This window comes from Ursus americanus, chromosome 14 (genome assembly GCF_024610735.1).
Source record: "Ursus americanus isolate L20-20 chromosome 14, mUrsAme1.1.p, whole genome shotgun sequence".
Taxonomy (NCBI): domain Eukaryota; kingdom Metazoa; phylum Chordata; class Mammalia; order Carnivora; family Ursidae; genus Ursus; species Ursus americanus.
Window position 1 is genome coordinate 24,844,783 of NC_142140.1, and position 1,153,433 is coordinate 25,998,215.

The window sequence follows — 1,153,433 nt, forward strand, 5'->3', positions numbered from 1 at the left end:
TTCAGTTTTCTGAATCATTGACTTTACAGTAATTCTTAAGGGATTCCTTCTGGACTGCATCATCTCTGTGACTCACCTCACAACTCCAGACAAGTGTTGGCATGTCGTAAGCTCTCATTATTGGAGTTGGCCTTCTCCAGTTGCAAAGCGAACTGCTAGGTCAGCCAGACGTCTGACTCTTGAACCTCTACGGTCTTTGCAAACTGGCTGGAGCAGTGTCCTCCACATTTCTTCCAGTTCCCAGAACATGAGGAAGAGTAGAGCTTTTGAAGGCATGCTTAAAGAGATGAAAGGATGCTGAAACAGTCAGCAGCGAGGGCAGTGAGGTGTGGACTCCAGTTGAACATTGTCTGGTGACGTCTACGAGATGGCACAAAAATCCTTCCATTCTCCTGGCCTCATTTCAGCCTCCTTTACTTCCAGGACTTTGCTCTCAGAAACCCACATTCTCCATAGATCCCAGAAGATAGCCTTGGGCATTGTGTTGACATGGTGGTATGCTTCTTATCATTTATTAGCATCGAATTGTCCACACCCATCACATCCAGCCATCCTTCAGCTCCACGTTCCTACAGATACTATTCCTATTCCTGTTTCTTCTATGCTACTCCTACAGATATGTTCTCAGTTGAAGAAGAATAAATTTTACACAGTAGGCAAAATCTGGGGCCCGCCCAGGAAGTACCTGGGGGAACCCCAGTGTGCCATGTCCTGATCATTGAGAACCATGGGTCCAGAGCCTAACGTTGCCAAGACAGTCTCACCAGCTTCATTCCAAAGAACACACCCAAATTCATATTGATTGGGAACGTAAAGACTAGGGTGCCTTCTTCAAGAAACATAATGTTAGAAAGCTCACTTAGAGGCTAAGGAAAACCAGGCTCCAGCCACACTGGCCTTGTTGTCTTGTTTTGGTTTCTCAACCATGCCACTTGCATTCACACCTCGGGGGCTTTGCTCAGACTGTCCACTCTTCTTGGATACTCTGCCCATAGAGCTTGACACAGCTGGTTCTTCTGTATCATCCAGGTCTGAGTTTGAATATGACCCTCCCAACCACCAATCCAAATTTCCTCATGCATTTCCAGTTGATTTCTGGCATGTTGCCCCATTTTGTGTATTTGTGGGTACTTGGCAAATTACCGTATTCTATTCTTACTGTTAGGGTTGGTTTCACAATGAGTGACACGTGTAGTCTCTCAGAGCTCCACACTTGGAACCGCTTTCCATGGGGTTTAATGCTCTCCTGTTGCCACCATGAAATTTTTAATAGTTTTTGTTTGTTTGTTGTTGTTGTTGTTTACCAAGAAGACAAGAAGACCTGCATTTTCATTTTGCCCCTTAGGTTATGTACCACTACTGCTCATTTTTTACTGTTTCTTTGCTGCTGGAGTATATGTCCTAGGAGAGCAAGGATCTTATCTCTTTGATTCGATATTGTTTTACCAGCATCATTGGGAATAGTGCAGGTGCCCAATAAATATGCATTAAAGTTAACCATGGGATTATCATATGACCCAGGGGTTTTATTCCCAGGTATATAACCAAAAGGACTGAAAACAGATGCTCAAACAAATACTTGTATACAGATGTTAGAGCAGCACTATTTACCGTAGGCCAAAGGTGGAAAGAACCTGAATGTCCATCAGCTGATGAATGGACAGACAAAATGTGCTATATCGGGACAATGGAATATTATTCAGCCATGAAAAAGGAATGAAGTACTGAAACGTACTACAACATAGATGAACATTTTCCTTAGCAAAATATTAAGTTAAACAAGCCAGACACAAAAGGTCACATGTTACATAATGCCATTTATAGGAAATATCCGGAAAAGGCAACATTCCTAGACATCGGAAGCAAACTAGTGGCTGCCAAAGGCTGGAAGGGGCAAGGGAGGATGAAGGGGCTGTTTAATGAGTATAGGGTTTTATTTTGAGGTGGTACTGCTGCTTGGAACTGGATAGAGATGGTGGTTGCACGACATGAGGAATGTATTAAATGCTGCTGAATTGTTCACTCTAAAATGGTTAACTAGGGGGCACCTGGCTGGCTCAGTTGGTGGAGCGTGTGACTCTTGATCTTGGGGTGGTGAGCTCAAGCCCCATGTTGGGTGTGAAGACTACTTAAAAATAAAATCTTTAGGGGCGCCTAGCTGGCTCAATCAGGGTAGCATGCGACTCTTGATCTTGGGGTTGTGAGTTCGAGCCCCATGTTGGGTGTAGAGAGTACTTAAATGAAACTTAAAAATAATAAATGAAATGGTAAATTATAAGCTTAAAAATGATTAATTTCACTTTATATGAATTTTACCTCAACTTAAAAAAAGAAAACTGGAAAACTAAATAGTTGTTGAATGAATACATACTTACAAAGCTTGTTTCAGAACTCTTTCCACAATGAAGTCCAGAGTATTCTTAACCTAGTCCAGGGCTTCAACAATTTCAGTCCAAAGCTTTTGAGTCTGCATGAAGAAAAGAACATGTTTACACCATTATTTGGAAAAACATGTCAAATATTTGCCTCCAGCAAGGTGACACAGGGCACTGTTATCATCACAGTGCTAGCCCTATTACTGCTTCTCTCGGTGTTGTTTTTGTTTGTTGGGCTTATGCTATTTTTTTAAAGATTTATTTATTTATGAGAGTGAGAGTGTGCGAGAGAGCGCCTATGAGCAGGGAGGAAGAGAGGGACAGAGGGAGAGGGAGAGAAAGTCTTAAGCAGACCCGGCGCTGAGCACAGAGCTGGCCATGGGGCTCGATCTCAAGACACTGAGATCACGACCTGAGCTGAAACCAAGAAGTGGACGCTTAACGACTGTGCTTTCCAGGTGCCCTGGTCTTGTGCTGTTTTTATAAAAACATATTTTTTCTGATAGTTGTAGATGCATGTGCAGTTGTAAAAAATTAGAGAGATCCTGTATGCCTTTTACCCAGTTTCCCCCCATACTGACATCTTACAAAACTATAGGAGAATATGACGACCAAGAACTTGACATTGATAATAGTCCATCGAGCTCATTCAGATTTCAGTGGGTTTAGATGTACGTGTGTGTGTGTGTGTGTGTGTGTGTGTGTGCGTGTCCTGTTTTCATACTGAAGTAGAACAATAGCTCCTTTCAGGATTGTCGTCTGCTATCTAGTAAGAAATTCCAGAGAGATTGTGGCACCACCAGAGTAACCACAAGTAAATGGTTCCAAGTACAAGTTAAAAGAAAGCAACATTTCTAAAGTAGTGGGGGGCTTAGCAGTCTGGAACCTGTTCGTTCAGCCACGCATTTTCCATGCACTTGACCCTTTCAGCACCATGATTCTGAGAAGGGCCGCTGTGCATTTTGTTCAGTTCAATGGTCTGAGGGATGTGACACAGTTAAGACTTTCTTCTGCCATTTGAGGAAAAAAGGAAACGTAAAAGTTGGCAAACATTGAGTGGTGGCATGAAAAGGGTGTCAGTGAGATTGTTTTTACTTACAAAGAACACTTGTCAGTTCAGCCCGCTAACACATAATGGGAGCTGGAACCTCAGGGGAATTAACAGAAGTAAAGACATTTTCAGGCTTTACTATAGGGTCTATTTTGTGTGTTAGTTGAGTTCATTTGAAGATTCTAGTGAATGCTCTTGTCTAAATGGTGCGGGTTGAAGGATTACACATCTCAGTTTTGCCTACTTGGCATCCATTCCACCATCTCCTGCTATTGGCATGTAGATTTTCCTTTGGGGGTGCTGCACATCTCCTCTCCTGGTCTAGTTGTTTTGGTGGTGTTATCTACAAAGCCCCTCACCGTCCCCCAACCCCTACAACACCCTCATGGCTCGCAGGATGAGCCCATGACTTAGTCAACATAGTCCATCCCTGTGGACACAAGGATCAGTTCAGAAAATGCACAGACTCAAAACGGGTCAAAGAGATGTGATCCCTGATCTTTTGCCAGAATGATTGGGACAAAGTAGTTTTCCATTGGGATTGAAGGTATTAATATGTCCACAGAGAGAATCTGTGAATACCAGCAGTGCCAGCATGCTGTAAATGGAGCCAACATGGAAGGGAGCCGACCTGACAATCCTACCTGAGCTTCTCGAACCAGCTATACCGGAAGCTCTGAACTCCTCAATTACATGAAGCAATAAGATAATAAATTACTTTTTGTGTGCACCTCAATGAATCTGATGGGTTTGGGGGGTTCTTTTTTTTTTTCTTTCTTTTCTTTCTTTCTTTCTTTCTTTCTTTCTTTCTTTCTTTCTTTCTTTTCTCTTTTTTTTTTGTCCCTTGGACCTCAGTGAGAAGGATTAGTGACAAATCACATATATTAGGTTACACTTGGGGCCATAAATCCTCAAGCTTTATTATTTATGTGTCCTCTCATCATTCAACAATTTTCTTATCATCTGATCAGTCTGCGTTACTGCCTGCAGTAATTTGTTTGACCCCCGGCTCGGGTGCTTAGTATAAAAGAAGGAACTCAAGTAGAGTAAATGAATGGTGCTGTGAGTACATTAATGCCTCGGACCCTATAATGCGCTCTTCTAAATAGGTTATGCGTGTGCAACGCCGCCCTGACCATCTGTACTGCTTGTTTAAGTTCTGTAATAAAATGGTGGGGGCCCTCATTGTTAATTTATGTGCTGCAGGCTGCCTCTCTCTAAATCCTAATTCAATCTTCAGTCACTGTTTTGTAGGCTAGGTGCTCTAATGACTGCACAAGAAATGTTTGCTGCTTCAGATGTTGCTATTAAAAGAAAACTGTTCCCAAAGAAATTCTTATCTCCTGGTGGGGGGGGGGAGCTAAATGACTATAAATTATGGAGCAGGAAATTGCAAATGTGTCTTGCTTTCTCTTTATTGGAGGCATTGTTTTATCACAACTGTCAAGTAGCGCATACACCTATTTTGAAAAGCTTTTTACAGCTTTGAATGAAGCACAAATGGAGAAATAAGAGGCTGCACGATCAGAGGAGCTAATAGCGCTGCCTGGCAAGTAAAGGGGAGGGGGGTTACCATTACTTTTTCATTCATAAACGGAGGCGGGGCGTGGCAGAGACTGTGAAAAAGGAGAGAAAACCACAGCAAACTACAATGAAGAGACACAACCAAAGAGATCACCAGGGCCCTGGCAGGGGATGAAGAAGAATCTTGAGAAGAAAAGCTGAGACCTTTAGAATGTCATTCGTCTGGGGGCAAAGAAAAAGAACGGGACAGAGGAGGGGAAGAGGGGGCCTCGGATGCTAACGTGTTTCAACCGAATAAGCACAAGCGATCCATCCATCCATCAACGTTGATGTAAACTTTGATCTTATAAAAATCGTAGAAAGGGTGCTGTCTCTCTTTTCTGTCCATCACAGATGATTTCAACGGCCTCGGCTCTTCCGTGAAGCGCGCGGTGGCTGTGCTCCGCGGAGCCGGCAGGGGGAGTGCGAGATCAATGGGTGGGTCCCAGGCTCCGCCAAGGGGAAGCAACCTCCCCACTCCGGACCTCCCAATCCCAGTTTGTGAAGGTCACTGACTCCAGTACCTCTTTCCCTACCTCCCTCCCTTCATCTGCTTCTCTTTTCCCATCGGTCCCCAAACAGCCCTGTTCCCCCTACCCAAATTGCCTGAGCGCTCATGGGGGAACATTTTATTAAAGAGTTGAGGGCTTAACGTTCTTGTTGGCAGATTATCCATGGTGGATGAGAAAGGAAGGCCCCAATGTGGGTCAAACATTCAACATCATGCTGAATGAAAGAAGTTTGAGTGCTAAAGAGAAAGGCTTACGATCTAATGGTAAGTGAAAATAACAGGTTACAAAATTGCAAAATAGTGGTATCTCAAATATATAAAGCTGTTGTATCCAGATTTTTTAAAGATTTTATTTATTTGACAGAGAGAGAGAGAGAGTGAGAGAGGGAACACAACCAAGGGGAGTGGGAGAGGGAGAAGCAGGCTTCCCGTTGAGCAGGGATCCCGATATGGGGCTAGGTCCCAGGACCCTGGGATCATGACCTGAGCCGAAGGCAGACGCTTAACTGACTGAGCCACCCAGGTGCCCTCAGACTTTTTTAAAGTAAACTCTACCCCTAACATGGAGCTCGAACTCAGGACCCCGGAGAGCAAGAGTTGCCGGCACGAGGGACTGAGCCAGCCAAGCAACCCCGCTTCATACTTTATCATATATATTTTCGATGTGTATGCTGTATGCAGTGTATATACTGAACGCATACAGCTTTGATAATCACGGGGAAAATTAAAAGGTTATAAATGCTTATGCATACTTTGGGTGTTTGCATATAACACTCTCTGCTTTATAATACCATGGGAAGCATTCATGCGACCACCCGAAGTAGCACGCCAGAAAGTGAGCTCTTACAGGATCCCACGTGCTGAGGACTATATGAGAAGCTGAGGATAAAAAGATGGGCTACATATACTCCACAACCTCAGGAAGCTTATACTCACTTATAGCACCTTCTTTCCTTACTGTCTGTCCGATGACTTGTATTGTTGGAGGACTCTGAGATAGAAGGTATTATCTTCAGTTTGACATGTAAGTTCCGATTACACGGCTGACCGGAAGAGCCCTGGATTTTCACTTCCGGAGATTCTCCTCCTTCCCAAATTTGAGTCATCAGAAGAGTCATCATTTCTGCCGTCTGCTACCTCATAACTATTACCTGAGTTATTTAATTTTTTTATGTCAGCCTATTTTAACTGAAATTCATTTTTTTTCCTTAAGATTTTATTTATTTATTTGAGAGAGACAGAGACAGCCAGAGAGAGAGGGAACACAAGCAGGGGGAGTGGGAGAGGAAGAAGCAGGCTCATAGCGGGGGAGGGAGCCCGGTGTGGGGCTCGATCCCAGGACCCTGGGATCATGCCCTGAGACAAAGGCAGACGCTTAACGACTGAGCCACCCAGGCGCCCCTCGCCTTTTTTTTTTAAGTTTATTTATTTATTTTTTTAGTAATCCCTACACCCCGTGTGGGGCTCAAACTCATAACCCCAAGATCAAGAATTGTATGCTCTCATACTGAGCCAGCCAGGAAACCCAACTGAAAGTTATCTTTTTTTTTTCCTTTAAAGATTTTATTTATTTATTTGACAGAGAGAGAGCACAAGCAGAGGGAGTTGCAGGTAGTGGGAGAGGGAGAAGCAGGCCCCCTGCTAAGAAGGGAGCCCAGGACCTTGGGATCATGACCTGAGCCAAAGGCAGATGCTTAATCGACTGAGCCACCCAGTTGACCCAGAAATTTATTTTAAAAGCAGCTTTATACTACTAATGTAAATGCAAAACAGAATTATTCTGCATAAATAAAAGCCAAGCATTAATAAGCACAGTAAAAACAAAAAAATAAATGCTGACTTTGCTGGGAAGGCTCTGAAGCTCTCTCTGTTATAGGAAGCAGAGTAGCGGGGTGGCTCAGTCCATTAAGCATCTGACTTCTGCTCAGGTCATGATCTTGGGGTCTTGGGGTCAAGGCCCAAGTTGGGCTCTGTGCTCAGTGGGGAGTCTGCTTGTCCCTCTGCTGCTCCCCCCACTTGTGCTCTCTCACCCGCTCACACTCTCTCTCAAATAAATAAATAAAATCTAAAAAAAAAAAAAAAGGCTGAGTAGCAAGAATGAGAGGGAAAGATGTTAAAGACACACTAACATCTCCCCGAGGACTTCTGCACGTAATCGGAATGTCTGAAGGGAGACTCGAAGGGAGGAAGGAGCTTTGTATGCGATGTAATGTATACCTTAAATGACACAAATCAGGGCTTTGAGAAATATGATTTTTTGATGCAAAACCAAGAAAAATACCCAGCCAAAGCAGAACAGGGAAACCTAGCAGTGAGAAAGACAAGGCAGAAGTAGAAGGTGATATAAATCTAATTTTGCAACCACGAATCTCAGGATTATGGGAGTGTGCTCGTTTGTTTGTTTTATAACAAGAAATTACTCTGCAACATCAGCATCAACTGACGCATGAAAAAGACACTTCTTAAAGAATAAAAATGTAGAGGCACCTGGGGGGCTCAGTACGTTGAGTGTCCAACGGTTGGTGTTGGCTAGGGTCATGAGCTCAGGCTCATGGGATCAACCCCTGTTTCCAGCTGTGCACTCAGCAGGGAGTCTGCTAGGGATTCTCTCCCTCTTCTTGCTCTCCTGCTCTCTCTCTCTCAAATAAGTAAATCTTAAAAAAAAAGAGAAAAGAATAAAAATGTACTTCTCAATGAGAAGGCAATGCAATGAGTTGTTTTGTTTTATTTTTTTAATCATCAGTTTAGGAACCAAATGGGCATGAATTCAAAACCATCTCAGCAATTTATTACATAATATACCCCGCGTTTCTCTGAGCTTCAATGCCTTCATCTATAAGCCTAGGGAGAGGGAGGAGTGGTTTTCTAATATGCAATGGTCATTTGCATAATACCTTATGTTAAAGGATAATTTCCCCCCATATTAATACCTGGTAAGTATTTTAACTCATTACCAATGAGAATCAGTGAAATGTCACAGTTCTTTCAAAGGAGAACTTAGGGACGCCTTGTTGGCTCAGTCAGTAGAGCACGTGACTCTTGATTTCAGGGTTGTGAGTTCAAGCCCCATGTTGGGTGTAGAGATGACTTAAAAATAATTTTTTTTAAATAAAAAGGAGACACGAAGAACAGAGAGATACACGGATGGGAATGCTGAAGTAAATTTACAAATAGATAAAAAAAAGAATGTCTTCCACAATGTAAGAGGGAAATCAACTGGTGATCCACAGGACAGAATTTCTTTGCATGTCTATGGACAGGAATTATTTGCATTATTACAGCTTTCTCATCAACTTCTGAATTTTTCCGGTCAATCAATAAAACAGTTTTCAAGTTGACATTTATCTCAACAGACTTAGAAACAGTTTAGTCAAAGACAAAAATGTATATTCCTGTAGGATTACATGATTGCCAGTGACTTCAGTATTCCACCAAAAGAATATCCATTCATCTTTGTTTATTTCAAAGTCTTTTTTTTTTTTTAAGATTTTATTTATTTATTCGACAGAGATAGAGACAGCCAGCGAGAGAGGGAACACAAGCAGGGGGAGTGGGAGAGGAAGAAGCAGGCTCACAGCGGAGGAGTCTGACATGGGGCTCGACCCCATGACGCCGGGATCACGCCCTGAGCCGAAGGCAGACGCTCAACCACTGTGCCACCCACGTGCCCCTGTTTATTTCAAAGTCTTAAATTTCTCCTTACACTAGGTCAAGACCTGATCTGCAGAAGTTAACGCCATTTTTGAAAATAACATATTTATAATACAAAATAGACCAAGTAGAAAAAAATTGTTCGTGTTTAAAATATCACCAGTGTTGGGCGCCTGGGTAGCTCAGTGGGTTAAGCGTCCAACTCTTGGTTTTGGCTCAGGTCAAGATCTCAGGGTAGTGAGATCAAGCCCAGCATCAGGCTCTGTACTTTGCACAGAGTCTGCTTGGGATTCTCTTCCTCCCTCTCTCTCTGCCCCTCCCCCTGCTGGTGCATGCTCTTTCTCTCTCTCTCTAATAAATAAGTAAATCTTTAAAATAAATAAAATAAAATCAGTGTTAATGATTCTGTAGTAATCATCTCACTCATGGCAAGGATGGAACAGAGAAGGCCCTTTCCAATTCTAACATTTTAGGATTCGATTATCTAGCAGATTACGTTTATTCATATTTTACTAAAGCTAAGTTTCAAAAACGTTAGGAAGAAATTGGAAATCAACGTGAAATAAAAATAATTTCTGAAATGAAAATGTAAGAAAAAAATAGAGTTGATAATAGAAAAACAAAATTAAAACAATTTTCAGTAAAATTTGAATTATGTAATTCCAGGCTTTTCCCTATTTAAGAAATAGTAACAGAGAAGGACACTACCAAACATGAAAATGACAAATCTCTAACTCGATGTCCTGATCAATGCAGAAATTTATGGTAAAACAATTTCTGAGGCTTTCTTCAAAGTGACCTACATGATTTTTGACTCATTTCTTTGCAAGTTCTTAAACACTGGTTCAATAATGAAGAGTGTCATGGTATACAGTAATAAAGGAAATTCAAGGTGTATTTTCTAAACAATTAACATAGCTTGTGAGTATTCGGAAGTTGATTTCTTAATTACATTCAATTTGTTAAATCCATTGTGAACTCAGATTCCCAAGGAAGCTCTAAAAGTCTTTTAACATTGCCCGGCTGCCCCCAAATAAGTTGGTTCTTATTGTCAGGGTAGGGGCAGACCAACAACTCAATGATTGTCTCTTAGCTATTTAAACCACCCAAGCTCTCAAATAAATTTGGTGAACAAAGCAAAGGAATCCAAATGACATTTCCTTCTATTCACAAAAACTTCAACTTTTATGTTCCGTAATTAATGGCACGGTTTAACTAGAATGACATTACAAAATGGGGCAGTTGTCATTTACCACAGCCATGTAATAAAGTGTGGAAGGTTATCACAACAGGATATCTGTGTTTAAATGGAAAGAGATAAAGAGACAAAGTGAGGCAGTGATCCCTGTTTTGTTTTCCAGCTGGAGGGAAGTCCACTGACATAGACTTGTAAATACCCAAAGCGCAATCTCAGCATCAACAGTCAATGTAATGTTCTATTCTTTCTTTCCTTCCAATTCTGAGCGACAGAAGCCAATGTAAGAATCTAACTATATATTTTTTTAAAGATTTTATTCATTTATTTGACAGAGAGATCGAGAGTACAAGCAGAGGGAACGGGAGAGGGAGAAGCAGTCCCACTGCTGAGCAGAGAGCCTGACGCAGGGCTCGATCCCAGGACCCTGGAATCATGACCTGAGCGGAAGGCAGAGGCTTAACCGACTGAGCCACCCAGGTGCCCCGAGAGTCTAACTATTCTATTTGAGTGCCCGCCGTGGTGTGTAATATTTTACTGACATCTTCTCTTGATCTGTATGTAGTATGCATTTCCATTCCTGACTTACAGAAGGAGGGTACCTAGATTCTAGAAGCTGTTGGAAACAGGGAGGGCCAGCCTGTGCTGATGGCTTTTGGGCACCATGGATGTCAGCAAGGCTTCACTTGACCGTCTTCTCTATGCCTCTCATCTCACGATCTGCTTTCTCACAGATTCCCCCAACACTGCCTCATCATGATTCTAACAACCTGACTGAACAAGTTATAGAATTCAGAAATAAAGACCACAGGGGTTTATTACCAGCACCTGCAAGGGCAAGAGCGTAAGCAACAGGGGCTTCCTATATAGAGAAGATCGTTACCAAAAAAATATTTAATAAAGATATTCACATGTCTGAATCCATTATAATACAGATTTCTTACAATTATTACAATCAAAAAAATTTCCACTTTGGCCGCATTTACAAATGTACCGAAACATCCATATGAAGAATGAACTATGACCTGGATGTGGCGGTTTTGTGGAAATGCTGAATCACTGGGGCAGCTTTGGTAATATCTGGGGTGAAAGAGTACTTTATCTTTAGAGTAAAAGGCGGAAAGCAATAAAACACCGCCACCTAAAAAGGACATGTGATAGAAGATGTTTTAACCATTTTTACATGGAGCATGAAAAGTTACTGATAAATGTAAGCATGTTATATCCACGTTGTATCCACAATGTTCTCTGACATTTTCCTATCCTCCACCCTGTTGATTCTCTTGAAAGTGGGCTTGTATTCACCTACTGATCAGGATCTAGCCAGATTTTTAGGAGCCATAGTTGTCGACTTGCACAAAAGTCTTTCTGTCTGTAGCACATCCTAGATAAAGGATAACTAATTATAGCATAAAGGTACTGCGGGAAAGGAACTGGCAGCAAGAGACCAGACAACAGCAGAGTCGCAAGAAAAAATAAATCCAAGAACATCTGAATTCCTTATTGTGACCAGGAAAACTTCTAGATATAAAAATCACATTCGTGGGGGCGCCTGGGTGGCTCAGTCGTTAAGCATCTGCCTTCGGCTCAGGGCGTGATCCCAGCGTCCTGGGATCAAGCCCCACATCAGGCTCCTCCGCTGTGAGCCTGCTTCTTCCTCTCCCACTCCCCCTGCTTGTGTTCCCTCTCTCACTGGCTGTCTCTCTCTCTGTCAAATAAATAAATAAAATCTTTATAAAAAAAAAAAATCACATTCGTGGGGCGCCTGGGTGGCACAGCGGTTAAGCATCTGCCTTCGGCTCAGGGCGTGATCCCGGCATTGTGGGATTGAGCCCCACATCAGGCTCCTCCGCTATGAGCCTGCTTCTTCCTCTCCCACTCCCCCTGCTTGTGTTCCCTCTCTCGCTGGCTGTCTCTATCTCTGTCGAATAAATAAATAAAATCTTTAAAAAAAAAAAAAGAATCACATTCGTAGGTAACAACTGATCATGATACGTGAGCACAAGGGAGCCCTTCGGAGGCCGGGTGTGAATTAGAATGTAACACACAGAGTTTTGCCCAACACACAGATAGCCTCTTGAAGCCAAAATAGGGAGCTCTCAAAATGCATCTATTTAATAATACCTGCATTCACCAGACTGGCTTACGGGTTGAAGAGAATTTCTCTAGACTTATTCCTCCTTTTATAAATTGCCCACATCTGGCTTATTGTGCTGAAATATTTTTTTTTCTGCCACTAGGCTTGCCAATCTTTAAAACACCCAAACCTTCCCTCCCACCTCTCCATCCCATGATCACCTACCCTTAAAACCAAGGAACAATGTCAACTTTTGCCAAGTGTGAGGGAGAAGAGAGGACAGAAGAAAGAAAAAACAAGAGAAGCATCAGAAGGAGAAAAGGCCCCCAGCACAGCTTCGAGAGGACGATTAAGAAAAATAAGATTTCTCCCACATCTTGAAAACTGAATTTTATAGAACTGGGCAGACGTGATTCAATTTCTTTCTTGTCCCAGATGAAATTATAACCAACAAAGGATCAGTAAAATTGCAATCGAGCTTGTTGGCTGGATCGCTCCTTTTTGGTCATTCCAAGTTCGGCGCAATGTTACTTCTCTGGAGAGTCGCTTCCTGACTTCCGGGTATAAAGTAGAATCGGAGTCACTAACTCCTCCCCTCATTTTACTACTTGGCACGGCGCTCTTGGCTTTCTGTCATTTTTTGCAAGTGGGGATGTATGTATAGTGGGTGTGCGTTTGCACGCTCCACCATGACCCTCCCAGAGCACGGACCTTATTAGTCTCATGACAGGAGGTAAAGCTCGTTGCTTACTCGAGGATGCATTTAATTGCGCCCCTCTTCCTAATTTTGTTTTACAGAAGCAAAGGGGTGCACCAAAGAAAACAAAGCAAACAAACAAAAAAACGCTACCTTTCTTAGCTCCCTTGTGGGTCAGGCGGCCAAGACGTGGGTAGGGAGCTAGACGCAGGAATCGCTGAGTGGAGCTTTTCAGCAAAATGTGGTCATTGGGTGAGGAGTCCTCAGGAACATACATTTTCCCCCCCATTGTCATTCCCCGCTTCCTGCCTGGAATGCACACACTGCTGAGGTGGGAGCAGCAAGTTGGGCCCGAAAGAAGGCCGAAGCAGACAGGGTCCCTGACGGCCTCTTGGAGCCACTGCATGAGCACTGTGCTGCCAATGTCTAGACTTCTAATTATGTGAGAAAAATAAAACCCTTACTTGGTGTAAGCCGTTGCTTTTGATGTTTCGGTCACTTCCTGCCAAAAGTCATTCGCGGCGATACAGAGCAGTGCTCCCAGTACTTTGAACCGTGCCGGGCACATGGTAGAAGTTCAACGTTTATGAAAGAGAGAGAAGGTGGGCCATTTAAAGCCATTCATATCAGGTCCTAATAGGTATGTGTTGGCCTCTGTAGATGCCAATTTATCATATTTTTCATCCCTGAGGATTATAAGTCAATTGACAAACAGACACAGGAGATAAATAGAGATTTTTTGGGGGAAGAGTTATTTATTTTGAGAGAGAGAGAGGGTGAACTCGAGCAGGGGGAGGGGCAGAGAGAGAGGGAGAATTTCAAGCAGACTCTCTGCTGAGCCCAGAGCCCAACCCCCCCACCCCATGGGGGGTGGTCAGGGGGAGGGGGAGCTCAGTCTCTTGGCCCTGAGATCATGACCTGAGCTGAGACCAAGAGTCCGATGCTCAATTGACTGAGCCACCCAAGTGCCTCAAAATTCTTTTTTAAATGACCCTTCATTCATTCATTTAATATTTCTTGAACTCCTATCATGTCCCAGACACCATGCTGGGTATTGGGGATAAAGCAACAGACACAACAGACCCAAATCCCTGCCCCCCTGGTGCCTCTATTTGGTGGGGGAAAAGAAAGACCATAAACAAGATACGGATGTGTGTTAGAGGTTGGGGGCAATTTAAAGAAGGTGATCAGAAAAGGCCTCCCTGAGGGGTCATCTGAGCAGAGACCTTAAGAGTCACATGCAAGTAGCGGAGGGACTAATGTCCCAGGCAGTGGAAACAGCAAATGCACATGCCTGAGGCTTTGCCATCCCTTTGCCAACCCGATGTCAAATGTCAAATTACCAGCCTCCGCATCTTTTTTGCCCGAAGGCTCTCTCCGGGCTGCTGAAGCCTGCTCTGCCCTCACCCGGACTGGCCGGTAGTGGTGAGATTAACGTGGACTGCGGACGGGAGAGAGCTGGTGTATAAACACCCCGGCCCCGGGGCCTGTCTGGAGGGCTAACGTGAGGTGCCTGTTCTACACGGGCCCCCAGAGTTTGCCAACGGAATTGGCATCAGTGGCCCAGAGCGGTAGCTGGCTTAGTAGCACGCCTTTATTAAGAGCCGCCCTCTTGTGGCTCAGTCAGTTAAGTGTCTGCCTTCAGCTGGGGTCATGATCTCGGGGTCCTGGGATGACCCTGCCTGGGCTCCCTGCTCAGTGGGGAGCCTGCTTCTCCCTGGGCCCCTCCCCTCTGCTCCCGCGTTTGCGTGCTCTCTCTCAAATACATAAAATGTTTTTTAAAAAAGAACGTCCTTCTTCCTGTGTTCCCCTCTCAACAGCTAGAGGTATTTCCTTCACTTTCCAAATAAGTGATTGACACTCAAATCCTGCTCTCCAAGTCTCCTCCTGGGGGGACACAAACTGGGAAAGCTGCATCAGGAGGCCAGCCCTGCCATAGCTAAGTGCAGGGAGGCTGTAGGAAGAGGAAGTCAGACCATAACAGGAGGTCACTCAGCCCAGAGGCTGTGGGATGCTGGAGATCTCATCGCTTACCCCAAGTGAGATGTGCCTCTGATGGAGGGTTTGCGGTGGAGTGACATGTTCTGACTTCATGTCTTAAATGTTCACTCCAGCTGCTCTGTTGAGGACAGATTGCAGGGGGGATAATGTTGAAGCAAGAACACTTAGGAAATTATTCCAACGGATGCAGGTAATGGATGATGAGAGCTTGGATGGGAGCAGTAGCTTTTGTTAAAGCTGGAGCAGAGAACACTGCCTAGACACGGTGCCAAAATTATCTTCCTGTCCCTCTTCACCTCCGATGAATTTATCCTCCGTAAGAGAGCTGGAAAACCTCACGCCTCCCAGCACTGGGCCGACTCAGCGTGCAGTGAGTTACACACACCTGGGTCCGAGGCCCGCTCCACCGCTCACGGCTACAGCAGCTGCGTGCAAGGGGCCTAATTTCTCCAGGGCTGAAAATACTATCTACCATGTAGGGCTGCCGTGAAGACCAAATTAAACGACAGAATGTTTGTAAATTGCTGAGTGCAATGCTTGTACCAATAAATTACAGCTTTAATATTATCATTCTAATTACCATATTTCATCAAATAGAAGACTGTTCTATTTGTTACTGTTAGGAATGCGTTATTTATCTACCTCCAAGGAAAAATAAAAAATGCTGCCAATTTAACTATGACACTAAGCCTTAATGACAGCCCCGCATGACACATGAATAAGGCATACCAGCTTCTCACCACTCTGAAATTTCTTTCATCTGTTTCAAGGAATTTGGCCATTTCTCCACCTTCAAGCTGCATGGCTTGATGTTGTGATAGGAAATGCTTGTGCGCATATATGAGAAACAGCATGAAGTCAAGAATAATTGGCAGCTTCATCTCCTTGAGGGTGTCTGTCTTCTTAGTTTCCTTCCACAAACATTTAGAAGAATTGATGTATTCCTCCCTGGATAAATATCTCTTTCAATAACATCATTTGTACCCTGCTACTCTGTTTCTGTATCCGCAAGAACTGTGGATAGAATCACTTTTCGTTTTAATGCTGAATCATTGTGTACTCTTTTATAAAGTTTATCAAATGTCAGTGAAATCCACCAGTGAAACGTTTTTGCAGCAACAAGTTTGAACAGATATGACCAAGGCAACAGATTCACAGGCATGACCCAACAGAAGTGCACACACGTGGGTACCAAAACTCATACTAGAATGTTCACAGTAATGCTATTCATAAGAGCCTCAAACTGGAAACTTCCCAAATATCCATCAGTAGTGGAATGGATACATTGTGGCATGAACATACTATGAAATACACAGCCATGAGGACGAATAAGCCAACACGAGCAACAACATATGTAAATCTCAGGGACACGCTGTGGAGAAAAAGCAGCCAGAATCAAAATATAATTCCATTTACAGGAAGTTTAAGAACAAGCAAAACTCATCCATGCTGTTAGAAGTCAGGCGAGCGATTACTTGTGGAAGGGGTGGATAATAACTGGATTTGGGCGAGAGGAACATCCAGGTGCCAGTAACGTTCTGTTTGTGGAGGTAGGTGCCGACCACTGGGTGTGAACGATTTATGAAAATGAAGATTCATTGAACAGCACATTCATGAGTTGTACACTTTTCTGTAAGGATATTATAGATCAAAAAATTTCAAATACTGAAGCTTCAGAATGTTATACACACGCGCATGCACACAACAGTTATGTCCAAATGAATGAAAAACGGATCTTTTTTTTAAATTACGCCAAAAAAGTGATGCCTGAATCAAAGATGACTTCTTGTGCTCTTCATCATTAAGTTTTATTTATGAAGCTTTACGCCAAACCAAACAATAAACACTTGATTCATTCTTTGCCTCTTGAGCGTAGTTGTAATAGTAATATTCTCTCAAGAAAGCATTTTTTAGGGGCGCCTGGGTGGCTCAGTTGGTTGAGTGTCTGCCTTCAGCTCAGGTCATGATCCCAGGGTCCTAGGATCGAGCCTCACTTCAGGCTCTCTGCTCGGCAGGGAGCCTGCTTCTCTCTCTGCCCCTCTCTCTCTCTCATGAACAAATAAATAAAATCTTAAAAAAAAAAAAAAAAAAAAAAAAGAGGCATTCCCCCCGCTCCCACTTTTCTAGTTTTTTCATTTTCTTCCAAGGTCATTTCTTATGAAGCCTATCCTGGCCCCAAACACACATCCACACCACACAGCCAAGTTGCTCCTTGTTCACAGTCTTTATCTCAGTACCAGTTTTTCTCAGATGATGAGGACCTCCCGTGGGTGCAAAACACGGCAGGAACACAGCAGACGAAGCAAGCACTTGTGCCTGGAAAAGTCTGGAAAGCATTCCCGCAGAAGTGTGTAAAACAGCAGCTTCCAGCACAAGGATCCGTAGCTCACGAGGTCAAGGCTCAAGTCTTAGATGAAATGAGAGCCATGAGCTAGAGGAAAGCCCACACTCTGATGGGATTCTGTTTCCTCTGTACGCTAGTAACATTGTCTCTTCTTATTTATGCTGCAATTTACCAAACTTCTGGCTATTTCCCCCCAACTTCTGCAACAGCCCCGGGGGGCTGAGACTACAGCTGAGAAGGCTGTAGTCCACTCTCCAGGAATACCCAACCTTCTCTTCCTGCACAACGCAGTGTAACATCTTCCATCTGCTCTTATACGCTTGGCTGCAAGACTCCGTTCGCATCTCTCCTCACTGAATACACAGTTGACCCTCTAATGACACGGGTTTGAACTGCACGGGTCCACTTACACGGGTTATTTTCCATAAATACACTGTAGTAATGTACATGTATTTTCCTTATGGTTTCCTTAACATGTTCTTTTCTCTACCATATTTTATTGTAAGAATACAGTGTATAACACATATAACAAACAAAATATGTGTGAATTGGTTGTATAAGTCATCAGGAAGGATTCTGGTCGACAGCAGGCCATTGGTAGTTAAGTTTTAGAGGAGTCACAATTTATACATGGATTTTCAACTAACCCCTAGCCACTATGCTATTCAAAGGGCAACTGTATTAGTACATTCAGCAGCTGAATACCCCCGATAGACCTCCAGCTACTCCAGATGCACTGGAAGAATCACAAAGCCCTGCCTGTACTCTGTACCCACAAATCATGAACTATAATAAAATGTTGGTGTTTTACGGCACTGTGTTTTGGTGAAGTTGTTATGCAGCCATAGATAACTGGAACAATAACAATTTGACTCAAATGATGAATAGTTAATTGATGAATAATTACATTGAATTTGTAGATTTGGGGAAAGACTGAGAAACTTAATGAACCCCATCAGGATCACAGAATTAGACAATGCAGATGAACCTTAGAAAATCATTGGGACCTTGGGGCGCCTGGGTGGCGCAGCGGTTGAGCGTCTGCCGTCGGCTCAGGGCGTGATCCCGGCGTTATGGGATCGAGTCCCACGTCGGGCTCCTCCGCTAGGAGCCTGCTTCTTCCTCTCCCACTCCCCCTGCTTGTGTTCCCTCTCTCGCTGGCTGTCTCTGTCTCTGTCTCTGTCGAATAAATAAATAAAATCTTTAAAAAAAAAAAAAAGAAAATCATTGGGACCAGGTCACCTGGGTGGCTCAGTCGGCTAAGAGTCCAACACTTGGTTTTGGCTCAGGTCATGATCTCAGGGTCGTGAGAGGGAGCCTGCGTTGGCTCTGTGCTCAGCAGGGAGAGTCTGCTTGAGATTCTCTTCTCCCTCTGCCCCTCCCCCTGCTGGCGCTCCCTCACTCTCTCTCTCTCTCTAAAATAAATAAATAAATATTAACAAAACAAAACACTGGGACCAACTTTTCACTTTCAAGTTTGGTGGTCCCACGGCACCTTGGTCCTCTGCTTTTCCCTAAATGCTCACTATCCTGGTCATTTTTTTTTTTTTTAAGTAAGCTCTATACCCAATATGGCGCTTGAATTCATGACCCTGAGATCAAGAGTTGCATACTCGGCTGACAGAGCCAGCCAGGCCCCCACTATGGTAATTTCTTTTGGTCCCATGGCTTTAAACATCATCTCTACACCAATAACTCCCAAAACCTTTATCTAGCCCAGACTTTTCTCCTGAATTCCAGACCCGTTTATTTAAACACCTACTCAATTTCACCTCTTGGACGTCTAAGAGAAATGTTGACATTAACATGGCTGAACTTCCGGGACTCTTGGTTTTGGCTCAGGTCGTGATCTCAGGGTTATGATATCAAGTCCTGCATGGGGCTCAGCGCTCAGCACAGAGTCGGCTTGAGACTCCCTCTCCCTCTGCCCCTATCTCCTGTGTGCTCACTCACTCTCTCTCTCAAAATAATAAATAAATCTTAAAAGCACACATGCAAAAAACCAAAAAACCATGGCTAAACTTGGACTTGTGTTCCTCCACGCCACTGTGGCTTGTACTACATGCAGTCTCCTGTTTCTCTGCAAGTTTCAGCTTCCTCCGTCCAGTTGCTCTGGCCAAAAACCTTGTATTCATCCTTGCCTCCTCTCTTTGTCTCAGTTTCCATACCCCATCCACCAGGAAATCCTGTTGGCTGTACCATCAGAATGTATCCATGATCTGCGGTATTTTATGCAATGGTTGGTCAGGCGTGGCCACAAGGAGAGACACAGGAAAGGTTCAGAAAAACAAAGTTTAAAGTACTCATAGATCCTAGAAGCAGGAAGCATGACAGGCGACACAGGGCCATGTGAGCAGCATCAGGTTTTGGTCAGGGGAAGGAGACAGGAAGAAGGGAAAAATCTAGGTCAGAGCTTTTACGACAGTTTCTGCAGGGAAGGCAGGGCAGGCTAAATAGTGTAGGATTGCCAAGTTTGAATCATTGCTTGGATTGTGAGCTATAAGGGTGGTCCCTAGTTGTATATTTGTGTTTTGGTGAAATTTTTATTTATTTATTTATCTGAAGTAAGCTCTACGCCCAATGTGGGGCTTGAACTCACGACCCTGAGCTGAAGAGTTGCGTGCTGTACTACTGAGCCTGCTAGGCGCCCCTGCAGTTGTATATTTGTAGATGTGTGTGTATGTGTAACATTTTTCTGGTGTTCTTCCTTTTCTGTCTGCCTCTAAATGTTGAAGGGACTCAGGGTGGATCCTGGCCTAGACCACCATCTTTTTTTCTTTCCTCATCTACCTCCTTCTCTAGCTGACCTCAACCTGTCCTGTGGTTTTGTTTCGTCTTTTTAAAAGATCTTATTTATTTATTTATTTGAGAGAGTGTGCACATGTGCACAGGAGCACGAGTTCTGGCGGGGGGGGGGGAAGCACAGAGGAAGAGGGAGAAGCAGACTCCTCGCTGAGTGCAGAGTCCTACACAGGGCTCGATCCCAGGACCTGGAGATCACAACCTGAGCCAAAGTCAGATGCTCAGCTGACGGAGCCACCCAGGTGCCCCATGTCCTGTGATTTTAAAATCTACCTATTTGTGGACACCTCTTGGTAAAAGCAAAAGAAAAAAAATGGAAAGGAATTGCTTAGTACTATGTACTGGTGGATAGTGAAGGAGGATACTGGCTTAGATTTCACTTGGGGGCACAATCCTTAAAGTACTTTGGTGAACTTACAGCAGAAATTAAAACCCCTTTATCCAAAATAAAGGCTCTACATAGAACAAGTGGCCCAGAGTGTGAAATTGATTCTCCTAACTTTTTCTATTACATAGAGACATTTCCCACTGGAAGAATGTAAGAATATAAATGTGCTCTGGGGTGCCTGGGTGGCGCATTCGTTAAGCATCTGCCTTCGGCTCAGGGTGTGATCCTGGCGTTCCGGGATCGAGCCCCACATCAGGCTCCTCCGCTGGGAGCCTGCTTCTTCCTCTCCTACTCCCCCTACTTGTGCTCTCTCTCGCTGGCTGTCTCTGTCAAATAAATAAGTAAAATCTTATAAATGAATGAATGAATGAATGAATGAATGAATAAATAAATAAATAAATAAATAATTGTGCTCCATTGGCCCACATGTAAGATCGGGCTCCCCAGCCCAGCAGGATTTCTGTGAAGTAACAGAACCTTTAAACAAGGTTAGGACCATTGTTTTCAACTATGGCTCTTTCGTCTCCAGGGGACTTTTGGTAATGTCTGGCCACATTTTTGACTGTCACAACTGGGGAGGCGTGCTACTAGTATCTAGTGGCCAGAGGCCAGGGATGTTACTAAACACCCTGCAATGCACAGGACATCCCCCCCACAACAAAGGATTATCTGGCCCCAAATGTCAAGGGTGCTGAGAGTAAAAAATCCTGGGCTAGCAGTAAGTACCTTCTCTCCCTTCTCCACACCTCCTGACCCCATCCCATGTGAATCTCTCATCCCTTCAATGATCTTCTAAATTAAATAGCTATGGTTCTAGAAGCTTCGAAAACAAGCTTTCACAGTCTGGGTCTCAGTTTCTGCAGTAGCTCATCTGCAAAGATTGCCTCCAATCAAACAGGCCTCCTGGTAGTCACACCCTCGTGCAGTCCTCCACTCTTGAATCTAAATGGCCCTGTGACTCCCTTTAATCAGTGGAATATCATGAATGTGACACTATGACTTAGAAGGGCCTGGTGGCTTCTTCTTTTTTTTTTTCTTAAGATTGTATTTATTTATTTGACAGAGAGAGAGAGAAAGAGCACAACCAGGGAGGCTGCAGAGGGAGAAAGAGAAGCAGGCTCCCCACTGAGCAGAGACCCCTGATGAGGGGCTTGATCCCAAGACCCTGGGATCATGACCTGAGCCAAAGGCAGATGCTTAACCGACTGAGCCACTCAGGTGCCCGGGCCTGGTGGCTTCTGTGACTGTGCTTTGGGCAGCTCTAAGGTGCCATGTAAGAAAAGAAGTCAGCTGTCTAAGAAGACCAAATGGACAGGCTACATGGAAAGGACATATGGACAAGGAGAGGCTCTGAAATTACAGAGAGATGGATAGATAAACAGAGAGAGAGAGAGGCCAAGTGCCCCAGCGGAGCCCAGCCTTTGAGCTATTCCTGTCAGGCATTAGGCAAGTGAGCCTACGGAGCCCCCGGAGCAGTCTAGCACTCAGGGATATCAGAAGGAACAGAAGGACTGCCCAGCTGAGCCTCGGCCACTCCAGAACTGGAAGAGATAACAAAAAGCCTATAGCTTGAAGCCACTACATTTTGAGGTAGTTATTTATACAGCAATACACAATTAAAACTGTTTCTATTTTGTTGAAAATGAGATGATGGGACAAGATTAGGATATCATAAAGTATTTTTAGCCTCAAAATCCTTGATCTAAACAAAATCTTATCCAGAAGCATAATATGTGTGTATCTACTAAGAATTTTTTTTTTTTTTTTTTTTTTTTTTTTGGATGCAAGTGGCAAAAACCCAACTGAAGTGGCTTAGGCAATAGTGGGGCCCTTTCCTCATGTGGCAAGAATTCTGGAGCTAGATGGTTGCTGGGATTGGCTCAGTGCTGAGGTCAGGTTCAATGTTTCTGTGATTCCAGGCATTCCTATCATACTCAAGGTCACAAGGTTACTGATGTAATGTCAGACAGGACGGTGGCATTGAAAGGAGGAAGAAGGAAGAAGGGGAAGGTCGGTACCAGCCACAGAGGTCCATATTTCCTAAGGAAGTCAAAGTTTCACAAAACTTGGAGCATCAGGGACTTCTCATGTGTCAGGGGCCCACCGTAGGTCATATGCCAAGCCCCAGCTGCCAACAAGCCTGAGGAATTGAGGGACAGGATTGTCGTGAATAACTTTTATCACTCTCCACAGCCTGGAGTTGGGCCCATTGCCACTGCACACAAAATCAGGGTGTAGGAAGGACGAAGTGGGTGTGAATATTGAGCAATAGGTAACGAGCTTCTGAAACTACAGAAAGCACAAAATGGAGCTGATCTGACTGAATTAGAGGAGGAGGGTCTTGGTTCCCGTCAATTCAGCCTCCCTTTCCTTGCTATTGTGCTCTTCCAATAGACTCAAGGGGACCTCCAAGAAAACCCCAACACTCCAGAAAGCGAAGTCTAAAAAAAAAAGGTCATTTGACTATATCTTGACATCTCTTCCTGCTCTGACACTCTAGAATCATGGGAGAACTTATGTATTTGAGGACTCATAAAGAGATCAGTGTGGGTGGACTGGAGGGAGGGGAAGGAACTGAGCCAAGAGGAGGGGGTCAGAGTTAAAGAGAAGGTTGTTCATTTGTCCAGTTTCCTCCTTCTCCAACCTCATCTTCCCCAGGATCCTTTTCCCAAGACTCACTCTGGTTTCATTTTTGTCTTCTTTGAGGGTCAAGAGCTAGAAAGATCAGATCCTAAGTCTTGTTGGAGAGGTGGTAAGAGAGAGTCTATGGATGAATCTTCCTAATTCTCTTTCTCGTCTTCCTTCTTACTTGGAGGCTGGTGTTGACCAGATGAATTACTGTCTTGCAGCTAAGAATTGCTGAGTCAAGAAAATATGACACTTTACTTTATAGGACATACACTCCACCAGTAATACATCCGTCCTGAGGTGGGGGGGGGGGTGTGGAACCACAGTGCTGATAAATACTCCAAAATATGAAGGGAGAGCCCTAATGTTCTTAGTCCTAGGGCTGCCGAATATTTGGGATAAGTCTTTGGTTTCTACTAGAAACCAATGAATAGACTTTATAAGGGCCGAATCACAGTAAGCCAAGTGTAAACAAATTGATTAATGACGCCTGCTAGCAATTAGCAAGTCCACAGGATTATTACACTAACAGAGGCTGTTACCATGAGGTAGGGGGTTTTGTTTGTTTGTGTGTTTTGTTTTTGAAGTAAGATAAGGGTGGAATATGAATGTTACATGTGATCCTTTACAACTGGAACATCGGAAAGCTTCCATGGACAAGGAAGATCTTTCCGTGGGCAGGTGAATGGGGAATCGCCACAGGGTTTTCACTGATCCCAAGCACTATTATAAGACTTCCTATCAAGACAATGGGAGATAAACTTGAGGTAAACGCACTTGCCCTTTAATGTGAGAGTTAAAATATCTTTAAAAGGAAGTTTAACGTGATGGTTGTATAATCTGTAACAAACACAATTAAAGGATTGACACTCAAGCGCCAACCTTGCCTGACCCCATGCCTTCTGATAGCTGCCATTAGCCCTTTACTGAACTGAAGGATCACTAAAAACCTTCAAATGTCAACAACATAGAATAATTTGTCAACAAATGGAGCAATAGTGAACCATACAATAAGATGATGACGACGATGACGATGATAGCTTCTGTCACTTGTTGAGAGCCCTAAGTGTCAGGAGCTGGACATGTGTATTACCTCATTTAGCTCTCATGAGAGCCCTGTGAAGTGGACAGTCGTATGATAACAGATACTGTTAGAATACTAGATGCTGTTGGGGCGTCTGGGTGGCTCAGTCGTTAAGCGTCTGCCTTCGGCTCAGGGCGTGATCCCAGCGTTCTGGGATCGAGCCCCACATCAGGCTCCTCCACTGGGAGCCTGCTTCTCTCTCTCCCACTCCCCCTGCTTGTGTTCCCCCTCTCTCTGCCTCTCTGTCAAATAAATAAATAAAATCTTAAAAAAAAAAAAAAAAGAATACTAGATGCTGTTATAATCCCCCATGTACAGAAAATAAAACTAAGAGTCTAAGTAGTCTAAGTATGTCCAAGAAAGGGGCACCTGCATGGCTCAGGTGGTTGGGTGTCCTACTCTTGATTTCAGCTCAGGTCATGATTTCTTTAAAAAAAAAAAAAAAGTCCAAGGTCACCAAGATACTTAATTCAAAACCTCCTGATTCTAGAGAAAGTAAGCTACGCACTGTCCCTTAAACAGCATTTGTGCCAATACAATCAGATTGCTATTTTTAAAGATCCTCTGAAAAGAGTTAAGTGTTTCAAAATCTACTGAGCCTGTTTCTTATTGGAGAAGGGGGTCTTTTGATTATGTTTTGATTAGGCTGTATTTCTAAATTCACAGATTCACAGGAAACAGACATGTCAAGCTCAAAGACAACCTAAAGTACATACTAATTTGGCTGGCTAACAGTTTGTGTTTTATGCCATTTGAATTTTGCTGGGCTTTCAAGAAAAAAAAGCCAGGAAGGAATTTAACTTCTTGACAAATCACAGGTAATCAGATACAAATCTCCCTTTTGGAAGGAAGGAAGGAAGGAAGGAAAGAAGGAAGGAAGGAAGGAAGGAAGGATGGATGGAAGGAAGGAAAATCCTCTTATAACATCCTAATCAACTTCATGGGGGAAAAGCAGAACGAGGAAATCCTCCTTTAGGTTTCTGAGATTCCTGACAAAAACATCCCTATATTAGAATTCTTAGTCAAAGATGAAGAGAGGGGCACCTGGGCAGCTCAGCTGGTTAAGCATCTGCTTTCGGCTCAGACCCTGATCCCAGGGTCCTGGGATCAAGCCCCACGTTGGACTCCCTGCTCAGCAGGGTGTCTGATTCTCCCTCTCCCTCAGTCTCTCCCCCTGGCTTGTGCACTCTCTCTCTCAAATAGATAAATAAATAAAAAGATATAGACAGACTCCCCTCTTCCTACCAGTCTCTGACCAATAAGTTCATTCTATTAAGTACCGACCAACGGGCTCAGAACTTCAATAGATTTCAGTTAGAAAAGTTTTCAACAAAGTCCCTTTTACTTTCTACTCCAAATGACACGAAGTAATACGTTAGAACACAGATCGTGGACACACCTTCAGATGCTCCTAACGGACCCTTCCCCTCTCTGGGCAGTGTCTCACTCACGTGGGGTCAGCCTTCTCCTTCTGGCTCAGGGGATCTCCCGCCTCCCGAGCAGTTGCCAAGGCGGGGGGGGGGGGGATCAGGCAAGAGAAAGAGAAGAGAATGAGCTCCCCAGAAGGGTAAGCCTTGACCAACAGGAAATGGGAGCTGGGAGGCAGAGGGAAAGATAAATTCCCCTTCCTCTCCCTCCTCCACCGACTACTTCCAGGCATGCTTCCTTCCTGCAATCCTAGCATAACGTACTGGGTGCAAAGCGAACAAGCCCGATGAGCAGGCCACGTGCCTCCTTATGACTGGCTCAGAAGATAGAGCATCACGTGGCTTCACATCTTTCTTTGCCTGGCTTCCAATTCCCTCCACCCTCACTTCCCTGGGTCTGAACCTCCCAAATCAGCTTCAATGCCTTACAAGTGGCTGCACAGCTAGAGACCCAACCCTCGGAGCTGGGTGTGGCTAACTTCTTGCCAATGGGAAGTGAGCAGAAGTGCTATCCGCAAATTCCAGGTCTTGCCCTGAAAACAACTGAGTTACACACTTCCCTTCCCCCTTCCTCCTTCCTCTCTCTCTTTCTTCTCCTTACCTCCACCCTACACGCCCTCCCCGCCCGGGCAGCAATAATTTGGAGCAATTTTGGAGGCTACAAATCAGTGATTGCCGGGTTACCATGCCAGTATAGAATCATCTATCATTGAGGTGGTTTTTTTTTTTTTTTTAATTTTATCTATTTAGAGAGAGGACTAGTGGGGGGAGGAGCAGAGGAAGAGGCAGAGGGACAGGCAGACTCCCGGCTGAGTGGGGAGTCTGCCTGCCACAGGACTGGATCCCCGGACCCTGAGATCACAACCTGAACGGAAATTAGACGCTTAACCAACTGAGCCACCCAGGCACCCCCATCACTGAGTTTTTAAGTGAGAGAGAAATAAACTTCTGTACTTAAAAATGAAAATACGTTGCATGCTTTAATCTTTGCCTTTGGCTCTACTTTCTAAAGAACTTAAGCCAAGACCAGTACTAATCAGGTATTATCCGTATTTTGTTTGCCGGCTAACTTCTGGTGAGCCGTCTTCCGCTGAATTATACTAAACGTCCTGGCTGAACTATAAAGGTGCTACTCTGACTTAGGAAGGCATTTACATCTGAAAATAAATGCTTCCATGGCCAGGCATCACAGCCCCTTCTTTAATGTCTAGGATGATTGACAGATGACATCCAAATGCCGGCATCCATCTTTGGAGCATTGGGCGCTGGTTTCCTTTATTCTCAAATAAAGATATGACAAAGATAAAAAGCATGGTATAAAGACCAAAAAACTTAAGAAGCTCTCAGGCTTCCATTCACTTCCCCTAGGATAAATCAGTAAGTTAACCCTTAGGAATGTGATAGCCTGTGCCTGGCAGTGCCCATGGCCTTTTCTGTTCAACTCTTTAATATAAAAGAAAGACCAGCACAAGGCGAATGGCTAAGGTCTCGGCCTGCTGAGGCAGGATCAACCAAAAATCCTCCAGCAAAATACCTAAACCTAAGGATAATGTGTCTGGAAGTAGAGATTAGAAGCATTGTCAACATGTTACAAGAAGGAAAAAAAATTCAGACATCTCCCTTTGATCAGCAACTGTACTTCTAGGAATTTACCTCAAGGACACTACTAATCAGTTAGTCAGGATTACTCTAAAGGGATGTTTATGGCAGGACTGTTTGTGTTACTGTGATATTACAAAGCCCCCAAATAACAGATGATTAGTAACGTGGTTTTACAAAGTCTGGTACGTCCACACAATATAATACTAGGTAGTCACTCAGAATGATGAAACAAGGTTTGTATTCCTTAACATGAAAGAGAAGTCCATGAAAGATGTGAGCTTTTAAAAAGCATGTTTCTAAATACATGACAATGGTATCTATATTCTAGCACAGCGGTTCTCAAAGTGCGGGTCCCTGGACCGGCAGCATCAGCATCACTCGGGAAAATGCAAATTCCTGACCCTACCGCCTGAATCAGAAACTTCTGTAGTGGACCCTGTAGCCCATTTTAATAAGCCTTCCAGGTGATTCTACTGCACGCTAAGGATTGAGAACCACTGGTCTAGAACAAAGAGGAGATTGTTATACATATTTGTAAGGGATGAGTGAGAGCTCAGTTTCCCCTTTGTCATTTGAACACCGTCCAATGTCAGGGTTTTTAGTGACAGTGGCCAGTAACAGAAAAACCCGGCCTCAGTGGTCTTAAGCAATAAATGAATTTATTACTTCATATAAACTTAGAGCGGGTTCCAGAACATACGCTCCACCGCCATTTCCTGTCATTCTTTCATGCCTAGGCGTTGTCTTCAGCCGGGCAGTCAGGTGGCTGTTGCAGTTTCGTATCCATCCAGATATACCACATCCAGAATCAAGAAGAGACCATTTCTTTTGGAATCTCCTTCTTAACAGTAAGAAAACCTTTCCTAGGAGCTGTCCTCTTGCCCCTACACATTTCCCCATTTCTCATTGGCTAGACCCAGGTCACATGCTCTTTGCTCAGCTAATCACTCGTGAGAGGAATAGGAAAACTATGATTAGCTTAGATGGATCAATCAGGATTCCCTTCTGAGCTGGAGGTAAGTTCACCTTCCCCAAAGGATAGGTACTGAGCAACGCTGAAGCCCTGTTAGTGTGGGTTTTGAGTAGGAAACAAACTGTCTACACTGAATCTAGACTAGTAATTGCTTTTTTATACTTTTCTATTGAACTGAATTCTTCACCACTGCCATAAATAACTTGTTAGGTGTGTTGGAAAATGGGACTGCTCAGCTTTCTTCCTTTCCTTCTTTCTCTTTCTTCCTTTCTTCCTCCCTCCCCCTTCCTTCCTTCCTTCCTTCCTTCCTTCCTTCCTTCCTTCCTTCCTTCCTTCCAGGGTATTCCAGCCTTTGGAAATTGCTCCTGAGACTCAAGAAGAAGAATTTATGTCATGCAAGGTTTTTTTCTTTTTTCTTTCTTTATTATTAAGGTAACGTAAAAGACTGACAGTATCCCACGTTGTAAGGCTCTGGTGCAACTGGAAATCTCACACATTACTGGTACATAGAAGTATAAGTTGGTATAAACACTTTGAGACACTTTTTGATAGTATCTACTAAAGCCAAACTTATCCTATGACCTTGCAATTTCACTCCTAGGAATTCCCAGAGAAAGATGTGCAGGGACATGCAGGAGAATGACCGTAGCAGCTTTCCTCACAACCAGCCCAAACTGGAAAACCAGGTAGAAACTGGCAAAGCCAGCATTTCGAAGCCAAAGGTGTCTGCTTCTAAGTCCTGGACTGCCTCAGGACGATTTGGACTTACATTTTTAAAAAATGAATTCCAACTCATTTTATAGGTATAGTTGTTGAAGCCTATCGGTAGTCATGATTTTTAGCTGCACTAAAAAAAAAAGCATAATTAAAGTTGGGCCACTTAGCCCTTTATGAAGAAATGTGACTTTCAAAGGTTTGGAAGAAGTCCTTCAAGTTGAGCTTTTTATCAGCCTGATTCATTTTCTCCTTTTGCTAACTTTTGGACTTTGCTTCATTAACTTTCCCTCGAATTTAAGTTTTAACACATTTCTCTAATCATAATAAAATAATGGAACAAGTTCAGACAGGCTCACTGTCAAGTCAGTGGACAATGACTAAGTAATTCCTTCATGAAGTACTTTCTTTGTATCTCTTTGCCATCCTTATTAAAGATGGGTATACGGCACCTCAAACATCTCTTATTCCAATTAATCCAGGAATCCTGAAAATGGTTAGCTATCTCCTCTGGGCCCAATGCAATCTGGTGCTTAAGGCTATAGACCTTCAAATGCGAAACACCAGGATCAAGTCCTGGCTTTATCATTTTCAGTGGTATGACCTTGAGCAAGTTACTTAACTTCTCTAAAATCTGGTTTCTTTTTTTTTTTTTTTTTTTAGATTTTTATTTACTTATTTGACAGAGAGCTGGAGAACACAAGCAGGAGGAGCGGCAGGCAGAGGGAGAGAGAGAAGCAGGCTTCCTGCTGAGCAGGGAGCCCAATGTGGGGCTTGATCCCAGGACCCTGGGATCATGACCCGAGCCAAAGGCAGATGCTTAAAGGACTGAGCCACCCAGGTGCCCTGAAATCTGATTTCCTTATTGTTAAAATGGACCACCACCACCACCTATCTTGGGTTTAGAAGAGGTAGTTATGGGGCGCCTGGGTAGCGCAGTCGTTAAGCGTCTGCCTTCGGCTCAGGGCGTGATCCCGGCGTTCCAGGATCGAGTCCCACATCAGGCTCCTCTGCTGGGACCCTGCTTCTTCCTCTCCCACACCCCCTGCTGTGTTCCCTCTCTTGCTGGCTGTCTCTCTGTCACATAAATAAACAAAATCTTTTAAAAAAAGGGGGGGTAGTTATGAGGTAAAGCATGTAAGACACTTTGCATATTCTTCAACATGTAATCATAGTTAACTCATTATTATCTGGCACGAATCCAAGCTGATTGATATACTGTTTATCGTTCAAGTGTTCTCTCCAGGTATTTGCATGGAGGACCTGTTATGCACAAGGCACTCTGAGGGATAAAAAGACTATTCCTTTCAGCATGTCAAAATGAAATAATTTTATTCGGGCATTCCTTCTAAAGATATTTAATGTGCATCTAGAAATGCCAACTGTTATATCAGGTATGGGGGAAGCAGGGGCAGATAAAACAAAGTCCCCAAACTCCTGAAGTTTATATGCTATTGGGAGGAAACAGACAATAAACAATGACCACACAAAGTCACAAGATGGTTAGGGTTAGTGGCGAAAGTAAAGCAGGTGTGCACGACGCAAAGTATCTGAGGAACCTGCTATGGATTTTGCAAAACCTCCTGCTCCTTGCCCTTTCTGTCCTGACCACCAACAGAACCACAGCAGCCCTGTTGGGGAATAACACAGAAGGGGGCGCGTAAGCTGGAAAGGGCCTGCACCCTTGGTGTCATGCTGCGCCAACTGGTCTCGCGTAAGCCACTGGTATTTTGTGTTTTTGTGACACTGACAGCCCAGCTTGATAGTAAGCAACACAATTACTTACTCTCTTCTGAGGACATTTCTGCCTTCAACCTTATCAAATATGGAAGTCTGGCAGAAATGCAGGATTCGATTCATAAAAGAGAATGAATAGAGACTCTAGAGAAAATGGCAGAGACTATGAACTAGTAAAAATTTGGACTTTATATATATATATTTTAAAGAACTTATCAAGTATTAATTGGTGGAGCTTCGTTCATACTCATTTATAAACATCACAGTAACTTTATGGATTATCTACCTGAAGCCTCATTCAAAAGACAAACCCAGTAGTCAAGGACCTTCTCAAAAACATGACAGCCAAGACTGAAACCCAGGCATGAGCAAGCCTTGAGCCCAAACTCCCAACCCCTCCCTCAAACTGTCTCTAGAGTCAGCGGGAAAGTGGAGAAAGTAAACAGGAAAGACAGAGGCACATATGACAGGAAGCTCTGATAAATAAATGGTATATAAATAAAAGGGGACAAGAGCCAGAAGAATGAAGAATTGGTGGAAAATGCACCTCCATAGTCTTCCTGGTAGTGTCTAGTTCTAATTTTGTGCCTAGAGGCAATCATACTTGTAAATTCTTGTAACTTGAAAGCACCGCCCAGAGTGGGATTCCCTAGTTAGGGAAGAAAGCTCATGCTTTGCTCTATGGCAGGCTTAGGTATAGGTTTAAGGCCAAGTCCTGCCCACTGTCTGCTTTTTTTTTTAAATAAAGTTTTATTGGCACAAAGCCACTCCATTCATTTATGTGTTAGCTATGGCTGCTTCTGCATGTCAATGGCAAAGGTGAGTAGTTCTGACAGAGACATTAAAAGCCTGAAGTATTTACTATCTGGCCCTTTACAGAGAAGTTTGCCAAACTCTGCTCTATGGTGTGGCTACTGTTCAAAGATCTTCCTAGTTACATGACACCAGCTCTTCTATGACCTGAAAGCTGAAACATCAGGAAGAACACAAAAAATCCATTTCCAGGATTTTTTCTACTTCTGAACATACAGTCAGGGGAAACACTGGACCTCTGTATCCTTTTTTTTTTTTTTTTAAGATTTTATTTATGGGACACCTGGGTGGCTCAGTTGGTTAAGCGTCTGCCTTCAGTTCAGGTCATGATCCCAGGGTCCTGGGATCGAGTCCCACATCGGGCTCCCTGCTCCCAGGACCATGAGGTCATGAGCTGAGCCAAAGACAGGTGTTTAGCCGACTGAGTCACCCAGGTGCCCCAAGACCTCTGTATTCTAATGAAAACTTGAGTTAAATGCTCAGCAAAACCACTTAATGTATAAACTTGTTGAATCACTACATTGTACAACCGAAGCTAGTGTAACATGGTGTGTCAGCTGTATCCAAATTTTAAAAAGAAGAAAAAAAATGCTTAGCACATCTGACCCCTTTCGCACTCCCCTCCCAGGTGTGAGGATCAGTCCGTATTCCAGGAGGCGCCTCCTGGACATTTTCAGTGCCAGCCTTCACGCACGCCTGCTACTTTGCTGAAAAACACGACCGTGGTTTTAATTAAGTTTAAGTCCACCGGATTCATGTTTTATCAAGTCACGGTAAACTTAAGTGAGTGAAAATGGGGAAACTTGCCGTGAGGAAGATGGCTTTTGGAACGCAATTGGTAAACAGAGTGAAAAAGAGCATCTTGGCTATATTCTTGAACTGGCAGGAAAATGCAGTGATTACATTATTCAACGAGTCTGTCATGTCCTCACGCACGTATCCTCAGAGGGGAGAACCCCAGGGTTTTCATCATTTGGTAATGTGCTTTCAGTGAATCTTGCAGATTTGTCAAATGCCATCAGTGAACCATAGAGAATCTTATTGTCTTTGGGGGCCAACTCTATTGTTCATCTACAGTGCTGGCAACTTTCAACACAGAGGACAGGTGGGAAGGGAAGTTGTCCTAGAGAAGTCCTGAGCTCCAGGTGCTGGCCCAGGTGTTTGAGAAAGAACTAGGTGAGGGATTTCAGACACAGCCTATAACCGGAGGTTCCCTCTTGAATAGCACAGGCAGAAGAAGCTGTAATACTTCACACTTTCCTGGGTTCCTAATAGGAAGACATAAGGGTGGTTTCTGGGGCACCTGGTTGGTTGAGCGACTGCCTTGGGCTCGGGTCATGGTCCCAGGGTCCTGGGATTGAGCCCCACATCAGGCTCCCTGCTCAGTGGGGAGCCTGCTTCTCCCTCTCCCTCTGTCGTTCCCCCTGCTTGTGCTCTCCTGCTCTGTCAAATAAATGAATAAAATCTTAAAAAAAAAAAAAAAAAAAAGAACAAAAACAGAAGAGCGTCTGCCTTTGGCTCGGGTCATGATCTCGGAGTCCTGGGATCAAGCCCTGGTTGGGCTGACACAGGGCTCCCTGCTCAGCGGGGAATCGGCTTCTCCCTCTCCCTCTGCCTCCCCCGCCCCCGCCTTGTGCTCTCTCTTTCAAATGGATATATAAAATCTTTAAAAATTTTTTTAATTTAAAGTAGTAAAATAACATAAAGTTTTTTTAAAAAAAGTGTGGTTTCTGTGCTTGGGTCAGTGGCCACACATGCTCTTTGATGCCTGACTCGGTGTGATGCTTTTCCTGGATTATTTCAGCCACTTGTCCTTTCTGATTCCTCTTGGCTTCAGAGGCATCCTGGCAAGGCTCTATGGGAAGGCGGGGAGGGTGGTGTGCAGTCAGTCTCCCTGCGGAGTATTCATGGGTGGACGATGCCGGGCATGTTTCTAATCCCAGCTGGGCTATCACATGCCACCAGCACCATCTCAGCAAAACCCTGCTCTGTATTTGTGTGCTTGGGAAATGAAAGTCAGTTTGAATTAGTTAATTCAGGTCTCTGCCTAAGAAAAATAGTAATACTGAGTGTCGAAGAGGAAAGGCTTTGGGAGTAAAACAGACTTGGATCTGAACATCGGTTTTGTCTCTTACTGGCTGTGTGACCTGCAGTCAGTTACTCAGCTGTTCTGAAGATGGGGTGGCAGTGCCCAGCTCCCAGGCTTGCTGGGAGGACGAAACGAGTATACTTATAAAGTGGACTTAGCTCAGATCATTAGGAGAGACGGTGAATAAGAATAAAGTTTCCACCTAGAAACTGAGAAGGAAAAATATCAATAAGGCAAGAGAAATATGAGCACGAAACATCCACAGATAGGTCACAGAAAAATAAATATAAATGGCTCTTACCCGTATGAAAAGATGTTTGACCTCACTTGTAATAAGAAAAACGCAAGTCAGAGCTGTACGAGGATATCATTTTTCACCTATCAGGTTGGCAAAGATCCAATTCAAAAATTTTACAACATGTTCTGTAATAAATAGTGGAATTAGGCGCTCTCCTACGAAGCCGGCAAGAGCGCAAAATGGTACGGCCCTTTGGGGAGCGCACTGGCAATCCCTATCAAAATTATAAATGCATTTACTTTTTTACTCAGCCATTTCACTCCTGAGAATTATTCTTAACAGCTACACTTAAGCCAGCATGAAGCGAGGTGATAGATAAACCGCATTATTGATCGCAGAGCTGCGTGCATGTGTGAGCCAGAGGCTGGAAATACCCCCGCGTCCACCTAGAGAGGAGCGGGTAGATACGGCGCGACAATGCCACGCAGTGTTACACAGCTGTGAGCTCGAGAATGCCGTGCGCCATGCCCTGTGGAAACACCCCAGGCAAACTGTTAAGTGAAAAAGGCAGAAGGCAAAGGAATCCATGCAGTCCCCTAATTTCTTTGTAAAAAGGGGAGAAATTAGGTTATATTTATGGTTGTTTATATTTGCCCGAAAAAAAAAAATACCAGCAGGTTAAATAAGAAACTAGTAAGAGCGGTTGGTTACAGATAGAAGGGTAAGGGTGGGGAATTGGGTGGGTTGGGTCAGGAGTTAAAACAAGACCACATTTTATTTTATTTTTATTTTTGAGCCATGGGAACCTACGACCAACTCCAAGAAGACAATCGAAATAAAGAAAATACTGAACATCTTCTAAAATGAATAAGCGCTTCCAAAATCCGTGAGAACCCGTATTTGAGTTCTCTGTCATCTTGGATATATGTATGGCCCCACGCTGGGTTGTGAGCCCCATGCCCGGCTTAGGCAGCCCTGTAACCTAGGTGGCCATGTGTCAGACCCTCAGACAGAGAGTTAAATGCCTAGTTTTTACCAAACCCATTAATAAATGAATGAGCTTGCTGCTTTTGAGTATGGAAAGGATGATCACTAGCTGACTCTATCAAAAACTATCAAAGAACCAAGGGATGACAGGAAAACAATGAAATTTTCATTGTAAGAATGGGAAGTAGAAAGTAGACCACTGAAGTAAGAGCTCAGTGACCTAAAAGGTGGGGGGAAAAAAAGAACTATGAATGTATTCCTTCTCTGAACTCTATGGAATACTTTGATCCAGCTTCTGTTGGGGGATTTACATTTGCAACTGAACGCCAAATACAACAGCTAAGTTCTCTCCATCGGCCGGGAAAGAGGGACTTAGCTACCCCATCATGTCAAACCTGTTAGGTCAAAGAGCATGTTTCTCCCCAGAACTTTCAACTCTTTCCTCATCACCAGCCCCCTGGGAAGAGCAGGGGGAGATCACCCCAGACAGAGGACTGATAAAATGCCTTCTATGCCAAGAAACCAATAAAAATTTGTTCATCCACGCTTATACTTCCTGGATCCACAATAATTTATACAAAAATGCCATCTCCCTACTCCAGGGTGCCTGATTTATAGAGCGGGCATCTGTTTCGTATAAAGGACCCCGAATGGAACAGCAGTCCGTGTTCTCACAAAACAGAGGACTCATTTCATAAATCACTTTCAACCTCTCAGATATCTCACACTGACTTTCTTTTAAGCCCAGGCCTGTTTTTCTTTTCCTCAGAGCTTATCCCGCATGTTGCTATCAGCAGCAGAAGAACCCACATATACCTCAAGCTTTTAAAAGACTCCAAAATACCAGTAGCAAACCTAGTCAGTCTGTTTCTCTTTTTTTGTCTTATCCTGTAAAAAGACCCTTTTATAAACGTTTTCAGGAGGAAATGTTTAAAATGGTCCGTATCCTCCGAGATCCACGAGCTGAAGAATTTGCAAACGAACGGAACCTACGGTGTGCCTCCCTGTTCCCTTGCTCACAGCAGACATTACGAATGACCAACTTTTACCCGCGGCACCTGCGTGGGGTCCACTGCTCTCAGCCCGAAGTCCCAGGCCACCTCTATGAAGGAGCAGCAATGCACGTGCGGAATGGAGGCGTCCGATCCGATCACATTTCAGATAACAGGACTGACCACAGAAGGGGAAGGAGATCGCCACAGTCCCACAGGGAATGGACGGTGGACCTCAACCACATTCTTCTATCCTGAACCCTAGTATTGTCCTTCATCTGCACCAACGGGACTTGCGCTCGGAAGGTCAAGTATGAGCTTGTGTGTGTGTGTGTGTGTGTGTGTGCGTGCACGGTTGTGTTTTGTTTTTCAACAGAACTATTCTTCTTCAAAAGAAACCCTTAGACACCAAAGTGATCTTCATTAGCTCTGTTTTTCAAATAAAGAATTTACTAATCACTCCAATACAAATGATTCAGAAGCTCCTGGCAGCTTGCCACTCTAAATATCATTTTGTTTTAGCAATAATCTTCTTTTCCCATCAAATAGGCTTCCTCCTCAGTGAAGAAGGGATAATTGTTATTAAACAGGAAATTACTTTTCATGTGGGCTAGCACAAAGGACTGTGCGATGAGCTCGGATGGGCGGACAGTACCCTGCATCCCTGTTACACGACGATGTGGTAAAGACGTGGTGGCTCTTTCATCAGTTTGTTACAATGTTTATTAAATTTCAACTGAGTTTTATTTTTTTCTTTGGCTTCAACCGAAATCTCTTAGAATTACGGAATGTCAGGGCCCGATGGGACCTCACAATACGTCTGATCAAACAACCATGAGAAAGCAGGAGAGTCCTAGAAAAGATTGTCCAGGGTGACAGAGCGAGGGCCAGCTCTCCTGATTCTAAGCTCCTTCTATCCCACAACCCCGAGAACAAAATGAGCAATTCCCTGTCTAGCAGATAATCCAAAACGTACCGAGTTCTCTAATCAATGCTTCTCAAACTGTAATGTGCATATGAATCACCCGGGGATCTTGTTAGAAGACAGACTCTGAGAGGGAACCTCCAATCCTGCGTTTCTAACAGCTCCCAGGTGTCACAGAGGCCTGATCCCCCATCAGTCCTCGGTTGAGTCAAAAGACAACCATCTGGCTCTAGTGGAGAATCTTCACTGGAGCCCCAACTAACAAGTCACATATGACCATTGTGTCAATCAGGTCATCTCAGGTTGTTAGAAACTGAGATACAGTTAACACAGGAATGAAGATTTAGGGGGGAAACTAGACAGTTAAATCCAATTAAATGAATTGGATTTGGTAAGATAAAGAAGGAAGCAAATTCATTTTTTTCACTCTTATCTTCCCATCATCTCTATGTTGTTGTATTTTTTTTTTTTCCTCCCCTACCTCATGTCATTATCTAGGGCAGATTCTATGGCTCGTTTAGAAACATTCAAGTATGAAAAATCTCATCTTTAGGTATTAAAATGTCCAATGTAGTTTTAATATCAAAACTTCAGTTTCTCATCCAATTCAAACTTTTCTCCCCAGCGGCTCGGACCTAACTCCAGATGGAGAAATCAGAATGATTTGTTGTTTCTCTTTGTGGTGCTTCTAATTGTCACTGCTTTTGGCTACTTCTGAACCCCACGGAGCTGGGGCAAGGACAGAGAGAAGAGTTTATGGAAGGGAACAATATGGTCTTATGGAACTGGTGACATAAAATCCCAAACACTGGCTCCTTTCCTTATGGGACTGTTTTATGTTCTTTAGAAACTCACTTCCTCCTGGGGCGCCTGGGTGGCTCAGTCAGTTGGGCATCTGCCTTCGGCTCAGATCATGATATTGGGGTCCTGGAATCTAGCCCCTCATCAGGCTCCCTGCTTAGCGGGGAGTCTGCTTCTCCCTCTCCCTCAGCCCCCTGCTTGTTCTCTCTCTCTCAAATGAATAGGTAAAATCTTAAAAAGGAAGGAAGGAAGGAAGGAAGGAAGGAAGGAAGGAAGGAAGGAAGGAAGGAACTCACTTCCTCCCTCCCCACCCCAAAACTAGGGACTTGTGACAGTGTCCTATTTCCTTAGCCACTCACAGCTTATGGGTCCCGCCTGGCATGTTCTGGTGACACATCCCATGGTGCCACTTCAGCCACTCTCTTCTTCAGAGTGGAATTCTTTAAGGAGATTCAAATAAGTTTACTAAAGCCAATGGGGCATCCACAGTCTTGGCTCATATCCCACTCTATATGCTTTGCCAGAAGGGATGGTCTCTTAGCCTCTCAACTTTTAGTCTGTTCCACATAAGTCAGGTTCTAGGTTCCCCTCACTCAAGGAGAAACTGGTCCAGCCCTTCTAAGAACATTTTCACTGTGTGCCAGTAGGTGACACTTTGCCTTTTCTCCCCCAATCTCATAAAGAACTGTATACCATAGAATGTTAATCTATTTGTGTTAAGTCCCTAGAAGTGTATATTTGTACATTGAAGCATGATTCCTGAATACAGAATGACTTTATAGTTCTAATAAAACCATGCTGATCCTACTAGAATAAAGTTGTGTAGAATGTTTCTTCCAATTCAGTTAATAACAGCAGTTGAGCATCTGCTAATTTGTAGGCTCCCATTAAAGAGTTAACACCCTCAAATTGCTATGAATTAATGATAAAAGTACTATCAGAATTCTCGTAGATGATACTATAATTTTTCCCCATAAAAATGCATCATATGTATTCATACATAGCATATCGAACATTAATCTTTTGGTATATTCATATAGTGAAATGTCTACCTATATATTATTATGGAAAGAAATCCATGATAGATTTAGTGAAAAAATGTTTATAGAACAGACTATATGCAGTTTGTATGTGTATATATAGTTCATAATATTAACAAAGATGATTCAGATAATGAAAGAGCTTTTGCTTTCTAATTATTATTTTCTGTATTTTTTTTTTTTTTAAGATTTAATTTATTTATCTGACAGAGAGAAAGGAGAGAGAGAGCACAAGCAGGGGGAGCGGCAGGCAGAGGGAGAGGGAGAAGCAGGCTCTCCGCTAAGCAGACAGCCTGATGTGGGGCTCGAACCCAGGACCCTGGAATCCTGAAACTAAGGCAGATGTTTAACTGACTGAGCCACCCAGGTGCCCCTGTATTTCTGACTTTTTAAAAAACTGTATTATGTTGCCCTTATAATCAGAAAAAAAGATTATTAAGGAACAAATAGGGGCACCTGGCTGGCTCAGTTGGGAAAGCATGTGACTCTTTATCACGAGGTCATGAGTTCAGGACCCATTGGGTGATGAGATTACTTAAAAATCAATAAACTTAGGGGTGCCTGGGTGGCTCAGTAGGTTGAGTGTTTCCCTTCCACTCAGGTCATGATCTCGGGGTCCTGGGATCGAGCCCCGCGTTGAGCTCCCTGCTCTGAGGGGAGCCTGCTTCTCCCTCTCCCCCTGCCTGCCACTCCCCTACTTATGCTCTCTTCTCTCTCTTTCTGTCAAATAAATAAATAAAATCTTTTTAAAAAATTAAAACTTTAAAAATAAATAAACTTGAACAAAACAAATAATGGTGCCATGGGATGAAATCTCCAGTTTTTTCCTTTGTAGGTATCTTTCGTGAGAACCTGCAATGTGCTGGGTTAGCCTGTCCAACGAAAATAGAATAGAAGCCACAGATAGCATTTGATTCTAGTATTCAACTATACTCAAATAAAAAAGGAAAAAAATTTATTCTAGTAATAATAATAAATTTTACTTACATATATTCAAAAGATTATGATTTTAACATATAATCAATGTAATACCACGGAGATAGATACAATCTTTTCTTCCCCTAAATCTTTGGAATCCTCTGTGTATCTTACATAGCATCTCTCAACATGGCTTGTGGCTAAATGTTCTGGACAGTGTGGTTTTAGATATCCGTGTGCCATCTTTCTGCATAATAATACGAAAGGCAATTCTGTTTGGGGATAACTTTCCATTTGTTTTTTTAGTTCAGACAGATCCTAAATCATTAAACAACAAAAGCAGCAGCAACAACAACAACAACAAAAAAAACCAAAGGAAAGACATGCCTAGAAATTAACAGTGATTATTTTGGGGCGAAGAGTCTTTAGTTTACAGGTTTTTAATTTTTAAAGTCGTTTGATTCTGTTACAGTGACTGTGTATCATATTCATAATCTTTAAAAGGCTGTTGTTGTTGGGGTTTTGTTTGTTTCAAGAAACCATTGCTTTAAGGGATGCCTTTTTGGGCCCTCTGGCCGGCTCAGTTGATAAAGCATACAAATCTTGATCTCAGAGTCGTGAGTTCAATCCCCACAATGGGCATGGAGCCTACTCAAAAAATAAAATAAAACGCTACAAAAAAGGGAGGCCTTTTTCTGAACCAGCACACCTTGAGTGAACCCTCGCCTCTCATCCTTATCTCTTTCATTCTCCACTGTTGACAAGAGGGGTCCAAAGTCAGAATCTCCAGTAGCTACAACTCTTCCTGTTCCCTGAAAGAAGGAGTGGCAGTGAGCTGGCAACAAAAGCCCGTATGTATCAGAGATCGATGACTAGAGCTATTATCAAGCTTCTCTGAATAATAAAATGACATATCTCAAAGGCGTGAGTAAAGCTAAAGAGTTGCTTCTCCCCTCCCTAACCCCACCTCCATTTTTTAAAAGATGTATTTATATAAGGGGGGGGCAGAGGGAGAGGGAGAGAGAATCTCAAGCAGACTCCCCACTGAAGACTGAGCCTGACACAGGGCTCAATCTCTTGACCCAGAGATCATGACCTGATTGGAAGTCACGAGTCCGACACTTAACCAACTAAGCCACCCAGTTGCCCCCCGGCCCCCATTTTTGCAACAGCACCACCAAGGAAATATTTTTATTCCATGCCCATCAGTGAAAAGGACAGGCTGCAGTGTAGATGTCGTGGCACAGAGTAATCGGGTGAGCTTATGTATGTGTGTCTCTGGGCTTCCATTTCCTGACCTGTAAAGTAGAAATCATAATATACAACTCACTTCAGGGGCGCCTGGGTGGCTCAGTGGGTTGAGCATCCACTCTCAATCTCAGCTCAGATCTTGATCTCGGAGTCATGAATTTGGACCCCATGTTGGGCCCCAGAGTCATGTCTGGGTTCCATGTTGGACCCCAGATGGCTAGAATAATTCTAGTCCTCAATCTCTGGTAAGTGTGGGCTTTTATTGCCAGCTCACTGACACTCCTTTTCGGAAGTGGTTTTACCAAGCTGGATACCCCACCAGCAGTGTTAGAATATTCCTTGGGACTGGTTTGAGAGTTAAAAAACACGATCATGATAAAGATCATAGGACAGGACGTGGGATATAGAAATGACAAAATAAAAGTCAGTATTCTCAATAGAAATTAACGTTGAGTGTGGTTTTTCTGTTACACTGCTGAAGTCCTTAAGGAACACGTGTCCAGCTTACTGATGTACCTGAGTGCCCGGCCAAAATGTATTAAATAGCCCAGAATACACATTAGAGTTGAATGGTTTCCTGATCAAGAACAGCTTCTCCAGACTTGCATGTACTTTTCTTTCCTCCTGCCTCCTGAACCAAGGCGCAGGATGAGAGGCTACTAAGGGGGTCTCTTGCTTAGAACTGAAATTAGTCTGTATGGGCCTCACTAAGTAGGTAGTTTCTTTGAACTGTAAGCAAGGTAGCAAGATTAAAACAAAGCACCGTGGAGCTCTTGCATACCGCAGTTCTTAGAACAAGGAGCGCTCGGTGGTGTCCTCCCAAGGCAAGATTTAAAGAAAGGTAGTTCAGTTGGTGGGATCATCAAACCACAAGAAATCCTTTGCTTTAAAACTGCCTCGGGAAAGCTCTGGTTTCCTTTTGCAAGGGATTAACAGAGGCTAAACTCAGACCGCTTACCAGAAAGGAAATGCTAATTTTCTGTACTTGGCTTTTTTTTTTTTTTTTTTTAAATCCCAGGCATGCTCTTCAACACTTGCTAATTGTTCGTTTGTCGTTACCGCTAATAGGGGTGATGAGTCACCAGGTTCAGGGCTTGTGACAAGGCCTTAGAAGGCAAAAAGAAATCAAGGGGAGTAGTTATGCACAGCTTTGCAAAACTATCCTTTCCGTAAGTCAAAGTTCTCCCCTAGACCAAACACTTCACAAGTTGGCCTGAGTTTAATAGATGGTCGTTTGGCCCCTCAAACTTCCAGTTCCTCGTTTGTAAAATAGGGCAAATAAAGGCATCTATTTTATAGATAGCAATCATTTATTGATTCAACAGACATCTAATTTTCATTATATGCTAGGCAATTAATAAGTATTTATTAAAAGTCAATCATGTATCAGCTATTATTTTGATCCTTTTTTTTTTTTTTTGCATACTAACTCAATTATTTGCATACCAACTATCCACCCCCTGGGAATGTGTCTGAAAACTTCGGCGTTTTAGGCTGGCTCGTACTCCTCTCTCAAGCTCACACCCACCCACATGCAAAATCCTAAACCCGCTATCCACCACTGGTGTGAATCTGATGAGGGAGCAGAAGGCTAGCTGAGGACAAAGCACAAACTGACACCCGGCAACCTCCCCCACTTCACTCCTGGGTGGGACATGTGTGACATTTCTGCAGGAAGCTCCCAAGGGTGGTAATGTTAATACCTTGCTAGAGGGAAAAACAAGCTTCACTTGACAATGGCAAGGACTCCAGTATCTTGCAGGTCCTCTTTAACATATGAAAGTTCTTTTGAAAACCAGAGTCCCTTTTCCTGACCTCCCCCAACTCCCAGGAATATAATCAGCCACCCCTCACAACCCCAGGGCAGCAGCTTTTTCTGCGCTTGGGTCGCATCCCCGTGCTTTAATAAAACGACCATTTTGCACCAAAGACGTTTCAAGAATTCTTTCTTGGCCGTTGGCTCCGGACCTCACCCCACCAAACTTCACCTACATTCAAAACTACATCACTCTCACTCCTGAGAGCTTTCTCTGTATCCTTGCTTAATAAAATCCTATCGCTTTCCTCGCTCTCCTTTGTCCAAGAGATTCATTCTTCGACTCCGTGAGACAAGAACCTCACTCTCCCACTTCAGTCTGACTTCTCAAGCCTGTATCCTCAATTATTGTGGCTGGAAAAGCAAACTAATTTCATTATCAGCCTAAGGGCTTCATAATTAAAAAGGCAATATGCCACATTTCAAAGTTACCCGGTAAAAGTCTTCGGGATTAGCTGTCATTGTGATGATTTGCCCCGCATTTCCCCTTCCATTAGCTAGAACATTCTGGGGGCAGATCACTAGATGTGTCTGAACGTGGCCAGATTAATTTTTACAGCGGATTCTCCTTCTCTCCTATTCTCCTACACCGCCCCCCTGCCCGCCATCTCTGCCCACACTCAACCCCCCCCCACTACCACCATCTAGGACTCTAGATGAAACTACCAGAGAAATAATGTTTCTGGAATACTGTTTTTTCTTTGATAGAGAAGTTTTCAAATTCGCTTTCAGCCTTATCATATGGTTAAGGAGAAAAAAAAAATTAACATTGTCAAAGGAACAGCAGAAGGTCACAGAAGCGGAAATTGGTACTGGATAGAACATTCATCTCTGGAACCGGAATACTTGGGTTCAAATCCTGACTGCTCCATTTTAGGGTGGCCACAGATAAAATACAGGACACGTGGTTAAATTTAAATTTCAGATGCACAAAGTACACACTTTTAGCAAAAATATGCTCCAAATCTGCATATCAGATATAGTTACACTACAAATTATTTGTGTGTCTGAAATTCAAATTTGACTGAGCATCCTGTATTTTTCTTTGCTAAACCTGGTAACCTTACTCCATTTACTAGTTTTGTGACTTAGGGTAAGTTACGGAAACTCCCTGTGTTTCAGTTTTCTCATCCATAAAATTGGAATCGTAAGAGCACATTCTTCAGAGAAGAGTTGTAACAGTCATTTCAAAAAAAATATTTATTTCTTTACTTTTTAAATAAGCTCTATGCCCAGCATGGGGCTTGAACTCACAGCCCCAAGTTGCATGCTCTACTGACTGAGCCAGGCAGGCATCCCACAATGGTCATTTTTATTGTTCAACAAATAAGTCTGCTTCTCTTTCTTCCAGAAACCTGATAGGATAGCATTTCCTTGTCCTCCTCAAGTTAGGTGAGGCCTCCCACTTGGTTTAGCAAATGAAAAGTGAGCAGAAGAAATGTATCACTTCCAGGTAGAAGTCTTTAAGAACTGATGCACAAAAAAAAAAATGAGACAATCGGGGCAATTTTTCAAATTAAAAACAACAACAACGAACGACTCGTGCACGCCCTCTGTTCCCCTTTCGCAGTGGCTGCAATTTGCCGGGTGCAGTCAGGATACCCACGAGTGGACGATATGGAGCAGAGCCGTCCACCTATACACATACCGACCCAAGGGAGACCCAAGTGTGAGGAAGAAATAAACACCTGTCATCGTAAATGCTGAGCTCCGAGAGCTGTTTATTACTGCAGCATGACTTAGCTCACCCTGACTGACAGTCCTTACAAAGTTTGCAGGAGGTGATCATTGTTAAGCATTGAGGACATGCCTGGCATAGAATAGGCACTACATCAGGATTTATTAGGTTGAGAAAATGTGTGCAGCACTCTTCTCGTATTAAAAAGGGATTGAGATAGGCCTCGCGGGCTGGCCAAGTTTTGGTAATAAACATTTATTGTCCAGTTTTCTTTCTCTGAGCCCAAGAAATCAAATCTACCCCTTCTCCACAGTCTTTGGTAATAAACTCTGTAAAGTCAGCAGCATTGAGCTCAGGGAGTTGCTTTAATCATTAGACAGAATTTTTATGTCTCGAAGACTCCTGATATGGGTCCGCTCAAATTGCAGTGTGGGTTATAACAGAGCAGCGGACTCGATTGCAGATGACCGGGGCCGAGCAATCTGCGGAAGCCAGCCATGTGCGCAGTAATTCAGAGAGGGCAGAGAAGCCAGATCCAGGGGGGAAATCACGGGCAGTTAATGAGAATCAGATGCAGTGTAATTCAGACCCCAGTGCTCGTCCTGATCTCTGGGCACAGGGAATTACATCCATAAACAGACCAGACTTGATTTTATGCAGCACTTTCATCCCCCAAAGAATTCCAAAAGCTTTCCAAAAGAATGCTCTTGTTACTGGTAGCTCAGTGGTGTGGAAGACAAACAGGGAAAATGTGTTTGCAACTCAGGCTCAGAACCTTCATTACAATCGATGCCATCCGGAAGGGGCTAGCTTGACTCGGATGCTCGGTGACCCATTCCTGTTATGAGAAATACACTTTCTCCCCTTCTTTCACACATAAACAAGCTCAAAAGAAATCGAAGCATGCAGTAAAGAGGCTTGCAAACTCTGACCAAGAACCACAGTGAAAGTACATAGTTCCTGTCCGACTCATTATGTTGATTTTATGTATATGTGGATATTTATTTTTATATACAACTGAAATAAAGCTTCACAAAATATTACTCGTCCTTCTTACGTATATCATGCATATTTATTCTATTTCATTTATTTTTAAAAGCTGACCCTGCCCTGTAAACTGATATTACAATCCACTTACATGTAGGATCTTAAATTTTGAAATTCATTTCGCTAAAAGATAATGAAAAAGAGTAGGAGACTCCGACACCATGACACATCAATTGTACCACAACATATGGTCCTGGGATGGTCACTTCACCATTTTAGGTCCACAAATATTTCGGGTTTCTTCCAGTTTTAACTTGCTGAGATTTTCGTGTATGGCACGTGTGTACAGATAAAGCAATATATGCTAAATATATGCTATATATTTTATATATAATATATATTAGATATAAAGATTTATATATAAATATAAAGCAATATATGCCATCTTGATGTGCTGAGACTATGTTCAAATTCCTACGTCGATTCAGAGTTGGGCTAAAGGGAGAAAAATTTATTCTCTTCCAGTACAAACACAGTTTTGGGTGTCCCCTTAATCAGTCAAAAAACATTTGTTTTGATTGCATGCAAAAAACCCCTCCTTCCACCCGAAGACGCACGAAAGAAATTGATGGTTCAAACGGTAGACTAGTTGGGGGTCTGCACAGGCTTCAGCACAGCTAGCTCCGGGCGCTGGGATGATGCCCTGGTAACTTGTCTTCCTCCATTTCCGGGTTCTACTTTCTTTTCTACTGACTTCATTCTCTCCTGTGATAGATAGGAGCCCTCCTCGCAGCCAGAAAAGACATTCAGCAGCAGCTCTAGACTCAACTTCTCCCAGCCTAACAACCCAGAAGAAAGAGGGCACCCAAAACTCCAGGCTCCTCATTATCCCTGCTCGGGTCACACGCCCCTTCCTGAACCAATCACTGTGACCACTGGCTAAGTCTGGATCATGTGCCTACCACCCCTGGGAAAGACAGATGGTGTCAGATCAGCCAAAGTACATGAGCGTGAGGATGGCAGTGTTTCACAAAGGAAGTTCGAGGGGTCATTTCCAAAGTTAGGAGTAAGAATATTAGGTAGACGATGGGGAAAATGGCCACTAATGACCTCCCCCCAGAGATACCACCCATCCTACCTCCTAGTCCATCTGAAAGGACAGAGAGGAAGCTGGTGTTCCATCGCTGTACTTGGAGAATACTTTTCCTCAAGAGAAATCCTGACATTTTCTCTCTCCGATCGCTTTTCGAAGTCAGAAGCTGTGGCAAAGGATTCTCTAAGCTTTCAAATGGAAAACTTAATAGGCCATGAACTTCTGGTCATAAGCCTAAGAAGTAAAAACTCTCTTTGGGCCTTTTAGAAATCATCTCTCCAACTTTATGTCTACGGTTTGTAATGTCGTAATTGCCTCCATGGTTGGACTGCAGCTGCCTTTGCAAACAACGTTGAAACCAGCAGGTCACCTTGGATTAACCGAGGTATCGTGCGTTCTTCTGATCGGCTGGACTGCAGTCATGAATACTTGCTCTGTCTTGCACTGAAAAGCACACAGACAGGGAAAACACACACTCACTCAAAACAACTTTGACTAAGTCTGACAAAAAGGAAAAAAGCATATTGGAGAAATGTGGCTCGGGGATGATTATTTTCCTGCCTTTTGCTGAACACCATTTGTCTTCTGGGAAGCAGTGCAAACAGAGCTGTGACTTTCAGACTCTGCAAATATTATTGCTGTGCCCGTGAAGAGATCAACTTGCTGCAACACAGAAAAACGCAGAATATAAGGAATGGCACAGATCCCTTCTTTTGGCGTTTGGCCGTCTCATGCCGGTTATCAGAGCCAGAGTTTGGCTTCTTGTTTCTTTAATTACTTTGTTTTGGTTTTAGTTACAGTGTTTTCCTTATTTGTTTGTTTGTTTGTTTGGGGTGTGTGTGTGTGATTTCTTATAGAATAGCTTGATTCAAACTGAGGGTCGATAGGGCATGCAATTCTTGATCTTGGGGTCCTGAGTTCAAGCCCCATGTTGGGGGTAGATAGTACTTAAAATAAAATAAAAAATCTGAAAAAAAAAAAAACTGGGAAAAGGCAACTTTGCTATGATGCAGGCACATTTATCACCTTCAAGAAACTGACAGTTTCCTCTTGATAACACTATTTTGCCTTGGGTTTAAGATACAAAATACAGAATTTGTTACTTTGTAGGTATCATATATGAACAAAGAAACTAGTGTCTTTCCTACCGCCTAGGACACTGTCCCTTCCCTTTTCTTTGGCTTTCTTTCTTCAGCTGTCTGATCTTGGCTTAAATGTTAGGCCATGGGTTCTTAAAAATTAAACATAAGCAAAATTAAATAAAGTTACCATACAATGGAGCAATTACATTTCTAGGCATGTGCCCAAGAGAAATGAAAACATATGTCCACACAAAACCTTGTATATGAATGTTCACAGCAACATTATTCAGAAGAGCAAAAAACTGGAAAACATTCAAAGACTTGTCAACTGGTAAGCGGATAAACAAAATGTAGGATAGCCCTCTAACGGAATATTACCCGGCCGTAAAAAGGAAAGAAGTACTGATAGATGCTACGGCACAGATAAAGCTAAAAAACATAATGCTAAATGAAAACTGCCACAAAAGATCAAGTATGGTGTGATTCCATGTATATGAAATTTCCAGAAAAAAAAATCTTCAAACACAGGAAGTAGACTAGCGGTTGCCCATGGCTGAGGGTAGAAACAGAAATTAACTGTAAATGGGAAGGGGAGATCTTATTGGGTGATGAGAATGTTCTAAAATTGGATTTTGGTGATGATTATACAACTTAGTAAATTAAATAAAATAAAAATCACTAAATTGTATAATAAAATTCAAATAATAATAATACTAGGCATTTCTTAGCTGAGATTAAATAAAGTATCTTTGCAATACCTCCCCTTGGTATCTACTATAGAAAGCCTCATTATACTTCAAGGTATTTGGATTTAGTCTCAGACACACATGGATTCTAGTCTAAGCTGCCATTGATCAGCATGATCTTGGACAAGTCACTGGCCCTCCGTAAGTTCTTAAGACTTCAGGGAGCAAGTACATTTGTACTGAATTACTTGCCATACTCTCAAAAGGTTGTCTGTTTGTGTCCTTCTACTCTACTGGAGCATGAATTCAGCGACTATTCTTTCTTCCCTCTTGTACCTTGCCCAGTGACACAGCCCAGATCTTGGGACAGTGCAGCATGGTGCGCGAGAATACTGGAGCTGGGGTGCTCGGGTTTGAATCCAGTCCTTAGCTGTGTGACCCCAGGCAAGCTATTCAACCACACTGTTTCACCATTGGAAAATCGGGGGCGTGTGAGCTAATAGTTCACAAATAGGTGCTTGTGAAAATTAAATGAGATGATACATGTACGTGTTGATCCATACACAGGGCCGGGTCCACCGTAAGTGCTATGTAGATGGTAGCTAGTATTTCCCATAGCCAGACAGATACAAATAACATACACTGCTGGCCGTTTCACTTCCCAGAAGTGCTTGTGTGCTCTGTAAATACGCACCACCACCAACCAGCACTGGTAGCACTCTTCAAGAGCAAACGATGTTCACCTTGACCTCTGAACAACCAGTTGTTTGTGCTTCTCCTTTAATCCCTTGCCTCAGTTTCTCAGGAAGTAGTTTATCTGGTAGCCGTGACTCATCAGACTCTTTTTCTTTCTTTTTTTTTGAGAGAGAGTGTGTGTGTGCATGTGCATGTGAGCAGGGTGGGGGAGTAGGGGTATGGGGAGAGGGAGAGAGAGAATGCTCAGCAGCCTCCCTGCCCAGTCTGGAAGCAGATGCGGTGCTTGATCTCACAACCCTGAGATCGTGATCTGAGCCGAAATCAAGAGCTAGATGCTTGACCAACTGAGCCACTCAGGAGCTCCTCAACAAACTCCTTTGTACTAGCATTCGTTCCATTATTAATTCACTGAATCATTTATTTAGTATACATTAAGTGTAGGCAACTGTGTGCCAGTATTCCAGGAGATGGGGATTAAATACAGAACAAGATATCGTCCTTGTTCTTAAGAAGTTTATGGTCAGAATCAGAGGTTCCTAAACTCATTGGGCATCAGAATGACTTGGAGAAACTATAGAGTGATAGGGTGTTGAATAAAGAGGAAAGATTTATAAAGAAGAAAGATTTCAGCATCACTCTCTTATGCTATAACCTCCATCATAAAGCCTCCCACAAAGGCACTCCTAATGTAAACATGATTTAAAAAAAAATTTTTTTTAAACCAATGTAATATCTGCATAAAAACATCTTTAGAAAAGTTTGCTATTTTCATTGATCTGTAATGTGCAATCAATGCAAAAGCGTCATGTTTGCTGTGCAAACACATGCTCAGGGAAATCCCCCAGGGGCCACTTCCCCAAACCAACTCCTGAGTTTCCCCAATTTAGAAATCTTGGAGCTGTCATCAAAATATGAATCTTTGTTCATCTACTTATTTCAATCAGCACAGAAGCGCGTTTATAAGATAGAGCTCCACTAGTTGTTCTGAATCAGAATCTCTGGGGGTAATGCCCTGGAATCTGAGATTTGTTTATTTATTGAGAGAGAGAGAGCAGGTGGAAATGGAGAGAGAGAATCTCAAGCAGACCTCCTGCTGAGAGCAGAGCCCAACACGGGGCTCGATCCCCCAACCCGAGATCATGACCTGAGCTGAAATCAAGAGCCAGACGCTTAACCAACTGAGCCACCCAGGCACCCCCAGGCATCTGTGTTTTTAACAACCTTCCAGAGGTTCAGTTTACCTGCTTTTGAGAACCAGTGCTCGAAGTCATGGGTGGCAGGGAAGGAGAGTGGATTATACTAAAGGTGGAGAGATCAGTTAGCTTGTGAGAGATGAGGACAGGGGGGCCAAGCTAGGAGGGTGTGGTGAACTGAAAGACAGACTCCTAAGAATTCCACGTGTTAATCCCTTGAACCTGTGAGTGATAGCTGACATAATGGAAAGGACTCTGCAGATGTGATTAAGAATCTGGACAGGGGGAGATTATCTTGAGTTACCTGGGTGGGCCCTAAATGTAATCACAGTATGCTACTAGAGAAGGGGAGGGAGATTTAACCGCAGAAGAGAAAGAAGACTGTGTGACTATGGATGCAAGGACAGAAAAGGTGATGTGCTTGGAGGAATCGGCCATAAACCAAGTAAAGCTGGTGTCTTCCTGAAACTAGAAAAGACGAGGAAATAGATTCTGCACTAGGGCCTCCAGAAGCTACCAGCCCTACTGGCACCTTGATTTTGAAAAAATTTTTAAAGATTTTATTTGTAAGTCATCTCTACACCTAACATGGAACTTGAACTTACAATCCTGAGATCGAGAGTCACATGCTCCTGTGACTGAGCCAGCCAGGCACTCCTGGCACCTTGATTTTAGACCTAGAAGACTCATTTCAGATTCCTAGTCTCCAGACTTGTAAGAGAATACATTCGTGTGGTTTTAGGCCACTGCTTTTTGTGTGTGTGTGATTCGTTACAGCAGCCATAAGAAACTAATACAGAAGACTCAAACAGCCCACAAAAACCGAATAGAAGTGAAACCATTAGGATTTGGCAAGTGACAGGATGTACAAGCGAAAATAAAAAAGAAAGGGGGAAGGAGGAATCAAGATGAGTCTAGATTTCTACTCGCAGATGGATGCCATTGATACCAATTACAGGGAGGAGGTCAAGAACACAATGCCGGGCAGTTCCTTGTGGGATATACAGATAAAGATGGTCAGCAGGCTGTTGGGTGTAAAGTTTTTGTTCTGTCATTTGCAAAATAGACAGAATGAAATATTCCGTGTCTGGTAGTTGTGAGGACCAAAGAAGATAGTGTATGCAGAACCCCGGCATGTGTAGATATTCCGCAGAGATGAGAGAAAACAGTTCCACCACGACCTAGTTCCACGGTCTGGGGTTTGGTTCCCAGTCAAGGCATGCTATGAGACTCTGCGTCTTTTCCCTACCTCACTCCCATCAGTCTATTTGGCAGAATGCAAAATACTAACTGGAGCAGTCGTTAAAATAATCACTAATACCAACCAGCTAAGGTTTAAGCACTTGGTGTAAAGTGCCTCTATTGACCGCAGAGGAAGACACAGGCTAATGCAGCAGGTCAATAGTTCCTCGTTGAGTAAGGCATCATTAATTGGGACGGAGGCTCGACGGAAGTTTATATTTTTCTCTTTTTAAAGACAAAGGGTTTGGGAAGCAAATGAAGAGTTTGACAAGATTTCCAGAGGGAATATTTAAACTGCGGAGAAAAACAAACTGCTTTTAACCACCTTCAAACACTTGAGAAGCACCATTTCCAGTCCAACCAACTTGTGAATTACAAACTATTTCTAATTCTTTATTAAACAAGTGCTTGGGGCAGACAAGGGAAAAATTCTATAGCCTGGCTCTACTTCCTGAAAATAATGGAACTGTTTCCTTTAACATATTTCATCATTCTGACCTTCCACTAATTCTGAATGGCTTTCCTCTGACAAGGAATCGGACGATGAAAGTTTGACAGATCTTCTCCTTCCGAGCTACTCCGCTTCCCCCTATTCTTGCCATGTATTTTTGGGTTCCTGGACCCAATTCCAATGTATGGGTGTGTATGTAGAGGGGAGGGTCCCCCCACACTACCAAGCAGTTCTTGGGCACCAACTGCGTGCCTTAAAATTCAACTCAATTCTGATGCTCTCTGCCAGGAGCTACTGCCTGGCTGCGTATTGGAGGTTCTAATGATACCCTCCAAATCAGGATGGCAACCAAAGTCCAGGTCGTTATCAACTGGCTCTAAATCAGAGGTTCCCGAGATCTCCTCCTTGGGTTAGATGAATTTGCTAGAGATGGCCACAGAACGCAGAGAAACATTTTACTCACTAGATTGCAAGCTTATTATAAAAGGATATACTTCAGGAACAGCCCGCATAGGGCAGAAAGAGATGCATAGGGCAAGGCATGGAGAAAGCATGGGAGCTTCCATGCCCCCTTTAGGTCAACCAGTCTCTTAGCACCTCCATGTGTTCCCTAATCCAGAAGCTCTCTGAACCCCATCCTTTTGGGGTTTCATGGTGGCTCAGTTACATAGACATGATTGACTACATCATTGGCCATTGGTGATTGATTCAACCTCTTCCCTCCTAGAGGTCAGGGCATAGGACTGAAAGTTCCAACCCTCTAATCACATGGTTGACTCCCCTGGCAACCAGTCCTTATCCTTAGGTGGGTCCAAAAGTCATCACTTTAATATAACAAAAGGCACCTCTGTTTGCTCTCATCACTTAGGAAATTCCAAAGGTTTTAGAAGCTCTGTGCCAGAAACAGGGAAAAAGACCAAATGCTATTTCACCCCACGCCAGGAAAAACTCAGGGTTTTATCTTCAATATTACCCTCTCCTGCATGTACCTATCGAATCCATCACTAAGACCTGACCATCTCCATAGAGTTTCCTCTACTTTCACCCTCTAAATTCTAGTCCCTAACATCCATTTGTGTAAAAACTTTCAACAGAGTGCATATAGAGGGAACATACTTCAACATAATAGAGGTCATATATGACAAGCCTATAGCTAACATCGTACCCAATGGTGAAAAGCTGAAAGCTTTTCCTCTAAGATCAGGAACAAGACAATGGTGCCTACTCTCATCACTTTTATTTAACATGGTGTTGGGAGTCCTAGCCAGAGCAATTAGGCAAGAAAAAGAAACAAAAAAAAATCCAATTGGAAAGAAAGAAGTAAAACTCACTATTTGCAGATGACATGACATTATGTATAGAAAACCCTAAAGACTCCATCAAAAAACTGTTAGAACTAATAAATGAATTCAGTAAAGTTGCAGGACACAAAACCAATGCACAAAATCAGTTGTGCCTCTATACTCCAATAATGAACTACCAGAAAGAGAAATTAAGAAAACAATCCCATTTAAAATTGCATCAGGGGGCATCTGGGTGGCTCAGTTGGTTGTGCGTCTAACTTCAGCTCAGGTCATGATCTCAGGGTCCTGGGATCGAGCCCCACGTTGGGCTCCTGCTTAGCAGAGAATCTGCTTCTCCTTCTCCTTCAGCCCCTCCCCCTGCTTGTCCACGTAGTCGCTCTCTCTCTCTCTCAAATATATAGAAAAAATCTTTAAAAATAAATAAATAAAATTGCATCAAAAAAGGAATAGGAATAAATTTAACCAAGGAGGTGAAAGATTTGTATATTAAAAAGTATAAGACATTCATGAAAGAAATTGAAGAAGACATATATTAATGGAAATATATTCTGTGCTCATGGATTGAAAGAATATTGTTAAAATCTCCGTACTACCCAAAGCAATTTATAGATTCAATGCAATCCCTATCAAAATTCCAATGGCATTTGTCAAAGAAATAGAATAAATAATCTTAAAATTTCTATGGAACCACAAAAGACCCCAAATAGCCAAAAGAATCTTGAGAAAGAAGAACAAAACTAAGGGCATTGCTCTTTCTGATTTCAAACTATATTACAAAGGAACAGTAATTAAAAGATATTTTATTGGCATAAAAACAGACACATAGATCAATGGATCACAATAGAGAAATAAACCCATGCATATATGGTCAATTAATTTATAATGGATCCAAGAGTATACACGGGGAAAGGACAGTCTTTTCAATGAATGGTGTTGGGAAAACCAGATAGCCTTTGCAAAAGAATGAAACTGGACCCCTATCTTATACCATAGACAAAAATTAACTCAAAACAGATTAAAGACTTGAATGTAAGACCTGAAACCATAAAAGTCTTAAAAGAAAACATAGTCAATAAGCTCCTTGACATAGGCCTTGGCAATGATTTTTTTCAATCTGACACCAAAAGCAAAAGCAACAACAGCAAAAATAAATAAGCGTACTACATCAAACAGAAAAACTTCTGCTCAACAAAGGAGACCGGCAACAAAATAAAAAGGCAGCCTACCGAATGGGAGAACATATGTGCAAATCAAATATCGGATAAGGGGCTGATATCCAAAATACATAAAGAACTCACAAATGTCAATAGCAAAAACCAAACAATCTGATTGAAAAAAACGGGTAGAAGATCTGAATAGACATTTTTCTTATAAAGACCTACAGATGTCCAACAGGTACATGAAAAGGTGCTCAACATCACCAATCATCAGGAAAAAAATGCAAATCCAAACCACAATGAGATATCACCTCATACGTGTTAGAATGGTGAGTATCAAAAAGACAAGAAATAGGGGCGCCTGGGTGGCTCAGATGGTTAAGCATCAGCCTTTGGCTCAGGTCATGATCTCTGGGTCCTAGGATTGAGCCCCGTGTCTGCTCTCTGCTTAGCGGGGAGTCTGCTTCTGGCTCTCTCCCTGTTTGTGCTCTTTCTCTCTTTCTCCCCCAAATGAACAAATAAAATCTTAAAAAAAAAAAGAAAAAGACAAGAAATAACAAGTGTTGGTAAGAATGTGGTGAAAAAGGAATGCTTGTCGGGGCGCCTAGGTGGCACAGCGGTTGAGCGTCTGCCTTCGGCTCAGGGCGTGATTCTGGCATTACGGGATCGAGCCCCACATCAGGCTCCTCCGTTATGAGCCTGCTTCTTCCTCTCCCACTCCCCCTGCTTGTGTTCCCTCTCTCGCTGGCTGTCTCTATCTCTGTCGAATAAATAAATAAAATCTTTAAAAAAAAAAAAAAAAAGAAAAAGGAATGCTTGTGCACTATTGGTAGGAATGTAAATTGGTGCCTCCACTCTGGAAGACAGTATGGAAGTTCCTCAAAAAATTAAAAATAGAGCTACCATATGATCCAGCAATTTCACTTCTGGGTATTTATCCAAAGAAATAAAACACATTAACAAAAAATATATGCACCCCCATGTTCATTGCAGCATTATTTACAATAGCCAAGACATAGAAACAACCTAAGTGACCATCTCGGGGTGAATAAATAAAGAAGACATGGTATATTTATACAATGGAATATTATTCAGACATAAAAACGAATGAAATCTTGACATTTGCAACAACATGGATGGACCTCAAGTGGCAAGTGAAATAAGTCAGGCAGAGAAAGACAAATACCATATGATCTCTTTTATATATGGAGTCTAACACACACACACACACATGCACACACACACACCATCCTCATAAATACAGAGAACAGAATGGTGGTTGCCAGAGGTAGGGGGTGGAGGGTGGGAAAATGGATTTAAAAAAAGTAATTAAAAAAAATTCCAGTTCCAGCTACCATCACCTCTTACCCAGACTATTGCAATATTTCCTCCTCTAGTCTGCTGAATCCATTTGATGCCCTTCCAATTCACCCTCCTAACAACTGCCAGTGAGATCTGTCCAAAGCAACGTGCGGCCTCCAGAGACACATTAAAAGGGATCATTAGCTGTGGAGCTTTCACTCACTCTCAGCCTTTCTGAGCCTCACTGTCCTCATCTATAAAACTGATCGTAACAGGGGTTGGCTCAGTCAGTAGAGCATGCGACTCTTGATCTCAGGGTCCTAAGTTTAAGCCCAACATTGGGCAAAGGGCTTTCTTAAAAATAAATAAATAAATAAATAAATAAATAAATAAATAAATAAATATGTAATATATATATATTATATACAGTATATATATATACATTATATATATACATTATATATATTATACATTATATATATTATACATTATATATATTATACATTATATATATTATACATTATATATATTATACATTATATATATTATACATTATATATATATAATATATACATTATATATTTGATCATAACAGTCACTGCCTCTGAGGTTTCAGGTGAGGATTAAGTGAAAGGGAATTGCTTCTGTCTGTGCCTGCTAATCGCAACTGTGCAGTAGTTATTAGGGGTACTTACTTAATTGCCACTTGGCCTGTTCCCAGCCCCCCCAGTTAGGACAATCTCATGCCAGTTATTGTAAACACGCACATGTCTATTATACCACACTCATTCATCTGCTTATATAGATAACGTGCAAAAGGAGGTTTAGGTCTTCCTTTCTTTCCCACAATTCTTGAGGCCAGGACAATTAGGAGAAAATGCATTTAACTTAATGAAACCAATCCTATTTATGTACACTTAAATCACACATATAAAAGGAATGTTTAAGGGACACCTGGGTGGCTCAGTCGGTTCAGTATCTGACTTCAGCTCAGGTCACGGTCTCAGGGTCCTGGGATCAAGCCCTGCATCAGGCTCCACACTCAGCAGGGAGTCTGGTTGTCCCTCTCCTTCTCCCTCTGCCCCTCCTTCTCCCCTTCCCCCTGCTCATGTGCATGCATGCACTCTCTCTCTCACTCAAATAAATAAATAAAATCTTTTTTTAAAAAAAGGAATGTTTAAAATATGAGTAGCTGGACCATTTCATGATTCCTTTAAACAAGTTAATACAATTCCTTTCATATTCCTAACAGATCCTTCCCAAAACTTATCCCTCTATGAACATCAGTAAAAAACAAAAATGTTTAAAGAAATAAAAATCAACTATAAGCAGAGTGGGCTATTAAGTGTTCAGCTGGGCACTTTATCTGAATATGAGGAAAGAATTTAATCCTTAGCAGACCAAAGAAAAACAATGACAAATCAGAAAGGGACGCTATCCTGCAATCTCTACCGTAACTTCTCTTCACAGAAATGTGTTACGTTTTCTATCAGGCAGTTCCTTTCATCTCTGGAGCTGTTCTAATTGCTCACTATGTGCTCCGAGTCAGGTAATTCTAAAGCAAAGTCTCTCACAACTGTATTTTGCCAGAAAAGTTCATTAATTCAGCGTGAGGGAAGCTTTCTCTAAAATAATAAACAGAATATTTTCAAGTAAAATGATGTGTTATGACTTTTAAAGGACCCAGGGCTGGATTTAGAGCTTTAAGAGGCTCCGAGGATTGGAAAGATTATGATGGCTACTTCCCACACCCACCTAGTATTTCAAAATAAAACCAACTTTAAGTGAAAAGAAAACCAAAGCTCTACTTTTCCCACAAGTACTACATTATTGATTTCCTTGAAACAGCATTTTTAAATTATTTTAAGATTTCATTTATTTATTTGACACAGAGATAGAGAGCACAAGCAGAGGGAGCAGCAGGCAGGGGGAGAGGGAGAAGCTGGCTCCCCACTGAGCAAGGAGCCCTATGCAGGACTCAATCCCAGAACCCCAGGATCATGACCTGAGCCGATGGCAGATGCGTAACCGACAGAGCCACCCAGGTGCCCTGCATTTTTTAATTCTTAAGAAATTTTTTTTAGTGAAGTTGCTTTGCTTGTGTCTGAGCACATTTAATTTGCCTACCAGAAATTCAGCACTGTAAGGATGTACACTGCCCAACCAGTCCGGCACACGGTAGCCCAGCCAAGGTGGAACTTAGAGACGTCGCAAATCCCCGCTGGGTCACTCACTAGCTGTGTGACTGCGAGCTAATTCCTTCCCTGTCAGCATCAGTCATCTTGTCTGCGGTTGAAACATGGTTGTGTGGGGATAGTAAACAGAAACACAGTTCCCTACAGTTGACCCCTAAATTTGGTAACTAAATAATAGTATACAGCTGCTCGCAGAGACCCCATCCCCTGTTCGTAAAGTACCTAATCAAGCTACTGTTGATTTCCTGAACTAAGCTCAATGGGCACCTTCACGGCTGTGTAGCTTTTAAAAATGTGCTTAGCACGTTAAAATATTTCAAAAAACTTCACAAATTTCAACTTAGCAGAATTTACGTTAATGAGTTTTTGGTATCCTAAAGCATGGAGAGGAGTGAACAAAGACGACAGTAACAAGAACCACAAAAGCTACATTTCTCAAAAATTTTTTTTCAGTGCAATCTATTGAAAAATGGACTTGTGTTCATCAAAGATGTCATTGTCATGGAAGATAAGAAAGGCCTAAGCACTGATCAAAATTAAAGGAGACATAATAAGAAAATGTAATATGCAATTTTCGTCTGAAAGTTGTCCTGGAGAAAAAAAATGCAATAAAGTTCCTTATATTGGATCGGTCAAGAAATTTGGAATATGGACAGTGGATTAAATAATAATATTGATCAATGTCTAATTACCTGAAGTTGGTAAAGGTAGTATGGCTATGTACGAGAATGTCCCAGCTCCTAGGAAATACACACTGAAGAATGTAAGGGTAAGGCGACATGATGAATGCAACTTAATTGCAAATGGTTAGGGAGAAAATTTTATACATGAAAATGACAAGTCAATGGGCAAAACGTTAACAATTGGTGAAACTAGGTAAGGGATATATGGAGTATTTTGTATATTCTTGTGACTTCTTGATACTCGTCATTCTTTGTAAATAAAGTTTAAAATTCTGTTGCTCTAAATATAGGATCTGTCACAGCACAAAGGTAAGGATGAAAATTCCAAGCACATACTCTCTGCAGCTGGGTATCATTAAGAATGATGTCCTGTTGTGACCAGATATTAAAAGTTTGATCCGCCATGGTGAATTTCTATGGATCTGGGCAATAAAATGGAACATTCTCCCAGTCTAGGATTTTATTATCATTCCTTTGAGAATGTATACTTGGTCAGATATTCTTTATCTTGGCTCTAGGTCACCTCCAATTTCAGAATGTGTTCTGAAGTCAATTCATCTCTTAGTCCATCCAAATATTGAAAATGTCATTAAAATACGAAGTAGAACTGAAATGATTTTTGTCTTGAAATTCTGCCAGTCCATTCCCATTTCACTCTTCATTGGGGAATTTTTGCTTGAAATCTGAAAACCCTAATGAGCTTCGTCTCTTGATAGCTCAAACATTAACTTTGCCTTGATTTAAAGTTTTCTTTAACAATGTGATTTATGTGCTATCTTACGCGTAGCTCCGGAGGTGAGGGATTCAAAGAGCCGTCATGACTTGGGGACTCTGGGAGAAATATTTTTATGTAGGCTCGGTTATAAATGGGGAAAATAATTCTTACCTCAGAGGGGATGATGTAAGAGATAATTATCATTTGCAAAATGCCTCAAGGTCTTGAGATGAAAGGAGCCATTTTGGCGTATCAGACTGTGGTTTTTATTACGGGCTCCCTTACATTTCTTTTACAGTGTGTAGAACACAATCATTTTAAACGGATTGTTTCCTGAGAGGGCTGTGAAGGTGGTTGCCTTACTTCACTGATGGAACAAACGAAATGATTTGCCCTTGGCCACAGGTAGAATTCCTACCGGTAGAATGAATAGAGAAATCCCTAGCCATGTCACTTCTCTTTCCTTTCCACTGGATTATTAAATGAGCTTTTGTATTTTCAATTTATTATTTTACTTTAATTATGTTGGTTTTATTTCAGTTTAATTTGATTATATAAACTACTCTTGCCTTAGTACATTTTCATAATAGATATATGGCCTGACGAATTCAATTCCAGTCTTAGTCTTGCTTGGGTTGCTGAAACAAAGTACCATCAACTGGGTGGCTTATAAACAACAGAAATTTATTTCTCACAGTCTTGGAAGCTGGGCCTCTAAGACCAGGGTGCCAGCATGCTTGGGTTCTGAAGAGCGCCCCTTCTGGGCTGTAGACTACCCTCTTCCCACTGTATCCTCACATGGTGGAAAGTGGGCAAGGGAGCAATCTGGTCTCTTCTTATACGGGCACTAATTCAACTCATGGGGGCTGTACCCCATGACCTAATTACCTCCCAAAGTTTCCACCTCTGAATTTCATCACGTTGGGGTTAGAATTTTGAGGGAACACAAACACTGAGTCCATAACATCCACCAATATTTACTGCACACCTGTCATGTGTTTTAGGCACCAAGAAAAAACTGATGGACAAACGGACCCCCTTGCTGATCTCATGAAGCTCAGAGTCCAGAGGAGGACAAACACAAGAAATGATCATAAAATAAATATTCCCTTTTAAAGATGACAAAAGACATAAACAGAAAGTGAAGAATGAGACCTGAGATTATAAGGATGAGGCCTGATATAAATTAACTCCTAATAGGTTTTCCTACTTCTGTTTGTAATAAATGTGACCTCAGATTTCCTCATAGATAAGACATTTTAATAACATACTAATTGGTCAGAAATAATGTATCTAGGTCACAGGAAGAGTTCGGTCTCATTTTGTTAGCAATGCTGCTTATTTTCTCAGAGTTTTAATATTTTTGAGGATATGATGGGACAAAACATTGCACCTGTGGAGAAAATTGCAAATGCTGAGACAAAATTGCTTCTTATATACTTGATGGTAAGAATCAAGAGGAAATTAATCATTTTAAAAAGAGAAATACAAAATAAATAATATTGCAGTAACGAATTTAGGGATAAAATATTTATAAGACTCATTGTGATTCCCGAGAGAACATCTAGTTATCACTTATTGAATGATTTCTATCTGTACAGAGTAAGGGCTCAGTAAATGATAACTGTGACTGTATTCTCGTTTTTAGGCTCATATTGTGGTAAGGATTCACTCATATTAGCTCAAATAATGTGGAGATGTTATAAGGAGATGTAGAAAAATAAGGCAATCAGGAATATCAGCTTTGTGGTACACGGATTTCACTGGCATCCCGAAAATGCAACGCTCTTGCCTATTGGTAAGAACAGGACCCTTATACTTTACAGAGACTTGAATAGATGGGAGATTTCTCTAGAGCAGCGGTTTCAAAGTGCTGTCCTTGGATCACCAGCATCAGCACCAACTAGCAATTTGTTGGAAATGTAAATTCTTGGCACCAACCCCTAGATCCACTGAATGAGAGATTCTGGTGGTGGGACAATCATCTGTGTTTTAACAGGTCCTCAGGGGGAGGACAGAAAACTGTTTCTGAATTTCCATTGACCTTACCACGGAGGATGATTTGATCACCCATAACAGAAGTTTAAATTTTAGCAATAAACAGAACATATGGGCTTACTTAATGGAATAGTCCAGAAGCAAGGGCTGCCTGCCCAAGTTGGAGAACTACTGCCCTAGAATTAAGGTAGATACTTGACCTGGTTAGTGCATTGGGTTCGAAAACCTTGACTACAGGACCCCAACAGTTATATGACTCAGCTGCCAGGGTCTTTTGGGTTTTGCTTTCATAGCTAAACATTTATTCTGTTTTCTCTGTAGCTCAACTCAAAGAGAGGATCTAATTGGTGCAATGTTGTTGCCATGATTCCTACCGGACAAAGCCCTAGAGACAGGCCAGCTCATAGGCCACCAGCCAACTGCCTTTTTAAGTCCCATGCCTTCTCCTGATCCAAGCAGCCTTGGCGGGAAAGCCAGGGCTACAGGGAGGCCACAAGGGCATTCATGCTGAATGAATGGCCAGGAGCTGTTTTTCCAGTAAGGGATCATGGGGAAGGCTCTCTATAGAAGGGCACCAGAGAGGGAGGCAAACCATAAGAGACTCTTAATCATAGGAAACAAACTGAGGGTTGCTGGAGGGGAGAGGGGTGGGGGGATGGAGTAACTGGGTGATGGCCATTGGGGAGGGCACGTGATGTAATGAGCACTGGCGATTATATAAGACTGATGAATCACAGACCTGTACCCCTGAAACAAATAATACATTATATGTTAATTAATTGAATTTAAATTATGAAAAAAAGAAAAAGAAAAGAAAGGGCTGTTGGTTCCTTGCTTTTTTCACTTAGAAATATTGAATTATGTAGCACCGAAACGACCCCTTTTGAAACAGGTCCAAGACTGAGTTAGTTTGTACAGAAGTAAGTGTGAAACTGTTACAGCCAAAATCCCTCAGATATTATTACGTCTAAATAACCACAGAGGACTGTATATTCATTGGACCTTTCCACCTTCTTCGCAAATGAACATATCATGTTAGTAGTTAGGCCTTTGAGGTAAGAACACAAAACATTCCCTGGCAAATTGTGAGTGCTTAATAAATATTTGTTGAGGAAATGAATGGGTGGGCCAATGAATGAGAAAAAGTAATCCATCTATTTGTAGGGGACCAAAAGGGTTAAATGTCCAAAAAAAAAAAAAAAAAAAGCCAACAAAAACCAGATTTTTAATTCTTTTGCTCAGGGTCCCAAATTTAAAATTTTTGGTTCAACAGCCTGTATTTATATGGACTGTTGTTTAGAACATTTTAGACAGCTTTCGAACAAAGTTAACATACATAACATCATTCCTTGCGGCTTGTGTAAGACAGCTAAAGGTTACGACCTAAATAACTCTCTCGGAGCTTAGTTTAGGGCACCTGGGTGGCTCCGTTGGTTGAGCGTCTGCTTTCGGCTCATGATCCTGGGGTTCAGGGATCGAACCTCAGCAGGGAGTCTGCTTCTCCCTCTGCCCCACCCCCTGCTCATCCTTGCTCCCTCTCTCTCTCAAATAAATAAAATCTTTATAAAAAAAAAAAGAGCTTGGTTTAATGAATTATAAAACCAAAAAATGGGATAGTTTGGAGCTGTTCAATAATTTTGAATGAATTTCCTCAGAAACCTGTGAAGGTGTTTGCTATTGTTGCCTCACTACACTGATTAAACAAGCTTTATTACTCTGCCTGTTTGCAAGTAACAATGAAATGAAGAACAAAAAATTCTCTGCCATGTTGCCATACTTAAGCAGCTGAAATATTTTCTGATATGGAATAAACTCTGAGATATATTCCTAAGCAAGAGGCTAACAGCACATAACACCGTTTTGTAAACAAAAAGGCAGCTCTATGTACAGAATCTCCTGGGAAGTATACACAGTAAGTTAAAATGTGTAGTTAAAATGTTTCCTTTGAGGAGGAGAGCTGAGAAGAGGGGATGGAGACTCTCCTTGCCCTATATACCCTTCATGCTGTTGGCATTTTTGGAAAAGCTTTTATTTATTTATTTGAGGGAGAGAGAAAGAGAGAGGGGGGGGTGGGAGCAGAGGCAGAAGCAGACTCTCCACTGAGCAGGGAGTCCGACCTGGGGCTCAATCCCAGGACCCTGAGATCATGACCGGAGCCCAAGGCAGACGCTTAACTGACTGAGCCACCCGGGTGCCCTACTGTTGGCATTTTAAAAGAAGACACATGTATTTTTACTTACTCAAAATTTCATAAACATACTGAAGGCATCAACTCTTCAAAGATTTCACTTAAAAAAATTAAGAGCTTGCAGAAAAAAATGAAGCTTGCAGAAGTTCTACCATATTCTGATTTCCTACATGCAGCTATATTTTTAGAGGACAGAGCATTGTTTCTGGATTTTCATCACCCTTATTATCTACGACGATGTGGCCACAGATTACAGAAGTCTCAGTTTAAACAGTAAGCAGAATGTATGGACTTACCTAACGGAAGAGTCCAAAAACAGGGTGCAATTCAGATACGATGTGACTGTGAGGTCCACAGTGTTTTGGGGCTCCGCTGCTCTTTCCTTTCAATTCTCTCCGGCCTCCTCTGAACTAGCACTGGCCCCAGGGGGGGCACAACAGACATGCGGCGAAAACGGCCACTGCTGCTCCAGGCCCCCGTGTCTGCAACGCCACCCCATAGCCCAGAAGGAAGGGAGTGTCCGTCCCCGAGGTCCACGTGCAAGGCCTGGGGTCACGTGTGCAGCCCTGCACCAGTGACCGCGGCCAGGTGAGCTGAGTGGGCCTATGGGCTGCACCTGGGTTCCCTGTGCCTGCAGGGGGAGGGTGGTGTTCACTGCCCCAGCACCGCAGCTATCCTCCAACGGAAACTGAGGGCCGCTGGGACGGAGGAGAGGGGGGACTGGAGGCTGAGACAAGCATGAGGAACGGTCTCTAAAAGGTTAATCTTCAGGCTTATACAATACAGACTTGGCCAACTCTCTGCCCTTTGTCCCAGAGTGGTTATACTTTTTATTCCCTCGCAGTGAAGATGTCTTGGCGACCAGTCTACTGGGTGGGTTTCAGATATCTTAAGTCACGGCATGCGTGTTCTTGAAATAAAAGAAGATTGTTTTCCTATCTGACAGCTGCACTCTTTAATAGTGTGCCCATGAGCGCCCATCCAAGAAGAGCGTGCTGGCCAAGTCGAGGTGAGAACCCTGCTCCATCTCAGAAGAGTGCCCTTTGGATTCTGCTTCTCAAGGGGAGGAGTTGTCCAACGTCACGGTCAGCTTCTACCTGTGATATTAAAACAAAAGTCACAGCTCTGAATACTGCTGAGTCGGCTTGGCTTTTTCTAAACCCCGAATCTGGCAGAGCCAGCTGTGCACGAAATGGAGGCTGTAGTTTCACTCTTGAGGCTGGTGTGTGGTTAGATGGTCGGAGAGGTCAGCAAACCAGCCAGGCAGTCAGTAAATACAAACTGTACCCTTGCCGTGGGCCGTACCCTGGGCCTAAGCTGGGCACCCAGTAGTGAAGAAGACAGGGTCCCAGCCCCCCTGGAACTTCCTCTAGCAGGGAAGGCAGATAGTAAGTGTGGTTACTTCAACAGTTAAGTAATTACAAACTGTAAAGACCCTGGCTGATTTGTTCCCTGCTCCTATCTTCCAGCTTGTCGAGGATGCTTTCCTGTTCCTTCTTTGCAAGGCAGACACCTGGATCTTATATTTCTTTGAACTAGCCCTGTCCCCTTCCACCCCTTTGAACACACACTGTTCCCTGTTCAGGAAATACCCTCCCTATCACCCCAAAGTCTTAGTCCTCTCCACCAAGTTAATGCCTCCTTCTTCTTTGGATTTCCGTTGAAACCACATTCCCTGGAGGAATCCTTCCCGCGGATTCGATCAGCTGTCTTTCTAGGATCTTCCAGCCCCATTTGTGTATTCCTCTTGGCACACAGGTCCCTTCGAATTTAGACATCTATTTGGGAGATATTTGATTCTTGTCCATCTCCACAACCGTGGAGCTCTACATTTCATGAAGGTAAGAGCACGGTCTGTTGTTTTTGCCTCTGTATTTCTCAGTCAAACCAAGCACACGCCCACTGCGGGGCTTTGGCCCTGCTGTTCCCTCTGCCTGGAACACTGTCTCCAGGACATCCTCTTAGACTACTGTCTCACTTCCGTTGGGTTTCTGCTCAAATCCGAACTTAGCCAAGATGCCTCCCTGACCCCCTTATACATAACAGCTCAATGTGGGCCTCCCAATTGCCTTTCTCCCCATTGCAGAGCACCCATGCTATTTAAAGACTATATTCTCGTTTTTGTCTTGCTCCCCTAAAATGTGAGCTCCATGAGATGTGGAGGCTTTGTCCATTTACTTGCCTACTTTTCCCTTGTAGCTCAAATGCCTGACATGTCTTGGGCTTTCAATCAATATTTCTTGAATGAAAGGCTCAGTCCCCAGCGCTTAGCAAGTTGTTGGTACATAGTAGGCTCTCAGTAAATAGTTTGGAAGGAATGAAGCCTGAATAAAGAAGTGTAGGTGCCACTAAAACAAAGACAGGACCTTTAACCCAGTTGGAGGAGTCAAATTAAGAATACAGAATAGGAAAGAGGGTTTCTATTATTTTGATGGTTTTAATCCAGTAGGGCAATGAGTCAAGCTTCATTACAGTTGTAAGACCAGAATGTATGAGCAGGGATGGGAACTGTGTTCAATCCTCCCCTCCTCAGATACCCATGTGACTCCCCCTACCCCCCTCCGCGCAACCTTGGACGAATATTCCCTCAGCTGGCAGCTTTCGCGGTGCTGTGGTTGCAAGCCAAGAACGGAGATTGAAAATGTCCCATAGAGAAATCAGCGTCGGGGTTGACCAACTGAAAGCCAAACCCTGCGGCTCTTTCCAGCATTCCTCAACTCCCCGGAGAGCCTGAGAGCCTCAGAGCCGGAGAGGAAAAGGAGCAGGGGCTAGAGGGCAGGGTTCTAGTAGTGTCATTGTCTTCCTTACAAGGCTCAGTTGTGTGGGTGGAAGAATAATGTATGGTGTAGGGCAGAGAATCTTTTGGGAGATGAATTCCCTCTGCCTCTTTACATGTTTTGGCCTTTCTGTTACTGATGACACTAAGGAGCTCTAGGCTTTCTTCAGGAGCTGCGTCAGGATTTGCACCATAAATTACCTGGGAGGATGCCATATGCAAATAGAAGAAGAAATAGCAATCTTGGTATTCACAGTGACAGCTTAGTTATCCTCGAGGGGAAGGGAAGGAGACGTACATCTCTTTTTTCTTAATAAAGTCTCTTCTATCAACTCCTAGATTACGTGATTATTCTTACTTAATAACAGCCTGGGACCCTCCGAGAAATGTTAGTAACAGCAATTTAGCATAAATTTCAACATAACCCAGCATCATAGTTATAATAGTTATAGTGGATTGCTAGTCTCCTTTGGAAACTACTTTAAAGACCCGTTCACAGAATACTTATCCGAGGATGTAGAAAGCCACGAATGGATATAAAAATGTGATTGTTATCTCCCCCAAACCAGATCGTTTTGCTTGTAATGCAATGATCACTCGGTAGGTCAGCAACTCTCAGTACAGATACAAAGTTAAAAAGAGAAGCAAGTATTTTTTCATCATCATCATCATCTTTAGGCTAGTGACAACTTATAGAAGAAGCATTTCGCCATAGCTAACAGCAATCATACACAGTTTATGAATGAGGACAACGAGTCTCAGGGTATAAAACTTGCCTAAGGATACGTCACCATTATGTGACAGCACAAGGCGTTGGTTCTAGAGCTGCCGGTTATAAAAGCTCGTGCTCTGCCGCAAGGTGCTGTCCTCAACACTGGCTTTCATGGAATATTTAAATTTTTTGCTTTGTACATTATATTGTATATTCCAGCACACTCTCTATAATTTTAGTATATCACAGTTTTTAAAATGCTGTCAGAGTATTTTTTTTTTCATTTAGGTAAAATTCACATAACATAAAATTCACCCTTTTAAGAATTGCAATGCATATAATCCGGTGGCATTTAGTACATTCACAGTTTTGTGCAACCATGACCACTATTTAGGTCTAGAACATTTTCATCACCCCTAGAGTAATGATGATAACCATTCCCAGCACTTCTCCTCCTGCTGCTCCCCTCAACTCCTTGCCTCCTGATAACCACTAATTCGCTTCCTCTCTCTAGGGATGTGCCTATTCTGGACATTTCATATAAATGGAATCATATAATCTGTGGTCTTTTGTATTCAGCTTCTCTCATTGGACATCCTGTTTTCAAGGTTATTCCATGGTATAGCATGTATCAGTACTTTGTTTCTTTTTATAGCTGAATAGTATTTCATTGTACAGATAACCACATTATGTTTATTCATTCACCTGTTGACGGACATTTGGGCGGTTTCCACCTTCGGCTATGTGAATGCTGCTACGAACATTCACGTACAAGTTTTAGTTTGTACGTTATTTTCAATTCTTTTGGGTCATTTATACCTAGGGGTGGAATTGTTGGGTCATATAGGGACTCTGTGTTTAACTTATTGGGGGAACATTAAACTGTTTTGCTCAGTGTCTACATCGTTTATAGTCCACCAGCAACGTCTAAGTGTTCCGATTTCTATACATCTTCATTTGTTATTTTCCATTAAAAAAAAATTCTACCCATCCTAGTGGGTGTATAGTAGTATCTCATTGCGGTTTTGGTTTGCATGTCCCTAATGACAAATTAAACATTTTTCATGTGCTTCAGTGTTTTATAAATAAACTGTTAGTTTTATTTATCTATTTTTAAAAAAGATTCTGTTTACTTATCTGAGAGAGAGATAGAAAAAGCACGAGCCGGGCGAGGGGCAGAGGGATAAGCAGACTCCTTGCTGAGCAGGGAGCCTGAGGTGGGGCTCAATCCCAGGACCCTGGGATCATGTCCTGAGTCGAAGGCAGAGGCTTAACTGACTGAGCCACCCAGGTGCCCCAAACTGTTAGTTTTAGGATTGTTTTAGATTTACAGTTAATTTGCAAATATTATACAACATTTTAATAACACAGTCTTCATATTATATGTACCAAAAGACATCTCTATCCCTCCTCTACTTCTTTCACTTTGGGTTTTGAATTTTTTGATAGAGAAATATGTTATTATAAAAAATAGTAGTTTTTTTTTTAAAGATTTTATTTATTTATTTGACAGAGAGAGAGCACAAGCAGGGGGAGCGGCAGGCAGCAGGAGAGGGAGAAGCAGGCTCCCCACTGAGCAGAGAGCCCAACATGGGGCTTGATCCCAGGATGCCGTTCATGGGATCATAACCTGAGCCAAAGGCAGACGCTTAACTGACTGAGCCACCCAGGCACCCCCATTATAGTTATTAATGAAGGCTCTGATGCATTGTTTATTTTGCCTAAAAAACTATGGGGCAGCTAGTATTATAGTGGCATTAGAAATTAATAAATGGGGGCGCCTGGCGGGCTCAGTTGGAGGAACATGTGACTCTTGAACTCAGGGTTGTGAGCTCAAGCCCCATGTTGGGTGTAGAGATTACTTAAATAAACAAATAACCTTAAAAAAATAAATTAATAAATGGAGGTACATGGCATAGTGATTAAAATATGATGTTAGTCACGCCAGGTCTGAATACTGGTTGTGTCATCTTAGGCAAGGTGCTTATCCTGTCTGCACCCCAGTCTCTTCTTCTGCAAAAAGGACTAGCAGCTGCCTCCTAGTGTCATTATGAGGGCCAAATGAGAAAAGGTATTGAAAGCACTTACACGCACTTTTTGGCATTCGATAAATGAGACATTTACTTTGTTTGCTTGCTCGCTTTTTAAAAAAAAAGATTTATTTATTTTATTTTTAGCGTGTGTGCAAGCAGGGGGAGGGGCACAGGGAGAGAGAGAGAATCCTCAAGCAGGTACCTCACTGAGTGCAGCGCCTGATGCGGGGCTCAAGTCGGGGCTTGATCCCAGGACCCTAAGATCATGACCTGAGCAGAAGTCAGATGCTTAACCAATTGAGCCACCCAGGTACCCTGTTTGTTTGCTTTATAAAGCACAGAGCAATCACCTAATTTATCTGTGTTCACATAGTTGGTCAGAATCATAAGAGGCCATCATTCTATCCTTGCATCCTTCATCCATTCATGCATGTATTCATTCACTCTTCAAATCTGCATTGGGCCTATGTTATGTGTCAAGTTGTGGTCAAGAAGCTGCAAACCCCAAGAGCACTAAAAATCACAGATCTGGAAGCAGAGAAGCCTAAGATCAAATCCCAACTGATACTTCCTCGTTGTGTGATCCTGTGCAAGTTACCTAGCCCAGTTAAGCCTCTGTTTCTTCATCTGTAAAATGGGTACGCTAATGCTCCCTGCCTCATAGGGTGGATTAAATAACTGCATCATCTAAAGCATTTACCAAAATGCCCAGCACACTCAAAAACTGTTAACCAACTTCTATTTTGTTCACCATTTCTATTACGGTCACTATTTTGATTAACACAAAGACAAATTAGTGCAAAGATTTAATGAGATAGGGGTGCCTGGGTGGCTCAGCTGTTAAGTGTCTGCCTTTGACTCAGGTCATGATCCCAGGGTCCTGGGATCGAGCCCTGCATTGGGCTCCCTGCTCTGTGGGAAGCCTGCTTCTCCCTCTCACACTCCCCTTGCTTGTGTTCCCTCTCTCGATGTCTCTCTCTGTCAAATAAATAAATAAAATCTTAAAAAAAAAGATTTAATGAGATAATAAATGCAAAGATTTAGTGAAGTTCAAGACATTTTGTAAATATGTCTCAACATAAATTTTCTTTTGATTTTTTTTTCAGTCATTTTAGCTTATTGGTGATACCGGGAAAGGTTAAGGAGTGGATCTGGCTGTGGGCCATATTCCCCTTACATAGTGCATCCTATGCAGAAAGGAGAAATAAGGTTTCACGAAACTTTTGTTTCAATCAGGTGTATATATGTGTATGTGTGCTGGGGAGTGAAACAAAATGCATTTCTTATTCTGAACAGCATTCAAGGAGGTTGGAAACCGTAGCCTAGAGAAGAGTCTCAGCTATCTGGATAACAGCACCAGGAAATGCCAGCTTGCCTTAGCAAGTGGATCATATAGCTTTAATAGTTTTGGGCTTTAGTGGTGTCAATTAAAAAAGTAAAGTCAGACTGAGATGATATGTTAAAATAAAATTAATAACTGAAGGGGAGTTGGGTCTACTGTGAAACAGGGTAATGGAGGATTTAAGTGAAAAAAAAAAAAAAAAGATTTGCTATCTGTCCAGCTTCTGCTCCCATCACTCAGCTGTGAGTGTTCCCAGAACTCTCAGGATTCTAGAGGAAAGGTCACAAGATCAAGGTCAAACATCTGAAAAATGCAGATGCTGTGAGTTTGGAAGGGGAAACATTCCCAAGCGTATGCCAGCTTGTGCTTTCGCTAAAGCAAAGGGCTAACTTAATAATTAAAACTGCAGTGTCTTCCAACACTTAGCTTAATTCAGCAGTTCCCTACAGCATGTAAAATCCTTGGGGTACCCAAACTCAGGCATGCTGACTTTCTTAGCCAGTTAGTGCCAGGAATGTTCTGGATACAAGGACTCCAAATTTGGGCACTGACTCCCTGAGGAGGGGGCTGTTGCTCACAACCACTCTGGGTTTGGCTAAGGCTCCCCTCACCTGGGCAACAGTCCATAAACATGAGTTTAAAATTCTCGGAACATGCTAAATTTGGAAAGTGAATAATACAGTTTTGGGTCCTCATTCATCTGGCTACAAGATTTTCTGGGGAACAATTTTCCAAAGATGGCACAGTTCAAGGAGCAAGGTTGCTCAGATTCCAGATTGCTTCATTATCCTGAGTCATCTTCTCAAACCCCACCTAGCGTTTGCTGGATCAGCGTTGTGCCAAGACAGAGCTATGCTTTACGGAACTATATATTCGCATTGTGGGCGACTGAAACCATCTGAGAACCTTATGAATGGTTCCATAAAACACACATTCAAGTACTATAATGTAATCATAAAACCGGACTTTGTCTTTCAGCTCTTAAAATACGATTAAAATAAATTAGAGAGGGAGGAGGCAAGAAGTTCTCCTAACAATGACACCTTTAATTTCTGAAGTCATGTTTACAAATTACAATCCTCCCTTATAAAACGTCCTTCAGGGGGCGCCTAAGTGGCTCAGTCGGTTAAGCCTCCAACTCTTGGTTTTTGCTCAGATCATGATCTTGGGGTTGTGGGATCAAGCCCCCTGCTGGGCTCCATGCTCAGCAGGGAGTCTGCTTGAGATTCTCCCTCTCCCCTCTCCCTCTGCCTCTCCCACTGCCCGTTCTCTTAAAAAAAGAAAAAAATAAATAAAAGAATGTTCTTCAGAATCACCCTGAGCTCCCTGTCACTGAACTTACCAAACAGTATTGAATTGGTCTGTTTTTTTTCTATTTCTTTCGAATTTTTTCTCTTCTTTCTTTCTTACTTTCTTTTTTTAAAAGTAAATTCTATATCAAACGTGGGGCTCGAATTCACAACCCCTAAGATCAAGAGGAGTAGGCTCTACTTACTGAGTCAGCCAGGCACCCCTGGTCTGTTTTCTTATTCCAGGATCCAATTAGGAGGCAAGCTTCCTCCAGGGGAAAAAAAAAAGTGTGTCACTTAGTTCTGTACCATCAGTGCCTAGAAGGATTGACAAAATAAGTATTTAATTAACATTTGTTGAATGAATGAATGGAAACAATCTACCAACTGTCATGGTCATCTTGGAATATTTAATTCTTTTTTTTAGTTTTGCCCCAGAAAAACTCACTTCAGAACATTTGAGATTGATGTTAAGTAGTTTAACAACACATCTGTATTAAACAAGTCTCACACCTGACTGGCTTCCTTTGTAAAGGGCTCAATCCTGCCTGTCGCCAGCTTCAGGATGTCTCTGAACTCCCCAAATGTGGGCCAACCGCTGCAGCTTTGGTTGGAATCAAATTCCTACAGCTATCTGAATTCTTAGAACTCCTGAGCTCACTGTAGAAAAGGGGATCATGATAATGGCCTACAGAGGAACCCACCTTGATGAGGTTTCTTTAGTCCCAAGTTCACACACACCCTGGCCAGGCTTGATCAGGCAGCTTATGATGTTTGTGACTCACTTGTGTTTCTTGTCCAAGCCACTGAAAGGTAGGCAGACTCTCCCTGTACGCTGAACAATTGAAACCGAAAGCTTTAATGTAGACTGAAATTTCCCTGATTGCTTTTTCCATCTGTGAGCGAAAATCTCCTTTCTTCTGGGTTTGCTAAGCCTGCATAGTGAAAGCTGCTTCCTGGCTGTCCGGAGAAGGCCGATCTGTGTGTGGTAGGAGGGGATGAGGGCCACCGAGGAAAGCAGAGCCAAGAGACTGAGGGGGAGAAAGCCAAGAGCATCGCTTCAAGCCTCTTTATGGAGCCCTAATGAAAACTAGTTTCACCTCTGGTCTGGCAAGTTACATGGCTAAGTCGCTTACTTTTGCTAAAGCTAGTTCAGCTGGGTTTCTGTCGCTGGCAACCAAAACATCCCAATACAAATGATTACTTTAGGCCCACTCAGAATCTTAAATCACCACTAACAGGGCATCGGTTAAATACCTTTAGGAACATTGAAAGAATAAAATATTATTGAAAAATAAATAAAAACATTGTTGAGCTACTGAAAGTGATAAATATAGGTTTATGTTTACAAATAGGAAATTTATAGTATATTGGTGAGTGAAAAAGCACATAAAGGAGTATTTTATTCCATAAATTAACTATAAATCTGAAGTGGAAAGAGAGAACTTAAGAGGGTAGATTCTGTGTGTGTGTGTGTGCATGTGTGTATGTTTGTATTAGGCCAAAGTCCAGGAGAAGATACACTCATATGTAAAAAGTTATCTCTTGGGAATATAATTTCAAATGACTTAACAATGACGCCCTTTTATTATCTATTTTTAACTTGTTCTTCAAAAACGAGTATTACTAGGGTATTTTTAAAAATATGGGCGTCCCATGGGGTGGGCACTTGGGTGGCTCAGTTGGTTGAACATCTGACTCTTGGTTTCAGCTCAGGTCATGACCTCATGGGTCATGAGATCAAGCTCTGTGTTGGGCTCTGTGCTCAGCGGAGAGTCTGCTTGAAGAGTCTCTCCTTCTCCCCCTCTCCCGCGCCTCATGCTCATGCACACGTACACTCGCTCTCTCTAAGTTAATAAATAGGGGCACCTGGGTGGTTCAGTAGGTTGAGCACCTGCCTTCTGCTCAGGTCATGATCCCAGGATCCTGGGATTGAGACCTGCCTTGGGCTCCCTGCTCGGCGGGGAGTTTGCTTCTCTCTCTCTCTCTCTACTCCTCCATGTCTCTTTCTCTCTCTCTCAAATAAATACATACCATCTTTTTAAAAAATAATAAATATTAAAAAAGAGCGATGTCAAAATACAGAAACATTCGTTTACAAAAAATATGAGCATCTCACCCTTAGTTTCAAAGTATATTTTCCTCTTCTCTCATTCAGTTCTGTTTTAGCACAGTAAACTGTTAAAGATCTAAAATAAAGAAAAAACACAGAGCACGAAAACCTTCAATAATAAAATCCTGTATTATTTAAGCATCTACCATATTCAAATGACTATATTTTCAGAGTCGGTGGGAAATAGAAAGGAGATACACACGTCTGTTACCAAAGAATGCAAATATCCTGTTCCCAAGGAAATTAACACTAGCCTCAGGTGTATTTTCGGGGGAATGATGCAGGATGATACTTCGTGTTTTATACAGCTGAACCATTTGTGAAATTTTAGGGGAGATTCCCATGATAAATTCTTGGGTTTCTCTTGACCCCTCAAACCCAACATCAAATTTCAAATCTTGTAGTTATCAGTATTTATTTCTCACATGGAAGCAATCTACAACAGTATCCAGGATTAGACCCTCTTCTTGGAGTTACTCTTTGGGGTATTAAAAGAATAGTTCATAGGTGATATTTTGAAAGATCCTAAGAATTCGTATTTTATTTATTTTTGCCTATCTGGAAGTACTGAAGAGGGGAATACTATAGTCAGAGAAACCACCCACCTGCCTCCCTGTGTGGAGAAGAACAAGTTATCAAGTAAATCATAAAAGTGCCTCCCACAGATGTCTAGGGAAATGGCTCTCATTGCCATTTCCCTTGCTTCTCAGCTAATGGCTTCAACCTTCTCTGTTGGTCTTTCGCTCTAAATCACTAGTACGGAGTCAGTTACCTTACTGAATACAGAGTATTTATCTTGATATCTATACCTTATGCCTCTTGATGGCATTCTTCAGAAATTAAAAGATAACCGATTTATATGTCCTCCTTTGCCCCAGAGCTGACCAACTCATTTCCCATCCTCACGTTATCAGAAAAGTGAAGTAAAATGCCACTTTAGACTGCCATGATAAATTTCTTTAATCACAACTGGAAAACTTTGGGAAGAAATGTATTTGGGAGAGAGAAAAGAGACACACATATTATATTCGTGGGGTTTTTTTTCCTCTTCCCTGTAGTGGAATTAGTTATATGAAAATAAGACCTTAATTTGTGTAGAGTTTATTGTGTTAGAGTTTAGTTCTCATATGAATCTACCGTATTTATGAAGATTTCATTGTTGAAATGCTTGTGCAATACCAGTATAAGGATGTTTGGCATATCACCTGCAGCACAGCCCGCAGATCTCCGAACAGTTTAGAAATGTTTGCAAATTAGGGAGGGGGGTGGGGGAATGGGATAGACCGGTGATGGGTAGTAAGGAGGGCACGTATTGCATGGTGCACTGGGTGTTATACACAACTAATGAATCATCGAGCCTTACATCGGAAACCGGGGATGTACTGTATGGTGACTAACATAATATAATAAAAAATCATTAAAAAAAAAAAAAAAAGAAATGTTTGCAAATTAATCCTCTTTACATCCCAGTACGTTATGCATGTTGAGTCCATGGATGGGGAACAGGAGATTGGATTTCAGAGTGGAACAGTATATTCCATCAGATTATAGGGACGAGATAGGAGGGTGACTTAATTAGGGTGCACACACTATGTGGCAGATTCAGGAGCCAAAAAAACTCTATTACCCAAATATGCGAAATGGTAGACGGCCACATCCTACACTCTCACAGGGCAATGGTTTTGAGTATGGACTTTGGATTATGCCTCTGGAGTCATACCCTAGCTTTGTCACTGCCATGCTTGGGAACAAATTTCTTTACTTGTTTCATGTTCCTCAATCGTAAAATCAAGGTCATTCATGTAAAATCTAAGTCATACCTACGTCACACAGTTGTGATGATTAAGCAAAATAATACACAGAATGATCCTGGCACATATGGTAAGTCTCAAAATTAGATACTTTGTGGTATTATTTTCTCCACTGAAATATATTGCTGAAGTCATAGCATAAGTGAAAGAAGCCAAAACACTAGGATCCCATTTTACTTCTATTCGAGAAAAATCTACTTCAAGATGAGATAACTATAAGCAATCTGTAAATACATTAATTCTAGCCACCAGATCAAAGGTCACATACTTATAGCTTAATGTTATACTTTCTTTAAGTAATCTCTATACCCAACGTGGGGCTCAAACCCACAACCCTGAGATCAAGAGTCATATGTTGTACTGACTGAGCCAGCTGGGTGCCCCAGTTTAATGTCATACTTCATCCCGTGCATTCACATACTCATTCAACAAGTGCATATGGGGCACACTCCAAGCAACGCATGGGTTTAGGTGCTGAGGACTCAAAGTTTGGATAGACTAGATATGATTTCTGCCTTGCTTCCAGACTGGGACACAGGAACTGGGCCAGGTGTAACAGTGGAGATAGCAAGGGTAGAGGAGGAAGAGAAAGTTTGGGAACATCATTCCAGTACCTGGAAATTGGTGGTTTTAGCTACTTTGGTTGTTCAAGTTATTTCTTTAATGTTCCTGGATTTATAATGTGTCTCTCTGCACCTCTCTCCATTCTACCCTCTGTACCCTCAGGTATCCCTTCTTTTCTGGGGGTTATTCCATATCTGAAATCTGAAGGATGCTAAATTCCTTGTCCTTTCCTCTTCTCAGATGCAGGGACACCTGGCATGGTGGAGAGGGAAGACGGTACTGCTGCAGTGGAGGACCTGAAAACACTTGCCCTCACCCTTCCTGGGTGGGAGTGAGAGTTGAATGGGGAGGTAGGGAGTCACTGATTCTGGGTGGGTGGGGCATTCTTGGCAAGAAATCGGACTACTACAATATGGAGTGGGGAGGAGGGGAAACACACAAGGTCAAGCTTACTAGTGATTTGAGGGGCATCTGTGACTCCACTTCAAGGTGGTATGCAAAAATGTGCATTTTTATGGGGAGATTCATTCAACCAATACTTGAGCATTAACTAGGTACGAAATGTTGTTCTAGGAACTGAGGACATGTCTGTAAACCAAACTGCCCTAAGTTCCTGGCCCTCTTGGAGCTTATACTCTGGAGGATGATGTGGACCATAGGTTTACTCTCCAAGGGGTCCTGTGTTTTAAAATGCTCAGGAATCAAGATGCTAGACCTGTGGTCCTCAGTGTTGTGTACCAGCACCACTTCAGGGGGATCTTAAAAGTCTAGAGGATAGAGCCATTTCTGAGATTCTGATTGGATGGATCTGTGATTGGGCTTGGGAATAAAGTTTGAAAGCTTCCACTCATTTTGATTCTGTTAAGCTTGAGACAAACTGATTGCTTCTTTGAAAAGAGAGTGGAGATGAATTTTCCCTCACTAAGAAGAGCCAGGAAAAATTGGCCACTTCCTTCTTTCACAAATACTAGGCAATGGGATTTTCAGTTCTGAATATACCCAGGAGAGAAGCATCAACATTCTTCCCTTGTTTTTATTAGCGTAGAACAGCGCCCTACAAACAGTACTTCCAAAATATTTAAATGTATGCCTATATATTTAAAACTTTAGAAAAAAGAGGAGGAATTATCATTATTTAACTTGAGACCCCAAATGATTTCCCAATTGTTTTTCCAAATACTACTACTACTAATATAAGTTTTTATTATATTCCACTTTACAAGTATTCACTTTACAAGCGGGGCACTTTACAAGTGTTCTCCTATGTAATACTCCCAAGAACCTTGTAAGGTATTATTATACTTAACAGGGGCGAAAGGAAGGCTCGGAGGGGTCAAGGAGCTTGCTCAAGGTTACGCAGAGATTGGGAACATACACCATAGCCTGGCTCTCAACCCCGACCTCTGTGACATCCCATCCTTTCTGAGTTCCTTCCCCTCCCTCCTTTAGCATTTAGGAATTTGTGACCAAAGATGAACATACATGTTATAAATCACTGAGTAAAAGAAACTGCTTAGGAGACTCTCGATTTGGGGGGTATTTGGGGAGGGCAGCCTAACTGGTGCAGGGTATTCTTTCTGTCCGCAGCCTCCGAGCTCATTCCGAAACCTAGCGGGGATAGACATTCGCTCGGCTCGCACCCCAGGCGGCACCGATCCCCGGGCTGTGAATTCCAAGAGGTGGCTGCCTAGTCCCCGCCCCCGCGGGCGCCTGGGCGCGGGTGCAGATCCCAGACGGGTGGGTGATCCTAATCTCCTGGTCCCGGGGTAGGTCCGAAGGATTCTTGGCTCACTCAGGAACTTGAGCACGGGACAGATGACTGGCTCCACACGTCTTTGATGGAAAGGCATTTAAAAAGCTAGGTCCCTTTTAGGTTGAAGACTTGGACCCCCTCCGGCCATATGGCTTCTTTCCCGTGCCTATAGTTTTCCCTGTGTCCTAAAAAGTTGACTCCAAAGTTTAAGGGGATCCCAAAGTTTACAAGGATCCCAGGTAGGGGGCCAGGGGACCCAGGGTCGCAGAGACACGGGCAGTCCCATCTCCAGGACCCGAACCGGTGGGCACAGGCAGGCAAGGAGCAGGCGCGCGCCTCAAGGTCCGGTCGGGCTCTGGGGTACTAGAGGGAAGTACCGCGGGGGTGGGGGCGGGGGTGGACAAGCGCGGCAGGGTGACCGACAGCGTGGCCAGCCACTGGCCGAGGGCGGTGAGGAGGCTTAGGCCGGCGTGAGTGCGTGCGTGTGTGCGTGAGTGTGAGCGCGAGGGTGAGTGTGTGAGCCTCCCCAACCCCCACCTGTTTGAAATGGTTTTAAAATGCCAAAGCCAGATTGACCATATTTCAAAAGTTGCAAACGGTCGGAGTAAAACATGTGCACATGCCCCTACCCCCAAGTGATTAGGTGACTCTACGGCAAGGAAAGAAAAGGAGGAATAAGAGGGGTGCGTGGAGGGGGCAAAATTGCGTTTTGGGAGATCGGTTTTAGGACCCAACGGGAAGCATACTGGAATCTCTCCCATCGGGAAGGAGAGGTGGGGCGGGCCGGCCGGCAGGCGGCCGCGGAGCGCATGCGCGCGCGTCTCCTCTCGCCGGCCGCTGCGCTCGGCGGCGCGGAATAGAATGAACTGTAACAAAACAAGCCGAGCCTTTGTATCTGCTTAAAGGGGCCGCAGGCACTTCCCTCTTGTCCCCCCCCAACCCCCGCTCGGCAACCGCGTCTCCAGGGCTCCCAGCAACTGGCTGGAAGGGCTTCCCTCACCCTCAGAAACAGCCCGCCAGCGAGGAAAGGCGAGCCAGGCGGGAGGCAAAGAGGAGACACCGCATTTCTAAGAGGCAAGAAAGGAAGGAAGGGAGGAAAAAAAAAATAACCCAAGCGGCGCAGAGTGGACTCTGGTCCGGGAGAGAGCGATTGGGCGCCGGAACGTGGACCGAGAAGCACCGGAATGCAAACAAAGCTCGCGGGCGCCTGTGCAGGGCTCGCGGGGAAGCCCAGAAAGTTTGTTTTATGATGGCTTGAGTGCGCGAGTGTGTGCAGGGGAGCGAGGCTGCCAAGTTTCTCTCTCCCGTTGCGTTATTTTGGGGAGATGTCTCTCCCATGAACCAGCGGGGGCTTGGGGGCTTGTGCTGTGGGGGGCACCTGTCTCTCATTGTATTATTATTTTTTTGTGTGTTGGGGGAGGAGGGGTGTAACCCATCATGTCGAGAGTAATCCAGAAGAAGAACCACTGGACTAGCAAGGTTCACGAATGCACCGTGAAGCGGGGACCCCAGGGTGAGCTGGGGGTGACGGTGCTGGGGGGCGCGGAGAATGGGGAGTTTCCGTATGTCGGAGCGGTGGCCGCGGCCGAAGCGGCGGGGCTTCCCGGCGGCGGCGAGGGCCCTCGGCTGGGCGAAGGGGAGCTGCTTCTGGAGGTGCAGGGGATCCGGGTGTCCGGCTTGCCCCGCTATGACGTGCTGGGAGTCATCGACAGCTGCAAGGAGGCCGTCACCTTCAAAGCCGTCAGACAAGGTAAGACGGGACGCGCCTCCGGGAGGCTGCCGCAAAACCGGGAGAGGCCTGCGGAGTGCCCCTGCCGCATCTCGGTTTCCCGCGTTCCTCCTCCGAGCGCAGCTTAGAGGGGAAGTTGGGGCCGTGCGCCCTGTCGTGGTGAAATAAGCAAAGTTGTTGAGAGATGGTGGGTTGTTTGACCACCTGCGTTGGAAAGAGGGGGTTGGGTTTGCTTCGGGAAGCGGGGAGACTTTTCCCAGGCCTGTTTTGCCAACCTGTTATCTCGGCCACCAAGTGCGGCGCAGCTTCGCCTGCGCCTGGAGGAGAGTTGGGAAACTGAGGCAGGGGCAAAGTGGATGGTCTCCGGTCTCCTCTGGGGAGTGATGCAGCAGGCTCAGCCACTGCATTCTTTCGCCACTTACCCCTTCACAGACCCGCAGAATGGGTATGAACGAGAACGAGGGGTCTGTGGTTATTGACCTCCTCCATCACGGAATGGGCTTCACCCGGCTTGCCTCCAGGTGGGTTGGGGCACGACCGCCTTGCGGTTCCTGTGCCCGCCGCCTGAAGATCCTGCGTTCACCCCGGAGCTGGATGACGCATGTGTCTCGGTCGTGTGGCCCAGCCCCAGGCGTGGGGGGAGGGAAAGAAGGAGCATTTCTGTCAGGGCGAATCCAGCCCAAGTTAATGCTGCTCCACCACCACCAACATCGTTATCGTTGATAATGATAATGGTAGTTACTCTTCACTGTTAGCTTACAACGTGCCAGGCTCTGTGTTGAATGCTTTCCTTGGCTGTTTTGTTCTGATTCACAATTCTGAGAGCGGGTTGTTTTTATACATCCCAGGTTGCAGGTAAGGAAACCAGGATTGACATTGGATAAGTTACTTGCCCAAGGTCACACAGATATCAGAAGGGAGGGTTTGAGTCCTTAATGTAAGCCGATGCAGAAGAGGTGGGGGGATGACCCTCCTGGACCGGAGGGCCTGATTTCTGGGGTGGGAATGAAGGCAGATTCCTCTCTTAGAAGCCTGTAGAGGTGCCCACATCTTTGATGACTGCTGGTGGTGGGGAGTCCCTTGCATCTCAGTTTGGTGCAGGCAAGCGGCTGTCCCTATATCAGTCCAACCGAGAAGGACTTGATTCCCTTAAAGGATCACTTGTAGCACCAAGTACCCTGACATAGGTCCCCCCCACCCCCCATGAAAGCACCAGAGGAGGTGGCAAAGTTGAGCGTGGTGAAAAGTTCCCATATGTGCCTTCGGGCCTGGAAGGGCAAGCAGCAGCTGGAGGAATGTGTTAAAGGAAAGGAGTGCTGGGCTGGGCTGAACAGATCCTTGGAAACAAGCCTGTTCCAGACGAAACAGAGGAGGGGGCAGAAGGAATTCTCAGGCCTTTTGGTAGTTTGGGGAATGATGGACTGACAGTTACAGAAAGCTCCTACCATTTGTGTTCTTATCTTCCACTTGGACACCTCCTCCAGGAAGCCCTTCAGCATCTGGCTATGCTGAGCAAACCCTTCTTTCTTTGGGCTCCCTTAAATGGGTACTTTGTAGTTTTTTTACTTACTCTGAACTATGAGTTAGGCCTCTCTTCTCATTTCCGTACAAGGTGGTAATCTTATTGGAGAGAGACTGTGCTTTTATTCAGTGTGCATTTCCCCAGGCTTTCCTTGCGGTCTGACACCTCCTTTACGTGGGAGTGTGTCCTCATCTGTAACCTGGCTTTCATTTGGGTATTACATAAGCTAATAAGTGGGAAGTGTGCAGAACAGGGCCTGGCACATAGTAAGTGCCCAATAAAGATGAGCTACTATTATGTTTAATTGAATTTGACCAGTGATTTATTTCTAAGCCCAGCTTTTAGTGTTAGGAACCTGATTATGAATTCAATGCCAGTACCTGGATGGTTAGGACTTGATAGAACTGTAGAGGAAACACCATGTCAAAGCATTTGATGGGTGCAGCCACAGGTCTCCGCGCAGGGGCGTTTTGGAGAAAGGGTTGGCGGAAGGACAGGCAGGGCTACCTATCCGTCTGTAATCTGCCTAGTGCGTCCTGTATGGGGGCTTGTTTTTAATGTGCAATATGCTGCCTGTGGCTGAACCTCTTCTGTCCACCAGTAATCAAAGATCCAAGAGGCATTGTGCCAGGGCTGCCTCATCAGGGAATTTAGGAAGGGTGGGTCGCATAATCAAGTGTGCTTGGAATCAGACACCTCTGGATGGAAAGGAAACTGTCGTGTCTCCAAATGTTATTTCCCTTCACCCAGAACCATTCTGTGTGCTGCACAGGATTGTTCCTAGCAGGTGTGTGTGTGTGTGTGTGTGTGTGTGTGTGTGTATCTTGTTCTATTCAGGATAGCATAAGGCTGTGGATGGAATCCACTGCAGTGTGAAAGCTACTATTTTATGTAATAATTACATGGGCACAGTTCTTCCAACATCTTCATTACAGAAACATGGCACTAGAAAGCATTTTACTAGTCTTCTGTTCCCCTTGATAGCAAGAATATGATTTAAATTATACGACAGAATTGCTCTTACTATGTCTTCATTACTGTACTTTAATCATATTAGATAGACTCATCTTTGTTACGTGGTAAAGAAAAATGTTACTTTTGTGTTGTCTGCACCCTGCATTAGCCACTCCTAGGGACACAGGGCACTTTGGGTGCCGTCTGTATGGAAATGTCACGGTTTTCTTGTGGGAGAAAATTCTGCTGTATCTATTTCATGGCAGCTCCCTGGAAAGAGGCACAGACTAAAATAGTCTCTGCAGCAAATGGTATTATATGAAGCAGGACTGGATTGTGAAGGAACCAAGCTAAATGGATCTACCAGGTTGGACTTGGTTCACTTTATTTTATTTTGTTTATTTATTTTAAAATTTTATTTATTTGACAGAGAGAGAGAGGGAGAGCACAAGCAGGAGGAGCGGCAGGCAGAGGGAGAGGGAGAAGCAGGCCCCCAACTGAGCAGGGAGCCCAACATGGGGCTTGATCCCAGGACCCTGGGATCACTAGAACTTGGTTCATTTTAGATGGAGAAGACAATCTTTTGTCACAAAGTGCCTAAAAAAAATGTACAGATACATATATATATATTATATAAAAATGTTATTTTGAAGAAAATATGTTATTTTGTATAATTTTATTTATCTAACATATCCTTTATACTTTGTAAGTATATATTTACTTGTAGTGAAATGCACAGATCTTTAGTATATAGTTTGATGAGTTTTGACAAACATCTATGTTCATTTTGTCTTCACCCAAATCAAGATATAGAACATTTCCATTACTCTAGAAATTTCCCTCCTGTCCCTTTCCAGTCAGTTCCCCATACCTCCTTCAGAGGCTGAGGCTCTCTGATTTCCTTTACCATGGATTAATTTTGTCTATTAGTGAAGTTCATATAAATGGAATAATGCCATATGTACTCTTTTGTGTTTGATTTTTTTCACTCAGAATATTTTGGAGATTTTATATTATTGTGTCATTGTTTTTTTTTTAAGTTTTTATATATTTTTTTATTTTTAAGTAATCTCTTTACCCATTGTGAGGCTCAAACTTACAACCCCAAAATCAAGAGTCTTGACTGAGCCAGCCAGGCACCCCTCCTTGTTCTTTTTTATTGTTGAGTAGTATTCCATTGTAGGTATGTGTGTGTATACGTGTGTATACGCACACACACACACACAGTTTTTAAATATTTTTTCTTATCAGGGTACATTTGGACTATTTGCTGTTTTTCGCTATTATGAATATAAATGCCAAAAATATTCCAATTGCTCTGCATTTTTGCCAGTCTTTAATCTTGTCTGTCGTTAGAATTGTTAACATCCTAGTATATGCGGAAAAAGGAAAAAGGTAATTAAGGAAACTCTGCTGTAGGATATAAGCTAAGCACTTGCTTTGGAATATCCAGGCCCTTGGCGGAGCTAGTGCTTTATGGACATTTTGTTTTTTAGTCCTTGCCCCTAGATGCAGATGTCAGAAACTGAGGCCCTCAGAGTTTGGCTGTAGCCTTTCCAGGAGTCATGCAAGTGGCAGAAGTCGAGCTGGAAGTCAGCTATGTTGGGTGCCAAAAGCCCTGGCTCCTCATTCCAGGGTCAGCGTGTCTCAGAGTAGGGCCCCTAGATGGGTGGCCATAGTGTCACCTGGGAACTGGTCGGACATGTGAAATTCCTGGAGCCTCACCCCAGCCCTACTGATCCCAAACTTCCAAATTCCGGAGTCCAAGCCTGTGGGGCAGTTTTTAAGATGCCCTCAGGTGATTCCAAGGCGTGCTCAGTTTTGAGAATCACTGCCCTAAGATACAGACTGACATTCACAATATGACCCATGACGCAGGTGACCTGGCTCCGGAACGAGATTTGCCAGCTAGTGCTGTCCTCTCTGGCAAGTCACCCTCTCTGGGCCTTCGTTTCTTCATTTTTTCATGCCAGAAATAAAATGGGTGTACCCTGTAGGCCCTTTGCACTCATAAAATGCTGCACTTCCATAAGTAAGCCCGACTCCAAGAGCTTAAAATGATGTGACTGTAGTTTCCCAGGGTGGTGATACCGTAGGTCATGCTTACATATTTTCGTAGGTGAGGTCTGTGGTTTTGCAACTTGCGGGGAAGCCGAAACCGCCCACATTATAGACAGAGCAGGGACAATACATAAGACACGGCTTAAAAACCACCACCACCAGACCCTTTCCCTCACCGTAATGAGGGAATTATGACCGCACACAATTGAATAGAGTTCTTTGTGCCTTTTTGTGTTTTGTTCTGCTGTGTGTTTATTTTGACCAGTTGGAATATTCTACAACAGCCCTGTTACAAAGTCATTCTCATTTTAAGACACAGGGCCCTGTCTTTCTTGGTGTCCCGTGAATTCTGCTTCTGGGTCTCTGGGTTTGCTTATTCTTCCAAGGTTGGTTCTTTTCCTTAGTGTCCCTTCAGAGAGAAGGTCGTTGAGCTTCGCCTCAGGTGGTGTGTTGCTAGATGGTTGACAACCGGCTCTGGTAGAGGCGAGCCTCAGATCTGTAGCTTATCTGGAGTGGGGAAGGGATGCATTTAATCCATTCTCCAGAGCCAGTATGAGCCAGTCCCAGCACACCACTGACCCCCATATAAGACAGCTCTTGAGTCGCACGCCATCCCCTCACCCTGCTTTGTGACTGCATGGCCTTGTAATGATTTCACATTCTCTTCTGTTTCTTCTTTTTTTTAAAGTTAATTTATTTAAAAAAAAAAAAATAACCTCTACACCCAGCGTGGGGTTCGAACTCACAACCCCAAGATCAAGAGTTTCACGTTCTACCTGCTGAGCCAGCCCGGCACCCCTTGTTTCTTCTTCTTTGTCTGTCTCGCCTCCCCCTAGAATGTAAGGTCTGTGAAAACAAGAACTTTTTCTCACTTGTTCACCCCTCTATTTCCCAGGGCCTAAAACAGTACCTGGCAAATCCCAGGCGCTCATTAACGTGAATGGATTTTCCTTTGTCGCTTCTCATTCGTATGATAAGTGCAGACTAGGCCATCCATGTCCTTCCCCCTTTACTCCCTATTCATCTTTTATTTCTTGTGATTGAGGATCCTAATATGTTCATTTTCCCTTCGCCAGATCTTCCAATGGGCTGATTCCCTGTGTCTAATAATTTATACTGAGCTATAAATAAGTAAATGACCGACCAGACTTAATGGATTATATTGAAGTATTTCTGCCTGTTGACTCTTGCTGGAGTTTAAGAAGTGAAATTTCAGATGCTGAGCAGGCAGGATGGTGGGGGGCTTCTCTGTTTTTTGTTGATGTGGGATCTGCTGTATGTCAGCATCTGTAAGAATGACACCTTACCTCCGTTTTCTTGTACCATTGTCCCTGAGTAGTTTTTCCAGCCAAAGCAAATCAGATCTTTGCTGCAGAAAACAGTCTGATTTTTGTCCTCTCTTGCTCTTAAATTGTGCTTTGTGTTTATATGTCTTTTTTTTTTTTAAACTTAAACTTTCAAAATCAATCTTTTTATTCTTCATGCTAAAAGACCACTTCTCTGAAGGGTATTTTTAGGTTACACTGTGGAACATTTCACAGCTTTTAGAAAAAATAACGCAAGGACAGGCAACGCAACTTGTCCATTGTTTCCAGTGGCCACCCTTTGCCAATGGCTGTGTTATTTAAAAATAGATTAACTTGACCTTATGATGCAATGGCATACAGTTGGCTCACTGCATTTGTTGCCATTCATTACCTAGCTAGTTTAGGATGGCAGAATTGATGATATCCACCAAGGGGAATTAAGTGGTTTATAAGAGAAAACATTCTGACATCTCCTTACCACAAAGGTTTACATGAAGTATGTTGCTTTATAAACGATGGTTATTTAATGCAAAACACCGGTCTCTGATGTTAGTGGTCCCTTCCTTGAGTTTGTATATGTGTGTAACAGGATATACTGATTTTGTATACACTGAGAATAAAGGCTGTCAAATTCGTTAAGGGCTGACATTCACATCCTAAAAAAGTAGGTTACTGCATTCTTGCCTGTCTTTATGCAGCTTCTATGAGATCTATAACCCTGAAAAATCCCTCGTAAACACGTAGAGCTTTGTTGTTCCGCACCCCTACGGATGTCTGCATCGATATGGTATTTCTTGTGAATTTGGTTTGGTGTTTCCACAGCTGAACCCCCACGGATGTCAACGACATGCCTATCATATTGATGTCTGCTTTATGGTAAAGTGTGCTGTGGAGAGTTCAGTGTGTTCTGGAGGTAACCTTTCTGAAGGCATGTCGCAAAATTCGGAGATGGAATTTGAACAAGGTGTTTGATAGTTAAATACAACTCTTCTCTTTTTATGACTAAGTAATTAAAGAATGGAATAATCCATTACTTAGAATCATTTCTTTAGTCCTTAACTCAGAGCGCAAACCGATGTCTTCACAGTGACTCACAAGGCTCCCCGGGAGCTGGCCCATGACATTTCTTCACTCTCCCCATCCACGGCCTGCTGCTAGTCCCCACCTTGACATCTGGAAGGCCTGCTTGCTCCCTCATGAACTGCAAGTCTTTCCCAAATGTCACCTTCTCCGTGACACCTTCTTTGACTGCATTATTGAAAGCTGTAACTCCACTGCCATTTGTCATCCCCTGTGGCCTTTCTCTGCTTTATTTCACTCCATGTCGGGGAGATCACTTCGAGATAAGTAGAATTCTTATTTTGTCTCTCCTAGAAGAGAAGCTCGGAGAGGGCAGGGCTGTTGTTGACGTGTTTGCCCCTGCACTCCCAGCACCGGGAGCAGTGCCTGGTGCGTCCTCGTTGCTCAAGGATTTGTTGAGTGTCTACTGTCAAACGGAGAACTAGAATACATCTCCCCTGAGCTCAGTTGCCTCTGAAAATTGCCGTATTGGAAAGTCTCTGAAAATGTGGGTAAATCACGATGGATGGCATTAATCTGGAGGAGGGTTTGTCATCTGCAGCCTGTGGGTGTGGCTAGTAGAGCTGAGCTGATTGACGGAGGAATAGTCTTGAAGGCAGCATATTGGCACCCAGTTTCAGTTGGTCTTCATGGGACGGATTTCGGGCAGCACCTGAGTGTGCCAGGGAACTCTGCAAACTCTCACTCTCAAATGGACTGTGGGCACTGCCAGCCTTGTGTGTAGACTTTTTCTGTGACCACCTCCATTGTCATGAGAAAGAATTACGTAAGGGAATTACATTCTCCCTGCTGAGGTGCTGACCCCACCATGATTGCCATCGGAGGCATTTGTGTGCACCGTTAATGGGACACAGTTATGTTTTCCACAATAAGGCTAATCTTTCAGCCTATCACGAGACGAGCCTCAAAGCTCTGTTTATGGACAGTGACATGATGGTGCAATTAAAAGGCCACTATGTCCTGGTGATAAGCCATGTTTCAAAATTATTGCTCTGTACAGTGTTAACAGGATGGTGGTGTTGCTTGTAAGATAACCCACCAATATCAATTTATTGATATATCATAGATGTGTAGGTTTTGGACTTAAGCTGGCCTGGATTAGGAGCCAGATTTTTAAATTTGCTAGCCAGGTGACTCAGGGCAAGACACTTCACCTCTTTGGGCCAGGGCTTCCCCATCTGAAAATGGGGATAATAGTGGATACCTACTCTCTAGAATAAAAGGAGGAGGTTTAAGGAAACCACATGGCACAGGGCCTGACCCATTGTGAGTGTTCAATATATGTTGGCTTCTGTTATTGTCTGACTGTTCCTTATTTGAAAGTACTCCAGAGAGAAGAAAGAATCTCCTGAGAGAGAGAAATTGTGGTAGAGTTTCCTGGAGAGCTTTTTGAAGTCTAGAAAAAGCTTCATTTTTCTGCATGATTCAGATGCCACTTTTTTGAAATGGCTGTGGTTGGATTAGTTTAGACAAGTAAGAAGGAAACTGTGGACGTCACCGTGTGTCGGTGGAACTTCTCTCACATTGTCCCTGGTGGTGACATATTGATTCCAATTATTGTTATTAGGTCCCAGGTTGCATGAAGGTATCGAGGACTGGGAAGTCCTTTCTCTATTTTCTGAAGGTCTCAGGCAGAATGGTCCTGGAGAACTTGACATGGAGGTCCTTTGACCGTCCTGGCCCTGTGTCTGGGTTCCCACATCAGGAGTGGCAAGGGATGCGGTGGGACGGACTTGGGGTTATAAGGGTTGGGCGTCAGACTGGTTGGGTTCAAATCCAGGCTCTGCCACGTCCAGCTGAGTGACCATGGGCGCATTTAACCTGCCAGAACTCCGTTTTCCCAGTTGAAAATGAGAATAATGCCTACCTCATTGGCTGCTCGCGAGGGTTAAATGGGAAAATGTACCCAGAACACTTAATCCTCTGCTTGGCATATAGGCAGGGCTTACCGACAAACCTACATAATAGCAGCTGTGATGATTTTCAGTTGAGACAGGGACACCCGTCTGTGAGTTCCTCTAAAGCAGTGATTTAAAACGGAGGGTGCTTTTGCCCACTCAGGGGACATCTGGCAATGCCTGCAAGCATATTTGGTTGTTACAGCTCAGGATGGGGGAGTGTGGCTGGCACATAGGGAGTAGAGGCCAAGGAGGCCGCTGCACATCCTACAATGGACAATACCGCCCCCCTCTCCCCCAAGAGAGAATTATCCAGCCCCAAATGGCCATAAGGCCGAGGTTGAAAAACCCTACTCTAATGTATAACTTCAGGGTTGAGACTGGGAATCTGAATTAGGAGCAGTAAACTAATCTTCACTGTTCTTTAGGGATCTTCGGATAGGTTGCTGAGACCCAGGTTAGGGTTTTGCCTGGGTTGATGATGTCATTCTCATTTTAGCCATGAGAAAATGAGCGGGAGAGGTCATGTCATTTATCCTCGCCCCCCGGCACCTGAGCCAGGTGAGAGTCAAGCTCAGATCTGCCTGTCTCCAAAATTCGCATCCTAGGTTTAACACACTAGAAATGTGTTGACTTCGTTGCCGGAAGCCCCTATGTCCTTTTGCTGCGGGGGTCACTGTGGATGCCGCCTGAGAGGGTACAGTATGCTTGGTGACCCCACTGAGGATAGACCTAGAAATAAAAATGGGTTCCCAGAGTGTTGATGGGTCATAACCCATATCGTCAAGTTCTACTTATTTGCCTTCCTCCGTTTGCCCTGTTCCCCCGCGCCAACACTGTCCATTCCCTCCTGCGCCGTGCCCTCTTTTTCTCCCCCACGCACATCATGAGTTGAAGACAGTAGTGTCTTGTCATTGTAGATTTGTCTGTCTGTCTCCCATACTGGAGTATGTGTTTCTTGAATTCTTGAAGGCAGCATTCCTGTTCTCTGTTTGTCATCTCTGCCCTCGGTAGGTGCTCAGGAAATATCTGTTCAGTTGAATTCTTTTGAGGCTAACGAGTAGGCATAACTTTTAACTAAATTAAAAAAAAAAAATTCTTGCCTAAGCTCTTGTTGGCTAGAAACACCATGGCTTATTTTTAAGGCATATTAAATATACTTAGCCATATGTCTGACTTTTCCGTGATGATTTAAGATGGTTCTCTGCCAGTTGTAGCATTTTGAACTGTGGAGAAAATATTGAATTAATTGTGTGGAAGGTCTTAGAGGGCCTGTCTTCTGACCAGATGTGTGCAGTGATGGCGCCTGTTGCTTACGTCACGTGGCCACGGAAGGCATCGCTTTGGCTTGATTGAAATAGAGACAGTATTTTGCCACCTGGATTCTTGGCCAAGCGTTAGAATTTACATCTGATCGGGAGAGCATGCTCATTTCCTCCTCCAACTATCAGCCTGTTTAAGTCTGTGTGACTTGGTTAAGAATTCAAAACTCCAGATCAAGTTGTTAAAAAGGAACCTTCCTTGGTGTCAGAGCATGTGGATTTTTTTTTTAAGCCACGCATCGGCATCTAGATTTTGGCCTCTGAGTTTTAAAAACTCAAATATTATTGTGACCTCAAAGGACTGTCAACCACTATTTATAGCTGGTGTGTACTTCCACAGCTTAGGGTTTTTTTTCCCCCCTGTGAAAGTTATTTTTTTCCTCATTTGAACAATGTCTACAATACAGAAAGATGTGACTATGGAAGGAAAATGTATTTACCTTGTCTGTAATCCCACTCAGAGAAATACACAGGTTCATACTCTATTTATATCCAATCACACATACACACTTTTTTTGGTAGTTTTTTTAGGAGGGTCTTTTTCTTATGAAAATTGGATAATACAATACATGCTGTTTTGTGGAATTTTTTGTGTGTGTGCCTAACAGTGTATCATGGATGTTTTTTCTATACTACAAATATATCTATTTTGTCATTTCAATGGCTGTAGAATCATTTCCGGTTGTGCTGTATCAAAGCATGCTTTGAGGATGAACATTGAACATTTAGGTTGTTTTCCCTTCCTATTTTATGCAACACACTGATGAATATCCTTATACTTCTATTTTAGCGAACCTCTTCGGATATTTTCCTTGTACAGATGTCTAGAACTCCAGGCTCACATGAATTTTATCTTCTTATTTATTTATTAAGAAGATTTTATTTATTTGAGAAAGAGAGAGAGAGCAGGGGGAGGCACATAGGGAGAGGGAGAGAGAGAATCCCCAGCAGACTCTGCACTGAGGCTGGAGCCTGATGTGTGGCTTGATCTTACGACCCCGAGATCATGACCTGAGCTAACACAAGAGTCAGACAACCAACCGAATAAGCCACCCAGGGGCCCCTGAATTTTATCTTCTTAAGACTTTTATCTTCTTGAGACTCAGAGAGCATATCCTCTTGGATCCCTGGTGCCCGTACGTGAGAGTCCTATATTTTTTTACTTACCTTGGTTGTGACACATACTACCTAGCACAGGTTTTTTTTTTTTTTTTTTTAATTTTTAAATTTTTTATTATTATTATTTTTAAAGATTTTATTTATTTATTTGAGAGAGAGAGAGAGAGAGAGACAGCCAGCGAGAGAGGGAACACAGGCAGGGGGAGTGGGAGAGGAAGAAGCAGGCTCCCAGCAGAGGAGCCTGATGTGGGGCTCAATCCCAGGACTCCGGGATCACACCCTGAGCTGAAGGCAGACGCTTAACGACTGAGCCACCCAGGCACCCCCTCCCCCTTTAAAAAAAAATAATAGTACTTACAAACGCAGATGCTGAGTAGGTATTTCAAAGGGCATGAGGGACTGGTGGGGTCTGGGGTAAACTGGAAGGACACAGTGTGTTCAGAGGGGACGGTTGCTACTTAGTTTCAGCCTATTGCTGACATGTGGGAACATTGGCCAGTGTTGCCAGATTTTTCAAAATTTCGAGAGAATCCAGAAGCTTGAATTGTTAAAAAACGTACTTTGACAATTTAAAAATGTTGGTTCAGGGTTCTTCCAAAAGCATGGATGAACCAAACAAAACACATCTGGGAGCCATATTTGGTCAGGGCGATGCGCTTGTAGCCCCTTGTTGATGTGTTTGTCTCTCTGACTTGATGTTTCTCACACTTCATCTGTTCAAGAGGCAGAATCTCATTTCTTACTCCTGTCTGTATTTTCAGGGCCCAGGATAGTGACCAATTCACAGCGAGGGTCAATAACTATGTGTTGAAGTGAATAGTAAGTTCCAGCAGTGGTCCAGTTTGTCACTGTAGTCTGCTTGTGTTTCTTGGAGGCCCAGCAGCTGACAGCTCCCCCATTCTAGTTGTGAGGAGCTGGGGAGAGGGTATATTTTGACAGCTGATCATAATTCTTGGAGTATTTTGTCTCAGGGTCCTGGTCTGTTGAGTGTTTGAACTGGGTGCAAAATGGCGTCTTGATGACAACATTTATATGAATATGTACTGGGAATGGTGTATGTTTCCTGCTCTGAGGTGATTTTACTGTGAAATGTGTGACCTTACAAATAAAAAAATGAATGCGTTTTATGTATACCTCTTAGGTTTTCAATATAGCAGGAAAGTCTCCAATAACACACCTTTCTTGGACATTCTATGGATAAAGCAGGACCCTGACCTTTACTTTAGATGCTTTCAGAACATGATTAACCTCGAAGAGCAGTGGGTATCTGTTCTTCAGGGCCAGGGTGATATGGTGGAATTTTGTTTTTTGAAAATGGAGGCAGCCCTTCTTGCTTTTCTGCCTGCGTAATGGATTGTTCTGCATTGCATAATTCATGTCAGGCACCGGGGTTGCCGTGCGAGGATGGGGAAGGGGACTTAGGTAATTCAGATTACAAGTTCAGTCAGTGCAGTTTTTCTGTCAAGGAGCCAAGCAAGGAAAGACCTCTATAAAATGAAAACTATAAAGTTGGCAGCAAAAGCCCACGATGGAGTTTGGATTTTGCTAGTTTTGGATTTGGACTGTTTCTTTCCTCTCCTTCCCTTGTCCCCGTCCTTCTCTCCATACCTGATTCAGAGTAAGAACATTCTTTTTTTTCTTTTTTTTAAAGATTTTATTTATTTATTTATTTGGGGGAGAGAGAGAGAGAAGCAGACTCCCTGCTGAGCAGGGACCCGCCCCCAACTCGGGGTTCGATCCCAGGACCTGGAGTTCAGGACCTGAGCTGAACGAAGGCAGATGCGTAATCAATTGAGCCACCCAGGTACCCCCAGAATAAGAACATTCTAATAGACTTTCTAGGAATTCAAATCATACAGAGGATATTCTCTATGTACATAATCCAGGACTTGGGACATGAGACAGAATTAAAGACAGTTTTCATCCTCAGACTGAATGTCCTGATCCACTTCCTTTGTTATGATACCAACTTTTGGGGCACCCAGAATTCCCCCAAGTTGGCATGAAATTTGGGTTCCTTTCTACTTTAAAATGCTCAAGATTAGGATGTATCTGGAAAAGCTTATATTCCATGGTGTTTTAGGCTGGATGATCCTTGACAAGATTCCTGAGCTTTGGTCTTTGGTAAAGGGAGGAAGAGTCTGTAGCCATGTAGAATGATACCATAGTGCACAGCCTCAGCTGGGTACCTCCACAGTGTATGTGAGAACTACAGGTTGTTATCTCAATATTGACATATTATCTATGTATATATTGTTAATTTGTAAGAGAAGTCAGAGAGACAGGATGCCCAGCGAGGGAAAAATTCATGTAGCTATTGCCTATTTCTGTCTAAGTCTGTGGGAAAATACTGCCATAAGGCAGAGAGACCCTGGCTTTCTTAAGCAATGTGAATCAGTTTGGTACAGTTTAGCTAAAAATGTAAGCTCAAGGGGCGCCTGGCTGGCTCAGTCAGTAGAGTATGTAACTCTCAGTCTCGGGGTCGTGAATTCGAGCTCCATGATGGGGGTAGAGGTTACTTTAAAAAAATGTAAGCTCAAGCTCTTCTATGTGAAATAATTATCTCTAAGGAAGGCATTTGTGGGGAGAAGGCATTAATGGGAATGATAGTTTTTTTTTTTTTTTTTTACTATTGGAGTCTTTTTTCGTAGAGGGAGCCTATTCCTAGGGGTTTAATACAACCTGGTGAGTCACCCTGTTGCCTGAATTCCTGAGGGAAAAGAGACATCAAGAAAAGTCTGTGGGGGGTGGAGGTGGAATTTACAGCCCTGTGCACCTGTTACTGGGCCCTTATATTCACCTGATGGCTGCTAACAGATTGCAGGCAGAGCTGTTTGGAGAAAATGATCAGCTTTGGCAACATTGGCCCACAAATTGGGTTTGGGTGAATGGAAAATGCATCAGAATTACCTGGGAGACTTTTCAAGCTTTGGGCATCTGGGGTTGACTTCATTAGTGATTCTGAGTCATGTCTTCCTGCCTAGTGGAGTCTGGATGCCCCAGCTCTGAAGAACGGTCCGTAGAACTGCCGCTAATTTAGAATCATCCAAGGTGTTTATTAAGTGTGGGGATTACTAAGCCCCAGCCCAGACCTATGCAGTCAGAATCCTGGGGGGGTGTGCCCTGTGAATCCACAGTGTTTAAACAAGTTCTGGCTGTTGTGGGAAGTCCAAAGTTGGAGGCTCCTGGCTCTAAAACACTGGCCTTTTCCATTCCAGTTACTTAATAAATGATGGTAACAAACCTCATTCTACATTCGAATGAACATTGATTGGGGAAGGGAGTAAAGAATAGAAAGACTAATTGAGTTGTTTGAGCTAAAAGTTCTTCCGTGGTGGCAAATACTAGTTGTGTGGATATCTGTTTGTGGAAGGTCATCTTCTTGCTTCAGGATTCCAGCATCAGTTGGATAATTGAGAGAGACCTCTTCCCCAGCACCACACACACTGGCCAGGTTAAAATAGGACAAGAGCTCTGGAGCAAAGATGGCGCTCTCCAGTAGACATGTGTGCAGTGATGGCAATGTTCTCCACCCACGATGCCCAGTGTTGTATCCACTAGCCACTTTGGAGATTGTGTGCTTGTAACGTGGCGAGTGTGGCTCCATTTCATTAGCCGCACAATGAAAATGAAAACTTGCATTTTATTTACATGTCATTAATTTGAATCTAACTCTAAGTAGCCAGATGTGGCTAGTGTCTACCGAGAAGAGGAAGAGGCCAGAGTGACACTTTGGCTGGATGCTTGTTAAATGTGGAAGGTTGGGATAAGTAGTTTTGAAGTGTCCCTTGATGATTTGGGTTACTGTGTTTACTGATGATGTTTTTCTTAAAGATCCTCAGTGTTTGACAATGTGCTGATGCTCCCAGAGTACTTTATATGGAACAGCTATGTTCTGTGAGGCTGGGAGGATGTTTTTTCTGTGGACTGCTCTGTCTCCAGCACCTTATATATTGGGATGGTTGAACAAATCATTTCAACTTGAGTATTTTATCCAGAGAGGGAGACTTGGAATTACCCTGTGATGGCAGAAACGATTTTATCACCTTGATGCTTTTGGTTGCAAGTAATAAAAAAAAACCTCAAATGGCTTAAACAACAAAGGGGATTAGCTGATGCATGTAACATAAGGATTTCAGAAGAAGGTGGGAGCTTCAGGTATGGTTTGATCAGGGCGTGGGTCATACTTCTCTCATTTGCTTCAGCCCATATGGTAACTTTGTTCAAACTAGAAAATATCTGTCTTCTGGGCAGACACCATCCCAGCATGGCCTGGAGAGTAGAGTATGGGCTTTGTGAAGAGAGGACCTAGATATTGTAAGGGACAGCCTCAGAATGACTTCTGTTGTTTGCGAATGGGTGACCGTGACAAAAGGGTGTGGCATTCCTGCTTATTTACTCCATGTAGAAAGAGGCCCAGAGGAATGCCGCATGCTGTGTGCTGTGGTGCTTAGGTCTGCAGTCCCTACACCAAAATCCCTGAGGCTTGAGCCCTCACCTCCCCACTTGTCATGCTCTGCCTGTTGGGCTTCAAGTCTGGGAGTGAAAACCAGGGAAAGAAGATGAAAACCCGCCATGCCAGCAATAGCAGATTAGTGCTTGTCAGGTCATGCTGTGCTCTGAAGGCCATACGTGTGTGCTCTTTAATTCTTAGCCTGAGCTGTGAAGTGTGTGTCCAGTCCTCCCATTCTACAGGTGAGGACACTGATGCTTGAGAAGTTGTTCCTAGTGCCAGGTTATCCAGCTGGTGAAGGGACAGTGAGCAGCTTCCTCCAGCTTGGGAATGCTCCCGGCTCTCACTAGGGTGCTGCATTAGTGCCTTTGTAGCTGGTGATGGGATCCCCTTCAGACTGTACTGCTCTGTTGTGTGACTTTGGAGTACAGAACTTTCTGGAGCGTGGTCTGAGGAAAGCTGGAAGCTGGGTGCTCTTCCTGGCACTCCGCAGTCTCTGTGCTCTGGGGCAGGGGGCTTGCGGCAAGCCTGGCCCATCGCAGCTGTGAGCTTCTCCGTTTGTCCATCTGTGGCTGCACCATGAGCAGGTCTAGACATAAGTGCTTGTACCTTCTGGCACTGACCAACACAGCTTTCTCCTCAGACACAGTTCTGGGTGCGCTTAGGGACCCAGCAAAGTCGTATTCAACTTTTCAAAAATCGTGGTTAAAATATACATAACATAAAACGTACCATTTTAGCCATTATTTAAATGTATGGTTTAGGGGTGTTATGTACATTCATCATGTTGCCCAACCACCGTCATTTCCAGAACTTTTTCCTCTGCTCCTACTGAAACTTTGTTCCCATCAAACGGTAACTGTCTGTGGCCCTCGCCCCCAGCCCCTGGCAACCAGTATTCGAATTTCCATCTGGATAAATCTAATGACTTTTAGGTATCTCATGGAAGTAAAACGATACAGTATTTGTCCTGCCACGAGAGGCTTATTTCACTCCACACAGTGCCCTTGGTCTTCATTTGTATTGTAGCACGTGTTAGAACCTCCTTCCTCTTAAAGGCTGAGTAATACTCCTTTTTTTTTTTTTTTTTAAAGATTTTATTTATCCATTTGATAGAGAGCACAGGCAGGGGGAGCAGCAGGCAGAGGCAGAGGGAGAAGCAGGCTCCCTGCTGATCAGGGAGCTTGACGTGGGACTCGAACCCGGGACCCTGGGATCATGACCTGAGCCGAAGGCAGATGCCTAACCAACTGAGCCACCCAGGCACCCCTAGGGCTGAGTAATACTCCATTGTGTGGATAGACCACAGTTGTCTTATCCTTTCATCCATCAGTGAATGCTTGGGGGTTGTGTCCACCTCGTTTTATTTGGCTTTGTCTTCCTGCTGCCCTCAGAAGCAGATGCATTTAGGTTTTCTTGATGTCTTGGGCCTCCTCTCTTCTGCGTTCTTCCTTTGTCCTAGTCTGACCCTTCCCGGGGCTGTCAGGAGTACCACTTGCCTCTCTCCTCCAGCTCTGAGGATGGGGACTACATTGCCCGGGGGGAGCATTGCCAGCATGTGTCCTTGTCATCTCTGAGGCACTGAGAGCACTTGGCCAAGGGTATATACGCTGGTCATCTGGTCTTAGGGGCTTCGGTCCCACCAGCAGTTTTGCTCTGGCCAGCTTCTCACCTTCCTGGGTTGGAGGCCATGTGCTCCAGGCTCACAGGCTTTGCATTGCAAATGGGCCGGTTCAAGTGCAGTCTCTGCTTACTTGCCATGTGGCTTGGGTACGTGATTTTACCTCTGTGATTTAGTGATCATAAGAACGCACACCTTGTAGGGCTGTTGCAAGGATGCTGGGCGATGTGGCAGTGAGGCTCTCAGCATGAAACGCAGAGCAAAGGCAACATTGGATAAACGATAGTTATTATTACATTAGGTTTGTCAGTTTTCCTCTTTTGAATCAGATAACTTTTGATTTTAGGTTTGCGGAGGCGCAGAATTGACTGCGTAATTGACTCAAAACACTTCTGTTTAACACTCTGGGTTTTAATCTTCTTTCTTGGCTCTACCACCTCCTCTTAGATTTTATGGAGCTGAATTTGTTGGACCAAATTATATGGAGCAGCTTTGCTGGAAACACATTCTATACTCTCTTTATGTCTTCATGTTATTTCCCTTAGTTTTCTTGCTCAAAGTAGAATTTAGTCACCACTCTGTAGGAAGCTACAAATTATTATAGAGCAGTCCAATGATTCCTGGATCTTTAGAATTCTAGAATGATTGCTATAAAGATAGAAGGATAACAAATGCATAGGCATTTTCTGATAAACCTTATGCCAGGGCGATTATCTGGTTTGGTTAGTTTTCCTTGCTGTTGATTATTCCAGCTGTGAATAATATTGAAATTTATTGCTTACAAAAATTTTTGTATACTTTTATCTCCTTTCGTTCTTAAAAGCCGTCATTATGTGCTATGCTTTGCTGTAGGGGCTGTATATTAACTCATTTCCACCTCAAACAACTCTATGAAGTGGAGGTACTGTAATCGTTCCCATTTTACAGAAGAAGAAATTGATGTGCAGAGAAGTTGAGATGTTCTCTGCACTGCTGTTAATGGCAGAGCCAGGACACAAGCCGTGTGCTCAGGTCTGGGAATGATGGATGCTCTTATCAGCCCGGGGAGGTGGTTGGCTGTATCTTCGGTTATTAATGATGAAAGGGAACCTTCCTGGGTTTAAGGTCGGCTGAGCCAGTGCTTTCTACCCAGGTCTTTGATGCTACATCCTGAGCTGGTTTCCACTGACCACAGCTATCCCCATTTATCAGTTAGTACGCATATATGATGTCTTTCCACTTACATTTTTCCTTATCAAGAAAAGACTATGGACATATGACAGGGGCCGTTAGGAGAAGCTCTGCAGATGGTACAAAAAATCAGTGTGGCTTCGTGGGGAAAACATCGTACTTCCTGGCTGTCTCACTTTATTTCTTCTTTTAAGCGATTCAGGACTCTGCTACTCTGTAATGCTTGGGCCTCGGTCTCTTCATCTGTGTAAAGAGTAGGGTGCTATATTTATACACCTGAAGGCCCACTCCTAGAATTCAGTGAATATTTATTTCTTTATTTAATTAAGATAAAAAAAAAAGATTTATTTAAGTACTCTCTACACCCCACGTGGGGCTCAAACTCATGATCCTGAGATCAAGAGTTGGATGCTCTTCCGACTGAGCCGGCCGGGCACTGCTCAATGAACGTTTATTGATTGTGTGTCTACCAGGCCCGAGCAGACTGTCATGGGGACAGGGTCTCTCTGCTCCTTCCGTGTCAGAATGGCCCTGTGGGCTGAGACTTTGCAGTGATCCACTGTGGGACAGGCAGTTCCTGATCTGGTGCTTTTGGGCAAGGCTCACTGCAAGGCCCCACCTGCCGCAATGCTGGTCACGTTTCCTGTTCGGGGCAGCACCTTGCAGTGGGACTCCATGAATATGTGCTTGGATCTGAAGGCTTCCATAGAGGTCAAGTCCAGGATCCACTGAACTGGAAGAAGCCTTCACTGGGCCTTGCCTTGGAGACCTGGGATTCCTCCTCTATTGGATTGTCTTGTCTGTCTCTGCCCTCTGGGCTGTTTATTTTTATAGTAAAGATTTGGTTTCATTGTAGGAGAGATCCGGTGGGGGGCTGGATGAGTCAAGGATAGGGATACCCCAGGAGTGATGGCACTAAGCAGCAGAATGTCCCCCCTTTGAAAATCCAGGCCCACCGCTTTAAGGACATGGATATTCCAGGAAAGATTTTGTTTGAGAGTAAGACTGGGAGATTTTAGGACTCTGTTACTACTTCTCATTAACGTGACACTTGGTCAGCATGGGGGTCAGATTCTGGGACATGTCAAGGTTAGGACTCTGGAGTGAGGGAGCTATGCGTCTGAATCCCCCAGCCCCCTCTGGCTTTGGGTAAGATTTATAACCTTTTCACACCTCAGTTTTCTTATTTGTATAGTTCCTACTTCCTAGAGTTGTCTGTGAGGGTCAAATGAGATTATGCACGAGACATATTCTAAAGAATGCTTAGTACATAGTAAGCACTTAATGCATATTAACTTCCATTATTAGTATTTGATCCAGTGAGCAACTGTGATTGAACACGGCATTCAACAAACACATATATTGTATGATTTCTGTCTGCAGATTACTGATTGCTGTGCTGGGTTTGCCTGGGACTCAGTTGAAGGAAACATGCCCTCCAAGGATCAGGCCTATTAAACAGTAATAAGTTGTTAGCATTCCTTTATCATCTCCTCTATGTTAAGGCCTTTCTATTCGTTTTCTCATGTAATTTTCAACATCATATAAAAATGGAGGTACTTGGGGTAGGTACAATTTTAAATCCCCATTTTACAGATAAGGAAACTGAGGCCTGGAAACTGGTTCAGGTTATGTCTGTGTGACTTTGGGCTTGTGCATGCCTGTAACCACTTGTGTCTGAGACCCCGTGATTTGTCACCATGATTTAGGGGTGACTGTGGACTCTGACTCAGATGATGGGGTGAGGGTGCAGCAAGGGGAAATAAACAGTGTTATGGGCATCCCCAGGAAGAAGAGATGATATCAAGACAGTCCGTAGTCAGTCAGGCTTGGGACGGGCCTGTGGAGGAGGTTGTGTTTGTCATGAGTAGGATATTTATAGCGACGGTGTGGAATGTTATTGTAAGTGGAGGGAACAGCAGGAGCAAAGGCCTAGAGCAGGAGAATTCCAAGTACGCCCACGTCCCAGACTGTCTGGAGTTGAGAGAACATGCAAGGCAAGAATGCAATGAGCCAGCATGCTCCCTTTATCAAGCTTGGCAGAAATTCAGAAGTGTTCATTAGCTGTTGGTCTTGATACGACTTGAGGACGACTTTTGCGGAGAGCCTTGAGGAAGGACCGATCAAAAATGGCAATATTTTGACCTAGCATCCCCACCAGGAGCTCATTCTCTGGAAATACTCATACCGAAAGAAGTCACATGTTCTCTGTCACCCTGCACATAATGACAAAAATCTGAAGTTGACGTTTAAGTGTTGTGGGTGATTGAACAGTTATGGTACCCACCTAAAGTGGCATATTCTGTATGGAGTCGGTGGAAAAAAAATGAAGTGACTCTGTGCTCTGACACGTAAACACACCAGAATCGATTCAGTAAAAAACTCAAGAGATAGAACAGTCTCTCTAGGATCGCTCCATTTGTATAACTTGTTGATAGCTGACCTAACGGGGTGTGTTTGTGGGTGCCTTCCAAGTAAAAATGTCTGGAACCATGGAGACCCTAAGGCAACCTGGGCCGTGGTCATAGGTCCCAGCGTGCTTGAAGCGCGCCTGGTTTGCACCTGTTGTCCTGGTGTAATTAGTAAGAGGACCCTCTTTCAGTCTTTAGTGTCCAGGCTTGGACCATGAATTATAGGCTTACCTAACCTTCCTCTGAGGATTGGAAGTGCGGTAGGAGCCATGAGAGGCTGCCTGTTATGTAGGTGACGCGGCATAGCTTATAGCAGGCAGATACTGGTTTTGTAAGGTAAATTGAGGACTGTGGCCCTCATACATTAGGGAGTAGGCTACAGCTGAGCCACCGAGCATGGTCATTACTAAGGAAGACATTATCTTTTTTCATTTCATCAGATTCCTGAGCATTTACTTTGTTTTACTTAAATATGTCTTAAATTTTTTTTTTTTAATTCATTTGACATAGAGAGAGAGCACAAGCAGGGAGAGTGACAGAGGGAGAGGGAGAAGCAGGCTCCCCGCTGAGCAGGGAACCCGATGAGGGACTCCATCCCAGGACCCTGGCATCATGACCTGAGCCGGAAGCAGATGCTTAACTGACTGAGCCGCCCAGGCGCCCCTTATTTAAATATGTCTTCAGTTAACTCACTGGAGATATTCCTTGTCTGAGAAAAGTTATATTAGCATGTGCTGTTAACAAGCTTTTCAGAGACCCGGTGGGGATTTTTGCATTTCCTTCTTTAATTTGGCTCTTAGGCCATTGCATTGAAATTCTCCTTTGGGAAAACAACACACCTTTTAAAAAAATGTAAAAGTTGTGGCCTTCCCCACCCCCAGGTTCCTCAGACATAAATTTAGACACAATAGAAGTCAAAATTATTAAAGGAGCTCTATGTAAACTATTGGCTTAGAGTGGGCTTTAGAGTTGGCTGGGCTCCTCTTTTCTTTGCTTCCCAGTAAGATTCTGGAGGAAATGGGGATGTGTGGGAAATGACTAGAGTCGAAACAGAGCAGTGATTCACCATTTACCAGACGTCACAGGCATCTCTGATGTGCCAGGCACTGTGCTAGGTCATTCCTCATCTGCCCTCTCATTTATTCTTTACCCAAACTCTTCCAAGAGTATTACCAGCCCATTTTATACACATGGAAACTGAGGCTGAGAAAAGCCTCAAAAAAAGTACACACCCGACCGAGGTACATGGGATTCAAACTGGGACTTTGACCTTTGGTTTGCAACCCTAGCATGCACTCTACTCCCCCTGAGTTTCTTTTTCTTTTTTCTTTTTTTTTAAAGATTTTATTTATTTGACAGAGATAGAGACAGCCAGCGAGAGAGGGAACACAAGCAGGGGGAGTGGGAGAGGAAGAAGCAGGCTCCTAGCAGAGGAGCCTGATGTGGGGCTCGATCCCATAACGCCGGGATCACACCCTGAGCCGAAGGCAGATGCTTTACCGCTGTGCCACCCAGGCGCCCCCCCCCCCCCCCGAGTTTCTTAACCTTCGTGCTGTTGGCATTTTGTGCTGGGTAATTCTTTGCTGTTGGGGGCTGCGGTGAGCGTTGTAAGATGCTTAGCCACATCCTTGGCCTCTCTACTCATTAGATGATAGTAAGCCCCCCACCCGCTGTTGTAATAACCAAAGATTGTCTTTTAGACATTGCTAAAAGTCCCCTGGGGGGGCAGAAGAGATCCAGGTTGAGAATGAGTGTACTGCACCAAAATTGAAGAACGTCGTAGAATCCAGACACATCGAAAGTTCAGTGGCGAGCCCATGTAGAAGCTCTTACACTTGGCAGCTTGCGTACCCCTCCAGGTGGCACTTTCTTTGCATGCCATTTTTGTTTATTACCTGGGGAATCAGGACAAAGTAGCTGAGAATCATACTAGTTAATGATGCCTGTAGTGGAAATGCTGAAAATGTTGAAAATATTGAACTAGGATGACATTTCTTAGTTTATTAATTTCACTCATCCTCTGTTCCTCTTTGCCTGCTCCATCAGGGATGTGCTCGGACCATGAAGGCTTTTATTAACAATTTCTGCATGACTCCATTCACAGTTACAGTAAGAGGTTTTTAAAAAACGTTACTTAGAGCGTGCCGTGAAATTGTTTGGTGAATATGGCTATTATGCCATGCATTTCTTTTTTTCCTTTTTTCGGTGGGGGGAGGCAGAGGGAGAGAGAGAGGGAGTGTCCTAAGCAGATTCCATACCCAGTGTGGAGCCTGACACGGGGCTTGATCTCACTACCCTGGGATCATGACCTGAGCTGAAATCAAGAGTTGAACGCTCAACCGACTGAGCCCCCCCAGGTGCCCCTTGTGCCACGCATGTCTCCTTAAAGACTGTAAAGTCTGTTGCTCAGCCAGTTAATGGCTCATTCTTGGGAAATCCCCTTAAAGTGAGTTAACAAGGTCTTGCCATTTACTCTTATCTCTCATCCTTTTCCACCTCTGCTTTGTGTCATTACCTAGTTATTATTGAACCTCACCATCTTTGCTCTGTGTTTCCAGGCAAGGCTGGTGATAGGGAACTTTGAATACTAGCTCTTCTCATATTTGTATTCATAAGAAAAACTTGGAGTGAATGTTTGCTAAAGTATAGTTTAGACTATTTAACTGTAATGGGTCATGGTGTAATTTCTTCTGTGTTGCCCTCTGCTAAAAAAAAAATGATTTATAAGCTATTAGTTGATTACTCATCCATGAGAAGCTTTGTCTAAGTTTTGACAGATTAAAGCCTGTATACATTTTAAAGTTCACTGTTTCAGGTTAGCTGATTATAGATTGTGTCGGTACTTGTCATTCTTTTTTGATTGAAAGGATAAAACTTCCAAATTCTCACTTTGCTCTTCGTCCTAATTAAAAGAAACGAGTAAATCTGATGTAGACCAGTTTGTGGGATGTAGGGGGAGTTAGGACCAAGGCAAAAGGGAATGTTGAGTGTCTGTTGGACATCATACCAGCCCTTTAGAAAAGTTACCCTTAGAAAAGTTTTTTTTTTTTCTTTTTCAGATTTGCATTTCCCTTAAGCTTGTAAAAATGACAAGCCGATACTATAGTACTGTGAACTGGTCATAGTTCACTGTCTGTCCTCCTAGTTGGACAGAGATTACCACACAGGAGTTGTGTGGGAAAATGCTCTAGGGGGTCCACTCCTATGGTGGGTTGGCCGAAGGAGAAGTGAGGTTGTGAGTCATTCTCAGTGAATGCCCCAACTGGCCCACAGGAAGCTCCGAAGTTGAGATGGTTTTGCAGCATTGTTCTGAGTTAGAAGACAGTTAGACTTGTTCCCCTCAGCCCCCACCCCTGTGTTAAGTGGCCACTGGAAGTGGCTGTTCTGGAAAGGGGGTGTGACTAGGGAAGCTGGCTCCCTGTAGTCAAGACAAGAAGCGCAGGGGGATTCTGGAGGGAGGCCTGGCCCAGGGTGCGCTGCATCTGAGCGTGGAATGCAGGTGTGTGTGTGTGTCTATTAATTTAATCAGTGCCACTTTATTCAGTAACTTGACCAACAACACGCGTCTGGGAAGTGGATGTGTTTGGATGTGAACTCACACGTGACTCGTTCCCAGACCTATACTTGTGCTGCTGTATGACTGTTACCATGTTAGTTGCCCCAGAAAAGAATACCTTTGGCAGTCCCTGTCGTTTTCCATGTGGCTTTATGTCTGCTGCAGTGTGGGGACACCCTTGAAGTCTGCTGAATTGGCTTTCTCCAACATACCTTTTGTCACAGGGGGTTGAAAGGAAAGGTAAAATCATTTGTCCTAAATGAATCATCAGCCAGAACAGAAGCCTGAACTCTAGCCCTCTATTATGTTCCCAGCCAGGGGTGAATTTGAGCAAATTGGTGTCTCTCCAATTCCCTGGGGAAGCATTTGACTCAACAGGCCCCTTACCATTTAAATACCACAGGTAACACTTGGCTTCCCCTGAGAAAGCTTTCAGGCCCTGGCCCTCTGCTTACAGCTGGCTGGCATTCTGCACACCCCCTACAGCACTAGAATAGGACCAGCCGTAAAATATTTCCTCTGTGCTTTTATCACTGCCTGGAAATCCGGAGGGCAAAGGTGCTTTGTAAATACCAAGCTGATAGTGACTGTGGTGTGCAAAAAATTGGAAAATAAAGCAGTTCAGTTTATGGTTGAAATAAAGTAGGGATTATGCAATCCCTCCAAATACCCCCAACAGGAAATTCTGGACAGGAAGTTACATTTTCTATCAAAACTTAGTCCTTTGGGATTTTCAGGTAGCTGGTCTACTAAGGACACTGGACTCCAGCCAAGCCCAAGGGAAGCCTCTCTGGACTGGAAAGGTGTAACACCTGGGAAGTACACCTGTTTCAGCCTTTCTTACCATTCACTTGATTCCGAGGGCCAGATTCTTTGAGGGGACAGCTCCCTTCATGCAGGCTTTTCCTCGGCAAGAATTTGAGTGCAACAGGCCTTGCTGAGCACCAGTGAATGCTGTACAAAGCATCCCCTGCTTCAAAGGAGCTTCCTGGTAACCGGGAGAGCCCTCTGTGAATTGCCAACTTCTTGCACACGTAGGGTTATTCCCAGTTGGTAGCCCCGAGGAGTCATGAAGCCTGCTTAGAACCTGGACTTCCACTTAGTGCCTGAAAAGCTGTGTGTCCTTTCTGCACTTCACTGTAAAATGGGGTTGATCGCAGTACCTACTCCACAGAGCTGTTGTAATGACCGAAAGAAGGAATAAAGGTGAGATGAGGGCTTCGCATGGGATCTTAAGTGTTTGCTACATGCCATTTTTTATCAAAGAAACCATTTAGTTTAGCCTCAAGAGTGAATGTGCCCATAAGGGCAGGTTGAAAACCACAATGATGTATGAAAAGAATGTATCTTTTGTTGAACACCTGCTATGTGTTAAGTGGCTACTATGTGTTAAGGGCTTGCAGACTCTACTTTGTTTAATTCAGTCAGTATCCTTGTGCTAGGTAGGCATTATTATGCCCTTTGAATAAAGAAGGCTCAGAGAAGTTACCTTGTCCTGGTGGTGGTAGAACCAGGTCTGAATTCATTCTTTACTTCTAAGAGTCTTAAGTCCTATTCAACACTCTGAACAGCCTTGCACAGCCATCCAGGCTTATTCTCTAGCTGTATGAATGTATTCTTTCTGCTTTATCATTGGGGTACTGCTTGCTAATTTTTTTGGTAGGAAAGGTGCTCAGTTTGTCTTGTGGGTTTGGTGGGAGGCCAGATACAACCCCGGGTCACAAGCGAGGGACATTAAATTGTACAAACAGGGTTGTCTGGGGTCTGACTCTTAGTAAAATCCCTGAATCTATCCACTTCTCTTATCTCCTTACCCCCCCCTTTTTCTAACCTCATAAAACCAGCTTAAAACCTGTCAGGGGGGTTCCCTCTGTTTTAGAATCAAATCCTTCGTGGAACTGCAAGAATCTGCACGGTCCGGCCACTGTCTCCCTTGCCAGTCCCATTTTGCACACGCTGTTCCCTATAGTCCTTGAATGTGTAGTGCTCCTTGCCACAGGGCCTTTGCACATGCCTTTCCTCTCTGCTTAGATGCTGTTCCTTTCCCTCCATACCTAGTCTACATTAGTATCTAGCGTCTGTGTCTGCTCATCATGCAGATCTCAATTTTATCCTCACTTTCTCCAGGGAGGCTTCTCTGACAGGGTCTGATCCCTTGTTTTTTGCTCTCACAAGACCAGAAGCCTCCCCTTTGCCGCTCTCATCACACGGTGGTACTTTTATGTGTCTTTATGGTTATAGGAGTCATGTCTGTCCCCCAGGAGGGTCACTGTTCTCTGCATCACTGCGGTGTCCGTAGCGCTCGCGGGAGTGGTGCCTGCACGTGGTGGGTGCTCCCATTTTGGAGATGAGCTGAAGGAAGAGATGAAGACAAGACGGAACCCTCTGGGTTCCAGGAGGGGCAGGGCCCAGCATCGTGAACCCACGGCGTGCAGGTGCATGTCAGTTGGCTGAGGATGCGGATTCTGCGTCGGGAGGCCCCGGTCGGGCATCTGGGACGAGCCCCCGGTGGTGCTGATGCTGGCCCTGGGACCGCACTCTGACTAGGAAGGGTCTGTGGAGCCAGTGGACAGCCAGAGAACAGGGGTGGCTGCAGGGCTTTCGCGGACCCCCCACCCCCATTTTGTACCTTTCATTCTCTTCTCCTGAGGAAGGGGCAGTGGACACAGCGGTTACCACCGCCCGTGGCTTGTCATGTTTAGTCCTTTCTTTCCCTTCTCGCTCCCCACCTGCAGTTTCTTTTCTCTTTTATCTGAAGCCCTTCCTTATCGCCATCCCAGCACCTTTGCTGGGTGGCCCCAAAATGTTTCCTCCGAAACCCAGCAGCCACAGACCTTCCGGACAGCAGCTTCTTCGGATGCAGTGGAGAGTTTCTCCTCAGGATCTGCACCGTGGTCCTTAGCCCTGCACATTTCCGCACTTGAGTTCCTCCTTCCTTCCGTCCTCCCCATCACCGTTGGACTGTGTTGGTGACGTGCGCTGGGGGCTGCTGATTTCTTGGGCTCTGGTCAGGCCTCATCAGCAATTGATGAACAGGGGCTCCATGAAGCCATCGATTCCTGTTTACCTGGCAGCATGGCGTATGGCCAGTCACAAACTTCAGTGACAGGCAGCACTGACTTGTTGCCTTACCTGTTCCTGACCTCTCCACGCCTCATTTTTCTCAGCCTCATGGAACTCAAGGAAATCCAGAGATCCCCAGTGACCGAGTCTTGGAGCGCCTTCAAGGAACGGGAGTCCAGGAGCCAACAGTAGTATAGATTCCAGGCTTTCATCTCTGGAAGAACATTTAGAGGAACTCTGGTGGTTCTCTTCTGCAGCACTTCGTGTCTTGCCTTTTTCTCTGTAATCTAGCTCTAGGTACCTGGTACATGGCTTGAAGGTGTCCTCATCACACGTTCCTTGTTCTTTACTGCATCTCTCCCTGACACACGCCACCCTTCCTCTTGTCTCTTCTTCCCTCTCATTTGTCTTCTAGTTGATACTTTCCTATTTCCCTTGGCGTTCCTGCCCTCTACTCATATACTCTGATTGTCTCACTATGCCAAGACAAAGGGACGGGGTAGAAGATTTAGGAATGGTGTTAGCACTGAGTGGGCAATGCCAAAGATTCTCTTAGCAGGGGAGGAGAGGCAGAGAGGCTGTGAATACTGATGACTGAACAACTGACGTGGGATTGTTACTTATAAAATAAGGATATTTTTAGCTCAGTACCTGATGGTGATGGTGGTCCTGGAACTGGAAACCTAGAAGGTGGGCCTGTTACATCCTTAAAACAGAAGAAGAGGCCGGAGTCTGGTTTTTAGGTTTAAGAAGGGGAAGTAAGAGATACTGAAAATCGAGGTATATGATATTCACTGTCAGTCATCTCCTCTGCCTCCCCTCCCCTGCTGTTACAGAGAACAGGATTGCTACGAGATGCTGCATTATTGAAGGCTGAGGTCTCCCTTGCATCATGTCCAAAGATCCATAGGTCACATCAGCTCCGAATTAAACCCAACCCACGGCTTTGCATATGGGGTTGCTTTATAAACAGCCGCTGTCTGTATTCCATTAAAAATAAAAAACCTGTTTAACATGGTGAATTCGTAGGTTCGTAGATTTCATCTCAATGTCATCTGAACTTTGGAATTATAATTCAGCAGATGTTTTAATACTTTTGAACATTTAAATCAAATGTCAATGGGATGCAGGAGGAACCAAGCTGTAATAAAACAGCGAAGGTATATAATATGTTTCGAGGACCCTTCTAATTGTTATCAGGACTGGTATTTGTAGTCATGGCTTTTAGGCAGCTTGGGGGGCTTCTGTGGCTAAAATCCCATTCCTCTAGCTCTTGGCTATGATCTTTTGCCTGTCAAAGAGTTTGCTTTAAACCTCCAATGGTCAAAGATGCCTGGGACCCAGATTTTTATATTTACCTTGTTGGTGGGATTTCTTTCTGTCGGCATGGCAGATTGTGCTGTCCACAGATGGCTGCAAAATTGTCTCCCATCCCACATACTCGTCTTTTAAGACCTTGACTTCCCCCACAGAGTGGGGACAGGGTGTCTATATCCCCTCCTCTTGAACCTGGGCAGAACTTTGTGACTCTGTCAACCAGCAGAGCATGACAGAAGTCACACTATGTAATTTTTGAGGCAAGACCATAAAAATGCCGTGTGCGTCTGCCTGCCTCTCTTGGGACGCTTGCTCTTGGAACACAGCCACCATGCTGTGAGGAAGCCCAAACTAGCCTCTGTAGGGAGACCACAGGAGGGGCCTCGCGTAGGTGTTGCAGCAGACAGCTGGCGTCAGCCTCAGGCATGTGAGCAACGACGCCTCCGGATATTCCAGACCCCAGCTGTCGGGTAACCTCCAGCTGAGGCCCCAGACATTGTGGCATCCAACCCATTCCACTGTGTCCCCCTTCGAATGCCTGAACCCCAGAATCTGTGGGCATAATAAAATGGTTGTTTTCTACCTCAAAGTTTTGGGGTGGTTTGTTCTGGAATGTTAGTAACCAGGGAGGGGAGACTGGAAAAAGGCATTCCCTTCAAATGATAAGTGAGTGGGATTTTTTTCACCCCCTACATTTCTTTTTTGGGAGCATAAAGCATCACCTTATAAATTGTCTTAGCTTGCCTCTCCCCACCCAAGTATAAAGCATGGTCAGATTTTTAAAAAGGTAGAGATAGACTAATGTGACGTGCTCACCTTCTCTTGAGACTGTTCTATTATTAGAAACAAACAAAAAAGTGAGGATCTGCTTCAGGCAGTGAGCAGGTTAGCCTTCAAAACAGTTGAGGCTTCTCCCTAACTTGGAACTTGAAAGCATTTGGTTTCCTGACATCCCACAGGACCTGCTGTGTTCCTAGGTTTGAATTACTATCTATGAAGATCATGTTTCTAAACCAGATTTAACAAATATTTGGTAGAAGAACATTTTCTGGTAAAGAATGTTGGGGCTACAAGGGACCGTAGCACTCACCTTGTCTGTTACTCTTCTGTGACAGAAAGAAACCCATGCATGGAGAGAAGTGACTTACCTGAGGTCACACAGTGGGGGATGTGGGGGAGCTGAGACTGGCCTTCTGGCCTCCGGGCACTCAGGCCAGCGATTTTCCTGGAACACCACACTGTCCTTCAGGGGGAAGTGACCTCAAGCTGGACTCTGTGTCCATGGAGGCTCTTTGCCTTCACGGGAGTTGTATGGGAACAAATGCGTTCCTTTCTTGCCTAGTACAGGAATGAATAAACACGATTAGAAGATTGTATCTGTCGGAGCACCTCAGTTGGTTAAGCATCCAACTCTTGGTTTCTGCTCAGATTGTGATCTCAGGGTCGTGAGATCGAGCCCTGTGTCCGGGCTCGGGGCTCAGCACGGAGTCTGCATAAGAGTCTCTCTCTCCCTCTCTCTCCTTCCCCCTCTGCCCCTCCCCCCTTTCATGCTTTCTTTCTGTCTCCTTCTCAAATAAAATCTTAAAAAAAAAAATAGAAAATTGTATCTGTCCATAAGTGATAGTAACAAATAATATGATAGTCGATACCCCCCTTTTCTCTAATATAGTGGTTTTCTCTCACGTCTACCCCTTTTAGCCTTAGGAATCAATAGGCACATCTACACTTTCCTTAACCCTGTGGCCGGATCGCCATTGCTGCAGTCTGTCCTTGTCTTCATGCACAGGGGGAATGGTTGGTGAGGAAAGAGAAAAAGGGAGAAAAAGAAGAGTTTAGATTAGACTTTCTGGCCCTCCTGTGATGCTGCTGTTCAAGGGGAAGAGGGCTTTACACTTTGCCAGGGACCGTCTTGTTGGTCTTTACCATTTTGCAGACACCAAAGTTCTCATTTCTTCTTCCGTATGTTCATGGCAGACAGGTCAAAGGAGCTCAGGGGGCATTTTGCCTAATGTATGAATATAGATCCAACACCCTCTGTGTGTATGTGTGTTTCCTGTTAATTCCAGCCCTGTACTAATTCTCCCGGTCACGTGGGTCATTAGATGTAATTTACCTACCTGGACAAGAGGGCCTTCCCATGCCTGCGGTACCTGAAAATAGAAGAGGCTAACTTTCAAGTGCAGAGTATTGGAAACACTGCTTTTGACAAATACCCCACAGGGGCAGGTGAGTCTTAAGTAGCACCCGCCTGTGTAGGAGAAGACCCATCTTCTTCCCTCCTCCGCAGGGTCATCGACGTAGGCTCTTTACTTGCCTCCGACCTGTAGCCTTACAAAAAAAACTGGAGCTGTAGTGCTGTCTCCTGTCTGCTCCCGTTAAGAGGAAACTAAATGTCAAGTGATGAAAATTAGTCGCTTGGGGAATTCTTTATTGTACAGACAGCTAACGTAGTGAGTTCTCACTTCCTCGGCCAAACCGATTTTCTCTCTTCTGCAGATTTGCCCTTTGTTTCCAAAAAATGCTAATTAAAAATGCTTTATTTCTAAGCTCCTTATTGAAGCTAATGTTTTGTCTGAGGAGCACTGAGGAGACCCTTTACTGGCAAGAGATTTCTCTGCTGGCCATTTTTTTTGTTTGTTTGTTTATGAGCCTCCTTCAGGGAAGGAGAGGCAGCGATCCACGTGAAATGGCCTCAGAGGCTCGGACACCCTGGGGCCTGTGAGACGTGAGACGGGAAGTGGTTTATCAAACCTGAGCTTTCTTTTGGGAACAAGTACAGAGGCTGGGGAAGATTCGGACCTTGACAGTCATCATACAGGGAGCTTTTTGTTATGTAGACATGAAAGCTTTCAATGTCCAGCCTTTTCTAAGGGCTTTTACAGCTTGGCCTGTGGGCATGCAGTTATTTCATTAAAATTGGCTCAGACGGCCAAAATTTTCCATTTTTCTTCAGACTGCTTGGTTTTGATTAGGCATATGCATTTTTATGAACTGGACAGGAGGCAAGATCTGAAGGGCAGGTAGGAGCGATCTTTAAGGGCCCTGATGATGTAAGTTTCTGCAATCTAGAAAAATGAAGTCTGATCACTTACTTGCCCTGTGATTGAAGCTCTCTGAGCCTCCGTGTTCCCCCTCTGTAAATTAGGAATAACAAGAGGACCTACCTCCTTCAGTTGTAAGGGTTAAGAGAGACCCCTGCCTGTCAAGCATTTATGACAATGCCTGGCACATTGCAATCAGGACAGTCTTCAGCTGTTCTACACCTTTTTTGAATATTCAAAGTTTGATCTAAGTTTTCTTTGTGAAAGCCCCATTGAGGTGATTTCTTTCTTTCTGGAAGGTCTTCATCCTTCCTTGTCTCTGCCCGTCCCCTCAATCCTAATCAAACCAACCCTTAATTGTCCTTCAAGACTGAGTTCAAATACCGAGGACTTGGGAACCTCTGCCCCCGCTACCAGCCTGGAGACCTCCTCTAGACAACCTGGACTTGAGTCTTACTACTTCATTTACTGTCTCAAAACCTTTCTCTGTCCTCTGTATGATAGGGAAAACCTTGAATAAAATAATCCTATTTTTTTTTTCACTTTACCATCCCCAGCATCAGAACAAAGTACTTTATACCATCTTACTACATACTGACTATAGCTCTTGGACCCTTAATTTCCTTCTTGCTCTCTGGATCCTTGGGATGATTCAATGAAATAATGTGGTATGAAGCACTTTAGATAGGGCTTTAGGCTGCAGTGGATTCTCCTTCACGTGGGTGGACTGAGAGAATAAATACTTGCTGTCTTTTTATAAAAGCCTGATATAGATTTAACCCATAATATAGAGCATTGCCCTGTTGCTGACAGGGAGTAAACCTTCAGTAAGGACCTACTTTGGGCCCAGCCCCTTGTGTGAAGTCCTGCTTCTCCAGAGGAGACATGAGGGTTAAAACAGGTTCTCAGCCCACCTGCATCATTATTGAAATACTCCAGTTTGGAACACCTTTCATCTTGTCTGGTGCTTTAAGATGGTCTTAGGTTTCATTCCCCACAAGAGCCATCATGGGCCATTATTGACTCTTGGTAAATAACTAGGGTAGAAGCATCACAGTGGGAGTACTTTTGCCTCAATCTTGTTGTTGTTTCTTTTAAACCTACTTTTATTTCCATAAGGAAATTTAATTGGGGTTGGAAGAAAGAGAAGGGGAAATAAGGATTAAAACTCAACACTGGATCCCAGACTGGTTTCTTAAGTCTCTTTGAAGTCCTTAAAAGGCTTTTGAGGAGGGAATCTCAAGGGTTTTTTTTTTTTTTTTTTCCCCTCAGTATTAAAAGAGAACAAAAGCTACTGGACAAGAAGAATACATTTCCTAAAGATATGGTTACCTAGATTAACTAAAATGTCAAGCTTTTTTGCTTTTAGGTAGAACGATCGCAACTGTTGGTAATGTTGGCTATCTCGGGGGCAGTTACGTTACGCATTAGTTCCTATGTGCAGTGGGGGAGCACAGACTTCTCATGATTGGGCTGTATTTGTGAAACACGATGCGCACAGGTCTTGACAGCAAAAGGATTGTGGACCACTGGTATATCCTATCAGTGCTTAAAAAGGAAATTAGAAACTTGATAATTAGAAAGGGAGTAAACCAGGATTACTACCATGTATCAAAAAGTGATTTGAGCTTTCTGACACAGAAAGAATGGTGGATTTCCCAAAGGGGTCTGGAATGCATTTTGAATTTATCTGAATTTTAGGTCATTAAAATATATGTTAAAAATAGACTTTTTTTTTTTTTTTTCCAGCTGAATATTTCACCATATAGTCACCATAAGGCCTGGATACTCTCTTAGGTGCTTCTCCCATTTTTTTTCACACTTGGAGGGGTGAGGGAAGGCATTGATAGATTATAACCATCTGCACATATGAAATTTTGTCAGTTCATATGCTTGGCACATTCAGATTAAGCATATCAATACCATAGATGGGAAACATATTGGTTTTGTATTTTATTGGTCCTGTCTCCTGTCTGTTCTCTACCCTACTTGAAATTGTAATTTCATTAAAAAGGGATTCTTTTATAGCCATTGGCTTGAGCGATAAAGGGTCAGAATGAAAAGGTACTTATAAAACGTAACACAGTTTTATCCCCATTTACATGTGATTCTTTTCTCTGTTAAGAAGTGAAATAATTGTAAATACAATATTTAAGTGAATTGTAAAACTACTTACATGAAATGTTTAAAGTAATGGAAATACATCAGCAGTAACCCTATGAAGCTATATGCCTTAAAAGTTTACAGCCTCAATTTTATGAGCTTCAAGGCTTTTTGCACTAGATGAAGGGAATACTACCCTATAAAAATCGGTATCTTATGAGCTTGAAGCTTTCACCACCATATCAGGACAGGAGAGGGTAAAAAAAGTCCCATCAGTGGTTTCAGAGTACAATCTACAAATGGAAGACGTGTTCATTATCTTTTGGCCCTGGTTAAATAAGGAAGGCCTAAGACATTAGTCTTGGTCTCCTAAGTCCCAGTATCTGAATGTGTATTCTTTATTACACAAAGGAGTGCATTTCAAAGCAAAAACCAAGCTTAAAACTCGATGCGTTGCAGGATTGTCACAATTAATGGATTTTTGAAAGTCCTAAGTATAGTGGAAGTCTTTCATTTGATAATTTAACAAATATATATTGATAGCCTTGCTGTATCAGTCATCTGTTGGCACAAGAATGCTGTGTAACAAATCACCCAAACGTCTGTGTCTTTCAGTGTATTTATTCTCACACTCCCAGGTCTGCAAATTGGGAGGGAAGCTCTGTTCCATATGTCTCATTCTGGGGCCCAGGCTGGAGGGGCAGTGGTTATCTGAGAGCAGGTTAATTCATTCATTCATGAGAGAGAGAGAGAGAGCACGAGCAGGGGGAAGGTTCAAGGGAGAGGGAGAGAATCTCAAGCAGACTCCATGCTTAGTATGGAGCCTGACATGGGGCTTGATCTCACAACCCTGAGATCATGACCTGAGCTGAAATCAAGAGTCAGGTGCTTAACCAACTGAGCCATCCAGGCGCCCCTGCAGGCAGGTACATTTTATGGCAGAAGTCAAATTTTCCTAGAGGGGCAAGCTGGAACAAGCATAGAGGAGCCTGGCTTTTGAGCTGACGCGACACTGTCATTTCAGCACATACCCAACGCACGTTAATGACGTTTATTACTCCCATGTAGGTCGGAGAAGGAGGGAGGGAATATTTGCCAAGAAACAATGGAATCCACCACAGCTACTCTTTGCTTTGCCTTGTGAGACTAGAATTACTATGGTGAACGACACTGATGAAGTCTTGGCTCTCATGGGTCTTACATTCTTGTTTGGGGGGCGTGGATGGAAAAGATGCTAAACACAACGAGTTAAACAAGATAATTTCAGACAGTGGGCAGGGTGAGGTGGCTGTATGACTGCTTGAAATGTAGTGTATGTATTTTGTCATTTTTATTGAGTGCTTTAGGGCTGATCCTCTATTCTTGCGAGTATGACATTTCTGTGTTTCCTACATTTTGGCACATCTGCACTTTGGTCTGTGGATAAGTTGGTGGAGGTTTTAGTGGTTTGGCTCTTGTGTGAAGTTTCACATAGACTGGTGAGTGTAAGCGAGGAAGTGTGCTGGCAGACCGGGTCCGTCAAAGCAGAGGTGCGTACAGAAACACATTTCTAAGTACTCCTGAGATCAGAAGCTCTTCTAGGGAGTAGGAAGTGCTGGTAGCACCATAACCTGCAGAAGAAAACCTAAAGAACCATATATCCCAATTAAATTTCTGCTTCCGCTAAGCACATTGAGTCAGCAGGGTAGCTCCTTTTCAGGTGTGAGAGATTGGGAGCAGATCACCTAACAAGGTGTGTTTTGGAGATGATGTCATTGGATACTGTGTACAGCGAAACAGGAGTTGCTCAAGATGCAGGCATGCTAATCATTCGGTGATTGAACCTTTTCCCTGGGCAGGCTGGGGCCCTCTCCCAGTGCAGGGCGCTGATAATTATCAGAAATAAGGAGAGGGAATGGTATGAGGCTTTCTGCGGCCCTAGCCCTGCGACTGTCCCAGCTGGCCAGCAGAAGCCTGAGTGTCTCTTGCCTTACCTGGCAGAGGGTTCCCTGCTCAGAACAGGAAATGTGGGACTTCCCCCAGGCCCAACAGGCGGGAGTGGAAAGGAGTAAGGCTTGCAGGAAGCTGGACTTTAGTTTTTGGTTTTCAGACTGTCAGACTGGGAGGGTGGTGTTAAGTTGGGATATTTTTTTTTCCTAGTTTTTCATTTATAGTTATCACTAAATATATTCCAATGATGGAAAATTACGGCTTTTTACTTGCCATTTGGCAGCTGTGTCTGTATCTCTTTTTTAGGTTTTGGTGTATATTTTAAAATTCAGTTAGACTTGAATGGGGTGGAATTATGAGACTTAAAAAAAAAGAAGTGTCTCACTGTTAATTTGGGGTTAGGTGCGGTATAAAAAGACAAGCTATGATAGTAGCTATCAATTATTGAGAGCTTATGGGGGGCTGTGTCCTGGGCAAAGTGCTTGACTGACATGATATCTTTTTTTTTTTTTTTTTATTCTCACCACCCGACGAGGCGGGTGCTATTATTATTTCCATATTATAGCTGAGGAAACGGAGGCTCAGAGAAGTCCAGCAGTGGCCCAGTGAGTGGCAGGGCCTAGATTCCAATCCACACTTGTATGGTCTGGGTCCCAAATTCTTAGAACTGATTATTTTTTTTTCTAGAAAGCAGAAAAAGAGCCTTTTGAATCGGTGCACAAACTTTTGTCGGTAAGAATCTATTCCCAGGATTCCCAGAGCCTGGATTTAGATAGACACTGAGTACTATGGAAACGCACGCACCTGAATAATTACAAATGGGAATAAAGGGTCAGCAGAGCCGTGCACTCTCAGCTGGAAGAGATTACGGGAGGTTGTTAAGTTGGTCGTTTTAGGAATGTGCTTGCTGCTTCCTTCATTTCCCCTTCTTCCGACTAGAGCTGGAGTAGGATTTGAGTTCATTGTTTAGGGCCTGGTGACTCACCTTGGATCTGACCCCCATCTAGAATAAATCTTTTTTTTTTTTTTAAGATTTTATTTATTTGAGAGAGAGAGCGTGCGTGAGCATGCATATGAGCTGGGGGGAGAGGGAGAGGGAGAAGCGGACTCCCTGCTGAGCGAGGAACCCCATGTGGGTCTCGATCCCAGGACTCCAGGATCATGGCCTGAGCTGTAGGCAGATGCTTAACCAACTGAGCCACCCAGGCGCCTCTGGAATGAACCTTTAAGGGAGCTGTAAATCTCTACAGGGAAAATGGTGCAAAGCATGTATCCTTTTGTTTCTATCAGCGGTAGTGTTTAAAAAATATTTTCAGTTTCTAATTAACTTGAGCTTGCAATGGGACCAAGTCTGCCTTTTATTGTTTCTCAGAGCCCTGTGTTGGGACAACTCGAGCCACTTACCTACTAATGACTTATTGTAATTATTGGCTATGTTGGCACCCCTCTGGATTGGCACTGTCTGGTAGCAAATCCATCCTGAGATTGTATTGCATTTGTTATTTATGTTGCTGCTTATCTCAGCGCCTCTATGGAAATGTTTCTTGTGTCTGTCTGCACCAGGGAGACGTTGAAGCTAAGTGACTCATCAGAGGGTCACGGTTCCTTACGTGTTTGTCTGGGAACTGTAGTGTGTGAACATGGGGGGGGGGCGGGTCAGTGGGGAAAAAGACAATGTTCTTGCCCCCAGAAAGCTTATACATTGGTGAAGGAGCTTCTTGTCTAAGGACTCTTTGGCCTTTACATTTAGCACCTGACTAGTTACCCTATTGTATGCATGTCTCCCCAGCCTCAGCTGCTCCAGCCATTCTAGCTGGGACCCCAGATTCGGTGAGTGTAGAAGGCTTCTTGCGTGATTCAGCCTTAGCAGATACCACAGAGAGCCAGGATCCTGCTGTTTGCTGTTCCAATTCCGAATGGACAGATTGGTGAGAAATAATGAAATGGTGGTTGCTTCTTCTAAGCCACTGAGCTTTGGGTAGTTGGGTATAAAAGGGGTAATTGAAACAAATGCATCCAGGAGATATTTCGCACCAACCGTGAGTCCGTCACTGGGATGATCTATCTCAAGGAGCTTAGTGTACGGGCTGGAAGAAATATACATATTTTAAAAAGATTTATTTATTTACTTTAGAGAGAGTGAGAGAGCGAGAGGGAGAGCATGAGCAAGGGGGAGGGGCAGAGGGAGAGGAGACAAGCAGGCTGGCCGCTGAATGTGGAGCCCAAAACAGGGCTCGATCCCAGGACCTTGAGACCATGACCTGAGCTGAAACCAAGAGTTGGCTGCTTAACTGACTGAGCCACCTGGGCGCCCCAAAAGAAAGATATTGGGTAAGTGTTTCCAAGTTAAGAATCTTTGGAAAGGGCAGTTGGCTTCTCCTGGGTGCTGGGTTCTAGAGCATTTGGTGTTGGTCGCGTTCCTTTAGGCTTACCATTGGCCCTTTTACGTTTGTTGAACTGCGTCCCGGCTGTGGGTTGTTCTCTCTTTCTTATGAGATGATAAATGAGGGCAGGTAGGAAATTGCTTTTTCTTCTATGAGGAGGGAGTACAGGCTATGGATTAAGAGCACGGATCTTGGGGCGCCTGGGTGGCACAGCGGTTAAGCGTCTGCCTTCGGCTCAGGGAGTGATCCCGGCGTTCTGGGATCGAGCCCCACGTCAGGCTCCTCCGCTGTGAGCCTGCTTCTTCCTCTCCCACTCCCACTGCTTGTGTTCCCTCTCTCGCTGGCTGTCTCTATCTCTTTCAAATAAATAAATAAAATCTTTAAAAAAAAAAAAAAGCACGGATCTTGCAATCACGCAGGATTTTGTTCCGTTTCCAAGGTGTTGGCGTTTACTAGCTATGTTACTTGGGAGAAGTTTACTTCACTACCGCAGGAGGGGTGTGTGTGTGTGTATGATCTCTGAACGACAGATGTTTAGCTTGGAGTCTGAAAATTAAGATGATGTAGCACAGGGTCTGATGAGACAATATTTCAGGTGCCTAACTCACAGGTTTGTTGTGATCAAATTTCATTCAATTTGATGAAAAAAAAATGAAGTGTCTATCAAAAGCGTAATGGTTACCATGGTGAACAAGTTTTTAAGTTCAGTCCATGGAACCTAGAACACTGCTTGGCACACAGTTAGCGCCTTGCAGGCATTTGTTGAATTCCTAAGTGTGAAATCTACTTGGATGTAAGTTACTCTTGGTCATTAGGTGTTCAGCAAGGATTTGCTGGTTCTTTTAACTGCCCGTGGATTCCTGCAGCCACTCACCAGCCTCTAGCTCCGTGGGTTCTTGTGCTGCCGATGTAGGGCCACACCCTGCAAGTTAATGGCAGACCTGTCAGTTTGAAGCGTTGGTGGGGAAACTGACATCAGATGGGTTGCTTGTTAAATCGTGGGAAGTAAGCAAATTAGTAATGTGTCATTACAACCAACCCCATGAGGCCCGTCAAAGTGGTTCCCCATTAAACAGGATGTTCTGTTAGATACTTCATTCCCTGCCTGGAACATCTGGAAATAAAGCTGGACTGTTGGCTAGACTCTTGGAAAGAGGAGGGCATTTGTGAAACCCTGCTGAAGTCTCTGCCCTTCCTTTCCTCGCTCTCCTCCTTGGATCTGGAAGGTGTTGGTGTTCTTTAGGGTTTTGCTACTTAAAATGTGGTCCATGGACCAAATGGCAGCTTCAGCCTCTCCTGAGAGTTTATTAAGTACGGAATCTCAGTTCTCTTCCCAGACCTATTAGATGAGAATCTGCATTTTAACAAGATCCCCAGGTGGTGCCCTGGCACGGAAAGCCCGTGCTTGGGAGGGTCATTGGAAAGTTGTGGTTAGATGGTGCTGGTCTTGAAGGCAAAGCTGGAGGCTGAAAGGGAAAGGACCACTCTTGGACAGACAAGACACAACTACTATACAATGAACTTGGATCACAAAGCCGTTCACCATTTTTGCTCAGGTTTTCTTCAGGACAAACTGCACTCAATCCATGTTATTTCATTACAGAGAATGAAGGGTAGTACTCAGGACCCGGGGCAGGAGAGTAAATACTCGTCCTAAAGTATTAATGGAATGAATTGCTTTGTCCGGGTATTGGCGAGGTGCTGTTTCCTTAACTGTGTAGCTGGCTGTGCTATTCAAGAGAGGGAATGAGGGCTGACATTTATGAAGTCCTGTTTTACATCAGCGCACAAGGCATTCTCTGTACATTTATTTCATTTACTCCCCTTAGAACTTTTTGAGGTTGTGCAGGTTTTGTGAGGTTAATTCACTTAGCCATGATCAAGCTGCACATTTCTCCGACTTCTAAATCCTTCTGTGCCATTGTCCTGCACTGTTCTTTCTCATGGCATTGGGATATGTTTTTTGCTTTGTTTTGTTTAAAGATTTTATTTATTTGTCAGAGAAAGAAAGAGCACAAGCAGGGGGAGCAGTAGGCAGAGGGAGAAGCAGGCTGTCCGCTGAGCAAGGTGCCTGATGTGGGACTCGATCCCAGGACCCTGGGATCATGACCTCAGCTGAAGGCAGACACGAAGCCACCCAGGCGTCCCCGGGGATATGTTTTTTTAAACTGATGTCAGCATACCACTTAGGGAAGAATCGGAGCCATAAAGAATTGACACCAAGACTTCTATTTGGTCGCTCAGAGCAAAGTCTTAAATGCAGTATGGTTGGTAAATATTTGAATTTCAATGCAGCAGAAGCAGGCTAGGAGACAGTCTGCTAGGATTAGCTCATCCAAGTTATTTCTGCAGTTTCCTGGGAATGAGAAAAAGTGACGTCTAGTTCCGCATTTCCAACACCTACATTTCGTAAATACGGTGAAGCTTTGGAGAAGCGCTTTTATAACGCTATTCAAGAAGAACGGCTAAAACATGCCGTCTGAAGCCGAAGTCCTCAAATGTGGCAAAATCACGATTTTTGCCATATTCACCTATTATGACTGTACTGTTGACCTTTCCTCCAATAGCTATTTCACTTGTAAAAAATTAAGTGTATCTTAAGAGCAAAATTTGTATCACAGTAAGTGGCAGCCTGCACTATTTGCCACGAATAGTGCTCTGTTCATAAATACAAGCTTCTGAACCCGAGTCCTGTTGTCCTGTCATTAAGAGTGCAATTAAGCACCGGTAGGTGGAAAAACCCCCAACAGTTCCAAACTGTGACCTTCTGAGATCCAGAATCTAAAGGATTGGAAGAGAATAAGAAAGGAAATAATTTTGTCAAAATGTGATTCATTAGTATTAATTTCTGTTCCTGTATACCATCTAAATTCTTCTTCTGTACCTTGGCAAATATGAGTGAAGATAAATAAGGATTTACAGTTGGATGGAATTCTCTTTTTAGATCGTGTGGTCCAGGTTACCACACTTGGGCTTCAGGAGTATATGTTGTATTGAGTTCATGTTAACGAGTTAGGAGGCAAGCTGGCTCAAAGAACATAGGGCCGTTGCAGCAACTGAATTTAAAGAATGAAACTTGAAGCATGTGCTATGACATGCTATGCTCATATGGTTTTAGAAGCGTTGGCTAGGGGTGCCTGGGGGGCTCATGTGGTTAAGCGGCTGCCTTTGGCTCATGTCATGATCCCAGAGTCCTAGGATCGAGCCCTGTGTTGGGCACCCTGCTCAGCGGGGAGTCTGCTTTTCCCTCTCCCTCTGCCCTTCCCCACCTCTCGTGCTCTCTCTCTATCAAACAAATAAGTAAAATCTTTTAAAAAAATGTATGAAAAAGAAGCATTGGCTAAGGAGAGTCTCCCTTACCATGGGGCCAGTCTTTGGCAGGCAGCCATGTTAGGTGGTCTCATCCTCGAGGAACTTGTAGATCTTTCTAAGGGAAGAAACTGGAGCTCTTGGGTTAAATGCGGGTCTTGCATTAATAGCCTCCTTAATCTTGACCTTTTCCATTTCTGCCCATGGTGGAATGTTGACTGAACACCTATCAGGTATTTATAGTACTTGGAGCAAGATAGAGAACTTGACTTCATTCTCCTGCACTTTGTCATGGTTGACTCTTGTTAACTCTTTCTTCCTCTCACCCCCTCACATCACTCTGCAAGCCCTGCCGGGTCCTCCTCCCACGTCTTCCCCTTCCTCCTCACTCCCCTCCCAAGAACTCCCTGCAGCATTCACCATCAGGTATCTAGATTTGGGTCATTCTGGAACTACTTTCATAATTTCTTCCTATCTGTGTACCACCTGTACTGTGTTTTACTTACATTTTTATTTCAATCAAAAGGTTTTTACACTTTAGTTTGTAAAAATAGGCAAAATCATCAGGTTTATATGACAGCTCACTTTTTCTAAATACTCATTAAAATGAACATACAACTGTTAACATTTAAGAAAATTGTATATGGTATCACAGGATCATTTCACATACCATTCCTTGCCCATGTGTTATTGGTACCTTTGACCTATAGCAGTGGTTCTGAAGCATTACGTTAGATTCATGGGGGAAGATATTTTCAAAAAGCAATGTTTACAGGATTTGCCAATGAAGCAAAAATTTTTGGGACTGGAATACGAGCATTGAGAGTTTTTCTGAGGAGTTTCTCAGGTGTGTCTAATGTGCAGCCCAAACTGAAAACCACTGAGCCTAGAATATGGTAAAATATATATACAGATTTTTAAGAGAGGGAGAGGGGGGTGGAGGAGAAACAGAGGAGAGAAGAGAGAAAATCTTAAGTAGGCTCCATGCCCAGCACAGCGCCTGTTGCAGGGCTCGATCTCACGTCCCTGAGTCGAAATCAAGGGTTGGACGCTTAACCAACTGAGCCACCCAGGCGCCCCGGTAAAATATTTTAGCTGTCTTTAGTTTTTACTTGTTTTAATCCATGCTTTACATTATTTCTGTATTAATCCTCTCAAAACTGCCATTTTTGAGACTTACTGGTTAAACAGAAATAATTACGGTGCTCTGAGTAGTGTCAGCCTACGGAGCATTTTAAATACATAGTTTTGTGATATGGCATTGGGATGAAGGTGAGATCGGGTTCTAGGTTCTGTTCTGTTTGTTAACTTGGAGATTGTAGGCAACTGACTACATCTTTCTGAGCCTTAGTTAAATCAACTGTCAGGTGAATGGGCGCCTGGGTGGCACAGTGGTTGGGCGTCTGCCTTCGGCTCGGGGTGTGATCCTGGCGTTGTGGGATCGAGCCCCACGTCCGGCTCTTCTGCTGTGGGCCTGCTTCTTTCTCTCCCACTCCCCCTGCTTGTGTTCTATCTCTGTCGAATAAATAAATAAAATCTTTAAAAAAAAAATAAATCAACTGTCAGGTGAAGAGACTAATCCCTACCACGCGTATGTCCCAGAGTTGTGTAAGGGTCCAGTGAGAAAATGTGTTTTTCAAATGCCCTATCAACTTTCTTAAGAGTATCGTGGCATATAACTATTATTAATGAACGAGTTGGGGGGATGGGTAAAAGATAGGGTAGGAAGAATTCGGAGAGAATATATTTCACATTGCTGGTGATTATTTTATTTTTTATTTATTAAAAAAAATATTTTATTTATTTAGTGAGAGAGCACGCACTTGGCGTGCAAGCAGGGGGAGGGGTAGGGGGAGAGAGAGGGGGAGAGCATCACAAGCAGACTCCGTGCGGAGGGCAGAGCGTGTTGTGGGGCTGGATCCCACGACCCTGAGACCATAATCGGAGCCCAAATCTAGGGTCCAACACCCAAGCAACAGAGCCACCCGGGCACCCCTACTGGTGATGATTTTAAAAAACGACTTCTTGGTAGTTGTAATTATAGAATCTACCCCTTATTTTCACTCTCGGACTGCTCAGAATGGGACAGCTGGGCTTGTCTTAATGCTGGAACTGAACAGCGGCTGCTAATTACAACTAAAACAAAAAAACACAAGCTGGTCTGATTATGGTGTCTAGAGGTTACACTCCCTTTCACTGTATCTCATTGTATTTGTTTCGTTTTTGCCGGAGTGGGTTTGCTCTGGATTTGCCCTCACTTATGGGTGGTGTCCTTGGAAGTTGTATATCTCTACATTATTGGTAGAGATCTTGCTTTGTAGCAGATGATGATGGTTCAGATGGAGTTATGTTTATGTGGGTGACGAGGGACATCCACCCTCTCCATCCCCCACTGGATGTAGGGGTGTTGTCTGGATTTCTTCGTCACTGCCGTCAGCTGCTGACATTGTCAAGAACACAGTTATGCCTGATTTAACCTTCATCTTGAAAATAGCTGTCCACTCTGGCTTCTGGGAACTCTAGGCTGGAAAAAAAAAAGGGATCTCGTAGACGTAAATGAATACCTTGAATTTCAGGACGAGTGTAGATTTGAATGATCTGGAGAGTTTCCTGAGTATTTCCATTACTGACGTAGGTTTCTTATTTGATTGGAATGTCGTAAGTCCCCACTAATAAGCTGAAAAGTGGAGAGGTTTTTGGTTTTGTTTTTCAAACTTAAAAAAGTATGCAGATAATAACTTACACCTGTCTTACATCTTCAGTGCATTTTCAGTTTCATGATCTCATTTTATCTTTATGACACTATGAGGTAATTGGGAAAGGAATTTTCTTGATTTGCCACAAGTTATATGCCACACGTCTCAATGGCTGGTTGGAGCTAGGTGGTGTAGAGGCTCCTTTTTGTTGGAAATGTACATGATAACGAATTGGGAAAAGTTGGAAATGCATATCTGTCCCAAGTCTCCCTGAACATTTCTGTAGTTATCACATTACAAAGGGTTTAATGGAATCAAAGATTTTTGGACTATAAGACTAAGAAATGATCTTAGGAGTCCCTTGCTTTTTATTTTTTTTTTACTCCTGGTACTTTGGGAGGCTAAAATAAACTTCATTTCCGGTAGTTGATTGTTTGTTTGCTACCTATTTGAAGGAAATATCATTTTGTCTCAGAACATGGGGGCTGTGGTCACAAGAGGGTGGTGAGTTAACACAGTAAGTTGGGAGCGACCCAGTTTGGCTCAAAGTTTTTGCATCTCTGAATACAGGTGAAAAGGAAAGCTGCATTGCAGAAAATTCAGGAGAACTGGAAATGGAAAATTAAAACATTAAAACAACTAAAATAGAGCCCATTTTGAACATGCTCCATGAGTTGATCTAGAACTATTAGTCAAGAATGTATTAAATGCAAAGATGTCTACCCTAGTTCATAGATTCCTTATCCTTCATTGTGTGTGTGTGTGTGTGTGTGTGCGTGTGTGTGTGTGTGTGTGTGTATCATTTATTCACTAATTTGATTTGGGGGGAGGGACAAAGGGAGAGGGAGAAGGAGAGAAGCCACAGTGGAATTTGTAGCCGTACTGGTATTCCTGGACAGGTTAACTTAAAAATCCTTCCCTGATTGTACTGCCCACCTTCACTTAAAAGCAAGGGCAGCTGACGAAAACAACATAATTCTCAAAGTATCAACCCAAAAACAGCTTGAAAAAAGAAACAGCTTGTTGGACTATCATAGCTAAACCTAAGTACTGTGACACTTATCCTTAGAAGAATATTTAAACAAGCTTCTAAGGTTCCAAATGACGTTTCAAATGTGATTAATGAACCACAAGAGAAAACAATCTCAGTTGTCCAATCTGAGCCAGAACCAAACTTGCTGCAATCCTGGTGAGGCATGCACACATGCCTTAGAGAAAAGAAATCAAGTGCGTTAAAAGTGAAAGGACCAGGGATGGGTGCACTCGCACCTGGGGAACATCAAAGCAAGAGCTAATTTTAGGACTGGCTGGCCGGTTCGAATCCCTTTACCTTAATTACATACTTCTGCTAATAGAACTTAGAGATTGGCCCTGATTCAGATGCAAGAGACAAATTCAGGTGCACACCCCCAACTTATCTATGGATAAAATTAGTATAGGTTGTAAATGTATTTATAGACTCTATTTCTTCACCTGAACCTAAGGCTCTCTGCAAATATTAACTCTTCTACTAAGATAAGGCAATCATTTGTTTTTAAGTTAATCGAATATAGGTAAAATCTGGACCACCTTAATAGAAAAAACAATGTCCTGTGTGATGAATAGGATACAGGTTTCATTTCATGTGCCAATTCCAATACATTACGAATCATTTTGCAAACCAATGCCTTTGGTGGGAAAATGTGCGGTGATTGCTCGGCTGTAACTGCCATGGGTGTGGGGAGGCAATGACCAATGATATACGTACATATCTAACTTGCTCCACATATCCTAAAACTGATCCTTGAATTGACTGTCTACAAGCCAATGGGGGCACTTGGGTGGCTCAGTGGGTTGAGTCTCACCTCTCAATTTCGGCTCAGGTCATGATCTCAGGGGCATGGGATGAAGCCCTGCATTGGTCTCCGTGGCGACCAATGGTGGGAGGGGTGCTTGGACTCTCTGCTCTTACTGGTATGCACCTTGGGCCAGTTTTGCAAGCTGGCTTGTGCTTTAGTACCCTGAGTAAAATGGAGACAATAGCAGCACCTCTCTCGTAGAGTTGTTATGAGGATTAAATCGAATGACACAGCAGAGGTGAGTAAATCAGTTGGCCCATAAAGCTTAAGATGTAAGCTATTACTCCATAGAGACGGGATGGCAGGGCAGGGATGAGGGTGAGGCTGGTGAGACACTTGCCTTGGGCACAAAATTTAAGGGGCACTAACAGCCTCAATAATCAAAGTAAAAAACAGTTTAATGCAGTATTTTAGAAAGTGAAAATTCATGAAAAGAATTCATGATGGAGTAAATATGAACTTTATTTTTTATTATTGTTTTAAATTGTTTATTTTTTCGAAGATTTTACTTATTTGAGACAGATACAGAGAGAGAGAGAGAGAGCGAGCACAAGCGGGTGGGAGGTGCAGAGGTAGAGGGAGAAGCAGACTCCCCACTAAGTAGGGAGCCCGATGTGATACGGAGCTCGATCTTAGGACCCTGAGATCAGGACCTGAGCTGAAGGCAGATGCTTAACCGACTGGGCCAACCACGTGCCCCTCAACTTTATTTTTTAATTTAATTTTTATTTTTTCACAGTATCAACTACGTCATTAACTCCGGAGCCAGCCCTGCACCTGTGCGGCCGCACCTCCGTGCTATCCCCCCCTCCCAGTCCTGGCTGTCATTCCAGTCACCCAGGGCCGTGGGCTTGGCGGCTTTTTCAGGAATGGCCATCAGTTTGTGCTGACCAGTTCCTCTTGAGTCACCAGCACATACTTTCAGGATGACTCTCTGGGGCCAAGGGTGCAGCTGAATCCTGAAATATTGCTGAGCTCACAGTTTGTAAGGAGACGGATTGTATATCCTTGGTCTCACGGCCTGGTGCTTGAACCGTCTGAGCTCTGCAGTGCCAGACACTGGAGTAATTGGCATGTTCTAGTAACATACAAGCTCTTCACTTACGAAGAACTCCTTTGGACCCCATATCAAATTTATCGGTGTAGCCCTTCCTCAGACAGGTGAGGTACAGTTCCCAGTGCCTAATGCTGACTTGCACTCTGAAAACAAAATGAGGAATAGGGGAAGAGAAAGAATATTCCAGAAGAGGCATCAGTTTTTCCTCCAATTTCTCTGGGTATTTTAAGGCTGTAGTTAACAATTCCCTGAGGTAAAGAGAGCTGTGCGTTGTATAGGCACGGCCCCACAGAAGTTAGTCAGGTTTCCTTTGGGTTGCTGGGCTACCTTGCTTTGAGGACAAATAGCACAACCTTGAAGAGTAAGAATAGCTGCAGCCACATGTCCCAGTGAGCTTTCCGCCAACTGCTCCTGAAGGAAACTGAACCTAACCGCTAGAAAGGTTTTTGTTGGATGGTGTTTTGATGAAGCAACAGCCTACCTCCCAGACCTAGAATGTGATCTCATAAAGATAGAAATACTATGGCGCTAATAGAAGCTGGAGTAGCAGCAAGGGTGTGAGGCTGAGGTTTGCCTTGTTTGAGAAATTGCTGTAAAAAAATTGGATGGGGCTTAATGTTCAATTCTTTATTGTTGCAGAGATCTTGAGATCTCTGTGTATCGCTGTGGCAAAAAACTGGCTGTTCTCTCTAACCTAACTCCTTTTTCTGGAATTAAAAAAAAAGGGGGGTTGAGTGAGTCAAATGGATTTTTGGGCTCCGAATGAAGAAGGAGATGCTTCCGGATCCTTAAAATCACTGTATGTGAATGAAAAAGTGTAGAGCAGAGTCACCCCTGTTGGATGATTTCACATTACACTTAAAGTGAAGAAACTGAGTACATTGGTGGGGTGGAGGATAGGATCCCTGAGTTGTAGGGATTTGGGAGTGAGAGGAGAGAAGTCAGATGACCTGGGGAAGGGGATGAGTTAGCTTCCCTCCTCTAGCTCTCTCTTTTAAGCACTCTAGGCGCTGGGAGATGCAGCACTGAGTAGAACAGAGAGGACCCCTCCTCTTACGGGAAGGCAGCAGCAGAATGTGACGATTAAGAGCACGGATTCTAGAGCCACCTACTTCTGGATTTGAATCCTGGTTTTACCACTGAGTAGCTGTGTGTCTTGGATGAATTATTTAACCTCTCTGTGCTTTAGCATTCACATTTTTAAGATGAGGAAAATACCGTTACCCACCAAGTTGGATTGTTGTGAGAACCAAGGTACTTAGAAATATGCCTGGCACCTAGTAAGTCTAATATACAATATAAGCCCTAGTTTTTATGAACTACTATTATTATAAACCTCATACTCTTATGTGCACCCGTATGTCAGGTGGTAGGCGTGGTAATGAATGCAGACAAAAATAACTGGAAGGACAACAGGGGATCATGGAATGCAATACTAGATAGGCTGGTCAGGAAGGCCTTCTGGAGAAATTGATCTTTGAGATGGGACCTGGATCCCAAGGAGTCTGCCTCATGATGGTCTGGGGACAGAGGGAGCCCCCAAAGACCCTGAGGTAGAAGAGACGTCTAGTGAGTTTGAGGAAGATGTAGGAGACCTTGGTGGTCCCAGTGGCACACAATGGCCGATGGTTGAAGACCAGGTAGCAGCCAGATTGTGTAGGGTTTGTAGACTTTGCAGGTGGACTTGGATTTTATTGTAAGCATAGTGGGCCTTCAAGTGAGCAGTGATGCAGTCTGGTTTTGAAAAAGCTACTCTGGAACCTCTCTACCTGTGTGTGCTCTCAGGATGAAGTCATGTGGGGTGCCCTCAGGTTGAGCATGACAGTGACCCTGAAGTAATGTTGGCAGCTTTCTAAGTATGCCATTTGTTGTGGTGAGGTTTGGGGGGCCACCGGGTTATGAAGAACCTCTGATCTCTTTTCCCATGCTGAGGTGCATGAATTAAATGGAAGGAAACCCTATAATGCCACCATCACCGATAAATAAGTATTGAGCATCAGTATGAGGCCCAAGGTTTAGTGCTTTAATTGACATTTTGGTTTCCTGGAATTAGAATTTGAAAGATTGCCTCCTGGAGTGGTTTCCATTTCTTGTTAACTTGAAAGAGTCAACCGATTTCTGCTTCAAAATACCTGTGAGGGATACCACTGAGAATGAAGGTGGTGTTTGAGGATGCCTCCTGCCTTTGTTTCTTTCGAACAAAGCAAGTGTAAACATGTGTGATTTGAATTAGGGCAGGGAATAAAGCTTCTACTAATTGAAGGTCTTGCTGCACAACTTGTAACGCATCTTCGTGGTTTATCTGTCCTCTAAGCTACGTATGTTTTGACTGATTTTCACATGCAATTGAGTTTGGTTCAAAAGAGTAACAAAGGCAAATGCAAGAGTAATTAACTCTAGAACATGGTCAAAATTTTTTACCAGCAGTAACAATAAATCACTGATGAGAAACGTCTTTTACATAAATTTTGCATGACCCACCTCCCACCCTGACTGTTTAAAAAGTAGTTGGGTACAATAAATTCCATCATTTGAAGGTGTTAGTGATGATTTACTTTTAATTGTGAGTATCTGGTGACTCTTATAATATCCTCTAGTGTCACATATGGGCTGGCGGGGGAGGGGCAGCATGGGGTGACAACCCATACAGGGATACTGTTGAGTTTACCAAATGCTTCTGGCTTCATAGCACTCAGAGTGGAACAATGATGAAGCGCTTGCAAAGGGCAAGTGTGAAGGCACCAGGATAGGAAGCAGCCATAAACCAAGACTGCTCTTTGGGGTAGAGACCCTCTCCATCATTCAGCAGCTCCTGAGTTCAGCCTGGCACTTGTTTCTCCTTAATTCCATCCTAAAAATATAATTTGAAGTTCTTTGTATTCATGCATGTTGGCCACTGCCACCATCCTCTGGAAATGTTTAAAACGAGGAAGAATGTGCCAAGTAAGGATATCCAAGGGCTTGATTCAGTCACGGAAGAGCTCAGACTCAGGAGAGTCAACATCTGTCAGTTATGACTTAATTTTAGTCCAAATCTGAGTGACATTTGAAAACAGATGCAGAAGCAGAGAGAAATCAGTGCAAAGCTTTTGGTGACGTCAGACCATCTTCCAATTCAGACTCGGTAATAAGGCATTCTAGAGAAGTGTTTGATTCTGTTTTATGCTGCACATAAAATGTATTGTGTTTATATGAGGGTGGGAGATGAGAGGCCATTTTGTGGTCTGAAGTCCTTTTTCATTTAGGACCAGCCTTTGCTCCAGAAAGAGAGAGATATGATTTTGGAAATTTGCCTTTGGGCACTGCTGTGGTTGCTGAGTCAAGTCCTGAATTTTTAGAATGAAAATCACCATAGCTATGAGTTGCAAGTGAGGCAGCAGGAGCATTTCAATCATTTTTGGATGAAGAAGAAAATCAGTGTTGACATTTCTCATAGATAGTGACTTTTTCTTGTTTATAGATACGTCCCGTTTTACCCTAGCAACAGAATATGAATGATTTCCATAAGTTTTTACAACTGTGCAAAAATATGATGCTGTGTTAATTTGTTACTGTCCGAGCTTGGCTGCAGGATTTGCAAGATTTGATGATTTCAGAGTTTACACTCTCCGTGATGTAGTGATTCCTGGTATCTCTATTCCTGTCCGGTTTTCTTCTGCACTGTCAGGGCTGGTCTGCGATGGTAAGTCACTTCCAAGATTACATTATAAAAGTTTGCCTTCCATTCTGGGCATTCTTTCTCTTTGCCTCTCTCTTGGATCCCTCATTCAGGGGAAATCCACTATGAGCAGACCTACGGAGAGGCCCATGTGGAAAGGAACTGATGGCCCCCTGCCAATAACCACGTGAGTGAACTTGGAAGGGTATCCTCCAGACCTAGTCATGCTGCAGATGACTGCAGTCATCCAACTAACCCGCTAACTGTGAGATAATAAATGTTTGTCGTTTGACGTCAGTAACTTTGGGGCAATTTGTTACACAGCAATAGGTAGCTAATACAAACTGATAACATTAAATTGGTTAACTTATGCATCTCTTCATCTACCCATCCATCCACCTGCCCATTCACCCATCCCCCCATTCACCTATCCGCCAATGCACCTATGCACCCAATTCATCTATCTGTCCATCTGTCCATCCATCCATCCATCCATCCATCCCACTCTTTTTGCTTTCAACAAATGTTTGAGGACCCGTTCTGTCCTAGGTGCCGTGCCGGTGGTGAGGATGCTAAGATGAATGCTACAGTTGTTGTTTTCAAGGAACAATATACCTAGTTTTCTCAAGTACAACTGTAGTTGAATGCTACTTTGCCACTTTCCTATGATTAGATTTGAGTTTTATTTTTAGTTTATTTATTTTTTTTAAACTTGAGTTTTAAAAGTAAACATTTAAAGAAGGTTCTAATTTTTCTGTATCTTTCCTTTTGAAATGTTTTTTATGCTAATTCAGAACAGGGAACAATAAACATCAATTTAAATCACATTTGGTTTACACTATAAAAGTGGATTTTAGGTGAAATTGATGCAAAAGGTATTTTATAGCATCAGTATTTATAAGTTGTGTAATGCTGTAAGTGGATTCTTCACATTCATTGTATATAATTTTTCCCTGATTATATGAATTGTTCCATAAATTAAAAAGTTCTAAGCGGTTTGAGAAGGAAAATCTGATTTGAGCCAAATCAATACAAAATAGTAAATACTAATATTGATAGAGCACCTTCTCTATGAAGCTTCTGTAGTAAGCAATTTATGTCCGTTTCTTCTATTCATCCTCACAAGGAGTCATAATTATTATTCCTGTTTTATGGGTAATGAAACTAAGGTTTAGAACAGTCAATTAGTACAAAACCCAAAAATCGGTAAGAGTTGAAGGTGAATTTCAAACCCAGCTCTTAAGCTCTTACTGTGCTGTACATAAATGTATATATGCTTGTGTATTGGTAGACAATACCATGCTAAATGTCTCAGGAGTTTGTAGTTTTTCCAGGATACACTCAGTTGTAATGTTTGCTGTGGGTCAACAGAGCCCTTTAAAGCATGGTTTGGCCAAATCTGTATCAAAATATCATGGGACTGCAACAGTCTGGTCTATCTATCTATCTGTCTATCTATCATCTATCTTACTTATTTACTTCCTTACAGTTAGAACTTTAAATGGGTATCTTATCACATACTGTGCAACCCAAAGGAACTTTCTGGGTCTTTCTTTATAAAGGTGCTGAAGTTGGGGGAAAAAAACGGGTTGGGAATACTGGGTTAGAGATTTACTGAAGATTTACATTTTCTCATTAAATTTCTGTCACTGTTAGGACAAGGAGCAGTGATGAATGGACTAATGTCTTCTGGGAAAAGGACAAGTCCCCTTACTTTTTTCTTCAGAAAGCTGTGTTCACATACTTAATAAATGTTGGCTGTTAGTAGTTGAGCAGAGGGTCACTTTTCTTGATTTTTTTTTTTCCCTTCCTCTCATCATGACTGTCATCATTGGCAGCCTGTGTCACCCAATCTGAACCTTTCAGAGGTTTCATAATTATTTTAGCAAGAAAACATGAGATTTCAGGTGGAACAGAAACTTTAAATAAAAATTAGAGAACAAAAGGGTTCTAGCCAAGTGAAGGTCAGATGGTGCTGACTGCCCGGGAAGTTACATAATAGAAACTGAGTTAAAAGGAATATCTACGTAATCATTTCATTTACAAGTTAAATAAAAGCAGCAACAAACGTGTACATCGAATGCATACGACATACACATAAGGTAATGGAATGTTATTGCACCCGAAGATGTTTCTAATTGCCAGCAAAATTTCATCTTTTGGTGAATTTCTTTCTAAAGTATTTATATTCCCTGTTCCTTTTTGCAGTAGTTAATCATTTGAACTTCAAACAATGGCATTATGGCATAAATCTTTCTTTTAATGACTTCTCTCTTACACTTCTTTGCTGCCCAAGTGCGCGTTCCTCCTGTCTGCTGCCTTATGTCCCTGTCCGTTTTCCAAATGAGGGATGGGAACTGCATTGCAGGGTGGTATAGCAGAATTAGGGACTGCTTAGGCGGCACAGATAGAGCGCCTGAGCCTCAGAAAGCCTCAAATAACTTCCCTCTCTTCCCCTAGAATCAGCCTTTTCCCAGCTGCTACCCCTCTCATCCCCTGGATAGAGTTTTTTCCCATTTGCCCTTGGATTTCCTTCTGCTCCTTCTTGCTGGGTGTAGCATGATGGAGTATGTCTGGAAGAAACTATATTGAGCTTGGGGCATAGCAGGATAAGAAGTTTGCTCTTTAGTAAGAAGAAATCCAAACCATTCCCCCTCTTTGGTCATTTGCTATGGGGGTGAAGGGAAGCTGGAGTAGGGCGTGGAGCTGGTTAAAGCCCAAGGAAGTACATCAGGCAGAAGCTGGGATGGCCTCCTTCCAGCAGGATGCAGGGAAGCCTTCGTGTCTTGTAGAAGAGATGGAATGCCTGAGTCTCCTTCATGAATCTTTGTGGATGATGACAGAGCTTCTGTGAGCCGTCTGATTGTTCATGGGGTTCCTTTGAATTGCATAAAAACATGTGCTTGACTTGGATGCAAATTGTATTTCCGCCCTGGGTGAAGGGTCTCAGATAGTAGAGTGCGTTGGCTGCCAGCTCTGAATGACTGCCAGGGACTGCTGAAAGTAGAAATTTTAGAAGGAAGGAGAATGCTGAGTGAGGCCCCAAGTGCTTCAGGGAACATTTCAAGTTTGAAATGAGATGGTCTTCTGGGATGATGATGAGTTATGAGAGGTGCCAGGATTTGTTTTCCTCAGATTCTACACCATTTAAAACCATAAGCCACAGGCCCTAAAGGAATGAAGCACAATTTTACCTTGGACTGACCTTCTTCAAGGCTCTGACGCCTGGTGGCCCTTCTCTGTAATGATTCGTAACAGTTCGTAATTCAGGACATGATATTTAACAGAACTGGTGTATCTATAATTCTAGAATGCAGCTGATCCTGATGCACTTTTGTGGCAAATATTCATTATGCGTTGACGGTTCTCTTGGTGGCAAAGCCATGACCAGCAAGGATGTCCTTCTAACTCAGTCACAGTTTATAGGGTGGCTTTATGTCACACTGTGGGTTGGTTGGTCTTGTCTCTGGAGTATGGGATTGGAGTTGGGGTTGGGTTGGGTTTGTTCTGTTTATTTCCTCTTTCTTCTCCGCCTAGCAGCTACTCTGACATATTCTTCTCATGGTGAATCACCAGAGTGTAAGAGGCCAAACAGTGCTGCAAAAGCACACTTGAAGTCTCTGCTTGTGTCATGTCACACCTGGGAACATTCTGTTGGCCAAAGCAGATTGCATGGCCAAACCCAACATTAAGGCTGCAGGCAAGTATGCTCTATCCATATTGGAAGAAACTGCAAAGTTACATGGCAAAGAGCGTGAACGTGTAATCTTAGTACAGGGACAGGATGCATCATGAGCATGGCTCGGTCTACCATACTGTATTAAGCTTTCCTGTTTTTTCTCTCCCTCCTTCCTTCCTCTCTCCCTCTCTCCTTCTCTTCCCTTCTCTTCCCTTCCCTTCCCTTCTGTTTCATAATAATGTACGTACTGTAAAAATTGCCATTTCTACCATTTCTAAATGTCCAGCTCTTTCTGTGACGTTAACTTCATGCACATTGTGATTCAGCCATCACCGTTATCCATCCCCAGAACTTTTTCCTCTTTCTAAACTGAAACTCTGTACTCACTAACACTTACTCCTTATTCCCCCTCCCCCAGCCCCTGGCAACTGCCATTCTACTCTGTGTGTCTGAATTTGACTACCCTAGGTACCTCTTTAAGTAGAATTGAGCAACAGTTATCCTCTTGTAACTGGCTCATTTCACTTAGCGTAATGTCTTCAAGATCGATCCCTGTTGTAGCACATGTCAAAATTTCTTAGCTTTTTAGGATTGAATAATATATTTCGTTATATGTATATACTGCATTTCCTTTATCTACTCATCCGTTGATGAATACTTGGGTTATTTCTACTTTCCTGATTCTTTGTTGCTGAGTTTTCATTTTCCCTACGGCTGGAGCAATCTGACTTTGTCAAATAATCTTTTTCACCCCAGATCTTGGGTCCAACCTTGTCCGTTAATTTATCCATTAATTCCAGAGGTACTTGTTAAGCACCTACTGTGTGCCAGGAGCTGTTGTAAAGGAACCAGAAATCTCTCAGTACTTAGACTTGTGCTGTCCTAATTTGGTAGCCAGTAGTTACATGTCGCTATTTAAATAGAACTTAATTATAGTGAAATAAAAATTAAAAATGCAGTTCCTCAATTACAGTAGCTGTATTTCAGGTGATTAATAGTGACATGGGGCTGGGGACTATTGTACTGGACAGCGCTGACTTAGAGAGTATAGGGAAAGCTGTGTAGCAGTGATTGAGTGACAACTTTCTCTTTCTGGAAACCCCTCTTAAACCGCAAGACTAGGAATGGGTCATCTTGTGAGTGCAAGCTTGCCATAGTTTACTTGTCCATGTTTGTGTAACAAGTCAGCCAATCAGTGCTGTTTCTCAGCACTTTGCAAGGGTAAATTGAACAAGTGATTGAGTTTTTCTAGGTCAGTGGTACTTTTACCTCCAGGAGGCATTTGACAATGTCTGGAGGTAGTTGTGATTGTCACAGCTTGGGGGAGAGGGAGGTGTTGGTGGCATCTCATCTAGTGGGTAGGGGCTGGGGATGCTGCTAAACCTTGTTACAGTGCACAGGACTGTCCCTGTCCCCACCCCACACAAAGAACTGTATGGTCCCAGATGCTAATGATTGGAAGCTTAAGCTGCGTTCCTGCTCCTGGTAAAATGGTTACTGATAAGGGCTGGGAACGGAGAGCTGTGGCCGCCAGCATTCAGAAGACGCTGGTGTGCAGTGCGAGGAAATGAAGTGCAAAGACAGAGAGACTCCCGGTGCGGGTCTTGTCTCCTGTTCCCTTGTCCCCAAGACCAGCCTCTTCCCCTTGCTTGGGTTTGATGAAGGACCTCCGTATTATACAACTTTACTCTTTCACTTGAATTATTTTGCAATGGGATTAGCCTTTTGCTAAATGTTCCCAATACAGCAAATGATTTAGCAATTCCTTCTTTTAGTTCTTCTAGTTACATCCCACGGAAACTGGGTATTACGTTCAAAGCGGTCCTATGAAATGCCTGACACACAAGAGTCGTGTCCTGACAGCAAACTCACAGAGATGTTAGGACTCAACTCCAAATAAACTAGAACATTCCCTGTGAATCAGATACTGTTTCAAGCAAGCAGTGGAGACTCATCCTACTTTGCTGGTGGCCTCTTGGCTGGTGATGATTTTAGTCCTACATGTTGTTAGTGGGAAGCAAGAGGCTTCAGTAGAATGCCGTTTCAAAATCTTTTTTTTTTTTAAAGGTTTTATTTATTTGAGAGAGATAACACGTGCACACAGGGTGGGGGAGGAGCAGAGGGAGAGGTAGAGAAGAGTCTTTTTTTTTTTTTAATTATTATAATAATATTTTTTTATTATGTTAGTCACCATACAGTACATCCCTGGTTTTTGATGTAGAGTTCGATGATTCATTAGTTGCGTATAACACCCAGTGCACCATGCAATACGTGCCCTCCTTACTACCCATCACCGGTCTATCCCATTCGCTCACCCCCTTCCCCTCTGAAGCCTTCAGTTTGTTTCTCAGAGTCCATAGTCTCTCATGCTTCATTCCCCCTTCTGATTACACCCCCTCTTTCTTTATCCCTTTCTTCTCCTACTGATCTTCCTAGTTCTTATGTTCCATAGATGAGAGAAACCATATGATAATTGTCTTTCTCTGCTTGACTTATTTCACTTAGCATTATCTCCTCCAGTGCCGTCCATGTTGCAGCAAATGTTGAGAAATCATTCTTTTTGATAGCTGAGTAATATTCCATTGTATATATGGACCACATCTTCTTAATCCAGTCATCTGTTGAAGGGCATCTCGGTTCCTTCCACGATTTAGCTATTGTGCACAATGCTGCTATGAACATTGGGGTGCATATGGCCCTTCTCTTCACTACATCTGTATCTTTGGGGTAGATACCCAGTAGTGCAATGGCTGGATCATAGGGTAGCTCAATTTTTAACTTTTTAAGGGACCTCCACACTGTTTTCCAGAGTGGCTGTACCAACTTGCATTCCCACCAACAATGTAGGAGGGATCCCCTTTCTCCACATCCTCTCCAACAATTGTTGTTTCCTGCCTTGTCAATTTTTGCCATTCTAACTGGCATAAGGTGGTATCTCAGTGTGGTTTTGATTTGAATTTCCCTGATGGCTAATGATTTTGAACATTTTTTCACGTGGGAAGAGAAGAGTCTTAAGCAGACTCTGTACTGATTGTGGAGGCAACACGGGGCTCGATCTCAGGACCCGGAGATCACAACCTGAGCTGAAACCAAGAGTCGGCTGCTCAGCCGACGGCGCCACCCAGGTGCCCCTGCCTTTGCAGAATCTCATCTCAGCATGCAGAGACAGCATCTGAGAGTTTTCTGCATTATATCACATGTGGGGACTGAAAGCCATCTATGTACTTCCTGAGGGCCTGTGATTTTAAGGAAGAGTGAGTTTTAATCACTTGGAAACTGTATGAATCGCATGATTTCCAAAAATCAAGATAGCTTGAGACTTTGATTTTATCACTCAAGAAATCCTTGAAGAATGTCAATGGGAGTGACACATCCTTGTCCTGGTGCTTTTAATCAAGAGGAGTTAATGCATACCGATAAGAACTTTAATGTCCTACATAAATGTAAAGCCTTTCAGGATATGCTACTAATGGTCACATCCCCCAAGGAAATAGGTCAGTACCAGTTCACAAACAATGCAATAAATATACTGTGAAGCCAACCCAAAAAATGTCATTTCAGTGGTCTGATTTAGAATATCCATGGTGGCTATGAAAATAAAATGTGTATAAAGAAATAAAACATTTTTCTTAAAAAAAGAATATTCGTATTTATTTACTTTCATTTAAAATGAAAAAGCAATAGAAATGAATAAAAAATTCAAACAGTAGAAAGGGTATAGAGTGACAAGTCTCTGATCTCCTGACTCCTCCAGTTCTCCCAGATGCAACCATCTTTAATGTTTTTTTTTTTTCAACATTTTATTTATTTAAGAGAGAGAGAGAGAAACAATGAGAGTGAATGCTGAGGAGAGGTAGAGAGGGAAGGAGAGACTTTCAGGCAGCTCCATGCTGAGCGAGGAGCCCAATGCAAGGCTCAGGCTCACAATCCTGAGATCATGACCCAAGGGGAAATCAAGAGTGAGCCATCTAGGCACCCCAATGGTTTCTTGTTCTAGAAATTATTTATACTATATAAGCATATTCCTTTTTCTCTTCCATTGTCCTCCCTCCTTTAAAAAAGTATGTGAAAGAAAATATATATACAAAACAGAATGCGTGTGCATGTGTGTATATATTATGTATTTAGAATACATGGTATATATGTGTACATATACACCTGTACATACCGAATATATTTTTTGATGATGTGTATATATCAGTTTCTGCTCCTTGTTATTTACAACTACTATTTTCAACTCTCTTTTGGAGTTCTTTTTATGTTAGTGCTGAGATTGGCTTCATGCTTTTCAGCCACTTGGAGTTTGCCTTCTTGTCAGTGTTCCATACATAATTTATTTAACTGATCCCCTGCTGATGAACATTAAGGTTCTTTCCAGCCTTTTGTTTTTACAAATCATGCTGCAGTGAGTAAGATCTCCTTCCTTGTACCTTGATCTTTATGTACATATTATTGTATTTATAAAATAAAATCCCAATAGTTTTCTGGTTCAAAAAGTAGACACATTTTATATTTTATTATATATTGCCAAATTGCCCTTCCAAAAAGATGCACCATTTTATACTTTCACCAGCTGCATAGGGACATGCCTAAAATGTCATCCCCTTCTTTCCTCACCTCTTCCTTCCCCTTTCTCTCTCCACCTTCCCTTCCTACCCCCAGACCCAGTCTAGCACGTGGGACGCCTTCAGTGGAAGGGCTTACATCCAAGTAAGTCGATCACAAATTGCAGAAGCCGTCTTGAAAGACACAAACCTGCCCCCTTTGTGAGCACTGAGAAGAATTTCCTCCTTGGTAGGGGTTTGCCTTGCCGGAGCACGGGTTCCCCTTCCCCCCTTTAGGTTATAGCCTCATCTGGGTGAATTCCCCTTTCTCGTTCTTTCCTCCCTTTATTCCCTGGGAGGCTTTTAAGAGCTGGTCCTCATCTGTAGCGCCCGAGAAGTCTCTATCTGTTCACTTGTCTTGGGTGCGTGCCAGTACTTAGAGATAGGCATGGCTGGACCCTGCATTCTTGCCATTGCAGAAGAAGTGGTATCTGTTTGCATGTCGAGAGTCCAGCGTCAAGCAATGGTTTCCAGATGACTGCTTGAGTCTGGCATTTCCATTAACGCTTTCAATCGGGAGATGGTTTCTCTAGCTGAATTGGCAGGGGACCCAGGTTTTCATCCCACTTGCTCTCCTGTATCTTCCCCAGCCTTTGACCCCAGTTGGGGTCACTGGTAACTTGATTCTGTGTTCTGCGGAGTTTAACTGGGACACTTTAAAAAAAAAAAAAATCCGTTCACCATGGCATTGTTGGCAAATCCTCTCTAGTGCTCTTCTATTTTTGAGCAGGAAATGACATTCTGGGCTCTTCCTTTCTCTCCTCCCAGCATTTTATTATAAAAATTTTAAACAGACAGCACAGTCGAAAGAATTTTATCATGAACACCTGTATGCCCGCTAATAGATTCTGCCATCAACATTTTACTATACTTGATTTAATGTGTAGCTGTCCCTGTATTCATCGTTTGGGGCTCTTTTCACAATACCTCTCTGGCACTTCAGAGCATCCCAGCACGGCTCGTTAGGAGTGCGAGCTGGAGAGCCAGACTGCCTGGGTTGCAAGCCTGGCATTGCTTTTTACTAACCTGTGACCTTGGGCATGCTGCTACACCTCTCTGTGCCTCAGTGTACCCATCTGTAAGAAGAAAATGATAGTAGTGCTGCCTTCATGAGCTTTCGTGAGATGAGATGAATTAGTACATGGACAGCATTTAGAACGGAGGACACAACGTATTAAGCATTCGGTACATGCCATAAAGTGCTCAATTTCATGGACTTTTAATACATTTCAATTTCATGGATTTTTAAATTTTTTTTTCTTATTTTTAATTTTTTAAAAGATTTTATTTGAGGGAGAGAGAGAACACAATTGTGGGGGGCAGGGCAGAGGGAAGGGGAGAAGCAGACTGACTCCCTGCTGAGCAGGGACTCCTATGTGGGGCTCAATCCCAGGATCCAAAGACAGATGCCCAACTGACTGAGCCACCCGGGCACCCCAAAATATTTTTATTTTCAAAAGTAATAGATTTCATGGATTTTAGGGAGAAGCAACTGTGTGTCTGGTATGTGCCAGACAGTTTATGTATATTGCCTCATTTGATTCTCAAAGCAACCTAAGGAGATTATTCCCATTTGCAGATGAGTAAACTGAGGCTTCGTATGTGGCAGCAATGGGATTTAATCACAAATCTATTGTACTTCCATGGTTATAAACTCCTGGCTTTGCCCTTTTTTCTCTCTTTTTTAAAAGATTTATATATTCATTTTAGAGAGCGTAGAGCAGGGGTGGGGGTGGGGGAAGGGCATAGGAGAGAATCCTCAAGCTGAGCACGGAGCCCGATTCGGGGTTCGATGAAATCAAGAGTCCGATGCTCACCCGACTGAACCACCCAGGTGCCCCTGCCCTTTCTCTTAATCGCAAGATGGAGAAATTCCAGGATTGTACAAGGTGGCAGAGATTTCCGCTGTCAGGAAAAAACCTTCCTCTGAACTCTGGAAACAAGTGCCAGCACCTAAGCTTTTATCACTTTGGTGTGACCTTGAGCTGTTGAAGGTCAGTCTTGCAGAAGAAAGAATACCTTGCTATTTTTTGTAAAATACTCTCCTTGCCATTAGCATTTCCACCTCTGGGTCCACTTGCTGTCTGGAGTTCTGGGTGACCTCGCTGTGTAGGAATTACCTTGGGGTTTTCTGGCAGTGCTGTCATTTGCCAACTCTTAAACATCTGGGATGCTAGAAGTTTCCCCTGGTCTGGTCTTCAAAATCATTTGTGAAAAGAAGGGCAAAAAATAGAAATCAGTATGACTCCTGACTTTTGAACAGACCTGGGTGTTTTGAGGAGAAGGCTTGCCCCAGGCGGTCCCATGAGGTTGAAAGTTGTGACCCTGATAGCATCTGCGTGTCTCAGAAACAGTCCTCAGGAAGTTATGTTCTGCGCAGACCTGAGGCAGCAAAGAAGAGGTGGGAATAAACCCCTCAGCTTTTCTCTTCTCGCTGGAGCCCCTGCCTCCATTCCAATTCAGTCCTTTCCCCTTTGCCGTGAATTCCAGGTGCTGATGTGTCTTTAACTGCCCTGTACATTTGTTAACGTCCCTTTCTAATTGAGAGGCCGTATTTTTTAATGACATCATTTTGCTTTCATTATATTTGCTTTTGGAGTTACCTTATTCTTCTGGCAGCTGATTCTGTCTGCTTACAGAGGTGATATGAAGTTTCCATTTAAAATACATTTAATTACATACAGAAAAACTGCTTTTTTTTTTTTAACAAAAAAGCAAAGATCGAATTGTACAATGAAAGGTTCTCAGATGTGGCGAAAGTCACAATGATGGGATAGAAATGATAGAGACTTTTTTTTTTTTTTTTAAGATTTATCTATTTGAGAGAGAGTGTGTGCGTGTGGTGTGGGGAGGCACAGAGGCAGAGGGAGAAAGAGAATCCTCAGACTCTCTGCTGAGTGCAGAGCCTGATGCAGGGCTCCATCCCAGGACCTTGAGATCATGACCTGAGCTGAAATCAAGAGTCAGTTGCTCAGCCGACTGAGCCATCCAGGTGCCCCCTGATAGAGCCTTTTTAAAACACCAAACGATCCTCAAGGGCTGTCTGTCTAGTCTCCACTGCCATGGGATGCTCTGGGCAGAGGGAACACTTACCAGGTCATTGCATCTGTGTGGAAGAGGCTTGGAAAATCATGTACACCCTGCATCTGTTTCTTGGCTAAGAGAAAGAGACGCAGTTGTTTCTGGCCTCCTTGGAAGGTTTTAGAGCAAGGCTAATTATGCCTTGGGGCTTTGGCCAAGCATGTTTGTTTTCATGAAACGGTCCTTGGTATCATCCGCACCCAGAATAGGTGAGCTGAATGCAGATGTTCCAACTTCTCATTGAAATGGGTTTAAAAATTTTTTTGTTTTATTATTTAAAATGTGGCCGGATATCCAAGAAATGGGTACTGTATATCTTTTAGACGGGGTGGCTTCAGAAGTCAGAAACATCAAAAAGGGGCATCCTTAGGGAGTGCCTGAAAGTGAATCCAGGGTAAGCCCGAGGATCTGCATCATCCTAAGGGATTCTGTTTAAGGAGCTATAGGTGTGCGTCCGTCTGAGCTGAGTTAGTGCTAAATAACCTTAAGTTCGGAAAGGTGGGAAGGTAAGGACAAGATTCTTATCTTGGAAAGAGAACCAGGTAGGTAGTCACTGGTGAGAACTTGTTGGCAATTCATGGAGCCCTGAGAATGGGAGCAAATGATGGGGCGTGCGGGGCGGGGCGTGGCTGGGGGGGAGATTGGGAGACTTGTAGGAGTCTAAAGGGCCGCTCCTTTCTTTGTATCTCTTGGTAAGACAGGAGCCAGTGATTCATGTCCCTGCTCTATGAAGAGTTCTTCTCTTTGACTCACTCGGGGATACAGGGAGATGAGGCCCTTGTGGAATGTCAGCATGAGCCTGTCTTCCCGTTTCCTCTCTCTTGTTCCTGCTGCCAGCCTCTGATTTTGATGAGGGGATGGAAGTGACTTCCTCCAGCAGTTAGGGGCTGAGATATCAGCGGGTCATCGGTTTGGCTTCTCCCAAGTCCTGATGTTTTTTAGGTTTCTTCGTGGGTCTGTGACCCTAAGGTAATGACTGGGGGCAGAGGCGGCCTGGGAAAGAGACAGAGACAGGGTAGTGAAAGACACGGGCAGGGTGGTTACTGGGTTAATGGCTGGAAATTGTATCTGTTTCTCCATCTGCAAGATGGTGTCTCGGGGGTGCCTTGCAGGGATGTGATGTGATAAGGGTTAATATGTTAACCCTCTCAAAAGGACCAGACTCACGGAGCGGTTACTTGTCAGAATTCAGGAATCCCACTGCCTTTCATTAGAGGCCTGGCTTAGCCACTTACCAGCCTGTGGTCTCAGACAAGTTGTTTAAGTTTTACGAGCTACATTTGTCCAATACATGAAAAAATGTTGACCTTCTGTCAAGAGAGTTTTTTAATACCTACTATATACCTGGCAATGTGCCTGATCTTGAGAAAAATGGATGAAAAAAACAGGCAAAGCTCTCTGCCCTTATGGAATTCTCCCCCCTCTCATTTAGGATTGTTGTGAGGTTTAAATAAATTAGTGTATGAAAGAAAGCTCCGCATAGGCTCTTCTTAAAATGATTTTACAGTAATTATCATGGAAAAGTTATGAAATGCCCATTCATGGGGCATACATTGGGTTGTCACCGTTTAACTCTGGAAACAAACTACTTCATTATTTTATATACACTATTTAAAAAAGGAGAACCATGACTTTTTTTAATGTTCTTTTTTTAGCCTGCTCATGAGATGAAACCCCGTTTCTCTGCCCATTGTGTCATGACTTTTTTTTTTGAAGATTATTTATTCATTTGAGAGAGAGAGAGCAAGAGAGCTTGCGCATGAGTAGGGGGAGGGGCACGAGGGGAGGGAGAAGCTGAGCAGGGAGCCCAACATAGGAGCCCGGGATCACGACCTGAGCTGAAGGCAGAGGGTTAACCAACTGAGCCACCCAAGTGTCCCGTGTCATGACTTTTTAATCAACATTTTGATGTAACAGACCTCATCTTTCTCAAAAACTGAGTTGGAAAGTACATTTGGGGTGTGTGTGTGTGTGTGTGTGTACGTGTGTGTGTAAAACTCCTGGGAAAACTTGAATACACTTGACTGATAACTGTTCAATGTCCATGAGAACAAACAAGCTAAATATGCTTACTTCTTATCCTGAAACTCCTGATATGAGAGAATTAGTCGAAGAAAAACAACCTCTTGATGAGTATTATGCCAACTCCAATCGTGGCAACTGTCCCACTGGAGAAATAATCTTTTCTAAATAATTTAGCTGATTGCTCAGGTGGTTCCCAAGCTTTTAGCTCCAACCAGGCAATTTGATGTAAGCTTCTTTCTTCTCAGCACAATAGAACATTCATGATGTTTATCAGGCAGAAACTTTATTAAGGGAAGCCTGACAGGAAGGTTGGGGGCAAGAGGAATGGAGTCTGTCTTTATAGGAAAGCTTGTTTTTTGAAACACGTAGAATGACACGAACGGATATAATTCTGTACTATCAGTTTGGCTCCTGACTCTATTGGAAATGAGAATACCTGTTCTCCATAGAGTGCCTTTCAGGCACTGTCACACTAGACCTTCCTTATCTCATTGGTATCTACAAAAGGGTTCCATTTTAATATTCTTTCCCAAGACACCGAGGATCACTGATATACAGAGGTATTTCTGCTGTGTTAGCCAGCCACGTAGAATGCAGAAAATATTGTTCACAGGGTTTTTGGGTTTTATTTTTTTGTTGTTAATTTACATGGGAATCTTCAAGATCCACGTCACTCATCGAGTCCTGACAGTGTACATTCACTTACGCACGTTCAGTGTTGCTTAAGGAACTTGAGTTACAAATAATAGTAACATGTAGAAGGAATGGGTTGACTACCTGAATGAATTCAGAGAGGAAAGGGTGAGTGCATGCTGGGTAAGTAGTACCAAGCTCAAGGTGACTTTGATGTCTGTAGATTCGTGTTGAATATTTTTTTTGACTGTACAGAGACCAGTTAGTTTCCTGTCTGTCCTACTTCTGATTCATCTCAGCAAGTGGAAATAGCCTGATGTAGGGATATACCAGAGGGAAACAGAAATATCCCCACCCCTCCTCATCTGGAAGCACGGTGTCATGGAATTTCAAAAGGTTATTCTGGGATTATATGTTATTTCAAAGCGGAAGAGGAACCTCATTCACTTAGTCAGCCATTTCACCTCCCATTATTTGTATGTGTGCCATGTCAGGCTGGCCTGTGTTCTCGCTGCCGAGAGCTTATAGCTTAGAGACAAGGTAGGGAAAGTCAGTAAGGGTGGCGGGTTATTAATAGACAAGGAAGGAGTGCATATAACTGGCAGATCTGAACTTCTTTCTTAGAATATTTTTCCTTGCAGCCACATAGGAGGAAGGATGGAAAATGAAATGGAAACCAAGGTGGGGAAATTATATCCAGAAGGGGGAGAACTGAAATGGGTGCAGGCTACCAAAAACCCATCTCGGCACAGTTCTACCCAACGGCAATCTCGTGTATATTTGTGTGGACAACGAGACCCATAATTCCGGCTTCAAACCCGGGTGATTTTCTCCTCTGTGATTTCAGGGTAAAATACTGTAATTAAATCAAGATTAGGTACTTTTGCATTCCTTTGGAGTCATTCCATAGGACAGACCTCCCTTCTGTTGGGTGACCACAGGGACCATTGACATCCTAATCTTCTTAGAATTGTTTGTACTTATCGGTTTGTTAGAAACCACTCTAAAGACAGATGTCTGCCCACCCTTCCCCCAGCTCTCTTCTCCAGAGATGTCAGACCCCTCAAGAGGAATCTGTGAAATGTGAACTATGACTTGGTTATATGAAGTTCAGTGAAATAGCTGGAGGTTTTCCCAGCAGAAGGCTGAAGCAGAATTGTGTAGACATCACTTTTTCTGCATCTAGGCAAGCCTTTCTGGGAGCTTTTCCACATGGGGAATCCAGGCTCAAAGAAAAACCAGCTTGACTGTCTAAAAACCCATCTGGGGTGAATTTAGATCACTCCTGAAATTCACCAGGCTGGGGTTGCTGGTTTGAGAAGAACACAAACATATTTGCTTATGTTATTGTTGGTATTGAGAAAGAACGTGTATGTTTGTGTTAAGACTTTATTAAGAACCTACTATGTGCAGATGTTGTGGTTTGCCCTGGGGAATTGCAGATGGGCAGAAAAGGCATGTTCTTTGTGCTGAATCAAAGAATTGTCCAGATAAAAAGAATAATGACAATTTGACTAAAGTACTAATAGGAAAGGTACAGCATTCTAAGGGAGAAGATCAAGGGACCCAACACTGGGGCAGTGGAGGTCAGGGGAAGCTTTGAAACCCTGTGCTTGAAGTGAGTCTGAAATATATTTTTAAAAAGATTTTATTCATTTATTTGAGAGAGAGAGAGAGAAATGGAGGGGGTAGGAGCAGAGGGGGAGGGAGAGGAAGGGAGAAAGAATCTCGAGCACGCTCCTAGCTGGGTGTGGAGCCTGACGCAGGGCTCAGTCCCACGACCCTGAGATCATGACCTGAGCCAAAACCAGGAGTCGGACACTTAACTGACAGAGCCACCCAGGCACCCCAAAGCCTGAAATATTTTTTAAGAGGTACCCAAACGAAGGGGCTGGAGAGTTCCAGGTTGTGTATCTTTGGAGCTACTGTGCCCTCAGAAGCTTCTGGAGAGTTTGAAACCTTATTTGTGCTTTGGCAGATGTGAGAAGCACTAGAATTCTTTGCATGCTGGCCAAGGGACAAAGTGTGTAGTTTTGCTCCCCAGGATCAGAGGCATCGGCTTTTTACCTCACTTACCTGGTGATATTATGTAGAGGCCTGTTGTCTTCCGTAGGACTGTTGGACATCCCTTTACCTCTGCCGGGGAGGACGTTTAAAGCCAGGCTAGCCCCTGCTTCCCTAAGTAGCCGTGGCTGAGAATGTTTGGTTTTTACCCTGCCTTAGAGTGTTTTGTGCCAAGATACTAAATGACTTCATCATTGCAACACGGGAGTTCTGCTTGCAAACCCTGGGCATGGTACGTCTCTACCTCTTCTTGAGATGGGTTGCACATGTGTCTCTTTGATGCCACAACGAGCAGGTCTTTATTGAATATAAACACCGTTTAAAATACTGCTGAGGTGGTTTCCCTGTGCTGGTGTTCCTGAATGTTAAGAATACTGAGTTAGGTTTAGAATGTCTTCTGTTGTACCTGGTTTTTCCTGTGCGTACCTTAAAAACCTGGTTTAGATTTCGGGGTTTTATGAATTTTTTTGTGTTTTGGAAGGGAGGGAGAGGGAGGTAGTCTGAAAGAGAATCATGTAAATCCTAAGTGCACAAGAGATGAGATATCAAAAAGTCAGCGCACCCGAGTAACAGTGGTCCAGTCTGGATCTAGAACGCGTTGGCAACCGAGATGCCCCCTTTCGGGCTCCTCCCCAAAGGGAACCCCACTATCTCCTGACGGCTGTCCCCACTGATGAGTTTTGCTTGTTTGGGGACTTGGTGTAAATGGGTTCGTTCAGCATGTGTTCTTTGCACCTGGCCTCTTCTCTTCTCCACGTGACTCCCCAGCTTTGTCCATGTGGCGTGTAGCGGTAGTTCATTCATTTGCATTTTTGTATACCATTGTATACAGCATGGGGATGCCAGCAGGTACCCGTGTGCTCCGCTTTTGATGACATTTGTGTTGCTTGTCGTTTGGGATTATTATGAATAATGTTACTGTCATCATGGCCATTCATGCTTTTTGGTACCCACAGAATGCCCTTGCATTTATTGCTCTGGGGTGTAGCTGGAGTGGAAACGCAGGACCGGCTCCTAGACTATGCCTTTGCCTCGTTCTACTAGATGATTCCAAGTAGCATCGCCAAGTGCTTGCTCCAGTCGACATTTCCACTGGCATTATATGAACTTCCCTTGCTTAACATTCTCAGCAGCGCTTGGTATTGGCAATCTTTTAATTTCAGCCATTTAGAATACGCCGACTTTAATGTTTTAAATCGATCATTATGGCATCTGGGTGTTTTGTTGAAACGCTTGGACAGCGTTTAGCTTCAGCCCTGAGTGAAGGGCTATGGGGTGACCTCTTGAGGCCTTAACTGAATGGGGGGTGGTCGTCTTAGACCCCAGCCTCCAGAATCTGACAGACCAAGGTCCCAAAGCCCGTGGTAAACTGTGTGAATTTACACAGCTATTCAACCTCTGTGGGTCTCAGTCTCCTCATCCGCAAAATGGGAATAATTTGAAATTCCTCACAGAGCTGCTCTAAAGAGTATAAGAATCAATCCACCAAAAAGCCCATAGTTCCCGGCCCATAGTTACCATAACAGAAGAAGTTACGAGGTCGCTGTGAGTCACAGGAAGAAGTGGCTGGCTACATTGCTTTGGAACACTCCTATATTTATTTTTGTTAATCTTTTTTTAGGGGAAACAAAGTTATTTCACTCAGAACATCCAACGTCAAAACCCGGTATATCCTTTCTGGAGCTGCCTCGTTGGTTTGATGTTTGGGGGGCTCAGTGTATTGTTTTGAAGGATGGTATGTTTACGGCTCAGCAGGCCTATAAACACTCCTCCGGCCCAGGGCTGCTCTGGATTTGTGAGCAGTTGACACAAGGGCAGCGGAGAAGGAAATCATCCCCAGCTCGTGTTTTGACACAGAGGAGTTTTGTTTTTCCTTTGTCAACCCTCTGCATCCTCCACCGAAAACAAACAAAACACTCCAGCAGTGGTAAATATTGTGACGGCAGCCAGCGATGTTTCCTTTTCCGCCACGCGGGGTGACCGAGGGTGGCATTTTAACAGACCCGTGGTTGTCATTCTGATATTTGAAAGAGCGCCGGCACAGTCCCCGCAATGAAAAAAGCCATGTGCAGGAAGAGAAGACCCACAAAATTGGTATTTCTTTTGAGGGACATGGCGAGCCTGTCAAGGAGGAAGAAGTGGAGGGCAGTGATGGGGGCTCTTGGCATTTCCTCCCCCGGGACACCCAGATTTCTCATGCCACCCTCCTGAGCCTTAAGAGACACCCCTGAAAACCCCGGAGCGGCCTCCTCCCGGTGGCTTTGTTGGTGGCTTTGCTCTGATCGTGGCCTCCCTCTGCTTCCTGTGTCCTGTCCCGCCAGACTCCTCTCCAATCTGCTGGGGCACCTGCCAGGCCTGGAGGGTTAGGGCCGGGGGAGCCCCCAGCTCGCAGCTTCCCAGTTTGACTTGCATTTTGTCATTAAAGCCACTTTCATTCATTTAATAAAGTACATCCATAATACGTTTTCTCGACCTTTCCCGCCTCTTTTCTTTTGAAAGAGAAGGTAAGAAAAGAAGAGCCAGATAAGAGAGGAAGGTTGACATGGCTGGGCTCTTGTGTTCGTAGACAGGTGTGCCTCTGTTGGCGTAGTTTCTGTTCATTATAGATTTTTAAATGTTTTATGTTTTTTGAGTAATCTCTGTGCCCAGTGTGGGGCTGGAACTCATGACCTCCGAGGTCAAGGGTTGTGTGCTCTTCTGATTGAGCCAGCCTGGGGGCACCCCTGTCATTTTTTTTTTTTTTTTTCAGTTGTCCAATTTGGGGCAGCGTCCTTTATTTCTCCAGGACTCAATTCTTTTCTCCATGGAGGCAGCAATCCTAACATTCATTATGAGGGTTATGTTAAAAATGACGAGTGTTATGAAATGAAACGTGAGATTTGCGCTGACTTTGAATGCCCGGCCTGTATTCATTTGTTAGTTCTTACAGCCGCCGGTGGGCTGTTGCTCGAAGGTACAGATGAAGACACTGAGGCAGCTAGTGTTTTAAGTGCTGGGACTAACGCAGATGCCTCAGGTAATAAGTGGCAGGGCCGGGGTTTGGATGGGAGGCAGTTTAGTTCCAGAATCTATGTCCTTAGTCCCAGTATTGCCACTTTCCCACCGGTCCTCCAAACCAGAGACCCCATCCTCATTCTTCTCTCTGTAGATAACCATTGCCCGGTTTGGCCTAACTCTTCCTATGTAATTTGAAGCAATGGACCTGGGATCCTGCCGTTCACTCTCTCTGTGTGTCTTGCTTGTGGCATGATATGCGGTGTCATAAACATTTTCCACGTCCATACCTCTGGCTCTACCTAGGTAAAAAATTAACCACCTTGCTGAGAGCTGGCCGTGTAGCCCAGCCTCGGCGGGGGCTGGCTTTCTTTCAGAGCAACCCGGTTTGAGCTGGCTTGGGGCCTAGGATCTGGCTTTCTTTCCCACAAAGGAGCTTCTGAGAAAAAGTGTGGGAAACAAATGACTTCAGAAGTTTTTAGAAACAAAAGTGCAAACTCTAACAAATTTCATCTGGTCCAAAAATGTTATTACCCCAAATCTTGAAAATATTTTCTTATAGGATTATTCCCCCAAGGTTGTTAATCTGAGAACGATCCAGGCCTATTAGGCCTGACTTTTTGCCCCCTGATATTGGAGTCCTGTGTATTTGAGTGCCAGAGTGTGGGGGTTGAGGTAAAAATATTTCTCTGGAGGAAATGAAGTCATTTTATTTAATATTATAGTGACCACTGGGACTCTATCATTTCAGAAAGGGGATGGCAGTTCACTCAGCCAAGATGATGCTTTAAAATCGGTCCAAGAGTCCTTTTCAAAGGTAGCAGTAGGCTTTGGAAGCCACAAATATTTATTGATTGTATCTGCCCTGAAGATTCTCGCTGTAGTTCAGTTTTACCAAATGAACATTGTTTTTCCAGATAAATGTGGCTGTAACATTATCCGCCTCATCCTTTTCCTGGTTGACATTCAAAGCCATTTTACTCTAGGTGTTAGAGAGTGGCAGCGAGCTGACGTGTTTCTGTGTTGAGACGATGGTGTGAGAGAGGCTTCTCTGGCCCTGTGCGCCCAGCACCACATGGAGACAATCCTTCACTTGTTCTCAGAAGGAAAGAATGTGCCACTCGTTGTAAACCTGCCTCCCTGGACCCACCTGTAGGGCTGGTTTCCCTGTTGGGCTCCTGACACAGGCGGAGTTTACCTTGTTCTGGCAACAACGCGTCAACAGTGTCTGGATCCTGAGGAGCCTGGGTTTCTGCTGGTTAACTCTCGAATGTGTGCGTAATCGGTCTTAAGCTGGTGTGGTGAGGTCGAAACTTGGCTTATCACTAGGCCTAGATTCTCCCGGAACATAGTTTAGATAAGAGTAGGAAAAAAAAATGCCAGGCCTAGGAGCATTCACTGCCCTAAGATACTGAGGAGCTTTATTTCTCCTCACAAAGGAATCCATTTGGTTTAGTTTTGAAAACTGCTTGTGAGGAGGCCGGGAGATATAAAGTGGTCTTCCTTATTACCTCATCTAGCTTGAATTTTTCAGTGAGTGATTTAGAAGCAGGGAATGAAGGTGGTAGGTAAGGTGATAACCTTGGCTCACTTGTAGTGACCAGAGTCTTGAGGGTCCATTGCCTTGTCACAGACATCACAGACAGTTGGTCTCTGTCAGAACCCCGGCTGTGTGACCCTGGGCAAGTTACTTGACCTCTCTGAGGCTCAGTTTTCTCATGTCTCATGTATAATACTAATAGCACTCAACTCGTAGGAGTGAATTAAGGATTAAGGAGTTAATATTTGTAGTCCTGCCAACAGTGCATAGGACATAGTAAGTGTCGTAGAAGTGTTGTAAATAAAAATAGACCAGGAGACGTGAAGTTACATGTGTATGACATGCCGCTGAAATTGATGTGGTCTTTCTGGTTGCTGAATATTCTGACACACAGAAATGAATCATTAACTCAGAAGAATTGGTTTTTTGGTACATAGTTAAGATCCCCCCCCCCCTTTAAGTATATATTCTTTTTCTGCTTTTCCTGTTCCCTTTGGAGAGCAAAAGTATCGGAAAAAAACAAGTGCAAGCTCTTCCTTGTAATATTGGTTTGGTTGTAGTCAAAACAGGAATTGTGAGTCATGAACAGGAATGAGCCAAGGTGAAATGACATCCTAAGGATGGGGTCATCTTTGGCAAACAGACTCAGGAATTTATCAGGTATTAAAACCGTGTTCTTAACCTACAATCTCTGGATAGAAATCAGGAGACCCATACCTTGGGGTGGGCTAAAAATTACATCTACATTTTCTTTCTTTTCTTTAAGATTTTATTTATTTATTTGTTAGAGAGAGAGGTTGAGAGAGCATAAGCAAGGGGAGCGGTGGAAGGAGAGGGTAGAACCCTCTGAGCCCCGCTGAGCGGGGAGCCCGACACAGGGCTCTGTCCCAGGACCCCGAGATCGTGACCTGATCCAAAGGCAGACACTTAAAGGACTGAGCCACCAGGTGCCCCTGTGTCTGCATTTTCCCTCCTCACGGCTCACTGAATGTGAGCGTTCCTTCAGTTACCATCGTGGGCCACAGCACACAGCAGCATAAGGATACCCATGACTTTGTCATCAAAGAAATCTCAGATATTTTGATACGGCATTCCGGTTTTGTTTATGTCTATCATTACTGAGAAATTTCAGTGGTTATTAGACTCACCACTATTTATTTGTTATTCAGTGCCTCCATTAAGAAAAAAACATTATAAATGTATTTTTATAGTATTTTGTTAAGTATGTTTCAGTATAATTGGTTTCCTCTGTACTCTTGTGCATTTTGTTCAACTCATTTATAAACATCATTCCATCATTCGGAGAAGGGCCTGTAGACTTCATCTGACTGCCAGAGGAGGCCAGGCACAAAAAAGATGAAGAGGGAGTGTTAAAGCTGAACATATAAACTGATTGGAATCTCTAGAGCTATCCGGTCTACGTATAATGGGAACCGCATGTAATTTACATTTTTCTGGTAGCTACTATAAAAGGAATAAAATGGAACAGGCTTAGTGCATATTAATAATACAATCTTGTTTTAATAAATAAATTTTTTTGTTAACTCAGTTATAATTAAATTTTGCTGTATTTAATGAAATCTGTTCAAAATATTATCATTTCAACAGGTAGTCAATATCAAGCTACTGACGAGATATTTTACATTTTTTCTTCACCCCATCTTGGAAATTAGGTGTGTATTTTGCGCTTAGAGTACCATCTCACTTTGGATGCTACAGTTTCATTGGCAATACTTGATCTGTATATACATTTAACAGGATTTTGTTGGAAAAGTAGATTCAGATCCATAAAGGAGGAAAAGGTTTCCTTTAACTACATTGGCATTTAAATTGAAATCGATGAAGGAGGGACAACATGTCAAATTCAGTTGCTCTGCCAACACCCGGTCCGACAGCCCCGCTGCAGTCCAGCTGGACACAGAACCCTTGGGAGGGAGAAACAGGAACAGAGCACTGGGGGAGATTCCATTAAGGTAGCCCTTGCTCTTCTGTTACTTTGTTTAGTGAATCAGATCCTGGTGGAGACCTTCTGTCCTTGAGGTTCTCCTCAGCCCTCTACCTGTCCCCAGGTAGACCCTCACTGCCCTACGGAGGACGGACGCAGGAGGCAGGGCTGTCTCTGGCTGGGGCTTTGTGTGACTTAAAGGGGGCAGGCCTTCCTTTTCCATTGGTGACTTTGCAATCTCTAGGGGGTGGAATTTTGTAATTTCCATTCCAGCCTGTTGAAGAGGGATTTACAAATTCTTGGAGAGGGAAGGTTCTAATTTTTTTCACCTTGAGCAATTCTTTGGCATAACAATGGGTTGTAATTGACATTTGAATTTTTAGTAGCTGTTTGTTTCCCCCCCCCCCTTCTGTGGGGTCTTGCAAGACTCAAGTTAATCTTTTCTCTTAGCCCCTACTTCCTGGATTCACAGTTGACCTTCTCAGGCTGTCACTCTCCTGCTAGGACAGGTGCACCCCTGGTGGGTTTTAGTTTTTTGGATCCGTGAGAGAAGGTGCGTATCCACGTGGAGGAACTTGACCGCGGAGTTCACCCAGGCTGTATGTTTCCCATGGCTGGCTACAGGTGTTAGAAAGATCTTTTCCCTTCCAGGAGTGGATCTCTGCAGTTAAGCTACGTAGTTCCAGCCAACTCTAAGCTGTGTACTTTGGGTGCACTCCCTGCACTTTCATATCCTGACTTGTGTGTCTAATTTTTGATACTGGATGTGGCTTTTTCTTTTCTTTTGCTTGAAATAGGTAAGTTCTGAAAAAATTATGAACCAATACAGTGTCCAGGCCTGATCCAGTTTACTGTTTTCTAGAGAAAAGTTGAATTACTTTGGGGTTCAGGTAGATCCAGAAGGGCTGTCAGAGACCGACTGTAAGTGAATTTAGCAAACGAGTGACTTCCTGGTGTCTTTGGCACTTTGGATAGAATGTTGGACCGTCTTGGGTCTTAGAAACCTGGAAGCATACCTCAGCTGAGCCCTGGGCCTGCCTGTATGTTGAATATTAAACTGTGCTCCTTCCTTCTGAAGGATCATACAAGGCACATTGCCTGCTCTTGAAGAATTGTAGTCTGGGTACAATGAAGCTGTAAAGGGGCGCCTGGGTGGCTCAGTCGTTAAGCGTCTGCCTTCGGCTCAGGGTGTGATCCCGGCGTTCTGGGATCAAGCCCCACATCAGGCTCCTCTGCTGGGAGCCTGCTTCTTCCTCTCCCACTCCCCCTGCTTGTCTCTCTCTCACTGGCTGTCTCTGTGTCAAATAAATAAAATCTTTAAAAGAAAAATGAAGCTGTAAACCTGGATAGGTCTAATGGATGATTGAGATGGAAGGTGGAGTCTGTTTTGTTTTTTTAAAATTCTTTTCTTTAAAGATTTTATTTATTTATTTCAGAGAGAGGGAACAAGAGAGAGAGCACGAGTAGTGGGGAGGGACAGAGGGAGAGGGAGACACAGATGCCCCACTGAGTGGGGAGCCCAATGCTGAGGCCGGGACTCCATCCCAGGACCCCAGGGATCATGACCTGAGCTGAAGGCAGACACTTAACTGACTGAGCCACCCAGGTGCCTTCCCCCCTTTTAAAAAAATATTTTATTTATTTATTAGAGAGAGAATGAGTAAAATGCTATACCAAACAGAAACATAGCGATTTCCTGCCAAATAGTAGTAATGACAACAGAAATAGCAGTTGGCTCTTATTGATTCATTCAGCAAAGGTTTAGTGGGTGCTTACTCTGTGTCAAGCCCTCTTGTAGAATAGAGCAGCCAGCACAGCGGGCACAGAGTCCGCTTGGGTTTATTATGCGGGTGTTGGGAATGTATCTGATATGACACGTGCACACTTGCATTTTAACGAGTTGGGTGAATAAAAATTTATAGCCGAATGTCGTCCCGGCTGCAATGGAAGTGTGGGCAGGAAGTGATAAGTGCTTTGAAGAATACCCAGTGCTAGGTCTGGCGAGGACACACTTGCACGAGTGACAGTTGCTTTCTTTGCTTCTTGCGCTCTCCGGGCTTCATTCAGTCAGCTCTTGTCATCTTCTTAGGTCGTGAGGGGGCCGTTGGAGGAGTGTGAATGACTCAGTGCACTCACTTTGCTTTGAGCCGCGTGAACATGGAGAGTGTATCCGTAACGTGGAGGATTTGTTTTCTCAATGCCTGCGAAGAGAGTCCTTGATGTTAAAATCAAATCAGATACCAGATTGTTTAAAAAAAAATTTTTTTCCAGCAGTTTAAATTTTAATTAAGCCATTGCTTTAATATTATTTCTAGGCATATATGGCTTTTTAAATGCGTGGATTGAAGATGATGTCTTCGCTGTGACACAATGGGTCTTTTTACATACACTGAATACATGACAAATACATGTCAATACAAATACGTTGAATAAACAGCCACTTTGAATTGTGCCCTTATCTTTAAAAGGAAAGATTTCTAAAATTTAAACATGGATTTTGATGCTTTTGAGTTTGCCTTACTAAACTTTGCAAGAATTTTCCAGCTCTTGGGTCTAACACAAACTGGAGTTCAGTGAGACGGATGAAATGATTTTCATCTCATCTCAAAGGTACTGATGCAGGAGAGATGTTGGGGTCCAGAGCCGATGGCCAAGAAAGAATTCTTGAGACGTCTTTGGTGCAAAAAGGTGGTTTTCTTAAAGCACGGGGACAGGACCTGTGGGCAGAAGGAGCTTCACTGGGGTCTTGAGGAGTGCCCTATTATCTACTTTCCAGTTGGGAGGGGGCTAGGGATAGCGAAGCCTCCCAGGTATTTTGGAAACAAGGTTTCCAGGACCCTGAGGGGCCTAGCTATTGTTAGGAAAGTGTCATTTATTACTGTCTAATAAAACCCTAGTCATGAGACTCTTCAGATGTATATCGATGGATCATACGCTTAGGGGATGATTGCTAACACATATCTTGAGGTGTTTAGAGATAAAGGAAATTTCCAAAGGAATTTTATATGTTAAAGTAGACTCATAGGATCCTGGGGGCCGGGCTAAGATTGGCTTTTGCCCTCAGCGAAATATTAACATGAAGGTAGCTGAGTTCCTAGAGGAATGTCACTCTGCCTGTTTCTAGGACTTGTGAATGGGCTGTAAGCAGTAAGGAAATGTAATTTTTCCTTCTGCCTTTCTTTCCCACATCAGTTACTATGAACTCCACTTGGGCCGGTTGGACTCCATTATAATGGAAGAGCCAGTGCACCTGGCATTTTATTCAGACTGTTGGAATAGGCAGAACTTGCATTAATGAGGAAAGTCTGAAAGTAGAGAACACTTAGGGTTTTACAGAACAAGGGAATCATTGAGGAAAATGGGAGGTGGGTCTTATCCCAGCATATTCCAGGACAGAATGGTCCTTTGCCTGGAGTCCTTGCTATGAACACAGGAGGGTCACAAAAGGGAGGTAACATGTCTTGAACAGGGCTCTTTCCCTTGAGCCCTGGGCTCAGATAAAGTTCAACATTGTCAGTGCACGCATTGGGAAGTATTTTTAAAAGGGTATTGCTGATTAAAGCTTTCACTTAAAAGCTTCAACAGTTAATCAGAAATGTGCAATTTATAATTAGTGTAATTTGAGCATAATGATTTCATGGTAACTATCTCCATGTAGTCTTTTGATGATTTTAAGATATAAACATGGGGTTTTTAACCCTCACAAGTTATTTTATGCCGGAAACTAAGAGAAATGCTGTTAGTTATTTTCACCAAACCCCCATCTTAGGTCGATCGTATGATTTTTCTGGGTCCTTAATTATATTTAGGGGATATTTATGCCATTGCATGTTCTGTTTGGGGTTTTACAAATTTGAATCCCAAAGTTAGTATAAATAAAACAAGAAATATAAAAGGACATAGGCCTGTTATCTTAGCATTTTGTTTTCAGGACCTGTTTGCTAGGGCTTATGGATCTAATTCTCTTGCAACATTAGGATTCCGGGTTTTCTTTAGGGAATGCAGGAAGCATAAACTGGGGAATTATTTTACATAACAATCAGGATAAAATGTTATTTATTTATAAGTTACTCAGGGCCCAAAGCCCTTAGGGCACCAAACATAACACAATATAGAAAACAAACCAATTTTCCTTGACATTTAGCTGTAAATTGAAATTAATTCATATAAAATACCTGAGATGAAACACGTTAGCAGCGGAATTTTGGGTAGTGCTTAGCTTTCACGGTTTTTATCATTTTAGATTTAGCTTCAAAACGGTGTTGTATAACCTCATTTGTTAGATAAAATTTTCAGGCTTTCCACTTTTTATTGTACTTTTGTACTCTGTAGGTGAACAAATATTTTAGTATTTACAATTCTTACATTTTTTTCCCCATATGGATTGTATCTTTTCTGTTTTTCATTCCTTTGTACATGGTTCTACTTATTCTTCCTACTTATTCTGGAGCCAAAGCTGGAAGGGGTGCAGTGCAGCTATGTGTGTGTGTGTGTGTGTGTGTGTGTGTGCTCGCTTGTGTGTGGTCAGGATACCATTTTTGGGAAATGGATGACTGCAAAACAGCGAGGCCTGCCCACTTGTGGGCAAATGACATAACCAACAGCTTACTGAATGCCTTGCCAAGACAAATAGGATTGAGTTGTCCCCATTGGTGGTGCCCCCACCCCTGCTGAATTTCATTCCACCCCTGGCTCTGCCTTCCTGTAACCTGGAGAAACTTGCTGAAGTTTGTACCCAAAGGGGGAAAAAAAAGACCAAAACAGGATGTAGTGAAGTTTAAATATGCCAGACGAGGAAATAAATGATAAAATACAGAAATGGCAGGGAGCACATTCTACCTGGCACAGAGTTCAGAGGTCAGCATCAAAATCCAGAAGGAGGCAGAGAAGGACTTGCAATTTCTAAAAGTTCCTTAATTTGTGTTTCTTATGAAACGAGTTAACACATTTTTTTTTTTTTAAGTTCTCTATCACCACCATTTCTGGTTTCCAGTAGTCTCCCTTAATTCCCTGGGAAGGCATGCAGGAATGGCAGGAAATGCTAGGGCCTTGTTCACAGAGCCCTCTCCAGGTGGCGGCTAGCCTGTGTGGCCAGCTAATACCACTCCCTTCCAGTGTCCATGCTGTGGGCTGACCTGAAGGTCAGAGCTGTTTCATGTGTTTTTCCTCTTATGTAAAAAATAAATTAGACGGGGGAAGTTTTGGCTGTTGAATTATTGTTTCAAATTCATTTGAGAAATACTATTTTAAAGTTCAAGAATTAAAAAAAAAATTATTAGGGGCGCCTGGGTGGCACAGCAGTTAAGCGTCTGCCTTCGGCTCAGGGCGTGATCCTGGCGTTATGGGATCGAGCCCCACATCAGGCTCCTCCGCTATGAGCCTGCTTCTTCCTCTCCCACTCCCCCCTGCTCTGTTCCCTCTCTCGCTGGCTGTCTCTATCTCTGTCGAATAAATACATAAACTCTTAAAAAAAATTATTAGCATCCTAATGATTGTTTCTCAAGTGTGGCTTTATTTACTGCTCTGACTTAGCACCTAGAGCAGGGCTTGGCATGTACTAAGTAGCCAGTAAATTTTCATTGAGTGCGTGGAAGGTCCATAGAGCACAGGCCTCCAAAGCTCCTGGGTGGTCATTACAAATGCAGGCTCTCAGGCACCCCCTAGGCCTTCAGAATCAGAATGTCTAGGAGAGAGGCAGGAGAATCTGCATTTTAAAATAGACTTCTCCAGCAGATTTGTACGTGTCCTCAGATTTGAGAACTGCGGTGCTAACACACCAAGGATTTCCAGTTTCCTTGTTGCTTTTCATACACATTGTAACAGGAAGACTTTAGGTTCGGTTCTCTATTCATCCATACTTCCCCTCCTTTTTGCAACAGTATTCTATAACAAACATTTACCCAGTTATACATTAAAAAAACAAACAAACCACACTTTAAAAAATTAACTATTATTTTAAAATTAATTAATTAATTATTATCTTTTTAAAAAAGTAGGCTTCACGCCCAACATGGGTCTTGAACTCACAACCCCTGATATCAAGAATTGCAAGGTTTACTGACTGAGCCAGCCACGCACCCCCTACACAGCTATATATTTTGATGTTATCCAACAAAATTAGAATGCTCTATATACCTAACCATTTCCCTCTTGGTGGATTCCCCCTGCCCCTCCTCCATTATTCTTTAATGCTACAGAGAGTAATTTAGGCCTGTATAGCTATTTTTTCCATGAGCTGGGTGTGTTCTTTCTAGAAGTGTCTTGCAGAAAGGATTTAACAGCAAGAGCCAAAGGGCTCCCTTCATGGCTTTAAAATTGTTACTTATTTATAAGACTTTAAAATTGTTACTAATTTATAAGACTTTATTTATTTATTTATATATAAAAGGATTTTATTTATTTGAGAGAGAGCATGCCTGCAAGCTGGGGCAGGGGGGAGGGAGAAGGACAAGCAGACTCCACACTGAGCATGGAGCCTAAGGTGGGGCTCAATCCCAGAATCCCAAGATCATGACCAGTGCCGAAATCAAGAGTCCAATGACTGACTGAGCCGCCCAGATGCCCCAACTTTATTTATTTATCAAAAAAAAAGTTGTTAACTCTGTGTGGTGATGGATGTTAACTTATTGAGGTGATCACTTTGCAATATGTACATATATCGAATCATTATGTTGTTTGTCTTAAACGAATACAGTCTTATATGTCAATGATATTTCAATAAAACAGGGGAAAATGCCATCCCTAAATATTTCTGGCACCTTGTGTCTGGAGCACAGTAGATGGTCAGTAAATATTTAATAGATGACTGGATAAATGGCTGAAGGAGTCAAAAAATAAAAGGACTTTCGGAAGCCATTAGCATTTATATAGCACTTTCAATCTCTGCTGTCTTACTTGCTTACCTAGTACATTCCTTTTTGAGGGAAAAACCATTCCAGGTCACATTTCATTAAATATTACTAAGAAATTGCAAAACTACTTACTGGTGATGACCAAGGATTCCTAATTACTACTTCCCTTGAGTTAAGCAGGAGGGCTCGGTGCCTTGAGACTGAGACAAGAAGAATGTTTCTCTCTGGGAATTTGTTTCACCCCTTCATTTGAGAAATATAAAAATGAGCTATGATTCCTCCAGCTATGTGATGCTAATCTTACAACAGAAGTAAAGAAGATCCCAGTTCCCATGTAAGTTTGGGGCCTTTTTCTACAGAATTAATACATTTCTTAAGACTTGTTTTTGAGTATATAAAATTAACTGTTTCCCACATTTATTTGACCTTAGAATCCTTTCTTTAATATCTCTTAAAATTATTTCTCTATGGGACAGTCTCTGGAGAATACTCACCTAAAGGGGTGTTTTTCAAACTATAGGACACGATTCATGATTGTGGGTCATGGAATTCATGTCTAACCAGAATTTACATATACATGTACATAAAAACACAATTCATGTTTCCTGTAAAACTTTTTTTTCAAAGTGTGTGTGTCCTGAGAGCTCAGAGACAGAAGGCTACCTTTCCCTTTCTTTCTTTCTTTCTTTCTTTCTTTCTTTCTTTCTTTCTTTCTTTCTTTCTTTCTTTCTCTCTCTCTCTCTCTCTCTCTCTCTCTCTCTCTCTCTCTTTCTTTCTTTCTTTCTTTCTTTCTTTCTTTCTTTCTTTCTTTCTTTCTTTCTTCTTCTTTCTTTCTTTCTTTCTTTCTTTCTTTCTTTCTTTCTTTCTTTAGATTTATTTGTTTATTCCAGAGAGAGAGAGAAAGAGAGCTTGTGTGGGAGGTTGGGGGGGGGAGGAGCAGAGGGAGAGGGAGGTGAAGAATCTCTGGTAGACTCCCTGCTGAGCAAGGAGCCTAACTGAGGGTTCTATCCCAAGACACCAAGACCATGACCTGAGCCGAAATCAAGAGTCAGATGCTCAACCCACCAAGCCACCCAGGTGCCCAGAGCGTACATTTCACAAGATTCTTTCTGTGTCTCCTCCCACTAAAAGAAAACCAAAACTGCACAAAAATATAGCCAATTTGATATGAAGAATGCAAGCATAAACATGATTTCTTGTTCAAATAGTAGAGCAATATTAATTTTATTTAACAAGTACATATTAGTACTTAATATGGGCCAGCACTATTGTGATCATTTTACAATTAAGAACTAATCTGATCCTCATAACAACCCTGCAGGGTGTATGTGCTGTAATCACCCCCATTTTATGGATGGGAAAGTGAAGTACTTGCTGGCATTCTCTATGATATAATTAACTGTAAAATCAGAAATTGACAGTAATAATTAGTATACATAACTTTGACCTCACATTTAATAATGGCAATTAAAGACCAAAAGGAGAAGAGAAGCCAACCATATTATATTAGAGTTAGGATCATGCCAAACGTTCTTTCTGGCCCCATGGTAATGGGGCTTGGGGACAATGCAAATTATGTTCAGATCCTAGGATGATCATCTGTCTGTTTGAGGGCATTTAAAAGAACATGGATAAAATGTTTCAGATATTATTTGCTCATTTGTGGCCATCTGGCCGCTGCATATAATGAAGGGAAGTCATCTATTGTAAGGAATATTTTTGTTTTTTAAGTGAGCATTTCTCTAGTGTCAGGATTATTCCTTTTGCTGGTTTTCTTGCTATCTTTCCTGCCGATGGGATAAACCATTTGTAAAAGTAGCACTTGTCACAGACTATACTGTGTACATAGCAACATGCTGAGTGGTGAGGCCCCCAGCCACAGTTGAGGAGGGTGTTGGGTTTCAGGACGCACTGCCCCAAAATAGGACACCTTGGCATAGTGCATATTTTAAGTTTAAGGAGTTTGAGAAATGGCAGGTGCAGGAGGGACTTGGTGATTTTCCCTGATACGGCTGATGTGACATTCATGTGACAGATGCTCTTCCTTTACCCGGAAGAAAGGAAGGGGGACACGAGGAGGAATTCAAATGAACAGGCCTTGCTAAGTTTCCCCCAGTTTACCATGCTTAGCTCATATCCTGTCACGTCTGCCCACAGCTTTCCACTCCTCATCAAACCTAGTGTAAGAAATGCTGAGGTTTAACCACTTCTGGGGTCTTATTTCCCTGTGAAGCCTCCGGGTGGTCATAGAAGTTACACTAAATAAGTCTGAATGCGTTTCCCTTGTTTATGTTTTGTTACAGAGCCCCAGCCAAGAACCAAGAAGGGTAGAAGGAAAGTTATTTTTTCTCCCCTATAAAGTGGCATTTTCTAAGAAAGTTAATAATCTTCCTTTAGTTCCCCAAAGCCATTGGGAAACACTTTTTACTTCTGAAGAGGTTTATTCACATATGAGAGAAGACACACCCAAGGACTTCAGAGCAGTGGTTCTCATTTCAGTGGTATTAGCATAGCAGTGGTTCTCAGTGGTGTTGTCCCAGGGGGACACTTGGCAATGTCTGGACATATTTTTGGTTGTCACAACAGGGTGGGTGCTGTTGACATCTAGAGGGGAGAGGCCAGGGATACTGCTTAAGCATCCTACCATAGACAGCACAGCTACCCCCAACCAAGAATTACTCACCCACAAATGTAAACCATGCCACGGTTGAGAAAGCTGGCTTTGGAGCGATTTGGTGCAATTCTCTATCAGTGAACCATCTTGGTTTAGACTAAGGGCAGTAGAATTCCAGTTCTTTGTGACTTGCTTCCATTGAAATTATTTCTCTTGGATCTATTCTTATGACCAACGACAAATGTTTGTGGGGGAGCTGTAGTGGAGAGAAGAGGCAAAAGATGCTGTCAGTTGCCAGAAGGATTGTGGTACTTAGATTTTCTCTAATCATTGAATTTTGGAGTAAGAGGGGGCTGTTTCAGGTTTGGACTTTGTGAGATGTTGGAAGATCTGCTGAAACGTGCAATGAACAAACTAAATCATGGTCAATACGTCTCAGCTTGTTGGCTGGGTTGGACAGTGTCATAAATTGTCCGAATGTATTGTTTGGCTTATTCATAATATCCAATAAAATCAAAATGTCACCTTTTTATTAAAGATGAGGAAACAATCTCCGACGTATAGTAACTGTGAACTTCTCTAATTCCTTGTTGAAGCATGGCGTAAATAGTAAATTCTTTGAGGGGCCATTCCTAGGGTTGCTTTCTTTGTGAGCTCTGCTTTGCTTGGGAGAAGGAGAAGCGAGGCTTGGAGAACTTCTAGAATGTACTCTGGTGTTTTAAGACCTTCCCTCTCCGCTGGTTGCCTAGCCCAGGTCCTCACATCTGGTTGCCAGTGATGAGAAAGGTCTCTTACTAAGGGACACAGAGGTAGGATAGACAACATTGAGACAAATGCCAGCCTCTACCATCCTGATGCTTCAAGATTCTCCCCTGATCTCTTAAGATTCCTCTTTCTCATTTTATTCTTCCTTTATCTCCAGAGACTATAAAATGATCCAGAAACTTTGTAATATTATGATCATTTATCAAGTGGCCACAATCTGCTTACTAATGTTCAAAAGAATATGAGGAATGTCAGTTTTGTTTCCAAATCCTCATTATCCCCAAACTACTTGATACCGTGCCTGTTTAAGTCTTTTTCCTCCCCAAATCAATCACCCTTTTATTTCTCGTAGGGTCTTAGGTGCAGAGGACACATTCCAGAGAAGATCAGACACGGTCTGAGTGATGGGGATGTAGGAGATGGTATTTTATGTAGCCTGTGTCACTCCTACTGAATAATTCAGATAGGCTCATAGTTTAACATTCATCCTTGAAATATTTTCTCTGAAGTTAGAAAATGAACCATCTTTACGAACATTTGACAGTGTTTCTTTGGGATACTTCTTGTTTGTTTGTTTTTGGGTTTTTTTGGGATACTTTTTTGTTATCACTTCTGTCTGTGAGTAATTCAAGATCATTTATAGCTGTCTACATTTAACTGTTTATAATTTGTCCAGAATTAGCATTGGTGATCTGTTTGGTTATTGATAACCCCCCCCCCCGCCATTGTCAGCAAGAAAGAGTGGGAAATAATGATCTTGGTGGTAAAACATAATTTGTATGTTTTTTAAAATAATAAAGATTATACAGTTTGCTTTTAGATTGGTTTTCCTGCCCATAATAATAGACATGTGGAAATCCACAGGACTTGCAAAAGGTGATTTTTAAAAAGGGAAATACATAAAAAGACTCTTCATGTCCAACCGTTGGGCCACAAGTTCAAAAGAGTGTATTTCATTGATGATCTGAGTATACCACTGAACGTGTGATGTGTGTTAGTTTAAAGTATTAGCAGACTGGTTTATATTTTTCTCGTTAGCTACATAGCCATAATGAAATGATTTGAGGGGCGGTCACAAAAGAATTACTAATGCTAGTGTTTACGCTAGTGGCTTATAGGGTCTCTTAAATTAATGAGTTAAACAGGACAGGATATAACATCACAAGAGAATTCTTGCTGTTTACCTTCATGATTGCATCCTCTGTAAAAAACATGCCCTGCCCCCCCCTACGAAGACAGCAGGCAGAGCCTTGCTCTTGCCTTTGAGAACTGGTTCCCCTACCGCCTGCCCTCCCTGCCTGCCACGGTAAAATGATTTCAGTGACATGGTCTCATTTCAGGAAGTGTTTAATGAGTCTTAGGAAAACTATAAATAAGCCTTATGTCACTGTTACATCAAGGAACAAGTACATCTTCAGGCCCTCGATAATCAGGATGTCCACCGACGTTCACTGGAAGCCATGTGCATTTAAAGGGCTGCGGGCTGGTGACTTGAGTTTATTCCTTTCTGGGCTTCAAATTGTCCTGTCTCAATGCAGAAAGGGAGAGGTCTCAGTGAATGTGATGAGTGGGGCGATTGTCATGTGAACGATGCCATCACGAGACTGAAGGGGACATCCAGAGGTTGGTCATCTTGTCCACTCCCAGCCTCTGTGTAATTAGTACCTGAAACAGTGAGAACAGAGCCTTTGTTAAAGAAGCATGCTTCAGAATTTCCCCTCTGAGTCACACTTAAGTTAACTAAGCTAGATTGAAAGAAATGGTTCACTTTTTCTCATGGCAGGTCTATTTTTATTTGTAACTTGGGTAATTGAAAAAAATTCTCAATAGCCAGAAGTTTATTTGCCTTGTACGTATTTGAACTTGAGAGGAAGGATGATGATACTGGAAGGATGACGATACTGACATTTAAAATGGAATATATTTTTTAAAAATATGGAATATACTTCTTGAGGTCAGAGTATCTGGTGAAATAGTTTGTCCTTAGAAGAGTAATATTTCGTCCGTATTTGTTTGCTTCTGACAACTGCTCTTTCTGTAAAAAATAAGCAAAACAAAATGAAAATAAAAAAGGCCCAAACACTGACTACATTAAATAACATTAAATAAAACATAGAAAAATTGCCTTTTTTTTTGTGTTTCACTGAATTGATGGATAGCCTGACTGAACCTACGTATAATTCTTTGGGCTATAAAGGAATCAGAAGACTGTCCTTTGGGTAAAAATCTTATTTAATTTTGGGGTAGTTTATCTGTCTCTTCTCCTTTCTTTGAATAAAACACCACCTTTTGCAGATCTTGTCAGAAGTTTAGAAGTAAATAATAAAATAAAACGAAACGTGTGGCCTAAAAATTCTGTTTGGCAGGTGAGGGAGAGTGAGCTGTGTTTGTGCGTATCCACAGCGCGGGCACAGAATGGACGCAGCTGCCTCACTCTATGAAGATTGCCTGTGGCCATGTGGTCAGACCACATGGATTGTCCGTGAATCGGCTAGCCAGGGGAGTACTCTCCGCCACAGAGACATCCTCCCTCTCTCCCTGTGGGCAGCCGGCTACCTCCAGGAAAAAGCTGACTTCCAAACAATTTCCTGGTGAGCCAGCTGGGGAAGAAGGGGATTTCCTTAGTTGGACACTGTGTACTGCCATTCAAAACAGACAAAGCCAGCAAGTCTTAGAAATTTGAGGGAAAAGGGCAAGGGAGATGTGACAAGGGGGGGCAGGCTGGGGTCTGCAAATGGGTCGAAAGCATTTTCAAGGTATTTGTCTGGCTTGCCATTCTATGGACAGCCCTTGGAAATCTCAAACAGTAGTAATAACTGGCTACTGGAATTTAGATTCCAGAATACAGGTCGTCCTCTCTTTTGCTAGTGGACTTCCCCTACAGGGTTCTCTCACTGCTATAGCCACACTGGTCTGGGTTTGATTTTTGGGAAGCTGTATAAACTTGCCCATCAGCAGGATGAAGGATACTACCTAGCGAAAATTAGCCTTTTTTTTTTTTTAATAGCTTCACTAAAATTTTGCTGACTTTTCTTTATTTTATTTTTGGCTTACAAGGCAAATATGGTTTCTTCTTTGCCATACTGACAATCAGCCCGTTGTTGCGGTGACCCTTTTTGTCTGTTTCTTGCTACCCACTTCTGAGCGGTTCTGTTTCCATCTTTGCCTTTTAAAGACAGTTAGGGCGTAAGGCATTTTGGAAAGTCTCCCCTCCGTGACTAGTCAAACAGATACAAATGTCTTAATTCAAACATTTGAATGAAATATTTCCAGATGAAAAATAATATATGTAACTACGTGAGAATTGATTTGCGGTTGACCTGCTATGGATTGCGGACATCTAATGAAACATGAGTGCATTCTGATTCTGCCATCTTTTTTTTTTAAGATTTTATTTATTTATTCGACAGAGATAGAGACAGCCAGCGAGAGAGGGAACACAATCAGGGGGAGTGGGAGAGGAAGAAGCAGGCTCATAGCGGAGGAGCCTGATGTGGGGCTCGATCCCATAACGCCGGGATCACGCCCTGAGCTGAAGGCAGACGCTTAACTGCTGTGCCACCCAGGCGCCCCTGAGATTTTGTTTTAATTAATTAATTAATTTGAGAGAGAGATTGAGAGAGAGTGAGTGAGAGAGAGCAGAGTACAAGCCAGGGGAGGGGGAGAGGCAGAGGGAGAAGCAGACTCCCCGCTGAGCAGGAAGCCTGATGTGGGATTCATCCCAGGACCCCGAGATCATGACCGGAGCCGAAGGCAGACGCTTAACTGACTGAGCTACTTAGGCGCCCCTTGTTTTGTGTTTCTTAATCCATCCCCTTCCTGCCACCATGTTTATAAGATTTTTTTAGGCTTTTGGAGAGCTTGTTGGCCTAGGTACTATGTCTGTGGTACTCATGGATTAAGATTATGTTATTCCATTCATAAAACCCTTCCATGGCTCTCCATCGATCTCAGGATGAAGGTCAGCATCCTTAACCTGGAGCCCCATGGCCTGGCCTGTTTTCTCTTTGCTGCCTAACAAAAATGCCACAGTTTAGTGGCTTCAAGAAAAAAACCAACACCCAATAATCTGTTATTTCTTTTTCTTTTTTTTAAAGATTTTATTTATTTATTTGACACAGAGACAGAGCACAAGCAGGAGGAGTGGCAGTCAGAGGGAGAGGGAGAAGCAGACTCCCAGCTGAGCAGGGAGCCAGATGTGGGAGTCGATCACAGGACCCTGGATCATGATATGAGCCTAAGGCAGACACTTAACCGACTTAGCCACTCAGGCACCCCTAATCTGTTACTTCTCATGATGTTTTGGGTTAGCCAGATAATTCTTGGGCTGGTTTCATGGGCTCCCTCATCTGTTGTGTCCAGCTGGAAGAGCCACTGGGTTAGAAGGTCCGAGGTGAGCTCTCCCTTATGTGTCTGGCCTTTGGTTCTGGCTGTTCCTTGGGGCATGGTGGTTTTCTAACACAGGGGCTCTTGTCCTCTATTAGGCTAGATTGGCTTCCATACCTGATGGATTTAGGTTGGCATTTCAAAAGAGCAAAGGTGGGCTGGCAAGGTCCCTTGATGCCCAAGCTGTAGAGGTCACTCAGTGCCACTGTCACCACATTTAATTGGTCTCAAAGCAAGTGCCAGGCCAGCCAAGATTCAAAGGGCGAGGAAACAGACTCCACCTCTTGCTGGGATTTGCTGCAGTGAATTCCATCAGCCAAAACATTCCTCTTTCCTATTTCCACTTGCCCCCTTTCACTGTACATTCTAATTGCTAAACTTCTTTCAGTTCCTTATACCTCTCTTGCTCTCCAGCTTTTCGCCTGAAAACACGTATTTATCTCTACCTAGAATATTCGTTCTTGCCTATTTTTTTTTCCAGCTAACTCCTACACATTCTTCAGATTTTAGCTTCATTATCATTTAATCAGGGTGTCCTTCTTTGCCCATATCCTAGATTGAGGGAAATGTCATTTCTCCTCTGTGATCTAATAGTTCCCTTTGCTTTCCTTGTCATAGTATCACTCATCATTCCTCTATGAGAATTAAAAAAAAATTTTTTTCCCCTTTCCTGATAAACTGAAACAGTGTAGGCGGCAGGACTGGTAGGTGTCTTGTTCTCACTGTGTGTCTAGTACCCAGCACAGTGACTAGCTTATAGTAGCTGGTGTTACATAAATACTTGTAGGATGCAGATCAAATTGGTGAAGATTCCTTATTGCGGTTTACTCACAGGATAAGTTTTATGTTCCCCATTGGGATTCCCCCGGACTTTCTTTTTTTTTTTTCTTCTTCAGATTTTATTTATTTATTTGAGAGACAGAGAGAGCATAAGCGGGGGAGTTGCAGAGGGAGAGGGAGAAGCAGGCTACCTGACGAGCAAGGAGACCGATGTGGGGCTTGATCCCAGGACCCTGGAATCATGATGTGAGCCAAAGGCAGACGCTTAACTGACTGAGCCACCCAGGTGCCCCCTGACTTCCTTTTTAAAAAAATTCTTTTCTGTCAGCTCAGCAATCTAGCATCAAGAAAGCAGACCAAGGGGTGCCTGGGTGGCTCAGTCGGTTAAGCATCTGCATCGGCTCAGGTCATGATCTCAGGGTCCTGGGATCCAGCCCCGTGGGTTTCACTCCCTGCTCAATAGGAAGTCTGCTTCTCCGTCTGCCTTTGTTCCTCCCCCCTCAAATAAATAAATAAAATCTTAAAAAAAAAAAAAAAAAAAAAAAAAAAAGAAACCCAAAAGAGGAGGGACTTGGTTGTAGAATTAGGTTGCAATCCTTTTTTTTTTTTTTTTAAGGTTTTATTTGTTTGAGAGAGAGAGGAGGGTTCTAGTGCAGGAGTAGGGGCTGGAGCAGAGGAAGGGGAACAGGCGGACTCTGCTTTGAGCGCAGGGGTTGGTGATGGGGGTTGGGATGGAGGCGTGGGGGCTCAATCTCATGACACTGAGATCTTGACGAGAGGCTGAAATGACCACCCAAGCAGCAATCAAGAGCTGGAGGTTCAGCCCTGAAAAAGGTTGCAAACCTTTTTCTTAGACTTACTGATCCATGAGACCTGATAAATCACTTCCTTAACATCAAGTGAACATTTCAAAGAAGTCCTACCTGCAGTATATAAAATAAGTGGTTGAAGATGCTAACTTAAGCGCGCCTGGGAGCCACAGTCGGCTCAGGTCATGATCCCAGGGCTGTGAGATCAAACCCCGCTCTGGGCTCCATACTGGTTATGGAGCTTGCTTAAGATTCTCTCTCTCTCCCTCTGCCCCCCCCCCTTACTCGTGTGCGCATGTGCGTGCTTTCTTTCTCTCAAAAAAATGATACTAACTTAAGCTAAGCCTTTGTTTGTAAAGAGTGGAGAAAGACCTTTCCTTAATTCACCCACCCTATTACTTCTTCATTTTCTGAACCTGTATTGCATTTAGAATCAGATTGTCACCCTAATTGCTTTCTAATTATTCCATGTGCCATCTTAGCTTCTTGCCTAGGCTCAACTCTTGGAAGGACTAGGAGCATATTTTATACCCCATTGGTTTTCTTCATAACTAATAAACATGGGCTCATCCAAGACGTCTTCCTCCTTTTATTCCAAGCACTATATTTGATGTTAATTTAAGTTTCAATGAGTATATATTCTGATGTAGCCTGTTATCGTAGCCGTCCTTCCAGACGCCCTCCCTACGTCAACAGTTCTCACTTCCTTATATTCATGCCCTTGTAATAGTGCCCTGTCACACCAAGTAGGACCCACATTTGAGGCAGTATGATTTTGTGGAAGTGACGGTGTGTCGCTCCCAAAGGTAGGTCTTCAGGGACATAGGGGCTTGAACTCAGAACCCTGTAATCAAGACCTGAGCTGAAATCAAGGGTTGCTCCCTTAACAGACTGAGCTGCCCAGGTGCCCCCACTTTGCCTTTTTTGATTATTGCTCTGGGGTAAGCCAGCTGCCCTATTAAGATATGCAAGCAGCCTCCTGGAATGGGCCACATGATGGGGAACCTAGGTCCTTTGCCAACAGCCTTATGAGGAAGCATCTTAGAAGCAGCTCCTCTAGGCTTGATCAAGCCTGTAGCCCTGGCCAACATCTCGACTGCAACCACTTGAGAGACTCTGAGCCAGAACCACCTCGCTAAACTGCTTCCAAATTCCTGACCCGCAGAAACCGTGCGAGATAATAAATGCTTATTGTTGTTTGAGGCTTTTACACTTGGGAGTTATTTGTTACACAGAAATAGAGAACTTACATATCAACCATTTTGCACGCTCTCTGGAGTCCAAGAAATGAACGTGGTGTTTGTCTGTAACTGCACTGCCTTGAGTTTAACCCTGGATGATATCCTTCCAGCCATACATATTTGCCCAGTATAACTTCGACTGAGAGGTGAATACATACAAACCTTTTCTGGGTGCCCAGGTTTCAGTGGAATATTTGGTTGGGTGCTACTTAGAGGCAGGTGTGATTATATCATCTTTCATATCATCCATACCTCAGAACATTAATGTTGAAACGATAGAAATGTTAACTAAATGATGACTGGTAGAGAATAATAAGGCCCCATGCTTTACCTAAACTTAATCATGGATCAGGTCACTTGGTTGCAAGTAACAGGTGGCATAGCAGGAAGGAGAATTTATTCTATCGAAAAAGGAATGTCTCCTGAAACCCTAGGGTAAATGGGAATAGGGCCTCAGGAAGAGTCTGGAACTGGAATAGAAAGTTGCGGGGACTGGTACTTATCTCTTCTTTGCTCTGAATGTCTTTCTCTGCAGATAATCTTTCCCTGATTTTCCACCGACAAGGTGGTATTCTGGAGCCCTACAGGTCACTAATTTATCAATGTACAGTTTTAGTCACAGGGAGGCTCTCAGTTGGAGTTCCCCCAAAGAGAGAATTTGATTGGTGGAGCCTCACTCAGATGTCCATTCGTGAGCCAATCAGCCGTCACCAGTGGGGAGGGACAACAGGGCTCTCAGAAGCACACTCCTCTCACGGTATATATCTGTGGAGGGGAACCATCCTGAAGGGAAAGATTAGGTTGTAAAGAAGGAGCCTGTGGAACAAATAGTTGAAAGACATGTGCTACCGTAGGAGAGAACCCGTTTTAGAGAACATAATGTATTATTTTAGCTTTATGAGGCAGCAAATGCTGAACCCTTATTCTACAAAGCAGCAGTTGATAATAAAACTATGAATGTGATTTTCCTCCTCTCCCTTATTTCCACTTAGATCCTGGTGTATAAATTTTACTATCAAGAGCTTTAGTATGTTAGAGTTAAATAGTACCTTATCACGCATCCTAAAAGGCAAAGTCAGACTATATGTTGGTAATGTACTGTCAGAGAGCAAGAATAATATCCTCCCCCTGGAGGTCCTGCTAGCTGGACTGAGAATCAGATTGAGGTTAGACGATTAACAAGAGAAAATCGAATTTAATAGTGTATGTCCATATGGGGAATCCACACAGACGTGGAAGCTCTAAAGACAGTCAGGCATAATGAGGTATAAATGTCATCCTGACCTAAGGAGAAAGGGGTGGGGGACTGGGACTTCAAAGGGAAGGAATGCAATTCACAGGAAGATGAAAAGGAGTAAATGTTTGGTAAACAGATGTTTGCGGGCCACTCAGAAACAGTGGGACATAGAGGACTTTGATCAAACAGGCCTTGCTTGCTTCCTCCTGTCTATCATTCCTAGTTCACAGGAAGATGAAATTATCTATGGTGATAGCTCTCTTCCTGGAGCACATTATCTAAATTCTTTTTTAGGCAGTTGAGGGAGGAGGACATAAAGAGATTTTCCTGAATCTGCTGGGGTTCGATTGTTTTTTTCACTCAGTCTTCATGACAAGGTGACCCATCCTGGGACAGCCTGTCCTTGGCCCCTAGGGTATTTTTATGACATCTATAAAGAAAGTCATCTTTCATGGCTATTCCAGACCATCACCTGTAAATATGCATTTGAAACTAGAGGGAGTAAGAACACTGGCCCTTGGTCTGGTCAGTGTAAACTCAAGCATTGTCTTGGAATTTGGGCTGAATACAAGTGGCAATTCTAATGTCTTTATTTGCCACATACAACTTAGGGTCAGGATGTCTGAAATACTTCCTCCTTGAACAATATAATGAAGTCATTGGGACAGAGTGTAATCCACAGGTATCCAAGAAGGATTTTAAGTTGTTCTAAGAAAAAGGGAAGAGGAAATTAGCAAAAGAAAATGATGTACCAATTAGATTAAAAGTTGGAGGCATTCTTAGCTGAAAAAAAAATAGATTAGGGAAATCTTTTGAAATGTTTATAACGGTTTGTGTCAACAAAAAGATAATTTAATGAGATTTCTTTCTATTCCAAAATGCTTGGCTTCTCAATCTCTTGATTTATCTTTTGCTTATTTTCTGGAATACCTGGAACCTCCAGCTTTAATGAAGTATTTTTATATGTGGTGGTATTCCAATGAGAATGAGTTTTAAAATGCAATCTAATTACTGTCATAAGGCTTTTCTATGAGAGTACCTATGTATGTAATCTAGTTATAGCGCAATGAAAAATCAATTGTAAGGAAATGTAAGCGGGGGTTTTCACTGTGTGCAGTGCAGAATTGGGTTCAAGTGTACATCTAATGGCAGATTTTTATATGTCCTGGGGAAAAATGCATTACCTGTTTTTTACCCTGTAATATAACTTGAAAAGAAGTCAAAGAGAACACATGCGAGTGGTCTTTTGGATAAATACCGAGTCCCTGTGACTCAGAGAAGCTAACGGTGAACACCAAGATGCAGTTGGGAAAACCTGATGTCTGTGTTAGATACCAGGACTGTATACTTTTTGTTATTCAGAGTTTGTTTTTAAAGAACTTCCATTGTCACTTTTTAAGTGATCTGCTCTTCTGGGGTAGGTGGGAGGTACCCAAGAGAAGAACTTTCCCCTTCTTTTGATTGAAGGAAACTGCCACTGGTGGAATTGCCTGGCCAAAGTCAGTAGCTATTCATTAGTACCTCAAAGAATGGACTAGAACCCAGGATTTCTGACCCAGCCCTCTTCCCATTTTACAGCCTCTTGGTGTGTCCAGCTTCTCACCCTGAGTTATTCCCTTGAGATGGTTTGCTCTGAGGCTTCCTGGTTTGTGGTATCTTGTTTGTGATGATTTGTTTTCATTTTTCACCTTTATATCTGTATCATGGAAAGCCATCGTTATTTGAAGTAGAATTATCTGGTATCCTATGTGGATTACATTGAATTCTTGATATAAATATTACGATTCCATCCATGTTCTCTGTGTGGTGGCTGGGTTTTTGTCAGTTTGGGAGAGGATTCTGTATGGAGTGAGTTGTTGGTGACGTTGAGGAGAAAGATGAAAAAAGTATAGATAGGTTGGAGGACAACAAACAGGTTCACTGTCAGAGGCTTTTTCTCATTGAATACATTGAAAGGCATCAGTGATAACCCGTGTCCCGCCCACCCATTGTCTTGGTATCTCTGAAAGCTCATGCTAATTACATCATTAATTAAAGCTGTCTCAGTCATTTTCAGGATCCTTTTGAAGAACAATGTGATTTCATTGTTTTGCCTGGAGGCTGGAATGGTAAGAACACATGGCCAGGCCCAGAGTGGTTTTTCTAACGCCGTAGCTCCCTTGGTTGCCTTTTTATTTGAAAGGTAGGTTTTAGAAGAAGCAGCTACCCCTTTCATGCTTAAAAGAAGGCATTGACCCATCTTCTCCAGTGATCAGAACCTTGGAAATTAGGCCTCCTGTAGTTTAACACATGTTCTAGAATTTAAGAGTCATGAGGGTTGAAGGAAACAATGGAACACAGCCACCATAGGCAGCAGGCTTGCTAGAGTGGCTGTTTGGGAGAAGAGAGATGGGGCAGTTGGGATTCCTACCATGAGAGTCCAGTGGGAAGACAAGTGCATTGATTACATGTCACAGGCTCCTGACCTGTGATGCTGGCCAGTTTCTGTTTACACATGCCATGGTCCCAAAGTGAAGAACTCTCGCTCACCTGTAAGTTTGTCCTTACATTGCTGTTGCTCTTAATTCTGTTCCCAAGTGTAATCCGTGTTGTGCTGGTTAATGGTTAACCTGCTCTGGGCAGGGAACATTAATTTGTAGTTTGCCAATTTCCGTTGTGTAAATACTCCCACCAAGGCCAATAATAAGTGACTAATGTCAGGGTGCTGAACACAGATTTGGGGAGGAGTTGCGCACAGTTGACTCCTTGGTGTTCATCCCAGTGGCTCCTGCCATCACTGAGTTCCATATGCAGTTAAGTGTCATGACTGATAGTATAATAACCATAAATGAGGCTGGATAATGGTTCATTGAGATCAGGAGTTTTAAAAGCTCTTTTACACACATTATCTTACTTTAGTACTGTAGTAATCCTGGGAAATAAGTGCTGCTACCTTCCCATGGTAATATAATCTCTATTCTCAAATGACTGGGTTCTCAATGTCTCTAGGTATCCCTGTGAAAATTGAGGTCATCCAAATACCCAGTGTAGTTGCTTATACGTGCAAGGTCTGAGATTCAAACCTGTGTCTTTCTTTCCAGAGTCTGCACTTTTAATCACTGTGAGATCTTAGTCATTATTTGAATGTTTAAAAAGTGCATTGCATTTCAGCTAAGCCTTCTCTTTTCTGGTTGTCAGCATCCACAATTCTTATGAAATTATTCAGTAAATCATTCAGGTTACTGAGCATCTGTTATATGCCGGGCACTGTTCTATGCAGTCAGGGTATCAGTGATCACAACAGTAAAATATCTTCGTTCTCGTGGAGAGAGAGACAAGAAATTCATGTAAAAGCAAGGATCGTTATATGTTTGGAGGTGAAAATGCTATGAAAAAAGTAGAACAGAGTAGGGGGTGTTATGTATCCCGGAGGGACTCGGTCTCGGTTTTAAGTAGGCTGGTAACATTCCTCAAATGGCTTAATTTTCAGACCTATCACCACTGATGATTGCCTGTTGTGGAAAGGACATGCTGTGTTCACTAGCAGTTCCTGACCACCAGGTGTGGTCTTGCTGGCTCACAGTGCAGACCTGGCTCCCTTTCTTCCCTTGATTGGGTCCCTAACAAGTCCGAATGGCAGCCTAAGGCTGTCACATCTCTTGGCTGGGGTTGTTTTTGTGGTCATGCCTAAACCACAAGTCCCTTTCTGCAGGAACACCTGCCAGCCGAGTCAGGTTTCCCTCAGCATATCAATTTACCATTGATTGACTGAATCTAGAAGCAGTACTTTACATTTATCTCTGTGGTTTCTCATTATGTAGAAGACTTATAGGGGCAACTTAATTTATTGGCAAATAAATCTGTATTTGTGACATCTCTAGTTCTTAATGCTCTTTGAAGCAGTCCCCCCCTCCCCGCCCAAAGCGTGGGACCACCCTAGATACGTGAGAGCGTGGGACCACCCTAGATACGTGAGAGCGTGGGACCACCCTAGATACGTGAGAGCGTGGGACCACCCTAGATACGTGAGAGCGTGGGACCACCCTAGATACGTGAGGAGACCAGCACTCACTGGCCGTGAGTATTAAGGTAGGATGGTCACTCCCCCTCATAACTCACTCTCAGTGGATGTGGTTATGTTGAGAGGCAGTCTCATTGTGGTGCCAGTGAAGCTTTACTGTCTTTTAGCGCTTGCTGATCTACCTTTTCAGAAAAGGGAAAGAGGGGACCCCTGGGTGGCTCAGTCATTAAGCGTCTGCCTTCGGCTCAGGGCGTGATGCCAGAGTCCTGGAATCGAGCCCCACGTCAGGCTCCTCCGCTGGGATCCTGCTTCTTCCTCTCCCACTCCCCCTGCTTGTGTTCCCTCTCTCACTGGCTGTCTCTCTCTGTCAAATAAATAAATAAAGTCTTTATAAAAAAAAAAAAAGGGGAAAGAGAACTTAAGTCTTGGATCCTCCGTACATGACATTTTTTAGCTAGAAATTAATAATATTCTTTTATTGACATTCTATTTCTCTTTAGGGCTCTCTTTTACTTAGAGTAGATGATGCTGATTTTCCTCTTAGAATAATAAAATAAAATTTCCTTTCAAATAAAATCTTTGGATGTTAAAAAATGTATTTATCTAAAGATATATGAAATAAGTAACAGGAGGTTTTCAAGTATGACACATTCTGAAGGTGGCTCTTTAATGTCTGACGTTTGGTTAATATTTATCTGCATAATTTTGCAGGGTCAGAAGTAGACATAAATCCTTTTAAGAGTCCAGGTCATAAAATAAGTAACCACTTTTTAAAACCTAAAAGTACCTCATCATAGTCCTGTATGTGAACAGTGGTTAAGAACATGACCTCTGGAGCCAAACTCTTGATTTGAATCCCTCTTTTACTGGTTGTGTGATCTTGGGTGAGGTACTTAATGTTTGGTGCCCTGTTTTGCTCATCTGAAAAATGGGTATGAAAGTGTTTACCTTGGGGCACCTGGCTGGCTTGGTCTGTAGAGCATAAGATTCTTGATCTGGGGGTTGTAAGTTCAAGCCCCATGTTGGACATGGCTTCCTTAAAAAAAAAGTATTGGGGTGCCTGGCTGGCTCATTTGGGGGAGCATGTGACTTGATCTCCAGGTTGTGAGTTCGAGTCCCACGTTGGGTATGGCGATTGCTTAAATATAAAACCTTTTTTAAAAATAGTATTTCCGTCAAAGGGTAATTGTTTTAATACATGAAGGATAGTTACAACTATATGAGTGTGAGCTATTTTTATTTTTTTAAGACATAGAGGTTCTTTGCCACTATCAGTCTAACCAATATGTCTGGTTATTAGAGAAGTATTACGTAGTGTTCTAGGTTGTGTCCCTAGACAAAGGGGTAAGCTGTGTTGTGGTAATTTTATGAACAGATTTCCCACTGTTTTTCTCCCAGCTCTGCATTGGGGCATTATGTTTGCACTGGCCTGGGTTGTTTATCATTGTCCTTGTGGGGTCAAGGTGGGCTTTTTTACACAGAGTCCGGGCAAGGTGCCCTTTATTGTCATTTCACTTGACCTTTCAGCCCATTTCTTATGTATAAATAACACATAAAAACACCACCTGGACTGAGGCCTTTTATTACTTTGAAATTAAATTCCAAAGGAAGTATCAAGGACAATTCACTGGTTGAGGAACCGGAAACGTAAAGGTGGCTTTAATATGTGTCTGCCTTTTCTTCTTCTGCCATCTCATGGCTAAATTATACATAAAGTCTCCTTCTGGATTACTGGATGAGCCCTGGAAATAAACAAGGCAGACACATGCGGCTCCAAGACCATATCCCGTGGCGAGCTCTGTAGGACTTGAGCTCCCCTAGTGATAGAAAATGTTTTATGGGGAGATAAAAGGATCCAGTGGCCAGATAAGTTTGGGAAGGACCGGAATACACAAAGCTTAACAGATTTATCTATCTGCATGTCTTCTCAGTGTGTTTTATGTATGGAAATCTATTATGACGTTCCAGGAATGAAAATAATAGTAGCAGTCAACTTTTATGCAGCACTTACTATGTGCCTGGCATGGGTCTGAGCGCTTTACATGTATTAACTTGTAAATTCTCGGGATGGTCCCCATGTCTTTTCATTCTTATTTGATAGATGCGGAAATTGAAGCTTCATGTGTTGTTTGTGGAGTTTCATAAGCTCATCCAACCAGAGGCAGGTTTGGAGATGTGCTCTGCGTGATTGGAGCAGTGGGAGCTTGTTCTGATGCTCTGAGCAAACGGACTCGCAGGTAGATGATTGTGGAGGTAGGATGGCCTCACTCTGGTTTCTGCTCTGGAAATGATGGCTTCCCTGAGCATCCCCATGTTATATACCTTTGTCTCCCCGTGATTTTCTTGCTTGATTTGATACTAGAAATTCTGGAAGCAGGACTCATATAGTGTGAAGTGGGAGGTTTAATTTTCCAACACCACAGTCTCGTGGATGGGGAGGACAGATCCCCTTTCTGCAGACAGACCCTTCTTCATTTGAGCATTTTACTATGTTCTCTTGAGGCAAGAACTTGGTATGTGGAAAGGAAGACAAGTACGAATAAGGCCTGTGATCCCACTTCAGTCAAGCGAAAGAGCATCTGATTAATAAACCATTGAAATCCTCCTGAAGTTAAAAGAATGAAAAAAGCTACATTTTTCATCAAGGTTTTAAATGCACATCAATTGGTAAAGAGCCCAAATGGCATTTTTACAGATGGTCTTAGCTTCAATTATTTATATATTTCTTTGACTTATTTCAGTATTACAACAAGTGATGAAATCCTGTTGGGTAAATTACTGCCTCTGCTCCCTTAGACAGCTGATTCTAATACTTTAAAAACTCTACAGTTATTTCCCATTACTCTTAATATAAAATACAAATTCATTAATACTGCCTGTAAGATCTGGCCCTTGTCCTTTACAGCTTCAGGGCCAGTGCTAATTCAAATTGCTTTTTTGTGCTAATAAGATAATAATACTCTCCTGGGTAGGCTGTACATATGGAGAGGGCTGTATTTTAGCCCCTGCATGTTCCTTGGCCAAGTGCCCTTGTGCAGTGCACAGCCTGTACAGCTGCACATGACTGACCAGCCTAATCTCACATAACCTATAACATCCTTTATGTCTTCTTGGTAATTCTCATCACACTTAAAATGACTTGTTGAATGTCTTCCATTCTTGCTAAAGGATAAACTCCCTAAGGGATGGGCCTGTATTTGTCATATTTACTACAGTATCTCTAAGAACGAGCAAAATGCCAGGTACCAAGTAGGCTCTTTATGATGTTTGTTGTTTATGATGTTTATTGAATGCAGGCTTGATAGTTGGCATGCGTGGGTGGGTGGATGACTACAAATGAAAGGATAAAGCAAGCTTAGAGCTTACATGGAAGAATTAGAAATCTTTTGCCTAGGGCACATGAATCTGGGATCTTAGAATCAAACTTGCAGGTTGGTATGGAATAATCAGGTTTTATCTAAGCACTTCTCAGACCTTAGGGAGGCTATATTTTGCAGATCTCTTCTGTTTTGAATCTCTTGTGTTTGAATAACCAGATGTTCCTGCTATCAAGAAAAAATGTTATGTTTTCCCATTATGTGCAGTGCTATCAGAGCTCATCATAGACATAGCTGTAAGCTGGGGCTTCCAATGACTGTTGGGAGGGGCCAGGAATACACCAGTGATTGTTATGTGATATTAACCTGTTGGTCTTCTGACATACTGGTTCCCATTACTGTCTCTCTGTTCACAGATTTTCTTTGGGATGCGATACTGTATTGAATCATTACAAATTCTCTTCCCAGGTGTATTGGTTTCCAAGGGCTACCATAACAAAGTACCACAAAGTGGGAGGCTTAAAACAAGAGAAATGTGTTCTCTCATACTTCCGGAAGCTAGAAGTCTAACATCTGTCTGCAGAGCTAGGCTTCCTTTGAAGGCTCCCTTGGTTGCTGGCGTTCCCTGGTTTGTAGCCCCCCACTCCACATTCTGCCTCCCTCATCATATGGTTGTCTTTGCTCTGTGTATCTGAGTGTCCTCTCTCTTCCTTCAAGGACGCCAGTTATATTGGATTTAGGGCCCACCTTTATCCAGTATGACCTCATCTTAAATAATAATACTTGCAAAGATTCTGTCTCTAAATAAGGTCACCTGAGGCTCAGGTGGACATGAATTTTGGAGGGATGAGGGTACCCTTTAACCCAGTACATGAGGGTTCAACTCTTAGGCTGCTGGTCTATGAGTTAGGTCTACCCTCCACTGTTCTTTGTGTGACCTTGTGCATGTCATGTCCTCTCTTAGAGTCTCATTTTCTGTAAAAGGGCTCTAGTTACAATACCTATATTTTAGGAGATTTTTCAGGTAAAATGAGATGATGCAGATAAACCGTATAAAACATAGGCTGTACATGATAAAAGCATTTAATGTGTCATTATTATTTCTTCCCTTCATACCTAACTAGAACCTAAAATATTGCTAAATTTCTTTTTACTGATATTCCAAATCACTAATTCTGATTTCCTTTGGTGCTTATTTATTTATTTATTTATTTATTTATTTTTTGGGGGGGTGCTTCCTTAATTTTTATTACTAGTCTGTAGCCAATGAGCAGTCATTTTGATTGATTCTTCTTTGGGCAGAATGATCACTCCTTGAGGAGGAATGGATTACAAGAGAAGTAAGAGCCTCAATATTAATTGATGATTACTCCAATAAGTGGTAAAGCTCTTAAGAAGCATGTAAGTCAATGCTAAAACAGACTGAATTAAGAAAATTCTTTTCAAATCAGATTTTTTTTTTTTGGTTGCACATTGGCTTAAATATTATGTGGTAGGGTTCTTCCAACTTGGCAAAACCATGTTAAATAATTTCCGTAGTGGGTTGAAATGGTAATAAAAGTCAAAATCATATGTTTGCATTTTCTATGCAATTATAATTTGAGCTGAACTTAGTTTGGCAGTGGAGTAGATTATAAGTGTAAAATTGCAACCTAGTTCCATTTTGTACTTAGCAAATGTAAATGTTGTAATATAAATTAAAACCCATGTATAAATAATCATGAGGGATAATTCAATTTAGTTAATTTTCATTTTCTTCTGAAATGTGAAATTGAATAAATGTTAAGAATCTCTTTGAGAAGGGACAAAATGGGCTAAATTTAATTATACTGTAATTGTTTTAAAAAAATATTTTTTAGCCCCAGGAGAGAATGGAGTTTATAAATATGGAATGCCTTGAGGTGATTGATTCCAAGAGAGGAGAGATGAGGTTTTACCTGATCTTTGCCATGCATTGCAGCCTTAAAAAGACATGGCTCAGGATTAGAAATTCATACGGTGTTTGTATGTGACAGAATTTGATTGAAGAGCCCATATGTTTTGTCCCACACTGCTTAAAACTAAAAGGAAGGTAATTGTAAAGCCACTTGTTCTTGAATATCATTGTGTCTTTAATGCCAGTCAGAGAAGTCTTAGTGAAAATGAGGACACAGTCTGGGGTATTTAGTTGAAATAAATTAAAATAGCAGAATGGATGTGGAGACCAACCCTTTATATGGGTTGGTGCTAATAGGTAGAAACGAAGCCCCCTTTGTTTTCTGTGGCCTAAAGAGATGTGAACAGAGCCATGGGAGCAATTGGTGACCTGTGAGGCTCCCTAAAATAAGATGTGGCCACTTAGAAAGGTGTTGCATTCATTGACCAGTGTGCTCTCTCCAAGCCTAGAGTTGGTCTTTCCAAGCAGAAGTTGTGAATTGACTCATTTCGAAAGAGAGGTTGGTCCTTAAACTTACTCTTTCATTCCTGAGTTAACAGAAATCCTAAGTTGATGACCAGTGGGTTATGACTGAACAAAGTTAAAGGGGTAAAGTGATTGAAGGTGTGGGATATTTGGCTAAAAATAAAGTTTTTATATACAAAAGAGTAGCTGAATATTAGGGAGAGGCTAAGAGTGTCTATGAGGAAAACGAGCAGTACTTAGTGGTCATCGTTAACAAAGCCTCAGATAGAAGAAAAATCACCTTTTTCTAATTTGACATAATGAGATGTGGGGGGAGAGAGAATATGAATGAGATTATATTCAAGTCACCCCCCCCCCATGCCTTCTCTTGTGTGAGCATTCTGGGGGTTAAGAAATGGAAAATCAAGTTGTTCTTACATATATAATTTCAGAATGAGAAGTCAGTAGTTCATCTCCTGAATGGAAAAAAAAAATCTCAAGTTCAATGGTATTAATTCACTCACTTTTCCAAAGGAAAAGCTAACCAAATTCTGTTGGGCAACGGTCATGGTAACTGATAGTCTTCTCAAATCAGTGTTTGCTGTGTCACCTGGTTTCATGTGCAGTGTACCCCAGTAGACACACTATTGTTGTCTGCCAGAATAGTAAGGGACTCAAATCTTACAGCCTTTCAGCTAGTTTTCATTTTGTTTTGGTTGTTTTATTTATTTTTTTTTGAAAATGAAGATTATTAGCCTTCTTTAATAAAAATAAGTCTCTTTGGGACGCAATTTAACTCTTAAAGAATTTTTATAAGCATCCTCCTTATCTTTCATTTGTTTGTTAGTGGGACAATTTGAAAAGGAGAAGAATATTTTAAATATTTTAAGCTAACATTAATTTTAAGCTGACATGTTTAGCCACTGAGCAATGGGATGAGACAACTCATTTGTTACTAAAAGAGATCAGTTGAAGAATGTTGTGGAGCTAGATATTTCTTTTCTTTTCTTTTTTTTTTAAAGACTTTATTTATTTGAGAGAGAGAGAGACAGAGACAGAGCACAAGCAGGGAGGAGGAGGCAGAGGGAGAGGGAGAAGCAGACTCCCCTCTGAGCAGGGAGCCCGATGTGGGGCTCACTCCCAGGACTCCGGGATCATGACCTCAGCCAAAGGCAGACACTTAACCAACTGAACCACCCAGGCGCCCTCCCATTTTTAAAATTTAAATTCAGTTAGCCATCTTGGTTGCTTCTAAGTTTTCACAATTATGGATAAACTGTATGCAGGTTTTTGTGTGGATGTAAGTTTTTCGCTCCTTTGCGTAAATACCAGTGAGTGTTGTTGTATGGTAAGACTGTTTAATTTTGTAAGAACCTGCCTGTCTTCCAAGGAGGTTGTACCATTTTCCTTTCCCACCAGAATGAGTGAGAGCTCCTGTTCTACCTCTTCACCATAGTCTGTTGTTTGTCTGCGTAGCTTTTTAATTAATTAATTAATTTTAATTTGGAAAGGAATATTATTGTAGAAATGTAGGGAAAAAAACAAAACCTCTAGCTCCAGGTGGCTTATCCTTAGTGTTAATGGTCTGATGTAGATATATTTCAGTATATATATATATATGTAAAAGAAATATCCCGGGTAAGTTTAAGAGATAGAAACAGGGGCACCTGGGTGGCTCAGTCAGTTAAGCGTCTGACTCTTGATTTTGGCTCAGGTCATGATCTCATGAGTTTGAGCCCCACGTTGGGTTCTGTGCTGGGCGTGAAGCCTGCTTAAGATTCTCTCTCTCCCGGACGCCTGGGTGGCTCAATGATTGGTTAAGCGTCTGTCTTCGGCTCAGGGCGATTCCAGGGTTCTGGGATCAAGCCCCGCATCAGGCTCCCTGCCCCGCTAGGAGCCTGCTTCTTCCTCTCCCACTCCCCCTGCTTGTGTTCCCTCTCTCACTGGCTGTCTCTCTCTCTGTCAAATAAATAAATGAAATCTTTGGGGGGGGGGGAAGATTCTCTCTCTCCCCCTCCCTCTCTCCTGCTTGTGCGCACATGCATGCTGTCTCTCTCGGAAAAAAAAAAAAAAGAAAGAAAGAAAAACAGTTTAAACACTTTTGACATTAGTAATTTGAAATGTAAGGAAACACCTGGCAGTCCACATAAATTAAAAAAGCCAAAGGTAAATTTTTAGGACTATTAATATATTCATCAGGTGTACAGTTTTCGAAAGATAGGAGGGGTCTACAGTAAATAGTATTGGGCCTGGCTTGCCCTCATCTCCATCGTGGGCTTCCCTAGAGGCAGTGACAGGGGGTGTGTGAAATACATAGATGTATATATATGACAGAAATGGTAACATTGGACACAATTTTGCATCTAGCTTTTTTTTTTTTCTACTGACAGTGTACTTTGATTCAATATAAATCAAAGCATGATTTACTAAGCTCTGAGCCTCTTGCTTCAAGGTTACTTAATTATTTTTAGAATTAAGGAAACACAAATGGACTGGGATGTCCATAGGGAGGAAAGCCAGGAAGCAGAAAATACCATTAGTTACCTGATAGTCATCATTTCACCAAGCTAAGAGAAGGCAGTTTTCAGGAAAGCATATGGAATATGGCTCTTGATGGAGCTACGTGCCACTTGAAGGACACACGTGGATAACCCACAGGGATGATTCACTACCAGTGCAGCTGTAAACTTCTCATTTAATTAGGTAGGAAGCACCTGCGTGTTATTACTTCATCATTTTTCCTCTTCCCAGTCCAGTTTCTTCAGGGATTTAAAAAAGAAAGAAAGAAAGGCGACCCAACAAGTTGGAATTTAAATTTTTTTGTAGGGGAGAGCATTCAGTGCCTAAAAAAGGGCAAGTATGAAGATGATCCGCTGGAAGGGGAGGTGAGAATAGTAACATTAATGGGTGTGAATCGTGGAGGGCAAAGGACTGTGTACATTGCAAGGTGTTTGGCAGGGAGCTGTGTGTTAGCACCCCGTGTGTTTGGATTTGCTCTTTGGCTGTTTAAAAATATTTAACAGAACTAATGCTAAATGTGTACAATCTGTTGTTCAAATTTGAATACCAGATTTTTTTTTCCCTCCCGGGTCTCCTCTGTGCTTTGAGCATTTCCATGAGATAGTACCAGGATCTTTACGTGGCTTCTGGAAAGTGGCTGAGATTGATCATACAATTAGAAGCATCTTCCAAAGCCTGATCAGCATCATTTACCTAACAGTTTGCCTGTGAAATGCACTCTCTCCTCATATAAATTGTTCTAAACACCAGTAACACAGTTACCAAAATATACATGGTAATAAAAATTAGCTACCATGTAATCGAGAGCTTACCATATGCTTAGAATGTCATAAATGGATTCCTATATAACCTTCACTACCCAAAGAGGCTGGTATTATCATCTTCGTTTTATAGATGAGGGAGACTGGGGCCCAGAGAGGTGGCATACCTTGTCCAAAGTCACTCAGCAGGTTACTTGACTGTAAGTCATTCAGCTCAGTTGTACAGTATTGAAAGCGTATTAACGTTCCTACATACACCTGCAAACATTCATCCACTATAAGTAAATTTACTGGAAGCATCTGGGTTGACATTATTCTCAACTTGGTGATTTGTAAATTTTTATGTGTTCATCAGGCATTTGTAGAAGACTAGGTTCAGATCCCTTTAAGGATGGCGGCTCTCCCAGAAATCTCAACCTGGCAGCCTGTGAGCTGAATTTGGACTGCACCTGTTTTGTTTTGTTTTGGGGGGGGGAGTCAGTGCTATGTTTTAATTGAACTGAGCACGAATGCCTTGAGGTTTGGCTTGTACTCTCAGATTGTCCCTTAGTCCCCATAACTCCCTAATTTCTTAGGCCCCGCCTGCTTCACTCATTAAAGTTTTCTGCATGGCGCGTGATGGCATTTGAATTTGTGCTTCCAGAAACCATTAAATCAGAAAGCATTCCAATTAGGATGTGTTCTTTTGGGGGTTCAGATTAATTAACATTGACATCGATTTTTGCCCTGAAATAAACATTGCTGGTGTTTACATTGCTCAGTATAAAACAGTGAGTTGACTTTATTACCAATTCATTTTTAACATTTTTCACAGAAGGGCCTTTGTTGGGTAGAATTCCCTACCTCATTTATGTTTGCTGAATACATGTCTGCTGACTTGTGGGTAGAGTCATGTGGTGTATCTTCTGAAGACTTATCTTTGGTTGAGTTTAGTAATAGACCCTGAGGTGATTTTTATCATAAGTTGAAATCTGGGGCGCCGGGCTGGCTCAGTCCCTGGTGTGTGCAACTCAGGTTGTGACCTCAGGGTCGTGAGATTGAGCCCCGTGTTGAGCTCTGGGCTCAGTGAGGACTCTGCTTGTCCTTCTCCCTCTACTCCTCCCCCCACTCTCTCTTTCAAATAAATAAATAAAATCTTAAAAAAACAAAACAAAACAAAACTTAGGTGAAATCTATTGAAGAAAAAAAATGAGGGGCGCCTGGGTGGCACAGCGGTTAAAGCGTCTGCCTTCGGCTCAGGGCGTGATCCCGGCGTTCTGGGATCGAGCCCCACATCAGGCTCCTCTGCTATGAGCCTGCTTCTTCCTCTCCCACTCCCCCTGCTTGTGTTCCCTCTCTCGCTGGCTGTCTCTATCTCTGTCAAATAAATAAATAAAATCTTAAAAAAAAAAGAAAAAAAAATGAGTTAGTTGTTCATCAGCGTTAGCAGAAAAGGAGACCCCAGTGATTTTTTCTTGTCCTCCTCCCCTCCATCCTTCCTTCCTTCCTAATTGACTCTCCAGCTTTAGACAAATGAACTTCTGGCCCCAGGTGAGTATGTTCTGGATTACCAAGAATATTCAAGAGATTAGGACTCCTTGACTGGAACCAGAGAACCTGGGGCCCTGGGTCAGTGGGGGAATTTCTGCACTCAGCTCTTTGTGTACATCGCTTTCTCAAAAATGCAGTTTGCTCCGAAGGAATTCCTGTGACATCTAGGTGCTTTTTCTTTCTTTTCTTTTTTTTTTAAGATTTATTAATTTATTAGAGAGAGAGCGGGGGGGGGGGAGAGGGGCAGATGGAGAGAATCTCAAGCAGACTCCCTGCTAACTGTGGAGCCCCACACAGGGCTCGACCCCACGACCCCTGAGATCATGCCCAGAGCCAAAACCAAGAGTCCGCTGCTCACCTGACCGAACCATCCGGGTGCCTCTGCATTTCCGTCATCAAGTGTCTTCTGCTGTATTTTCAGTGTATTTCCCATGGAACGCTTGCCTTTGGGTGCTCTTGTACAAGTAGGCTTGGGAAATGCTTTGTATTCCAACACTTACATAGGGATCTGAACTATACAACTTGTTCAAGGTTCCGAGCAATACGGTATTCAAGGAACATGCTTGTTTTACCTAACACAGCGTTTCCCGAGCTTAGTTGACCACAGAACCCCCTGTAGAGCCTGTCGTTTCTGTACACCATCTTTGTATCTCCCCAAACCTTTTAGCTGTCTACAGAACGTGCTCTGAGATTGCCGCTCCATAGAAACTGTATTAAAACATGGAGTTGTTTGTGGGGGATGGGGCATAATGCCGATCCCACTGAAATGGCTTTATTTTGTCAAAAATGAAACATCGATTAATGAAGAATTGAATTTCATGGGTTGGTGGTATTTAAAATGATCAGAGTAAATGAAAGTTGGTTTATTCTTCATGGTGTCTGGTGGGTTGCTTGCAAATACAGCGACCGTGTTTCTTTCTATTTTGGTGACTTGTAGCTGATGCTGCAGTTTATAGCTTGTTGGACAAACGTGTCTAACTATAGACTCACATGGGCCTGCTCTGCCTTTTCTGGGCATATTTGTTAATATCTCATCACGGTGGTAAATCGTTCCCACATAAACGCTTTCTTTTGATTCTCATAATGATCTCATGAGATAAGAACAAAAAAAAGCATTTCCCCATTTTATTAAGGAAACTTTCTAAGAGAGTCAGCCCCTTGTTCAGGGTTTCCTTGAGAGTTAATTTAGTGGATTCGGTTTTCTAGGTGCAGGCCTTCATTCCTCAAACTAACCTTACTTTGGGTACCGCCCGTGGATATCTGAAACTGTGGATAGTACCAAACCCTATGTGTTTTGCTCTACATACACACCCATGATAAAGTATAATTTATAAATTAGGCACAGGAAGAGATTAACACTAAGAACTAATAATAAGAGCAGTTATAACAATATACTATAATAGGAATGATATGAATGTGGTCTCTCTCTCATATCTTACTCTACTCACCCTTGTGATGATGTAAGATGGTAAAATGCCTGCATGCTGAGATGAGGTGGTGTTAATGACGGAGGCGTAGGCATTGTGACGTAGCATTAAGCTACTGTTGAACTCGTCAGGATTCATCAGAAGGAGGGTCATCTGCTCCAGACCTCGGTTGACCTCGGGCAACTGGAACCATGGAAAGTGAAACCGAAGATAAGGACTGCTGTGTTTTATGGGGATTAAATTCCATAATGAGTAGGAAGTCACTTAGCAGGGTGCTGTACACATAGTAAGCACTTAGTCATGGTAGATCACAAATTTTATCACCCTGCAGGTGGCAGGTTTGATGCTGGAAAATCACAAGTCAATGGGCTATAACATTATGATTTTATCTATATCTATATCTATATCTATATCTATATCTATATCTATATCTATATCTATATCTATTTAAAGATTTTATTTATTTATTTGACACAGAGAGAGAGAAAGAGACAGCCAGCGAGATAGGGAACACAAGCAGGGGGAGCGGGAGAGGAAGAAACAGGCTTCCCACTGAGCAGGGAGCCTGATGCGGGCTCGATCCCAGGTCCCTGGGATCAGGCCCTGAGCTGAAGGCAGACGCTTAACGACTGAGCCACCCGGGGGCCCCTATGATTTTATATTTTATTTGGAGAAGCGTGGTCAGTGGAAAATAAGAGTCTGTGATAGGAATTATAAAAGCTTTGAGGAGAGAGGTTCAGGGTGTTGGGGTGGTGATTTTGAGGGTTTGGTACCAAGGTACAAGAATGACCTTGTAAGCATGTGAGTTAGGATAGTTTGGTTGCAAGCAGCAGAATATCTACCCTGAATCCACCTTAAGTAGGAAGTAAATTTATTAAAAACAAAGCATAGGAACATGGGGTGGCTTACAGAATCTCAGGGACACCTGAAAAATGGGGTCAGAAGGGTAGATACTGGGCAGCTCCAGGGCTGCTGGCTGGAGGGTACTATGAACTACCTTTGAGTGCCTCTTGGAGGACGAATCAGCCATTTTCAATCTTTTTCTTCTCAGGATTCAAATTCTGTGAACACATGTCCAAATGGCCCAGTTTTGGGGTGCCTGCCTGGTTCTGTCAGTGGAATGTGCAGCTCTTGATCTCAGGGTTGTGAATTTGAGCTCTATGTTGGGCATAGCGATTACTTAAGCAAAACAAAACAAAACCAAAAAACCCACAAACAGATGGCTCAGTTTGGAGAAAATGCCCACACAGAGCACCTTGACTGATGGTACCAATAAATCCTAGCCAGTGAAGAAGGAGTGCTTTCCTTCAACAAAACTGGATGGCTCCTTCCGAGAGCAGGGGAGATAGATACAGGTGGCCATGTATGAGAAACCTGGAGGTAGAAATCCATCCGTAGTGTTGGGTGGATGATAAATAGATTTTACTAGATCAAGACCTTTGTGTCAGGAGGATGCTGGGAAGTAAAGTTGGGAGAATAGTTTAACATTATATCTTAAAGGTATTGGGAAGCCATTGTAGGATTTTGATGAGATTGAGGGTTACTTCTGGTTTTTATAGCAAGATAGTCTAAGTAAATAACTCTTTAAAAAGCAGTAGTGACTCTTAGATTAGTTTTTGTATTTCTCCCACCTACCTCACACCTCCATGTCCCCGATCGTATTAGTTTTTGGCATTGGGCTGCCAAGTAACCACTTTGATTAATATATGGAAAAAGACACAAGTGGTAACATACTTTATTGTTTTTTCACTGATTTATTTTCAAGGATGTTTGTTTTTCCTTGGGATACGCATTTGAGAAATTGTGTATTGTCAGTCTAGAGTATTTACTGTCATTTTCTATATATTTGCTTTGGAATAACTGGTATATTCTTTTCGTGGGGATTAAAAAGTCTCCCCAAATTTGCTGTTCCATTACATCCATCTCTTAACAAAACTACTCCATTAAGTCTTTAATTTAGTAGCAAAAACTACTTAACAATATTGCTTTATATTGAGTTATTCAGGGTAATTGTGTCCAAACACGGACATATGGTATGAACCAGCATCGTATAGATATAATCTGGGTTTGCTTATCTTGCTAGAGATCCCCAAATGCCTGAAATAAAGCTCACAGCAGCTACTTTGAGAAGAGGTGGGTTGTAGGAAATAATTCTGACACAGGCCTTTCATTGATGGTGTCAGCGCAGGAAGAGAGATTTTAATACATGTGAATACGATTTGAAGGGATTCTCAGGAGGGGAGACACTGCGAGAAGAAAGCATCCCGTAATAAGAATTCATATGCTTTCCTTGGAAATAGTCACACTTTAACTTGATTCCCCGTTGTACGTGGGGTTGGCATTATAAAAGGCTTAGAAAATGGGCTATTTTATCATAGCTGGAAGTCATCCTCTATATTTTTAAACCATAAACTTAACCACTTTTATTAAAAAAGTGTTCTGCACCAGCACAACATGCTGGGAATGAGCCGACTTCGGAGTTCCAGCCCCACTGGGCTGCAGAGGGAAGCGAGGGACCCGTGATGGTTTTTATGGTTTTTATGGTTCATGACCAAGAGAATCCTGCCATGATAAGGCCACTGGAATGTGGCCCGGACTGGTCTCTTGGAAAGACTGATCCAAGCTTTCTGGAGGGGAAGCTGGCTCGGGAGTCCTAATATATTTTCTACTGGACAGCTTAGTTATCAGTTTTTCCTTAGCTGATGTTTAGAAACTAACCGATTCCAAGAGGGAGCGGTATAGGAGATAATTTGTAGCCACAGTTAAAAAGTTGTTCGTTGCTGAAACATTATAAGGATCATCGTGGACGAGACTGGTGGAGGAAAGAGTGTTAAATAGCAGGAGGAAGAGGTTTGCATTCTGTTGTTTGGTGGACATTTTCCCTGTATTCCGCGTTTGAGCGTTTCTCACTGTGCGCTGTACGCGAGCTAGCAAAGTCAATATTTAGTCTCGTTATTTTGAATTTATTTACAAGGAACTTTCCCTCAGGGTGTGTTTGTTGATGATACGTGTGGCATCTGGCTTATTTTTTCCGTGTTACCTTTGATTCTTTTTCTCTTTTTGAGCTCTGCTCATGTGGGGTTTGCTTATCGAATGAGTAAGAATCTCAGATAGTGAAGAGTGCTAGCAAGAAAATAAAACTGGGGTAACATGTGACAGGCCTCCTGGAGGAGGTGAGGTTTGAGTTGAGACACAAATACAAGTCAAGCCAGGCACGTGGGTATCAGGGAGCGAGTGTTCGTGTAGAGGGAATGGCAAGCGTCAAGGCCTCGAAGCAGGAATAAGTGTGAAAATGTCCCGGAGGTTTGGGGAAGGTAAGTGGGGTGGAGAAGGAATAGCTTGAAACTGGCTCAAAAGACATCGAAGTGAAGTCACCCCAAAGGATTAATGGTGATTCTAAATGAGGATTCAGGGCTGGGCAGTGTGAAATACCAGGTACTCTGAAGTCTTCAACCGGAAAAATGTCAAGCCCTTTGATTGGCCATTTCCAAAGAGCAGAATAGTCTAGATTTAAAAACAATAGCTGCTTTTGTTTTTAACGGGTCCTCTTTTTTCAAATTTGCTTATATTTCAGTAGCCAAAGCTTAACTGGCTGAGCTGTTAGAGGAGAGAGAGGAAGCAGGAGTGAAAGCACCATGTAAGTGGTGACCTTCAAAGGACTTGGCACTAGAGACTTGAGTTTGAACCTTAGTTTTGTCACTGACAACCTGTAGGACTTTGGATCGGTGATGTCACCTCATTAGAGCTCAGTCTGTAAAAAGATGGTGATACCCAACCACTAGTGTTATCTGAAGGATCAATGGGAATAACATATACAAAGTGTTTATTGTGAATAATATTGCATATCGTGTCGTATTGGCAACCAAAGGGAGCTAACAAGTAATATTCTTAGCAACTTGAAAAATCTAATTAAGGGTTCTCTTTAGGCAGTGGAGCAGAACTAATTTTATTTTTGTAATCAAGCTATTTCTTTTAAAATATCCTTAACTTTCACCAAGAAGAGCTTCTTCCAGTGTTTTTTTTTTTTTTTTTTTTTTAATAAGAAGCAAGAGTATTTTCACTGAATTTGTGCGTCAGTGCTAGAGGCAATAGGGAAATCGCATTTTTTTTCACCATGTTTCAGGCACAGAAGTACATTATCAAGTTCTTTATAAAAACTTACTAGGAAGACTGTGGACTTTGGCTTAGATCATATTTTCTTTTCTTTTCTTTGGTATTTCCCTTGAGAGTTTAGTGGAAGCACTGACTTTGGTGGACACGAAAGCAGGAATGGGGGTACCTGGGTGGTTACGTCTGTTAAGCATCTGCCTTCGATTTGGGTCATGACCTTGGAATCCTGGGATCGAGGCCCACGTGGAGCTCCCTGCTCAGTGGCAAGTCTGCTTCTCCCTCTCCCTCTCTCTCAAATAAATAAATAAATAAATAAATAAAATCTTAAAAAAAAAAAAAAGAGGGCAGGAATGAATGGACTTTTTGCTGCAACTGGTCATTTTCATGCTGAAATCCCTCCGTGTCTCCCTGTCTAACCCTAAAGCCCCAAAGTCTCGCCCTACTGCTTCCTTCTACCTGAAGCATTCACCTGCTCTTCTGACCTACCTGGATCTCTTCCCTCCTTGAATTACTTGTACGCAAGGAGTCTCCCCTTCCTAGTTTAGGCCTATGGCAAGTAGTGCATTCTCTTTATTGTTAGATGCTATCATTTTCAATATGTGCTGTTGTGATAATAGTGTATTTTTGGGAAGAAGAACGACACGCTTTAACATTATTAGGTAATGCAAAACACATGTTCAGATACAGAAATGTTAAAGAAAAAAAAGCCAAGTGGACAAAAGCAAGGTTATAGTTTTAAAAGGGGGATATTTTAATTGTGCATAAAACATCCCAGAAGTTGCATTACTTCGCATTCTTTAAACACTGCGAGAAGTCTTTCCTTGGGCCCCGAAGCAGCACATAATCTATTAGATGGCAAGTCTGTCCAGATCTTTATGGCACGCTCCCTTGTTTGAATATGGTAACTGTTGACTGCTGTGTGGTATAATTCGAATAGTGTGCGGTCCTCCAACTAAGTTCTTAGACTACATCTTGTCCTTTTTCTGTACCCTCAGCACATTGATACCCTGAATGTCCAATGTAGGCCCATGCTGGGGTGCAAACTTTTTGTTACCCGTGCATTAAGGGTATAAATACAGAAATTGAGGGTAAGCATTTAGAAATTGAATAATTTCACAGAGCAGTTGTACATCTGTTGAGTTTAATAATAAAACAAATTTGAGGCTCGTATTTTGTATGCGTTTTCTTTTTATTTTTCTAGTAATTTATTTTTATTTGTATTTCGATACTTTTGGAAATAAGAAACAACTGGTGCTTCCCCACAAATGGTCTGAGGAACAGTGCTCTAAAGGGGTGCTTTTCAAAGGGGTGTCTTGGTCGCACAAGACACTGACCTGGAAGACTGTTTCAAGAAATGCCCATGCCGGAGATCATACTGCGCATGAGTAATTTTTTTCTCTTTTTGACGTATATTTTAAAGCCCCCATGCTTATAGCAGTGGGGGGTTAGGGTTGAGGTCCCCTGTGTGGAGTCCCTGACATTTTGCTGAGCTGTTTGTGAATGCTCGGTTTCCACAAAAGTTGGGGAAATGTCCATGATGAGGCCGTTCCGTCTCCTTTTACCGGCTCAAGCTTTGTGTCAAGATGCTGTCCAAACGGGAGGTAGTCACCACCTTTCTGCTTTTCACCCTTCGCATGTGCCCGGTGCTTTCTATACGTGGGGATCTGCCCCTGGCCCTGTCCTCACTGAGCTTCCGGTGTCGTAGGGGTGGGGTGACCGCCTGGAAAACAGGCTCTGGACTGACTGGGCAGGGATGTGTAGCAGGGCAGGTGGTCTAAGACCAGGAGAATGAGGGGGAGCTGGAGACGGGAATAACAGAGAAAGGACATTCTGGGCTGAGGGATGGTGGAAATGCAGTTCTAGATATGGGCGGGATTTGGAGGGTTGCATGGGGGTGGGTCCAGGGAGAGTGGTGGGAGGGAGATTGGGAGGGGGCGTCCAGGGCCAGACCGCAGGGCCCCGAAGGCCATGCTATAGGGTTTAGATTTTACTCCAAGGCAGTGGCCAGCTGTTGTGGGGTTTTAAACAGGCAGTGAGCTTCCTGTCACCCACGTGGACATTTTGGAGGCTGAATAACCCTTTGGAGATGTGGTAGGTGAGCAGAGCCTTGAGATTGGGTGGCTTTATCACCCCTTCTAATCCTGAGAATCTGACTTTGGGTCAAGCAGGCAAAGTAGAAAATGAGGTCGTGCCGGGCGCTCGGGCCCATGCCGGCCGTCTTTCATGCCAGCCGAGTATTTGTAGCACTAGCGCCGGGCCATGTGCGGGGCTGCTGCTCTGTCTTAGCTGGAAAGGTGAGAGCCGAATCAAAAAGTTGTACAATCCAGATGACTTCCCCGAAGGTGAAGTGTTCTGTGCTCCTTTCTAGTCCACGAGATTTACGTGATTTCAAGGAATTTTAAATGAGTTTCTCTGCTCGATTTTAGGCAAATTGAAAATTGGGCCATTTATAAAAAGCACATAGGAACTTTGATTAAAGCAAACCAACTGGCAAGGAATAAACACAAAAACCTTTCAGGAAATACCTTCTTTCCTCTCGCTTAAGGAAACTGATCTCTGGGGAAAGGGTGTATATTTGTGTGTGTGGACTCTCTTGGGTGGTGTGACACTTGATAATGACATTTCATGAGTACTTTCCGTGTGCTAGGGATTTAATGCTCACTCCACCCTATGAGGTGGGAACTATTATCCCTGTCTTATAGATGTGGAAACTGCGCCCTAGAGAGGAGAAATGACTTGCCCAAGGTCACACCCAACTAGGAAATGGCGTGGTGGGCATGCAAACCCAGGTCCCATACCTGAGCTCTTACTTGCTGCTTCTACATCACCTTAAGACTACAAGCTAAGGATCCCTCACTAAATGTGGATAAATGTCATTGCCTTTTTTTTTTTTTTTTTAACCCAATTGACCCTGTGGCCTTCTTCCAGCCATTTCCAGATGCCCACGGCCCCTTTTGTTCTCTTCCTTTGATCTTTAATTTCTGATTCTCTTAAAGCTCCTTAGGGCAATTTTAATTTTCTCTTATGTTTCCTGAGGTTAATAGCAATGTTGGAAGGTCAGTGCTGCTGGTCTGGTCTTAACTCTCTAGCTTGTGATGAAGGCTCTGTGCCTGCCCAGCGCTTATCCCTGGTGGGGAGCATGCGCAGTTTTCTGCACTCAGGTGCTCCTGCAACTCAGGCAGCCCCGCCCCGTTTGCAGAGTTGCTGGAAGAGCCCTGGCTGTCTCTCCCAAATTGGAATAAGGGGGAGGGAGCCGCAGGCTGGTACAGGTAAGAGAGCCCAAGTTGTATTTCTTCACAGCTAAAACTCAGCCCTTCTGCTTCAGACTCACTCCAGCAGGACCATGGGAGCTTCCTGCAGGAGTGAATGTCTCCCTTGGGGGGTTAACTGGTACATATTCAAGGGGACCAGAGCTATCACTGCTTTCTGAAGTCGGCCTCTGTGGGCTCTGTCTTCTTGTATTGCTTGGAATTTTGTTGTGAAGGAGCCATCTTGGCCCTTTTGCTTTTGTTCCACTCTTAGAAGCTAGACTTCCATTTAGACGGGTGGCAGCCTGTGGCTTCTCTCCTTGGTAGAGACTCTGGAGGTAGGAGTGGTGTTCCAGAGACCAAGTTCTCTGCAAAGACAAGGCTCAGAGCTGTGGGAGCGTTCTCTCTCCTTCACCTTTGCTTGTTTGCCTTCCTGCTGTTTGTACAGGACTCACATACCAACCTGTAGGATTGTTCAGCAAGCAGAAGCAAATCCAGATCCTTATTCTCTGTGGTGCTGTATTAAAAGTTATCATTAATTCGTAGTAGAGTACTCTCACAAAGAGATTTTTTTGTTGTGTTCTTTAGTGTTTAGTATCATGGGGAAAAATTAAGTGTGTTGTCCTTTCGGAAAGAATAGTCTTGGTAATTCTTTTTTTGTGCTGAGAATGGTGCTTTTTTAATAATAATGCATTTTGAGACCTGGTGGGTATCTTCTGAAGCAGAATGAGCACGTACTGGTAAAAGCGATAATTATTGGAACTCTGTGGGAGAGCAGGCATTTGTGGGAATTTTTAGGCATTCTTGGATATATAAATGTAAATTCGCAGAGGTCGCTTAGGAAATGAGAACAGTAGAATTAATCTATACAAAATTTGCTGTTTTCCCAGAAACTGGGGATTGGACCAGAGCCCCGGTATAGCTTGAACAGAAGTTATTTGTGTATGTAGATAAACGATTTGCACCATTCTGAAGCTCAACAGAAATATTTTTCAATAGGAAAAAACCTCTTGTCATTGCACTTCTTTATTTTCCGCAGCAGTGGCAAGCAGCGAGTGAGAGAATGTTTTTAATTGAAATCACAGAACTTCATCTCAGCCAACTTTGAATTGCTTCCCCTGTGCAGCATTTTGCCAGAGTTTCAAACAAGCCTGTACAAGAAAGGAAAAGAATGTGGTATTCACAGATACTAAAACACTGTGAAAACAACGCTGATATCGCTAGCTAATTTAGTCACTGTGCCTCTCTCTCCATTCCACAGAGGCTGAACAGAACTGTAATTCCTGCACTTTCTCTCTCAGCTCCCGCATCTCCGAGCTGGCCCTGCGTGGTGAGATTCTCCATCTGTACAGGGCCACCCTGCCTTACATGTCCTTTGCCATCGGTGGCCTCATCTCTTTCTTTCTCGTCTGTTGATTATTTTTGTTAAGGGGTCTTTCGTGTAAGTTTCTCAGTTGCAAGGAGTACAATGCTCATGAGCAAAAATAAACAGAAGGTGTACATTTTAAGGGTATCGGGTACCCGAGAGTACCCAAGGTAAGGAATTTTGTCAAGCCTTAGAAACACCCTGGGACTGAGGACTTGGAACTTTGTCAGGTTTTTCTGTAGGTGTCTTTCCTTCCCCCTGAATGTGCTGTTGCTTCATTCTTCTCTTCTCTTAAAATAGACTGATCTGCCTTCTGGAGCCGAGACTGGCTACCCACAACTCTCAGCATACATTTCTTCCTTTCCCAGGCTCAGGCTGACTGAGGCTGGAATCTCTTAGTTCTTGTTGTAAGTTTCAGGGAGAAAGGACTACGATTGGTTCATAAGGGTCCTGATCAATAAACTGTAACCAATGGCGTGGCGTTCCATGCAACTATGGCAGCTGAACGGGTGTCTCTTTTAACTAATAGATTGGGGTGAGACCATGACTAGATAAAAGTGTGTGTGTTGGGGGGGAGCAGGGTATTTGCCAGGTAACCCAGTGGCATTCTCTGCAGTTGGACTTTATGCTTGTTTGTTGGACCTCTTACTAACTGTCCCCCAACTCAACTCCAGCTTTGCTGGAAACTAGTCAAATTGTGGTACTTATATGCATGGTGTTGGACAGCCAGATATAGAAAAGTAACTGTGTCCAGTATGCCATTAGTAAGTGTTTATTGAGTGCCTACTGTATGCTAAGCCCTATTTCTAATACTAGAGAACTAATACATGCCTCATTTTATTTTCATCTACACCTTCATTACCTCTTCCCAATTACAACCCTGTGTTTTCTATCCACCTCTCGTGCATTATGTTCATCATGGTGAGTGAGAAGTTATTTTGAAGGTTGGTTAGTGATGTTTGAGTTACACCTTTCATGTCTTGTTCGGTGTGATTTAAAGAGTTAATGAATTCAAAGAAGCCTGACATAGGAAAGATTAAAGTAAGAAATGCATGTGTCTTTGCAGTAATATCCAAGGTATAACGCATGGGTACATACTGCCTGTCACTTGTCCCAAAGACACGCAAAGCAAAATTTCCCAGTAAGATGGAAAGCTCATTATATTGTTGGTCCAGGTGATTGTAATCATGGGGCGCATGATAATGTGAAAGCTGATCTGAAATTCTTCTTTGAACTTTAATTATTCTCTTTGATCTAAGTGTACAAGTGATTAATTCCAAGATATGTGATAAACATTCCTTTCCTGTTTTCTTTGGAAACAAGATGTGGATTTCCAGGGATATAAGGCCATTTTAGCACTCTCATTTTGGACTTGACGAAGGCTTCTGTGGTATCTGGAAAAACTAATGCATCAGGGAGAGTTTGTTTTAATTTGCATTCCTTAATCCATTTTAACTTTAATCCGCCTGTGCAAGTCTAATGCAAAATGTAAGCAAGTTAGCTGAAGTATATTAGAAGTTATATTAAAAACCTCTGTGGGGTCTTTGGTGTACGTATGCGGAATTAACATTGATGCCAAGGTCCTTGCTATAAATTAATTTTCCAGCATAAAAAATGAGGAGAGCTCGTAATTGTTCGTTCTGTTTCCAGCCGTCTTCATTTTATTCCTCTATTATTGTCTGTAAGAGATTGTAACCCAGTCATGTCAAAAGGGATGGTAGTTTTTGGCCTGGGTCATATTTCCACTGTCCGTCAGCACTCCTGAACAGATCTCCTTTTCACCTGAGGTTGACATTCTTCTGTGTTCCTGTGATCTGTTTTCATTTCATGGTAAGCCCGATTTCTTCAGATGAATGACCATAAAGGTACATGTTATCAGTAAGAATTATGGAGAGGAAATATAGAACTCCATAATTGTGGACTTCCTACCTCTGATGGCTGTTTTCATGGAGCCGGATTCTCTTGCTAGGGAGTTCACAGTGTGAATGCATTTTCTGTTTCTGAGAGATGTTCGTCTTACCTCAAGCATTTACTCTTAGGTATTCTACAGAGAGAAAGAGCTATTTATGGCTGTATCTTGAATTAAATATTTAGATTTAGGGAGCAAATATTTGTCTTTTTTGAAGACACATGCCTTTAAAAGTGGTTCGTGTGGTAGAATGTTGGGGAAGTGCTTAAATGCTTTTCATTAATTTTCTAATGCAAGAGTGATACAAGTTTATTACAGAAATATTAGAATGAACAGCCCCCCCCCCCCGCCAATTGCCTGTAATCCCATTAGTCAAATGTAACCAATATTATTCTTTTGGGATATGTTATTCTAGATACATTGTGTATGTATGGGTAAAGTTAAAATTTATATTGACATGTATACATTTTGCTACTTGAATTTTTACTTCCTAATAAATCATGAATGTGTTGCCTTGTCAAAAAAACCCACAAAAATCAAACATGCATAATTTTACACTGTCATTTTAAAGGTTTGCTTAGTATCCCATTGTACGACATTATTAATATAGCTTTTTCCTTATTTCCAGTTATCTTGCTTATTTCCAGTTTTGCATGTTTTAAACAACTCTGTGATGAACATCTTATAGCTAAATCTTTGTCCACACGATTAATGATTTTCCTGGAAGTGCTTCCCAGATATGGAACTGCTGAATTCAAGGTTTTTCTAAGGTTTTGTTTTTTGAAATCATATTTAACCAAAGTATCCTCTGTTGAGAACTTCCCATCAGCCCTGGGCAGGGTTGTGCTTTTATTGTGACTACTGCTGCTGCCCGTTGTCATGATGATTATTATTTAACATTCTGGTGGTTTCAGTTTTCACTGGGACTCTGTTTTCTTCCTTACCCATGTCTTTTACTTGTGCCTGATTTTGAGGTCTGTTGCAACATTGGCCTTTGGCCATTGCCTTTAGGAGAAAAATATCACAACTGGTAGAAATGTGATCTGGCTGGGGCTTCCTCATCTGGGCTCCTGGGTGTTACTGATCTGAGCCTCTCGGAGTATCCCTTCTGAGTGTTGCAGGCGTGCACTGGTAGTGAGTCAGTGTTCCTCTCCACACTGGAGGAGCGCAAAGTGTTTCCATTGCAAAGCAACCAGGTATCTCTGAGCTTCTAAGACAGCCAGGCGATGCTGAATAATTAATTGGTTTCCAGGAGATATTACTTGCTATGGTTGGATATTCTTTTGGGCTTACTGCGAATTACAGTTTGATTGTTGAGAAATCCTTTGAGAGGATAAAGATGTTTAGAAGTGTATAGATGGCATAGATAGGTATTGTTTTTCAATATTAATATGGAGGATAATTTGGCTTCATTTTGGATGAGGCCTCACCACCTAGATGACTTTGATTTTAGCCATTAGCCATACACTTGGCACTTCAAATTGTAATTAATTTAGCTTAAGTTATTCCCTTTGATAAAAAAAAAAAAGCTGCAGGTTAGATGGTTATTAATCATTTCAAGATTCTTTGTAGGAGTTTGGAAAGAAGAAATTTGATTATTGTGTGAAAAGTAGTGACTGCCTTGCCTTCTGGAATGAATGATAGTGATTCTGAGAATTCTGGCCTCTGACTCTGAGGTGACAGTTTGATTCTGAACCCTCAAGGTGCCACTTACACAAACCCAGACCAGCAAATGCTATGCATTTATCACCTCTTTTATTTTTATTTTTTTAAAGTAAGCTTGATACCCAATGTGAAGCTTAAACTCATGCCTCCGAGATCAAGAGTCACATGGTCTCCTGACTGAGCCAGCCAAGCATAAACTAAACTCTACCCCTAACCTGGGGCTCAAACTCATGTCCCTGAGATCAAGGGTTGCATGTTCCAGCAACTGAGCTAACCAGGCACCCCCACATGTTTTGTTCTTTAATGTCTTGGTCAAGGCATTGGGTGGAGAGAAAAGGGATTGACAAAGATGTACTGAATTTTTATTTATTTTTATTTTAAAGATTTTTAAGACATTTTTATTTATTTATTTGAGAGACAGACAGAGGGTGCCAGCACAAAGGGAGAGGGGCAAAGGGAGAGGGAGGGAGAATCCCAAGCAGACTCCCCGCTGAGTGCAGAATCAGATGCAGGCCCCCATCTCCCGACCCCAAGACCACAATCCGAGCCAAAACCAAGAGTTGGAGGCTAAACTGACTGTGCCAGCAAGGCACCCCTATTTTTATCTATCTTTCTGTCTCTCTCTCTCTCTATCTATCTATTTAGAATGTGAGTGGGGGAAGGGACAGAGGGAGAGAATCTTCAAGCAGACTCGCCGCTGAGTGCGGAGTCCTATGCAGGGCTCTGTCCCTGACCCACGAGATCATGACCTGAGCCGAAACCAAGAGTCTGACGCTTAATCAGCTGACCAACCAGGTGCACCGAGGTCCTGAAGTTTTAAATAAGGCATTCTGCCTATTGTAGTACCTATGAACCCATCTAGGCAGTAAGTACTGGCACTGCCCACTTACAAGGCACATTTGTGGAAGAGGCGTGGTCTCTCTTATCCCTGGCATATTACTCCACCCCATCGTGAAATAAAGGACTAATGGATTTATTGCCAGGTTTTGCAAGATCATATACACATTGCTAAGTCTTCCATGGTTATACAAATAGCTAAAAAAGAGATGTCTTGATTTTTTCTGATTAATAACATTAAGTGTCACCATTTCCAGTCCTTGTTATTGTTCAGTCCTATTTGGATATGTCACAATGATAATGATGGGTGTGTGTTATTTTGACCTCATGTGAAGGTTCCATGACAACAGTAAACATTCACTTCGCAGGTTTTCATAAGGCAATAAATCTGGGTGATGCAAGCAGCCTCAGCCTGCAATAAAGATGTGTTGTGAAATTTCTCATGCCAGAAGAGACACTCATAGCTGGGATTGGCATTTTCAAGGCCACTGATGGTGATGACAGAATTCTCCTTTTGGGCTTGACATCAGATGGGGTTTGTGGCTCTTTGGGTTCTGTGTTGCCTGGGTATGTCTTACTTTGGCTTCATTGGACGGTTTGCACCGCTGACCTAGGCGGTTCCTGTTCTCACTCTTTGCAGAATACTCTTGGTATTTTATTTTTTTTCTTACACTAATTCTCAATTCAAAAATAAAAAACAAACCCTAGCATTCAACATCATTGCTAAGGCTAAGAATACTGTATAATAGGATTTCTAATCAAGATTGCTACCTTTCCAAAATCTGACAATTCGTGTTGGGATACTGTTTTGGCAAAATTTTCATGGGATGATTTGCTTTTCTTTCTTTCTTTAAAAACAAACAAACAGACAAACATGGTGGTGCCTGGCTGGCTCAGTCTGAAGAGTATGCAATTCTTGATCTTAGGGTCATAAGTTCAAGCCTCACGTTGGGTGTAGAGATTACTTAAAAAAAAAAAACCTTAAAAAAAATATGGGTCCCAGCTTTCACCAAAGAACAGCAAATTATCAGTGGCGTGTTTTACTAGTATGGTGTAATGGAAATCACACCTGATTGGGAGTCACATGGGCCTGTTTTAACCTCTTTGTACTATCGTGTGACACACTTATTGTGTGACTTTGGACAATTCACATACTTTCTAAAACTCTATTTTTTTCACTGTTTGAAATCTTAATATTCATGTGTACTAGGGATTGTGGCAGAAATTGCAGTGTTATCGCCTGTATTCTTCTTGAAGTATGACTTCGATCCTCCTTCCGTAGGAAGGTAGGGGGTTGTGGTGTCTTTGTACCTTTTCTTTGTGTCAGGGGAGTTTGTGCTGATGGTGGAAGTGGTATGGCGGAAATGCCAAGATGGGGTCTTCTAAAGTGATAGAGTTTCCACCTGCTTGTCTTGGGACATTTGATTTTGGAATCCAGCCGGTAGGCTGTGAGAAACTCAGGCAGTCACCACGAATGCCAAGTGTTCATGGGTGTTGCAGTGGACAGCTCCAGCTGGGGTCCCAGATGATTCTAGCCCCTAGCTGTGGAATGACCGCCGTCTTCCCAGAGGAAGCTCCAGCTGTCAAGGAGCAGAGACAAGACATTTCCACCATGTTCTTTTTTTTTTTTTTTTTTAAGATTTTATTTATTTATTTGACAGAGAGACAGCCAGCCAGAGAGGGAACACAAGCAGGGGGAGTGAGAGAGGAAGAAGCAGGCTTCCAGCGGAGGAGCCTGGTGTGGGGCTCGATCCCATAACGCCGGGATCACGCCCTGAGCCGAAGGCAGATGCTTAACGACTGCGCTACCCAGGCGCCCCCCACCATGTTCTGTATAAAATCTTGACTCACAGAAATTGTGAAAAATAAAATATTGTTGTCTTTTTTTTTTTAAGTGAGCTATGCCCAATGTGGGGCTTGAACTCACAACCCCAAGATCAAGATTCGCATGCTCTACGACTGAGCCAGCCAGGTGCCCCATCTTGTTCTCTTTTTTCTGGTGACAGGTAATTGACATAGAACATTGTATTAGTTTCAGGTGTACAATGTAATGATTTCCTATTTGTGTGTATTGTGAGGCCATCACCACATAAAGTGTAGTTGACATCCATCACTATAGATAGTTGAAAAATTTTTTTTTCTTGTGATGAGATCTTTTAACATCTAGTATTGTTGTTATCATAAGCCATGATGTTTTGGGATGATTTGTTATGTAGCAGTAGATAAGCAGAACAAGTTTATTGTGAGAGGCAAATGAAACAGTAATTATCTTTCTAGGTTTGACGGCTATCTGTGACCTTGGGCAAGATATTTAACTTTTCTGTGTTTGGTTTTTTTTCTTTTTTTCCTTAACTTTAAATGGGGCCAATAGTACCTCCCTCTTAAACTTACTATGAGAAATAGTGATTTAATACTTGTGAGATACTCAGTAAATGTTAGTTGTCATTATTTTCTTTTAATCTCTATTGTTGGGAACTGAGAATGTATGGAGAGACTTATGTTCATTGTATTATGAGTTTTAAATGAATAAATGAAATAAATTTTGTTTAAGTGCCTTTCTCTAGGCGAGAAACTAGTGGGGCTTTTGGATATCAAAGTTTGAATGTGATTTTCATGAACGAAAAAAATAAAAGAAAAATTAAAAATAAATCTCTTACCTAGTATCTGCCAGACATTTATTATTTAATATATATATATTTCTTAAAGATTATTTATTTATTTATTCGAGAGAGAGAGAAAGAGAGCAGGAGCAAGGAGGAGGGACAGAGCATGAGGGAGAAGCAGACTCCCCACTGAGCAAGGAACCCAATACAGGACTTGATCTCAGGATCCCGGGATCATGACCTGAGCCAAAGGCAGACACTTAACCAACTGAGCCTCCCAGACACCTCTGTTTTATAATTTTACTAAGATTGTATCTGTCCAGGAAACTTTGGCTTCAGTTGATAGAAGAAGGCATAAATGTTCTAATATAAGACATCGATAGAAGAAGGGTTGTTGAAGAATGGGAAGTAGGAGGGAAATCTTATTTTATTCATATTCTGTACTAGGAGCTGGACTACAGGCTCTTACCGCTGTCTTTGGCTTAGAGACTTGGAGGCAGACTAGTTAAGAAACTAATGGTGTGTTACTAAAGGTTTGCTGGCCCTGAAATGGGCTTTGTTAGGATCCTTCTCTGTGGGGTTACATGGGGAGGGCAGAACTTGGCCTAGGCAGTTTTGCTTGCGGGCTACAAGCTAGTGGTCTGAGCTCACACATTTGTGTTGGTTTCTGCCTCTGACCCTCCTGTAGCTTTGTGACCTCTCTAGGCCTTTGTTTCTTCTGTTGTCAAATGATTAAATGAAGGTAATGTCAACTGGGTGGTTCTTACTTGGGTTGTCAGGAGATTTCAGGGAATAACCCACTGTTTCTCAAACTTGCCTGATTATAAGAATCACCCTAAGGCATTTTTTTAAAAATACTGGGCCCCCTCCCAGAGTGACAGAATCCGAATTTCCAGGGATTCTGTGATTTTTACATATCCCAGGTATGTCTTACAATTAGACTTCTCTGGGAGACACTAAGAAGAGGCATGTAAAGCTCATTAGTTAAGACTATTAAAAAAAAAAAGTTAGCTGGTATAGTAATTATATTTATTGTACTGTTTTAGGTATGTTCTTTTACATTATGTTCCGTAAATTTATTTATGTAGTTCTTGAATAATTCCTGAAAAAGAAACCAGGGAATGTGGACAAATGTTGATAAACCAGTTAAATAAAATCTGTTTCTGCTTTTAATTTTAATCCCATTATTTTTCATTAGTAAGTTACTCTTTTTCCTTTCTTTTCTGGAGTATGGACGGTCGTAACCAAGTTAATGAGTTTCCTCTCGACTGCCCAAGCCTTTTGAGGCTTAGGAGACCATGGATTGAGATTTTTTTCTGTTAGAAAATTAAAGAAAAATAGCTTTGTAGTTAGGGTCACTGAATCCGGAGGGAGTTTACCCACTGGCTCCCCATCTGGCTGTGGCTGGGTCTTCATGTTGTAGGGCATATGATAATAAGATTGAGAATAACTATGTTGGTGACTCTAATTAAAGACCGTGTTTTCTATATAATGAGTAACTATAATGAGTTTTCTATATAAGAATCTATTTAGAATGCTGCGTGTTTGTGTGTATCTCACTGTTTGCCATAATCTCGTTTTAATTGGTCACTGGTTCGTTACTTGTCACAAATTTGAACTGGAACCACATGGGTTTATATCAGAGTCTTTCAGCTTCCTAGGACAGTGCATGTGTTGCTGAATACTTTAAAGTATGGTTGCTTTTGTGATCATTGGTTATATTGTGCCTCACATTGTCTTCTGCTACGTAATGAGGAAAAGTAACCCTCATGTTATTTACATATATATATATATTTACATATATATATATATAAAATATGAATAATACGAATACGCCTCTTAACATTTTAATTTACTGGTTCTTAATACTCTAGTGGCCTAGGCTCACTTTATGTTTATTTTACTTCCTCTTTGTGAAGTTTTAAAATTTGAGCTTTAATGGTATTATTGATTGTACCTCCCTACGGCCGAGTTCAATGGTTGGCTAATGGTGGATGCTAGGGTCACATTGCCAGATTTAGAGTACGAGCTCAATAAATTATTTTTTGCCATTATAATTATTTGCTTCATTTATTTTTTTTAAAGAACAGATCAATGTTTAAGAATTACAAATGCGTTGTAATAGGTTTTGTTGCATAAACAGATGAGGTGATAAATTCCGTTGTTATCTTCGCGGGTTTATTTGTAGTGTTTCAGCTAGCTGTTAACAAATCCAGTGGGAGGAAGTCAGTTGGTGTGGCTTGCTGGGGAGTTCTAAAACTCAGATTTGGGTTGCAGTTCCCCCTGTATGAACGGCCTTGGGCAAATTCCGGAACCACAGTGACCCTCAGTGTGAACATCTATGAATGGATAGGCCATTGTCTTGTATTTATTTCAACTCTTCATTCTTGGCTCAGTGATTCTGCTTGTCCTTTAAACTCCTGTTTGAGTTGGATATAGTGTTAAGCTTAGTTGCAGGTTTCTTGCAAGTCCTTTGGTTGTTTGGGAAGTTGGTTCTCAAATATCGGTTCTTGGATCTGTGCTGGGTCTTGTTCAGATGTAAATTTGTTGAAGTCGAGGCACAGGCTGGACTTCTGGTGCACTTGTATGCGTGCGTGTGTGTTTGTGTTTGTGTTCAAAAGAGTTTTCAATGTCAGTGCCCTGGCGTTGCCAACTCTTATTCCAATTTTTTTTCGACGAACAGCATGAGATGGGCACTAGGATTACAACCTGTTGAAGGCTATAAAGCTGCTCCCACATTTGTCTTTTATAAGGAGCCCTGCAGTGAACATCCGTGTACATGTGCGAATGTCCTCATACATATCCCTTGTGGACAGACGCCCATAGATTTACATTCTGCTCAGGCTTTTAATGTCAGCTCAGCCAGCTCCTCCTCTCGGAAGCCTTACCTGACAACTTGTTCCAAATCCTCCTGCATCCCCTTTCCCCTAGGTTAGGCACCCTTGATGTGCTTCCATTATACACCACACATATCTTTATCAAAATATGTCTCCTTCCGCCATCTGCCCAAAGACCATGAGTCCTTTGAGAGTAGATATGGCTTCCTTCATATTTATATCCCCGCATGACACATCATAGTTGGGGGGATTTAAGGATTGTTAACTAAAGCTAATCTTCATGTCTGACTTTGCCTTCTGTTCCTTTTCTGACATATTATAAAATCTATTCGAAATACAGATATTTCATCTTGAGGTTACTGTTTTTCTTTTTTTTTTTTTTTTTAATATTTTATTTATTTATTCGACAGAGATAGAGACAGCCAGCGAGAGAGGGAACACAGCAGGGGAGTGGGAGAGGAAGAAGCAGGCTCATAGCAGAAGAGCCTGATGTGGGGCTCGATCCCGTAACGCCGGGATCACGCCCTGAGCCGAAGGCAGACGCTTAACCGCTGTGCCACCCAGGCGCCCCGAGGTTACTGTTTTTCTGATTTTTTTTTTCTGACTTATTGTTCGAAATTCAGGGAGGTATTTCTCATAGTCTTCCACTAAGTTATTAAGAAATGTAAATGGGACAGGTGCCTGGGGGAGCTCAGTCACTTAAGTGTCAGACTTGGTTCATGATCTTGGGGGTCCTGGGATTAGAGCCCCATGTGTGGCTCCCTGTTCAGTGGGGAGTCTGCTTCCTCTCTCCCTCTCCTCGCCCCCTTGTGTACTCTCTCTCTCTCTGAAATAAATAAATAAATCTAAAAAAAAAAAAGAAATGTGAATGGGTTAGTTTGAATTATTCAAAATTTTATGTTTTATTGACAGTGTATTACTAGGAAAATGGGTAGTAAAAGATACTTTAATGCCAATGTGAGTTTATTAACCCTTCACACGTTTTTGTTCATTCTTCTAGTAATGAACTAGAACTGTAATAAAACAATGAACTTGTTTTATTACAAGTTAGGAATTAATCAGTCTTACAGTTTTGTTTCAGAGGTTTTTGTAGTCATTAAAAAAAATAATGTGCCTAATTTTTTATTATTACAAAAGTGATAGAAGTTGATAGACAAAACTACAATTATCTCGTATTTTACTACTCAGTAAAGATCAGTGTGAACATTTTGTTTCAGCATTTAAGAAAGCATGCTCCTTATTATTATCCTAGCAAGATATTCCTCAGAAGAATTCTGGGTGAACAGTTTTTGAAAATGCTGCGTATGTTCTAGAAAGCCTAAATACTCATTCGCTAGCATCCGACCAGGGGCCTTCTAGCCCTGTCTCTCTTCCCCATTTAAGCCTTTATTAAGGTACCAGCAAACTGGTATTCCTGGAGTTGACTTTGAGAAATGCTGGTGTGGCAATACATTGCTTTTCAGTGTTTTTAAATCGATGTGTAATGAGCATCCATGAACGTGGGTTCGTTTACTTTTAAACAAAAATGGTTTATTCCTTAGGTCCTGGGTTCCAGCTTGCTTTTTTGTTTTATAATGCATGACCATCTTTCCTGTCAGTATATAAACTTCTACAGCATAGTTTTTATCGTTATGTAGGACTTCATTCTGTGGATTATTTCATATGTTATTCAAACAATCCTGTATTGTTGAACATCAGGGTTTTCCAAAACGTCTGTGAACAACTTTGTAGCACAAATCTTTTTTTTTTTTTAAAGATTTTATTTATTTATTTGACAGAGATAGAGACAGCCAGCGAGAGAGGGAACACAAGCAGGGGGAGTGGGAGAGGAAGAAGCAGGCTCATAGCAGAGGAGCCTGATGTGGGGCTCGATCCCATAGCGCCGGGATCACGCCCTGAGCCGAGGGCAGACGCTTAACCGCTGTGCCACCCAGGCGCCCCTGTAGCACAAATCTTAATTACTTCCTTAGTTCCAGCAACTGTGATTGACCTGTTATCTTACATGTGTGCTGGCATTGATAGTATGTTGCTGTTTCATCATTAAAGTTACCCTTCTCAATTTCGTATTTTTAAGTCCTAGCTCATCGGTAACTTTTGTGATTGATATCTGGCTCACCCACTTGTTAGATTATTCACAACAGCGTTTTATATACTTGCTTAAACAAGATGAAATTCAGAGAGGTGATATTCCAATACTTGCTATGGAGTGACTTTTTTTTTCTTTTTTCTTTTTTTAAAGATTATTTATTTATTTATTTACTTGACAGAGATAGAGACAGCCAGCGAGAGAGGGAGCACAAGCAGGGGGAGTGGGAGAGGAAGAAGCAGGCTCATAGCGGAGGAGCCTGATATGGGGCTCGATCCCATAACGCCGGGATCACGCCCTGAGCTGAAGGCAGACGCTTAACTGCTGTGCCACCCAGGCGCCCCTATGGAGTGACTTTTGAATTATATTCCCCTTCATCATAAAGGCAATAGAATGTTGCCTATTCTGTGAATTCCAGGGCCATAGTCACAAAAATGAAGAGTCCACCAGTGTTTTTTTTTGACCCATAGTGTTACTCCTCTGCATCACATATGTTTAAAGGTTGTTTGGCGTTAAGTTTAGAATTTGCTGGAAGTCACTAATGGTATGCAAGAGTAGTTATCACTATGGCTCATTGGGTAGCTGAATAGCTAAGAGGACAGAAAATTAGGACCCTGGGCTGAAAATAATGAGTGTATATTGCCAAGCCCAGAAGAGGAAGGTCTGTGCTGATTCCCAGCCTGCAGCACCCACTGGACCGCTAAAAACACAGCAACGAAAGAGAGTTCTTGCCTTTTTAAATTGATGGATCTTTCTCCTCTGCTTTCACACATTTTCCAATACATATTCGATGATTGTGGCCATAGCTAACTGAGCCCTCTAACTCTGACCTAGGGATAGGTTAATCACTGGCTCCATCTATCAGGCGTTGTATTATCTAGGTCAGCTGAAAGACCCCTCCGGGTACGTGTGGTGGTTCCCAGTCTTTTAGAGTCTGTATCTCAAAAAATTTCAGACACTTAGTATTAGTTAATATTACTTGTACTTTCAGGATCTGTTAGTTTTGGAAAACAGCTGTGAAATCTGGTAATGCCTTGTCTATGTCACACTTGCGCAAGTGTGTACGTATGTGTGTGTGTATGCATGCATGTGTATGTATGTGTGTCTAATACTTACCTTTTAATTACATTTTTTTTAGTATACAAATAATTCTTGGTGTACAAATAGAATCCCACACCCTTTGAAATAATGGTATCCCATCAGATTTTGTGACCTTCAGTTTATGGGAGCTTTCGATCGGAATATCTTGAGCATCTTGGACAATTTTTATGCCTTCTTGTTTCTTTTAGATGGGCTGATTAAAGGCTTTTAGTTCTTTATAATCAGTATTTAATTTTTGAGGGTTTTTTTAATCATCAAGAATATTGTTTTAGCATTTTAAAATGTATTATCTGCGTGTGTGTGTATATGCATTTAAGACTTGTGAATCAGTGTTCTGGTTTGTTGTTTCTAAAACTGATTTCATAAGCTGCATTTTTCTATTTACTATTCGAATAATTTTATTTTCTTCACTTCTGTCCATAGTAACTCATGATGTACACCCATTTTTTTTTTCTTCTCAACTTAGCCTCATAAAAGTTCATTTGGATCTTGAGGGTTATAATGGGTCTCTTGAATACTTTCATTGCCTGCATTAGACATTTACTTAGTTCCTGCTGTATGCTCCACACTTGCCTTTGATCTGGAGATCAAAGATAGAGTTTTTCCTTTCTCCACCTCTGTTCAAATACCTGGGGCTTTTGTAAAATTGTTGAGATGGCTTCTAGATGCTTAATATGCCTCTTTAGATGATAAGTTCCATGAAGGTGAGGAGCCCTTTTTTTTCTAAGGAAGCTTCAAATTGACTATTTTACACACAGTTATGTGGCTTTTCTTTTACCACGAGGTTGGGTAGTGGGAATTGTTTTTACAGTAACGAGAATGTGATTTCTCTAATTAACTGGGTACCTTTTATAAAAGTTGGGTGTTGCTGATCTAAAGCAGTGCTGGTTTGATGGCATGTTCTTCCTGCAGTACGAGATGCTCTACGGAACTCTTCGTGGCCTGGATGATGTAGTCCGATATTGGCGCTGTATCATACAGGCTCTGCTGTATGCCGACTTCCAGTGTATGGACGTCGATGTGGGATGTGCATCGTCCTTCCGTGTAGTATAGCTCTGCGGTTCTTAGGTAGCAAGAACTACTTTGCAGTGAATGATACATCCCTGCCCAGGTGTGCTGACAGGCGACCCAACACATTCTCAGGAGGTCTTGGGAGCCTTCAGACATCGATTGAGGCTCAAAGAAGAACTGCCTGAACACCCAGTTGGACATTACCGGGCCTCAGATGCCCAGTGGTGGCTTGTGATGATGAGTTTATGAATGTCCGAACCAGACCTAGGGTGTTTATTTTTCTATTTAATGTTTCATTAATTTTCTCTTTCTTTCTTTCTTTCTTTCTTTCTTTCTTTCTTTCTTTCTTTCTTTCTTTCTTTCTTTCTTTCTTTCTTTTTCTGTTTCCTGCTTCTGAGAGCAATTGTGTTATCCTTTAAAGGCAAGGAAGTTAAAGAAATAGATTTAAGGTTTGTGGTGTGCTGTCATTTTTTATATGTAGCAGAGGTGACACTTTTATGAATTTACTTCCTTGAATTCAGAAGGCCGCCATTTTATTCGTGGATGGCTATTCCATTGCCTTCTCCTGCCTTTGCCTTTTTCTGTTCCAGTGTAAGTTATAGTGTTGTAATATATGCTTTATTTTTGTAGTTTTTTCCCTCTCTTTTTGGATTTTATTTATTTATTTGAGTGAGAGAGAGAGAGTGTGTGTGTGTGTGTGTGTGTGTGTGCGCGCACGCACACGTGCAGGTGGGTGTAGGGTGGGGGTGTTGCGGCAGAGGGAGAAGAACAAGCAGACTCCCCGCTGAGCGTGGAGCCCACTGGGGGCTCCATCCCATGACCCTGAGATGACCTGAGCCAAAATCAAGAGTTGGGAAGAAAATTACATTTTCTTTGTGATCTTCCTCTGTCCCTAACCCCCAATTCCTATCCTCCAGAGATAGCCAATCCGAGATATATTTTTTCCATCTTTCTACCTATATAAAATATGCATATGATCTTCGGAATTTTTTTTTTTTTAAGATTTTATTTATTTATTTGACAGAGATAGAGACAGCCAGCGTGAGAGGGAACACAAGCAGGGGGAGTGGGAGAGGAAGAAGCAGGCTTCCAACGGAGGAGCCTGATGTTGGGCTCGATCCCAGAACTCCGGGATCACGCCCTGAGCCGAAGGCAGACACTTAACGACTGAGCCACCCAGGCGCCCCAATCTTCGGAATTTTTTTTACCTAGATGGCAGATGTGTTTATTTTACTTCTGTCTGAAAATCTAAAATCTTGCATCCAAATCAGACTCTCCTTTATCAACATTTTATTGTAACTACCCCTAGTACTTTATGTGTTTACACAGAAGCCCTGGACGTTAACCAGGTACTCTGTTTTCTTAAATGTTTCAGAAGTGACAAGTGACATATTCCCATTCTGAAACGGTTTTGGAGGAAGAGGTGCAGAAGATCAGGTTGGAGAAATTAAATAGCTGCCTAGTTCAACTATATTCAAGTGTTCTGCGTATCAGCTAAAATACATTAGCAGATGCCACCAAATCACAGTGGCCTCCCTATCATACAGGTTCATTTCTGTCTCACATGACAATCCAGCCCTAGAATAGTCCAGGGCCAATGTGGGTTTGAGGGGATGGGTACTTGCGTTCCACCCTAATTATTCCGCCATTATGCCATTTTCCTTGGCATTCCTGTTAGTGGGAAAGGGACAAGGGGAGGGCAGGTCTGTTGTCTTCACTGACATGTCTTGGAAATTGCATACTCACTTCTGCTCACATCTCATTAGCCAGACCTTATTCCTATGGCCATAACCAGATGCAGTGCTGTAATCAGGGCCACCATATGCTCAGCTGAGAATTTGGAGGAAGGGGAGGATGCATTTTCGGAGGCAATTCAGTCTTTGCTGAAGAGTACGACTATCATTTTGCTTAAAAGGAAGCTTGAGACATAGACGCTTTTTTGAGACGAAGTGAAAATCCCATTGCTGTACCAAATCCAATTGGGAAAGAGTCGTTTTCCATTCAAATATTTTCCTTGATTCATGTAGTTTGATTGACAAAAAGTACGTTGTGTCGTGTGATTTTGCTAATAATGGGTCCCTTACATATGAATATTCTCTGCAGAACAGGTGTGAAGCAAGGCTTTATTTGGTAATGGAACTCCATAAAACAGGGAGATTGGACTATAATAGTTCCTTTCTCCATCTAAAGAAAGGTAGGCGCATTACAGTTCTAACCTTTTTGGAGGTACAGCACATTATCCTTGTTAAGTTATTTTTGCTTTAACTGATCTAACTCGTTTCCTATAGTTAGAAAATCTAAACAAAGCTATGATACCATACGCTTGATTTTTAAATAGCATTATACAGATGAATGTCTATGTATAAATGTTTACATACATACATCTGCAGATGCCACCTACAGTTGTATGAACGTTTGTCCCATAGATTTTAACTCATAATGAGCATGAATTTTTTCCCTCATGATCTAGATTTGATAAGGAATGATGTTTACAATGCATGTGAAATACCATTTTGTACCACTACCCCGATATTTGTGTTATGATTGAGTTACTTAGTTCTCTGGTTGAATACTTAGGTTGTGTCTGAACTTCTGCTTTTGTAAACAATGCTGTGATGAATATCTTTGTGTATATATCATGTTATCTATTTGAATATTTCCCGAGACAAGTGCTGTTGCCTGCAGAGTTGCTTGGTGTTGGGATTTATACTATTTTAAAGTTCTTGTTACACATCTTGTTAATACAAATTTCCTCATATTCTGGCCACCTCGGGAGTTTTGTCTTTTACTTACATATGTTTTTTTTTTTTTTTTTAAGATTTTATTTATTTATTTGACAGAGAGAGAGACAGCCAGCGAGAGAGGGAACACAAGCAGGGGGAGTGGGAGAGGAAGAAGCAGGCTCATAGCAGAGGAGCCTGATGTGGGGCTCCATCCCACAACACCGGGATCACGCCCTGAGCCGAAGGCAGACGCTTAACCGCTGTGCCACCCAGGCGCCCCTACTTACATATTTGTTAATTGGGTAGCAAGATTAGTTGTTTGATAGTTCAGTATTTTATTAGTCAGGGAATTGATTTAAGTTGTCTCACATTTTCTCCTTGTAAATTTTATCCCGGGGGCACCTGGGTGGCATAGTTGGTTGAGTACCCAGCTCTTGGGTTTGGCTCAGGTTGTGATCTCGAGGTCATGGGGTCGAGCCCTGTGTGGGGCTCTCTGCTCAGGGTGGAGTCTGCTTGAGTTTCTTTCTCCTTCTCTTTTTGCCCCTACCCCCGGGCTTGCTCTTTCTCAAATAAATAAATAAATCTTTACATTTTTTTTAAATTCTGAACTTTAGGTCTATGTCCTTTTGTATTTGAGGAAAGTACTTTTATTTATTGTTTACCCACTTTTTGTGTTCCTACGTGGTAGTGTAGACAAGTTCTCTATTTTCCCCACTCTATGTATAGGTATAATTTATTCATTCATGTTGGTAATGAGTTTGTGCCTAGATACCTCATATTCTCTATTTTGGGTCATTAGCTCCCTGTTGTATCTAAGGATAGGCAGCAGATGGCAGGGCCGTGGGGAGAGTTGGATGGTAGGCTTAACTTGGGTGTGTATTTTTTTCTGTTACATTGTGAAGTCACAATCGCATTAGTTGACCATCACCTTTAGAGCTCTTTAATATAGTGTTTGGTTGGTGTCGTTTCTCTGTCCTCCTCTTTTCATTCTTATTCTTTTCTCTATCTTACTTTTCTCCTAGAATTTCTCTCTCTCTCTCTTTCTCGCTGTCTCTCTGTCGTTTTCTCTCTCTTTGCCTGTTCAGGGCACAATTCTGTAAGAATTCTTTTCTTCTTCCTTTTTGGTAGACTGGGGAATTCAGACTGAAAAGCTTATTTCTTCCTGATGAACAGGAAATGTACTGGCCCCACCAGTTTATTTGGGGAGTCACATTTAACCAAGTGCCCTTCATGTGTGCACAAAACCCAACATCATCCCTTGTTCCTCTGGTGGTGGGTAGCCTTTTTTGTTGTGTCTGAGGGTGGGAGACAGGGAGAGGGTTAGAACAGTGGCAGTCCTGGAATGTAATTTGTCTCACGACTGGATTTTCTGACGCTAGCGTTGAAAGCAACAACTCTCAAAGAATATCTTTTGAAAAATGCGGATATTAGTAATTCAGTAATTGACACATTCCGCTTAAACTGGGTGGTCTTTCAGAAATAGAATCTTAGAGCAAATTGCCCGTTTCAGTGGAATTCCAAAATGAAGTCTTTGTTATAATTGTTGCAAAGAATTATTTATCTAACGTGTATTAAGTTCTTCCTTGCTATGACCCAACCCACTCGTAAAAGAGATACTCTCCATTCTAGACGTCCTCATTTCACAATTACTTGATTTTACTTCTTTTAGGCAAGAGGTTGCTAGTGCATCTTCTGCATGAGTGTGTTTTTCGAAACACTGTCTACAACTTGTTTAGGTAACACAAAATGCAAGTACAATAAAGATTGTGTAATGAAATACTTGAATCTTTTCTTTTAAATGGTTTTTGCAGACCTTTTGGCTCATTTTTAATATATGTGTTTTCACTGCGCTCTTCTCATGAGAGTCCACTTCTAGACCTGGACTTCAACCTTTTTCTTAGAAGTCGAACCTCTAAGGGACTGGGATGGTACAGAAATTGGGAAGAGAAACAGTTGTGTAATTTGCTGGTGTGGGCTACCGGATTGCTTGTGAGATATGCACGTGTGCGTTTTCTGCCTGGAGGGGCTCAGCACACATTTTTTTCTTCTCGTTTTCTCTTTCTTTCTTTCCCTTCCTTCTTTTCCTTTTCCTCCCATTCCCTGATTTTCTCAAGTGGGGAAAATCTCTCCATCTTTTTTTTTTTTTTTAAATTGAGGACAATTGTCTTACAATATTCTATTAGTTTCAGGTGTATATCATAGAGATTTGATATTTTTCTACATTACATGATGATCCTCATAAATGTCTAGTCACCGTCTGTCACCATACAAAGTTATATAGTATTATTGGCTACATTCCCCGTGTTCTACATTATGTCCCCATGACTTATTTATTTTATTTTATTTTATTTTATTTTACTTTATTTTATAACTGTGTTTCTTAATCTTCTTTACCATTTTTGCCCACCCCAAACCCCTCCCCTCTGTTCCGTATTATTTATGAGTTTTGCTTTGTTTGTCGTTCTTAGATTCCACATGTAAGTGAAATCATATGGCATTTGCCTTTCTCCGTCGGACATATTTCACATAGCATAATACCCTCTGGGTCCATTGATGTGGTCACAAATGGCAAGAGTTCATTCCTTTGTATGGCTGAGTAAGACTCTATTGTATATGTATGTATATATACACACACATCCCACATTTTCTTTATCCGTTCATCTGTTGTTGGACTTAGGTTGCTTCCATATCTTGGCTATTGTAAATAACATTGCACTGAGCTAATAAACAAATGGGATTACATCAAACTAGAAAGTTTTTGCGTGCTGAAGGAAACCATCAACAGAACAAAAAGGCAACCTACGTAGTGGGAGAAGATATTTGCAAATCTTATATCCAATAAGGGGTTAATATCCAAAAAATATAAATAACTTACACAGCTTAATATCTTTCAGTCTTAATGGCTTGGTCAACCAAGTTTCTGTGTCTAGCAATAGGAGAACACGTAATTTAAGCCCATCAGACACACTCTTCCTGAAGTTGAATGTGGAACCGAGTGATGTCAAAACTGTTCACTCGGAGGTAAGAAAAGACTGGTAGCTCTTGGTGCCTTGACCTTTAGAGTTACTTTGGTTCCTGTCCTTTCTAAGTCTGTTTCTTCAGCTTTTTCTTTTATTTTGTGGTCACATTATAAACTTCTTTTTCTTTTTTTTTGGTTAAGTTAGCTAGAGTTGGTTGCTGTTGCTAACAAAACCTATCTGAAATGTACACGTCGGGATGGTTTAAGGGAAGCTTGTATAGCAGCCATCGGGCTTCCCAAGGTTATTTACCCAAGTGCCAGGAGCAAACGCACATTAATTCACCTCACAGAGAATGACGCACAAATTAGAATGATCCTCTATGGATTTATTAAAAAACAACAGTAAATCTCAACCATCAGGATAGAATGCTTATTGTAGCATTTGAATGCATTCATTTTTTGTTGGCAAGGCAAGGTAGGAAGTGATGATTTTCTCCAACGGAAAATTGCTTGGTGATTGGGGTGAGTTAGTTGTATGATCCATGATTGAAACATGATCTCCTCTTGACAGTGCCTGGATGGTACTGCTAAGCTCTGGCACTTTCCTTTGCTTAGTTTCCAGAGGCCCTCGTGACTTTTGACCACTGTCTATGTAGGTGAGGAAAAGAATTTTCCTCCGTCACCTAGCTGACTTGTTAGAAAAAGTACCCAGGTGAATTCAGACATCAGGAGCTGAAGCCCTCCACCATAAATTTGAGAACACCTTCTCCTGTATACCTAGACTTCTTAAGGCTAGGTACAGTCATTTAATGAGTTTTACTACAAATGTAAAACGAGTTTATTACATGCCGAATCTATCTTCCTAGAATCACAACCAGACCACCTGGATTAGATTTTCGGTGCTTCTGAATTCTTCAGTACACATTAGAGACAATGTCATGTTCATATTGTTAAAGGGCTTTTCACAACCGTTGGCCAAGAAGAACAGCTTTATTCCCTGCCTCCTTCCTCTACTTCCGTGTTCTTGGAGGAAGCCTTTTAATAGAACACTTTTGATTGTATGTTGGTCAGAGGAGCCAGCTTTCCCAAAAGATAGCTAGACTTGATTTCCCCACATGATTTACATTATGTGTCTGAAACTGGTAAGTTTTAGGAAAGGTTGATACTACTCATGTTTATTTTCTTTGCTATTACCTTCCCTTTCTTCTCGATGTCTTTACTGGGTTTAACTTATTTTAGTATTCTCCTTATAAGTAGCTTTGTTAATAGAACTTTCTGATTTTAGTATCCTCCTTTTAAGTAGTTTTGTTAATAGGATCAAAATAATTTTCCCAAGAAACTACTTTGATTATAGTATTCTCATGCTCAATAATATAGAAGGACTACCTTTTTCTATGGAGGGCCATTATAGGATAGTGGTCAAGAGCACAGGCTCTGGGCCTTGACTGCCAGGGTTGACCAGATGTTCCTTCAGGTAAATGATAAAATGGGAGATAATAATAGTACTCATATGGGTATTGGGAGAATTCAATGAGTTAATGCATGTTGGGGGGTTTTGAATATTCTTCTTTGTCTTGACAATGGTTCCTGGCACAGTGAGATGTATGCATATGATGGGTACTGAATCAACAGTCATAGGTTCTCAAGGTAGCTTACCTTGTTTTCATTTCTAAGGTTAAATTAATTACCACTTGTTGAACATCTGGGATGAGCCATGTGCTGTGCTAAGTTTTGTTAATATATCATGAAATTGTCTGCAACAGTTGTCAGCTAAGGCAGTCTTGAGCTCCATAATCTACATGGGGACGGTGTGTCTTGGAATGGTTAAGGCCCACAAATCATGCTACTTAGCTGGTAAGGTGGTGGAGGACAGATCCGAAGTGCAGTCTTCCATTTCCAGAGCATAGCTCTCTGCTTCCCCTGTTACCATTGTAGTCCGAAGTTCTGAAGCATGGGGTCATGGTCACTGGGCCAGTAGTGTGTTACTTTCAATTTTTCAATTGTTGCATGGCTTGAGAATTTGGCCATGTATTATTTTTCCAATTAATGTAAATGCTGTAGCAGAAATTCCATACTACTTAGAAAAAAAAAAAGACATGATCTCTTGGAATAAAATTCCCCTACATCAACAGATCGAGCAACTTTTGAGTACTCAAACAATTTTTTAAAAAAAAATTTTTATTTATTTATTTGACAGAGAGAGAGAGAGTAAGAGCACAAGCCAGGAGATGGAGGGAGAAGGAGAAGCAGGCTCCCTGCTCAGCAGGGAGCCAGATGCAGGGCTCAATCCCAGGACCCTGGGATCATGACCTGAGCCAAAGGCAGACGCTTGACCGACTGAGCCACCCAGGTGCCCCTTAAACAGTCTTTTTAATGAAGTATATTACTGAATCACTTTCAAGCAGATTCACTGGTACATCCTGGCAGATCTCATAAAATTCCAATGTCTTTACAAAACAGGGTCATTCTGGATAATCATTTTATAGACAGAGAAATGAAGACAGAAGGCTGTTTATCAACTTGCCAAAGGCCACGTGGTAAATGAGCAACAAAACCGGCATTAAAACCCAAGTTCCCTAAATCCTTCTGTGCAGTTTCTACCCTGAGATCATCTTGTCCTTTACGACAAGGGAGTGATTTAACATTTCTATGTATTGCTTCCTGGGAGACTGTTTGGAATGGTGTCTGGGAGGTACTGACACGTCTGCCAGGCAGCGCCAGGCCACTGTATGTGGAGCAGAGTGGTGAAGGAAACTAAAAATTGGTTTCTTTCACAACTATTAGACACCTACGGTGTGCTTGTTATTTGTAATCCTGACTTCAGGTTTGACATAAACCTGCTGTTCCTTAGTCCTGGGAGGATCCGCAGCTTTTCCGGCTCACATCCTCCTCAACCCACCTACCCGCGTCGTAGTCATAGTTTAGATCTCAGCACAAACCGTCTCCTGGGGGGAACAGTATGCATATTCAGTACTCTGATCCTTCCTCATTTGACTTCCGTCTTGTTCTTTAAAAATTTCCTCTAAAATCTCACTGCAGTTTCTTCTTTCCTCTTTTGGTCACCAAAAGGTCAAAGCTTGACTTTGAAGCTTTGCTGCTGACTCTACTGCCTCAAACATACCTTTCTTGGTGGAGTCATGGTCATCAAACTCTTTGGGTTGAATACATTCTGCTGCATACAAAACATTTGAAATGTTCCCAAATGTGCACGTCCATATGGAGAACCTCTTATGAGGGGTGTTGCCCTTAGTTCTTGCATACTGCAAGCATTTCTACCCACTTAAATACAGTACATTTTTCACCGCGTGATTCCATACCACCCATCAGTATTTGAATAATTCTTTGATGTGACTTTTCCCTTTTAAGAGTGAAGACTGCATTGGTATAAGTTCAGTTTTGTCTTTGTCATTGTTACATCCTCAGTGCACGAAGTAGAAGCTTAGTAGTAGGAGCTCACTGCTCTGGACTTCATAGAAAGGCGTTGCACGTGACCTTGAACGACTCTTTCTTCCCTAAACCTCTAGAATACTATGGATGCCACTTTGTCCTTGATCACTCATTCATATGAGAAATGTGCTTTTTTGTTGCTTCCTTTCTTTCTGGGAACCAGAGAAAATGCCAGTGAGGAATTGGGAAGATGTCATTGTCCTCTCTGTGGCCTGTTGACTGGGGACATGTTTTAGGGTATATCTGGCTTTAGTTTTGTAGATGAGGGGCACCCGGCTGGCTCAGTCAGTAGAACATACAACTCTTGATCTCAGGGTCATGAGTTCAAGCCCCACATTGGGCAATGGGTCTACTAAAAAAAATAAAATAGATGCGATACGTGTTCATATCATTGAGTGTGTAGTGCGACCACAAATGCTTGAGCTCTCATTGGATCATTCCAGGCATAGAAATCAGGGTTCATCAGGTTGGGCCAGGCCTACTTGATCTGGGTGAATACTGATGGTGAGCAACCATGTTTTTTTTTTTTTTTTAAAGATTTTATTTATTTATTCGACAGAGATAGAGACAGCCAGCGAGAGAGGGAACACAGCAGAGGGAGTAGGAGAGGAAGAAGCAGGCTCATAGCAGAGGAGCCTGACGTGGGGCTCGATCCCATAACGCCGGGATCACGGCCTGAGCCGAAGGCAGACGCTTAACCGCTGTGCCACCCAGGCGCCCCGAGCAACCATGTTTTTTACCCACTGATCTAGATGCAAGGCTTTGGTCTTCATCACTTCCTGCATGTGGGATTGGGAACCCTGGTTAACTTGTACCTGCTGAAAGGCCGCCGCCGTCATCGTCGTCGTCGTCGTCGTCTTCTCCTTCACCTCCTTTGCCTCCTTCGCCTCCCTCTCCTCCTCCTCCTTCTTCTCCTATCTTATTTGTTTATTTGACAGAGAGAGGTTGGGGGCGGGAGAGCATGAGCCAGAGGGAGAAGCAGACTCCCCACTGAGCAGGGAGCCTGATGTGAGGCTCGATCCCAGGACCCCGAGATCATGACCTGAGCTGAAGGCAGATGCTTAACCAACTGAGCCACCCAGGTGCCCCTGAAAGATCTTCTTGTACGTGAATTCCTAGGAGGGATGTCAAGTTGGAGGAAAAGTGGAAGCTGGGGTATGAAAAAATAGTAAGGCAGAAGCTGAGGCAAAACTGCACTTCTTTATAGGGTGTTAGTGGCTTGTCCAGATCCAAAGTCAGGTTGTGTTAATTATACTATGTTCTGAGAACAGTGAGTATGCCCAGTGTAATTTTGTGTTCTCATGAAATTCCCACTCTCTGCTTTTTCTCCATTGCTAAAATGTGAAGTTTGGTCATTAGATAATCTTTGGTATTGTTTAGAGTTATAAAATGCTATGAATTTTTTAAATGAAGATAGGAACATGGGTGAGTAAATAACAGAAAAAAAGGCAAGGAAGAAACATCTCCTTTTTGTTAAAATGTTATTAGCCATTCCCTCAAAAGAAGTTTGTAATAAATTTTAAAATTAAAATCTCAGCCTTAGCATTCACCTGTTTTTCTGGCCAACTGGAAGCTGCAGTCTTGAATTTATCTCTTCTCCACTCTTGGCCCTCAAGGAGTTGGCTTTGTGGGTGGAAAAGAGGAATGACAGTGATGAGCTTCCAGGTTGTTAAAAAAAAAAGTCACTGGTCAATTACCTTTTCTACTATGTGGATTCTTTTGTCTTCTCTAGGAAGGAAATGTTCAATATATACACAGTAAATTGCAGGGTTTGTGTGTGTTTCTGTGTGTGTATGATTTTAGTTTGATTTAAGTCCTCATTTAGGATGGCAGGCATCTGTTTGTGAAATAGTGGCAAATGTTTTTTTTCTTTGTTTATTCATGAAGTACTTACTGAATATGAACTTTGCGTTTAAGACTTGCAAATTGTGGGGATCCAAAGAGATACATTGATCTTTCTGTAGAGAAAAAGAGAAAGTAATGATAATCAGGCACCATTTACTGAGTCCTTAGTGTTTGCCCGTTAAGAGATTTAGATAAATGATTTATGCATTCAGCAAATATTTATTATCTGCCTATTTTGTGGCGGGCATTGTTCTAAATACTGAGCTGAGAGCTGTGAACAAGACTCAATCCTTGCTGTTATACAGGTAAGGGTGCAGATCAAGAACTAAAATCAGACCCAAAGTCATTTTATTTCCCAGAAAAATGTACAAGTTGAAAGTGGTGTGGCTTTGTGAAGATGTGTCCCTGGCCGAGAGGACTGTCTCAAACCTTTTTTTTCTATGTCTGGGAGGTTACAACTCTTTCTTTGATGTTACCCTCAGTGCAGTGACTTTGTTGTGATTTTCTCCAGCGGAGAAAAATCAAGGCCATTTCTCCCCTGTCTTGAAAGCTGCGATGTGTTAGCAAGGATCTGTGGTGGTCAACCATTCAGCTCCTCAAAAGGGAGGTGCGTGATGCTTATAGATGACACGGGCATTTGATATGCTGGCCAGTCCTTCCACTGAATCTGTCTTAAAGACCCTTGTTTTCGGAACGTTCAACAGTATTCCTTGTTAATAACTGTCCTGCCAACACACAGCTCTTTCTTTGCTACCACTTCCAAATTCCTGATGCTTTTGCCTCCTTGTGACATGGGGAGTCTCTCCTAACGGGGGAGGTGTGAGATGTTTAATATATACACCTTAGCCCACAGTGGCAAGCCCTAGGTCACTGACTACTTACTACTAGGGTGATAATAACAAGAAAAACAATCATTTCTACTGCTATTATTGTTACTACAATCTGGGTTTTTAAGGGAATTTTAATTTTTTCTTCCAAGATTTTTTTATTGCATAGACAAGCCAGTGGCTGGTCTCATATAGGAGCAATCCTTAGGAATGATAAGGGGAAGAGTTTAGGGGAGAGGATAGGCTGTAATAAGGGCTCTGGAATCCATTAGACCCAGTTCTGCCACTCACTAGCTGTGTAACTTTAGACAACTTTGTGATGTCTTCTAAGGCTGGTTTCATTATCTGGAAAATGGGAATAAGAGTGATAATAACAAGCATAAAATGGTGTTGACTCTTATATGTACTAGGTTTTACCCAGGTTATCTCCTTCCAACAGTTTAACTCCCCACTAAGCTGTAGGAATCATGGTTATTTCCAATTCACAGATGACTTTGAGGACTGAGTTGAGAACTTTGCCTGTAGACACACAGCCTGCATGGAGGCGAACTGGGATGGGGACACAGGCAGTCTGGTTGCCCAACGTTATTAGAACATGTGAAGCTTGGAGCCTGATGTCCCTTAGTGCATTGTAATATTTATTCAGACTGTGATAACATGATCACAAAGCTGGGTTTTACTTACTAAGGACACCTGCTTCTTCCCCAATGGAGGTAGGCGCCACTTCTCTCAGCAAAGAACCTTGACTCCTATCTTGAAATTCTGCCTGCTGCCTTTGGAGGTGGGTCTGCTGTTTCACAGTCTTTAAAGCAAATGCAGAGTGATTGCTTTGGGGGAGGTTAGCTTTGAGCCTGGAACTCCCCGTGAACTTAAATTGCTTCTATTCTTTCTGTGCTTCCATCTTAATTTCTGGCTTAACATCAACAAGTTGAGAAATGTTTCAGCGAGGTTTCAGCCAAAATCTCCAGTGCATTGATGAGCTGACTCACCCCCAATTAGGCTGTGGGTCTGCCTGGTGGGGATACTCTTGTTTACTTAGGAGCTTTTTTTTTTTTTTTTTTTCCTTTTTCTTTTTAAGGTGGATTGATGGCGTGGAAGCCATTCCAAAGCCAGATCTGTATAGACCTTGATCACTCCAGTGTCCAACTGGAGGAGCTCTGGCAACAGCAGCAGGTGAAAGCTGCCCAGATAAGGGGAATGATGAAGCTTGGAAGAGGAACCTAGCCAATGAAAACACATTCCCACCTCTTGCTCCTCCTTCCACCACCCACCTGTTACATAGATACATTGGAGGCAGGTTCTGGTCAGAGCTGGTCATTAAATCAATCCAGGCAGCCTTCTTTTGGGCTGTGATGAGGAGAAATACTCTGAGCTATTTGTAAACAGGCTGACAGCCTTGAAGCAAAGTGCAATATTTAAACTGTCACAAACGTCATATGCAATCATGGGAGGAAACCAATCCATTTTGTCTCTGGTCTGATTTGTCCTTTACTTGTATTTCTTCCTTTTAATCTTGGGGTATAATAAACACTTATTTGAAGACTGGAGAGAATGATTATTTTTTCTTTATTTTGGGCAGCTAAAGGATGGACCTACATTCTTGCATCCAAACTGTTGACATGAAGTCAGAAGGTTGTTCTGTTAGGTTAAAGATTTCATCCAGAGCCGGAGTGGCTTTGTGATGTACCAGGGTCCTGCTTTGGTATGGGCTGTTCTATTCTCACAAGTTACTAGGTTTTTTCCTGATGACCAGAAAGCATCTGAAGATTAGTTAACTGAAAAATCCAGGTGACTGTTTTGCTGGGAAAGTATTTCTCCACCTTACTCATTCCATGCCTGACAGTTAAGGCACTTTCTTCAAGGATGAGGCGTGCTCTCCAGCTCGATAGCAGCTGAGGTGGTCTCTGGGGAACCTGTCCCCATGGGTGGAAGTAGAGAAAAACACATTAAAATATCTGCAGGCTTTTGAAAGCTACTGATATGTACAGGGACACTGCCAGTGTTTCTGGCTCTGCCTTAATTACTAGTATTACTCATCCCAGGTAAGTATTGGTAGGAATTGAGCGGAAGATTCCATCTCTTTTGTGGAATGAAGGACCTCCTATCAGTGACTATGTAAAAAATGTCTTAATATGTAAAGGTGTTTTCTAAGACTTCTCCAAGAGCATTTTATATAAATTCCATGGGGGCCAAGGTCCCATAGGTGAGGTCACAGAATATGTTGATCATGGCTTGGATTTTGGACTTTGACCAACATTTGAATCCCAGCTCAAGCTTGGATAAGATTTTTTGTTTGGTTTTAATTTTTATTAAAGAGTCAAAAGCAATACATGTAGATAATTTTAAGAAGGTCAAAAAGTACTTTGATTTATAAAAAACATATGAGCTCCCACCATCACCTTCCCCACCCATTGACAGGACCCCTTAGAGGGAGCATATTAACTCTATAAGCTGTTTCTTCTCATACTTCCCTCCAGATTTAGAAGTCACATTTGTTTCTATTTCTTGCAGTTTCAAATGTGGGCATTATCTATCATTACCTATTCTTTTCCCTAGTAAGGACGTTGAGGATTTAATTTTCTCACTCCACTTAAAACTCATTTTCTTTCCTCCGTCTTTTTAATATCTAACACATCAGTGTCAGCATGTCAGCATTTTTGGATAAACATTCACAGCTGAGTCACATATTATACTATAATCGTCTCTGTGATACTAATGATACTAGGTTTTGCTTTTCCTGTTGCTTAATTTTTTTTTGTGCCCATCTCCAAGGTGTCTCCAAACTTCTCAGCAAAACTGAAAAATGCTCCCAACATAGCCAAGCCCCTCAGAGAGTCCATCAGTTCCTTTTTTGAAAAACAGTTCTTGGAGTCCTCTCTTGTTTTCCATCCTGCTCTAAGCCAGACTGGGTCCTTTCTATGGCCATTCCACAGTTGTCATCCTGGAATTTCCCTTCATAATATCCTTGAAAGGCAAAGTGTCCTGTCACTTCCCTGCTGTACTTCATCTGTGGAATGGGGATAGTATTATGCCCCTCAGGGGGTTCCTGGGGGAATCGAATGGGCTGGTATTGTAAGACAGTGGCATGAAGTATGAGTTCGATCAGTTTTACTTACTCTTGATCTTTTTCCTCTTATTCATCATGTTATAGTAGGATCACTAATCTGTAATGCATTTTTAAGAATCGAGAAATAATAGAGGTAGAGGAGAAGTGAGACATAACCCTTCATTTCACAAAGAGACCTGGAGGAGATGTGCCTTTCCCAAGGTCACTGGGCTGGTCAGATCAGAGAGGGAGAGGCAGCCCTAGGTCCTTGCCCCCACTCACTGAAGTCATCGTCTTCTTCTTCTTCTTCTTCTTCTTTTTTTTTTTTTTTAAATATTTTATTTATTTATTTGTCAGAGAGAGGGGCTCAAGGAGCGGGAGCGGCAGGCTGAGAGAGAAGCAGCCTCCCTGCTGACCAAGGAGCCCGATGTGGGGCTCGATCCCAGAACCCTGGGATCATGACCTGATCTGAAGGCAGATGCTTAACTGACTGAGCCACCCAGGCGCCCCTGAAGTCATCATCTTCTGCTCATACCACCTCAGTAGCCTGTAGGGATTTTTATTTTGTTTTTTTTTTTAAAGATTTTATTTATTTATTTGACAGAGATAGAGACAGCCAGCGAGAGAGGGAACACAAGCAGGGGGAGTGGGAGAGGCAGAAGCAGGCTCCTAGTGGAGGAGCCTGATGTGGGGCTCGATCCCATAACGCCGGGATCACGCCCTGAGCCGAAGGCAGACGTTTAACCGCTGTGCCACCCAGGCGCCCCTTTATTTTGTTTTTTATTATTTAATGTCATAGCCATTTCTTCTCCCCTTTCCTCATTTCTTTCTTTTGAAAACATATGTAACAGCTCTGTGGAGATATAACTCAAATATCATACCGTTTACCCACCGAAAGTTTATAGTTCATTGTTCTCCTATACGCACAGAACTGTGTAACCAGCAGCCAAGTCTCACTTAACATTTTCATCATCTGACAGATAAAAGCTGTACCTGTTCATGAGGACTCGTCTCCACCTCAGCCCTAGGCAGCGACAAACCAGCTGTCTCTATAGATCTGTTTGTTCTGGATATTGCGTGCAAGTGGAATCTGCGGTCTGAGGTCCTCGGTGGAGAGCTTCGTGACTCCGCGTGATGTTTATGAGAATCACTCGTCTTGTGGCGTGTGTCAGTGCTTCATTCTTTTCGATGGCTAAACAACATCCCACAATATAGGTCGACATTTTGTTTATCCATTCATCAGTTGGTGGACATTTTGGTTGTTTTCCACTTTGGAGCTTTTATGAATACTGTTGCTATGAATATTTATGTATAAGTTTCTGTGTGGACATATGTTTTCATTTTTTTTTTTTTTTTTGGTGGGCAGAATCTACCGGGGAGCGGAATTGCTGGTTCCTATGGGAACTCTATGTTTAACTTTTGGAGGAATTGCCAGGCTGCTTTCCAAAGGAGCCGCACTATTTTACATTCTCACCAGCGGGGTATGAAGGATCCAATTTTTTCACATCACCGTTAACATGTATTACTATGTCAAGTGTATGAAGTGGGATCTCACTGTGGCTTTGGTTTGCATTTCCCTGGGAGTTAAGGATCTTGAGCGTCTTCTGGGCATATTGGGCCATTTGTGTATCTTCTTTGGAGAAATATCTATTCAGATGCTTTCCCCATTTTTAAATTGTGTTATTTCTATGATTGAGTTGTAACAGTTCTTGGTGTGCTATGGATACAGGTCCCTTATTGGTTTTTTAACTTGCAAATATTTTGTCCCATTCTGCGGAGGCATATTTTAACTTTTGTGATGGTTTCGTTCACATTGCAAAAGCTTTCTGTGACTTTGGTTTGGTATTCGTGCTTGAGGTTCACACTTAAGAAGACTTTGCCCAGCACACAGCCATGAAGATTTACTCCTCCAAGAGTTTTCAGGTTTTTTTTTTTTTTTTTAAGACTTTATTCATTTGACAGAGCCAGCGAGAGAGCACAAGCAGGGGCGGGAGCAGCAGAAGGAGAGGGAGAAGCAGGCTCTTGGCTGAGCAGGGAGCCCGATGCGGGGCTCAATCCCAGAACCCTAGGATCATGACCTGAGCTAAAGGCAGACACTTAACTGACTGAGCCAACCAGGTATCCCAGGTTTTACACATTTTAAAAAAAGTTTGATTTATTTAAGTAATCTCTACCCCCAGTGTGGGGCTCACACTCACAACCCTGAGATCAAGAGGGGCACGCTGTTCTAACTGAGCCAGCCAGGCACCCCCAAGAGTTTTACAGTTTCAAGTCTTATATTTACATCTATGATACATTCTGAGTTAACTTTTGTGTTTAGTGTCAGGAAAGGTTCCAACTTCGTCCTTTCTGCATGTAGATATGAAAGTGTCCCAGCACCATTTATTGAAAAGACTGTTCTTTTCCCATTTAATTGTCTTGGCACCCTTGTCGAAAATGAAATCTAGAGGGGTTTTGACATACTGTCATGCTGTCCTTATCTCCTACAAAATGTGGGTGACTGATGTAATACTGTGCCCGGTAATCAAATGAATGGTTCCAACAACCCCCTTTGTCTGAAACCTTTGTTGTCAGAGGGAATCAACATCTTGGAAGAAATGCATTCCAGGTCAGATAAGGGGACGATCAAGAACCGGAATATCATCATATACCAACTCAAACCCATCGGATGTGCCAGGAAATGTGAAATCGGAATTAATTTTGAGGGCTACCAAAAGAACATGCTTTAGAATAAGCACAAACAAGCCAGCTGTGAATGAGCTGTTTCAGTTTTTGCTGCAGATCTCTGCAGGCCTGAAAGCTCGCTTTGGGGCCAAGAGATGCGGAGAGCAGCAGATGAATTTGGCTGTGACCCCGTTGGATGTGCCCTGATCTACACCATTCCCATTTCCACAAACAAGGTTGTCTCAGGTCTCAGCTAAGAGACAAGGCAGCACTTTTCCTTGAATAGCACCAAAGCCCGCCATCTTGGCTACTGCCCCAGAACCCTGGAGACCTCTGCAGTGAAAGAAGTTTATTTTTATTACCTTTTGTTCTTGTTGGTTTTTTTTTTTTTTGAGCAATAGAATACATAAAATACATAAAGTGCACTAATATTAAATACAGCTTTGTGACATTTTAACCTATATATTCTTGAGTAGCTGTCACCCACATCGAGATCTAGAAGCAGCCCCCCAGGTTCCCTTGTGCGTCTTCCCACTCAGTGCTCTCTTTTTCTGAAGAGGTCTCTGCTGTGCTGCCTTCTATTACTGTACTTTTTTTTTTTTTTGCCTGCTCTTGAATTTCAAATAAGCAAAAATCGTAGTATATACTCTTCTTGGACTGGTTTAACTTGTTCAATATAATATTTGTGAGATATATCCGTTTTGTTGTGTGTCTCAGTAGTCATTCTTTATTGCTTGTGTAATATTCCATATTGTATGCATATACCATACCAGATTTGTTCATTCTTCTATTCAGAGGCATCTGAATTCGTCGTTTGGGGTTATTTTCAATAAAAATTCTGTATTTATTCTCGGGGGCACCTTGGTAGACACAGACACTCATTTCTTTTGTGTATTTACACAGGCGTGGAAGAACTGGGTTGGATGGTAGGTATGCATTTGGCTTTGGAAGACACAGCCACATGGGGTCTGATGGTTGATCCTCTTCTCTCTGTTTTACATCTCATGCCGGAGCTCTTTGGCTCAGAGTGTGTGTTTGTGTCCTCAGGAGTGCGTACGTCAGGAACGGAACCAGAGAGAGGAAGAGAAATTGATGGAGGCCTAAAGGAATAGAGGTGTGGGGCAAAACAGATTAAAGCAAGATAGTGAAGGAGGTGGGCTGAGCTGGAGAGAGTGTAATTATGAGTTGGGAACATGAGTTTTCAATCTGGTTCAAACCCTGGCTCTGCCATTTATTTACTAGCTATTCGCTTTGGGAAATTTACTTCAGTCCTGAGGCATGTTTTTCTCATCTGTAAAATGGGACTAATAACATAAGCACTTGGATCACTGGGTGATTGTGAGCGGTATAGGAAGCATTGCCTAAAAAACCCCAAGTTTTATCAAGAGCTTCCTATGCACTAATCACTGTGTCAGTGGAATTAGCCTCATCTCCAGGGCAAGGCTTGGAGTTTCTTTCCCAGCATTCACTAGGAAGTTTGGCATCGCGGACGGTGCTCAGTAGCAGTGTCGGTGAAGCCCAGTGGAAGGAATGTGGCAGCCCTTGATTGCTACAGAGGTTTTCTCTATCACTTGGGCAGTCCTCCCCCTTCACTTGCACTGAAACTGAAGGATCCATGGAGGTCCAGGCCTGCTTCTTTAGTATTGAATTGACCTTGGGTCCTGGGAATTAAAAAAATAGACCTATCCCAGTGTTCAGGCAGCCTGTTAAATTCCATCCAGTCCCTCCCCTTCCCATATTTGTTTACTGATCATTATAGACATTTGTCAACATTATAGGCTTCTGTCTACAGTAGAAGGAAACGCTCGGCATCCTTAGAATAAATAGCTCTTTCTAAGAGGAATTGCATGTAATGAAGAATGCCTTTCCCAACCTCAGAAACTACCTGATCCGTGGTAAGAGTAGCAGTCAGTGGCTCCGTCTGTGAGGCCAGGTGCAGAATAGAGTGCAGATTTCATTTTCTGGGTTAAAGAGTAGGCAAGAGGCATTGAATGGTTAGCCTGTACCAGGCCTTATGCCATAAGCTCCATGCATGTCTCTTGCCCTTGCTTTCTCACGACGTGTGGAGTAGACAGCACTAGGACTGCTGAACTGAAGAGGAGGAATTTGACATGTCAAACAGTGGAAACCTTCTTTTGAACTTAGCACAGTTAGAAATATTTACTGAGTGTCTCCCCCTGCCAGGCTCTATGGCAGGCAGTGGGAATATATTGGTTAAAAAACCAGACAAATAGTCTTGCCTTTGGGTAGTGTTGTCTAGCAAGGGTAAGCAGGGAGGGTAAGATAGATGATAAGCTATCAATTAGTAAATTATGAAGTATATTAGCAGTTGATAAGCGTTCTGGAAAAAGAGTAAGGTCAGGGCATTCAAAATGCCCAGGGTCTAGCAGATTAGAGTATTAAACGGAATAGTCAGGGTGGGCTCATGGAGAAGTCAGGAGTTCAGTAAAACACACAAAGTATTTGAAAGGCCATCCTGTCCTATCATCTAGCTAAAAGGGTTTAAGAACTCATTTAACAAGTCTTTGTGAAGCTGGGTGATGGCAGAATGGTCCATCCTGTCACCCAGGCCCCCTGATGGCTTGTAATTTTTTTGAGGGAGCTCAGTTGGTCCCCAGGAGATGATTAACTGCTCAAGGGAATAGTGTGGACAGATTTCCAGTGGTGTTCAGAGGAGGAAAGACCGGATGTCCGTAAGCTCTCTCCAAGAGATAGATGCTAAGCGTGCGCCGTGTGTGGCAGGCCGTGTGACTGACACGTGTAAATGCTGACACGTTTCCCCATAGCACCGAGAATCTCTCTGGGAAGTTAAATGATGAAGTGATTAAGGGCCTTGTCTTTGGGGTCAAACTGCGTTTTGAATCTGAGTTCTACCATTCGGTGGTTGGCGTGTTCCTTCACTTTCTGTGGGATGTGCTTTTCTCCTCAGTGAAATGGGAATATTAATGCGTGGTGGAAAGGATTGTTGTCTGGTTGCTGTAAGGATTGCTGACACCGTGGAGTGTGGAGTCTGCCACATGTTGTCACAACAGCGATTGTTAATCTCTGTCCTTACCTGCAGGAGGATTTGAGGTTTTGCCTCGAGGCAGGGCTCCCAGGCAGGATGGCTGAGGTAACAGTTGGTCTCACGAAGGCTTCCAAGCCTGGGCCGGGTGAGATACCCATGGTAGGGAGCCCCTGGCATTTCTCATTTCTTCCTTCTGACACAGGGCCAACTGTCCAGAACAGCATATGGACCAAAAGAACTCCCGGAGATTTTTCTCAGCAGGGAGACTCGTCAACAAATGACAGGGCAGGGAGGAGTGGCTTCTAGACTCCTGATGGATCAGCAGTTACACGGAGTACCCCCTGGGACTGCCGTCTGTTTCCATCTTGCCCGCACTCACCATATCCCGAGTCTCCAACCAGAGTGGAATTCCAAAAGCACGAGGAAAAGGCAGAAGGCTCTGGGGGGCAGCCTGAGGGGCAAGCTTACTGTGCAGGCCCCTCATGTCCGTTGAGGTTGGGTGGGTCGGGGATGGTGATGCAAAAGGGGCTTCGTGGATCCTATTTAGGAATTCCTCCATGATTGAGCCATGCATTCAGAAAACACGGCTAGCTCCTGTCCACTGTCATGCCTGTGGTCAGGCGAACAAAGCTGGTGGAGGCATAAGTCCCGTCCTCAGGGAGCTTCTCATCTTCAGGTAGTGGTGGTTCAGGGTAGCTTGTGGGAGGCGTTGATTGGACAATGGTAAACACTCAGGGCTCACCTTGGGCTGGGTAACTTTCTAAGCACTTTGTACAGATTAAGTCATTTAGCTATCCCAATAGCCCTATGTAACAGAGATTGTTCTTATCTTTAATGTGCAGATGGGGAAACTAAGCCAGAGGGTTAAGTAACTCACCCAAGGGTGTACCCGTTGAGTAACGGCCACTTCTAATATCAGGAGATTTCCCAGACATCTGAGTTTTCAGTTTCTCCTTAAAAAGATCTGAAGATGGGTAGACATAGCTGGTCTTAACGCCCTGCCTGGTGACAGCCAGGAACAGTTGAGTGGCTGGGTGCCTATCCTACTGGTTGGCCACAGTCCCCACCATGGACTGCTCCTTAGTGTCTCACCATCTGGTCTGTTGTGCTGACTACCTGGCCTCTTCTGTACTTGGTGAGCAACCCTGAGTTAGGTCATTTTTCTAGTTTATTTGATGAACATGGCAGCACTCCAGCCTTAGAAAACAGCCAACCTTCGAAAGCAGTAATGTTTAGACACCTGGAGGGTGGGGAAGGGTGGGAAGGGGTGGGGAGGGGCAATGTGGGAAATGTTTAGTGGGTGATGTCCACCGTGTAAATACTGTCTTGGCTCCATATGCATATAAATGAGATCCAGCATCTCTTCAAGTCCTTTGGGTCCGGAGCCCAACTTACACAGGTTATTCTGATGGGACCTGGTTTCTCAACTGGCTCTTCTAAATCCCAGCCTAGAGTTCCCTGTTCCAATTACCTTTAGAGTTTCCTTTCTTGATTCCCATCTTTTTTTTTTCTTTTTCTAAGATTTTATTCCTAAGTAATCTCTACACCCAACTAGAACTTCTACAGCCCTGAGATCAAGATTCGCACGCTCTACCAACTGAGCCAGCCAGATGCCCTGGTTCCCGCCTTTTTTTAAACAACAAAAAAATCATTCATCTCATTTTTACATAAAAAACCAGAAAATAAAAAAAAAAGATGGAAGATAGCCATATCAGCAATTCCTCCCAACCATGACTGTTCTTTCCATTTGTATTATACTTTCGTTTTGTGTTTCATTTACTTCTGTATTCTATATTTTAATAGATTCATGTTTCCTTTATATATATAAAGAATATGTTTGTGTTCCAAAAATTAAATCAAATAATATATAGTGTTTTAAAACTTGTTTTTCTCTTAATATTGTATCATGAACATCTTTCTACATTAGCAGCTGCATTTGTGGGTATTTATTTATTTATTAAAGATTTTATTTATTTATTTGACAGAGATAGAGACAGCCAGCGAGAGAGGGAACACAAGCAGGGGGAGTGGGAGAGGAAGAAGCAGGCTCACAGCGGAAGAGCCTGATGTGGGGCTCGATCCCATAACACCGGGATCACGCCCTGAGCCGAAGGCAGACACTTAACCGCTGCGCCACCCAGGCGCCCCTGCATTTGTGGGTTTAAAAGTTTACACAGTGCTCCCCTTTTTGGTGTACCTATTTCTTTAGTTACAGTATCAGCTATTTCCAAATTTTCATATTGGCACACATCCTAAATGATTTATTTAATAGATTTCTAGGAGAAAATGGTTCCATCAAAGGGCAAAGAATCTAAGCCTATACTGGCTCAATTTCTCCTATTTTGGATTTTTTATAAACATTACCATATATATCCCCTCCACCTATGTGTTTGGGTACACGTGTGTATGAGAAAATTACAGGTGTTCTTATTCCAAAGTATCGAAAGGAAGGGCTGCTTATGTCCACCAGTATGATAATGATGAACATTTGTATAATATTCCTTTATCCCTGCCAGCCTTCCAAATAAAAAAACCTTGATTTTTCTGATTTTTGCAGCTTCAGTAAAATCTCCATCTTTTGAGGCTCTCGTTTGAATTTAAACAGTGACTGAGTAGGTGGGACTTTCACATTAGTCCAGTATTTCCAGTAAATCAGAATGGAAAGCCACCTGGTTTTCCCCCAGACAGCGTGGAGGGACATGGCAGGGTAAGGACAGAGAGTATTTTTGCTGCATTCATTCTTCATCGTCTGCTCTCCATGGGGAACCAACTCAAGCTGGGAAACTAGAACGAAAAGCCCTGTTTTTCTCAATTCTGATATGCAGCGCTGTGCAGTGCCAGATGTGGCTGTGGGTGGCTGGAATGGCCCGTCCACACTTCCCCATCACAGCTGCTGCATTTGTAGTTGGTGAGCAAGGCTGAGAAGCAGGCCACCTCCTCCACCTGCTCCCGGAAGCTGCCTGGTGACAGCTGGTGCCATCCACCCATCCATCACTCAGGGGCAAACAGCCCTGAACCGCAGCAAGGAGAAAGAAGACCCTGGTGTCTTCAGAATGCGGTCTGCATCACCCCACACAGATCTTTTTTTCTTTTTTTTTTTAAGATTTTATTAATTTATTTGACAGAGCGAGAGAGAGAGAGCACAAGCAGGGGGAGTAGCAGAGGGAGAGGGAGTAGCAGGCTTCCCTCTGAGCAGGGAGCCAGATGCGGGGACTGGATTCCAGGACCCTGGGATCATGACCTGAGCCAAAGGCAGCCGCTTAACCGACTGAGCCACCCAGGTGTCGCTCCACACAGGTCTTTTAAACTTTGCTAGAAAAATCCATGGTTGACATTTTGGCTCATTTAGCTTTGTCCTGTGCGAATGTCTATGTCTCAGGGTGCCCCTCCCCTCTACAAGCTTCCACTCACCTTCCAGGCTGAGATCAAATGGCCCCGTACTTTGAAACTTTCTGTAAATTCTTTGGGCAGAAGTCATTTTCCCTCTTTGTTCATGCTGTGTGGTTAGCACAATTTACTTATGATGCTCTGTTCTGGAGTCGGTTTCCTCTGTTAGGGTATTATCGTCCTGTTTCTGGGGTTTATATACCAGAGGAGTTAGGATGGGGGTGACATAATTTTTGTGATGAGTTGTTTTGTTATTTTTATCTTTAAACATACAAAACTGGGGTTGCAAACATAGAGTGTTTTGGGGCCAGGGAGGTGACATTAGAGTGAAACTGACCCAGCAGAGACAGTCAGAACTGGTGGGGTGCTGATTGGACAGGAGAGTGCACACCTGGTCTATGAAATGTTAACTCAGTTTAAAAACCAAAAAACTGGGGCACCTGGGGGGTGTAGTTGGTTGGGCAACCAACTCTTGGTTTCAGCTCAGGTTGTTGGTGTGGGAAACAAAGGCAGAAGAAAAATTATTACATTTCCCTACTACCTACAGACCATTGACTAGTCCTTGAAACAGGTGGAGTGACATTCCTCCAGGGATTCAGCTGCCTTGATGTTGACACTTTGCTAAGGGCAAAAGGCAATCTTAGCCCAACCCCCAGGACCCTGTAAGTCTATTTTAACATATAAAAATTCATTTGGAAATTTCCTTTATCTCTAAATACTTCAAGATACGTGTTGGCAATCATCCTCCAAGCATATGACCCACCGATATACCTCTGAAGGGTCTCAAGACTGAGGGTTTACTAAATAATAATCAGTGACCTTTCCCAACAATAGCTAGCCCCTTCAGGATCCTGGAAACCTGGTTTCCGAAATGCCTGGGAGGCTTATGCTATCCCTAACTCCCTACCCACTTGAAAGTATATAATGGGCCACTCCTTGTGACCCCAGTGCAGCTCTTTCTGCCCAGGGGTCCTGTCTTTTTGCTTCAATAAAACCACCTTTTTTTGCACCAAAGGCATCTCAAAAATTCTTTCTTGGCTGTGGGCTTCAAACCCTAACATCTTTCCTACATCAGTCGTGATCTCAGAGTCTTGAGATCGAGCGCTGCGTGGGGTTCCTTGCTCAGCGCGAAGTCCGCTTGGAGTTTCTCTCTCCCTCTCCCCCTCCCCCTGTGTGTTCTCTTTCTCTCTCTCTGAAATAAAGAAATATTTTTTAAAAACCCTGAAAAACATGATATTGGCAGGTGACTCATTCACAAGGGGATGTGTTCCTTCTCTAGGTTTCTACTTTGTGACCCGTGATAAGAAATGGAGCTCTTCGGAGAAACTTTTGAAAGCAAGGAGCAGCATAGAGAGAATATAGCCAGGTCCTCTATTTCTCTATAGCTGAAAAACTCAGTGAGGGGAGCTTGCTTTCTGTCACTCTTCAAATGGTCATAGGGCATGATGTGACCATCTCACATCCTCTGAAATGCTGACTTCTTTAAAAGGACAACCTGTGTCACACTTACTTGAATTCTTTGTTACTTAGGAGAAATGAGAAACGAAGGGAAGGTAATGATGATTGTTTGCTACTTTGAAATGGCTCAAAGAATGTATTTGTCATGTCAATATGACATTTGTAAACCTAGAAGGGACAGTTTCACTTCTTAAAGTAGTTGACCAAAATGGAAGAAGTGGGAACAGTTTTCACTGTAAGCCTACCACACACACACACACACACAGACACACACACAGACACACACACACAGACACACACACACATCCTGCTTTTAGCCCCAGAGGATTTCCCTTCCGTGGCCCAGCTGCCTTTAGGGAAGGCAAGCTGGTGACACAGTCCTTGAGGGACCTTCCCCGTGGCACCTGGCTGAAGATGCCATTACCATGGCGAATACTCTCGGCTCCTGTTAAAAATGTATCCAGAGATCCCTGTGGCCTCCCCTGAGGACTTCTCCCTCATTTGAGTTAGTGTGGAGGGAGGGAAAGCATGTGGGCTGATGGAGCCAAATATGCCAGCATTCACACTGCCCTGCCGGCTGCCCCCCCCCCCCCCCATTCCCTGTTTATCTCCATCTGTAAAGATGGCTCTGTCAGTGTCTTGCCTACAGTTCTGGTATAAGAACTCAATAGAGTGCCACAGTTAAGCCACATAGCGAAACACCTGACACATAGCCAGCATCCAGCACATCCTTGATCCCTCCCTGCCTGTGGTAAGAATTTCTTCCTCTGAAGTCAGAAGACTCCAGCTGTATTCATGGGGGATGCAGAGAAATTTGGTGTTAGCTGATTCAGAAGTGAAGCTGAATTAACTCTGAAATGATAATATAAGTCAATGAGAAAATAGGATTTGATTTATTACTATTCTAATTTATATGCGGTTGGAGATGATATATTTGCATAAAATAATTCTTGAAAATTGCAGTGTTGGCTCATGCCACGTTATCACAGATGAGGAGTTTCTTGCAGAGATAAGAAGAGCACGCCCTCGGTGGTTTTAAAAAGCAGAGGTTTAGGATCACAGGGCTGTCCTCCTCCCCCTTTCTTCTTCCCAGAGGACAGAGGTAGTTACAATTATTATCCCATGAAGAGATAAAGAGTACAACTGAATTCAAGGTAAAGGAATTTTCCGTTCCTGCTGGGAAGAAGCAGTGATTTAGTTTTTCTCTTATTAGGCCTTTGTAAATCCTGGTTCTCATCTTTTCAGAATTTTTAATACCATTACCCAGCCAAGCATTCTCACAAATCTATAAGATTAAAAATTAGTTGAATGCAGCAGAGACCCATTGATGTATTATTGTCTCTGTAACAGCTGTTGTGTGTTGTAGCTGTGAGGCCCGGCATTTTTTCCTCATCACATTGTTGACCTTTGTAAGTTATAACATCACTTCATACAATGTCATCATGGAGCAGTGAGTTCTTTCTGAAGTCATCTGGAAGCTTCTACTTGACATGAATTTTGGTTCTATCGTAAGGATCATATTTATGCTTAAGCCGTTATTAAAATATTGTGTGTGTTGTCACCATTTTAAGATTAGTACTGTTGAAAGCACTAGGGATTAAGGAAAATTTTTTTTTTTTAAACACCCAGTGTGGGGCCTGAACTCAAGACATGGAGATCAAGAATCACGGGCTGTACGGACTGAGCCAGCCAGGCGCCCCATGTGGATCTTTATTAATCACTGAAATGTTGTGTCATGAGGCCAATTCCCTCCAGCGTTTCCTTCCAATCTCCTTTTAAATGTCTAAAGGATGTTTTCAGCCTGTCCCCCCTGAGAAGAATGGACTACAGGTGAAGCAGGAAGTGTCTCCATCTGTCCCATCTAGGTGGGTGGCAGACTGTAGCAAGCACTAACGAACTAGCTTCCTAGTGCAGAGCAGGATTTCCTGAAAGGGATCGTCTCAGATTTATTCCTGTTTAGTTTTGTCAGGGAGGAAAAATAACTTTCCCTCTACCCTTCTAGGTTCTTGGACAAAATCTCCTGTAATGAAAGATTAACAGGAGGAAAACAAAGAATAACATGTATATGTTTTGCTTACAAGGGAGAGACCCAGGAAAATGAAATAGCTCCCTAAAATGCAAGCCAGCACCTTAAATACCATCTCCAGTTAAAGACACTGGAAAGATATTGGGGGAAGGGGAGGCCAGTTCGGGGAGGTACCGGGGAGGAGCTCCGTAAACAAGGGTAAGGTTGTTATGCAGTTTTAAGTCCATGCCTTCTTCACTGATAAGAGTTTCTAGAGATTTAGTCATTCCCCTGTTCCCAGTACAGAGAGAATAGATTTCCCTTATAAATGTAAATATCTCTTACAAAAGGGATTACTTCCCCTCCGTTTTCAGTACTTCTCCTGTGTCTGCTGTTTCTTAAAAATGATCAGCTCAGGATAATCCTAGCCAGAGGAGTGTTGGGGGGTGTTATATTCTGCTCCCCTTCATGTTCTTTTCTGGGAGAAATACTGAGCAAAAGAGCCAAAAACTACAGTCTTGCTGACCAACTCCCTACAGTGTGATGTAGCAAATATCCCTGCTTGGGAAGTCAGACCCTCTGGGCTCTGAACTGTACAACTGGCCCTGACCCTTGGTTCTTGTTTTCTCCCATATGAATTGGAGATGGTGATATCTGCTGTGTTCAGAGCATTAACAGGTGTAAATTAGAGATAGCTGGGAAACGGTGCTAATTTGCAAACAACGGTAGGGTGATAATTATACAATTGTATTCATTTTTAAGTTGTTAAAATGTGAAAAATAGGACATATCCAAATCATAGATTATGTGGCATTGTTTTGTGTTTTGATGGTTTGTAAAATCTAAAACAGCCTTATTTTTAAAAAATTATTTATTTTAGAGAAAGAGAGAGTGGGGAGGAAAGAAGGGATTGTGTGCATACACGGTGGGAGGGGCAGAAGGAGAGGGAGAGAATGTCCAGGAGATTCCCCGCTAAGCCTGGAGCTACCTGGGCTCCATCCCAAGACCCTGAGATCTTTTTTTTTTTTTTTTTTAAAGATTTTTATTTATTTGACAGAGACAGACACAGCGAGAGAGGGAACACAAGCAGGGTGAGTGGGAGAGGAAGAAGCAGACTTCCCCGCTGAGCAGAGAGCCCCATGGGGGGCTCCATCCCAGGACCCTGGGATCATGACCTGAGCCGAAGGCAGCCGCTTAACAACTGAGTCACCCAGGCACTGCGACCCTGAGATCTTGACCTGAACTGAAACGAAGAGTCAGAGGCTTAACTGACTAATCCACCCAGGTGTCCCAACAGCCTTATTGTTTAAAATTATTATTATTATTTTTAATGTAAGCTCTCTGCCCATTGTGAGGCTTGAACTCATGACTGGGAAATCAAGAGTTGCATGCTCTACCAACTGAGCCCGTCAGGTGCCCCAAATCTAACAGCCTTAGATTTTGTGAGTGCTCTTTTGTTTCCTCCTTCCAGGAAACTGCTTGCCAGTCATCAGAAAGAGTAGCTCTGTTTTCTATTCTGAATGCTGCTGACCATGACTTTAGCAACTGACCCTGTGAACAAAGGCCAACTCCCATTGAGAAATAAGGCTGCCTCTCTGCCAGGTGTACCCTGTGTGTGCAGTGGCCATGAGCCCCGCTAAGCCCCATTACCTCTGTTTGGGCTGGCTGATTCCCGCCTAGTGAACAGGGCAGTCGGGTTATACTGGTTTCCCTGTGATTGCTGAGTTTCTGGGAGCTGGTTGACATTTTCTAATATGTCACTCAGTTGAGAGAAAAGGAAGTGAGGCCCTAGGGGCGATTTGAGTTCCCCTCCATTAGATGTCTTGTAGACTTGAGCTTGCACCAAAACTCCCATGGAACAAGAAGGTGCTGTTCCTTCATACTGCTGACCGCAATGAGAGCCATTCCAGTCTGCAGAGGGGCGGGAGACTATCAGCTCCCAACTTCTATAACCTGGGTGTCACATACTGGGGACAGCATGACCTCTTGAAAAAGTACTGTGGACACGAACGTTTAGCACATGACATCCTACTCATCTGAAATGTATCAGAATGGAGAGGAGCAAAGGCTGGCATGTTCCCTTAGACTCCTTGTTTTCTGTAGTACTGCAGCGTTCTGTCCCCTGATGCGAAGGTGACCATGGCATTCTCTGTGCCGGGATGTGTGGGAAAGAAACAGTACCTGGCGGCATGCGGTTTGGGCTAAATTGGTTTGGGGAAGTGAGATCAGTGACTCAGTGCAGCGGCGGACACTTTAATGAATATGATCTCGCGTGTTCATCACCATCTGCCATTCATTTTTCACTTCTGCCCCCTGGGAGGGCATGTTACAGGATTGGGGGATGTAGGAATGGAGAAGATGAACACAGGAGCTATATTTAATTGGCACAGAGAGTTAGGAGGGCATAGGGGAGTGTTGAGCTAAGTCTGGCTGTCCATTCCTCTGTGCTCTTCCATTCTCCTTGCTGTCCTTCTTCCCGGCCTGAGGGCTGTATCTCAGATGTGCCTAGACCTGCACTATCTAGTGGGGTAGCCACTAGCCACATATGGCTGTTTAATGTAACATATAAATTAATTAAAATGAACTACAATAGAGGGGCCTGGGTGGCTCAGTTGGTTAAGTGTCCACCTCTGGATTTTGGCTCAGGTCATGATCTCAGGGTCATGGAATCGAGCTCTGTGTTGCTCCATGCTGGACATGGAGCCTGCTTGGGTGGGATTCTCTCTCCCGCTCCCTCTGCCCCTCCGCTGCTCTCTCTCTCTCTTAAAAAAAAAAAAAAAGTAAAAGAAAAGAAAGGAATTCAATAAAAAAAACCCCAATCCCCTTCTGTCGCAATAGCTGTTTCCAGGGCATGCACGTGTCGCTGTCAAGTGTCCAGTGCTGAACGAGGGGTGCCTTGGCCACGAGAAGCTCCCAGTGAGTGTCGGCTACATGAACAAGTACAAGAAGGAGTAGGTGGATATACTTGAGTCAACGAGGGAAGGGGTGTCACTCGGCATGGGTGAGGTTTAGCATGTCCTTCTTTTCCTCACCTGAGCTGATGAACCCGCTGGGCGTAACGGCTCTCCAGGCTTGGTTCTTAAAATTTACGTGGGCCATCTGCCCCGTTCTGGCTACGTGTATTTAATGACATTTCTTCCCAGTTCTTTAGTGCCGTTGGTCTCCTGCTTGCAGGTCTCAGAGCAAACGTTTCATAAGCCATTTTCCAGCTTGTGGACTCACGTGGGTTCCTCCTTCTAATGCCGTCTTTTACAGAGCACATCCTGTATGTTGGTGAGGGTGCTAAGTGCTTCAAGGAACCAGTTCGATGTGGTCCTTGTGTTTCTCTTGGGAGGTGTATACTCCGAGAGCCTCCACGGCACAGCCGAGGCCTGCCAGGTTAAGAACCTTGCCCAGGGCCAGCCAGCTCCCCAGAAGATGGCAGAACCATTGGTCATATCTGTACCTAAGATTCCAAAGCCACCTGGCTGGACTGCCTTTCCCTGTGCCCTCATGGCTTTCATTTATATCAATATTCTGATTGCTCTTAGAAGCATGTAGGGCTCATTATCATTTCGGAACTGCATTGGGATGAGAATTCAGAGAGCCTAAAATCATAGCCTCAGAACATTAGTTTTCTCCCAGGAAATGAGAAGTTTGGGAGAAGATAGTCTGGTGCGTCCAAAGCCCATGGCAACATCACAAATTTTGTTCTCTCTTCTGCCATCCCTTGGTCAGACTCTTGTCCTCCCCTCGAGTAAAGCTTCTAGCCTGAGTTCAAGGGAAGAAGTGAGAAAGATAGAAAGGGGATAAGATCAAATGACACCTGTCTGTCCTCTTTTAAGAAACTTTTCAGGAAGTTATGTGCAGGAGCTCTCCTGGCACCTCACTGGCTGGACACAATGCCCGGCAGGGAGATTGGGCTGCCATCCCCTGGCACAGAGAGAAGAAGGAGGATGGCATGGGCACCTTGCAGCCTGGCAAACTGCGTGTTTATATGTCCGTTTTACAGCTTGCGAACTCATCATCCAAACTTGGGCGGGTTTTGTTTTATTAGCCCAGAGCTTAACTATTAGTTTTTGTCCTTGAGGTGTGGCATGCCCCCTCAGCCGCAGTCAGCACTGTCCCCTCTTGCATAATGCCTGACAGATGTGCTTATTTCTGTTACCTTCCCGCTCCCAGCAGACATTTGCGCTTCCAGCCCCCGGTCAGAGGATGCTGTTCGTATCTTCAACGTGCCATACTCCTCCCTCAGCTGTGGGCTCTGAGTAGGTACTTCCTTTTCCGGTGGTGGGATCATCTGTCATGGCGTGTCACCTGGGAGTTGTGTGCTAACTGTGGTTATGGCGGGACCGGCTGATCCTGGAGACTAGCTGGCAGACACTATAGCCAAGGTGTGACTCTTAAGTAAAACCCACTGGCTGAGCTCTGCCAGCAGGACATTTTGTGCACATCCCTCCAAACAGGGCCTCCCGGAGCGGTATGTGTAAGATGAGCTTTAAGCTTTTTAAAGACTTTATTTGAAAGTTACCCGTTTTGCAGAAAGGATGGTTCTTTTAATGCCAGCCTTGGAAACCACTTTTGTTTATCTACTGCGCTGCTCGTATAAAACATGGATACGGTGTTGGTGGATCTGCTGCCGTAGGAATTCCGGAACTTTTTGAGAGTGGACAGATGGACGGTCATCATTCAGTCATTCACTCAACCAGTCATTCATTTACTCCAAGATCAGAGTTTTGTATATTCAAAGTACTGTCTAAGTTACTGGGATGGCAAAACCGGAACGTGAAAAAGAGAAAGTTTGTTGCATTTGTTTATGTTTGTTTCTGTCTGCTTAAATAATTTCTTTTAACAAAAGGTTAGAATTTTCACCCAACCTACCTGTTTTGTTGTCTAGTTCTAAGGGTTCTTGGTCCAGGAGACCATTTTCTCCCAGCAAGTTTGCCACTTTTAGTGTTTGCAACGAAATGCATCAGGCAAAGCATTTTAAAATAATTTCATAAAATATGGTTTTGGGATACCTGGGTGGCTCATTTGGTTAAAGGTCTGCCTTCAGCTCAGGTCACGATCCCAGGGTCCTGGGATCGAGTCCCGCATCAGGCTCCTTGCTCAGCAGGGAGCCTGCTTCCCCCTCTGCCTGCTGCTCCCCCTGCTTGTGCTCTCTCTCTCTCTGTCTGACAAATAAATAAATAAAATCTCTCTCTTTTTTTTTAAAAAAACATGGTCTTGTGTAGATAGAGACTGCTTTTGATTGCTTGTCATCTGGCTGTCCTTTTTGGAAACATCTTAAGGTTTATTATTGATCCAGAAGTTCACTGTTTGTTTCTGTAATATTATGTTGATGGGGAAAACAGTGTGGGTTGAGCAGAGAAATGAGTAAGGGTTTGATCTATCAGAACTTACCAGCAGCTGAGGAGTGTGGTGTGTGTTTTTGACTTTTGATACTGCGGCATTTGAGGGATGGAACTTGTGTTAAAAATTTTATCAGCACAGGGTATGCACTAAAGAGTGAGGGGAGATCTTAACCCTGCCAGGAACTCACTTATCAATGCAATAAACATGCACTTGTAGAACTATTCATATCACACAAGCAAGGCGGTGTTTACCGTTTCCATTGATCTGTTTACTACATCTGTGTTGAGTTGGGCTATCCAGAGATTGTCATAAATCTCCCAAGACTTCCTTTTAAATTTTTTTTAAAAGATTTTATTTATTTGACAGAGATAGAGACAGCCAGTGAGAGAGGGAACACAAGCAGGGGGAGTGGGAGAGGAAGAAGCAGGCTCCCAGCAAAGGAGCCTGACGTGGGGCTCAATCTCAGAATGCAGGGATCACACCCTGAGCCGAAGGCAGACGCTTAACGACTGAGCCACCCAGGCGCCCCCCTTTTAAATCTTGAGTTATGAACCAACAAAGGATGCTGGTGGTGGGTGTCAGAGTGGTAACCACAAATATTTTCTAATGCTTTGCCAGTTACTTAAAATATGGGTGTCAGACATGTCCTTCTAACATTTTTTTATGGTAATAGATGTATGTGTATAAACACACGTCTAGTGTTTTTGTTTTACTTTTTACCTGTTTGGTAGAGTTCTACATTTTGATCCACCCTAAACACAAAGTTGGGCAGTGGTAAAAAATTAAAAATGTTTGTTTGCTGTCTTTCTCATCCTTTTCTGGGTGGGTGCAAATCTGTCGGTGGCCAGGGGCAGAGAGCTCCTCTCAGACAGCAGGCTCTTCACATTACTAGATGCTGTATCACACTGTGGAAGCCACCAGAATAACCATGGCTGGGATTTCTTCCTTAGGATATGGCCAAAAGGATGCAGTTATAGGTAGTGTTGACAAACACTTGGTGTGTAGGCCAGTCACACCCCCGGCAGGTAGAAGAATGCCAGGCTTGCCTTGGGCCCAAGTGCTCTTGAGCCCTCCCACCCCACCTTAAAAACTTCCCCTGTCTAATCTCAGCCTTTGGCTGTCATCCCCTTTCCTCTCAAATTCTTCCCCTGTTCTTCTTCCTCCTGTAAATCAAAATTGTGCAGTCTCCCCTCCTTATGTTGCTTATGTCTTCAGACTTTTTTTTATTAAACGTGGTTCTACGTTAGTGAGTGTACATATTTGATTTCTGTCAATATAGTTTAGAAAATATCCCGGTCGTATGTGACCATCTGCGTGTGTATGTGTCTACACATATACAGTGATACATAAAACTTATCCTGACAGGTTTTCCCTAACTTAAGCTTACAAGTGTGTTACTATTACCCATCAAAATCCAAATAAGGCAACAACATAACTCTTTCAGACGATGTAAAGTCTCTTTTTGTATCTTTACACTCCAGGAAGACGTGTCTTGCTTATTTGACACTTCAGGGATATCTCTGTATTCGGGTGACCAGTCATCCTGGTTTGTTCCACATTGAGAGTGCTTCTGGGGATGTGGGACGTTCTTAGAACTAAGACAGTTTTAGACTCTTCTGGTTGGTCTGGGACTGAGTACTTTCGTAGGTTTGCGGGAGTTTAGGTGCTAAAACTGGGAAAGTCACAGGCAAAATGGGACTAGTTGGTCATCCTAGATTGTATACTGGAAATTTACCAAACTGTAGAGAATGACACAAGCACACTGGTTCAAATTCTTAGAACGTTCCCCAAGTAGTTACCTTTAAATTATTGTGGTTTTTATGAAGAAACAGGGTGTCCAAATGGTTTTGGCTGATGATATTTTATTTCAGTTCTAATATCAGTTATTTAGAAGAAAGATATCTGACAGTGAACCACAGTAGTACAAAATTGATAAACTGATTTATATTCATGCTTTGTGCTATACTATAAAGGAACTTATATACATGCAGAGGAATTTTCTGGTTTGAACCTGAATCTCAAAAGGGAGAGCTGGTTTTTTGGAAGTTAAATTTCTTCGGGTTCCCAGGCACCAATATCAAATCTTTAGTGGAACCTTGGAAGAAAGAAAAATATTTTTTATTGATATATATTTTAGTTCAGTTAAGTTCCTTCCTTATTAGGTGTGAAGAAAACATATATCTCCAAAGAACCCCGGAGTACCATTTAATCATTTTGTACCTGTCTAAGAGAAATGCTTGTTTCTTACCAAAAAAAAAAAAAAAAAAAAAAAAAGTCATTCACTGAATACTTACGGGCATCTTAACAGCATTATTTAACTTACTCCTTGCAACATGCTTATGATGTAGCCTATCAGTCATTATCTGAAGTTACAGTCATAATCAATCTTCACTTACCAGCACTGTTAAAAAAGAAAAGAGATTTGTTTTTAGCTCAGAATGCATGTGCATTAAATGGGTCAGTGTGTGGGGATGTGGCCTGCCCATCATGGTCATTCAGATCAGCAGAGAGGCCACCACCCTTCCAACATTGCTGGTTTGCTGTCCAAAAGGGAAAAGAAGGTTCTGGATGGTCTTGATCCTACAGTTCAGTGTTTAGACTGGACATGATACACCTCACCTCCACACAACTCATGGGCCAGAACTAATCACATGCTCCCATCCACCCACGAAAGAGGGGGCCAGGAAGTGTGACCTTTCCATATTTCCAGTCGCAGAGGGCCAGAAATACTTGGTGAGCTGCTCTGATGACTCCCAGATCAGGAAATCTATTGCATTTGAAGATGAGGCATGTCAAGTTCAGGGAGTGCCTTTAAGTACCTTGACCACGAGCATTCAGCTTGCAGGTGGCAGAGCTTGACTCAGGACTATCTAGGTCCAGCACCCAGGCTTTTAAACACTAAGCTACGCTGCGGCCATTCCTCCCCTCCTCGCTACACACTTCCATCTCTTAATAAATTACAAGGTCATTTTTCCCCCCTCAGTGAAAACTCTCCACTTAGAAGGAAAACACATACACACAAAGAAAATTGGATACAATGTAAGTTGGGTAACTTTACCAAAAAAATATTTTCTATGTCCAAACCATGCCTCAAGTTATTTTCAGTTCATTTTAATTAAAGATTGCCTGTCCGCCCTTTGTAAGTATTGAATGATTGAAAGCTGAGCAATAATGGGTCCGCAGGGCTGGAAGTAAATGTACTTCAGGGCTGTTGAGGATTCCCAGTTCATAGGACATCAGTCTGAGCATCTTATTAAAATTGTCCAGAACCAACATGGGGCATGAAATATTCCAGGTCACTGAGGTGCTCAGCTTTTTAACTCTCCCGTATGCTTCCCATTTGGTTTTCTGTACCTGAAATTTCATTCAAGGTAACACACAGTTGCCGCAGTCCCCAGGCGTACTTCTGGGAGCCCAGGGACACAGGGTTGGATCAGTGGATTTCTTCTGACTTGTTTCTTTTCATTGATGCTGGCTGGAAGTTTGATAATTGCCCTTCCTACCCTTTGGGTAATTCTTACCCTCTGGTTATCTCTTTTGTGTTTCTGTTGGGGAAGGTCATTTAGTGCTTCCGAGCTACCCAGGGTCAACTGAACTTGATAACTACTTAGCAGACGTTTGAGCACTTGCTTACGTGTCCAGTACAACTGCATCTTGACTTAGTAGGATTTCCAGCAAAGGAAAATTGCAGCAGAGCTGTCGTTGGTTAATGAGGTTTCAAAGTGGAAACTTTTCTATTTTCATGTAAGTATGTTAGGATTAATCAGCATCGGCTAGTCATAGCAAAACAAATGGTAGCATAGCGAGGACTATGAGAACGGGTAAGAAATCCCACATCTGAGGGGCGCCTGGGTGGCGCAGTCGTTAAGCGTCTGCCTTCGGCTCAGGGCGTTCTGGGATGGAGCCCCACATCACGCTGCTCCACTGGGAGCCTGCTTCTTCCTCTCACACTCCCCCTCCTGTGTTCCCTCTCTCACTGGCTGTCTCTATCTCTGTCGAATAAATAAATAAAATCTTAAAAAAAAAAAAAAAGAAAAAGAAAGAAATCCCAGCTCTGTAACTTACTAGTTCTGGGACAAGTTCCTAATTTACACTGAGCTTCAATCAGTGTCCTCACCTTTAAAATGGTAAAGAGCCCAGTACCTGTTGGAGTTGGTTATATCATCAAAGCCACATTTAACTTATACACGATCATCTCTCCACCCTCAGCATGCATGCATGAATGAATGAATGATGTGGCTAGTTCTCTGTGTTGTGTAAGGTCAGGGGTGCTCAAACTGGACTAGGCGTGAGTCTTGGGGATTTTGAACTCCTATGTTTCCTTATAACTTCTATATTTAAGAGAATGCTCTAGAGATGAAAATATCTCCATATGGAGAAAAAACTAAATTTATCCAACATTTTAGTTAGGATTATATGAATAAGGTATAAGTTAAAGATTGCCTGCTTTCTTACAGGGATAACTTTGACAACAAGACTGTCATCCAGATCTTAGTTTTATGGTTCGTGGGGACTTGAGAGGAGAAAGGAGCCACCAGGTGGTGCTAGCCATTTTCTGATCTAGAAAAAGAAATACAAACCCAGCTAAGGAATCTCCAACTGGGATACCCTTAGCAACTGGGATTTCTGAAGCCAATCAGCCAGCCATCTGCCTCAGATGTAATGTTATTAAGTACATTGCAGTTCTTGAGCTCTCAATCCTCGTGTAGAAGCCTCTGTCTCTGATTTGTGATTTGTCATGCCACACTTTTTTGGCCTCTGGGATTTCTGTATTTACGAAGAAAAACATCGCCTGTGGTGAAGAGCTGTTATTTTTTAGCACAGTTATTTCATTATGTGGTCGTGTTTAAATGAGTACCCACCCTCAGGGTAGTAAAAATTTGGTTCAGGAAATAATTGTCTTAAAATCAGCATAAACAAATGAGGTGGGTTTTTAGTAAGACGCTGCTTCTCTTGGGCTCCACAGGGAGAACACATCCGTGTTTTCCTTTTGGTACAGAAGGGGAAAAAAAAAGTCCCAGAGGGTGAAAATGGAAGATAATTGTATTTGTCAACCCATCCGTCCTTTCACAAATATGTATTAGACGTGTCCTCAGGGAGGCAGTGTGGTATAATGGCTAGGGCCTCAGGCCTTGCAGTCACACTGCCTGGATTGGAATCCCAGCACCAGCATTTCCTGGCTGTCTTGCGTTGTCTCTCAGCCCTGCAGTTATCCCATCTGTCATGGGGATAATCACAGAACCTACTTTGGGGTTGTTATGAGGCTAGAAACAAAAAACACATTTTTTACAGACTAAATGCTCAAAACATATTGGTCACTATGAATATCAGTACTTTGAGCCAATCGCTGCTTAGGATTAATAGAAGGCCTCTCATGGAGCTGGAGGACCCACCCCACATTCACTGCCCTATACTCCGCCCTTGGTGGCAAAGCACATTTAACTCCCCCCCCCACTTTTTTTTTTTTTTTTTAAGATTTTGTTTATTTATTTGAGGGAGAGAGAGAATAAGAGAGAGAGCACGAGGTAGGGAGGGTCAGAGGGAGAAGCAGACTCCTCACTGAGCTGGGAGCCTGATGTGATGTGGGACTCGATCCTGGGACTCCAGGATCATGACCTGAGCTGAAGGCAGTCACTCAACCAACTGAGCCACCCAGGCACCCAAACCATCATTTACCTCTTAACAGCATAGAAGATCCAGACCGTGGTCCCATTCTGCAAACGAGGAAATGTTGCTTGGGGAGGTCACGTACCTTGTTAAGGTCAGTTAGGGGCCCACGTGTGCCTGGTGTCTGATCATTGCTCTGGAGTTGCAGTGCGAGTGTTGGAGGTGACATTTGTCTTTTCAGCTATTATTCCCCTTGAGACGACATCACATCAGGGCTTGTATCCCAGAAGGACACTAGTTTTCCAGCAGCCTCTAGTCAGCGTTCAAGATTCTAGCGAGCATCTTGAAATGAGAACTTTTGCATCCCTGCTGCCCTCTGTGAGTGTTGGGACAGGGCTGGCAGATGCAGCATGTGTAGCTGCCCGATCTCCCATTCCCCTGCGTTCTGTGTGTGCCCACACACCAGGTCCCTTTCCATGGACTGATTTGGTCGGGACTGACCACGTCAAGTGCTCACTGTGACAGTGCCACTCCTGGTTTGTAGCTCTGATTCCCAAATTTTATGAAAGGAAGATTGAAGCTTTTCGTAGCCTGGTGCTCTACTTACTTTTCATCTTTGAACTGGAGGAGGACAAGGGTCCGATAGGTTTTGTAGGTCAATACATCCGTCACGCCATGAGGCCAGGAGTAAAATATTGAGTGGCATCATGAATAATGGAAGCCAACCAGCAGAGCTTACCTTTTGTAGGAGACGGTGCCACCTCTGAAGTGGAGGTGCTGGTCATGCCCTGTCTGCAAATTAGAACCCGAAAAGGTTGAGACAGATGTGGCTGGATCAGGTGGGGGTGAGGAGCTAAGAGCCGTCCCTTGGGAGTGAAGTGAAAATCTCGGGTTCTCCAGCCTGGCCATGCAAAGGCAGAGCAAGGACGTGAGATCCGTGCCGTTGTGACTGATGCGGTTGACACGTGTTGAGATGATGGGAGTGTGTTAGAAACTTACGTTGGTTATTTTAGGATCGGATGCATTGGATGGTGATCACAGTAGCAGTAGGTGGTATTTATTCGGTGCCTATTCTGTGCTGGCAACGGTGCCAAAAGTGAACATAAATGATCTCCTGTCATCCAACGAGCGAGGTATTTTTATCCCTGTTTTACAGATAAAGATGGTGAAGCTCAGCAAGGTTAATTGACATGTGTTGTAAGTAGTGGAGCCAGAAATCAAGTTCAGAGTTACTCCAGGACTCCTCCTCTTAACTGCTGTATATCCTTCAAAATTCCACTTGGCAGGAAAAAAAAACAAAGGCGTTGAGTAGATTTACACATGGCCACACAGAGAATGTGGAGGTCTCCCTCGCCTTGCAATCTGGACTCATCGTGGACTCCTGGTGCCCTGACCTGAACTTTAGAGGAAGACTGGGAAATGATAGTCCGTATCACTTCATCAGAAATTTGATTTTCATGCTTTTAGACTAGGATCTGATTTGCATTGGGAAACATACTGTAAAATAAGACCCAGGACTTGTGTGAATTGGGTTTTCACTTTCATTTTAAGCTGCACTTGGAGATCCACTGCTCGGACTCTTGTTCTCCACAGTATGTCCTTCAGAATGTGTTGTCAGTAGGATCTTTTTAAAAAAATTTTATTTATTTACTCGAAAGAGAGTGAGTGAGAGAGAGAGCAGGGGGAGGAGGAGAAGCAGACTCCGCTGCTGAGCAGGGAGCCCAACATGGGTCTTGTATCGGGACCCCAGGATCATGACCTGAACCAAAGGCAGACGCTTAACCGACAGAGCCACTCAGGTGCCCCACTTCTGTAGGATCTTAATAAAAGATTGAATTTAAGCAGAGTTTTGTTGCAGGATTTCTCAGAGCTTTTAATCGGCTAAGAAACCTTAGGGTTCTCCGAGAAGAGTGTTATAGCTTGTGTTCCTAAACATTTTTTACTCTGAAAATCTCTTTTCTCAGAACTTTTCTGAGGCTAGCACTGAAAACCTACCAAACGGTCACATGGGTAGCTCAGTCGGTTAAGGGTCTGAATCTTGATTTCAGCTTGAGTCATGATCTCAGGGTCGTGGGATCGAGCCCCATGTTAGGCTCTACGCTCAGTGCCGAGACTGCTTGAGGTTTTCTCTCTCCCTCTCCCTGTACCCCTCCCCCCATCATGGGCTCTAAATAAATAAATAAATAAATTCTTAAAAAAGAAAAGAAGCTGATCAAACACCTCAACCTTACTCTTTCTTCCTCTGCATTTTCATTGCTTCAATGTGAAAAACATTCCACACAGTCAAAATCATGGTGATGACGTATTTCCGTCAACCTAATGAGGATAGCTGGAGTAGAGGGATCCTCTGGAATCACAGGCTCTTTGGACGTGAATGAGTTAAATGACCATTGACTGCATGTTGTCTTGGCTGTCGATGTCTGCAGCTGAGAATGTATATTAGGTATCTACTGGTGTGCAACAAATTGCCTTCACTTTTTTCAGCTTACAGTAGTAAATATTTGTATTTCAGTTTCTGTGGGTCAGTATCTGAGCACTGATTACTTTGGGAACTTTGGCTCAAGGTTTCAAATGAGACTGTAGTCATAGTGTCAGCTGGGGACTGCAGTGTCATCTGAGGTTTGACTGGGGCGGGGGAGGGTGTTCTTCTTCCAAGATCAGTCTCATGGTTGACAAGCTTTGGTCCCTCACCACAGAGACCTCTCCACAGTGGCAACACAATATGTCACCTGCTCTCTTCCAGAGTGAAGGATCCTGGAGAAGGTAAGAGAGAGAACCTAAGACAGAAGACATAGTCACTTTAAACCTTATCTTGAAAATGATATCTCATCACTTCTGCCCATTTCCTCTAGTGAGAAATGAGTCACCATGTTTGTCCCACACTTGTAGGAAGAGGATTATTTAAGGACATGAGCATCAGGAGGAGGTGATAATCACTGAGGGCCATTGTAGGGCTACTTACCACAGAAGCGTAAAGAGAGTTGGGTGGAGTTTTCCTGATAGAGAAGACATATTTCAATTTTTCAGTTGTGGTGAGGAGACAGAGGACAGTTTCACGAAAAAGCTGCCACCTCCCCCTGAGACATCATATTTCATGATCCAAGAGTAAGCAGAGAAAAGTAAGGTACATAAGGAAGTAAATCAGGAACAGTTGGTCTCCATGATTTTGCCCCCGGGATCCCTGTGGGCCCTGAGCTTGCTAGGAGGAAGGAAGGAATTACAGAGAGGCATTTTGCTGTAGTCCAAATATTTCTTTCGGCAGGAAACAATATTAGATTCAAACTACACATTTATAAAATTCTGGAGAAAACCAAAAAGGGAGAGAGAGAAAACAGGTGTGAATTTGTTTACTTGATTAAATACCCTTTTATATCTCCTCCCTTACTGGAGTGTAAATTGTGGTGTTACAAGAGGTGGTATTGTTTATTTGCTATCTCGTAAGACACCCAGGAGGGAAAATCAGCTGCTTCCTGCTCTAAAGGAAACAGCTCTATAACTCAGGGCTGTGACATCTGTTTTGATGTTAGAGAAATGGCAATAAAAATTTGATTGAGGCGAAACCCTGCTATGGGGGAAGGTCTGGCACAGGAAATGGAAAGGTGGAATGATAAAAATGCTCACGCTGTTTTATAAATATTTACCTATCTAAATATTTCATTACTGGGATTGGCTTTTTTGTGTGTCTATATTCTCAAAATAGATAATGGGCTTGTGTTTTGAAATGGACCTCCGATGTCCCTCAGGCATTTTGAGTTGACTCATTTCAGGCCAGTATTAATAGGGGTCATTTGTTCCCCAAATGTGAACCCCCCCTTGGGGGGGGCATATTTTATAAAGTCTGGAGAAAGTCTTGATTGTCACAACTGGTGGTGGTGGAGGGTGCTACTGTAGGGGCCAGGGGTGCCATTCAATGTCCTATGGTGCCCAGCAGAGCCCACCACAATAAAGACCTATCCAGCCCCAAATGTCAGTGGCCTGCGTTTGAGAAACCCTAAGAAAGTGCGAGATATGGGGTTATGCCTTTACAGAACCAGATAATACTATCAGCCTGGACATAATAGGGAGGCGTAGAAGGTCAACATGGAGTAGAATGCTGACGAAAACCCTTCCTGTGAACCTGGAGGAGAAAAAAGTGTAGCATAAGGGTCAGGAAACAACAGATCAGAGTTACTTTGTGCTTTGCATTTATGTGTGGTTTTTATGTCGTAGGTAAAAGGCTCACTGTCACCGAGCAGCAGGAGCTTGGCTGGAGCCTGGGTGAGCAGCTGCTCGCACTGGCTACATATTTTATATAAGCAAAGGACGAAGGCATGTGCTCGTGGTGGATTCCCCTGTGGTGAGCTGGAGGGGCAGATAGAATGGTGGTCTGGCCTTGCAGGTGTGTGGGCATTGGAGCGTGCGGCCGGGGGGCATCCAGGAGCCCTGTCCCGCCTCTGGGGGGCGGTTGTATATTCCCCCTGACTGTTTCATTGTCGTGTCCTGTCTTCCCTCAGCAGGCACGGCAGCTACAGCTGGTGCTGACCTGAGGGGCCGTGCAGCCGCAGAGACGACAGACAGGGCTCGGGATGGAGGTGGCAGGGCCAGGGAGGCACACATCTGCCTTGAAACTCCCTTTTTCCTGGGATTATCTGTAGCTGGAGTTGGCGCTCACCTCCCACCTGTTCTCCTTGGAGCTGAAGTATGTTAGTGCTTCACAAGGAAACCTACCCGATTCCGTCTTCGTCTTGAACTCCCTTGTCTTTGCCATCCCTGTCACTAAGCCAGTGGTCCTCAGCCTCTGTTGAAGACATCCTTTACGAATCTAGAGAAACCGCAGGAGCATTGCCCGATGCCTGCAGACTCAGGGGACTTTCTTTGTTACCACTGGGTTTTTCAGTGGATCGAGCCATTCACTCCCCTGATAGTGATCTCTCCTGTATTTGTGGGGAAGTGTTCTCAGATTTGTCCAGTGAACAGACTGTCTTTCCTTGACTTTGTCATGTTACGTACGGTACCTTTTACCTCTTCCTCGGGTGCAGGTATGCCTCACCTTTTTTTCTGGTTGGCACAGCCTGCTGAGGGCGACATTAGGCTGGTAAACCACAGTGCCATGTGTCTGAGCTCGTGTGGGCGACATGGCAGAAGCTAGCAAACTAGCCTGTCGTGATACTGGGTCCTCAGACTGAGCAGGGAGCCCCCAGATTGTTTGCAGTGATGTGGACCTCAGTTCCTCTCTCATCTAGCTGAGTGGCCAGTCTTACAATTAGAGCAGGAACACAAGACGCCTAATGTAACCTGTAAGGGAGAAACAGGAGGGCTGAGCAGAAGGGCTGCGTTCTGGTTGTAAGCACAGGACAGGAGCGTCTGTCTATGGTGCAGTGGGTGTTAAAATTATAAATATAAGTCATTAAATCTGCCAGATAATGGCCTATAAATACTTAGTGTAAAATAAGAACATTCTTATTTACATTTAGATAGTTCGGATTTCTTAGATTTCACTATAAAAATGCAATATTAATGCAGATATTGTTTGGCAGTGAAAGTAAATACACCAGACAGAGTTATTAATTTCTTGTACACAGTCATCTATTTTCAAATATTGGCTTACCATGAATGGCCTTTATCATACTTATGAGTTTCATTTGTTAAAGTAGTAGGAATCAGATATTCAGGAAGTGCAGAGTCACGGAATTAGATGATGCATTGGCTTTGGGCTGAAAGTGAGTCTTTTTTCCAATCGCTTGATATAATGATATAAATTAACTTGTTGGTACATATGTCATTGCTAGTAAGAGTCCCTTCTGACACTGTATTCTCTTCCTGCCAGACGCATCAGAACCAATGAATTTTTAAATATCTTTATGATATAACTGTAGTCTCTTGTTTCCTTAACGTGAGTAGTTATATCCTATTTAGCACATAAGTCCCTGGACAAAAATAAAATAAATATTGTACCAAAATGTGATACACCTCAAAATACTATAGACCAATTGAAATGGAATTTTAAGAAAGTGTTCAAGTAAACCACAGGAAGGCAAGAAAAAGAAGTGGGAGGAAAGAAAACAGAGAACAAACAGAACACACAAAAGCAAAATGGTAGACTTGGGCCGTAACACCTCAATGATTTCATTAAATGCTGACGATCTAAGTTCACCAGTTTAAAGACTGGAGCAATGGGCTGAAAACACGACCCAACTATTTGTTGCCTCCAAGAAACTCACTTAAGTAAAATGATGTAGGCAGGTTCAATGTAAAAGGAACAAGGTAGATCATGGAGAGATTAACCAAAAGAAAGCAGAAGTGGGTATATTAATATCAAATAAAGTCGACTTCAGAGTAAATAACTAAACGGGGAGGGGGACACATTTTATGATGATGAAAGGGTCATTCCACCAAGTTGACAGGTCTAATTGTCTGTGCACCAAATTACCTACTGTGTGAAACAAAAATTGGTAGAGAGGAAAGAAGAGAGAGATAAATCCACAGTGAAAGTGCAACACGCCTCTCTCAGCAGTTGAGAGAACAACTAGAGAGCAGACCAGCGAAGATATAAAAGAACTCAGCAACACCATCAATCATCATGATCTAATTGACACTTACAGAATACTCTACCCAACCAAAGGAGAACACTCCTTCTTTTCAAGCACCCATAGATTGTATATCACGGACGCCCATATCCTGAACCGCAAAACCAGCCTCAGTAAGTTTTGAAAGATTTGAAATCATACCGAGTGTGAGCTTCAGCCACAGTGGACTCAGAGCAGAGATCATGAAGAGAAAGGTAGCTCCACACCCTTGGGCTTCCTGTAATGTCTTGTGAACATATTAAGCCCATTCAGACTGTTTGTGCTTTCTGTCTAGAATGGTCTTCCACTGGATTTTTTCCTGGCTATTCCTTCTGAGCTCTGTATTCAACAGCATCTCAGAAACTTCTGTAATTACCTATCTAAAGCAACCTCTACATGGCCCCCTCTTGTTACCATCTTCCACTCCACTACCATCTCACCCCTCCCCAAATTTTGTCTCATCCAGTTATTTTCTTCTGACCCCTTAATATCTGAAGTTGCTTTTGTTTATTTATCAGTCACTGTTACACACAAGAATAATGAGCTCCTTGGGGCACCTGGGTGGCTCAGTCAGTTAAGCATCTGCCTTTTGGCTCAGGTCATGATCCCAGGGTCCTAGGATCGAGCCCGAGTGGGGCTCCCTGCTCAGCAGGAAGTCTGCTTCTCTCTCTCCTTCTGCCTGCCATCCCCCCTGCTTGTGCTGTCTTCTCTCTCTCTCTCTCTGTCAAATAAATAAATAAAACCTTAAAAAAAAAAAAAAAAAAAAGAAGAATGAGCTCCAGAAAGGCAGGAATGATGTGTGTCGAGTTCAGCACAGTATGCCCAACCCCTAGGACAGTAGGTGCTGAGTAAGAATTTGTTGATGGGAGTGTAGTTTTCTATCACCTAGCTAGCCTCTTGTGCTAGTTATCTAAGGCTGTTCTCACTGCTGCAGAAAGCCACAAGGGAGCTTGTGAAAGTCAGTAAGCAAGCTCTTTCCTGCATGCCAATGACACAGGAGAACTAGCCTTTCTCTGTTTAGCTAACCTTTGGTTTCATATATTTGTTTACCCAAGTATGGGAACTCTTGTGGGAGCTTGGATTGAAATAGGTTGAATGGGCTCAAAAACTTTCAGAAGCCTGCAGACTTAACTTGTGGAAAAGGCTCCTCGTGCCCTAAAGCTCGTTGTAATAATGAAGTAAAAAATCTCACCTCAGTCTGGAATTTAAGAATGAAGCTTCTTTATTTATGTAGCATAGCAAAAACTTGCAAAGAGGTACATGGTTAACAGTGGGGGGTTGTGCTCTTAAGTAGACATTTGAACAGAGACAGGCACATTCAATGAGAAGTCATCCTCAAATTTTTTGGTTTCTGTTTTCAACTGGAGATATGCATATGTTGCTGGGTAGCTTGGAGGGGTCATAAAGCCTGAGTGTTGGAAGTTGGATAGATCTGGGTTCCTGGCCTTGCTCTAGCGCTGATTTTCTTTTGGGAGATACTGGAAAAGCCATTCACCCTCCCAGGCCCTAGTGACCTCCTCCATAAGAATGGGAATGATAATAGCACTGCTGTAGCCTTGTTGGGAGGATTTTAAGGGCAACAAGAATAATAATAATGCACATGTAAGCTGTTCCCTTGACACAGTCATATACTGAGTGAAAGCAGTGAGTAGGGTTCAAGCCTCCCCCACATTGTGTAGAAATAATCAGACTTACGTACTCAACAGTATCCATAATGGTGTGCCCTTTTCACCAGAGTGGGTAGAGACCCTGATGGCTACAAGTAAGGCAGATGCCTTGCTTGCCTGATGGTCATGGAAGTGAATATTAAGTATCTCTTGTGTGTCTAGGGTGGGACTAAGCTGTGGAGGTAGAGAAATGAACAAGAAGCTCCGGTCTTCTGCGAGAGATGGTCAGAAAAAAAAGAAAAAGGAACAACTGCAAAGCACATGCAAATTGCTGGAACAAAAGCTGTGGGCTGGGCACTTTTGTGGCGGAAGGAAAGGAGCTCGAGCTTTATCTAGGAGTCTCGAAGGGTGAGTGACTCCTCCCTTGATACAGGTGGAGGAGTCTGGCAGAGGGTACCTACAAGACACATGAGCATGGAACCCCCATTCAGAGATTTGATTGCATTCGGGTTAGGAAGAATTGCCTGTAAGCTTTTTATTTTTGTGATTTTCCAGTCCATGAGAGTTTATTTTCAATGCGTTTAGTTTGATTGTACGTGCCAAAAGCACACTGAAAGTCTTTCACTACTGTCTTGAAGAATCTTTCTTAGCTCCCCCCTTGGCATACTTTTTAAAGGGCTTCACCAGCTTATAAGGCACAAGGACGATACCGAAGCAGCTGCTTTTGCAGGCACTGATTTGGGAGACCTCAATTCTGCCAGTTAAATGTGGTGGTCGGTGGATCTGCTATGTGCTGTATGCCTAGGCTCTGCAGTCGTTCTCGTGCTGGCCACGCTTAAACATTCGTCTGTGGGCAGACAAAAGAGAGGTACCCTCAAGAAGAGGGATGGTTGGGAACATCAGAGACTAAAAGGCACTTGGGAGTGATGACAGCAAAACGTTAAAGACCTCTTGATGAATGACAGAATGAAGTCTGGCAAGGGAGTATTGGCACAATATTAAAAGCAAGGCCTCCACAATTATTACTCACTACTCAGTAAGTCCAGGAGTGGATAAAGCATGTGTGCGAGAATTCTCTTCTCCTCGCCGTCACCCTGTGTCTCACATACATGGGAGCAAGTTGCAGATTTACCATTTTCGATTTCACGTCTGCAGTAACAACTTTGAATACCTGCCACCTTGCCTTTCTTTCTTGTTTTTGAAGTCAGTGTAGTTCACTGTGCTGTATCATCTGACACTCCCATTCATGTGAGTAGGTTTTCTCCAGTAGGTGCTTTTCAAATTCTCGCTTGCCAAAAATATTTGTGGAATTTTGTTTTGTTTTGTTTTGGCTTTCCTGCCCGAATCTGAAGACCAGGAGTCATTTAGTTCTTTGCTTTTTTGTTCAAAAACTTGGCCTTCTTTATTGTGGTTCCATGCCAACTGTCAAGGGTCAGAAGCCATTCTTCAAATCTATTTTATGGATTAAGTGTTCCATTTTGTGTACTTTGGAAGAAGAATGTCAAGTTCAACAGTGTACTTGGTTACAATGAGCTGTTTTATCTTTATACTTCTCCCCTCCACATACCCCATTCTTAAAAATATAAAGGAAAACAAACTCGCTAGCTTTGAGTTTTACTTTGTGCTTGTTTTAGTTTTTGTAAACAGTAACGCTTCTTGGCTTATATAGAAATTTCTTCCCAAGTGGCTTTATTTTTCCTCACAATTCGAATAGGAAGCAGAGGAGAAGCTGAGGCTTGCTGGGGACCACACTTGCTTGAGGTTGTTCATTAAATCAGGGGTAGGGTTCAAAGCAGTGGGCTGACTTCTAGCTCAGTGTTAGAAGTAAGGAACCAAAGGTCAAGTTAAGGACGGTGCTCGTCCACAGAGCATTCATGAATTTAGAATGTAGAGTTAAATGCAGACCAGCTCCCTCATTTCACAAATGAGGGGGAAATCATGTCGGCTCAGAGAGGTCTAATTGCTTGCCTGGAGTTACACAGCTGATTATTCGTAGAGTCTAGATGCCAAGCTAGTGTTTAGTTTTTAAAGATACCACATAACTTTCTTTCTTTTTTTTGAAAGATTTTATTTATTTATTAGAGATAGAAACAGCCAGCGAGAGAGGGAGCACAAGCAGGGGGAGTGGGAGAGGAAGAAGCAGGCTCCCAGCAGAGGAGCCTGATGTGGGGCTCGATCCCATAACGCCGGGATCACGCCCTGAGCCGAAGGCAGAGGCTTAACCGCTGTGCCACCCAGGCGCCCCGCCACATAACTTTCTAAAACCATCAAATGATACCCTCTCTCCTGTTTTACATGCTTATGTGCTTCAATTTAATAATAGAAACCTTTTCATTTATCATCATCACATGTCACAAGTAGGATTCATGATGAACAATGGAGGAATTGTCATCTCTATATTTTACTTACCCCTAATGTTGAAGTAAGATTATTGAAACCTTGATAAACTTTGGGTAAGTGTTCCAGTGTTCAGTCACATGGACACGTGATTATTTTCAAAGGATTGCATAATATAATACTGTTAATTATAAACCACATTGGCGTCGATCACCAGTGTAGGTCAACCTTGAATTCTTTAGCTGTGACCTCCAGGAGCCTGAACTGGTAAGGAGTCTGTTACAAAGCCTAGGATGGGGAGTCTGGGGAAGTCATGTCTATTGAGAGAAGATGTGATTAGCAGCATATTCTCCAAGTACTGTTTTTTTGTTTGTTTTTTTGTGGTTCAGTATTTTATTTTTATTTTTTTATTTTTAAATTAATTAATTTTTTTAAAGTGTGGAGTCCAACATGGGGCTTGAACTAACAACCCTGTGATCAAGATCTGAGCTGGTATCAAGAGTCAGATGCTCAACCAACTGAGCCACCCAGGCGCCGCTGTGATTTAACATTTAGAAAAATAATTAATCCATTTCCCTTTTAAAATTTATTTTATATATTCCTTGTAAACTTCCAAGGGAGTCATGGTTCAGCCATCATGCATTGGCAACTATAGCTACCCTAGGTGTCTTTTGGGAAGCAACTTTTTTTTGGATAGTCATTCTTTTACAGTATTGTTTCCAAGTGTGTCTTTAGCAGTAAATAACCTCCGATGGATTTGTGATTATTAAAAAATCTTTTAAAAGTAAAAGGATTAAAAATCCTTAAGATATTAAAAATATGTTCACACTCATCCTTAAGATAGAAAGTAGAAAAGCTGTGATGTTGCAAGCAAGGTACTTTCTGACACAGTGTATGCTAAGACCATAATGGTTTCCATTTTATGGGTCTGGGCCATGCTGGTGGTCAGGGTCCAGAAGGATCTGTGCATCCATACGTGTATCAGGCTTTGTCTGCATATACAATTGTCTCACTTGTGTCTGGAGTACAATTTTTCACGTGTGATTAATAAGGTGCTGATTTGTTTACGAGCATTGGTGAATCCAGAGTTGATTTGGGGATTATGTTGTTTATCTATCCACACTTACTGAAAGCACAACTGTTCATGTAGGGGTCCGTGGCCTTTTTTTCCCCCTTCCATCTTATAAGCTCCTAATACTTGAAAAAAACAACTAGAAATTACCGATCAAAGTTAATTATCTTTGCCTTTTAGAATAGACTGGCATGATTTAATATCTTTGGTAATAATCTCTTGGAGACTTTGCCCGACACCAACAGCTGTCTTTGGTGTTGCAAATGTGATTCTGCAGTAACTCTCCCTAAAGAACATTTGTAAACAGTAAACTATGTAACTGGTTCCTTTTGATTTTAAAGACTGAGAGCCTAAGAAGATGTTCAGAAATGGGGTTCATTTTGCCTGAGCCTATATATCAATTTTCTATTGCTGCTGTAACAAATTACTATCAACTTAGTGTCTTAAGACAACACAAGTTTATTTTGTTTCTGCGGGTCAGAAGCCAGACACAGGTCTTGTGGGGCTAAAATCTAAGGTGTTGGCAGGGCTGCTTTCCCTTCTGGAAGCTCAAGGGGAAAATTGGTTTCCTTGCTCATCTGGGTTGTTGGCAAAATTCAGTTTGTTGTGATTATAATAGGGAGATCCCCATTTCCTTACTGGCTGTCAACTGAGAACTGTTCTCAGCTTCTAGAGGCCACACATATTCCTCAGCTATGGTCATCATCTTCCACCTTTAAAGCCAGCAGCAACGGGTTGAGTTTTTTCCACCGTTGGAATCTCTCCTCCTCCTTCTGTCTCATCGCTCTGACCAGGAAAGTTTCTCAGTGTTTAAGGACTCGGGTGACTGGATTGGGCTCACCCAATAATCCAGGATCATCTCCACACATCAAGGTCCATATCCTTGGTTGTATCTGCAAAGTCCTTTCACAGGGTATTCACTGGGAGTCAGGATGTGGACATCTTTAGGGGACCATGATTCTGCCTACTACAGCCTATGCACTCGTGGATTTTAAAATTTGAAACCATGTTAATCGGCTTAGATTTCTGCCCTTGGACTTCGGAGAGCACATCATTAATTTTTAACCAGACAGCCACATGCATGGTGCTTACCCTGGTTCTTCCAGTGCTCCATCTTAGTGCTCACTCTTTCAAGAAGTGCCATCTGAAGAGATGGAACCATAGATTATAGATTATATGACCTCAAAGAACAACAACACATAAACTGGGTTTAGCTATAGAGAGGTGTTTACATTAAGATTTGACGGTGGGGGCGCCTGGGTGGCTCAGTCCATTGAGCATCCGACTCTTGGTTTCCTCTCAGGGTTGTGAGATCTCATGATCTCAGGGTTGTGAGATTGAGCCCCCAGTTGGGGGGTCCACACTCAATGGGGAGTCTGCTTGACATTCTCCTTCTCCCTCTCCCTCTGCCCCCCCCCACCAAATAAATAAATATATGTTTAAAAAAAAGATTTGATGGAGGAAAATGTTGTTGTGGAATTGACTTTCTCTCTCTCGTAAAGGTTGAACTCTAGAGTTAGATTGTGTTGCTGGGTGCTTGCTGTTCACCCCGTTTGTGACAGAACTTGATGGATAAACAGCCCTCCTCTGGCCTGCTGAAGAGATCTGTTAGGATGTTTTGAGTTAACAGCGAGAAGTAGAGCTAGATAAGAACTTTCCAGATTGATGTGCACATAGAAACATTCTAGGCTCCGGTCTCCCTGAAGCTGACTTGTAATCCATCTCTTCTTTGGTGCCAAGAAAGCAGATGGGCTCTTGTCATCGCAGAATGAAGCTATGTTAATTAATATATTATGAAGCCAACTCTAGTTGACCGTGTGCTCTCTATAAGTGAGTGGTTACTGGTTTATCTGGAAGGAAATGCTCAGGGAAATTTTTGGATCACCATTGTCATGATAGATGAAAAGATGCTGTTTATTTTTATACATGACTCCTTTTTTAAAAAATTGTACTGCAGGCAGTCGAAAGGATTTGGTGATAAAACAACTTAGATGTTGGCATCAGTGTAAGTAGAGTAGAACGGTTCTTCTGAGTACTGAAATGAGATGGGAGAGAGCTTATCCCTCTCTGTAATAACTGTGTCAGCGATCTTATATAACTTCCTCCATGCCAAGAGCACATAGCTAGGGAATTAAAATTTGTAGCATGTGGTGGGGAGCACAGATGAGTTGGGCTTGAAGTAAAGCTGCTCCTGATAAGTCTGTGTGTGACTCCCTGGACTCAGCCACCCGAAGTTAGAGGCATTCCAAGGTTGAGACCCAGGCCTGCTTGGAGGCAGCTGAGTCTAGTGCATGAGAGAAAGAGCTTTGGAACAGGGTAATTTGAGTCTATAGATAACTAACTAGTCGTGTGTGACTTTGGCATTATCTCATTTTGCTGAGTACATTCTGTAGGATATTACTGTCTCCTGAAGGGATTCTTGAGCTTTGAGAGACAAAAAAAAAAAAAAAAAAAAAAAAGAATATTCTTTGCACTGTGCCTGACATATGGTCAATCAATTGATAAATGGAAGTACTTGTCTTCTTCTTGTCTTCCCCACTTGCTGTCTTACCTCCCAATTCAGCACTCTCTAAAGTCCGATAAGTCTCTTAGGCTCTTGGTCATGAATACTGCTGTTTTGCCTGTATTAGGGAAAGGAACGGAATATGGAAGGGGAAAAAAAGGAGAGCTACCCAATAGTTGGTGGTAAAGACCGAGGTTTATAATCAGTAGCAGGTTCCTTGGGACTGGATGAAGGAAATCCTTAATTTTTTTAAAAATTGTTTTGTGATTAGTACCCCCTGGGGCTCTGCAGTGTGGTGAACCTGGAAATGCAGACATTTGTATAGGAAATTTTAGAGTCCTGGAACTATGGGGCAACTATGGAAGCTGGGAACATATAAATTTAAGATAAATGAAATATTTCTGTGTAACATAGCCGAACATGCACTTTGAATGCATGAGAAAATCCTAGAGCTCAATTTCTCATATTTCAGTGTAGGCTGAAAATAGAAAATAGCAACAAAATAAAGAATAGTATTGGATTATGGCCCAAAACAGAAAATGTATAAGTTCACAATGGTAACAGTAAATGATGGAATAGATAGATAAGTAGGAAGAAGACTCAAATCTTCCTTACTTAATTCCAAATACTATATAGTGATACTTTCACCTCCAGAAGGGGGAGCTTAATTTGCTTTCTCTGAAGTGCAGCATTGGCTTGGTGACTCCCTTCCAAGGAATAGGGTTTGGAAAATAATGACTTTATAGTGGAGAAAACCTGGCAGATACAACCTTAACTAAGTGAATCAAGGTCAATATCACCAGTAAAAAGCCATGTTGACATCATGTACCCCTAATGTGTGGTCATCAGAAGGGCATCTTGCCCTTTGTTATTCTTGAGAAAACATCAGACAAACCCAAATTGAAGGTTTTTTTTTTTTTTTTTTCCGCAAAGTACCTGGCTTGTCCTCTTCAGAACTGTCAATGTCATGAAAAACTGGGCAAATCTGAAAAACTTGAATAAGAATAAGCAAAACCTAATTTTAAAGCCTTTAGTCAGGTGGTGCCTGAGGCATATGGCAAGTGAACCTCCCCCAGGGGAGGTGGTGCTAATGTTAGGAGTGAGTTGGACAGGTAGGTAGACAGGGCCAGGGTCCCCAACAAGAAAATATGGAGTCAGGACAGCTCAAATAAAACAGCACTAACATCTTGTTCTGCAGCTTAGACAGGCCCAGACTGACATTCTGCTTTGCAGCCCTTGCAGAAATGACTTTTGCAAAATGTCCTAAAATAAGACAATTAACCACAAAGCATTTGTCAATATCATGGGCGAGGGGCAGAGACATAAGCCCCCTGATGTCAGGGGAAAAAAAAAAAAAAAAACCCATCAGCACAGAGACATTAACCTAGTAGGTAGACAGATAATGTGGCCAAAGCCCTGAGTGGCATGACTCAGCACGCCTGAATTGCTTAAGATCCACTAAAGAGCTCGTCAAAACCCCTAAACTTAGAAACTCCAGGGGCAACTCTCCTGGGCTTCTCTTCCTCTCCGTTAGCTTTATACTCTTGCTCAAAACACTTTGCTTTGCTGCCCACCATTCTTTGTCTGGTCTACCTCTTCATTCTTCAAAGCAGCATGACCAAGAACTGGGGCGCTAATGGGGACAAAAATCCTGTAACACTAAGGGCAGTGCTAATAGAATGGATTAATTTCCTCTTACTCCTTTTTATAGACTTTCTTATTCCTCACGCCAATGTTGTCATTGATAACATGTTTGAGAGGTGTTGGGAAAAACTCAGAATTTGAAGTGGGAAGTTGGTCATGGTTTCCATCTTCAATACCTACTGCAAAGGAACTCCGGAGGACTTGAGATTGTTAGAGCTTCCTAATGGCAAAAGTGTTGACGTCTCAATACAATGCCCTGAGTATAATTAGAGAATAAAAAAAAAAATCCATGCTGCTAAGTGTCAGGTTGGTCTGGTCTTCTGCATTGGGCATGAAATGTACCAAGTGTTGCATGATGTAGACCAGTGTGTGTAATGGTAGGGAAAGTCACTAAGAAAAATAGTCTCCTCAATTATATATTACTTTATTTTTCAAAGTTTCATCAGACTGGGTGGCTATACTTAATTAGCCCAGAAGCAGAAGGCTTATTTAGGCAAGAACAACTTTTGAGAATTTACACAGAACTCTGATAACTAATTCATTTCAGCATATTTTAAAAATAATATTCCCCTCTTCTTATTCTAATCATCTTCATCTCTAAGTAGTTCATCATACTAGCATTGAAATGCATATGCCTATGTTAGTATAATAATTTATTTTTATTTAAGTTTTATTATGATTCCCTGCCCATTATGAAATCATAGCTGTTTATTCTGAAAACTTGGGAAAATTTAGGAAAGTAAGAACAAGTTAGAACTTACTCATAATCCTACCATCCATTGATAATGTGTTTCTATCATTTTGATGTATATGTTTCCTGATTTTTTCCTATACATGTGTACAGGTCCATATATATCTTATTGAAATGGCATCACACATATAAAAATATATGTGTTTGTATATATGTATGTAACCTTTAAATTAAATATAATTTTAATTTAAAAGTACTGTGGAAGTTTTTTCTTATTGATAAATACATAGTTCTATATATATTACCTTCCAAAGTGTTTTGGAAGGCCATTATACAATTGTGTAGTAATTTATTTAACCAGTCCATTTTTGATGGACGTTTAGCTTCAGTAGTGTGCTGATAAGTGTTTACAACCGGCTCACTGATGGTAGCACTTCCTGATTTCTGTGGTGTAAATATACCCACTATGGCTGCACCCAAGCTACCAAAATGAAGTCACTGAACAAGGATTTGAGAAGAGATGCTCTTGGGAGCCAGTACTAGCCAGCTTTGGCACCCCTCTGCTAAGGCTAAAGTTTTAAGCAATTGACTTTAAAGCTACTTCTTTGTTTAGACAGATTCTAAACATGATAAGAGCCCACCTCCATTTGGGCGAACAAAAGGATGTGCCCTTGACCAAAATGTTTAATTGACCAGCTAGAAGCTCTCTTGTAATCATTCTGGCTCCCAGTTTTCCCAAAAGTAACCTCAGGCTTAGATTTTTTCAAAGATTATCTTTTAAATATCTTAAACTAGTTTGCTCTTTAAAAGTGGTTCATGCATCTTGGTGCTTTTTGAAGATGGTGCTGTCTCCTCTTTATCTCAGGCCATTTGTGTGTGTATGTCTGGTGGCGCGAGCTTAGGGAGCGCAGGAGTTGCCTCCGTCTGAGAGCATCTGTGAGTATTTCGTATCCATTTAATTTTAAAATATTTTTGAATATTCCCACAGATTTGCTGGTGTCTAGTAGCAAAAGATGTTTGGATGGAGAGAAACATGGCATTTTCCAGCAAGCAGATATTGCCCATAACTTACTAAGAGTTTAAATTATTGATAGACAAGAGAAAAACCATGGCTTCTGTTATTATTGCCTTCCTGAATAAAAACCCAAGCCCTACATACTGCATTAGATGTAAAAGGTATTTAGCTGGCCACTTTCAGGAGGAAATGGAAAGCTGTTGTGTCCGTTTCTTTGTTCACGAATCCATTAATGGTGGACCGAGGATGGGTCAGCTGAGAGCAAAGGACTGATTTATTGTTGAAGATAATGAACCTTGTGCAAAACCCTTTTAACAACCTATGTGCCTTTTCCGTGCAGCTTTCTTAGGGTCTCCATCACCGGTCATATGTTTTTTTTAACACCTGGAAGTTTGGGCCCTTACCTGGGGCCTCTAGACCCACTGGGCCCCTTGCTTTCTTCCATCCCTGCAGAGGGATGTGTTCATTTCCCTTGTGGAGCAAGACCTGTTGCTTTGGAACTCATGAAGAGTTCTTGGCCACCAAGGAGTTGGAAAGGTTTCCAGATGTGATGTGCAAATAAGTACCACTATTTGCACATTTGCAGCTCTGGCGGTTAGTTTCTTCTCTCCTCCAGGATCCCATAGGAGCTTAGGGAAAAGGCAAGACAGGTATTCCCCAAAGCATGTCAGCGTCTGCATTTGCAAGGGTAGTAGCTAGACACGGTGGCTTGGCCAAATAACTTCTAATCCTCTTTTAATTAAAGCAAATGAATTTTTCAGATTTTCCTAGGGGAAAAAAATTGGTGCTGTCTTCAGTAATTTTCATGATTGTTTTGTACTGGGCATTGTGATAAGCACTTGGTTTAGTCCTAACAGCAGCTCTGGGAAGTAGTTTTCAGTGTTCTCCGGTTTATCAGTGACGACGCTGAGGTGAAGAGAGTTTAAATCATTCATGTAATATCCCAGTCTCTGGTAAGTAGTAACACCAGGATTCATACCTGGTCTCCTAAATTCTAGAGCTCAGTCTGCCTTGCTATCTCTTCTATGGTGTAATTGGAGAAGGGTGTGCTAGGCCTGTGACCATCACTAAAAATGTGAGTGCATGAAGTGTCCTCAGTACTCAGATCGGTTCTGGCTCGTAGTACAGGCTCAGTAAGTACCTATTGTTTTAAAAAATAAAGAAGCAGGTTGCTTTGGGTAGGGTTTTTTCTCCCTTGTATTGCATTCCCATAAAACTGGCCGGTATGTGGGAACGGAGCTGTCAGGCGCCCAGGAGAAGCCACCTAGAGGGATAACAGTAGTGACAGCAAGGAGGAGAAGCAGCAGGTGCTGTTGACCACGGCAGCGTCTGTGATTTCAGCGGATGCAGCCTGGGGAACGTTTTACTGAGCTTTAGATGGTAGGAGCACCGTTGATGCCTCTACCTTCAGATCAGTGAAGTGACTCATAGGAACTAAATGGCCAGTAGGGAGTCGTGGGCGTGTCCTCTCCTTCCTTCATCAAATACTTACGGAGCCCTTGTTTTTGTTTTTGCTTTTCCTTCTCGGATGCACTTTACTGACTGAACTCCTTCTTTGTCAGGGACTGTGCTGGGGATGGGGAAGAGGGAACAAGATGATGAAGACCCCTGCTTTTGTGCAGCCTGTTTTCCCTCTTGTCTCCAGAGACGAAGGGCACACAGAAAGAGCGGACAGAATAGTACAATGAGCCGCAGAGTGCCACCACCCATCCTCCACCCATCCTCCTTCCTATTTTATCTTGAAGCAGTTCACAGGTGTTCAGTCATTTCCTATCTAGTTCAATATGTGCTGTAAGAGGGATTTTTTAAAAGTGATTTAAAATTTTTTAAGCTAAAACAATTAACTGTAATACCGTGGTTATCAAATATCTAATGTTCACAGTACTAATGATCCAGTACCGTAAAATATTTGTTCTCTTTGATTGAATAAGGATCTAAGTAAGGTCCACGTGGGGCACCTGAGTGGCTCAGTTAGTTAAGCGTCCGACTCTTGATTTCAGCTCAGGTCATGATCTTAGGGTCGTAAGATGGAACCCCCCCATGGGGCTGTGTGCTGAGTGTGGTGCCTGCTTGAGATTCTCCTTCTTTCTCTTTCTCGTTCTCCTTCTGCCCCTCCCCTCCCACTCGTGCGCACTCTCTTTAAAAAATAAAAATTAAAAAAAAAAGTCCATGTATTGAAGTATTTTGACTGGCTGATTCATTTTTTTTTTTTTTTAAATAGGCTCCATACCCAACATAGGGCTTGAACTCACAACCCCGAGATTAAAAGTTACATGCTCTCCTGACTAAGACTGCCAGGCACCCCATTTTTTACGTTTCTTTTTATCTGTTTATTTTCTTCTTTACTCCCATTGTCCCCTCCTGCCTTCCCACTGCCATGCCCATGCTCCTTCTCCCTCTCTCTGTAATTTATTTTTGAAGAAACTGGATTGTCCCATAGTTTCCCATAATGTAGATTAGCTGATCCCATTCTTATGGTGTCATTTTACGTGTTTACTTGTTCCTCTGTTTTCTGTATTTAGTTGGTAGGTGCATATAGACACTTGATATCTTCTTTCTTTGTGTGAATGAAAAAACAGTGACTTGGTCAGGTGGAGATGGACACTTTGAAATGTAGAAAAGAAATTCTACAAAAGAATATTTGTCTCAGAGTTTATTAATCTGTGTAAGCCATTGGTCCCCCGGAACATGCTTTAGTAAGGGCTCAGTTTCCTCACCATTAAGCATCTTCTGACTTTGCCCTCTGGTGGGTCTTAGGTGCTTGTCTTAAATTGTGCCCCAGTCTGAATATGTTAAGTGCCCCAGTCTGGATATGCTAAGTCACAGGGGCACCCAGAAAGCCCTTTCCCAAGCAAATAATGACAGATTGTATTGCGACTATGTTGCTTCTTTTTGGTTTGGCACTGACTGTAGGTTGTGAATGATTTTTATTCATTGTTGTGATACCTGTTTGTGCTCCGTGTGAGTGGATAACAGTTGGGTCCCTTATTATGTAATATCTTTGCTGAGAAGGTTGGATTGAGAATTTCGTTAGTGGTTCAATTGGTAAGAAAGAGCATTTGCAGGTAAAGATTCACAAAAGTATTCAGGTGTTATAGTTGCGTTGCTATTTATTCAATTTCTCATTCAAGAAACGCTTGTTGACTTCTAGGAAGTCTGCCAGGTATGGGGCAAACAGTGGGGAGTGGTACCGATGTGGGTGTTGCCTCCACGGAGCTTATAGTCTTGTGCAGGGTACCAGTCATGCAAATATGTACCCTGTGGCTAAATGACAGGACTCCTCAGTGTCTGAACAGTGTGGGGGGTGACCCGGTCCTGGCATGTCCAGAGAAGGTCTCAGGATCCCCCAGGCGTCCAGGTCCGTACTTCGAGAACTATTGGTCTAGATCACTACGCTTGTTTCCTTGAGTCTGAGATTCTGTGATTCTATGATTTCAATGCAAAAGATCAGTCTACTTAAATTTAGTGTGTGTATCAGGAGTTTGTAACCAGCACCCACTTCCCTGTCTTTCAGCAGAAGCCTCTTAGATGTTCTTCAAATGACCACCACTACCTTTCCCTCTGCCTGTTTGTCCTGGGGTGGGCATGTGGCGCAAGATTGAGCAAACAGAGAATCCCGTCTCCTTGGCGGTGGTGGTTGATTCACAGATGGACATGTGACCTGATCAGAAATTCTTAGAGCTGATACTGGGAAAAGAGTACCATCACCTGGTGTCCTTCACACTTGAACTGGTGATGCACTTGGCCTGTAGCTGCTGGCCACTTAGGTTACTACCACATGGATCCAAGAATGAAGCCCACAGAGATGAAAGAAAGACAGTTTTTTTTTTTTTTTAAAGATTTTATTTATTTATTTATTCGATAGAGATAGAGACAGCCAGCGAGAGAGGGAACACAAGCAGGGGGAGTGGGAGAGGAAGAAGCAGGCTCACAGCGGAGGAGCCTGATGTGGGGCTCGATCCCACAACGCCGGGATCACGCCCTGAGCCGAAGGCAGACGCCCAACCGCTGTGCCACCCAGGCGCCCCGAAAGAAAGACAGTTTTGATGATACCGACTGTACCTTCTGATTCAAGTTGTGCCATGTTATTCAGTAACATGTTATTTCTGCAAGACAGTAGACCCTGGAGGTTGGGCGGATTTGAGTTAGCCTGACTTAGATTTCCTGTTTCTTGGAACCTGGAAAGTCCTTACTGATCTGGATGTATCTGGGGGTCTGCGAATGAGCTTCAGAAATTACAGTCAAGATTTTGTGATTTGAGGGAGTCATGTCCCCATAGGCTCTTGACCGTCAAAGGTTAAGGACTCCCGATGAATGTGTTTCTAAATTGGAGTGAAAGTTGTACTCCCTGACGTCAACAAAAGAGATCATTATCCCACTTTCCCTCTATACATGGGCCCCTTGACGTGGAGGATGGATGACTCCACGGATATAACTGGGACAGGAAGTGATCACAGCAAGAAAATCCTGGAGAAATCTCAAATGATTATGAACAGGCTTCTTCTTCTTCTTCTTTTTTTTTTTTTCCCTAAGATTTTATTTATCTGACAGAGAAAGAGAGTGCACAAACAAGGGGAGAAGCAGAGGGAGAGGGAGCCCAATGTGGGGCTTGATCCCAGGACCCCGAGATCATGACCTGAGCTGAAGACAGACACTCAACCAACTGAGGGACTCATCTCTGCGGATCTCCCAGGAAAGGGTAATTTTATATAGTGCAAGCTGAAAGGCAGGAAAAAAAGCTGTTACGGTAAATAAAACTGTCTTCAAGTATGGTGGTCCCCCCCGCCCCCCGCCGTGAAATACTCACTTGTGCAGCAGTAAAGATTTGTTTCCGTTTGGGTGTTGCTTGTTGGATATTCTAGTAAGTCTGTTTAAAGGTCAGTTAAGTGATTCATAAATTGCCGTGCTGATGCCCCCTGTGGTCCAATGGGAAGTTTCTGGAGATACGTACCCGTGGAAAGCAGTGTATTTTATTAATGTACAGATACATCATTCTGCTCAGCAGTTTCTCAATGGGTGAGCTCTGTCTACCCAAGCAGTCTTTATTCTTCAACTTTGCTTTTTATTGTCTTAATGCTGGGGTGGAGTCTATCACATGACGGAGTCAGCATTTTAAAAATGAGTTGACTCAGTTTGGGGGAAGATCTCTGGATCTCTAACTCTGACCTTCCGCTGTGCAGTTGTGTCCATTGATAGGATGCCCAACGTAGGGTGGGGGAAGGGAGGTGGAATGCATACAAATCAGGGCAAGCTGGTTCGGTTACAAAAGACAGCTCAAATCCCATATTCTCCTGTTGCGGAACATACACATTGTTAGTAAGGAATGATAGAAACATATTTTTTTTCTGAGTGAATGGGCAAATGGATATGTTTTCCAGTGTGAATTAAGTTGAATCAGTGTTATTGATCTTGCATTGAGCCCTGTTAAGCTGCATCCTGGGAGGCCATCTGCTACGGGAGGCTTCTGCATTCTGCCTTCCTTCAAATTCCATCTCCTCTCCAAGGCTGGCAGAACAGTTATCGTAGAAAACTTGAGATCTGACTCCACAATGCTGTCAGGATAAAAGCTGAAACTCCTTAACAAGATGTGCAAACCCTTCAGTGGTTACCTCCAGCTTATTCTCTGGCCTTGTCTTTTTTATTTTTTATTTATTTTTTAAGATTTATTTATTGGGGAAAGAGAGAGGGAGGGAGGGAGGGAAGAAGGGGCAGAGGGGTAGGGAGAGAGAATCTCAAGCAGACTTACATGGAGCCCAACCTGGGACTGGATCCCAGGGCCCTAACATCACAACCTGACACAAAACCAAGAGTCAGATGCTCAACCAACTGCACCACTCAGGTGCCCATCTCTGGCCCCGTCGTGAGCCCATTCCCCTCCCCTCGAATGTACTGAACATTGGCTTTCCTTCATTGCAGTGCTGTGCCGCCCACTGAGCTGTTGTTCTTGGGCCAGCAGTGCACTTGACTTTCCTTACCCTCTGCTTCTCTGCTGCTTCTGTTGGCCAACTTGGATTCATTCTTTGGGTCCTGTCTTCTGAAAAGCCTTTCCTCACTTCCACATCTGGGCTGGAACCCCCTTTTGCATGTTCCAATGGCCCCCTGTACTGACTGTCCTTTATAATACACTTAATTCAGCTGTACATCTATATATTGTTCCATCAGACCACTAAACGTAACCACGTTCGTTGTCGGATCTCCAGCATCGGGTGTGGCGCCCAGCAGCGGAGCCTCAGGAAATACTTGTTGAGTGAAACGTGGAGATAGATGTACATACCGACTAAGTGCAAAATAGTCAATGAATGCTTCGGTAGAAAAATGTATAACTCATGGAGGATTAATTAACCAACATTTTCTAGACCAGGGCAGTGTTTGAATAATATAGAATATTGTGTTAAAAGAAAAATAGAAGACTACAAGTCTTTTAAATTCTATTTGAAAAAGGAAAGAGAGAGAGATGAGACTCCTAATTTCACTTAGTAATTCTTTGACTGCATTAATGTGTTACATCTTTTGGCTTTCGCTACGTAACTAGAAAGGAACAATTAAGAGAGCATGGTCTCTTGCATTGGAAATGACTATTTTAGGCCATTATCATAGTCCACATTTCTTTTAGGATTTGTTTTTCTTTTTTATTAGACCATTGTGTCTTGTCCTATTACATTTGCTGTCATTAGCTTAAAAACATGGGCAGACTCTTCCTTTTCATTACTGTCATAAAAATGGTATTTAGTAAGGCCAGAGCAGTAGTTTTACTTAGATAGGAGAGAGTAGAATAGGAATGGTCCAAAAGAGTTGGGTCCTCAAAGCAGCTGCTGGAATGAGCACATTTGAGACATTTTCAGTGTCATTGATCACTGTTCTTTCTTTTCAAATATCTCCTCAGCTGTTAACCTGGCTTCATTCTGGAAAATAGGAGAGGTTCCACGTATAGTACTGAGTTAACGTGAAGTATATCAGTTAGTGGTTTGGTTTTTATCAACAGACACTTTAATTTACCACACAAAGCTTTCATTTTCTTTCAATTGCTACCATGCCCAGGCTTTACCATTATCGCATTAAAAAGGTAAACGTGGAGCCCCAGATGATGTTTCCTTTTTGCATGTGCTCTTCAAGACATAATGAATCATTTCAAACTATGGAGGCATTCACACTTGCAATTAGCTAAGTATAATTTACTGCAAAGCATTTCTAAATTAAGTTCAGATATAAAATATGTCAACATCTGATATGCAAAACTCAAATAATATGAGGCTTTTTAAAAAGCATATCATTTTATGGCAAAATTTGGGGAAATATACTCAAATTGCTAAGCAGGATTGATTTTGAACACTCTTCGCAGGTGTTCCGTCTTGAGAATGAGCAGGTCTGGTGGCAACTTCCTTCTTTAGAGCAATCAACAACCAGTTGTTAGCCCTGGCGGAGGTCAGATCATCCCATTCCGAGACCACCGTGTGCAGTCTTATCAGACTTTGAGGAGAGAAACTCTGTCCGGTTCCTTGAGTCATTGAGACCGCCACAAGATTGGAAAGGGGTGGTTGCAAGCGAGGGGCAGATACCAAGTCTACTCTTCACTGCTGGCTCCTGGAACCCTTGAGATAAGTGATTCTTAGGGCAGCAGCTGGCTGAGGGACTTAGCAATATGTCAGTGGATCTGTGGGTTGAGTTTCCCAAGTGGATGATCTTGCAGTTTTCCCAAATCAAAACCAAAATGCAGTTAAATTTTATGAGCTTCATCCATCCTTTTCCTCTCTGTAGACATTAGTTTTCCTTTCAAAAGGTATGTTTTCATAAGCCACCTATTAAAATGCCAAGGCGCTTAGCAACTGGTTATATAAATGAGCCATTTTATGTCTGTGTTTTAAAATGATCAAATCAAATCACTACAGAAATGAGACCTGAATTAGCACCATTTCTCAAAGACATAGAAACACGACAGCCCTCCCCTTCTCCATAAAAAGTTCTGTGATGCTCTGAGTGTTCTTTGAGTACTCCTGTGGTTGTGGGAAAGGGGAGTGTCCTTTTGGGGTTGTTAGCAAGGTTATGCAATTGCTTAAGAAACGAAGTGCTTACTTCCTTAGCTCCACCCCCCCCCAAAACTGTACAGTTCAAAGACTGAAGTCCTTTGGGTGGGAGCAGTAATTTTTGACCATCTAAAGACTTGGTTTTATGGATGCCTTCTAGGAGGTCTGAGCTGGTGGTGGTTTCAAGTACTGCATGAATGGGAAGTAGGCCTAAATACTAGCCCCATGTGAACTTCTAAGCTTTAGGCTGATGTATATCAAAAGAGCTTCCGTTATGAAATATCTTGTACTGGACATGGAGGGAGAACACTTTTGCATGCATCTTCTCCATTAAATTCCATCACCATCTTAAGAATGAGATTTTATCATTACTGCTTCATGCAGATATAATTAAAAGAAAGTTACACCATTATTGAGAATTTATTAGGAGTGAGAACCCTGGTGTATGTCAGGACAGTCTGTGCCTTTAAGTAGCAGGTGTTAAAGACTCAACCTTCACTGGAACATAGTAGATACTTGGGACCTAATTACCCTTTTTAGTCTGTATATATTTTTATATAACCCGATTTATAACAGTTGCGTAATAGTTGTTAATATCCAACCATTTTTTTGTTTCTTAAGTAGTAGAACCATTTCATGACACAACATTTTAGGAGAATATGTGATGTGTAATGCAGATTAGGCTTGGGATGAACCGGGAAGAAACCCACCCACCGAAGTTCCCTGGATACTTCTGCAGGGGACCTTTAGATATGTGAGCATTCCTGGAGCTTTTCAGAACAAGGTTTGAAGAGCTCTGGACTTAAATATAAGTGCTGTTTTCAGGGAACCACTCCATTATTATGGAACCTTCAGATTAATGACATTTTTTCTTTATTATAAGCCCATTTTTTGGTCTTCATTGTTCAGAACACCTGTGTGCCCTGTGCACTCTGCATCTCTCTAATTATTTCTGTAGGATAAATTTCCAGCAGTGGAATTGCCAGGTCAAAGACCGTGTGTATTTGAAAGACATGCAGATTGCCAAGACTCCTTCCAGAAAGGTTGAAACAAGGTGTACCTCCCACCAGTCAAGTCTAAGGTGACTCTTTCTACAGCGCCACCATCACTGTGTAGTATGTATCTTTTCTAAATAACTGCCAATCTGCTAGGTCTCAAATAGAATCTCATTGTTTCGATTTGATTTGTTGAACTGTTAATGAAGGTGATCATGAAATCTTACCACTTTCCCATTTCCCTCTGTTCCCTCCCGTTGCCCTCCTTCTGCTGTTGTTTGAGGGTAGTCATGCTTTACTGTAGGATTTCTTGGAGCAGGTGGGTAGTACACAATAAAAGGACCCTCAGCTATTACAGGTCTCACCCAGCCCGTGCTAGACCCATGAAGGAGCTGGCAGGAATGTGGGTGTGAGACTTTGGTGAGGTTCAGAGAAGGCAGCTTGAAAGGTACTTCCGGCCCGGGTGCAATTGCCATGCCGACGTCTTGCTCCTTCTGGATTCTTGCCGAAGAATGAAGATGTTTTCATTTTCTCAAATGCTGGTGGGACTATATATTTTTTGTATTGTTTTTCTTTAGTGGATATAAATTTACAGAGTTTTCTTTTAAAAAATGTAAACCAATATTAGCCAGTGACTTTGGGTCATTAATTTTTTCACCATCTAGAATTCCTTTGGAACATGGAGTGCCATATTTCAATGCTAACTCTTACAGTTATCCTGCAATTTTAATCATTCCTTGCTCAGAGAAGATGTTTTTAGGGTCACAGCAATGCGTCCCCCCCTCTTGCTAGCCCCACTGGGGAGCACTGGGTCAGAAGCAGGTAAATGATAATCATAGCTGCAGTAACAGCAACGAACATTTCCAGAGTACTCACTTTGTGCCAACGTTTTAAAAAAAGATTTTATTTATTTATTTTAGAGAGGGGGAGAGAGAGCGGGGAGAGGGGCAAAGGGAGAAGGAAAGAGAGAATAGTAAGTGGACTCCAGACTGAGCACAGAGCCCCACATGGGGCTCGCTCTTAAAACCCTGTAATCGTGACCTGAGCTGAAATCAAGAAACAGGTGCTTAACCGACTGAGCCACTCAGGCACCCCCGTGCCAACTCTTTTGTTGCACTCACATTGAGTCAGAAATGCGTTAAGAATAGACAGCTTGGGGCACATTATTATTTTATGCTGTCCACTTAAAAAAATTATCATTTGTCTAGGAAAATATATTTCCTGAAAGCTCTTTAGATAGCTTGGCTTTGAGTTGTAAAGATACACGGATCAGTTTCAGGCTGGATTAATTCAGAGATCATGAGATTACCTCTCCTGTCCCAGAGTTTCTGTGGGAGAAACAGTTTGGTGTTTATAGCTGCGTATGTGCCTGCGCACACGTGGGTGTATGCAAATATACAAAAGCTTTCCGTAGTCTCAGGAAATTGGAACATACATATGAGGTTACAATACATGAGCTAACTAGCAGTGAAGCTGACTTAAGTAAAGGAAGAAAAAGAGGGAGTCTTTATGATCCAGGGACCTCTCGTTGCTCTCACGGTCAAGAATGAGCTGGTACTTAGGAATGGGCTGGAATCTGGACCTGGAAAGCCATCACCACTTTATTTTCCCCTCTCGTTTCTGCTTTTCTGTTTTTGCTACATTCTCTCTTTCTTTGCAGAGCAGCTTTTAAGTGGAAGAAAGCATGAATAACCCCTCGTTCCTTCTACAGCCACCCACAGAGACTGGCTAGCTGGCTCTCAGTCACAATTCCACATTCCCTGGAAAGAGATTCCCCTTTGCCAAGCTTGGGTCACATGACGGCTCTTGGCCAATGAATGGATCTTGGACTCCCAGCCCCATCATGGCTGCCTAGGGCCCCCCATGGAGATCTGGCAGGAAGCTTCCCAAGAAGAGGGTTGGCTTCTGGGCTTGGCAGACAATCCAAAAGATGTCCGATGTAATAAGAAAAAAGCAACCCAGAATTTAGACATTAATCTCCTAGGCTCTAACCGGAAAACGTTAGCAAATGTAGATTTAATCATTTGGTCATGTCTATGGGGGCTGAATCAGATGAAAAAAGTTCCCATAACAATAAATGCTCAATAAATATTATGAGGCTGTGATTATTTTGCGAAATTACATGGAGATGAATAATGAAGTATGTGTGACAGTGTTTTGCTTTCCCATATACATGCATATTTTCTGCAGTTAGTTTCCAGTAGCTAAACATCAGTTATCCATTGAGAAGAAAAATCTTTCTTTCCTTTGTCCATATGTGTTATGGACTGAATGTTTCTGTCCCCTCCAAATTCATGTGTTGAAGCCCTAACTCCTGATGGGATGGTATTTGGAGGTGGAGCCTTTGGGAGGTAATTTGGCTTAGATGATGAGGTCATGAGCATAGAGTCCCCTTAATGGGATTAGTGTCCTCGTAAGAAGGGAAAGAGAAACCAGAGCCTTCTCTCTCTCTCGTCACCACGTAAGGACACAGGGAGAAGGCGGCCATCTGAAACCTAGGAGGAGAACTCTCTCACCAGGAACTGAATTAGTTGATATCTTGACCTTGGATACCCCAGCCTCTAGAACCATGAGAAATTTCTGTTGTTTAAGCCATCCAGTCTATGCTGTTTTGTTATGACAGCTACATCTGACTAAGACAATATGTATCTGTTCATTAAATTATTCATCAGTCCTTTGTTTTAAACCAGTAGATTAATTTCCCAAACAGTTGCCTACTGTATGCCAGGTATTTGCAGGGTGTTGAGGGTATCACCTAGTGCCATCCTGAAATATATAGCTTCGTGCAAGAGAGAGGGGAGAGAGATTAAATACAAATGCAGATAGCAAACCATACACAACTGCCATGTGTGTCGGTGCCACAAAAGACATAAGTGGGTTGTTGGAGTTTACAGTCAGTGAAACTGGGGAGAGAATAGGGCTATTTTCCATAGCAGTCCTTCCAGTTCATGCAAAGGACTTTTCTGACAAGGTGACACTTGGAAACGAGACTAGAAGAATGGAAAGAACTGGGCAAAGACCTTTCCAGGTAGAGAGAAAGGCAGTGTTGGGTTGCTGGCTTACAATGAGCAAGGCACACTGTGGTGCAAGTGAGCCTACATCAGGAGGTCCTGGTCGATGGTGAGTTTTCATTTTTTCTCAAATGCATCATAGTCCATTTTGGAATATAAGGTATGGCATTAAGCAGGTGCCTCTGGGAATGAGAGGTACAGGGGTCTTGCGGGGTCACAGCAGTGGCAGCATCTATATTTCTCCGAAGGGAGGAAGCCACACAGGGGGAATTTGTGACCATCCCAGTTGGCTGAGGTGTGTCTATAGAAAGTCTCCATGCCAGAGGTTTGAGTTTCATCTAAGTAAGGCACCTGGACATATGCGGTGTCACCATATTCGGAGGTGTGGGTGGAGAAAGCCAGTGCATGGGGGATACCACTGACACTGGAAGACAGGTGTCATGTTGACCTTAAAAAAATCTGTATGCCATAAGAAAATAACTTGAACAAATACTAAGAAGGCCAGTAGGTCCTTCCATTGGTAACAGTATTCTGCAGTCTGACTAAACGCATTGTTGTGCGTTACTGAACTTGTGGGTGTATGTGTCTCTGTTGCGTAAGTAGCCGAGTAGTGGGATTTGAACTTGTATTGTCTGTAGTTTGTCAAAGTGGAGAAATCCACTCCTTTCCATATGGTGAGATTGGGCTATCCCCCCTTTGGCTGATCGAGGAGTGCAAGAACTCCAACAGAGGGCTGCCTGCATCTTCCCCTGAGACCAATGCTGTAACATCACTGACTGAGCTGGAACCTTCGCTGGATCCTCGGAAATTAGAGAAGGCAAATACCCGTCAGTTCATTTGATTCTCCCCGGGGAGCCAAGTTGGAGTTCATTTTCCATTTGTTGTTGTAGTTACTAGTTTCTTGTCTGGAGCAGTTTCTGACTTGTGTTCCTAATCAACACTCTAATGGAATTACTCATGTTTCATTTAACAGTCTGTCTTGAAATAACCTTTTGGAAGTATTACTTTTCTGAGTGGAGGCCTAACGGACACACTAATTCCTTTTAGGTGTAAGGGGCAGAGATTAGATAAAAGAGGCTCCTGCTGGCTAGATGTCAGGCCTTCTGCATCTCCGTGGCACAATGTCAAGGCCATTAGGAAGAGAGGTCTCTTGGTCTCCCCGAAAGCGCCATAGTATCTGAAATTTTACGAGTAGCATGCATGCCTTCGAGTTATGATCACTTTCCCTAACATGTGACGTCACAGGCAAGGATGATGCTGGTATAGCACCTTTTGATGAATGGAGTCATGTACTGGCTCATGTTTCCACTATCGATGAAATCATAAGTACTTGGGGGAAAAGAGGAGATCCTGAAGTGATGGAAAATGAGAGGATAGAGAGGGATGTGTGTGTGGGGAGGGGAACTTCGAAAAGGGGGTGTGTGGTAGGGCAGGAGAGAAGAAAGGGACCTGGGTAAGTTTTGAAGCCTGACTGAGCTTTTCTAGAAAGAGGAAGTATGCAGCGTTCGCCATTATGTGTGCACGATGAGACTGACCCGAATGTGTGGCATATCTGTTCTGGTCTGTATGGCATCCATTCTCCATGCCTGTGGTCACCAGGTCCCATTTTTCCTCCATTGTCCTCCAGACAGCCTACCCTCTTCTCCTCTGCTGGCCTCTTCCTCGGCTTCCTGGCTCCAGGGCTGGGTGTGTGCCTAGGTCAGAAAATGAGAGTATCCCATTGTGAACTGGAGTTGGGTTTTCTGTCATAACTAAAAGGGTCTTTGGATGGTTCAGGATTTCTGTGGGATGATGGGACTGAGGGGAACAAAGTGAACAGCTCGGTGCAAAGTGTTTCTGAAAGACCCCTCATTTAAGTCGTTCTTTAATTTAATGATATCTCTTCAATGTCTACTGATGTCTCTGTCTGCCACCTTTATTGCCTCCAGTTGTCTGACTTGCCTGAGCCCTATTATTTCCATATTGCAAGGGACTATAAAATGGATGACATCTGAGGACTGTATTTCTGTGATCCTGGTAAACGTTTGTACAAAATTCTCTCACCTACTTATTTAACCTCCCCTTGGAAACAGTGACAATTGTTCCTGTGTCCTAATGGCCTTAAATTTAAATTTATCTTCCACATTTGAACTGCTGAAGTGTCCGGAAACAAGCTTAGGGTCCCAGCGTGGTCAATTATCCCAGCTATTAGAGCATATCATCACTGTCTGTGATGGGAGTGCTGACTGAAACCTCAAATAGTATTTTTACATCACTCTGGTGTGTGTGTGTGTGTGTCTGTAGCATTGTATTTCAATGTAAATGCATTTCTTAATAACAGCCCATGGGTCCTTCTGGACCATAATCATGGGCTCAGTTCTCCTTTGGAATTCCCAGTATCCAAATATTTCTCTCAGATTAAATATCTGTACTTTAGATTATTCCCACTCTGGGTATTGCTCTCTTTTTCCCAACATAAATCTCCTTTTGTTTCTTTCCTTTCCCCTTTGGATTATCCACGAGACACATTGTTCATGTACCTCACATTCCCAGCTGAGCTTCAGCTGTGAACTTAATTTTTTTGTGAAGGGAGAATTCACTTAACCAAAAAATAAAAAAATAAAAATAAAAATCTGGATCTACTTAAAATAAGTTGTAAAAAGCCAAGAGCCAAGACCCATATAGAATCTAAGTAGGTCCAGAGTGGCAGGAGACCGGAAGAGTTCCCAGTTTGTGAGGTGATTGGAGCATGAGGCTAGGGTTCAGTTGGTCTCATGAAAGTCTCACCATGCCATGGGACCCAAGAACATTTGACCTGTGTCAGTTACTGCTAATAATATGTTGGCATGTTGGCTCTTTATTATTGTTGCTCAACCCATAAATCGTTGTGTTCCAAGCAACTGAGGCTCAGCTGTCAGACCAATCTTATTTTAAATCTTGGCTCCATCGGGAAAGCCTGCTATGTGACTTTGGATCATTTACTGAATCTCTTGGACTCAGTTTTCTTACCTGTAACATGGGAATATGGGTATCTATCTTGAGAGGTTGCTCTGAGGATGACTGAGATCCTCTATAAAACATACGTTATTAAAAGAAGCCACACGAGAGTTCGCTGCCCCCTGGTGCCCTGCTTTGACTGCCACTGGCTGTGGTCTGTGGTAGCCTTTGGCTACCATGTTCTACGTTTGCTGTTTTGGAGTAGCCTGGTGCTCTGTTCAAAGAGCAGTCTCATAATTCTCTGTGTGGAGATGGCCATATATAGTCTGCTGCTTAAAACGAGACATTTAAAAGTGAGGCTTAGCTGCGAACGTCAGCCTCTTACTATCTGTGTGACCGTTAAGAGGACGGTTAGCTTTTCTGAGCCTCAGTTCTGTTATCCAAAACATGTAGAAAATCATAGTACTTGTCTCAGGTTGCTCTATGGAATGAAACATATACAAAGGTCTCAGTGCGACAGCTGATGTAGCATGCTGACTGGGTAGAGGTCGTTTGGTTTTATTATTATTATTATTGCTATCATTATTACCACCACCACCACCACACCATCTGTGTCATCGTTATAAATCACTGGTTCTCACCCAGGGGTTATTTTACCTCCCGGGGACGTTGGCAATGTCTGGAGTTGGTTTTTTTGTGGTTTTTGTTTTGTTTGTTTTCTTGTGACTACATGGGGGGTTTGCTACTGGCATCTAGTAGGCAGGGGTCAGGGGTGCTGCTATATGTCCTGCAATGCAGGACAGCCCCTCACAGAAAAAGAAATGGCTGGTCCCAAGTAGTAATGGTGTCAAGCTTGAGAAACCCTGATATAAATAGATTGCCCACACCAGTCAGTGATGTCATCTGGAGATCTTCCCTCTGTTTTGACGTTCTGACATTGCTGTGTCCCTTTTTACTAAGCCATCTGAAAAATTCTCTGTTTTGCAAAATGATGAATTCTCTGGAACTTTCTGTTTTTCTTAGCTGTGTTCTGTGCCAAGCAGAGTCTGTGCCAGCCTGTGTTGAGGAGCTAATGGTGTGATACTTCTCTGGGCTTCTACATTGATAAGACAAATGTTTGTTTTTCATAGTTCTTGAATGTTATAAATGGGACTTGAATGTTCTTGGAGTTGTCCCAGGGAGAGATGGAGAGTGGATTCTAGAGATGCCCCAAATAGTTTATACTAGATTCTTGTTAATTTATCGTTATTACCTTAAAGGTTTAAATAGTCTCTATGGACCTTAGTTAAAAAAAAAAAAAAGTTGTTTTTTTTAACCTCTCATGTTTCCTGTACGAGAGAAGGTCTGAGGTATATCGTCCTTTGTAAAATTTATTTAACAAATTTTTTGTCTTATGACATTCTCAAACGATGGATGGAACAAGGTTTCACAAAGGGAACAATTATAAGATGAGAATTTTGAGGGGCACATTGTGTCACATCTGATGATTTCTTGAGGGAATCTTTTATTTATATTCAGGAAACATGTAAATTAAAATTAAGCATTGAGTATTGAGAATAAAGGTATTTCAGTTAGAAACATTTAATATATTTTCATATCTTAATGCCCTTTACAACAATGTCACCTATGTCATTTGAGTCCAGTGTTGAATTTTCATTTCCTTATAGAATACTGCTAGATTCCTAATGCTGTTTTTCACCTCTATCACTTTATTAGATTAGAGATTTTTGGTTTCTCCAAGTAAAAAGAATGAGATTCTTAGCTATTGTCCTACTCAGAACCTCTTTCACTTTGCAAGTAGCAGAAAAACAAAGAGACAAAACAAAAAGTGAGTGAAGCTGTTGGCGGTAATGAAGGAGTCTGTTGGGGTACTGGAAACGTCTTTACCTTTCTCTGCTTGATGGTTACATGGGTGTATCCTTCAGGAGACAGCATCCAGGTGTAAAGTTGAAATCTGTGTTCTTCACTATGGGCAATTTAGATGTCAGTGAACCACACACACACACACACACACACACACACACACACGTGCGCGCACACACACATACACGTACACACACACGCATGCACGTGCACATGCACGCACAAGGAGATCCTTTTAGGGGAGTCTTGGAGGATACAGTCGAGTCACCACAGAAGAAGAAATGGCCAGGCATTATACTTGAGACAGGAGACTCCGTTTTCTTTGGGCCCCCATTTTTCAGTCGGCCATTGAATAATTACTCATTTGAATGTTGGTTGAGTGCCGGGTATTTTGTACTTGATGGGGGTTACAGGGATGGACAAGAGAGAGATGGCCCCTGTCTGAACATTGGCATCATTTTACTAATTCTCATTGTATGAACAATTGGGTATGGCCACTGGTTTCTGATCGCAGTGTGCAGTGTGGGGTGGGGTAGTATCTCCTATTCTTAGGGGGTCTTAAAGTAATTGCAAAGGACTTTCAGATTTTTCTAGACATCCCTTACACAAATGCATCACTCTCTTCCCATTATATCTCCAGTTCTGCAAACAGTGCCTAGCACAGAGTAAGAGCTCAAATAGATTTTAATGAAATGACTCTAGTTTTAAAGGAATACAGATGCTTTAGGGGTTAATAAAATGGGAACTCTTTTAGTGAATTTCTTGACAGTTTTTGTTTATATGTATTCTCTTCTTATTTTTTTTAAAAGATTTTATTTATTTATGTGTCAGAGAAAGAGAGCACAAGTGGGGGAGCGTCAAGCAGAGGGAGAAGCAGGCCCCCCGCTGAGCAAGGAGCCCGATGCAGGACTCCATTCCAGGACCCTGGGATCATGACCTGAGCTGAAGGCAGATGCTTAACCGACTGAGTCACCCAGGCATCCCGTCTTCTTCTTCTTCTTCTTTTTTAATGTAATTACTATCACATTTCTACTGTACTTTAAAACCTATTTACATAGTTGGAAAAGTTGGGAGCCGTTAGGCTGGAGTGTAGGATGAGTGGTGGGTAAGGGAGTTGTTGGAAAGTGAGGCGGACTGCCGGGGGACAGACACCCCTCAGACCTTATACAGATCTTCCTCAGACCTTGGTAACGTGGAGCTTTCTCTAGCCGGATTTCCCTAAGATACTATGCCAGCTGAGTGATGGAAGTGAAAAGATTTCCCCCCACAAATTTGGTAGTCACCTTGAGGGACTCTAAGATCCAAGCTCTGGCATTTTTCTGGAACCTTATGACTTTGTATCTAATCTAAAGACCTAGATTTTACCAGTTCAGAGCTTCAGATATTTGCTGCTGTTGTTTTAAACCAGCCCTTTGAATGTACAGTTATTAGATCTGGAAATACTCAGGCCCTTGGTAAGGACTATATCAGTGTTTTTGGTTAACTGCATTCTAAATGCCTGCTGTTTTTGAAATCTCATTTCCCCCCTGACTTTCAGTGGTTGTTCTTTGCCATTTCAGAAACTAATATTCCACTGGAAACTTTAGATCTCCACAGTGTTAGCCTAGGAGAAGTTTACCCAGAGTTGTTCTTTATCTCTCTTTTTCATAAACATCTGCAATAGAAACCAGTGTTGCTTGGCAGTTTGCAAATAAAAGGTGACCAAGAAGAAGAATTCAATAAGAACTTCCAGAGAGATGTACCTGGGGTTGCCTAATTTATCCAACCCTGTTCCATCCAAGAAAAGACAAAGAACTTTGTAATAAATAAATCTATTCTAAGACAAAGGAAATACATACAAAAGTAAAATGCCGGGGAGTTCCTGGGAGAACCTAAGAACATCAGAATACTTGGAAACCATTGGAATGGATACATTTTTATTTTAGGGTTTTTATTAATATTGCTCCTTCCCAGAGACAAAATGGGATATATTGCCAATATACCATTTTTTTTATATGACAATTTTTTCTCCCTAGTTAAAAAACATTTCCCGTGATGGGAGTACCTATCGCAATGGATGCATTTCAAAATTGCAGTGGATACATTTCAAATCTTTTGAGGCTGTTGTGCTTTGCCCAATTGAGCTTTTGTTCGTTGGGCTGCTGGCTGAATGATAAGACTGTGATTGATAGTGGTGATTTGGACTAGTTGACACCCCAGGAATGGTCCTTTGTAAGATTTCCTTCTATCTCCTTCTGGGGATAAGGAAGAAATACAAAACTAAATGCTCTTCAGTTTCAAATAATGTACTCTGTGGTAATGAAGGGTTGATTGTATTTCATATTTAACACCCAGCCCCAGCCCCGATTTAACTTACTCCTACGTTGAACTACTATGGTACCTTTCAATGGGAAGAGTGAAAATGAATGATGGGGAAAAAAATGATGATGATTAGCACTTACTAAGGGCTTACTGTGTGCCGGGCATTGTTCTCCCTGCTTTCCATGCATGAAGTCATCTGTTCTTCTCTATAACCCTCTTTGGGACAGGTATTATTAGTATTGTATTTACAGGTAAAGAAAGGGAAGCATCAGAAGATCAAGTAAACATAACATTTTTTTTTTTTTAAGATTTTACTTATTTATTTGACAGAGAGAGAGAGACAGCCAGCGAGAGAGGGAACACAGGCAGGGGGAGTGGGAGAGGAAGAAGCAGGCTTCCAGCCGAGGAGCCTGATGCGGGGCTCGATCCCAGGACTCTGGGATCACGCCCTGAGCCGAAGGCAGACGCTTAACGACTAAGCCACCCAGGCGCCCCAAGTAACATACCTTAACACTCAGTTAAGTGAGTGGTAGACCTGGAATTAAGAAGCCTGCATCTTCATTCAAAGTGTCAAAAATTGGGAAAGATGATTATAAAATTATTTTTGAACAGTATGTTAGTTGTATGTCCAGATAATACAGTTACCTTTTTTTTTTTTTAAATGACCAGAACGTTTCAATATAAAGCATTGGCTACTATTATTAATCTAGGGGAAAATGTATAATAGCCTACAGCATTTCCAAAGATTCTGGCAACCCTGGCCAAAAGAATATACTTTTAAACAATATATAAATATGGGTGTGAATATCCATTTAAAACTACAGTCCTCTGACGTGTGAACTGCCCTTTTACTGTAGCTGTAGCATTACTGGAAATTCTTAATTGAAGGAGACTCAGTTCACAATGAGGGTTGCCTGAGATCTTGGGAATATTTATTTTGACTACAGTCAGCGTGAGTCTGTGGAATTTAAAGACACCCGAGGCGTTCTCCCGAAGCTGAGACAGAGAGGCAAGAGGTGCAGGGCTGTACACCCAGCTTAATGTGAGTCCTCGCACTGAGGTCTTTCTCTGGGACTTCTGAGTTGGCCTCTTTGATGTGTCTTTCAGAATGAGGTCTGCCCCATGGGTTCTCATGACTTATGCTTCCTCTGAGACAGAAGGGCAGGGAAGGGTGGTGAGGTCATTGTTCAGAGTTTCTGGGGCTCAGTTTATAAGGCAAGGAATTGAAGATGTGTTCTAGAAATTCAGCCCTGTTCTATCCCTTTCAAGAGCTGTAGCTTAAGAGGTATATTCTACTGTCCAGAACCCACTATAGGTGCTCCAGTCTGAGGATGCACTTGGCCATAGCGCTGCATAATTTTCTGGCATACTGAATAAATGCCAGTAGACACTTGTTATTTTACCTGTCTCTCTGTTCTGGCTAAAATGTGAAACCAGATGTTTCAATGTTGAAAATGTAAAAAAAAAAAAACAAAAACCAGGTAAAATATTAATATTTACAGAAACCGGGTTTCTGTTTTCTTTGTTTTTATTTTAAATCTGTTCAATCAGAAGCCACTTATAAATGCCAGACATTTATCAGAGTAATTAAAAAGCTTTTCTAGAATAATGCTGTTAATCCTAGATTCTCTCCAGGCACCTTGTCCCTATTAAAGCTTTCCTAGGGGATTTTTAAATTTTTTAAATTTTTTTTAGTGTTGTCTGTGCTACAGTGTTTATCTATCTCCACTCTTTCTTTTGAAACCTTGAGAGACCATTGAAGCTGGGTAATGGCTTGTATTGTCTGCCCTAATTAGGCGTGGTTTGTATCTCAGAGACAGAAGGTTTAAATTTTTTTTCCCTGAACTTCAAAAATTACCGGCAAATAATCACTTCAGCTTCTGCGTGTAATGAATAATCAAACTCATGAGGCATAACCAAGGTTTCTTTTTGCATCCACTTTATTTTTCTTCCCCTGCAAACCAGCTATCTCTATCACATGTACGTGGAAGAATGGCCATTGCAGACTGGCTCCGTGGGACCTTTAGCAACAGGCCATACCAAATGCCTAGCATTTATGTCTCCATTCTGAATAGCGGGGGAGAGTCTGATGGGCCCAGCTTGTGTCCATCCACTTTGATGGGGAGATCCTGTGTTCCTCACATGGAGGCTGGTCAGTCATCAGGGGCTTGGTGTGAGGAGAAATTGACAGGAATGGAGGAAAGAATGGCCAACTCGGTGAGGGATGTCTGTTGCAAGAGGATTGCATGTTAGCATGTGAATTTGAACACTGTTTTATTCCACCTCTTCCCACTGTGGAATTGAAAGGTTCTTCAGTGTTCCCCAAGGAGGCTGAGATTTTTAGGTTGAAGTGTCTTGATGCTTTGAGTCCAGGTTACCATTTTCCCACTGTAATGGCTTAAGCTTAATAATTTTTATCCTGTAGTCCACTTAACAGAAGTCAAATGTTATTTTGTTGAGATCTAACTCTGTGTGTTTTGGGAGAAATAGGCTGCGTTTTTGTCTGACTTTCATATCTTCTTATTAACCATGAGAATAGCTACCCGTTTTGGCATTTAGTCCGAAGGACGACCATTATTAGACTTCATAGGGGTTGTATTAGAAACTTGCTGAGCCTGTGTTAATAAAAGACTGATTTAGGCAGAGCTGTGCTAGGGAAATATTTTGCGAGGAGGCCTCAGTGGGCATCCTTGTCCAGAATTTTCCTTCATTCATCCCCAATTATGTGAACTGTTGTAATTAAGAAGGCAGTAAGATCAAAAGGTCAAACAAAACCTCTTTTGTTTTTCTTTTTCCTTATTATGGTCCGGTTGCCTTGCTGTTGTTTTTAATTTTGAATGTTGCATTTTTATTTTTTAAGTTTTTTATTTTAATTGCAGTATAGTTAACATACGGTGTTATCTTAGTTTAGGTATACAATATAGTGATTCAGCAATTCTGTCCATGACTCAGTGCTCATCATGATAAAGCATCTTGATTTTTAAATGTTGGGTTTGTTTGGTGAAATTGGGGGTAAGTATAAGTCTGCTTTAGCTCTTAGGAACGTTAGTACTAGTTTGCTTCCCAGATACTTATTTGCTTTTTAGAAAGAATAATCTTTCTGTTAGTTTATCTTGACCCTGCAAATTCTGAAATGAAAGGCATGCAACATATTTATTACATTAACAAGGACTACATATGATTATGCTTCTAATAATATTTCTTGTTCAGAGTGTTCTGGAAAGAACATCATCTTGAGTACTTGAAGATTTTCCTTTGCGTGCAGGATGCTTCCTTTTTTGTGGAAAATAGAATAAAGACAGGAAAATTTGATGAAATTATTGAGACTGTATATTATCCAAGGACTTTTTCAAAGTAAACTTTATGATCCTCCCCATAGTGGCCTGAGAGATTGAAGTGTGGAGATACCTTCCATGCAAAATGGTGAAAGTGACTCTGTAAGTTAGGACTCAGAGATTTGGGTTTGATTTCTGAGTTTTCCTCAGACTCGCTAGTTGACTTTAAGTTACCCAACTTTCCTGATTTTAATTTGCCTCAAGGGTAAAGTGGGAATGACCTAATGAAACCTCTTCGGACTGGATGAAGGATTAAGTGCTAACTCAGTATTTTGTGGAATTGAGGGGTCTTACAGCTAGGCAAAATATTCTGTGACTTGTGACTGTAGATTATGGGAGGGAATTTTAGCATCAATGCCAATCACTTGGTGGCAGTCCGACTTCGGAGGGCTTTGGTTAGCCTGCAGGAGCTCAAGACTGAGGATGATGAGGCATCCTTCCAGAATGGGGCGAGGGAACATTGCCACAGGACTGGTATAGCTTCACTGGTGCTCCTCCTTGCTTTTCTTCCTTGCCCACTGACAGGAGGTTTTTAGTGACTGTTTTGTTGTGGCTGTTTGTTTGTTCATTTTGTTAATTTTTGATCAGTTTGGTGCTTGGGGAATAAAATAACCTTTGAAAGTTTTTCCTCTTACTCTCACTGAGCAACCCACACACAGCATTGTAGAAGACATCGGAGACTGATGCGATTTTCCTCTGAGAATACCCCATGTCTCTGAATATTGATTTACTTTCTGAGATGCTTCAGTTTGGCGAGAGTAGTGATACAAAGAAAAATGCAAAGGAGAGCTCATTAAAAAAAAAAAAAAAGTTTTATTTTTTTAAAGTAATCTCCACAGCCAATGTAGGGCTCAAACCTACAACCCCAAGATTAAGAGTCACATGTTCCACTGACTGAGCCAGTCGGGTGCCCCAGAATTCATTTAGAGAGAGCTCTGGTAGAGTTGATTTTATTGCAACAGGGTCTTGAATGCATGCCAACCTTGGAACTCTGTCTCAGTGTTCCATAGACCTCTACACATGGCTGTCAATAGGGCCTACTGGGAGTGAAGGCAGGTAGAGCAAACTGAAAAAGCAGCTCCCTAAAATAGCTTGAAATGTATCATCCAAAATGCATAGGAAAGAGTGGTCCTAACTTATGTACAATACTAGTAACTTGTTTCCAGAGGGAAGCAGCTGTTACAATAGCAAACGACCAATGAGAGAAACCAGGGTTGGAGTCCAGGTCTTGTTGCTGAGTTCATCATCTTGGCTAGCCCATCCTCCTTTGTTTGAATCTCAGTCATACTATTTGTAAGTTTGGGATGAGAACACCTACCTCTGAAACTTCGTAAAACTTCAATGTGCTTTTAACATACATGTGACTTGTGAGTCCTGCTCAGATGGGCTGTTGGAGAATTTCTCCCACTTGTTTCCTGTCACAAGGCTTGCGCACAGTTGAGTGACAATGTGTGTTAATTACGTTTTAAGGTTTCTGGTTTGACCTCTAGGAAATTTAAGAGAGGCTAGAAAATGTAGGGGGCTGGAAAAATGCAGCCTCCAGACTTGCAGGCCATTGCAGGGATGGCTCCCTAAGGATCTAGCCTAAATGAACATCTTTCATGATTGGCCTGCCTTTACCTCCTCAACCCCTCTCTGTCTCTGTTCCGTACTCTGTTTATACCATATTGAAATCTTGCTTATTCCTCGAACTTGCTGAGCGCTCCTGCTTCCAGACCTCCAGGCTTTTCCTTCTGCCTTGGGTACTGTTTTTTTTTTACTTATTTCATTGGATAGATCCTGCTTATGAGTTTCAGCTGTATTATCACATCCATTTATAGTTTTTACTAACCACCCAAGGTTAAATTTTGTTTTCAACTTCTGTGTTCCCATAACACCATGTGTGTACCCCTGACATTCCATCTTTTGTGTTAGTGCCCATTTCTATCTGTCCATCTGGTCTACCAGGCCACGAGCTCTCAGAGGACAAGGAATGTGCCCTGTTTGCTGTCATATCTCCAGGCACCTCCTATAGACCGTAGTTAGTTACATGGAATAATTTTTAGGTATATAAATGAATGATGTGTGAGAGTTAGTTTCCTTGTCGCTCAAGTGCAATGTGTTTTGGCATTCTATTTAAAGTTTCTGGGCTGCCTAGAACTGGCTAAGCATGACATCTTTGTTTTGACAGTAGACTGTTTGCTAAAAAATGGCAGAGGAGGACTTTTCAAGTTGAGTTTATCGTTTGGTGATCTGGTTTAGTCTTGTTTAGTGTGTTGCTCTGAAAATGCTCCAGTGCCTGATAAACCCAGGGTGCCTTAAAGATGATTATGGCCTGTGTGGGCAGCAGCACATCCTTTACCCATTTGTTAATCCCAAAGGAAAACTATGTCTAAAAATCACGCATAATTTTTATTGTGACTGAGTGTAGAGTGCAATAGAATTTTTGCAACTGAATATGGCTTCTGGGGAGGAAATACAGCCAGTGCTATTACTGTTACAGACACAATTCTGATGACAGATCATTTGAAATATGAGATGGATGGAGAGGAATGTGGTTTCTTCTAATGAAATGTTCTGTGCTTGTGGCTTATTAAGAGGTGGATTGATTAAGGAACTATAAATAGGAAGACCAAAGATAATGCATTGGAAGAGCTGTGTCTGTCAATATTAAAGGATTGCTTGGCTAGAGGAATTATATTTGACACCACTGAATGTCTCTGTGAACTCGTTTGGGACATATTTATTCAATGACATGACTGTAATGTTGTATTCATTTGTGGTATGGATAACGGAAATATTTTGATCTGGTTTCCAAAGCATAGTAGATAAACATTTTTTTTCATGAAATTTTAAGAAATGTACATTTCACTCATCTATTCATCTATCCAATTCATTTAATAAATGTTTATTGAGTGCCACTTATATGAGGCTTTGCTCTGGGGGCTGGACTTGGAGAGCAAAGAACCAGAGACCAAGTACTTATAGCACATTTCATTTCTTGTAATGATTTCTTTATCTGGATGAATTTTATGCTAAATAAATAACTTTGTATAATCCGTTGTGTGACAAGAATGGAAAGAAATGAGTGCAATGCAATGTCATCCGTAGTTTCTGTATTATTGAAGTTTAAATATTTACTTTTTATCTGTGTTTGTCATGATTTTCTCAACCTGTCATCAATTTTGGTCACAGTGTTGGCTTAAATGTATGAAGTGGGACATACTAATACCCCACCCACTGCCCCAACAAAAAGAGAATGAAATCCAACTGATAAATACTACCCAGGTAGTTTAGTCTCCTGGTTCTGTAGCTATGAACAGCGCGCCCTCTTGTGGTTGACCATGGTTGTTTTACAGTTATTTCTCAAATATCTGCTTCCCCATATAGAAACAATGTAGTAATTCATGAATACATATGGAATATCGAAGTTAAATCACATTGGAAACAGCTTTATTGAGATACAGTTAATATGTCCTATAATTAATCCATATAACATGTAGAATTCAGTGTTTTTAATAGAGTCACAAGGTTGTACAATCCATTACCATCATCTGATTTAAGAAATTTTTTGTCCCTTCCAAAAGGAATTCTGTACCCAGTAGTGGTCACTCCCTGCGCCATCTTTCCCTATACCCCCAAGTCCTAGGAAATGACTCATCTATGTTCTGTCTGTATCAGTTTGCCTGTTTAGGACATTTCATACAAATGGACTCTTACGACCTGTGGTCTTTTGTGACTGGCTATCGTCACTTTTCTTGTTCTCAGGTTCATCCATGTTTTAACATTATCCATACTTTATTCCTCTCTTTTGCCAAATAATATTTCATTTTATGGATACACCACATTTTATTTATCCATTTATCTGTCGATGGACATTTAAGTTGTTCACACATTTTGACTCTTAGGAATTAGGCTGCTATGAACATTTATGTGTACGTTTCTGTTTGTACATATGTTTTCATTTCCTCTGTGTATGTATCTAGGAGTGGAATTACTCTGTCATATGGTAATTTTATGATTAACTTTTTGAAGAATTACTAGACTCTCCTTCTAAATGGCTGATCCGTGAAGGTTTCAATTTCTCCACATCCCCACCCAAACGTGTTATTGTGCTGCTTTATTTAAGCAGTCCTCAAGGGTGCGAGGTGGCATCTCATTGTGGTTTTGATTCACTGTTCCCTAATGGGTAACACTGAACGTCTTCTTATGTGCTTATTGGCCTCTTGTATAGTGCCTTTGAAGAAATCGCTATTAAAATTCTTGACCTGTTTGTAATCGGGCTGTCTTTTTATTGCTGAGTTGTAAGAGCTTTTTAAAATATGTATTCCAGATAATAGATTCTTTCCAGATATGTAATTTGCAGATATTTCCCCCGTTTTGTGGTCTGTCTTTTCACTTTCTTATAGTATCCTTTACAACACAAAAGTGTTAAATTTTGATACAGTCATTTTTTCTGTCACATATCAGTGAACGTGAACCTTTCATCTCACTTGTGACTTAAAAAAAAAATCCATGTAATTATTTTTAATCAGTATCTGTGCTTCTGGTTTAGAAAAACACTCAGTAGTTCCTGCCTATATTAGTCTTCTTTTTACTGCTATAAAAAATGATCACAAACTGCCTTAAAACATACAAATGTATTATTTATTTATTTATAAAGATTTTATTTATTTATTTGACAGAGACAGAGATAACCAGCGAGAGAGGGAACACAAGCAGGGGAGTGGGAGAGGAAGAAGCAGGCTCCCAGCAGAGGAGCCCGATATGGGGCTCGATCCCAGAACCCTGGGATCACGCCCTGAGCCAAAGGCAGACGCTTAACGACTGAGCCACCCAGGCGCCCCATCAAGTGTATTATTTATTACAGTTCTGTGAGTGAGACGTCTGATGGATCTCACTGGGCTAAAATCAAGTTGTTGGCTGTGCTGTGTTCTTTGCTGGAGGCTCTGTGGGAAAATTTGCTTCCATGACGCTTCCAACTTCTAGAGGCTCCTTTCTTCTAGGGTTAGAACCAGCCACATTGCATCTTTGTGTGCCTTCCTTCCATAGTCACATCCCCTCTGGTTCTTCTTTTGCTTTCTCTCCCATTTTTAAGGGCCCTTGTGGTGCAGATTTGGCCCACATGGATCACCCAGGATAATCTCACTATTTTAATGTACCTGTGATTAGCTTCCTTAATTCTCCATTGCCATGTAACGTGTTCATAGGGTTCTGGGGAATAGGATGTCGACATGTTTGCGGGGCATTATTCTGCCTACCATGTGTCCTAAGAATAATTTCTGCCAACTGTAGAGTACGGCCCTTGGATAGCCTTAGGTTCTGGGTTTGGGACATGTGATGAACTGATATGAAATGCAACCCATTCCAAACTCTGTGGGACCGTGAAATCTACCTGTCTGCCCAGGGGCTTGCTCTTTTCCATGGCTGTGTTTTTACACAACAGTCTTGTGTTTGCATTGAGGGACTCTTCCGTCAGAGGGTTTGCCCTCACGTCATGGGCCCTGGGACTTCAGGAAAGCCACCTAAACTGCCTTTTTGCAGCCTCAGAGGGAGCGGCAAGGGAATGGAGGTGAATCAGAATTGAGCTAGCCCCATTAGCAAGTCCTTTTCGTGCTTGCTGTTGTTATTATGAATACTGCCAATATCGGCCCCAGAGCAGTTATGATTCTGTAACAGCCTCTCAGTCATGAGACGCCACTGAATTATCTATAATATAAGTTTAATGTCAAGTCGATTTCATTATATCCTTGGTCTTTGAAAAGCTGCAATTGCTATATAAATTGTATAATAATTCTTTTAAGGAGCCTATTTCTGTGAAACAAAGTATTCAGTTAAAACAACAACAACAACAACCCACACACTAGTCCATTCCCTGATCAGGGGAGATGAGGCCGTGGGGAAGATGAAACCATCAAACGCCCAGATAATTAAACGAAATCCTTAGCCTGGTGCCTGGCACATAGAATGCGCTATGAAATATCTTATGATGTTCCAATATTTGTTTTTTCGGATGCCGTTAGCAGGTACTGTTCTGATTTGCTTACAAACTTAGAAAAATAAAATACGGAAGTACTGAAACATAAAAACTGAAAAATAACTCAAAAAAAAAAGTAAAAATGTAAAAATCAGTCATAGTCACAGCTCTTAAAAAGTACAAGCAGTGGTAATACCTCCTTGTGCCCCAGGTGGGCTACATTCTTTTCATCTCTCATCAGCCCCCTTCTGTGAACCACTGGTAATAAGTTGGTTTCCCTCCTTCCTGAATTATTCGAAGTTCTTATAAACATATCCACACATGCTCTTAAATTATGCATGGGGTGTATTCATCCAATTGATCCACTTAGGGTTTATTTTAAATGTTAGAATCTTTTAAAAAAACTGGATTCTTCCCTCAAAGAGGAAATTGTAATTCAGCTATTAACGGTTTCTGGCCATGTGTCCTCTTGAGTATGAGTATTAAAACTTTCTGCGGATAAAGGCACAAATGAGCCTTCCAAGACTCTTCTTTTCAGTAGGTTCAGATCTGGTTGCTCACCCTTTCAATCTCCTTCATATTGTGGTTATAGAATGTTTTTACTTTAAATCTTTGCTTTTGCAGGGTGCCTGGGTGGCTCAGTTGGTTAAGTATCTGCCTTTGGCTCAGGTCATGATCTCAGGGTCCTGGGATCGAGCCCCGTGTCAGGCTCCCTACTCGGTGGTGAGTTTGCTTCTCCCTCTGCCTCCCCCCGCCCCTGCCCTGGCTTGTGCTCTTTCTCTCTCTTAAATAAATAAACAAAATTCAAAAAATATTTAAATCTTTGCTTTTGCATGTCTTTAGGACAAGTTTGTAATTTTAGAATGAAGTACTGATTTAAATTAAATATATCAATTTGTTTAGACGGGATATATTGCCCTCGCGCTTGTATTTTTGGTGATACGTTTGAGTAAACCTCCTTTCCTTCTTCCTGCCTCTTCTTGTGACATATTAAGATGACAGCATGAGCTCAAATGGCACCTCCTTCTTCTCAGATTTGTCGAATATCTCACAGTTGTCATCTTTCCCCTCCTTCACTGCTATGTCTTCTTGATAATTCAAGACCCCTTCACAGGTAATCAGTAACAGATCTAGCTAGTAAGAAAAAGGTAAGAGTTGCTACTACTTTGGCTTAACAACGCATTTGTCATTTCAAAAGATAGATCTGTTTTGGAGATCTTAAGGAATCCAGACCCTTTCCTCAATGGTGTGAGTAAAATTCATTAGACTGTGACTTTAAAAAAAGCCTTGTGTTGCCACAGGAGAACCATTCATCCAAGTAGACCCATAAATTTAAATTGCATATTTTTGGGAAGGGGCAGAGGGTATCAAATTAAGGGATAAATCTATCAAGTGACTATACAGTTTCTGCTCTTAGAAAGCGGATTCAACTTCACCTTTCCAAAGTTTAATTTTAAATGGTTTCACAGTTCCTATGTCAGAAAACACAGGCAAAGGAGAGCACATTGCTGGGTTGAAGATGTATTACACCAGGAAAAATGTCAAGTGTGATGCTTTATGATATCTGTAAGAGCCGCTCTTGACCTTCCTTACCTTGGGCTGGGCCCTTCCAGAAGCTAATAGGGATCTTCTGTGTCAACTGGAGACCAGCATTGGTCCATTTGTTCACTTCTCCATGAAGAGGGCACCGACATGAACGTTGGCTGAGCCCAGGATGTGATGGCAGGGTCATATAGGCAGTGATGCGTGCTAAAGCATAACCATCACACTGGAGGAAAAAAAATGAGCATGCTCAGTGACTATTCCTCTGGAATTCTAGACCATGACCAAGCACAGTACAATGTTTTGGAAACTCAGAAGATTTTCCTTTCATTGGTCAATACAGGGTTTTTTTAAACCTCGGCACCGTTGATGTTTTGGACTAGATGGTCCATTGCTGTGGAGGGCTGCTCTTAGCTCTTTCGGGTATTTAGCTCCATCCCTGACCTCTACCCTTAGACCCCCAGACACAACTAGCTTCCGAGTTTGTGACAACCATTCATGCCTCTGGACATTGCCAGTGTTCCCCGGGGGCAGAAATACCACCCATCCAGAACCTTTGGAATACACTGGAATCTTGGGGGTATTTGTTAATAGGTGCCTGAGCTGAGCTGAGAGTTGTCTTTTTAAAAATTGCTAAAAATAAAGATAAATTTTGACTGGATTTATTCATTTTTGTCTTTTCCCGTTCAGCAAAATTTAGGGAAATAGGCATAAGGTCAGGTAGATCAGAGTTTGAGTGGTGGCTCTGTAACTTGTGTAGTTTTGGCAAGCAGTTTAACTGCTGAGTTTCCTCACCTGTGCAGGTGAAGTGATGGTACTAATCTCGGTGTAAAGGGAGGATGAAATTGGAACATACATGTAAAGGGCTGTATATGAGACATGAAGTATGCTTGATATTCAACAAATGTTACCTTTCTTTTATTCCGTCCTACATTTCTCAAGAGCTTTTTCTTTTAATTAATTTTTTAAAAAAGATTTATTTATTTATTGGCAAGACAGAGAGAGAGAGAGAGCACAAGCAGTAGGGGCAGAGGGAGAGGGAGAGAGAATCTCAAACAGACACCATGCTGAGCGCAGAGCCTGACCCGGGGCTTGATCCCACGACTATGAGATCATAATCTGAGCCGAAACCGAGAGCCCAATGCTCAACTGACTGCACCACCCAGGGGCCCCTCTGAACTAATTTTTTAAAGGAAGTTCCATAGACTGTGTTTCACATGGCTGTTGTGGGGCTCTGTGGACTATGCCATCTGAGATTCCCTGATATGATGTAATTGCCCAGCAAGCATTAGATGTATGCATAAACGATACACAGCCTACAAATTATTCCACAGCACCTCCTTGTCATGATGTTGCCAGACCCTCAAGTAGCACGATGGTAGTATTAGCTAAAATGTAAGGAGAATTAACTAAGGACCGGGCATCTTGCTAAGTTCTTTATACATGTCATCCATCTATACAAAACTTTGTAAGCTGGGAATTATTATTTTCATCTGCATTTAAGAATTGTTTACACAGAGGCCCAGAGATTATACAACACACCAATCAAACAGGTAGGATTTGAAGTCAGGTGTGTACATTTGTTCCTCATCTGTTACGAGACTGAACATGCTTTTCTTTTTTTAAAAGATTGTTTTAATTTATTTATTAGAAAGAGAGAGTGCACATGCGGTCACATGCACATGTGCAAGGAGAGTGGGAGGAGGGAAGAAGGGGAGGGAGAGGGGTAAGCAGACTCCCTGCTGAGCGCAGAGGGGGCTCGATCCCACAACCCTGAGATCATGACTGAGTGGATACCAAGAGTTGGCCGCCCAACCGACTGCAGCACCAAAGCCCCAAGATTGAACACATTTTTTAAGCCCACTTGCTATTTATGCTACGTGTGACTCCTGTGTTTTAATAAAATAGTGGAGATGCTTATTTGCTTTTACTTAGTCCCTTTCCTTGACTTGGAGCATTTGTTCTGTTTTATTTACTCTGCCAAGTACTTTATAAGCAGTAACAGGTTAACCCTCAGAACTCCTTCCTGAGGCAGGTGCTGTAACTCTTCCTTGTTTACAGATGAGGAAATGAAGCCCTGAGGCTAAGGAATTTCCCTAAGGTCATACAACTATGGAGCATATTATCTATTTGGTTGCTTCTAAGTGATAGAAAACAGGGATCCTCAAAAACTTGAAAATAGAACTACCATGGGATCTAGTAATTCTACTTCTGGGCCTATATTCAGAGGCAGTGAAAACACTAACTTGAAAAGGTAGCCGCACCCCCATGTTCATTTCAGCAGTGTTTACGATCATGGAATCAACGCAAGTGTCCATGAGCAAATGAATGGAATATTACTCAGCCATAAAAATGCTGCAATCTTGCCATCTACCACAACATGGATGGACCTAGAATGTATTATGCCAAGTGAAATAAGTCAGACAGAGAAAATACTATATGATCTTACTTATATGTGGAATTTTAAAAAGAAGGAACAGCTTGTAGAAAAAAGGATTAGATTTGTGGTTATCAGAGTTGGAGTGTGGGGGGAGGGCGGATTGGATGAAGGTGGTCAAAAGGTACAAACGTTCAGTTATAAGATAAGTAACTACTAGGGATGGAAGGTGCAACATGCTGACTACAGTTAACATTGCTTTGTGGTATTTATAACAGTTAAGAGAGTAAATCCTAGGAGTTCTCGTCACAAGGAAAGAAGATTTTTTTCTTTTTCTTTTTACTATATTTATATGATGATAGTTGCTAACTAAGCTTCCTGCAGTCATCACTTTACAATATGTGTAAGGCAGCCTGTTAAGCTAATCACCTTAAACTTACACAGCATGGTGTGTCAATAAAACTGGGGAAAAAATGGAAGAAAAAAGTAGAATATTTGCTTTAATATATGAAGTCATGTTAGAATCAGCGAAGTCTTTTAGTTTTCGACATTTGCTTTTTGTTTCTACATTCTTGGTCCGTTCACACTCATTCATCACCCACTCTGTCTACCCATAGCCTTTTATTGAATGTCTGCTGTGTTCCAGGCACTGTGCTGGTCTCTGGACGTCCTTCAGGGACTGTAGGAAAAATAAAAGCAAGGAGAAGGTAAAGGTCTTGTTGGAACTAGTGGTAGAAGTCAGGAGCACTGTTGGGCACAGAAAAAACCAGGGCATGAATGAAACAGCCAACAATGGGCATAAATGTAGCCGAAATGCAGAAAAGGTCTAATGGAAGAGTTTGAATGATTCTTTGTTCATGAATCACATAAATGTCTTTCAGCTGCTCTAGGCTAAATGCTCCCACGGATTCATGTTTTACATTAAATCCGTGGTTCTTTTGTGGGGGGAGGGGTACCATTTTTTTGTTGCTGTCATGAATTTTTTTTTCATTATGATGCCTGAAAGCTGGCATTAATTATCGTAGTGGTGTGTCTGCCCAGAGATTTCCTGGCTGCCAAGAAATCCAAATATTCGAGGAGAGTCAAAAATCACCCCAGATGTGTTCTATTATAATTTAGAAGTCAGTCTTTACAAAACTGATGTCCAATTTATAATTTAATATGTTTGACAAGGAGGTAGGTGTGTGTGTGTGTGTGTGTGTGTGTGTGTGTGTGTGTGTGTGTTTAAATAAGCATTCCCATTTTAAAAATTGTGTTTTCTGGGACTCAGGGACCTGGAAAAAATTTTTGGAAATATATCTTCTCTTCTTTCGCTTCATCACTTTTGTTGACATTAATGTTTGTGTGGCTTTTCAAAAAAAAATTGAGAGGATTTAATTAATGGAAGGTAAGACATTCAGAAGCTATGAAAAACACAGCTGTCTACTGCCCGTCGTGTTTCATGCAGCACGTAGCGAAGAATGCTGCATTGATTTCTTTTATTCCTTCTGTACCACCTGTGGAGAAGACAGGCAAATGAGTATTTATATTTCGAGGAGCTGGTAAAAATCGAAACTGTGGGTGGATAGTAAGGGTGACTAAAGCAAAACACATTCATGTATCGTAGTCCACTAGATTTAGGACATGCCGTAAGTTGGTGGTTTATGTTTTATTTCTTTTATGGAAACAAAGTTTAATCTATTTCAGAGGTAGTAAAAGTTGATCAAATAACAATTAGAGCATGCTGTTCAAGAGATCCGTAGTCTTATTGCTCGTTATCACCACAGCGAACACTTTTTTATAGATGATTGCAGAGATGTTCTATGTATATCCACTCACATACGGATGTGTTTTCTCTATTATAAGATGCTATCTATTGTAATGTTTATCAGTCTTCACCAAAGTAAGCAGCAGTATTTTTGCAGGTAGTGGGGAAAAGGAAAAATTGTATTATGTCACAAAATTCCAGAAAATGAAAAAAAGGCATTTAAGATCAGTCAATCTGGGGCGCCTGGGTGGCTTAGTCGGTTAAGCATCTGACTCTTAATATTGGCTCAGGTCATGATCTCAGGGTCGTGAGACTGAGTCCTGTGTTAGGCTCTGCACTCAGTGTGGAGTCTGCTTGTCCCTCTCCCTCTGCTCCTCCCTCTGCAAGCACACGCTCTCTCTCTCTCTCTCTCTCAAATAAATAAATAAAATAAAATCTTTAAATAAAAGATAGATAAATCTGTGTGTTACATTAATGTGGGTCTTTTGGATAACAACAGTGATAATGGTAATGAAACCATAGTTACTTTTATTGAGCTTTTACCATAAGCCAGGCACCATGAACGTCATAGACTTGTTTCCTTATATTTTCACTTGTGACTGTGGTGATATTATTATCCCAACTTTATAGATGAGGAAACCAAAACTTGGAAAGGCTAAGTAATTGATTCCTGTAGCTAATTAATATCAGAGGCAGAAATCAAACCCCGGCCTCTCCGCTTCCAAAGGCTGACTTCTCCATACTGTCTCCCGGCTTACCTCAGTTGACTGGAGTGTCTTGGGACCCTCGTTAGATGTAGAACATATGCTCGGGACCAGGTGTGGCCCTTTGGTTGAATTTTCTGACTGTCTCTTACATAACGTCACTGGTGATCTTTAAGTTCCATGTAGCTGTTCATTACTGAATGGGGAAAATATTTTATTTATTTATTTATTTATTTTTTAAAGATTTTATTTATTTATTTGACAGAGATAGAGACAGCCAGCAAGAGAGGGAACACAAGCAGGGGAGTGGGAGAGGAAGAAGCAGGCTCATAGCGGAGGAGCCTGATGTGGGGCTCGATCCTGGAACGCTGGGATCACGCCCTGAGCCGAAGGCAGACGCTTAACCGCTGTGCCACCCAGGCGCCCCTGGGGAAAATATTTTGAGCGTGCTCTTTCCCTTAGTGTGGAGCAGATGAACGTCAAGGTAAAGAATAGCTCGACGGACTCTGAGTTTGTAGGGAACTCATGCCAGGGGCATTTTGAGGAAAGTATGTGAGTACTGATGATGAATCCTGTTCCATCAAAACCTGGGTATTCCAAATAAGAGGGAACCCTTTGCCCCAAGAAGAATTTAAATGTAGGACAAATTTGGACTTCAGAAACTAATTATCCTGGAAATGTTGCAGCACAAAGATTGTGCTCATTTTAGCACAGTTTCAATAAATGCATGGGTGAAAATGTCAGAGGGAGGTGAGAGAGGTGACATTGCTATTGTGATAAATTTCTTCCGTGCCTTTGAAAGCCACATCAAAGATGATTACCACCATTTCACCCTGCTTAGAACTCCTGTTTTGTCAAAAACAGAATTTTGGTTCAAGCTGGAATTATATGTTGTAAATAGAAATTCATAGCAATGACAAGTTTCATCCAACATTAGGAAAAAATGTTATTATATACCGATTTCTTACTTTTGTTTATTAGCTAGAAAATCTGGGGCTATGAAAACAAATGTCCATGTGCCACTTAATTATTGGGTTGGTTACATTAGCGGATTCTGTAGTGTGTAATTTCTGCAACTGAGCTATTTGTCCTTTGGAATTTTCTCTCTTCCTGTGAATTCTTCCTCCTCTTTGTTCTTTGGAAGAAATTATTCTAATTTGTAACTCGTTCAGCAACCACAAGTAATTCGTATTAAAAGGAAAGTACAAAGGGATATAAAAATTCTAATCTTTGTATCTAATTATAAAAATGTCATTAAAATTAATGACGTAAATGTAATTAAGGCATAACCAGCCTTAGTCAAGGCAATCTGACACCCGAGAATGGCAAATTCGAATAGAATTATATTTTCCTTCCGAATTCTCCATATTCTCCAGAAGGCAGTCTTGCGAACTTCTGGATCATAGAGCAAATTCAAAGGTGATTGCCATCAGAATTCCAAGGCTGGTCTACCAGCAGCACAGCTCGTGGAACTTTCCAAGCGGGTGGCTGACTTTGAAACCATCGGAATGATGTTGCTGGATCTGGTTAGAATATTCTGAGTCTGTCTGCCAGTGACCCACCTTCCACTCCTTGAGGGAATTTATCTCTTGGTGGTGTTTTTGGTTGTTTTAATGTATGGTTCCTTGGTCCTAATGATTCAGGGTTGGTGAGAACTTGGGAGTTCGTGTTTTTTCTTCAACTTTACATTTTATGGGGGTCAAGGAATAATAGCTAACATTTATGGAGAACTACTCTGTGCCGGATACGTTTCTGAAAACTTATCCGTGTGATTTCACTTATGTCTTACAACAGCCCTGCCAGGCAGGTAGACTTTCCCCTTTTAACATAAGAGGAAATGAGGTCTTAAAAGAGCCAATGACTTTTTTTTTTAAGGAAGGAGGCCATGGCTGGTATGAAGCAGTTTAGATCTTTACCCAGTTACGTAGATCTCATGACCTTCCAGTTCCCACTGCCCTACGTTGTTTCCCCTTCCTAAATTCTCATGTTGTTTATTGCTTTCTGTGCATCTTTTCTGTCATCCTGGAAGATAAGGAGTCCTCACCATCCTGTCCATTAATCAGGAAGTGGGTCATAAAATCAAGTCCCAGAAAACATGTCTCATCCCAAGCAGACTGATTTCCAAAGGCCACCCCGTAGTTTCTCTGAGGTTTGCTAGCTTCCTGGTTTGTAAGGTTTTACTCAGGACTCATCAGCAATCTTATCCCTGCTTCTGTGTAGTTCCCTGTTTGTTTCAATCCCAGGAGAGTGTTCTCCATGTGATAGCTCCTGGCTTCTTTCTCACCCCTGATGATCACAAGGAAGGAGGTACCCCTCCTTGCCGGCATCTTTATCATTCTCTGAATAAACCTCAGTTGGCTCAGCTGGGTACAATGCTTATGTCGTGATTGATTAGACACCCTGAGGTCCATGTCCACCTCTATGGCAGGACTGGCAGGATCCTGAGGTGGACAGCTCTGCTGGAGTCTCATGGAGTCTGGGCAGAAGAGATGAAGAGGGCATGAGCTTTCCCCATAGTCATAAACCTATTTTGATAAGGAAAGAGGAAGTTGAGCCCTGCAGGGAAGGAGTCAGGCCTCGTGAGTTAGGTTCTTTCAAAATACTCTCCACCATAAATTAAGATCTTACATGACATGGAATCATAAAATGGACTTCAGACACCATCTTTTCCTGGTTCTCCTGGCGCCTTCCAGGGCAGCCCTGGGATTTCACAACTTGGGCTGACGTAGAGTAAAACAATGACAGTCTTACTGAGTAAAAAATGACAGCCATTAAGCTTTCCCTTTTATCAATGTGCCTTATTAACATTTTGGTGCTTACTCTAGCTTACTTACTTTTGAACGCTAGCAGAAAATGGAACATAATGAGCTCATAGCAAATAACTCTGACCACATTGGAAGAAGGCTGGTTCTACCTTCTTTTGGTAGCCAGTATTTTTTTTTCTAATTGCAGATATGGAATCTGATAGGTCTAATTTTATATTAAGTAGTTAAAATTTTTCTTCATATTTACGATGAAATGGAATATCTCAATATTTCTCCACGTTCTTTGAATAAATGCTCATCTCCAGCTGCTCTGCTACCTGAAAGTTTGAGAACCACCTTTAGGATTTCTTTTTCCTACTCACATATCATGAGCTGATATTTGCTTAATGATATTCTTTAAATTGACTTCTTTAAGAAGTAAGCGGTTTATTAAAAAAAGAAAACAAACATGTATACAAACCACCCGTGTTTTTCTGATGCTCGTTACCTATCGAAAGCATCCCTCATACCCTTTCCCCCAACCCTCTGTGCGAAGTGTCCCACACTTTGAGAAACAGTTGACGGCTCCATGTCTTTTCCATTAGAGTGACCCGAGGCACGTGGGCTGACTTACCCCTGTCCAGGGCCACCGGACATGATCAGAACAAGGGCTGACCAGCCGGCTTTCTCTCAGCTCTGTTTCTTATTTACACTTGGCTTGATGGATCGGAGACTAAACGTACCAGGTCGTGTCCCGGGGTAACGAAAAGGGCAGAGATGAATCCTTGTTAGCGTTTTACCCACCCTAATGGTGTGAGCACAGTCCTTACAAGGGTTGGGAATCCCAGTTCTAGTTTTCTCGGAGGTGCTCTTGGCAACTGGCAGGCCGGTATACAATGTCTGGAAAATGGTGAATGGCTTCAGAGGGGCTTGTCCTGGGGGTTGCATCTCTTCAGGCAGGAGGTTAGAACAAACCTGTGGAAGGGAGAGGGAGCAGTTTGCCAAGTGATATATTTTCCTTGGCTTCCCTCCCCTTCCCGCATCCTCAGTAATAGGGTGCGTGAAAGCTGTAATAGTGTCAAGGGCCCTGGGTAGCAGCCTCCCAGGTGGCACATCAGTCTGCAAGCTGACACTCTGATGGCGAATTTTGGACGTGAACATCTTTGCCCAAGGTCCCTGTTGGATACTGTGACTTTCCTTAGAGTTTGCGACAGGAGAGGCCGTCTCATTGGAGATGTTCGAGCTACTTTACCGGAGAAGCAATGCAACATGCTGACGCTGTCCCTCACCGTCCTGCATCTCACTGAGGGGGGCGCTTTCAACCACATGGAGAGGGGGCTTTTAACCTCACGGTGCTTCTGTTTCCGCACAGGTCAAACACGGGTATGACAGTTATTGCACTAAAAATAAATGAGATGGATAGCAAAATTAAATCATTGCTTACTGTGGTTTGGCACTCAGTTTTTGTTTTTGTTTTTTTTAATTTGTGCTTCTGTTTTCACCGCAGTTCAGAGGTAAATAAGACATGTTATTGTCTGTGGATGTTCTCTCAAAAAAGCAGATTTTTTTATTTTTTAAGCTATTGTTAGAGACTTTAACAACACATTTAAAACAAGGCATCTACATATTTTTTTGGTGTCCAGAGATGTGTGTTATCCACTTCGGGATCTGGATTTTCTGACCGAAGAATAGAGAATGGTGCTTTTATAACCATTGTACAGCCTAGGGCTTTCATTGGCTTACAAGTCCCCCCTCCTCCCAATATCCTTAAAATGCAGCTCATTCCTGGGGTGGGGCCTGAGCTTTTTAATAAGCTCCCTGTGATGCTGATACACTTTGAGCAGCAAAGCCAAGGGCATCTCCAGTGTGAGCCCATTTTTGTAAAAAGATCGAAAGGAAACAGTCTTCTATATACACACGTGTTTCGGATTAGGTACACGTAAGTAATTATTTGACCTTTTGTCGTCAGAAAAAATGATGGACAACTTTGTTTTCTAAAGATTGTATTTTTAAGTGAACTTTACACCCAGCGTGGGGCTCGAACTCACAATGCCCGGATCAAGAGGGGCTTGTTCTCCCGGTTCAGCCAGCCAGGTGCCCCAGACTGACAACGTTTAAAAGAGTGTTTTCCTATCTCTTTTCTTCAGTGATAAAGCAAATATTGAGTTTGCTTTTTGCAAATTTATTTTCAAGGTCCTGCTTCTTGTTAAGGAGTCGTTGGCTTTAAAACTGAAATACATCGATTTAAGTCACCAAGAGGTTATGTGCTGGTTTTAAGTTTCAAGGAGTTCTTAGCACTGATTTTGGATAGATCTGCTTTTTCACAATCCCAGTAGGCTTCAGTAAGATGGCGCTGGAAAATTCGCCTTGTCCCCGGAGTTGAAAGGGGAAAGTATTATTCTCGGTGTGGCACGGTTTTTATCTTTTTAAAACATGTTTCTCACATTTTCCAAAAGATAATGATTTCTTTAAAGTAATGCCACTGTAGAGTTGTCTAAAGCAGAGATGTTAAAAATTAAACTCTAGGAAGGTTCAAACCCACACGCCTGTGTGCTCTACCTTCACCGGAAAAAATGGGCCTCCATTTTTTGCTGCATTTCGCCTTTGTCATTTATTTAATAGGTATGAGTAAAGTCATTCTACCCCACAGCTGGCTTTATTATGGAACCCCGCAGGAGTGATTAGTTTTTCAGAAAGTATTCTAACTTTATGCTGTTTGATTTCAATAGTTGTTTTGGTTTTTGGTTTTTAGCAGCTCTGTGTGTGTGTGTGCGCACGCATGCTTTAGTAAAGCAAAAAAAAAGATTAAAAAACTTGTGTGCATGCTTCAGTAAAGCAAAAAAAAAAAAAAAAAAAAAAAAAGATTAAAAAAGTTGATTGAGGCAAGTGACCTTTGTTTTACCAGTTCTTGAATTTGATATCCTGGAACCAGTGTCCTTAAGTAATTTTTTCTGCATTTTGTTTAAAGGATTTCCAGTAGGAAGAGGATGCTTGCCTAACTCTTGTCAGAGCTTCGTTCTGGGGGGTACTTTCCTTGGTGGAGGAAATGGATGGCTTTGTGCTTTCTAATGCTATAAAAATATTCTCCAATTTAGGATAACCAGAATTTTGAAAATGGTTTGAGGAAAGTATTAAAAAACAACCCAGGGGCGCCTGGGTGGCGCAGTCGTTGAGCGTCTGCCTTCGGCTCAGGGCATGATCCCAGCGTTCTGGGATCGAGCCCCACATCAGGCTCCTCTGCTGGGAGCCTGCTTCTTCCTCTCCCACTCCCCCTGCTTGTGTTCCCTCTCCCGCTGGCTGTCTCTGCCAAATAAATAAATTAAATCTTAAAAAAAAAAAAAAAAAAAAAAAAACCCAAACTGTAGGTGAGTCAGAAGGGAGAAAGCATGATTATTTTTGGATCTGGAAGAAATAGTCTATGACTTAGGGATCACACAGGGGTCAGGCAGGAATGTGAAGTGTGTGAATAGGTGATTATTTGGTAAGATGGACAGGTGGTGAGATGTGGGGATCTGGAGTTCTTGCTGGCAAAATGTGTGTGCTGGTGATTTTGCACACCACGATTCTGCCATCCTGGCTAGATAATCTAGACCAAACACTCATAGAAGAGAAAAGAGGAACTGAAACTCAAAGAAGAGATATCCAAGATGGTGGTCTGTTACCAACTGGGTCAGGACTAGAACCCGGGCATCTGTATCCCCAGGCTAGTGTGTTTTCTGTCACTCCATCAGTGTAATGGCTATGATGAAGATTTTTCTTTTTTTTTGCATCAGCAGGCCACATTGCCCATGCTTTCCATTTTACCAAGAGATCTCCAGTTTGTTATTTTCTTCTGTCTTGAAGCTCTTGCCGGTGATTGGTAGCTACCAACCATGGTGTGACTGTGATTAGATCATCAATGTCTAGGCCATGTGAAAAAACTTTAGCATCTATTCCCTAAACATATTCATTAAAACATGAGGATTTTTTTAATTCCAGAGGAAGAGAAGTGAAACATATCATTTCCAATGATTTGACTATAAGACCCCCCTCCCCCCATGCCTTTTTCTTTTGGTGTTATTTTGAGCTAATTTAAGGAACACTGTTTTAGAGAGTGTGTGTGAATGTGTGTGTACTGCTTGAGGCAACCATAGACTCCCTTTCAGTCTGATTTCAAATCTCTTTCATCTGCATCTCCTTTGGACACTGTTCAGTTTGTGTCCCTCTTAAAACGGGACACCCAAAATGGATTGCGGTAGTTTGAGTGTATTGCCCAGCAGAGCAAGACTCCTCCTCCCTTCTTCTAGAGAATATACTACGTTGAATGCAATCAAAATTTATTAAAATCTCTACTTCTGAGTTGGAACAGGTATCCCCCCCCCCCCATTACCCAAAGGAAGTGTTCTGAGGATTAATTTGGTAACTTGTGCTATGCCTTGTAGAAAAAGCTGTGCTAAATCTGTGAGGTTTAATTAGTACTAAATATGTTAGGAAGGCAAATGCAAATATCCATAGCTGTTAATTAAACAAGCAGGAAAATGTTAGGCATAGTTCAGCCCTGCCTATTCATCTCAATTTAATAAAGTAGCAAGAATAAAGCCACAGATGGGGCTGAAGGTTGAGATGGTCAAATTAAATTATTTAGTTAAGGGCAGCAAATATTTTGGTTATATGATCAGGGTCATGTACATATTAACCATTTAGGCAGGTTTTGCAGAAATGTGAATGTTGTATAGAAAGAATCATTGCCTTGCTTAGAAGTACAGTGGAGAAGGACAGAAACTCTGAATATCTAAACCCGTGTTCAGGATTGTCCATTGACTTGCATATGGAAAGCATGAATTGATTTCATAGGGAAGGAATCCCTGGCATTTCCCGGCCAGTGACTAAATTCTCTACACAATTAATACCAAAAGGCTATATTGCCTCTAGTTGAGTATTTCTAAAGACCATCTCAGAACTTTTCTAGACAACTTTTCAGGGCAATTCCAAGATGGAGGAAAGGCATGATAGCTCAATAGATTTGGTGTTAGACTGTCTTGGCCTTGACTCCTGACTCTTCCAACTTTCCAGCAGAATGACTTTGGGTAGATTACCCAAATATTTTAAAATTCATTTTTCTTTATTATATAAAATAGAGTTAGTAATATACACTTTCTAAGGTGAAGGGTACTAATGAGACTCTTGTGCTTAATAAGCATTCAAGTATTGCTATGTGTATAGTTTCACCACCACCTCCACCACCACCAATCGTTGAGATAGAGCCAAATACTTGGCACTATCTCAAATAAAAATCAAGCCCCCTAATTTGCAATCCTGTTAGGGGTTGTGTAGCCTTTCCACCTAGTATCAGTCCATTCCCTAACACCAGAGCTATAAATGGGATTCAGTGCATTTGCCAAAGATTTTCATTCTACAGGGATTGATCTCATATATTCTACTTTGAAAAGGGAGCAGGTAAGTCAGTTGTTAGTCGATAAATATGTAGGAATAACGACACCACGTTGAGGGCTATCTGTTGATCTCTGCTGTAGAATGTATGCATTGCACACCTAGGGTCACAGCCCTTTTATGAAATCCATCCTCACTGTTTGGTCGACTTCATTTACTTCCTATAATGCCTTTGAAGAGTAAGTGTCCATTTTTCTGCCATATTCTTGACTCAGTGGCGAAACTCTAAGGAAATGATAGAGTCTGTTGCCATGTCACTTTGTGAGCCAAATAAAAAAGGACGTGAAAATAGACAAAGCAAGAGGTGCTGTTTTTTAACTGTCACGAAGAAATCAGCAGGCCCAGGCATGTGCCAAGTCTATGTGTGCACACGTATGCTTATCCCTGAAACAAACTAATTTCTAAAATTCCTTTCAAAAGTCATGTTCAGTGACACTGTTTTCTCTCACCATATTCTGAAGAGGATGCTTTTTTTTCTCCCTTTCCTTCTTCTTCTTCTTCTTTTTTTTTTTAAGAAGGCTGATTTATGGTAGATGTCTGTTGTCTGCAAAATGTAGGGCTTTTGATGAATTTTTTCCTCTAAGCACTCTGTCGAGTTAGGTGATCTTTCCAAAAGGCCTCAGTTGTCAGGCCTTCTTCAAAACTTTAGGGCAAATTGAACTTTGATTTAGAGTAAAAAGTGAAGAACCAAATTAAATAAAACTGACATTTCCTTTCTTCTTTTAGAATGTTTGTTGTTTTGAAAATATAGCAAATGTAGTCAAATAGAACACCAGCAACCATTGCGATGTCAAAGCTAGACATTCAGATTGCCTTTCCTTTTTGATTAATGAGGGGGAAGGATCGGGGAGAAGGGAAGAAGCAGAGAGCTAATGAATCACAACAATAAGTAATGTTCTACTGGCTTGCATTAAATGTTTACCTGAGCATCTCTTGAAAATTCAGCACCATTTGGACATCTATGTTCTTTTTTAGTGGGAGGGAGCTAGAAATTCTGCTAAGTGTATGTAAGTATTTCATGCTCATTATAAAAAGGAAGAGAAAGACCTTCTTAATACCCAACTATAACCATTGTTAACAATCAGGAGGGTTTTTCTTTCTTAAAAAATACCTATTTTAAAATATAACATGGAGTACGCATACATTCCCAACAAGGAGATTGTGCTGTTTTGTTGCCATTAGTATAGAGGAACGATTACGAGCATAGACTTGGAAGCCAGGCAGGCCTGGATTGTAATCCCAGCTCCTGCACTTAGTAGCAGTGTGATTGGGCAAGTAACTTTGTTTCTCTGTTCCTCAGTTTTCTGGGGTTGTTGTCAAGATTAGAAGAGTTAATACATGACAAGTGCCTGATGAGTGGTGAATACTGTACAAATATTGTCAAAGGTCTGCATTTGCCTTCATAAGGACTGCATATCTTCCATTGTATGGCTCTTGCATCACTGATGGAACCACACCCACTTTGGCAAATAGATGTTGTTTCCTTTTCCGGTTGCAAATTGTGTTGCAATGAATCTCTTTGTATGTACATTTATACCTGCATTTAGACCACATTATGGAGGTGGTAGAGTGATACATACATTAATACTATACAGGGAATGCTGCTCTATCTCCTTTTCTAAATGCAGGAAAGAGTGACTGATAACGTCCTTGCTTCCCCAGAGCCCTGCTCCTGATTCTCCAGTGAAGGCACAAATGAGCAATGAGTGGTGCACTCTTTCCTTGGGATTATTATGAAGTAAAATAATGGCATCCTTCTGAGAACTGTGCATTTTTGCTTCCTGTGTTTTTCCCCCTTCCCTCTCTCTGTACGTCTCTTGTCCAGAGAGGCTAGTTTTTGGGGAACGAATAGGTGCCCTAGAGTCAGCTCTGCTGCATGTGTCTCTTTTCCATCATCAGAGTCTGCAACCACTGTACAGAATTTCTGATTTGGAGAAGAGAGAAGTGGAAGGTCAAGGAGCTGTCCTCCCAGGACACAGCTGTGGCTCTTGTTGGAGAGGGAAAAAGGGGAACCATTTGAGCTGTGATTGTTCATGGACTGCCTGCCTGAAAGGACCTGGGTATTTGAAGTGGTTTTTACCTTTTGAAATGCAAACATTCTGGGAGTGTTAGGAACACCGGAATAAAGGATTGTTTCTGTGATGGAAAAGGGGACATTTCCCACCACTGACCTCCTGAAACCTTCTGGGCTCATATCCCAGTGTGCTGTATTGAGGTGTGGACCCTGAAGTGTTAGTCTTCATGTTGTCTATCTAGGCCCATTTAGGAATAAGATGGAAAATGCAGCTCTTTATCTTGTCAACACCATTTTTCATTTCTCGTAGCCCTGTCCCCCCACACCTGACTTATTTTCACAAACACTTGGAAGACCAGCAGCCCTTGAAGGAACGAGTGGTGTTGAAATGGATCACATTCCTACCAAGTGGTTCGGAGAGGCAAAAACAATCCGTTTTACCTGTAAGCCATCATGGGCATCTGTTTTCCGTGATTACCACGAAATTGTGCATTCCGGGCTCATTCTCAGCTGGTTAATGAGGAGCAGGCTGGCTGACAGAATAAAGACTTCTTTTGTGGCATTGTGTATTCGCTTTGTGGCTTGTTTGAAACAAAATGGCTCTCTCCTCTTAACCTCTCTGCCTTTGCCACTAGAAAAGAGACAAGCATAAAAGCGTTTTGAGTGGTTAGAAATGAAACCTCATGTAATTACTATAGGAAATGGCTTAACAAGGTTGGGATTGGATATTTTTGCTGGTAGTTCTGTAGGGTCCTTACGACCAGACTCCTCCTAGGTCTATTGGAAATAGCATTTAGTCTTCATAAAAATGTCGAACAGTGTTCTTTATTTGACTCCATTTGCCTTCTCTAGCTGTATACAGGTCTCTGGTTACAATTTTGCATCTAATCACTCTTTGTCTGACTTTAGTTTGTGATCAGACAGTGGTGAAGTTGTATGGCTGTGAAGTTGTGATGTCTGAAAGCTCTTTTCCCCCAAACATGCCATCTTTTCCCTTCTGCATCTCAGGGACTCTCTGGAAATTGGACTTGCCCAGCCAGAGTCCAGATGAGTTGAGGGTTTCGAGTCTCCTGTGTTATCTTGCTACAACTATCATGTGGAAATGCTCTATCATTTCATCCTTAAAAATCTGTCTTTTTCAGTGACTGGGATCCCCGATTACAAGAAATTTCTCAACCTCACTCTTTTACTTTTCCTCTGTTAGAAAGCTGTGTTGTGTGGTGGCTAAGGACATAAGCTCTGAGGCTCACATCCTGGGCTCAGATCACAGCTCTGCTACTTCCTAGCTGGGTGACCTTGGGCAAGTTTGTTAACCTCTCTGGTGTCCAATTTTTTTCCTTCTTTAAAGGGATAAATGATAGTAACTGCCTGATAGAACATTGTCTGGCAGACAATAAACAGTCATTAACTGTGAGCAATTACTAATCAGATATTTATTGTGAGCCTTCTGTGAGCAAGGTCTAGACTGGGCATCACGGATGCTTCTGCTGATGTTGATAACAACAGCAACAATAGTAGTGATGATGACCATTCGTCTACGTGTTCAGTCTGCCGGATCCTCTGTTAAGAGTTTGACATGCATTCTTATCACTTGAATTTCAAAACAGTGCTGTGAAAGGAGGAACTGTCATAATCTCCCAATTTTACCAAGGAACTGGAAGGTTTGCCGTGTTGTGTAATGTTCTGCTGGTCAGAGCTAGGAAGTGGAAGAGGCAGGATTCAAATCCAGGCTGTTTGTTTCTAGAACCTGAGTTTTTATTCCACTGCTATGTTGCTCACATAAAAATGAGCTCTATTTTGAGCCTATTTCACCTACTTGCTCTCCCTTTAAATAAGGACATTGGGACTCAGTTGTTCTGAAACAGAGGTCTCCACGCATATGTCAGCCGTAACTTTGCCCCATGACCTTGTGTCTTTAATGGCAGAAAAGGAAATACCAATGAATGCCAAAGACTTCTGTGGGACCTGGTGCCCTTTATTACCTGAAAGCAGCCTCTTTCCCACTTCCTGTGTCCCCCTGCTTTCTTGGATAGTATTTTGCAACAAATATTTCTTATGTTTGGAGCACCTGGATGGCTCAGTTGGTTAAGTGTCTGACTATTGATTCAGCTCAGGTCATGATCTCAGGGTCGTAAGTTAGAGCCCTGGGTTGGGCTCAGCAGGAGTCTGCTTGGGATTCTCTCTCTCCCCCTTCCTCTGTCCCTCCCCTGCTAGTTCTCTCTCTTTCTCTCAAATAAATAAATAAAACCTTAAAAAAATATTTCTTGTGTTGACTGAGCTCTCCCAACGTTTTGGTTGCTTGCTCAAATGTGATTCTGCTATTATTACACACATTGGCCTGGGGTCCCGCTAACAAGAATAACAGCAGCTGCTTGTCCTTGAGAGCTCCTCGGGTGCTAAGTATGGACCTAAGGAGCCTTATTTCATTTACTCCTCTCAACATATCCCCGTTTTTCAGGTAAGGAGACTGAGGCTTGCACGGGCTGAGTAACATCTCTGAATGTTAGACATTGATGGTTACAGTCCTAGCTGCTCAGTTTGCTATTTACAAAGCTATCCTAGAAGACAGCATCATTGTAATAGGACGAAGGACACCAAGGTTAGGAGACTGAACCGTGCTCTCCTGTGCATGCCCTGGGAGAATCCGGACAAATGGCTTTACTTCCTTCATGCTCAGCTTTTCTCCATAGTGGGCATGACACCGCTCCTCTGCGGGACTGCGGTAGGGTTTCTGTATGTAAGGTCCAAGGTAAGGTAGAAGAACTGCCTATGTTAGATTTAAAATGTGAATTCTGCTAACATTCACATGCATAGGTGTTCATTGAGTGTTTTATTTTTTAAGTGCAGGTAATAAGTAAATATTTGCCTGTTTTTCAGACTTGTCAGGATATGTGGGAGTCATTGAAGAATTTTGAGTCAGAAAGTTTACCCTTTTGAGAAACGTTGCTTTCAGTGAGTAAAGGCAGAGCAAACACAGTCACCGATTTCTCTAGTGCAGTGTTTCTCACCTTTGACCCTGTGGACATTTTAGGCCAAGGACCTCTTGTCATGGTAGGTTTGTGCATTATGGGATGTTTAGCGAGATCCTTGACCTCTGTCCATTAGATGCCTGCAGCATCCCCCAAGTTGTGACAGCAAAAAATGTCTCCAGACCTTACCAAATATGCCCTGGGGAGCGATACCAACCAGTTGAGAAGCGTTGTTCCTGGGTTATATGTTAGCAACTAATTCGTTTAAAAAGAAATATACCACAGGCTGGATAAAATGTGATCATGGGCCCATGTGGACAGTTTGCAAAAATCTGGCTCACTGCAGACAGAAGGGGATTGTTATTGTTGTTTTCCCCATGCATTTCAAGAGTGCCTTTCTTGGGAATGAGCTTCATGGGATCAGAAGAAAAATGAAGTGAGACAGACGGGCTGTCTCCTGTATGGAAAGTTTGGAATATAAGAAAACCAATAGCAGGAAGCATCTCTGAAAAGGGTGAATAACCTTTCTTTCTCCCCCGTCCCTTAGTTTTGTTTATGTCTCATGCTGCTCCCTCCCCTTTCACACTCTGCATTGTTTTCTTCATGTGTGTGTGTGTTTTTTAGGATTTTATTTATTTGAGAGAGAGAGAGAGCACGTGCAAAGGGAGGGGGACAAGCAGGCTCCTCAGTGAGCAGGGAGGCCCACACTAGGCTTGATTCCAGGACCTGCACCGAAGGCAGACACTTACCCGGCTCAGCCACCCAGGCGTCCCTCTGCATTGTTAATTCTTTTTTTTTTTTTTTTAAAGATTTTATTTATTTATTTGACAGAGAGAGAGAGAGGGACAGCCAGCAAGAGAGGGAACACAAGCAGGGGGAGTGGGAGAGGAAGAAGGAGGCTCCCAGTGGAAGAGCCCGATGCGGGGCTTGATCCCAGGACTCTGGGATCACTCCCTGAGCTGAAGGCAGATGCTTACCAACTGAGCCACCCAGGCGTCCCCTCTGCGTTGTTAATTCTTAACATGGAAGGTGATTGGGTCAACAATTCCATTTTAGGTGGTCCTTTCTATGTCGTTCTAAGAGACTCAGCGAGGATGGGGTTGATCTCCTTGAGAGTCAATGCACTCTTGAAGTCAGCAAGTGTCTTTTTTTTTTTTTTTGGTTAGAATACACTTATTCAGGCTCTAGGAGCTCAGGTGCTTTCCAGGTCTGTGTGTGCAAGGTGCTGAGACATCACACGACAGGCCTCTCAAGTCAGCTCTTCCTGGGAGAAGTTTCTGGCAAGAGAGGAACTGTTCTGAAGTATCTCCCTGGAACAGAATGCCTACCTCTTTTGTTCAAAGGAAATTAGGTGATTCATGTAGTTAAAAGTCGTGTGTTTTGCTTTCGGTTTCAAAGGTGAAAATCACAGTTTCTAAACTGGAGGAACTAGAAATGAGTATTTCCCCTCCCATCCCCTTATAATTTCTGAAATAATTCATTCTGGAGTTCCTTTTTATGAATCAGGTGGCAGAGAAACCTAAAACTGAAGTCGTGAGCTGTCCCCGTATAATGAGAAGATGGTTCAAGTCACAAGGAGGGGATGGTTTTATTTATAGAAATTTAACTTACACTACATTAAAAAAAATCAGCTGGTTTATGTGGCTATAGTGGAGTCTCTTTGTTTTTATGTTTCAGAAAATCTCTTTTCTGTAATCTAATCTCCTTTCTCTCTCACCCCCAACTTTGGTCCTTCAGAGCAGTTATAAATCAGTGTTTCTTGGGGCGTCTTGGTGGCTCAGTCGTTAAGCGTCTGCCTTTGGCTCAGGGCGTGATTCCGGAGTCCTGGGATCGAGCCCCACAACAGGCTCCTCCGCTGGGAGCCTGCTTCTTCTCTCCCACTCCCCCTGCTTGTGTTCCCTCTCTCGCTGGCTGTTTCTCTCTCTGTCAAATAAATAAATAAAATCTTAAAAAAAAAAAAAAATCAGTGTTTCTTGGGAGCGCAAATCAGTGGAGATTAAGAGAGACTCGGACAATCGAATATGTTTTTCTCTCCAAGTTACTGTTAAAAAATAGCAAACGGAAGGCTACATAATTTAAGAAGGGGTTTTAAATGATTTTTAAAAACTTTGCATTCAAAAAGGTAACCACCCAAAGCTATGATATATTATCAGATTCTTAAGTATATCTTCTTAAGGACCTGAAATAGAATTATTTCATTATTCATTATGGTTTTAGAGGTATTTGTTTGTTTGGGGGGGGTTGGGAACTGAAATGCCTTCAAATTTGGCCTTCTGTGTACAGATTCAGGTGTAAGTTCCTCATTATCAAATACATCCTATTTCCCATCAAAGGTTGATAATAGTTATGTATTTGATTTGTATGATGGTGCGTTTGTACACATTATTTTTAGTTAAGACTGAAGGGTAGACACTGTGAGTAGCTTTCATTTTACTGCTGTTCCCCGAGTGCTCTGTGTTGAAGATAATATCTACCAGTGACCTCAGAATGTGTCATTTGGGAATATGAACATAATTTTTCATAACTTTGGTTTACAGAAAGAGACTATGCCACCATAATTCACCTCAGAGCGTGTAGAGTGGGCAAAGGACGTATCTCAGGATGAATACAGATACTTACGAAAGGCTTGACAGCAGGTGCCGGAGGTTGGGGCAGACATGTAATGTTTATAAGGCCATGCTCTTGCTGTCCAGTCCTCGAGTAGCATTGCATTTAAAGAAGTATGGTCCCAACAAGAATTTTTTTTTAAGATTTTATTTTTAAGTAATTTCTGTACCCAACATGGGGCTCAAACCCACAACCCCGACATAAAGAGCCTCCTGTTGTACCAGTTGAGCTAGCCAGGTGCCCCCCCAACCCGCCTCCACAAGATTTTCGACCTCTACCCGTGTTTTTATGAGATATTGCAGGTGGTCCAAAATTGCTGCCTCCATGACTACTCTTACTGAAATCTTCTGGCTTCTATTTACTTCGTGACACTTGACAATGTTGCTGTCATTCTCACCATCATGCCCCACGCTTTCAGTTCCTGAGCCGTGCTGCACAGAAATGTGCACGATTTCTTCTCAGTGGGTCACATTCCTCCATTCGAACTCCTCTTTTCCCTCAAGGATCCAATGGTAGAAAACTACAGATCGTCATTTTCTTTTTCAGCAGGTGGGGGTAGAGAGGAAACTCATTTGTAGCGGACAGAGGAAGAAGTCCATCAGCCCCACCTCTACCTCCCATGTTAATGTTTCTACCACATGAATATTGTGTAGAAGTTCTCAGATTTAGAATATCTTCGGAGTCTTTCATTGTGAAAGCTGAAAGTAGTTGAACGAGTTAAAGGCAGAACTTACTCCCAGGTACACTATATGACTTTAATATCTAAGAGATGAGAAATGACAGATTTTGAATTATCCAGGTTCAGATTATTAATTACTTGTATTACAGCATAATCACGAAGTTGCCTCTGGGGTAACGGTTTTCTCGAATTGGTGCTATCTGAAATAAGTTGGCAGAGGGTTAATGAGATTTTATTTTAATAATTATGGTAACTTTGCAGAATAGCTGTTGCCTTAATTTTTTTAGACTCACTTGATTGTGGTAAGTTAATTTCATTATTCACATGAGAAAATATTAAAGCATTACATTAACCTTCCTGTAAGCCATAAATATATATAGTTGTATCCTTGGGTCTCATTTACATTTTCTTAGAAGACATTCATTTTATATGCCTGTATGTAAATTTCTACCACCTCATGCTGGATCCCATCACAGACTATCTGAAAGAAATTAATTTTAATACCACTCACACTGTTTTTCTGCCTCCTGTATGACAACACAAAATGGTGACTTTTATTTAGAATAAACTCCCATATGTTTGTGCAAATATGCCAATATCAGGGACCACAGGGATAGGGCAAAGCATAGGGCTGGACCTGGGCAGAAATGACCACGAACTCAATCAAATCACTTAAAAAAACAAACAAACACTTAACTTTTCAAAGCTCTTTTTCTTCCATTGTCGAATGGGGATAACTACCTCCTTACGTGGATTGTTGTAACATTAATTGAGTTACTGTGTGACTTGGTGAAGCCACCATGGGAAATGATGTGGCGGTTCTTAAAAACAAACAAACAAACAACAACAACAACAAAAACCCCACTAAAAATAGAAGTACTGTGTGATCAAGCAATCTCACTTCTGGGTCTGGGTATTTGTCCAAAGAGAATGGAGCCAGTGTATCAAAAAGACATATGTACCCCCGTGTTCATTGCAGCAGCATTGACAAGAGCCAAGACACAGAAGCAACCTAAGTGTTCCTGGATGGATGAATGCATAAAGAACTGTGGTGTGTATACACCATGGAATACTACTCAGCCATAAAAACAAGGAAGTCCTGCCATTTGTGACTGCATGGGTGGACTTTGAAGGCACGATGCTACGTGAAATAAGTCAGAGAAAGACAAATACTGTATGATCATACTTATATCTGGAATTTAAAACAAACCGAACTCATAGAAACAGAGTACAGACTGGTGGTTGCTAGAGAGGGGAGGTAAGGGGAGGGGGACTTGGGTGAAGGAAATTGAGAGGACGTGAATACAGTGCGTCTTGGAGGTGTGACAGGTGCTTCCCCCTTCTCTTACATGGAAGATATTCTCTTGGAAAATAGCAGTAAACAGATCCATACTCCAAGTGGAGCTTCCAAGGTACCATCCAAATTGGTTGACTAGGAAGTAGGGAAATTTGGTTTCAAATAATGAGAATAAAGAATTTGAAACTCTGTGCGGCTTCTTCAACGTTCTGATTTTTTCACCTGCCTGGAATTAACATCGCCTTTGAGGGGGAACAGCTGCTTTACACAAAACTGTTTTCCTTAAAGCACTGGCTTTCACAGTGGCACTGATACAAAGGTGGGCTCCCCAATATCAGCAAGTAAGTTGTGAAATACATCTAACAAGATGCGTGTTTTGGGACCTTGTGAAATTACTTTCTTGCTCTTGAAAAATGATGATGAGGGTAAAAATCTGAGGACCAGAACAGTAAATAAGCACAAAATGGGGAGAATGTTTTCATCTATCCTGAATATTAATAAGTCTTTGAGAGATGTTTTAAATACTTAATTTTTTCATTTTGTCACTAATTAGCTCTTTATTTCTTTTTCCCCTCCTGCAACTGTCACTTGAATGGGAATAGGAATTAATTTTTCATGTGCCATTGTTTTTACATTAGATCCTGGCATATTTGCTTGGCTCAGTCTTTGTGGTGGTGATCAAGATTCTGTCTCTCAATGATACGTAGGGAATTTGAGTTTTGCTTTTAGGCTTTAAAATAATTGGTAAAAAGTTACTGTATTATAACAATAGCCATTATGTGATAGATGTCAAGTGAACAGTGAATAGGGTAGGGAGGGGAAGGAGATTCTCTTAGGAAAATATTTAAATGTTCAAAAGAGAAGTTGAGAAAGATGCGTGATTGTAAGTAATGTGAAGGGCAAACCAACTAATTCATTCTGTTAGACGTTGTCTATTCAAAAATTGCCCGTATTCATGTAAATGGTTCTCATGCCTTTGCTGTTGGGTTTGGGGGGTTCTCCACTGCTGGGCCTTTCCTGCTTTTCCTGGAATTGCAGATTTCCTTTTCCTCCTTTCTCCTGGATAGGACTCCTAGGAAGTCACCTTTGTTGGGTGGTGATTTGAGTGGGCTTGGGAATCAACCCGCCTTGGTTCGAGGCCAGGCTCTGCTACTTTCTAGCTCTATAACTTGGTACAAATTACTTTACTTTTATAATTGTTAGTTATTCCACAGATAACATGGGGATAGTAATTGTACCTATGTAAAAAGATAAATTGAAGCACATTAAAAGTTTTAAGGGTTTATTTGAGCAAAAAGCGAATTGATTTGGTCCTAGCCAATATGGACGTGCTTAGGAGCATTCTGCCAAAAGGGGCTACAGGAGGGACTTATCTAAAGAAGAGGCAGGAGCAAAACCAGGAAATTGTCCGATCAGCTGTAACTTAAGCACTTGTCTTGTTTAGGAAAGCCCGGTGGGCTGTTTGTGGTCGGTGGTCCCTTGGTTTCAATTTCTGAATCTTTAGGCATTGCAGACTTAGATTTTAGGTTAAGGCTTTAGAGGCACCTTGATCTGATGGTGTCCTTGTTTAACATAACACGGCGTTCTTAAGCTTTGCGCAATGACTTAGTGAGATAATTCATGTAAAGTGCTTCATATTAGTGTTTCCCCTTGGTTTTTCTTGTTGGCTGGTAATGGCAGTGTGTCTGGGCTGCCACAAATTCCAATGAGCCTGGGTAGTTTAGGCATCTTGACTCCCCTGAGTGCGTGCGTGTGCATGCATGTGTGCGTGCGTCTGGAGATGCTCCCCTGTGGTTCTCAGGTACTCATTTCAGTTCAGGATATGGTGGCTTTTCCTGATGTTCTTATGTCTGTTTCCGCCATCTTTGTCCCTGCCCTATGGCATAAGCCCATGCTTTCTCTCCTTATTTCCCTCTGACACACTTAAAGGAAAAAAATGATGCTGATACTTGTTAAAACCTCGAGCAAGACTTTGTTCAGGACTCTTGCACCAAGAGTTTTCAGTAGGGGCTAAAGATCGGGCTCAGCCCCAAATATAGGAAGGACAAGTGGGGATTTATATAACCAATGAGCAGAGTGCCAGTGGATTGAAAATTACTAAGAGGGAACATCACGGGTAGGGGAATTCTTGCTGAACCAACGTAATACGATTCTGGCTGAAGGCAGCTCAAGGTAGTCAGATATCAAGGGTGGTGGGTGAATTAGGGATTCTTTGCTTAAACTGATAGGCAGGCCAAAGACAAAGACAGGGACCAAGGTGGAGGTCTAGTCCAGAAGGGGCCTCTGAGGAGCCTAACTGACGTTTAGTGAAGAAGAGAGGCTTTGTCAGCACACAGGGATACATCCAGGCCTTGTTCCCAACCAAAAATAGATGCTTGCAAGACACCGTCCCCACAGTAATGTGGTTCTCTGTGCTTAAGAATCCTACCTCTGGGGTTGTAATTGTAACTTTGCAAGATCATTTCTAAAATTTTGTGGAGCACGCCGTTTTTGGAATAATTATGTGATTAATTTAGACTTTAAATTACATCTATGTGATTGGTGGCCATTAGTAAAGCACTTTTCTGTACATTATGCATTTACTCCCCACAAGAAACCTGAGTAGGCATTTCCCAACTTAGGGGAGAAAATTAAATTAAGAGGTTAAGCAACTTGCCCAACACTATATAAAAGTAAATGGCAAAACCTGGGTTTTGAATCCAGGTCTTAAAAATTACCTTTAAGTATCTCTAAAGATAAATCTTTGAAAACAATTCTTCCGTAAGGAATTCTGTACTAATAAAAGACTGAACAGAACAAAGAAGGAAGTTAAAAAAAAAAAAAAAAACCCAAAACCCTGGTTAGTCATCAAGTCTTTTGACTCTAAGTATTATACATCTTCTAAACTACAAAAGGGTTGAATGAACTTAATAGAATTTGTATGTATTTCAATTAGGGAGAACAAATCTGTTTAATATATGCACGCAAATACAAATGCACACACGCACATCCTTACACACGTGCTGTCTACATGTGACTCAGTGATATCTGCAAACACCATTTTCAGCGACATTTGGAAACTGCCTTTGTCATCTCAGTCTCTTTCCTGCGGCCACTATTCAAGGACACAATCATTGTCTTGTCCTCTTCGTAAGAAGTACTGCTCGCCTCTAGAAAGTGTTTTTTCAAAGGCAGCTTATCAGCGCTGTGTAGAACAGTGCCCTTTTCTCTGGAGGTCAGTGCGACATCAGAATCTTAGATTGAAAAGAGACATCAAACTAGACAAACAGAGACACTGTTTGCTCTGCGGCACCGACCCTGCCACGCAATGCCACGCTCCCGCCTGGCTCTGATGTTACAAACGGCTGTCTCCTCCTTCTCTTTGTGAATCCCTCATTGCCCAACAGGGGGCAGGACAGGTTGTTTCTTGAGATGCTGCCAACTGAAGGGTCCTTGCTTTGACTTCGGAGAGTCTTTGAGCGAGTTAGGGCAAATTTAAGGGCCGAAAGGTAACTGATGCTCTTCTCCTCTTTTGAATGCAGGACCATTTGTACCATTTTAATCGGATGTTATAAGCAAATAATTATAGCTTATACTCATCAGGCACTTTCTCTGTGCCTGGCACTGTGTGCATAGTAAATGTATTAGCAAGGTCAATCCTCAAGGTAAATTTATGGCATTATTTTTAATCCCCATTTTAAGGATGTGGAAACTGAGGCTCAGAAAGGTTAAATAATGTGCACAATGCATCTTATGTAAAGGAAGTTTCAGAGATTGTTGTAAGCTTCTTGGAAACTCATTTCAATGTCCAAGGATACTTCCTGTTGTAAAATTGTTTGGCTTACAAAAATTCCAAGTAGTCCTGCATTTTACTTCTTGTACTGACCGAGAGCAGTTGAGTATGTCTGAGTCCGTCTTTCAAGGTCTCCTTGCTTTCCCCTGGTGGTTTTCAACTTTTGTTGTATGTAAAATACTGTACGGGAGGCTTGTGAAAGATTCACATTCCCATGACCCAAAGATTCTAATGGGATGGATCTGAATTTGGGCCTTAAAATGTGCATCTCTCTCAGACACCTCGAGTGAGAGAGACACAGGCTGTCCGTTGACCCCCATTTGGTGAAATTCTAATCTCCATAGCAAATTTTGAACCAATTCTGATTCTCAGAGTCACTGACTGTTTTGCATAGGTTTCTTTGATGTGTATAAACCAGCAGTTGTTAAATAAATCACAACTTAGAGGGCCCATGCTGTGAGGTCTTTTATAACTTTAGGACTCATTCTGTCATTCTTCTAGTTTGTTAATTGATTGCTAATGCCAGATTTTGTGTTGGAGGGAGATACAGCTCTCCAGGAGCAGCAATAGTAAAGGTCCCTCTCTCACCCCTCTAGTTATAAATCCAGTTCCTCACCTATTTTCGGGGCTGAGCCCGGCTGGCTCAGTCGGTAGAACTTGCAACTCTTGATCTTGGGCTCGTAAGTTTGAGCTCCACGTTGGGTGTAGAGATTAATTAAAAATAAAATCTGAATTAAAAAAAGAAGCAGCGGCTGGGTGGCTCAGTCGGTGAAGCGTCTGCCTTCAGCTCAGGTCATGATCCCAGGGTCCCGGCATCAAGCCCCGTGTCAGGCTCCCTGCACAGCAGGGACCCTGCTTCTCCCTCTCCTCCCTGCTCATGCTCTCTCTTGCTTTCTCTGTCACTATCTCTGTGTCTCTCTCTCAAATAAATAAATACATTTAAAAAAAATTAAAAAAAGGAAAGTCTATTTTCCCAGCCTCTTTTTTAAAAAAAAGTTTTTTATTTAGGCGTGTGAGGGTGGCTCAGTTGGTTAAGCAGCTGCCTTTGGCTCGCGTCATGATCCCGGGGTCCTGCGATCAGGCCCCATGTCAGTCTCTCTGTTTGGTGGATCCTGCTTGTCCCTCTCCCTCTGCCTGCTGCTCCCTCTGCTTGTGCTCTTTCTCTCTCTGTCAAATAAATAAAATCTTTAAAAGATTATTTATTTATTTGAGAGGAAGGGGGAGAGAGAGAGAGAGAACATGGGCAGGGGGGAGGGACAGTGGCAGAGGGAAAAGCAGACTCCCGGCTGAGCAGGGAGCCAGACTTGGGACTTGATCCCAGGACCCCAGGATCATGACCTGAGCTGAAGGCAGAAGCTTAACCAACTGAGCCACCCAGGCTCCTCCTTCGTCTCTTTGTTACAATGTATCTCCCCTCTGAATGCCCTTCCGGTTTTTCAGGTTTCTGTCCCTGCCTCCATGAGCGCTGGGCGGAATTCCAGGCTGGTGATTTACTGTCCCCATCATCATCATCATTTTGCGGGTGGCCCACTCATCTTGTGTGGCATCTGTCTGCAGGCTTCAGCCTTCTGACTTGGATCTGTGGCACGTATCCCACTGTATCAGCAAGCACGGGACCCCTTCTTGTCCTGACTGCCCTTAACAGAGCCTTAGCCTCCAGGAGGCTGGATTTTCCTCCTTAGCCTCCAGGAGGCTGGATTTTCCTCCTTCGTGCTACAGTCTTTCTCAGCCCATCTCCCACTGCATCACTGTCTTGACTTTAAATGCTCTCCCCAAGGTTATGGAGCAGGTGGAAAGAGTATGCTCTGTTTGTATCACCTGAACTTGGCCTGAGGACGGGAAAACAAAGCTTATATTTTGAAATCAGATTACAGAATATAACTGGAGGCCTCTCCTTTGTTTGGCCCACATTTGGCTCAGTAATAACTCTTCCTGCATATAACCTTTACTCTCACTCACATAATAGGTGATTGGTCAACTGCACAGTTTTACAGCTGATTTGGGTCATGTTTTACACAGAATAGAATCCAATTCGTCTTATTGATTTGGCCTGATGCTCAGTTGTAAGGATAGCTATGATGATGGTAGTAACAACCGCTCTTACGAATTGCATTTATCAGGCACTTAGAGACGCTGAGTATTTTTTTATTTAATCATCGACACTGGGGTTTGCTGGCTGTACTTAACAGCTTCCCCCCCTTACGTGACCAAGTCTTCGAAGCCCGTCAGCTCTTCCACATAGAACACTGGTTGCTCATGCTGTGTTCCTCTCTTTCTTCCCATGCATCCAGTTGTCCCAGACTCCAGCAGCGCAATTCCACGACATCTGTGAACCTGTCTCCTTCTCTCACCCTGCTGCTGGCCTCCTTGGGGATGCCATCGTCCATCCTGTCCACTCTCCTGCCTCCCTGGCTTAGTCCCCCTCCCAGAGCTGCTTTGGGGTCCTGTGTTGCTTCTGCCCATGGCCGCATGTAGTCTTCTTGGTCTCAACAATGTTATGCATTCTATCCTCTCCTAATTTGTCCAAATCATGCTTGTCAGCCAGGCCTCAATTTTGATGGCATCTCCCATGCTCATGTCCTTCCTTTGGGCATCTATGGCATCCTTTCTTTATCTCTCCCGTAACACGTATCAAACTTTATGATTGTGTCTTTTTTTCCCCTTTGGTTCCTCCACCTTGATCACCGGGCCCTTGACGTCAGGTCTGGGAGGCAGTAGACATTAATTAATGTCAGTTTTAAGAATGAGTGGACAGCTGAACCTAGCGGGGCCTTCACTATGAACCAGTACACAGCTGCAGCTAGAAATATGTATCATCCTGTGTCTGAAATGATACATAGTTGCATTTCCCTTGTATCTTGCACTCTCTGGGGGTTACTGCTCAGTTTTTAAAAACCCTAACTCAGAAGAGAACCAGAAATTCCAAAGGCTTCTACCTTGATCTGGGTCTTGCATTAATGCTCTGCAGAAGACTTGAACTTGAGAATGGAATGTCTCTGCGCCCCGTAGCTTCTGTGCCCTCTGTTTGCCACAGGAGAAAGTAACTTGGGTGACCACAGGCTGACTCAGTGCCTCTGTGAGGACACTTTCTGAGTTACCTGGAATATGTTAAAATAACACGAGACTCTTAATTCTAATCTTGCTAAGAGCAAACCTAAAAAGCCTTAATGTCTAAATTTTGCTACTAAGATTCATGGAGCCCTTGGTTGGAGCTTGTCTTTGACACTTTTGTGTTTTCTCTGTCCCTCTTGGCCGTCATTATAGGAGAGAAGAGACTTCTGTTCTGGCAGTAGTGCTGGGAGCATTATCTCGGTGACAGCTTTCTTTGGGGCTACACCTTTATTCTAGTAACCATCACCTCTCACCTTCTTACCTGCCGCTCTGCTCACGGCTTTCTCTGCCCACCTCTCACAAGCTTCAGTTTAACTTTTCTGTAGGACAGTGGTTCTCCATCTTTTTGGCCCTAGGACTCTTTTATACTCTCTCTTCTTATAATACACTTCAGTGTTTAGAACAGTTTTATTTTACCTTTTTCATTTTTTTTAAAAGATTTTATTTTATTTGACAGAGATAGAGACAGCCAGCGAGAGAGGGAACACAAGCAGGGGGAGTGGGAGAGGAAGAAGCAGGCTCATAGCAGAGGAGCCTGATGTGGGGCTCGATCCCAGGACCCCGGGATCACGCCCTGAGCCGAAGGCAGATGCTTAACTGCTGTGCCACCCAGGCGCCCCACCTTTTTCATTTTTTAATTTTAAGTAGGCTCCACACCCAGTGTGGGGCTCGAACTCATGACCCTGATTGAGATTAAGAGTCACATGCTCTACCAACTGAGCCAGCCAGGCTCCCTAGAGCAGTATGAAGTTTAATGCACAGAAATCACAGAGTTCCCGCATATCCCTTTCTCCCCTCATTCCATGGTCATCTTGCTTCAGTGTTCAGTACACTTGTTACAATTGACAAACCACTATCAATGTCTTATTTAACTAAAGTTCAGAGTTTGGTCCTTTACACTTGTAAATATATTTGAGAATACAAAAGGGCTTTTGTTTCTTGTACATTTACCTTTCTAGAAGTTAAAACCAAGAAACTTAAAAAAAATGATTAATGGCATTTCTTCACCTTTTCGCCACTCTCTTTATCATCTGATTTAATAGAAGACTGATGGATTGTCATAATTGCTTCTGCCTTTGATCTGCGGTGGTGCCATTCATCACATCACCTCTGGAAAACACCGCTGTATACTTGGAAGGAAATGAGGGTAAAGAGGCACGTATGTGCTAGTGTTATTAGGAAATCATTTGAACTTGTGGATCTTCTGAAAGCATTAGGAATCCTCACGGGTTCCCTGGCCACACTTTGAGCACTACATCCCTACACCTCAGTGACACTTCCTTTAACAACTGCTCAGTCTTTAGGTTTTAGTTTAGATGTGTGTCATCAAGGAGGCCCTCTCTCACTGCAGACTCCATCTCCGTGTTTATAGTAATAGGTGTGTTTGTGCTGGACTGTGAGCTCCCTGAGGGCAGGGGCTCCTGCTCTGTTCTCTGTTATACTGCATTTCCTAGTGCAGGTGTTCTGCATATACTTCCTGAATCAATGATTGACTAGGCAGAAGAAGTAGAAACTAATGTAATTATTTTCCAGGAGTTTCCTAGTAAGGAGAGCAGAAGCTTGGACATAGTTTATTTCTACATTCGACTGTATGGTTTTTGGTGGCTGGAATCATGCTTTTTCTATGTATATCATCAACAGACATAGTGTGTGCTCATTAGATGTCGTGCTGAGTGATTGGATGGATATTCACCCAGCAAAGAGACAGATGCAGGGGCTGGATAGGATTTCAAGTGGGAGTTGAGAGTCCATTTGATTATGTGATTATTGTGTCCTGGAAATGACTAATTGCACCGTTAATAATTGCTGTCAACTCTAGGTTATGTTTGATACAGTGATTTCATATACTTCCATTAGGAACGTTACCACATGTACATCTGAGATGGGAGTGTTTACATCAAAACAGTCTTGAATCAGGGGGAAAAAATGTGCATTGAATTAAGAATTCAGTACCCAGTTGCTATTGCCAGCCTGCCATGAGAAGAATGAATAATTGATTAAACATGTGGCTTAAACTACTAAGAAAGATATAAAATTATGCCAATTGAATTTTAATATGTGTTATGTGTTTATGTTTTTCAGGTAAGGAATTACATTTGGTTCTGCCTGGTTTCCTATGGAACTTGACAGATGCTGTCTTCTTGTGTTCATTTGTAACCTGACAGATCATGCAGAATGTGCTTGTCGGCAGTATTAGGGCTTCAATTGTAAGTAATATGCTCTGTGCTTTCATCGCTGGAGCGGATCTTGCGGTAAGAGCTTTGCAAGATACTCTGGGTTTTACATCTATTCTGTGTTAGGCTGATTTCACAGGAGCAGTTGGACTTACCGACCACTGATCATTAGCACCACTCCACGCAGCGCTGTGAGGACTGCACAATGTACTGTCTGCCCTCTGCACCTTTGCCTGCCCTTTCCTTCCCACTCAGGTTGACTTCCCTTTTCTCTTCTGCTTCACTTTATCTCCCTCATTATTTAAAACACAAAGCCTAATGATTTCCTATATATTACATTTCCATTATAAAAAAAGAGAATCGGATGTACAAAAATATATTTGAAAAATCCATTGTAAATGAGCCTTGAAAATATGATGTAATTGAAATAAACCAGACGCCAAGGGACCAGTATTATAGGATTCCACTTATATGAAATCTCTAGATACGTACAAATTCATAGATACAGAACGTAGACTAGTGGTTACCAGGGTTTGGAGGAAGGAGGGGATGTAAAACTATTGCTTAATAATTATAGAATTTCTGTTTGAGGTGATGAAAAAGTTTTTGTTTTTTGTTTTCCCTTTCAGTTTTATTGAGGTATAATTGAAAGAGGTTTGGATATAGATAGCGGTGATGGTTGTACAACACTGGGAATGCCACCCAATTACACACTTAAAAATGGTGATACTGATTACTATGTATATAGAACCACAGTTTTTAAAAAAAATTAAAAAAGAGATCAGCCATAATCCTACTCTTTAGAGATTTCACTCTTAATGCACAGGCACAGTTCCTTACTTTTTTGTTTTAACATACTTCTTGATAGTCTTTCTCATTATGAAGTTAAGGGGATAGAATATAAGTTCTACATCTTACAGGTTTTGATCAACCTTCTTCCGTGCGTACTTTTCCCATACCATTGGGACCTTCACATCAGTACCATAAAATTTATTCAAATCAGATACACCCATTAAAGACCAGGAGCTGTCGTGCTCTTTCTTAGCCTGCTGCTGTTTACACTGACCTCTCCATTTCCTGGCTCTTGAGCGCTCAGTATGTACCAGTCACTCTTCTGGGCTTTCTGAGGGAGGGGAAGCCAGTCATGGGGCTTGTGCAGTGGAGTCCTATCACCTGACCTGTGCAAGCTGGTTCTGGAGGGTGTATTTTGGGAAACGCAGGGCGGCATGATCTATGATTCTATACTATTCCTTGAGTCCCAGCATCCTCTGGTATAGGGCGTTCAAGTCTGACAGCAAGCTGAAGATAACCTGGCCATCAGCAAAATACTGTGAGCCTTCTCCAAAGTCAGCTCTCTTTTCATTTCTCAGTCAGTGGGTTCTCAAGATGTTTTTGACCTCTACTTAAAATGGATTTGTAATCCAGTTGATTTTTGAACAATGGGGGTTTAGGGGTGCAGACCCTCCTTCCCCCCTCCAGTCAAAATTGTGCACCTAACTTTTGAATTCCCCAAAACTTACCTACTAATAGCCTGCTGTTGACCAGAAGCCATACAGAGGGGGCGCCTGGGTGGCTCAGTCATTAAGCATCTGCCTTCGGCTCAGGTCATGATCCCAGGGTCCTGGGATCAAGCCCCGCATCGGGCTCCCTGCTCGGCAGGAAGCCTGCTTCTCCCTCTCCCTCCCCCTGCTTGTATTCCCTCTCTCACTGCCTCTCTCTCTGTCAAATAAATAGATAAAATCTTAAAAAAAAAAGTCCATTAAAAAAAAAAAGCCGTACAGAGGCCATAAATGGCTGATTAACACTTTTTTGTACATTATATGTATTATATACTGTATTCCTAATATAAGTTAGAGAAAAGAAAATGTTATTAGGAAATCCTAAGAGAGAGAACTACATTTCCAGTAATGTACTCTAGAAAAAAACAAACCAAACCTGTATAAGTGAACCTGCTTAGCTCAAACCCATGTTGTTTCAAAGATCAACTCTATAATGAACAATTTGAAAGAGTTGTTAAAAAAAAAAAAAACACAAAAACCCAAGTGCATCCACTTACCAGAATTCTGATGAAGGAGTGTGAAGTCTCATTTTTTAAGAAGTAGAAGGACAAAGCCCACGTACAATAACGGTGTCTTAGTGACTCTGTGTCTTTCTTACGTGTAAATTAATTCTCCCCAGACGTCCTTTTCTTGTATTAAAATGTATCCCACTCAAGATTTGAGAACAAAACATAAGAAAATGAACATATACTAAGTATAGCCTAGATACAAAAAGCCCCCCTGATTTTCACAAATGAGACTAGTGGAAATATGTTACAGACTTTACAAATACTGGCAGAGACGATGATTGCTTCAGAAACATTTTGCTTGCTTGGCTTAGAAAGGGGATGATAGAAAATGAAGCCTTGCCCGGACAAACTCTAGGAATCTTCCAGACTGTCTCCTTCTTGTATACCAGCCACACAGAATCTCAATATGCAGTTGAATAAATGAATGGATTTTGAAAGGAGAGAACTTTGATGCTAGGATATGAATATTTTTACCACAGGAATAAAGAGTTATTTTTTTGTTTTAACACATCATCTGAAGAACATTGGAGCGTTAAGAACGGGATGGTGTGAATCATGCTTGTATGTCTGTATGTATGGGGCAGCCAGGAACATGTGTGGTTACCTTTGTCTGTAGAAAGGATATAGGATTTCTTTTTTTCAGTGATGGATAAAATAGGGCCTATTTTGCCACATCTCCCATATTACCCCCTTTCTTTAAAAGCTCAATTTCATATCTGTTTTCCGACTTTTATGTGGGCAGATATTTCAGAGTTTGTTTGCAAACATCACCCACACGTAGTGTCAGTCAGCAGGTTTCTTCAATGAACAGAAGGGCCCTCAGCCTGTTTTCTGCATTCTGATTGGAGGGCAAATGCCGTAGGTTTTTGTAGATGCAGAGACAGAGAAGTTTATCAGCTCAGCGGAATCAGGTAATGAGTCTCAGGACAATTCGTATAGAATGGAGTCATGGAAAGGGTGAGAACACGTGATGCAGTTTGGTTGTAGCTTGTCCTGCAGAGGCTAGTGGTTAGCTCTTGTGCACGTGCAAGGCCAGGTCCTGGGCATTGCACACACACATTCACTCACGCACGACGTCGTACGTAATCCTCTGAAGAGTTCTGGGGAAGGAAGTTCTGGGAGTGTTCATTTCATGGATGAGAACAGAGAGGCGCTCAGAGACCACAGAACTTGCCAAAATCAGTTTGACAAATTCGAGTCAGCTATAAACCACACCTGGATGTGCCAGGCTCCCAAACCCTTACTTGCTATATGTAAACAAAGGATTTATTGAATGAGAAGCATATTCTGGGGTCTATTGGATTTTTGTAAAAGGAAATAAATGCATTGTCTTGAAGCATGAGCACAGGGATTCTGAGAACCATCTCTTAAAATTACATGTGATGATGTAAAATATTTGCCAGGATACCTGATGCATCGTAAGTTCTCCCTAAGTCATGCCGGCTGTGTTCTTGTTTTTGTTATTGATGCATACCTAGAGACTCTTTTGCAGGACAGCCTTTGTTGTTCTTGAACTTGATGCAGTGGATGTGGCTTTTAGAAACACAGGGGTTGGAGCCAGCCTCTCCAGGTTCCAACCTCAGCATCTTCATTTACTGGGCGTGCGACCTTTGGCAGGCACATTAACCTCTCCAAGCGTTGCTCTCTGTACCTGTACGGTGGGGATCGTAATTGTACTAACCTCCCAGGATTCATGCAGCGATCAGGTTAAGTATGAGGGTAATGTATGCAATATAATACTTGCACAGTGTCTGGCACTCAGAAAATATTGGCATCATTATCGGTCATTATAGTCATTATCAGTTCGTCATTATAAAAGCTTCAAAGGCACCGCTGTGGACGCTGATCTGTGTTGTTTCCGGGCAGAAATAGAAACACAGGTTGCTGGTGTTCCGTGTGTGTGCGTTTGGTTGTGTGCGTTTGCTGATGGGCATCCTGTGTGTACTGAGTGTGAGTTCCGGTCAGAGGTTCTGGATAGATGCACAAAAACCATTTCACGTCTTCTGCAGGGTATCAGTAGGGTGATAGTTCCGGGGTAAGCTTGAGTCTTATAGTGAGTAGATGTGGCCTAAAGCCATCAGCACAAAGAGGAAAGCAAACTGGAGAGCTTTTGAAAGCATTATTGCTTACACCGAGTTTTTCTCTTTAAGTTGGAAAATTGTAAGAGAAGGCAGAATCTGATTTTAGGAGGCCCAGTGAGGCTGGTTTCACAGGCTAATGGTACGGGTGTGTGGGTGTGTTTTTTTTCAGTTACCGATTAAGTGAAACTTCAGATTTCCACCGTCATCCCCTCGCGACCCACTTGCCACATGGAGCTAAAGTGTTATTGATAAGGTGGAATCTGATGACCTCACTTGTTTCATTGGTTCTGATTTGACATGACTTATCAGGGCCTTTGTGATCTGACCCTGGCTACCTACTCATCTGAAATCTTCCTTTGCTGCCTTTCAGAAGTGTTGGAAGGGCTGGCAACATGTAGCAGCAGTTGTTTGTCAGTGAGGAGTGGCTGAGCCCTTAGACAGGCATGGAAGTCCCACGGTTCATTGATGTTATTTACCTGGCTCTGTAGACACTGGCCACCCGTGGAGGAAGGTGCCCTTGGTGTCTTTAGGACAGAGCTCCCCCTTGCTATGCTCCCACAATACTCTACTTACCTCTACTGGAGCAATTAATAAAATTGGAGCAATAGTACACGCTTGTCTTATGGCCTGTTGGATCCCCAGTGACTAGCATGTTGCTTCGTTTTAATTCAAGGCATATTTGGCGAGTAAATGAAATAGTTCCAAGGACTAACTTGTCCTTTACCTGAAGAAGTTGCTTTTATTAATTTTGGGACTGACTTATCCATCCATCTCTCCATCCATCCATCCATCCATCCATCCATCCATCCATCCATCTTAAAAGACTTGAAGTAAACAATATTAATCTGTTCTGGTTAGGTGGGAGCACAGGTGTTTGGTGAATCGAGTTGTCTTTGAAACTGACAGTATTCTATTAAATTGGAGCTCTATTCTTGTCATCTGGAGCCTTGTTGATTACAAATCCCCCGCAGCAAATCCCAGGTAAGTGAGGCTGCTGCTGTTTCTAGGAGCTTTTCTTTTGGGTTGGAGATAGAAAGATAGAAACGAAAGTCCTCTTCTGCTGAGACCCATCCTTGTAAATCCATAGGGGGGTCGAATGATAGGCACAGAGAATGCAGGGTGGAAGGCCAACCATTTCCTCTTTGAATTCACTTTAAAAAATATCAGCGTGATTCCTGAAAATTCGTTATCCGGGAGTTTCTGTTGATGGAGGATTTCAGATTTTGGAGGTAAAGATACGGGGTTTGCTTGCAGCTTGGGTGATGTGACCTTGATTGGGCCATCTTATCTCTGTGGGCTTTATGAAATCTGACTGTGGGGGTCCTAGCAGCAGCCTCACGAAGACTTGCTGAGGGCGTCATGCTGCCTGTAGAGTGCCTGGCACATTCTACATCCTGCATCGATGGTGGCAGTTCTCGTTGTTGAACTGTTTGTACTAAAATGTCTGATTTCTTTTGTTGAAGTGAGAATTAGTAGAGCAAGATATTTAATTGTGGTGCTTCCGTGGTCACCATGTGTTGCCTTTTTAATTTAATTAATTAATTAGACTTTAGGAGGCTGTTGATGGTAATCCCCATTGATTCGCTGTTCTGGGGACTGGGGGTTGCATTTCTGCAGCAGCTCGGGAAGTTTCCCTGGGTTGGGATCATCTTTAACAAGAGCTGCGGATGAGCACATTGTGTACTGTCTGGGCATCAGTCAAGCCTTCAGATTGCCCTTGACCCTTCGGCAGCATCACCGATGACTGGCCTTCATAATGTGCACGCAGTATAGCAAGTCTGTGGAGCCCACTGACGCTCTACTTCTTATTGGCCCTGTGCTGCTGCTTACCGCCTTACATAACCTTAGGCACCACTTCAAATATTTATATTTTCTATGGACCTCCTGTTCCTAAAAAATTGTTTTAATGGGTTTTATCTACTTTTAAAATGAGAGACTAAAGCAATACATAAGTTCTGCTTCCGTTTGCCTATTTTTAGAACACTTGCAGACAGCAATCGATAGAAAATTTTAAACAAAGCTGTCTGCAGGGCTGTCATTCATTCATTTTTGAGGAAAAAAATTAAATGCTGGGAATATAGCACAACTCCATGGGGATCTGAGGAAATCTTTGGGGGTTAAATGACATCCATGGGTCTTTGAATTTAACTTTGTATCTCCTTCAGGAATAATTTATTATTAAAGAATCAATAACGATTTGGCCAGGGTTTCAAGTAAATTATAAGCACAGGGACATACATTCTTTAAGACAGAGAGAAGAACTCTCATGTGAATTGCAGCGATGAGTAGAATAATTTTAGGATTTGTTCTCTTTCTCTCTCTTGCTCTGTCAGTCTCTCTCTTTTCTCATTCTCTCTCTCTTGTTCTTTTTCTCTCTCGATCTCTCTCTTTTCTGGAGCTGTGAATCCCAATATGATACTCAGTTTAGCCCTTGGGAATCTCTAATAAATGCATAGAAATATTCAAAGGGATCGGGTCCTTTTATTAGATTTTAGGAACTCCGCTTCCTTCAGGATTTTTCAAAGGTCAGATATTTGAGTTGGGAATAGTCACTAAGGGGTTTTTAATGCTGCTGGAATAGAGATTTGACTAATGATAGCAAAGGTTATATAGATAAGACAATGTGTTTAACCTACAAATGAAAACGAGTTGGCGTCTTGCCAGCTCATCCTCATTTGCTGAGTCTATTCTACATCCTTCGGTCTGTCAGCTCTGGAGAAAATGGACTGAGAGTACGTTCTTATGTTTGGAAAAGATAAATGGATATGAGGAAGAAGGGCCATGACGCCAATAGGAAGAGTAAAAGAATCCAACTTAGACTCAAGTTGGGGAAAGAGTGACAGTGGGGATTAAGGCTGGAGTTTCTGTGTTTAACCAGACCTGCACTGCTCTTTCCTGGGAGAGGATTCATAACAGCAATAGTGATATGTCTTCTGCAAATATGAAAGCTGTTCCGTTGTCTCTGTTTCCTCCTTGGATTGACCATCTGACTATCTGTCTTCGGGGTTTTTGGACTGAGCCAGCAGGGGAAGAAATAACCCAGACTTTTGGAGTGATTTATTTATACTTTAATATGCCATATAAAGCCACTTTGTTTCAAAATTAAGATGAAACACCCAAAGAAGGACTGCCTGAAGATTTCAGCAGTCTTCAAATTACCACATCTGCTACATCTGTCCTTATTAACCAGATGGTTTTTTGATAGGATGAATCTCATTGTAGGAGAGATGGATGAATTTTCCTTCTCTGTTTTTTTTTTCCCCCCTTGGTTTGCAGGTGCCTTCAACAGATTATCTCATAGCAGAGATGTCTGCTGTGGTAGGCTAAATCCAATCTATTGTCACGATTTCCTTTTCCCACTAAAGTGTTTTGAAGTAATTGAAACATCTAACATGGAGATTTTTTCATAAAACTCTTTTTGGGCTTTTCTTTAAAAAAAATCAGTTGATTTTGCAGCCTTGGTCCCACATAATCACCAAGAACTAAGTAGGTCCTCACCCCTTTAATGGGTGTGAGAGATCTAGTTTGCCACAGTCCTTACCATTCCCTAATGCGATATACTAACCTAGCTTATTTCTCTCATTTGAGTTTCTAATCAATGAATTTGAAAATCACCGAGTCATTGTTTTTTAAACTTAAGAGACACTTTTTTAGAGAGCGCATCATCTAATACCTTCAGTTATTGGGCATGTAAGCTCCAGAAAGTAGACCAGAGTTGGGGGGATGAAGTAATGGGATAATTATACTTAATTGTGATGTATAGTCTGTGGCAAGATTTTTGCATGGTCTTTTTTAAAATTATAGTCTGAATGTAGAAACCTAAGTCTCTAAAAAGTTCTGAATGTTACTGGGGCACCCGAGTGGCTCAGTTGGTTAAGCATCTGCCTTCAGCTCAGGTCATGATCCCAGGGTCCTGGGATCAAGTCCCACATTGGGCTCCCTGCTCAGCAGCAGGGAGCCTCCCTCTCCCTCTCCCACTCCCCTCCCCCTGCTTGTTCTCTCTCTCTCTCTCTCATGAATAAATAAAAATCTTTTAAAAAAGAGTTCTGAATGTTATATGCAAGAAATCCCCATTTTAAATCAATTTCACGTCCTTGTTTTCTAAGTCATCAGAAATATGTGAAGAAGTGTGCCATGATATGGAAGTTTGTCCTCCTTATTTTTTCGTTTCCTGCTGTAAGATTGAGATCCTCTAGAGGGCAACAGAGAGCAGCTTGATGTTAGAGTCTGGGATAAGGATGCTGGTTTGGAAAAATTTAAAAACCTTCCTTTTCTTCTCCCTGATTTCTCAGATGACAAATCCTGTGAGTATAGGGGGATCTTTAGGGATGGAAGTGTATCTTCTGCTGGGCATTGTTTATTACTCTCCCTAGGAATCCATCAAATAAGAAGTGTGCGTGTACGAAGTATTTGCAGGTTTTTGTGTCTTTTAAAACAGAGTAACCAAATACAGCCTGCTCATGTGTTTCGTTTGGCTGCCAAACCCACTGGTCTGTAATCTTAACCTAGAGATACTGAAAAGAGAGGGAGGAGCTTCTCCTCTCTCGATTTTGTTGTCTCTCTTAGATTTGTGGCTTCTTCTTTTCGCCAGGAATTCATTCAGTTCCTCAACAGGTTAGCAAGAACTGATTTGCTTAATTGATTTACATGGTTATTTCCTACCGGGGAGCAATGTAATTTAAAAGGGAAAGGTTTTTCACAAGACTCATAATAGGATTGGTTAATTGTGACTTTTTTTTACTTGAAGATTTTATTTATTTATTTATTTATTTATTTATTTATTTATTTATTTATGAGAGAGAGAGAAGAAGAGAGAGCTGGCATGCAAATCGGGAATGGGAGGTGGTGGTGGGGAGAACCAGAGGGAGAGAAACAAACAGACTCTATGCAGAGTGTGAGGCCTGGTTCCATCTCACCCCCCCCCCCCACCCCGAGATCATGACCTGAGCTGAAACCAAAAGTTGGATGCTTGACCGACTGAACCACCCAGGTTCCCCTAATTGTGACATTTTATTATCACCTTCACATTATATTTGAACCCCAAATAATCACTGTCAACAATATTGCATTCGGCAGTTTCTAAAATTTGGAGACTTGTTCTGCCCTGTGCTTGTAAACTTAGCAAGAATGGAGATTACACCTTATGTAACAATTTTGTCTATTGTCAACATTTAACGCTCATCTGGGTGTCAGTCCTTGGTTCCTGGGCATAAATATGCACGGTTTGCTTATTGGCTGAGTTTTAAGAAGTGCCATTTACTATTTAAAGCACTAAAAATTGCTAATTTATGCATGATAATGTAAATTTCTTTATATGCTGCTAGAATTCAATTTTAGCCAGACTGCAGGCAAATGTTAAGGTTGGCTGTGTGATGGTGTTTTTAGCTATAACATGGAAATTACTTGTATGTGTGTCTGACTTGGCAAACAAACATCCTCATATTTTCTTTGGAACAGCCACACTCTGAGGACAAATTTCTTTCATGAGAATATTTGTAAGTTTTACCTTTACTTTATATACCACTCATTATATCATTGGGGTGTGTGTTATACATTTAAAATGGACATTTAAATCACCTTTCAGGGAAACTGGGTGAAATACCCATTTACACTGTGGTTGTCTTTTGAGTTATCCAATCACTGAATTTTGGGGCTGGAAGATATTTCCAGAAGTGACGTGGTTCATCTTGCTTCCTTTTAGTGGATATGCTGAGATGAGTGGTCATATGAGATGACCACCTTTCTTATTAAAAACAAAGACCAGAGGCACCTGGGTGGCTTAGTCAGTTAAATGTCTGCCTCCAGCTCAGGTCATAATCTCTGGGTCCTGGGATTGAGTCTCACGTCCTGCTCCCTGCTCAGTGTGGAGTCTGCTCTCCCTCTCCCTCTGCCCCTGCTCTTGTGCTCTCTCTCTCTTTCTCTCACACACTCTCTCAAATAAATAAATAAAATCTTTTTTAAAAATAAATAAAGAAGACCAAACAATCCACGGTGGATAGTTAGACAGTCCCCCATTCTATTCTCCAGCTCTGACAACACTTCAGCTTCTCACGATATTCAGACTTTAAAAGAAACAGAAGATATGCTATTGTTTTTCTTTTTTAATGGCTGTTTGTTTCTTCATAGATACTTCCATTCTGTGAGCCATTGCCTACCAGAGGCTATGTCCCCTGTTCTTACTAATAGAACCCTGATTTTGTGTTTAGTCAATACAGTTACTTGACCTTGGGCAAAGCAGGCCTGTCCAGAGTCATGCGTGATGAATCATGATTGGTCTCAGTTGGTCTGGTCAGCCCATTCTGCCTCAGCACTCATTGGTCTAGAGTTGTGCATGTGAGCCAACCCTGGCCAATGAGGAATTATTAGAAGTGGGAGCGATTCCGTTCTCAAACAAAATGACAGGACTCCCATGAAGATACATCCTTTTGCCTCTGTCTTGCTTCCTGCTTTGAGTGAGGATATGTTGCTTGGAAGTACAGCCGCCATCTTGTAACAATGAGGTGACAGTCTTGAAAACATGCTGAGGATGGTGGAAGACAGGAGAAAGCTGTGTCTTTGACAGCATTGTTGGATGGCTGAATGAACCTCGGGGACCCCCCCCTCCAGATTTCTATGAGAAAAACAAGCCAGTAATTACTTAAGCCACCGCTACTCCAGGATTCTCTTACTTGCAGCCAAAAGCATTCCTAACTGATAAACCACTTAAAAGGCAAATTATGTCATGGAGATGTTCACCAATTCAACCAGATGAAAAGGCAGCAGTATATTTTGTCTCAATCTGCTCTTCTGTAAATACTATTTCCTTTTGGCCTAGAATGAAAGACAGATGTTGAGAAATGTAATTAGATTCCTGGTATATGTGGCCAAGTTTTAATTTTTAATTGAACATGAGGCCCCAAAGTTTTTGGCAACAGAAAGAAAATAATCCAGCATTTCTTATTTAATTAAGTTGTACTGTACTACCGTATAGCCAAAGATCAGAGCTAGCAGGATTGCATTACATGGTGATTTCAGTGTTGCTATCTTTTGTTGCTAAATGCTTGTTTTAAAATCTAGTCCAGTCTGCCGCTTAGATTGCGGTACTGTATTTACAGTAGAGTGCTTCGGAGCTTCTCCCAGGAGACTCTGGTTATGGCTGGATTCCTGGAGCAGATGAAAAGGTCAGGAGGTAGAGTTCGCTTTCGCTAGTGACAGGAGCCTCAAAGAGGAGTTCCAGGGAGGGCAAACACAGGTTTGCTCAAGGAATTTGGAAGGACAGTTGCTTTGTTTCAATAAAGCAATAGCTCCTCTCTGAGTTAAAGTCAGCATCATTTCTAAACCTGAATGACTAGAGGTAAATCTACTTATAAATTCAGATAAAACCAAACCTATAAGTGACTGAAGAAAATATGTCCATTTAATATTATCTGTTGTGTATAGTGTTATACCCAGAATGTTAAGGCACACTGATTTCGTGTGAGTCTAGCCCACCTCAAACTTTTATACTAACTATACGGTTAGCTGGAATGACTGAAACCTTTCAACCAGGAAGTATTTTTCAATGACTGCGTTTATTTACTAATATATAGGTGCCGTGAACCTCAAAGTAGGCTAAAAACGTAGTGGAGCTCTCTAGCTGGCCTACTCTGATGAGCAGATTAGCAACTTGTAATTACTGTGCTGGTTCTGTATAAATGTATTTCTATTTAGTTTGTTCCCTTCAGATTGAATACTGCCCCTCCCCCCTTGTTCGTTAATTGCTAACTGGTAGAACAGATTTTTTTAAAAAGTGGGTAAAACGGGTTATAGATTCAGATTACCCAGGTCCAAATTTTTACAAAAATCTGATTTAATAGGGTCAGATTTAATCAGGTTTTATTGTATGTCATTTCTTTTTAATCTCAGGAGTTATTAAACATGGTAAGTTGTCATTTTGTGTGGAGGTGTCATGTGGACATTGATTAAGACGCAAGGTAAAGCCTTACCATTTTAAAAAATAATTGGCTTCAATACACACTTGAGTTTTACCAGAGGAATGTGCTTACGTAGTTAAAAAGTTTTATCCTCTAGTTTTTTTTTTTCTTTAAGTTTCAAAGTGGTCATTAAGAATAATGGTGCCCTAAACAAAATAATATTGAAGCGAATGTGTTTTTTCTTTTTATCATTTCTTTGGGATGACTATAACTCTTTTGACAATTCTGTTTGAAAGGTAAAAATGTTATCTGTGTACCAGAACGTCTGTTCATTCCTTAACTGGGTGAATGTCAGATCTGACTCATTCCTTCAGCATTTGGAATTTTGGGCCCTGAGGTTTGGGGAGGTAACTACTATGTTTAGTGTCAACTTCTCCGCTCCACTTCTTGGCTCTTTTCTTTAGTCTTCAGTGTTTTCCACAAAGGAGCGCCCCTTTTTAACAACAGAAATCATGTCTTGGCATTTTGCTGCTAAAAGCCACTGAGGAGTTTTCCTTTGGTGAACACCCACATTCCTTACCATAGGCTCCATGGTCCATGGGATCTATTCCCTCCTGGGTCTGCAGACTCATCCTTCACCACCATTTCTCTCTCAAAAGGCCCTCTAGGCTACTATGTTCTGTGTCGTGTGCCACCACCACTCCACCCCAACTCAGTGCTGTCTTAGAGCATTTGTACCTGTCATTTGCCTGGTGAGGAAATATCTTTTCCCAGGTCTTTGCTTGTCTGATTTCTTCTCATAGTCCCGGACTCAGCGCCTTTGTCACCTCCTCAAAGTAACTCCCTCTCCCCCGAGTCTTTGTCACATGGACGTTGACACGGTTGACATACCACACTTAAAAGCATAACATAATTTCACTTCTAAATTTGTTTTTTATATCAACATTGCTTTTATCTGTCTCTCTTTGAGAAGATGGAAGTTTGTTGTTGCCTACCTTGTTCATCTGTCTTGTCTGTCTCTGTAGGGGGAACTGGATTCTTCAGTGCCTAGAGCACACAGTAGGCACTCATAAAAACTCCTTGAATGAAACAAAATGAAATGAAATACACAGTGTACAAATACACCTGGAATATTTTAGAAGTCAAATGGCAGAATTAATTTAGGTCATCCAAATATGTTACTATTCCCTTCTCCTAGGTCACATTCAGTCCTTTTTTATCCTAAAGCACCTACCTTATTGGGAGCTCCATCTGGTATGATCCCCCCCCCTTTTTTAAAGATTTTATTTATTTATTTGACAGAGATAGAGACAGCCAGCAAGAGAGGGAACACAAGCAGGGGGAGTGGGAGAGGAAGAAGCAGGCTTATAGTGGAGGAGCCTGATGTGGGGCTCGATCCCATAACGCCGGGATCACGCCCTGAGCCGAAGGCAGACGCTTAACCGCTGTGCCACCCAGGCGCGCCCCCCCCTTTTTAATTTAGTTTTTAAAATTAAATCAGATGTGGGGCACCTGGGTAACTCAGTTGGTTAAGCCTCTGACTCTTGATTTTGGCTCAGGTCATGATCTCAGTGTTGTGAGATAAAGCCCTGTGTCAGGCTCTGTGCTCAGTGTGGAGTCTATTTGGGATTCTCTCTCTCTTCTGCCTCTGCCCCTCACCCCACTCGCATGTGTGCGCACGCTCTCTCTCTCTCTCTTTAAATAAATAAATTAAATTAAATTAAAATAATTCAGATGCAACTCAAATGCCTAGTGAAGCCCCTGCATCAGGTGACAGAAGTCAAATGCTTAAAGCAGCCTTTCCAAACTGTGTTCTATGCATTCTTAATCCTGATGAAACTCCATGAAAATGAACGTGCTGTCAAATACATGGAAATACAGCAGTACCACAAACATATTAAAGAACGTTTTGAGGTGGAGAAATCTCTTACTTGTCTCTCACTATTACTAAACTTACAGGCCATGGACTCTCCTCCATTCCTGTGTGTTTTGTTTTCATCCGAACTCCTGTGAACATCGTGTGGAACTCGATCCTCTCCGTTTGTCTCCCATCTTTTCCACGTCATGGCTGAAATAGACAGCGGTGATATTTGCATGGCCCTTTGAAGGGAATTGAGAGCCTTGACAAGATGCACGTAGGATGAGGCCATCCTGGGTAACAGCTGCCCAAGTCCCCACCCGGGGGCCCTGTGGGCCAAGGGCATCAGTCTCTCTAGGAACCCTGGTTGAGAAGCTGTGCTTTATAGCCCATAGATGGATGGTGGTCTAGAGAATTATGGTTTCTTTTCAGATCAGTGTGTATAGAAGATTATAATTCTCTCTGGCTCTTTTTGAGATATCATCTGTGAACAGAGAATGGCATTATTCAGAGATTTCTGGGCTTTTTGAATGTGGCAGAAACTTGGTGCTCTGACAACAAAACATGGCAGTGTATGACTGCTTTGTGGCATGATTATCTAAGATTGGTAGAGTTTCTAAATCCACTTCCCAACAGTAGAAAAATGCACGTTGGAAGAGTTAACCAATGTCAGAGACTCAGCGTTTTTTTCCAGATTGAATGGCTAGCATCCCAGACACTGAATATTCTATTCTCCTAGACTCCCATTTCAGCATAATTTAGTTCAAAAGTAAGGTTTCTCATTGTGAAATATTAAGCCAGGGTGTTTTATATAAAAAGCATTGAATTATTTTATTCTCCAGGTGGCACAGTTTAAATAAGATGGAAGTGTAAATCTAATCAACCATGAGACTATGTCTATTTTATACTGTGTAGCTTCTTTAAAAAAGACTGATTTATATGCAGCAGTAATTCATTTAATCTCAACAAGTTTTTGCATAACTTTATATTCCTCTACTATACTCTCTTTGCCAAGAATATGTTCACATAAATCACTTTTCCCCTGCTAAACTGGCTTCGGAAGGTATTTGAAAAGCAACTAGATTATTAACCCTTTGAATAAGTTTCTCTTTTCGTTTTCTTTCCTTTCTTTCTTTCTTTCTTTCCTTTTTTTTTTCTAATTAAATTACCTGGAGTCAAGTTCTCTGAGAGGTTGAGTTTCCACATTTTTCCTATGATGCACAGACTTTTCTAGCGTCAGAGCATTCAGCTTAGGGAGTCTCAGAATCCTCACTTCCAGATCTTTTGGCCGTGATCATTGGCTAAGACTGTGCTGCCTCCTTTTTTTCGGTTGCTGGGAATGAAGTGTGCTGCCACTCATTCCAGGATCTGGGCAGATCAGGAAGGAGGAGATTCACTAATTCCTGGTTTTCAGCCCCCTCAGCTTGGTCTCTCTGAAGTCCCTTGTATTTCTTCTTTTGTAGGGAGGATCAGAAAGCTGGCCTACGTGTTAGCTTTCTAGCCTTAGTTTTTGAAAAGCTGATGGAAGTGTAAATCTATTTATTGTAGTGATCTGCGAAGGCTTGGTAGAGTTTCTAAACCCACTTCCTAACTGTAGGAAAATGTGTACCAGTTTTTGCATAGTTCAGACAGTGGAAGTGTATCTGATGATTGTCATTCCGCCTTCTGTTGAGAGGAGTTAGACGTAACAAGCTACATGGTGCACGTGCACTGTAGGGTGCCCTCAGTTGCAACAGCTAACGTTGGAGGTAGGTGCTGTTACTCAGCTTTTCAGATGCAGACGCTGGGGACACAGAGATGAAGTGGTCCCCTTAAATTCATGCCATGATAGAATTAGGATTCAAAGCCAGGCATTTTAGGGTGCCTGGGTGGCACAGCGGGTAAGTGTCTGCCTTCGGCTCAGGGCGTGATCCCGGCGTTATGGGATCGAGCCCCACATCAGGCTCCTCCGCTATGAGCCTGCTTCTTCCTCTCCCACTCCCCTGCTTGTGTTCCCTCTCTCGCTGGCTGTCTCTCTGTCACATAAATAAATAAAATCTTTAAAAAAAACAAAAAACAAAAAACACAAAGCCAGGCATTTTGTTTTCAGAGTCTACCACTTAACCATTGCATTATCCTGTCTCAGTTGAATGACCTAATAATAACAAGAAGGGACAAAGTTTCAAACTGTGCTGTGTAGGAATCTTATTTGGAGTCCTTCAAAACCGATTGAAAAGTTGAATTTTTTTGACCCGGGTCCTCAATCTTCTGCCCTGAAGATAAAGTAATGGAGGGGCACCTGCTGGCTCAGTTGGTAGAACATGTGACTCTTGATCTTGGGGTTTTGAGTTCAAGCCCCACATTGGATATAGAGCTTACAATGAAAATGAATTAATTAAAATGAATTTAAAAAAGGAATTAATTAAATGAATGAATGAATTAAAACAAAATATGAGTTTAAAAATGAATTAATTTAAACAAAATAAAATGAATCCTTTAAAAAAATAAAGTATGGAGATTTGAGCTGTGTTTTTTGTAGATGCCGTGTGTTTCATAGTGATCATTCATTCATTTATTTAACAAATATTTATTGAGTGCCCAGTATATGCCAGACATTATCCTAGGTCATGGAGATTCAGCAAAGAAGAAGACAGGGAAAAAACCCTCCTCTCAGGTAGCATACATTCTAGGGGGCAGTCCTGATTGATCTTCTGAGCCAGGTATGCAGCCAAATTCATGACCCAGAGACTTGGCAGTTATGGCCATCCTCAGGTGATTCAGAACAGTCGGAGTCCTGGGCCAGAAGGACTTTGTTCTGGACGGCTGATGGATAACTTGAGCAAGTCCTCTGGCCAGAACCTGAGAGATGAGACAGAATCACTCAGACATCTCCAGTGTGGTGGCGATTTTTTGTTGCTATGGTAACATCCCTTAACATCCCTCTTCACCACTACATCATAATTTTGACAGGACAATGTGAGTTTATGTACAAACACATGTGCTTTTATAAAGCCTGGTTGGGGCGGAAGGAAGCTCTAATACATGTACTGTCTTTTCAAAGATACACAGCATTGAGGCTAATTAAACCTGCCCGTACAGGCTTCTCATTGTTGATGCGTCCCTTGGGGCATCAAATTGCCGTGTTTGAAATGATGGTGTGTCTGCAAAAGATGGGATTTTTATAATCTATACGTTCACAGATACATCTAGCAAATTCTCACTTTTTCTAATCCGAAAACATGCTAATTTTCCACACACAGTTCGCTGACATTCACAGTGCATCTCAGTGAAGATGAAATCCTTGAAGTTCTAATGAGGCCCTCCTCTGTGATTAGGATTTCATTGCTCTCACTTTAGCGTAAGTTCTTCACCAAAATTGTGATTATCATGTGCAGTTCACATGTCAAAATTACTAATTTTTTCATTCTTTTGTTGTCGTCGTTGTTAGCTTCCCAATGTGAAATGAGAAAGCACTGCTTAAAGAAGTATTTGTTGCAGAGCTGGGGGTCCCAGTATTTATTACCTATGATGGTTGAAATCGCTGGTATGTTACAGATGTGACATCTACAGGATCCGTTCCCCTTCGTAAGAAACACTGTGAGCAGGGAAAAAGAATAATTTTGGGAGAATAATTCTGAAGAGTGTAAAGGGGTCCAGAAACTTTGAGAACAGTCAGACGTGCCAAGATAGGACCCCCTGCTGTTTCTGCCATCTGGAGATTCTGAGCTTTCCTTTGAAGCCACCTTGGGGTAGGGGAGCGTCAGTTGCTGGGCATTCTGCATGAAATGTCCTGTATTAAGGCTTTTGGTGATGTAGCCTTTTTTTCCCTCACACACACCCACCCACACTCTTACAGTTTCTCTCTTTATGGTGTCTGCAGTGCTGTAAGGAGTTCACTACTAACCAGACTCTGTCCTGAATTGTCCCTCCTCTCAGTCCATCTAGGTGTTGCTGAGCACTCGTCACTAGTTTAGACTCTGAGGTAGTTTTCTCTTTGGTGTCCTCCCTGACGTCCCCATCTGACCAGTGACCACATTCCAGACGACATCATCCCATCAGGGGGTCCTGCTTGTGCTTGTGTCTGCTCAGAGATCTTTGCGTTCCAAGGTCTCTTTTACAACCCCCACCTTTACAACAGTGGATATACCTCCTTCCTGCATCTATAAAGTCACAGATACTATTCAAGTGTCACCCCCCCCCCCAAGTATCCAATTCTAGAGACGGAAGTGGCTTGGAAACTTACATGGTGATGTTCTTGTTCCTTTCCAGAAATGTGACCATCTGGAGGGCTGAATCTTGTTTGCTCCTCTGACACTTCTGCTAACATTTAGTAAGAATTTCTTGAGGCTCTTCATGTCATGCTCACATTTTGGAATTTAGATAAAATCTAGTTTTTATTATCAAAGAGTTTAGCATCCAGGTAGAAAGAAAATGGGTCCAAAGTAGTTTGTTGTGTTCACCCAGCTCCAGCATTTTTTGCAAGAGCTGTCGTAGTCAATGGGTCATTTAACCCTTAGAAAACAACAACCAAGAACCACAGAAGAGACCAGGGAGGGTGCACACTGCTGAGTACACCTGGGTGAGAATACATGTACCACAACGTGCTAAATTCAGTTTCCTGATCTGCAAAATGAGGGTGCCCTACTTCCTTCTCGAGATCATTGCACAAACTGCCCGTCTTAGTTCTCAGCCTGTGGAAAGTACTTTCAATATGCATTAAACAGTAGAGTCCTAAGGAAGGTGCACCCGACTGTGCGTGGGGCAATTGGGGGAGGGGGTGGAGGGCTGTCAAAAAAGGCTTCCTTGTGAAGGGCAGGAGCTTTAAGACAGAGGGAGATGGTTTCACGGAGGGCGTTTCAGGAAGAAGAACCATCATGAGTAAAGCCCAGAGTGGAGAAACACTACGGCCAGTAGGAAATGACAGGTTACCCAGTAGGCTTTCAGTATGGGCTTTATTTTCCCTCAAGCCTCTTCAGTAATTTTCACATCTTTTGTAAGCCCACTTCCTTTAAACACAATAACAGAAAACAAACAAAAGTAAGAAATTCACTGAGCAAGTATACATGGATGTTCCTTGCTGCCTTGTTTAGTATGACATAAATCAGACAGTGAATCATTTGGGGTTCATTAATATGCTTTTCTCTTTTATATTTGTGTGTGCGTGTGTGCGTGTGTGTGTGCGTGTGTGTGTGTGTCCACCTTCCCTGTCACCCAGAGGCAACCATTTGCTTCAGGAGATTAAGATTCTTGAAGCAGGAAGGCAGGAAAAATCAGTGTTCAACTTTTTGTCCACCAAATAAGATTTTTCTAAATCCCTTAAGCCTCCATTAGCATATCAAGAACTAGGCCCATTGGGCCTGAGTGTCGGGTTTAATGTAACTAGGGTGACCACACTTATCAGCTTGCCCGGGACAGTTCCAGTTCATGTCCATTGTCCTGGCCTAATTATTCTCTCTCAGATGCGTTCTGCTTTGCATGATAAATTATAGGGAAGGCGGAATAAGATGAGCCCGGCCCCTCAGGCCTAGTGGCATGTGGGAAAGGAGAAGACGATGGGAGGGGAGGGCAGTCAGTGTATCTATGTGTGTTATCCTTTCTCCAAGTTAGAATTCCAGTGTTTGTGTATTTGGGGTGCTAGCGGACACCTTAGCTCACAGCAGTAGGGCTTTTTGGCCTCACGATCCCTGGAGCCCTGGGAATGCTATAATACAGGGTTGCCCCATGCAAGACAGGTTGGCAGTATCATAATAAGAATAGCAGGAGACGGGGCTCAGGCAGAGGGAGAGGCTGAGAGATCCTATCAATTCTGAGCTTCTTGGGCTCCCGCCTACTGAGAAAGGAAAGTTGTGACATGTTCCTTGGAGGGATGAATAAGGTTCTGAGTAAAGGACCAGCCAGCTTGCTATGGGGGATGCCTTAGTGAGCACGAGGTACCATCCTGGGGGGCGGGGTCCAGGCCAGATAGGCCAAGACAGGGGTTGGATGGAAGATAGGACCACAGCCCAGATGTTTCATCAGATTTGAAAGAGTTCAGGCAGGAAGGCCTTGAGAAAGGAGGGTGCAAGGGCTCAGTCTGAGCTTGGAGAGCAGAGCGTAGTCCCCCAGGGCCCAATTCAGTCCGTGTCTAGTGCCTGTGGCACCCTGAGTAAGCTGGTAGAGAAGGTGCTGCACAGCATGGGGCACCAGCACAGGTGCCCGCTGCCCAGCGCCGCGGGACCGTGTAAGCCTCATGTACGCATGCCCATCCGCTCGGGGAGGGGTGGGGATTGCATTCTCAGGAGGGAGATGGATGCTTTCACTGGGGATGTATTTCTTGTGCACTCACTCTGTGCCAGGTCCCGCTCTGCCTCCCGGGGGTACAGCAGTAAGTAAAAGTGGCAAAAATCCCCGCCTTCACGGAGCTCACATTCTGACGGCTTTCCCCACGGACTGCATTTAGACCGGCAATGTTGGAGTACTGTTCACAGTACATTAATACTACTCAGCCACACGCGAGGAGGAGAGCTCGTCAGGTCGGCTAACTAAACTATAGAAAGTTAGGAAGCTGCATTGAGTTTTGTCTGTCTGAATAGTAGTGTTTTAAAATTTGATGCTACAGTTATAAAATTAGCAAAAACCTACATATATAAGAATAAGGGACCGAGTACGTACATTATGGGTACATCTTTATTTATTTATTTTTAAAGATTTTATTTATTCACTTGAGAGAGAAAGAGTACAAGCAGGGGGAGAGGCTGAGGGAGAGGGAGAAGCAGACACCCTCCTGAGCAGGGAGCTCGATGCGGCGCTCGATCCCGGTACCCCAAGATCACGACCTGAGCTGAAGGCAGACGCCCAACCACCTGAGCCACCCAGGCACCCCTCTGGTACATCTTTAATAAAATACTGTGTATTAACAAAGATGTGATAGATGAATATTAATTGGTATAGAACGGTGTTCATGATGGGTCTTGTAAGTTCTATAGAGCAAGTTAAAAAAACAGCAAATACGATTCCATTGATTGTTAAAATATTTAATATGTACATTAAATGTAGTACACTGTCTCTGTTTTATAAAAATGGAATTGTATGTAGTAAGTCCATATATGTGTATATGTAAGTATGGAACATTTTATATATGCATATATGTGTACATGTATGGATATACAGTTAGAACTAATCCCTAGCAATATGTCTATACTGGTTATCTTTATGTAAATAGACTGCTGTTTGTGGAATCCTTTGTATTTATCTGTGTCTTCCGGTGTTTTTCCTCTGAATATATAATATTTTGGTTTAAAAGTTATTTTTCAAATGATTTTTAGAAAATCATTTTCAGTCTCTAGCAATTTAGTGATTTGCTCTATGACCTTGTCTTTGTAGGGTTGTGTGCTTCTTGGTGGATATCCTGAAAGGCAGCACGTAGGGTAGAGTGAGGAGCAGAGAGAGGGCAGGGAGAAGGAATTAAAATACCTCTTAGTGGCTTTTAGGAGAAGGAAGGAAGGAGAAACAAAGAAAGGCAGGAAGAATGCTGTGTCCCAGTTTGAAAGAAGAGATGCAAATTTGTAAAGGATGCCTGGTGATATCTGACTTGGGAGACTTGAATACAAACATGACAAATTTATTGTTTCTGGGAGATGGATATGAAAAAAGAGGATTTTATTCGTCTCACCTTTAATGTTGTCCTTCTTAGTGTTATTTCAGTTTCTGGGATCATCCATCATGTTTGTATGTGAAACCTTCAGTTAATTCGACTTCAGTGTGTGCTTGGAAACTTACATCCTCCTTGATCACGGGTCACTTTGACTGTTTCTACCACAGTTTTGAAAATGTGAAGAAGTCTGAAGGCTGGCACACGACTGGTGCTTCACGAAAGTGCACTGCCTCCCCTTTGCAGGGAAAGGGTAATGGGAGAAGTAGATGTAAAAAGATAAAGCAAAGACTCAACAGTCCCGGGCTTGGACTGGGGCACTGAGTTCGTTTCTCTTTCTTCTGTCTATTGATACGACTGATCAAAGATTGGTTCTAGAAAGACTTTGTGTAGACCAAACTCATGTCATTTTAACCTCAGACAGCAGCGCCTATCCGTTGTATGTCATTATCACCTCTTGAAAAGCACCTTGAATGAAGAGTTAGAATCATAGCATTGGAGGTACAGAGACCTATGTATGGAAGATGGTTGTTATTGTAAGTATTCATAAAACCCTCCATAATTACTCATTGTTCTTTCAGTTAGTCTGCTGCAGTAGCAGACACTTAACAAAAAAAATTCTTTCTTACCTTGTTTCCTTTCGGTAATCGAGCCTAGCCAATCAGGATACTGCTGATCCTCAGATGGCCTGTGATTAGTTTAGGAGTCGGGGTGATCCTAGCTGTGCCAATCAGAATTAATCCAAGGACTTCAGCCAGATCTATTAAAGAAGCGATTTCTGAGATTGAAAGTTGTAGGTTTGAAGCTATTGGTAGCCATGCTGCTACCGTGTGGGGCCATCTTACCTGGGAATAAAGCCAAGCCAGGCCAAGATATAAAGACAAAAGGTGTTCAAGACAGGGAACTATTGACATTTGGGGGTGTATAATTCTTTGTTGTAGGGGGCTGTCTTACGTAGTGTAGGATGTTGAGCAGCCTCTCCTTAGTAGATGCCAGCAGCACCATCCCCCGCCCCCAGTTGTAATAACCAGACAGGTTTCTAGGTATTACCAGTGTCCTCTGAGGGACAACATTGTTTCTAGCTGAGAACTAGTGGCTAAGCAACCAGGTCTCACTGGATTTGAAGTCAACTCTGACTTTTTAATTATTTGTGCTGTATTAGTGTTCTATTGCTGCTGTCTGTATGACCTGCTTCTGCTGTCACGTCTTTATGAAAGGAAGAGTTTTCCTCTTTTAAGGACTCATGTGAGTACCACATTCAAAAATACACGAAAAGGACCATTCACCACGATCAAGTGGATTTACTCCCCGGACACAAGGATGGTTCGTTAGTTGCAAATCGATCGCCATGATACATCAACACAATGAAGGATAAAAATCTCATGAGCATCTCAATAGAGGCAGAAAAAGCACATGACAAAATTCAACATCGTTCGTGATAAAAACTCTCAATGCTGTGGGTTTAGAGGGAACATACCTCAACTTAATAAAGGCTCTATATGGGGGCGCCTGGGTGGCACAGCGGTTAAGCATCTGCCTTCGGCTCAGGGCATGATCCCGGCGTTAAGGGATCGAGCCCCACATCAGGCTCCTCCACTATGAGCCTGCTTCTTCCTCTCCCACTCCCCCTGCTTGTGTTCCCTCTCTCGCTGGCTGTCTCTGTCAAATAAATAAATAAAATCTTAAAAAAAAAAAAAAAAGGCTCTATATGAAGAACCCACAGCTAACATTATCCTCCGTGATGAAAAACTGAGAGCTTTTCCTCTAACATCAGAAACAAGACAAGGATGTCCACTCTTTTATTCAATGTAGTGTTGGAATTCCTAGCCACAGCAAACAGACAAGGAAAAGAAATAAGAGGCATCCATATTGGTAAGGAAGAAATTAAACTGCCACTCTTTGCGGATGACAGGATCCTCTACAAAGAAAACCATGAAGACTCCATCAAAAAACTGTTAGAAGTAATGAATTCAGTAAAGTTGCAGGATACAAAATTAATACCTAGAGATCGATAGCATTTTATACTAAGCAAGAGAAGGAAAAATTCAGAAAACAGTTCATTTACAATTGCACCAAAAAGAATAAAATACTTAGGAATAAACTTAGCCAAGGAGGTGAAAGACCTGTACTCCGAAAAGTATAAAACATTAATGAAAGAAATTGAAGATCACGCAAACAAATGGAAACATATTCCATGATCATGGATTGGAAGAATTAACATTGTTAAAATGACCATAGTACCCAATTCAGTGCAATCTCTATCAATATACCAACAGCATTTTTCACAGAAGTATAAAAAATAGTACTAAAATTTGTATGGATCCACTAAAGACCCCAAATAGCCAAAGGAGTCTTGAAAAAGAACAAAGCTGTAGGTATCACAATTCCAGATTTCAAGATATACTACAGAGCTGTAGTAATCAAATGGTATGGTACTGGCACAAAAATAGACACATAGATGGCGGGGCGGGGGCTGAGTGGCTTAGTCAGTTAAGCACCTGACTCTTGATTTCGGAGCAGGTCATGATCTCAGGGTCCTGGGATTGAGCTACATGTTGGTCTCCCTGCTCAGTGGGGAGTCTGCTTGTCCCCTCTCCCTCTGTTCCTCCCCTGCTTGTGATCTCTCTCTCTCTAAAATAAATTAATAAAAAAAATAGACACATAGATCAATGGAACAGAATAGAGAGCCCAGAAATAAACCCATGCTCTGCGGTCAATTAGTCTATGACAAAGGAGGCAAGAAATGCAATGTGGGAAAAGACAGTATCTTCAACAAGTAGTTTTGGGAAAACTAGAGAACTACATATGAAAGAATGAAACTGGACCACTTTCAACACCATACATAAAAGTAAACTCAAAATGGATTAAGGACCCAAATGTGAGACCTGAAACCATCCAGAAGAGAACTTAGGCTGTAATTACTCTGACCTCAGTTGTAGAAACATAATTTCTAGTTACGTCTCCCAGGTCAAGGAAAGTAAAAGCAAAATTAAACTATTGGGACCATGTCAAAATGAAGTTTTTGCATGGGAAAGGAAACCATCAACAAAACAAAAAGGCAACCTGCTGAATGGAAGAAGATATTTGCAAATGATATATCCAATAAGGGGTTAATATCCAAACTATATGAAGAACTTATATAATTCAACACCCCCAAAACCAAACAATTTGATTAAAAAATAGGGTAGAGAATCCAATCTAGACATTTTCTCAAAGATTACCAAGAGACACATGAAAAAATTCTCAACCTCACTAATCATCAGGGAAATACAAATCAAAACCACAATGAGATACCACCTCACACCTGTCAAAATGGTTAAAATAAAAAAGAAGTTACAAGTTTTGGCAAGGATGTGGAGAAAAAGGGATCCTTGTGCACCGTTGATGGGAAAGTAAATTGGTACAGCCATTGTGGAAAACAGTGTGGAGGTTTACCAAAAAATTAAAAACAGTAATGCCACATGATCCAGTAATTCCACTGCAGTGTATTTTTTTTAAAGATTTTATTTATTTATTTGACAGAAGGAGACAGGGAGAGAGGGAACACAAGCAAGGGGAGTGTGAGAGGGAGAAACAGGCTTCCCGCTGAGCAAGGAGCCTGATGCAGGGCTCGATCCCAGGACCCTGGGATCATGACCTGAGCCGAAGGCAGACGCTTCACGACTGAGCCACCCAGGGACCCCTCCACTGCAGTGTATTTACTCAAAATGAAAACACTAGTTTGAGAAGATATATGCACCCCTGTGTTTATTGCGGCATTATTTACAGTAGCCAAGATAGAGAAGTAACTCAAGCGTCCATCAAATAGATGAACGGATCAGGAAGATGTAGTGAGAGAGAGAAAAAGGCAGTGTGTGTGTGTGTATATATAATGGAATATTATGCAGCCATAAAAAGATGAGCTCTTGCCATTTGCAACAACATGGGTGGACCTTAGAAGGTATTATGCTAAGTGAAATAGGTCAGACAGAGAAAGTCAAATATGTATGATTTCATTTATATGTGGAATCTAAAAAACAAAACAAATGAAGAAACAGAAAACAGAATCAGATCTATAAATAGAATAAATTGAGGGTTGCCAGAGGGGAGGCGGGGGCAGGGGGATGGGCAAAATGGGTAAAGAAGAGAGGGAAATACAGACTTCAAGTTATGGAATGAGTAAGTCATGGGAATAAAAGGCACAGCATAGGGAAGATGGTCAGTGATATTGTAATAGTGTTTATGGTGACAGATGGTAGGACACTTGTGGTGAGCATGGCAGATATCTAGAGAAGTTGAGTCATTGCGTTGTACACCTGAAACTAATGTAATATTGTGTGTCGTTGGAGTATAGTTGTATACTCCAAAAAAAAAAAGTCCATGTGATTCGATTGGCCCCTCAAAATAATCCAGAATAATCTCTCCATCTCAAGGTCCTTCACTTCACCACATCTGTAAAATTCCTTTTGCCATCTAAGGTGACATATGCACCGTTGTGGGGAGTAGGACATGGACATCTTGGGGGAGGCCATTATTCTGCTTACCACGTTCACTGATTAATTTCTGTCTTGCTCTAACTAGTGTGACTTGACTTCCAGTTATTGCAACCAAAAGTTATCGGTAAAATGTTTGTGACCTTGTATGCGAAACCTCTTTCTAAATCATGCTATGGCTAATAGGATCCTTTTTTCATTTTTCATTTTAATTTTTTTGAAATTAAACTCCATCCCCTAACACAAAGCCTGATGCATAGTGGGCCCTCCACGTGGACTCAAGGCATGTAGATTTATCCTTTCCATTTGTCTTGGGTCCCACGAAGAAGAGTTATTAGAAACTCTACCACATGAATTGTTAAGCAGGGCTCTGGGAAGGAGAATGCAGAGAAAAGAAGTAAACATTCCCTGCAAAGAGAAGCAATTAAGTGATTTTAAAGAGCTGGGGATTGCAGAGTCAGGTAGCAAGGAAGGAACTGCAGCCCCCCACTGTTCCTACCACTCTGTGAAATAAGATAGTCTGTCTTTGTGTTGGCCTAATTGTTGTACTCTCCCTTCCCTTTGTTTTTTGTACCTTGCACATTGAGGTAAGTGACTGATAAATCAATCCTGGGTAGAGAAGAATTTATTGTTTTTATTTTCCCTCTCAGAGCATTTTCTCAAGATACAATATATTATGTTCTTAGCCTTGTGTATTCTGGAATCTGCGGGTTTTTTAACTAGGAGATTACACAAATCTCTTTGGGATTACAGTTCACTGACCCGTAGCATATCTGGCGGTCCCTACGATGCCTTTGGTGTCCTAAGAGACCTTCCCAGTTTTGCAGGCTGGTCCTGCATCTGAGGGAGTGCTTCACCCCTGGGAAGATGGGACCTGATACGTCAGCCCCAAAGATGAGGACCAGAGCATGCTTTTCGTTGAAAACAGTTCAAAGGAGTGCGAATGGTTTAGTTTAGAAAATGCTCTCTTGGAATCCATTTTTTATTTTGTTTTGTTTTCAGAGGCCTCAGAGAAGAGATAGACCACAGTCTCCCACACCTTTAATTGTAACACAGAACTTTCGAACATTCTAACAGACTGCTTCCAGCACCTCTGGCTTCTCAGAGGACATGTCCCCTGATATGGGAACTGTCCTGGCTTTAGTTTACTAAATTTATAAATCCCAGACCACAATGAATTCTGCAACCTAAACTCTTCCTGCTTTTTTACTTAAGCCACACCAAATCTTGGTTATAAAACAGAGTGTTTTCCTATAATGAGTGTACATAAATATTTCATTGATGCGATTATCCTTGATGTGAAATAATTCCACAGCATGGCTGGTGCCTGGGTGAAATGATAAATCTGCTCCCTTTCCCCAAGTGATTTCTTGTTTTAAATAAACAAGACGTGTGTCTGAAACTGTGGTTTGTATGTGTATGATGTCTTTGTACCTGCTGTTTCATTCCCTGGAATGTGCACGTGACTTCTAGGAGTAAGTGGTAATGAGGAAGGAAGGCCATGTTGCTTTTTTGCATTTAATAGGAAATAGACAAATGCTGGTTCAGTCGGAATTTCCAAACTCCCAGCAGTATACTTAATTAAAAATGCATTTCAAATTCTGAGCCTTTGCCATATATAACAAGAGTTAGCAAATTCAACTTACATCTTGGCTCTTAAAGAAAAATTGGCCTGGAGAGAAGGAAGAAAATGCTTTAAGGGGACCAAGAAAACCTTTATGACCTTGCAAAAATTACAACTGCTGCCCCTGCGTTATTTACTTTTACTTGGGTTATAGAAGATTGTCATACACCATTTTTACTATCTGGTAAAAGTGGTATGCCTGGCAGAATGTCTTTTTGCAAAGGATTGCTGATTAAAACTTATATGAGATCATGTTTCTTCCTAGATAGGTCTCCATTGTGAGAGTAAATCTATATACTATACAATAGTTGCAAATCAGCCACCTTCTTTGCTTCTATGATCATTTGGCCATCTTTTTCTTTCTCTCTTTCTTGTTTTTTTTTTCATCTTACATCTTCGTTACCATCCTTTGTCTTGTGTGCTGATTTTAAAGGTTTGTTTGTTGCCCCTCCTCTTTCTGGCTCTTTGGGAGAACAAATACCTCTGATAGTTCTTCAGTCATGAGGAACAAAAGAAACCACCAGGCTCAGTGTTAGTGGTCTACAGAAATTTGGGATGATTTGGATTGGTGTTGTGTTGTGTGTCTACATGAATGTGTTTCATGATGTTACCTAAGAACTGTCATCAAAAGAGACTACCGTGTCAAGGGTGAAGTGACTGAAGACTTGACCCAACCTATGTTAAACGAAGCTAAGGTCACTGGTGATTCTTGAAGGCCACTGTCAGGATCCAGGATTTTACCCTTCTTAAACACTAACACCCTTGCCTATTACCATTTTGTGCATGCTGGCAAAAAACATGTGACTCTTGGGTCGGCGGTCAAGGACTTAATCACTCACAGCACAGCAAACAGCATGGGCATTAGGTAAGTGTCAGTTTTCCAAGGTCCGCAAATCCCAAGGGGTCAGTTTCAAGGGGCCCTCGTGGATACTCTGCGTACTGGGGTTCCATTGAAGTCGAGGAACCCTGAGCTTGGAGAACGTGCCTATTTTATGGCAAACCTCTTTGCCTTGGAGGGAGACGTGATCTTCTCCCTCCAGATTGCTCACTGCAAACACAACTCTGAGGGATGGCTGGGGGAAAGAGCAGGCAGGGCTTAGGATGCTTTTTAGGGCCAAGCGGGTCTCAGGGCCCATGGTGGATTGCACTCCCAAGAGTCACCCGATATACTTTCATAGATGATATTCATAATAACACTGGCTGCCATTCACTGAACATCCCTGCAGGCCAAGCATGATACTTAATTTGCAACAAGCCAGTGTAGTAGCACGCCGGTTTCCAGATAGGGAACCTCTAATAAGACTTAAAGAATTTAAACAAAATTGCCTGCTCTGACCACTGTCCTAAAGAAAGACTCTCCTTTTTTCTTTTACTCTTTTTTAAAAGAAGTTTTTATTTAAATTCCAGTTAGTTAACATACAATGTAATATTAGTTTCAGGTGTATGGTATAGTGGTTCAACCCTTCTCTATATCACCGGGTGCTCCTCACGACAGGTGTCCTCCTTCATCCCTATCACCTATGTCACCCATCCCCCACACACCTCTCCTCTGCTAACCATCAGTTCTCTGCCATTAACAGTCGGCTTCTTGGATTTGCCTCTCTCTCTCTCCCTCTCTCTCTCTCCCTCTCTTTCTTTCTCTTTTGAGACTCAATTTTTTTTCTTGTTTTAGCCCCACATGTGTCACTTTCATGGCTCTTAGAACAATGCCATTTTATTTAAATTTTTTTTCTGTGTCTCCACCACTAGAATGAAAGCTCTTTAAAGCCAAGGAGTTGGTTTTGTTGTCCTTTGTTTTCCCTGCAGCTAGAGTAGTGCCTGGTGGTATGTGGTAGGCATGAGGTCCACATTCCAGGACTGTGTCTGTTTTGTACGTAAAGGTTTTCTCAGTGGTTAGCAAAGCATCCATGAGCTAATAGGTACACAAATATGTATTTGTTGAGTGCATGTATAAATAAGTGAATGGATTTGCTCAGCTGCTTAGTAATGGGATCCAGACTTGAACTGAGATCTGTCTGGCTCTAAAGCCTTGTAGTTAACTATTACTAATTGCTGTCCTTCATCATTGGTGGTGGAATCAGCCCAATGCTCAAAAATCCTTGGGGCTTCAGATTCTCTATGGCTTGTTTAAGTAGTTACCACAAGGTAGGTCCTCAGTGTTATTTTGGAAGTCAAATATGAAAATTTCACTTATTTTCTTTCTTTCTTTCTTTCTTTCTTTCTTTCTTTCTTTCTTTCTTTCTTTCTTTCTTTCTTGAATCTCTCTTGCATCTTGGTAGGGAGAAAACAATGGAAGAAAGCAATGAGTGTCTCTCACAATCAGAAAAAAAACATTTTTTTGCTTAAACACAAGCCTCTCCTTCCAGCATTCCCTCTGGGTGACAGCATGGAGGGTTTGACCAAGAATGTTGAGTTTCTTCCCAGGCTCGTTTCCATGGTGATGGTTGCAGCTCTGATAGCATTGGGGTGACTGGGAGAGGAAGCAGAAGACAGAGTGACGCTACATCACAGCATTATCCAAATCCTTGTGACCGCACACAGGAGGGTCTGCAGCCGATGACCGTGGGCAGAAAATTGCTGCTAAGCCGGAGGAATGGGTCCTGAAAAGCTATTTTTGTCTGTAAAACTTCTCTCCTTCTTGCATTTTTGAGTGATTTGTCTCTATTCAGGGTCAAGCGTCAGTAAGGTTGTCTAATTCTGACTTTCCTGACTGTACATTTAGCTGGAGAGCTTGCCATTAGGTGAACGGTGTTCACCGGCTAAGGGTCCCAGAGACATCCCAAAGCATTTAAGGACAACATCTGTAGAAACAGACCAGAAAGAATTTCATCGAGCACCTATTTATAGAGTGCTGTTCAGGTAATCTGTTGCTACATAACGAACCGTCCCCAAACCTAGTGTTTTAAAATGACAATTTTATTATTATCTCTCACGTTTAGAGGCCTTTCTGGCTAGTGGTGTATGATGTGGTTGCAGTCAGATGGTGGCTGCCATTGGATCCATCCTGCAGGATTCTTAACTCACACGGCTGGCACTCGATGCCGCTGGTGAGCTGGGCCCACCGCGGGGACTGCCAGCCAGACCGCGTGCTCACGGCCTCTCCACATGGCCTGCTTATCTCTCTGCATAGTGGCTAGGGTCCAAGAGTGGGTATCCAGGAGACAGGAACGAGAAGCCTCGTAAGCCCTCAGCCTGAAAACCAGCACAGCCTCGCTTCTGCCATATTCTGGGGGTCGTGATGTCCAAAAGCCCCCACTAAAGTGGGGGGCGGACATAATGTGTTCCTACCTTTCAGTGGAAGGAGTGTGAATGAATTTTCACGTTGTGTTTTTAAACCACCACAGCTGCCTCATGGGGTATATGGCCTGGAAGACATAAAATCACATCATTAAAGGTAAATTGCAGTGTGAAAAGGGCCCTGCAGGGGGTGTGCTCTGAGGATCTAAATACAGGGGCTGTATCAGTTTGCTTGTGCTGCCATATAACAAAATACCACAGACTTGGGGGGTGGGGCTTAAACAACACACATTTATTTTCTCACAGTTCTGGAGGCTAGCGGTCAGAGATCAAGGTATGGGCTGATTTGGTTTCTTCTGAGACCTCTCCTTGGCTTGCAGGTGATGACTTTCTCGGTTCATGTTCTCACATCTGTGCATGCCCCTTCTGTGTCCTAATCCTTTCTTTTTATAAGGACACCAGCCGCATTGGATTATGGGCCACTCATATGACCTCATTTTACCTTGGTTGCCTCCGTAAAGGCCCCGCCTCCTAATCCAGTCATGTTCTGAGGTATTGGGGATTAGGACTTCAACATAGGAATTTTGGAGGGACACAAGCTCATGCTAGGGATGTGAATATTCAAAGTATTTTTTATAGAGCTTTTTGTCTGTAGAAATACCTTCCTATGGATATAAACTCAAATTGCCCAGTTTTCGATTATTTGGGATAGTCTCTATTTTTAGGGGATGCCTTTTAATTCAATTTTGTTTTACATTTAAATAAGATGTTTTCATGGTCTCCAAGTAAAACCTCCAAAGTAAAGTATATTCAAAGAAGTCTAGCTCCCCAGCTCATTTCCTGTGGAAGTCATTTTCAGATTGATCCTGGCTATACACTTAGAAGAATCTGTTTTGTCCCATGACCATGACATGATGGTGTTTATAGTAATTGTTTCTCCCCTGCAAGACTGCAGGTACCATGATGGCAGGGACTTGTCTTCTCTAATTTCTAGTACTGTCCCTGAAACCTAACACTGTGACAGGAATATAGTTGGCATTTGGTGAGTATCTGTTGAATGACCGTGGTGCTGGAGTTCAGGGTATAGATTGGAATCAGTCATTTGAAAATCATCTATGTAGAGGTCATGAACATGGACATGTATATCAGCAGTCGTCTCATATGGTTATGGAGGCTGAGCACTCGCATTGATCTGTCGTCTGCACGTTGGAGAACCAGGACCCGGATGGTGTCATGCAGTCTGAGTCCAAAGATCTGAGAACTCGGGCAGCCCCTGGTGTAAGCCCCGGGAGTCCAAAGGCCCAAGAACCAGGACCATGGGTGCCTGAGGGCAAGAGAAGATGGACAGCCCAGCCCAGGAGGAGAGAAAAGGAATTTGCCCTTCTTCTGCCTTTTTTGTTCTGTTCAGGCTCTCAATAGATTGGATGATGCCCCCCAAGTTGGCAAGAGCACATCTTTTTTACTCAGTCTACTGAATCAAATACTAATTTTTTGTACAAACACTCTTGTTGACACACCCAGAAATAATGTTTTCCCAGCTCTCTGAGCATCCCTTAGCCCGGTGAAGTTGACACATCAAATTAATCACCACACCATATTTAGGGGATAGAGCAAGGAGAGTGAGCAAAGAGAAAAAGCAACACTTAGAGAGGTGGCAGGGAGGTAGGGTTCCAAGAAGGTCTGTGTCTGTGGATGTCTTGGAAGAACATAATCATGATGGAGTCAGGAAGCGTGTAGTTGAAAGAAGTGCCTGATTGGCAATTAGAAGACATTGATTCAAGTTTTGCTGCTACACTTGATTCATTATGTGACCTTGGGTAACCTAGTCTCTCTAAAGATCAGTTCCTTCTTAAGTGCAATGAGCGATTGTATCTATGTGCACTGTCTGCCTCATAGGGTGTGGAGGCTTGAAAAGAGGGTAATAGTGTTGAGACGATCTAGAAACAATCAGGTACTCTAAAAATGTAAGGGGGAAAATGCTAACTCAAAATAAAGGATCTCCTGGGGCGTCTGGCTGGGCTCAGTCAGTAGAGCATGCAACTCTTGATCTCGAGGTTGTGAGTTCAAGCCCCATGTTGGGTGTAGAGATTACTTAAAAATAAATTAAAAAAAAAAAAAAAAGGATCTGCTGTAAGCCTTCATCTTTTCAGTTATGCCTTACATGTCTCCTTCATGTAGCATTTTGCTCTTACTTATTTACTTATTTTAAAAAGATTTTATTTATTTGACAGAGAGAGACACAGCGAGAGAGAGAACACAAGCACGGGGAGTGGGTGAGGGAGAAGCAGGCTTCCCGCTGAGCAGGGAGCCCAATGCTGGGGCTTGATCGCAGGACCCTGGGATCATGATGTGAGCCTAAGGCAGATGCTTAATGACTGAGCCACCCAGGCGCCCCTGTAACATTTTGCTTTTCTAAACCAAGCGTCAAAAGGCTTATGAAATCTTGGGGAGTGACTTCTTAGCATACTTTCTTTAATGACAAAGTGATTTACAAAGGAGAACTTTAAAAGGCAAAACTTAGGCTTTCATGTGCCATAGTTTACTATTTTCTCATCAGGCAGGCTTTTTGGAGTAGCTTTGATCATAAGGTCACTGGTTTTGGACACAGTTATTCCTCATAGCTTAAAGCACACCGGATACTTCTAGGCAAGAGTGTATCAAGTATGCCCTAATTTATACCAGTTACAATTAGTGTTTCAATTAATACAGACTCTATAAGGCCGTAAGTACATTAGAGCTTTCCATATTCTTTTCATTTGCTTGTTAAAAGCATATAGTGAATGTTTAACCCATTACTTGCAGCACCTGAAATGAGCACCATTCTTATTTGCTGATAGAAGCAGCGAAATTGGGCATCAGTGGGCTCAAACATGTAGCTGGTGGATAAAATCTGAAAAGAAGCTATCACCTGCATCGGGTCTTGCTAATACCGAATATTGGCAAAGAAATAAAACATGGCAAGACTGCTGTTTTCCCCAAAGTGATCTATGGTGTTTCTAAAAGAGGGTTAAATATTTTGTCCTCCATTTTTTTTTTCTTTTTCTTTTTCAGTAGCTCTTAAGGATGGAAAGAGACCTCAAGTAGGAATACAGGTAGATGAATCAACTCACTTTTAAAGACAGAGACTTGGCAAAAGACACGGCTTCAAGGATGAGTTTTCTGAAAACTTTTAAGGACTTTGTAATCCAGTGTGCTAAGCATTGGACTGGAAACAGAGGTAGAAGGTTTTCATTTTTGGCATGTCACTAACGTCCTCTGCCTCAGAGATTGGTTTAAGAAACGTGTCAGGCTGCGTATTCTTTTTCCTCATCCCTTTTCATACTCGGAAAAAACGGAGAGAGAGTGACGTGAATGCGGAGCACATTTCTCTCACACAGAAAGGACAGAGATCTATTATGTATAATATACATATAATATATAGCTCCATCCAGCTTTATTTGAAAATGACTGACTAGCTTTATACTTAATTTCTGTCTTGCCAAAGCTGAGGCGTGTGTGTCTTTCACCTGCTGGAGTCTAGGTAAATTAAAACAATTTGTTAACTCTTAGGACACTGAAGATTTTCCTTTCTAAGGCCACAGATGCTGTAGAGCTTTGACAGGGCAAGTGGGCTGGAAATTTTTCTCCCCTTTTGTGCTGAATTTACCCTCTTTCCTTACCCCTCATAGTCTTGAGATACCTTAGCGTTTGGTGGGGAAGAAGAGACTATAAAGGAAGGGCTTATTGGAATGAATGGCAAGGTCTCTTTGGAAGCTGCCAGAAGGAATGGAATGCTATTTTCGGGCTATTTCTCCTGTTTGTTTTCTCTTCTTTCTCTCTTTTCTCTTATTTCTTCTTTTCCTTCTTCCCTACTCCCAGCCTTCTACTCTTCTTCCCTCCCCTTCCTCTTCTCTGAATTTATCTTCCATCTGTTTCTCTTCTCTGCACTACCCATAACCCACTTGCCAACCTCACTGTTTACTTAAGCCCTAATTAGAGGAAATATTGATTGAACACTTCTTCACAAATTTATTTTTAAGAAGATAAAGCTTTTCTGAAGTAATGAGAAACTGGCATCTCTTAGCCAGGCTCCTTTCACTCCATGTATGAGGTGACTCTTTCCTCCATCTGTGAACACCCATGGCTGCCCCTCCGACCACATTATCTCTCTTTCCACGGGGACAGAAGAGCCTCTGCCCAGATTCCTCACTTTGACTTGCAAGTGGCCAGATGATACTTATTCCAGCAAAAGCTGACCTTCTTCCTCTTCTGACCCGCACTGTCTTCATCTGCTTTTTTTTTTTTTAACTTCCCTATTTAAGTGGGATCAATTTTTTTTTTTTTAAGGGATCTAAAACCAAGATGAGTCTCATCTGTCAATGGTTGGAATAATCTTGAACCTCAGGTTGGAGAAAGTTTGGTTGTGGGTGCAGCATTGGTTTTGTCAAACTGGTTCTAAAGTTTATTTTTCGACTTAAAGAAAGTGGGTTACATTTATAGGGTTGACATTGTGATAAATAGACCGTGTGTAGAACGTGTCCAATTCCGTTCTCTTTGATGATGAAATACTTTTTTATATGTGTCCATTGATGCTTTGTGAAATGGTGCTTAATTCTTTGTACCTATTGGTTTCTCTATTTTTCACACCATCACAAGCCCTGGATTGGATTGGCATGACCACGACTTTGGGTTTTAACAGGCCTTCTAATTGTCAATATCTTATTGACTCGATTTTCTCTGATTCAGCTATTGATGTAGTTTTAAAGGCTTTACTGAGAAAGGAACTTGAGAGGGAAATTTGAAATCCCTGGCTCGCAAAATATCTTTTATCTTTGTGGCTTGAATAACTGTCTGTTCTCCAGGGAGGCCTTTGCCATCTTGATTGCTTAGTTTATTTACAAAGTGCTTCCATGTGGCACAACATCCACCCCAAAGCATATGAGTAATGAAATATTTAATTTGGAAGTGTGAGATGGAAGGTCCCATTTGAAAGTTATGCCTTAGGAGCCCTGCCAATCAGCAGTGAAGAAAAGTTTCCTACGTCTGAGGTTTGGTCATACTTTGGGGATAGACGTTCCTGCACCATCTACAGTAACTACGGCAAACACATTTCGTGTTTGATCAGTGAGCTGTCAACTCCTCAAATCCTTTGCCAAGGCTTCAGTTTATCCTGCTGCCATACTGAGACAGTGGTTCACTTGGAATAATGAATGGAACCCCCCGGGTGGTTTTGGTATGGAAGGTTTTTTTTTTTTTTTTTTTTTTTTTTTGGTGGGGGGGGACAGTCCTTTGGAAATTTTTGTTTATGCCTAGTGAAGATGGAATTATAGGACTGGATTTAAGGCAAATTGAGCATCCTGAAGCAGGGCCTTCAATGTCTTCCTGTTGAAATGAAAATAAAATGCAGAAGCTCATTATTATGGTCACTAGGGCCCTGTGGTACTTGGCCCCTTCTTGCTTTTTCCGTTGCATCAGCTGCTGCTCTCACCACCCACCCATCCATTATACTGGAATCAACAGAGAGGCAGTGGAGCTGTCTGACCTACTTTGCCTTAGGATCTTTGCATTTGCATTTCCCCCTTCTAGAATCTTCCCCTTCTCCTCCTATGCCTGGATCCTCCTCATCTTTTACTCCATGCAGATCTATACCAGGTTTCTCCCTAATACCCCAAGCTTCCCTTGGCCCTCATCACTTGGCGTATTCTACTCTAATGCTGTGTTTCCCAGCTTGTGGAAACAGGGGACCTTGGCTCATATTTGACAGCTTTTCCATTTGTAGCACTATGCTTGGCACCTAAGAGGTGCTCAGTACACAATTTTTTAATCAGCAAATGGAGCCTGGGTAATTACATGGAAGACAGAGGCTTTGGTATGGCTCCTTACTCTTTCTGGAGCAGTCGCTAAATAGTCCAGTGAGGCTTTAAAAAAATGCTGCTTAGATTTTGCTCATTCATGTCAACAGTTGCCATGGTTTGCTATTTTAGAGCATTAAAAAAAAAAAAAGCCAACATAAATTTTGGTCCTTTCAGACAGAGCCATCAATTTGATAAAGATTGTATTGTTTTAAATCTCATCTGCAAGCAAGGTGGGATGTAAGCTTGCCTGTGTGCCATCTAGTAATGGTTTCCTTGATAAAATGTAGCAAAAGTGCTAATATTTTCATTACATCTATTAGAAAAAAATTTGATTGGAGAAATCAGTTTTGGACCTCTTGAACTGTTAAACAGAAAACACTGAAAGGCATATTGTTATGAACACAGAGTTTGTATTTTTAGAGAAGAATTTGTTAACTCATGGGCTCAGGATAAGGTTTTATGCTAAAACTACAATTCATCCACAGAAATATAGTGCAGATAAGGAAATAATGTCTCCACCACAAGAATTTTCCTTGGTTAATCAATGAGAATATAAATGCTACCCTCCTACTAGATCCTGTATTGAGAGGACAGATAGTCCCCGATATGTACACGTTAGCCCTGTCTGAACAAGAGACGTGAAGGTTCATTCCACATTAATGAGCTCAAACTTCAGTGGTCATTCGATTTTGAAATCCCCTTTCCCCATGCAAGTAGTGTTTGGAATGGGACGAGTTAAGATCTACTCATCAAGGGAGTGTGAAGGTTTTTCAGATCGATTGTGATGTAACTTGGGAGCATGATTCAAGGCCATACATTGGAGGTTCTGAGATTGAGTGTGATAGTCGTGGCTGATCCCCACCTGAGTGAAAAAGCATCATCACGAGAGTCCGTTTAGACTGACTTTGTATGTTGCGCAATTGAGATTTTAAAAAAGTAAGCTAAAATTCACATAACATAAAATTAATCTTTTGAATCCAGTTCCGTGTGTACACACAATTGCATTTAAGGGATTAGGTGTCATTAGTATTGCTCATCTTAGGGGTTTACCAAGACCCTTCTCCCTTATGTTAGAATTTTGGTAAATTCCAAAAGCACCTCCTCCCTGGCCTTGGCATGCCGCTGAATGCTAACCACTTCGTGACATTTCATGGGGCAGAAAAAAATACTCAGTTAACACGCTCTAAAAAAAGTAAATTACTTAGGATAATGCTTTATTATCCAAATGTAAGCTTAGAAATCATCTCTTCACGTAGACCTTGATAGGAACTTAGCTTGACTTAACCCCACGAGAATGAGAGGTTTTATACAAGCTCCTGAAATTCTCTGCATCTGTGTCCTACCCAGTATTTGTGTGAAAATACATGAGATGAACTGTGACGGGTCCACAACCTCAGCAGAGGTCTCTGAAAATTCAGCCAGGCAGAGCCATTTTTAATTGATCGGGGATTTGGGAAAGCCACAGTGGAGTTTGTGCAGCATTAGAAAGCCATGTTTTGAGTCTAAAAGGAAAAGAGGGAGGATTGGGAAAAGCAGGTAAATATGAGAAATAGCCGACAGTGCACATCTGCAGAATAGAATGAGATGGGGTCTAGTGCACAACTCACATGGAGGAGAGAGATTTAGCTCACCATATAGGTACCTTTCTGCAAAGCGTTAACACCTATGCTCCTTGTACCATTACAAAGCGGATCTCTACATAGTAACGCATTGCAACGCACAGGAATTCCCAGGAGAACAGATTAAGATGACTGTTGAAGAAAGAAAACTGACTTAGAATAGCATTCCTAAATTTAAAACCTGCATAAACCCCATTGACTCTTTTGTCAAACGTGTGAATTCTTGGTGCCAAGTTAGATAAGGAAAAAAAAAGTCCGAATCAAAATAATCTGTCTGGACAAGGATAATTAGAACCAGAGAAGATCAAGGGCAGAAGAAACTTGACAAGTGTTGATGTCCAAAACATCCGAGGAAGCGTGTGGAAACAAGGCAGTGTACGACGGCCTGTCTGGTTGGAGCCTCCCACGGAGAAGGATGGATGGGCAAGTGGTACCTGGGGCTGGTGCTTGTTTGGGGACAACTGTGTCTCAGAAAATGGAAAAGAGGTGAAGCTTGCAAACAAACTGCAAAGGAACGGTGTCTCCTAAGGACAGCAGAGCTCTGTTCAGGGATGGGGCTAACTAAGCCTATTTGCGTTGGTGAACTAAAACATAAAAGAAATGAGGCAGAACACATAGCCAGCTGGACTTGGACAATGTTGCTTGAGAAGTGGTATTTTCCTTTGAGGATGATTACAAGACAACAGTGGATCGGCGACCCCCTTCCTTCTTCTACCCCTCCTCATCCTCTGTGCTGGAAGACCCTTCATTAACTGAGACTCTGACAAAGCAAAGCAAGTGATAAAGAGCTGTTCAGACAGTACCAACTTCCCCCACATCTCATCGAATTGTAGTCCGTTGAATGTCTTGAAACAACTCTAAGCCCATCATTGTCTACGAAATCCTCAGCTAACACTGAAATTAACAATTCCCAGGTTAATGGGCGGTTGGGAAACATTGTATTGACAGTCTTCACTACCATGTCTGTTCTGGAACTTGTTTCCCTCAGGTCCGTTTACCCAAGCAAATCAGTATAGTCACACCCTCCCTTCCACCCTCCTACAGGCATTTCCATCAATGAGAGGGAAAGACTGTGTATATTCCTTGGTGTCATGGAAACCTGAAATCAACCTGTCACTTCCTATCAGTATGACCTTAGACAAGGTTTGCATGTTTTGAGTTTCAGAGGCCTGCAAGATATCCAAGTAGCAGTGTCCAAGGGGTGGTTGGCTATATGGTGAGAGGGTGGGGGGCTCGGGGCTCGGGAGAAAAGTCCAGCCTGGAAGACTCGTGGGCATTGAGATATTAATTGAAGCCTTGCGTTTGGATAGAATCGCCTAAGGGCATTGCATCTAATGAAATGAGAAAGGGCCCTGGGAGTGTATTTAAATTTTCTTAGACAAGTTTTTATTGGGTCTTTATTCTAATCAGTGAGGAAAGTTGTCCAGGGCAGTCTTGCTAGCATTTGGATAGGTCATTGACTCCCCAGTCACAGGTCCTCACTTACACCCATTCTTGGGTTCAGCGAGTGGCCTCCTGGTGTTTGTCACTCTAGCGAAGCTCACTTAGTTAGCACCGGGGCAGCTGTCAGATCTGCTCATCTTCTGGTTTCCTAGTCAGACAACGTGTACCGCAGCAAAGGCTGAAAGCCAGCTCCCTCTGCCCGAACTGTAGGGAGAAGCCCATCATATCTTGAGACTTGAGACGGATTGGCAAGTGTGGTGTGGAGCTCCTGAACTTGGAGGGTGGGCTGCCTCTCCTAGACCCCTCCTCTCAGTGTCTCTGCTCCAGATTCTGCCCAGAAGTATTCTAGGAAGGCAAGTGCCTTCCATCGTTGTTACAAGTGGGGAAGCCCTGCTGTTCAGGGATGAAAGGAAGAAGTTTCTCCACTATATGCAGAGCCCAAGCTTTGAGGAAGGGAAGGGAAGTACGAGAGGGAGCTGCTTGTTTATTCATTTCTTCGGCAAGCGACGTTTAAAACCAAGGCTCTAGAGATCTCTGTGCCAGCACAAACAAGGTCCCTGCTTTTAAGGAGTTGAGATTCTGGACGAGACAGATAAATAAAATAATTATAGGTGAAGTACTCTGCTAGCAAATAATTGGGTGATCTTGAGCTAGGGAAGGCCTCTCAGAGGAGGTGACATGTAAGCTGACTCCTGAAGAATGCAAAGGGGATAGATGGAGGAGAACCAAGAACAATGAAACCAAAAGCGAAAAGGCCACGCAGGACAGGCTTTGGTAATTCTCGGAAGTGAGAGGAGCATCATGGGTAAGATGTCTCCTGGGGTAGCCTGTACGTTGCTCTGTGACAAATTATAGCAGTGACCCAGAAGGCTATGGTGGCGTTGGGCTTTCCCCATTATATCCTCATTTCAAAGGCACTGAGTTCAACTGTGAAAACCCTTTCTGTTTAACGAGTGTGTCCAAGAGATGGTTTGAGATCTGTGTGTGTGTTGATTTTTAAAGAGGTAGGGTGACAAGAGTCTGCCTCTAACTGGGCTGAGGGCTTTTAAATTGACACTTAAAAAATATTTGTGTACAAATTCTTCTTGCTGTTTGCATTTAATGCTGCCATTGGAAGAGACCAGTGGTGAACATATGTACCGAATACTGATCAGAAACTTCCCTCCGATTTGTCATCTCCACTACAGTAAATGTTCCATCCAGAGCGCCGAGCCAAGAGGGCTATCAGAGCTCTGTTGTTTCCGCTTGGATTTCTCGAGGGTCACATCCTAGGGAGAGGGGGGAAAAAGTGACAGGCCTGGGGAATATATGCAGGCATTGTGTGGGCTCTGCATGTGATTTGCATAGTGCTTGATAGGCTGAAATCTGGTCTTAGGAAATGTTCAAATTAAAATTTTATCATGGCTACCAGTGCAGACATTTCTTAGTACCCCCCCCTCCCCCTTTTGGAATTCTTTTTCTCATATTGACTGTGATTCACATACCTTTTTGTTAGGAAGTTACAGCTGTGATTCAGAGTGTCGATGAAGGAGAAGGGGGAAAATCTGGGTCCACCAGAGACCATATCTTGGTAAATGAAGTTTGTGTTCAAGGCCTTCCTAGGCATATCTTTCTCAGTCTTATAGTAAAAGTGCCTTTATTTGGGGCCTGTCTTGGAAGCTCAAGGGAGCCATATGTGTGATAGGGGAAAAAAAAAAAAAAAGAAAGTAAGGTTTGCATTGAAAGCTACTTGGATTCAGTTCAGGCTTTCTTATGAATTGTGCAATTTTAGATAAGTTACTTTGTCTATTGGGACCTCAGTTTCTTGTAAGTGGGGATAATTCTAAACTTCCTAGGGCTATTGTAAAAATGAAACAATATATATGTAACACTTAGCACAAAACCAGCAATTAATGTCGCTAACTTGTTTATATAAACTGTCCTCAAGCCATATTGTGGGCATAGACTTTGTCTCCAAAATTTGGTGATGAGAGCCTGGGTGCATTAAGAGGGGGCTGTTGACTTAGTGATTTGGGGAGCCCAGCCCTCCGTATTCTCTAGACTTGGGGAGCGACCGAGTGCTTCTGTGCTCTGAAGAGCTATGATGCCTCTGGTAAGTACTCACATTTGCACTTAATAGTTAATTAACACATGCATCGACTTCATTAGAAGCCATTAAGGAAACAGCTTCAGGTAAAGACATTTTGTGAAATTTCTAGATGCAGGGCTGTTACACATTCACATTTTCTATCCTTCGAGGGTTTCTTCTAGGACATTTTACTGTCATTTTTTTAATTCGCAGATTCCTGCTGATGATCAGAAATCCTCCCTGAAACCATCACAACATTAGGATGAAATTAGATGTGGTTGTTCAGTTTTATGTATAAGCAGTCTAGGGCAGCCCTGAAATACAAAGCTTGATTTAAAAAAATGTATTTAGGGGCACCTGGGTGGCTCAGTTAGGCATCTGACTCTCCATCTCAGCTCAGATCTCGATCTCAGGGCTGTGAGTTCAAGTCCCACGTTGGGCTCCATGCTGGGCGTGGAGCCTACTTAAAAAATATATATATATTTAAAATGTTAGATTCATTACTGTACAACTGCTAGCCAAAATGACAATTTCATTTGGATGATAGGATAAGATTTGCTGTTTTTTTGTTTTTTAAATATTTTAGAGAGAGAGAGCACGAGGGGTGAGAAGGAGCAGAAGGAGAGGGAGAGAGAGAATTTTAAGCAGGAGCTGAACGTGGGGCCCAGTCTCTCAACACTGAGATCATGACCTGAGCCAAAATTAAGAGTCGGAGGCTCAACTGACAGAGCCCCCCAGGCACCCTAAGATTTGCTGTTCGTTGTTTAAGGGCTTTCTCACTAACCGAAAAGAATCAGGTTTTTAATTTGTAAAGCCAAAAGAGTAAAATCATGCCTAGCTAAATTTCTAAAGTTTCATGTCTTTATTCAGGGCAGTAGTTCTCAAACTTGAGTGAGCATCCGTCCTTTGAAGGGCTTGTAAAAAACAGATTTGTGGGTCCCCAGCTTCAAAGTTTTTGATTCAGGGGGTCTAGGGAGCACCCAAGAATTTGCATATCTAGCAAGTGCCCGTGGGGTTCTGGTGCTGAGTGCATGGATCACATGATGAGAACCACTGCTTTAGGGAAAACTTGTAAAGGGCTCTGTGGGAGAGTTCTTCCCTTGTCTTGTTTCTTTATTGCACATGTTTCACGGTGAGATACATTGCTGTTTGCTGAGAAGTGAACTGTGCATTTCCGTTTGGCTTTTCACCCTGGTTGTTTCAAACTGGGAGTTTGGGTTTATGTTACCTTGGCCGGTGGGTAGCAGGAAAGGAGGCTCAAATAGACCTGGTTTAATGGGTGGATAAGTTGTTCTTTAGGTGAAAATAAGCTGTGGTCATTTAAATTACCCCCTGGAAATTCATTCACTCATTCACTCAACACATTTTATTGGGGACTCCTTATGTACCAAGCGTTGTTCTAAGTAGATGCTGCGTAAAGAAAGAAGATAACATTCCTTCCTTGACAGCTGGCCACCCCAAGATGGGCCACTTTGTCCTGAATATGATTTTTGAATTAAAAAGCAATCAACCGGGGTACATGGGTGGCTCAGTTGGTTAAGCATCTGCCTTTGTCTCGGGTCATGATCCCGGGGTCCTGGGATCGAGTCCTGTGTGTCAGGCTCCCTGCTCAGTGGGGAACCTGCTTCTCCCCTGCTCCTGGTGTCTCACTCACTCACTATCTATCTCATATAAATAAATAAAATCTTTAAAAAAAAAAACACTTAAAAAAAAAGCCATCAACCCAGCAGATTTGGGAAAAACTTTTTACTTCCAACATCAAGTGCCTAAAAAAATTTTGGTTAGAGAAGCTGCTTTGGAAGAGAGCAATCATCATAAATAACGACGCGATGATATGAACTAATAATGGTAGACAGGGAGGAACCTAGCAAGGCCTGATTAATCCAAGTTCTTTCTTTGGCCCGTTGTTTCTGAGTAGCCCAGCAAACATTTGTTTATGAAACATTTACTCTTTTTTGCATCTTCCTGTAAATTCCTTTCCTCTGATGTCCCAGACCCCACCACCCCTATTCCTAGTTCAAAATGACACAGACACCTCATTTTGCCTGACTGTCTGGAATTTCTGTGTCTGTGTTGTCTGTGTGGATTCCTTGAAGGTGCGCTATGAAATTTGATTTTCTCCTGTTGATCTGTTTAATGTTAATTGGATTCTTCATCCAGCTAGAAGGACCTTGAAGGGACAGGATATTCCTCGCCCTCCCCCGCCCCCAGCAGGGTTTAGGTAAAGGATGGGACATGGTAAGGAGTGGAGGGAGGAAATGGATGATAAATAAGTAAAGTTGGCCCTTGAACAACACAGGTTTGAACTATGTGGGTCCACTTATACCTGGATTGTTTTCAATAAATATGATACAGTATTGTAAATGTATTTTCTCTTCCTTATGACTTTCTTAATAACATTTTCTTTTCTCTAGCTCACCTTATTGTAAGAATGCATTATATAATACATATAACATACCAAATATATGTTAATCAACTGTTTATGTTGTTGGTAAGGCTTTTGGTCAATGGTAGGCAGTTAGTAAAGTTTTGGAGGAGTCAAAATTAATCTGTGGATTTTTTTAAAAGATTTTATTAATTTATTTGAGAGAGAGCAAGAGTGAGCGTGTGTGTGCACAAGCAGGGGGAGCAACAGGCAGACGAGAAGCAGACTCCCTGCTGAGCAAGGAGCCCATGCGGGACTCGATCCTAGGACCCTCGGATCGTGACCTGAGCTGATTGCGGATGCTAACCAACTGAGCCATCCAGGCGCCCCTAATCTGTGGATTTTTGACTGCACATTTGGGTTGGTGCTTCTAACCCCTATGTTGTTCAAGGGTTCATTGTACATGTCAAATGGAAAATGTTAGAAAGAAGGATAAAGCTGGGTGAAATTACAGAACGTGATGAAGGAGGGCTATTTTATGTAGGGCGAGCAAGGGAGGGTACCTGGATAAAGTGAAAGTTGAAACTGTAGGAAGTAAGGGATCTGTGCTCAAGGATATTTGGGGCGGGAAGGTATTTCTGATGGAGGAAAACGCTTCCATGACAGGGAGGCAGGAGAGTCCCTGCTGTATTTGGAGAACAGCCAGGGGGCCAGTGGAATCGGAAACCAATGGGTAAAAGAGGAGGTGGATGGTGAATGGCCAGTTGATTTTATTCCAGGTGAGAAGGGTGTCATTGTAGGGTTTTGAGAAGTGCAGTGATGGGACTTGCCTTGCCTTCAGAAGGAAGAGCGTTCTGGTTGCTTGACTAGAGTGGAAACAGGGAAAGCGTCCTAGGTCATGTAGGATGGGCAAAGGGTGGGTCAAACCTGCACATGTATGTTGCCACACTCATGGCAGACCTCACAAATCGGTTCCAGAGCCCCTTCCCAGTGGTCTGAATATTGACTGGGATGACTTCCCAACACAGTGTACAGCCAGAACTGAGCTGGTGGATGCTGCCCGTGAAATGAGATCTTCCTATCAGTCCCAACAGTTCATATGTCCCCTGGCTTTCCTGGGCCTTCTCTATCCTCACAAGAGGTCTGGGTGTCTGCTCCAGATTCATTCGGTCCTCAACAATATGTATTGTGCATTGTGAGGCAAACAGTAAAAAGTCCATAAGTAAATGAACTTGATAGTTTCAGATCATAAGGGCTGTGAAGAAAAATGACGCGACTGAGACCTGGAAAACGAGGGGTGGGCCATTTCAGTAACAGGGGCAGGGCTTTCCAAGCAGAGGGACAGCAGGTATAAGGTCCCTGCAGGAAGACAGGTTGCAGGGAGTGTGTCCAGGGCCCATTTCCTGTCTTGTCTTAGTTCACACGCATCTTTACAAGTCCGTGCGGAGTGTGAGCTCTACAGTGCTCTCTCTAGGACCCCATTGGCAAGTCTCTGCATTACTTGAAGGCCATGATGCCGGAATTAGTTCTGGGCTTTCCCTTCACACTCTCCCACCCTAAATACCTCTCTTTTCCTGCACTCATTCCATCTTGTCTTCCTTTCTCTAAGGCAGTTGTCTCTCACCCACCTGTTTTCATTTCACCTGTTACCTTTTTGAACAGGATTATGTAGGAGAATATATGAGCATGGATTTCGCATGGCATGTATGTATTAATAAGCTTATTAGTTTGGGGACCTTCTTCCTTCCCTCTTTCCCTCTATTATTTTTTTTTTCTTGTAATAAATGTCCATCTAATTTGCTGAATTTCTCTTTGAGTACAGGCAACCTTCTATACAACAGAAATTTCTCATTTGGCACCCTGATACTGTGGTTGCTAGAATATACACACAGAAAAAACATCGCTCAATAGGAAAAATAAAACATAAAGGAAACCAATTATTTTATCTGTTCAGAGAGTCATCCGGCCACAGTAGTGAGTTGTAATTGCAGTATTTTGTCTTGGAAGTCTTTGGTTGTAAATAATAGATTGCTGCTTGTGCCTACACTTGTTTTATTGCCCATCAGAGGGCCTTGCTTTGGGAAGTGCAGCTGAGGGTTAGTCCCGGGAGCCGGCGTTGGGGCGACGTGTCAGCGCAGCTGTATTTGCAGCAGCAGAGTTTCCGGGTGCGGGTGCGCAAGACAGAGGCTCGGCCAGCGTCGATGGCCGATGTTGTCAGCATCTGTGTCGGTCAAGGGACTTGACAGTGAGTCCTTTCCGCTCTCCAGCCCCTGGGGATGGCTCGGCAAGCTTTGGTTTACGTGTCTGTCAAATGAGTTGATCGAACCTAGCTTTCACTTTAAGGATGAACCCAGGGTAGTGGTGATGAGAGCAGTTCACACTTGGAGCACTTAACTGTCTGCCAGGCATTTTCTGGAAGCGCTGTACACGCACCCATAGCCGCTGGCCTCTTCTTCCTGGTGAGGAAACCGTGACATGGGAAGGTGGGCTGCTCAAGGACACACAGTACGTGTTGGTATCAAAGGATTAACTGCAGTTGCTACTGTTCAAATTAAAAAAAAATAAAGATCGTTTCACTGTATTACAGAGTATGGAGATTCGAGTCTTAATATCTCTTGTTTTCGGTTTGCTTAGTTATCTGGCTCTGTTCCACAGCACTGATTTATGTCTTTCTTGTTTTTCTGATGATAAAAAAAAATTCTGTTAAAAAATTTTTAACCCATGGGGTGCCTGGGTGGCACAGCGGTTAAGCGTCTGCATTCGGCTCAGGGCGTGATCCCGGCGTTATGGGATCGAGCCCCACATCAGGCTCCTCCGCTGGGAGCCTGCTTCTTCCTCTCCCACTCCCCCTGCTTGTGTTCCCTCTCTCGCTGGCTGTCTCTATCTCTGTCAAATAAATAAATAAAATCTTTAAAAAAAAATTTTTTTTAAACCCATTTCCTCCTCCTGTAAACGCTCTGAATAGGGACATCCTGTCAAAGCACAGTATCTGTTGGTCTTCTTGGATCAGGTCTTCCTTGGGCCCTCCAGGAAGATTCCCCCTGATTCCCCTTTGATGATGAGGAGTCAACATTTCAAATAACTCAACAAATCCTCCAGAAATTATGGCTATGGACACTCCCCCACCCTTCTTCTAATTTTCAGTGTCTTCAGAATCTTACTCCGCTTTCTTGAAAACATGGCCCATTCTTGTGCCATTTTTCATGCTTCAGGTGCTTAAGATCCACATCTTAGCTCTGTATTTAAGGATTGCCTGATCTTAGGCAAGTCTCAGGGTTTTAGATTCCTAGCCCCCATATCTACAAAATGAGCGTGGTGGTGGTGATGATGAAGATGGTGGTACTCATCTCAGAGGGTTGTATGGAGTATATAAAACTGTGTTGCTGGGGTCAAGACACTGCAGGCTTTTGTTTTTTTCTCTCAAATGATGTACTTCATTTTCTATGTGTTCTCCTTTTCCCTCAAAATCTAGTTTTCTTCACAGTGTTCCTACCCTCACTGCAGTCTCCATTCTTTCAATTCTTCCATCTGTCCCAACAGTCCATCCATCCACCCGTCTACCAATCCATCCTTCCTTCCTTCCTTCCTTCCTTCCTTCCTTCCTTCCTTCCTTCCTTCCTTCCTTCCTTCCTCCCTCCCTCCCTCCCTCCCTCCCTCCCTCCATCAGTCTACTCATCCTTCTTTCCATCTACCTATTTTCCCTTCCATCTATCTACCTATCTCTCCATCTCTCCATCCACCCTTCCTTCCCTTCCTCCCTCCCCTTAACCAAATGCCCTTTTGAAATGTGGGCCCAAAACAGTGAACCAAACAGATGCAGTCTTTGCGTTCATAGAGCTTAAGTTTTTTGCCACTTGATCCGCCTGTACCTAGTATTTTAAATAAAATTTTCATTCTGTAGGCTCAGGGATCAGAATATGGGGATGCTGGCCCATTTGATGCTTTTCCAATCGGCTGGATTGAAGATGGAGCTATTTGCCATGCCTCCAACTGGAAGTGCTGAGCTGCTTGCTTGGTTAGCAGGTTGAAGGGAGATGGGAATATTGTTCAAAAAATATTCAAAAAAATATAGAGGAAGAGGGAAGATAGACGAATTAGAGACTACAGGCATGCCTACTGACGGGGCATTTGAAGTAAAGATAGCAGGGGCGCCTGGGTGGCTCACTCAGTTGAGCATCGGACTCTTGATTTTGGCTCAGGTCATAATCTCCGGGTCTTGGGATTGGCCCATGTGGGGCTCCGTGCTCAGCAGGGAGTCTGCCCAGGATTCTCTCTCTCCCTCTGCCCCCCTCCACTGCTCTCTTTTTCTCAAATAAATAAATCTTTTAAAAAAATAAATAAAATAAAGATGGGATAAGCAAATAGTGGTGTGCTTTTATGAAATAAAAAGCAGTGAATGTTACAATAAAAATAAAGATCATTAGGTGCAAGAAACTCGGAGCTGGTTTAGAATATTATCAGCATTAGGCTGGGGTGCCAAGAAGTAAGGTATGCTTGTCACCAGTTACAATGTCATGGCCATATAGATTTTAATCTATATCATGATTGTCTCTAAATACGTTTCTTTTATTTTGTCGATTTTCTGTCTCTTCTCCCCAAACCCCAATTTTCCCTCTTCCTGCTGTCGGTGCAGCTGTGTCGCCAGTGTCTAGAACAGTGCCTGGCACACTGAACACGTACTTTGGAATACATGAACCGAAACTTAACCTGCAAGCAAATTGAGAAATGGATGATCCTACAGTTTGTGAGAACCTGGTGTTATTTAGTGGTTTTGGCAACACGGAATCACAGGATTGTCCTATGAGAAAATAACCGCGAACAGTTTCCAAATTATGGTCTCTGTAGATGCCAGAGTTTCTTATAAGTGTGTCCAAATTGATTGAGAGGAGAGAGAAATGCTGAGCTGATGTGACTTGGCTCCACACCCAGCTTTGGCTCGGGTGGCTCTGCTTCTGTCTGATTTATGTATCTGGCTTCTACTTAAGATCTGATTTGAAAAATGGTTTCCTCTACTAAAAAGTTTCATGTTAGATTAAGAGATTCTTCAAATGCAGTGCTGCCGTAGCTGTCCTCTGTTCTGGTCACCACTCTGACCCCTTTCAGGCATTCTCTGTGTGAGAGCCAGAATGATCTTCAAAGTGTAAGCTTGACCATCATGTCATTCCCTCTCCTTGAAACACCACAGTGCGTTCTCATCAGTAATAAAACAGTATCTTTATTAAGCATTTTACTAAATCTGAGCACCATTGAAGCATTTCGTGTGTGTGAACTCATTTGATCCACCGTATTGGATAGAGAGAATATGATCAATCCCATTTCACTGAGGAGAGAACCAAGGCTTAGAGGCATTAAAAAACTTTCCCAAGCGACACACTAGTAATTCATCTTCGAATAAAAACAAAACAGGAATCTTAAGAGGTCCTAAACTTTTGTGCTCGGACCCTTCATACAGTCTGGCAAAACCTATGGAGCCTCCTCAGAATGTTTTTTTTTCGAAGATTTTATTTATGTATTTGACACAGAGAGAGAGTGAGCACAAGTAGGGGGAGCCGCAGATGGAGAGCGAGAAGCCGACTCTCCTGATGTGGGGCTCCATCCCAGGACCCTGGGATCATGACCTGAGCCGAAGGTTTAACCAACTGAGCCACCCAGGAGCCCCTCCAAATACTGTTTTTTTAACTGCATGAAATAACATAACAAAGGAAACGATTATATTTAAATACAGTTAGCAAAATATTTTTCATATGTGCTACATGGAGCATAGAAGTAACACATGAGGGGCGCCTGGGTGGCGCAGCAGTTAAGCGTCTGCCTTCAGCTCAGGGCGTGATCCCAGCGTTATGGGATCGAGCCCCACGTCAGGCTCCTCTGCTATAAGCCTGCTTCTTCCTCTCCCACTCCCCCTGCTTGTGTTCCCTGTCTCGCTGGCCGTCTCTATCTCTGTCAAATAAATAAATAAAATCTTTTAAAAAAAAAAGAAGTAACACATGAACTTCTTTAAATGTGTTATATAACAAGGCACAATAACTATAATTTCGAAGTAGTAATGACACAAATAAATTTCAAGGTGTCTGCAAAAACCCTAACATGCTATGAAAATGCTAATTTCTATTGATGAAAAAGTTGCACATATTGCTATAATATTATCAAGATTTGTTGCCAAGATTCATAATAGATGGAAATGCTGAGTTTTAGTTAAAGGTTAATGAAAATCAGAATGTAATTTGTTCCATCCAGGTTCTCAGACCCTTGGAATATGATTGTAATAATAACTCCTTCCTTATCTTGAACAACATGGCTTGGCCTCTTATTATCTGCCAGCCACATATCTCCTACCACACGTCTTTCTGCTCCCAGTCATGCTGCTTCCTGTTGGTCCCTCATACTCTCCACAGTGCCTTTGCACATCCTGGTTTTTCTGCCCAGAATGTATGTCTCATCCCTTCTTACTTTGTTACCTCCTCTCCTTCCCATCTCAGTTCGGGTACCACTTTCCTGGGGAAGGAAGACCTTCTTGGTCGTCTCTACCAGGTCACTCTCTTCTGTTACACACTGCACCAAGTCAGAGCAACAGGTCTGGGTTCATTTGTGTGATTACTTGATCAAGGTCTGGCTCTGCAAATAGAGTTGAAGCTTTATTTTTAAAAAAAGATTTATTTATTTTAGAGAGAGAGAGAATATGGGAGCAGCAAGAGGGATAAGAAAGAGGGAGAGAGAGAATCCCAGGCAGATTTCCCGCTGAGTGCAGAGTCCCACTTGGGGCTCGATCTCACAACCCTGAGATCCTGACCTGATCCAAAACCAAGAGTCGGATGCCCAATCTACTGAGCCACTCAGGTGCCCCTAGAGTTTAAGCCTTATAAATGTATGCGTTTGTTAGGGCTGTCATAACAGAGTATCACAGATTAGGTGGCTTAACCAACAGAAATTTATTTTCTCACCATTTAGGGGGCTTGAAGTCCAAGATCAAGGTATCAGTAGGGTTGGTTTCTTCCGAGGCTTCATTCCTTGGCTTGTAGATGGTCATCTTCTGTCTGTGTCTCCACATGATCTTGCCTCTGTGAATATCTGTGTTCTAATTTTCTCTTCTTATAAGGAAGGACACCAGGCATATTGGAGTAGGGCTCACTGTGATGACCTCATTTTAACTTAATTACTTCCTTAAAGACCCTATCTCCAAATACAGTCACATTCTGAGGTACAGGGGCTTAGGACTTCAGCATATGAACTTGCAGGGCTGGAGGTGGGTACACAATTCAGTGACCTGAGAGAAAGAAGAGTCTGATTTTGTTTACCACTCTCTCCTCATCACCTAAGATAGCACTCAGCCCAGGGTAGGCCATCAGCATATATCTATTAAATAAACGAATATGCATATAAGTATGAATGAATGATACCATATTTTGTTGACTGTTGAAACATTTAAAACATGCATTTGTATCACCGGTTCTGACATTATTCTTTGAGTTCTATTTTTCACTGTTTCTAAGTTGGCACATCTGATCTAGGAATGCCCAGATCATATTAAAAAGAAATTCTTCTCTGCCCATACTTGTCTACTTGATTCAGCTCAACTAATGTTAGAGTCATGTGACTAACTCACAAATACAGAATTTTAAATTTCAACTTTGGAGTCATCAGCTGCAACCCGAATTTTATTCTGTTCGGAAATGCAGTACTTTGATGATTAAATCAAATACTCTCTGGTTGTATAAAGCAGAGTTTTAGCTTCTACAAGAACGTCGCGAAGTTGGAATTGGTTTAAGCACCTGTTTTCTGGGGTGACTTCGTTCATGCATACCTTTGCCTTTTTGCTCACACGGAAGAACCAGTGGCCACAACAGTCCCAAATACAAAATTAGTAAGTGTAACGCTGTGCTGACAGTTTAATTTCTGGAAGTGTATTATCCTGAGATATGGTGAGAGAGGGGGTCACACCTAACATTCTGTTAGGTTTTGAAAATCAAGGTTCTTACATTTTACCCACCTACCAGCAAACTGGCAAGGGCAAAAATAGTGATGGAGCTGATAGGCCCTCGAGTGCAGTGATTTCCTAGTGAAATGTTACTGGCCGTTGCTAAAAAGAAATAAATAAAGGTTATAAGAATAAAAGAAAGTTAGGAGGTCACAGAACACTGGGAAGCAGGTTTCTGAAATACGTAACTTCACAGCGCCCTTAATATGCTAATAGACACCCTGACTTTACAAGTAGGGAAGACAGTATGCAGAGCTGCACACACGTTTGCCCCCAATCCTTTTTTTTCCTGAAGGGACTGGTGTCCTGAGAGACACTCTTTGAGAATGGTCTCTCTAGACAGTCACAAGTTAGTTCACATATTTTGCTGCTTTGGTAAGGGGGGTATACTTCTCAGAATTTCATCTCTTCCCATCAGGAATTCCTAGTATTGTTTTGTGGGGTTTCATTGGCATACTAACAAAGATCAATTTTTAACATAGACCATTATCATGGTTAAAGTTTTATAGATCTGGCTGGAAGTCTTGTTTTTTTGTTTTGTTTTTTTTCCCTAAACTCAACAATTAAAAGAAAATAAAGCTTGAAGCTTTTGTATTTTTTGTTGCAAGTGTCAGAAAGCCAACTCCAACTGCCTTTGGCCAAAAAAAAAAAAAAAAAAGTGTGAACGTGTCTGGAAAGGAGTTTACTAAGAATATATATCAGGGTTCAGCCCCGCTCTGTCAGCTCGATTCTCTTTTTCTCACCAGTCATTTGATTCTCGAGGAAGATCTTTGCCTGTGTGAGCAAATGGACTCCAGTAGGTCTACTCACTTAGCAGTAGCAGTGGAAATTGAACTTCCCTTTGCCATTCTTCCAACAAAGTTCCAGATTTAAATCTCATTGGTTTGGGTCCTGTGGGTCCTGTGACTCCCTTGCTTCCACCTCCTCTCAAAGCAAAGCTGGATAGCGTGCTTCTCTTATGCCAAGGGAGTAGGGTCAACCCGATGGAAACCGCATGGGGGCACCTGGGTGGCTCAGTCGTTAAGCATCTGCCTTTGGCTCAGGGTGTGACCCCGGGGTCCTGGGATTGAGCCCCACATCAGGCTCCTCCGCTAGGAGCCTCCTTCTTCCTCTCCCACTCCCCCTGCTGTGTTCCCTCTCTCGCTGGCTGTGTCTCTCTCTGTCAAATAAATAAATAAAATCTTTAAAAAAAAAAAAAAAAGGAAACCACATGAACTGAGCCAAGGAAGAGACATGGGCTATGCATTCCTAGAAGAAAACGGAAGTGCTGTGGCCCAAAGAAGCAGAAATTGTATGCCCGGCATATAGAAATGTTCGGTATGCCATTCACCTGCCTTTAGCTTGTTGGCTTGTGAAAACCTCTTTTCCTGTAAGTCGAGTGAAAAAGACTTCAATTAATTGAGCTTCTAGTTAGTGAAGCTACAGCTGATTACGTTTGTTAGGTAATGAGGTGCTGATGGAGTTAATAAATGGAAGCGATGCCCCCAAAATAAAATCAACAGCTTCTGACATTGAGTCAAGATGGGAGGCGAGGAAGAGGCAGGATTCAAGGATGGCTTCACACATTTTAGATTCTGTGACTGGCCAGTGACATTTCCTTGTCTGTGAGCTTATCCACCAGGGGGACTGTCTGTCATCTTGGGGTCACCAGGGCCTGGCACATAGTGCATTCTCGATGTTTTTTTTTTTTTTTTTTTTTTTTTTTTTTATTGTTGTGGAGCTAAGAGATTGGGTTGTTTTCTTTTGTGTGTGTGTTGGGGGGGTTGTCATTAACTGAAATAACAGAGCAAAAGAGGAAAAGCAGGTTGCGGAGAAGATATTTGGTGTGATTTTGAAAGTAAAATGCTCATTTGAGCTGCTGGTGGGACAGTGTGGCAGTTGGGAACATGGAACCGGGTCTCTTTGACAGTATCCTGGGACCGTCCAACCTTGTTTTTACTTCAGTTCAAAAGACAAGTTTCTCTGATAAAAGCGTCGACATGGACTCCTTTGTCAAGTAATAAGACTGTTCAAGAGAAGGCTTTATGGATTATTTGTTTTCCCCTTAAAGGCATTGATGTCTGGATTTCAGAGGAAATACATGTTTCCAAATGTTTACATCTGTGAGTGGCAAATTGCAATCGATGCCACATTTTAGTGACATAACACCACATTGCCTCAACAAGGACAATTTGGGGCACAAAAATCAGTCAAGGAAAATCCCATTTGTTTCCTTTGTAGTCCGCTGCAATTCAGCTGTTCTTGTAGGGCTGCGGGTCACGTAGAAACCCCCGACTACAAGCAGGGCTGGCAGTGGGTAACTGGTTTCTTACTCAGGACTTCTCAACCCAGGGACTCCTGTTTTATAATAAATATTTTTTGTGTTCCCTTTGTTATCCTAACGTGAAGTTAATGGATAATACATCCTTTAACATACCCAATTCTTTAAGTCCTGTAGTGACGTAACTAACTCTAGAAAATAAAAATCAAATGGAAGAACTTATAATAAACGATGCTTATCGCGGTATGTGTGATATATGCTTTTTCTGGGGAGTCTTGTTAAAATGCAGGTTCTGATTGACAGCTCTGCTGAGAGACCTGAGATACTGGATTTCTAGCAAACTCCCCAGTGAGGCCGGTACCACTGCTCTTAGACCCCACTTTGAATAGTGGGGTCTGGAGGGCATAAGGAAGTATCAGGTGCTTGTCCTCACACATGGAATCCCTGTGAATGCTTCAGCTTTAAAACCCACTGCTACAGATGAATCAAATGGGCTACCGAAAGCTAGCAGCAGCGTTGCTGTTGGTGGTGCAGTTTTCGGAACTGGTTAACGATCCTTAGTAAAGCTCCCCACAAAGCAAAGTAGCATGTTCTTCTCATTCTGCACAGTTTTGCATCCAGTGTATATTAAAAGTGTAAAGAAAAATGCTTTGCATTTATGTGAACCGAAGGAAGGTTCTAGACTCAGATGCTTGGCATTCCGTTTACGGACCGCTGGGGCAGTCCTAAGGTGCATGTGCCATAACACAACACTTTGAGACACCTTGCCCACCAAATCCCAGTTTTGCCTTTCAGCTGCTGGGACAGCTCCCTTTCTGTCTGTATTAAGAGCACACCTCCACCGATTTCCAAGACGCCCGCTGGGAGGACGTACCATCTGTCGAGAACTTCTGAACCCAGAGACCAACAAATGGGAGTAGGTCACGGGGGGGTTCTTGGGTGCGATGCGACTATCCATAGCTTCTTTAGGCAAGCTGTCCTATAAGCCGGGGCTCCAAGGAAATAGAGTCAGAGTCATTGCATGGCACGTGACAGCAGCGTGGCACATTCTTTTTGGAGGTGTTTTCTCTGCTGTTCACTTTGTTACCCTAGTAATTGGGGAAAAAGTTGCTAGGGCCATATTTGCAGCTGACAGATTTGTTTTGTACTGTGTTGCGAGAGGGTGTTAAATGCAGGCCGGGGAAGAATCTGAAGCAAATGGAGAGAATTTTTGGAGAAAAAAAAAAATAAGAGAGTCTAACTTCCTACTGTTTAAAAAAAACACGAAAATTCAACTGAGTCAATTTAAAGATCGAATTGGCTTTATTCAGTGATTCATGAATCAGGCAGCATCCCATCTAAGTAGCAGAAAGGAGCTCCCAAGGGCTACAGGAAAGGAAAGGTTTTTAAAGACAGAGAGGGGGTGGGAAAAAGAACTTTATTAGCGAAGAGTGGCTTGTTTCCGGCTTAGGTAACCTCCCCATGGACGGTGGAAGGGTTCCCATCAAGGATGACCTCACTGTGCTGATCAGGGAAGTCCAGGTTGACTGGTTAAAGAGCGTTCCTGTGAGAGGGTGAAACTGCTGTTGTGTTGGGTATGAAGGCTTGGTTTGCTGATGTGAGGCTTCGTGCATGTGACTCCATTGGGTCCCTTGCTTCCTTTTTAACACCGGAATTGTTTTTCCAGCTGTTTCTACCTCCCCCAGCAGTCCTGTATTTCCAGTGTCAGTCCGGCACTGACACCAGCACGTAAGAGAGCTCTTACTCAGGACTGCGTAATTCTCTGACGTTCTGCGTTTGCATCTTAGAGTTCGACTGAAAGCCTTCATTCAGAAACAGAAAAGATAGGGGGCGCCTGGGTGGCGCAGTCGTTAAGCCTCTGCCTTCGGCTCAGGGCGTGATCCCGGCGTTCTGGGATCAAGCCCCACATCAGGCTCTTCTGCTGGGAGCCTGCTTCCTCCTCTCCCACTCCCCCTGCTTGTGTTCCCTCTCTCGCTGGCTGTCTCTCTGTCAAATAAATAAATAAAATCTTAAAAAAAAACCAAACAGAAAAGATAGGATTGGCTAAGTGAAAATACGAGTCTGTAGAATGGGTTTCATTCATTGCGTCACAAGAGGCATTTCTCTTCAAGGGATTATCATTTCTAAATTCAACATTCCCACCTGAAATCGTTTCTTAACTTAAAATATTTTAATCCACAGAGAAGCTGTGTTCTTTGATACTCTGCTTGGTGAGAAATATAGATGCTATGGGTGATGTTTTTCCTTTTTTTGAGATCAAGTATTTTTAATACTACTGGAGCATAAAAACAATGTATTTGTTGTAGACTACTTGAAAAATAAAATAAAAATTGGAGGAAAAAATGAAAAGTAAATAACTGCATAAAACCAGCACCTGGAAATGACAGCCACTAACAAGGATTTCCTTCTAATCTTCTTTTTTTTTAATTTTATTTATTTATTTGAGAGAGAGAGGGAGCGAGCAGGAGAGGAGCAGAGGAAGAAAGACAAGCAGACTCCATGCTGAGCATAGAGCCTGACACTGGGCCCAAGGCCATGAGCTAAGTCAAAACCAAGAGTTGGCTGCTCAGCCAACTGAGCCACCCAGGCATGCCTCTAATCTTTTTTTTTTTTTTTAATGTAGAAATACACAAGCACATGCCTACATTTAAACAAAATTCAAATAGTTCCACTAGTTTTGTATGCTAGTGTTCTTTTTTTTTTTTTTTTTTAAAGATTTTATTTATTTATTCGACAGAGATAGAGACAGCCAGTGAGAGAGGGAACACAAGCAGGGGGAGTGGGAGAGGAAGAAGTAGGCTCATAGCGGAGGGGCCCAATGTGGGGCTCGATCCCATAACGCCGGGATCACGCCCTGAGCCAAAGGCAGACACTTAACCGCTGTGCCACCCAGGCGCCCCTGTATGCTAGTGTTCTTACTTAATATTATAAAGTATACATCGTAATGATGTTAAATATTTTAACATTTTTTTATTAATAGAAAATTTCTAGTTAACTGTATATTCACTTGCACTTTCACAGGATAGTACATGGAGATGCCTTGTACATTTTGCCTGGTTTCCACTCACAGTAACATTTTGCGAAACTATAGTATAATATTGCAGCCAAGATATTGACATTGATACGGTCTACCAGTCTTATTCAGAACGCTCCACTTTTGCCTGGACTCATTTGTGTATCTGTATGCATTTACTCCTGTGGAGTTTTATCACCTGCATAAGTCTGCACGTCCACCTCTGTGGTCAAGATCCTGAGCAGTTCCAGGATCACACAGTGTCACTGTGGCTGCCCTTTTATGGCCACGCCCACATCCCGCTTGCCTCCCTGGCACTCTGTTCTCCATTTCTAAAATTCTATCATTTCAAAACGTTTATGTTAATGGAATATAATAAAACCTGTTAACCTTTTGCGGTTGGGCTTGACTCTGGAGATCTATCCAGGTTGTTGCCTGTATCAGTGGTCTGTCCCTTTTTCATTGCTGAGTCAGGTATGTCATCACACACACACACACACACACGCGCACGTACACACCAGTGTGCTTAACCACTCACCTGTTGAAGGGCGTCTTGGCTGAATTCAGTTTTTGGCTATTACAAATAAAGCTGCTGTGAACATTCACAAGCAGGTTTTTAGTGTTTTTCTCCCCCCTTTCTGAATAAAGATTTTCCCTGTTGTGGGGGGATAAATTCCCAAGAGTTTAGTTGCTGGTCAAATGTTCGGTTTCATAAGAAACTGACACACTGTTTTCCAGAGTGGCTGTACCATGTTATATTCTCACCAACAATTTAGAGTATAATCCAGTTTTGTCATATCCTCACCAGCATATGGTGTTGTCACTATTTTCATTTTCTCCGTTCTGATAGGTGTGAAGTGATCTCACTGTCATTTAAATTTGCTTTTTCGGAATGCAGTAATGTTGATACAAAATAATACATGCATACAGAATAATGATGTTGAGTATCTTTTCGTGTGCTTGCCATCTGCACATCCTCTTCAGTCAGATGTCTGTTCAGGTTTTTTGCCCATTTTTTTTTTTTTAAGATTTTATTTTTAAATAATCTCCATACCCAATGAGGGGCTCGAACCCACAACCCCGAGATTGAGAGTCACACACTTCTCCAACTGAGCCAGCCAGGCGCCCCTCTTTTGCCTATTTTCTAATTGGATTTTTTTAAAAAAATCTTGAGGTGTGAGAGTTCTTTAGATGCTCTGGGTAGTAGTCCTTTGTCACATACGTGATTTACACGCCTTTTCTCCCAGGCTGTAGGTGGTCTTTCTCATTCTCTCTCCGTGGGCTTTCATTGAGCAGAAGTTTTTAATTTTGACAAGGTTCACATGATCAAGTTTTCCTTCCGTATGTCAGGCATGATAACTCTAGTAACACTAGCCCTAGCTAGCTCCTAGAGATGGTTCCTGTTTTATTTTTTCTTTAAAAATAAAGTTTGTGGCCTGTTTTGAATAAGTTTTTGTAAGAGGTATGACATTTAGATCAATATTCTTTTTTTTTTCTTTCACCTGTGGATGCCCACTTCCAGCACCATTTGTTGAAAAACCTGTCCTTCCTCCATTGAATGCTTTTTGCACCTTTGTCAAAAATCAGGTGTGTTTGTGAGATCTCTTTCTGCCTTCTGTATTTTGTGCCATTGATTTCTTTATCTGTCCCTCTGCCACTACCACACTGTCTTGATTATCGGAGCTATGTCATGAACCGTAATACTGGGTAGAGTGATCCCTCTTTCTTCTTTGTCGGGATTGTTTTTTCCAGGCTCGGGCCAGAGTGCGTGCTGTGGCTGGGTCTTCTTTTCTGGTTTTGTATGCCTGTCCATGATACTCATTTTCACCCCTGGACTCATTTTCCAAGTATCCCTCCAAGAGAATATTTTGTTTTATTGTTAAAAACAAAACTCACCTGAGTAAATGTGAAGATTGAATTGGCTTTGTTAAAAGATTCATGAATTGGGCAGCATCCCATCTTACTAGTAGGGAGCTCTGAGGCGTTGTACAAAATAGAAGGTTTTGTTTTTTTTTTATAGGAATGAGGGTGGGGCAAGAAAGTTTCCAGCAAAAGAAAAGGATTGCCCCTGTGGCTTTCCTTTAGGGGAAAGAGCAAGAGGTCTTATCATATAGATTACTTCATCTTCTTTTGGGGATGGAGAGGGCCTGTGGGTCAGATTCATTGAATCTGAAAATTCCTGACGGAGCTGTTAAGACTACATTTGGGGGAAGGTTGAAACTGCAATTCGGTTAAGCATCAACCCCCGTTTGTGGACCCAGCTTAAGGGACGCCATTCTGATGGGGCTTACAGTTTTCTTTTTAACATTTACTAAGGGAACATTTTCCCTTTTCCAAGGGATTTTATCTTTCCTTTTTTGTTTTTTTCCTCTAAATGCCCTAAAAATTAAAATTGTGGTTGTGAATGATTGTATTTGTACCCACCTAAACCTGCCAGACTCTTCATACCTTGCCGTGGACTTGTTCGACTTCTGCATCATGCACTCACGTGGGCATCTAATTTTTAAATTCTTTTCATTTTGTTCAGGTTTATCTACATGCTCAGAAATGGGGAGGAGGGATGGAGGTGCCTCACCGGCCATCTACTGGTGTTCTGTTCAAGAGCAAGATGGCCCCGCATTGGCGTCTCCACGAACTGGAGCATAAGTAGAAGTTTAGAGGGTCTGCCAGTGTTATTTAAACAGAAAGTTTTTTTGGAGTTATCTTCTTCGGAAAATGTTTCCAAACAATGTGACAGCAAAATGATAGTGTAAATGGTAATGTCTGTCCCAGTTGGGTATATAAACATATGAAGAGTCTTTTTCTTAAAAATGTTTGGGTTGTTCATTTACAGTGAAGACTCTAACTCACATTCAAAAATAAGGGGCGGGTAAAATAATGATTTTTATCTTTCAGAGTTATAGAGGTCCTTTGTTACTTTTCAGGGATTCTGTGGGAATAGCCTGTGTGAGACAGTTCTTTCTAGATTGTGGGCTGTGAGTAAGACTGAAGCCTTTGGAAAAGAGAAGGAATAAATTCAGAGACAGTGATGTGGAATTATTCTTGTGTCATAAATAACGGAACGGATGTTCTTAAGTGTCTCTAATGGTGTTTTAGCCTGTAAGCTAAGGAGAACCTAAATTGTGTTCTCACAGTTCCTGAGACACTTACGCAGAATCATGAATCAAAGCATAAGAACATAGATGCTTTGTCCCCAAGCCCCACCACAGACTTTGATTAAGCACAGCTGGACCTACAGACTTGTGGAGAACTCCTTTCCTGAGCCCTGTCAGTGAGCCAGAATTGCTTAGAAACCAGTGTAGGCCAAAACCAATCCTTTATCCTTCCCAAAGTTCAAACTTGAATATCCAGTCTTTCCACTCTATTCTGAGAAAACTCATACCACAATTTCCTGGTTTGCCTGAGACAATTCTAGTATATATCCCTGGTTGTCTCAGTATAATGATTAGAATACTCTCTTGGACCCTCGAGTTTCCCTGTTTGGATGGGAAATTATGTGGTAACTGTAGTCTCAGCACACTCAGAAGGCATGAGTGACAGCACAAGGCTTTGCCTTAATGGTTGACGGAGAGCCATCCTAGGCTGCTACCCGCTGGTCTGTCTTGGCTAAGGGGAGCTTAGAGTATCCAAGGGAGATACTTCAGAGTTATCCTACCTAATGTCGTGAGACAATAGAAAGTGTACAAATAAAACTGTTGAGATGTTATAAGGCCTTTTTCTATAGGATGCCGTTCCAGCTCTCTTACCCATATGTAGAAGGGAGAAAGCTTTGGGATCAGGATGGGAACTAGGCTTTGTCTGCCTTCATCCCACTTCATCAGGAGAAGAAAGATGGCCAGAATGTCTCTGTCGTCTGGGTGTGCCCTTGTCCTATAACAGCCTTAACTCTGCTGTGTCCCAAGAACCTCGTTGAAACTAGGGAAATAGGAAAGATTCCACCGCCCCATGGACAAAGGCAAACAGAATGAAACACCATCTGGTTTGGAGACCATTATTATGCTCTTCCCCAACCATTACATTACTCTTCTTTCTGGAGGGTAGAGGGAAGGTGGGAGTAATGAAGGGTTTTCCTGAAAGCCACACCTATCTTCTGCTCTTGATCAATAGACCTGGGGCCTGGTCATTCTTCTACCTCTAAAGAATGTGTGATGTGAGGATACATCCCCATGGCAAAAGAAAATTAGGCTAGCATCACCATTTTAAGCTATACAGTTTTTAGCAGTAGTTTTTAAGCGCATAAGTAATGATACCAGGAATTTATATATCTCAAAAAATATCATTTTAGAAGGAAATTAAATTGAGATCTTAAAATATTTCATTAGTGTGTGTTTGTTACTATGGGTTCCAGCATAAATAAGGGCTCTGTGGAACATTTGACATTTTAGTTATAAATTCATGCATTTCTCATTTAACTCAAGAAGACCTATTAGAAGGTAGATCTGAGCGTACCTTTTTAATAAAAATGCCCCCAATTCATTCTACTTTACAGGAAAAATAGGAAATAATTTGCAAACCTGAACACTTGATTATTAAGTTTCCTGTGACAGTCTTCCCACTCTTGTGGACAGTCAGTGGGGTTTGAGAACTGCTGACCAAAAATAGAGACATTACCCAGCTGTGGGCTTCGAGTCACCCGTAAGGGTAGGTAATGTGTAACCATCTGCAGGAAGCTCTCTCTGTCTCATCCCGTGCTCTGGATTTGTTCTCTTTTCTTTTTCTTTTTATGTATGTATGTATTTATTTTAGAGCAAGAGCGAGAGAGAGAGCGCGAGAGAGTAAGAGTGTGTGTGTGTAAGCCTGGGGGGAGGGGCAGAGGGAGAAAATGAATCCCAAGCAGATTCTGCACTGAGCCGAATGTGGGGCTCGATCCCACGACCCTGACATCACGATCTGAGCTGAAATCAAGAGTCAGACGCTTAACCCACTGAGCCACCCAGGTGCCCCTGTTCTCTTTTCTTTTTGATGAGTTTTCTGATGTGTCTAGGGGAGCCTTTCGTGAGGCTGTGGAAATGCTCTTAAAGAAATAGGATTTATCCAAGAATCTCCAGGGAAACCTGAACTACAATTCTTATCACCGTGGATGCCTGTGTGGGGGATGGTCCTACAAGGAAGTCATCCCTGTAAGTCAGATCTTCAGACCCAGCTCATTCTGTGTCATTTATGTGTCAAACTCAATGCAAGGGCAGAATATTTGAGACAGTTGAGTATACCACATTCATGTTTTTGAGCTAAAGGATGTTGGCAGGTGAATGGAAACCCTTCCCTGCTGAAATGACACAGTCTAGGGAAAAACCGTTTTTTTTTGTCCCCAGATCTGCTCAGCTGATGAGAAATTAAACAACATGATTGGGGGGAAAACCTGAGCATGTGAAACATAGACATAAGAAAGAGTTCTGTCACCACTGAGGCCATTATTCACTGTGGAACATTGGAGGGCTCATAATTTTTCATTTGGGTGTCAATGAGGATAGAAAATAACCATCTTAGAAGTAAAAGGGACAAGTTGAGGAGATTTTTGCAAAATTCACAGAATAAGCATGTGTGGAATTTTACAGATTTTCAGAAGACTTTTGAGTTTCTGGGCAGGAGAGATACTGCACCGATTGACAGTTTTCTTGTTCAGTGTTAGCACAAGAGGCTAATGAAAATCTGGAAAGCAAAACAGTGCTGATGAGCAAAAGAAGGAGAAAAATCGAGATGGTCCTGAGCTTTCTCCATTAGCAAGGCAAGCCGCGGATCAGTGACAGTGTAACCAAATACGCCTGTGCTTCCCAGAGTCTTTATGAAGTCCAAGAACAGAGTGGACATGGTGATGTCTGGGTTATCCACTCCCTCTGTTTAGGACCAAAGGACTTCTGTATGTTTCCCTTGTGTATGTTTCCCTTCTGTATGCTTCCTACTGTTTTGTCACTTGATCTCATGTAACGCTCTTTTTTTTTTCTTTTTTTAAAGATTTTACTTATTTGAGAAAGAGAGAGAGAGAGAGATTGAGAAAACGAACATGAGCAGGGGGTGGGGGAAGGACAAGCAGGCTTCCTGCTCAGAGCCCCATCCCGGGGCTCGATCCCAGGACCCTGGCGAAGGTGGACCCTTAACCCACTGAGCCACCCAGGCATGCCAACACTCACTTTTATTTTGTTAGCAAGGAAGACGTTGAGTTAATTTCTTGGTCCACACAGTGGTTACTCAAAGCACAAAAATATCCTCACTTTGAAGTATGAGTAGCTAATGTTTTTAATAGGGAAGAAACACACACAACCTACCAACGATTAGTTGAGTTTTGAGTTTTTGTCCTCCTATGTGACATGTTCTCTGATGTTTTGTTCTGTAGTTCATGCCTTTGCAGATTTGGATTAGGCAGAGTTGAGTCACTGGGCATTTGAAGTCTTGTACCTTTTGACGTGGGTACAAAGAGTGAGAGATTACGAAAGAGTAAGAGGAAGTGGAGAAGTGCCCTCCACACTTTGATACTAACTGCAGGAAGCTGTAAGGTGTAGAAAAGGAAGAGGCAATATGCCCTGGTGATTCCCTCTCCTAAGTGATAAATTTGGGTCCCATTTTGACTTTTTTTTTTTTTTTAATAAGCTCGATACCCAACGTGGGGCTTGAACTTATAACCCTGAGATCGAGTCCATGTTCTACCGACTGAACGAGGCAGGTGCCCCCCCTTTGAAGTTTTTTTTCCCCCCAAAGATTTATTTATTTATTTGAGAGAGAGAGGAAGAGAGAGCTGGGGGGAGGGGAGTTACAAAGGGAGAAGGAGGGAGAGAATCTGAAGCAGGCTCCCCACTGAGCAGAGAGCCCCACTCAGGGCTCGATCCCATAACCCTGAGATCATGACCTGAGCCGCAATCAAGAGTCAGCCACTTAACCGACTCAGCCACCCAGGTACCCCAACCCTATTTTGCATTTTTATTTTTTAATTTTTATTTATTTATTTTTTTAAAGATTTTATTTATTTATTTGACAGAGAGAGACAGCCAGTGAGAGAGGGAGCACAAGCAGGTTGAGTGGGAGAGGAAGAAGCAGGCTCCCACCGGAGGAGCCTGATGCGGGGCTCGATCCCAGAACACCGGGATCATGCCCTGAGCCTAAGGCACATGCTTAACGACTGAGCCCCCCGGGCGCCCCTGACATGGTTTCTTCTCCATTGCCTTAAGCAGCCTTCTCGGATCTAATATTTTCCTTCACTGTTTCTGTAATGGACAGAAACATCCCCTTTTGTCCCGGATGCCCAAACCTTGCTGGTCTGTCATCAAACCAGATCAGGTCTTCATTGATATGTCTGGGCCACTGCCCCACCCAGCTGTCCCCACAGGGTGCCTCAGTGACTGCAGAAACTTCTTAGTGTTCCTGTGTCCACCCGCCTTGCTGTTGGCCCCGGCCCCACTTTCCAGCTCTCCTTTTCAAAGCTTGTTGGACCTTGCTGCTAGATAGCAAATATCAAAAGCTTTTAAAAAGGAAGGCAAAGCAAAATAGTAAATTTCTTAGAAGTCTTGAAAGTTCTCTCTCCTCACCCATTTGTCCAAGGCTCAACTCTAAACATCTTGTTCATGCTTCAATAATAATAGTAAAAAATGAGTGCATTCTCCTAATTAACCTTGAAGTACTCTGAATTGTTTATCCCCTTGTTACCATTTTCTCCCTCCAACCATGATATTTTACATTTCTAAAGGACCCTCCACAGCTCATAATAAAATACCAAGTGCATGGGAGACACTGAATTAATACTTGTTTTTATTAAATTAAATACCTCTGGTAGAACCCCTTTGACTAGCTCATTAGTAATGAAGTCTGGTAAGTTTCTGTGTGCAGAGCACTGGGATATGTCTCTCTGTATTGTCAGATGCAATATTGTCCCTGCAGAAAAATGCTGTTGGTTTTGTGTGATTCATTGACAAATTCAAAAGATGGTGTGACCATCTGTTTTCTATAGCTCCTGAGGAAAGTAGCAGAGGATTGGCCCTGAGCTAGGAATGAGGAGAAGGGCGTAGAAAAAGGCACGTTTGTTCACCGGTCAGGTTGTGTAGCAATTGACTAGATTATCCAGGAACTCTGCCATCTCGTTCCCCAGGGTCTTCATAAAAAGGGAGCGTTGTCTTTGATGGAGGTGGTGGACACAGCCTTACCTAGATGACCTCTCTAGGCTGGTTCTCATTCTGTGTTTTTAATTCCGGTTTATTCTTCCCCTTATCTTCCAGATTTTATTTATTTATATGTTTGTATATATATATGTATGTGTATATATATGTATATATATATATACACACACACGTATTATATATATATTTAATTACAAAATTAAATACAAAAGAAATGTGTTCATTAAAAAATCTGAGATTTCAGAGATTTCTAGAGTAAAAACAAACCTCTGCTCCAATTTCTCTCCCCAGAGCTAACCATGTGTAATTGTTCACTGTATGTCTTTCCATGCTTCTTATTTTAAATATAGACATCGTATATGTGTACATGTTGTGGCTTTTATAAAAGGGTGCCTGTAGTTTCCATCCATTTCCTTTAGGGTCCATTTTCCTGTCATTCTTGTGAGTGTGTAAGTCTTGTCCTTTCTGGCGGTTATGTAGAATTTCTTTGTATAGATCTGTCATCATCTTGTAACTCCTCTCGCGAAGTTTCCGCAATCCACTGTGACGTGTCATGCTATGAATGTTGTCATGCTATACTTCAAGTGTGTCAGGAACGTGTTTTTCAGACCCCAGTGGATCTTTTTATTATATTTTCTTTCACTTTTTGGATTAAGTACTACTTGGTCCGTGGTGGGTTTGGTTTTGTTTGTTTTGTGTTTAATATGCCATTGCATTCACTGTGCTGCAGTCTTACTTGCGTTCACTTCAGTTTCCCTCTGCATGTTTTTACACACTCCGTAACACGTAACTTTTAAGAATTGAAGTATAATTGATATATAATAGCCTAGGATTGGTTTCAGGCGTGCGGTATGTAACCTATACATGGGCTCTACTGTCCTGTTACTAACCTTTCAAGTAGTATTTTTCCGGCACTTTAGCCCCTGTTTTTAAATTGCCATTTGTGCTTTGGCAGAAGTTACTTTGAAACTGATGGATTCAGTTTTCTGAGTTGGCTTATTCTTACCCAGCGTCTTCCATTATCCTTGAAATTTGGAGGCCACGGGGGTTCCGTTTTTCAGGCCAGTTATGTTGCTGTTTTAAATGATCCTGCAAACCCCAAACATACGGGGTTTTTCATCTATCCTTTGATTGCACGTGTCCCTGAATGTCATAATCGTATTTTTATTTGGCCTCATGAATCTCCCTGCTCCCACGATGTGATTGAGACTGACGGTGTGGTTGAAGGTTCGTTAGGGAGATCAGAGAGCATCGGGTCAGAATGTTTCACCCTCTCTAATTTCTGATGCTTTTATCTTACGAGATACAGCAGAGCCGGCTGCTTGAATGCAGAATATCAATGGAGCTCCCCCCCTCCTCCTTGTTAGGAACCAGGAGCAAGAGCAAATTGGGAATGCACTTTACAGTGTCTGCAGGAAGTTTGAAGTTTATTTATTAACACTAAATGCATGTGTCAGGCTGCAGTGATGAGATTAATCCTCATTTTTAATATTTGATTTGCAATGGATTAATCGCTCGAAGCTTTTGTGGTAGTACAAATCTAGACTACTGATCTGACGGGGGAGTGCACCAGATTCTGAATTATACAGCAGGACGTGTGGTGGGCAGCCTTCAAGCTGTGGGACACCTGGCTTGGGGCCGGAGTGGGAATACTGCACAGGTGAAAAGCACACTAGAATGTTCTTTTTCATTTTCTGGCTTTTCTGGGGGTCGTTTTAGGGGAAAGGTCATGTGGAAGCTTGTCTGGAAATAGTTGCTTTAGAGCCTGGGGAAGCTGAATTGTGTCTGTGAAGGAGAGAAAGAAGTGGTTAGTCTGGTGATACATCGTCTCTTACACTTTGCCCTTTTCCTGAAAATAGAGTGCCCGTATGTAGGGTTTCGTCGGCCCCTGTGGGACTGAGAACATCTGTGATCATAGGGGAGAAATACAGTGACTGGTCTCATTCTTGAAAATACATTGGGAGGCTTGCAATCTTCGGTGTTTGCGAGAATGTCAGCGGAAGGCCTCATGCTGATCAGGCCGTGATTGGCTTCTCTGTGCTGTGCACTATCTTGTTGGGCTTGTCAGAGTGTGAAATGTCCACAGGCCACCAGGTGGGGAAATCTAAGCTACTTAACATCTTTCTTCTTTACACACACACACACAAACATTTGGAAGAGTTTCTTTTTTTGAACAGTTTTAGGCATACAGCAAAATTGAGAGGAAGATACAGAGTTCCCGTATCCTCCTTGTCTCCTTGTGTGCAAAGCCTCCCCCATTCTCAGCATCCGCACCAGAGTGGGACACTTGTTACAACTGATGAGCCTGCAGTGACGCATCATTACCACCCAGAGGCCATAGTTTACACGAGGGCTCACTCTTGGTGTTGTACGTTCTGTGGGTGGACAAATGTGTAATGACGTACAGGCATCACTGTAGTAGGATGTAGAATGTTTTCACTGCCCTAAAAATCCTGTGTGCTCTGACTGTTCATTCTTGCCCTCTTCCCCAACCCCGGGCAACCTCTGGTCCTTGTACTGTCTCTTAGTTTTGCCTTTTCCAGTATGTCATCGTTGGAATCATACAGGATGTAGCTTTTCCGATTGATTTCTTGCATTTAGTCCTATGCATTTAAGGTTCCTCAATGGTTTTTCATGGCTTGATAGCTCATTCCTTTATACACTGAATAATATTCCACTGTCTGGATGTGCTGCAGGTCATGTATCCATTCACCTGCTGAAGGACATCTTGGTTGCTTCCATGATGCGGTGGTTATGAATAAAGCTGCCATAAACATCTGTGTGCAGAGTTTTGTGTGGATATAATTTTTCAGCTCCTTTAGGAAAATACAATACCACAGAGTGTGATTGCTGGATGCTATAGTAATAGTATGTTTGGTTTTGCAAGAGACCTCCAGACTGCCTTCCGACGTGTCTATACTGGTTTTCATTCCTATCAGCAATGAGTAAGCGTTCCAGTTGCTCCACATCCTTGCCAGCGGTTGATGTCGTCAGTGCTCTAGATTGTGACCATTCTAACAGGTGGATAGTGGTGTCTTACATTCGTTTTAATTTGCATTTCCATGACAGCTCATGGCTGGAGCACCTTTTCAAAAGCTTATTTGCCATTCGTATATCTGTTTTGCCATTGTGTTGTTATGGTCTTTGGCCCATTTTTAATTGGGTTGTTTTCTTATTGTTGAGTTTTTAGAGCTCTTTCTTGAGATGTCTTTTAATGTGGTCATCGCTTGAGTCTTTAGCATTAACTTTTGCCTCACCCTTGGCTCTAAGTCCATCCTTTAAAAAATTTTTTTAAAGATTTTTTTTTCTTTTTAGAGACAGCCAGCAAGGGAGGGGACACAAACAGGAGGAGTGGGAGAGGAAGAAGCAGGTTCCCAGCAGGGGAGCCCAATGGGGGGCTCGATCCCAGAATGCTGGGATCACTCCCTGAGCCGAAGGCAGATACTTAACTATTGAGCCACCCAGGCGCCCCCTAAGATTTTATTTTTTTAAGTAATCTCTATCCCCAACTCATGACCCAAACTCATGACCCCGAGACCAAAAGTTGCACGCTCTTCCGACTGAGCCAGCCAGATGCTCCTCTAAGTTGGTCCTTATTGAGTTACAGTGTGTGCTTAAATATGAAGTGACCCCATATCTAAGGCATTTCCCCATTTTGCTAATGAGGAGAATCGGGAGAGCTTTTATTTTGCCAGCTTGAATATGAAAGCTTTTAGGAATATATACGAAATAGGGAATGCCTATTTACAATGTTTTATTAACTTAATTTTATAGTACATAAAATAGTAGAATTATTACATTTTTCTGCACCCCATCTTGTAACAGTGTGCACCTGCGGCTCCTTAGTAGAGAGAGGAGTCAGGCTTGCCTCTTGCAGGTCTGATGGCCATTGGTACAGAGGCTGCCAGAGCTGGAAGCACCCTAAGAGATTCTGTGCAAGAGCCTTCCGTTACACAGAAGGAAAATGAGGCTCAGCATAGGCACAGAGCAGACTGTGGCAGAGCAGAGCTCAAGTTCATGCTTGTTTTTCTCAAACTGGGGCAAGAGCATTTCTGGAGGTTGTAAGTATCCAGGATTACCTGGAACCAGGGGCTAAATATGGTACTCTTAAGTGGATCATCAATTTAACCTGAATATTTGGTGGTAAAACAAAGCAGTCAAATGGTAAATACTCTTAAATATTTGTACGGAGTACTGGACATGGACGACTCTAGCACAACATTCATACGAAGTTTCAAGATAAAATATGAGGCATCAGGAAATTTGAGGCAATTATTTTAGGTTTTACCTCCAGACCACTTCAGAGAATTCATTCATTGTCTGGCCAGGTAAGGGGTAAAAACATGAATAGAAATATTTAAGAACCTGGGTAACTCAGTCGGTTATGGATCTGCCTTCAGCTTAGGTTGTGATCCAGGGTCCTGGGATAGAGTCCCGCATCGGGCTCCCTGCTCTGTGGGGAGCCTGCTTCTCCCTCTCTCTCTTTCTCTGTCTCTCACGTATAAATGAATAAAATCTTTTAAAAAATTGTATAAAGATGTTCTTCCACCTGTAAAACTTCAGTTAAGGAACTTTGTGGGGTTTTTTGTTTAATTTAAATTTTAGTTAACCCACAGTGCACTATTGATTTCTGGAGTAGAATTCGGTGATTCATCACATACAACCCTCAGTGCTGATCACATCCAGTGCCCTCTTTAGTACCCATCACCCATCTAGCCCATCCCCCACCCACCTCCCTCCATCAACCCTCAGTTTGTTCTCTATCGTTAAGAGCCTCTTATGGCTTGTTTCCCTCTCTCCTTTTTTTCTTTTCCCCCTTTCCATATGCTCATCTGTTTTGCTTCTTAAATTTCATATATGAGTGAAATCATGGTATTTGTCTTTCTCACATTGACTATGTTGCTTAGCATAATACCCTCTAGTTCCATTGATGAGTTGCAAATAGCAAGATTTCATTTTATTGATGGCTGAGTGGTATTCTGTTGTGTATATATGCCACATCTTTATCCATTCATCAGTCAGTGGACGTTTGGGCTCTCCCCATAGTTTGGCTATTGTTGATAATGCTGCTATAAATATAGGGGTGCCTGTACCCCTTCAAATCTGTATTTTTATACCCTTGGGTTAAACACCTAGTAGGACAATTGCTAGATCATAGAGTAGTTCTATTTTTAACTTTTTGAGGAACCTCCAAACTCTTCTCCAAAGTGGCTGCCCCAGCTTGCATTCCCACCAACAATGCAAGAGGGTTCCCCTTTCTCCACATCCTCACCAACATCTGTTGTTTCTTGTGTTGTTAATTTTCGCCATTCTGACAGGCGTGAGGTGATAACTCATCGTGGTTTTGATTTGTATTTCCCTGATGGATGAAAGACCTAAATGTGAGACAGGAAACCATCAAAATCCTAGAGGAGAACACAGGCAGAAACCTCTTTGACCTCAGACATGGCAACTTCTCTAAAGGCAAGGGGAACAATAGCAAAAATGAACTGTTGGGACTTCATCAAGATAAAACACTTCTGCAAAGGAAACAATTAACAAAACTGAAAGACAGCCTACAGAATGGGAGAAGATATTTGCAAATGACACATCTGATAAAGTATTAGTATCCAAAATCTATAAAGAGCTTATCAAACTCAACACCAAAAAACAAATAACCCAGTTAAGAAATGGGCAGAAGACATGAATAGACACTTTTCCAAAGGACATCCAGATGCCTAACAGACACATGGGGAGGTAGGTGCTTGATTAAGGAACTTTGATCCCCTGTGAACAAAGAAGCCTGCAAGCCTAAGTAAAGTGCAATTCTGCCTGCCACCAACAGATGGCGGTAGGAGTCATTTAGGTGATGCCCTATGGGGCTTGGGAACAAGTCTTCTTTAGCACTGCCCTTCTCAGAACCGAACACATCAAATGAGAAGCTAGGATAGAAGAAAGCAATTTTTCATTCTTGATCATGGCCTAGTGGCATCTCACTTAAGATCAATAGATTTCCTTCTTCTGTAATTCCATATTCACCCAGAAAGTTGGAATAATTTCTTTTACACTTTAATATTGAGTAGCTCTGCCCTTCCTAGAGTGTATTGGTAGTACATATTTAAAGGAATGGATTTGAAATTACAGCTACAGATCTGTTTCCTGTGTGATCAGTTTCTAGTAAATTTACTTAGTATTATCAGATCATTTCTTAATTAATTGGTAACATGCAGTTTCTGGGCAGAAGGCTATATCATGGTCTCCTAATCCAGGAATTTCCCCGTTCCTCTCTGCCACCTACAGTACCCTTCTATTCAACATTCTTGCGGGGATTTTTCTCTCCCTTTCCTTCTTGAAGAATAGTTATTCTCATTTTTGCTTTAACAACTCCAGACACTTTTCCAATGTAACCATTTTCGTTTCATTTTTGCAAACAGGCATATAAAGTAGAAGCGACCTGAACTGATGTAACCTGCAGATTATTCACAACTTGGTAAAAGCGAAGAAAAATGTCCTCTTTTAAGCTATTGGTTTGGGCCATCAGCAATTTTCTCATTTTGGGCTTAACTAGTATATACAGATATTGCAATGAGGGTTTTGATTCTCTAAAGTACTTATTTGTCACGGAATGAATTCTGTCCGGTTGGGAATTGGATCTGGGATTTTCAGACTAAAGCCTACACATCTAGGGTGTAGAAAATTCCCACCTTTTTCTTTTGTATTTTATTATATAAATAACGTGAATGCAGTTCATGAATCCGAAAGCGTGAACGCATTTCCTGGTACCACTTCAAGTCTTAGATTTCTAGCAAATACACGTTATGGTGATCCTGGTTTGGGGGACTTTTTTTCCCTCATGGATGCAGCAAACATTTTGCATAATGGGGAGATGCATTTCTCATTTGAGATTAAATTTTTACCCTCAGATGTGAAGTGGAAACAGCCTTTTTCTAGCAATGATTCTGCACTGGTTTTGTGTCCACAGTGAATAGGTTATATTTGTGTTAAGGAGTCTGTCCTTGGCCAGATTGTTTCATAGTTATAAAACGATTGAAGTTGTATACACTTTTTCCTTTGGGGATTTGACCCCCTGTGTGTAGTGTGGAATGGAAGCCTCTCAAGGAGCAAAGCGATGGGTGTCAGGTGATTTCACAGAATGGATTATTAGCTCTGGGGAGGTCTTACATATAGTCCAGCCTTGTCCATTCAATTTCTAGATAAGGGATTTGAGGCACAGAAAGGGCAGGTCATTTCTTAAGATGACGTGACTAATTGGTGTCAGATGTCTCCCCTAATAGTTTTTCCAGGACTATTATGCTGGGCCCTACAAATTCTGATTTTCTGAATCAGTGGTAGAGCCCGGCACCTGCATTTTTAATCTGATTTTTAAATGTATCCCCTAGGCATTTCTAATATATAACCAGATTTCAGAATTCCTCTACTCTATTTCTCTTACTTTTTACAGAAGTAGTTCTCAACCAGGGATGATTTTGGTCTAGAGGGTACATTTGGTAAGCTCATGTGAGTGAGTTTGCTTCTTACTGGAGACACTTAATTGTTACAAATGGAAATGGCTGGGGCGCTTGAGTGGCCCAGTCAGAAAGCGTTTCTTGGCTTTTGGTTCAGTTTGTGATCTCAGGGTCTTGGGATTGAGCCCTGCATCAGGCTGCTCGCTCAGCACAGTCTGCTTGAAATTCTCTCTCTCTCTGCCCCTGCCCCCTCCCCACTTTCTCTCTCTTTTAAATAAATAAATCTTTTAAAAAAATAGGGGAAATTGCTCCTGATGTCTAGTTGGTAGAGACCAGAGATGTTGTTAAACATAGGTAATACACAGCATGGCAGAGCAAGGAATAACCCAACCCCAAATGCAGGAATGCTGAGATGGAGAAGCACCTGATTGCCAGCTCTAGAGTTTCTCAAACTCCAGATCGAATTTTAGTTCTCTCCAGCTCTGTGACCCCAGACAAGTTATGTAATCTCTTAAAGTTTAGTCTTCCCATCAGTAAAATGGGGAAATTAACAGGATATGTCGCAGGGTTGTGAGGAAATGGAAAGTACTTAGAGGAATGTGCATGGCTGATGGTTAGTTCTCAGTAAACATCAGGCGTTATAATGAACTATTATTACAGTTCCTCACTTTGAGTTTTGATACATCATAAGACATGGCTAAAAACGGTGAATGAATGGCTTCCAAAGGTAGAGAGTTACAAAAAGCACTTTGACACATTCTAAGGGCTACTACAGGCTTGTTGATTTTTATTAATTTGAAAAAGGTCCATGCGGGTGTGGCTGGGGTTTTTTGTATATATCTAGTAGGAGAGATGGGTAGCAAATGCTTCAGGGCAATGGCTGTCTTTGTCCACATTAACTATGGAGATAGCCGAGGTTTCTAGGGGCAAGGAGTAAAATCAGACAGGCTCCGGTGATGCTCGCAGTGTTCCCGAGGAAAGCAGTGCTCACTAGCTACTTGGTACCAGATTCCTACTTGCTCTTCCTTTAATTCCACCTCCTGTGGGAGGTGAAAAAAGAGGTAAGGGGGCAGGTGAGATGGGGTGAGTTTGGGTCTTACTAATGCTATCATATTTGCAAAAAATCCTAGCTACGTTGTATACTCCTTAGGGGGGGCAGACCCTTTGCTGTGCTTTTCCTGTAGCCCCTACTGGCTACACTGTGCCACATTTGTTGCTGGCACTCTAAACATTTGCTGTGGGTTGCAATTTGGAGCAACCTCAGAATTTTCAGATAATCTGTATCCAAGCCAGGAATTCAAGATTCAGTCTCTTTTGGGGGCACCCGACTGGCTCAGTGAGTAAAACATCCAGCTCTTGATCTGGGGGCTATGAGTTTGAGCCCCACGTTGCGTGTAGAGTTGACGAAAAAAAAAAGATTCAGTCTCTGCTTGAGTCACATTTTATAAAATCATAGTAATGGTAAGAACGATGGCAAACACGTGTATAGCGGTATGTCCGCATATGCCTGTATATGTATGTATCTATACACGTGTGTTTGTGATGTATTGACAAATGTTTAACAACTGACTCTGGCTTTGGCGAGCGATGGCTGATATCGATGAATATAGAATTGGGAAAGATTTGGCTCTCGTGAGGCAGTCTGAGCCAGCTCTAACACAACTCGCGTGTGCCAGGTACTGTGCTGAGTGCTTTAAATGCTCATTTAAACTTCACGTCAGCCTTTTCGAGGTAGATGTACTGTTAACATCTGCATTTTCACACGAGAAAACTGAGGCACAGAGAATTTAAGCAGTCAGCCCCGGGTCACAGAGCCGGGTGAATGGCAGAGTTGGGGTGGGGATCCAGGCAGCCCGGGTTCAGAGTTTATGTTCTGCACTTAACATTGTATCATAATTACTTTAAAAACTCTGTTATTAATAAAGTTTTCCATGAGAGTCCGAAATTATTTCTGAAAGGACACTCCTTCCTCCTGGCTCTCTCTCTTACCCCACACACGCAGTCCTTCCTTCCCCGGCCGGCGCCAAGCACACGTCAGACTCCTCACGCAAGAATGTCTCCAGTGGCCCCAGAAAGTATAATTAAGTTTTATCTTCTGGCTGCTTTTCTCACAGGAATCAGCCACCATGGAATTCTGATGAATCAAACTCTTCTCTGTGTTACATTTGTTCGTTCTATTCAAACTACATCCAAACCTGCCCCTCCTGTCAGCCCACCCAGCACACAGATGTGCATACCCTGGTCTCACTTGTCCATTTTTGAATTGTTACTCAAAGCCCTCCCAATGTCACCAAATAATTGAGATACAGGTCTTTTTTTTTTTTATAAAGATTTTATTTATTTATTTGACAGCCAGCGAGAGAGGGAACACAAGCAGGGGAAGTGGGAGAGGAAGAAGCAGGCTCCCAGCGGAGGAGCCTGATGTGGGGCTCGATCCCATAACGCCGGGATCACGCCCTGAGCCGAAGGCAGATGCTTAACCGCTGTGCCACCCAGGCGCCCCGAGATACAGGTCTTTTGAACATGAAGATGTCACAATTTGAAGTCTTTTCTCCTCTGTTCTCCTTGTAGGGAGAAGGAAGCCATTTTCTCTCACTGAACAAACAGGACATAGCTATTTTTGTTGTATGAGAACATTCTTTTCTTATGCTTGTCTCTCTCAATGGGATAATTGTAGGTGTTTCTAGGAGGGTTCACGTGGGTCCTCTTGTCTCATTTGGGATGGATATTGTTATGCAGAAACATGTGGTGAAGCCCAGTGCACATCTCCCCCTGATGGTGGCCCTAATTTGTAGGTCTGTGGCAAATAGGGCAGTTTTTGAATTTCTCAGGGGGTCAAAGCTGTGTGGTGATTCATCTGCAATGCACCCTCATCCTGAAGAAACGAGAGTGAGGATCTCTCAGTGCACTGAAGGGACCATCAGTGGTAGATTGTTACATCTTTCTCTGTGGCCTCTGCCACCAAGATTTTCAAACATTTCTTGACATTGTTCCCTGGAATTTATAGCTGTTTAAAAGAAATCCATCGTCAACTCAGGGAACTGCTCATTGAAACGTATTTTAGACATGTTTCATTCCTCTCTTCCCTTCCGGGTTTCTCCGAGTTTTTATTACGGTAATATGTAATTGAGTGTCTACAAGGTTTTATCCAGCATTTTCCAGACTCACCTGCCATAGAATTCCCCTCCTTCTTCTTCTTCTTCTTCTTCTTCTTCTTCTTCTTCTTCTTCTTCTTCTTCTTCTTCTTCTTCTTCTTCTTCTTCTTCTTCTTCTTCCTCCTCCTCCTCCTCCTCCTCCTCCTCTTCTTCTTCTCCTTCTTCTTCTTCTTTTTTTTTTTTTAAGCATTTTATGTGACCCATGTCCAGCAGAGCTGCCTCTGGGAATTCCGCATAAGAGATACACATTAATGGACATTTGGGAGTGACCCTAAGGTCCCACCTGGAGCCAGTCCTTGTTATCTTAAGAAATTACATTTCCAACTCACTATTCATAGTCATGTGAGTGTCTCTGATTATCTTTCAATGCTAAACATTTTTCCAGTTACTCAATGCTAAAACATTGCTCTGGTTACCCGTGTAAGAGTCTGTGGTAAACACACACATAAATGGAAAGTTTTGAAGAGGTGGGAAGTTAAAATTTGCAGACAGTGACAGGGAGCCGGTGACAAACTCCCGCTGCGTACTGATCAACACAAGTCACGGTCACTACAGTTAGTACAGAAAGACTCCTGCCTCCGCAGATAGACTTCTGGCTTGAATTTGTGTGAGGTCACTTTTTGAATGACTATATGAAAGGTAATTGAAAAAAAAAAGTGGGTTTTTTTGGCCTAATAGTTTAGGGAGATTGTTGCCTGTAAGCAAAACTATAAACCAAATCATTTCACGGCATGAGCCCTGTAGGACAGTGGGCCCCTCTCCATGCGACACAAGTCACATTTGGGGGTGATGCCAAAAGCGAGGATGGGTAGTTAAGTTTTGTGGGAGAGCATCACGTATCACAGTGACTCATAAACACAGGTCTGTGGATGAACAGCTTTAAAACATTCAGTTTTCTGGGTTCCACTGCTGAAAAGTTCAATTGAGGAGCTATGAATGTGCGATTTCTAAGAGTGATCCAGGTACAATATTTTTATTCATAGCGTTGCCACGCCTGCTGAATTAGATTCTGAGCCATTGTTCTGGGGAAATACGGGTTAGGTGCCTGTGAGCTTCTGTTCACATTTTCATCATTCACTCAATACATAATTTTGTTTTATTTGTGGTTCTGTTTCAGACACTTTGTTTAATATGTATTCCTTACAAATCACATATATAGTATTTCTTTAAAATAAAACAGTAGATGAGAAAGATGTAACATTTTCCTGACCCTGGGTAATGTGACAGTAAATGTCTTTGGCTTTTAGGCACCCAAGAGCAGTGACCACTGTGCCATTTTTTTATTGGTTGTCATCTCAAGAATCCACAAATTCAGCCACTTTTCTGGTTTTTCCCATAGCTTCATCATGCATCCGATGTGTGATCTTTAGCACTTTATGTACGGATGGATGAATTTTCTCGTCCTTTCTCTGGGTGGACCTTCCCGTTGGCTTATTTATGTGGGTGTCTTGGCCAACAGCACTTTGCTGCATGCCTCAACGGAGTTGATCTTTTGTGTGTTTTCTGTGTGAGGGAAACACAACCTTCTTGCACTCAGGAGCCCTAGACAGCACTTTAGCCCTCGATGGGCATTTAAAATAGAGGAATCACCCCCAAACACAACGCTGTGAAAACATGGCACTAAATAGGCCAAAAAAGGACACTCGTTTATACCTGGAGAGTCAGACAAGAGGCAGAGAGCATCACCGTATTTGATCCCTGCTGGTGACATGCACGTTGGGTGACCGAAACATCTCACCAGTCTGTGCATGTGTGCAAATGATGGCAGAAGTGCCACGAGTATCGGTTTTGGGGTTACAAATACATTGTTCTGGGGAGGTGAGTTCACAAATGTACGCTCCATGAATAATTAGGACCAACTGTGTTTCTACGGGTGAAGCTAGATTAGGGAACTGCTGTGATGTGGTAAAATTTAAATCCCTTTTCTGCTTAAGAATGCTGTGACCTCAGACAAGTTATTTAATACCTCTTAACCTCAGTTCTATGTCTATAAAATGTGGCACTGTTTGATGTGACCTAATAGGACTGTAATGAGCATTAAATGCGATAATGGTCTTAGAATAATACATACTCAGTAAATGTTGCCTTTTGTGTTATTGGCGGTGATAATGATATTATCTCTGTTTTCCCTTCCATGCAGTGCAAAATGCAATGATTCCTTGGCAGGGCTATTGTGAACCTTCCATGACATACCACGGGTGATGGGATTTGGTCAGTGCTGAAGCCCAACACAATTGGAAACGGTGGGAATGTCATGGAGCAGGAGGAAGGCAGTCTCCCATTTTCCTAACAGCCATCACTATCACTTAGTCGGAATTGATGTTTTATTATGGACACTGTTTTTCTATGAGGGTCTACCATTTTTGGCGTAAAGCCCCTTCTGTACCACTCGGTGTATTATAGTCTTGTTCACTGGAATTATTCTTTACTCTGGGCCAATGGTTCACAGTGAAAGTCGTTTTGATCCTCAGGGGGCATTGGGCAATGTCTGGAGGGCTTTTTAGGTTTTCACAGCTGGGGAAGGGGCTACAAGCATGGAGTGGATAGAAGCCAGGAATGCTGCTAAGCGTACTACATAGCATAGAACAGGAGAGCTGCCCACAGCACAGAACTGGCCAGCTCAAAATGTCAGTAGGGCCAAGGAGAAAAATCCAGACCAAACTGAGGGCTCCCAGAAGGCAGCAGGCACCATGAGTTACTCTCCTGAGCTCTGACGCAGGAACGGGTCCACCGTAGATCCCTCCTGAACCAAAGAATCTTCAAATGTGCCTCACCCTTTGGTTGGCATGTTAGCAGATTGGCTCCATGGCCTCCAAGTGTTCAGATTCCGTCTTTGGTTTATCTCTTCCTTTCTGATTTTGTTGTTTTAAAAATTTCAGGTGTGCCGTATTTCAAACATAAGGGGGAAGGAACCTCCAGAAAATAGTATATGCAGTGCTCAGAATATGATCTGAGGACTGGTGCCTGTCTGCCAACTGTCATCAGTCCAGAAGGAGCCCAGTAGAGAAAGTGGGAGTACGAGTTTAGACATTTTTATAGCAGTTGGCCAATGCTGTGGTCTTTGTTGTATATACAGAGGTATCAGTCTGCAGCAATGTGGAAATTGAAGACCCCGGTGCTTCACCCTCAGTACTTTGAGAAGCACTAATAACCAACTCAAGACTCCCGCTTCCCAGGTTTCTCAGATGTTGACATTTTGCTATCTTAAAGTCATTCATATGTGTACCTCTGTTTCAATCAATTCTGTTGCCTTAGCGCGCTCTCTCTCTCTCTCTCTCTCTCTCTTTTTCCAGTAGAGGGGAAGGGCGGGGGACAGAGGGAGAGAAAGAATCTTAAGCAGCCTCCATGCCCAACAAGGAGCTCTATGTGGGGCTCGATCTCACAACCCTGAGATCATGACCTGAGCTGACAACACTTAACCAGCTGAGCCACCCAGGTGCCCCGGCTTTTTTTTTTTTTTTTAAGATTTTATTTATTTATTCGACAGAGATAGAGACAGCCAGTGAGAGAGGGAACACAAGCAGGGGGAGCGGGAGAGGAAGAAGCAGGCCCATAGCTCCTCTGCCAAAGGCAGACACCCAACTGCTTTGCAACCCAGGTGCCCCCCGGCTCTTTTTAAAAGAAATAAACATCCCAGACATCTGTATATGGTTCCCACTATGTGTCTAGCACAGGGAGGTGCCCTTCGGAACTGGTTCTTCGTACTCTGCCCCGCACCCTACCTCTCTGCTCTGCCATCCATTCTCTGCCCTCAGTTGACAGGGAATTTCAGGAAGTGGACAGAAAACTGTCTGCTAGAAAAACAACAAGCAAAAACGTACCTACCATTGGGGTGCCCGGCTGGCTTATTTGGTGGAATAATCTCGGGGTGACTCTTGATCTTGGGATCGTGGGTTCGAGCCCCACATTGGTCATAGAGTTTACTTAAAAAAAAAAAAAAAAAAAGCCTACCAAACTGACTTCTCCAGCGTCTACGATTCAGGAATGCGTACCCACCTGTTTCGGTAGACTTCTATTGGAATACATCATGCCTGTTCATCTCCACATTGTCCGTGGCTGCTTCCGTGCTGAACAGCCGAATGGAGTAGTTGCTACAGAGTCCGAATGGTCTGCAAAGCCTAAAATAATTACAGCCTGGCCTTTTACAGAAAAGGTTTGTTGCTCCCTCATTTAGAGGAGTACTTCTTCATGTAAATCCAGGCCGGGCTGACCATTTGCTCGTCAGATGTAAATAGTTTGGGCTTCCTCATGGATTGATGGAGAGGGAGTGGATCCAGTCTTCTGATTATTATTATTTTTTTTTCTCCTTTAATTCGCCTTTTGGTTTGTTCTGATTGAGCCTTTATCCTGAATTTGATAGTAGAGTTCTTGGTATTCCTGTTTTCTCAGGTCGCCAGTGGCCTGCTTTCTTGGTGGCAGCAATTAAGAAATACGCAAAGATGGTTATAGGAATGGTGATAACAGGTAACAGTTTCTAGTGCCAAGTGCCAGGCTTCACGTCACTTCCGCTGTTCCACTGCCCAAGATCTCCCAGGTCAGAAGGAGCAGGGTGGGGATTCCAATCCAAAGGCCTCGAGCCCAGTTTTGATCCTTACGCAGCAGGGCCTATGGGTTATCGATGTGTTGTTGTATTTTGTGTTGTGCTATATATTTTCGAATGTTAATTTTCAAGCTTTGTTCCTGCAAAACCATGATGTCATTTTAAATGGCTGTTTTCCACTGAATTTGTCCTTGTTTAAATATGAAAATGACTTGTGTGTTTAATAGGATGCCACTTGCAAAACAACATACAGAATTCATTTTGTTGACAGGAAATCATTTATTCTGCAATTTACATATGATAATGGAGGTGTTGTTTGACATTTGCTTTGCTTCCCACTCATTCGAGATTCTAGACTGGGGATGGGAAGAGGCTGGTTTTACCCCCCAGGGGGATATATACCCACAATTAATCTAGTTGCAAACCGTCCTGTGAGCAAATGTGCATAAGGGTACGCATTTGGGCTTTTCAATTTGTTTTTTACTTTCTAGAGCTCTAAGATAATGTCAGGAAAGAGGACTCTGTGTCCTGAAGGGTGCCTAATTTACTTCAGAAAATGAGTATTCATGCTGGAATCCTGGGGTGTAGTTCAGTGTTCTGTTTGAAGTGCCTATGAGGTGCCAGTTTGATGAGTGTATTTTTGTTTGAACTTGATGCTTTTCTCCCTACCAATCTTATTCCCAGAATTAAATTCTAGTAATAATTGGTCCTTTGGCATCGTATGGATGATTCCAACGTGTTGTAATAGCTTATTATGGAAGACGAGACATTGTGGCCTCCCATGGAGATGATGTTCCCCGTTCATCTTGTTTCATTATAGCAAAATTTGTTTAATCTGAAAGGGGAAAGAATCATTAGAAGACAGATGTCAGGAAACTTTCTGACACTCCAGCTTTCTGTGATTTTAAGCATGGCTTGAAATAATCATATGATAAGAGTAGAAATCTGGCCTATTTTCCCCTAATGAGATCTGCAAGCTTTTTTCGAAAGACAATAATGTTCTTTGTTCCCAATGACTGTGTTGATATCAGAGCTGTCAGGGGACATTCGCTTTGGATAGCCAGTCCCTCCCCAAAGGGTTAATAAATGTGGGTGTTGAGTGTTTATCCTAACCTTGTCTAAGTTTCCTAGGAAGTATCCCTGTGCCCCTAGACTAAGCCAAGTCTCCCCGAACATCTTATATTTGATCCTTGTTGCACTCATCACAGTTGTGAATATCTGTGTAATTGCACACTTAATGTCTGTCTCCACTGCTTGACTGTGAACTCAGAAAGGGTGAAGCCCCCATTCCACATCTTCCCCTTCATGGCCCTGGTGTTCTACAGGGTGGGTGACATGGGGCAGTCACTGAGTGACTATTTGGGGAATGAATGAATAAAATCAATGAAGTCTTGCACCCCCAAAATACTGAGTTCCATTGGAGGTTGACACTATGCCTTCTCTTTCTTGTGTTTACCCCACAACAGAGCATAGAGGAGTCCTTTGATAAGTACCAGTTAAATTGGAGCGCTGAGTGATTTCGGTGTGGCCAGCTTATAATTTGTGTCTTTCCAGTATTGTTGTGGGCAGGCTGTACAGCGCAGGCGGGATCTCACACGTGGAGAGACTGCAGCAAACTCTGGGCACCTGCTTCCTTCACCGTCTATTCGTTTGCAGATTCGGGGCTGAGAAATGTGGAACCTGGGGCCGGCATCTCTGACACACGGAGTGGTTTGGTGCCGGTTGTCTCCACAAGCAGGACTGAAAGTTCTGGAATAATTGTACATCACAGCATCGTGGTTGCAAGCATGGGCTTGGGAACCAGGCAGACTCTCTCATTCCTGTCTGGGTGATAGTGGGCAGGTTACGTAATCTGGCTGAGCCTCACTTTCCTTTTCTGCAAAACGGGGATAAAAATAGGACCTACCTGGTGGTGGTTGGGATCGGGTGAATATAAAGGACTAGCATGAAACACGTAAAAAGGAAGCAACTATCATTAATCCTTAAAGAAAGGAGGTGTGGTTATAAGTTCTGGTTGATTTCTAATATTATTGCGTCTTCAGCCCGATGGAGTCCTATCAAAGCACAGGGCAAGAAAGCCCTTAGATTTAGACCCAGCGCATTTTTGTGCTTTGTACGTATTTTATTTGGTTTTGGCTTTGGAAAGAAATTTCCTCTGAAGTAGGCAGGCAGAAAGTGGCCTGTGAGCTGATTTAAAAAAAAAAAAAAGAAAAAATCAAAGTTGGATTTTTTAAAAAGAGAGAGAATGTTGGCTGACTGTGTCCTATAGCTTTGCTGCTCAAAGTGTGGTCCATGGACCAGGAGTGTTGGCATCACCCGGGAGCTTGTTAGAAATGCAGAATTTCAGAGCTCACCCCAGTCTTAGGGAACTGGTATCATCATTGTCACCAAATCCCTAGATGGTTGAGACAGACATTAAAATTTGAGAAGAGTGGTCCCAGAGAATTCATTTGTTTAGTCCTTTGATTTTGGTTGCTCGCAAGCTGGAATCTTGGGGCTTACAGACAGTATCAGAGGACAGAGAAGGCAAACATCTTTTAAAAGTTCAGCTTGAGGCCGAACTATCATTAAATACAGAACAATATTTTTAAGCAATGTTCAATTCCAAATCTTATGCATCTAAAATGTTATGAAATATAAAAGAGGCTTATAGAATTAAGGTTACCACCAAAGGTAAAAGGACACTGGAATCTTCTAGTACAAACTTCGTTATTCCAGGGGAACAAAATGAAAAGGGGCTACCTAACAAAAGATGGGAATACATGAAAGAATATCTATTATGTTCTACTCCAAACACAGGATGTATCTGGAGGCACGAACAAGAGACACAGTAACAAATACGACGGTAATGAGGCTAAGGATGATGATATCGATAGCTTGTATTTTTGGAATATCTGCCCCTCCCAAGCACTGGCCTGAGAACTTTATATGTCCCTACCCTCAAACCCCGCAACATCCCTAGGAGGTAAATACTGTTGTGATCACCGATTTAAAGAGAAGGAAACCAAAGCAGGCCCAAGGCGTGGCTGGAATTCAAACTGGAGAGCCTGTGCTAATACTGCCTCCTGGATAGAACAAAGAGAAAAATAAGCCTTTGGAATTAGAAGAGTGAGGAAAGTGCCCTCAGTCTTGGATACACAGGAGCAAGAAGCGTGGAAAGCTGCATGCACCTAGTTATTTAAAGACGAAACTGCACATATCCCTCAAATGCACACCTCTATTCAAGGGAACGCTGTGTAGGAGCCGTAGCAATCGGGGAGTGACTGTGCAGGGCACCTACCCTACCTACCTCAACAGCCTGGCTGAACTTGAGTTTCTACAAAAATCTCTACGTAGCTACACGCTTCGAAGATGTGTATTCTGTATTTAATGATGGTTTGGCATATAGGATTGACTCCCTTTGGGTCTGAGAGGTACTTTGAATGCTGACACCAGGATTTCACCTACTTTCCAATCTGAAGCCTTCTGGGAGGCCAACTAGAAGGCACAAGCAGAGCGGGCCCTTGCCATGTCAGGGTCACGTGTAGGCTTAAGGGACCCTAAAATGCATCCAGGCAAACGGGCCTTGAGATGGATGCAACATTTTCTCACTTCTGATTAGGAAGAAGGAATTTTGTCAATATACAGCGTGGAATTTCCTTGCTGATAATTGAGGGGTTTTTTTTGTTTGTTTGTTTTTAATTTCGTGCTGCCGAAACTTCATTTCTCTTTCCCTGATGCAGACTTGATGACTTTAGAGGATTGGCTTTTTATTATAGACCTGAAATCTGGAAAGAAAACAAAGGACTACACTTACCGTATTGAGCACAATGTAACGTACATGGTTTGAGAAGACACCCACACCGCTCTGCCCAGACCGCTCTAATGTCTCTGACACAGAGCCTCCCGGCTTGAACTCAAGGTAGAACCAGGCTTTGAGAAGAGACTCAAACGAAACAAAACAAAAACCGAAAAACAAAACACCTAGGAAAATTATTTCTTTGCTAAATAAGAGGACTTTTCTCAGAGAATGCAGAAAAGCGAGACACTGGAATTCAGCTGCCCACGTTCCAGTCCAGTTCCTGCCTCTTACTAAGCTGTGTGGACTTGGGCCAATTTCTCAACTCGTCTTGCATAATTTTCTAGTTTCTAGACCAGACATAATGATAATTCTCATTTCAAAGAGTGGTGAGGGAGCCGCCTGGGGGGCTTAGTTGGTTAAGTGTCTGCCTTTGGCTCAGGTCATGATCCTGGGGTTCTGGGATCAAGTCCCGCGTTGGGCTCCCTGCTCAGCAGAGAGTCTGTTTCTCCCTCTGCCCCTCCCCCTGCTCGTGCGCTCTCTCTCTCTCAAATAAATAAATAATCTTAAAACAAAAAGTGGTGAGGATTGAAGTAAATAATGTGTGCCAGCGCCCAGCACAGTCTCGTAATAAATTGTGGTCATCGTGTGATGGATGATGACAAGTCGGAATTCTCCTCCACTTGTCCGAGTGAGCAAAGTGGAAAAACTCTTTGAATTAATAAATCGGCGTGAATTCCATCGTGCCTTCATTGGAAGGAGGAACAGAAGAGCTCTGTTTTCTTATCTGTGTTTTGCTGGAGTTTGACCTGGTTCTGTTTCGGAAGTGACAGTTGCTGGTGTGTGGAGTATTCTGTACCGTACTTCATGCGGCTGAATGTAGAGTTTGTTTCCTTTGAACCAGTGCATTGCTTTCTGTGTACTTTAAGCCTTTCTGGGTTCCCAGTGAAGTGTCTTCCGGTGCTATCTGGGACTGCAGGCGGTGCGATGCTGTCTTTCCTTCTTTCCTCCCTGTGTTCGTGTTCCCAGCCACACTGCTAGAGTGCCAGTGAGTTGAATGAGACCCCCCTCCCCGCAGTGGCCTTCACACTGTCAGAAACACATTGTGGGTAATAGAGGGCGCTTTTAAAGGCCCCTGTGACTGTTGTAACTGGGTTTGCTGTTCCAAGGCAGGAGATAATTTTCATCTTTTGAAATTGATATGAAAGAAATGGGGTGATAGCAAGAGGCATTTTCATGTTTAATTTTAAGTTATTTGACAATTGCGAAATGGGTAAAATCACTCTGTGTGCGATCTATGCTTAAGAGTTCACATTTCTAAAACAACCCTGCCATAAAGTCAATGTAGCTTATATTCTTATGCTCGAGGTCCAACACTCAGAAATTTAGGAATAGAAATGCAGTGGGTCGGAGACAGAGTGATCCACGGTCCCTACAATGATGTTCATTTCATGCCCTAACCAAGATTTGTACTGTGGCTTTTGGGTAAGTAGAGGTAAAAGTAGATAAAATTTAGCAGCTTGGTGTATAACCATTCTCCTAATGCAAAAGACATTCTTCAGTGCATGAAATAGACAGTGACGACTCCTGTTTTACTAGCACACGGAAAGGAATTCAGTAGTGTGTGTTGAATGAACCTGTGAATTTGAAGCTTTTAATATTCATGGAACGTTTGATTTGCAAGTGGCAGGGAGACCTTTTCACTGAATATTATATGATGGCCATACTTCAAAATTATACTTCTCCCTTCATTTCCATCCAGGCTGGGTCAGCACTCCCCCAAGCTCTCTGTGCCGTTAACACAGCATGTATGCTGACGTTCTCCTGTGACCAGTGAGGGATTGCACTGTACATTTCTGTGCCCTCAGTTTTATGTATCTTTCTCTGTGTGTGCTAAAAACCTTAGAGGTGATTGATTTGGGGGGGATAACTTGTGAAAGCATCAGATGAAAACAGTTTCCATTCTGTGCCCCATTATCTGGGTACGAAGATATGTAGCTTTAGAAGGGTAAAGGTAAGTGATCACTCTTTCCATTCTAAAACAGTTTGATGCTACCTTTCCCATCTGCTCTCCATCTAGGGCCATATATATATAAAGAATTTTTAAAAGCAGTAACCTTTTAGAGTTTTTGTTTATTTTTCTTGTTCCATTATTGATAGCAGAAACCACATGGAAGTATTGAGAACCAAATTAATCATTTCTAATCTCACCATCCAGAGGTATTCCTGTTAACATATGACTCTTTCTTTCTAGTTCATTCGCCTTGTGTATAACTCTGTGTGTAACAGCCCCTCCCTCTCCTGCCACCCCGTGGAAATATAATGGGTATGTGTACGTATATTTGGAACACAGTTGGAGTTAGGTTTTATATAATGGAGTCACATTGTAAATAAAGTAACTGCCCCAATCTCTACTCCCACCAGATGTATACTAACCTTGGCCTGGCTCCCCCTCACTGTTTCAGGGAAAGGAAAGGCACATAGAAATTCAAAGAGGAACTAGAGAGGTTGATGCTTGGCCTTTGAACTTCCAAAAAGCCAGGCCCTGGCAGTTTAGGGGGATTTTTAGGTATAATTTGGAGTATCAGTTGATCTGATTTAAACTCTTTTAGTACTAAACTCAGAATAAGGTGTGATGTCATTGCTCATGACATTGTTTTATGTGTCCCTCCCCTCCCCCTCATGTATCTTGAAATCCTGGTCCTGGATAACACAGAGCTGAAAGTGTTTGGATTTCATTTAAGCACCTTAGGAAGTCCATGAAGGAGTAAAAGGTAGAGAAAGGCAATTAGACTTGTGGTTTTGAAAGATTGCTTTCTGTCCTATGGAAGAGGCCAAATCTGGAAGGTAGGTGACTGGCCAGAAGGCATCTGGAATAGACCAGCAAGGAGGGGGGTGTGGTGGGAAGAAGTGGGCCTGTTCAGAGACACGCAGGAGGTGGAACTGACTGGTGTGATGCGGGGTTATAAAGACGGAGGGAGGCAAAGATGACTGTGAGATACAAAGAGGTGCTCTATCTTCCTCCCCAGCTGGTGAGTTTAATGCACATTTCTAGGGTTGTTTACCCCCGTTGAGATTATTTTGAAAATACTGGTGACTTTTTGATGCTTTGCTGGATGACTCAGCTCACCTGGTGGATTTCTACTCTCATTCGCTGGATTCCAGCAATTTTAGGTTAACAGGGGCTCATATTTTTTGTGGTAAGGTAGGCCAGGACTACAGTCTGCTTGCCACATTTGTAGGCATAGTGACTTTCTTCGTTATGCTTCATAGTAATTCCGTCATTGGCTTCAGCCTTCGGAATTACACCTTCAGTCTCTAGAAAACCATTAAGCAGTTACCACTATTATTTCAGTCCCTCTAACGCTGAGAGCTCTTCATGCCTGGCCTTGTATTGTATGGCATACGCTAACACTTAGGTGATCCCTAAAATGAGATCACAAGAAGCAGAATGGTGAAGAAGCGTTGGGTTGGCAAGCCACTAAAGCCACAGAGGTGAAGAGAGAGTTCAGCTATTCTCAGGATTCAGCCAGGCTGCGGAATGCTTGAGTTAAAGCAGTGGTTCTCGACTGAGGACACTTTATTCCCCAGCTGACGTTTGGCAATGTCTGGAGGTGTTTTTTGTTTTCACAACTGGTGGGAAATGAGTATCGGCCTCTGGCTCCTAGTGGGTAGAGACCAGGGATGCTGCTGAGCACCCTACAAGGCACAGCACAGCCCCTGCTCACAACAACAACAACAACAACAACAACAACATATCTGGCTTTGTATGTCAATTGTGATAAGGTTGAGAGCCCTGCATTAAAGTAATATTTTATTTTTTCCAGGTGCTATGGTGTTCTGTCTCTCCTCGGTTCCTCCCTTTGAATGACTCTGAATCCTACTTTCCTCTTGAAATCTTTAAGTAATAGCAGGTGGCTTCATATTTAGAAGTAAAACCGAATTTTCTTAGAAGAGTTTAAATACGTACCTACCCTTTGATAATTAGAATTTTGAAGTATTTAAATGATGACTTCATAGCATGAGTTTGACTAATATAGAGACAATCATAAGACTCATTCAGTTTTCACCGTGGATGGCATGTATATAAATAATTGTTGAAGTTTGAAAGTAGATATTCGTTCCGCCAACTTGGCATTATCTCTATAATTAAAGTGTTTGTTTTCCCTCACCACCACTGTAATAGTTAAAGAAGATAGGTTTTTAGGTGTTTACATATAAATATTCCCGGAACACGTCATTCTCTAAAGAGAGGCTGAAAACTTCATCTAAAATGTTGTTGTTTTAAGATGGGGGGGGGGAGTTGGCTTTTAGTACAAATCATACGGAAAACTAACTTTGGGGCTGAGTGAAGCATATTGTTGCTTTCAAATATGTGAAAAAGATTGTCTCTTTGATTCATTGAAAATCTGGTAGTGTTTTCTTGGTGCCATTTACAAGGATGGCATGCCTGGGATGTCTGCCTGCAGAGCGAAAAAGAAAGAAGCAAAGAATTTAAAAGTTGACTCACTGATGAGCAGTCAAGTGATTTCATTGCCTGGTATTGCTTATTTTTTGTGGCTAAAAAAGTGGGCTTAATGTGCAAATACATAGGCTCCAGTGTCCAGGGAACACAGCTAACCACTATCACAAGCAGAGCCCTGAGCCTTTCCCTTGGGCACTGGGCCTTAACTGCCAGATCTGTATCCTGGAGCAAATGAGGACCCATAGATTAGGACATGAAAGGAGATTGACTATACTGGCTCCTTGACCTTACCCTCTACAGTGCGACTGAGTGGCTTTGGGTCCTCTTCAGATGAGCTCCTTTGAACCACTATTTTGTCTTTCTGTGAGAGATATTGGTCTTTCTTTGTTGGTACATTGCCTTTGTTTTGTTTCGATATGAGAATAATACTAAGCTTCATAAAATAGATTGAGAAATGTTTGTCTCTTTTCAGTTTTCTGGAAAAGACTGTGTAGAATTGGTATTAATTCTTTGAACACTTGGTAGGATTCTCCAGCAAAACAATGTGAACTAGGAGACTTCCATTTTGGGTTTTTAATTTGCAAGTTCAAGTTCTTTAACGGTTCTGGGGTTATCCAAATTATGTATTTCGTATTGAGTGAGTTGTGGAGTTCCCATTTTTCAGGATAGTTGTCCATGTAATCTAAACTGCCATTTATAGCTCTGTAGAGTTGTTCGTAGTATTCTCTTACCCTTTGGATGTATGAAAGGTCATTAGCGATATCCACTGTTTATTTCTTGTTATGGACAATTTGTGCCCTTTTTATGGGTGTGGAGGGGGTGAATCTTGCTAGAGACGTGTCAGTTGTTTGATCTTTTCAAAGAAGTAGCTCTTTGTTTCATTGATTTTTCTCTGTTGTTTTTCTGTCTTTAATTTCATTGATTGCTGTTCTTTATGTTTTTCCTTCTCTTGGATTTACTTTGCTTTTCTTTTTGTAGATTCTTGAGGTAATAAGAGATTTTGATTTGAAACTTTTTTTCTAATATACTCCTTTCCTGCTATAAATTTTCATCTCAGCACTGCCTTAGCTGTGTCCCAATGAATTTTGACATATTCTGTTTTTAGTTATGATTAGTTTAATGTATTTTATTTTCCTTGAGAAATTCTCTTTGACCCCTGTTTTTTTGGGTTTTTTGTTTTGTTTTGTTTTGTTGGTTTTTGTGTTGTTTTTTGTTTGTCTATTTGTTTTTAAGAAGTGTATTGTTAGGAGTGCGTGGATAGCTCAGTTGGTTAGGTGTCCCACTCTTGATCTCAGCTCAGGTCTTGATCTCAGAGTTGTGGGTTCAGGCCCCATGCTGGACTCCATGCTGGGCATGGAACCTACTTAAAACATATATGCACACACACACACACACACACACACACACACACACACACACAGAGTTAGTTAGTTTTCAGTGTTTAGAGGTTTTCCTCGATCTTTCTTTTAAAGATTTCAAGTTTGATTCCATTGCGGTTAGAGAATACAGTCTGTATGATTTCGGTTATTTAAAATGTGTTGAGGTTTGTTTTATCGTATACACAATGGCCTATGATGGTATTTATTCCATGGACGTTTGAAAAGAATGTGCATCCTGCTGTTGTAGGATGTTCGCCTGTTGATCCTGTGTTTGAAGGTGAGTTTTTCTGCATTTTGCTGATTTTCGGTCTAATTCTATCAATTGTTGAGAGAGGGATGTTGAAGTCTCTGACTGCAATTGTGCTTTTGTTTCTTTCTCCTTTCAGCTCTGTCTGTTTTTGCTTTATGTATCCTACAACTCTTGTTTGGTACTTATACATTTAGGGTTGTTATGGTGGCTTGATCCCTTTATCATAGGATGTTTCTCAGTGTTAACTTTCTTTGCTCTGAATTCTATCTGACATTAATGTAACAACCCTGGTTTCTCTTGCTTATGGTGTATCTTTTTCCATCCTTTTACACCCGTTTTACATACGTATGCTATTATATTTGAAGTGAGTTTCTTAGAGATAGAATATAGGTTATGTTTGTTAATCTACTCTGCTAACACCTTTCTTTTAATGGATGTATTTGGACCATTTACATTTAATATACTTACTGAGATTTTAGAGCTTCAGTCTGACTTTTTAAAATTTTTAAATTTGGTTCTCTCTTATTTGTTTTCTTTTTCCTGCCTTCCTAAGGGTTATTTGAACATTTTTCAGCATTTTATTTTGATTAATCTCTAATGAGTGTATCTCTTTTTTTAGGCTTTGGTTGCTCTCTCTATACACAAGCATATACATGTATTTATATGTATTTCATATATGTTATATATATGTAAATATAAAATACCTCATTGCAGTCTACTTCTGTCATTTTACCATTCAAGTGAGAGAATTGTTGAAACTTTACCTCCATTTACATTCTTTGTAATAATATCGTCCTCCATGTACACTTAGACCCACATCAAGCAGTGTTATACTTCTTTTTAGAAAATTCGAGGGGACTAGGAAAATATATTTTATTTACTTACATTTTTGCTCTTTCTATTGTCTTTTCTTCTTTACTCTTATTCTAAAATGTCTCCTTTTAGAACTTCTTTTCTGTTTTGAAAACTTCTATAGCCATCCTTTTAGGTTGGGTCTGCTGTCAACAGTCTTTACTTTTCCTTTATCTGAGAATGTCTTGATTTCTACTTCATTTCTGAAGCGTATTTTACCTGATAAAGAATTTTGGGTTCTTTTTTCCCAGCACTTGAAAAACATTGTACCTCTTTCTGGTCTCCATAGTTTCTGATGAAAAAATCCACATCATTCTAATTATTTTTCTCCTTTGGGTAAAGTGTTATTTCATTAACTTATTTTAATATTTTGCTTTTCCTTTAGTATTCAAAAATTTAATTATGATGAGTTTCGGTGTGGATTTTTCAAACTTTATTCTGTTTTTGGGTTTGCTCACCTTCTTGAATCTGTACATTTATGTGTTTTGCTAAATTGGGAAGATTTTCAGTCATTATTTCAGAAGTAAGTTTTTATCCCTGCCCTCTCTCCTTTCTGTTGGGACTCCAATGATGCAAATGTTAGATATCTTGTTAGAGTCCCACAGGTTCCTGAGGCCCTGTTTATTTTTTTCCAATCATTTTCTTTGTTTTTCAGATTGGATAATTTCTAATGTTTTACCTTCAAGTTGATTGATTCTTTCCTGTATCCCTCCTTCATTATGCTGTTGAGCCTATTCATTGATTGTAATTTAGACTTCTAAAATTTTTATTTTTTTTTACCTTTCTATCTTTTACCATTTTGTTGAGACTTATAGTTTTTCATTTGACTAAGGTGCGTTTGTAATTTGTTCTTGAATGATTTTTGTAATGAATGCTTTTAAATCTTTGTCAGATGATTCTGACATCTCTGTCATCTCAGTGTTGCTGTCTCTTTATTATCTTTTTCATTTATTTTTTTAAAGATTTTATTTATTTATTTGACAGAGAGAGAGAGAGAGCACAAGCAGGGAGAGTTGCAGAGGGAGAGGGAGAAGCAGGCTCCCTTCCCAATGGGGGTGGGGTGGGGCTCGATCCCAGGACCCTGGGATCACGACCTGAGCAGAAGGCCCACGCTTAACTGGCTGAACCACCCAGGGACCCCTGTTATCTTTTTCATTCTTTTTTTTTTTTAATAATAATATATTTTTTATTATATTATGTTAGTCACCATACAGTACATCCCTGGTTTTTGAGGTAAAGTTCCATGATTCATTAGTCATTCTTATTAAGATTTTTTTGTCGCTTGTTAGGATGAGGGATTGTCACTTAAAATCTGGACATTTTGAATATTTTGTCATCAGACTCAGAATCTTATTGAAACTTTCTGTTTCACTTAGTTTGGTTCGATACTGCTTTGGCAGGGGAAGTGGGGGTGACACCTTGTTATGACTTCATTCTTCTTCCATTGACACTTGATTTGGGGAGTGGCTTTTTATTACTGCTGTATGGGGCAGGAGTTGTGGCTTCTGATGGGGTCTCCACATAAGGGGGACGGAGGGAGTAGGGAGGAGAAAGGCTTCATTTTAGCCCAGTGAGGTTGAAAATTCCATCTCTGTGCCCGGTGTTCTCTGGCATCACCCTGGCATAGGGAGGGAAGACTGGGGTCTAACATCACAGAGTAGAGAAGGCAGAAGTCTAGGCTTTCACCTTGGACATTTCTGGATTGGGTGTTGGTGGGACCATAGTTGTGTTGTGTTGTTTTGTTTTCCTGTGATGTTTGGCTGGAGTAGAGCAGTTATTGTCTAAAAGTTTTCTGTCTTCCTTTTCTGCCTCTTTCCCAGTTCTTCAGCTAGAGAGAGCAGGCTTTTGTTGGGACTTTTTTTGTTTGTATCCATTATCACTTACTGGTTGTTGGCTTCTTCAGCTCCATTTCTGGGATACATGAGGTGTAAAGAAAACCTGTGGCACTCATTTCCATGCTAAGGTCTGTCCTGAGGTTTTTTAGCTGGTTTACGTTTCAGAGACTTCTTGTTTGTTTCATAGATGACATCCAAGGTCTGTTGTTGGACTTAGTGTGAGGAATAGGGAAATGTACGTCTGCCCCATCTTCCCAGAAGAAGTAGTGTTACCCCTTTACTTTTTATAGACAGCAGGTGAGACATTGACTTGGCTCTATGATCCAGAACATTTAATAATGAGAGCTGTTGAGTTGGCATAAGATGTTTACCATCAGCATGGTTTTAAAGGAGATAATAATTACTAACAAAACTGATTATATACATGTATCCAGTTCTCTTTCCAGCCCTTCGAAGGGACCCTGAACCGTGAAGTCACTAATGGATGGGCAAAGAGGGTGAGGGGCTGAGAAAGGAATAACCCACCCACCATCTGGCCTGCTGTCGTGCAGAGTGTCACACAGCACCACCAACTTAGTTCTTCTCTGTGTTTACTTGATGTGCCAAATGCTATATTTAAGCCAAGAACTGATTTTGAAAATATTTTTCTACTTCTGTTTTGTCAAACGTATTCCTTGGCATATTATGTTAGGGCTTGTTCTGCTGAAGCTTAGCAGAGCCTTCTGTTTTTTCAAGCTGATTTGGCTTGCACAATTCAAACATTAGACCCTCATTTTGGAACAGAAGGTCTTCTCTAGAGATAGCACAAAGTGTGTTTTAATTTTCAGGCAGGTAATACCTATCAAGTGAGAGATGGAGCTTTTATTCATTGTTATTCTTTTATACATTGGACTTCTTTTTAAGCCACTTTTTGCTCAAGCCTGTTTGACTACATTTTCTCTTTCCAGAATCTTTCTAATTATGGGGAGAAAAGCAAATGTTAAGCTAGTCGTCTTTTAACAAGAAAAAGGAAGGAAAGTGTTATCGCTTTACTTTTGTAATTTGATTTTGCTTGAACTTTTAAGATAACAGTGTGATTTCAGTATATATATAAAAAAAAGTCTACATATCAGGGTTATCGACAGGGTAGATGTCCAGTTAAGCCACTGGAGAAATACTTTATGGAATATTCTGGTGTCTGAATGAAGATAGGGTTTTCTGCTGGCCTTAATTATTTTCAGTTTGGTGATGAAGATTTTTGAAGCCTTTTCGCTCATTCCCTTTGTAGCCTTTTGGAGAGAGGACATGACCATAGTAGTTCCTGTATCCTTGACCAGTTGTGCAATAATATCTCATCGAGTGAAATCGATTGTTCCTACGAGCACTGAAGGGCCTGATCTGGATATGGGAGTGGCTCGACGTATCAATTGGTGTTGGCGCTTGAAGAAGCCTTTTAAGGGAACACATGGCTCAGTGTTAGTTTGAGTGTGGAATCCATCAACAGAGTAATTAATTACTCGATTCACAGCAGTCACATTTGAGTTGTCTTTAATTTGTTCTTTCATCTTCTACTTGTTCTTTCATCTTCTCTAGCTCTTTCTAAACGTGTTGTTGCTTTATTCCACTTTAGGAGTCAGCCTGTGCCACTTTGAAGACACCGGGGTTTTTATTTCGGGGTGGGAAAGCCCTGCATTTGTGCTGTGAGCACGCCCTTTCTCACCTTGCTCTTGGTCATCCATTCCAGCCCCCAGCCCTATCCCACCCTTTCCATTTGATGTATGTTCTTCAGACTCCATATAAGTAACTCATGACTTCTCCCAGGAATCGGTGTGAAAGCAAAAAGTGTGCAGAGCTGCAGTGAGGGACATCAAAGTACAGGTCACCCGGAATCCGCTGGTCCTTTGAGATGAATTTTCTACCCAGCTAATTTGAGTTCGCTTCCCCAGTCAGGGCAGGGAGAAACCCAATTTAAATTCCCAGGACTGTGACTTTAAGAGGGTGTTAGAGGTTTTTTTTTTAATTTTTTTTATTTTTTACCTCCCTTTGCCTTGATGTTCTTCCTTTCTGTCCTGCTACTGGCTCCGAGTCTTACATTTCTACTTTGAAGCTCAAGGTACTTCGTCTTAGGAGATCTGAGAGTATGCTCTATAAACAGAAGATTCTGCAAAGATACTCTCACAATTAGTGACTCCCCTGAGAATTCAGATCAGAGAAGTGGGTTAGGCTTCGAACCCTGGCTACACATTGGAAATACTAGGGGAAATGAAAAGTAAATAGCAACGCCTAGTCCCTCCCCACAGACGCTTACTTAATTTGTCTGATGTGGGGGCCGAGCACTGGTATTATTTTAGATGTGTCCCCAAGTGATTGTGACATTCAGCAAGGGTCGGGTCTCTGCTTTTGAGGGAATGTCCAACAACCACTTAAATGCTGAATAAGCCTGGCTGATTGCCCATCATTAAGGAACATTCAACGACCCAAGGAGAGCGTGGCTCTCTGCTTTTGCTGTTAGAGCCTTGTGAGGGAAGCCCAGCGAACTGAATCCCTTTGGGCTCTCACTGTAACTCCCGGTCCCCGTCACCTCATTTTAATAGAGCCTTACTGTAAAGTAAGAATTCTCAGTGGTGGTTTGGCATCTCTCTAGGGTGTAGGTTCGTCTCAAAAGGCATGGCAAAATTTACCTAGAGTCACTTTTATTTCTAAAGATAAATTTCCCTCTCCTAAGGACTGATCTGAAATCAAGCAATGAGAAAGAGGGTGTCACAGGCTCCCAATGGCTGAGGTGTTGGGACGGCTCAGTTTGTTTGTCTGACAAATGTTGGATCCTCTTCAGTGTTTTGGTAACTGTGACGGGTCAGGAATTTGCTTGCCGGATAGTGGCAGTCAGTAATTGGGTTTATTGGCTCATTTGGCATCTTTGTTGCAGTTTTTAAAATGTTTATCTTAGAAGTGGGGAGAACACGTCTGTAAGTGATGTGTTTATAGGAGAAACTGAGAGAGTTCAGCTGCTAAAACTCCTCTTGTGAGTAAACAGTCGACTTTGAACTGCTTCGACTCTGTTAGCTCCACGCGGGGCGGGGTGGGGGGAGGGGGGCAAACGGGCCAGAACAGGTTTGTATGGATCAGGGGCCTGTTAGAATGACTGCTGAGTGGATCAGCCAGGACGATGTTTGGTCACTGTTTATGAGAGGCTCAGCCAAATTAATTTTGGAGCAGGACACCCAAGGGAGAAGGTGTTGCCGGATTAGAAAAGGTGGGACTAAGAGAAGCATCAGACTTTTAGAATGCGAAGAGATCTCTGGGATTGTTGAATCCAGCCTTTGCGTTTGCAGATTTGTGAACTAGGCTAATTTGTTACAGGCTTTAGCAACGTTCATTAAAATCTATCGAAATGCTGCATGCTCTGTTGGAACTAGAAGAGGTAGATGGTGTGTAGACAGGGTCCTTCAAAGAAACGGAGCCAATAGGGTGTATATATGTGGGGAGAGAGAGAGAGAGAGAGAGAGAGAGAGAGAGAGAGAGACTGATTGATGATAAGACATTGGCCTGTGCAGTTTTGGTGGCTAACAAGTTCCAGGGTCTGCAGTGGGCAAGCTGGAGACACAAGAGGGCTGATGGCATAGTTCTAGTCAGATTCCAAAGGCTTGACAACCAGGAGAGCTAATGGTGTAAGTTCCATTCCAGAGGTTGGCTGGCTTCAGACCCAGGAAGAGTCAGTGTTTCCATTAGAGTCCAAAGGCAAGAAAAAGCTGATGTCCTAGCTCCAGGGCTCAGGCAGGAGGAATTCCCTCTTACCTGTGGAAGGATCAGCTTTGTTTAAAAAAATTCAGGCCTTCTCCTGATTGGGTGAGGCCCACCCACACGGGGCAGAGCAATGTGCTTTACTCAGTATATCAATTTAAATGTTAAACTCATCCAAAAGCATTTCTACAGAAACATGCAGGATACCACTTGACCAAATATTTGGGCACCCCGAGGCCCAGTGGAGTTGACAGATAAAATTAACTCTCACAAATGGCTTTGCCAAACACAAACGTGACCCAGATTTAGGTCTCAAATCTGGGTCTCCTGACCCTTGCCCAGAGTTCTCTCTACTTCATCATGGTATATCTGACTCATCTGTAACAACTGAATAATACAGAAAAAAACTGCTTAAAAATGGATACATTAGACTCCATCAACCATCAAAACTTCCCTTTGTCAACAGATGTCATCAAGAAAGTTAATAGACGTGCCATAGACTGGGAGAAGGTATTTGCAACATACATTCCTGACAGAACATTGGTATCCAGGATGTTTCGGGAAGCCCTACATGTCAGTGTCAAGAAGACAAACCTAATTTAAAAAAAAAGTGGCAAACAATGTGAATAGAAACTTCAAAATGAAGAGATGTGCCATCAGCATCTGATGATTAACATCAGTAGCCATCACTACAATCCACATTAAAATAATGAATAAATAGTAGACTATAGATAGGAAGAGTGCATAAATAAATGGCAAAATGGAAAATGACCTCCAGATGCCCTGACGTCTGCTGGAGGGCAGCTGTTTAGTACTGTGCACTGTCGTCATTCGTACCAACCTGGAAATCACACACCTTCAACCATACAATGTGCTACGTACAGAAGTGGGAGCGTGCAAGCAATCTGGGGATAACACATAGGTTTTAATTAGTTTGCAGTCTAGCAAGATGGGAAGGCTGGCTCGTTTCACTTGTTTGTTTTATGCATTTAGTCATAATCATGAATCTTAAAAAAAAAGTCTCTCCTTGAGAACAAACAGAATTACATGAAAGGTGTTTTCGAAATCCGTTTCTTTCAAGTCAGATGATGACGGGAAGAGTCGCTAACGTTTATGGAGCACTGTGTTGCGTGTTCTCACATACTCCTCAGGACAGCCCTGTTTGGGTAGGTGCTCTCATTAGCCCCACTTTCTGGATGAGAGAACTGAGACTGAGTGATTCAGTAAATTGCCCACGAACACAGAGGTAACTAATGTCAAGGTCGAAATGGGAGCATCTGTCTGCCCGGTTCTGGTTTAGTTACCACATGTGTCATTGTAGGGAGTATTATCCTTTGTCTCTTCATTTAGTCACTACATCTCCAATGATGCTAAGTGTAGGCCAGCTCCTGCTCTAGGCTGAAATGGGCTCAGTTCTTGGAGGCAACTCGTGGTGGGGAGGCGACGCGTAGTGAAGAAAATGGAAAATAAATCATTTCAAATAATGATATGTATATGAATGCAATAAAGCAAAACAATGGGAGACACACTGATGGAGGGCATCCTGGAGCGACAGTTGTCAGAGAGGACCTCTGCTGAGGAGAAGAGGGGCTCAGACCTCTGATCATAGCACGGAGCTCGGCTGCCACTTGGTGAGCAGGCCTGTCCTAGAAGACATACGTGTTTATGGAAGCATGTGCATAGAGCACAGATCATCTTAGCAGTTTGCAGCCATCCCCAGCGATATTGTTTTCTTTTTTTTTTTTTTAAAGATTTTATTTATTTATTCGACAGAGATAGAAACAGCCAGCGAGAGAGGGAACACAAACAGGGGGAGTGGGAGAGGAAGAAGCAGGCTCATAGCGGAGGAGCCTGATGTGGGGCTCGATCCCAGAACGCCGGGATCATGCCCTGAGCCGAAGGCAGACGCTTAACCGCTGTGCCACCCAGGCGCCCCGCGATATTGTTTTCTAATCTGCTCTTGGGTCTAAATGGAAAAAAATTCAACAGTTAAGCATGAACTGTCCCTGATTGCTATTCCTTTACCTGTCTCCCTGGGGTGGGACTGTCCTACCTGGGTTGGTACAGTAACTGGGGAAAACTTCAGGTATTTATCTGCGAACTGCCAAGAACAGGGATGCTGGGTAAACCCCAGCAACAAAAAATTGTCTTGCCCACGATGCTCGTGGTACTCCCGTTCAGAAACATTTGATGAATACTAAATAGGCTGAAGCTTGTGTACTGTATGAGTTGTGTCTTATGAATTGAGTGGATGAGATTAAGTTGGCTAAGTCTTTTGTCCTTGGATTTCATTAGGTCTTTCCCATTCTATGGCAATGGCCCAGACTTTGACCCGATCTAGTTTATGTTCTGTGCTTTACCCACCCCCCCCCCCCCGTTCTCTGGATGTTTGAAATGGCAACGCAGGAAATGGTTTATTGGGTTTGTTTTTCTTTCCTTGTACATAAAACTTAAAAACCTCGAAAACTTTGGCTTGTCAGTCTGTTTTCTAGTCAAGAAAAAGATGGCCATTAAGAGCAATGTTGATGTGCGACCAGAGAGGCCGGCAGATGTGATGGGCTCGCCTTACATAAATCACCTTCCATTGTCGAGGGGGGCATATGGCCAGTGAGTGTCCCAGTTAGTGAATGGCTTTTATAGCCCCATTATTTATAATCACTTTTGAATAATAGCCGAAAGACTACAGTGAGATGGAATGAAAATAGTCAAGTGTGAAAGTGCTCATTGCTTACGGAATTATGGAGATTAAACATTTCTGACGACAAGCCCATGAAGTTAACAACACTTCCAAATACTTTGTAACCAGGTCTGCTATGTAGCACGTTCTGAAATCAGGAGCTGTGGTCAACTGAGAGGTGAGAGTCTCTGTAAGAATTCTTACCTTACCGGATTTGCAACGTAAAATACCCAAGAGCCATGCCCACAGCCACATTCATACTGGTATATTGTATACATTTTTAATAAGTAAACTCCATTTGGGAATATTTTAGATGCAAAAACTTTGCAAAGACAGTATAGAGAGTTCCTGAATCTCATGGAATTTTCCCTAATGCTAACATCTTCTATAACCAGGGTTCATTTGTCAAAAATAAGTTAACATTGGTACATTACCATTAACTCCAGCCTTAATTCAGATTTCACCAGTTTGTTTCTTTTTTCTCCACTAGTGTCCTTTGTCCTCGGTCCTGTGCAGGATACTATGTTACATTTAGTTGCCATGTCTTACACTCCTCTAGTCTGTACCAGGTTGTTAATCTTTCCTTGTTTTTCCGTGACCTTGACAGTTGTGAAGAATACCAGTACACAGTTCTTTTTTTTTTTTTTTTAAGATTTTATTCATTGCTTGTTTGACTTGAAAGAGAGAGAAGAGAGAGCACGTGGTGGGAGGAGCAGAGGGAGAAGAACGAGCAGACTCCTTGCTGAGCACAGAGCCTGTTGTAGGGCTGCATCCCAGGACCCTGTGGTCATGACTTGAGCCGAAATCAAGTCACATGCTTACCCGACTGAGCCACCCCGCCGCTTCTCAGTATACAATTCTAATAAAACAAAGTTTCACTCTTTACTGCCGGATGAGCACCTTGTTTGGAGTCATGAAGGTGGAGAGGGGAAAGCATAGAGCTTTGGCCTTAGAACATCTGGTTCTTATCCTGCACTGGGAATCTTTCCTCATGTATTTTAAAGTGGGAATGATGCCACCTCTCCCACTGGGTTGTATAAGGATTGAATGAGAGAATGTTCAGAAAAATAATTTATGATAACGCATGAAATTTACAATCATCAAAGGGAAATCTGTGTCGATAATACATGCATTTTTCTATCCTGTATATTTGTATAAACTGGAGATTGATGCCAGTAACAGATTTTTATCCCAGGAGTCATTTGATACATTTCTCGGAAGGCTATCCAGGTCTTTAAACATGTGAAATTTTTCTACTTTATAGAGGATGTGGGGATGGATACTTTTCACCTGTTGAGTATTTTTGTGAACGCGCCCTCAGTGCAGACCCGTGGCTCCTTTTCTAAGGAACGGTTCCCACACCCACAGCTACCTGCACACTTCTGGCAATCTTAGAAAGTGTAACATGTTTTATGAGAGAGACACAATCCTCTAGAAGAGGGAGCAGCAAACTACGGCTTATGGGCCAAATCTAGCCTGCTGCTTATTTTTGTAATGAAGCTTTACTAGAACACAGCCCTGCAGTCATTTACTTATTGTCTAGCACTGATTTCCTGCTAAAAAGCAGGAGTCGGAGCATAGGCCTTACCACCTGCAAAGCCTGAAGTATTTACTATCTGACCTTATAGAAAAATTTTGCCTGCCTCTATGCTAGAATCCTACTGATGCCTGATGTGTTTTCCTTTCCATTCTCACCTGTCTCGGACCCTATACTTGTGATTCTCTTTTTTTAAAATTTTTTTAAAGATTTTGATTATTTATTTGAAAGAGAGACACAGCGAGAGGGAAAACAAGCAGGAGGAGTGGGAGAGGGAGAAGCAGGCTTCCCGCTGAGCGGGGAGCCCGATGTTAGGCTCGATCTCAGGACCCTGGGATCATGAGCTGAGCCAAAGGCAGATGCTTAACGAGTGAGCCACCCAGGTGCCCTGTGATTCTGTCTTTTGTCCCCAGCTTTGAAAAATATTTAAAGAGGAATGCTGTGCAAAGAATACTCATAGGGATGCTTTGCTTCTGCAAAATGGTCTCACCTTTTTCAGACCCATCAAGTGATGGGATGTTGCTGTCTCTGTTCTTATGATCCAATAGAAATTGGAGTGGCATGCTCAACTGTAACCCTGTTTGTATGAGATTTCTTAATATGTAGGGCAGAGCCCCTGGAACTCTGGCCCCAGCCTACTGTTGCATGAATGATGTCAGACTATATTAGGATATAGTTTGTGACCCAGATTATTCACTCCTGTCTGAGACTAAATTGGGAGATGGCTTGCAGGGAAGGGGCACAGCTGTGTTAATTACTATGGATGTTCCAGGCTGTGGGATGCCAATGGGATCTCAGTTTGCATTTGCATAAAAGCATTTAAAATACCTTACTTGTCTACAGTGTCCTAAGAGCCAAGAGGACATGTGCTGGGTCCTGGGAAGGAACTTTGCTCGGACTCCCTGGCTGAATATTCTTTGGAAGTCAGTGCTGTTCAGATATCACTTTCTTGGTTCCTATACACGTTGAACATCAAGAGGGTGTCGGGACAACTGTACTATGTGATTGTTTAGATGGGAAGTCAGTGTTTGGATTTTGTATTGAGATTCACATAAATGTCTTCTAGTGGCATGGTGAGTGTAACTGCTTTAGAACATAATGATTTTATTTTATTCTTTTTTGTTTTGGAAAATATCAACGCCATACTGCCATTGAATAAACAGCATAATGTATGCCATAACTGACCACAACCGACCAGCTGTTACCATCTTGCATTCCTATTTCGTCTCTCTGTATTGACATCTATTTCCTTTGTGCCTCATTACCTAAGTGATGGGGTAGTGTGTGAACCTCAGTTTATTCTGTAAAATGGGATTGGAAAAAGAACTAACCACACTGGGGTGTGGCGAGGATTGTAAACTTATGACTTAGCACTGTATCTGGCCTGTCGAAAGTGCTCGGTAAATGCTCACTGGCATCACTGGAATCCAGCAGGTCACCGGAGCTGAGTTCTGTTAGATCTCAGTGGGGTGTCTTTTTAAGCATTTCATGTCTTCTTGGGGAGCCCAGCTGGCTCAGTCAGAAGAACGTGCGACTCTTGATCTGGGGTCATGGGTTCGAGCCCCACGTTGGGCATAGAGATTACTTAAAACTAAAATCCTGGGAAAAAAAAAAAGAATTTAGCATCTTCTTGAAGGACACACACGTCTTCGGATTCCACTCAAGGTTCTGCGTGTAGACACATCTGACTTCAGCCTTGTTGTCGGTTGCAGCTGGCCTTGAGCTCCCATCAGCTCTGTTACTTGGCCAACAGATAGCATTGCCTTTTGCCTTTCCATACAGAAATCTTTTGTATTTTTTCTGACCGGATGTTATTCTACTACACGAGTTTAACTGAAAAAAATATAAGAAGCACAAAAGGCTGGGAATAATGAAAAAATAGAGATGATGGAATTTAAACCGTGCTTTTCTTTCCATGCTTAATTCAAGTCTCTTCTCACTGTGGGATGAAATTTGTTATAAAAAGATTCACCCGGAGAAAAAGGAGAAGCCAGGTGGGAAATAATAATAAAGTGGATGTCCTAAAGTGCTGGTACAATGTTTTGTGCTCCTCCACGTGGGGCATTAAATGTAAGTAGTAGTTTATAGAGCTTCCTCAGCGTACGTAAGCCTGTCCTGCAGCCTCTTTTTTCTCTTTCTTTCCTTTCCTTTCCTTTCCTTTCCTTTCCTTTCCTTTCCTTTCCTTTCCTTTCTTTTTTTTTTATGTTCTACAGAAACATGACTGAAAGAACAACTGTCTTTGTGCCACTAGGGGAATGGATGCAATGTCTGATGACGTCCCACCTGCCTGGAGTCATTTGTGCTGTGCTTGGTATTAGAAGGTATTATTATTAGCCCAGGAGGACTGGCAGCACTTGGCGGTTTGCAGAGAGACAGGAACCATTGGTGACAAATAGGGAAATAGACTCATTTTCAGAGCCTAGTTCCCCACACTTTGATTGGGGGGGGGTTGCTTTGGCTTAGAGACCATTGGTCCCAAATATCAGCTTGTCTTAGAATCACCTGGAAGGTTTGTTAAAACATAGATGGCTGAGGGGGCACCTGGGTGGCGGAGTCGTTGGGCGTCTGCCTTCGGCTCGGGGCGTGATCCTGGCGTTCTGGGATCGAGCCCCACATCAGGCCTCTCCACTAGGAGCCTGCTTCTTCCTCTCCCATTCCCCCTGCTTGTGTTCCCTCTCTCGCTGGCTGTCTCTCTCTGTCAAATAAATAAATAAATGAATAAAATCTTAAAAACAAAACAAAACAAAACATAGATGGCTGAACTGGACCCTTAGAGTTTCTAATTCAGTAAGTTTTGGGTGGAGCCCAGAAATACAGGTTTCTGGGTAATGTTTCCTGGAGACAATGAATACCTGCTACCCTAAGAATTATGTAAGAATTGCTCATGTGGATATTCAAGGCCAGCATCTAGGTGAGGAGTTAGCAGACTGTGGTCGGTGGGCCGAATCTGCTGCCCTTTTTTGTAAATAAAGTTTTATTGGAAAAAAACCCTTCTTTGCATATAATCTTTGGCTGCTTTTATACTGTAAAGGCAAACTTTAGTACTTGGACAGAGTCCAGAGGTGCTCCCAAAGGTGGAAAATATGTACTCTGTGACCCTTGGCACTCTATAGAAAAATTTTGCTGGTCCTCGATTTTGACCAATGCTTGCATGTCATTTGGGAGAAGCAGGCTTGGAAGTAACTCTGTAAGAACTGGCACAGGGAATGTTCTCAGTCTGTGTGTGTTTAGAAGCAAAGGGTTTTGTTTATTTCTTCATTTTACTTAAATACATATGATAATGGAATTCATCCATTATTTTGCCACAGACCATTCTCCACATAAATTTTCCCATTGCAACCAACGGTTTCTCAAAATTAAAAGAAACATATTTTACTTCTATGAAATACTGTTGGCATCCGGTTGTATTATTGGTGGAAAAGTTTTTAAAAATGCATACTTAAGGATGTCTGGCTAGCTCAGTCAACAGAGCATACGACTCTCGATCTTAGGGTCATGAGTTCGAGCCCTACATGGGGCATGGAGATTATTTAAAAAAACAAAAACAAAAACAACTCCTAAAAGGGGAAAAATCATCTTCATTTTGACACTACAGTTGTCAGATGAGTGATATGGTATATATTTTAGACTTGAGTAAGAGCCTTTTTGGAAAGCAGTTTGTCAATACGTATGAAGAACCTTTAAAATAATGTTTATGCTCATTATTCTAGTAATCCCACTTCGAGTAGATTTCAGCAAACATACATATTCAAGATTTTCCATTACAGCATTGTTTATAATCATTTTTTTAAAAGCAAAGACATCAAAATGTCTGATAACGTGAAACTGATAATATGATGATGAATCCACATTGCTACTTTGGAGCCATTTAAAATCAGGCTGGATACAGGGAAGCTGATATAGTCTTTTGGGGGAGAATTTGTATCATTTGTATGCTTTTTGTCCTAGTATTTCCACTGTAAGGATTGTGAGAAAATAATCAAATACAGATAGATTTTATCCAAGGAGAATAATCATAGTAGAAACAATTCATATGCTTACTAATTGGTAGTAGTTAATAGGGTGTGATGGAATGAGACGATGAAATGCTATGTGTCATTAAAACTGTTTTTCTGAGTACTGCTAGTATATTGGCAATGCTTGTGAATGATCGGTTCGACCATTTGGATATAAACCCACATATAGGGCACAAGCCTCCGCATCTCGTATTTAATAGGTATCTGATGGAACTCTGTATTCTACTCCCACATGGTCATCAGCAGTTAAGCCCAGACACTGCATCACTTTTGAGCCCTCTCTTGCATTTGGTATCTTCCTCCATCGCTCAAATAAACCCTGTCAGTTCCAGCTTTAAATTACATCTCCTTTCTACCACCCTGCCCTTCGTCTTCTCATCCGTTTCCTTTACCCGGGCCACTCTTGGTCCTGTGTGATCAGCAACATTGGCTGCACCCAGTCACCTCCCTCTCTGCCTGACCCACTACGCAGCTGCAGGAGGAATCTCAAAATTTACACCAGGCCTTCCTTACCTCCCTGGATGACATCCCATTCCTTCAGTGCATGCCTGCTGAGCTTAGAATAAAATGCCAACTCCTGATCATGGCCTGCGGGGCACAGAATGATCTGTCCAAGCTCCATGCTCTTGCTCTACCGCACCAGCCTCTGTTTCCGGACATTTGCACCTGCGGTGTCCTCTGCCTAGAACGCTGGTTACCCCACACTTCGCAGAGCCAACTTGCTTCTGGTCTTCCTTTACTTCTCATCTTAACAATGACTCTGCCTAGAGGCTGGCCCTGTTCCTTTTTCCTAAATTCCTGCTCAGGAGCTCTGTGTTGTCAGGCTGTATCTCCAGGGCCCACGGATTTTCTGGCTGTTGGCTGTTAACAAGTATTTGTTGAATGAGTGAATGAATATCCTCAAACACATGAGCGTATTATAATGTCTCCGTGTGTATATGTATGTGTGTGTACACAGGGCCTACAGCACCAGCACGTTGAATGGTGATAGAAATGAAGTTACAGTTGATTTTTAACTGTCTTTGTTGTACTTTTGCGTATTTCTCAAATCTTGTAATTAATCTATATGACCTTTTTACTGTGGTAAAATGTATATAACATGAGATTTATCATTTTAAGCACATTAAGTGTATAGTTTAGTGGCATTAAGTACATTCACACTGTTGTGCAGCCATCACCACCATCCCCCTCCAGAACTTTCATCTTCTCCAGTGGAAACTCTGGACCCATTAAATACTGTCTCCCCCATAATTTAGATTATTTGCACAGTAAGAAAAGGGTTAGGAAAAATGTATTAGAAAGAAACGAATAGCAAAATCTGTTTCAGACAAAGCTCATTAAATGTATTTCAGATTGTGAGTTTAAGTGACAATAAAACTAGCTAATATATATTTCAATTGATAATTTTGTGGGGGTTTTTTAAATAAAAAGCCCTAGCCTTTATAAATGTCAGCTGCTGAAAAGACACAGATCTTTTTGCTGTAATAGCTCACTGCAGTACAAACCATTTGTGTTGCCTTAATAAATATATCTGTCCTACAACCATAATCATTCCTTGAGGAAATTGCGTGCCAAAGCATTATCACCTGGAAGTGTGATTAGTGTAATATCCTTATGTCCTTATGCGAGTTTTCCTCAGCATTGAAAATTTCAAACGTATTAAAATCAAAATTCTAGTTGTAAGGAAACGCTATTCTTTGACCTTCTAGAAGTGGATGTTCTGGAGCTTATGCGACACAGAGAGAGTTATGTTTTTCTCCTCAGTTAGAAATGGATGAATCAAGAGGGCCCAAAAGTAATATCTCTGGAAACCTAGTTTCCGGACCGTGAAGATTATTTCTGTTGACTAGTGTTCTCCCTTAGGATCTGTACTCTAGGAGACAGAGATCAGACCAAGCAGAGTCCCCTCATAACCCATCACTTGGAAAATGATGCTTCTAGTTGAGTTGGCAGAAAACCATCTAGCGTGTGGGTGGGAAAGTTTGGAAAAAGTACACAATTATGTTTAAGGGATCATTTCATGTTTCAGTAATAACAAGCAAAATTTGCAACTTAAGTGACTGATAAAGGAATCGTATCCAGAATATATGAAGAACATCTTATCAAAAATAACAAGATGACCCATTAGGAAAATGCAAAGTGAGTACATGAATATGAACAGGCAAGTTACAGAAGAGGAAACATAAAAGAAAAAATACGTATATGAGACATATGTGAAATATATATATGAGAAGTGTGTGTGTATATATATACACACATACATATATATACATGTATAAACATATAAGTGAGATATATATATATATATATGTATATACATATATATGATAGAATGCTCAATGTCACTCGTACTATAGTCCCCCCTTATCTGTGGGAGATATGTTCCAAGACCCCTAGTGATGCCTGGAACTGTGGGTAGTACTGAACCATATATACACTATGTTTTGTCCTCTACATATATGTATTTGAAGAAAAAAAATTACAATAACATTTGTCATAGCATTATTGTATTAACAACAACATTGGAAATAGCCTAATTTTCTATGAGGGATACACAAGTTTTATAGTTTTTAAATGGAATATTATACAACATTTAAAATAATTAGGAAAGATTACATCCATTGACATGGTTGAATTTCTATAAACTAATGTGAATGGAAAAAGCAGAGATACATTGTTGTAAATTTAAGAGACAAAATTTCAGGTACATTGATATGAAAATATAAAATAATGACAAATCCAGAACAGAGAGCCCCATTTTTGTCACTGAAATTATAAAATTATCTTAAAATAAGCTCTGAATCCTTTTCTTGGAAAAAGTTCCATATATTTCTGACCTGTTTTCTTTTCCATGTGCAAAACAAATCTTGAATTTCAAAGAAAGCAAAGATGTTATGACAAACTCTCTCTAGCAATTTATTATTTCATTGGCTCACTGCCTTGACAATTAGGAGAAGATTTATAGATGTATCCCCTGAATAATTGGCAATTAATTTGAGATTAGATGCCAAAAAGTACAGTATTCTTAATGTAATGGGAAGGTTGAGGCTTTTCGCTTACAAATGTCACGGAACACAGAGTAAATGTTAACCACCAGCATCGTTAACCCTGCCCTTTTGCACATCTGCAGGAGAGAGGAGTTTTAGTTCGATGATCATAAACTTTAGCTAGCTTGGCTAGTTTCACTGTGAAGCCCAAGTGTAAACCAAGAGTGTCTATGTCTTAAGAATGCCTTCCAGTCTGTTAGCCCCTGGTTTATCTTGATAGGTACCTGCTTGTGATTCATAGGAATGTGTAAACGTGGGGCGTCTGGGTGGCTCAGTCAGTTGAGCATCTGCCTTCAGCTCAGGTCATGATTCCTGGGTCCTGGAATGGAGCCCCGCATCGGGCTCCCTGCTCAGCGGGGAGTCTGCTTCTCTCTCTCCTTCTGTCTGCTGCTCCCCTGCTTACGCTCTCTCTGTCTTTCTCAAATAAATTAATAAATAATATCTTTTTAAAAAATGTGTGAACCTGTGTTCTATGTAGGATAAAGAGGTACTGTATCCCGAATCTTCTTTGGGATTTTGCTTTTGACGCAAGCAGTACATTTGAATCCCATAACATCTTTTCTACTCATGGCTCAGTACTTTTCTAATGTCTACAACTGTGGTCTCCTAAGGGGAATATAAACTCTAGGTCCTAAACAATGAAGATTTTGCTGGTAAACATTGTTATCCTTTTGGTTGAATTCCAGGGTACCTTATACCTAGAGATAGAGTTGACAGGTGTGACTATTAAATATCATTAATTTACCAGTTGGTTTCATTTCAACTCCAGCACAGTGCCAAAAATATATTAAGTATGCAATAAATACTAACCAATTTATATATGTCCAGACAATTTAGCACAAGTGGCGTTGTTGTTTTTTTTTTATAGATTTTATTTATTTATTTGAGAGAGTGAGCAAATGAGAGAGCACGAGCAAGGGAGGAGTAGAGGGAGAGGGAGAAGTAGACTCACCACTGAACAGGGAGCCAGACATGGGACTAATCCTGGGACTCCAGGATCATGACCTGAGCTGAAGACAGACACTTAACTGACTGGCCATGCAGGCACCCCACAAGCAGAATTGTATTCCTTTCCAGAAACTCTAGAAACATCCTTTAATCCAAATTTCTCTATGCCTGTATTTTGTTTATAGCTATTTCTAAGTAATAGAATGAGTTTTATGTTTATATGCATTTTAAAAAAGAGTAACAGCCCATCTTTGAAGGTTTTCCCCTTCACCTCAACAGTTGTTCCCTTTACATTGTCATGACAATTTCCATCTTTCATTGAGTGCTTTCTCTTTGCCAGGCACTGTTGGAACCTCATTTAATGCTCTTGACAATTTCGTAGCAGAGCTACTGTTTTTCCAGTGCTCTATTTTTGCTGATAACGTTCAGAGATTAAGCAACGTGCTTGGGTTCCCCAGCTAATAAATAGTGGAGCCAGACTTTAAACCCAAGCCTTAGTCTTAACTACTGAGATTTACTCTATTTTTCTTTCAGTTCATCTCTCCAATGGGAAATTGAGAATTAAGCATTTAGAGCAGTGTCTCTCACATAGTCATTCAGTGATTATGTATATATCATGAAACCTTTGAAGTCAAGTTTATAAGTGTAATATATATACTATAAATTGCATACCCACACACACAGTTCCATAAGTTTTGATAAATGTATAAACCCATATTTTCACTGTCACAATTAAGATTTTCTATGTTGGTATCCACTTGAAAAACTTCCCTTGTGATCCCCTTTTTAAAAATCATTTTATCTTGAAATCATTCTAGACTCTCAGGAAGGTGTAAAAAATAGTACAGAGATCCCCCGTACCCTTCACCCAGTTTCCCTTCAATGATAACCTGTTACATAAATACAGTACAATTGCAAAGCCAGAAAATTGACATTGGTACACTCCATAGGTCTTACTCCCTTCTGCACCTTTGCAGTCAGTCTCTGCCTCCCCTCAGCCCCTAGTAATCACTGCACTGCTTTTTGTCTCTATACTTTAGATTGTTCTAAAACTTTATATATAAATGGAATCATACGAAACGTCGCCTTTTGTGTCTAGCTTCTTTTGCTCAATGTTATGTGTTTTAGATGCACGACTATTACTGTATGTGTTAGTGGTTTGTTCCCGTTAATTGTTTAGCATCCTGTTTGAATATAGTAGTTAGCTTACCCATTTATCTGTTGATAGATGTTTGGGTTGTTCCCAAGTTTGGACTATTATGTAGTGAATAAAGTTACTCTGAAGATTCATCTGCAAGTTGTGTGTGTGTGTGTGTGTGTGTGTGCACTTATTTTCATTTCTCTTGCATAAATAAGAGTGGAAATGCCGGGTCATGTGGTTAGTGAAGACTTAGTTTTATAAGATACTGCCAGATTCTTTCCCCAAGAGAATGAGCCGTTTAATATGCCCAGTGACAGTGTTTAAGAGTTCTTTTTGTTCTACAATCTTGCTAACACTTGACACTGTCAGTCTTTTAAATTTTTGCCGTTCTAGTAGGAATGTAATGAGATCTCACTATGGCTTTCATTGCCTTTCTCTGATAATTAATGATATTGACTATCTTTTCATGTGGTTAATGGCCAGTCATACACATTCTTTTGTAAATTGTTCAAACCTTGTGCCCCTTTGGGAGGGGGTGGTAAGCGAATAGTTGAATGTTTGTCTTTTTTATTCAACAAATATTTGGTGAATAATTGAATATATATTAAATGACGTAAGATTGACTCGGATATATCTATTTTCCTTTTGACTACTTGAAACCTTAGGTATAATACATCTCAAATAAAGTAGTGCAAACTGGGTTTTGTTAGTCTCTTCTAGAATGATCATCTGTAATAGGAAATCTTGTTTTCAACATGATATTAAAATAAAGATCAGTAGTTTCCTGCCCTACCTGGGACATATCGTCATCTTAACCATCACTGTCATCCTCATGATTTATTCTTTTTGACCATAGGGAAGGTATCATGTGAAGACATGAATTTTGTGGCTCACATAGATACTGCATTGCTACATTGTTTCTCTAAGGCTACAAATGCTCTTACCTAATTTTTATCTTGTCTAAAACTGGAAGGACGATTTTAGCCTTGTTATTTTTAGCTGTCACTGAACCGTCTTTCTCCATTAAGAATAAATGTTAGCTAAGTTGATCCGTAAGCTCTGTGTTGATGCTGTGTTTGTAATTTAAAAAGAACATTTGGTTACCTTCTCCTTTCTGTGACATATTTTTGTAACAGTAACATTTTTAGCTATTGTTTTGTTTTGTTATTGTAGAGAATTACAAAGAAATACACAGACCCACCTAGGTAACTATTGCTTATACAACAGTAATAAAAAGGCAGTATATCTAGTCTTTGGAAATCAACACAGAATCGTAAGATCTATATATTTCTATCTGTCTCTAGAATGAAGAGGGACATCTTCTCCCTTATTTCCCAAGCTCATGTCCTTCTGCCCAAAAGAAACTGTAGTTTTTTGTTTGTTTGTTTATTTTATAAAGATTTTATTTTTATTTATTTATCTGAGGGGGAGAGAGCGAGAGAGAATGTGTGTGTTAGCTATAGAGAACGCACAAGCTGGGGAAGAGGCAGAGGGAAGGAGAAGCAGGCTTCCCGCTGAGCAGGGAGCCAGATGTGGGGCTCTGTCCCAGGACCCTGGGATCCTGACCTGAGCTGAAGGCAGACGCTTAACCTCCTGAGTCACCCAGGCGCCCCAGGAAACTGTTTTTAAGACTTTGTGATGATCCCTTATAGCAAACAGGGTCCCTCCTTTTCTTTATTCCTTTTTGCACAAAAGGGATCAGTCGGCACTACTCTGCATGTTTTCCTTTGACACCAACACGCGCACATCTCGCTTTCTTGAAGTAGTTACTCTAGGAATGAGCTGTGCTTTAGTTGGTCCTTCGTGGTTTTTCCCAGGTTTTTTGTTTTTCTCTTTATTTATTTGCTGTTATAAAAATGCTGCAATAAACAATACTGAAAATGTTGCAGACTTTTGCAAGTATATTCATAGGGTACATTTCTACCAATTGGATCCCTGTTCGAAGAACATTGTATAATTTGTCAGATATTGCTCCATTGTTCTCTTTAAGGTTTCAGCCATTTACTCTGTCTTTAATAGTGTCTGCAAGTGTCTATGGCACATATTTTAAATGTAATAGCCTAGTTTAAATTCTTTGTTATTTGAGCCTCCTAGTATTATGTGAAATGGGACCCCCAAATTAGTGCTATTTCAATGCTGTTTTATCTTTATTACATTCTTGCTTGCTTTTGCCCCTGCAGAGGAAAATCTGAAGTCAGTCCTCCTAATCTCTGAGGTTGGCTGGCTAGAATGGCTTGAGGTGGTATTCCCACGCACAGCTCTCCAGCAGCTCAGTCTCTAGGAAGCCCTATTGGTGATGTGTTCTCTCTCTTTTATATATTGCCTACAGGAGGAAAGCTGAACAAGGACCTGCGACATTTTCTCAATCAGCGATTCCAGAAAGGGTCTCCTGATCATGAGCTGCAGCAAACCATAAGGGATAACCTTTACCGCCATGCTGTGCCTTGTAAGTAGCCTGTTTATGGCAACTTACTCCTGGGTGGGTGTGTGGAAAGGTGGTGGAGCCAGAAGAGCTCACCAGCTGGTTCTGGAACACTGGTTGCCTTGCTCACATTGTGACTCCCTAAGTCCAGGGAGTCATAGGTGACCGTGGGACATAGAGCATAGAGCATAGCACAAGGTGAATTACTCGGCTTTCAGGTTCTGGCTCTGCCACATACTTGCTTATAATGCCAAGTAAATTAGTTGTCCTTTGTAAGGACCAGTTTTCACATCAGTAGAAAGGACTTCTGAGTCATACTAATTCAATAGGACTGTTAGGAGGAGTCCGTGGGATAAGACACATTAAGTGCATTTTGCAAAGTATGGGCATGGTGTAAGCCTCCTTCACTGTTATTAATGGGGCGGACCAGGCCAGTGGCTTTCAGATTGACCTCTGCAGAGATCAGTGAGTTCCTCATGGCCCCTCAGCACAGTGAATGCCTCAGTGGAATCTCTCTTCGTCCCCAATGAGACCTGATTCATAGATCTGGATTTCATAATTTTCTTTGAAGAAATGGTTTCCACTAATTAAAAACTCAAATCCCACAAACCCATTAGATCAGACCAAATCTGAGAAAGCAAGACATAGAACACAGGGACTATGAAAGCAAGGTTTTTATGTTGAGGGAAGGAAGGAAAGGAAGAAAGGGAAAGAAGAAGGGGAGGGAAGTCAGTCTCTGGGGCAGATGGAGTTGTAGGGCAGTGTTACCAGGTTCTACCAACCAGCATTACTGTACAGCTAACTCGAAGGAGGGAGTCCTGGGGAGACTTACAAGGATTTCATTTGATTTAAAATTAGGAAGAAAGAATGGTTTTGGTTTTAGTACTTGGAATTTTTCTTTTCTATTATTGCCCAGTCCTTCAAAGCTTGAAATTTTATTTTTATAGCAATAACATTTTTTAACCAGCAAAAACGGTAGGAATCACTTGAGGTTGAAGGTACCCTGCTTATTGCTGTGATTTGTTTGCTAAAATGGCTTTCTTTTCCTTTCTTTCTTTCTTTCTTTCTTTCTTTCTTTCTTTCTTTCTTTCTTCTTTCAATAGTAGTTTGCAAGGGGTGTGCTGGAGTCCTAATGTTTCCTGATACTAGTGCCAAACAATAAATAACTTAATGTAAATCAACATAGATCTGCAGGGACTTAGATGATAAGTCTAGACTGGGACCTTTAAGGATCAGGCTCTAGAACAGCCCTCTGCTCTTCATTTTACTCATTGATAAAACCAAGGCTCCAAAGGGAGAAGAGGTTGAGTGTAAGGAACTTGGGTCAATGCCCCAGGCTTGTCTCTTTCTGCTGAGTGACAGAGCTACATTTGAAAGAGAAAATGTGGTGATAATGCATTAATGTGAATCTCTGGGCCTCAGTTCTATTAGTCTTCCAGCATGGAAATTGAACGCTGTAAGCTGATATCCTACTAATCATTCTTTACACTTGGATTAATAGTAATTCCTAATGTTAATCGCATGGGTTGTGAAGGGATCATTCTTTTTATGGATCAAGAAACCAAGGCACGAATGTAAGCCGATAAAAAACAAGGTTGAAGGGGACCAGGACTTGCGATCTCCTGAGTGAGTCCACCATTGTCCTGACTCTGATCTACTGACCAGTTTTACCCTCGGAATGACTCTTTGAGGTTGGGATTTTTAATACCCAGTTTACAGATGAGGAAACAGAGTCATGGGGAACTCAAGTCACTGGTAAGTGTCAGATCTCGGTCTCACCATCCAGGGCTGCTTCTGTAGCTGAACCATAGCTGCTCTGATGTTCTGGGATGGCAGGTTGAATATAGTTTTGCAGAATTCGGTACTTGCAGAATCATGAGTGTTCTCTGTGTAATTTTTCCCCTACTTAGATTCCAATTTAAGAAATGGGGAATGAAGCAAATGAGCACACCATTTCTTGACGCATCTGTGGTGTTACTATGGTTACGTTTTGGCATGCTTTCCCATTTATTTTTTCCGCTGATTTATAGGACCTGACTGTGAGCTAAATGGCTTGATTTTAAGCTTACCGCTAAATAGGAATTGGGGCAAAAATGACCTCAGTCTTTTAAAAACAGTGGAAAGTCATGTTTTGTCTTTGCGTGTATATAGCCCCTGGTATTAATGTTTCATGTCTATAAAACCCACGTGTCAGGAATTGGGAAGGTAGATATGGTCTTTCTGCTGAAAGAGAAAACAAGTAACATTTCATTTTACATTTCCTTCATAAAATGAGAAGGAAATTCAGAAGAGGTCTGTTTCTGGGTCTGGCCCAGCATCTGTACCTTTGAACATGAGTAGACCGGGGGTGACTTGGGATTCCATTATAGGCTTGGAGAACGCAAGCCACATTTGTGTTTATTTTGACCCTTTGGTCCATGTGATTGGTAAAGCAGAACTCTCTACCAACCTGTTGTGCTAACGGATTAGGGAGCCGTTCATTTGGAGACTGCATCCTCCTAATTATGTTGTAACGGTGCCACAGGGAAACAAGCTCATGTAATCTGCATTTTCCAGAACTTCCTGCTGCTGGTATTTTAGTGACGTTCAGTATTTTGAGAAGGGCTGACCTCATGAACAGGTGTTTGCGAGTTGGGGTAGACAGCATTTCTTTTTTTTTTTTTTTCCTTTTAAATATTTTATTTATTTAATTGACAGAGAGAGAGAGGCAGGCAGAGGGAGAGGGAGAAGCAGGCTCCCTGCTCGAAGCCGGATGCAGGGCTTGATCCCAGGACCCTGGGAGTCATGACCTAAGTCTAAAGCAGACGCTTATCCGACTGAGCCACCCAGGCACCCCTGGCTAGATGTCTTTTTTAATATATTTTAGAAGGTTCACTTGTCACTAGAAATTAATAAATAAAGCCCCTTTGTTCTCAAGTTCTTTTTAGTGTCATCATAGCACCACGATGGATTTTACCATTTAAGATCCCATTTTATCCTAATTCCTTGGCAAAGACAGTGCAGGTAATAGCATCCCTATTTTCCAGGTAAGGAAATGGAGCAGCAAATGAGACTTCCTCAAAATCCTACCACTCCTAAATGCCACATTACTCACTTCTCACCCAGTGCTATTTTAATTTTTCTTATTTTTAACAGCTTTATTGAGATACAATTCACACACCATACAATCCACCCATTTAAAGTGTTCGTCCAGTGCTATTTTCTCTATGGTTCTTCTTATGCTTCACTCCCCCTTTATTTTGTCTTTATTCACAAACTTTTCTTATTTCCACAGTATGAAAAAGGTCATCATAGTTGAAATTTAATTATGTTTACCATTGAAAATCACCACTCCCCCCCCCCCCCAAAATTAAAAAACCCAAACCAGAAATACGACAGAAAAAAGAACTGGATTGCAGAGTGAGTCAGAAGCCCTGGTGTGAAAGTCTGAGAGCTTTTCTCTCGCTGTGTGGTCTGCTGCACGTCATGGAACCTCTCTGAGTTTCATTTACTCTTTAATAAAATGGAAATAGAAACACCCACTTCAAGCATTGTCTCACCAAATGTCAACAGCGTCCCTAAGAGATAGGTCTATTAGAGGAAACAGAGGCTCAGAGAGGTTAACAACTTGCCAAAGGTCACACAGGTTAACAAGTATCTCAGTCAGGGTTCAACAACTTCTGACTCCCGTGCCGGGCATCATGAATAGTGATGTGAATAGGGCAGTTTAACATGGACCACTGAGAGCGGAAGATGCAGAAAAAAACTTTCTCATTGCTGAATGTTATAGTATTACTGTGTAAAATCATGGCGTTTTATGGCAATGCGGGCTGTGTAAGGCAGCGTAGCTTAGAAATCAGTATCTTCTGTCTGATTTTCCAGTAATTTACTGATAGGAGCAATAGAATTTTCACAGTTCTTTAATGGTGATTCAGCTTTTAATACATCATTCAGGATTCTCTTGGGATATGCCGGTTTATCTTATTGCTCATTAACAAGTCTCTTCTTAATATACGTGTGGAAAACCACCTTTAAATAAATGGATTTGAAATCCAGGTGAATGTCATCTGCGTTGCTCACTTCTCTCATACCTTAGAACCATCTGGATGATAGTCTTGTCTCCTGCTCCTCAGATTCCCCTACGTGGCCAACCCCCCTTCGATGCTTCAGTCATGCAAACGCTATCCATAACTCGGAGCACCCCTGATATCTTCTCGTGAGTGGGTGCATACTGTTTCCTTCTCTTTCCCCACCTTGCCATCTGACCAGCACACAGACTTCTTTTATTTTTTATTTTTTTTAAAGATTTTATTTATTTGGTACAGAGAGAGAGAGTGAGCGAGAGAGCAGAGGGAGAGGGAGAAGCAGGCTCCCCGCAGAGCAGGGAGCCCGATGAGGGGCTTGATCCCAGACTTGAGCTGAAGGCAAGTGCTAAACCGACTGAGCCACCCAGGTGCCCCACGCAGCCTTCTTTTAAACTTGAACCTGGATGCCACTTCCTCCAAAGTCTGGGCCTATTACCCTCTTCACTGCTGCCCAAGCTACTGACCGTGACCGCCTTCCAGCACCCGTTCCTGCTTGTAGTCCCTGCTGCATGTCTGTCTGTCCTATTAGAATCCGACTCTTCTGAAGTCCGGGACCATATCTTTCTCAGTGACCAGCCCACACCTAGCTTGGTGTCTGGACCATAGAATAAATATTTTTTGAATGAATGAACAAATGAAGAGATGAATGAAGCTGCTCTTTGTTTTTCTTGTTTTATTTTTTCCTCTTGGTTACTTAATGTTTAGGAGAAATAGCAGAGCTGCTTTTGCCATAAAGCTTTCAGAATAAAAGGCAGCTCAGAGGCTTGAGCCCCGAGATGGCTGGTAAGGACTCCACTGATTACTTGGCTGGTAATCCAGACCCAGAGGAAAGAGTCAAGGCTCCTCTGCGCTTGGAGCTGGGTGCCCGTTCTCAGCTCCTCCTAATTACAGTCTAGATAGCAGCATACCTCCCGCATTGATAGCCTTCTGCCTTATGACGTCTTGTCCTGCCTGATGCGACAACATCTGAGATGCTTGCTTTGGAATGGCCGCTTTTCTCGTGAAGCTAAATGTGTTACCTGACAGGTCTTGTCATTTACTATCCTGCTGCTGTCAAAACAAGATACAACTCATTCCGTAGTACTGGTCCTCGGGAATGCTGAACACCACCCCCTAGTCTGTCTCCCTTTTCTGGGTGCCCCGGTAAGGAACTCATCTTTCTTTTCAAGCAAAGGTCATCTGAAAGAGGAAAGAAGAAGTCGGTTTTGTTCTGTATCTTAACACTTTGTGTGTGTGTTTAAAGATTTCTTTTTTTGAGAGAGAGAGAGAATGAGAGGTATCAAGGGGAGGGACAGAGGGACAGGGAGAGAGAATCTCAAGCAGACTCCCCGCTGGGCATGGAGCCCGAAGCAAGGCTCGATCCCAGGACCCTGAGATCAGGACCTGAGCCGAAATCAAGAGCTGGTTGCTCAGCCAGCTGGGCCACGCAGGTGCCCCTGTACCTTAACACTCTGTCGATCAGGGCTCTCACTGATACTGAGACCGTCGTATCCTGTGCAAGAGGCATTGATCAGTGACTTAAAGGAGTTTACAAAGGGATTAAAACTCTTTGATCTACAAGACATTTTAAATTTGGTGTGGTAAACATAGGTGACCCTGGTCTTTCTTTGTAGAGATACCATATTCAAACAGGCACCTTAGCTTCTGCTAACAGTTGGCAACATTGTTATCTTGAATGTGACTGTGACCTCATGGACGCAAATTACCTTTGGTATTGTTTGAACCTGTGAGTGTCTCTTAAGCATAGCCATCTCCCCTACTTCTTGCCTGGAATCAAACCATTCTGCATTTGAAGCTGATGAGAGAAACTAGATCAATATATCAGCAAGAGGTGAGGACAAAGATCTGAGTGTTGGAAAATTCCTTCTCTCCTGGAATGTGCATCTCTGTGTTCAGGCTGTGTTTGACACAAGTGGCAAGCTTCAGGTCATAATTCATGAACTGGGCAGTTCTAGAAGCCTCCCCAGGACTGATCAGATAAGAGTCAAGGGAAAATTTCTCATTGTGGTTATTGCCCTTGTCCTATAATCAAAGTAAGTGCTGTCTCAAATAAAAAAGGTTTGTTTCAGCCTTTGCAAAGCCTGGCCTCTTGCAGAAATGTGGCTGGTACCCCCCACAGTAGCTCTCTGGTGTGTGGGCTCCTGTCACATACGAGGTGCCTGGCCATGATGCTTGCGTGTGTGTCCTTTCTCTCACACTGGCCTCGTGGAGGACACACAGAATGTTATGGATCTGACCTCAAGCCCATTGGACTGGTAAACCCTGCCTCTTTTCTGTTCAATTGCAAAGGTTTGCTACCTATAATACAGTCACTATCTGCCCTCATCCTTTTCCATCAGTTGTCAGCTCTTTCCCTCCCCTTGCCCTTTACTCACTGGTACCATATTTTCCCATGTCTCCTCTGGTCTGCAGTCCGGGGACTCCTCCCACTCACTGACTACCCCCGTAGTGCCTACACCTGACCTTTCCTTCCTTCTCCATCAAAACTTTTTTGTTCTAGGGGTGCCTGGTTGGCTCAGTCGCTTGAGCATCTGGCTCTTGGTTTCAGGTCATGATCTCAGGGTCCTGAGATCCAGCCCCATGTCAGGGTCTGTGCTCAGTGGGGAGTCTGCTTGAGATTCTCTCTCTCCCTCTTCCTCTGTCCCTCCCCCTGTTCACGTGCACACACTCTCTCTCTCTCTCTAAAATAATAAATAAATCTTAAAAAACAAAATGAAACAACTTATTTGTGCCTGGCTGGCTCAGTCAGTAGAGTGTATGACTCTTGATCTCATGAGTCATGAGAACTCATGTGACAACTCATGAGGTATCGTGAGTTCAAGCCCCTGTTTGGTATAGAACTTACTTTAAAAAAATCAACTGCATGTAATAAAACTTAAAATAAAAAATACTTATTTGTTCTGCATTGATTAACTATTGGCTTGTCCTCAAAGAAGCCAAGAATTGGAATGAAGCAGTGAGTGGGTCATAGTGTGGCCTAGGGTTCTCCATCCTCCATTATTTGTATCTTTTAACAGGTGACTTTAACTGGTGCTGCTAGAAATAGCCCATATAATGGGATGTCTGGCAACAAAGCAGGTTCATGGGTAGGGATGGATTCTTATGCTTTTGATGTGTTTTTGTACTGTTTCTAGTGGTTAACACAGTGTTCAATGCACAGAAAACACTTTAAACACAAGATTGTATCAAGGGAATTTTCCCCTCTGCTTGCGGTATCACTTCTCATTTACAGTCCTGTTCCACCAAGTATTAGCTGGGATAGGATTTGTGTTTCACAATGTAATGCTATAGTCTAGGCAACGAGTGCTGTGCCAAATTAAAAAATAATGGGATTAGAAAAAATACTTTTGTGTAGATCTAATTTGGAGTTAGACTCTGGGCTCAGATAACAATAAACAAATTTTCATCGACATGAATGTCTCTGGTGGGGTGTTGAAGGGTTGTGAAGGAAGTGGGTATGTTCTTTGTGACTCCGATTACACCTGCCTGATAAAAGTCAGGTGCACAGCACAGGTTTGCGCCAACCCAAAACGGAACACCCCTTCTCATTCCTGAAGTGCCCCTCAAGGAGCGTTGAAGACACTAGTGTGGTGTCTCATCTGCTTCTCCTCGCCACGGGAGAAGAGAGCTCTTCCAGCAGCAAATTCATGAGAAGGACCTGGTCATGCATGGCACGGACAGTTCTCTTCTCCTCGGGCTAGAACATTCAGGTGGGAAGGGCTTTCAGGAATGGTGCCCTGGCTAGGCTGGCAGGCTCTACCACTAACCACGTCTGTTCACCCGGGCAGGTTACCCAGGTTTTCTGGAGCTCTCTTTTCTCACTGCCTTTTTTGATGTTAATGAGAATTACCTGAGCATCCAGCAGTGAATATGGCACTTCACAGGTCCTCTCAGGGTCCTCTGTTCTGGACAGTCTTCTTTCTCCCATACCCCTTTCCTTCTCATTTCTAACATGACTTGTCCAGTCCAGCATTCTCCCTTTTTCCTTTGCAGGTTCTCATTAGGCATTGGGCCTTATTTATTTGATTATCTTTTTATTATTTATTTATTTACTTTAAAGATTTTATGTATTTATTTCACAGACAAAGATCACAAACAGGAGGAACCTGCAGAGGGTGAGGGAGAAGCAGGCTCCCCACCAGCAGGGAGCCCGATGTGGGACCCAAGATGAAGGCAGACGCCCAACTGATGAGCCACTGAGGCGTCCCTGATTATCTTTTTAAATGATTGTGATAATTTCTGTGATTCTTTTCTGCGGGAAACAAGCTAAGTTTTCAAAAATGATTTTCCGGGAGCGCCTGGCTGGCTCAATCGGTAGAGCATGCAACTCTTGATCTTCGGATTATAGATTTGAGCTCCATGTTGGGCGTAGAGATTACTTAAAAATAAAATCTTTAAAAAAAAAAAAGATTTTTCCAACATTTGTTGAGTAACAGCCCAACACTGGGTGCTAGGCGAAAACCTAGTGAAGATTAATAATTGGATGATTTAGCCAATAATAGGCATGCTTGAAACAGCACATTCTCTGCATATTCCCAGCATCAGCTAATTCCCCAGTGTTCTTTTTCTTTGTATTTCTTATTATATGTTGTTAACCTTAATTGCCATTGTATATTTGCTGAGTGGATGGAGTCATATTGGATATAAAAAGGAAAGAGAGACTACAAACTTAAAAGCTCCTTACACCGGACTTGATTTATATGTGTTGGTTAATATCCTCATATAAACATGGCTTGACTGGTGTACTTTCTTGTAAGGTTCTCGGGGGTGTAGAAAAAAGGAAAGACACAGGAGTTTAGATTTAAGTTTAATTAGAGTTGATATAATTGATAATCTTCTTATGAAAATGTGTTAGCCCAGCCTCAAGGCTTAATAATAACCTCTATTATTAATCTCGTGTTACTATACATACCAGCCACTGTGCTCAGTGATTTATAAGTATTGTCTCTTTTAACCCTCTCCAAACCCTGACGAGTTTGGTGTTTTTATCCTTGTATTATGAGTGTGGCAGTTGAAGTGTAGAGAGCTTAGTGACTCGAGTGTTGGAGGATGCATCGTTTAATAATGATGGAATCCAGATTCATTCCAGTTCCAACTGCTCCCAAGAGTCCAAGCTCTTGGTTTGTTTCTCTGGGTGCATCACCTTAAAAACCGTATTTTGAATTAACCTATTGAATTCGAAAAAGAGTCTTTTCTTTATACCATATGGATTAGTCTTTGGCTGGGTGTAGGATACTAATATGTCTATTTGGCAGACATGTTAATTTATTTTATTGCTTTATAATTCTGGCTGAGATTTTTTATCAAGATGTGCTGCAATTATAAAGCAATTTCCACAGCAATTTATGTAGGGACATGGAAGTTTTCACATTATTTTTACCATTTATTATTTTAAAAGAAGGTTTTATCAAATTTTAGCTTCCCAAGAATCATGAGTCAAGAGAATGAAGTACAATATATTTTTAAAGAAACCTCCTTGTAGCAAATGTGTTTGTAAAAATATGTGCAAATAAATTTTCCAGCTTCTGTAATGGGTTATGTGCATTTATGCCAAAGTCCAATTAGGGATACTTAACCAGTTATGCTCTGTTGGGCTTACCTAAAGTCCGTATGAAATGCGCTCCCCAAAATGATGACCTTAAATTTAAACAAGAAAATGTCACTTGTATTATTGCAACCATAGTATGAATAAACTAGACTTATTAACTGCTCATTGACATATTTTCCTCTTGCATTTAAAATTAATCAATTACACATCCCTATTTTTAGGCAGTGCACTCTGATGTGTTTAGGGGTAAAGAGCCATGGTGAATGCATCTTAATCCCAAATGGCTACAAAACATTTAAAAGTGTTAAAAATATATTATGTGTGGGGAGAGAGGGAGAGAGAACAGATGAAAAGCCAATAGGTTAAAACATTAATAATAGATGAGTCTGGGTAAAGGGTATACAGTGTTCTTTGTACTATTCTTATTCATGCAACTTTCTTTAAATTTGAAATAATTTCCAAATAAAGTATTTTAAAAATAGACCCATGCCCCCCCCCCCCAAAAAAAGTTAAAAAGCAACCAATACAGTTTTGGGAAAAGGGGACTGATTATGTATGAGTGTTATGTTTTTGGTTTTTTTCCCCTTGTAAATGTCAGTGTTTTTAGCCTAGAATTGAAATTCCGTTAGTATTTTGTTAGACCTTGTGTATTAAAGTATACAGAGGCTAACCTGGAGGACATTGTGCTTATATTAAAACACAAATTTAACACTTCTGGAATACCAAGTATATATTATCTGTTTTCATTATAGTTTCTCATTTAATCTTTATGGAACTCTTACAAAGGAAGTACTACTATTATTCCTCTTTATAGATTGTAGAGAGCTGGTGTGTGTATGTACCCATGGGGATGGTGGTGGGAGTGGAGAGGGGCAGAGGCAGAGGGAGAGGGAGAGAGAGAATCTTAAGCAGGCTCCACACCCAGCATGGAGCCCTTCATGGGACTCTATCCTACAACCCTGGGATCATGACCTGAGCCAAAATCAAGAGCAACCTAACTGAGCCACCCAGGCACCCCAATTCTCCTTTAGATAAGGAAGTTGAGGCTTTGTAAGTTTAAGTGTCTTGCCTTCCATTTTTGAAAAGAGATGGGAACCCATCTCCATTACCCATCTCTGAAGATGGGTAATAGAGTTGCCACTAGTAACCACCATATTTTCTTTGCTCAGACTATGTATGTATGGATACATCTACTTGTTTAGATAAATATGCATATACTGAATATATTTAGAAAAGAAGGTAGGAAAATTATTTTAAATGGATTCTAAATATCTGCTAATGGGATTCTAGAACAATACAAAGGTATAATAAAATTATTGTGAACATATATCGAGCACTTGCCACATGCTAGGGGTTATTCTTTCTTCAAAGTGAAGTAACTTCTCAAGATGTCACAGCTAATAAGTGGTAAAGCTGTGCTGTGTTTTTCTAGAAGTTTTGCTCTTAACCAGTGGCTTATATTGCCTATTATTTATAGCACTACAGAATGTTTAAAAAAAATAAGAGGAAAAAGGATCAGTAATTAAGCATATTCCTTTTCTTGGTGGGGTAGAAAGGAATGTCTTTTTTTATTCCTTGTAAGATTATTACTTAGTCTTAGATTCCATCAAAGCCACCACATTATACAACTTCAGGGGGCACTATTCAGTTTGTAATATATGTCAGTGGGGCCCTTATTAGTGGTGGGCAGGACCCTGACTACATGGCTTTATGCACTGCCTGAGTACCAGTAGCAGATACTCAGCTAGACCTAGAGCCTGAAAGAGAGATCAAATTGCCATTCGTCTGGGAGGTACCTGTCTCAACCATGCTTTGCAAATATGGTGAAGTAGTAGTGCCTTACTCAAGTGAGAAAATTATCTGCTGGATACCTTAATGCCTGAAGCCTAACCAATCTAGTTACACCGTCTCTTCATTCTTAGTTCAGCTGATTAAAGGATGGAGACAGTATTAGAATTGGATCTAATTGGGTAGTAGCTATTATTTCTTTCATTTTCCCTTCCAGCCATTAGTTGATTCATCTACTCAACCAACCAACCTCCACTCACTCCAGTTCTCTGTCCATTCAACAAACACGTATCGAATGCCATCACGAGCAGGTGACATTGTTGTGTTCAGCATGTAAGGGTAAACTGGTTACATTTCCTGTTCTGAGAGAGTTTATAGGTATAGTGGGGAAGACAAGCAAGAGGCAGCTGTAATAGCGTAAGGTAAGTCCCTTGATTCGGTAAGCCCAGGGCGATATGACATACAAGGGTGGGCACCACTTTCAGTCTTGAGACCAATGAATTGGTGTGACAAGGAAGTGAAATAAACACCAGGGGAGAAGCAGAAGAAAAAGTAGAGCATCCTCTTTCCCAGGGAGAATCGGGAAACGTCTACCAGCGTGACTGTGGACAAGTGACTCTGCTTAACATCTTAAAGCTTAACTCCTCATTTAAAAAGGAATCTGTTTATTAGGGACAGAATAGACACATTAACCATCCTAATCTCCCAGGCTCCCATCCCTGTCTCCCAAGATAATGTAGTCTTTTGGACAGTGCTTGCTCCTTGGAACCTCTTAAGGATTGAGAGACCATTTATATTTTTTAATCTCCTAAAATATGTAAAAACAACAACGACAACAACCAATACTCCAGCAAATGTTAGGACATGGTTTTAATGTTTGCATTTAATTAATGCTTTTAACATCCACACAGCAATGTGGTATAATTCTGCTATTCACTAATTGCAAGATGTATAAAACATTAACTCAAGGTACAGTAAGGACAGCATAGTCTGGTGATAGACCCCAAGTTTAAATAGCTCTCTTTCCTTTTAGAGTATCTTTATAACTATAGGCATAACTTTATTTGAAGAGAACAAAAGTCTCAATTTGAGGCCCTTTATGGAGACATAGGTCAGATGATCTAGCCTCTTCTATTCCTTGGCGACTTTGATAGGTGTGGAATGCTATGGGATGACACCTTCGGATGAAGGCTGGGCTGTTTCAGATACAGCTTCCATTGCTTTTTAATGGAAGAAGTCTAAGCAGAGTCAGTGACATTATCCTAAGCAAGCAAGGCGGGTCCTAGCGGAACCCCAGTTTACCAGGGCACAGCCTTCTCGTTGTATTTCTCCTCAACTTCAGTCATTCGAAGGAAAACTCTTTATTCTTTGGACCATTTCTTCTGAGGTTGCCATATTTCCGCTTGGGGCTTCTCTCCCCGCATGACCTGCCTATAAGAAATGGAGCCTTATTATTGCCTTAAGTGTTTTGCATCGAAAAATGAGTCGAAATTTGGTTATACTAGAAATAAAGTCAGTGTAGTTGTTATATGAATTTGACATTTTTCTCATTTCCCATCTCATAAGCTAAGATCATTACAAACAGATCTTACGGGATTGTTAGGAGTTTGCACCATTAATTGACTTGAAGGGTGCACATTTCTTCTTTCCACTGCTAAATGGTTTTGCAGTCTCAACTTCACTTAATTAGTGATTTGGGGGAGAGGGAACACCACATCTTTGTCAGTGGAATTTTGAAAAAAATGTTGCCTATGCTGTAGATAAAATATTCTTTAAACGTATGATACGACTTGAAAATGAGACATCATATAAATCCACCTGAAATTCAGCCTAAGGTATGGCAGTGTTGCCTGCTGACTATTGCAAATGCTGGGAATCTTACATGTTTTCCTCCCAGTGGATAGAAGTGTGTGGCTAATACAGGTTTGGTTGAGTTTCCTGTTTGCTGCCCAGTCTAGCCCCACCCCACCCCACAGGCCACCTGTGGAAAGGTGGGCATCAGCCTCCAGCATTGTGCAGGAGTTAGGCCCTCTGTGCAAACCAAACGCAGTTTGGAGCCCTCTGGAGGGCTTTTGTACCGTCTCAGGTCACTGGAGATGTGTGGGTCATTTACACACTGCAAAACAAACTGTCAGATAGAACTAAAAGGTATAATGTCTCTAAGGAATATTGAGTAGTTGAAAAAAAATTACTTGTTGATTTCATGCTTGCTGTTTTGTTCTGAATTTGTATTATATGCTGTAGGGGCCTGGCCTGGCATAGCACATAAACTGTGTCTCTCCCGCCCTCTGTTCTTCCTTTCCTTCCCTCCTTCCATTTCCTTTCCCCTCTCTCTTTCTTTTCTTTCCTTCCACCACAAACAGATCCATTTCTTCCCCTTGCTCCAGACTCTGGGAGTATGGCATGACAGTTTTGACAGTTACTGGAGACAGGCATATTTGGGTTCTATCAGAGACCTTTTTAAAGAAAAAAATTAAGGGGCACCTGGGTGGCTCAGTAGGTTAAGCATCCAACTTTTGATTTCAGCTCAGTTATGATCTCAGGGTTGTGAGATCAAGCCCTGCATCAGGCTCCATGCTGGGAGCCTGCTGGGATTCTCTCTCTCCCTCTCCTTCTGCTCCTCCCCCCACTCTAAAAAATACAATACAATACAATACAATAATTAAGCAGAAAATACCTAAAATGTGATGTAAACTTTAAGTGCATAGCTTGATGATTTTTTACAGAAACACACGTGCACCCACGTGTACACACACACGCACGCATGCATGTAACCATTACCTAGAGCAATATATGGAAGACACCGAGCGTTGCACCAGGCTCCCTCCTGATGCTTCCCAGTGAATACTTGTTCTCCCTCCCAGAGGTAACTGTAATTCTGACTCACCACCGTAGATTAATTTCACCTATTCTTAAACACTATGTAAATGGAATCATACAATAGGTATTCTTTTGTTCTTATTCTTTTTGCTCACATTCCTTCTGTGAGACTCATCCGTATTGCTTGCATGTAGCAACACTTCGATTTTTTTTTTTTTTATTGCCGTGTAGTCTTGCCTTGTGTGAATATTCCGCGATCTATTTATCCCTTCTTCCGCTGATTTGAATTGTCTCCAGTTTTTAGCTACTGCTGGGAACGTTCTTGTGCAAGTGGACATATGTACTCCATTCCCACCTAGGAGCAGGATTGCTGGATCAGGCTGGGGACATATGCTGAGCTTCAACAGATATTGCCAAGTAGTTGCCAAAGTGTGTGTATCAGTTTGCGGTCCACCTGTGTGAGGGTTCCAGTTGCTCCTCATCCTCCCCGACATTTGCTATTGTTAGTCTTCTTGATTTTTCCCTGTCCCAGTGGATGCCCATGGGTATCTCACTGTGATTCTAATTCGCCTTTTCCTGATGTAGAATGATACTGAGCACCTTTTCAAATGCATGTTGTCTATTTGGATATCCTCTTTTGTGAAGTTCCTACTCAAGTCTTTTCCCATTTTTCTTTTTAATTGGGTTGTCTTTTTGTCTTTTTCTTAGAAAGAGCTGGGTTTTAAAATGCGACTCTGCTGCTTATTAGCTGTGCTTGGATAGGTTGCCTGACCTTTCTGAGTTTCATCTCTAGGATGGAGCCAGTAATACCTCTTTATAGGTTGTGGTGAGCACGACAAGAGGAAAGGTCTGTTATTCACTAGGCATAGTTCCAAGCACAAAGGAGGCGTGAATGAGTAGTATCTAACCTGGGGGGAGGGGGAAGCAATGCTCATTATCGTATGAATAGCCCATTGAGATATTCTAATATTTTGTCTTCCTTCACTTTCCCTATGTCCTTTTCTCTTTTTTATACTTGTAGTACAAAAGGAAAAACAGTGGCCATGCGTATAATACACAGTAGTCCAAAGTGACTCATCTCTTACAAAGGAACACTAGAGGTCATATCTATTCTCCTAAGATTTTGTTCTTGCATCTAGGACAAATGGGAACCGGAAGAGAGTTTCTGAAAAGGTGAGAATAAGATAAAATGTAGACATAGGACCCAATGAAAGAAATCTACCCGCCCTGGGTAGTGGTGGGGAGCATGTCTTTTATTTCTTCTTCCTCTCTTCTCAGTTAACTTCTCAGAGACTTAGTTTCCCCATTTGCAAAATAGGGATCTCAAACCTCCCTCAAAAGGTTGTTGTGAAGCCTAGCCCAGTCTGGGTCTCGTGGAAGCCCTTCACATATGGGGGGTGCTGGGATGCGTCTTGGTCATAGCGTTAGTGCTGGTGGTGATGGCAGTGTGCTGGGGAGGATCTCGAAGACGCTGAACATAGCATTTTGTTTACAGAGATGTCACCAGTCCTATTGAAAAGCTTGCTTGGGGGCAGAGGCAGTAGCCGTTTCAGGGAGTAGTGTGACCTGCAGCAAGAAAAGAGAAGTCAGAAAGGAGCAAAGAATGTTCTGCTCTGGGAGAACCAGTGTAGGATGTCCATTTGCACGCTGGATTCCTGTATGCTGGGCATGAACTGGACATCCCAAGCCATAGTACAATGTTTTCCATCACTGTGATTGAATAGATCTCTGAAATACATGGAAATGGGGATGGAGAATAAATCATAGTGTCACAGGTAGTTCCTGAAACTTGCCCTAAGCATCCATAATGGCATTGTCCAGCACCTGGCTTTCCAGGGAATCGCCCAGAGAGGCATCCTCCTTCAGCTCATAGGGCACTGAGAGGCACCGTGTTTTGGTTGCCGTGTAAACGCAGGCTTGGGGTATAGACAGAACTGGGTTTGACTCCTCGCCCGTGCATTCTGTGGCTTCATGATCTTGATAAGTTAGTTCCCTGAGGTTTCCTGATTTATAAAATCGGAGCATTAATACCACCCCCATAGAATTGTGGTAAGCGGTAAGTGACATAATACAGAAGTAACACCAAGGGAGCCCTGCACATAGTAGGTGTTCCAGCTGCAGAAGTATATCCGTGTGTCTGAGGAGTAGAGATGCACACTGTGTCTCTTTCCGTGACAACTATAGTGAGCAGAATGCACGACGCAGAGGAGGAAAAAGGCTTCCGTTCAGTGTAACCATCCTGTTACACAGTAGGGCTTGCTAGCTCTCATCTCTGTGTCATGGGTAAAAATGGGCTTTATTGCAGTTTGGGCTCTAATTCCGCCACCAAAATACTTGATATTTATTAGAGCCATTACAATTCAGATACGTCTGCCGTGTAACTAACCCACCATGTAGGCCAAGTTGGACAATTTATAATTTACTAACAAGGCACCCTGATGGGCACATTCAAATGGTAAGTGCATAGTGTAGCCTTTATTTGTTCTTTCCTCCGTATTAACTGGGATATGCCGAAAGCCCTTCAGCACGCTCTGAAGGTAGGACAGGCAACCCAAGAGAGGGTTTAGTTGGCCTGCAAGTTTTCCCTTACTGCCAGTTTTGGGGCTTCCCATCACTGAGTCTTTGTATACCTGCAAGAAGATGAGCCCTCCCTATGGTGGTACATGGCCCCCAGAAAGCACCATTGCCTTTCACATCACATTCCCTGGCAAGCATCACATCTGTATTTCATGCCTCCTTTGTTTATTCATTGTGACAGATTTACTCGGCAGCTTATTTGGCTGGTATATGAGTGTAGTGAAAAGTTCTATCATGCACACGGTGAATATACTGTTGGGAGTCCTCATTTGCGTCCCGCAGCCAGTGAAAGTCACAGACGAAAAGATGATCCCGTAGGTTCAGTGTAGGCCGCCCAGTTTTCAGAACAGAGGGATGTGGTCTTGAAAAGCAGATCATTTGTAGAGAGATCGAGTCATACAAATTTAAAGAGTCAATTTTGACAACATTTCTTGTGCAGTAAAAGTTGGAAGTTCCTGGAACTTTCATCTTTGATAGTACCACGAAAGACTATTTTTCTCTCGTTAGTAGCTCTCTTAAATTGCATATTTGCTTTGCATAAGCCATTTTCAGGCGTGACCGCTGGAAGCTTGCTTTTTTTTTTCCATTTTCTCGGAAAACCTGTAAGAAAGCTCATTTGGGTCCTATCCAAGAAGACGGCCATCTTTCACACCTTGAAGAGAAGTGGTGCTAGAAGAGTGACCCTGTGAGAATGTTCCACGTGTGCTGTATTTCCATTTCTCGTTGCAATTTACAGTCAAAGGAATTCTGTTCATTCCCCATCTGCTTTTTGGTTCCCCGATTGACTAAAAAAAGCCAGAGAATTGTCAGTGGACTTGTTTCTTCATAAAGAAGAGACTTCCTCACACTGTCATGGCAATTCAAATAAAAATTCAGCTGGAGAATAGCATCTCAAACTGGTTTTTTGTTTTTTGTTTTTTTAATGGTAGAAGTCAAAGGTTATTATAAGGAAAATACCCAAAGAGATTTATATACCCAAAGAAAAGCGATTTATCATTCGTCTCTGACATATGCAAGTCATCATATTCCATAAGCCACAAAGAAACATCAACAGTAGGAACTGTAATCTCGCTCTCCTGTTATATGTTGATCTTACATTCAGGCCCCTTGGTTAATTTCAAAAGCATCAAATATATTGAGGCACTTTTGTTTTCCTTCCTAACCAACAATATTTTCTTTAATAACCAAAACCCTTTTGTTATTTCTTAAATAATCTTTATAAACTAATGTCAGTATCACTAGACATCAATTTCTGGGCAGTACTTTGATGCAGAGTCTAACCGATGCCCCTTAAAATGGTATCGTTTGAAGAGTCTTTTGCATTTTTATCATTGTCTCCCGTGGTCATATAATATTATTTCTTGATTCTTAGACAAGTATAAATATGAATCTAAATATGTATCTGCGTTTGGGTGTTGTTGAACTTAGATCTACATATTTAATATGGTAGGGTGTTTTTTTTTTTCCTGAAAAGCTGTTAATTCAAAGATATACCTTATAATTGATGATAACTTAGAGCTAAGAACATTTTGATATTATAAGAACTACAAGGCTGGGGCGCCTGGGTGGCTCAGTCATTAAGCGTCTGCCTTTGGCTCAGGGCGTGATCCCAGAGTCCTGGGATCGAGTCCCACATCAGGCTCTTCTGCTGGGAGCCTGTTTCTTCCTCTCCCACTCCCCCTGCTTGTGTTCCCTCTCTCACTGGCTGTCTCTCTGTGTCAAATAAATAAATAACTAAATAAATAAAAAAGAATTACAAGGCTATTTCTATTTGTTACTTCTGCTTTAACTTTATATTTTAAGTCCAGCATTTAGGAGACTATAGTTCCAGGGCACCTGGGTGGCTCATTCAGTTAAGAGTTAAGTGTCCCAACTCTTGACTTCAGCTCAGGTCATGATCTCAGGATCCTAAGATTGAGAGATTCTCTGTTTCCCTCCCTCTCCTTCTGCCCCTCCCTCCCGTCCCTCCCCCCTCTCTCTTCTCTTAAAAAAAATTTAAAAAAGGACTATAATTCTTTAAGGGTTTAGCCTACAATTAGGAATAGCGGCTGTTAGGTGATAGTACTGCCTCCCTCTTACCCACTCTCCATGCCTCAGTGAACCAGACAGAAAATTTAATACAAGTCTCCAGTGAATACCTGAATTTTTTCATGCCAAATAATCATCAAATTAATTTTTCTGTTACGTAAGCAATACATATAAATCATTTGTTAAGAACGAAAGCATCACAATGAATTTCATTGTTCTCTTTGACCATCCCGCCCTCATGCTGTTTTCTTTTGTCTACCCCAAAGGTAACCATAGATTATCATTTAAAAATATTCCTCTGAGGGGTGCCTGGGTGGCTCAGTTGGTTAAGTGTCTGCCTTAGGCTCAGGTCATAATCTCAGGGTCCTGGGATTGAGTCCCACATCAGGCTCCTTGCTCAGCGGAGAGCCTGCTTCTCTCTCTGCCTGAGACTCCCTCTGCTTGTGCTCTGTCTCTCTCTCTCTCTCTCTGACAAATAAAATCTTAAAAAAAAATATTCCTCTGAGATCTTTTGCTAATCATTCATAAATATGTATGTACCCATAGAAAATGGATAGTATGTAGTAGAGAGAGAAGATCTGTTTAGATTATCATGATGGGTGCCACACACTTGGTAAAATCTGTCCATAAAGTATCCGGAGCTGGGACATATTTTTTTCTTCATAGGACCTACGAAAAGGAGGGAGGAGATAACCCTTTATCTTCAATTCATTTTAGTTTTAATCATTGCTGTATTCAGGATTCCTACTACTTCTTCAGGTAGTTTCCATTAATTTATTATCCTAGAAAATGATTCATTCTTTCTAGATTTTTTTAATTAACTGGTATAAAGCTATACATAGTATTCTCTTATGCAGGAAAATAAATCTCTTGTATATTTGTAATGCCTCCTTTTTTGTTCTAAAGTTGAGTATCTGTGATTTCTCCTCCACATGGTCATATTTGCCAAAGGCTTTTCTTTCTTTCTTTCTTTCTTTCTTTCTTTCTTTCTTTCTTTCTTTCTTTCTTTCTTTCTTTCTTTCTTTCTTTCTCTTTTTCTTTCGAGAGAGCAGGAGCAGGGGGCAGGGGTGCAGAGAGAGAGGGAGAGAGGAAATTGTAAGCAGGCTTCATGCCCAGCGTGGAGCCCAACTTGGGGCCCGATCTCACAACCCTGAAATCACAACCTGAGCCCAAACCAAGAGTTTTTCTATTTTATTAGTCCTTTCACTGAAACAGTCTCTTATCTTGATTTTTTTTTCTTTATTGCCGACAGGTACCGATCTATATCTTTATTTTAGTTTCATTATTCCCTCTTTCTACATTTTTAAAACAACTTTATGGTAATATAATTCACATTTTTTAACAGTACACTGTTTTTTAGTGTATTCACAAGTTTGTACAACTGTCATCACAACCTAATTTTAGACTGTCTTTATCTCTCCTAAAGGAATCCTGTGCCCTTGAACAGTCATGCCTCGTTTTGTGTAAACTTCCATAGCCCTAGGTAGCTAGTAATTTACTTCCTGTCTATAAATTTGCCTGTTTTGGTCATTTCACATCAGTAGAAACATTCAGTATGTAGCATTTTGTGTGTGGCTTCTTTAACTTAGCATAATGCTTTCAAGGTACATTCATGTTATAGTGCTTTTAATACTTGATTCCTTTTTATTGCTAAATAGTATTCTGCTGGATGAATGTACCACATTTGTTGATTCGTTTGTTAGTTGATGGACGTATAGGTTATTTCTAACCTTTTGCCTAGTATGAATAACTTTGAGGAATGTTCAGGTGCAAGTCTTTGTGTAGACGTACCTTTTCAGTTCTCTTGGCTATACACCTAGGATTGCCAAGTCCTCACTAGTCCTTGGCTTATTAATTAATTAATTAATTAATTTTTAAAAAGATTTTATTTATTTATTTGACAGAGAGAGAGACAGCCAGCGAGAGAGGGAACACAAGCAGGGGGAGTAGGAGAGGAAGAAGCAGGCTCCCAGCGGAGGAGCCCGATGTGGGGCTTGATCCCAGAACGCCGGGATCACGCCCTGAGCCGAAGGCAGACGCTTAACCTCTGTGCCACCCAGGCGCCCCTGTCCTTGGCTTTTTAATGATAGCTGTCCTAGTGAATATTATTGTGGTTTGACTTGGATTTCACAAATGAGTCACGATGGTGTAATTCTTCTCAAATGGAGACCACACCTATCTTTGGAGAAATGTCTCTTCAAGTCTTTTGCCCATTTTTAATTAGGTATTTGTGTTTTTTATTGTGAGTTGTAGGGGCTCTTTTTATATTCTAGATATAAGCCTTTATCGGTTGCGTGATTCACAAATATTCTCTCCCATTTTTGTGGATTATCATTTCACTTTATTGGTTAGTATTGTTTTCAACACAAAAATTTTTTTTTTTTTAAAGATTTTATTAGTCATTCGACAGAGAGAGACAGCCAGCGAGAGAGGGAACACAAGCAGGGGGAGTGGGAGAGGAAGAAGCAGGCTCCCAGCGGAGGAGCCTGAATGGGGCTCGATCCGGGAACACCAGGATCACGCCCTGGGCCAAAGGCAGACGCTTAACAACTGAGCCACCCAGGCGCCCCTCAACACAAAATTTTTTTGACTTTGATACAGTGTAACTTATCAATTCTTCTGTTGCTTGCACTTTCAGGGTCATTGTCTAACTTAAGGTCATTTCTATGTTTTCTTCTAAGAGTTTTGTACTCTTAGATTTTAAATTTAGGTCTATGATTGATTTTGAGTTAATTTTTGTGCGTGGTATCAGGTAGCTTTCCAACCTAGTTCTTTTTTATGTGGATAATTGTCCCAGCACCATTCGTTGAATTTTCTACCTTTCTCTTGTTTTAGCTTATTTCATTTTTTTTCTATAGCTTCATGAGTAGAAAGCATAATTCACCTATTTTCTGTCTCTCTTATTCCCTAATAAATGCATTGAAGGTTATAATTTTCTTCTGTGTAGGAATTTGAGTACATCCCACAGATTTTATTTTATTATTATTATTGCTAATTTTTGCCTTCTTTTTCTATTAATTTCAATTTTTATTGCATTTTACTCAATAAATGTGGCCTGTGTGATGTCAGTTCAATATAATTTTATCCAAAGGACATTTCTATTAAAAAATAACTAGAAAGCCTTTTTTTTTAACCCTGTAGATGTATTATTATACCTCTTTATGACATCCAACCATGCTCTGTACTTGGTATGTGCTCAATAGATATTTGTGGAAAGACCTAGGCAAAGCAGACTTTTAGAGGAAATCCATACCTATGTGCTGGAAGTGGTGGATGTGGCACTGACAACCAACCAACACTTCCTGAGAACTTTCCTCTGTGCCTCACCCGGTATGTACTCACTCAGTCTTCATAACAATCCTATAAGGCAGGAACTCTCTATCCCCATTTTATAGTGAGAAGGTGGAGGTATTGCAAGGTAAAGTCTATTACCCAATGATTCACACCAAGAAAAAGGTATTGCAAGGTAAAGTCTATTACCCAATGATTCACACCAAACCCAGCTAGTCTGGCCCCAGATCCTACTCTCCTAACCATGACCTTCCGTGGCCTCCCCCATCATCACTTTTCCATGATATGTAATGGGTCCGGCTCCAAATCATTTCTCTGATTGCTTTGACCATGTTCAGTGAAGGAAATTCTTGGCCCTTTTCTGTGTTGTTTGTTAAAAATTGCAAGTAATAAAGCATTTGTACCTCACTCCTCTCAAGACACTAAATAGCTCAATGTGCAGGTTAAGAAGTCAGGTGCCCACAAAGGAAGATAAGCTATCCCGGACCTATTGGTGTTAATTTTTTCTGTGTGACAAAAGAGAAATTAGAAGAAATGCAATGAAGCATCTTTCCTGGCTTATGCTGGAGACCACACAAGCTCAGAGGGCTTCATTTTTTTAGATCAAGTGTGTACTCAGATAAAAACCACATAGATTTTCATGGAATCTTCTCCTTGTGCTTCATCTATATAAAGAGAAACCTGCTCTTTGGAGCTCCGATTGAAAATAATTTGTTATTGTTAAGGGGTATTTCCAAACCAAATGAGGGCTTTTTTTCTCTCCCTATTGAAGATTGGAAAGCTATATCCTTGAATACTTAGTGAATAAAAGTTCTCTTCTTTCTTTCATAAAGAGAATGCCTTTTGTATTTTTGTTCCCTTCGCTGCAGTCTCTGTGCAGCCTCCTCGTGACAGAGCAGTTTAATTTGTACCGCACAATCATTTTCTTGTGGAAAACTAATAAAATACAAATTCCACTTTTTCACATTAGGTTGTGGCTCAAGGCTTTTGAAAGTTTTATGAGGAATCTGCTTTTCTTTTTCCCTTTTCTTTTTTTGATGATGATTGAGAGGGGAAATGATGTAATGTTCACATGTATTATGGGCATGGTTGATAGAGAAGCTATTCCCTAAAGTTCATTGGTTCTCTCAAACCAAAAGTGGTAGCTTATATGTCACAGTCCTCACTCTCGAAGGTTTTTTTACGTTCCTACAAGTAAATGTGGGACAAGAATGAAGCAAACAAACCTGTTTTTCTTCCAAGGCATCTCATTCACTTTTGCCTACAGGTCAAGTGATGTCCAGGGGCACTGGTGTCCGCATGCTGCTAATTGAAGCCCTGGGAGCTGTTCTAGTTTGCAGGGCCCCGCCTCAGTCGAGGATGGGGGCTGTCATTTTGTGGAGATACTTTACACAGAGAAAGTCATGGCAATGATGGTAGTAATCACAGATGACAATTGGTGAGCACCTTTGATTGCCTGGCACTTGGGATGTATTAGCCTCCCCACAAGTGGGTAGTTTCTGTACCATCTTTGTACACGTGGAGAAACAGGCACAGAGTTGACAAGTAGCTTACCCATAATCACACAGCAGGAAAGTGGAAAGATAGCATTAGAACTGTGTGCGTCTGACTTGAGAGTTGAGTCTTTTGACCATGGGGAGTGACCAGAAAGAAGGACAAGGAGCATTAGAAATGTAGTCCTTGTACACCGTGGATTGTTCAAGGAACAGAGACAGTCATACATACTTGCACACGATGACCGTTGACTGAGGAGCAAATGTGAAGGAACAAATTCTGTTTTCTCCTCTGCTCTGAAATCCAACTGCTAATACATTTGAGGGACAGATCTGTTTTGTTTGTTATTTGAATGGCTCTGCTGCCTCACCACCTTCTCCTCTCCTTCCTTAAGACTGCCTTGCCATCACTTGAAATCTGGCCCTCCACCCGTTTTCAGGCTAGGTTCTGCATTACCCTTCTCTTCCCCACCTACCCAGGAAGAGAAATGACCCTTGCTTCCTTCCTCCCACCCCCTTTTCCTGTTTCCTTGTCTTTCTTCACCTCAGCGCATGCTCCAGCCCCTCTGTTTCCTGCTTCCCAAATAGCGGTAATGATTTCTTGGAGGATGATTGCAGGTGGCTAAGTCACACCTGGGTTGGGGAAAGGCAGGCAGTGGACTGTTTTCTCTGACGGTCTTTGGGCAGAATGCTGTAGGATAAGGAGTGGGTTCAGCAGTTGCTAAGGACTCACCACAGTAAAGAGAGCTCACCTCTGCAAAGCCAAAGGTCCCGCAAAAGTTTTCTCACTAAGGAGGGTGGAGGAGCCGGGGAGGGATGCCTTATCAGAAACAGAGCAGTGATAATACCACTGGGCTCTTACAGATTCTTTTAAGGAGTTTGAATGACACAGTGATAAGCAGTAAGGAAAGAGCTTGACTCTGAACCAGATTCTATCCTTAATTCTTCAAGTGTCTGTTCCTTGAAAGTAGATTCTTCAAATTAATATTCTAAGCCTCTCCATCCAAGGAAAACTATTGCTTTAAACATGAGTTATTATCTTTGACATCCCCTCCACAGTTGGGGAAGAGGCAGAAGGGCAGTAATGGGTCCCCCACCCCCACCCCCGCCCGGGGGCTTTGGAAGGCTTCTGCCCTTTGCTCCTGGGAAGTCAGGGCGGCATCCCTACCCAAGAAAGTCACCACATTCTCCACCTTCACCCACCCATCCACTCAGCCTCCTGTGACTTGCAAGTGGATCAATCCCATTTCCCGCCTTTCCTTGGCCAGGGGCTCCCCCCAGGACCGCGCGGGCGTTGGGGACCTGACATGCCCGGTGGAAGAGGCAGTGCCCGCCTCCCTCGGCTCCTGCTCGGCTCCTGCTCGCTCCGCAGGTGCGGCCCTAATCCTCCTGGCCTAGTTATCCGGCAGCCTCTAGGAACCAGGGCTCTGTGATGTAATGCTCTTTTTTCACACTCCCGGCTTAAATACAGATGGAAATTGTTGTCATGTGTTAGAAATGTCGCCAGTAATATAAAAGGCGCAAGCTTGGGCATCTTCTCTCGCTTCTCGCACCGTCAGCTGCTCCTGCCGCCAGCGCCTTCTTCCCTCGCAAAATCGCTCTGTGGTCAGGTGGCCGAGGCGCCCCCAGCTCGCCTAGGAAGGGGTTCGGATCCCACCCCCCGCCTCTCTTTACAGCCGCGGCAGAGCTGAGGACCGGTGTGGTGGGAGCCACTTTCAGGCTCACAAAGGGAAGGATTAATCTTGAAGATTGGGCTGGGGTTTGCAGGCAAGTACAAGTGGTCCACGATTGCCCCCTCACCGCCCCCCGCCGCCCCCTGCCCACCTCTGGATTCGAACGCAAGGCTGCTGGAGGAAGCCTGGGGACAGGCAGGCGGCGGCAGAGGCGCCCCGCCGCCCGAGGTTTGCGCCTGGGTTGTGGGAACATCCATGGAGGTGAAGATGCCGTGTGTGGTGTGTGGACCAGGGAGGAGGGGCGGGGAGAAACCGGGCCAGCTTGGGAGGGCCAGATGGCTGCGGCTGCGTTTTAATTCTCCGGGCAGGCCCGTTTGGCCGGGCCGGGTGGGAGGGGGAGGGGAGAGGAAAAAAAATCAGGGGTCAGTGGGTAGGGAGAGGCAGGGCTCTGGAGCAGATGCCTGGCGAACAATGGGGCTTTTGAAGGGGATGCTGGAGGAAGTGTGGCGCGCGCTTTGTATTGCCTCCTCCGCATTGCAGGTTGGAATCGGGCAGCTAAATTTTAATGAAGTGCATTCCAAAGTGTGCTCGTCAGCCTGGGCTTTCAGAGCGAGGGGCTTGGCTGAATGGGGACTGGGGGTGGGAGGGGGAGGGGGCCGGCGAAATGAGTTCCTGATGGATGGTAAAGGAGGAGATGAAAGCCTGCTCAGTGTGCAGGGCAGGGGAAGGGGGGGGGGAAATCAATACGTCCCCGTGCATATTAATAGGCTCCAGCAGGTGTTGGTAAATGTATGTTGCTGCATTGTTCCGGAGCCCTGGCGGAGGGAGGCGGGAGAGAGAGCTGCTTCTCCCCGGCGCGGTGGGCACATGCCTTTGCACTTTGGAGGGTTTTGCAAGCTCCCGGGAAAATAAAGAAGGAAAGAGCTGCGATCCCCCCCACTCCCCTTCCCCCCATTTTTAAAAGAAAGAATGTACCCGCAGAAGGCTTTTTAAGTTTGCTTCCTGGAAATTAACATGTGTGTATCAGAGCACTGTCTTATCTAGGTAAGATATGCATGTCTGTGGGTATTCAGAAAATAGAAAGAGGAATCTAGAGTCTGGCGTGTTGAGTGCTTGGGAGCGGAAAGGCTAGTCTTACTCTATGGTTCTTGTCAGTGAATGGGCCAAGCCAGGAAGGCTGGGGGATTTTTAAAGAGGCAGGAAGCCAATCCCCCCCTTCCTCTTCCCAAGTCCAGAATCTAAATGGCCTGTGTACCTGGGTGCAAGGAAGCTGCATGTCCGTGGTGTTGGTACATAGACTTTGTCTCACACACAAAGGGAGTGCACCTGTGCCTGAGCCAAATTATTCCAGGGCATTTCTGGCATATTTATGAAGATTAGGCACGTAGTGTCCTTTTCTCTTTCCTGGAGTTTACCCTGTTCAGGGCTCTGTCCATTGAGAATCATTCAGGAGACTACTCTAACCCTTGCTGGGTTTTGTTGTCTGTTTGCTTGTTTTACTACTTCTCTTGAAGAAGTATTAAGTGCTTTCAAAAGGTTCAGACATTTGCTGGGGGTTCAGATCAAACTGGAAGCTTTTGCGTGAGGTCATTATGACTTGTTTATATGACAGGTATTTAAGTGTATGTATATATACAGTGTATGTAAACCCAGGTATATACACGGGGTAAGCCACAGGATAACATACTGCCTTTCTGGTTCTGGGAAAATAAATGCATCTGTTAGTTGAGAAAGGCTTGTCTTTTGTCGTCTGTAAGAGTATTTCCTTCTGAAATTGGTGTTTTATGATAACTTTGGAAGCCCTCAAGTATTGATTGGATAAGCTCTTAGGTTCTTTTTGTGATTTAACTTGCACTGTATCTAGTCAACAAGACGCTGCTTATCACTTGCCAGTGAATTTTAGTGCCGTTGAAAGCTTTAGCAGATTAATGGTATCAACAGGGACTTGATTCTTCCATTTCTCAACCAAGCAAACAGAAGCCGCCTCCTCTTGGCTCCAAATGCCTTTCCTCATCTGGTTTTAGGAAAAGGGGCTGGGCGAGGAAGAAAGGTCCCTGCTGAGGACACTCCTTCTCTAATCCCTGAGACCCACCCTACCCTTCCCCGCCCAGTTCAATATTGAAGGTTACTCATTTGCATTCCTATGTAGTTTCTTTTTAAGGCTGCATATTTCAATTTATACTTCTGTGGCAGCATTTGAAACAATGTTTGGATTTTGGTATTTGGATTTGGTTGTGTTTGTGATGAAGAGATGTGGGCTCAACCTGTTGTTCTTTTCACTTAATTATGGCTCTTGAATGGGTCTGTTAATACATTTAGACTAGAGGCTTACCTGTTGGTCCTTGAGGAGCAAAAGCATAGGCAGTTGTGTTTATTACAGGACCTACCCCAGCAGTGACCAGAGCCTCACTGCCTCTTAAGTGGCCAGAAGAGGCAGTATGCAATGTGGTCCATGGTGTGTCTGCTGGAACTCTCAACCCATTGAACCCAGGTTCTTGAAAAACTTGCAGGTAACAGTTTCATGAACAGAAAGGACCTCTTTGAAACACTATATTTTTTCCTGATACCTAGGATGTTTATGAGACAAACAACTGCAGGTGTTTGACGTTCTTCTGGTAAGAACAGAAACCAAACCCGTGCACTAAAGGCACCATAGAAGCAATGACTATAGCTGATATTATTAAGACACATGTACCAGAGGCTTCTGATGAGACACTCCTTCTCTCCCCCTTGTTTTCCATTTACTCTTGGCATATGGATGTGGGTAGAGGAGGCGAAAAAGAGGAGAGAATGAGATCTGCATATTCACGAAGGAGCCAACCACTGCCATTAACTGACACCAGTTACTGAAAACTTGCCTTGTAATTTCTCTTGGCCCTATGCCCTGGGTATAAAGCAGGTAGTGCGATACCAACTGAGATTGCTGATTTAATGATCCCAATAAGTAGGTAGAACCATGTGTTTTGCTAATGTTGACTCATTAAAGTTCTGTAGGACAAAGGATTTGGGACATACCTATAACTAAAGGGAAAAGGATTTCTAAAGTTAAAAGTAAAAATTGGAACAATAGCACTAGAAAAAGTGAAATCAAAAGATTCCCCCCTAACCAAAAAAAAAAAAAAATTTTTTTTAACTCATCTCTACACCTAATGTGGGGCTTGAACCCAGGACCCCAAGATCAAAAGAGTCACATGCTCTAGGACTGAGCCAGCCAGGTGCCCCTCTCCAAATATTTTTTCTTTGCCACTGTGTTCTCACGTACAATCCAGATAGTTCCATAAGCACCATTTTCTCAGCATGTTTGTTTTTCCTTTTTCTTCCTTTCTTTCTTTCTTTCTTCCTTTCTTTCTTTCTTTCTTTCTTTCTTTCTTTCTTTCTTTCTTTCTTTCTTTCGAAAAAGTCTTATGTTGATAATCATGACCCCAATATTTGAATGTAAGCACATCCCTTGCAGTCATACTGACACCCTCTGGCACCAGAAAAACTGTCATAGCAGTTTTTGAGAAATCTAGTGGGAAGAAAAGGCAGCAATGCCAGCCATTAATTCGGTAACTGTTGATGGTTGGGTCTGTCAGCAGGCTTGCTCTGGATGACTTCTAGGCTTTTGAAGTGTTACAGATACTATGTACAAAGATCTTGCTGCCCTTCGCTTGCTTACTACGTCTTGACAAGTTTCTGCCCTTGTTGGCCTCTGGCACATCTCCATGATTAATTTAGGATGCCCGCAGCTAGGAAAATTATGTCCAAATAGTGCCTTCGAATAGTGTAATGTGCATTTTGCATTGGTAAACCTGTCTGACCTACAGTTCCATATTAATAACAATGGCACTAAATTGGGGCTCCTGGCGGGCTCAGTCAGTGGAGCCTGGATTCTGATCTCAGGGTCCTGAGTTCAAGCTCTGCACTGGGGGCGGATCTTACTTAAAAAACAAAAGAAAACAACAGTAACAACAAAAACAATGGCATTGAATCCATTCACTCCCCAGTAGTCTAGTGAGTTGATGAATGAATACCATCCAGATATCTATTTATTTATTTTTTCCCTGATACAATCCTTGAGCTGTCTTTGCTGATTTAAAAAAAAAAGATTTATTTATTTATTTGAGAGAGAGAGTGGGGGGAGAGGCAGAGGCAGAGGGAGAGGGATATAGCAGACTCCCTGCTGAGCCTTATACCCCACCCGGGGCTCCATGATCCCAGGACACAGAGATCATGACCTGAGCTGAAATCAAGAGTCACAGGCTCAACTGACTTAGCCACTCAGGTGCCCCTGTCTCTGCTGATTCTTACTCTTTCTTCCAGTGAGGTGATATCCCTTAAAATTTCAATAGGCTCTCAGATTGAAGTGAAAAAACAGAATTGGGGAAAATATTACCTAACTTTTACTAAGATGTTTAAGAAGACCTTAATAGCATTAGAGCAAAGGGGAGGTCTTGGGCTTGAAAATGAATCACTAGGCAGAAAGTGCTTAAATAAAAAGATTTTTTAAGTTTTAACATTTGACGTTAAATGGGCAGCCTCAAAAGTGTAGTGCATTTAACTTTGTGTTGTGAAGCCTCACACTTTTGTTTGTGGAGGTTTTTGCTATTTCTCCTATAATCCCAGGTCTAAGTACAGTGCTTATGAGCACATAATATGTGTTCAGTAAATGCTTGAATACGTGGATGCATCAAGAACTTTGACCATTGCCATTAAAAAATTTGAGCTATTTCACTACTGTGAAGTTGCCATTACCAAAACAGAGCAAAAAGTACAGCTCCATGGAAAATCAGTTTTTTTAAAAAGAGTTATTTATTTATTGAGAGAGAGAGAGAGAGAGAGAAAGCACGGAGCGGGGTGGGAAGGGCAGAGGGAGAGAGAGAGTTGTAGATTCCCCTTTGAGCGCAGAGCCCGACACTGGGCTGGATCTCAGGATCCTGAGATGGTGACCTGAGCCAAAATCAAGAGTTGGACACTTAACTGAGTCACGCAGGCACCCCTTAGAAAAATCATTTTAAAAATGGAAAAAGGAAACATAGTTTTCCCTTGTATTTAATGATACATATTCTTTTCCACAAACCGGATAGTGTATCCCGTGGTTCTCATGGACATAAAAAAGCATTTAGATTTTTATTCACAGTGTGTTTGTTTGTTTGTTTTAGGGAGGTGGGTGAGGGGCAGAGGGAGGAAGAGAGAGAATCTTAAGCTTAGCCTCCACTCCCAGTGCAAGAGCCCAACACAGGGCTTGAACTCACGACCCTGAGATCAGGACCTGAGCTGAAATCAAGAGTTCATTGCTTAACCAACTGAGCCACCCAGGTCCCTTTACTCACAGTTTAATTGATCTTAAAAGTTGATGTCATTCTCTTGATTAAGGAATCTCCTTTTTCCACTATCTTTCCTCCTCTGGTGGGCCGTGGGTGTGAATTATTGCACTGGGTATATATTTTTTTGCCACAGTGAAGATTAGATCTGTGGGAATCTGCAAATTTGACAACAGCTATATGAAATAACTTGCCTATAAGACAGTAAGTGCCGTAATTTTCTAATTAATTGTGGAGCAGTGCCAAAGACAGTTGCTTTAGAAATACATAATGATTGTAAATAGAGACTGAAAAGGGAAGCAAAAAAGTCTACAGTGTTTAACTCCTTTTAATGAGGCTTAATACTCCAGCTTATGGAGGCCTTTGCTATTTCTTTTTGTAGCTTTTTGGACCCTCTGATTGACTACTTATATTTTTACCTGGAGGTGATCTCCTATTCATATAACTTACTTTATAAATATTTGAGTGCCTGCTGTATGCCAGGCACTTTTTGTGTTTTAGGGATAGCTCCGTGAGCAGAGCAAACACACCCTCCTGGAGCTTGTATTCAAATCCATGTTAATTGAGTCCTAATAAGATCAGCAATTAGGGAACAAGGTTGAAATGATCAGTTAAAATGAAACCTTTCATCTGCGAGAAGTTTGTTCCTAAAAACTACGGTGGTTGGCAAAATCGAAGTTTGATTGCTTGCAGCAAAGTCCAGCACAGTAGAACAATACAGTGGAGAATTACACACCAGCCCTCATTCACCCCTCAATCCCACTCCTCAAAAGTATTGTATATCGATTTAATTTGGTTTCCTCCAAACCTTTCTACACTAATATATACGCACATAGCCCAGCTAGCTTCATATAGTAAGTAGTCCAGCTTGGTTCTTATTGGTATCCCAGTTGGCAGCTTTCCACATCACTATGTGTATACCTACTTCATTTTTTGTAATAATAACTAGAACCTATTGATTAGGTGGCTATTTGCTAAGCCTTGCTCATTTTGTTCTCCCAAAACTCAAGACCTATTTATTCATTCAGCAAATATTTATTTAGCAACCTTCATGTGCTAGGAACTGTTCCAGATGCTTGAGATATTATTGACCAGAAGACGTATAGATCCCTCATGGGGTTTATGTTCTAGTCAGGGAGATAGTAAATAGTAGATGCACTAAATAAGTATATTATTTTGCATATTAGAAGATAGTAAGCGATAATGGAGGGGAGCCAAGCAGAGAAGAGTGGTCAAGACTTTTCAAGTTTTGCCTGTTTCATAGATGATAGTCTTTTTCATCGCCTTTCCTTCGAGCTCATATGTCCTGTCCTCTGGCTTCAGAGTCCGTCTAGCTCCTCGAAGACATAAGGAGTTTTCTGGTCTGTGAAGTTGTGCCCGTTGTGGGTACAGTGGTGATGCAGGTCGGATCTGGTAAGGCAAACTAATTGCTTGAGGACTTAGCTCTCTGCAAGAGAATGTAACATCTTCAGCATTGTTCAAGCAGCTAATTAAAGACTAACGGGGAGACAGCAAAGTAGCAGTTTTACAGTACATCTCCTTTAAATGGGGAGTTTTTGAGTTATATCATCCTGAGAAAGAACAATTCCTTCTGCCATTTGGACAACTTTTAATAGCATGTGTTGAATTCAAGTCATTGGCATAACCAATGGTGGTTAGGACATTGAGTGATTTCCAGTGTCTTTAAAGTTATACAAAGTCAAATGAGCACCCAGTTGGAATTTTTGGTTTGTTTTTTTTTTTCTTTTTAACTAATCATCAAACAAGTAGTTGTGATGACCCAGCTGTGTGCTCTATTATCAGGGCAAGTCCAGAGGATGCAACGATGTACAAAACACAGCCTTCACTCTCACAGCGGGTCCGTGGCGGTTGGTGGTGGCGGGAGACACACAGATGGCCAGGGAACGTCCCGTGTCACACGGACTAAAGAACTAGGTAAAGGTTGGGGAGCAGAGACACGGGCCTACTTTGTCCAGGATTTAGGTCAGGGGTGAGTTGTGAGGGACAGGCAGGGGGAGACACAGAGAGGCCCTTGCCTGTCCTGCCAGCAAGCCTGGAATTTGTCCTGAGGGCAGTGGGAGTCTTGGAAGAGTTTAGGCAGGATAATAACATGGTTCTTTTTGTATTTTTCAAAAACCACTCTGGCAACATCGAAGGCGGGGGTCGTTCATCTGTGGTCCCCAGGCCACTGCCTGTTTTTGTTTAAAAGGTTTTATTGGAACACAGGCATTTGTTTATGTGGTGTTTATGGCTGCTTTTCTGCTACAGTGACGGTACTGAGTCATTGAGATGGATGCTCTGTGGCCTCCAAAGCCTAAACTATGTACTGTTTGTCCCTTTCCTGAAAAAGTTTGTCGACCCTTGATTGAGGGGCCAAGAGGGAAGCTATGGTCAAAGGAAAAGACTAAGTTAAGGCAAAGGAGGAGGGGAGACACTCAAGGGGTATTCAGGACAGAGTCCTTAATGAGCACTGGAATGGGGGAGATGAGAGGGAGAGGTGGGGTCCTGCAAAGAGTGACCAGGTAGACTGGAAGGTCATAAGGGACATCTACGAGGTGATGTCCAGGACAGCATGGGATAAATGAGTCTTGGGAGTGGCATAAATGTGTGTTCAACATGGAAGGTTTGGACAGGTTTTCATAGTATCTTGTTAATCCGTGTAAGTCCGGAAGCCCCTCATCCCTCTGCCCCATCTGCTATCCTGTTCTGGAAATGAGTGCCCATCTCCACTATTTTTAATCTTTCTTGACCCTTCAAGGCTGGGCTTCATGGGCACGCACTTCAAGAAGCCTTCCCTGCAAACTACAAGCTGTGTGCTCTGCCCCCGTGTATAGCTTCCGTGGAAACTCCTTATTGCCCACGTGGTTCTTTTCTCAAGTAAATACTTACCTCCTTATATAGAACGTAAGTTCACAGGTAAGTCCAGTGTCTCATACATTTTTGGTGTGCCTGCCTGGTCTACCACGAAATCACAGATTAGGTGTATATAATTTTTTTTCTTAGTTACGGAACCTGGTAGTCAAATGATAGAGCAGAGCAAACTTAGTCTGCCTCTAATGTCATTCATTCAGTCATTCAACTAACGTTTACTGAGCTCTTTGTATATGCCAGGCACTCTGCTAGGTAGCAAGGGTGCAATGATTGCCCTCATGAAACTTCTGTTTTAATACAGGAAGACTGACAGTACTCTGGTCTCCTGCATTTCGAATTCCTGCAACTGTGGAGTATAATATTGCAAGAGAACTGTGGGGATTTAGTCCTTCTCAGTTCTCCTATTTTATCGATGCCTAAACTCCGTGAAGCTGGAGCTTGAACTGCCCATCTCTGCAGCGGAGGGGGGAGGCTTTCATCTGTGTTGTCCAGGTTGAACAATGTGATCTGATTCCCATTCAAGGGCTCAGTAGTTCATTGTTCTAATGCACTTTTAAATGCAGGGTGTAGCTTGTCATCTTTACTTTGGTAAGTGTTGATTTTGAAGTTTTTCTTCTTGCTCTTAATGTAACCTTACCAGACTTGGCTTTTACTGCAAAAGCTCTGCCTTTAATGGGGTCAAGTTTAGGGAGGAATGCTTTGCCACCGTCCACGTTCTTTTCTCATAACAGCTATCTGTATTCTTGAAAACTGACAGGGAAAATGAAGGGACACAGAGTCTTTGGCAGCTCTCCGTTTTCCACGTTACAGGAGTTGAAAGCATCAATTTTCATTTCATGCATTGAATTGCTTGTAATAGGGGTTTTTAGCAAGTCTTTGGTAGGCAGATGAGCGAGAGTCTGGGGGCTGCTCACGGAAGGAGGGTCTAAGGCAAGCAAGAGAATGAGCCCCAGGGAGAGAACCAGAAGTATTGCTCCCCGACACTGCCAAGGTGAGCTTCCCCCTGGCTTGCCACACACTTTGTAAAATTACTCACTGATTGAGTGCTTCTGTTTGGTTTCTTTGTGTTATAAATGTCATGCAAAGAGGTAGAATCCAGGACATGGTTAATATTCCATTGATAGTAAAAAAGCAGCAAAGTAAAGAGAGATTTGGGGCTCGAGGATATCTCACTGGGGAATGACAATGTATGTCGGAGGACTTAAACCACGATTTTGAGAGCAAAGCACTTACCCAGTTGTAGATTGGGATGGAAACTCCCAGGGCAATTGACCAGGTTATTCTTATGGTGTGTCTTCCTTCATGGGAAACCAGCAAGCCTTTGGAAAATTACAGCGTCTCGGCCGTTTCTCTTCTGTAAAGACACACATTAGCTGCAGCAGATTTTGTGACTTATTACAGGCTGGGGAAAAACCTGCATCCCCCATCCCAGAAGCTCCCCTGCACCATGTTTGCGTTTTCCAGCACGCGGAGTGAAGGTGTTGGAGCGAAATGTTCTGCTTGCCAACCAGAGAGAAGGTGTTAAAAAAAAAAAAAAAAAAAAGTCTGCTACTTGCCAGTTTGAAAATATGTATGTTCCAACATTTCGTCATTAAGAAAACTTCTTGTAGATTGAGGTGGCTTTAACCTAGATGAATTTCAAGTCTTTTAATGTAGCTGGGGGAGGTGTCTAATTTTCCGGGTTCAAATCACCATTTTTTTGAAGTGGATTTTATTCACATTTTGAACTTACAATGAAATTCACTCTTTTTACTGTACATTTATCTGAGTTTTAACAAATATATACGCTCATGTAACCCACCACTTCATTCAAGATACAGAATAGTTTTATCACAGCAACCTCCCCCCCCCCCAATTCTTTCTGATAGCCGTTTTGTTTTCAAGCCCTTCCCCACCCCTCAGGCAATCACATGTATCTTCTGTTCCTAATGATTTTGGTGGTTTCTGAATGTCATTTAAATGGTGTGGATCTTTCGGATTTAGCTTCTTTCGCTTAACAAAATGGATTTCTGATTCATCTAGGTTGTTGCTTGTATTGTTAGTTTGTGGCTTTGTATTGCTGCATTGTACTCCAGTGCATAAATGTACCACAGTATGTTCATTCATTCATTCCTTGCAGGGCAGTCGGATTGTTTCCATTTTGGGGAGGGTTATGAATAAAGTCACTAAAGGAACTTCCAAAGACAGGAAGACAGTAGGCTCAGCATCCCAGAGAAAGAATCGAATGTGTACCAGAGAGGTTTTGGGTAAACATAGGTTTCCATTTTGCTTGAGTAAAAAGCTAAGAGGGAGATTCCCTGGGTTATGTGGAGGAGTATGTTTAACTCTATAAGGAACTGTTAATCTCCTTCCCAAAAAGCTATACCGTTTTGTGTTCTCCCTCGGCAGCGTGTAAGCATTCTGGTTGGTCTGTATGTTCACCAGAACTTGCTATTATCAAATTAAAAAAGAATTTTTTAGACTCTGGCTTTCTTTCTTTCTTTTTTTAAAAGATTTTATTTATTTATTTGACAGAGGGAGACAGCCAGCGAGAGAGGGAACACAAGCAGGGGGAGTGGGAGAGGAAGAAGCAGGCTCCTAGCAGAGGAGCCTGATGTGGGGCTCGATCCCAGAACGCTGGGATCACGCCCTGAGCCGAAGGCAGACGCTTTACGACTGCGCCACCCAGGCGCCCCCGACTCTAGGCTTTCTAATAGGGTGATGGTATTTCCTTGTGATTTTAGCTTCCAATTTCCAAACGGTTAAGGTGTTGAACCACATTTTCATGTGCTTTTTTGACATCCATGTGTCATCTTTGGTGAACTGTCCTCCATCCATTTTTCAAATGGGGGATATTTTTCAATCACAAATCTTAATGAAACGTACAGACTGTCACTCAGTGTTGGTTTGCCTGATTTTTAAAAAGTACCAAGGTGGAAAAAAAACCAAGATGATATTTTCAAACTTTATTTATAAACGTCTTGTTTTAAACCCCAGTCTTATGTTAGGAGTCAGACAAATCCGGGACAACTTGGGCTCTTGTCGTTGACTGTCTGGATGATTTTGACAAGTCGTTTGGCCTCTCTAAGACTCAGTTACTTCATCTGTAAAATGGACTTCATGCCTAATTGTTGATGGTGGTTAGGATTAAATGAGTGCCTTGCATAGAACCTAACACATTGCAGGCATTCATTAAATGATAATTCTTATTTCAAATATTGTCAGTATTACTGATTCAGGTAAATTTATGTAGGCAGGTCCTTGTCACATTAATTTACCATTTTAGCCCCACGGTCTAGCATAGTACCCAGTGCAGGAAAGGCTTGAATGAACTGGTTGAACGAATACATGAATGAAGGAAAGCTTGCATAACATTTATGGTTGACCTGCCAAGAATATTACAAGTAGAATTTTGTGATGTACTGTCTTGAATCTAGGAGTATTTGTTGCATTGTACCTTAGTTATATTTCCCTTTTATTTTAGTGCTGCAGTTATTGATACTTTTTTATTTACATGCTTCAAAGTTATTTTTAGGGAGGCCTGAGGGCGTAAGGATTTGGGATGACATGTCCTTTTCTTTTTTTTTTTTTTCTTTTTTTTCCGTTTTTATATATTCTTTTTTAAAGGCAAAAAGGGCTGTGAACCATGATGCATTTTTAGGTTTCTCTTCCACTTGAGCAGGATATCTGTAAGTTATTGCAGAGTAAATCATTGGTGTCTCAGCTCTGCCAGACAAAGGCAGTTCTGCTGGAGGTTGCTGCCAATTCTTTCTTGGCTGTTTGTAGGATCGTGGGTGTGTTACAGGCTGGTCTCGCCTTTCTCCAAGAAAGAGGGCCTGTCGATACAGTATCTGGGTTCCTATGACCTGACCCCAATTTGAAGAAATCGCTGACTTTGGCAGAGTGCTTTCAGAACCTCACCAATTTCAGGATTGGTCTCCTGAAAGCACTGTTCCAGCTGCTCTCTGCTGAGTCAGCTCTTAGAACTGGGTCAGAACATCTGTTTCGGTAGGCTGAGCAACACTTGAAACCAACCTTCTCCTGAAAGGTAGAAAGTTAACTTTAAGCCAGTGTGCTTTCTTTTGCAAAAGTGGCTTTTTGATGCAAAATGGAAATAGGAGTTGAGTATGTCAGAGTCTGGGTGCTCTGTAATGTGTTAATTATTTCATGTTCCATCTAGCTAGGAACTTTACACCACTGTCACTGTGGAAAGTTCTCCAAATTGAACTGCCTTTCATATTCTGGTGATCCATTTCACCTTTGAGAGGCTAGTGGAAGCAATAATTTCATCTTCAGGGAGAAAATGACAAAGCTCTTCTTGGCACAAACTTTTAAAGCAACTCTCTCACCTGGTGAATTACTACCTAACCTGAATGTGTTTTTAGTTCCTCTTCATTAAAAACTCAGTTAGAACATTCCTTTGAGTCCTTACAGAGTCCTATTCTTCTTAAACCTCATCTTGGTTATACCTTTTAGAACTAAGAGCCGGCCTACAGGGCACACTTACAACGAGAAGGTAAATGCACTTGAACTTTCTCCTGCTTCCAGCCTCCTTTCTGTTGCTGTTCGGTTTGTAATTTTTTTTGAAGTTGTCGTTGGCATAGCTATTTAAAAAAAAAATTACAGTCAGCACTCGCTTGCCTTGTCATCCATAAGAAACACCCCTATAACAAACTTTAAGAAGTCAGTGGAATTCAACAAAATGGGCTCTAGTGAGAGGTCAGAGACAGGCACCTATTATTTCTGAGTAACAGGCAGGCTAGCTCCGTCCTACTTAGCCTCCCATTTGCACTGTGACATTGCCTCATTGAGCTGCCTTGCAAGAATCATGTTTTGAAACTGAGAATAATGAAGGTGATGTCTTGATAGGTTAGAAGACATTTTACAATCAGTTACAAGATCTTCAAATGGTATTGGTCTGAGAGCAACAACAGCATCCTGAAAGAGACGGGGCTTAAGGGTGAGACTTGTGCTCACCAGGACGGTAGCCAGCAGCCACGTGTGCTTGCTGGAGCATTTCTAATGTGGCCAGTCTGAATGGAGATATGCTGTCAGTGTAAAATATACAGCATATTAGGAAGGCTTAGTATGAAAAAAAAACCAAGGTAAGATATTAGTAATTTTTTATTGATTGCATATTGAAATTATAGTAATTTGATACGTTTGGTTAGAGTAAATACATTATTCAATTAGTTTCTCTTGTTTTTCTCCACTTGTTTCAATGTCAACTTATGTGACTTAAAATTATGTATGTGGTTCGCCTTGTGTCTTTATTAGACAGTGCTGAAAGAGTGTGACAAGGGAACCCATGATTCCAAAGGTTGTGGAAGCTGAAGTCCTATCTCCTGGCAGTGGTCCCTCGCTAAAGAGGCGTATCCATACTTGGAAAATTCTCGTTTGTGCAGCGAAGCCTGGGGGGAGTTGGGGCAGATCAGAGGGGCTCAGGATAAATGATGGCTACGTTTTCTTGTCTGGATAATTGGGCTCATGGTGGCCTTGGTGGGAAGTTCAGGATAGAGAAATGAGGTAATGAGGTCAGAAAGCGAGGGAGGGAAAATCCCAGCCATTTTTCTGGAGAAGCTTGCTTTCCACAGGAGTTTTATTTGACCTCATTTCATGCTCAGAATCCTCACGTATGTCAACATTGGCTGAGCCTCTCTCTGATGTGATGCACCCAACAGGAATTGCAAAAGGCTGCCACCCGAAGCTAAGTGCTTTGGGGCCTGTTTAAAATCATCCCTTTTGCTAATATTCCCAAGAATAGTAAGGGAGCCTTGTGTGTAATACTGCCAACTACGTGTCTGTTTGTCTTTTGTTTTTTTTGATCTGACCATTAAGAGAGCAGGCTGAACCTCTGGTCTGCCTGGTGTTCCTTCTGTGTGTCAGAAACTCAGAATAAACAAGACCTGAATGTCTTGTCCACAGAGGGCTCACTCATTCACCAGATACTGAGTGCTTACTGTGTGCCACATACTGTTGTGTGGCCAAGGATACAGCAGCCAGAACGCAGTCTAAAATCCCTGCCTTTAAGGAGTTTACATTCTCTTAGAACTTGTAATGTAATTTAAAACACTCATCTGGAGTGGATTTGTGAGCCATGGGGAAACTTGAGAGTTTGAAGCTCAACCTATTTATTTAATGGAACAACTGTCCTATTACATGGCGGATCTACCATAGGGGCTTAGGGCAATGCCTTATATATGGTAGCATCAATTGCGTATCATTTCTGCAGTAGCTATTTATTAAATACATGCTGTGTTCTAGGCACTTTTCTAAGTGTTGGGCATATATTGGTGAACAGAGGGAAGATTGCTGTTCTCAAGGAGCTTAGATTCCATCTGGCGGTGGGTAATGGGGAGTCAGACAATGGCCATGAAATGTAAGTTGGTGATATGGTATATCTGAAATTGATAGGAACTAAGAAAGGAGAAAGACACATAAATCCAGGTAAGAGGTATTGGAAATACTGCAAATATCTGTGGTGGGATGGGGTGAGGGGGATACATTCCAGGTAAAGGGGACAACCAGTGCAAAGTCACTAAGGCAGGAGCATGCCTAACTTGTTTCCACAGCAAGGGCGGTCCAGTGTGGTTGGACCAAAGTGTATAAAAGAGGAAGAAAGACTATCAGAAGATAAAGAGGTACTAGGGAATAGGATTTTGTGGGAACTTCACTTTTATTTTATTTATTTTTTAAGATTTATTTTATTTGAGGGGTGCTTGGGTGGCTCAGTCGTTAAGTGTCTGCCTTTGGCTCAGGTCATGATCCCAGAGTCCTGGGATCGAGCCCCGTGTCGAGCTCCCTGCTCAGCAGGAAGTCTGCTTCTCCCTCACCCACTCCCCCTGCTTGTGTTCCTTCTTTCGCTGTCTCTCTCTGTGTCAAATATATAAAATCTTTAAAACAAACAAACAAAAAAGATTTATTTTCAAGAGAAATAGAGCTTGTCAGCGGGGGGAGGGGCAGAGGGAGAGGGAAAGAATCCTCAAGCAGACTCACCACTGAGTGAGGTGCCCCATGTGGGTCTTATTCCCGGGACCCTGAGATCATGACCTGAGCTGAAATCAGGAGTCAGACGCTTAATGGACTGAGCCACCAAGGCACCCCATGGAAACTTCACTTTCATAATACAGAGTTTGGAGCAGAGAACTTCTGTGGTCTGACTTATATTTTTTGTTGAACTTTTTTAACACACAGTAAAAATCTCCCTTGTTGGTGGACAGTTCTCTGAGCTTTAACAAAGGCACACGGTCTTGTAACCATCCCAGTCAAGATACAGAGTCAGTCATTCCAAAAACCTCCCTCATGCTGCCCCTTTGTTGACTTAACATTTCGAAGGACGATTCTGGATGCTCTGTGGATATTAGACTGCAGGGAGGTAGGCTTGGATGCAGGAAGACTAGTTGGCAGGCTTATGCAGCTATCGAGGTGAGCTGTGATGGAAGCTTGCCCAGGGTGTGCAGGAAGCGGTCGGACTCTAGGTCTATTCCGAAGGCTGAGGTTTGATAGGAGGTGTAAGAGAAAGAGAAGAGAGAAGGATGACGTCATGATCTTTGCCCCGAGCCACAAGGAAAGCTGAAGTCATCATTTACTGAGATGAAGCAGGTTGCAGGTTTGAAAGGGAAGATTATCATTGAACTTTGGACATTTTGGGTCTCACTGTCTACTGGCTATCCAAGCAGAGATATCGATGGAGGAAGTCTGCTAAATTGAAATGCACAATGAATGTTTAGAAACCAATGTGCACATCTTGAAACAGGTGGAAAAAAATCTGTGATTCTTCTAGGAACCTCTTGTCAGTCTTTAGATTTCAGAGGTGCCTGAGCAATCTGATCCTGCAGATTGTTGTCTGCCACATCTTTTTCGTTGTCCTGCTGTTCGTTTCTGTATCCATTCTTTGGTAGAAAGATACATACCCTTTCTGTGCAGGGAACACCACAAAGTTTAATACTACTGTCATGATCCTGGTGTTTGCTTGATTTGTTAATTTAAAAAAAATGAACTATGTTAAGAGTAAGGATGAACTGATTCAGAAGGATTCTTTTTACTCCCCCCAAATTTTAAACTCCAGGAAGAACGTTTGATGTTTGACTTTGGGTCACTTTGTATCGTTTTACTCACTTCCGGTGTCTTTAGCTGCCAGCACCCTTGAGTTGGAGAAGAGAGAATGGAAGCGAAGGCTAAAATTAACGAGATGTGATGTTAATTGGCAAAAGCTAGGATACAAAATTCCATATATGGTCTAATCTCAAATTAGATTGAAAACTTGTATGTACACGTGTGGAATACATTCTGAGTAGAATATCCCCAAACGTAACAACCACTATCTCTGTGTTGTGAGATGATGGGAGAGTTTTGCTTTATTTACATCATTTTACCATGTTTTGGGGTTTTTCCTCAATGAACAAATATATTTTCCTTCTTTTTTTTTTTTTTTTTCATTTATTCAGGAGATGTTTTTATTCAGTATTAGATTTAGACCTGGACAGGGGATAGATTAATGAACAGGACAGAAAAAGGCTTTGCAGCTTTGAGCTAATAGCCTTGTGAGATCGTTATCAAGTTATAATTAGAAAAAAAAGGTACATTAATTAATGAAGAAAGAATGCAAGTGAACTTGTCTAGCTTTGCTGGCTTTTTTTTTAATGCACTAATAATGAGGGTTTTTATGAATCCCTCTCCATCCACATTTCTCCCTATGATAGGCCCAGAGGAGTGGGCATTTGTGACCTTGTGACTCCTTGCTGTACTTCTGAAGCCACTTGGGTAACGTGCCATATCTTGTCGTATATCCTCACCACGGGGAGGGACTCCAAACATGTGTCAGCCTTGGACTTAAACGGTCCGCCCAGAGGGCAGCAGAAAACATCATGGTCGTCATGGTTCCTTGGCAGAAGCTCTGGCGGAGGGTCACCCCTGCTGTCAGTGTGATCTAAGACAAGTGTCCGGGTTTGGCTAAGCCTGTGTTACCTCATCTGGAAAATACCTGGGATGAACCGGTGAAACCTAAAACTCTACACGACTCCAGGGTTTTCATGGGCTTTGGTGGTGGTCGACAATGCCTGATTTGAATTTCAGGTACGTTCATCTCGTGGATATTTGCACGAACATAATTATCCAGCCTCCCTTCTGCCATGAGAGGCTGAGTGCCAAGTCCATATTTTGTATCAGTGACCCAAAAAATAGAGCTGATTTCAGAGAGCTTGTAGGAAATGTCTGTTCTCACTGAGAGACTTGGCCCAGGGAGATTTCATTTTCCCCTGTGACTGTTTCTCCATTTAGGCTTAAATATGTTTAATGGAATTGGCATCCAGCTCTCATATTAGTTGGTCACTGGCTAGATGCCACAAGTGGGAACAAAGAAGAATAGGAGAGGCGATTTCGCACCTCAAGAATTGAAACCTTCCAGAAATGTCTTTTTGTATCTTCTCTGTACTGGATCTCGTAGCTGGTTGAGTTTTACTTTTCTTTTTTTTTTCCTCCTTTCTTCCTGTGTGAAAATGTTGATATGGTGACTTCCTTCTAATTTTATCAAATACAGTATGTCCAGAAACAAAACAGAACCATGTTTCTGCGTGCGATTCCTGGCAGAAGTTGTGCGATTTCATCTCAGGATAAAACTGTGAATTTGTGGAAAGCAACATGGTATGGGTACTTAGGGAAAGCAAAAGGAATACACAGCCCGGCTGCCAGAGTTGCCTTTGTCGTGGCGGCTGGAGGAAATCACTAGTGACTCGTGGGAGCAAAGGTTCCTGAGGATAGTCAGTGAGTCAACAGGCAGACCTGTGGGCTAGAGCCACGAGGCAGGCAGTGGTGCATTTCTGGAAGAATTCCATTATTTATGCATTCCAGTTGCACAAGTCAACTGTGTGTGTAAGAGAGACAGAGAGACCAAGAGACAGAGAGACAGGGAGAAGGAGAGAAAGAACACAGACAAGAACCAGCACATACAGACTAGCACACTTAGGTCCACCAGCTGTGCCTGAAGTCAGGGTGACATGGGACACGTGATGCTGCTGCTCTCAGTTCCCGGGAACCTCCCACGGCCTCAGCACCTCCCTGAGCTGAGTGGCACTCTGCTGCTCGAAGGCTCATACTGTGTATAGTACGGCTCCTATGACTTCTTCGTCCAGGGCTCATCTGGAGAAACAGGGAGCTGTTCCAACACTGAAGACAAACGGACCGCATTGAATTTACTGAGAGGAGAATATTTTGTAGACAGTCCATGGGACTTTTCAAGGGCAATTTTAACTGTCCTGCAGGGCTGGGGATTCGGTGAAGTGAGTGTGGCACTCACCTGGGGAACATCCCCTCACCTGGGGATACTAACAAATTTCGTGATCAAGAGAAATAATATTTTAACAATATCTTTTATTTTATTTTTTCTTTTCTTAAAGATTTTATTTATTTATGAGAGAGAGAGAGAGAGAGAGAGCACAAGCAGGGGAGCACAGGCAGAGGGAGAAGCAGACTCCCCGCTGAGCAGAGAGCCGGATGCGGGACTCGATCCCAGGACCCTGGGGTCATGACCCGAGCTGAAGGCAGATGCTTAACCAAACTGAGCCCCTCCAGGTGTCCCTGCAATATCTTTTAAAAATCAAAATTATTTTAAATAAAGATAGGATCGGTGTTACTTATTTTTTTGCCTCAAGCTTTAATATGGCTTAGTATGGCACTGTTAACTGATCTTGTCTTTATTTAAAACTGATGTTTTGGGGGCGCCTGGGTGGCACAGCGGTTAAGCATCTGCCTTCGGCTCAGGGCGTGATCCCGGCGTTATGGGATCGAGCCCCACATCAGGCTCCTCTGCTGTGAGCCTGCTTCTTCCTCTCCCACTCCCCCTGCTTGTGTTCCCTCTCTCGCTGGCTGTCTCTATCTCTGTCGAATAAATAAATAAAATCTTTAAAAAATAAAAAATAAAAAAGAAAACTGATGTTTTGGATAAAGAAATTGTGACACACACACACACACACACATATACACACAGGAATATTACTCAGCCATAAAAAGGAATGAAGTCTTGCCATTTGCAATGACGTGGATGGAGCTAGAGGGTATAATGCTAAGTGAAATAAGTCAGTCAGAGAAAGACAAATACCATATGCTTTCACTCGTATGTGGAATTTAAGAAACAAAACAGATGGACCTATGGGAAGGGGCGAAAAAAGACAGGCAAACCAGAAAACAGACTCTTAACTATAGAGAACAGACCGAGGTTTGCTGGAGGCAGGTGGGTGGGAGATGCGTTAAATGGGGGATGGGGATTAAGGAGGGCACTTGCACGAGCACTGGGTGTTGTACGGAAGCGATGCATTACTAAATTTTACTCCTGAAACTAATATTACACTGGATGGTAACTACCTGGTATATAAATAAAAACTTGAAACTACAAAAAAAAACAAAAAATAAAATAAAACTGATGTTTTGTTCATCATGGATTTTTTTTGCATTAATTTTGACTTTTGAAAATATTGTGTGACAATAGATTTCTCTTGATTATGGAGGTTTTCTGGCACTTCCTTAAAATTTGCGCCTCAGGATTGTACCTCATTTGCTTCATCCGTAGTTCAGCTCTGGTTTTGATATTTCCTTAAATTTCTAACTTCAGAAACCCCGAGTGAAATCAGATTCCAGGGGACCAAAGAGCGCTCAGGGGACTGTCTTCAAGAAGCTCGATTCTTATAGAATAATAACTGTGTGAACGTATTGAACTCCTTTCTTTGTGCCATGTAATATGAAAGACTGTTTCCATATTTATTTAATAGCTATTTTTAAACACTTACTATGGGCTTGGCAAGATTCTAGGTGCCAGGGTTACTGTGATGCACAAATTAGACAAAATCCCAGTATTTGCAGAGTTTACTTCCCAGTGGTGACCAGACATCATCTCTAGCCCTCACAACAATTCTTCTGTATAGGTAGCCATTTTGCCATTTTACCAGTGAGCCAAGTGGGGCTCAGAGAATAACCCTAGCAGCAGAAAACTAAATACAACGTTGTCTAGCACAGAATCTAGTGTTGAAAGGACTCCGAGAAAATCAAACTTATTATGAAATGGGCTTTGTCAATAGGAAGCTTCCTGGAATACATTAGCCCTATACTGGTTCTTTTTCTTTTCTTTTTTTTTAAGATTTTATTTATTTATTTGAGAGGTGGGGGAGAGAGCAGGAGCTGGGGTTGGGGGAAGGGCCAAGGGATAGGGAGAAGCAGGCTCCTCGCTGAGCAGGGAGCCTGAGGGGGCTCTATCCCAGGACGCTGAGCTGAAGGCAGGTGCTTAACTGACTGAGCCCCCCAGGCGCGGCCCCCCCCCCATATTGGTTCTTAAAGGAGAACGTCAGGTAAACATATTTAAGTGCAATACTAAGGGTAGAGAACAATACAAAACACATTTTCCATGATTTTGGCAAAGCAGTAAAATGGCACAGAGAAAGCTAGGCAAAAAGATGAAGATAGAAAAATATTTATCTGCCTCAGTTAGCAGCATCCAAATAGACTTCCAGAATGGCAAACAGTGTTGGCTTTTTGTACTAGCCAAGCTGCTAGAACTAGAAGCCCATAATCCAGACTCAGAGGGGAAGAATACAGTGATTGATTAGCAATGTCTGTATGGCATTTTCATACATCATCGCTGGTTTCATGCTAGTGTGTCACATCAGTCATGATATTGGTGTTGCTATTTTGATTATCCTAGTGCCCTGGAGCTCAATTTCCAGATAACCAGTGTTAGGATGCTTAAGAAGTTTTGTTTAATGGGTTATTAATAATTGTTACATTTTTTAATGGGAGAGTTTGTTCATTTCCACAGAAATGTATGGTGGGATTGCAATTGTGATTGTGTTGAATATATAGACATCGATCAGTTTGGGAAGAATCGTTATTTAAAATGTATTGACCATGAACAGGTATTGACCATGAATCTTTTTAAATTTCTCACCGTAAATTTTAAGTTTTTATGTAGGTCATTCACATCTTCTAGTTACATGCAGCCCTGAGTATTTCTTATTTTTTTGATGCTATTAAGAATAGTATTTTAAAATTTTACTTTGTTTATAAATTTGCAAGTATATAGAAATATAATTGATTTTGCATATTATTTTTGTATTCTGCAATGCCTCAAGTTCTCATAGTTTTATCATGGATTTTATCAGAATTTCTACATAGATCAGGAGTCAGAAGACTTTTTCTTAAAAAGCCATATAGTATATATTTTAGGCTTCTGAGTCATATGGATTGGCAGTTTCTCAACTTTTCCCCATTGTCGGGGAAAGCGGCCATAGACAGTACATAAGTGAATGGGTGTGATGGTGTTCCCATAAAACTTACAACTTTACAAAAATCTGTTGCAGTTTGCCATTCCCTGATTTGAATAATCATGCCATCTGAGAAAAAATAGTTATACATCGTCCTTTTCCAATCTGGATGCCTTTTATTTTCTTTGCTTGCTTTATTGCACTGGCTAGGATGTCTAGTTAAAATGTTGAATAGAAATGGGCAGAGCACTGGTTCTTGTCTTGATGATTCTTTCAACATTAAGTATGATGTAGATTGTAGATTTCTCACAGATTCCCTTTACCAGGTTGAAAAAGTTCCTTCTTATTTATAGTTAGCCAAGGGTTTTTATCAGGAATTGATGTTGAGGTTTGTTAAATGCTTTCTCTGTGTTTATTGAGATGATCATATAGTTTTTACTTTTCCAAGTATGGGTTTATTTCAAGATTGTAAAGATTTATATATTATTTTTTTTACATATAATAAGCAATTTTTAGCTTAAAGTAAAAACTTTCATATTTAATTTTTTTTTTTTTAAGAAAAATGTAGGCATTTTTAAAGAGCCAAAAAAGTTTGCAGGGTAGGTTTATCCTTAAATATTCACATCTTAAATGCTATTTAGAAAGGATTAAAAAACTAGCTAAGAATCATTTACAATTGGCAATGATTAAACACGCCTTATTTTGGGGAAGAACGCATTAATGACACATAATGAATTTCATGTTACAAGTATTTAACAGTTTCATCAAGCATGTAGTTTCCACCAGTACACACGATGGTCTTAACCTGTCGCAGTTGTCTGGGGGACTGAACAGAATATGGACTTTCCAATGCTCTTTTCAAAGAGTTTCTGGTTTTCAGCCTAAGAGAGAAGAACAGCATTTAATTACTGCATTCCTTGCATACGGGTTGTATGACAGGCTGTACCAGGTCATGGACAAGAATTGCAATACGCAGCATAATAAGGCCAGTTCCTTCTTGCGCCTCAAAGAGCAGCACACAAGGTAACTGTGAAACACAAAAGCATCATAATTGTTGCAAGCAGTCTTGTTGTTTCAAACATTTTCTTCCGCTGCTTCACGGGTCCCATAGAAAGCACGTATGGCTAGTGCAGTGAGATTTCCGAAGGTATAAAACACTGCAAAAAGCTTCATGCCACCAGGAAGCCCCAGCAATCTGGTCCCAAGGATAGAGAAGAAAATGCCGCACACGAAGTAGATGGTGAACCACTTCAGCCTGGTATTGAAGCTGAGGGACGAGGCGTCCAGGACCTGCGCGGTCAGGGTCGGGCCCTGCTCCTAATCGTCCATGGCCCTTCTCCCCCCACCCCCCCCCGGAACTGGCGGCCCCACTCGCAGGACCCTCATGCCCTCCGGGAACCCGACATACAGTTTTTCTTCTTAAGTATATTAACTATGGCAAATTATTTTGATTTTTTGTTATACTAATCTTGCATTCCTAGAATAATCCCCACTTAGTCATGATTTATTACCCTTTTTATTGTTGGATTTGATTTATTAATATTTTATTTACAACTTTTTTTAAAGATTTTATTTATTTATTTGACAAAGAGACAGCCAGCGAGAGAGGGAACACAAGCAGGGGGAGTGGGAGAGGGAGAAGCAGGCTCCCAGCGGAGCAGCCCGATGGGGGGCTCGATCCCAGGACCCTGGGATCACGCCCTGAGCCAAAGGCAGGCACTTAATGACTGAGCCACCCAGGCGCCCCTTGTTTAGAATTTTTATATCAATGTTCATGTGAGATATTCTACCATACATACAGCTTGATTCTATTTTAAGGGAAAGAAACATACCCTTTATATATGTGTATATACGTATGTTTATATAGTTTTGTGTGAAAGGAATGAATATACGTACTGGGGTATTTACATTGGCTAGTTTGGACGTGGCTTGGGGGATAGGCATAAGAATTAACTTTGCCATCATGTATCTACAATGTTTCCTTTTTTTTTTTTTTAACTGTGAAAAAAAAACCATGTAAGCCTACATTTAAATTCATGGGTAGGCTACACTTCTGGGAACTGTGTTAAGTTGGAGAGAAACAGTCTGCTTTCCTGGCAAGAGTTTGATCCTTCCTAAAACCTGTTGAACAGATCAAATGGTCAGGTTGCTGACTGTTGGGAAGGAAAGTAGTGTAGTGGGCATGGGTTTTTGTAACTAGACAGATCTGACTTTGAATTCTGGTCCTGTTAGTGACTTACCATGAGCCTTTAACTTGTCTATGTTTTTTTCTTCTTTTAAAAAAAGATTTTATTTATTTATTTGACACAGAGAGAGAGACAGAGAGAGAGGGAACACAAGCAGGGGGAGTGGGAGAGGGAGAAGCAGGCTCCCCGCTGAGGAAGGAGCTGGATGCTGGGCTCGATCCCAGGATCATGACCTGAGCTGGGATCATGACCTGAGCTGAAGGCAAATGCTTAATGACTCAGCCACCCAGGTGCCCCTACTTTTCTATGTTTCGGATACACGTGATAAGACCTACCGGACAATATTGTTATCAGCGTAAGAGCTAATGTAAGGAAGCTAGCATATGGAACATTCTCAGTGAGTGGTTGTCTCCAGTACCATGACTCCTGCTGGTACTATTTATAGGATCAAAGAAACTTGAGGTATCTAGTTTACTTTTACACCCAATGTCTAAGTCCTGTCTTCATCTCTGACAGGTCATTTCTTGCTTCTGCTTAACACTTTGAAAGACAGGTGTTCATGACCTTGGAGTCTTCTACTCTTCCACTGGAGTGGTCAGCAACAACTCCCCAGCCGCTTGTCTAGTTTCCCTTTGTTTTATGCCACACACCACGCACTACCAACATTGGCTTTCTTTCTGTCCCTCTAACGTGGTAGCTTGTTTTTAGCTTGTTATGTCTGTATTACCTGTTCTCTTAGCCTGGGATGCAAATCTAGCTCTCCTTACTTAAAGTCACGTGATTTGGACCATTCTTTAACCGCTCTGAGTCTTAATTTACTTATCCATAACAGTGAGATAGTAATGGTACCCTCCTTATAGACTGGCATTGATAAGCTATTACTTGTGAAGTACTGAGAATGGTGCCTGGAGTATAGTAAGTGCTCAGTACTATAAACCAGTTGGATCTGCCTCAGTCTTATGAATCAAAGCTAAATAAGATTAATTTCTTTCATGTTTTTCATATCACTTCTCTGTTAAAGGATAAGTCCTTCCTGTCTCTTTCCTCTAAGTGTTTTTCCCCCATTTGTGCATATATACTGTATTTTTTTCTTTTAACCCACCCAAACAATAGGACTGGTATTTTATATTTTCTTGTGAGGTTGGGTATAATTGTCTAAATAGACAAAATGATTTTAAATCTTCGTTTTATGTATCAGATCATCAGCACTGTCTTAGAGCTGTTTTTGATCAGCGTGCCATTTGTGTTTTCATTTTAAGACATGCGAACATCGTCGAATGCGACATTCAAATACAGAGATTGGTGACATTTCTTACGATTGATTCATCTAGTCATTTCCTTTTGGGAATGGTTGTCCAGTCACTCATGGGTCCTCTTTTTTCAAGAACATTTTGGGAAAATCCTACCAAATGCTTTTTGAAATCCAGGTACCCTTTGCTATATTTTTTGACCTATGATGTGTAATAGAGAGGCCCAAGAATAACATGAAGCAGTTGGTTGGCTATGGTTTTTTCTTGACAAATCCATGGTATATCCTAGTAATCTTTAGGTGCTTTTGGAGGGTACAATTAGTAAGTTTGTCAAGTAGAAAGGTCTGTTTAATAAAGCCTTCTGAAAAATTTTTTAAAGATTTTATTTTTAAGTAATCTCTATACCCCATGAGGGGCCTGAACTCACAACCCTGAGAACAAGATTCACATGGTTCCACTAACTGAGCCAGGCACCCCATGTCTTCTGAAGTTTTAGCTAGAGGTTCAATTGAAGATCGTATGGATGCTTTTATAAATAACACTATGTACTTTTCTTTGAGTCATAGGCCCTTAGTATATGCATTCATGATTTTCAAAGCCATTTAAAGAACTCTTATTTTCTTCTATATTTCCTTCAATACAAAATTTGAGGGAAAATTCCTATTGTATATTTATATTGCCTTTAGAAAGTTATATGAAATAATTTGCATACACTTGCGTAAAGGGGAGGAATGCTCCTTATTTCAACCACGGCAACTTTTAAAATGGAATTTTCCAAGCAATTAATCCCTGTTGTGGGCAGGTGCATTTGGGTTTTTTATTTGCCAGAACATTTTTCATGTTTAAAATTTTAATGAAAAACAATAAAAAGCAAACTGGTTCATAGGTTTCTGGAACAAGAGATGACCTTTCTTTCTGTTCTCTTTAAGGTAACAAAATTAGTAAACGCATCCGAGTTTTAAAAACACTGAAATCCACTTTTCTACAGATATCATTAGCAAAATTGAACTTGTTATTCAGTAGCTGACAGTTTGGTTTTTTGCTTTTTTTAAGTAGATCTTTTGAACCATGGAGTTTAAAAGAAATTCAAAACAACTAGACAGATAGAAATAGAGTGAGGAATGGGAAAAATAGTTGTTTATTCTCTATTCATTGCTTATTGTGTTTTCTATTTTTTTCCCCAAAGGTTTTACTTTTAAGTAACCTCTACACCCAATGTGGGGCTCAAACTTACCACCCCCGACATCAAGAGTTGTTTGCTTTACCAACAGAGCCAGCCAGGCACCCCTGTGTTTTCTATTTTTAAGTTGATCTGTTTGTTCTCCCTACAGAAGTAGAAAGATTGGTATAATAATCTTGATATACCCATCACCTAGTTTTAACAGTATCTCCTGTTGGCCAATCTTGTTTCATCTGGACATCCATTCCAGTTTACTTCCTGCCACTGGGTTATTTTGAAGTAAATCCCAGGCATCAGATCATTTTATTTATAAACATTCCACTGTGTTTGATCTGTTTATGGGCCTTATAGATAAAGCATATTTCCTGGATGTTTGGTATTCTTTATTTTTTGTACAATTTAAAAATTTTAATCGATTTATATTTTTATGTCAGTGTTATATTTTTAATCTGATCTGATGAAACAGGTATTCCCTAAGAAGAATCCTAGAAATGAAAAGTGCCCACCTAGGTGTTGAAAGGGACAGCTACTTCTTACCTTCCTTCTGCTACTGTCAAGTCCTCCTTGCCTTAGCCCAACTGAGGATTTTTTAAAAAAGATTTATATATTTATTTTTAAAGAGAGAGAGCATGTGAGAGGGTGAGTGCGAATGAGGGGGACAGAGGGAGAGGGGAAGAGAATCTCAAGCAGACTTTCCACTGAGTGCGGAGCCTTAATCCCAGGACCCTGAGATCATGACAGGAGCTGAAACCAAGAGTCTGGGAGCTGAAACCAAGAGTTGGATGCTTAACTGACTGAGCCACCTGACCCCTCCCCCCAACTGAGTTTTTTCTTTTTTTTTTTAAGATTTTATTTATTCATTTGAGAGAGAGAAAGACAAAGAGCACAAGCAGGGGGAGAGCCAGAAAGAGAGGGAGAAGCAGACTCCCTGCTGAGCTGGGAGCCTGATGTGGGGCTCTATCCCAGGATCTGGAGATCATGACCTGAGCCAAAAGGCAGAGGCTTTAACCATCTGAGCCACCCAGGCGCTCCCAAAATGAGTATTTTATAAAAATAGTGTGAGAGTCCACATTCACGAGATAATGTTTTCTTGAACATTTTTAATCTTAAAGGATCCTTAAAAGAAAATATCCTGGGAGGATATAAACCACAATAACACGTGTGATTATTTCTGTGTTATGAATGGATTTATATTTTCCTTTACTTCTCTGCATTTTCTGATTTCCACAACACATACATATTCATTTTTATAAATGAGGAAGGCTTTTTTAAATGTTTTTATTTTGGTGAAATAATACATGACAAAATTGACCTATTTTAACCATTTTGAAATGTACAGTTTATTTGCACAAAGTGCATTCACACTGTTGTGTATGTAACCACTGTCTCCAGAACTGTCTCATCTTCCTAAACTGAAACTGTTACATTCATTAAGCAATAATTCCCCGCTTGCTTCACCCTCAGATTCAGGTCACCACGTATCTTCCTTCTGTCTCTGTGATCTTGACTCTGCAAGGTACCTCCTTGGAAGTGGAATTACTTATTTGTCCTTTCTATTTGGCTTATTTCACTTAGCAAAATGCCTTCAGGTTTCATTTTTTTATAGCATGTGTCAGAATTTCCTTCTTTATAAAGGCTGAATAATATTCTCGTTATGTATAAAATCTCGTATCTGTTAATCCATTCATCCATTGATGAACATTTGGGTTATTTTCACAGATTTTTAAAAAAGTAACCCTTTAAATGTGTCCTTTGCTTTAGAGTTTAAAAAAACCTCTCTGATATGCATGTTTTATATGAATCTCCAGAAAACTTTAATAGTGGACAGAGGTCGCTGGCCTCACCTAACAGATGTGGAAACAGATTCAGAAAAGTTATAGGCTTGCCCATGAATATAAGGTATTTGTATTTGCAGGCCAGCCTTGGGGCTCCGGCTCTGGTATTGTGGCATTGGTACACAAGTTCTGTATCCTTGGTCACATGCTGAATGGCCTGAAGGTGCCAGGTAGCTAACATAAATCAGTATGTTTTGTTAATTTATTTGAGAGAGAGAGAGAGAGAGAGGGGGAGTGTGCAAGTGCATGAGTGGGGTGAGAGGCAGAGGGAGAGGAAGAAGCAGGCTCCCGGCTGAGCAGGGAGCTCAACATGGGGCTCCATCCCAGGACCCTGAGATCATGACCTGAGCCAAAGTCAGATGCTCAACCAACTGAGCTACCCAAGCACCCCAGCCTGTTTTTTCTTTAAATTGAGGACCTTATTGACCGTCTGAGTGGGATGGTTCCATTGTGGGACATCATCTCAAGTATCAGAGATGCTTTTGCACATTAAATGCCGGTAGCACCTAGCCCTCATCATGTGACAGCCAAAATCCTATCCACACATTTTCTTCAAGCTTCCTGGTTGGGGTAGAGGTAGGCATTACCCTTCTGTCAAACTGAAATACCTATGACCTGCAAAACACTACATTCACTCTCCAAGATTAGACAGAAAATAAAATGGAAACTGCCCGGAAGTAACCTTTTCATATGACTTCTGGTATTATAGAATTATTCGGTGCAACAAAAGACACGAGAACATGAAATGACTCTCCGTACACTAAATTTTTCTGTGGGTGGGATAGCAGGCTACAGGACATTATTTCTAGATCTGTGTCTGCAATGCTCCATTAGTCACCATGGAGAAGGAGAAGGACCTTCCTATTGCCTGTGGCTACCGAGACCATCTTTGTGAGCTGACTCTGATATGAGGTTTCTGGGCAGTGCAAGGTCCAGAACCTCTCTACACAGAGATTGGCCATTCCAGTGTTGAGAGAGTGGGGGTTGCATTCACTCCTGCAGTGAGATTGAATGTCATCGAGCTGGGCGAGCTGATGGCTTTTCATCACTAGTGAGTCCCGGTATATTGGTCTTAGTTCTAGCTGTTGTGTGTCGTGCCTGTCTTACTCCCATCCATCCGGTTTTCAGCTTCTTGTATTCAGAAATCAGGCAACCCTGATACACTGGCCGGGATAAGATGTGGTGTTCTTCTCTTGGTGCACCCAATTCTAATGGCTATTGATAAGGTGCTCCGGCCCGGAATGGGACCGAGAGTCAAAATTCATACCACGAGCACTCTACATACCCCTGTTGGGAACTCTGGACATAAATAGATGAAATGCTCTGGGCAGATTGCCGACAGGAGTGGCAGGAACTTGGGAGAGCTGGGGCACACAGACGGAAGATCACTGCTCTGTTCTTGCCATCCATGCCGGGCAGTAGGACAGGCCCAGTGGTCCCAGGTCTTCTCCATTTTTTAAGATACACTGGAAATCGGAATTTGTTTTCTGTGAATTATCCCAGTTATTACATCACGGTCATTACTTGTTTTGAATTGTGCTTAAACACATAGGACTTAAAATTTACTATCTTAATCGTTTTTAAGTGTCCAGTCCAGTCACATCACATTGACGTTAAATGTAAGTTTTTGGGAAGTACATTTACACGGTTGTGCAGCCAATCTCCAGAACACTTTTCATCTTGCAAAACCAAAGCTTTCTACCTACCAAACATTAAACTCTCTCCCCATTCCCCACCCGCCACCCCAGCCACTGGAAACTACAATTCTACTTTGTGTCTCTGTGAATTTGAGTATTCTAGGTATCTCAGATAAATAGAATCATGCAATATTGATCTTTTCATACTGGTTTATTTTACTCGGCACAATGTCCTGAAAGTTCAAACACGCTGTGTTTGCATTTCCCTCTTCTTTAAGGCTAAATAATATTCCATTATATGTATATTCAACATTTTGTTTATCCACTCATCCATTGAAGAATACTCGCATTGCTTGGCAATCAATTTTTTAAAAGTATTGAAAGTAGTGTGTGAGCCAGACAAAAAACTTCTCAGCTGGCTGTATTTAGCACATGGGCTGCCATTTTGTGTCAGTGGCACTCTACGGATAATAACATTACGCATTGACATTATTATTAACTCATTGCTCTAGGTCATAGAAACCTTGAAGTGCAGAGGATAAAGTAACCCTGGAAATCACACTAATGGGACAGGTCTCTTTCTACTTAAAGGCTTGGCTAATTCTGTAAGTGAAATTTATGGAGCATTATCAGAGACTTTTCAAGACACCTTGCACTTATATTTCATACTCAATGTGGTTCAATTCTTAAAGTTGGCAGCAGTCCTCCTCCCTTGGGATCCAATGTATAGCAGAGAGCTGTGCCCAAAGAAGGAGCCAAACACGTGTAGAATGAATGAATACATTTCAGTCCTGAGTTATGCATTCCTTTTTATCCAGTACGCTGCTGTAGAAATCACATGTGATGGCAAGCCAGCCAACGTGAGTGGAGCATGGGTGTAATCGAGTCAGAGCTCCCTGCTCCTGGGCTGTGGCTCCCTGACTCCGCATTTCAGAGAAGACTCCATCCTGTGCCCTGATTTGATTATGGTAAAGGGTTTACCAGACAAACCATAACAGGGCATCACCCAGATTGCTCAAATGGATATAACAAGATCTCTCAAAGCTCCTGTGAACAACCAAAAAGGGGAAAAGTGCATGTTTTCCCAGTCAAAAATTACACTTTTTTTTTTTATTGCCGCAAAGCTTAGGATGTGAACGGGGGAGGAGATGAGCTGTAGGTGGGGGGAAAATTCTGGCTTCATTGCCCCCATGCGTACTGTCTGCTCTATTCAGATGTGTGAAGAATTTCTCAAGTTGGTCTTATGATGGATTTTGGGTCCTTCCACACTCATTCACTTTAATTGCCCCTCTAGTGTCCCCTTTCCCTGGTAAATAGGTTCCCTCAGGACGGTGCTTTTAAGTATCTCTGTTGATACTGACGTGGATGTTGATATCAGGATTCATATCCTGACATCCCTTTGAAGGAAACATTGAGTTCCTAAAGAGATTTGCTAGAGTTGTGTTTGGTCTAAATTAAATGTGAGCATCACATACCAGTGGGATATATTATAGCAGTCTATGAAGACTGCTTACCACTTCCCTCCTTTCCTTCCTAATCTTTTCTTTTTTAATTAGTCAGATTTGATGAAATGGTAGAGGACACAACTGCAGAGATTTCCACCAAATGCTTTTAGGAGTAAAACATTTCAAAAGTTTAATTTTATTTATTTATTTATTTTTTAAATTTCAGTAGCTGTCCTGTAGAGGCATTTTCTTCTTGAGAGGGGCCAGGCATTCTGTTACATGCTTCCACCGGTTCAGGGTGTTGCGGAGCAAAAATGACCTCAAAGTTCGACCTCTGACATTATCTACAGATGAAGGGTGACATAGAGCCATACAGGTATCTTTATAAGATTTTAATTAATATATCTAAAGATAGACCACAATATTTTGTAAGCATTCCTAGACATTTTATACTAGAAGCCTCGAAAATCATAAGCATCCTGGCCTTCTTTTGGTATCTCAGAAGCCCTGTCAATTTTGCATGCTTTTTTATTTTATTTTATTTTATTTTATTTTATTTTATTTTATTTTATTTTATTTTATTTTATTTTATTTTATTTTATTAAAAGATTTTATTTATTTATTTGACAGAGAGAGAGAGACAGTGAGAGAGGGAACACAAGCAGGGGGAGTGGGTGAGGGAGAAGCAGGCTCCCCGCTGAGCAGGGAGCCTGATGCGGGGCTCGATCCCAGGACCCTGGGATCATGACCTGAGCCGAAGGCGGACACTTAACGACCAAGCCACCCAGGTGCCCCAATTTTGCACGCTTTTGGGGAGGCACTGCTGGTGAAAACTGTCTGTATCGTACTTCGGGTTGCTTTTTGCCAAATGCCTACACTCTTGAGCGCAAGCATACGATCCGCTTCCCCAAACAAACAAGCAGAGATAGACCCAGTAACTGACTTGGGAAAACTGACCTCTGAGTTAACATGCCAAATTAGCTAAAGCCTTAAGTAACTTTGAAAACAATTTCCTTCAGTTGATTAGTATATGAAGTAGGTACTTCCTGCCTTTGCTGCCATTTGCAGTTAATACAACTATCACAGAGATCATTTGTGTTCATCGTGGGGAAAAATACAGATATGCAAAATAAGGGGAGGAAATCACCTTAAAACCCATTATTTAGCCACTGTTAGTGATCTGATGTTGATATCCTTCCTGTCTTTTTTCTGTGAGTATATAGATGATACACGTAGATATGTAACATGTGTACCTACATTAACCCAAATTGCTTTTTATCCTTTTATTCTACTTAAAATGTCGTGACATTTTTCTCTCCCAGTTGCTGTAATGGCCACATAATTGCTAAGGGCTCCCTCTGAATCTGTTGTGCGATAGATTTTCACTTAACTTCTGTGTGCCCCACTTAGGGGCATGTAGATCGTTCCATAAATGTTTCTTAATGAGAATCCTTTTGCCCAGACTGAACTACATTGTCAAGCTGAACAAGGTGAAATCAACCCGAACACGTTGACCTAAACCATGAATGCAAATGACCAGGGCATGATTTCTTTTTTTAAACGATTCCTAAAGACTTGAGAAATAGTGGTTGTCCATGCACATTTCTACATAGTTTCTAACTGGTACTGCTTGTGAGATTTGGCTGCATATTATAGATTAACAGCAAGGAATATGATAGGCTATTGATAAAAATATTTATTTTCTATTAGAGTTAGCCTGTATCTGGTATAGGACACAGCATCTGTTAATGAGAAAGAAAGGAAAAAAAGTGTCTTAAATCATTCGCTTTTTTTTTTCTTTGCTCATCTGTCACTGGAGATGTGTGTAAGTCTTTAGTGAATTACTTGTACACACAGGTGTGTCTATACATGCATATTTGGACATGTGCATGTGGGTTTGTGTTGGTGCCTGTTGGTAAGGATCCAGTTTTGGGAGGAATAGACAGTCTCCACAATATCTTGGCAGTTGAGCTGGTCTTGACGGAAGGTCTATTGTTTTTATATTCTCTGGGGAGCCAGTATGCTGGATATGTAGCCTGCTGGCTCGTCTCCGTCTTTGAGTTGTTGTCTCACTTGGTCTGGAACCTTTGGAAACACATGTACTTTTGCCATTGGTGAGGTGGCTGGCAGTGAGGGACTGGTAAACCTATTCTCTCATAGGCATTTAATGACAATAAAACATTAACGATGCACTTTGAGAGATTTTGTGACAGGTAGTCCCTGGCTGCAGGTTAGAATACTGCTCCGTCATCAAAATGTGAAACAAATCTTTAGGTTATTATTGAACAGGAGACTGAGATTGTTCCTGTTTTTGAATTTCTCAGGGGATTCCGGCATAGACATTACATGGCCCACTATTTTTTTTTTTTTTTTGGAGTGGGGGTGGTCTTCATGTTGTTAGTTTTGTAGATAGGATGACAATTCTCTACGGTTATTTCAAGATTTTTGCAGGGAGTTATTTATAAGGAATCTTTTTTTTTTTTTAATCTCATTCATTCTTATGCCATCTAATTGTCTCTTCGCCTTGGCTAGATCTATTCAGCAAACAAGAAACATCAGAATTAGATATGGAAGGCAGCCAGATGCAGGGGCAGACTATGGCAGTGGAAATACCAAAATCAGGGCACTTACGAAGCACACTGTGATTGTAAAAGGAAGGAAAGAGTCTTTAAAATAGATTTGTTCTGACTTTTTTTTTGTCCCCTTAAAAGATTTGTTATCTATTTTTGTATCCTTGCCTATAGGCAAGGAAGCTGGCCCAGGATTCTTGAGGTCACTTGCCAGCCCTGCATTCCATTTCAGTTGGTTTTTAATGACCTAGTCAGGAGAGTGGCTTTGATAGGAGGGAAGGAATGGCAAAGGGTAAATGTTGGGTGATCCCCTTGGCCAGTGGGGCCAGGGTCGTGTTCCCCAGGAGTCCAGCCTCTAGTTGCAGGAGCCCTTGCTTATATGTGCTGTTCCTAGAAGCTGCATTTATTAAGTACTTCTTGAGTACCATGAAGCAGTACCTACCTTAGTAGGTGAGAAGATAAGAACTATGAAGGCTTATCACTATGATAGTATGAATATAAAGGCTTGGGAGAGCGGTCCAATACAAGTAAGCATTCTCAGTACCTTCAGTTAGCAATACTTATATTGAATTCATAACACTCCTCACGACAGCTGAGTGAGTTGGCACAATTATCAACCCCATTTTACTGATGAAACCATTGAATCTTAGGGAAGTATGGCGTACCTCACCCAAGGTCACCCAGCTAGTTATGTGGCTGACTCTGTCTTCAAACCCAAGTTGGAATGATTGCAAAACTTATGCACATAAGCACCGATAATTTTGGTGATCAGTACCATTTGTGTAATGGGTGGTTGCTGCTTGCAACTACTTTATAGACCGTCACATTTAATCTTTGTGACAACTTGGTGTTGTTGGTCTCTTCTGACTTACCCAGGATCACCCAGCTTGTAGGAGGTGGGCTTGAGTTTTGAGTTCCTGATACTACCTTCTTTGCTGTCCTCATGATTTCAGTTTTGGAGGGTGAGGGACTGAAGAGTGAATTATCTGTGTTTTTACCAAAATTAGGCTCCTAATTTTGAGCTGGAGTTTAGCTCTGATTTCCCTCTTCCCTTCTCCCTGCGACCTCTCTATCCTCCTTATACCTGGTGAAGTTGGCAGACAGTTAGAGGGAATCTAACCATCGCAGAGAATGAGCCGCTCGAAATCCCCTGCTCTGACCAGTGCCAAAGAGAGAAAGGATAAAGAGAGAAACATCCATGCATCAGCTTCCCCTTCTTAGTGTATAATTAGAAAAAATGGGTGCCCCAAAAGGCAGGCTGGCTATGCGATTTTGCTTAAATTCTTAATCTTCATGACCTGTTTCCTGATCTGTAAAATTGGGATGATAATATTGCCTTTATTAGGTAAGAAATTGCTTGTTTAGGTAAGAAATACAGTATATTCAGGACACATGAGAACCATGGCTTCTGTTTTTGTTATTGTCAATCAAATACCCAGCCTTGCCCTTCTGTGAATTTTGAGGTCTTAAAAGCCTGCTTCACCTAATACATACTCATAAAATACATTAGCCTACTGTTATATTTCACAGATGGATTTATTTAGCTAAGTCTTGACCATGGGATTTAAATAGAATGTCAATAGTTTCTGCTAATTGATTTTTTTTTTTAACATACAAAGATGGATTGGATTGAGTATTTTGCAGTATAGGTGTTTTCTGGATCCTTTTTTCCATGCTTCTTCTGCCCCCAGTTTTGTTTGGTTCTAAAACAGATTTCACGTGGGCTTCTGAGACCCACCATTTGGAGCCTGACAATTCCAAAGGCTGATCACTCCTTGATGTAGACCTTTGAAGGTGCGATGCAGTAGAAGAAGATAGGAAAGCAGGTGGGACTGAGGTTCTTGGCTGGAATTCACAGCAGGTGTTGAAGTGGGATGTCGGGCTGGAGGTTTGCCCTCAGGAAGGCCGCATGTACAAGAGTGTATTTCGTCTCACCGTGTCCCTTTTCCTTCCCAGCTTCCCTTTGTGTGCAGAGCTTTTTCATCTTTAACCCAACCCTGTTGCTTGCTGGTGCCATTAACTCCCTCTCTTAATTCATTACTCATCTTTGGTTTAGTACCTAACTGGGGAATTAGGAATGGCGACATAGCCTCACATACAAAAGGATATTTGGTAGCCTCCAGTAGTATAGAAATCCAGATAACCTCTATGACGGAACCACAGTTAACCATCTTGTTCATTCTGAAATGTACCCTCAGCCTGCTCACTGCCCACATTGGCTAGTAAGCTGCTATATTTGAATATGTGACAAATAATCCCAAATTAACAAGCATGTGTTACCTCCTACAGTGTCTGTAGATCAGGAATCTGAGAGTGGCTCTGCTGGGTGGTGGGGGGCTGGGGTCCTCGTGAGACTGCAGTAGGGACGTCAGCCCAGGTTGCTACAGCCTTCTAAAGGGACTGGATGATCCACTTTCCTGCTGTCTCCCTCACATGCCCGGTTATTTCATGCTGGTTGTTGGCACGAGGCCACGTGGACTTCTCCATAGGGTTGCTTGAGTCACCTCATGACATGGCAGCCAGCATCTCATGAATAAGAAATCAAGGAGAGAACAAGTGGGAAGCTGGAATGTCTTTTACCACCTAACCTCAGAAATCACTCTCCGTTGCTCAGTATCGGTTCAGCCCTGTTCGATGTGGGAGGGAACTGCACAGGAGCTTGAATAACCTGGAGGCGAGCGTCAGTGGGCGCCGCCTTGGAAGCTGGTGTGTCCTTGCACACTTCACTTGCCAAGTATGATGTTCCAGCAGTCTGTTGTTGATTCCCGAACCTGCGTATGCCTGTTCTGTTGTTACTCCTGATAATATAATTTAATTAAATATTACTTAAACCAATGATTTTGAGAACACTTTCCTTGGGAACTTGGGTGAATCCTTTAGAAAGACTTGATAAAGTTTGGTTGCTTAAAAACTGCTGTTAAATTAGGTGTAGGTAAGGACTATAAAATTTAAAGAGGAGTCATAAAAAAATCTAAAGCATTCAAATTGCTTTGCAAGTATCTTTACATTATCACTCCATTTCAAATGAACCCAAATTGAAAATCATAGATGCTAAATTATAAGTATAGCTTATTGCAAGAAAGATCCTATAGGATCCTAAACCAGGAACATAGGTTTAAAAAAATTTTTTCAATCTACTTTAAAAGATAGATGAAAAAATGAGCACTGTGTGTGTTAAAATAAGATACTTTAAGTATGTATGAATAATTTTGCATGATTTCTTCTTTTGTGCAACTCTTGATTAACTCATCATGTGCTGGTTGGAGATGTGTCGGAAAGAGGGCTTTTGATGTAGGTCTTCCCCGGGCTCTTTCTTACCTGTTAAGTATTACAGAAGGAATTTACTTCATTCTGTTCTTTCAAGAGCCATATAATTCAACACATTACTTTTTGGCAGTATTGTTTTTCATCAGTTCTAAAGTGCATAGTTTTTCACATGTTAACATTTCAGAAATTGAAATGCATTCTACCATCAATGGCATGTTGTGATTTAATTGCCAGTATTTTTTCTGCCTTATTGCTTCATAAATTATAATTGTTACCTTAAATTTGATTAAACATGGTGTATTTTATGATTTTATTTTCCAAGAAATATGTTACATGCACGTGATCGCTTGTTACAGCTGAGGTGGGTGTATCTCTTCAGCTGTGATTTGGCCAATGGAGTCTGCCTAAATGTATTAATCAAGTTTTATAAAGCAGTGGCTTGATTTAGAAAGTGAAAAACGCATGTTAGCTTCCTTAAGTGAAAGTACTAAACATCACATCTGCGTGTCTCAGTTTTTGTGTATGTAAAATGAGAAACTTCACATACGTTATATCTAAAGGCCCCGTCAGCTTGAACATCCTAAGATTCTTTTTTTTTAAAGATTTTATTTTTTTATTTGAGAGAGAGAATGGGGGGGGGAGTGGGAGATGGAAGAATCTCCAGCAGACTCACTACTGAGCCCAATACAGCACTCGATCTCAGGACCCTGAGCTCATGACCTGAGCTGAAATCAAGAGTGGATGCTTAACCAACTGAGCCACCCAGGTCAAAGATCCTGAGGAAACTAGAAATCTTTTCTAGAGGAAACCAGAACTTCATTCCTTTTTGATTGGGGGATGTCAGATGTCTTTTAGAGTAGGATGAAATCCATCAAGCCTCTCCAACAAAGAGTGCCCGGGAGGCCATATTCCCATAGTTTGCCTATGATTTTATGGGGGTTAATTGAGCCTCCAAAACCAGTTCCTAAACACTTAACAGTCCTTGGCCTCAAGCTATGCTAAGCACATCCTTGAATTTTGCTTTTTGAGTTTGGATTTTTCTGCATGGTGGTTTATTTCTTTGTAAAAATATGTAAAGTAGAACTTTTTGAATTATTCTGAGTTTATAGATTCTTCCTTAAGGCTCAAACCTTTGCTAGTACCCTCCACCTTAGTCTGGCTGGAGTCCCTTCTTTTCACTCGCCCCAACCATAGATAATCTGAGTGCCCTGGTGCTGAAGATAAGAGAGTTGAATACAAATAGAGAGGGGGAAAAAGCTCTCAAAATACTTTAATAAAATGATCTCTTCTCTATAACTCAAAGCTCTGCCAAATAGGGGAGAGTTGTCGATAGAAAAAAAAAATTGTTATACTTTCCAAGTTTTCTTAGTAGTGTTTGAAGATTTATAAAAGCTTTTTCTACCTGGAGGCATAAAGTCTTGATAAAACCCTCAGATATAGTGTCCATTCAAGAAAGGGGTAAAGTACCAGGTCTAACACTGAAGTGCCCTGAACAGCTCGTTTTTATCTTTTCTCTACATATCTGCCACACTTGTGTGGTGTCAGTAAGAATTACTATAGGAAGGATGTACTGGTTTGAATATTTTTAAAACATGGGCTTCATTGGTACTGATGCAAAAATTTATCTCTATGGGTCACCTACTTTGATGTCCAAATCTGTGACTTTAAATCGTTTCTATCTGGATGAATCACTAAGCAGTCTTCATCCCAGACTTCCTGAGTGCTTGGAGATTTGCTACATGTCTCTCTGGGTCTTTAGGGGTACCATAAACCGTCCCACATAGGCAAACCTCATCATTCTGGCTTTGTATAAGATAGGTTTCATTTGGTGGCTTTAATTTTTCCTTCAAGGTACTCTTTCTTGTGGGGGTCCATCTTTCTGTGTCTGGTCATGTAGGGGTAGGACACAGTTTACATTTCCTTTAATCCCATTAAATTAATTGCCGGTGGCTGGCTCCTTTAGAATCCGAAATTGTCTTTAGAACTTGGTCTAGCAGTTGGGGCATCTGGGTGGCTCAGGAGGTTAAGTGTTGACTCTTGATTTCAGCTCAGGTCATGATCTCAGGGTTGTGAGATTGAGCCCCATGCTGGGCTCCATGTTGGGCATGGAACCTACTTAAGATTCTCTCTCTCTCTCTCTCTCTCTCTCTCTCTCTCTCTCCTTTTGCCCATCTCCCCCCCCCCAGCTCTGTTTTGCTTGCTGGTTCTATGTGTGTGACTGTTTTAGATTCTACACACAGAGGAGATCATATAATATCTGTCTTTTGCTGTCTAGCTTATTTCACATAGCATAATGTTCTCCAGGTTCATCTGTGCCATAACATATGGAGTACTGGAATACCCTATTATGGAATATTATTCAGCCATAAAAAGAAGGAACTCCTGCTCTGTAACTATATATACACATCCACATTTTCTTTATTCATTCATCCATGATGGACACTTAGTTTTTCCGTATCTTGGCTATTGTGAATAATGCTACAATGAACATGGGTGCGCAGATATCTTTATTTGAGATACTGATTTCATTTCCTTTGGATATATACCCAGGAGTGGGATTGCTAGAACATTCAGAGTTGATTTAAATCTTGGTTCATCACCCATGAGCCATGTGAACTTAGACAAGTGTTGTAAACTCTCTGAGCCTTTTCTGATCTATTAAAAGTGGGGGGGGGAATCCCTCTTTTGTGGGGCTTTGGGGCAGATTAAAAGAAGTACTGGATTAAATTACAGCACCAGACATACTCTAAGCAAGCACTGTGGGAATCTTAGAGATAAATACATTTCAACAGAGACAAAAGGGAAAAGAAATTAAAGTCAACTTAAAGTTGTATGTAGGTAAATATTTTCATGTAGGTTGTTCGTATTTTGAAAACTGAAAATAACACAGAATCAGCCAGTCACAGAAATATCCCTCAAAATTCGGGTAGATTTGTTTAAAGTAAGCTGGAAGTAGGGGGTCAAAAATAGCTTCTTCGTCATGACCCCTGATAAGATAAGAAACAGTGGCAAAGAAACGTGGAAAGAATATGCAGTCCTCTCCTTTGGAACACTACGTTTTATAATGGAAAGTGACATAAAAAAAAACCTTCTTGGCCATTTCCTCAAAATGCTTACCTTCCAAAGGAGATACTTTTGAGGAGGTATTAAAGTTGGTTCCTTATTTGTGAGTTCACTAAGGAAAGTGCACTCCAAGAAGAGTATTGTTATTTTTATTGTTATATGACTTTTTTTAACCCTTGTCTATTATGAAAAGCTATCTAGTGTGTGGTACGTGTATAACTTGTTCCTTTCAGTTCTTTCAGAAGTGTAATCTGGTAGTACTTGAAAATGAAGTTCCCACTGTTTTTTGCTTGAGAAGGTTCATTGTTCTCCTCCGTTTCTGTCACGTGTATTAGAGCAAATGTGTGCATTTGGGACATCCTAGCTCATTAGAGTGGAAATGATTTTAGGTCACACGTGAGCCTGGTAATACAGTTCACTTCAGGAGTTACTGGTTGAAATGCCTATTCCTAGCCTCCTCTACTGGAAATCCTGACTGAATATATCAGGGTGGGATTCTAAATTTGACTTTTTTTAAAGCAAGCACCCCAGTTGAAAATGTATATTGAAGCCAGGCTGGACAACTGTAGCCTCTACAGTCAACCCACTGGAAGCAATGGCTAAACCCTTGTTTTTCTTGAAGTGAAATGACTTTCTCTAATCACAAGACCTGAATTTCAGGAACCAGCTGAGAGGGAGTGGGGAAAGGAGAAAATAAAATCACCAGCTTTGGTTAAACATTGCATGTTAATGGTCTGTCCTATATCTTTGTGGTGCTACTGGCTGTATTTTACTTAGAAAATGATTCCATTTGTGACCAACCATTTGAATGTTACAGAAGGGAGGCCAGCAAGGGGTTGTCATTTGTGTGGAATGAAAATCAACCAAATAAAAATAAAAACTTTTAGACACAGGGGCCCTTAGCCCCCTGGTTGGGGATTGATAGCTTCTACCTCTAGTTTTTAGGAAGACATTGTACTTAATTGGAGAATGGTTGATAATTATCCTTCAAGGGTGAGAAAGCCTCTTAGTGCCCCGGACTTTCATAGGTCTGCAAGACAGTGAGGGGAGAGAGACTGCAATCTGGTCAGACCTGGATCAGATGCTATTTTTTGTTACTAATAGTCTCTTGGGTGGAAGGCAGTTCGGCTCCAAGTGTTCCCAACCGAAGATACTCTGCCTAGTGACATTAATGGCAGATGAGGTTGTGGTTGGGGAACTTGTCTATACGGATAGCTCACAGTAATTACTGACTAATTTTGTATGGTGACACTATATATGGTGACTGCCCACCAAAAGGTAACTTAGCAACGTGATTAAGTTATTGAGGGAGAGTCTTCTATGTGTCAGACTGTGACAATCCAATTACCTAGCGTTTTTCAGGGTCCACTTTGTGCCTGGTGTGGAGTTCTGGAAATGCTGTGGTGAGATGGAGAGACAAAACCTATGAAGAGACCAACGTTAACCAATTTACTTCATTAATATGTAATTACCAAATGGGATATGCACGAGGAAGGAGAGGAATAAGGCTCTGCGAGAGGATATGGCAGAGACATCTAACCAAGTATATTTGTTATTGACTGTGTGAGAAATTACCCTCAAAATCACCCCCCAAACTTAGCAATTTAAAACAATGAATGTGTAATCTCACACTGTTTCCGAGGGTCAGGAATCCAGGAATAGTATAACTGAATGGTCCTGGCTCAAGGATTTTCATGAGGATGCAGCCAAGCTCTTGGGTGGGGTTGCAGCCAAGCTCTTGGGTGGGGTTGCAGCCATCTGAAAACTTGACTGGGGCTGAAGGATGTACTTTGAAGATCACTTACATGGCTCTGGGCAAGAGGCTTCTGTTCTGGGCAGTTCACAACATAAGAGCTGGCTCCCCCCGGAGCAGACCATGCAAGAGGAAGACAGACAGTGTGGCCAAGATGGAAGTGGAAGTGCCTTATAACCCTCACCTTGGAGGTGACACATTCCATCACTTCTCCTACCTTCTGATGGCCACACAGGCCAACCCTGTACACTGTGGGTGAATACACAAGAGTCCTGAATACCTAAAATAGGCACCATTAAGGGCTATCTTGGAGGTCACCCAACTCACCGGGGCTGGGGAATTGTTGGCAGGCTTCTCTGAGAAGGTGCTGCTCAAGCTGAGATAAAAAGGATGAGTTGGTGGAGTGCAGGTGATTTGGTAGTGAGCCTTTCTTGGGCAGTCAGAGCATGGTATGTTTTGAAACAGTGAATGATGGCCAGAGGGGATAGAGCAGAAAGAGCTTGGGAATTGTAACCTAAAAGATGGTGCTTAATCGGTTGGCGGGGACCAGACCATACATGTCCTTTTAGTTCAAATTAAGGATTTTGTTCATCAGAGACATAAGCTGGTGAGAAACATAATCAGATTTCCTTCCCGCACCCTCCCCACCCTGTCCTTTGTAGGTCTCTGCCTGCTGTGAGCAGAATGGATTATAGGTAGGGAAGTCAGTTTCGAGGCTATTATAGTTGTCCAGGCTAAAGATCGTGGTGGATGAGGACACTGGCAGTAGAGATAATAGTGGATGGACGTGAAATGCATTTAGGAGGGAAATTTGTCCGAACTTAGAGGTGCAGTGAAGTGGTTATTCAAGATGATTGCTGAGGTTCTGGCTTCTAGAATGGAATGCATGGAGGTGACATTCACCAGTAGAGTGATCTCTAGAAGAGGAGCAGGTGTGTGGACTACATGACAGAAATGACCTTGAACTCAGAGATATCATTGCACGCAACGAGGAAGTATGGCAGATGGTTCAGGTGCAGGAATGAGCAGGGAGGTCTTTGCCAAGAAAAGTGTAGTTCCACTCTGATTCCCAAAAGCGTGCTGCGTTTTTAGAACCATACGACAGGTTTTGTTTTTTGTTTTAATTTACGTGTGAATAGCTAAAGTCTGGCAAAGTATGACAGGGCATTCGTGGTGTTTCTCTTTTGATTATCATTCTTGTCTTCTAGAGCAAGTTGTTGAAATCTTTTAAGTCCCAGCTTAATTAGTTTTTGAAGTGTAAGGATGTATTGGTTCAGGTCTCTATTCCTCCTTCCCACTACCTCCAAAACTAACTCATTAACAAACTCTCACACAATCTCTTTCTTCAGTGCACACACAAACACACATACACTTTTATTTGTCAAAGAATTAAGTATGACATGTCATAATATTAAAGGATTTAAGTGTCTAAGGGGACTAACAGCTGATCACTCTTGTAGACAATAAATATGTTGAATGAACACTGACTTTGTACTAGGCTCTGTGTCAGGGCTTCCATATCTTTAAAAATGGCACCTACTCTCACCTGTCAAAGATTTGGTACCCAGCACTGTGGGCATGTGTTACAAGCCAGGCAGCAGACTTAGGAGATCTCTTCTACCATCCACTCCCCTGGGTGAAAGGTAGAGGACAGGAGCGATACTCTGCTCATGAACAATTTACACGCCTACCATGGGGACATGTGTGTTTACACTGCCACAATGTGGCAAGGCAGTAGTAGACAGGATAAGGCCCACAGGTATTCTGAGGAGGACAGAAATACCTAGAAAATAATGTTCTCTATGATGGTAGGGACTTTTGTCTTGTTTGGTTCATGGTTAATATCCAAGCCATTGGAAGGACCTAGCCAGGGGTAGGCCTTCAGGATACACTTACTGCAAAAATGAATGAGTGAATCACCCCCCCTTTTTTTTAACTTTTGTTTTGAAATAATTTAGACTTGGAGAAGAGTTGCAAAAAATAGTATGGGGAGTCTTCCCATATATCGTCCATCTGGCTTCCACTAAAGTTAACATCTTACATAACCGTGGTACAGCGATCAAAGGCAAAAAATTAACATTGGAACAACGCTATTAACTAAACTCAGGACTATTTGAATTACACCATTTTCCCCCCACGAATGTCTTTCTCTGTTTCAGGATCCCACCTAGGATCCCATGTTGTATTTAGTTGTCATGTCTCCTCCAGTTTGGGATGGTTCCTCAGTCTTTCCTTGTCTTTTATGAACTTGACACTTTTGAAGAAGAACTGTGGACAGTTATTTTGTAGAATGTCCTTCAGTTTAGATTTGTCTGGTGACTGAGGGCTGCTAAAGACTTCAGGAAGGGGGACACCTGGGTGGCTCAGTTGGTGAAGCGTCTGCCTTCGGCTCAGGTCATGATCCTGGGGTCCTGGGATCGAGTCCCACATTGGGCTCCCTGCACAGCCGGGAGCCTGCTTCTCCCTCTGCCTGCTGCTCTCCCTGCTTGCACTCTCTCTCTCTCTCTCTCTCTTTCTCTCTGACAAATAAATAAATGCAATCTTTAAAAATAAAAGGACTTCAGGAAGGAAAAGCACCTTTTGGGGGGCTTGGTGGAGCAGTGAGACCTGGAAGGACAGAAGAGAAGATTTTTCGGGCAAGGAGACCTGTGTGCAAACATGTCGATCCTGGAGCACTTGGGTGATGTCTTGGTTCTTCTTTGCATGTGCAAGTGATGGGTACCTTTAGCTGACCGTTAAGAATTGTCATCACTCTGTGTCCAGCTGTCATGCTGCTTTGGGTCTTGCCTTTCTCCCAATAGCAAGATGGTCTTCTTGATTCAAGTCGGGTCCAACCCTGGCCTCCAGATGCTCAGGCTTTACCTTCCTGGGTGTCAGAGTTGATGTGCCCCAGGCCATCATTTTACCGGACTTTATGTCCTTCTCGAGTTTGGAGACACAGGGTCTTATATTTATTTTATTTTTCTTACTATGACTTTTATATTTGCTAATTTTTAACAAGTACTATGTGTCAGACTCTAGGCCATGCTTTCTCATCGAGGAGCGATATCATCCCTAAAGGGCAAACACTGGCTCTTGGCAGGGGGTGGGTCTTACTCTTTTCAGGTATTATAGGCATATTGGTACTTTTTACATAAACAGACATACAGCATATCTGGTGTATTTAAATTTCAAGGGAAGGGGAGTTGATTGGGGGAGAAAATCTTAAAAAAGCTCATTGGTGGGAGCAGTAATGAAAAAAGCTTGAGAAACATTGATCTAAACCAAATGATTTCCCTATATCATCTCGTTTAATTTTATTATCCCCATTAAAAAATACAAATGAGTTAACTGAGAATTAGTGGGATTGAGTAACTGGCCCATGGTCCCAGTGAGGACTGGGGATATCCACCCAGGATGCGTAGACTTCAAAGTCCAAGATCTAAACAGTGAACGTCCCTGTCCATGTGTAGCTTCATATTAAAAACCAATTAGAGTCAATAGAAACAAATACATAGCCTCTTCTAAAACCAGGGAAACCTTTTCTAGGTTTATTCATTCACTGGAATTTCCTGATACAGTAGCTCCTTATTAGGGTTATTAATTGTGGGTCAGCTCTGAATACGTTTGTAATACTGAATGTTGGGATTCTAGTCAGGTACAGGTCTATATCCACATGAAGACAGGGCCTTTTGTCTATTTCCTATTACATTGCCAATGCCCAGAATAATGAGCACAACACCTAGGAAGCGCTCTAAAAATATGTGTTGAATGAATAAAAGAGCAAAGGATGTTATATTTCAAGAAAAAGATTTCAAAGCCAAAATGAATTAATTCTGTTTGATGTTAGAGCCATGATGTTTGCACTTAAAAAAATAAACACCAACCGCACAAAATGTAGGACAAGGCTCATACCTACCACAGAGAAAATGAGTTCTGGGTGGCCAGTTGAGTTTAATGTAGAAACAGCCTCTAGCTACTCAGATCCTAAATGTATGACTTAATATTGTTATAGCAGGCTTGGCTGATAGAGAGATTAAATCAGACTTAATTTTTCCATCCATTTTGAGGGGTTCAGAAAAAAATAAAGCAACACCTCATATTATTGTTTGAGATAGAATGGTGATAATGCAATTATCATGAAATATAATGAAGGTGCCTCTTTTCTCTTTTCTTTTCCAACTGAGTATCAAGAACAGCTGTTTATGTCTGAGGCAGGGACTAAATCTACCTGGGTTGCACTGGATGGATGAGGAAAAATCCCAAGTTGTATGAGGATGTAGTTTCCTGTCCCTAAGAGATTTTGCATTTAGCATATGTAAACAGGAATCTTAAAGTGGCCAGCATATTACACAAAATCTATTAATGCATCTCAGAATCCTTACCAAGACCTAACATGTACATCCGGTTGAGATTTAAGAGAGCTACAGAACTGATTTCGATTTGCCAAACTACCTCTATGGGCAAATGCAAATTTCAGTTTCCACAGACCCTTCCCAAAGTAAGCAGTTCAGAGGATCAGGACTCAGGAAAGGCTAGATTGCCTCCAGAGCAACCCATTTTCATATATACAAGGGAGATAGACAAAAGGATGGTGACATCACCACCGTGTCCTCATTTTCTTGTTCCCAGTGGCATTTACCGGCAGCGTTGAGAGGGCTTCTAAGAAAATCTACCACGAGTGCAAAGGAAATGAAAAGTTGTATAGCTCAGAATCTGAGCGTGGTTAGGAATTTTGCTGGCTGCTTCAAAGGATAAGTCACTTTTCCACCCCCATGTTAGATGCAAGCTTCCTTTGGATGTGGGTTCAAATATTTCTTTCTGTAAATCACATTTTTTAGAGTCCTGTAAAGTGGCTTTTTTTGTTTCCTTTTGCCTTTAATTCTTCTTTTTCCCATCCCCTTTGAAGCTTATAAAACTTGGCATAGTTAAATGGTAATGTTGGGAAGTAGGGACGCTGCTGTGCGCACACTCAGAGCCCTATTACCTGGGCAAGCTGTACTCCAGGCCTCTTCATGGAGAGGTGGGTGCTTCATGGCTTCTAATTACAGGCTTTCTGCCTCCTAACAGTGAGCCTTTGAGAACCCTCTCAGCAGGAACACCGTGTACAACAGACACTCCATTCCACACATTGAATGACCTAATATAATTATTCAGAATTGAAAATCACTTTCACTTCAACAGGAGTATTTCAACCACCCCCGCCACTCCCACCTTTTTGGAGTTACTAACTTAGACATTCATTTTCAGCATCTTATCAGAATCAGGCTTATCTAGTTCTCGGATGAGCTCTGCATAAGGAAATTGTACCAGCTTAGCTTTGGGGAACACCTCATGTCAAATTCCACCCCCCACCCCTTGGCTGCTTTAAAAAGAAAAAAAAGGAAGACACTAGCAAATGTTACTTGCTCATTTGCCTAATGCATTTCCACACCCTTGAGGTCTGCTTCAGACCTACATTGTGGATTTTATTGTCCTCTGCTTCTATAATTCATATGGAAAAATCACTTTGATATTATGTAAAGTATATCATATAATTGCTTTTTGGCTTCTTCTCTGGGGGATGATTTGCTATCCCAGGCAGTGATGTGAGCATGCTGGGGGCCAATCCCAAGGTAGTCAAATTGATTATTTTTCATGAATGCCCCACTCACTATTGCATGGTCCACCTGAAATTAGAACTAAAATTCTATAAAAAGGAAGAGCTGGCCTGGGGTGACAGGTTCAAAGGGGGCTCTACAGGATTATTATTATTATTATTATTATTATTATTATTATTATTATTGCCAAGGGAGCCCATTTTCTTCTTTTTTCAGATTTTATCCTTGCCAAAGAAGAGGTGAAATATCTTCCAAAATAAAAAAAGCATGCCCTCTTGGCCTTAAAAGTTTACAAAAGGCAATAGCATGAGGAGACCAAGATCCAGGACTTTGAACTTGGAGTGACTTAGGACATTGCCCCAAGCACTTGTTAGCTGAGTGACCTTTGGCAGTTGCCTAATGTCTCTGAGCCAGGTCCTTATCTTTCAAAGGGAAGACACAGAATTCCCCCTTTCTAGGGTTGCATGAGGGTCGCATGCATCAACTTTTAGACTGGAGGGTAGGGCCAGGATAGATTTTTAAGGCACCTTGAAGGTTAAGCCAAGATGGTTAGCTTGTATTCTATGGACTAGCACCAATATAGATTTCCAGGGGAGGTGAAGATATAATTGGATTTGTGTTAACCAAAGTGGGGATGGTAGACTGAAATACCAGCACAGTGCTTTCAAAATGGTGTACACCAGGAGAGCGTATTTTGGCTCCTAAGAAATCACTTAGTAAAATGGCAGGTGCTCTTTAATAATTGTCATTATAAGTAAAATAGTAATGATGGTGACGGTAATGATGATGGAAAGTTCAGCTTTACTCCTGCTATATTTTAAAGTAAATCCGACTCTCCTGTTGGACCTGCATCCCCGCATCCTTTGCCAAGGTGGCAGCAACTCCTCCTGGGCCCTTAGTGCCCTGGCTACCCTGGCTCGGGACCACGTGACCCCTCTCCCGCTGGGTGCCCTGAAAGCCGAGTTTTGCACCCCCCTCCCCCCGCAAAGGCCTGGTGGACCGGGGCGGGCGGGAGGGAAGCCGCGCACTCCCGCGCACTCCCGGAGGACCCAGCGGCGGCCCCCGAGAGTGAATAGAGCGCATTGACGCCGCCGCTGCCCGAGCGAGCGGGCTGGGGACGCCGAGCAGCCGCCTCCGCTGCCGGCCCCATAAAAGGAGCAGCTGCCGCCGGGCCGCTCAGACGCGCGGGGATGAGGCGGGCGGCGGCCGAGCGCGCGCTTGGGCGCCGCCAGTGACCGAGGCGGACCTCGGGGCCGCTTGGGGCCCGCAGGTAACCGCGCGCCGGCCGGCCGGCGGGCGGGTTTTGTCCTTGGGCTTGGAAGTGACAGCGGCAGCAGCAGCAGGGGAGGGGCGCGGGTCAGGGAGGCTGGAAGGAGGTTGGGCGGAGATGAGGAAGGGGGAAGCGGGGAAGACGGAAAAGAGGAGGAAAGGGAAGGGAGGGAGCGAGGAAGGAGCCGCGCCGGGGAGCGGCAGGAACGCGCTGCACTTGCCTCCAGCCCTGGCGTTCAAGTTCCCCACCTCCGACCTCTCGCAGCCGGCGCCGGCCGCATCCCCCCGGAAAGGCTCCCGCGCCGCGCGCCCGCGGATGCTCCAGCCAGCCATGTTTTCCGGGCCAGCATCTCGGGCCGCACAGCTGAGCTTCGAGGCCGGCGCGCGGGGACCGCTGTGGTCGGCGCGCGGGGGCAGGTGGAGGGCGACCCGGCGGCCAGGCTCCACCTGGCTCACCTGCTCGGGGGCAGGGGTCCGCGGGAGGATGCTGTACTTTGTTCGCCTCCACGGGCTTCAGAGCCAAGGTCCCTTCCCCCTCTCTGCTTCCATTCCCGCCGTCCCCACTTCACTGGCCTGCTGCCACTTAATGAACTGTTGCCCCCCCCCCCCCCGTAGCCTGGATTTCGAGCTGCTTTAAGAGTGTTGTTTGCATAAAACTGGGCTCAGCTGGAGAACGTGGAGAAGGACTGAAAAGGAGGAGGCCCTTTTGTGTAGCGCCCCATTGTAGAGCCATCTTTCTCCCCCCACCCCCTAGCCTATGGAGGTCCCCAGCACAGAAAGAGGGATGGTAGGGCACCCCAGATCTCCTGGGCTTGCCTTCTCCCCTCCCCTACTGGGATTCCTCATCTGTGAGCAAAAGGTTGCTCCGAAGCGGGGAGGGCTCCATTTCACCTGGGATGTCCCCATATACCCCATGCCTCTAGTTTCCATGGCTTCCCTGCCCGTTCACAAGAAATGCAACTCTTGGCAATCATGCCTGTCTGCCGTGAGCAGTTTCTTAGACCAAAGCGGATAGGCATCAGTGGGCTGTATGGATTGTAGTCTGGGTTGGGGGTTATTTGAGACTTTGCTTGAGATGTTCTTAAGTAAGTCTTTGGAAGTTCCTCATTTATTCCACTTCCTCTTCATTTGAGCATTGTCCTTAATTTTCTCCTAATAATGAAGCTTCATAGTTGGGCTTTTCTACACCATGTGGTGTGTTTCAACCTGAGGCTGTGTCCTGATTTGGTCTTATGGTGGTTTGTACATGGAATAGAACATATGTGAAGATAGCTCTGCTAGAGAGTGAGTAATGGGTGGTATACCTATAGCCATGAGCTATGGGGAGTGCCTAAGTGCTGACCAGATGCCTGTTCTCGGTTCTTTTCGTATATTGTGCTCTTCAGTACATATAGCCACCAAGAATCCCCATTTAACATAAACAGAAACATGGAGAGGTTAATTTGTCCTGTGTCCACAGCAACCACAAGGCTGTGGTGAGATGTGATCTAGGCAATTTCCCTCCAGAGCTGCTCTTAACCCTGCCTCTTGGCGGAAGGTGGGGAGTAAAACTTCTCCATGACATCATTCTGGGGCCCCGTGAGGTGGATAGAAGAACACTAACTGTGAAGTCAGATAGATTTAGGTTGAATCTTGGAACCAGCATTTACAGAATTTGTGAGTTAACCTGTATAAATCTTATATGGTATGCTGTATAGTAATGAATATAAAATGGCTAGCACATAATTTATAAATAGCTCTTAGTAGATGTATTTTGGAGTTGCAAGAGCAGTGTCCCAGCGAGTTACAGATTTTAAACAGAGGCTGTCTGTGTTCATGGTCAACTTTAGCCGTTAGGGGCTGAATGAAGTTGACAAAATGCCTAAACCTCTATAAGCCTCAGTTTTCACATCTGTCAAGTGGGTTGTTCTGCAGCCAAATGAGAAATGTACTTAAAATAGCACATGGGGGTGGCACATACAGTATTCAGGAAATGTTGCTGCTGGGCTTAATTCTTTCAGTATAGGCTCCTGTATTGGGTTTGTTTTTATTTTGTAATATCTGAATTAGTATGGTTCAGCATTATTCCTTGGGCTGCAATGCATCATAAATATTCTGCAAATCTTAGCTTGAAGAGTTTGCTTGCACACGTGTATACCCACACTCATGTTCATGTGTGCATACAGTTACCTGTGTGCACCTCCCCATGCCCACACAGCTCATACCACCTACATTTGAAATGATAACTTAGTGAGTTCTTACTTATTCAGTAAGAGTCCTTTGTCTCTTGGCAAAGCGATCACTCTGACTTTTAAGAGTTTAGGGAAATTTCAAATTCAATTTTAAAACCGTCCGAAAACCAGCTGGAAGAATTAGCACTACACCTAACAGTTGCAACAGGAATAAAATGGATTGACTATGACATTTACTTTCTTCAGAGGCTCTAAAAAACTGTAACATATTTTGTTAAACTGTTAGGAACAATCGACTGGAATCTTAACTTAAACAAGTATAAAATGAATATCTTCTCCAGTGTGGTTTAATAGATGTTGGTAAGTGGACAGAAGTCATTGAATGAAACATTTTCAAAATACAATGTTGGCATGGGTTAACATGTTTTAAACAGTTGTTTAGAGTTTGGCCAAAATATTTGTTTATGGATGAAAAGCCCAATGTTTATTAAAAAAAAAAAAAAAAGAATGTGTTAACTGGACAACTACCTAAAAGCCCAATACAAGTGAAAGAAATTACAGCATATATTTACAATAGGGTGAATTTGTAGTTCCTGAAATAATGAGGTGGTATTTATTCTGATATGCAGAACTTTGTTTTAATCATCTTTTCAGCACTTCCTAGAATGGTGCTTGCTACTTAATAGTTGCTCAATAAATAATTGCATGAGTGAATACTGTTTAGTGAGATAAAAGTATTGAACAGCATCTATAGTTCAGTGCCGTATATGTTTTTAAATGAGTGAATATGTGTATGTGTATATGTCTGGAAAGCAATGGCTGTCTCTGGGGAGAAATTTGAGGACTGAGGGTAGGAGGGGGTTTTGTGGGGGGTGGGTTTGGTTGGTTGATTGGGTGGGTGATTTTTTTGTACCATACCTCCGCTATGTGCATGTACTAATTAAAAACAAAAAAGTTTAGAGGATCTGATTTCCTTGAATTTGGATTTAATTTTTATTATACATAACTCTGCCTCCCCATTACCTTTTACTACAGGCTGTTAAATTTTTTTGCCTTGTTAAAATACCTGCACCCCTTTGATATGGTGATGAGCATAAATTTGTTTTGGAGGGGAGGAGAATGTCAACTAGGTGCAATGCCCGTGTGATAAGTGGTGCATCGTCCTGCCTGTGAGATTGTTCTTTGGAGATTGTTCATTAGGAAGACCCTATTGTCATCCATTGGAGCAGTCTTCATGGACCTCCCACGCCCTCAACAGAGTATGGTCCCCCTCAGGAACTCCCTAGATATTTTTAAATGAATGGATGGGTAGAGTATGAGTCATCTAAGAATTTATAATTTTGTAGCGATAAGGGCATGTCTCAAAGTAAGCAATTTTTGCTTTGAGATGGGTACTTCCTTCTCTTTGAGAAGCATATTACATGCCCTTCCAGAATTCTGACCTCTTGTATAGGTCCGTGAGGCAGGTGGTCTCCAAAGTGCAAGACGGCTCATGAGAATACAGGAGGAAGCTACTAGGAATTCTCTGTCAATACATTTCAAAAATGTTATCTTTTATCACATATCCCAGATGTTAATAGTACATGGAATTTGCTTTGCCTTTTGTTTTGTTTTGGCCAGACCACTGAAAGTTAGTTGCCCACCTTATGCCCTTTCACCTTTGCCTACTTTTTCCTTGAATTTGTAAGTTTCTTTGAAGTTACTATATTCTGGGATAGATGTCACACTTTTTTAAATGGATTTTCAAGGAGTGACAAAGTTAGAGTTTTTTTGTTTTGTTTTTTGTTTGTTTGTTTAAAGATTTTATTTATTTATTTAACACAGATAGAGACAGCCAGTGAGAGAGGGAACACAAGCAGGGGGAGTGGGAGAGGAAGAAGCAGGCTCATAGCGGAGGAGCCTGATGTGGGGCTCGATCCCAGAATGCCGGGATCATGCCCTGAGCCGAAGGCAGACGCTTAACGACTGCGTCACCCAGGCGCCCTGAAAGTTAGAGTTTTTAAGAGCTATGTAATTAAAATTTGTGTCTAGAATTTTTAGTATGTGTCCATTTCTAAGACTTGGGTCTCATTTTCTGTCATCCTTGACCATCTTGGGGAATTAAAACTTAATGCACTAAGTTTCTGTTGCAGCCCTCCAAAAAGATAACTTTTTTTTTTTAAGTTTTATTTATTTAAGAAATCTCTACGCCCCACCCCACATGGGGCTTGAACTCACAACCCTGAGATCAAACATCGCATGCACTTCCGACTGAGCCAGCCAGGCACCCCCGATACCATCTCTTATGACCTGGAAGAGACTGATACATGGACAGTGATAGTGAAGATGTTAGCCACATATTCACGTGTGTGGCAGTTTGTCACTTGTACGTCACACTTAGATGTGTTACTTAACTCACAAAATAACCACAGCAGGTTTGCGTTATGGGTGTTATCAGGGAGAACACTAATCGCATTTTTTTTTCCTTCATATTTCTGACACCGTATATATTCCTTGACATTCTGGAGCTGGCCTGCTACTATCAGTTTGGCCTTGGTGATGGATCAGGACAAGACCACTTGTGATCAGGTCTCAGCACAGACAAAAACATAAACGTTGTCCAGACCACAAAAATGACCCAATATTTTCCCCTCCTAATATGACTGACTGCTGCTGCGTTATTTCTCCCATTATAGTGTGTAGTGTTGCTTTGTTCCTCCTGCATTCGAAGTAAGATTTATTAGTTCTTTGCAAGCATAGAACTACCACCACTTGCTAACAGCATCCAGTCCACAAGGAAGCTCTGCTTTCCTGAACTGTCCCTCAAGTCACCTGAAGTCAAACTCTTAGAAAGAGCCCCTTGCCATACCCTCATACTGAGCCATTCCCAGGTTCCCCTTGGTGTATGTTCTCCCATTCCAATGTTTAATACACCAACTCGTTCAACTACAAGTATGTTCCTGGTGGTTTTTGAAGCATTTTCTATTTAGGTGCTTATAAACAGAAGAATTTTTCATCAATCTTTAAGTAATATTTTAAAATAACATACAGCATTTTACTTCTAAATAGTGATTACTCATTATAGACAATCTGAAAAGTACAAAAGGTATTAAGAATAAAAGGAAAATTCTTACTAATCCCATAATCCAGAAATAATCATTATGAACATTCTGCTATATTTTCTTTTTATATCTATATGTACCTCTACTTCTATTGTCTTCTTTCTCTGTGTATACATTCTGTCGTACAGACACACATACACACACCAAAGATAATTGGGATTATCTTTTTTTTTTGTTTTAAGAGAGAGAGCACATGAGAGCAGAGTAAGCGGGAGAGAGAGACTCTTAAGCAGGCTCCATGCCCAGCACATAGCCCAATGTGGGGCTCGATCTTAGGACCCTGAGATCATGACCTGAACCAAAATCCAGAGTCAGACACTTAACTGACTGAGCCACCCAGGCGCCCCAGGATTATCTTGTTTATATAGTTTTGTTTCCTGCTTCTTTCATTTACCCTATCATCATGAGTATGTCCATATATAAGTCTGATTTTCCTCAAATACATATTTTTATTGTTAAATTATATCTTGCTATATGAGAGTAGAAAGTTGCTCATTAATTGTCCTCTGTAAAATGATCCATTTTTCCTTTTCAGGAGCTGTGATAAACATCTTCATGTTTTAATGTATGTTCAGATTTCTGTTTATTTTAGTTTTCCCTAGAAAAGTATATACTTGGAAAAAGTGCTTTATATGTTTTTCCTAATTATTTTTCAAAAAAACATTGTTGGTGTTAATAACCATCCAGAGCTTTGGTAGCAGTTGGGAACCAGGGCTTGCGGCGCTGTGGGGAGCCCTGAAGTCTGCTCAGCCATGCGGTGCCCTGCACATCTGTTTTCTCCTTCCCTTTTCTGGCAGCCTGGTTGGTACATGTTACCAACACGGCTGCATTTGCTGTCGCTGTGTGGAAGAAGGGAGAGGGGCAGTTCCCAGTGAAGCGGGAATTATTGTGCATTGATGCACCCCATTCTTCTAGAACCTCTGTCTGGGCAGAATCCTTACCTCCTCCTCAGCTCCTAACAGGCAGCTTCGTAAAACGTGCTGTCCAGTAAATATGTGTTGCCCACGTAGGTGATAATCCTGTTTCAGACTTAAAGCAACTTGCAGTTTTAAAAATCCTTTAAATCCAATAGAGCTCTGTCCCCAAAACAAATATAAAAATGTATAACCGTTACTTTTTTCTTCTTCTTCTTCTTCTTTTCGTCCTCTCATCCTGCAAATATTTACCCAGGACCTCTTTTTGCCAGGCACTGCTATGGGGACTGGGAGTATAGCAGTGAGCTCAACCAAGTTTACGTTATGGAGCGTGGATACGAGGAGGAAAAAATGTAAAATGCCAGGAAGTGACACCTGCTTGATGTAAGATAATAAAGTAGGGTGTGGAGACAGAGAGTAAAGGGATTTGTAGTTACTTTGGATGGAATGGTCCAGGGAGGCAAATATAAATTAAGAAGTAGTTTCTCTCCCATTTATTGGTTGTGATTGTTGATCCAGAATTCATCACAGTTGAGATGTTACTGGACATCTAACTACTGGTTGTCACTGTGTGTGGTTTGCGACGCTCCCTTTGAGCCCATCTCGGTGACAAGCACTTTCCATGTGTTATTTCATCTAATATTCCCGCTGCTCCTATGGGAGAGCTGTTACGCCTGTGCTGTGGAGTTAAGTGTATGGGGAGCGAGAGAGGTTAAGTTACTGTACTAAGTTCACACAGCCCCTCAGCAGCAGAGCTGAGCCCCACATCCCAACTTTGTTGAAAGCCCCTTGTCACCCATCATTGGCCAAGACTAAGAAGTCTAGAGTTAGCCCTTCCTTAGGTTCCTGAGGTTAAGAAGGAAAAGGCACTTGTGGTCAAAACTCCTGGTGAAAGGTTAATTAGAAACCATTGGTATGTAAACTATTTATATTGATGACAGGCGGCTTTTGTTTCCAGAAAGTGGGTACAGGCACGGGCCTCTCTTCATATGCTAACTAGTTGTACACAGTCTGCGAATGTGCAAAGGAAGCCTGCTCCCTTTGTGTCTAGGAATAGCACGGAGAGGCTTGCTCTGCTTTTGATCCGAGTGGTGCTGTAGCGAGTGATTTAACATATGTTCCCTTACACCCCGGTTATTGAGCACATATGCTTTGGTCCACGATCACAAATGTGCACACAGGTTAAAAGGACAAGGCATCTTTTTGTGTTGTTGTTCTTGTTCCCTGGAAAATGGGGATATCCATTTCAGCTGTCCCCCTGGCAGTGTGGTGGGGAAGAAAGTTTTCTGTCTGACGGTAGTTAGTATGTGTGTCTTGTTTCATAAAAGAAAAATACCGAGGACTGAATGGAGAGGAGGTGGCTGCCCTGGGTCGGACTGCTGTCCCTCACGCATCCATCTGGTCTGAGAGGAATCTGGCTGTACAAGAGTTAGATGGTAGTGTGGCATCTAGCAGATCTTACCGATGGAGGAGAATGACATTGAGGCCTAATTAATTTTCCAGCTCAATTACATGCTTCTTTTGATAGCCCTCATACTTTATTTTCCAGATTTCTAAGAGCTCGGGTGATATTGCCGTCAAGCCCAGTGTTGGTATGAATCTGCCTGTAGGAGATTTCTGGATATGGGTATTTCTTTCAGAAAATACAACACACAAGACAAATATTTTTGGATGAGAGAGAGAGGGAGATAGGGGTGTTTTATCGCTCCACTGAACGTGTGGTGTGTACTTTGAGTCTGGCCAAGGAATTTCCCATTGAGTCTGTCCCAGTTAAGCAGTATTCTCAGCTGAGGCGTTTTGTTGACTGTATTGAGAACGTGGAGGTTTTGAGGCCATTGCTTTCTTTTCTTTTTTTTTTAAAGATTTTATTTATTTGACAGAGAGAGACAGTGAGAGAGGGAACACAAGCAAGAGGAGTGTGAGAGGGAGAAGCAGGCTTCCAGCCAAGCAGGGAGCCCACTGCAGGGCTCGATCCCAGGACCCTGGGATCATTACCTGAGCCGAAGGCAGACGCTTAATGGCTGAGCCACCCAGGCGTCCCAGGCCATTGCTTTCTTGATTCCCATAATTCTAACTTCTGATTTCATCCTTATGTTCCAACCTGTAGATTAGGGAAAATGGCAGAGGGAGAGAACAGTTGTGATCACATTTGAAAGATTAGTGACTTCATTCTCTCTTTAAATGTTTACTTTTCAAGGGTTTTAGGGAGAGCACAGAATTCTAATTGGACTGTTAGTGTAACAGGGATTGTCTCTTTTAAATTCACTTAATAGTATAGTGATGTTTCAATGTAAGGTGAAAGGTTGGAAGGTTATTTTGGAAATATTTAAATCCAATAGTGTCCTCTTGATTTTTGCTTTTATTACGAGTTATAATCAGGTCCTGGAAACTTTCAAAAAACATCTGTCTTCTCTGTACCCCTCTTATTCCTTCCTCCTTCCTGTAATTGTTTATTGAATGTTAATATATGAGGAGACAAAGGCAGATAAGTTCTAGTTTTTGACTAGGGACCTTTTGAGCATGGGGGAAACAAATGAACTAAGAACAGTAATCCCATGTGGTAAATGCCATAAGATTCCATAAATCCTGGGAAAAATGCGAGGGGAACACAATGTTTCTGCTTGTGAGTGTTGGGAGTGACTACCACAGGGGAATGGGCCTTGTAGTATCAATAGGAGTTTGCCAGGCAGACAAAGAAAGAAGGATCTCCTAGGGGGCGCCTGGGTAGCTCAGTCGTTAAGCGTCTGCCTTCAGCTCAGGTCATGATCCCGGAGTTCTGGGATCTAACCCTGCATCAGCCTCCTTGCTCAGCAGGAAGCCTGCTTCTCCCACTCCCACACTCCCTGCTTGTGTTCCCTTTCTTGCTGTCTCTCTTTGTCAAATAAATAAATAAAATCTTTAAAAAAAAAAAAAAGAAGAAGAAGAAGAAGAAGGATCTCCTAGGGAGGGGTAAAATGAGCAAAGGCTTATCGGCATAAATGTGCATGGTCTAGTCCTAGACAGTATATAGTGGAGTGCATCTAGAATTTCATGGAATGAATGGGAAATGATGGCAGATGAGGTTAGAGAAAGTTTGGGATATACCGTGAAGGCTCTGGTGTGGCAAACCTGTGCCGATCCTCAGTAACACCATATTTCACTTAGAACTCTTTCTATTACCGTAGTCAGAATCTGAACTCAAAACTGCCTCACACAGAAAAGACAATTTATTGGTTTATTGTATGAAAAAGTCCAAAGAGAGACTGGCATGGATGGATCCAGGTACCCAAAGGTTGTTGTGAACCTGCCCCTGTCTGTCAGCTCTGCCCTCTGCTTTGTTGGTCTTATTCACAGGCTCCACTCCCGTGGGCATGGGACTACTCCTAGCAGCCATAGACCCCCATCTTTGCAGTTTAGCAACCTCCATGAAAAGTGATCTTCTTTTTCTTCGTAGTAACAAACAGAGTCCTCAGATTGAGTCCAGTCTGGATGAACCTGGGTCATATGACCGTCCCTGAACACTTGGGCTAGAGAATAACCAGAGCATGCTGACTTCTGGAGCTGGTGGCTGCAAAATGAGGCATGGAGACGAGATGAACCAAAACAGTACATTTCCGGTATAAATTTCACTCTCCGCTATCAAAAGGAGTAACTCCTTTGAGAAGACCCTAGATTCCTTTCTGGTTCATTTTACCTTCATAAGGGCCAGCCGGAAAGCGCGTCCTCCTTTTTTATAGCTCTTTCTAGGAAAGGTAAGTTGTAGCAGTACTTTCAGGGCTTTTATTTAAGAAAATGTTTTAGTAGCATATCAGTTTTTTCCCCCCACTTGTGTTCTCCAGCGCAAAATTCCTGAGAACTTTCTATGTAGAAAGGACCAGAAGCTAAAAACCTACAGAGGGCCCAGTTATTATACAAAGATGAATCCTGGCTTCACAGGACTTAGAGCTTGATAGGGGGAGATAAGATGAGAACAAAAATAATGATATATAGCAAAGAAATGAGTATTTTTCAAACACAAATGAGTATATATCAAATGCAAAATAGTATCTAATAGGATATATATATATATATATATAATACATATATTATATATATATAATAGAAAAAATATAGGTATATAGAAAAACCTATAAATAATACAGTCCATGCCATTCATCACAATGTGAGATCTGAGTGAGGAGGAGCTGAAGCATAAATGGGTCTTCTTCATTTCCAGTTTCCATGTGCCCCTCTTGGTGTGAGCATCTCACCACGTGGGTGTGATTCTAGTGCTTGTTATGTATTTTTTAAAACTTCCACATGGTCCTTGAATCCAAGCCAGCCTCCTCAGCTGCTGTTTAACCAGAGAAGCAGCAATCAAGGGTGATTTTGACTACAAGCTGTCAGGAAAAAAATACTGAGGTGTCATAATGAAGACAGAGATTACCTAACCGATCTCTATTTTAAGAAATATTAATTTTCACTTTGCCAAATACAGGCCTCAGCCGTTTTTCTTTGAATCATCCCTTGCAGGCAAGTGTATAAAATCGCTTTCAGTTGAATGAATGATGGTATCTGAACGTCACTGATTGTTTCACTCCATTGAAATAGAAAGACACTGAACATTTGGGTTACTTTCTGGGTTGAAAAGACGACCACGTTCATTGTTGTCCTGGTGTGAAACATACCTGTGTATGATAGAAATATAGTTGAGGTGTTAGTACATCCTCATGCTATTTCAATGTTGCCTCCCTTTTACCTTTGAATGTAAACTTCAGCATAGGTACTGGTAGGATGAGACCGTCTAGCTTCCTTCCTTGTCTCCCTGTCACTGTCTGTGGCACACAGACTGCACTCAGAAGCTTCTTTCGGAGCTGCAAGAGACAATGCATCTCATCGAGTTCACCTGCCTTCTACGGGAAGAAAGAGATTGTTAAGCTTCCTGAAAGTGAACAGTGATCTTCTCTGGAAGCAGAACTTCCCTTTGAAGAGTTGCTCACGCACCAGACTTTTAGGGAAGGGGAAAATTTGGTTTAATGACCTGGCCTTAGAAATATCCACTATCATCAGACTTCCTTCTCATCTTTGAAATCCTTTTCAAATTCATGGTAAGGAATGATGGTAAAATCTCGTGGGCAACAAGAATAACACCGAGAAGGAACTGACCTGGGCTGATATTTCCTACCAGCCGCACTGGATTTTGCCAGGGTTATTTTTGCCTTTGGCAGTCTTCTTCCTCCCTAATTGCAGGGCCATATGGTGCCTTGTCCCCCACATGGAGAGTTGGCACTTTCCCGCCATTCAGTCTCTGTTCTTTCTGCTGCACAAATTACCTGCCATGGCAATGGGGTTGAACAAACTCACCCCCTAGAAGCTTCTGTGCCTTCAAAATCAGAGCCGAAGCCTCCTGTACATGCTCTCGATTGGTGACCAGGAAGGAGAAAACTGAACAAGTAGTGAAATGAGATTGAGTTTGGGAGGCAATCAGACCTGGGTTCAAATCCTGACTCACGCTTGCCATCATCGTCATTATTCTTGCCGGTATCACAGTGAGCATTTATGCCAGGCACCGTGATCTTCTTTCTGATGTCATTTATTTGTCACATCAGCTTTCGGGGAACAGAGGCTTGGGATGCTTGGTTATGAAGACACCTGCCCAAGTCACGTGCCTCGGGCCAGTCTCATACTCTGGACTTTATCTTTCCCAATCCCATGCTCTTAACGATAGTGCCTTTGAACTCTAAAATAGTATCTGATACTAAATTGTGCTTTTAAACTGTATTCCATGTCATAACGTAATCTGGAAACAGGCCTGTTAGTGATCATGCTTTTATTAGAACATTCCAGATCTGGAATTCACAAGTGGTATACGCTTTCATATGAGGCCTTGGATAGTCATGGAGAATTTCGGATTGGATGGATGTAATATTTGCGGTAGTTTCACAGCACTTTTCATGTTTAATTTTCAAAGCCTCCACTTTGAGTAGAATTGAGTAGACCGAGAAACCATCATAACCATGTGGGGAAGTCTGTATTCAAGGGCACAGAAAATGTTTTGATGAAGGAGATCTATCAGGAGTTGCCCCCCCCCCCCCCCGCCATGGGAGTGTTTGGTCTTGCTGCAAGGACTTGGTAGAATCCTACTTGTGACTGTTCTTGGGGGGGGTTGTCAAAGTCTCTGAATGCTAGAAAGTGGTTTTGAAGGGAGGATGGTACAATGACAGAATTGTCAATAACTGGGTGTTTAGTGACATTCTGAAGCTCTTTTGGAAAATGTCCATATTTTGTGAGAGTCTAAACACTAAAGTAATGATTGCAGTGTGTTTCAAAACTGGTTCCAAAAATGAAAATAATGGGTAAATTCTAAGCTTCTAAATACACACAGAGCAGAAGTTGCCACCAACTTCCTATTTATTCTTTGAATATTTAATGGTGTGCTAAGAAATGTGGAATGCATTATTGTCACACTCTGAAGCCCCTGGGGGCAGTGGCACTACCTCATTTATTTTTGTCTCTCTAGTGTCTATCATAGTGCCTCCATCCAGTAGGTGCTCAATAAATGTGCAACTGAATTCACTAACTTGAGATGAGAAAGAAAGTCACAGTATTTGGAAGAAACACAAAAGCAAGTCATTCACCCATTCATAAATCAGTCACTGAAAAGAGTATTTTGTTCCTTTTGGAGCCAGGAGCTGTTCTAAATGCTGGGGTAGAGAGGAGCCCCAAAAAGCTTGCCATTGGTGGAAGGAGATGTACAATAAAGAAGTAAATATGTCTTTGTGCTATCAGGTGCTGCAAAGAAGAAAGCATAGAACCGTGTGGTAGGAGACACGGGGAGAGAGGGAAGGGTCCTGCTGAACCAGGGTGGTCAGGAAAGGTTTCCTAAGGTGGTGCCATTTGAGGGGACACTGGACTGATGAGGAAATGACAGCCATGTAGGGATCTATGGGTAAAATCAGTCTGCAAAGAAATGGGGAGAGAACTCATTAAACTAGCTTAAACAAAATAGGAGTGTATTGTCTGTTTCTCTCTCACATTAGCAATACAGAATTAGTAACCTAGAGTTGATAATGCAGCTTGATGATCACCTGGACCCAGATTGCTTCTGTTTTTTCCTTTGCCCTCTACAGCTTTTGGCTCCTTCTATCTTATTGCTTTTCCAGCCTCATGCTTCAGAATGACTATCCAAGCCTGAGCTGCCATATTTGCTTTGCAGCCAGTCTGACTAAGGAAGCACTAAAGAGAGTTGTGCCTTCTCATTTTCAGGTGTTTTCCTGAATTTTGCACATAATATTTCTGCTTAATTCTGTCGGCTAGAATGTAGTCTCCTAGCTACACCTACCCCCACCGCCCCCCCAAGGCAGGCTGGAAGTGTCGTCATGAGAAATTGGGAGTTCTAGCACTAAGGGAGAATGGGAGAACGTATATTGGGGGTCAAGTAGCAGTCCCTGCCACAGTCAGCAAGTGCAAAAGCTCTGATACGTTCAAAGCCACTGCAGCTGGCAGCTAATAGAAAGAGTAAAGGCAGATGCGGTCAGAAAGGAAAGTAGGAGTGAGATCACATAAGACATTTTAGGTCATTTTTAGGATTTTGGGTTTTGTTTTTGTTTTTAATTTTGCTCTCACTGGGAAGTCATTGCAGCTCTGAATGGAAACCATTGGAGTAGAAGACAGGATGATTTGATGTAGGTTTTAGAGAGTTTTACTCTGACTATGGAAAATGAACTGTCGGAGAGCAAGAGTGTGAACAGACAAGTTATAGGGGCTACGCAGGTTTATGGGGATTGATGGTGGTGGGTTATACCAGAGTTGTTGGCAGTGGAGAGAGCAACGGGAGGTCAGGTTGAGAGCACATGTTGGGTGTGGGTGTACGGCAAAGGGAAAGTAATAACAATAATAGCTGATGACTTACTGGAAACTTGTATGTTGCAGCATTTGATGCACTTCCGTGTACTGACTCACTCGTTTGACCTTCGTAGTAACTCTATGCCATGGGTGCTATTTATTCTCACTTTACGGATAAGGAAACTGAAATACGGGAAGGTCAAGTAACTTGCCCAAGGTCGCTCCGGTGGAAACTGGAGGAGCCATGATCTAAAATTGGCACTCTAGCTCCTTAATGCTGCTGTATACCACTGGGGGTGATGCCTAAGTGTCTCACCTGAGCGTCTGGGTCCACTGTGGTTCCTTTATGGGGATGGTGAAGGAGATTAGGGCTGGAGGCCGAATCCGTAGTAGTTGAGTTTGGGCCATGTTAATTTTTGTGTTATTGCTAGTAACTTTGACTCTTGAAATAGTTTAAAGCTCATATAAACTTGCAAACACAGTATAGGGTGTTCCTGTTATACATTTATCCCAGTAATAATATCTTAAGCATGTGCTATATTAATTCTAAGCTGTCTCTGAGAGATCTGAGTGGAGATTCCGCACAGGCAGTTGGATAATAGGCAAGTCTATGGCTCAAACTGCAACTCTAGCTATAAATGTGAGCTTCATCAGTATGTACATGTAAAGCCAGGGGTCTGGATTAGAGCACCAGGAATTGGTTTTCCCGGAAATTGTGGTATGCCCTAAGAGAGTTTAGTGTAAGAAGAGAGATTTAGTTCCTATTTGGAACCTACTTAATTAATGGTAAGAGGTACCCTTGATTGCGCTATCTTAAATTGCAATCCCTTTGAAGTGCCAGACACCGTAAGTACTTTACATGGCTTATGTCTTTCAGTTCTCATAGCAACTTGAAGCTGCAGGGATTTTTTTCCTTGTTTTATTAGAGGGGCAAATAGAAGTTGATGGGAACAGCAAACAGTAACATGGCAGTGGAGATTCCAACCCTGGTCTGTCTGTCTCTAAACCTCTATTTTTAACTGCTGTGCTGTACCATTGTGGAGGAGTTTGGCGATGAAGAGAGAATTCAACAACATGAATGACATTGGTAGCAGGTATTCATTTGAATAGAGAGCACCCTAAAATTTTAAGGTTGTGCTCTGAACATGGAGTATGCCCTCCTTTGTTTTAACCTTGGGCGCAGTGATGGAGCAGGTGTTCCCTCGGGTGCTCACTGTATCTTTGCCGTACGCAACGTATGGCTTCATTCATTCGTTGATTCAGCTAACGCTTCATCAACACCTCAGTGTTGGCACTCTCATGGATATACAGGTAATATATAATCAGTGGGGTATGGAGAGGGTGTAAAGTCGTTTAAGAGGTTACGCATGTGAGGGTAGGAGGGGTCAAGATCAGCTAATGATGGAGAAAGAGACAGCGAAGACCTGAACCAAAAAGGAATAGCAAAGGCGCACCGTAGAAGTTACCTGACGTGTGTATGTGTGTTAAGTGCAGCTTCCTATTGGTTATATCTACGCACTATGTATGTATTATAGGTGTGTATATTGTGTGTGTTTTATGTGTCTGTAATACATGTGTGTATGTATGTTCAAAATACTCAAAACCTATTCCACTCTTAGATATAGGTGGTCAAGGGGCACCTAGGTGGCTCAGTCAGTAAAAAGCGTCTGCCTTCCACTCAGGTCATGATCCTGGGGTTCTGGGATCAAGTCCCATGTCGGGCTCCCTGCTCAACCAGGAGCCTGCTTCTCCCTCTGCCTCTGCCTGCTGCTTCCTCTGCTTGTGCTGTCTCTCACGTGCATTCTCTCTTTCCCTCTCTCACATAAATAAATAAAATCTTTAAAAGAAGAAGATATAGATAGTCAAAATAATTAAGAACAGATGTTCAGATGAAAAATTGTACATGAATGCTTATGGCAGCACACTCTTCATAATAGCCAGAAGGTGGAAACAACCCAGATGTCCACCAACTGATGAATGGATAAACAAAATGGTATGTCCATATAATTGGAATATTATTTACTGTGAAAAGAAATGAAAGATTGATATATGCTACACAAATGAGCCTTGAAAACACTACCCTAAGTGCAAGAAGCCAAATACAAAGGGCCCCATATCACATGGTTCCATTTATATGAAATACCCAGAATAGGCAAATCCATCAGTTGCCAGGAGCAGGGGACTGAATGCTTAATGGATATGGAGTTTGTTGGGGGTGATGGAAATGTTTTCAGAGTACGTGGTGGTGATGGTTGTAGCATTGTAAATGTACTAAACAACCCTGACTTGTACTATTTAAAATGGTTCAAATGGTCGATTCTGTGTCATGTCTGTTTGCCACTATAGAATATGTGTGTATGTGCACACACACACACACACACAGCTGTTTAAATCCTTTCACTTTTAAAATACGAGCAGAAATTCCAGGATTCTTTTTAAGAAAATAGTACATTCTAATTAGACATTGAGTAGTGGAGATTTTTGAATAGCAAAAAGTAACGTATCGGCACAGTGATCCATTTATACCTTCGGAAATGGGAAAGGAAATTGGAGTTGACATTTGCTGAGCATTTGCTTTCTTTTAGGCCCCGTGTGAAGTCCTTAACTAGTTACCAGATTCAAATAATGGCAACAGCCCTTTGTCATGAGGGGCATTTTCTCCATGTTGTAGATTCAGAAATTGAGGTGAGGTGGTCGTGTCACCTGCCCAGTGCCTCACAGAGAGGTGCAGTGTCTCTGAGTGCCCGGCACCCCTTCTCTGGCCTCGAGGCCCTGGCCCTGCCGTGGTGTATGTCTTGCCTCTGGTTGATGAGTGTGTGCATGGTTGTAAAGTAAAGTAGCACGGTTGTGACGGCAATAGCACCACAATGAAGCCATCAGTTGTGAAGAAACAGGTGAATGGTGTGCTGTTTGATGAATCTGTATCCGTTGACATGGAGTAACAGTGAGGGGAAATTATAGTATTTCTGTTAGTTTAAAACAACCTCCGTTTTGGAAAATTCACGTTCTCAAGGTATTTCGGTTTTTCGTTGATGGAAATGGTAGAAGAGGGGCAAGGAGGAATGAATAAGCAGATTTGAATTATCTTATGGTTCTCTTAAAGTGTTTGTATCCTTTCAGTCAACAAGAAAAGGCAGCCTATAAAAATGATTATTTTTTTATTAAACACATTTTTAAGATATCTATCTATCTATCTATCTATCTATCTATCTATCTATCTATCTATCATTTGTTGAGAGTGCGCTAGCATGCCAGAGGGAGGAGGGGTAAAGGGAAAGGAAGAGAGAGAGATTCTCAAGCAGACTCTGTATTGAGCATGGAGTGCGACGCTGGGCTCGATCGCACGACCCTGAGATCATGACCTGAACCAAAATCAAGAGTTAGAGCTTAACCGACTGAGCCACCCAGGTCCCCTAAAAATTATTTTATGTAAAGATCATTACTCCCCACTTTTTATAAAATTTCCAGTTGGTATTTATAATCTCTTTGAAATATAATGAACTTCGAAAACAATATTGCAAACACTGACAAGGGAGAGACACTGCCGGTGTCTTTATGGTAACAACCCGAGCTTGGCAAGCTGTGGAGAAGTGAGGACCACTGCCTGGGACTCTAGGTTTCCCTAAAAGGGAGCTCCTGGGATGACCATGGTATGGTGACTTTTCCTCTGCAGCTTCAACCCCAGGGTGGTGATTTAGGATGACTGGTTGTGAAATCTAGAAAATCTCCAGAGGAAGAAGAGAGTATGTGTGAATATTAGCCTTCCTGAAATATAACTACCATCCTAAATGGTTTAAAGCCTACATTCTCGGCTTTCTGCATATGTTTTAGTCCTGGAAATGAGGGCTTGATACTGTTCTTTCCTTTCCCACTCCTGTCTGCTGGTAGCCTTTGAAAGTCGAGGACTTAATGTTAATGATTGATGGCAAAGCTAAGAGCCAAGAGCTGTGGGTTTGATGGCCATTTAATTTCTTAACCTTTAGAGGATTGTGGGAATATTTAATCACCCAATTACCCATATTGTCCGTTGAGTGAGCACTCCCATCTCCGCACTGAAAGTGTCAGGTCTGTAAAACGTAGCCCGAAAGTCCCCTCTTGGCTACTCTTGTATTTATTTAAAGCAATGTGGATTGGGTCAGTGCAGAGTCCTGGATTAGGTCTCAATTAGGCTCTTCGGTTGGTGAGCGATTGCAGGGATATACAGTGTGTTATTAGAGTAATTGAACCGTGTTTCCATGAAGAGGATAGTTTCATTATCAGATTCTTGTTTTAATACTGTCATCATAACAGCTGTACCACATATGAACTAATTTGCATGCAGATAAGGAATTCTGGACAGCTTGGTAGCATAATTACTGCAGGACGTCCATTGCTAGTAAGAGCTCAAGCTTTTAGTAGAGGTATGCTCGGGGGACCCATCTCCCTGGCTTTGTTAAGTTTCAAATGATAGATAAGCAAGAAGTAGCCATTTCAGTGATGCCCCATTTGTTTTACAGGCAATAACTTCCCGAGTTACCTTAATTTGGGCAGCTATTTTGGCAAAATATGGCAACGATGTCAACAACATCTTCACAGTGAACTGAACATCAAAAAGGGCAGGGGGAAAGAAAAGAAAAGAAAAGAAACAGTCAAATCCCCCATTCTGTCGTTGGAGTGGAAAAGCACAATAGATATTACTAACTTGCAAGTCTAATTAATTAGGATAATATAAATTATGATGAAAATGGAGAATGTAAGATTAGTTTTTTGGAAAACTAATTATATGTAACAAAAGAGTCTTTGTTGCTTTTGCAAAGATCAGGAAGGCTTTCTTCTGTACACATTTTTAAAAAACTATCCTTTCCTTCCCTCCTGTTCCCCCCTCACCCCCATACTGTGATTTAGTCAAGTCTCTGAGGTCCCCAGGGGAGTGAGCATGGGGAGGATAGGAGACTGTGTTTGCATCCCTTCCACTGGGCATGGTGATTGACCGTAGTAAGTGCTCAGTGAATGTCTGTATCATGAGAAATTGGATTCACATCATTGAACCTGAGGATGTTACGAAGTAAGCACATTCTGCTATATTAGTGACAAGATAATTGTTTTGTTCTCCGTTTGCTTTTTCATACATTCTTACACGTCAGAGGTTCTTTGTACCTGTGATTGGAATGCTCCATGATACTAGTCTCAAAAGATAATATAGTGGAGCAGGTAGGCTTGTCTTAGACAGTAGTAAAGGGTATAAGTTGTTTTCTTTATCTCCATACTAGCTACTTCAATGGACTTGAAAACTCAATATTTTAAACTCAGTGTTTATGTTTATCAGATTACCGTTGATCCTTTAGTAGAAGTGAAAGCTTTGGATATCACGAATTTAGCTTAGTTCTACAGATTTTAAAAGCATTCCAGAGGTTAGCCAGTTGTCTCTCTGCAGATGACCTCACCACAGCAGATATTATGCTTGGTCCTAAATACTGTATGGAAAGGGGTGGGTGGGGGAACCCTACTGAGAGTTGATGAAGTTTGTGAGGGTAGTGATTGGAACTGCCAATCTGAGGAAGGTATTCTGTTCAGCACATGTTGGAATTTTCCCAGAAAGGTGTTTACAAATGAGGCAGCTTTGACGTCAGGGCAGAGGGATGGCTGCATCTGGGGAGCTTGCTGATGGATGGTCGTGAGCTAGCAGGGGGACCATGGACTCCTTGTAGGGTGATGCGAATGTTTAAATTTCGGTCTAGAGATGCAGCTCCAAACAGGTGTTTATAATTTGTCTGAGAGGTGGGGCTGAGGGAAAGGAGAACCACTTCTCGTGAACGGCACAAATGAACCTCTATTTTAAAGTAATTGCTTCTGGAAGACATATGTGAGGCTGTACCTCCCTGACCTGTGGTCTTGAGTGCTTGATCTGAAGGGCACCGTTTGCACATTATTAATGGGTTGGGCTGGGAACTTTGCCAGTTTTCCTATTACACTTTTCTGGATCACAGCCAAAACCTTGTTGATGAGCTCTGACCTCCAGAGAGAGCCCCGCATTGCTGAAAGAGTTAGAAAGAGGGTGACCACAAGGAATTCTGCATGGTCTGACTTACGAAATAGCCGTTCGCCATGATCTGTTGTTTGGCTCAGGTTGGTTCTCCAGCAAGGACAACACACTTTGGCATCGCTCCCTTGCTTTCACACTCACACAGCAGGCCCGGAGAGCACGCTGCATTGGCTCCCTTTTTCAGTGACCCTGTTTGACCCTACCCTATTCCATTCTAGCAAGGCCAGCTATGGAATGAACGATGCTCTGAAATGCCTCAGCATCTACTCTGGAAATTCGACAAAATATAGTTACGTGCCTATCACTTTTCTCTAAGCAGAGGATCACGGGTGTGAAGTCCTGTGAAGTGTCACGCCCTTTGCACAAGCAACTTGCTGTTTGTTACCTCTTGGAATTCTTAGAACAATTTTGCGAGGTGCTGATTAGAAAACGAGCCCATCTGCCTTAATTGTGGCACCTTGGTTTTCTTCTTATGGGATCTGTAAGAGACTCCATTGTCTCCACATAGACTACGTCCGGTCTTTCCAGTGGGCGGTATTACTGGTTTCCGTTGTATCCCAGGCTTTGTGGTCTGAGAGTGTAGGTGACGATTTTAGTTGCAAAGGTTGCCATGGAATAACAGAACTATCCCAAAGACCAAAATCAACTTTCCTTTCTTCTTTTTTTTCCCTCTTTCTTCCCTTTTTCCTTTCTTCTCCCTTCTTGGCATATCTTTCCTTTCTCATTTCCTTCCTCCTTTCTCAGAGTTTCACTGAATACTTTGCTTTTTCACTGCCACTGTAGTAACTCAAGGGCTGTGTTTTATGTGATCTTTAAAGTCGAACGTCTGTTGGTATTGGGAGTAAGAATCTATATCATCTCTTTGGTGGTGGGGTGTCCTAGGACGTGCATCCTGGAAATACATACGCTTATTATCATGAATGACATAAAATTATGGAAAGGACATTTTAACCCCCGTGGCTAATTTGTGTTTGCATTTTAGTGTTAGCCGCTCTTTCCAGTTCTTGCCAGCACTGAAAGAATTCTTTCTTAGCAACCTCATGCAGTTGAGTCCTAACTTTTCAAGCATGTAAGGCAAAACAAAATTGCTTCAGGTCAAGCTTTCCTGTGAAATTTTCTTAAATTTGTGCAATGTCTAACATTCCATGGGGTAAGGTGCTCACTTTGTGATACACGTGGGGCAGAGACCAGTGGGAGAGCAGCTCCCCATCTCCTGGTCACTCAGGACAGAAGTTAATTTAAATGGAGAAACAATGGCACTCTTTTTCTTGCTTTTCTCTCTGTGTTCTTTCTTTTCCCTCTGTCACTTTTTTTTCACTCATTATGTTTGCTCCTATTCAATGGTGTTTATCCACTGTAATTCTCCCTTGGATGCCCATGGTGGTGTAAACCAGAGCATTGACTCATTAAACATCCCTAGCATCGGAAGTAGAACTTTTCCGTAAGTGGTGGGTGTGCATTGGTTCATCAGTTTGTTTGTGACTGTTGTGGACTATCCTACATTCTGAGTGACTGCATATACTTTATTGATTGATTATGGTCTAAAAGATTCTTTACTAGACAAAATATGTGTGCCCAGCCCCTATCGTCAGTCCTCAGGGAATAGATAGGCTGGTTGAGGAAAGAAGTCAACAGGTCATTTCAATGGAGAATAGTAAGTCCTGTGTTGTGGGGATGGAGTGGATGCTATGAGAACCCATAGTCATGATACCCAGCCCAGCCTTTGTGTATCATCCAAGGGTTCCCAGAAGAAGTGATGTCTAAGCTGAGCGTACAGCCAAGAGAACATAAGGGAGTCTAGCAGGACCTGGTGGCATATATGTTTTCTGATGGAGGAATAACAGGTGTAAGGTCTTCAAGTGTAGACATTTGTGGTAGGTGCCCCATTCAGCTAAATTAGCTAAGAGCTCTCTGCCTTTAGTGCATTTACTTAGGAGAGAATTTCAGGGAACCTGAGGTCCTGAGTGGTGACAGGTATGACCAGGGCAGACAGCAGGAGTAGGTCATGAAAAAACTACCAGGAACTCTTTAAAAACGGAATTTTATCTTGTAGACTTCCGGAACCCATTGGAGGACTACAAACAGGTGGCTGATGTAATTAGATTTCAGTTTGCTGCTGTTGTTTCCTGGGTCCAGAAGCTGTATCCTGTCTCATAAGTCATTGTGAGATTTCGTCCTAAACTTGGCTTTATGTGGGAGAGAAAGAAGAAAAAAAAAAAAAAAAGAACAGGGATCTTTTCTTGATACTGAATTCCTCTAAAACCATGAGTAAGCTGCCTACGAGATTAAAGAAAATGGCACTCAAATTTCACCAGCCTGTGTTGGTGTTTTTCAAAGTGTGCACCAAGGAGCACGAGTCCTGTGGAATGCCCAATGAGGAAAGAGTTGGGTAAACACAGCCTAGTGTATCCTTTCTGGAAGCTCAACAATGAGTATGAGCATATGAAAGACTTTAAAGGAGTCTTGCAGAAAGAATTCTTTTTAATTGGTTTATACCTAGTGCCTTCCAAACTTATTTGACTTAGATCTCTTTATTGCTGTTATGTTAACATTTGGAGGCTACACTGGGGGAGAAATCTTGGTGTTCTTGAAGAAGACCATTTGACAGTGAAGGGGGGGCAGGTTCTCGGTGTTTTCTTCCTCTGTGATTAATATGTCTCCTGATTGCTATCTAGATGTCTGTACCCATTGCTGCCTTAAGCTTATGTCTCTATAAAGAAGAACAATGGAAATGATAGAGTAACTCATCCCAGAGACATTCAGTCCTATTGAAATAAGCAATAAGATTAATAGCCATTACCAGTTTTTAGAAATAAAAATTAAAAAAACCTTTGGTTTATGCGTCTGCAGATAAATCGTGGCTTCTTGGTAAAATGATGTTTATGACTCTTAGGCTGTAATGACTTTCTAATGCATTTCAACATTTTGCAGTTTGAAATGAGAACTTGACTCTTCATAAAAGCTCTTGTGCCTTAAATTACTCATTAACATATGGTAAGGGGTAGAACATTTATCATAATCCAGCAACCACCAAATAGGAAGCTAATCACTCAGGAACTCAGGTATGCATATTTACATTAAAACAGTGAATTTTCATTGTTCATGAATATTCATTGTGCTTTGTATTTACTCAGTAAGTAATACAGGCTTCAAGTCAATATTTTCCGAAACCTATATTTCACAAACTAATGGCATGTCGGCATACATATTTCAATATTTATTAAACCGATTCTAAACATCTGTTGTGCTTGCTCCTAAATCGCGGGCTATTGATATTTTTTTTAAGCAATATTCCTTTCCAGTGTCCATCCAAGCGATATATCTCGCAGGCTGCTTGTTTAATAAAGAGATATATGGCAGTAGGCTTCTCTGTTTTGCTATAGCTGTTAGGTCAGAATTTTATGACTTCTGGCTCAATGCCACAGAAAGATTTTTACTGTTAAAATCAGCTCTCTATTCAGCGTAATCTCTGTAATAAAATGGAAATAGGATGTGAGTATCTCCAACAGCGATCTGTTATCAAGCCAGGTTTATAAAGTGGTAAAGCGATCCCAGTGTTTGGAGTCTCTTCCACTCAGTGGTAGACTTTACGTCTGGTGTCCAGGGCCTTATCGGAGACTTCGCACCCATTATCAGCAGCACGACTTTGGATGCAGTGATAAAATCATGATCTTTCCTTTGTAAATTTACAGATTCTCATAAATTGGTGTTGTAATAGCTGTCCACTGAGTTGGCTGAACTCTTTGCCCAAATAGATGTGATGGTCTTAAAATTTGGGGAAGGTCTTATGCTGAGAGTCAGTACGATTTAGTAAGGTCGTCCCATTACTGCCACGCTTCACCGGTCATGAGAGGCTCTTGAAAAGCAACCTGGCAGATAATCATATGACATCTTCATAAACACTCTTTATTCTTAAAAGATGGGTAGTCAACTGTGGTTGTTTATGCCCCTGGGACGAATTCTTTTTGCATCTGGGCTCTTAATGTAATAGAAATCAGGGAGTCATGACACAGAAGTTTCCATTTCCAGAATGTTCAATGGTATACTGCCGTTTTAAAAAAAGTGACAAATCAATCCTTTTGCTAGCTTACTTTTTTTTTTTTAAGCAGTACTCATTATGTGGCAAGCACTGGCCAAGTATTTTACATACATTATCTCAGCATAACCTAACAATACCTCAAGGAACTAGGCCCTGTTATTAATCTCATTACAGATGAGAGAACTGAGATTCAGAAAACTCAGGTTATTTGCCCAGGGTCGCCTGTTAAGTGGCATAGCTGAATTCAGATACAAATCTTTCTGACTCCAAAGCTCAGGTTTTTCACCGTATTAATGTCATGTCTCCCAAATAAATGCTTAGGAACTTATCTATTCCCTTATGGCTGGCCCAGGCTGCCACAGATTCTGTTTTGGTTATCTGTTTGCTGTGTCACAAACCACAGCAAAATGTAGTGGCTTAAAAACGACGAAAGCATTTGTTTTGTTCATGAATCTGCAGTTAGGCTCAGGTTCACTGGGGTGGCTTGTGTGCATTCCCCTTAGAGTAGACCAAGAAACCGTCGTAAGCAAGTGGGTAAGTCTGTATTCAAGGGCACAGAAAATGTTTTAATGGAGGAGATATGTCAGGAGTTGTGTCTTGTGGGAATGTTTGATCTTGTCCCAAGGACTTGGTAGAATCCTACTTGTTAACTGTTCTCAGGGGTCGTCAGAGTCTTGGAATGCTAGAAAGTGATTTTGAACAGCTGGGATTGTTGGCTGGGGACTCCAGTTCCTCTCCACATGGGTCTCTCCAGCTTCCTGCTAGCATGGCTGCAGTATTTCAAGAGCACATATTCTAAGAATCCAAATCAGAAGCCGCAGGAATTCTTCTGAGTAGCCTTGGGCATAGCACAGCATCACATCTTCCATATTCTCTTGGCCAAGCAAGTCACTGAGCGAATTCACATTCAAGGGGAGTGTTGGATTCCATGTTTGAATGGGAGGGATTAGTGGCTCTTTCACTGTATCACAACCTGTTACTTCAGTTACTATAATAGCCTCTTAACTATTGTTCCTCTTTCTCTTCTAGTCCATCATAGAGTGTATTCTCAACTCAGTAAGTAGAGTGATCTCTTTAAAACCGAAGTCTATAAAGTCTCATGACAGTCCTCTGGTGAAGACTTTCCAGTGGTAACCCATCTTATTCAGAGTAACAGCTGCAGTCCTTATGGTGGCCTCCATCTGCTTGTATTACCGAGTCTCCATCACCTCTCTGATCTCACGTTTTACTGTCTCTGCTCCACTGTAATTCAGGAACCAAGTATCTTTCTGCCTCAAGGCATTTGCATTTAGTGTTACGTGCTGTGTGCATGGAACACTCTTCTGGGTTTTCTGTCTCGCCCCTGCCCTCCCTTGCTTTAGACCTCTGCACTTTCTCAGTGAAGAATTCCCAAACCATAGGAAGTTGAAACTCCACTTCCACTATCCAGGAGTGTGACATGAAGCATGTGGTAAAGAGATTAGGTCCCAGAGTCAGCAAATCTGGGGGCTTGATCCCAGAATTAAGAGGGTTAAAGCCCCTCTGTAACTGTGTAATAGTCTTAGGCGAGTACTATACCGTGTCCTATCCTGTTTCCAGGTTTGAGAAGTGAGAATATTAATACTATGCTCATGATTAAGATGAGATCAAGGGGCATCGAATGTGAAGTACGTGGGCAATGCCTGACGTAGAGTAAGTGCTGAATAAATACTTGGTTATGGTTGTGATACTAGTAGGCCCGTATTAGTAATTCAACACCTGCTGTTCCTGTTGCTGCTGCTTCTCCTTTTCCTTCTCCTGCTTTTGATGAATTTTGGAATTTTTATAGTTCTAATCCCTTGACCCCATGTAAAGATTTCTGAATTTGGCATCAATCGGTACTACTTTCTCCAAAAAATTTTGATGATGTATTGTCACTCTCGTTTTCAGGATTTGTGTGACCAGAAGCATGTGAGTGGCAGGCGTGCGAATATGGTTGTGGAAAACTAGCAGTGCATTCTCCTTGTGAACTACTGGCCTGCGGTTGTTGAGTATAGATTGCAGGGACCCTTGCAGTGGTTCAGTCCAGCTCTGATGGCTGAGAATTTCCCTCCAGATTCCAGGCCTACATCCCTGGGCCTGCCGTGGTGACTGGGGACTTCAGGTGCTTTTCTAATGAGAGTGTTCATATCTGATGGTGGGGGTGCTTATCTCTTTGTGCTCTTTTATGGGTTCTAGTTTTTTTACAGCAGGTACTTTTTATATCTAAAGAGAGAAAGAAGGCATTGACGGTTATTAATTTTAAAGTTAGCCAATTCTCAAAATTTGATCGAGCCCTATTCTGTGAATCTTCTCTTTTCCATTTCCATGTATTTTGGTGTAAATGTCATTAATTGACATTAGTTGGTATTCATTAACAGGTTTAGAAAACCCCTCTTTCCTCTTAAGTGCCTCATTTCCTGTTTTACCTGCATAAAACAAAGATTTTCTTGTACAAAATGTTGTAAAGTCTCTTTTAAAATGAATAGCTTTAATCTCTTATTACCCTTTTCAGATAGAACATGTATTACATTGAGGGTAGAAGCAGCTTTCTGGATTTCCCAGGTGGCTCAATTAAATACCCTTTTAAAAATTTTTTGGTTTTGTTTCGAGAAGCCAAGGCTGTGGAAGGCGATGGCAGGAGCTTCTGGATTTATTAAAGACTTTGACTCTTTGTTCCCTCTGGGCAAAAATGTGGTTTTCCCACCAGATGAGAGTGTAACTTCTGGGTAAATAGGTTAAGAGGTGGGTATGTGGTGAAAACTGCTTGTAAGAGCTCCAGGATCATCCATCACATCAGCGGGTCTTCACCTGCTGACAGGAAGCTAATGGCAGTCATACCCTGCTGCCAAATGAAAGAAATAAAGATTGCCTCTACCCTCCCTTTGCCCTTGATCAGCAGGCCGTCTTGACAGGGATGACGAATTAGATGAAACCCAAGGGTGAGGACCAGTAAGCATCGTGCGATACGACATTTAATTAATATGTGTAAAATAAAACACAAGTAACACAACACCATGTTTTCTAAGAGATTGTTCGTATGCCACAACTAAGATGTCATTAACTTTTCATGAATTGATTTTTAAAATTTCTGTCTCTAATAACAGTCATTGATTTGACCCTTGATTTGATTTTATCTGGACTCACAGCGGGTTCAGTTGTATAGCTGACAAGGGCATAATTTGCATTCTTGGGTTAAGGAGAATCCTGTAGGCTTAAAATGCTGTAGCCATCTTCGAAGGCAGCCCACTCACCCACCTGACATCTCTAAAATAAGGATGTTTGTAAAGAGCCAGTTTCTATTAGAAAGCATAGAATGATTTATTGTTTTATGTAATAATTATTCTAAGTAACTTATAATACTGAAGATTTCAACTTGATTTTACTTTTTAAAAACTGGCCATTTTCTAGGAAGACCTTTGATACCTCACAGAGTAGCATAATGAAATAATTCTTCTAAAAGCCAGTATGAATAAAGACAGGATTTTCAGTTGATCCCATCAGCACAGGCATACATTCATCATTGTCTATATTTTCCAAGCAAATGTTCAGAAGCATTAATAATTGGTTTTAATTTCACCTCTAAAAGCTACCTAATTTGGCTGAAGAGTGAGAAATAATTTATATGACTCAACTATCTAGGAAGTGTAGTCTGTAACATAAAATGAACCAGAGTTGTGGTGAGAGAGGTACTACATAATGTGAGAATATAATTGCTCATTGAGAAGTGAACTAATCGAAATGAGGGCAATAACAGTTAATCAGCTGGCTCTAGATAATTTTGCAGTTGTTCCAACTTTTTTTTTTTTTTTTTTTTGATTGTGACTTACTGTTATGGAGATAATTGGCAAGCATTAGATAAAGTAATGGATAGTCCCAGGGTGGGAAGAAGTCAGAGCAGTAATTCAGTTTTCTGGGAATCTGCTGATGTCATCGTAAATGAGGGAACAGCATAAGTGGCCTGGGAACAGCATAAGTGGCCTTAGGAACAGGAGCAGAGTCCCAAAAGTGAATTCAGCTGCCTGGGAACCCACCTTTAAGTGATGTTCACATGGCTCACGTTTCTTAGTCTTTCCTCAAGACAATCTTTGAATATTAAAAGAGTTCTGGGTGTCAATAAAGCCTTTGCAAGGTGAATGCTGGTATTAAAAATGGGCACAGAAGGGGAGCACCTGTTAAAAAAATAGAAAGAAATCACCAATTTTTATGTTCTCCACTCAGTAACCCTTCAATACGGTGTTGAGATATCCTAGAAATTTTACTGTTCCCACTATGTTTTCCTTTCTACTGTAAAGGCCATACTCCCGTGTGTTTTTGGTAAGGAAAAACATAAGTAGGACAGTAGACTCTCTTTGGTACAGGCTTCATGTGATAACTGTCCTGTTTATTCTTGTAGCATGTCATAGCCCACGTTACACAATATCCCCTTTGTTTGCTTTGACATAGCAGCCTGTATACTTGATGGAAGCCAAAGTAAAATGTACGTGCTGAGGACTGTTTGGCTGACAATTTGTGAAGGCTTTAAGAACTATCATGCCTGTGTCACCTGAGAACCAATGTATTTATGAAATCAATGCAAACTCCTTTTTTCGTATATCCATCTTGAATTGCTCTTACAATTGCTCTGTTTTTGTACTAAGTATAAATTTATTTCTCTCTTTATATTCAGCCATATGGTATTTGTTCCATAAGTAAATATTACATCCTTTCAATTAGAAGGAGTTAATCATCTGAGTAATAACATGATACCTTGGAATTAGGGGACTTGAGGTCCTCCAATTCCAACACTGTCTTTCAATAAATAGGCATTTTCTTGTAGGTGGATGCTGGTGCTTAATGATAAATGATTAACAAAAATTATGATATTTAGTTGTGTTGACTCTGTGATTTCTTTTTTTTTTTTTTAAGATTTTATTTATTTGAGAGAGAAAGAGTGCACATGAGCAGGGGGAGGGGCGGGGAAGAGGGAGAAGGGAACCCATTGCAGGACTTGATTCCAGAACCCTGAGGTGATGACCTGAGCTGAAGGCAGCTCCTTAACTGACTGAGCCTCCGGGACGCCCCGACCTTGTGATTTCTTATCAAAAGATAATGTAACGAGTGTGATTGGAAGTTATGTTCATTCATGTGAGAGGTTTTGAAAGATGGTGATTAAGGACATAAAATTTTGTGAAGATGGGGGAAAATGCCCTCTGGGGAGAATTGAATTAGGCATTATGTGTAGAAAACCTGAGTTCCATGTTAGTATAGTGAATGATCAATAGCTTGTTTTTTTTTTCTTTCACAGCTATTTCCCTTTCTAAGCAGAGTCTGTTGTAGCGTTGACAGTGATGACGCTTCTCTCCTGATGGTCATGTTTGTTGAATTCGTATTATGGCCAGGCTAAACATTTTGTATGTGTCGTCTTCTGTAACCCTCACACATCCTCCTGAGGCAGGTGTTACTATTCCTCCCATTTTAGAGATGAGGACACCAAGGCCCAAAATATTTCACTTGGCTATGGTTGCCCTGTTTGTAAATATTAGAGCTGGAATTTGAACTCACGAAGTCTGATTGTAGTTTTTATAACAATTTCTTTATATTGTCATTCTGGAAGAACTCTAGATGCCTGAAGTTTTTTAGGAGAATGACATAACGTGTTCAGTAATTTCTGATCTCACACTTGCTCTTGGTTCATATATTGGGAGGACTTAGTGGAAGCAGTGTTAAATTGTTACAGAATGCACATTGTTCATGGAAATATAACAACTCCTGTACTAAATTGTAATATTCTTGAGGACAGAGACTACTTTGTATTTATCTCTGTATCTCTGTAGGATAATAGTAACAGCTTTATTGATACACAGTGCTGTTTCTGTAAAATTCATCCCTTGAAAGTGCACAATGCAGCATTTTTATTGTATTCCTAAAACCACGCAGCATTGTAACTGTCTGATTTTAGAAGATTCTCATTTACCTCCAAAAGAAATCACATGCCTGTTGGCAGTGACTCCTGATTTTTTCTTTTTTTAAGCTAAAGAAAGGAAGCTGCCAGATATTAGAAATATTGAGCATTGGACTTACAAAGTCGCCTAATTTCTGGAAACTTGATATTCTTAATTAATTATAGCTTTTCACCAAAATAATCATTTTCTTTCATATTGGCTTTTGAAATTATCTGGTGGAGATTGTTGTAATTCTTTCATTCCGTCTCAGACAATTGCTGTCATTAATTCAGAGAAAGTAAAAAGTATTACCTGTCATAATGGAGAAGGTCTATCTGATGCAATCCCCTTTTATCATAGACAGCCTTTAGTACTAAGATACAGCATTACTGATTGCTGGAATTCCTTTCTGAACAAAAATGCCTCAAGATAATCCTCAAAAGTTGATTTTTGATAAGCGTGCATCTAGTGTTGGCGATTCTTATCCTTTATTTCCTGAATGCTGAATGCTTAAAATGAATCAATGACAGCTTGAGGATTTTCACTTTCCTGTTTTTAATGAATGCAGGGTTTCCATTAATTTATAGTGCCGGGGTCCCTCCCCCGCATAAAAGAGAAAGAATGGTTAATAGTTTCAAGTTATTGCCTGACTTCCCTCTTCACTGGATTCTGGCCTAATTTACCTCATTATTCTGGTGAAGAGTAGTAAGACAGAGCTCATGAGAGCTTGGGTTTGGGGTCAAAGAAGTCATGAGGGAGAAGCATTCTCAACTTATCAGCCCCCTTAGCTTTCTTTGATGAGGACAGGTAATGATTTATTCACCCCCTGGTGGAGAGCTGTGGTGAGTCACCTGTTCCCTCCCCCCACCAGTTTGTTTCCCCACTCCATTGTCTTCTTTGCATACAGGAGCTTTCACTGCTCTGTGGCGATAAGATCCTGGGTTCAAATCTTGCCTCTATCATTTACCAGCTGTATAATTTTTTGGCAAATCACCAAATCTCCTCATGTATATTTTCTTATCTGTGTGGTGGGGATGATAATTGCACTTAATAGATAAGGTTGTTACAAGGATTAAATGAGTCAATGCATATAAAGTATAAATATTAGCCTAAATACAGATTTTTATTGTGAACAGTTTTTAAAAGATTTATTTATTTATTTATTTGAGAGAGAGAGAGAAAGAGAGCTCGGGCAGGGGAAGGGGCAGAGGGAGAAGGAGAGAGAGAAAATCTCAAGTAGACTCCCTGCTGAGTGCAGAGCCCTATGCGGGGCTTGATCCTAGGACTGTGAGATCATGACCTGAGCTGAACTCAAGAGTTGGATGCTTAACCGACTGAGCCACGCAGGCACTCCCATGAACAAAATTTTTAAATGCCTTAAATTTGCTAAGAATTTTGTATCCTTGCATAGGAATTGATTTGTTATCTCGTAAGAATTCTGTGATATATATGTTAGGAGTGAGTTGGACAGTTGGGTAGTCAGGGCCAAGGGTCCCCAACAAGAAAATATGGAGTCAGGACAGCTCAAATAAAACAGTACTAACATCCTGTTCCACAGCTTAGACAAACCCTTGCAGAAGTGACTTCTGCAAAACATCCTAAAATAAGACAATTAACCACAAAGCACTTGTCAATACCATGGGCCAGGGGGCAGTTAAGACATAAACCCCCAGATGTCAGCAAATAAAAGACCACCAGCACAGAGACAATAACCTAATATACGGGACTGAAGCCCTGATTGGCACGACTCAGCATACCCCGATTGCTTAAGATAGTTCTGCAAAAGAGCTCAGAAAACGCCCTGAACTTAGAAACTATGAGGGCAACCCAGTCAGGCCTCCTTCCACTCCGGGAGCTTTATGCTCTTGCTCAATAAACTTTGCTTTGCGGCCCACCACTCTTCATCTAGTCTGCCTCTTCATTCTTTGAAGCGGCATGACCAAGAACCGCAGGCACTGAGGGGACAAAATTTTTTTAACATATAGTCTTGCAATAGTTACCCTTCCTTTTTACAGGTAAGGACATTGGCTGCATTAATAATGGATTTTTTTAAGGTCAGTGACAAAATTCAGTGGCAGAACTGGAACTAAAACCTGATTCTTCTTATACTGAGTTCCTTCCTCTTCAAAATTGCTGCTTTTGTTTATTATCAGGAGTCAGTTGCTTGCCAGAGTCTTCCATAGGCAAATACACATCCTTTTTCTGTATCATAATGGGATGTACTCAGCAGTCCGCAGGGTCCACATTCATCCTTGGCATTGTGTGGATCTCCTTGAAAGGTGACCTGTTGTTCAACTTTTAATAACAAAGGACACCTGGCCTCCAGGAAAAGGATGCAGGAATAACTTGAGCTGCTGCTGTTGAGCTGTCTTCATCTTGGTGATTCACCTGGATTAGACACTTCAAACCTGTTTCTCTTCATCCTAAATCACAGTTGCGGAGAGTAAAGCTAGAAGTAAGATCGTGAAAACCAGATCAGACGCTTCCCATCTCTGGTATCTCGGCCACTTTTTCAAATCCTGAGCACGGTGGAACAAATGCCAAGTCCTTGTTTATTCCCAGTGTTTTAGGTGTGATTCTTTAATGAGATTCCTGTGCCTCTGTCACATGGTGTTCCTATACGCAAGGTGGAACCTGAGAGAATCTTCTGATACCAAGCATGTGAGTTGTTGATGGCATGACAATGATTGTCTTGACACACCTGCTGTTGAGCAGCTTGGCAATATTCTGTTCAAGACCTAATTACTGAGTATTCTTTGTTATGATCAGGATAGAAAGATGAGGGGCTCCTGGGTGGGTCAGTCAGTTAAGCGTCTGATTTCGGCTCAGGTCCTGATCTCAGGGCCCTGGGATTGAGCCCCGTGTTGGGCTCTCTGCTCAGTGGGGACTCTGCTTGTCCCTCTCCCTCTGTTCCTCCTCCCTTCCCCCTTGTGCTTTCTCTCTCTCTCTCAAATAAATAAAATCTTATAAAATCATAGAAAGATGAGGGTCCTATTTCTGCCTTTGTTATGATGGCTGAAAGATTTAGAGAGGGGAATGCCCAATTAGTCAAAGCGGTGCTTCTCGAAAGGATCCATTTGCGTTGACCTTTATATGAAGGTTTTCCAGAGAAGCAGAACAGGTGGGGGTTGGGAGAGGAGGAGAGTATGTGGGGAAAGAAAGAGGGGGAGAATGATCTTTATTATAGGAATTGGCTCATGCATGTAATTATGGAGGACTAGAAGTCCTACAGTCTGCCCTTTGCATACTGGAAAATTAGGAAAACTTGTGTGATTCCACCTGAGTCCAAAGGTCTGAGAACCAGAGTAGCCAAAGCTGTAAGTCCCGGTCTGACTCCGAAAGCCCAGAAACCAGAACCCCTACCGCCCCATAGTCCGAAGGCGGGAGAAGTTGGATGTCTCCTCTCAAGAAGAGTACATTTGCCCCTCCTCTGCCTTCTTGTTCTAGTTAGAGCCCCAGTAGATTGGATGGTGCCCACCTGCACTTGGCGAGGGGAGTTTTCTTCATGCTAATCTCTCCAGGAGTCACTCTCACAGGCACAGGCAGAAATAATGCTTTACCAGGTAACCAGGTATTTTTTTTAACCCAGTCAGTTTGACACATAAAAACAGCCATCATACCATGTGGGACCTTCCTTCCTCACTAAGGCTTCCTTTGAAGTGAAGGAGTGAGTGGCAATTTGTAGAGCATTAAATAATGTGTCAACAGCCTCAAAATTTTGGTTCCTGTCCTCCTAGGGTATTAGGTTGCCCTTCTTTATTTCTTATTTTAGACTGTCCTACAGGGATGATATCAGTCAAGTTCCTTTTAGTTGTTTATAAGAAGGCATCAGGTTGGGTTGGACACTCACCCAATCACATACTGGACTCTTTGAAGACAACTTTGTTCTGTTGAAGACACAGCACAACGTGTGTGTGTGTGTGTGTGTGTGTGTGTGTGTGTGTGTGTGTGTTGCTCACTGACACTACTGACAGTTTCATTCCTATGACCATTCCATTTCTGAGTCCACTGAGCTGTCACATGCGAGACCACTAATCTTTTGGGTCTTTATCCCCCCCTTCCACGGTCTATTTTCTGACCCCCCCGCCCCCCCCCGCCCCGCGCTCCACACTCACACACCAAGTAAGAGCCACAAAATACTTGCAGCCTTTCCCAAGGTTCCATGACTGTCTCAATGAAGTGTCTCCTGTCACATTGGAATTTTTTTCTTACTCTTTAACATACTCTTCTATCTCTCACCACTGGGTTTTCTCACTTTTGGGTCCTTTTTTTGTTGTTTTCTTTTGGTTTGTTTTGGTTTGGTTTTTTGTAGGTCCCTTTGATAGGAGCACCCAGAGTCACCTTTAGTTTCTCCTTAATATCATTTATTGTTCTTTCCCCCACAAACTTTGAGCTTTCTACGGTCTCACTCACCCCCATCCCCTAACCCCATCCAGCACTTTAGAACTAATTGTCAGGAGAATGAAAGACTTGCAAGTGTGCATTAGAAAGTGCTGGCCTGGGGCGGGGGCCAGGGGGGTGGGGAGGTAGGGGGAGGCAATTCTAACAAACTCTGCTCTCATGCAAGCATCAGGATACTGTCATCTGTGTTGTACATGCTTAGCAATTCCCTGGCACATAGTAAGTGCTCAATAAATAGCAGCTGTTAATGTTTTTGTTCTTTATTCTTTATTCCTCAGTCTCTTTCCTCAGTCTACATTTTCAAATGTAGATTTGAAAGGACACGAGAATGAAGCCAGGTGGACTTGTTTTTTAAACGGATGCACGTTCTTTCGTGAGAAGAGGTCTGTTTGACGTCAGTCCCCAGATCTTTTTGGATACTTCGTGTTAACTAGCAGTGTTGGTGATACAGAAACTTTGGTAAAAGTGAATGGTTTTTATTTAAACTTCCAGGAGGATAACGTGGAGTACACATTCTAGTGACGCGTTTGGGTGCTTGTTGCCATATTTAAGGCATGACAGAAAAATTGCTTCTATTTTGAGTCTTATCAAATATGTAAGGCTGTGGTCTACATTTGTGGATATATTGTTTCTAAATCTGTTTGGGTTTTATGAAGAGACTCACATCCTTGTGATGGGTCGGTCTCCCTTCATGACTGTTGGGTCATATGATGCATTTATGTTTCATTTTGTAACAAAACACCAAAACTCTTCTTGGTGGTGGCCCCATATTGCAACCTTACCAGCAGTGTGTGAGAGTTCTAGTTACTCATACTTTTGCCGGCTTTTGGTATTATAAGATTTTTAAGAAGTATTCTAGGAATTGTGTAGCCATTAAGCATTTCTTTTCTACATGAATATAGTTACATTAAAAAAAAAAGCCAGTTTGATTTGAAGGGAAAATGTTTAGTAAATACTACTGCTCTTCCTGAAATATGGCCAAACTTGTGTGAGTAGGTGACTGAGTGAATTTGTAGGAATAATACATTTAATTGTGCTCCATCTCCATCAGCTGAAAAATGAACAGCATGAGCCTGTCCCGGGTATCTAATGAATTTCAAGCAATGCACATAATTGCTTTATTACACAGAATGATCCTTCCTTAACATTGGAGGTAGTTGAAGGGACTATAATTTTTTGAAGTCTTGTTATTAGATTTTGATAAGCAGGACCCAGATTAATTTCACAGCAGGTGAAACCATTGACTATTAACAATTTAATCTTAGTAGGGTAATGATTCTTCTATTAGCAATCTGGCCTTGAGACCTTTTGGACAGGTGCTGAGTGACAGTTTGTCCGAAAGCCTGATGGTGCTGGGAATACATAGCAGGAGGAACCGACATATTGCATCTCATCCCTAAGATTTTGTTTGCTGCCTCAATTGGCTCTATCAAGAGAATTTTCACATTAAGAAAAGAGAGCTAATGAGCTCCAAATCCAGTTCCTTTTCTATAGCCATGATTTGTAGAGTTGATAAAGAAGGTCACTTTCTGATTCCCTCAGCAAGGGTCACTCAAGCCAGGTACACTAAAAGTTTATGAACCATAAAAGGTGCATAAGAAGCAAGCAACCATTCAAGCTTTAAAAGGCAAACTTTTGGGGGCATTGCTAATTCATACTGAGACATTTAGTAGGGTGTAGCTCAAATTAATTTGTTAAGTTATGATCTGGTGGTAGAAAGGGTTGATAGTATTGATGACCCTGGTGAAATCTTGTAGGCATTTTAACGCTTAAAAAGGACTCTGTTTAAATGATGAACAGATTGAATTTTTTTTTAATAAAGATTTATTTATTTGAGAGAGTAAGAAAGAGAGTGTGCGAGCAGGGGTGGGGGCAGAGGGAGAGGGAGAGGGAGAGAGAGAATCCTCAAGCAGACTCCCCACTGAAAGCAGAGCCTGAGGCAGGCCTTGGTCCCAGGACCCTGAGATCATGACCTGAGCTGAAATCAAGAGTTGGCCGCTTAACCCACTGAGCCACCCAGGCACCCCAGATTGAGGTGTAAAAAGTAAAATCAGGCAGAAAAATATTGTATCACCTTCTCAACTTTTTATGTAGTATATTTCTCTCTCTCTTTTTTTAAAGATTTATTTATTTATTTTAGAAAGAGTGTGGGTGGGGAGAGTGGCAGAAGGAGAGAGAGAGAATCCTCAGGCTCCCCGCTGAGTGTGGAACCCAACAGGGGTCTTGATCCCAGGACCCTGAGATCCTGATCTGAGCTGAAATCAGGAGTCGGATGCTTAACCGACTGACACCCAGGCACCCCTATATGTAGTATATTTCTATTCATTAGCTAAAGGCAAGTGCTGACATCAGTGCTGGTTTTCTGTGACATGGGAAACCTCAGAACATATTGTTTATTTGATTCAAGTGGAGCCTATATTCTTTTGCATGTTTTTGCAAGGACTAAGTTAATATGGGAGGTATTTGAATAGGATACCCAAGAATCAAATTGTTCAAGATTCCAGAAATAATCATTTTATTCAATTTATAAAATGCCAGAACAACTATATACCCATTGGTACAATTCAGAGTCTGGGAGTTATTTAAAGAAACAATCATTTTGTCTCTTCCCATTTCTTTCTTTTTTTTTTTTTTTTAAGAGTTTTTATTTATTTATTTGACAGAGAGAGACAGCGAGAGAGGGAACGCAAGCAAGGGGAGTGTGAGAGGGAGAAGCAGGCTTCCTGCCGAGCAGGGAGCCTGATGCGGGGCTTGATCCCAGGACCCTGGGGTCATGACCCGAGCCAAAGGCAGATGCCTAACGGCTGAGCCACCCAGGAGCCCCTTGTCTCTTCCCATTTCTGAACCCACCCTCCTAAAGTTACCTCTGTTAAGAATTCAATATTATTCCACCCACTTAACTGTTTATTAACTCAAAAAACATGCAACATCCATAGGGCTTCCTTTTCTGTTTTTCAAAAATGCAGTGACATTTTACATATTATTCAAGTTTACATAGTAACTTGTTTGTATCACTCAACTGAACATCACAGACATTCCTTCTGGTAACTGTGTGTCGATCTCACTGTTCTTTACATAGTAAAAAAATTTTCCTGAGGGTGAATCTACCATATTTCATTCAATCATTCCCATATGTATGGGCACTCAGTTTTTCATTTTGGAGGACTGCTTGTGTTTTGGTCTTTTTGTTTTGTTTTTGCTACAAACCCTGCTGCCACAAATACCCAAAGAGATTTTTTCCTATGAGACCATAGCTCTGCTCAGCTCACTTGTTATGTGACCTTGGACAGTTACTTCTTAATTGTGCACATGACCTTGGGTGGTTACTTTCCTTCTCTGACTCTCAGCTTCCTCATCAATAAAATGAGTATAATGACAGTCCTTATTTTTACATTTCTTGTAACAGTTAGATACAGTAGTATTGATTTAGTGCTTAACACCTAGCCTGGGACAGAAGTATCCAATAAATGGACACTGTTAATCCTTCCCTGCTGTTTGATCATCTCTCACTCCTCCTTTTTGTTTGTGTGTTTGTTGGTGTTTTGAAGGCAAGGAGGTGAGCACTGTGCATATTTGCTTAAAGCTAATAACTGTAAGATATCGTTGGCCCGATTTCTGGCTAGACAAGCAGAAGGCAGTGTTGTAGGCTGTAGAAAACCCCAGTTTGTCAGCCTGGTGATTATTTTTTTTTAATATGCTGTCCCTGAGGAACATGATAGAATTTGTTTTACTTCTCTTCTGCCAGGAAGTAACCCTTCTGGCTTTGTTAGAAGCGTGGTTTGTAATAATTGTACCCACCCCAGATGGCTCCTGAAAGCCCTTTGAAATGCCATCTGCCAGGCGTGTGTCCAGCCGGCAGCCTGTCATTCTGCTAGAAGAAAAGAGGAGGCGGGGTCCCCTCCCCTGCCCTTTTCTCCCTAGCGTCACTGAATGGAGCCTGGTCATGTTGGCCCAGACCCAGGGCGGGTTGCTCAGAGGATAACTGGGAGTAAACCTCTTGCTAGCCTGCCGAGTAGAAAGGTTTTGTCTGGGTAATAAACCCTGAAGGTTTTGTGGGTGGAGACTAACCCGCCCCCCCCCACCTCCTTCCCCTGCAGCTCAAAAGCCACCAAACATATTTATTTACATGGGAAAATGGTATCTCCTAGTTTCCTTTTTTCCCCTCTAAAATGTAGCATTTTTTAAGTTCTTCATAATTTTGAATCCTTTCAGGAAATTAAGACCCAGGGGTGACTGTTGCCTTTAAAGTAAATCTGACAGATTGGTTCTGAAAACATGGTTGAAAGACACAGGAAAGATAAGATGGCTCAAGAAGGAGGAAAAAAACCCACCATTGTCTGGTTTCCCAAGACTTTTAAAAACCCAACACATCTTTCGTTGGTTTTATTTATCCTCATCTTTTAGGGGGAGGGACATGGGATGTGGGGATAGATGAGGCTAGTGGAATTTTGGTATGGAGGCTGAGGGTGAGAGTTGCCATGCAGAACACCTTTAGGACAGATCCCTTCACAGCAAGTTTCAAAGAGTTTCTCTTCTTGCCCCACACTGGGCTTGCCCAACTCTGTGGACTGTTTTCCCAGTAGCAGGCTAAACGGCTTTTTTTCACTTGGCTCCAGGACATCACACCCTCTCCCTTTGCTCCTGCCTTGCTGACTGCTACCTCTTAGTCTCCTCTGAGGATCTTCCTTGTTTTCCCCATTTGAAAAACGACAGGGTTTCAGTGTTTAATCCAAACTTTTTGGCTTCTTTTTGTACACTGTCCGCCCCCACCCCCTACCCCCCACCCCCAAATTATCTCTGTCTCTTGCCTTCAGATGCCAGTGGTTTACTCATCACTCTCAATTTTATGTCCCAGCCTCCACTCTGATCTTCAGACTTACATCTAGGTGTCTAGTAGGCATCTCAAACTTCACTTGTCCCAGAGTGAACTCTTACTGTTTTTCCCCTACAAACTACTTCCTCCCCTGTCTTCTTGAACTCTGTAAAGGGCACAAGGCCATTTGCCCATTTGCCCAGGTCAAAGAATGGGATGTCAGTCTTTATTCTCTGTACACTCCATCTACTCCCACTACAAGCTCTGTCTTCAAAATATAGACCTCATGTGGCTTGATTCGTTTAATATGTCCATCCTGTGGACTATGTCACAGCTATTTGAAGTATTCACAGTGTATGATAGAAATCTGATTGCTTCTCACTAGCTCCGCCTGCTCTTCTTGTCCGTGACCTGACTTTCCCTCCCACGGACCCTGTAATGACCACCTCCCTGGTCTCGTTGAGTCTGTTCCTGCCCACCTCCCCCTACTCTGCCCAATGCCTATTCTCTGTCAAGCTCAATGATCTTTTCAAAATGAATCCTAGCACCCCCCCCTGCTGAAAACCTTCCAGTGGCTTCTCGTCTTCCTCAGAATAAAACATGAAGTGTTTGCTGTGGCCTTCCTAACTAACCCTTTTCCATTACTCTGTCACCATTACTCTGGCTTTTTTGCCCTTCCCCTAACATACCAAGCCTCTTCTTGCATCAAAGTTCTTGGCCCTTCCCCCTGCCTTGAATGCTTTCCCGTCACCTTGGCAGGGCTCTCCATTTGGGTGGCACCTCCTTAGCCAGGCTTTCCCTAATCCCCATCTAAAATAGCTTCCCGCCTCCCCAGCATGCTTCCTTCTTCCAAGATTTCCTTCTTCCTTTTTAACCCTTTAACGTACATTGCTCTGAGGCACTTTAACCTATGTTTCCTATGGAAGATGATTTCCATCTGAAATTTTGTTATATTCACATACGCATTTGTTTTCTGTCTTTCATAGTCAAATATAAATTTCACCAGGATTTCCCCAGTGCCTGAACTGCTGCCCGGCATTAATTGGGACCTCAATAGATATTTATTGGAAAAGAAGGAAAGAAAGAAAGAAAGAAAGAAAGAAAGAAAGAAAGAAAGAAAGAAACCTAGTGAGAGATGTAATGATATATATATATATATATATAGCATTTGAACTATAGTGTTCTATCAACTCATTTCATTCTAACAGTGACATAGACTATCATATGTGCTGATGATTATCGAGCTAAGTCTTCTAAAAGGCTTATTGCATTCAGTACACACAACAAATCTGTAGTGTAGGTACCATTATTATCCCTGAGTCACAGATGAGGAAACCAAGTAATAGCAGAAGCTAAGGAACACGCCTAAGACCACAAGTTGGGAGGAGTGGCAAGCGTTGAACTTATCATTCCTACTGCAGACACCTGCTCAGCAACAGTATATGGTATTCTCTATGTTTCTGGAGTACCTACTGTGCGCCTAACATTGGAGATCTCAATTTAAAAATTGTAAGCTACCTGAAAGGGCTTGTCATCATCTGCCAGGGGAGCCTGAAATGGGAACAAATCAGGAAATAGTACAAGAATAGACTTCTGGACACAAGCAGGCTTCTTTACCAGAAAGCCCCAACATGCGGGACCTGATAAGCAAACGTGTGCAGTACAACCATATGTTGGAGAGTTTGCGGCTATTTAAAACACGCCGATTTCAGATATTAGAAAAATTAGGCTCATTTAAAATGTATTTATCCTGAGTTAAATATGCAACAAGTGTTGAGGGTTTTCTTTTCTTTTTCTTTCTTTTTTTTTTAAAGATTTTATTTATTTATCGGATAGAGAGAGACACAGCGAGAGAGGGAACACCAGCAGGAGGAGTGGGAGAGGGAGAAGCAGGCTTCCCTCTGAGCAGGGAGCCCAGTGTGGGGCTCTATCCCAGGACCCTGGGATCATGACCTGAGCCGGAGGCAGACACTTAACAACTGAGCCACCCAGGCACCGCCCCCCCTTTTTTTTTTACTTACGAGAAACTCTGGATGGCCCCTGTAGGTGTGTGGACATGATCATTCTCATAGGCAAGTGATGAGAGAACATTGGAGCCACAAGGTACATACAGTTGGTTACTGAATTGCTTCAAAGTTTCTAGGATGAGGAGGAAATCGTTGCTTATTAAGTTCCGAGGAATACAGAAAAATCCCTGCTTATTATGTAGGAAAACATCGACCTTAAAGCCCCGTAGGTAGTGGTGGCTTGCAGAATGAGTTATGTCCATCATATCACCTAACTTGAATGTAAGAGCAGAAATCCTGTGTTTTGCTCTTTTTTGGTCTTTTATAATATTAAACTAGGAAGTACACACTACATAATTGCTTCTTGGTTTGTCTTCTTTTCTCGGTTTGTGTGTAAATCACATTCCTTCCACATTGCTTCTACTCTTTTGGTTGAGATTAGGCTAAAATGATAGGTCTAGAGCCTAGCACCTTAGCTGGGTGACTCAAATCCTCTAGAGACCGTATATTGTTCATAAGAATTGTTGTGTTCGTTAGTCATTGAGAGAATGACCATATTCAAGAGGAGAATTTTCTAGCAAATTCAGTGCCCCTTCTTTCCCGTCAGAACTTACGGGTGGCCTCTTTTCATCAAACATATTAATTACACGGAGAGCTGCAGCATTTTAATCCCTGGGAGATAGCCAACCACCGATCTCGGGCAACTGCATTTCTCTAGTGATGTGTTTATGCAGCGGGTGTCATTTTCTTCAAAGGGCTTATTACACTGGAACTTGCCGGATATACTTTGGAACACAGGAATTTTGAGGCCTGTGTTAAAAATATAAACCCCTTAGGCTGTGAGCTTAAGGTGGATCCCTTTTTAGTATCTACTGCAGTCCTAAAAGCCGCTGAATGGGAATGTTGTCTGTCTAAAATCCCGTTTGCCTTTTTCATTCAGTGCATTTTAAGAAATGAGAAAAAACTCACCCCAGGCTCTCCAGCTGTGCGTGGTTTGCTCTTTCTCCCATTCAAAGATCCCAGGCACGAGAGGGTGGAAGTGAGGATGCTGTGCTGTCAGAAAGAAGTTGTCTTTACCAGGTCCCTGTCTGGGCAGATAGGTCGGCAGGCTTAGGAACTCCAGCCTACAAAACAGGTTATTCTAATTACAACCGAACGGGGAGCTTCCTGTTTTCATTGACTGATGGTGTCTTGTGCATTTGTCTTGTCTGCCGCAGGCACAACCCGATCTCCCAGAGAAGGAGAAGTGCCTGGCGTGGACTATAACTTTCTGACTGTGAAGGAGTTCTTGGACCTCGAGCAGAGTGGGACCCTTCTGGAAGTCGGCACCTATGAAGGTGAGCGTATCTGTGGGATGGTGGTGAGCCTGCCTGTCTCCTGGGCACCATCCGGGCAAAAGTGTTTTGTGAACTAGTGAAGTCCAATCAGCTGTAGGAGGTTGCAGTTCACCTTAATATGATTGATAAAATATGTGGAGTTAGGCTTTGTGGAGCTCTTTAAAAGCAGTTTTGGGGCTTTTTTTTTCTCCAGGAGGTTTCTCCTTTATTAACTGAAGACTCTGTGTCTGTGTGTGTGTGTGTGTGTGTGTTGTTGTTGTTGTTGTTGTTTTAATATGGGCTTGCATGGTATTAGAAAAAAGAGGGAAAAGAATCATGGTCAATCACAAAATGTGACCTTACAGGTGTTGTTTTAATATGGAAGGACTAGAATGTCATTTTTAAAAAAGATTTTTATTTATTCATTTGACAGAGAGAGCCAGAGAGCACAAGCAGGGGGAGCAGCAGAGGGAGAGGGAGAAGCAGGATCCCCACTGAGCAGGGAGCCCGATGTGGGACTCAATCCCAGGACCCTGGGATCGTGACCTGAGCTGCAGGCAGATGCTTAACTGACCGAGCCACCCAAGCGCCCCTAGAATGTCCTTTTTTTTTTTTTTTACCACTAATTGATTTCTAATGTATTTTTTTAGTAGATAGTACATGTATATGGCTCATGAAGCCAAATATCTCGAAAGTATTATATAAGTAATCTCTTTCATATGCCTATCTTTATCTGCCTATTTTCAAATTCTCTGTCCTCTTAATATTACATCCAATGCCATTAGTTTATGATTACCTTTTCTGAAATTTCTTTATGTAAATACAAGGACACATGTGGCATGCGTATATATAAACATGTGTGTTCTCTGCATGTGTTCTCATTTCTTCCCTATTTTATACAAAACGGTACTATACAACACATGCTATTTGGTACCCTAATCTTAGTTCTTTGCAGTCTCAGTAATAGAGTGCTTATTGTTTTGTTTTTTAAATGGCTGTGTAATCTCTTTGTATCAGCATGGCCATGATTTATTTAACTAGTTCCCTTTAGATAAATATTTTTCATGTTTCAAAACACTGCTGCATTGAATAACATGGACATAAATCATCTCACACAAGTGAAAATACGTCTATAGGACGAGATCCCACAGACACGATAGCATGGTAAAAGCCAAATGTAGGGAAAAAATTCAGCGTACATTTTCTGAAAACAATATCGTAGCTAGATTGCTCTTTTGAGTGTCATAATTAGAGACAGAAGGGCATAATATGATACTATTAACTGGGTCAGATTATTAACTTGATCAAATTTTTATGTGTACGTCTTTATAATCTTTGAAAATTTGGATTTATTTGGTGATCACAGGGGCATTTTCAAGAGTAGACTTTAAAAACAAAACGTATGTACAAAGTGGACTATTATTTTATTAGCGATATTATGGCTTTGATATGATAATAGCCCATGTTCCAGGCAGTGGCTAACAGTTAAGTAATGGTCATGGATCTTAGGTATGCTGATTATGGTTTGATATTCTTGGAGGGGGGAGGGGAAGAGCATTATCTTTGTACCTACTGCTCATTTCCAAATTGTGAATATACACTGGGCTGTGTTTAGATGTTAATCAAATTTCTGATTGTGAATTCAGGAGTATTTCCCTTGAGTACATTGCTAATTTTCAATTGTTTCAGCTTCCTTGAAGTGTTGCAATATGACTGGTGGTTGGGGAACTGGGAGGGGATCTGAGAAAACCCAAAGCAAGGATAATTCACTAAAGCCTAAGAGTGAGGGGAGGGAAGGAGGCTAAGTGGATGTACCAGGAGCTTCTTCAAGGTCATCTTGCAAATGTGAACCCAGTTAAAAATTCAAGTGGCCCATAATAGGGCAAATGTGAGTCCTCTTTCATTCGCAGAAAGTGAATTGTCCTTATTTGAAATCCGTTATTATGCCCATCTGGGGAGCTTGAATTCCCTAATGTAAACAGAAAAGAAAAGAAAGAAAGAAAACATCCATTTGCATTTTTGGAAAGGTTGAGGGTGGGAGTGGTTGTGCAATGCCAGAGTATGTGTTAGATTGGAAAAGCAGAGCATGCGGTGTAGACAACTTGTCTGGGAAACAAGAAGGATACACTCATTTTCTTCAGTTGTTTATATTACAAATGACATATAGGTGGAGTCACTTTGTTTCCCATTTGACTGTATCGTTTTGACAGCGGTAACTATAATCACGGAGTTTTCAGATGGGTTTGCTGAGACCAAGTAGCATTTAGGAACATGTTCAAGGTTGTATCGCTGGAATGCTGGAGCCTGGAACCAAACCCAGCTCAGTGTGACTTTCAGATCCTCACACTCTTCCCCCAAAACCTCAAGAAGAATATCCTGGATGTAACTAAAAAGTCGTAGAAATAACTTGTCCGTACTTGAACCTAACTTCGTGGTGGGTAGCAACAGGGAAGTGTTTTTCAGAGAGTGTCTGATCTATAAAACTGTCATTCTGTGAGTGTTGCTCCGTTATTTTGGAGTTGAAATTTTCCCATGCCCAGCATTAATCCATTCCGTTTTTCAGCCATTTGATTGTTCAGTGTGTGTCAGCCTTTGACCTTTTAGCTGTATAATTTCCCTACCATATGAGAGAGCTCATACTTTTTTGGAACCCACTGAAGTGTATTATGTTGACTCTTATAAGCTGGAAGCAAAATGGAATTTTTATTAAATGCCAGATACTGTCACAGGAATAGAGCTGGAGAGATCTTTAGAGAACTTCCTCTGTCCTTGCCTCCCTTGGACGGCCCCCCACGGTGGCTGTCTCTTGGACACTAACAAGCGTGCAGGCTGGGCTGCCGCCCTGCCTGGGATGGAATTTCAGCCCCTCTGCTGTGGAGTTGTGTCCCCTCTGGCAAGTTGCTTAATGCTCCGTGTCTCCATTTTCCCTTTGGTAAAATGAGGATAATAATAGTGCTTCCTCATAGGTAGGATTAAATGAGACAATAATTGGAAAGGGCTGAGCACAGTGTCTGACACATGTAAGCTCTCAATCAGCGTTAGCTCTTGTATTTACACACACGACTGGTCCGGAATTGCCACCCTGGTGGAGTCCCTCCCCCTTCTACTAGTCAGTAAACCAGTGCATTTGCCAGTAAAACATCTTTATTTACTTCCCAGGTACTCACCGTCTTTTTTCCTGCTCAGGTTTTTCTCTCTTGGCCTGTCCTGGTTCCAGAGAGGAAAAGTCTAGCATAATGGCACAAAACACTCTTTTTTTTTTTTAAGTGTATTTATTTTTTTTAGTAATCTCTAAACCCAGTGTGGGGCTCAGACTCATGACCCTGAGGTGAAGAGTTGCATGCTCTTCATGCAACTGGGGGTGCCTGGCTGGCTCCAACTGAGCCAGCCAGGCGCCCCTACAACACACTCTTTAATGCAAGCCACTTTGCTCATTTTGAGTAAAAGTAATAAATGTACACGATGGAATCCTTACTATAGTGAAGAACGTAAACATATTTAAGTCCAAGTTGCTTCCCTGCCTCACCTTAGGGAGCCATTGTGAAAGGATCTAGGTACACACACAGGGCATGAGCCTGTGGTCTCTCCTCCCTTTCCCTCTATTCTTGCCCTTCCTATTTCACATATCTTGGAAGTCTTTCCACATTACCCCATCCAGTTCTATCTTGCTCTTTTAAAATGCTATGAGGTATCCCAGTGTATGCTGACCAGTCCCCTGCAGGTGGGCATTTAGGATGTTACCCACCTCTCTCCCATTTTTGGTGCTTTGTAAACATGGCAGCAGTGAACATCCGGGCATAAATATCTCACTAACACTGTTCTGCATATGACTATACAGTAAGCTCCCGGCAGTGTGGTGTTCAAGCAAGCCCATCTACACATACACAGTTCAGTCCAGCAAGTATTTGTTGAGCATTCGCTTTGCATCAGATGGTGTTCCGTGGCATGAGGTGTGATGTACAGGACAGGAAACCAGAGCAGCTCTGCCTATGAAGATGCTCATGCTTTTTAGTTATTTATCTTTGCCAGCACTTGTCCAGCATCAACTAGGTGGATACTCTTCAAAGTGTGGATACTCTTCAAAGTGTGTTACACGCACCAGTTCACTTAACTACCCACCAATCCTGTGACGTAGATACAGTTGACCTCCCATTTTACCGAAGGTGAGCATGAGACCCGGAGAGCCTCGTTATCTTCTCTAAGTTCACATGGTGAGCCAGGAGCAGAGCTGGGATCCAAACCCGGGCTGTCCAGCCCCACGGTCCGTCCTTCGCCGCCCCGCAGTGTTGTGAAGCAAAGTGAACAGTTTCAAGAGAAGTGGTGTGTGTTCCAGGAAGGGAAATGGTGCTCCAAGAGCATACAGCAAGGGCACCACATCTCACCTCCCACCAGAGGACACCCCCTTGTGGAAGTGACAGTTACTGAAGCCTGTCGGAGGACCTCATGGTTTCAAGTGGAGAGACTCAGGACCAGTGTTTCAGTTTGGAAGTCGTCACCGGCCTCGAGGCCTGAATCCAGAGAGAACAAGTGGGATGAGCTGAGAGAAGGTCAGAACATTGGTCCTAGAGAAGGAGGGACAAAGAGCTATGCCCTCCTTCCTTTAGAATGAGTGCAATGCAACGGAACTTCAGTGATGGAAATGTTCAGTGTTCTGAGCTGCCCAACATGGCGGCCACTAGCTGCACGTGCTTATTGTCACTGAGAAATGGACTTTTCAACTTGGTTTAATTTAAACTAATTTAACTTTAAATAGTCACGGGTATCTGGTGGCTGCCATATTTTACAGCGCAGCTCTAGAATGAAAGCTTCTGCAGGGAGGGGTGAGCCCCTGTTCGAGAACAGCCTTCACTTCTCACTCAGCTGACTTCAGAGAGCTAAGCACATGTTTAAGAGTTAAGCTCCTTTAGGGGCGCCTGGGTGGCTCAGTCGTTAAGCATCTGCCTTCGGCTCAGGGCGTGATCCTGGAGTTCTGGGATCGAGCCCCATGTCAGGCTCTTCCCCTGGGAGCCTGCTTCTTTCTCTCCTACTCCTCCTGCTTGTGTTCCCTCTCTCGCTGGCTGTCTCTGTCAACTAAATAAATAAAATCTTTAAAAAAAAAAAAAAGAGTTACGCTCCTTTAGGCGCGCCTGGGTGGCACAGTGGTTAAGTGTCTGCCTTCAGCTCAGGGAGTGATCCCGGCGTTATGGGATCGAGTCCCACATCAGGCTCCTCCGCTATGAGCCTGCTTCTTCCTCTCCCACTCCCCCTGCTTGTGTTCCCTCTCTCGCTGGCTGTCTCTATCTCTGTCTAATAAATAAATAAAATCTTTCAAAAAAAAAAAAGAGTTAAGCTCCTTTAAAAAGGGTAATTTCAAATCCTCCCAAAGAACATGTTACTGCAGAGCAGTGGTGATCTTCTTTTGTACATGTGACATGTGAAATGGCAGACAAGTAGAATGAAGCAATAAAACCTCAGGGCCAGGTAACCGTCAATATATGTTTGGGGTTTAGAGTTGCAGGGTTGTTGGATTTTAAAGCTGGAAATAAGGTGGGGCCATTTCTTGAGAAGACAGATCTGAGATCCAAGGAGAGACTGGTCTAAGACACGAAAGAGAATTGGAATACAGCCTGGCCAAAAGCCCGTCACCCAAGTCATGTCACAGGCAGGACTGAGATGCCAGTATTTCTTCCCATTCTGCTTCCTGGAAATGGACACCTCTTTTGTAGACTGTATGACTAGTTTGTTTCATCAGTTGTTTATTCATTAAAAATAAAATGCTGAGCAAAACCAGATATGATCATTGCCCTCCTAGTTCTTCTAGTGCACAAGGAGATAATGAGAGATAAGTGTGTAGTTCTGAGTGTGCCAGGATCTATGGAGAAGACTGTAGGTTGGGGAGATTTGACTTCTATGAGTTGGGAATAGCTTTTCCTGTAGAGGTAATAATTGGAGTGAGCTCTAATGGTTGAGCTGGAGTTAGATTGCTAGATTTAACAAATAAAAAAAATAGAACATCTAGTTTTGCATTTTATCTGGTAACCCTAGATGGAGTTAGCTTTGGACTGTGGTGGTAGTGGTAGTGGTAGTGATGAGTTGACTGAATCTTGAGATACTTTATATGATTAAAAAGCTGGGTTTGGTAATGTAGCAGTTATCAGAAGGAGATAGAAGATGCAGGTGATGGTAGTCCTCCTAGGATGACTCCTCGTTTCTGCCTTCCATAACTGGGTAGATGCTGGCACCATTTGCTGAGATAAGAAACTTTGGAAAAGGTCAGGTTTGGTGGCGGGGCTAGAGGCTGCATGATGAAACTTTCCACGCGCCACCAGCTAGAAAGCCGAGAGTGGGATTTACTCCAACGGAGTAGAGGCCCTACCTGTCTATATAAGGAATCTAACTATTGTCCCTCACAAAGCACAAAAGTTATTAGTGGAGCTCATAATTGATCTCTGCTTTGCAATTTGAACCAACTGCTCATTCTGTCATTAGATAGATTTGACATCAAGGCCAAGAAAACAGAAATAAATGTGTCTTTCCTCCTTGGCTCAACTTCCTAATTGTGGCAATGAACACATTTATTTGATACGGTGCTTAAAATAAATCAGCTGCACCATCTCTCTTTGCCTTGCTTTTCTTTCTTTCTTTCTTTTTTTTTTCTTGTTGACATTTTCACTCAGCAAGATAGGTTGCTGCTTCAGCCAGCCCATGGGACTTCTCTAGGAGAGAGTTTACAAGGGATGAACTATTCAGTGGGGGTGCTTCCAAACATGCCTGTTTTACAAATGTCTCTGGGTAGAAGAGGCTGATTATACACTTTGAGCATTGCAAAGGTTTTCCCCCAGCATGGAGGTACGGTGCCAGTGTGACATTTCAAACTGGAGTTATGGGTTGCATATTTCTGCATGTCAATGAGGGAGAGGGATGTCAGCCTTCAATAATGTTATTGTTTTGCTTCCTAGAAGGTCTACAAAAAAGCAGCTGCCAAGGGTATACTTTTTGGGGACACAGAGATAAAGCAGGGGTGAAGAGAGTTCTTGTTTGTCATTGAGGAAAACGAGAGGGTCTGGAGTCCTGTTCTTTGGCAGACCTTGAAAGCCGTCTGTTGTGATAAGCTCTGTTGGCAAACTCCACTATGGAATGTTCTCTGTTGATAACGAAAGTAGCCAAAGGGAATCTGTGCTGCAATTGGCTGTTCGTCTGCATATGAAGATGAAGAGGCTGGGACCAGCGTAGTTCTGCTGCATTTCCTGCGTAGAGATCCTCAGAGATGCCTGGAGTTGACAACATGGATGTTGGGGACAGACAAATGTGTGTGTAAATGCCAGTCATCATTTATACGTTGTGTGAATCTCGTCTTGATCTGGAAATGGGAATTCTGATGTCTTTTTTCCCATAGGATTATTAATAAAGATTAGAGTAAGTGAACGTATGGGTAGTCACATGACAGGTGCACAATAAAGGTAAATTTTGGTCCATGTTGTTCTTTAAGAATACATTTTGATACCAATACCGTCTGCTATATTTTAGAGCTTATATTGGCCTCCAACAGTAGGTGCCCCTTAAGACTGCTAGGGTTCATTACACGCTAACATTGTTCCAAGCAAAATGTGAGTACTTTGTACGCAGTATCTAATTTCATCTACACAAAAAACCCTGCTAGATGAGTACTGTTCTTATCTTTATACCATGAGAACTGAGGCTGCAAAGAGAGAGGTCCCTTACCTTGCTCAGGGTCACAAAGCTATTAAGTTATATGACCCTCTTTGGTCTTAAATTCAAAACCAAATGGCGGCAGCAAGAACAAACATCTCATTATAGGACAGTGGCTTATTGTCGTTCTTTGCATGCAAATCATGATTCTGGAAGGTGGAGCAGGTAAGACAGAGAAGAGTAAAAAGAAAGTGATGGGCGTTTTACGAGTGATACCATCATGTGCTGAGCAAGCAAGTGGAAAGTGAAACAGTGCGGATCTGAGGTCATTGAGATGTGATTGATGGACTGGGAAGAAGCTGCCGTGAGTCACGCTATTACAAACCAGACCCACGATAGAGGTGTGGAGGAGCGTCCAGGCGGGCGTTCCTGTGTGCTGTCTCTGCTTGTGTATTGACTCATTTTCAGAGAATGCTTAATGACAGTATGTGCCGGGCCTGCATCAGGCCTGGAGATGCAGTGGTGTATACGAGCAGATGTGGTCCCTGCTCTCGTAGTGCTTGTGGTCTAGAGGTAAAGACAGTGGCAAATTCAACCATCTGATAATTACAACAAAGGGCATCGGGAAGGAGAGGTACGTGGTTCCCTGAAGACCCTTCAGGGCAGCTTTGATCTAGTGGGGGGGCGGTCAGTGATACAGTCTCTGACGACAAGTGGGTGGTAATGGCATGACCCTGAGGCTAGGCAAAAACAGATATGCTGGATGTCTGGAGCCTTAAGTACCTATGCACATCTGAGTTTTACACATAAAAAGAGTAAGGCTTTTTTTATCCTACCACACCCCAAAGAATCAAACCTATTTTTGCCCCCTTGGGGGTGATATTGCCCCACCAAAGACGTATACTATAGGTTCCCAGCCATTGGTAGTCACTACCGTCCTGTTCGGCTTATATTTAAAAGCATGTTCTGTAGGAAGAGGGCAGACAAGTACCCTGCCCACGTCCACCTCCCATATGGAATTACAAACTAGGGGACAAAGAACCTGAGTGCTGTTTACCCTGGACCAACCAGTGACTCTTAAGATAGGCATTTCTGCTACTCTTGGCCTCCGTGTTCCTTACCTACTAAAGAGGAATGGTTTTCTCTGACCTGGTTCCCTCTGCTGTCTATGCAAAGGGTGGTCCAGTGCCCCGTCCGTCCTTGCTAGGAATTCAGAATCTCAGGCCCTTCCCTGACCCACTCAACCAGAATCTCCATGCAATAGAACTTTATGGTTTGCACGACATTTAGGAAAATTGACGTATACCATACAGAGCATGTGTGAAGATCTTGTTTTAGTCCCTTTTTATATCTTATTTCTAGTGTCTAGCATAGTGCCTGGCCAAAAAAAAAGTTCCTTGTAGGGAAATGAATGAATACTAAACTTGTACAAAGTGAGAGGCCATATAGATTTGATTCATTCTGGTTTAAAACTCAGGGTTACAGTCCTCCTTAAATATTTTATCAAGCTCTAAAAATTGATTTGCAGTCCCCATTAATTTTTAAACACATGTCAGAAAATATTTTCTTAGGCTTGGTCATGGCCAAAGATTGTGCCTGTTAATTAAGGCCAGCAGCGGCTTCCTCTTCTGTCTTAACTTGCCCTCTCCTCCCTCCCCAGCCACCACCCCTGTTAAGTTTTATTGTAGAGCCAGTTTTGAGAATAGCAGCAGAGACACACGCATCCCCACTTGGGTGGATGCCTGGCCACCTCAGGAAGTGTGTGTTGGCTAACGTGGAGACTATAGGACAGTCGGGCTCATGTCTCCTAGAAACTGTGAAGCCTGCCAGATGATAATCCAAATTAATTTTTAATAACTTATAATTCTTCATATGATTTTTATTTAATACCATTAAGTGATCCACGTATTCCTCACAGGGATTCTCTTGCACATACTCTCTGGAAGTTGCGCTGTACCATGGCTAGGCGTGGCCCGGTGCTGACCAGCGTGGCGACTTGATAATACAGAGAGTTTGCTGTGGGGCAGGGGGTGAGTTGTATGGGACATGCCCAGGGGCCAGCCAGCTAGATTTGGAAAGTGAAGAGGGCGGGTCGAGGCAGTGGAACCCGTGGTGACTGGCCCATGGCAAGTGTACCACCCATCTTGCCCACCCTGTGGTGAAGACAACATGGGATGTCAGCATAACCCTGCCCACCACAAGTCGGGGCACCGAAACCACATTCACCCAGAATCATATCACTGAGACCAATGTGTGAATTATTGAGGCTGTTTTGAAGGTTTCGTTTTCCTTCCCTCCCTCCTGTGCCCAAGTCCCTTTGTGTGCCTGTTTGTTCACATTGCAGCAGCCTTAGGGAAGCTGTTCTTGTGGTCTGGCAAGGACAGGGACGCACCAAGGGTAAGAGAACAACTTCTCTGCAGAAATCCTTAGTTCAACGCGTGTGTTCCAGGTGAATTGGCTGTGGTCACACACTTGTCATCAACATTGCCTGGAAAAGACAGCATCCAAGGAACCAGAGCTTACAGTTTGTCATGCAGCACTTCTCAGTATACCCAGATTTTAATCAGAAACATTCCATTTTTATATGTTAGTGAGTAATGCAAATTAATTTGTAGAATACATGGGGAAAAACATATCTGTGAAGGAAAGTTGAACCCTCTGTAGTTAGAGAACTACTAGAAATAAGTTTTTCTGTAATGTCTGCAGACAATATGGGAAATAAGAAATGCTGGAGGAATTTGAATAATTACACCATTTCCCATTTATAACCCCTTATAGTTTACAGGGTACCTTCCAGAAAGTTACAAAATTTGATCTTCAGAATAATCCTGTGCAGTCACTAGGGTCACCTGGGCTGTCATTTCTGTCTCACAGAGGAAGTATTAGACTGAGGGTAAAAACTTGCCCAAGGCTATTTGGTCATTGGCAGGTTCTGTTGCTTGTTCCTTTACAAGAGTAAAGAAATAGTATTCAGTTGTCTTGTGGCAGGCACCTCAGACACATGGTCTCATTAATCCTTCCAACATGGTGGAATGAGCTCATTTGAAAGATTAGAAACAGGAACTGTCAACATTAGGTGTCATTTATCGAGCCTCAGCGTAGTGGCAGACTTTAGTGTGGGTGAAGGGCTTTCAATGGACCATCTCCTTTTATCCTCAAAACAGGTGCTCTAGATAGAAACTCGGTATTCTTAGGATCCCAGTTTTACGGAAGACGACAAACTGGGGTTTTTGTTTGTTTGTTTAATGGTTAAATGCCTAGGATCACAGAGCCAGTTAGGATTTGAAAGCCAAACTCTTTACCACTTTGGTGTGCTGGGTCCAGTTCATGCCTATACTTTAGGTTAACCTGAATGAGATTGCTGATATACGACAGTTTGTCTTCTACAATAGCCATTGCGTATGGTTCGGCCTAATAATATGCACTTTTTTTTTTGTCACCAATCTTAAACTAATTTTTAGAAACAGGAAATAACTATGAATAAGTGGATTGTTTGGGGGAGTTTATAGTTGCATTGAGAAATCTGCTAATCATTTATTAACTTAAGAAAGATTCTGAACTTGAAAACTGAAGAAAATCCACACATATTTGTCAAATTTAGGTAGAACTTTTCTTTTCCAAACATTTATTTTTGTCATAAACTGAGGATATCTACGTTTTAATTGATTTGCAAGTGACAATAGTTTCCTGAATGTTGCTTTGGTTTAATAGCACTGAAAGTGAATGATAATGCTTGTAAAATTATAATTATAAAATTATGAATAAAGGGACTCATCCTTTGGTCCTAAATTTCAGTGGAGGAGTCTTACATAGACATCGGTCTTTATTTAACTTCCAACTCAAAAATGCACATGATGCTTGGTGTATTAGTGATCAGAAGGAATTAGAATTAAATTCATTAGAGTTTGTCTCTGTTTTTCTTCCCTTGTGAAGATGATTTTTTAAATAGTTAGCTGTTTTACTTACCTAAACCTCATTAATAGTCTTCAGTTCATGAAAAAGTCAACACTGTGGCCTACTTTCAACTTCAACAAAGATGTAGGATGTCCTTAGATGTAACCTCTGTAGAAATGCAAGAAGAGTCTTGGTTCATACATGTGGTAATTGTTACTTGCAACACGTGTTAGCCTCTAAAAACATACATGAGTTGCCTTTCTTCAAGTTGGTTGTATTCAGCACTTGTACCTTTAAGTTGGCAACCTGACAAGTTTTTTGAAGAAATTGATACCATCATCTTCTGTGAAAGAACTATGATGACTGAGTTGAGTACAAGTCTCCAAAATGTGTTTTGTATGTTTCACTTGGGTGTCCTTCAAATCAAGCATGGTACCCGTTAGCCTACTGCACGTTTTAACTTGTGTGGTTAGTTTCCCTGCACACCACTGTCAAAGAAAGCGGGTGTGTATATTCATAAGTATGGTGCTTCAAAAACTGTTTTAAAGAAATAATATAAATAAAAAAGAAATTTTAATTATAAAATAAAGGCTCAGTGGATGCCAGTTCTTGACTACCTATGTGTCTTATGCAGAGCAACGTGTTACTGTCTCCTTTTGCTTTTGTGCTTGTGTACTACAATGTGTATTTTATGTAATTATGTACTGAAGTTAGACAGTGGGTTGAGTCCTTGGGAAGAAACAGTGTGTACAGGATTTGTTATTATGTATAAATTCTACTTTACTAAGCAAAGAATTACAAACATTGCTTAGGATTTATTGAAGGACTCAGTGTAATTTATCTTTCTGGCCTTCCTTTAGAAGATGTGTGATGGTGAATGGATTAGTGGCATTCTAGTGCTGATGTTTTTTATCATGTAGTCACTGCATATTATTTTTTTTTTTAAAGATTTTATTTATTTATTTGACAGAGATAGAGACAGCCAGCGAGAGAGGGAACACAAGCAGGGGGAGTGGGAGAGGAAGAAGCAGGCTCACAGCAGAGGAGCCTGATGTAGGACTCGATCCCATAACGCCAGGATCACGCCCTGAGCCGAAGGCAGACGCTTAACCGCTGTGCTACCCAGGCGTCCCGTCACTGCATATTATTGATTATAAGCTCTGTTTTTCAAACTTTGGCTGTTCATGCATCACCTTTATGATTTTGTCCATATCTGAACATTTACTTGAAATATTCTTTAAAATAACTTATTTTTTAAGTTTTCAAAGGAAACTCTAGTCACAGCCATTACTATTATTTATTCAGTTAATTACTTTTTATTATATATTGCTGCCTTTTAAATTTTTAAATAGTCACTTTAAAAAAGTATTGCTTTTTCACTTAATTTTTAAAGTAAACTTTACGTTACTACCATAACTTAGTAGCTAGATTTTTTTTAGTCCGCATTAAAAATATGCACACTTATTAAAATAAAATAATAAAATGTAAAAATCCATTCAGATGCCGCTCAGAATCACTTAGCACACTGAGTCAAACGTTGGGAAAAGTGGCTAAAAGTGAAATGGACATTTTCTAAAAGTGTGGCCACCGTGTCACCATTGACACAGTTTTCTGTTAAAACTTGGCAAGGGTTTGCTCCCACCCCACATGACCCTGAGAGTCAAGCCTGCCATTCAGTTAAAGAGACGCCACGTGGTATTCACCGTCCTCCTTTTTAAATAGTGCCCGGATTCCCTCTTAAGGAGTCCCCTTATTAAGGGAAGGAGACCTTGACTTTGTAGGCATGTAAGGGTGCTGGCAGTAATGAATGTTTTATTTTCTCTGAAGCTAACTTTAAATTGGATTCAGCATTATGCTGGTGCATTTATATAAAAAGGTGACCAATTGAATTTCAAATGTAATGAGGATGAAGTTTTGCTATTCAGTACAGCCGGCTTTGTTTTTAGCCCTAGTAGTAGGTTCTTTGCAACTAAACAATGGAGCTTGCTTCCTGACTTCTGAAATCACCATGTCTAGCTGGGTAGGAACAACATCGCTTGTAACCTATTCCAGAAATGAAATACAGTGTGTTCTGGTTTTCTAGTTTAAAAAAAAAACAAAACTTTTTTTAATGTTCTGAGAGATTCAGATGTAAAGTCTTAAAAAAAACCCCACAAAGTATTCTTTCTAAAACATGCAAATGTGTCTCTCCATCACCTAGGAAACTATTATGGGACACCCAAACCTCCTAGCCAGCCAGTCAGTGGGAAAGTGATCACGACGGATGCCTTGCAAAGCCTTCAGCCTGGCTCCAAGCAGTCGACCCCAAAGCGAACCAAGTCCTACAATGATATGCAAAATGCTGGCATAGTCCACGCGGAGAATGAGGAGGAGGATGACGTTCCTGAAATGAACAGTAGCTTTACAGGTAAAGACCAGACCACCTTCCCCCTTGATGGAGTGGGGGGAAGGGGTGGTGTGAGGCTTTTGCAGAGAGTGATGAAAAGATGTCTTTTCTCAAGAACTATTCAGAAGGGTTGAAAAAATTCGAACTGACCGTGCAAGGCTTGGGAAAAAGGTGGTCTTTTCCCTGATCTATTTCATGCTTCTTTGCAAGACTATTTTAACTTCACCCACATATCTTAAAGGGGCTAGAGGGAAATGTCTGTAGAAGGGAATCAAGAATAATCAGCATTGTTTGTTTCCTTCTCTTCAAAATGATATGTATTAAGAATATTTGTATTTTGTTAATTTATTTCTTGGTCTTGACACTCCTCCACAATTATGCCTGATGGCTTATAAAGAGAAATATGAGAATTCGTTTAACAGTTTGATATCCATTGATGCTGTCTGGAAGGCTAGCAGCATCCTTTTGTCTCCTGCCTTTGTAAATAGAGATTATAATTAAACTATATACTGTGTTCAGTTAACTTGTGCAATTTATCTCTTTGCCCCCAAATGGAGAAAGATGGAAAAATAATAAATACCTGATTATATCTTACATATGTGTTCTATATTATATAGCATATATTACTCATTGCATTATACATTTAAATATACATTCGGGCCATCTGCCCCCAAGCTTAGGTATACTGTATTTTATAAGGGGATCTTCAAGGACAATGCCTCTGGGTAAGACTATTGAAGCCTGGGTATTGCACAATTCTTAGGGGCACTGTTCACAGAGGTTATGATATATATTTCTTGGGTTAGTGTGGTGACCCAGAACTGTTCAAAAATATTTTTTGCTTTATAGGCGTTTCACCTTATATAGTAACTCAAAATGTAGCAACTGCACAGGACATGAGTCACTCCAGTTTATAATATGGTGACTTTGAAGAACAGCTTGTTTCTCCTGTTTTTCCTCTGCTTAAGTGGTTTCTTCAATTATTTTAGAGTATCACTATGGAGAAGTTATCTATTTGCAGCATATGAGATCTAACCCTCTCTTAGTGACCTTTCCTGACATCACCATGCTTCAGTCATTACTTGATTAGACTCAATTCCAATAAAGGGGAAATTAGTTAAACTCTGTATTGCGTTAGCAAATCTAATAGAATATTTAGGAAAATGCTTGTATGAGTCGAATGCTTTCTAGAGCCCATATAGGCCTCTCTAAAGTTTTCTAATTCATTAAGCTCAGAAGCCAGAAATTCTTCAAGATGACAGTTGAAATAATTTCTGGTGGTTTTATTGTCATAACAGTAACCCACCCCCTCTGGAAGAGGCACTGGATAAAGAAGAGGAGACCTAGTCTCTTATCCTAGCTTCTTGGTTCTCAGTGGTTGTCTTATTATGAACGTAATATCTAATTTCTCTCATGTGTAAATGGTTAAGGTTAAATCATATCTAAGTTCCCCCTTCCAGCTCTAAGAACTTGATTCCACGAAAATTTCCATTTTCCAATTAGAATGGTTAGGCCAGGGGCTGACCTATAGTTGTAATAGCTAGGGGAAATTTACCATCTTTTACATATGCATTTATTGAAATCAGCTCATTTCATTTGCTTAGAAATACTTAGTTCATGTATAGTAGTCCCCGCTGATAGGAAAGCAGATTATGAAAGAAAGTTAATATTTCTTTTAAAAAGTAGCTAACATTATAATGTCTTGATCTTTCAACAAATAAGGGTAGCAAATCATAATAGAACCCAAAACATAGCTGTGGGCACAGAAATAAGACCTTCAGAGTGATGTGCACTGAAATAGTTCTACCACGCGGACTGGATGGTCCCCAAGAAATGTGTGTGCCCTTACTTCTCTATTTATTAAGTAGATTTCTTGGTATAAAGCAGGAATTGTTGACTATAGATTTTAATGCTTTTCCTGTTTCTAGCCATTATAAATCGTTGTCTCTAAAAGCCACGCCTCAGAAATTCTGACCTCACTGACTACTCCCTTGAAATCCTGGCATCAAAGAAAAACTTTGGGGCCCAGGTCATCATTGCTGAAATCAGTCTGGTCATTCATTGTGCACACACCCACACAAAAGCCAAGTACCACCTTATAGTCTTCCTCAGCTTCCTGTCCTTAACACTAAGAAAGTCGATAAGATGCAGAGAGACAATGATCTTCAGATATATGTGTGATGGGCATCCTCGGTGTGTTGAATAAATGCCTCCTCACTTACCAAGCTACAACTATGACAGCTGACAACCTGTCATACCCTAACTCATATAAATTCTTTCAAATAATTGACACTACCCAGTCTATGATATGTGTATCAAACAAGCTGTGTCAAAGCATTTTGCTCTCTGAACCACTTTAAGTAGCAATCCACCAGCCACTTGGAGAGTAGAGTGACAGTAACATAATGAGGTCTTGGCTCCTGGTTGGGAGAGTTATAATAAAGGAGTGAGTTTCACATACAAAGAGAGAAACACGATGGAGCTATTAAAAATATTTACTGGGATATTTTTAATTAACATGCTATTGCTTCTATCTTAGCTGACTTCTGCTTTGGGTCTTTTGAAGGAGGGATGAAATATCTAAATAACATGCCTACAAAATATTGGGAATGTCTGCAGGCAAAAGAGCAGGAGACTTGTGGCCAGAAGCATCTGGGGGAGGTGGCCACAATTCCTTCCCATCGCCAGTGACTGAAGCGAGAGCTGAGCAATGACATGTCATCCCAGATACTTCCCACAGAACTGACTGTTGAGCACAAAGCAATAGGCCAGTCTTCTGCAAACTGTGCCTCAATTACTGACCTACACAAACCCTTGAGAATGAACACTCTTTATGTGTGCTTCGTGAAGGTAGAGTTACACCTCTGACCGAAGCACACAGTTACTTATACTGAATAAAAGCATTTGTATAAGGACCTTGTTTTAGACAGCATGGAAAATCTGTAACAAACCACCACAATTAAAAAGTAGCTGGTGCATCCATTAACCCCCTCTAAGAGACATCAAATGTTATTTAATTGTGTTTCAAGGCTTTTTTTTTTTTTCTCCCAGCGGCCCTCCTGTTATTGAACATGAGGCTGCTGACGCTTCTTGTCCATTAGTAGGCAATGATAAAGCATCACTTTGGAATGTCAAGAGATGATATTACTTTAAGAGCTGATGTTTCTCAGGGCTATGTGGCAGGCGCTTTGCTAAGCTCTTTACACATATACGAGGGAGGTCTAATAGCTCACCCAAGTTCACAAAGCCAGTGAGCGTCAGAGCTGTCATTTCAACCCCATAAGCTGACTTCAGAGCCCGCATGCTCATCCAGTGTGCTATTTGTGTTTTAAATCAAGTTTATTAGCTCTGTAGGCAATTAGAGATGTCCCTAAATCTAAAAGTAGATATCATGTAATATAGGCTCCAGAAATGTATTTTTGACAGGAGGTTATATTCTCAGAGTCACCTTCCAAAGCCCCCAAGTATGCGTATATGTATGTAAATGCTTGGAAGCTTATTTACTCAAATGAAAAAGTTATTTATGTTCATTTATGGTTTACAAGTCATTTTCACATGTATCTTATAAACCACCTGGAATGTTGAGAGGTAAGCAACCTAGGCATTACCGTCCCCATTTTGCAGATGAAAACACTGAGGAACAGTACACGTTCCCCCACTAGACAGTGGGAGAACCAGGCTTCCCCACCTAGCCTGTGTTCCAGTAATCCCTTCTACCTATCTTGTTTGGATCCACTGGCAACCTTTAGTAAGAGAGTGAGAGCAGGGCTCCTAAATGTTTGGTAAATCAAATGAAAGATTTTCTGAAATTAGGGCATATGTCAAAGTCAAAGCCATGATTAAGGCTATGAATTTATAAGTCTGTACTTTGTCCCAGCCTCTCATTGTTGGACTTTCCATTTTCTTTGAGAGAATGAGTTTGTTTAAGGTTCTGTTGAACTGGAAAGAAGACACAGAAAGCCAAACATGTCAAATTGTTTACATTAAATGTCTATAGCTTTTTTTGATTAATCAATTAGATGGGAGGAATCCTTTGACAATGTATACACATATCAAAGCATCATGATATGCACTTTAATATCTTACAGTTTTGTCAGTTATACCCCAGTGAAGCTAAAAAAATCTTTCAATAAAAAATATCTATAGCTTTTTTATGTCAATCATACCTCAATAAAGCATTTTTTTAAGAAGACATGGAAAATATGTAAAATAAAAATATTTCGATAATTTAAAATAAGATCTAGTTGCTAGAGGGATTTTCATTTTTTCTTAGGAAATTACAGACACTTAGATATTTTGCCATTGTGCTAATATTCCCTTCCCATAGTTGGGGATTTGGAATCTTGGCAGGGCTTGCTTTCTTTTTTTTTTTTTTCTTAACATAAATTATATATACTCAGTGTTACGCTGAATCATTTCCTATATATGTCCCATCTATTGCCACAACCCTTTTCCTGTTACATCCTGTTTCTATTAAAATGGGTTAATTGGGGCACCTGGGTGGCTCAGTCGGTTAGGCATCTGCCTTTGGCTTCGGTCATGATCCCAGGGTCCTGAGATTGAGCCCCTCATCAGACTCCCTGCTCAGTGGGAGCCTGCTTCTCTCTCTCCCTCTACTGCTTCCCCTGCTTGTGTGCTTTCTCTCTCTCTCTCTGTCAAATAAAGTATTTTTAAAAAATAAAATGGGTTAATTAAAATTTTTAGGTAAAATTATCAGATGTCATCCATTGTCCTCATACTTCCTTTTTTTTTTTTTTAATATTTTATTTATTTATTTGACAGAGAGAGAGAGACAGCCAGCGAGAGAGGGAACACAAGCAGGGGGAGTGGGAGAGGAAGAAGCAGGCTCCCAGAAGAGGAGCCTGATGTGGGGCTCGATCCCAGAACACTGGGATCACGCCCTGAGCCGAAGACAGACGCTTAACAACTGCGCCACCCAGGCACCCTGCTCATACTTCTTTAGCTCTTAAATATTGTGTTAAAAGATGACCCCTGCCTCTGGTGCATTTGCATTTCCAGTAGCAGGTCTGAGTCCCGAGCACCATGACATCCACACTGAGTGCCAGACAAGCATTTTATGTGTCCTTAGTCCTTCAGTTCTCATGGCTTGTGTGTTGTTGCCATTTTACAGATGAGGAAACAGATGCTCAGAAAAGTATTTAGTCTGTTCCGAAGTCACACAGCTAGAAACAGGCAAACCTGTGATTTGGTCTGTGGTCTGATGTCACATCCGTCATTTCTCTGCCCATTTCCTGAGGGCCAGATCTGACCTGGAGACAAAGGTTAATCATAATAGTGTTGATGAAGGAACATGATGAGGACAGCTAACAAATACTGTTAACTGTGCTAGATGCTGTCCTGAGTGCTTTACTCACGCAGTTCTCCCCACAACCCAGTGGGCTTGCTGAGGTTATCCCCATTTTATAGATTAAGAAGCCAAGGCATATAGAGGGCAAGTGTATTGCCCACATTAAAAAGGGTGAGGCCAGGATTCGAAGTCAGGTAGTCTAGCTCCTGAGACAGTGCCTGTAATCAGTATCTCTCTCTCTCTCTCTTTTTGTTGTGCCATATTGTTTTTTTTTTTTTTTAAGGAACTGTGATTGAAATATTGGGAGTTTTTACATAAAAATACAGATTTCCACCTTCTCTTGAAAAATCAGAGATCTGGAAACACTGAGTCTGGTTTTCCTCAGGATGCTAATTACCTGGTGCTGAGTTCCCTGGTCCCCTCAGTCCGGCTGTACTCTTTCTCCAGTGCTCCCTCTAGACCTATCATTTATGCCTCTGGCCTGGCACTGCAGACATAGGAGTTTGTTCCATACTCTGGCAGGAAGACAAGCCCTCCCCCCCAGAAGCTGAAAGTTCTACTGATTCTTTGGAGAATTCTTATCTCTGTCCTCAAAGTATGATTCTTGTACCTGAATCTCCATCACTGGGTTTTCGACATGCACATTTTGGAAACTTCTTCCAAATCTATTCTCTGTAGTAGGGAGTCAGAATCTGCATGTTAGCATCTCTCCAGGTTTATGTTTATGTCCTCTTACGCGTGAGAAGTGTACATTCTAAAAACATCAGAAAGGAATATATGTTGGCTCCTAGAGAAGTAAGGGTGACTCTTTTAAATCTTGCCAAGCTTTGAATTTATCTTTTACTCATTAGTAATTTCAAAATGTTTCTTCCATGTTGGCCTAATTTCCTTTTTCTACATCAAAATTGTAGTTGCTTTCTTAATCTGCAGTCACGGATACAAACTGTAAAACCAACTCAAATTGGCTTAAGCAAGAATTTAGGGGATCAACCAGTTGAAGAGGCCAGGAGTACATGGAATCAGTGGCTCAATTAGGGCCATTTGGTGACTTTCTCTATCTTTCATTTCTGCTTTCCTCTATGTCAGCTTAATTCTAAGGCAGGTCTTACCAACCTGTGTCAAGATGGCCACCAGCACCTATAGCATGAGACTGTCTGCTTAATAATTTCAGCATCAAGAGGTTAATTCCAGCAAACACTCTATGCCTGACCTTCATTGGTTTGCTTTGGATCACATGTCTGATCCAATCACAAAGGCAAGAGTGATAACGTGACTTAGAACCACCACATGACCCAGGAGTGGGTTTAAGTCAGTCCTCACCTAGGCCAGCAGGACCTTGAATGGACGGATTTGCAAAGGGAGGTCTGAGAGGGGGTTCTACGAAAAGATAGGCAAGACGCAGGGCAGCCTCTTCAGTGGTGGTGGAGTTTTGGTGGAGGTGCTTGTTTAATACACTAGACATGTCCTCCATCCAAATGTTGAATTACCCTCGTTCTCATGGGCGTCATTGGGCACTACTCATCAGAGAAATATTTGAAAACGGTCTTTTATTATTCCTCAGTCTGCTTTCAGAAATCAGAAATGTCTACAGGAGAATTACTGTGGGAGATAGAAAACAACTACAACCCCTGATTATTATGTTTTAAAGCTCCATGGAGAATGATGTTTAATATTCTTGGCCTCTATAAAAATTCAGCCAGAATGTCAGCAGTGCCGTTTGTGGATATTTTGATGACATCACTCCTTGATGTTTCTAGTTAATGAGAAGGCAAGGAGATTCATGTACTTAGAGTCTTCTCTTAAGACCCAAGTCAAATTAGTCCACCCACATGATCCTGTTCTGGGGGTAACTGTCTTGGTTTTCACAGGAACATTCACCTCACTTTTCCAAAAGAGGCTAGAATCTGACTCACTGGTAGAGCTGTGTCTATATTGTAAAGTTTTGTATACTTTCCAGTTGGATGTGCCAGTCTTTGATCTTTGCCACTGTCTACCAAAAATGTTTTAAATAATTGATACAAAAATGGTAATGATGCCACTGTATCTGAGTTTTCAGCATGGACTTTCTTCTTACCCTCCAAGGCCTGCTGAGTCATGAAACCAAATGAGACCTAAGAGGAAGAGTATGGCTCAGTCTGTGTTTCCATGGCCTTATTAGTACAAGAGACTTGAGGTTTTGAGTCATGAATTTGTTTCTTCTTTGGCATTTCCAGGATTTTGAGTAATGCATTATTTGAGCATGTCTTTCGCTTCTTTCTTTTTAGGTATAATGAATGTGATACATCATCTCGATGTTTTCTGTTTAAAGAACTTCCATCTAAATAAAATGGAATAGAGTTGATGGCCAGCAATTAGGAATGAGTGAGGGCTTTTAAGAATAAAGATGCAGTTGTGAACTCCCTGGTTTGGGATATGATTGATGAATTTTTTTTTTCTCTATCTCCCTGCAATTTAACAGCCGATTCTGGTGACCAAGAAGAGCACACTCTCCAAGAAACAGCACTACCCCCTGTGAATAGTAGCATCGTCGCTGCTCCCATCACGGACGCTTCTCAGAAGTTCCCTCAATACCTACCTCTTTGTGCAGAGGATAATTTAGGTCCTCTACCTGAGAACTGGGAGATGGCCTACACCGAAAATGGAGAAGTCTATTTTATAGAGTAAAGTATACCATTCCTCCTCCCTGAAGTTCTCTTCCTTTCTGTCATCCCCCTTCCTTCCCACCCGCTAGTGGCCGTGCTGATAAATTACATCTAAAAGGACTGATCATGGACGGGCTCATGGTTATCTTTTATACAATTCAAGCAGCTTTGTCCAGAAAAACGATTAGCATAGCATCCCAGTCATTGAGTCTGAGGAGCTTGAAGAAGCAGAAGGTCAATAATTTCCCTGAAGAGTGGGACAGCCGCATTTTGGTGTATATATAATGGCATAGTATATAAAGAATATATTGAGCCATTAAGAAAAAGTAAATCTTCTGCTTATTTTTTCTTAATTGGGTTGCAGGGACTTGTTTTGTTTTGTTTTATTTTGGTTTTGGTTGTGTTTTAAGAGTTCTTCATACATTCTGGATACAGTTCCTATATCGTCTTTGTGTTTTGTGAACATTTCCCCCCAGCCTGAGTTTTCTTTTCGTTGTCTTGACTGTGTCTTGAGAAGAGCCCAGAGTTCTTAATTTTGAGGAAGTCTGATTTATAGGTGTTTTTCTTTTGTGGGCTGTGCTTTTAGTGTGCTGGCTGAGAAATTTTTGCTTACATCAAAGTTATAAAGCTGTCATTTTCTGCTATCTTTGTTTTAGAAGTTTTATAGTTTACATTTTACATTCAGGTCTCTGATCCATTTTAAGTTGATTTTTTTTTTTTTTTAAAACACGGTACAAGTACATGGATCAAAATTTGAGAATATGGAAACCACCTGCCCACCCCCACCCCGATGTGCAGGTTTTAGTTACTCGTGGTCACTTGGTTCTGGAAACAGATGATCCCCTGACATATTGTCAGATCAATAGCAGCCTAACGCTTCGTCACAATGCTTATGTCATTCACCTCACTTCATCTCATCACGTAGACATTTTATCATCTCACGTCGTTACAAGAAGGGTATTTGGGAGAGAGGCCACATTCATGTAATTTTTCTTATCGTATATTGTTATAATTGTTCTCTTTTACTGTTATTGTTAATCTCTTACTGTGTCTATTGTATAAATTAAACGTCATCATAGGTATGTATGTATAGGAAAAGACATGGTATATGTAGGACTCAGTACTACCTACGGTTTTAGGCATCCACCAGAGGTCTTGGAACTTAGCCCCTGTGGATAAGGGGAGATTACTGTACATAGATATGAAAAGTCTTTCAAAATTATAAAACTTATATACAATTATGTGTGTGTATATATATACACACACACACATATACCTATATAATATATGATACATATTACTAAAGTTAAACATTTAATAAACAACCTTGACTAAAAAATGGAAAAATATACAGTTCAACCACTTAAAAAATCCTAGGTAATATAATTTTTTAATGAGTAATAGTCAATTTTTAAAATGCTGCACTTTGGCTCTATTATCAAGATTCTCTGTTAAGCTTTACCTCAGTTTTATGTACTACTAAAAAAGAAAAACGAAATGGCCAATTAAACTATAAAATAAATAAAAATATAAGTAAATCTGTTACACTCAGATTGAAGCTGAAGGTCTGCTGTTCAGTGAGGAATAACAAGGCAAAACTGACAAAGAGAAAGAATTAGAGAAGACACAAATCACCAGCATTAGGAATTAAACAGGGAATCACCGCAGACCCTGAAGACATTAAAAGGTAATCAGAGAGCACTGCCAACAAATCTACACACATAAATTTGACAACTCAGATAAAATGGACCAATTTCGTGAGAAGCACGAACTACCACAACTCATCCAATACGTAATAGATAATTTAACTAGTTCTATAACTATTAAGGAAAATGAATTTGTCATTTAAAAACTCATGAAAAAGAAATCTCCAGGCCCAGATGGTTTCACTGGAGAACCGCTCAAAGAATTAAATTTCTACACAGTCTCCTGAAAATAGAAGTAGAGGAACATTTAGCAATTATGTTTATGAAGCGATGGTTAGCTTGTTACCAAAAACAAACAAGGACAGTCTAAGAAAAAAGAAAACTGCAGAGTTGGAGGCCTGGGTGGTTCAGTAAGTTGAGTGACTGGCTCTTGGTTTCAGCTCAGGTCATGATCTCGGGGTCCTGGGATCGAGCCCTGCGTTGGGCTCCACGCTCATCTCGGAGTCATTTGGAGATTCTTTCCCTCTGCCTTCCCCCTTCCCGTACCCCCACCCCGGGCATGTGCTCTCTAAATAGATAAATAAATAAATAAATAAATAAATAAATAAATAAATAAATATCTTAAAAGAAAAAGAATTATACACTATGACCAAGTGGGAATTATCCTAGGGATACAAGAAATTCATAAATATAATCTACCATATTAAGATAAAGAAAAGAATCACATGATCATATTCATCAGTGCAGTAAAAGTGTTTGACAAAATTCATTCGTGATAAAAATTCTCAGAAAAGTAAGAACAGAAGGGAATTTTCTTGACTTGATAATATCTACCAAAAATGTACAGCTCTCATTATACTTAGTGGTAATAGACAAACAAAAAAAGCAAAAAAACTTTCCCTGCAAGACTGGAGACAAGCCAAGGATTTTAGCTCTCACCGCTCTTTTTTTTTTTAAGATTTAATTTATTTATTAGAGAGTGTGTGGGGGGAGAGGAACACAGGGAAAGAGACAAGCAGATTCCTCACTGAGCTTGGAGCCCCACACAGGGCTTGATCTCACAACCCTGAGATCATGTCCTGAGCCAAAACCAAGAGTCAGTTGCTTAACCAACTGAGCCACAGAGGCACCTCGGTTCCCACCACTCCTGATCAACATGATCCTGGAAGTTCTAGCCAGGATAATAAACCAGGAAAGAGAAATAAAAGACTCAGACATTGAAAGAGAAGGAATAAAACTATCCCTGTATGCAGATTATATGAGCGTACACAAGAAATGTATAAAATCACAAACTATGTACAAAAAAAGGTTCTACAATAAGTTCAGCAAGATCACAAGATAAAAGATAAGCATACATGTATATCTATATGAACATGTGGACAACAAAATTCAAAATAAAATATAATTCACAGAAAAAAACCACTTACATGTGAATCTAACAAAACATACACAGGATATTATATGCTACAAATTGTAAAATATTGATGAAAGAAATCAAAGTCTAAACAAATGGAGAGATGTCCCCTATTCATGAGTTGAGAGATGCAATTGCATAGTAAAAATGTCAGCTCTCCCAAAATGGATATACAGGTTTAATGCAAAATCCCATCAAAATCTCAGGTTTTTTGTTAATATAGACAAGTTTATTTTTAAAAATTTATGGAAAGACAATGGAACTAGACTTGCTAGAAAAGTTTGGTTTTTTTGTTTGTTTTTTTTTAACCCACAACCCTGAGATCAAGAGTCAGACACTTAACCAACTGAGCCACCCAGGTGCCCCTGGAATAGTTTCGAAAGAGAAGAATAAAGTTAGAGTAATCAGTCTACCAGATATCAAGACTTATTATTGAGCCACAGTAACAAAGGCTGTGTGGTATTGGTGAAGAAATGGGCACATAGATCAATGAAACCCAGAAACAGATGTACAAATATACCCAAGTGATTTTCAACAAAGATGCCAAGGCGCTTCCATGCAGGGAAGATAGGCTTTTCACGGTTTAGATTAAGGGTTTAGCCAGAAGTAAATAAATTAACCTCATCCTCAACCTCACACCTTATTCAAAACATTAACTCACAGCAGATCATCACAGACTTAAGTTTAAGGCACAAGGCAATTAAACCTTTTGGGAAAAAATTTGGGGAGGCTCTAGGACTAGACAAGGAGTTCTTAGACTTGACATCAAAAACATGAACCCTAAAAGGAATCAGTGATAAAAATGATGTCATCAAAATGAGAAAACATTTGCTTTAGAAAAGACCCTAATAAGAGGATGAAACGGCAAAGTACAGACCGGGAGAAAGTATTTGCAAACCCCATATCTGAAAATGGTTTGATATCTAGAGTATATAAAGAGCTCTCACTCAACAGTAACATTGAAAAAATTCAATTAGAAAATGAACTACAGACATTTCACTGGAGAGGATATACAGATGGCAAATAAGCACATGAAAAATTGTTCACCATCATTAGCCATTAGGGAAATGCAAATTAAAATCACAAAGATATCATTACGTGCCTATTAGGATGGCTCAAATAAAAAAATAATAACAGTAAATGATGGCAAAGAGGCAGAGAAACTATATCACTCCTACATGGCTGGTGGGTATGTAAAATTGTATGGCATTCTAGAAAACAGCTGGGGAGTTTCTTATAAAACTAAACATGCAAGTACCATATGACCCAGCAATTGCACATTTGGCCAGAGAAGTGAACACTTAACATTCACACAAAAACCTGGACATGAATGCTTATAGTAGATCTGCAAAAAACCAAAAACTGGAAACAACCTACATGTCCTTCAATAGTTAAACTCTGGTGCATTCATGCCCTGGAATACTGCTCAGCAATAAAAATAATTAATTATCAATTTAGTGACAACCTTGATGAGAATTCTGCTGGATGAAAAATAGCAATCCCCAATGATTACATATGTATGATTCCATAGAACATTTTTGCAATGACAAAACCGTGGAAATGGGGAACATAGATTAGTGGTTGCCAGGGATTTAAAAGGGGTTTGAGGGGGCAGGGATTCAAAGAAAACCAGGTGGGGCTATAAGAGGGTAACATGAGGAAGGATCCTTGTTATGACGGGAATGTTTTCTATCTTGACTATATGGAGATCGATAGCCCAGTTGTGATGTTGTACTTTAGTTTTGTAAGATGTTACCATTGGGAGACTCTGGGAATAGGGCCATGTGGGATCACTCTATGTTCTTTCTTATAACTACCCTTGAATCCACAATTACAAAAGTGTTTTTTAAAAAAATCACAATCTTTCCTCCCAGCAATGGCCATTTTTTCTATCTTGCTAGTGTAGGAACAGCTCAGACCATGGGTTCTAGTGTTGGACTCCCTGGGTTTGTTGCCAGTATTCTAGGTATCAACACAGTAGTAGCCTTGTACAAATTTCCTCCTCTGTCCTCATTTTTGTGATCCGTAAAATGTATTAATACTTCCCACATAGGATTATTGTAAGGATTAGTAAATTGTAACATACGTGAAAAAGAACAGATTCTAGTAGTTGTAAGTGGACACCGTTACTCTATTAACGGTTGTTACTCTATTACCTTTTTCTTTTTCCTTTTCATACAGTTGAGTTGATTTGTATATACATTTGCACGTTCTGTTTTTCACTTAAGCCTTAAGTTTTTTCAACAATCAATAAGACTTGAATCTCAAACAACTGTGGCAGTGTTTTTCAGCATTTACGACCTAAACTGCAGACTTCCAAAAACAATCAAGGTTACTACCTCAAGGTCCAAAAAAAAATTTTTTTTTCATTTCTTGTTTTCATTTCTGGTTTGCAGCTTGAACTACCGGCCTTGTAGTTCGTTGGCCCTCCTATTGAACTTGCATAGAGTGGCCCGGGAGCTGATGCAGAACTTTGTCCCGGGGCTCTGAGCTGCTTCCAGGAGGTTCCTCCAGACATTCCCTTGACGCTTCTAATGTGGTTGCAGTGCAGTAATTGGGAATATTACTGTACAGTCTCAAACCGTCAAGGCCTCGCTCAGTGTCTGTTGAGACACTTCATCTGGAGTCGGGCTGTGCCCTCCAGAAGGCAGATGTGTTTAGCTTCTCCAAGCTTTGTGGGGTTTTTTTGGCCCAGGTTCTGTTTATGATAGGTGATTCTGGGTTGCCCTCACTTTGTGTGCATTGCAATTCAGGATGCTGTGATTAATGATAGGTATTAGCAGCTGTGAGCCAATTGCGTGAACCGAGGTAGTTTCACAGTGTCAGGGGAAATCGTATGTAATATAATGAGTGAAATAGCGGCCTTCTTTGTGAATTCCAGCATCCAAGGTTTAAGTCAGAGGCAAATTTAAAGCATATTGGAGTTTGCTGTTCTGCAAAGGTGAAGACTAAAATAAGTCTAGACAAGGGGAGACAGTGTGGACAAGGGGTATCATTTGGAACTCATTTTTCAGAAATAGAACTGGCATCACATGCTAAGTTTATGTAACCGAATGATTATACCTTAGATAAGTAAAAAGTCTACCTAAGGCCCTTCCCAAGCCTCTTCAGATTCCAAACTCAGGCTCTCTTCTAGGTTGGGTTTGCTGTTAAAAGTAGCTTTGCTCTGGTTGAGGGGAAATGTTCAAGAGTATCTAATTCTTTTGTCATTGAGGTTTTTGCTTTTTTGTTTTTTTTCCTTTTCAAATGTATTTCTTGTTTTTGTTTCTCAATTTCAGCCATAACACAAAGACAACATCTTGGTTAGACCCTCGGTGCCTGAACAAGCAGCAGAAGCCTCTGGAAGAGTGTGAAGATGATGGTAAGGGGCTAGGAAGGTCTTGGTTCAAGTGAGCTGGGGGCTTATACACATTTGCAAGTTATAAGGAGTTATATATAGCAAGGTCAACCAGGTCTTAACAAGTGAGTTTTTAAAAGGTCATCCAGTTTCTGGTAAGTGACCTGTAGTTTTCAAAAGCAGCAGGAGAATCAGAATTGTTTTAAAAGAACAGTTTGTTTACACGTAAAGGCAGATGCATGCTAGTATCTCCATTAGAAATAGAACTTTACAGCAGTCAAACTATTTCAATGAAGATACAACCTCTGCCTTCAGGACCTTGGAGAAAAGTCAAGAAAATCTCTTGGAATATTGAAGCCAGAGATACTCTCGTTACTTACCTTTTGGATCCTAATCTTGTATTATAAAAGTCTTAAAGGAAAAAAATCAAGAGCTTTTCTTGAATTCTACATGTTTTATAACTTGACATAGGGAAGGCAGATTGTGACTTCTTTGGGAATTTCTGTGTAACTTAGAATATATCCTCATTATCTGAAAAGTACATTCTTCTAAGAAAGAGCCTGAGGTGTTACCCTTAGCCCAACTCTGCCTGTTAATCTTGAAAAAGAATCAATTGGCTGTAAGAGTTGCTATTTTGAGAAGTTTATTTCAAGGTTTTGGGATTTCTAATTACTTTTCCAAAATAAAAAAAAGAAAAATTAGAACAAGTATGTGCCTTTCCAGTACACCGAAGTCTATTCCAAGTTCTACCAGAATTACTTTATTGACATGGACGAATTAGAAGGGAAATGGTTTGTTTTGTTATTCATTATTCATCTCTGGCATTTGAATTAGTGGTATAATTATGGAATACGTATTTTACTGTAAGATAATGAAACTTTATTAATTTGTCCTGTGGTACAGAATTATTATATATATATACTTGAAGTCTGTCTGAAAACATAAGCCAGCAAAGCGTAATACTGGCAAAACCTTGTGCTCCTAGATCCTTCTGCTCTTCACGGATTGCAGATACCATGAAATGAGCATAAAATTGCGTGTTCATATTTATCTGAGTGACTCCAAATGGAAATACAAATCCTTCTGACTAAGGAGGCATGACTGAGATGCTCATTTTATTTTGGTTGCTTAGTCCCATTCCTGAAGAAGGAATGGAACATGTGTGGTCAGCTTCATTATCTGCATGTTTAAGGGATAGGGAACTGTCCTGATTATTCAAGTATTATGTTTCATGTATAATATAAAAGTGACCGATTTTCAAAGATCAGAACATAAAAAACATTCAACCATAAAATTTCAGGGAACAAAATTTAATCTTTATTTGATGCTTGATGATTGTGAAGGCATTTTAGGCTTCTTATTACCATAGGACTTCAGTGTTGGTCTCCATTAAAATTATACTGAGAACATACGAAAATGCCTGTTAATGTATTTTATAGATGATAGAAACTCCAATAGCTTTTACCAAGAGAAACTTAATGGAGTAGAAGTGTTGAGTAGAATTGCTGAATTATTTTGTTACCAAATCTAGTACAGTTGACCCTTGAACAACACAGGTTTGAACTGCACTGGTCCACTTTTATGCGGATTTTTTTTCTGTAAATATATTAGAAAAATTTTTGGAGACTTCTGACAATTTGAAAAACCTGAAAATGATTTTCACAGCTTTGAAGTACCAAAAATATTAAGAAAAAAATTAAGTATTATTGTAAGAATATAGTATATAATACTTATAATGTACAAAAGAAGTGTTAACTGACTATTATTGGCAAGGTTTTCAACAGTAGACTATTTTTAGTTAAGTTTTGGGGAAGTCACAAGTTACACACAGATTTTTTTTTTTTTTAAGATTTTATTTATTTATTCGACAGAGATAGAGACAGCCAACGAGAGAGGGAACACAAGCAGGGGGAGTGGGAGAGGAAGAAGCAGGCTCATAGCGGAGGAGCCTGATGTGGGGCTCGATCCCACAATGCCGGGATCACGCCCTGAGCCGAAGGCAGTTGCTTAACCGCGTGCCACCCAGGCGCCCCTACACACAGATTTTTGACTGCCGAGAGTCAATACCCCCTAGCCCCTGTGGTTTTGTTTTGTTTTGTTTTGTTTTTTTTAAATCCCTGTGTTGTTTAAAAGTCAACTGTTATTTTTCATTCTTAGAATTCTTGTCATTGGTGTTAATGATATTATCTCTGGAACAAGTATGTATTCATACCAAATACCGTTAGTTTATGAATTATCCCTTCAACATTAGGATTCACATAACCTTTTTCTAGTAGAAATTATATGCATGTCTGCATGCCTGTATACACAAACAGTATAAATATATAACCAGATGTTACCACTCTGTCATTTATCAGTCCCCACACCTGCATTTTCTGTGCCTATTAACACAAATCTGCCTTGTGTTGTTGTTTCTGTCGTGACACAAAGAAGAATAACGTTGGTCACAGTATTGCTCCTGTATTTCTTTCTGTTCTCTGGAAGTCATACACACATGGAATGTAACAACATAGTATCATACTTATTGCAAAAATTTTGTATAATTGTTTCCTAACTCAAAAAAGCGATGAACTGGTTTGGGATTTTCATCTCCAGTGTATAACTCCTTTCATTGTTTCTGTTTATCTAATTGAATTAGAAGCCTTTCACCTTGCCTCTGAGCTCCAGGCCAATATTTTAATCTGCCTGGTTGTTAATGCTCTTTGTCTGAAGGAGACTTCAAACCCAGTCTGCTTAAAACCCAACTAATGATCTCTCCGCCCAGAACCTGGTCCTCTGTAAGTGTTCCCTATCTCGGTTGAGGGTAAAATTCATGCATACCTAAGAGTCCCGCCTGATCTACTACTTCTCTTAACAGTCATTTCAGCCCACCTACTCCCTGAATTTACTTTGCCTCCCAGATATCTCTGGAATCCATTCACTATTTTCTTCACAACCTGTAGCATCTAGTTCAGGCCACACTCATCTCTCACCCAGACTCTTTCCCACTCTCCTTACACTGTACCCAGAACAGTCTTCTATTTTTTTTTTTAAGATTTTATTTATTTGAGAGAGAGAGAGAGAGCAAGAGAGAGCCTGAGTGGGGAGGAGAGGGAGAAGCAGGCTCCCCACAAGCAGGGGGCCTGATGCCGGGCTCGATCCCAGGACCCTGGAATCATGACCTGAGCCAAAGGCAGACGCACAACCGACTGAGCCACCTAGGCGCCCCAAGAGCAGCCTTTTTAAAATGTCAGTGTGATTGTGTTATCACTGACCACTCCCTCAAGCCCTATTCCCTGGTTCTCTGTCTGCACCATAAATACTCAGCCCTCCCCATAGCTGGTCCCCAAGCCCTAAGTGGTTTGACCTCTGGCTTTTCTCTCTCTTGTTCCTCTCCACTCTGCCCTTCATCCCCACTAGTTCTCTCTTAGAATATTTTGACATTTCACAAACAGTTATTGATTGCCTTCTATAAATCAAGTGTGTCCTAAGGATTTCAGATGTATCAATGAACACAACAGTCAAAATGCCCTGCTATCCGAAAGCTCAAACTTCAGTCATTCGTCACTTCGAGACTTTTTGTTAAATTGTTTATATCCTTTAGGTTATAGCTCAGGGACTGTTTGCTTGACTTTGCCCCCAGATACGATCAGGTCACTCTGTGCTGTGTGTTACCTTAGAGAAATAATCACGGTTTTAACTTTAGTTTTATTTATGGGAGTTTGGGATTTGTCTCCTCCTCCAAAAGGATATTTAATCTGTCCCTTTGCACAGTGACTGGCCCATAATAGCTCTCTCTCATTAAATACTTATTGGAGAAATGAATGAACACACCCCCAAAGACATTATTAAGTAATATTTAAATGGGCGTTTTCTCGACAGATTTTAGGTAAATAAGATTCCATTTTTCAGAGACAGTGCCAACACCAAAACTTACTGTTGGCAGTTGAATCACTTTTAAATCAAGACTTTACAAGGCATGTAGCGCCATGTTGATTACTGAAGTCAGTAATGGAGACATCCATCCATCCATCCATCCATTTTGAAATATTTAGTACTTGCCATGTACCAAAACCTCCTGAGCGCTGAGCATTTTGCAGTGCTGAAAACAGATTTATTCCCTGTGTTTGCGGAGCGTACAGCAGAGGGGACAGCCACTTGCTCTATAGCTGGAGAGACTTCATGCATGAAATGATTTGCTGTGTGCTGTTCTGTGTTCTCTTCTCAGTTATCACACAGCATTTTACTTACAGCAGGAGGAGGTCAAGCATGGAAAGGATCTTGACTGGTTTTGCCCCCTGACTTATTGAGAACATTTTCATTCTAATATTTCTGAGCTGTTTGACTTAGAAATCCTATATAAACTGAACGATGCCTTCCCGTACTCATTTCAGGGCAGCCTTCAAGCCTGCTTTCCTAACATGCAACATCCTGACATAATTCCTCTCGAACTCCCTCTGTAAGGTGCTGTTAAGTGTAGTTCATTTTACAATCTGCATTCTCAATTTGACCTCACCTTCCATTTTTTAGGCAGCAAAATTGCTTCTAAGTTAAGTAATGCTTTAATTGTGAGTATAATTGCCTCACTGATTAGAGGATTATTGCAGGATTAAAAGGTCTAATATTGAAAGGTGTAACAGCTTTGTTTGCCCGAAATAAGGTCTGTAATAAGTGACTTCCCACTTAAGAACATTGAAACCGCAAAGGTGTTTGTCATCTTCTACCACCAGTCAAACCCTATTCTGACACGCAAGGAAATGAGCCATATAATTATGTTGCCAATATCAGCTTTTACCATTTTGTGATTTACACTGAGGTCTCCGGTTTACTAGCCAAGCCAGTGAGATAGGCCACAATGCAGGTAAGGACAAAACGGAGTGTTGTGTTTGCTGCTGTTTTTCTGAGGGGAGTTTTCTTTCTTGGTGTTGGTGTCTGAATTTTTCTTTCTCTCTTTTCTGTCTCATTCCCGCTCTTCCTTTGGAGAAGAAGGGGTCCACACCGAGGAGCTGGACAGTGAACTAGGTAAACCCTCCCAGCCTGCTGCTGCTGCGTGACTTGCCCTGAATGCTTTTTGTCTCCAGCGAATTGCTTAATCCTTCAGTTTCTTTAGTTTGCTCTTTCTTCAATGATGATTTTCATTCCGGCTTACCCATGAAAGGTCAATCTTATAACCCTTGTGTCTGACTTGCAGGCATCACGCTGAGTTGTAATAAATTGTAAGAAAATGTCTTAGTGCCTTGAGACTAGAAAGAGAGTTAGCAAATTGGTGCTAGGTAGTCTTGTGAATTGAGGGTTAAGAAGAGCCTTGCTCTAGAGGGTAGGCACTTGCTGTGTGCCTTCATCTCTGGGATGACCTGCCTCCACCTCATTTCTTTGTTTGGTGCGGGTGGTTATCTCCGGGGCCATACAGAAAAGCAAAGCAAAACTAAACTAAAAACCCACCAAACTCATTATTTGTAGGAGTAATAGCAATACAGTAATTCTCCTGATCAACTGAATAATTAATAAGTCTTAGTCTTGGGTTATGAAGTCACCAGCCACGTGATGACTTTGTAGATGTAATAAATGGCTTGAAAACCAGATATTGAGCTTCTCTGTGACATTTTCCTTAGAATGTGTGTATCCGTGTAAATCAAGTCTTGACTAGTCTAGCTGTGGCAGTTAGAAATAATTTACATTTGCAGATAATGCCAAATGCTTTTATCTTTGCTGTTGGAATATATTGAATTATGTTCTATGCTAAGTTTTACGTTCAGCTTTGAACAGTGTTAAAATTAGTTTGCATCCCATTTGACGTATCTACTGAGGGATAGATTGGAAAGCCCAGGTTTTCAAGCTAAATTGCACATAAAGCCTTGGATTATTGAACATTGACCATCGTATATTTTTGAGATAGAAGATGGTTTAACATCAATATGAAAAGAACTGCCCTGAGATTACTGAATCAGCCTAACATTTTTGAGATTGCCTTAAGAACTGAAAACGTAAATACTTAATAACGCAGATCACTGTTGTCATGTGATTTTGTTTGTGTTTGTTATATAATTGTCAATCGTGGTTGACGGGAATTATGATATAATGGAATTTAGCTCTGCTTTTCTTGACATTGGGAACATATCCTGTTGTAACCAATAGATATGCCAGCATTGGTCGATAACTATTGAATGGAGCTTATTTTTAAAAGATATTTAAAACGTCCTTGTCATTGTGGGAAGAAGGACTAATTGGTAATATTAGATAAAGTATTTGAAAAAGAACTAGGTTTTTGAGACACACGGTGAGTGCCTTAACCATTTGCTGAACCAATTTAAATCACTCTTGCTAGGTGATTGCTATGTCGGAGTGACCACTGCTGTCTGTGGATGGCTGGTAGAGATAATATAGCTGTGCACAGGGGCATATTTGCTTCTATGGAAGTTTGAATGTTGACATTTTGGGAAAAGAAGTCTGTATTTTTTCCCTTATAGCTATAATATCATGGGAACTTTCCTGTGCTGTTGAAGATTGAAAAAAATAAACATTAATGACTAGCACATATGGTCATAGTGGTGATCCTGGGAGATGGTTTGGAGACACGGCAGAACTGTCTCTGGGGGCAGAGCAGGCTGCTGGCTTCTGGTCCGGGCTCCCCTGTTTCCTGGCTTTGTGACCAGGGCAAGTCACTCATCTTCTCTTAGCTTTCCTTTCCTTATCTGTCAAAAGAGGTTGAAAGAGGGGCTCCCATTGTGTTTGTGAGGAAACTTAATGAAAATGTGTCTTAATATTTGTCCCTGTGATCAGCACATGCTATTGTTTCTAGCAGCTTTATTATTTATTAACTAATGGCATCTTGTTGGACTTCTGAATACTTCTCGTGGTACTTTTTGCCTTTAATATGAGGAGAAGAATGTGTATGTAGAAATGACCCAAATGTGTCCTTGTGGGTAGAGAGAGGACTCTTGAGTTTTGCCTACACATATCCACTGTGTAAAGAGTGTTGGTACGTATGCACGCATGCACACACACACGATTTTCTCTTGCATTCATTCCAGATTCTGTTGACAAGCTCACTGCCCATTTTCTTAATAAGAGGGCCCTAATTTCAAACAATAGCAACTGTCAGGTTTTCAGAGAACAATGAGATTCCAGATGTGACAAGGAAACCCTATCTGTAATCTGCCTCTGAGAGGCGGGGGCGGATGGCTTAGGTGTTGGACACAGATCATTTGATTATAGAGTTGTCATTTCTGAACTCTGTTGTTTGAGCTGGGTCAGTAGCTGCATTATGCACTTTTGGTTTGCAGAATTTATCACATGCTCTGCAGACATCTTCCCAGAATTGAAAAGTACTCCCTTTTGGAATTATAGGGTTTTTAGGTGCTGACACCCACTTGGAGAGGTAGAGACAAGGAAAATGAGGTTCCCTCCCCACCAAGGCTAAGTCAGAGTTTTGAAATCTATCTGTGATTGTGAACATGACTTTCAGTCTCTGTGCGGACACATCTCTTCTGAAAGGAACGTAGAACATGTGATGCTTCATATTTGCTTCTGTGGTGACCGTACAGGATGAGATTCTTAAAGGCAGGGCTAGCCAGCAAGCAGGCCATATAAATCTGTTCTGTTCCTTTTCGGCTTTCTTAGAACGTTGTGCAAAATGTCTTATAGGCATCCTCATTTAATCCATAGTTGACCCTTCAAGTAAATCCAGGTGAACGGTGTAGTTGCAAGATACTCAGTAACTAGTCTAATATCAGATCTATGAAGTGGTAGAGCAAAGGTTCATTCCCCAGTCTGAGCAACCCCGAAAGGGTCTTAGCTGCCTAAAATAGTTGTGACAGGTAGTATATTCAGGTCTGATATCCAGCAGTTATTAGACATAGGGGCTGACCCTTCAGGCAATATCAAAGTGTTTAGTAAAAAAAAAAAAAAAAATTGTAATGTCATTATTTTCTGGACTTTGGCATTTTCTGTCATTCTCATTTTTTTAAAAGAACCAAAAAGACAAATTTCGAGGACAAACATCTTCCTTTTTTAAATCGATGACCCATTTCTATTTTAAGCATTAGGAGACTAATTCCTATTATTAAGTTAATCACCACATTGGAAGTGAGAAATCTCTTTTCAACTGAAAATGAGTTTTAGCTTGGAAAACTGGAAAATTTCAGGAGTTTGCTCATCTGTTCCAGGAGATGTGTTTAAATTTACAAACGTCCGGGAATATCAGTTGATCTGCCACATTTCTCAACTCTAGAGTATAAAGTTGTTGCCTAGACAACAGGACAAAGGTCAGAGGGGGCTTCCTTTTTTTGTACCTCTTCAGACCTCTATCAAAGCACTAACTGTATGGGGTTTGAATTGTCTCCTTAGTTGTGCACTTGTAATTATCTTTGTGTTCCGGGTGCCCACCACACCCAAGCAGACAATAGACACTCTAAATGTTGACAAATTAATAATTGAATGAGTTAACATACAGTATTCTGTTACTTTCAGGTGTACAATATAGTGATTCAGCAATGCTCTATATTAATCAGTGCTCATTGTTAAGTGTACAAATGAATTAAATTCTTAATATTTCCTATTTTATCTAAAGAGAGTCAGACCAAATATTCAAGGTGGCAAATTTTGGAAAAGATTTGGTTCAATGAAACATAGAGGGGTCCCCTCACATTTACCCACTCTTCTGCCCCATGCCTGAACAAACGTGTGGACCATGCCCCAATTTGCATTTTTTTAATCTTCGATTTCTCAACTCCTTGGAAATATTTTCCTGGTTCATTTTCATTTAAATGGTAATTTCCAGCTTTGTAAGGGGAAACCATTTCCCCGGCATTTGATTTGCATCAGTTCGTAAGGCTTGGTGGATAAAAATGCCAAGTTGTATCAACATCTGCAAATTGGACCTGTCATGCATTTTAGTAGCTTGTGTCTCCTGGAATTCAAAGACTTCTTTAAAACCTGCTAAGTGTTTAAAAAAAATTAGAAGAAAAGGGGGAAAACCTGTCCCTTTGTTTGCAAATAGATAACATGTGGAGCAAAAACCATGAAATTAATGTCTCTTGATATGCAGCCAAATCTGAGCAAAACATAAACTGAGTAATTAGCGTGTGTGTTTGGGTACACGCGCGTGACTCCGTTTCAGTGCGAGACTGTTTGTGGCACATGTAAGCCTTATGCCTTGATGACAGAGTCATTCTTTGGAAATAGTGACCATAGGATTCCTTGAATTAAAAAAAAAAAAAGAATCTAGTATTTCAAAATAAGTGATATTTCAAGCGTTTGTAATGCTCCGTTCATGTTGGTCTTAATAGCCGACTTCTAGGAATAATGATTCACTTTGGAGTATGGCATTATACAAGCTTGCCGAAACCGTGTCTATATCCAAGTAGCTTTGAAATTAAGTTGAGTAATTGCCTCTCTGCTTGAAAGAATTGCTTAATGACACAAAACACAACCTGGTTGCTTCTTTCACCAAGTCAAATTATCTGGCGCAGTGGGCTCTTTCATAGTAGATGCCTATGGTGGCAGAACTCACTATTAGCTATTAATGAAGTTCCAGCCTTTGTAGGAAACCTTACAAAGTGAAGTCCGTAGAGCACGGGTGAGTTTTCAGAAAGGCACCCAAACCCTGCAATGCCGTTTTACATGACCACGAGAAAGGAATAAAATCGTCCCCCTTAACTAGTGAGTTCTCAGAGGGCAGGACCTGTGTTTCTGCTTTCCTAAGCAAAGTGCTGTTGAAGGTGGGCCTGTTTGAATATAGCACTTGAGTGACAGATGCCTGCAATTTGAAAGCCCAACGCCATCTTTTACTTACTCGGCAGCATTTTAATTAGAAACAAGGAGGAAAAAAGATGCAAATTTTATTTTATTCCAGGGAGAGCAAAAACAGCACTATTGTATTGAAAATTAAAAGAAACATTAATTTTCATCCATTTTTGTTTGTGTGGTAAGGTAGTCTAGAAACACAATGAGAAAATTGTAAATATTTAAGGTATAAACTAGGCATTCCAGGCAGATTTTAACTATATTTCCATTAAAATCTAATTTAATAGTTGAATCAGAACAAAGGCATCTGGGACTACGTTTTATTAAGTTTTATGAGCTTGTGCAAAATATCAGTAAAGAATTGTTTCTCATGTAGAAAAATACACTGATAAATAAATATAAGCCTGCCTTCTAGTTTGTTGTTGTTAGGATACGCGGTTTTCATTGGATTTAAGGCATTTTTATGAGTCTTTCTCTTTTTGCCTTACTCAGTTGTTGAAGATCCTTAGGCTCTTCGAGAATATGCTCTTCTTGCTCTAAACGTTCATTTATTTTTCAGAACTGCCTGCTGGTTGGGAAAAGATTGAAGACCCTGTCTATGGTATCTACTATGTAGAGTAAGTGGCTATTAATCTCTATTTTAGTTTGTACTCCTCTGTAATTATGTACGTTTATGCTGAACAGAGTTTGTCATCATTATGAGATACAAACTGATACTAATAACAACACCATAATAATTTTATAATGAAAATATATATGCATATTTTAGTGAATAAGAAAATATTCAGCAAATCTGAAGATAGTAAATTACGTTCTAAAATTCATAAGGGCAAGATCTAATGTCTTTTGTTTACCACTGTCTTACCAGGACCCAGCACAGTCCTGGCATATGGCACCTACTCACTAAGTGTTTGTTGAATGAATGAATGAATGAATGAATGAATGAATAAGAAAAGTAAACCAGATGAGTAGATGTTATCTTCTGAAGCAGATCCTGTTTGCCTACTTTTTGCCCCGCCCAGGTCTGAACTTTTCAGTAATTACTAATTTATTCATTCAGACTTTCAAAAAGGTCCAGACACCTTAGTAATGTATGAAATGTCACCAGAATTAACATAGTAATTGAGAACTGGCCCAAGCCGCAAGACCTTGTATGCTTCTTTGCCTCTCCCTTGCCTGAGGACCATCCACATAGCTCCTATTTTCCATTTTTAAGACTCTTAAACCTCCTCATGACCTCCATGGTATGTACCTGATTCTAGCACTGGCCACACACTTTGTCCATTCATTAGAACTATCTATTGTTAGAATGATACTGAAAGAAAAGAAACCCTAGAGATTCGACATTGAAGCAGATATGAGAAAGATGAGAAATAACTAATAAAAGATCCTTTGAAAGAAACAAATGCTATATAAATATTCTATCATCATAATCCTACCTGGTGCAATGAAGATAACCAGCCGGCTTTCTCTCTCTCATGCTGCTGGCAATGAGAAGTCATCTGTGTCATGCCCTGGTAGTAAGAGCATATGATGGAAATTGTAAAATGCTCAGCCTCTTATTATAAAAAATTATGAGCTCAATATAGCAAGTGTCATTGGCCACTATACACATTGCTACCTCTGTACCTAACAAGAAGGATTTGGTGATTTGGGACATTAGAAAAGCTAGCTCTGTTCCCTTCTCTGACACTCAGAAAATGAAATTCCATTGTGCGTCCTACAGATCGCCTTCCTTTCAGCTGTTTAGTGGGGTTCCTGGCTATTTGGGGTTCCTTTGGAGTTCTCCCTCAACTAACTTGTGCATTCAGAGAGAAAAGGAAGAGGTGATAACAGCTTTAGAGGATAAAGAGATCTTGTTTGAGGGGATGTTTGTTACCTTCCTATCTGGTCCTCCTCCCTGTGTCTTAGCAGCTCTACCTGCCTGCTATGTTAGACCATTTCTTAGCATGCAATTGCCTACAAGATTTAGCAAGTAAGCAACTAGTCCTAGGAATGAAAGGTAATTAGTCTCTCCACCCTATTTGACAAGCCTGCCTTTAAGAAATGTTTTGGGTTCTGGGGCACCTGAGTGGCTCAGTCGGTTAAGTGTCTGGCTTTGGCTCGGGTCATGATCCCGGGGTGCAGGGATCAAGTCCCACATCAGGCTCTGTGCTCAGCAGGGAATCTGCTTCTCCCTCTCCCTCTGCCTCTCTCTCTCAAATAAATAAATAAATAAAATCTTTAAAAAAAAAAAAAAAAAGAAATTTTTTGAGTCTGAATACTGTAATCACATAATAGGTATGTTCCCGAACCTCTAATGAAGTATGATTCTGGTGGAAAAAAGAAAAGAATATATGTATGCTTGTATGTGTATGTTTGTGTAATACATGTGTATATACATTAAGGCCATGGCAAAAAAAAACCCATGTATGTGCATGTATTCATTTGTACGTATGGAAGTGTGTGTGTGTGCATTTTTGTTTTGCCATGGCCTCATTAGTTTTGGAACCATCTGAAGTATCTGGGTCTTTGTCACTTTGAACACATCACATGTGCTTAGGTTTGCTGCATTTGGAGTTTTTTTGCCTAAGGCTTAGACTTTTAATCCTGGCTCCATGTCTCTTGATCAAAATAGTTGACAGATGTTGGTGGAGCCCTTCTTTGAACTTCGGGTGAGTGCTTCTGCTCCCGTGAACTGCGGTAGGAAGTCACACAGCTCTCTGGCAACGCACGTTACACACAACGTCGTATCTCCGCTTTAATCTCATTTTTAAAAATAATTCTAACCATCTACTTTCTGTTGAAGTAAAGCACCTTTCCCTGTAGGGTGCTTCCTTGGACATTTGAAAGAGTCAGTGGTCAACATCCTGGGATTTGAAAGTAGGCAGACCTGAGCTTACATGCCTCTTTCTTGTTTACTAGCTGTGTTATGTTAGGTGAGTTATTAATTGCTCAGAAATTTACTTTCTGTACCAGAAAATGTGAATAAAAATGGGCCCTACCTCCTGGCCTTTACTGAAGATTTTAAAATAAAATTCATGAAACACTGGTAGCGTCTAAGCAGTCAGTATGTGGAAAGCATTCGCTTCTTTTTCCTCGTACTGACTGCACACATGTCAACACGGGATGGGCAGCATCTCACACCCCCTACGTTGCTCAGTTCTAATCAAGGGCCTTGGCCAGACTGGCAGTTTGCTTGGGGGATGAAGTGTGTCCTAACCGAGTCCTTTCTGCCTCCTGCTGCAGCCACATCAACAGGAAGACACAATATGAGAACCCGGTTCTAGAAGCCAAACGGAAGAAGCAGCTAGAGCAGCAGCAGCAGCCCCAGCAGCCCCAGCAGCAGCAGCAGCAGCAGCAGCAGCCAGAAGGTTGGCTTTCCCTTACGTGTGGGCAGAGGAGCTTGGGGCGAAGCCTGGGCGCTGACACCCCCGTGTGGTCAGAACCGGCCTCTGTGTTCACGTCGTCCCGCCTTGCAGCAGACCTGAACTCCTGCAGGGCGTGGATGACCGAGCTTCTGCTGGAGCTCCCTTCCCCGGAACCTAGACAGCTGGGGGGGGGGGAGGGCGTGCAATCCCAAGGCCCCCCCACTCTCCACTTTAATTTAGAAATAGGCTGTCGTCACACTGGAGAACTTTCTGTTGCCCCATAATGTTTATAATACCAACTGGTGTCTAAATCCAGACTGCTCTGAGCACTTTAAGAGGAGTTCCTGCGTATGAAATGAACTTCTAATTTTAGGAATGTGACATGTAGGAATCAGAAAAAGCTGGTCATTTTGAATGCTTTTTAAGAACCATAAGTTAATTCATGCTTTTTACAAAAATATGAACAGTTCAAGAATAGAGAATATTAAGTTCTCCCCTGCTGGCTCCCATCCCGTTCTCAATGATAAACACTGTGCAGTATCTTTCTAGGATTGTACATACATGCATATTTTAACAAAAATCAAACCATAACTGATATGTGTGTGTACGTGCACGCATACATATACACGTATATATATTAGCTTTGTGACCTCATTTTCTCATTTAAATTTATTTCTTACACATATTTGAAAGCTGGTTGATAAAGATTATTTACCCTCTAATTTATAAGGGCTGCATAATTTTCCATATTAGGAATCTCTCCACTTCATTTAGCCATCTTTTTATTAATAGATCTGTTTATTAACAGTCATCTATTTATTAATAGGGTTTTTTTTTTAGTTTTTCATTGCAGCCTTTTAAAATGATAGGCTATTAACCCTCAACATATAATGTGTAAATAGCAAATACAGGAAAATCAAATATAATACTTTTCTTATTATAATATTGAATATAATAAATATAGACCACAGACTAGAAGTTGGTAAACCTTTTCTGTAAATGGCCAGCTAGTGGATATTTTAGGCTCTGTTGTTCCTACAGTCTCTATTACAGCTGTTCATCTCTGCCCTTAAAGTATGAAAGCTCCTATACACGATATGCAAATGAATAGTTGCAGCTGTGTTCCAGTAAAACATTATATATGAACATTGAAATTTGAACTCCGTGTAATTTTCATGTGTTACAAAGTATTTCCCATTTTAATTTTTTTCAACCGTTTAAAAATAGAAAAACCATCCTTGGCTTGAAAGTTGTATACAAGTAGACATTAGGGCCAATTCGGCCTAGAAGCCATAGGTGGCCAGCCACTGCCATAGATTGTATTTTACTGTTGTGCTTTTTTTTTTCTTGTTTTTTTAAGTAAGTTCTACACCCAACATGGGGCTAGAATTCATGATTCCAAGATCAAGAGTTGCATGCTCTACCAACTGAGCCAGCCAGGCACCCCCTAGACTGTATGTCAGATAGAGCGTGCACAGGTGTATCTCTGTGTGTGTGTGTGTGTGTGTGTGTGTGTGTGTGTGTACGCACCTATACGAAAGTTCTCCTTTCTACCCTCATCTCTTTTCTGTTTAAAAAAATGTCTTAAAAAATTTTTTTTTCCGAGCTGGTGAAACTTTGTAGCTTTAGGAAGTGCTCTTTGGGGAGTGGGAGTGTACAGTTGAATGTATTAGCTTATCTGGAAAGTGACTATGTACATCTCAAGAGTCACTCACAGTGAGTTATTTCTGGGCCTCCAAGGTGAGTAGGAATGCAGTTAGGACACAGGAGTGTTGGTGATGGGTCCCATTTGGGTTTGAGAGATGGTTAGGGGATAGCACTTCAGGCAGCTCCTGAAATCACCTTTCCCACCTCAGATGAGCAAGTTTCAGCAGCTCAGCCCATGGTTCGGTTGCATTAGAGAAATTTTTCCCGTATTGGGCAGGAATCAGTTGATTGTATATCTTTCCTGATATTTTTTACTTGATCTCACTTTGGACTCTCCAGCCAGAGAGAACTGAAGTTTTTATTGTTCATATCACAATATCTCTTTCCTCAAAGGTCTTAGGAGAAAGGTCAGACAAAGTTCTTAGTAGAGACACAGACAATCAATGGCCTTAAGAGAGAAAGAGACAGATGCATACGCAGAGACACAGAGAGAGAGAACTTGATGTCCTTAACAAAGAGTGGGGTCAGTTGTGATTTTTTTTTTCAGTCTAAGCTCTCCGTGCTTGGTTTTATTGGTTTGGATAGTTGTATAATTAAGAAGGTGAACCCTGAGTGAGTTGACTAGTAGCTGGAAGAAAAAACAGGACATTGTTTCTTTTTCTTTTAGAATGGACGGAAGATCATTCATCGCTCGTGCCTCCTGTTATTCCCCCAAGCAATCCGGAGCCAGCCAGAGAAGCTCCGCTTCAGGGTAAGGTGTTTTTATAATGGCTAGGTGTTTAGGCTCAAAAATTTTTTTAAAAATTTTTTTGAAGGAATTCGTAGCTCCCACGTCATTCCTTTGAGAGTGAAAACCATAAGGTTAGAAATTCTAAATGTATTGTTAATCAAACTTGCCAAGAACAATGAAAACTTTTTTTGTGTAAATTTCTTCAGGTAATTGTAATGCTCTGAAAATGATGACTAATTGCCATTAGGGTTTCTTACCCTCAGCACGGTTGATATGTTGGGCCAGATAGTTCTTTGTGGTGTGTGGGGCCTGTCCTGTGCATTGTAAGATGGTCTGCAGCATCCCAGGCCAGTGGCACCCCTCCCCCGGTCATGACAACTAAAAATGTCCTCAGCCATTGCCCGCCCAATGCCCCTGGGGTGGCGGCAGCGGTGGGGGGTGGGGGAGTAGTAATCCCAGAGTTGTAAATCACTGATTTAGAGACTACAGATATTTAGTATTAGGCTAAAATAAGATAAATAGAAAAGTCAGCATGAGATATTTCAAGATCCTAGTCAACCTATTTGCTTTTGACCAAGATTTTCTTTTAGTTATGAAATCATTTGATGTTATTATCTTCTAAATGCTCATCTCCTATTCTTGCTGTAGTTTGGCATTTATGCTTCTTTTATAATGTTTCATTGGGTCTCACTCATTTACATTCACAAATAGTAGGAACCCCTAGAGAGGTTCATTTTTGAAAATTGGTAGAATCTAGAATCTTGCTACTTTCAGGCCTCATTACTCTTAAATGATAGGGAAGATTTGGGAGGTTTTTTGTTCTGTTTTTTTTTTTTTTTCTTTTAAATAAGAAAAATAGAACAGGCATTATATTCAATAAAGTTGGGGAATGTTTGTGGTACAGACCTGTTAAAAACACTAAAGTTCGTCTTCATTCTCTGGGCATTTTTAAAGAGGTATTGTTGTGTTAGATATAAAAAGATAAGTAGAAAAACGAGAAAGAAGTTGTTTCCTTGTTAACCGATCATGTCCAGAGATTGGTAATAATACCAGTTTATGTAAAATAATTTCTCCTGGCTTAGATGCACATTTTTTATGATGCTAATGGTTTTAATAAAGATAGAACACAGCAGCTAATAACATTAATGACAACATAATTGTGGCCTCCTCAGTATTTTTTAAATATAAAATTCCTTCTGCCGCCTCCCGCTGTCTTCCTTCTATGCCTGCTGGTGAAGTGTCCTGATCCAGCAGCCTGTGGGACTCTCAGGAAGAAGCCGTGTGGCTAACTCGGTTAGACTGTTTGGTATGGATTTTGCTAAATGCACCACTCAGCAAAACTTTTCCTTTGATCAGGAGTGCACTTCCAATCCTAGCCAGTGATCAGGTTCAAGAGAGTTGCTCTTAGGAAAACTCTCTAATTCCAGTTGGTGCTTAGAGAGAGAGATTTCTGTAGCCATCCCTCCACTGTACCCACTTCACCACCACCATCTTCCAAAAGAACAACGCCCATTTACTGGGGCTGTCTTTATTTACCAGGCACACCCCACATATATTATGTGCCACGGGTATTCCTTACAACTTGCCTAAATAGTGAGATTGGTACCACCATTACCTCCATTTACACACGCAATGCTCAGGCAGAGAGACCTTTAGCGACTTGCCCAAGGCCACACAGCCAGTGAGGAGTAGAGCGCCCAATCCAAATCCTAATTGTCATTAGGAGCAATTACACTTTGGGCTAAAACCGTTTTTGTTTTTTTGTTTTTTTTGTCTTTGTGTGGGGGGCAAGGGGACACCTCACTGCATAGTCTAAATCTGTGCCATCTAATTACGGATGCCACTGGCTACATGTTGCCATTTAAATCCATTACAATTAAAAAATTCCAAATTCAGTTCCTCACTTCCACTAGCCCCATTTCAAGGGCTCAAGAGCTCCGCGTGACTAGTGACTGCCGTATCGGACAGGGCACCTATGGAGCATTGTCTTTGTCACAGAACGTGCTTCTGGACATCACGGGTCCCGGGTATTCACGCACTGCTACTCAGAATCATGCCAGTCTGGCTGGGAAGCAAGTTCTTGAGGGTTGTCCCAAGAGCAGAATTTTGGGCCAAGACCCAGAGATCCTGATTGAGTTTAGAATAGGCCCTATTCATGAGTACCTTTAAAAAAGGAGCTGCTCGGGCGATTCTCCTACATAACGAGATCATACAACTGGTGACTTGTCCGCAGGCCAGGATCTCTGAGAAAATGACATGTACCACAGGGCTGCAGCAGAGAGCTCCAAATGCCACTGCTTGCGGGGAGAAAATCGCTTCTTTCCCAAGGCTCCGTTAACTGATGACCCACCCATACACGACACATCATAAAATGTGCATGAACGTGAAACCCTGTGATCTTCCCTCCCTAGTTAAGCATTGAGAAAGGAAGACAGCGGTGTCATTTCAAAGCTCTGCTCATTGTCTCTATTAAGTTGAAAACATTCTAAGTTCAAAATATGCTAATGGCTTTAAAAAAAATTCATTCAGTTAAACTGCCAGGCACGTTTTCTTCGCATTTTCTAACTTTGCCTCTAATAAGGGTGAGAAGCTTAAACACCCCCCCACCTTTTTCCCGCCTTCGCAAAGACACGTTACATCTCCTTTCTTTGTGCCGTTGTTCATTCATTCATTGATTCGGCGCACAGGTTTGGAGCACATACAATGAATTGGGCAGTGTTCTACACCCCAGGTATACAAGCAGAAATCCTCTGGAGCTTACACTGCAGTGGTTGTATGTGTGTTCACCTGCAGTGCCCTTTGTGCACAGGACAGGCGAGAATGAGACAGATCACCAAACTGATACATAACAATGTCTATTGTGTTGGATGGCGACAAATGCTAAGACAGACATAAAACAGGAAAGGGGGCTGGGGTATGTTGGAGGAGTATTGCAATTTTTAATAAGATGGTCAGAGTAAGTAAGCCTCGCTGAGAAGGTGATGGCTGGCGCTGTCTCTGTATAACTGAAATGTATTTCCCTTCACGCTCTCCGAACCCCCTAGCTGCCCCTGCCTTAAGGATGTAGGCTATTCACACGCACCCCCGTCCTTAATTTTCCATCTGATAATTGCCGTGGCAGCTGTATCCCCACAAGCCCCGAGGGCCCTTGACACCACCTTTCTGATGTCTTGGCTGACGACCTTGCATGGTGAATGCTCCAAAGTCTTGTCTTTCTTTAGCCATAGTGACAGGTCTGTAGTTTGTCAAGCTCCCCACCAGCCTGGGGACTGCCCTAGCGAGGGGGGGAGGTTCGTGAGTAGAGCTGTGACTCTGCGCAATTTAAAAGAGCTTTTTTGAGAGCCGGAAACTTTTGAAATATGCAATTAAAAATTGTATGTGTGCCCAGAGACCTTTTGAAAAAGGCTTTTTCGCTATAGCTAACCAAAAATAACTTTCTTTCTCCTGGGTGCCAGACTCTGGTGCAGGGGTATACGGAGACTTTTTCTCCTGGGTGTTTTGTTTTTGTTTGGGTAACACTTTTGATAGAAGAGAAATAGGGCAGATGGGGGGACTGTGGCAAGCAGAAAACAGGAGATAGGAAGTATAATTAGGAGAGTTTAAAAAGTCTAGACATGAAATTATGTCCACCGTTTGGGGTATCCAGAGAAATTCTAGTAGGTTTCTCAGTTATAGAGAAATGCCTAACAAAACCAAAAATTTTGGTTTGTGTACAAAATGTTATTGTGCATATCATCGGGAAAACTCACTAAAACTGTAGGTAGCATGTTTAGAAGTCATTTAGCTGTATAGCTATTAATTTATTTCAGATAAGACAACTGAATTCGGAGCTGTATGGCTATTGTTAGTAACTATTTCATTTAGTTTAAATGTTTTGGATTTTTAAAAAAATATTCTAAGCCACATGTCCTCAACTTTTTTTAAACAATAAATTTTAGTAGTGGACATGTCTGGGCTATTTTACAAATTGTTAAAAGATGAAAATTAATAGGAAAAATGACTTAAATTTAGAATTCAGTTCTAAAGTAATGGCTCTTCTAATTTTGAAAGTAGTGATTCTGTGTTTTTATCAAGTTATTCTTTGTGACCATATGTTTCCTGGTATTGTCTATGTATTTTCAGAATGTGTTTTCTGTTTGATTAGAAAAAAAAAGCTTTTGCTATATTGGTTTTATAAGTAGAAGCCAAGCCCAAGGCAACACACTGGAAGTTGTATTGCAAACTATAAACTGTAGCAAAACAGAAGACACAAAGACCCATTTGATCTTCTGTGAATACCTTGTAGCAGCCCGGTTGCTGTCGAACTACGTGAACTGAAACGAAGAAGTGTTTCAGATGATGGACACCCGGTCCATTTTTCTCTTGTTTTCCTTCAGATCTTCATGCTGAAGATACCACTATAGCACTATAGGTACCATATCCCACTTCTTAAACAAAGGGGTCTGGGAGCCCCCTTATTACTGCAATCAAGAGAGGACTTTCCTAAGACACCTTAAGCACAGGAGCTCAGAGAATTACCCAGAAGTTGTGTCATTTCTTATTTAACTCATCTTTTCACTCATGGTGACGTTCCTTATGCTCTTCTTGTTTTCATCCAGGCAAACCCTTTTTTACACGAAACCCTTCTGAGTTGAAAGGCAAGTTCATTCACACGAAGCTGCGGAAAAGCAGTCGTGGCTTTGGCTTCACGGTTGTTGGAGGGGATGAACCTGACGAGTTTCTGCAGATCAAGAGCTTGGTCCTGGATGGTCCTGCCGCACTGGATGGCAAGATGGAAACAGGTAGAGATGCCACATGGCCCTCGCGTTTCCTGTGTGGTGAGACTGCCACCCAGCACCTGAATGAGAGCAAACATCATGATTGTGTGACTTTATAAGTGATTTTTAAAAACTCTGAGTCAGCAAGATTCCCCCACTACAGAAATGCATTCCTGGTAGAGATGCAGAACTTTGAAGCCATTTGAACTTTGGAGTACTGTTAGGGTGTGATTGAATACAGTAGAGTGCTAATTTACTAAAAATTTAGATCTGTCTGAATAGAAGAATTCTAAACTTGGATTTCTGCAGCGAGACTTTTTTTTAGAAGAAATCACAATGTTCTTTCAATGATCATTATATTCTCATTAGCAGAGAAGACACTAGATGCTACGAGAATGCTGTATTAGCAGTTGAAAGAAGTAATAGAAGAAGTCTCTTTATGCCCCATGATACCACCCCCAAATCCAGTTTCAGTTCAGCTTCCTATTGGTAGGGTCTTATAATGTTGATAGAACTTTTTTTTGCCACCATTTTTTTTTAACCCCCAAACTCTTCTCTTTTGCAGGAGATGTCATTGTCAGCGTGAACGACACCTGTGTTTTGGGACACACACATGCACAAGTTGTGAAAATCTTCCAGTCCATTCCCATTGGTGCCAGCGTGGACCTTGAACTCTGCCGAGGTTACCCGTTGCCTTTTGACCCAGATGACCCCAATACGAGTTTAGTGACCTCGGTGGCCATTTTGGATAAAGAACCAATTATTGTGAATGGGCAAGAGACCTATGATTCACCAGCTAGTCACAGCAGTAAAACAGGCAAAGTCAATGGCATGAAGGATGCCAGGCCAAGCAGCCCTGCTGACGTGGCGTCAAATGGTTCCCATGGTTACCCCAATGACACTGTCTCTTTGGCTTCCTCCATAGCCACTCAGCCAGAACTCATAACTGTTCATATAGTCAAAGGGCCAATGGGCTTTGGCTTTACTATCGCAGACAGTCCTGGTGGCGGTGGCCAAAGAGTGAAACAGATTGTGGACAGTCCAAGGTGCCGCGGTCTGAAAGAAGGGGATCTTATAGTGGAAGTTAATAAGAAGAACGTGCAGGCTCTGACCCACAACCAGGTCGTGGATATGCTGATCGAATGTCCAAAGGGAAGTGAGGTCACATTGTTGGTGCAACGAGGAGGTATGCAGATTTCTTTTGTTCTATTATTTTTCTTTTTTTTAAAACCCAGAATCCATTGTTTAATTTACCAGTCTTCAGGTAGCTTTTGGGGGGCTTTGTAAATGTCTGCTCTTTAAGATCATGTTTATTTAAATATTTAATGCCTTCTATTTCCACCACGTGGTAGCCTCTATAGAATAAAGGTTGTGTTTATATATTATGTTATACATGCGCGGCCAGAGTGATACTTTTAAATGTAAATCACATTGTGCTTTTAAAAAACCATTAATACGTTTATATTTCTATATTTACTCTTCTGAACCTGGCCTGCACAGTGTGCTTACAAAATGTGGCTCTTGGCTACTCTTCCAACCTCATCTCACACTCCTCTCCCCTCGTCACCTATGCTCTAGCCACCTGGCTTCTTTTCCAAAGTGCCTTTAGTGCTCCGAGCCCTGGCTGTCTCAGGGCCTTTGCACTTCCTCTTCCCTCTCCTTGGAATGCTCTTTCCCCAGCTATTCACTTGGCTGGCTCAATCTCATTCAAGTCTCCTCCTGTGAGAGGGCTTCTTTGATTACCTATTTAAAGTAGTCCCCCAGGGGCACCTGGGTGGCTCAGTCAGTTAAGCATCTGACTTCAGCTCAGGTCATGAGCTCAGGGTCCTGGGATTGAGCCCCACCTTGGGCTTCCTGCTCAGCAGGGAGTCTGCTTGTCTCTCCCTCTTCCTCTCCTCCTCCCCCTGCTTGTGCTCTGTCTCTCAAAGAAATAAATAAATCCTTTTTATAAATAAATAAATAAATAGTCCCCCAGTTCCTTGTAATCTTTACTGCAGCACCCCACTTTTTCATAGCCTTTATCACATCATTATTATTGTCACCACAAGTCATTGTTTTTTGTATTTATTTAGTTATTTTTCTTTGTTGCTCTTGTTTACTAGAAATAAGATCCATAAAGCAGGGCTCATGTCTACATGTTGATAGTTGTATCCCCAGCATTTAACACAATATCTGACTCATGCTAGGCATTAATGAGTGAAAAGATACTGAATGAATGGGTATGCAATTATTTATACTTAGGAACGATAGCTCTCCACCGATCATATGAAGAACATATCTCAACATACCCACATTTTAATGAAGTGGTGAAGAATCTCAGAGAAATCTATTCTAACTCTTGAGACATTAGACTGTCTTCTTTCCTCTGCCTGCATCCCTTTCCTCTGCCCCACCGAGAACTCCCAGGACCTCACACTGAGAAATATTTTCCACACTGTTTAAATGTCTTGCTCCCGGATATGTACTTGTGACTAGTGTTGATTGATCACCTCACACCATGGGCCTGAGATTGGTTGTTCCCTCAGTCTTTGCCAACACGATTTGTTTCATGCACAACATATTCTGGCCATCTGAGAAGAGATCAGGAACTCGACTTTTATTTCCTCTTGGTTCCATTGCAACAGAGGAGCTCTTATGTGTCACAGCATCTGTGTTCTCATGCTCTCATGAAGTTGTGTGTTCTGTGGTCAAAATGACTGGGGTCGTTGGAAGGAAATCCAAAATTTAGAGCAACTGTCTGTGTGAACTGAAATGCTCAGCCAACCCTTCTTAAAAAGTTATAAAAGCCATTGTGCAAATTTAATTTTTTAACCTGTCTGCAGTGGCACCATTTTGAAATCTCTTCTTATACCTAGAAAACTTGACTGCACAGATCATTGTTTTTTCAACATTGACTAAAATGTAGTAGAAAGTGACTTGAGCTTCAGAATGATGAAGTGTTGGTGATGATGATGGTGGTGGCGGTGGTGATGGTGATGATGATGACAACGACGACAGTGACAATACCTCATACTTATGAATAAGCTGGCAATTTACAAAGCACTTTTCAAACCCGCATATGCCTCTCATCTCACTTTTACCATGTCCTTGAAAGGTAGGAAGGTGCCAGTCCATAATGTGACTGAGAAGTTCAGCTCAAATCTGTGGTTTCCAGTTCATTGCTCTGTCCGACTTAACTCTGAGTAACATGAGTTTTTGCATAATTGCTGATTTCTGTGGCCAGCAACTTGAACACGTCAGTGGTTCTTGGTCCATCAGGGTGATTTCTGATTTAGCCACTGCTCATTTGTTGGTCACAAACCATCCTGTTCTCCTACCTGATTTATATGCTCCTTCATTTCATTTGTCATTTCATTCTTTTTTATTAGATTCACTTTAAGGAGACCAAAAAATAAAGTCTCCTTACAGCAAACTAACTTACCACAGTTACTGGAACCATTTTGTAACGAATATGCCCAAACTACCAAACAACTGCTTATAGAAACATACCCCTTGATTTCAAATATGTTTGCATTCTCCTTAATTTCTAAGACCTTTTTGTTAACACCATTACATTTTATAAACTTAAATTAACATGGAAAGATCCAGAATATATTGCCACATTAGTCAACATCTACATAGTTTATTCCAGAACCTGAGTAATTTAAAATCACTATAACATCACCAGTCTTTAAAATACACCATCTGCCTTGTGGTTGATTTATGTATTGGACGGAAAGTTGGTACATCTGCATTTGGTAGGCCAGCACCAGCTACTATTAATCTTTCTAGGAAGCATATAAATATATTTGTTTCTGCCGTATATTAGTTATTGGAACTCAGGCTGACATTTTAATCACCACTCCTGTATGGTGGGGGTGTCAATGAGGAGGTTTGGTGAAGCAACAAAGACAGCATCTAGGTTGAATGAGAAAGTAAATGGCCACTTCACTGATTCTTTCTAATGAATCTCATTTCTGTCAAAGCTGCTAGTAAGCAGATTGATAAACTCATGATTCTTGTGAGTCTTGGGAATTCAAATCTTGAGGATGAGGCTTTCAATGCTTTAAAGAACTGGCCTTTTCTACTTTGGGGCAGAACTAGCTACCTTTATATTTTGTTTTAATTCTCAGTCTCCTCATTTTTGATATGTGTTCTTGTCAAGATTGGGGACATTTTGATTTTTGGTATTTGTTTTTCCCCAAGCTGGAAATCAAGAAGAGGTTGGAATATCGTTTGTAAATTTCTGGGATGAGACAGTTTCCTGGGTCAAGCCTGGAGTTGGTGGGGGTGCCCACCCACTTGCTCTGGCAGCTGGGACTGCTACTGATATATTTACAGGTCTCTTCTCTGTCAACATGCCCTTGTCTCCTGGTCCGTCAGTCACATTGTTCATGGGGCACTACCTTCTTCCTAGGCCTGGCTCCCCATCTTCCCATGGCACTTCCTTTCCTCCTCCTTCTTCTGCCGTGCAGTTGGGAGACTACTTTTTATTTATTTTACTTTTACATAGTATTTGCTTTCAGAGAGCCTGTTGCCTGACGCCACTGTGAATCTAGAGACTTTCTTTGAGGTGTTGGAAAATTATGCTAGAAGATGATTACTATTTTTTAAAAAATAGTGTTTTTTTTTTAATTTACGGAAGATACTTTGTCCCGTAGAAGTTTTTGTTTTGTTTTGCTTTGCTTTTTTTTTTTTTTTTAAGATTTTATTTATTTATTCAACAAAGATAGAGAGAGCCAGCGAGAGAGGGAACACAAGCAGGGGGAGTGGGAGAGGAAGAAGCAGGCTCCCAGCGGAGCAGGGAGCCCGATGTGGGGCTCGATCCCAGAACGCTGGGATCACGCCCTGAGCCGAAGGCAGACACTTAACGACTGAGCCACCCAGGCGCCCCTGCTTTGCTTTTTTTAAAAAAAGGATATTATATGTAACATAACTACATGCCTCTGTCTGTATTTTGTTATATATTTCGCTAATTCGCTCCAATTAGTACGTGGGACACTCTTTAAAATGTAATTCTGGGTTGAGTCATAATACTGTGTTTCAAGATTTGGCAAAACTGAGAAAGTGGAGAACATATGTTTTGCTTTTAAGAGAAAGTGTGTATTGAAAAGAAGGCTGACCTGGGGGTGTCAGGAGCCCACCACTAGTCCCCCCTCTGCTCTTAGCTGCTCTACCCCTCTGTCCAGGTTACTGCTCCTGCCCAGAGACTCATTCCTTTATCAACAAAAGGAATGTTTTGAACTAGATCATCCTCAGAGCGACCCTTTTTGGCTCTGCCTTTATGCACAAAATGGTGTCACTGCTGTGTTAAAAAACAGAATTCAACTGAGCACATTTTAAAGCTTTTACTGGCTTTTTTCAGTGATTCATGAATCAGGTAGCATCCCACCTAGCATAGAGAATGGAGCTCTGAGGAGCTGTACAAAATGGAAGGCTTTTGTGTGCAGAAAAGAGTAGGACAAAGCAAGTTGGTTGTGGTAAGTTCACCTTCCTTTAGGGGAAGGCAGACGTCTGTCAGGCAGGTTACCTCACTAGTGCTGACCAGGTAATTCCAGACAGAATGGTTGAAGATTTCATTCCTGGGAGAGGCCCAAAGGTAACTAAGTTTTAAGTCTCAGTTTGGTGATACTGTGCTTAGCATAAGTGACTCCATGTTGGGCCTGTTGTCTCATTTCTAACAATTCCTCCCGCCCCCTTTTTAATCAGACTCTCAGCTTGAGAGATGTGACCAAAGTTTTAAGGCTTTAGCCTCACTCCCAGCAACTGCTCTGAGGTTCTCACCGTTTTTGCTGATCTTCTGTGATGGTACTCACAGCTCATGACATCTTTTTGCTAAATCTCTGTGTGGGGTATTCACAGGTGCCAGCTTCAGGTTCACGTTTTTTAAGTCGGTCATTCTCTTTGTTCCTTTCCTGACGTTCTGATCTCGGGAGATCATATGCTTGCTGGTTAGCAGCTGCAAACGTGCATGAAGCTGATCTTGAATCTTGAGTGTCTTAGTGGTAATTCCTGTTTTCTCCCTTTTAACAAACTGTTTTTAAGGGATGTATAGAGAAAAGAGCACAAGATTCTAGAGCCAGATGATGCAAGTTTCAATCCCAGGTCCTACTTTCCTTGCTTTGAGACCTTAGGCAAGTCATCTGAAAAAAATGGGAATAATAATACTTAATTTGCATGTGCATGATGGAGATAAGATAGCATTTGTGCTAATTGCTGGCATAGAAGTAATCGCAATAAATCAGTGGTGTTTTACTAGTATTATCTAGTATCAGAAGCAACTGGGAAGGGCTGGCTTTTTATTTTAAAAAAGCAGGGGGTGGGACAACTAGGTGGCTTGGTCACTTAAGCATCTGACTCTTGATTTCAACTCAGGTCATGATCTCAGAGTCCTGAGACTGAGCCCCACATCAGGCTCCACGCTTGGCAGGGAGTCTCTTTCTCCTTCACCCTCAGCCCCTTCCCTGGCTGGTGCCCGCAGCACACTGCGCACGCTTTCTCCCTTTCTCTCTCTCAAATAAGTGAAATAAAATCTTAATTAAAAAAAAAAACCCTCTGCCCAGATGTGTACGAAATTAAGCACAGTGCGTGACCGCCAGGCATCTTGTATTTTTGTAGAAGTGCCATGGGCGATTCTGATGTACAACCAGAGTTGCAACCACTCTTCGGCTCCTGCCCTCATGGATCTTTCCCGTTTAGATTGTATGACCTCTAACTTGGAGGACAATCGGGTTATAATACTAAACAGTTATTTTCACTTCTCAATAATACCCTTCTTTTAAAGTCTATAAGCAGCAGGTTGCTTGGTCTTTCCTAAGGTCCATTTCATTCAGCTTCGTAGTCACACCTCATACCTTTAGAAGCATGATATAGAGACGTTAAAAGCCAAAAATGAGATATGAAAGTGGTGGTGGTGATGGTAATGATCACGTTCCTGCTCTCATTGATTGAGTACTTGGCATGTGCCGGGCTTATTACCATGGTGTAGACACACACTTAAATAAGACCTCATTGCACCCCATTGTTATGACTGCCTTGCATGGCCATCAGTCTGCATTGGAATTCTGAGTGGCGTCCTCTGGGAAAGGAAGGCAGGGATTGCTAGCCCCTACGCTAGGAAAACAAATGAAGAAATGATGTTTGCTTTCAGTGTTGCAGCGTCACGGCTGAATTTGCTTCATGTAAAGCAAAGGGGAAATTTCTGGTTTGGTTGGAAAAGTATGTATAAGACTCCGCCTTGATTAAACCCCTTGTGATAAAACAGTAAATACTTCCACCATGTGCCAGGCGTAGTTGCCTCTAAACATCATTGTATCATTGTATCATCATTTAAAAGAGCCCCATGAGGTAAGTAAAATCTTTAGCTCCATTTAGGAGCAAAGATTGCAGAGGTCCAGAGAGAGGACAGTGATTGACCCAGAATCACGCAGCTGGCTGGTGGCAAAGCCAGGGTTTGAACCCCAAAGTTTGGGTTCTAGAGACTGGGCTCTTAACCACTATGCTAAACAGCATCTTGGCTTATAAATGAGAGACTTCAGTACTGTAACTATTAAGGAGTATATCTTACATATAAAGTCATGAATAAGGTCTGAAGTCTGTGGACAAATTGATGCCACTTAATTTTTCATCAGAATGTACCGACGATATTTAGTTCATTAAATCATCATTGATCCGTATAGGAAAAGCAATAGCTAATCTCCTCATCTAAGCACATCATTAGCAGTAGATAATTGTGTGTGTGTTTTTCCTTCTGAAGCGATGCAAAACCATTGCAATTAGAACTGCAGTGAGCAGTGTGCCCGAGTGTGCCCGGGTGGTCAGGTGCCCCTCTTCTCTTTGCCCTCTGGTCTTGGGCTGGAGAATGAATTGCAAATTGCACCGCTTAAGTGTGTGACTGTCAGAATCTCTCAAATTGAGCTGCAAGGCCTCCAAAAGGGGAATTCAGGATATCCTGATCGTGATAGAGTTCTGCGTATTCACATCAGCACGTTCTGTCTGCTGTCCCTCTCTGCATGCCCCGGCTCCACCTACCTCCCACTTCTTCCCTGGCCTCTGCCATCCATCATATGGTGCCTGGCCTTGCAGTGGCCTTGTAGCCCATCCGAGAGCTTCCCGTGGTCTATTCTCCCACTAGCGTGATTGAAAGTCATTTGAATCCCGTCAGTCCTCATGTCAGAACGACTTCTCATCATCCAGGTTCAGCTCCAAGGTCCTATGTCAAGGCCCTAAGCACTTGCCCTTCTCTTTCTCTGAATGTTTCTTCTTCAAGGAAGCCACAGGGCTCTCCCACTCACATCCTTCAGGCTTCAGCTCACAGGTTCTTTCCTCCAAGAAGTTGACTCTAACCTGCCCATAGCAAATCACATAGAACCCCAGCATCACTTTCTGCCCTGTGCTTCTCGCTCATGGCACTCACACTTACTTGTGACCTCCCTGAGAGCAGGGACTTGGTCTCAGTCACTATGTCATCCCCACCACCTGAGATCATGCCTGGCCCATTGTGGGCATTCAGAAGGTCATATGTTCAATGGGAAATAGGAATTAACATCAGACCCTTTGTTTTTGTAAATGCTGATCCTCAAGAGAACTCTGGTTTTTAAATTTTATAAGAATTGTTTTAAGTTTGTATTTTAAGTCCAGTTAACATACAGTGCTATATGAGTTTCAGGGGTACGACAGAGTGATTCAGCACTTCCTAACATCAGCTGCTGCTCATCGCAGTGCTCTCCTTCATCCCTGTCACCTGTTTAATCTGTCCCCCACCCACCTCCTCTCGGTAACCATCAGTTCGCTCTCTACAGTTACGAGTCTATTTCTTAATTTGTCTTTCTCTCTTTTTCCCTTTGCTCATCTTCAATTCCGCCTGTGAGTGAAGTCATACGGTATTTGTCTCTGACTTATTTCACTTAGCTTTATACTCTCTCGCTCCATCCACATCTTTGCAAATGGCAAGATTTCATTCTTTTTTATGGCTGAGTCATATCCCATTGTATATAGCTTCCACATCTTCTTTATCCATTTATCAGTTGATGGACACTTGGGCTGTTTCTATAGCTTGGCTATTGCAGATAATGCTACTATAAACATAGGGGTGCAGGTATCCCTCTGAATTCGTGTTTTTGTATTCTTTGGGTAAATACCCAGTAGTGTGATTGCTGGATCATAGGGTAGATCTATTTTTAACTTTTTGAGGACCCTCCGTACTGCTTCCCACTGTGGCTTTACCGGTCAGCATTCCCACCAACAGTGTAACAGGGTCCTTTTTTCTCCACATCTTCACTAACACCTGTTGTTTCTTCTTTTGTTGATTTTAGCCATTCTGACAGGTGTGAGGTAATATCTCATTGTGGTTTTGATTTGCATTTCCCTGATGATGAGTGATGTTGAGCATCTTTTCATGTGTCTGTTGGCCATTTATATGTCTTTGGTGAAATGTTTGTTGATGTTTTCTGCCCGTTTTTTAATTGGATGATTTGGTTTTTGGGTGTTGAGTTTTGTAAGTTCTTTATATATTTTGGATACTAACCTTTTGTTGAATATGTCATTTGCAAATACCTTCTGCCATTCTGTAGCTTGCCTTTTAGTTTTGTTGATTGTTTCCTTTGCTGTGCAGAAGCTTTTTATTTTGATGTAGTCCCAGTAGTTTATTTTTGCTTTTGTTTCTCTTGCCTCAGGAGACATAACTGGAAAAAACTTGTGACAGCCGATGTCAAAGAGGTTACTGCCTGTGCTCTCTTCTAGGATTTTTATGGTTCTCACATTTAGGTCTTTCATCCATTTTGAATTTATTTTTTGCATGGTGTAAGAAAGTGGTCCAATTTCATTCTTTTGCATGTTGCTGTTCAATTTTCCCAACACCATTTGTTGGAGAGACTGTCTTTTTCCCATTGGATAGTCTTTCCTGCTTTGTCAAAGACAAGCTGACCATATAGTTGTGGGTCCATTTCCGGGTTTTCTCTTCTGCTCCATTGATCTGTGTGTCTATTGTTGTACCAGTACCATACTGTCTTGATCATTACAGCTTTGTAAGGTAGCTTGAAGTCTGGAATTGTGATACCTCCAGCTTTCCTTTTCTTTTTCAAGATTGCTTGAGCAATTCAGGGTCTTTTGTGGTTCCATAAAAGTTTTAGAATTATTTGTTATAGTTCTGTGAAAAATGCTGCTGGTATTTTGATAGGGATTACAAAAAAATGTGTAGATTGCTTTGGATAGTATAGACTTTTTAACAATATTTGTCCTTCCATTCCATGAGTAAGAAATATCTCTCCATTTCTTTATGTTGTCTGCAAAGTCTTTCATCAGTGTTTTATAGTTTTCAGAATACAGGTCTTTCACCTCTTTGGTTAGGTTTATTCCCAGGTATCTAATTGTTTTTGGTACAGTTGTAAATGGGATTGTTTTCTTAATTTCTTTTGGCCACTTCATTATTAGTGTATAGAAATAAAACAGATTTCTGTCGATTGATTTTGTATCCTGCAACTTTACTGAATTACTTTATCAGTTTTCACCATATTTTGGTGGAATCTTTTGGATTTTCTGTATATAGTATGATGTCATCTGCAAATAGTGAAAGTTTTACTTCTTCCTTACCCATCTGCATTCCACTTATTTTTTTTTTAAAGATTTTATTTATTCGACAGAGATAGAGACAGCCAGCGAGAGAGGGAACACAAGCAGGGGGAGTGGGAGAGGAAGAAGCAGGCTCATAGCGGAGGAGCCTGATGTGGGGCTTGATCCCGTAATGCTGGGATCACGCCCTGAGCTGAAGGCAGACGCTTAACCGCTGTGCCACCCAGGTGCCCCTCCACTTATTTTTTGTTGCTGTTGTCTTGAATACTGTATTATTATAGCTAAGGAGACAGGCAGTGGGAGTTTGACCACCTCAAAAACACATAGCAAAAAGATGACAGAGCCTGAATCCCAATCTGGGTCTGTTTGCCTACAACCTCTCTGTCACAGGCTGCTTTAAATGCCAAGGAAATGCATTGGTTGGCATGTCCATAGGCCAAGATACTGGAAAATCATTTCAGTGAGTCATATTGGTCCAGTTGAGCCTATTCTCCAGCATCCAGTTCAGTAGTTACTAGCCACATGTGACTGTTTAATTAAAATTAAATACAAAGTCAGATTCAGTTCTTCAGTCCAGCTGGCCACATTTCAAGAGCTCAGTAGCTACATGTGCTATTATGGAATGTTTATCCTCATAGAAAGTGCTACTGGTCAGCTCTGCTCTAGAGGCTTTGATTATTTTACCCCCAAAAGGGGATGTTCAGTATGCTTTATTTTACCCTTTTTCTTATTGTTATACCTTTGAATGGAAGAAAGATATAGAAATTGAAGGCAAGTCCATGGGGGAGTAGATATCTTTAAAAAAAAAGATTTTATTTATTTTAGAGAGGAGGAGAGAGAGAGAGTGTGTATGTATGTGTGTGTGTGTGTGTGTGTGTGTGTGTGTGTGAGCAGGGGGAGGAGCAGAGGGAGAGGGAGAGAGAGTCCCAAGCAGACTCTGTGCTGAGCAGGGAGCATGATGCAGGGCTCAATCTCATGACCCTGAGATCATGACCTAAGCAGAAACCAAAAGCTGGGCACTCAACTGACTGAGCCACCCAGGCACCCTGGGAATGGATATCTTTTATATAGATAATAATAATAATAATAATAGGTCCTATTTATTAAATCCTTCCATGTGTAAGCAGCAGTCTAAGCTCTTTGCATGTGTTAATTGGATGATAGGGGGTCAGCAGGAATTGAGACTCAGAGAACTTAAAAGACTCACAAGTATTAGCTCTTGGGGCTGTCTGCTCTGTTCCAGTGAGACAGTCTTATCAAGTTTTAAGGAGAATTACAGGGCCTCCGTCTAGCCAAGAAATATCTCATCTTTGAATACTGGACTAACATTGTCTAAGGAGCTTAATTTCAATTGTTTCATAATGTAAAGTGTGCTTAATCCAAAAAGGGGAAGAAACTTTAAAACATGGGAAAATTCGCCTTATATGTATATTTATATACACACACACACACGTTTATATAAATGTATAATCCGCCACATAGCTATCAGCAACTTGCAGTTTGGCAAAACTGTTTAAAAGGGAAGATGTTGATGTTTCCTTGGTGTATTTGATTCGTTATCTCCAAGTGATTGACCTCCCTGCTTACCTATGATGCTTAGTTTCCCTCACAGTTCTGCAAGTCGAGTCCTCTTGTCTGATCCAGCACCCTGCCTCATATCTTCCTAGCTCTTAAAAGTTGTTCATGTTAAAATTAGCAAACTTCCTTGCCCTTCCACAGTGCTGAACAGGAGGTTATTTGCATATGCTAGTAAGGAGCCTTCTGGTCTTTATTACTAATACAGTTTTAAGTAGCTATTTTGGTTTTATTGTCATGGTTTAAAGTTATCAAGGATTTTATCTGAGAATTCTTTATAGAATGTTAGGTCACATTTATATTCGAGGTGACATATCAAGAGATGAGATAAATATAAAAGTATCTCTATTTTGGTTCGGTCTTTCATTATACAATGCCTAAAATTATCTCCCACTTTGAGTATCTTCAGGAACTCTGGGTTTTTTGGTCTTAAAATTTTTTAACAGAATTTTGGTCTTACATTTTTTAAACCTAAGCAGGCTTCATTTACTTGCTCTCACATTTATACAGTTTTAGGGTTGATTGGATGGTTTCGGTTTTATTCCTGTTATAGCCATAATGCACAGCGGTAGACACACCTAAACTTCTGCCCCCCCCCCTTTTTGGTAAAGGAATGCCTCAACTTCCTTGAAGGTAAACTCAGCACACTGAGTTATTTATTTGCTTTTGTGCTTTATTTATCACAAGTGTGTGTGTGATTTATAATTCTCATTAAGGAGTGGTGACATCCCCTCCCCTTTCTAGAAGTGTATTGGAAATTTAGGTTAGTATTCTTGGCATGGTTAGCAGACTGTAGAATTATCATTCTGTACTTCTATGGATGGGGATGAATTTGAATGTGAAACAGTTGCTTTGTTTTCTCTTTTGAGGGGAACATGGTCTAGGCACTGGGAATAGAGCAGAACAAGCCAGCTCCTGATTTCATGAAGCTTTATTCTAGAGGAAGGAGAGGTAGGGCAGAAATAAACAGATGACCAGGAAACTACCAGCCAGAGATAATAAAACAAAACCAAGTGAAGTGAGCAGAAGGGGTGGGGTTCGAGTGAGAGGGCTCCTTCTGATTGGGTGAGAAATTTGACCCCAGCGAAGGAAGCCGCAGTACAAAGGGAACAGCCATTCCAGGAAGAGGGGAGAGTTAGTGCTGAGGCCCTATGGAAGAAATAGAACGGAGGCCAGGGTGGCTGATGGAAGGGGACCAAGGGGCGTGGGGATGGCCCTCAAAGATTGCAGACTGGGACCAGGAGTTCAAATTTCATTTTCATTGTGAGGGCCAGTGTCAGTGAAGCAGGGAAGGGACAAGCTCTCGTTGACAGTTTTTGACAGTCCCTCACATTTATGTATAGAATGTATTCTAGAAGAACAGATGTGGAGGAGGGAGGCCTCTCAGGGCCACTGCAGTGGTTTGAGAAGAGTGTTAGCAGCTTGGACCAGAGTGACACCAGTGGTGACAGAGGGAGCAAGGGATTTAGCGTGGCTTTAGAAAAGCCAACAGGACTTGAGAGGGGTCTGCATAATAGAGGTCCACAGATTTCTCCTGTAAAGGGCCAGATGGTAAAGACTGTAGCTTCATGGGCTCTATGGTCTGTCCCCGCCACTGTACTCAGTCCTTGTAGCAGATGACACATAAGCAAATGGATTACTTGTGTCCCAAGAAAACTAATGTTTGGACCACAGGCTGTAGTTTGCCGACCTCTCCTGAAGAAGGAAGGAGAAGGGGAGGAGCCAAAAATGACCCCTGGGTTTTAGCCTGGACACTTGGATGGACACACAGGCCATTTGCTAGGATTTGGCTACCGAAGGAAGAGTAGGTGGGCCTTGAACTCAGGACCCCAGGGTTCCTTCTCATGCGTGTAAATTGTGGAATACCCATGTGACGTCCACGTGAGCAGAAACATGGGCAGTTTGCTGGGGTCTGGGCTTCCGCCCTGGCAAGGTTAGGGCAGGAGAGCTCCATTGATGAGCCATTTGTCCTATCAATGAGTGTGCTTCCGAGCTGTTTTTCTTCTGCCGAATTTCATAGTTCGTAGTATTTGTGACAAGCTGCTTCCCAGCTGAATCATTCCTGGTCTTAATCAAGAATCGAGCATATCCTTTGTGCAAGCTCTAAGATAAAGAGAGAGAAAACAAGGGTACTCACAATGTAATTAGGGAGACAGGTTAACACATGAATTTTACCAGCAGTTACATGTGAATCTGTGGCACAGATGTGGGTAACAGGTGACTCAGGGAGGAGAGGGGGTTGACAATAGAGCCCTTTTGTATGACAGGAGGCTAGAGGTGTCTCACCCTCAGCACTATTGATCTTTTGGGCCAGATAATTCTTTGTTGCCCCAGGGTTCTTCCTGTGCATTGTAGGACGGGTAGCAGCATCTCTGGTCTCTACCCAGTAGATGCCAATAGCATACCCTCCACACCCCACCACACCTGGAATTGTGACAACAAAAAAAAATGTCTCTAGACATTGACAAACGACCCCTTGGGGACAAATTTGCCCTGCATGAGAATTACTAGACTACAGCTTGGAAGTATAAAAAGCGTTTGGAGTTGCAAACTGGTAGTCCACGGGCAGTATTCGGTCTGACCCACTCATGTATTTTTCAGTAGTCTCTTTTAAAATTAAAAATTTGAATGTGTTTACTTGGCACCAGTAATTCCAGCTTGCCACAGGCCTCCCATTTCCTTTTGCCTCCACCCAGCCTGGCACAGTCTCGCCTGTGTCTGCGTGTAGCCCACAGGCAGCCGAGTTTGAGACCCAAGCACAGCGTGCACAGGCTTGCCACGAACGCATTTTCTAGGAATCACCTTTTGCCATCAACATCTCAAAATTCTAGGAACTGGCTAGCTTTCCTTCCTTTTTGGTTTAATTTGTACTTTTTTTTTTTTTTTTCAACAAAAGGAGCAAGGTATCTTCAGACCGTTTTTTCTTAACTTTGGAGTTAATTTTCTTACTATCTCACTTTGGTTCCATGTGAAAATTAGTTTATTAGTTACCACCTCCTGTACGAGGGCCGTTATTATGGTAGCTTCTCTCTTCTCTGATGATAGTTTTGTGACCTTACTGCATTGAGTTCTCTGTATTGCAAGAGGCATCTTCGTAGCCTCTGTACGAAGCGTTTTTCAGTTCTGAACATTTCCAAAGCTGTGATCTAAGACAAAGTGTTTACTCTGTGTAATATTTTTTTCACCTTCCTTCATTTCCCTCAAATTAAATCACACGTTCCTTACCACCATCTGGAGTGAAGTCGTTGACATGGTTTTGATTGAGCCTGTCTTAGCATTGCCACCTTCAGTTTTAAAAACGTTCCCCCATCTATCCCTTACCTGGTGTTTCCCCTGTTTGTATTCCTGCTCAGATATTAGTCATGTCCCCTACCTGTGAACATAATCCTGTTGGGTTCAGAAATCTTGGTAGAATCTTAATGTCTTTGAAAATAGCACTGGGTCCTTCGAAATCTTGTGTTTCCACTGGCAACTTGGAACATGCCTTTTTTCGTTGTTACCTGGGTTTATTTCATACTCCAGTTCTTATTGTGTTTTGAATGTTCTCAACGTTTTTTGTTTCTCGCCATGTGCAGTCAATGCTGTTCATTCTTTCATTCGTTCAGTGAACTTCAGCACTGTGCTAATCTCTCATTATGGATGAATGACTTGCAAGTAAACATTTAAAATACACTGTCGTTAGTCACACCTTCCCCATTTTCTCATGGTTAATTCTTTTTCTAGAAATCTCATTGGATAAATTGTCTTTGCCATGAAAAATGCTAATATATATTTTTTGTGATTTTAATATTTGGAGCAAAATTGTTCAAAAGATCCTTTTGCACTGTATCACAGAGCAGCAGTGGTGATAGCTAGGAAGCTGCAACATGGACCAGTTATAAGACTCCAGGAGAGAGGGAGTCCCTTTCTGTCCCTTGTGTTGGCCATCAACTCACCTAGTGCAGCAACCCGAGTTTTTATTAGACTTGTATTTTGGCAGTTGGTATGTGCAAGGGCTCTGGCATGCTGTATTCATCTAAAAAGCTGTATCTTAAAAAGCTTTTGTATAGTTGCATAAACACTAATCAGTTCTTTAAAATCATTTGGAGATAGCTGGAATTAGGTCAGTGCTCCCTTAGATAGATATGTATGTTGGTTCTAATTTTAAAAATGTTCTCTGTGATTACTTGTGCCATAGATACCATGTACCAAAATGGAAAATGATTGCATTAAAGAATCACGGAAATGCCCATTGATTAATAGGATTCTTTGTAGTTTGCCCCCCTGCAGAGCAACTTTCACTTAGACTTGACTATTGAAGAAGGAAGAAACAGTTGTTATTTAAAGATGTATTTATTTATTTTATAGAGAGAGAGCATACACAAGCTGGTGGGGAGGGGGAGAGGGAGAGAGAATCTCAAGCAAACTCCCGCTGAGTGCAGAGCCCAACTCGGGGCTCGATCTCACGACCCTGAAATCATGACCTGAGCTGAAACCAGGAGTCAGATGCTTAACGGATTGAGCCACCCAGGCACCCTAGAAATGGTTGTGTTTTAATCTCATAATTTCTCGAACTCTGCACTGTTGAGGTCATGGACTGGATAATTCTTTTCCTGTGATCACAGGCTTCTTGGCAGCATCCCTGGTCTGTACCCACTCCACGCCGGTAGCAGCCTCTCCTCCTCCCTCATGGGAATATCCAGCAGTGTCTTCAGACTCGGCCAGTGTCCCCGGAAGAGCAACATCAGCTTTGTTTGGGAAGCACTGCTCTCATTCCTTTGGCACCCATCTTGTTTTTGCTATTGGAAATGCTATGTTCTACTTTTTTTTTTTTTTTTTTTTTGAAGTATAAATGAAATCAGTTTGTGGTTTACTTTTGGTGGAACGTGGATGGAAGAAATTTCGTATGAGAATTCCCCGTTTCTTCTCAGTCATTGCTTCTGCTCAGGAATGGATGTAGCAGCTTGGCCTGTCGTCAGAATTACTCTTCTGTCCTCTTCTCTGCCGCTAGCTTGGCTGTGGGCACTGTCGCTGGGCCTCTGCATTGCCATCCAATTGTACCTTCCTCAGCACTGTCATGAGGACAGAACAAGAGGAGGGCTTGTGGTAGCTGCAGTGCTGCCCTGTCCTGATGGATGCTCTTCTTGGTCCTGCAGATCAGAGAGAAATTAAGAGAAAGGAGGTGGAGGAGTTACTCAGGTGGTCCTGCTTCCCAATATTTCTGGCATAACTTTCTGCGATAGAGAAAAGATAAGGGAAGGCAAAAAGGAGGAACTTCAAGGGAAAGTAGCTGGGGCTGTGTTCCTTCTGATCTGTCATGATGTGGTTTTCAGTAAACAGTGAAATGAGACAGAAACAGTGAAATCAGGACAGAACAGTGCTAGTCATGAAGTTTTTCCAAGGTGCAAAGCACTCCCCTTTAGAGATCATATCCTTCCTGGGTTTTATTTCTGCTGAAATATACTTTTACTTATGGAATGGTAGTCGATCGTTATTTGTCCCCCTTTTTAATAGTTGTAGTTTGCAAGATAAGGAATTGGCAGATTGTGGTCATTTGCTCAAATCTGTTTTATGAAAATTTGGTGGTTTATGAAATCTCAAATCTAGGAATCCCTGATGCAAGGGCAGGAGGCCCTCAGGAGGTCAGGAAGACAGGAAAGGAGGGAGAATGCTCTGAAGTAATGTGGGTTACTCTGAAATAATCCAAACCATAGGAAAGGCAATGGGAACTTTCCCCTTCTTTAACGATTTCTTCTATGGCCTCTTACTTTAGGGGGAAGCTACATTTGGGTTCAAAACCAACGATTGATTGACAACTCTCCTAGGCGTTGCCCTTACATAATACTGTCTTTATCAGTCAGATTCTTCCAGGAATTCTTTCGTCCTGACAATGTTAACTCCAATAGCAAGGGAAAATTTGGGTGAGGCATGCCTGAAGCACCCCGAAATATCCATGGCTGATTTCTTGTATGTAAAAAGCAGTCTCAGAAACTTAACGATAGCTTTAAAAAATCCATTTCCAATGTGTTTTCTTGCATTAAGTTCTCCATCTGAGTTGTCTCTAAGCCTGATTAGAGCAACAGGAACCAACCAAAATCAGGAGAGGAAGCAAAGGATCCTGGTATTCGATCTCCACTGTGAGAAATTTGTTGAGTATCTTCCACCCTGAAAATACTTCTTGGGTGAGGATGTATTTCATTTCCAGTGTGAATTTCTGTTACTTACCTTTTCCTGCCATAAATGCAAAGTACTCCTTCAAGGCAGTGCCCTGTGATACATCTTGTTCCCAGATTAAATAGTTCATTAAATAGCCTTGCAATTCTTGAATTTCCCCTGCATCTTAAATGTACCTGACCTATAAAAATTATTTCTAATTGAGATTCATCCTGACAGGGACAGTGTGTATGTGTTGGGGTATGGGGGGGGGTGTGAAACAGATTCTCATATTCTGCCTTTAAGCAAATGCAGTTGGCAAAATGAGTATTGACTCACCAAAACCTGAAATCTAATAGTTGAACAAAGCCTAAATTTCTGCTACTTCCCATAGCTATATGGGGCAGCAATTCATTAGAAATTGACAAAGCCGAGCAAACAGCTCTTTTTCTTCGTAATTCACATAATCACTTAGACCAGTTCAGATATTGTTGCAGCAAGAAGATTTTAAAGACATCTAATATCGCCTTGGGAGATGAATGGGGCTGTTCATCACATGTCCTTTGCTCTTTGTAAAAACCTGACCCTTCAGTAAATGGCTCTTTAGGTCTGACTCCCAGACAGTTTGAATAACGTAGGGCTGCAGGACTCCCAAGTTGGATCGCCTTGCTGTTGTTAACCATGACCTGTGTTTTCCCAAAGCTAATACGGTTTCCTAAATTTAAGAGATTGAAGTGAAGTTTTATATGGTGCTGGATGGCTTCAGTCACAATTAAGCAGTCTGGTAATAAAGTTAATTGAAATGACCAAATTATAGACACCCTTACAGAGCAAATGGGAAAATTTCCCTCCCAATTTGCAAAAAGTACGTGGTGACAGAAAAGTGATTGTCACGCCAATAAGGCTATTAAAACTGCTCAAGAGATTCATGCATTTAGCTGAAGGAAAGGACCTGAAATATGATTTTTCATCAGTGTCTACTTGTTTTTTGTGGGGAAGGGGAAGGCATCTGGAGTCTTTTAAGCCAGTGTTGGCATCAAAGTTGCTTTTCTAAGGAATGATGTGAAGGTATCCTTAACTGAAGAATTACTGAGACTCTGAAAGTGTCCCAGAGAACATATCCATTTGCTGGAGCTGAGAGCTGTGGGGTTTGGGGTTTCTTTGTGAGTCTTCAGTTGATTCTGAGACCCGAGCCGTCCGTTGTGATGGGAATTTAGAACACAAGGTGGCACAAGCGGGACTTTGCTCTCTGCACGGAGGGAGGCAGCTGTGAGTTGAGCTGAGCCTGGCAGCTCACCAGTAAATCAAGGAGCAGCCCAAGGATGGAGAGCTGCTAAGTAGTCACAGCAGCAATGATGATGATCAGAAGAAAGACCAAGCTGCCCCTCCCCTTTGCCTCATCAGCCCTTCCTGCAGCCCTCAAGATACAAATGCATTTCTTAAGCTCTGCACGTTCACACATTCATCCAGAAGGTATTTGCTGAACTGGGGACCAGATACTGTTTTAGGGCTGGAGACTAGCCCTACAGTCATATAGACCAAGTCCCTGAAATGGAGACAATAAGTAGATGAAAACTATTAACAATATAAACAATGGACAAGTAAACAGAATAATCTGAGAGAATCACAAAGAAACTGGGCTGTGTGAATAAAGTGAGGGGCACCTGGCTGGCTCAGTCAGTAGAGCCCATGACTCTTGATCTCGGGGTCTTGAGTTCGAGCCCCGTGCTGGGCATAGAGATTGCTTAAAAATAAACTCTTAAAAAAAAAGAAGAAGAAGAAGGTGGCTCACTGCGGATCTGCTGATGGCATGGATCCCTGGGTGGCTTCTCAGAAGTAATGACATTTGGAGAGAGACCTTAGTGATGAGAAGCCACACGTGGAGGTCTACAGGCACAGTGTTCCAGGCAGAGGGCACAGCCAGTGAAAATGTCCAGAGGAGTGGAATAAATTAGTACAGAAGTGGAGAGCGCCAGTCTGGCTGGAGCATGGGCAAGGCGAAGGGTGGTAGGAAATGAAATCACAGAGGCTGGCAGGCTGAGATCGAGGAAGGCTTTGTGGGACACGGAGAAGAGGAAGAGTTTACAGTTCATTGAAACTGTGTTGGGAAGCCACAGAAACATGTACCCTGCAGACCATATAATCTGATGTATGCTGTAGAAAGATGTTTCTGGCCTCTATAATGGGTTAAAGGGGTTGAAGAATAAAGCAGAGATGAATTCTTAGGTTTTGAGGTCATCTAGGCAAGAGAGGCTGGTGGCAGTGGAGATGGATGGACATGGATGGGTTCAGGATACATTTTGGAAACCTATGTGGTAGGAAAAAGAAGCCTCCAAAAGGGCCTTAAATTTCAGGGGTTTGGTGTCCTATAAGGTTAAAGCAATTCAGGATACTCTCCCGGATCTCTTTGTTGGTCCCGTGCCTAACTTACATTGCTAAAAATAAAGCAGCCAGGATAAAAATCATCCTAAAAGTCAGTAACCCTGAAGAAATGGATCCTGGCATGTATTTTTTTTAACCTAGAAACTTCTCAGCACCAATGACAATGATAGGTTTCCCTTTGGGGCTAGTGACCTTAAAATAAGGGCCCACACTGCATCCTGTTTTTCCAACCCAGAAGAAGAATCCTTATTGGTTTTTTCTTTCAATGAGCTATTTCGAGCTATTCTTTTATAATCCCCCCTACATGTCTTAAGCAGCTAAAAGTCAAACTTTCAGCATTAGAGGAACTACCTTGGAGCTTCCGGGCTACAAGTAGTGTCTCGTATCCCAGGAAGACCTCAGTGAGCAAGGGAAATAAGAGAAACAGGTAACAGGGCCAACCCTTAAGCATGTACACAAAAAGCAATTCAGATTTGAAATACAGGTGTTAGGAACGTCAAGCGCTCGGTCTGATAGGTCGAAAGTCTTCCTCAGAGGTAGAAGCATTGATAGACTAAGATAAGACCATATGCCGAAATACCCAAATGACAAATATTTCCAACCAATATAGAGTTAGAGAGCTTCCCTGGAACCAGTTGAGAAACTGGCTCAATTCCACCCCTAAAAAAGTAGACCTTCGTAGGAATATTCTCTGGAGAAGAAAGATTGGCCTCATGGTACATCATGACAAATTAGTGGTCTTTTTCAGTTGACAAGTTCTTTTTCTTTTCCCTTCTGGAAAGAAGATGCTATTACTCACTCTACTCACTCCATCTTGTTCCTGCACCCAATTTTTTAAAAAATTGTGTTACTAGGTAGTGTCGGAATACATATGCAAGGTAGAAAAAGCTCCTACCCATTTTGGAAACTATACTTCATAGGGCTTGGCGGTCAGCCAAACTGTTAGTTGTGTAGATCTAAAGAATTGCTTCATTGTTCAGAGACCCATCTTGTTATATTTTTTAGTATGTATAGCTCTGACTGGTCAATGATTTAGGTACTGTGACTTGGGGTAAAATATCAGAGACCATGTTAAGAACCTGGTTGGCTCTACCTAGACTCCCATGCTATCTCTAGAAAGGGAATTCTGTTCCTAAACTCACATCACAATTATGGGTTCAAGATACCTGACCTGTTGACCTACAGGATGATATCCATGTATCCATGAATTTTTACAAATGCATTTTTTATGTATAAACACCCCTTCATAACAGAATGCGATCCAAAATGGATTAAGCACCTCTGGATGGGGCTATATAGTTCAACGTTAAAAAGCACAGTCTTGGCATTAGACCAAGTCTCCACTCAGCTGCTCACCTGACTATGTGACCATGGCCATGTTACTGAATCCTCAGTGTCCCAGTTTTGTCATCTGTAAAATAGGGATGATATTAGTACTTAATGAAGACAGCAGGTAAGAAGAATAAGTGTTATGTCACACAAGCAAGCTCTCAGTTCTTGTTAGTTAATTTTACTCTCAGCTCTAACTTTTGAAGACCTCGCCCTCCCCTTTTTAAATATACAAATGAGAAGAGAAACCAAGGTTTTGACCCTTTGTGGTGTATTTCACATGTTTTGGGGAGTTCACAACAATAGCACTATCTGTGCTGTTTCGTTGACACCATTTCTGAAGTGACCATTTACCTCTCAGGAATTGCACGATGACAATACTTTGGAGTGGCTCAAAGTATGAATGACTTTGGGTCTCTCTTCACCTGTGCCAGTTCAAGGCTTATGACTCTGAGGTGAAAGGCCCTGTAAACTATTAGCAGCCAGCAGACTTGCAAGGCATTTCTTTCTCTGTGGGACATATTTATTAGGCTGAATGTACTGTGTCATTGAAGCCGACTTCTCTGTCGCTGCAAAGCTGTGCATCTGCATTCTTCTTACCAAGTGCCAGCCAACATACATCAGGAGCTACTTACTTACTCTATAGATCGGAGGGCCAGCCATTTCTCTAAATTACAATGGCCAATATTTCATAATGACCATGATTAGGCCCCCCAAAGGAGAGAATGTCTTCATGTTTTTTGGAGACATTGGGTCTGATGTCTTGTTCTTGGCAGCTGCTATCTTATTTGCATTGAAATATTATACCACAAGGGTGAGCATGGTATTTGACCAGAGGAAGAAGAAGAAGAAGAAAAAAAAAAAGCAAGCTCGTCTAAACTAGAACCATTTTTTAAATTTTGTTTTATGGATTCAATTTTGTGATATACAGCGTTTTGTAAGGTCCTTCAGTGAGAATGTACTGTAGTTGAAACCTGGCCTTCAGTTTATGCTGGCACACTGATCTAGCTTTAAAAAAAAAAAAAAAAAAACTTTTCAAAAGCTCATCATCATTTTTCAATCAAGCATCAATCATCGCCTATTGCTCCCAACCTCCTGACCCTGTGATTAAATGCCAGCCCTCCTTCAGCGTTAAGCTCAGTCCCCTCTGTCCTCTTCTTCACATTGGATTAGCTTTCTTTTCTCAGGCTCCCCAGAGCGATCATGCTTCTTTCCGGCATGGTGCTTAGCACTGACCACGCTCAATTATCACTGTAGCTTTTTTTTTTCTTTTTAAAGACAGACTATGAACTCATCCAGGTCAGGGCCATGTCTGATTTACCTTTATCTCTTCAGCAATGCTTCGGCAGGCATATGGCAGAGCTCAATAAATCTTGTGTGGGTGAGTAGGCACGTGGATGGTTCCTTCTCGTGATTCAGGTCTTAGCTCAGATACTGGCTCTTCGAGAAAGCCGTGCTTGACCCTCCGGGGTAAACTAGCTGCGCACCCCAGGCAGGCCCTGTTCCATCATCCTGCTTCGTTTTCTTCACTGAAGCTATTCCTCTGAGATTATTTGCTAAGTTGTATATTCTCTGTTTTCCCACGGAATGTGAGCACTGAAAATAGGACCTTGTAGATCTTACTCATTGCTTTAATTCATGCCAGCTCTTGGCACATAGCAGGCCTTTAGTACAGTTTGGTTCAGTGAGGGAGTGAGTTTTCCCTAATTTCCTTCCAGTCCCCAATGGAAAAAGTTAGGGCTGAGTTTCTACCTTTTTTCAGTTTTCTAGACTGTCCTTAGCATTTTATCAGTTGGGTTAAGTGCAGCTTAAATTTAATCATGATTTATATGTTTTGTATTAAACCAACCAGCCAAAAAAAAACTAGTTGGTAAAGATGGTGCAGGTGGCCCCCTTTTTTTTTTTTTTTTTATTTATTTATTTGAGAGAGGGAGAAGCAGGCTCCCAGCTGAGCAGGGAGACTGACAGGGGGCTCGATCTCAGGACGCTGGGATCATGACCTGAGCCAAAGGCGTATGCTTCAGAGACTGAGCCACCCAGGTGCCGCATGGGTGGCTTTTTTAAAAGGGATACTAGCCATTAATGTTAGTTGTGTCGAGTCACGGGTTTGCAGTGAAATAATCATCCCTTCTGCGTGGCTAGGGAAATCTTGCACCTTCCTGCACCCCTCCACATCTGTACCCCATGTATCTTTTAGTATTTTGCTCCATCCTCATACTGTCCCTTCCCCACTCCCTGCCCATAAAAGCATTCCCCTACTAGGTGCATTATTCTTTCATGCAGCAGCACTTTTGCTGGTAGATATCCGTGTTCTGCAAAGTTCTTTAATGCAGTTTCCCTCAAAAAATGTTTAGATGTGCCCTTTAGATCTTCCCAAGAAGGAAGAAGAAGCAAGCAATGCAACTTTTCTCTTTCTGCTTGATCTTTCTCATGACCCTCTCTGTTTGCAGATAAAGTATTTCATATGTGCTGTCCTTATTAGAGGCACAAACAGCTCAAGTCAGCCTCACCCTAGGAGTTGCACCTAACACCGTAGCTGTGTGCTTGGACATGAGGATTTAATCTGAGGTTCGTAGACCTCCATAGCATTGGCTTCCTAGGGTTACTGGTTAAGGTTTCAGACACTGCTTGAAATTATATGTGAAATTGTGTGCTTCTTTTCAGCTCTGCTTGAGAGAGGCTCTAACAGCTTTTTTTATCCTATTTTCAATCAAGGCCATGGCCCAGTAATTTATAGCGCAGACACTTGAGTAGAAATGGTAGTCATTGAGCCAAGAGAGAGCTAGAACAAACTCCGGTTATTTTTTAATCTAGCACTGCACTAAAGCTAACAAATACATACCATTGTCCAAGCACACTGAGTAATGCTTCTCTGTTTATAATCATAGTTGTATGTAAAATCCGGAAAACTTGGGAAAGCCTGAAAATAAGAATACAAATCACCTACTAATCCTAGCATTCAGAAAGAATATTTTAATACATGTTCTTTTAGTCTTTGGGTGTGTGATATACGTGTGTGACATATACATATACCTATTTTTTAACGGTGAGCTTATATTCTATATACAGTTCTATCCTGCTTTGCACACCTTATATCCATCACTAAATGTTCTTCACTGTTCCCATTTTTCATGGATTCATAATTTTTCATCTTGTTGCTATAACAATATGTTTGCTCAGTCCTCTGTTCTTAGTTCAGATTTTTGTTTCCAAAATTGTTTCAAAAATTGTTCCAAAAAATTGTTTCCAATTTTTACCTTCTTTAAATAAGACTGTGTTGAACATCTTTTTAGATAAATCCTAGTGAGTCTCTCTGATTGTTTCCTGAATACAGACTCTTAATGGTGAGATTATTGGGTTAAAGTCAGCTATAATTTCGAGTCCAGCATTTAGGATTATGTATTGATGTATTTTAGAATGAGAAAGAAAGTTAGTGGGGTCTGAGATGAAAATGTGCTCAGGACTAGTTTTATTCTGTTTGGAATCTATGAGTAGCCCCAGACCAAGTTCTCAGTCTTCTTTCTGTGGCTTTCCGTGGTCTCCATTGAATTAACTACCTGATTGCTTCAATCAGTGAATCAGTCACTCTCTCTCTCTCTCTGTCTCTCTCTGTTTATCTGTCTCTCTCTCTCTCAGTATATGTAACCGTTCCGTGCTCCTTGCACATTGCATTACCTAATGCAACACGAGTGCTGTTTTTAATCAAACATTTTGCAATGCAAAATTCTAAAGAATCCCATGTGTTCGGTGACATGTGGATTAGTGACATAGTGTGTGTTAGAATGCTGAGGAAGAAGCCAAAATGTTTCTATTAAAATGCTTAAATCTAGAGATCAAGTACAAAGCAGAATGAATATCACAATGAAAAAATGTGAATTGATGGCATACTGCATTTTTATTACTTGTAGATCCACTTTGCTTAGGATAGTGACTTTAGAATTCACCCCTTCAAAGCCTTTTGCATGATTTTTCTTCATTCTTCCTGTTGGCGAGGTTGGTTGACATTCTCGCTCCCTTTAACCTGGAGGAAGTTAGGTCCAAAGAAGTCCGATCTCTTTCCCACAACTCAGGCTTGTTCATCTCGGTGCTGGAAGGGCAGTGCTTGGCTTGTGTTTGGCTTCCCCTGGTAGCGTAGCTGAGCTGTCGATGTCTTCCCTGTGTCCATTTCGTCAGTGAGAAACACGAGTCTTAATCTCAACAGCAGTACTTAAAGAAACCGTATGTATACATTCATTTGGGGGGAAAGTTAGTAGTTCTTAGAGGATGTAGAGGTCAGTGATGGCTCTCAAGATTTAGAAGTGCAGTAAAATGTTCTGAAATTTGCCACATTCATCTTACATAAAAAGACAGTATAGGCTTTGTTTATTGTAGTATCTATCGTTGTCTGTGTGTGTTCATAAATAAATAAAGCTTTTCTTGTTGCAGAAGTTACTAAAATAGGTAATAAAACCATCCGTGATCCCGTGAGCCAAAGAACACACTGTTTTGGCATGGAACCTTCCAGTCTTTGTTTCCAAATGCATATCTATTCCGTTATATTTTTACTTTTTTCATATAAATTGTTGCATACAACCATTACAAAATTTCACCAAGAATAACATTCGCCATTTAGTTCTAGGAGAACATGTTCAGTAGAATAGTTTATGGTCTTGATATTTAAAAGGAAAGAGTTCTCTGCAGTTATTTGGTCAGATTCCAGTCACTAGCAGAGAATTTGCCATTTGTTTTCCCCAAAAGGACATCTTTTTCATAGGGAACTTTGGAAATTCGGGTCCCAACATTTCTTACTTCTATAAATCACACTTAGACCCACACTTTGAATGTACCCTTCCCCATAAAAGTTTTCTGGGACCCCTTTGAAATAGCATTTGCTACCTTCTAGGCTCTAAGAGCAGGTGGTACCATCCATAGACTTTCTTGAAATTTCCTTTCCTTTCTCTGAAGAAAACCGGTGAACCCACGAAGACAGGTGTGGTCTCTTCACCTATGCCTCGTTTGTAGCATGTCACACGATGTATACAACACAAGCATCCTGCTGCCCCTGGGAACCCAAAGTGTGATTTGTCCTGGGAAAACCAGTGTCTTGCTGGCAAGTGTGGGATCATGCTGCTTTCTGTCCCCCATCCAGTGCTAGGTCTTGGAAAATTCTGCTACATGGTGACCTTTTCCGAGTATTTTCCATTAGGTCGCCCAGCTGTTTTCAAACCATCTGAGTAGTTTTGGCTAAAATACACTATAAATTGTAATCAGGAGCTTTGTTCCAGCATTCATATTCATTAGATTTTAAGGTTTAATGACTCTGTGGACTTAAAGCAAATCCTTGATTCTCTTTTTTAAAAAGCACTCGAGTACAGGCTCTCAAGGTTTGACATTTTGAATACTAATTTGTGGCCAGTTTTGGCTCCTATAAAAGGGGTGGCTTTTTAAAAAGAAGGTAGCAACGAAGAACAAATTCCTCTTTAAATTAGAAGAAGTTTTTCTTATTTGTTATAAAATACAACTTGTGGTGCCAACTGATCTGGGATCTTTTGGAATATTGTATGAACTGCTTCCTTGGAGGAAGCGGACTATACCTGTTATCCAGTATGCTGTAGACTGGTTGGTTTTGTTCCATTAATGGAAGGGCCATTAATTAATTAATGTTTATTTTTAGATAACTCTTTTATTGCCTCAGCAAGATATGAATATTGGTGTTCTTGATAAAGAGTTCTAGATTAAGACCAAGTCTGCTTAAGCTAGCCCCTTCAATCCCTGCCCCTCCTTGCTCACCAGAAATAGCCCAGTCATCAGTTTGGTGTGGACAGTCATGGAGAGCAGACCCTGTGCATGTGTTTGAGTGTCTTTTACACCTGTCTCCTCCTGTACCTGCCATTCTGCAGCGTGCTGCTTGCATTCAACATTGTGTTTTGGAAACTGTCCATGTTACACACAGAGATAGCTCATCCCTTTTAACCTCTGCAGACTGCCTTATAGGTTGGCTGTTCCATCGTTTATTTAGAACCTCTAGCCCTTTCCCGGTTTCCTTTATATCAACAATGCTGCAGTGAGCATTCTTGTACCTGCATCTTTCAATGGGCGAGCATTTCTCTCTGATAGAGAAAGAAAAGTACCTTTATTTTATATGTGAAATCTTAAGAGACAGGGATTTTAAGATGGTCAGGTTTTTTTTTTTTTTAAGATGTATTTATTCTTAGAGAGAGAGCAAGGGGGAGGGACAGAGGGAGAGGAAGAGAGAGTCCTTAGCAGACATGGAGCCTAATGTGGGGCTTGATCTCACAACCCTGAGATCACTACCTGAGCCAAAACCAAGAGTCTGACACTTAACTGACTGTGCCATCCAGGTGCCCCTAAGATGGTCAGCTTTATACATGATAAGCAGAATACAGATCGAAGCTATTTTCCCTGACTCCCCCTACCTACTTGGAGATTCTGGACACATTTTTTATAGAGGGTCACTGGGATCCTCGGTGAAGTCAAGTCTGGTAATAGCTAACCACAGTGAAATGTTGCTTCTTACAGTTAGCTAAGAAGGTCAGTCTGAATTAGGAAAATATCTGAATTCAAAGACGTAATATTATACAATTTTGAAGTCTGTACAGTGACCAACGCTAATATAAGTTAATAAAATTACCTGAGGGAATCACATTAATGAACACATAAAAAGCACCTAATAATTTTAAAAGAATAATGGCACAACTAAATTGCTCAACACAGTTATTCTCATCCATAGGTAGAATAGTTCCCCTACAACGGTTTCTGTATTAGCATGTTGGGCAAATGACTTTCCCTAGTTAGAGGAAGGTGACCGTAACCACTTCCTTTCTGAATGGTGTAAATTCGCAAAGTAAGGTGTCATGGTTGACATTTGAGGGGCCTACTCTGTGCCAGGTTTGAGGCTTTCCAGTCTGTTGTCCTCATTGTCCAAATGGTCCTAATCCTGTGAGGCGAGCCTGAGTATCTCCAGTTCATAAACTGAGGCACTGAAGCAACCCACTCAAGGCTGCCTGAGTTCGCCCAGCTTGAAAGAGTAATACCCATAGTCTCCCTAGATGTGGTCCTCAGACCTCCTGTCAGAATCTCCCAGAAGATCTGTACATACTGAGAGGGGCCCAGGAGTCTGCACTTTTAACAATTCTCCAAGTTCTCCATATGTACTCGGAAGTCTGAGAGCCCCTTGGCCAGACCATGGTGACCTCGTTTTGGTGATGAGATGAGCCTTGCCAGAAGAGTGTCCTCAGTGCCTCTGGGGACGAGTAATCCATGGCAAGTCATGCCTCACTTGCAGTGGGCACGTTAGCAGTGCTCCTCTGGTGGCTTCCTCCTACTCACCCACTTCCGTTGCCTCGTGTTACTTGTGCTGAACTTAGCACAGCTCACGGTTTGACAAGTCACTTCCCAAAGCATCGAAATCATCACACTACAGAGGGATCATTTTCTAAAAAAGGTTCAAGTTGCCAGTGCAAAATCATCAGATCCCAAGTCTATATCTTTTGTGCCCAATGCAGCTGGAATTTGCATTTCTCATGCTAACCCTCGCTCAAACCAAAAATAACAAATAAATAAAAAATGAGAGGGCAGCTTGCAGAAATGATTACCTTTGAAACACCATTATATGCTTTTATTTTTCCTTTCTAGCCCTCTTTTGCTGCACTCCCCTGTTGGCAGATTTCCCATATGGCTGCCCCTAATCGCTGCTGACTTTTCTAGAAGTGTGAGGCAATCACCAGCCCCTTCCAGCTCTCACCCTCCCATGAAGGACAGGGTTCTGGAAGAGCCCACTAGGATCAGTGAATACCTTTTTCTCCTCTGCCTTTCTCATCTTCTCTCAGCTCCATGAAATTTGTCACTCACTCCCCAACAATCTGCTTTCCCCTTAAGGGTCTGACCCCAGCTAGCATCGTTTCCAAGCTAAATAGGAATGTGCTTGGATGACTGACATGCACAGAGAGGTGTGCCCATGATCTGGAGGGGGGGGTCCTCCACCAAGTTGAATTTGTGTTCTCTGCTGGCAAAAGAGCATCCGTCTTTGTTTTGGTGTTCAGCTCATCCAAATAAAGAAGGCATTTCCTCTCCTGAAAAGCAGAGGGGGGGAAAAAAGGAAAGAAACGACCCAAAAAAAAAAAAAAAAAAGGAAAGAAAAATTTAATTTTAACCATGTACTCCTCTGCAACTAAATATACACCCCTTCCTCTGTCCTGATTGGTCCGCTTCAATTGACAAGTGGATCGTGTGGAAAGGAAATATCCTGGACTTAATTGTAAGTTAAGTCTCTCTTAATCCAGAAGAGCATTTGAGATTCTGTCCAAGTGTTCAATTTCCCAGGCCGCTGAGGTCTGTGAATTTCTTTTCCCAGCCTCCAGGCTGCTGCAGTACAAGCCAGCATAGCTAATGCAGATAGATCTCCTGCCTCTCGCTCTCCTCCTCCCTCAGCTTTGATTCGATATGAACAGCCTGGTAACTCCGATGCTGGGGAGAAATCTGACATAACTCTGCAGATGGCTAGGTTGCCATGAAACACCTGGGGATTGTTCTTTAAGGAAAAGGTAACATTTATATGCTAATGATTTCTTCCCCTCTTCCTTCCTTGTTGCATTTTTTCCAGGGTTGCCAGTTCCCAAGAAGAGCCCAAAGTCGGTAAGGACTTATCAGTTACTTGGTTCTTGTTTGGGGGGGAGGGGGACTGGTGGTGGGAAGGGACGCTGCCTGGCTTGACTTCATGAAATGTGTTTTAGAGTAGGTGGGGGAGACAGTAGCCTGGGCTCATTTTATTAAGTTCTGGGGGTCTGTTTGATAGAGAAGGTATTGGGTTTATCTTTAACTGTCTAGTGATTTGTGGGCAGGCTGCAGAAGCCAGGTTAAAGAATGCATGTTTGGAATCTTCTCTGTATAAATGCATTACAACTCTCGTTCAAATGGATGAGTTTCTTCGCTGGTTTAACTTGATACAAATGCTATTGTTTCCTTTGGGAGGGGGGTGGGGAAAAGTGCCACCTGCTTCCTGAGTAGGGTTGCTCTTAACTGGTGTTTCCATTCGTTCACATGGGCAGATTCTCTCCCTGAGCTTTCTTATGCATTGGATGATGAATTATTTACAAAATTAAAAAGCCTGCAGGTTTAAAGAAGAATTGCTCTGCCCCGTATATATATCCATGCTCACATGGAACAATGTTCACTGCCCCAGCACTGAGAATAAGACATTTCCTTGCTGTCGAAATGTCCTTTGTTGTTTTGCTAGCTTTAGCAGCATTATGCTGCAGGTATAGGATTCTTTAAAAAAAAAAAAAAAAAAAATCAATGTTTTGCTGTCCTTTCTAATCTGGTTTCCCTGAAGATGCATTACCTAGTTGACATGTTAGCTAATAGCTTAGAGGCTGTGGTGTTTTGCTTGGTGGTGTGAGCTTCTGCTCCCAGGGCACTGACAACAAATTAAAATGCTACTTAAAAACTCAAAATCTGGAACTATGATGCCTGTAAAATTGATCCGGGAGAAAGAAGCTTCCCCATTCACTAACGTTAGGATAAAGAGGGGTACTTCCACGTGGCTTAGACTATTGGGGGGTGGGAAAATTTACAGCTTTCTGCCACCCGGGAAAGGAGAACCTTTAAAACTTTGCAGCTCACGGGGGCTGCAGCAGGATTCTTTCCACCTGTCTGCAAGCCTGGCGGCGAGAGGCAGAAGTTTATTACGGAGATGAGAGAGGGAGCTTCCTGCGTTCTTAAGCTCTGCTCCTAAGTTGTCCAAAGAGAAAAACCTGCAATAATTGATGGGACCCCAATGGCACAGGGCTGTGGCGACTGGAACATGTGACTCTAGGGCTGCTTTCCTTGTCAGTTTGTGTTAACGTTTCAGCTGAAAAGTGCTGGTAGGTGTTCACATCGGAACCACGGAGATGCCAACGCACGCTTGTGTGTGTGTGTGTGTGTGTGTGTGTGTGTGTGTACATGCACGCACATGGCACATGTGTGTCCTCGTCCCTGGGTCATAGTGAGAAAACTGTTCAGCCTTCAGAAAAAGAGAAGCAGATGTGGAAGATGTGTCACATGAGCTTCAGTTAGCCAGGCTTTTTTCTCCCGCACCCTCAAGTGTGCTGTGTGATGCACGGACTTCTTTTACACACCCCACGGGAATGGAGTCTTCACAAGGAACATCCTGGGGGCAAGATAGCAGTTTTGCACGGGGAGCATGACATCAAGTAGCAAGACGTTCTTTTCGGGTTTGCATCCTGTTTGAACTTGGCTGAAGGATTTTTGTGGATTTCATCTGCATCTTTTCTTCCCCAAAGTGTTTTGGAATTCACTGCTGAACTTGAAGGGTACCAAACAGGTATAGAGCCTGTATTCACTAAGTCAGTTAAGAGAATTCCCTATGACAGTTTATTTTTGTAGAAGCCGTGTCATTAGCAAGCAGCAAGCCAATTACTCCGGCTGCATTCCTAGGAAAAAAAGCTTTCTTAACTGCTTTGCCCACAGTCTGCTGGCTCTTAATTACCACAAGCTAAGAGACTGGTGTGTTGCCGGGTTTGGAAAGAGCAAGCCCCCCAGCCTGGGGCTTGTCCATACCTGATTTCTGTGTCAGGACGGGGATGATGGTTTTCACAGCATTGCTGGCACACTCTGGCAGCTGCTGTACAGAATTGGGGACTATCAGCCAAGGTCTGCTATTGCCAGTAGAGCATTGCTAACATCTGTGATCCGTGGGAGCTCTGTACAGGTGGGTTGAAAGCTGGTTCCCTTCCCCAGTTTGAATTTTGATGATGTCCTGCCGGAGAGACAGATGATGATGGGATTTCTCTGGTGGGGTCGAGGGGAATCCATGGGCAAGCTGGATGTCATGGTTCCCATATAATGGCAAATAGGGTTAGTTGTACAGGCTATGTAATGAATGCGCTCGGATTGTGCCCGGGTTGTAATATGCTGAGATTCACCTTTAGTTCTGTGAATATACTGTCTTAACCCAGGACCATGTTTCTTCTCTTAGCGGCTCCTGACATTGTTGGCTGGCTCATGTGACTGACAGCTTCCTTTTGCCCTCATACTTTTTTTTTTTTTTTTTTTACTGTTTTCAATAATTAAGTAGTTGGGTTTTTATTAGAACAAAGGGACTTTCTGATCTTGTTTCCCCTCTTGGGCAGCCTCTAAGCTTACTCTTCATAAGCAGTTTATCTACTAGATTTAGTTTAGCTGTGGAGGTTATGGGTTCTATACTCATTGGGAACAATGGCGGTGTCTTCATAACATGTTATTAATTTAATACCTGGACAGCCATAACATTAGGAATATTTTTTGCCAAATGGCAGAGACAAAAATAAGACCTATTTGCTGTCAGGTTTTAGACCTTGCGAGGAAACTGATTCTGAGGCCCAGTTAATCATCCTGACTGGAAACTTATTTAACTGAGCTCTCATTCTGAATCACACATGAGGATTTTGTGAATAAGAATTTTAAAACTCCAGGGGCCTCTGGCAGGCTCAGTTAGTAGAGCGTGCAACTCCTGATCCCGGGATTGTGAGTTCGAACCCCATGTTGGGTGTAGAGATTACTAAAAAAATAATAAACTAGGAGGGAGTTAAGATGGCGGAGGAGTAGGGGACCCCTTTTTCAGCCGGTCCCCTGAGTCGAGCTGGATAGGTACCAGACCAGCCTAAATAACCACGGAATCAGCCTGAGACGCAGGATGATGCATCTGGATCTCTACAAATGAACATCTCCAGCGCTGAGTATTGAGGTACGAAGAGGGGAGCTGTAAACCGTGCACGGATATCGGAAGATAAACGGAAGGGGGAGGGAGCCGCCGCGTTTGGGCGCCGGGAAGCGGCAGCCACCTGCACGGGGGAGCGGGGGACACACAGAGGGCACCCGCGAGAGAGCGGACTGAGACCGGTGAGCCGTGAACGCGCGCGCGCCACCAGGCATCTCCCGGAACACCGGAATCCCGGTGTGCTCACGGGATCCAGACTGAGACCGGGAACTCCCGGAGCGCGCGCGGGGCGGCTGGCGGCTGGCGGGCCACCTGCACGGGGGAGCGGGCGGACTCGCGGTCGGCACCCGCGAAACAGCAGACTGAGACCCTGAACCGGGTGCGCGCGCCACCAGGCTTCTCACGAAACTCCGGAATCGAGGTGTGCTCACCGGGCATAGACTGAGACCGGGAGACCCGGGAGCGCGCTGGGCGGCCGGTGGCTAGCGGCATTAGAAACACAAAGGACAGAGACGCGCGGGCCGGTGGCTGGCGGCATTAGAAACACAAAGGACAGAGACTGGGCGGCCGGTGGCTGGCGGCATTAGAAACACAAAGGACAGAGACGCACCGGCCCTGGAAGTGAGGGCAGGGTCGCCGAGTTGGTGCGCACATCCCGGGACGCCGCAGGGTTGAGCAGCACCAACAGTAACAGAGTTAAAGTGGCCGGAACATCAGTGGAGAACGGGCCGCAATCCCTCTGTTCTGCGACAATGCAGCCTCTGCTGCTCTGACCCTCAGAAGAGGCATAGCCGGCCGCCAGGGAAAGCCGCCAGAGAACAAAAGCCCGGAAATACCGGCCCAGAGAGTGCCCATCCCCATCCTCCCTCGCAGGGGACACGGAGACTCTAACCAAACAGGGTTGCCTGAGTATCGGCGCGGCAGGCCCCTCCCCCAGAACACAGAAGGCAGGCTGAAAAATCAAGAAGCCCACAACCGGAGGCGCCTGGGTGGCGCCGTCATTGAGCGCCTGTCTTCGGCTTAGGGCGTGATCCCAGCGTTCCGGAAAGGAGTCCCTCATCGGGCTCCTCCGCTGGGAGCCTGCTTCTTCCTCTCTCACTCCCCTGCTTCTGTTTCGTTCTTGCTGACTGTCTGTCTCCCTCTCTCAGATAAGTAAATAAATAAAATCTTTAAAGAAGAAGCCCACATCTCTAAGATCCCTATAAAACAAGAGGCACGGCCTGGGACCCAGTCAATAATTTTGGGCTCTGGAAACCCCGCAACCTCTCTTCATCAGAATGACAAGAAGGAGAAGCCCCCCCCAGCAAAGAAAAGACAGTGAGTCAGGGGCCTCTGCCACAGAAGTAACGGATATGGATGTAACCAAATTATCAGAAATGGAATTCAGAGTAACAATGGTCAAGATAATGAGTAGACTTGAAAAAAGTATTCAGGAAAATATTACTGAGAATATACAATCCCTAAGGGCGGAAATGAGAGCAAATTTGACAGAAATTAAAAATTCTATGAGCCAAATGCAGGCAAAACTAGAGGCTCTGACGGCCAGGGTCACGGAAGCGGAGGAAAGGGTTAGTGAATTGGAGGATGGGTTAATAGAGGAAAAAATAAAATTAGAAGATGGTCTTAAAAAAATCCACGCCCACGAATGTTGGCTACGGGAGATTACTGACTCAACGAAACGATCCAATGTTAGAATCATCGGCATCCCCGAGGGGGTGGAGAAAAACAGAGGTCTAGAAGAGATATTTGAACAAATTGTAGCTGAAAACTTCCCTAATCTAGCAAGGGAAACAAAAATTCGTGTCCAAGAGGCAGAGAGGACCCCTCCCAAGCTCAACCATGACAGACCTACACCACGTCACGTCATAGTGCAATTCGCAAATATGAGATCCAAAGAAACAGTATTGAAAGCGGCCAGGGCAAAGAAATTTCTCACGTACCAAGGCAAAGGCATCAGAATTACATCAGACCTGTCTACACAGACCTGGAATGAGAGAAAGGGTTGGGGGAGCATTTTTAAAGCTCTTTCAGAGAAAAACATGCAGCCAAGGATCCTTTATCCAGCAAGGCTGTCATTCAGAATTGATGGAGAAATAAAGACATTTCAGAATCGACAGTCACTAGCCAATTTCGTAACCACGAAACCAGCCCTACAGGAGGTATTACGGGGGGTTCTATAAAAGTAAAAAGGCCCCAAGAGTGATACAAAACAGAAAGTCACAGCCAATACAAACAAAGACTTTACTGACAACATGGCAGAATTAAAAGCATATCTCTCAGTACTCAGCCTGAACATTAATGGTTTGAATTCTGGTTTCAAACGCCACAGGGTTGCAGATTGGATAAAAAGAAATGACCCATCCATTTGCTGTCTTCAAGAGACTCATTTCGAACCCAAAGATGCATTCAGACTGAGAGTAAGGGGATGGAGTACCATCTTTCACGCAAATGGACCTCAAAAGAAAGCTGGGGTAGCAATTCTCATATCAGATAAATTGGATTTTAAACTACAGACTATAGTTAGAGATGCAGAAGGGCACTATATTATTCTTAAAGGAAGTATTCAACAAGTGGATATGACAATTATAAATATATATGCCCCCAACAGGGGAGCAGCAAGATACACAAGCCAACTCTTAACCAGAATAAAGAGACATATAGATAAAAATACATTAATAGTAGGGGACCTCAACACTCCACTCTCAGAAATAGACAGAACACCCTGGCAAAAACTAAGCAAAGAATCAAAGGCTTTGAATGCCACACTCGACGAGTTGGACCTCTTAGATATATATAGAACACTACACCCCAGAACCAAAGAATACTCATTCTATTCTAATGCCCATGGAACATTTTCAAGAATAGACCATGTTCTGGGACACAAAACAGGTCTCAGCCGATACCAAAAGATTGAAATTATCCCCTGCATATTCTCAGACCACAACGCTCTGAAATTGGAACTCAACCACAAGGAAAAATTTGGAAGAAACTCAAACACTTGGAGACTAAGAACCATCCTGCTCAGGAATGACTCGATAAACCAGGAAATCAAAAATCAAATTAAACAATTTATGGAGACCAATGAGAATGAAAATACAACAGTCCAAAACCTATGGGATACTGCAAAGGCAGTCCTAAGGGGGAAATACATAGCCATCCAAGCCTCACTCAAAAGAATAGAAAAATCTAAAATGCAGTTTTTATATTCTCACCTCAAGAAGCTGGAACAGCAACAGAGGGACAGGCCTAATCCACGCACGAGGAAGCAGTTGACCAAAATTAGAGCTGAAATCAATCAAGCAGAAACCAGAAGTACAGTAGAGCAGATCAACAGGACTAGAAGCTGGTTCTTGGAGAGAATCAATAAAATTGACAGACCACTGGCAAGACTTATCCAAAAGAAAAGAGAAAGGACCCAGATTATTAAAATTATGAATGAAAAAGGAGAGGTCACGACGAACACCACTGAAATTGGAAGGATTATTAGAAATTTTTATCAACAGCTATATGCCAATAAACTAAGCAATCTGGAAGAGATGGAATCCTTCCTGGAAACCTATAAACTACCAAGATTGAAAAAGGAAGAAATTGATTTCTTAAACAGGCCAATTAATTATGAAGAAATTGAGTCAGTGATAAACAACCTTCCAAATAACAAAACTCCAGGCCCGGATGGTTTTCCTGGGGAATTCTACCAAACATTCAAAGAGGAAATAATACCTATTCTCCTAAAGCTATTTCAAAAAATAGAAACAGAAGGAAAGCTACCAAACTCATTCTATGAGGCCAATATTACCTTGATCCCCAAACCAGGCAAAGACCCCCTCAAAAAGGAGAATTACAGACCGATTTCCCTAATGAATATGGACGCCAAAATCCTCAACAAGATACTTGCTAATAGAATCCAACAGTTCATTAAAAGGATTATCCACCACGATCAAGTGGGATTCATACCTGGGATGCAAGCGTGGTTCAATATTCGCAAATCAATCAGCGTGATACATCATATCAACAAGAAAAGACTCAAGAACCATATGATCCTCTCAATTGATGCCGAAAAAGCATTTGACAAAATACAGCATCCTTTCCTGATTAAAACCCTTCAGAGTGTAGGAATAGAAGGTACATTTCTCAATCTCATAAAAGCCATCTATGAAAAGCCTACTGCAAATATTATTCTCAATGGGGAAAAGCTGGAAGCCTTTCCCTTAAGATCAGGAACACGACAAGGATGCCCACTCTCGCCACTATTATTCAACATAGTACTAGAAGTCCTTGCAACAGCAATCAGACAACAAAAAGGGATCAAAGGTATTCAAATCGGCAAAGAAGAAGTCAAAATGTCTCTCTTCGCAGACGACATGATACTCTATATGGAAAACCCAAAAGAAGCCACTCCCAAACTATTAGAAGTTATAGAGCAATTCAGTAACGTGGCGGGATACAAAATCAATGCTCAGAAATCAGTTGCATTTCTGTACACGAATAACGAGAACGAAGAAAGAGAAATCAGGGAATCCATCCCATTTACAATAGCACCAAAAACCATACGTTACCTTGGAATTAACTTAACCAGAGACGTAAAGGACCTTTATTCTAGAAACTATAAATCACTCTTAAAAGACATTGAGGAAGACATAAAAAGATGGAAAGATATTCCATGCTCATGGATCGGAAGAATTAACATAGTTAAAATGTCCATGCTACCCAGAGCAATCTACACTTTCAATGCTATCCCGATCAAAATACCGAGAACGTTTTTCAAAGAACTGGAACAAATAGTCCTTAAATTTGTATGGAACCAGAAAAGACCCCGAATCTCCAAGGAACTGTTGAAAAGGAAAAACAAAGCTGGGGGTATCACAATGCCGGACTTCGAGCTGTACTACAAAGCTGTGATCACAAAGACAGCATGGTACTGGCACAAAAACAGACACATAGACCAATGGAACAGAATAGAGAGCCCAGAAATGGACCCTCAGCTCTTTGGGCAACTAATATTTGATAAAGCAGGAAAAAACATCTGGTGGGGAAAAGACAGTCTCTTCAATAAATGGTGCTGGGAAAATTGGACAGCTACATGCAAAAGAATGAAACTTGACCACTATCTCACACCATACACAAAAATAAACTCCAAATGGATGAAAGACCTCGATGTGAGACAGGAATCCATCAAAATTCTAGAGGAGAACATAGGCAGCAACCTCTACGACATCAGCCAAAGCAACCTTTTTCATGACACATCCCCAAAGGCAAGAGAAACAAAAGATAAAATGAATTTATGGGACTTCATCAAGATTAAAAGTTTCTGCACATCCAAGGAAACAGTCAGAAAAACTAAGAGGCAGCCCACGGAATGGGAGAATATATTTGCAAATGACACTACAGATAAAGGACTGGTATCCAAGATCTACAAAGAACTTCTCAAACTCAATACACGAGAAACAAATAAACAAATCAAAAAATGGGCAGAAGATATGAACAGACACTTTTCCAATGAAGACATACAAATGGCTAACAGACACATGAAAAAATGTTCAAAATCATTAGCCATCAAGGAAATTCAAATCAAAACCACACTGAGATACCACCTTACGCCAGTTAGAATGGCAAAAATAGACAAGGCAAGAAACAACAATTGTTGGAGAGGATGTGGAGAAAGGGGATCCCTCCTACATTGTTGGTGGGAATGCAAGTTGGTACAGCCACTCTGGAAAACCGTGTGGAGGTCCCTTAAAAAGTTAAAAATTGAGCTACCCTATGATCCAGCCATTGCGCTACTGGGTGTTTACCCCAAAGATACAGACGTAGTGAAGAGAAGGGCCATATGCACCCCAATGTTCATAGCAGCAATGTCCACAATAGCTAAATCGTGGAAGGAGCCGAGATGCCCTGCAACAGATGACTGGATTAAGAAGTTGTGGTCCATATATACAATGGAATATTACTCAGCAATCAGAAAGAATGAGTTCTCAACATTTGCTACAACATGGACGGCACTGGAGGAGATAATGCTTAGTGAAATAAGTCAAGCAGAGAAAGACAACTATCATATGATTTCTCTCATCTATGGAACATAAGAACTAGAATGATCAGTAGGGGAAGAAAGGGATAAAGGAAGGGGGGGTAATCAGAAGGGGGAATGAAACATGAAAGACTATGGACTATGAGAAACAAACTGAGGGCTACAGAGGGGAGGGGGGTGGGGGAATGGGATAGACCGGTGATGGGTAGTAAGGAGGGCACATATTGCATGGTGCACTGGGTGTTATACACAACTAATGAATCATCGAGCCTTACATCGAAAACCGGGGATGTACTGTATGGTGACTAACATAATATAATAAAAAATCATTATTAATTAAAAAAAAAAAAAAAAAAAAAAAAAAAAAAAAAAAAAAAAAAAAAAAAAAATAATAAACTAAAGAAAAAGAGAGAGAATTTAAAATATTAAATGTACACCAAACCCTGAATTTTAAGTCGTCATTCGCTTCTGTTTTCTCACTAGTTCATTTCCGAACTATTACTTCCCTTTCTCCCTTCCTTCATCAGTCCATCTATCCATCCATTTATATAGCAATTAGTATCAAAAATCTAGGGGGGCGCCTGGGTGGCACGGTGGTTAAGCGTCTGCCTTCGGCTCAGGGCGTGATCCCGGCGTTATGGGATCGAGTCCCACATCAGGCTCCTCTGCTATGAGCCTGCTTCTTCCTCTCCCACTCCCCCTGCTTGTGTTCCCTCTCTCGCTGGCTGTCTCTATCTCTGTCAAATAAATAAATAAATTCTTTAAAAAAAAAAAAATCTAGTAAGTGTCAGATTTGGCGTGAGGCACTGGAAATACTATGGTAAATACGTTGGTCATGTGCCTTTCTTCGTGGAGCTTACAAACAAATGATGTTTTGATTGCTTCTTTGAAAAGAAAGGACTCATCGTCTCAAATCACCATAATTTTTATGCACTTGTTTCAGTAACATGTATTTAATGAGTATCTTCTCTATGCCAGACTCAGCGCCAGTATACGACAGGATCTATCACGGAAAACATTCCTGTCCTCATGCGGCTGGGGAGAGACAAACAGTAGCCATACAAACAAGCAGATCTGTGCAGATCCTCTTCACGGGCGTAAAGTCTGAAACTTTCGCAAGTTCCAAAAGCAGAAAGATAGGGGCACCTGGGTGCCTCATTCGGTTAAGTGTCCGACTCTTGATCTCAGCTCAGGTCTTGATCTCAGGCTGTGAGTTCAAGCCTTACACTGGGCTCCATGCTGGGCGTGGCACCTACTTTAAAAAATATAAATAATAAAAATAAAAATAAAAAGCAGAAAGATCATGTAGAACCAGGGACATACATAATGAAAATCACTCAGCTCTTAATTACAATAACATAAGTTAAATAGTCCTGCAAAGCCAGAGAAAAGACCAAAGGTTGAGATGCTGTGATCGAGCTATGGAATTTTTCCGAGTTCCCCAGCAGCCTGAGCAATGTAGGAAACCATATATACTTAGCTGTTACTGTCAGATCAAAGAAAGCATTTCATATTCATAAAAGAGACAAAATTTTCCCAGTTAAGTAAAAGACTTCTTAAAGAAGGTTTTCATATAGGGGACGCCAAATATTGGAAAGACCAAGGAAGCCCTTTCTCTTCACCGAACTGTTTGCAGCAAATGCAGCAAGCTGAAAGGGAGCAATAGTGACAGGTTTCTCTTCCATCGTCCTCTGTTCCTTTTCCCCAGAAGGGATCCTAAGGACATTGCTGAGAACCAGTTGTTAAGAGATGTGAGGGAGGGATCTCTGACTGTGCCCGGTCAGTGAGCCCAGCCTGACTCACTGAGTTTTATGTATCCTGCCTGTTTCTCAAACTCCCCTGGTTGTCGTAGCACCCCAGAGCTTGTCCCACAACTTGTCCCACAACTAGGCAAAAGTACAAGTCGTCAAAGCTCCTGTAGGCTCCCAGGAGAAGCAGGGAGTGGTAGAGGGAAGAAGGACTAGGATTGTTTCCGTAAATCTCCTTGCCCCTCAACTTCTCACGGCGACCCATACCCTCAACCCCCTGGAGCCTAGAAAATAGACTTTGCTTTTGTATTAGATTTCTTTAAAACATTCCGTGTGAACCAAAATTCATTTTCATATCCAGTTGCTACTCTTCTTCTCCATTAATTCCTCTCCTCTGCCCTTTTAGAAGAGATTATTTGACGTAGACCCATAAATGATAAAAGAAAGAGACGAGGACCATCCTCTGCTTTGGCTTGGATTTGAGTCTCTGATTTTTGCACAACCTTTAATGACATTGGCCTAATATCTCATCAGCACTTGGACTTTTTCCTGTTGTCCATGTAAATCACTGCAGTGGCCTTCAGTCTTGGCAGATAAGTGAACTGTAAATAATTTTGCTTTAAAATGGATCGATTTGTCATTTTTAAGCCACATGAATTCTTTTCATCATTTAAGCTCCTAAGTGCTGTCTGTATTCATTTGCTCTTCCGAGCAAATATTTTCAGCTCACTTTATAAGTACCTTCATTTTGAAATCATTCCGTGAAATACTGATGAGTTGATTTTTTTTTTTCCAATTTCCATTTATAAAAACCACTGCATCTTCCCGATTTCCTTGGCCTGTCAATAGTTAAGAAATCATTCGTGCTGGGAGATTGGTACGGTTTTATTTTAAAAGGTCTTATGACACAAGTTTATGGCTGTGTGTGGCCAAGGACTTTTATGGGGTTTTGAAAATTGAGCCCATTTCTTTCGTCCTAGTCAACTGATCTGATATTTAAAAATAAAAATCTTCCTTCACAAAGATCTGAATAGTGGCAGGAGCTCGCATTGGAAATATCCATCTCGATACGTGGCACATCTTTCCAACTAGTTGCTCAAGCTGGAGAGCTGGGAGGTGGAAATCCCTGTTTCCAAGAGGTCCTCCCCTCCCTCCTCCTTTTGTCTGCCCTCCACTCATCATTCAGCAATGCCTATTGAATCTGAACCAAAATGTCTTTGACTTCACTTGTCCCCCCTCTTCCTCACTGCTCTTCCCTAGTGTAAACCACCTTGCGTCCCTCACATAGACCGCACAGGAGCCTCCTGACCGGCTCCCTGCTTTGACTCCTGTCCACACCCACCTATTCACCCTTCACTAATCAGACCAAACTTTCTAGAAGTCACTTGGTTCCTGGCACATCTCTGCTTTAAATTCATTAGTGAATTTCTCCTCCCCTGAACTAAGAATGAGTCCCAAACTCTTGGAAGTAGTTCGCAAAGCCCTTGCCGTATCTGGTTTCCAGGCTCATCTCATGCCACCCTCCTCCCCTGCTGTGTCACTCCGCCTTCTCTCTGTTCTTCAGACAGTCCAAACTCATTTCTGCTTTGAGGACTGAGCATGGGCTACTTCCATTGATGGCCTGTTCTTCCAGAAGCCTCTCCCTATCACCTATCTAAAAAACATTGCAATATGTTGTTATCAAACTGCTATGATTATTTGATTAATATCCATCTCACACACACACCCCCCTCTAAATATGCAAGACTTTAGGTGCCATCTCTTCCTTTCTTATCCATTGTATCCCTGCGAATCCGGCTCATAGGAACTCATCAGTATGTATTTATTGGATGAGTGAATAAACGCAATGTGGGTAGTTACTTAAGGGCCCTAGTCCGGATGCTCTGTCATTTGTGTGCTGGGTGCTTGCACGGTGCTAGTATGCATAGAATAACAGGCTTGAAAATGTATCTCTAACTACAGATACTTTTCTTTGGGCCAGTTTCTGACTTAGAAAAATGAGGAGAAGGACAGTCCCATCAGATGCAACTCTGATCCGGTGGTATAACGAGTTAAGAAGCGAATTTGTTCTCATGGGCCAGGTCTTCCCTGGGAGGTAATCCAGGCTGCCGTAAAGGGGGCGTGTTGACCTTCGTTTGCGAGATACATAAACCTGACTTTTCTCCTGGATAGTTCTGGGCTCTAATGGGATAAAAGACCACATCACAGCTAATTAGCATGCTCACAGAAAACGAAAAGGAATATTTTGAACTTTTGCACAAACACACAGAGCATAGCTTCAAAAAACTTAAGAGTACCAAGATATTAAATATAGAATGCATCTTCAAATTAAGTAGTTTTCATAATTAAACTTAGGAAGAAACAGAAAGTGAGGTTACATCTTACCAAGGGAAAATCCAAACAGCTACCAGATTAGTGTGCATTAGCCCATTAGTGTGGGTCAGAATGTGTCATTTAGTGACAGCGTTAGTGGTGGCATCGTTTTTCGAGCATATTCTCAGGGTGCTGCCTTACTTTTATTTTCCAAATTTAGGAACAAAGTTTAGATGGCATTTAGAAGGGATGCAGAAATGCAGTTTCAGAGACAGTTTTACAAACTCATTCCACATTCTGTCATTTTGTGTCAGATTGGACCAAAGTGAGTCATTTATTGGGAGGTGAGAAACGGTGTTCAAATTTGAAAAATGGCCCGAGCCATTTCTGGTAGACTTCATTTGCATACTCTGGTAGTGGCAAAGCTGTGTCTTCAGTTAAACCCCAGTTTCCCAGGTCCTCCGTGTCAAAGATTTGTTATGGTGGGACAGCAATCAGAGGGTCTTGGGAAGCCTTGAGGTGGCAGACAGAACCTGTGCACACGCATTTGTGGGCATGTGGGTGAAAGCACGTGTGCAGTCTCTGCGGGAGAAAAGTCCAGCCCGTTATCGGATTCTGCCAGTGGGGCAAGGTTGCCAGGAAGAAAATTTTCTCCAATTCAGAAAGAGGGAGTGAGTGGCCGAGGTTATAGTTCATTTTCCAGGGATGACAGAGTGACCCCGGGAAAGAAGAGCATGACGTTCGCTCAGGTAACCCTGCAGCGCGGCTCTCTGTGGATCCCGGGGAGGCTTTGGGAAGGGAAGTCTCAACACGAGGGAGCCTGAAGCTGCAGGAGTGGTGACTGACTAACTGTGAAATGAATTTAGTGTCAGTGGATCAATCCCACAATCTGGCATTTGCTACTCATTTGAGGAACTAAAGTGGGCATTTGAATGGAGGGATGCAATTCTCTGGGTGAACTCAGAAGTCCTTTACCTGTTGAATTATTTGCTTTTATATTTAAACTATCTTTTCTCCTCCTTTTCTGAGAGGAGACCAAAAACAAGACATGACCAAAATGTAAAAAAGAAGGGCACCTGGCTGGCTCAGTCGGTGAAGTGTGCAACTCTTGGTCTCAGGGTTGTGAGTTCAAGCCCCACACTGGGAGTAGAGACTACTTAAAAATACAATCCTAAAAAAAATGTAAAAAATAGAAAGTAACGTTCTCTATTAATTCTCCTTACCAAGGTTTATTTAAAAACAGAAATAGCTTTCAATTTTGTCTTGATTATAACGGGCATTATCTATACATTATAAAAAGTAGACAATACAGGAAAGTATAAGGGGGGGGGAAAGGCACCCTGAATCCCATTTTTTTTCTTTCAATGCTAGTGTGTGTGCACACACCAAAAATGGGCTGATGCTACATGTGCTTATTTATAATGGAGACCCTTGTAAAGACCACAGTGAAGAGAAACACAGATTTCCACCCACATGCAAAAGAGAGTGGGGGATGTATCTGTCATGAACATTTTCTGACTCTGAAAGTCTTTAGCATGTCTCCAGGGGAAGCAAGAAGGCAGCTAGTGAGCTTCCTGGGGAAGAAATCAGAGAGCTGGCCCCAAAAGCTGAGTTTGCTGTTAGGGAGGACTGTTGGAATTTAGCAGAACCAGGTTTTATTCCAAGTCTTTGGAGTTCTAATCCATCCAGGTCCAATCTGAGCATTTCATCCTCAAAAGGGAACAGTGGTGATACGGGGGATGGTGGTGGCTGTCCCTGCCCAAAACTCAGCGTATTTTTCTGGCACCTTCACCAGAGTATGTGGTCCCCTGGAGTCTGAGCGAATTGAGCCTCTCCTAGTTCTACCAAGACCTCCTTGCTAGTTTAGAATATGGGCCTCAAATTTCTCCTGCAGGCACACCAAATACAATTTTAGGTGGTCTATCTTGCCTTCGTTAAGTACGTACCCAGTTTTCCTCAACTTTGAAACCTTGCCAAAATCCATACTCACATCTGTAATCTGTAATAGTCAGGGGTAAATGAAGTTTTTGTCCTCCTCGGCTTTGCTTCAGATGCTTACTTCAGAGCAAAGGCTAGAAGGGAGGGAGTCAAGGGGCTGATATTTAAACGAAGGGGACCTTGAAAATTTCCATGTAGATGGGAAGTGAAAGGTGAAGGATACCTGCAGACAGAGTGAGGAATGCTTTTGATAGGATTGATTGTAAGACCAAGGGGAAGATTTTGATGTTATACGGAACTTGAAGGAACTGAAGTGCTCTGGGTCAAAGATCTTACAAACCACGTAAAAAGCAAATGCTGTGTAGGTTCTGTAAGAGACGACGGAGATACCCCTTCTTGTCCCTTTACGATGCTCTTAAGCAGATAAGTGTAGGGACATAGTATCTATTAAGTGAGAGGCAGGATTCCAGAGTTTTTCTTTTGAATGGGGGAAACGAAATACCTGGGCTTACCAGCAACTTTTATTCAAGAAAATAAGAACTGAACTTATTTCATATCCTACCAGGTATTTTTCCTCCCACTAGGTTTTGCTCTCCATTCAATCAACATTCAAAGAAAGAGCATTTCATAAAATAGGAAGGGTCTTTTGCTGAGCAGGTTTTAAGGAACAGGAACCTGCTTATTCTATTGAAATTTCATGAAACCCTTTCCCTTTGAAAACTGCTTGGACTTTGGACAGGTTGCAAATCTAACAAGGCTGACCTCCAGAGGTCAACCCATATATAAAGTTTGATCTTGATTTTTAAGCAACAGCAGTGTCAGGAGATCAAGAGGTGAAATGCAATGCCTGCACAATTGATTAGCTAAGAATTACGGAAGCTCTTCATATGATAATTACTTATATGCTTATAAGTGCCAGTGCACACAGAATGCTAGGCATGATTTTTTTTTAAAGGTCTCATCCCTTCCCCTTATAGTGTAGAAGGACTTCTGGCAAACCTTCTCATAAAAGTTGGGCATTTTATTATCGAAAGATACAAAATGAGAAGTCCCCAGGAACGTTTTTAGCCCTGGTGGTATTTCTTCTGGCTGTTAGAGCCTTACATTTAAATCACCCCTGGTATTTTGTCTCAACATATTTTGTCAAAAACATGAGGATGTTGAAGTGATTGATACATGTCGTATCGCTCCCCTGAACTTCAAACTCATGTACCCAGTTGCTATTTAGACATCTCCAGATGGATGTCTAATAGCTCAAATTTATAAGCCCAGAACTGAATGCTTCCAGCTTCAAGGACCCAAGTAATCACCCCATCATCTCTCCCATATCAGTAAAAGGTGACGTCAGTCTTTGAGCTGGATCAGCCACTCTTCTCCCTACTTTGAAGCCATCCTTGGTTCCTTTCTCTCATAGCTCCCATGCAACTTATTAACCAATCCCTTGGTTCGACCTTCAGGATGTGTCCAGAATCTGACCGCTTCTCTCCATCTCTGTCACATTACCCTGGGCCAAGCCATCACCCTCTCTAACCTAAGTAATTAGAGCAATCTCCTAAGGTCTCCCCACTTCTATCCTTGCCTTAGGACCTTTTAAAACAACAACAGTGACAAAAATAAGGATGCTAAATTGATACATCTTGTAATACACGTGCCCACTGTCTTAGCTGGGAACCTATGATGAAAATTGGATTTGTTTTCCACTACAGCCCAGAGAGCAATATGGTTTGTGATTATGTCTTTCCATCTGGCCCGCCCCTTTCTCTGTCTGCCAGTCACCTGGGGATTTATCTGCATACAGCATTAGCTGGAGAAAGATGGAAGCCAAAATGTTGTTGATATATTTATGTATGTGTGTGTAGAGGTGCTGAACAGAAACTAGCTGATGGAAACACCCACTCAGAGAACCAATAACAATCTTCTCTCCTTGCTTCTCTCCCTCGCTCGCTTTCAGCAACCGCTGGAAAGAAAAGACAGCCAGAATAGTTCTCAGCACAGCGTTTCCAGCCACCGGAGCCTGCACACGGCCTCCCCAAGCCACAGCACACAGGTGCTCCCTGAGTACCCACCTGCAGAGGCCCCCGCTCCAGATCAAACCGACAGCTCTGGGCAGAAAAAACCAGATCCTTTTAAAATCTGGGCCCAGTCCAGGAGCATGTATGAAAACCGACGTGAGTAGCACCCTGGCTCCTATCTTCCCCAGACCCCTGCCCAAGGCTCCAGCTGTCTCTTGAGGCTTCTTGAAAATAGATTTTCAGTGTATAAACAGGGTAGAGGTAAATCACAGTGCGAGGCGAAAGCTTCTCAGAATAGTGATAGAATCTGCTGGATGTTCATGAAGGATCTGTTATGTGTTCAGTTTGGGGTGGGCAAGATGGGGATGGTGGTCAAATAAAGGGCCTGAATAAAAACGGATTTATTTTTCCCTTCAGTTAAAAGAAGTGGCAGATAAGAGCTGCTGTCTCATTAGCTCTTCCCCGTGTAGACTGTGGCATGTTCTCGTGAAACAGCTCTGATGTACACTAGAACATAAATATAATTGGTTTGGATTGCAGGAGTAATGAGAAGAGATTAAATGCTCTCTAGTTTTTAAGAATACTAGTCATTTCTTTTTTATCATCATTCTTTTTAAACATTCCCCTTAGAAAGGAAAAAAAAAAGCAGTGAGTGGTTTGCGCTTTAATTATTTATACTCTGGTTAAGTGTGTTCCTTCGGCTTCACCTTTTCGATAAATATCAACTAATGATGGCATACGTCGTAACTTTTTGGCCCTTATAAACCTAACATTGCCTTCTTGTTTTATTTCTTACTTTTTATTATGAAATGATTCCAAAGACTGTCCACGGTAAATTATAATCATTTATCCTACCGTTATCAACGGAAGCTCCCCAGGTGCTTGAATCTTAGGGGATGCAGACGAACCCCCACTTGGGTGGATGCTATTACTGACATTTTCTCATGAGTACGAATGATTGGTCAGGATGAGTCCACTCTGGAGGTGGGACGTGCACTTCATTTTCTCTTTGAGGCGTGGGATTGGAGAGACTGTTTAATGAGGTTTGGTGAAGGGTTTGATTAAAAGTAGAAGAGAGAAGATAATCATTCTGCCTATCCTCTTTGTGCCCCCCAGCCCCCAGCCCCAGGACAAGTTTTGCTAATGGCCACAGCCATGCTTGTTTCTCAGGCAAAGCCCCCATAACCCCACCGTCTTGCCCGCCCACTCAGACTTGGCTATGAAGCCTTTCCTTTGCCGTCTGGAGCAAGGCCAGCATCCCTGCATGAGGAGGAAAGTTGGCCACATTACTGGGTGAACTTCAGCAGTTAGGGGGCACGAGGCAAGTCTGGAGTCATGATGATTACCAAATTTTGGAAGTCACTCAGGAGTCCCTCCATCCTTTTCCTCCTCAAGGGAGAAATATCATTGCCTTCTTATTCTAACAGTGTGGAGGATTAAATAAGCGGTTGTGGCTAAGGGTTCACTATGCTGACAAAAGCCAGATAATTTGAGTAGGAATTTATTTAGTCCCCAGTCTAGAAAGACCCCCTAGAGTATGCCTGAGGCCAGGTCAGAGGAAATGAAGTTCCATGTGGAACGTCCCTCGTAAGCATGAGTTGCTAAGTATGAACCTGGGGTCTGTTCTCACTGTGTCTTCTCACTAATTGTAGTGATTTCATTGAACAAATGTTTTCCAAAGAGGGATATCTTCACATTTCTTTTCACATTTCTCTCTAACCATGTGGCTCCTCCAATCAATGGCCCAACTTCAGTTGATGTTGAGATATTGCTTTATTGACCAAGCTCCTGCTTTTCTCAATGCAGTACACATTTATGACTTTCTCATGTGTGAATCTTTTTTGTGATAAAATATTTCGTGTTCTGAAATGCTGGTGGGGCATCGCGGATGGACAGACCATCCTCAGGCATCCATTTAATAGGAGACTCCCGCTCAAATGCCATTTTCACCTCAATGGAAGCAAAATTCCTTAAGAATTTGGTATTGACTCCAATTTTCCAAAAAGTTGTGTTTTTTTTGTTTTGTTTTGTTTTCTTTAACCAGAAACAAAAAGTAAACTATTCTTACCCCACAGCTAGCTGCTTATTTTTAAGCATCGGAATTATTCAGGTGGCTGCCAAACCGAAATCTTTGGAACGGGGCCAGTTTTGTCTTCACTTTCTATAACATGTATGGATTAGGATCCAGCAGCACAAATGAGAATCCATTTCTTTTTGGTGATCGGAGACTCCATAATTGAGTGATCGTAGCAACCTAATTGATGTTAAGATTCACATGGATTTCTCCCTCACCACTCAATGAGGGTAATGATGAGACTTTTCTCCCCAATGGTAATTATTTGGTCTCTGTCAGAGATTTTCTCCTTTCACAGTACCTGCAAATGAACCTACATCAATCTTGTCTTTTAATCAGGATTTTGCTTTATCCCAGATCCATCTCTCCCGTTGCCTTAGGTTGTTTTTTATCTTGTCTTTTGCAGGGGGAGGGGGGGTGGAAGAGAGCATGTAACCTTGTTAGATGTGATTCCCTGCCCTTCCCCCAAGACATACCGACCATCATACTCCAGGAAAAAACAGGGAAGTTGAAGTCAAGAATAACACTTCAAATGGACCCATGTTATCCTCTTTTTATTTTGAAAATATAGTTGTCTTATATTTCATTTTATTGTGAAAGGCAGAGTGAAGATTAACACCATCCCTGATCAGATTCCTTCACATGGTCTAAATGCTGTGCAAAATACATATTCTCGAAGGGCTATCTGTCAAAACACCAGTGTCAGAATGAATCAATATGAATTGCAGATGTGTTAATAAATCCCTTTGAAGGGCTTAAATGTTTAATTAAAAACAAAGGCAAGCATGGAAGTCCTTTAAAAGCCATGTTGCCTGCTTTGTCTTTTCTCTAGGAACATATCAATTGCTCACATGTCTTTAAAAATGACACTGATGCAATCTTATTAGTAAATGTTCAGGAAGACCAGCTGGCATATACTAGTGTGTACTACAAAAGAAAGTCTGAAGCTGGCCGTTGACACAGCACCTGTTCACAAAATAGTTTGGAAAGGAAAAAGTCAAAGCTATTTTACCAATGTTGTAAACCTGTCCTATTTGGGAGAAACATACTTACACTTTGGGAATCGGTCAGTGGGATCCTTTATTGTTGTGAGTTTAAGGACGTTGGTTGTACTTCTAGATTTTAAGAGCTGTTATGACAGTTCTTATTTGTGTTTTGTTCAGTTCTTGGCCAGATTGGATGATTTGTGTCTCTAAATAAAACACTACTTTGGGGGCGCCTGGGTGTTAGCATCAGTCTGTTAAGCATCCAACTCTTAATTTCGGACTGGGTTTGAGATCGAGCCCTGTGTCGGGCTCCGCACTGAGTGGGCGTTGAGCCTGCTTGAGATGCTCTCTCTTCCTCTCCCTCTGCCCCTCCCCCTCCCTCTCTCTACCTTAAAAAAAAAAAAAGACTACTTTGGTTGAATTGCCAAGAGAATTCGTCTGAACAGGTATTAGTGCAAGAATGAATTCCACTGGGAATCTGATACTTCTTTAAATAAATGCTCTAGTGTGGCAGTAACAGAAGTATACTTAATTTCTTTTTTTTCAAAAGGAAGTCAGGGTTTAGACAAACCTAAAGTTCATGACATGATCAAAACAAGGTCATATGAAAATGCGTACTTTAGAGTATAATTAAATGAAGAGTCTAAGATGGTAATGGTGGTTGTATGAAATTCTCAGAGGAACAACTCTAAATACCAGCTTTTTGACAAGAAAAGCACCGTGAAAAAAAGGAAAAAAAAAAAAAAAGCCCGAAATCAAACTATAGTCTTTTAAAATCCACAGCAGCCATGACCTTTACTGTGAAAGCATAACTGCACGTTCCTTATCAATCAAAACTAAATTACAATGAACTAAGAGAAAGCACATACATTAAGCTTTGCAAAATTGTGAAATTAATATTCCAGCCATGTCGCCTTCGCCTGCTTCGGGATTGAGCAAGGGGGAAAGAGAAAGAGAGATCAATTCCACGAGTTTTGGAGAATGTCAGAGTAAGGATCCGCTGAAAACTTTTATTTCTCCATTATTATTCATACTGTTTGATGTTGCCATTGGTCCCGGGGGGGGGGGGGGGGGCTGGGGAAAAACTCAGAAAAGGGAGGGAAGAAAGAGAAGTGCCATGAACAGAAGTGTTATGGTGCCCTTGTTGACCAAGCACAGAGCAAAGACAGGATAAAATAAAAAGCGATGGGCACATTTTATCTAAGTCTGGAAATTTGTGTCTGTAGTAATGGAGACACCAGGAGGTTTCTCTGCAAACCTGGTGATTCCATTCTTTGTAATTATCAAAGGAAGTCTTTTGACTGCTTTGTTGAGTTGTCCCTGGCATTACCAAAGGAGGTAACTGCTGACATTGTCTCCTCGGCAAGAGCTTAAAAAGGAAGAAAACTGGACAAAGTTTTCTTAGTTCTTTTTGATTCAGTCGCACTCAAAAAAAAAAAAAAAAGGTGATATGAATATCAGAAAGATCATTTTCCCTGCTGCCTCCTAAAAGCTCCATTCTTGTGAAATCTGCCTGAAATAAAGAAGAGAATAAACCATTTTGGGGGAGTGGTCTAGAAACCTCAGTGCCCCTGGGAAGAAGTGGCAGCAGAGAGCACAAAAGAGAGAAATTCTATAATTCTGTAACATGGTTCCCTGCTGATTTATCACCCGTATCATATATTTGGGTACATGGAATTTGGTGGAAGAATGTAATAGTTAAAATGCCAAAGTCAAGGTGACAAAAGTCTTTCTTTGTAACATGTCTGTGTTGGTGTATCGTGTTTGTGTCTGTGTGTTCCTAGGTCATCACTGGCATCTTCAACATCCTTGGTGTCCTTGGGCATCTTCCTTTTCAACAGGAAGCCCTTTAAATAAATTTGCCATTTCCCCCATTGATTCTGAGAGAGACGCAAATGCTATTTTCCTATGGACTAAACTGTATGATAAGTCTTTTGGCCACAACCACCCATCCCACTACATCTGATACCTAAATGAGCAAAGAAGGAGGAAACTTGCTACCTTTGGTGTCACTATAGCATGAGCAAGTGTTCTTGTGTTAAATGATGCTGAGAAAAATGGGTAGGGGCTGGAAGTCTCTGCAGAGATCCTTCCCTTGTTTGCAAAGGGCTCAGCAGACTTAAGGCCGACTCTGCCAGGAACCTAGAGCTGGCCGGAAAGCACCCGTGGTCTATTTTGGAAATAATCCTCCCGCTTGAGTGAACCCAAGACAGAGTCCCAACCTGATTTAATTTGTTGTTTCAGTGAGGCTATTAGAGCAAATACCCTGTAGCCAGCTAGTCGAACAGAAGGAAAATATTGTTACCTTAGCGTGCTCAAGAAAATATCATTCTCAAATTGCGTTTAGGGGAGTCCTATGATGTAGCTTAACTGTGCGTTCCGTGGAGTCTTGCAGCTTAGCCTCTGCAATTATAATAAAAAAGCACTGGGCATAAAGCACCGCGTAAAGCCCGCGGCATTAAGATAGCTCAGGCAAAAATATTGGATTCAAACTTCTCTGACTTGTATTTACCTGTTCATTTAGTTTCTTTTCTCTTGGTGTATTCATACACCATACATTTGAAGGTAGTGGGTGAGTCACTCTTGCCAACTTGAAATCTAAACAACCACCTTCTTTCCTACCCCACTGTACAAAATTGAAAAAGATGAGAATTCAACTCTCAGGCCTACAGTCCTTCAATCCCAAACCCAATTAATTAAATAAACGAGAAAGAATGTAGAACAGTATTTGAAAATCTCTTTTAGGATTCACTGCCACTAAACCATTTTTTTTTCTTTAAATAAAAGATGTGTCCTTTTAAAGACCATAAAACACACTCTTGTATATGTGAAAATACTAAAGAAGAATTAAATAGAAATAACTTTTTTATTACCTTAGTTAAGTAACAGAGCGGTACATAGAACAATTTCAGGTAAATCTCAGGTATAGTGAGCATCGTCTCACAGAAATGATTTTTCTTCTAATAAATGAGGGTTTTATTTTAAAGCTCAGGCCATTACTGAGTTTTAAGAGTAAAATATCAAGTTATTGGATAATAAGTTAATACTTACCATTTTAAAATATTATAGGCAAATTCTGGAGCAAAGCAGTCATTCCAGCGATAAAATAAGGAAATATGGAAAATTGACATTCAGCAGTTTTGTAGTCACCATTCATGCTGCGAATATGGAAGGCTGGCTCCTTTTTGGTAATACTACTGAAGTCATACTAAACTTTGAAAACTGAAAATATTAGTATGCTCAAGAGTAACTTTTGGCAAAAATGATCTAACAAAACCAAATTATTGGGCTGCTGATCTTGATTACTCAGAGAAAAAGGTGACATTTTTAAAAAACTGAAAACTCTTTTTAAAAAGTCAAGCTGTTTTCTTTCATCCTCTACTTGGTGTAACATCAGATGACTTGCCAGGGCTTCTAAATCCTCAGAGCGAGCTTCTGTTTCCGCGGTCACCGTGACTCAGCATGAGCTCCCTCCTCAGACACGGGCGGCCACTCTGCGGTCCAGCACATGATGATTTTAATTTATTTAATTTCTCTGGCAACAATACCAAGGACAGTGGTCAACACCAACTTCTGGCTTAGTCCGGGATAATGGCTTGGGCTTGATTAGGAATTATCAAACAGTGATTAGTCCTTTGAAAAAACTTGGGACTCGGTGACCGGTCCCACTGTTTCCGCCTAGTGTCGTCTGTTATTTTACCCATCCAGATCATTTTGCTTCCTTCACTGTTGGAAAGCTGTCATCTGCTCAAGCACCATTGGGATTATTCCTCTGTGTTCACCTTAACAGTATGATTCCTTTTACCAGAGAAATCACTCCCTCTTCCTTCTTTCTTCTCTGCAGTTCCAGACTACCAAGAACAGGACATCTTCCTCTGGAGAAAAGAGACTGGATTTGGATTTAGGATTCTGGGTGGAAATGAGCCAGGGGAACCTGTGAGTCTCTTGTCTGCTTCTTCCCCCAGTGCTGTTTTCTAAGATATCAAAGCAAATCGGCAGCAGTGGCAAATCACCAAGATTTGGGTCCAGCTAGACGCAACACGGACTGTTTCATTTCAAGCAGTGTGGGTTATTCGTTGGGTTTTGTGGAGCTCCTTTTGTCTTGAGGAAGAAGAGACAAGTTGTCTTCTTTAAAGTTTATATTCATGTTTATAAAAAGTGGCAGCTCCAGCACCTGGAGCTCCCCATCAAAGAAAATGAAAACAAAAAGCAAAATAATAGTCATCAACTAATAAAACAATGGCCTGATCCTTCTGGCCAAATCTGTTAAATCGGCCAGGAGGGAGTGGGCTTTGTATCCCGAGTAGCTAATGCATAGAGAGCACTTGACAAGACGTGACAGATCAGAGGAGGTAGGGACCACGGTCTTTACAAAAGGAGAACAAGAACCCTGAACAAGAGTCAGGAGACACCTAACCTCCCTGGTCCTCCGTTCCCTCACCTTTAGAATAAAATTGTGTAACATCGCAAAAAATGTTTTGAAAGGACAAAAGAGAACTAAAGATACTGTTAATTTCTCGTACTAAAAATAGCTGTTATTTATTAAGCACTTAACTACGTGCCAGACCCCCTGCTAATCATTTCTCCATCAAATTCCAGAATTTATCCCCATTTGTCAAATTATCAAAGACACAGAAGTGTTAATTCACTTGTCCCAGATATAGCATTAGTAAGTGGAGAGACTGGAAGGGGTCTGACTTCAGGATCCACATACTGAATCACCCTTTTGTCAAAGTTCTTTGTAGCTGTCAATACCATCTAAAGGTAGTTACAGCATTGTTATCTAGTGAGGGAGCAAGGAAAGCACAAATATTTTCACTAAGGTTTAATGAACAGTAAATGTAACAAGACACTAACTATAGAGACTGCTCTGCACGCAGCTTCCTAGAGTACAGAAATGGGATGTCAGAGCAGACTTTGCTTGATTCATTGCCTCACTGCACAGTATTTATTGTGCATTCCCTATTGCTAGGCATAGTGCTGGACCTTTAAAGAACAGTAACATTACTATTGTAATTTCCAGAGTTTTCTAGAAGAGGGTTTTGAAGTAAACAGAGAAGAAGAAAAGGTTTTGCAAATAAAGGAGTAAAGTGATGTACTTCTGCAAAGGGGAAAAAAGAGTGAGTCCTCACCAGACCCTAGAGAAAGGTCAAGGAACCAAGCAAGAAATAGTTACTTTCAGGACACCTGGCTGGCTCAGTCAGAAGAGCGTGCAACTCTTGATCTCAGGGTCATGAGTAAGAGCCCCACGCTGAGTGTAGAGATCACAAAAAAAAAAAAAAAAAAAAAAAACCCACAAACTTAAAAACAAAAAGAAATAGTTACTTTTCTACCATTTAAGAATTACTGTAGCACCTATCACGATGGCCTGGTACCCAGTGGGTGCTCAGTAAATGTTTATAGCACGGATGCAGACATGAATGAATGAATTGAACTGTTCTCAGAAATGTGAAGGCCATCAGTATAATAGTAAACCAAAAGGTCAGTGTTTCATACATCATCCAATTATTCAACAGATTTATATTGGTCACATCGTACCGTTGGGTGCTGCTGATACGGATGGCCGCCTGAGGTCTGGGGATGAATTAATCTGTGTGGACGGGACACCGGTAATTGGAAAATCACACCAGCTTGTGGTCCAGCTTATGCAACAAGCTGCCAAGCAAGGCCATGTCAACCTCACAGTGAGACGTAAAGTGGTGTTTGCAGGTATGTTTTCCATGTATTCCTTTAGACGGTGCTTTGTCATTTTATGCACAGAAAAGGCCCCCTTCCTGTGTCTGCCTCCTCAAGTATCTATTTTAGCAAATCTTTGCAAATGTGATTAAGCTCAGACTTTCCAGATGGTTTGCTTCTCTCAAATCCAGCAAAACTATTGTCATTCAAAAGTACGTTAATGTGCCATTCATGCACGTTCAGCAAAACCTTCTGGAAGAGGACTAGTTGAATATATACTACACCTCTCCTCATCTCCCTGCCAACCAGAACTTAGTCACCTCTTCAAGTGATGTTAATTCTCAACAAAAGAGGTCATTATAAAAGGCAGGAACGCTATAGCTTCAAGATAGAAGAACAAAAATTAGTTTTGTGCCGCCAAATAAGCTCATAAAAAAGTCAGTGATGCCTTACTCCGTTCTTGCGTGTCATAGGTGAGAAGCCAAGGTTTGTTTTCTCTGTAGGAAGGTTTTGGAGGTGGCCAGTCCGTGGCCATCTTTGACTCCTTCCTCCTGCCTGCAAGCTTTAAAGGACTTGAGTTCGCCAAACACACGAACCCCTTCCGGCTCAACTCAAATAAAACCTTCCCTGTGAAACCCTCAGAAATTCCCTCCTTCTTCCAACTGCCTTCCAATTTTGGCATTCCTTCCTTGCCATTTTTGTGAATCATGGTTTACTTTTGTATCAGAATCTGCCATTTTGAGACAGCTTGTTGTGTAACTGTCTCCTTCCCATTCACTCACCAGCGTCTTGAAAGCACACACCACATGGGTTGTTCACTCTGTCTGCAGCCCCCACCTCGAAATAGTTAAGACAGAATGCAGAAAAAGCAGATTGTTGTATCACTTGAATTACTGAAGAAATATGACATGAAATATTATCATTTCTTCAGAGCTTTAATATTTGTGAAACAGAGACTTACCAAATAAAATTAACTGGCCCTTTGTTAGAAAAAAATTGTGTAACTCATTTAAATGGCATATAATTAATTACAGAATTGAGATATCAGATTCTAGTGTGAGAGTCCTACCTCACTGAAACCGTGGAAAACGGTGTTAATCAGTCATGGATTATGCCCATAGAGCTCATTTATGGCCTCAGAATATATCTTAAAATGGTGTTTTTTATGCATGCTACTGACATGCAGTCAGGAGCTGTCAGTTAGAAATGGCTTTTGAGATGGGATGAAAACGTTCGATTTCACTGATTCGGATAAAAATAATAGAGCAATGAGATTTTGTTTCAGATGTATTTTTTAAATATTAAATTTTTGGGGTTTTAAGCTCTGAGTCAAAGGCACGTTAAATCTATAAGAGACATTAGACTGAGTACAATAAGCCAGTCACAAAAGAGCAAACGTGATATGAACCCACTTATCGGACAGACCACAAATAGTCAAACTCATAGAGACAGGAAGCGGAATGGTGGTTGCCAGGGCTTGGGGGAGGGGAAAACGGTTCATTAGTGTTTAATGCGTACAGAGCTTTAATTTTGGAAGATGAAGAGGTTCTGGAGGTGGATGGTGGTGACGGTTGCACGTTGTTGTGACTGGACTTAATGCCACTGAACTACACACTTAAAAATGGTTAAGATGGTAAATTTCATGTTATGTATATTTTTACCACAATAAAAAGAAATATATGAAGGGAGAAACTTTCAGAATAAATGTTGTACCCAAAACTCGAACATAACATTTTGTTCCAAGCGTCAAACCTGGGTCATTCCTGCTTATTATCCTGGCTATTTTGGTGTGCTTTATCCCATCACCCGATGAAGCAATAAAACCGGAATTCTGAGGAACGCTACTGTACCCAGGAGTGTGATCAGAGTAGACAATGACATCTGGAAAGTAGGAAGAGAAACTAAGTATACCCCTGACGGGTGTTGCCAAGAATCCCACAATATGGTAACTTGAATGGTAAAGTCAACGTGCACAGTCCGGCCTGCTGGAAAAATGGAGAGCAACGCTGCTTGGCAAGCTGGGCAGAAATGTGATTCTCGAGACGTGCGCTGAGGTCTCTGCAGTCAAAGTGGGGGGCCCCATGGGTGCGACCACACCTGCGCTTCTGCTCACGTTCCTGTGGTTCGTGCCCCGGGGAGGCCGTTCAGAGGGGGCCCCTCTTGCAGCCACGTGGAGCCCGAGAGCGGATGCTGTCTTCAGGATGCTCTTGTCCCCGGGGGTGTTCTTCCGTGGGCTCCTGGCGGTAGCTGGGGCACAGGAGCTGCGTACCGGAGAAGGGGCTGAGGTCTCCTTGCTCGCTGTGGCGCCAGCAGCGGGCAGGCCGAGCGGGGCATGGCTGAGTCCGGGTCTCTCTCTCTGGCTCTCCCCTGCAGCCCCCAAAGCCGAGAACGAGGTGCCGTCTCCGGCCTCCTCCCATCACAGCAGCAACCAGCCGGCATCGCTGACTGAGGAGAAGCGCACCCCGCAGGGCAGCCAGAACTCCCTGAACACGGTGAGCTCGGGCAGTGGCAGCACCAGCGGCATCGGCAGCGGCGGCGGCGGCGGCAGCGGCGTGGTCAGCACGGCCGTGCAGCCCTACGACGTGGAGATCCGGCGCGGCGAGAACGAGGGCTTCGGCTTCGTCATCGTGTCCTCGGTGAGCAGGCCCGAAGCCGGCACGACTTTCGGTGAGTGTCCCGTCCGCTGCCCTGGACGTTCCCGGGACGCCGGCCGCGGCGAGCGCGGTGTGTTGCAAGGGAAAGATGGCCAAAATCTCATTAACAGAAATGCCTTCCTGCTTTTCGCTTCAGGTAATTAAAATCTTAATGGGGGATGGAGAGTGTGTTCAGTAGCTTTTCCCCTCCTGAAGGTTGAATTTTTTTTTTTTTTAACCTTTCATCTTCCATGGAGAATGCGTGTTCACACGCTCACAACTTCAAGCATAAATGAAATTTGTATGAAATTTGAAGAGCGACCCCTTGACAGTGTAGAGTGAGAAATCCTTGGCAAAGAGTGCCTTTGTGAGGTCCTGAGGAGGCTGTCATGAATAGCAGAAGCCTCAGCAGGGGGAGGAGTTTTTGGACGAGCTTACGAGCTTAGGGTTGTAAAAATGCCTAGGGAACAGTACAAGTGTAAAGAGTAAACATCATCGCATGAAGTGCGCAGGCCACCTTATCTGTGTCCTTTCTCTACTCTATCCCCCTCTGAAATGTTGAAATGTTCGATAATATTTTTACCATTGTCTGCTTAAGAATCTAGTTAAGATCTGAGTTAAGAGCCATTTATCTTCACTGCCCTTGAATCCCAGCAGGGCTGATTTTCCAGGCTTATCCGGATGTTGGGGGTTTCAGCAGAGTATGGAGAAATCCAGTTGTCACCCGCTCAGAAGGTTAACTGATGGGCGTACTAGCAAAGACAAACAGGACCCACATGATTCCAAGAACCTAGTAATCTGTGAATCTATTTCCTGGTAGAATGGATTATAATAATGTACCCAGAAATGATCCATTTTCTTCGTTAGATAAAAAGTCACCTGTTAAATCCCCAAACCTATTTGCTCATTAATATGGAATAGGATGGGAGATGGGGAAGGGCTGTGCAGCTCTATCCCCAAATGACTTGTCCACAAGAGTCTGATGACCTGTGGCCGAGGTCACTGCTGGCGAAGATCAGGCAAGGTGCTCCGTCCCTTCAGCTTTCTGATCCGGTAGAACTCCCTTTACCTTCATGTAGTGTTTGTATGTTGCTTCCTGCTAAAGCCATTTGCCCTGAGGTCTGTTCATTAGGAGACTGAGTCAGTCGGGTCTACGCATGTGTGGCTGCAGTAACAAATGCCCATTACTAACAGTGCTTTTGAGAGCTACATTAATACAGTTATCACAGCATGTCATGAATGGATGACTGGACACCAAGGCAAGGTTTTTTGGGTTTTGTGTGTAAATTAATTCGGGGGACTTTTCTGCTTAATTTAAAAATATAAAGAAAGGCAGAGAGGGGAAGAATTCCCATTGCTTTCTTCAGATCTTACAATTTGATTGTCCCCATGCACCCCCTGATGTTCTCAGGATTTCAGAATTCTCGGTTTCACTTTTACAATGAGATAGATATGTCAGGTGGGAGGCTCTGTGTTATTTAATGAATACTGAATGTCTTCTCACAATTTGGTCTTTGTTTTCCTCTGGCTCTTACAATAAACAAATTCAACTTTCCTCAATACGTTGCATGAGACTTCTGTTTCAAACTGTGCAGAGCTTTCCTCACACCTGCTGTTTGATACCTTTTCTCATGTGATTTGTCCGTGGAGAGGGGCTAAACTTAATCTGGACCTTGGATTTGAGTATGGAAACCCACCAAACCTGCCTTTCGGATTCCAAAAGACCGTGTGCTTCCTTTTTAAAGATTCTGTGGCCTTGGCCTTACATGCAGTGATACACACTCAGGCAAATATGCTGAAATTCAAAGAAATTATAATGCCTTTCCCCGCACATTTTATCCTCAAGGTCCAAATTATGACAGAAGCGCCCACTCAGTGTCAGTGTTTCCCACGTTCATTTTATCACCCTTTCCAAGGGGCAACTCACCTGCATAACGAGCTTCATAGTCCTCAGAAAGACAAATTCTCAAAATAGGTAAATAAGCATTTGGCTGCAGACCCTGTGTCAGGACTCCAAGTCAAATCTCCCACCGCTCTCCAGAAGTTAGCAGTACTCGTGGTTGTGACACGGGCTGCCTCAAAGTGCACAAAAAGCTTTCCTCTTCATATGCCCTTTTCCTGGTTTTCGTATTGTAGATGTGCAGTAAATGGCCATGAGAAAGGAAATGATCAAAGGAAAGGGCTGAGGAAGGATTTGAACCTACCTTTGGCTCACTGTCCTTAGCCCAAGTAGATCGCAGGTCTTCAGAGTCCTTTGAGGGGATTTTTGTGAGGAAGGAGGAGGATTTCAGAGCTAATGAGCCACTGAGGCCCTACCCTGAAAGCATACACGATAGGCTGACTGAAGAAAGGTCATAAAAAGAAAAATAGGGACCAAGGTTGGGTGGCTTTGTTGGCTCCTGTCTTGTAATTATGCCTTTTTCCTGAAGCTTTCATCACTCTGGAGAGAAGGCAGCAAGACTAAGTGTTTGTCCATTAGGTGTTTTCAGAGGGAATTTTGGTGGTAGCAGACGCTCATCCCTCACCAGACGCCTAGTGATTATTTTTTCTAAATGGAGAAGGAACAAAACATTGGCAGAGGCTTAAACAGCAGCTGGCAAAAATGAAGTGAGGTGAACACGGAATGTGTAAAAACATCCATCCCAGCTCTGGGCTTCACATTTGCAGACCCAAAATAAGCCAACGGCGAGTTATTTTGGGGCTCTTGAGAATCTCTGAAGTTGCTAAACATCCCCAGTGTTGTCAGTGATCGAAGGAGGGAAGCTGGGGTTTCCCCACATTTGGAGCGGGGCAGGGCGCGCGGCGAGGAGCAGCCACGGGGGGCAGGGAGCGCCTCCCACACAGGCCCTGAGTGTTGCCAATGTGTTGACCATCGGGCACAGAGCTCTCCTTTAATAACATTTGCTTAATGCTTTAATTAATTAACACTTAACCTTCTCTTTCCCTTTTCAACCCTTTTTCTCCTCCCTTCGCTGTATTCCCGCATAACTTAAAAAAAATAAATAAAAACTCAATACCAAAGCAGGCAATGCATGTGTGGCTATGCCTCACAAAATAGGTCGGATTATTGAAGGGAGTCCTGCTGACCGATGTGGCAAGCTGAAAGTGGGAGACCGGATCCTGGCAGTGAATGGCTGTTCCATCACCAACAAGTCCCATTCAGACATTGTCAACCTAATCAAGGAAGCAGGAAACACAGTTACCCTCCGCATCATTCCCGGGGATGGTAAAGTATACCTCTTGTGTCTCTCGTTCTCTCGTTCTCTCTCGAGCTCTTTCTGGGCCTCTCTCTCTGTGTCTCTCTCTCATCAGGATCCATGTAATTGAAGAGTGTTGATTTGGAGACAGGCTTACCCAGCCCTAACTGAGCATAGCCATCCTACAAATGGAAGCCATCATTACTAAACCTTACCTCCCCCACCCCCGCTTACATAATCCTCTTTCCCTGTGACCCTGTCTTGCTGCAGATACAGACACTGCAGAAAATCTTAACTTACCCCATTTTATTTTGGTTTTGGTACCCTTGTCCTTAAAATGAAAGAGTAGTTTGAATACAGGTGGTAAAGACCCTCTGATGTTCTCTCTGGAAATGATTAAAGATTTTTTTTTTTTAATCACTAAAATTTAACGATATGAGGGGTGCCTGGCTGGCTTAGTCGGTAGAGCATGTGATTCTTGATCTCAGGGTCGTGAGTTCGAGCCTTATGTTGGGTGAGGAGCACACTTTAAATTAAATTAAATTAATAAACAAAATAAAATAAAATTTTTAAACCAAAATTTAACTGTATGATTTGATATCACAAAACCTACATAATGACAATTCAGCGCCAATACTTTTTTATTCCCCCAGAATAAGTGAATATATGAAAGGCTTTTGTTGAATAAGAGATCCTTAGGGTTTGTGCTTACTTGGTTTGTCTAATTGTTGCATGTGGATGAAGAAAGAATAAAACCTCTTTTTTGATAGGTTATATCTGCATGAAAACAGGCCTAGTGTTGTTTGTTAGTTTGCTTGATTATTTGGTTAAATTCAGATCTTGTTTCTTTTACACCGTTGGTGATTCTGCCCCCTAGGGGACATTTGGCATTGCACGGAGTGGGTGCTAATGGCATTTAGTGGTTAAAGGCCAGGGATGCTTCTAAACATCCTACAGGATGCAGGATAGCCCCCCACAATGTAACGTTATACAGCAGAAAATATCAATACTCGTTATTCGTATCTTTTTTAAGATTGCTTTATTTATTTTAGAGGGAGAGAGTGCAAGAGTGCATGGGAGGAGCGAGGGTCAGGAGGAGAGGGAGAGAGAGAATCTCGAGTAGACTGCGCTGAGCACGGAGCTGACGCAGGATTCGATCTCACCATCCTGAGATCACGACCTGAGCCCAAATCAAGAGCTGATGCTTACCCGAGTGAACCACCTAGGCGCCCCTCTCATTATTCATATTTAATAAAAATGAAGTTGATATACTGATGTCACTAAGTATGATTCTTCAGAGGATTAAGTCCTAAACACTGACTTCCTTCTAAACAGACTTTGCCTTTGGGAGGAAAGTGATACTTGTCTCAAATGTTTCAATGTCTCTTCCGTTTGCTGTTACTATACATGTTATAAAATAAAATACATATTCTAAAAGTCAGTATTTCTCAAGAGAAAATGTGGTTTAAGGAGATGGCGTGATAAAAATTCTGTCCTTGGGGCACCTGGGTGGCTCAGTCGGTTAAGCATCTGCCTTCGGCTCAGGTCATGATGCCAGGGTCCTGGGAAAGAGCCTCACATCTTGCTCCCTGCTCAGCGTGGAGTCAGCTCCTCCCTCTCCCACTACTCCCCCTCATTCATGCTCTCTCTGTGTCTCTCTCAAATAAATAAATAAAAATCTTTAAAAAAAATTCTATGTCCTTGATCTGTAAAATAAGAAAATCAGAGATTTTATCTGAAAGTAATTCACCAAATGAATTTTTATAGTTGCTAGAAAGCAATCCCTCTTGGTTTCAAATTCAAGTGGTGTAAACTGTGCCTTTCAGAAAAAAATCATAAACCAAACAATAAATATTTGAAAATTGTTGGTTCCAAAACCAGAGTATTTTCTCTGAGCCAAAAATACCCCATACCAAATGTGGAGGGAAAAATAGCTCCTTGATTGCTGGTCTACTTCACCCTGCCTCGGATGCATGGTTAGTAATTTACCATGTGGTCTGGAGTCCATTCCACCAGTTCACTACTCTGGAAGACAATTACCATTTAGGAATGTGTTCGCAAATTGATAGAACATAGGTTCCAATGGAAAGGATGAAGGAAGCCAGAAAAATTAAGGGAGAAGTAGTTGAGAGAGCCAAATGTACTATATAAATTTAGACACATCTATCTACATGCCATAAGGAGATTTCAAAAAACGAATCCAGAAGAACGAGACACAGGCATTGACTTGCTTTGTCTATGTCGGTCAGTCTTAATGTGGGAAGGACAATGTCCAAAAAAGGAAGGAAGGAAGGAGAGAATATACTCCTTGAGGGAAGGGCTTAGAAAAAAGTTTGAAATCAGGGAAAGATGTAAATATGCAGAAGCAACTTATACTACCGTGCACATATTAGGTATTGACTTAATAAAGTGCAATGGAAAAGTTTTGGAAAATCTGAACACCAAGAAACATAGTGCAAGGTGAATTATCCAGTAACAATTGTCAATAAAAAGGCATTTTTTAAAACTTAAGTACTTAAAAAAATGTAAAATTCAGGTAGACATATCACATACTCTCTTGGCTAGAAGAAAGTAAGCATGACAGCTGATAGAATGTAGTTGAGGACCAATGGGCTCCCCAGGATGTGATTTCATCCCAAGGTACTGCAGCAGTTCATTGCCATGATAATAAAACTCTTCATCAATTACTTTGTAGATTTCAGAAGCCAGGTAAAGGAAATCAGGTCTGACAGAAGGTAGATTTCTGATGCTCATCTTTTTAATGGGGCCAAAAGTGGAAATTATAATTGAGGCAGGGGAGTTGTATTTCTGGAGAGGTGATAGAACAATCAAGAAGTTTGCAAACATCTAGAAGACAGAGTGACCATTAATGAAGGTCTGATGAAGATAAACACGGCAGATCACTTCCTCTCTGTGAAGGTGTGTTAGACAAGGAGAACTGTAGAATAAAAGGGAGTGTGTGTTAGGGACCTCTGCTCTCCTTCACACCTTTCACTAATGGTTAATCACGTGGCCCAAAGAGAGTTTGTGTTGCGGTCCTTGTGAGGACACTGAAGTTCTTAGAAATCCATGTTATCCATAGTACTGTTGTCAGAAACCCTAGGAGGCACTTCAAGAAGATGGGAAAACGTGTTCTCTTTTGGGCGGTGCTCGGAACCCACTCAGGATCCACTTCTTTCCCTCTCTCCTGCTGCCTGATTCTTTTTTCTTGTCATTGCTCACCTGGTATTTTCTCCAACTTACTTACCTCTGCACTTTCCCTAACTCTGCTTCTCCCATTTCTCTGTGCCCTCCTCAGCTCCCCATCAGTCCCCTTCTACAAAGACTTGGAAACATGACTTCCCTTTATCTGGCTTCCTGTGTTTCTAGAAGGCCTGCCTTCTAAGGTCTTGGACAGGCCTAGATCAGGGGGTCCTCACCATCTCTGCTTTTACTATCTTTGGGACCAGAGTGGGAGGTGCAGTGGGGGCAGAACATTTTCTCCTGTGTGACGTGGGCAAAGGATAATAAATGTGTAAGGGCAGCACAGAAAGGCCCAGAGACTAGCCGAACGTTTTGAATCTGAACTTGAAATTTGACAAGTCAAACCACACACGTTTCCTACCACTTGCCTTCTGTAGAAATACTCTCTGAAATCTGGGTGGGAATGAAACTCTAATCAGACAGGGCAGACCCTTGACTTACTCAGACTGACACAGAACCATCAGTATGAATCAAGTTCTAGATAATCAAAATATTCATAAGCTTAAAAATCAGTTACTTATGGTAAGTCTTAAATTTGTACTTCAGATCACTCTCATTCAAAGTATTTGTTATATAGTAGGTAAGGGCATGGCAACCCGGCGTTGCTATTTCCTTGGCAAAGGCATAGAAGAGTATAAATATCTTAATAGAAGGCTCTGTGGATATGATAGCTAGCAAAGGGATAGGGCAAAAGGAACAGGGTTCCAACCATAACACATTTCTTAAGTCTCCCAAAGCTTCGAATATTTATGGGATTCAAATTTTCAGACGCTTCCTTTAGCATTTATTACATGTGTGTTTATGCATTCAAGTATTTATGAAAGGAATGATTGTATCCTTTGTTGATTTGTTTGGCTTTGTAGTGCGGATTCCGTAAGGGAGGCTAAAAGTATTAACATGGGGGCTAGGTTGGAATTGTAATCACTTGTCATGGAGATATTGAAACCCAAGGTAGAAGCTCTTGTCAGAAGTTAGTGCCCTGATTTAGCACGACACCGTGACAGTGCCTTGAGAGCCAGGATATGCTTTGCTTGAGACATGATTGCTATGGAAAGTGTAGTAATATCCATTTTCATTCCTCTGGGAGAGCTAAAGTAGGTGTGAACCCTGTTTAATAAAGGATGTAGGATACTTCCTGGAATTTATCATAAAAATAACCAATCTGTGCATCTATCTTTGAGTTTTAAAAGTCCAGTACTTTGACATCCATTCATAATACTGTGCTGGATTAGGCTCTTCTATCAGGCCCTTGTTATATGGGGCAAGTTCTATTTTGAGATGGAGCTACAGATTGGTGATAATGGCCTTCACCTCTGTATTTTAAAAAGCTAGAGAGAATGTCAATACATAAAGTCTTGGTGTAATTCTAAGACTTAAAATTTTAATAAAATAAGTATAACTTTATTGATATTTAAAAAGCATCCTGGAAATCCAGGGTTTGCCAAAAATTATTTAGGTGCTTGGAAGATGGCTCATGAAATCTAGAGTCAAAGCAGGGTATTTTGTTTTTTAATTAAGCTGTGATAGTTGGTGGTAATTATGCAATAAAATAAAGGCACTGCTTATTTGAAAGGAACATACCAGTGAGATATAATTCTACATATCACACCAGTTAGATATATATTGATACCAACACATAATTCCCTTGTCAATGGAGGTAAGACTCTGGATGACTTTGGACATGTTACCTACCTTTCCTAAGCATTAGTGTCTCCATCTGTAAAGTGGGGGAATAATTGCACCAATTTCATTGAGTTGTAGGAATTAAATGAAATAGTGCTTGTGGAAAGGCACTTAGCACAAAGCTTGGCACTTTGTAAATGATCAAGAAATGGTGGTGGTTCATAGATTAAGAAATACAGCAATAGGAGGAAAATTCAGTGAGCTCAAATAATCATTTGCATATAAATGTTAATTTTTTAAATACTTAAAGTTAATCTTCAGTCCAAAACAGATTTGCATATAAATATGCAGAAAATAGCAAATGAAAGATAGGCGGAAGATTAATAAAAGAATTCTATTTATATGTGTATTGAGTAATTATCTGTCATATCTCATCAAATGGTGAAAGCGCAGAAATTAAAAAATCTGTGTCAGAATGGGATCTGATCTGCCTTGAAAAACCCTGGCTACCAAGAACATACAAGAACTCGAAAGGGGAACTCCTGCACGATTCAGTAATTATAATCACTTTAATTACAAGGAAACGTTCTTTTTGGTATCCTGACGATGATTTCCCCATGGCCCGAACAATCGTGTGATTTCCCAGAGAGTCTCCATAAAAGTAATTACAATGAGCAATATGAAGTTTTTTTAAAGGACCGATACATGGGTTGATGAAACTTCCGGTGAATCATATCGATAGAGAGTGCAGTCTTTTAGCCCATTGTCCTGACACAGTGGGTGTACTTTATGGAAAATCACCTAGATTTATCACCTTGGTTGTGCCAGTTAACTGCACTCATAAAAATACTAATAATATGGTTTTAATATTGTGATAACAGTAATAAATACATGCTCCCAATAAAAAATGTGCTAATCATCTTTTGTATAGTTTTTATATGCCAGGCACGATCCCAAACACTTTGCTCTCAGATAATCTTTACATGAATTTTCTTAGGTACTCCTGTTGTCCCGCATGTACAGAAGAGAAAACCGAGGCATAGAAAGATGAAGGGACTTTGCGTAAGTCCCAGCCAGTAAATTGCAGAGCTGAGGGTGCACACAGCCAGTCTGAGGCTGGAATCTGACTTCCTAATAGGACATTATGCTAAGCCACCTCCCGTGAAGACTGAGAAACACCATCTCCCCAGCTCAGGGGGTTGCAAGATATATTGGCATAGTAAAGACTCAGAGGAAAAACAAAATATAGACACAAAAACACTTCCCTCTATTTCACCCATTATTTGTCATCCTTAATTGACCACATGTTCCTTTCCCTCAGAATCTGTAGGTTTAAACAGATAATGGGAAACATGAGTTGGATTCACTTTACAGTGTACTTGATCCAGTTACATTTTCTTATTAAACTTGTGCCTTAGCTCGCAGCATCATGGGCTTTATAGGTGGCATATAAACTGTTAAAATCATAATTCAACTTTCTCATTTTGCAGAGAGTTTAAGTTCCCATGATAATAAATCGAAAGTAGGAGTGGTAGTAAGGGCCATAGGTACAATAAAGGGGTATCGAGTGCTTACTGTATGTCAGGTACTTTACTAAGCTTTCCATATACTTTTATCAAAGAAAAGAATTACATTATCATCCCCTTCTATCAGATGAGGAAAATAAGGCATACAGCTAATGAGTGGGGAAAGGGGGATTGGATCTCAAGCCCGTGATTTTAACTATGTAATGAAATAAAATAATAGGAAGCCTGACCCAAGCTGAGTTAATATCCTTAGGAAATTAAAATGGAAGACAGACCACAAGTAATTGGGATTTCTGTGATGTCCTGTCACCCACGATTACAGTGGAGAAGAGATGTAGTCCAGGAATCCCAGGTGGGAATACTTAACACATTTCGACTTAACACACAGAAACTTTGTTATACATCATGGATGGATACATGTAATCTGCAAGCATTAGGATGCCTACTATGAACCAAAGGCTCCTAGAAACTTGTAGACTTCATTGCACACTATGAATTAAATAGGCATTCATAGGCTAATCTTAGAACCTAATGACCACATTTAGTATTTTCTTGATGAGAAAATGTATGCCAAGTTCCAACAGTCAACCTAAAAGTAAATATTAAAAGTGCCACTTGCTCATAGTTGCTTGCCATCTGCCTCGATCTTAACGGAGAAATAATTAGTAAAAGGATATATAACCATTAGTATATAAGTGATTACATTTTAACATATGCACGTTGGTATGAAGTCTATAGGGCATGCTCATGAGCATTTTCAAATTCTGGATCTCCAAACTTCTAGAGATTAATGAAGTTGCTTATGAACGTGGTTAGTGGAGAAGAAAGTCAATTTACATAAGAATGTAATCATATTCATTACATTAGGGTGGCTTCATGATTTATACAACTTATATTTACAAACTCTGGCTCTAATGCAAGTTTTGAAATTAATTTTTCATCAGTGATACTAGATGAGATCTGTGAAGAACTCCACATTTTCAGTCGTGCTTCATTAAATGCCCTGGGGAAGAAGGTAGATGTGTGTGTGTGTGTGTAGTTAACAAGATGTTAGCACACTTCTGATTTTAATATTCACGTGAGGAAATCAAGCAAACACACTAAATATCGCTGATAAATTGCAGGAAACATTAGTGGAGACATTTACTATGAGCCTCTAACATTCTGGGGAAAAGCCGTGCCGGTGCGCTGTTTCGATGGCACTGCCATTTTTTAAGTGTCAGGGAGGGAGGGCGAGACACCTCCGTTGGCTACGATTCTAGGGTAGCATGTTCTGGGGCATACTCTTCAGTTCATCTGTGGGGATATCAGTTGGGAAGAGGTAATGGGGACATACGTGCCTCATATCACAGAAGATCTTAGAATGGTTCTCTTAAGTCTTCCTTGTTTAGAAGTTCAAGTCAGGACTGCTCTAAACAGTGACAGAGAAACCAGACTGGTCATTCAGGTACGGGACTTCTGCATCCCTCCTGGTTTGATGATCTCTTCTCTGGGGCCCTCATTCTGTTATGTCCTGTCTCTCCCCACAGAGTCTTCAAATGCCACTTTGCTGACCAATGCAGAGAAGATTGCCACCATCACCACCACACACACCCCTTCTCAGCAAGGGGCCCAGGAGACCAGGTCAGACATAGCTTTAGTTGCTTTTGTTAGGTTTAAGGGAAAAAACTAACTCCTGGCCTGACGATGCCCTTCCTTGATTTTTTTTCTTCCTCCATGTCCCCATGGTTTGCTTTTACATTGATTTCTCTCACTTCGGCAGGAATACCACCAAACCAAAGCCGGAATCTCAGTTTGAGTTCAAAGCGCCCCAGGCAACACAGGTGAGGGCCGTTCTTCTTTTTGCTCTGTTTGCTTTGTACATTTCCTTCCAACTTTCTGAGACTATTTTTATGAGCTATCTTTTATAAGATATCCTCAATTAAAATAAATAACCTTTTGTGAGAGGACGTACTAAATATGTACTCACATGTAGTTATCTAGGAAATGACATTTTAGTTTACTACCTTTGAAAAATATTCCTAGATATCCTTTTCTAGGTGGGAAAAAACAAACAAAATAAAAAAAACGTGATTGTCTCAGGGACTGGCCGTCAGAGAAAGCAAAATCGCTAATAGCTACTCACGGTATTCATGCTTGTTTTCATTAAGGTGTTTCTAAGCCTTGTGAGTTTCAGGTGGGACCCATAGAGCTCACTGCCCGTCCCACAGGGTGGTAATGGGAGGCACAAACGTGCAGGTGAAGCACATTTGGGAAAGATTAGGGGATGGTTAAACGGGTTCATTTTGGCTGGTTTTCTCAGAGCCTTCAGCAATCCGTCCATGCTTCTCCTCGGCCAAGGTAGCAGCCACTCCCCAGATATGGGGAGGTCGTTGTTGGTGTCCTCGTGATAGACACTGCTGTCATTTTCCAGGCGTGGGGCACGGAGGCTGAACATCCAGCACCGTGCAGGGATGGTATCATGTAATGACTTTTCCTGCCACAAATACAACTTATGGTCTCCCTGATTAAATTTTAATATATGCATGTTGGTGTGTAGGCCACAGGCTCACTTGTGAATGTTTTCAGATTCTGCATCTGCAAACTTCTAAGATTAATAACCAATTGAGAATCTCCAAGAGAAGGGTAGAGACCGTGCCCTTTTGTCAAATCACTATGACAGACAACATTTGGGGAGAGATGGGAAGAAATATGGGCAGATAAACGCTCCCCTCCGAATGATTGCCTTTGGTTTTTTTTTTTTTTGAACAGGAGCAAGATTTTTACACTGTGGAACTGGAAAGAGGAGCCAAGGGATTTGGCTTTAGTCTTCGAGGGGGCCGAGAATATAACATGGACCTCTATGTTCTGCGCTTAGCAGAGGATGGTCCAGCAGAAAGGTGTGGAAAGATGAGGGTAAGTAGGAAGAGGAGTTTGGACAAATAAGTCATCTGCAGTGACCTTTTGACATTACGTGGCTAGAACTTTCTTGTTCCCGAGAACTGCATTTTCTGCTGTTTTCAGGACACTCTAAAAGCATGACTCCCACCCTAGAATAAATTTCTCCCTAAAATATAATTGGTGGTAGCTGCTCAAGTTAGGGGAGCCCTTCTAACTCTTCAGGGTGGACTGAAGGATTGAAATTACTTATAAATTTACTGAAGTAAATACTTTCTCAATCTAGTCCCATAGTTCTTACGCTTCATCTCATAAGGCAGGCACATCACTTCACAGGAAATCCTAGGTAGACCACGATGCTTACAGAGCAGGAAAGGCATGTAGTCCTGTAGGTTCTGGGTGGTGAGCTCCATGCGGTCTCCAGCGAGTCACCAGCTGTGTTACCCTAGCCTCAGGAGCAGGTCAACTCTGCCTCAGCAAAAGACCAGCGTCTCAGTGGCATGAATATTCATGGTTGCTCTGTAGTAGTCAAAGCTGCAAATTCAAATATACACATGCCAAAAGAGCACTCTGTTCTGTTTAGATATCTAGTATCTGTTACTCTGTATGCAGATGTCACTTTCCGGGGGGATTAGGTGGTTTAAAAAAAATCGTCTCGTCATTATAGAGAGGTCACTTAAATTGAGGCATATGCATAGGGAGCAATTTGCTACAAATGGAAAGAAATCAAGACAGCCAGGTCAAGAAAGGAAAAAAGCACATGGAACTGGTCCAGAGCAAAGAGGGAAAAAAGTGACCAAGGGTAGGGAACTTAATATTTGTACTTAGGCATAATGTTGCTTGTTAGGTTTCTTCAGATTGAGTTTTTTTTTTTTTTTTTTAAAGATTTTATTTATTTATTTGACAGAGATAGAGATAGCCAGCGAGAGAGGGAACACAAGCAAGGGGAGTGGGAGAGGAAGAAGCAGGCTCACAGCAGAGGAGCCCGATGTGGGGCTCGATCCCATAACGCCGGGATCACGCCCTGAGCCGAAGGCAGACGCTTAACCGCTGTGCCACCCAGGCGCCCCCAGATTGAGTTTTTTTAAAAAAGATTTATCTATCTATCTATCTATCTACCTATCTATTGAGAGAGAAAGAGCTGGGGAGGGGCAGAGAGAGAGGGAGAAGACCTCATGCCAACTTCTTGCAGAGCTCAGAGCCCAACACAGGGCTTGATCTCATGACCTGAGCTGAAATCAAGAGTCAGAGGCTTGATCACCTGAGCCACCCAGGTGCCCCCAGATTAAATTTTTAATGAGTGTTTTTTTTTTTAATTGAGAAAGTAAACCATGAATATCGCTATTAAAAATTAGTAAAAAATGGTGTATGTTAAAATGTGGTTTCCAAAGTCAAACTGTATAACCAATTCCTTGTATATTCTGTTATGCATATATATGCACAATTTGTACACAAAGGAACAGAGACACTGTATATTTCTTTTGTTTAAATTTTAAACACATGGGGTATGCTTTTCCATGTCTTTGCTTACTGAAAAAAGTTTCTGATTGAATGAACTATCATTATCATGGTATTTTGTATTATGCTGTGTAGTTCACAAGACACATTTATGTGTATTATCCAGTTTGGTCCTCACACCTTGGAAGGGATGGGTTGTTAACATCCCCTTTTACTGATGAGTAAGTGTGTTCCATGAAGTTAAAGGATTTGAGCAAGATCAGTTAGCTAACAAGTGATAGGACTCAAATTCAAGGCTTTAATCTCCAAAGCCAGTGCTTTTCCTCTTTTACCTTCTGGAAAATAAGCTCCATGAGAGTAACAATCTTGCCTGTCTTATTTACTCCTTTATCTCCAGGGCCTAGAATAGTAGCTGACACATAGTAAATGCCACATCCGTGTATCAGCCAGGGCTGTGGTCTCATCAGAAAACTCACCTGGGGAAGCGTTTGCTTCTAAGCTCACTCACAGGTCGTTGGCAGGATTCAGTGCCTCTGGGCTGTTGGCCGTAGCTGTCCCTCATTTCCTTATCATGGACTCTGTGGGGCAGCTCACCACATGCATCAGATTGAACAAATGAGAGAATAAAGGAGGGGCACACAAGACAGAAGCCACAATTATTCTATAACTTTATCTTTGAACTGACATCACATCACACTTGACATATTCTGTCTGTTAGAAGCAGGTCACTAATTCCAGCCCGCACTGGAAGGGAAGGAGAGTACACAGGATATGAATATAAGGAGGAGGGGATGGGGGGCATCCTAGAAACTGCCTACTACATCTTTTCCTGAACAACTAATATTCCCTTTACTGCTTTCTTTTTTTCCCTTAGCACTTACAGTCACCAATATACACGTCTCTAATTTTCTTGTTAATTATCCTCCATTAGCATGGCATCTCCACGAGAGCAGGGATTGTTTTCTTTCTTTCACGGCTGGATCCTAAGCAACAGGAGATTTTCTGGAATATTCTCAATAAGTATTTAGTAAATCACTCCATGGAAGAATTTTTAAGCATAAAGCACCTTAATAGCTGGTCAGCCCCTTTGTGACGTTCTCACTCTGTCGTCTCTTGCTTTGGCAGATTGGTGATGAAATTTTAGAGATCAATGGCGAGACCACCAAAAACATGAAGCATTCTCGGGCTATAGAACTGATTAAGAATGGTGGCCGCAGGGTGCGTCTGTTTCTGAAGCGGGGAGACGGCTCGGTACCGGAATATGGTGGGTCAAACTATGAAAACCTTCCTTCCTTCCCTGGCATGACTCCATGAATTTGTCTCCAGAACTGCAGCAGGAAAGTCTTTTTGTTTTCCCCCTACTCACCAGTGTCTCACCAGCCTTTCGCACCATGCGATTGTTTGCCTCGCTTGTTCTGAAATCTCTACACATTTCATCCTTTTGCTTGCTTACGTGGACCGGGGCGTGGCCTAAGACAAGATCTTTATAGCCCCCTTTCTGATAATCAGAGAGAACATTTTGTCTAGTCCAACCAAGAGCGAAGGAATGTTTGTTGGAACTGTGCCAAACTGTTTCTCAGATCCAATTGTTAGCACAAACTGACTATACTCCTTTTCAAAAGCAGGAAAGCAGGTTTCCTGAGTTACGGTATGTTGAGGCACAATTCTCCTTTCTTTTTCTTTTTTTTTTTTTTGATTACTTGATGTTTTTTGAGATGATTTGGGGGCCTTGCTCACCTCCTTTATGCGCTGTATATGACACTTCTGCATATTGCCCCTTGCTGGTCCCTATCCCCAGTCAGACCACCTGAGCCCACTACCAGAAGACAAACAAAACCGCTGACATATTAGCCATATGTTTTTAGATGAAAAAGGATGAAATAGATTCCCAGTGCTCATCATGAGGGAAACATGTTCCTATACCTTTCCTATGGGGAAAGCCAGGTTATACATAGAGTTCCTTTGTCATATGTGTAGACATGATTTGAGTAAACAGCAATGATCTTTACATAGCGTAGTCTTCTGATGGCAAAATATTGTATATTATACTGATTATGTCCTATTTATTTGAGAGTCTTGTTTAAAATGAAAAAAGAAAAAAAAAGCTATGCCCTAGATGTAGGGCTTTTCTTCCCAACCAAAGGTCTACAGAAGTTTCTATAGAAACTGTGATTGAATGGTCCCCATATACGTTGGTCCCCTTTATTAGGGATTGATCTGTTATCACCCTCTTTTCTGAAAGTCGTTCTGCACAATTCCCGGTTGCATTTTGGGCTTGATGAGATCCTTAATTCAGACGCAGCTCAAAGAGAAGGATAACCCCTTTAAAGGACAGCCTTCCCAGGTGTTGGACACTCACACAGGTGTAAAATACAAGGGGCCCAAGGTGGGGGAAGGGGGGTCATCCGATGAGGCCCCTTTAGACACGGCCAACCACAGGGGAGGTGTTTGAATGTTGAGATGCCACAGCTGTGCACTGTACTAAACCTCTGACCATAGGTGTATCAATGCCACGGAAACTGTGTAACACTGTCTCCCTTTTCTGTCTCCCTATGCTTCTGTTGGATGTGATCTTTCATTTGAGAATCATCGTCAGTAACCTGTGTACCTTCTCAAAACCTATGTCTGTTGCACTGAGGATGAAAATCCAACACTAACAACTGTTCTTTGGGCTAAAAATAAAGATCCTTTAAATACTCATTTTTTCCAAGAAGGGTTGAACCTGCCAGAGTTGTGCTGCTGTAATGTCTCCATGTGTCATTTGGACTAAATCTCTCTAATTCTCTCGATTAGAGTCACAAATGGGTTATAATATGTTAAGTTCCAATATTTTTCTGACTGATTGGAACCTGCTTCTCTGTGAGGCTATTTTTGTAATGAGTTTTTTGTACTTAATTTAACTGCCGCGGTCTTCAGGGGTGGGGGAGGGCGGGAACTTTGGTCTTTTGTTGTTTATTGTTAATGCTCTCCTATGCCAGCTTCTCATTGTTCCAGTTGTTTGAAAAAAAAAAAAAAAAGAAAAGAAAAAAGGATGCATCCATTGTCTGGGTTCTTGAGTCACCTTATATGGCTGTCTAAAAAATGTCACTGTTCTGATTGCGGTCTCTGCAGCCTTATTTGAGTGTCGCCTTAGACTGTCTAACTGGACAAATAAACTCTCTTTGCCCTATGTTAACAAATGCAGATTTTTTTTTCTTTCGTCTTTGTTATAGGGAATCTAAATGTTCAACTTTTTCTCTTTCTCTCTTTGTCTTTCTCTCTGACTGTTCTTGGTGCTGGGCCCTTCCCTTCTACAGCGATGATACCTCCTAATCTCGCTGCATGTATGAGAAATGAAAAGCTCGGGGAGGCTTGCTTCTACCTTATGGGCCATAATCAAACTACGGTTTGTAGCTCAATCAATACTAGGTGTTTCTGTGCTGTGGCCTAATTTCCTCATTGCTTCTGCTTAGCTCTATTTTGATATGTTTGGCAATTCATTCTGAGCACCCTGCGTTCTTTGAATTGTAAGTACACCACTGACCCTGCTGAAGTCTTATTACTGTCCCTTATCTTAAGTAGGTGTAAAAACCCCCAGGTTAGATTTGTGAGAGCTGATCTAAGCACCTTTCCTTGCCCAAAGCTTAAAACGACCTTGTAAGCTCCTGTTTGTGTTAATTCTAGGACCCAGCATTCAGAAAGAGCAAACCTCCTGTCACAGAGCCCTCCCCTAGGTCGGAAAGGCTTTGTTAGAAAGGTGACAGACAGGTCCTACTCAAGTCAGCTATCTCTTGGGAATCTACAGCCCACCGGACAAATCTTGTCCACAACCTGCTTTTTCCAAGTGAAGTTTTGTTGGCACGTAGCCACGCCCGTTTCTTCCATGAATTGTCTATGGCTGCTTTTACACTCTAGCCCAGTTAAGTAGTTCTCAGAAAGAACGCAGCTGTCGAAGCCAAAAATCTTCACTTTGGCCCTTTACAGCAAATTTACAAACCCTGCTCCAGGCTACATTCCTGTTTTTATGAAAACCCACCCAAGGTTTTGGGAGATCATTCATGAAACAGGTTGTTTCATGTTGACCTTCTTGCCTCATGAAAGATCCTTAAAGAGTTCCTGCAATTCCTTCATCTCTGTGACCGTCACCCTGGTTTGCCCTCCACTCGGCAGCATATCGTTTCAGCTGTCTTGCCGGGAATCGTATAATGTGTCTAACTGGCTGGGTTTAGCTGCAACAAGAGTGTCCCTGCTTTGAAAAGCGCTCTCGTAATGTCAGGATGCTACCTAAAACATTGGCCGTGTCACTTCAAATAGTTTAATAATAAATAGGACCCCCTGTGGGCTGCTCTGCTTTTAAATCTATAGATTATCTTGATGTTGTAGGAAGCAGTGCAGTGAGTCCTCAGCTCCTGGGTGCAGTTAGGGCTGCCTTGTGTAGCACAAGGAAAGTTGTCTCTGAAAGACTTGATCCGAACCCCATCTAATGTCAGATGTGCCCCGACAACCTCTCTTCCACTCCCTTTTGTCAGGAAACTCCACATTTTGAAAATAGCTTCTTAAACTTACCCCAAATTAGAGAAAAGTGCTGAATAAAATTCACAAAGGTAGAGAGGATGTTTGGTGGACCCTCACACATGTCACATTTGGCAGTCAGCCACATCTGGCCATGTTGCCTCTATCATCCCCTTTGCCCACCACCCTGGAGTATTTTTTTTTAAAGGAAAGTGTTTTAAAATAGAAGTATACTTTGCATAAAATGCTTAAAGCCTGAGTGTAGAGCTCAGGCTTTTTTTTTTTTTAAACCTCTGTAAACACCCATTTTAATCACCCAGATCAAAATACAGACTCTATGTCCCCCAGAGAGTTCCCTCATCCCCCTCCAGGTCAGTAACCTAGATTACTTTTAAGCAACCTGAATTAAGTATTCTTTAAAGAAAAGAATGTTTTCTTTCGTGGGGGGCTGGGCGGGAAGAAGGGTGGGCAGGAGAGAAGGCTTGATGGGTGGGGAAAAAAGAGCAAGAGGTAGTTAAGGTGGGGACTTTTCGATAGCTCTAGATACACTCTTTGGGTTGTGCCTTTAAAGACTAAATTCATGACTGGTGCTGTAAGTTCCTTAAGGATCTGTCTGGGGTGTAGCCTTCAGTAGCTAGATGCGGAAAGCCACAAGTACTAAGTTTTTAACCTTCGCTAGTTGCAGTTAAACTTACCCAGATTCAGTCGGCTCTGAGTCTGACTGCTTTAACAGTTGTTTGCTTGTTGTGACTAATGAGACCTCAGGCGTGGGAGTGGGGACAGGAGCCGAAGGCCCTCGATACCAAACTGTGGCTCTCCTTTCTTTCCTGGCAGACCCCAGCAGCGACCGGCTCGGCCCCGCCGCCGGTGCACAAGGTGTTCCGGAAGTGAGGGCCGCGCCCCCCGACCGCCGACAGCATCCATCGTTGGAGTCCAGTTACCCACCCGATCTTCACAAATCATCACAGCATGGGGAAAAGCGGGCACACGGGAAAGACCCAAAAGGCAGCAGAGAGTATAGCAGACAACCCAATGAGCATCACACATGGAATGGAACTTCTAGAAAACCCGACAGTGGGGCTTGCCGACCCAAGGACCGGGCACCGGAGGGACGGAGAGAGGCGCCCCCGGAGCGGATGGTGACCAACGGCCCCAAGAGGAGGTCCCCGGAGAAGCGCAGAGAAGGCACCCGCAGCGCGGACACCACTTTGGAGAGGAGGGAGAAGCACGAGAAGAGACGAGAGCTTTCTCCGGAGCGGAGACGCGAGCGCTCGCCCACCCGCCGAAGAGACGGCTCCCCCAGCCATCGCCGGAGGTCCCTCGAGAGACTCTTGGATCAGAAACGGTCCCCGGAGCGCAGGAGAGGGAGCTCGCCGGAGCGGAGGGCCAAGTCCACCGACCGCCGGCGGGCGCGGTCCCCCGAGCGCAGGCGCGAGCGGTCCCTGGAGAAGAGGACCAAGGAGGACAGAGTCAGCCACCGAGAAAGGGAAGAGCCCAGCGTGAAACAGGATGCCGGCCGAAGCTCCAGGCACGCCCCCGAGCAGAGAAGGCGACCTTACAAAGAATGTAGCACCGACCTCAGCATCTGAGACGCCGAGGCACATCCCAACCTGTACCGTGTCAAAGGTTCTAAGAGGAAGGTCACAAACCTGAAATAATTTAGTTTCTTACCTGGTGACGCGTCTGACACCCGATGATCCTATGAATAGCAACAAACATTTTATGCATTTGAAATCTTATAAGAAAAAGAATATATATGAAAAGTATTGTGCCTGATGTATAATATTAAAGAAAGTATTTTTAAATGCATACTTTTTTGGAAATTATTTGCCAAATGCTGCCCCGAAGGGATATACATTTTGTCTCTACATAAACTGTAGAATTGTCAAGAATTGTTCCCTTTTGGGGGGCAATCTTTTTCTCTCCTGGTTAAATAGGGCTGTTGATCATTTTCTCTAAGGGAAATTATTAAGTTTAATTAATTTGATGTAGATTATGTAGTGATGTCGTGCTATACTGTAGTTAGGAGTTTTTCTTTAAAAAAAAGAGCAAAAAGGCAAAAGTTATATTTGTAAAAGCTGAGGACTCTTTGGGATGGATTAGGATTGCCGATGATCCTAAAATTAAACTGTATGAAGAGACTACTATTGCAAATGAAGGATATTTATAGCTAAACTACACAGCACAAAGAAATGTTCCCTTCTCGAGTCATAGTTGGTTCAGAAAACAGTTTGTACTCTCCCTAGCCATAGAAGGGCACGGAGAGGAGAAGGTTGGCCTCCATTACCCAAACGCAGCCCAAGCACAGATGGTCGGATTCATTAGCATCGCCAACATCTAATAAGATCTCATTAAGGCAGTGCCATCACAGCTTTGCTCAACTGCTAGAAAGGAACGGACGGACAGTGAACACCTTCTGTGTTGTCTTGTCTGATTTGAGGCTGAATAGTGGATGGAATGGGGAACAATGTGCCCAGTGCAAGGGAGCCACGAGAATCCTCCATACGGGAAGCGTGTTTCCCCCTTTGTAGCGTAGCCCGAGGTTGCCCTTTGCCGAATTGGGGACCAGGGAGTGAGCGTTGGTGGAAGTTACCTCTCTGTTGATATTTAAAGAGGTGAGGACTGCGGGTGCTTTATTCTTAGAGATGCCGATTTCCCTTTGAAACCATAAGAAAAGTCTCCAGGATGGTTGAAAGGGAAAAAGACACAGTCCCAGTGGTTCTAGATCGAGTTGGCAAACCTCCGCCCTCATGACCGTGTCCTTTGAGTCTTTGGACAGCAGAACAAAAGCATAACAATTTTTCTTTTTAAAACGACCCGTTCTTTTGCAGTCTCGCAGGAGGTGTGGTTGGGTCGGCCTGTAGCCCCAGGATGTGGTTGAAATGGATTACTGCCTAGCTGAGCCAAAAGTTTGCTTGTACCTGTCGGAGCACTACAGCAAACCGCTGCTTACAATGCATTGTGTATTTCTGTAGTACTGTTTTGCATTTTCCATACAGACACAAAACTTTGCAAGTCAATCACTGTTATTCTCATGGTACTGTTTAAAAAAAAAAAAAAGGAAAAAGGAAAAAAAAAGTGGAGAAAACCAGCCAATCATTGTGTGTACAGAGTTAAAAATTGTAATTAATAGAGCCTGTTTAAAAAATAAAAAAAAACAACTGTTGCCTTTTTTTCTTGTACAAAAGAGAATTTATGACAAAAAAAATTTAGCTGTGAGGAATGTGATATGTGTTTATATTTCTGAATATGGAACAAATTGATTCATTGGGATATATTTTAATGTAAACTAAATCAGGTATGTAAAGCTGTTTTAAAATGGGAGACTATATAAGTAATTCTCTAAAGCTTTAGTTGGTTTGAATATCATCCTTTCCTCCATGGTGAGCCTGCTTGTGAATTATTAAGCACTTGTCCGCATTCTCTGTTCTTCACTCATTTGCAGTGTGGTATGGACTTAATGCTCTTTCTGTATTGATGAAAAGCAGTATGTGGGCCAATCTTTTTATAAAACACTATGCATATATAAATATTACATTGTTCATAGCTTTATTTGACTTCTGGGTTGATACATAACATAGACTGAGTTCCTGTAGTTGTGTGGACATGTACAAAACAAGTTCCTTTCCTGGAACAGAGACAATGTATATTCTGTAGCTGAAAAGGAGGAAGGGGTTCTGTGACTGCTACTTTTATTATCAGTTTTCCACACAAAGCATACATTGAGCTGTGGGAGGAAGGCTGAGGGAGAACACAAAGGAATAATGACATTTCGTTTTCATCAGTTTCCCAGGAGTCCACTTGGGACTCAGGCTCCACTGCTAGGAATGTTCTCACTATGTCTAGCAAAATCCGTGATGTTAAATGATCGATGCTCTCACTTGTGGTCCAGAGTTTTAAATAAATGAAATCAAGGTGGATTTTTGGAGTACATCGTGAAGTTAACATCTTAATGTCTTTCTTGTTGTCAGAGGTGATATTTGACATTTTAAAATCTGTGTGCTACCCACCTGGGCTTGGCTCAGTCCGCAAAGACTTGGTGTGGCTGTTTCCTTTGAGTTCCACACATCAGATTTGCTTTGGAAATATTGTACTGTACAGGGACTATGCATTAAGCAGAAAGATCTAGTTTTCTCTGAACTACTGTAACCTTAAATTGGAGACTGATTCTTGTGAGCCTACTTTCCCTAATCCCCCACTTCATGTAAATGTCTTGATGAGAGATGATGGATGAGTATTTTGTATGATTCAGTCAAACCATTGAAGAATTCCCCTCCCACCCATTACACAATTGATGCCTGAAAGAATGTTGGGGGGAGAACTCAACACCCTACTTGTATTTTTTAAGTTTCTTTTGTGAAAGATTTTTTAATGCATTTTTACTGTAAAAATACATGGAAATGTATGCATTCCATAACCACTATTGCTTCTGAATTGATATCTTTCTTGTCTCTGCGTTGTCTCAAATGTATCAGGGTCAGGTAATCAAGTGAGGGTGTCTGGCTCCAACTCAATGCAGCAGCATGCCTTTCTGTTGAGAGAGAAGGAATTAGGCCTTCGCAGCAGTAGTACAGTGCCTTGCTACTCAAAGTGTGGTCCGTGGACCGCCGGCCTCAACATCACCGGTGAGGGTATTAGAAATGCAGAATCTCAGGCCCACTCTAGACCTTCTGCGTTAGAATGTGCTTTCACAAGATCCCCAGCTACCTTGAATCCACCTCAAGTTCGAACAGCACAGTATAGCAGGAAACCCTGGTAAAAAGCAAGACCTGCTCAGCCAAGTGCTTCCTCATTACCTGTGTGATCTCGAGCAAGTTCCTTAACCTCTATACAAGCCTCACTTTCCTTGTCTTTGAACAGGCATATGTCAGAGTTGGTCAGAACGAAGTGCAAGGTGCTTAGCACAGCTCTGGCAATCAGAACAATCCTCAGTAGATGACACTAAGTTTTTTGTTTTTTGTTTTGTTTTTTTTGAGGAGTTCTGCCTGGCAATGGATGTTCTCTTCTCATTGTTCCAGTTATATTTTCCAATGAAAATGAAGAAATATATTCTCACTCTATTAAAATGGGGAAGAAGGCCTCCTGTGTTAATTACAAAGTTAATGAACGGTGTGGCTCATGCTACTTCGGGACTCTAATGACACCAGTGTTTTGAAATACGAAGCCAAGATGCTGTGCTGTGAAAGTTAAGATGAAAATAGTCTCAAAGCGTAACTTTTAGAGATGTGTGTGGCATTAGACATGCACCTAACTAGTCCTATTAGATGAAAAGGTTAATTAGTGAGTGGCTTAACGCATGTCCTGGTTGATCATGTCATTTCTAATGACTTTCCAATTTCCTTCGCATGGTTTTTGGATCGTCCCTGTAGTATGACTTAGTAGGTAGGGTTTTCCTATACAACCTAAGTTCCTGGGCATTCAGAAAGGTATTGTGTTTAATAATAGGCCTTCCTACAGTCCAGCCCTTTTGCTGTATTTTGCTTTATTTTGTCACCGGCATGGTAATTGCAGACACTGTGCACCTCCCCAGTATCTCTTTTGTTAAAGATGGCACCTAAACTTGGTCCCCGGTGTACCTGATAATTGAAGCTATTTGTAAAGCCCGTAGGTCCCACAAGTTCTTTGCCTTCCCTAAATAATCACACACTAAAAAGAATGTGCTGTGATTCAATAAGAGCTGGATAATATTGCTGGGCTCTTCCTGCTGATGGGCAACCCACGAGCACCTTTGGTGGGCTGCATGAATCTTGAAAGGAAGCACCCTTTCAAGTTCCTCAAGGGGATTTTTCTTATCATCAGGCAACATCATCAGCATTGTGGGTGTTGAGCACAATAAGATTCTAGTGTTTTTGAAATAGGCATCATTACAAGCTTCTAAGAAAGGAAATGACAAAACCGGGCCCTTTCCAACACAATTATTTGGGGTGTTTTTTGCAGGAGCAGGCCTTCTGGGAGAAATTTTTGACTGGTTCTACCCATCGATGTGTTTATGCACTGTGCCCTTCATCGGGAGCTGCTAGTCTGGTTTCTCTTCTCCACGCCAGATCCAAAATACAAACTCTTTTTGGAAGCACAGGCCTGGAAGCAAGGCGTCAACGGTAAACACTCGGGTGCCACGTGTGACTGTTCCCCTCTACCCTAACACTGTTCGTCCTAACTGGTAAGTCTTCATTGGCACCTCCCTTGAGGAAATAACAACGCCATCTGCCCAGCCGGAATGCTACACACCAATAAGCATGTCCTTTTCAGTATATTCCTCCCTCGGGGAATGAAGTCTGATCTCAAAGGATCATAGGGTTGAAGAGAAAGTAGCTCAGAAAGGCTGCTACTTCTTACCGGTGTCATAGGCAAGGCTTATTACCCATTTATTCCTCCGACACATAGTGAGGACCAACTCTGTGCCCAGTGCATGGTGGGGCTGGAACTACCTGCTTCCCGGTCTCCAGAGTTTAGACCTGGGTGGGAAAGGCAACCAAACACACACAAATAAACCCCATAGCGAGCAGAAACGCAGGATCCGTGTGAGTAATAAATAGGGGATGTGGCCACATTGGGAAAGGTTGTAATTCTAGAAGGAAGGGAAGGAGTAAACTGGGGAAAGAGGGAGGAGTAGAGCCTGAGGCAAGGGAGGGAGTGTGGTCCTAACACGGAAGGAGGTGCACCAGGAGGGGCTAGGCAGCCTTGTTCTGGACTTTAGCCTTCAGAGTAACAAGGGTAATCGGGGTCTTGGAAGAGTCACCAAGCTCCCGGTGAGCTGTGTGTGCTGCGGGCCAGGGTGGAGGGGGGTGACCAGAGGTAGGTTTGCGCTGCAGGAAGATGACCTTGGGCAGCAGGGCGGGTGGTCCGAGGAGGGCGGGAGTGAAGCCCTGAGGCTCTAGGACAGTCCGGCAGCACCTCGCGTCCTGCAAAACCATTCTAGATAAGGCAGGATTTCTCTGAGCTGAAATGTCCCCAGGCCCATGTTTATCCTCCTATTACAAGAATTCATTTTCTCTCCAACTTAAATCCTTCGACCCCCTCTTCTCTATACCTTTGTAAATACCTGCGGAACATGCGGTACCCGATTTCTTCTGTGAAAGGCGGCTGTTTACGATGCTACCTGGTTGCCTCGGAGTTTACAAATTCCCACCTCGCTACCGTTTTTTTCCTTCAGATCCTGGGTTCAAACCTTGTAATCTTGTATTTGCTTTTTTTCTTCTTCTTTTTTTTTTTAAATTAACCACATTTTTCTCAAGCTATAGAACTCAGTGAAGTATGATACAGTCTTTGTCAGCATTCCTTGTGTTTGAGTGTTGAGAAAGGAACCATTCCTGTAATAGCCTACTTTGAAAAGCAGTGTTTTTTTTTTTAATTTACAAAACTAATTCATACTTAATAAAATATTCAAGCATGTCAGGAGAGTATAAAATAAAAGGCAACTTCCTTCCTTACCATCTGTCAATCCCAGTCCAGAAAAGTAACTTATTACTAACAGCTTGGTTCATGACATTTATGATCTTTTTCTGTTTATATATAACTGTGTATATGTTTATGTAGTTTGGGGTTTTTGTTAAGATTTTATTCATTTATTTGATAGAGAGCATGAGCTGGGGGAGGGGCAGAGAGAGAGAGAGAGAGAAGCAGACTCCCCGCTGAGCAGGGAGCCCAGCTCTGGACTTGATCCCAGGATCCTGAGATCGCAAGCTGAAGAGCTGAACAAAGGCAGACGCTCGGTCAACTGAGCCACCCAGGTGCTCCTGGGGTTTTATTTTTATGCAAAAAATGGACCAGTAGGTAATACAATTTTAGGCTTTTAGGCACTGTACCTTTATCTTATGTATTGTGGACAGTTTTCCATGTTAGAATATATATACGTATATGTATATACATGTAGAATTAGAATATATATCAAAGACCTCATTTATTCTATTCCTCTCCCAGTCCTCTTCCCCTTCCCTCCTCGATGACTGCAACAGCATTGTTACACCCCCTCTTTTACCCTTGCCTACCTGCACACTCCTCCACACAGCAGTCGGAGTGATCCCTTTAAACCATCAGGCAAAAGGCCAAAGTCTGACAACAGGCTACATACAAGGCCTGTGAGGTCCAGCCTCTCCTCTCTGGGTGACCCTTCTTCACCGCTTCCCTTCCAGCCACACTCCAGGCACTCTCCCAGCCTTCTTGGGGCCTTTGCTCTAGCCAGTCCCCTTGCCTGTGCCTGGGAAGCTCTTTCCCCAAATATTCATGGCTGACCGCCCTATTTAAAACTGCACCTGGACTTCCCTTCTACTCTTCTTCCCTCCATAGCACTTCCACTTCTAACACCTTGTATAATTTATGTACTTATAATCTTTATGGTTTATCAACTGTTTCCCGCTTCTAGAATCTGGGCTGGCTTTGTGGACCAGGAACCCTTGCTTAGGTTCCATGGGGTCCTTGGTTTAATGTTCCACCGTCACCATCTTAAACTTTAGTAATTTCCGAACAAGGAAGAGCCACATTTTCAATTGGCAGTGGGTCTCAAAATTTATATAGCTGGCCTTGTCTTGAGTGTAAGCCTCATGAGGACAAGAATGTTTGTCCTGAACTCTGATGAATTCCAACTTCCTGGAACAGGATCCTAGTTATAGGCAGTGCACATAGTAGGTGCTCAGGAAAAAGAAGTATTCTGCTCTTTCTTAGTAGTTTCACATTCTGAAGCTGACCATCTATTTTCCTAGTCCCTGTGGATTAAAAAAACATGCGGCAGTGAGCAACCTTATCTATAAAACTTGGTACCCTCGAGTGGTTTGGCTTAAATACTTTTGAAAGAATACATTGCGACTGGTAGTTCTTTTTTATTTCTGATGACATTGATATTATTGAGACTGCATGCTTTCATTGGGAACAGCTGTTTTTAGCAAAGTGCTTGCAGGCTACAGACCTCTGTCTCATCAGATGAGAGTTATTGTGCACAGGCAGCCGCTGTAGCCACCCCACGGAGCGAACTGTGGACAGCCTTAGCTGCACATTGGAATCACCTGGAGCTTTAGAGATGCTGATGCCTGGGCCCGCCCCCAGAGATTTTCATGTAATTAGGAATGTGGCCTGGGTTTTTTAAAGTTCCCAGGTGTTCCCAACAGGCAGCCATAACATTCTCTCTCTGCTTTAACCCCATAGACCGTGCGGGATGGAATGGGTCTGCTTTGCTCCTCTCTTCTTCATAGTGTCCACAGGTTGCCTTCTTTAGTTTGCAGTTTAACAGCAGCTCGAAGGAAGGCTAGCTAGAGAATATTTTCCCAAAGGAAACAAAGAAGCTTTTCAAATTTCAGGAAGTTATTAGCCAGACATATGGATAACGGACATATATGTATTGTGATTTCTATTCAATATTACTGTCACCACTGAACTTGTTCATTAATAAGGATAATTGAGAGACTGCTACATTCTCAGTGAGATCAGAGCATCATCTTGTAAAGCAAGATGTAGCCAGAGTACTTTCACTTAAATTTGTCTGAGAAATATTTTAATGCTCTTATTAAATGGGACATGAAGTATGTGAAATTCTAACGAGAAAGAACGAGAATAATGAATAATTAGGGATTAGCATTCTTAAGGATGAAAGATTGTTTTCTCACAAATTCTTCCAAAGTATTTATGATGCTCCCCCCACCCCCAAAACACACATAACTACATTTAGCAGCCAACTTTGGGGCTGAAGAGTAATTGTGTCATGACTGAATAAGTGGAATGGGACATTCCTATGACCAAAACAACATACATGCCTTAAAATTTAAGGGGGACAACATTCTTGGGATAATACTACTAGGCCTTATCGCAACTTACTCAGAAGCTCTGCTATGAGCATAAGAGACTCTAACACTGATCCAGCCCTGGGGAGTAGGACCCACCATTGATATACCTAGCTCTCACTCAGGACCAGGGGGAAACACAAAGATGTAATTGAAATAGTTATGAAGTCTAGAACTTGGTAATATCCTTCTTCATTGGCTGTGGAATATGGCAAGACCAGTAAAAATGTCATCTGTCTCTCTAACCCATCAATTTGACAGTCCTCCCTATAACCGCTTCTTCTAGAAGGAATTTTATGAGGCAGATGCTTAACTTATCCTCGGAGATTACATCTTAGTTGACTTTAACTCCTTCCATTATCTCCTGAAAATATAGTTTCGTTCAAAGCAGTCCGTTAGCAAATATGTGCCGAGGACTCTTTTCCAAGCATGGTGCTGGGCACTCAGTGTCAAGCAAATGTCACAAAACCCCAAGCTTCCTGAAGTTTAGAGTCTAGCCAGACAGACATTCGATCTTTGCATTAAATTGTCATAAAAGCCGTGAAGGTGTGTGTGGTACCCATGAGCATCTGTAAAGAAGGGGGCTTGGTCTGAATGGTGCAAAGAAGGCAAGGGGGTGAAAGGCTCTCCCAGACTGGGCAAAGGCCTCCTGATGAAGGGAGTGTAGCTTATTCTAGGAGTGGGGCTGAGACCCCTGGGACTAATGATCTAGGAAAGCAAGAGAGGAAGGCCTAGAAGCCAGACCTGGCTGGTGTCTGTGAGCCTCAGAGACAGAGACCCACTGCCTATTCCCAATGGGAGAGAAGAGAGAGACCGAAGGAGCAATTTATGGGGGACCAAGTCACACCTCCCCCACGCTAAATTATTTCCCACAATGCAAAGCAGTGAAAACAGCCCACATTCAACGTTTCTACAATCCTCAGACCCCCTAGGATAACTACAAATATGAGAAGGAAAAAAAAATCACATATTGGTTTCCTTGTCACAAAGGAGCAGATATTTTATTTATTTTTCCTTCGAAAGCCAGCATTTGGGTTTTAGAAAGCAGGCTCAGGGTGGGAATACTGCTGCCAGTCACTTTCTGTTAATGGGAGGTGTTATTGGAAACTTGTAACACAGGGAAACACTTCCTGTCGATAGATGAACACAATTATTGGCAGTGTCACGAACCCCAAGGAAACACCAGTCTGGTTTCTAATGTCTTTTCCCCTCAACCTATTTCGGTTTTATTTTAGCAATCTATTTCACGGGGGTTTATTTTTATTTCTTTGGTGTATTTCATCTGGATTGTTTTTGTTTCATTCTTCATTTTTATTAAGCATTTGTTTTCTCTCTCTTTCTGAATTGCATTGAAGTGAATTGAATGAGAAATCCCAAAGGCACATGCCTAGAGAATGAAAATGTGTTTATTGTCCTTCCTATTAATGGACTTTAATTTGGATTTTGAGGAAGATGGTGTTCCTTCGTGCCCCTCCTCCACAACATCACGGGGGGTTATACTCCAATGTTGAGAAATGGTCTGCTCCACTTATAAACGTGAGACCAGAAATAATTCCATATTCTCTATCACTTTATGCTGCTTTTAGGAGGGGCTGGAAGTAGGCACTGAGAATACGATGCAGACTTTGAAAAGACTGGAAAAGTGGATGGATGAGACAAAAACCCTTAATTTTTTGTTTGTTTTATGATACAAGTAATACACACTACATCAGCTTTGTTTAAAAGATCCAGATAGTGTAAGATAAAAGCTCCCGTTGACCCCACCCATCTCCAATCCTAGCGTTCTCTTCGAGCTAGCCACCGTTAGGGCTCTTCTCCCGGACACATCCCTGTATGTGTGCAAATGCCTGAAAGCATATAGACATAGATTGGTTTTGTCCGTGGAGTCCTGGAACAGCAAGTGCCTGATAATGTACGTATTGTTTGGCAGTGTTGGTTTCTCCCACTTAATACATAATACATCTTGTAGATCTTAGGTTAGTGAGAATTTTCCTGACTTTTTTTGCCTTAAACTACTGAAAAGTATTCTAGGGTATCTTCGTCTGCTTGGGTTGCCGTAACAGAATACCACAGACCTGGCAGCTTAAACAGCAGCAATCTATTTTCTCCTCGTGGTGGAGGCTAGGAGTCCAGGATCAAGGTGGGTGTCTGGCGTGAGCTCTCTTCCTGACTTGAGGAGGACCGCCTTCCCACGGGGCTCTCATGTGGTCTTCCCCTTGCACAGGCGCACTCCCCGTGTCTCCTCCTTTTCTTAGGACAGCAGTCCTACTGGATTAGGGCTCCGTTTTTATGACTCCACTCAACTTTACCTTCCTAACCGCCCTCGCTCCAAATACCAGTAGCATGGGGTTCGGGCTTCAACATATGAACTGTGGGGGTACACAGTTCGCTCCGTAGCATATAATAGGGATGTACTACACTTTATTTAATTGCTTTCACTTTATCAGCCATAGGATAAATTCCTTTCCATTTTCTTTTAAGTGCATGATTTTGTCCCCCTGATCTAAAACAGACCAAGACTTCCTTCGCCTCTGGGGCATGTAGGAAGGCTGGGGAGAGGGCTGGAGAGGGGGAAGGATAGAAAGTGAGAGATTGATTTCTAAACGGCTGATATCCAATTACTCATTCTCACTAGCCCACGGAGTTTTCAGCTGCTTCTTTCCCTGCTAAGAAAGTGGGAGAATCTGGCATTTGAGGGTGCAAAGTTGGAGGAGGCAGGCAAGGCCAGAAATGTCCCGTGTGGGCTGCAAGACTTCCCTGAAAATTAGCATTGCCAGTGAGAGGCCTGGGAAACTAAAAATGGGCCAGGCCGCAGGCAAACACCCCCAGCTCAGGTTCCAGCCACTACCCGACAGAGCTCTCCCCGGGGGTGGGGGGTAGGGTTTGCATCCAGTTGCCAAAACGTAACATTGACCATTTGGGCACCGTTTAGGAGCCCTGGGTATACAGGTACACCCAAGTCCCCTTACACTATGGGAAAATCTGGAATTCTTTGTCCATTTAGGGCAATTTGTTTTTCCTGGTAAATCTACGAGAGCCCTCTGGATGTGTGCTGTACTGGAAAGAAATACTTTGACCTCTTTTCTAAGCCACTGGTTCTCAACCAGCAGCAGTTCTGCCCCCCAGGGCACAGTTAGCAATGTCTGGAGACATTCTGACGGTCATAACTGGGGGAGGGGTGGAGTGCTACCCGCATCTGGTGTGTGGAGGCCAGGGATGCCGCTGAACATTGGACATGGCACAAGACAGAGCCCACAACAAAGAAGCATCTAGCCCAGGGCTTCCTGGCTGGCTCTTTTGGCGGAGCATTTGACTCTTGATCTTGGGGTTGGGAGTTCAAGCCCTGTGTGGGGTGGGCAGTATACTTTTTAAAGAAATTAATTAATTAAATTAAAAAGCACATTAAAAAAGTATCTAGCCCAAAGCATCAGCTGTGCCAAGCTTGAGAGAAGCTGCGCTAGCCAAATGATAAGTTTCGCTGGGGTCCTGCAGCTGGGGAAATAATTTCAAAGAATATTGACATCTTTGTTTTGCCTACGATGTAATTCGTAGGTAAGCCTGCACGCCTCCAAAGTTGCCGATTTGAATGTTTCTTTGAAATGGTGGATATATTAGTGAACAATTTCCTTTTATCGTTTTCAGATGGCTACTGAATCGTTTTCAATTTCCGAGGCGTAACACCCAGGATTCTTGGAGAAGGGTTCATGACTCCTACAGCCAACCTGAGTTTCGTTACGCATTCAGTCGGCTTACTCCTCATTATCAAGCGGCCTTGATTTAAATTTCCGCCCCCACACTGAAGCTTCACCTTGAGTTAAATAATAATACATGCTTGAAAGGCATTATGAGGACTAATTAGTTAACTTTTGTAAGGCGCTTTAGAGATAAAAAAACCCCTGCTTTGAGTTCTAACTATTACAAGTGGGCAGATTAGGCACTTTTTAGCCGTTATTGGCGGCTTTGATCCCGTCTGCCTTCTCACTCGCCCAGGCAGTTAGTTCACTGGGAGGAAGAATATTGGAATAAGCAGTGGTGGTCCACAGTGGGAAGATGCAAAGCTCATTTGCGATGGCTATTTTCAGATTCTCTTCTAGTGGTAAGAGGAGGAGAGAAACATCCCCAAGGGTAATTAAAATTCCTTAGTAGTGATGGAAGACTTGGAGGTATTACCTCTGAAACACCAATAAGTAAATTAGGGAGATAGTGTGTTTCCTCATTTATATTCATCCATTCTGTGTGTTCCTTTCTCCCCCTTATGCTACCCCCCCCCCCCCGCCGCCCCTGCCCCACCAGGAGGAAAGCATGCTTACCAGACTCTGCTACAAATCTCCCAAGTAAACCACACCCATGTTAGGAGATCTTCGTGTCTTTTAACCCCTTTGGAGTTGGCTTCCTTCTTTCCTTTTAACAGCTGTCATTGTCCTCTGCACTCTATATTTGCACCACCTCTGTTGTTTGGAAAAAATTGAAGCCAAAATGGCCCAGGCGCTCTCCTGGGGGCTTCATGCCCCATCAAGTCCTCACGACAGCCATTGAGATAGATATGATTAGCCCCAATTTACAGATGCAGTAACCGAGGCTCACGGAGGCTGCTCTCTCCCCATGGACCCAGAGCTGGGAAGCAACGATGCTAGGACTGATTGTTTCAAAGTTATTGTTGTATTCTTTCTAGAACCTCAAACTTAAAGGAATTTCCCTGCACTCTCTTTTCATCGGCTTTTGTCCTCCTGGGAGTCTAAAAGGAAAGGTGGCATTGTCGTTCTTCAGATAAAGAGACAAGAGATAAGGAATTTGCCTGGGAATACCAACACCTTGCTGATCTCTCACACACTCGCTCCTTAGCCCCCACAATTTGGCTTTCCCATGGACCCCTTTGGACCCTGAGCCCACAAAGTCCATCTGTCCTAATAGAGGAGTCCAGTGCATAATCCTGCTTTTCATCTCTTCCCTTGCTGGGGCCCTGAACACAGCCGACGCCTCCCTCCTGGGTTCTTTACCTTTGCCCTTGCTGTTTCCTGCCTCCCCTCCCACCCGTGCTTCATACACCTTTGTTGTCTCCTTGACCCGATGTACCTTTCAGACACTGAGGGCTCCCCGGGGAACCGTCTTGCACATTCTTTTCCACTTTGGTGATTTCATCTATTTCCATGGCTTAGATCAGTGGTTCCTAAACTTTGCTGCATATCAGAATCACCTGGGGGAGCCTTAAAACGTCCCGGTGCCCAGATTGCACCGCAGACTAATTAGATCAGAATCTCTGATCATCAGTGTTTTTTTTTTTTTTAAGCTCCCTAGGTGATTTCAAAATGCAGCCAAGTGTGAGAACAAGAGGTGTGACTCATCCTCTCGATGTGATTCTCAGGCATGCACTTCGAGCCGCCACCTGTCCCCTCAAGATGAGGTGTCTGTCTCCACCCGTGCCTTCTGTCCCACGGACACCTCCAACTCAGCATGTCCAAAGGGTAGGGTCATCGAATTTAGCAAGTGAAAATACAGAAGGCTCCATCACATTTGTATTTCAGATAAACAGTGAATAACTTTTTAGTAGAAACAGGTTCTAAGTATTGCATGGGACACACTTATCCCCCTAAATTGTTTGTTGTTTATCTGAAATTCCAACATAACTGGGCCTCTGGCATTGTCTCTGGCAACTCTATGGAAAAGAAAATGACCTGTCTTTGAATTGCCTCTCTGGCTGTGGCCCCAGGGCCTTCTCTGGCCAGTCCTTTCTCTTTCAGCCCCACACCCAGTCATGGCTCTTTTTGATTCTTGCTCTGCCATCCTGAAATGCTTCTCAGATCTTTCCTTCTCACTTCTCTGTCCGTGCTTCTGCCCTCATCCTTGCTTGCCTTCGGGATTGTGTTGGCTTTGTAACCTGACCCTATTACTCTTTCCTCTGATCGTCTCGTTTCTGTGATTCCCAAAATGACCTTATAAAACACAGATCTGCTCTTGTCACTCTTGTCACCTGTGAAAGCATCCAAAGGCCACTCATTGCCAAAGGCAGGGTGGGGTGCACCCCTCAGAACCAGACCCCCACCTCACTTTCCAGCAGCCACCCCCCCTCCCCCAGAGCTCCCATGGATCCAGTCCAAATGACATCATGTCCTGGCACTTGCCAATGCCTTGGCTGCTGCTTGCCCTACAATATCTTCCCCTTCCTTTTTTTTTTTATTTTCATTTTTTTAATAATTTTTATTTTGTTATATTAGTCACCATACAGTACATCCCCAGTTTTTGATGCAATGTTCCATGATTCATTGTTTGTGTATAACACCCAGTGCTCCATGCAATACGTGCTCTCCTTAATACCCATTACCGGCCTATCCCAGTCCCCCACCCCCCTCCCCTCTGAAGCCCTCAGATTGTTTCTCAGAGTCCATAGTCTCTCGTGGTTCATTTCCCCTTCTGTTAACCCCCCCCCCATTCTTCCCTTCCTTCTCCAACCGATCTCCCTGCTATTTCTTATGTTCCATAAATGAGTGAAACCATATGATAATTGTCTTTCTCTGCTTGACTTATTTCACTTAGCATTATCTCCTCCAGTCCTGTCCATGTTGCTGCAAATGTGTAATTGTTCTTTCTGATGGCTGAGTAATATTCCATTGTATATGTGGACCACATCTTCTTAATCCAGTCATCTGTTGAAGGGCATCTTGGCTCCTCCCACAATTTAACTATTGTGGACAAAGCTGCTACGAACATTGGGGTGCATATGGCCCTTCTCTTCACTACGTCTGTATCTTTGGGGTAAATACCCAGTGGTGCAATTGCTGGATCGTAGGGTAGCTCAATTTTTAACTTTTTAAGGGACCTCCACACTGTTTTCCAGAGTGCCCTACCAACTTGCATTCCTACCAACAGTGTAAGAGGGATCCCCTTTCTCCACATCCTCTCCAACATTTGTTGTTTCCTGCCTTGTCAATTTTTGCCATTCTAACTGGCATAAGGTGGTATCTCAGTGTGGTTTTGATTTGAATTTCTCTGATGGCTAATGATTTTGAACATTTTTCCATGTGTCTGCTAGCCATTTGTATGTCTTCATTGGAAAAGTGTCTATTCATATCTTCTGCCCATTTTTTTATTTGATTATTTGTTTCCCGTGTATTGAGTTTGAGAAGTTCTTTGTAGATCTTGGATACTAGCCTTTTTTTTTTTTTTTTTTTTAAGATTTTATTTATTTGACAGAGAGAGAGGCAGCCAGCGAGAGAAGGAACACAAGCAGGGGGAGTGGGAGAGGAAGAAGCAGGCTCCCAGCGGAGGAGCCTGATGTGGAACTCGATCCCAGGATCCTGGGATCATGCCCTGGGCCGAAGGCAGACGCTTAATGACTGAGCCACCCAGGCGCCCCTGGATACTAGTCTTTTTTTTTTTTTTTTAAAGATTTTATTTATTTATTTGACAGAGATAGAGACAGCCAGCGAGAGAGGGAACACAAGCAGGGGGAGTGGGAGAGGAAGAAGCAGGCTCATAGTGGAAGAGCCTGACGTGGGGCTCGATCCCGTAACGCCAGGATCACGCCCTGAGCCGAAGGCAGACGCTTAACCGCTGTGCCACCCAGGCGCCCCTGGATACTAGTCTTTTATCTGTAGTGTCATTTGCAAATATCTTCTCCCATTCCATGGGCTGCCTCTTAGTTTTTTGACTGTTTCCTTGGCTGTGCAGAAGCTTTTTATCTTGATGAAGTCCCGCAAGTTCATTTTTTCTTTTGTTTCTCTTGCCTTTGGAGATGTGTCATGAAAAAAGTTGCTGTGGCCGATGTCGTAGAGGTTGCTGCCTTTGTTCTCCTCTAGGATTTTGCTGGATTCCTGTCTCACGTTGAGGTCTTTCGTCCATTTGAAGTTTATCTTTGTGTATGGTGTGAGGGAGTGGTCAAGTTTCATTCTTTTGCATGTAGCTGACCAATTTTCCCAGCACCATTTATTGAAGAGACTGTCTTTTTTCCACTGGGTGTTTTTTTTTCTGCTTTGTCAAAGATTAGTTGCCCAAAGAGCCGAGGGTCCATTTCTGGGTTCTCTATTCTGTTCCATTGGTCTATGTGTCTGTTTTTGTGCCAGTACCATGCTGTCTTTGTGATCACAGCTTTGTAGTATAGCTTGAAATCTGGCAACATGATGCCCCCAGCTTGGTTTTTCCCTTTCAACAATTCCTTGGCGATTCGGGGCCTTTTCTGGTTCCACACAAATTTAAGGGCTGTTTGTTCCAGTTCTTTGAAAAATGTCATTGTTATTTTGATAGGGATGGCATTGAAAGTGTAGATTGCTGTGGGTAGCATAGACATTTTAACATGTTGATTCTTCCGATCCATGAGCATGGAATATTTTTCCATCTTTTTGTGTCTTCTTCAATGTCTTTCAAGAGTGATTTGTAGTTTCTAGAATATAGATCTTTTACGTCTCTGGTTAAGTTAATTCCGAGATAACGTATGATTTTTGGTGCTATTGTAAATGAAATGGATTCCCTAATTTCTCTTTCTTCAGTCTCATTGTTCGTGTATGGAAATGCAACTGATTTCTGAGCATTGATTTTGTGTCCCGCCACATTACTGAATTGCTCTGTAACTTCTAGTAGTTTGGGGGTGGATTCTTTTGGGTTTTCCATATAGAGTATCATGTCATCTGAGAAGAGAGACAGTTTGACTTCTTCTTTGCCAATTTGTATACCTTTTATCTCTTTTTGTTGTCTGATTGCTGTTGCAAGGACTTCTAGTACTATGTTGAATAATAGTGGCGAGAGTGGGCATCCTTGTTGTGTTCCTGATTTTAAGGGAAAGGCTTCCAGCTTTTCCCCATTGAGAATGATATTTGCTGTAGGCTTTTCATAGATGGTTTTTATGAAACTGAAGAATGTACCCTCTATCCCTACATTCTGAAGGGTTTTAATCAGGAAAGGATGCTGTATTTTGTCGAACGCTTTTTCTGCATCTATTGAGAGGATCATATTGTTCTTGACTCTTGTTGATATGATGTATCACACTGATCGATTTGCGAATGTTGAACCACCCTTGCATCCCAGGGATGAATCCCACTTGGTCTTGATGGATAATCCTTTTAATGTACTGTTGGATCCTATTAGCTAGGATCTTGTTGAGAATTTTGGCATCCACATTCATCAGGGATATCGGTCTGTAATTCTCCTTTTTGATGGGGTCTTTGCCTGGTTTGGGGATCAAGGTAATACTGGCCTCATAGAATGAGTTTGGTAGTTTTCCTTCTGTTTCTATTTTTTGAAACAGCTTCAGGAGAATAGGTATTATTTCTTCTTTGAATGTTTGGTAGAATTCCCTGGAAAATCCATCAGGCCCTGGAGTTTCGTTTTTTGGGAGGTTTTTGATCACTGCTTCAATCTCTTCATAATTAATTGGTCTGTTTAAAAAATCAATTCCTTCCTGTTTCAGTCTTGGTAGTTCATAGGTTTCCAGGAAGGCATCCATTTCTTCCAGGTTGTTTAATTTATTGGCATAAAGTTGTTGATAAAAGTTTCTAATGATCCTTCCTATTTCATTGGTGTTGGTTGTGACCTCTCCCTTTTCATTCATAATTTTATTAATTTGGGTCCTTTCTCTATTCTTTTGAATAAGTCTTGCCAGTGGCTTATCGATCTTATTTATTCTTTCAAAGAACCAGCTTTTGGTTCTGTTGATCTGCTCTACTGTGCTCCTGGTTTCTAATTCATTGATCTCTGCTCTAATCTTGACCAACTGCTTTCTTGTGTGTGGGTTAGGCCTGTTCATCTGTTACTGCTCCAGCTTCTTGAGGTGAGAATATAAAAACTGCATTTTAGATTTTTCTATTCTTTCGAGTGAGGCTTGGATGGCTATGTATTTTCCCCTTAGGACCGCCTTTGCAGTGTCGCATAGGTTTTGGAGCAATGTGTTTTCATTCTCATTGGTCTCCAAAAATTGTTTAAACTGATTTTTAATTTCCTGGTTTACCCAATCATTCTTGAGCAGGATGGTTTCCAAGTGTTTGAGTTTCTTACAAATTTTTCCTTGTGATTGAGTTCCAGTTTCAAAGCATTGTGGTCTGAGAATATGCAGGGAATAATCTCAGTCTTTTGGTATCAGTTGAGACCTGTTTTGTGACCCAGTATATGGTGTATTCTGGAGAAAGTTCCATGTGCATTCAAAAAGAATGAGTATTCTGTTGTTCTGGGGTGTAGTGTTCTATATATATCTATGAGGTGCATCTGGTCCAGTATGTCATTCAAAGCTCTCGTTTCTTTGTTGATTTTCTGCTTAGGTGATCTGTCTATTGCTGAGAGTGGAGTGTTGAGGTCCCCTACTATTAACGTATTATTATCTATATGTCTCTTTATTCTGGTTAAGAGTTGGCTTGTGTATCTAGCTGCTCCCCTGTTGGGGGCATAGATATTTATAATTGTCATGTCCACTTGTTGGATACATCCTTTAAGAATAATATAGTGCCCTCTGTATCTCTAACAACAGTCTTTAGTTTAAAATCTAATCTGTCCGATACAAGAATTGCTACCCCACCTTTCTTTTGAGGTCCATTGTATGAAAAATGGTTTTCCATCCCTTCACTTTCAGTATGGATGTATCTTTAGGTTCAAAATGAGTCTCTTGTAGACCAGCAAATGGATGGGTCATGTCTTTTTATCTAATCTGCAACCCTGTGGTGTTTTATGGGAGCATTTAGGCCATTCACATTGAGAGTGATTATTGAAAGATATGATTTTAATGATGTCATGTTGCCTGTGAAGTCTTTGTTTCTATAGATTGTAAATTTCTGTTCTGTATCACTCTTGGGGCCTTTTTACTTATTGAACCCCCCCCCCTTTAATATCTCATGTAGGGCTGGTTTGGTGGTTACAAAATTCCTTCAGTTTCTGCTGATCCTGGAAGGTCCTTATCTCTCCATCGATTCTGAATGACAGCCTTGCTGGATAAAGGATCCTTGGCTGCATGTTCTTCTCAGATAGAGCTTTGAAAATACCCTGCCAACCCTTCCTAGCTTGCCAGGTCTCTGTAGACAGGTCTGACGTTATTCTGATATTTTTCCCTCTGTACATAAGGAGTTTCTTCCCCGGCCGCTTTCAATACTGTATCCTTGGATCTAATATTTGCAAATGGCACTATGACGTGACATGGTGTAGGTCTGTTCTCATTGACCTTGGGAGGGGTCCTCTCTGCCTCTTGGACACGAATGCTTGTTTCCTGTGCTAGATTAGGGAAGTTCTCAGCTACAATTTGTTCAAATATCTCTTCTAGACCTCTCTCTTTCTCCACCCTCTCGGGGATGCTGATGATTCTGACATTGGAACGTTTCATTGAGTCAGTAATCTCCCATAATCTACATTCTTGAGATTGAGTTTTTTGAGCCAAGTTTTTGTTTTAACTTTCTCTTCTACCATCCCATCCTCCAATTCACTAATTCATTCTTCTGCCTCATTTACCCTGGCCGTCAGAGCATCTAGTTTAGACTGCATTTGATTCATAGCATTTTTAATTTCTGCCAGATTCGCTCTCATTTCCTCTCTTAGAGATTCTATATTCTCATTAATATTTTCATTAATATTTTTTTCAAGCCTACACATCATCTTGACCATTGTTACTCTGAGCTCCATTTCTGACAATTTGGTTATATCCATATCCATCATTTCTGTGGCAGAGGCCACAGTCTCTGTGTCCTTTCTTTGCCGAGGTTTTCTCCTCCTCATCATTCTGATGAGGAGAGGTTGTGGGGATGCACAGAGCCCAAATTATTGACCAGGACCCAGGCAGTGTGCACTTGTTTTATAGGGACCTTAGGGATGTGGGCTTCTTGATTTTTCAGCCTGCCTTCTGGGGGAGGGGCCTGCCGCACCGATACTCAGGCAACCGTGTTTGGGTAGAGTCACCCCGTCCCCTGCAAGGGGGGTTAGGGATGGGCATAATGTGAGCTGGTATTTCCAGGCTTTTGTTCTCTGGCGGCTTTTCCTGGTGATTTGCTGTGCCTCTTCTGAGAGTCAGAGCAGCAGTGGCCGAATCCCAGCCTCTGTCTCAGAACAGAGAGATCACAGTCTGCTCTCCACTGAGCTCTCTTGGCCACCTTAACTCTGTTTCTGTCAGTGCTGCTAAAAACCCTGCAGCGTCCCAGGATGTGCTCCCCACAGCCGGTGTCCCAGCCCTCACTGCCAGGGCCGGCTCGTCTCTGTCCTTTGTGTTTCTAACACCGCCTGCCGCCCCTGGTTCCCGTGCGCGCTCCCGAGCTCCCTGTTTCAGTGTGGTTCGCGCGGGCTCCGGAGCGCCAGTTTTCAGTCTGGTCGCGTGCGGGCTCCCGAGTTCCCGGTCTCAGTCCGGTTCCAGTGAGCCCTCCGGAGCTCCGGTTTTCTGTCAGGTCGCACGTGCATTCCCGGGCTCACGGTCTCAGTCCGCTCTCTCCCGGTGCCGGTCCGCAAGCCCCGCCCGCTCCCCCGTGCACGTGGCTACCGCTTCCCGGCGCCCGAACGCGGCGGCTCCCTCCCCCTTCCGCTTATCTTCCGATACCTGTGCGCGGATTCACGGTTCCCCGCTTCGTACCTCAATTCTCAGCGCTGGCGATGTTCATTTGTACAGATCCAGATGTATCTTCCTGCGTCTCAGGCTGATTCCGTGGATGTTCAGGATGGTCAGGTACCTATCCAGCTCGACTCAGGGGAGCGGCTGAAAAAAGGGTCCCCGCCATCTTGTCTCCTCTTTGCAGAAAGTGGTCACTTTTCTGTTCATAGAGTTTCTGCTACTCTTTCCTTCGTTCTCCAGTTGCGTTCATAGGTATTCAGAATGGTTTGGTAGCTCTCTCGCTGAGTTCCTGGGACCAGACGAACTTTAGGTCTCCTGCTCCTCCGCCATCTTGGAACCTTTTCTAGCTTCCCCTTCCTAACAACAAAACCAAACAAAACAGACGCATCTTAGAGCCATCCTTGTCACTCTGTAACCCATTAGTAATTCCTGTAGGCTTTCTTGTAACTCTTACCACCCGTCCACCACTTCTGTTCATCCTCACCACTAATGCTCTTTCACATGCCAGCATCTTGAGCCCGGACTAATGCAATAGATTTCCAGTTAGTCTCGCTGCTTCCATACTTGCTCCCCTTCTAGTGCGGGCCTTTATGAGAAGCAGGTCAGATCTTGTGCCTTATCTGCCTGGTGGTCCCTCTGTACTTCATCACAGCCGGTCCCCTTGCTGGTTTCCACAGGCAATGGCTGTGCACAGCAGCCGGACTTCCCCTGGCTGGAACCAGACCTTTGGTGCCTGTGAGTTTCTTTGGCCAGTGGATTAAGCGTCAGTGGCTTATAGTGGTCATTTTCTTTCTGGTCTCTGTCTCATTTTCCCACTCATGTATTGGCTCTGCCTCAATTCACCTCCCCAATAAACTATTTGCCCTAGCATCCTTGACTCAGGGCCTGCTGCTGGGGATTGCCCAACTAAGAGAGTAGTGAACTCTTATTAATCTTTTCTCAGTGCCTTAGGTCCTTAACTGCCATTAGTGTGTGAGGAGTAAGAGAACGTAAAAATCGAAGGACTGCACAGAATCGAGAGTTTGAGTGAATGGCTTTTCATGGTACCTCAAGATCAACCTATTTTCTCATTCTCATGGAAACTCACTGAAAGGTGAGGAGAATTTCTTTTTTCTTTTTATTTCTTCAAAGTAATCTCTATGCCTGATGTGGGGCTCAAACTCAACCACCCTGAGATCAAGAGTTACATGCTCCACCAACTGAGCCAGCCAGGCGCCCCTGGGGAGAGTTTGTATCATAAGCATTTTGGGGTAACTCCCTGTCTGTGTCACTCCCTGCAACCTCTTCAGTCCCCTTTCAGCCACAGAATTAGTGCCCCTGGGCTCCATGTTTATAGCTTCTAACCCCGGTCACAGGGGATTGGACCAGTGTGGCCTTCTGACTCAAGTTGGACCAATAAAATCCACTCTGTCAGGAATGTGCACTTAGGACTTAGACATTCTAGTTCAGTCTGAGTTAAGGAAAATATAACATAGCAATAACGGGACAGCCATTTTCCACCCTGTATTTCCTAACCACATGAGCTAGGTAACAGAAAACGTTAGTCTGAAAAGAGAGACTCACAAGTAGACAGAGATGAAAAAGAGAGAAGACTATCTTGGCTCCTGGCTCTTCTCCAGCCTCCTCCTGAAGCCCAGCTGCAGCTCCGTCCCCGGGTTCTAAGAGGCACCCTGCAGCCTTATAATGCTGTGTTGTTCTTAGTGCCTTACACAGCTCAAGTTGGCTTCTGGTATTTGCAACCAAAGGGTTAGAATGAAAACAGTTTCCATGGAGCTTGCTACAAAAGAAGTTAAACGTCTTTGATTTACTTCCCAGGTGGAAGATTTTTTGTCCAGATCACTCAGATGGCCAAATACAAAGCATCCTATGCCCACAGGAGGACAGTGTGGATGACAGTGAGGAGCACAATGCTTTGTGTTTTTGTTTCCCGATGATAGTCTGTTTGGTTTTTGAATTTTTCCTCCTTTATTTGCTACCCAAATAGAGCATTTTGATGGCATTTTATTTCTTAAGACTTCTTGTCTCTGGTAAGTCCTAAATTTGGGAAAAAAGTGTATCCTATGGTGATCATCCTTGAAATTAGAAATTACTTTGTGCAACATGGTCAAACAGGAGATAGAAACAATGGCATCTTTCAGCTCTTCCAAATATTTGATACATCGGGGGATGCCTGGCTGGCTCCATTGGTGGAATCTGTGACTCTTGATCTTGGGGTTGTGAGTTCGAGCCCCATGTTGGGTGTCAAGATTACTTAAACATTTTTAAAAATCTTAAAAACAGTGAAAAATGAAAATTGATATATCGGAACACAGGTTTTCAAAGAACCTAAGTCAGTCAATTGCTTTTTCCTACTTTTCCCCTGCTTATGCGATACCATGAGGTGTTCCAGTCCTGAGAAAGTGTGCTGCTAGTAACATGGTATTGGAGTGGCCACAGTGGTAGACAGGCTGCACTGGTCTCTCTGTAGTTATCCTTTTGCTCTGAAACATTATAGTTCCATTTCGGTATGATTCTGGGCCAGCTCGGTAGCTTGCCTCAGCCCAAAGAATGTAGAGGACAAGATAGCCCAAAAGTTCAGAGCCTCAGTTTCAAGAGGCTTTGCATACATCACTTGTTTTCTTGCGTAATTGGTCTTGCTTACTTTTGGACTTCAGCCACGCCAAGAGAACCAGCCCTGGCCAGTTTCTGAAGGTTGAGAGATGACATGGGACAGAACCAAGCTATGGGAGACAAACCAGCCAATCTACCAGCTGACTGCAGACACATGAGCATCCCTGGCAAGATCAGCAAACCAGGCCCGATTAGCAGAACCATCCAGGTGAGCCATGGACTTTGGAGAGAGGAGACACTGTTGTTGTTCGAAGCTACTAAGTTTTGGGGGAGATTTGTTCCATAGTCTCATTGTCGTAATAGATATAGCTGGTATGCTACCAAGTATTTCTTCTACTGGAATTACAAATGCTTAAGCCTCTAACATAAAACTTGAAAGGAAAAGATATTACAGTTCCAACTATGTGTTACTATAAATTTTCAACAGATTTGGAGGCTATATTCTAAACGAATGCCTTAATATGAGCTATCGTGTATACATGAAAGTCACCCTACAGATGATTTGGTGTCATCTGAAAAAGATTAATTCTGCAGAGCCGAGCCTGACAGACTGCAGCCTACGGGTCCAAATCCCAGCCACGGCCAGTTTTTGTCAGTAAAACGTTGGGCGGAACATACCACACTCATTCGTTTGCACGTTATCCACGGTGGCTTTTGTGCCACGGCAGTGGGGTTAGGATCATTTCGACAGAGACTGTAGGGCCTGCAAAGTCTGAAATATACATCATGTAGCCCTTCATAGGAATAGTTTGCCAACCCCTGCTCCAGAGAATCTAAAACTAAGGTTCCATGTGCTCATAATGAGAAGAGATGTGCCATAGGGACTAAGACGGCAAGGGCAGAGAAAAAAAAATTCAAGTAAGAGGCAAAACCCTGACGTTGCAGGAACATATGCTCCAAATAGCAGCCGCCCACTCACGTGGGGGTGCTGTGCACATGGGCACGTGCTCGAGGCCTGCTCCACAGAGGGAAGCGCAGGGCTGTGTTTAATTAATGACCAATAGCAGTGTCTCTTCTCAACAAACAGGGAGCCCAGCTTGTTCTAAATATAAGCATCATCCTTAAACTCCTTGGAAACCAGTCTTCTCCGTAGTCAACACCTCAGAGTCTGTGATCCTTCTCTTGGGGTGCAACTTTTTTTTGGAATATAAGAAACGATAGAGAAAAATATCGTCAAGAGATCAATTCCAGTTAACTCTGCTACTGATTGACTGTCTAACAAACAAATAGAGGGACAGTTACGAAGATTAACCCAGCTTCTCACAGGTGATAGATCCCAGATACTCAAGTAATTCCTTCTCTTGACTATCCCGTCTTATCATGAAAATGTTGGGAACAAAAAGGCATGCGGAAATGTCATGGATACAATTTTCTTTCCAAGTTTGTCTTCATTGAAATGTATGAGGGAAATGCATCATCGAAAGGAACAGTTCATAAACCTTTGTAAGGTAAATAATTCTATACCGTGATTACCCTTCCCTGCCCCCTTCTTCTTGCCCCACAGGTTGAACTCCTGCTATGTGTCAAGCATTGGGCAACCGCCCCCCCCCCCAACTTGAATGCTGAAGAAGCATGTCAAGGTCAACATGTCCAAATTGGCACTATTGATTCCTCCACCCAAACCTGTTCTGCCCAGTCCTCCCCAATGTAGTAAAATGGTGGCAGCCCCCCACTAAGTGCACCCCTCACTAAGCACTTTGGTTTCTGTTCCCCTTCTTTCTCCCATCCAATACATCACTGAAATCCGTTGTTCTTCCATCAAAATATAACCTGTATCTGGCAACGTCTGCACATCCCTACTGCCATCCCCATCCCCACAGTCTCTGGGCCCAGCATCTCCCCTCGTTGCCTGGGTATCTATGAGTGGCCCCACTGCTTCCATTCTACCCTCTAGGATCAGGCCTCCTCATAGCAGCCACAGTGATCTTTTCAAGATTTCAGTCAGGTCAGATCCTTTCCCTGCTCAAACCAATGGCTTCTCTTGCTCCTCAAATTCCACACCTTTTAGCGCCGTCTCTAAGAACCTGCATGTTGGAGCCCCTCATCATTTCTCCGACTTCACCGTCAACCGTCAGCCATCTAGCCATCTGGACCTCTTCCACACCACTGACTTACCCCACCTCCTCAGTGCCTTGCTCTTCCTTTGGTCTGGAGGACTCTACCCCTGAATAGCCTCATTGATCTCTCCCTCACTCTGCTCCTGTAGTTCTCACCCGGGGGGAACTCTGCCCCACAGAGGACATTTGGCAGATGCTCAGAGCCATATTTGATTGTCACAATGGAGGAGGTTGCTTCTGGCATCCTTCCTACATGCACAGGACAGCCCTGTGACATGGGGTTATCTGGCCCCCAGGGTCAGCAGTGCTACAGATGAGAAACCCTGCCTCACTCAATTCTTTACTCAATTGTTTCCTCCTTAGAGAAAACTTTTTCCTTTTTTTTTTTTTTAGAGAGAGCGAGCATGAGCGGGGGGGAGGGGGCAGGGTGGGGGTGGAGGGGGAGGGGCAGAGGGAGAGGGAGGGATAAAATCTCAAGCAGGCTCCAACCTCAGTGTGGAGTCCAACTCGGGGCTTGATCCCACGACCCTGAGATCCTGACCTGAGCTGAAATCAAGAGTTAGTCACTTAACTGACTGAGCCACCCAGGCGCCCCCAGAGAAAACATTTTTGATGAACTCTTTCCAAAATAGCTTTTTCCTTCTTCCCCATCACTCCTTATCCAGTTTAACACTACGTGGAATTAGAGTATATATTTATCTTTTTTGTCCCTCATCTCTACTCGTATATAAGCTCCCTGAGGGCGGGAGCCTTGTCCGGTTCACCACTGGTTCTTCATTGCCTAAGATAATGCCTGGCACATAGTAGGTCCTCAATAAATGTTGATCGATCTCTGAGGTTTGGAGAGGTTAGCTGACTTGTCCAATGTCACACATGGCAAGTAAGGAGCAAGCGTGCCCATGTGTCTGTCAGCCCCTTTAAGCCATGGCATGATGGGTACAATCCAAGGACAGCTTTGTGCTTTTTATGCAAATGGAGCTTGAAGACAATTTTCTCAGCTTTCCCCTTCCAATTTCCACACTTTTCCCATGCTCTATTGTAATCCCCTCATATATAGAAATTCTAGATCCATTAAAACCCAGATCCTCTGACCCCTTGACAAATGCTTATTTCTTGTAATTTTCTGACTTCACTTCCTAACCTGAAAATGGCTGATACAAGTTAGGTGGAAGTGCCAGGCAATCGGGAGCCAGATCACACGTGACCTGTCAGTCTATCAGCAAACCCCATTGTCAATATTGGATTAATTGCTTGCTTAACCTCCAGCACTCTAGCTTTTCCCTCCCAGACAAAATTACCAGTCTCCTTTGGCAACACCTTGGCAATAACAGAGGAAGACTTGAAATGATTATCCTAATTTAAAGACAGCATGAATTGCTGGCTCTTTTTTATGAACCTAAAATGGTGTCCTTTGTTTTTGCAAAAGCGACGAGCTTTAAAAAAAAAAAAAAAAAAGTCATTCGTTTTCCCTTCTGGACTTTTTCTGTACTTTAAAATAACTTCAAATTTTATTTTTCAAAGACTTGGCATTTCTGTATTTTAGCATTGGACATTTTCACTTAGCCTTTGCCCATTTCTCTGGATTTTCCTTGATTCCGTCTCAGCTCCCGAGTCCACATGGGGGCAAGCGTGTGCATGCGTGTGCACACACACGCACAGACTACTCATTTCTGATACTGAGTAAATAGCCATTGTTACCATGGAAAGGATCTTGACCCGAGAATGGCAGTTATGAAAGGGAGACCCCAGCGGGACACTACCAAGGTTGTGAAATGGAGGCTGCTACTTCCTTTTTGGAAGGAGGATCTTAGACTTTTGGCCGTGGGCTTGTCTTTCTGTCCTTATCAAGAGCCGTGCGCCTCTCATTGGCACTGAAGCCTGGTCCTTAATGAATTAATTTCTTGGCAACCCTCTTAGTGTGCAGCTGAGCACTTTGGTCTCTCTTTTGGGATTTCTTGTCAACCTTGACTCCCCGTGGCTCTGGCTGGGGAAGTAGCCTGCAGACTAGCCTGATTCCAGCCTCGCTTAGTCTGAATTACCTCTTTCTTAGGAGACAAGCTGCCTTTGTCCCCCCTCCATAATCCTTCTGAGGTCTTCAACTTGAGAGAAGACCTGAAGCTCTTTGAATCACATTCGAGCAGCTGTTGTGTTGGCTGCAACATTTAAATTAGCCAAGCCCAGGAGAAAGTGACTAAGGCAATTAATGTTTCAAGGAGGTGGTATATACTGAGCATGAGGCAGGATGTCATGGAGTGGAAAGAATTCAAGCCTTGGAGGAAAGCATTGGTTCAAATTTTATTCTACTGTGTACGAGCTACGGGACTCAGGCTAAATCACGGAACTTCCCTGGGCTTTCATGTGCCCCACAGAATAGGATTTATAATACCTGCCATTTTAGAGTTTGGGAAAAGAGTAAGAATAAAGTACGTGTAATGCCTAATAAAGCTACAGTAGGGCTTGGTATTTTTGCTTAAAATCTCAACTATGGGATATTTCTTTTCTATGAAAACCCCAGTGCCTGTTTGCATGTAGAGACATGATTGGGTTCTATTAGGTTTCTTCCAATACCTATCTTGTGACCTTGGGTCCTACGTGTCCCCTCCCTGGGCTCTGAAATGCCACTGTCTGAGGAATCTAAGGTGCCTTTTTAGTGTGTGCACTAATTTAGATCCTCTCGGTCTGGTGGCCTCGTGTGTGCTCAATTATTTGAGTGGTAGACCAAGGCTCTAGCCTGGCTCTTTGAGTACTTTGGTCCTGCACGTGACTGAGTGGTCTCGGGCCAGCCCTTTCTGCTGGAAACCCAAGGTAGATGGAGCAATTACAACTGACTTTGAAAAACAACAGTCCCCACCTTTGGGTTGAGTTGAAAGCTTTGCGAGGTAATATGACAGTAAAATGTCTCATTTATAATTCCCTATAGCCTTGAGAGGTGTATATGATAATTTTGAGCCCATTTTATACACAAGGAACCTAAGGCCGGGAAGCAGTCTGCCCAGGGTGGCTGGGTAGAGGATTAAAGCCAGATTTCCCATCCCCAGGGGCTGCCCCACTAAAGTACGCTCTGTGGTCCCAAGCCTCAGAGAGGCCTGACATTCCGCTGTCGGCGCCAGCTTAATATCCCCAGGCCACATCCCTTCAAATCTTTGCCGTTTTTTCTGGCTCTTGTCCAATTATAGTTAGTAATGGCTTTTCAACAGAGGGCCTTAATGCTTTTTGGCAGGGTATGAATGGATAATAATGGTGACAATGGTGAGAAAAATAGCACCTAATATTTATTCAGGGCTTGCAAAGGCACTGGGGTAAGTGCTGAACAGAGGTGACGTGATTGAACCCTCATCTCATGAGTTTTATAACAGCCTTGTGCAGAACTTGGTGTGTCTAACCCCATGTGACAAATGAAGAAACTGACGTAGACAGGCTGGGGGCTTGTCCAGTATCACACAGCAGGTGTGTGGAAGAGCCAGATGGGAACTTGGCTCTTTTTGATTCCAGAGCCCGTATGATTGTCGATTTTATGCTGCCCTTTCAATAACGGCCTAGACTTTCAATGGACAAGTCCATGTGACAAAACTTTTCCATGTGAGCTAGGTGCCCAGTGCTCTATTATGTGATGGGCAGATGCCCCCCTGCCTGGAGAAGCTATGAATCGATGGGGAAAACAGATAATCAGGTTCAGTCCAACTCTGCAAATGAGATATTATAGTGGATGGATCGAAAAGCATACAAGAATGCAGAGAAGGGAACAAGTAACTTTCTGAGGGCATCAGGGACTGTTCCAGAAATATTTGAGGGAGAGAAATTCATTTGGAGGAGAAGTGAAGTATGTTCCAAGGAAGAACAATAGTAGTTATAAAGGCATGGCAAAAGCATAGCATATCTTTTTTTTTTTTTTTTGAGAGAGCGAAAAGCATAGCATGTCTTTTTAAATATCAATTTTTTTTTTTTTGGGTGTGGCTGAAACACAAAGAATAGGGAAGAGAGAGGACAGGAAAATAAAATGGAGAAAAAGAATCTGAAGGGAGACCATTTATATACCAATCTAGAAAGTTGGACTGACCACATAAAGACAGAAAAGCACACAGTGTTTTGGGCAGGGAAGTGCCAGGACAAGACCCAGTTTTGGGAGATCATTCTGTTGGCTGGAAGGCAGCGAAGGGGAGCAATGGCAGAGAGCCCAGTGAGCAGGTGATTGTCAAAGCCCAGCCATGATGTGGGCCTGATCTAAGACTGTGGGAACTAGCATGCAAACAGAAGACAATGTTGAGACACACTGGATAGAGTTTGTTGATATGGAAGCCAGGTGGGGGAGATGAAGAAGCAGAGGTCAAACACGTGCTCTGGCTTGGGGAGAGCACGCAGGTTTTACTCTTCATCAAGATAGCAAACACCAGGCAAGAAGCAGGCGCAAAAGGAGATAGCACATTTGGTGTGGGTGTTATGGTACGTAGATGGGCGTGTCCAGAAGGCATCTGAGAGTAAGACTTTGTTTTTGTTTTTAAGTAAGCTCTTTGCCCAACATGGGGCTTGAACTCAAAACCCCAGGATCAAGAGTCACATATTCTACCAACTGAGCCAGCCAGGTGCCCCTGAGAGTAAGAATTTGAAGTTCAAGGGAGAAATCTTGTTAGCAGATAAAAACTTGGATGGCTGCACTATTCGCCTCGAATTTCCCAATGGCCGTGTTGGTTACCTGCTCCGGGTCCCAGCTCATCACTCTAAGGCAGTAAGTCTTAGGCAGAGATGATTTTGCGGTACGGGGACATTGGGCAATGTCTGGGAAAGAGTATGAGATGCTGCCAACCCCCTCCAATGCCCAGGACAAGTCCCTGTAGCAAAGAATTATCCAGACCAAATATCAGTGTTGCCAAGGTTGAGAAATGCTTGTTTAAGGTGATTTCTTACCCAAGTAAGGCCAATGAGATTTTTTCCTCTGAGGCATTTGAAGACTCAAATGGTGGTACTTAGAGATGGAAGGCAGCTGGACCCAAGCGTGTTTTGGCACTATCCCAGAAATAAGGTGAATAAGCACCTGGTAATGCTGTCTCTAAGCCTCTCCAGCTGTTTTGTTTTTCCTTTCCTTTTGTGTTTTACCCCAAGATCCTTCCAAAAAATTTATTTTATTTTCAAGCTAAGCTTTTGTTAGTCCTCGTTTATTTATAATTGAAGAACTTGCATTCATTGGTACTCGTGGTTGCTGATGACAAAAATCCAATTCCAGATAGTAAAGTTAAACATAAAAACAACCTCAGTGGCTTATGATCCTGGGAAATCTGGATATTTGCTGCTCTCGGGAATATTTGAATCCGGGATTTCAAGTACGTGATCAGATATTTATTCCCCCTCTCCTTCCCTAGGTTCTGTTTGTATTCAGTGTTGGTTTCAGAGGTTTGTGTTCTGTAACCAGAAGAGAGAGAGAAGAATGAGCTGGACAAGCATAGACTAGAGTTTCTGCTCTCCTCTACAGCAACTGAGACATTGTTAGCGAACATACCTGTGGCATTGTTTTTTTTTTTTTTTTAAGATTTTATTTATTTATTTGACAGAGATAGAGACAGCCAGCAAGAGAGGGAACACAAGCAGGGGGAGTGGGAGAGGAAGAAGCAGGCTCACAGCGGAGGAGCCTGATGTGGGGCTCGATCCCATAACGCCGGGATCACGCCCTGAGCCCAAGGCAGATGCTTAACCACTGTGCCACCCAGGCACCCCTGTGGCATTGTTTTTATACACATGCATATTAACTGTTGGAAGAGCTGAAACCAGCCTAGGGACCTGCTCTTGCCAGATTATTTCCACCTCAGCAACCCAGGATGTCACACACTGCGCTCAGTGCCCGGAGCCCAAATCCAGGGATTCTCAACTGGTGACTCACTCTCGGGCAGCCATGTTGGAATCTCACTCGGTGGGGGAGGGCCAGAGAAGCCATACCAGATTCTCACTGCGTAGCTTGAGAAATTCACTCCGGAGACTTTCAGATACTCTCCGTCCATGTCGTAAAGCAGCCCGAGTCTCTCATTGTGACTCAGAGGATTGAGTTACTTTTTCACAGCTAGTTGCTAGGGTTTGAAGTCATGGCTTTTGAATCAAAATCTGGAGTTCTATGGAAGAAACTCTATGGAAAAAAAAAGCACCAAAATGCCTGTCTTCTCCTTTTCGAATACCATGAGAGCATGAAATCTAGTTCTAGTTCATGGGCTGTAGGTAGAAGCCAGGCTGTCACCTCAGCACTGGCCCATAAGCCTCTGCACACATTCCTCTGGGCTCTTTTCCCTGCCAGTTGGACCAATTGGAGACAATTCCCAGACATCCATGGAAATCATGTACTGAGGATGGTCTACAAGCCAGGGTCCCCAAATGATTGAATGGGAAGGACCTTCTGCCACTCTGTTTCCCTCCCCAGAACTGCCGTGCAGCCATGAATTAAGCCTCTATTGTGTTGTGCTACTATACATTTTAGGTCTATTTGTTACAGCATTTGCTTACCCTCAAACAGAAGTTATTTATTTGTTAAATATTTATTAGTTTGTTTTGCTTTACCATGCTCATTCTATTAGACGGGCTTTTGTAAGGTCACAAATAATACCTCCTTCTCTCAGTGCACAACAGAGGAATTCTGACTCCACGGTAGTCATATTTTGAAACAGGCATCACGCTGTTCATCTCCCTGTTGAATTTCCTGTGTGAGTTTGACTTGTCCTGACTACAAAGACAACTAAGGAGAAATGACATCATTTCTTCAAGATCTTCAGCAAGCTTCACCGAAACTTAAATTAGAAGCAGAGAACCGTGCATCATTTTTGCAGGAAGTTTGAAACTTTGTCACAATAGCTTTTTTTTTTTTTTTGCCTTGGATTTTCCATGGCCCTTGGTTTTGTTTCCAAGGCCTCTTCCCTTCAGGTTTGTTAGCATGCTGATTCTATTTTTAGAGGACTCTCTGTTTCCCTCCTCCCTCAGTTGCTCAAAGAAAAACCCTAAATGAGTCTTTCACGATGAAAGGGGAGGAAGTCTTGCTTCTGTAAGCCTTCACTGAAGAGAGTCTGTCACTCATGTAAGAGTCTTGGGAGGGCATGACAGCGGTATGAGCGAGATCATTACATAACAGCAACAGCAGCGACACAAGCAGCACCGCCCCCACGAGTTACAGCACAGGACCAACACTGCCAGCAGCAAACCCCCCCCCCCCATAACAACAGCAACAACAGGAACAGCGTGGGCATAACTTCGTTACTGTGTGCCAGAACGTGTGTTTTACAGACATTGTGCTGTTTGATCATCACAACTTTCTTTGAGGCGAGTATTAACCCCCCATTTTTCATGTGAGAAAACTTAAGGCCAGAAAGGTGAAGGAGCTTATCCTGTTTGGTAGCGGTACTGAACCCTGGCTCGAAAGCTTCAGCTCGGAAACAGTCTGAACCATCTCCCTCACCGCGCATGTGCTGGGAAGTCAAAATGAGGGACTGCATTTCCTGAGGTTAGGAATTTATATTGGGGGAGCCTGGGTGGCTCACTTGGTTAAGCATCTGCCTTCGGCTCAGGGCATGATCTTGGAGTCCTGGGATTGAGCCTCGCATCAGGCTCTCTGCTTAGTGGGGAGTCTGCTTCTCCCTCTGACACTCCCCCCCCATGCATGCTCTCTCTCTCTCTTAAATAAATAAATAAAAATCTTTTTTTTTTTAAAAAAGGAATTTATATTTGAAGAATACACAGAAGGAGGAGGTGAAATCTTTGGGGAGAAGGAAAACAGGATATTTCGAGTTGGCAGGGCTCAGCTACTTGTTGATGGACAGGGGTGCTGTGCTGAGCTGCTGGACTGTCCATGCAAGGGACATGGTGCTTTGACATTGACTCAAGCCCTGGCCCAGAGACATGCCAGAGCACTTGAACTTGAGTTTCTCTAGTCTGTGTAGCTCCTGTGACTGGTTTGTACTTTCTGATTCTAGACTTTGTGATGTGTGGATTGTATCTGTATACCCTCCAAGCAGTGTGTTTATGTTGTACTTTCTCCCTGTTGTTTTATTTCTCCATTTCCCCCCTCTTTTTTTAAAAAAATGATTTTATTTATTTATTTGAGAGAGACAACCAAGCGCATGAGAGAGAGCACGCGAGAGAGAGCATGAGCAGGGGTGGGGGGTGGGGGATGGGGCAGCAGGAAAGGGAGAGAAGCAGACTCCCCGATGAGCAGGGAGCCCACAAAGGGGGGTGCTCCATCCCACAACCTGAGCTGAAACCAAGAGTCAGACGTTCAACCGTCGGAGCCACCCAGGCGCCCCTGGAGAACTACTCTGTAATCCCAGTTCTGCCTCTACTAGACGGGTAAGCTTGGGCAAGGGACTGGCTCTCTCTGGGCCTCAGATGTTCTCATCTACAGAGAAAGGAGCATGGGTAAATGATCCTGGAGGCCTCTTCCAGCTCAGAGAGTCCATGACTCTTTGAATCAAAGTCCTGTGATAGAGTCACGGAGGCAGGGTGATGTTCCCCACCAGCGTCTTTACCAGAAGGGTGAATTATGCTCGCTACCTTCTACTGAACACTTTTTCTGTGCCAAACACTAAAATGTGGACATGTGGTATTTTATTTCATCTTCTCCACAGGACTAGGGAAACAAGCACTGCTTTTATTTCTGTTTTGTAGACGAGGAAGTAGTGCGAAGTTGACTAATTTGTCCACACTGCCTGGATAATGACTGATAGAGCACATGCCAATCTGAGATAGAGCTCATGCCAATCTGACTCATAAACACTGTATTCTGCTGCCTCCCACTTGGGTGGTGATGGCCCAGAACATCTGTGCTGCGGAGTCATCTCACATGTGGAGGCCTATGTGGGAATACAGTGGAACCCCTCGGTCTGTAGTGTGCAATAGGACGTAAGAACACAATCCAGATCCACCCATTTTACCAGCTGTGGCCCAGGGTGGGAATCTATAACTCAAGCCCACTTTCCCCAACATCACCATCGTTGTCATTCTCATCACGCTGTCAATCACTTTTGGATGACTTACTACGTGCCTGGCACAATTCTCAGTGCTTTCCATTGGTCAGCTTGTGCTATCTGAACAGCAACCCCATGAGACGGGTACTATTATTATCTCCATTTGCATCTGGGAAAACAGAAGCACAGAATGTGTTGGGTGACTTGCCGGGGTTTCACGGCCATGTCTGCCCGGTACGTGGCAGAGCAGGGAGTCTGGCTTCAGAAACCATACTTGTTTCCCTGCCACTACTCTACCTTTGCAGGGTCTCCAGTACTTTGCCACTTGGGCATTTGCATTGGCCTGGTGGCCTGATAGTTAGAGCTCAGACTGCGTTTCACTGTGCTACCTAGAAATCCCAAGAGGAATGAGAGCCATTTGAGTCAAGGTTATCTGGGTGCTAATATGTGGTTTAAAAGGGAGCCATCCCAGGTTGTCTTTGTTTCCTGGTACATTAGACTAATTGCAAATGCTTTTTGCCTGAAAAAAAGTGGATAATGTCCAAAAGTCCACACTGTTAATGTTAGTATTCTTTTTTACCCTTTCAGGGACATGGCATTTGTCTGGGTCCTTGTTACTCTCTGAAAGCTGTGTTGCCCCCTGGTGTTCTCGGAGTATCTTTCCTTCGTCTGCTCCCAATTACGCCTGAGCTGGGGCAAGCCACATTACCCTACACACTAAGCAAGTCCCACTGGTAAGTGTGTGTCCAGCTGCAGGACCTGAGAGCATTCTTGGAGTGAAGACACAGAGGCCAAGACTGGCCATTCCACAGACACCTGTGATGACCCTTCACCTAGTTACTCTGCCATCATTCATTCATTCCCATTCATACTTGTGTTCAAGAATTGCACGCTAATTCACAATCAAATTCTTCATGAAACACCATGGGGAACACAAAAGGTGAACAAGAGGGGCACCTCGGTGGCTCAGTCAGTTAAGCATCTACCTTCGGCTCAGGTCATGATCCCAGGGTCCTGGGACGGAGCCTTGCATTAGTCTCCCTGCTCAGTGGGGAGCCCGCTTCTCCCTCTGCTCCTCCTCCCACTGGTTCTCTCAATCTCTTTCTCTCAAATACATAAATAAAATCTTTAAAAAAAAAAAAAGGTGAACAAGACATGCAGAATCCACAAAGATCCACTGGCCAGCTTCCTAAGATATGGAACTGAGACATAGATACGGGAAGAACCAATTAATCATGAATGAGATTAGGACACAGTTGTATTATTCATGAAACAGACGTTAAGTGGTAAAAAGTCACCATGTTAAACATTTGGTCTTCAGACAACAATAGGAATATTTTGGCTCTGAAATAACAAAGCTATTCTTCAGACTAGAAAAAGGAGGAATAAACACGGCATGTTTTCAAAGCATATAACTCTTAATGCAAATTAAAAGACATCTTGAGTATTTTTTTTAGCAATTTGCTTAATTTTTCCCTATAGTTATTTTGCAAGGTTAAAAATAGGCCAGGTTGTACTGGTAGTTCATTCGAACTCAACCTCTGATCTTAGCCTTGAGGGCTCTCAAGGCACATTGTCAATCAGGGATAGGTACAGTTCCTTAGAGGGATCTGAGAGCAGTTCGTAATTAAGCAAGACTGAGGTTGTTCCTTAAGGAACATTACAAGTGTTGGAGGGCCCACTTCCCTCAGCAGAGAAAGATCCGTTTGTCCTCTGGAGGGGAGACAGCTGAAGATAGGCAGCGAGACAATACTTCCTTCCCAGGGAGGTTTACCCACCCTGACACCTGCAGGTGGCTTGCTGGATTATTTAAAGAGCATAAGAGGTAGCAATGAGGAAGCGCTTCATGGGTTTCATGACCCACTGAGATAAAAACTGATGAAGACATTCACATTCACACGCCTCTTCTTCCCGAGTTTCCAAGACTCTCAAACTGTAAATAATACATGTGCCCCAGCTTTCTCTTACTTGTTTACCCCACTCTATGGATGTCATCTCCCATGATGTTGTAATGTTCTGTCCACCTGCCTTCCTAATGGGTCTATTTCCTTTCCTCCTATTCACTTACCCTCTTCCAACTCCAGCCACAAAGAGACTCTTATCCCACTCCTATCTTTATTTCTGATAGCTGTGTCCTGTATCCTTTATCTTCATAGACTGGCAAAATTGAATTCTGAGTTAAGGAGGCAGGTTTTGTGTGGTAGAGATGATGCTGTAGCAACCCACTTATCTGCAGGCCATTTACTTGGCAAACTCATTGCTTTGACATAACAAGGAAAAGCCAAGATGAAGGAAGAAAATATGCTTAGGGGTCGAGAAGCCTAGACACTCGATCCCCTAGGAGAATTCTTCAGACTTTGATTGACATTTAGTTTGCTCTTGTTGTGTATACTTTTAACAAGCTGATTTCGTCGACTTCTCAAATCAGCAGATTAATTATAGTAGTTGTTTTTGGGTAGTCAGAGTGGATGTTCTAGACTAGTGCTGGTCAACAGAACTTTCTACAATGATGGGAATGTTCTGTATCTGTGCAATTCAATATGGCAGCTGCCAGCCACATGTGACTATTGAACCTTGAAATATGGCTAATGTGACTGAGGAACTAAATTTTTCGTTTAATCTTCATTACTGTAAATGTAAATGTACAAAGCCACATGTGGCCGAGAAGCTACCGTATTAGCAGTGCAGCTCTGAACAGACTGACTACAGTGACATAAACCAAAGCATTATAGTATTGGTTCATTTGGTGTAGAGACGAAGTAGCTTTTAAAGTACCAACAATCACTGCATATCATTGAATTATAGCCCTGATCATTCATTTGTTTATCTACTCTTCATCTGATAAATATTTATAAGCAGTTACTATGTGCTGGCACTGTTCTCAGTGCTGGGGGTATAACAGTGGACAGAATGGAGAGAACTCTTTGTCTTCGTGAAGCATATTCAGTGGAGGGATGTAGCCACTAAATAAATGAAGAAGAAAATATATATAGGATGTCAATTGATGATGAATGATATGTGCAAATCAGGGAAAAGGGATCAGAAGAAGGGAAAGATGTGAGAGCTGCAAATGTAAACAGGAAGGCAGAGGGAGGCCTCATTGAGAAGGTGAAGGTAAAGCCTGGTAAAAGAGCATGCCAGCTGGGGGGCTCTAGGCTCAAAAGTCCTGAGTTGGGAGGGTTTCTGGCATGTTTGAGGAAGAGCAGTTGGGTGCGTACCCATTCCAAGAGACGGAAACTGATGATGATGACACACGAAGGTGGAAGCCATGAAGGCAGATGTATGTGGCTAGTAAGGCCATTAGCCCTTGATGACCGTTTGGATGTGACCTGTGAGAGCAAAAGAGAAGCCCAGGATGCTTCTAAGGATTTGGCCCAAGCAAATGAAATGATGGAGTTATTGTTTACTGAGATGATGGGTCATATTTACAACATAATCTTGACTTCTAAAAAGAGGTTGAATCTGACATGGTCAGTCACCATTTCTTCAGGCTGAGTCTCTGGAAGACATGGAGCATAGGCTTGAATGTGGCCTCAGAATCATTCCTAACATAGTCCTCCTGGAAGCCAATATGTGTTCAAGTTGGCAATCAAGGTGAAACCATCACTGGATTCAGTTACTCATGTGATTCAGTTAGGAAGGTAGGAAAATGTATGACTCATTTCATGAAGAGCTCTAACCAAGAAGATGGCAGAACTATGCAGAATTATCCTTGGAACCCTCTGCTTCTGATCTTATCTAATTAGAGAGCAGAGATCTCTGCTTCTCAATCTAATCTAATGGCATCGTTAAACATCATAGATTCACATAAACGTGAATCTTGGGCAGAGATCTCAGAGAATCATATTGTCCAACTTCCTCTCCTAAGACATGCAGGATAACACCCCCACCCTCCAGGTAAACAACTGAGGGCCAAAGAATATTAGTAACTTCCCCCAGGGCACATACCTGAGCCTTGGTAGAAAGTATTCTCAACTGGGGGCCATTTTGCCCTTCAAGGGACATTTGGCAATGTCTGGAGACACTTTTGGCCGTCACACTGGCGAGATGCTACTGGCAGCTAGTGAGTAGAGGCCGGGGGTGCTAGTACATGTCCAGTCACAGGTCAGCCCCCACAGCAAAGCCTTGTACAGGCCAAAATGTTGACAGTGCCACATCTGAGAAGCCCAGCTTTATACCTACAGTGTAGAGCAACAGAGCTGTGGCTCTACTTACTTCAAATCCGGAGGAGAGGATGAAGCAGGAATCACAGCTTTAGAAAGACATCCATGACACAAAGCCTCCTGAAACCGTACGGACTCCCGGTGTGTGCACTGGATGGCGGGGGAGTGTTTGCTTACACAGGTGCCCTGATGGCTCAGCTTTGTTTTCATCTGACCAGGCTTTGGACTTCATTTTGGCTAGCATTTGTGTGTTCTCAGTCAAACTGCATGGTGTTTGTTCACAGAAAAATCAGGATGTCTGCTTAGAAAAAGAATGAGGAAAAAAAATATCCCTTTTCTGTTTTGTTGGCAACTTTTGCTGACCTCCCAAATGAAGCTAAGAAGAGAAAATGGGCAGAGGCTTCGATGCAAGGAGGCTAGGTTCGCGGTGGTGAACCCCGCTGTGGGGCTGTGTCATGTGCTGATAATTTATAAATTCTCCTTCCTTTGAAACAGATGAAAAAAATCTGTCAAAGTCAGGACAATGGTGAGGGTCAGAAAGAGGCTCAAAAGTACTTTGGTCTCTTAGTATATGACTGGGTCTTAAAAAGAGATCTTTTAACCCTCCCATGGCTTCCCTGACACATCAAAGTTCTTACCACGGTCTGCAAGGCCTTGTCAGCCTCTCTGACCTTCTCTCCCTTTTGTTCACTTCCCTCACAGCAACCTGGCTTCCTTTCTGTTCCTTGAGCACAGCAGACTTAGCGCCTCCTCAGGGCCTTTGCACTGGCTGTTCCTTCTGCTTGGAACTCTCTTCCCTTCCATCTCCTCATGGATTACTTCCTCACTCTCTCATGTCTGTACTCAGGGAGGTCTTCTTCGACAATTCCCTCCCTCAACACCTCTCTTTGTTCTCTTACCTTGTCTTCTGATGTAATTTATGCTTTTCAGTTGGTCTGTTGTTCCCTGCTGTTCCTCAGCACCCAGGACAGTGTCTGGAACATCAGAAGCTTCCAGTACATATGTATTACAAGGATGCATATGGCAAGACCAAGAACACCAGCCATGTACATAGGCGGGTAGCATATGCTGCGTATCAGTGTAGAAATACCGGAGATGTTATGCATATCTGTGTTCTGTCCCTTGGCAGCTGCACACCCTTGTACATAGGCAGCTTCTAAATGGCTCCTCATGATCCCCACCTCCTGGTTTTAATGCCCTTATTCAGTTCTCTCCCTTGAGTGAGGGTTGGGCCTGGTGACTCATTTTAATGAATAAAATGTGGCAAAAGTGATGGCATAGCGCTTCCAACATTAGATTTTGAAAGCTGGGCTTCTTCTCTTGCTGATACTTTCTCTCCTTGACTCCTCCCACTCGCTCCCTCTGAGGCAGCAAGCTGCCATGTTGTGAACTGCTGGATAGCGCGGCCCTTGTGTGGCAAGGAGCAGATGATACAGTCCAAGAAGAAAGGATGAACCTCAGTCCCACAGCCTGCAGGAACCTTGTTCTGCCAACAACACGAGTGAGATTGTAGGTGGCTCCTTCCCCAGGGCAGCTTTCTGATGAGACTGCGGCCCTAGTGGCCCTTTATTATAGCCTGGAAAGAAGTGAGCTAGAGAGCCAGTGGTGCTCAGCTTTCTGACCCATGGAAACCATGAACAGTAAGTGTTATTGTTTTAAGCTACTTAACTTCTGAGGTAGTTTTTGTTGTTGCTGTTATTGTTGTTGTTGTTTTTTAATGTAGCAACAGAGAACTGATATACCTCGAATTAGTTCTTTTTTTTTAAATTTAAATTTTAGTAGTTAACATACAGTGCAATATGGGTTTCTGGAGTAGAATTCAATGATTCATCACTTACATACAACACCCAGTGCTCCTCACAACAAGTGCTCTCTTTAACACCCATCACCCATCTAGCCCATCCCCCCACCCACCTTCCTCCATCACCGTTCAGTTTGTTCTCTATCGTTAAGAGTCACTTATGGCTTGTTTCCCTCTCTCCTTTTTTCCTTTTCCCCCTTCCCATATGTTCATCTGTGTTCTTTCTTAAATTCCACATATGAGTGAGATCATATGGTATTTATCTTTCTCTGACTAACTTATTTTACTTAGCATAATACTCTCTAACTCCAACCATGTCATTGCAAATGTCAAGATTTCATTCTCTTTGATGACTGAGTAATATTCATATATACACACACATACACAGACATACCACATCTCCTTTATCCATTCATCAATTGGTGGTGGACATTTGGGCTCTCTCCATAGTTTGGCTATTGCTGATAATACTGCTGTAAACATTGGGCGGCATGTACACTTCTGAATCTGTATTTTTGTATCCTTTGGGTAAATACCTAGTAGTGCAATGGCTGGATCATATAGGGTAGTCCTATTTTTAACTTTTTGAGGAACCCCCAAACTGTTTTCCAGAGTGGCTGCACCAGTTTGCATTCCCACCAACCGTGCAAGAGGGTTCCCCTTTCTCTGCATCCTTGCCAGCACCTATTGTTTCTTGTGTTGTTAATGTTAGCCATGTTCTAGGAGTAAATGAGAGAACAGATGGGTAAGACATGACTCTTCCCATCAGGGAGAATACAGACTAGTGGGAGGTTTCACGTCCACTGTGGTGCATCAGTATGGAAGTGACACGCGAAAGGCACCCCCAGAATAGGAAACAGCGTGAACGAAGGTGGAGTGATGTGACCACGCACAGCAGGCAGTCTGAGGCAGAAGTGATTGTGGGATGAGAGACTGGTGTTTCAGCTGGGGTCAGGCCAAGGCCAAACTCCTGAGAGGACTTTTATGTGCTGAGAAGGGGACTGGGAGAGTTTCCTGGGGGTAAAGGGGCCCTGATGTACCCTGAACACTGGAATATGTTGGAAGGGGCTTTGGCCATAAAGGATTTTAAGTTCTAAGACAATAAGAGACACCCTTAAATTGTTTTTTTATTTTGTATTTTTAAAATACATGAGCAGTGTGTATATTCTCATTGTAAACAACTAATACAAAGTAAAAATCACTCTTTATTTTTTTAACCCTCATTTCCCCCTTCTAAAGGCGTCATAATTTTGATTTGCTCTATCACACACAGGGACACAACAGGGATGTGCTCAAGCTGGCTCCTAAAAAACCTTGTCTTTAGAGACATCACATTAGTAGCTTTAAATGGGGCATATTTACGCCACGGAAATTGGCAAAGGCAACAAATCAGAGCCAGCACCCCCTGCCCTGTCCCATAAAGCTTATTTACGAGGACACCACAGGTCATGTGTATCTATTAAGATCCTTTTCTATTTGTTTACATGTAGAAATCCATTTTAGGCTGATAGCTCGAAGCATGCAGTAAGCGCTATGGAGCGTGAACCCTGCGGTCAGGTGGCTTGAGTTCCACTCTTGACTTTATCCTATGTTGAATGACCTTGGATGGACTACCTAACTTCTCCGAGGCTCGGCTTCCCTCTCTGTAGGATGTGGATGATAGCAGTGCTGCCTCATAAACTTACAGTGAGGTGTGAGTGAGTAAATATCAGTGAAGGGCTTGGAACTGGGCCTGCCACCCATTCCATCTCTATAAAGTTTAGTTAATATTGTTCATATAAATGGGCTCATATTGCAGGTAACGTTCTACAACTTACACTTTTGAACAATACATGTTGGAGAGCTTAGAGACGCTATTTCCTTTTTTTTAAAAATTAAGCTTTTAATTTCAAGATTTTATAAGTTTGCTTGCAGGAAAATTCACATGCAGAGATCTTGTGTACCCTTCATCAATGCCATCTGATGGTAATGTGACACTGAAGTGTAATAAAAACTGAAATGTTGTCGTGGAGGCAGTCAAACTACAGGCACTTCCATTCCCGCAAGGACCCCTCGTGTTGCCCTTTTATAGCCATACCTACTTCCTTCTTGCCCCCACCCCCTCCTTAAACCCTGCAACTACTTAGCTGCTCTCTATTTCTATAATTTTATGAGTCTAAGAATGTTATATAAATGGGATATTACAGTACGTAACCTTTCTGGATTGACTCATTTCCCTCAGTGGAAGTCTCTGGATGTTCATTCAGTTGTGTGTAGTGATAGCTCCTTTTCACTGCTGAGTAATGTTCCATAGTAGGGATGTGCCATCGTTTAAGTTTTTCACCCATCAAATGGCATCTTGGTAGTTCCCAGTTTTTGGCCAGTAGGAGTATTATAAACATTCATGTGCAAGTTGGGAGTTGACTTCTTCAGCTCTAATTTGGGGATATATAAGGTAAAAGGCAAACCCAGGGCAATGACCACCATGTCATTCCTTTGATTATAGATTTCTAGCTGGTCTGCCCTCTTCATGCCTTTGAGCCTTTTCTTGTTTGTTTTATATATAATGTCCAGGATTCTTGGTTATACTTAACAGGATGAATAGGGAAGTCTCAGCACTCCTTTTAGCCCCATAGTGTGAATGTATGGAAAAATCAGGCTGTATTTCATCCATCTTCAACATTTTGCCAAATTTTTACTCTAAATGCCATGCTCCATTGAATGGCTGTGTGTGTGTATGTGTGTGTGTAGATAATTTTTTTTTTAACCTATGAGTGTATTTTTCTACGACATTACTTGGAGTGGAATTGTTTGGTCAAAGGGTATAAACTCTTATATTTTGATAGATACTTCAAATTGCCCTGAAAAAAGGCTGTCCCCATTTATACTCCCATCCATTCTAATATGCACTGGATAATATCTTGTGGCCCACTGTACACTCACATGATGTTTAATGGGTGCAGGTAGAGTAAAGTGAGGTAGTTCTATTGTGACCTAGATGTGGACTCAAACATGGCTTATCTTTACCTGCATTTGAGTACTGAGTGTTGAAAAGGTGACCAGGTGCCTGGTGACAGGTGGATCTGAGAGCTGTTTGCTCCATTGTACCAGTGGTGAGGGACTTTTTGAGTTGATTACAGAGCTGTGCCCGCTGATGGGAAGATCCATAATCAAGCCTGAACACTTCCTCCCGGGCCTGTGAGAGAGTGTTTAGTTAGCTGGGGAAATCAGCTTGGGTTCAGAGCTGAGAAGAAACCAAGCCGCAAGTCTAAAGCTGGGGTCTCATTAAAATTCAGAGAGATGCTAGAAATTGCCTTTCTTGTGGAAAGAGGAAGGGAGTTGAGTGGTAGGAGGAGTCATGGGCCCAGGGAAGTGGGACCACAAAAGCCATAAAGAACTTATCAGGCAGAGGGAATGGGCTGTATAGATGCTCATGTGGAGTCATGGCGATCTACATGCAAACATACAGAGAAGTCCCCACAAGACAATTAAGCCAGAGTCATCCATGTAGGAAAGGGGTATAGGAAGAGGCTAAAAATCAAACTGTTATGGAGACCCTGAGATAAACCATCAGCTTTTAGGTGAGGAATGGAAGAAGGAGACATTTTAGATCTGATTCTTGACAAAGGGACAGGATTCAAAGGAGGAGGGAGAACATTCCAGAAAGTATAGTACGACCTGCACTAGTTTTCTCTGCTGTGTAAAAAACTCAGCAGCTTAAGACAACACACATTTATTATCTCACAGTTTCTGCACGTTAGGAATTTGAGCATAGCTTGGCCGGTTCTCTGCTCAGGGTCTCATAAGGCTGCAGTCAAGGTTTGACCAGAGCTTGGTTCTCATTAGTGGCTCAATTGGGGAACAATCCACTTCCAGGTTTTATTAAGAGGTTGGAAGAATTCACTTCCTTGGGGCTGTAGGATTCATGGAAGCTTGCTTCTTTTAAGTCAATAATGGACACAAAGAGAGAGACAGATAAAGAGTATTCCAGAATGAATCTGCTAGCAATATGGAGTCTTACATAACAAATCGTGAGAGTAACATCTCATCCCTTTGTCATTTACTATTGGTTGGAAGCAATAGGAATAGAATGAAACCAAGAGGTGAATAGCAGGCATATCAGGATTGTGAGGACCATCTTGTAGTCTGTTTGTCACAGGAGCAAAGACATGGAGAGTTAGTAAAACTCTCATGGGCTCGAGAGAGAGGAAGAGATTAAACTGGCTGTTGAAGAATCTTGGGAGATACAGATGGTTCTGAAGGTTAGTGCCATATTCTAGGAAGCCTTGAAAGCTAATGTGAGAGATTTGCCCTTTTGGCATTGCAAAACTTACTAGAGAATATTTCTTTCTGTGGTCTCCTGTTGATTTCTGAAGACAGCATCCTTACTAAGAATCCCATTTTTAGTTTCAATTCTCTGCTCACTCATTTCCCAAGTAAGCCTTTCTTTTTAGAAGTGTTTTAGAAATGAAATGACAATTGCATTTAAAGTGAAGTATCTACATTGAATTAACCTTGACCATTTTCTATGGTTTCATTATTTTGGGAGTTGAAACCAAACACACGAACTCATCCTGCATTGAGAAGCAAGACAATACATAACCTTTTCAACCTTTTCTCTAATACATCTCCTCTGTGGGACTAATTGTAGAGACTAGAATGTACTACTTGCTAAATGCATCATGTCTTTAACCGCTCCTGTGAGTGTCTGTTTAAGGAGCTATGTTAGAAAAGAAAAGAGAAATATTCAAGAAGGTAAAAATTTATGGAGAGGGAGCTCATTTGGACTATGTCATAAATAGTTCTCCAGTATTATAGAAAAGATTGAAAAAATCACAGCAGTACCAAGTGAAAAAGTTCCCTGTAGGCGGAATTCATGAGCCTCTAAAACAGTTATTTGCACTGTTTTAATTGCCAGAATGTTTTGTGAACTTTCATAAGATGGTGGGTGTGTGCCTATTAGCATCTCTTGGCTAATACTGTATATTGACCACAGTGAAATCTTTTTTTTTTTTTTTACACAAACAACATTTTATTAAAATAAAATTAAAAAGATGTTTACATTCCTTAACTTTATTTTTTTTATTTATTTTTTTTTATTAATAATGATTTTTTATTATATTATGTTAGTCACCATACAGTACATCCCCGGTTTTCGATGCAAGGCTCGATGATTCATTAGTTGTGCATAACACCCAGTGCACCATGCAATATGTGCCCTCCCCACTACCCATCACCGGTCCATCCCATTCCCCCACCCCCCTCCCCTCTGTAGCCCTCAGTTTGTTTCTCACAGTCCACAGTCTCCCATGTTTCATTCCCCCCTCTGATCACCCCCCCCTCTTTATCCCTTTCTTCCCCTACCGATCATTCTAGTTCCTATGTTCCATAGATGAGAGAAATCATATGATAGTTGTCTTTCTCTGCTTGACTTATTTCACTAAGCATTATCTCCTCCAGTGCCGTCCATGTTGTAGCAAATGTTGAGAACTCATTCTTTCTGATTGCTGAGTAATATTCCATTGTATATATGGACCACAACTTCTTAATCCAGTCATCTGTTGCAGGGCATCTCGGCTCCTTCCACGATTTAGCTATTGTGGACATTGCTGCTATGAACATTGGGGTGCATATGGCCCTTCTCTTCACTACGTCTGTATCTTTGGGGTAAACACCCAGTAGTGCAATGGCTGGATCATAGGGTAGCTCAATTTTTAACTTTTTAAGGGACCTCCACACGGTTTTCCAGAGTGGCTGTACCAACTTGCATTCCCACCAACAATGTAGGAGGGATCCCCTTTCTCCACATCCTCTCCAACAATTGTTGTTTCTTGCCTTGTCTATTTTTGCCATTCTAACTGGCGTAAGGTGGTATCTCAGTGTGGTTTTGATTTGAATTTCCTTGATGGCTAATGATTTTGAACATTTTTTCATGTGTCTGTTAGCCATTTGTATGTCTTCATTGGAAAAGTGTCTGTTCATATCTTCTGCCCATTTTTTGATTTGTTTATTTGTTTCTCGTGTATTGAGTTTGAGAAGTTCTTTGTAGATCTTGGATACCAGTCCTTTCTCTGTAGTGTCATTTGCAAATATATTCTCCCATTCCGTGGGCTGCCTCTTAGTTTTTCTGACTGTTTCCTTGGATGTGCAGAAACTTTTAATCTTGATGAAGTCCCATAAATTCATTTTATCTTTTGTTTCTCTTGCCTTTGGGGATGTGTCATGAAAAAGGTTGCTTTGGCTGATGTCGTAGAGGTTGCTGCCTATGTTCTCCTCTAGAATTTTGATGGATTCCTGTCTCACATCGAGGTCTTTCATCCATTTGGAGTTTATTTTTGTGTATGGTGTGAGATAGTGGTCAAGTTTCATTCTTTTGCATGTAGCTGTCCAATTTTCCCAGCACCATTTATTGAAGAGACTGTCTTTTTCCCACCGGATGTTTTTTCCTGCTTTATCAAATATTAGTTGCCCAAAGAGCTGAGGGTCCATTTCTGGGCTCTCTATTCTGTTCCATTGGTCTATGTGTCTGTTTTTGTGCCAGTACCATGCTGTCTTTGTGATCACAGCTTTGTAGTACAGCTCGAAATCCGGCATTGTGATGCCCCCAGCTTTGTTTTTCCTTTTCCACAGTTCCTTGGAGATTCGGGGCCTTTTCTGTTTCCATACAAATTTAAGGACTATTTGTTCCAGTTCTTTGAAAAACGTTCTCGGTATTTTGATCGGGATAGCATTGAAAGTGTAGATTGCTCTGGGTAGCATGGACATTTTAACTATGTTAATTCTTCCGATCCATGAGCATGGAATATCTTTCCATCTTTTTATGTCTTCCTCAATGTCTTTTAAGAGTGATTTATAGTTTCTAGAATAAAGGTCCTTTACGTCTCTGGTTAAGTTAATTCCAAGGTAACGTATGGTTTTTGGTGCTATTGTAAATGGGATGGATTCCCTGATTTCTCTTTCTTCGTTCTCGTTATTCGTGTACAGAAATGCAACTGATTTCTGAGCATTGATTTTGTATCCCGCCACGTTACTGAATTGCTCTATAACTTCTAATAGTTTGGGAGTGGCTTCTTTTGGGTTTTCCATATAGAGTATCATGTCGTCTGCGAAGAGAGACATTTTGACTTCTTCTTTGCCGATTTGAATACCTTTGATCCCTTTTTGTTGTCTGATTGCTGTTGCAAGGACTTCTAGTACTATGTTGAATAATAGTGGCGAGAGTGGGCATCCTTGTCATGTTCCTGATCTTAAGGGAAAGGCTTCCAGCTTTTCCCCATTGAGAATAATATTTGCAGTAGGCTTTTCATAGATGGCTTTTATGAGATTGAGAAATGTACCTTCTATTCCTACACTCTGAAGGGTTTTAATCAGGAAAGGATGCTGTATTTTGTCAAATGCTTTTTCGGCATCGATTGAGAGGATCATATGGTTCTTGAGTCTTTTCTTGTTGATATGATGTATCACGCTGATTGATTTGCGAATATTGAACCACGCTTGCATCCCAGGTATGAATCCCACTTGATCGTGGTGGATAATCCTTTTAATGAACTGTTGGATTCTATTAGCAAGTATCTTGTTGAGGATTTTGGCGTCCATATTCATTAGGGAAATCGGTCTGTAATTCTCCTTTTTGAGGGGGTCTTTGCCTGGTTTGGGGATCAAGGTAATATTGGCCTCATAGAATGAGTTTGGTAGCTTTCCTTCTGTTTCTATTTTTTGAAATAGCTTTAGGAGAATAGGTATTATTTCTTCTTTGAATGTTTGGTAGAATTCCCCAGGAAAACCGTCCGGGCCTGGAGTTTTGTTATTTGGAAGGTTGTTTATCACTGACTCAATTTCTTCATAATTAATTGGCCTGTTTAAGAAATCAATTTCTTCCTTTTTCAATCTTGGTAGTTTATAGGTTTCCAGGAAGGATTCCATCTCTTCCAGATTGCTTAGTTTATTGGCATATAGCTGTTGATAAAAATTTCTAATAATCCTTCCAATTTCAATGGTGTTCGTCGTGACCTCTCCTTTTTCATTCATAATTTTAATAATCTGGGTCCTTTCTCTTTTCTTTTGGATAAGTCTTGCCAGTGGTCTGTCAATTTTATTGATTCTCTCCAAGAACCAGCTTCTAGTCCTGTTGATCTGCTCTACTGTACTTCTGGTTTCTGCTTGATTGATTTCAGCTTTAATTTTGGTCAACTGCTTCCTAGTGCGTGGATTAGGCCTGTCCCTCTGTTGCTGTTCCAGCTTCTTGAGGTGAGAATATAAAAACTGCATTTTAGATTTTTCTATTCTTTTGAGTGAGGCTTGGATGGCTATGTATTTTCCCCTTAGGACTGCCTTTGCAGTATCCCATAGGTTTTGGACTGTTGTATTTTCATTCTCATTGGTCTCCATAAATTGTTTAATTTGATTTTTGATTTCCTGGTTTATCGAGTCATTCCTGAGCAGGATGGTTCTTAGTCTCCAAGTGTTTGAGTTTCTTCCAAATTTTTCCTTGTGGTTGAGTTCCAATTTCAGAGCGTTGTGGTCTGAGAATATGCAGGGGGATAATTTCAATCTTTTGGTATCGGCTGAGACCTGTTTTGTGTCCCAGAACATGGTCTATTCTTGAAAATGTTCCATGGGCATTAGAATAGAATGAGTATTCTTTGGTTCTGGGGTGTAGTGTTCTATATATATCTAAGAGGTCCAACTCGTCGAGTATGGCATTCAAAGCCTTTGATTCTTTGCTTAGTTTTTGCCAGGGTGTTCTGTCTATTTCTGAGAGTGGAGTGTTGAGGTCCCCTACTATTAATGTATTTTTATCTATATGTCTCTTTATTCTGGTTAAGAGTTGGCTTGTGTATCTTGCTGCTCCCCTGTTGGGGGCATATATATTTATAATTGTCATATCCACTTGTTGAATACTTCCTTTAAGAATAATATAGTGCCCTTCTGCGTCTCTAACTATAGTCTGTAGTTTAAAATCCAATTTATCTGATATGAGAATTGCTACCCCAGCTTTCTTTTGAGGTCCATTTGCGTGAAAGATGGTACTCCATCCCCTTACTCTCAGTCTGAATGCATCTTTGGGTTCGAAATGAGTCTCTTGTAGACAGCAAATGGATGGGTCATTTCTTTTTATCCAATCTGCAACCCTGTGGCGTTTGAAACCAGAATTTAAACCATTAATGTTCAGGCTGAGTACTGAGAGATATGCTTTTAATTCTGCCATGTTGTCAGTAAAGTCTTTGTTTGTATTGGCTGTGACTTTCTGTTTTGTATCACTCTTGGGGCCTTTTTACTTTTATAGAACCCCCCGTAATACCTCCTGTAGGGCTGGTTTCGTGGTTACGAAATTGGCTAGTGACTGTCGATTCTGAAATGTCTTTATTTCTCCATCAATTCTGAATGACAGCCTTGCTGGATAAAGGATCCTTGGCTGCATGTTTTTCTCTGAAAGAGCTTTAAAAATGCTCCCCCAACCCTTTCTCTCATTCCAGGTCTGTGTAGACAGGTCTGATGTAATTCTGATGCCTTTGCCTTGGTACGTGAGAAATTTCTTTGCCCTGGCCGCTTTCAATACTGTTTCCTTGGATCTCATATTTGCGAATTGCACTATGACGTGACGTGGTGTAGGTCTGTCATGGTTGAGCTTGGGAGGGGTCCTCTCTGCCTCTTGGACACGAATTTTTGTTTCCCTTGCTAGATTAGGGAAGTTTTCAGCTACAATTTGTTCAAATATCTCTTCTAGACCTCTGTTTTTCTCCACCCCCTCGGGGATGCCGATGATTCTAACATTGGATCGTTTCGTTGAGTCAGTAATCTCCCGTAGCCAACATTCGTGGGTGTGGATTTTTTTAAGACCATCTTCTATTTTTATTTTTTCCTCTATTAACCCATCCTCCAATTCACTAACCCTTTCCTCCGCTTCCGTGACCCTGGCCGTCAGAGCCTCTAGTTTTGCCTGCATTTGGCTCATAGAATTTTTAATTTCTGTCAAATTCGCTCTCATTTCCGCCCTTAGGGATTGTATATTCTCAGTAATATTTTCCTGAATACTTTTTTCAAGTCTACTCATTATCTTGACCATTGTTACTCTGAATTCCATTTCTGATAATTTGGTTACATCCATATCCGTTACTTCTGTGGCAGAGGCCACTGACTCACTGTCTTTTCTTTGCTGGGGGGGGCTTCTCCTTCTTGTCATTCTGATGAAGAGAGGTTGCGGGGTTTCCAGAGCCCAAAATTATTGACTGGGTCCCAGGCCGTGCCTCTTGTTTTATAGGGATTTTAGAGATGTGGGCTTCTTCTTTAAAGATTTTATTTATTTACTTATCTGAGAGAGGAAGACAGACAGTCAGCAAGAACGAAACAGAAGCAGGGGAGTGAGAGAGGAAGAAGCAGGCTCCCAGCGGAGGAGCCCGATGAGGGACTCCTTTCCGGAACGCCGGGATCACGCCCTAAGCCGGAGACAGGCGCTCAATGACGGTGCCACCCAGGCGCCTCCGGTTGTGGGCTTCTTGATTTTTCAGCCTGCCTTCTGTGTTCTGGGGGAGGGGCCTGCCGCGCCGATACTCAGGCAGCCCTGTTTGGTTAGAGTCTCCGTGTCCCCTGCGAGGGAGGATGGGGATGGGCACTCTCTGAGCCGGTATTTCCAGGCTTTTGTTCTCTGGCGGCTTTCCCTGGCGGCCGGCTATGCCTCTTCTGAGGGTCAGAGCAGCAGAGGCTGCATTGTCGCAGAACAGAGGGATTGCGGCCCGTTCTCCACTGATGTTCTGGCCACTTTAACTCTGTTACTGTTGGTGCTGCTCAACCCTGCGGCGTCCCGGGATGTGCGCACCAACTCGGCGACTCTGCCCTCACTTCCAGGGCCAGCGCGTCTCTGTCCTTTGTGTTTCTAATGCCGCCAGCCACCGGCCGCCCCGTCTCTGTCCTTTGTGTTTCTAATGCCGCCAGCCACCGGCCGCCCCGCGCGCTCCCGGGTCTCCCGGTCTCAGTCTATGCCCGGTGAGCACACCGGGATTCCGGAGTTCCGTGAGAAGCCTAGTGGCGCGCGCACCCGGTTCAGGGTCTCAGTCTGCTGTTTCGCGGGTGCCGACCGCGAGTCCGCCTGCTCCCCCGTGCAGGTGGCCCGCCAGCCGCCAGCCGCCCCGCGCGCGCTCCGGGAGTTCCCGGTCTCAGTCTGGATCCCGTGAGCACACCGGGATTCCGGTGTTCCGGGAGATGCCTGGTGGCGCGCGCGTTCACGGCTCACCGGTCTCAGTCCGCTCTCTCGTGGGTGCCCTCTGTGTGTCCGCCCGCTCCCCCGTGCAGGTGGCTGCCGCTTCCCGGCGCCCAAACGCGGCGGCTCCCTCCCCCTTCCGTTTATCTTCCGATATCCGTGCACGGTTTACAGCTCCCCTCTTGGTACCTCAATACTCAGCGCTGGAGATGTTCATTTGTAGAGATCCAGATGCATCATCCTGCGTCTCAGGCTGATTCCGTGGTTATTTAGGCTGGTCTGGTACCTATCCAGCTCGACTCAGGGGACCGGCTGAAAAAGGGGTCCCCTACTCCTCCGCCATCTTAACTCCTCCCCCCACAGTGAAATCTTTACAAAAAATTTATAATTTTTTGAAAATGACAAACAACCACATTAATGATTAAATTTTTTCCCCTTCTTTTTGTGCAGAGGACTCTTTTGGAAATCTTGTTGAAAGCAATGGACTTTTCTCCTGAAAAATGCTTATAGGCAGAGAATTACCTACAGTTTCAGGGGGCTCATGACATATATTTGAGTATTACATATATTTGAAAAAAATAGTAAATTCAAACATAAATTACATAACTTATTTAATCTACACCCAATGATAGATGTTCTATGGATTTGAGGGTCTCTCTAGGGATATTTTGGATTATTAAGTGACAAGAAGGAGGCTTCATTACATCTTTGAGTCCTCATGTCAAACCCAGCATGCAGAGGACAACGAAGTACTGCCCTTTGGCTTATATGGAATTTTGTTTTCTAATGTACGACACTTCTCTGCATAGAAACTTGTTTTTCATTGTAGTAGTCTGGGAGATGTGTAACACTCTATCGGGGTTAATAATAAAGGTAGGACAATAATGACATTGGCTGTTGATGTATGCATGCACATGGATGAGAGAATGAGACAGATGGAGAAAGAGAGAGGGACAGAGAAAGAGGGAGACAGAAAGATACATGTAGAGAGGAACATCAAGAGAGTGAGAAATGTGCGAACAGCAAGAGGCAGAGACAGAAACACATAGTGGTAAAGAGATTAAGTTGGAGGAAGGAAGAGTGAGAGATAGACACAGAGACAGAGTCGATCTGGTAGATTGTTGTGGAGATGGACAGATGAGCAAGGGACAGATAGAGTGAGAGGCAGAGAATCCCCACGCCTGCCAACACCGGGGGGCACCCCTACCTGCTGACCCGCACGGGGGCACCAGCGGTGTGCTTTGTAATCACGCGCGGGCTGTGAAGGGGCTGGTGGATGATTAAACAAAGAGGCAAGTCCCCGCTGGGTGAGTTACTTCCCGGGTATAAATTACACGATTCAGAAAGGACATCAATATAGACCTTGTGTCACTATTCGTTAAACAGTTGTCTGGGACGCTGCTGCCAGCCCGGGAGGAATCAATACTTCTCAGCTTTCCAAGAGTTTTGGGAACTTCTGAAAAAGTTTTGCTGATCTTTTGGAAATGTGTTTATCTCCTCTCTCCATGAACGAGAGGATGAATGCCTGAAACAAAACATGCTTTCAACTCTTCCCAGAAATTTGCTGAGGTTTTTCTGAATACCTGGTTTGTGAGTGTTACTGAAGGCAAGAAAAGGTCATTTAAAAAGACATTATACTAGTCTTTCATGGGGGATCAGCCAAGGCCGGCATTAACATCAAGAAAGAGATGGAAAACTTGGTGGCAACATCTTTGATGTACAGAGAATTACCCGCTGGTTCCCCACGCAGCGGACGTCTGTAATTCATGCAGTGAATGCTCAGAGCCTTTAATGTCTTGTAACATGAAAGTATTTGGAGTTTAAAATCTTGCTTGGAGAAAATGATAGCTCACATCTTAGCGCATATGTCCCTGATAAACATATGCTTTGAGCAGATATTCAAGCTCTCCTACCTGCTGAGTTGATGAAAATTCTAAAGAATTTACCGGAAAGCCTCCTTTTCATGTGTCATCAGCACATTGCATTAGGACCTCATTTGTGTCAGATGAATGACTTATCGTCCAATCACACTTTGACATGAGCAGTTTTCCACCCACCAAAATTAAGCATCAGTACTTCTATACATCCTGGGACCCACTAACTCTACAGACTGGATTAAAGAATGGAAGAGGAAATAAAAAAAATCTTGATGAATTGTAACTACAAATCAAGATGGCCATTAAGTGGATGGCCCATCTTTATGGACCATCTTTAAGGGATGAAACTTTAGCATTGGCTAGGAAAGTGCATGACATGAGAGGGTCTGGAAGACATCGTGGACCATGGGTGGAGTGACAGCCTTGACCAAGGCCTCTGGGCTAAGGAGCCACGTGTATCTTGGTGCTATTAAGTGTGTTTAATTCAGACCACTGCCTGGCTCCTAGTGGGTGCTCAAACCATGTATGTTTGAGCGAGTGGACAAATGAACAAAAGCAGTGGTACGTTAAACAGAAATATGAACGCGTTCAAAGAAGGACCTAGGAAATAATGCTTCGCACTATAGAAGTATTTTTTTGTTTTTAAAACTTGAAGTATAGTTGACACACAATGCTATATAGTGATTAGACAAGTCTATATGTCATACTATGCTCCCCACAAATGTGGCTACCACCTGTCACCATGCAATGCTGTTACAATACCATCAACTATACTGACCGGGATTGTATGTTATTTTATTTTATTTCATTTCATTTCATTTTATTTACTTTTGAGCATTAAGACTTTATTTTAAGGGCATTTTTGGTTGTGCTGAAGAATTTTATCTTATTTTATTTTTTTTTTAAGAATTCTAAATAGAGCAGTGACAATCCTATTTCAAAAGATCACTGTTAGCTTTTGGTACAGAAAAGATTAGGGAGTGGGGTGTTGCATGTTTTCGTATTTGAAGAATTACACGCAAATACCATGGACTCTCGAATAAGGGTATGAACTGTAAGTCCACTTATACGTGGATTTATTTTTATAAACACCATACAGTACTGTAAATGTATTTTCTTTTCCTTATGATTTTCTTGGTAACTTCTTCTTTAGAATTGCTTATTTTAATAAAGGTGAAGTGAATAAGGAATTTTACAAGACTTAACAGTTGAAAACAAAGAACGGATTTAACTAATTTAGTGACTGGCAAAAGCATTTGAAGAATCGCTTAATTTTTTTTTCTATACTTTGAGCCCCCATACAATTTGCTTAAATAAAACATTTTGCCTTGATGAGAACGGAGTCACTAGGGACCATTTAGGGACCTTGACTCTGTTAGGAGAAGGTTAAGTCTCTGAAATTCAAATATACGTGCAGTATGCATACCCTTGACTTTTCTATTGAGATTAATATTGTTCAGGCAATTGTCATAATTGTGGAAGCAGCTGTGAACAGCATTTTCCACTTACTCCGTGCTGGGCACTGTGCTATATATTTTAAAAGCTGTTATTTAATCCTTAAATAATTTTCATTGTTAGATGTTATCTCTATTTTTCTGGAGGAGAAAGGCTCACAGAGGCTCTGCAACTTGCTGTACTGGGCTTGGAAGTTTATGTAGAAATTCATTTCATTACATTTCCAAGTACTCTTATTTGCAAATGTTAACTTCAATATTAAGCTAATCTGTCTGTGACATAAATATTTCGCTGTCCGAGAGTATCCTGGATTAATTCTTTTATCCTGTTCCATGAGATATTTGCATGTATATCAGCATTAATATTGGACTATTAACCCTTAGAGGACAGAGCTGGCTGTTTAAACGTCTTCACAAAGTGCCTGGCTCTGTGTCCCCACAGCCTATCGCTTAGAATGCACTCAATAATTTATCCAACAAGTAAATAAATGAGTGAGCCAGTGTCATATGTAAATTAGGAACTTTCTTTTGGGCACATGAAACCATTTTTAATATACAAATAAGCTTGTGCTTTACATGCTTCTTATACACAAAATCAAAAGTTATCAGAGAAAATGATCAAAAAGAACGTAATTTCACATCATAAAAGCTTTTGTAGCGCTGATGAGGGACATGGTTCAGCTCCCTCTCTTGGGGCCAGTGTTGGGATCTGTGGCTCATGTCTCATTTTCCAGGTCAGATGCTGGAGATTTCAAAGTTCTTTGGGGAGCAATTATGAAAGATTCCTTGGGAAGGGACTGGCAGTGTTTTCTCTACCTATTCCAAGAGCTTTGCTACAGCTATCCTTTGAGGGTTGGCTAACATTTTAAGCCACAGTAGATGATTTTCTTCATTATTCACTCTTCTCAATGTAAAATGATAAGATGTAGTGACACCTCATAAAAAAGCTTAATCTTAAATGAAACCTTGGATTTTATTTATAGGTGCCCATAAGGTGAGTCCAGACCAGGGTATTAGGATTGTCTCTGACTGCTTGAGTGATGGTTAATTTTATGAGTCTACTGGCCTGGGCGAGAGGGTACCCAGATATTTGGTCAAACATTATTGTGGGTGTGTCTTTGAGTGTGTTTGGGAAGAATGATTATTTGAATCAGTAAACTAAGTAAAGCAGATGGCCCTCGGTGATGTGGGTGACCCTCATCCAATCAACTGAAGATCTGAATAGAACAAAATGTTGACCTTCCTCTGATTAAGGGGGACTCCTCCTGCCTGACTGGTTGAGCTGGGATAGGTCTTTTCCTACTTCAAAGCTGAATTAAAATACTGCCTCTTCTTGGGTCTCAAGAATGCCGGCTTTTGGACTGGGGTGTAGACCATCAGCTCTGCTGGCTTTTGGGCATTTGGAGTTGGACTGGACTTTCCCTCTCAGTTTCCAGCTGGCCACCTGCTGATCTTATATCTTCTCAGGCTCCATAATCATGCAAGCCAATTCATTAGAATGCATTTCTCTCTCTCTCTCTCTGTACATCCTGTTGGTTCTTTTTCTCTGGAGAACGCTGACTAATACAGCTTGTAATGAAAAAACTATAAAACTGAAATTAGCGAGAGGTCTATCTGTCTCACAGGAGAACTGCTCCAAGAGTACGTAGTTCAAGGTCAACATGGCAGCCCGGTGAACCAAGACCCAGCCTCCCCCATGCTCCTTTTTTTCCCTTTTGCGTGGGTTTGTTTTCATGCTCACAAGGAGGCTGTTGCACGTCCAGGAGTTGCATCTGCATTCTAGGCTAGACAGAGAGGGAGGGGCAAAAGGCCGGAGGGCTTATGGGGAACTTCCTGTGACAGCACAGCTAATACCTCACTGGCCAGATTTATGCCATATGGACACCTCCGGCTTCTGAGATTCCGGGAGATAAAGCAATAGCTTAGCATATTACTGCCGCAAATAAATCTTGGGTTTATCTTGCGATGAAGAAGAGGGGATGGATATGGGGCAGGACACTAGATACTGTCTGCAAATTGTTAGGTAACCATGTCAAAACCAAAGGTAGATGTCAGTACTTCATTGGCTTTGGAGATTATGTGGATTCACAATCAATTATATTAAATATTTGATATAAGTTTCTCCAAGCCCAGTGCATCAAAAATGATTCCCGCAAATGAGGCCAGCATAGTCCCATTTACTGAGCATCTACTCTATGCCCGGCACACCACCACTTTCTGCACGTTACCTTTTTTGACTGTGTTGTCTCCGTTTTGCGAATAGAGAAAATGAGCCTCAGAGATACTGTGCGTAAGGTGTCTAAAATTGCACAGTGAGCCGTAGAAGAATCAGATTAGAACTCAGGTTCTTCTTGCTCCGACAAAACCCTTAGGAAACTCTTGTTCTTACAAGAAAGAACATGTATGGGGCGTCTGGGTGGCTCAGTCGGTTAAGCATCTGATTCTTGATTTCGGCTCAGGTCATGATCTCAGGGTCGAGGAATCCAGCCCCGTGTCTAGCTCCTCACTCAGCAGGGAGCCTGCTGGTGATTTTCTCTCTCTGCCTCTACCCACCTCCCCACCTCCCCCGCCTCTTTCTCTCTCTCTCAAATCGATCAATCAATCTTTAAATAAAAAGTGAAAAAAAAAGAAAGAACATGTAGTTTATTTGTGATAACATATATAATTTTAAATTGATGCTTAGCACAGTGTTTTGTAATTAGTGAGCTCTCTGTCCATGTCAGTTGAGTGTATCAAATTTTCTAGTTGCAGCTATTAAAATTAATACTCTTTTCACAGAATCCTCTTCGAGTCCCAGTCTAGAAGAGCCAGCTCACAGCTGAAGCCAGACAATAATCTTACCAGTAAAATCAGTGTGTCTTCAGCTTTAAGGAGAGCCAACAAATATTTGTCAGACACTGATTCCGAACCAGGGCTCCCCAATAAGCCTCTCTTCCTTGTCTGTTATTTGTTCTGTGTGCTGCTTTCTGGATGAATGTCTCCTATTCTCTCTTCCAGTTCACACTCTCTTTTTATGTGATCCACTGCCCACTCTGTATGCTAAGCTTTGAATTTTGGTTATTGTATTTTTTAATTATCCAAGTTCAATTTGGTCCTTCTTCCAATCTATTATAACAGTTTTTATAATTCCTGGTACTCTTCATTTATTTTCAAATTTCTCTCTTATTTCACTAGACAAAGAACAGTTTTTTTTTTTTTATGATTTGTGTCTGATAATTGCAGTATCTGAAATACGTAGGTGCCTGTTATTTCTGTTGATTTTCTCTCATGGTATATTAAATCCTATGTGCTTGTTATCCTTGTGTATCCTTAAACAACTCTGTGTGTGTGTGTGTGTGTGTGTGTGTGTGTGTAGAGGTGGGGGTGTTCCTGATGACTGAAAAAACTATTTTTTTGAAAGATGTTATTTATTTATTTATTTATTTTAGAGAGAGAGAGAACACGAGCAGGGGGAGGGGCAGAGGGAAAAGGAGAGAGAATTTCAAGCAGACTCTGGGCTGACTGTGGAGCCTGACTCACAGCTGGATCTCACAACCCGAGATCATGAACTGAGCTGAAATCAAGAGTCAGAAGCTTAAATGATGGAGTCACCCAGGGGCCCCTGAAAAGCTATTTTAAGTTAAAATCTTTGTTTATATATTTTCGGATGTTAGGTGCTACAAAATTGGGGCTATAGATACTTGAGACATGATTTATATACACTCACAGACAATTATTCCTTTTTTCTCCTTCCATTCTTTTCTTCTGCTCTGCTCAATGCCAACGTGCCTCTCCCTGAAAACTGTCGGGGTGGAAGGAGGTGGGTGGATAGATGGCTTGGTTATCCTTCCCTGAAGCTTGGCTCTTTGAGATCTCAGCACGATGCATATGCGAGGTGGTTCACTGGACACACAACTTGGAATGGGCCCCGTGCTTTAGCTCTTGTTTCCCTCATCCCACGAGGCCATCAAAACCACAGACTGGCAAATGGCTTCAGAGCGAACGCAGCTCAGCTCTTCCATTTACCTTTCTTTCGCACTTATTTGGTGTTTCCTTTCTATTCTGTTAGCTCCTTGATGCTGTTAAAATAATTTAAAATGTTTAATGCCGCCATTTCAGCAATTTTCCGTGGGAGAACTAGTCCAGATAACCCGGGCTGTCATTGTGACCTCATCACCTTTTAAAAGAATCATCTTTAATTAGTTTTTCCTTTTATAATCAGAAAAACACAAAAAACCCTAAGACATTCAGGAATTTTTCTCTCCTTTATTTGACTTATGTCCTATTCTTTTTTTTTTCTTTTTAAAAAATTTGAGATTATTTCTGACTTCTTGGGGTTCGTATTTTTCCTAACAGTATCATCAACTTGAGAGTGCTAAGGGGAAATGAGGTGAGCATATGACAACTACCACAGTGAGATCTGGACTTTTGTCTGTACCAGATGTGGGATTGCATACGTAATCACCGTGTCTCCATAAAATCGACCAAATTGCCTAATTTACTTAAGTTATTTAACACGTTTCCATAAAGAAACTGATCTGAGCTGGAGTAATCTGGTGGAGAAACCAGAGATATCACGAAGAAGTAAATGAGGAGGGGAAGTATGAGCCGCCCACTTCCTTAAGATGAATGCAATTCCAGATTATATCGATTTTGCAGGTTTTACAACTGATTTCCTTCACCTTGGCTTTTCGTTAACCTTTAGCTGTAGTTTTTCAGGCTTCACGAAATGCACTTAGGAACTCTGTTTTGTTATTATTGGAATGTTACATCAGATGTGTTATCCTCTGTTTAGTAAGGTTTTGAAGACTATGACTTTCTCTTTATTATAAATGTCTTTTTTGTTCTTTTAAAAAAATTCTCTGTGGCCCCGTTTAGATCTTTTATGTTTATTACTCATCTGACACATACTCATTTTACTATTTTTCTAAATGGAGATATTTTTGCTTTTATTTTCTCATCATTTGAGTAATATATCCCTATAAAAATGTGGAAAACCAAGCCCTTCTTTAATGACACCTTTCAGAGAGAACTTCTGTTCTCCTTCGTTAGGAGTTTTGGTAAATACCATTCCAAACTTCTCTCTCTCTATGCACGTGCATGGAAGTTTGTGTGTGTCATATATGTGTTTATAACATACACACATATGCGTATACATGTGAAGTGTGTGTATGCACACGCACACACACATATTTCCATAAACCACACTACATGACTATATAAATATATGATAAAAGTAAAACTTTATTTTACTAATCAAACATTTTTAGTAATATCTGTCTCTTTAAGGGGTGGTAACATTTCTTTGTAGATTGGTTAACTTTTCTTTCTTTCTTTTTTTTTTTTTTAGAGAGAGAGGGTGGACAGGGGCAGAGGGAGAGGGAGGAGGGAATCCTAAGCAGGCTCCATGCCCAGGGCAGGGCCCAATTCAGGGCTCTGTCACAGAACCCTGAGATCATGACCTGAGCTGAAATCAAGAGTCAGCCGCTTAACCGACTGAGCCACCCAGGTGCCACAGATCGGCTGAACTTTTGCTTAGCAAAACACACGAATAGGCCATTTATCAACAAAATGGTGGTCCCTGTACATACAGGTCCTTAGGTAGGATACTGGAACAAAGAGAACTAAATTCTGCTCATGACAGAGGATGAATCTGAGAGCTTTCAGAGCCACCACGGAAAGAGATGGGGCTCTGGAGGAGAGAATGCTAGGCAGCAAATTAGTTACAGACAAGCTAAAGGCCAGTGGCAGTGGCAGAGGATTTAAAACAAACAAAAAACCCCCAAAGCTGTGATGGCCCAAGTCCAATCGAGTCAATCTCTGAAGGTGCTGTGAGAACCCACTTCCCCACCACTGCCCCCCTCACTTTCTTCTAAACCATCTGGAGAGGAGCTCATATATTATCTTTGGTCTGAGGCACTTTGCGGTATGAAGGCACTGGGGTTGTATCTAATGTGATGTGACATTCTCCAGAAAATCACAAGCAAGGAAGAGATTCAGGGCAACCGTGTAAGACAGAAATGGAGCCAGAATTGATGGGAAGACCCATGAGCTGGGACTCAAACTCAGATCTCTGTTGTTAACCCTAGAGTCCCGAGTGTGGTGACCTCCCTCCTTCCCACATGCCACCCCCGCTGCTCTGACCTACCTGTTACCTGTAGTCCAGCACCAGTATTATTTTGCAGCCAATATTCCATCCCTGGCCATTTAGGGGTTTCTTTACTCCAATTATTACTGCATCTTTACCTCATACCTGTTCTAGAATTCTCCAACGCAGCTTTGACAGACTATAACAAATGCTCTCTCTTCCTTTTCACATCATAAAAGGTAGGACATTTTGAATCATTCTTTTTTTAAAAAGGTTTTATTTATATATTTGAGAGAGAGAGAGAGAGTGTTGAGGGGAAGGGCAGAGGGAGAGGGAGAAGCAGACTCCCCCTGAGCAGGGAGCCCAACGTGGGGCTTGATCCCAGGACCCTGAGATGATAACCTGAGCTGAAGGCAGATGTTTAATCAACTAAGCCACCCAGGTGCCCCTTGAGTTATTCTTATCATCATCCCAAAAGCGGTATTTGCAGGGAACATTTGGTTGGTGTTGGCCTCAAATGGTAGAAATGGAAGGTAAGTTGGTTAAATGTGCTGGATCCACACTAAGCCCTAAAAAATTCTAACTACTTTTTTTTTACTCTGTATTCATCCAACAAGCTATTACCAAAGGCAGAGGTCAGATTCCCTGTTCCATCCTGCTCTGCTGGCTACCTACCCCTGACTACAGCCTGGGCGCTTGTTTTCTGCAGAGATTGAACGTGACAGGTGGTTTATTGTGTCCTCACTCTGCAGTGCAGCTCCCTCCAAACCACCCCCGTCCCTACACATAGAGACTCCAGTCTGCTTTTGTGGTATCTCACTTTTTAGGAAGGACAACAGAGAATCGCGACATCTTTGCAGAAAGGCTTCCGATTGCCGAAGAGATGTTTTCATCTTCCTGGAAGAAAAAGAGACCAGCAAGAACCAAGGAAAGTTTAAAAGCCATAACATTAGCAGCAGCAACAACAGCCTTAGTTAATCTCCTCAGAGATTTTAGAAGATATTGCATCCACAGCATGAGAACAAGAGGCTATTAAAAAAGGGAAAAGCTCAGGAAGAGAAAGGCCGTTTGGAGATTCAATGCTGAAATGAAATGAAGACAGAAGCTGAAATTGAAATTTCATAGGAGAGTATAACAAAAAAGAAAGGAAAGGGCTAGCAGAGAAAAGATGAGAAAAGTAGAGGATGATTGCAGGATGGCCAGGGTACAAGTCACAAAAATTTCAGAGAGCAAACAAGAGAAAAGAGAGGGAAGAAAAACATCAATTAATTAAAAAAAGCATCTGGAAGTGAAGGAGGTGAGTTCTAGAATTAAAGGGACCCATGAATCCCTCTTTGGGTTGAATAACGTACCCCCAAAGAAGTTTATGTTCATCTGGAACTGTAGGATGTGCCCTCATTTGGAAATACAGTCATTGAAGATGTACTTAATTAAGGAGCACTGGGTGGCACAGCTAGCTGAGCATCCAACTTTCAATTTTTTCTCAGGTTGTGATCTCAGTGTTATGAGATTGAGCCCCGCATCGGGCTCCGGGTTCAATGGGAGTCTGCTTGTGATCCTCTCTTCGTCTCCCTCTACCCCTCCCCCCAAATAAATAAATAAATCTTTTAAAAAATGATGTAATTAGTTAAGCTAACATGCAGTCATACTTGTTTACAGTGGGTCCTAAATCCAGTGACTGGTGTTCTTATAAGAAGGCCACACGGAGATACAGAGGAGACAGAGAAGAAGGCCATGTGACCACAGACATAAATTGGAGTGATTAAGTTGTAAGCTAAACAACAGCAAGGATTTCTAGAAGTCAGTAGAAGCTAGAAGAGAGGCGTGGAACGGATTCTCCCTCAGAGCCTCCAGAAGGTTGGACCAAGCTTGTTGACACGTTCATTTCATACTTCTAACCTCCAGAACCGTGAGAGGTGAAATTTCTGTTGCTTTAAGCCACCAACTTGCAGTATGTCATCCCAGCAGCCCAGAAGACTAATCCAAGTCCCCAGCCCTGGGGCTGGGATCAGACCATATAAAAGCACATCATCACTATGTTTCAGAACCCAAAGACTGAGGAGTGAGTACGGAAAGCTTCCAGAGGGAAAAAAATAAGTCTTCTCTAGAGTATCAGGAGTCGGGATGGCGTTGGATTTCTCATCATTAGTAACACCGGAAACTAGATGCAACGGAGCAACAAAATTCTGAGTGAAAATGATTTTCTTTTTCTTTTTTTAAAGATTTATTTATTTTTTGTAGAGAGAGAGAGAGAGAGCACAAGCGGGAGGGACAGGAAGAAGGAGAGAAAAGCTCAAGCAGACTCTGCACTGAGCACAGAGCCTGATGCGGGGCTCGATCCACCACCCCAAGATCATGACCCTAGCCAAAACCAAGAGTCGGACGCTTAACTGAACCATCCAGTCACCCCAAATAATGATTTTCGAGCTAAAACTCTACTCAGTTCCTCAAAGAAGAATAGACAGATGACGCTGTCATATTTGCAAGGCCTCAAAATATTTACTTTTAGGGCAGCCTTCCCCAGGAAGATTCTGGAGGCCATGCTCTTATAAATAATTGGGTAAACAACAACAACAAAAGTAAACATGGAATTCAGGAGTACGCACACAAAAATAGCAGAATTACAGAGAAAAAGACCTGGAACGTCAACTGAATAGCAGGAGGTCCAGAATGGAGTAGAGTGGGTGGAAAGCTCTAGAAGAGAGGTGTTTGAGGGAGAAAAAATTGAAGCTGGTGTGTTTGAGTAAATGGAAAATATTATTCATTGGAATGTGCAAGGGATGTTGAAGCATTTGGGAAATATTAACAACTTGTGCTTAGAGAACTTTTCAACACCGAGGGAAAATGGTTTGTTTTGGAATCACTGAGAGCCAGTACCATGATATAAAATCCAGTATTTTTGACTTTGAGTGACCTAGGAGATTTTCTATCATGATTTTTAGGACAGGTATTTTTTTGTTTTCTTACTGTTATTAACAATTAAGAAACTAACCCCACATGGGACGGGACTCGACACACCAAAGGAGACTAGGGCTCCCAGATTTAGCAATAACAAGCAAGCAACCAACCAACAAACAAATTAGGAAAACCAGCTATATTTAAATTTCAGAAAAATACCTTTTTTTTCTCTATGTCTCAAATACTTCATGGGACATACTTATATCAAAATATTGTTCATTCTTTATCTGAAACTCATATTTAATTGGGTGTTCTGTATTTTATGTGGCAACCCTAATAGAGGCTCAGTAGATGATTGTTAGACCTCTTTCTTTTCTTAATAACCCTTCATGATCTGTCATCCAAGAATTATCAAAACCTGCTTGCAATCTATCTCTATTTTCAAACTCTATCAGTTTTGGGGATTAATGAGTTCCATAAGGTGACTAATGACCTTCGACTCCAGGAGAACAGGTCTATCTGTGCTGCTCTGGCATGAATCTATCTGTACCGTGATGATGGCTCAACTAATGACTTGGGTGCAAAAGCTTAAGGACAAATCCAGGTACATATCGTGGTAAACAAATCTGACAGCAATTATAAAACTTTTGGTGACTGGGCAAAGGATATGTGAAATGGAATATCATATCTGAACAAGACGGTATATACTTGCTAGAAGGTGACGACCTTGTCTAAAGATTGTCAAACATAAAGTTGCTCTTGTCCTCCCTTTGAACTCAGGCTCAACATCTTAATAGTCATGGCTGTCACCAATCAAGCTTTTATTCTATGTCAGTCCATTTTTTTTGTTAGAATTGTTCCCTGGGACCTCTTTCACCTTTAATATAATTGCAGAGTTATTCATTCTTCTTCATTGGCAATTAGCTGGTCAGGGTTGGTATGCACAGTTTTCAAATCCTTTCCAGAATTCAACTCTTCAAACAGCCTGGAGAAATCAAAGAAGCCATAAAGTGGTCAATGGCATGACTCTGTTTTTCAATTATTTCCAGCACGGGAAAGATTCTATCTGAAATGGACTTAGGGGTATTAAATCTCTCACTTTATGATATGGAGTTTTCTGGTTATCAAAGAACTTTTCCTGCGACTAGATGTATCCTAGTATAATTACTTCCCTGGCTTATGCTGCTCTTTCCCCTCCTTCTTCTCATTTTTAAAAGGCAGAATCATTTTCTCATCATAATTCCCACCTCTTTGATTTTCCATATCTATCCAAAACGTCAGTAAGCTTCTCTGTCCCAAGATTATTGGCTTCTAAAAGTTTTGTAACTTCAGCAACTTTGCTCTTTTCATTTTTTTCAGTGTATTCTGTTTTAGCCACTTTATTCATCTTCTCATAGTTCACCCCAAACAATAAGATCCAAAATGGTCTGTGCTTGTGTATATGCGTGTGCATGTGAGCGTGTGTGTGTCTTTCTAATGAATTTGCCAGAGGAGGACAAAGATACTGGAGTAAGTTGTTGAGTTTTGTTTAAAGATTCTAAAATAGTGGGGCAACTGGCTGACTCAGTGGGTAGAGCTTGTGACTCTTGATCTCCGGATTGTGAGTTCAAGCCCCACGTTGGGTATGGGATTAGTTAAAAAAATAAAATAAAATCTTAAAAAAAAATAAAGATGCTAAAATATTACTTTGGGTAGATCTGATAGACTGTGAGATGTTTTGAAAAGTGAACAAGCTAGAGAATATAGATATAGACACTGCAATATTGTGTGGAAGGAGCCAGACAGACCCAAACCTGAACCTAGCTCGATGCTTTTCTATTGGTATAATCAACACCATTGCCTTGAGCTCTTCTAATCCGCACGTCCCCCAACTGTCCAATCATGGCATTGGCATCTACTAGGTAGATTGCACTCAAATGAGTTGAGGGTAAGGAGCACATGGTAGCATCGTCCACAGACTTGCCGCACTATACAATGTAGCCATTTAGAAAGCACTTCCACACAAAATACCATATTTTTTTGGTCAACCCCATGCCCACCACCCAAACTTAGGGTTGGCAGAAAATATCTCAGCCTTAGCATCGATGCATTGCTTCCTGCCTCAGGGCTTGTAGCTAGACAAACGTGGCTTCATGTTCAGGAATTCTGATTCTTTTTGTTTTTTTTTTACCTGTTGCATCACCTCATGAATTCAACCGTAAACAGGTTTTTTTTTTTTTTAAATCATCTGCTTTCTCCTAATTAATTTAAAAAGTCTTCTGCATTGTGCTTTCATTTCACCGCCTGAGAAGGTCCTACTTTTTGTAAAGTCTGTATTTCTGTTAGTTTTTGAGAACTTTTCCACTCTAGAGTGCATCTGGGGTCTCTCTGGCCCCACAAATAAATGGAAAACAGTTACAAAAAACATCAAACTTGAAAGTAATTTAAGAAATGATCCATTCAATGTTAAATGTTGATGTGTATGATATCTGTGGTTTGGCATTGTGGGAACGTTTGTGGCCACCTGCCGAGGGTGATAAGTGGCGTCGTGAATTAGCTGGGGTGGACACAGTGGGCAGCGCTGTCATGCAGGGAGGGAAGTTAGGTCAGAAGTATGCAGGGCAGTAAGAGGATACTCGGTTGCATCACAAGGGGGTTTTATTGCCTGGTGCCCTTTAAGAGCTTTCATTAAGATGAAGTCAGGTGTCTCTTCTCTGCCCGAGAGATCACAGAAATGAGGTTAAGGGCTTCCAGCATTCAGGTGGGCATTTGCCCAGGAGCTCATCTGCCATTTTCATATCTCTGACATAGACGCAGGCAAACTATGGTAATTCTTCTCAGGTACCACGTAAGTACTTCACTCTGGATGGATTTAACCTGCTAAGTGAGGACAACAACCACGCGTTATAGGTCCTTCTCCGTGGGGGAATCCACTTGACGGTGGCAGAACCTGTCGGTTTGTCTAAGAAAGACGTTAGACATTTCTTCTTTCTAGAAACAGAGCCCAGATTTTACCTGGGCAGTAATGTGTTTAGGTGTGCGAGTGAATCAGGATTGGTGCACGCGATGCCTTTGCCGCAGCCCCTTCTAAAGATAGCCGTTGACACAGGTCTAGACAATTAGGTGTAAATCCAAGTCCGCGGGGCATCTTGGGAAGTCGAGCTGGCCGTACCTCCTTCTCCCTTCCTGAACTGTGGCCCCGAGGCCAGAAGCTACAACACTCATCTTGTAACGATGGGGCCACAAGCACAAAGCCAAAAGGTGACTGTCATAATCAAAGCTAGCAATTATCTACCGTCATACTTCTTGTTTAAGCCACAGAGAATTGGGTTTTCTATTTAAGCTAAAAGCACTCCTGACGGTCCCATTTGGTTATTGCCAGTGGGTACATTTTGAGCCTTCTTTTGTCTTTCTTTCCTCACCTAATTCTAATTTTCTAATTCCTGTTTCAGATTAATCTTCAAAACTCTTATGCTTCCTCTGGGTTATTGCTGAAGCGTCTCATGGAAGAAAAGAAGCTACTGGATTTGGAAAGCTTGAATGTGATTATCATCTGTTTCAGGGGCATGAGCATTCGTGAGTATTTAAATCTTAAAATCTCAGTTTCTTTATCTCTAAGATGAGGATGATGGTAACAATCATTAATAATAATGATAATGGTAATAATAGCTAACAGGTATGGCCCATTTATGGAATGCCAGGCACTGATTTAAAGAAATTTACTCGCATCATCTTAGTCTTCTCAACATGACTACAGTACAGATTTTTTGAAAGTTTCTAGTATATAGATGAGAAAGCTAAATTTATAAAAGTTAAGTGACTTGTCTAAAGTTATGTGACTTTGAACTCACCTCTTTCAGATATTTACTCAGTGTCAGGGTTTGCCAGCCTCCAAAGAGGTCCCCAGGGATCTGGTCTCTGGAGAGTCACTCCTTTGTGAGTGACCTCCCACAATGTTTCAGGTTGAGTCTGTGAGACCAGGAACATACAAGAGAAGGAGCGGTATGTCATTCCTTCATTAGGTTCTAAAAACTTTGGCTTTCATTTTGGGTTCTCTCTCTCTTTCATCCTTTGCTCTGGGGGAAGCTAACTGCCATGTTGTGAAGGGCTCTCAGAAGCACACAGAGAAGTCGCTATAGCAAGGAACTGAGGCCTGCCAACAAGGGTGGAAGCAGGTTCTCCAGTCCAGGCGAGGCTCACAGGCCTGCGGCCCCAGTGAACAGCTCGATTGCAACCTCACAACAGACCCTGAGTTAAACCCACCCAACTAAGCTGCTCTCAAAGGCCTAATGTGCAGAAAACAAGTTTGTTAAGATGCAAAGTGTGGGGGTTATTTTTGATGGAGCAAGAGACAACCAACACGGTCACCTTCTCAGAAAGTCTTTCCCTGACAACCCTCCTTAAACCAGACTCTCCTCCCCCGCCATCATAGAACTCCCCAACCCCCTCATATGGTTTTCTTCTTAGCCCTAAGTTCCTCCTAAGGGCTTTGAGGACAGGGCTTTGTTATGTGTTTGATTTAATGCTACATCCTTAGCACCCAGAGCAGTTCATGGCACATAGTAGGAGAAATCAGTGTTTGTGGAATGAAGGAATGAGTGTCCTGCTCCAGAATCTTCACTCTTTTTTTTTTTTTTTTAAGATTTTATTTATTTATTTGACAGAGATAGAGACAGCCAGCGAGAGAGGGAACACAAGCAAGGGGAGTGGGAGAGGAAGAAGCAGGCTCACAGCAGAGGAGCCTGATGTGGGGCTCGATCCCATAACGCCGGGATCACGCCCTGAGCCGAAGACAGACGCTTAACCGCTGTGCCACCCAGGCGCCCCCAGAATCTTCACTCTTAACAGTCTTGCTTCGTCCCCTACCTGTCTCATATGCAAAATACAATATGAAAATATTTACTGCAGTGTCTGACTTTTGTTTCTGAATCCAAATGACCTTTTGTAGGAGAATACCAGTTGTAAGGCATATTTCTGTCAGTGCTTACCCCTAGTATATATGTCTTCTCAGTCTTGAAATCCATACAATGGAAGGCATTTTAGGTGGAATGTCTACTCCAGCCAGTAGATCTGAATTCCAATTCCAACTCTGCCTCTAATTTACTTCAAACTGTGAAGAACACAATCTCTTCCTTCTTATTTTTTCTCAACACTTAAATTTCCTCTTTATTCAAAACATGTCATCTTATTCCACTTGGAGTTATCTTCTAGAAAAAACAAACTCCTTGCAGAGTTTTCTAAAAATTGTGTTTATTTCATCTTCGTTTATATTGTTAAGTTGTGCTTAATAACACATTGATGATGATCTTAGGGGAAAACAGAGGCCAGAAGGGTTGTAATTGCTTGGTCTTATCATCAGGGCCATGAGTTAAAGGAGCCTGAAAGTAGGTACTTGGAAGTTTACCAAGTTCATTTTCAAGGCCTCGCATTGATCACCACGGTAGAATCTGTGAAAGAATCAAGGCCAGAAGCATCTACCCAAGGCTTTGACCTGGAATAACTGCTAACCTAGTGAGGTTTTTATATTCGAGGGATGATCTCACCCCACAGTCTTTTCTGTGCGAGAGAGTGGAGTAGAGTGTGGTGTGATGGTGGCGTTCTACCCACAAGAGCAGTTAGGGAGAGAATTATTTAAAACACACTTCTTGGCTTCTCACTACTAGCTATGCTTTGTCATCTATTCTTCATTCTAACAAGTTTTCATAACATTTGGGTCATTCCCTGCTTTTGCTAATATTCAGTGCTTCTGTTTTAAATAGTTGCACCCGTCATGTGTCTGAAAGTAACTTTTGTCCAGATGTTGTGTTTGGGGCCATCTGGCATCTTTCACCATTTACCTCACAGTCTGTATCCCCATTCTCTCTCTCTTTCCCCTTCTCACTCGGAACCTTAGGATGTTTTGATTGCTAACAAGAGCATCTCAATTCAAACTTTTTCAGAAAATATGCTAAATTTACTGGCTAACATAAGTGAAAATCTGGAGATAGAGCTTCAGATGTGGTTTGATCCAGAATTTTCTGATGTTACCAGATACCTCGATATTCTTCCTTGGGATTAGTTTGATTCTACTCTCTCCTGTGTGTCAGCTTTGTTTTAATATTTGTTTCCTTATGGTTGCCAAAATTGCTACTGTCATTCATGCATCCAGAGGGAGAATATGCACCTGTTTTCCTGGATTCTGAGCCAAAACATGAGGATCTGGAATAGTTTAGGTCACGTGCTACTGGTTGACCTCTACTGTCCATGCTCCCCTTCTTTTCTAGTAATAGAATTTTAGCTAGGCACATATATGCTTGAAAAAACATGATATTTTCCATCTCCTTTTTGCCACTAATGTGGCCCTGTAACTGAGTTCTAGCCAGTGAAATGTAGGTGAAAGCATTGTGTGCAATTTTGGCATTTTGTCCTAAGCTAAAGAAGAGGCAACATGGGGTGCTTTCCCTGTTGTAAGCAGTCTTGGGACCATGCAGACCAGAACAGAACTCTAGAAATAGAAGAACAAGATAGAAGGAACTCAGGCCCCTGATGCCTACGCAGAGCAGAGTCCTTACACCAGCTTTAATTTAATGTGAGAGAGAAATAACCTTTGATCTTATTTAAGTCACTGTTAATTTTGGTTCTCTGTCCCATTCATAGTCATGTTCTTTTTTAAACACCTACTTACTCCTGAACCAATCACTGTCTTGGAGGAACGTGTGGGTTGGCTCAGCTGAGGTCACATGTTCTGTGCTAGAGTGTGAGGTGCACTCAGCTTCCCAGCACCATGTGGGTCTTCCAATGCAAGTGGAAGCCTGGTGAGAAACAAGAGGGAGGAAGTAGGAGAAGCTTCCACCCATTGTTCTTTAAGCTTTATTTTCCTTTTTCTCTATCTTGCTTACTCTGGTTTTAGATCCCTTGGCCCCCACCTCGCTTCCAGCTCAAGGATTGTTGTTGGCTTTGGGTAGCCCAAAGAGATAAACAACAACAACAAGGAGGTTGCCGCAACATCTTAGAAAGTAGTGGCCCTCGGACGATGATTTGGAGACTGACGTGAAGGGCAAGCTGTCCCTGTGGACGGAAGAGAGCAGGAGGAGCTGTGTGCCTTTTTTTGACTTCAGTTTTTTGTGAGTAGAGGCTGTGTCCTCATCACAGAGGACATGCTCAACACATGTTTGTCATGAATGTGTTTAATCACTGTGGTACTTAGAATTAAATGCACTCTGCAGTGAGTCCTGCAGGTGCCATTCACAACAACAAAACAAAACAAAAACAAAAAACATACCGAAAAATAGGGGCAAGGAATGGCTTGTAAAAATATGGAAATAACTCTTCTGAGAAGAGAATACATTTCCCCAATGGCACAAAGTGTAAGTTTCGGGATGTGTGACTAACAGCACATGGTTATGTTTAACACATTTATGGAGAGAAATCAGAAATAAGGATAGAAAAATCATAGACATTCTCCAAGTTTACCTGCTTCCATTCACTTTCATGGTTTGCCTATTCATCTATAATTCAGAGATGGGGTATTTAATATGCTGAGAATTTGTTTTAAATACATGTTCCAAGGGCTCCTGGCTGGCTCAGTCTGGAGAACTTGCGACTCTTGATCTCGCGGTTGTGAGTCTGAGCCCCACGTTGGGTGTAGAGATTATTTAAAAAATATATAAAATTTTGGGGCGCCTGGGTGGCTCATTTGGTTAGGCGTCTGCTTTCAGTCAGGTCAGGATCCCAGGGTCCTGGGATCAAGCTCTGCGTTGGGCTCCCTGCTCAGAGGGGAGTCTGCTTCTGCACCCCCCAGCTCGGGCTCATGCTCGCTCTCTCTCTCTCAAATAAATAAATAAAATCTTAAAAAAAAAAAAAACTGTTAACAAAAAATAAGTACATATTCCAAAGCAGGGTGTGTGAGAGCGGTGAGCTGGGAGGCAGCTCACTTGTGCACTTGTCCACCTACATCCTAAAGAGACCCATTTCACAGAGTGAAGTCAGTTGCCACCAGACAGCATTGCTTACCCTTATGCTTTTCCTCGGACAGAAAATAAGGTGTTTTTGTATTTCAAAGGACATTGCTTCTAGAATTAGAGTTTAAGATCTGTCTTTAATAGAGTTAAAAGTCTGTACTTAAATTACATGAATGACAGTGGAGGAGGTCCCCAGAAGGGTGGAGCAAAAGCAATATTGCAGAAAAACCACCAGTGGATAATGAGGAAATTGCTAGGAAGGTGCTATGTTTATATTTGCATAAGAGCTCCAGCTATGTGCATTGTTTCAACTAAATATTTCATAATATGTCACCTTAGGCTGTATCACACATCAGTCAAAGCTTGGAGCTTTTGTTCAGTGTCTCCCTTTCCATTGTTGTGTGAACAATGTGCTTCAAACACTTGTCTAAACAAGGTTTATTGCTGCTGGGGCGGCAGCAATGACTGCTGGGATATCATACTAGCGCAGGGGAAAGAGTTTAGCAGCTGAATGGTTCCACGCATATAAATGCCTGGCCTGGATTAAACATTTCCTGGGTTTGCATTGACGTGGAGTGCTGTCAAGTATTTTTGCCTGAGTTATTAATCTGTGGGTATGGGTTCCACAGGTCTGTGATGAATTGTTGAGGTCACACGGTGAAAGTGATAGCTTTGTTTGGACTGAGCGGACAGCCACATGTATACAGCTCTCAGCTCTGGCGTTTTTTTTTACGGAATAGAGGGAACAACTTCCCGTTTTGGTTAGATGGCCTATGGGGAACAAAGTTCACTCTCAATGTTCCCAGAAAATCAAATAGAGCTTTTACTTATTGGAGTGAGTCTGTGCCAAGCACATAACAAGACCACTTAAGCAGTTAACTCCTCTGTTCTGAGCCTGCCCAGGGAATCATGTGGGAATGTTCGGCTCTGAATCACATGAAGAGTATTCGCTATCTCCTTGGCCGTGATTGAGAGGCTGGTGCTCAACCACGATCTGGGGGACCAGGGGTGGTCATTAATGGATAGCCTAACACTTTAGGAGGAAGTGGGGCAAATTGAGGGGGAGCTGGGTCACAGATTTCATCAGTCTAGGAAGCTCAAAATATTTTAAAAGACTGTGGGCATGAGCGACAGCCTGTGATTTATAATGGAACTGAAATTAATATTTGAGGGGCCCTTAAGCCTGGGCAAAGGAAGGTCTTGACTTTGATGCAGGGAATTGGCTCCTGGAATAGTCGCTGCTTGCTGAGTTATATCTGGTCCCAAGTGAGTTAGTACTGCAGGAAAACAATTCTCTGAAATTGGTGCAAGACACAGCGCTGTCTTTTCTGAAGACTTTGTTGGTGGTGGCAGGTAGGGACCCTGCCAGGGTAGGGTCATCAGGGTCATGGTCCTCTAAAGCTAGGGTTTCTAAATTCCTTTGATCTTCAGGACCTGCCCCCCCCCCCCAAGAGCTTTAAGTATGGTGCTTCTTGATTCACCACGAGTTGCTGAATGGGAGACTTGGTTGAGGCTTCTGAGATAATGTCTTTGAAAAAAATCCCTGCAGGACGTCTTGAGGATGAAACAGGCTCAAGAAGCTACCTTGAGCAGTACCGCATAGTGGTAAAGCCTGGGGACTTGGAGTAGTCAGCCCAGAGATGGTTAACCCCCCTGCTTTGCTGCTTCTCAGTTGTGTGAGCCTAGACTAGTAACTTCTCTAGTACTTCAGTGCTGTCGTCTGTTAGATGGTGGTAATAATAGTACCTCTTCAGTGTGCTGTGAGTGAGGATTAACTTGGGAAGAGCTCAGCATAATGTCTGGCATGAATTAATACTCTACATATTCCTGTTAGCAATTAGGGCAATGTTAGTCTTTAAGAGCCTAATCTTTTCACACCTTCCCCATCCATCAAAGCCCAGAACAATGCTAGTAATGATAATAGCTACAGCTAAAACTCATTGAGTATTTGCTGTCTACCAAAAAACACAGAAGTTCTTTCCAATAATTACGCCATCTCGTTGTCATAACTGCTCCCTAACATGGCAGTACTATTGTCTCTTTTGTTTAAAAGAGGTGTCTGATACTCAGAAAAGTGAAGTCCTATGGCCAGTGTCCCATATTTTAGAGCTGGTGAGAGACAGTGCTGGGATTGGAAGCCTGGATCATCTGACATGCAAGCTCTCATAGCTAACAAGTGCGACCTTCCTTCTCTTCTGTACCTGCCCTGAATTTCTCCTTTAGAAGAAGAATTTCTAGCTTTTTAAAGACACACGTTTCCTCAGTACTTTTCACTGTCTTCTGTGTCTCTGCACTAGCCATAAAGATTTTAGTAAGCCTTATGCCTGTGTGGTATTGAATGGTTTTCAAATATCAAGCATCTCCTTCTTCTCTGCTGAGAATCTCTGTCCTTGAACACGGTTTGTTTGTTCCACACCGCTGTGCCCTTGGATAAACCGAGTACTCTTCTTCTTTCTTCTGTACAAACACAGTGAGTATTTTAAGGACAATGAGGGTGTTTTGTGGTTCTCCTTTGGCCTCCCTCAGGGTCTAGCCCAAAGCTGGTAAAATAAGATATCCTGGACAAATGTCTACGATCTTTTGTTGAAAACAAACTGACCAAGTTTGGGTTCATTTAGAATTGTCCCTCTGGAATTTATTTGGACTTCAGACTGTATTCTCTGCTCTGGAACACTTACATTTTCTTATTCTCACCTCTACGTCCATGGTCTTTGTTGCGAAGCCTTAAAAAGACCCCAAAGAGGGGCACCTGGGTGGATCAGTTGGTTAAGTGTCTGCCTTCAACTCAGGTCATGATCTCAGGGTCCTGGGATCAAGCCCCACATCTCTGCTCAGTGGGGAGCCTGCTTCTCCCTCTCCCTCTTCCTGCCACTCCTTCTGCTCGTGCTCTCTCTTTCCTTCTGTGTCAAATAAATAAAATCTTAAAAATAAAAAAGACCCACAAGAGTTAAAATCAAAATCTTGAAGAGATAGCTGCACTCCCGCATTTATTACAACATTATGCACAATAGTCAAAAGTGGAAACAAGCTGTGTGCTCATCACGGGTGAATGGATAAAGAAACTGCGGTATATACACACAATGGAATGTTATTCAGCCTTTAAAAAAAGGAAATTCTGCCATATGTGACAGATGACGTGGAAGACATTTTACTAGGTGAAATCAGTCACAGAAGGACAGACACTGCGCCATTCCTCTTTGGTGAGGAATCTAAACTAGTCAGTCATATAGAAGTAGACGAGCAGAATGGTGGTTGCCGGGGCCGAGGGAAGGGGAAATGAGGAATTGCTGGTCGGTAGGTACAAGCATTCAGTCAAGCAAGATGAGTAAGTTCTAGAGAAATGTTGTACAACATTGCGTCTGCGGCTAATCATACCGTATGACGCACTTACAGATTTAAGAGGGTAGATCTCATGTTTAGTGTTCTTACCACAATTTAAAGAAAGGTGGGGGATGCTCAAATACAATTGGGCAGAGACTGCTTTACCTGGTTCATTTGATCTTCCTCTCTCTTCCCTTAGCCTCTCCTGAAGAGCACCCCTATTGCCCTGACATCAGCCTCCTCTCTTACAGGTCAACATTTCTGATCCCTTTCGTGTCCAGGAAGTAGCCAGATCGGCCTTCTTTACAATCTCAAAGTGCTCTATATTTTCCTTCTTAGCACTCATCACAGCTTTTCAAAGCATATTTATCTGTGTATTTCCTTGACTAATGTGTCTCTCCACCCCCGGACTGTAGAGTCCATGTCTGTTTTGCACATTATAGTATCGCCAGTACCTAGCAGAGCTCCTGGCACTCAATAAATATTTGCTGAATGAATGGGTGGATTTATTGTTCTTGTATTTGTGGAGGACAAGCGTGGGGAGAAATACAACTCAAACGGACTCAGTCACGAAGAGGGAATTAGTGACTCACAAAATTGAAAATCCGGGTGTAGCTTCGGGAATGGACGCGAGAATGACTGCATCCAAATCTCAAGCGGTGTGGCTCAACATCTACTTTTCTCCCTCTCTCAGGTCTGCCTCTGTCCTCTTCACGTGTAGGCCATCTATTATGTTATGGGGAGCAGACTGCCCCTAGTTGTGGACGGTATCCTCACCAGTGAGTCATCTCCCTATAGAAAAGCTACTTGTTCTCGATTCTTCCATCAGAAGTCCCAGACTTGAGTATTTCTGGCCCAATTTGGTTAACATGCCCATGTCCTGCACCAATCACTGCTGCCAGGAGGGAGGATTGTTTGAGTTGTCCAGGCTTTGGTCATGCCATTGCAGGATCAGGGGAGATGGTGGGCAGCCCCAATGGCACGATGTGGTCTAAGAGTGGAGGAGGTGTTGTCTCTCCTGCCAGAACCCAGATGCTGCTTCTGGAAAGAAGATGAAAGGGTGCTGGACAGGCAAAAGGAACATTTTTTTCCCACTGGGTTGCCAATAGAGCTCTAAATCTGATAGTTACCAGCTGCGATTTACAATAATGAAGGAGAGCATCCTGAAGGTATTGTGGTATTAGGAAGGACAGTGCAGCGTGGATCAGGGCTTGACCAACACAGGACTCTGTAGCATCTTGCTCCCTTAAGCATGAGTGAATTGGACTCCTTCCCTGATACCAGCACATTTCACACAGCAGGATTCTATGTGTCCTCCTAGCTGTGTTTGTGCTATGTTATCCCAGGAACCCCAAGAAGGGTCCAAGTGATGGGAGGTGGCCCGGCCTTATACATATAGGATTTAACTTCCTAGTCAAATTCTTTTGGATGGTATCTATAACACAGAATTGGTGCAGTATTCATTCATGTTCCTAATACCAACAGCTTTTTTTTCTGGAGAATTAGCCCTCCTCTGTTGGATGTGGGCTTCATGTATCACTGTCCTGTTACAGAAATTGGGGGTCGGGGAGGTGCTGGGAAGGAAAGCATCTCCCACCTCCACCTGCTCTCCAGAAGACTCAGGAGTTGGATGTGTGGCTTGAGCTCAGCCAATCAGACACTCTCTCCTGGGACTTTATTCTTGCAGTAGGGTTAGAAGCATAAAGAAAGTGTTTGAGAAGATTTTCGTGGCCATTGGTGGCAGCATTAAGAGCGGTGTCAGACTCTTTCTGAAGAGAGTTGCTGTGCTCCCTGCTCCCAGCACATCCGCTCTCAGAACCCTTGCCATTCCTAAGCCTCCCTTTCCAGCCACCCATTCATCCTGAGCCATTTACATCCTCAATTAACCCTTCTCCTTGAAGGGGGTTGCAGTTAGTTTATCTTGCCTGTAGGCAGGAACCCTGACTGATGCCTTTGTTCTTTTTTTTTTTTTTTTTTTTTTTGCTTTAACTGTATTTTATAGGTGAGTAATTCTAATTCCAAATTCATCCACTTTGTAGAAGAGCTTTCACCCTCAGGTAAAGCCCCACAGGGCCGGGAGTCCTGGTTCCATAGCCCTTGAGCTGTAGGACTTTCACCAAGTTGTTCAATTTCCATTTCAGTTTCTTTGCCTATGAAATAGGAATGGGGAAATCTTCTGCTCTCAGGGCAGTTCTGAGCGCCAGTGAGAGCGTGTGGCAGAGCTCTGACATGCAAACCTGCCTCCTAAATGATCAGTGTGCCATAAAATCGTGTGGATCATCCATGAGGGGTCAACTTTGATCTAATTCCTCAGTGTCGCAGCTTTATTCTGCCTCCACTTAGCACGTGCTCATTCCCAACATTGGGATTCACATGTGCGTCTTGGAGATATTTATGAAGTGCCCACTCTGTGCCAGGCCCTGGTTTCTAATCAGCATTTTTATAAGGAATTTATCATTTGTGTGTGTGTCTGTCATCTTCTTCCAATTCTACCGAACTCACTACTTAGATCTCTATGCCTCCAGGAGGAAATCATTGACTACTTTCCAGGTGTCTTGCCTCCTTTGCCAAGAGTCATTTTTTTTTTTCTTCCTGAGAGAAAGAACTGAAGAAAAAAGGGCAAAAGGGAGCAGCCCTTCTTTCTTGCAGTGCCCTTCGTTTTCCCCAGAGAGAAAATTTCAACCACATAAGTGGCTTTCTTGGTGCCATATTATCCCTAGCAGCTTCTCAAGTTGTCTGCGCCGGTGCGGGTTTGGGGGGAAGAGGCCATAATTAACAAGCATTAAGACTTTGATGTCAGTAAGAATTGGCAGAACCAGCAAAGGGGCAGATGATCATTTCAAACACCAGTCCTAGCTCTCACTGCTTTTCGGGAAAAGAAGAAAAGAAAAACCATATAACGATACTGTAAACACTCTGGCAGATAGAAAAAGGCACAATACATTAAGAACTATCCTCAACGAATGAAATATGTTTTCCAACCATCAACAAAAAGGCAAAAAGGTGAGGTCTTCAGTTCGGTAAATGAACACAGTGCTTATGTCCTGAAATCAAATTCATTTGATGCACAGTGAAACATTGCGTGATGAGCAGTGCAGAATTTCAGAAGATGGTTGCCATTAACAATAATGACTGGGAAAGCTTGGCAAGTTGGGTTTATCTGGAATGTGCTAAGAATCACTCTTGTAGGAACCCGAGTAGACCCTTCTTTTCCCAAAAGTAAAATCAGTTTTGCTGGGAATGTATTTGTCTGCCTCAATAGAACTATGAAATTGTACTATCTCCAAGTGCTAATATCCAGCTAATTCCTCTGATTTTGAGGTGAGAGCTGAGGTGAAGAGCCATTTTTAATGTCAACTATTTATAATTCTTAAGAGAACACAAAAAAGGGAAAGTTTCCTTGCCACATAATTATTCATGGTGATTCAACATTTCTGGAGTGCCAAGTCTTCCACTTGGAAGACTTGCGCACATAGGAATGAGTACAAAAGCTCATATCAAGAGGGGCCTTTTGCCTTTGTTCCAAAAATCTGATTGTTCTGTGAGAGGTGGACAAGGCTCCCTCTGCTTGACTAGCTTCTGTTTACCACTTAAAAGCAAACTTCCACAAAATGTGATGCACTGAAATGTGAATTCACAAATTTAGGAACTGGAAGAGACCTTGGAAATCATCAAATTTAGCCCCTCCCTACCCCCCTTGTTTCCCCAGAAACTATAAGCTAAGGGACCCGAGTACAGAGATCATGACAGATGTCATGCTGGAACCCAAGACTTTGAGAATTTCAACCCCCCCACATTGTTTCTCCATTAATAAAAAACAAAAACTAACAGAACCATTTGGAAATATAGCACAGTTTCCATACCAGGCTACAGTGGCTCTATCAATCTTTGAGGCAAGGTCTTTATATCTCCTTCATTATGAAGTATATTGTTTATTTAAATAGATTACTTTCTAAAGTAACGTGGAGTGGAGGAAGGGACAAGCAAATGTCATTTTCCATAAAACGTCTCCTGTGAGAACAAACAGAGAAGAGAAGCCTGGAGAGAGTGAGAGAGTCAGCTTCCTGAGAGAGGCTCAGTGGGCTTGATGACCTTGATGTTCATGCTATAGTTGTTATGGCAACAGAAAAGTGAAATTATGGTTGCTAAGGGACACTGAACCAAAGCAATCTCCATCACTTACTGGTCACTCCACTCTGGAGCTCAGAAATTCACCCAGAGCAAGGATGAGTCAGCAAAACAAATTTTTAAAGATTGAGCTAAAATCGGGTTGTATTCAGTAGTATTTGTTCTCAAAGAAAGTCCCAAGATTTTGTAATGTTTGAGGTGATGGTTTTAAAAGCCTTAAGTGACTTAAATGTGGTAAAATCATCAAATGGAAGGAGGAAGGCTTGGGACACCATGTCTGCAAACCTCCCCATGCAAAAAGGCGTTATTTCATTTACAAACAGATGATTTTTGAAACAGGTAATATATTCACAGTGTAAATCTTAGTTTCAAGAAAGATCAACCTAACTAGCAATGAGAAAGCTCAGGCAGTACATGAAAATAACTAAGGAATCATTAAGTAGAATGTTTCTTTTTATCACCTGGGAGAACTTGCAGTGACATCAATGTCCATATTCCTGAGCAGTGACTCTGCCCGTCCTCACCTCTGCCAGAATCCAGTGTGCCCAGGACGCTTGGTTGACCAAACAGAGTTGGGAAAAACATGGATACCAGCTGACAACAGGAGAATCGAATGTCCTTGTGTTTCAGTGCTCAGGGTAGAGACCACAGGCCTCAGTCATGTGGAGATATTCTCTCTCCATCCTGCACACAGTAAGCACTCAATACATGTTTAGTAACTGTTGGTGGCTGATAGGAAGGGGCAGACTACGGTGTACAGCCTGTGCATGGGCATTGTTGAGCATCGGCTGTGTTCTGAGATACACCAACAATGGTTCCTGTCCTTTAACCCTTCCTCTGGGAATGTCCCCTCCTGCCTTTTCTTCTTCTTTCCCTCCTCAAATATTTCCTGAACATGTCCTATCTGCTAGGCACCCTGGCAGGTGCTGGGGATACCGAGATGAATCCGTGTGTGCCTATAGCCTTCAAAGAGCATATCACGGTGGGATCCTGGACTTGTAAAGAACTACAAATGTAATTGTGATGGAGGTGTGAAAGATGCAGTGGAAACAGAGAAGACAGAAAGCTGTCTGGGGTGTCAGGTTAGCTTTCAAGGGGGCTTCCACATGCAGGGCCCTTAACAGTGGGTACGCATGCCCCCGCACACCCTTTGCTTTCATGGGTGTGTGAAAGAACTTGGTGTGACACTTTAGTCATCTAGGACAGGCAGCGTCCTTGGGAAGTAGATGGTAAGGGTGAGGTAGAAATGAGAGATGTATTGGATAGAATACCAGTGAACGATAAAGAGAAAGGAAGGAAGAATAGTCAGGGAAAGCGTTCAGACCATGAAGGAGGGCTGACATCTATGAAAGGTGAGGGGGAAGGAAAGAGGACAAGCCTCAGAATGTAGGACAGCTCTGAGAATTGTGGCCAGCCCGAAGGGAGCACTGGTACAAGGCTTCCCTGCAGAGGCATCCCGTGTTGATGAGTTCTGTGCCTTTCCTGTGCCCTGTCATTGACTGGGAAGCTGAAAACAAAAGCAGATTCTGAAGACACTCACAGGTGGAGACTCACAGTTAACTGCACTCCCTGTGCCCCTCTCTCTCTATTGTGGTCAAAAACACATAACATAAAATAACCATCTTCACCTTTTTTTTTTTTTTAGAGAGGGGGGAGGGGCAGAGGGGGAGAGAGAATCTTAAGCAGGCTCCACACAGCCTGACGCAGGGCTTGATCTCGCCACTCTGAGATCATGACCTGAGCGGAAATCAAGAGTTGCATGCTGAACTGACTGAGCCACCCGGGTGTCCCAGCATCTTCACCATTTTTAAGTGTACAGGAATGTTAGCTATGTGTACCGCGGATCTCTAGAACTTTTTTATCTTGCAAAATAGAAACTCAATATCCATTTAACAAATTCCCTTTTCTCCCCTCTCCATACCTCCTTGGCAACCACCATTCTGTTTTTTGTTTCTAAGAGTTTGACTACTGTAGATACGTCACATAAGTGTAATCGTGCAATATTTGTCTTTTTATGACTGACTTGTTTTACTTAGCATAATGTCCTCAAGATTCATCCAGGTTAGCATGTGTGAGAATTTCATGATTTTTTCAGGCTGAATAATATTTCATTGTATGTATATACCACATTTTTTATTCATTCATCTGTTGATGGTCATTTAGGTTGATTCCACCTGTTGGCTATTGTGAATAATGTTGTGATGAACACAAGGGTGCAAATCTCTTTGAGATGCCAGTGTCTCTCTTGAAAGGAGATTTGAGTGGGGCAGCCCTGTGACGGCAGCACTGTTTGCGTTCACATCTCTCTTTAGATAATGGTCATAATGCCTACGTGGAGATGCCCATCACTGAGATGTTTGGGAGAAGCCAGATGATTAATATAAGACTGTCATTTAAATATCCAGGGTTATTCTAGTAGCTTCTTCTGGGCTATTCTTTCCCTGATAAAGTGTCCCTCTCCAAACACAAAGAATTGACACTCTGAAGTTCATGATTATGTTACATAACTATACTCCTTCATGACTCCAGCAGGTTGGATGAGGATAGGCACCTGAGTAAAGTGAGTCCTCCCCTTGGTTGGGCTCAGCCAATCAGATGTCTCACCTAGGAATTTGGAATTGGAACACGGGGATGATAGTGAGCTAGTTGGTGGCTTTGGAAGTGGGAAGCGATAAAGAAGTTCAGGTAGTCACATTTCAGTCTGCAGTTATGAAGAAGCAGAGAATAATGGCTCTGAGAAGAGTGTGCACACTAGGGAGAGAAGCAGAGTGAGAGCCCAGGAGACAATGTGGTGGGGAAGAATGGAGAGGAGCAAACAGAGAACATGGTTTCCTTAATTCGAGCTAGCTTTTCTGGTTCTTAGTTTCTCAGCAGCCTTGAGATTTCATAAGATACACCTGGTTCTTAAACAAACAAGAAAACAAAACTTAAAAACAAAACAAAACAAAACCAACTTCTTTTATTTAAGATAGTCTAAGTGGGTTTCCCTTTTTTGGCAACCAAATGACTTTGAACGTTTGCTCAAGTAAAATTAACATTAATCTCATATGTTTTTGGTGTATAAACCAGAGTTTTCACCATGGGTCTGAGAGAAAGGAAAGCTGATTATGAAATAACACTGTCTATTTGTGGGCTAGAGGAAAAGATAGTGGTTCTGGACTCACCAGATCTGAGTATTAGCTCCCAATCTGCTACTTTTTGACTGTGTGACTTTGGACAATCACTTATTCTCTGGGCTGTAGTTAACACAGCCTCACGATGAGACTTGCTCCTGGTTTATAAAATACCATGTTTTGGTAAAATATACATTATAGTATGTATTAACAGCCTGTGATGGTCTGTACAGTAACAGACATACAAACTGCCGGTTTTTTTGGTGCATGGTTGGTGGGAAGGCAGAGGGATTAGTTGGTGTTTCATAATAGATGGTGGCACTGAAATATATATTTGGGCTTGCATGTGGTAAATACCAAACACATTTTTAAATGTTTTTAAGACTACTGTCCATTTCCTTACATATCTATGTCCATCATTTCTTTTGTTATATATCATTTTTTTTTAAGTAAGATCTATGTTCCAACATAGGGCTTGAACTCACAACCCCAAGATCAAGAGTTGCATGCTCTACTGACTGAGCCAGCCAGGTACCCCTCATCATTTCTTTTAATAGTATATTAATAAATATTCACAAAAATGACCCTGGTGTGCCTAGCACTGTGCAAGTGAAAATGAAGGAAAAATGATCCCTTATTAAGTAGCTATTGTGTGACGTGATAGAAGTTTTCTCAAATGCTTCATTTAATCTCACAATAATGTTACAAAGTAGGCACTCGTCCTTTCATAGATGGAGAATCTAAGGCTCATAAGAGTTAAACCACTTGTTCAAGGTCAACCATCAAGGAAGTGCCAAAGCCAGGACTGAGTCCTGGGTCTCTAACCTAAAAGGGTTAGAGCACCATGCTGGGTGCTGGTAGGACTTAAGATGGGGCCCTGACCCTCTGAAAGCTTATCTCTAGCCTGGAACAGAGTAGGGTGGGTTGGAGAATGGGAATGCCAGGCAGGAACCAAACATATTCATGCAAGGAATACCAGGAGAAGGATACCTGATGCTGTGAATCAAGTTTGGTATACAAACTAATCACTGCAGTAGTTTAGAGAAGGGTCAACGTGGGTTGGAAGATTCTCAAAGGACATGATGGAGGAGTGAATCTGGATGAACTCTCATCTCCAAGGCAGATCTCCCCATTAGTAAAATGGGAGTAACAATATGTGTTCTGCTTTCTTTGTGGTAGTTTTGTGAGATCATATCAGTGAAAGCACTTTGAACCATTCGCGTGCTTTTCATATGTGAGGGACTGGTTTTATAAATAAGAATAGGTAGACTTTATGCTGGTAGAGATAGGGAGAAGAAAATTCCAGGGAGGGAGAAGAACATGAGAATAAACAGAAGTAAGATCACATCTTGTATCTCTCCTTCCCTCTCCCCCTCCCTCCCTCTCTCTTGCCTTCCCTTCCTCTCTGAGAGAGATATAAAAATATATAGCTATAGATACAGGAAGGAGTGAGATGTACAAGGGAGCATGGGGAAGCAGAAGGATGAGTGAGGGTAAGAAAATTCACCTGATTTCATAGGACTTTTCTAGGATTAAAAAAAATATAGAACAATAAAGGTAACACTTGCTAATGGCAGTGTCTGATCTGGACATGGAAAAGTACTTGGACATGTAGTGGACATATGTCATTTGCTTTGGTTACCCAGTATCCACGCCCTGTCTTATTTATGACAGACTTTCCTATTAAGTGTGGTTCTTTTTGGGAAACTGAGGGGGACTGTCATAGGTTGAAGGCAGACCCTGAGACAGTTATTTGCCTGTAAGAGCATTCTTAGGAAGAACACCTGTAAGGGAGTGAGGAAAATAGGACCGGGACAGGATGAAGTTGAACAATGATAGAGTTTGCATTGACATGTCAGCCGGCTCTGTGCAGAGCTCTGAGTCCGGGATGGCCCTTCAGAAATGTCCCAAACTGGGGCGCCTGGGTGGCACAGCGGTTAAACGTCTGCCTTCGGCTCAGGGCGTGATCCCGGCATTATGGGATCGAGCCCCACATCAGGCTCCTCCGCTATGAGCCTGCTTCTTCCTCTCCCACTCCCCCTGCTTGTGTTCCCTCTCTCGCTGGCTGTCTCTCTCTCTGTCAAATAAATAAATAAAATCTTAAAAAAGAAAAGAAAAGAAAAGAAAGTAATGTCCCAAACTGAGGCATAGGGGTCAGGCCTTTGTGTTCCTGTATCCACCAGACATTGAACCACAGGATGCCCCCTGTAGAGGCTGTACCTTGGATGAAGTAGCTCCTCCCAGGGGAGGGTGATTACTTAGGAGGGATTCACCTGTGAGCCATCTGCAGGCAACATCCCCAGCAGCTGGGGGATGAGGGGCTGGGTCTTGAAGGGAGGAGCTTGCAATGCACCCTAGCATTCATTCTTGGGGCCAGTTTCCCTGTTTCCATATTGCCCGGCTCCCAGGGCATGAGCACATGAGCTAGCTCAGCCCTCATATTCTCTCACCAAGGACTTTACATCTTAAGCAGAGGATGGAAAGAAGAAGGTTCCATTAGCATGCACTTAGGTGGCCCCAGCAGCAGTAAGCATGGCTGTCTTTTGAGTTTTGTGGCAGTAGTAACTTCCCAAATGTTCCCCAAACCCAACTTCCCAGCCTCTCATGGCTCCTTAACATTTTCCAGTCCTTGCTCTTTGGATCTCTGGTTGATTCTGCGAGTTTCCAATTTCTGTCCAATAAATTCATTTTACCTCTAGACATTGAGATTTGGTTTTGGTTTCTTGGAACTAGGAATTCTGATTGATATAGGGAATAAATGCCAAAAGAGAAAGAGGAAAGAAGGGAAGCTGAATTCTGGAATACTGCTTATTACTTATACTAGTATTGGTATGAAGAAATATCTCTTTAATAGGATATGGCAGTGGTAATAATGAGTTGATTTTAATTTTTCTTCCACACTTCACTTTTTTAACCCCGGAGGAAGATAAAAAAAAAAAAAAGGAGGTAAAATTCTGTTTAAAAAAATACACTTGAAAGCAGCTATAGAAATGAACAATCTGATGGATCATGTCTGGCAGAGAGGTGGCATCCATTATATACACACCTCTTTTGCATCACATCCTCAAGCATATTTGCAAAAATGAGTGAGTTTGCAGATGATTCTGATCAAGTTTCATAATTAGTTGAGAAAAAGGGAAGCTGCTGCAGGGCATATTAAAAGCCCTTACAGGGCCAAGATGGATAATGTCAGATGAAGAAGTCTAGAAGTTGGTTAAGGCTGTGGTGGCGCTCCTGCCAAGGGCTCTGGAGATAGATAATTCACAGTTCAAGGCTGAAGAGTGTGTGCAGAACACGAGGGGAGATGGGGATGCTGGTGGTTCTTGGGGCAGGTATCCAGAGGCAGCAACTCCCAGCAGTCATTCCAAGACGTGGAACAGAAGGGTGAGACATGGGAGGGTAGCTTAAGTATTAACGACAGCATGTTTGGGGTGTTGAAATCTTTGACTAATGGCTTAATAAATCATGGATTAATAGTGAAGTCTCCAGTGGGGCAATCAAAGTTCTCAACCAATCAACTTATATGTAGACAGAGTGCTCCCTGGGTTAGGTCATTAAAACTGTTAGAATGTACTTAGCAAAGTAAGTGGTACTAAATGTGAGACTAAATTGCCTTGCCTTGTTGACTGGATTGAAGGCAAATCAGCTCAAGTGGGTCCCCCACCATCCAAATGCTATTCCTTTTGGAGTGTGCCTGTTGATAGAGGAAATGGATCCCAGCAGGAGCAGATCTCCAAGTATTTAATCTCGCACTGCTACTGTAGCAGCATCTATGGCCTTGAGACAGGGTAAAAAGTTGGGGTTTCTGTTTCTCAGATTCTTGAAACAAGCTAAAGAGGATAATGTGCAATCCCTACAAGAGGGTGTCAAACTTTCTTTTTGGGAAGGCGATATTGCATGGCATTGGGCTAGAAGTAGAAAAGGAATGTTCTTTGGGTAAGGTGGTCAGAGAAGGGCTCATGGAGGAGGCCATATTTAGGGTGAGACCAGTAAGATCAGAGGAGCCAGCCATACAAAGAGGTTGGGGATGAGTCTTGGGGGGGAGTAGGAGACTATGTTCCAGACAGAGGAAACAGCATGGAGAGGAAAGAATTTGGTATGCTTGAGCAACGGAAAGGTGGCCAGTACGGTGATAATGCATGAGTGTGGGAGAACTCTGAGAGGCAGTGGGGAGATTGGGTCTCCAAGCACAGTTAGAGAGGTGGGAAGGGGCTTATTATGCTTGGCCAACTGGACCATAATGCTGAATTTGGATTTTACTCAAAGTACAATGGGAAACTATTGAACGGTTTTAAAGCAAGGGGGTAACAGAATCAGATTTCTATTTATAAAAGCCTGTATGGCTTCGACAAGAAGAGATTGGAGTCAGGCAAACCAATGAGAGAGCAATTACAAAAGTCAAGGGGGAGGCATGGTAATGGCTTGGTCTAGGGTGATGGTGCCAGCAGAGGTCAGGAGAGGCTGATAGGTTTAAGGATATAATGAGAAGGCAGGAAAAAGAGAATCTAGTGATGGATTAGCTCGTGGGAAGGAATTGTTAGAAGGGGAGGAATCCAGAGTAACACCCAGCTTTGTGTCTTGAGCTATGAGTGGTGTGTGCACGTGTAGAGTCATTTTTTGGCTCGACTTCTAGCTACTGGTCTAGTTTTATTCTGAAATTTCATTTCCTTGAGTTCTTGCTTAGTTAAGGTCTCAGTCACTGCTCTTCCTCACCCTCGTGACTGCTCAGTGTCCGGGGTGGGGGGGGGGGAATAGCTCCTCTCCTGAGCGAATTGTGTCTCTTGCCAATAGAGCTGAAAAATGGAGCTCCTTTTTGGTTATCAGCACCACATGACTGGCCTCTCTCACATGCAGCGCTGGATTCCTGAATGATTTAGAATCAGCTCTTCCTACTCAGCCCTAATATGAATGCATTGCCTGTTGATTATCTCAGACACAACTTATTACCCTGAATTTAAGGCTCCTTCAGCGCCGTTTCAATTAATGTGGCGATGAGTGTGTGCATTAGAATGGCCAAGCACAGCCAGGATTTAATTGATTTAATTTGCATATCTCATTCTGAAAGAATTATATGTTGTAAATTCACCCACTGGCGGAACCTGACCACTGCTGCCTCCCTTGTGAATGCAAAATTAGCTTTCCTGAGGTTTTCCCAGACCTGGTCACCTTTGGATCACTTAAGACTCCTAATGTTTGTTCCATCTTTTTAGAGGTGGATTTTAAACCCTTTTGGGAAATGAATGTAAGTTTGGGGGAAGGCTATGAGTATGACTGGAATGCTTATGAGAGCAGCAGGTGCCACTGAGACTGGCATCATCTCTGAGCCATCTCCAAGTGATCTTTTGGGGCCTGTCTCTTTGGGAGCTGAAGTCAGAGCGGGTGCTTCTTTGGTGGAAAGTATAATGGGAAAGAGAGTTACAGTGTCTTTCCAGGTGAAGATACGTTTCTCAGAAATCTGAATACCTGCCTTAATACCCCTGGAAGTTTTAGGATATGAGAATGTATAAAATGCAAACTGAGAGGGATCTTATATTTTATACATACATGTATTTTAGCTGTTGTACATAGAAATACACATAAATACATAGACAGCTGGTAATTATCAATATGCACAACTCTACCAGCTGATGAAATACTGAAATATTTCCATAGCCCTTGGTAAATAGTTGATGCTTTTGAGTGCTCCTCTTGCTACCCCTGGCACCCTTGGTCTCCCCATGATCCAGCAGCCGAAGTGGTAACACTTGCTCCTGGAGGACGCATCCCTTCCTCTGCCCCAGTCCTATAGCCAGCATCCTTTCTGATTGGTTTGTGAATTTATAGGTTGTTAGCTAGTTTGAATACCATCTGTGTGTTTTGCATTCGTGTTTGTGTGTGTAAAATGTTTTGGCATCTGACCTTATGTTGAAATTTCTTTCATTGATTTATTTACTCAGCACAGACCGAGTGCCCACTCTATGTGAAATACGGTGCTAAATCTAGAGGATAGGAAAATGAGTTAGATAGTCTCTGTGCTCAAGAAGTCAAGATGTGGAGATTGGCATGTAAGAGTAGAAGTACCGTGATAGAAGCAAAGGGAATTATACAATCATTGGGAGCTCCTAATCCAGCCAGGATTTATGGTGATGTGAATAGTCAGGGAAGACTTCTTAAAGGAAGTAATCATTGAGCAGTCTTACAGGATGAGTGAAGATTACCTTTATGGCGGACAGAGGTCAGAAAGGGTATACATTGGGCTTCGCTGGCAGGGAGGGTCCAGAGGAGTGGGGGAAAAGAGTGGGTCCAAACCGGGGAAACCTCTTACATGCAATAATTGTTATTCTGTATGCACAGTATCCCTTCTGCTAGTGGAGCATATTTCTTTCTTTTGGGTTGCTATACCCACAGTCAGACTGGTAGTCTGAAGATGATTTGCACCCACTTCCTGTTATCTGGGATGGGCATGTAATTGAGGTGTAGCTAAATATTTTTTCCCCTTGGCACAGCAACTGGTTCAGTCATGGGCTTGAGACCCAAGTCAATTCAATAGGAGTTAACCCCAAGATATATGATGGACGTGTTAGCAAAATGAGCTCTCTCTCTTTCTGCTGCTCTTGCCAAGGAGATCAGCATCTGGTGGTCAACTTGCTAATGTGAGTGGAACCAACTGCCATTTGGGAAACAGTTCAGACGTGACAAAAACTGATTCCTAATGGACGTCATCTGAGCACCTGAATTCCACAGTGCTGATGCCCATCGACCTCTTGGCTTTTTGAGTTACACAGACAATAATACCCCTTTCCAGTTTCACTCCAATCAAGGCGAGGTCTTGCCATGTACATGTGAAGAAACCCCAATACTGCATCTTATCCAGCAGAGTAAGCCACTAGGATTCTTGGGAACGATACAGATTATAAGGTATGTGAATGTTGACTTTGCCAAGAATGTGAAAATGGAAATGTCAGGAAAATGGGTGGAGAACCTAGAGAGTTCCTTTTGCAAAGAGCTCTCTGGCAAGGCAACGTGTTCTTTATTCTCTTAATAGTCTGAGAGCAGAGTCACGTTTGCATAACCGAACCAGGCACACAGACTTCTGTTTCTCTGGAAGTTAGTCATATTCAGCCTGTGTAATCTGTTTTCCACTGTTTTGTTTAAAAACACCTTTTTTTTTGAAATAAGCTGTTCAAAAGGAAATGTTAGTGAGACATTTTCCTTAACACTACTGGATCTGAAGTAGAGGATTTTGATTTAAAAACATTTTATCAGATGCTTTAGAACACTGTACTTTCTTCCTCCTTGGCTAATATCAGTTTGACGGGGGCCGCTTCATTTTGTCATTTGTACTTTGGATTTCGTGGCAAGCTACCTTAATAATGCGGTAGTATCCACAGTAACGGTATTGGTGGCTTACTCCATGCCAAAGTCTGTTGGAAGCTCTTCACATGCGACTGGCTGTGAGGATGGCAACCACATTTGACCCCATCTTAGAGATGAGCACACTGAGGTGCAGAAAGACTGAAATGTGTCCAAACTCATACCACTAGTGAGTGACAAAGCCGGGCACTGAGCTCACTTTTACTCCACTTCTGTGGTGAAAAAAATTCTTTTTATTACATGCACTCATATGGAAAAACTAACTTTCAAAGGCCTAGATATTTATGTCTCTAACTTTCATTTTATTCGACTTTTAATTTCTTAATCCTTGGACTGTTTCATTGCTCTGTATATCACTTTCCTGTCAGTAATTTATAGGGCCTCTCATTAACAACAAATAACAATTCTCTTTTTTTTCTGGGCAACTCTGATGACCAGCGTCTCTTGCCCTCCCCCCAAGCCTGTTAAAAGTTACTGCCTTCCACGGATCATTTTGTGTGATCTCTGCAACATTGCAATCAGTATTTTATCCTTGGTTGTTTAATAAATACAATCGACGCCACAGCCTTAGTGTTTCGTGGGAGCCCCTCTCTGACTTCTCAGCAATGATGAATCTGTCGGCCAGAGGAACAGCCCAGAGGGACTCTTTCTTATAGAATGGAATGAAAAAAATTTTTCCCCATAACACCAAACCAGAAAATCTGGGGCTTCCCTTGGTGCTATTTCGTGATTTTTCACTGCTCAATGGCTTTGAGCTCTGTGATTGTCACTCCTCTGTGTCATGACGGGAGCAAATAATTTCTCAAGTGAAGAGACCTGGGCTTAGACCAGGTCAGATTTTTGGTATTGAAAGTAGGCGTAAACCCCTCTGGAGGAGAGTTTTTTGTTTGTTTGTTTGTTTGTTTGTTTGCAAAATGCCAAAGCAAGACGTATAAAAGATGATCAAGTTTGTCTTTAAAATTTAATGTCTCTGTCAAACATGTTTGAGTTGAGCCCCTTCCTTGCTTTTTTTTTTTTTTTTTATTCACTGGGAGAAAATTGTTTTCACTCAAAACACTTCTTTTCTCCTTGACTAAAAATGAAATATGACAAGAGGAAAAAAAAAACAGGCTTCCTGGGAGAACCATTCCAGAACCTCTCAGCTTGTTAGGAGTGAGGAGAAAGTAGAACAGTTGTTGTAATGAAGTCATTTCTAGCAGCTGCCTCACGAGTGAAAACTGCCTGTCGTACCATAAGAAGAATGCTCCTTGACAGGAGAGTTTGTCTGAGAAAAGACAAAAGTTCTTAGCCATTAACTTCCTCAAAATGGTTGGTTTATTCCTTAAGTGCACCTGGGCTGATTTTCTACCACTTAGGGTAAAAGTGTTGGAATATTCTATACAAGTTTCTCATTTTCTGTTGAGTTTCTGTATAATCTGAGTTAGATTGAGTTTGAGAAACTATCTCTAGATTCCAGAAAAGTCATACGCCCCTGGATTATGGCAGATATTGTAGTTTGGAACAATCCTTCTGCTAATGACAGCCAGAAATCTGGAGAAAATATTATGTATATAAAAAAATCTGTTTGAAGGCTTAGAAGAGCTAACTAGGTTTTGAGAAATTTGGGGGCCAAGATGTAGGAAATATAGCACTCTAGAGAAGTGAAACCAGCATTTTTGGCTGCTTTAACTCTGGGTGTCCTTGCTGGTTCTAAACGGTGTACCTGGGGGATTGTTCACTGGCAGTCTCATGGGGCCAAGAGGAAGGAAAAGAGTTAAGAGTTCAGAACCCTCTAAGGGTAGACAGCTGGTAAAAACACTATGGGCTGGGTTGGAAACATAAAGAGCTGCTCCTCAATTAGAAACATGTGAACCAGAAGTAAGTCTGGCCTGCTAAGAGTCTGCAGCTCATCTTTGCATTATCGGGGTGGTTCCTGAGATTCGATGGAGGTGATTCTAGACTCCTACTGCCTTTAGTTGCCAGACAAAAGTAAATGAAAGATCATCTCTGGTGGAAGGTAACATGATTTGAGTTCTCAAATTATTTTTGTGGACACCTTTTAAATTTATAGGCAATCATATTTATATCCACAGATAATCACGTGTACAAGGAGACTACACATGACTAATTACAGACAGAACGACAATAGAGATAGGCCCTACCCAGATGTTGGAAAGACCAAACACATTTAAAAATAAATATGCTTGAAAAGTTAAAAATCTTGTCAGTAAACTGGGAAAACGACACAGTGGGTTTTACAAAGAACCAAATAAAACATGGGAATTGAAAACCATGGTAATTAAAATTAACATCTTTTTAAAAAATATTTATTTATTTGACATGGAGAGAGAGAGAGAGCACAAGCAGGGGGAGCAGCAAGCAGAGGGAGAGGGAGAAGCAGGCTCCCCACTTAGCAGAGAGCCGGATGTGGGGCTCTATTCCAGGACCCTGGGATCATGACCCGAGCCAAAGGCAGACGCTCAACCAACTGAGCCACCCAGGCGCCCCTAAAATTAACATCTTAAGAGATGAGTTTAACAACAAATTAGGTATGGATAAAGAGAGCATTAGTGAGCTGTAAGATGTCAGAATAAAAATATATATCTCAAACTGCTGGGGCCCGTCAGTAATGGAATGAGCTCACGAGAGGTATAGTATAACTGTACCGAGCTTGATTCCATGATTCCATCATTTCTGTGAAGAATTCAGAAGAACATTTTTGTAGAAGACTGTCCAGAAATTATAGTGGGTTACTGTATTTATTGGTCAGGGTCCAGCTGCAGATAACAAAAGATAACCCATTTAAATAGAAAGGGATTGCATATTCAAAGACCTAGGGGCTTGCAAAATCCTTGGAAGGACTGAAGGAACAGGCTGTGGGCTGGGCTTTCATGGGTCTCCAAAACTCCATTGCAGAAGTGGGTTACCAAGGGAGTTACAACCTCAGCAATGATTAGACAGCCATACCACAGCTGTTGGCTCCAAGAGAGAATTGCCTTGGCCATGACCCTTACCAGCAAATGATTCGCCCTGAACTCTTTTTCTTGCTACCTATGAAGCTGGGGACCATCTGTAATTATCTCACCAAAATGCCTCCATGAATGCACTTGCCAGAATAAACAACACAAGCTGCTGAATTTTGCATGAGTATGTCTGCTGGCAGGAGCTGCCCTGTGCACATCTGAGCTGTAAGGGAGTCCGGGATGGGTGGTTTTTAGCTTTCCCGCCCCTGGCATGCAGTAGGGCCTGCTACAAGGGGTTTGGAGCAGAAAAGCATGAGCCAATTTGCCCAATCTATCACATTCGTTGTTTTTGTTTGCTTGGTACTGCATCATTCTGTTTCCTCTGGAAGCAGAACTTTCTTATTTTTTTCTGTGAGGAACCATTTACTCAATGGTCGACACTGACTCAAATCTGCCAATTAGATGAACCTCTCTCTAGACACTATGATTGGTTTATAGATGTGTACTTGATCCATTTCGGTTCTGTAAGAGTCTTCTCCAAGGTTCCTCTGCTAGACCCATGAAAAAGGCTTGTTTCCACTACTGAGAATTCTAAACACGCGGGGTGTGAATGTGAAGCCACTAGTGATGGTTTGCCGTAAAGAAAGGACGGATCTGAAAATGAAACCAAACAGATTCAGGAGGATTTAAGAAAGGGAGGGTGATACAGATTTCTTTGATTTTGCTTGAACCTCTGGATCAAACTATGTCTGAGTCTCTGAGCCTTTGGATTCCTCGGTTATGTGATCCGATAAATTCTCTTTTGCTTGGAACAGTTATGGTTGACTTTCTGTCCTTTACAATATAGAGATCTGACTCATGATCACGTGAATTAACATATTTTGATGTGCCCCCTCCTGGATTTATAGGTAGAAACCATCTCTATAAAAATGACCCTAGAGGGGCGCCTGGGTGGCTCAAGTCAGTTAAATGTCTGCCTTTGGCTCAGGTCATGATCCCAGGGTCCTGGGATCGAGTCCCACTTTGGGTTCCCTGCTCAGCGAGGAGACTGCTTCTCCCTCTACCCTTCCCCCCTGCTCATGATCTCTCTCTCTCAGGTAAATAAATATAATCTTAAAAAAAAATGACCCTAGAGATTGCAACATCTCACAGCAATCCACATTTCCTTGGTAAAAGGTCTGTGGGAGGGATTCCAAGAGGCTCACTTCATTGGAGTGAAGTGTGGGTGGGAGTCTGGACAGTTCAGCCCTTTCTGATAGTGGGGTGGGTATTGGGTAAATGAGGTTGTGTCCTTTAAAACTGTGGTGACCACATCAGCAATAAACATTCGATTCTGTCTTGTACTTTTCTCAGGAGTCTTTAATAGTCACCCTTGTAAGTGTAGGACTTGATTATTTATTCATTTATTCATTCAGCATTTTGGAATCTCAGTTCTCTGGATGACTGTCGTTACCTTTCAAACAAAGAAGCAGCTATTTAACTCCACTGTTCACAAGTTAACGGCTCCATAGTTTTGGTCTTTCTCAATCCACTCCTAATCTGCCCCTGAAGCCATAGCTCCTACCCTTCTTTCAGAGAGCCTGCATAGCAGGCACATTGTGACACTGACCTCTTTCTTAACAAGACTTTGTCCCCCTAACCCTAATACCACCACTCCCTTGGCTTATATGAATCTCTGGGATATGCATGCACTTCCTGGCCACCTTATTTTTTAAAATTTGAATCAGGTGGCACTTATTCTATATCCTGATCTTTATACTAAGATCAAATCCTCCTTTGATCTCCCAATGTATTTTTTTCACATTACTCTTATTAGACTTAACACATCATAATAAAGTTATTTGATATGTCTTTCCTTTCTTACGCTTTGAGTAAGTGTATATTCCGTTCACCCTTTTATCTGCACTGCCCCCAGATAAAGTCAGTTCCTCTATTATATTCTGTTGTGACATCATGTTTCTTTGCAATACTATTTAAGTAATTATTTATTTGAGAGAGAGAAAGAGTGAGAGAGAGAAAGAAAGAGAGGGTGGGCCAGCATGAGTGCAGGGAGGGGCAAAGAGAGGGAGAGAAGCAGACTCCCCACTGAGCAGGGAGCCCACCATGGGACTCCTTCCCAGGACCCTGAGATCATGACCAGAGCCAACGTAAGACGCTTAACTGAGTCACCCGGGCTCTCCTGTTTCTTTGCAATATTTATTACCATTGCAATTTTACAGTTATTTGTGTGGCTTTTGGATTGACTTGTGTGTTTTTTTTTTTTACTAGATCAAAAGCCTAGAAGGGCTAGGATCAAGACAAATTTTGTTTGCCAACATATCCCTACTGCTTAGCAGAGTCCTTGACACATGATAGGTGCTAAAAATATTTCTTGAATAGATGGGTAAAACTTTGTTGAATGAATGAATGAACGAATCATAGATAATAGAATGTATTAATCCCCTTCAGGAATATTAGTAGTTTAAAAAGAAAAGTCAGAAGGAGATATTGTTTTCTTCTAGTGGAATGAACTAGTCATGTCATTGACAGTGGAGTTTCAGGGTGAGGGGTGATTTAAAAACAATATTTAAGTTTCTATCTTACAGGGAAGTTGAAGAAACCATACAGAGAACTCCCTCCCCCCCCCAAACCTCTTCAGACTAAGTTGTAAGCATAGTGTCCAATCATCCCCCAATACATTGGAGTATATTTGACCTCAGTGAGGACTTTCTCCTTCATATCTATAATACAACCTTCCACACCAGGAAATTAACATTAATAAATGACCACCATTAAATCAATAGGCCCCATCCAAATTTTGTCAGTTGTCCCATTAATGCCCTTTGTAGCCAGAGTATCTAGTCCCAGACCACATGTTACATTTGGTTGCCACGTCTTTTTCGTCTCCTTTGTCAACGGTTTGTTAGATTGCCTTATTAAATAGACCTATAGAATGTGGACCTCCACTTGTGCCCTTGCCACAGGCCCTGCAAACAGTTTTGGTGGGCTTTCGCAGATCTCTGTACCCATCCCACTGCTAGAATTTACGACTACCTGGAGAAACTCAGAGATTAATTTCAAAGTCTGGGCATCAGGATTGGATTTGTCTGTCCATGTAGTAGCCATTAGCACCCGCTTTATTGTCAGACAGTCTCATGGAGTGTTGGGGACTCCTGTGCATTCCATGTGTCTTCTTTTGGTCAAGGTCTGATGGCAATTGACAGTTAAAGCTGGGCTTTACCCGGCAAGAAGATTAATAAACTTCAAAAATGAGTGCAGTGTTTTAGAGCTGCCAGCTTATCATTTAATTATCTCTCCACTGGTTGGCATTGATCTGCAGTACAATGGGGTGTTTTCGCCCCCGGCCCCTCCTATGAGTTCCTGTGGAATGGCAATTTAAACAGTGCGGCATGCAAGTGTTACAGTGCCCTCTATTCCAGGAAGGGGCTAGCCTATATTAAAAATTGCCTCTGCTCTACCCTCCTCCCCTCTTCACTTTGATTGTGTATTTTTTTTTTCCTTATCACAGAAGCAATACATGTTTATAGGAGGAAAAAAAAAAGATAAGCAAAGGGAAGAAAATAAAAACACCAACAATCCTGCCAGGCAGAGACAGCCACTGATAACATATCAGTTTATATCGTTAGAATCACTTGGGGAGCTTTTAAGGAATACTAATGGCTATACCTCACCCCTGGAGATTCAGATTCAAGTGGTCTAGAGTGGGCATGGGCAGGGATCACTTTTAAAGGTCTGATGTGTAGGTGAAAACCACAGGTCTGGCCATGTAGTGTATAAGATGTATATTTTACCAAAATGGGCACTCTGTATTACAGTTTTATTACTTGATTTTATCATTGAATAGTTAATTACAAACATCTTTCTATAGAAGGATAAGATATCTAACTCATCTTTTTAGTGACCTCATAGTATGATTTGACTTACTTCATCATTTTCTTGTGATTGGATGGGTGGGATGTTTTCAACTCTGCCAGGGAGTGGGGTACAGGGGTTGGGGGTGGAGGTGGAAGCAGGAAAGGTATCAGAGAGCTCACTGGTGCAGAGAAAATTAAACTAAGCTTGTGTTGGGTTATAACAGATGACACAAAGACGAATTCCCTGGCTATAAAGCTATGATTTTCAGCGGGAAAATCTCTAAATAATTGCTTATTGGCCATAGACATACCCAGAAACTCATTCAGTTACTTATTTTCCATTCATTCAGTCATTCATTCATTCAACCAACACACACACAACATCATGTAGAGACTCCCACTGGGAATACAAGATGGCTAAAATTTTGTTCTTCACCTCAAGGGGCTTATTAGCCCAAAAGAGTTGAAAGAGATATACAAATAGCTACATGGGTGTATTTATCGAACACTTACACTGTTGCACTGTTCTGGGCACTCTCTTTTTAGAGACGGAAAAGGGCGGGGAGGAATGGAGAGAGGGAAAGAGAGAGAATTTTAAGCATGCTCCATGCCTAGCGCAGAGCCATCTGTGGGGATTGATCTCACAACTCTGATATCATACTTGAGCTAAAATCAAGAGTTCGTTGCTTAACCAACTGAGCCATTCAGGTGTCCCTGTTTTGGGCACTCTTTTAAGTGAAGTTCCTCAATTAATGTTCACCATTACCTGATGAAGTCAGTTTTATTATCCCCTTCTACAGGAGAGGAGACTGAGGCCCTGAGAGATTACTTTGTCCAGGGTTAAAAAGCCAGTGAGTGATAGAACCAGGAAACAAGCCAAGGCATCCTGGCTCCAAGGTCCAAGCTCCTAACCCCTAGACCCTGCTGCATTGATGAACATGTCAAAGAACAGTAGATACCATAATAGGATCCATAAAAGAGCTAGTGGTGAGCTTTAATGTGGGAAGGGAGTAAGGAGGAGATGTTCTAGGAAATGCATTGGAGCTCAGAAAAATCATTTAATTTCATAAAGGAAAACACCACGAGAAGGGAGAATATGTAGATGAATGCTATACATATCCATAGCATTGTAAGTCCTGTTTGTTTAGAATATTTTATTTCCTCTCTGCATGTGCTGTATCTGTAGGAAGACTGACTGAGGTAGTCTGGTAGGCCTTGGAGTGTGGGTGGATCCACTGATGCATCAATCCTAGGTGGGACACGGGAGCCATCAGGCTGAGAAGGATGGAACTCTTGCAGTGGCAGAAGGGCCAAGCTTGTGGTCCTTTGTCTAGGGGGCAGATAAAAATGTGCCACAAAGGAATGGTGGTAGTGTCACAAAGGCTTTCCTCCTAAGGGAGGCCACTGAGGCAAGAATGTAGAAGATAAGACTCAGGGGAAAATCTAGTTTTTGTTTGATCTGAGGGGACTGCTCAAGGAGTTCTGATTAATCAATTTATCTGGAGAAGTATTCTAGAATGCCTACTGTTAAATCCCACATTGCTTTAGGTCCTTGGCTAACTGGAAAAGGATGCTGGTTGGGAGAATTCACTGAACTCATCAAGCAAAAATAAGCACAGAAGTAGGTTTTGCCAATAGGGGATAGAAAATCACAAGTGAGGTTTAGAAAGCAGACCATCTCTGGGGAGTGAAAAAAAAATCCTTCTATACTTCTTTAACAGAGTGGGTCCTGGCCTTGGTTCTGTGACTATCTTGATGGGTTTGTTTGTACAAATATTAAAGTAGGAGCTGCAGAGATATGAATTTCTCTTTTACAATGTCTTGGCCTGAAAGTAAGAAAAGATCCTGCCCCAAATGGACTTAGAGATGAAAAAAGTTTACTCATGAAAGTAAGTCTAGAGGTAGATGGACTTCAGGGTTGGTTGATTCAACACTCAAGGAATTTAGTTTTATTATCCGTTTAAGTGATGCCATGTGCTATCTCTTAGTCTGCATGCACTGCTGTAACAAAATACCATAGACCGGGTGGCTTGAAAACCACAGAAATTTACTTTTTACAGTTCTGGATATTGGAAGTGCAAGATCAGGTGCCAGTATGGTCAAGTTCTGTTGAGGACTCTTCTGGATTGCAGACTACTGAACTTGTATTCTTACATGGTGGAAAGAGAGAGGGCTAGCGCTCTGGTCTCTTCTAATAGGGCACTAATCCCATTCATGAGGGCTCCACCCTCATGACCTAATCACCTCCCAAAGGCACCACCTCCAAATACCATCACTTTGAGTATTAGATTTCAACGTATGAATTTGGGGAAGCCACAGTCAGTCTGTAACACGCTATACCAAACTAGTCCTGAGATCTTGGTGGCTTAACATAATGCAATATTACTGTTCATTCATGTAACCATCTATGAAAATGGATGCTTCTATCACATCCAAGGCCCTTGGCTTCATCTATGTTGTAGCTCTGCCATCTTGAACATGGTTTTGGAAGCACTGTAGCATGATCCAGCTTGCAGATGGAGAAAGAGAAGGAATATGGAGGATCAAGCAGGGCATTTTAGAGGCCAGGCCTAGAAGCTATAAATATCATTTCCATCATAATCCATTGGTCAGGATTCAATTTTTTGGCACTACCTAACTTCATGGGAGGCTGTTAACTGTGCTTTGCTGTACAATCAGGAGAAAAAGAAAATGGGTTTGGTGAACTTACTATGTTCTATCTCATGGGTTTTTTCCATCTATCTGCTGCCATTCTCAAAGTCACCTTACTGCTCCTTCTGGTAGCAAGATGCCTGTAACAGTTCTAGGTGTCATATCAAACCACCATGGCTGAGGGAAGAAAAGAGACAGTCTCTTTTTTGGGTTATCTTCTATGAATGAGGATACTTTTCTTAGAAGCCCCTCAGGGAACCTCTTACTTCTTTATTGGCCTGGATTGGGTCACTTGCCCCTACCTGTCAATCACTTCCCCTTTGATAAGTCAAGCCTGTTTCCAGAGTTGGGGCTAGGAGAGGTCCTCTGAAGCACACAGTTGGTTAGATGGGTGAATCCCTAAAAATTTCAGGGTTCTGTTAGGATGCAAAAGAGGGAAAAGTTGTCGATTATCCATGCATTAGTGTTTGGTGTATTTGTTCGGCATACTTGGGAAGAACTAAGTTGGCATCTCTGGGCAATGATTATAGAGGGCACTAAGGAGCTGGATTGGTGATGAGGCAGGAGTTCTGATGTGGCTCCTTTCTTGGTCCCTTGTCTTCCAGCAAATTTGTCCTTGCTCTCAGGATACTTTGGTAGAAACAGGAAAAGGGCTGAATTTTTCATCTGAGTTGACAAAGAAGGAAACAGAACACATGTGGGAGCTGGGATTAAGGAGAAATGGGGAAATGGCAGAAACCATTGGGAAGGCATCATAATCATTGGTGTGTAAGACTGATCTATCTGTGATTCGTTCATTCTCTCTTTCTCTCTCTCCCTTCTTCCCATCCATTCATCCATTTACCCATCCCTGGTACTGAGTAATGTCCATGGTACATAAATGATAACTCCCTGCCCTCAAGTAGCTCACGGGCTGAGGGAGACATGCAAGTAGCTATAATAATTGGGTCAAAGTAGTCACAGAAAGCTTGAAAGAAGCACAGAAGTGTACTCACTCTAGGTTGGCAGGGGACCAAGGAGGCTTCTGAAGGAGTAGTAGAAATGATGCAGGTAGACTGTACAGACTGCAGGTGAAGAGTGATACTGGATAAGGACATTGGAGGCTCCAGTGTATGCAAAGGCCTGGGGGCAGGACAGTGAAAGGTACCTTAGCAATACTTTGAGTAGTTAATCATGGGTGAAGTCAGAGCAATGGCTGCTAAATGCTGTGAAGCATAACAAGGGGCTTGTTAAAATGCACTTAATAGAACCCATCATAGAGATTCTGAACCAATAAATCTGGGGTGAGATCCAGGAAGCCGGCACTTTAAAGAAAAGGCCCCAGGTAATTCTAAGGCAGGTAGTTCTAAAATCCACTAGGAATCAATGCCGTCGTGCAATGTGGTGGGAGAGTCTTATGTTCAGGATGCTCAGAGGAAAAAGCTGTGGTTTCTTGCTACTTAAAGTGTGGTCCTTGAAGTCAGAGCCTTGGCGTCACCTGGAGCTTGTTAGAAATGCAGAATCCCAGACCCCACTCTAGACCTTCTGAATTAGAATCCACAATTTATCAAGACCCTAAGGCAATCTGATGCACATTACAATTTGTAAAGCACTTCTGTGGAGCTTATTTGGCAGAGGCAAAATGTAAGTGGTCTTGTCAATAATAGGTAGATGCTTTATCTAATAAAGGATGGCAAACCACTGAAAAGATACAGTTTAGGGAATGGTGTGGTTAGATTTATTTTTTCAGTTTCACATACCAATTAAATATTTTTTGCTCTGTGTTCTCCCTATATTTTTCCTTTTTCTCTGTTCCAAAAAGTAGCCAGGCCTTTGATAGTTCCTTTGACCTAGGTTTTTAGCCCTTGGATTGAGAGCCAATGTTGCCTGAAGACAATACTCTTCTTGCCTTTTCAAAAAGCCTAAGCTTGTAGAAGAGATGGGACTAGGGTCCAAGCTTGTAGGGCAGAAGGAGACTGTTTGAGGTCAAAGATAGAGAATCAGGGAGTATTTCTAGAATTTTGGATGTGCTGAGATGTGGTGAAGCTCACTGGAGACTGAAATTGGCAGATCCATCTAATGCTGTGTTCCTGGGCTGGGGAAGAGTGAGGTCTACACAGGGAACCCAGGAAAAGGACCAGAAGCTGCGGGGCTCTAAAACAAGTCTAAGATTGCTCTGTCCCCAGCAAAGCAGGGCAGCCATAGACTCTCTCCTTGCAGTAGTGCTCCATAGATGCCTTAGCTGATGAACACAGCATCACACTGTCCTCCCTGCTTGGGGTTGGGTAAGACCCTGGGACCTTGGTGTTTCTGGGAGGACAGAAGCACCAATAGTGACTGAGAATTTCCTGATCACATGATGAGCTGAACACTGGGAGTTAGACAATTAAATCTGATTTAATAAGTAAAGAACATAGTATTTCTTGCCGTCCTATGATTAGGGACTAGATGCAACAGTTAGAAGGTTTTCCTTGATGCTTCTTTTGTTGTGAATTTCGGGAGAGGACAAAACTTAGAGTGATGTGAACACAGATTTTTTTTTTTTTTTTAGAATGAGAAAAAAAACCCACAACAAACTGCATGTTTCAGAAAGCTGATAAATACCACAAACATCACACAAAATCCAGAAAAAGAGCAGTTTACTTTTATTAAGTGCCTGGTGCATCTCTATAGTTCACATGATATTTTTATCATATTATTTTTAAGGAGAGGATGGAAAGATAATTCAATCTTTTCACTGGCATATTTGACCAAAATTTAATTTTCATTATTTGTGGTTTATAAAAGTTGGTTTCAGCTTCACATGTAGCAATATCATACATTTAAAAAAATTGTTTTAAAAATTGTTGTCAAATTTGGGCAAACCTCTATCTGTATTTCTTTTGTTTATAAGCTATGACAATAGAAAGAATCTTCTGCATATGAGCCTCTGGCTCTATGTTTGAGCCTTTTTTTCTTTTTCACATATTTGTGGTGCAGGTTACTACAGGACAAGTTCGTATTGAGATAGGCCCTCTGGCTCAGTACCTTCCCATCACTACATGGAAATGACTATGAACCACATAAATACAATTCACTAAATCATAATTAAATGTATCTCCAACTGTAGTACCATTCCAAAGATGCTCGTTGCCACTCCGGTACTTCAAATGAAAGTAGAAGTGCGATGGAGGCTGAATGGAAAGAGGCAGAAACACAGTGTTGAATGGTAAGAGTTTAGAGTGTTGCTTCACCTTCTCAGCCAAGCAGAAGCCTGGAGAAGCAATCAGAGCTCCTTCCCTCTTTCACTTTGGGATACTCAAGGAAGACAATGAATGGTGTATCACATCATCTATCTGCCCCCTTTCCTCAGCCGAAAGTAGCATTTCCAATAACAATGGGATGTGCTTTTCCATTTTGTCATCTTGTCATTGGAGAACTGCAGGATCTTACAAATTCAAAACTTGCAGCAGTTTTAAGCCCTTTCTCTTTCTGTTTTCCATCAAGCAGTGCTTTACTCTTACTTGGTGGAATATCTTCCTTGCACATTTGTGTTTGGTTATTGTCTTTGAGTATCTCTAATATCTTAAACAGGGGAGTTACCATGTCTATCTGGTTCTTCAGTTAAGGATGACCAATACTTATAGGCTTATCTGGGGCTGGCTACATGGATGACATCACATATGTTATGCCCACATTCATCTTACAACTACATACGTGTAAAATGTCATCTCTTCCATGAATCTCTCTGAGAGCGAATAACCTCAGACTTTCCCAAATATCCATCCCTATCTAACTATGGTAGTCGTTCTCAACCTTGGCTACATATCCGAATCACCTGTGGGTCTTTTACAAAGGCACAAATATACAGGCATTTGCCCCTGACACACGGAATCTGGATCTCTAGCAGTGAATAGAGGGGTCTGCATGTTTTTAGAACCTCTCCAAGTGATTCTGAGGCATATTGATGGCTGAGAGCCACTGGTCCCTGTCTCTTGGACAGTACTTCATCTTTCTCCCCTTGTGAAGCTGTTATCTGTGGATGTGACTCCTCTCTCCTTTTGGATTTAAAACTCTGGATCTCAAATGACACTACAGATAGAAGACTGGTATCCAAGATCTACAAAGAACTTCTCAAACTCAATATACAAGAAACAAATAAACAAATCATAAAATGGGGAGAAGATATGAATAGACACTTTTCCAATGAAGACATACAAATGGCTAACAGACACAAGAAAAAATGTTCAAAATCATTAGCCATCAGGGAAATTCAAATCAAAACCACACTGAGATACCACCTTACGCCAGTTAGAATGGCAAAAATTGCCAAGGCAAGAAACAACAAATGTTGGAGAGGATGTGGAGAAAGGGGATCCCTCCTACATTGTTTGTGGGAATGCGAGTTGGTACAGCCACTCTGGAAAACAGTGTGGAGGTCCCTTAAAAAGTTAAAAATTGAGCTACCGTATGATCCAGCAATTGCACTACTGGGTATTTACCCCAAAGATACAGACATAGTGAAGAGAAGGGCCATATGCACCCCAGTGTTCATAGCAGCATTGTCCACAATAGCTAAATTGTGGGAGGAGCCAAGATGCCCTTCAACAGATGACTGGATTAAGAAGATGTGGTCCATATATACAATGGAATATTACTCAGCTATCAAAAAGAACGAGTTCTCAACATTTGCTGCAACATGGACGGCACTGGAGGAGATAATGCTAAGTGAAATAAGTCAAGCAGAGAAAGACAATTATCATATGGTTTCTCTCATCTATGGAACATAAGAACTAGAAAGATCGGTAGGAGAAGAAAGGGATAAAGAAAGGGGGGGTAATCAGAACGGGGAATGAAGCATGAGAGACTATGGACTCTGAGAAACAAACTGAGGGCTTCAGAGGGGAGGGGGGTGGGGGAATGGGATAGGCTGGTGATGGGTAGTAAGGAGGGCACGTATTGCATGGTGCACTGGGTGTTATACGCAACTAATGAATCATCGAATCTTACATCAAAAACCGGGGATGTACTGTATGGTGACTAACATAATATAATTTAAAAAATATTATTATAAAAATAAATAAATAAATAAATAAAACTCTGGATCTCATCAGTCTGTACTCCCTTTCCCCGACACATGCATACGGTCTCTATCAGGGCTGTATATCACGTCATGATTCCTTTGGCAAATGTGATTATTACCCTACATTTAGTAGTAATATATGCTGCTGCTGCTGCAAAAAAAGTGCACAGTATATGATAAAGGGAGTGAAATAATTTTAACTTCCAAAATTTGCAAGGAAAGAAAAAAATTGCAAATATCCAAGCCCTAAAAAATTCATTGAAAAATCCTTCAATGAATTTTTAAGTTTAAATTTAAAAAATGATTTTTTTTAAATTGCAAAAACCTTTCATGTTCATTAACAAAAGTAAACATAAGGCACTTAGAAAAGACAAAAGAACCCCACACAATCAGTGCCCCTCCACGATAAATACTATCATTTCTGTCCAAGGCAGGCAACTTGACTTATGAAGTGTGTCTTGGTTTACTTCATGAGATAGTAAACCTGGCCTTTCAGTGTGCCAAGGTGGAGATCTGCACGTGAATCCAAGATGAACAAAATACATAATCCCTTTTCTAGCTCACTCTTACGTAAAATGCCACCAGGATTTATTCCTTCTCCCTGAAGCTTTGTGCCACAATGAAAATGCAAATACTAGCTAAGGCTATCCTGCTCTGACACTCTAGGCACTCTAGGCACTCTGAGCACTTTCATGGTCTTGTTAAATTCTCCCAAAAGCCTGGTGAGGAAAGCTTTACAAATCAGGGTGAAACATCAAATTCGAACTCAGGCCACCTATAGAGTTTATGGGCTCTGTGGTCTGCAAAGACTTCAGCAACTGTGGTGACTCATCAATTTTTGTAGTCACTTCTCTGTGTGACCACGTTTTATCAGCTGCTTGGTTGAGATGTAATTTGATGGATGGAGGGAGATGCTGGATGCCCAGCTTTGTGTGCCTCGGGAAAGGAGATGCCAAGGATCAAGAAAGGGGGGCCTGATAATAGATAGGTGAGAAAAGGTCTTAGTCTGTCCTGAAAAATGTCACACAATGGATCTTCCCAGTCTCATCTTGTGACTGTCTCCTCCCTGCTTATTTGGTTTTAACTATGTTTTAAAATCTGCCCAACACATTGAACTTCTTTTTTTCTGATTTTCACCTTTGCTGTGCCTCCCATTGGAAATGATTCTCCTCTCCTTCACCTGGTCTCCTCCCCTATTGTCATCAGGGTCCCCTTCCTCAGGGAGTGAAAGTTCCTCAGGAAAACCTGTGCCCACCTACTCTACTAGGTAACATGAGCCTATCACAACCTCTCAGAGCACTTTTGCTGGTCTGTCATGGAACCCTGATGGGGTTTTGTGTGAGACTATGGACCAGCAGGGGGCACACTTAAAGCAAAAACAAATACTGAAAACAAAACCAAAACCCAGAAAGCAAAGATAAATGCAAATAGGGCTTCTGGTAGTTCAAGACATGGAGAATGTCCACAGCCTTTGGCAAAGCAGAAATTTCTGGACTTGGTAAAAAGAGCTCATCGGAAAGCAGTCTGGCCTAGGAGGGGATGAGTTAAAGGTGGGGAAGAAAAGCACATGGACTAATTTTTTAGGCACCCCTTCTATGTATTCAATCCTCAGACATCTATCACAGGCCAATGTGTTCCATCTTCGAGATAATCACAGAGATGGTGCTGGAGTTTGAAACCCAAGTGGAAATGGAACAAATCTCAGAAGCTGTGTCCCTGAAAGAGTGAAAAGTATATCTTCCGATGCTACTTTATGCAGTCTCCATCTGTATCACCTTATCTCAGAGGTCAGCTTGGCGGCCTCCTCCCTGCTTCGGTGATTTATGGAACATCCAAAGTTTTCTGGATCACTTTCCTAGCCATATCTTGCCCAGAGAGCCAAGTAGTGGCTAGCCAAGAGAAAAATACCAAGTCCCAATTTTTGAGCTAGGAATAAGACTCACAAAGTGGTGATGTGTGCGTTATTTGATATGAGGTTCTGCCCTTACATTACTTATTCTTTTCAAGTAATCTTTTGCCAACCAGAAGCAGTGACCATCAATTTTATGAGACACACTGCTCAGAAATCTCCAGAGCATGCCACCATTTTTTTTTTTTCATTCTGTGATCTGTCTTATTGAGTTTAGTTTTAGGTTGTGATTGGAACTCCTAATTAATCTCTGCAAACATGGAGATGTGGAAAGGAACTCAGCAGAAAAGCAATTAAAGAGCTCTCTCTGATTGTTTTTCCCATTAACCAAGTCTATTGAAATCACTAAGCCAGCTGTGGCAAGTCTATTTAATAACTTTCTTTTCATTTCCTGATTTCTTACTCAGTTTCTCCTGCTCTCCTCATTCCTGGGCAGGCTGGATTATTGTTTGCTATTTCCGTCCATATGCTACTTTAAAAATAATCATATGTGGATTTATGTTGAAGTCTGCCCCTTAGAGCTGATTTCCTTGGCCAGCAGTTAGCAATGATGGAAACCAACGTAACAAGAGCCTTGGATAGATGATGAAGGGAGATAAACAAGAAATACACGCTGCCCTCCCCAGCATAATGTTCAAATACGTTTTATTTTTAATTAAAAATAAATCTTTCCCCCAAGATGGCCCCTCATGTAGTGAGGCACAAGGGGGCAGTGTTACGTTAAATTACATTAAATTAAACTTTATGAAGATGTGATTCGTCATGGAAACCTGGAGGGATTAGATTGATTATGATGTTGGAAATGGGAATCCTGAGCTAGTGTCCGTAAGAACATGAATAATGCAAGAGGGGCTATCTGAACCCATCTTCTAGGGCTCAGATCCATGGACTGTGCTTCATGTGAGCCAACAAACAAATCTGAGAAGAGGTGGGAAATTAGTCCTCAGCAACAGAGGCTTATCAGGTATTTTGCAGGCCGTGACACTCTTGAATCCATTCTTAATGGCCTTAGCATTTTAAAAGTCATGCTGATATTTATAATTTGATAATGTTCTACAGAGCTCTAGAGAGATGGTGCCAGGCCAAGAAAAAGCTGCGGGTGGGGTGGGAGAGATAGATAGTTGAGAAGTAACTTCATTATTGCAAAGATTTTTATCTCAGTGTTGAAGGGTTAGGGGACTTCAGGGCTTTCCTTAGCTATCTGGGCAGCTGAATGGCTCATTCAAGCTCCAGAGCCAAGAGGTGTTAGTGTTTCAAGTTCTACAGGTGCTAGCCAAGGGGTATGATTGGCCTTGAACCAACTGTCTTCATTGTCTGGGCTTTGTCCCTATTTGCCTGCCTCATCTTCTAGTATCTTCCTTCTTCCCTCTGGTTACCATGACTTTGTTTTCTCTCTGCAGGGTATTTCCACCTACCCCTTGATGATTCCTCAAAAATTCCTCCTTGTTTTGTGCTTCATTTCCACACCTGTAGAAACTAGTCATAATGAAACTATAAGGCCTACATATGAAATAAAAAGAGGGAAGTCATTAGCATAATGACTAGCACATTTGCTTTTTAATAAATGGTAAATGATTTTATCATTGCTATGATTCTTTCATCTGTGATATGCATGATAGATAAAAATGAGTTAAACTTCTTTTATAATTTTAAGGTATTTTAACCATTAAAATACCCTTAATTAAAAAAATTAGATTTACTAAAATTAGGTTGATTGTGTAATTGCTAATTTATGATTCAAGTTGGGACACCTTTGAAAGGGAAAGGTAACGCTATTAATAATTACTCTGGAATAACAGGCATAAAGCAGGACTATCCTAGCCAAATCACGATGTATGGTCATGTTAACATAATGTACAGGTTTTGCTGAAGCAATAAATTCAGATTCCAAATGCAGGGAAACCGTCCGATGAAGCTTTGTAACACGAACATACCATGAGAAACGTCTAGCGCAGAAATTGCAGAGAGAAGGAAACACAGCAATTGGAATCCTTTTCCCAATGTCTTTGGAATAGAAGCTCTATCCTATGGTTTTGGTATGAGTATCTCCAGTACAAACAGGAAAACCATGCCTACCTCAAGTATCCAGTCCCAATGCTTCTTAGACTCTAGGGTTCATGCCTCCTGACCCTCTTTTCTTCATGCCAGCTTTCATAGCCCTTAAAGCTGGATGGGGAGTTTCGCTTGTTCCCTAGCACCTATAGAGTGGTGTTTGTAGGTCCTGTTGGGAATGGAGCTGGGCTTAGGGAGAGGATACCATTCACGTATCACCCACTCAGGGTAGGACTATGGGATTTCAGGCCAACACAGTGTCCCACATCCATGGTGCCACGTTTTGCATTAGATTCTGGTCACATTACATTCTGTGTATTGTCTATTGGGGACAAGGAAATCTGTCTCATTCATCATTGTCACCAAGTTATGAGGACAGCACCTGGCACATAGTTCAATGTCCTTGAATTAAAGAGGAAAGAAAATAATGATGTAATCCCTTGAAGAGTTAGAAAGGAAAAGGCTAGCCAACACACAGAAAGGACACACAAGATCCTTCCAAGGAAGACGTAAAAATAATAATTATAGCAACTAAACATTTATTGAGCTCTTACTATGCGCCAGGCCTTGCTAAGCACTTTACCTTGGGATTTCATTTAATCTTTACAACCGTCTTATTCCTGTTTTATAGATGGGGAAATGGAATCTCAGAGATTTTGGACAACTTGCACCAAATCGTATGGCTGCCAAAATAATTTAGAGAAATGTGAAGGTTTCAGACACAGCTGCTGAAGGAGTTGTCGAGAGGTAACACAAGGCATGGGCTCTCAAAGGTGGGTGGGGGCCACTCCTATGCTGTGGCTAACCTGGAGCCCTCATTAACCAAGAAGTCTATGATCATTTCCTTCTAAAAAATACAGACCTATCTATCAAGCCATTTACTTACTCTTTCTCTCTTCTCAGAGAATCTTTTTTTCCACATAGTTTGGACTGTAGGTGACTTCTCCACTTTTAAATGATTTCTCTTTGGAGAGATCACTTGAGCTTCTTAAAATCCAATAGTGACTTACCAAGTGCCACTTGCCACAGCTGGTCATGCTTGCGGAGTTGGTGCAAAGGGTTTTGAGTAGTTAAGAAAGATTTCCTCTAAGTAGTGAAGAGAAGTCATTTACTTCCCTGGTTGGTATTGCTGGTGAGTTCACTCTAATTCTACTTGCCTATTAGAACTTCTCCTTGCAAACTTCCTTGAAAGCCAGGTGCATTTGTCCCTTTCCTGTGTCTCACAGTTAGATTAATGGGCAGTAATTTGCCTTACAATGTGCTGGCTGCTTGCATCCCGCCTGCTGAGTCGCAAGTAATCTGCTAATAGGACACATTCTAGCCTTTTACAAAGGTTCTCACCAACTGTTTCTCGACACCGGGTTATGTTCTTGGTGAACCGGAAAGAAGGAAATATGGCTATTGGAATCATTTTCCCAATATTATTTAACAGCACAGATATCTTAAAAGAGTGAGCACATTGTGTTGGGTGTTGGGCCACCAATTTAACTGATCATTTGAAACAAAATCAATATTTTTAGTTGGCTCTGATTGTGTGCTTGAGAGCTCCTATTTAAGAATGGTTTAGGAATTAAAACTTTATGGTTAAAGCTCCTTGTTATTTAGAGGATGGAGGATTTTTTTTCCTGCACAGCATCTATTTTACATTCCTCAGGATGATCTAGGTGTTGCCGCTATGGCAAACAGCCACTGCCTTAGTAATGCATAACAAGAAAGGCTTATTTCTTGCTTCGATGCGATGCACGTAGGCTGTGGTTTGTCTGGGGGTTGTTCTCAGACCTTCTCTTAGAGACCCGGGTTGGGGGAGATTCCATCTTAAAACGTGCTTGCTTGGTCACTGCAGCTGTGGAAATGAAACAAAGAGAATCAAGCTTCTTCTAGAAGTGACACTAGCTCACTTTTCTTAGGCCAAAGCAGGTCATTTGTCCATATCTAAATTCAAAAAGCCAGGAAGTATAAACTTACCATGCACCTTGAAGGTGGAAAGCTAAAAATACTTGGTGCACAGTGCTAATGGCCTCTGGACCTACTTTTTTCTCACCAGCTTTTTACCCTGAAAATTACAGTCACATAGAATTGTTGAAAAATTATAACCTGGAGTGGACATCCATATACCTTCCACTCCTAGATTCAACAACGGTTAGTTTTTGGCATGCTTGTGTTTTCCTCTTTGTGTCTTTGTCTCTCTGTTGGTCTGTTTCTCTCTGCATATGTATGTGTGTGTCTGTATGTATGTCCTCCCTGCTCATTGTGGTAAAATACATGAGTTTTGCTTTGGGAAAAATCAATTTCCCATTTTTAATCATGTGATTGTAGGAGACTGACAACTTGACTTCTCCCAAGCTCCCTTGTAAGAGCTGCAAGAAGAGTCTCTTCTCCTTTCTCCGGATTGTATAAAATGAGGAGGCGATGCTGGAACTGCTGCAGCCATTTTGCATCCATGAAGAGAAAGCTAGGAACCACCAAGGGCCCAGCATGTGAGGCCTGAGGGTAAAGCCTGAGCGTAAAGGGAGGAAACAGACTGAAGAGACAGGAAGGAACCAGGTCCTTAATGGTATTGTTTGAGTCTACTCTGAAATCAGCTTTACCTCTGGACTTTTCATGAAGGTAAGAAAATAAATTGCTTTTTTTAATGCATAAGAATATAAATAAGAGACTAGAGGAGAAAATCCCTATGAGTACCATGATAACTAAGGTGTGTTAAATGATATTTGACTTGTGAATGATGCCAGACTACATAATACTCATGTGTCATGTCTACCTTTCTCATCTACCATCACCAATTTCATGATAATGAAATCGTCTTTATCTAGGCCTTTGATTTCTTGTGTTTTTTATGACACTTGAAATTGGAAGTGGCCAATACTTAGAATGAGTACAAGTCAAACATGCCTTACTTAACTGTTAAGTGTGGTGGAGGTTCATGTTTCAGGCATAACTAGTTGAATCCAGGAGTTCAAATGATGTTTCCATCATCCCATATGTAGGCTCTCCCCTCAAGGTAAGGAAAAAACAAGCTTTGACCATGTTGGAGTCACGCTGTCCCAGTTAAGCCATCCCAAAAGAAAGAGGTACCTCTCTCTCCACTTGTGTCCATATATGAGCACAGGGAAGGCATCTACTTGGATCACTTGCCCCTTCTGGGTCCATCACAGAGAAATTCTGGAATAATTTCATTCTTGTGAACAGGGAGGGAGTGGACAACATGACTGACCACACGTGAAATATGTGGTGATGGTGGTTGATGTCAGTTCCAGAAATAAGGATGCTAGGCAGATGAAAGCAACAGGGTCCTCTCCATCCACCCACCTATAGCCAGCTAGCCAAACAAGTGGACAGACATTTACTAAAAGTGTATTATAGCTATGGCAGTGTGCTAAGCCATGCCTGAAACTCCCAAGATGGTGAGGCACAACTCACACATCAAGACAGTGCAAGGTCAGAAGTGCTAAGTAGGGTAAGAGAGATAGTTGAAAGCCTATGAATGTTCAGCTAAGGGGACTATTCCCTACAGCTAGGAGAAACTGGGAATGATTTCTTGGAGGTACTATTAGCATAATGATGAAATGCATGTGTTACTGGCACTTAAAAAGTAGGGTTTGATTTTGGCTCCACTAGTTATTAGCTGAACGACATTGGCACTCTTTAAGCTCATTTCACTATCTCCAAAATGGAAATAAGACAGTCTCTGCCTCATAGGGACATGGTGTGGAGAGGAGGCACGTGTGAGCTTTTAGAGTAACGCCCGGCATGAAACAATGGATGGCAGATGTCATGGTTTTGTTACAATTGTTTTGAGAGTTTTATTGGAAAAGTTGCACCTGGAAAAGAAATGTGGCATCCTTAATAACATTTCTGAATGTCCTGACAATACAGAAAGCTGGCGTGATTCTAAAAACACCAGGAGGAGGAATGGGGGAGGAAGGGGTCCCTGTTTTTACATGATGGGCAGTAGCTGCATGGTGGGTGGCAGCCAGATTGTGTCATACCCAGTTGTGTGCCCGAGACTTTGTTTCTTATTGAAGAGGACAAAGAGACAACTAAAGAAAAATAGACATGAATTATAGGGAAAAGGGCACTGAGTCTGTTTTGGATTAGTGGAGATGAAATGGGTGGAAAACATTTGGTTGTTTGATCATAAGAAGAGCTATTTAAAAAGTCCCAGGTTTGTATGTTCTCCAGAATGTTTCTTCCTAGTAATAATGCCAGTGAGGTCATGTGATATAGGAAAAAAGATGTTATTTGGACTTGGAAGAACTGGCTTTAGTCATGACCCCACCAGGTTCTGCTTTGTGGATATGGGAGGACTCGTCTAGAGTTGTTGGCCTCAGTTTCCTCACAGACAATCCAGGGTGATGCTCTGCCTTCTTTTCAGGGTTTCAGTGGTGGGAGCGCAGAAACCAAGTGACCCAATGGAATATACATTGTTGGAAGAGTCATTAGCACTGTGGGATAGAGCAAGGAGGAGATTGGGCACAGGGTACAGGGCACAAGGTATGGTGAAGTCAAGACAGGACAGGACACCTTATCACAGCATGGGACTTTTCTAACTGGGGTGTGTACCAAAGCCTGGAATTCATAGTCCTGTCTTGAGGGGATGACTTGCTTCCTAGGAGGGTATTTCAATACTGTGTTTTTCATTTTGATGAAAATCTAACAAAACAATATAAGCATATTCTAAATCATCTGGTTCTCCTTATAAACAAGTATTGCCATGCGTTGCCAGTGCCCGCATTTGCATTGGTGTTTATGACTGTGTTGGAGCCAAGAAGAACTACTTTGATTGTCCCAGGCTAAAGAGTGAAGGCAGACTTTACCCATAAGTTATAAATTCCTTCCAAGAAAAGGCTAATAATATTATGAGGTACTATATGGGCAACTCAAGTAAATTTACAAGTGGGGATTTAGGGTCAGCAAAATCCTCCTCTCTCATATTATTATTTATATTAGTGTGAATTTTTATTTTTTTTGGATTTAATTATTTATAGCCATATGAAATTTATAAGTAAAAGAAATGTTTACCTGGTTTTATATTGGTATTTTGTTAATATTATAATAATTGCTATAAAAGTTATTTAAGTAAAGTTTGGGGATTGGTATGACTGTATTTTTTCATTTAAAATGACCCATATTGTATTTGTTTGAGAAACAGTGATGTTGAACGTAAAAGCCTGCACTTGAAGTAGGCACATGAAAAGAGTCTTAATATCATTAATTATTGGGGAAATGCAAATTAAAAATATAACATGGTATCACCACATGTCCATTAGAACTGTTAATATTAGAAAGACTAACCTATACCAAATGTTGGTGTGAATATGGAGCAACTGGAACTCTCATGCCCTGCTTGTGAGAATGGAAAATAGTGCAGCCACTCTGGAAAGCAACCTGGCAATTCCTCAAAAAGTTAAATACAGTTAATGCGTGACCCAGCCATTCCACCCCCAGGTATTTATCCCAGAGAAATGAAAGCATATATTCATGCAAAGATACTACATGAATACTCACAGCAGTGTTATTTGTAATCATCTCAAACTGGAAATAATCCATATGTTCATCAACAGGTGAATTGATAAAAATATGGTGGTATAACCATGGATGACTCAGTGGTAAAAAGGAGTGACCACTGATAAACCCAACAACATGGATGCATCTCAGCATCCACTTGCTGAGTAAAAGAAAGCATCCAAGAAAGGTACACAGTTTATGATTGCATTTATATAAAACTCTAGAAAATGTAGGGTGTAGGGACAGAAAGATCAGTGGTTGCCCGGGTGGGGGGGGGGGGGTGTGGGCTCAGGGAGAGAGGAATGACCAAAAGTGTAGGAGAGGTTTTAAGGAGAAGGATAAAATCATTTTCTTGATTGTGGCAGTGATTTCACAGATGTAGACGTATTTCAAAACTCATCGAATCTTACCCTTTAAATAAGCACAGTTAATTATATGTCAATTATTGTTCAATAAAGCTGTTAAAAAATATTAAAAAAACACACAGAGTGCCAAAACTTGCCATCAGGCAGACTTGGTTTTTAATCTCAGCTTTGCCTCTCATTATTAACATTAGCCTGGGAAATTGCTTAATTTTTTGAGTGTCAAATGTGAAATGGATACGATACCTACCCCAGAAGGCTATTTGACAGTCAAATGAAGTATATGTGCCTTCTAGCAAAGTAGTTGGTCTGCGTAAATACCCAGTAAGGGGCAACTGTCCTGGGGTGGGGATTTTACCTGGCAGGAAGCAGCCCGCGTCATATGCATGAACATCTACTCCCTTGTTTCTGGAAATCATAGTACATTCCGTGCACTTCTGTGAATGCTTCAGTATAAATGTTGCTGCCATTCCATCTAAGAATCTTGTGTGTATAAACACTAACAATAGAAGAACCCTCTGCCCAGGCTGCATGCTATATTAGGGCAATCAGAATTTCTGGGGGGTGATAACTAGGTATCAGTTTTTGAAAAGCTCCAAGGTGACTCACTACATGGGGACATGAGAGAACTCTGTTGTGGTACTACTCAAGGTATGATCCTTAGACCAGCAGCATAGCATGTGGGAATTTCTTAGAAATGCAGCATCTCAGGCCCAGGCCAGATCTGCTGGATGAAAAGCTTCATTTTTAATGAGAACCCCAGGTGATTTGTGTGTACATTAAAGATTGAGAAGCACCAGGAGGGATGAACTCAGAGGGTCCTTCTATCAAATACTGTGCCAAATGTTTTAGTATGATGTGATAATATGCTGTTTTAGATCTTATTGGGAGGAATCAAGGAGACCAGAAGATTATACCTCAGAGAGAAAGGGAGTTCAGAGAAAAATTTGCTAGAGGAATTGCTTACTTCCCAGAACAGAAGGCCTTCAATTAGGCCTTTATAAAATGATAATTTGGGACGATTGGGGACAAATTGACCTCAATAGAAACTCTGTGTTTATATACTTACCAAATGGCTCCATTTATGTGGTTCATTTTCAGACACTTTCCAAACACTGCAATTAACACATAATAAATTTTTCTTTCAGAAACCTGATTTGATGGGCCAATATTTTAGTTTGATTATAACCAATCCAACTGAATTGTCTGAAAGCTAGGTTTTGTGCAAGAGGTTTTACTATACTAATTTAACCCCCACATTAAGCCTGTGAAACAGTTACATCAGTAAACCCGTTTTTACGTATAAGGGCAGCATGGCATGGGGAGGTCAGTGATTTGCCCAAGGTCCCATCCAGCTAGAAATTGACAGTGCAGGGATTTGAACCCAAGTCTGTGTGGATCAAAGCTTTTGTGTATGCCAAGGCTAATACAGCAGATAAATGAAGAGCATGATTTTGGAGCTGGCCTGCCTGGTTTAGGCCTTGACTCAACATTGAAGGGCAGGCAGGCAGGAAAGAAGGAAGGAGGAAAGGAGGGAGTATGGAAGGGAGGGAGGGAGGGAATGATAGAAGGAAAGGAAGGAAGGGAGGAAGGCTGGAAGGAAGGAAGGATGAAGGGAGGAAGACTTTGTTGTACATAACATGACCATGTGGCAGGAAAGAAGGTCCACAACACTCCAGCTGACTAACAGAGATGAAGTAATAATTCTTGTAAATAGGAGGGCAGCATGGTGGCATTCAACTCCCAACTCATGAGGCTGGGAGTGGGGGGAAATAGTGTAGGTAGGACGGATGGAGTTGCAGGAAAGATGGAAGTATTGATCACAAAACATGCCTGCTTTATATCTTTGCCTGAGTGATACGTATAACTACCATGTCTGGCACATGGACTGACATCTAATAGCACTTAAATGGTAACCATCACTAAACCTAAGGACAAGTTATTGTCCTTCTATCAAAGGATAGAAGGACATTGTTATTATTTTCTATCAAATAAGAGACTCCGTAGAAACCAGCTGCCTTATCTGTTGTTATCCCATTAGCCTCCTTTTCTTTCTTTAAAAAAATATTTGTTTATTTATTTATTTATTTGAGAGAGAGGGAGAGGGAGAGAGAGCACCTGAGCAGGGGGTGGGGGAGGAGCAGAGGGAGAGGAATATCTCACCACCTGAGATATCATGACTTGCGCCGAAATCAAGACTTGGACACCCAGGTACTGGGTGACTGAGCCACCTAGGTACCCCCTATTATCCTCCTTTTCTAAAGAAAATCACTTCAAACCGGAAAATCAGCCCCACCTAGCATCATCCTAAAGCTTTGTATCAAAGATTATGAAATACTTCTCTTTAATTGCTCTCCTATATTCTTTTCTTTATCTCACTTAATTTGTAATATCACTGATTTTTAAACATATATTTTAATTAAACAAGACATATACACTTTTGTGGAAAAATAGAAACACTTCCAAGCAAAAATAAGGAAAACCTATAACTCCAATCTTTTACTGTTTAGTATTTAGGCAATCGGCAATGTTACCACGGATAAATAGTGCTGAAATGACAATCCTCATCTGCAAATCTTTGTGGATATCTTTTATTATTTCACTAGTATATATTTTGCAAGCAGAACTAACAAAACCATTTGTCACCCCTTTTGGTTGTGACTTCTGGCACTAGATTCAGGGTAGAAACCCCTGGTAGAAACTTACCTCTGTCATTGCGGGAAATGACTTGCTAAGTGGTGAGAATGTGCCCTTCCTGATTTATAGCTAGTTTTCCCTGAGACTCATTCTGCTCTGGGGTGTCTCAGAGGTAACATTTCAAAATGGTATTTGGGAAACTCACCGAATAAAAATGCCCAAGGACCGCATTTTCAATTCTGCAGATTTTTCCTCCAGGGTTTTCCGCATAGCTGCCTTTAGGTTCAAGGTCTGAAATGCCAATAGGAAGCGTGATCTCTCTATTGAGTATAAAACTTTCTTCACCCTTCAAGAGAACTCAAACTACTATTTTAGGTCCATTTTACACAGTCTGAATTTTGGAAAATTGTATCATTTTACCATCAACAAAGACAAACTAGTTCAAATTGGTCATTCCAGTGATTAATAGAGCATCAGTATGGACAAAAGCCAGATCTAAGCCAACCAATCACACAACAAACTATTTTCTCTAAAAGCAAAGTGAAAATTAGAGAGAAAATCAATTCTCTTTATTCAGAAAAGAAAGGACATAGAAGAACATTGTGGTACTTACCATTGGAAAAAGCTCACCTCTGTCTACCAAGAGAACATGATCGCTGATGGATGAGTTCCCCACACGCTGAGAAAAAGATGAGGGTCTTGGAGGTCCTCAATCAATTTGGTTATAAGGACCTCAGATCATTTGTGCTGCATTCAAATTACTTATGAGAAAGGAGAGAGACGTGTCTGCTGACTTAGAAATTAAGGATTTAAAATAGTCTTCAATGGTTCTTGGGGGGAATTCCATAACGTTTTTGTAGTGGTGTCTCCAGTTTTGTGGCCCAAAATGGACCTCTAGCCTCAACACTCAGCTGACTTGTGTTTTTTCTTAAGGCTCCGGTCTGTCCAGCAGCAAAGAAAGACAGGTACTCTAACCACATAGCAAAAGAGAATCCCTGTTTTCAGCCTCTTGTTTATAGTAGGCCAGCTAAGACATTTATCATGTGATCTTTGCAAAATACTTGGAAAACCTATAACTAAAACTGTGTTAGAGATGGGAGCCTAATTTTTTTTGTTAAATGGGCAGACGTGTGAGGCACTTCACAAAAGAGGATGACCAAATGGAGGATCACTCTTTGAAAGTATTTGGAAGGTGCCCAACATCACTAATTACCATGGAAATGCAAGTTAAAACTACAATGGAATACCACTACAAATCCACCAAAATGGCTTAAAGTGACTGCATGTCAGAAAGCTGAATACATGTACGTATGTCTGATGGCTCAGTAATTCCACACTAAATGTATTGAATATACCAAAGAAATGTGTTTACATGTACATTGAAAGGCAGATATAAGAATGTTCATAGAAGCACTCTTTTAATAGCTGCAAAATTAGAATAAACCTAAATTTGTTTAACACTAGAATGGATTAAAACATTGCATTACATTTACATGGAAATCCAAAAATCCAAACCACCAGACATACAACATGAATGAGTCTGAAATGTAATGTGAGGCAGGTAAGCAGACATAGAGTGAATACCACGTAATTTCATTGTATATCATTGAAACAGCCCAAACTGATCAAAGGTGTTAGAGGTTAAGATAGTGGCTACCTCTCCTGGGGGAACGGTAGTGACTGGGAGAGAGTAGGAGAGAAGCTTCTAGAATGCTGGTTGCATCCTATTTCTTGCCAATTACATGAATATGAATAATTTTTAAAAATTCATTGAGCCATATACATATATGTGGGGAACTTTTCTGTATGAATGTTATACTTCATTGAAATTATTTGCTGATATTAAAAAAGGTCACAAAGAGGGATGGGATGCCTGATAAATACACAGATCATCTTATTAGGTGAAGAAAAGGACTGTGATTGATTCAAGGACAATGGTTTTTATAATTATATCTTATTTTGCTCACTAAACATGAGATGAAAATTTGTGGGTAAACACATTTTGCTAAATTGAATCTTGTATTTTAAGGAGACTCTGTGATGAATCAATTTGAGAAGGTCCTTGCTCTCTAATTTATCTTGTCTATGAATTAAGACTTCCATTCATTAAGCTTGCTCCCAGGGAAGAGCACCTGAATGGCTTCAAAAATGGGTCATTTGCTGTTGCCCTGTTTTTATTTATTTATCTACCTATTTACTTATTTTAAGTGAAGCTATATTCTCAAATAGCATCTACATGCACCACTGTATTAGTTTTCCAGGGCTGCCCTAACAAATCACTGTGAACTAGATCGGTTAGAATGTATTCTATCATAGTTCTGGGAGGCCAGCAGTCTAAAATCAAGGTGTCAGCAGGGCTACACTCCCTACAAAGGCTCTAGTTTTTAGAACTTTGAATACTGAGAATCCTTGCCTTTCCCAGTCTCCTGGTACCCATGGCTCATGGCAGTAAAACTGCAATCTCGGTCTCTTCTTCGCCTAGTGTTCTGCCCTCTGTCAACCTGTGTTCTTTCCTTTTCCTAAAAGGAGGAAGGCCTACCCTAAATACAGAGTTTTTTCTCGAAGGCCTGAACTAATTACATCTGCAAAGATCCTATTTCCAGATAGGTCATATTCTGAAGTTTGGGGTGGACATGATTTTGGGAAAGAGGAAGCCCATCATTCCACCAACCACAATGGGCTGAGACAGCCCTGCGTTGGGTGCTCGTGGCCACATGAACTGAGAGCTCCCAGGAGCCTCATCTCCTGAAATACTGATTTTTCCCTCCAGTCATTCTCCATTTTGGAGTGTCTACTATATGCTTGATGTTAACCGAGACACAGAAGACAAAGAACTAAACAAGTAATGTTCAGACATGATTAGGTGCCAGGATTTTAATCATTTAAGTCTCTCCGTAATCCTGTCATTTTATACATGTTGCAATGGTGGTAGAAGATTGTTTAAGTAACTTTCTCAAAGTCACACAATTAATGAGTAATTGAGCTCAGGTCTATATGCTCAAAAAAATCAAATGTCCGCTCTGAAGACTATCCCATATGGCAGTGAGCATTAATTATATGCTCACGATGGGCCCTGAAATAGACTGTAAAGCACAAAGATGAATGAAATTTCAGGATCCTGCCTCGGAGAAGCTCATGACCTATATACCTACTTAAACCAAGAGTATTGATGACGCACCATTCCCTAAAAAATACGTCATGAAGCCTTGCACCTGTTAGGCATGGTTTTAAGTGTTGGCGAGTGGCTGGCAAACATGACCCGTAAGATCCCTGCTTCCTTGGAGCTTACAGTTTATTGGAGATAACAGGATAATAATAAGGGAAAAAAGATACGTCAACATTGTGATAAATATTGTGAAGGAAATGAACTGAGAAATCAGAAATGGTTTCTTCAGGACAAATAGTAATTTAGAAATGACCTTTGAAAGCAGAACCAAGGGTAGGCACTTGAAGTGATAAAGACTAGTGGTGTGTGTAAACCCTGGCAAAGGCACTCACGATGCTGGTGAACAGCAGGTGGGTCACCAAAGACCTCATCTGTAGGGTAGGGATTATAATAGTCCCACTTTATAGGGTTGTCTTACAATTAGTTAATAGACTTAAAGAACTTGGATGGTGTCTGGTGCATAGTGAGGGCTCAGCAACTGCTAGGACTCATTATTACATAGGAATAAGGTTAGAGAAGGGGATGGGGTGATAAGGAGTTGTTCAAGCTTTCTTGCCTCCCCCTACCCACAGGTACCACTATGCATTGGACCTGCTTCCACCGCATAGGAGCCTGGACTTGGTGGCAAGTACACACTCAGCTCTGGGAGACAATGGCCGAGCACGAGGTAAGATGGATGCAGTGAGTTCTCTCTTTTAGAATCCTGCTTTTATTTGTCCTGACAGTTTATAGCCTTTAAACCAAGCCCTTCTCTCATCCTCTGGGCACAGAGACTATTTCCTATTGCCTCAAAGCTGCTCACTGCCCAGTGGAGCCGTTCCTGCCCAGTAGCCAGTCGGGTGTTGCATGCCCAGACCTTGTGGGTAACATCTCATCACGCATCTGGGGGAACTTTGAACACTGACAGCAGTGACTGGTTGCTGGATACAGCACACAATTGCAGAGCTGATTTCCTCTCTCTCTCCCTACGGTGATATGATAGATTTCATTCTGGGAGAGCTCTGTGGGCAAGATTTAAGTATGTTTTTCCCTGCTGTGAGTCTGGAATAAAGTCTTCACAGATTGCCAAAGCAGGTTCAGTGAATCACTCCTGCTTACTGGAGTTCTTCACTCCTCTGCATGGAGGATACAACCTGATTTAGTAAATGTCACTCTTGCCTTCCTTTAATCACCAGCCTTAGACACACTGCCAGGCGGTGGAACTCCGTGGCAGATGTTCCTATCAGCCCATTACAGTAGCAAAGAGCCTTTGACCAAAGTGGCCTTTCTAAAGGGGGATCGTCATCCTGCAAGGGTCATGCAGCATGCCAGGGTCCCTCTGTGGCCTAAGAACTTAGTGATTCCTGAACCCAGTTACATAAGCTTCAGCTCTGGAAAGAAGCCTGTCTCCAAGCTGATGACGGTTCCTGTCAAAATGTAGAATATTCTTTTTTTGTTAAAAAGGAGGGCCCTCTGCCTTGTTTGGACAAAATATTTACAGGGGATAAAAATACTGGCTTAGGAATGATGTGGCTCATGTTTGACTCTACTGCTTACTGTTTTTGTAGCTTTGGGCAAGTTACTTAACCTCCCTGGCCCACAGTTTGTTTGTCTGTAGACTAGCCCTTAATTTGGGGGGTTGTTACATGGTCTAAGGTATGTAAAATGTGGGCCCTGACACCTAGTAAATGCTCAAGAAAAGGTTGTGATTGTTAATGCTGCTACTGTTACTGCGATGTTAATCTTATTGACATTATCTTACACGAGGCTAACGGTTAGCCCAACTTTGGTTTCTCTTTTAACTTGGCTTCCCTGGAGAGGTTGGAGAGAGAGAGAGATGTGGTTGTCTTTTTCCCCCCCTCCATCTGGGCCGAATGTCAGGGGAAATTCACTTGTCAGTTCGGACACTGTGGAGGCTATCCGCTGTGATGTTTAGAAAGGGAGCACTGTTTTTAGAGTCAGAGAATTTGACGTGGAGCTCAAGCCTCTCCACCAACTTACCTGTTGGAATTTAGGAAAGTCCCTTATTCTTTTTGAACTCTCTTTCCCCCTCATGCATCCTTCAAATGGTTGCTGGGAGGGATTAATCACAATGTGTTTTGTCTATTTTCACAGCATCCACTGTCTATTGAATGCAGGGTATCACTCAAGCGTTGTGCTGAGGTTTTTACAAAGGCCAACGTATTTAATCATCTCAACAATCCCATGAGATAGATACTCTCTTCAGCTAAATGTGACTCCAAAGCCTTATGTTTAACTCCTCATTGTCTGATCAAAGAAGATCATGTCTGTAAAGATAAAAATTCTCTTTCTCAAAGGCTTTTTTTCTCAGAAAAAAAGGTTACTCAGAAGTCTTTTGAAGCCCTGTGACATTTAGGAAACTTTGAGGTCTGACCCAGACCACATTTCTATCCTCATGTCCTGTCTAGAGCTATGATCTGTGTTCCCTTACTATAGCCATCATTTTTTGCCATTTCCAAGAACATGCCAGTCTCACACAGACCTCTGAGCCTTTGTGTATCTGTTCCCTCTGACTGTAATGTTCGTCCCCCATTCTTTCCCCTGGAAAACTCCTCTTACTCCCTTAGGGTCAGAACAAGTGACCTTCTTTATAACCTGTGACTCTGACCTCTCAGGGAGAGCCTGTCACCTTCACCTCTGTGTTTTCTGGGCACCCTGCCTAGGACTCTCATGTAGCACATATCACATCATTCCAGGATTATCTGTGTGAATCTGTCATTATCTCTGCTCAAGACGTTGATCAGTAAACTTTGAATTTCCAGTACCATACACCATGCCTGGCACAAAGTAGATGATTAATACATGCTTATGCTTAGGGAACGAATGAATGGAATGTGCCTGGTGGGCATTCCCCCCCTCCTTTTCACCTCACTGACCTTCTCAACCTCACTTGTGATAGGGAAGAGTTCTTTCAGCTGTTAGCACTGTAATGTATGTTAGGACAGGAGACCTATATTATTTAGAAAAGATTGGCTTGTGATATAATTACTCCCTTCTCATGCACAGAACTCAGGCGAATGGGTCTGGTCGGGGCTGGGGCTAGGGAACACTTGGCTTTGTACGTATCACGAGCACACAACTGGCTCTCAAATTCCACACAAGAAGTTTATCCTGAAAATGTAATCAATACTGGTGAAAATATTTTCTTTTTGATGTTCATTATTGTGTTTTATATAATAGCAAACAATTTATGAAAAATAATGAAATGCATCACGATGAAGCATTGGTTGAATACATGATCACAGATCTATATAATAGAATTCAACTAATCCTTTAAAAATATTGTAGATGAACCTTTTTTATGTAGGAGAAATATGTTCATCTGTAGAGTAAGAAAAGCCAATTACAAAATGTATGTATAGTGTGATCTCTCATTTACAAAAATATATGTAATTTTATAATACTTTTTATTTTTATCATATTTGTGATATACATATCTGTGTGTGTGTGCGTGTGTGTGACATAATAGGAAAAAATTTGGGTGTATCAGGTGCTAACAGTGTTTCTCTCTGGTGGGTGGAACTACAGTCATAAAATCCCTTTTCTGTAATAAAATATCCTGAAGTTATATTTAATATTAAAATATATTTGTGTCTGTAGCACTGCTCAGTAAGGTTTGTTTTCTAAATGCTCACATTTCCATTACATTAAGACAAAAATTCTCTTCTGAAATGACAGTGAATTGGCTGGAACCGATCAAAGTCTGCTCTCTATTATTTGTGTCGAACTCTTCCGAAAATGACATCTTTTGGACAATTCAGAATTGGATCGCTGGGGTGAAAAATTATCTTAGGATAGCCAGAAGGAGAGGATGAATTATAATTGCTCCTTTAAATGGATGTTATGTTGAGAGTTCTAACTGATTGATTTATGGTTAAAATCAGGCCTTCAAAAAAATTCCCCAAATATATCCTCAGACAAAAATGGTTAACGCATCCAGGCTCCGGAGATGGTATTATAATGAGACATTTAAAAATAGAGATCATAGGAAACCACAATTGCAGGCAAGGTGCCATCTGCAAGGCTAATGTAATTATATAGACCAAATCTCACATAGTTTTCCTCTTCACCAAATTCCTCTGGTACTGAAGCTCTAGCCTTTGATTATGTGATGTCTTATATTCTTCCCTTCTTGTTATTTGGAATCAATTCATTTTTCCTCATCACATTGTAATTTTCTCAAGTAAGGACATGCTTTATATGTTTCTTTCCTAGCAAAAAAAAAAAAAAAAAAAAAAAGGGAAGAACAAAGAAAAGCAAAAAAACCAAAAACCCAGCTAGGGATTCATAAGTAGAGAGTAATAGATGAGGATCCTTGACCTATTTTTAGTATTTCAAAATATCAACCAGACACGGTGTATTTTCCCTTCCTAGAATCAGTTAGGGCAACTAAAATGTCAGTGTTCTTTGCCCTTGCCTGGAATTACATAAACAGGATGGTAATCTTAGTTGTTTCTTGTTTCCTGGATGTGCCAATTGGCTGCTGAGGACATTATAGAAATTTCTGAGATGTGTGTGGAAGACCAATTATCAGAGCCCTATAGGTTGATAGTGAAAGAATTGCAAACCGTTGGCCAAGGACATAGATGAACACAGTGTTAATGTTTAATATATATTATTTGGCTTGGGGGTTAGGGAAGCTTATTTCATCGAGATAAGTTATTCACTTTGTTTGACATTAAATCAAGCAGACTGAATAGCAAGTTATTGGCTGAGATTTTCAATTCCACTTGTTTGTTTTGAGACAGTGGTTTCCCATAAGTTGCATCAGAATCACCTAGGGGAACTTTTATATTACAGATTCTTGGGCTTTCCTCTTCTTTATACCAAGATTCTGATTTAGAAGGTCTGGGATAAAGCCTGGGAATGTGAATTTTAACAAGCCCCCAGGTAATTATTATGCACAGTCAAATTTAGGAACTGCTCATGTAGATAAAAATTAAGTAACTTAAAAAAGAGTAGTTAGGTCTAAAGTTTATTTTCAGGTCTATGAAAGAATACAGAAGCCTACAAGGGACATACCTTGGGTAATTGCTAGACTGTTCCAGCCCTTGCTGGCTCTTCTTTCTCCCTAATCTTAGCCTCAAAGACAACTTCTGTGGGATGTTCCCTAAATGAAATGTGAAGACTGTGTTACCTGCCATGAGGTTAATGAACTTCTCTGCTGACAGTATGACTCTTTTCCTCCTGGCTTTGAGGATATGGAAAGTCTAAAGAATGGCTAGTATCAAAATGACAAGAAACAACAAGGGTTAGAGAAGATGTGGAGAAAAGGGAACCCCCGTGCACTGTCAGTAGGAATGTGAATGGGTGTAGTCACTCTGGAAAAACAGTATAAAGTTCCTCAAAAAACTAAAAATAGAAATACCATACGATCCAGTAATTCCAGTTCTGGGTGTTTACCTGAAAAAAATAAAAAACACTAATTCAGAAAGATATAAGGACTCTCCTATATTTATTGCAATGTTATTTATAATAGCTAAGATATGGAAACCACTTAAGTGCCTATCGATAAATGAATGGATAAAGAAGATATATATATATATACACACACACACATACACACACATACACACACAACAGAATATATATATACTCAGCCATAAAAAGAATAAAATCTTGCCATTTGCGACAATATGGATGAACCTAAAGGGCACCGTGCTAAGTAAAATATCAGACAGAGAAAGACAAATAGCATAGGATTTCACTTACATGTGGAATCTGAAAAAACAAAGCCAGTGAACAAACAAACAACAATAACAAGAAAAAAGAAACATACTCATAAATACAGAGAACAAACTGGTGGTTGCCAGAAGGGAGAGGATTGGGGGGAAATAGACGAAACAGGTGAAGGGGATTGAGAGATATAGACTTCTAATTTGAAAACAAATAGGTCATGGGGATGAAAAGTACAGCATAGGGAGCATAGTTAATAATATTGCAATAACTTTGTATAGTGAGATATGGTCACTACATTTATCATGTTGAGCATTTCATAATGTATATAAATATTGAATCAGGATGTTATTCATCTGAAACTAATATTATATGTCAACTATATTTCAATTGAAAACATTTTTTAAAAAAGATGCGAAGGGGTGCCTGGGTGGTTCAGTCGGTTAAGCATCTGCCTTTGGCTCAGGTCATGATCCCAGGGTCCTGGGATCAAATTCCACATTGGGCTCCCTGCTCAGTGGGGAGGCTGCTTCTCCCTCTCCCACTCCCCCTGCTTGTGTTCCCTCTCTCACTGGCTGTCTCTCTCTCTCTGTCAAATAAATAAATAAAATCTTAAAAAAAAAAAAAGATGTGAAGATTCTAAAGACAAGTGTGTGTGTGGGGGGGGATAGCCAGATGTACATTCATAATTCAGTTAAAAAAATATATAATTTGCTTTCAGACTTTTTGTGTATAGATACACATTAACCTAGTTATTATTCTCCTCTTCTTATAAGATCATTTATTTTTCCAACAATATAGACAAGCAAGACTTTTTTTTATCTTTGCTGGGTTTGGATTCAGGATGTTTTCCAGTTCAGAAGATGAAGCCCTGAGAATGTTTCATTTAACTGTAATAATGCAGGCAGAAGTCCTACTGTTATGGGGAAAGTTATAAATAGTTATCAAAGCCATTATGCTTTAATACAAATAGAGCCTCAAATAAATTGGAGATAAACACATGGAAATCCATGTGCAGGAATGTTTGGAGTAAACAAAATTTTTTGGAAAATGTTCAAGATTCAATGCTAAGTGATGAAATCAGCTTAAAAATATATGCTGGTCTAAACCACATTTGGGGGTCTTTTGGGTTCCTAAATCCAATTTCAGTATGTGTGTGTGATGGAGGGGCAGGGGGTCTTCCTCAAACCAACAACACGCAATGCTATTGACATCAGGTGGGGGTCTTATAATTCAATTCAATTCTGACACTGTCTACCTAGAGATAGCATCAGATTCCACAGCTTAAGGGTTCAGTCCTACAAGACCTCCCCCTCTCCCTTCATACGCCAATCGTAAGCTTCGGTTGTTACCCGTGCTTCTGACAGAGCTGCTACAGATTGGAGGTTCCATGACCTCCTCCTCAGGTTTGATTAATCTTCTAGAATGGCTCACAGAACTCAAAGAGAAATTTTATTTACTAGATCACCAGTTTCTTATACAAAGATACAACTCAGAAACAGCCAAGATAGAAGAGATGCACAGGGCAAGGCATGGGGAAAAATGGGGAAAAATGGGAAGCTTCCATGCCCTTTCCAGGCATACTACTCTCCCACCACCTTCATGTGTTTGGCAACCTGGAAGCTCTCCAAACCCCATCCTTTTGGCCTCTTATGGAGGCTTCATTACATAGGCATGATTGATTGAAACATTGGCTGTTGGTTATTGATCAAATAATCAAAGGTCAGGGGGTGAGATGGAAAAGTTCCAACCCTCTACTCACAAGGTTGATTCCTCTGGCAACCAGCCCAGGCCCCATTTTACCTAGGGTCTTTCAAAACTCACTTCATTAACATAACAAAAACACCTATGGCTCTTATAGGAAATTTCAAGGGTTTCAGGAGTGGTACCAGAAATAAGTCAGAGACCAAACACATATGAGAAGTCCCCCCCAAAACCTTATCCGTGTTTTCACCTTCCACAGTTTTAGTTACCCGTGGGCAACAGCAGTCTGGAAGCAGATAATTCTCTTTCTGACGAATTGTAGCATTGGAAGGTCAATAGAAGCCTAACGTGATCATCCTTCTGATGAATCATCAGAAGGTCAGTGGAAGGCTACTGTTACGTATGTCGCCATGTCTACCGCATTCACTTCACTTCATCTCATGATATGGGCATTTTATCTTCTCATGTGGTCATGAGAAGAAGGGTGACTATAGTGCAATTAGATATTCTGAGAGAGAGAGACCACATGATTTTTATGATAGTGTATTATAATTATTTTGTTTCTAGTCCTTTTTAAAAAAAGCTTGTTATTTATTTCAGAGAGAAAGAGAGAGCAAGGGGAGGGGCCGAGGGAGTCATGGGGCTTGATCCTAGGACCCCAGAATCATGACTTGAGCCGAAGGCAGATGCTCAACCGACTGAGCCACTGAGGTACCCCTATTTTTAGTCCTTATTGTGAATCTCTTATTGTGCCTAATTTATAAATTAAACTTTATCATAGGTATGTGTGTATAGGAAAAAACATAGTATATATAGAGTTTGGTACCAACTACAGTTTCAGGTATCCATGGGGGCGGGGTGTCTTGTAATATATTCCCTGCACATAAGGGGGACTACTGTGTTTCTTTATTATAAATCACAATATCACAGGGAGGAATCCAAATTGAAAAATAAATTAGCTGGCAAAGAACACTCCAAGATATTATCAGTGGTTATCTCTGGATAACATAATGATAGTCATTTTTGCTGATCTTATTATATTTATTGTAATTTTCCCATTATTTTCTAAATGTACTACACAAAGCTCATAATAACTTTCTGATCAGAAAACAGATTTTTAAAAGACTATCTGTGTATACTTTGGATGCTTACCTAACATTTATTTATCCATACTCATACAAAGGTTCAAATCTTAGACAAAGAATACAGATCAATGTTCCATGAAAGATGGGCAGCTTTGGGGTCCAGTGAGAAGGGAGCTGGGCCTGAGTTTGCCAGGTAGTGAGTATCTGGCTGACTTGGAGTCACCACCACCCCACCATATGAAACCCATTGCAGGCATTACCAACAACTTCGGCCCTCCTTCCCGCAGACCTCTGGCATCAAACGTCCCAACATCCCACTAGATACAAGCAGTTGATTGAAGATGGCCCACAGCGAAGAATCTACTCGTCTTTGCTGACTTAATATAGAGTCCTTGCCCCTAAGGCACCGTATCTAATTGGGAGACACGGCAAACATGAGAAAAGCAAAGTATGAAGATTAATTCCCAGTTTGAAATAACCAAAGAAGAAACGCCAGAAGGCAGTCCGTGATTAATTATCAAATGAATCAGAGGAGGAGGGCATTTTATTTTGGGATGGTGAGAACATCAAATATTTTCCGGTATGTACCAACTTTGTCTATGTGATGTCAAAATATGTGGGAGAAAAATGTCTCCACCTCCTCCTTTGTAGGTCAGATTCCTTTCCACTCCTGGATCGTCAGAGCTGATACACATTTACTTAAACGGTGATCCTGAACGTGTTGGTTTCTGTCTCTGGGTCTTTATTTTCTTTTACTTTAAGGTGAGTCAGGAGGCTGTGCTATGAGCTGGTGTGGCAAATGTGATGATACGTAAATATTTTGAAACTGTAGGAGAAGGGCATGACAGTTACTGTAGTAAAACCCTTTTAGAGCTTTTATTTTCAGGAACTCCATTTATTCCGCATTTCAAAGAAGACCCGCCCCCACCCCCAACCATAGGTCTTCTGTGATAAGGCATCTTTTCCACTCTCCTTGGGAAAGTTGCCAAACAGGTTGGGGGATGATAATTAAATTTAACCCCCCTTTAGGGTGTATGTATTGTTTTTCATTTATATGCTGATAAGAGACAGAGGACTAGACAGGTAGTGGTGGTGAAAAAATGGTTATTGAATATGTGAATACCAGTTGTGTTGCTTCCCAATAGTGGGGCTATAGCTACTTCACCTTAATTTGTAAAAGCACAGGTTTTTGTCATGAGGTTTCAAACTGCAGAACATTTCATAGTGTTTCTGGACTGCTTGCCAGATGGAGGAAGCCTGTGAGGGCACAGATGCATATACCCTGTAATGCCAGGATGGAGATTGGCATTTTCTAGTGCTGTGCTGGGAGTTCAAAGACCTGGGGTTAGAGCCAACTTGGCCACTTAGTAGTTGTACGTCTTTGGGTGTTGTGAGCCTCTGTTTTTGTTTTGGTTTTTTTTTTTTCTCCCTGCCAAGTTCCCACTTTCCCTTTCTTAGGGATAGCACCCCAATTTTGGGGAGTAACTGCCCCTTCTCCATTCTTGCACACCCTGATTGAGGTGTGGGATATGAATATACCTGACTAATAAGAACAACAGTGGTTGAAAGAGAGATGGGCCTGTGACCCAAACTGGGCCAATTAGAGTGAATCCTGAGACTTCACTAGAAGTTTTAGGGAAGAAGAATTCTCTCTTATATGGGAGGCTACTAAGCCTATTGATGGCGTCTTCTCACTCTGCGGATCACCTGTCTGAGAATGAAGCCAAACCAGAAGAGAAGAACTGTAGAAGAGAAAAACAGATCCTAGACAAATAAGATCTTTTTTATTATGTTCAGTTAGCCGGCATATAGTATATTGTAAGTTTTTGTTGTAGTGTTTAACAATTCATTAGTTGCATATAACACCCAGTGCTCATCCCAACATGTACCCTCCTTAATACCCATCACCCAATTACCCCATCTCCCCACCCTCCTCCCTCCTGTAACCCTCAGTTTGTTTCCTGGAGTCCAGGGTCTCTCACAGTTTGTCTGCCTCGCTGATTTCTTTCCATTCAGTTTTCCCTCCCTTCCCCTGTGGTCCTCCGCTCTATTCCTTGTGTTCCACTTATGAGTGAAACCATGTGATAATTGTATTTCTCTGCTTGACTTATTTCACTTAGCATAATCCCTTCCAGTTCCATCCATGTTGATGCAAATGGTGGGTATACATCCTTTCTGACAGTGCGGTAATATTTCATTGAATATATGAACCACATCTTCTTTATCCATTCATCTGTTGAAGGGCATCTCGGTTCCTTCCACAGTTTGGGTATTGTGGACATTGCTGCATGTGTCCCTTTTTTTACTACATCTGTATCTTTGAGGTAAATACCTCGTAGTGTAATTGCTGGGTCGTAGGGTAGCTCTATTTTTAATGTCTTGAGGAAACTCCACACTGTTTTCCAGACTGGTTGCCCCAGTTTGCATTCCCACCAACAGTGTAACAGGGTTCCCCTTTCTCCACAACCTCGCCAACACTTGTTGCTTCCTGTCTTGTTAATTTTGGCCATTCTAACTGGTGTAAGTTGGCATCTCATTGTGGTTTTTGATTTGTATTTCCCTGATAGCTAGTGATATTGAACATTTTTTTCATGAGTCTGTTAGCCATTTGTATGTCTTCTTTGGAGAACTGTCTGTCCATGTCTTCTGCCCATTTCTTGACTGGATTATTTGTTTTTTGGGTGTTGAGTTTGATAAGTTCTTTATAGATCTCGGATATCAGCCCTTTATCCGAAATGTTATTTGCAAATATCTTCTCCCATTCCGTGGGTTGCCTCTTACTTTTGTTGACTGTTTCCTTTGCTGTGCAAAAGCTTTTTATCTTGATGAAGTCCTGAAAGTTCATTTTTGCTTTTGTTTCCTCAATGTGAGGCAGGAATCCATCAAAATCCTAGCGTAGAACATAGGCAGTAACCTCTTTGACATTGGCCATAGCAAATTCTTTCAAGACACGTCTCTAAAGACAAAGGACGAATAGGATTTGATCACCTAGACTCAAACATTCCTGAAACCAGAAATAACCCGCTCAGGGCCTTAGGGTCCTGTGAATCAGTATGTTAGTTGATTTGGTTAAGGTCTGAATTAGGTTTTGGTTCCTTGCAGCCAGAGTTCCTAACTTACTGGGCAATTCCCCTTTAGGGCTTCTGCTTTCTTCTCTTTAAATGGTTAGAAATTTAAAAGAAAACGAAAACTTTATTTTGCCATTTGTTTAAAAAAGCAATATATGACAGAAAAGCAATTTACACTCATTGCAAAAATTCTTACATCATAGGAGAGGATTATTAGGTTGTGTCCATATTTATCCATTAACTGTTGCTGTGCAACTAATTGCACTCAATTCCAGTGGCTTGAAATAATAAGTGTTTTTATTGCTCACGACTCTAAATGTTTAGTTAGTTTTGCTGATCTGGTCGAAGCTTAGGAGATCACACTGGAGGCTGCTCACCTATCTACAAGTCTATGGTCTATACCAGCTGGGAGCTGACTAGTCTGGGATAGTCTCATTTGCAAATCTGGAAGGGTGGCTGTCAGGTAGAGCAATGAGATGTTTGGGCTCTATCTCTCTTACCACAAAGTAGGCTGGTCTGAGGTTTGTTCTCATAGTGGTTGAGCAGGGCCTTAAATGGCAAGTGGAAGCCTTTATTTATATTTATGTTTATATTTTTTTAAACATATAGTGTATTATTTGTTTCAGGGGTACAGGTCTGTGATTCATCAGTCTCATATAATACCCATTGGAAGCCTTTTGAGGTCAAGGTTTGTAACTGTCACAACTTTACTCCTGTTGCTTCTGTTGGCCAAAGTAAGTCATAAGGCCGGCCAAGATTCCAGGGGAGGAGAAACTGACACCACATTTTGGTGGGAGGAGTTGCAAGATCACATTGTAAGCAACATACATACAGAATGGGGAATAATAGGTACAGTTTTCGTAATCACTATGTAACTGTAGTCTCTCAGAAATAATCACTGTTAATATTTTGATGTACTCTCTTCCAGATTTATTCAGAACACATATCTTCTGTTTATTTTTATTTTGGAGAACACATCTTTTCCAGAAAACATATTTTCTTTTTTTTAAGATTTTATTTATTTATTTGACAGAGAGGCAGCAAGAGAGGGAACACAAGCAGGGGGAGTGGGAGAGGGAGAAGCATGTTCCCAGTGGAGCAGAAAGCCTGATGCAGGGCTCGATCCCAGGACTTTGGCATCACACCCTGAGCCGAAGGCAGATTAATTAATGACTGAGCCACCCAGGCGCCCCTGGAAAACATATTTTCTATTTGTTTTTATTTTTGTGGTTGTTTATGAAAAATGGAGACTGTATGTACTGTCTTACAACTTATTGTTTTCAACTTGACAATTTATCTTATATTTCTATGTCTGTCCATATCAACCTCTTCTACAGAGATTGAATGTAGATCATTTTTGTAGCTCTGACCTTCTGAGAGTCTGGGATTCTACGACTCATTATGAACCAAATTTCTTCTCCTCAAGCTAATTTCTTCAAAGTGGCAGGAGAACTGTTGGATTCCCAAACAGCTAAAAAGTTGAGCCTCTAATCCTGGCTGAGAATATGTGTCAATTTTGAGTGTTGAGTGATTTCGCCCTTACTGGTTAGAAAATTACTTATCATTATTATTATCAATTTTTGCAGTGTTAATTACGAGACTATTTCTGTTGAAATTCCAGCAATTGACTCTCATTAGCCCATGGAAGTATATGCTCTTTGTTCCGGATATACTGCTTGTCTTCTGGTTTGCTCCAATTCAGCAAATGCTAAAAGTGGAAGATAGAGCAAGCTACTAAGAAAGGTAGCCCAGTTGCAGTAAATTAAACACTCACCATATTGATTCCACAGCATTAAGTTAAAGAGGGATGATGGACTGAGGATTATTGGGCTCTGGTTCTTCGGTTTTGAGAAGTCATGAAGCCTTGAGAGCTGCTCACATTTCTTCAAAGCATGCCCTCATAGTTCTTAAGCACCCTCAGCCTAAAGACAGCTTATAGTTTAGTAACTGACTTTGGAAACCTGAACAGATTTCTTTTGTGTTACGATTAAGATCTTTTGGGAAATTTTAGCTAATAGATGTTAGCTAAAGAATGTCAAGGCAGTTATGGATCTTATGGTAAGTGATTCATCACTGAAATAGCTGCTTTCAATCTTTTTGTCCTTTAGCATAACCAACATGTAGCCATCAGTTACACTGACAGAATTTATCGAACCTATGTGACATGAGCTAAGAGTAAGTGGACTTCTGTGTCTGTTATAAGGCAGAATTTCTTCATCCATTCTTTCATTTATTCATTCAAAAATATTTATTGATCATCTACTGTTTGCTACAGGAATACAAAGATGAATACCACAGTTTTTGTCCCCAAGGTCTTACATTTTAGCAAAGAGAAATTGATACCTATAACGTGATTTGAAGAATTCCATGGGCAAGAATTGATATTATAGTCTAAAGGAAATTTGAGATGACATAAAGATACCTAAAATAATGAAGTACATAATAATAATATAATAGCACATGCTTATGTAGTGTTTATATCAGTCAGTCGGGTTTCTTCAGAGAAACAGAGCCCATAGGAGAATATCTGTCTACTATCATCTATCTATCATCTTCTATTAGAAGAGAGAGGGAAGGAGAGAGAGAGAAAGAAAAAGAAAAAGAGAAAAAGAGAGAGATGGATTTATTTTAAGGAAATTACTCACAAGATTTTGGAGGCTGGTAAGACCCAAATCGGCAGGGTGGGCTGGCAGGCTAGAGACTCAGGGAAGGGTTGATGTTGCAGCGCAAGTCCAAAGGTAGTCTGGTGGCAGAATTCCTTCTTCCTCTGAGGACTCCAGTCTTATTCTTCTAAGGCCTTCAACTCATTAGATGAGGCCCACATTATAGACGGTAATCTGCTTTACTCAGAGCCTACTGATTTAAATGATAATCACATGTAAAAAAAAAACAAAAAAAACCTTTACAACATCTAGACTAGTGTTTGACCAAAACCTGGGCGCCATGGTATAGCCAAGTTGACACACAAAATTAACCACCCTTTGTCAATTGGTACCTATACACATTTCCTTAAACCATAATTAATTTCCAAGTAAAGGCAATAACAAGGACATACTCCTGTCTAATGTGATACACCTATCCTTCTTATATCCAAAAAAGCACTAATCCTTGGGGGATGTTTATTCTTCTCCTTAATATGTAACTTAAACACTATGATCTAAAGTTAATAATACTTAAGTACTGTGATGTTAAGTTAAAACATCTTTTTTTTTTTTTTAAGATTTTATTTATTTATTTGACAGAGAGAGAGACAGCCAGCGAGAGAGGGAACACAAGCAGGGGGAGTGGGAGAGGAAGAAGCAGGCTCATAGCAGAGGAGCCTGATGTGGGGCTCGATCCCACAACGCCGGGATCACGCCCTGAGCCGAAGGCAGACGCTTAACTGCTGTGCTACCCAGGTGCCCCTAAAACATCTTTTTTTTTAAAAAAAGATTTTATTTATTTATGTAACAGAGAGACAGCCAGCAAGAGAGGGAACACAGCAGGGGAGTGGGAGAGGAAGAAGCAGGCTCCCAGCGGAGGAGCCCAATGTGGGACTCGATCGTGGAACGCTGGGACCACGCCCTGAGCAGAAGGCAGACGCTTAACGACTGCACTACCTAGGTGCCCCTAAGTTAAAACATCTTAAGATAATTGAATGAGAGAGGAAAGAAAAAGACATTTGTTTACTATGTGCACATACATTTGTAACAAAATGAGGAAGTACTAATGACAATTATGGTTTCTATTTATTTACCTGGTCTTGTGGTCATAACTAGTATTTATAACCATCTTCCACCACTATCCATTCCATATTCCCTTTGTCCTCGTCAAACATCTCAGGTGGTTGTGGTTCTTTACCTGGTGTGGTGACCCAAACCTTCATTATTGAATGGACTGGGCCATTTGTCATCTTGCCTGCTTTACTTGCTATAATTTTCACTAACTTTAGTCACAAAGCAAGGGAATACTATGGGACACCCTATGTGATCTCCTATATTCAGACATACCCTTCCTTACCTCCATGTGGAGGTGAGGTCCAGTTTTTCTTTGGTGATCAGGATCAGTCACCCCAGCCACCATTCTAACTCCCTTCTTCCCTTGTTAATTTGGAGGCATGGGGGACCTAAAGTGGCTGGGTGGCAGTCTTAACCTCCAGTTAATGGAATTATTACAGTGTTTTCTGGTGAAAGCATTCCTCCCTCTGGAACTAAGGCCTCTAGCTCCACAGAGGAGAAGTTGCAGAGACAGGAAGCCTAAAATTTCCTAGGAATCACTAGGGATATGTGATGATTGATTCCTTGATTCCTGGACCCATCAATCTTGCTTCTGGAAGAAAGAGCACCATATATTAGGTGCTAACTCAGAGCATATATAGCCTCCTGGTGAACCTTGTCCCAGCTCTGCAAGGCTTTGCCAACTAGTTGGCACTATAATTGAGTTTTTGGAAGGTCATTCCACCAGTCTGACAAGCTTGCTACTTCAGAATAGTGGGGAACATGGCAAGACCAGTAAACTCCTTCAGCATAGTCCCATTACTGTACTTCATCTGCTGTGAAGTGAGGTCCTTGATCAGAAGTGCTGCTGTGTGGAATAGTATGAATGTGGTTAAGGCTTTCTCTAAGTCCACAGATGGTAGTTTTGGCAGAAGAATTGAGTGAAAGGAAGACAAATCCATATCCAGAGTAAATGTCTATTCCAGTAAAAACAAAATGTTGCCCCTTCTATGATGGAAGTAATCCAATGTAATCAATCTGCCACCAGGTAACTGGCTGGTCACCCGGAGAAGCAGACTTCTCAGTGTTGGTCTCTGCTGCTGGGAGAGGTTAGGAGACGTTAAGGTCACACAGTTAATAAGGGAATGCAGCTCCAAGTCTTTGTCTTAACTGCTATACTCTATCTGGCCTGTAACAATGAGAAATGGCCCCAAAGTGAGCACAAATAAAATTGTTTTCAGAAAAACCTTGGTCTCGAGGATGAAGTCCTGAATTAAACTCATGAGACCTGACTTTGCGAGTCAGCCAGTCACTTTTCATATGACTCAGGGAGCTCCCTTTATCCTTCTGTGCCTCATCTGTAAAATGATACTAGGAACCTAAATCATGAGTCTTCAAATGATGTTAATAACGTTTGGTTATTCCAAGGTTCTAGTAGTGAGAAACTGCAAGGGGGTAATTAGAGAGGGCAAATGGGTGGTTTCTGGGTGGCTCCTCACTGCCATCTTTACTTCAACCAGAGAAACTTAACTTTCAACTAGTTTCCTCTTTGGGAGTCTGAATACCACTGGAACAGTAGATCAGGTATCTGCTGTTTTCAACATTATAGAGGAATGGGATTGAGATTTAGTGAACATTTACTATACTGGAAGTTCTCCTACTTATGAGTTTTAAACCCAAAAACTATTTTCAGTTATATATTGCTTAGTGGCTTAATGCAAGCATGTGTTATTTCTTACAATTTTTTTGTTGGCCAAGTGATTCTTTTGTTCCACATGGTATTGGCTCAGATATCTCATGAAGTTTCACTCTACTGATGACTAGGCTGGGCTGTAAGGCTCCAGAAGTCCTGTCTCCCATGTGTATGGTCTTAGCGCTGGCAGGTGGTAGGAAGCCTCGATTCTTTACCTCATATCTTCTCATCCTCCATGGTCTGTACGTGACACCTTTCTCACAGCAGGCTAGCCTGGACTTATGTAGCATGGTGGCCTCTTTAACTGTCATTTGTGCCATATTTGATTTATCAGTACAAGCAGCAATGACAGTCCAGGTTTAAGGGGAAGAGAAGTAGATTTCCACCTCTTGATGGGAGGAGCTATGTGTAAATACAGGGAGGGAGAAATTATTTTCTTGCTTGTGGTTTCATTGTTTTTCTTTACTGGTTTTCTATTCTCTATTTTATTAATTTCTGTTCTAATCTTTATTATTACCTACTTTCTGCTTGTTTTTGGATTAGTTCACTACCCCCCCCCCCCGGTGTCTTAAGGTAGAAGGTTATGGTATCAATTTCAGATCTTTCTTATTTTTAAATGTAGTTATTTACAGCTATAAATTTCTCCTTACACACTGCTTTAGCTGTATACTGTGAGTTTTGGTGTCTTATGTCTTCATTTTCACTCAACACAAGATATTTTTTTTTCACTTGTGATTTCTTCTCTGATCCATTGGTTATTTAAGAGTGGGTTAATTTCCATATAATTGTGAATTTCCAAGATTTCTTTCATGGACTGATTTATAATTTCATTCAATTGTAGTCAGACAACATACCGTTTATTATTTCAATTCTTTTGAATTTATTGAGGCTTATTTTGTGGCCTAGCATATGGTCTATTCTGGAGAATATTCTGTGTGCTTGAGAAGAATGTGTCTTCTCTGTTCTTTGTTGGTCTACCTTGTTTATCATGTTCAAGTTTGCTCTTTCCTTGTTGACATCATAGTTATATACATTATTGAAGGTAATGTATTGAAGTCCCCAGCTATTATTGTTGAATTGTCTATTTCTCCAGCAGTTCTGTCAATTTTGCTTCCTGTATTTAGGGTCTTGGTTGTTAGGTGCATAGGTATTTAGAACTGTTGTATCTTTCTGATTGACAGACCCTTTGCCACTATTAAGTGTCCCTATTTATCTCTAGCAACATTTTTTTTTGCTTTAAAATATATTTTGTGTAATATTAATGTAACTACTTCAGCTTTATTATGGTTGCTATTTACATGGCATATTTTTTTCCATCTTTTTACTTTCTATATTTTTGTGTCTTTCAATTTAAAGTGTGTCTCCTATAGGCAGTATATAGTTGGATCTTGGTCTTGTATGAGTCTGACAATCTCTATCTTTTAATTGGATTGCTTAATCCATTCACATTTAATGTTATTATTATATATTGGGATTTATGTGTGTCATTTTACTTTCTGTTTTCTACATAATGCATGTCTTTCTTGTTCCTCTCTTCTTCCTTTACCTTTTCATTTCACATTAAGCGAATATTTTCTAGTGAAACATTTTAATTCCTTTAATGATCTTTTACCATGTATTTTTGGGTTGTTTTATTGGTAGTTGCTTTAGGGCTTACCACATACATCTGAATTTATCAGAATCTATTTTATATTTGTTACAAATGTAATTCTAGTGAGAGAGAGACATTATTCCTATATATCTCCATTCCCCTTTCCCCTGTTTGTGCTATTGTCATTATACATATAACATCTATACATGTTATAAACCTGATGGTACAGTGTCATAATCATTACTTTATATGATTTTATATCTGTAAACAAACTTGAGAAGAAAAAAGAGACAAATACATATTTATAGAGTTTGTTATATTAACCTTCCTGTTTGCCATTTTGTAATTCTTTTCATTTCTGTGAATTCAAGTTACCATCTGGTGATTTTCTTACTCCAGTACAGCTTTACTCTGACCCTCCACCTTTGTGATCTTATTGTCAAATATTCTACACTTCCATGTGTTATAGGCCTAACTATACAAGTATATGCACATTTTTTTTGTACAGCTGCTTTTTAAATTAGCTAAGAGAAGAAAGTAGAAGAAATAATCATTCATGTAGTCTTTTATAACTACATAATAACCTTTGCTGGTACATATTTCGCATTTTTGTGCATGGATTCCAATTACCTTCTGGGAATACTTTCTTTCAGCCTAATAAACTTCCTTTAGTGTTTCTGATAAGGCGAGTTAGTGACCATTTTTGGAGACAAGCTGCCACAAATTATTGTAGAATTCAACAGAGCCATGTACTGGACCAGAAGCATATCAACTCTACCTATCACCAACAGATGGCATTAGAGTTTGCCTCAATAGCATCACAAATGCATTTATGATCACTTTCATTGGAGCTTTAATTGTAACTAGAGGAAGCTTCAGTAATGCTGGCCAGTGTGCTAAGCAAGACTTCTGGGGAGGGATCCCACGTGTGGGCTAGGGCTTCATAGTAGTCAAAAGTGGGTGCTTTGGTTGGTATGACCCACAAAACAGAGGAGAGGAGGCTTCTAGCTCTGGCTTCTTTCCAAGACAAAGAAAATATTCTCAGTTATGCTGTGGCAGCTTGAAAATAGGTCATATCTACAGTCACAGCTCTTTTGTGGTGACCCTGTAATCTAAACCAGTTCCTTGCTCTCTATTTAATTTGGAAAAATCATTAAAACAAAACAAAACAAGATCCCAATTAGGAAAGACCTGCTCCATAACAGATAATTATTGCTTTTCCAGAAAATGAGTATCTTTTGATATACCTGCTTTGGGAGAAGCAGTGCCAAACGCCATGGGCTAGGCACCATGCTTGACATCATCAACAATTTCTCTCTAACGCTTCATGAAAACAACCTTGTGAGTCAGATGTTATTATCTCCTGTTTATAGAAGCAGAATCTGGAGCTCTGAGAGTTTAAGTAACCAGCTCCAGTCACATAGCTAGTATGTGGAAGGAAGTTGAAATTCAGGTCTTTGTATCCCAAGTCATGTGGCAATTGTAAGGGTCAAAATGGCAAATCTGGGGTGATGAGAGCACCTTTTAGCTCTTCTGCTTTAGCTTGGACATTTTTTCTTTCTTTCTTTCTTTTTTGAGAAAGAGAGACAGCGTGTGTGCATGAGAACAGGGAATGGGGTAGAGGGAGAGGGAGAGAGAGACTCCCAAGCAGGCTCCTTGCCCAGCATGGAACCTGACATGGGCTCAATCTCACAACCCTGAGATCATGACCTGAGCCGAAATCAAGAGTTGGATGCTTAACCAACTGAATCACCCAGATTCCTCTAGCTTGGACCATTTTTGTTAACATCCCATCCTTCCCCATTCTGCCAGTGCCCTGTTTGTGTTCTGTGGTTTACTCTGTTTTATGTATAGACTGATGCTCTAGTTTAAGTATACATTCTATTTAATGATTCAGTTACTTGGAAATTTTAGTATATTTGTTTTCTGTCTTTCTCAACTGATGGGAATAAACTTGTGGTCCACATTTCTCTTTTTACTTCTCAATAGTAAAAAGTTAGACTGGGGTTTGTTGATACATCAAATCGACTTGCAGGTTGTGACACCCTGAGTGCTTTCACGAGACTATTGTAATCAAAGCTGATTAGATTCCTGGCTGGTGGGTAAAAAATGCTGGCCTGGCTATCAGGAGATCTTATTGCATCACTACATTTACCACAAACCAGTTACCTGAACTGGACAAGTTATTTTGCCTTGCTGGACTTCCATTTCTACATCTGTAAAATTAAGAGGTTGTATTTGATACTCCTGTTTCTTTGGCCTTAGGACTAGGACTTTGCTATGGCCTCATCAGACTCCTAGAGGTTGGGAGAAGAATAACTCCAAAGGCCCAGGAGTTGGTGTTTTCCTTGTCCTTCTATCATTCTTGCCACAGGACGTGAAAGGCAATTGCCCAGCTACTGACCCATTCAAGCTCTTTCCCACCCAACTTGTATAGTTTCATTTGAAATCTCATGCCTTGTTACTTTCTGTAGTTTTTTGGTTTCTGAATGCAAAGACTCACTTCCTACAACCTTGGTACAGTCAATATAATGATGGTACTTGCCGCCTTGCCTTGAGTCCTACTATATTCCAGTGTCATGCTATATTTTGAACACCTACTATAGGAACTGTTAAAATCACTTTACATAGATGATCTCTTCTAACCTTTGCAACATGCCTGTAAAGTGGATACCATGATTATCCCCAATGTGATAAGATGAAGAAAATGAAGACCAGAGAGAGTAAGAGGCAGAACTAAGATTAGAACTCAGGATCTCTAACACCATAACCTGTATTTTCACTACAAGCCTGTCTCCTGTGGGAAGTAAAAGGCCTCAGCAAAACTAACCGAATGGGGGTTCTGGGAATGTGGTAAATCTTTCCAAACTGTATGTCTGCTTCCCAGTGGGAGAGGAATAGAATGAATATTTGGGGATAACCATAATATGAAATCTGGGTCTTTAGATCAAATTGCTAAAAATAAGTTAAGACCAGATAGGAAGTTCTCAGTAGTTTATAACTAAGAACCACCTATCAAGGTAGGGAGCTAGAATACAGAAATGTTAGGTGTGGTGTTCCCATGGGTAGGCGGAAAGTTTAGGACTCTTCCATCCAAGTTGGAGGATCTAAGAATGAAGACTAATAAGTCAACTGTTTGGTTATCATGTTCCCTGTCACAGTTGCATCCAGTGAAATTGTATGTTCAAGCAGGCCACTTCAAAATGGCTTCAAGGACCATTTCCACCTTGGAGTTCCTGAAGATGTGTGCTGATGGTGTTACTCATCTACCCACAAGACTAGACAGCTGTTCTAACCAGTGTAGGCTCCTGCCCATGTGAATTGCCTTTCATGGACAACACTGAGTGAGACTACAGAGTGGAGACAGCTGTCCTTTCTCACCTTGCTTGTATTCTTTGGGTTGAAGGTTACAAGAAAAGAGAGGAACATCCAAGCTACTTCTCATAGAAAACTCCAAGTCTTAGATTGTTCATACCCAGATTGGAAAGGAACATTAGGAGAGTTGATTATAATTTTGAAGGTCAGAACCAACTATAAAATATCAATTATTATATTGGTATTTTGGCGATGGGAAGCACTTTTGTAGCAAGCTTTCTGCTGACATACAGTATTTCTCTATGGATCACATATCTTGGTTTAATAGGTAGATGGCAGGTTATTTTTTGTGTTCTTGAATGAATTTGACATGTACACAACTTGAATCAAGCTGAGAAAATTCTCTGTTGTTGCTTTACTCTTTACCTCAACTGTGGCCTTCCCACACAGGAAACATGCTTGCAAGAGAGATCTTCAGGCTACCAGCTAGTGCCTGTTGTTCTTCAGGGACAATCGAATGTTGTCTTTACATAGGTGGGAAAATGGATGCACTTATTCAAGAATAAGTAGTAAACATTTAAAATCTAGAATATACCTCTCTATGTGGGGGGGAAAGTAACTAAATGATGAATAATAATTCCTTTTATATATGCTTCTCTAAAAAAAGTGCAACTATTTTTAGAATAAAACACCCCAGAGTCTAAAACTTCTTTTAAAATTCTACATTCAATAATTTTTATGCAAATTTTTTCATTTTTTTCTTGTGCCAAATACGAGTAATGATAGTCCTTTTTAAAAGCTTAGCAAAGAGCTGTTCTAATGGTGTCATTTTGGTTTTACAGATTCATTTAACTGGGGGAACATATTTACAATAGCCAAACAGGATTTTATGGAGTGCTTAGTGTCTAAAAGGAAGGAGGAACAAACATTTTTTGAAACAGGGGGACTCAAGTGCTTCTGATAAGCGGACAGTTTGTGATGTACTTCTAATTCCATCAGATTTATCTACTCTGAATTATAGCTACCATTCCTACAGACCCAAAGCATACTTGTGTTCCTAAGTAGTGGGGACAGATAAGAGTGAATTTTCTGGCTTGGATGGGAAGGTATCCCTGGTCCAAATCCAGTCTTCCTTTAGACCAAGAAAGTTTTGATGCTGACATACCTGAGGCTTGGGGAAGGTCTAGTACCATCATAATTAGCATCCACCATTTCTACTCTTCAACCACTCACTAACAAACTAAAAGGAAATAAGACCAATCTAGTTTTCACTTTCCAATGCTATCATTGACCACAATCCTATTATATATAGAAATTCTGGATTAGTCTAAGTTTTAGAAATCCTAAATTTAGAAATCCTTCAATTTCCTAAAAGGATCAATTTCTGTACCAAGAACTCTGTCATAAGACACTTGTGGCTTTAAGTTTGGCTTCTCATCATGGAGTGAGAATATCCCTGTAGGGATACTTAGACAGCTCCTAAAATGGCTCTCAATGTTCCCTGACTCCTGGTATTCATGCCCTCGTGTAAGACTGGGCTGAACCTAGTGACATGGTTTTTAGAGTAGAATAGGGCTGAGTGATGGGGTGTCATTTCTGGGATTAGCTTATAAAAGACTGTAACTTCTGTCTTGCTCTTACTTTCTTTCTCATTTGCTTATCCATGGCCTGCTGCCATGTTGTAAGCTGCCCTTCAGAGAAGTTAATGTGGCAAAGAACTGAGGGTGTCCTGTTGCCAGTATCCAGTGAGACACCGAGACTCTCAACCCATAGCCCATGAGGATCTAAATCCTGCTAGTAATTATGTAGTTGAAGTTGGAAGTTGATCCTTCCCCACTTGAGCCTTCACATGAGACCCCAGCTCTGGCTGACACTTTGATTGTAGCCTAAGAGGTCCTGAGACAAAAGACCTAGCTGAGCTGTTCCTGGATACTTGACTTATAGAAACTGTGAGATAATAAATGTTTTAAACCACTAAGTTTTGGGTCTTAAAGTAACATTTGCATCCTAAAGTAAAATAATTATTAAGTCAAATTCCAATCTTTATTCCAACTCCTCAGTTTTGTACTTTTATTCCTTTGTTTTCATTGAATTTAGTATGTTACTGTATATTAAAAATGAATTGCATATTTTGTTTTCCAACATTGGCATGTAGCATTTGTATGAATAATTATAATTGTAATTCATTTCTGCTAGAATTGTATCTGTCTCTTTAGCTCATTCCTGACCCCTTCTTTCTAAAAGCATACTTAATTAAACAGAACTCTTTTCACAAGTGTCAGAAACCAAACTCAAACTAGCTTAAGCATAAATTAGGCTTTATTAATTCACATGTGTGAAAAGTCTAAGGAAGTGGATCCTGGCTTCACTATGACTAGAGGTGAGGGTTTTAGGCATCATGACTCAGTTGCTCTCTTTGTCTCTCCATTGCCTCAAAGTCTCTGCTTTTCACACCTCTAATTCTGTCCTCCATATTCTCCCTATCTTTATTTCTAGGTCAACTCTCTTCTTCCTGTCTGCAAAAATGTCAACCCACAGTTAGAGAACCCAAAGAAAAGGGAGTCTAGACCCCCTCCCCCCACCAAGGGTCTCTGATTGGTTCTGCAGGGTCACGTATCCCCTGGCTTAGATCAATCACTATCTGCAGGTGGGCTACTCTGATTGCTCAGGTTGGGCTATTATCTGTCCCTGAGGCAGAAAACTCCAGGTTACCTGGTAGACAACTCCAGAAAAATCACATGGAACTGGGGAGGGGAAGAGTTCCTCAAAGGGAAAAAAATACCAGGCAGCTAAAATGTACCAGAGATCCACCAAGTAGAAAAATAACAATTTATTTCTCAGAATGTTATGGCTATTTATTGCTATATAAAAAGCCATCCCAATTTGATGACATAGAACAATAATAATCATTTATATTATTATCTCTCTCACAGCCCTACAGGCTGATAGCGCTGAACTAGATGTTTCCCACTTGGGGTCATTAAAAGAGTTAAAATCAGATGGTGGTTAACCTGGGGTCATCTTAAAGACATTGTCACTCATGTTTGGTGTCCGGGCTTGGAAGACTCAAACAGCTGGAATTTCTCATTCATCTCTTTCTCTCTGTGGTGTCTGCAGTATGGTGGTTATTAGGTAGCCAGACTCTTACATGGTAGCTCAGGGTTCTAGAGGTCTGTGTCCAAAAGGAGAGGAGAGAGGAGTCTATGTCTCTCCGAGAAGAGAGAGAACCAAGTGTATTTTATGGAGCCAGCTCCAGAAGTCACACAGAAGTCACACTGCCTTCTCTTCCTTAGAAGGAAGCCATCAAGGGGAGTAGAAAGAGATTGCACTCTTAATGAAAAAAGCATCAAAGAATTTGTGGAAATGTTTTTACACCATCACATGCATATTTTAAAACATCATTTTTGTTTGTCTGAGTCAACACTTAATGGTGAATTATTCCCAGCTGAGGTCAAGAGTTGGCTGAGACCTAAATATGTTTGACAGAGGAAGGTGATAAAGTCACTCAATCCAAGGACTGAGGTTTTTAATTTCTAGAGTAGAAAAAAATTACATTTATTTTCTTAATCAGTACAGCAAATCCCAACGAAACATATGATTTAATATTGAAAATTCATACACACCCAGGTACTTTTTTTTTTTAAATTTATTGACTTCAGTGACCCTCAGGCAGTGTACTTGGTCAGTTATAGACCATTATATTTCCTGTGCATATAGAGGCTCCTAGATATCTTTAGGGGCTTGTTTTCTTATGTAAATTGGCATTTTTATTGAGGGAAGATACTCTGAATTCTAGAACTGCTTTTGCTCTCTAAGTTTGCCTAATCTTCTTTCATGTAATTATTTATAGTATATTTCCTGAAGGTTTCTAAACTTATAATTGTGTGTGTGTGTGTATGTGTGTATATGTGTAAATAAATGGTTTAGAATGTTTTATTAACAAAACCAAATGAAGCAGATATCATTTTCTGTCTGAGGAAAACTTTAATGGTTGTCCTTATCAATTCTTTTTGCGACAGTTTGGATTGTGACTTTGGGCAAGTTATGTCATCTTTCTTTGCCTCAGTTTCTTTGTTGGGCTACACTGGGCATGGAGTGAAATACATTCAGGAGCTCAACTCTAAAATCCATAAACCTTAAACCAGGTACTCAGCTTCACACATACAAAACAAAAGCCCTCCTATATATGTATCTCCCCAAATTCCTTCTAGATGTGCCTAAACCCCATAAACATTAAATATGCTCAGCTTCTCAGTAATTCCCCACTACCTCTGTGTCACTGCCATATGCTTCGACCCTTCTCCCGCTGATAAGATACAGAAAGAGATGGGGCATGCAAGATGGATTTTATGATCACCCCATTCCTCTAAGATATAGGAAGAGGAAGAAAAGCAAGCTGGACTTCATGATAACATTTGGGGGTTGCCTTCTATGGGAGAGTCAAAACATGTAAAATATTGCAGTGCTGAGGCTAGACTTCTGCCAGTGTATCTCCAGGGGGGGAAGTGGGGTGGAGACCCAACCAAACAGGAGAACACACTAGTGGGCTTGAACAGTATGTATCTGTGAATCAGGGTGGTGAGAGTTGGGTTCAGACACTCTCTGATTGTCTCTGAGGACAAGTGCCTCTCCTGAAGTTATAGTAAATAAACATTGTCATTTCCTAAAGTTAGGATATTCTTGTGGTTTGTTCTTGGACATTGAAGTCTGTGAAGCAGCCCCTCAACACTGGAGTTCCCCTTAGGAGTATGTGGCCATAAATGCAGGGAGAACAATGAATCAAGCTGACCCTTGGAAAGGGAATCCTCTTAATGCCTTTCATCTATAAACACAGAGTCCAAACTAGGGCCACCTCTGAGGTCTTTGCCAGACATAAGCCTTTGCTTTTAGAATCTTATTTATCTACTTCCTAGTACAGTGCCCAGCAGAAAATGAGAACTCAATAAATATTCACTGAATGAATTAATTTATCCAAGCAGCAAGAAATAGTGGATAGAGCATGGTTATTGGAGGTGCACAGATTTGAATTTCATTCCCAGCCTTACCTCTTTTAACTATGACCATGGACATGCAATGTGTGGTCTTTATATCAATTAGGATCCAACCAGAAAAACAGAACACTCCATGTATTTAAAATCAAGGAGCTGTACGGTAGAGAACTGGTTATATGGGTGATGGAAGAGAGGCTGAGAAGCCATAGGAGTTGGCAACCAGACAGCAGCTGTAGGAAGTTTATACCTCCTCCAGGGGTGAGGGACAAGGAGAGGAGATAGAATTACTGAGCCTCCGGGTTTAGGGTCAACTGGCACAAGGCCGCTAAGCAAGAAGGTTTGGGTTGAGCTTTAATTTCTATAGTTTATATCATGGAAATAATAGAGTTATTACCCATATTCTTTTTTAAACTACTTATGCCCCCTGCCCTATCCAACCTACTTCTAATAGCTTCATCCTATTAAGAATCACTGAAATAAGTCAATTTTAATCAGTGAATAGTAAGCCTTGCTTATAGCAGATGTTTAATAATATTTTTAGCAAAATGAAATTGTAATGCAAACATGTGGGAGAGGTAGCAAATAAGTTGCCATCACCTTGGGGTGAAATAGTTTATAAGATCCTTTCTGTAGGCTGGGTGATAGATGGGCTTGGTTTCTCCTATGGCTTCTTATCCAGAGGCACATAAAGAGGTCAAATCACCTTATGATCTTTTGGCATAATCGAATTACAAATGTGTGGCCTAAAATCTTCCATCTACCCCAAAGGTATTACCTGGAAGGTAATTCCTTGCTCTGAACTAGGCTTTGGTATGTGTATCTCATATACATTTTCAGGATTCCTGACACCTTTAATACTCTCTCTCCTGAATAAAAGGAAATGCATCCAGTAGTGCTGACACTTAGAGTAACCATGAATTAGCATTTAGCCCCTCTGAGGAGAGGCCTCTGAGCTGTCTTTTTTAATTCTTCTAGAGAATTAGGCCTTTACTTCTTTGCTCTGTAAAGCAGGCTTTTTGGTACTGGTCAAGACACTTCATTTGCTTAATCCCTGTTTTCTCAAAGGGTTAGAGATGAACTTAGACTGGGAGAAAACATTTAAAAGGTCCAGATAAAAATCTTCCTGGGGGCTGAAAGAGGGGTGGGTTTAGCAATTGGCCTTTCTTTTCTTTTCTTTTCTTTTCTTTTCTTTTCTTTTCTTTTCTTTTCTTTTCTTTTTTCTTTTCTTTCTTTATTTTTCATAAAATACCAATTGGCCCCACATTTCTTACTACAGAGAATGTTTGTGCTCATAAGAGACCATTTGTAAATCTATAAGAACACAAAGCCTTCATCTAATTTTATCAAATATAATGAACATCATTAGAAAGAGAAGTGTGTTTGTTTCTAGAAAGAGAAGAAGCCAACATTAAGAAATCATTATGAAATTATGGAAAATTTTTTTCGCTGTTGTTTCTCAAAATTGCCAAACCCAGTTGTATCTCAGAATCTTTTTTTATGTCCTGATGGGAGCTCTGTCCTGCCAGCTTGATCTCTTGTGTCATTTGGGGGTCACTGAGGTCTCAGCTCAAATGTCACCTCCTCAGAGAAGCCTTCCTTGACCACCCTACGGACAAGGTCTCTGCTTTCATAGAGCTGACATTTTAGGGAGGACAAAAAATAACTGATGGACATTTAATGTTTAATATAACAAGAAACAAAGTAAAGATAAGGAACACAGAGAAAAATCTGGACGAGAGGTTAGAAGAGGACCTTATTGGTCAGTCAGCAAAGGCCTCCCTGATCAGTGGGTATATATATATATATATATATATTTTAAAGATTTTATTTATTTATTTTACAGAGAGACTCAGCTAGCAAGAGGGGGAACACAAGCAGGGGCAGTGGGAGAGGGAGAAGCAGGCTCCCAGTGGAGCAGTGAGCCCGAGGCGGGGCTCGATCCCAGAACCCTGGGATCACACCCTGAGCCAAAGGCAGATGCTTAACGACTGAGCCACTCAGGTGCCCCATGATCAGTGGATATTTGAACCAGGTAAGGACAGGAGTTTGCTCTCTGCATTTAAAGAAAAGAAAGGAGGGCACATGTTGTGATGAGCACTGGGTGTTATACGCAACTAATGAATTGTTGAACACTACATCAAAAACTTATGATGTACTATATGCTGGCTAATTGAACATAATAAAAAAAAATCACACTTACCAGTTACAAAAAAAAAAAAAAAAAGAAAAAGAAAAGAAAAGAAAAAGAAAGACCGCCAGAGATCTGGGTTACAGTCAGCAAGAATGTCAAGGGAGGAGATGAGATGTGCCAGGTGGCCATGATAAAACTTTGGATTGTATGGTTCTAAGCTGAAGGGTAACATGGCTTAATTTCCACTTGATGATTCTGGTTGCTTTATGGAAATTAGACTGCAGGAGAGTAAGGGAGAAAGCAGAATGACCAGCTAGGGGGCTCCTATTTGACATTTCTTTGGGTGACTAGGTAAAGGATTCACGTACTTGAATTCCCTTCTGATTTCTGGACTGTGTTTCATTGACTGCCATTCTCTAAACTCTGGCTGGTCATAGCAAATGGTGGGATTTTTCTGGTTTACATGTGCCTCAGGCATTCCCAATGCATCAGCCTCGGCCAAGCACTGGGGTAAGAACTTGGTAATGCACATTTATTGATAAAGCCAGGGGATGGCGTGATCCTAAATAGGGAAAAGTCACAAGTCTTCAGATGTAGCTATATTGGCCAATGATTTCTTAGTTCCCTGAGGTTTATTTCACAGAAAATGTCTCAAGGGGTGGGATGGGGGAATAAGATGCTTTGTTTCTTTCCCTGCTTTCCAACTTGTAATAATGTTTGGGAGACACGCATGTGGCCTGAACATCAGAAGGAAGATTAGCAGAAAGGAGGAAAAATCAGATTCATTCTTTGAGTCATCTGGCAAGGGCAGAGAGGTCCTGAGCTCCAAGGAGGTTCTTGTGCCTGAAATAACTCGTTCTGTCAGTTTGATGCAATGGCAGGAAGAGTTTTCAAGGGCAAGCTTGGGTCCGTGCTTCAGTTCACTTGAGGGAAACCTCTGGAGTTATTTCTAGCAGGCACACAGTTTCATTGGTTCAGTTTGGGACCCCAGAGTGCCAAGGGAGAAGTGTCCATGTGGCGTGAATATCATTTCCAGGCCCCAGTGGCTGGTAGCCAACCTAGTAGCATCCTGTTGCATGACAGCGAAGCAACCACACCTCCTGTAACATCCAGAATGGCAGGAGGCAAAAGGACCCTTGAAAGACCAAGGGGTAAAGCTTTCCAACATGTGTAACGCTGTAGAGCCTGATGTCTTGAGCCTATTTGAAACACAAAATAAATTGCAGACAGATTTGTGAGAGAGCCGCTCTGGAGAAAATGCCTTTGGAATCTTAGAACATTCCTACCCCCCCCCCCCTTTACTTGTTATCAGCTGTTAATGCAATGGCTAGCATTCATCCTGGGTATATCACATCGAACTGGAGTTAAAAAGTGTCTGCTGTTCCACCAGGACCAATGCTTGGGGAGATAAAGATGAGCAGGGCGCCAAGACCAACAAATAAATTAAATCTGTGTCATGGTTACTCTGTTTCGCCAACATGGCCTGGTGCTCAGGTTAAAATTCATTACATGGAGCCTCTCAGGGTCTTCATTCTAACTTAAGTCTTACCATCCCAAGATTTAAAGAACTGCCTTTTGTGGCTTATTTTACCTAGTTTTCCATGGGTTGTGGGGGCAGGCTCAGCGATTTGTATAACGCTAAGTTAAAAGTCTTAGGACTCTACAGTACATGGGCATTTTGTAGAACAGGAGTAATCTATGCCGTGAAGGAAACCAGACTAGTACCAATATTTTATAAAATGACCTCAAGACTTTACCTCTGCTGAGTCTATTACTGTCTCTCTTTTCTGTTCTCCTTTTGAGAGATGGGAAATGTAGACCACAGCACAGAGCAGACAATCGATCTATCAGGGTGCAACATAAACCAGACGTGGCAAGGTGACATCAACTGGACAGCTCCTAGAAGAATTTGAACAGGGGCTATCTGTAAGTGATGATTCACTGACTTGGGGAGCGGTGCAGACTCTAATCCAGTTGATCTGCTGGGAGTCTCAAACCCCTCAGGTCCCAGTAGCATCTCATTCACCTTTGATTTAACTCCTGTCTATTTGGGTCCCACTTCTCATTTGGAGGCTCTTGTTGATGGATGGGGTGGAGCAGGGCTGCTGTCCTTGTGCAACTCCAAAGCCCACCATTCTCAATTTAGTCTATGTCAGTGGTTCTCAGCCAGGGATGATTTTGTCCCAGAAGGCATTGTACGATGGAGTCATTTTAGATGGTCACAACTGGGAGGGGAGTGCTCCCGGTATCTAGTGTGCAGAGGACAGGGTGCTAAACATCCTACAAAGCACAGGACAGTCCCCCACAAAAAAGAAGTATCCTGCCCAAAAGGGCTATAGTAAGAGGTGGAGAAACCCTGCTTGACACGGATGATCAAATCTCCACCCACTCCAGCCTCCTTCACCCCAGTGTCTTCCAGGATGGCTCTGGGAGGGTTCAGGACAGATGATCTGCATGCATTTGCTTTTGTTTTAAGATTCTGTTTAATAGATTTGCTTTAATCTCTGCCCCGTAGGGAATACCGAGTTGATCCTGAGAGCGAATAGGTTTTGGGGTGGAGCAAATGGGGTTCCCCTCTCTGAGTCTGCTCCATTCTATCTTTGTGGCCTTGAACAAGTGCACTTAACTACAAGCAACTCAGTTTCTTCATTTGTAAAATGAAGAGAATAATATCTGTGGTGAGGATTTAACAAGAGAACAGATAGAAAACACAGAGAACCATGCCTAGCACCTAGTAAGACTCAGTGAGCGGTGGTTCTCTAAGGAAGCTGGAGCTAGACTCCGTAAGCTGCGTCTGGTAACAAGACACTGCCAGTAAGCACCTGTGCTGAGCAGAACGTGTGATTGCTGCATTTATTATTTTTATCGTTGGTGATTAGGAAAATATATGGCAGTTTCTGTGTCAAAGAAAGATTCCCTGACCACTATGCCCTCTGGGGGAAAACTTTGCTTTCTGTATAGTGTATGATCTTTGGCATGGAGGCATGGAAATCAAGATAGAAATGCAATTGTAAACAAAAGCAACTGAGAGAAGAAACACTGAACCCATAAAAAATTAATCCCTTGGATTCTGTGGTAATATTTTGGACAAACTCTAATTGAAAAAGAAATGTTATTTTAGGGAAGCATTTCTTTTATCTTGGACCATTTAGTTTAAGGATCCTGGCCTGTACCCTCAACCTGACTCCCTAGAAATTTTTCTGAGATATCAGAATTTCCAAGCAGGTTTCTCTGCATCCATGAGTAGGGCTTCTAATAGGATTCTGAGAATGCCTTCAATATGGCTTATGATAGATGTCTGTGATGGAAGGCTCCTGTGGTTTTCATTTTGGACTTGACTTAATCAAAAACAATCATGCTAACAAAAGAGGGTGGGAGGGAGTCTGCCTTTCCCAATTTTACTATTGTGTGGCCAATTTAATGTCGGACATTTCAAAGGGCTTTAAAATGTAAGACAGCAGGAAAAACAATTTAATATAGAAATGCCAGCATGAACTAAACTTAAATAGAGTAAATCAAGCATGAAGAAGTAGTGTCTTAAGAGTATAGATTTTGCCTTTTTTTTTTTTTTAATTTCAATGCTCAACAGCACAGTACCATAGAGTTTGCTTTTCCATGCATGAGCATAACTGCCTGCCTGGAGAAGGCTTTCATCAAACACACCCCAGCAAATGCTAGACTGCCTCTCATCAGCATCTTCAGCCAGTCCGATTTCCCCGTTGCTTAAATACGATGAGAATTTAAGATACAGTGCTGGCATCCCATGCCTAGATAAAAGGAGAAACTGATTACATCATGCAATATCCAAACTCACCCAAAATATTTCTTCCACTCAGCTAGAGTGCCTAAATTCCTCTGTAAAATTTTCCTTTGAGCTGAAGCATTGTAGACCGTAAAGCACAGATACGGTATTCTATTTGGAAACAGCAACCCAGTGGCTATCAACCTCGGCTCCACATTAGAATCACTTGGAGAGTCTTTAAAACATATTTAAGCCATTCAATATCTGTAAGAAATATAATTTAATTACAATAGGGTAGAACTGGGCATTGGTATTTGTAAAAATCTCTTCCACACAATTTTCTAATCTGCAACCAGACTTGAGAACCACTGCAATACCAATATAGGCTCTGGTCCTTGGATATTCTTTTCTGAATCAAAGCACCTGCAGATTACTACACATGTTCATCGGTCACAGTGACTCACTTTGGCATTGATTCATGAGGTGGAATCTTGGTTGGGGTCACTGAGGGGGAACAGAGAAACTGGAGAGAAGAGAAGATATGGCACATGTAGCTTGGGCAAGCTCCACATGCAGGGCCTTGGTAAAGTATTCAACAACCAGTATGGCATGAGCACTGAACTATCAGAGCAGATGTTGCTTAATACCAGGTCCACTCATTGGCATACCCCTAACTTCGAGAATCTGGGTATCAGGAAACTGGCACCTACTGACTCTTTCACACTGAATTCATCCTATTATCAGTGGTCTCCTAGCAAAAACCAAAGTCAGGGAATGGGAAGAGGCAGTTAAAAGTATTTGGAGACCAAGGATACAGGGTGTGGGACTGGCTATCTACTTGGGGAGGGAAGGGCTTAATAATAGAGCAGCACTGGACTGATAGATTTGGAATAGAAAAACAGATGTTACCTACTTCCCAGAGTTGCCTTGGTTCAGCCAAGTTCCTGGGTGTTGAGATGTTTTATAAACATAGTGCCCTTTGTAAAAATTCTAGAGATGAACCATAAAAAACTTGGAGCTAAAAAAAAGTCTTTTAATGAGAATTAATGGCTCTCAATAAACTCCTACAGGTCACATAACAACCAAACTATAAATTGTAGAGCCTGAGACCCAAGGGAGGGGTCACCATGACATTGTGTTCATCTTTAAACAAGTGACCCTCTGCCTGTCTGTTGGTGGCCGGGGCCTTGCTCCTGCAATCCAATCATCTGTTTTCTCTGTGAGCCTAAGAGGTTCCAGGGGAAAAAGCAGTCCTGTTTTCAAGCGCTCCTCCAACTCCAGGTTTGCTCTAATCAGCATTTCCCCCTACCGCGACACCTTCTCTCTGGCAATCCTGGTCTGCTGCTATAAGGCAAAAGTTGGAGAGGCAAGTTGGTGTATAATTCAAAGTTCATACTTAAAAGTCCAGGGCGTAGTTGTCCTCTGACATGGGAAATTTGACTTGTCCCACATTAGTCAAGGACGCTCTTTGACATTAGTCTACTTTTGACTCATTTCAGGTTGATTTGAAAAAATGATGTGCATTGAAATAGATATGTTCTTGCATGCTCAAGAGTTTAAGATCAGAAATCTAAAAATCAATTTATGCCATGTGCCTTCAGACACACTTCCAAGCTGTAGTGATTTATTAAAACATTTGCCAGATACTTTCTTGTTCCTCTTTCTCTACAAATACTTACCTGCTCATGGACAAGATTTTCCTTGGCAACAATGAAGCGTTACATTGCTGAGCTGTTATTTATATGATTTTTGAGGTCAAGAGGATATTTGATCTCATCATCACTACCACCTTCAAAGAAAAGGAGAGTTCATCTTATTTCCTAGCAGTGCACTGGTAAGTGAAAAATATCCTGGTGGCACAGATAGGCTGGTTTTGAGAGGTCATTCCAGCCCCACTGTAGAACCACCTTCTCTTCTGGTTCAGATTCAGTATTTAATGTCTGTGCCAATGATCAGTGACAGGTCTTCATATACAGCTTCGGGGCTTTCTTCTCAGCCTGAGACCCCCAGCCCTTCTAAAACTGCAGCTGTGGAAGTCTTTTATTTATTAAAAAAATTTTTTTGTTGTTGTTTTTGGACCTCCAGCAGAAAGGTTTCAGTTAATTGTACTCAGCAGTTGGTGTCACATTATCATCATTGTTCTGTGAAAGATCTTCTTCTGTTCTATTTGTTCATCATTCACTCCATTTCCTTTACACACGCCCACTCCCATTTATGCAAAGGGCACTCTTTGTGATTTTAGAAATCATTTTTCTATTTTCTACCTTTATGACTAAGCATCTTGCATTTAAGAATTGATATCAACTTCGGGATCTGGTGTTTTCTTCCTGTTAACTGGAAAAGAGCTGGCTGGGATTGGGGGCTCCTCTCCTGTCCCTCGTGGGATGGGCAGCAGCCACCCTCATTTTCCTAAAAGGTTCACCTGGTGCTATCAGCATGGGCATGCACCTGCCCTGAAAAGCCAGCACCTATGCATGGCTCGTGTTAGCCTTCTTTTGCCTGCACGCAAGGCAGCTCTCAAAGCCCTGTAAAAAGGAGGGAGCTCTCCCTCCTGGAGCACACCCAATGATACATCTGGCTGTACTCTGGCCCAAGAACATTTCTACACAAGATGCTGTGATAAAGGGAAACCGTGTGTTCAATATCCTGCTGCAGCCCTTCCCCCTGGGTCTTCTACTGTGTCCATATGAGGCTTACAGAGTATGTGACAACACCCGCACTCAGTGAAGATTTCCCATGTGCCTGTGTGCAGTCCTTTGCTTGTAACTGCTGCATAGTACTCTGCGATGTGCATCCATTAAATGTTACCTAATCTCCTCTCTCAGTAGTGGACACCCAATGCCTTGACACTACAAACAGTGTACAAAGAACATTCTTATTCATGTCTTGTTATGGACCTGGGTGAAATTTTCCTTGGAGTAGAATTTCTAGGTCACAGGAAACGCATATATGTAATTTATCTGAGTACTTCCAGATTGCTCTACAATGAAAATTTGCCCCTCTGTTGAAAGCTGATTGATGGTTGGATTCCATTTGAAAAGCGAGTCAGGAAGTAGTCTTTCTCATCACTTGGATTGGAACCTGCAATCTTGTGAGTTGTGGGAACGGCCAGTTGCTATCACCATACCTAGAGTGATAGAGAAAACTGTTTTACAGCGTCAGACCAAAGTTGACTATACAGAGACACAGAACATCATGCAGCAAGAGGAAGACATCCAGCAAATGGCTGTTGCCTTCTTGGGTCCCATCCTCCCTTAACTATTTCCTGCCCTTGAGTCCCACAATGTATTCTTGTTATCTCAACCCACAGCAACATTCAAAGAATTATTGCTACTTATGGACAAAATGAACTTTAAATACAGAAGGGATAAATCCTTCTAGAAATTGAGGACAATAGTATCAACAATAACAAAAACATTAATCTGAATATTTTGCTAAGTTTGCTGAGGACTGTGTTCTAGAGATTTTTGGAAATGAAGTTTTAGTTTTGACTGAAAGTCAAGTTTTATTAGTGGCTTTTCTCATGAGAGATGGGATTCTTTTATCAGATAAAAGCAATTCTTAAATTTCTATTCAGGGATTTAAAAAATAAGGTAATAGTATATATCAGAGAAGTTTCATAAGATGAGGACCCTACAGAAATTAGATCACAAGTTGCTAATGTGAAGACAGCTCTTTTATTTTTTTTTTTATTATTATTTTTTAAAGATTTTATTTATTTATTTAACAGAGATAGAGACAGCCAGCGAGAGAGGGAACACAGCAGGGGGAGTGGGAGAGGAAGAAGCAGGCTCATAGTGGAGGAGCCTGATGTGGGGCTCGATCCCATAACGCCGGGATCACGCCCTGAGCCAAAGGCAGACGCTTAACCGCTGTGCCACCCAGGTGCCCCTAAGACAGCTCTTTTAATGTCTGACTGTCAAGAAAAATTTTTGGCATCACGCAGGCATAGTAGATATATGATGAGTTGAACTTATCCTCTTTAAATATTCTGTATAATAGTATAAATTGCTCTCCTGCATTTAATCATGAATTGTAGCATAACTTTAAAATTGTAGGTACTTCTTTGGTTACTTCACTCTGCTCTCACCTGTCCTAGAATGGTTGGATGGGCTAGATTTGAGTTTGAGTGGACATTGGTTTCTATAACATTTTTTTTTGCAAGTCTGGTTAAAAATTTGTCTCGTGAGTTATGTTTCAGGGAAAATGCAGTGTTGAGTCAAAAATATGGGAGTTGGTGGATTTAACATCACTGAAAATAGTGGCCTTCTTTTATGACCAAAAAGTATACAGAGAACAGAAATCCTTGATGCCAGGACATAAAATATGGTAGAAGTAATGCCAACGTATCTCTTTCTCTTCTCTTTTTCTGGGTTACAATAACACTAAAGGTAAGGCAGCAGTTCCTACAGCTTATTAAGAAAATGTTTTTCATCATTTAGAGTTACTTGTCAGATCATTTTTTGTTTTGTTGGGACTATCTCTTCCATCCCCATTATCTCCTACCTGAGAGTTGTTCCATCTTCTGTGCAGCTTTTTGCCCCAATATTGTATCTTTTCTTCCCTACCATTGTATTTTTCTTGATTCATAGCCCATCTGTTGTGAATCTCAGATTAAATGTAGTAAAATTCAGATTTATGGCAAGGGAAAATCAGAATCAGGTGGTTTGCAGTTAAAGGAAAACAGACTTGTAATGGCAAAAATTTTGCAAAATCATATGTAAACTTAGACTCGATTGGATCCTCTTCACAGAAAAGCATAAGAAAGATAAGGGAAAATGACCTTGATTTTTCGTTGAACATTTCTACGTGGTCTAGACATAGATTGGTAAACAGTTGAGGTTGCGAGGAAGCAAGAGCCAGGGTCCTGTGAGTTCACCAAAAGGAAACTTACTTTTTCCAGTTTGTAAGCACTTGCTTTTCCCATGAAGATAAAAGGCAGAATTTCAAAGCCACAGTTCTTTTGCTCCTAGGAAATGTTTTTGTGTTCATGCTATTGTTACAAAGTTTAACTTTTTTCTTTCTTTCTTTCTTTCTTTTTTCTTTTTAAAATGAATTGCTGGGGTTATACCACATGTTTAAGTTTTAAACCTCTTTTAGTCATTTAAACTTCATGAAATGAATCAGAAAAAGTGGATGTGGGAAGCCCAGTGTCTGGCTCTTAGGGCCTGAGAGAGCCTTCTTCACTCGAGTTGAACTTGGATGGAGTGCCTTTGCTCCCTGTGCTTAGAACTTGCCTTCTGAAAGCAGAAGTCATTGGGGAGAGACTGGTTGTAACCCGTCAGCAAGAAAGCCCTTTGTCCTCTCTGAGGACTAAGTAGGTGGGACTTGAGGGAGGAGCTTTCTGAACGGTCTCCTAAAAGGCCTCAATCAAAAGTTGCCAAAAAGTGGGCAAATGCTGTATTTGGCCAACCTAGGGTTTCAAGAAAATTTTAAATTTTGACTCACCTTCCACCATTCCATTTTACTAACCCCCAGCTTAATTCACACATTTATGCTACCTGCTTGGCCTCTGTGGGGATTTTGTAATGCTTGGCTTAGACAATAGACAAGCGGCACCTCCTACCATTTATTCATTTATCCATCCATCCATCTATCCATCCATCCATCTATCCATCCACAAAGCTTTACTTAGCGCCTTCAGTTTGCTAGGCACTGTATTACATGTAGAGGATGTAATGGTGAACATTACAATATCAAGTCTCTGCTGTCCAGGAACCCGAGTCTGTACAAAAGACAGGCATCACTCAAGCAATCCTACTGAGTGAATGCATGATTAGAAATATTTAGAAACGTATCTAAACCCTGTAAAGGAAAGAAACCGCCTCTGGACACAGGAAGGGGATGTGGTCAAAGAAGGCTGTCCCCAGCAGAACAGTTGAGCTGGAATGTGAAGAATGAGCAGGAGTTAATGGGGAAGAAGGGGTTGAGAGAGCACTGTGGCCTGGGGGAGCATTTGTGCCAGGTCATGTGACACCAAGGGCTTGGTGTGGCCTCAGGACAGTAAGATGATCTTGAGCTGGCCGAGCACATGGGGAGGTGGCTCCGGCTGAGGTGGGTCAAGCACACAGTGGCCATCTCGACAAGGTCATCACAGACCAATGTAGGCTTTCGTTCTCTCTCCTCAGAACAGTGGGTGTCACTGAAGATGGAGCTGTAGCATGGTAGATATCTCATAAGGGACACTTTGGCTGCTACGTGGAGGCAGAAGAGTGGCAGGGAAGCCGTGAGACCAGCTAGGAAACAGCTGCTGATGGGAGAGCATGGAGGCTTGGACTTGGGTGCTGCAGGAGACTTGGAGAGTGGTCGGCAGAGCGGTAGCTAAGAGACAAGAAGGACAGTCCTAAGTGCTGGGTTCGATGTGAGGGTGAGGGAGAGACAGTATCAGGAATGATTCCTAGATTTCTGGCTATGACCCAGGAGGGGTGATGGTAAATATCATCAAAATAGATTCTTTTGGAAAGGGAGCCTCCCTACTGCCTCTTGGTCATTAGCATCTAACAGCCTCCCTCCGATCTTCTGTGTTTCATCTCCAAGTCAGTATATACTGGCTACAGCTTGAGAAGGATGGTGTAGGGGGGAGAATTTGAAAGGTGACAGGCAGCAAAAGAAAGAACACATTTTTTTACTGAGCACTTACAATGTGCCAAGCAGTGAGTTAAGCACTGGGGTTTTAGTAGTAAGGAAAATTAGATCATGTTCCTGCTCCTTCAGAAGGCCTAGTCTAACAGTGGAGACAAACAATAAATAATTAGAATTACTTCGTTATTTTTGTTTCTGTGATAAATACTGTAAGGATAAGACAAAGTGAACTAACCAGGTCTGGTGGGGAGGAGGAGGGGGGCAGGGTCAAGGCAGGCACCCAAGGAGGGATAAGAATTTTAAAAAAACTTTCCAGGAAGAGGAAATAAACATTTTTTTTTAAGGTCTCCAGGAATCAAATGTGTGGAGTATTTAAAGAACTGAGAGAGAAGTGTCCTTCCACTTTCTGATGAAAGCAGAGGAGAATGGTGTGACAGTGACGTTTGACAGAAATGGGGTAGAGACGCGGTCCTGGCAGCCAGGGCTTCACTGTTGTCATTTACCTAGGCTTCTGAATGTTGCTTTTACAACTTCCCATTCTTAGAACCCAAGAGAAAAATGAAGGGCTGAATGGGAGGGGCGTGGCGTCCACGAGGCAGGAATTGTAACTCCACACTGGTGGAAGCAAGGAGGGGGTCTAGAGGAAGACATTTGGACTTCATCTGGATTTCTGACTCAAGCCCTGATTCATCCCTTTTGTTTTTTGCACTCGACTCCTTGGTCTGGGGTGATTGTATTTGATCCTTCTTTAGTTCCTTTAGTTCTTGAGGTCACTTCTGGACCAGGGTTGTAGACGGTGTACCATATGGTGACCAGTTTCTTCATGTCACCCGTGCAAGCGTTTCCTCCCTTGCGCTCACCTCACCGTCTTCTCCAGGAGATGTGGGTGCCATTCTTGTCCTGGATGAGAAAGGAGGTTAAGAGGTTTGTAAAAAACAAGAGGCCACAGTGACATAGTCTTCGTGGCACTGTGTACCCTGCCTGTCTTCTCTTCTGACATGTATTTTGGTAGGAGATACCCTGTGATTCTCTCCTTTCTATTTTTTTTCTTTTTGTTAAAATTTCCCCATTCTCCTTTCTCAGCTTTAGTGTCCTTTGCCCTGCATAATCAGAATCCTTTCCTCATCTTATAAGTTCCTTCTGTGAACTACAAGAAAAATAGCCCTCATAAAGAGCTCTGTCTCATTTAAGAACTTGCTTGAAAGGAAGAAAAGTGTCAAGGAGCATTTTAATCTTTCCCATTTCCTAGATACAGTCAGCTGAACATTAATTTGAGGCACCTCTTTAGAAAGGAGATCATGGCTTTCTTATCTCAGTGGCTTTCCTGATAATTTCAGTTGTGTGCATGTTGTGAGATTGGGAGTTTCTTCTTGGGCAGTTCTGGGGACAACATGATCAGTTCTATCTGGGAAATGAAATAATCTCCCACTTGTATATTTCTGCTATCACAGATATTCCAGCAATGGCTTTTCTTGGTCTGAAGACAGAAAAACATAAACAGCGTTTAGATTTGTTTTGAAACAGATTAGGCACCCTAGATTTCACTTGAAATGGTGTGTGTGTGTGCGTGTGTGTGTGTGTTTGGGTCGAGGAAGGCACAGCAAACACAGGGCCATGGAAAAAACATAGAACAGGGAATTCAGAATTCCTAGTTAGAGTCTTGGCTCTGTCTGCCCGCAAACTAGGTGTCTGAATCTGAGCACATCATCCTGCTGCCTTGATCTGTTTCTTTATCTGTGAAATGGAAATAAGGATCATAATTCCTACCCATCCTCATCAATGTGCTAATTTGAGGATGTGGACAAATGCTTTATGCACATGAGAAGATTATTGTAGAATTGTTTCTTCTCCCCCGATGGGCCGATCCGTCATTCACTGGTTCATTCATTCAATAATGTTGGGGAGTGACATGGCCTGACTTGGTAGGTGGAGGTTGGCTTGGAGGGGTCATGAGTGGAGACTGGAGACAGAGGAGACTGGAAAGAAGTGAGAGTGGCTTAGACACGGGTGGTGACTGAGAAGGTAGCAAGGAGTGGAGGATTTAGGACGAGATGCACGGACTGATCACAGTCTTTACGGGGGAGATAAAACTAAAGGACAGTATTAGTTCTTGGGGATAAATTGTAGAAAGTTATGCTCTGAGAAGGAACAGGTGAGTGAGGCTTACATGGGAACTACTTCTTTGCATTCTTTTTCATCCTCAAAATCATATATTTAGAAATGCGAAGGAAAAAAATGCTGCTTTCCCTGTAAAAGATCACAAGCCATCAAACTGATGGTTTTTCATTTTATGTAACATACGGCATGAATAATCTCTTTCTCTATTAACTTCCAATTACCTTAAACTAATTTCTCAGGGTGTGGCAATAGCAACCTCAAAACCCCAAAGTAACTTGAACCTTGCAGTGTAGTTCAAAATGACTTTTATGTTTTATTGAACAAAAGCTGACTTTTGGGAGAATCACAATACCCATGGAGTGTGTTAAGACACAGACTCACAATGGAGCTGCTGACACTTTTATTTGGCTGTTACACATTCATTGTTAACAGAATCAGAATAAATACATCAGTACCAATCTGTGCAATAAAGCCTGCATTATAAATCTGCATAGTGGTAATAGGCCTGTTGCCCGACTAATTTATTCTCTCTTTTTTTATATCGCTGAGTGACAAACGTACAGCACGTGGATATGAGTTATGCTGTTTGAAAATATCACAACAGCAGACAACACTCTGTAGGGACTGTGACTGAATTGGATTAACTACGATAAGTATGTCTACTTTCATTACATTCTCTGCTTCTGGATGGGCCAGTACGAATTCTTTTATGAGAGATGTTAATATACCATTATTATTCCATCTAAATAAATGAAGGACACGCATTTATGTCACTTTTCATTCACATAGTACTGTGCATTATCTAGCTGTATTTTGGGGGAGTCATTTATTTTTTTAATTTCCTAATTATTCATGCATTTGGTGAGCATTTGTTTTACCATATGCTAGTCATTGTTCTAGGCATGGGGATTCATGGAGGACAGACAGACATTATTTCTGCCCTTCTGAATGGGAAAGAATGACACATGCTCCAAAAGGAAACTTGCAAATTAAGAAAATATTTGTATGTTGTAACATCATGCAGGACCTAGTATATTGTGGGAGGGAATTGAATTTCAGTTTAAGGGTCTTGGGATAGCTTTGTGAAGTTTTAGGCTAGGGAATATTGAGACCTAGCAGAGGTGAAAGACTATCATTTTGCTCCTGTGTGGAGAATAAAATAGCCAATAACTACAATAAAAGATACTCAATATCATTAGTCATTAGGGAAATGCAAATCAAAAGCATAACGAGATGCCACAATGAGATAGCACTTCACATTCACTAGGAAGACTGTAATCAAAATGAAAGATGTAGTAAATGTTGGCAAAGAGGTAGAGGAATTGGTAGCTAATATATTTCAGGTGAGAATGTAGTGCGGCCATTTTGGAAAACAGGCAATTCTTCAGAATATGAAATGTAGAATTAACCATGTGACCCAATAATTCTGCTCCTAGGTAATACTCTAGACAAACAAAAATATATGTTCACAGAAATGTTTGTACATAAATGTTAATAGGAGCATTACTCATAATAACCAAAAATTAGAAATAATCAAATGATCATCAACTGACGAATGGATTTATAAAATGTGGTATATCCATGCAATGCAATATTATTCAGCCATGAAAAAGAACGAAGTACTAATATATTAAGGATGGATCTTGAAAATGTTGTGCTAAGTAAGTAAGCTAGTCAGAAGTGGCTGTATATAAGAGGATTCCTTTTATTTTAAATGCTCAGCATAGGCAAATCCATAGCGATGGAAAGGGATTCATGTTTGCCCAGGAGTGGAGGGCGGGGGTGAGGATTGGCTTCTGATGACTATGGGATTTATTTCTGGGGTGATGAATATGTTTGGGAATTAGACAGTGGTGATGGTTGTACAACTCAGTGAATATACTAAAAGCCACTGACTTATACACTTAAAATGGTGAATTGGATGGTATGTGCATTATATCTCAATAAAGATGTTAAAAAAAAGAAAAAAAATGAGAGAAGAAATGAGTAAGAACTTGGACTACATGACTGGCCTCTCTTCTTGGTACATGTCAAAACTGGCCAGGCCTTGCAACTGCTCTTGGAGAATGAAGGCAACTGCTGCATATGAACTAGCTGGTGGGGTTCCCTCTGTACCTCACATACTAGCTCCACGGAATGACCTCTGTTTCTTGGAACCAGTCATACGCTTTTATTTTTACTTGCCTTGGCTCAGTCTGCTATGATTTTCTTTTCCTTCTTTTTCTTTCTCTATTAGAAAAAAAAATGTACTAATTCTACAAGCTCAGTTCAAATTCCTCCTTGAAATTTTCCTTGTTTGCCTGGCCCTATGATACATCATTCTTGTTTTCTCGGGGCCTATTACATGTGGCTTGTGCCTCTGTAAGAACTCAACCACAGAGCATTTCAAAGACCCACTTGTTTTATTTTGTTTTTTCTTTCTTTTTTTTTAAGTATAATTAACGTACAGTTTTATATTAGTTTCAGATGTATAGTGCAATGATTCAACAATTCTATACATTTCTCAGTGCTCATCATGATAAGTTTATTTCACTCATCCTCCTACCTACTCCCCCTCTGGCAACCACCAGTTTGTTCTCTGCATTTAGGAGTCTGTTTTTTTTTTTTCTTTTTGTCTATTTTTCCCTTTTGTTTGTTCATTTGTTTTGGTTCTTAAATGCCACCTATGAGTGAAGTCACACGGCATTTGTCTTTATCTGGCTGATTTATTTCATTTAGTATTATATCCTCTAGGTCCATCCATGTTTCACAAATGGCAAGATCTCATTCTTTTTTATGGCTGAGTAATATTCCATAGACATTTTCTAAAGAAAACCTACAGATGGCCAAGAGACATATGGAAAGATGTTCAACATCACTAATTATCAGGGAAATGGAAATCAAAACCACAATGAGATACCACCTTACATTGTTGGAATGGCTAAAATCAACAACATAATAAACAAAGGGAGTTGGTGAGACTGTGGAGAAAAGGAACCCTCATGCACTGGTGGTAGGAATGCAAACTTGTGCAGTCACTGTGGAAAACAGTATAGAGGTCCCTCAAAAAATTAAAAATAAAATTACCATGTGATGCAGTAATTCCACTCCTGGATATTTACCCAAAGAATACAAAAACAGTAATTCAAAAAGATAGATACACCCTATGTTTATTTTGAAGATCCACCTGTAATTCACGCTTTCTTTCCCTCCCTCCTCCTTTCTCTTTTCCCTTCTCTCCTCTTCCTTTGCTTCTTCTCTTCTGCTCCAGCTCATGTCCCCTTTCTCCTTCCATCCCTTTTTAACAATCAGGAGGAGGTTTCTCTGGCCTTTATTTATTTATTTTTTAAGATTTTATTTATTTATTTGACAGAGACAGCCAGCGAGAGAGGGAACACAAACAGGGGGAGTGGGAGAGGAAGAAGCAGGCTCCCAGCAGAGGAGCCTGATGTGGGGCTCGATCCCAGAACGCTGGGATCACGCCCTGAGCCGAAGGCAGACGCTTAACGACTGCGCCACCCATGTGCCCCTCTCTGGCCTTTAAAGCTCCTAAACCTGTCTTCTATCCAGTATCTGCAGATCTGTTTGCAATTGGTTTCCCAAGGCCAGTTGTAAAATAGATGCTCCTTTTATAGAGACTCACCTTATTTTCGTTACAATCTTCCCTTCAACGTCTGCTGGAAGTTTCAAAAGGGATATAACAAGCAAAATTTTCCGTAATCCATTCAACAAAACTTCCCAACAAATATTTGTCGAGCAGCTACTATGTGCCAGGCCCTAGTTCCTAGGGATAGAGAAGGAATCAAAACAGTTAAGGTCCTTGATATTCTTTAAGATCAGAAAATGGCAAGCGTACTACAGAGATCGAAACTGGGTAATGTGAGAAAGAGGGAGTGAGAGGCATCTTTGGGCTGAATGGCCAGGGAAGATCTTTGGAGAGATGTCATTTGAGCTAGGATCTGAATGACAAGTAGGAGCAAAAAAACGTTGCAAGCAGAGGGAACAGCTCCTGAGGAGGCTCCATGTCAGAAGGTGATTGGAGTGTTTTGTTTTCTTTTTTAAAATTTTACTTATTTATTTGAGAGAGAGAGAGAAAGGGAGAGAGAGAGAGAGCATGAGCGGGGGGGGGGGGCAGAGGGAGAAGCAGACTCTCCACTGAGCAGGGAGCCCAACATGGGGCTTGATCCCAGGACCCCAGGGTCATGACCTGAACCAAAGGCAGACCCGTAACAGACTGAGCTACCCAGGCACCCCATAAGTGCTTGGAGTGTTAAAGGACTCGAAGAAGGCTTGGTGTGAGCCAAGTTTGGTAGGTGAGAGGAGAGAGAGAGAGAGAGAGAGAGGCAGCAGGGCAGTTGGAGAAATAGCCAGAGGCTAGATCTTCTGTGGGTTTTGCAGGTCAGTGTGAGGGGTTGAGATTTATTCTAATTCCAAGGAGAAGCCACTAGAGGAAATCGGGCAGGTGCACGGTTTTGTAAATGTGTTGAAGCTTGGGGATTTCACATTTAAAAAATATTTTGGCCTACAAAAAAGGAACATTCTAGTTCAGAAAGTGAAAAAGGGAAAGTGAAAGATCAAGAAGAGTCGATGATCGTCACTGTAGCTGAGCTTCGAGCTGGTAAACAGAGAACTATACAAAATCCTCAGCTCCTCGGCTTCAAGTGGTGAAAAGAGAAGGTCTAGGGATGTTCTTGCCAGAGCTGCACAGTAAGTATGGTGGGTGCCGTATTTTTGCATAATTCATTTCCAGCTTAAGGGCAACAGGAAAGGATCTTTTTCTATTAGAGTTTTAAAAGGGCTTCCTATTAAAAACATAAACCAAGATGGCCTTAAAAAAAGCTCTTTCTACTGCCACACAGAAGAGAGTGTGGGTCTTACAATGGAATTGAAAAAAGATCCCGTTGCTTAGAGAAACAACTGTAGCAGCACAAATTCCAGCCAGAATTTTAAAGAGCATTCTGGAAAAAATGATACATTTTGATAGATATCCTTTGAATATACCCAAAAGCTTTAATAACATTTATTCCCCTTGGATATTGAAATTTTCATTCCTAGGAATTTACCTTAAGGAAAACATCATAGATCTGCACAAGCACTTAGCTCCAAGGATGTTCAACCCTTTTATAAAAAAATAGTAAAAATTTGGAAAACTTCTAAATATCCAGTAATAGCAGCATCGTTAAATAAATACTCTGAGGCAATGTAATATCTTGTATTAGGCACAATAATGTTGTAGAAGAATATTTAATCACAAGAATTTTTTCCACAAAGTATAAATGAAAAATATGACATTTCCCCCCTGATAATCGGTACTTAAGTGGAAACAAATTAGGTTACAAAGTACCCTGTACACTTTAGTCTTAGTTCAAGATTGTCCGTTTAAAAAGCAAATTGGAAGAAAACTTTTCCAAAATGGTAACAGTGGTTATCTTGGAGAGGTTGGATAGCAGATGATTTTTAATTTTCTCTCTTTTAATTTATTTTCTGAAATTTCTAAACTGGATGTAAATGAAAAAGTAGTAGGAGAAATCCCCTGAAACTAATTAATTAATTAAAAAAAAGCTGAGGATTCCCCGCTGTGTGCCAGGCACTAATCACTTTCCCTTTTTGTAAATCAGTTTATTTATCGCTTATAATCCTCTTCTGAGACAGGTGCTATTCTTAACTTCATTTGCTATTGACAAAACTGAGATGCAGAGATGTTAATAACATGCCCAAGTCACACCTCTAACAAGTAGGGGCTCTGGGTTTAGGATCCCAGGCAGCATGATGCCAAGCCATCCCTTTTAACTGTGACGCTATACTTCTAGCAAATACCTAAACAGAGTAGGTAATGTCTCTGTTACCAGACATAGAATGGGAACTGTTTCCTCAACTTCGTTTTTAGAGGTTATCACCCATTCCTTAGTGAGGAGTGACTAGAGACTCTCTGTGATCACCGATGTTATACAATGTAGATTTCCTTATAGAATATAAAGTCCATCATTGTCTATAAGCCTCTCCGATTTGTGACTAAAAAACACATGTGCATTCTCAAAGATGTAGATACTTCGACAAATGGGTCATAACAGCCTTTATGAGACAGGATTCTGACGACTCTCCAATGGGAAAAAGCAGATCAGCTGACTTTGTGTAATTGTCTTCACTAGGCTTCTCTCTCTCTAACACATCCCTTGTATTTACCGTCACCTTGTGCCAGTTGCTTGAGCTAGCTCTTGTCCTGTGTTCTTTTCATGAAGCTGGAATCTATTTTAGAATGAAGAGCTATGTTAAGAGGCATGAAAGAAGACTTTACACTAGGAATGAAGCTGGAACAAAATGTCGAAAGAGGCCATAGTGAGAACTGCCCATATCCATGGCAATAGCGTGTGTCCTCTAACATATACCGGTAATAAATGCTTGCTGTGCTGGGCATGGTACTAAGTGTACATAACGTACGTGATTCCTGTCTTTCTTCGCAAGTCTCTATGAGATGGGTGCTGTCATTCTCCCTGCCTTATGCAGCAGGAAGCTGGTGCGTGGATAGCCATGCCAGCTCTAGGCTTTTTAACCACAAGTCTATTTTTGCCTCCACAAAGGCAAATGGCTTCGCCACCCTATCCCTCTGTTCCTTCTCCAAATATAAATCCATAAGTGATTATTTTTATTAGTATTTTAGTTCTACTAAAGATAAAGGTGATAAACTCAGATTTTGTGTGTGTGTGTGTGAACTTTCAGTGTTCTTTGCAAGAGACAGAATCCTCTCCCTCCTACTGTAAAAACTCTGCACTGAAATGTTTGTGTTCCTTTGGCTGCCCCTGGGGATTCGTGATCCTGAGTTGTGCTGGCAGAGAACGTGATGCTTCCACGTATGGGGATCTGGGAATAGTCCGATCCTTGTGAAATGATTTCGGTAGGCACTTAGTCAGAGTGACTGGAAGCCTTTGGAATCCGACAAATTCACAGGCTTTTTTATTTACCTGTCACTGTGGCTAACTCGGGGTGTTAGACAACAAGGCGGACATCCCTGTTACTCTTGCTTCTGAAAATGACTGAAAGCCTTTCTTGGTTTGTATCTGTCTAGCCTGTCCTCTGTGCAGCATCCGAGGCCGCCGGCATGGAAAAAGCCTGTCACTGTCAGAGGACTGGGCTCTCTCTTGGGCTTCTGGGAAATCAGAGCCCTATTGTGGGGACAGCCCCTCTGTCTCTGCCTGCTGCTTGCCAGAAATCCCTAACTGCTTGTCAGCACTTAGGCGGCGGTCCTTCAGACTGGGTATTCCCGTTGGATGCATGGTCATTTCAACTTGGGTCATTTTCAGCTAGTTTTTAACACGGCATCTTTTCCCCATTGGCATTCTATACTGATCTCCACTCTCATGTCCTGAAAAAGATATTCTCTTTCGCCTTGCTGTTTAACACACACTCTAAGTGATTACGGTGTTTATAACCTCACTTTCAGTTTTGCCTTTCTCTTTTAGCTCATCGTTCAATGAATTATAATACATTTTAAAAGAATCATCACTCATTCCCTTAACATAAAAAACAATCGATACTCATTTTTTTAAAGTAGAAGAGGTAAAAAAGAGGAAATGAAAATTACATGCAATTGAGGTGCCTAGAGATGACTATTGTCATTATACAAGTGTCTTCCCTTTCTATTGGCACATGTATCCTACACTTAGGCATAGAGGTATACATATAGCCATACGGCTCTGAAATTTTATTTTAAAAGTTGGCTGCACCTGCAGCTGGATGGCCAAGGAAGCTGGACATATTCGCTGGAAATAATCGTTATTTTGTTTTGCCTGATACTTTTTTCTCCTTTAAAACATGAATATGGGTACCTGGGTGGCTCAGTCGATTAAGTGTCTGCTTTTTGCTCAGGTCATGATCTCAGGGTCCTGAGATCAAGTCCTGTGTCAGGCTCTGTGCTCAGCGGGGAATTTGCTTCTCTCTCTGCCCCTCCCTCTCAATTTATTTCTCTCAAATAAATAAGTAATTAAAAAACCCAAAATGTGAATACATTGTAGTATACAAATAGTGTATAATTTGATAAATTCTTACATCTATATCTATATCTATATCTATCTATCTATGTATATATATATTCATGTCTATATAACAACTACTAAGATTGAGACAGAATGTTTTTAACACCCCCACACCTCTAAGTTTCATTCTTGGCCCTTCTCAGTCCTGTTCTGATCTCTATCACTGCAAGTTAGTTCTGTAACTTCTTGAACTTCATATAATTGGAATCATACAGTAATTACCCTTTGGTGTCTGATTTCTTTTGATAAATGTCATGTCTGTGAAAGAGATCCATGTGGTTGAATAAACAGTAGTTTATTTTTTTTTTTAGCTGCATTGCATTCTTCATCTGAATATACCACAATTGATTTTGTTGATGGACACTTTTGGTGGTTCCCATTCTTTAGGCTTCTGTAAACAAAGATGCTAATCTGAATAAGGCTGAGGCTTTTGTAGTGATTACATCACCACCCAGCATCTTCCTCTGCATAGTCCTGCTCCCCACCCCCCTCCCCCACTGCCATCAATCTTGGAGGACTCCCTAATAATCTTCTCTCCTGTTAATTATCTCCACCTTTCAGTGCACTTCCTGGGACCCCAACCTGTAACAACAGCCTTGATATGTTATATCAAAATGGCCGTGCTGTTTTATTTGGCCCTGAGACTTGGACAAAGGTGAACCTTGAAAGGCCAATTTTCATGAGGCCCTGGTCACAAAAGGGACAGAAACTGGCATACCAGGTGCACTTTGAGATTGAATGCCATGGCCAAAGGTAATTTTCCAAACCTGAATGTGTCTTCTCAAGATTCTTCACCAAAATCTTTAGGTAAAATGAGGAAAGTGGTGTTTTAGAGGGTGTAATCTGGTTTTGTATGTACAAAGCGAATTGGAGAAGAGGTCTATTTTGGACAATTATAATAGTTCTAACATAAGGAAATAATAAGGGAAGGAGGGATGCGAGAGCCTTTGTGGAGAAAAGAGGCACAGTTTGAGGGCATCACGGCGGTGTGTAGGATTGTCACTGAAGAAAATGGAGAAGGTAATGATGACTCCAGTGCTCTCAACCCAGACAGCCGAGATTGCACTTCTCGTTCCATTCATTTGGGCTTTGGAGTAGAGGAAAACAGAGCGTCAAGGAGCATGCTTTTGAAAAACATAGATATCAGGACAAAATACTGGTGTGCGGGTAAGGATGAGCAAAGTTTAGCTCAAGAGCATAAAGAGTTTTTTATGATGGAACCATAAAAAATATCCATCAAGGAACAGGAGAGGTGGGCCTTTCAGGTATGAAAAGATTTTAAAAGAATGAGAGAGATTTAGAGGTTGTAGTGTATATTACTTGCCTATGGCTCTACAATAAATTGCCACAAACTTAGCAGCTGAAAATGACAATATATTTATTTCACAGCTTCTGTGGGACAGGAATCCAGGGGCAAGTTAGCGAGGCTCTCTGGCTTTGGGTCTCTCAGGGGGCTGCAGTCATCTCAAGGCTTACCTGGGAAGGATTCACTTCCAAGCTCATTCACATATTTTTTGGGGAGGATTCAGTTCCTTGCAGGTCGTCGGACTGAGTTTTGTCTTCTGTGCTGTGGATCACCCTCAGTCCCTTGCCATGTGGGCTCTCCATGGGACAACTGACAACATGGTAGCCGGACATGAGAGGGTAAGAGAACATGCCAGCAACAGAGAGAAAGCCAGTAAAATGGAGGTTAGACTCTCTTGGAACCTCATCATGAAAATGACATCCTATCACCTGTGCGTGTGTGCTCTCTCTCTCTCTCTCTCTCTCTCTATATATATATATATTTTTCCCCCCCTCAGGAGTGAGTCACTAGGTCCCATATACACTGACATGAAAGGGGTTACACAGAGATGTGGGTACCAGGAGGTGGGGATCATCGAAAACCTCAGTGATCATTGTCAGAAGCTGCCTACCAAATCTATATCAAGTCGTGTTTGAGGACATGGTGCTGATACATCACAGAAGAGCTCTAAGCGTTTTTTTGTTTGTTTGTTTGTTTGTTTTGTTTTTTGTTTTTTAACCACCTATAAATTTGCAGTTAGGAACTTCCATAAGCATATTAGGAATGTTTTCCTTTGATAGGAGGCCATATGTCAGTGGAGGTGTTTTTGGCATTTACTAATGCACTCAGTAACTTGATTTGAAAAGTCAACTGTGCAATACTGTATAATTTCAAACACTTTTCTAGCAAAAATGTATTACTTTTAATTAGACTGATTTAAAGCTGTTAAGATTCTTGTCAGAAATAATTTTTAAGTGGATGTGTCAGGATAAAAACAGCAGTTGTCAAGTGAAGAAAGCAGTAATTTGTGCATGTACTGTCTGGCTTATGAGCAATTGGGTCTTTAAATACTAACTGAGCATTTGTGCTTACAATTTCTTTTATAGAAGCCATTCTGGCAGTTAGAGATTCAAATCGTTGGAATGCTATTGTTTGTGGTAAATATTTGTCCTGTGACTGGGGAATTAAATTTGGTTCCTACCCTGTAATATAGACAAAAGCATCACTAAGTAGAGAAAGCATTTAAGCAATCCAATTCAGCAATTGGTCAAACACATAGCATAAGCAAAGCATTCTGGGTGATTACAGAGTGGAATAATAATAACAATGATGAAGACCACTCTTTGATGAAAGCAAATCAGGTGACCTTATGCACTTGAAAAAGCTTAAATTCTATTTGCAATCTTTTCAGGCTATTAATTTCTATAGAAAGCTTTTGCTGTTGGGCAATGAAAAGGAGAGCTTTGCCTTACCTCTATGGCAGGATTTCTTAGTACTGGTACTTGATATTTTGGGTCATGCGACTCTTTGTTGTAGAGGGACTGTCCTGTGCATTGTAAGACATTTAGCAGCATTCTGGGCTTCTACTAACTAGATACCAATAGTTCTGTTCCCCTCACCCCAGTTGTGACAATAAGGTATATTTCCAGACATTGCCAGATGGATCTGGGGGTGCAGAGAGGCAAGCAAAATCACCACCCTATGGGGATTAACACAGCTTTTGAATTAGAGAATCCTAAATTAACAAGATGTAGTTATCTTACTTCTATCCATTGCATTTACAGATCTGTTATCTTTTCTCTTGGTCGTCAAAAGCAAAGTTTCATGTTATATAAAAGATCATTCATTCTCCTATTTGTGGATTCCATAAACATTCATTGATTTCTTACTGTCTGCAGTTGGCTTTACCTAGGCATTATGAAAGATGTGAAAAAATAGAGATGTTTGTCCTCAAGAAGCTTGAGATCTCAGAGGCGGTGGCATAGAGATTTAGGTCATGTATATATATAACTATAGTGCAAGTAGAAAGCACTAAGTCTGACAAAAGAATGAGGTAAAATGTATAGGGTGTTTTAAAGAAGACTTTTTTACATTTCCCTTGCGGACCAGTGGTAGGCTAGAAGTTCATCCTTGAGCTGGGGTTCTCGAATCTGAGATGAAGAGGGTGAGGTTGACCTCTAGTTTTAGGTTGTGAGGGTGGATCTGGAGTAGGAGCTAGACCTCTGAGACAGAACATTAAATCGAATGGGCGAGGCAGAGAGAAAAACGCAGTCCAAAGTCATAGGTTCTCAACTAGACATGGCCAGATGGAGGACATACATATTTAAGAGGACTAAAAAAAGGGAGGAGTTTGGAGAAGTTTCCTGAAACACGGATAAACAGAACTTGGTCCTTTTTGTAGGAAACTGCTAACAAGCCCAAGGTGCAGTAGGAGCTGTGAGAGCACTAAATTGGTTTGATGGGAGGGAGGCCTTGCAGTGGGCTCACAGTTATTCTTCTCCTACCCATGGAGCCCAGTATCTCAGCAGTTCATATGGAGAGCAGTTCCAATCCAAATATAGGCAGTGGAAGACTAGTTATCAGAGGGTCCTGCTTCCTAGTATGGAACACTGGCCAGCCATGCACCCAATGTCTTCAACATTAGAGCTTCACTGCTTGCGTGAGACTTCCAAAAACATGAAAGCTCTCCCAAGATGGCATTATTATCTACAAATCTCTTAGCATTACAATGCTCAAAGAATATTGCAAAGACTATTAGTAGGTATTACCTTGAAGAATTTAATCAATAAATTAGTTTTTGAAATGCCAAGCAAAATAAATTAAACATATTCCTTACTGCAGAACTTGTCAGAGCCTTTAAGATGCATCATAAATCTCAAATGGAAGGATACAAGATCAAACATTTTCCAGATTTATTTAATTACAAAGCCTTTTCTTGTGTAAAATGTCATGAGAATATAGTCTATGCTGTAAGCTTTGTATAACTCTGGTTCTGAGTGAGTTGGTGAAATGAATGGCTGGACTTTAGGTGAATAGTATACAGCAAGGAAAAATACATTAACATGCAAATATTCACCTGTCCCTCCCTCACCTGCTGAAGAAAAACCTGACTCAGCCACCTTGTTACTAGCGCTTCTCCTACTCCACCAAATAGATTTCTGTCTTGATCACTGGCTTCTTGGTCTTTATTATACATCAGTGCAAATGGTAAGGTCTGGAGATGCTAGCTAATTACTCTAGAAAGGTCAAAGAGCAAATGGTAGGAGGAAAATAATATATATATTAAGGGGAAATAAAAAGTGGGGCAAGTTTGGAGAACAATTGTTAGCGTTAGGGCAGGGTAGGTGACTGACCTTGAGATTTACCTTCATTCATCTTGGAATTTGAGAAAGAGGGAATGCTCAGGAAGAGCATGTTTTTCTGGGAGGTAGAAGAGAAATTCTTAGGTTGTCATTTTCCCTTATCAGAATATAGTAAACATTTAATTTGATTTTTATTTACTTGTGGTTGCTAGGATAAATTTCTCTAAATATGAAAATGAGATAAAGTGGGTCTTTAAGATGGGCTCCAAAAGGTCTATCTTTATAAGGGTTATAAGAGGTGATATTTAATGGGGAACAAAGGTCATCAGTTAAGGTGCACGAGGGTCAGAGGTGTGTGAATGTCCTGGAAATAAAGGCTTAATGAGATAAGCTGGTGAATAGATGCGATTTTTGTCTTCCCACCCACCTTCTGGGAACACCAAACACACCTCTCTTTTTGTGGCAACTGTTCTGGTTGTGAGGAGTTGCCACTCACAAGACCTAGCCCTGTGGCTGCAGGCCCAGGGTAGGCCTGGCCAATCCTATTACCTGTTTCCGTGTCTGCAGGAATGCGCGCATGTCCCAGTTCAGGCCAAGCAGAGTCCTGCCCTGCAATTGTATATAGAGCCATGAGGGAAGAGAGATGCTCTGGTATGACTAAGCACTGGGGATAGAAACTTGGAGTTCTCTGCATTCATACTCCTTTATCTTTCCAATCACTGAGCCTGGCACTAGGAAGCAGCCAATCTATAGAAAAGGAAGACATCAAGCGGACTCAGAGCTGGGAGGTGGAAGGGATTGGTAAAATGTAAATGTATTATCTAAGTTACCGGGCTCCCTGAGGCCAGCTTAACCCTGGCCTTCCCCATTACTGGAGCCAACCCAGTGTGGCTTAACCAATTTAAGTTTCGTTTCTGTCATTTGTAATCAAAGGAGCGCCAGCAATTTATCCAGCAATGTGCTGAGTGCCTTGGGGACAGAAAGGTGTAAATGGTTATGATGAGAGGCCGTGAAGGTGGAGATAAAGGGGGTTCCCTGAGCTTCATTTGCCTACAATAGAACCTGATGGGAAGCCCGATGGCATGAGCAGGGAGAGGCAACAGTAAAGAGAGTGGGAGCTGAGAACTGAATTTCTTCTCCTTGCCCTGAGTTGGCTGCCCTCCGAGGTGATAAGGCAAGACGAACTGGGTTCTTTAGGTGGTGATTTGATTTTGAATTACCTAAATTTATGCCTAAAGAGTGATGCCCCCCCTTTTCTGTTCCATTACTGTAGTTCTGATGCTGTATTTGGGTAAATAGAGAGGTCCCCAGTTTTTATCAGTTGTTTCTTTTAACCACTCCTTTATGGTTAGAAGCAGCTGTAGGTACAAAACAAATATGGTACCCCTTCATGATGCGTCTGGTGTATATTTGTGCCGTCGACTTGAGTGGGATGAAATAGCGCGAGAATCCACCCACATCAGCTGAGCGCGATTACTCACATCACCCAGGCAGGGCCGTGCACTTTACTGCATCGGCGTCCACAGAGTCTCCCCGTATACACGCCCCATATATTCTTTTGGAAATTCAGTTCATGCTGCACAAATTAATGTCTCACTTGTGTCTTTGTGAAAGGCCGTAACGAAGCAGATGGTACACTTTGAAGTAGGAAGCTTTGAGATCTTGAAAGAAAAGACAGAGACCATATTGATTTTTTGCTGTGAACCTGAGACACAAATGAGAGCACCGTATCAGTTTTTTTGTTATTTATTTTATTTCTCCAGCCTTCTGGTAAGAAGAAAGTTCTTATAGAGCTGCCCCTGGTCTTAGTTTGTCATCTACCTTCTCTTCAATTCCCCATACACCTATAGGGTTGATGTCGTGGAAGCTCAGGTTGAGTTAGAAAACCATTTCTAAAAGCAACGGAACTAGGAAATTAACTTACTCTTTGATCTGTGTGCGTGGGTACAAGGTGTGGGCATGGCTTAGTGGAAGGAGGTTGGGCATGGCTGGTGGTCCTGGTCAGTAAGCTCCTCACACACTCAGCAGGAGGATGTTTGTTAAAGACACTTGGAGTGTGTAGCCAAGTGAATGGAAAGAATGTGGGGAAAGTGATGATGATGATGATGATGATGATGACAAAGATGACTAATGTTTATTCAACACTTACTCTGTGTAAGAAGGGACTTTGAGTCACTCTACACGTATTCTCATTTACCTGCTACAGTGACTTCATGAGATTGCCCACCTCTCAGATAAAGAAACTGAGGCTCTGAGACAGAACTCACGCGGCTAAGTGTGCTATAGAATGGGATATGGACCCAGATTTCTGTGACTCCAGAAACTGCCTGGGATTCAACTAGTGAATGATAATTTGGTGTGTTTATTAAGGGAATGGCTGTCTTTCCCAGCTGTTCCTGGAAACGCCCAAGCCTAGGTTGGGAGTTATTGTCAGGGAAGTTGTAAAGAGAATTTTCACATACCGAGCAAAGAGAATAAGATGAAGACTAGAGAGGAAAGGCACCATGTGGGGGAGTGACCTAAGAATTTGGACAAATAGCTGGGGTCAGATATTATTATAAGGATTTGGTGTCTTAAGCCTGAAAGTTGGAGGAAGCATTTGGAAAGCTTAAAGCTTTCCAAGCTTAAAGCAAGACGACTTGCATTTTTGCAAGATTACACTGCTTCACTGTGAAAAATGGACCTGAGTGGCCAGACTGGGTGCCGCAGGACATTTTAGGAGGTCATTCCATTGATACCTTTGACATGGGAGAGGTAATCATGGCTTGAATTAAGCTACTTGTTTAAAATAAATTAACCAATTTAGGCAGTGTCATCCCCAGATGTTTAGTCTGCCACACTCCCATCCGTGCCTCCTGCCTTGTGATTTTCTCCATTGCTCATCACTTTCAGCTGGTCTGAACACTTGAGGAATTTTCTGAAGAAGCCACTTGTCAGATGTGGGTAGGCAGGGAGGACTAGCACAAATAAGTGACTTAATCTTGGCCTTGAATGGAGGTGTCTGGGTGAAAGGACAGTTACATCTTTAACTGAGATGGAGGGAAGCAGGTCTGAAGGACTGGGTTTGTGCTAAGCGTGAGGTGGATGGATTGAAGTTACCCTCTGTTCCCAAGTCAGGCCTCTCTGAGGACTAGAAAAAGCTGTGAACTGAATTGGGAGGCATTGTTTTTTAAACTCTGGGACCTTGGCCATGTCACTTAATTGCCTGAAGCCTGTTGCTTTGTCTAGGTAGTGGGACTAATAATGATGCCAGTGCTCTGTCTCTCACAGATTCCTGGCGGCACCCAATCCAATGGCATGCACGGCAATGCTTGAGAAGTCACAGATCATTCCGTATGCAGGTACACATTAACTGTCCTGTGCAGCCATCGAAGTGAAAGACAATTTTTGGATGCACAGGACAACCTTATGAGGAAAGCATGCTCATTTCAAAATTTCAATTTGCTTAAGTATCTGAGTATTTAACAGTCATTTCTTGGATCTGATTGTACTTTCTATTGTAAGTAGTGACTTAACAACTGGCGTTCCTGTTTTGGGGAAACAGTACTGCCTGGACTTTGGAGTCAGACAGACAGAGGTTCAATTCTGTGCTCTGCTCTTTGACACCTGTATGACCTTGGTGAAATCATTTAACTTCTCTGAATCTGCAAAATGGATCTAGTAGAACTGACCTCATAAGCCTGTTTTGAGAATGAAATGAAATGTTGCAGGTAAAGTTGATAACACAGTGGTTACTCTGTGAAAAGAACTCATTATGTAGTAGCTACTACTATTTTTATGTTTTAAAAATTTTATAGGGCCCCTTTTAGGTGCATTTTCTCATTTAATGATCTTTAACATTATTAATGGGGGGAGGACGGGAGGTCTATTATCCATCGTACTTCATTTCTCCACTGAGATAGATTCCGCACGGACACATGAAGGGTCCCCCCCTGTCTCCACCATCGCCCCCCCCCCCCATATTCCCAGGAAATGCTCTAGGAGAGGGAATCAGACGGGAGAGCGGTGGAGACAGCTGTCGTTGGAAGACATAATGATGACAGCACATGACATTAGGCCACGGCACATTCGTGACGTTCCCAGGCCCTCTGAGCACCCACGACAGTCCCGAGAAGTTCCCGTCAGGCTTGCGTCATTGCTGGTGTTCCGGGCGCTGCAGCCCCACGGGAACGCACGCGAGGGCTGCGTCCAGGGGTGACGCTGACGCACAAGTGTGCGCCGGTCCAGACAGTCCCGGGGAGGCAGCGGGTGCTGGGCAAAGCCGGGACTCGTGATGTCACAGAGGAATCTCAGGGCTTGGAAGGCTGACAGAATGCCTTTGCCAGCTCCGCACTGCAAGTAAGGAGGGAATTCGGCCTCCAGAAAGCACACTTTCACTCCAGCCTGGAGCCCGGCAGAATCAGCCCGAGACTCCTAGCAGGTATAGATTTATTCTGCTGAAACTGAGGAAAATGCGAAAGGGACGTCTTCTCATCCTGAGTCGTACCCACTAATCCCCTCTAAACAGAGGGACTGATAATTATTGCCATTAATAAGGAGCAGTCGCTCAGCCCAGCCTTCTATCTGACCTGTGGGTTCCCCCCTCCTTTGCCGAAGGGGAGGATGGAGACGGCGCAAAACCTGTAGGGGGAGCTATTTTGTTTTGAATGCAGAGTGTAATCTGCCTTTTCAAGTAAGCAAGATATTAAAATAGCCTCTCAGAGTTTCTTTTGCAGAACAATTTCACTTTCTGGGGCATTCTGGAAATGCTATAGAAAGAAGCACTGGTCATTATATAGGAAACTTCATGTAATATGCATCAGTGTGAATCTAAATTAGGAAACGAGGCCCATGTTCTCCCAATTATATCAAATGGTACTTGGGCATTTTGGGGGTAAGGAAAAAAAAGTACAGGCTTTGAAGTGAGACGGATCTGGGTTCAGATCACAGCTCAGCTACTTACTTTCTAAGCAGCCTGGGGCAGATTGCTTTGTAATCCTGTAAAAAGGCAAAAAGGAAAAAGAGAGTCCTATGCGACCTCCCAGCCAAAGTTCTTATTTGGATTTAATCTGAGGATGTGTTTAAAGCTCAACCAGTAGTCGGTGCTCAACAAATGGTTTTCCTACCCTCCTTATTTCTCTAGAGTGTCAGATATTGTGCTCATTTGTACCCATCTATGAATTTTGTGTTTCTGATTGGTTTCTTGCCTTTTATATAGAAGATGTGATTAGGCTCACAAAATAGGGCACATACTCAAAAGTAGCTCTGCTTTGAAGTTAGATATCCTGTGTTCGTTATTTTGATGGGATGGTTTGAGGATGGAGTCTCCGTAGAAGAGCGTTTGATGCTGTGGGGAAACGTATTTGTGCTTGAGCACAGGTCAGAGAGAAAATAATGACAGAATGGCATTTGCTTTCTCTGGAAAGGCCTGGGCAGTGACTTGAAAATGATTCTTGAACAAAAGCATATTTCCTGGTGTACCATGAATATATGGTTGTGGCAGCTCAGGGACTGCTTGGTTCCTTGCTCAGACATAATAAGAAGGTTAAGCCTCCTCTAGAACCCAAAAGGCCATAAGATACAGCAAGCCAATTTCTCTGCCTCCAACAAAATGAAGATCGCTTTGGAATTCGTATTATAAATCACAAATGGGGCTTACTCCTAGGCCAAAGAAACAATTAGTGGTTAATCAGTAAGTGGAATCAAGAAGAAAAAAATACCAACCCACAAAAGACATCAACATATAACAAAAGAAAATGTTCTGCATGTTCTCTTCCGTTGTGCTGGGCCTGGACATCTTAATGAGGAACGATATTCTCTCAGGATAGTACCTCAGAGAGCTTATCGGAAGCGTTGCTAAGAAGTTGCTGTCTTAAATTTTTTTCTGCAGCCACATGTATACAAGAGAATTCCATATTTGACAGCATCCTGGTACTTCCTTTATTTAACAAAGACATCTTAATTTTTCCATGACGGTAACATTTAAATTGCCTCACATCCAGTCTTAAAATAGTTGTTACACTTAAGGAGTATTATTAGAATAATGCTGGAAGGAAACATCTAGACAATTACTCTAATTCCCTCATTTTATAGGTACAACCCAGGGGCCCAAGTTTAGTGGCTTCTCAAGGTGACACAATGACTGGGGTCAGAGCTGGGTTGAGAACTCAGATTTGTATTTCCACACTGATGCTCTTTTGACTTTTTTTTGACATGTAATAATTTGAATTGTACTTGATAGTAGAAAATTTAGAGCATTAACAGGAGTTTACATGTAAGAGAATGCCACCAAACAGGCTCACTGTGGAAATCATTGCAGGATACTATAGAGGAGGGACCACAAAACCATGAAGGTTACATTGTACAGTCACAGAAAATGTGGCAAAGATAAGTTGAGTGACTTGCCCAGGACAACTTGCTAATAATGATGGAGTCCAGATATGAACTCATATCTGTATCTGGTATATCTGGTACTAGTTAGAATATCAGCTGGAGTTGGCCAAGGGTTTTACTGGACTCATTTGTGTTTAGAGTATTCTGAGAGATCTCCTGAACCTGCTTCAGGGGGCTGTGAGGAAGCTTGCACTTTGGGAACACATGGGAGAGGCTGGAAGTGGGAATTCCGACTAGCCTGAAAGAAGAAAGTTGTCCAACTTCATTTCCGTCCCTAACCACATGGGAGAATAGGTTGGCATAATAGCAAAACGCTCTGTGGCTTTGAGGTGTGTGATGTGTTATGGTGGGGGCTGTGCTTTGCTTGAGAGGTCTATGGTTTTCTCTTTTGCCCTTCAGCTTTCTGAGGCCCTCTGCCTTACAGCCCTGAAGAGGTGGCTGTCATAGTTCCTCTGACCGAATGAGGGGTAGACACAGAAGGCCCCTCTGTGAGCCTCTCTCTAGGGTTTTTGCAATTAGGCATAGTGATTGAATTAGTTAACTTTGGAGAGATGAGTTGGAAAGTCACCTAGACTTGTGATCTGAAGCTTCCATTGCTGGGATGCCATGATCTAACATGTGTTTGTAACCAGGAAACAACTGTGTGGAGAGAAAGAGGGATAGATGAATGAATGAATGAATGAATGAATGAATGAATAAATGAATGAATGAATTGCATATGCCTTCTCTTCTTCTATCTACAACGGGTACTTGAATCCTGATTTTTCAGTGTCACCATGAGTATTCTGACCATATACCAAAAATAGTGGAAATGACAGTGGGTCTTAATAATATTATTTGTGCTTGGGGTCTAGTTGTGCCCAAAGCCAACCTCTGTCCTGGGCATTTCTGAAAAAGAGGCCAATAGCTTCTCTCTCTCTCTCTCTCTCTCTCTTTTTTTTTTTTTTTTTTGATTTAAGTCAGTTCAAGTTGAGTTCTAATCCCCATGCAAGAGAAAGAGTTGTAACTGACACAGGAGCTTCACTTTGCCAGTAAATTGCTTTGTTTTGCAGAATGTAAAGCCAAGGTTCAAGAAAAAAGAAAAGAAGTGCTGGGTTGGCTGCCTTTTGATTATAGTTGTTTTATTTGTTGTTTTGTTGTTTTTGTAAAGAGCATGTAAGAAACTCTCCAACTGAATGCCGCATGGTGCCTAGATACTAATCCTTCTGAAGCAAAAAAAAATTTCTGTTCTCTGGATGGTTCCTGGATACTGTAGTTCTAAAGGTGAAGACTTGGAGAGGGCTGGCCAGAGTAAAATTGGGGGGGAAAAAAAAAGAAAGAAAGAACCCGAAGGGGGTAGAAATGATCCAAGCAAAGAAAACCAAAAATGAATGAACTAGACTAGTTTGAAGATGATTTGATTTTCCAAAACTCCTAGCAAATTGAGAAGGCAGCCAAAAGCACAATAAGGAAAGGCTTGCTTGGGAAGGTATGCATCAGTTAAAAGCAACCTTTATGGAAACAGAAAGTCTCTCTTCCAAAATGGAGTCCTAGCATTGGAGCTCAGGGGCTATTATCAGCCTAGATTGAACTCTTTTGCATCCTTGAATGAATCACTATGGTCCCAGGGATATGATGCTCTGATTGGTCAGACTTAAATCACCTGTCTGCTCCTGGAGCTTTGGAGATAATGGACACCATCCTGTTGGGATTATGGAAAGAGTGGTACAGGGAAAGTGAGGATGCAAAAGATGAGTGAATGGAAGTCAGGAAGGTAACAACAGAAAGCATCAGATGAGAGTTGTCTTGAAAGCAGGCACTGTATAGAATCCAAGCTCCTTTAAAGACATGGTTTTTTTTGAAGATTTTATTTATTTATTTACTTATTTCTTTTAAATGGATTTTATTTATTTATTTTAGAGAGAGAGATAGAGAGCATGTGAGCACCAATGGTGGGAGTAGAGGGGGAAGGAAAGGAACAGCCAGTTCCCTGTGGCCCCATGCAGGGCTCCATCCCATGACCCTGACATCATGACCAGAGCTGAAACCAAGAGTTAGATGATTAACCAGCCACCCAGGTGCTCCTATGTATTTTAGAGAGAGAGAGAAAGAGCGAGCACACGTGCAAGTGGGGGGCAGGGCAGAGGGAGAGAGAGAGAGAGAATCTCAAGCAGATTCTGTGCTGAGTGCAGAGCCCTCCTTAGGGCTCAATCTCATGACCCTGAGATCATGACCTGAGCTGAAACCAAGAGTTGGACACTTAGCCGACTGAGCCATCTTGGCACCCCAAAGACATATTTCTAAGTGGAACATTAGTGTCTAAGATAAGCATTTCTGTGAGATTTATAGGTTTCTCTGTTTTGGAAATTTCACACTAACAGGAACAGTTCTGAAACATTTAAAATGTTAGAAACCTGTAGAATACTTTTGTTTCACAAGTATAAAAATGCTGAGAAAGCATGAATTGAATATTATGAAATTATAAAGACTTCAATTTCAGTTACTTGTTATATGGCCTTATTATCGACTCAGGATTTTCTTCAGAGTGCATTAATATAAATAATTTCACCCCATAAAGATTGTAATTTTTGTGAAATTATCAGCCCTAGGCTTTTTGAATAGATCACATTCAGAACTTTCTCAGTGATGCAGCTACAGAGAAAAAAAACCCCACTAGCTGGGGTGACTAATTGGTTCAACAAGAATGGTTCTTGGACTCACTTCACCACCTTTCAAGAAGGTTCCATTAAAAACAAAAAGTATATGTTGTGTTTATTCAAAGATTTGGGTTTGGTAATTTTCTCATTGTATTTTTCTTATTTCTTTCCAAAAATTTTGATGCAACAATAACTTACTAATTTTAAAATCCTCCCTCACATGTAGGAAATGCTTCTCCTGCTAAGAAAATGGATGCTCCCAACAAAAATAAATCATGTGAAAGATAAATAGATGTTGGATAAACACAGTGTTGGAAGAAAACAAGATGGTGGTCATGCCATTCTTATCCGACTTTCACTTCTTCAACTTGATACTCCACCTTCAGAAACAGGTAAACATGCCATCTATCATATTTTCTATTTCCTTTGTAGTAAATTTTACTGGTTTTAATCACTGTATGTTGTTGACTTGATGTAATATGCAGTATTTGAGTTGAAAGGGGCATGAACAGCTAAAACGACATCTCATTTTTTTAGGGACCTTTATTCTTAAACACAGGAAGTTGTAAAATCACCAATGGCAAATTTCATTAGTTTTAGGCAATGCTATAAGTGATGGTATTCTGTTGAGTTAATGCCTTGAACACGAATCAGAAGATTAACTATTGTGGCAAACTGTCAATCTTTACTCCTAAATTATGGTGAGTAGAGAATTTTTTGTTCTGGCTTTGAAGTTGAATTATTCTCTTCACTCAGTACGTCAGTCAGAAAAGAGATTTGTCTTCTCAGCTGAGCTCTGCATGGTTTTCTTTAGGTAATTAATATTTCCTCTTTCCCCTCCACTATGCCATTACTTTGTTATTATTCTCATTCATCAAGTCTCAAATATTTCTTTAAAATTCTGAGGGGCTTGACAGGTTAAACTGTATCCCATTATTGATGATATTAAACAACACAGTCTGAAAACTTGTCTTTAGGCTTTCTGTCAGATTTTCAGTAAAATGTCATTATATTTGCATTTTTATTTCTTTAAGAGAGAGAAAGAGGTCATTCAGATCCACATGCTAAAGCTCTCTACAACATGTTTTTAGACCAAAAAAAGATGGTTTAGGAAAGAAGAAAAAAATCATTTTTTGGAAAGCATTCTAAAATATCTATCATCAACAGGCATATGAGCTTGAGTGCACACAAATATTTGTCCAAGAGTGCTCATTGTTGCCATATTTGTATCTGCTAACAAAAAATAGAAACAACCTTAATTTCTGAATGAATAAAAAGTTCAATAAGCCATCACAATGTAATTTATATATGATTTAAAAAGGATAAAGTACATTTACCTGGACTCACTTGAAATGGAACTCATTAAATATTACTAGGAACAAAAAAGCAGCTGCATATTAGTCCATATAGTAGAATCATTTTTTTTGGTCAAATATATGTCTTTATCTTGTATATATGAATGCATATGAACCGTTCATTGTAGTTACCTCCGAGTAGTGAGAATTGTCAGTAATGAGTTATCAAGGGCTTTGGCTGTTACCTTAACACACTCTTGTGTTTTTTTAATGATAAGCATGTATCAAGATTTTAAAATGCACGTGGACAAAATAAAATAAGTTATTAAGTTATTAAGCACTCTCATTTTACAAGTGAGAGAACTAGCGTGGAGAAATTAAATGACTTTCTTACCGTAGCACAGCTCATTCAAGCTAGAGATGGAATTTGAATCCAAGTCTTTGGGCTTTCAACTTCTGTATGATTACTCTCGTTTATTACTCCTCTTCCTTACATTAATCAGAAAAAAATAATTTTAATCATTGATATCCACATCTTTGAAATCAAAAAGAAACAAAAACCTTTGCCCCCACCAGAAAAACCTTGGAATTCAAATTTTAGAAGCTTAGAACTTACTTTTCTTCACAGTATCTATAAATGTACTTTCTTATATGCATTGGAATTAAATGCCTCTCCATAGTTTTCCAGATAAGTGGTATTATCATCTAATAAATAGGTTAACCCTAGCACAGGGAAGAAATTTCTTAATCAACTAAAAACTAAAATTGAGTAATCAGTCTGCAAAATTAAGAGGAGGAGGGCTGGCGGCTTGGAAGGGAGGACTGCATTTGTGTTGCTTTGTGTCATAGTCTAATCACACAACACTAGGGAAAGTCTCTATGGCTCTGTCTTCTGACAGAGGTGCTCATTGCAGTAATACCTATGAATCGGCTTCACAAAGACTAACTATCCAGGCGGGCTCCCCATTGGGCTGTTTCTTCTGCTTTTTACTTGGTCTCCTTCCTTCCTTCCTCTCTGGCTACCCTCAAAAAGTGCCTCCACACAGATGCTCCAGTGTCGGGAGTCTCCCTGTTGAGTAATTTATTCATTGTTTTCTTCCAGTCTTCTTCCAGTTGTGACATTTAGACTGATTAAACCATGGATTCTCTTTCTTTCTGGGGGATCTGAGCTCTTCGAGTGCTGAGGAAGAAAACATTGCAAGGGAGAGTGAAAGGAGACGAGCAACAGAATAGGCAGTTTTTGAGCTAAATGTCAACGTCAGCTAGTCATCAGTATCCTCTTCCTTACCTGTCATCAGTCTACTTCTTGTCATCGTCAGAGCTACCAATTACTGGGCATTGGTTGGGAGCCAGGCATAGGAGTCGGCACTTGACATGAGCCTATGCCTCAGTACAGTCCTTTGGGTTGGGTACTATTATTATTCCATTTGTATGTAAGAAATGGAAGCAAATAAGGTGTAGGTGATTTGTTCAAGGTCATCCTGGCTAAGGACTGCCTTGCCTGTTTTGGAGGGTATTGTCTTCTCCCAGGATTCAGTCTTGGAATTAAAAAAAAACAACAAAAAAACCCAAAGACCAAGGGACCATAATAAGATTCATCAAAGAAGCAGAATCCTCCAACACATTCTTTTCCTCATTGTGTTCAGCTTATTAGTATATAGGGGAACTCGGAGTTTCTAAAAACATCTATTGATTTCCTTGTGTGTAGAGATTTACAGAGACAGTTTGTAAGCCTCAGATGCCGTTGCAACATTCACTGCTTTGCTGTGGATAGGAATGATGTTTGTGAAAGAAGGCCAAGTAATGTCATCATTTGGCCTCATTTGTGAAATGGATGGCTGTGTTCCTGGCACTGAGAAAGATGCCCCAAAGCCATTTGAAAGATGAAAGGGCTTATCTTGAAACAAGGTTTTCTGGAAGATCACAAACCAACCGCCTAAAATGTTAGTTGAGATAAAACGAGAGCAAAGAACTATTGGAATCTTCAAGTTGAAATTTCTAATTAGGATTTTAACAGCATGTGAGGAAATTATTCTTGCTGCAGCCTTTGGATTTGATTCTTCTTATAGGAAGGGGAGAAAGTTTTCTTATCCCTTGCTTATGGACTTCAAAGATATACAGTGATGGGAATGTTTTCATTTTGCCCAGCTTTGGTATCGGGGCGTTCCTGTTGGATTCTCCAGTCACAATTCTTGTCTGCAGCTTGGGGCTGATTTTAATATAAATAGCAGGTTTATCCTATCTCAGGTGCTTATTAAAATGTCATTCAGCAATTAGCTGAATCAAGAAAGGAACATAGTACACCTTTATTCTGCCTCAAAGCTTATAGATATCTAAGCTGAGAATCTCACTTTGCTTCCACCGCACCGAAGCAGCTGTTGGTTTGGGTGCCTGGGCTCTAAATTTATAAGGAGACAGTGTTGCTCTTTGGAGATATCTGAAGGGGAGTAACTTCTGCTACCCTCTCTCTGCTAACATCACCAACTAATTTTGGAAGTGATAGCAGTTGATTCCCTAAGGCCATCAGCTGCTATGTAATATGTTATTAAATATAATAATTACATTCAAATAGCCTACAAATGTTTAGTTTTCACATAACCTTGAAAGTTGGGTATCAAGTGCTATCCTAAAAGGAAGGAAGGAAGGAAGGAAGGAAGGAAGGAAGGAAGGAAGGAAGGAAAAGAAAGAGAGAGAGAGAGAGAGAGAGAGAGAGAGAGAGATGCTTTACCCCCATAAAATCCAGACTGCAATAATGTATGTATCACTATTAGCAACAGGATTTTTTTCCCTCCTCCAGTGGATTTGGGGACAATCTCTGTGATGTTGCTATCATATAAAGGGTTAAGTTTTTTAGGACAAGTCTGAAAGAGTTTAATTTTCTCAGCACGTTGTCTCATCTCTGGTAGCTGCCACAACACGCCTCATTTGGGTAGCACACAGTTGACACATCATTTGGGCACGGAAAAAGTAACAAAAATCAGGAATTTCCCTTCCTCACTCTCAGCAGTGAGTGCCATGAAGAAATATAAATAAAGATATGCATGCTTAGTATAATGAAATATTATTTCCAATTCTGTTTTGTTCTGAATTAATAATAAGTGAACAGAAAAGAAGTTCAGTACAAAGAGTATGCTCTGCCACTTGAAAAATTTCAATAATTAGGTTAATTGACATATTAATTTTTCTTCTTATTATTTTTTAGAATTGACAACTACTCCACTTGCCTACCTGCTATTAAATATATTTTCCCCCCAAGGAAACTGGCTCAAATCTGACTTTTAATCATTCTTTTCAAAATTCTGGATTAGGAGTCTCTTTGCCCCCCCCCCCCCAAAAGACATTGGTCCAGCTTCTGAAATGGTGGAATAAGGACCTCTGAAAATTCACTGTTCTATAAAAGAAATGAGAACTCTGGAAAAAACTGTCAAAATCAACATTTGGGAATCTCTGGAAGTTAACCGAAAACTTGTAACAATCTAGGAACAGTTTATTTTTTAAAAAATGGCTGAATCTTGGCAAGATTTATGGTATTTTAGAACTTGTCATAATTCTACCCTCTTTCTGAACTCAGTAGCCTTGAAAACCAACAGGCTTGCCAGGCACTGGAGGGGAGAAACGGCTTTGGAGCTCCCCTAAAGATTGATCACTAGAGAATTTCCAATATTTGGTCTGTCTGTAAGTTAGCTTGTTTGTTTTAAATCATAACAATGTGTATTATTTATTTAGTAAAAAGTTCTGAAAGAATATTCTGTGGTTCAATGATAGTATTAAACACCCAAGATTTTTCCATCATTCTGAGTGAACTGATGTATCTTCCTTGTGTTGGTAGCCTCATGGTCCCAAGATGGCTGTCTCAGTTTCAGGTACTGTGTCCCTAGCATCTTACGCAGGAAGGAGAGGAATATGTGGGAGAACAGTCTCCTTGCCTCAGTGGAGAAAATTTCACAAGCTCAAATAATGTTCTCTTATGTCTTATTTACCAGAACTGGGCCACATTGCCACTCCTAGTTGCAATGGAGGTTGGAAAAGAGAATATTTGGCAAAGGGGACAAGAATTATCATGATTTATTCAGAAAAATTATGACTTATCTCTAGGAGTTTGGCACAGTAAAGCCTGAACAAAAAAGGATCTTATTTTCTTTCTTTCTTACCTTTTTTTTTTTTTTTTAAATCTGTAAAGACTTTGGGTCAGAAGGAAACTAACAGTTTCCTGACCCTGACCAACTAACAGTTGGTCACAGGCAAGAATTGTCCCTGATTCATTTTTTTAAAAATTGAAGTATAGTTAATATATAATATCCTACTAGTTTCTGGTGTATATCATGGTCATTTGATACTTTTATACACTATGAAATGATCCCAGCAATAAGTCTAGCTACTATTTGTCAACATACAAAGTTATTACGTTATTTTTTACTGTATTCTCTATGCTTGTTACCTCTAGGAGTTTGTACCTCTTAATTCCCTTCACCTATTTTGCCTGCCCCATCCCCCCCGCCCCTGAAACCCTCCTCCTTGTGGTAACCAAGAGTTTGTTTCCTGTGTCTATGAGTCTATTTCTGTCTTGTTTCACTTGTTCATCCGTTTTATTTTTTAGATTCCACTTATAAGTGAAATCATACAGTATTTGTCTTTTTCTGACTTATTTCACTTTGTATAATATCCTCTGGGTCCATCCATGATGCAAACAGCAAGATTTCATTCTTTTTATGACTGAGTAATATTCTATTATATATAGATACCACTTCTTTATTTATTCATTTATCAGTGTACACTTGGGTTGTTTCCATATCTTGGCTATTATAAATAATGTTGCAATGAACGTAGGGGTGCATATATCTCTTCGAATTGATGTTTTTATTTTCTCTGGATAAAAAAACCACAAGTGGAATAGCTGGCTCATCTGGTAGTTCTATTTTTATTTTTATTTTTGAGGAACCTCCATTACTGTTTTCCATGGTGGCTGCACCAATGTACATTCCTACCAATAGTATATGAGTGTTCCCTTTTCTCCACTTCTTCACTAACAATTGTCATCTCTCCTCTTTTTGATCATCACCATTCTGACAGGTATGATGAAATAGTTACCTCATTGTAGTTTTGATATGCATTTCCCCCAATGATTCGTGATATTGAGCACCTTTTCATGTGCTTGTTGTCCGTGTGTGTATCTTCTTTGGAAAAATGTCTCTTCAAATCCTCTGCCCATTCTTTAGTCTGGTTGGTCTTTTTGATATTAAATTGTATAAGTTCTTTATATGTTTTGGATTTTAACCTCTTATTAAACATATTATTTGCAAATATCTTCTTCCATTCAGTAGGTTGCCTTTTCATTTCATTGATGGGTTTCTTCACTGTGCAGAAGCTTTTCAGTTTGATGTAATCTCACCTGTTTAACTTTTGTTGCCCTTGCCTGGGGAGAGAGGTCCAAAAAATAATGCTAAGATCAATGTCAAAGAGCTTATTATGTTTTTTTTTCCTGCGAGTTTTGTGGTTTCAGTTCTTACATTCAAGTCTTTAATCCATTTTGAATTTATTTTCAAATTGGTGTAAGATAGTGGTACATTTTCATTCTTTTGCATGCAGTGGTCTAGTTTTTCTAATACTATTTATTGAAGAGACTGTCTTTTCCCTGTGGTATATTCTTGCCTCCTTTGTTGTAGATTAATTGACTATGTAAGCCTGGGATTTATCTCTGGGTTCTCTATTCTATTCTGTTGAACTTTGTGTCTCTTTTGTGTGTGTGTGTGTGTGTGTGTGTGTGTGTGCGTGCGTGTGTGTGTGTGTGTGTGTGTGTGTGACAGAATCATACTGTTTTGATTACTATAGCTTTGTAGAATAGTTTGAAATCAGGGAGCACAATACCAACCCTTTTCTTCTTTCTCAAGATTACTTTGGCTACTTGGGTTTTTTTGTGGTTCCATACAAATTTTAAGGTTGTTTTCTGTGAAAAATGTCATTTTTTTTATTGTTCTTGATGTCATTAAGATTGTATATATGTATGTATATATTTAGAGTATAAACAGGGGGAAGGACAGAGGAGAGAGAGAGAGAAGCAGACTTCCCACTAAGTGCGGAGCCCAACACAGGGCTTGTTCTCACAACCCTGAGATCATGACCTGAGCCAAAATCAAGAGTCAGATGCTTACCCAACTGGGCCACTCAGGCACCCATGCCATTGGTGTTTTGATGAGGTTAGCATTAAATCTGTAGATTGCTTTGGGTAGTCTGGACATTTTAATAATATTAATTCTTCTAGTCTTTGAGCATGGTATTATCTTTCCATTTATTTGTGTTATTTTTAATTTTTTTAATCAGTGTCTTATAGTTTTCAGATTATAGGTCTTTTTACCTCTTTGGTTAAGTTTATTACTATGAATTTTATAATTTTATTCCTTTTATACAATTATAAATAAGATTATTTTTTAAATTTTTCTTTCTGATAGCTCGTTATTAGTAGATAGAAACACAAATTATTTCTGTATGTTAATTTTGTATCTTGTGGCTTTATTGAAATCATTTATTCTAATAGTTTTTTTGATGGAGTTTTTTTTTTTTTTAAAGATTTTATTTATTTATTTGACAGCGAGAGAGATAGCCAGCGAGAGGGGGAACACAGGCAGGGGTAGTGGGAGAGGAAGAAGCAGGCTCCCAGTGGAGGAGCCTGATGTGGGGCTCCATCCCAGAATGCTGGGATCACACCCTGAGCTGAAGGCAGATGCTTAATGACTAAGCCACGCAGGCGCCCCTTGATGGAGTTTTTAGGTTTTCTATATACGTAAGAACTTGGTATATGTATACAATGGAATATTATTCAGGTGTAAAAAAAGAGTGCATACCAGTATATGCTACAACATGGATGAACCTCAAAACGTTATGCTAAGTGAAAGAAGTCCATCCAAAAGGCCACATATTGTAGCATTCCACTTATATGAATTGTCCATAGACAGATTTATAGAGCTATAAGGTAGATTATTGTAGGGGCAAGGTGGAAGAGGAGGTAGGGAGTGACTTTTCGTGTTTAATATACGGGGATTCTTTTGGTAGTGATGAAAATGTTCTGGAATTAGGCAGTGGTGATGGTTGCACAACTTTGTGAATATACAAAAAACACTGAGTTGTATGTTTTCAAAGGACAAATTTTATCGTTTGTGAATTATATCTCAATAAAGCTGTTATTTTAAAAAAGTCACTCCCCAGCTGTTTTCAATTAATGCTCTCAGGGCTTATGTGTATGAATGACTCAGCAGAACCCAGTTGTGTCTAACTTATATTTTTAAGAGAGCCAAAGTATTTTGCAACACAGCAAACATATATTAAACAAAATGTAATCATCACATTTCAGTGTTATAAACTAGATAAATAAAACAGACTTCTTCACAGGCACCATATGGAGATGGGATTCACCCACAAATACATCCAAGTTGTTTTGGTCATTTTACACTGAACTTGGGTTGGCAGAGAGAGAAAGGGAAGTTGAGGCAGAATAATCCACTCCTGATGATTTTGTTCTTGATCAGCAACAATAGAAAGGCTTTTGTTAGATTCTTCACTGACCAGCCTGGCTCCCTTTTACTGATTACCTTCAACAGATAATAGTTTCTTGGCTAGGTACTGGTAATTATTTTAGATGTTGAGATTTCACTGTGATTAAATTAATTAAAATCTGTCTTCCTGGCATCCTACATAAAGCCTATACCTCTCAGAGTTTAAGTAGGTTCTTTTACCCTTAAATTGGAGAATGATTAAAAAGAGATTGGCATCTCCTTGAAAAAGAAAAACTCAGACTCCTCTACCTAGTATCATAATAAAAAATGATAATCAACAAAGCAGTTGAGCTTTTGGCAATGAGGATGACTTTAGACCTGAACTGCTCCTTTGTATTTTTTGTTGGTTTGTTTATTTCTTTCCAGGTAAATATCTTTGTTTATTTAATGTTCACATTTTATTCTAACATTCCAAAATTAATATTTTGTTCCCAACCCTAGGGATGTACAAGAATGTATTACAAATAGATAATATCCTGCTGGGATGTTTTTAAATGCTGTTAGAAATAACCAGCTGCGTCATTAAAAAGAGGGTGCATGGAAGAAATTTTAACAGTTTGAGTTTTGAGACTTTATTTTTTAGGTGTTCATATGCATAAATATTTATATTTTGCCCTCTGCTGACTTAAGTCTTACATGCTCATATGATCTTGATATAACCAAGGAGGTACACCTGAGTAAATGTAATTGTGAAATAGGATTGCAATTTAAATATTCCATGGGAGTTTATGCTGTGGGTTGACAAGTTATTTCAGGGAGAGGTTGAAACATAGATCAAGTATAACTCTTCCTCCCAGTGAACCTCTCTTGCTGTTTGACAATTATTCTACTTTAGACATATTTATATTAAGTTTGTCACAAGAGGACAAAGAGGAAGGCTTTGAACTGTCATCTGCAAACTGAATAATCTATATCATTTTTTACATTTTAAGGAATTAGGGGGCAAAACTTGTTTAGATCTGATTTATACTGTGGAATTCCCATATGGATATGAATATGGTAATATTGAAGGGTAATTTAGATTTCCTGTTGCTTTTTCCTGGTGGCTGGTTTTTGCTAAATAATGCATATAAATTACAAATTAGAGGGAACAATGTCTTTAGAATTTTTTTTAATGATTTTTTATTATATTATGTTAGTCACCATACAGTACATCCCCGGTTTCCGATGTAAGGCTCGATGATTCATTAGTTGTGTATAACACCAGTGCACCATGCAATACGTGCCCTCCTTACTACCCATCACCGGTCTATCCCATTCCCCCACCCCCCTCCCCTCTGAGGCCCTCAGTTTGTTTCTCATAGTCCATAGTCTCTCATGTTTCATTCCCCCTTCTGATTACCCCCCTTTCTTTATCCCTTTCTTCCCCTACTGATCATCCTAGTTCTTATGTTCCATAGATGAGAGAAATCATATGATAGTTGTCTTTCTCTGCTTGACTTATTTCACTTAGCATTATCTCCTCCAATGCCGTCCATGTTGCAGCAAATGTTGAGAACTCGTTCTTTCTGATAGCTGAGTAATATTCCATTGTATATATGGACCACAACTTCTTAATCCAGTCATCTGTTGAAGGGCATCTCAGCTCCTCCCACGATTTAGCTATTGTGGACATTGCTGCTATGAACATTGGGGTGCATATGGCCCTTCTCTTCACTACGTCTGTATCTTTGGGGTAAACACCCAGTAGTGCAATGGCTGGATCATAGGGTAGCTCAATTTTTAACTTTTTAAGGGACCTCCACACGGTTTTCCAGAGTGGCTGTACCAACTTGCATTCCCACCAACAATGTAGGAGGGATCCCCTTTCTCCACATCCTCTCCAACAATCGTTGTTTCTTGCCTTGTCTATTTTTGCCATTCTAACTGGCGTAAGGTGGTATCTCAGTGTGGTTTTGATTTGAATTTCCTTGATGGCTAATGATTTTGAACATTTTTTCATGTGTCTGTTAGCCATTTGTATGTCTTCATTGGAAAAGTGTCTGTTCATATCTTCTGCCCATTTTTTGATTTGTTTATTTGTTTCTCGTGTATTGAGTTTGAGAAGTTCTTTGTAGATCTTGGATACCAGTCCTTTATCTGTAGTGTCATTTGCAAATATATTCTCCCATTCCGTGGGCTGCCTCTTAGTTTTTCTGACTGTTTCCTTGGCTGTGCAGAAACTTTTAATCTTGATGAAGTCCCATAAATTCATTTTATCTTTTGTTTCTCTTGCCTTTGGGGATGTGTCATGAAAAAGGTTGCTTTGGCCGATGTCGTAGAGGTTGTTGCCTATGTTCTCCTCTAGAATTTTGATGGATTCCTGTCTCACATCGAGGTCTTTCATCCATTTGGAGTTTATTTTTGTGTATGGTGTGAGATAGTGGTCAAGTTTCATTCTCTTGCATGTAGCTGTCCAATTTTCCCAGCACCATTTATTGAAGACACTGTCTTTTTCCCACCGGATGTTTTTTCCTGCTTTATCAAATATTAGTTGCCCAAAGAGTCGAGGGTCCATTTCTGGGCTCTCTATTCTGTTCCATTGGTCTATGTGTCTGTTTTTGTGCCAGTACCATGCTGTCTTTGTGATCACAGCTTTGTAGTACAGCTCGAAATCCGGCATTGTGATGCCCCCAGCTTTGTTTTTCCTTTTCAACAGTTCCTTGGAGATTTGGGGCCTTTTCTGTTTCCATACAAATTTAAGGACTGTTTGTTCCAGTTCTTTGAAAAATGTCCTCGGTATTTTGATCGGGATAGCATTGAAAGTGTAGATTGCTCTGGGTAGCATGGACATTTTAACTATGTTAATTCTTCCGATCCATGAGCATGCAATAGCTTTCCATCTTTTTATGTCTTCCTCAATGTCTTTCAAGAGTGATTTATAGTTTCTAGAATAAAGGTCCTTTACGTCTCTGGTTAAGTTAATTCCAAGGTAACGTATGGTTTTTGGTGCTATTGTAAATGGGATGGATTCCCTAATTTCTCTTTCTTTGGTCTCGTTATTCGTGTATAGAAATGCAACTGATTTCTGAGCATTGATTTTGTATCCTGCCACGTTACTGAATTGCTCTATAACTTCTAATAGTTTGGGAGTGGCTTCTTTTGGGTTTTCCATATAGAGTATCATGTCATCTGCGAAGAGAGACATTTTGACTTCTTCTTTGCCGATTTGAATACCTTTGATCCCTTTTTGTCGTCTGATTGCTGTTGCAAGGACTTCTAGTACTATGTTGAATAATAGTGGCGAGAGTGGGCATCCTTGTCGTGTTCCTGATCTTAAGGGAAAGGCTTCCAGCTTTTCCCCATTGAGAATAATATTTGCAGTAGGCTTTTCATAGATGGCTTTTATGAGATTGAGAAATGTACCTTCTATTCCTACACTCTGAAGGGTTTTAATCAGGAAAGGATGCTGTCTTTAGAATTTTGAACCTGTGTTGGTGACCAAAGTAGTCCAGCATTGTTGTAAACAACTGAAAGGTTTGAAAATATTTCTAAATGACATAGAATGGTATTGTCCCAGATCTGCTCAGCAACATGAATCCCAGAAGGAAGAATTAGATTAGTAGGAAAATGAGGTTGGCCAATTTTGGAACAAATACATCCAAAATGGGAGTGCCTTTTCAGACTTTGGTCGGACTTGAACTAATTCAAATTAATTGAATTAATCTCTGAAAGTTCCAGAGATTAAATCCAGGAATTTTAGGGTGACATATCCCCATGTATACGTGAATGCATGATAACATTTCCATGTCCCATTCGATGCAGACATCACTAATGGGTCAGGATGAACTTTATTCTTAAACCACAATATAAAGTATGATAGCCAGCCTCCAAGATGTCTCCCAATGATCCTAGCTTCCCTTGTGTATCCATGCCCTTCTGTAGTTCCATCCCATATTGCCTAAGACTGGCCTGTTTGACTAGTACAATACCACAGAAAGGAAGTATAGAAAAAGTGTGTGACTTCCAAGGCTGTCATAAAAGACATTGTAATGACTGCCTTGCTGTCTCTTGGATTCCTCCCTCTGGGGGCAGCCAGCTGCCATGTCATGAGAACTCTCAAGCAACCCTATGGAGAGTTCTATATGATGAGGCCTCCCCCTAACCCTTAGCACTAACTTGGTAGCCATCTGAGTAAACCCTCTTAGAAGTAGGTCCTCCAGCCCCAGTCATGTCTTCAGTTGATTAAGACCTCATGAGAGGCCTGGAGCCAGAACCACCCAGCTAAGCTTCTCCTAATTTCCTGACTTCTAGGAGCTACAAGAGATAATCAGTGTTTATTGTTGTTTCGGAATGCTGAATTTGGGGGTAATTTGTTACAAAGCAATAGATAACTGATGCATAATGTTTGAAAGGTGATCCTAGCAAGCTTCAGGGAGGGAGTAAGGAAAATGAGTGAAGGAAGGCAGGTAGGTCCTTAAAGGGTATGTAAATGTGGGCAATTGGACTCAGTCCCATCAGAGACACTTTGCAGATTGTTTAGTTTGTACCTGAGAATTGTGTCACAAAGGGATGGGGGAAGCTTGCGTATCTTTACACCAACTCCCATTCGTCATTGGATGAAGAGGGCCAGGTGGGCATTAAATCCTCAATACTTCCTGGCTGCCTTGCCCCTGGCCTTTTAAAGAATCAGAAAATCCTCAGAGAAGTAGAAAGCTACAGGTGGTTGAAATGGGAGGCTGTCAGCCTATAAAAGAACAGTCCACCAAGGCCACAGGTGAACTCAAGGTGGGGGCAGACTGAGTGGATTGGGGGGTCGATTATAGAGTGGGACTTCAATAATGTCTGCCATACAGCTTCAGTCTTCTTCCCTGCCACACTCCGAGCAGCCACCCCCAATAAATCCGAGTTAGGATTTGAGATGAGATCCCACTGGTCTTCTGTAGTCCTCTAGTCTAGAATATACTCCCCACTCTTCGTTCTGCCCCTCTCACTCAACACCACTTTCCACCTAGTGAGTTCTTACTTAACACTCAAAGATCAAAGTTAGCTAGCCAGCGAAACTTCCCTAATAATGCTTGTTTGCCTGGCTAAGTTACCCTCCCTTTCTTTGCTGGTCATTGCTTTAAACAGTCACGTGGATGGTAATCACTTCTTTATGTGTTCATCTCCTTGACTTCCCTGCTGGTGAACTTTTGCTCATCTTTATACTCCCAGTGTCTGGCATGTATTAGGCCCTTAAAAAATGTGAGCTAAAAGAGCAAGACTAGAGGCCTTGAGGGAAAGTCTCAAAACTCAGTGTTCCACAATATTCCCTCAGAGCTCATTCTCCCACAGAGATACTCACAGCCATGTGTTTTACTGTGGGTAAAAGAAACGTTATTTACATACTTTTGGATGTACTTGGATTGCTCTCTGTAGGAGTAATCCAAGTGAGAATAAAGATTCTGCCAAACTGGATTTAGGAAGATAAAATTTTATTCCTCAAGCCATCCAGTACTTGAATTTACTTACCATATGTATTTTTTAAATTGCTGTGTTCCACTGGCTTGGTAGAGAAACTTTTTTGCTTTAAAAAATGGTCCCTCCTCAGCAAAGTCATTCAATGGCTATATTGCCATGTTAAGTGTGGCATGAGGTTTGGTTCCTATTATTAAAGTTTGAAAGATATTGTTTATATGGGGAGAAGGGGAAGGGAAGTGACCAGCACTATTTCAAAGCTGGCATTGTTTCTAAAGGTCCCGGGGGAATGTTACCATCCCCAAACATTAACAGATGTCATTCTCCTGTCCTGGGTTGACCTAAGGCCCTTACCCACAGTTCGCTTGTGCAGCGATTTAGCCCGTGTAGATTTCGTCATCTTTCCCTCCAGGGCAGGACAAGCAAAGAGAAGAGAAGTGAGTTTCATTTTACCTCATTTTGTTTTGTTTTTCTCTCATCACAGCCACTCCATGGCTTATGTTGAGAGCATCTAATAGTTGCTGGACCTGGAGGATCCCTTCTTGCTGGATGCCAAGAGTTAAATGGATTCAGTGCATTTTCCAGGGGGCATTATGAAAGGTGCTAACAGATGTCGATTTCAGCTTTGTCATTAAAGTGCTTCTCAAAAGCCACCTGATGTCTCTGGGTTAGAGCTTTTCTTTCAGCCTTTTCTCATTACATTTTCGCTCTGTTTTGTGAATAAACCTTTGAAGAAATCTGAGAGCTATTTTGGAAACCCAAGGAGTAGAACACTTGAAATGTCTAAGCTCTGAAATATGCATTTGACCTTATTCCTTGTGCCAGTGGTCCGGGGAAGGCAAAGGCAGATGCTAAGTATACTTCTGTACGCCGAAAGATGATAGTTTTTAAAAAATTAACCATAAATTTTATTATAATTACATATATGCACACAATTTTCCCCTGTGGTCCTTGTAAAAAATCCTTAAAATTTGGTGTTAAAAATTCATGTCATGTTTGGAAGCTTTGAGTGGTTTTATTTTATCCTAAAGGTGTATGTAATAAATCTAATAATATGCATTTGAATACTCTTTCTTTCTATAGTTACCTGTCATAGAGACAAGGAATAAATGTCAGCATAGCTTTACAATTTGCATTTTCATAAATGGTTTGGGACCAATCTGACTGCAGGTAAATCATAGAAATCTCCCAATTCAGTTGATTTCATTTCACTTCAGTTGTAGTTGACACAACCTAGTTTTGTTGGGGCCTGATTCAATTAGGATTGCATGCAATATATGACTTTTTACAACAACAAACAGAAAAGTAGTATCCTGTGTATCTCTAAGAGTGCCCTTTGACATAAATAGCCCCACTTTCAGCATGTAGGAAATGACTTGGTACAGACACGAAATGTCAAGGTTATATCTTGTATTTGCTGGCCAAGCATTCCTGTCTCTTTTCTTAGAGAAAAGCAGTCCAAGTGTCCATGTAGGATGACCAACCTTTAATTCCCAGTCTTTCTCCCCTTCCCTTAGATGGGGAGGATTCTACTTTGAGACTCCTGGAGTGGGTGCAAGACTCAGGGAAGGCCAATCCAAAAACCCAGTTTCTCCAGATTACAATGATTATTTCAGGGATGTTTGGGCACCTGTCCAAATCAAGCATTTCTGAGAACTTCTGCTGGAATTATCAGGTGAGAGTTGCACATGTCTTCAGGATCTTGGATGTCAGGAAACTTAAATGTCAGTGGCCATGGTGGTGGAGAGAATCTGCCCTCTCTAGGAAGCAGTTCAGAGGAAAACAGCCAAGAGATGGTGAGAAAGAGTCCTTTGAGATCTAGCCATGCCAGGAACAACTGACCTTAGCCTTCCCTCATAAATAAGCCAGTAAGATCCCCTTTTGTTGTTGTTATTGTTGTTGTTGTTGTTTACCCTCTGTGAGTCGGAACCCAAAGCCAACTACAGAGCTGTTTGGGAGATCCTTTGGAGGGTGGAGTGTGACTTCCTGCAGACTTGACTGGCTCCTGGGAAGTGAGGTAAGGAGGTCCATAAAGAGATACCCTCCTCTGGCTATCACTCCAGTTCTTTGCCTTGAATACCTGATTTCTGGCAATTGCTCTTTTATCCATTTTTTTTGGGTGAAGGAAACCAGAACAAATGCAGAACATGTGCCTGGGTCTCATCCCTGCTCTATACTAACCCCCAAACTCATGCAAATCCTTTCCAGCACTAAAAGCTCAGCTTTCCCTCTGTGGGCTGCAATTTCTTCAATGTTCAGTCGAGGTGGGTACATTTCGAGCTGTTCTGAGGAGCCCTGGCCTTGAGGTCCTGGGGAAGGATTAACCTTAGGAAATAAAGGAGATCAAGTCATCACATTTGGGGTTTCCCTACTGCATTTCCCATCCTGTTCAAACTGCAAGTAATCTTTTTTTTTTTTTTTATTAATAATGATTTTTTATTATATTATGTTAGTCACCATACAGTACATCCCCGGTTTTCGATGTAAGGCTCGATGATTCATTAGTTGTGTATAACACCCAGTACACCATGCAATATGTGCCCTCCTTACTACCCATCACCGGTCTATCCCATTCCCCCACCCCCCTCCCCTCTGTAGCCCTCAGTTTGTTTCTCATAGTCCATAGTCTCTCATGTTTCATTCTCCCTTCTGATTACCCCCCCTTTCTTTATCCCTTTCTTCCCCTACTGATCATTCTAGTTCTTATGTTCCATAGATGAGAGAAATCATATGATAGTTGTCTTTCTCTGCTTGACTTATTTCACTAAGCATTATCTCCTCCAGTGCCGTCCATGTTGTAGCAAATGTTGAGAACTCATTCTTTCTGATAGCTGAGTAATATTCCATTGTATATATGGACCACAACTTCTTAATCCAGTCATCCGTTGCAGGGCATCTCAGCTCCTTCCACGATTTAGCTATTGTGGACATTGCTGCTATGAACATTGGGGTGCATATGGCCCTTCTCTTCACTACGTCTGTATCTTTGGGGTAAACACCCAGTAGTGCAATGGCTGGATCATAGGGTAGCTCAATTTTTAACTTTTTAAGGGACCTCCACACGGTTTTCCAGAGTGACTGTACCAACTTGCATTCCCACCAACAATGTAGGAGGGATCCCCTTTCTCCACATCCTCTCCAACAATTGTTGTTTCTTGCCTTGTCTATTTTTGCCATTCTAACTGGCGTAAGGTGGTATCTCAGTGTGGTTTTGATTTGAATTTCCTTGATGGCTAATGATTTTGAACATTTTTTCATGTGTCTGTTAGCCATTTGTATGTCTTCATTGGAAAAGTGTCTGTTCATATCTTCTGCCCATTTTTTGATTTGTTTATTTGTTTCTCGTGTATTGAGTTTGAGAAGTTCTTTGTAGATCTTGGATACCAGTCCTTTCTCTGTAGTGTCATTTGCAAATATATTCTCCCATTCCGTGGGCTGCCTCTTAGTTTTTCTGACTGTTTCCTTGGCTGTGCAGAAACTTTTAATCTTGATGAAGTCCCATAAATTCATTTTATCTTTTGTTTCTCTTGCCTTTGGGGATGTGTCATGAAAAAGGTTGCTTTGGCTGATGTCGTAGAGGTTGCTGCCTATGTTCTCCTCTAGAATTTTGATGGATTCCTGTCTCACATCGAGGTCTTTCATCCATTTGGAGTTTATTTTTGTGTATGGTGTGAGATAGTGGTCAAGTTTCATTCTTTTGCATGTAGCTGTCCAATTTTCCCAGCACCATTTATTGAAGAGACTGTCTTTTTCCCACCGGATGTTTTTTCCTGCTTTATCAAATATTAGTTGCCCAAAGAGCTGAGGGTCCATTTCTGGGCTCTCTATTCTGTTCCATTGGTCTATGTGTCTGTTTTTGTGCCAGTACCATGCTGTCTTTGTGATCACAGCTTTGTAGTACAGCTCGAAATCCGGCATTGTGATGCCCCCAGCTTTGTTTTTCCTTTTCAACAGTTCCTTGGAGATTCGGGGCCTTTTCTGGTTCCATACAAATTTAAGGACTATTTGTTCCAGTTCTTTGAAAAACGTTCTCGGTATTTTGATCGGGATAGCATTGAAAGTGTAGATTGCTCTGGGTAGCATGGACATTTTAACTATGTTAATTCTTCCGATCCATGAGCATGGAATATCTTTCCATCTTTTTATGTCTTCCTCAATGTCTTTTAAGAGTGATTTATAGTTTCTAGAATAAAGGTCCTTTACGTCTCTGGTTAAGTTAATTCCAAGGTAACGTATGGTTTTTGGTGCTATTGTAAATGGGATGGATTCCCTAATTTCTCTTTCTTTGGTCTCGTTATTCGTGTACAGAAATGCAACTGATTTCTGAGCATTGATTTTATATCCCGCCACGTTACTGAATTGCTCTATAACTTCTAATAGTTTGGGAGTGGCTTCTTTTGGGTTTTCCATATAGAGTATCATGTCATCTGCGAAGAGAGACATTTTGACTTCTTCTTTGCCGATTTGAATACCTTTGATCCCTTTTTGTCGTCTGATTGCTGTTGCAAGGACTTCTAGTACTATGTTGAATAATAGTGGCGAGAGTGGGCATCCTTGTCGTGTTCCTGATCTTAAGGGAAAGGCTTCCAGCTTTTCCCCATTGAGAATAATATTTGCAGTAGGCTTTTCATAGATGGCTTTTATGAGATTGAGAAATGTACCTTCTATTCCTACACTCTGAAGGGTTTCAATCAGGAAAGGATGCTGTATTTTGTCAAATGCTTTTTCGGCATCGATTGAGAGGATCATATGGTTCTTGAGTCTTTTCTTGTTGATATGATGTATCACGCTGATTGATTTGCGAATATTGAACCACGCTTGCATCCCAGGTATGAATCCCACTTGATCGTGGTGGATAATCCTTTTAATGAACTGTTGGATTCTATTAGCAAGTATCTTGTTGAGGATTTTGGCGTCCATATTCATTAGGGAAATCGGTCTGTAATTCTCCTTTTTGAGGGGGTCTTTGCCTGGTTTGGGGATCAAGGTAATATTGGCCTCATAGAATGAGTTTGGTAGCTTTCCTTCTGTTTCTATTTTTTGAAATAGCTTTAGGAGAATAGGTATTATTTCTTCTTTGAATGTTTGGTAGAATTCCCCAGGAAAACCGTCCGGGCCTGGAGTTTTGTTATTTGGAAGGTTGTTTATCACTGACTCAATTTCTTCATAATTAATTGGCCTGTTTAAGAAATCAATTTCTTCCTTTTTCAATCTTGGTAGTTTATAGGTTTCCAGGAAGGATTCCATCTCTTCCAGATTGCTTAGTTTATTGGCATATAGCTGTTGATAAAAATTTCTAATAATCCTTCCAATTTCAATGGTGTTCGTCGTGACCTCTCCTTTTTCATTCATAATTTTAATAATCTGGGTCCTTTCTCTTTTCTTTTGGATAAGTCTTGCCAGTGGTCTGTCAATTTTATTGATTCTCTCCAAGAACCAGCTTCTAGTCCTGTTGATCTGCTCTACTGTACTTCTGGTTTCTGCTTGATTGATTTCAGCTTTAATTTTGGTCAACTGCTTCCTTGTGCGTGGATTAGGCCTGTCCCTCTGTTGCTGTTCCAGCTTCTTGAGGTGAGAATATAAAAACTGCATTTTAGATTTTTCTATTCTTTTGAGTGAGGCTTGGATGGCTATGTATTTTCCCCTTAGGACTGCCTTTGCAGTATCCCATAGGTTTTGGACTGTTGTATTTTCATTCTCATTGGTCTCCATAAATTGTTTAATTTGATTTTTGATTTCCTGGTTTATCGAGTCATTCCTGAGCAGGATGGTTCTTAGTCTCCAAGTGTTTGAGTTTCTTCCAAATTTTTCCTTGTGGTTGAGTTCCAATTTCAGAGCGTTGTGGTCTGAGAATATGCAGGGGATAATTTCAATCTTTTGGTATCGGCTGAGACCTGTTTTGTGTCCCAGAACATGGTCTATTCTTGAAAATGTTCCATGGGCATTAGAATAGAATGAGTATTCTTTGGTTCTGGGGTGTAGTGTTCTATATATATCTAAGAGGTCCAACTCGTCGAGTATGGCATTCAAAGCCTTTGATTCTTTGCTTAGTTTTTGCCAGGGTGTTCTGTCTATTTCTGAGAGTGGAGTGTTGAGGTCCCCTACTATTAATGTATTTTTATCTATATGTCTCTTTATTCTGGTTAAGAGTTGGCTTGTGTATCTTGCTGCTCCCCTGTTGGGGGCATATATATTTATAATTGTCATATCCACTTGTTGAATACTTCCCTTAAGAATAATATAGTGCCCTTCTGCATCTCTAACTATAGTCTGTAGTTTAAAATCCAATTTATCTGATATGAGAATTGCTACCCCAGCTTTCTTTTGAGGTCCATTTGCGTGAAAGATGGTACTCCATCCCCTTACTCTCAGTCTGAATGCATCTTTGGGTTCGAAATGAGTCTCTTGTAGACAGCAAATGGATGGGTCATTTCTTTTTATCCAATCTGCAACCCTGTGGCGTTTGAAACCAGAATTTAAACCATTAATGTTCAGGCTGAGTACTGAGAGATATGCTTTTAATTCTGCCATGTTGTCAGTAAAGTCTTTGTTTGTATTGGCTGTGACTTTCTGTTTTGTATCACTCTTGGGGCCTTTTTACTTTTATAGAACCCCCCGTAATACCTCCTGTAGGGCTGGTTTCGTGGTTACGAAATTGGCTAGTGACTGTCGATTCTGAAATGTCTTTATTTCTCCATCAATTCTGAATGACAGCCTTGCTGGATAAAGGATCCTTGGCTGCATGTTTTTCTCTGAAAGAGCTTTAAAAATGCTCCCCCAACCCTTTCTCTCATTCCAGGTCTGTGTAGACAGGTCTGATGTAATTCTGATGCCTTTGCCTTGGTACGTGAGAAATTTCTTTGCCCTGGCCGCTTTCAATACTGTTTCCTTGGATCTCATATTTGCGAATTGCACTATGACGTGACGTGGTGTAGGTCTGTCATGGTTGAGCTTGGGAGGGGTCCTCTCTGCCTCTTGGACACGAATTTTTGTTTCCCTTGCTAGATTAGGGAAGTTTTCAGCTACAATTTGTTCAAATATCTCTTCTAGACCTCTGTTTTTCTCCACCCCCTCGGGGATGCCGATGATTCTAACATTGGATCGTTTCGTTGAGTCAGTAATCTCCCGTAGCCAACATTCGTGGGCGTGGATTTTTTTAAGACCATCTTCTATTTTTATTTTTTCCTCTATTAACCCATCCTCCAATTCACTAACCCTTTCCTCCGCTTCCGTGACCCTGGCCGTCAGAGCCTCTAGTTTTGCCTGCATTTGGCTCATAGAATTTTTAATTTCTGTCAAATTCGCTCTCATTGCAAGTAATCTTTTACTTATTTTATGTTCATATTGCATTTGAAGAAGGAAAAAAAAGCCTTTTTCTTAACAGTGTTTGAAAACCATTTAGGTCTCTAAGTTTCTTTCCTGCTTGTTTCTCTGACATCTATAAGATATTAATCTCTGAGAACTTTATGTTTAAGTGTCTAGAGCCTAGTCTCTGCGTCCGCTGAGCTAAATCTCTTGATTGATGTGTTGAGCCAAAGATGCTGTGTTCAGCCCTCTCCCATTTCAACATTGTTGGTTTGCTTTCTTGGTGATGTTAATGCTGTTCAGATCACTGACCTCTTCTCTAAAAAAGAGCCTATTAGATACATGGCTTAGTGTATTTCTTTCTTTTTAAAGGAAACTGTTAATTTTTTAAATCACGTAAGTAGTACTTGCTCATTATTAGAGATTTTAAAAAATCAAAATACCAAGGGGGAAACTATCTTCCATAGTCCCACTACCCTAAAATAAGCAACTCTTCTGCTGAAATCTCCCTGATAGCTTTCTGTTGCATTTTTTTTAATTTAAAATTTTAGTTGACATACAGTGCGATATTGGTTTCTGGAGTAGAATTTGGTGATTCATCACTTACATGCAACAACCAGTGCTCATCATAACAAGTGCCCACTTTTAATACCATCACCCATCTAACCCATCCCCTACCCACCTCCTTCCGTCAACCCTCAGTTTGTTCTCTATTGTTAAATATCACTTATGGCTTATTTCCCTCTCTCCTTTTTTTCTTTTCCCCCTTCCCATATGCTCATCTATGTTCTTTCTTAAATTCCACATATGGGTGAGATCATATGGTATTTGTCTTTCTCTGTCTGACTCATTTCACCTAGCATAATACACTCTAGCTCCAACTACATCATTGAAAATGGCAAGATTCCATTCTTTTTTATGGCCAACTAATAGTCCATCATATATATATATCTCACATCTTCTTTGTCCATTCATCAGTCGATGGAGATTTGGGCTCTTTCCATAATTTGGCTATCACTGATAATACTGCTATAAATATCAGCGTGCATGTATCCCTCCGAATCTGTATTTTTGTATCCTTTGGGTAAATACCTAGTAGTACCATTGCTGGATTGTAGAGTAGTTCTCTTTTTAATTTTTTGAGGAACCTCCAAGCTGTTCTCCAGAGTGGCTATGACAGTTTGCATTCCCACCAACAGTGCAAGAGGTTTTCCCTTTCTCCACATCCCCACCAACACCTGTTGTTTCTTGTGTTGTTAATTTTAGCCATTCTGACAGGGGTGTGGTGTTATCGCACAGTGGTTTTGATTTGTATTTCCCTGATGATGAGTGATGTTGAGCATCTTTTCATGTCTCTATTAGCCATCTGGATGTCTTCTTTGTACAAGTGTCTATTCATGTCTTCTGCCCATTTTTTTTCAAGATTTATTTATTTCAGAGAGACAGAGAGGGAGAGGCAGAGGTAGAGAATCGTCAAGCAGACTCCCTGCTGAATGTGGAGTCCCGTACAGGGTCTGATCCCAGGATCCTGAGATCATGACCTGAGCAAAAATCAAGAGTCAGATGCTTAACTGACTGAGCCACCCAGGCGCCCTGACTTCTGCCCATTTCTTAATTGGACTGTTTGTTTTTTGGGTGTTGAGTTTGATGAATTCTTTATAGATTTTGGGTACTAACTCTTTATCAGATATGTTGTTTGCAGATATCTTCCCCCATTCTGTAGGCTGCTTTTAGTTTTGTTGATTGTTTCCTTCGCTGTGCAAAAGCTTTGTATCTTGAAGTCCCAATAGTTCATTTTTGTTTTTGTTTCCCTTGCCTCTGGCGAGGTGTCTAATAAGAAATTGCTACAGCCAAGGTCGAAGAGGTTTCTTCCTGTGTTCTACTCTAGGATCTTGATGGTTTCCTGTCTCACATTTAGGTCTTTCATTCATTTTGAATTTATTTTTATGTATGGTGTAAGAAAGTGGTCCAGTCTCATTCTTATGCGTATTGTTGTCCATTTTTCCCAATACCATTTAATGAAGGGACTTTTTTTTCCCATTGGAAATTCTTTCCTGCTTTGTCTAAGATCAGTTGACCATATAGTTGTGGGTCCATTTCTGGAACAAGACAAGGATGTCCACTCTCACCATTACTATTTAACATAGTACTATACCACATCTTAGCCTCATCAGTCAGACAAAAACAACAACAAAAATAAAAGGCATCCAGATTGGCAAGGAAGAAGTCAAACTTTGACTATTTGCAGACGACATGATGCTCTTATCTAGAAAATCTGAAAGACTCCAACAAAGAATTGTTAGAACTCACACATGAATTCAGCAAAGTTGCAAGATATAAAATCAATGTGCAGAAATTTGTTACATTCTATACACCAATAACAAAGCAGCAGAAAAAGAAATCAAGGAATTGATCCCATTTGCAATTTTATCAAAACCAGTAAGATACCTAGGAATAAACCAAACTAAAGAAGTAAAAGATCTGTACTCTAAAAACTACAGAATATTGATGAAAGAAATTGAGTAGGACACAAAGAAATGGAACAGCATTCCATGCTCATGGATCGGAAGAACATACATTGTTAAAATGTCTATACAACCCAAAGCAGTGTACACATTTAATGCAAGCCCTATCAAAATACCACCAGCATTTTTCACAGAGCTAGAACAAGCAACCCTCAAATTTGTATGGAACCACAAAAGATCCGGAACAGCCAAAGCAATTCTGAAAAAGAAAAATGAAACTGGAGGCATCATGATTCTGGATTTCAAGCTATATTACAAAGCTGTAGTCATCAAGATAGTATGGTACTGGCACAAAAACAGACACATAGATCAATGTAACAGAATGGAAAGCTTTCTACTACAGTTGTAATTAAATCCCCTCTGCTGAGCCTTGCCCACCACTTCCCCTGTACCCCTGAGCACACCTGCTGGCTCCCTTGCATTGTATGACTTCCTTGACTTCTTCTAGTTCTTTGAAAAGGCTCATGTGCTTTCACTTCCAGATCTTTGTACCTGTTGTTACCCACCTTCTGCACTTTGTTAGTTCCTCCCTGAACTTAAGATCTCAGCTTAGGTTGTCCTGCCTCTGGGAAAGTTGCTTTTCCCAAAGGGGTCTTTGCTAGGCATACACTTACAAAATATCCTCTACTTTCCCAAGCGCTACCCCAGTTTAATATTGTTACTTGTTTATTTACCTTTATTTCCCCATAGCTCCATGATAACAGAAACTAACCAAATCTTTTTCACCATTATACCCCCAGTGCGTTTCTCATCTGGTGTAAAGTTATTACTCAAATATAGATTGACTGAATGAATCAATGTTGTTTAACAATTGAATTTGTTTTATTTTTTTTTTTTTTTTATTTTTTAGAGATTTTATTTATTTATTTGACAGAGAGAGACAGTCAGCGAGAGAGGGAACACAAGCAGGGGGAGTGGGAGAGGAAGATGCAGGCTCATAGCGGAGGAGCCTGATGTGGGGCTCGATCCCGTAACGCCGGGATCACGCCCTGAGCCGAAGGCAGACGCCCAACCGCTGTGCCACCCAGGCGCCCCAGCAATTGAATTTGTTTTAAATTAAGACTTTGGGTTTTTTTTTTTAATAGCTTTTAGGTTTAAAGTAGGTTGAAAGGAAGGTACACAATGTTTCCTATACCTCTGCCTCCATATTTGCACAGCCTACCTGAATATCAGCATGCCCCATCAGAGCAGTACATTTGTTGCAAGTGATGAATCTATATGGGTGCGTCATAATCCCAAAGTCCATAATTTACATTATAGTTTATTCTTGGTATTTGGACAAATGTATAATGACATGTATCCATCACTATGTTATCATACAGAATATTTCCACTGCCCTAAAAATCTTCTGTGCTCTGCCTATTCATCCCTTCTTCCTCCTGCAAGAAATTATTGATCTTTTTACTCTCTTATTGTTTTACTTTTTTCCAGAATGTCATATAGCTGGAATCATACAGGATATAACCTTCCAGGTTTGCTTCTTTCACTTAGTAATATGCATTGAAGTTTCCTCCATGTCTTTTCATGGCTTCATAGCTCATTTCCTTTTAGTGCTGAATAATACTCTATTGTCTGGTTGTACCAGCTTATCTGTGCATGAACTGAAGGACATCTTGGTTGCTTCTAAGTTTTGGCAACTATGAGTAAAGCTGCTATAAAGATCCACATGCACGTTTTTATGCAGACATAAGTTTTTAACTCTTTTGGCTAAATACCAAGGAATGTGATTGCTGGATTGTATGCTAAGACTGTTTAGTTTTGTAAGAACCTACCAAACTATCTTCCAAAGTGTTTGTACTATTTTGCTTTTCCACCAGCAGTAATGAGAGTTCTTATTACTCTATATACTTGTCAGCATTTATTGTTATCAGTGTTCTGGATTTTGGCCATTCTTACAGGTGTATAGTGGTATTTCATTGTTGTTTCAATTTATATTTGCATGATGACGAACGATATGGAGCACCTTTTCATATCCTTATTTACCATCTGCATATTTCTTTGGTAAGGTGTTTGTTAAAGTCTTTGGCCCATTCCTTAATTGGGTTGTTTGTTTTTTTATTATTAGGTTTTAAAAGTACTTTGTATATTTTGGATAGCAGTTCTTCATCAGATGTGTCTTTTGCAAATACTTTCTCCTTGTCTGTGGCTTGTCTTCTAATACCCTTGGCCTTTTCTTTTGCAGAGCAGAAGTTTTTTACCTTTATTCTTTCATGGATTGTGCCTTTGTTGTTGTATCTAAAAAGTTATCACTATGCCCAAGTTAGCTAAATTTTCTCCTTTGTTATCTTCTAGGACTTTTATAGTTTACATTTTACATTTAGGTTTGTGAACCATTTTTGAGTTAATTTTTGTGAACAGTGTAAGGTCTGTGTCTAGATTAATTTCTTTGCATATGGGTCACCAGTTGTTCTAGCACCATTTGTTAAAAAGGCTACCTTTATTCCATTATATTGTCTTTGCTCCTTTGTCAAAGATCAACTGACTATATTTATGTGGGTCTACATCAGGGCTTCTGTCTCATTGATCTGTTTATTTACTCTTTTGCCAATACCACACTGTTTTGATTATTGTAGCTTTATAGTAAGTCTTAAAGTCAGGTAGTGTCAGTCCTCCAACTTTGTTCTCCTTCAATATCGTGTTCGTCATTTTGCATCTTTTGCCTCTCTATATAAACTTTAGAATCAGTTTGTTAATATCCATAAAATAACTCGCTAGGATTTTGATTGGGAATGCACTGAATCTATAGATCAAGTTGGAAAGAACTGACGTGACAGTACTGAGCCTTCCTATCCATCAACATGGACTATCTCTCCATTATTTAATTTTTGCGAACTATTTGATATATGTCTTTGGTTTTATTTATCCATCGAAAAATTATTTGTTTAACATAGTTTGTGCCAACAATTGAAGCTTCTATCTTTCTTTGGGAATACTGTTAAACATTGATGCAGTCAGTGAGAAGCATCTCTCCTGGTTTTAATGGCTGTCTCTTTCATGCTACGGCATTACTATTATTTATATGCCCTGCCCCTGCTCTGTGCCAGGCACTGTGCTGGGTGCTTGTCCAGGCATCATATCTGGTGTATTGCTTAGGATATGAAGTATAGTGAGGCTTTATCACTCCCATTCTCTAGATTAGAAAATGGAGACTTTCAGAAATTAAGTTACTTGCCCAAGGACACACAATAGTTAAGTACCTAAATTGAGGTCTGAACTGGGGTTCAGAGGAGTGAATTCAATGTATTGTTTTACCCCTATGATTATTCCTGGCCATAGAACAGGCTAGGCTGTAGAAAAGTCTTTGTTGGTTCACATTCAAGTTTTCACTATCTTCTAACAAAATAAAGAGCTTAAAAAAAAGTAAAATTTTCTCTTAATTCCATTAGCTTATGTATATGGTGAGGTTGCATACACAGTACACGTAAATTGTAGGAAAGGTTTGCCCTGCTGCAATACGGAAAGTCATTTGTTCTTGCTGCTGCCACTGCCTTGGAAGAGGTGGTTTAGCTGATCTCAGAATGAGAGGTCTTTCCAAAGGAGGACAAAAATTCTGTGAAATGGAATAAAAAATGCTATTTTAAAGACGAAGCCCTCCCTGTCCTGAAAGGAATGATAACAAAACTTTGGCATGCTGAATTTAGATTCTGCTTTAAATAAAGCAATGGTTTCCTAGTGGGCCAAAAACAAAGACATTAGGGTGTGAGGGTGGTGGGTAGTTGAGTGGTAGTCTATGGGAAGAAAATCACAGGAGCCTAAAAGCTGTGGCTCTAGGAAGAAGGGATTTGGCAATACCTAGGAGTTGGTGGAGAGGTACTTGGTGAATTGGCCCTCTCAAGAAGCACTGGGTCAGAACTTTTATTCACACACTGCTCACTCCCACGAAATTACTAACTTCACATGGCACACGCCAAGAGCTCCAGCTGACTGACAGTCTAATCTTCACAAAAGGGTATTTGAAGTACCCTTAGCAGGGACTGTCTGGCAGGAACAACACCTGGCCCAAGCCACAAGATCTTTCTCTGCCTCCATCTAAGAATTCGTGAGTGCACCTTCCCTTACTTCTCCCAGAGCTACTATAAATTCAAGGGGATCTCTTGAAGTGGAACTGAAATGAGCACCCACCTGTTTGTGAAATGGAACTGAGCATGGAGCAGACATGTCTCTTAAGCCCACCGTGTGTTCTGATGAGGTCATTAGTTACTTTTGCTTTTATCTTTCTGCTTCCTGAATCTACTTACCCTTCCAGATTTTGTCTTATGTTGATCTTAACATGAAGGTCTGACTCTGCTTTTCCCATAAAAAGCCCACCATCCTCACTATTTTGTGAAGCACCAGTAAATTTCCCTGAAGAGTTGGGATGCATACCAGGGAAAGGTGGTATCAGTTATCCCCAGCTAATTATTGTGACCTTCAGATACTGCAAGTAACATTCCTTGCAATGCCAGCCATCTGTGAAAGCTTGCGTTGGTTCCCATTTACCCACTGTTCCACCTTGCAGATTTATATCCTAGTGCCTGGCGCAGTGCCCATAGTGTCATCCTCATTTATTGAACGAATTAATGAATTTTGTGTGTATATGCCTCAGTAAATAAAAAGCAAAAAACCGTGCACCTATGAATATCAAAGTGAAATTGGGAAGTTGAGAACTTTGCAGAGTGAAAGGAAAAGTTATTTTCTCTTATCTGAAGAGTACAGTAAATTCACCAATGATGGGCAACATTGGCAACTGCCCATCATGCCTCAAAGGCACATGAATACCCCATATAACCAGACAAGGCCTGCTGTGCACAGGAAGGGACTGTACTAGGCAGCCTTTGCAACAGTGACAAACTCACTGCAGTGACACCACATTTACTGTTTCAATCTCCTAAGTTTTATAACTGTGCAACTTTGATATCTAGACTGGCCTCACATTTGAAGAGTGAGTATATGGGGGATGAGGTAGTGTTAGCAGTCCCACAGCTAGAGGCAGAATCCCTTTATTTCACCTTTTAGTTCAGAATCCTTTTCTCTTTAACTTCTCCTTTGCTCTAAATCAGGACTCATATGCTCAGATGCTTTATGAAGTTGTAGCGGGAAATAGAAATGAGAGAAGATGTCAGGTATGAGACAAAAGGGAGTGGTAGTGAGTATGGCAAACTCAAGCACATGCTCATCTAAAGGACAAACCTGCAGTTTGGCTCTCACTAAGTGCTGCATGAGGGGCCATTGACAAACCTGCTTCTCTTAGAAAAGCCCGAAATTTGGGACTGAGTGTAGAACAGATGTGTCTCCTAAGCCTATGAAAATGTAAAAATGTTCAGCTTTTGCATTTTGGCAGCAAATTTTTTAAAAACTTGAAAATATTATGTGGACTAAATAGCACATGTATTCAAGGACTGCCTACAGTCTTTCACTGGAAAAATTCTACTTTATGTCTTCCACTGAACTTGATTGCAAAGCTAGGATACACATGTATCAGTGGTGTCTCAAATCATTTGATATTTTTAAAAGTTTTAATTTAAATTCCAGTTAGCGTACAGTGTTATATTAGTTTCAGGTATACAATATAGTGATTCAACACTTCCACACATTCCTTGGTGCTCATCTCAAGAAGTGATTAATCCCCATCACCTATTTTGCCCATCTCCCCACCCACCTCCCTCCTGGTAATGATCCGTTTGTTCTCTGTAGTTAAGAGTCTCTTTCTTGGTTTACCTCTTTCTCTCTCTCCTTTTCCCCCCTTTACTTGTTTGTGTTGTTTCTTAAATTCCACGTGTGAGTGAAATCATATAGTATTTTTCTTTTTCTGACTTACTTTGCTTGGCATATTACTGTCTAGCTCCATCCATATCATTGCAAATGGCAAGATTTCATTATTTTTTATAGCTGAGTAATATTCCATTATAGATACATATATCACCTGTCTTTATCCATTCATCAATAGATGGATACTTGAGATATTTCCATAATTTGGCTATTGTAGAGAATGCTGCTGTAAACATTGCAGTGCATGTAACCTTTTGAGTTAATATTTTTGTATTCTTTTTGTAAATATCTAGTAGTGCAGTTACTGCATCACAGGGTAGTTCTCTTTTTAACTTTTTGAGAAACCACCATACTGTTTTCCAGAGTGGCTGCACCGTTTGCATTCCCACCAGCAGTGCAGGAAGGTTCCCCTTTCTCCGTATCCTTACCAACAATTGTGTCTTGTGTTGTTGGTTTTAGCCATTCTGACAGGGGTGAGGTGACATCTTTTGTAGTTTTGATTTGCATTTCCCTAATGGTTAAGTGATGTTGAGAATCTTTTCACATGTCTGTTGTCCATCTGGATGTCTTCTTTGGAAAAATATCTACATATGTCTTCTGGCCATTTTTAATTGGATTATTCTTTTTTGGGGGGAGGTGTTGAGTTTTATAAGTTCTTTATATATTTTGGATACTAACCCTTTATCAGATATGTCATTTGCAAATATCTTCTCCCATTCTGTAAATTGCCTTTTAGTTTTGTTGATTGTTTCCTTTGCTGTGCAGAAGCTTCAAGTCATTTGATATTAATCTGTGCCTCTCTGTACTAATATCTGAAGATGATTTTGTTTTTAAAATATCTTTATGTGATTCAAAGTTCTCATTCTATTTTTTTTTTAAGATTTTATTTATTTATTTGACAGAGAGAGACAGCCAGCGAGAGAGGGAAAACAAGCAGGGGGAGTGGGAGAGAAAGAAGCAGGCTCCCAGCAGAGGAGCCTGATGTGGGGCTCGATCCCAGAACGCTGGTATCACACCCTGAGCCGACGGCAGACGCTTAACGACTGCACAAGGCAGACGCTTAACGACTGCGCCACCCAGGCGCCCCCAAAGTTCTCATTCTAACGCTACCTTTCACTCTCCTGTGTTTTATTAAGAGAGACAGGGATGCACTTACATTTATTTCCTTTTGCAAACAGGAGAGTTAGTGGTCAAGAGCACAGTTCCTGGAAACTTTGTGCCTGGATACGTGACCTAGGGCAAGTTACTTAATCTTGTCATGCTTCAGTTTCATATAAATATCAAATGGAGATTAAAAATAGTCCATACTTCACAGAGTTGTACAGATTAAAGGAGTTATATGTAAATTTCTTAGATTAGAGCCAGGTACGTCTTAAGCACACAGTTATTTTTGCTATTTTTAGGATTATCTTGTTAGTATTGCTAGTGAATTGTGCTTATCCTTTGATCTACCCATTGATTTTGTCTTTCATGTGGATCAGAGCTGAACAAAGTTTGTTTGTATGGACTGCTCTTTATAACATGTTGGCAGATAAGAGTTAAGTGTAGCAAAATGAAATCCCCAGGTGTTCTCGTTTGGATGTCCTCTTGTGGGGATCAGGAAGCCCTCAGGACATGTAGACATTGGTAAAAGAGAAGGGATAGAACTGGAGGTTGAGACCTTCTAGAGGTAGTGTCTGAAGTTCTGAGACAGGGGTCCAGGCTGATTTAAAACTGAGATATCTTTTATCTGTCACTACTTCTGATGTTATCACCAATATTCCACTAAAAACAGCAACCTCTGTTGCTCTGATGGGTTGTTGGGCTATTCATTGTTCTTAGAATAGCTACTAAGGAGTTTTAATCTTTGGAGTCATTTTCTGATACTACTGTCTTGATGATGAAGATGATGATGATGATGATGATGTTGATGATGTTCAGTTAGCCAGCGTATAGTACATTATTAGTTTTCGGTGTAGTGTTCAGTGATTCATTGGTTGCATATAACACCAGTGCTCATCACAACATGTGCCCTCCTTAATACCCATCACCCGGTAACCTCCTTCACCACCCCCCTCCATTCTGTAACCCTCAATTTGTTTCCCATAGTCCAGAGTCTCTAATGGTTTGTCTCCCTCTCTGATTTCTTCCCATTCAGTTTTCTCTCCCTTCCCCTGTGATGATACTACTGTCTTTTAATAACCTCATCCTTTATCATTGAATTTAGTCATTATCTTGCAACATGTATACACCATCTTAAAGCATATACTTTCTAGCAGGTTGAACAGCATAGAAGCTCATGTTCAGGTAGAGAAACAAACCCATTTTATGTCACAAGGGAGTGTCCAGAAATAAATCTTGCAATATATTGCTTGTGTTGCTTAATAGTGTAGATATCAGGGGTGTGCTAGCTGCTGTGTATTGAATGGTGGTAGGACCGGTTCAGGATCTGACCTCAGAAACATCTCAAGAGTTGGACTGCATGTCACCCTACCTGCAGCATGTCTTTGACTTGAGGTTACCTTGATATGTGCAGAAACCCTTTCAGGAAAGAAGATGAGCACATCTATCCAGGTGTCAGGCTGGTGTAATAGGAAAGGAATGTGGAGCATAGGTGGGTTGTTGTCAAGATGTTGAAATTGCTGCAGTTTCTCTTTGAGCTTTCAGAGAGGCAATGGTGATTTTTGTATTGAGAGGGGTTCTTCTTAAGAAACGCTCTTTCTTTAGGTGTTCTTTCCTTGGCCCCTTCCTTTGTATGGATCATCTGCTCTTTCATCAATCTTTTTTTTTTTCTTTCTTTTTCCCCCCTTTTCAGAGAGAGGGCTTTATAGATGGAAGAAATTTACTGAGGTTTGCTCCTCTCACACTCACAGTTATGAGACAGAAAGAAGAGAACTTGGTGTAGCCATAAAAGTTGATGTAAAAGACTATAGAAGACTGAAGGATGTGATCTTTTCCTGAGGCAGGGGACATCTTGACAAGACAACTGTGGCAGGCACCCGTGGTCTCCTCAGTCTGCTCTAGGAACTCACTTGCTGGTGGGCTGTGTCTGTGAGATAAGGCATGGCTGGAAAATAAGAGGCGGCTGGGTTTCCACAACAACCTCTTTGGATTTACTTCCAATACATGTCTGTACCTTATCACTTCCATTGGTCAGGCCTTTCTCTTACTATAAAAGGCTCAGTGGGACCCAAAGTCCTTATTATCCACACCTCTGCTCAGGTATACCATGACCATATTATGCTTGGGATTAAGGGATTTCTTCAAAAGTTTTGGGCTTTTGTCCAACAGTTTGATTGTCCTTTTCAATGTCTTCCCTGATTTGTAGGAAACCAAATTTTATTTCTCTATTTTGATTTGCTTTTTCTTGAAATGTGATTTCCCTCTTGATTGAAACAGGAACAGTTTGCTTATTATACTCTTTCCCCTTCCAGAAATGTTATCAAGATTGAAGACATTGTGGGCTGTCTCTTGGGTGTTCATTGTATAATGTCTTCTTGATAGGCCAATTACAGTGAGCAAAGCATTTTAAGTGACATCTCACCGGAGACTTGTAAACTATATTGTCACTTTGATTTCTGTTCTATCACTTATTATTGTATTTTCTTTGCTTTGGCTAAGTCCTCCATGTGGTTTTTAATCCATCCCAGGTGCTGAACTTTTAAAATGTATTTGTGTGGTCAACATGTTACACCAGAATGGCCTTTCTTAATCTGGAGTGAGTTTGGGGCTCATTTTACATGTGTTTGTACCAATTCTTATTTCTAAAATTCAAAGGCCTTTCCATTTTTATGGATACTGTTAAGGAAGTTATTCATATCCTGGTAATCACATGATTAATACAGACTCCATTTCATGGCTTAACATATCCAACTGTAGATGAAAAATTTTAGGTAGCTATGAATTCTATTTGAAGTTGTGATAAGAACTGACTTTTATGTTTGCCACTGATAAAGGAATTTTTTAAATGTCCATTTACTGATGCAGCATCAGAAATTCTAAGCTGAAAAGAAAATAACACACCCTTGACATCTTGGCCCCTGTTTCTGCACAATCTCTACCTTAGGCCTTAATGCAGCAAGGCTGGTGACATTACGGTCCAATAGAACTTCTTGAAATACTAGAAATGTTTTATCCTATTCCACCCAATATGGTAGCCCAACTGCCACATGTGACTGTTAAGCATTTAGAACATGGCTAGTGTGCCTTAGAAACTAAAGTTTTGGTTTCCTTTTAGTAATCTAAAATAGTAACATTTAGTCTAGTAGCTACCTTATTGGGCCAGTTGTAATACTCATGAACACTAGGTTGATTCTTGAGACTTCTATTAAGTTTATGAATTATTTTCCTGTTCTTCCTTGCCTTGTACTTAGGTCTACCTTGAAAAATTCATAATAATGGTGATAATAGCATTTTTGAATCCTTATTATGCTCTACATGTTGTTTGTGCTGTGTTTTAACCTGCATTACCTCATTTAACCTTTACCTGAAACTGTAAGGGAGCTACTGTTACCATCTCTACGTTTTTGTTGTGAAAATGGAGACCAAGAGAGGGGAATTAACTTGCCTATGGTCACACAGGGAATTGGTGGTGTAGCCTGAGGCCAAGTGATTCCACATGGATGCTTTTCTGTTTCTACCAGACACTAACCTGTTTATCCTTCTCTCTTGTTTATGATTTGTCTAAATGGGAGCTATATTAATTCCCTAGGGTGGCCATAGTAAACTGCCACAAATTGGGTGGCTTAGAAAAACATATTTATTGTCTCAACAGTTTTGGAGGCTAGTGCCCACAAGGGCCCTCCTCCCTGTGAAACCTGTGGGTAAGAGCCCCTCCTTGCCTCTTCCTAACTTCTGGTGGTTTGCTGACAATCGTTAGCATCCTCGGCTTATAGAAGCATCACTCCAATCCTTGTCATGACATGGTGTCTTCCTTGTATGTCTCTGTGTTCATGTGGTTTCCTCCTTATGAGGACAGCAGTCACATTGGATTAGGGGCCCATCTTCCTCCAGTATGACCTCATCTTTTTTTTTTTTTTTAAAGATTTTATTTATTTATTCGACAGAGATAGAGACAGCCAGCGAGAGAGGGAACACAAGCAGGGGGAGTGGGAGAGGAAGAAGCAGGCTCATAGCGGAGGAGCCTGATGTGGGGCTCGATCCCACAACGCCGGGATCACGCCCTGAGCCAAAGGCAGACGCTTAACCGCTGTGCCACCCAGGCGCCCCTTAACAAATAACATCTGCAACAATGCTATTAACAAATAAGGTCACATTCTGAGGGATTAGGGGTTAGGACTTAAACATATCTTTTTGGGGGGAACAAATACAACATACAATAGGAGCCCGTTTTATTTTGTTCCTACATAATTTTATACTACAATTTTCTAGAAGCACAGTATTGCAATGGAAAGAGCACTATATCGGGAATCAGGAGACCTGGGTTTGAATCCTGGGAGTACTTTAGTCCCACCATTCCTTGGTCTTCTCATCTGTAAGATGGGAATTGCAAAAGCGGTGGTCTGGTTCCCCATTCCTCTATGTTTTTTTCTGACAGATATTGCCAAGTAAAGGAAGCATAGAGGCTGTGGCCAGCACAAAGCCATTCCTTCTATAGGCTGAGCCTTGCAATTGGTAGTGATGGCTCTTTCTCTCACAGCTCTCATCCCCATGCAAATATCAGGACACAGCCCTTCCCTTGAGTTCAGGACAAGGCAGGGAAAGGTGGTGGCAGAAGGCAGCATGACTTGGCACTCAGGTAGGTTTTCAGGACTCCCAAGGGATGCTGTGGTGTTGCTCAATAGGTGGAAAAGAAGGAAGCAATGGGGGGTTGGAGGCATCACCATGGAGCACGATGTTGTGGGGAGAAGGCTGAGCAGCAGAATGCCCTGCTGTGGGTCTAACTGCAGTGTCCAGCTGTGTGACCACAGGAGACTGAATCTCTCTCTTTGTGACCCAGGCATCTCTCTGTCAGTGCAGAGTTAGATTCTGTGTTCATTGAGCCCTCTTCTGCCCTTCTTTTTATTGATTGATGTGGAGTTAAGCCAAAGACCACTGAGGCTTTCAGAAAAGTTTGTTGTTTAGCTCACAATAATTTTCACCTTTTTCAGACTTGGTATTTCTTTGGAAGCATGGAGGAAAAGTTTGACCTTTGCTGACCTAAGTCAGCAGCTTAACGTTGGTACCTCCTCAGAAGTAAAGGAATGCCGTGTTTGTTGTATGCCTGCTGCTCATCTTCCCCATGTCTAGAAGCTAAAACCTCAAATACCCTGTAGTCCCGCTATCTACAAAGTTTGGTGGTGATTCTTCTGCGCACCTTTTATTCAGTGTCCTTGCAGTAAGTGGTGCTGTGTGTTCTCCTTTCTACCCTCCATGTCTCAATCTTCTGGTATAATTCCAGAGTTCAGTGACTCAAGTCCTGCACTGTTTTTTGTTTGTTTGTTTTGTTTTGTTTTGTTTTCCTGTGTGTGGCTTATCAGCTAGGAAAACAGAACATCAGCGGACAAAGGAAGAAGAGTTGGGGAGTCTACCCATTCTTGTCTCAGGATTAGCCATGCCCCGCATTATAAACAGAGACAAAATCTTGATTTTCACAATATTTCTATGGTATTAGAAAGACAACAACAAAAGACGTCCATTGCTGTAGTCATTAGCTGTCATGGTCTGAGCAGATCTGTTCAGATCGTTGGAAGATGTCTGTTTGTTTCTACCCTCTACAACTTAGTTTTTAAAGAAGCTGACTTGCTGAGTAGTATCCAGTGCTTTGAAGAATGTTTTTTTTTTTTAATGATTCTCTTTTAATGGACATCTCTTAATTTGTTATGCAGCATTTCTTCTTAAAATATGATTTTTCCTTTCAAAGATTTTGCTAAAAATATATATTAACCTTGCTCCTCCTTACTTAGAATTCTTGAGGGGAAATTTATCTTCCAATTATGATTATGTCAATTTCCTAAATTGTGCAATAGCATTTTAGAGGAGCTTCATAACTGTTTATTTAATATACAGCACTGAATTAGGTTACATTTAGATGGAAATAAAAGAAAAAAAAATCCCAGGTAGCCGTGGCTTAAAGAAGGTTGAAGTAAATTTCTTTCTCATACTTAAGAAACTAGAGGAGGTCCATCCAGGGATGGTATATACATCAGAGAACAAGGTTTCCTCTATACTATTTTCCTGTTATATGTATTTTCTCTTTCCACGTACATCTCATGGTCCAAAATGGCTGTTTGCTATCAGCCATTACTTCAGTATTTTAGCCAACAGTAAAGAGAAAGGAGTTACAAAGGGCACTCTTCCTTAAGGAAACTTCCTAAAAGTTGCTATACCATTTCTGCTTATATCCCATAATCCACTTAAGCCAAGGTTGTAATTAGTTGTAAAGAATGCTGGCAAATGTGGATTTTATTTCAGATTGCCTTGTGTACAGCTGAAAAAACAAGTGTTCTTTTATTGAGAGAAGAATAAAAAGGATTTTAAGAGAACAATTAGTAGCCTCTCCTCAAGCACTGTGCCCCAAGCCACGTGGGTGCTAAATTAGCAGAAGACTACCCCATCCTAGCCTAAAATTTCTCCACTGTCTGGTGTCTGCTTACCTTTTGAGTCTCATCTTTCAATAATTTTTCATGAACGTTCTAATGTCCTATATATTGACCTCTCAGTTCTTTGGACAGCTCTTTACTGGCATTGAACCTTTATCTGTGTTGTTTCTTTGGTCTAGAATATTCTCCTCTTTTCCCACCCTGACTCCATATTACACTCTGACTTGTTCTTTGTTCAAGTTCCATATTTTCAAGTAACACTTCCATGGTCCCATCCATGTAAGGTTCTGTCATCAAATATTTTCATAGAACCATGTTCCCTTTCCTTAGAGCATTGATCACTGTCTTCAATTATACACCCATTCATGTCTGTCTGATGACTTATGACCTCTCATCTCCAGTAGACTGTAAGTACTCCTTGAGGGTAGAGATTATGACTCTGGTTTCCATTGCCAAATCCTCTGTGGCTATCAGAGTGCTCAGCATATGATGGAGATTTAATAAATATATGTTGAATGAATGAATGAATATCAATAAATGCTCTGATACAAAAAATTTAATAGTTTCACTAGGGTGAGACAATATACAGGGTTTACTTGGTATATGCATGAAATACATGCAAATGACTAAAATAATTAAAGAAAAAAATTGAGAGTGATGCAATCTAGTGAATCAGTGTATCTCTATGAAAGATTCCATTTTCCCTTCTACCATGATTTTTTTGTTGTCAGTTAGATTTAGTGTAATAGTAAATCTTGTCTTCACATTAGTGAGACTGGTGGCTTTCTCTCAGTAATCATTTTGTCAGTAAGCTTTACATTTTTCCATTTGGCTATGTTGGTCTTGTTTTGATCTGGTGATGCAAATGAGGGAATGTGGCTTGTTCCCACCTTGTATACATACCTTTATTCTCTGTGCACCAGCTTTCTCATTTAGAAATGGGGATGATCAGAGCACCTATCTCTTAGGTATGTATTGATTTGGAGAGGTGGTGTCACACTAACCAATTCTCTCAAAACTCAGGTACTCATTCCAACCAGGGCTTTTTTTTCTCATTCACACAAAATCTGCTGTGAGTTAGGGGGCTCCCCATGGCAACTGCTCTCCATTCACTGGTTCAGCAGTGATCCAAGTCACCTCAATCTTGTGACATTACCACTTCAACGCACACCTTCCAGGGAAAGTAAAGAGAGCTGGAAGAAGGGGATCATCATTTCTCAGCTCTTAAATGCTTCAGATTGGAAGGGACACATGCCACATCTGTTCATAGCCCATTTGTCAGAGCTAGTTATGCAGCCCACACTTAAGCAGAGGACAGGGAAATGTAGGAAAACACATGAATTTCAGTGGGCAGTGAATGTGTCAGCCATGGGGCAACTGCACCAATTAAATAATTGTCGATGATGGTGATGATGACAATGACAATAACATTCTGATAGAAATTTCCTTGAAAGTCAAGTTTCATTTCCCTTTATCCCTCAAACTCCCTGCCTCTTCAAGTATGGCATAATTAATTAGCACCTGAATAATATGTTTGCTTAATAAGAGAACACACAAAAAAGAGCCTTCAATGAATGATAGCTGTATTGATGATGATGGGATTCTAATGAAGGGGCAAGAAATTGCAGCTAGATGTACCAGAGAAGTCTCCACAGAGATACTGAATACATTTGAACTGGCTGCATAGGTCAAACAGGATTTCAAGGAATAGAGGAAGTTGTCAGAAGGCAGAATGGCAGGAACTCCAAAGAAAGGACTAGTAGGAATTGTTCTTCTGAGGCATCAGAACGTCACCTGTGCTGGAGAGGCATTGCACATGGCCAGGCCAGTAAAGAAGGAGTGAGGTGGACATGAGAATCCCCATGAGGGGCATTCTGGAGTGTTGAGTTGCTGCTAAGAAAGTCATCTTCAGCTAGGAAGAGGCTGCAGCATTTCTGTCACCAGATTCCTTACCTCTGTTTGGCTGCCCTTCCCTGTTCCAGCTTTCCATGCACCAGATCCCAAAGAAAGGAGGACCCTCACATTTTTGCGATCTGTTCATCTGATATTCTGTGAACAAAGAAAGCCTTTTCCTTTATTTCCCCAGACCTATCCTACAATTTCTGTACACTTTGTAATAAAAATATGGAAAATTGCTTTGAAACAAAAATATCTTCTTATTTTTCTCATACTTTCATTGAATCTCCCTGTTATTACCTAGTAGTTGGCAGGGTTGGGTTATCTCTGTCTGGGCCTCCATCTTTCTCATCTATTTGAGGAAAATAGCTTTGTAAGAGATTTTTGACTTGTCTTTTCATCTGTTGTTTTTCAAGTTTTCATAGAGTGGGCAGATGTCACTGGACTTTATTCTCCTTTCCTTTCCTGAGTAACTTGTCCTCTCTATCTCTATGGAAACCCTCTGGAAGTGTTACCAGTATTGTTGCTGGAAGCGACTGATGTTTTGTGCTGTAGGAATTATTTCTTCCTCCTGGAAATGTGAAGCATTATTACTTGACTGGGCTAGATTCTCTTAGAGAGAATGTTTCTTCTAAACATTTTGAGAGAAAACGTTTCTTCTAAACATTCTTAGAATGTTTCTTCTAAAAGTTAAGTTTCTCATGGTATCCCAAGAAGAAGGAATAGATAGAAAACCCATGGTGAAATGTAAAGTGAGGAGTGATTTTCAAGACAGCCCAGCTCAGAGGATGAATCTCCACTTTGAGTCTGAGGAAACCCAGGGAAAGAAGCTCATCCCAAGCAGAATGTGGTGATTACCAATATTGCACATCATGGACAAATCTTTCTAAATGTGATTAAGAACAAAAATGAAGTCTCTCGGGTGGATTAGTACATCAATCAAGGGAACTGGGATCCTTCTGCTTTCTTTGTGCATGCTGGAATAAATTAAAGTAAAAAACAATCCATCACACCCCTCCAAGATGCAGACACCTTGCTTGGAAAATGAAAAGCAAGGGAAAAGAATTGCATCTGGTGGTAAGGCATGTTGTTCTTGAACCAGCCAAATTAATGAGTACTTACAAGAGGTCTGGCAGCCAAGTGAGTTGTCGGCTTGTTGGTATCACTCTAGTGGTTGGGGAATTTGAGATAATGGGAAAAGAACGGGAGGACTGGGACATTACAGCTAAGAGAGAGCAGACTGTATCAGAAGCCCACGGGAGCAGAGAGCTTAGATGTCATTATAAAAAAATGACCTGACTAGCAACAAAGATTGATGATAAAAGAAGAAAGGAAAGGGAAGGCCCTTTTGAGAGAACTTTTGCCTTGATCATAGGGTAATTTATTTACTGTTTAACATGGCAAGAGATGCAAAATGAGATTCCTGAGTTGGATAGGGGGATTTCAGATTTGGCAGTCAGTTGGGGGCTTAAACTAGTTTTGTGAACCTGTAGGCCAAGGAGGTATGGCAGTTTAGCAGTGCGTGTATGAGGAGAGATTAGCCTACAGCCATGTGGGGGAACAGACATCTGGTGGCTGACACTGCATATGGATTTGGAAATAGAATGTGGAAGATTTGAGACCAAACTGAACAAGGTACACTGCCAAAGATGTACAGTGGAATGTCTCTGGGTCACAGTGTAAAGTAGGTTCGCATCAAATAGTATCTCTTAATTTGCTGAGATTTAACCAAAAGTGTATTATTTGACTTAATCCTTATAACAAGTTTTGAGTTAGACTAAATTATTGTGGCTCTTTTACAGATGGAGAAAGGAATGCTCAGAGATTTAAGTGGTGTGACAAGAGCACACAGCTCAGATGAAGGGACTTGAGATTGGAGATACAGAACTCAGAGCTCAAGCTCTTAATGCTGCCTGTTTTATGAGACTCCTAAGGGATGGCATGAAGATTAAGGTAAACATATCCTGCCTCACACAGGGGTTAAAGGGCAAAAATCCATGTTGAAAACCATGCTGTTTCCTATATACTTTTCTTGGCTCTATTGCCTCAGATCCCTGGCATGATCTTTTTTGTTTTGTTTTGTTTATTATCTTTTTCCCTTCCTTTATACATACCTGCCTTTTAGACTGTGGTTTTGATCTACCTTCTCATTCTGCTTTGCTTTTTGTTTACAGTCAAGCAGTCATCATAGAATAGTGATTAAAGGTGTGGCTTCTGATGCTGGGTTGCCTGGGTTCAAATCCCAGCTTTGCTGTTTGACTAGCTGTGGTGGCTTTTATGCTTCAGTTCCCTCATCTGTTTTATTTATCATGGCTATATAACAAACCACCCCACAAGTTAGTGGCTTAAAGTAACCACAACTACTTAGTTGTTCACATCTCTGCAAGTTGGCCAGGGCTTGGCTAGTCTCTGTTCCCTGTGGTCCTCTTAACTGGAGGTGGAGGAAGCAAGATGGCCTGATTCACGTGCCCGATAACTCAGGTGGGGTAGATGGAACAGCAGGGGACTGATTGACTCTCTCTTTCTGTCTCTTCATGGTCTGTCATCATTCAACGATGTAGCCCATGCTTCTTCACATGGCAGCTGGATCCCCAGAAGGCAAAAGGAAAATCAGCTGAATCTCTTAAGGTGCAGGCCCAGAAATCACATAATGTCACTTTGGCTGCATTGTTTTGGTCAGAGAGTGTCATGAGGCCAGTCCGGTTTCAAGGAAAGGGGAATAGACTCCCATCCTTCCAGTCCTGGAGGTAGGAATGGCATGTGTGTCAGGGATAGGTGGAGTTGTGGAAAACTATTTTGCAGATAATCTACCACGGGGAGATCTTTGGGTTGTCAAGATAGGTAGTTCACATTATCCTGACCACAACTTCATGAGTCGTCAGGAAAAAAGTGTAACATGGTATAGATTCTGAGATTCTGTTTTGAGAGAAAATGTACATCAGTGCAGATTTGGAACAGGATGGGAATTTACTGGCAGTAAACCCTCATTATAAGCCAACTGCATATGCTAAAGAAAAAAGAATGAAAACAAGTACCATTTAGGTGACATTTTGTTTCCTTCAAAGGCAAGGACATGCCAAACTTTTCTAAATAGCTCATTGCCCCATAGCCATACAAATTATATTTTGATTTCCATGAATGTTTAAAAAATTATTATTATAGGAATGAGTTTGAAATAAGGCCAACTTGCCTAATAAATCAGGAGTTCACAGGTTCTTGTAAGTAGCTTATTTGGCAAAGCTGTGTCACAGTATGTTACATGTGTCATAAATATATGGACGCAATCACTGCAGGTGCGCTCATGATGATGATGGCTGAGATGTATCAAAACTTCTGAAGAGAAACCCATGAGTGATGGGATATATAAAGTTATACAAGGTAGAATCAGAGGACCCTCAAGAAATTCAACATGCTAAATATCCTGACTCTCATATCTTAATATAGATATGGACAGATTCATCTTTCCCTTTTGTGTCAAACTCTGTAAAGCTCTTCTCTAAAGCATTCCATGCCCCACTTCATAGACACAGAGCTGAGCACTGAGTTCTCTAGGCCATCTCCATGGATGACCATTATATGGCCACCTGACTTACATGACTTCAAGCACACACAACAGGTGAGGCCCTAGTTGTTTCACTCATAGACAGGCAGTGAATGAAATCAGTCCACGTATAAAGGCAAAACACAGAGGAAGAATGGGTAAATGATTTCAGGGATTTCGTCAACATGGACAATGACATTGATCACCTTGTTTAGGAGGTAATTAAGATTTCCTCACACTCTGGAAGAATTAAATTGCATTGTTTAAAGACCATGAGAAACATTGACTATTATGGTGTGTTGTGGGTGATCTAGAGTTAATTTAGATGATGCAGGAATTTCATCTTTAGGTTTTTTTTAAATTTATTTATATTTTTATTTATTTTTTTTAAAGATTTTATTTATTTATTTGACATAGACAGCCAGCGAGAGAGGGAACACAAGCAGGGGGAATGGGAGAGGAAGAAGCAGGCTCTTAGCGGAGGAGCCTGATGTGGGGCTCGATCCCAGAATGCCGGGATCATGCCCTGAGCCAAAGGCAGACGCTTAATGACTGCACCACCTAGGCGCCCCAGGAATTTCATCTTTAGATCCTCATGTCTTGGTAAGATTAGGCTGTACCTCTATACTTCTGTTGTACTTAACATACTGTGTTGTATTTGTTTGGCCCCCCTCTATTTCGATATAAGTCAACTTGCAGTAACAGAGACCCCAAATCATAGTGACTGAAATAAGATGGAAGTTTTATTTCTCTCTCACAGAACAATGTGCAGTCTAGAGTGGCTACCATCCTAACCATGGAGCTTCTATCTTTAGGTCCAAGGCAGTAGCTTTAGTTATTGTTATCTCCCAGCCACCGGGAGGGGAAAAGGAGAAGGCAAGGGCAAGAGGCTTCCTTTAGAAGATCATAGTATAGAAGTTGCATGCATCACATATACTCACATGCCTTTGGCCAGATTTTGGTCATATGTTCACACCTGATTAAAGGGAGGGTGGAAAAGGTAGTTTCTAGCAAGGCATCCATGTGCCCTTCTGAGGAGAAACTATTATTAAAGGGAAAAAAATGGAAAATAAACCCTGCAAGATAATTAGCAATTCATACTCCTCATTACACTGTGAGCTCCTTGAGGGACAATACTTTCATTCATCTACAAAAAGCAGAGGCTCATTAAATGTCTGTTTAATCCAATCAGGTATTATTGCATAGTTTTTTTCTTGAATGTGCATTTATGCTTATTTTTCTTTCTTAGAACATTAGTTATATGAGAACAAAGAATAGTTATTTCGGTTTATTCAGCAAAAGCTTCATGTAGTAGTTTACACAAATTAGGCATTCACCCATAGTCAGCAGGTATTTGTGAAGTACCTATGTGCAATATACTTTTCTATTCTGTGGTGATACAACAGAGACTGAGACTGACATAATCCTAGCCCCCCATGGTCTTCTTCCAGGGACAATGGCAGATATTTAATAAATACTTCTAAATAATTAAGTGAATAATTTTAAGAGTACATAGTGTCAAAAAGGAAAAGTTCAGGTTGCCATGGAATATATATTGAGGACTCCAACTCAGTCTAGAGAATTAGAGAGCTCTCCCAGAGGAATTGAGGAATTACATGTTTAAGTTAAGTCAACCAGGAAATAGTTATCTTGAGTACTTTCCTGGGAGTTGGGGTAGAAAAGGAACAAGATGAGAGTAGGAAATACTTAGATGAATAGAGTAGGGAGGAACATTTTAGTCAAAAGAAATGGCATGTACAGTCATCTGGAGAGACCTGGAGTGTTCCAGAGAGTGAGGAAAGTCAATATGGCTGGAGCTAAAAGAAAGAGGAACAGTGGAAGGATGGAAGGATGGAGTGGTATGTAGGAGTCCAATCATACAAGTCTGTGTAGGCCATCTTAAGGTTTCAGGTCTTCATCCTACAAGCAATGGGAGGTCTTTGAGTGTATAAGCCAAGGAATGCCATTCATCCATTCATTTTCACTGAACATATGGCTTTTCAAATCTTTTTAATAGGCATGAGTTGGTCAAATGCTAGGTAGAGAGCAACAAATAAGACAGGTATGTTTGAGACTGTTAATTGCACTCTGGTATTAATTTCCCCCTTCTTTAATCATAAAATCCTTGGTTTTTCACTGGGCCTGTTCAGAAATAAAGACTACATTTCCCAGCCTCCCTTGCAGAAGGTATGTCGATGTGATTCAGTATAAACCAATGAGATATAAGCAGATGTATATTTAAAGGAAGGATGGCATTGCCTCTCTTCACCCAGTCATCCTTTCTGCTGGTTGAAACACAGAAGACACGACTGAACCTGAAGGCAAAAACCTTTAAAGGCAGAAGATTTAGAAGATTGAAAGAGTCTGAGCACCTTAAAGATTTTGTAGCTACCTTACTAGCCCTGGACTCCTTACTTCCTATATGTGAGAGAGAAACGCATTTTTATCTAGTGTAAGCCATTGTTAGTTTGGATTTTCTCTGACCAGCACCGGAAGCTCATCCTAACTGGATCTATGCTCTCATAGAGCTTGTACTCTGTTGTGGGGAAACAGGACATAAATGGAAGGGAAAGTCATTTGGAGACAAGCACTTTGAAGAAAATGTTGGATGGCTACTTTAGATTAACGGTTCAAGAAGATCGCTTTGAAGGTGACAGCTAAGCTGCAGCATGGCAGATTTTGTGAAAGATTGCTTGCAGAGGTATTGCAAATGGGTTAGAAGAGGGGGTACTCTCCCGCTGTTTGAAGAGAGAAAAGGGAAAGAAGGTAAAGGTCTGACTTACGGTGATTTTCTAAGATCAGTCCCTGCATACTTGGAAGTCACAGCACAAAACATCTAATACACAAATACCATCTTTGAACAGTACAAATACTGTAACACACAAATACCTCAAATGAAAGGCTGAAGGGTCATCAGCTCATCAAGCCTGCACCCCCATGCTCTAACCTTCCAGCCATAAGAGCAGGCTGCCCTGTATCTGAACTGGTGGCCAGCGGCGAGTGCATTTGTGTTTTGTTTAATGACAGACCTTGTGGTTCAGTTCACCCTGCCAATCTCCATCTGCAAATCATAGATTTTAGACTTACACAGTGACATTACTCCATGTTGAAGTTGATTAACCTTTTGGAAAGGGTCAAATAGATACTTGGGAAGAGAAAGCAATGATTTGTGGGGGCCCCCCTTTCACAGAGAAGTTGTACTTTACCTGCCAGCGAGGATACTCTTATTTCAACACTCTGAAATTAAAACTTTTGTTATTGGACTACAGGCCACACTTAGAGCAGTTGATAAGTAGGATTCACTTTTCCTGACTTGGTTTTCCCCTTTCCCCAGCACCACAGCATCCCTCTGTCTCATTCCGTGGGACTGACAGGCTAAGATGCTTTTTTGATTGACTGGGCAACGGATGGGGCATAAGGAATCTTGTCCCATGGATGAAGTAGAATGGAATACTTTAATCCTTTCTTCTCCAAGATACCAGGGATTATAAGAAGGACTTCTGTAACTAGGGCTTGGAATCTAAAAGCCCCATGATTTGACTGTGGTTTCTATCCATAACTTCTGACTTGTCTCATTGTCATGAAAAACCACGCTATACTTCTCCTTTATCAGATTTGCTTCTTTCTATCAAGGTTAATGTCGTTGCCTGTTATTTACTAGGGGGCCATGAAGAGGTTATTTGGATGAACTTCATAGAACAATGGTTAGTGTCCTGGATAAGGAATTCGTTTATCTATGGGGAGAGCCCTGGCCTGGGAGTCAAGGGACTCTTGTTTTAATTTTAAGCTCTTTCCCTGACTCATTCATCTAGGGACCTTTAGTCGAGCAACAAAGATGTGACAAATGTGGTGTGGGCTTGAAGTAGTAATGGTACTAATTTGGAAGGCGTGAAGTATGGAAGTGGTTGGGAAATCCTCAAAACAAGAAAACTTAGAAAATGAAAATTTCTTGATAGCTTCTAGAAGTCTCATGTAACAGTGTTGTTTGCCTTCTTTCCCATCCTTACCAAAAAGCAAAAAACAAACAAACAAAAAAAAAACAAACAAAAAAAAGAAAGAAAAGAAAAGATAAAAGTCCTCTTACTCCTTAGAACTCTTTCTTCAAAGACTGACATTCCTTCAGGTGGAACTTCATTTGTTTGGTCCCATCAAGAATTTCTCTTGCCAATAAATTATTTTTGGAATAGGCATAAAATCTAGAACTGGTCAATGAAAAATGAGGATAGGTTGGTTAGAGGACTTCTCAGAAAGAACTTTTCCAGAAGGTTCTATTTCATTTTTTTTAATTGAGGCAGTTTTTTGTTTTTTGTGGTTTTTGTTTTTGTTTTGTTTTTTTTTTTTTTTTTTGGCTATGTCTTGTTTCATTCACATATGAAACTTGGAATTGTGTGGCAGCTATCTTGTGATTATGAGGAGAGCTATTGACTGCTTGAGGGCCAACCATAGAAACCTGGAAATTATCTGTTCTCTTCAGGATGCAAATTATCCAAGAGACAGGAGGGTATCTTCTTATAATGAGTAGTGAAATAAAACAAATTATTCAAAACCTGAATACCTGGATCATGTTTGTAGCATAGTGTGATAAACACACACACGCACACACACACATACACACACGCCACTGATACCTTTATTAAATATGAGATCTGATCACAGCACTATAGCTAAGAAGGAAACATATGCTTGACATATTGGACTGCTTTGACTTTTTTGTTTTATCTATGTGATTCACCTGAAGAGAAATGAAAACTGATCTTTATTCCAGGGTAACTTAAGAAAAACAACCCAGAGGAAATGATTTCTTTCTCTCTCTCAGGTAATAGTAAGCCTAGTAAAACCTAATAGAACTTACTCCCTTTTAGAGTAGGTGAGAGCATTTATACCACTGTATCCCCACTTTACAGGTGAGATACAGAAGAATTCAAATATTTTATTCCCTAGTGAGAAATGGAATTCACTATGAAAACTCAAGAATGATACTGTCCATTTCTGGACACTAGCAAGCTGCTCTCCAAACTCAGATATCACTAGGAAGCCATCTTTTGGAGTTTCAGAGACTCAACTGAAGAGAAATAGGGACTATTCTATTCTTTTGTCCTTAGTTTTTTGCTCTTTTCCTCTATAGGTATGATCATGTGGCAGGAAATTGGGCAAGTTTATAAGCTCTGTTTATTAGAATTGTACTTTTAGAGCATTAGACTTAGTAGCAGAGATTGAAAAAATAAAAACACCTAAAAGTTTGTGGTTCCAAAATCTCATCAATGGCTCATCCAATGATGAGTCAAACTAGAAAGCAATAATATCAAAAAGGGACTATCAAACCAACCATTTAATGTTGTAATAACAGTGGCTCTAAGTAAAAGCACCTCCCTCTAGGAGTTGTGTGAGAAATACGTAGGTGAAATTTTGGTTGTTCCAAGGATTGAGAGTATCTGTAGCTTTTGTGCTCTTTTGCATAGATGAAATCATCTGTTTCCTTTATCATGAACTGCAGTTTAGTCCCCAAACATGTAGATATTGAAATGCATAATATATTATGACAAGTGACTTTTTCCCTTTATATTATAGTTAGGGCATATTTATTTATTTATTTTAGTGATATGTGGGTGTGTTTTATTATCTGTGAATTCTATTTCAGAATAGTCAAGAGCGTGTTGCAAAATAAATGGCTGATAACCACTGGTTTACACAAAGAGAGAACTTCCTTGTGGTTCAGCAGAATTTTTCAGCTTTATAACCAGTCGATTCAGGGTCGTGTGGATATAACCTTTCTCCTTTCAGAAAGCATTTCATCAGTGCCAACTCCTTCTAGCTCCAAAAGCATTTGAAGAAAAGAAAATTCATTTACTGGCAAATAATTTAGTAATGAGTCAATGGGGAGCTTGTACATTAGAAGAACAATTTAGAGGACAATTTAGTATGTTTCTGGATATTTAACTAATCTGTTTTACAATTTACAGTACTGACTACCAAAGTGTATTTACCACATGTGACTGTTTTCCTTTCCTCCCAGGTTATTTTTGTATATGAGGTTTATTTCTTAAGCTGTGTATCTTGGTTACCAATTTTTAAAAGTGCTGAAATCTGCATGAGTATTTGATGTGGAATGTTGAGCTAGTTTTATTCGACAAAGTGCACTGTAATAAAAATTGCAACTAAAATCTTCACTGTATGCTTACAAGATGCTGGCCTCTTCTGTGCATAGGTTTACAGTTCATTTCTTATAAAACTGTAATCCTAAGGTCACAAGGCTTTCTTGAGCACTGCTTTCATCAGCAAAGAAAAAGTCAGACTTCATTTCCAGGGCTGATATAATAAGGTGGGACCAGCCATTTTGGCATGATGCAACGAGTCACAAAACTATGTGCATATGTGTATGGAAAAGTCTATTTCACATGCTTTCTAAAGGTCCCAATTTGAGTTAAAATGTAAATACACTATGTGGGAAGCATAACTCATGAAATTCTCACTTAGGCTTACTCTAATACAAGTACAGAATTAGCCTGGAGGCTGAAACAAAAGATTGAGGCATATTACAGTTGAGGTTGAAGTGTCCAGGTATCCAGGGTCTACTCCCTGATGTAGAGGTAAACCAAAAACAAACAAAAAACCCCAAAACAAAACAAAAACGATGAGACCAAGTCATTGGTTAAAAATCTCTAGCAAGTGATGGGGTAAAGCAAGCAGTTCTAGGTGAACTCTCTCAATATAAAACACATAGGGGAGGACAGATTGTGAAGAGGTAGCTTGTGCCCTTAAAAAACTTCGCATTCCTGTGGAAGGCTGCCCTTATGATGTTGGCACTCTTTCCTACCACTAGCATGTCTTTCATGGGATGTGAAATGAAGCGTTTCCTTCGGTACACTTTGGGGAGTCCCTTTTAGTGATGTCAACATATGGATCATTCCAAGGGTAAAAAGGAGCTTAAACTTTGTCTAGAGAGGTGCAAGAAAGAATTCCTTTAATTCTTACAGAGAGAATTGCCTGCTAATTACAAAACTGTAGCACTGGAAGGTATCTTAAGTTGCTGGCCTATCTATAGGACCAGAATCCTAAAATAGGTGTTTCCTTAAACCAGTACAAGTAGAAATAGGCGATGTGACTTATTTCGTATGTCCAAGATTTCTCTGATGGAGAGAGAGAGAGGGGGAGGGAGGAAGGGAGGGAGGGAGGGAGGAAAAAATAATCTTTAAGTCTTAGACTGTTAATAATCATTAACAGTCCAGTTCATTTCAGGGGAAATAAAAGTCAAAACAAAAATATGAAATCACTTTGCCAGGGAAATAATTTATCATTTGTGCTTATAGACAAGATATGATGCTTTTGATTTTGCAAGCACACTTGTCCAGTCTATCAGTTTGTATATAGGAAACTTTACAGGTTTGCTATTTAATAATTGGATTTGGTGAAAATATACTGTAGATATACAGCTTACTGGTAGTTTTCTCTTATAATTTGAGTTCTAATTGAGAATTTTTATCCTAACTTTGATTTTTTAAAAAAACAGCCATAGATACTGAAATTAGCTGTAACAAGCAATACTGCATTGCTCATTAGGGACTTAGCTAGAAAATGAGAAACATTTCCCTTGCTTTACTCTATTGGAAAGCAAAACATCTCAAGACAACAAAATATCATATCTGTACAACATCTACCCTGGAGTTTCCTGGCTCAGTTTCTGAAGTGAATGGGTGCTGTTTTTATTCTCCTTCTCAGCTTTGCTGGATGTGAGATACTCTGAAGAAACTGAATTTCAAAGTTGTGAGTAATTCAATCTTTCAGGGCAAAGGCAATGGAGGATCAAATAGAGCCTAGAGTCTTCTTAGAGGAGCAAATCGAAAATGCCACAAGCCTACCTACCCTCAGGCAGATTTATGGCTTGGTGTCTGGTGAATCTTCAGATTAACACTCTCCAACCCCTATTGTCTACGACTGGCAAAGGCAGAAGGTTAATATCAACAGGCAGGCAGCCTATGCTGGATGTTGGAAATACAGATCCTACCTTTGACTGGGCTATAGATCAAAGAAGCTTGCCATTTAGACAGCCCCTGGAAGGAGAGGCATCCATGTCAAGAGTGAAAAAATGAGGCACAGAAGAGAAAAAGAAAGTGCGTGGGGACTCGAGTTGAAGAGACCAGCAATCTCATATTTTAACCTGGGCAACTTCTGGCTTCTGGTTTATAGTTAGATGGAAGTAGAGGCAAGAATGAGGGTATAGATCTTGTCTGTGTTACATCCTTTGTTCAGTGATGACAGGCAAGGGGGTCACCTTTGAGATCTCACAGGCAGAAGTAGGGTATTTGTTTACCACCCTCCAGTTTCTACTCCAATGTATGGGTTTGGAAATTTGCTTTCATCAAAAGCAGTTTAAAGGGGATGTTTGGTGAGATCATTTACCATTTCTCCTCCCCCAGGAAAACGTTTACATGATTTACGTCTGTGGAAGGTAGGAGGATTAAGATTAATCATAAAATGCACTCTGTCTGAAATATGAGCCCATGGCTGGCTGACATCCAGAACGGGAGTGGTCAGTGGTTCTGATTTCTGACTCAAAGGGTCACAAATGGATAGGGGGTGACTTTCTATGGGCTATAAGTCACCCCCGGTTTTGACTCATTCTTCGGTGCTACTGTTTATTGCTTCTTCATTGTTAATATGTTCATTCAACAACCAAATATTACTCTCCCTTTAGTTCTGAGCTTGGCATTGGGTTTTAAAAACCATATTGTCTGTTGGAGTGGTTCTCACCTGCTGCCATTTTGGCTTCCTTTCATTCTTCACATAGATCCAGAGAGAACTCTTTAAAAACATAGATCAGATCATACCTTAACCAAGACCCTCTAATGCCTCTTTCTGTCATTGAAAATAGCATCTAAACTCCTCCTGCTGACCTCTAAACCCACAGGAGCTGGGTCTTACCCAGATAAGTGCCACACTTACTGCAGGTGAATGACTCAAGATGAATGAAGACACCAGGGAAACGTGTGTGTGGTGTTAATAAACCTTAAATTTTAAGATGAAAATAGATATAAAGAAGGTAGATGGAGAGTAATACAAGATAAGTTTGGAGAAGATGGATTTTAGGTAAGGGCAAAAGTTTTACTTTATCCTAAGTGCAAGGAAAATCAGTGAAGGGTGATAAGGTCAGATCTGTGTTTGTAGAACTTCCCTTGGGCTGCCACGTATAGGATGGACTGAAGAGACCAAGGATATAAGCTGGAAGCCCACATAGGAGATTGTTAGGTAGCTCAAGTAGTGGGAAATGGGTGGATGAAAAATGTAGTTTGAAGTAAAATTAATAGGATTTGATTTTATTTTAGAGACTCATTGGACTTGGCCTAGGATTCTGTCAAAGATATTCCAACATCTTTTTTTTTGAATGTGAATGAAGCATTTACTAAGAGGTTTAATTGTTTCCATTTTCTCCAAAAAGCATAAGATTGTCAACAGAAGTATATTAAGAATTAAAAATTCTTGACACAGTGTAAAAAAAAAAAACCCCATAAAATGTAAGAGGGTTGAAGACATTCTGCTGGGGACAATCTATTGAGTATAGCCAAACACATTTTGAACATGTCTTATACAAAATACAAAGTATCACCAATAAAATATCTGCCCCGTATGGTTGAAAGCTGTGGCATCATAGTAACACTTTGGGTGAGGTTCTTGTAGCTAAGGACCAGACAGACCAGTGGCTGAGGATCATCTTGCAATGGTACTTGTGCAATGTCTTTTCACACTTTCAGTTAAAATGGGCTAATAATTGAGCCTCACAATCTGGGGCTGCCTAGCAAGTCCTCCTCACGAAGTCTGAGTTTTGCATGTGAACAGTTAGTCACTAGCCTTAATTTTGTACCACTTACAGCTGGTCCTCATATTGTTCAAAGCAAGTGACATCATGAATTTTCCCAAGAATCATTAATACCAGCAGTAATACATTGGTTTCTAACTGTTTAAAATGCCCTCTGAAGTCCTCTATTCTTCCCCCAAGAACGTATTAACCTGAAATCAAAATTATTAATGGTTTGAATATTACCAGCAGGAATTTTAGCCTTCTGTTTGTCTTTATAAAAACAATTTTTTAATCAGTATTATTTATAATATGCTGTCAGCATGCCACATTTGTTTGGCATGCACTCCAAAAGGGTTACAAAAGGCTTTTCTTCTTCCAAAGGAAGGATTTAATCATGAATTTTCTCTTGTATGTGTATCTCATCTAACTTATTTTAAGGACTTACTAAAAAATTATCTAGGTGATAACTATCTTTTGAGTCCTTAGAAATTCTGTCCTTTGTTGTTTTCCTTTTCTTTCTTTCTTTCTTTCTTTCTTTCTTTCTTTCTTTCTTTCTTTCTTTCTTTCTTTTTTTTTTTTTAACCACATCCCTACCCTTTTTCCTCCCTCTTGTCATCAGTCTTCTGTCTCCCTGTCTTCCTCCTATGTGTCCGCAAGCGGTTTATCTTGGAGCCACCTTACATGAGCCAGGCCCTGAGCTATACTTGAAGGCAGACAAAACGCTTTGTCTGAAGATCGTATAGTTAAACGGAGGAGACAGCTTTAGAAATTATAATAGTGATAAGAGGGGCTGTTAGAGATGCGCAGATAAAGTGTTCAGGTAGCTTATGGAACTGACTCATCTCTTCATTCATTCAGTTAACAAATATTTTTGGAACCTGTATGTGACAGACACACTATTGGGATTAAGGAGCTTAAAGCCCGGGAGGAGGCAGTCAAAAAGAACAATTGCATATATGACAGTATAACTGCAATTGTGATATATGTTATCATGGGGAACGGTAGGGTCCTATGATCATGTAACATAGGGAACCACTTAGACTGAGTGGCGAAGGTGGACTTCTGCTGAGGACTTGATGTTTATGCTGCAATTTGAAGGATGCAGGAGGGTTAGTAAGGCAGCAGGCAGGGGCCAGCTATCTGAACAAAGACCCTAGGGCAGGGGAAGGCCAGGATAGTTGAAGAGCGATAAGCTCAGGGAGTAGTTGGTACAGCATGAACTAGGGAGATGCCAGGTTGTACAGGACTGTGCAATTCATCCTAAAGATTTTCACCTTAATCCCAAGAGCTGGGAGAAACCATTTAAGCAGAAAAGGATCAGGATCTTGTACCTCTCAGCAATTTATTTTCCCTTAAAACTCCCTGGCCTCGACGTTTGGCCAATTTCTGCAATGGATTTGGTAGCTGAGGGATTGGAGATCAGGACCTAGGATTAGTGTATTAACTGTAATTAGAATTCATATGCTAACACCCCAAGCCAGAAAACACTCTGCCAGTGAAGCATGGCCTGAGGGCTTAAAAGTCTACTATAAGACACAGTGCTGTGTCTTGGAGGTTTACATGGTTAGCTTTGAGAGCTGCAATCAACCTAACATAATTTTTTGCCTTCACCATGTTTGTATTATAACCTGTGAAACGCTTGAAATATTATAATCTTGATAAGGTCATTGGAAAAAAACATTCAGATCAGCAACCTCCCTTCCTCCCTTTAACCTCCTTCCCTCCCTATTTTTAATCTGAAGGACTTCAGTTATATCTATACCAGCAATTAGTGATAATAATTCTTATAAAAATTGAGTACTTATGCCACATCTTGGAGAAGTTGAACCCTCTTCTCACCATTGGGGTGTGTGTGTGTGTGTGTGTGTGTGTGTGTGTGTGTGTATGTGTGTTTAAAGGCTTCTTTCCATTGGTCAATTGAACACCATCCCAGAGAGAAAGAGCACCCAGTCTCATGACAGTCTCTGAAACTGTTCTGAAGTTAAATGCATAGCAATATGTCTAATCAAACAGGATCTCGTATAGGTAATGCAGGTCAAAGACTATGCTTAAACTAAAATAAAATTCTTTGTTTTTGTTGTCATAAAAACACCCAACCATGAGCTCGAATCCAACAAGCATCAAAAAGAACAAAAGAGCCAAGTGGAGTTTCTCTTATTTTTTTCCTAATCTGAGAACTATTTTAAAAATGTGTTTTATGAAAGTTGTTTTCTAAGGAGAGCCATCACTTCATCTCCAATATCCTTTAAAGATTTTTTATGGGAGATGTTTTTGTTTTATAATTTTTTGGAAATAGCACAGATTATATACAGCAGTCACAGGAGTTGGGGTTTTTATATTTTACCAAGTGGTTTATAAATTCCCTTTCCCACCATCACCTTTACTCATATAGGCTCCCAGATCAATACTCTGTTATGTACATAGAAAGAATAAAGGCCGTTGATGCTGAAGCAGTTCACTCAGCTAACAACCAGAGCTGAAATATTCTCACTGATGTTTTTAAGTTTCACCACTTGGAGATTATTTTTATTTATTTTCATCCACACTAGCCTTAGAAACATAGAGCTAACACCAGCTTTAAGGATCTGCCCTGTCCCTCCCTCCCTCTTGTGACTGCTAAATTACAGCTACTTGGGGATGTAGCTCTAATTTAGCATTATTAAGTAATTCAGTGAAGAGATGGATGAAAGTCAACAAAATCATTGTGAAGTAATGAAAAAATATCCGTCCTTTTTGGAAATGGAATAGAATGCTAACTGCTTATTTTAGTTTGTAGTAGTGGGCTTGAATTTTTACTGACTTTCCCACCCTACTGTCTAAAAAAGGACAAGGGAAGCCCACAGTTATGTAACTCATCTAAAGCTGAGGTCCATTGTGGCCCCCTGTTCTCTGGTTTCACATAGAAGAATCACCAGTAATGAAACCTGAAGACAGTGAAGAAGAAATGTAAATCTTTTTGAAGTCTCTTAAAGAATGGCTGATGGAGACCCATTGAACAGGGCACGGCTGTTCTTCTTATTTGCTTTCCCCATCTCTCTGTTTATTTACAACTGCCCTCCATCTCGCATCCCTTCTTGTCTCCACATTTCCTTAAAATACAGCCACAGAATCACCCTGCCCAAATCTTTCCCTTTGCATTTCGCCCCTTACCTCATCTCTTCATTATGTATATCTGCTTAGTCTCTCCTGCCTCTCAGTTCTCATCTGTTCATTTTAGACAACAGCAAAGATGAGAAAACCAAGCAATAAGTAAGGAGTTTTTCTCCTTCATAGGGCCAGGCAGATAGAACTTAGACCCTTCATGCCCACGTGTACCACATGGGAAACCTTGTTCAAAAAGCAGATTTTGATTCCGTGGATCTGAAACTGAGCTTCCGAGTCTTCATTTCTTATCAGCTCCCAGGAGAGTCTGTTGCTGCTGGGTCCTGGACCACACTTTGAAAAACAGCGCCTTAAGAGACCAATCAAGCTAGATACCAAGAGTGAGAAGGAGGTAAAGGAATTAGCTAGTCTCCAAACTTCATGAAGACCGTGATAATGTCTGCTTTATTTGCCACCATAGTACATGGACTGACGCAGTCCATTGCATTCAGCAAATACATATTCTTTCCTAATGACCTTGAATGCAGCAAGCCTTGAATGTTCCCGTCTTTTCAATCTTGTCTTCCCTTAACATTTGAAATGCCATAGTGGTGCCACATTTCTTGGAGGAACCCCTTTTCCTCCAGACAGTCATCTGGCATGTGATTTACACTGAATTCAGAGGCACTTTTCTCTGACCCTTGCTGTTTTCAGAGATTCATTCTTCACTCCCAAGTACATCACCCCCCGCACTTGGCCATAGCTCACTTCTGACAGGTTGGTTTGGATCTTAATCACGGCTCTCAAAGTTTTAGTTAACACAGCTTTATCCATGAACTTAATCAGCAAGCTCTCCAATCTATCATTTCAGCCATTGATCAAACAACAGCTCCTAAATCATAGAGAGCCCTGGCGGATCCCTGGAAACTAGGCCCATTCTTGAAGCTGAGCCATTGATGGAAACTCTTTGTATATTGCTTTTTAACCACTTATTTACCAGTTTCATTTTAACAGGATTATTGTAAAATAACTCATTAATAATGTCTAAAATATTTTATTTAATAACCAATGCAAAGCTTACTTTTTATTTTAAAAATACAAAAATTTTGGAAGTGTATAATATAAAATGTGCAATTTGTCTCCATTCTTTCCCTGATCTGACTCCCCTTCCCAGAGACACCCACTGAATATTGTTTTTCCTTCTGGAACTTCTTATTTGCATTTTAGATAATGTGTCAGAAACATTTACTGCTAACTGGATATCCATGTGCTCTTCCCATTCTCAGTTCCTTTGCAGCTCAGATAAGCCACAGGAGTAGCTTAGGCTTGTATGCTGTAACCAGAAGTGACATGTGTCTTTGTTGGGCTGATAGATAAAATAGTAGTATGAGTTCTCTATGAGCTTTCTTCCTTTCTTGCAAAGACTGAGAACCCCCTGTTCCAAGTAGTGCAGGTTCAAAGTGGTGGAAGTTCTGTCAGCCTGGATCCCTGATGATTGTATTAGAGCTCTCTCTTCCTGCACATTTGTGTGATTCATGTAGTATGAGAAAAGCATACCTTTGTTGTATTTAATTACTAAGATGTCGGGTTAATTAGTTACCACAGCAAAACCAATCAGCACCTGACTAATGTACACGTCTACAATTATGTTTTTTTTATTTTATAAGATCAAACTATGTGTATTGCATATCTTATTTTTTTCACTTAACATTTCTAGAAATCAATCCTTATCAGCATACAGTTATCCTGAAATTATAAAACCATAGTCTTAGAACCAGATTTTGACATCTTAATAATCATCTACTTTACCTAGAATCTGACAAAATTTATCTATAAGGTAAATACTGAATATATTTGAGTATTGAACATATAAATATTGAATATATAACTGTCTGCAAGTATATATATGTAAATATTTGCCATGTAGTCATTTGTAAATGCATTTTACAATAATTGTGTATAATTTTAGATGTAAAACAATATAATATGACAGATTCTGGGAGATCTAAATAGCATTATCATGAAGAAAAAAATGTTGAAATAAATTTTTTTAAGATAAAAAAATTAATGCCATGAGCCAAAAGCAAAAAGCATCTCTGTTTCTGCATGAAAAAAATGTAGGATACCTAATTCTTGAAAAGCTGGCATAGTTAAAACACAGAAAACATAAATATAAAAACTACAAAAATTACTAAAAGAATAGTTAATTTTCAAGGGGCAAAAGCCAGTGTTTTGATATTTTTAATGGGAACTTTAAGAAGAGTTCAGTTAATCTAGGAATTTATTGTAGGAACATATAGCATATAGCATTGATTTCTAGATTTTACTTATAGTCTTGATTTGTGAGTTGAAGTCAGGGGAAACTTTTTTAAAGAATTGTCTTTAACAGACCTTTGAATATTTATTTTGGGGTCCCTGCTTATCTGTTCTTTCTCATTAAGTTGTGAGTGGTTAGAGTTCAGTGTAAGATAGGATTAACTCAGAGAATCATTTTTGTTGTGGACATTGATTGTATTTTGATTCTCCACCATTTTTTGCCTTTTCTGACAGCACCCTGATTTCCTTTAGGGGGATCCATGATATGCTGCCTTATAACAGTACCTTTTGTGGTGACCTCATTTTTTTATTGTCTTTGGTGGGACAGAAAATCAAGGTGTGCATCCCTCTTATCATGGAAGTGAAGGGGAACTTGAATGTCTCTTCTGTCAGCTTCTCTTCCACCCCATTCTGGCCTGGGAAAACTGAGAAAGAAAAGAAAGTGGAGACAATGATGGATCAGACTCTAAAGATGGGTTTGGAATGTATTAATGTGCACCCTTGGAGGGACAGAAAGCCGGCCTCCACTTTTTCTGTTTCCTATTTCCTTTTTTCTCTTTCATTTTTTTTTTTTTTAGTATTTTCCATTCTCTTTCTCCACAATTTTGATCACTTTTTGTCTTCTCCCACTTTTTGTCTTCTTGGTCTTTCTTTTCTTTTTCTTCCCAGCCTATACTTAGGCTTCGTTTTAATGCCCAAAACGTCCATTCCCAGAAATTTCTGTTAACATACCTCATGTCTCTTTTCTGCCTGGTCATCTGACAATGTTTGTGTCTACTAATAGAGTTTTCTCCTTTTCTTCCTCCCCTCCCATATCCTTATTCCTTCATTAGATTGAGATATTTAAAAGCAAGAAAAATGTCTTGGCCATGTTTTCTACAACTCAAACTGGATATAATCTCACTGTTTGCTAAGAAAAGAATTTCATAACTTACAGGGATTTCCTTTGTCTGGATGTTTCACTCATCACTGACTACTCTCTTTGGCTGTGAAGAATGTACACTGTGTTCAAACTACATTGTCTGAACAAACATTTGCAACAGAGTTTGGTCCTGAGAACTCCAGTCTTCTGCACATAATGATTGTTTTGCTCACTTCTCTGAATCTAATTTTCGTATATTTTTTTCATTATCTCAAGTGAATTCTAGCTGGAGCTGCAAAACCCACAAAAATTTAAATCGTTTGTTAATTGTGGACACAAGGCCAAATAGCTTCAAGCATCTCCCAGCCCCCTCAACTGTAACCTCTATTTCCTCTCTCTTATCCTTCTCTGTCCCCTTCCTGCTCCCCAGCACACTCTTCCATTATATTTTACAGTAACAGTACTGTTCAAAAGACAATACATAAAAGCATATTCTATTGGAAACTATAAACCACTGAGCTGGCCATCAGAAGACCAGTATCATTGGTATTATACAAACATCTATTATTTTTCAGCAGAGAAAGAGATGTTGTCAGAAATTCTTATTCTGTGCACTCTGTAGAGACAATGAGGTTATACAAATGCATAGACTCAAGAAATATGATCGACGCCCTTGTGGTTTGTGTGATCAGTTTCTGTGATGAATGGCAAGTCACTGAGCAGGATCAGTTAAAGTAGAGGGAGGAAACCTTGGGTTTATATTAGGTAGTAGTCCTTTAAGGTCAGCTTTGAGTATTTCCTTATGCATTTCATCATGAATCTGATTATTAGCCCTGCTCATGATGATATATTTTGACTATCTCAAAGGAAATATTGGGCACACTGTTATTTGATCCAAATAAATGGAAAGAAAATAAATTTTGAAAGACATTCTAATACCAGAAAGAAGTCCAACATGACCTGGCCCAACTCCCTTATTTTTTGACATAGAAGCTGTGGCCCAAAGAAATTAGAAACTTGTTCAGGTCCTGCAGGCATTTCTAGACCAAATGAGGTCCAGAATCAAGCTTTCTGGTATCTATGATTAGTGTCCTTGCCTCTTTGAAATTCACATTTATGTAATTTTTCCTTATGATAACTGTATTTTTATGTTTTCTGCATCTTAAATCCTTTTTGGTAGTTGAAATCAACAAATATGTATTCATTCACATCTTTACTTGTTAAAGTTTATGATATGCAAAGAATTGTGCTTGTGGTTTGAATGGGTGTGGAGGGAATATAAGTTGTTTCAGTTTTCTATTGCTGCTATAACAAAGAGTGACAGAGTTCACAGATTAAAGCAGCACAAATGTATTATTTTACAGTTGTGCAGGTTAGAAATCTCACAATAGTGGTTAGGAGTTTGGGTTCTGGACCCCAACTGGCTTGGTTTGAATGACAGCCATGTGACTTTGGACAACTTAACTACTCTGTGAATTAGTTTCCTCTTCTGTAAAATGTGAATAGTGATGGTACCTGCCGTGTAGTGCTACTGTAAAGATTATAGGAGTTAATTCATATTAAACACATAGAGCAGGGCTTGACACATGGTCAGTACAAGAGTGAGAGATAGAGATGATTCTTGTTATTATGTTATTACAAGTAAGAAAACTGAGCAAGAGAATTTCTGCTACTTAGGAGCATACAGTTGAGTTGTCAGGAGGTGTTACAATATAAATTATCTAATTACTTGAATGGTTCTGATAATGTACTAAGATGAGTGGGCTTGGTCTACAAGAGAAGACAGGACATTTTGAGCAAAGGGCGGTAAAAGAAAGGCCTTAATCCAAAAAGAAAGTTGAATCTGAGTGTTGTTTACCCAGCAAGTAAGCTGCCCAAGGGTCACAAACGGACCTAATGTATTCATTGACGTTTGTCAAGACCATTCAGTAAATACTGGTAGCCTTTGACAATAAGAGCTGGGTGGGAAGTGTATATCTCTTCACCTACATATTAATTTTTTCTATCAGGTAGATAGCATTAATGAGAGCATGACTCAAACCGATTTCTGCCCAATGTGTGAATGTTTACAAACCAAGCCTCTTCTGTAATCCTGTTGGTAACCCTGTCATTTTAGGTTCTTTGGCTAGCACCTTGAGTAAGAGTCACTCCAAGACAAATGTGGCCATGCCTGATGGTTAGGCTTAACAGACCTCGTTGTATCAGGTGGCAGAAACAGCCCTGGTATCTTACATACTCCATGTATGTACGAATGTATGAATGACATCCCTGCAGTAGCATTGTCAGGTGGGTGGGCTCACCACATTCTTATGCCCTACCTTTGTGAGGGGGAAGCTCCTTTGCAGCATTTAAAATGTACTACATATCTTGAATACCGTTCACTCCACTAATGAAAAATTTACTTCTAACGTCTGTTAGGCTGATTGATGAACACTTTGGTGCAACTTTAGATAGAGATACTTGACGTGCTTGCTGTAGAACTGCTCAATTATGGACTTCTGATTAGAGTTTTTCAAATGTTAACTAACCTGATTAGTATTCTTCAGATTTAATCTACCTGACTCTAGATTCTAGATTAGATTTAATTTATACTCTTACACCTGTATATCATATAGCCTGTTAAAATATTTTCAAGTAAATTATATATAATGGAACAAATGGCTGTAGTTGGGGGTTTATGTTATGGAACAATAGGCAGTAAGTTTGCAAATGGTCTTTGCCTCTTTGTTGCTCTTGTTATTCCTGACATCACCAAATTCTCTATTGGATAAAACCTTCACCATGAAAACATACTTTCAAGTCTCTCATTAAAGTAAAATCTTCCCTTGGCTCCACTTTCTCTGCTGGCTATTATCCCATTTTTTCCCCTTCATAAGAAAATCATAATAACTTCAGTTCTCAATTTCCCTTTTTTACTTTTTTTATGATAAAATGTTTTTGAAAATTTCAAATATATCTTGCATATACAGAAAAGTCTATAAAATGTATGGATACAGTTTAAAGAATAAAAATAACACGAACAGCCATAAACCCATTTTCCAACCTGAGAAGTGGAATACTATTCGTATCTTACAATCTTCTTATGTGGCTTTCCTCAATCTAGCCCCTCTCTCCCTTGCCTGCTCCCAAAGTAAGCATATAATGACTTTTGCATTAATTATCCCCTTCCCCGTCTTTTGTATTTATCACACTTATGTGTATTAGTCTGTTGTTTGGTTTTGAAAAACTCCAAAGCAAACATAAGCTTTGCTGTTTGAGCAGAGGAGAGTATTGTCATTATTAGAGGAAGGGCTAAGGAAAAGAGGCTCAATAGCATTTCTGGTTCATAGTCTGGCTTTAACTTTCTTGAAAATTTAAAAGAGTCTCTTCTGTAGAAGTAAGTACACAAGGTTAGCAGAGAGCCAGAAAAACAGGGCTCCCCACATTGAGGCATTGGCACAGATTCTGACATCAGTAGAAATATGGTCAACAGATTTGGGTTGCTCTGTATATTCTGCTTTTAAGTGAACCATGACCTCCCTTTGAGGAGTATGTCAAAGCAGAATTATTCTTATGGTGAAATGTCCTCAGCTGATCCATGAGTCAAGGACAGAGAGGAGCAGGAACTCATCAGCCCATTGCTTACGCTGGCCAAGTACAGTCAAGAATCTGGGGCATTCCATCTTCTTCTCAGGATAAACTGGCAGTGGGTATCTTGGTGATGGCAGCCTCAGGATTTCTGTTTCCATAGTCACACTGAACTAATCTGTACTCACAGCTTTCTTTGTCTGGTGCTTGGCTGTCACCCTGGCATCTCCCAACCCTGCCATCCCGGGATTCTTTCCTTTGTCTCTCTCCTGTGATTGGGTCTCTCTTTCTTAGTTTATTTTCTCATTTAAAAAAAAGTTTATTTATTTATTTTTACTATGTTCAGTTAGCCACCATAGAGTACATCATTAGTTTTTGATGTAGTGTTCAATGATTCGTTAGTTGCATATAACACCTACATCACAACACGTGCCCTCCTTAATACCCATCATCCAGCTACCCCATCCCCTCACCCCTCTCTTCTCATTTTTGTTGGAACTTATCCTTTGGTAGCTTTCAAAGAAGGGTTACACAGAAGGTACATTCCTTCGAGGATGTGCATATTCAATTGTGACCATCCTACCCTCATTCTTGACTCTCAGCTTAACTGAGCACAAAATTCTAGGTTGAAAATCATTTTCCTTGCTTCCAGGGCTACATTGAGAAGTTCAAAGCCATTCTGATTTCTAATGCTTTGTTTCTGACCTATTATTTTTTTTTTCTTTTCTTTCTGAAAATCCATAGATTCTTTGTCCCCAGTGATGTGTTTATTTAATCTTTTAATTTTGGGACTCTGGAAGTCTTTCAATCTAATTATTAATGTCCTTCAGGAAATCTTGAGTTATTTTGTTGATGATTTCTACTCCTCTTTTTTGTTTATGGCACTCCTGGAAGTTGGACTTCCCAGACTTTTTCTTAGTTTTCTTATTTTTCCCTCTTCTGTTTTTCCTCTGTATATGTATTTTTGCTGTCCTTTTTGAGAGATTTCCTTAATTCTGTTTTCCAATTCTTTTACATAATGTTTTTTATTTTTGTTACCATGTATTTAGTTTTCAAAAGCATCTTGTTTTCTTATGAAGGCTATATATATGTATACATATACATGCATATATATATTTTTTACCATTTAGAAGGTATTAGAAATGGTAATTTTTTGAAGTTTACTCTATGTGTAGTGTCCATTTCCTTCAAGTTTCTCTTTTCCACCTATAATTTTAATGGTTTCTGTCTTCCATTTATCTTGACCATATGCTCATGATTGAGAGTTGGAGGCACTGAACCAATGGGATAACTTGAAGGTGTGGCTATGCTTGTCAACTTTGATCTCTATTTCAGGGCATCCAGGTGGGTCATTTTTGCATGAACCTTCAATGTAAGTATCTTTAGATCTTGTTTTTCCTTTGATTTGATCAGGTTCCCTTGGGAAGAGTCTCAAGGAGTAGGTTCTGGATCCCTGTGATCTCGGAGCCAAGCAGGAAAAGAGAGATAGAGAATCTGTTCATTCAGCATTGAATATGGATATGGTTATTTATTTAGTTAGTTTAAAGTTGCATTTATTTATTTGAGAGAGAGAGAGAGAGACTGAGCTCAATCTCATGTCCCATGAGATCATGACCTGAGCTGAAATCATGAGTCAGACACTTAACCGATTGAGCCACCGGGGTGCTCCTGAATATGCATATGATAATTTAATTTGCCTTGTTTTCATGACAGCACTCACTTTCTCAACTAATCCAGAGAACTTCTGTTTTATTTTCTATACGGAAAAACCCTCTCGACTTCTATAGGGGAACAGAGGGATAGTTATTCAACAAGGTAAAATGGAGGGAATCTAGGCATCTGATTTTCAAACAACTTTGACACAGTGCATTTTGTTTCAGTAAACTTCCCAAATCCCTTAGTTCTAGAGTTACTAGCTATTCCTGTGTCTGTTGAGGATTCTCCAACATCAATTGGTTTGTGTTCGGATTTTCTCATGAGTAGCTTAGAATTCAGCTTTCCTGTGTCTGCTAAGCCAGTTGCCACTCATCCATCTGCTTTCAAGCTTCCAAATTGTGTTGCTATTGTCTTTTCTCTTGTTCTCTCCATCCTTGTAGGCGTGCATCTTTTAAAAACAACAACAACAACAACAACAACAAAAACCCTGTTGTTGTTTACTGAAATTTTGGGAGGAAGTGAATTAGATATAGTTCACTTCAAGTTGGTACAGATAAGCCCCATTATACTTCAACTTGCTTTGATCCAGTTTCTGCTTCTATTGCACCAATAAAAGTGATCTTATTTAGGTCACTAGTGACCTCTGTGTTGTCTAATTCAACATCCATTTTAGGTATTTATTTTATTGGACCTTTGACACCATTTGACATTAGTATCCATTCCTTGAACCTGCTTGGTTTCTGTGGCATGGCCCTTTCCTGATTTTTCTCCTGTGTTTTAAAATTAACCCTATTTGCTGGCTTCTCCACCTCTGAACCACACTGTAAATCATCGTGTTCTTTGGATCCTTGTGTGTTGTGCTTATTCGGTCACCCTAGGTCAGCAATCTGTTCATTATAACCTTAAGAAAACACCTGTATGTTGATTCCCACCAATTTTCATCTTCATTATTGATCTCTCCTCTGAGTTTCAATCTTGTATGTCCAATTATTTGTTTTCCTCATAGTATATTCTATTTTACATTATATACTGATTTGCATACATAATTATATCCTCATTTTCTTCCTACATTCTGAAGCCTATTGGGAAGAAACTGTATCTGTCTTGCTCACCATTGTTCACTTAGCATAGCACCTGTCTCATGGTAAGGGCTCAGTAATGTATCAATATGCATGACTTATTATATGCATATATATGCATATATGTATATACATACATATATATACATACATACATGTATATACATGTATGTATATATATATATATATACATATGTGTGTGTGTGTGTATATATATATATATATACACATAGGTTAGATTTTGGTCCCATATTCATTCCCTATCATATTATGCCCTTTCTCTAGGGCTGAGTTGGGAACTTTTCAGACCATTGGAGACTGGCATAGATCACCTACTTTGTTTGTTTTGTTTTTCCCCCTTCTTTATGTGCCCTAATCAATACCTTAGAGAAACAACTCAGCCACTTGGTAATATATATTTAAAATCAGACAGCTGAGGAAAAAGTGATCAATTACATTAGGAGAGTTGAGTAAGAGTTATTTCTAAAGCTTCTATTCAATTTGTGAAAACCCCCAAATTATCAGCATTTAATTTCTTGCCAAAAAACTCACATTTAAAAAGAGCCGTGCTTCTTCTTCTTGTGTGAGTTTTTTTTTTTCTTTTTCTTTTTCTTTTTCCATAGTCTTCCATAAGGGGAAAAAGCATCATAAGATTAATCAGACACCTAATCATGGTTTTTTCCCCAGTTCTGGAGTCTACATTCACTCCTGACATCTTTATTTGTTGAAATATCATTTTGGGGATCCAGTTAGAGCACAGTTGCAAACCAGGGGATTTCCACCAGCCTCCTGGCTCAAAGTTTCCCTTTTTGTGTTTCACATTGCCTAAGGATGGTAAGCCAGAGATTATTGAAAAGAAAACAGTGATTTGCCAGTAGTGTGATATAGAAAACCAGTGTTGGCTGTTTAGGGAATAGCACCTCCCACACTGTTGAAACAGCCTTGCTTTATCATGTGTTGAAATCATATTTTAGATTCTCAGCCATGCTTCCATGTCTCTGGTGGCTAAGCCTGTCTCTGAAGTGAGTTCAACTGGGCCTAGATTAAAAACCAACTCAGTTCAAAGAACATTTCCACCTATATACTAACCATACCTGGCCAGTGAAACAATCCCTTGGGAGTTGTTTCCTGTTTTTAATGGTTTTAAAAGACACAATTAGCTTGATAGTGATTGATACTATTTGGTCTATAAAATAGTCTAAGACATTTTACTCACATACATTTTGAGGAGTCACTATGCAACAGAGGCTGCTCTAATTACTCTAGATATTGAAGCAAACACACCAAAAAGTTTGAGGAAGATAAAAAATTAGCAATTAAAAAATAATAAAAGTTCAAATTTTTGAAAGAAGAAAATAGCGTGATGTGATATAAAATGTCTTAAAGTGGATATGTGTGTATGTGTGTATTTCTTTAGACTGAGGTGATCATGGAAAAACCTCTTCGAGGAGGTACTTTCAAGGTGAAATTTGGACAATAATAAGATGGCTGTAGTGCAGAAACTGGAATAATGTTTGGTGATAATGTCAGAAAGGTGGGTGAGATTGGCTTATGTTGGATACCAAGCCTCAGAGACTACTCAAAATGCCCAAAGCCATTCAGGGAGTCCACAGTGTTAAAGTGATTTTCATAATAATACTAAAGGTTATTTGCCTTTTTCACTTTCATTCTCTCATGAACCTATGGCAAAGTTTTCCAGAAGCTACACACAGTTTTCCTTGAATCCCTCAAATATGTGAGGACTCAGGACAATGTACTAATCTGATATCTAAGGAAAGACAGGTGCCTCCAACGAGAGATGGTACATAAGCCATATAAGCTGATAAGAAAAATATCAAAATAAAATTTTTAATAAAAGGGATAAAGGTTAGGGATGGCTAATATGAAAGTATAGAAACCCTAGGAACCTCAGAATGAAGAAGGTTTGACACCTACTCACAGACTCTTTTTCATAGACCTCACTGGGTACTCATGAGAAAGACTCGAGGCAGAATTAGAGTCCAGGGTAAAGCTCTTTTGTGGTGCATGCCTGGAGGAAGGGAACAACAACCTCTGTGGAAAAGGCATGAAGCCTGACCCAGGTCCTTCAGTTGGAACTATCAAAAGGGATTTAACATTAATAGGATTAATATGTTAAAGTTTCCAGTAGAAGGAAAATGGACAATATACAATTTCAGATGATGAACTTCAGCAGAGAAATGGAAATTATAAGAAACAATCACATGGAAATGCTGCAGAGGAAAAACAGAGAATACCTTTGACAAGTTTATCAGTTGACTCAATACAGTTCAAGAAAGAATCAATGAAATTGAAGGTAGCCCATAAAATGTATCCAGTCTGAAACACAAATGGAACACACAACCCAAAACTGAGCATGTAAGAGTGGTGGGAAGATATCAAATGATCTAATTAATAAGCTTGTTGTTGGGAAGAGAAGAGATGAACAGGGCAGAAACAATATTTGAAATATATGGCTGAGAATTTTCTAAAATTAATGAAGGATGCCAAATTATAGATTTAAGAAACTTAGGAAACACCAAGTAGGATTACAAAACAAAGCAAAACCCAAACCAAACAAAATTAAACTAAAACCTAGACACATAATACTCAAACTTCTGAAAACCAAAGATGAAGAGAAAATCTTGAAGGTAGTGTAAGAATAAAAAGATACATTACATAAAGTGGAACAAAGATAAAAATCAAAAGAGACTCCTCATCAGAATTCTGTAAACCAGAAGACAATGAAGTGACATCTAAAGCACTGAAAACAAATGTCATCCCAGAATTCTATACCCAGCAGACAATATCTTTCAAAAATAAAAGAGAAATAAGGACTTTTTCAGACAAATAAAACCTGAGAGAATTCATTACCTGTGAATCTGTTTTATAAAAAATGTTACCAGAAGTTCTTCAGGCAGAAGAATATAATTCCAGATAAAAACTTAGATCTCTATGAAGAAATGAAGAGCACTAGAAATGGCATTAATGAACATACATATCAAGGGGTTTTTTTCCACTTTAAATTGCTCTGAAAGATAACTTATTGTCTAAAGCAAGTTGTACTAATATATTGCTTATTTATGGAAAATGTGTGAGTAAGATAGCAATAGCAAAAAGTAGAGAGGAATTAGACAATACTTTCGTAGCTTCCTTGCACACCATGTGAAAGAGTATAATATTATTTGACGGTAGATTAAAAATATTTAAACTCTAGAGCAACCACTAAAAATTATTTTAAAAGAGGCATAAAAATATCTCATCTTTAATTTGTAATATGGTAAATATCAATAGCTATACCTCAGCTTTTGATGTTTCTCATTAGCTATATGGTTTCACTCATTTATGGAACATAAGAAATAGGAAGATTGGTAGGAGAAGGAAGGGAAGAATGAAGGGGGGGTAAACAGAAGGGGAAATAAACCACGAGAGACTGTGGACTCTGGGAAACAAACTGAGGGCTTCAGAGGGGAGGGGTGTGGGGGATTGGGATAGGCCAGTGATGGGTATCAAGGAGGGCACATATTGCATGGTGCACTGGGTGTTATATGCAAATAATGAATCATGGAACATTGCATCAAAAACTGGGGGATGTACTGTATGGCGACTAATATAACAAAATAAAAATTATAGATTCAAAAAAATTTAAAAAAAAAAGGAATGTGATTTTTGGTCCTGAGACCAAAAAGTTTTAAAATTCCTGATGTAACATCTTGAAGGTCTTGGTAATGAATTTGAGTTTTATGCTAAGTATGATTTGTGATTAGAAGCTATTTGAGGGACGCCTGGGTGGCGCAGTCATTAGGCATCTGCCTTCAGCTCAGGGCGTGATCCTGGCGTTATGGGATTGAGCCCCGTATCGGGCTCCTCTGCTGGAAGCCTGCTTCTTCCTCTCCCATTCCCCCTGCTTGTGTTCCCTCTCTGGCTGGCTGTCTCTCTGTCAAATAAATAAATAAAATCTTAAAAAAAAAAAAAAAAGAAGAAGCTATTTGAGAATTTTAAACAAAGAAATAAGATCTAGATTTACATTTTAAACAGATGTGGAGAATGGATTATATGGAGCAAGAATACAGTTAGAAGACCAGTCAGGAGGGTACCATGGTCATCAGGCCACATGTGGTGGTAGCTTGGACAAAAGTGGTGATGATGGACAAGAGTGGATGGAATGGGATGTTGAATGGATCACACATACACATAAGTTTGGGATGAGAGAAAGGGTTAATTAAGGAGAATTAGATTTTAATCAATTTATTGATAAACTTCATTCTTTTGAAGTATTCAACTAGATAAGTGTAGATAGATGTTTACATCTATGAAGCCACCATTAAATACAGAAATATAGAATATTTCTGCCAGTTCTAAACAATTCTTTGTTCCCCTTCACAGGACCCCTAGATTTCTTAGTTTAGCAACTTAAAGAATCTGCAATTCCCTCTCTCACCCTTACCATGTTGCTGCATTATGACTGCTTGTTTATTCCTAAATACGGTGAGCTCTTTGGAATAATGACTATTCCTGCACAGAGTCTGGCACATAATGAGTGTGGAGTAAATGCCTGATGAATAAGTGAATGTGGATGATCCTCGGTTTGCTGGGATCTCCCATCATTATTAAGATGGAATTCTTCCTATCTGACTAGGATACAAAACACCCACTACCATCCCCCAGTTGCCACATGGGCTGTAAGTTATTGTTTCATTGGCAAGATACCTCTTTCTTGGCGTGAGTCTGGCTTTTTTTGAGCAGTAGACAATATCTGTAAGCGGGCTGGCTGGGACAACAAAGGCATTCTAGGACCGGAGTGATGATAACTGATCAGCAGAGACTCCAGCCTCTTGAGCTCTGAGTGTTGACACAAGGAGACCAGATAACCTTCAAAATATGCTCCCTCCATATTTTCTGTAATGTGGTACTGCCTTTGGGGAGAACACTGATGGAGACTTAGACTGTGCATCACATTTTAAAAATTGAAGTGTAGCATTTATATAATCAAGGACACAATGAATTGTTACACATGTATTCACCTATGTAGCCCGCACTCAAATCAAGATATAGGACATTTCCTGTAGTCCAGACTCTAAGAGTAAAGGGAGGGCAAGTGAGTGGTCAGAGTGAATTAATGAGAAGAGACTGAAGTGTAGAGAATTGTAGCTCAAATTTGTTTACATTTCCATCTGTTATATAATGAAAGCAATTTAAATGCCATCTGGCACGCCATGTGATGCACTCTTCTAGTATTTGACAGTGGACTGACTAATCAAATATGTAATATTGTAAACCTCAGGGCAACCACTAAAATTTTTTTTAAGGCGGTACCTAAGTTTAGGTAACAAGTGATTGCCTATATTTAATTATTACATTTTTTGTTCTGTTGCATGGGATGTTTTCAAAACTTATAAAAAAGTTTTCTCCCCTGAACTCTTATTTTATTTATACTTTCATTTGCTTAAACCTAGTTTCACCAGAGAGAACAGAAAGAAAAACTTCAGCAGAGACTTGGCTGAATAATTGAAATGCTCAAATTAGTGTGGCCTGAGCTGAAAAAGTCATACAGGTAATGATAAAGAGTTACTTTCTGCATTTCTTATCCTAGTCAGTTGCGCTACAGATAACTGGTGACTATTTGGAGGACACCACACTGCTTCATTTGAGAATCTTATGGATTCACTCGCTAATTTAAAATATGTCAACACTGAGAGAATAAAAACAAAATACATGAAAATAATGTCTGTCTGCATTTCATTTAAAGCCAGGTTCACTGAAGTTTAGAAAGAGAGAAGCAAACCATAAGAGGGTCTCAACTATAGAGAACACACCAAGGGTTGCTGGAGGGAAGGGGGGGAGGATGGGGTAACGGGATGATGGGCAGGGGGATGGGGTAACGGGGTGATGGGCATTAAGGAGGGTACTTGATATAATGAGCACGGGGCGTTACATGAAACTGACGAATCACTAAATTCTACCTCTGAAACTAATAATACACTGTAAGTTAACTAAATTGAATTTAAATAAAAAAATAAAAAATAAAAAGTAATTCTACTCCTGAAGCCAATTTTACCTTATATGTTAACTAACTAAATTTTAAATAAAAAATTGAAATATTTTTAAAAATCTTAACTAGGACATTAAAAAAATAAAGGCATAACCCATTTCCCTAGGTGTATAGTATATGAGAGATTGGCATGTATTTCATAACTAATGTTCTTCCAGTAACAAGAGTACTTGTATTTATAAGAGGCTTTTAGGGGCGCCTGGGTGGCTCAGTCAGTTGAGCCTCCGACTCCTGATTTCTGTTCAGCGCACGGTGTCAGGGTCGTGGGATGGAGCCTGGTGTCGGGCTCCATGCTGAGCATGAAGTCAGCTTGGGATTCTCTCTCTTTCCCTCTCCGCCCCTCCCCTCTAGTGCTCTCTTTCTCTCTAAAAAAAAAAGAAAAGAGGGAGAGAGAGAGAGAGAGAGAGAGGCTTTTAACTTTTCATTGGCTTTTACACATATTATTTCATTTAAGATCATTTTATATGCCTAAAACACACATAAATATTGGATTCCAAACCTAGATGAAATTTGCAACTGATTCTGAAGTAGTGATAAATTGCTATAGATGTACCCCTAAGAACACGTCTTCCATAACGAGAACAGTGTGTGTCTTTAAACCTCCAGTGTGAAGGGGCTGACAGTTGATATATTAGTGTAAGAGGCAAGCTCTTTTCCAAGTCCCTCCCAGGGATCATGTGCACGTTTTTCAGATATGGAGTGTTCAGAATTGTTTTTAATTTGGAGCCAAGAACTTTGTCTTTTCAGCTGACTCCTCTTCTTGTTTTTACCTGTATCCCCTTAAGCTGGGATTGTAAGAAGTGTGATTAAAATCAAACAGATACCTTCTTTTTGTGGCCAGGGAGAGAACTTTCTGTAAGGCAGGGGAATTATTGGTAGAGGGAGCAGCAGATTTTAAGTAAAACCTTCCATAGTGAGATTATACCAGGCATTTGGTGGGGGAGGGGTATCGCTTGAAGGCTTGCCAAAGTTGGGGAGAGGTGTATGTTTGTGAATCCAAAAATACCGGTCAGGGAGAAGAAGAGTTAAAACTTGTGTAGGTCTATCTACTGTTGCTTATAGCGAATAAGCTGAGAACACAAAGACTGAAGCTAATTCTATAGTTACTATGGTAGGGCTTAGGAGCTTGCGTTTGGGTTGAGACTGAATTAGGTTTGATTTCTAGGTCAGTGACCCAGGGTGACTTACCTCTCTTGGGCCTCTCCCTATAAAATGAGGATGATTGAGTCCTTCAAGATCATAGATTCATTCAAAGTTTAATTGAAATAATTTACATGAAACATTTAGCATTCCATTTGGCACACAGTCATTGCTTAATAAATGCTACCCATCATCAGCGCTGAAATTTAACTGGTGTTATCAGAATGAATGCTCATAAATTCAAGAGGCTAAAGAAGGAGAATGGTGGGAGGTCAGACCAAGGTCCTGAAATACCAGAATGAAAGAGGGAGATGGCATGTATTTCATGGGTAGTCAGGACTTGAAACCAGCTAAAGCCTGGCTTCCTGATTTAGGGTTTTCTGCATTAATAAAATGATGGAATATGTAAGGATGAATGTTGAACTGCTACTTCTACGAGACATAGAAATGTCATTCGACTAGAGTTTGGTTTCCCCACTGTAATTTGGACTGTCATACATTTATACTTACAAGCATGGTAATCATAAAGTTTGCATCAGTAACTTTACTTCACACTTGTTTAAGTAGCCATAGAACTTCAAAAAAAAAAAAAAGATCAGTGAGATTGGAATTAATAAGATTTTTGTTTGTCATACTCCATCAAGTGTTCTATCACTTTTTTCTAGGAAAATTTTTGAAACCTTTCTTTTCTCCTGTCTCCTCCCCTCCCCTCCCCCACAACAATTTGAATTAAATGCTTCTCTGTTGGGATTCCAGGTACCATACATATATCGTGTATTGGCACATACTACACATGATGATGATGATGATGATGATGATGATGATGATGATGATGTTATTGAGAGGTCTTTGTTTTGTTTTGTTTTGTTTTTGGAGAGAGAGAGAGAAGAGAGTGCAATCGGGCAGAGGGGGGAGGGGTAGGGAGAGAGAGAGAGAATCTTTAGCAGGCTCCACACTCAGCGCAGAGCCCCATGTGGGGCTTGATCTCAAGACACTGAGATCATGACCTGAACTGAAATCAAGAGTCAGCCGCTTAACCGACTGAGCTATCCAGGTGCCCCTATTGAGTGACCTCTACGTGCCAGACACCATGCTTAGTCTTTTAAAACTAGCTCCTTTAATCCCTACAGCAACTCCATGAGGCAGGTACTGCTATTACAAGTGGAGAAACTCAGCACAGAGAGGTTAAATAACCTGCCCAAGATCAAAGGATCAATAAGCAGCAGCATTTGTGTTCAGATTCGGGCAGCAGCAGCATTTGTGTTCAGACTCAGCCAGAGCTCTAATGTGTAAGCCTCAGTGGCTTGATTAAGGCCAACTAATGTTTGGCATTGTTTGGCAAAGCATTGTTTGCTTTTGGTAGAGAGCCCACATGTCCCAAGTTGCCCAAGACAGTCTAGTTTATACTTGGTAAAATTATTAATAGTGTCTGCTTTCAATCCCAAATTGTCCTGGCCTTGTTTAAATGATAAATTCTATGGTCTTCCTAGTCTTTATTCTCATCTCTCAGTAGGGTTCATACCTCTATTTATAACCACTCTCCCAGACAATAAGAACTATACAGTGTCTGCCCAGAGCCCAGAGCCTTCTCCACTCTTCCCCGTTGGCACCTTTTAATGCCAAACTGTCTGCAGAACGTAACAGCCTCTTGGAGATGCTGTAGCTACCCCCCCCCCACTCCCCATGGCACCTTTTATTCATTTTAGGGTTTTTCTATATACTCTTCACTATACCTTGATGTGCACTGGCTGCCTAGTGGTCCTAGTTTGGGGATGATCTTTGTCACCCCTCAGCTTCATGCTCTCATTACCCCATTCCACGAAATTCTTTACTTTGGTGCTGAGACCTCCTGGCGTGGCTTAGTGACTTTGTTTCCTTTCATGAGGAAGTGATGATCACAAGTTGTAACATATATTCTCTGGTGGGCATCCCTCCTTAGAAATAGGCTGTTCACCTGCTAAAAGGGAGAACATTGAATAGACCCACATATTCTCCATTGAACGTCTCATTTGTTCACAAATCATTCTTTTACAAAGTTTACTTCATATACATGTGTATATGTCTCTAGATAGATTATGAAAAACTTGCCTCTGATGTTTTGAACAAAATAAAGGAATGGGAGATTGGGACAAGGAACCTATACTTTTTACCCAGTTAAAGGAGAAAAACTACCTCCTGTTTGCTCCCACTCCACACATGGTTGTGTCGCCTGGGACCCAGCCACGGTGCAACAGAACCCTCTTTAGTGTCCTCGCTTTTGCTGAGTGAACCTGTTCCACACCCACACAGGGGCCTGAGGCTGAAGGTTCTGAGGCAACCTTCAGATCTTGATGTCCTGCACCTTCTGTGACATTGTGCATCAGAAGACCCAGAGGGCGAGTATGAGATGGTAAAGATCACTACATGAGAAAGCAAGTACTCCGTACACAGTAAATAGCCACGTTTTTTCCTTCAGCTAAGGTGATGTTTAAAGTGGCTCTTCCTTGAAACAATGTCCAAGAATCATCCAATAAATTCCACAACCATTTAAAGACTCTAATGATCACCCATATCTCTAGCCCAGTTACAGCCTTATTATTACCTTGCTTACCCTGTGATGTAAACAATATGGTTTTCGATCTCATCAGGCCAGTGCCTCGCCCAAGCTAGCCATCTGGCTACTGCAGGCTGCGACCGGATATACTTGCCGCTCTACTCAGCTTCCTTCAAATTTCTTTTCAGTTCTTTACGACAGAAATCCTACATAGCCAAGAAAAAAAGGTGGAAAATCCAGTGTGTGGAAAGGGATATCCTTTTAGACAGCTCGTTCAAAAGGCACACCAGTTCTGCATCTAAATGAACATTCTGGCCTTCGTTTATATTCAGACAATCCAATGTGCATAAGTGAAATATAGAGCGGAGAGTATGACCATTGTCATGCTGTGTTCATCTAATACATCTGGACAGCTTTAGAGATACACACACAAAGAATTTGGCAAATGTAAATGTCCTCTGACATTTACTTGGTAGGAAACGTAAGCATCTGACTTCCTCAGCTTCATTTGCTTTATTACTGAAAATATACTCTCCCCATCCTTCTCTTAACCAATTTAAGAAATTATAGTAAGTTACTTCATATCTTTTAAAAAGTGTTAGAATACTGTATGGAGAGAGCAACAGGACACTAAGTTTAGCAAGAATGTCTTTTGTATCAATCAACTTGCTGAATGTAAAAATTTGGAAAAGAGAAAATTGGAGGAAAAAATTACTTAAAAGCTGATTCCTTGGGGTACCTAAGTGGCTCAGTTGGTTAAGCGGCTGCCTTCAGTTCAGGTCATGATCCCAGGGTGCTGGGATCAAGCCCCACGTGGGGCTCCCTGTTCAGTGGGGAGCCTGCTTCTCCCTCTCCCTTTGCCCCTTCCCCTGCTTGTGCTCTCTCGTGTGTGTGCGCGCTCTCTCTCTCTCAAATAAATAAATAAAAACGTTTAAAAAAATGATTCCTTATACCCAAAATGATGTTTTAAAATTAATAAACTTTATTTGTAGAGTAGTTTTGGGTTCACAGCAAAACTGAGTTGGAAGTATAGAGACTTCCAATACCCCCTACCCTCTCCCCTGCCACAACTTGTCCCAGTATCAACATCCCTCATCAGAGGGTATACTTACAGTAATCAGCGGACCTATGCTGATGTATCATTATCACTCAAGTCCACAGTTTACATTAGGGTTCCCCTTGATGTACAGTCTATGGGTTTGGACAGATGTATAATGACATGTATCCACCACCGCAGTATTATACAGAATAGTTTCACTGACCTAAACATTTTCTATGCTCCACCTATTCATCCCTCTTACCCCCGAGCCCCTGGCAACCATTGATCCTTTTATGGTCTCCATAGTTGGCAATGGGCTTTTAGGCCATACAATTGCCCCCATGTCAAAACCTCAGTACGTAGTGAGGTTTCCTCCTTGTTCAACATCTTGCAGTTTTGCATTTTTGTCTTAATCAGGGGTGGCTGATTTCTATAAAAAGAAACTCTCAAGCTTGTTCAAGTAAAGAGAAAGATCATTTACAGATACAACAAGTAATAAAGTTGCGTTTGAGGGTGTGAGCTTTGGAATTAGACAGACATGAGTTTTTATCCTTTTGCTACCAGTCACCAATGATAAGACTTGTGAGGATAAGTTACTACATCTCTCTAAGCCTCAGTTTTTCATCTGTAAAATGGGACTAATAATAGTTCTTCATACGGTGGTTTGAAGATGAAATGAAACAGTGTATGTATGATGCCTTTGACGTGTGCTCAGGAATATTGGCCATTATATGTTTGTCACAGATTTGGATTTCGAATCTTCATGAGACAGTAGGTGGTAAGTGGTTAGGGATGAAGATACTTCTGTCTCTCTGGGGCCAGACACTCAGGCTTTTTGTCTCTTTCATGGTCTTTCCCCCTTTTTTTGTCTTTTAATCTTTTCTCTCTCTTGACTAACTTCCTCAGTTTTCTCTTTCTGTCTCTTGACTGATAATGGCCAGTGTGACCACTCATCCTAAAACCTACTCAACTTTATGTTCCGGTGCCGTCGACAATTGACTATAGATTCTGAATTTCTTAGTTCAAACTCTCATTAATCACAGTGTGATTGGTTGTTGGTCAGCCCATGGGTTGACACATTGGGTCAATTTTTCACTCACTGTATAATTAAGCTAATGGTTAAGTTGCTGACTTCCAGCACCAAGTAAGCGCTACAGTTTGTCCAACTTTGAGTCTCCAAATGTTTTGTTCTATCATTCCTGATCCTCTGGCTTTCAGATTTAAGGCCTTGAAAGAAATGTTTTCCCTGTCTAAAATCCAGAAGATCTGACACTTAATATGCTCAGGCTTCTTGTAAGTTCTGCAAACCTTTCAAAGGGACATTTCGAAAGCTTCTAGACAAAGATAATTGTGTCAAAAGGGAAACAGCTGTCTCTGTATTTGCTGAGGAGAATAAAATTAAACAAATAGCAGAGATGAGACTCACGTATAATTAAAATGGGATTATTGCGGCATTTGACTCACCAGCCGGGAGCTGGATTCCTCTGCTTCTGTATCAGTTCTCTTTCCATTCTTTCATCCCCACACTATATCCCATCTTTCATTCAGCATTTCCCTAAGATTGGACCAGAATGCTCTTCGTCCTGTTTCATATCATGTTTCTCCATCCTTATACTTCATCACCACTCCTTCTCTCCAGTGTCTTTTGTTCTTTTATTTTCTGTTTGTTCCATCCATTTTATTGTTGTTTTTGTTACTGCTTTGTTTTATTTTGTTTTACTAAGAGAAAGATATGATGCATTCTTATATTACTTTCCTTTTATTTATTTCTGGGAACAATAATTTTAGCTTTTTGTGTGGTGAGATTTCTCAGGACTCATTAAAGTCAGTTTCAAAAGCACTGTATTAATCTCTTGCTGTTTACATGTAAGCAATTTCAGACAGTTTTCCAAATGTTTATATACGTGGTCAGAAGCTGTGGTTTACCTCCCGACTTTGTTTGGGAAAACCAAACTAAAACAACGAGGCTTTTTCTCTTTTGCCTGGGTTCATGACCATAGAGTTTTGTCCTCAAATAGGATTGACATTGTTATGTTGTGTCATGGATGTTATACATTCACAAAGTAATTCATGCTGAAGATCTCAAAAGTCACGTCAATCAGAAAAGATTTATGTGCATTTATAAAGGTCCTAACATTTTAATTTTTATTTTGTCTTTTTTAAAATTTAAATTCAATTAATTAACATATAGTGTATTATTAGTTTCAGAGATAGAGTTCAGTGATTCATCAGTCTTATATAACACCCAGTGCTTATTACATCATCTGCCCTCCTTAATGTCCATCACTCAGTTTCCCCATCCCTCCACCCACCTCCCCTCCTGCAACCTTCAGTTCGTTTCCTATGATTTAGAGTCTCTTATGGTTTGTCTCCCTCTCTGATTTCATCTTGTTTTATTTTTCCCTCCCTTCCCCTATGATTCTCTATTTTGTTTCTTAAATTCCACATATGAGTGAGAGCATATGATAATTCTCTTTCTCTGATTGACTTATTTTGCTTAGCATAAGACCCTCCAGTTCCATCAACATCATTGCAAATGGCAAGATTTTGTGGGGTTTTTTTGATGGCTGAGTAGTATTCCATTGTAGATATATACTGTATCTTCTTTATTCATTCATCTATTGGTGGACATCTGAACTCTTTCCATAGTTTGGCTCTTGTGGACATTGCTAGCATTTTTCATTAAAACATCACAATAGCAGAACACTAGTATTTTTAATTGGCTCATGGCACAAATATTAGCTGGGTGTCTGCAAAGACCTAGAAGTAAAAAAAAGGTAAGAGGGTATAAGATAGATACATACTGGCAGCTGTTTAGTGGAAGATTCAAAAATAAATAAGTTGTAGAATTGTTTGACTTTCCCATCTTATTGCAGAATATCTATGGGAAGGATTATTAGAAACTCTTACACATTGATATTTTCCTTAGAAGGAGGGAAAATCACTGAATAAATGAGTTTTGAGTGTTTTTTATTCATTTAAAAAAACTGGATGAATTTCCATCTTGACCTGAAATCTCAATTTATGTCCACTTTATCTTTATTCAGATATTCAACAGATAGTTTCTGAGTTTCTCTTATGTCTGTGCTCTGTGCTGCAAATATAGTGATACCAAAAATATAATAATAAAGATGTGTTATCTAGTATTGAGTCAGATATCAGGTGAGTAATTACACATAAGACTTATTTACAAATTCAGTTCCATGCTATGAAGAAAAATACAAGGATATATGAGAGCATTTTAGGGGACCTAATTCAGTTTGTGGTGTTATAATACAGAGCAGGGTGCTTAATTGTATTGGAGCTGGAATCAGACTTAGGTACCAATTCTGACTGTGCTATTTACTAGCTTTATGACCATAGAAAAGTGACTTAACTTCTTTAAGCCCCCTCCTGTGAAATGGATGCATGAATTAATACTTCCTATTTCAACTGCTTTTTGCAAAGGACCAAACAAGCACTTACACATAGAATGAGAGCTTTAAAAAAGTAGCCTTCAGGGGCGCCTGGGTGGCTCAGTCAGTTAAGTGTCTGCCTTCGGCTCAGGTCATGATCACAGGGTCCTGGGATTGAGCCCCGCATCGGGCTCCCTGCTCAGCCGGGAACCTGCTTCTCCCTCTCCCTCTGCCTGCCACTCCCTCTGCTTGTACTCTCTCTCTCTCTGTCAAATAAATAAATAAATAAAATCTTTTAAAAAGTTGTTAATTCTGGGGCGCCTGGGTGGCACAGCGGTTAAGCGTCTGCCTTCGGCTCAGGGAGTGATCCCAGTGTTATGGGATCGAGCCCCACATCAGGCTCCTCCGCTATGAGCCTGCTTCTTCCTCTCCCACTCCCCCTGCTTGTGTTCCTTCTCTCGCTGTCTCTATCTCTGTCGAATAAATAAATAAAATCTTTAAAAAAAGTTGTTAATTCTAATGCACTTAAACACAGAGAATAACAAGCAAGAACATAGGCATTATTTGGAAGCATCTGTGGGCACAAAATCCCAATGCAGCACAGTACGAAGATTTTACCATTAATTCCAGGAGCTCTGAATAGTGGGTGTTACTGAGACTTCCTTCCTTCTGCAATACTCTGTCCCTGTTTTGAATGCTGTGGCTCTACTTCCTCTTGGTTCCGAAGCAGGGGGAGAACTCTGTGTGGGCCTGGTCATGAGTCTACCTGAGGTTATGTTTTACATCCATTTCCACTGTTATCTGCATGTCATCGATCTTGGTCCCTGACATGCCTTGAAATATGAGCTCTGCCTCAGCCAGGCCTCTCTTCATGTCCTCCTTCCCAAAGCTAGAAGCAAAATAATTGCTTTTAAAGTGTATTTAAGACTTCAGGAGGGTAACAGAGTGGATAGCCTGAGACCCAAATGTCCTATTGATTTACAAGGCACACAGTTCAGTGGCAGGCAGGCCAGCTGCTGCACACTGCCCTTCATGGGGTCACATGTAGGAGGCCCTCCCTGCTCCCCAAACCCAAGAAATGGTTTTGCTAAACATGAGCAAGAGGAAGGCAGCTTCTTTACCAATTAGTTTCTTCCTACTTCTATGTCAGAGCTCGCAGAAAAGATGGGAGAAGAACTATGTAGGCATGGAATTCTGTCTATTCACTGGTTGTATTCTGCATCAGTTTATGGTTCAGGTATAAAGACAGCAGTGGTAATAACAGCCAACACTTTAAGCACCTCTACAGTGTGCCTAAGACCATGCCAAAGGGTATCCTGTTATGTCCTTTGTTGTTGTTGTTGTTGTTATCACTACAACCTTATGGGGAAGAAACTATCATTACCTGATTCTCAGGGATGAAGAAGCTGAGACTCAGAGATTGTCCCTTGTCCAAGACCACTTAGCTTGTAAATGGCAGTTAGTGTTCTAGCCCAGCTCTTCCTGATGCAGGGTCACTGGCACACAAGACAATGAGATTATATCCATAGATGGTTATATTCAGTTGTTCACTTACTCAACACTGATTGGTTGAATATCTACTACCTGCTTGGACAATCTTGGCGTCAGAGATAAAGCTGTGAGAAACAGGCAAAATTCCTAACCTCATGAAGCTTATATTCTAGTAGAAGGAGACAAAAAATACACAAAATATGTAAATTTTGTAGTGCAAAGTGATAAAGGCTAAGGAGAGAAATTAAGAAGAAAGGGGTATAATTTTAAACAGGGTGGTCAGCAAAGACTCACTGAAAAGGTGACTCTTCACATGTTACAAACCTAAAGCTTATCATTCAGGGCTTGGGACTGAGAACATACTGGAGGTCAGTTCTTTTCTTTTCTCATTAGAGAGCCCCAGGAGGTCTTCTTCTCCAGGATCTCTGAGCCAGGATCCAAACCAAACACAAACACATTTGCAAACATTCTGGAGTAATGTGTTCTTTCATAGGCACCTCACCCTTGAGTCACTGGGTATGGAATTCAGCAAGTGCTTTGGTGTTGAAAATTCTCTTAAGACTTCTTTATGTTAAGAGTTGATGTCGAAATAGGTTTGGATATGAATACAGTTCTGCGATCCAAAAAGCTTTAGGGATATATATATATAATGGTAAAACAGAGCTGTCAGATGAATTCTCTCTTAGCTTAAATGTCACCATCAAATTCATTAGTGAGGAAAGACCCTGGTTATGTTGCCCATAATTTCCCCACACACCCAGGAGGAAAACCACAAAATGAACAGGTGGAGACCACACTGGCCTCCTAGATTCAGTCTACTCAATCAGAGAGTTACAGCAAATGGATACAGAAGATGTGGTATATATAAAATAAGAGAATATCATGCAGCCATAAAAAATGATGAGGTTGTGTCATTTACAACAACATGGATAGACCTAGGGTGTTAGGCTAAGTGAAATAAGCAAGAGAATGACAAATACCATATAATTTCACTCATATGTGGAATCTAAAAAAATCAAATGAATAAACAAACACAAAGCAGATTTAGATCTATAAATACAGAGAATAAAATGACAGTTGCCAGAGGGAAGGTGGGAAGGTGGATGGGCAAAATGGATAAAAGGGAGCGTGAGATACACATTTCAAGTTACGGAGTGAAGAAGTCACAGGAATAAAAGGCACAGCATGGGAATATAGTTAATGATATTCTAATAGTGTTGTATGGTGACAGATGGTAGCTACACTTGGGGTGAGCAGAGCAAAGCATATAGAGAAGTTGAATCTGTTTATACCTGAAATGAATAGAACATAGTGTGTCAAGCATGCTCCAAAAAAATTAAACATATATAAATATAAAAGATGGCAAGAATACATTTTACACACACATACATACATGTTTCAGTTTTTAGCCTCTCTCCAATTATAACAGTAAAAACTTTTAAGATCATTGTGACAACTTCAATACATTGGACACCAACATTGTGAAATTTGTCACTCAGGAGAAAGCTTGGGCAAAAAAAAAAAATCTTTCCTACCCTTTTTGAAGAAAATGGTCACATAAACAGGATAGAAAAGATAGTCAGAGATATATTTAGTTTTTGAAAATCAAACAGTTTTACAGTGATAGACATAACCTGAGTGGCAGCCCCAGGTGTGTAATGAATGTGCCAGCTAGAAATTATTTTACCCTTTAGCAGATCCAATGGGACCTTCCTGTCCTTGAAGAGTCATTTGCTGTTAGTCTTTGCCCCTGAAAGCAATACCACTGTGTCTCCTTAAAAAGGGTCCACACTTCAGATTTTATGGTGACTCCGAGTGGCCAGCACCCTGGTTATTTCTAATTAGACAGATTTGCCACTTAGAGGCTCTTCTGTGGTTGTGTGTGAGTGGCCTACAAATGACTGGTCCCAGGTGCTTAGCGCCAACAGTCCATTTCCCTTCAGGTGCCAGTTTTCAACCCCCCCTTCCCTTTTACTAGTTTTAAGAGTTAGGTAAGTAGAATTAATTTCTGTTTCAATATCTCCAGCTGTTTTTTGAATCATTAATGGTGCTTTTACTGCAGTATATTTCGTATTCATTACAGAATAAAAATGAACATGCCTTGGGCATTTCACATTCTCTCAGCCTTCTCGATTTTTTTTAAAACCCACTCTGAACCCTAAAACTTAATGTATTCCCTAGGATAATTCGTGTCTGGTGGTGATATGCCCATTTCGCTAAAATCAGGATACTTCCCAGTCTTGACATTTCATTTAATCAGCTCAAAATTTCCAAGCCAATCTAAAACAGATCAACAATCGGACCATAGCATGAATCATACAACAAGGTAATTCTGCACTTTTACTGAGAAACTTAACTTCTTCCCAAAGTTTTATTTAGTATTGTATCACTCACCCAGGAACAATTACAATTCTTATGGAAAAACCTGTCCTTCCACCACTGGTGAAATGAAGAAAAAATATGAGGCAGTTGGAATTACCAGGAAAGTAGTGCTGGAGTTGAAAGGTGATTTTGGAAATTAGATAGCAGGGGTCAAAACCCTCAAATCTCTTCAGGGGATTTGCCAGCAACTTAAAGGTGTTACCCAATCTGGGCAAAAGATACTGTAGAGCCACAGGCAAGGTTGCACAGAGGAGAGCAAGGGTTCCATTTCAGCCATTCATGTTCAACATTTAAGGGCACAGCAACCAGGAACAAAATCCATAAGTCAAACAAATCACATCTCTGGGTCATATTTGACCTGTGGGCTATCATCCTAGAAACTCCGTTCCTGGCAAAACTAGTTAGCTTATACACATAACCAAGTCTTAAATGACTTTCCGTATCACTCGCATTTGTCTTTAATGTGGGATATTAATTCACATAACTTGTTATGCTAATCAATGGCTTTAGCATAGGACTATTTGCAGAGCACAATAAAATGGCATCCCTGATGTTAAAAATTCATTCTACTTAATGTGGAAAGAAGGTCAGCCAAACGTCAACTCTTGTGATCCTCCTTTCTGCCTTGGAAGCTCTCCTGTCCTGTAGCATTAACCTATTAACTCTCTTTTGAAAAGAAATGATATATATAACATGATATATATATATATATATATATATATATATATATATATATATATATATATATATATATATATATCTATATCATTATTCTGCTCGCAGATAATGTTGCCCTTTGTACCCACATATAATTTTGAAAGAAATTGGCCTTTTCCCAATACTTCTTTTCACTCTTGCCATGGATCTTTCCAATAGATAAGAAGGCTATGAATCTGGAAGAAATACTCAGGATTTTTTTTTTTTTAAACATATGTTGAAATCAGACTCATGCAATTGGAGGTAATTTTAATGATCATGTCAATTAAATGATAGCATACCATTGTCTGTAAGGTTGGAATGTGTTTCATGGGTTGATGGGTAAAAAATCCCTTGCAGTTGAGCCCTTCTTTCCTATATCACTCTATGCCTTTAGAGGGTCACTATCTTAAATGTTGCCTTCTAGTTGGTCAGTAATATACTCAAGTCATCACTCATTGGTCTCATAATTCACTTTTTCTTTCACTATATGGTATCAGAAGCTACCGTATCTATGTCTCATTTTCTCAGATCCCATGTATGAATGGCTGTTGGTGGCTGGATGTGTTACCCATCCCAGGGAGCATGTCCCCATTTTAAGGCAGGGTGAGAGAAACTTCCGGACAGGCCTCAAATTTTATCTATATAGTCAGTGACTATTCTTCCTAAGCACAGGATTACCTCCAACAGATGCACAGTACAACATAAAGGAATATTTCTCTCCCAACCAAATAACCCTTAGAATAGTGGCCTAAAGCATAGCTCCTAGGTCAGCAGTTATCAGCTGGGATACTTGTTAGAAATGCAAATTCTTGGGCTTAAACACAGACCTACTGAATCAGAAACCATGGGGATGAGCTTCAGAGATCTGTGTTTTAGTAAACCCTCTTGGCAATTGTGAGGCATGTTAAACTAACACATCTGTTTTAATATATTTTCCTGCAAGCTCTGTAAGCAGTCTGGATTTTCCCACCAATCTCCTCAACTAGACTAAATTCCAAAAGAGCAGGGAGCTCCTCTGTTTTTTTATCATCAAATCCCAGTCTCTAGCATTAATGCCAGGCACGTAGTAGGCGTTCATTATGTATTTGCTGAATGCATGAAGGAAAGCATGAGTGATTGGCTAAATGCCTCTTTGTTGCAGTAGCACATGGTATAAAGGCCTCGGCATTGCCAGCCCATTCCTATAAGGAGGAGAGGGGCTTACATAGGGTTTCTTTTTTCTTTTTCTAATTTTTTTTATTATGTTATGTTAGTCACCATACAGTACATCCTTAGTTTTTGATGTAGTGTTCCATGATTCATTGTTTGCGTATAACACCCAGTGCACCATGCAGTACGTGCCCTCCTTAATACCTATCACCGGCCTATCCCAATCCCCCATCCCCCCTCCCCTCTGAAGCCCTCAGATTGTTTCCCAGAGTCCATAGTCTCTCATGGCTCATTCCCCCTTCTGTTTACCGCCCCGCCTTCATTCTTCCCTTCCTTCTCCTACTGATCTCCCTGCTATTTCTTACGTTACATAGGGTTTCTTGGGAGCTACGCTGCTTTGGTTTAAATCCCCATCTGTCAACTGCATGTCCTTTGGCAGATTGCTTAACCTCTCTGCGTTGATTTTCTCATCTCTAACATAGAGATGAAAACAGTACATCGGCTTCATATAGGTTTTTATTTGTTGTATATATATATTTTATTTTATTTGTTGTTTTTTTGATTAAATTAGCTGTGGTGGTGGCGTTTGTTATTACATTACCACTAGGTTCTCCCTTCTCAAGTAGCAGCCAGGCCACCCTCCACCCAACCTGCAGAGTCTCTGACCAATGTCTAGATAGAATTTGCCCTGCCCTTAAATTAGCATGATATTAGGAGGACTGGATCCTGCAGACATCAACCCAACTCCTAGGTTTGTTATCATCCTCATGATTTATTACATCATTTATTGCTTTCACTAATATTTGCATTCAAAATAGTGTATTAAAGGAATACTTAAATGGACTCGTAATCTGGTTGCATACACAGTGTTGATGATCTGATATGATTTCCATGGTACAGCTTCTCTCCAGTCGTTCCTTACTTCTTGACCCAGGCCTATATTCCTGTTACCTTTACTAGGACCTCAGATGGTTGTCATGGTTAAATCATTAAAATACAAACAAGTTGTTGTTTTTTCTCTTCTTTTTCTTTTGGTTCTGCCACATGCAGTCATGTGCTATTTATTATCTTCTCTGACTAATCCTCACTTCATTTCTAATGCTCAGCATTTTCCTTTCTTTGGAAAGCCATACATTGGCAGGAGTTCAAGGAAAGGCTGAAAATGCTTCGTAGAAACTATTTTAATCCCAAACGGTTAACGTTTGGAGAACAGGTTGAAACATATGTAATATAGGCACCAAAATGTAGGCAATTATCTCCACAGGGCACTAGGGGACAGAGAATAAAGGCCATGCTGCCCTGAGGTCGAGGGTAAAGAACTGAAGAAACACCTTCCTTGGCTTTCCAGGGGTCACAGTGTCAACCGAAGAATGAAATGATAAGACATATGGAACAGCTTGATAACACCCAAATGGGTGTATTTATTCGCACAATTCAAGCCTGACTACTGGAGTTCTTATCCTGTCCACTGACAGCCATTCTGAGCATTGTAACAAGATCCAGAACTTGATGTCTAGAAATTCTTAATGGAACTCTGTACAAAGTGGATGAAAGGTGACAAGCCAGAGGGAATGCGTGCAGAAGTTTTGGCTCAAAAATCCTGTGACTTGCGGCAGTTCTTTGTGTTGGCTTTGACCTTTGAACAACACAAAGGCAATAGCTGCCACCTAATGTTTCTGAGGATAGAAATGGATGTCCCAGAGTTAGAGTGGGGTTTTGTTTGAATAATGCTACTTGTGCTGCTCTTGGGACATGATGTGCTGCCTCTCCCAGGGTTTCATCCTGCCATTTAACTATGTGTACTCTCTCTCATACACGCGCACACACACACACACGCGCACGCACACACTCACATGTACACGCCATCTTTGGTAAAGCACTGCATGTTATATTGCTGTAAGGCAGCATTAATTATTATTCAATATCTACCACGCAGCTATTATACAGTGTGATTTTCAGAAGCCTAATACCACCTTACAGAATTAGTTAGGGGGAAAATATGAGCTAAGGAGGCAGAAATCCTTGTTTAGAATTACAGAGAAATTATGACAAGCCGTGAAAAGTTCCGTAGGCTTTTGTAGCACTGAAATCTTTCCTCCAGGACCAACTTCTATGAAAATATACTACGCCTGGAATTTGCCCTGTCAAAGCCAGACATATTTTTTTAATTGAATCTTGCTCTGAGAGTAGTGAATTTTTTTTTTCCCCATCTGTAATTTGCTTTTTATGTGAATGGAGCGATGTTCTGTTTCTCTTCTTTGGAGTTTTGTCATATTCCTATAAAAACAATCAGTGTTGGGCCATTTATCTCTTGCTTCATCAAACTGCGATGTGGGCTATATGTACGTGTATATTCACAATATAGGTTTTTTATTTCTGTATTTTACAATCATATTTTGGTGAGTGGCTCTCACTTATTTTCCAGAACATTTCTAAGCTAATGACAACTCTTTAGTCTTTGTTAACTGTGTCCTGTCTGTCTACCTTTTCATGTAATAATTGCTTTCAGGGAATAAAACAGCAATGGAGTATTGCTTTGTTTAATATTTTTCAAATCAAATACACCATAGCACAGCCATCTGTGAAAATACATTTGAACTTTCATCAAATTCTGCCAAGGCTTTTTTGAGGATTAATAATCCCTTCATGTGGGCATGCTTCTATGGCTAATGTAATTTGGTTGGGCAAAACCGAGGTTATATTTATGCTCTGACTCAGGTAAAAAAATAAATAAATAAAAGGGCTTGTTGAAGAGAGAAAAAATCGAGTATTTCCACTCCTAAATTTGTGTTACTTGCAGAACAAGTGCCTTTGAAATGGAAAATATTGTTGAGAGGCTTTTCTTGGTGGAAAATGTGGAAGTAAAAGCTATATTCATTTTCCTTATATGTGGAGTCCACTTCTCTATCAATGGAAAGGTCCCTAACAGAGGTATATGCATATTAGTATAACATGGACTGCCTGGTGCCTTTTAAAGGTTTTCTTTGGTTTATTCTGGGGACAGCAGCTGGTGTCTCAGTTGTCTCTTCTCACCAATTGTGACCCCTGTCCTTTCTGCCCATCTTCACGTTCTACATGCCACTTTCCTCCCTTTCCATTCCCCAAAGCCCCACTCAACACAGAGCTGTTGCGCATAACGGCAAGTGGGGCAGACTGCGGCAGGGACTGCAAGATAGTATAGAACATAAAGTTAAGTAGAATTTTTTTAAGGCACACCACTATCTTTCAAAGTTCCTGGCAACTTCTCCCAACAGGAATTTCTGATAGGCTGTTTGGAGTGTCAGGTTCTGAACTCCCACCATATTGCTCGAGCTCTTGTCCCCAGACTGCCCTAATTCTCTAAGTGTTTTGATGGGAAACAGGACATATTCCAATGTGGTCATTGAGAAGAATGTAGTAAAGCCACTATTATTTATAAAGCCATAGGCCAAGTGTAGGGAAATAAACTATGTACAATCAGTTCCGTTATAACACTTGTTTTGAAAACACAAATTTGTTCCAATGCCTTTGGTATATCCTGGAACATTTTGAGCATAGTGTTGCATTTGCTTATGTGTGATTGCACCCATGAAAAGCATTTGGTGAACACAGAAATCTGCACCCTGTTCAACCAAACACTGTAGGAAAACACAAAATACACACCCCTTCCCCCACACATCCGCTCTCCACCTCAGTTCACCACATTGTCATGCGCAGCACCATCCCCATCTGGTGCCACAACTTTTTTGCGAATTTCAGATTAGTTTCCTGCTGCCACTTTCCAACAGTTCGCAAGCTGTAACCCTTATGATGTGTCCTTCCACAAGCAAACTCCAAGGTCTTTTTCAAGGTAAAAATGCAATATTTATTGTATTTACGTGTTTCTTAATCATGTAACAAGTGTAACACTGTCAGTCATTTTTATTAGGTTCCTGTGTTTTTCAAACGTCGTAGATCGAGTTTGTGTGTGTGTGCCTCCCATTTTCCCATAAACCGCTTGGTATCTTTTGCAAAATTTTGCATAGCATGATGGGTTTCAAGAATACATATGTTGCTTCTAGTGGAACTGACTGTATGTTGGAGCACCCTTTGGCTGAGAAGAGCAGGGAGCTGTCATTGCTTTTAGGCCTGAAGGACCAGGACAGAGAAGTAGTGTCTGGAACCCTGAGGGGGAGGGGCCCCGTAGCAGAGGGTTGCCTAACATCTGCTAACCAGAGGCCAAGCGTAAAGAGAGACTGAGGAATAAACCACCCTGTACTCACTCTCCTCCCACTCTCCAGTCTTCGGCAGTTACCTCCTATTGGCAGAACCCAACTGGAAATCAGTGGGTTAGGGAGTCTGTTGATTGCCGTCCATGGAGGATGGGTTAAACGCAGTACATAGAGCAGGGCGGAGGGACGGATCTGAAGATATGCTCTTACCCAACACCATTAAGGAAGTTACTTTTTAAGGAGTCGTTTTTATTTTATTCCCTAAATCAACTTTATTCTTCTCTTTCTGGATCTCTTATCTAGGCCGGGGCTTGAGGAGATTCATAAAGGTAATTTTCTAAACAAGGGAAAACTTTCTGCCAAAAAAGAGAATCTGCACTCCTTCTGATCCAACCAATTCCAACAGCCAGTTTAGAAAATAACACATTTCCCCCCACTTCTCATTATATACATGCACGTAACTGTACTCCTCATTTCCATGTGAACCCCTTTCTAAGGGCAAACATGTTTTCACCTTTAATGCTCGCATTTTGTGCAGATTGGTTAGATGCTGTTACATCATTCACTACCTTTCATGCTTGGCCAAGAGCAGGAATATTAGAGAGATGGTATAATTCACTTGCTGATATACTGCCCTTCAATTTGGAGATTGATTTTTCTTATAGTCCCATTACAAAACAACTGGCCATTTTCCTCTCATGTGTTAAGTACTGGAATGGGAGGAAGGTGGCTTGAAATGAGTCTTTCTTGGTACTGCCCATTTTCCAGATGCCCCCGCTTGATCGGAAATTCAGAAGAGACCCTGAGTTCATAGTCTTAAGGGTAATTGTGAAACTTTCTTCAAAGTTTCCTTTTTTTTAAAAAAATTAGAGGCTCGAGTTTTATTCTTTCATAAGTAAAAGTTATTGCAGCATTAGCCATAATTCACTTCGTTTCACATTAAGGTGAAGTGGGTTGCTCATAGTGGTTAGCCTATCACTGGGGAAGGAAATTCGATGATATTGATAATGTTGACAAGGATAATGGAGATGAAAATTTAGATCCTACTGCAGGTTCATGTACTTTTAAAATGGAGATATAGGGGCACCTGGGTGGCTCAGATGGTTGAGTACCTTCCTTTCACTCAGGTCATGATCCCAGGTCCTGGGACCAGGCTCCACGTCAAGCTCCTGGCTTAGCGGTGTGTCTGCTTCTCCCTCCTCCTCTCCCCCTGGTTGTGCTCTCTCTGTCTCTCTCTCTCTCAAATGAATAAATAAAAAATCTTCAAGAAAATAAATTGGAGATACGATTCATACATCATACATCCTTTTGAAGTGTACAGTTTGGTGGTTTTTAGCATACTCACAAAAGCTGTACAACTACCACCACTGTCTAATTTCACAATATTTTTATCACCCCCAAAAAGAAACTCCACATTTGTTAGCTGTTACTCTCTATTCCTCCTACCCCTAACCCCTGGCAGCCATCCGTCTATTTTCTGTTCTATGCATTTACCTATTCTGGACATTTCATATAAATGGGATCATGTCATAAGCGGGTTTTGTTTTTGTTTTGTTTTGTTTTGTTTTGCATCTGGCTTCTTTCACTTAGCACACTGTCCAAAGGTTGATCTCTTATCAAATATATCATTTGCAAATATTTTCTATCATTCTGTAGGCTGTCTTTTCATATTCTTAATGGTATCCTTGGAAGCATAAAAGCTTTTAAAATTTTGATGGATTTTAATTTATCTACTTTTCTTTTGTCACTTGAGATTTTGGTGTCATATCTAAGATAACCTTGCCTAATCTAAGATCATGAAGATTTTTTCCTATATTTTCTTCTGGTAGCTTTATAGTTTCATCTCTTACATCAAGGTTTGTGATCCATTCTGAATTAATTTTTTGTGTATGGTGTGAGGAAGGAGTCCAACTTTATTCCGTTGCATGTGGATATCAAGTTGTTCCAGGAACATCTGCTGAAAAAAGTATTATTTTCCAACTGAATTGTCTTGACACACTATTGAACATCAATTGACTATAAATATATGGGTTTGTTTCTAGGCTCTTAGTTATATTCCAGGCTCATAGGCTTTTAGACAGGCCCTTTTAGCTCATAGAGTGTAGGAGTCACACATTCAAATGTCTGTCAAGTGTAGTCAGGCATAAATGAATAAAGTGTGTCAGGTATACATGGGGAATATGGGCTTTACCCAATGGTTGTCATATGGAAATATAAGATGAAGTTGGTTGTTATCTTTTGATTTTTCAAAGAAGCCAGACACTGTGTTTCTTTTTCTGGCAAAATGTTTTGAGTTATAGTCAAGCAACTAATTTAGTTTAAAAAATGCTGACTGACCAAAGCAAACACATCTTTAGGCAGCGCTTGGCCCATTATCCACCAGTTTTCAGCTTCTGAAACACTTCAGCTCTTTCATTTTTATAGATAAGGTTGCCAGGTCTCTGATTAGATGACTAATCCTAGAATACATTATTATTTATGGCAAATTCAGATCTAGAAATTGAATTCTACCTCCCAGTTTAATATCACTAATATACCAATATTCTAAGAATTCACTATTTTTCTAATAATATTTTCTTATCACCACGAACAGATATTATGTCTTCTTTTAATTAAAACAACAACAACAACAACCAACCAACCAACCAAAAAACCCCTGTGAGACCTAAACACATGTTTAGGTGGGAGTTGTGTTAGTAACAGTTATCCACTGTAATCATTTAAAAGATGATATCTAACCTGTTTTCAGAAGAAAATCTTTTTTTTTTTGTCTGACAATAGACAAAAAAGCAGTGCACAACTCTTACCTTCAAGAACACACACACACACACACCCACCCTCTGCACCCAACAATGAATAAGGCATGCCTCTGAAAGTCTTGCCTCAGTTGTCATGGTTGTAAATATACCACATGTGGAAGGATGAGAACTCATCATTTTCAATTTCGTCTGCTCTGTTTTGTGTTCAAGGCCTTTGTCAAGAGCAGATATTTCCTTCCCTGAGTTCCTCTCAATGTCATATTTTCTCATTCCAACAACCACTCCAGGAGGGACGTTCCCAACTCCATGCCAGAATCTGTTGAAGAAACATTAGTCTCCTGCAGTATTCATGCATGCATTTCCCAACTTTTTCACATTTGATGCAGTTCAACAAATGTGTGATGAAGACAGATATGTCAGGAATAGTTATAGGACTACTAACATGAAGAAAAAGGCTGACAATCCTAAAGACAAACATACTAAGCAAAAGAAGTCTGTTATAACTAAAGCTGCAGACAATGGATGGAAGTGGAGTGCAGCAATGACTTCTCAATGGGGGAGTTATGCCAGACTGCACATTGTATGGACATTTGTACATCCAGGAGAAGTGATTAGCACATACCAAGACAAAAACGTGCAAATATGCAGAAATTCAGAGCTAATGGATTGCATCTACACTAGGTTAAATCAGGCCAAAGATTAATGAAAAATGTAGTCATCCTGAATTCTTAACCTGCTTATCATCAACCTCCAGATGTTTGATATTTAAATAAAGCAACTGGATAATTGATGGAATTTTACTTTTCATTCAGTCATTTGAAATAGTCAATAATATGCAGTTTGCCGAATCTTGGGAGAAAATTTTGTTGTCCTCCTAATTTATTTCCAAGGGCAGGAGAGAATTTGAAAGTGATCAAGAGGTGGTTATTTGGGGAAAGTAAAGTAAAGATGGTCAAGTCTTTGTTTCACAGTTACCTTGGGTAAATATGTTTGTGATAAGATGCTTTTACTTGTTAAGATTCTCATTTTTTCTTACTTTGCCAAGGGACCTCATTGTTCTTGAGCTTTTGAGAGAAGATGGTGTATTAGTCTGAGAAGCAGTTGCCTAGATGGGATTAATCGAACAAGGACTTAAATAGGGGAAGCACCTGAGAGAGAGAATGGGGAAAGAACTGGTAGGATTCAGAGAGCTATCGGATAGCCAAACCATCTGCCCCAGGTGAAATGAGGGGGAAGGGAGTTTGGTTGAACTCAGCATCTTAGATCCCTGTGTTGTCTCAGGAGCTTTGGTAAAGCCACTGAGGAGTCCTTGAGCCAAAGTTGGCTGTTAGGGGGACCCCATGTTGCACAGGAATAAAACTGCTTTAGTATCCCTGCCACGCCCAGATGGTGGGAGCAGCTTCTGGGAAGTGAGGGCTGGGTGCAAATGTGGTGGAGCTCAGACTGTAGCCTCTGGGTCTTCAGTTAATTGCACTCCCTGGAGTTTGAAGTCTTTAAAGTGCAGTTTCATGGCAGACAAAAATGGTAATTTTGTTAGGTTATATATTAGCTGTAATAAGAGATCCCAGAATACAGTGACTTAAATAAGACAAGGGTTTTATTTATCGCTTAAATTGGGATTTCAAGCTGGATATTGGGGATCCAGGCTCCTTCTATCTTGTTGCTCTACCACCCTGGCATGTTCCCTTTATTCACATAATGGGTGGTAGCACAAGATGGCTCACTAGCACGTTTGCTAGTGGACAGAGGAGAGCGTGGGGAAAGGAGAGAAACACCTTTCCCTTAAAGTGCATGAGCTAGATGCTAGACATCTCCATTTTTGTTCATATTTTATCTGCCAGAACTCAATTATATTGGTTACCTATGGCTGCTGTAACACATTCCCACAAATTTAGTAGCTCAAAACCACTGAAATTTATACTCTCACAGTTTTCAGTTTCACTGGCTGAAATGGAGGTGTCCACACAGCTGCATTCCTTTTGGAGGCTCTACGGGACAGTCTCCTTTCATCTTCTAGCTTCTGGTGACTCCCTGGCTGTGACTGCATCACTCCAGTCCTGTCTGTCCAATGCTCACATTGCCTTCTTCTCTTCTGTATGTAATCTCCCTCTGTCCCTATTTTATTTATCTATTTATTTGTTTATTTTTCTTTTTCAAGTGTTTATTTAAACGTTAGTTACTTAACATACAGTGTAATATTAGTTTCAGGTGTAGAATTCAGTGATTCATCACTTACCTACAACACTTAGTGTTCAGCACAAGTGCCGTCCTTAGAACCCATCTCCTATTTAACCCATCCCCCACCCACGTCCCTCCAGCAGCCCTCAGTTTGTTCTCTATAGTTAAGAGTTTGTTTCCTGGTTTGCCTCTCTTCCCCCACAACCATGTTCATCTGTTTTGTTTCTTAAATCCCACATATGAGGAAATCATATGGTATTTGTGTTTCTCTGACTTATTTCACTTAGCGTAATACTCTCTAGGTCCATCCACATCATTGCATATGTCAAGATGTCATTCTTTTTTATGGCTGAGTAATATTCCTGTGTGTGTGTGTGTGTGTGTGTGTGTGTGTGTGTGTGTGTGTGCGTGTGTGTGTGTGTGTGTGTGTGTGTGTATACCACCTCTTCTTTATCCATTCATCAGTGGATGGGCATTTTGGCTCTTTCCATAATTTGGCTGTTGTTGGTAACACTGCTATAAACATCATGTTGCATGCATCCCTTCAAATCAGTACTTTTTTTTTTTAAAGATTTTATTTATTTATGTGACAGAGAGACAGCCAGCGAGAGAGGGAACACAGCAGGCGAGTGAGATAGGAAGAAGCAGGCTCCCAGCAGAGGAGCCCGATGTGGGACTCGATCCCGGAACGCCGGGATCACGCCCTGAACTGAAGGCAGACGCTTTAACGACTGCGCCACCCAGGCGCCCCCTCAAATCAGTACTTTTGTATCCTTTGGGTAAATACCTAGTAGTGTAATTGCTGGATTGTAGGGAACTCTATTTTTAACTTTTTAACTGTTCTCCAGAGTGGCTACACCAGTTTTGTTCTGCCTGTATTTTATAAGAACACTGGTGATTGCCTTTAGGGACCACCTGGATAATCCAGGACAGTCTCCTCATCTCAAGATCCTTAACTCAGCCACATCTGCAGTCTTTTACCACGTAAGGGAACTTTCACAGTTTCCAGGGACTAGGACCTGGATATCTTTGGAAGCCATAATCCAAACTATGACATCAGTCATATAGCCACACGTGGACCGCCTGGGAAGTAATAGTCTTTTGCAGAGTGCTATGCTCCTATCACAAGTTAGGGGGTTTTACTACTAAAGTTAGAGTGAGAGAATGGATATTGGGTTCCAATCAGCCATCTCTTTTTCAGAAGTTTCTTAAAAATACTGTGGCTTGAACCTTACAGTACAAAACTTTACATCATCAACTCTAAATTACATAATTTTTAGAATACTTGAAATCCAAGAGAGGTTAAATTGGAAGTATATTGTTTTTGCCTGGCCACTGTTTATCACACATCTCCTGCCCTAATTTTCTGGTTCCAGTGCCCTAATTTTCCTTTGAGCAAATGCTTCCTCCCAAAATTCAGTCCATGTGGAGTGTGATGCATGTACCCTAGATCTGACAAGTTGCATTTTTTTTTATTCGTTCAAAGTTGGGTCTGGGTCTGAAATCCACAGGGGTTTTCCAAAGACCATTGGAAACAACAGGGAAAATGATGGTCTCTTTCCAATGGGATTGCTGAATTGATAGACACAAGCCAGAACTGCTGATAACCATCTTTGCACAGGATTTGAAAAGCCTGCCCAAGAGTGGCATCAGCCCACAGGAAAAGGGCTGTGAGGGATAGGGAGAAACATGCTCTTGGTGACATTATTTGAGTACCTGCATCCAGCCACACCTGAACCAAATATACCCCTGGACTTTTTATGTGAGTCAGTTAGTGGCTCTATCCTACCTCTGCTTTACCTATTCTTTTGCCACTGAGATTGAGTTCGATCACTTGAAACCAAGAGGCCTGACGAATGCAAAGTTGAGTAATATGCTGAAGAAAATGCATCAAGTTATAGGCAAAGTCAAAGCTAGCATTTAGATATCCTTCCTTTTAAGCTACTCTATTGTACTGCCTTTCCTTCTTTTCACATAATGGCTGTTGACCAGTTTCTTTTGATTCCACTATAAAGTAGAAGTCATTTGGTTCCTTAGTCAATCTTGATTTTAAAAAATGGCTTGAGTTCTTATGTGATTTCTTCTCATCTGGCCTACAAGTTTCAACAGCTTATCAAAGGAACATCACTGACAAGTAGAATTTGTGACAAGGTTGAATACCCTGGTTTTGTTTGGGAAATAAGGAAGGAAAAGAGGGTAATTTCAAAATGCCAAGAAGAAGTAAGGAAGAGATTGATGACCTTTTTTGTTGTTGTTTCCAGCAGATTTATAATGCAATAAAAAGTTTGTTCTGCAATCATTTAGCCCATGTGGTTGATATTAGATTTTTCAGTCAAAACTATTCAGGTCTTCAAGAGGCTCTGAAGGTTTTTATTTAAGTGAAGGATGCTGCTAAAATGTTGAACTCAACATTCCCCCTGAAGTTCTTTCAAGACTATTATGAATAGTCCAGTTTTAAGAAATTCCAGATGAATTGTGCAAACTAAGATGAAAGACAGAGCATACAAGCAGCTGTGCACAGGAATTATGCAAAAGTATGCAAATTTTGACCCCAGTGATGATGGAAATGTTAACCTTATGTTTCAGTAATAATAATAACTACTCCTATCTAATGGTGAGCTAAGAGGTGCAAAGGGTACTTGGAGTGGAGAATTAATAAGAAGTAAAGAAGGCTTTTTCCCCCCATGACATGAGGTTATTTGTCTGAATACCTTTTTGTTCAGTGTAATTCACCATAGAAACAAATATTAACAATAGACATATTCGTGGCACAGGTACTTATCATTAAATGTGAACCTGTTTTATAAATACTTGATCCTTAAGCTTCCATGAAACAGGGTACTGATTTATTTTTTAGAAGCTGAATCTTTAAGCTTAGGAAACCTTAGGCAGTGTTAGAATCTGGTTTCAAGCATAAGTCAAGTCTTCCTATGTTGGGAAAGGGAAGGGAAATTCATGGGCTTGAGACAATGGCAAGGAGAAGACTCCAGGTCTGGGCATGTGATATAAAGTTCTGGAAATAAGAATAGTAGTCACTAATTGAGTACTCACTATGAGCCAGGCACAATAAAGTACTTATAGTTACATTATCATTAAAACCTCAGAATAGCCCTATGGGTTAGGGAAAACAGAGGTTTTCCTAAAGTTTCAAAGTTGGAAAGAGGTGGGGCAGAATCTATTCAAGTCTCTCAGAGCTTGTAAACTGCTGTGAACACCCGGCTACACTGTGGGTGCCCTCAAACCTCACTCTGTACCACTCACTGTGCCGCTGTCCAGGATGCTACATTTAGCTCTTATGTAACCAGAGTCTGTCAGGCCATCTAGAATATCTTCTCTTCGATTTTTAAAAAAATTTCTTGTAGGCTTTTAAAATCAACGTTTATTTTGCAAATCATATATCAATCTGTAAAAAATAAAACATTGCAGATAAGGGCAGAATTTGCTTTGCCTGCCATCACTGGCATTATTCCTTCCCTGCCTTTATGCTGGGCACTTGGACTCTGTGATGACTAGCTCCTGTGACTCACCCTGACCAGGTCTGACACCCATTTCACAGACAGGGAAAGTCTAAAGAAGCTCTCCAGGGGAACTCTAAATAGGTCCTGTCTTTCTCAGCCTTTTAGCTTGTTGCTCTACCATCCTCAACATGCTCTTTTCATCTCATGGTCCACTGTAACTTCCAGCTCCAGCTATCAGGCTGGACTTTGACTTTTGCCAACAGGGAAAAAGAAAAAAGGAGGAGGACATGCTCGTTCTCTTTAAAGACATGAATGGAAAGGGGTGTATCACTTCCCGCTCACATCTCCATTGTTCAAAGCAAGATCACATGGGGGCATCCCCTGGTGTTTGTATGGGGTTATGGCAGATATTGCCAATAGTTTCCCAATAGTCATTCTTCCCTCTCTTTTCATATGGACTCTCCAAGTTTTAGCTGGTGAGAGTCTACCTTCCCCAGCCTCACCTGTGGCAGTCCTAGGATCTAGCTATACCATTTCTTACACTCTCCTGGCCTGACAAACAGGTCTCAAAGCTGACTAGGCATTTATATGACTGACCACCCTGGAGTTTCTATAACTCATATCTGCTTACAGACCTACTCCTCAAAAAGTCCTAGAACAAATGTCTTGGGAGCCCTGACCTCTACCTGTTTCCAAAATATAGCCACTGCAGCTGCAAGAGAGGCTGAGAAATATTGTCCTTATTTGGGACACCACATGCTCATCTAATGATTGAGTGTTTTTTTGAAAGGAAGGAGGACAGGATGGAAATTGTAGGACAACTGAAAATCTCTATTACATTTAGTTAAAACATATGCCGTGGAGTTAAATCAGTGCTCAGAGGGCACGTTTGTGTATTAAAAAAGAAAAACAATAGAAAAGTAATGAGACCAGAACTCAAGAGTTAGAGAAAGAACAGAGTAAACCCAAAGAAAGTAGAGAGGAGAAGCTAATAAAGATAAGAGGAAACATTAGTGAAACAGAAAACAAGCAATAGAGAGGATCTGCAGAAACAAAGTACAGTTCTTTGAAAAAATTAATGAAGTAGACAAACAATAAGAAAGGCACACAAAAACATAGCTGAGGAAAAAAAGAGGACGTCATTAAATACATAACAGTGACAAAATAATTGCAAGAGTTATTATGAGTAACTATATGCTGATATCTCCAATAACATATAAAACTAATGTTTTTTTCTAGAAAAAATATAAATGACCAATGTTGATTTGAGTGGGGATAAAGGACTTATAAAGCTGTTAAAACACTTGATTTGGGAGTCAAACATGTATGCACTCTCCCCCCCACCACTCATATCCCAGATGGTTTTTAAGTTTTACCACACCGTCAACAGAATAGATAACTTCTAGCTTCTGCAAATTGTTTACCATTCTACAGAAGGAAAACCTCCTCAAATCCTATTTTGAGGAAAGCATATTCTTGATTACTGTGGTGAACACTGTGGCAAACTTCCCAGGTCCCCCCCTTTAGGACCAAGGCATACATCCTCCTGAATGCTGGGAGTGGTGGCTGCTGACCACTCACAGCTAAGTCCCTTTCCAGGAATGTCCCTTGGGCCTACATCCAAGACTGGCAGATGCAATGGTACAAGAGCCTAGCCCCACTGAATTAATTTGAGACAGCTTGGAAAGACCATTGTAGTAACATTGCTCAGGCCTCTGTGACAGCTGCATTACAATTCTGCTCTGACCCCTGTCCTTGCCCCCATAGGAATTGATCCTGAGAAAATCCCCAGTAAAGATCTTGCACATAAATCTGTGTCCCACAGTTTGCTTCCCAGGGAACATAGATGAAGACAATAATAAAACCAGACCAGGATGGTATGAGAAGGGAAAAGTATAGGCCCAGCTTAAAAAATATATTGATGAAGTGGATTTTTCTCAGGACTCTATATGTATAACATTTGAAAGCTGATAATGTACTTAACTGCAAAAGCAAATTAAAGACTATATGATTGGCTCCCTAGCAGAAAAAGAATTCATACAATTTAACTTCAACTAATGTAATGACAATTAAAAAAAATTCTTACTTCAGTCTCATCAAGAGAAACATCTTCAGAAAATTCCAGGGGATGGGCATCCTATAATACATCTCACCAGTTATCCTCAAAACTGTTAAAGTCATCAAAAACAAAGAAAGGCTAAGAAATTGTTGTAGCCAAAAAGAGCCTAAAGAAACATGATAACTATTTAGTATGTAGTACCATGGGTGGGACAAAAAAGGACTTACATAGAAATTAAGAAAATTTTTAGCTCTTAGCTAATAATAAAGTATCAATATTGGTTCATGTAACAAACGTGTCATACTAATATAACATGTTAATAATAGAGGAAGTTGGCTTCAAGTTCCATGGGAATTTTCTGTATTCTCTTCTTAAAATTCCTATAAATATAAAATTGTTCTAATAAAGTCTATTTAAAAAAAAAAAGTTTGGAGGAAAGTATACCAATATCAGTGGCTGATATCTCTGACTTGTTATAAAGATGGAGTAATGTTTACAAAATGCTTAGCACAGAAGCTGGCATATAGTAAGTGTTTAATAATCATTACCTACTGGGGCCCTTTGGTGGCTCAGTTGTTAAAAGTCTGCCTTCGGCTCAGGTCATGATCCCGGGGTCCTGGGATTGAGCCCCACATTGGGCTCCCTGATCAGTGGGAAGCCTGCTTCTCCCTCTGCCTCTGCCACTCCCCCTGCTTGTGCTCTCTTTCACTGTCTCTCTCTCTCTGTCAAATAAATAAATCTTTAAAAAAAATCATTACCTATTATTATTGTTAACTATTATTATTGTTAATGATTTTAATATCTTCTTTATACATTTCTATATTACAAATTCTATCATAAGCACATATCCCTTATAGTATCAGCTATTTCTTTTTCAAAGAAAGAATAAACTTCTAGGTACTCCCGGATATGCTATAAACTGAGGATGAGGCAGCTCAATGGCAAGTACAAGAGCTCATTAAAATCTCACTTTGCTCTCAATTCCGGAAGCTGACATCTTTGCAAGTAGCAATGAAAAGATTTGCGTTTATGTTGAGTGGTCTCCAAAGGCCTACCCCTTCTTCAACTGATTCTCCATCTGGAGGACTTCTGAGGAATGTGTTCTCTCCAGGCATGAGCATGGAGGTTCATTTTGGCCCTAAGGTTGACACCAAGGAGAAGGAGCACCTTTTTTCCTACAAGAGAAGGCAAGATTGACCTGTGGACAAGGGTGCTGGCCACCATCTTCATAAAATCAGACACTGTGTGTCCTCTGAGACTTGAAGATGAAAGGTTGTACTGGGGCTTCAGAAGAGATAAAAATGCCTGAATCGAACACTTGCTTGGAAATTATAAAGTGTTAAATAAACGAACACCTGGTTACTCTAAGGATCTATTGAGGCTGAAATAGGGAAGGGAACTAAAGTTACAAGAGGTAGGTCAGGCTGGAGCACTATGGGACCTGGTAGACAAGAGTGGAGGATGGATAGATGTGGTGCAGGACCCACACTTAGGAAACGATATGGCAATTATGGCTAAATAAGAAAGGAAGATGTTCTAGGGAACTAAATGTTCTTTTGTCCATTGAGATAGCCATTTCTATCTCTTGTGCTTTCTCTTCTATTTAATCTGTCATTTTCTCCTTTTCCCCCTACTATTAAACTAAAGCTCTGTTCACTGCTTGAATATTTGTACAAATCCTCAAAAACCTACACACTTATTTATTAAAAGAGGCATCCAACAGTGTGATGGAGCCCACTAGTGCTAGATAAAAGAATTCCTAGCAAATGAAAAATCCATAGCAAACATTATAGTTAATGCTTAAATATTAGAAGCATTTCTTTTAAAATCAGGGAAATTATAAATAAATATTTTCCTTGAACATTATCTGTATTTAATATTAAATGGCTATTCTTGCCAAATAAATAAGACAAGAAAAATTAAGACAAAAAAATTTTAGAAAGACATACTAAAATGGAACATAGAAAATTATTGCTTATTTGCAAATGATTGTCAACATTACAAAAACAAGAGAATACAAACTAAGCAATAATTAGAGACTTCAGCAAGTTTGCAGGATACAAGATCAATGTACAAAAGCATATATACTATTCCTGCTTTAATCAATTCGAAAATGTAATAACAGTTATCCCACAAACAATTCCATAAAAACTACAGATTCCTTAGAAGCAAACCTAACAAAGATATAAAAGACCTTTCTTTTTTTAAGATTTTATTTATTTATTTAGAAAGAGAGAGTGCCTAAGTGGGGGGGGGCAGAGGGAGAGGGAGAGAATCTCGAGCAGACTGTATGCTGAGCACAAGCTGAAAGCAGGGCTCCATCTCATGACCCTGAGATCATGACCTGAGTCAAAATCAAGATTCAATTGCTCAACCAACTGAGCCACCCAGGCGCCCCTTAGAAATCACCTTTTATGTGCCAGGCCATATGCTTAAAGCCTTGTGTAGATTTTGTCATTTAAGATCTCAAAATAATATGTCCATTTCATCTCTATTTATTGGTAAGAAATTTAAAATGCAGGAAATTAGGGCACTCATAAGATCACCTACCATGTAACCAATGGAGGAGAGGGGGCAGGGACCAGGGAGACTGATCGTAAACTCAATCCCTTAGATACAAAGCGACGGAGTATCTTAACCGTAATTCCTCTCATATTGTTTGCATTAGAAAACAAGGTAGGTTAGGAATTGAGGGACTTATATTCTGGCCCAAGTTTTATAGCAATATACTCAGGAGGTTAGTTCTGAGTTAGTTTATTCATGAACAAATAATTTATTGAGTGCCTAATACGTGCAGGACACTATTAGAGAGGGTGGTAGGACCCACAGTCTCTATCCTCCAGGAATCTATAGACTTTTAATAGTAGTGATGTTGTAGGCTCTGGAGAGAAATCCATTTAAGTCTTAGAGTGTTGGTTGTGATTTTCTTTATGCACAAAATCTAATGTGATAGTCTCATTTTGAATGGTTAATACCTCTTTCTCTTGGCAGCAACAGAATTGAAAATTCTCAAGGCACTTGCCATAGAATATATTAAGCATTCAAGACAGATGCATTGGTAATTCTGCTCAAGGTACATAATTATCACAAGGGAATTATTTTATAAAGCATGGATGTCAGCAAATATATTTTTGAGTTAGAATTGAGTATGAAAATCTTCAGGTTAAATCATAGTGTTGTATTATTTAGTGCCTTCCATTTTTAGAGGAGAGTGAAAAATGTAGTTATTTAGACTTTTGACAGTGTGGATGTACTTTAAAATGACTGTGACAATGAATTTTATTCTAGAATTATCTTTTGATACCAAAAAAAGAAACAGATTTGGGTTACTTACATATCTGTAGACATAGCAAATTATATGATTTCTTCATCCTAGTTAAGTCAATCCCAGTCATTGTACACATTATGCATTTGAGGGGTGGTTTCTCTCTTCAAGTACTTATTATGAGGTTAGCTCATCCTTCTGGCCAAAATCATTTTGTGAGCTTCCTCTAAACAAAGTGTTATTTTGTCAGGTCAGTCACAGGCCACTGCTTGGTTATAGCTCAGGAGAGGAGGTGGTAATTACTTCCCTGACCAGGCCTAAGACCATATCAGTGTATTACAGACACATGTATCATATGCTAGATCAATAGTTCTCAGTGGGGGGGAGGTGATTTTTTTTTTTTCCTGCCAGTGGACATTGAGCAATGTCTAGAGACATTTACAATTGTTGCCATGGGAGGTGGGGATGCTAATAGCATCTAGGGATGCTGCTAAACATCCTACAATGCACAGAACAGCCCACAACAAAAATTAATCCACAGCAAAGAATTATCTGGCCCCACATGTCAGTAGTGCCAAGGTCAAGAAACTCTGTTCTAGAAGGAACAGTCAGTTAAAAAAAGTTTTTTTTTTTTATTAGCATATACAGGGAACATCTAAGAATATTTAATACATTTAAATTTAAGATTCAAATTATGTAATCCCATTCACAGAGAATCCATGACAGGTTAAATATGTGGCAGGAACTTTCCTAATGTATTTATCCTGTCTATGAGTTTTGGTCATGGCATGGGCCCACCCTAGAACCAGTTGCCACAGAGCAGGATTCTTCTGGACCCTCATTTTTCCACCCTCCTTCTCTTTTTGCCATTGGCAGTTTTGTCTATTTAACACAACTTTCTCCAATACAACTGTCTGTGATTATGAAAATATTCTCTATGCAGCTCTTCAATATGGCAGCTAGGAGCTACAAGTGGCTGTTATGTACTTGAATGTCACAAGTGTGGAACTAATCTTTATTTTTTATTTATGTTTTACTATTTATGCTTAAAAATTTTTTTTTATTATTATGTGTTAGTCGCCATACAGTACATCAGTAGCTTTTGATGTAGTGTTCCATGATTCATTGTTTATACACAAACAATGAAACAGTGGAACTAATCTTTAAAATTGTATTTGATTATAATCAATTTAAGTAGAAATGCAAATAGCTACAGGTGGCAAGTGGTGCAGATTTCGTATCCTCACACTCACCTCCCCAGGTCAAATCTGGTTTTGGGTCTGACATCAGGCGTAGATTGTCATCATTTTCTGCGTCCTCACATTTTGCTTTTAAATATTTGGAGAGGAATATTTGGACCCTGAAAGGGAAGGTGGGGAAAGAGGTTCCCATGTGACCAAAGAAATACCAGCCACTATCTGGGAAAAGAAATCAGATAGTTTAAACTCTGAAAGTTAGGCTTTTTTTTTTTTTTTTTTGGTTCTGAAATGCCTATATATATTGGTTGTATTATATATATAATTAACATACAATGTTATATTACGTTAGGGTGTACAGCATAATGATTCATTAATTCTATACATTATTCAGAGCTCACCGTGATAAGTATAGTCATCACCTGTCACCAAACAACATTATTACAATCTTATTGGCTATATTCCCTATGCTGTACTTTTCATCTCTGAGACTTCATTTATTTTATAACTGGAAGTTTGTACCTCTAAATCCCCTTTATCTATTTCACCTATCCTCCTACTCACCTTCCCTCTGGCAACCACCAGTTTGTTCTCTGTATTAAAAAGTCTGATTGTCCCTTTTTCTTTGTTTATTCATTTGTTTTGTTTCTTAAATTCCACTTATGAGAGAAATCATATGGCATTTGTCTTTCTCTGCCTGACTTATTTCATTTAGCATTATACTCCCTATGTCCTTCCATGTTGTTGCAAATGGCAAAAGTCTCATTCTTTTTCATGGCTGAGTAATATTCCATCCATCCATCTTCTTTATTCATTCATCTGTGGAAGGACACTGGGTTGCTTCCATTTCTTTGCTATTATAAACAATGCTGCGATAAACATAAGGTGCATATAGGGGAGGGGTGGGGGTTGGGGTGACTGGGTGATGGATATTAAAGAGGGCATGTGATGTAATGAACACTGGGTATTATATAAGACTGATGAATCACTGAACTCTACCTCTGAAACTAATAATACATTATGTGTTAATGAATTGAATTTAAATTTAAAAAATTAAAAATAGAAAAACCATATGATCCAGTAATTCCACTACTGGGAATTTACCCCCCAAAAAATGAGAACATTAATTTGAAAAGCTATATGCACCCTGTGTTTATTGCAGCATAATTTATTATAGGCTCTTTGAATTTACAAATCTATATGATATAAAAGCTAGTCTCCTATATATCCTTTTCCTAAAAGAGTGCCTCTCTCTGTCCTAGACTTAAGTGATTACACAAGTTCCCTTCTACTTATACTGATGAAACCTTTTTCTTAAAGAGAAGAGTAGGCCTTCCAAGGACAAGAGATCATCATTCCAACAGATAATAAGGGCATTATATTTTTCCTTCCCTCACCCTATGAAAATTCTTTTATTTTCAAATCCACCTCTACTCCTCCATTCCTCCCTTTCTGCCTGCCCATCTTTCTCTCCCTTTCCCTCCCCAATGTGTGCTTTCCTCACATTTCCTCCCCCCTTCATCTCTCTCTGTCTCCACCAATATCTTAGATTACAAACCCTCTACAACCTGGCCTATGATTATTTCTTCTAACTTAACAAAGGAACTCATTAAATATTTATTGGGATTCCATGTCTATGCCTAACTGGCCAACAGGAAAAAAATCTTGTTTTAAATAATTTAAATAAATTTATGCCATCTCCCATCACAGGAAAAGATGCCTATTTGGTTGTCTGGAGTATTAGTTTGGACCCTCTGAAAAGCAGACACCAGCACAAGATTAGATAGGCAAGCACTTTATTGGGGGAAATACCTGTGGAGGAAGGAGCCAGAGGAGGCAGGGAGACCCAGAGGACTGCATGCAACCTGACCATGTGAGAAAAGAGGGAAGGAAGGAAGCCTGCATAGGAAGAGTCCCACAGCAATGCTCTTCAGTGTGGCTGAAGGAGAATCCTCCAGCCACAGGTGCCCATCACAAGAGCTCCTATCTCCCACAAACAGGTTTGCCTCAGTATCCTGGCTGTGCTCAGTCATTGGCTGGAAGCCAATGGGAAGAATGGTCTCAGCAAAAAGCATGGTAAGTCAAAGATCCAGTGCTACGACCCATGACCCATCCAGTGCTACGATCCAGTGCTCTCTGCAGTAGATCTGAGAGGTGAATTCTCATGGCCAGCACATCTAGATCATACTTAAATGGCTCCAGGCCTGGTGAGAATGGACCAGGCCCCTTACATCATGAGCTGTATTTACGTTGTGTCCCATGACTGACCTGGTCAAATACTAGTTTGTTTAAAGGAAGCTTATAGAATATTTTGCTCACTGCACTTTCTTACTGCAATAAGGTGCTCTCTTGTCTTCCCAATCCTTAAGCTCTTCTCACGCATGTATTCCTTCTGCCTGGAGTGAGTCTTTTCCAACCATTTCCCCAGATCAAGTCCTCAAATTTCCACCTAACTGCCTCTCCACAGGAGGGTATTCCTGCCTCCTGAACTAAGATAGATGCCCTCACATCTCTCTGGAATTTGAGCCCTAACAACCCTCCTTCTGGATTCTTAGTACTTTTTAATATTGTCTTTTTTGTCTACTAAACATGTGACCCATGAAGGGACAGGCTGTATCTTTCTCATTTACCAGAGCCAGGTATAGAGCCAATTAATACTTCTTGAATAAATTCTTTATGCCAGATATGCTAAAATAAAAAAAGATGAATAATGAAGTCCTTACTTTTAATATGCTTAAAATCTAGGATGGGCTTCTCAGCAGAAGATGGTGTAAAAATATTGGAATTAATGAAATATCTGAATTAAAGGGTTTTTCAGAAGACTGGAAGCTTCAATTTTCTAAATCAAGTGTCAATTGCCAGAGGATGTTAAATTAAATTCCCACCAAGCCCACTTTAATAATAGATAAGACTAATGTTTATGAATGCTCTGTCTGCATGTAAATGAATACTCCTAGGAGGAGTTTTAAATGACATCTAGGAAAGTGACCTTAGTCTACAACCTTCTAATTGGGCATTCGAAGTCATTTTTGCTACACCAATGAAGCATGTGTATATGATGGTGGGGTATCTATGATTTGTAGACTTTCCGTCTGAGCCATATGTTTTCTCATATGTCCATCTCCTGTAAGCTAACCTTCCTTTTATTTATGGTAACCTATCCCATTGGGTTCTCATAGGAGTGACTTTACCTTTACCACTACAGGGACTGGCAAATAATACCATATTTTTATTTAGTATTAGTGGACTCACATACATTCCAGGCACTGTTCTAATTACTTGGTATGTATTAACCTTCTGATTCTTACAATGACAGCATGAGATAGGCACTTTTATTATTATCCTTGTTTTACAGATGAGAAAACTAAGGTCCGGAGAGGTTAGAGAACTTGTCCAGCCATGGTGAGTGACAGAGGTCAGATCTGAATTCAGGTTGGCTAGCCCGGTGTAACCACTGCACTGTTGTGCCTTACATTCTCCAAGCTATCAGAATATTTCTGGCCCTAAGCAATCACAATTAGTTCAGAGATGGAAATGTGGCTCAAGTCAGCCCAATTAGACACTTCTGGGAATTTTGCTGAAGCCAATGGGAAAAAAGTGGCACCATCGTTTCTTAAGGATCTTTAGTTATAAGAATGATGTCAGCCCCAAGAATCCATTTGTCACCAAAGGAGAGAGCTCACCTCAGAGAGGACACAGCTAAGTGAGGAAAACAGAGCTGAGGATGAAGAAGTGGTAACTGATGCCTGGTGGCGGCATTTGAAATTAGTATATTATAACTAACTATTATGAATATCTTCAAATATACATAAAAGTAGAGAGATAAGTATGATGAACTTCCCGCTCTTACGCCTATCATGTGGGTTTAGCAATTATCTATATTTCAGCAATATAGGCACACCTCAGAGATATCATGGGTTCAATTTCAGACCATGACAATAAAGCACATATCAAGATAAAGTGAATGCTGCAATAAAGTGAGTCAAATGAACTTTTTGGTTTCCCAGCACATATTAACAGTTATGTTTACACCGTGCTATAGTCTATTAAGTGTGTAATAGCATAATGTCTAGAAAAAACCCCAATGTACATAAAATATTTTTATTACTAAAAATTGCTAACCATCATCTGAGCTTTCAGTGAGTTTTTTTATTTTTTGGTTTTTTTTTTTAGATTTTATTTATTTATTTGACAGAGAGAGACAGTGAGAGAGGGAACACAACAAGCAAGGGGAGTGTGAGAGGGAGAAGCAGGCTTCCCACAGAGCAGGGAGCCTGATGTGGGGCTCAACCCCAGGACCCTGGGATCATGACCTGAGCGGAAGGCAGACGCTTAACGGCTGAGACACCCAGGTGCCCCAGCTGTTAATCTTTTGCCTCCATGTTGATGGCTGCTGACTGATTGGGGTGGTGGTTCCTGAAAGCTGGGGTGGCTGTGGCAATTTCTTAAAACAAGACAACAGTGAATTTTGCCACACCAATGGACTCTCACAAATAATTTCTCTGTAGCATGCAACAGCATTTTACCCACAACAGGGCTTTTTTCAAAACTGGAGTCAATCCTTTCAAATTCTGCTGCTGCTCTGTCAGCTAAGTAGATTTCGTATTCTAAATCCTTAGTTGTCATGTCAGCAGTTTTCATAGTATCTTCACTAGGAGCAGATTCCATCTCAAGAAACCACTTTCTTGGGGCGCCTGAGTGGCACAGCGGTTAAGCGTCTGCCTTCAGCTCAGGGCGTGATCCCGGCGTTATGGGATCGAGCCCCACATCAGGCTCCTCTGCTATGAGCCTGATTCTTCCTCTCCCACTCCCCCTGCTTGTGTTCCCTCTCTCACTGGCTGTCTCTATCTCTGTCAAATAAATAAATAAAATCTTAAAAAAAAAAAAAAAGAAAAAAAAAGAAACCACTTTCTTTGCTCATCCATGAGAAGCAAGTCTTTATTCATTCAAGTTTTATCATAAGATTGTAGCAGTTCACTTCCATCTTCAGGCTCCACTTCTAATTCTAGTTCTCTTGCTGTTTCCACCTCATCTGCAGTTACTTCCTTCACTGAAGTCTTGAGCCCCCTCAAAGTCCTTCACGAGGATTGGACTCAGCTTCTTCCAAGCTCCTGTTCATGGTGATATTTGACCTCTTTCCATGAATCACAAGAGTTCTTAATGGCTTCTTGAATGGTAAATCCTTTCCAGAAGGTTTTCAATTTACTTTACCCAGATCCATCAGAGGAATCACTATCTATGATAGATAGCCTTGCAGACTGTATTTCTTTTTTTTTTGTAATGTTTTTTTTATTATATTATGTTAGTCACCATACAGTACATCCCTGGTTTCTGATGTAAAGTTCGATGATTCATTAGTTGCATATAACACCCAGTGCACCATGCAATACGTGCCCTCCTTACTACCCATCACCAGCCTATCCCATTCCCCCATCCCCTTCCCCTCTGAAGCCCTCAGTTTGTTTCGCAGAATGTATTTCTTAAATAATAAGGTTTGAAACTTGAAATTACTCCTTGATTCATGGGCTGCGGAGTGGATGTTGTGATAGCAGGCATGAAAACAACTTTAATCTCATTGACCATCTCCATCAGAGCTCTTGGATGACTGGATGCATTGTCAATCAACCCTAACATTTTGAAAGAAATCTTTTTTTCTGAGCAATAGGTTTCAACAATGGGCTTATACTGTTCAGTAAACCATTTTGTAAATAGATGTGCTCTCATCCAGACTTTGTTGTTTCATTTATAGAACACAGGCAGAGTAGATTTAGCATAATTCTTCAGAGCCCTAGGATTTTTGGAATGGTAAATGAACATTGGCTTCAACTTCAAGTCACTAGATGCATTAGCCCCTAGCAAGAGAGTCAGCCTGTCCTTTGACACTTTGAAGCCAGATATCGACTTCTCCTCTCGAGCTATGAAAGTCCTAGATGGCACCTACTTCCGATAGAAGACTGTTTCATATACATTGAAAATCTGTTGTTGTGTGTACCCACCTGCACAAATTCTTTTAGCTAGATCTTCTGGATAGCTTGCTGCAGCTTCTGTATCAGCACTTGCTGCTTCACCTTGCACTTGTATGTTATTTTCTTGAAACCTCATGAACCACCTCTGCTAGCTTCAGACCTTTCTTCTGCAGCTTCCTTACCTCTCTCAGTCTTCAGAGAATTGAAGACAGTTAGTGCCTTGTTCTGTATAGGCTCTGGCTTAAGGGAATGTTGTAGCTGGTTTAATCTTCTATCCAGACCACTAACCCTCGCTCCATATTTGTAATAAGGCTGCTTCACTTTCTTATTATTCATGTGTTCATTGGAGTAGCACTTTTAATTTCTTTCAAGAACATTTCCCTGCATTCACAACTTGGCTGGTTGGTGCAAGAGGCCTACCTTTCTGCCTATCTCAGCTTTTGAGATGCCTTTCTCACTAAGCTTAATTAGTTTTAGCTTTCCATTCAAAGTGAGAGACATGTGACTCTTCCTCTCACTTGAACACTTAGAGGCCATTGTAGGGTTATTAATCAGCCTAATTTCAATATTTTGTGTATCTTACAGAATAAAGAGGCCTGAGGGGAGAGAGAGAGGGCAATGGCTGGTCGGTGGTGCAGTCAGAACACATACAACGTTTGTAGATTAAGTTAACCATCTTATATGGGCACAGTTTGTGGTACCCCAAACAATTATAATAGTAACATCACAGATTCCTGACCATAGATAACCATAACAAATATAGTAATGAAATGTTTGAAATGTTTATGAAAACTACCAAATTGTGACACAGAGACACAACGTGAGAAAATGTCTTAGACATCATTTCATTTCTCCATAATTACTCTATGTTGTATCTCCAACAGAGGAATTTTTAGAAATATAACTACAGTGCTATTAACAGACATAGAAAAATTAATAATAATTCCATTACCCCAATTATATCTTGTTGACATAATGTGAATCTGGCCCTGCCACAAGCCAATCAATTTCCTTTTAGTGTAAGTTGAAGTTTCTGTCACTTGCAACCGAAGTAACATGCTGAATAAAAAACTACATGAAGAGTTTGAATTATTTAGCAGTAGCACATGGTCTTTTCGGATGGACTTTGACAGCATACATTAACATATAAGTAATGAATATACTAAGAAGCATTACATAAATAACTAACCCGTTATAGCTTCATAATTCTCCATGGTTTGCAAAACACTTTCACATACATTCTGTTCACAATAGCTTATGAAATGGGCAGTGATTATCATCCTCAGTTTATGTGGGGAAGCTAAAATACAGATCAGTTAAGAGACTTTTATAAAGCCAACAAAAGTGATATGAAAGCTCATAAACAGGACTGTCTTCCTCCTACACTCGCAGTGGCTCCTAGTGACTGTTTTCTATGAACCCTTGTGAGTCACTGGTTCCAGGTCAGTATGAGCATCTAGCAAAAGACAAAAGTAAATAATATATCTTAAGAACAATTCAAATGTGTGTGCGTGTGTGTGTGTGTGTGTGTTACAGTTCAAGGTAAACAACACAAGTTTCATTCTTTTGCATGTAGCTGTCCAATTTTCCCAGCACCATTTATTGAAGAGACTGTCTTTTTTCCACTGGATGTTTTTTTTTTTTCTGCTTTGTCAAAGATTAGTTGCCCAAAGAGCCGAGGGTCCATCTCTGGGTTCTCTATTCTGTTCCATTGGTCTATGTGTCTGTTTTTGTGCCAGTACCATGCTGTCTTTGTGATCACAGCTTTGTAGTACAACTTGAAATCCGGCATTGTGATTCCCCCAGCTTTGTTTTTCCTTTTCAACACTTCCTTGGCGATTCGTGGCCTTTTCTGGTTCCACACAAATTTAAGGGCTGTTTGTTCCAGTTCTTTGAAAAATGTCATTGGTATTTTGATCGGGATGGCATTGAAAGTGTAGATTGCTCTGGGTAGCATGGACATTTTAACTATGTTAATTCTTCCGATCCATGAGCATGGAATATTTTTCCATCTTTTTGTGTCTTCTTCAATGTCTCTCAAGAGTGACTTGTAGTTTCTAGAATATAGATCCTTTACGTCTCTGGAAACTTGACCACTCTGTCACACCATACACAAAGATAAACTCCAAATGGATGAAAGACTTCGATGTGAGACAGGAATCCATCAAGATCCTAGAGGAGAACATAGGCAGCAACCTCTACGACATCGGCCAAAGCAACCTTTTTCGTGACACATCTCCAAAGGCAAGAGAAACAAAAGATAAAATGAACTCCTGGGACTTCATCAAGATAAAAAGCTTCTGCACAGCCAAGGTAACAGTCAAAAAAACTAAGAGGCAGCCCACGGAATGGGAGAATATATTTGCAAATGACACTACAGATAAAAGACTGGTATCCAAGATCTACAAAGAACTTCTCAAACTCAATACACAAGAAACAAACAAATCATAAAATGGGCAGAAGATATGAACAGACACTTTTCCAATGAAGACATACAAATGGCTAACAGACACATGAAAAAATGTTCAAAATCATTAGCCATCAGGGAAATTCAAATCAAAACCACACTAAGATACCACCTTACACCAGTTAGAATGGCAAAAATTGACAAGGCAAGAAACAACAATTGTTGGAGAGGATGTGGAGAAAGGGGATCCCTCTTACACTGTTGGTGGGAATGCAAGTTGGTACAGCCACTCTGGAAAACAGTGTGGAGGTCCCTTAAAAAGTTAAAAATTGAGCTACCCTATGATTCAGCCATTGCACTACTGGGTATTTACCCCAAAGATACAGACATAGTGAAGAGAAGGGCTATATGCACCCCAATGTTCATAGCAGCAATGTCCACAATAGCTAAATCATGGAAGGAGCTGAGATACCCTTCAACAGATGACTGGATTAAGAAGATGTGGTCCATATATACAATGAAATATTACTCAGCTATCAAAAAGAATGATTTCTCAACATTTGCAGCAACAGGGACAGGACTGGAGGAGATAATGCTAAGTGAAATAAGTCAAGCAGAGAAAGACAATTATCATATGGTTTCTCTCATCTATGGAACATAAGAACTAGGAAGATCGGTAAGAGAAGAAAGGGATAAAGAAAGGGGGGTTAATCAGAAGGGGGAATGAAGCATGAGAGACTATGGACTCTGAGAAACAAACTGAGGGCTTCAGAGGGGAGAAGGGTGGGGGAATGGGATAGGCTGGTGATGGGTAGTAAGGAGGACATGTATTGCATGGTGCACTGGGTGCAACTAATGAATCATGGAACTTTACATCAAAAACTAGGGATGTACTGTATGGTGACTAACATAATATAATAAAAATATTATAAAAAAAGATAAACACAAGAGAAATAATGTGATATCCAAGACAACCTGAAGTATAGTTTCTATCAAAAAAATCTGGCAAAACTTCCAAAAGAAAATATTATTAGTCCTTTTAAAGAGGTGCCTACCTAGCAGCATTTAACTTTGATCTAGTGGTCCAGGGTAAAGTCAACAAGTTCTTTTAAAGAACCAACATCCCAAGAACTTTAAGTTAGACTCTTGTTTTCCAAAGTCTTAGCCAAACAGTACAACATGGTAAATTGTCTTCTGCTCCATTTATCTAATTCGAAAGGTTAAAGGCCTAAGCTGACCTGGCAGGATTTGAACTCATGGTTCCAGGAAATCTAACTGAGACAAAGATAATGCTCGGCCCTGGATCATTACTTCTGGCGGGGAACACGGGCAGCTTCAAGCTTGTTTACACTGACAAAGCATTGTATGATAAGGGATTAAAATGCTCCCTAAAAGCAGCGAGTCTTGGTGTCTATCTTAATGTAATAGGTAAATCATTCCAGAACGCTTCTGAAAAAAGCCTTTGTTTGGGATACCCTCCAAGGGAAGGAGTAAGGAACTCAACGTCTTACCAAAAAACAAACAGACAAAAAAGGCAAGCAAGCTGTTCCTCCCTACTCTAACGTAAGTAAGGCCCAGGGAGAGAGATCTTACACTACTCTAAGAAATGGTTAAAAAAGAGGTAATTTTCTCCTCCCTCAGGCTCTGCAGTAAAGTGGAAGAGTTGGAACCTAAGAGAAAGACTAGCAGCTTCTATTCACAGCTTAGATAATCATTTCCTGCTTGTCTGTAGGCAGATTGTTTCATCAGTTTGAGGAGCCTTGATTAAGAGTGTCTCAATTTACCCATCTAAAATAATAGCTGTTTCATCAGGGGTATTGTGGGGCTTAATTAAAGCCTGTGAAGGGTAATGAGATCCTCAGATAAAACCCTGTGTAAACACTAAGTAATGTGTGTCTGTATACATACTCGTCCCATACAGATATAGACCTAGGTCTACAAAACTGGATTATCAGACAAAACTGTTTTCTTTATCCCATCAATATGCCTCATGCTCATCCCACACTCAGAACATAAATTCCTTCAGGCCAGTGTTCTTTAAGGATTGCCAAGTGCTCAGGTAAAGCACTTGATTAAACGTTATATACCACAGCCAAGTTCAGGTCACTTGCCTGGCTACAGTGTTTCCCAAACCTCAGACATTACTTTTATTTCCCTGCTTCACATGTTTTACTATTTTTGCCTACCACTTGTACCATTGTTTACATGTTATCTTTAAATTGGGATACTTTTTTGCTTTAAAATTTTATTTAAGACAAAAGCTTTATATGACTATTGTTCATAGAAAACCCGTGTTTTCTATTAATCTAAATAGACATTTATTAAAATTTTAAAGATTTCTTCATGTTATTTTTATTTTTTATTTTATTTTATTTTTTTAAAGATTTTATTTATTTATTTGACAGAGAGACAGCCAGTGAGAGAGGGAACACAAGCAGGGGGAGTGGGAGAGGAAGAAGCAGGCTCCCAGTGGAGGAGCCTGATGTGGGGCTCGATCCCAGAATGCCGGGATCATGCCCTGAGCCAAAGGCAGACGCTTAACGACTGCGCTACCCAGGCGCCCCAATCTTCATGTTATTTTTAAAGTATCTCGCATACCTCTAGTTTATGCGTATCCCATTTAGATAAGGTCAGTAGTAAAGATACTTCAAAATTTCATATAATCCCTAGACTGTTTATATTTATGACACATTTTGATGTTGTTCTTTTTTGGCAGCTTTATCAATGAGCTATTGTGACAAAGTCCTCAAAACTGAGAGGCTTGAACAATAATCACTTATTATCACTGTTCAATGGTCTATGAGTTAACTGGGCAGTTCTGCTGATCTGAGCTAGGTTTGGCTGATGTTGACTAGCTTGTTCATGTGTTTGTGACCAGCTAGCAAGTGGACCGAGGCTGGCTGGTCTGGAATGGTCTTCCTTATATCTCGGGTGGTTGTCTACTTTTTGCCTTGGGGTAATGCGTTGAGTGGACCACATCTTTTATCTTCCAACAGTCTATGTTAGATTGTTCCCATGTTTCAGGGTTTTAAGAGAAAGCTGAAGCCATGAGGCTTATTGAGGCCTAGCCTGGGATCTGGAACAACCTCACTTCCACCACATTTTATCGGCCAAAGAAAATTGCAATGCCAGCTCACATTCAAGCAAAAAAGGAAATGGACACATTGCAGAGGGCACTAAGTCAGGGAGAAGTGAAGACCTACTGCCATTTTTGTAGCCAAGCTACCATAAATATTTAACTTTTGCTCAGATTTGGCTTAAGAAAACAGTAAAGTGTATGTGCCTTTCTTGAATTCACATGAAGTGATGAAGGAAAAAATGACATGCAGTTAAGAAACACGGCTCTGAACCCCACTCTTTGTAGTAGACATGATCTTGGACATGTTATTTCCATTTTCTACATCTCAATTTCCTTGTCTACAAAGGGCGGACTTGGGTGACCATGAATCACTAAATCAAGGGTCGAGTATGGTGTGTTAGGATTAGGTTTTGCTGCAATCCAAAGATGCTGAGATGATGCTGAAAACTCATTTGGGACACATATTCCTCCAAAGAAATATGCAGAGGGGCCTGAATTTATTTATATCAGGCCGTGAAGCAATTTATGTTTCAGAACATTGCCAACAAAAATAGAGCAATAAGCCAACAATTAGAGGAGCTAAACAACTGGGTGTGATACCAACAGAGGCCGACAGTTTAACAGAAGATCAGAGAAAGAGACAAAGAGAGTCCTGCTGAAAACACTGGCATGCCAGTGGAACTTTGCACAGGCCCAAGTTTCTTAGAAAAACATAACAAAATTGGTAAGCCTTTAGCAAGTCTGACCAAGAAAAAAGAGAGTGATAGAGAACATCAACTGAAAAAAAGAATGAAAGAGGGGTACAGAAATAACTACAGAAATAAAAATGATTACAAAAGAATATTATGAAAAACTATATCCCAAAGAATTAGATAACCCAGATGAAATGGACAAATTTCTAGAAAAATACAATGTATCAAAACCGACTCAAGAAGAAATAGGAGGGGCGCCTGGGTGGCACAGCAGTTAAGCATCTGCCTTCGGCTCAGGGCGTGATCCTGGCGTTATGGGATAGAGCCCCACATCAGGCTCCTCCGCTATGAGCCTGCTTCTTCCTCTCCCACTCCCCCTGCTTGTGTTCCCTCTCTCACTGGCTGTCTCTAACTCTGTCGAATAAATAAATAAAATCTTTAAATAAAAAAAAGAAGAAGAAATAGGAAATCTGATTTGAAACCTATAACGAGAGATTGAATTAGTAAGTATAATAATTTCCACAAAGAAAAGCCCAGAACAAGATGGCTTCAGTGATTAATTCTAGCAAAATTTTAAAGACTTAATACCAGGGCTCCTGAGTGGCTCAGTCATTTAAGCATCTGCCTTTGGCTTGGTTCATGATCCTAGGGTTCTGGGATTGAGCGTTGAGCCCCGTGTCGGGCATCCTGCTCAGGTGAGAGTCTGCTTCTCCCTCTCCCTCTGACCCTCCCCCCGCTTATGCTCTTGCTCTCTCTCTCTCAAATAAATAAAAAATCTTTAAAAAAAAAAAAAAGCTTAACACCAATTCTTCACAAAGTCTCTCAAAGAATAGAAGGGAACATTTCTCAACTTAGTCTGTGAGGCCAGTATTACGTTGATAGCAAAATCGGACAAAGATTTCACAAGAAAACTATAGCCAATATCTCTTATGAATAGAGACACAAAATATTCAACAAAATACTAGCAAACTGAATCCAGTAATTTTAAAAAAAAGGAGTATACACCATAACAAAATGGGATTTATCCTAGGAACATAAATTTAGCTTAATAATTAAAAATCAATTAATGTTATATACTGTATCAATAGAACCAAGGGCAAGAAAGGGAAGAAGAAAGGGGGGGGTAAAGAGAAGGGGGGATGAACCATGAGAGACTATGGACTCTAGGAAACAAACTGAGGGCTTCAGAGGGGAGGGGGTAGGGGAATGGGATAGGCTGGTGATGGGTATTAAGGAGGGCACGTATTGCATGGTGCACTGGGTGTTATACTCAAGTAATGAATCATGGAACTTTACATCAAAAAGCAGGGATGTACTGTATGGTGACTAACATAATATAATAAAAAAAAAAGTAAAAAAAAATAGAACCAAGGGCAAAAAAACAAAAACAAAAACAAACAAAAAACCCCATATAATTATTTCAATAAGTGCAGAAAAAGCATTTGACAAAACCCAAAACTCCTTTTTGGAAAAACCACTTAATGAACAAGGAAAGAAGGAAATTTTCTCAATGTGATTAAGGGCATTTACAACATACCCATAGCTAACATTATACTTAAAGGCAACACTGAAAGCTTTTCCCCTAAGATCAGGAACAAGACAAGAATGTCCATTTATGCCACTTTAATTTAACATTAAGCTTGAGGTTTTAGTCAGGGAAATTAAACCAGAAAAATAAATAAAAAGCATCCATTTTTTTCTCTTCAAATGAGGTATATTTTATTTTTTTAATTTTTGAAAGTTTTTATTTAAATTCCAGTTAGTTAACATACAGGATAATTTTAGTTTAAGGTGTACAATTTAGTGATTCAACACTTCATACAACACCCAGGGCTCATCACGTGCCCTCCTTCATCCCCATCACCTATTTAACCCATTCCATCTCCCCTCTGGTAACCATCAGTTAGTTCTCTCATCAGTTTAGAGTGTGTTTCTTGGTTTGCCTCTCTTTTTTTAAAAGGCATTCAAATTGAAACAGAAGAAGTAAAACTACTGGTTTGCAGATGGCATGATCTAATACATAGAGAAAACTCAAAGGGTAAAAAAATATATATTAAAGCTAATAAATGAGTTCAGCAAGTTTGCAGGACACAGATCAATATATAAAAGTTAACTGGAAAAAAAGTCAATTGTATTTCTATACAGTAACAATGGACTAAGTAGTAATAAGTTTAAGAAATGAAGTTCCATTTACATTAGCATCAAAAAGAATAAAATACTTAGGAATAAATTTATCAAAGAAACACAGAAGTTATACCCTGAGAACTACAAAGCATTGCTGAAAGAAATTAAAGAAGGCATTAATAAGTGAAAACTCATTCCATGTTCATGGGTTGGAAGACTTAATATTGTTAAAATGTCAATACTCCCCAAATTGATCCACAGACTCAATGCAATTCTTTTTTGTTTTGTTTGTTTGTTGGGGTGTTTTGTTGTTGTTTTTTGAGTATAGCTGACACACCATGTTACATTGGTTTCAAGTGTACAGCTTAGTGATTTAACAAATTTATACATTATGCTATGTTTGCCACAAGTGTAGCCACCATGTGTCCTGTTACATCACTATCACAATATCATTGATCATGCTGTAACTTTTACTCCTGTCACTTATTCATTCCATAACTGGAAGCCTGTATCACTCCCCTTCACCCATTTGCCCAACCTCCTGTCCCCCTCCCCTCTGGCAACCATCAGTTTCTTCTCTGTATTTGTAGGTCTGATTCTGCTTTTTTGTTTGTTTATTCACTTTTTTTTTTTTAAGATTCCACTTAGAAGTGGAATTATATGGTATTTGTCTTTTTCTGACATTTTCACTTAGCATACTTCCTAGGTCCATCCATGTTGTCTCAAATGGCATGATCTCATCCTTTTTTACAGCTGCATAATATTGCATTGTATATATATGCCTCATTTTTCTCATCCTTTTATCTATCGATGGACACTTAGGTTGCTTTCAAATCTTGGCTATTGTAAATAATGCTGTGATAAACATAGGGGTGCATATATCTTTTCAAATTGATGTTTTCATTTGCTTTGTGTAAGTATCAAGCAGTGGAATTACTGGATCATATGGCATTTCTATTTTTAATTTTTAGAGGAACCTCCATACTGTTTTCCACAGTGGCTGTACCAATTTATAGTCCCACCAAATGTACAGGGGTTCTTTTTTCTCCACATCTTCACCAGCACTTGTTATTTCTTGTCATTTTGGTTTTAGCCATTCTAATGGGTATAGGATGATATTTCGTTGTGGTTTTGATTTGCATTGCCCTGATGATTAGTGATGTTGAGCATCTTTTCATGTGTCTATTGGCAATCCGTTTGTCTTCTTTGGAAAAATGTCTATTCAGGTCCTCTGCCAATTTTTTAATGAGATTGTTTGCTTTTTAGTGTTGAGTTGTATCAGTTCTTTATATTAGATATTAATCCCTTATCAAATATATCATTTGAAGATACCTTCTCCCATTGGGTAGGTTGTTTTTTTGTTTTGTTGATGATTTGCTTCGCTGTGAAAAGCTTTTTATTTTGATATAGTCCCAATAATTTATTTTTTCTTTTCGTTTCCCTTGCCTGAGAAGTCATATCTAGAAAAATGTCACTACAGTCAGAGAAAGTACTGCCTATGTTCTCTTCTAGGGTTTTTATGGTTTCAGGTCTAACATTTAGGTCTTTAATCCATTTTCAGTTTGTGTATTGTGTAAGAAAGTGGTCTACTTTCGTTCTTTTACATGTAGCTGTCCAGTTTTCCCAGCACCATCTGTTGGAGGGACTGTCTTTTCTACATTGTATGTTCTTGCCTCCTTTGTCATAAATTAACTGACCATGTAAATGTGGGTTTATTTCTGGGTTTTCTATTCTGTTCCATTAATCTCTGTGTCTATTTTTATGTCAATACCATACTGTTTTGATTGCTACAGCTTTGCATTGTATCTTGAAAACTGGTATTGTAATACCTCCAGCTTTGTTCTTTCTCAGGATTGCTTTGGCTATTCAGGGTCTTCTGTGGTTCTATACAAATGTTAGTAATATTTGTTCTAGTTTTGTGTAAAATGCTGTTTGTATTGTGGTAGGGGTTGCATTGAATCTGCTGACTGCTTTGGGTAATATGGATATTTTAACGATATTAATTCAATGCAATTCTTTTCAAAATCCAAGCTAGCTTTTTTTTTTTTCAGAAATTGACAAATGAACCTAATATTTTTATGAAAATTCAAGGGATCTAGAGTAGGCAAAACAACCTTGAAAAGGAAGAACAGAGTTGGAGAACTCATACCAACTTAAAAACTTACTACAAAGCTAGTAATCAAGACAGTATGGTACTGGCATAAGGATAAATGTGTAGATCAATGGAATTGAAATGAAAATCCAGAAATAACCTCTAACATTTATAGTAAATTGATTTTCTACAGTGGGACAAGGAGATTCAAGGAGGTAAAAATAAACTTTTCACCAAATGGTGCTGGGACAACTTTGGATCCATGTGCAAAAGAGTGAAGTTGGACCCCTTCCTCACACCATATACAAAAATTAACTCTAAATGGATCACAGACATAAATGCAAGAGCTGAAACTATAAAACTTTTTAAAGAAAAAGATCGGAATAAGTCTTTGTGACTTTGTTAGGCAATTGATTCTTAGATATGACACCGAAAGTACAAGCAAGAAGAAAGAGGTAGATAGTTTGGACTTCATCATAATTAAAAGTTTTGTACTTAACACCATCAAGAAAGAGAAAAGATAATAACTCACAAAATGGGAGAAAATATTTGCAAATCATGTATTCCATAAGGAACTTGAATCTAAATTTATAAAGAACTTAATAGTAAAATAACAACAAAATTAAACATTGGGTACAAATTCTGAATATTCTTTTCTCCAAAAATATATAAATGGCCAGTAAGCACATGCAAAGATCTCTAGTTATCAGAGAAATGCAAATTAAAACTATAACGAAATACTGTTGAATACCCACTAAAATGGCTAAAATAAAAGGCCAGACAATAAAATAAAAGGCCAGACAATAACAAGTGTTGGCAAGGACATGGAGAACTAAGAATCCTCATACATTACTTCTTCTGAAGACTAAGATTTCCTCCTTGGTGAGGATACCTGATCTTATGAACTGAGAAGCAAGAAAGTTCTTGGAAAGAGCAAGAAGTTTAAGAATTAGATAGTACTGGGTACAAATTCAGGCTGTGTCACCTATTGCTGGAACCTTAGACTTACCATTCCCAGGCCTCAGTTGCTGTATCTATAAATGAAGACAGCAATAACTATCCTGGAAATTTATTGGGAGGATTAAATAAAGCATGGTTATTAAGTACCTGGCCTGTTGAAGGTACTTGACAAATATCAATTTTCCTTCCTTTTGCATGGCAGAAAACTCAGCTGCAGAGGATAAGATGATACAGAGTACAAGAAAATATTTCTTCAAATTCACTAACTTAGACCCAAATCTACCACTCTGTTCCATACTGTCATATCCTCCTCTTTAAAAATTCACCATGTATGCTCTCCCTATATTCTGGGGAAAGCATAATTTACTATCAGCATGATAGCATGTGATTTAGAAAATTACGTTATTTGACTTAAAGGAGACAAGAAAACTCCCTACCCACTACTGCTACCAAATAGCATCAACCCGCTGCTTCTGGATTTCAAAATAAATTGGGTGAGAAGGATAGAGAACATTATTTGTCCAGGAAGAAATTCAGCTTTGAACCTAGAAATGGTCCTAAAGCAGAATTTGGTATAAAATCTTGTGAGTGCAGCCAACTGCTACAAAGGAGAAGCGCAAGGTGTTCCAGGAGATTATAGAGTGAGAGGATCTAACTGTGTCCAAATGGCTCTTAAAGTAGCTGCATCACCCTTTCTGCTTCCTCTCCACCCCCTCCCATGCTTTGAAACTGGCCTTTTTGAAGTTGGTCTTTTAAACAATCATTTGCTGTCTTTAAAAAGTTTTAAATGGCTGTCTCGGTAAAAGCGAAATCAATATTCTTTCAGCCTGGGCTTTTAGCAGATAATGTCTCCCCATAAATCATGGGCATAATGACACTGGAATAATTCATCATCTCATTACATTTACATATGATGCGCCACATTGTTCTGAGGTGAAGGTTATCTACCCTTCCTGGGATTCCATCCAGAAACAAATAAAAGACCAAGGAACCTGATGATTTCATGGTCCGTTTATAGAAGCTGTTGTGGATCAGTTTTCTGTCTGTCAGCTACTTTTTCTTTACAGTCCTTCTGTGCACACACTGCAGGGATATATCCTTCCAGCACAAGAATTCCAATAACCTGTAAAACTGTAATTGTTGAATAGGAGCCTGTCTAGGTTAAAGATGTTCTCTGTACTCTGGGCTTCCTTATATCAATGCCAGGTCCCAGGCTGTCAGTATTACAGTCAAATATTTATTGAGCTCCTACTATGTTGGTAGTTTGGCACTGGGTGCTGTTTGTATTGTGAAAAAAAGACAAACATGGTTTGCTTTCATTGGACTTACCATCACATGGGGGGCAGATGATCAAAGATCTCTTTCCCAATAATCATGCCGTCCTTGTTAGTAGTAAGTACTGGGGAGGATTGACAAAGAATGCTATCAGTGAAGGAACTTATCTGGTTTGGTGGGGCATAGATTATGGAAGGCAGCCCTCAGGGGTGATATCTAAGGTAAGACCTAAAGGTTAGGTATTGGAATTGAGCATTTCAGATGGAGGGAACATTATACTACTCAATTAATAGTTGAAGGGACGAATGAACAAAAGAAGAAGAACACCAACAAAAGGCAGTGATTAGATACATAGTTCAGATCACGGTTCAAATTTTGAGGACCTATTTTCACCTAGTCAAGAGAGTAGCATTAGTGAGCTACCAGTGATGAGCTGTTTATCATCTATCTATCTATCTATCTATCTATCTATCTATCTATCCATCCATCCATCTATCGTGGGGCCCAAACTCATGACCCTGAGATCAAGACCTGAGCTGAGATCAAGGGTTGGACACCCAGCCACTGTGCCACCCAAGAACCCCTGTGAAGACCTGTTTAGACCTGTGATGTTACCCCTTCACCATTACCTCTTACCATTAGTACACTCTGCTGGAATCCTGACCTAGGTAAATACTTTGAGGAAAACATATCTGAGTGTGAATTTCAGAATTATCCCTTATGGTTAACTTGTTCAAACTTTCCTTGGGTGAGTTACTTCCTGAATCTCAATTTCTCCAAGTTAAGAATGTGAATCAAAAGATCCTCATAAGCCTTCAGTGAAGATGAGAACAGATGATGTATGTCAAAGCAGAAAAATACAGGGGTTAAGAAGCTAGGTTGGGTCTCTTAGCATATTGTGTTTGAATCTCTGCTGGGCCACTACTTGGCCGTGAGACCTTGGGCAAGTTACAAATAATAATGCTATAACACAACATATGTGTTTCTGAAAATCACTATGCTTTGCAAAACTGGGTAATAAAAACCATGGAGTTTATTGGGTAAATGAGACTAGGGACACAAAACACAAAAAACTGCCAGTGTTTAGGAATCTAAACAGTAGTTTACACTTGTTAAATACCTGGGAAATACATAAATATGACAATAAACATTGCACTTAACCTTGAAAAAGATCTCAAGTTTGCTTGTGGAAATGGGTGTGGGAAGGGTTGCAGCTTGTGGGCATTTGTGAAGTGGTGGAAGCCAGGTTATCTGAAATGGGACAGAAAGTTGTAGTACCAGATGGGGATGATGTGGCTCAAAATACCATTGGTGACCTGAGGTGGATGGTGGATGTTCATATTTGTGTTTTGTGTATTTCCATGGGGCCCAGTTCAGCCAAGTGCAGTTTCTGCATCTACCCAATGTGTGTGACAGTGACAAATAAGCATGAGCAAACACAAAAATCACAAATTCACATTAGGTTCAAATTGTTTCCTAAAATATCAATTATGTTCGAACAAACAAACATTAGAGCAGAACTGAATGTATTTATCCCTGCTCTGCCTTAGTTCTCTCATCTCTAAACGGGCTATAGTGCCAACCTCACAGAGTTGTTGTGATCATCGTTACACACAATGATTCCATATAAAATATCTAGTACTGGGCCTGCCATATAGGCATGGTACATTTTCTCTAAGCACTTAAATTCATTTTGTGTTAAATTTGAATTGGAGAGTTTTGCTAGAGGACATGTGTCACTTTTTGGTGAGTGAGGGATGTACCTTGTCGCACAGAGCTTGACAGAGGCATGCTCCTCCTCACTCCTGATACACCCACTGAGTGTCCTACTCTTTTTTCTCCAACAAGCAGCATTGAGGAGTGAGCTGAAGGCCCCATCTTCACAAGGAGGAAGCAGGGAGAAGAAATGGCATCAATGGCTCTCTAGACTCAGGGAAGGGACAAGGACCACAAAGTGAATGTTCCATGGAACATTAGCCAAGGCCTAAGTTCCAGATCTACCTGCATGTGGTGCTGGCTGGGTCACATAAACTCTCTGTGGCTGTAATCCACTTCTTGGTGACTCTCCAAACTGAGCCTGAATTCTAGGTTAATCTATCAGTGCTTGCAGTTGGCCCAGCCTGCAATGAAACCCATATAGGTAATTTCATCTTTCATCTGCCTTCCTTTTGGGTAGCTGCAAACAACCAGCTAAGAACAGATGTGAGGGGCCAGGGCATGACTCACAGGGTATGGTTGGCTGAGCTAGAAAACACAGGCAACTGGCTTGCGTGAGGTGCATTTGAGTTGCTTGCAGGAAACTCATGAGGCATCAGTGTAGGCATCTGTGTGGGTTCTCCTTGTGTTGTTTGCTTCCAGCTGGATCACTTAAAAGCTCCTGAGTCATATACTCTGTTTCCTCCCCAGGGGTTTCCACCCCACCTGTGTGTTGGGGGGGCACAGTGCTGCCTCCTCCTCGGCATCCATCCCCAGAGTACCCTCTCTTATTTGATCTATTCCACTTTCCACTCAACCCCACACCTCCGTTGCCACCTTCCATCACCACTTCTGGCTCTGAACCATCAGGTGTACCATTATTATGAACTCCTTGGTGCTTCATCCTGTTTTTCCCTGTGACCTCCAGCTTTCTGATCACAGTCTTTTATTGCATCCACATCTCCTATCACCCCAACACAGACCAAAAGAACGGGGGAATTCAGATTACAGAATTTGAAGGTAGGCAGAGCCAGCCTGGAATTCTTCTGCTGATGCTTATAAGTGGAAAGATACTTTACTTCTCTAAGCTTTAGTTTTCTTTTTTTTTTTTAAGATTTTATTTATTTATTTGACAGAGATAGAGACAGCCAGCGAGAGAGGGAACACAAGCAGGGGGAGTGGGAGAGGAAGAAGCAGGCTCCTAGCGGAGGAGCCTGATGTGGGGCTCGATCCCATAATGCCGGGATCACGCCCTGAGCCGAAGGCAGACGCTTAACCGCTGTGCCACCCAGGCGCCCCGTTAAGCTTTAGTTTTCTTAACTCCAGAAATGAGAAAAGTGGTACCTGCCTCCTTGGGTGGCTATAAGAATTAAATGAGATAATATCTGTGAAACTCTCAACACAGTGCCTGCAGAGATTAAATACTCCATAACTGTAGCTGTTGTGGTTATTAGAAGGTTTAACTTCTTGTAATCAATGGAAGTATCCCCATGGAGCTAAATCCACACAGTGGGAATATTTGCCAAACGAGGGAATTATCATTGTCGTTAATTTTGAATGTTCTAGTCTATGTATGTATATATTTATGTATATTTATATGTTTATATATATATTTTGGTCAATATAGTTTTATATGAATGTTTCTTTATCCAATATGTGTCAGGGTCAAACAACAAAAAGAGGGGTAGGAGTAAATAGGAGATACAGTCAGTGCCCTCCTTGGAATCTCCAATTCAGCAGAAGAATGCATTGCAGGGAATTACCCATTCTTGATTTTTCCCCCTGGGAAATTGTCTCCTGAAGGACTTCGACATGAATTTTTTTTTAAATGTATGTACTTGGGTACATTGGAGAATGAAATATAGATTTTGACTAGCAAAATGATGCATCACATAGGCAAAACATTGATGGAATAATGAGCAAATGCCAAACGGTGAAACCATGAAACAAAGTAGACGGTACCACTAAAAGTCAACTGCCAAAATGATTCCACTCTTTGACTTTGGTTTTCATGAGATCTATGATCTGTATGATTTTTAAGTTGGACTTGGAGGCTGCCTTACCATTTTGACTGGATTCCTATTTAATACAAAAGTCCTATTTACATTCATCCAAGAAACATGGATGAATGGTTTCATGATAAGGAATTAGCTTATATTATACAGAGCAGTGTTTCTCAAAGCACAGATTCCAGGAAACAGCACCCAGTATTGGTTTTTCGTTTTGTCTGTCTTATTTTGTTTTTAACAAGTATCTTTGGTTGATTTTGACACAAGCAGTACACACAGACTATGATTTGGGATATATTGGTTTAGAGGAAGTTGATGGATTGGTTTCTGAGAACTACAGAAATAAGTTTGAAATGAGAAAGAGTGCCAGGCCCTGGGAATAGAAATTGGGGGGAATTTGTACTATGGGAATAACATTCAGGTGAATAAAGATTTGGAAGTTTGAGTTATAGTCTGGATTGCTCCAAGTTCGCATTTTCACAAATCCAAAAAGTATAAAATCCACTTGTTGAGAATTTTAGCTTTATTAACTCAGTCTCAGTCCACAAATGCCTCTACAGAACTGTTAACAGAAATACAGAAAAGATTGCTTTTAAAGAATATACAGTTGATTTAGAGGGATAAGACATATTCATATGAAATTTTTGAATTTTGAAAATCAGCATGGGCTAGCAGATAATCACTCATGGATGTGTATCCCAGAAATAATCGATGTAGCAGGAATTCGGAAGCAGTAGAGATCTGGTTCAGCTGGAGCAGTTAGTGGCAGGTCAGTTTTAAGATGAGGGGATGAATTTACTGAGTTCTAAAAGGGATGAAAGATATATCTAGGAAGAAGTCGAGAATAGGCCATCCCTTGTGGGAACCACAGTATGAATTATGCAAGAAAGCATTGGTGTCATTAGACATTGGTTCTCAAAGGTAGCACAGCCACCAGGAGGCTTTTTGGAAATTTGTGTGGATGATTTAGATTGTCACAAGTCAGGGGATGCTACTGGTATTTAGTGGGTGGAGTCTGAGCGTGCTAGGCATCCTGTAATGTGCGAGATGGACACACAAAATAGAGGATGTTCTTGAGTCCTGTATGACTTCCAGATATCCTGCCGGACATTCATTTGGTTGAAAAACCTGCCTATGATTATCTTAGGTAGAACCCAGACTAGACAGATGATAGATGATAGATAGATGGATAGGTAGGTAGATAGATAGATAGATAGATAGATAGATAGATAGATAGATAGATAGATAATTTCCAAGATTGCAACGACACAGACTAGGTTGAATTACCTTCAGAGTTTTTCCAAGCATTGTTCACCATTTCAGAAAATCATATCACCAATGACAATACCACTTGTGAAAATTTGGGATTGAGTTTCAGTTTGAGTTTGTAGCTGTCACATTCATGGGAATTCTATGCTTGTGTATGTGAATGTTCTTATTTAGTTCTCGTTTCAAAGTGTTCAATGGAAAGGGAAAGAATAGACACATTCTGTGAGTACTCTAACTTCTCAAATCAAAAATGATTTGATATAAGTAGATGAAGCATCAGTATGTCTTTAGCATAATTGTGCCTAAGCATTTATATTTGAAAATGTGTTAATTTATATTATTATTAGTCCTTATTTCTTTATTTCTCCTTTATATTATAGTGAGGTCATCATGTTAATATTTTTCCAATTGTGTATGTGGGTTGGTTATGTTGTCAAATATTTATAAGAGGGGATGTAGAGTTGAGAGGCATAAAAACTCCTAGATTAAGCATCAAGTCCGAGAATTGCAAAGGACATGTTTCCTTAAATTCACTAGGACTGGGAGTCAGGGGGTGGGATGGGCATGGAATTGGGGTGAACCTTTGTTCACCTTTTGATCTTACCTTCCTGGTGCCAAGATAAAGTTTGCTCAAATGCATCAATTTTTAGTCATCAATTTTAACAAGAGGTAAATAGGTCCTTAAATATTTTTTGCAGTGTTTAAATGACTTATATCAGATATGGATGTTTACAGAATAATAGACTAGACCAAGAAAATGGCTCTTATATGACTTTTTTATCAGCGTTTTCAGTGGATCAAATGTTTTCCTCATGTTTAGAAACCACAGCATCAGAGGGGTCTCCCCTGAGATTTATCTGAATAAACCATTGTAGTGATAAGTAAAGACACAACCCAATAGCCTTTTTCCCCCAGTTTATGTTCTTAAGCTCAATGAAGTTTCTTTTTCTTCTCTTTACAAACTAAAAAATGCTTCCCCCACCCCCTGACAGATGGTGATGCTTCCCAGAACTCCATGCTTCTCCAGAAACGATTCCTCAGGCAAGTCTGAGGTCCACTTAAACCAAACTTCGGTAAGAGGGAGGAATCTTGTTTCCTCAAGGACATAATGAAATAGCAAGGCATGTGAGTAAAGTCTGTAACAGTTGAGGCTAGAAATTGTTCATAAATGTGGTTGGAGAATTGGTGTCAGTAAATCTCAGGCCTCATTTCCCGGTATCTGAGGATGGCAGAATGTATTGCAGGGGTTTATAAAAGTCTACCAAGAAAAAAATAAACTTACCATGTTTACTTAAACAAAACAAATAGGTTTTCATGTTACTTTAAGCAACAAAAGAATGAAGCCATAAAATCAATAGTGATTGGTTATGGAAACATGAGTTGTGTATTGCTGTTAAGGGTCTAATAAAAGAATCATCTAGACTCAGTCTCAAAGATCCCCTGATCATCATTTGAGATGAGGTCCTATCATGAGGGATAAATAACCAACACATTTTATGCTGGGGCTGCAGCCAGATGTCATGTTTGCTCTTTTGGGCCTGCAATATCTGTTACGAAGGGGTTGCTTATTCCACAAATGGAATGCAAAAATCAATGAATAAAGCTGATCCATGGTGGGCATGCAGTTTTGATTGGTCTGAGAACACTCAGTCATTTTCACCTAGGAAATGCTTTGAGTAATGTGATACACTCAGGAATTTCCATCCAAGCGTCACTTTAGAATGGCTGCCCGCTGCCGAAGTACAGGAAAAAGACTAACTCACTTTGGTTTGGGTTTGGGTTTTCTAGGAGGTTGTTTTGGCATCACGTAAACATTGGCTAACATTTTCAACTGGGCAATAGTACACAGTATGGCTATATTTAAGAGCTTGGGCTTTGCAGGCTTAATAGACGTGGGTTTGAAACCACAGGCTTGGGAAAGTGAATGTAAGAGCAACAGCAATGATAACATTATATTTTGAAAAATATTAAACATAAAATTAGTGAAAGTAGTAAAATAAACTCTCATGTACCCATCACCCAACTTCAGACAGTACAAACATTTTGAGCAAGTTGCTTAACCATGTTCTCAGTGGTCAAATGAAAATAAGAATTCTCATATCCAAGAGATCTTATAAGGAATACAAGAGCAATAGTATTTATGACTTTTTGGCATAGAGGCTGGCATAAAATAAATGCTTTGAAAAGTTTATTCACCTTTAAACCAAGGATATCCTTGGGGTAAATGCATTCACTACAACCTATGCTGAACAGGAAGTAGGATCTTTGTGCTTTTACTGGTGTTCAGAACTTCACAAAGCATATAGGCCCGAGGCATGAAATGATTAGCTCTTTTATTAAAGATGTTACCCCCCAAATAGTGCAGGAATCCAATGCTTAGCTAAAGAGGGTTGTATCTCAGTGAAAATTCCAAATGACTCCTAAATGGCCAAAAAAAAAAAAAAAAAAAAGCTCCTTTGGGAGATGAGACTGTCCTTGAAATAACAATGGGTACAATAAAACAACAAGTTTAGAGCTAGACAATCTTACCCCAAAGAAAGAGTATTCTCTTTCCTTAGGTCTCTGGGCCACCAGCCCTAGATGACCTCACAGTTAAGAACAGTCCTGCCATTTCCTCTTGGCTATTCTCACAGGCCTTTTGTGGCAGTGAGTGAAAACATTCTTTTGGAGCCAGAAATAGTTGTTGCACTCAGGGTAGAATGAGAAACTTTTTGCTGAGCTTCAGGATCCAGGATGATTAATTTGCAGAAAGCTCTTGAGGGCCAATTAGATGGGGCTCCCCTGCTTGGAGAGGCGATAGGCAAGACTAGTTTTGGAAGATGAAAAATGAGCTGGGTACCCATGCTGCTTTGCAGAGCAGCTAAAAAACATAATAATAATGCTAGGGAGGGAAAAGGTAGTTTCACACTTGATTTGTAGGGGCATTATGACATTCAAAGAGTCAGTGGACAAGGTACACAGGTGTAGAATTTTTAAAATTCAGAGCAAGTTTTTAAACGTTGGGCCCCAAAGTAAGTTAATTTTGAAAGGGGAGTTATATCATAGAGTGCATGCTTTTAGGTCTCAGATCTGCCACTTAAATTTGTGAACTTGGGCGAATTTCTTAATCTATGCTAGCTTTAGTTTCCCTGTCTATAAAATGGGGATGTTAATAGTGTCCTTTTCATGAGGTTTTTACCAGGGTAAAAGAGATAACACACATTAATGCATGTACACGGCTTTCAAATACTAAAGGTAAAGGTTTACATCATCATCATCATTACTACTAGTATTCTCATGAGTTAATTAGTGATGCTACAGGTTGGAGAAATTTTTCTGAATGACTTTTCTATTGCCGTTAGCTTGGCATTAGGTGGCTGGTGAACTTGATGTGAAAATCTCCATGCATTAATTTTATGGTCTCCTTGTACCAAATTGCAGAAAATACATGCATAAATCACACCTCTTCTCTTTGGCATCCAATCTGTTGACTCTACTTCTACTGTAAACAGTGAGTCAGTGCTGTATCTGGCAGGATGAGAGTTTAAAAACAACAAAGTCTCATTCTTTTGGTTTGATCCTAGCCTAGGGCCTATTACTAAGTAAGTGTTCAGAACTGATTAGTTGAACGAATGAATGAATGAATGAATGGGACACATTTTCAGTGTCTATTCTGGTTCTTTTTCCTAGGGAAACATATTAGGCCATGCTTTGGGTTTTTTTCTTATGTTTGTTTAATCTGCCTAACCCTAAACAAAGCCAACCAGTTCCCATAATATATATTCTCCTTGTTTTGTAACTCACCTCATTACTTGTTTTTATTTAAATAGAAGCTAACCAGTAAAAACTTGGGAATATTTAGTTTTAAAAAGCAACTTCAGCAAGCTCCTTTTTGGAAGATTACAATATTGATCAAAGAAGACACAATCCATAGTGAATGAACTTGAAAGCATAATGGATTTACAAGTTTTTTAAAGGAGCTAGTATAGAAAAGCCCAAATTCTTGGGATTTAAGGACAACTTTTGGAAAACAATGCCATCTGTCAGCTTGCCCCTCGTTATTCTTCTTTGTGTTTGCTTGACCCACTGCAGTCATTATTTCAATGCATTTATTGCTAAATGTGAGTTAGGCACATAAACTGGACAGTTTATCCTTTATAACCATATTTAAAGGTACATATTCTTATGTTTATCTTATCCGTGAATTAAAAATGAATCTCAGAGAGGTTGAGCATCTTGTCCAAGGTTACACAGATGGTAAATTACAGAGCCAAGTTGGCTCATGCACCTGGCTTTGAATCTCAAACTTAGAATTTGCTGTTGAGCAAGGACTGATTTGGGTCAGGGGGAAAAAAATCCCACATAGACTTTCAGACAGACTCCACATGTAAGTTAAAGGACTTCTGTGGTCTTTCACTTTATATTGTCTTTACCTTCCATTGGCCTAATTGGTACATCTTTCCTTGATCACCCATTCTCCAAAGGTCACTGGCCAATGAGAGAAATAAGACCAGGACCTAGGACTTTGCACTCTTGAGATTTCCTTTAATGAAAACTAGGAGACAGGATATCCTGCTCCTCATCTCTTTTCTCTCTCTTCACCAAATTAGCTCCCAACATGGTCTCTTCTACCTTCCTAAATCCAACAGACATTCCTCAGTCTTCAGTTTAGTTGACTTCTGAGCAGAGCTTGCATGATCACCTACAGCTGCCTCCCTTCCCTTGGCTCCAGGGCACAATTCTTTCTGATTTTTGTCCTCATACTCCTTGTCTCTTGTGTGTTGGCTCACCTTCTACCCAGACATTACATGTTGGAGGTCCTATGCCCTCCCCTCTTTTTATTCTAAGTTCTCTCCCTGGTGATCTCATCCACCCCCATAGTTTCATATCGCACATATTCTCAGATGACTCACAATTTTATCTCCAGTCTTGATCTTACCACTTAACTCCAGACCCATATATTAACTGTCTACTTGCCATCTTTTGAATGCTTCAAAGGGACCTCACACTCAGCAAGTCCAAGACTGAGCTCATGATCTTCTCCTCCAGCCCTGGTCCTCATCCAGAGTCTCTGTCAGTGAAAGTGGTGCTGTCTCATTGCTCAAGCAGAAGCCAAGGAACTGTTCTCTCCCTTAACCCTCATATTCATTACCAAGTCCTATTGATTTTGCCCTCCTAAATCTCTCTTGAATCTATCTACTACTCTCTCTACTGCTATCATCCAAGTCCAAGCCACAACTATTTCTTTTCTAAACAACTTCAACATACCTTCTGACCGGTCTACTTCCACTCATGCTGGCCTCCCTACAGAGTTTTCTCCACCCTGCTGATAGAGTGATTTTTTTCCCCCCAAAATATAAATTGGGTCATGTCACTCCCATGGTTAGAATCCTTCAGTAGTTTTCTGTTCTCCTTAGAACATGATCAGAAATCCAACCCCTGGCCTACAAGATGCTGTGTGGTCTTGGGCAGTGGTTCTCAAAATATAGTCTAAGAATGCATCAACATCACTCAGGTGCGTGTTTTCAAATATAAAGTCTTGGCTCCCACCCTAAATCCAAGATACCAGAAACTCTGGGGATGGGGACTAGCAGAATGTGTCTTAGCAAGTCCTTCAGATGATTATGATGTGTATACTCAAGTTTGAAAATCACTGTTCTAGAGCCTACATACCTTTCTGGCTATATCTGGCCTCTTGCTTTCATCATCCCAGCCTCTTGCAGCTTTTTTTTTTTTCCCCATTCCCTCCTATTGCACCATGTTTCTTTCTACCACAGGACATTTACACAGCCCTTTCCTCTTCCTTGGAAGCTCCTTCCTCTCCTCCTTCTTTGGTTAATGTCTACTTTTCTTTCAGGTCTTAGCTTAAGAAAGCTGATGATGATTAATTCCTCCTAATACCATATACTGCTTCTGTATAACACTTAAAATAGTTGTATTTTTTTTCTCATTTGTCTGGTTATTGATTAACATCTGTCTCCCCCACTAAAATATAAACTTCAAAGGAATTGGGACAGTATCTGGTTTTGCTTGTTATTGTCTGCAGTGTCTAGTACTAGGACAGAGCCTGTGCTCAGATGAATGAACTTTCAGTTTCTCTAAACTGTTTGAGAGCACAGACCGACTGGAATTCTCATGGTCAGCTTTCAGTGCCCTCATCTTATAAAATGGGTTAGCTACCCCATAGGTTTTCTGAGACAACTGAGTGAGGTACAGCATGGATAAAACCTAGGACAGGGCCAGGCACATAAGTCCGTGATAAGTGTTAGCTCTGATCATTTATAATTATAACTCCACTTATCATTCTTCCAGATTCCAAAAACTGACTACAACCGAACAGAGTAATTCTTAACAAGAATGTACATTTTTAAATTTTAAGATAAAAATCAATGCCTGTGTAGTATCTCAATTTTTTCCCTCAAAAATTATTTATCTGCCAATGTATTTGTTCTAGGAAATTCTTGGTAGCCCTGTCATTGGTTTCTAATGCCACTCATTTATTTACTTAGGAAATAATTAGGGAGCAAATGTACCCACATGTTCTAGGTTCTGGGGCTGTGGTAGTGCCTAAGATGGGTGTGGCCCTCATAGCACTGACAGGTGGGGAAAAGGGTATTAACTGGCCAGGGGAAAACAGTTCACCTCAGTACCAATAAATGCTATGAAGTGCAAGGTCCTACATATGCATTTGAATTTAGGAGACCAGGCTAATTGGGGAGGGAGTTTCCACCCCAAGCTCACCTTTGGATCACAGGTTCAAGCTGCCTGTGCCCAAAGCAAGCCAACCAGTTGGAGTACATGGTGCCATGTGATGCAAAACAAGTTAGTGAAGTTGATGTTTTTCCCCCACTCTGAATCAAACTGGTCTCCGTATGTGTTAATTCTGTGTTGTGCTTACAAACAGGGTTTCCATGAAAACCAGCTACAAGGGGAACAAAAGGGAAAGGCTAGCCAGGAAGCCTGCATTGTTAAAGTGTTTCCCAGGTGCTTTATATGCACACTTAGTGGTTGAAAGCTATTCCTTTTTAGGCTCTCTGCCTGATTTTTCTTTGGCTGCCTCTGATTTCTTTACCACCCTGAACACCTGGGGCCAAGACTCCTTTTCATAGCAGTTTGAAAGCAGTCCTTTCTCTTTCCTCAGTTTGGTCCAGGTCTTAATCTTTGAACAGCATCAAATATTCATTGCCTTTGACAAAGCTGGGGTTGGAGGATCCAGGATTTTCAAAAGCAGGTCTTGCCTTACCACTGGTGATCCAGTGAGCCTTTCAGCAAGACTGACTCTAAATCATCCAGGCTCAATTAGTTTATTTCAAAGAAATATCCAGGTGTTGTTTGACCTTCAAACATATGGACTGCGGGAGTAAATGAAAGGCTCGCCTGTTCCCATAATGCTGAGGGAACTGGATGGGGTAATTCTTTTTCATATTCTCTGAGTTTTGTAGAGGGATTATTAGGTTTGGGTTAAGTGAGTTATTTACTTTAGCAATATGCTCAGCGGTGGGCGGCATTTGCCTTGCTGAGGGAACAGCCAGGTGTGAGCTGTCACTAAGCACAAGTAAAATGGTGAGAGGTATGGAGAAGGATTGGGCCACGGAGGTAGGGTGTGAGCTGTGAGACTTCGGGGGAAATAGTCCGGCGCACCACCAGAGGCAATAAGGTGACTATTTGGTTGAGCTCTGTGTCCAGATCTTAGCAAGTCTCCACAGCGGGAGAGAATTGGCCCAGGGTCCTTTTCGCTTTTTCACTTTTCCCCAGTACAGGGGTGGTTGCTTTCCTCAGACTCAGGTGTTTGGCTTAATATCCTAGGGTTTTCTTTGGTTTTGTTTAGGGGGCTGTTCTATCTGGAATTGTCAGAGCTTTGTGCAGAGGCCTGTTTTTGCAGCCTGTTTAACAGGTTCTAAGAATTGGGGCAATGTTGAAAAGAATGGTCCTGTGGCTAGGAGTGTGGTTTTAAAGTTAGAAAGACCAGGTTTCAAATCATGGTTCATCTTGCTTGCTAGTTGTATGACATCAGACAAGTTATGTAACTTCTCTGAGCCCCAGTTTTCTGGGGTATAAAATGGAGCTGTTAATTCTTTTTTTTGAGTCTTTCACAATGTATGTTTAAAAAGTATTTTAATACGCATCCAACCGAAAAGGGATTTAATGGTCAAATACATTTGGAAAACCCTTTAGACGTTTTTCCTCAGTCTTGGATTTGATAATGCATATTGTCAGATGAAAGTCTCTGAGAAGCTCTGAAGGAAACCAACCTGTTTACCTTTGTTTCATCCAAAATGTCAAAATATATTTGAGTTCATGAACTTTTTTCTTTTCTTTGTAGAAAATGGGAGCGGTATTTCATGAAATACAAATGACCTCATAGGATTGTTATAAGATTTAAGAATTTAAGATGAATGCTTCCCATGATGTCTGGCCCAGAGCAAGTACTCAATAGTGGTGAGTCTTATGGTTGTATGATTATATTAATGAGGGGTTTTGGTCTCCAAAACAGAAAACTCTAAATTTGATAGACCTGATTTTGACTGCAGGCACTTTATCAGTGCTTACCAGTTGGAAATGTACAGATTTGAGCTGTCAGTTACGGCTAGTGGTTGAAGTTTATTGAGTGTCTACCATGTGTCAAGGCGTACATTAGATATTTGAACCAAATCGTCAACTGTATTTAATGGCCACAACTGCTCAACAAGGAAGCATTATTCTTCCATTTATAGATGTCAAAGCTGAAGCTTGAGGATGACATGTGACCTGCCCAAGTTTGTGTGGACACCCAATAGTGAAATTGGGAATTTTGCTTGGATTTGTTTGGTTCAAAGCCCTTTTTTATTCTCAATGGGAACTCTAGAAATCTTTCAGGGTCTGTGAAAGCACCAGGGATCTGGGGGGAAATCTGCAGTAATTGAAATCACTTAACTAGCACTTAACTAGCATGAGACAGTGCAGGACTCAATACTTTGGAAAATTCACATTCCAGACCTACCAAAAATCTTTTCTGTATAGAATTCACCTTGTTCTGTCACCTTGAAGCCTTGCATTCGTTCCCTTTGCCCAAAGTACTTTTCCTGTGTCTTCTTTCTTGGCTAGCTTTCATTCCTTTTTCAGTCTGTTACCTTGTCTGTCTCCCTATCGCACTGTGAGCAGGTACCAACGTTGAATCCCTAGCACATAACACGTTGTATTCCATACATATTTATTGATAAATGAATGATGTCATTTCAAAATCTATTTTGTGTTAGAGTAATCAAGAATAGGAAAATAAGGTTATTATTTAATATCATCTCTGTGATATACAAGAGTCTCAAAACATGGTTTCATGGAATTTTTGGCAATAAGAACGTTCAAAATTTCTGCATAGAACGATGCCTGCTACTAAACTATAGGGAAAGCTTTGGATGATAATGGAGATTGTTGAAAATAGCAGCTTAATTTTGGTTGAGTCTTGAGGGTATCTACAGAACAATACATAGCTCTGCAGGTTCAGAAACACACTTTTTATCAGACCTCTATCTTGAGGGAATGGTGACGTTTGTGATTTAGCTCAAAGAAACCAGTTCACTTGAGTACTGCTCAGTTATCATGGTTGCTGTCTGTGACTTAACTGTCTATGGTTGCTTCTTTTACCAAGCTGTGTCCTAGGCATATTACACATGTTACCTCTCATTTATATGGTACTTCTTTAAAGTACTGGTGGTTAACTTGCATTACAAATGAGAAGGCATTAGCTCTGAGAAGTTTTGCGACTTGCCAAAGACACACAGCTAGAAAGTGGCAGAGCAAGGATTTAAATTCAAGTCTGGGAGCATCTGGGGGGTTCAGTTGGGTAAGCGTTCGATTCTTGATCTCAGCTCGGGTCTTGATCTCAGGGTTGTGAGTTCAAGCCCCACACTGTGTTCCACCCTGGGTGTGGAGCCTACTTAAAATAAATAGATAAAATAAATTCAGGTATGTCTCTGAAGCTTATGCCCCGTTGGGGCCACCTTGTCATCTAAGATGGGAGCTTTCTTCTTCTCATGCAAGTTACATTGTTAATGTAACTGGTACTGGATGTGGTTGTGTAAGTTCTCTCTGAACACTAATCTTGTGACAGAAGGATACATAATGACCTCAAACTAAAATTCAAGGCCAATGTTGCTTTAAAGCTTTGTACACCTAGCCTATCTAGTCTACTGGGTCATCTTCCTCAATGCCAAGAACATTTTGATGCTGATAACAAGGAACAGTTATTAATATCCAAACACCTATTTCCTTACTTAATTCTGAATCCATGCTTAGCCTTTGAAATCAAATGCTCCTTATGTCCCATTTCTTTGTTTGAGGGTACCTCATGTTAGGCTTGTTCTAATTCAACAGTAGTTACAGTTTTGTGAGTCACCCTGGTTTTAAGAGCCTGACTGACTTTCTCAACAGTTGATGGATTATTTCCTGCAAAGATTTCCATAGATGAATTCTTTGATGCATTTTATTTTGATCTTGCCAACTTCAGGGCATATCTGGAAGGCAAGGAGGAAATGGGAAAATTGATCTTCTCAAGCCCATCCTCAAAGACTGATGTATTTTCAGTTATGTATTATGGTAGTATGTTGGCGAGATACTTGTTTTGATTAACATGAAAAAGTGTTGGGAAAGTAACACTAAAGCAAAGGGCATATATATTCATTACATGGTGGAAAATCATCAACCCGATGATGGGAAACTAGAAAAGATAACCAAAGTTTGTCACCATTTTTGATGCTTTCTCCTCACTCGCAAATGCCACAGGCCTCTTTACTTTAAGCCCCTTAATGTTGGAACGTAGATGCTGCCATCTGGTTACGACAATTACAGGAGCTAATGGGTGCCAAGTCCCTGGCACAGGGCAAGGCACACAGCATAAACTCAATAAGGGCTGATACTCATTCTGTCCATTTCAATTCTGATTAGGTCATCTATTCTGATTTGGCTTCTACATCCTAAAGGTATGATTGGGTACTTGAGGCTCCTTTTGATTGACTATGCAGGGGCCGGTTCCTGAAAGAATGGGCATCCTCATGCCTCTTTTCTATTTAAATGAAGGGACTCATCTTTCTGTTACAGAGTTCCTCAAAAGTTGGGTCTGAGAATCCATATATGAGATTCACTTGGGGCACTTTTTTTTTTTTTTTAAGTGTTCCCACCTCATACCTACTGTATCTACATTTCAGAGGATGAGGTGTGGGTTTCTACAATTTTAACAAGCTCTCCAAATGGGTCTTCTCAGCAAGTTTTTAGCTTTAAAATGACCATCTGCAAGAGGCCAGGATTTAGAAGAGGAAGGAGCTGGAAGAAGCCTGGGAGATCATATAGTCAGTTCATCCCCATCATTTGACAGATAAGAAAACCGAGGCATGGAAAGCACCCAAGTAGTTGACAGAGCTCAGAAAAGACCACCCTGTAGGTTTTTTCAGATCTTCTCTAGATGCCCAAGACAAAAATCCTTTTTCTTGACTTTCCCTTTTCCTGCCAAGAAAGGGATTTACATCACAAGGCTGTATTTTATAAAGAAGAAATGGTGACTTTGTTAAGTCCTCCTGGCGGTGTCATCCCCCTTGAGAGTCTCAAATCGTAGCGTATCTATTAACCTGTTGAGAATTCCTTTGTGATTCTCTGTTGTCTTGAGAGTAGGGCTCACGTGGCTCAGGAGCACATACCTGTGACTGTCTTCACCTCTCTACACCATCTCTTGTCCTTCATAACCCTACCCGTTTTGTTCTCTACTCTCCAGATACTCTCAACTGTTTCAGTTCACCAAATGAGCCATATTCCTCCTTCTGCTATTCTTTCTGCACTATTTTTCCTAGCAAAGCTTTCTTCAATTTTTAGGTGTCAGATGTCAGGTTATATCTCCCCCCCACCCCAACTGGGAACATTTCTCTGACTTCCCGAGTATGGATGACAGAGAGTTCCAGGTGCTACTTGGCATCCTGTACCTTTTTCAAATTGATTGGTAGTGTATCACAATAGTTTTGGTCCTTTTCTCCTTAACCATATTTTAAGTTCCATGGGACCATAATCATGTTTTCTGTGGTAGTAGCACACATAGTACATAGTGCCTAGTACAAAAGAGGTATTCAGTGAACTATGTACTAAGTAAATGGCAGGATGATCATCAGCTTCACATACCAAAATGTTCAGGCAGATAATGGTCTGCCCAGAATAACGATAACATTAGTAAATGGTAGAAGGTGAGATAGATTAGGGGAAGCTGGGATCGATCATGAAAAGCTTTGGTTTTGAATGAATGATAATGATTTGCTGATGGGGGTGTGTGAAGAAGATGCCTGTGTCAGGCTCGAGGAGCAGAGGTGCGAGTCAGAAGAGGCTAGAAACCACATGAAGATTATGATATGGCTCCAGTAGTCTAGAACCAAGGCAATGAGGGTCAGAAGCAGGATGGTGTCTGCAGAAATGAGGAGAAATGAACAAATCCCAGAAATGCTACCATGAAAGAATCAAGAGTGCTTCATAGAAGACAGTGTAAGATTGTTCGTAGGGCTACCTTTCTTCTTTCCCTGGTTCATTAATTTTTTAACTCAACAAACACTGATTGAGGTATGAAGCACTGGGGTTATAACAGTGAATAAAACAGGCATGCTCTTTGCTATTCTGTAAGTGAATGAGACAGATAAGTAAATAAACCCAAGAAGGGGTGCCTACCTTATATAACCAGTGGGTGATGAACCTCATGAATGAAACTGAATAATGTATGTAAAACACGTGGCACAGTGCTTGATATACAGTAGAAGCTCAATAAATATTTTCATGCCCTCTCCTGAGTGCCTGTTACCTACCAAGTTCTATGTCCTGGGCTTTGCATGTATTTACTTCTTATAACCATCTTGCAAGAAGCTATGATTGTCCCTTTTTTTTCAGATAAGGAATCAGAAGCTAAAGGAAATTAATCTCCCCCAATTCCCAGAGTTAGTGAGCAGAAAACCCTAGGTATGCCCACCCCCCAATTTCCATTCTCTTTCCATTTCACAATGTGGTTGTTGCTAAGCAGTAGTGTTATGGTGGTGTGCTTTGTGGTGAATCTGGTAGGTTTTAGGCTTGTCCACTCAAGGAGCTGAAAGAACTAGCAAGTGTCAAGCAAATGGGAACAATTGCATATGGCCCAGTTACCCACATCCAGGTATGTCCAGCTGTGTGGTCATTCCCACCTTCCAATGAACATCTTTGAATTGGGAGGAAATTTGCATATAGTGACATTTTAGAGACTCTTTCAGGAAAGTGTTCATTTATTTATTTCTGTATTTTTAGAAATCTTAGACTGTAGAGAAAGCACCTATATTATTGCTCAACTAAAATTCTGGATGTTCACAGTGGTAGGAAAGATTATAAGTTTTGCAGATCTGGTTGAAGTCTTTTTTTTTTTTTTTTTTGCCACTTACTAGACTATGACATTGAACACACCACTTAATGCCCTCTAAGCTATGTTCTCATTACTTAAAAATGATGAAGAAATAGGAAGATAATAATAGCACCTATCTAATAGAGTATATTTGAGATTGAATTAGTAAAAGTAAGTAAAATGTGTGTTCTCAACTGGTGGCAACTTTGCTCTCTCAGGAGGTACTTAGCAATGCTTGGAGACATTTTTGTTACAACTGGGGGAGTGCTACTGGAATCTACTGAGCGGTGACTAAGGATGCTCTGAAAAACCCTACAATGCATAGATAGTCCCTTCAGCAAAGAATTACTCAGCCCAAAATGTTAATAGTTGCCGAGGTTGTGAAACCTTGGTGTGTCTCTCAGGACCTACTATGTAACGATATAAAAACAAAAAACGAACCTCCTAAAATCATCCAAGACTATGGAACCCTTGGAAAAACCTCTTTGGAAGCACTGAGATCTATGACACTCAGATGAAAATACATCTGAGGTATTGATTAAATATTTCATTTTTCATCTAAATATTTTGAAGTCATGAAGCAGATGCTCCATTCCACGGTGAGAGGTACGCAGTATGGAGTCCATTGTTTAGGAGTTTCCCAAGACTGAATTTGCATCTGATGGCGAGCTCTGTTTTTTCATTTCAGGAGTGGATTACTCTACAACATTACTTTTGGGAAGGGAGGCTTATTTGTTTCTAAGTATTCATTTTGTAACTTAAAAGCATCTTGAATTATTAAACCAGTTATTTTCCAGGCCCGTAAATGTTTTCAGCATGTTGCTTAAGTTTCCCTGAGTCAGCACATAGTAGTGCATTTTGGAAGACCTCAGTCAAAACCATTTCCTTAAGATGTTAGTATTTTTCTTTGGGCTTGTGATGTTTAGGGTGCTCATTCTGACAAGAGAGCATGTTTTTCTCCCAAACCCCCACATTCATGGCTGTGGTGAGAATTCTGCTCAGGGCAAAGGTGTCTGCATCACAATTTCAGACTACAGAAAAGAATAAAGAAGAGAAGCACAAGTGGTCATTTAATATTTTCTCCTGATGTTGGACTCTTGCTTACTTCTAGCCAGGAGTCAAACCATAAGGTAAACCTTTCAACCCACATTTTATGAGACAATAAGAGAGTACTTGGAGTTACTACTAAAAAAATTCTTTTTTTGTGCATCGAAGCCAAATGCTTTTACAAGAGGCAGAAAAAGGGGGGAAAAAACACCCAAGTCAAATTGATGAAAACCAGTCAAAATATGGCCTTGTCGTGGCTGATACAGCTACCCTGGCTGGTCCCAAAACACAGAAGGCTTCTTCAGGCATGGCTCTCAACACTGATTGAACTAGATTTCTGTGTCAACTGCTTGAAAGCTGCAGTCCTGCACCACACATTTCCTGAGTATATTCTTGAAAATTATCAGACCTGTTTTGTTCATTACCAGGAGCCTGAAAAAATGACCTGCAAACATGGCAGCAAGGCTTTCTACAGCCAGTATGGGCTACAATTAAACAAATGTCCTCAAAGCTTGTGAATACATCATGTAGGGGTTTCAGGCATTGGGGCAGGTCTCCTCCATAATAACTCCCTGGAAATCTCCACTGGCCCCTAAGGATGGATAGCCTCCCACCTAAACCTGCTCACTTAATAAGCCCTCAGAACATATGGTTTGTCATCAAGGAGCAAATGTGTCCACGCTTAGTTTTTCTTTTAAACAATATTTATCGATACAAAGGCCAGAGAAAGAAGTGTTTTTCCTCTTCATGTCAAGAAATCTGAATTCTGCATCATGAAATCATGAGATTATACCCTCTAAGGATTGAAAAGGACATAGCTCATCACCCGCTCAGTTTTACAGAGTGCCCCAAGCTCATTATGCCTGAACGGGGAGTGACAGAGCCCCAGCCAGAGGTCTCCGTGCTGTAATGCATGTGGCAGCAGAGGTCTTACTTGTGTTAACTCTTCTCTTTGTTGTGTTCGGCTCAGACTAGACTGCTCAGCTCTTATTTCTCCTGATATTGCTAACAGTTCATTTATAACCCCTACCCCCTTTCCCGCATCTGACTTTGAAGAACCTGAATTCATTTAAGCTTTGATTAGTGGTAATTATTTACCTGTCAGACCCCAGCTGGACTGCATCACCAAAGCTGAGTCACATAGTGTTGCTTCCAGTGACTGCTTCCAAACAATTAAATCAGAGAAGCACCTGTGTAAATATGTAATATTTGGCGATAAGAAAATGATTAGGCAACAGAAACTGAGCTGAACTGGTGAAAAATAGTGCATATTTTCCCCTGGAGGCTTTTCACATATGCCTTGAAGCATTTCCAATCTCAAGAAGAAGGTCAGGTTATTTTCCCACCCCTCCTACACCTTGTTTGTTCAGAAAATATAGCTAATCTGATATCACCAGATTTGATTTGTTTGCAAACATTAAAATTTTAAGGAAACCATCTCATGTGTAAGCTGAGAGAGAAGAAGTTGAAATCGGGTGACAGACTAACCGGTAATTTTCTTTTCCAAAGCCAAACTGTCTATCTCAATAGAGAAGCTGACAATTGAAACTCATCTTGGACAATGATATCTGTTCTTGTTTGTATTTAGGGCTTCTGTGATGAGATTCAAAGTGCAGGATAGTGGAAAGAATGAGTTTTTGTAAACAGAGCAGGAGATGAATCCCAACGTTACCACCCAGCAGAGCTGTGTGATTTTTTAACACGTTTTTGAGCCTCAGGTTCCAAGTCTGTAAAAAGGACATGAGTCCTAACCCACCATGCTGTGCCACATGTAAAGTGCCAGTCTCACTGCCTGCTTAGCAAACATTCACTGTGCTCCACTCCATACTAATAGACTGAAAAATCCATCATCTTTGACAGTTCACCATTCAGTAGTCCATAGTTAAAACTGTTGGTGATTTTTTTAAAGATTTTATTTATTTATTTGTGAGAGAGAGAACGAGCACAAGCAGGGAGAGCAGCAGGCAGAGGGAGAAGCAAGCTCCCCACTGAGCAAGGAGCCCAATGTGGAACTTAATCCTAGGACCCAGGGATCATGACCTGAGCTGATGGCAGATGCTTAACTGACTGAGCCACCCAGGCGTCCCTGATTTTTTAAAATTGTTTTTGATGAAGATTATTTTTCAGCAATAAGAGGTACCACCAGAAATTTATTCTAAAATTTCTTCCTTATATTTCAAAAGATACCCTACCCTGCTTTTGGAATTTGTTCCTTCTTTTTTTTTTTAGTAATTTTTTTTATTATATTATGTTAGTCTCCATACAGTACATCCCTGGTTTTTGATGTAGTGTTCCATGATTCATTACTTGCGTATAACACCCAGTGCACCGTGCAATACGTGCCCTCCTTAATACCCATCACTGGCCTATCCCATTCCCCCACCCCCCTCCCCTGAAGCCCTCAGTTTGTTTCCCAGAGTCCACAGTCTCTCATGGTTCATTCTCCCTTCTGATTACCGCCCCCCCTTTCTTCTTCCCTTTCTTCTCGTACTGATCTTCCTACTTCTTATGTTCCATAAATGAGTGAAACCATGTAATTGTCTTTCTCTGCTTGACTTATTTCGCTTAGCATTGTTCCTTCTTTTAACACGAATTCATGTAGACTAACTATAAGTGAAGTCTGTTCAGTTCCGCAGTTGGGCATAGAAAGATATTGACCCTTCCTGACCATCAGTGGATTGTTTGTTGTTTCATTTGAGCTGGTTGGTATTTTTAGCTGAAGGACATCCACACGTGGTTTTTCATGGACCCACTCCTGTTTTGTTTCTTGTGCAGTTAAGGATGTCATTTTGTTCAAAGCTCAAACCCATGTCATCTCTTCCCAAGCTCTGTGATCTTGGGCAGGTTAAGTATTTGTGCTTCAGTTGCTTCAGTCGTAAAATGGAGAGGATGATAACTAATGCATAAGATTATTCAGAGAATTCAGTGAGTAACTATGGAGAACTTAGAACAGTGACTTGAACAGAGAAAAAATTGTAGATGTGGTTGCTATCATTACTGGGACTAATGTAGGCAGCTAACAATAGAGTTGGTTGAAAGAGCTAGTGTGCGTAACAGAGTGTTCAAACTCTCAATCAAATCTTCCCAAGTCAAAAAGGTCGCTGTTAAAAATTTCATCCTCTTTCATAAAAGTCATTCTTAATTTCATTTAGTTTGAATACAGTGTTTATTTGTGTTTTCTGAATTAGACAATAAAAAGTAAGAAAGCCTTCTTTGGAATGTTACTAATTATTTGTAGAGGCCAGTCCAATTGTCTTTGGACTTCGAGTTTAATTGAGATAGTCACTAATTTTTAAAATCCACAGAATATCATTCACTGTGTGCATTAAGTTGATATACTTATGAGGGTAAGGGAATAAATAGCAAAAAGTTGTAAAAAGTCAAGGTTTATTTACTATCACTTTTAAAGTAAACATTTTGAAATAGGCATATGGAATGTTTGAGGATATAGACATATTTCATTCTGCTGCACTAAGAATTGAAGTTACTCAAAGTTTCCTAATCACTTTGTCAGTTTGACGTCCTCTTCTATTTTTGATGGACACTTTGTTTATTTGTAGAGGTGTTTTGCTACTATAAAAAGTGAGCCTCTTGAATACCCCCACCATTTCTGAAGCCAAAAGATAATACTGTGACAGCAGAGGTAACATAGATTTGTAAGAGGCTGTGAAAGGAGTTATAAATGCAAAATATAAAGGTAAGAAGGATCAAACTACTTGGGGCACATCTTTTCCTTTCCTAATCCATTAAGCAAATTGATTAGTGTTAAATGAAAAGATGTGGTGGGGTGATTTGCTTTAGAATAGGAAAAGGACTTTGAAGTATTAAGCTGCCTACACATCTTAAAAATAAATTTACTCTGGAATTCCCATTAGATCTCACTGAATTCACTGAGCAATATGGCCTCCCTGTTTTGTTTAACAGCTATATATTCCTAAGGGTATTAACTCAATTGTGTTAGAGCAAGCTTTAATGTGCTTCTTCCTTGAGGCCTTATCACTTATCTAGAATGTTGATTAACTCTGTACATCGATATACCATGGTCCAATTGAGTAGCTCTATGATAAGCATCTCAACAACAGCAACATAAAATCTAAGCAGAGAAATAGATGGTGCACTGATAAATAGAAGTGCATGCATTGAATTCTAAAAAATATATATTTTCCCCTTCTGCAATTTCAAAGCCAATATCCAAAGTCCCTTCCATAAATGTATCAGTGTATAATTCTCTAAATTTGCTATATTTTTACTAAACATTCAGTTTTTCTAGGAAGTTAAAGAAATTATTCTAATGCTACATTTTTGGTCATTTATAATTAACCTGAAATATTTTTCATCTGGTTTAAATATTCTGCCAGCACCTCTTAACACCTGACTTCCTGGTCAGTTCCCATTTAAATTTCTGCAGCTGCAAACTCTCAGGCAGCTATTGATTCTGCATCTCCTTGCTAAAGGTTACTAACTTCATCAACAGTAACGCTATAAATTACATCTGTTAAGATTCTCTTACTGTTGCTAGCTGACAATGTACTTTTGTTTTCTGGCTGTTCAGTGTTGCTGACATTCATCGTGTCCATCACTCTACAAAGACTATTGGACTGAATTATTCCTGGATACTGTTACCCAGTTGACACTTTCAGCTTCTGAATCATGAGCTGAAACCAAAAATCTGATGTTTTTGGCAGCAACACCCACAGTCTGTATTATCTTTGGTCCAAAGAGGCTTTCAGAGCATGAAAAGCATGTTGAGTCCTTAAGCTTCTTCCTGCCTCCTTTCACCAATGCATGGCATTCAGGAGCATAGATGTGGGATAACATCTTTAGTTTGTTGTGTTTAGAAGAAGAAAATAGAGTTGCTAAAGATCTACATAAAGAACAATTAAGCATCATGGCATTAACATGAGCTAGAAGATTATAGATCTGCGGGTCTCAATTGGTTTACTCCAAAACTTTCATGAGAATGTCACCTAATTGGGAATAGTCTGTGAAGGTTTCGTTTTGCACGACTGAAAGCATTTGTACCCATGCATGACAACAGTTATCACATATGATGTTGGTCATGCAACATGATGGGGGAAGCGGTTAAGACTTACCAAGAGTAGCAAAGGCGAGACATCGAAGAATATAAATCTGAAACAAATAGCAAAAAGATTTTTGATGCAAAGGATATATAGGCAGAAACCTAAATAACTTTGCCCCGTGAGTATATAAATAAGCATATTCCCCAGTTTATTGAAGTATAATTTACATACTACAAAATGAATGTACCCATTTCAAGTACTTAGTTCAATGAATTTTGATACGTGCCTAAACACATGTAACTAACACCCAAGTCAAGAAACAGAAATTTTTTTTAAAAGATTATTTATTTATTTAGCACAAGTGAGCAGGGGGAGGGGCAGAGAGAGAGGGAGAGAGAGAATGCCAAGTAAACTCCACACTGAGCGCTGAGCCAGAAGCAGAGCTCCATCTCACGACCCTGAGATCATAACCTGAGCTGAAATCAAGAGTCGGGTGTTCAACTGACTGAGCCACCCAGGTGCCCCAAGAAACACAAAGTTTCCAACACACTAAAATATTATCTTCTGACCCTGCCCAGACAACTTCCCAACCCAACCTCAGCTGCTGTTACATTTCTATCAGTATAGACTGGACTTACCTATTTATACAAATGGAATCATGTGATATGTACTCTTTTGTGTTTGGCTGCTTTCACTCAGCAAACTATTTTTGAGAGTCATTCATATTGTATATATCAACACACATTCATATATAAATATACTAGCAGACTGTGTACATATACTTTTTTTTTTAAGGTTCATACATAGGAGATGAATTGACGGGTTATATAGTAAGTTTATATTTAACTTTGTAAGAAACTACCAAAATGTGTTCTAAGATATTTATGCTATTTATACTCCCACCGCAAGTGAGTGCCATTTTCAGATCTGTATACTTGCCAAATCTTAGTAATGTTCCTCTTTTTTCATTTTAACCGTTTTAGTGGAAATTGGATAGTTTAAAATCACATTTCTATGGTGACTATGATTTGTTATATCTTTCAGTGTTTATTAGCCACTTACCTGCTTTCTTGTTGGTGAGGTATATGTTTAAATCTTTTGCCCATTTTAAAAAATTAGGTTGTATTTTTATTATTGAGGTATGGCAGTTCTTTTTATATTCTGGGTAAAATTTTATGTTTAAGATAAGTATTGTAAATATTTTCTTTCAGCCTTTGACTTGACATCTTTTTTTAATAGCGTTTTTCAGTAGCAAAATGTTTACTTTTGGGGAAATCCAGTTTATCAATTTTTTTAATGGTTAGTGCTTTTTGTGTCCTAAGAAATCTTTGCCTACACAGTCATAAAGCTTTACAGTTTTAAATTGTACATTCAGTTCTGTGATCTGTTTCTAGTTTATTTTTTGTATGTGGTAGGAAGTAGGGTTCAAAGTTGATATTTTTCAATACAGACATCTGATTATTGCAGCACCAGTTTTGGGAAACACTATTCTTTCTTCTCTTTGTTCAAGTTCACTGACCTTTACTTCTGCAGAATCAAACTGCTGTCACAAGTAGTGAATTTTTCACTTTAAATATTATTTCTCTCTGTTTTAGAAGTTTCATCTTTTTCAAAAATAGTTTTCATTGCTTTAATTGTATTCATGTTTTTGAAATAAATAAACTATAATAGCTATTTTAAAGTCTGTATGCACTAATTACATCTTCTCTGTCACTTCTGGCTCTATTCCTGTTGCCTAATTTTTCTCCTGCTTATGGAAAAAAAGTTTTTTCCTAATCCTTTCCGTGTCTGGTAATTTTTGATTGGATGCTGTGCATTCTTAATGTTGCATTGTTGAATGTCTGGATTTTATGATGTTCCTTTAAAGAGTGTTGCTCTTTGATCATTTCAATTTCTTATAGATTAATCTTCTTGAGACTTGTTTTTACGATGTGTTAGGGAAGATATAGAGTAGTCTTTATTCTGGGGTAGTTTGTATTATTACTGAAGCATGGCCATTGTAGGGTCTCTACTGAATGCTTAATGGATTCACTGATGTCTCTCCTCTGTGGCTGGCTGGAACTTGAAGATAGTTCAGCCCAAGGGGAGATAACTGTTAAGTTGGGTTATTGTTCTTTCCCCAGTTGTTCTTTACCTTGTGGAATATCATCCTATCTGGCTTAATAATCAGCCAAAGGCTCAAAGGCGCCCTTGTGCATATTTTTTGAATTTTTTTCCCTAAATATTCTTACCTTTCTAGTACTTTACCCACAAAATTCCAGTCACTTCAGCTTACTTAGTCTTTGAATTCTGTCTGTTCTAGTTAGTGAGGCCCCATGTTCTACCTGGGTTTCCCTTCCCTGAGTACCAATCTGGAAAGTATCTCCAGGCAAAAAAATCTTATGTCCTTAAGTCATTTGTTTCCTTTCTCTCAGGAATCATAGTCTTGTGCTGCCTATTGTCCACTGTCTGAAAATTTTGGTTGTATATAAATTTTTCAATTTTCTAATTGTTTATGGTAGGTAGTTTCTTCAGTAGCAGTTAGTCCAGAAGAACAGCTATATTTTTAAAAAATAAAATTAAGATAGTTATTTTATCATAAATAGGGATCTAGTGTTAAAGGTTACTTTAGATGTGATTCCTTCTTCTGAGAGCACTAGTCAAAATTAGGGTTTAAGATACATGCCTTAAATACTGATGGACAGTTTCTCAAATAGCAGTTGCTTGGGCCCCCGTTTTGTAAGTTTTGGTGTTAACCACTTGCATTATAATTTACTTAAAATATTTTCTTTACATTGACTTGCCTATAACTTTATTTGAAAAGTAAACTCTACAACATTATCATAAATAGATTCGGAAAACTAATTGCATTTTTCTAATACATATTGAAATAAGCAAAATCTCTTTAAAAATAAACAAAGTATATCTTTGGACTACTGAAGGCATCTTAATCTTGTAGCCCACCAGGGGATATACCTAGCCATGCTGGACCTGGTCACACAGACATTGAATGAAGAAGGGACATAGGTAAGAGAGACAAAAAAAATGTAAAGACCATTTTTTCATTTCTAATCTCTGATACAACCATACAGTTTTTAAACTAGGATGATCTTAGAGAATGTCTAATCCAATCTCCTCATTTCACAGGTGGACTGTTTTTCCTAAGGCCTTGTAGCTGGTTAGTTAATTCAACAGATACGTATCAAGAGCTGAGCACATTCTAGGAGCTGGGAGTACAACAGTGAATACAACAGACAAGCCTTCTTGGAGCTTACATTCTAGTGAGGAAGAGACCCTCTTTCTTTGGCTCAGTGTCCAAGTGTATATTATTTGATGGCAAAAGACAGCACCTGAAACTTCTAATACCTGTCCCCATCTTGTCTCTCAGCACCTTTAGAAATAAGGTTTTGCTCTATGAAAAACCAACCCAGTTACATAATCATCTCAGTCTAACTCACCTGAAATATACCAGCCACATGATGATACTTTGTACTTCATAATGGGGCTACTTCTCATACTTTTTGCTTTAGCCATAAAAAGGAAAACAAATCTCTCCTTTTTACAAGAAAGTGCCCATTACCCATTGCAATTATGTAAAATGGAACTTTGTAGGATATAGTCAGCCTCTGGTTGCAACACACATTAGAGCTTTTAGACAGGGTCTTTGGTTTCTTATCTCATCTTGCTTCATGATCTTGTTCCTGCTCTATTTTAGTCTCTTTAGATATATCACTGTCTCAAGGTGTTTGTGCTGTTTATCTGTATCGGTTCCCACATCCCAGCTCTGTCTCCTTTCAGACCTGGAAACTCTTACCCAACCAAGCCTCTTCTGGTCTGAAGAAAAGAAGACTCTACTCTGACATTCCAATCTTGAAAGCTGACTCTGTTCCTGACAACTTCAATGTTTTTTACAGGCACAGCCACCCCCAGAGAGGCAGAAAGGGTAGGATGGAAGAAATCATCAGAAATGAGTTTGGGCACACAGTTGACTTTCTCCTTTTTGTCTTTAGATTAGTGGAATTAGTGAAAGCTTCTATGAACTCATGGAATTTTCAGCCTTTGGAATTCCCAGACGTCTTCAGGTTGTCTTTGAAGAATGCTTATTTTACAACGTGTGTTTTTCCTTGAAAAAAGAGAAAAGCAGAGTGGGTCTTGTTAGAGGGATAGCTGAGACTTGAGGATAACTCCCTTTTATTATGGACCTGCTGTATCCCAGGCTTTGTGCAATGCACTTCACATGCTTTTTCACTTTTGACCTTCACAGCAATCTGGCAATAAATGAACTATACGTAACCTCATTTTACAAAGGAAGACATAGACATATAATCTTAGAGAGGTCACTTAGCTTGCCTAATATCAAACAGTCATTATGTGGTTAGGTCAAGATTCAGTTCTGTTTGATACCAAAGAAATCCTTCAGTAGCTTATTAATATCGGTGTCAGGTTAAAATCATGAATACAAAAATATGTATAAAACATTAAGCATAGGATTTGTCCTTCTATATTCATTTTATAGCTGAACGGATTGAGGCAGAGTGTGTGGGATTTGCCTCAAAAATCACTAAGTGAAATAAGTGGTGGTCTGAATTGGATCCCTAGTCTTTCAAATTTTATTCCAAACTTTTTCTAACACAGCATGGTAATTCCAAGAGAAAACTGTCCATCTTTGAATTGGCTTGAGTTGTTGGTTAAAACCCAGGGTATGAACAGTCATAACACAGAGATTTTAAAGATAGAGTTATAACACTGGCATTATGAAAATATTTAATGATGTTGAATTTAAGTATTTATTCAAAATATTTATTGCATGTCCTTTTATTGGTTATATTAAGCCTTTCTACTACTAAGCATCCCACATAAACTATTCTATTACCAGACCAAAACAAAAGATGAAATGCCCTTTCAAATTCAAGAAAATTGTCTTGTTCTATCTAGATTATCTATCTCCTCCTGAAAGACTGGTAGATATATAACAGGTAAGAATACAATAGGATATGTCTCTTTCCTCAAAGTGCCTTGTTAGGATATGCTGTTTGAAAAAGAGAAAAAACAGTTTAATCAGAATCACATAATCATTGAAAACAATCTTGTTTCAGTTGCCATCACTGCAAATGCAATTATGGCCAATTCTCATGAGTCTGTGCTAATGGGAAGAGGGTGTAACATGGATGGTTGACAGTCTCAGATAATCCAAATAACTGATATTCAGCATTTCCCCCACTAAACCTATTCACCAGAGTTACTAGCAAGTAATGGAAATTGCTGAATCTAGTTTCCTTCCTCTTCTCCCCACACCCAGGGCCCTTATACTAAGTCACCTTTTGATGGAAATATTAGTGAGCAATGAAATGGCCATAAACCTGTGGGAGGAAGAAGAGAGAAGGAAAGTCAATTAATCCTTGAATAAATAAGAACTATTTTAATCTGATGCTTTAGAAAGGGAAAGTTGTACTCCTGTAGAATATTGTTTTGATTACTATTTTTGTACAATAAGTACATCTCAAATACAATTTTATTAAATCCCTGTTACATAACTAATATAGCAATTTATTTTCTTTGTTTGAAAATATTAACATTACAGATAGGAAGTTTTCTTTGACATTTACCCTCAATCTCAGACCCACCTCCTTTTCTCAAAAGGAGCACAACAATCCTGATGCTTATTTATTATAAAAAGGGTTCAGCTTTTTATCCACCCAGATTTGTTCTATGTATTTATGCAGAAATTTGGTCAGAGAAAGTATGCATGGCCTTTTGTTTTGTTTTACAATAATGGTAGACCATCTAGATTGTTTAGGTATATGGTAGACACTGTGGTGCATTGTCCAAATCCTTGTCTTCAATGAAGGACTCATTGCCTCCATGTGGAATGTTGTCGGCAGACAGTCTTCAGATGTCAAACCATTCAGGGACTGCCTCAGTTGCCCAGAAGCACCTCAGCCTCACCCCTTTCGGATTTAGCCAACATTTAATAACTAACTCAGTTCCATTTAATACCACTGTGCAAATTCTTGTGCACGTTCAATGCAAGACTGTGAATGTTGGCCCAACTTGGGACAACTCAGAATGAACTTTCTATATTCAGAGCTCTCTGTGGAGTGACCAAAGCTGCTGTTGGGCCTGCATTATAGTTCAACTTTTTTGTCTGACCAATCCTACTCGTTCAGATATCGATAGCATGAATAGTCTTTAATAAATATCCCGAATAGTAAACTCCATCTTACAGTCTGCTTCCAGGAAACCCATCCTATGACAAGACTCTTGCTTACTTTTTTACTCAGTGGTATGTCTTAGAAGGCTCATTTGGGGTGCTTGGGTGGCTCAGTTGTTAAGCGTCTGCCTTCGGCTCAGGTCACAATCCCAGTGTTCTGGGATCGAGCCCCACATCAGGCTCCTCCGCTGGGAGCCTGCTTCTTCCTCTCCCACTCCCCCTGCTTGTGTTCCCTCTCTCTCTGGCTGTCTCTCTGTCAAATAAATAAATAAAATCTTAAAAGAAAAAAAAGTCTCATTTGCTAGTAAACATAGATCTGTCTTATTCTTTTATTATTCTTGTACTATTTGTGTCAGAAACTGAGTAGTTGTTCATTAAAGGCCTGGTTCCTGTTCTTCCCGAAGCTGTATCCAGACCACATCATGAATAGATATGGCTTAGGTTACTGCATTCTGTGGAAAGAAGTGATCTATGACACTTACAGGCCCAGTCTGTTAAAAATCTCATGAAGTCTTTGCTGCCCTTTGTCATCCCTTGCATGCTAGCTGAATGCAGAAGATTTAGCAGAAGATTCCAAGGTCCCAGGAAAGGGCAGAGCCATGTATGAAATAAGGCCAGGAAACGGAATTACCAGGCTGCCCGCAAAACCCACACCAAAAAAAATTTTTTTAAAGATTTTATTTATTTGACAGAGAGAGGCAGCAAGAGAGGGAACACAAACAGGGGGAGTGGGAGAGGGAGAAGCAGGCTTCTCGCTGAGCAGGGAGCCCAATGCGGGGCTCGATCCCAGAACACTGGGATTGTGACCTGAGCCGAAGGCAGACGCTTAACAGCTGAGCCACCCAGGCACCCCCCCACACATCAAATTTTTAATCTGTTGAAATATTTTGGGTAATTTCTTAGAGGAATTAGTCTCTCTTACTTAAAAGTGACAGGACCTTTTGGTTGTTTCCAATTTCTCTCCCTATTGCAAACCCTGCCATTCTAAATATTTTGTGCTTGTCTTCTTGGTTATGTTTCTCTAGTGTTAAACACATAGAGAATTGCTAGGTCTCAAGATGCGTAAGCTTTAATACTCAAGAAATGTTTGTGCCCCGTTTTCCCAAATGGTTGTGCCAATTTCTGTTTTCATTAGTAGTGCATTGGAACACCTTTCTCTCCTATCTTTCAAACGTGGACTTCTAAGGGAGACTCTTCAGTTTTTACCCCTAAATATTTTCATGTGTAGTTGAATTTTAGTTTCATATCTCAAGTTCCAGAACATAAAATTTAAAAAATAGTAGACACGTGACACATGCAGTTAATCTCTTTGAAAACAGTCCCTAAGATTTATGTCGTGAAGTCACTCACCATTTTGCTGTAGGAAGGCTTTGAACTGTGTATGCCAAGGCAGACGCATACCCGTGTGTGAATATTCGCTCCTGAATGAGCCTAATCAAGTGCCAGATTCTACCTCAGACAGTTGCTGTTACCTATTCCTCATTCAGAAAGAAAAAAAAAAAAAAGCAATTATGATACTGGCTTCTATTTGCTGAGTTTGTAATCTATGCCAGGCCCTGTGCTAAGCATTTTATCTGCATTAACTTATTTGAGTCTCACAGTAAGTCTCTGATGTGGAAGTTTCTCTTATTTAGCCCTGCTTTTTAGATGAGAAAACTGAGGTGAAGGTGATAGAATTTACAGGTGAAAGAGCTGAAGTATAAACCTAAGACTGTCTGACTCCGGACTCAGGGCTGGAACTCTTTTCTCTTAGACTTTGTTTACGTACAACCCTCATTCCAAGTCGGAGGTGTCACACATTATTTAATTATATTGTACTGTACCTCACTGATGGAGATTAAGAGCTGTGGTAGTCTTTGTGTATGGGGGGATTAACCAGGTCATGAGGAGGTATGCTTTGTGACTGTGGAAGGTTTATTTTAATGGGTAGGACAACACACAGGAGGGTTAAGCTCTCTGTCTCAGCTTTGAGAGGAAAAAAATTAAAAGTATACAGTTCCATAAGTCATTTAAAGGTTTTAAAAAAATAAAAACAGTAAAATCTGCATTCTGGGTGGCTGCTTGCAAAAGCAGCTGTAATCACTTGGCCAAATCACATCTTGCTCAGTGCTCCTCCCTGAACTTCCTTTGTCCTCAAACTGAATATAATGCAGAGGAGGTCTGTGTGGGTCTGGGACAAGATGGAATTTGGACCAGCTGTTTCCAAAGGTTACATTAGAAACTCAAAAGCTAAAAGGGGTTGCTGTGAAAACTGTCTTCTGAAGTCGGAGTTCCCACATTGTATCTCGTGTCTGTACTGAGAAACTACGGTAGGGCTGGAGCTGGCAACACATAAATCTTCCCAAGATGAACAAAATGTTAGGCCCTATCGATGAGGCGCAAGGACATATTTGACTTCCCAAATTTCTTCCATTTTTGTGGTTTTTGAGGTTGCAGGAGAATTCAAACCTCTCTGGGCTCAAGTTCATCTAGTCTTGACAAAATATGACTTCCTGTGTCAGCAAAAGAAGGTTTTGATTAAAAAAAATTGAGGACAATTAGATGAAATAGTTTTTACCAACTATAAATGAATCAAGGTTAGATTTCTTTTAAAATATACAGGGGTCAAAAATCTGGGAACGAAACATAAGTAACAGACTCATTTGGCATTTCCTCGGGCCATGCCACGTTGGAAAACCGTGAGTTCCTGTAAATCCCAAACTTGGTAAAAGGACAATCAGTGCATGAAGAGAAAGAAGACTAAATGGGGATGTGTAATCATTGGATAGAAGGCTGAAATTTTGTTTCTTCCCAGGCAAATGTGTTTCTTCAAAGCTGTCATCCATTTGTGTAATGATATATGTTTGTTCATTTAAGCAACGTCTATTATGCTTGCTTTGTGTCCAATAAAGTTGTAAACTTGCTCTATAGCAGAGAATGAAATAGACACAATCTCTTACAGTCTTTGAGGGAAGAGATAAGGAAACAGGCACAATTATTTGTAAACAAGTATTTGCACACTGAGACAGTTGCTATGAAGAAAGTAACTGGGGTACTCTGATAAAGAACGAAGGGGGAGACCTATGTAGATAAAGCCCACAGGGCCAATGTGTCTGAAGAGGCACTGTCTGATGGGGACACGAGCAGAATGAGACCTGGCAAAGTTTCTCAGGCTGGGGGGCTGCTCATGTGAAGACTCTGAGACTGGGAAAACTTTGGGCTGATTGGAGGCTGTGGCGGGACCATACTGGGACAGTGGGAGGCTGGCTCGAGCAGGGGCCAGTTGGCCTCAGACAGTGAAATTGCTCTGGAGAGTTTTAAACGGGGAGGTGACATGGTCCGATTTACATTTTAGAATTATCAGTCCAGCAGCGATGTTCACACTCTATCTGGGGGAGATAGGTCGGCAAAGGAGTACAGTGGAAGCAGGGAATTTAGATAATGCACGTTTATAACAGTTCAAGTGCAGCAGGGCAGAGGAACAAGAGTGAGATGTACCTATTTATCTGTTCTCTTGTCATTGGTTGGACCTCCATCAAAGCTGACATGCATGTGAAATGTTTGTGTAAGTTCGATTATGTTGCATGAATTCCATTAAGCATTCTCAGGGGAAATAACAATTAGGGAAACCGCAAGGCCATTACTGCAGCTTGACACTGTCAATTGCCAGAGACTACAAGTAACCAAAGCACCCATATCTGTGACTGTAGTAATGCACACAATAATTGAACTTCTGGGTTTCTGCGAGTGTTTGCATGTGATATGCGATTTATGTGGTTGCCATGTAGTGAGCTCCTTGGGCAAGGATATTAGAAGGTGCACTTGGCCTTGGTCTCTCTTCCATTTCCTTAATGTGAGAGTGAATGGAGAAGGTAGAGAATTACCAGCAAAATGAGGCTTTTATTTTTCTGTGTGTCTGTTCATGAAATACCTTAAAAGAAAGGAAGGCATGCCATCTGTTTTCAAATGGCAGTGTGTGGAGACTCAGGAGCTGTCAGTTTTAAAGCTCCAGTTGAGATCTTTGACTGGCCTCCACATGTTCCACTCTTGGAGATGGGCTTCATCAAAAGCAGACAGTTTTTAAGCTGTGCTGAGCCAAGGTCTTATCTGTAAATTTGTTTTTATTTTAGTATTTCATTGTTCACCAAAAAATATCTATGGAGTTCTAAGGTTATTCATGAACTCATTGTTTTGGGGAAGAGGAATTGAATGTCCTAGACAGTAGGATTGCTAACTGAACGTTCATTCGAGATCTGTGGCCATGAATTTAAAATGCTGTCGATCAGCACTTTTACTTTTAAACAGTCACAATGCCATATTCTTCTAAGTCAAATAATCTCTTCAGTGGGAACTTGCTGTAATTTATTTCCCTTGGTATCTGTGGTTTGAGTCTTCTTTCATTGAGTGATAGATATTTCTTGAGTGTCTATTATGAGCCAAGCACTGTGTTGACAGAATCATCAGTAATAAGATAAGGGAGGCAGAATGAAAAAATAAAAAGAAGGTAGAAGTTAGGAGAGAGGGATGAAAAATAACTCAGGAAAAGAAAGTTGAAAATCCCTCTAGTGTTCACTTTTTAGTCTGTCATTTTCCATCTATATGACCTTGGGTGAATCACTTTATCTACGTCTTTGTTGCCTCTCTGAATTTGAAGTCTTAATTAAACTATAGACTCCTTGGTGGCCTTACAGGGAAAGGTGTAACTGAAGTGTCACATATGACACATATTTTATATTTCTGATTTCTCTGAAACTGATAAGCTCCAAGGATTTTGGTATCTCATTTAACAGGTAGCAACAACAAGCAACTTTGATAAAGTTCTCCTCAGAGGTTGAGAACTTAGTGAAATTTTCTGTTCAGAAAAGAAAAAGAAAAAACAGAAATTGCTATTCAGCAGACTTATTTGCTCTGAGATTTTCCAGTTTCACCTAGAAGATAAGAACACAAGATCTTGGGGGCCTTTATTAGAGGTTGTGTGTGTGTGTGTGTGGTTATGTATGTGTGTGTGTGTGAAGCTGAGTTGTGTTTGGGCAGTGTTGGCCATCGATCTTTTTTTTATATCAAGAATATAAAACATTTGGGACAGGGAAACAAAGTCCCATCTCATTTGCTTTTACATTTGTTCATTTCTGGTCTCCATGTTGACATAATCCAAGTGCTAATTTAGCCAAGGATGGCTAATCCCCTAGAAGCTGCAACAGTTAGGCACATAATTCAGTGCCACGTTACGGGCACTGTTCATTTCAGCTTCTCAGATTTGTGAAGGAGAAGGATTAAATTGTGTTTGCTCCATGAAGCAGAAACAATACTAAAAAATCTAAAATTACATAGAACTTACCATCATCCATGCTGTTATACCAGCCTTTCCAACTCCATTGTCTATGGGAGTGGTTCTCAATCTGGAGCAGTTTTCCCCCCAGGGGACATTTACAATGTCTAGACACTTTTTGATTGTCATGGCTCAGAGATGGAGGCAGAGGCCAGGGATGCTGCAAAACATCCAACAATGCACAGGATGGCCTCACAATGAAGTGTTACCTGGACCAAAATGTCCCCAGTGACAATGCTGAGGGTAAGAAAGCTGGGACTCCTTCACCCCTTTAAATCCAGAGTCCATATGCCAAGTTTCTAAGTTTGTAAGCTTGCTAAGACAAAAAGCTAAAAATTGAATTGAATTTAGATTTTAACATACGTCGATAGTTATCTGATACAAGGTGCTTTTAAGTGTGTACCATCAAATGTAAAACAGGTCAATTTGTAATAATAAAAATAATAATTCCTTACATATATAAGCTACTTTATAGTGCATAAAACAAATTTACATGTATCATTGTGCTTATCACTTCAATCCTATTAAAGAGTTATGGCTGGCATCATAACCATTTTATAGAAACAGAATTATTTTTGCCTGTTGAATCCCTTGAAATGGCTTTTCAGCTTGTTATAACACCTTAATTATTGAGAAGTCACCAACACATCTGTCACATGTCATGTATTTCTGGAAGGAAATGTTGGGCTGCTCATGTCTCTTACCCTGGGTGTGAGTAAACTCACCTGAGAGGAAAATGGAACTTTAGAGACTACCTTGGAAGTGGTAAATTGTATAGCATGCCACAACTGTGCCATACATCTGATTTGTAAAAATTCTTTTTTTTTTTTTTTGGAAGGCAGCAGAAAATATTGGAAATGTCATTTTTACTTGAGCTGCCTTCTTTTATAGAACCTGAAATAGAATGGGGTTATGAACAGGGAAAATTCCTGACCTCTGATCTACCCTTTGTATGGCTTTACCATGCTATAATCCACAGACCATAACTTGAACATTTAGTGAAGAAAAAATCAGGGATATCACAGGCTAAGCTGTTGGTGGGGTCTCCTTGGCAAGCCAAAAGAATATGAATATAAATGTGTCAAATCCAGTAGACACTTAATGGACCTCTTTTGATTCTGGAAATGTCTTAAAGACAGTGTCAAGAGACAATCAAGCCAGACACAAGGATTCAGAGGAATACTTGCTGAATGTGAATTGAGTTCTTGCCTTGTTCAGGTCTGGCACAGAGCATATTGCTTTGAACCCAGGTTTTAGCAGGAGACAGACCCAGGGTGAAGTGCTGGTTTGAGCACTAGCTCACTCTGTGAAATTACAGCAATTACACAATGCTGGATGTCCTCGTCCACCAGATGGGATGGTACTCTTTAGGGCAGCAGAGAGGATTAAAGCTGTGATGTAATGGACTTAGCAGTGCCAGGCACATTGTAAGCCCTTGAGGACAGCAAATCCTTCTTGAAGAAGCTGTGAAGTTTTGATTATGGCTCTCCTTGCTGGTATGACTCTTTTTGTGATACTTCCTTAGTGTGTCTGTATGTTCACTCTTGCCTGTGTGCAATGCCACGATCCTAAATCAGACCCTTGACATGTTTTGTAAACATCCCCTGAATGAGATCAAACCTTCCCTCTACTTAAAACCCTTCAAAGAACTTTTCTAAAGCAGTAAATCTTCCTCTGCCTGCTCTTTAAATGTTGGAGAGCCTTAGGTTTTTCTCGTTATCCAATTGCTTCTCTTTGGGATTTCCTGATGCTGTATTTTAATAAGCATTGTATACACCAGTGTTCACAGAAGCACTACTCACAATGGCCAAAAGAGGGAAGCAACCCAGATGTCCATCAACACATGAATGGATAAACAAAATGTGGTATATACACACAATGGACTATTATTTATCCTTAAGAAGAAAGGCAATTCTGACAGATGTGATAACATGGAACAACCTTGAGGACGTTTTGCTAGGTGAAAAAAGTCAGTCACAAAAGGCCCAATACTGCATGATTTCATTCACTGAAATACCTAGAGAACTCAAATCTGTAGAGATGTAAAGCAGAAGAGTGGTTACCAGGGGTTGGGGGAGAATAGGGAGTGATTGCTTAATGAATCGGGAAATTTTGGTTTGGGATAAATGAAAGAGTTCTGGAGATGGAGGGTGGTGATTGTTGCACAACAGTATCCATGCAAGTCGTGCCCCTGAATTGTATACTTAAAAATGGTTAAAGTGGTACATTTTGTTACATATATTTTATCACAGTAGAGAAGATTTTTAAAATACCATAGAATAATAAAAGAAAAATCGCTAATAATTATTGAATACCATGTACCAGGCATTGGGCCAGTCGTGTTAGGTATAGTCATTAATTTAAACCTCACGTGAACTCTTAGAGATCAGTGCTATGGCTGTTTCCATTGACCAACAAGAAAATTAAAGCCCTGAGAGGTTGAGTAAGCCCAAGATCACACAGCTAAAAAGTTGCAGAGCTGAGATCAACACCCAGGTATCAAGAGCCAAATTCTTAATCCCTATGTTCACCCCCTTACCTGGTGCCTATATGTTGACAACCACCACATTTTGAATCTCTAGCCCAGACCTCAGAAGAATGACAATGATGATGGTGATATTGATGTTTTACTAACAATATTTTCAGCCTCTTCAAAAAAATATAAAATAGTGCCCATCATCCCGATTTAAAGATGAGAAATCTGAAGCATAGGGAGGTTAAATAACTTGTTCAAGTTCACTCATGCATGGCAAAGCCAAAATTTAAACCTAGGTTGTCTGATTTAAAGCCATATTCTTTTTTTTTTTTAATGATTTTTTATTATATTATGTTAGTCACCATACAGTATATCCCCGGTTTCCGATGTAAGGCTCGATGATTCATTAGTTGCGTATAACACCCAGTGCACCATGCAATACGTGCCCTCCTTACTACCCATCACTGGTCTATCCCATTCCCCCACCCCCCTCCCCTCTGAGGCCCTCAGTTTGTTTCTCATAGTCCATAGTCTCTCATGTTTCATTCCCCCTTCTGATTACCCCCCCTTTCTTTATCCCTTTCTTCTCCTACCGATCTTCCTAGTTCTTATGTTCCATAGATGAGAGAAATCATATGATAGTTGTCTTTCTCTGCTTGACTTATTTCACTTAGCATTATCTCCTCCAGTGCCGTCCATGTTGCAGCAAATGTTGAGAACTCGTTCTTTCTGATAGCTGAGTAATATTCCATTGTATATATGGACCACAACTTCTTAATCCAGTCATCTGTTGAAGGGCATCTCGGCTCCTTCCACGATTTAGTTATTGTGGACATTGCTGTAAAGCCATATTCTTAAATATAACTATGTTCCTGAATATCCCACAAGCACCCTATTCTAAGATAAACTCTCTTTTCTTCATATTTTAAAATATCTGAGCTGGGAATATAACTTACCTGCATCAGTACAGTTGTTCTCCCTATAATCCAGTATTAACTTGACGGATGAACTTTGCAGAACTCAGGAAATAGGGTGTTTCTCGCTCTAGATCTACTAAGTGCTCCAAAGAAGTTTATTAAAACATGATCCAGGGGCACCTGGGTAGCTTAGTCGGTTAAGCGTCTGCCTTCGGCTCAGGTCATGATCCCAGGGTCCTGGGATAGAGCCCCGAGTCGGGCTTCCTGCTCAGGGGGAGCCTGCTTCTCCTGCTGCTGCTCCCCTCCACCGTTGCTCTCTCTCACTATCTCTCCATCTCTCAAATAAATAAATAAAAATCTTAAAAAAAAACAAAAAACAAAAACATGATCTGCCTCACGATTACCAAAACCTGGTCCTTGGGTATAGATCTAGATGAAAGGATCAGGAACTCAAGTGAGAAGAACAAGTATGTACGGAAGGGAATCCTCTTTCAGACCTCAGTGAGTTGCTTCAGGGGCCAGAAAGCTTTGGCTATCCCAAGGCAGATGTACAGAACGTGTCTATGTAATTTTTTAAAGTGTAAGCCATTTTACATGATTTTGATCACCCCTATTACAGCCACGTTTCTCTGTTGCCCATGCTTCTTTCCCTTCTCAGTGAGCATTGCTGTCTCATTTCTAAGAACTGAGACCCTCGGTGCCTCTAGGTCTTTCGGGGGCAGTGACATCTTGTATCAACTCACATTGTTGCCTCTTTATCAGTTTTACAATTGTGCTCAGAAACTCCACAAGATGGAACTGGACAACTTGGAGCCCAAATACCATTCTAAGACTTAAATCCCTGACCCCCAGAGAGACCCTAAGAGATGCTGTGGAATGCAAACTCCACCAACAAATCCCATCTGCTTTGTTCTGCGAAAAAGTTCCCTAACAACCATGAATCATTAGGCATCATAAGTAAAGGGCCAATTTTCCTGCTGTATAAAACCAGCTTTTTATAAAAACAGGCATCCTTGATGACATGGGTAGAATTAAATGACCCGAAAGCAATTTTTTAACAAAGAAAGTAGTGGCTAAGTGTTTTTGAGGTCATTCCCCCCCACCCTCGCCCCCCCGGAGTATATCTTGTCCTGCCTGTACCCAGATCTAGATCTGGAAAAATTTACTTGTAATAATAATTAGACATTACCATGACAACTGCAATGTTTAAACATTGCTGGTGGCAGAAAAAATTACTTCCCAAGGAAAAAATTTTTTGAGGAAATACACGTAATTTTTCAAGGCACAACAAAAATATGTATGGTTACCTTAAAATATACTATAATTTTCCCGATTATTACTGATAAGATAAATCCAAAATGCAGTTGAAATTTCAGTGTGATGAAGTCACAGTGAATTTGAAGGTTGACTTGACTGGTATTACCTTCTAGAAGGAGAGGAAAGAGCTTGTGCTTGGAGAGGGCCGTGAGTTACTCTAGTCATCAAATATTCATGCTATTAAAAAACTCTGCAAAATAAAATGATGGTTCCTAAATAAATGTCAAGAGTTAGATGGCATTCAGTGAATGGTTCTAGGATGAGTGCAAACAGTGATTCTTTAATTAAAAGCAAGCAAAAAATAACTAATTAAATGTCATGATGGGACGGGGAAAGTATAGGGGAAAAAAGGGCTCGGCAGAGAATTAGACTCTGATCCTGAGGAGAGGGCAGCTGGGGCACCTTCCTCATTTCTGCAGAGCTGGGTTCAAATAATGCCAAATAGTACCACACTAGCAAGATTGCATCCGCAGAATGGAGATCCTTAGCTAGGGAAGGAGCCTGCAGTAAATGCATCTGGGAATATATGTTGCTACTATTAAGAGCGAGTACCTAATCTGTCCCAGGGGGTTCGAAAACAGATGAAGCTTGTGTGTTGGGTACCAGTGAAACACATAAAACATTTTTTCTTTTTTTTGCCAGAAATTGCTGTTTAGTATTTCTCAAAAAGCACTGAATGCGTCTCAGAGGAAAACTTGGAAAGCTGCTGAACTACCTTTGTTCTTATTTTGAATTGGTATTGTTTTTATTTTAAAGTATATAATAGGAGGGGCTAGGCAGCACCATAATCTTTTCAGTATCAAAAGCTCTAAAGTTTGGCTGGGACCACAGGGTCTCCACCACCACTCCTTCGTTAACTAGTTGCCATTAGGTCATGCCAGGACTGGGAGAAACCTGGGGCATGCAACTTTAAGTGAGATTGGAGCACCCATCTCCCACCTTCCCTGAATTTGCTCCAAACCACTTGATGGCAGCACCTCCTGTCCATCCTGGAGACACTGCCTGTTGCAAATCCCCCTTGTTGTTTTTATCTGAACTTTGCGTCTGATTCCATATCATCACTCCCCAGGATATTTCTACCCAGGTTGAAAACACACATCCCACTTCCAGGCATCTGCTTCACGTTTCCTGGATGGCCCAGTAATGTGTTTGTTTAGTTCACTTCACATTAGACTATAGATTTTGCCAGTGGCCTTTTGAACACCAGCCTCAGGATGTTTGTTTTTGTAAGTTTTTGTCTTATCTCACTTCCTCTGAAAAAGCCTCACTTTTCACAGCTTGGCTGAAGCCTGAATAAGCAGCTCTCTGTGCCTTGCTGAGACATCTTGCCAATGCATGAGGCTAAATGATTTGCAGTTTCGAAAATCATAACCATTCTGCATTGCAGCATTTCACCAAATAGGCAGAAAAGCACTCTAAGAACATGGAGGAGAGTAAAGTGCATCAGCAATGGTCTCTCTGCCTCCTTTCTCTCCCTCCCTCCCTCCCTCTCTGCCTTTTCACCCCGCCCCCTTCTCTCTTACTCAGTCCTGGAACAAGGGAAGCACCTGGGGAACTTGTTAAAATGCAGATTTGTCTTAAGTACTTAGTGTTTGATGTCATTAACAGTTTCCTAAAACTCTACAGTGTAGAAAGATTTAGATACTAAACTGTGCATTGTACATAGTTCTAATGCATCATATTGACCACCAGTACTTCTATAATGGTAGATTGTGCATTCAGACGTTTAAGCATTAAACATAAATAACTTCTAAAAAAAAACAAAAATAAAATAAAATAAAATGCAAATTTGCAGACCACATCCTCAGAGATTCAGACTCAAAACAGCTGAATGAGCCCTGGGAATCTTTTTAACACATCCCGCAACATCACCCCTGTCATTTTGATGAAGTAATTAGTAGAATCTGAACGTGAAGAAACCCCAGTAAACTGGTTATAATCTTATATTTGAACATCACCATCTCGGATATGGCTTTGAATTCTAGCTCAGTAATTGCCTGGCTGGGTAACCTTCTGAACTCCAGTTTCCCTCAAATGTGGAGAAAAGGTTTTGTGAGAATTCAGTGGGCTAGGTGCAAAGTAAATGTTCAATAAATACTAGTTCTCATTTTTAAATCATTGTATTCAAGAAACACAAAATGAAAATAGTAGAAAATAAATCTTATTAGTGGTCTTGTAGGGGGAGCAAGTAGTCTTAGTCTATGTGAAACTAAAGGCAAAACTTGGACCAATGTATGCAAGACAGAAGGCAAGTGCCTAGCTCTTTTATTTTCAGTCATCTACAGCCCATATCCCTCCCTTAACTTGGTCTGTTCCTCAGCCCCATCTCCCCTTAGCATCCTTAGGGAGATTTCTTGAGTTCACTTCCTCAGGGAGCCTGACCTCCCTGACCTGCAGGTTAAATCCACATCACCAGTTACTTCCTCTTGATGTGTTCCTCACGTGTTATTGTTAATTACTAGTTTCATGTCTGTCTTCCTGCTGGACTGTGAGCTCCTCTAAGGAATTGGAGCTTGTAAGCTATCATGGCCTAATTTCTAACTGGAAAGTCATAGTATGAGCCTCATAACATATCTTTTGAGGGAGTAAATAAATGTAAGAATGTAAGGAAGATTTTTAAAAAAACTCATTAGTGCTTTTCAACAATGGAATGGGATGTCTTAGGGATACTCACTTGCCTGTCATGGCAGGTCCATTCAAATGAACCACTTGGATATATTGCTAAGGAAATCCCTGTAGGGACCCTTAGTTCTCTTTCTGTTGGCCAGTTTTCCAGAGCACCTTGAGAAAATCTTGGGCAGTTTCTTAAAGAAAGACAAAGTCATAATGAAGAGCTTTGTTTTGTCATTAGCAAGGAGTTAGACAAATTGCACAAGGAAACGCCAGATGACAACATCAATTTTAATTATGTCTCAGTGAAACACCTGAAGGTACCATTTAAATGATGCACTGCTACAGTTTGCAGGACCTCCGCAGGATGAAGGGAGAATTAATGAGGTAGAGACAGAATGATTTTATTTACGAATCTACTCCTAGCTTTGCTCCATGTAATTTTTTTTCTTTCTTCATATGGAGAAATTTTAGCTTGGCATTAATGTTCCCACAAAGGAAAGGTGATTCACGAGCTGAATGAATTAAGCATTCTACCAGACTTGTTCTCAAAAGTTGGAAAAACAGCAAAAATCACACATTATTTCAAGCCTGGAAAAGCTGAGCTAATATTTTTTCTCCATTGTCTTTCATTTTCTGCTTCTGGCCAAAAATAGAAAGCCACTTTTATATCCTTTTAAACGTGTTCTTAGGGGAAAAAGCATCTTCCCAGTGGAAGCAGGAACAGAGAATACATGCTCAGTTCTATTTCTTTTGGCAGATAGACTTCATTTGAATTTTGCTCATATGGCTGGAGTTTTCATTACTGCAAAATAAAAGGCTACCTGGCAGCTTAGAAAAGGTGAAGAAGACCATATAACTCCTAGCCATGTTCTTAATCATTATAGCTTAACTAAACTCCCTCTATTGGCCAATTTCTCTGAGTATTTATATTCCATTATTATCAAAGAAAATCAAGAGTGCCATATAGAATGACAGTTAACTGTGACAAGCATGTAAGCTTGCATAAATTATGCATTCATTCTTCATTTATTTGCAAAATTACGGAGATGCAAGTTTTCAGGTATTTCTATACATTTCTCTAGGCATTACTTGGAGCCCATTTGTTTCCTTTTGGGAAAGAAAATACACTGAAAACAAAGACAAAGTGTACTCTCTGGTACAGTAGTAATAGTTCCAGTAACAGACTACCTGTGGGTTCTGGGAGGTCATTTTGCAAAGGCTCTGGACTTAGTCTGGTTGATGAAAGCCCCTGGTACTTGTTAGTAGTTTGAGCTTTATCGGGTTTATCCCTTGCCATAAATACAAAGAAAAGCCAGTTTGGGGACAACCATATCATCAGATAGGAAAGGACTGAGACATTGTGTGGAGATAAACCCCTTCCATATTATACATCCAATGAAGTTGGTGAGAAAGAAGAGCATACTGTCTCTCTCCTATGTGGAAAAAGGAACAAGAGAAGGATTACTTAAGCAATTTCCAAAGTGAATTCCTTAGATATTCTATGGTCAAAAAGGTTTTGCACAGTAACTCCATACTATTTCTATTTTTGGAGAGTCATATGCATTTTAGTCAATTAAAGACCTTAGGGATTCCTGAAGCCATGTGTACTTTTATTTAACTTAACTTTTCCCAATTTCATTTGACCCCTATTTTACAGCACACCTATTAATGATAACTAGACTTCAATTAAAAAATAGTACCTTAACCCATAAGCCCCTCTGTACCCCTACACCCAGCTGTTCTCTTCCTTCAGACTCTATGTATTGTGAGGATAATCTATAGTAGTTCCAGTACTTTCCAATCTCATGTGTCATGACTTGTCATATTATAGACAAGTATAATGCAAATTATGGTAATTGATTGCCACACATATACATAATGAATTATTACTATTTTTCTACTCAATGATTTTTGACTGTCTTTACCTGCCATAAAATATTCTGCGAATTCTATTTTATAAATTGATGAAATACTGTCTCAGTAGGGGATCACTAGCATGGGGAAAAGCATTCAACCACAACTTACCAGTTGGAAATTCCATTCTGATGAGCTAACAGGTATGCACGGGGTGACCCAACGTGGCTATGAGGCATATTTGTGTACTGACTGTGGAGTCCTCTCTACTTGCCCATTGTTTGGTGTCTACTTACCCAGCATGAAGTCAGATATGAGCACTGTGACTGGCGCCTTCTGTTTCACTGCCCACCTCACTCCAAGCGTTTTACGGGCAGCTGGTGCTCCATCATCCAAATGACTACCCTCATTTCCTGTGTCAGGTACACCTCACTTTTCTTGTCTTGGTTTCTGCAAGAGGCCGCAGGCCAGATGGAGGAAAACTGAGGGATGATCCATCAAGTGTGCCTGCAGTGTTTGGAGGATTTTCACTTCCTTTCAATTAGGAGCAGGCTGTTCTCAGAGGATCCCCCTACCTCCACTGCCCTACTTTCTTTCAAAGCAGACAGCCAGAATTTCATTTTTCTGTCAGAGCTAGGACTCTGGGAAAAAAGCGGCCAGGTGGGAAAGAGGTAACTGACAGGGGAAAGTTATATTCAAATAGACGGATGGGCGCAGGTAGAATTCCAGGGGTTTTCCAGATAGACCTATAAGCTAATACCAGGTTTTATATTCCCATTTGGAGATCTCTAGTGTCTTTTTTTGTCATTGTTTCCCAGTAGAATATATTGTCTCCTTTTTATTCCCTTAAAAAATAATCCATACTCATTGTTCAATTGAAACTATTCAAATGAGCAAAACAAAGAAAACAAGTCACTCATAAAACCACTACTCAGACAGAATCATAGTTAATGTTATAATGTATTTCTCCTAGTCTTGTTCCTTACATAAATATTTGTAGTTTATTTTAAAACACTGGAATATCTGTGTATGATGTATTATAAACATCTTTTTCCACCTCACTGTACACCTCCGTTGTTTTTCATGCCATGGCATATTCTTCTATGATATCATTTCTGGAGGCTGCAGGAAATCCCTTCCATCGGTCTGTGTGTGTTGACGTTTGATCCATGCCTCATGCAATTCAAAGTAGTGATTCAGTGTTTCAGATTGTTTTTTATTATAAACAGGGCTATGGTTAATACCCCTGTAACTGAGTCTTGCACACACCCTTCCTTGACTTTGTACTGTTTTTGCTTTTCTTGTGAGATAAAATAAACACAGAAAAGTGCATAAACCAATTTTTCAGTTATTGAACAATTGTAAAAATGGACATCCATGATTGCATGACAGTATGAATATACTTAATGCTGTCGAACTGTATACATAAAAATGATTAAAATGGTAAATTTGACATTATATATATTTACCACAATAAGAAAAGAAAGAAAAAAAGAACACTTATATAATTACTATCTTGGGCCAAAAAAAGATCATTGCTGCAGCCTATGAGCCTCTCCCTGTCACAACTCCCTTGGACTCTCCTAGAGATAACATTATGATATCCTTCTCTTCTTCTTAGTTTTACTTAGCAGGAATGACTACCCCAAAGTATCTGTTTTTGAACTTATATAGAAATGAAATCATAGTTTTGTATCTGACTTCTTTGGCTCAATATATGTTTGCAAGATTTATCCATGTAGTTTGTTCATTTACACTGCTGCATGGCATATCATCGTGTACGTATACTGTAATTTATCCATTGTACTCAGGGTGGATATCCCAGTTTTGATCTACTGCAGTGTGCAGTCAACCTAGGGCCCATGTACCATTTTCTATGGTACACACCCAAGGTTGAAATCACTGAGTCATGGGACAAGTATATCTTTAACTTGAAGAGTTAATAGCCAAATAGATGATTATATTATTTACACCAGTTGTGTAAAAGAATTCCCAATGTTCTATGTTCTCCTGGCATTTGGTACTTTCAGACTTTAAAATCTTTTTCCTCAATCTAGAAGATGTACACAATAGCATTTCATCTTGGTTTTTCTTTGCATATGTTGTGTTATTAATGAGGTAGGTAGAATGCCTTTTCATTTTTAATGTATTGATCATTTGTAAAACAAAAGGCTTGAGTCTCTTGCAGACTTTTTTCTGTTGTCTTGCCTATTTTTTCTTATTGTTTTGGGAGAGTTCTTTTTGTCTTCTGAGAAAGAGCCCTTCATTGGTTATGTGTTTCCCCAATCTATAGATTTTTCACTCTGTTAATGGTGTATTTTCTTTTTTACTGTAGTCAAATATATAACATTTTCCTTATTTGTTCTTTGTATTTTAAGACATTCTTATCTACACTGCAGTCATGAAAACATTCTTCTATATTATTTTATAAGTTGAATGGCTTATTCTCTATTTAAATCAGAAACTAATTGGAATTATGTAAAGGATGTTATGTGGAGGTATATATATATTTATGTGTATATATATGTGCATATATATATTTATGTGTGTACTTTTTCTTCTTTAAAAAAAAATATGGATACCCATTGTCTTAGCATCATTTATTGAAGTCTGTCCTTTCCCCATATTATACACATGGGTCTGTTTCTGGGTTTGCTGCTCTTTTCCACTAGTCTGTTTACCTGTCCTTATCCACAGTTAACTCTGACATAGTAATTCTTGATCTCTGGCAGGACACATGCTTCCATACTGTTGTTCTTGACTGTTTCTCATCCTTTGCAGTTCCCCATATACATGTTAGGTTCAGCTTACTATATTGTTGAAAAATTTGGAAATTTGATTGGGATTATATTGGAGGAGAATTTGTATCTTTATGATATTGAAGCTTTCAATCTATGACCATTTATTTAGGTATTCTTTAATGTCCATGAATATTTTATAATTTGTTCAGTAGAAGTCTTAAAACTCTTTGTTAGATTTTTTCTTATTCATTTTTGATGCTATTGTGAATGTTATTTTTTTTAAAGTTATGATTTATTTTTTAGTATATGGTACAATTGATTTTTATATTGATACCTAGAAAACATGTTTATTTTATTAATACAAGTAGCATATCTATAGTTGTTTAAAGGTTTTATACATATAAAATCATATCATTTTTAAGTGACAATTATTTTTTCTTCCTTTTAAATCTTTATGCCTTTCCTCTTTCCCTCTCTCTTTCTTTCTTCTTTCTTTCTTTCTTTCTTTCTTTCTTTCTTTCTTTCTTTCTTTCTTTTTTTTTTTTTTTTTTTTTTTGCCTCACTGCACTGGCTGGAACCTTCTGTATAATTCTGATTAGAAGGAGTAGTGTGGAATTTTGTCTTTTTCTTGATCTCAGAGTGGGAATACACCTTCAAGTATGAGGACTGGTGCGGTTCTTTTTGTGACTCTTCTTTATCAGATTAAGGAAGCTAGGTCCCTTCTATTCCTAGTTTGCTCCAGGGTTTTCTTTTTTATCATGAACGAATGTAGAATTTTTTTAAAATACTTTTTCTGCACCCTTTGAGATCATTTTATGAGTATTTTCTTTTCATGTTTCAGTTATCTATTATTTTATAAGAAGCCATGCCAGTATTTGGTGGATTGGAACTTCTATATTCCTAGACCTTACACATCTGTGGGTTGAGAGGGCTTAACAAGATGATTGTTTTGCCACTCTTGTTTGGCTGCTCTTATGCAGTCATAGTGAAAAGATACCTGGGGCTGCAGTCATGTGGTAGCTCAGCTTGGACATCGGAATGTTCTAGATGGCTTATTACATGTCTGGCACCTCGGTAAAGATGGCTAAAAGTCCCAGTGCAGCTGGAATGTTGGGATGGCTGGCCAGTCTTTCTCCACATAGACTCAAGGCCTCTTTCTCTCTCTCTCTGGCATCCAGAAGTTCTCTCCATCTGGGTAGCAGACTTCTTACATGGTGACCCAAAGTGCACAGTAGGAGCTGCCAGGCCTTCCTAAGACATGTTTCTGAAATCAGCACAACATCACTTCTGCCACATTCAGTTGGTTAAAGGAAGTCACAGGCCAGCTCAGATTCAGTGCCAGAAGGACTATACAAGGATATGATGCCAAAAGACCATACCACAATATATTAATGTGGTGAATTACATCAATTAGATTTTCTAATGTCTACTAGCCCTACATACTTGGGATAAACCCAAGTCTTAATGAATTATTTTCAAATCTATTATATTACTTGTTTAGGTTGGCTCATTTTCACTTTTCCTTCATAATATATTTCAAGAAAAATTATAGGTCATCCTTGCCCTTAAAAAGAATCTAATAATACTCTTACATGAAAGTAGTTGAATAGATGAATCTAGAGAGTGTAATACTAAGCAAAATAACTCAGTCAGAGAAAGACAAATACCACATGATCTCACTCATAGGTGGAATTTAAGAAACAAAAGAAATGAGCAAAAGGGAAAAAAGAGAGGGACAACCAAGAAACAGACTCTTAACTATAGAGAACAGACTGATGGTTACCCAAGGGGAGGTGGGTGGGGGATGGGTAAAATAGGCAATGGGAATTAAGGAGTGCACTTGTGGTGATGAGTACTGGGTGATGTATGGAAGTGTTGAATCACTACATTGTACACCTGAAACTAGAATAACACTGTATCTTAACTGTGCTGGAATTTAAAATAAAATAAAAAATAGTTGAGGCACCAAGTACTCTTCTCTCCTCATATATATGCCCTAAGATGAAACTTCTTTGATCTTGCCATGGAGGGGGTGGGACATTGAAACAATTTTATTGCTGCCAGCAAGGCAGGCATCAGAACCTAAGCAGCCATGATTTCACTTGGTGACTCACTGTCACATTGGCATATCCTGTTCCCTGCTGATGGTGCTACCTTTTACACAAAAGCATTCAGAACACCCTGCATTGACAATGAGGTGAGTGTCCCTCACTGCCGCCTCTTCTGTGCAAACTTACAGCGGTTGCATTGGAAGGATTTTGACAGAAACTTCCTTAAGTCCTATGGTGCCCAACTAATGGAGGGTGACTCATGCCTCTGACAGGGAAGTTAATGTTTCTTCTCAATACTTATGTCGGTCACTCTTCCCATTTCCTCCCCATATCTGTTGATCCTATCTTCCACTGAGTTTATGAAAAGATTGTAGGACATTACTATAAGGTAATTGGGGTAGCATTTAGTTATGATTATAGTAGATTTTATTTGAAAGATTATAGTTTGCTATGTACCATGCACTCTATATAATTATATAGATTGTATATATAATTATATATAATACATAATGTATGTATAATATACATGCTGTATATATAAATATGTTTCCAGTGATATGTTTTTACCACATGCTGTGTGTATGTGTATCTATACACACACACACACATATATATATATACATGCTGTGTGTGGATGCTATATATATTATGGTAGACAAAAACACAGCCACAAATTTATCAACATTTCTCCTATTGAGAGGTGAGTCTTTGACTTCTATCCTTGAATCTGGGTGAGCTCAGAAACTGCTTTGAGCAGGAGGTTATTGAAAAGGCTATGCTGTGACTATTTTCAGGCTCAGGCCTTAATAGACTGGCAGCTTCCACATCCTGTCTTTTGAAATACTCATTCAGGGAGAAGCCAGCTTACCATATAGGAAGTCCAACAAATCTGAAACAGGCATGCTGTGAGGAAAGCCAAGTTAACCACAGAGGAGTAGAGGGACCTGATAACCTTCCACTCAGGTATTCCAGTCACCCTAGAGCAGGCAGCAGACTTGTGAATGAAGAATCATCAGATGACCCAGCCTCAACCACAGTCTATTGATACCAACTGATAGAGAGATTATAGGAGGAGATACAGTCTGTTTATGAATTAAGATGAGTTCACCTTTGGTCATGTTGTGATTGAGGTGTTGTGGGATATCCTGATAGAGATACTTAGAGAATACAGAAATTTAGGGTAAATGAGCTGGACTGAAGGTACAAACCTAAAAATCCTGAATGTGCTTACTGTTGGTATTTGACATCACTGTATATGGCCTACTCCTGTTTGTAGTTGCTCACTGTGGGTAAGGGTCACACCTCTAGGGGAGGGTAAAAGAATCATACCTATGGTGAAGAAGGACAGTGTACGTCATACAGCTTGAATGAACCCATCTCCCAGGCAGTTCTAATATGTGTCCCTCAGGAGCAGTACCAACACTGTCCCATCCCTTGCCAAAATCAAAAGTAAAATAAAATTCAAAAGTGTTATGTTAGTTATAGGCCGTTGTTCATGAGATTGGTATGATCTTTTGTGTAGATATTTTACCACTGTTAAAGTGATTTATCAAATTATCTCTTCAGCTTTCTTTTTTATGGCCTATAAAGACCTACACCACCTTGGTTCTTGGCTACCACTATGATTTCATTTCCTTTAACTTTACCTTTCATTGACTGTGCTGCAGCCACTCTGACTTTTTAAGCTGTCCTTTCAATTTACCAAGCTCCTTCCCATTTGGAGACCACTTGTACTTATTGTTCCTTCTGTGTAAGAGCTTCATCCCTAGATCCTCCTTTAGCTCTGTCCTTCCAAACATTCAGGTGTCAACCTAAAACCCAGGTGTACCTTCTTAGAGAGGCTAGCTTTACATATTACCCCAATACCCTAGTTAATCTTCTTTATAGCACCTCTTTATGACTAAAATTAAAAAGAAAAGAAGAATTTGTTAGTAGTACTATTAGCTCCAAAAGAACAGGATTTTTGAATTTTTAATTCCCAGTTCCAATTGTGTACATAGTAGATTTTCAATAAATAACTGCTAAATGAATAAACGAATGGTCATCTGCATGTGAAAGAGGGGAACCAAGAGAGGGAAGAGGAGGGCCAGTGAACATGTGTCTTACAGGACTCTATTTCCAATGCTCCCATATCTGGTACACTGATTAGTGGTTCTCAACCTCACATGCACATTGAAATCATCTAGGGACCCATTGAAACTGGAGGCCTACTCTCAAAAATTTGGATGTAAATTTTTGGGGTGTAGTCTAAGCATCAAGATTTTTCAAAACTCCCCAGATAATTGTTAGATGTACCCTGGGTGAAAACCAGTCATTAGGTATTAATAAAACTGAAGTTATCTTTTCCTGTGCCTCTTCTAACTTCTTTATTAAGTAAATTCTGAGACTCTAACTCCAGAGCCACCAAGCAATGCTAATCACTACAGATGTCTCCAACATACTGCTCTAAAGAAAGATCTGGGGGCGCCTGGGTGGCACAGCGGTTAAGCGTCTGCCTTCGGCTCAGGGCGTGATCCTGGTGTTCTGGGATCGAGCCCCACATCAGACTCCTCCACTAGGAGCCTGCTTCTTCCTCTCCCACTCCCCCTGCTTGTGTTCCCTCTCTCGCTGGCTGTCTCTATCTCTGTTTAATAAATAAATAAAATCTTTAAAAAAAAAAAATAAAGAAAGATCTGGACTGTTCGTGTTTACCTTAAGGATCAAATTCCCATTGACTGGTGGGAACCTTTGGGTTTATAAGAAAAGATATACAGAGCTTTTGTTAGAAGATAAACTAGCAATGGCATATGAGCTGAATTCAGAATTTTCCACATTAGTGTCTTTCTTGGTCATTGCATATTAAAGTAGGGTAGGAAAGTAACTTAACAGTCCTCCTGGGAACAGGAGCAGGTTTTGACATTTTGAAGGTCGTGTTTCTGCCCCCAAGGGAAGCATATGAGAAAACAGAGGCAGGTTCGTTCCCTAAGCCCATCTCTTGGGTATCACAGGGAAGGTACTAATGGCATTGATTGGTACTATGGAACATGATGTTGGTTGAGAAGAAAAATTTAAAGCAACAAAACCCTCTTTTCAAAGAAAATCAAACTACAGTTCTAAATTTGATCTAAGTGGAGTGGTTCTATTTGAAGGAGAGCTTGTAGCCTGGAGGCCAGCTCAGTCTAGGTTGCCTCACACAGTCCCTACCCCCAGATGGCCCTGGAGGACTGAAGACTAGGGCTCTGCCAAAGGTAACTTGAGAAACACCCTTCCAGTTGATGTTTTTTGGAGTAGCAATTATAGAGAAATTAAACTAATAAGAATTAGGTAAGGGTGTGCTGTGGTTACTTTGGTATTGAGAGTGAGCCTGGCATTAGGATTAACCAGGTTGGCCCCCTTTCTAGAATCATTTCAGTATATATGAGCATGATCTGGGGACCTTGGTGAAATGCAGGTTCTGATTCAGTGGTCTTGGGTGGGACCCAAGATTTGCATTTCTGAGAAGCTCCTAAGAGCTGCCAATGCTTTGAATACCAGGGCTTCAAATCACAGTTCATGCATCAATATCCCCAGGAGACTTATTAAAAATGCAGATCTTGGGGCCCCATCCTGGAGCTTCTGGATGCAACCCTCTACCTGAGAGTCTGGAAGTTTTTGTTTTTAACAGTTTCCCTAGTCTTTTCTGATGTTGGCTAAGTTTGAGAACTTATGCTTTTTTACCATGTGTCTGCCTACATATTTTACCCTTGGGGAACCCGGGAGGAGAGTCTGTAACTCATCAAATGCCAGGGCTGGAGGAGAGTTTAGAGATCATGTAGCCCAACCTTACTCTTTTATTGATTAGGAAACTGGGCTCCCAAAGGGCAAACAGTTCTGTCAAGTGCCTATCCCCAGCTGGCAGCAGAGCAGAGCAGATGCCAGCATGGAAGACTGCCCAACCCTCAACTTCCCCAGAACATCACAGGCCTTCCTCTGGCATTGCTTCTCTGTCTGTGCTGTTTCATGAAACCAGATATTGTGTCTCTCTTGTCTTTTGCAGTATTCCCAAAGCTTACACAGTGCCTGGCATGAGAAAGGTGCTCAATCACTCTTACTGTTGTGTATTTGTGCTATGCTTGCGCCTGATCAATTACTTTCAAATTCTCTTATTAAATATTTTCAGGTTATAAAAATGAAAATTGCTGTTCCCAGATAAAATACCAAAATTCTCATGAGCCTGAATAGAGCAGGCATTCAGAACCTGGACTATGGGGAGTCGAAGAGATGGCCCTAGAATTTAGCCCTGGCTTCAACATTTACTAAGTGTGTGAACTTGGCAATTTTCCTCAGTAGTTCTGAGCCTGTTTCCTTATTTGTAAATTGGAGATTTCAACAGATTCTAGTTTACCGGGTTTTGTGAATATTTAATTGGTCAGTGCTTGTAAAATGTTTAACGTGGTTCCTGGTACATAGTAAGTGCTAAATCCAACGATAGCCCCTCTGGATTACAAAAATGTGATGATGATTGCAAAAGTCGTACCAGAAGACACAGCATTAGGAATCCCTTGCCAACTGCCAATTCATAAGATTTTGAAATGGATTGTCTCTGAAATGATCGTGTGTAATACATAGATCATAGATCTGGAGTGAACAAGCCTGGGTTTGTACAGCTTCTCAGGAGAATTTTCTGCAGCATTAAGTATGGCACCCTTGTATAATAAAGTGGTTACTGAGATACTGAGAAACCAAGTTGCTGCGTGAGTCACTCCCAGCAGACAAAATGACAGGATGGGGTGTAGGGGCTGAATTCTCCCCTGAGATTCTCTCCACAGGGTCCAAATATTGACTGACTAGCTTAGAGTTTGCTACAGATATGTGGTGTAACAGCTTTGAGCAATGTGTCTCAAGCTCTACACAGAGAGTGTAAGAAAGATATTTTTAGCCTGATTACTACATAGAGGAATGTGAGTTTGAAATACATGGCTCAGGAGTTCAGTAGGGGGATGGGACTGTGCTGTCAGGAGGTGTGTTTTCTGCACGTGTCCCGGGTTTTTAGAATAGCTCTGATTTTCCGACATTCTGCAGTTCTATGAGTAAAATTCTACTTGTCTGAGCAGATATGCTGATTTTGTGGGGGAAGTGGTTGGGAAAATATGGCCACCACAGACCAATATAGAGATCACATCAATGATAATTGGTGTTTGAGGGAAAAGTACTATATATTATAAGTAGGTATGACTTCCCTTTGCCTCAGTAATGAGTCAGACTTTTTTCAGTTGCAAGTGACAGAAACTAACTCAAACTGGCTGAGGCAAAAAGGGGATTCCCTGACTCTTATAACTGAAAAGTCCAGGGGATTCATGGCTGGATGGTTGCAGATTCACAAACAATGATCCAGCAAAGCCACCTCTCTTCATTTCCTTCCTCTTGTTTCTCTGTGTTGGCTTTATTCTCAAGCAGGCTCTTTCTTTGGGTGATGCCAGCAGGCTGGGTTCATCTTCACCAGCATGGCAACCATATAGAAAGAAAATGGCTTTCTAAAGTGTTTCAGTGAAAGCTCTGAAAATTCACTCTGGCTGCACCTGAGTCATTTTGTCCCTCCCACACCCACCAGTGAAGGGACTGGTATCAGCAGCACCTGAAGCATGAAGAGTAGAAGATTCCTCAAAGGCAACTGAGACATTGATATCAAGAAAGGAGGGCATGGATGCTGGGCAGGGAAACACAATAATTGTCTTTATATCCTTTTCCTTTGAGTCAAAATTCTGATTCCCATCACTTCTTTAAGCCCAGTTTGCTTAGAATTACATTCTTCCACATACCATTGTCACATACTATCTCTTCCACAGGAGATCTGCCTCTTGCCCACAAATGATGTTCATTTGACCACCCTTTATTTTTCCACCTATACCACATGAACTTCACTGAGGTCTTCGTTCTGACTTGACTATCTCTCCCTATGTGACTGAATGTCACTTGGAGATTTTCTTTCTCCCACCTTGGCTTCCTTTTGCCTCCTTAGTCTTCATAAAAATTTTGTCACTAAACTCCTACAGTCCTCTTCAAACTGTGGAAAGAAGGATGATGTCTATACCTGCGGCAACCAGGAAGAATCTCTTCTGGGAAACATGTAGACACAATTTTGTCACCATACGCAGCATCTCTGGGCAACTGCAGAAGAGACCCGCTGTTCATTTTAGTTCACCAGAGCAAGTACTCCAGGAATGATTTGCTTGGATCCAATTTTCAATTTGCTTTTAGAGAGCTAATTAGATATAAATTTGCAAATGAGAATAACTACCCTTGCATGCAGCAATTTGCTTTATGAAATGAGAAGTGACATGGTGTGTGTTATGCTCTTAGCATGGTAAGGTTCACAGTTATGCAGATAGTGAAAGAGTTCCAAGAGTGCCTGGTGCTCAATGTATAGCTGAATGTCATAAGATTTAGAAAGGGCCTCACAGCAAAAAAAGGACTTTTTAATAAAATGTCATTTTCATTCAGCACAGTGCATCAGAACAATAGGGTTTGTTAAAAAGAACTAACATTTATTGACTGCTACTGTCAGATGCTAGGCAGAACCCATTCACTCCTCCAAACACCCTAGAAAGAAAGTACTATTAATATAGCCATTTTATACTTACAGGCTAACTGACTTGCTCTTGGTGACATAGCTGGACTGAGTGAACTTCAGGCCAGTGGACCCCAGATCCCAAGCACTGACATACTATATAGGTCTGGTAATGATGATCAATTTAGCTGTTTAGAAATTATCCATGGCTACCTGTTGGATTTTTTTAAAAAAATATTTTTAGAATAGTTTAAATTCATAGCAAAATTAAGAGGAAAGTACAAAAATTTCCTATATACTCCTCACCTCCCCCTCCACACGCATAGCCTCTCTCATAATCAGCATCTTCCGCCAGAGTAGTTCATTTGTTGTAACTGATGAGCTTACATTGATCATTAGCACCAGAGTCCACAGTTTACCTAAAAGTTCATTCTTGGTGTTCTACATTACATGGGTTTAGACAAATGTATCATGACGGGTATCTGTCATTATACAGAATATTGTCACTGTCCTGAATATCCTCTGTGCATCCCTATTCCCATTCCTGCTCCCCGTTTACCCTAGCAACCACCAAAATTGTATAGTTTCCTTTGCCTTTTACAGAATGTCAAAGAGTAGAAACCATTCACTATACAGCCTCCTTAGATTGGCTTCATTCACTTAGTAATATGCATTTAAGGTTAGCTCATTTCTTTTTAACACTGAATTGTATTCCATTGTCTTGTTGTAGCACAGTTCATCCATTCACCTACTGAAGGACATCTTGGTTCCTTCCAAGCTTGGCAAATTATTAATAAATCTGCTATAAACCTCCATGTGCAGGTTTTTAAGCAGCCCTATGTTTTCAGCTCCTTTGGGTAAATACCAAGGAACACAGTTTCTGGATTGTTTGGTAAGATTATGTTTAGTTTTATAAGTAACCACCAAACTGTCTTCCCAAGTGGCTGTACCATTTCTCATTCCCATCAGCAATGAATGCAAATTCCTATTGCTCCACATCCTCACCAGCATTTGGTGTTATCAGCGTTTTGGATTTTAGCCATTCTAATGGGTGTGCTACCAGCTGTTTTTAAATTTTTCATTAAAAATGTATTGTATGCCTTCTAAGTGGTAGATAATAGATGTCTCTTATGTTCTGTGTATTTTTAAGAAGCAACTCCCAGATAGTACTTGAGATGAAAAACGATAACTAAAACATATTGAGTATTGACCAAGTGTCATGTCTTGTGGTAAGCACTTTAAAAAAATATATTTATTTTTTGACAGAGAGAAAGAGAGCAAAAGCAGGGGAGAGGGGCAGAGGGAGAAGCCGATTCCCTGCTGAGCAGGGAGCCTGATGAGGGGCTTGATCCCAGGACCCTGGGATCGTGATCTAAGCCAAAGGCAGAACTTAACTGACTGAGCTACCCAAGTGCCCTTGTGTTAAGTACTTTATATATTTTCATTTTTCAATTTATTTAATCCTCATACAAGCTTCCTGAGTTAGATACCATGACATTTTAGAATAAGGAAACCAAGTCTTAGAGAGGAGAAGACACTTGTTTCATGGTATCTAGTAGGTGAGTGCCAGAGCTGAGAGTGGAGTCTAGATAATTTGTCTCCATAGCCTTTTCCTTTGCCTTCTATGCTGCACCATACCTTAGCATGTCATGCCACACCAGATCCTATCACCCACTGTCAGGAGCAGTTTTTCCTATTAGATGTCCTATTAGAACCCAATCATTTTTTTTAATGATTTTTTATTATACTATGTTAGTCACCATACAGTACATCCCCGGTTTCCGATGTAAAGTTCAATGATTCATTAGTTGCGTATAACACCCAGTGCACCATGCAATACGTGCCCTCCTTACTACCCATCACCGGTCTATCCCATTCCCCCACCCCCTCCCCTCTGAAGCCCTCAGTTTGTTTCTCAGAGTCCATAGTCTCCCATGCTTCACTCCCCCTTCTGATTACCCCCCCTTTCTTTATCCCTTTCTTCCTCTACCGATCATCCTAGTTCTTATGTTCCATAGATGAGAGAAATCATATGATAATTGTCTTTCTCTGCTTGACTTATTTCACTTAGCATCATCTCCTCCAGTGCCATCCATGTTGCAGCAAATGTTGAGAATTCATTCTTTCTGATAGCTGAGTAATATTCCATTGTATATATGGACCACAACTTCTTAATCCAGTCATCTGTTGAAGGGCATCTCGGTTCCTTCCACGCTTTGGCCATTGTGGACAATGCTGCTATGAACATTGGGATGCATATGGCCCTTCTCTTCACTACGTTTGAAGCAACCCTCGGAAAGAATCTTACCTCAGATGTAGTTACTCAGACATTTTGAATGCCACTGTTGTAATCTACACCATAGGTTTTGTGAAAAGGAAATAGAAATCCTTTGTTGTTGTTAAAATTAGTGGTTTTCAGATACATTATGAGCCACAATGACTGCATGGCCTTACCACCCTTCCTTGAACAAGGGAAACCAGGGAAGTCAGTCGCCTAATCTATTTGGTCTCAAGGCCTGCACCCCCACTTCATGGAGGGCTCTATCACATGACACAGGCCTATAGTCTGCTTGTGCAGCAACCAGCGGACTGTGGTCTCAGCCTGTCTTAGGCAGAGTGAATATTTTATGTAAGGGGCTTATGCAAGATCCCAAAGGCAGACTGGGACTTTCTGGAGCTTGCAAGAGCAGTATGCATCCCCATTTTTCATGCTTATTTGCTATTAGATATGTGTGTGTTTGGCAGAATATGGTCTAAACCTTGTTTACATTAAGAGTTCTTATTTGGCAGTAGAAATGTGAGGTGGAGTGGAAGGTATATCTGAAAGCTTAGGAAATATTGGTGAAAATATTCACGACACCAACACAACCATTTTGCATGGTCAAATGGGCTTAGGGTATTCACCATGGAATGCTTTTATTGTGGTACAACTCATGGAACTAGTGTTCTTAGGAACTCACTTGGGGAAATAAATTCACAAGCATGGAGTTAATGTTTTAGGCTAGAGTAGTCTGGGACAGTTGCTCTAGTTCTTTTCTGATGGTTATTTTGTGATTTTCTGATCTGTGATATAATTTATAAGAAAAGTGTAAAAGAGGCATCACAGTAAAATCTCATTTGATTTTGCTTTTAATGAACTGTGTTTATTGAAAAGAATAAAATCAAGGAAGTTTGGGGGGAAATGAAATACATGGTCATTCCACCTATGCACTGATAGCAAGATATGTAGATGAAAAATGAAGCACGTAAGGCATTATTTGGATGTTTCTATGTGTTTAAATGCTCCCTATTTATAGAGTGACATTTAGATGACTGACTGAAAATTTTGTTTTCAGAAGCATGGTGCTGTAAGACCCATCCTAAGATAGAAAGTCCTTTGTGGCGAGAACATTCATTGCTTTTCTGTGGCATCTACAACCAGCACACATCTAGTAATCAAAAGGAGAGTGGCATGGGATAAATACAGTAGTTGACTTCTGCCCAAATCCTTTTGAAAAGAGGAAGTGGAGCCTTTCTGCTCTTTGACATACAAAAGCACATTGCTTTATAATGGATTCCACAGAAAAAGCAAAATCCAAACAAAGCAACATCTTTTTGCAGTAACCTACGTACAATGTAAGTGAGATGCCAAGTATGCAAATGGTGGGAGGGAAGAAATGCACTTTCACTACCCCAGTTATCAGATTTTGTTTAGAAATACGAGTAGTAATTGCCCATGAGTTAGATGATTAATACGTACCACTTTTTCCCCTTCTTCTTCTTGTTCTTTAATATTTGAGTCTTAGTCTAATTTTTACATACTATTTCTTTATTTCTTTCTTCATAAAAGATGGGGTGGTGGTCTGAGAACTAGACCCATCTTCTATCAGCCCAAGTTGTCAGGGTGAAATATAACAGCAGTTCCCCCCTTCTAGGTCAATTGTCTCTTTCTAGACATCAGTAAGACTTTATCATGTCTGCTATGAACTCAGTTCTGAAAGCAAAACTAGGTCCATCCACTTATTCCTGTGGTCCAGGTGCAAGTGGAATCAGTGCCATTTTGTAGCAATTTCTGCTAAGTAGACAAAGCATAGTCCCAATTTGGAACCTGCAGCTGCAAAACTAGACATTCAGCCTCTCACCCCCCCCCATACATTCCAGCCCCTTGACTGAGACCTTACTATGTATGAGTTTACCTGTCTAATGAACCCCCACTTTACTATTAGTTAGGGACCTTGTTTAGTTGTCTTTGTGGCTCTGTCTCCCTCCACCTCTCCCTAGGACCTGGGCCAGTGCTCCATCCATGTAGGCTCTAGATGTTTGTTGACTAGTTAAATATTTTTGAAAGACTGTTTAGGCCACTTTGAGGGGGTGGGGAAAATGGCTTTGCTGGAGCTGTACACGAAGGAGGAGACTTGATTCTACAGGCTGGAATGAAGTAAAGTGGGAGGATGAAGGATGTTTGAAAAATTGGGGGTGGAAGTCACCAGTGAAAAAAGAAATGCAAAAGGGAATTTTGTGTTCTGTTTTGGAGTTAAATTCGTCAAGGCTATATAAACCTAAATGCATCAAAAGTGATACCATCTCATAAAAGTCTTGGACTGTACTGTCTAATGTAGTAGTCAGTAGTCATATGTGGCTATTTAAATTTAGATAATTAGAATTAAATAAAAATAAAAATTTAGTTCCTAACACTAATCACATTGTAAGGGTCAGCTGCCACATATAACTAGTGACTGCTATATAAGACAGCACAGATATAGAACATTCCATCACCTCCAAAAAGCTGTGTCAGACACACTGCTCTAGGGGATGATAACATCATTTTGTCTGTCCTCTTGTTCATTCCTCTACAACTATTAACCAAGCATCTACTTTGTTCCTGGCACTGCACTGAGAACGGGCTGAAATGTTTAAGGGCATAGACTCTGGAATAGCTGGAATAGACTCTGGTTAGGCTGCTCACTTGGACAAGTCACTTACCTCATCTGTGCTTTTGTTTCATCACTTGTAAAACGAAAATAATACAATTATCTTATAGCATTGTTGTGAGGAATAAATGAGTTTGTATATGTGCGTGCATGTGTGTATGTATGAATGTACATACATGTGTGTATGTATATGAGTGTATATATGTGTATGCATATTAGTGTATGTGTATACATATATGTGTCTTAAAACTATTTTTGGCACATATACTGTTCTTGGTCAGTAGGAACTCTTACTAGTAGTGGTAGGTATTTATTGCAGAGCAGTGAGCAAAACAACTATGGTTCATGCTGTCCTGGAATTTAGCATCTAGTGGGAGCAACAGACAATAAATCATTTAAGAAATTAATAATTGCCAGCTATGTCAAGAACTGTGAAAGAAATGAATGGGCAAGCAAGCATAATAGGGAAAAAACTACCTGGAAAGCTTCTCAGAGGAGGTAACATTGAAGAAAAAATAGAGGAGAAATGCCATTCTTGCAAAGGGAGGAGGAGAAAACCGAGACAGAGGAAAGCACACCATGAAGGAGGACAGTGTGACTATAACAGAGCAGGAAAGGATGGGGTTCCAGATAAGGTTGGAAGGAGAGAAAAAGAAGGTTGAAGCCAGTGGTGCAGAGCATGCCCTAGAGGACATGATCAGGGCATGATCACTTTGGGAGCTGTTCAGGGCACAGATTGGAGGGGACACAGGAATGAAAGCAGGGTTCATTAGAAGTCCATTTTAATAGACCAGGAGATGGGAGAGGATTTAGACTCAGACAGTAGGCATGGAAGTGGAAAAAAATGAGCAGTTTCTAGATATATTTGACAGAATCAATGGGACTTGCCAATGGATTATCTGCAGTTGGTAAGAGGGAGGCATCCAGCCAATGCTCAGATTTTTTACTTGATTAGCCAGGTCAATGGTAGTTTGATTTACTGAAATAACGAAGGCCTGTAGAGAACATTTTTGAGGTAGAAAAACCAAAACTACTTGATGATAAATAGTCTGTTAGATATGGAAGTCTGGTGTCCACATGAAAGACTGGATTTGAGATAGGCACATGGACATCATTAGCTCAGAGATAATTAAGAGGCAGACTAGGAGACCAATTTCTGGAATGATAGAGTAAAGTCACAGTAAACTTTTCCCCCAACAAAACAACTATTTGGCTGAAGAAAATTTATCTAGATCTCTCTTTCTCTCTCTTTCTCGCTTTCTGATACAATTGAAAATGTATAAAATTATATTAAAATATATAAATATGTAAAGCTGACTTAAGGTCCTTAAAGTCTCTGGAAATTGTCCTAATGGCATATAGTAAATGGAGAAATAGTCATTCAAATACTTTTACTAAATCTCAGTAAGAACAGTGAAAGTCTGTGACATTTGAGCCATGATACCCACTTCTCAGCTATGTCACCATTGAAAGGGCAGGCTTCCAGTATTTTTCATCCTCTCCCAGAAAAAGCCCATGTTTCAGAAACTGTATTCACAGTGACTGGAGTCTCCACCTAGCCCCATCTTGTGGGACGGAAGCTAATTGCTGGATATGACAGGGAGGAGTCCCATGCTAGGAGAGTCAAGCCAAGAAGAATAGGGGCCACCATCCCTCCCCAGTGCCTAATTGTAGACATAGAGCAGGAGTGTCACTCCAGGAGAAGTGAGCCTCTTTCTTCATTCTTTTTTTTTTTTTTTTTTTTTAAAGATTTTATTTATTTATTCGACAGAGATAGAGACAGCCAGCGAGAGAGGGAACACAAGCAGGGGGAGTGGGAGAGGAAGAAGCAGGCTCCTAGCAGAAGAGCCTGATGTGGGGCTCGATCCCATAACGCCGGGATCACGCCCTGAGCTGAAGGCAGATGCTTAACCGCTGTGCCACCCAGGCGCCCCCTCTTTCTTCATTCTGAACTCTTGTGTAGTGGCATAGAACTTCAATCTAGGGTGCAGAGGCAAGCCACTACTGACTGAGGGGAGTGATCTTATTTGGAATAAAACATGGTGAATTCTGTGCCTAGGATGTTATTAAAAACAATGGCAATCTTGGTAGAGAGCAATTAAGAAGATGCTAATAGCTCCGTGATATTGGTAGCAATGAGTAAAACAGTAGAGTAATCAGAAGTTTAACAGAAAGAACCATAGGAATAGACAACCAAGAAGAGCCCCCCTGGCAACATAGGCAACCTTGGGGGTTGGAAATGTAGTACACAAATAATGGGCTGTACCTACTCAGGAGTAATCAGAACAGGACATGGGGTAGACTTGAAAACATTTCCAAGCTCCACACAGAAAAATAAAATAAATACAAAGGGTATAACCTGGCATTGGCATGAGGGCTTAAGGGCAACCTCTAACCAAACACTGGCTCAGCAATAAGCTACTTGAACCCAGGAGCAAATTCTAAGAAGGTAAGTATAAAAATAAAATCCCGTATATCCCTGATAGTCTGGAAGACCATGTGTATGTGTAAGGCTGCACTCTCTCAGGAGTGAAAGGAGAGGGATAATCAAAACTACCAGTCCTTGGATAAACAGGCTACAAAAATGTAAACTTCTTCATCTGTGAAAGTAGCCGTAGTTCTACTCACACATCCGTGGTAAAGGCAAAAATCTAATTGCCAACAGAGATTAATAATGACCTTTGACCAACAAGTGGCTTATGCCAATTAGTTAGTGACCCTGAAATAACCAGGCTAAAAGGCAAAAACAAAAAACAGGAGGGATACCAGAGATTGCACACTGAATGGAAACAGTTCACAGAGTTAGTTTAGCCAAATAACTAAACAAATCAATCAATGACTTGGAAAACAGGAATGATATCAATCCTTGCAGGCAGAGGCAGATGTGGAATCAGCATCCAGAGTTGCTATAATATATTATCTAAAATGTCCCATTTTCAAGAGAAATTTTACAAGATATTCAAAGAAACAGAGAAGTGTGACCTATACCACAGGGGAAAAAAGGAGGCATTAGTAACTATTTTGAAAGAATTCAGATGTTGAACTTAGCAACAGAGACTTTAAAGCAGCCATTCTAAATGTGGTCAAAGGACTAAAGAAGAGCATGTCTAAAGAAGGCAGGTATGAGAACAATGTCTCTTCCAATAAAAAAATCAGTAAAGAGATAGGAATTATAAAAATGAACCACATACAAATTATGTAGTTGAAAAGTAAAATAACAGAAAATTTCTAGAGGAGTTCAAAAATAGATTTTCTCTGGCAGAAAAAAAAAGGATCAGGAAATTCAAAGATAGATCAATAGGGATCATGCAATCTGAAAAGAAAAAAAAGAAAAACGAACAAAGCATAAGAAAAGCATAGGCCATAATTAAAAATATTAATATACATTCAGTGAAAGTACTAGAAGAAAAGAAGAAGAGGCAGAAAAAATATTCAAAGAACTAATAGCTGAAAACTTCACAAATTTGATGAAAAAATCTATGCATCTAAGAAGCTCCATAAGGAGGATAAATACAAATAGACCACATTCAGAAACATAATGGTAAAATATTTGAAAGTCAAATATAAAGAGAACATCTTATAAAGTGACAAATGGCTCATCACATATAAGGAAACTCCAAGATAGACAGTTAACTTTTGACTACAAACACTGGAGGCCAGCAGGCAATGGAATGGCATATTTAAAGTGATGAGAGAAAAAACTGTCAACAAAGAATCAGCAAAAACTCTTTTAAAGATGAAAGCAAAGTGAATATATTCCGAGATAAACAAAAGCTGAGAGATTTTGTTGATAGTAGACCTGCCATGCAAGAAATGCTAAAGGGCGTTGTTTAGGCTAAAAAGACATAGTATCAGATAATAATTTGAACCCCCCCCTACACACAAACATGGAGGAGCAATAAAGGTAAGTATAAAAGACAATGTAGAATGATGTCATGGAAGGTGATGGAGTAGGAAACTTCAGGAACCAGTCCTGCCATTGAAAAAAAAAAAAACACCTTTGAGAGGGCATTTACAGTTAGAATCAACTATTTTGGAAATCTGGAATCTGGTCAAACTCTGGGAATATACAGGAGATTGCTTAATGAAGTAAGAAGCTGGTAAATTTTGGTGAGTTTGGATTTCACAGAGAAGCTACCATCTTTCATTTCCCAGCCCTGCATCAGGTGGCTGTGGGGATGGCAGCCCCTGTTTCTGGTGTGCCTTGAAGCTACCAGGTTGTGCAATACGCACCTTGTTTTTCAGGGATCAGGGTTATATGTGTTGATCTGCCTTGTAGATTACTGTAGGAGCCGTGCAAGAATTGGCCACTGTTGCAGCCCTCTTAGACTGAAGCAGCTTCAGGGCAGCATTTGCCAGGGAATTAAAAGAACAGGATGTCATTTATTTCTCTTCTTTATTGGGTCCCTGTATTCAAGGAATTCTCTGTCAGGCCACTAGCCAACTGTTGAGATAACAGAGACTTTAGTGAATGTTCACACATGACAGGAAAAATGGTACTGGCAAAAATAGTTTAGAGAAGTTACTAAACAAACAGATGACTGTATCCTTCTACGAGCAACATCATCAATCTCTGGGGAACAAGGAGAATCTGATTCCTAGAAGTACCACAATGTCACATAAAAATGTCCAATTCTCAACAAAAAATTACAAAGCATACAAAGAATCAGGAATGTGTGGCCTGTTCACAGGGGGAAAAAAATCAACATAAAATACTTCTGAGAAAGCCTAGACCGTGCATATACCAGACAAGACTTTAAATTAGCTGTATTAATATATTTGAAGAGCTGAAGGAATCAATAGACAAAGACCTAAAGGAAACTGAGAGAATAATGTGTGAACAAGTAGGGATCTATCAATGAAGATAGAAATTTTTGAAAGGAACTAAATAGAAATGCCAAAAAATAATATAGAAGTTGAAACAAAAAATTAATAAAAAGTGCTCAACAGCAGAGTTAAGCAGGCAGAAGAAAGAATCTGAAAACTTGAAGATAAAACAATTGAAATGACCAATTATGAAGAGCAGAAAGAAGAAAGAATGAAGAAAAATAAACAGAGCCTAAAGGACCTATGGTATACCATCAAAAGTACCTACATAAGCTTTATCGAAGTCCTAGAAGGAGAAGGGAGGAAAAAGGACAGAAAAAACATTTAAAGAAATAACAATGGAAAACGTCCTAATTTTGATTAAATACATCAATATACACATCTAAGAAACTCAGAAATTCCAAGCAGAAAAAACTAAGAGATCCACACTAAGAAGCATTCTAGTCATAACGTCAAGAGCCAAAACAAACCTTAAAAGTAGCAAGAGAAGTGACTCACCACATATAAGGGACCCCCTAATAAGAGTATCAGCCAGTTTCTCTTCTGAAACTATGGAGGCCAGAGTCAGTGAGATGATGTATTTATTATGCTGCAAGAAAAAAAATAATGTCAAGAATTCTATGACAAAATAATCCTTTGGAAACAAAGGAGAAATTAAGACATTCCAAATACTAAAGCTAAAAGAGTTTACCACTATTACATCTGCCCTATAAAAAATGCTAAAAATAGGGATGCCTGGGTGGCTCAGTCGGTTAAGCATCTGCCTTTGGCTCAGGTCATGATCCTGGGGTCCTGGGACTGAGTCCCACGTTGGGCTACTTGCTCAGCGGGAAGCCTGCTTCTCCCTCTGCCTGCTGCTCCTCCTGCTTGTTCTCTCTTTCTCTCTCTCTGACAAATAAATAAATAAAATATTTATTAAAAATGCTAAAAATAGACCTAGAAGTACAGGTCTACCACAGTAAAGGTAATTGCATAAAAGCTAATATTTTGGGCTTGTTACTTCTCTTTTTGTTTCTTGTATTACTTAAAAGACCAATGCATAAGACAGTAATGTAAATCTATGTTAATGGGCACACAATATATAAAGTTGTAATTTGTGACAATAATAACCTAAAAGTGAGGTGGAAGACTGGTTAGGACCAGAGCTAATGTATACTATTGAAGCCAAGTTGGTATCAATTCAAACTAGATGGGTAAATATTCAGGGTATAACTGTAATCCCCATAGTAACCACTAAGAAAATAACTAAGAATTGTACAGAAAAGGGAATGAAAAAGTATTAAAAAATGGTATGCTAGGGGTGCTTGTGTGGCTCATTTGGTTAAGCATCTGCCTTCGGCTCAGGTCATAATCTCTCAGGGTCCTGGGTTTGAGCCCCGGGCTCTCTGTTTGGCAGGGAGCCGGCTTCTCCCTCTCCCTCTGCCTCTCCCCCTGCTTGTGCTTGTGCGCGCGCACGCTCTCTCTCTGTCAAATAAATAAATAAAGGGGCGCCTGGGTAGCGCAGTCGTTAAAGCGTCTGCCTTCGGCTCAGGGCGTGATCCCGGCATTCCGGGATCGAGTCCCACATCAGGCTCCTCCGCTGGGAGCCTGCTTCTTCCTCTCTCACTCGCCTGCTGTGTTCCCTCTCTCGCTGGCTGTCTCTCTGTCACATAAATAAATAAAAAATCTTTAAAAAAAAAAATAAATAAATAAATAAATAAATAAATAAATAAAATCTTTAAAAAAATGGTATGCTAGAAAAAAATCAAACACAAGTGAAGTTGGTATTAGAGGAACTAAGGAACAAAAACAATATAAGACATATAAAGAAGAAAGTGGCTGAACTAAGTCCTTTATTATCAGTAATAATTCTAAATGTAAATCAATTAAATTCACCAATGAAAACGAAGAGATTGACAATGGATTTTTGAAGGTGTTTTATACATGCACCCTATGTTTATTGCAGCATTATTTATAATCGCCAAACTATGGAAGCAGCCCAAGTGTCTATTGATAGATGAATGGATAAAGATGTGGTATATGTGTATACAATGGAATATTATTCAAATGTAAAAAAATAATGGAATTTTGCCATCTGCAACAACATAGATAGAGCTCAAGGGTATAATGCTAGGCAAAATTAGTCAGAGAAAGACAAATAACATATGATCTCACTCATACATGGAACTTAAAAATCAAAACAAACAAAAGGAAAAAAAAAAAGAGACAAACCAAGAAACAGACTTGTAACTATAGAGAACAAACTGATGGTTACCAGAGGGGAGATGGGTTGGGGGACAAGGGGAAATAGGGGGATGGGGGTTAGAGAGTACACTTATCATGATGAAAAAAATAAAAATAAATTTTAAATACATGCTGTTTACAAGGGATTTACTTTATTTTTTTAAAAGATTTTATTTATTTATTTATTTATTTATTTATTTATTTATTTGACAGAGAGAGAGAGTGAGTGAGCACAAGCAGGGAGAACAGCAGGCAGAGGGAGAGGGCTAAACAGGCTCACCACTGAGTAGGAAGCCCGACACAAGGCTCAATCCCAGGACCCTGAGATCATGACCTGAGCTGAAGGCAGACCTTTAACTGACTAAGCCACCCAGGCACCCCTTTTGGATGCTATTATAAATAGAATTATTTTCTTAATTTTCTTTTCAGATTGTTCATTGTTGTAATGAACATAACTGATTTTTCTGTGTTGATTATGTACACAGAAATTTTACCGAACTTTTTTTATTAGCTCTAGTATTTTTTATGTGTATATTCTTTGGGCTTTTCACTGGAAGGAATAATTTCAATTGCAAATAACAGTAGTTTTACTTCTTCTTTTTCAACTTAGATATCTTTCATTTATTTATCTCTCTTGCTTAATTGCTTTGGCTAGGATTTCCGCTACAATGTGCAACAGTAGTGGTGAAAGTCTGCATCCTTCTCGTGTTCCTGATCTTAGGAGTAAAGGTTTCAGTCTTTCACCATTGAGTGTGATTCCAGCTGTAGATTTTTGGTAAACGCCCTTTATTGTGTTTTCTTTTAAACACTTAATTTGTTTATTTGAGAGAGAGAGCACAAGCAAGGGGTGGGGGAAGCAGAGGGAGGACAAGCAGACTTTCTGCTGAGCAGGGAGCTTGACTCAGGGCTTGATCCCAGGACCCTGGGATCATGACATGAGTTGAAGGCAGACACTTAACCGACTGAGCCACCTAGTCATCCCAGCCCTTTATTGTGTTAAGAAAGTTCCATTCTATTCTTAATTTACAAAAAAATTTTATCATGAAAGTATGTTGAATTTGTCAAATCCTGTTTCTGAATCTATTAAAATGATTATGTGGTTTTATTCCTAATTCTATCAATATGGCATACTGCATTGATTAATTCTTTTATGTAAAAAACATGTGTGTTATGTTTGAATTCCTGGGATAAATTCCATTTAGACATGGTGTATAAATCCCTTTAGCCTGCTTTTGTATTTGACTTTTTAGCATCTTGTTGAGGTTGTTTGCATCTATATTTATCAGGGATATTGGTTTGTAGTTTTCTTGTGGTATCTTTGGTTTTGTTATCAAAGCAATGCTGACCTCATAGATTGTGTTAGGTAGCATTCTTTCCTTTTCAAATTTTTGAAAGTTTAAGAAGGATTGGTGTTAATTCTTTAAATGTTTGGTGAAATTCACTAGTGAAGCCATCTGGTCTGGACTTTCTTTTCTTTGTTGAGATGTTTCTTATGACTAATTCAAATTCTTTATTTATTCTAGGCCTGTTGAGATTTGCTATTTTCTTTTTCTGTCAGTTTTGGTAATTTGTGTGATTTTAGGGATTTTTCGATTTCATCTAGGTTATCTAAAGTGTTGGCTTACAATATAATCTTTCATAGTATTCTCTTACAATCCTTTTATTTCTATAAAGTCAGTAACAATATTTCCACTTTTTCAAAAATTTTATTTATTTGAGAGAGAGCGCATGCAAGAGAGAGCACAAGCAGGATGAGGAGCAGAGGGAGAAGCAGACTCCCTGCCGAGCAGGGAGCCTGGTGCGGGACTTGATCACGAAACTCTGGGATCATGACCTGAGCCAAAGGTAGATGCTCAATTGACTGAGCCACACAGGACCCCCAGTATCTCCACTTTTATATCTTATTTTGGCTATTTGTATCTTCTATGATTTCTTGGTACAGTTAAAGTTTGCCAAATTTGTTGATCTTTTCAAAAACCACTAGTCTCATTGATTCCATTTTCTATTCTTTTATTCATCTCTGCTCTAATCTTTATTATTTCCTTCTTTCTGTTACTTTTGGGTTTAATTTGTTCTTTTTCTAGTTCATTATGGTATAAAGTTAGGTTGTTAATTTAAGATCTTTATTTTTAATGTAGGCATGTAAAGCTCCAAATTTCCCTCTGAGCACTGCTTTCACTACATCCTCTAAGTTTTAGTATGTTGTGCTTTCATTTTCATTCTCAAAATATTTTCTAATTTCCCTAGTGATTTAATCTTTGACCCGATGGTTGTTTAAGAGTATGTTATTTAATTGCCACATATTTGTGAATTTTCCAGTTTTCTTTCTGTTATTGCTTTCCAACTTCATTCCAGTGTGGTTGGAGAAGATATTTTATATTATTTTTATGTTTTTTCAATTTTTTGAGATTTGTTTTATGCCCTAACATATGGCCTATTCTGGAGAATGTTCTATGTGATTTTAAGAAGAATATGTATTTTGCTGATGTTGAATGAAATGTTCTTTATATGTCTGCTAGATTTAGTTGGTTTGTAACGTTGTTCTAGTTCTCTACTTCCTTAGTGGTCTTTTGGCAATATGATCTATTCATTTTTGGAAGTGGATTATTGAATTCTTCATCTATTATTGTAGAACTGCCTATTTCTCCCTATTTCTTCAATATTTGCTTCACATATTTTGGGACTCTTGTTCAGTGTGTATATGTTTATAATTGTTATATCTTCTTGATCAAATTACCCTTTTATATCACTACATAATGTCCCTCTTTGTCTCTTGTAACAATTTTTGACTTATATCTACTTTGGTATTTGTATAAAAACTCCAGCTCCCTTTTGGTTACTATCTGCATGGAATTTTTTTTTTTTTTCCATCCTTTTGCTTTCAACCTATTTGTGTCTTTGGATCTAAAGTAAATCTCTTGTAGGGGTGCCTGGGTGGCTCAGCATTCTTCTTAAATTCCTCAGTGGGAAGTCTGCTTCTCCCTCTCCCTCTGCCCCTCCCCCCTCTCATGCACTCTCTCTTTTTTTTTTTATAAGATTTTATTTATTTATTTGACAGAGATAGAGACAGCCAGCGAGAGAGGGAACACAAGCAGGGGCTGTGGGAGAGGAAGAAGCAGGCTTCCAGCAGAGGAGCCTGATGGGGCTTGATCCCAGAATGCCGGGATCACGCCTTGAGCAGAAGGCAGACGCTTTAACAACTGAGCCACCCAGGCGCCCCCCCCCACTCAAATCAATAAAATCTTTAAAAAAATAGCATCCAAACGACTAAAATACCTAGGAATAAATTTTTCCAGGGAGGTAGAAGACTTATACATTGACAATTAAAAACATTGCTGAAAAAAATTTTAAAGATCTGATTAAATGGAAAAGAATTCTGTGTTCATGAATTGGAAGATTTAATGTTGGTAAGATGTCCGTATTCCCCAAACCAAACTACAAAGTTATTGCATCCCGATCAGAATTCCAATGGCCTTCTTGCAGAAATGGGAAGGCATTCCTCAAATTCATATGGAATTGCAAGTGGCTCCAAATAGATTAAACAATATTGAAAAAGTAAAACATATAGACCAATGGAAAAGAATTGAGGGTTCAGAAATAAAGCCAAACATCTATATCCAGTTGACTTTCAACAAGGTTACCAAGATCATTTAATGGGGTAAGAATAGTCTCTTCAACAAATGGTGTTGGAACAGCTGAATAAGCATATGGGACAGAATGAAGTTGGACCCCTGTCACACTCCATATATAAAAATTAACTAAAAATTATCAACAACCTAAGAACTAAAACCATAAAGCTATTATAGAATAAAGCATAGGGATGAATTTTCATGACCTCATTTTGGCAGTGGATTCTCAGATTTCACATCAAAAGCATGACCAACAAAAGAAAAAATAAATGAATTTGACTTCATTAAAGTGAAAGACTTTCATACATCAAAGGCCATTATTAAGAAAGTAAAAAGACAATCTAAAGAATGGAAGAGAATATTACAAATCCTATATCCGATAAGGGACACTTTAATATTCAGAATAAAGTATTCTTACAACTCAAAAACATGAAGACAACCCAATTAAAAAAAAACAAAAACAAAGCGTTTAAATAGTATTTCTTTTAAGAAGATATTCCAATGACCCAAAACACAAAAAAAGATGTTCAGTATCATTGGTCATTAAAGAAATGCAAATAAAAGCCACAATGAGATACCAATTCACACCCATTAAGATGGCTATTAAAAAGGGGTGGGGGTAGATCAAGGATAGTAAATATTGACTAGGATGTGAAAGGTAGGAACGTTTGTATACTACTGGTGAGAATGTAAAATGGTGCAACCACTATGAATGTAAAATAGTGAACCACTATTTTGGTAGTTCCTCAGAAAATGAAATAGAATTACTTGTATGACCCAACAACTTACTTCTGGATATATATTTAAGAGAAATGAAAACATTCTGCACAGGAACTTTTACGTGAATGTTGATAGCAACATTATGCATTCTAACCAAAAGATGGAACTCGTAATCATATTATAAAGGGGAGGAGGAACAGAGCTACATAGGAGTAAAGTTTCTATTTTTCACTGGAATTAAATTACTATATGAAATAGACTTTGATAAGCTAAAATGTACATTGTAAGCCCTAGAGAAACCACTAAGAAAATATTTTTAATATAAATATTATTAGTGAAATCAAAATGTTACACTAGGAAATATCCCTTAAATATAAAGGAAGACAGTAAAAGAGGAACAGAGGGGCAAAGAAATTTGAGACATAGAAAATCAAAAGCCAGGTGGCAGATATAATTCCAACCATATCAGTAATACCATGTAATATAATCACACAACCCAATCAAAAGCAGAGATTATCAGATTGGATTTAAAAAAAGCCAAACAAACAAGATCCAACTATATGCTGTGTAGAGGAGATCATTTAGATTCAAAGATACAAAGAGTTTGAGAAAACAGGTTTGGAAAAAGATATAGCATGCAAATAGCAACTATAAGGAAGTGAAGTGGCTATGCTAATATCAGACAAAAAAGACTTTAAAACAAGAGCTAGAAAAGGGTGAGCCCCCACCTAAGGAGAAAGCACTGCTAGAGAAGAACAGAGGGTTTGGGGTAGAACTCTGGGGATTCTTGAATTTAGAGGTAGGAGAAAGGGCAAATACCTTGAAAAGGAGACCTCCAAGCTACAATATTTTCCAGGCTTTTACAAATCATGCTATGGTGGAAACACATACATTAGAATCTTTCAACATCAGCCTTAAGGTTGCATGCAGTTGAACTAATCCATTCACTCTCTCACCCTCCTCAATTTAACACATAAGGAAAAGAAAGACATGAATAGTGACTTCCCCAAAGTCAGAGAAACATAGTAGTAGAGCTGAAAAATAACCACAAGCACACGGACCTCAACAAGACGGATGCAGTGTGTCACTTTTCCTTCTTTGCAAGTATTCTATAAGTCTTTACTTGTTTTGAGAACCTTCGATGTAGACTTTCAGGGTGCAGCCTGTTTGTGATCCCAAGAGAAATTTCTCAAGATTTTAAATTGATGGAATTAATTTGGGTTGACTGAGTTATTGTGGATGACTAGTTAACTTTCCCGAATCTTTGTTCCCTCAGCTCTGAAATCAAAAGAAAACCATACTCTGAGAGATATAATCATAAGGAATGAATGAGGAGCACAGAATCCCTTAGATCTTACTGAGTATTTTAGAATCCCATCAGATTGGTTTGAAAACCACAGTCATTCTCTAACCTCCTGAGGACACCATGAAACATTCAAGACGTAATGCCTCTGCATTGTGAACTTAACATCCACAGATAGAAAGCAATTTTTGAGAGTCCAGTGAAAACACCAAGCTGTATTTCAGATGCTAAAGAAGAAACACCACAAAATTCCCAAAGTTTCCAGTGGAGATTCCAACCGTAATACAGGTTTCATTAACATCTACCATAGAACTAACATATAATCATGGTCTTGAATGAAAATGCCAGTGATTCCTTACTACCAGAAGGTTAAAGTGCTTTAAACATGCTAAAGGCATTTAGTAAATACCCTTGTGTGTTTTTCATTTGGGTAAGTCATCCACAGTCAGGTCCTCTCATCCTTAAGCAGTCAATTAGAGTTCAGCAGAGATAAGCCTAGTTTATATCTTTTGTAACTGTCTGTATGTTTTCCCCCTTGGTGATTGCTATGATGAGAATCTGACCCCAGCATTACCCTAGTTTCTACCAAGTGGAATCAGGTCAGTATGTTGGGGGAAAAAAAACTATTATATAAAGTAATCATTTTTAGAATAACAAATCAATATCAAATAAATACACACTGAGCTGACTCTTCTCAGAACTTATAAGGAATGATATGGGAGAAGATTAGTGTACTCTGGGAAACCACAGGACCCTCACTGGGATTATGCCATAGAGTCCCATGCAGTTTGGGCCATTTTTTAGCTTTACTTAGGTTTTTACCAAGCACTTCTTTGGCTGATACTATGGGAGATTGAGCTAAACATTCTGTCACTTACGATCTATGACATTGCCCCATGCTGGAGTTAACCCATAAGTTTCATTTCTGAGCAACTGGAAACAAGTAACTATGCACAGTGGAAGACAGAGATTTGGGTGCTAGTTACTTTAAAAAAAAAATTGTTGCCAGTAGAAAAAAATTGGGGATGGAGTAGAAGTTTCTGCTTTGATGCTGAAAAGAAACAATATTAAAATATGGACATGTTTAGAATGGTTAAGGTCTAAATAGAGTGATCTTGACTCATTACTTGAAAGTATTTCTCCAGAGAACCCTGTAAGTGAAGTAAACTAAAGTTCTTAATTACTTTCTTGAAAGAAATTGTCTTTGCTCAGTTTAGGTTGCCTAATGAAGAGTAAGGAATATCATTTTTACTTAGAGTAGAAGAAATTGAAAGGAAGAAAAAATAGAAAGAAAAAGTAATCTTGGTACATTTCATTGCGATTCTTCAAAACGTCACACTGTAGATTTTTCTAGTGGTGCTAATCAGCTGCTCAATTAAACCTGACAATTACTATTCAAAAAGAGAAAATAAATTTACTAACATGTATAGGGAGACATTTTTCTCCCCAAGAATAACTCTTCTTGCCTAAATATGGTTTCTTCTTGTAAGTTGGCATTTGCAGTTTATTAATATTATATTAAAATATAATATCCGTTCTTTTATTTTTCAGTGATAACAATCAGCTTTTCACAATGCATTTCTTTTTGGTATAAATAAAGTGAAAGAGTTGAATTCGTGAAAATCAATCTAAAAACACAATTTATTTTGATTAGAGCCTAATCTTTCCTGGAGTTTTCCTTATTACATTGTAAGTCCTTTATCCCTCAGATCTCTATTCATTAATACATTAAGCCAAAAATCATTAATAAGAGTCCTGCCTCATTATAAATTGCCAGAACTAGCTTTCCATGCTGGAGTTTTACACTGATGATAGCTTCTGGGGAATAATAACATTTTCTTTAACTGCTCATACTTCACCTGGTAACAGCATATTTTTAGGGACAAGTCCCCAAATCAGAATGACTACTGAGTGTGTCCATTCAACAAAAATATTATTGCATATTGTTTTTGAACAATAGCCTTGAGTTTGAAAGTATATCATCTTCCCAACTGCTTTTTCCCCATCATTAACTAGTTATTCTTTCTGATAACCTTATGACAGAAGCCACTGTGAAAAAAGAAAGTAGATATAGAAAAAAAATTATACAAAAAAGGGTTGTGTGAGAGGTTACATGTTGCCAATGGTATGTTCTGAAGGAAGCAAGTGCCTTTCAATGATTCATCTCTTTTGATGGTCACTTATACTCCATTGTTCCTGATTAGATCAATAATGCTCCTAAAATTGCTGGGGAATCTAAAGTTGGGTTGACAGGAATAAAATCCTTTCCTCTTCATTTCAGTCAAACCAGTGAGCAACAGGCTTCCTGCAAGGTTACAGATTGGTGAAGCTTTAGTGTCAGATGTTCCAATTGTCCTACCAGGAAGTAAATCATCCTTGGACTCAGAATCACAGCCTCTTTTAGTTTAAAATGAACACAGGCCACAGGTTCTTAGCCTTGTTTTAGATATGGACTCCTCTGAGTCTCCAACATAAGCTAGGAATGGCATCTCTCTCCCAAAATATTCACACACAAAATTTTCTGCAGTTAGAGCCCATTCGTAAAACTTACCCTTGTCTTTTCATGCGAGGAAATACAGACACAAGAAGATGAAGTTAATTGCCCAAGTTCATGTAAGCCCTATCTTGGTTCTCTTCAAATTGTTCATTGCTACCTCTTGAGAGGGCCGAGGTAACCTCAGGTCTTTCCCACCTGTTCTACCAAACAACAGTACTCTGGTTCTAAGTAACTTCAGCTTCATTCATCCACTCAGCAGTATTTGTTAAGATTTTCTATATGCCAGGCAGGCACTATGTTATTTATCCTCTTCCATAGCACAAGTGTGAAAACCAAAGAAGAATCAAAATGGCAATCTAATCTGTTGGTCATACCTGTTGGTGAAGTTCCAGAGAACATTGTTTTGAGATTTCTTCTCATCAGATGAAGATAGCAGACCCCTAACACAGTTTTAACTCTACTCACAATCTTTAATGTTCCTCCAGGGCCCTTAAGACCAAAGGTAATTCCCTGCCTGGTATTACAGGTCCATGCATACGTGGGAGACTTACGTTGAGACTCATCTTTCTAGACCCCTTTGCTTAAGACAGGCCATTCAATTCACTCCACAGCAAATCATTAAAAGAAACAAACAAAAAACCCAGTACCATTGTTCATTCAAAGAATTCTCACCTAGAAATTTACTATAGTTCTATCCATCTTTCAAGGCCTGGGTCTTATGAAATTTCTCTGTGAATCCTATCCTGATTACCTAACTTCAAATCCCCCTCTTTCTCCTCTTAATGCCTACAGCTCATATGGCTATGCCCAAATGGGTGCTAATGGTTTTGGTCCTGTTTTATCTCATCATGCATACATGACTTAGCACCCCTGATATATTTAGCTCTTTGAGGACAGCTAGCATGTCTATGGTTCACAGTATACCCTCCCTCACTTGATGAGTTTGTTCAAACCACGGCTAGTAAAAATGGTCTCCCTTCAAAGGATTCCCAAACTATTTCTATTTTTAGTAGTTGACTATTAACAAAAAGCCCAGTCGATCCACATATTGAAATTCTTGAATCTGTCTCACATGTGGATCCCTTAGCCAAGAATACTCTCATTTTTATTTTCTTCTAGAGTCCAGAAAACCTTGGAAGGCTGCCTTATGGGGTGATGGAATGAAAAACCAGACCAAACCAACCAGACAGGGGTTCCTTCTATAAATGAACATTCCATAGCACCTTCCATTTCACTGCTCAGCCCCCAAATGCCTCCTGGTTATAATTAAGTACTTCAAAGTCTTCCAAACACCCTTTTAGAAATGACTGCCCCAAATACAAGATGATGCCCAATCAGATGTAAATCATCACCCAGCAGGGAGGGAGAGGCATGAAAAGTGGTCATCAGCACTTGGACTAATCAGAAAGTCTAGTCTCTTGATGAGGATTTTCATTTTCTCATTTGTCATTCTAGCCACTGGATTCTCAAGTGGCCAATTAGCTCCCTATTGGTAATCAGCTAGTTATTTTTACTCTCATCCCTCTCTCTCTGGGACTGTCAGACTCTTGGAGCAATTCATCACCCACATGGGCCTAACCTTTCTATGGCGGGAAGTGGGGGAGGGAAGCTATTATCCTGGAAAAGATAAGTAGAAAACTATTTCACTGTTTATATTTGGCTTTTAAACAATGATTTCCCTGATGAGGTAAGTAAAATAATGACCCCACCGGTTAAGAGTGCAACAATGAAAGCTTCAAGGAAAGCACATCATGCAATGGAAATGATCTCCGGCTGTGAAGTTTGTTACTCTGAAATGGCTTGTTCTTAGATTGTCTTGACAACCCCCCAAAGGAGCATCGGCTTACATTCATTACTGGAGTTTGCAGGAAGCTGCCTCTGTGAAAATTAGAAACCCAGAAAGGAGAGTTTTAAATATGTATCATGCATTGGTAGTTATTCTAAGAGACTTTACCCCACCAGCTAGGAGGAAGCTAGCCTTTGAAGGTTGTTTTGTCTGAGGCAGGCAAGTTAGACTGTTCTTTTTCCATTTGTCCCCGCAGGGCGCCTCGATTACAGAGTCTCATTTTGGTTTGCTTGTTGTCCTCTCCTCCTCCCCTCCAGCAGTTGCTCTCTCTGTCTGTCTCCAGTGAAATCATTTCCAAACGTGGTTTCAGGGATTCCGTTTTTCTCAGTTCACCCCAGGTGCCGTGGAAGAGTTGACCCTGCCACTCGCTGCAAATAAAACTCTGATGTCAGAACATTTTTCTAATCAGTGGGTGTCTAATTTGATCTCCTCTCACATTTCCCACAGTCCTTCTGAAGAACCTCATATCAAGCCCCCAAGGCCGTCTGTGCCCACGATAGCCAAAAGTTTACGAACTCCACATTCAGCCTGAAGAAGGTTGTTAGTGTGACAGAAATGGACTTTTTTTTTTTTGGCACTTCCTTTGCTCACAGCAAACTCTTTCTTTATTCCTTGGAAGGAAGCTGAGAGTTGAATAGCCCTTCTAGCTATTTCCTCAGGGACTCTATGATTTGGGGCAGCAACATGATCTAAATCATGAACTGTTTATCTTCTTCCACTGTTTCACGTGTCTCAGGCTCTTTCTTATGTCCTTTATGCTTTGTATAAACATCCACATATGTAACTTCACTTTTAGGTGTAGCCATCTATAAGGAGAATTGAAAGAGATGGAGAAAGCACGTTTACACACCCCGTATCGAGTTTACTTGCTTTTCATCTGCTAATTCCCTCCACACATGGCTGTTCTCACACTGGGTGATATCACCCAACAGCTGCCTTGGACTGGAAACTAAAATGCTTGCAGGATTTCAGTCTTGTGTCTTACCTGCTTAAGTCTGTCTCTTTTCCAAAATACCAAAACAATACGAGAAGGGTTGGCTTGCTTCAGTGAGAAATTATTCCTGTGACTTTAAATAGTTTCACAATTTATTCTCCTAATGTTTTGTTGTAATTGTCCGTCATTCTAAATTTGCTTTCAAGAATCATTACCTGTGATTATATCGACATGAGCTCCTATATTTGGTATTTGGTGAAACAGGAAAATTGATGTTGTAAAAATCGGTTTTCCATCTGCCATTTGTGAGTAGGAAATGAGTGGAAAGAAGTGACGCTTTACCTGCCTGGTGTCCCCACGTTGACCTGGACGAGAGCTTTAATAGGTCACGTGGTGCATATTTGTTGATTAGCATCTGGATTGGTCAAACACAATGAGCAGAGATCTCTGTGCATCCTTCTACAGAATTCATCCTGTTGTTTACTGATGCTCTTTGGTCCTCTCTTAGGAAAACAACAGGTTTCTACCACCGATACCAAAAATTGCTTTATCATTAAAATCTTGTTTTCTGAGAGAAATTTACTTTCTCACCTGTTCTTCTATCCTTTTGAGTCGCCTTTGTTATCACAATATCCTGTCCCCAGGTCCTTTCCCCTAGTCTGGCCATTGTGTTAATTCTCTGTTTTCAAAGAAGAATGCTCTTGGGAGAAGGAGAAAGCATCCAGTGAACCATGGTCTGGAAATCCACAGACCACCACATGTGAACAGTTACTATGTGGATACATTGCGTACAGTTCAACAAGTTTTCATAAACTAAATACATTTATTTGACTAGCACCCAGATCAAGAAAAAAGCGTTTATGAACCTTTCTAGCCATTGGGCAGAATAATTTCTGTTGAAACTAGTCATCAGAAATTGGGGCTTCTCTTTTGCCTGTCTCCTCATTCCACTTTTAATCATACATTTTTAGTGTATTTTTTAAAAATGGATTGACCAGTGTGAATGGTTAGAAATAATTAACCAAACAAAGTGAAATCAAACAACAAAACTGGTCCCTCACCTGTGATCGTTTGAGAAAGAGCTGATCTAGATGTCCTAAGCCCCCTCTCAGATTTTGCGCTTGCCTATTTTCAGCTGCTAAATTCAGCATTCCTCTGAGAATCCACCCTTCACACGAGACTCAGCTCTCCTATACAGGGCAGTACCCATACCCTACAATGAGTGCACTCACGAAAAGTTGCCTCCCATTTCCAAAGCATCTTTTCTTGGGGTTAGAGTTAGCACAAGGTGTCTGTTTGGGTCCTTAAAGCCCCTCCTTGAGGTCCTGCCTTGCAAATATCAGTGAGGCTTGGATACAAATAAGAAAAGTTTCATTGCTTGGAGCCCAACATTTTGTGTGAAGATTACAGCATGGTCTACGCTATAGAAATGACTTTCCTGGTTCTAATATAGAAGCTGACACACAGGACAGGACTTTTCCTCCTCTTGTGCCAAGAGTGTCTACGGATGTCACACTTTCCTGTTGTGAATGGGTACAAGCTGTGATGTTGCCATTCAAGGACTTCCAGTAGCAGTAAGAGGAAAATTACGAACCAACTCCCCTCATAGAGGAAGTGCCTATTCAAACAGCGGTAGGTTGTGAGCATCGTAGCTGCCTCCTTCCTACCAGGAACAGCCCCACCTCTGTAATTGCTGACTCTCCCATCACAGGGTTTGTGAATTGGCATGATAGGAAGAGCCTTGGCAGAAACAGCATTTGGCATATTCACACTTATCCCACGAGCACTTTGGGAAAGAATTAGCTCCGTGCATTTTCCTGGAAGACAGGATTTCTCTTGTTCATTAATTGCATCTTTAATTTACAACAAATGCCTTGAAAAGGGGATACATGTGACTTTGTAAGCCTTCTACAAATTCTAATAGTAAATGACCCAAGGCTTATTCTCTGTTTTTATTTTCCTGTTGCTTCAGTAATTGATTATTGGAATGGAAGAGGTTTTACACAGAACTATGCATTTGGAAGGGCCTTTACAGATCAGCTAGCAAATCCTTCTCCCATTTTATAGATGCTAAAACTGAAGCCTAGACAAGGCATGTGACTTGCCCAAGATGAGATTCAAGAAACAGAGTGGATTTCCGGGTTTTAGGGTCTAATTTTTTTTGTTGTTTTGGTAAACTACTTCAGTAGAAGGAGAATATACTTATTAAGGAAGTCACAAATTATAACTGTAAAACTCAACGAATTTTCATAAATGAAGCATGCCCATATAACCCGAGCAAGAAGCCGAACATCTCTGGTACACCCCAGAGCCTCCATAATGCACTGTAGCTACTGCTCCCCTCCAAGGATAACCACTGTCCTGCTTTCCTGCTTTCTGGTGTCAAGTGTTATTTTTCCTGTTATTGAGTATCATATAAATGGAATTATGTAGCATGTTACTCTCGCGAAAGGATTCCTTCATTCAACACTGTATTGGGGTGATCCTTCCATGTTGCTGCGTATAGTTATAATACACAGATTTTCATTTCTGTATAATATTTTTTCTGTGAATATAGTACATTATTTTCAACTATCGAGACATTTAGGTAGTTTCCAGTTTGGGACTATTATGAATAGTGGTGCTAAGACCATGTCTTCTGGTGAATATGTGTGTAATCAGATTGGGGTTTACTCATATTTGTGCCTAATGATGCTCCCAAAAATGTTAATAGAAATATTAGACCTTTGTGTAAGTGTTTGTGCTATGCACAATTGTCACTATACCCTGTCTGTGCCAACCATCCAAGGGGGACCATTGGAGGAATCACATTAGCACATGGCAGTCACCAATATGCATTTATGGTTGCAACTGTTTGAAAGGGCTCTCAAAGGCCAAAGTAGTCACTTGAAATTTTATTAATAGAAAAATGCGCTTTTAAATTTGCTTTTATTTTTACTTATTTTTAATTACACAATTAATATGTAAGTACATTCTTGTTCTCTAAACATGCCTAACAAAACAACAATGCTAGGATGTAGGTGTCATGATTGCAAGGATTTTTGTGTTTTGTTGGGCACAAAAGTAGCATCAGTGCCTAACACAGAAGATGTTAGATAATATTTGTTGAATGAATGAATGATAGACAGTACCTGTGACCACTGCTGTCCATTCCTGGAGCTTCCCCAGGGCTAATCTAATCTGAGTTTGGTGTGTATTTTTCTCTTTTTAAAGATTTATTTTTTTGTTTTAGAGAACTCAGGCACACTTGGGTGGGGGAGGGGCAGAGGGCTAGGAATCTTGAACAGACTCTCTGCTGAGCACAGAGCTCAACACATGCAGGGCTCATCTCACAATACTGAGATCACGACCTGAACCAAAACCAAGAGTCAGACGCTTAACCAGCTGAGCCACCCAGGTGCCCCTTGGTGTGTGTTTTTCCATTCCTTTCTCCTATACATTGGTTGTGTGTGTGTGTGTGTGTCTGTGTGTGTGTAATAATATCATTGGATAATACCATCTGTGTGGATTTTTCAAATTAACAGTATGTCTTAAGCATTTTTTGTCAGTACATAATATGTATCTTTTTATGAGCTCTATAAAATTCCATGGTTTGGATGTATTACATTTCAGCTATTTTTAACTTTTTGATACCACGAATGATGATGCAATGAACATTCTTATAAATATGTATAAAACAGAATTGCTAGCTCACAGGTGGTGTACATTTTTAATACTTTGAAAATGCTTTACAGGATGGCTGTTCCAAATCACACTTTCATCAGCAGAACGGACCTGTTTCTGCTCACCATTGCTATGATTGATATTATCAAACTTTGAAATTTTTGCCAAAATGATATGTGAAAAATATAACTTAATTTGCATTTCCATCCATGTTACTGGAATTGGGCATCTTTTCATATATTTGCTGATTAGGTTTGGTTTGAATCAAGCTTGCTCCAAAGAGCAAGTGTATAGTTGTGAATCATTTAGCGGATGGGTGAGGTCTGCCAATCCCCCGTCAGGGCATCTCCTTATGGCCGTGTTATTCTTCCTTCTGATCCTCACAGCCACAGGAATCCTAGACAGTCCCTGGTTGTATCTCCACCCCACGCTAAGAGTGCAAAAATTGATTTAAACATTTCTTCAACTTCCTAGGGAACATGGGGCATCTTGACCTGTTCAGTGTATTGGTACAAAGCAAAAGCATTTGAAGACTGGATTTCTCAAGTAATTATCCTAGAGCTTTCCTTTTATACCAATAACTGGGGAGAAAACCAAGTTCTGTGTGGCTTACCTATGTTTGCCACCAAAATAGGGTTCTAAAAAAATGCTATATGGAGTGTGAAATTACAATTAAACCTGCTATGAACATCTTATTTATATCAATCCCTGTTGGCTTCATTATCCCACCAGGCTCTGACCAACATGAAGGGCAGAGGCTCTGGAGGCAAATTGTCCAGCTTTCAGTCCTGAACTTTGCTGTCTTGCAAGCTGGGCACATTTATGAACCTCTGTTCCTTTCTTTCATTTTCTATCAGATAGAGCAAATAATAAAACCTACTTTGTAGAATCATCAAAAGGATGAATGGGTCAATAAATGTTAGGTGCACAGTAGAGAACCTGGCATATATTAAACATTCGATAAGTGTTGTTGTTATTACAAATAGAGTTAATTTTGACTGTATCAGATCAAGATTTGAATCAAGCTTAGAACGTTTCACGTTCTTTTCTGCTCTTGTATTGGTGAAGAAAATCACTCTAGTAAGCCCTTCACACTCCTCTACAGAGATACGCTCACTTTGGATAGAAGACGTTACTTTGGCCTCTGATGCTGATTTTACACACAGCTCCTTGCAGGGTTTTAGTCCAGGACATGCAAATGAAGAACATTTAACAAATGGACCCACCAGACCACTAAATTCCATATGAAGTATTACCCAAAGCGTAAATTGATTCAAGTTTGCTCGGATCTTGGCCTCATGAGCCCTTGGCTGACATTTCTGTTTGAAACCTGACACCCTGCCAGAAAGTTTCTTCAGTTTGAATAAAATGAAAAGGGGCATTTAATTCCAATAACAGACGGACCCAGCAGGGCCAGCATTTGGTTCAGATTTTTATTGTCCCATAAGAATTTGGCCTTCTAGGCTGTGACTCAAGACCTCTACACGTTTGCTTCACATTCAGGATAGAATAATCAGAGGCTCACAGAAAGGACATCTGGGTGGAATGAAGTCAAACCCAGCTGCCTTTTTAAAATTTTTTCTTGGCTTCCTCAAAGTCCCTGTTCATTGAGGTCCAGCTACTCTTAGGTCTGGTGATGAGACTGATTTAATATCAAGGCATCTGCTGGGAACCGTTTGAGAAATGCTGGAAAGATGCACTCCTCATCACCCTCACTCCAGAATGGGCCTTCCAGGTAGAATTCCTTCCATGTGAAAATTCTCATGTGCTTGAGAAGCACCCTTGATTAGAATCTTCTTTCAAAATTCAAGTGCTCCTGAAGAGAATGACATAGTAAGCTATTGTTACGCCATAGGTCCTTCATTCGTCATTCATTTATTTACTCCCCACATATTTGCGAGGGTTATCAATGCCTGACAATGTGCTATGAACCAAGAGGGCAGTGCTAACAAAGTTCTTACAGTCCTTATGCCCTGCATACCTCAGTCAAGTGGGGAGACAGAAATTGGGCAGGCAACTACATCAAAGTGTAATGAATGTAAAGGATTCACCAGGAAGAGCTCCGAGGGACTGGCGGTTTGGCCTTGAAACTCTGAGTGATCTGGATCACTCTGTGTAAGCCCACAGTGTTATGGGAAGCCATCCTAGATGCTACTTCTAAAGAGAATTTCACCTCCTGTGAGGCACCGGGGCATGCAGCCAGCTCAGGGCTCCTGAATAATCTACTAAGGTCTCATTGCAGTGTCCCTCTTGAAGTCTCTGCCACAGGATCATGTTGTAGGCGAGACCACCTTGTAATGGAGCTTTTCTGCACATTTTACTCTGGTGTAAATTTAAATCCAAGTTGGGAGGAAAAGAGAGAGACAGAGGAGGGAGGGAGGAGGGTAGGGAGAGAGAGACAGGAAGGAAAGGGCAGGGCAGGGCGGGGTGGGGCAGGGAAGGGACGGGAAAAGAAGAAAGGGAAGGGAGAGAAAGAGAGGAGAGAATGAAGACCCTGTGTAAACAGAGACACAGGAAGAAGAGAGATACAGATAGAGTGTGATCATACTGTTCTTGTCATGAATGACTCTGGTACCAAAAAGCCTTTCCTAGGGGTGCCTGGGTGGCTCAGTCATTAAACGTCTGCCTTCAGCTCAGGGCGTGATCCCAGGGTCCTGGGATCGAGCCCCGCATTGGGCTCTCTGCTCCTCTGGGAGCCTGCTTCTTCCTCTCCCACTCCCTCTGCTTGTGTTCCCTCTCTTGCTGGTTGTCTCTCTCTCTCTGTCAAATAAATAAATAAAATCTTGAGAAACATGAGAATGTGACTCAAGGCCCAGGGCGTGCTTGAGTTATATTCCCATTATTCACCAGCTCTGACCTTGGAAAGTCATTGAACTTTTGTTGCCTCCTTTTCTTCATTTGCAAAAAGTATTTAAATCACCATATCCTATTAACTGGGTGGTTTATCACTTAAATGAGATGAAACATGTAAATGCCCATGAGTTATGCTTTCAAAACATAAAAATGTGTTAACAAATACTAGTTGTCATTGTTATATATGAACATTCACTATATGTATGTACAGTGGGTGCCAAGGACAGATTCTATGCTTTTGGGGTTGGTTTGGGGTCAAAGGCTGGACAGAGGTTGTGAAACTCTGGGCTTCCCAGAAAGAAAGAACTCTAGCATTCTTCTTCTCTTCCTCATGATCTCCAAAGTATATTCCATGGTGCTTCTAGCTTTCAAAGCACTCACATATCAATCATTTCACATTGTCTCAGTAGGTTGGTTATTGATTGATCAAAGTCACTCAAGCAAACCACCTCTCTTGCTTGCATGCTTCCAAATGGATGTCATTCAGCATGAATGTATCTCTAGCCTCATGAGGCTGGAGGGAGACAGAGTACACTGGAGGCTGGGTAGACCTACATTCCGCAAGTATGTCCCCTTAGGCTATTGAGCTCCTTATCTCCAAGGGAAAGAGAAACTGCAGTGTGAGCAAATGAGGCCAGACTTGGGGGAGATAGTTTATGAGAGCCATACTTGCTCAGTCAAGAACAAGACCCCATCAAGTTTATGATAGGCACCCTAGAGAGATGCTGAGCCTCTGGCCTGGGGTGCCGCTGGTCCCCCATGAAAGAGCAGCCCTCCTGGAGAGTGTTGAGAAACTGGTAAGTTTTCTGATATTTACAAATGGGATAGCTCTTCAGGACCTGTTTCTTTTCATCTCTCTGCTCCAACTACTAAAGAAATCAATTTCAAACCACATAGAAAAAAATAAAAGAGGACCTATGTGAGAGATGTGACTTGGAAGAGCACACCACAGCCAACCATGCTACCTACGCCACCAGGGGAGAACCCAGCCTCCGAGCAGCCTTGTCCTTGTGGAACGTGATGCAGGGTGACTTTCTCAAGCGAGGGACGGGCTCAGTGCCATGCCTCCATGCTCACCGACCCCCACCCCCACCCCCACCCTCTTCATTGGCACCATGGTCATCAGAAGAACACAGGCTTTGGAGTTGGAGGAGCTGAGTGGAAATCCTATCTCCATCACTTATGAACTAAATAATTTTGGACAATATTTTGTATCCTTTCTGAGTCTCAATTTCCTCAGCTGAAAAATAGAGATGATATCATGATCAAAGGGTCATCGTGAGGATTTGATGAGACATAGGGGATAAAGCATTTAACACAGCATCTGAGACATAACAGGTGTGAATCAGTAGTACTTTGCTCATCCGTGAATCTACTCATTTTGGGGAGGGGGCAGAATGAACATAGTATAGTTTAGAACTTCTTAAAGTTTTCCTTCTTTCCTCAAATGTGGCTTTGTCACTGAGGCTTGTCTTGATCACTCTATCTAAAATTACAAACCTATATCACAGACACCCTCCCCCGCCCTCCACACGTGTCTCTAATCCACTTCCCATCATTTTGCACTGCCCTAGTTTTCCCATAGCACCATCACTTTCTAACAGATCACGTAATTTATTTCACGTTTAAGACACTTTATTTATGGTTTGTCTCCTCCAGATAGAACTCAAGTTCCACAAGGACTTTGGCCTTCATCTGTAATGTATACTTTGCATCTAGAAAACAACATGGCCCATAGTACTGTTCAGTAAATATTTGGCAAATGAATTAAGATCTTGGAGTCATCAGTTAGGCCTGCTTCCAGTGCTGGTCGTGGCTCATCCTGGTGATTGTAGCCTTTAGCAAATTACTCTCAGCCTCAGTTTTCTTCTCTGTAAAATACTGACAGAGATGATTTCAACCCCTCAGAGTCAGTAGAATAAATGATATTCTGTCTAAAAGTACTTGGCATAACATCTGGAGTACAGAAACTTCTAACTAAATGAAAGCTATTAAAATGAAAATTTGAAAAGCTCTTGATTTCCATGCTAGAGTAGACAGACAAGGGATCACCCAGAGTCATTCTCAGAAACACCCACCCCTAGTCTTATTCTGAACTCCCTTTTGCAATGTGTGCGTAGGCAGCCGATAATGCAAATTTCACCTCTTCCTTGCACCTCTCCAGTCACCAGTTTCCCCCCATCACAGCATGATGGCCAGTAGGGAAATACGGAAATCATCACAGGTGTTTGGACCCCCCTTGTGTATGGTGCTGGGATCAATACAGTATCGCTGCCACAAATCTGTCATGAGCGAACAATAGGGTTCTCATGGGTCTGTCTCGTGTTAGAAGCCCAAACCACAGTTACTGCCCTCAAGGAGTTTATGATCCAAAGCATTCTCAAGAGAGGACCAAGATGCTCCTTGCCAAGAGTCACTACCGTCTGCAAATGTGTGTGCATGCATGGACTGCATAGTGGAGGCTGGGAGTATGCAAGAACCAGTTGGGTTTCTAGCTCATTCTAGTGGGCAAACATAGCCTAGCACTTTTTCCTAGATTCCCTCTCCCAGTATGAAAACCTTAAGGCAGATTGACATCATGGATAAAAATGAGGCTGGCAGTTCAGAGGACTGAGTTCAAGTCTCAGCTCTGTCGTGTGCCTTTGGGCTAGACACTGGGCCTATCTGAAGATAACTGTAACAGCTAACATTTGTTGCGTGTTTCATTTACTGTGGATATGTGCCAGGTGCTTCAAATATATCAGTCATTTGTTCAGCTATTAATTTGTTCAGCCAAAATTTGTTGAATGGTAGCCTTACACCAGGCACGGTGGGCACAGCAGTGAATAAGACAGCTCAACTCCTTAGCTCACCTTGGTGGTGGAGACAGAGAGTGAGTAATCCATTACACATATATTTAATCATTATTAAGTATTTATTCCTTTATTCAAAAACCATGTCTTAAGGTTCATACTATTTGATCAATGAACTGTGTTCAGTGTTACAATGGAGAAGTTTAGGGTGTTCTCCAAGAAAGCATTTCCTGGGAAGGTGGACGAATGGCTTCCTTTGAAAGCTCATTCATGGCTTTCTAAGAGAAATGACTTTTGAACTACAAAACTGAAGAATGAGAATTAGCTATGTAGCCCCATTTTGCAGATGAAGAAACTGAGGGTCGAAGAGGTCATGTAACTTGTCCAAGGAACCAGAGTTAATATTTGATGGACCTGGCTAGTTCTTGGACTGGGATACATGTCAAAATTGCCACCCAGGGCTTTTTCAAAATTTGTGTGCTAGGGTTCCACCAAAAGATTCTGATTCTGTTGGCCTATGAGGAGCAAGGGGAGGTGAAAGGAAGTTTAAAAGAGCTCCCAAGTGATCTGGATGTACAATTCTAATAATACCACCATCTAGTATTTCTACAGCTCAACCCCAGAACTTCGTGACGGCATGACATCACGGAAGAGAGTGTGACTGGGCATCAGGCCTGTACTGTTTCACCAACTCTGTGCATGATCTGAGGGAAGTCTGGTCCTCTCTCTTCGTGGGGCTCTGACTACATCAGTACTCTGAGCCCTCATTGCACATTAGAGTCACCTGGAAAGCTTTAAAAATCTTGCCTGTACCTCACGTCCAAACAACAGCACTAGAATCTGTGGGGGAAAGGACCCAGGCATAGGTATTTACCAGAAGTTTCCATGTGATTTATCACTAGATGATCTCAAAGGTCCCTTCTGATTTGGAAATCCTGTCTACGAAATCCTTCATAGGATTCCTCCTTTCTGACAACTGAGGGAGACATTACGGAAGGCACACTTGAGAAGGCTGGGTCGGGGGGTGGGGTGAGGATGATGCATTGCCAAGACCTGCTGCTCCACTCTGGCAGTGGCTTTGTAAAAATAATAACTTTTTTTTTTTTTTCTGACTGATTTATGTGACAGTTGGAAAGCAGCCCCCAGAACAGGCTGTTCCTCCCCTCGGTACTATTAACATAAATATGTGCACGGGGCCTTTGGCTCCTGCTTCTCCTTGTGTAAACGAGGCTTAAGGGGCCGTGAAAGCCGGAGGCTGAAGAGAAACGGGAGAAAAGGAAGTGTCCTTAGAGGCACAAGAATGAAAAGGGGAAAAGGACAAGACGTTGCTAAGAGACAATGTCAAGCTGGGCCATGGGATTAGCAGCCAGTATCAAAGCAAGTACTTCTTAATGGTATGTCTTCCAGTAGGGCCTTTTCCAAGTGCTGGTGGAGGGTGAGATTATCAAAGCAATTCCATTCCAAATCGTGCGTAAAAGGCCCCTTTCCTTCTTGGTAGGACCAAAGTATTAGGTGGAAGCTAAGTGATTCAAATACACATATCTTCTAGCTTGGGGTAGAGTGAAACTGGATTCTTTACTGTGGAACTTTGTGGAGTCTTTAACATGCTAATAGGCATTGAGAACCACTGAGAGATAGACATAGCTTGTAACATGCTGAAATTATTTGCAACTTTTTACTTAGAAGGGACGTGTGCTCTCCAAGACATGTTTGAGAAACCCGGGTATAAAAGCCAACTACTATAATATCTAATCTTCCTGTGCTAGGAGTGTTCTATGAATTATGTCCTTTAATCTAAGGAACAATGCTATGAATTAGGTACCTTTCCTTCCTTCTTTGTGAAGGTGGAGAAATTAAGGCATTGAGAGGTTGCATACCTGCCCAAGATGACACAGCTAGAGGGGGAAGGGAAGGAGGTTGGGCTCTGGCGTTATAATGATCTGGATTCAAATCCTGGCTCTGCAATTTGCTGGAAGGACGTATTTAAGTTAATGAACCTGAGTCTCAGTTTCCTTATGTGCAAATTGGAGAGAATAAACTATGCCTTGGAGAGTTGTTGAGACGAGAGATGATATATATAAAGTATATATATATAGTAGATGTCCCATAATTGACTATAGGTATCATCATCATCATCTTATATTTAATGTTAGAAAAGGGAGTTTATAAGTTGTGCCTGGAAAAGAATATGCATTTTGGTTAAATGACATGAAATAGACAGTAGGCCTATGACTGGGTAGGTCAATGATAAAACTCTCCTAGGAAATGGAAAATCCTCCTGCTATTCTTCAGGCTGAACTCACTGGTTCTTAATCCCCAGGAGGCAACAAAGCAGTCTCCTTCTGAGTTTATAAAGGGGGAGGTGGCAGACTTGGAGGCCTCATGTGGTGGAAACTGGCAGCTCCCATCTGTTTGGGCATCAGAATCCTTGAGGAGCTTCTTGAATCAGATTCCTAATCCCTGGGCCTGGAGATTTTGAGTCCATGGGTCTGTGGTGGCCCCTGGGAATATGTATCTTACGGACCTTCCAGCCGATTCTGATTATCGGTCTGCTTTTAAAACCACCAGACTCCATGAAAGCTTGGGAAATCTTGTGATGAGTTACCCAGCAAGGACTCAGAGGAGCCTGGTGTAATTATTTTTGGAATCCAGAGAGTTTGTGGCCTTTTCTTGCATAAGCACCTAATAGCTTTCAAATATCTTGGCATTTGAGGAACAAATTTTCCCCATGCTTTGTGGTCGGTACAGTGGCCTGGATAGGCGATTTGTGTGGTGATAATAGCATGAACTGGCGCACCAGGTGGGCCTGGGTTTAAATCCTAGGGCTGGGGAGGGGCAAGAAACAATCCTAGAAAGCCACAAGCAATAGGTCATGAAATTCTGAATAGTTAATGTCTATGCCATCACTCAGGATACAAGTGAGAAGCCAGACTGGAGAAATTAAATCCTGGATTACGTTTTACTAATTGTTTTTATGACAACAGGAAATAAAAACACAAGAAATAAGGACATTTCAGTATTTTTGTGTATTAATGTATTATATTTTTTCTTTTCTCGAATAATATGCAGGTGAGTAGCATATCGATGTTTGGCTTTAAGTTCATTTCGGTTTTTCTATCTAGTAGAACTAAAACTCACTGTCAGATATGTTTTTCTTAAAGTGATGATTTTGAGCCTCTTAAGTATTTATACCAGCATTTTTTCTTAGGGGGATAAAAGGCTAACATTGGGTACTATTATCTGCTCCTTGTCTTAATATACTAATATGTTCCATACTTGGAAATGAAATTATTTGTCAGAATATCACTATAGGGCACCTGGGTGGCTCAGTTGGTTAAACATCTGATGCTTGATTTCAACTTAGGTCCTGACCTCAGGGTTGTGAGATCGAGTCCTGCATCACGCTCCGCTTGAAATCTGCTTGAGATCCTCTCCCTCTGCCCCTTCCCCCGCTCATGTGCACGTGTTCTCTCTCTCTCTCTCTCAAAGAAATAAAATGAATCTTTAAAATATCACTATAATAAAATATGTACTGAAGAAATTCCAGTGCAGCCTCTTTCTAGCTGTGTAATCAGGGGCAGTATTCTTAAATTTCCTGAGCCTGTTTCTTCATCTCTAATTAAGCGATAAAGGTAGTACCCATTATAATGGGTTGCCAGGAACATTAAGTAAAGAACTCATATCAAGTACTGGTGAAAGGTTGGCTTACAGCAAAGGCTTAGTTAACAGTAGCTGTCATTGTCATCATCATGTCCCAAATCAAAGCTGATTTGATTTCTTATGTGTATGGTGGTGGACAAGCAACTGTGCCTCTCTGAACTTCATTTTCCTCATTCACAAAACAGGAATAATTATGTCTAGTTATTGTTGTTGTAAACAATAAAGGAGGGACTGCTGCTTTAGAAACCTCTTGCAGCCTGCTGGTCATGTCCTAAGTATGGAATAAATGCTAGCTGATGTCATTTGCAAGATGGATGGGTGTTCTTTGTATTTGGATCTCTTATGTAATTCATTCCTTTAAAAACATATGTCAAGGGGAGCCTGGGAGGCTTAGTCAGTTAAGCCTCTGACTTGATTTCAGCTCAGGTTATGATCTCAGGGTCAGGGGTTCAAGCCCCGAGTCAGGCTCCGTGCTCAAGCTGGGAGTCTGCTTGAGATTCTCTCTCGCTCTCTCCACTCTGCCCCTCCCCCGCTCACGTGCTCTCTCACTCACTCTCAAATAATAAAACAAAAACACATGTCAGGAACCGCCAATATAACACTTGATAGGAATGTTTCATCATGTATTTTGCTGCCCTAAGAATATAGTGCCCTGGAGGTATGATGTCACCTTTTCCTGTTCTGAAAGAAGGCATCCTGGGATGAGGGAGAGTATAAGAGGAAGGTGCTGGGAAGCAAATCCTTTACCCAACGAGTCCATAGCCTCCCCACCTGTGGGGTTCTGCCCGGGCAAACTAAATGTCTGCTACCATCTTCCATGGGTGCAGTCTTTTCTCTGTGGCTGTTGTCTGCCACTAGGCGCTGTGCTGGGTCCTAAGGATGGGTTCATAAACTAATAGATATACTCTCTGCCCTCATGGAGGTTCTAGAATAAAAGAAGGAACTCTTTTCTTGAGGTGTAAAGGCTTGAAGTGAGGGAGTATATTTGGCACAGGCTGAGAGGGGAGCACATGGCATGTTTATAGAACTAAAGGAGAGTAAGTATGGCTGAAACATAAAAGGAGAGAGGGGATGTAGAGAGAAATGAGATTGGGAGGGGTAAATCTGGGTCCAACATGCACAGCCTCCAAAGCCATGATAAGGACGTCTTAAGGATGTTGGAGACCCATTGAAAGGTTTTAAGCAGGAGGTGACATGATCAGATTTGGGTTTTAGAACGATTACTCTGGCTTCCCCCGGGGGGAAAAGCGTGTATGTGGAGAGGTGTGGAGGAGGGATACTTAAGTTTTCTTACATCTGATGCCACAATAGTTGCTCCATCCTTGGATGAACCCAAGGGCAGTGGAAGAGGTAGGAGAGCAGGAGAATGTAATGTCGAACATGGCCATCATTTACTGGACATTTAGATATATCAGGTATTGTACTAAACAGAAATGTTGTGCATGATTTTTGTGATAGGCAGGTTTCTTTTTTTAAAATTTTTTTATTTTTAACTTTTTTTAAATAATTTTTATTTTGTTATATTAGTCACCATACAGTACATCCCCTGTTTTTGATGCAATGTTCCATGATTCATTAGTTGTGTATAACACCCAGTGCTCCATGCAATACTTACCCTCCTTACTACCCATCACCAGCCTATCCCATTCCCCCACCCCCCTCCCCTCTGAAGCCCTCAGTTTGTTTCCCAGACTCCACAGTCTTTCATGGTTCATTTACCCTCCCTTCATTCTTCCCTTCCTTCTCCTACCGATCTTCCTATTTCTTATGTTCCATAAATGAGTGAAACCATATGATAATTGTCTTTCCCTGCTGGACTTATTTCACTTAGCATAATCTCCTCCAGTCCTGTCCGTGTTGTTTCTAAGACGGCTACCAATGTTCCCATTTCCTGTGCGGGTCCTTCCCCTCGAGCAGGGCCTGGATCTATTGACTTTCTTCAACCAGAGTATAGCATGAATAATGAGATGGTACTTTCATGATTGGCTTACAAAAGACTGTGATTTCGGTCTTGCTCTTGCTCTCTTGCCTGCTCTGATGAAGCTCCCCATGGAGAGACTCACCCGGCAAGGAACTAAGGGCTGCCTCCAGTGATTGACCAATGATGACTGAAGCCCTCCATACACCCACCCATGGGCACTGCCGCCTGCCAGCACCCCCTGAGTGAGTTTGAAAGCAGATTGTACCCTGCTGGGGAGGAGTGGAGCCCCATCCAGCACCGTGATATTGGCCTGTGAGAGACCCCCAAAAGAAAGGCCTCTGTTAAGCTGCACCTGGCTCCCTGACCCACAGAAACTGAGATAAGCAATGTGCGTGGTTTTTAGCCACTCAGTTTTGGACTCATTTGTTATACAGCAACATAGAACTATGACGCTCTTATATGATCTCACAGAAGGCGGGAGAGGACACAGTAATGAGGAGGAGGAGTACCAAGAGTGTAAGAGTGTCAGGGAGAGCAAAGATAACCAAGGATGATAAGGAAAAAGAAAGCGCTGAACCTGACAAGGAAGCAGTGTGAGTCGGTGGGGGTGGCAGGAGGTAGAGGGCTATCAAGGCCTCTGTGGGTATATGTATAGATCCTATATGATGCAACCAAATCTAAACTCCAGTTACTGCTGCAGGTGGGAAGTATGACCTTTTGAGGATAAATAATGCAATCTGTTTTTGCTCTCTATTTCTCATTTGAATTTTGGTCTCAATCTTATGATCCTGTGCTTCTAAAAACGCTCCTAAAGGCATCTATTAATGAATTCAACATCTGGCTTTGCAGTGCTGATCCAAATTCTTTCTTCCCTTTCTCTGGATTCTGTTCCCAGTGATGCACTCCCTATGCCCTTAAAGTGCATCTTTTCTACGCATTATCTGTTGTCTTTGGAGCCGACTTGGGAACAAAATGAGCAGTCTATACACGGTGACCCTGGGTGTGTGAAGTCAGAGACGGTGTAGAATCAAGTTCAAATTCTTCCCTTGCTTGAGTTTCTTACTTAGGAAGATCTCATAGATCGCCACATGACATGTCAGGTACTTCCCCTCTCTCCAGCTTAAACAGTTCCCGTTTAGCACAGAACAGGGGAAATATCAAAGAGCTTAGAGTCACAACTTAATTGCTGTGTGGCTTTGAGGAAATGACTTAACCTTTATGAGGCTCAGTTTTCTCTACTGCAAAATGTGGGCTGTTTTGAGGAGGATGAAAGGAGTTGATGCATCCTAGGTGCTGAGCAAGGTCTTGGCACAAACACTTTTCCAAAGCCCTTGTTGATGTGAGAAGCAGCTCACCTTCTCAAGCTTTCCTACCTGGATGGCAAACCCCAAACCACTCTAGAGGCTGCCAGGCCAGCTGCCTCAGACATGTCATAAACAGCCTGGGGAGCAATTTGCTTTCAAAGAGAAACAGGCAGAGGGAATAAAAACAAGACAGCCAGCAGCGGGCCCAGCCCTGAGCCAGGGCAATTTGGCACTTGGCAGCGGCAAGGCAAGAGGTGCACCGCCCAGACAGTGTGCCTCTGCACGACCTCACAAGCTCAGGGCCGTCCTGAAACTCCACACTCCAGGGGAAGATCTGTCGGGGTTGCCCCTTGGCACCTGTACCAGTCTATTCTAAACCCAGGGCTGCCTGAAATTACCTTGCTCTGTTTGTTTTTTGTTTTTTGTTTTTTCATGCCACCACCGAAGCCCGCAGCTCCTCCTGTCAACAGCGTCTGTTTTCTTTCTTGAATTCTCTCTCTGGTGGGGGTGGTCTGTCAGCCCCTAAGCGTCTGTGGCCAGCCCTGCGTCCCACCAAACCTTAGGAAACAACTAGGTGCTGGCTGTGGGCACAGGGGTTACAGATGGGAGTCTTCTCTATGATACATGTTTCTGGGTTTTCTTTCTGAAAGACAGTTTGGGGGCTCCTGGAACACAGATCCTGGCCTCCTACCTTGCTGATGATGTGGCTGGCTGTGTTTCACTGTTGACCTCTCAGGTAACTGATCACCTTCTTGGAAAGACCCACTCTGATAATTCTCTCTAAGCAGACTCCATCCCTTGAGGAGTTACTTACTTTCTCCATAACCTGTTTATTGTCTTCTAGCACTTTCTGACATTATTCTGTTTACCTATATTTGTATCAGTAAGTTGTCCTTGTTCCCCACCAGAACACAGCTCAGTGTGGCAGAAACTTCATCTGGCCTCCTTACCTCTACATCTTTATCCGGCCTGTGATGAAGGGATGATTATCATTCTCCCCATCTTACAGATGAGGAAACTGAGGCTCAAATAAATCAGATAGGTTTCTGAATGTCATAGAACTAGTTAGTGGTAGAACAAGAATTAAAACCAGTGAATTGTCTTATATAGTGGTCACAAGACACGTGTGGCTGTTGAACCCTTGAACTGTGGCAAGTTCAAACTGAAATATGCTATAAGTGTAAAATACATACTGGATTTTGAAGACTTAGTATAAAAATATTAAAATATTGCATTAATAACTTTTGTATTGCTTATATGATGAAATTATAAGTTTTCGATATATTAGGTTAAATAAAATAGAATATTATGATGAATTTCACCTGTTTCTTTTAAAAATGTGGCTACCAGAAGATTAAAATTATATATGTGGCTCAGGTTGTATTTCTACTGGACTGCACTGGCTTATTCTTTTAATCACTTCACATAGTAATGCCTGGAATGTTAGTAGCCCTGACATAATGTCAATATTTAGTGCCAATAATAACAGTAAAATTCAGACAGTTATCCAATTTAGAAACCCCTCTTCTGCTTTCTACAGTTCATATGTTAAAAAAGAAATTGCCCTTTACCCACATACATTAGGTGTCTATTCTGTGCACACCACTGTGCAAGGTGCTTCTTGATGCTGTTAGAACTATCAGAATCTGCATTCATCAGGAAGTTACAGACACCCAGCCTGAATTACCAAAAGAGTAAAAGAGGGTGATTAGTTGGAAGAATTGTGGGTTACTCACATATCTGAAAGAAGAGCTGCATGAACAATGACTGAGATCGGACTCAAAATGATTGGCTCCATTTCCTCTATCAGTTTCCTCCCGTGGCCAGGGGCAGATCCGATGGCATCTTCCAGGCTCATTTCTTCCCAGTTTCATCATCACCCAAGTCAAAGGGGTGCCTCCATGTCAATCCCAAACAGGACTCTTACTGGCTTAAGTTGATCATACATGGATTTCTCTGGCCAATCCCACAGCAGTGGCATGATGATTGGCCCAGCCAGGTCACATGCTCATCGTTTAAACAGGTGGGTGGGTTAAACTGATTGGCAACCTTTGTTAGAACCAAAAGCTGTGGAAAGAATATTTCCCAAATTAAAGGAGATTCTTTTCTGATGAAGGGAGTTGTGCTAGGCAGACAAAATGATGAGTTCATAGTGTCTTTCTCGATGCCATTGTCTTCTCTATGGGAATGAATTTGAGAAATTATAAACATTTCTGTAAAAGTAAAGATGACACTGGTACTGAATATCAAAGATACTAGAGAAATTTAATAGAAAAGTATAAAGAAAATAGAAGTCTTTTGTGGGGGGTATAAAGGAAATATGTAAAGAGACTCAAAACATGAATGCCCCTTTAAGAGTGCCTACCTTCATCCATTATGACTATCTGTGTTCAAGAAGGCAACCTTGAATGCAGAGATACTGGAGCAATGAATGTACTTGACTTATCACTGTTGGACTACAGCTGCTCATTTGTTGAGTACTAACAGTGCAGAAAATAGAATTAAAAACAGTTCTGGTCTGCTAGATGAACAGTCTCATCTAGGTAATATTTTCTGTTGAACCATGTACTCCTGAAAAATCCCTTTAGAGAAACTAAATACTCTCTCACTTATCGTCAAAATGTCTCCTTTTTTCTTAAAAAAGAGACTCAGTTCCTCCAAATACAAAAATATGCTTCGTCTTCACTTAGGGTTCAGCACCCCCCTTTTCGGCTTAATGTTATAAAGCTGTAAGCTCATTGTCATCTCACCACTGCCTCCAATATCCAAGAGCATACCCTTCCTTTGTCACTTACTCATGAGAGTCACGTTTGGACACATTTCATTAAAATTGAGAAAACTGGGCTTCAGGACCTGAAACATAATTAGAGTTTAATATTGCAGATACTAAAGAGATCTTGGAGTAAGTTATAGGGTAACCCATCCATGCTCAGAGAACCCACTGGATATCTTGAAATACTTACGTATCTGTATCTATATTAGCTTCATAGGGCGACAGTTTTAAAAGTACGAGCTCACATTCATCGTTCATTCTTTTCTTTATTTTTGGAAAGATGTAGTAGGAGTTTATTCTTGTTTTTTTCCCTGACTACTCAGTTTCCCAAAGACAAAGAGATGAAATTCTAACTTTACAGCTCAGATGCTGGGGTCTTGTCTAAACTATAGGGGCAGAAAGAGCTGCTCTTTGCTATGCATGCCTGAAGCATTATGAAAATAAGAGTCAGGTTTCTTGGCTAGGAAGACCTCGTTTGGGGAGAAAGAGCTGGGGAGAGACGTTGTCTTAGGAGGTAGCTCAGGCCTGCTGTACATTGAACATAATCATCATATTCTTAGGACACGTATGAGCTTATGTTTCCACTACCTCACCTTCATTGTGCCTCATGGAGGCCAAAGATAGGTGGGCAGAAGAGACAGCCTTTATAGAAATACATGTGAAGAAGTTTCCTTGAGAGGTGTAGTTTCGTCAGATAAAACTTAGGGGTTTTGTCTGTACCAGTCCTCATTACACAGTCTTTCTAATTTGGGGCAAATTGATGCTTTACACAAATCATTAAAAATTAGTTCTCTAATGTAGGTAGCCTCTTTGGAATGAAGATCAGTAGAGACATTTTTAAAGGTGGGGAATGGGGGATGGGGGGCATGTTTTCCCTCCTGAAAGCTTTCATGTTTAATTAAATCTGTAAATTAAACATTTTTTACCCTTCTCATTTTAAATCCCAGCCAACTAGTGTCTTGCCTTCCTGGCACAAGAAGCGAAGTTACATGTCTAGCTTTGCAGGTAATGGTGACTCATTGTTGTAACCAAATGGGAGGGGAGACAACACACACAAAAAAGCTCTCCTTCTTACTGCAGAACACAGATTGTCATTTCTGGAACAGTCAGTAATTTCTAGTTAAACACTGCCAGTTTTATCTTAAAGGGACCATTACATGGTTATGCTTTTGTTCATTTATGATTTTTATATCTGAGGTTCTTTCAGAGCCCAGAAAAAGAATGGCACTGGTCACCCATACAATTAGCTGAGTACCCCTTTCTAATGATTTGTCTGTGTAAAATGATGGTGATGACCTCAGTGGCCATGAGATTTAAATACCCAATTCACATTATTTCTTGAACTGGTCATGTTTAATTTCAGGCACTGGAAGCAACTAGAGCTTTTAGCAATTAAATGCCCAGTTCTATTCTCTTTTCTAATTCAGACATTTTTTTTTTCTACTCTGTGAGATAGAAGAGAAGTTTTCTTCTCCTAAGGTGTGCCCCACAACTTTGCCTTAATACTTTGGGTATCTGGAAAACAGCTTGCATGTCTTTATCTGGAACTGAAAGAAGAAATAATTTGCTATTAAATGATGAAGACTTTTCTTCCAGTAATCAAACACTGAGTTAAGTGAGTCCCAGTTACCAGTAACTTCGTGGGTGTAGGCCAGGCTGTTCAGGATTCACAGTCCCCTAGCATGTTCCCAACTCATGGATTTGTACGTACTGTTCCCTCTCCTGACAACTCCCTCCTCGCTCCCACTTCTCTGGATCTCTCCTACTCATCATTTCTGAGTTTACTATCACTTTCTTGATACTGCCTGGCTAATTTTGGTCTCCATGGCATCCCATTCTTTCTTGTGAAAAATTATAATTCATTAATCAGGTAAGCGTTTGTAGTCTTCCTTCGGACAGGCACTATTAGGTAGGGGTAGCAACAGGGCCTAGCACTGGGTCTGATAAATATTTTGTTGACGGAGCCAGTCATTCACTCATGTCCATTTAATTCTAGGGCAGAGGGTCTCAAGCTTAGAAATAACTAGGAAATGGGTCCAGACTAGAGCCCAGATACAGTTTAGAGGTCAAATTGTCCATCACCTGTCTTACAGTCTAATCTTGTGATTATTCAAAACTTATAATCCTTAACCCAGGCTTTGATCATCTCTGTCACAAGTATCATCTCTGTTGAATATTGCTTCTAATGGGTTCTAAAAACTATCAGTATGTATTGGTGCCTATACATAAATTGAAGCCATTCATAAAGATAGTCCCCCAAAATCCTCTTTTCCTTTTATTTACTCCCTTTCATATTTGCCCCCCTTCTAAGGATAGTAGCATATGATTTTGAAGGCTAGGTTATAAAAGACATTGCAGCTCTCGCCTTCGTCTCTTGGATAAGTTGCTTTGGCCAAATCCAGCCACAGTGCTAGAGGACACACAAGCAGCCCCGTGAAAAGACACGTGTGGAAAGGAACCGAGGCTTCTACCAGCACCGTCTTGTAGCTGTGTGGACAAGCCACCTGGGAAGTGGATCTTCCGGCCCCAGAGCTACTTAAGAACACTAAGCTTATGGTTTCATTGGCCCAGACAGAAGCTGAAGTACAATGAAGGTGTAAGGCCTTCCACAAAACATAGGAAGGCAGGAAAGTTATTTTCACTCCTAAAATATTGGTTGGAAAAAACCATACTTTGCATTGCAACTAGAGTAATACAATAAAATTTTTTATTCCCTCTCTATCCAATTAAAATCAGCTTCTTGGATTAATTGCCAGTTTCAAAAACCTCAACCCAATCAGCAGGTGTGTCTCTGTATTTTCACAATTATTTTCTAATGCTCAGAGTGCTTCAATCAAAGGTGGCCATACAAATCCTTCTTCACTCGGCAAATAAGCTCTAAAATTTGTCTTCAAGATCCGTTGCCATTTTTCCAAACTTCACCCACCTGTTGTGCAGTCCAGACATGGCCACGGGCAGAGGAATAAACTTTACTTTCATGGAAGACAACACAAAGAACCTTATTTCATTAAAAATGGTGGAAGGTGGGTCTTATCTCCTCTCGGCATGAAAACTACGAGGCGTAGTATGTTGTGGCCTCACACCCTGTACGTTTTGTCCCATTTTGCATCACTAAGCATTTTCATCCTTTTCATTTCCACTCTTACCAAGTGGTTGTCCTTTCTTGTCATTAAGGCTGACCCTGGAAGGGAATATCTGTTCTTCATTAAGGATGTTGGTGCCACCCTGGTCTCTTTTACAACCCACATTAAATTCCAAGCTTCAGGGTCAAGAAGTCATTTGATTTGAATTTTTAATAGTTGTATCTTTATTTTCTTATAAAAATAATACATGCTCCTAGTACAGATAAATGCCAAAAGATACAAAAATAGATAAAGCAGAAAAAAAGTCATCATGTCCCCATGGTTAACAGTGTTTGGTCCATATTTTTCAGAGCTTTATTTTTTCTCCTTTTGTGAGTAAATATATATGTATAAAGAAACATTTTTTATATAAATGGGATAGTTTAATAGATAGTATTATATAACTTCTAAAAATCAGAATAATATATTGTAGACATATTTAGATTATAGAGATAATTATGAGTGCTGAATTACTTAGGTGCCAGACTTTGTGCTAACCACTTTATACAAATTATCTCACACAATTCTCAGAACAGCACTATGGGATAAGTGCTATTAATGTTCCCATTTCCAGATGGGGAAATTGAGTCTTAGAGATTATAGGTGACTTGTCCGAGGCCACACAGTAAGCAGGAGGTGAGTCTGGATTTAGTCTTCAGAGCTGGGCTTTAGAGTCTAAGCTCTTAGCTACTCTCCATGTCAGTGTTTACAAATTCTTTCTCTCTTTGTCATGGTGCATGGTACAAATTCCCTTCAAACTTGTTGCTTCCCTGTGCTGAAAATCTGTTCTAGACCTTCACTTGTTTCTCTTTCCCCTCATGTGTGCCCCCTGCACTTTAGCACACCCTTGGACCACCTTTCTAAGCTTGTTAGATACCTGCTTTATTTGCAGACTCTGAATAGCCTCTCCCTGCTCTCAAGGTATATTTTGATCCTGATAAACTTGTTCTCTGTTGCTTTTGACAATGATGGAGGTGAGGAAGATGGGGCCTAAATATAATTTGGGGGTCCTACTCGTGATATCTAGGAGTTCTATTATCTTAGTAATAGGCGTATTTAAAGGATAATGTTCCCTTTTTTCTCCCTCCTACTCTCATTTTGATTCTGCTCATTCCTAACTGGGTTCATGGTCTCTTCCTGAACTTTCACTAACAATGCCTTGGGTGTGTCCACGCAGCTCTTAAATCCTTCCCCCAAGAAAGGGAAAGAAGAAAAGCATCATTATATGTGGGTTGAGGGTGGGGGGATAGCGGGGGGAACTGGGGACACAAAGAGGTGAACCAACTGGGCTTTCCAGACAGGGAAGTCAGAGGAATGCCCTGTTGCTCTCCTTAATCTGTACCATGTCACAGTCCGAGGGCACTCTCAGCTTCCAGCCAGTCATTAGCCCCTGAGAGCATGCTGTCTGAGAATGAAACCTAACTCCTCAGAGAGGAGGCGGGGTTTTGAGCCTCCTTGTTGGCTGGAGTAGAGTGCAGTTTTCCTTCTGTGGAAAGCAACAGACCATCACAGCAGCATCAAGACTTTGGAAATGGTGGCTTCATAACTGGCTTGGTGGCAGAGAGCCCCGGGCTCTTCACATGGTATCCTCTGTCTCTTTATAAGTAGCAGTTGGACTGTAGCCTCTGAACCATCACATCTCAGATGAATTCCATTTCTGGGACTTACCAAACGGTCTCCTTAAAGTAGCATTCATCATGCAGCACGTGGAGTTGACTATTTTTTCACTGTAGCTGTTAAGATGGTGGTATTCATCAGAAGGAGGTATTACAGGGGCAGCTAGTAGGTATGACATTGAATGTTTGGGGCTCTTGACCAGTAGTGGCTGCCTAGAGTAATGTTTATGGACGGATTCTGTGCTCCTTTCCAGGCTCAAAGGGAAAGAACACTGTGATTGACTAGTTATGTCTGCAGTGGGCATCAGACTGATCATGGTAGTATGTGTGTCATGCATCTGTCAGAAGAGCAGGTTGTAGAGTAATATGAGATTGGGGTGCAGGCTCAGCTCTGTCATTTTTTAGCTAGAAGCTAAACCTTGTGCAACTGACAATTTGCAGAGCCTCAGTGTTCCCATATATGCAATGAGGATTTTACCTCTTGGTTTTTTGAGGGGATAGTAAAGTTCTTATTGAGGTATCTGGAACATTAAAGCTTCTCAATAAATGGAAACTATCCAGACATATCACTGAGAGTTGTGGGACCATGGCAAGCAAAAGGTAGTAACGAGGGCCAAGGAAAAAGTATGTGAGGTGATCCTGTTGCACCATTTAAGTCACTATTAATCACTTAATAGTGATTTTGAAGATGTTTTTCTGTCTGCCTTTTCTTTTGCTGCTGACTGGTTTTATAGGGATGACTGTTCTTTGAGTTTTCAGATGTGTCCTGCCATTAATGGAAATTGGGTCTAGAATCCAGACTTCTACCAATTTTCTTCATTATAAAACCTGATACACAGTAACATGGCTCTCATATCCTAGGGATCACAATGTGATGTTCTATTTAGCTTTATTTATTTATTTATTTTTAGAAAGAGAGTGGACACATGTGGAAACTGGGGGTGGGGGCGGTGAGGCACAGAAAGAGAGAGAGAATCTTAAGCAGACTTCATGTTCAGCACAGAGCCTGATATGGGGCTCCATCTCATGACCCTGAGATCATGACCTGAGTCAGAACCAAGAGTCAGATGCTTAACCGACTGAGCCACCTAGGTGCCCCTTCTAATTTAGCTTTTTTATTTGTGTGCCCTTGGGCAATTATTTAATGGCTCTGAGACTCAGTTTTCTCATTATTAAATAGGCATAATATTCACAGGATCATCAAGAGGCTCCATTTAGACAGTTTCTGTGAAAGAGTTATAGAGGCACTATTATTTTAAGGTTTTATTAATACATCATGATTATTTTCTTTATGTGTATAGCTTCTGATTTCAGTTGGCTAAAGGAACAATTGAAAACAGATGTCAGAATAAATAACCTGAAAATACCAATAATGGTAGAAATTACTATTTTCTGAAGTCCACTCAGTACAAGGAAGTAGATTAGTTCCCACCTCCTCTCAGGGTAGGGTTGTCAGATAAAATATGGAATTCCCAGTTAAATTTTAATTTTAATTGCAGGTAAACAGTATTTTCTTAGTATAAGTATATGCTGTATATTGCCTGGGACATACTTATAATAAAAAATTATTTGTCATTTATCTGACAAACTTCACTGGGCATCATTATTTTAAGAACTAAACAATAACTCTAATCAAGGTTTGTTGAGAATATTGAGTTAATCATTATAAACCACTTAACAAGAATGGTAGAGCAAAGCTCACATAGTAAATACTCACTAAATGTTAGCAATTAGAGAGACAGTGCAGTGTAAATGTTTCCAGGGTAGGCTCTGGATCCAGACTTGCCTTGCCATATCCCAGCAGGGCCACTTATTAGCTGGATGACCATGGGTAAGAAATTTCATCCCTGCATGCCTTAGTTTGCTCATCCATAAGGTGAGGGTGACAGCATTTTCCTCACAGAACTGCTATGAGCATCCCTTAGTTCATGCATGTAAAGGTTTTAGAATGGCACCCAAGGCAGAGAAAGTGATCAAAAAATGACAGCTATTACGATGTCATTATAATTGCCGTACTCGTCTATCAGCCTAGTTGACCCTAATACTTGCGTGTGACTACTTACTGTAAATACATACGTGTACCTGCTATCTAGCAGAAAGGTTCCAGGCCGCTAGGCAGGTGGCAGGTGTTTATTCATCCCCGTTGCCTACAGGATGCATCTAAGACCAAAGAAGGCACTAACTTGCCTAAGGTCACACAGCCAGCGCTGAGGTTAAAATCCTTGACTGCCGGACGCTAAAACTGAATCTCTTTCTACTCAAGTGGCTGACATCTGTGATCCACAGAGTGGGGAAGATGGCTAGGAATTATAACAGCACCATCTGTTAGAGGCATGAGTACTCTGTAAATTCTAGAGAACATAATCTGAATATTATAATAGTGTTATCATTTTGTGTTTATAAAAGAAATCTTGATCATCTAAAGCATACTATCTCCTGTGTTCTTCACAGCCTCTGAGATGGGCAGAGCAGGTAAGCTTGCTGCTCAAGACAGAGCAATCTGAACCTGGGAAGGGGATGTGACTTGCTCAGAATCACCCAGCAGGATAAAAATAGTGGGTATGACCAGGATCCACAGTTTCGAAGCCCATGTTTGTTTTCTGACCTGTGGCACTTCCCTCATTACAAACACATTCCTCTGTTAGAGCTTCCAACGGGTCTGCTTTGGTTTTTATTAAATTAAGTGTGGCGTCCACATCCAAAGACAACTCTAGTGTTCTGTCTTATAAAAATTGCCCCTCCGTTGGATTTTTCTTTCCAGTTTATCTTTAAGATAATGAAAACAAATAATTCACAAATCCAGAGGAGAGATTAGCAAAACAAACTTTGCTGTTATTTTTGAGCTATAAGCAGAGCAAGCAAGCACCGTAATGACTAGCAAATGTTCTGTAGCCTGCATCATCTGATCATGCTAATTAGAAAGCAAAGGCTACTTCACCTCAGATTTTCTTTAGGAATCACAGGTATAATTCTGTCCATGTCATTACAGCATTTTCAATTTTTCAATAATGCTCCGAATGGTTCGTTGGCAAATGCATTCTGTACATCTCTTTTTGGGTTCCTGAAACTCTGGTCCATGTTGCTTGTCTCTAGACCACCATCAATATATAATATGCTCACCCTTGAATTTCTCTCCACTTAAAAAAAAAAAAAAAGCGAGATGTTTATGGAAAATGCTGGGTTTGGAGGCTTTAAAAGGAAAGTGCTTTGAAAGACCAGGCAGGAGTCCAAGCTGACCTAAGGCCAAAGTCTCTATCAAAGCTGATGGTGTCCAGCCCAGCACTATAGAACTGAGCGTGGAAGGAATTGCCAACCCATGGATAATCATGGGATAGCCCCTTGCCCTCTGAAATACCTTCCAGGGGGCAGAAGGGTGACAGGGATGGGGGTGGGGGCAGCAGCAGTTCTTCTGTCCTCTCTCAAAAAGACGTGGATGCTAACCAGAGGCACTAAATTTTGTAACAGGTTCAGGAAGGAAAAAAAGTACTTAATTTGTAGATTAAGATCCCCTCTCATTAAAAAAACACACAGAACTATGCAGAGAGCTTGAAAGAGAAAGAAAGACTGGAAGGAAGTATACACACATGTAAATGTGGTTATTTCTGGATGGTTGGTCAAAATGATTTCATTTACAAGTAACAGAACCTCAGCCAAAACTAGTTGAAGTGAAAAAATATATGGAAGAAACAGACCGGCATGAGCCAGTCTTTTTGACCATAACGTTTTGGCCAGTAAATAGATGTTATAGTTTCAGGCACCACTGGATCCAGGCCCTCACACTGTTGTTGGAGAGCTTGCATTTCCCACCTTTCTTTCTAGTCATCTAGAAAGCTAGAATCTGCTTTCTTCTCTATTCTTCACCGTCAGAATCTTCAAACATATTGATCCTATGTGCTATGGGTCCCAGAAGAAAAGAGTGTCTTTCAGTAGCTCCAGCAGAAGTCCCAGGGGAGAGTCTGCCCTGTCCACTGGCCCACGCCTGTAGCAAGGTCAACTCCGTTCAAACCACATGGATTAAGCAGGATTACTGTATGGTCAGGAGAGAGGATTCCCCTCCAATCGTATGTCCTCTACTCTGTGATTTTCATCTGCTATTTGTTAGACTATTTTTTTTTCTAAATAGTTTTTAACGAACCTGTATTATTTTATGGTAGGATTTAAGTTTTAAAATTTATTTTGAAATGTGCCTGTGATAAAGAAGAAAAGAATCTAAGAGATTCTAAGCATTCAGGGGACCTTGCACTTCTAATATCCCTAGCTGCCTTGGAAGTAAATAGAACTGGTAAATAGGCATTTTGTCCACGAGAGCCTTGCTACCCTCGCCACAGTTAGGGAACCCTAGCCTAACAATAGAAATAGCATCATTCTGTCTCTGTGTATTTACTAATTTAATCCTCACAAAATCCATCTAAGGTAGGTGCTATTAATATCCACCTGTCACAGAGGAGGAAATCAAGGCACAGCAGAGGTGAAGCAACCTGGCCAAGGTTAAGTGTAATGTCAGAGTTGATCTTCACACCCAACAGACTATCTGTCTAGGGCTCTGTTAAAAACAAGATTTTGAGAGAAGGACCCGGATGCAGAGGGAATAGTGGAAGCACAAGCTGAAGGTAGTGAGCGTGGGAGAGAGCCCTTCTGTGAGAAGATAACTCAGTACCTAACCCTCAGAGTTGCTGTTATTTTGCGGAATAGGGGACATTGTTTTAGCTCTTCATGAGCTGTTTTCCTGTCCTTCTCACTTCCCTGCATCTCTTGACAATAGTTCTCTGTTGCCTTTTTCTCAGCTAAAAAAGCCTGACTCATGAGTGCGACAAGGGAGCCATAAAGTCCTACCTGTATCTGGTTAGCCCGGTTAACTACCATCAAGCCAGAGAAAGGCAGTGAGCTTATTAATTTCTCCTCCCCGTACTCTCCTGAAGTTCTCTGTTTGAATGTCCCTCTTGACCCTGATCTCATTCTGCGTGGTATGACCAGGAATAGTCAGTGTTTCTTTCTCTGACAGAATAGCCCCTTGAGGGAGGGCCCGTGCTTTACCCACTTCTGTAGGAGTGCCCTGTTCTGTCTGCATACATCCAGTGCCCGGGAACCAGCTGTGAAATAAAACTGAGGTTTGTTCAGGCCCCTGCAGGGTGACAGGGCCCTCTGTTGTGATGTCCCTGTCTCCATAGACCAAGATCTGGCCTCTTCTTTTCCCTCATCTCCTGACCCTGGCTTTGCCAGAGAGTCCCTTCTCTTGCCTTACAAGGCTAAGTGCATTCCTGAGACAGATACCCCAATATCATCCTCAGGGGACAACCTGAGGAAGCCTATGGCCGTGCCACTGGAGATCCTTCCTGTAGTCAGTGAATGGCAGTCCAGAAGGGGACCACCCTGGGGTATGCCTCAAGGGGCTGAATTGAAGCCATTGGTGAGATCAGATGGTATAGACCCAGCAGACTTCCTTCCAGCAAGAATTGGATCCTAGCAACACTGTGCCCTCTTTCTGTACATTATTGCTTTCTGGGACTGGGACATAAGATCTTTGAAGAGCAGGTCAGCATTCAACTTTTAGGGGCTGGTTTTAATCTGTGAGGCCATTTGAGGTCTTGGTGGGAGATGCTGAAGAATGAGATGAGACCATGAGGATGGCTGCCTGGAGATAGAATTTGATGAATTTCCTTAGGTTTCTCAGAAATCTAGAACATGGGAACATTTGGTACTCAGCAAATGTTCTCTGATGCTTTGGGTTGTTTCTTTTTTCCTTAAGAACAATGAAATGGTTGGAAAAACACACCAAATTTGCACCCAGCGTGCTCCAGCTATAGCCTTCCTTGTCGACCTTACTGTTACACTCTACCCTTCATTCAGGGTGATCCAGGCTCCTGTCCTTAAATACTCCAATCATATCCCCATCTCAGGGCCTTTGAACTTGCTGCTCTGTCCTCCTAAAGTCCCCTTCTTTCTCTTCTGCTGAAGCAAGGAGATGTCAGGTCATATTTTACCTCCTCAAAGATGCCATTCCAGATCACTCAGCCTTAAGTAATTTTCCCCCAGCTACTCTTTCTCCCGTTATCCTTTTAAATGACTTCATAACCTTTACTACCACCTATGAACATTTTCTCTCTTGGTTTACTGATACTATATTGTCTGACTTTGCTAGAATGTAAAACATTCCATAGAAGTGGGGTTCTCATAGCTCTATGTCTTTGTACCTCCATATGACAACCTCTAGCTTGTTATGGATGTAGCCTGTCTCACCATACATAGGACACTGTTAATATGGCATTCCCTGTGCCCTTGGCTGTGGGAAAGAGAACTTTTCTCTTTCACACACAGCCTGAGTTAAAACCTGATTCTAAGTTTGGATCCTTAGAAGGCTTTTTGATGTAACATCCCATAAGTTATGATTTTCCAAGTCTCTTTCTGCTGAGCCTTGAGATTTATATGTTTGATATTTGGTGGCATTTACAGGAATTCCCTTTGGGGTTTTACAAACTATAGCATAGCATTGGCTCCTTGTGTTCGGCTGGAGGATAGCTTCTGGGAACTCAATGAACTGCTTGAATTCCAAATTTTGGAATTTTGTTTTCCAAATTTTGGTCCTCAAATACTGCTTCCACCAGGAATGAATGGGTGCCCTGTGTGAAAAAGGAAAATGTACAGAGGGACACCGGTGCAGCGAACATTCTCCCATCCATCTGCCCTTGGCACTCATAGTTCCCGTGCATGACAACCAGTAGTCCCTTGGGAGCACCTGTTAGTCTTTGCCTGCCATCATTTTCTAGATACCATACAGAGCAGGCCAGCAGTGCAAGGGAGCTAGTGGTCCCCAAAGCAGCCCTCAGTGCATGACTAATGAGAGCTGGTGCATAAAATCTAGCTTCCTCACTCCTGAGACAGGTCACTTCTGTGGTGGGCCCCTCCCATGACTCCCCTGCAAGGCTGAGTTTCAGTTGCCTCCAAAGGTAAATTTCTCATGAATGCCCCCTGGACTGGCCTCCTTCCCTTTCCAATCTCTCTTCCTTTCCCATGTTCTGGTGCTTTTTATAAATTCACCTCCCAAATAAACCTTCTTGCACTTAAATTCTTATCTCAGGGTCTGCTTCTGGCACAATTTAACCCAAGACAGCATGCTATGACGAAACATGGCCAAATAAACTTAGGAACTGAAAAAATGAAAAAGATTTTCCCCCCTGCAGGACTTCCCAGCCTCACTAATGTGCTCATTTGCATCGTGAATTTTCAAGACAAGTTTTGATGCAGCATTTCCTTTATTTGGCCATGGAAACTGAGGCAGCAGTGCCCCTTACAGGAGAAAGCAAGCCTTAGAACAACACCCTCTAGGACCACTTATGCCACTCTTCCACCTGACTCACTAGGGTGGGAGAAGCTAGGTGGCCAAGACCAAATTTTTGTTTGGGGACAGTTCCATGGGCTTAAAGCTTCATGTTGTTGGAAAAGCCGTGCAAATGCACTCCCTCCTCAGCCACCCACTTACTCTTTTGGCAAAAATGGTGTGGACACATTCAAGCTTCTGTTCTAAAAGGAACAGAGAATGAAATGGCTTTCAAAACCCTCTGCTTCTCAAGGTTAGTCACCCAAAGTCCTGCAATTTAACTTAGCAGTTTCATGCATCTTTCATACTTCCCTTTTGTCATGCTGAAAGCCACAGGTTTAGAAATGAGCTAATGGGAACTGACCATATTGCTGGCTGAAGAATTGAGAATGACTTGTCACTAGTGAGTCACTTATTCGTATTGTTGGGTGAAATACAGATGCGAGGGCACCTTGGAGCCTCAGTCTAGCAAGGGAGATGGATAATGAACTCATAGTTACAAAAAGAACTAATCCCTATAAGTTTTCCTCAATGAAAATGTGCACATGAATGAAGAGAATGTATAATGAAGAGAGTGTGTAATGGAGTACCAGGAAGGCTTCCTGCAGCAAGTGGCATTTAGGGGGAAACATAAAGGGTGAAGAGGAGGGATGAGTGTTAGTGTTGGTGCTAAGGCTGGGAATGAGAAGTAGCCCAGTGTTAGGGACTAATGGTGGGGGTTGGGGGGAACCAGGTCTCCAACAGCCAGAGGAGGAGGTTGGGAACTGAATCTGGCAGAGTGGACACAGGCCAGATCAAGTTCATATTGATTCACCTTGTGAGCTTAAGCAGGAAACATTCCTTAGCCTCTATATCCTCATCTGCAAAGTAGGCATACTAATAGCACCAGCCACATGGGGTTCTAGGAGCAAGTGAAATTAACACATGCAACCTTCACAAAGTGCCTGTCACATAGTAGGTGGTGAATAACTGTTATGACTTTGTTATTTATGTATTATTGATGCTAATTTTGTTGGTTAGTGGGAGAACCAGGTTTCAAATCCAGGTTTTTCTCACTAGAGCCTCCTCTGTTAACTTCCTTGATAGATTTCCTGGTTTGATTTTATATAGCATTTCTCAAAGAGGATTCTGTCGATCATTAGGTGACATTGCGTATCAAGTTTTTGAAAATATTTAGGAATTATAGGAAAATGATCAAAAGATTTTTAGTAAAGAAATGCATTCTGCAAAACTTTAGATGCCATTATCCCACTTTTATTGTTTTAAGATTGAGAAGACTAGATTTTTAAAAAATAGAAATGGGAAAAACATTATTGCTAGATAATGGAATTCTGCATGCTTTCTTAAATAAATTTATTTAAAAATACCTTTTATAGTTTTTCCCCCCAAATGTAATGAACTTGGTAAAGTTCCAGATTTTCTTCCTGGCCTAAAACTTAGGAATTACTCACTTCCTTATTTACGAAAAAAAAAAAAAATTATGTGTGCCGGACCCACCTCCTACCAGGAATTGACTTAAAGGACTATTAATCAAGTTTGAAAAAGAGTTAAAACTAGTTAAATCTGCATCCGGGTCCACTTTAAAGAGGAAAGGGGTGCTTTCCTGCTCCCGAGCGGAAGTCAGTGTGAAAGGGAAGGAGTGGTCCATTTCCAGTCCCAGTAGGCTAGCCAGGGCTGAGAGCATGTGGGGGTTAAATGGCACAAAAAAAGAGTAGTTGGATCAGCTTCCTTGCCTTTCTCAGTGGTTTAGCTCAAATGCTGAAGGCATTTTCCAGAGTGCAGTGGACCCAGGACTGGGCTTGGATAACACCTTGGAACTATTGATGCAATCTTATAGGCACCTTGGTTTTTGCTCCAGAGAGAAAACATGAGCAACAACACCCGGATTCCCCCTTCGCAAGGTGTTAGCCACAAACACACCACCAGCCTGCTCTGGGGTAGACCCCACAAAAGCATTCCTCAGGCTTTTCAAAGAGCACAATAGCACGTGATTCCTTCAAGATTTGAAGTGCATCCTCAAGCATGCATCCATTCTTCTATATACAGACATCATCGGATCAAAATCCGCCCCAGACTTACTAACTCTGATAGCTGAAAGATGTTTGGCAAAGCAACGCCAGCAGGGTTGAGTCAGAATGTTGATGGAGCACACACAGCTTTACTTTGGATTGGGACGCTCCGGCTAAAAGGAAATTGTTTAATCTTAGACTGCCCACCACGCCTCCCCCCACAGACACCCCCCCAAAATTAGCTTCGGTTCCCCCAAATCTTTGTCTCAACAGGTGTCTTTTGTAGCATCCTAAAGAGTATGCCAGTGGACTTTTATGAAGTGCCTACTAGGTGTCATATATTACAAAAGCATGCCTCAAAGAGGAGAAACTGGTAATTTTTCTAGCAAGCAGACTCTTGGCAAATATTTCTGAGGTAAATCGGGATTTATTTGAAGCCTAAGATAGAGGATGTGGGCTCCAGATGGGACTTGTGTGAGTGAAAACTCTTAAGTAAAACAGAGCTGACCTCAGAGTGTAAGGAGCACGTATTTGCAAATTATTAGACCATCTGTCATTGAGGACACTTAAATAATGTCTTTCATAGGAAATGGGGGAAGTTACGTGCCTCTTTTTGAAGGTCTCAGTTTTGAAAGAATATGCTCGTGAGGCATTCATTGATTTCAGAAGGTAGACCCTAAGGGTATGTAAAAGGTGCACTAAAATCCTCAAAAACTCATGATCCCCTTCAACAACCATGATCAATCACTGCATTAAAATAATAAATAAATAGAAGAATATTTCCATGTGATGGTGTAGAAAACATATGTACCATGGTAGCCTCAATGCCTGGAGTTCCAGGGCAGACCTACTGGCGTTCTATTTGGAAGGTTCCAAATCATCTTGACAGGAGTAGAAGGCACCTACCAAGGACTTTGAAATCCAGTTATGTCCCCGGAATGCCTGAATTTAGACTCTAAAGCACAATGTTGCCTATATTCTTTCTGTGGTGTGCTCTTCCCTTCCTTCCCACCTGAATGATTCTTTGCCACCATTCAAGATTATCGTAGGCAAACCTGAGTGCCTCTTCCTCTTTCACCCAAAGCATTACCTGCCTTTCTCAGTGACAGCCCATTGTCATTATGCAGCTGCTTCCCTACTAGACTGTGAGTACACTGATATCAGGAAGCAAGTCTTATTCATCTTTATAGCCCATGGCACCTGTCACAGTGGCCAAAACAGACTAGACCCTGAAATGGTTTGGGTGATAAGAAACTGGAAAAGGAGAGAGAAACTTCTCTGGAAACTCGATCCATTTCTCATCAGTTAATTCACAAGTTTGGGGGGGTTTGTTGTAATTTTAGCAGGGGGAACCCAGAGAGGAGCAGCGAAAGATACTTAATTATCTGGCAAAGTTTTGAAATAAAGTTTAGGGACCACCTGGCAAAGTTCTAGAAAACCAGTATGGGCAGTAAGTAGTACAGTTATATAAATGCACGTGAGATGGAAAATTACACTTTATGTGGGCTTTTTGTTTTGACCAGTGTAGTGGTTAAGAGTGTGGCTTGGGGGTCAGAATACCTGGGTTTGGTCCTGTGACCTTGTACAAATCATTTAAGCTCTCTGAATTTCAGTACTGCTATTTATAAAATGGGTATAATATAATTATCTCATGGGATCGCTGTTTAAGTTAAAAATTAATATATGTGAATTGCTTACTTCCATAAGTAGCAAATAGCAAATGCTTAATAAATTCTAGCCATTCTAATTATTAACCAATAGCATATGTTTAGCATTTTGATAGTCACATAGGTTTAAACTAAAAGTATTTACTCACACCCGATCCAACAAAACTTTTACTTGGTGTCTATTGTGTTGTGTGGTATTCTGTGTACAGGGGCTGGATTTAGGAAGATGAATGGTCCTATCACTGAAGTCTTATGACTAAAACTGAAAGGGAAGACTAAAAGTTAGGAAGCAAATCATTTAAACATAGTTTTGTATGTGCTATTAGTAAAGTCATTAGCAGAGTGCTGTGGGAGACATATCCGACAGACTTGTGTTAATTATGATCAGTTGGTTGAGACTGACTGCTTTGGGATGCTGTGTTCGGAAGGATTCTGAAGGTCCAATTTCTGTGGACAAAAGCGCTATGATTAATTAGCAATGTCGGACACCGATGGAAGTGAGTGGATCGTGGTGCAAGTACCACACATTAATCATTAGAATTTTACCTACTGAAGAAAGGATAACAGGGAAGCTATTTAAGAGGAGCAGACATCTGCATTTTATGGCATTACATATTCTTGAGTTGAGCTAAGGAGTGATCTCAAAAAAACCAGATACTCCTAGGTTCACATCTGGGCTTTGCTTCCTTTGCTTTGTGCAAATTACTAAGCATTTCTAAGCCTCACTGACCGCAGAAGTGGAATGAGGGTAATAATACATCCTTACTGTGTGGACTAAATGTGAAAATATCCAGCAAAGAGGCCAGGCCTCAGTAGGTACTTAACAACTAATATTACTGTTAAAATGATTATGGACTCCCCAAACTGCCTCAATATGAAGACATCTCAGATCTGCATTCTGCACACTCAAATGAAAGACTCAACCCCCACTTGAAGGTGAAAGAAAATAACCATTTAAGTATTTTTATCTCATTAAAACCACCACCCAATGAGGGAGACATGAAGAGAAGAGAGAATGAAATTGCCTTCTTTCTGGCACAAAGTGTAGCAACACAAATAATCCTCATTCCAAAAGATTACCTTTTCAAGTACATCTTGTCTTTTTAGCAGGGGAAGCCCGTGAGAGCAAGGATTCTGTCTCACGTGGGTTCTGTAGATCCTCAGACATGCATTGTGGTTGCTTAGTAAATGATAGAGGTAAAAATACCCCCCCAAATAAGATGAGTATTACATTGATTTCATTTAGGGGATACGAGTTGTGAAAACATGAAAAGTAAAATATTTGATGCTGGAATATTCCCTATCAAACTTATTCCTACATGTAATCATTCTTCTTAAACGTTATAGGTAACAGAACAAACTCATGTGTTTGAGATATATCTATATACCTATATATATCTCTATATCTATATAGAAGCATAGATAGATAGAGAGATATATATATATCTAAACCATTGGAAAATAATTCATGTTATATATAATGCAAATAAACTTTATATAGTAATTATATAGATATTTGGAGCTTACCACGCATTTGTTTGTTCTATGAATGTGACCTGCATTATATCATGCATACTTGACCACAATCCTTTGACATAGATACTGCTATCTGACAAAGTTGAGGTTGAAAACAATTTTAAGATTTGCATCTAGGTGTTTCTGATTCTAAAGCCCATGTCTTTTTCCCCTTATACTTAGAGAGTCTCTAGTCCCCCCAAATGTAGGGTAGCTTTAATGCTTGTAAATGGAAAGATTTTGAAGTTTGTTATTTTAAGAACTCAACAACTTATCTTTGTATACATCTCTCTTTATCTGTTCTTGTCAATTCAGACTTTTTACGTTTTAGTTAAAGCAGAGCACACCTGGGGTTACTCACAAATTATGAATATGAGTATCTAGCACATGATGACACATCATAGATACTTAATAAATGATGGCTATAAGAATGAATAACCGACTGAATAAAAACATTTTGTGCAGTACATATCACTATGCAAATATCCACGTTATCATTTCCAATAACTCTGCCGTTTTGTGATGTTCTTAACCACCAAATTATTTCCCAACATTTTCTGGAATTTAGCTCATCTTATCAGTGTGTTATCAGCTCTGGGTGAGTATGTGAGCACATAATGTGTTCTGAAGTAATGGCTGGCCCTCTAATGATTTTTAGAGGTGTGGATCACTTCCTTTTTCATTAAGTGTACAATACTTTTGGAAATTAGTTGATCCATATAAATGGATGTACTTCTGGGCAATACACACTTAATTACTTAATTTCAAATTCTACTGTCTACCATAAAAGGAAGTTAAAGGTTACTATGAGTGATGATCAGAGATTCCAAATAAATATAACAGCTGCGTTATCAAGTCAGATGTTTATAAAAATGCAGTCTGAAAATGTGGAGGTAATATACATTCTCTAATTAAACACGTGTGACAGAGTCAATAATGTGGGGTAATAGATGTTTAAACTTTTCATAAAGAAAAAAGTCAACCAATATCCTTCATTCATTCCTGACACAAGGGTAAGTGTTGAAATCTCTTTGTGTCTGTTCTCAGTGTAAGCAGCAGTTCTGTTCCATTCTCAGTATGTGAATATCATGGATACTTGGCATGGTCTAGGAATATGGTGTCCTAATTAATCCAATCTAAGTTTCTATAGATGCCATTTGTGGATGATCAAGTGTCATAGATATTGAATGTAATACAACACATGGGGAAAAAAAATGTTTCCTGAGGATTCTGACTCTGGTTAAAATGAAATAAACATACTCCACCTATTCCTCCCACTGAATGCAACCAAAACCCTAGACAAAATGCACACAGCTTCTATCTGAGGGCTCTGAAAAGTAAGTGGTAGCAGGTGGATTGGGAGAGGAAGCCAGAACTCTAAATAAAATTGAGACCATGAACTTCCTGGGTTTTTAGTCCCACATCTTCTAGTCTGGGCTCAAGGGCAACATGAATCCTGAAACAGCATGTGGGCACAGGGAGAAAGAACCCCAAGAAAAGCCCCTGCTGCTAGCCCAAGGAGTAAAGGGGACCCTAAGGGACAGAGAGTATGGAGGCAATCTTCTGTGGTTTTTCTTTTGTTTTTTTCTCCCTCTTGCCCAGCCCCCAGGCATGCTGCAGGTGTGGAAGCTATAACCCTGGTCAGTGGCAAGAGCCGCAGGGTTAGGCAGCCTCCCAAACCTTCTGTTCGACCAGAGGAACGACAGTTTGAAGAGCTGGGGGACGACAACTGTGGATTTCTTCTTTCTCTCTACCCACTTGTTGGTCTTGTGGGCAGCTGGAGGTGTGGGAAGTGCATGGCAGAAGGAGACAGGGAGAAAGCCCTCACCTTCTAGTAAAAGGACCAGGAAATGGCCCTGAAGAGCCAGGGAGTGTCCAAAAGAAATAATATATATTATCTAGCCCAACATATCCAAAATACCATTTCAACATGGAATCAATATGAAAAAATGTTAATGAAATATTTTATGGTTTTCGGAGGCGGGGGAGCACTAAGTCTTCAAAATCTCCTAGTTACATGTGGCTACTAAGGACAGGGAGCTTCCAAACGGAAGTATGCTGTACGTGGAAAATACACGCCAGACAGCAGCTGTATTCTTAAAGTCAATTTTACCTAGTTTTAAAAAACTTTAATGTTGCTCCTTCAAAATGGAAAACTATGGGTCTGACTCCCATTCTGTTTTTGTTAGACAGCATTGCTCTACATGCTAGTAATTATAATATATAGATATTTGGAGCTTACTGTAGGACCTCAAAGAAAAGAACGGTTAATGGAGGCTGGAGTCCTCAGGATCAGTTTCATGGAGACTGAAGACCTCGGGAGTTGTATAAGTAGCAGCCCAGAGGTGTGCCTGCCCAGAGGACGAGGCAGGGCTTGTGCCTGTGTGGGAAAGCCAGGGGTGGAAAGGGGAGGGCAGATACCAAGCCTCCGGAGACTATCTTCTAAATCTTGCTTCTGAAAAGCTCTGAGGCTGGCTGAAGTCTTCTGAGCCTGGGAGGTCCCCCACTTGGGGCAGGTGGCTGATGCCAGAGGCATCTTCTGCAAAGCTGCAGGCCCAGGAGCCAAGTGACAATCTCTGCAGTGCAAATAGGTGATCTTCAGCTAAGCCCTGTTTGCACATTAGCATCACACTGAGACTCCGGGAGATAAAAGCACTTGCTATTCCAAGAGCACTGGGGGCCTAACATCCACATTTTCTCGCTAGGAAACTATGTCCTTTTGGCTTATGGGAGGAAAAGCTGTTTCAGGTGACTGCCTCTTTCCCTGCAATGATGCTGTGTTGAAAAAGAACTCTGGCTCACATTTACCAAAGACTTCTCGTGTGCCTGGGACTCTCCTGGGGGCTTGATGTATATCATCTCACTTCACGCTCCTGACAACCCTATTCTATAGGTATCATTATCAGTACACTTTAGTGTGGAAAGAGAAGCTCAGGAAGGTAAAAACTAGATTCATTGTCAACGGCTTGGAAGAGGGTGCTGCAAATTGGAAATCCAGGGCTGTCCGCCTCCTTCACGAGCCGCAGTTCTCCACGTGAGCGGGGCTGCTGTGAACTCACCACCGGAAGGGTTTCTCTGTTGCTTCAGTCTTGAATGTCTCTTCCAAGGCCAGGCTATTCCAAGGTCAAGCAGAAGCAAGATCAATTCCTTTCTTCAGCCTGCTGGAATTCAGCACCTGCATAGAGTTGCTCTTCTCTGTGCATTTCATGCACGAGGGGGAACTTACAGTGCACATGGTTATTTCTCAAAGCTGAGCCTGGCAAGGCCATCTGTGTCATTCCTCTGCCTTTAGGCAATAGAGTCTTGCTCTGTTTATCGCTAAGGAGGCTTCTTCTGCACAGGGCAAAGGTGTCATGCCAGGTCTCTGTTCAGGAGCCCTCAGACGCTTCACACTGAAGCTTGTGTGCTCTGTTCCCATACTCTGAGCTCATGCCCAGCCTCCAAGGCTTTGGGAATCTGGATGAAACCCATCCTCTTCCTGAGCTCTGCACAGCGCAAGGCACAGAGCCAGGCTCCCTGGCCCGAGCAGGTTCATCGGACTAGATGCTAGTTTCCTGGCCATCTGCCCCTACCTCCACTACCAGAAATACACGTGAAACTGTCCCAGCTTCTTCAGTGTGGTCTTCCGAACGTGAAATTATGAAGGGGGCTAGGCGGGAAGATTTGGAAGGACACAGCAACAGTGAATGTATCTAGGGAAGCAAGAGAAGAGTTATGAATAAATGGTGAGGCACAGCTTGGAATCATTTGAGCCAAGGAAATTCAAATGTGGGAACAACCTTCACAGGGTGAGGGTGTTCCAGGAAGGCTTCCTGGAAGGACGCACATTGTGAATTCCCTAACCAGGTGTTTTTCAAACTGTGAGTCATGACCCCGGGGTCAAAAAAAAAAAAAAAAAAAATCACTTTGGTTGAGTCGTGACCAGAATTCTTTTTTTTTTTTTTTTTTAATGAAATAGAATCAAATCAAGTGGAAAATAGCAGAGTATGTTGCTGGCTCATAGCCTATAATGTATTTCTTTATGATCTGAAAAAGTTTGAAACACACTGTGCTATCCTTTGGCTTCTGAGATGTTTCTCTACTCCTGTGATTCTAAATCCACCAACGCCTGTTGAAGATGATCTTCTGTTCTGCTGGGGATAGAGACATGTTACAACTTTTCCATCTTCAAAGAAATCACCCTTCCTTCTTTCTGTTGTGTCTGTTCCTGCTAGGCAGTGTGTCACTGATGGTGATAAGAGCTAGCATACATATAGACCTGGGTCAGGACTAGGCACTTTATACACATGGTCAGCATTTAATCCTTACATCATATCCTTCTAGCCTTAGAATAGCCCTACACGACAGGGTTCATCATTTCCATTGTACTGATGAGAAAACTGAGGGTCAGGATGAAGCTATTACTAGTCAATTACCAAGAAGTGACCGAGCTGGGATTTGAACCCACTCTCTTCTGACTCTGATGCTGGTGTAAATCCCTCTAGACTACTGTAAATAGTTTTCCTTTTAACTTGGAATTTGATTATGGAATTCTATATTCCAACTAACCAGAGCATAGACAGTAAAGCTCCATTTTGTGCCCATCACAGTGAATCCTTGAATTTGTGCCAATTTTCCCCCAATTTTTTTTGTTGTGGTAAAATACATATAAGATGAAATTTGCCATTTTATCCATTTTTAAGTATGAAGTTCCATGGTATTAAATACACCATCACAGCCACCCATCTCCAGAACTCTGTTCATTTTGTAAAAATGAAACTTTATCCCTATTGAACAATAACACCCGATATCCCCTACTCCCCCAGCCCCTAGCAGCCACCATTCTATGTCCTTGCTTCTGTGATTTTCACTACTCTTATAAGTGGAATCGCACAGTATTTGTCTTTTTGTGACTAGCATATTTCATTCACAATAATGTCCTCAAGTTTCATCTATGTTGTAGCATGTGTCAGAATTCCTTCATTCTTAAGGCTAAATAATATTCAGTTGTACTGATAAACCACATTTTATTTATCTACTTATCTGTCAATGGACGCTGGGTTGCTTCCATATTTTAGTTCTTATGAAAAATGCTGCTATGAACATGCATGTACAAATACCTCTTCAAGACCCTGCTTTAAATACTTTTGGATATATAACCGGAAGTGGAATTGGCGGATCACTTTTAAAATGCTTTGAGGCAATGCTGTACTCTTTTCCACAGTGGCTGCACCAATTTACATTGCCACCAACAGGATACAAGGGTTCCAGTTCCTCTTCGTCCTCACCAGCACATTACTTTCTGATTTTTTGGAGATGTGCCATCCTTATAGGCATGAAGTGGTATCTGACTGTAGTTTTGATTTGTATTTCTCTAATGATTAGTGATACTGAGCATCTGTTCATATGCTTGTTGGCCATTCATGTGTCTTCTTTGGAGAAGTGTCTATTCAGTCTTTTGTCCATTTTTGAATCATTTTTGTTGTTAAGTTTTAGGAGTTCTCCATACATTTTACATATTAATCTTTTATCAAATATATGATTTGCCAATATTTTCTCCCATTCTGTAGATTGCTTTTTTATTCTGTTGCTAGTGTCTTTGGATGCACAAAATTATCTCATTTTCATTAAGTCCAATTTGTCGATTTTTTTTTGGCTGTGCCTTTGGTGTCATATCCAAGGAATCATTGCCAAATACGATGGTGTGAAGATTTTTGCCCTGAGTTTTCTTCTAAGAGTTTTAGGTCTTACATTTGGGTCTTTGATCCATTTTGAGTTAATGTTTGTATATAGTGTTAAGTAAGGGTGTAATTTCATTCTCTTGCAGGTAGATATCCAGTTTTCCCCAACCATTCATGGACAAGAGTCATTTCCCCATTGAATGATCTTGGCACCCCTATTAAAATCATGCACATAGTTTTTAAGCTAAATTTGTTATGGAGCACTATGGGTTTATAAATTCACCAGTGTTGCCCAGTAAAACTGAATAACCTTCCCTTTTCTATCTTTGAAGGCTTATAAATCCCCATGTTGTTGTTGTTATTATTATTATTATTATTATTATTATTATTATTATTATTATTTCAGGAAGAATGGAGCTATGCATTTCCTAGTTTTGAATGTGAAGTGTTGTTTTCTCATCTCGATTCCAGTTCTTGGGTCCATCATTCACCTCCCTTCACCTTCATTGCCTATCACACCGGTCCATGCCAGCACCATCTCTTGCCAGAGTACCTGTACTAGCTTCCTAACTGTCTCTTCAGTTCTAGTCTCTTCTGATCTTTTCGAAATGCAAATTCCATCAATTCACTGTTTATGATATTTCAAAAATTTCTTTTATGGCACATAAAGACCGTATTTATTAGGGTGGCTGTGTGTTGCTATGGTCTGACCTCCCTCTCTTCTCCAGCTTCATTTTGTACCGTGCTCTTTGCTCTTATAATCAAGCAGGGCCCCATTCAGGTCCTCTGACATGCCTTCTTCCTTCCTGCCACAGGGCCTTCGCCCTGTTCTTCTGCTCACATCACTGTGCAAACCATAAATTCCTCAGATGATAGTCCGTCTCCCTGACTAGACTATGAGCTCCACAAGGGCAAGGATTGTGCGGTGTCTGTCTTTTGCCCCCAGAGCCGAAAACAATGTCCACCTCATAAAGTAGACAGTAGGACATTCAATAGTCAACTTTGTTGACCTCTTTAGAAGCAGGTGTGATAAAAACTCCAGGTGCTCATGTTTGACCATTAGTCTCAACTCACAGGGAGGTGCTCAAGGGCAAGGCTCTGGGGGATTAAAGAGTCAGTTTTAGCAGAAAGAAGAGCCTTCTGAGTATAAATGTTGATGTCTCAGAGCCCTGGTATTTATGGTTTCTGCTTTATTTGGTTTGGACACAAGAAATCCTCCATCTCCTTTGGGTACTGTCATTTCCTTGTTTAGGAGTTTAGTTAAATCTGCACCTAACATGCTACAAACATTTGGTGGGGAGAGGGGCGTCTGGTTTATGGCACTGAGGGAAACGTTAACTGTGCACAGCCTAGTGTAGCCACAGGATTTACTGTGTCTATAATTCTCGGATAGATTTGCATGGGCCTCTGTTAGCCTAGTCCCAAATTTCAAGTTGTCTCTCTGGCTCTGTATTTCCCAAGGGATCTGAGCTAAGAATAAGAAGTAGAGGGGGTGCCTGGGTGGCGCAGTCGTTAATCGTCTGCCTTCAGCTCAGGGCGTGATCCCGGCGTTATGGGATCGAGCCCCACATCAGGCTCCTCCGCTAGGAGCCTGCATCTTCCTCTCCCACTCCCCCTGCTTGTGTTCCCTCTCTCGCTGGCCGTCTCTCTCTGTCAAATAAATAAATAAAATCTTAAAAAAAAAAAAAAGAAGTAGAGAAAAAACAAAAAACAAGAGATAAGACTTCTTATGAGGAAAGACATGTTTTCCAGGCAAGCCTCTTATCCAAGCAACCACTGGCGCATGCTGAGGGGACACTATTAATAATAATTGTAGCAGCAATAATAATCATAGCCCTTACTGAACTTTTGTTATGTGCTAAGCCCTTTGCCTGCATTATCTTAATATTCACAACCACTTTGGTGGTGGTTTTATTCAGGAGTAAACTAGAACATAGACAAATCAAGCTCTTTCCTCAAGACCACACATGAAGCAGCAGGTGGTAAGGAGATTTGAAACTAGGCAGATCATCTTCCATTCCCATTGCTTTTGACCACTGTTTTATCTTCTGTCTTCAATCTTTCTTTTTTATTTTATGATAGACACTGGCATTCAAAGGATGATAAGTTATAGATGGCCTTTTCCCTAGAGAACTTCAGTCCCCACTCAAGGACAGCAACCCTATACCCTCCTTGCTGACATTGAGCACTGACTGTGAACTAGTTCTGAGCTAAGTCCTGATATCAAAGTCTCACAACTATCCCCAGGTAGGTGCTGTAATCACACCCAAGGGCCCACAACTATGGAGTGACAGGCTGGGCTCGGACTTCAGGTTTATTTAGCTTGGTCAGATGTCTGTGCCTTTCACTACAGCACTGAAGTACAGAAAGCGAGAGAATGCATGGAGGAACCTCCAATGTACTTTGAGCACTTTGAGCAGGGCAGGATGTGCTGAATTCTGCCTGAAGCAAACAGAGAAGTCTTCCTGAGGAATACTAGGTTTAGGGAATGATAAATGTAGGTTTTTTTGGGTAACTTTGCCCTCTGCCTTCCTGCTTACATACATTTCACAGTAGTAAGTGGGAGTGGAGGGAAATGAAAGCCAATGGGTAGAATTCCTAGAGGACGTACTTATGTTCAGCATCTAGAACTTTCTGATAATTATCAGACTAAGAGCAGAATGGGCTTTTGGGGAAGTAGTGAGTTCCCCACCCTTGGAGATAGAAAGGAGGCCAAAGACACTTGAGGAGAGCTTCTGTTACTCAGTTGGCAATCAGCTTAGGTCAGGGGCACTCGTTTTAGCTGTGCATAAGAACTGGGGAATGCTTTGACTGAACTTGAGTTCCTGCGCTTTGCCCTGAGCACCTGCTTCAGTGGGTCAGGACAGGATCCCCAGAATCTGCATTTTTAACAAGCTTCTCAAATGATGTTGAAGGATGTGGTCCTTGCGAAGTCACACTGCCACAAGTGGGCTAGGTGACCTTTGAAACGCTTTCCTAACATGGAGGTTCTCCAAAGCAGTATTTTTCACCATGTATTCCATAGACCATTCAGCCTATAATACAGGTTGACCAACTTCTTCTCAAAGCCAAATAGTGAAGAATTCCAGTTTTATGTGCTCTATGGTCTCTGTCACTACTCAGATTGCAATTGTGGTATGAAAGTAGTCATAGACAATATGTAAATATATGGGCTTGGTTCTATTCCAATAAAGTTTTATTTATAAAAATAACCAGTAGGCCAGATTTGACCCAAGGCTACAGTTGGCTGACTCCTGGCCTATAAAGATTGGCATCATATAAAAATGAGTCCATGAAAACCTACAAAACAGATCTCTTCATGAATAATTGTGATGCATGGTAGCATGTTAAAGACTCTGAGAAGGCCTGAGAATTAAGGAGATTTGTTTAATTTTGGTCTACCCAGAATTTCTCTAATACATTTAACCACAGAAACTTCTAATTATATAACTTATTCTCATCCACTTAGAACCCGTGTTCCAGAGAACTACTTGGAAACCATTAATTCATATCTTACAAGTGGGTAGCATATATAAGCATTTGCATAGACTGTCTTCTGAGAGGTTAGGAAGGTAACTTCCCTAAAACACTCGTCTCACTCAGGTTGCTTGTGCTGACATGTAACTCATTCAAGGTGATATCCTTGGCTCATGGTGTTGTACCCAGATTGAAATGAAAGCCCTCCCAATGTAAATGCATTTGTCAGGGTCCTTCAGAGGTGGTTTTCAGTGCAAATGCTGGGACAGAAAATGCTGAGATATTTGAAAGGGGTCACTGAAAAGACATGTCAGGAAGAAAAAGCAGGGAGGGGATTGAATACTCGTAATAAGATTGATTAAATGCCTGCCATGTGCCTACCACTTTATCCAGATCTGTGGTTCTTAATTGGGGGAAGTTTTGCCTCCCCAGGGACACCTGGCAATGTCCGGAGATGGTTCTGATTGTCATGACTGAGGGTTATGGATATAGTGCAGGCGTCTAGTGGGGGGCCAAGGGTGCTGCTAAACATACCACACTGCGCAAGAGAGCCTCACTGCCGTCCCCAACAAAGGATTTTCCAGCCCCAAATGTCATAATGCCCCTGTTGAGAAACCCTGATCTAGATTATCTAATTTCTTTCATATAACAATCGTGTGAGGTAGGTGGTATTATTGTACCCTAAGGAAATGAGGAAACTGAGGCAAACAGAAATCTGAGTATCTTTCCTCTCAGTTCCCCACAGTTAAGTGACAGTGTGAGCCCACACCCTTAACAGCTCATTTGCGACCGCCTGTGGCAAAAACAACTTTCACTTCCTTGGCCATTAATAGTCCATGACTCCAAGGCCCTCCCACAGCTCCTTCACACCCCCTTTTGTTACCCCAGCCCCTATCATTTGCTGCTTCTGATACATGGGGTATGTAGCAACCCCCTTTGTCCATCTCCTGAAAGCCTATCTCCAGTGCCCACTAAAACACTCCTTATTTAAGGCTTGAATTTCCTCTACTGCCGTCCTCTCCATTTATGTTCAATTAGATTAGTAACATGAGGCAGATGATTCGCACCTATTGGTCTGGGTTTCACCATCTGCAAATGGGAATGGTAACAGTATGTGCCCTTCCCATCTCGATTCGTTTCAACTCAGACATTAGCCATAGGCCCAGGATTATGCATGGAGAGTTGGGGGATCCAAAGAATGCAAACCTCCCAGGGAGAGTATGCTGAGGTGATGGGATCTTTAAGGAGGAGGCACATTCCTCGTTTTTTATAAGCCTGTCCAGCTCCAGTGTTTTCCAGTGGCCTACAAGAATGCTGCCGAGTGTGAGAACGGGCCCAGGAGGGTCTGGACAACATCACCAAAGGGCAGTCGTTACCCCGATATTTGGCCTGGGGATAAGTGGGTTAGAAGTGCCTGCATGACAGCACATTGCATAGTGTAAGTCAAACGTTTCTAGGCAGAGCTCTCTGTAACAGAGCAGCCCCGAGAAATGTGACTGGAACTCATGGGGAGACATTGCAGGGCCTGCTTTTGCTCCTGGAGCTCGGAGTCAGTTAAGAAACATGAAGCCCTTGGGCTTGATTTTTATCACTGCTAAAGTGGGCAATGAATTTCAGACAGTCCATGAATAAGGAACTTGTTTGGGAGAAGATGAAACCCCGTGGATTACTATTAGGCACTGAGACCAAGACTCAGGAAAGAAAAGCAATGGGATGGCATGAATACTTAAGATGGCACATCATGGCGACCAGGTTTGCGTGTGGCAGAGAGTCAGGAACTCTGGCTATGAAGACTGGCCTTCCCCTTACTATCTCTCATCTTTTGCTCCTTAAAGAGATGTCTGCTCTTTTGCTCTCTCTCCATCTATAGTGACTGTGGTCGTTTAATTAGTTCATGGTGAAAGAAGATAGACTCCTTCTAGAGTAGAAGTAGAAATGATGAAAGAGTCCACAGTCAAGCTGAAACATTCTTTTCAGAACCTCGAATCCTCATGGAAATGAGCAATTGCTGAACACTGGGCTTTTCGTGCTCGCAAATGCCAAGAATTAAATAGTTTAAAAAAATGCACGCCCCATAAATGGCCACTTCCTTCTTCCCACCCGTTAACAAAATAAATATTGTGATGTCAGTGTGGTTTGAAGGTATCTGACTAGGGGATGAGTAGGGAACATTAGGGTACATGCCCAGGGGGATTTATGGGGGCTGACGGGCACAGATGAATGTGTGAAGTGAGGTGGTGAAATTATTTCCTAGCCAGAGCTCATGTCATGTAATGGATATTTGTGAAGAATCATATTTTATTTAATGGTTCTACTAAATTGCATTCTTTTTTGCTTTTGTTAAGTCCTATCTTTATAGAGTTTCTAGAAAGGCAATAAGGGGAGCAGAAAGATGTAATTTGGAACTGGTCAGAGCTGAGGCTCCTATCTTGGCTCTGCCACTTATTAGCTAGTGGTTGTGGACCAGTCATTTCACTTTTCTAGATCTTAGTTTCCTTGACAGTTCAATAGTGAAATATTACCCTTCTTATGGGATTCTTGTGAGAAATAAAGGAAATAATAATAATTTCGTTAAGTGCTTCGAATATGCTAGGCACTCAAAAATGATGATGCTTATTTTCAAACAGAAGCAAAATTATATTGGTGCTGCTGTAAAATCTCTGTTAGAGATACCCAACCACTCCCCATAAAGAAGGGGAGCTGTTCCTCATGATACCTGGTAATGAGTAGCAAACAAAGTGATTATAATTTCAACTTGTCAGTTTTTTCTAGGTGGACCCGTGACCATTCAGAGGGGTACAATACAGCGCAAAGAAACAAAGCAGGAGTCCCCTAGTATATAGATTTAGAAGAATCCAGATATGATTATAGATAAGTTACCGTTTAAAGAATTCTTGTGGACCAGGGTTGACAGCCCTTAGGAGTGTAGTTGATCTGTTTTACGTTATCGTTTCTAGGTTTCTTCAACCCAGTGACTCAAACTGGGCTGCCCTCTTAGCCTGGGAAATCCCTACAGAGGAAACTGGGGGGAAGGAGGCCCTTTGTGATTTTCTCAGAATGAATCACCAGTGATTACAGCCAATTCAATCTTGGATCCCTTCAACTATGTTACCTTGAAAAGTGGAAGCACCCTTGCCTTTCCCTTTTCCTTCCTTTGTTCGCCAGCCAGCTACAAGTCCCTCGGCCCACCACACCCCTCACCTCTTACACAAAGACCTCCAGCTTGGAAGTTTCTGTGGACCCCCTGGGGAGGAGCCTGCGGAAACCTCCTCGCGCCATTCCCACCCTCCAGGCTTTTCTGGCAGGTACCGGTTGACTACATTTTCCCTTGCTGTGGTGTTCGTGTTTTGCGTTTCCTCTCTTTCAGTAACTCACGATGACTGAGGTGATAATAATTGTTCCGCAGAGTTAGCAAATGCCTGGGTGGGTAAAACTAGTCTTCATGGTGATGAGATTCTCAGAGTCCTTGGTTAATTGTGTTAAAGGCAAAGCAAGCTCTTCGCACAAGCCTGACTAGGCTTTCATGCTGCCTAGAAAACCCAGGAAGAAGGTAGAAGCAAGCAAAGGCATCCGTTGGGATTTTAGGAGGATGGGCTCCTCCAGGGGTCCGTCTGGACTACGTGGGGCCATGTCAGAGGAAAGAGGAGCTGTGAGCTTCCTTCCTCTCATGGCACCTTCCTTCTGTTCCAGGGAGCAGACAAAATTGTGCTTCGAGGAAGGCTAAGCCGATGCCGGGACAGAACTTTTTAATTCAGTCCTGTATGATCCAGTTCAGCATAAACCCCCTGAGCCCCGGCTCTGGGTGGTGCAGAGCTGGGTTAGGGTCTATCCCTGCCCTCCTGGGGCTGTTTCCTAGGGACATGGACACAGAGACACGGATGTTACCACACACCTGCCTCTTCAAATGTCAGCCTGGTGCTCAAACACATGGACTGAATAAACATCTTAAATTCACAAATTTTGCCCTAAAATCATAGCAAGATGCTGGTCACTCACTCACTATTTTTCTTTAAACCTCCTTCTTGTCTCTCTTTTCTGTCTCTCCTTGTCACTTAGCCTCACCCTACTCAATACACTCTGTGACATCTTGGGTCTGTATTAGTTACATTGTTACAAATGTACATTAAAATAAGTGCATAAGCAAACAAAAGTGTTCCTCCAGGTACCACAAACTCCATGCGCCTCGCGTATTTCCGGCAGTGGGGAGACCACCCGTGGGGAATCGTTGCCATCTGCTGTCCCGCGTTAGGAGCATGGCAGAGATCTTCCAGAGGCTATGCCACAGGGCCGGGGAGGAGGAAGGAGGTCAGTGGGGGGCGGAGGACTTGGTTGAAGATTCTGAGCTGAGAGTCAAATCATAAATGGGGATTTGCTAGGGAGTCCTGGGAAAAGGGTGCTCCAAACGGAAGGAGCGAAGAGCACTAAGCTTAAAGTATTAGAGAAAGACGCAAAGAAAGGAGTAAAATATTCATTTGTTCGATAAGAATATCAGGAGTACCTACTTCCAAGCCACCTACGACATTGGTTTATTTGTTAGTTTTCTACATGATTGGTTCTGGGGGGATCTACCAGAAAGTGTGATACATGGTGTTGCTCTCAAGTTGCTTGCAATCTAGTCCACACACACACACACACACACACACACACACACACACAGGCACATATACAGGTATCCAGAGACAGGCACCCAAAGAGAGCATATGATTAAGGACCAGAATAGCAGCACTGATAAGTTTCTGAGTTCAGAGGAGAAATTCTGTAGATAGCCCTGGCTGAGAAAGGCTTCTAGAAAGTGAGGGACTTTGAAGAAGGGGGTAGAATTTGGAGAGTGGAGGAAAGAGTTCTGGCAGGAGAAATAGGTCAGGAGGAGCAGCCGTAGTGACAGGAATATATTGAACCCGTCTTTACCCCCTGGCTTCTAGACCAACGGTTGGCATGGCCTCTCATCCAGGTTCTTCACCTGGTGCCCTGAAGGAATGTTAAGGGGGTCTGTGACTCTTCAGACATTGCATGCAAATGTTTCTGTGAACTCACTTGTGCATTTTTTAGGGGAGAATATTTCTTGTTTTCATCAGATGCTCCAAAGAGTATCTCAGAATCGCTTAGGAGCTCCCCCAAGTCTATTCTGACGTGCCTTTATTATCACAGGCAAATCTGTCGTTGTTTCTTTAAAACTTGCCCCCCACCTTTTTTTTTCATTACAAGGAGAATCCAGTTTTCATAAACCTGAAGGGAAACAAAATTTCTCAGAGTGATTAGATTAATGTGCTCAAGGTCACTTGGTGGACCCAGGCCTCCTCAGTGAGGTCAGACTGTGAGGCCCACCCAAGCTCTTAGCCACCATGATATCCTCCCCCGCTCAGTCAGGATTCACACGGTCAGTCTCACCTCCACTCTTAAGGGCTTCTTCTATTCTCAGCTTGTGAAACAACACTCTCAGTAGTTGGCCCTGGTCACTGACCTTGACTTGAGTGTTAATTTCCTCCTTTTGACACCTGATTTTACTAATCATCGTCCTCTCCTTATAAGAGCTGGTCCTTTGGGAATTGTGGTAACCGAGCAGGCTTTACGTACCTTCTGTACATCCCATCTTTTTAATGTGATATTTCACTACAATAGCTACACGTGAATCTATGTGCATGAGTCGCGGTATCACCATTTTCAAATCAATATTTACATGGACTTGATTGCAAATGGACTGCATACAATTTTCTAAATTAACTCTTCTTCTTTTTCTTTTTACTATCCAAAAGCAGGGAGAAGATTATAACCAAGCCCCATATTTCCATCTCCTAATTTCATTTATCAGCTCATGACCAGTTCTTTTTCCTCTAAGCCCCACTATTCACTGTTCCCTCCTGGATTATTTTGAAACAAATCCCACATATATAATTTCACCCTTAAATATTTCAGCATTATACAGGATTTAAAGTAGACCTTGTTATAAATAGCGCAGCCCACTTGCCAGGTCACGGAAAAGTCTTGTGCTGTATACAACAGCGTGTGAAAGAATTTTATTTACCAAGGCCCTCGTTGCTTCTCTGGAACATTTCTGTTTGGTAATTTCTGTAGGTTAAAAGTCTTTTTGATAATGAAAGCTGTCACGTTGAGGGTCATTCATGCTATGAGTGCTAGTTTTAGTGAAATCAGTTCAGTGCAATGATGTATATATAGGCAGTTGTGCTATAAAATATATTTTGAAAACATGAGTTTGTTCCAATTCCACTGATATATTAAGGAACAATTCGGACATAACTACATTTCTTGTTTGCTTATGCATGATTTCATCCCCAGGAAACAGTACATGAATGAGAAAACTGGCCCTTGCTGGAACTGGGCTGAGTGGAAAAACGCCCCACCCCCACCCCCCTCAAACATCCACCATCCGCCTCAGGTCCTCCCAGGTGTTATAAGCCACACCTATCTACATCTGGTGCTACAACTTTCTGTCCCATTTCAGATAACCTGGCTCCCACCACTTCACAAATGCCCACGAGCTGTATCCCTTCCGATGCCCATCTCCATAAGCCAAGGCCAGTTTTCTTCAAGGCCACCTGCAATATTTGCTGCAGTATGTATGCATTTCTTAACCATTTCACGTGGGGAAGCTGTGTTCCTGTTTTTATTAGATTGTTAGCCTTTTTTTTCTTTAATGAATCCTGGACAAATTTCCCAGTGTTTTGTCTCTCACCCCGGGTTTCTCAGCCTTGGCACTAGTGTTTTGGGCTGGATAATTCTGTACTGTGGGGAGTGTCCTGTGGACCATAGAATGTTTAGCAACATCCCTGGCCTTTGCCCACCGCCTTCTCTTCACCACTGCTCACCAGGGTGAAAACCGAAAATGTTTGTAGACATTGTAAGTGTCCCCTAAGGAGAGGGGCAAACGTCTATGAGATTTTGAGATTTTATGAGTGATTGAGAACCTCTGCTATAACCCCATTTCCTTTGAGCCCTGTGGTATTTATCATAGCACTTGGCATAGCAGGATAAGTTTTAGGAATATATATGTCCCATCATAGGAGAAGTGACTGTCCATGTGCAATGAGCACCACAACACAAAGACTTAAGCTGAGATTTACAGGGCACCATCACATTCCTTTCGCTTTGCATGGAGTTAACGATGTAAATTCCTTAAATTAAGAGAATCACTGACTTCTGATAACATCTTTGCTTTCAAAGTACATAGACCTTGAACCATACAGAATCTTATCACAAAAATAATATAGCAACAATAGCTATTATTTTTGGATATTCCTTAAGAACCAAGCACTGTGCTACAAGCATTATATTCAGGGTCATATTTATTTAGTCTTCTCTGGGAGCCCCTGTCAGCCCCCTTTAACAGGAAAGAGTTCTCTGAAGGAAAAGTGAGTCTCTGAGGAGCCAGGTGATTTGCCTGAGGGCAGCCATATAGCATGGGGGCGAGAAGCTTCAGGGCACAGTACCTCCAACCCTGAAGTCTACATCCTCATGCCTCTGGAGCCTCCCTACTTAAGGATATCAGCAGCTATTTTTTTTTTAAGATTTAATTTATTCATGTGAGAGAGAGAGAGAGAGCACAAGCAGGGGGAGGTGCAGAGGGAGAAGGACAAGCAGACTCCCTGCTGAGCAGGGAGCCCCCACTCTGGGCTTGATCCGACGACCCAGAGATCATGACCCGAGCTGAAGACAGATGCTTAACCGACTGAGCCACCCAGGCGCCCCAGGATATCAGCAACTATGTACTGAGCACCTACTCCTTTTACCAGAGTAATGACTGTTAATATTGGTAACACAGCAAATAGCTGAAAAGCCAAAATGCTCAAATGAGTTATCTCCAAGCCCAATGCAGACATTAAAAATAAGGTTGTGGAAAAAGAATTCTATGGGGAAACTTTCATGCTTTATTTACGCAACAGTGTGTGTATCTATTTCTACGAAGAAACATAGTAGAAGGTGTTATGGTAAATCAAGAAGCACAATTATCATGTCTGCACCCTAGGATTACTGATGATTTCTGACCTCATCATTTTGCCTAACCTCATTTATGAAATCTTCAGCCATGAACATGTATTATATGTATAATATGTAATATCTAAAGAAACATGCTTTTAAAGAGAAAACTGAAGCCTGAGAGAGCACAAGAGATCATAAAAGTGAACTAGACACATAATGAGTTCAAGTTGGATTCAATTCTAGAATATAGAAAGGGTTTGCAGATGTGATTACAAAACCACTGTCAGCAATCTTAGAGAAATCAGAGACTGGGAGCAAGGCCAGGGAATTGGAGACGGGAATATGTTATTCCAGTTCTCAAAAATGAGAAAAATGTGGATCCTAAAAGCTAGAAGGCAATGGATATGGCATTCGGAACCCAATTATTCAACACAGCCTCTATGGACATTTAGGAAGGGGAGCTCAGCCACAGGCAGCTGGGAGCTTGCAGAGGTCCAGATCATGCTGGCCAAACTTTATTTCCTCTTTCAATACTTTCTTTTTGGTAGACCAATCAAATATTGTGGACATGATGCACTTCAGTTCCAGCAAGAGCATTTGATAACCAGGTGTGTAGTTCTCCTGGTGAAAAGCATGGGCTAGATGATAAACCGATGAGTTAGATTCACAGCTAACTGAATTATTCATATTAATTACCAATGGCTACATATCGTCTGAGTGAGGCAGGTACTGTGCTAAGCCTTTGCACACACACTCTTGTCACGTGGGTGCCATGATTACTCCCATCTTCAGAGATGGAGAAACGTAGGCTTGGAGAGGCTGTCATATTCTTGAAGACACCCCGTATATAAATAGCAGAGTTGGGAATTTGCTTTTAACTATTATGTTGTATATCTTCCTAATAAGTAAGTAAGGGTTGAAATGAAGGCTTTCATTGCAGACTACAGGTCTTTATTTCCTGCAATATATTGATCAGTGACTCGGAAGGGAGTATAGAGCTAATAGTGTCAGACTGGAAAATGACATACAGCTGGGGTTTTAGACGCCTATCTTCACAACTCCTTCCTTTCCTTTGATTGTAAGAGTGGACTCTCCCACTGGCAGGGCTGGGACACAGTGCCAGAGATGCATGGGCATGAGTAGAAACCAAACTCCAGTCCTCCATTTCCAAAAATATGTTTGCTGAGGTCACCATGAAGTTCAACCCTTTCTGTACTTTCCATGGACTTTTTGCCTGAATAACAGAGGACTTTGGCCCATTTATTTCACTAGTTCTTTCAATTGCAAATAAATCTTTGGCCAAAAAACAAACAAACAAAAAAATCCTTCTGGCTCAGAAAATAAAGAATTTATCACTTTGTTAAACTTTCCCCAACAAATGGAAGTTGGAAGGAAAAAAGAGAAGAAGAGGGAAGGAGGGAGCATGAAAGAACAAAGAGAAGGAAGGGAAGGAAGGAGAAAAGGGGGAAAATAGAAAGGAAGGAGAGAAAATAGAAATAGAAGGAAAGAGCAGAACAAAGAATGAGAAAAGAAATCTCTTCCTTGTGGAGATAATCGAATTTGTTTTTAAGGCAGCAGTGGAAAATGAAAGGGGTTACAATTTCCCTAGCTGTTTGGTCTAGGATGCAGTGTAAACAAGCAGTCCCCCCCTGGTCTGGTCCCCAGAAGTCTCAGCGGGGCCCGAGTGCCTGCCTGCAGGCAGTGATCAAACCACCCGGCACTTTCCACTTTCCGGGAGACCCCTGCTTGCTGAGTCAGCAGGAGCCCTGGAGCGGAGGTGGGTGGGATTTGACCGTTTCTCCTTTTCCTTCTTCTGAACACCAATGGCAGAGTATGCTGGTGAAGGGTGATGTCTTGGAACAATCAAGGTCAGCTCTGATTAGGAAATTGGGACACAGTTCACAGATCCTTCCTGACTTCAGAGTTGAATTTGTGGTGAGGTTTTTCTTAGCTGGTGTTATGAGATGTGCATGATGAGGATTTGGCCAGGAATAGAAGCTAGGGCTGGTGTTCTGCTGTTTAACTTTACTTTCTTCTCCATCAGAAATACCTTCTGGTAGTTTTGCATCAGTGGAATGTCCTGTGCTCATTAGAAAGGATTGAGCACAGAGCAATGGTACTTGGCAGGAAAAGATGGCTGTGGTCTATCTGTTACAGAAGCACCAGTGTAATGGGACACAGTTAACTTCGATTACCTCTTCAGGGTAGGATTGCAGCTGATTTTTAAATTTTATATTTTTCTGCCTTGTTTGTATTTTTTATACTAATAATTACAGTTAATGTGTATGGAGGGTTTCTGTGTAGGCATCATCTCTTGCGGGTGCCAAGCCGAATGTTTCATAGGAATCACTTCATTGACTCCTTGCAAAGAAATCTATGAAGTATGTACTATTATCATCCTCCTTTTATTGATGATGTAACATAAGTCCCTTGCCTAAGGTTATGCAACCAGAAAGCACCAAAAGACTGCACTCCAATCCACACTAAGGCCCATTCTCATTAGCACCACATGACAAGATTTTTTTTTTTTTCTGAAATCAGTAAAACTGTTTCAATGAAAATGTGTCTTGACCACTGGTCAAATCAATTTTTGAACAAAATGCAGCCATTTAAGATGAATTGGTAGACAAGTAATTAAGGCTGATGCAGAATGTTCGTGATACTCTGTTCTTGAGAGCATGAGCTCAGGCATCCTTCCATTGTCTGCATCTGTATGTGACCCAAGAAAACATAGAAGTATCTCTTCTGATATGGTAGCTGCTACTCTCTCAGTGTTGGCATGGGAAGAATTTGAGATTCTTCTTTTGATTTTCAGTGTTTTCAAGATTTCTGTGAACATGAGGGGTGGCAGTCTCCCCCTCTGCCTTCCTGCCACCCGGGGCAGCTGCCTCAACACCCTTCGGTGAGCTTCTTCAACAGTAGCTTGTCGGTCCCTTTTCTCTCCTCTGGGAACTGCCACTCCATGGCCTTTAGCCTTCTTTGGCCAGAATCCGAGCTGGTGCCTTAGAGACAAGGAACAGAATCCAGGACATCTGAAGAGTTGGCAGAATACTGGAATATAACCCTGCCTCCAAAGCGTCACATCTCCGTTTTGTTTGTACCTTGAGGCAGCCCACAAGGGCCAAAGCCTGGCTCATCAAAAGGGGATTATTAGAGATAAAAACTCTTGGGGCGCCTGGGTGGCGCAGTCGTTAAGCGTCTGCCTTCGGCTCAGGGCGTGATCCCAGCGTTCTGGGATCGAGCCCCACATCAGGCTTCTCCGCTAGGAGCCTGCTTCTTCCTCTCCCACTCCCCCTGCTTGTGTTCCGTCTCTTGCTGGCTGTCTCTATCTCTGTCAAATAAATAAATAAAAATCTTAAAAAAAAAAAAAAAAAAACTCTTGACTCCCAGGGCTCATTGGACAGGTGAAATTTGAAAATCATGTTCAGGTTTCCACAAGGGTTTAGCTGGCAAATGTCTCTTGAACCTGAAAGACAGGCCATGTATCAGGCATAGAGACTCATTGCAAGCCAAGTGCCTTGCCCTTGTATGTGCTATGCCTTTTGCCTAGAATCCCATTGTTCATATGAGAACTATTTATTGAGTGCCTACTATATGCAAGATACTCTTCTAAGTGCTTGGGAGGCAGAAGACAACAAAACTGACCCAATCCCCATCCCTGGGATGCTTGACATTCCAGCCCTTCTACCACATTGCTTGCTTAGAGAACACCTGCTCATGTGTTGTAGACCCACCTTGGAGACTTCCACTATCATCTAGGGGTAGAGGGTTAGGCACACTTTTCTCAGATTCCATCATATTTTATTGGCACCTGTTTTTCTATTATATAACTTATTATACATGTGCTTGTTTATGTGTAATGTATTATTTGTGTCTTTTTTTTCTTTTTGGGTGGATTCTTTTAATTTATTTATTTGACACAGAGAGAGAAAGAGCACAAGCAGGGGGAGTGGCAGAGGGAGAAACAGTCTCCCCACTGAGCAGGGAGCCCGACACGGGACTCCATCCCAGGACCCTAGGACCGTGACCTACGCTGAAGGCTTAACCCACTGAGTGCCCAGGCACTCCTGTTTGTGTCTTTGTGACCATGAACTTGAGATACCTGGGTTCAAATCCAGTTTCCACCACTCACCTAGCTATGTGACCCTGGGTCAGTTACTTAACTCCCCTGAAATCCAATTTTTTTATCTCTATTGTAGAAACATTAATATGTAACCCAAAAGATTATTATGGGGTTTACAAGAGAAGTGAAAATCTGCTCATACAAAAACACACATGTAAATATTTATAACATCTTTCTTCAAAAGGATCAAAAACTACAGACAAGTCAAAATGTCTTTGAACTGATGAATGTATCCTAAGACTGCTCCATTCATGCTATGGAATATGACACAACACCGAAAAGGGATAAGTTGATACAGGAAACAAGATGGATGAGTATCAACCACATATGTTAAGTGAAAGAAGCCAGAAACATAAGGCTACATACAATAGAATTCCATTTATATGACATTCTGCAAAAGGCAAAACACAAGGGCAGAACAAAGACCAATGTCATGAAGGGATGAAGTGAGAGGAGGGTTTGGCTACAAATGAGTAAAAAGGGACTTTTTGAGATGAGAGACTAGTGCTTATCTTTATGCTAATAGTTACACAACTGTATTCATTGGTCCAAACTCACAGAACTATACATTGTAGACCTGCATTGGATGGGTGGTTGGATGGATAGATGGATGGACAGATGGAAGAAAGGGAAGGAAGAAAAGTTATGCAACTTCAAACTTCAGAAAATTTAATGCCTCTGAACCTTTTACCAACAGGAAATAGAAACCAGTGAATAAATTCCTCTCCAGCCGTTCACATGGCCTCCCAAAAGGTGGTCCCACAAGAATAACTTGTCACACTTGATACCAAGAGTTGGCCAACTCAGTAATGGACAATCATATTTGTTTTCACTGCTTCCTTTGCTGCATCCCATTTTTCTCCTCACTTTTGCTTTTTGGCATTGCACTTGCTAATAAAATAGCACAAAAGCTTTTGCTTTCAAAGAAACTTGGGCTAAGACACTAAGCCATGTAACTAGGTTCTTGCCAGCAGAAATGGGAGCAGAAATAACGTGGAATGCCTTTACTTCTAGGCCTTCACTCTTTGGGAGTTCTCCCCTTTGTACTCCCTCCTCTCCTTCCTCTTAGCTGGAACCCCCACTACAACCCAGATTCAAATATGTAGATTTGAATTTGAATTCAAAATCAACCCCCTAAGATATGGCAGAACAACAATAGGGAAGGAGCTTTGGTTTCTTGATGATCCTGTGGGGAAGAGACCCTGCCGTCCTAGGTAGTTCATCTCAGGACTGTTAGAAGAGAAAGAAAGAAATTTCTTTATTCTTTAAACTGCCATATTTTGGGGGTCTCTTTGTTATAACAACCAAGCCCTTGCCTTAACTAATATGGGGAAATATTATAGTTTCTCAAGTAACCTCCACAAATGGTGACTCTTCTAAACACATGGTGATGACAAATTTTATCACTGAAATTGTGACACTTTTCAGGGTAAAGGAAGTGCTATTAATAAGGACTTGGGATAATATGAGTAAAATAGTCTTCCCATTGGTAAGCAATTTCCAACCTCTTCTGAGAAGCTATGTGAACTACGAGACTCGGTTTCACAATTTCATTACTAGGATTGGGAGGAAGGATGGAGAGTGGCAATAACATTGGTAGCATCTGTCCAGGTGGCAATATTGGCTAGAAAGTTGCTGCTCTTTGTCCAGAGAGTGCATGTGGAACTTCCATCCCTGGGGAATATGGATGTGGCGGTCAGCAGCCCAGCAGATCCATATACTTTGGAATCGTAGGTGAGCCTAAAGGGATTTCTAACATGTCTGGGAGTACTTAATGAATATAAGGAGCCAATGTCTTCATTTGCATTTGAGTGGAGAGGAGCCTACAGGTGGATCTTAAAGTTCACAGGTGGACGGATATGAGAAAATGGATATGAGGATGCCCATGGTGTGGTCTCATGTTCTGGATCTGAAGCCTCTAGGGCCCTTTTCAGCCAATCTTTGAGATGTAGTGACCCCAGAGTGTTGCGTCAGGGCCCAAGTGACAAAGTGGTGCATTTAACTTGAAAGAAGGGCATTGTCCCTACCAGGTGGAACTTGACTAAATGAAAATGGCAGGAAATTCAGGAAGCCCCAGTCCCCCACTGGGGCCTGCAGCGTTGGCAGACCGGTGAATATCAGAGCTCAGTTCCATGCCTGTTTCTCCCTTGATGACGTCACATATCCCTGTGGAAACATGCAGTACTTTTTCGATGAAACAAGTTTTCTTTTTTAAGACATGAAACGTATAACCAGAAAATCAAGCCATCAGGTCGATATACAAAGAAATTGTGTAAAAACCTGCGTTCCACAATTTGGCCCCCAATCCATTGCTTTCTATTGTTTTGTTTTCCAGGGTCTTCCCTGACTATTGTTCCATCACAACAGGAGGCAATGTAATGTGACATAGGCTTTATGTCTGGCTAGCTAAATTTCAAGTGGGCTAGTAGTCACAGAAAAGGTTATTACAAGGCCACATTATTAAAGTTACAAAGCAGTTAGTTGGAGAGAGAGGAAATGTTAGCATTTAGATGCAAAAAAACTTTAAAACCATAATCTGCCAAATAAAACTGTTTCCTTGGAGCTAAGTAAATATTCTCCCAGGGATGGACCTGAGGAATCAGACAGCTGCATCTATTTATGGTTTCCCCTGTGTCTCCTTCTCTCCTCTGAGTCAAATCAGCTCTACGGAAAGCAGCGACAGTTCCTTTATAAAACCTCCCTATTCCCAGCAAGAGACAGAGGCAGTGCCTAAGTGAAACCGAGAGCCAGCTGCCATTGAAATGTTCCGACCATCTGCTGCTTCCTCATTTTCCCCTACTCTGTCCACATTTAAATGTTTTTCCTGATTCATCTGTTTGTAAGGAGCAGATGGGATGGTCATCACCATATTCCACTTAACCAAACACCTACTATGCTCTAAGCACCATATTAGTGACTTGATGTGAATTATCTCATGGGATCCCCACAAAAATACTTAAGATGTTATTGCCCCATTTTACTGATGGCGATACTGAGGGCTATGGAGTTTAAGAGATTTACCAAAGGCCATGTTGCTAATACGGAGGGCCTTCTGAACCTTAAGCGTCTCTCTTTTTGAAAAAAATTTGTGCCATAGTGATGAAATTTCAGAAAAGTCATGAGGCAGGTGCAAGTATTTTTAGCACCTTTTCAATGCCCTTTTTTCAAGCCAAGGGAAACACTCTGCTGCCCTGTACCACCTTTCCCAAAACTGTCAGGGGTCCCAACAGTAGTGGTATTTGCATTTGGATATGGGTCTTCTCAAAAACAAGACAGTGAAAGATCCAAAGAAATATGCTCTAAACATTGAATTGCAGACCATGCTAGCAAGTAACAGGGAAGATCTTTGTAGGTCACTGGGCCTCCCCAGGGCTCCTTCCGTGGACTCCAGGTAGATAGCTCCTACTGTGAAAATTTCAACAACCCTGGGTTTCAGCAATGTCAACATACACAAGACTTTTCGAAACAGGCTACACATTAAGCTTTGATTCATTAAAACCAGAAGAACAACAAAAATTATTTAAGCCATTGCTATGATTCCACAGTTTTGGGGGGGGTGGCAAACCCAATTTATTCAGATCAAGAAAGTAGAAAGATTCAGATCCTTGGCTACGTTACGATTAAGTGAACAAGGTGCTTGTTTTCTAGCAAATAAAAATGTGTTCTTTGGATACTCTTCTTCCTCGAGTCCCTGGGACATGCCTTCAGTCTGCTGCTGCAAATCTAAAACATTCCAGTTGGCAGGAAAATAGACTGTTTTAGTGGTGGACAACTGAGTTGAGTTTGGACAATGATTGTTCTACTTCCAGAAAGTTCCTGGGGGCAGAGAGAGGAAGGGGACTTGTAACTCAGCCAGGTATTAGACACCTCCTCAGGGGTCCTCCTCTGCTAGTCCCCAGAATCCCAGGCCTGGAAGAGACCCCACTGACTTTCCAAAGTTTGAGCTTTATTAGAGAGACAGAGCCTAGGATTTTTCCATGAACGATTCTTCAGCTCCGGATTTCTGGATCTGACCTCCCGGTACAAGTGAACTTGCATATACCAACCTCTAAGACATGGTGTGACTATAAAGCATTCGTTTGTTTTTCTTTCCATAGGCTTTTCTCATTTTCAGGAAGCGAGGTTGAATAAGAGAAGTATTTGGGATGTTATTTGGCTTAGAAGTGGGTTTGTAGAAAAGAATGTCACCCTAGGGGTTTTCTGTGATAGGTAAATTTTTCTCCTCTGCTAAATGAATAATTAATGTTGTTTTAATATGGAACTGACCCTTAATTTAGACAATTTATATGCATGAATGCCCACCCCTTCTTTCTCTCAAAGCAAATGGATTCTTTTAACCTACTAAGAAGACCCGGCCTAAAATAAGTAAACATTTGGGTGGTCTGTTGATATTCACAGAGCACATTTGAAATTAACTTATTTGCCTTCTATGAGAAACAGACTTTAATGCTGTTCAAAGAGCTGGAGCTTTGAAATTAAGTAGCACAAGTTGTCTTTGTATATCCTCCTAGTTGCTTAGGTTGTTGTTTTAAGGGCAGCATTTACTAATGAAGAGAAGGAGTTTGCCAGAACTAGGGACAGAAGGCCAGGATGGGCCTCTCCTGGAAAGTGAATTTCAACCACCAGGAGTGAATAGCCAAATTAACCATATATTTGACTCCAGAGTCTTAACACGTAGTTATGCTCTGTCTCTCTTCCCCCTGACTTCCTGTTTACCCAACTCTGGCATAGGAGGCTGCCTCTAGGCTTCATCTGGGGCTCCTTCAAGTTGGGTTCAGCTAGAGAGTGATACTGACAAGGAAATCAGAGGGCAGGAGAGAAAGAAGTCACAGTGTTTCTTTCCTCCTCCCTTACTGTTTTGCCGTCTCCCCTCTGGCAGTGACTAAGGCTACCACTTATCTCTTCAGCCCAAGGATGGTTGTCTCAGTCAGCTTGGGCTGCTCTAACAAATTACCATAGACTGGGTGGCCTAGAAATTTCTTTTCCCACAGTTCTGGAGTTCGGGAAGTCCAAAATCAAGGCGCTGGCAGATCTGGTGTCTGGTGAGGGAACACTTCCTGGTTTATAGATGGACCTTTCTTGTATCCTCATACAATGGAGAGCCAAGAGAGAAACAGGCCTTCCTGTCTCCTCTTAGAAAGGCACTAATCCCCTTCATGAAATCTCCACCCTCATGACCTAATTACCTCCCCAAGGCCCTACCTCCTAATGCCATTACTGGGAGTTAGAGTTTTAACATCTGAATTTGGGGGCATAAAACATTCTCATGACTACTTAGGTTTGCTAGTCTTTTGGTGCCTTGCCGCCCTTGCTTCTCTGCACCCACGCCGTCCTTCATTAACACCTTGTCATTACAACCAACCTCAGGGGTGGGGGTGCATCCTCTTTTACTGCCAGAATCCTGATAAATTACACCACTGGCTTTTCCTTAATAAGCCTAAGGAATGTTAGGAATTGGCCTCCTCGTGGTGACCCCAGAGTTAGATCAGCAGTAATCACAATGGAAGCCAATGTTTACTGGGGGCTTTCCATGTCCCCATGAATTATGCTAAGCACTCTACACAAAGATACTTAGTAAGTGATGTCTGAATATGTTTCTCAAAGTCATAGGCTGCAAGGGGCAGAAACCATTTACAGGGCACTTACAGGTAACGTCCATTTAAGTCCAAAGGAAGCGATCCTTTTAAAAATAATATTAAATATTAATTTTATTAATACTGAATATTAATGAAAATATTAAATAATCCTTTAAGCGCGCTGGATAAATGTGGATGAGAGAACTCTTTCAGCAAAAACTCCTTCTTGCTCAATACTTGCTGCAAATATCTTTACCATTATTGTCATGAGATAAAAGACTTAATATCTATCTTTCCTCTTCTCCTATCTTCTCTTTGAGGAATCCACAGGCACACAGAATGATTGTCACCATCCCACCATCTGCCAGGGGCAGGGCAGTAGAATCTTAGTTATACCCTCTGGAGACTGGTAATGGAAGGAGGAATTTCCATGTTCCCAGGGACACTCTCTGGGCTACTTTGGGTTTTGACCTTCTTAACATTGGTTGGTTGGTTTGTTGACCTTCTTTGTTGCTGATACCTTTGCTTATGAGCTTCCCTTCTCTGGGATTCTCTCTATTCTAAAAACTAATTTCTTCAAATGTAAATGTATTCTGCCACAAGGAAGAGAAAATGAAAGAGGTTAGGACAGGGTTGGGGGCAGAGGGTGAAGAAGGGTTGGTGTTTTATGTCATGTATGGTGTCTTTGTTCTTCCTTTTTTTCTTTTACCAAAAATAATTGTCCAAATTGCAAGTTCTGGTAAGTTTTCGGTTGTTGGGTTGGGCATTGCTTGGGTAGTGCTGTTGTTGGTGCTAGTGGCGTGTGTATGTTTGTGTATTTATACCTTTTGTCTGACACTCTCGATTTCTCGAAGTCAACTAAAATTAGGTACGCTGGTTTTTCCGACTAGTCTTTGGGAAGACTATTGTCTATCACAGATGCCATGCTTTCCCATCAGGGTATGTATACTCCTGATGATACAACAAGCTCACCAAGAACAGGCAAAGTGAAGATAAATGTGAAATATCTTTACTGGAAAATTGTGAGACAAATTATGACCAAATTAAAATAAAATACGTCATGGATGAGAAGGCAGAATTCCCATGAATTTTCAAAATCAGAGAAAAGGTGTTACATGTTTCTTTTTCAGTAACTGTAAGGAATGCTCCTGGATTTCCAGGAGTTATAGCAATAGTAATAGCTAACATTTATCTGTCAGCCTTTATCTAATCTAATCATCACACTAATCCTATGATCTACCTATTATGATTTCCATTTCACAGATGAGGACACCGAGGCTCAGAGAAATTAGGTAACTTGCCCACTAGTAAGTGGTAGAATACTGATTTAATATTACATCACCTCTCTGTTTATGCAAATTTTCAAAAATTTTTTTTAAATGTAGCCCTATATACTCATTAATTTTTTTAAAAAAGTCATGGGGCATCTGGGGCACAGTCGGTTGAGGCGTCCAACTCTTGGTTTCGGCTCAGGTTTGATCTCAGGGTTGTGAGATGGAGCCCTGCATCAGGCTCCATGTTCAGCAGGGAATCTGCTTGACGATTCTCTCTCCCTCTTCCTCTGCCGCCCACTCCTCTTGCGTGCGCTCTCTCTCTCAAATAAATAAATGCATCCTAAAAAAATCAAGCCATACAATATTACAGAAAGTAGAAAAGAAGAAAGCTTCAATCTTCCTCAACTTTTTTTCTTCTATTTTGTTTTTACTTCTTTCTTGTGTATTATCCTGGCAGTGACCTCTATGGACCTTAACCAAGATCTTCAAAGCAGACTCTTAAACTCTATGCTGTGCTGCTGTATTGTTGGAAAAGCTGAGAAGCACTTCCATAAATTTTGCCAAGAGAAAAATCTGCCCCGTATTTAATTTAGACCTCTTTAAATCAAATTCTTACTAGATGCTCTTTATCCGTGCTGTCCAATATGGCCACCACTAGCCTCTTGTAGCCAAAGAACACTTGAAATGTGTTTGGAGGAACTGAAGAACAGACATTTTAATTTTATTGAGTTGCTAATTTTTTTATTGAAGTATAGTTGGCATACAATATTATATTAGTTTCAGGTGTACAATATATGATTCGACAATTCTATACATTACTCAGTGCTAACAGTAAGTATAGTCCCCATCTGTCACCATACAATGTTATTACAGTGTTATAGACTATATTCCCTATGCAGTACTTTCCAACTCTGTGACTTATTTATTTTATAATTTGAAGTTTGTACAACTTTATTCTTTTATCTATTCTATCCATCCTTGCACCCGCCTCCCCTCTGGCAATTGCCAGTTTGTTCTCTGTATTTAAGACTGTTTGTTTGTTTGTTTGTTTGTTTCTTTTTTCATTTATTTTGTATTTTAGATTCCATATATAAGTGAAATCATACAGTATCTGTCCTTCTCTTAACTTATTTCACTTACCATAATACACTATAGGTCCATCTGTGTTGTTACAAATGATAAGTTCTTATTCTTTTTTATGTCTGAGTAATATTCCAGTGTGTGTGTGTGTGTGTGTGTGTATCATACATATACATATCTTCTTTATCCATTCATCTATCGATGGACACTTCGATGCTTCCACATCTTGGCTATGTAAATAATGCTGCATTAAACATAAATGTGCAAATAACTTTTCAAATTAGTGTTTTTATTTTCTTTGGGTAAATACCCAGCAAGGGAATTACTGGATCATATGGAGTTCTATTTTTAATTTTTTGTGGGTCCTCCATGCTCTTTTTCACAGTGGTTACACCAGTTTACATTCCCACCAACAGTGCACAAGAGTTCCTTTTTCTCCACATCCTTGCCAACATTTGTTGTTTCTTTTCTTTTCAATACTAGCCATTTTGACCTATCTGAAGTGATATCTCGTTGTGGTTTTGTTTTGATTTCTTTGATGATTAGTTATGTTGAACATCTTTTCACGTGTTTGTTGGCTGTCTATAAGTCGTCTTTGAAAAATGTCAATTTAGGTCCTCCGCCCATTTTTTAAATCTGGCCTTTTTTAGTTTTGTTTTGTTTTGGGTTTTTTGTTTGTTGAGTTGTGCAAATTCTTTATATATTTTGGATATTAACCCCTTATTGGATATACCATTTGCAAATATCTCCTCCCATTCATTAGGTTGTCTTTTTGTTTTGTTGATAGTTTCCTTCACTGTACAAAAGCTTTTTATTGAATTTTACTTCAGATTTATCTTTGAAGGGTTATATGTGGCTAATAGCAACTATATTAAGGCAGCTCTGGAGCCTCAAATTACCTCTGGGGGCTAATCAGTACAGTTAGTGAGACTTTGAAAGGGTTCATAGTGATCTTTTTGACTTATTTCCAAGTTTGGAGGCATTTTTCCTAACACTTTTGTGTCTCCTACCCTTCCCTCCATTAACCTTTAGTTTTCTTCCTTTGCTGTGAAGAGCAGGAAGGGACCAGTCTGCTTACAGACTGCTGCCCGCCAGTGGCTCCCAACCAGCTCTCAGATTAACCTGATGGCCTCTTTGAGAACTGAGGACGAAGTCCCTGGGCACTGCAGTCAGGATGGACGTTACACGCAGTTGTGGCCCGAGAGAGCTGACGTGTTCTCCCGCAGACCTGAGGAGTAAATGTCACAAGAAAAGCCCTTGAAAATGGTTCTCACCCCCTTTCTTCATTACAGACAGCCCAGAATGAATTGTTCTTAAATGCCAAACTTTTGTATTCTTACTGGTTGGGAAAGGCTTCTGATAAGGAGATTCTAGGGTAGAAGGGTGACTAGGTTTTAACTGGTTATCACTGAAGTTCCCAAAGAAATCTCTCATAAAGGAAATAGACTGGTGTAACCTTAAAAAAAAAAAAAAAAGGATATATGTTGCCTTTATGATAAGGTGACACGTGAAGGATTTCTGTTGATTTATTTTGGAAAAGCTATTTATGAAATGATTGAGGTTTAAAAAGAAAGGAGCCTGTACTGGTCCCTCGTATACCTCACCCAGAAGGGGGACAGATAAGCTGACTGTATCATAGAAAAAATTATTGCTTATATGTTTCTGGCTATATCAGCCCACTTTTACCTCTCTTAAATTAAAAGCCCCTCAGCAATCAATCCTAAGAACGTCAACAATCCATAGATGGAGTTAATGCCTCCAGAGCATCAGGACCTAAGCAGTTACATTACATTTGGCTTGCTTTGTACTGAAGCTTGCCTGCCAGCAGCTTGGAGTTCTGCCCTGTATTTGCCAGGAGGCTGCTTCTGAAAGGGGCTCAAGGCACAAGGATTCCAAATTTGGAATCACTTTGCCAGCGCTGACAATTTGGGTGACTTGATTTCTTTAATCTTCTCACCTTTCTTGTTCCCTCAAATAACTGAAGCGTTTATTGGAAGGTCAAGTAAACTTTGCTCTAAATCATTTGAGGGTCCAAAAGAGGAAAGTTAAAAAGGGAACCCTGAATGTTCTCAAATAGTCTTGAAATTTTAATTATTTTTAAGCCCCCTGTATTTAAAAAAAAAGTCTATAGAAACATATATAACTTATACAAACCAGAATGCCCATTGATCTCTTTAAGCTAACTGAAGACTAATTTGAAATGGGTTTATTGTCTCACTGCTGTTGTTCAAAGGCTTTCTGAAGTGTATGTTCACCTTCCTGCCCTGATAATCACAGTAAACATGATGCATCAGATATTTCTTTTAATGTCACATGCCATGCTATGCCTGTAACTCTTCATTTTCCACTTGAGTTCCCACTGTAATTTCCCCTTTCAGAGAAATGCGATTGAGTTGAACATTCAGTAGTTCGAGTATCTCTCCTTGAACACATTGGGGGACTCTTTTGAAATCCACTTTGTGTTACCATCTCATTTTCTTTCTGTGTCCAGCGAAGGTTGATTGAGTACTTCCTGTGAGCCAGCCACTGGGCTAAGTGTTTTAAGTGAATGGTCTCCTTAATGCTCCCAGCACTGACTTAGTATTAGTTTTCTCCTTAGGAAAAATGAACTAACTGAAACCTCCTCGAGGAGACTCAACTAGTACATATTGAAAGTGTGACTGAAGTCTAAGTGTGTTTGACCACACAGATTTGTTCCCAGCTCACAACAGTTTTGACTTTCATTCCCTGCTCTGGATGTTGCACACTGAAATAGCTGTTTGACCCCTCCATGCATCAATATTCCTATTTGCAAAATGAGGAGAACAATATCTCCCTTCCAGTGTTGGGGTACCAAGACTTCTAAGAAATGCTATATTCACTAGTTAGTGACTTTTCTAAAAGTTTCTTGGATTCTGATTAATTGATATGTCATGCTCAGATAATAGGTGGGGAATCTCACTATCCACCAGAGAGAATAAACTGATATAAGATCTCCTGCCTTCCACCTTGATCCAATGTGGCTAGAAAGAGTTCAGTTAAAGGTGGTCTGGCTAATGCAATGGCCGGCTCACAGCCTAAAGTACTGGACCCAGTCTTGATGTTCTTACTTGTTTTACGAAATATGCAAACGTTCAATCTATATACTTTTCTCATTAGTCCTTGAGATTGTCTATGTATTGGTTGTCTTTTATCCATTTATGTAGGCTAGGGAGAGCAATTGATACGACTTTGAAAGGGAAACAAACTTTTTGCCTTACGTCAAATTTCAGGTAATTTTTCAGAACACTGTTGCCTCTTCTACTTACTATCTCTATTCTAACTTTTGGGATGGCCTTTTTTTTTTTTTTTTAAAGATTTTATTTATTTATTTGACAGAGAGACAGCCAGCAAGAGAGGGAACACAGCAGGGGAGTGGGAGAGGAAGAAGCAGGCTCCCAGCGGAGGAGCCTGATGTGGGACTCGATCCCGGAACGCCGGGATCACGCCCTGAGCCGAAGGCAGACGCTTAACGACTGCGCCACCCAGGCGCCCCTTGGGATGGCCTTCTTAATTTTAAATGGCACACTTTGGAATTTGGGATTCTCTTTGTAACTTGGAACAAAAAAAGAGGAAAATGGACTTCGTACAGATCAAGTCTGTACTGGCCTTGCGTTCTTTGGAAACTAATGTGCCTGCAAGCAGAGAGATAGCACTGAGAAATAACCTTGTCCTCTAAAATGGCCTTGCTAGGGTGAAAGTTTTTGAGGGGCATTAAAATTCAACATTTCAAGGAATTGTTTCACATGGTATTTCTGTTTAAACTTTTTCTATTAAAAAAAAAAAAAAAAGCCAAACAAACAACACACAAACCTTTCCTAGTTCGAACAATGGCTTCTTTAAGGAAAAATGCAGAGAAAGTGATTAAGTCACTTGGAGCTGAATTTCCAGGAAGGTTTACTGAATATTCATGATGTTTAATTTTTAAATCTCTCTTAAATGGAATTCCATGGAGACATCATACTTCATCTTCTAAAAGGCAAATGAGTCAAACATAGCCACAGACATTATTAGAGAATATGATCCTCGCCACATGCTTTTCCCAGTGAGCCAGTTTTGAAGATACGGTGATAAAGTCTGCCCTATCAGGTAACTTAACAGTTGGCTAGAGGAACCTGAAAGTTGCTACCCATACAAACATTTGTAAAAGCGAAAAGGAATGCCTAACTGGTTGGGTCGAAGGTAGCAATTGCAAAGCCAAGCCAGATTCTTTACTCTCTCAATTTGGATCTTTTGCTGCATTTCTTTAAAGTACTTTTTAGCAAGTGAAACAAGAAACTTAACAAAGTCATAATATACTAACAACACTCTGAAGGCAAGAATAAAAACTATTTGGTTTTCATTTTCAAACACCTGACCTCAATGTCTCAGACATGCTGGCAATAAACAAGGAGGAGCAAAGATTAAACACAAAGCAAAACAAAACAAAAAATAAAACACAGAAACGGTTAGCTTGGACTCCACATCAGGGGAAGGTTAAATAAAATATATGGTCAAAAAAGTATTTCTCCAGTAAATCCTACTGGCCACCATTATACACTTGGTACTAAAAAATCCCACCCGCGTGTTTAGGACACAGTGATCGAGCCCAAGTGAAGATAAACAAAACTGCCCATCTGTTTTCATTTAAAGAGATATTCAGCTTTCTCTATGAAATGTGTAGGTCAGTTTAGAATGTAACTAACACAAGCTTCTGCAGGCGAAGCAATCCAGAAAAGAAAATTTACACCCTTTAAAGTGCCAACACAATGTGTAAAAAAGATAAGCCATTAGAAATTTGATTAACTTGACTTTTTTTTTTCTTTTCTGAGAGGAAGAATATCTTGATTGTTCTTGGTGACTATAAAAGCAAGATCTACCAATCATGATCCTTGCTGATGATGCCTCAGAGGAGAGGGGAGAAGATTGATCTTATGATAGAACTTTCTTTTTAATTTGATTGAGGCAGAAGAGCTGCACTGAATTGCAGGCTGTTTTAGGTAAAGAACGTACACAGCAAACGTCTTGGCCTGTGAGATGCCTGCCTATGACTGGTAGGCCGTAAGCAGTTCTTTGAATGCTTCTCCTCCCCTCGGCTTGCGTCCGCATCAGAACGCTGTGTACCACAGAGAGACAATATAAATAAATCATGTAATAAAACGACCTTTCCCAAATCACGTTATGGCAAGAAGATGTTTTTTACAGCTGTCTCTTTTCTCTAGCTACAGATGCCAACACCGTGGAACTTTTACAGGCCCTACTAGAAGTTAGACATCGAGTTGAATTCAGCTCTGGGGAAGCTAAATTCAGCATGATTCCTTTTCACATTTTTGGCAAACTGAAAATATATACTGCCAATGAACCAGGGCTTTGGAGTTGGCTTCTGGAGAGAAGAAGGTTATTCTGGAAGAAAGACCATGAGAAAGCATACTGAGAGGAATTATTTCTTTATTTCTTATATTTGTTTATTTGCTTGTCAAGATAGCAGATTGTTTTGTCCTGGGAATTGTTGACTAGAGTGACATGTAAATAAGAAAACGGCCTGAAAAGTAGCATGCAAGTCTTCTTTTTCTGCTGTGCTTTTGTTCAGAAATGAGACAGTTTTGTGTTCATTGGGAGACAGGACACAGCTACTCAGGGGTTCATTTTCTACAGGTGGCAGTGTTTTGTGGATTATCTGACAGACCATGGTTTGTCAACACAGCCTAATCCACATGTCAAACAACATTTTCAGTCTGTTTCCAGAATATGGCATATCCACGTTGATTACCAGGAAGATCAGAATTCATAGAAACACACAAATACCAAACAGGATTGGTTAGGTTGTAAAGGACGAGAGGGGAAATCCAGAGAGCAATTGTCACTTTTTTTTCTTAAAATATGAATTTCCTCATTCAGTTTTACTGGGCCATTGTACAACACTGGGAGAACAACAAGAAGGAAATCTTTCTTTGAAAGCTGCACATCCTCTCTCTCAAAACAGCTGTAGGATGTTCCTGCTCCTTTGTTCTCCTGGTCACATTAAGTTCTTTTGGGTAAAGTTGGGAAATAAAATCATGGTTAAAAAACAAAGGAGGAAAGAATACGCAGTGGGGAAAAGACAGTTTCTTCAACAAATGGTGTTGGAAAAACTGGACAGCTATATGCAAAAGAATGAACTGGTCCACTTTCTTACACCATACACAAAAAGAAACTCAAAATCTATTAAGGACCTAAATGTGAGACCTGAAACCATAAAAATCCTAAGAAAAAGTATATGCAATAATTTCTTTGACATTGGCTGTAGCAGCTTTTTTCTAGATATGTCTCTTGAGGCAAGGAAAATAGAAGCAAAAATAAACTGTTGGAACTATATCAAAATAAAAAACTTCTACACAGTGAAGGAAACAATCAACAAAACTAAAGGCAACCTTTGGAATAAGAGAACATTTTTGCAAATGACATATCCAATAAAGGGTTAGTATCCAAAATATATGAAGAACTTATAAACTGAGCACCCAAAACCAATAATCCAAAAAACGGGCAGACATGAAGAGACATTTCTCCAGAGAAGACATCCAGATGGCCAACAGACACATGAACAGATGCTCAAAATCACTCAGCATCAGGGAAATGCAATTCAAAATTACAAGGAGATATCACCTGTCAGAATGGCTAAAACCAAAAACACGAGAAAGAATAAGTGTTGACAAAGATGTGGAGAAAAAAGAACCCTTGTGCACTGTTGGTGGAAATGTAAATTGTTACAACCACTGTGGAAAACAGAATGAAGATTCCTCAAAAAGTTAAAAATAGAACTACCCTATGATCTGGCAATTACACTGGGTATTTACCCCAAAAAATAAAAAAAAAATTCAAAGGGATAGATGCACCCCATGTTTATTATAGCCAAATTATGGATGCAGCCCACATGGGTTATCCATGACAAATGGGTAAAGAAGATGTGGCATGTATATGTGTGTGTGTGCGCGTGTGTGTGCCTGTGTGTGTGTGTGTGTGTGTGTGTGTGTGTGTGTGTGTAATATTACTCAGCCATCAAAAAGAATGAAATCTTCTCACTTGCAACAATGTGGTTGGGGCTAGACAGTATAATCTTAAGCAAAAGAAGCCAGTCAGGGAAAGACAAATACCATATGATATCACTCATATGTGGAATTTAAGAAACAAAACAAATGAGCAAAGTAAAAAAAGAGAGAGAGAGGTAAAACAAGGAACAGACTCTTACCTTTAAAAAAACAAATGGATGATTACCAGAGGGGAGGTGGGTGGGGAGATGGGTGAAATAGGCAGAGGGGATTAAGAGCACAATTTTCATGATGAGCACTGAGTAATGTATAGAATTGTTGAATCACTACATTAAAATAGAGAGAGAGAGGAAGGAAGGGAGGGAGGGAGGGAGGGAGGGAGGGAGGGAGGGAGGGAGGGAGGGAGGGAGGGTATTCCCTTCTCTTCTCTTCAAGTGACCAATATTGGGATAAGGGATTGGAAACCAGGCATGCCCATCTCCTCCTCCACTTCCTTCTCAATTACTCTTCCCTCCAGATCCTTCCAGTGTTCCTCCTAATCTTTTCATTCTTTTCCATCCCCTTCTAATTATCCTAATTCTTTTTTTTCTCCTTCTTCCATCTCCTGTCACTTTAACCTTAGCTTCAGTCTACAAATCTTTACTCATTTTCTAGTTTAGAAATTGGATCTAGATTTTTTTTTTCCCCTCAGAATCCCAGAGAAGACCTAGCAAAACCAGGCTAGAATAGAAGGAGCTAATGCACCCACAATATTTCTACCCTTGCCTCCATACCCTTTCTCTTGTGATCACTAAGCTAGAGTTCTTATTTTTGGGGGGCAGTTCCACTAGGAATTGTCGCAAACTCTATGGAAAAACATGGCACAGATAAAGCAGAGTCTTCTCAATCTATAAGAAGGTTGACCACATCTTTTAGCAAACAACCTCTCCTTAGAACCAGGAAAATAACTTTGTTTTTGTTGTTTCAAGCCAACTCATTATAAATAAACACCTGTCTTTTTGTTTCACTTTCAAATTTAGTTCTACTTTGGGTTTAACTGATGGTAAAAAAAACAAAAAAACAAAAAAACAAAACAAAAAAAACCCCAAAAAACCCCACAGGGGGTCGGGGGGGGGGGAGGTGGAAATGGCAAAAACAAACAAAAGATGGTTAAAAAAAAAAGGAAAAACAAAACAACAGTGACAGGGATAGAAAATAGCAGGGGAGTAGGAGGACCCTAGGCTTGTCTTGTCCCATGAATACAACTAGATAACTATCAAATAATCCTTAATACCCCAGAAATCAATCTGAAGTCTGTCAGAACAAACTATACAACTAAAAGTAGATAAGAGGTCACATTGAAGAAGGAAGTGCAAAGATGTGGCTTGGGAGAGAAACAGAAAGTGGCCACTACAATGCGGAGGGAGCTGCAGTTGTAGAGAAGGATGAGAGACTCGCACACAGGGGAATGCACAGGGAAAACGAATCCCCATAGCAATTGGCTTGGCAAGTGAGAGGGCCTGATTTTTGTGAGTTCTTGCAACCAGTGGGGCTTAAAGCCTGTAGTTTTAAAGGTCAGTGTGCTTGGCTCTGGGAGAACTTGGAGGACATTGGAGCTGCTTTTGGAGAGAAGACAGGGCAAACAGCCTGTGGACATAAATGTGGAAACAGTGGCCTGAAGAGTGCTTGGGACACACAGTAGGAGCTTATTTGCTCATCTTGAGGTATATCCCAGAGAGGCATTATTCAGGGAGAGACCCCTCCAGGAACAAAGGAACTGGCAGGCACCATTTCCCTCCCCCACCCCTCAGCAAGCACAAGGTCAACTGCAGGAACCAGTTCAGCATTGACATTGGCTACCTAGATTGCTTACACCTAGCAGTACTCCCCCATGCTCTGGAAGAATCTCCCTTCCCAGTCATGCTTGCCTCAGTCCCAGCACAGCAGGTCCTCTCCTCCAGAAGACTGATCCAAACCCCTGCCCACACCACATCTCCCAACCCAGGAGTTTTGTGAGGCCTCAGTTCCGGTGGCAGTGGTGATAAGTCTCATTTCACAAGCAGACCTGAGCACACCTAGTTTAAACTTACCACATTCGGGCCAGGGACCAAACATTGCCCACAACAGGCAAAGAGAGGCTCTGCAGATGACTGGACTGAAGGATAAAGCAGCCAGGACACAATAGCAGAGTACATGAAGCACACATTAGAAACACTCCAGGAAGTGCCAGGCCCTGGGGATCAGGAGACACTACACTGCAGGCAGGACCTCTTCTTCAGAAAGCCATTATCTGCAAGAACAGGGGATGTAGCTGACTTTACTAAAAAACGGAAATAGGTGTAGAGATTTAGACGAAAAGAGAAGACAGAGGTATTTGTCCCAGATGAAAGACTAGGACAAGGCCACAGATCTAAGTGAAGCAGATATAAATAACATTCCTGGTGGATAATTCTTTAAAATATTTATTTCTTTATTTTGGAGAGAGAGAGAGTGCACACACATGCACATGAATGGGGGAAGGGACAGAGGAAGAGGGAGAGGGAGAGAAGCAGACTCCCAGTGGAGCATGGAGCCTGACGTGGGGCTTGATCTTATGTCCCTGAGATCATGACCTGAGCCAAAACCAGGAGTATGAGGGTTAACCCACTGAGCCACCCAGGTGACCTGCCTGATGGAGAATTTAAAGCAATGATCAAAAAGGTATTCACTGGACTTGATAAAAGAGTGGAGAACATCACTGCAACCATTAACAGAGAGGTAAGGAATAACAAACATAGCAGAGATAAAGGGCTCAGTAAGTGAAAGGAGAAACATACTTGATGAAATGAACAGCAGAAGAAACAGAGGAATGAATTAATGACCTAGAAGATAGAATAATGGAAAGTAGTCAAACTGAATAAAACAGAGAAAGAAGAACTATGAAAAACAAGAATAGATTTAGGGAACTCAGTGACACCATCAAACTTAATAACATTCAGATTTTAGGAGTCCCTGAAGAAGAGAAGAGAGAAAGGGGGCAGAGAATTTATTTGAAGAAATAAGAACTGAAAACTTTCCTAATCTGGGGAAGGAAACAGATATCCAGATCCAGGAGGCACAGAGAACCCCCAACAAAACCAACAAAAGGAGGGGTGCCTGTGTGGCTCAGTTGGTTGAGTGTCTACCTTCAGCTCAGGTCATGATCTCAGGATCCTAGGAATGAGCCCTGTGTCGGGCTCTCCACTCAGTGGCGAGTCTGCTTCTCCCTCTCCCTCTGTGATCATTCTGGCTTTTGCTGTCTCTCAAATAAATAAATAAAATCTTTTTTTGTTAAATCAACAAAAGCAGATCCACACCAAGACATGTTGCAATTAAAATGGAAAAATGTAGTGATAAAAGAAAAATATTAAAAGCATCAAGACAAAAGTAGACAGTAATTTACAAGGGAAAACCCATAAGGCTAGCAGGATATTTTTAAGCAAAATCTTTCTAAGCTAGAAGGGAGTGGTATGATACATTCAAAGTGCTGAAAGGAAAAAATGTGCAGCCAAGAATTCTCTATCCAGCAAGGATATCATTTAGAATAGAAGGAAAGATAAAGAGTTTCCTAAACAAACAAAAACTAAAAGAGTTCATGACCACTAAACCAGCCCTGAAAGAAGTATTAAAGGGGGTCTTCGAGTGGAAAGGAAAGACCAGAAGTGACAGTGTAAAGGTGGGAAACACAAAAGCAGTAAAAATGAATATTTCTGTAGAAAATCAGTAAAGGAATTCACAAAATAAAATGATATAAAATATGACATCATATACCTAAATGTGGGGAGGAGAGGAGAAAAGAATGGGCTCAAACTGAAACAACAATCAATTTAATATGGACTGTATTTTGCTATATGCAGAAGATGTTATATAGAAACCCAATGGTAATCACAAATCAAAAACCACTAATAGATATGCAAAGAATAAAGAGGAAAGAATCCAAATATAACACTAAAGAAAACCAGCAAACCATGAAAGAAAGCAAGATCAGAGAAAAATCTTCAGAAACAGCCACAAAACTAATAATAAAATGGCAATAAATACATATCTATCAATAATTACTTTGAATGTAAATAGACTAAATGCTCCAATCAAAAGACACAGGGTGACAGAATGGATAAATACAAGACCCATCTATCTGTTGCCTACAAGAGACTCATATTAGACCTAAAGACACCTGCATATTGAAGGGGGATGAAGAAACATCTACATGCAAAAGGATGTCAAAAGAAAACCAGATTAGCAACACTTAAATCAGACAAAAGAGACTTTAAAACAAAGACTGTAACAAGAGACAAGGACACTATATAATAATAAAGGGGACAATCCAGCAAGAGGATATAATAATTGTCAATGCTTATGCATCCAACTTGGGAGCCCCCAAATACATAAAACAGTTAATAACAAGCATAAAGGAACTAATCAATAATATACAATAATAGTAGGGGATTTTAACACCCCACTTACATCAATGGACAGATCATCTAAACAGAAAATCAATAAGGAGACAATGGCTTTGAATGATACACTGGACCAGATGGATTTAACACATTGATATTCAGGACATTCCATCCTAAAACAGCAGAATACACATTATTTGCAAGTGTACATGGAACATTCTCCAAAATAGATCACATATTAGGCCACAAAACAAACCTCAACAAATTCAAAAAGATCAAAGTCATAATACCATGCATCTTTTTTGACCACAACATTATGAAACTTGAAGTCAACCACAAGAAAAAAATCTGGAAAGACCACAAATACATGGAGGTGAATGTGCCACTAAACTTGAATGGGTCAACCAGTAAATAAAAGAAGAAATTAAAAAGTACATGGAAACAAATGAAAATGAAACCAAAACAGTTCGAAACCTTTGAGATGCAGCAAAAGCAGTCCTAAGAGGAACATTTATAGCAATATAGGCCTACCTCAAAAAGCAAGAAAAATGTCAAATAGCCTAACCTTTCACCTAAAAGAGCATCAAACAAAACCTAGAACCAGAAGGAAGAAAATAATAAAGATTAGAGCAGAAATAAATATATAGAAATTAAAAAAAAAAACCCAAAAACTAGAGAAACAGAGCAGATCAATGAAACCAGGAGCTGGTTCTATGAAAAAAATCAATAAAATTGATAAGCCTCTACCAGGCTTTATCAAGAAAAAAAAGAGAAAAGTGTGCCTGGTTGGCTTAACCGACTGCCTTTGGCTTAGATCATGATTCTGGAGTCCCAGGCTTCCTGCTCAGCAAGGGGTCTGCTTCTCCCTCTGGCCCTCCCCCCTCCCATGCTCTCTCTCTCTCTCACTCTCTCAAATAAATAAACTCTTTAAAAAAAGAAAAAAAAAGAAAGGATCCAAATAAATAAAATCACAAATGATAAAGGAGAAATAACAATAAACTCCACTGAAATAAAACAATTGTTAACAGAATATTATGATACACTATATGCCAACAAATTGGACAACCTAGAAGAAGTGGATACATTCCTAGAAATATGTAGCCTACCGAAATTGAGACAGAAAGAAATAGAAAATTTGAACAAACCAATCACCAGCAAAGAAATTGAATCAGTAATAAAAAAAACTCCCAGCAAACAAAAGTCCAGGACCAGATGGTTTCATAGGCAAATTCTACTAAACATTTAAGGAAGACTTAGTACCTATTCTTTTCAAACTATTCCAAAAAATAAAAAAGGAAGGAGAACTTCCAAATTCATTTATGAGGCCAGAATTACCCTGATACCAAACCAGATAAAGACATCACACACAAAAAAAGAGAACTACAGGCCAATATCTCTGATGAACATAGATGCAAAAATCCTCAACATAATACTAATAAACTGAATCCAACAGTACATTAAAAAATCATTCACCACAATCAAGTGGGATTTATTCCTGGGTTGCAGGTGTGGTTCCATTTTTGTAAGTCAATCAATGTGATACATCACATCAATAAGAGAAGAGTTAAGAATCATATGATCATTTCCATAGATGCAGAAAAAGCATTTGATGAAGTACATCACTTCGTAATAAAAACCCTCAACAAAGTGGTTTAGAGGGTACACACCTCAACATAATAAAGGTCACATATGAAAATCTCACAGCTAACATTGTCCTTAATGAAGAAAAACTGAGAGCTTTTCTCCTAAGGTCAAGAACAAGACAAAGATGTCCACTCTCACCACTTGTATTCAACATAGTACTAGAAGTCCTAGCCACAGCAATCAGACAGCAAGAAGAAATAAAAGGCATCCAGATCGGTAAGGAAGAAGTAAAACTTTCACTATTACAGATGACATGACGCCACGTATAGAAAACCTGCAAGACTCCACCAAAAAACTGCTAGAACTGATAAATTAATTCATTAAAGTCATGGATATAAATCAATCTACAGAAATCTCTTGCATTTCTATATGCCAATAATGAAGGAGCAGAAAGGGAAATGAAGAAAACAATCCCGTTTATGATTGTACCCCAAATAGTAGGAAACCTAACCAGAGATGTGAAAAAACTACTCTGAAAACTATTAAAAAAAAAAACTGATGAAAGAAATTGATGATGACACAAAGAAATGGGGACATGCTGTGCTCATGGATTGTAAGAGCAAATATTGTTAAAATGTCACACTATTCAAAGCAATCTACACATTTAATGCAATCCCTATCAAAATACCAACAGCACTTTTCACAGAACTGGAACAAACCATCCTAAAATTTGTAAGGAACCACAAAAGACCAAGAAGAGCCAATGCAGTCTTGAAAAAGAAAAGCAAAGCTGGAGGCATTACAGTTCCTGACTTCAAGTTATATTGCAAAGCTGTAGTAATAAAAATGGTATAGTACTGTCACAAAAACAGACACATAAATCAATGGAATAGGATAGAAAATCCAGAAATAAACCCACAGTTATATGGTCAATTAATCTTTAACAAAGCAGGAAAGATTATCCAATGGAAAAAAGACTGTTTATTCAACAAATGGTGTTGGGAAAACTGGACAGCTATATGCAAAGGAATAAACTGGACCATTCTCTTATACCATGCATAAATACAAATTCAAAATGGATTAAAGACCTGAATGTGAGACCTGAAACCATAAAAATCCTGGAAGAGAGCACAGGCAATAATTTTTCTAACATCAGTCATAGCAACTTTTTTTCTAGATAGGTCCCCGGTGGCAAGGGAAACAAAAGCAAAGATAAACTTTGGGACTGTATCAAAATAAAAAGCTTCTGCACAATGAAGGAAACAATCAACAAAACTAAAAGGCAACTTATGGAATGGGAGAAGATATTTGTGAATAACATATCCAATAAAGGGTTAGTATCCAAAATATATAAAGAACTTATAAAACCCAATATCCAAAAAACAAATAATCTAATTTAAAAATGGGCAGAAGACATGAACAGACATTTCTCCAGAGAAGACATCCGGGTGGCCAAAAGATACATGAAAAGATGGTCAACGTCACTCTACATCAGGGAGATGCAAGTCAAAACTACAATGAGAGATCACCTTACACCTGTCAGAATGGCTAAAACCAAAAACATAAGAAATAATAAGTGTTGGTGAGGATGTGGAGAAAAAAGAACCCTCGTGCACTGTCGGTAGGCTGCAAACTGGTATAGACTCTGTGGAAAACAGTATGGAGATTCCTCAGAAAGTCAAAAAAAGAACTACCTTATGATCCAGCAATTGCACTATTGAGCATTTACCCCTAAATACAAAAACACTAATTCAAAGGGATAGATGCAGCCCTATGTTCATTGTATCATTATTTACAATAGCCAAACTATGGAAGCAGCCTAAATGTCAATCAATCGATAAATGGATAAAGAAGATGTGGTATATATACAATGGAATATTATTCATCCCCCAAAAGAATGAAACTTGCCATTTGCAACAACATGGATGGATCTAGAGAGTATTATGCTAAGTGAATTAAGTCATTTAGAGAGAGTCAAATACTATATGATTCACTCATATGTGAAATTTAAGAAATAAAACAAATGAGCAAAGGGGAAAAAGAGAGACAAACCAAGAAACAGGCTCTTAACTATAGAGAACAAACTGACAGTTACCAGAGAGGGAAGAGGGGTGGAGGAATGGGTGAAATTGGGGATCTGGATTAAGGAGTATACTTGTCATGATGAGCACTGGGTGATGAAAATAAAAACTTAAATAAAAATAAAATAAAAATAAATCAGTGATGACTATTTCTTGTCTCATGACATAGATTAAAATTTTATTTAATAAATTAATGATTGCTTCTCATTAAAGGAGACTGATCTGGTTAAACTCTAGGCTGGACTCTACCTACATTTGCCAATATTCAATTATTTTTTAACTACAAAAAGGGGAATTTCTTGCAGTTCCATGTAACAGGCAAGATTGTGATTTCAGATAAATATGTCTTCAGAGGCTTCCAAGTCTAGAGGACTTGAATATTGAATCTGTACTGACTCAGAGGTGGAGTCTTTCTCCCTTATATCGAGGTGATTGTGTAGTTCACACAAAGGTCACAATCCTAGATTAACAGCTCAACTTTTATGGGTCTACTGAGCATTGGGATTGCGACAGGAGAAGCAAAACCTTCACCCAAAGATATATAACTCTACAACTAACAGCTGTACTTTAAGATATTTTTGTGAAAATGCAGATGGCATTTTATGGGATAATGTATTATTGATGCTGGAGTCAACCTGAAGTAGTATTTTATACAAACCTTTCACTTAAAACACAAGAAATATGAAACCTAGACACACCAGAAGCCTCAGGACCAGACGCCGACATGGCAGCTGACAGTGCAAGGTTTCCTACCACAGTGTTCTGCTGATTTTCTAGACCTTTACTCTTTTCTCCTTCAACGGACACTTTGCCTCTACCCAACAGAGGGAATAGGAGGAAGAAGGAGAGGGAAAACGGAGCCTATCTCTTCTTACTTTGTAATAAATACTTTCCATTTCTGGATGGTGGACCAAACATTTGCTACGACCTTCCCCACCAACCCCAAATCTCTCAGAAACATTAGAAAACATGCTTAAAATGAATCTGTACATAGTTGTGCTCCAAAGCCAGAAAACAATTCTCAGTGGGTCATATGCTGTGAGGAATCCCTGAAAGAAAGAAATTAGGTAAAATTAGATTGAGGAGGAAAACCAAAGCCTAGTATGTGCCTGGGAAAGTCCACTTACACTCTGTCGCGTTTCCAATACTATCTCCTCCTGTCCACCCCCTGCTGAATCTGCAGCCCAGCCCCTCCTTCCCCGAAGCCGTCCTTATCTCAGAATATTCTTTACTGGCTTGTCCTACGTCAAGTTGTTCTCAGCCTTTTTCTCATTATCATTCTCCTGAAGTAACTTTTGAAGGCATTTTTTCCTCTTATCACTCCCTCCATAAAATGTTAATGCCATAGACATACCATGTGTCTGTGTATGTACTGTATGTACATCCGTGCTTCCTACATAAAAAGAATAACAACTTTCTGCCCCCGAGAACCAATTGTTGGCCCCTTGGGGGTGATACTGCCCCCTCGAGAATGTGTTTTACATCCCTGAGATCATACAGCTTCTTTTAAGATGCTATGAGGGGTGCTCTCTGACTCCTCTCAAGTCACACAGTGGAAACAACCAATATGTGTGTATGTCTGGGCTGTCAACTCCGAGTGAAGAGTTACATTATCTGAGAACAGAATTTTTTTTCTTTTACACCTTGTTTTATTTCCCCTTTGAGTATGCCCAGGACATGCTTTTCAGAGATGACAATCTCTAAATATTGCAAAGAATGTAGGTATCGGCACAAAAGAAACCCATGGTGTTGGGTAGCCTCTAAGATGGCCCTCTTGGTATCCATACCCTTGTTCAATCCATTCTCCTTGAATGTGGGATATCAGTAAAAGGGCTCTTTCTTCTAGACAGATATTGGAGGTAGGACTAAGTGCTTTATCAAACCCGAAATGAATATCAACACATCAAATCAGAATTAGGTTTCATGTGTTATTGGTATGAGAGGAGTCATAAATTTGATAGAACAAAATGTGACTGGTTCAAATAGAGAAAAGAAACCATACTTGGTTTTCCTTTTTTAGTTGTTTTTTTCTTTAAATTTCACTCTATAAAAAGACTTCATGAATTCTACACCCAATAATTCAAAATTTAATTATTTGGATAGAATTTGGACAGTTCATTATCTTTGTGAGTTTATATATAGATAGGTTTATAGTACACAGTATATAGTATAGGTTGGTATTAGTATTCACATTAGTATATATTAGTACACAGTAAAGATTATATAGATTGTATATATAATATAGATTTTATATATGTATATATATATATAGTACAGATTATATAATTTATATGAGCTACAGTATAAAAAGATTGCAAGGAGAATGTTTACCAGCATACAAGAACTTTTTTTTTCCCTAAAACTATAGTAGCACCTTGACCTATAAGTAAGTAAAAAACTATATTCCATTTACTTAGGCCGCATTTGTTCAACATAGGCTCAGTTAGACTTCGACAGGGTTCTATTTTTGCCCAGTTCATATCATTTCATATTTTTCACACTCCAGCTTGATTGATTCATTCATCCATCAGATTTGAAAAGATAATAAGACTTTCTTTCTTCTAACTCATACTATAATTAAGACATTTTATTAATTCAGGATTGTCTCTCTTTTCAGTTACTCTTCAATTAGTGAGTTCTTTCTTTGAGACATTTTTATCTTTCTTGTCTTGGACCTGGGGATATTCCGGTTTGATTGATTTGTTTAGAATGTCTTTCTTTTTCTTTCCTTCTTTTCTTTCTTTCTTTCTTTCTTTCTTTCTTTCTTTCTTTCTTTCTTTCTTTCTTTCTTTCTTTTTTTTTTATGACCAGAGTTTTTCTCTGATGAATAAGAAACCAGAAAAAAAATATGGAGATTTTGGTAGATTGGCTCATTTTAAGAAGAAAATATTTCATGTAGCAGAAGTGTGAAAGAAGTCTCATTCATAATCTAATTTAATGAACTAATGTGGCAAAAGTAGTCAGACCATAAAAGAAGGTACAAACTACATCCCACGTCGTCCAGATGCAGTGAGTGGGTGAATGTTGTGGAGGAGTACTAATTATGGAGGTGATTTATAACGTGGAGAACGAGTATCTTCTTCGCCATTCACCTGCAGCTACAGTACGGCAGGTGACCAAAGCTTTGAAATTCTGTCCTCTTGAGACTAAAATCTGGCTATACCTCTTAGCTACAAGTTATCTAAACCCTCTCAATGTGTTTTCTCATCTTCGAAATGGAAAGAAATAATACCCTCTTCATATTGTTGTTAAGTTTAAATGAGGTTAATGAGGTAATGCTTGTTTCTTAGCCTGGGGCCTGATACATTATAAATGTGTGACGAATGGCCAGGTTATTATGTGAATGGTGAATTTGATCTCTGTTTCTAATAGAGAGGTGACCTTTCAGGTATCAATTACTGAAACATAAGTTGAAGAATTCAATGATGGAAACATAAATTAGAGAAATGAACTATTCTATTTTTGCTGCTCTCCTCAATGCATTAGTTTTACATCTTACAGAATTTCCCTTCTTATGGGTCAAAAATGGTCAAATATTGGTTCATATTGTCCAATCTAAGGATAACTTTATATTTAGAAGGTTATACTCAGCTTAATCCTACAAACTGTGGAAAATCTCAAGGATAAAATAAGTTGATAATGGTCCCCTCTGCAAGCCTATTAACACACTTGTATGTGTTTTTTTCAGGGCAAGAATAAGCACAAACTTCAAATATTCATTTAATTATCTTTCCATCCTAATAACGTGGTAGCCTGAACCTGATACAGGGATAGGGCCCATTGTCTAATGTGCCTATTTAGACATTCGAGGTTGAAACTTCAGTTAATATCCTGACAGCTGTCCATGAATATGTTTTAATCATTTTCACTACAATTGATCTAAATGTTTGATTCCATTTTTATAGAGACATTTAAAAACCTTCCTCATTAATTGATCGCCTCATTGTTCCACTCATTCTCAAGGCCATCATGACAAAATTCAGGCCAGTGAGGCTGAAAGATGGTTTTCTGTGTTTGGTTGAAGCTTTCTTTGTTTGGTTTTTAAGTTTCAAGTCCTCAGACTTTGTTGTCTAAACAAATCAATCGAATCTGCCTTTGTCTCCAGCCCTGCAGGTCCCTAAACGTAGAAGCCCGCGTATATGGATAGAGCATTGGAACGGCAAGCAGAAATTTTGGTTTTCAGGATTCCAGACGCCACAGCAGCTAATCTGGACATCGCCTCAGGTAAGGGGGAGTTAGAGTATTACTGTCCTAAAGACCATTTTTTTCTGCTCTTATTAGCTACTGAATGCTTAACCTTGAACACTCACAAAACTTCATGAAAATGTGTTCTATTTTTA

General features: G+C 41.4%; 1 protein-coding gene and 1 long non-coding RNA gene across 13 annotated transcripts; both read left to right on the top strand.

The window, feature by feature from the left end:
• The first annotated feature begins 78,543 nt into the window (after positions 1-78,543).
• MAGI1 (membrane associated guanylate kinase, WW and PDZ domain containing 1) lies at positions 78,544-686,892 on the top strand. Of its 12 annotated transcripts, none has more exons than XM_045774658.2 (25): positions 78,544-79,483; positions 440,209-440,325; positions 556,426-556,545; positions 570,248-570,454; positions 578,200-578,401; positions 584,722-584,804; positions 589,746-589,781; positions 595,063-595,120; positions 597,732-597,856; positions 600,168-600,251; positions 604,829-605,011; positions 605,553-606,173; positions 635,556-635,587; positions 652,627-652,843; positions 656,653-656,736; positions 659,592-659,683; positions 661,264-661,456; positions 663,797-664,090; positions 667,079-667,282; positions 675,175-675,268; positions 675,408-675,468; positions 676,397-676,540; positions 679,106-679,244; positions 681,277-681,365; positions 683,306-683,497. In XM_045774658.2, the coding sequence occupies exons 1-25, from the start codon at positions 79,171-79,173 to the stop codon at positions 683,360-683,362; spliced, it is 3,849 nt and encodes a 1,282-aa protein (XP_045630614.1). In that variant the 5' UTR covers positions 78,544-79,170; the 3' UTR covers positions 683,363-683,497. The 12 variants fall into 12 exon arrangements, with proteins under 12 accessions (XP_045630614.1, XP_045630615.1, XP_087722994.1 ...); XM_045774659.2 differs by having other exon boundaries at positions 667,082-667,282; XM_087866868.1 differs by lacking the exon at positions 681,277-681,365 and having other exon boundaries at positions 589,743-589,781; positions 683,306-686,892.
• Positions 195,893-228,188, top strand: LOC148108925 (uncharacterized). Its single transcript, XR_015726642.1, has 2 exons — positions 195,893-206,444; positions 206,664-228,188. It is a non-coding gene; the product is annotated as an uncharacterized LOC148108925 (long non-coding RNA).
• Positions 686,893-1,153,433: the final 466,541 nt, after the last annotated feature.

Coding starts and splice junctions, on each gene's coding strand:
- MAGI1 (XM_087866868.1), top strand. CDS start 79,171: ATGTCGAGAGTAATCCAGAAGAAGAACCACTGGACTAGCAAGGTTCAC. Junction 605,012..605,552: donor GGATGGCAAGATGGAAACAG/GTAGAGATGCCA, acceptor TCTCTTTTGCAG/GAGATGTCATTGTCAGCGTG. Junction 676,541..679,105: donor AAAGGTGTGGAAAGATGAGG/GTAAGTAGGAAG, acceptor TTGCTTTGGCAG/ATTGGTGATGAAATTTTAGA.